Genomic DNA, 811,423 nt, shown 5'->3' on the forward strand with positions numbered 1-811,423 from the left:
TTTTTGAGATAGTGATTTAGATGCATATCATATTTTTACTGAGTTAAGTATTGTATGTAATTAGTTTTGCTACAACAAGTGTATGGGACATTGGAAAAAAGTTGAATTTCCCCATGGGGATGAATAAAGTATCTATCTATTGTTAGGGTTAATTTGCGACTGCCAGTTCAGGTCAGCGTGATATTAGCAGACAGAAATACAAGGGAGGGAGCGAAACAAGGGATCCTTTGTCTCTAAACTGCTAGTGTCACGTGATTCAGTAAAACAGGGAACTCGTGAAGAAATGGCATCGGACCAAGGACACAAGTGTCCAGCATTACCAAATATGTGTAGCGAGGGTTGGGCTAAGGGAAAGGGGTATAAATAAGAAAAGAATGTAAGGGGAGGGGAGAACGCGCCTTCCCAGCGGGGTCTTGTCTCCTCGCTGTGCCAGTTACGCTTCTGCATTAAAGCCAAGTTTTGTAATATTCCGGTGTTGGTTGTCTCTCTTCCTAAACGAACACAGGGCAGAATTTAAAGCATAACAATTGGTGACCCCGACGTGGGGAGGGAAGAGACAACAGGCTGGCGGATCCGACAGCAGACAACTTGCGGCCGCACCCCGACTAAGGTCAGGAAGTGCCTGTTATATCGAAGACTTCCACTAGATAGTTAAATTACTGAGTTAGATCTTGTCTGCCGACGGATCCTCACCAACCCCAAATTACCTCGGGAAAGATTATTCCCGGTGCAGAATCGTGACTGGTAAGTGCTAACTTTGTCTTGTTTTGGTAAGTACTAACTTTGTCTTGTTTGTTTGTAGAAGAATCCTCCGCCGCCCACGAGGGGCATAAAAGTCTTCTGAGTGATGGTACCCGCCGCCCAGAGGGGCATAAAAGTCTCAGGAGTGAGGAGGATAAAAGTGTTGCCAGGTACACCACAGTGCACAGAGATACTGACGGTGCCTACCTTAGACTGGTTGTTAAGAGGAGAAATCTCCCACACGAAGGTCAGGTTTTGAAAGGAGACTGTCCCACATTTGATTTTCTCCATGCACTGGGGAGCCATGGAACACTTCAACTTTAAGTTACCGAAACTCAGACATTTGTGTGTTGAGTAACAGAGTATATGAGAGTTTTTAGAAATATGGTAAAATTGATAACTGTGCTTGTCTGGAAGCTAAAGATAATGAAAAGAAAAGTATCTCTGATTTCAAATCATTGTTAAAGGAAGCAGAGAAGGAAAATTTCCAGAAAATGATTTATTGAAACAGTTGCGGGAAGCTATTGTTGAGGCAGAAAAGTGTGCCTCTGTTGCTCAGCAACTACTTAATGATAAACGGCGGGAGGGCAGTGGTGTGCCTCCTGGGATGATGTTTGGTGGGGAACGGGGTGGACCAGACGGAAAGCTGACCAGGAGCCTGATAGAACTCCGGGCGTTGGCCAACGAGCTGAAAGAGCAGTCCGGGGTAAACAACCCAGTGGTAGATTGGCTGAATAAGACCTTTGGTAAGTGGGGAGCGTTCCTGGGACAGTTGGCGTTAGGACTGTCTATTTCAATTGCTATTTTTATCACGTGTGGTTGTTGTTGCATACCCTGTATCAGGACCCTAGTCGTCCGGACTATAGATCGAGCTTTGACTGGAAAGGATGGACCTCCACCGGCGTACCAAACGCCGGTGTTCCCGGTGGAGGGAGAGGACACGGCCCTCCCTGAAAGCGGACGCGCTATGGGAGGACACGGACTGGAATGGACCATGGCAAAGGGGGGATTGTGAATTTGTTCTTGAATAAGTTTTCAGAAATGTTGCGTGCTACTTGTAAAAATTGCTGATGCTTAGGGAACCCCTACCCATACTTTGTGACCCTAGGTCGGACAAATCAGGAAATGCAAAAAGGGAGGGCATACCAAAGAGTGCCGGGGGGACGCTCGCCTCCCTGCCTGGTCCCGACAGCCGCGGAAAAGCTTGTAAGGGATGTGGCCTCGGGGAGGCCAAGGGAGGGAATGTTAGGGTTAATTTGCGACTGCCAGTTCAGGTCAGCGTGATATTAGCAGACAGAAATACAAGGGAGGGAGCGAAACAAGGGATCCTTTGTCTCTAAACTGCAAGTGTCACGTGATTCAGTAAAAACTGGGAATTCGTGAAAAAATTGATATCAGACCAATTAGAAGGGCAAAAGTGTCCAATATTACCAAATATGTATAACAAAGTTCAGCATTATCAGATATGTGTAGCGGGGGTTGGGTTAAGGGAAAAAGGGGTATAAATAAGAAAAGAATGTAAGGGGAGGGGAGAACGCGCCTTCCCAGCGGGGTCTTGTCACCTCGCTGTGCCAGTTACGCTTCTGCATTAAAGCCAAGTTTTGTAATATTCCGGTGTTGGTTGTCTCTCTTCCTAAACGAACACAGGGCAGAATTTAAAGCCCAACAGTCTGAACCCGGGTGTGTGTGATGGGACGCTGTGGGGGTAGCTTCACTCTGTGACTGTGCCGGGGGAGTGTCTGATGGACGGTGTGGAGGGAGCTTCATTCTATGTCTGACCCCAGGAGTGTGTGCTGGTACAATGCAGAGGGAGATTCACTCTGTGTCTCACCCTGGGAGTGTGTGATGGGACGGTGTTGAGGGAGATTCACTCTGTGTCTGACCCCGGGAGTGTGTGTGATGGGACGGTGCGGAGGGAGCTTCACCCTGTGTCTGACACCGGGAGTGTGTGATGGGACGGTGCGGAGGGAGATTCACTCTGTGTCTGACCCCGGGGGTGTGTGATGGGACGGTGTGGAGGGAGATTCACTCTGTGTCTGACCCCGGGAGTGTGTGATGGGACGGTGTGGAGGGAGATTGTCTCTGTGTCTGACCCCGGTGGTGTGTGATGGGACGATGTGGAGGGAGATTCACACTGTGTCTGACCCCGGGAGTGTGTGATGGGACAGTGTCGAGGGAGATTCACTCTGTGTCTGACCCCGGGAGTGTGTGTGACGTGACGGTGTGGAGGGAGATTCACTCTGAGTCTGACCCCGGGAGAGTGTGATGGGACGGTGCCGTGGGAGATTCACTGTGTGTCTGACCCCGGGAGAGTGTGATGGGACGGTGCGGACGGAGATTCAATCTGTGCATGACCGGGGAGTGTGTGATGGGACGGTGTGGAGGTAGATTCACTCTGTGTCTGACCCGGGGAGTGTGTGATGGGACGGTGCGGAGGGAGATTCACTCTGTGTCTGACCCCGGGAGTGTGTGATGGGACGGTGCGGAGGGAGATTCACTTTCTGTCTGACCCCGGGAGTGTGTCATGGGACGGTGCTGAGGGAGCTTCACTCTGTGTCTGACCCCGGGAGTGTGTGATGGGACGGTGCTGAGGGAGCTTCACCCTGTGTCTGACCCCGGGAGTGTGTGATGGGACGGTGCGGAGGGAGAATCATTCTGTGTCTAACCCCGGGAGTGTGTGATGGGACGGTGCGGAGGGAGATTGTCTCTGTGTCTGACCCCGGGAGTGTGTGATGGGACGGTGTTGACGTAGATTCACTCTGTGTCTGACCCCGGGAGTGTGTGTGACGTGACGGTGTGGCGGGAGATTCACTCTGTGTCTGACCCCGGGTGTGTGTGTGACGGGACGGTGTGGAGGGAGATTCACTCTGTGTCTGATCCCGCGAGTGTGTGATGGGACGGTGTGTTGGGAGATTCACTCTGTGTCTGATCCCGCGAGTGTGTGATGGGACGGTGTGGAGGGAGATTCACTCTTTGTCTGACACCGGAAGAGTGTGATGGGACGGTGTGGAGGGAGATTCACTCTGTGTCTGATCCCGCGCGGTGTGGAGGGAGATTGTCTCTGTTTCTGTCCCCGGGAGTGTGTGATGGGACGGTGTGGTGGGCGATTCACTCTGTGTCTGACCCCGGGAGTGTGTGATGGGACGGTGTGGAGGGAGATTCACTCTGAGTCTTCCCCGGGAGTTTGTGATGGGATGGTTTTGAGGGAGCTTCACTCTGAGTCCGACACCAGGAGTATGTGATGGTACGATGCAGATGGAGATTCACTCTGTGTCTCACCCTGGGAGTGTGTGATGGGACAGTGTGGAGGGACATTCAGTTTGTGTCTGAACCCGGGTGTGTGTGATGGGACGATGTGGGGGTAGCTTCACTCTGTGACTGTGCCGGGGGAGTGTCTGATGGACGGTGTGGAGGGAGCTTCATTCTATGTCTGACCCCAGGAGTGTGTGCTGGTACAATGCAGAGGGAGATTCACTCTGTGTCTCACCCTGGGAGTGTGTGATGGGACGGTGTTGAGGGAGATTCACTCTGTGTCTGACCCCGGGAGTGTGTGATGGGACAGTGTGGAGGGAGATTCACTCTGTGTCTGACCCCGGGATTGTGTGATGGGACGGTGTGGAGGGAGATTCACTCTGTGTCTGTCCCCGGGAGTGTGTGATGGGACAGTGTGGAGGGAGATTCACTCTGTGTCTGACCCCGGGAGTGTGTGATGGGACAGTGTGGAGGGACATTCAGTCTGTGTCTGAACCCGGGTGTGTGTGATGGGACAGTGTGGAGGGAGATTCACTCTGTGTCTGTCCCCGGGAGTGTGTGATGGGACAGTGTGGAGGGACATTCAGTCTGTGTCTGAACCCGGGTGTGTGTGATGGGACAGGCCATCTTGGCCCTTCTCTTCCGTGCTAAACACTCACTCTCTACCATGTCCCACTGACCTGCACTCACCCCATAACCATCCATTCCTCTCCTGTCCATATACCTATCCAATTTTTTTTTAAATGACAAAATTAAACCCGACTCTGCCACTTCTACTGGAAGCTCGTTCCATACAGCTACCACCCTCTGAGTAAAGATGGGAACGTTCACTTGCTCAGAATGTGGGAAGCGATTCACTCAATCTTCCACCCTACAGAGACATCAGCGAGTTCACACTGGGGAGAAGCCATTCACCTGCTCAGTCTGTGGGAAGGGATTCACTCAGTCATCCAACCAACAATGTCATCAGCGAGTTCACACTGAGGAGAAGCCGTTCACCTGCTCAGAATGTGGGAAGCGATTCACTCGGTCATCCCAACTACTGGCACATCAGTCAGTTCACAATGGGGAGTTGCCGTTGTTATGAATCCCGAGGTTTTGTTTGCCGTGGACTGTCATTTTAAGAGAGAGAGATAAAGAAGTCAAATCAGTTGGACTTGCAGCTTGTTTACATCGCTCGCAGCTTGTTTAGTTTTCATCGAGGCCACAGACACTCAGAGTCAGATGGAGATGAAGGAGGAAAAATGGAAGGATTGAAACCAGGGAACTGGTGGCCAAGGGTCACTGTTTGGAGCTTTCCTATGCCCACAAGGGTGGGTTAATTATCGATTCACCGTACATCGAATGTGTGTTTGTCACCTCGTTTGATCTAAGGGAGTGAATCTGATTTGGGATATCCTGTGAAGACAACTGATGTGTAAACCCTTGCATGGCTGTGGTGAGGTAATTCACTTGAAGACAATACTCCTTGTGACAAGTCACTTTCGGTGATAATTTGTATGTGGATTTGGAATTACGGTGGATAAAATCTACAGTGACTGTTCTCTCATTTTACCACCATGGAACCTGTGGAATTCCACATAATTGCCTTCTCTCGACATTTAGCCTGGATTGCAAAAATCTCTCTCTCATCACCTATTCCATGAATGAACTGAACTTTCATATTTTACCATCTCAAGACTCTAAGCATTGTTTCCCCTAAACTCAATAGTTTTAGAGTTACATTTATACACATATATACACATTACTCTGTTAACTTTTGTTTATCTTGCACAAGTTTCTGCATAGTAAGTAGGTACTAATAAAGAGAGGGGTTTTCACATCAAAGCCACACTCCAGTGTGAACTCTATTGCTGCTGATTTGTTTCTAAAGAGTTAAGGTTCGTAATGAAATTGGGGCCTGCATCTGAAATATGAACAAATTTGGGGCGTTTTGATTGATTGATGATCAATTTCATTGGGGAAATCCCTTTTGATTTATTTGTGTGTGGAAAATCAGCAGCAGATGCTGATAGGTTTGTGGAAGCGCCAACCTCTGAGGCATTAGAGGATGCCAGACGGATTGAGTTGTTGAGTATTGCTAAAACATTAAAACTTGTAAGGTGAAATTGACAATGAGGAGGGCACAGATGCGGAGGATAATAGCTGAACATTATGTATCTGAGAGTGTGTTTAAAGTGGAGGAGTTGGAGGTGATTCCTGAAAGTCAACCTCATGAGCTTGAGCTCCCGTAGAAGTTTGAAAAATTAAAGATGGAAGCTACAGTAAGACAGAGGCAATTTGAGGGTAGAGAGGCAGAAAAACAGCGAGGAAGCAGAAAGAAAGTGGCTGCTCGAGCTGGAAATGATAGAAAGATTGCAGGAAAGGTACTCTGGTGATGTTTGAGGCCAGTCGAGAAGTTAAATTGGTACCTGCGTTTGACGAGGCAGAGGTTCTTAAATATTTTCAGCGTTTTGAGAAGGTTGCTCAGAGTTTAAAGTGGCCAAAAGAGGGTTGGCCTATTTTCATTTCATTCATTTTTCAATCTTTTTATTGATTTTCCAATAAAAAATACAAATCAGAGGAGATGTTAGCAAACAGATAACACAAAAGACGTATAAACAGCAAAAAAAGTATATATTGTGAAAATCAGATAAGTTTCTTTTTACTGTGTCAGGTAACACCATGGTCCTCAAAAATGTTGTTTCATTTTTACTATGTACTGTGCCAGCAGTTATGTTCGAAATGACAATAACAGTGACTTGACTGGACTTGAAGTAGAAATTTATGCTGTTATAAATATAATCAAGAAACCACAACTCCTCTTAACAAATTAAAAAAAAGGCCTATTCTCTTACAAAGTGTAATTAAGGGGAAGGCTCAGCAAGCCTATTCTGCTTTGATAGTTGATTAAGCAGCTGATTATGACATAGTGAAACAGGCTGTGCTCAAAGCTTATGAGTTCTTGAAGTATGGCTAAAAAGACTGCCGACGCAGACAGCTCTGTGCAGCATGACTGACACCCATGATAGCCAAAATCGGGATTCCGGTTATGATGACTTGTCAGGGACTTTTCTGCCTTCATTGTTTCATCAGGATTCAGGTAGTAAGTCTGATGAGAAAGATCTATCCCTGTCTAGGAAGGAGTTTATAGCAGAACAGAACCGAGACCCTGAGATTGAAGCTTTAAATGAAACAACTCTCTCAGATGATGAGATTAAGAAAGTGCCAGTAGTGTATTATCTCAGGGATGGAGTGTCAATGAGGAAGTGGAGGCCACTGGCTATACCTGCGAGTGATGAATGGGAATTGTTCACCAAGTTCCTAAGGTTTATGGGACTGAAATGTTAACTTTGACCACAGTATGCCCTCAGGACGACATTTTGGAGTGATTAAAACTGTAAACAGGATTATGAAATACTTCTACATGCCTAATTTGGGGAAAGATGTTGTGACCTTTTGCAGAACCTGTCACACTTGTCAAGTCGGTGTCAGTTTGATAGGAGGCCCCACTGCGGCCTATACCTGCATTCGGTGAAAGCTTTCCGAAAGTTATAGTGGATTGTGCTGGCCAATTGCCAAAGACTAAAGCTGGCCATCAGTATTTGCTAACTATTATGTGTACTGCATCTAGAATCCCAGAGGCAATACCTCTCGGAAATATTAAAGCTAAAACTGTGGCGAAGGCTTTACCAAGTTTTTTACTTTATTTGGTTTTCCTAAAGAAATCCAGTCTGATCAAGGAAGCAATTTTACGTTTGGATTACTCCAGCAGGTAATTTATGAACTGGGAACTAAACAAATTACATCGTCTGCATACCATCCAGAATCACGAGGGGCTCTAGAAAGATTTCATTCTACCCTCAAAACAATGATTAAGACAAACTGTGTACCACACAATCTCTCTCTCTCTCTCTCTCGCTCCGTGCCTTGTAAAGGCTTGAAAAAGACATCATCGGACGCACCATGCACATACCAAAAAAAAGACATACTGTGTTGAAAATGGAAAAGTCTGGGATGAAGGAATATATTTGCTTTTGTTCCCAATAAGAGAGTTGGTACAGGATTAACTGGGTTTTACTCCATTTGAATTTGTATTTGGTCATAGAGAGAGGGGACCTTTGACCTTGTTAAAGGAACAGTGGATTGATGGGGATGTACATGTTAACTTGTCAGACTATGTTTTGAAGATCAATGATAAACTACTCCACGCCTGTAGTCTAGCGAGACAAAACTTAAAGATTTCTCAAAACAAAATGAAGTGTTGGTTTGATAGGAGGGCTTGCGAAAGAAAATACCAGGTGGGGGATAAGGTGCTTACCTTATGTTGAAGAATGTTGACAAATCCACTTCAGGCAAATCTCAATGGACCATATGAAATAGTCTCTCAAATTAATGATGTGAATTATGTTATCAAAACACCCGACCAATGTACACTAACACAGGTGGTACAGATAAATATGATAAATCCTTATTTTGACAAGCAGGCTCCATCTGTGAGTGTTGTTGTCAAAGCATATGAATCTGGCAACCCTGAGAATGAAGCAATTGACTCATCTGAGACTTTTCACAAGCCAAACATGGTCCCAGTTAGGCTAATGAACTCGGTTGTTCCAGAAAACATTGATAACAAGTTGGCTCACCTGCAGCCAAAGCAACAACAACAGCTGAAGGAATTAATTCTGAAATTTAAAGATTTATTTCCCGATGTTCCCAAGCAAACCAGGGTCGCAGTACATGATGTAGATATTGGTCAAGCCAAACCGATTAAACACCCATATCGCATGAACGTAGACAAGTGTAAATTGGATGAGCAGGAATTGAATATATGCTGGAAAATAGAATTATTAGTCCTTCAGCATCAGTTTGGAGCTCACCCTGCGTTATTGTGCCCAAACCTGATGATAGTGTTAGATTTTGCACTGATTATAGGAAGATAAATGCAGTAACAAAAATAGATGCCTATCCTATCCCGAGGGTGGATGATTGCATCAATAAGGTTGGAAAAGCTAATTTCTTACAGAGATTGATCTGTTGATAGGGTATTGGTGTGTTCCATTGATGGACAGAGGTAGAGAAATTTCTGCATTTGTGACACCATTTGGGTTGTATGAATACAATGTTTTGCCTTTTGGAAGGAAAAATGCTTCAGGAACATCCCAGAGAATGATTGATTTTGTAATTCGAGCGTTAGAACACACAGATACCTATATTGATGACTTAGTCACAGGGAGTGACACTTGGGAAGAGCATATCTCTGCAGTAGAAAAGCTATTTGACAGGCTTTCTCAGGCCAGCCTTACAGTTAACTGGGATAAGAGTGAATTTGACAATGCCACTGTGACCTGTCCTAGCTATGTTGTAGGTCAAAGCAAGTTGGCTCCTGTTCGGGCAAAAGTCCAGGCAATTTCTCAAGTTCCTATTCTGACTGATAAGAAGGTTCTTAGAAGGTTTCTGGGAATGGATGGATGTTATCTTAAGTTCTGTAAGCACTTTGCTGCTATCGCTCTTCCTCTGACCAATCTCCTGAAGAAGGGTGAAAAGTTTGTTAGGACCGAGCCTTGTCAGGAGGCATTTGATCGATTGAAAGTTATTATTTGAAATTAGGTCAATCAATGTAGTGCTGTCAGCAAATGTAATTAGCAGATTTTGAGCTGTGGGTGGCAGCATAAGTCATGGGTGCACAGAGATTATTGGAGAGGGCCAAAAAAAACAACCCTGTGGGTTATGTGTGCTGAGGGTCAGAGAGACAGAGGAGATGGAGCCCACTCTTACCACCTGCTGGCGATCTGACAGGAAGTCTAGGATCCAGCTGCACAAGGCAGGGTGAACGCTGAGGTCTCTGAGCTCCTTGTCGATATTTCACGCCTTCGTATGGCTACTGCTCTGCCCATGACTGCAAGGAACTGCAGAGAACTTTGGAGAGCAGAGAACATCAGAGAAACAAGCCTCCCCTCCATGGACTCCTCCTACACTTCCCCTGCCTCGGAAAAGCAGGCCATGTACATAAAGAACCTCACAACCTGGACATTCTTGCTGCAAACCCGCTCCCCCATCGGGGAAGAGATACAAAAGCCTTAAAGTGCGTAACACCAGGCTAAAGGATGGCTTCCTCTCTGCAGTTATAAGCCAAATGAATGATAAAATGGACTCGACCTCACAATGTACCTCGACGTGACCCTGCAACATATGTCTATCTGCACTGCACTTTCTCTGCAGTGTTATGCCCGCAGCCCCCTCCTTTGTGAGAATCGCAAGGGCACTAGTGGGTTGGGTCAGTGGACCCAAGAAATGGGAGAGAGACGTGCCGAATGCTTCGTTCCCCGGCGATGCAAAATGATGCGACATTGGCCAACTGGCCATGTGTCTCTTGGAAACACATTTGTGGATTGGGGACTAGGATACGTGCAAGCCCTCGGGCAAAGTAAGCTGGTTGAGAGAGAGATTGCATCATCCCCAACCTGATTGACATCTACTACCCTGCGAGTCAAGATAAAAGAGGGGCTGTAGAGACGGCCCCTCAGACGCACCAGAAGAAACGCTAGCGATCCCGTAATAGCGGGAAGCCATTTGAAGGAAGCCACCTGCGTTCGGTTCCCTTGTATGGGAACCGGTGTCTGATAGCACAGAAAACGACTTTGAACTAACAACGGGGAACCAACTCCCCCGACTCAACGGATTGGCCTCATCAAAAGACCCGGGCAAGTCTCTCTCCCCAACCCGAAAAAGAGCTGCATCTTTAATGACAATTGACTTTTGTTTCTACATCGAACAATACAGTAACCCCTAGACAAACGATAGAGTTATTTCTTATTGATGATTATGATTATACCCGCGCTTTAGATTGAGTATTGACGGCATATATTATCTGAATGTTTGTATTAATCCTATTTTTGTGCCCCTTTATAAATAAAGACTTTTAAAAATAGTACCATCAGACTTCAACGGACCTCTCTCTCTTTGTTGGTAAGTGACCCATTTATGGGGTACGTAACAGCAGCCACAATGCTTTGTTACAGTGAGTGTTTTGTTGTATATCAGCTCAATGTACTGTTGTAATGTATCTATCTGTGTGGATGGTACATCAGGCAAGATTTTCACTGTAGCTCAGTACATGATGAGAATAAACAAATTGCCCACTTTAATTACGTGGAAATATTAGACAGACTGAGCTTCTGCTCTGGAACCACAGAAGGAAACTGAACTGTTGTCATTTCAGTGGAAAGCAAATAAATGGAAAATGCTTCAATCTCACATTACGATCTGCGGTAACTGGGATCAGGTGACCGGTAGTGGGTCTCCCATATCAATATCAGAATCAGGTTTAATAGCACCGGCATGTGTCATGAAATTTGTTGTCCCTGCGGCAGCAGTAGAACCTAATTCATAACAATAGATTTTAACAATTGTGATTTAAAATAAGAATATACATGTATATAGTACAAAAATGGAAAAAATGTAATAAGCTATTTTAATTGTGTGGAGCAATTTGACTGACTGGGTGTTGCTTTGGAAATTCTGAAGTGAAGCTGAATTGAACTTTCCACATTTACGAGAAGCTCAGAGAAATAGAAAAGGCTAAATTCTCACATAAACGGGTCAGACACCCAGAAACATCGGCTGCACTTCAGCGCCTCAAAACAGTGGAGTGAAACATGCAGAAAGTATTGCAGAGAAAAAGACATTGTCCACCCACAACGAGAGGACGTGACAGATCCGGATCTCACTGCCTTGTCTGAACGGGGAAAGGTGAAGCTACACGTACACGTAGAGCAGTGACCCGCAGATGCTGCAGATCTGCAGAAAAACATGAACGGGAAACGGGATCAGATGACGGGTGGAGGGTCTCCCACCTGAACTGGTGCCTCTGCTCCTCTCCCCTCACACGCTGCCCGACCCATCCGCCGCATTCCCCACATTATTCCATATTTACCCCAGATACATGATTATTTTTCCACACCATATCTTCCCCGATCCCTTTCCCTCCACCTCCAGGTCACAGAGTCACCGGCTCAGTTCCCACCCCGGTCCAAAACATAATTCAGACCCAAACAGGAAATATTCACGTTTAATTTAAATCAGTTCTGTGTTTATAAACACTAATTTCTATTCACATTCCTCCGGAGCCTTGCTGGACAGGAACACTGAAACATCAAGTGAGAAACAGCAGGAGGCCATTCAGCCCCTCTAACCATCAGCAAGGTGGCGGCTGCTCTCCCATCTCAGCCACATGTTTCTGCCCGATCCTCATTTCCTCGATCCCTTCGGTCTCCACACATCTGCCGCCCTCTGTTCTATATGAGGACGATCGCCGAGTCTTCACCGCCCTCTGTGGTGGGGATTTGCAGACATTCACCACCCTCGGAGTGGAGACATTTCCCCTCATCTCAGTCCCGGACAGTGCATCCCTGTTTCAGAGACTGGGATCCCTGGTTCAACCGGTAATGATGTTGTGCATTTCAATATGTTCACCTCTTAGTCCTCGATTCTCTAAATGAAAGGGTTATCGCATTTGATCTTTCTTCATATGATGACCCCAACACGCCAGGGATCAGTCTGGAGAATCTTCATTGCACTCTCTGTAACAAATACTCTCTAATCTCTCTGTTAATCCTCTATGGAATTAATTTCCATCTTCAGCAGCCCCGTGTTGCTTCAGCACCTCCCACCCCTGTCACTATTTCCACCTTCCCACCTCCCCTCTCACCTGGATCCACCGCTCTCTCCCCTGATCTTGACCCATCCCCACCCCTCACCTCTTTTTTCTGACTCTTTCCCGTCCACACTCAGTCCAGAGGGAGGGTCTCGGCCCGAAATGCTGACGGTCCATTTCCATCCACAGATGCTGCCCGACCCACTGAGTTCCTCCGGCAGTTTGTTCTTTGGTCTGTATAACCCGTGTTAGTATGGGGAGTGGGATTTTACGCCATATTCCAGGTACAATCTCAACAAAGCCCAAATAATTGTCACATTGCCCGGACCACTGGCCCCGCTTGCAGGGCAACAGTCTGCCGGTGTTTGCCCCCAATGTGGTGAATCCCTCTGCTCGACACCACCGTGGGCTCAGACAATTCCACAGATGAGCCCCTCCTGTCCCCACCGGGACAAACATCCTGTCCGCCCCCTCTCACACCATCTTCATCCTTTCAATAAAATCCCCCCTCTCCCTCCCTCCCCGGGGAACCGGCATCAAACCGACGGGCCGAGCGGTCTCCTCCTACCTCTCAGCGATACATCAGACTCCGGCCGCAGGAGACGCTTCACAAACGCCCCAACTTCCCTCGGAGGGAAATGGAAATAAATCAGAAAGCGGACATTTACTTTGAGGTTTTCTCCGCTCTGATGAGGCGGTCGGCGCTCGAGCGGGAGACGGACTCAGCAGGGTAACGCCCACTCGACTTGTCCGCCTCCGCGACTGGTTGTAACCTGTTATTGACATCGCTTCGCACCAATGGGAATAGCGCAGCTCGTGACTCCTCTGTTGACAGCGGTGGGGGAAGGGGCTGGAACGTGATTATTAGCCCAGCCGTTCAACCGATAAAGCTCGAGCACAGCAGCGCGTGGGTGACGTAAGACACCGCGCACGTGAGTGCAGATCCCGGTGTGGGGAGCCCATGTGTGACGTCAGGCGAGTGGGGGTGTCTGACGTCACCTGTGACGGAGGGCTCGTATTTAAAAGCACCTTAATGGGCTTTTCAGCGGGACAACAACATTAATCACGGGTTTCATCACTGAATCCAGTGTTGTGGGATGTAAAGTCCCCTGTTATGTGTCCGGCTGTGCCGTGTTGTTGGTGGAGTGGGCAGCGTGGTGTTTGTCTCGATTCGGGTCACAACACCAGAATTGCCAGCGGGGTCCACACACAGTGTATTAGTCAACAGAAAACCTCTCGTCCCTGCAGTCTTTGTCTCCTGGTAAACTCAACACCCTGACAGTGTGGACCATAGATACCCCTTCCTCTCAGAGTCAGGGGATCATTCAGACAGCTGATCGCTGAGAGGAATTATATTTATTGGTCTTTAAAGTTCACCCAGATTCGTTTGGACGGATTTGATGTGGATTTCGGGGTGTCACAGTGAAAGGGCCGGACGGCCGAACTGTCTCCGTTGTCCAAATATCCTTCCAGGTGAGGCGACACTTCACCTGTGAATCTTCCGGGGTCGCCCGTTGTGTCCGCTGTTCCCGATGCGGCCGCCTCGACACTGGTGACACCGGCTCCTCCGCAGTTGTGCGGGGTAGGAGAGTTTTTTCTGGGGGGAGGCGGTCGATGATATTATTCCCTTTTGTGCGTGAGGGGTGGGTTTTGGGGGTTTGATGATCGGGATGCTATCTTTTTGATGCGGGGGTTGAGGTGGGAGTTTGATTTTTCTCTCTGAACGACTTTCATGCTCTTTCTTTGTTTCGTGGTTTTCTGGAGAAGAAAAAAAGCTCAAGAATTGTTTACGGATACCTGCTTTGATAATAAATTGACCTTTGAACTATCCGCTCCGAGCGGGACTTCCTGGTGTCCAAACATTTTCATTCCGATTCCCTCTGGGCAATCTATTGATGTTGAAAATGATTATAACATGATAAGGAATGGCTACAAGTGGCACATGCAACTTGTTCATTATCTGATCCAGAAACACGTTATGCCCAGATTTAAAAAGATTTGCTCAGCATTATGTTTCCTTGTGAGGCATTTCATCAGTTTGTGTCAGGGCAATCTTTTGATGTTGAAAATGATCATAAACCTCTGATTGCCTTGTTTTATGCGGGAGGTGGTGTGGGAGTGTGATAGATGCTGCCCGGCCTGCTGAGTTCCGCCAGCATTTTGTTTGTGTTGCTCTGAATTTCCAGCATCTGCAGACTTTGTCGTGTTTGTGATTTACCTCTCCGTTGTCCCTCCCGCCTCCGGTCACTGGTCCCTCTGTAGGGACCCCCGGCCACGGATGGTGCAGCCCAGAACCTCCTGCTAAACGCAGGCGCAGTGCCGACCGTAGCTATTATTCTGTTCAGGCGTCCGTGAAGAAGGGCCTGATCTCGGGTTTGTGGACATCGGGGACCGGCTGCCGTGGAAACACAACTTTGTGGGCCGAAGGGCCTGTATCGTGCTATAGGTTTTCTATGTTTCTATGAAAAGTGCCGGGAACGAGCTCTGTCGGACGGCTGGAGGCTCCGGGCTCTCCGGTCCCGCAGCCCCGGTTTTAGCTTTGCGCCCGAGCCCGGGCTGTGGGATCAGTTAGTTGTGGTTCCCAGGCTCGGAGGGGTTTGGGGTGAGGGGGATCTGTCTGTGTGTCTGGGTAGAGGTTACGGTGGACTGTGGGTGTGGGGTGAGAGGAGTGACGTTTTGGGGGACCGTATTCGGGGGGGGGGGGGATTGGGGGTGGGGTTGCTGTTGTGAGAAAGTGGGATGATCGGAAGTTCCGTGACCTGGGTCAAATAAAGTTGTAAACAGGGGAGGATCTGCTCCGTTGTATCGGACGCTCGCGTGTCCTTTCAGGAAGCAGCAATTATCTCTTCAAATGAATTACTGTCTAATCTTGCTGTTAACATGGTGTTTGTTACAAAGCCCCAGTGTCTGGAAGAGCTGTCACCGTCATGGGCTGTTGGTGCAGATTGGGATGGCGGTGGGGTGTCAGTGACCTCTGTATCAGAGAACGCCACGGGTTTCTACATCCTCCTGTGAGATATAAATGTCCTCACAGTGGATTCGGATCAGCTGGCATAGCTGGAGTTTGCAAAAGGGAAAGGGGATAGGGAAGGGCTGAGGAGAGAGAGTTTTAATCAGCAAACCATCGTCCGGGATGGAGGGGTACAGGAGCTGTCTGATAGATCGTTTTACAGTGATTGTATTTTTATATAATCTCACAGATGGTGACTGAGGAAGGAGCTTGTTGAGGGAGGAGACCCGGAGGTGAGCAGGTCAGACACGGTATCAGGAGAGTGACAGTGATGTGATTTCCTGTGTCACGGGTACAGACAGTCGTCTCACGTGAGGAGTTTGTGTGGAGATGCAGCTTCCCTGGAGGTGGAGGAAAGAGGACACACCAACAGGTGGAACCAGCTGTGGGAAGACATGGTTTGTCAGGTCTGACGACGAGCTGAATGTACCATAACCTTCAGACTGAATCAGAAAACCATTCTGAGGGTATTTGAAATGTCAGAAGCAGAGGAGATGTGATCCCATGTCTCCATCAGACCCTCAGTGAGATGGTTCCAGTTATAACGTGCAGGGATGAAAGCACAGTGTTTGGAGTCTGATTTAATCACTGATTCTGATACAGTGAGAGGGTTAGTTTTGCTGTAAGGCAGCAACATTAATGGAAGAAGACACAGAAACGATCAATTGCCAGTTGTTTAGCAAAAGTGATCAATTTGTATGTTACCTTGACAGAAACAGATATTCCCAGTGGTGACAAAGGGATGCAGTCAGTTTTATTTCAGGTTGGAGAGGGATGTGGAGTTTTGAAATCAATGCCTTGCGGTGCCACCATCGTTAATTTAGCATGTCCGGAGTGCTGGATCACACAGCACGGAAACCGGCCTTTGGCCGCCCATACCTGTTCTGACCATCCACTCACTGTCTACACTGGTCCCATTTATCAGCACTTGGTTCACAGCCGACTGTATGTCAGCAGTTTCAATGCTCATCCTCTTCGTAAATGTTGTGAAGGGACCTGCCTCCACCACCACCTCGGGCAGTGTGTTCCAGATTTCAGCTACCCTCTGAGTGAGAAATCTCTTCCTCAGATCCCTCTAAACCTCTTCATCCTCTGCTTAAATCCATGCCCTCTGATCGGTGACACCTCTGTCCCAGGATCGGGGCTGATATGGGCATCAGTGAGGCCTTTGATAAGGTTCACATGGTAAGTTGCTGTGGAAAGTCAGATCACACGGGATCCAGGGAGAGCTGGCTCACTGGATGCACAGTTGTCTTGATGGTAGGAAACAGAGAGTGATGGTGGGAGGCTGTTTATTGGACTCGAGGCCCGGGCCTAGTGAGGTTCCCCAGGGTTACACCCCATTGCTCTCATTATTCATTGATATTTAATTATATTTGCATTTGCACAGTTAATTGAATTCTGTGCTCTACTTGATCTTTCATTGATTCTGTTATTATTCTAAAGATTTGCTAAGTGTTCCTGTAGGAAAAACTATCTCAGGGTTTTATGTGGTATGTGACTATATAAAATTTATGTACTCTGATAATAAAATTTACTTTGAACATCAGCCATTGCTACTTGTCATCTCGATCAATAATTTGGTTAAGAATATACAGGGTATGGAGAGTAGGTTTGCAGCAAGTTCAAACAATTAGTTTTTCTCAAAAATATTAAGAATAAACACTTCGCTCTGTTTCCCTCTCCGCACTCGACCACCCCTCCCCTTACTGTCTTCCCTCTCTGCCCCGTCCTCCCTCTCACCCTGACATTGGACATACGTTCAGGGTGAAAGTGAATTATCTGAGGGGAATCTGAAGGGGAATTCTTCACTCGGAGGTTGGTGAGAGTGTGGAATGAGCTGCTTGTGGATTTGGAGGATGTGGGTTTGATTTAGACACTAAAGAGGAATTTGGGTGAGGACGTGGATGGGAGGTGTATGTAGGCTCTGGTGAAGGTAGCTGGAAATGGGCAGTAACAACAAAAACAGGTAGGCATTGACTAGAAGGGCTGATGGGCCTGTTTCATTGCTGCTTGGCTCTGTGATTCTAATAATATTGTGATTTGTAATTTCCACAGTAAGTACATTGCTACTAATGTCTGAACCCAGAAATCTGCCCAAACAAGAATTGAAAGACTCTTGGCTGGCTACAAAAAGTGTCTACAAGCTGTGATACTTGCCAAAGGGGGTGCTACTGAACATGTAGGGTGCCCAAACATTTGCTTCTGGCCCTTTTCCTTTTGTTGTTATTTTCAAACTGTAATAGATTGAAATAAAAATGTAATCTTCCTTAAATATTAAAGAAATGTGTCATCTCTAACCTTATGCCTTTTGGAAATCAGGTCGTCTTTTACTCGCTGATCTATTCACAGTAGCAGAAATTTTGACAAGGGATCAAAATCAAGGAAAATCATTGGGAAAATCAGATCGCTACTGGAAGAGTGGATTGGGAAAATCAGATCGGCAATGGATCTCAAGAGAGAGAATTTCTAGAATGTCTACGAGACGGCTTTTTAGAACAGCTTGTTGTTGAGCCCACTAGGGGATTGTCTGTACTGGATTGGGTATTGTGTAATGAACCAGAGGTAATTAGAGAGATGGAAGTGAAGGAACCCTTAGTGATGACAACATGATTGAGTTCACCGTGAAATTTGAGAAAGAGAAGCCGAAATCAGATGTGTCGGTATTTCAGTGGAGTAAAGGAAATTACAGTGGCATGAGAGAGGAACTGGTCAAGGTTGACTGGAAAGGGACACTAGCGGAAAGGACGGCAGAGCAGCAGTGGCTGGAGTTTATGCAAGAAGTGAGGAAAGCGCAAGACAGATATATTCCAAAGAAAAAGAAGTTTTCGAATGGATAAAGGATGTAACCGTGGCTGACAAGAGAAGTCAAAGCCAAAGTAAAAGCAAAGCAGAGGGCATACAAGGAAGCAAAACTTAGTGTGAAGACAGAGGATTGGGAAGTTTTTTTTAAAAACTTACGAAAGGAAAGTATGAAGGTCATTAATAGAGAAAAGAAGAACTATGAAAGAAAGATAGCAAATAATATCAAAAAGGATACCAAAAGCTTTTTCAAGTAAATAAAGAGTAAAAGACGGTGAGAGTAGATATAGGACCGAAAGAAAATGATGCTGGAGAAATTGTAAATGGAGATAAGGATATGGCGGAGGAACTGAACAGACTCCATGTGTGTATATGCAATTATGATAAGAAATACAGACCAGAAAACTTAAATGAGAAGCTGGCTCAGAAAAATAAATCATCACTCTGGAAGAAAACATTAACCAGTGAAATGAGTATGACCCTCCATGGGAGACATCCCAATGATCTGAGCAGACGAGATGGTGACAAGGAAGCATCGAGCACCTAACTGAGAGTTGGAGACCTCTCCCCAAAAACAGAGGAGTTCCTTGCGGAAATACAGGATGAGGTGGGTAACAAAAGTAAAACAAATCGAAACTTCATGAAATACAAACAAACAAGGCAGTAAGTGCAGAAAAGGCCAAGAGAAACCAGTCACAGTACAACACATTCCAGGATCCTGCGGCAGTTTAACTCAATCTGATTACTTACGCAGGTACAATCAAGTGGCAAATATCATTCACCAAAATCTTGCTTTAAAATACAAACGGATGAATGTCCACGGTAACTTCATTAAGGCACCATAAATTCAAGCCTGATTCAGTTAAGGACATAATCTCACAATTTATATGATAATCAATACATTATTTCAGATAGGATCATCTCAAATAACCATTTGGATATAATATTACAGGATAAACAAGCAGGAATAACTCCCTCAATAGGTATAACCATTCTCAGCACACACATGTGCCTCCACCACAGGCATTGTTTGTCAGTCAGATAACCAAATTATTTCGTCTGCCAATTAGCGTCCAAATACAGGACAAAGTAGTTAACAAAAGAAAAAAAAAATCAGAATACTTGAAATACAAACAAACAAGGCAGTAAGTGCAGAAAAGGCCAAGTGAAACCAGACAAAATCCAACACTTTCCAGGATCCTGCAGCAGTTTAACTCAATCTGATTACTTACAAAGGTACAATCAAGTGGCAAATATTATTCACCAAAATCTTGCTTTAAAACACAAACTCACGAATGCCCTCCATCACCTCATGAAGGCACCATAAATTCAAGCCTGATCCAGTTTTAGAGTCAAAATCTTACAAATTATGTGATCATCAATACATTATTTCAGATAGGTCAATCCATCTGGTTATATTACAGGATAAACAAGCAGGAGCATCTCCCCCAATAGATAAAACCATTCCCAACACACGTGTTCCTCAACCAGTGGAGCACCTCACCACAGGTAGTGTTTGTGTCATCAGTCAGATAACCTAATTACTTTCTCTGTTAATCTGCTTCCAAATGTCATTCGTTGCCATGCCCCGCTGCTGAATCCCTTCTCCTCATCATACGTTCTTACCTCGACCATCGTTTAGAGCCCCAAACTCTGCTCTGTGCAGACTCGCCTCTGGTTTCTGAACCAGCTTCGTTGAAAATCCAATTGATGGTTTCCCACTCTGCTTTCAGTCTTTAGAGGACAGTGATGTTCGCTAACAACACTTTAGAAGTGGGGAAAGTGACCCATAATGTGGACATGAGTCATGATTGAGGAGGTTAACTACCAATGTCATTCTTCCTCAGCCCAGAGATTTGAGGGGCGAAGAACATCTCAGACAATGTGCAGTCAGCTCCACTTCTTCAGTCTGCAGAAAATTCAAGGGAAACCTCTTCGCCCACACAGTGGTGACTATTTGGACCTCATCCCAGGGAGAGTGAGAGGTGAACAACAGGGGAGGATTTGAAAGATCTGTTGTGTAACAGAATCACTGGCAGGGTTCAGCCGGCCTGAGTTGACTCTCTACTGTATACTAGGTGTGTTATAAATTCACTAAGTACCGGAGACAGTGATTAAAATAGAGCTGATTCATTTGTCACAGATCTAGTCCCATTAAAGGTGAATATGCAGCAGAAGAAACTCCTCCCATGCCTGGTGAGCAGCAGCAATAATTGCAGAGTTCAGCACCGACAATCATTCTCGAAATTGCATTCAGCAACGGTGATGGACAAATATCCAGCATGCAGCTTATTGAAACTTTCTCCCCAGTGTGAACCCGGTAGTGTGTCATAAGTGTAACACACTGTAAGGTTTCACTGCTAATGTAATGGCCTCTCTGTAATGTTTCACTGCTGAGGTAGTGGTTTCTCTGTAGCAGCAATGTCGAGGTTACAACTAGAGATAACAGGGTTTTGGAGTGCTGGGCTATCCAATGACAGAAATGTTCTTTCTTGTGAGTCTGGATGTGAGATTTTCATGGGCTTTTTCTGGGGAGAGATGAGAAGCCACGAATGGGGAGAGAGGGCCCTGTTTTTTTTTACTTCACTAACCCTATAGTCAAAGTAAGAATTATGAATCACATATTGTGTACTGTTTGTTATTTTGGGGTATTGATTTGTAACAGGGGACACGGCACAGCATCCACCCACATTTGGCCGAGCCAGGGGGCTATCACCCCCTATATTAAGCTGCTAGCCGGAGTGAGAGTTACATAAGTTTAGATGACTGAGTGAATACATTCCCACATTAACAGGAGGAGAACGGCCTCTCCCCAGTGTGAACTGACTGGTGTGTCAGTAGGCAAGATGACCGAGTGAATCCCTTCCCACAGTCTGAGCAGGTGAATGGCCTCTCCCCTGTGTGAATTCGCTCATGTACCTTCAATTGAGATGATTGAGTGAATCCCTTCCCACAGTCTAAGCAGGTGAACGGTCGTTCCCCAGTGTGAACTGACTGGTGTGCTTGTAGGCCAGCTAACTGTGTGAATCCCTTCCCACAGTCTGAGCAGGTGAACGGCCTCTCCCCAGTGTGAACTCGCTGATGAACCTTCAGTTGAGATGACCGAGTGAATCCCTTCCCACAGTCTGAGCAGTTGAACGGCCTCTCCCCAGTGTGAACTAAATGGTGTGCTTGTAGAGTAGCTAACTGTGTGAATCCCTTCCCACAGTCTGAGCAGGTGAACGGCCTCTCCCCAGTGTGAACTCGATGATGGACCTTCAGTTGAGATGACGAAGTGAATCCCTTCCCACAGTCTGAGCAGGTGAATGGCCTCTCCCCAGTGTGAACTCGCTGATGTACCTTCAGTTGAGATGACCGAGTGAATCCCTTCCCACAATCTGAGCAAGTGAATGGCCACTCTCCAGTGTGAACTGACTGGTGTGTCAGTAGGGAAGATGACAGAGTGAATCCCTTCCCACAGTCTGAGCAGGTGAATGGCCTCTCGCCAGTGTGAACTGACTGGTGTGCTTGCAGGCTAGATAACTGTGTGAATCCCTTACCACAGTCTGAGCAGTTGAACGGCCTCTCCCCAGTGTGAACTGACTGGTGTGCTTGCAGGCCAGATAACTGTGTGAATCCCTTCCCACAGTCTGAGCAGGTGAATGGCTTCTCTCCAGTGTGAACTCGCTGATGTACCTTCAGTTGAGATGACAAAGTGAATCCCTTCCCACAGTTTGAGCAGGTGAATGGCCTCTCTCCAGAGTGAACTGACTGGTGTACCTTCAGTTGAGATGACCGAATGAACCCCTTCCCACATTCTAAGCAGGTGAATGGCCACTCTCCAGTGTGAACTGACTGGTGTGCTTGTAGGTTAGGTAACTGTGTGAATCCTTTCCCACAGTCTGAGCAGGTGAATGGCCTCTCCCCAGTGTGAACTCGCTGATGTACCTTCAGTTTAGATGATGAAGTGAATCCCTTCCCACAGTCTGAGCAAGTGAACGGCCTCTCCCCAGTGTGAACTGACTGGTGTGCTTGTAGGTTAGCTAACTGTGTGAATCCCTTCCCACAGTCTGAGCAGTTGAACGGCCTCTCCCCAGTGTGAACTCGCTGATGTACCTTCAGCTGAGATGACGAAGTGAATCCCTTCCCACAGTCTGAGCAGGGGAACGGCCTCTCCCCAGAGTGAACAGACTGGTGTGCTTGTAGGCCAGCTAATTGTGTGAATCCCTTCCCACAGTCTGAGCAGGTGAATGGCCTCTCCCCAGTGTGAACTCGCTGATGTATCTTCAGTTGGGATGAGTAGGTGAATCCCTTCCCACATTCCGAACAGGTGAACGGCCTCTCCCCAGTGTGAACTTGCTGGTGAGCCATCAGGTCAGAAGACCGAGTGAATCCTGCCCCACAACTTCAGCAGATGACCAGTCTCTGCCCAGTGTGAACTGACTGGTGTGTCCACAGGTGGGAAGATGACTGAATCTCTTCTCACCCACAGAACAGGTGAATGGCCTTGTCCAGTGTGAACTTGCTGATGTACATTCAGTTGAGAAGACCCACTGAATCCATTCCCACAGTCTGAGCAGATGAACGGCCTCTCCCCTGTGTAAAATGACCACTGTGCCAGTCGGTCAGATGACCAAATGAATCCCTCCTCACCGTCTGAGCAGGAAGGATGATCGAGTGAATCCCTTGCTCCACTTATTAAATATCTGGACAGAGACAGCAAAATTGGCGTGTTGTGTTCGAGATTCCCGTAGATAAGTTCCTTGTTTTTAGCCTGTAAAAAGATTTACAAAATCCATCAATGTGTGTAGGGCAACTTTTCATATGAGATCACTTGAGTTGTCAAGGTGTGATCTGGCAACACACTGTTACAGTGAAGTTCAACCCAAGTTGGAGAGAGAAATCATCTAACTGGGCACAGTGCTGGTATCTGGAATGACCATCAAACTCTCTGATGCTCTTCCTGTCTCTATAAGAATGGGGCATCTCTGCCATCTCCAATCTGTGACCTGGCTCAGTTTGACTCTCGCCATTGGTATTGGTCCCTCTTCCCACTGAGCAGCACGGGCTCCTGGCCCCACAGTAACTGAAATACTCTCACACAAATAGCCTGCAGTGCATTCCATGCACCCACCACTCTCTGGGTAAAATTCTTACTCCTGACATCCCCTCGGTATCTATTTCCAAGCACCATAAAACTATGCCCCCTCGTGTTAGCCATTTCAGCCCTTGGAATAAACCTCTGGATATCCACATGATCAATGCCCCTCATCATCCTATACACCTAAAAAAGGCTCTAAACATAAACAAGGAAATTATACATAGCTTTGGGAAATTGTTCGAAGTATACAAGATTATGAGGGTATAGATAGGGTAAATGCAAGCAGCTTTTTCCACTGAGGTTGTGTGGGATGTCAACCAGAGGTCATGGGTAAGTGGGGAAGGTGAAAATTTAATGAGAACATTTGGAAAAACTCTTTACTGAAATGGTCGTGAGAGTGTGGAATGACATGTCAGCACAAGTGGTGAATATGAGCACGGTTTCACCATTTCAAAGAGGTTTTGATGGAAGCCTGGATGGGAGGTGTATGGTGGGCGATGGTCTCGGTGCAGGTAGTTGCAATAGACAGCTTAAATGTTTTTTTTTTGGCATTGACTAGATGGGCCAAACGGCCTGTTTCCATATTGAACATCTCCATGATTCTATGACAGAGAAGCTGGACAAACTTGTTTGGAAGGGAAAAGTTGGAGTGACAACGGAGCAGCAATGGCTGGAGTTTCTGGGAGCAATTCGGGAGCTGAGTGATTGACACATCCCAAAGAAGTGAAAGCATTGGAAAGGCAGGAGGACACAACCATGGTTGAATTGAGAAGCTTAAGCCAACATAAAAGCCAAAGAGAGGGCAAACAAAACAGCAAAAGCTATTGGGAAGCTAGAAACCAACAGAAGACGATGAAAGAAAATGTTCAGATGAGCTCAGGGCATGGATGATGATTAATGAGTCTTGGTAGCACCCAAAAGTCTGAGGCTTTTAAAGGAAGAAAATATCCGGGGATTCAATATCTCCAGAAAGCCAAGGTTCCCGGCACCAGTTACGTTTCAACTTTTACATTGTTAGGCACATACAAACACTATACCCTCAAAATCTCACTTCTGAAGGCCTCCCACTTACAAAGTACTCCGTTGTCAGAAAACAGCCTGTTCCAATCCACACTTGTCAGATCCTTTCTGATACCATCAAAATTGACCTCTCTCCAATATAGAATCTCAACCCATGGTCCAGACCTCTCTTTTTCATCTTTATTTTGAATTTCATGGCATTATGATCACTAATTTCTGTCACCAGCCCTGATCATTGCCTAACAGCTTATTGCACACTTCTACATTGGGAATTTTACGTACCAATTAAGGGCACATTTGACAAACTCTACCCCATCTAGTCCTTTTACAGTATGGGAGTCCCAGTCAATATATGGAAAGTTAAAATTACTTACTGAATAACTTTTGTTCCTTGGCATGGTCTGCAATCTATCTACAAATTTGTTCCTCTAACTCCCTCAGACTATTGGGTGCAACCACGTCCCAATAATGTCTACAATATCATAATTCCCTGTCCTGAGCTCATCTGGATTTCCTACGATGCTTCTTGCATTGTGATATACACAGCTCAGCACATTCATCGCACCATGCTCAACCATTTGATTGCTGACCCTGTCTGAGGTCTGAACAATATCTGACTGGTATCAAGAAAACAACCTCTCCCTCATTATCACAAAAACAAAGGAGCTGATTGTGGAGGACAGGAGGAGTGGAGACACAGATAAGGGTGTCACCCTGGGACTAGTGAACAACCGACAGCTTCCCCAGTTTCCGAATCCCCAGTGGTGGGCACTTAATCTGGACTCCACCACTTTTGAACCGCTTCCGCCAGCGGCCGACCCTCATGTGACTCTGTGCTATGACCCTACGGGGTGCTCATTGAGGAAAGCCAATATTATGCACCCCTCGAGCGAGAGAGGTTCCCAGTCATGGTGATTGGACAGGATTAAGGAAAAGAGGGCAGTGCATTACTGGCCGAAGTTCCGGATTTCCTTTGGTGACAGACAGGACTGGTGGCTCCCCATACCATCGTTAGGGTTTGCCCTGGGTTCAAGTCAAAGAGCCTAGAGTTCATTGCCTACACCCTGAGGAAACAAGCCTCCAGCACCGAGGGAGACTGGCAAGACTTGGCCGCGGGCCAACTCCGATACTGGAAGGACTGTGAGGTGAAGACAGGACATCTGGTAAGACGCTCTTTTAATATTGACTGAACCCAAGACATTGCACATAATCTCTGCTCAATTTCAGGCAATGAAGTTGACTGCACCAACTACCCCCCATCCAGATCACCATGAAAGGAGGACAGACTCTCCCATCCATTCCGCAATACCCACTCTAGCCCGAGGTAACGTTTCTTGAGGATGGAAGCTCTTTTGTGGATCCATCAGGAAAACGACATTCTGACTATGCGATAGTGACGGACAGTGAAGTAATTGAACAGGCCTCTTTTGAAGCAGCTGTCTCCGCCCAGAAGGCTGAGCTGTTTGCTCTGACTCGTGCCTGTATCCCAGCAACAGACTAAAGTGGGAACATTTACACAGACTCCCGTTATGCATTTGGAATTGTACATGACTACGGGGCTCTCTGGGAACATGGGGATTCCTGACTTCTTCTGGCCACCCCATTAGTAATGCCACCTTTGTAAACAACCTACACAGCGCTCTACAGCCTCCTCGAGTTTTGGCTATTATTAAATGAGCAGCCCACACCCACATGTCGACTGAGTCACTAAATGCAATGCTTTAGTGGATGAGACAGCGAAAAGTGCGTCACAATCCTCAGTAGTTGTAGTCCCCTCGGGTTCCCGTCAAGCAACCCTCTGTGACTTATGCAGAACGGGTTTGCCGGACATGTGGGAGGTACATACTTTTCAGGGGGACGTCTCTGAGGAGGAGCGCAAATTGTGGTCCCAGATGGGGTGCCAGAAAGAACCCAACCTAGCTTTTTGGATTACCCAGCGGGACAGGTTTGTGTTCCTACACAGTTTTTACCAATATTGGTCAATCATATACATGATTTAACACACCTGGGAAAGGAGGGAGTAGTTGGTAACCTGTACCCTGCACATCGGGTAAGACTCCTTGCCAGGTGGACCCTTTTTGTGTCTACAAGTTGATTTTATTGAATTGCCTAGAGTACATTGCTATAGATACTGCTTAGTTATTATCGATGTGTTTAGTAGATGGATTGAAGCTATTGCAACTACAAATAATACTGCTATGTCTGTTGTGAAGTTATTATTATGGGAAATATTTCCCATGTACGGCTTGCCAAAGAAGCTGAGCTCTCACAATGGCCCACACTTTGTGGTGAAAGTAAACAAAGGGGTACGTAACAAACTAGCTATCAAGCAACAATTCCATTGTGTACACCACCCACGGGCCGCTGGCAGAGTGGAAAGAGTCAATGGCATTCTGAAGAGTAAACTGGCCAGACTAACAGCGGAGACTGGACTCACTTGGTTGAAGGTCCGACCATTGGCCCGATTCCACATGAGGGTTACCCCACAGGGGAAAACAGGGTTGTCACCAGCTGAAATCATTTCTGGACGGCCCATGAAGACACCCTGGGGACTAAGACCTTGTGTACCATTGCTCCCAGAAAGTCTACCAGCAAAATTGGATATGCATACCCGAAGGGAAGAGATTGGGAAATATGTATGCCAACTAACCAAAATTTTCCAAGCATTACATTCACAGGTACGACAGGCTTACAAGGAAGAGAACTACCCCGCAGAGAGGAGTGACTATCCCACCACAAAACATGGGAATTTTGTCCTAATCCAGAACTGAGATTGAGGGAAACTCTGACCTCAGTGGAGAGGAACATATCAGGTGTTACTGACCACTCTCACAGCTGTGAAACCGAAGGGGCAATCTCGATGGATACAATGAACAGACTGAAAATGTGTTACAGAAGGAACTGAGTAGAAGGGCTCTCTTGGACTTAAGGAAAATGTATTCGTTGATAGTGGTCTTTGTGTTTTGTCTTATTGCTCAAACAACATCCGTGGGCCCCCATGTTAACATCTTTCTGTCTCTCTGTCACACCTATGCCAAACAGGTGGGTCTGCTGGGTTTGTGCTGCAATTGCACAGCATGATAAAACTATGATTCCAATGTCAGTAATCCCGCTCAACCAGCGTGAGGAACTCTCAGCCTGGGCTTTCTCAAATGACACTCGGGGAAGTGAGGTGAGTAACTGTGGTCCAGTCAGAGATGACTGTGACTGTCAGTGTTTTGAGGGATGGTATCTCAAGTTCCCATCAAATGGAACTTCCTACACTGGGAAACATGCATCCTGGTCTTACTTGCAAGGTGCCCAGCAGCGGAGAGGAATAACAGATTGAGTGCTTTTGGATAATCGCTTTTCTCTCCTATGGAGTAGCCAGGAATTCACGAGAGATAACCAAGTTACCTACAGCACTTGAGGAGCTGGGCACAATACTGCAGGGGCCCTGACAGAAACACAGGCCCAAGTAACAGAAATATCTACTGAAATGATTGCAATCTGGCAAACAGTCATGCAGAATTGTATGGCTTTAGATTTTATCCTAGCTGAGAAAGGGGGAACCTGTGGTATTATTGACACAGAATGCTGCACCTATATCCCTGATGAATCTACTAACATTACATCCCTCTCCAAGCACACTGCCTAGGAGATCGACAGCATCTAGAAAGTAAGGCAGGATTTACACCGGTTCACTGAAGGGTTAAAATGGTGGTCTTTGTAGGTCAGTTCAGTAATACATGGAGCAGGATATTGCATTATGGCCTAATAATTGTCCATATCATTGTTATAAATACTGTTGTACGCTGTTTTTTCCCCACTGTTAAGTCAATGTAGTACTTGTTTGCTTTCCCTGCAAAAAATTACTGCTTTGTTGATTATGTAATGATCAAAAGGAGGGAATGATAAAATGTGTAAAAGGGTTAACACTTTGTTAAAAAATAGCAGCCTGTTTTTCTGAAAGAAACTGCTGATAATCAACAGATGTTCTAAGCCATGCTGAGCCATATTTCTTCTTGCGGGTAGCTAGCTAGGGTTTCAAGATGCTTATCTCCTTGCGCATTCACATCTAGAGATAGGATAGCTTCGGTCTGTTCTGTGTGTGTAAGCCATTATGACTGTTTTGCAATCTGTCTTTAGGGGCTCCAGCTTGTCATGTAGTAAATAACTTTGGCTCCAGCCTGTCTTGTGTGGGGAGTATCTGGACGGATATATCTGTGGTGTAAGGGGAATTGTTAGTCAGTTAGTGGATTGGGCGGGAACAGTCATCAACTGTTCCTTTTTGAGCGACTAACTGAGTAAGCCCGATGCTTGGAATAAAGAGTTTGTACTTATACAGTCTCTCAGTGACTTTATCCGGATTCGACTTCCACAGAATGGGAGTGGTTTCAAAGGGCTGGGCTGCTGGATGCACATTACCAGACCTGGAGTGATTGCAACTGGGTCTGACAGAGGCATAACTGGTTCTTCTGGGCATGTTCAGTCTCACCCCAGCTATTTCCTACCTTCCTTTGTACAGGTATGTAATGTCTAAAGAACAGTAAATGAGACTCACCAAACTTTCTCCTGACTGAATCACTGGAATCTCCAAGCCAGTTGAGTTCTCTCCAGTTGATGCTCACAATCCACGGGTTGGTTCACTTGTTGCTGTTCCCTCGTCTTCAGTCGTGGTTTGCTTCCAGTTGGGGTTTTTCTTCCAATAAATCTCTCACTGCAGGTCTAACTTTAAATTGAAAGATAATGACGCAAATTAACAACAAAAAAGAGAACCAAACATTTCTGCTTAATGTTATTAAGAACAAAATTCACTGAAATTTAAATATTGAAGGCAAACATACAGTAATGATCTCAATGAACAATCGTTAATTGTCCCACACACGTCACAAAACGATATGGGATAAGAAGGAGCCATCATTCAGTCATGGTAAGACATAAGCAACAGAATCAGATGATTCAATCCATCTGATCTGCTCCACCATTCAACCATGGTTGATTTTTATTCCGACACCATATTCCTGCCTTCCTCCTGTAACCCTGTAGCTACTTCGCAATCTTGAATGTATTAATCTCCGTCATAAATATATCCAAACGGCAGCCTCAGCCAAACTCTGCGGCAACAAATTCCACACTTCAGACACTTTTGGCCAAAAGATTTTCCTCAACTGAATTTTAACAGGAAGCATTTTTATTCTGAGACCATGCTGTCAGATCACAGACTCTCCGTCTAATGGAAACATCCTCTCCATGTCCACTGTATCCAGGCTTTTCAGTATTCTGTAGGTTTACTTAACCATACATTCCCCCACCACCCCCACCGTCCCTCTGAACTCCATCGAGCACAGGTCCGGAACCTATCAAATGCTCCTCATACATAAAGCCGATCGTTCCTGACATTATTCATGTCAACCTTGTTATCAACACGCCACGTGATCTTGCGTCACAAAGCGGAGGGCGGGGCAGATCGCCGGCACACAGCCTCACGTGACCTGTTCGTGGGTCTCCTATTTCAACCCTGCGGAAACAGACAGCCTGTGCTCCTGGTTTGAATCGTTCAATGCAGATTAAGTGAAGTCGACACATTTATGCCGAGCCCATATAACTGGAAAATAAATGAGTAACTGGCCCTCAGTTCGGGGCTCACGGCCAACATCGGATCTCCCCGCTCGGGATCGGTCTCAATACTCACAAATAGAAAAGTGATATCTTCAGCCTGGAGACAGTAATCGGGATCCCCGGCTCCCCAATATAGGAGACGCGAAGCCTTTCTCGATCCCGCAGACTTCAGCACTGCGCGTTAGGGAAAACACCACATACCCGGAGACAGTGAGCATGCGCGAAGTGTGCTGTACGTCATCAAGAGGGCGGGGCCTCAGAAACGGATGCGCGATGTTGCCCTCCTGCGGTTTAATGGGGGGGGGGGAGGGAGGAAACTGGATCACGTGACCCCAGACAGCTGTCCAGTTACCAACCACTCTGTGGAAAGAAGCAAACTTGCCGCTCACATCTCCTCTCACCTTAAATGTATTAGACATTTCAACTCCCAGGAAAAATATATCGTCTGTCCACTCTATCTATTCCTCTCGTAATCTTATAAACATCCATCCAGTCTCACCCCAGCCTGCGCCGCTCTGGAGAAAACAACACAAGTTTGTCCAACCAGGACGGGCAGCATCCGTCGAAACGAGCAGTCAACGTTTCGGGCCGAGGCCCTTCGTCAGTCCTGAGTTCCTCCAGCGTGTGTGTACGTGTTGATTTGACCACAGCATCAGCAGTGTACTTTGTGTTCGTCCAACCTCTCGTTATAGCTCTTGCTCTCTAACCCACGCAATATCCTGGTAAACCTCTTCCCCGCCCTCTCCAAAGCCCCGACATCCTTCCGAGAATGGGGCGACCAGAACTGTATGAAACTCTCCAGATGTGGTCTAACTAGTTTTATAACACTGTGTAACGAACCGTAACGTTTTTGAAACGAACCAGCAGCAAGAGAGTTCACACTGGAGTCTGGTTTTGATGTTAATACCACTCTCTTTATTGGTCTCTACATATAACATAGTAACTTAACGAAATAAAGGAAAGTTAGCAGTGTTAACTGTATATATGTGTAAATATTGCTCCCAGACTATCGAGCCTGAGGAAACAAAGCTCAGAGTCTTGAGATGGTAAAGTAGGAAAGTTCAGAAATCCATGGAATAAATGATGGGAGAGAGATATTTGTAATCCGGGGTGAAACGTAGAGAAAAGGCCGTTACATCAAAATAACCGTCGACGAAGTTCTTATCCGTTGAATCCGTCCACATATGAGTTATCAGCGAAAGTGACCTGTCACAGGAATACCGTCTTCCAGGGGTTACCACACAACATACCCAGGCAAGGGTTAACACAAGATATTCCAAAACCCACTCCTATGGATTATACGAACTGACAGCCACACACATTCGTTGTGGTTCCGTGTACCGATGATCAACGCACTCTTGTGGGCATAGGAGAGTTCCAAGCCTCCGCTGCGACTAACTGAAGCGATCAGCTTTTCCAGTCTCTCTCTCTCTTTAGACTGTCCGACTGCCTGTCTGCAGATCTCTCTCTCTCTCTCTCATGGTTCAGTCCACAGTCAGCGCTGTCAGCCTGTGACTGACGCCATAGCCCCGCCTCCTCACGCCGGCGCTCTTAAAGAAACAGTCACAGTACGACCGCAGGCTCGTAACAGCTGCAACACAACTTCCCGACTTTTGAACTCAATGCTTCAACTAATAAAGACAACCATGCCATTTGCCTTCTTAACCACCCGATCAATCTATGCAGTCTCTTTCAGGGAGCGATGAACTTGGAGTCTAAGATCCCTCTGATCATCAACACTGTTCAGGGTTTTGCATTTATCAGTGTACTGTCGCATACATTCGACCTACCGAGCTGCCAAGATGATCATCACTAATCAAATCTCACTGAGATTTCTCAGGTCCTGTTGAATTTATTGCCAAGTGCACAAGTACGGGAAGGTACAGGGACAGAGAAACACTGGCTTGTGGCATCATCACAGACAAGTACATTCAGATAACACACGGAACACAAGTTATACGATTTTCTGTCAGTAACAATCTGTAAATATGTTTTATGTCATTAACAATGTACAAAATACATTGTGTCATGATCAATATTAAAATGTGCATTTGTGTCAATAACAGACTTGGAAATGTTGAATTTGGTCCCTGTCTCCATTCGTCCTGTAATCCACAACCAGCTCCTTTGTTTTTGTCACAATGAGGGAGAGGTTGTTTTCTTGACACCACTGTGTCGGGGTGATGACTTCTTCTCTGTCGGCTGCCTCGTTATTTGGGATTCGGCCGATCAATGTAGTGCCGTCAGGAAATGTAATTAGCAGATTGGAACCCGCCACTGCAGCCCCACAGTGCACTATGTACTGATTGCAAAGCTACGAAATTGCATGTGAATAGCCTCCCCTCCCCCAACTCCAGTCTTTCTGCGTCACCAGCAGACTGGGACATCTCACATCTCGCTGCCTCCGCCAGGACATTAAACTGTGAACAACTATGGTCAGGGACTGATCTCTGGGGTACTCCAAACGCTACCTCCTTCCAGTCTGAAAACGACCCACTCATCCAGACACACACTACCGGCAGTTTATCGATCTCCAACGGAAAAGCCTAATCAGCTAATCCTGAGGTTCAATACCATTGAGTTTACCACCGTCAAATGCCAGGAGGGACATAATAATCAGAAAGTCTCTCGTCGCAGCCGTGTAAATAAAATGTGATCTCAGTGGGTGTGTGGCGCATGCTCAGAATGCGAAGGAGACAGACAAACTGAGCCAAGTCACAGACTGATGAAGGGGAGGAATGATCCATTTTGATACAGAGAGGGAAGCAGAGAGTTTGATGTTGTGCCTGATGTCGGAACTGTGGCCAGTTAGAAGATGAAGTCTTGTTCCTCCAGCTTGTTTTGAGCTGTAACAGTGTTTTTATCCGAAGGCACCATGGAGATGCTAGAGAACACAGCGCCCCACCCGCTACAAGAAGGGAACGAACACGTGTCCTTGTCCGTGATCTGACTTGATACATTGCCATGACGTTATAGCAGTTTGACGTCATTCATCTCAGATACTCCAACAGCTTCGCACTGGGAAGCAGCCGTTCAGTTTTTCCGTGTGTGCGAAGAGACTCATTCAGTTAACCCGCCATGCAGTTAATCCGGTGAGTTCACAAAAAATAGAGGCCACATTTCTGTCCGGAGTGAGCAAAGAGTTTTACTCAATCATCCCAGCTGCTGCAACACCAGCAACTTCACATCAGGGAGGAAGTTCAAATGAGCTCCGTGTTAAATGTTTAACCATCACGGTGACTGAAGGCAGCTGCAGGTTCATGAGGGACTGTTACTGTCAGATTCTGCAGTTCTTGCGGCTGCTCATCGCACCCAGGACTGAACCCTGGTCACTGAGCATTGGAGGAGTCTGTTCTGCTGATGTTAGCCTTAAACTAGACTGGTGTTTAATATTGTGGAGCTGTGATATATAAGTCAGTTCTGTATCAAATTCCGTGCCTCACTGGAGAGGCCACTCGGCCCATCTTGTCCCTGCCCATGTTTCTGTTCCATATCAGTATATGAAAATCTATCCCTGCCGTTCCCCTCTTGCTCTCCCTGAGATGACATGTTGCAACTAGTCACCACTCTATGGGATAGGAGATTTGTTACGTACCCCGTAACTGGGTGTTTAAACAGCAGAGAAAGAAGAATCCGTTGGAGTCTGGTGGCACCAAACTAAAGGTGTTTATTAATAAAAATAAGCAAGACCATATCAAAAATGCAAATATACATATAAAACAAGTTAGCAGTAATAAACCTAAAAGTGTAGGAATAATAATAAGCAATAATAAACAAGCTCTATTGATGTCTAGGGGTAAATGAATTGTCATAGAAAAGTATAAAATTCAGTTCAGTTCATGGGTGCTGATGTAGATATAGTTGTTGTATTGTAATCATTGGAGAGAGAGAGAGAGCGAGAGAGAGAGAGAGAGAGAGAGAGAGAGAGAGAGAGAGAGAGAGAGAGAGAGAGAGAGAGAGAGAGAGAGAGAGAGAGAGAGAGAGCGAGCGAGATGTAACAGCTACAGCAGCCAAACCTTCCTTTGCTTTCTTAATCCGTCCTGTCGTTGTGGTCATTCAGTTAAGACCCCTCTGGTCTTCAGCCAGACCGTTCTTCTGTGGTGGACTCGTCACTCTGGCATGAGTGGACACACACACAAGCCCCCACCAGCCCTGCTTTTACACTGATAGCCTTAATGACCGACATCCTGGTTCGGTCCTCGAAGCCCCCCACCTTTCTTGTGGGTTCCGACACTCAATCAGTGTCCACTGGCGTATCTGGAGGGTGTGTCTCCAGACCTGTCTTTTATCCCTACTAACGGGGACTCAGCTATCCATCAATCCTGAATGACAGTGTCCATCAAATCAGGCCACTCCTTCAGTCCACTGAGGAATGTTTATCAGCAAAATAGTAGAAGATAAATAACCCTTGCAGAAGTCATAATACAGTAAATCAACAGTCTCTCTCCCCTCTCTTATCTGTAGCAAATATTCTTGCCTGTTTTTCGTCTCATTCTCATGGTCAGCATAGCAACAGTAATAGTTCGTGTTTCTCGGGGGGGGGGGGAGGATGGTTAACTCTTCACCCCATTGTCCATCAGATCTGTTCATCACTCATAACAGATTTCCCTTGAATTTCATAGAATCATAGAAATCTACAACACATTACAGACGCTTTGGTCCACAGTGTTGTGCCAATCATGTAACTTACTCTAGAAACTGCTTAGAATTACCCTGCCGCATAGCCACCTATTTTCCTAAGCTCCATGTACCTATCTAACAGTCTCTTAAAAGACCCGATTGTATCCGGCTCCATCACTGTTGCTGTCAGTGCATCCCACACACCCACCACTCTTTGCTTAAAAAACTTAGCTCTGACATCTCCTCTGTACCTACTTCCAAGCAGCTTAAACCTATTCCCCCTCGTGTTAGCCGTTTCAGCCCTGGGAAAAAGCCTCTGGCTATCCACACGACCAATGCCTCTCATCATCTTATACACCTGCATGAATTCCCTGCATGATTTTCTCCGGGCTGAATAAGACGATGAGCTCACTGTGGTTGTGACGTTCTTCAGGGCTCCGGACGAAGTTGGTTAAACTCCTTCTTCCCCGCTCTTTTCAATGTTTTGGGTCATTTTCACCAATTTTAAAGGACTGTGCCTCAGACAGCTGGGTTGTTGCAATTGTTACGTACCACCAGCAACAGATCACTAATGGAGTCTGGTTTCGATGTCAAAACCACTATCTTTATTAGTATTGTGACGGGGTCCTGAATTACCCCTATGAACTGTGTTTTTGAAAAGAGAGAAGGAGTTGTTGTTCAACACCGAACACCTTGTTGGAGAGAGGGAGAGGTGGGGGGGAGAGGGAGAGAGAGAGAGAGAGAGAGAGAGAGAGAGAGAGAGAGAGAGAGAGAGAGAGAGAGAGAGAGAGAGAGAGAGAGAGAGAGAGAGAGAGAGAGAGAGAGAGAGAGAGAGAGAGTTATGGTTTCTCTGCAAGCCTGTTTACATTTTTACAAGGACACTGTCAGCTTCTGTGTTCTTACAGAGAGCGAAGGGAGGAACTGTTTGATGGACAGCTGGGGCTCAGCACGGAGAGATAAGTAGGAGGTCCGCTGATAGACCTCCAGACACATGGTTTGGACACTGAATGAGCTTTGTTGTGTCCACAGAAAAAGGTGGACTTTGGAAGATCGATCAGGAGCATCGATCAGTGGCTCTCGCAGTGTGAAAAGGCTGTGACTGGTGGGGAGTTATTCGTGTGCCCATCCCTCGCCTGGGTTAATAACTCCACCACAGAAGAACGGTCCCGTTTGTAGTGGTCACAGTCGGTGACTTCCAAAGGATTTGAGAGGACGGCGGGACTATCGACGGCGTCAGCTTACCTGAAGACTCAAAATTCTCCGTCTCTCTCACTCCATCACTACTCGACTCAATCCCTCGAACCGAACCGTCATTCAATGTCTGTAGTGACATGCTGAAGATGTTCTATAGGTCAGTTGTGGAGAGCGCCCTCTTCTTTGTGGTGGCGTGTTGGGGAGGAAGCATTAAGAAGAGGGACGCCTCACGTCTTAATAAGCTGGTAAGGAAGGCGGGCTCTGTCGTGGGCAAAGTACTGGAGAGTTTAACATCGGTAGCTGAGCGAAGGGCGCTGAGTAGGCTACGGTCAATTATGGATAACTCTGAACATCCTCTACATAGCACCATCCAGAGACAGAGAAGCAGTTTCAGCGACAGGTTACTATCGATGCAATGCTCCTCAGACAGGATGAAGAGGTCAATACTCCCCAATGCCATTAGGCTTTACAATTCTACCGCCAGGACTTAAGAACTTTTTAAAAGCTATTATTAATGCTTTTTGAGATAGTGATTTAGATGCATATCATATTTTTACTGAGTTAAGTATTGTAATTAGTTTTGCTACAACAAGTGTATGGGACATTGGAAAAAAGTTGAATTTCCCCATGGGGATGAATAAAGTATCTATCTATCTATCTATCTATCTATCTATCTATCTATCTATCTGAACTTCACTCATCACCGTAAGATGGTATCCATTCACCCCGAGGCGTGAAGAAGCTTGGCTTTCCTATTTCCACACACACACACACACACACACACACACACACACACACACACACACACACACACACACACACACACACACACACACACACACACACACACACACACACACACACACACATATAATCATTGCTAACCTGTTTGATATATCTGCATTTATATTGCTGTATCGCGTAGTTACTAATAAATAGCATTAGTTTATAGCAATACCAGACTCCACGGTGTTTTCTATTTCTGCTGGTTCTTTGACCTGTGACGGGGTACGTAACAGTATCTACTCCAAATATAAAAGATTAAAGGAAATAAAAAAGAAGTTAACAGTGCAATGCGTATATTTAGCTCCCAAACTATCAAGCTTGGGAAACAATGCTTAAAGTCTTCAGATGGTAAAGTGGAAAAGTTCAGTAATCCACGGAATAAGTGAGAGAGAGGAGAGATTTGTAAATCCACACGAACATGTAGAGAGAAGGCAATTACGAAGAATTCCACACACATTCCACGCTGGGTAAACGAAATAACAGTCGCTGAAGATCTTATCCGTCGATTAGTTCCGAAATCCACTTAGAAATATCACCAGGTGACAGTGACAGGAATATCGTCTTCAAGTGGTTACCACAGAACACCCCGATTCCACGTAAGGGCCGACAAGTTAAGTATTGTATGTAATTAGTTTTGCTACAATAAGTGTATGAGACATTGGAAAAAAATGTTGAATTTCCCCATGGGGATGAATAAAGTATCTATCTATCTACAAAAGTGATACCACAGGACACTCCAGCAAATCCACACATATGGATTATCCGAAGTGACAGTCACACATCCCTTGTGCACTGTGTGCCGATGATCAGATCAATCCAACCTTTTGGGCATGGAAGAGTTGCAGCCTATAGCAGTCACACGCTGAAGTTCCAACAGCTTGCTTCCCTCTCCCGCTCCCGCTCCCTCAGGCTGCGGCAGCTTGTGTCTGACGTCACAGCCCCGCCTCACTCAGGCACTTTAAGCGACACTCACAGTGAACGAACCTGCGGTCTCGTAACACAATGCACCTCTAAAGTCTGACAGCAGACTAGCGAGTGAATCTTCGATGGTGCAGAGTCAGAAACCGAAGATTTGCCAGCCTGAGTCAGGGCTTTGGGGCTCCAGAGAGAGATGGGGTCTAGAGTTTACCAGGAGGAGGAGGAATCAGACCAGCTGGATGTGGCTACAAAAGAAAGATCAGAAACATTTGGAAACTGGTTGACCGGAAAAAAAGGTGGTTAATTTCTGCAAAATACTAGTGGAAATCAACAGATGAGGCAGAAAATGTGAAGAGGAATAAATAGACAACGTTTAGGCCGAGCCCCTTCAGCATGCCTAGACTGTGTACTCCTCTGCTTATTTGCTGCCTGAACTGCAGAGTTCCTCCAGCATTTTGTGTGTGTGTGCGTCTCTGTATTTCCAACAACTGCAGAATCTCCTGTGTTTTTTAACTGCATTTTACTTTGGCATTAGATACACGTTGGTATTGAGTATATTGTTTATGGGAGCCGCTATCTGCGTTAAAACAGCTGCTGATTTTTCTATACACACGAAAAAAAAAATGAGGTATGGACAATGAACCGGTGCTTGCAGAAATGTTTAATGGCACTGTAATTACCCATAATGCGGTGCGTTAAAAATTTCGCCGGCCCTAAAGCACCGATGAAATGCGCAGGCGTCAGGCTGATGACGTCCCCAGTATCACGCATGCGCGCAGTTCACAGACGGCCTTGAAAATGTCGGGCGCAGGTAAGAGCGATTCTCTCCGTTTTTATATTAAACACCGACTTCAGGACGATTTCTCTGAAATCCGGTCACGGTGGCCAGCAATTCCGGAACAGTCCTGCTCTCTTTCCCCTCTCTCTCAGCCCCACGATCCGTACACGGGCCCCGGGGAGCTTCCGGTTGATGAGGGAATGGGAACTGATGGATCTCTCAGACAGAGCTGAGCTCCAGCTATCTAAATGCAAGGATTAGGAACTCAGAGGAAGGGAACAAAATCTTTTGCATCAGCAGTAGAGAAAATTACCTTTGTTCTACCTCCAATCACAAAGAAGAGGAAATCTGCAGATGCTGGAAATCCAAGCAACATACACAAAATGCCGGCGGAACTCAGCATTAGTACTCTTTTCCATAGATGCTGCCTGGCCTGCTGAGTTCCTCCAGTATTTTGTGTGTGTGTTGTTTGTTGTACCTCCTCCTGTTCTGAACTTTTCTACAGGTGAGAACATGTTTTGACCCATTCTTTCTGGGTACATGATAATATCAAAAACCTTTGCCCTTGGCAACAAGTAACTTTCACATCACAAATGTGCCAGACTCCAGTGAGACAGACTACTGCCCTTCCCTTCATATTCATTGGCATTGCATTCACTGAGTTCACCACCGTCAGTCACCTGGAGAGGGTTCAGGGGAAATATTTATGTACAACACAGAAACTGCTGTTACCTGTCTGTATTGTGGTGATGCAAAAGTTGCTGGAGAATTTGCAAATGGGAAGAAGTGGAGTGAAATTTGGAAATCTGACTTTTTAAAGCATCATTTAGCAAACAAGTCACATATGGACAGTGTGCAAAAGCTCTGTCAAGAAAATCCTTCATAACCCACTATAGGCCTGCTACGTCGGTTGTGTGAGAGTGCAGATGAACTCGATCGAACCCAGAGGAGATCAAAGTTTTTATCAACAGTGATTTGCTAGCTGTGAAAATGAATACCACTCTATATAAAATTCACTGTGCGCATGTTGTCACTGGGTAAAAAAAATACACAGTACAAGATTTATGTGCACACTTGTCATTACAAATTGGAGGGGACATTGGTGGGAAAGTGGGGAGACCTCCGGTGTCCCTGATGCCCTCACCTACAAGATGTGCATCCAGCTGCAGCTTGTAACCCTGCACTTTAAGGAGTTGGAACTTGAAATGGATGAATTCCGGATCATCCAGGAGTTGGAGGGGGTGATAGATATGACATGAAGAGAGGTGAGTTACACACAAGGTACAGGACACAGGGAACTGGGTGAGAGTCAGGAAGGGAAATGAGGTTAAATAGCCATCACAGTGTACTCTTGTTGCTATCCCACACAACAACAGGTGGAACACTTTAGAAAGTATTGGGGTGGATTACCTGGCAGAGGAAAGTCAAAGGAGTGATAGGGGATTCATTAGTTAGGGGAACAGAACAGGAAGGGAACTAATATCCTAGTGTTAAGGCTGCGAGAGTAAGTGTGGCGGAGGGGGGTGCTGATGTGGTTAAATTGATTTGTAGGGGGAATGGGAGCCAGAATGACAGGACAGATAGTGGAGAGGGTGATTTGAATTGAATTGACTTTCTTACATACATATACATGAGGAGTAGAAGTCTTTACGTTACATCTCCATCTAAATGTGCAATGTGTAATTTATAATAAATAGTTTGTGCATAGAACAGTCAGTATAACATAGATATGCAATTGTATCAGCATGAATTAATCAGTCTGAGGGCCTGGTAGAAGATGATGTCCTGGAGCCTGTTGGTCCTTTTGCTGTGGTACCGTTTCCTGGATGGTAGCAGCAGGAACAGTTTGTGGTTGTGGTGAATTGGGTCCCCAATATCTTTTGGGCCCTTTTTCCACACCTGTCTCTGTAAATGTCCTGAATAGTGGGAAGTTCACATCTATAGATGCACTGGGCTGTCCACACCACTCTCTGCAGAGTCCTGCAATTGAGGGAAGTACAGTTCCCATACCAGGCAGTGATGCAGCCAGTCAGGATGCTCTCAATTGTGTCCCTGTAGAAAGTCCTCAGGATTTTGGGCCCCATTCCCAACCTCTTCAATTATCTGAGGTGAAAGAGGTGCTGCTGTGCTCTTTTCACAACACAGTCGGTATGTACAGACCATGTGAGATGCTTGGTGATGTTTATGCCGAGGATCTTAAAGCTGTTCACCCTCTCAGCCCCAGATCCTTTGATGTCAACAGGGGTTAGCCTGTCTCCATTCCTCCTGCAGTCCGCAATCAGCTCCTTTGCTTTTGTGACAATGAGGGAGAGTTTGTTTTCTTTACACCAGTCAGATCTTGTTCAGACCTCAGATAGAGTCAGCAATCAAATGGTTGAGCATGGTGCGATGAATGTGCTGAGCTGTGTATATCACAATGCAAGAAGCAGCGTAGGAAAGCGAGATGAGCTCAGGACAGGGAATTATGATATTGTAGACATTATAGGGGCTTGTTTACACCCAACAGTCTGAGGGATTTAGAGATATTTGTAGAGAGATTGCAGACCATGCCAAGAAACAAAGGATGTTCCAGTAAGTGATTTTAACTTTCCATTTATTGACTGGGACTCCCATACTGTAAAAGGATTAGATGGGGTAAAGTTTGTCAAATGTGCCCTTAATCAGGATGTAGAATTCCTGGTGTAGAAGTGTGCAATAAGCTGTTAGGAAATGATCCAGGGTGGTGACAGAATTTGTGATCATAATGCCATGAGATTCAAAGTAAATATGGAAAAAGAGAGGTCTGGACCACAGGTTGAGATTCTAAATTGGAGAAAGGTCAATTTTGATGGTATCAAAAAGGATCTGACAAGTGTGGTTTGGGACAGGTTGTTTCCTGGCAAAGGAGTACCTGTAAGTGGGAGGCCTTCAGAAGTGAATTTTTGAGGATGCAGAGTTTGTATGTGGCTGCCAAAATGAAAGTTGAAAGGTAACTGGTCCAGGGAACCTTGCTTTTGAAGAGAAATTGAAGCCTCGTATATTTTGTTCCTCTAAATGCCTCAGACTGTTGGGTGCTACCGAGACCCATTAATGACTACAAATCATGATTCCACGCACTGAGCTCATCTGACTTTCTTTGTTGTCTTCTTTTGGTTTCTCAAAGCTTCTGAATAGTTTTTGTTCTTTTGTTTGCCGTCTCTTTGCCATTTATGTTGGCTTTGGCTTCTCATTTTAGCCACAGTTGTGTCCTCCTGTCTTTCTAATGCTTCCACTTCTGTAGCATCACTCAGGTCCCGAATTGCTCCAGAAACTCCAGCCACTGCTGCTCAATTGTCACTCCTACCCTTTCCCTTGCAAACAAGTTTGGCCAGCTTCTCTGCCATAGAAACATGGAGAAGTTCAGTAAAGAAACAGGCTATTTGTCCCATCTAGTCAATGCCAAAAAAGCATTTAAACTTGCAGTGCGATCTGGACCAGCTGGCAAAATGGTTTGAGAAATGGAAAAAGGAATTTAATGCAGACAAGTGTGAGTTGTTGCACTTTGGTCTGACTTACCAAGGGAGGTCTTTCACAGTGACTGGTCGGGCACGGAGGAGTGTTGTAGAAGAAAGGGAACTCTTGTAGACGAAAGTCCTTAATTCACTGAAAGTGGTTTCACAGTTAGATAGAGACGGAAGGGAAGATTTTAGCCCAATGGCCTTCATGAACAAAAGTACTGACAACAATAGATGGATGTTATGTTGACTTATAGAAGATATTGGTGAGGCCTAATTTGGAGTACTAAGTGCAGTTTTGGTCACCAACCTACAGGAAAGATGTAAGGACTTAGAAAGAGTTCAGAGAAAATTCACAAGGATGTTGCCAGGTCTGGAGTACTTGGGTTATAAGGAAAGATTGAACAGGTCAAGACTTTATTCCTTGGACTGTAGGAGTTTGAGGGGAGATTTGATTGTGATAGAGGGGCATAGATAGTGTAAATGCAAGCTGGCTTTTACCACTGAGATGGGGTGGGAGTACAACCAGAGGCCATGGGTTAAGGTGAAAGGTGAAATGTTAAGGGGACCATGAGGGGAAACTTCTTTACACAGACAGTCATCCGGGTGTGGAATGAGCAGCCAGCTCAAGTGGTGCATGCAAGCTCGATTTCAACATTTCAGAGGTTCATGTAGGTACCTGCATGGTAGGGGTATGGGAGTGGGCAGATTAAATAGTTCAACACAGACTAGATGGCCCAAAGGGCATGTTTCTGTGTTGTAATTTTCTACAAGAATGTGAAATACTATAAAAATTCACTCTGTCTTTTTAACAGCTGTGCGGACCAACCATTCACCTCAACAGGAATTTTTTATATGGCATTAAATCTGTGGCACTTTAAGTTAATAATACATAAAAGAAAATTCCAGATGCACATCAAGAAAGGCGAATTGCGTGAGACTGTTTCAGTTACTGTGGGGCCAGGCACCCATGCAGCTCAGCAGGAACAGGGAATAATAACAATGGAGAGAGTCCAACTCAGCCAAGGTACAAATTGTAGATGGCAGAAATGCCCCATTCTTATAGAGACAGGAAGAGCATCGGGGAATTGATGGTCATTCCAGATACCAGCAATCTGCCCAGTCAGAAGATGATTTCTCTGCGCAACTTGGATAGAACCTCACTGTAACAGTGTGATACCAGATCAAACCTTGGCAACTCAAGTAATCTCATCTGAAATGTTGTCCTAAACCCATTGATGGATTTTGTAAATCTTTTTACAGGTTCAAAACAAGAAGGAGTTTGTCTCCAGGAAGTTCAAACACGGCACACCAGTTTTGTTGTCTCTGTCCAGATATTTAAGAAGTGGAGCAAGGGATTCAATCGACCATCCTTCCTGCTCAGACTATGGGGAGGGATTCACTCGGTCATTTGACCAACTGGCAACCCGTCATTTTACACAGGAGAAAGGCTGTTCACCTGCTCAAACAGTGGGAATGGATTCACTCGGTTATCACAATTGAAGGTACATCAGCAAGTTCACACTGGGCAAGGCCATTCACCTGTTCTGTGTGTGAGAAAGGATTCAGTCATTCTTCCCTCCTGTGGACACACCAGTCAGTTCACTCTGGGCAAAGGCTGGTGATCTGCTGAATATCTGGGAAAGGATTCACTCAGTCATCTGACCTAATGGCACACCAGTGGTTTCACACTGGGGAGAGGCCGTTCACCTGCTCAGAATGGGGGAAAGGATTCACTGACTCTTCCACCTTACAGAGTCATCAGCGAGTTCACACTGGGGAGAAGCCGTTCACCTGCTCAGAATGTGGGAAGGGATTCACTCAGTCATCCAGCCTACGGAGACATCAGCGAGTTCACACTGGGGAGAAGCCGTTCACCTGCTCAGAATGTGGGAAGAGATTCACTCAGTCATCCCACCTACGGAGACATCAGCGAGTTCACACTGGTGAGAAGTCGTTCACCGGCTCAGAATGTGGGAAGAAATTCACTGAGTCATCCACCTTACTGGTACATCAGCGAGTTCACACTGGGGAGAAGCCATTCACCTGCTCAGAATGTGGGAAGGGATTCACTCAGTCATCCAGCCTACGGAGACATCAGCGAGTTCACACTGGGGAGAAGTCGTTCACCGGCTCAGAATGTGGGAAGAAATTCACTGAGTCATCCACCTTACTGGTACATCAGCGAGTTCACACTGGGGAGAAGCCATTCACCTGCTCAGAATGTGGGAAGGGATTCACTCAGTCATCCAGCCTACGGAGACATCAGCGAGTTCACACTGGGGAGAAGCCGTTCACCTGCTCAGAATGTGGGAAAGGATTCACTCAGTCATCCCACCTGCATATTCATCAGCGAGTTCACACTGGGGAGAAGCCATTCACCTGCTCAGAATGTGGGAAGAGATTCACTCATTCATCCAATCTACATAGTCATCAGCGAGTTCACACTGGAGAGAAGCCGTTCACCTGCTCAGAATGTGGGAAAGGATTCACTGAGTCATCCACCTTACTGGTACACCAGCGAGTTCACACTGGGGAGAAGCCGTTCACCTGCTCAGAATGTGGGAAAGGATTCACTCAGTCATCCCACCTGCATATTCATCAGCGAGTTCACACTGGGGAGAGGCCATTCACCTGCTCAGAGTGTGGGAAGGGATTCAGTCAGTCATCCCACCTACTGGAACACCAGTCAGTTCACACTGGGGAGAAGCCGTTCACCTGCTCAGAATGTGGGAAAGGATTCACTGAGTCATCCACCTTACTGGTACACCAGCGAGTTCACACTGGGGAGAAGCCATTCACCTGCTCAGAATGTGGGAGGAGATTCACTCATTCATCCAATCTACATAGTCATCAGCGAGTTCACACTGGGGAGAAGCCGTTCACCTGCTCAGAATGTGGGAAGAGATTCACTCGGTCATCCCACCTACTGGCACACCAGTCAGTTCACACTGGGGAGAGGCTGTTCACCTGCTCAGACTGTGGAAAGGGATTCACTCAGTCATCCAACCTACAGAAACATCAGCGAGTTCACACTGGGGAGAGGCTGTTCACCTGCTCAGACTGTGGAAAGGGATTCACTCAGTCATCCAACCTACAGAAACATCAGCGAGTTCACACTGGGGAGAGGCTGTTCACCTGCTCAGACTGTGGAAAGGGATTCACTCAGTCATCCAACCTACAGAAACATCAGCGAGTTCACACTAGAGAGAGGCCGTTCACCTGCTCAGAATGTGGCAAAGGATTCACTCAGTCATCCCAACTACTGGAACACAAGTCAGTTCATATTGGGGAGTGGCCATTGTTATGAATCCCTAGGTTTCGTTTGATATGGACTGTCATTTTAAGAGAGATTAAGAAGGTGAATCAGTCTGACTTGCAGCTTGTTTAGTTTTAACTGAGGACACAGACTCTCAGAGTCAGATGGAGATGGATGAAAAATGGAAGGATTGAAACCAGGGAACTAGTGGCCAAAGGTCACTGTTTAGAACTTTCCTATGCCCACAAGGGTGAGTTAATTATCCATTCACCGTACATCGAATGTATGGTTGTCACCTCATTTAACCCATAGGAGTGGATCTGATTTGGGATATCCTGTCGAGACCACTTATGTGTTAACCCTTGCCTGGGTGTGATGTGGTCATTCATTTGAAGATGATACCCCTCATGACAAGTCACTTTCGGTGATAATTCGTATGTAGATTTGTAAAGATCACAGATAAAATCTACAGCAATTGTTCTCTCATTTTAACACTATGGAACCTGGAGAACAGACAGACAGACAGATGTACTTTATTGATCCTGAGGGAAATTGAGTTTCGTTACAGTCGTACCAACCAAGAATAGTGTAGAAATATAGCAATATAAAACCATCAATAATTAAATAATAATAAGTTAATCTTTGCAAGTGGAAATAAGTCCAGGACCAGCCTATTGGCTCAGGGTGTCTGACACTCCGAGGGAAGATTAGAAAAGTTTGATGGCCACAGGCAGGAATGACTTCCTGTGATGCTCAGTGTTAGATCTCGGTGGAATGAGTCTTTGGCTGAATGTACTCCTGTGCCTAACTAGTACATTATGGATTGGATGGGATTCATTGTCCAAGATGGCATGCAACTTGGACAGCATTATCTTTTCCGACACCACCGTCAGAGAGTCCAGTTCCACCCCCACAACATCACTGGCCTTACGAATGAGTTTGTTGATTCTGTTGGTGTCTGCTACCCACAGCCTGCTGCCCCAGCACACAACAGCAAACATGATAGCACTGGTCACCACAGCCTCGTAGAACATCCTCACCATCGTCTGGTAGATGTCAAAGGACCTCAGTCTCCTCAGGAAATAGAGACGGCTCTAACCCTTCTTGTAAACAGCCTGAGTGTTCTTTGAGCAGTCCAGTTTATTGTCAATTCGTCTCCCCAGGTATTTGTAATCTTCCACCATGTCCACACTGACCCCTTGGATGGAAACAGGGGTCACTGGTGCCTTAGCTCACCTCAGGTCCACCACCAGCTCCTTAGTCTGTTTCACATTAAGCTGCAGATGATTCTGCTCATTCCATGTGACAAGATTTCCACCATAGCTCTGTACTCAGCCTCATCTCCCTTGCTGTTCGACATAACTGCCTTCTCTCGACATTTACCCTGAATTACAAATATCTCTCTCATCACCTATTTTGTGGATGAACTGAACTTTCATACTTTACCATCTGAAGACTCCAAGCCTTATTTTCCCCGAGCTCAATAGTTTGGGAGTTATATTTACACACATATATACACATAACACTGTTAATCTTTGTTTAACTTGTTTAAGGAAACCTAGTGAGCTTGAGCTCCAGTACAAGTGAGAAAAATTAAAGCTGGAGTCTGCGGAAAGGCAGAGACAGTTTGAGGCTAGAGAGGCAGAAAAACAGACAGAAAATTGTCTCAAAGTGTAATAAAGGGGAAGGCTTAGCATGCCTATTCTGCTTTGACAGTTGCTGAAGCAGCTGATTATTTATTTATTTATGCTGACCCAATCATCGCCACTGGGCTATAAACGTGCAGGAGCAGTGTGTTGTTCAGTGCTTTGCTCAAGGACACACACACTGCCTTGGCTGAGGCTCAAAATCATGACCTTCAGATCGCTAGTTCAACACTTTAACCAGCTGGCCACGCACCACACATTATGACCTAGTGAAGCAGGCTGTGCTCAAAGCTTATGAGTTGGTCCCAGAAGCAGACAGGCAAAAGTTTAGAAATTTGAAGAAATCTGTGAACCAGACTTATATGGAATTTGCTTATGAGAAATTTGTGTGTATTGCCCACTGGTGCACATATAAAAATGTAAATGATGATTTTAACAGCTTGAAAGAATTGGTTTTAATTGAAGAATTCAAAAAGTGCGTCCCTGATTACATAAAGACGTATTTAGATGGAAATGATGCTGCCACTATGCAGGAGTCTGCTAGATTAGCAGATCAGTTTGTTTTAACTCATAAGGTTATGTTTACCCTGAATAAGAGTTTCAAAAAGAGTAGCAGGGATAACCAGGGTAAACCAGAAATTAATGCTGGGATTTGTCACACTTGTCAAGTTTTGACTAAACCTAATCAGGTCATCCCAGTGGTCCCACTTCAGCCTATACCTGCATTCGGTGAACCCTTTTCCAATGTTATAGTGGATTGTGTTGGCCCATTGCCAAAGACTAAAGCTGGCCATCAGTAACTGCTAACTATTATGTGTACTGCATCCAGATTCCCAGAGGCAATGCCTCTTAGAAATATTAAAGCTAAATTTTTTACTTTATTCGATTTGCCTCAAGAAATCCAGTCTGATCAAGGAAGTAATTTTTCATTTGGGTTATTCCAGCAGGTAGTTTATGAACTGGGAGCAAAACAAATTACATCATCTACATACCATCCGGAATCACAAGGGGCTTTAGAAAGATTTCACTCTAGCCCCAAAACAATGATTAAGACATACTGTGTTGAAAATGGAAACGACAAGGATGAAGGAATACATTTGCTTTTGTTCGCAGTAAGAGAGTCGGTTCAGGAATCATTGGGCTTTACTCCATTTGAACTCATATTTGGTCGCAGAGTGAGGTGAGCTTTGACCTTGTAAAAGGAGCGATGGATTGATGGCTATGTACATATTAACTTGTTAGACTATGTTTTAAAGTTCAAAAATAAACTACACCAATTCTGTAGCCCAGCAAGACAAAACTTAAAGATTTCTCCAAAACAAAATGAAGTGTTGGTTTGATAAGCAGGGTTGCTAAAGAAAATACCGGGTGGGGGATAAGGTGCTTGCCTTATGTTGACGAATCCACTTCAGGTGAAATTCAATAGACCGTATGAAATAGTCTCTCAATTTAATGATGTGAATTATGTTATTACAACACACGACCGAAGTAAACTAACACAGCTGGTACACATGAATATGATAAAGCCTTATTTTGACAATCAGGCACCATCTGTGTGTGTTGTCAAAATATATGAATCTGGCAACCCTGAGAATGAAACAATTGACTCGTCTGAGACTTTTCACAAGCCAAACATGGTCCCAGTTAGACTAATGAACTCCGTTGTTCCAGAAAATATTGATCTGCAGCCAAAGCAACAACAGCTGAAGAAATTAATTCTGAAGTTTAAAGATTTATTTCCCGATGTTCCCAAGCAAACCACGGTCTCAGTACATGACGCAGATATTGGTCAAGCCAGACCGATTAAACAACACCCATATCGCATGAACGTAGAAAATGTAAATTGGCTGAGCAATTGTTGTAAGTGTGGAAACAGATTCAGTAGGTCTCAGAGGCACTGATTATGGGAAGGTAAATGCAGTAACAAAAACAGATGCCTATTCGATCGCTAGGATAGATGATTGCATCGATAAGGTTGGAATAGCTAATTTCTTACAAAGATTAATCTGTTGACGGGGTATTTGTGTGTTCCATTGACGGACAGAGGTAGAGAAATTTCTGCATTTGTGACACCATCTGGGTTGTATGAATACAATGTTTTGCCTTTTGGAAAGAAAAATTCTCCAGGAACATTCCAGAGAATGATTTTGAAATTCGAGGGTTAGAACACACAGATGCCTATATTGATGACTTAGTCACAGGGAGTGACACTTGGGAAGAGCATTTCTCCGCAGTAGAAAAACTGTTTGACAGGCTTTCCCAGGCCAGCCTTACAGTTAACTTGGCTAAGAGTGAATTTGGCCATGCCACTGTGACCTGTCTTGGCTATGTTGTAGGTCAATGCAAGTTGGCTCCTGTTCGGGCAAAAGTTCAGGCAATTTCTCAAGTTCCTATTCTGACTGCTAAGAAGGCTCTTAAAAGGTTTCTGGGAATGAATGGATATTACCGTAAGTTCTGTAAGAAATTTGCTGCTGTCACTCTTCCTCTGACTAATCTCCTGAAGAAGGGTGAAAAGTTTGTTTGGACTGAACCTTGTCAGGTTGCATTTGATCGATTGAAAGTTATTATTTGAGATTAGGCCAATCAATGTAGTATTCTCAGCAAATTTAATTAGCAGATTGGAGCTGTGGGTGGCAACACGAGTCACGGGTGCACAGAAAGTAAATGACAGGGCCAAACAGACAAACCTGTGGGTTGTGTGTCCTGAGGGTCAGCGAGACAGAGGAGATGGAGCCCACTGTTACCACCTGCCGGCGATCTGACAGGAAGTCCAGGATCCAGCTGCACAAGGCAGGGTGAAGGCCGAGGTCTCTGAGCTCCTTGTCGATACTTCATGCCTTTGTATGGCTACTGCTCTGCCCATGACTGCAAGGAACTGCAGAGAACTTTGGAGAGCAGAGACCATCAGAGAAACAAGCCTCCCCTCCATGGACTCTCCCTACACTTCCCCTCCCTCGGAAAAGCAGGCCATGTACTCAAAGAACCTCATAACCTGGACATTCTTGCTGCAAATCCGCTCCCACATTGGCAGAGAGATACAAAAGCCTTAAAGGTGTACCTGATGTACCACCAGGCTGAAGAATGGCTTCCTGTCTGTGGTAATAAGCCAAATAAATGATAAAATGGACTCGGCCTCACAATGTAACTTGATGTGACCCTGCACTATATGTCTATCTGCATTGCACTTTCTTTGCAGCCATAATGCTTTGTTACAGTTATTGTTCTGTCGTATATCAGCTCAATGTACTGTTGTAATGGATCGATCTGTGTGGATGGTACATCAGGCAAGATTTTCACTGTAGCTCAGTACGTGATGATAATAAACAAATTCCCCACTTTAATTGTGTGGAAATATTAGACAGACTGAGCTTCTGCTCCGGAACCACAGAAGGAAACTGAACTGTTGTCATTTCTGTGGAAAGCAAATATATGGAAAATGCTTCAATCTCACATTACGGTCTGCAGTAACTGGGATCAGGTGACCGGTGGTGGGTCTCCCATATCAATATCAGAATCAGGTTTAGTAGCACCGGAATATGCCATGAAATTCGTTGTCTCTGCGGTAGCAGTAGAACCTAATTCTTAACAAAAGATTTTAACAATTGTGATTTAAAATAAGTATATATAGTACAAAAATAGAAAAAATAAAAATGTAATAAAGTATTCTAATTGTGTAAAAGTAATAAACTATTTTAATTGTGTGGAACTATTTGATCCGGATCTCACTGCGTTGTCTGAAGGGGACAAAGATGAAGCTACACGTACACGTCGAGCAGTGACCCACAAATGCTGCAGATCTGCAGAAAAAAGTGAACAGGAAACGGGATCAGGTGACGGGTGGAGGGACTCCCTCCTGAACCGGTGACTCTGCTCCTCACCCCTCACACACTGCCCGACCCATCCGCCGCATTCCCCACATTATTCCATATTTACTCCAGATAGATGTCTACTTTTCCACACCATATCTACACCGATCCCTTTCCCTCCACCCCCAGGTCACAGAGTCACGGGCTTGATTCCCATCCCCTTTTTCAGAGACTGGGATCCCTGATTCAACCGGTAAAGATGCTTTGCATTTCGATGTGTTCACCTCTCAGTCCTCGATTCTCTAAATGACATTTAGAGTTATCACATTTGATCTTTCTTCAGGTTATGACCCCACCTCTCCAGGAATCAGTCAGGTGAATCTTCATTGCACTCTCTATAACAAATACTCTCTAACCTCTTTGTTCATCCTCTATGGAATTAATTTCCATCTTCTGCAGCCCCGTGTTGCCCCAACTACTCACCTCCCACCCTTGTCACTATTTTCACATTCCACCTCCCCCCTCACCTGGATCCACCTCTCACTCCCCAGCTCCTGCCCCATCCCCACCCCTCACCTTTTTTCTGACTATTTCCCGTCCACTCTCAGTCCAGACGGAGGGTCTCGGTCCGAAATGTTGAAGATCTATTTCCCTCCACAGATGCTGTCCGACCCATTGAGTTCTTCCGGCAGTTTGTTATTTGGCCTGAAAAACCCGTGTTAGTATGGGGAGCGGGATTTTACACCATATTGCAGGGTTAGGGTTAGGGTTAATGTACTTTTCGGTGAGACAAGAACATTAATCACGGGTTTCATCACTGAATCCAGTGTTGTGGGATGTAAAGTCCCCTGTTATGTGTCCGGCTGTACCATGTTGTTGGTGGAGTGGGCAGCGTGGTGTTTGTCTCGATTCGGGTCACAGCACCAGAATTGCCAGCGGGGTCCACACACAGTGTATTAGTCAACAGAAAACCTCCCGTCCCTGCAGTCTTTGACTCCTGGTAAACTCAACACCGTGACAGTGTAGACCATAGATACCCCTTCCTCTCAGAGTCAGCGGATCATTCAGACAGCTGATCGCTGTGAGGAATTATATTTATTGATCATTAAAGTTCACGCAGATTCGTTTGGACGGATTTGATGTGGAGTTCGGGGTGTCCCAGTGAAAGGGCCGGACGGCCGAATTCTCTCCATTGTCCAATCATCGGTCCAGGTGAGGCGACACTTCACCTGTGAATCTTCCGGGGTCGCCTGTTGTGTCCGCTGCTCCCGATGCGGCCGCCTCTACACTGAAGACACCGGATCCTCCGCAGTTGTGCCGGGTAGGAGTGTTTTTAACGGGTGTCGATATTTTTCTACCCTTTTGTGCGGGAGGGGTGGGTTTTGGAGGTTGATGATCGGGATGCCGTCTTTTTGATGCGGAGGGGGGAGGGAGTTTTTTTTTCTCTCTGAACGATGTTCATGCTTTCTTTGTTTCGTGGTTCTCTGGAGAAGAAAAAACGGCATTATTTATTAATACCTGCTTTGATAATAAATTAACTTTTGAACTATACACTCCGAGCGGGACTTCCCGGTGTCCAAACATTTCAATTCCGATTCCCATTCCCGTTCCGACGTGTCATCCCATCCCTTGCCAAGATGAGGCCACCCTCAGGGTACAGGATCAGCAACTTATATTCCGTCTGGGTGCCCCCACCCAACCTGATGGCATGAGTATCGATCTCCCCTTCCGGTGAACAAATTTACCTCACACCCCTCCCTCCCACTCCCTCTCATCCTCTCTGTCTTTGTACGTCCTCTCACCTGCTTATCACTTCACTCTGGGTCCACTGCTCCATCCCTTTCTCAATATATTGAAGTGTACCTGTGAGTATCGATACTCAAAATATCCTCACACGTCAGGTGTTACATGGTTCGACCTTTATACATCCTGTTTAGTGTTTAAATATATAAAAAGTTAAAGAAGCTTGAATCTTTACATAAATTATTATCGCAACTATACGAATAGAAAATATTGTATTTTGGAAGTGACAAATGTTAACGGGAGGAGTGCAACCATTTGGGAGGTTTGGAAATGCATTTCATCTCATTCATTGCCTCACTAAATTACTCTTTTCCTATCAACACAAAGAGAAAAAGAGCCTCTTTTCAATCAACTACAGTTGGTGGAGCGAGGCCAAGGAGTTAATCAGCTACTAATGATATGAAATGACGTAAAACTAGCTTGTAGCCTAGAATTGTTTTTTCCATTTGGCTTCCAAAGCAAAACTAAATTTATCCAGGTGTAGAAGAAGATTTTGGATGATTACCTTGAATATTTCATCAAAATCAGGCCGAAGATGAGCGAGCAGTGAATTTTTCTTTCATTATTTTCGACGCTTAAACATAGGTTTCGATGTTCATTCCGTGCTTAATATAGCTCCTTCCTGGTATCCAATGGTACAAATTGGAAAGAGCGGAAAAATGCTTGCATTTGTGTACAGGTATTTCCTAGCTTCCTTGGACAACGGGTCGAGCGAGAAGGAATTTCACAAATACCTAAATTAAAAACAGTCACAGCTCCAGGATTTCACCAAAAACGATCAAATATCCTAATGTTATTAGTGGTATTTGTCCCCACCAGCCAACACTCCCGCTTCCGTAAAATTCCCTCTATTTAATATCCGGGGTTGTTAAATTCCGTGCTTGTTTATTTTGACTTTTTTACAGAGGTGTCGGCGCGGCTCTCCGGTGAGCTTTGCTAGCACTGCACCCCTGAATGTATGAGACAGTACAGTGATAAATGCAAAACCCTGAACAGTGTCGATGATCAGAGGGATCTTAGACTCCAAGTTCATCTCTCCCTGAAAGAGACTGCACAGATTGATCGGGTCGATAAGAAGGCAAATGGCGTGGTTGTCTTTATTAGTTGAAGCACTGAGTTCAAAAGTCATGAAGTTGTGTTGCAGCTTTGTAAAACTAGTTAGACCACATCTGGAGTGTTTCATACAGTTCTGGTCGCCCCCATTCTCGGAAGGATGTCGGGGCTTTGGAGAGGGCGCAGAAGAGGTTTACCAGGACACTGCCTGGATTAGAGGGCATGAGCTATAACAAGAGGCTGGACAAACTTGTGTTGTTTTCTCCAGAGCGGCGCAGGCTGGTGTGAGACTGGATGGACGTTTTTTCAGATTACGAGAGGAATAGATAGAGTGGACAGACGATATATTTTTCCTGGGTTTTGAAATGTCGAATACATTTAAGGTAAGAGGAGGTGTGAGGGGCGTCTGTTTATCTCCACAGAATGCTGGGGAGCTGGAGTCTATGCCTGGGATGTTAGACCCCACCGGTCACGTGATCCCATTTGCCCCTCCCATTTAACCGCAGATGTAACGATCTCTTTGTGCATGTTCACAATCTCCAGATGGGCGGTCACGCATCCTCCTTGTTGTGTTGGGAAATCTGATGTTGGCCACTGAGTCCCGTTAACTTCCCCCGAACTCGCCTCGTTTCCTGAGGCTCCTCACATTTGTCATGGAGCGTTATGGCTGTTGTGTCTTCTCCCGGACTGGGGTGGGTGATAAAGGAGAACGTCCCAGGTTGTGGGGATCTTTGATTTCACTGCCTGCTTTACCGAGGGACTGGGAAGTCTAGGGGGGAGAATGGTTTCTGTGATGTGCTGATCTGGATCCAAAGGTCTCTACAGATCCTGACAGTCACGGGCGGAGCAGTTACCATGCAAAGCGTGAAGTGTCCGGAATGGAAACTTCCTGTGGTGTGTTGATTAAATTTTGGTGAGGGTCAAAGTATATCTGGCAAAGTTCTTGTTATTTTTGCTAATTCTGTCATTTTAGAATCTTTTGTACAATAGTATGTACTATTCATTCAGTACCTATGTGTTGCTGGAGGACCATCAGTGATCGTCCTTGATCCCTTCTCGCACCTGGTTCCATCTGCTCATCTTGTTCAACCTCTGTCCAGTCTCCTCACACCCCCCAACCCCGCTTCAGTGATATACATCAACCATCTGGGTCATCCTCAGTCCGCCTTGTATCCCACCACCTCAATGTTATGTATCAGCAAACTGATGATGAGAGGCATTGATCGTGTAGATAGTCAGCGGCTTTTCCTCAGGGCTAAAATGGCTGCCACAGAGGGCACTGGTTTAATGTGCTTGGGAGCAGGTACAGAGGAGATGTCCTGGGTAAGTTTTTACTCAGAGTTGTGAGTGTGTGGAATGTGCTGCCGGCTGCTGGCGGATACGATAGGGTCTTTTACGAGACTACTGGATAGGTACATGGAGCTTAGAAAAATAGAGGGCTATGGGTAACCCTCGTAAATTCTAATTTAGGGACATGCTCAGCACAACTTTGTGGGCCGAAGGGCCTGTATTATGCTGTAGGTTTTCTATGTTTATTTTTTTCTTTTACCCCATTTTTGTGGAATCAACAACCAGAGAGGACTGGTTTAAGGTGAGAGAGGATTGAGTTAATAGGGATCCCAGGGGAAAACTATTAATCCACTCTCCCTTCCGTTTCATTGTTTAACTAACACGATGAGTGCACTCTCAGGTTGGAGTAGCAACAACTCATATTACATCCGGGTACTTTACACCTCAATGGCATGAACATCGATATCTTTAACACGTTTTCATTTCATCAACCCACACGCCAGTCTCTTCCATTCTGTCTCTTCACTTCTCTCTTCTCCACTGCGGATCGTCTCCCTCTGGTTCCCCTTTACTTCCCCATTGTCCGCTCTCCTCTCCTATCAGATTCCTCCTTTTCAGCCCTTTGCATTTTTCACCTACCACCTCACAGCGTCTCACTTCATCTCCCACCTCCCCCACCCACTCACCTTCACTCTTATCTGGCTTCACCGATCATCTACCAGCTTGGACTCTTTCCAGTCCCCGCACCATCTTATTCTGGCTCCTCCCCACTTCCAGTCCCGATGAAGGGTCTCGACAGGAAAACTCTCTTTGGCTTTACCCCCTCTATAGAAGCTACCAGACCTCCTGACTTCCTCCAACATTTTGTGTATGTTACTCTGCATCTCCAACATCTGCAGAATCGCATCGGGACAGAGAGCAGAATGCAGAGACTACATCGGGTCTCTCTAATGTCGAGGAGGCCACACTAGCAAAACTGGAAACAGTAGATGACCACAACAAGCACGATGTTGAAAAGTTGCCTCATATGGAAGGACTGTTTAGGACCCTGACTAGTGGTGAGGAGAGTGGTTTGGGGCATCTCTGGCACTTCATCCACTTGCAGTTGGCGTCCAGCCCCTACACCCATTCTTATCGTGGTGATTTACCACAATAACAGGACCCCCTGATTTGTGGACTCCATTGTCACCCGATGGCGCTCTGCCGCAATAACGCTGAGAGACAGAAATGTGACGCTGCAGCCTGCTGAAATGTTTCTTCAAGATTCAGGGTTGTTTAATTCCATTTCCAGCAGACACGTGTAAATGAGGTCGAAATAATTATTACTCTGGTTCCAATGCAACACAGAAACACAACGGTAACAACATATATCCACAGCTTATATACAGTGCAGGGATTGATTGTATGTTCATAAAGTGACGCTCGGCATAGGATGCCTGCATATAAGATGACAGACAGGAAATGATAGAGGTGTTTGGTGTTGAGGAAGTATGGGTTAGTGGGCAGAGATATTTATCAGCTTTACTGCTTGGAAAAAGTAGCTGTCCCAGAGGCTGGTAGTCCTGGTGAGGACGCTGTGTATCTACCCCCGATGGGAGTGAGACAAATAGTCCATGAGTGTGATGGGTGAAGGTAGATTGTGAAAATTAGATCGGTGCTTGATCTCAGGAGAGGGAATTTGGAAAATACCAATGAGATGCCTTTTAGAACAGCTTGGAATTGTGCAGCCGGCTGGTGGCGTAGTGGCATCAGTGGCGGGAGGTCCTGAGTTTGAATCCAGCCGACACCCTTGTATGCTCTCCATCCGTGCTGGGTTAAGAGCTGGTGATCTCTTAATAAAAAAATCTCACCCGACAGAAGGCAAATACAACAATGGCAAGCCATTGCTGTAACTATCCTCGTACATGATTTCCCAATACGTCAGAGGAAATCGCCCGCTAAATTGAAAATTCCGGATGTGACCTACCTTCCCTTTGCGATTGTGCCCACTAGGGAAAAGTTAATTCTGGAATGAACCAAATTTGATTGGGGAGCTTTTGGTAAAGGGAGCATGTGGATACAGTGATAATAACATGACTGAATCCACCCTTCACTTTGAGAGGGGAAAGGTAAAACAAGATGCATCATTATTAGTGGAGTGAGGGGAACTACGGAGGCACTGGAGAAGAGCTTACCAAAGTTGATTGGAAGGGGACACTGGCAGGGATGATGGCAGAATAGCAATGGCTGGAGTTGCTCCACTTGACAGCCTCAGGGTTGAAGAGAAACACATCATATTCCACCTGCGTAGCTCCAACCTGAAGGCATGAATATCGATTTCTCCTTCCAGTAAAAAAAAAATTCACAGCCCATTGCCTTTCCTTCTACTTACTCCCGAGTAACGTATCTTTACACATTCTGACCACTGACATTTGGGACTTCCATATTCCTGCCAGTGCCTTCCACAGATAAGAGTGAGTACAATACTTATTCAGTTCATCAGCCATCACCTTTCACCCTCACCCCATTATTCCCTTTCCAGCATCATTCTCCAGTGGTTTGGTATCCATTTCTGTCTCTCTTTTACACAATATGTACCTGAAATTAAAAATGGTATCCTCTTTAATATTACTGGCTAGCTCATCTATGTATCTCATCTCTTCCTTCTTAATGGTTTTGGTTGCATTCTGTTCATTTTTAAAACTTCCCAATTCTCTAACTGCCTAGTAATTTTTGTTCTGTGCCCTCTTTGGTCTTTATGTTGTCTTTGGTTTCTCTTAGCAGCTACGGTTTTGTCACCTTACCTTAAGAATACTACTTCCTCTTTGTGATGTGTATATCCCGTCACTTCCAGATTGCTTCCAGAAATTCCAGCCATTGCTGCTCTGTTTTCATCCCTGCCCGTGTTCTTTCCAAATCAATTTTGACCAATTTTTCTCTCAGGCCTCTCTAATTCTCTTTTTATTCATATCTGACTTTAGTTTCTCCTTCTCTAATGTCGGGGTGAATTTGATCATATGAAGATCACTTGTCCCGAAGGGTTCCTTGAACTCAAGTGACCTAATTAATTCCGGTTCATTACAGCACCCAATCCAGAATATCTGATCCCCAAGTGGGCTCAACCACGAGCTGCTCTAAAAAAAATGCATCTTGTAGGCATTCTAGGAATTCCTCCTCTTGAGACCAACACCATCCTGATTTTCCTAATCTCCTGCATGGCAATCCCCCATGACTATTGTAACATTGCCCCTTTTGGCACTCATTTTCTATCTCTCATTGTAATTTGTGGACCACATACTTACTACTGTTTTGGGGTCACTATACAATTCCCATCAAGGATTTTTTTGTACATTTGCTGTTCCTTAATACTACCCACAGATTCCACACTGCCCAACCCTATGCCACCTCTTATCTAATGATTTTATTTAATATTTTACCAACAGAGCCACACAAACCCACGACCAGCTTGTTATTTCACTAAACATATAAATATTTTGGAAACAGGAAGACCTGCAGATGCAAGAAATCGAGAGAAATTCACACAAAATGCTGGAGGAGCTCAGCAGGTCGGGCAGCATCTATGGATGGGAATCAACATTTCCGGCCATGACCCTTCACCGGGACTCGTGATAACCACGTATCTGAAAAATCAACAAGCAAAGACAACAGAAAGTAGTGCAATATTGGGAAAACCTTTGACAAAATTTATTTCAAGGCTTTAAAAAACTGCCGAACAGAGTTCAGTAGTTAAGAAATACAACAAAGGCAATAAATACTTCCATCAATACCGACATTGACTTTTTTTTAATGAAAATATCTTAGTCCCATTTCAATCAGTAAAATTTACAAAGATAAGTAAGAACTGAAATGACAAGTTTAGAAAAGAATATTTACACTCAAACCCATTGAGATTAACACGACTTTGGACAGAAGGAGGAAGAGGAATAACACAAATGAGAAAAAAAAATCACATAAGACCATAAGACACAGGAGCAGAATCGGCCATTTGGCCCATCGAGTCTGCTCCACCATTTCATCATGAGCTGATCCAATCTGCCCTTTAGTCCCATTCCCCCACCTTCTCACCATAACCTTTGATGCCCTGACTACTCAGATACCTATCAATCTCTGCCTTAAACGCACCCAATGACTTGGCCTCCACTGCTACCCGTGGCAACAAATGCCACAGATTCACCACTCTCTGACTAAAAAAAATTCATCGCATCTCTGTTCTGAATGGGCGCCCTGTAAACCTTAAGTCATGCCCTCTTGTACTAGACTCCCCCAGTCACTGTCGAAATTGCATTCAGCAACGGGTATGGGCAAATATCCAGTCTACAGCTTATTGAAACTTTCTCCCCAATGTGAACCCGGTCGTGTGTTACAAGGTTAGATTACTGAGTGAATCCCTTCCCATATTCACAGCACGTGAATGGCCTCTCCCCAGTGGAACACAATGATGCAGCCTTGGTGGAGACAGTTGACAGAATCTCTTCCCAAAGTCTGAGCAGACGATCGGCCTCTAAGTGGTGTTAACTCGCTGGTGTTTTAGTAGACGAGATGATCGTGTGAATGCCTTCCCACATTCACAGGTCGAAGGCCTCTCCCCAGTGGAACTCACTTGTATGCCAGCAGATCAGATGACTGAGTGAATCCCTTCTCACAATCTGAGCGGGTGAAATCCCTCTCTGCTGTGTGAACTGAATGGTGAGTCACTAGGTGAGATGATTTGGTGAATCCCTCTCCACAGTCTGAGTAGGTGAACAGCCTCTCCCCAGTGTGAACTCGCTGGTGACTCTGTAGGTTGAAAGATCGAGTGAATCTATTCCCACAGTCTGGGCAGGTGAACAGCTACTCCCCAGTGTGAACATGATGGTGTCTCTGTAGGTTAGATGACTGAGTGAATCTCTTCCCACAGACTGAACAGGTGAAATCCCTCACTGCAGTGTGAACTGACTGGTGAGTCACTAGGTGAGATGATGTGGTGAATCTCTTCCCACAGTCTGAGGCACACAACCCCAACAGTTCTATTATCCAGATCACTGACAAACCATGTGAGAAGTAGCGGACCGAATACTGACCCCTGAAGACCACAAGTCACTGCTGGCCAACCAGAAAAGGCCCCTTTTATTCCCACTCACTGCCTCTTGGCTGTCAGCCATTCCTCTATCCATGCCAGTATTACTTCTGACTTTTATCCTGTTAAGCAGTTTCATGTGTGACACCTTATCAGATGCTTTCTGAAAATCCAAATAAATGATATCCAATGCCTCTCGTTTGTCCATCCTGCTTATGACTTCCTCGAAGATCTGTAACAGACTTGTCAGGTAAGATTTCCTTCTACAGAACCTATGCTGACTTTGTCTTATTATATCATTAGTCTCCTAGTACCCCAAAACTTCATCTGTTATCATGACTCCACACTTTCCCAGCCACTGAGGTTAGGCCTACTGGACTATAATTTGCTTTACTTTGCCTTCCTCCCTTCTCAAAGAGTTGATTGACATTTGCAATCTTCCTGTCCTCCAGGACTATGCCAGGATCAAGTGATTCTTGACAGGTCATGAACAATGCATCTGTTATCTTTCCAGCAACCTCTCTCAGGACTCTGGGATGTAGTCCATCTGGTCCTGGTGACTTATCCACTTTAAGAACCTGAGTTTGCCTAGCACGTTTTCCTTTGTAATAGCAATGGCACTCACTCCTGTTCCCTGACACTCACGGATCTCTGGCACACTGGTGGTGTCTTCCACAGACAAGACAGATGCAAAGTACCTATCAAGTTCATCTACCATCTCTTCCCCATTTGTACCCCATGAGCATCATTTTCCAGTTGTCCAATATCAACACTCGCCTCCCTTTCGTATATTTTATAACTGGTTTATATTATTGTATAATTTGCTGTCATATTTCACCTCTCCCCTTATAGCTTTTATTTTAAATTTGCCTGTTGTTGGATGTTAAAAGCTACCCAATTATCCAACTTACTACTCACTTTTAATACTTTATATGCTTTTATACAGTCCTTAACTTCCTTTGTCAGCCACGATAGCCTAGCCCCGTTGTTTGAGAACTACGTCTGTGGGACATATCTATCCTGCACATTATGAACTATTCCCAGAAACGTCAGCCATTTCTGCTCTGGCGTCATCTCCACCAGCATCCTCCAATCCACCTGGGGAATCACCTCTCTCACGCCTCTGAAATTCCCTTTCATTCCATTGCGATACTACGCATGTGACCTGTGCTTGTCCCTCACAAATTGCAGTAGGAATTCAATTATATTATGATCACTGCCTTCTAATGGTTCCTTTACATTAACCTCCCTAATAAGAACTGGGTTATTACACAGCACCCAATGTAAGATAGCAGTTCCCCGAGTAGGCTCAACCATCAGCTGCTCTAAAAAGCCATTTCGTTTGCATTCAATACATCCCCTCTTTTGCGATCTCACGCCAATCTGACTTTCCCAATCCTCCTGCAGGTTGAAGTCACCCACTACAGTTGTGTCATTAAATGTATTACATAAATGCCAAACATTCAGCAGTACCTGGGGCAGAAGTGAGGATACATGATTTTACCAAGGAGAGAAGGTGTTTTTGAAGCTGAAAGGCCTGAAGGTAGATAAGACACCGCAGAGTTCAGAAAGAGGTAGCTGAAGAGATTGTGAAGGCATTAGAGTCATAAGACACTACAACACAGGAAAATGCCATTCGGCCAGTCTAGTCCGTGCTAAAGCATTAATCTTCTGAGTTCCAACAACTTCCACCTGGACCATAGCCCTCCATATGCTTCTCATCCAGTCACCTAAGTAACTTCTCTTAGATTACAATCGTCCCTGCCACTTGCTCTGGCAGCTCGGTGCAGTCAGCCGGATTCTTTCGAGGAAATCTTGACTGACAAATCTTTTGGAATACTTTGCGGAAGTAACAGGCAAGATAGATAAAGCAGAGGCAGCGTATGTTGTTTGCTCAGATTTTCAGATGATCTTCAACAAGGTACCCCATGCAAGGCTGATTGAGAAAGTAAGGAGGCATGGGATCCAAGGGCACATTGCTTTGTGCATCCAGAACTGGCTTGCTCACAGAAGACAAAGAGTGGTTGTAGAATGGTCATATTCTGCATGGAGGTCGGTGACCAGTGGTCTGCTTCCGGGATCGGTTCTGGGACCCCTACCCTTAGTGACTTTTATAAATGACCTGGATGAGGAAGTGGAGGTACGGGTTAGTAAATTTGCTGATGACACAAAGGTTGGGTTAGGTTGCGGGGAGATATTGATAGTCTGCAAACCTGGGCTGAGAAATGGCAAATGAAGTTCAACCCAAAGAAGTGTGATGTGGTTCATTTTCTTCGGTCAAATATGATAGAATATAGTATTAATGGTAAGCCTCTTGGCAGTGTGGAGGAACAGAGGGATCTTGGGGACGGAGTCCATAGGACGCTCAAAGCTGCTATGTAGGTTGGCTCTGTGGTTAAGAAGCCATACTGTGCATTGGCCTTAATCAACTGCAGGCTTGAGTTTAAAAGCCGAGGTGTAATGTTGCAGCTATATAGGACTTTGGTCAGACCCCACTTGGAGTACTCTGCTCAGTTCTGGTCGCCAAACTACAGGAAGGATGTGGAAGCCATAGAAAGGGTGCTGAGGAGATTTACGAGGATGTTGTTTGGATAGGGGAGCATGCCTTTTGAGAATAGGTTGAGTGAACTTAGTCTTTTCTCCTTGGAGTGATGGAGGATGAGAGGTGACCTGATAGAGGTGTACAAGAAAATGAGAGACATTGATCGTGTGGATAGTCAGAGGCTTTCCCACCTATCGTGGTGGAGGCGGACACGATAGGGTCTTTTAAGAGACTCCTGGATAGGTACACGGAGCTGAGAAAAATAGAGAACTGTAGGTAACCCTTGGCATTTCTAGAGCAAGGACATGTTCGGCATCGCTTTGTGAGCCAAAGGGCCTGTAACGTGCTGCAGGTTTTCTATGTTTCTATGGTGCTGCACGTGAGGCTGCTGAACAGGATCACAGCTCATGGAATTACAGGAAAGAAACTTGTACTGACAAGGGAGAAAGAGTCATAATAATGTTGGCAATTCTGTTTTGCTGTCGGTAACTAATGCTGTTCTGCAGGGGTCAGTATTGAGACCGCATCGTTTCATGTTAAATCTGAATGATATGGATGACGGAATTGATACCTTGGTGACGAACATTGCAGTTGATACAAAGATAGGTACGGGACAGGTAGTTTAGAGCAAAGCGGGAGTCTGCAGAAGGACTTCGATTGGTCTGGAGAATGCCAGCAAAGTAGCAGTTGAAATAAAGTGCATGCAAGTCATGTACATTTGGTAGAAGTAATTGGGCGTAGAAAAAAAATAAATGGGAGAAACTTGAAAAAATTAGAGGTGCATAAGTGCTTGTGAGTCCTTGAGCAAGAGGCCCTAAAGGTTTGCTTGCAGATGGAGTTGATTAAGGATGACAACTGCAATGTTAGCAATATAAGAGCAAGGATGCGATACTATAGCTTTATAACGCATTGGGCAGATCACTGTTGGTGTATGGTGAGCAGATTCCGACCTGTACTTACGACTTATTATCTGAGCAAAGGATGTGCTCGTATTGGAATGGGTCCGGAGAAGTGTCAAAGAATGATTCCAGGAAGACCAAGAGTGGATGACCAGGATGAGGAAGTACGTGGGAAGGGATTCACTCAGTCATCGACCCTACAGAAATTTATCAATATCCACTGCTGCTGATTTCCACACACAAATAAATCAAAAGGGATTTCCCCAATCAAATCGATAATTAATCGATCAATAGCCCCCAAAACAACACGGCACAGCCGGACACATAACAGGGGACTTTACATCCCACAACACTGGATTCAGTAATGAAACCCGTGATTATTGTTGTTGTCCCTCTCAAATCATAAGAAACACACATTAAGGTGCATTTAAATGCGAGCGCATCCCCACGGGTGATGTCACACAGACCCCCCTTGCGCCTGACGTCACGCATGTGCTTCCCACATCGGGATCTGCCCTTACGTGCACAGCGTCTTACGTCATTCATGCGCTGGTGAGCTCGGGCTTTATCAGTTTAATAGCTGGGCTAATAATCACGTGACCAGCCCTCCCCCACCGCTGTCAACAGAGGATTCAGGGGCTGCGCTATTCCCATTGGTGCAAAGCGATGTCAATCACTTGTTACCACCAGTCGCAGAGGTGGACAAGTCCAGAGGGCGTTACCCCCGCTGAGTTCGCCTCCCGCTCCGGCCTCAAACTCCACATCACAGCGGAGTAAATGTCCGTTTTTTGATTTATTTCCATTTTCTTCCAAGGGAAGTTGGGGGGTTTGTGAAGCGTCTTCTGTGGCCGGAGTCTGATGTGTCGCCGAGAGGTAGGAGGAGACAGCTCGGCCCGTCGGTTTGATGCCAGTTCCCTGGGGAGGGAGAGGAGGGATTTTATTGAAAGGAAAAAGATGGTGTGAGAGGGGGCGGACAGGATGTTTATCCCGGTGGAAATCTGTGGAAATGTCTGAGCCCATGATGGTGGCGAGCAGAGGGATTCACATTGGGGGGGAAACACCGGCAGACGGTTGACCTGCAAGTGGGGCCAATGACAGGGGTAGGAGGTGAGTGGTTGGGGCAACACGGGGCTGCGGAAGATGGACATTTTTCTCACAGAGGATTAACAAAGTGGTTAGAGAGTATTTGTACCAGAGAGTGCAATGAAGTTTCAACAGACTGATCCCTGAAATGGTTGGGTCATCATATAAAGAAAAATCAAATATGATAACCCTTTCATTTAGAGAATCGAGGACTGAGAGGTGAACACATTGAAATGCACATCATTACCGGTTGAAACAGGGATCCCAGTCTCTGAAAAAGGGGGTGGATGCCTATATTTTATAATAAAACCCCTATTGATTTACCTTTACCACCTCTCCCAGTTTTATGCTTGCCCTGGTCCTTCACACCCCCTTACCTGCTTAAGATTCGGCCCGTTAGCAACAGTCAGCAATTCATTCTTTTTGGCTTTTCCTAATGCCTCAGGGGTTGGCGCTTCCAGAAATTTATAAATGTCCACTGCTGCTGATTTCCACACACAAATAAATCAAAAGGGATTTCCCCAGTGAAATTGATCAATAGCCCCCAAATTTGTTCATATCCCAGACACACGCCCCAAATTTGTTACGAACCATAATGCTTTAGAAACAAACCAGCAGCAATAGACTACAGCTGGAGTCTGGTTTTGATGTTAAATCTATCTTTATTAGAATCTACTTGTAATATTGCAACTTAAACAAGATAAACAGAAGTTAACAGTGTTAAGTTTATAAATGTGTGTAAATGTAACTCCCAAACTATTGAGCTTGGGGGAAACAAGGCTTAGAGTCTTGAGATGGTAAAGTATGATAGTTCAGTTCAACTACAGAATAGGCAACGAGAGAGAGATTTTTGTAATCCAGGGTAAATGGCGAGAGAAGGCAAATATGTAGAAGTCCACAGGTTCCACGGTGGTAAAACGAGAGAACAGTCGCTGTAGATTTTATCCGTCATCGTTCCAAATCCACATACAAATTATCACTGAAAGTGACTTGTCACAAGGTGTATCGTCTCCAAGTGAACTACAACACCACAGCCAGGCAAGGGTTAACACATCAGTGGTCTCCACAGGATGCGCCAAATCAGATCCACTCCTATGGGTCAAACGAGGTGACAACCACACATTCTATGTACATGAATCGATAATTAACCCACACTTGTGGGCAAAGGAAAGTTCCAAACAGTGACCCTTGGCCACTAGTTCCCTGGTTTCGATTCTTCCATTTTTCCTCCTTTGTCTCCGTCTGACTCTGAGTGTCTGTGTCCTCGGTTAAAACTAAACAAGCTGCGAGCGATGTAAACAAGCTGCAAGTAAGACTGATTCGCCTTCTTAATCTCTCTCTCTTAAAATGACTGTCCACAGCAAACGAAACCCAGGGATTCATAACAACGGCCACTCCCCACTGTGAACTGACTGGTGTGCCAGTAGTTGTGATGACTGAGTGAATCCCTTCCCACAGTCTGAGCAGGTGAATGGCTTCTCCCTAGTGTGAACTCGCTGATGATTCTGTAGGTGGGATAACCGAGTGAATCCCTTCCCACATTCTGAGCAGGTGAACGGCCTCTCCCCAGTGTGAACTCGCTGATGACTCAGTAGGTGGGATGAATCAGTGAATCTCATCTCACAGACTGAGCAGGTGAATGGCCTCTCCCCAGTGTGAACTTGCTGATGTCTCAGTAGGTGGGTTGACCGAGTGAATCCCTTCCCACAGACTGAGCAGGTGAATGGCCTCTTCCCAGTGTGAACTCGCTGGTGTCTCTGTAGGTAGGATGACAGTATGAATCCCTTCCCACATTCTGAGCAGCTGAATGGCTTCTCTCCAGTGTGGAATTGCTGGTGACTCTGTAGGTGGGATGACTGAGTGAATCTCATCCCACATTCTGAGCAGTTGAACGGCTTCTCCCCAGTGTGAACTCGCTGATGACTCTGGAGGGTGGATGACCGAGTGAATCCCTTCCCACAGTCTGAGCAGGTGAATGGCTTCTCCCCAGTATGAACTCGCTGGTGACTCTGTAGGTGGGATGACTGAGTGAATCCCTTCCCACATTCTGAGCAGGTGAATGGCCTCTCCCCAGTGTGAACTCGCTGGTGACTCTGTAGGCGGGATGACTGAGTGAATCTCTTCCCACAGACTGAGCAGGTGAACGGCCTCACCCCAGTGTGGACTCGCTGATGACTCAGTAGGTGGGATGAATCAGTGAATCCCTTCCCACAGTCTGAGCAGGTGAACGGCTTCTCCCCAGTGTGAACTCGCTGGTGTACCAGTAGGGTGGATGACTGAGTGAATCCCTTCCCACATTCTGAGCAGGTGAACGGCCTCTCCCCAGTGTGAACTCGCTGATGACTCAATAGGTGGGATGAATCAGTGAATCCCTTCCCACATTCTGAGCAGGTGAATGGCCTCTCCCCAGTGTGAACTTGCTGATGTACCAGTAGGGTGGATGACTGAGTGAATCCCTTCCCGCAGACTGTGCAGGTGAATGGCTGCCCCCTTGTGTGAACACGCTGGTGAGCCATTTGGTCAGATGACCGACAGAGTCCCTTCCCTGAAATTCAGCAGATCACCAACCTCTGCCCAGTGTGAACTGACTGATGTGTCCACAGGTGGGAAGACCGACAGAGTCCTTTCTCACACACAGAACAGGTGAATGGCCTTGCCCAGTGTGAACTTGCTGATGTACCTTCAATTGTGATAACCGAGTGAATCCATTCCCACTGTCTGAGCAGGTGAACGGCCTTTCTCCTGTGTAAAATGCCGGGCTTGCTAGTTGGTCAGATGACCGAGTGAATCCCTCCCCACAGTCTGAGCAGGAAGGATGGTCGATTGAATCCCTTGCTCCACTTCTTAAATATCCAGACAGAGACAACAAAACTGTTGTGCCGTGTTTGAGATTCCTGGAGACAAATTCCTTCCTGTTTTTAACCTGTAAAAGATTTACAAAATCCATCAATGGGTTTAGGACAACATTTCGGATGAGATTACTTGAGTTGACAAGGTTTGATTTGGTATCACACTGTTACAGTGAGGTTAAACCCAAGTTGGAAGAGAAATCATCTCCTGACTGGGCAGAGTGCTGGTATCTGGAATGACCATCAATCCCCATATGCGTTTCAAGTTCCAACTCCTTAAAGTGTAGGGTTACAAGCTGCAGCTGGATGCATTTCTTGTAAGTGAGGGCATCAGGGACACTACAGGTCTCCCCATCTTCCCTCCAATACCCCCTCTAATTTGTAATAACCAGTGTGTACATAAGTCTTGCACTGCATTTTTTTTTACCCAGTGACAAGATGTGCACAGTGAATTTTATATAGAGAGGTACTCACAGCTAGCAAATCACTGTCAATAGGAACTTTGATAAACTCTGGGGTCAATCCAGTTCATCTGCACTCTCACACAACCTATGTAGCAGGCCTGTAATGGGTAATGAAGGATTTTCTCACCAAAGATTTTGCATATTGTCCATATGTGGTTTGCTTGCTAAATTACACTTTAAAAAGTCAGATTTCCAAATATCACTCCACTTCTTCCCACTTGCAAATTCTCCAGCAACTTTTGCAACACCAAGTATCACCAGTTTCTGTATTCTACATAAATATTTCCCCAGAAACATCCCCCCCCCCATGACTGACAGTGGTGAACTCAGTTTCTATATTCCCCTGAAGCCTCCCAAATCTCCAGCAATGTTTGCATCGCCACAATACAAACATCAGACAAAGACTGACAGTGGTGAACTCAGTGATGGCAATGCCAATGAATATGAAGGGAAGGGCAGTAGTCTGTCTCATTGGAGTCTGGCACATTTGTAATGTGAAAGCTACTTGCTGCCCAGGGCAAAGGTGTTTGATATTATGTACTCAGAGAGAATGGGTCAAAACATGTTCTCACAGGTAGAAAAGTCCAGAAAAAGAGGAGGTAGAACAAGCAACAGACACAAAATGCTGGAGGAACTCAGCAGGCCAGGCAGCATCTACGGAAAAGAGTACTAATGCTGAGTTCCTCCGGCATTTTGTGTGTGTTGCTTGGATTTCCAGCATCTTCAGATTTTCTCTTATTAGTGATTGGAGGCAGAACAAAGGTGATTTTCTCAACTGCTGATTTAAAAGATTTTGTTCCCTTTCTCCGAGTTCCTAATCCTTGCATTTAGATAGCTGGAGCTCAGCTCTGTCTGAGAGATGCATCGGTTCCCATTCCCTCATCAGCCGGAAGCTCCCCGGGGCCCGTGTACGGATCGTGGGGCTGGGAGAGAGAGGGAAGAGAACAGGACTGTCCCGGGATTGCGGACTATGATGTCCGGGTTTCACAGGAATCGTCCCGAAGTCGGTGTTTAAGATAAAAACACGGAGAAACGCTCTTACCTGCTGCCGACATTTTCAAGGCCTTCTGTGTACTGCGCGCATGCGTGATACTCAGGGACGTCATCAGCCTGACGCCTGCGCATTTCATCGGCGCTTCAGCGCCGGTGAAATTCTTAACGCATGGCCCTATGGGTAATCACGGTGGCATTAAACATTTCTGCTCGCACCGGTTCAATGTCAATACATTATTTTTTTCGTGTGTATAGAAAAATCTGCAGCTGCTTTAACGCAGAAAGCGGCTCCTATAAGCAATATACTCAATATCAACGTGTATGTAATGCCAAAGTAAAATGCGGTTATAAAACACAGGAGATTCTGCAGTTGCTGGGAATACAGAGACGCAAACACACAAAATGCTGGAGGAACTCTGTAGTTCAAGCAGCAACTAGGTAGCGGAGTACACAGTCTAGGCATGCTGAAGGGGGTAGGCCTAAACGTTGTCTATTTATTCCTCTCCACATTTGCTGCCTGACTGTTGATTTCCACCAGTATTTTGCAGAAATTAACCACCTTTTTTTTCGATCAACCAGTTTCCAAATGCTTCTAATCTTTCTTTTGTAGCCACATCCTGCTGGTCTGATTCCTCCTCCTGGTAAACTCTAGACCCCATCTCTCTCTGGAGCCCCAAAGCCCTGACTCAATCTGACAACTCTTTGGTTTCTGACTCTGCACCATCGAAAATACACTCGCTAGTCTGCTGTCAGACTTTAGAGGTGCATTGTGTTACGAGACCGCAGGTTCGTTTACTGTGAATGTCGCTTTAAGTGTCTGAGTGAGGCGGGTCTGGGGGAGACAAAAAGGGGGAGGAGAGAGAGGGGGGGAGAGTCAGAGAGAGAGAGGAGAGAAGGGAAGGGGAGAGAGAGGAGAGACGGGGAGGGGAGGGGGAGGGGAGGGGGAGGGGGAGGAGGAGGGGAGAGGGGAGGGGAGGGGGGAGGAAGAGGGGAGGAGAGGGGAAGGGACGGAGAGGGGAGGGGAGGGGAGGGGGAGGAGAAGGGAGGGGAGGGGAGGGGAGGGGAAAGGGAGAGAACGTCAAAACCACAGTGAGCTTATCGTCTTATTCAGACCGGAGAAAATCATGCAGGTGTATAAGATGATGAGAGGCATTGGTCGTGTGGACAGACAGCGGCTCCCGAAAACAATATACTCAACATCAACAGGCATTCCATTTATCTAATTCCTCTCTGACAACCCTCTTTCAAAGGCAGATATAAAACACAAGAGATTCTGTAGTTGCTAGAAATACACACACACACACACACACACACACACACACACACACACACACACACTCACACACACACACACACACACACACACACAGACACACACACACACACACACTCACACACACACACACACACACACACACACACACTCACACACACACACACACACAGACACACACACACACACACACAGACACACACAGACACACACACACACACACACACACACACACACATACACACACACACACACACACACACACACACAGACACACACACACACACACACACACACACACACACACACACACACAGACACACACACACACACACACACACACACACACACAATGCTGGAGGAACTGTGCAGTTCAGGTAGCAACTAAGCAGAGGAGTACACAGTCTAGGCATGCTGAAGGGACTCGGCCTAAACGTTGTCTATTTATTCCTCTCCACAATTGCTGCCTGATCTGTTGATTTCCTCCAGTATTTTGCAGAAATTAACCACCTTTTTTTCAATCAAGCAGTTTCCAAATGTGTCTGATCTTTCATTTGTAGCCGCATCCTGCAGGTTCGGTTTCTCTTCTTCCTCCTCCTTGTAAACTCCAGGCCCCATCTCTTTCTGGAGCCCCAAATCCCTGACTGGCAACTTGGTTTCTGACTCTGCACCATCGAAGATTCACTCGCTAGTCTGCTGTCAGACTTCAGAGGTGCATTGTAACAACCCAGCAGTTCGAAGCGAAGACCTTTGAAATTAGTGAGAATGACCTAAAACATTGAAAAGAGCGGAGAAGAAGGAGTTTAACCATCTTCGTCCGGAGCCCTGAACAGCGTCACAACCACAGTGAGCTCATCGTCGAATTCAGCCTGGAGAAAATCATGCAGGAAATTCATGCAGGTGTATCAGATGATGAGAGGCATTGGTTGTGTGGATAGCCAGAGGCTTTTCCCAGGGCTGAAACGGCTAACACGAGGGGGAATAGGTTTAATCTGCTTGGAAGTAGGTACAGAGGAAATATCAGAGCAAAGTCTTTTAAGCAAAGAGTGGTGTATGTGTGTGTGTGGAACGCACTGCCAGCGATGGTGGTAGAGGCGGATACAATAGGGTCTTTTAAGAGACTCTCAGATAGGTACATGGAGCTTAGGAAAATAGATTTCTATGATTCTATGAAATTCAAGGGAAATCTCCTATCCCATGGAGAGGTGACTAGTTGCAACCTGTTATCTCAGGGAGAGTGAGAGGGGAATGGCAGGGATAGATTTTGATATACAGATATGGAACAGAAACATGGGCAGGGACCAGATGGGCCGAGTGGCCTCTCTAGTGTACATTGTGATTTTGGTAGATACAGTAAGTACCTGACACACGGGATTTGATACAGAACTGATTTATCTTTCACAGATCCACAATATTAAACACCAGTCTAGTTTAAGGCTAACATCAGCAGAACAGACTCCTCCAATGCTCAGTGACCAGGGTTCAGTCCTGGGTGCGATGAGCAGCCGCAAGAACTGCAGAATCTGACAGTAACAGTCCCTCATGAACCTGCAGCTGCCTTCAGTCACCGTGATGGTTAAACATTTAACACGGAGCTGATTTGAACTTCCTCCCTGATGTAGGAGAGTTCAGACTGAAGATGTCGGGGAGAAGGAAAACAAAAAGATAATAACAGGGTTGATGAAAGCCAATGCACCTTATGCCTTTTTAACCACACAGTCAACCTGCGTAACAGCTTTGAGTGTCCTATGGACTCGGACCCCAAGATCCCCGGATCCTCTATACTGCCAAGAGTCTTACCATTAATACTATAATCTGCCATCATATTTGACCTAACAAAATGAATCACCTCACACATCAGTGTTGAAATCCATTTGCCACTTTTCCGTCCAGTTTTGCATCTTATCAATGTCCTGCTGTAACCCCTGACAGCCCTCCACACTATCAACAACACCCGCAACCTTTGTGTCATCAGCAAACTTACTATCCCATCCTTCCACTTCCTCATCCAGGTCATTTATAAAAATCACGAAGGTTAGAGGTCCCAGAACAGATCCCTGAGGCACACCAGACAGACAGACAGATATACTTTATTGACCCCAAGGGAAATTGGGTTTTGTTACAGTCACACCAACCAAGAATTGTGTAGAAATATAGCAATATAAAGCCATAATTTAATAATAATAATAAGTAAATTATTCCAAGTGGAAATAAGTCCAAGACCAGCCTATTGGCTGAGGGTGTCTGACACTCCGATGGAGGAGTTGTGAAGTTTGATGGCCACAGGCAGGAATGACTTCCTTTGACGCTCAGTGTTGCATCTCGGTGGAATGAGTCTCTGGCTGAATGTGCTCCTGTGCCTAACCAGTACCTTATGGAGTGGATGGGAGTCATCCACTAGTAATAGACCACTGGTCACCGACATCCATGCAGAATATGACCCGACTACAACTACTCTTTGTCCTCTGTGGCAAGCCAGTTCTGGACCCACAAAGCAATGTCCTCTTGGATCCATTGCCTCCTTACTTTCTCAATCGGCCTTGCATGGGGTACCTTGTTAAAGCTCATCTGAAAATCCATGCAAACAACATCCACTGCCTCTGCTTTATCTATCTTGCCTGTTATTTCCTCAAAATATTGCAAGTGATTTGTCACACACAATTCCCTGCAAAGGAATTCTGCTGACTTTGTCCTACTTCATCATGCCTCCCCGATTACAGTACCCAAAAAACTCACCCTTAATACACCCGAACATATCCCTGACCACTGAGATCAGACTAACTGTCCTATAATTTCACTGGACAACAATTTTCTTTTTCAAAAGCGTTGCATCCTCAGAATTGTTTTGTTTATGATTAACTGCTTGAAGATGAACACAAATATAATATAAGACTACTTGTATCACGCAGGAATTTGGAAAAACGACAAATTAACTTTTATTGAACATATTGTCTTTAATTGTATAATGGTGCTGATGCTTTGCAATGGTGCAACCAAGTTAAAAATACTTGGTTAATGATTTCCATTCGTACTCAAGTGTCTGAGGCTTCTCGCTTAAGTGTCCAACCCTAATTTGCAGCATTGCTGGATTCAGTTGCCCTGGTATCTTTTCTCCATGACCGCAATGTCCTGGTGAAACCTTTCACCATGCTCGTCACTAACAGCACCAAGATTTGCAGGGAGGAAGTCCAAATGTGAATGCAGAAAATGAATCTTTAGTGACATGTTGCATTTCGTGGTTTTATATGCTTGAAGCATGGTTTCAACCAGCTGCATGAAGCTTGGTGCTCTGTTGATGCCGAGAAAATTTTCAACAACTTCCTTGAATGCCTTCCATGTCGTTTTCTCCAGTCCCTCTAGAAATTCTTCAAATTGCCTGTCATTGATGACCTGTTTGATTTGTGGATCAATAAAAATGCTTATTCTGGGAAGCATCCGTCTCAAATATCAAAATCCTTCATAGAATTTTTTGTGCCTGGTGATAGCAAATTCCATCCTTACAGACCTGAACCCAATAATTATTACTGAAACCTGTCCTGCCTTGCAGCAGCCGCGCCGGCTCAGTATGCCCAAGCATGCCTGAACAAGATAGGAAACTTTCCAGCTTACATTGCAGGCAACATTTTAATTGACCGGAAATATGAATTGAAATAATAAACATAAGTGATTTCAAAAAATGGTGCGTGATAGGGAAATTTCATGGTGATTTTCATGATCAGTAGCCCAAAATTCATTAGATACACCTAAAGGTTTTCAGGAAGCAAAACCTTTGTTGTCCATTGTTTTTTTTCTTCTGCCTCCTTCTCTTCTTAAAGAGTGGAGTGACATTGGCAAGTTTCTAGTCCGCCAGAACCATTCCAACATCTAGTGATTTGTGATAGATCATTACTCATCACTTGAAGAGAAAACTAAGGGGGAACTTCTTCATTCAGAGGCGGGGAGAGTGTGCACCGAGCTGCCAGAGCAAGTGGCATGGACGATTTCAATCTTTAAGAGAAGTTTGCTTTGGTTCATGGATGAGAAGGATATGGAGGTCTATGGTCCAGGTGGAAGTTGTTGGAACTCGGCAGATTAATGTTTTGGCACGGACTAGTTTGGCTGAAAGGGGTTTGCCTGGGCTGTAGTGTTCTTTGACTCTAATGCCTTCACAGTCTCTTCAGCTACCTCTTTCTGAACCCTGGGGTGTACACCTTCTGGTCCAGGAGTGTTATCTACCTTCAGGCCTTTCAGCTTCAAAAACACCTTCTCTCCTTGGTAAAAGCATGTATCCTCACTTCTGCCCCAGGTACTGCTGAATGTTTGGCATTTATGTAATAAATTTAATGACACAACTGTAGTGGGTGACTTCAATCTGCAGGAGAATGGGGAAAGTCAGATTTGTGTCTGATCGCAAGAGATGGAATGTGTACAAAATGGCTTTTTAGAGCAGCTGATGGTTGAGCCTACTCGGGGAACTGTTATCTTAGATTGGGTGTTGTGTAATAACCAGATCTTATTAGGGAGGTTAATGTAAAGGAATCGTTAGAAGGCAGTGATCTTAATTTGATTGAATTCCCACTGCAATTTGTGAGGGAGAAGCATAGGTCACATGCGGAGTATCGCAATGGAATAAAGTGTATTACAGAGGCATGGGAGAGGTAGATAGATAGATAGATAGATAGATAGATAGATAGATAGATAGATAGATAGATAGATAGATAGATAGATAGATAGATAGATAGATAGATAGATAGATAGATACTTTATTCATCCCCATGGGGAAATTCAACTTTTTTTCCAATGTCCCATACACTTGTTGTAGCAAAACTAATTACATACAATACTTAACTCAGTAAAAAATATGATATGCATCTAAATCACTATCTCAAAAAGCATTAATAATAGCTTTTAAAAAGTTCTTAAGTCCTGGCGGTAGAATTGTAAAGCCTAATGGCATTGGGGAGTATTGACCTCTTCATCCTGTCTGAGGAGCATTGTATCGATAGTAACCTGTCGCTGAAACTGCTTCTCTGTCTCTGGATGGTGCTATGTAGAGGATGTTCAGAGTTATCCATAATTGACCGTAGCCTACTCAGCGCCCTTCGCTCAGCTACCAATGTTAAACTCTCCAGTACTTTGCCCACGACAGAGCCCGCCTTCCTTACCAGCTTATTAAGACGTGAGGCGTCCCTCTTCTTAATGCTTCCTCCCCAACACGCCACCACAAAGAAGAGGGCGCTCTCCACAACTGACCTATAGAACATCTTCAGCATCTCACTACAGAAATTGAATGACGCCAACCTTCTTAGGAAGTACAGTCGACTCTGTGCCTTCCTGCACAAGGCATCTGTGTTGGCAGTCCAGTCTAGCTTCTCGTCTAACTGTACTCCCAGATACTTGTAGGTCTTAACCTGCTCCACACATTCTCCATTAATGATCACTGGCTCCATATGAGGCCTAGATCTCCTAAAGTCCACCACCATCTCCTTGGTCTTGGTGATATTGAGACGCAGGTAGTTTGAGTTGCACCATATCACAAAGTCCTGTATCAGTTTCCTATACTCCTCCTCCTGTCCATTCCTGACACACCCCACTATGGCCGTGTCATCAGCGAACTTCTGCACATGGCAGGACTCCGAGTTATATTGGAAGTCTGATGTGTACAGGGTGAACAGGACCGGAGAGAGTACGGTCCCCTGCGGCGCTCCTGTGCTGCTGACCACCGTGTCAGACCTACAGTCTCCCAACCGCACATACTGAGGTCTATCTGTCAAGTAGTCCACTATCCAATCCACCATGTGAGAGTCTACTCCCATCTCCGTTAGTTTGATTCCCCAGGTGGCTGACGACTCTGAGAATAATTCATAACGTACAGGATAGATATGTCCGGCAGAAGTAGTTCTCAAATAGCGGGGCTAGACTACCACGGCTGACAAAGGAAGTTAAGGACTGTATAAAAGCCAAGGAAAGTGCATATAATGTAGCAAAAGTGAGTAGGAAGTTGGATAATTGGGTATCTTTTAAAATCCAGCAACAGGCAACTGAAAAAAAAAGCAGATTATAGTCCAGTTAGCCTAACCTCAGTGGCTGGGAAAGCATTTGAGTCTAAAATATCAGATGAGGTTTTGAGGTACGAGGAGACTAATGATAAAATAAGTCAAAGCCAGCATTGGTTCTGTACAGGGAAACCTTGCCTGACAAGTCTGTTACAGATCTTCAAGGAAGTCATAAGGAGGATGGACAAACGAGAGGCAGTGGATATCATTTAATTGGATTTTCAGAAGGCATCTGATAAGGTGTCACACAAGAGACTGCCTAACAGGATAAAAATCAGAGGAAATACTAGCATGGACAGAGGAATGGCTAACAGCCAAGAGGCAGCGAGTGGGAATAAAAGGGGCCTTTTCTGGTTGGCTAGCAGTGACTGGTGGTCTACAGGGGTCAGTATTTGGTCCACTACTTTTCACATCGTTTTGTCAATGAGTTGGATAATGGAACTGATGGCTTTGTGGCAAGGTTTGCGGATGATACAAAGGTAGGTGGAGGTGTTGGTAGTGCTGAGGAAGTAATCCGATTGCAGCAGGACATGGAAAAATTTCAAGAACGGGCAAAAAAGTGGCAGATGGAATACAATACTGGGAAATGTACGATAATGCATTTTGGCAAAAGGATCAATAGTGAACTATTATCTGATTGGGGAAAAGGTTCATACAACAGAAGTACTGAAGGAAATATGAATCCTCGGGCAAGACTCCCAGAAGGTTAATTTACAGGCTGGGCCTATGGTAAAGAAGGCAAATGCAATGCTGGCATTTATTTAAAGTGAAGTAGAATCTATGAGCAAGGAGATGATGCTAATATTTTATAAGATACTACTTAGGCCGCACTGAGAGTATTTGGGATGCATATCTCAGAAAAGGTGTGTTGTCGTTGGAGAGAGTCCAGAGGGTGTTCAAGAAGATGATTCCGGTAATAAAGGGGTTAAGATATGAGAAGTGTTTTCCAGCCTTGGGCCTGTACTCCTGCACTGACCTGTGTTTAATAAATGTGGGGGTAGGGTGTAAAATCTCACTGAATCCCACCGAATGTGGAAAGGTCTGGATAGTGTGGATGAGGAGAGGATTTTTCGTATGGTCGGGGTAGCCATAACGGAGGGCACAGCCTCCAAACTGAGGAGTGACCTTGCAGAGTAGTTAAGGAGGATTTTATTTAGTCAGAGAGAGGTGAATCTGTGGAATTCTCTGACACAGACGGCGGTGGGGGACAAGTCTGTGGGTATATTTTGGGCAGAAGCTAATAGTTTGCTGATCAGTCAGGGCACTACAGGATATGCCGAGGAGGCAGGTGCATGGGGTTGAGTGAGAACCAGGATCAGCCATGATAGAACGGCGGAGCAGACTTGATGGGGCTGAATGGCCTAATTCTGCTCCTATGTCTGATAGTCTTATACTGCGAGTGTCTGACACAGTGAAGATTGACACAAAATACTTATTACATTCGGCCGCTGTTTCTTCACTCTATTACTAACTCATCAGCACTATCTTCCAGCGGTACAGTATCAACTCTTGCCTCTCCTTTACTCTTTATGTATGTGAACAACTTTTGATACTTGATATTATTGGCTCACTTACCTTAATTTTTCATCTTTTCTCTCCAGTGTTTTTTTTTAGTTGTCTCCTGTTGGTTATGTAAATACTTTCCAATCCTCTCACTTCCCACTGTTTTCTTGCTATATTATATGACCCGGCTTTTGCTCTTATCAAAAACAGGAGAGAATCTGTGGATGCTGGAAGTCCAAGCAACACATACACAAAATGCTGGAGGAACCTAGAAGGCCATTAATAATATTACAGGATAAACAAGCAGGAACAACTCCCTCAATAGATAAAACCATTCCAAACACACACACGTTCCTCGACCAGTGGCGCACCTCACCACAGGCATTGTTGTGTCATCAGTCAGACAAACAAAAGATTTTCTCCATCAATCAGCTTCCAAATGTTGCTACTCTGTCATTCGTTGCCACGCCCCGCTGCTGATTCCCTTCTCCTCATCGTACTTTCTTACCCCGACCATCGTCCAGAGCCCCAAACTCTGCTCTGTGCGGACCCGCCTCTGGTTTCTGACCCTGCTTTGTTGAACATCCAACAAATGGTTTCCCATTCTGCTTTCAGTCTTTAGAGAACAGTGGTGTTTTCAACAACCCTTTAGAAGCAGGGAAAATGACCCATAATGTGGAAATGAGTCATGATTGAGGAGGTTAACTACCAAAGTCATTCTTCCTCAGCCCAGAGATTTGAAGGGTGAAGAACATCTCAGACGGAACTGCAGTCAGCTCAACTTCTTCAGTCTGCAGAGAATTCAATGGAAACCTCTTCACCCACAGAGTGGTGACTGTTTGGAACCCATCACCACAGGGAGAGTGAGACGGGAACAACAGGGCAGGATTTAAAAGGACTGTCCTGGAACAGAATCACTGGCCAGGTCCAGCTGGCCTGAGTTGACTCTCTACTGTGCACTAGGTGTGTTATAAATTCAGTAAGTACCGGAGACAGAGTTTAAAATAGAACTGATTTATTTGTCTCAGATGCAGAATATTAAACTCCAGTCCCATTAAAGGTGAATGTGCAGCAGAAGAAACTCCTCCCATGCCCAGTGACCAGGGTGCAGGACTGGGTGTGGTGAGCAGCAGCAATAATTGCAGAGTTCAGCACCGACAGTCACTCTAGAAATTGCATTCAGCAACGGTGATGGACAAATATCCAGCATGCAGCTCATTGAAACTTCCTCCCCAGTGTGAACCCCGTAGTGTGTCAGAAGGTTTGATTACTGAGTGAATCCTTCCCCACATTCACAGCAGGTGAACAGTCACTCCCCGTGTGAACTCAATGACAGAAATTTGGTGGAGATCGCTGAGAGAATCTCTTCTCAAAGTCTGAGCAAGTGAATGGCCTCTACCCAGTGTGAACTCGCTGGTGTCTCTGTAGATGAGATAACTGTGTGAATCCCTTCCCACATTCACCGCAGGTGAACGGCCTCTCCCCAGTGTGAACTGACTGATGTGCCAGTAGTTTGGATGACTGAGTGAATCCTTTCCCACATTCACTGCAGGTGAACGGCCTCTCCCCAGTGTGAAGTGACTGGTGTGCCAATAGGGTGGATGACCGTGTGAATCCCTTTCCACAGACTGAGCAGGTGAATGGCCTCTCCCCAGTGTGAACTGACTGGTGTCTCTGTAGGGTGGATGACTGACTGAATCTCTTCCCACAGTTTGAGCAAGTGAACGGCCTCTCCCCAGTGTGAAATCGCTGGTGTGCCAGCATATCAGATGACTGAGTGAATCCCTTCCCACAGATTGAGCAGGTGAACGGCCTCTCCCCAGTGTGAACTCTCTGGTGTCTTTGTAGTGTGGCTGACTGACTGAAACCCTTCCCACAGTCTGAGCAGATGAACGGCTTCTCCCCAGTGTGAACTCGTTGGTGACTCTGTAGGTTGGATAACTGAGTGAATCCCTTCCCACAGACTGAGCAGGTGAACAGCCTCTCCCCACTGTGAACTCGCTGGTGTTTTTGAAGATCAGATGACCAAGAGAATCCCTTCCCACAGTCTGAGCAGGTGAATGGCTTCTCCCCGGTGTGAACTCGCTGGTGTGCCAGTAGGTGAGATGACCGAGTGAATCCCTTCCCACATTCACCGCAGGTAAACGGCCTCTCCCCAGTGTGAACAGACTGGTGTGCCAGTAGTTCGGATGACTGAGTGAACCCTTTCCCACATTCTGAGCAGGTGAACAGTCGCTCCCAGGTGTGAACTGACTGGTGTCTCATTAGGTGAGATGACAACATGAATCCCTTCCCACAGTCTGAGCACGTGAACGGCCTCTCCCCAGTGTGAACTCGCTGATGTACCTTCAGTTGGGATGACTGAGTGAATCCCTTCCCACAGTCTGAGCAGGTGAACGGCCGCTCCCCGGTGTGAACTCGCTGGTGAGCCATTAGGTCAGATGACCGAGTGAATCCTTCTCCACAAATTCAGCAGATGACCTGCCAGAGTGATCTGACTGGTGTGTCCACAGGTGGGATGACCGACTGAATCCCTTCTCACACACAGAACAGGTGAATGGCCTTGCCCAGTGTGATCTTGCTGATGTACCTTCAGTTGAGATGACCGAGTGAATCCATTCCCACTGTCTGAGCAGGTGAACGGCCTCTCCCCTGTGTAAAATGACGGACGTGCCAGTTGGTCAGATGACCGAGTGAATCCCTCCCTACAGTCCGAGCAGGAAGGATGGTTGATTGAATCCCTTGCTCCTTAAATATCTAGACAGAGACAGCACAACTGGTGTGGTGTGTTTGAATTCCCATAGACAAATTCCTTGTCGTTTTCAACCTGTAAAAAGATTTAAAAATCCATCAGTGGGTGTAGGATACCATTTCAGATGAGATCACTGAGTTGTCAAGCTGTGAACTGACATCACACTGTCACAGTGAACTTCAACACAAGTTGGAGAGAGAAATCACCTTCTAACTGGGCACAGTGCTGGTATCTGGAATGATACGTTGGTTCATGAAGGCCAATATGTCAAAATCTTTCTTTCTGTCCCTATCGAACTGTGACACCACTTTCAGTGAATTATTGACCTGTATTCCCAGATTCCTTTCTTCTACAGCACTCCTCAGTGCCCGACCAGTCACTGTTTAAGACCTAGTTCCTACCAAAATGCAACACCCCACACTTGTCTCCATTAAATTCCATTTTGCATTTCTTAACCCATTTTTCCAGCTGATCCAGATCGCACTGCAAGCCATGACAGTCCTCCCCGCTGTTCATTACACCCCAATTTTGGTGTCATCCAAAAATTTGCTGATCCAGCTAACCATGATATCATCCAGATTACTGATATAGATGACAAACAACAACAGATCCAGCACTGATCCCTGTGGCAACCACTAGACACAGGCCTCCAGTCAGAGAGGCAACCATCTGCTACCACACTCTGGCTTCTCCCAAAGACAGTGTCTCATCCAATTTACTGTCTAATCTTGAATGCTGAATGACTTAACCAAACTCCCATATGAGACTTTGTCAACTGCCTTGCTAACGTCCATGTAGACAACACCTGCTGCCTTGCCTTCATCAACTTTCCTGATAACTTCCTCGAGAGACTCTATAAGATTGGTCAGACATGACCTACCATGCACAAAGCCATGCTGCCTATCCTTAATCAGTCCACATCGATCCAAATCCTTATATAACCGGTTCCTGCTCATACGTTCCAATAACTTTCCCACTACTGATGTCAAGCTCACCAACATATAATTTCCTAGTTTATTTTTTGAGCCTATCTTACACAGCGGAACAACACTGGCTGTCCTCCAGTCCGTCACCTGTCACTAAGGGTGATTTAAATATCTGTGCTTGGGCCCCGAAAATTTCTACACCTGTCCTCCGCAGGGTCCAAGCCCTGTCAGGCCTCGGGGATTTATCCACGCTAATTTGCCTTAAGACAGCAAACACCTCCACCTCTGTAATCTCACATTCTACAGGGGCTGTATTGAGAGCATCCTGAGCAGCTGCATCACTGCCCGGTTCGGAAATTGCACCATCTCGGATCGCAAGACCCTGCAGCGGATAGTGAGGTCAGCTGAGAAGATCATCGCGGTCTCTCTTCCCGCCATCACGGATATTTACACTACACGCTGCATCCGAAAAGGAAACAGCATTATGAAGGACCCCATGCACCCCTCATACAATCTCTTCTCCCTCCTGCCATCTGGGAAAAGGCTCTGAAGCATTCAGGCTCTCATGACCAGACTGTGTAACAGTTTCTTCCCCCAAGCTATCAGACTCCTCAATACCCAGAGCCTGGACTGACACCTTGCCCTACTGTCTTGTTTATTACTTATTATAATGCCGGTACTGTTTTGTGCACTTTGTGCAGTCCAGTGTAAGTCTGTAGTCTAGTGTAGCTTTCTCTGTGTTTTTTATATTATGTAGTTCAGTCTAGTTTTTTGTACTGTGTCATGTAAACCATGGTCCTGAAAAACGTTGTCTCATTTTTACTGTGCACTGTAGCAGCAGTTATGGTCAAAATGACAATAAAAGTTGACTTGACTTGAATAATAATAATAATAATAATAATAATAATAATAATAATAATAGAAATAATCTCCCCATCTATTTTGTCTCCTCATATGGATTACCATTCTGATCTTGCAGAGGATTAATTTTTTCCCTTGCAATCTTTTTGCTCTTAACATATCTGCAGAATCCCTGAGGATTCTCCTTCACCTTGTCTGCTGGGGCAACCTCATGCCTTCTTTTATTTCTTTCATGAGTGTTCACTTGAATTGCCTGTATTTCATAAGTACCCCCATTTGTTCCTATCTGCCTGTACCTGGTATGCACCTCCTTTTTATTGATCTGGGAGAGGAAAGCCAAAGGGGTGATAGATCTACATGGTGGGAGGTGGGGGTAAGGAGGGTTAAACTAAAGTTGCAGGGGGAATGGGAGCCTGAATAACAGAACAGATAGTGGAGAGGTTGTGGAGACAGTTGTTGTTCAGGCCTCAGACAAAGTCAGCAATGAAAAAGTTGAGTGTGGTGCAGTGAATATGCTGAGCCCTGTATATTTCAATACAAGGAGCAGCGTAGGAAATGTGGATGTGTTCAGGGATGGATCAACACCTGGAATTATGACACTAGGATCTGGCAACTGTGGATTGGGACAGGCTGTTTTATGGCAAAGGTGTGCTTGGTAAATGGGAGGCCTTCAAAGCGAAATTTTGAAAGTACAAAGTGGGTATGTGTGTGTCAGAATAAAAGGTAAAGACAGAAACTGTAGGGAACCTTGGATTTCAAGAGATAGTTTAAGAGCAAAAGGATTGCAAGGCACAAAGTTGGTCCTCTGGAAGACTGGAATGGCAATCCACGTGTGGAACCAAAGCAGATGGGGGAGATCTTAAATAATTTTCTATCTCTATTTACTCAGGAGATGGACAAAGGGTCTATGGGAGTGTGGAAAAGCGGCATTTAAATCGTGGACCCTGTACAGATTAAAGAGGAGAAGTTACTTCACTGTTCAAAATAGAAGATAGAAATCTACAGCATATTCCAGGCCATTCAGACTAAAATGTTGTGCCAACCATGTAACCTACTCTAGTAACTGCCTAGAATTTCCCTAGCACACACCCTCTGTTTTTCTAAGCTCCATGTACCTATCTAAGAGGCTAAAAGACCCCATTGTATCTGTCTGAACCACCGCTGCTGGCAGTGCATTCCATGCACGCACCACTCTCTGTGTAAAATTCTTACCCCTGACATCCCTCAGTATCTATTTCCAAGCACCTTAAAACTATGCCCCCTCGTGTTAACCATTTCAACCCTGGGAAAAAAACCTCTGGCCACCACACGCTCAATACCCCTCATCATTTTGTGCACCAAAAAATGTCTCTAAATATAAACAAGGAAATTATACATTGTACAATCTACTTTCCACGATTCAGTACATTTACACAGACAGGTGTGTAAAAAGGGCACAAAGAATATCGGGGACAAACAGGCCCAATTCACCAGAACCAATAACTGTTCCTGCTGCTACCATCCAGGAAACGGTACCACAGCAAAAGGACCAACAGGCTCTGGGACATCATCTTCCACCAGGCTATCAGACTGATTAATTCATGCTGATACAATTGCATTTTGATGTTATATTGACTGTCCTATGTACAAACTATCTATTATAAATTACTATAAATTACACATTGCACATTCAGATGGAGATGTAACGTAAATATTTCTACTCCTCATGTTTATGAAGTATGTATCTAATAAAGTCAATTCAATTCACCCTCTCCACTATCTGTTCTGTCATTCTGGCTCCCTTTCCCCCTACAACTTATTTTAACCACATCACCCCTTCCCCTGCTCACTACCACTAGCAAGCCTTACCACTAGGATATTCGTCCCCTCTTGTTCTGTTCCTCTAACTAACGAATCCCCTATCAGCCTTTTGACTTTCCTCTGCCAGGTAATCCCCCCCCCCCCAACAGTTTCTAAAATGGTCCACCTGTTGTTGTTGGGGATGGCTGCTGGAGTACTCTGCGATGGATATTTAACCTCATTCCCCTTCTTGACTCTCACCCAGTTTCCTGTGTCCTGCACCTTGGGAGTAACTCACCTCTCTTCATGTCATATCTATCACCCCCTTCAACTGCTGGATGATCTGGAATTCACCCATTTCAAGTTGCAGCTCATTGAAGTGCAGGGTTACAAGCTGCAGCTGGATGCACATCTTGTAGGTGAGGGCATCAGGGATACTGGAGGGCTCCCCTCCTTCCCTCCAATACCCCTCTAATTTGTAATAATCTCCTCTCTAATTTATAATAACCAGTGTGAAGATAAATCTTGTACTGTGTATTTTTTACTCAGTGACAAGATGTGCACAGTGAATTTTATATAGAGAGGTATTCATTTTCACAACTAGCAAATCACTGTCAATAGGAACTTTGATCTCCTCTGGGTTTGATCGAGTTCATCTGCACTCTCACACAACCTATGTAGCAGGCCTGTAACAGGAAATGGAGGATTTTCTCACCAAAGCTTTTGCACATTGTCCATATGTGGTTTCCTTGCTAAATTACGCTTTAAGAAGTCAGATTTCCAAATATCACTCCACTTCTTCCCACTTGCAAATTCTCCAGCAACTCTTACATCACCAAAATGCAAACAGGCATCCCCAGTTTCTGTACTCTACATAAATATTTCCTCTGAACCCTCCCCCAATGACTGACGGTGGTGAACTCAGTGATGATAATGCCAATGTATATGAAGGGAAGGGCAGTAGTCTGTCTCACCGGAGTCTGGCACATTTGTGATGTGAAAGCTGCTTGTTGCCCAGGACAAAGGTGCTTGATATAATTATGTACCCAGAGAAAATTGGACAAAACATGTTCTCACTGGTAGAAAAGTCCAGAGCAAGAGGAGGTAGAGGAAGCAACACACATAAAATACTGGAGGAGTTCAGCAGGCCAAGCAGCATCTACGGAAAAGAGTACAAATGCTGATTTTCTCAACTGCTGATGTAAAAGATTTTGTTCCCTTTCTCCGAGTTCCTAATCCTTGCATTTAGATAGCTGGAGCTCAGCTCTGTCTGAGAGATCCTTCGGTTCCCATTCCCTCTTCAACCGGAAGCTCCCCGGGGCCCGTGTACGGATCATGGGGCTGAGAGAGAGGGAAGAGGGAAGGACTGTACCGGGTGTGCTGGCCACGGTGACCGGATTTCACAGGAATCGCCCCGAAGTCGGTGTTTAATATAAAAACATGGAGAATACCCAGACAGTGGAAAACATCCTGTATTGTCCCGGTACCGAAGAAACCACAACCAAAGGAGTTGAATGACTTCAGACCTGTTGCCTTGACGTCGCACGTGATGAAGACCATGGAGCGGCTGATAATACAGAATCTGAGGCCACAAACCAGGCACGCCCGGGATCCGCTTCAGTTTACGTATAAGGAGAAGGTGGGAGTGGAGGATGCTATCACGTATTTGCTGCACAAATCACTCTCTCACCTAGATGGGGTCAGTTGTGCTGTGAGGATTACATTCCTTGACTTCTCTAGTGCCTTTAACACCATCCAGCCCAAGATCTTAAGGCACAATCTAACGGAGATGGGAGTAGACTCTCACATGGTGGATTGGATAGTGGACTACTTGACAGATAGACCTCAGTATGTGCGGTTGGGAGACTGTAGGTCTGACACGGTGGTCAGCAGCACAGGAGCGCCGCAGGGAACCGTACTCTCTCCGGTCCTGTTCACCCTGTACACATCAGACTTCCAATATAACTCGGAGTCCTGCCATGTGCAGAAGTTCGCTGATGACACGGCCATAGTGGGGTGTGTCAGGAATGGACAGGAGGAGGAGTTTAGGAAACTGATACAGGACTTTGTGATATGGTGCAACTCAAACTACCTGCGTCTCAATATCACCAAGACCAAGGAGATGGTGGTGGACTTTAGGAGATCTAGGCCTCATATGGAGCCAGTGATCATTAATGGAGAATGTGTGGAGCAGGTTAAGACCTACAAGTATCTGGGAGTACAGTTAGACGAGAAGCTAGACTGGACTGCCAACACAGATGCCTTGTGCAGGAAGGCACAGAGTCGACTGTACTTCCTTAGAAGGTTGGCATCATTCAATGTCTGCAGTGAGATGCTGAAGATGTTCTATAGGTCAGTTGTGGAGAGCGCCCTCTCTTTGTGGTGGCGTGTTGGGGAGGAAGCATTAAGAAGAGGGACGCCTCACGTCTTAATAAGCTGGTAAGGAAGGCGGGCTCTGTCGTGGGCAAAGTACTGGAGAGTTTAACATCGGTAGCTGAGCGAAGGGCGCTGAGTAGGCTACGGTCAATTATGGAAAACCCTGAACATCCTCTACATAGCACCATCCAGAGTCAGAGAAGCAGTTTCAGCGACAGGTTACTATCGATGCAATGCTCCTCAGACAGGATGAAGAGGTCAATTCTCCCCAATGCCATTAGGCTTTACAATTCAACTGCCAGGACTTAAGAACTTTCTTTTTAAAGCTATTATTAATGCTTTTTGAGTTAGTGATTTAGATGCATATCATATTATTACTGAGTTAAGTAGATAGATAGATACTTTATTCATCCCCATGGGGAAATTCAACTTTTTTCCAATGTCCCATACACTTGTTGTAGCAAAACTAATTACATACAATACTTAACTCAGTAAAAAAAATGTGATATGCATCTAAATCACCATCTCAAAAAGCATTAATAATAGCTTTAAAAAGTTCTTAAGTCCTGGCGGTAGAATTGTAAAGCCTAATGGCATTGGGGAGTATTGACCTCTTCATCCTGTCTGAGGAGCATTGCATCGATAGTAATAGTATTGTATGTAATTAGTTTTTGCTACAACAAGTGTATGGGACATTGGAAAAAAGGTTGAATTTCCCCATGGGGATGAATAAAGTATCTATCTATCTATCTATCTATCTACCTGCAACCACCATTTTCAAGGCCTTCTGTGTACTGCGCGCATGCGTGAAACTCAGGGACGTCCTCAGCCTGACGCCTGCGCATTTCATCGGCGCTTTAGCGCCGGCGAAATTCTTAACGCATGGCCCTATGGGTAATCACGGTGCCATTAAACATTGCTGCAAGCACCGGTTCAATGTCCATACCTCATTTTTTTTTATAGTGTGTATAGAAAAATCTGCAGCTGTTTTAACGCAGAAAGCGGCTCCCATAAGCAATATACTCAATATCAACCTGTATCTAATGCCAAAGTAAAATGCAGATATAAAACACAGGAGATTCTGTAGTTGCTGGAAATACAGAGGCGCACACACACAAAACGCTGGAGGAACTCTGTAATTCAGAGAGCAACTAAGCAGCGGAGTACACAGGCTAGACATGCTGAAGGGGCTCTGCCTAAACGTTTTCTATTTATTCCTCTCCAAAATTTCTGCCTGATCTGTTGATTTCCACTAGTATTTTGCAGAAATTAACCCTTTTTTTCGATCAACCAGATTCCAAATGCTTCTAATCTTTCACTTTTAACCACATCCTGCTGGTCTTATTCGTCCTCCTCCTCTGGACCCCATCTCCCTCTGGAGCCCCTGACTCAGGCTGGCAACTCTTCGGTTTCTGACTCTGCACCATCGAAGATTCACTCGCTAGTCTGCTGTCAGACTTTAGAGGCGCAACGTGTTACGAGACCGCAGGTTCGTTTACTGTGAGTGTCGCTTTAAGTGCCTGAGTGAGGCGGGGCTGTGACGTCAGACACAAGCTGCGGCAGCCTGAGGGAGCGGGAGCGGGAGAGGGAGACAAGCTGTTGGAAATTCAGCGTGTGACTGCTATAGGCTGCAGCTCTTCCATGCCCAAAATGTTGGGTTGATCTGATCATCGGCACGCAGTGCACAACGGATATGTGACTGCCACTTCGTATCATCCATACGTGTGGATTTGCTGGAGTATCCTGTGGTATCACTTTTGTTGACCCTTACGTGGAATCGGGGTGTTCTGTGGTAACCACTTGAAGACGATATTCCTGTGACTGTCATCTGGTGATATTTCTAAGTGGATTTCGGAACTAATCGACGGATCAGATCTTCGGCGACTGTTATTTCGTTTTCCCAGCGTGGAATGTGTGTGGAATTCTTCGTTATTGCCTTCTCTCTACATTTTCGTGTGGATTTACAAATCTCTCCTCTCACTCACTTATTCCGTGGATTACTGAACTTTTCTAATTTACCATCTGAAGTCTTTAAGCATTGTTTCCCAAGCTTGATAGTTTGGGAGCTATATATACGCATTACACTGTTAACTTCTGTTTATTTCCTTTAATCTTTTATATTTGGAGTAGATACTGTTACGTACCCCCGTGACAGGTCAAAGAACCAGCAGAAATAGAAAACACCGTGGGGTCTGGTATTGCTACAAACTAATGCTATTTATTAGTAACTACGCGATACAGCAAGATAAATGCAGATATATCAAACAGGTTAGCAATGATCGTGTGTGTGTGTGTGTGTGTGTGTGTGTGTGTGTGTGTGTGTGTGTGTGTGTGTGTGTGTGTGTGTGTGTGTGTGTGTGTCTGTGTGTGTGTGTGTGTGTGTGTGTGGAAATAGGAAAGCCAAGATTCTTCACGCCTCGGGGTGAATGGATACCGTCTTACGGTGATGAGTGAGGTTCACTTCAGTTCGTGGGATTGAGTCGAGTAGTGATGGAGAGAGAAAGAGGGAGAGTTTTGAGTCTTCAGGTAAGCTGACGCCGTCGATAGTCCCGTCGTCCTCCGAAATCCTTTGGAAGTCACTGACTGTGACACTACAAACGGGACCGTTCTTCTGTGGTGGAGTTATTAACCCAGGCGAGGGATGGGCACACGAATAACTCCCCACCGGTCACAGCCTTTTCACACTGCGAGAGCCACTGATCGATGCTCCTGATCGATCTTCCAAAGTCCACCTTTTTCTGTGGACACAACAAAGCTCATTCAGTGTCCAAAACCATGTGTCTGGAGGTGTATCAGCGGACCTCCTACTTATCTCTCCGTGCTGAGCCCCAGCTGTCCATCAAACAGTTCCTCCCTTCTCTCTCTGTAAGAACACAGAAGCTGACAGTGTCCTTGTAAAAGTGTAAACAAGCTTGCAGAGAAACCATAACTCTCTCTCTCTCTCTCTCTCTCTCTCTCTCTCTCTCTCTCTCTCTCTCTCTCTCTCTCTCTCTCTCTCTCTCTCTCTCTCTCTCTCTCTCTCTCTCTCTCTCTCTCTCTCTCCAACGTCTTCGGTGTTGAACAACATCTCCCTCTCTCTTTTCAAAAACACAGTTCATAGGGGTAATTCAGGACCCCGTCACAATACTAATGAAGAGAGTGGTTTTAACATCGAAACCAGACTCCATTAGTGATCTGTTGCTGCTGGTACGTAACAATTGCAACAACCCAGCTGTCTGAGGCACAGTCCTTTAAAATTGGTGGAAATGACCCAACACGTTGAAAAGAGCGGGGAAGAAGGAGTTTAACCATCTTCGTCCGGAGCCCTGAAGAACGTCACAACCACAGTGAGCTCATCGTCTTATTCAGCCCGGAGAAAATCATGCAGGGAATTCATGCAGGTGTATAAGATGATGAGAGGCATTGGTCGTGTGGATAGCCAGAGGCTTTTTCCCCAGGGCTGAAATGGCTAACACGAGGGGGAATAGGTTTAAGCTGCTTGGAAGTAGGTACAGAGGAGATGTCAGAGCTAAGGTTTTTAAGCAAAGATTGGTGGGTGTGTGGGATGCACTGCCAACGACGGTGGTAGAGGCGGATACAATAGGGTCTTTTAAGAGACTCTCAGATAGGTACATGGAGCTTAGGAAAATAGAGGGCTATGCGGCAGGGTAAAGCAGTTACTAGAGTAAGTTATATGATTGGCACAACACTGTGGACCAAAGCGTCAGTAATGTGTTGTAGATTTCTATGATTCTATGAAATTCAAGGGAAATCTGTTATGAGTGATGAACAGATCTGATGGACAATGGGATGAAGAGTTAACCATCCTCCCCCCCCCCCGAGAAACACGAACTATTACTGTTGCTATGCTAACCATGAGAAAGAGACGAAAAACAGGCAAGAACATTCGCTACAGATAAGAGAGGGGAGAGAGACAGTTGATTTACTGTATTATGACTTCTGCAAGGGTTATTTATCTTCTACTATTTTGCTCATAAACATTCCTCAGTGGACTGAAGGAGTGGCCTGATTTGATGGACACAGTCATTCAGGAGTGATGGACAGCTGAGTCCCCGTGAGTAGGGATAAAAGACAGGTCTGGAGAGACACCCTCCAGACACGCCAGTGGAGACTGATTGAGTTTTGGAACCGACAAGAAAGGTGGGGGCTTCGAAGACCGAACCAGGTGGTCGGTCATTAAGGCCATCAGTGTAAAAACAGGGCTGGTGGGGGCTTGTGTGCATGTCCACTCATGCCAGAGTGACGAGTCCACCACAGAAGAACGGTCTAGCTGAAGACCAGTGGGGTCATAACTGAATGACTACAACGGTACGACAGATTAAGAAAGCAAAGGAAGGTTTGGCTGCGGTAGTTGTTACATCTTGCTCGCTCTCTCTCTCTCTCTCTCTCTCTCTCTCTCTCTCTCTCTCTCTCTCTCTCTCTCTCTCTCTCTCTCTCTCTCTCTCTCTCTCTCTCAATGCAACAACCATAACTACATCAGCACTCATGAACTGAACTGAACTTTATATTTTTCTATGACAATTCATTTAACCCGAGACTTTGAAAGAGCTTGCTTATTATTGCTTATTATTATTCCTACACTTTTAGGTTTATTACTTCTAACTTGTTTTTATATGTATATTTGCATTATTGATATGGTTTTGCTTATTTTTATTAATAAACACCTTTAGTTTGGTACCAACAGACTCCAACGGATTCTTCTTTCTCTGCTGTTTAAACACCCAGTTACGGGGTACGTAACAAATCTCCTATCCCATAGAGTGGTGACTAGTTGCAACCTGTCATCTCAGGGAGAGCAAGAGGGGAATGGCAGGGATATATTTTCATATACTGATATGGAACAGAAACATGGGCAGGACAAGATGGGCCGAGTGGCCTCTCCAGTGACACACGGGATTTGATACAGAAGTGATTTATCTGTCACAGATCTACAATATTAAACACCAGTCTAGTTTAAGGCTAACATCAGCAGAACAGACTCCTCCAATGCTCAGTGACCAGGGTTCAGTCCTGGGTGCGATGAGCAGCCGCAAGAACTGCAGAATCTGACAGTAACAGTCCCTCATGAACCTGCAGCTGCCTTCAGTCACCGTGATGGTTAAACATTTAACACGGAGCTGATTTGAACTTCCTCCCTGATGTGAAGTTGCTGGTGTTGCAGCAGATGGGATGACTGAGTAAAACTCTTTGCTCACTCCGGACAGAAATGTGGCCTCTATTTATTGTGAACTCACCGGAGCATCACAAGGTGGGTTAACTGAATGAGTCTCTTCGCACACACGGAGCAGGTGAACGGTTGAGGTTTTTTTTTCTTCGCCAAGAAACAAAGAAAGAGCATGAAAGTCGTTCAGATAGAAAAATCAAACTCCAACCCCACCCCCAGCTTAAAAAAAGAACGGTATCCCGATCATCAATCCACAACGCGCCCCCCTCCCGCACAAAAGGGAACAATAACATCGAGACAACCCTAGCCCACACAACTGCGGAGGAGCCGGTGTCACCAGTGTGGAGCCGGCCGCACCGGGAGCAGCGGACACAACGGGCGACCCCGGAAGATTCACAGGTGAAGTGTCGCCTCACCTGGAAGGATGTTTGGACAACGGAGAGAGATCGACCGTCCGGCCCTTTCACTGTGACACCCCGAACTCCACATCAAATACGTCCAAACGAATCTGGGCGAACTTTAATAACCAATAAATATAATTCCTCTCAGCGATCAGCTGTCTGAGTGATTCCCTGACTCTGAGAGGAAGGGGTATCTATGGTCCACACTGTCAGGGTGTCGAGTTTACCAGGAGACAAAGACTGCAGGGACGAGAGGTTCTCTGTTGACTAATACACTGTGTGTGGACACCGCTGGCAATTCTGGTGTTGTGACCCGAATCGAGACAAACACCACGCTGCCCACTCCACCAACAACACGGCACAGCCGGACACATAACAGGGGACTTTACATCCCACAACACTGGATTCAGTGATGAAACCCGTGATTAATGTCGTTGTCCCACTGAAAGGTCCATTAAATGCCAGCGCTCGCACGCAGGTGACGTCAGACAGCTCCCCCCCCCCCACGCGCCTGACGTCACTCATGGGCTCCCCACACCGGGATCTGCCCTCACGTGCGCGGTGTCTTACGTCACCCACGCGCTGCTGTGCTCGAGCTTTATCGGTTGAACGGCTGGGCTAATAATCACGTGACCAGCCCCTCCCCCACCGCTGTCAACAGAGGATTCAGGCGCTGCGCTATTCCCATTGGTGCGAAGCGATGCCAATCACTGGTTACAACCAGTCGCGGAGGCGGACAAGCCGAGTGGGCGTTACCCCGCTGAGTCCGTCTCCCGCTCGAGCGCCGACCGCCTCCTCAGAGTGGAGAAAACCTCAAAGTAAATGTCCGCTTTCTGATTTATTTCCATTTCCCTCCGAGGGAAGTTGGGGTGTTTGTGAAGCGTCTCCCGCGGCCGGAGTCTGATCGGACAGAAACATGTGGCTGAGATGGGAGAGCAGCCGCCACCTTGCTGATGGTTAGAGGGGCTGAATGGCCTCCTGCTGTTTCTCATTTGATGTTTCTGTGTTCCTGTCCAGCAAGGCTCCGGAGGAATGTGAATAGAAATTAGTGTTTATAAACACAGAACTGATTTAAATGAAACGTGAACATTTCCTGTTTGGGTCTGAATCATGTTTTGGACCGGGATGGGATTTGAGCCGGTGACTCTGTGACCTGGAGGTGGAGGGAAAGGGATCGGGGAAGATATGGTGTGGAAAAATAATCATGTATCTGGGGTAAATATGGAATAATGTGGTGAATGCGGTGGATGGGTCGGGCAGTGTGTGAAGGGTGAGAAACGGAGTCACCGGTTCAGGTGGGAGTCCCTCCACCCGTCACCTGATCCCGTTTCCTGTTCACGTTTTTCTGCAGATCTGCAGCATCTGCGGGTCACTGCTCTACGTGTCCGTGTAGCTTCACCTTTTGCCCCTTCAGACAAGGCAGTGAGATCCGGATCTGTCACGTCCTCTCGTTGTGGGTGGACAATGTTTTTTTCTCTGCAATAGTTTCTGCATGTTTCATTCCACTGTTATGAGGCGCTGAAGTGCAGCTGATGTTTCTGGTGTCTGACCCGTTTATGTGAGAATTTATCCTTTTCTATTTATCTGAGCTTCTCATAAATGTGAAAAGTTTAATTCAGCTTCACCTCAGAATTTCCAAAGCAACAACGCAGTCAGTCAAATAGTTCCACACAATTAAGATAGTTTATTATATCTTTAATTTTTTTTCTATTTTTGTACTATATATGTATATTCTTATTTTAAATCACAATTGTTAAAAACTATTGTTAAGAATTAGGTTCTACTGCTACTGCAAGGACAACGAATTTCATGGCATATGCCGGTGCTATTAAACCTGATTCTGATATTGATATGGGAGACCCACTACCGGTCACCTGATCCCATTTACTGCAGATCGTAATGTGAGATTGAAGCATTTTCCATATATTTGCTTTCCACAGAAATGACAACAATTCAGTTTCCTTCTGTGGTTCCAGAGCAGAAGCTCAGTCTGTCTAATATTTCCACACAATTAAAATGGGAAATTTGTTTATTATCATCATGTACTGAGCTACAGTGGAAATCTTGCCTGATGTACCATCCACACAGACAGATACATTACAACAGTACATTGAGCTGATATACGACAAAACACTCACTGTAACAAAGCATTATGGCTGCAGAGAAAGTGCAATGCAGATAGACATATGGTGCAGGGTCACGTCGAGTTACATTGTGAGGTTGAGTCCATTTTATCATTCATTTGGCTTGTAACTTCAGACAGGAAGCCATCCTTTAGCCTGGTGTTACACGCTTTAAGGCTTTTGTATCTCTTCCCTGATGGGGGAGCGGGTTTGCAGCAAGAATGTCCAGGTTATGAGCTTCTTTGTGTACATGGCCTGCTTTTCCGAGGGAGGGGAAGTGTAGGAAGAGTCCATGAAGGGGTGGCTTGTTTCTCTGATGTTCTCTGCTCTCCAAAGTTCTCTGCAGTTCCTTGCAGTCATCGGCAGAGCAGTAGCCATACAAAGGCGTGAAGTATCGACAAGGAGCTCAGAGACCTCGGCCTTCACCCTGCCTAGTGTAGGTGAATCCTGGACTTCCTGTCAGATCGCCGGCAGGTGGTAAGAGTGGGCTCCATCTCCTCTGTCTCTCTGACCCTCAGCACACATACCCCACAGGGTTGTCACTTTGGCCCCCTCCTTTACTCTCTGTGCACCCATGACTTGTGTTGCCACCCACAGCTCCAATCTGCTAATTAAATTTTGCTGACAGCACTACATTGATTGGCCTAATCTCAAATACTGATAACAATCAATCAAATGCCTCCTGACAAGGCTCGGTCCAAACAAACTTTTCACCCTTCTTCAGGAGATTAGTCAGAGGAAGAGCGATAGCAGCAATGTTCTTACAGAACTTACGGTAACATCCATCCATTCCCAGAAACCTTCTAAGAGCCTTCTTAGCAGTCAGAATAAGAACTTGAGAAATTGCCTGGACTTTTGCCTGAACAGGAGCCAACGTGCTTTGACCTACAACATAGCCAAGACAGGTCACACTGGCATGGCCAAATTCACTCTTAGCCAAGTTAACTGTAAGGTTGTCCTAGGAAAGCCTGTCAAATAGCTTTTCTACTGCAGAGATATGCTCTTCCCAAGTGCCACTCCCTGTAACTAAGTCATCAATATAGGTATCTGTGTGTTCTAACCCTCGAATTACAAAATCAATCATTCTCTGGGATGTTACTGGAGCATTTTTCCTTCCAAAAGGCAAAACATTGTATTCATACAACCCAGATGGTGTCACAAACGCAGAAATTTCTCTACCTCTGTCCGTCAATGGAACACACCAATGCCCTTTCAACAAATCAATCTTAGTTAGAAATTGGGTTTTCAAGCCTCATCCATGCAATCATCCACTCTAGGGATAGAATAGGCATCTGTTTTTGTTACTGCATTTACCTTTCTATATTCAGTGCAAAATCTAACACTACCATCAGGTTTGGGCACAATAATGCAGGGTGACTCCAATCTCATTTTGAAGGTCAAATAATACCATTCTCCAGCAGATACTCAATTCCCTGGTCAACCAGTTTACACTTTTCTACGTTCATGCGAAGTGGGTGTTGTTTAATCAGTTTGGCTTGACCAACATCTACATCATGTACCGCGACCGTGGTTTGCTTGGGGACATCGGGAAATAAATCTTTAAACTTAAGAATTAATTCCTTCAGTTGTTGTTGTTGCTTTGGCTGCAGATGAGACAACCTGTTATCAATGTTTTCTGGAACAACCGAGTTCATTAGCCTAACTGGGACCATGTTTGGCTTGTGAAAAGTCTCAGACGAGTCAATTGTTTCATTCTCAGGGTTGCCAGTTTCATTTGTTTTGACAACAACACACACAGATGGTACCTGCTTGTCAAAACAGGCTTTATCATATTTATGTGTACCACCTGTGTTAGTTCAAGTGAGTTGGGTGTTTTAATAACATAATTCACATCATTAATTTGGGAGACTATGTCATACGAATTTCACCTGAAGTGGATTCGTCAACATAAGACAAGCACGTTATCTCCCACCTGGTATTTTCTTTCGCGAGCCCTGTTATCAAACCAACACTTCATTTTGTTTTGAGAAATCTTTAAGTTTTGTCTCGCTAGACTACAGGCTTGGTGTAGTTTATTTCTGAACTTCAAAACATAGTCTAACGAGTTAACATGTACATCCCCATCAATCCACCGTTCCTTTTAACAAGGTCAAAGGTCCCTCTGTGACCAAATACAAGTTCAAATGGAGTAAAGCCCAGTGATTCCTGTACTGACTCTCTTTCTGTGGACAAAAGCAAATGTATTCCTTCATCTGGACAAAAGCAAATGTATTCCTTCATCCCAGTCTTTTCCATTTTCAACACAATATGTCTTAATCATTGTTTTGAGGGTAGAATGAAATCTTTCTAAAGCCCCTCGTGATTCTGTATGGTACGCAGATGATGCAATTTGTTTTGCTCCCAGTTCAGAAACTACCTGCTGGAATAATCCAGATGTAAAATTACATCCTTGATCAGACTGGATTTCTTTAGGCAATTCGAATAAACTGAAAATTTTGGTAAGAGCCTTCGCCACAGTTTTAGCTTTAATATTTCTGAGAGGTATTGCCTCTGGGAATCTGGATGCAGTACACATAATAGTTAGCAGAAACTGATGGCCTGCTTTAGTCTTTGGCAATGGGCCAACACAATCAACTATAACGTTGGAAAAGGGTTCACCGAATGCAGGTATAGGCCACTGGGGTGAGCTCATTAGGTTTACCCACAACTTGACAAGTGCCTTTTGGAAACTCTTATTCAGGGTAAACATAACTTCATGAGTTAAAGCAAACTGATCTGCTAATCTAGCAGATTCCTGCATAGTGGCAGCATCATTTCCATCTAAATACGTCTTTATGTCATCAGGGACGCACCCTCTGAATTCTTCAATTAAAACCAACTCTTTCAAGCTGTTAAAATCATCATTTACATGTTCAGATGTGCACCAGCGGTCAATGCACACAAATTTCTCATAAGCAAATTCCGTATGTCTGGTTCACAGATTTCTTCAAATTTCTAAACTTTTGCCTGTCTGCTTCTGGGACCAACTCATAAGCTTTGAGCACAGCCTGTTTCACTATGTCATAATGTGTGGTGCGTGACCATGTGGTTAAGGTGTTTAACTAGCGATCTGAAAGTCATAAGTTCGAGCCTCAGCTGAGGCAGCGTGTGTGTCCTTGAGCAAAGCACTGAACCACACACTGCTCCTGCACATTTATAGCCCAGTGGCGATGATTGGGGCAGCATAAATAAATAAATTTTGTGTGTGTTGTTTGAATTTCCAGCATCTGCAGATTTCCTCGTGAGTGATATGTGTATAAATATAACTCCCAAACTATTGAGCTCGGGGGAAACAAGGCTTGGAGTCTTGAGATGGTAAAGTATGAAAGTTCTGTTCAACCACAGAATAGGTGATGAGAGAGAGATATTTGTAATCCAGGGTAAATGTTGAGAGAAGGCAATTATGTCGTATTCCACAGGTTCCATGGTGGTAAAATGAGACCAACAGTCGCTGTAGAGTTTATCTGTCATCCTTCCAAATCCACATACTAATTATCACCCGAAGTGACTTGTCATAATTGGTATCATCTTAATGAATTACCACACCACAGCCAGGCAATGGTTAACACATAAGTGGTCTCCACAGGATACCCCAAATCAGATCCACTCCTATGGGTCAAATGAGGTGACAACCACACATTCGATGTACGGTGAATCGATAATTAGGCCACCCTTGTGGGCAAAGGAAAGTTCCAAACAATGACCCTTGGCCACTAGTTCCCTGGTTTCGATTCTTCCATTTTTCCTCCTTCGTCTCCGTTTGACTCTGAGTGTCTGTGTCCTCGGTTAAAACTAAACAAGCTGCACACGATGTAAACAAGCTGCAAGTCAGACTGATTCACCTTCTTAATCTCTCTCTCTTAAAATGACAATCCACAGCAAACAAAACCTAGGGATTCATAACAATGGCCACTCCCCATTGTGTGCTGACAGGTGTGCCAGTAGGTGGGATGACTGAGTGAATCCTTTCCCACATTCTCAGCAGGTGAACGGCCTCTCTCTAGTGTGAACTCGCTGGTGTCTCCGTAGGGTGAATGACTGAGTGAATCCCTTCCCACAGACTGAGCAGGTGAACGGCCTCTCCCCAGTATGAACTCGCTGATGTACCAGTAGGGTAGATGACTGAGTGAATCCCTTCCCACAGAATGAGCAGGTGAACGGCTTCTCCCCAGTGTGAACTCGCTGATGTACCAGTAGGGTAGATGACTGAGTGAATCCTTTCCCACAGACTGAGCAGGTGAACGGCCTCTGCCCAGTGTGAACTCGCTGATGTACCAATAGGGTAGATGACTGAGTGAATCCTTTCCCACAGACTGAGCAGGTGAATGGCTTCTCCCCAATGTGAACTCGCTGGTGTCTCTGTAGGGTGGATGAGCGAGGGAATCTCTTCCCACATTCTGAGCAGGTGAATGCTTTCTCCCCAGTGTGAACTCGCTGGTGACTCTGTAATTGGGATAAATGAGTGAATCTCTTCCCACAGACTGAGCAGGTGAATGGCCTCTCCCCAGTGTGAACTCGCAGGTGATTCTGTAGGTGGGATGTATGAGTGAATCCCTTCCCACAGACTGAGCAGGTGAACGGCTTCTCCCCAGTGTAAACTCGCTGGTGTCTCTGTAGGTTAGCTAACCGAGTGAATCCCTTCCCACAGACTGAGCAAGTGAACGGCCTCTCCCCAGTGTGAACTCGCTGATGACTCTGTAGGTGAGATGAATGAGTGAATCGCTTCCCACAGACTGAGCAGGTGAACGGCCTCTCCCCAGTGTGAACTCGCTGATGACTCTTTAGAGCGGAAGAGTCAGCGTATCTCTTCCCACATTCTGAGCAAGTGAATGGCTTCTCCCCAGTGTGAACTCGCTGATGTCTCTGTAGGCTGGATAAATTAGTGAATCTTTTCCCACAGACTGAGCAGGTGAATGGCTTCTCCCCAGTGTGATCTCGCTGATGTCTCTGTAGGCTGGATAAATTAGTGAATCTCTTCCCACAGACTGAGCAGGTGAACGGCTTCTCCCCAGTGTGAACTCGCTGATGTACCAGTAGGGCAGATGACTGAGTGAATCCTTTCCCACAGACTGAGCAGGTGAATAGCTTCTCCCCAGTGTGAACTCGCCGATGTCTCTGTAGGGTGGATGAGCGAGTGAATCTCTTCCCACATTCTGAGCAGGTGAACGCTTTCTCCCCGGTGTGAACTTGCTGGTGACTCTGTAGGTGGGATAACTGAGTGAATCCCTTTCCACATTCTGAGCAGGTGAATGGCCTCTCCCCAGTGTGAACTCGCTGGTGACTCTGTAGTTGGGATAAATGAGTGAATCCCTTCCCACAGACTGAGCAGGTGAATGGCTTCTCCCCAATGTGAACCCGCTGGTGAGCCATTAGGTCAGATGACTGAGTGAATCCTTTCCCAGAAATTCAGCAGATGACCAGCCTCTGCCCAGTGTGGTGTGAACTGATTGGTGTGTCCACAGGTGGGAAGACCGACTGAACCCCTTCCCACACACAGAACAGGTGAATGGCCTTGCCCAGTGTGAATTTGCTGATGTACCTTCAATTGTGATAACCGAGTGAATCCATTCCCACTGTCTGAGCAGGTGAAAGGCCTTTCTCCTGTGTAAATTACAGGCGTGCCAGTTGGTCAAATGACCAAGTGAATCCTTCCCCACAGTCTCAGCAGGAAGGATGGTCAATTGGATCCCTTGCTCCACTTCTTAAATATCTCGACAGAGACAACAAAACTGGCGTGCCATGTTTGAGCTTCCTGGAGACAAATTCCTTCTCATTTTTAACCTGTAAAAAGATTTACAAAATCCATCAATGGGTGTAGTTCAACATTTCAGATGAGATCACTTGAGTTGTCAAGGTGTGATCTGGTATCACACTGTTACAGTGAGGTTCAACGAAAGTTGGACAGAGAAATCATCTCCTGACTGGGCAGAGTGCTGGTATCTGGAATGACCATCAAATCCCTGATGCTCTTCCTGTCTCTATAAGAATGGGGCATTTCTGCCGTCTCCTGGCTCAGTTTCACTCTCTCCATTGGTATTATTCCCTGTTCCCACTGAGCTGCATGGGTTCCTCGCCCCACAGTAACTGAAACACTCTCACACAAATAGTTTTTCTTGACGTGCAGCTGGGATCTTTTTATGTATTATTAACTTAAAGTGCCACAGTTTAAAAAAAAAAAAAATATTTAACTGTGTTTTTAAGTAATTACAAGTGTGGAAAAAAATGTATATATCCCTTCCCCCCTCCCCTCTAACTTCCCTATATCAAAAGAAGAGAAAGTTAGAAAGAAAGAAAAAGAAAGTGCCTGGTTGTTGGAAGATCTCCACATGCTCCATGGAGTTCTTAATAACTTTAGTATGTATATTTATTTCTTTCCCCAAGTAACCAATTGTTTCATCTTCAGAGCACCTATATATTTAGTCCTGTCTTTTGTAAATAAGGGCACCAAATTTTCAAAAATGTTTCATATTTATCTCTTAAATTATAAGTAATTTTCTCTAATGGAATACAGCCATAGATTTCTTTCTTCCAACAATCTATACTTAAATATGTATCTGATTTCCAAGTAACTGCAATAGCCTTTTTGGCTACTGCCAGTGCAATTTTTATGAATTCTTTCTGATATTTATTTAGTTTGAGTTTCGGTTTTATCCCTTCAATATCACCTCATAAAAGTAATATTGGATTATGAGGAAGTTGTATTCCCGTAATTTGTTCCAGTAAAATTCTTAAATTTGTCCAAAAATGTTGAATTTTAGAACAAGACCATGTAGAATGTAAAAATGTACCAGTTTCTTGGTTACATCTGAAACACTGATCAGATAAACTTGGATTTAATTTATTTATTTTTTGTGGTGTAATATATAATTGATGTAGAAAGTTATATTGCACTAATCTTAACCGAACATTTTTTGTATTTGTCATACTATCAAGACATATTCTTGACCAATTTGTTTCTTCAATTTTAATATTCAAATCACTTTCCCATTTTTGTCTTGACTTATGGACTCCTTGTTTAATTGCCTGGTTTTGAATCAAATTATACATACAAGATATAATTTTTTTAATATTTCCTTTTTGAATTAAAATTTCTATTTCATTAGATTTCGGCAATAACATTGTTTAACCTAGATTTTCTCTTATATAAGCCCTTAGTTGAAAGTAACAAAATAAAGTGTTTCTTGATACTTTATATTTATTCTTTAATTGATCGAATGACATTAATATACCTCCTTCAAAACAATCTCCTATGTATCTAATCCCTTTTTGAAACCAATTATATAAAAGTTGATTGTCCATTGGAAAAGGAATAAGTCTATTTTGAATTAAAGATCTCTTTGCTTATAAAGATTTTTTTGTCTCATCATCAACATTTATCTTATTCCATAAATTAATCAAATGTTTTAATATAGAAGCTTCTTTCTTTTCCCGTATCCATTTAGATTCCCATTTATATATAAAATCTTCTGGTACGTTTTCTCCTATTTTATCTAGTTCTATTCTAATCCATGCCGGTTTATCTATCTCAAAAAAAGATGCAATAAATTTAAGTTGATTTGCTTTATAATAATTCTTAAAATTTGGAAGTTGTAACCCTCCTAGATCAAATTTCCATGTCAATTTTTCCAACAATATTCTTGACATCTTACCTTTCCAGAGAAACCTCCTCACATATTTGTTTAACTCTTGAAAAAACTTCTGGGGTAATTGTATTGGTAATGATTGAAATAAATATTGTAGTCTCGGGAATAAATTCATTTTTATAGTATTTACTCTACCTACTAATGTTATTGGTAATGCCATCCATTTATCAAGATCTTCCTGAATTTTTTTCAAAAGTGGTGAATAATTTAATTTGTATAAGTTTTTTATATCATTATCAACTCTTATACCTAAATATTTTATACCATTTGCCGGCCATCTAAATTGAGTTATTAATCGACATTGACTATAATCTCCATTAGTAAGAGGTAAAATTTCACTTTCATCCCAATTTACTTTATAACCTGATATTTTCCCATATTCTTCTAATCTATAAGATAATTTACATAATGAATGTAATGGATCTGTTAAATAAAGTAGAACATCATCAGCAAATAAATTAATCTTGTATTCTTCCTGATTAACTCTGAAACCCTTAATATCTGGGTCCATTCTAATTAATTCAGCTAATGGCTCTATTGCCAACACAAACAAAGCAGGTGATAATGGTCAACCTTGCCTAGTTGATCTTGTTAACTGAAATGGTGTCGAAATTTGACCATTTGTCACTACTTTAGCTTTGGGATTAGTATTTAAGGTTTTAATCCATTTTATAAATGATGTTCCTAATCCATATTTTTCCAATATCTTAAATAAAAAATCCCATTCCAATCTTTCAAATGCTTTTTCTGCATCTAAAGCAACTGCCACACTCGTTTCCTCCCTCTTTTGCGCTAAATGGATTATACTAATTAACCGGGTTACATTATCTGCCAATTGTCTATTTTTGATAAATCCTGTTTGATCCATATGCACTAATTTTGATAAGCATTTAGATAATCTATTAGATAAGATTTTTTTTTAAACTTTTTTTATTGTTTTCAAATTTTATAATCAGTATTTAATAAAGAAATAGGTCTATATGATGCTGGCTTTAAAAGGTCTCTATCTTTTTTTGGCAATACTATTAAAATAGCTGTTGGAAAAGATTCTGGAAGTCTATGCGTTCTTTCCACTTGATGTATTAACTCCATAAAGGGAGAAATTAATAAATCTTTAAACTTTTTATAAAATTCAGGTGGAAAGCCATCTTCTCCTGGAGATTTATTACTTTGAAGTGATCCCAGAGCTTCTTCAACCTCCTTCACTGTAAAAGGCATACCTAATCCCTTCTGTTCTTCCGTATTTAATTTAAGTGCCATAGTTTTAACGCCATATGAAAAATTCCTGCTGAAATGACTGGTTGGTTCACACAGCTGTCAAAAGGGGTTAGAGTGAATGTTTGTATTATTTCAGGTTCTTGTCACAATCATAGAAAATTTCAACACAGAAACAGGCCCTTTGGGCCATCTAGTTTGTGCTGAACTATTTAAACAGCCCACTCCCACACCTCTACCATCCAGGTACCAACACAAACCTCTTAAATGTTGAAATCGAGCTCGTATGCACCACTTGTGCTGGCTGCTCATTCCACAGCCGGATAACCGTCTGTGTGAAGAAGTTTCCCCTCATGTTCCCCTTAACATTTCACCCTTAACCCATGGCCTCTGGTTGTCATCCCACCCAATCTTCGTGGAAAAAGCCAGTTTGCATTAACACTATCTGTGCCTCCATATCACAATCAAATCTCCCCTCAATCTTCTGCATTCCAAGGAATAAAGTCCTGATTTGTTCAATCTTTCCTTATAACCCAAGTCCTCCAGACATGGCAACATCCTTGTGAATTTTCTCTGAAATCTCTGAACTTCTTTTACATCTTTCCTGTAGGTAGGTGACCAAAACTGCACACAATACTTCAAATTAGGCCTCACCAATGTCTTCTAGAAGTCAACATAACATCCATCTATTGTTATCAGTACTTTGGTTCATTAAAGGCAATGGGCTGAAATCATTCTTTCCATCCCTATCTACCACTTTCAGTGAATTAAGGACTTGTATTCCCAGGTCCCTTTCTTCCACAACACTCCTCCGTGCCCGACCAATCACTGTGAAAGACCTCCCTTGGTAGGTCATACCAAAGTGCAACAACTCACACTGGTCTGCATTAAATTCCATTTTCCATTTCTAAAACCATTTTCCCATCTGGTCCAGATCACACTGCAAGCCATGATAGTCTTCTCGGAGTCCGCTAAACCCCCAGGCTTGTTGTCATCCTCAAATTTGCTGATCCAGTTAACCACACTATCATCCAGATTACAGATATAGATGACAAACAACAACAGATCCAGATCTAAACATAGTCTAACAATTTAACAGGTACATCCGCATCAATCCATTGTTCCTTTAACAAGGACAAAGGTCCCCTCACTCTACAACCAAATACAAGTTCAAATGGAGTAAATCCCAGTGATTATTGTACCAACTCTCTTACTGTGAACAAAAGCAAATGTATTCCTTCATTCCAGTCTTTTCCATTTTCAACACAATATGTCTTAATCATTGTTTTGAGGGCAGAATGAAATCTTTCCAAAGCCCCTTGTGATTCTGGATGGTATGCAAATGTTGTAATTTGTTTAGTTCCCAGTTCATAAACTACCTGCTGGAATAACCCAGATGTAAAATTACTTCCTTGATCAGACTGGATTTCATTCGGCAAACCAAATAAAGTAAAAAAAAACTTGGTAATAGCCTTCGGCAGTTTTACCTTTATTATTTCTGAGAGGTATTGCCTCTGGGAATCTGGATGCAGTACACATAATAGTTAGCAGATACTGATGGCCAGCTTTAGTCTTTGGCAAAGGGCCAGCACAATCCACTATAAATTTTGAAGAGGACTCACCAAATGCAGGTTTAGACTGCAGTGGGGCCACTGGGGTGACCTGATTAGGTTTACCCACAACTTAACAAGTGTGATAAGTTCTGCGAAAGGTCACAACATCTGTCCTCAAATTAGGCCAGTAACATTTTTTTGATAATCCTGTTTAGTTTTATTCACTCCAAAATGTCGACGTAAGGGTATACTGTGGGCCAAAGTTAAAATTTCAGTCCTATAAACTTTAGGAACTACAACTTGGTGAACAATTGCCCATTCCTCACTCAAAGGTACAGCAGGTGGCCTCCACTTCCTCATTAGCACTCCATCCTTGAGATAATCCCCTACTGGCACTTTCTTAATCTCATCATCTGAGAGAGCTGTTTCTTTTAAAGCTTCAATATCAGGGTCTTCGTTCTGTTCTGCTATAAACTCCTTCCTAGACAGGGATAAATCTTTCTCATCAGACTTACTACCTGAATCCTGTTGAAACAATGAAGGCAGAAAAGTCCCTGACTGGTCTTCATAACCTGCATCCCGATTTTGGCTATCATGGGTATCAGAATCATGCTGCACAGAACCGTCTGTGTCAGCAGACTGTTTAGCCATACTTCAAGTTACTGTGCAGGAAGGATAAATGTTAAAATCCATCTGTGGGTCGTCAGTGGTTGGGTTAGTTGTCAACTGCACTGCAGGAACAACTTTACCATCTGCCAGGTCATTCCCTAACAGCAAAGTAATATCTCCCACCAGTAAACTGGAGCATAATCTGATCTTAGCAGGTCCCGAAACCAATCCTGACAGTAAAGTTACCTGTGCAATGGCACGGAAACCATGCCGCCCCCAATGCCTTTAATAAGATTTACCTCAGCAGTGTCAGTCTCATCACCAAACTTTAGAACGCTGTCTAACGTACAGACAGACAGACATACTTTATTGATCCCGAGGGAAATTGGGTTTGGTTACAGCCGCACCAACCAGGAATAGTGAAGAAATATAGCAATATAAAACCATAAATAATTAAATAATAATAAGTTAATCATGCAAGTGGAAATAAGTCCAGGACCAGCCTATTGGCTCTGGGTGACTGACACTCCGAGGGAGGAGTTGTAAAGTTTGATGGCCAGAGGTAGGAATGACTTCCTAGGACGCTCAGTGTTACATCTCAGTGGAATGAGTCTCTGGCTGAATGTACTCCTGTGTCTAACCAGGACATTATGGAGTGGATGGGAGTAATTGTCCAAGATGGCATGCAACTTGGACAGCATCCTCTTTTCAGACACCACCGTCAGAGAGTCCAGTTCCACCCCCACAACATCACTGGCCTTATGAGTTTGTTGATACTGCTACCCTAGCCTGCTGCCCCAGCACACAACAGCAAATATTATAGCACTGGCCACCACAGCCTCCTAGAACGAGTAACTGAGGAGCCCCAGTAACTCGAAGAATTTTCACTGGTACCGGGGTTGACCATTCATTTACTAATACAATCCCATCTGACATAAAATGTTCGAATCCTTTCTTAACTCAGACCTTAACTGAGCCTCAACAGAATGTTCAGAACCCTGTGGGTTTATAGGTGCTTCAACATACTGAACACAGGCATTTGGGACTGCCTCCTTTTCCTTTTTCTTCTTCAGGACAGAACAATTAGCCATCACATAACCAGCTTTCCTACAACAGTAACAAGTAAGACCAGAATATTTCTCCTTCAACTGCTTCCCTTCATCCTTACTCTTATCACTAGTCCAAACTTTAATTTCTGGTTTGCCCTGGTTATCCCTGCTACTCTTTTGGAAGCTCTTATTCGGGATAAACTTAACCTTAGGAGTTAAAGCAAACTCATCTGCTAATCTAGCAGACTCCTGCAAAGTGGCAGCATCCTTTTCATTTAAATATGTCTTTATGTCATCAGGGACGCACCTTTCGAATTCTTCAATTAAAACCAACTCTTTCTATCTGTGAAATCATCATTTATATTTTTATACATGCACCTGTCGTCAAAACACACAGACTTCTGAGAAGCAAATGCCAGATAAGTCTGATTCACAAATTTCCAAATTTTTTCCTGTGTGATTCTGGGACCAACTCGTAAGCTTTGAGCACAGCCTGTTTCACTATGTCATAATCAGCTGCTTCATCAACTATCAAAGCAGAATAGGCCATGGCCTCCTCTACTGTCAAGATGAAGCCACACTCAGGTTGGAGGAACAACACCTTATCTACCGGTAGCCTCCAACCTGATGGCGTGAACATTGACTTTTCTAACTTCCGTTAACACCACTCCTCACCTTCTCACTCCATCCGTGATATATTTAGATATTTTGTTCCCTCTTTCTCTGCCCATCACTCTGCCTGTTCTCCATCTCCCTCTGGTGCCCCCCTCCCCCTTTCTTTCTCCCTAGGCCTCCCGTCCCATGATGCTGTCCGTTCTCCAGTTTTGTATCCCTTTTGCCAATCACCTTTCCGGCTCTCAGCTTCAACCCACCCCCTCCGGTCTTCTATCTTTCACATTTCCCCCACCCCCTCCTACTTTCAAATCTCTTACTATCTTTCCTTTCAGTTAGTCCTGATGAAGGGACTCGGCCCGAAACGTCGACAGTGCTTCTCCTTATAGATGCTGCCTGGCCTGCTGTGTTCCACCAGCATTTTGTGTGTGTTGCCCAAACTATTGAGCTCGGGGGAATCAAGGCTTAGAGTCTTGAGATGGTAAAGTAGGCAAGTTCAGTTTATCCACAGAATAGGTGATGAGAGAGATATTTGTAATCCAGGGTAAATGTTGAGAGAAGGCAATTATGTCAAATTCCTCAGGTTCCATGGTGGCAAAATGAGAGAACAGTCGCTGTAGATTTTATCTGTCATCATTCCAAAATCTCACATACTAATTATCACACAAAGTGACTTGTCACAAGGAGTATCATCTTCAAGTGAATTACCACACCACACCCAGGCAAGGGGTAACACATCAGCAGTCTTCACAGGATACCCCAAATCAGATCCACTCCTATGGATCAAACGAGGTGACAACTACACATTCGATGTACGGTGAATCGATGATTAATCCACCCTTGTGGGCATAGGAAAGTTCCAAACAGTGATCCTTGGCCATTAGTTCCCTGGTTTTCATCCTTCCATTTTACCTCTTTCATCTCCGTCTGACTCTTGAGTGTCTGTGTCCTCGCTTAAAACTAAACAAGCTGCAAATCAGACTGAATCACCTTAATATCTCTCTCTCAGAATGACAGCCTACAGCAAACGAAACCTAGCGATTCATAACAATGGCCACTCCCCATTGTGAACTGACTGGTGTGCCAGCAGTTGGGATGACTGAGTGAATGCTATCCCACATTCTGAGCAGGTGAACGGCTTCTCCTCGGTGTGAACGCGCTGATGTCTCTGTAGGCTGGATAAATAAATGAATCCCTTCCCACAGTCTGAGCAGGTGAATGGTTTCTCCCCAGTGTGAACTCGCTGGTGACTCTGTAGGGTGGATGACTGAGTGAATCCCTTCCCACAGACTGTGCAGGTGAACGGCTTCTCCCCAGTGTGAATTTGCAGATGTCTCTGTAGGCTGGATAAATGAGTGAATCTCTTCCTACAGACTGAGCAGGTGAACGGCCTCTCCCCAGTGTGAACTCGCTGGTGACTCTGTAGGGTGGATGACTGAGTGAATCCCTTCCCACAGACTGAGCAGGTGAAAGGCTTCTCCCCAGTGTGAATTTGCTGGTGTCTCTGTAGGGTGGATGAATCAGTGAATCTCTTCCCACAGACTGAACAGGTGAACGGCTTCTCCCCAGTGTGAACTCGCTGGTGTCTCTGTAGGGTGGATGACTGAGTGAATCTCTTCCCACATTCTGAGCAGGTGAACGGTTTCTCCCCAGTGTGAACTCGCTGGTGACTCTGTAGGGTGGATAACTGAGTGAATCTCTTCCCACAGACTGAGCAAGTGAATGGCTTCTCCCCAGTGTGAACTTGCTGATGTCTCTGTAGGGTGGATAACTCAGTGAATCCTTTCCCACATTCTGAGCAGGAGTACGGCCTCTCCCCAGTGTGAACTCGCTGATGACTTTGTAGGTTGGATAACTCAGTGAATCTCTTCCCACATTCTGAGCAGGTGAACGGCTTCTCCCCAGTGTGAACTCGCTGATGACTCTGTAGGTTGGATAACTCAGTGAATCCCTTCCCACATTCTGAGCAGGTGAACGGCCTCTCCCCAGTGTGAACTCGCTGATGACTCTGGAGGTGGGATAACCGAGTGAATCTCTTCTTACAGACTGAGCAGGTGAATGGCCTCTCCCCAGTGTGAACTCGCTGATGTACCAGTAGGGTGGATGACTCAGTGAATCCCTTCCCACAGACTGAGCAGGTGTACGGCTTCTCCCCAGTGTGAACTCGCTGATGTTTCCATAGCGTGGAAGAGTGAGTGAATCTCTTCTCACAGACTGAGCAGGTGTACAGCCGCTCCCTGGTGTGAACTCGCTGGTGAGCCATTAGGTCAGATGACTGAGTGAATCCTTTCCCAGAAGTTCAGCAGATGGCCAACCTCTGCCCGGTGTGGTGTGAACTGACTGGTGTGTCCACAGGAGGGAAGACCAACTGAATCCTTTCTCACACACAGAACAGATGAATGGCCTTGGCCAATGTGAACTTGTTGATGTACCTTCAATTGTGATAACTGAGTGAATCCACTCCCACTGTCTGAGCAGGTGAACAGCCTTTCTCCTGTGTAAAATGACGGTTGGTCAAATGAAGAACGGTCGATTGAATCCCTTGCCCCATTTCTTAAACATCTAGACAGAGACAACAAAACTGGCATGCCATGTTTGAGATTCCTGGAGACAAATTCCTTCTCATTTTTAACCTGTAAAAAGATTTATAAAATCCATCAATGGGTGTAGGACAACATTACAGATGAGATTACTTGAGTTGCCAAGGTTTGATCTGTATCACACTGTTACAGTGAGGTTCTACCCAAGTTGGACAGAGAAATCATCTCCTGACTGGGCAGAGTGCTGGTATCTGGAAAGACCATCAATTCCCTGATGCTCTTCCTGTCTCTAAAAGAATGGGGCATTTCTGCTGTCTCCAATTTGTGCCTTGGCTCAGTTTGACTCTCTCCATTGGTATTATTCCCTGCTCCTGCTGAGCTGCATGGGTGCCTGGCCCCACAGTAACTGAAACAGTCTCACGCAAACAATCTTTCTTGATGTGCAGCTGGGATCTTCTTTTATGTATTATTAACTTAAAGTGCCACAATTTTAAAGCCATATAAAAAATTCCTGCTAAAATGAATGGTTGGTCCACACAGCTGTTAAAAGATCTTAGAGTGAATTTTTGTAATATTTCAGGTTCTTGTAGAAAAGTACAACACAGAAACAGGCCCTTTGGGCCATCTAGCTTGTGCTGAACTATTTAAATTGCCCACTCCCATATCCCTACCATCCAGGGACCTATACGAACCTCTTAAATATTGAAATTGAGCTCACATGCACCACTCATGATGGCTGTTCATTCCACACCCGGATGACCATCTGTGTGAAGAAGTTTCCCCTCATGTTCCCCTTAACATTTCACCTTTCACGCTTAACCCATGGCCACTGGTTGTAGTCCCACATCAATCAGTGGTAAAAGCCAGCTTAAATTTACACCTTCACTTTAGTTGAAAATACTCAACAGGCGCTTTCTAAATGGTCACCTATGTTGATGTCATTGACAGGTCGAATAAATGCTATAAAAATGGTTATTCTAATGAAATTTTTATATATATTTCAAGCAGTTGCCTCTTTTGTTCCAAAAACATTTTTTGATAAAATAGATTCTTTGATTTTATCTTAGGTTTGGAATAATAAAAGCTCTAGAGTAAATAAACTTTCATTAAAAAATCAAAAAAGATGGAGGACTGGCTTTACCAAACTTTAGATTTTATTATTGGGCAATTAATATTAGTTATATTACTTTTTGGATTTATGATACAGACGACCAAGATCACCCTTCATGGTTACAGTTGGAGGAAAATTCAGTAATGGGGTTTTCGTTAGCTTCTTTATTAGGAGCTCCTCTTCCGTTTTTGTTCTCCAGAATAGGTAGACAAGCTCTTAACCCTATTCTTAAACATACTTTAAAAATTTGGTTTCAATTTCGTAGATTTTTTTAATTAAATGATTCTTTACTTCCTAGTAATATTTATTCTAATTTCTTTTTTATACCATCAACTTTAGATAAGGCGTTTTTAACATGGGAAATTAAGGGAATTAAAACTTTTTTAGATTTGTTTTTACAAGACTGTTTAATGTCTTTCTCACAGTTAATGGATAAATATGATATCTCTAATACACATTTTTTCAGGTATTTACTGGTTAGGAATTTCTTACGCGATTTTTTACCGAATTACCCCTTGGCCTGCTCTTCAAATTTGGCTTATGTTATTTTTCAGTTTAAACCTTTTCAAAAACGATTAATAGCTATCATTTATACACAGTTAATGAATGCTCGCATGTCGCCTAATGATAGGGTTCAACGTACCTGGGAAGTAGAACTTCAATATTCACTTTCAAATCATCAATGGAGTAAAATTTAATATTTAGTCAATAGTTCATTTATCTGCGCACGACATATCTTAATTCAGTTTAAGATAGTACATAGATATGTCCAAAGATAAATTAGCGCATATATTTCCGAATATAAGCCCTATTTGTGACAGATGTAACACAGAAATGGCTACTTTAACTCATATGTTTTGGTCATGTGTAAGTTTAAATAATTTTTGGAGGGATGTGTTTGGAATATTATCTAAAGTTATAGATATGGATGTTCAACCTAATCCACTTACAGCAATTTTTGGGATTACTCCAGAGGAAGCAAGCAAAGTGTCTGCTTCCACCCAACATGTGATAGCTTTTTGAACTTTACTAGCTAGGAGAGCTATTTTGCTACATTGGAAAGAATCTAACCCACCAACTGTTTTCTATTGGCTCTCCTCCATTATGTCATGTCTAAGCTTGGAGAAAATTAGAAGCCGAACATTTGATACATCCTTTAATTTTGAACAAGTCTGGCGACCTTTTATTCAATATTTTCACATGATTTAATTTATTTTTATTTATTTATTTTTTAAATTCTCTTTGGGGAAAATCCTTATCCATGATGGTTTGGAGATGACTGGAAGGATGTGTTTTTTTTTCTCTCTCTCTGTTTTCTTTAATTTTATCCTCAATTGGACTGCCCAATCTTTCTTTTTCTTTCCTTTTTTTTCTCTTTCTTTTTTTTTGTTTTTTGTTTCAGTTTAGTTAGTGGGTTTTTTTTCCTTATCAATAAAATCTCCAATCCTTTTTTTCTGATTATTATGAGGAGTTGTAGTTTTTTTTTACCATTGTATATATAACAGCATAATATTTTACTTATTTGATTTTGATATTATATAATTTTTGTTTTTACTATTGCTGTTTATATGTCTTTTATATTATCTACTTGTTAAACTCCTCTTCTGATTTGTATATTCTTTATTTGGAAATCAATAAAAAAGATTGCAAAATGAATTTACACCATCTATGCCCCTCTTTCACAATCAAATCGCCCCTCAATCTTCGACATTCCAAGGAATAAAGTCCTGAGAAGATGAACTGATCTCTAAAAGTCATGAAGTTAAAGATGAAACATTATTTTCAACATTTTAAGCAAGATTAGAGTATTACTTTTGTTTTTACAATTTCAGAGTGGAAAAAAAAAGGAAAGGAGCACCATGCAAAAGTTTGGGAACCCCAAGAGATTTGAGCTCTCAGATAACTTTTACCAAGGTCTCAGACCTTAATTAGCTTGTTAGAGCAATGGCATGTTCACAGTCTTCATTAGGAAAAGCCAGATGTTGCAAATTTCAAAGCTCTATAAATACCCTGACTCCACAAACCTCGTCCCAAACATGGGCTCCTCTAAGTCCCTGCCTAGCACTCTGAAAATTAAAATACATGATGCCCACGAAGCAGGAGAAGGCTATAAGAAGACAGCAAAGCATTTTCAGGTAGCCATTTCCTTAGTTCGTAATGTAATTAAGAAATGGCAGTTAACAGGAATGGTGGAGGTCAAGTTGAGGTCTGGAAGACCAAGAAATCCTTCAGAGAGAACTGCTCGTAGGATTACCAGAAAGGGAAATCAAAACCCCCGTTTGACTGCAAAAGACCTTCAGGAATATTTAGCCGACTCTGAAGTGGTGGTGCACTGCTCTACTGCGCAGGGATACCTACGCTTGAGTGCTAGGCAGGGACACCTATGACTTTCATGGAAGAAACATCAGAACAAAAGCTTTCCTGTGCCCTCGCCACAAAATTCAGCTTCAGATATTTGCAAAGGAACATCTAAACAAGCCTTATGCATTTTGGAAACAAGTCCTCTGGACTGATGAAGTTAAAAAAGAACTGTTTGGCTGCAATGAGCAAAGGTATGTTTGGAGAAAAAAGGGTGCAGAATTTCATGAAAAGAACACCTCTCCAACTGTTAAGCACGGGGGTGGATTGATCATGCTTTGGGTTTGTGTTGCAGCCAGTGGCACGGGGAACATTTCACTGGTAGAGGGAAGAATGAATTCAATTAAATACTAGCAAATTCTGGAAGCAAACATCACATCGTCTGTAAAAAAGCTGAAAATTAAAAGAGGATGGCTTCTGCAACAGGATAATGATCCTAAACGCACTTCAAAATCCACAATGGACTACCTCAGGAAGCGCAAGCTGAACATTTTGCCATGGACCTCACAGTCCCCCGACCTAAACATCATCAAAAATCTGTGGATAGACCTCAAAAGAGCAGTGCATGCAAGACGGCCCAAGAATCTCACAGAACTAGAAGCCTTTTGCTAGGAAGAATGGGCAAAAATCCCCAAACAAGAATTGAAAGACTCTTAGCTGGCTACAGAAAGCATTTAGAAGTTGTGATACTTGCCAAAGGGGTTGCTACTAAGTACTGACCATGCAGGGTGCCCAAACTTTCACTTCAGGCCCTTTTCCTTTTTTATTATTTTGAAACTGTAAATGATGGATACAAAAGAGTAATCTTGCTTAAAATATTAAAGAGTGTGTCATCTTTAACTTTATGCCTTTTGGAAATCAGGTCATTGTTTTACTCGCTTAGCTATTCACAGGAACAGAAAGGTGCCCAAATTTTTGCATGTCACTGTATGCAATTTTCTTGCTAAATGATGCTTTAAAAAGTCGGACTTCCAAATATCACTCCCCTTCTTCCCACTTGCAAATTCTCCAGCAATTTTTGCATCACCACAATACACACAGGTAACACCAGTTTCTGTATTGGACATACATATTTCCCCTGAACCCTCCCTCAGGTGACTGACGGTGATGAACTTGGTGATGCCAATGAATATGAAGGGAAGGGCAGTAGTCTGTCTCATTGGAGTCTGGCACTTTTGTGATCTGAAAGCTACTTGTTGCCCAGGGCAAAGTTGTTTGATATCATTATGTACCCAGACAGAATAGGTCAAAACATATCCTCACGTGTAGAAAACTCCAGAACAAGCAACACACACAAAATGCTGGAGGAACTCAGCAGGCCGGGCAGCATCTATGGGAAAGAGTACTAATGCTGAGTTCCTCCGGCATTTTGTGTGAAATTCCTCCGGATTTCCAGCAGCTGCGGTTTTCTCTTGCTGCGGTTAGAGGCAGAACAAAGGTAATTTTCTCAACAGCTGATAGAAAGATTTTGTTCTCTTTTTTCCGAGTTCCTAATCCTTGCATTCAGATTGCTCGAGCTCAGCTCTGTTTGTGAGATCTATCTGCTCCCATTCCCTGATTAGCCGGAAGCTCCCCGGGGTCCGCGTACGGATCGTGGGGCTGAGAGAGAGGAAAAAGACCTGCCTGTGCCGAGTTTGCGGGCTACAGTCTCCGGTTCTCACAGCAATTGTCACTCAATTAGAGTCGAAAAAGCCCTTACCTTTCCGCTCCTCCCGACATTTTGTATACTGCGCGCATGCGTAGTTATCGGAGACGGCAGCAACCCTGCGCCTGCGCATTTGATCGGTGCTTCAAACAACAGCGAAATTTTAATCGCGCGGCTTTATGGGTACTCACGGTGCCATTAAAAAGTTCTGCAAGCTTCGGTTTCATGTCCATATCTCAGTTTTTTTTGTGTGTAGAAAACTCAGCAGCTTTCTTAACGCAAAAATCGGCTCCCATAAACGATACACTCAATATCAACAGGCATTTCGTTTATCTAATGCCAAAGTTCACTCCCCTTACAAATGCAGATGTGAAACAAAAGAGATTCTGCAGTTGCTGGAAATACAAAGACGCACACACACACAATACTGAAGGAGCTCTGCAGTTCAGGCAGCAACTAAGCAGAGGAGTACACAGTCTAGACATGCTGAAGGGGCTCGGATTAAATGCTGCCCATTTATTCCTCTCCACATTTGCTGCCTGATCTGCTGATTACCTGCAATGTTTTGTAGAAATTAACCATTTTGTTTCTCAATTAACCAGTCTCCAAATGTTTCTCATCTTTCATTCATAGCCACATCCTGCTGATCTGGTTCCTCTTCCTCCTAATGCTCGTAACCTCCAGACCCCATCTCTTTCCAGAGCCCCAAAGCCCTGATTGGTGCTGGTAACTCTTTGGTTTCTGACTCTGCTCCACTGAAGATTCACTCGCTAGTCTGCTGTCAGGCTTTAGAGGTGCATTGCAGCAACCCAGCTGTCTGAGACACAGTCCTTTGAAATTGGTGAAAATGACACAAAATTTGAAAAGAGCAGGGAAATAGGAGTTTAACCACCTTAGTCCAGAGCCCTGGGGAAGGTCAAATACTCAGCGAGATCATCGTGTTAATTAGCCTGGGGAAAATCATGCAGGAAATTCATGCAGGTGTATAAGATGATGAGAGGCATTGATCGTGTGAAAAGTCAGAGGCTTTTCCCCCTCCCAGGGCTGAGATGGCTAACACGTGGGGGGCATAGTTACGTACACAACGCTGGAAGAACTCAGCAAAAGGGGGGGGGCATAGTTAAGGTGCTTGGAAGTAGTTCAATGGAGGTGTCAGAGATATATTTTTTTATACAGATGGTGGTGGGTGTGTGGACTGCACTGCCAGCGACGGTGGTATAGACAGGTACAATTGAGTCTTTTAAGAGAATCTTAGAGAGGTACATGGAGCTTAGGAAAATAGAGGGTTCTGTCGTAGGGTAATTCTAGGCATTTTCTAGAGTTGGTTGCTGTGGGCCGAAGGGCCTGTAATTTGCTGCAGATTTCTCTGATTCTAAGAAATTCAAGGGAAATCTCTTCTCCCACGGAGTGGTGACAAGTTGCAACAGGGAGAATGAGAGATAATTTTTAAAATACGGATATGGAACAGAAACCTGGGCAGAGAGCAGATAGACCGAGTGGCCTTTCTGGTGTACATTGTGAGTTTGGCAGTGACAGTAAGTACCTGCGACATGGGATTTGATACAGAATTGATTTATCTTTCACAGATCCACAATATTAAACGCCAGTGGGGCGCTGTCTTCTCCCGCATCTCCAACTCCACATTCAAGGATCGGTGGCATTCAAACGCTGGTAAAGGCAACACGTACAACACACTGGAGGAACTCAGCAGGTCGGGCAGCATCCATGAGAACGTTGTGTAGAGGGGGTTTCTTATTAGTATAAGGGGGCTTCTTCTTTGTGAGGGTTTATTTTTCTTTTTTGTTACTGCGTATGTTCATCAAATGGCTTTTTTGTTTTGTTAAAAGTAGGAATGCTTCTTTGTTGCAAGGGAGTGCTCGAAGCTTGTTTGGGTTAAATTTACTGATAACGGGAATTGTATTCATTTGTTAACCTATTGGAATTAATGTTATTCTCTCTTCTGGTTCTGTAAGCTACTGTTGGCGGGCTTTTGGGGAGATCGCCGCGAGGGGGTGAGAGAGAGAGAGAGGACGCGGTGCTGTAAACTGGGTGAGGAACGGACCCCGAGTGGGGCTCCGAGGCCAGGATGTTCGGCGAGGAGAGAAGACGAAGATAGATGTGCTTGGTTGATCACTTCGAGTGGTCCTGAGCTGCGAGTCGAGGAGTTTGGAGGGGATCAAATAGTGGCCAGAAGACTTTGTTAATTGAGCTCCAACGGTTGTGCACGAAGTGGTTTGGACTTTGATAAGTTTGGCGCCTTTTCTTTATTTTCTTTTCCTTTATATATATTGTATCATTATTAATCACATAATTCTAGTAATATCTATAAAGTGTTATCATTTAATCGCATATGGTGTGCTGTCTATTATTATTTATTAAACCCAGAATTTCGAGCTGCTTGGGAGGACTTGTGTAATAGCCACGGGCCGGTACCGAATTCAAACGAGAGCCGGTGGTGGTACGGCCTGGGGCAAGTATCTGAGGGTGAGACCCTCTTAGTGGACGCTCCGAAATACCACGAGGGAGGGGAGTTGACCGCTGAAGACACCTCGGTGAGAGAGAGAGAGGTCGCGGCGACTGGGCCCTGAAGCCGTGGGAGACGTAGGCAGCGTGTGTGTGGATTATTTTGCGCTGAAGAGGCGCACTGTCAGTGACCAGAATACGGCCCTGAGGGCCGAAGAGGCGATGGCCTGTCTGAGTGGTGCAAAGTGGTTTAAGGTGCTGGATCTGAGGAGTGGATTTTGCCAGATGCCGATGAGTGAGGCCGACAAGGAGAAGACGGCCTTTATAGGTCCCCTAGGATTCTTCCGGTACGAAAAGATGCCAGAGGTCATATCCGGAGCCCTTGCAACCTTCCCGCGGGGCATGTGGAAGACCATGGGGGATGTGGAGGTGTCTGGAGTTTTGGCGTATGTGGATGTTCTCCTGGCATTTGGATTTGCCTCGGGAGAATCTGAAGCGAGACTGTTGCAGGAGCGACTGAGAACTAAAGAGCTAAAGCTTTCTCTGGACACGTGTCAGGTCTGGCGAAGGTCGCAGCTCGTGAGTGACTGTCTCTACGGAATCAAGTTTGATGTGGAGATGGAGAGACCAAATTCTCATCAGAAACCGGAGAAAGAGATCCGGAATCAGTTGGAAGACCAAGAAAGTTATCTGATTAAGAGTAACAGCAAACCGAGAGCCCGGAGAGGGGAGTTTGAGGAGGTGAAGCAATTGCGGACAGATCTTGGAAGAGGGAAGCGGAAGTTTGAAGGGAACCTGAAGATGACCATCGACAGTCCAAATGAAGTGGAAACCCTGAAGGTTGACCTTGAAGAAGTCATCAGGAAGGAAAAGCTGGAGATAAGTGCAGTGAATACAGAATTGTTGAGACTGTGGCGGGAGTTGGAGTAGCCAGAGATGAAGCTGATGTCTCGATTGCGGGAGGCTGAAGAGACTGGGGGAGCAGTGCAGGCCACGTGCTTCCGTTTGGAGAAGATCAAACAGCAGCTACCGATCGCAGAACTGAGGAAGAATACGGATTCGAAGGATGATGCGCTGCATGTGTGGTACATGCTGCCTTTTGCTAACTTCCCCTCGATTGAGGAAGAGACCTTTAGCCTTTCTGCCACTGAGTCAGGTGCAGTGGGGAGGGTTGGCCGTGGACAGCAGGGGGATCAGAGTTGCAAGGGGGCATGAGTGAGAGATTGAGAGAGGAGTTGACAAGCGGAGCCGAGGAATCCCCGGTTGTGTCGGAGCCAGGATGGTTTCGGGGAGGAGGTACGGAGGTCTCGAAGGGTTGAGAAACTCCCAGAGAATTTGGCCTATGTAGCGCCTGAGGAACAGGGCGTGAGGTCTACTGTTTGGGAAGCAATGTCACTGTTTGTGCCTGGGTTAGGGTTTGGTTGGCAGGAAACGTGGGCGAGTTATTTAATAGTCATGAGGACATGACTTTTATTTGGTGGGGGGAGAGTGTAAAGGAGGTTTCTTCTTTTTCTTTTTAACTCCGTATGTTAATCAAAATGGCTTCTTTGTTTTGTTATGAAAGAATGCTGGAAGCTTGCCTGGTTTAAAATTTACTGATAACGAGAATTGTATTCATTTGTTAACCAATTGACATTAATGTTACTCTCTCTTCTCGGTCTGTAAGCTAGTGTTGGCGGGCTTTTGGGGAGTCGGCGCGAGGGGGTGAGGGAGAGAGGACGCGATGCTGTAAGCTGGGTGACGGAACGGACCCCGAGCGGGGGTCCGAGGCCAGGTTGTCGGCGGGAAGAGGAGATGAAGGCGGACGGGTGCTGGAGCCACTGCTCGGTTGACCACTGCGGGTGGTCCCAGGTGTGAAGACGGGAGGTCGGAGGAGAGCAACGAGAGGTCGAAGGTTCGATGGTTGAGCTCCAACGCTGTGCACTAAACTGATTGAACTCTGATACGTTTCGGCTCCTTTATTTTATATTTTTTTATTTATATATACTGCATTGTTGGTAACTATTTAGTACCAGTAATATCTATAAAGTGAAATCCTTTAATCGCATATGGTGTACTGTCTGTTATATGGCCGAATGGGGACATCACAGAATATTTACACAATCTGGTTGCCCAGTTTGACGGGGCAGAAGGCTGCTCCCCCTAGACAGAAGCGAGCCTGAGGTGTGGATGTACATCTGTATAGATATACATCTATATCTATATAGATATACAGATGTACAGAGATTCACTCCCCCTGAGAGAAGACATTTCTACTTACCCGCTTTCTTAAAGATGGACCATTTATTTGCTGATTCTGTCGCTTTATTCGTGACTCTCCCACTTGCAGAAACAATTTAGAATTGTACACAGAGCAGTACAGTGCAGGAACAGATCGTACTGGCCATGTTGCCAAATTACTCACGACCCATCTACCTGCGCACGATCTGTATACCTCTTAGACAACAATAAGGCATCTGCTTCCATCACCCGCCCAGGTACCGAGCAATCACAGTGATAAAGCGTTATCCGGCACATCTCCTTTGCACTCCCTACGCTCAGCTAATATTTAGCATTGACCTGGTCAAGAACCTATCATAGGCACTATTTGGGAAAGATCATAACTACAATTCTTCTAAATTCTGAGGACGACAAACCCCAGCTATGGGGTTGCCTTGGGGACCAGGATGAGTGTTCAGGGTCTACACCAGGTATACTGATCAGGCCCTGCATTGGAATTAGTGATCAGGTCCAGTATGTGGGTGAGAATTCGTCCACTTTCGCATTTAGTTTAGTATTCGGGACTGACATTCGGGTTGTGTTCAGACCCTGAATGAGCACCGTCTTGAGCGAACATACCGGACTTCCGGCTGGTGAACCTGTCTTGTACAACCTGCAATGTCGGAACAGCATTTTAAAATCAGATTTTAAATCAAGCACAGTGTCATTAGCATATGTAGTGAGATATGTTAGCTTGCAGAAACAATGCATTGCATTCCTTAATAATAATAAAAATATAAATTATGTTGAATATATGGATGAAATTAAACAGGGTGGAAAAGAAAACGAAACCATATACCCTCTGCACTTTCTCGTCGAACTTTCGCGGCACCCTCCTTTTTGTAAGCTACAATTCATTTGCCATTAAGGCCAATATGTCGGTCACAGTGGTAACGTTGTCTACAGGGCCCCAGGTAATATGACTGGATTGCAGTAAGAGGAGTAACTCCATTCAACTTTCATTTCACTTTGTTGAGCCAGTGTGGCATGTCAATGTAACCATCAACAGCTTAACGCCTGCAGAAAACAACGATACAGTAAGAAACATGGAAACAGAGGAAACATACAGCACCGTACCTTCGGCCCACAAAGCTGTGCGGAACATGTCACTGCCTTAGAACTACATCAGCTTTACACATAGCCCTCTATTTTTCTGACCTACATCCAGGAGTCTCTTTAAAGTCCCTATCGTTTCCGCTTCCAACATTGCCACCGTCAGCTTATTCCACGCACTCAACAATCTCTGCGTAAAAAAATAAATATATATTACCCCTGACATCTCCTCTGTACCTACTTCGAGGCACCGTAAAACTGTACCCTCTCGCGCTACGCATTTCAGCCCTGGTCAAAAGCCTCTGACTGTCCACACGATCAATAACTCTCATTACCTTGTACACCTCTATCAGGTCATCTCTCATCTTCCATCAATCGAAGGAAAAAAGGCCGAGTTCACTCAACCTATTCTCCTAAGACATGCTCCCAAATCCAGGCAACATCTTTGTAAATCTCCTCTGCATCCTTTCTATGGTTTCCACGTCCTTCCTGTAGTGAGGCGACTAGGCAGCGTTACCTCTCGGTTCTGAAACTCAATGCTAAGATTAATGAAGGCCAATGCACCGTATGCCTTCTTAACCACAGAATCAACCTGCTGGGCAGCTTTGAGCGTCCTATGGACTCCGGACTCCAGGATCCCTCTGATCCTCCAGACTGCCAAGAGTCTTAACATGAATGCTATATTCTGCCTTCCTATTTGACCCACCAAGCTGAACCACCTCACACTTACACGAGAAAATCTGTAAATTCAAGCAATACACACACGATGCTGGTTGAACACAGCAGGCCAGGCACATCACACTTATTTGTGTTGAACTCCATCTGCCACTTCTCAGCCCAGTTTTCCATCATATCAATGTCCCATTGTAATCTCTGACAGCCCTCCACACTATCCACAACACCGCTGACCTTCGTGTCTCTGCAAATTTACTAACCCATCCCTCCATTTCATCATCCAGGTCATTTATAAAAATCACAAAGGGTAGGGGTCCCAGAGCAGATCGCTGAGGCACACCACTGGTCATCGACCCCCATGCAGAATATGACCGGTCTACAACCACATTTTGCCTTCTGCGGGCAAGCCAGTTCTGGATCCACTAAGCAATCTCCCTTTGGATCCCATGCCTCCTTATGTTCTCAATCAGCCTTGCATGGGGCACCTTGTCAAGTGCCTTGCTAAAATCCATATACCCTACATCTACGACACTGCCTTCATCAAACCGTTTTGTCACATCCTCAAACAATTCAATCAGGCTCAGAGGCACGACCTGCCTTTCACAAAGCCGTGTTGACTATTTCTAATCACATTATGCCTCTCCAAAGGTTCATAAACCCTGCCTTTCGGGATCTTCTCCATCAACTTACCACCAACTGAATTAAGACTCACTGTCCCATTATTTCCGAAGGGTTATTCCCACTCCCTTTCTTGAAAAAGGGAACAACATCCGCAATCTTCCAGAACCTCTCCCGTCCTCACCGATGATGCAAAGATAATCCTACTCAGAACCCCAAAGAAATTTCCCCAGAACATTTGCCAGATTACTTCCTTACGTTTCCCTGAGTACATCTGTTTCCAATCTATGCTTGAAAGCCCAGCGACTGAACCTTCCTGAGCAGCCTTCTGTGCGGGACCTTGTCAAATGCCTTGCTAAAGTCCAGACCGACATCATCCACTAACTTGCCTTCTCACTACCATGTCAGGTACAGAGGCCTTAAGTTTCCTTGTTACCTTTTGAACCTTTCTTAAAGAGCGGGACAACCTTAGCCATCTCCCAATCCTTCGGTACCTTACCTGCCGGTAAACACAACTTAATATATCTGCATCCCTCAAGGTCGGAGGAAACATGTTGTAAGTCGCTGGGGACTTCCATCCTAACTAGCATCATGTCTGCAAACACGTCCTCTTCTATAATCTGCGCGGAGACATTGAACTCACTCTGCTTTGCCTCATAGACTCCATTTAGGATCTTCCTCATTTTTCTGGTTCCACACATAGATTACCCTTCGGTAATCCAGAAGATCAATTTTGTGCCTTGTAATTCCCTTTCTCTTATAATTCATGTATAATCCCTTGGGATTCTACTTCACCTTTTCTGCTGTGACAAACTCGTGACTTTTCTTAGTCCTCCATGTGTCTTTCTTAAGTGCTGTCTTGCAATTTCTTCTACTCCACAAATTCCTCGCTCCCCACACGTGCTATGATCCTCCATCTATATTCTTCACCATGGCCACAATTTCTCCTGAAAACCAAGGTTCCCAAAAAGAACCGGCTATACTTACAGTACCTTCTATTCCGACATGCATACACAAGCTTTGAACTCTCAAAATTTCACCTTTGATAGTCTCCCACATATCAGGTTCACCTTTGACAGAAAACAGCCTATCCCAATCACACTTCTCAGAATATTTAAAACTCCAGCACATCTAATTATTTTACCGTGCGGGTATCGCAGTCCATTCCCGGAAAGTTAAATCACCTCCTGTAACAGATTATGTTTCTTGCAAGAGGGTGCGGTCTCTCTAAAAATTTCTCCTCTTAATCCCGCAGATAAAGCCTCACCAGACGAGATCCCTAGTCTGTACTGACAAAGTGGTGGCGTGATATATTCCCGATACTAGTAACGCCGCAGTTGCCCCTTTAATTGCCCTCGTTTTGTCGCGTCTAAAAGGAGGGAACCCAGGAATATCGAGCTGCCAATCCTACCCTTCTTGCAGCCAAGTCTCACTAATGGCTACCATATCGTAATTCCTTGTGTTGATCCACGACTTGAGCTCATCCCCCTTTCCTTCAATACCGTTTTGCATTGAAATATATGCAGGTCACGTTAGTCGCAACATACCCAACCTGTTTTAATTCCTGACTTTGTCCGAAGTCTTAACAATTTCTGTGTGAGAAACATGATCTGACGGATTCGACACAGTGATCGGGAGCAGTGGGTGGAAATCGCAATACCCCCAACCCCCGCCTCACCCCACAACTCCCCCCTACCCCACCCTAGCGTCGGATCGCAGAACCGGGACCATGTGCGGTAAAAGTTTCGCAGTGGGATTCCGAGACGAGGGCCACAATCTCAACCATGACTAACATATTCGCCACTGTGGATAAATAACTGGTTAGTTTAATCATTCTGACCAGACGCACCGCCTCTCACTCATCCATGACTCCTCACTGCCGCTCCCCGTCACAGGGGACTCTTCTTCCAGCCTCTCCCTCTTCCCTTCCAAATCGCTCCACTCTCCTCGCCACCCAAAACACTGAACCCTCCTTTCTACGAACCCGGTCAGTTTACCATACCCTCCACACTGCACTCATTCACTCATTTACGCTGCAAACTCGTCTCCCCCTCCCCTTCCTCTTGACGCCATTTTCCCTCATCTCTCCTTCCTCGCCGCCCCTATCGCTCACCCACACCACCTTGGTATCCTGCCCACCCATCCTCCCTCACCCTTTTCTGTAGCCCACCACACCGCCTCCCCCACCCATTCCGCCATTCCATCCCAGTCTCCGTAAAGAACCCTCCCACTCCCTTTCTTTTAGCCCTCTATCCCTTTCTCTCTACCTCGTTCTCCTCACTCTCCAGCTCTCTCCCCTTGCTCCAACCATCTCTAAATCCCCCTCTCTATATCCCCCGTGACTGTCCACTCTCAACATCATACATTGCCAGGTGTGATGATGCGGCCATCACTGAATTGTGGCTGAAGGATGATTGCAGTTGGGAGCTGAATGCCCAAGGTTACAGGTTAAACAAGAGGGATAAGAAGGTAGGCGGAGTGGGTAGTGTGGCTCTACTGGTAAAGAATAGCATCAGATCAGTAGGAAGATGTTACAAATGATCGGAAGATTTTGAATCTTTGTGGGTTGAGTTAAGAAACAGCAAGTGTAAAAATACGCTGATGGCAGTTATATAGAGGCCTCTAACAGTGGCTGGGAGGTGGACCACAGGTTACAACAGGAAATAGAAAAGGCAAGTCAAAAGGGCAATGTTATGGTAGTCATGGGACATTTTAGCACGAAGGTCATTTGGGAAAATCAGTTTGGGAATGGATCTCAAGGTAGTGAGTTTGTTGAATGCCAGAGGGATAGCCTTTCAGAGCAGTTTGTCGTTGAGCCTACTACGGAATCAGCTGTACTGGATTGGGTGCTATATAATGAACGGGAGGCGATTAGGGAGCTTAAAGTAGAAGAACCTTTGGAAAATGTGATCGCAACACGAGTGCGAGCAACTAAAATCATTACAAGGGAAAAGATGAAACATGAAAGCAAGTTTGCAAATAATATCAAAGTGGAATATAAAAGTTTTTCTTTCAAGTATGTTAAAAATAAAAGAGAAATTGAAGTGGAAATTGAGGCAGGAGAAATAACAAAGGGGGAACAATGAGATGGCTGATGAAACTAAATCAGCATTTTGCATCATTCTTCACTGTGGAAGACACTAACTACACGCCTGATATTGTGGTGTGTGAAGGAAGAGAAGTAGGTGCAGTTACTATTACAAGAGAGAAGCTGCTCAAACTGCTGAAAGACCTAAAGGTACATAAGTCAGCGGGACCAGATGAACTGCACCCTGGGGTGCTGGAAGAAGTAGCGTCAGAGATTCTGCTGGCATTAGAAATTACCTTTCAAAATCCATTGGACTCCGGCATGGTGTCGGAGGACTGGAAAATTGCAGATGCCACTCCACTCTTTAAGAAAGGAGGAAGGCAGCAGAAAGGCAACTGTAGACCAGTTAGCCTGACCTCAGTTGTTGGGAAGATGTTAGAATCAATTGTTAAGAGTGAGGTGATGCAGTATCTGGTGACACAGGACAAGATAATACAAAGTCAGCATGGTTTCCTTCAGGGAAAATCCTGCCTGACGACTCTTTCGGAATTTCTCAAGGAGATTACAAGTAGATTAGATAAAGGTGATGAATTGGATGTTGTACATTTGGAACTCCAGAAGCCCTTTGACCAGGTGATGAATTGGATGCTGTACATTTGGAACTCCAGAAGCCCTTTGACCAGGTGATGAATTGGATGTTGTACATTTGGAACTCCAGAAGCCCTTTGACCAGGTGATGAATTGGATGTTGTACATTTGGAACTCCAGAAGTCCTTTGACCAGGTGCACACACATGAACTGCTTACCAAGGTAAGAGTCCATGGTATTACAGGAAATTCACTAAAATGGTTAGAGCATTGGCTGATTGGTAGGACGCAGGGAGTTAAAATAAAAAGGACCCTTTTCTGGTTGTTTGCCAGTCACTAGTTCCGCAGGGGTCAGTAATGGGACCGCTTCTTTTTATGCTTTATATAAATGATTTAGATGATGAAATAGATTGTTTTGTTGCCAAGTTTTCAGATGATGCGAAGGTTGGGGGAAGGGCAACAGTGTTGAGGAAACAGGTAGGATGAAGAAGGACTTAGATTAGGAGAATGGGCAAGAAAGTGGCAAATGAAATACAATTTTGGGTAAATGCATGGACTTCTCAATGCGGACAATTTTCTAAACGGAGAGAAATTCCAGGAAACTACGATGCAGGGGGAGATGGGAGCCCTTGTGCAGAACACCATGAAGGTTATCTTATAGTCTTAGTCGGTGGTGAGGAAGGCAAATGCCATGTTAGCATTCATTTCAAGAGGTCTAGAATACAAGAGCAAGGATCAGATGCTAAGGCCTTATAAGGCACTGGTGCGGCCTCACCTGGAGTATTTTGAACAGTTTTGAGCCCGTCATCTTAGAAAAGATCTGCTGCCATTGGAGAGGGTTCAGAGGCGCTTCACAAGGATGATTCCAGGAATGAAAGGGTTATCACACGAGGAGCGTTACATGGCTCTGGGTCTGTACTCGCTGGAATTCAGAAGGATGAGGGGAATATCATTGAACCCTTTCGAAAGGCCCGGACAGAGTGGGTATGGAAAGGATGTGTTCCATCGTGGGACAGTCTAGGACAAGACAGCACAGCCTCAGGATAGAGGGGCGCCCTTTCAAAACAGATCCGGAAAAATTTCCCGAGCCAAAGTATGTTGAGTGTGTGGAATTCGTTGCCACATGCAGCGGTGGTGGCCAGATCATTGGGTATGTTTAAGGCAGAGATTGACAAGTTCTTGATTAGACATGGCAATGAACATTACGGGGAGAAGAGCGGGAACTGGGATTGAGGAGGAGGGGAAAAGGTTTAGTCATGATTAAATGGCGGAGCAGACTCGATAGGCCAGATGGCCTCATTCTGCTCCCATGTCTTATGGTCTCTTTTTCTCCTCCTCTCTTTTCCCCACCATCTCTCCACACACTCACTTTCATCTGCAGTTACCCGCTCTCCACTTTCCACACACAACTTTCTCAACACCTCACTCTCCTCCCATTCCTCAGCAATGGAGGGAGGTAGTGTTCTACCTCTAACTCCACCCTCATATAAAGATCACTTAACAAGTCAGTAGCTCTATAACCGCGAACGTTGCAGATTCCAGATTCTCGGTAATGTTCGTTATATTGAGGAAATCACTGTTAGGAACGCCACGGGCTGGTTTATGTATGTTGCAAGCGGGGGGGGGGGGGGCGCTGGTAGCGGACCCAAATGCAAGACACAGACACTGAAGTACTGGGAGCAGGGCTAAGATTATCCAGAATGCAACGGAAGTCAGGAGGAAAGGACGCTGGACATGGATACAGGCCCTGGACGAGACACGCACACCGAGCCTGGTCTAGGACTCAGACTGTGAAAGCGGGACCTGGATGAGGAAATTGGAACTAGATGTCTGGACTAGGACTCCGAGACAGAGACTGGACAGGGACCCGGAACATGGGTCTTGACTCGGGCTCGGAACCCGGATCCAGTCGAGGACTCGGGACTAGGAACAGACTAGACACAAGATAGCACTGGGATCACAGGGAAGTGGCTTGGACTAGACCAGGATCTTGGACGTGTCTAGGGCTGGACGAGGAATCCCCAGCACCAGGCTGGGCGAGGTACTCCTGGGCTCAGTGAGGCACCAGAACTGGATGAGGACACGAAGCTCAGACTTGGACGGGGCTGGAACACGGCGCCTGACTTGATCTTGGAACACAGAGCCTTGGTGTTGGAGTACAGGGTCACAGAGCCGGGACCCCTCCTTGGGAACAGGTCTGAGAGCCGGGGTTCTACACAGAACACAGAACCAGGACCCCTCCTTGGGAACAGGTCTGAGAGCCGGGGTTCTACACAGAACACAAAGCCGGGACCACTCCTTGAGAACAGGTCTGAGAGCCGGGGTTCTACACAGAACACAGAACCATGACCTCTCCTTGGGAACAGGCCTGAGAGCCGGGGATCTACACAGAGTCAGGACCCCTCCTAAGGCCGGGACTCTTTCCTTGACGGACACTAAACACAGGGACACAAGGAGACAGATCCAAACTCAGCAATAGATAGCTGCATATCTTGGCATGGCGAGGCTCCAGTCTCACTCCGGCGGTTGAACTTGACGGCGATACAGGCAAGGACGCAGTCGAGGTTACAGGGAAGGTAGCAGGCGAAGGAAACTGACGAAGGTTAGTGCCAAAATAACTGATTTTTAAAAAACTTTTTTTATTGAGTTTTCAGATAATTACAGAAAGAAGAAGAAAAAATACCCTTCCTCCTCCCCTTAGCCCCTCCCCCTAACATTCCTATAGAAAAAGAAAGGAAGAGTGCCTGGATATCGGAAGATCCCGACATGCTCCACGGAGTTCGTAATAACTTTAGTATATATATTTATTTATTTCCCCAAATAACCAATTATTTTTTCTTCAGAGCACCTATATATTTAATCCTGCCTTTTGTAACTAAGGGCGTCAAATATTCAAAAATGTTTCATATTTATCTCTTAGATTATAAGTAATTTTTTCAAGTGGAATACAGCTGGAAATTTCATTCTTCCAACGATCTATACTTAAGTATGCATCCGATTTCCAAGTAAATGAAATAGCCTTTTTGGCTACTGCCAGTGCAATTTTTATAAATTCTTTCTGATATTTATTCAATTTGGGTTTCCATTTTATCCCTTCAATATCGCCTAATAAAAATAATATTGGATTATGTGGAAGTTGTGTTCCAATAATTTCTTCCAATAAAACTCTTAAATTTGTCCAAAAAGGTTGAATTTTAGAACAAGACCAAGTAGAATGTAAAAAAGTACCAATTTCTTGGTTACATGGGAAACACTGATCAGATAAATTTGGGTTTAATTTATTTATTTTTTGTGGTGTAATATATAATTGATGTAAAAAATTATATTGCACTAATCTTAACCGGACATTTATTGTATTTGTCATACTATCAAAACATAGTCTTGACCAATTTGTTTCTTCAATTTTAATATTCAAGTCAATTTCCCATTTTTGTCTTGACTTATGGATTCCTTGTTTAATTGCCTGTTTTTGAATCAATCTATACATACAATAAATAATTTTTTTAGTTTTTCCTTTTTGAATTAAAGTTTCTATTTTATTAGATTTCGGCAATAACATTGTTTGACCTAATTTTTCTCTTAAATAAGACCTTAATTGGAACTAACAAAAAAGAGCGTTGTTTGATACTGTTTCCTTCTCTGTAAGTTCTGTGATTTCCTGTAAACATGGAAGGTGTTGAGTGATGGACTGAGTGAAAGAGAATGGAGAAGACATTATCTGCTCAGTGATAAAACGTCCCAGTGACTTTGATCACAGGAACAGTCACTGGGCAGCCTCTGCACCCATTTTGTAAATTACTGGGTTCGGTAATTAGCAGCAAAGCACATGACTGTGGAAATTACAAATCAGAATATTATTAGAGTCACAGAGCCCAGCAGCACTGGAACAAGCTTTTCGGCCCTTCTAGTCAATACGGACCCGTTTTTGTTTTTATTGCCAACTACCTGCATACACTTCCCATCCATGTCCTTACCCAAATTTCTCTTTAGTGTCTAACTCGAACCCCCATCCACCACTTCCACTGGCAGCTCATTCCACACTCTCACCAACCTCTGAGTGAAGAATCCCCCTTCAGATTCCCCCAGAATAATTCACCTTTCACCCTGAAATATCAAGTGTGACAGTGGGAAAGTGTGTATTGAACCGGAGGAAATAGCAGAGGGACTTAATGAATCCTTTTCACTATGGAAAAGGATCTTAGTGGTTGTACTGATGACTTGCAGCAGACTGAAAAGCTTGAGCATGTAGATATTGAGAAAGAGGATGTGCTGCAGCTTTTGGAAAACATCAAGTTGGATAAGTCGCTATGGATATGAACATTTGGAGAGGTATAATATGATTAGTAATAGTCAGCATGACTTTGTGAAGGACAGGTCGTGCCTTACGAGCCCGATTGAATTTTTTGATGATGTGACTAAACACATTGATGAAGGAAGAGCAGTAGATGTAGTGTATATGGATTTCAGCAAGGCAATTATAAGTAACCCATGTAAGGCTTATTGAGAAAGTAAGGAGGCATGGGATCCAAGGGGACATTATTTGTGGATCCAGAACTGGCTTGCCCACTGAAGGCAAAGAGTGGTTGCAGACGGGTCATATTCTGCATGGAGGCCGGTGACCAGTGGAGTGCCTCAGGGATCTGTTCTGGGACCCTTACCTATTTGTGATTTTTTAAATGACCTGGATGAGGAAGTGGAGGGATGGGTTGGTAAGTTTGCTGATGACACAAAGGTTGGGTGTTTTGTGGATAGTGTGGAGGGCTGTCAGAGTTTACTGCGGGACATTGATAGGATGCAGAACAGGGCTGACAAGTGGCAGATGGAGTTCAGCCCAGGTAAGTGTGAAGTGGTTCATTTTAGTAGGTCAAATATGATGGCAGTGAAAATGTTGGGACTGAGATGAGGGGAAATGTCTCCACGCCGAGGGTGGTGAATGTCTGTAAATCCCCACCACAGAGGGTGTTGAAGACTCGGTGATCGTCCTCACATAAAACAGAGGCTGGCAGATGTGTGGAGACCCAAGGGATCGAGAAAATGAGGATCGGTAGAAGCATGTGGCTGAGATCGGAGAGTAGCCTCCATTTGCTGATGGTTAAAGGGGCCGAATGGCCTCCTCCTGTTGTTTCTCACTTAATGTTTCAGTGTTCCTGTCCAGTGAGGCCAGAGGAATGTGAATAGAAATGAGTGTTTATAAACATAGACTGATTTAAATGACAAACACGAGGAAATTTGCAGATGCTGGAAATTCAAGCAACACACACAAAATGCCAGTGGAACGCAGCAGGTTAGGCAGCATCTATAGGGAGAAGAGCTGTCCACGTTTCGGAACGTTTCAGGACTGACGAAGGGTCTCGGCCCGAAGCGTCGGCAGTGCTTCTCCCTATAGATGCTGCCTGACCTGCTGCATTCCACCAGCATTTTGTATGTGTTGATTGATTTAAAAGAAACCAGCTCATTTTCTGTGTGGGTCTGAATTGTATGTCGGGATGGGAAGTGAATCAAAACTATAACCCTGAGAACTCTGTGCCCTGGGGCTGGAGGGAAAGGGATCGGGGAAGATATGGAAGGAAAATCTAAATACGTATGGAAATGGTATAGTGAAATAATGAAATAATGTGGGAAATGCGGCGGTGGGTAGGGCAGTATGTGAAGGGCGAGGAACAGTCACCGGTCACATGGGAGACCCTCCAGCGAAACGTGATCATGTTTTACCGCAGATCGGCAGCATTTGCGGGTTTGTTTCCGTGGCCCCGCCCACCGCCTGTGACGCAAAAGAAGCACATTGCGCATGCTCACAGGCCCGAGCCAGGCAGTGATGTTTTTTTCGTTCTTTGTGTAAGTGGGTCAGCGGTGGATCCGGGTTCGGGTTCAGGATCGGGAGGGGGTCCTCGCCCCCTTGGACGGGGAGCCGGAGACGGATTATTCTCTGCGGGGCAACACCAACAATTTCCCTTCGGTGAGTATTGAAGCCGGTTCCGAGCGGGGAGGTCTGACGTTGAGTGGTGAGTTAACTTTCCCGAACTCAAACAAGAGAAAATCTGCAGATGCTGGAAATGCGAGCAACGCGCACAAAATGCTGGAGGAACTCAGCAGACCGGGCAGCATCTAGGGGAAGAATACAGTCGACATTACCGGCCGAAACCCTTCGGCGGGACTGGAGAATAAAAGGTGGGGGTGGGGGTGGGGAGAGAGAAACACAAGGTGATCGGTGAAACCTGATGGGATGAACTTTCCCGAACTGGCGGCCTCGCCTCGCTTCCTTCACAGAATCTGCCGGGGTCGGTCCGGGTTGTGAGACCTTCACACCGAACCGTCTGAGATGAGCCGCCGCTCGGCCCCTGTTGTTCTGGTCCTATTAGCAGGATGAAGTAAAACATGTTTCTATCTTGTTACTGACAGAGAATTGTATAATTTGTGTTCCGTGTGTTAGCTGAATGTACTTGCCTGTGATGCTGCTACAAGTCAGTGTTTCTCTGTACCTGCACCTTCCCGTACTTGTGCACTTGGCAATAAATTCAACAGGACCTGAGAAATCTCAGTGAGATTTGATTAGTGATGATCATCTTGGCAGCTCGGTAGGTCGAATGTATGAGACAGTACACTGTTAAATGCAAAACCCTGAACAGTGTTGATCAGAGGGATCTTAGACTCCAAGTTCATCGCTCCCTGCAAGAGACTGCACAGATTGATCGGGTGGTTAAGAAGGCAAATGGCATGGTTGTCTTTATCAGTTGAAGCACTGAGTTCAAAAGTCGGGAAGTTGCGTTGCAGCTTTATAAAACTCGTTAGACCACATCTGGAGTGTTTCATACAGTTCTGGTCGCCCCCATTCTCTGAAGGATGTCGGGGCTTTGGAGTGGGCGCAGAAAAGGTTTACCAGGATATTGCCTGGATTAGAGGGCCTGAGCTTTAACGGGAGGTTGGACAAAATTGTGTTGTTTTCTCTGGAGCCGTGCCAGTTGGGGTGAGACTGGATGGACGTTTATAAGATTACCAGAGGATTAGAAGCCATGTCTCAGAAAGGCAGCGTCCATTATCAAGGACCTCCAGCACCCAGGGCATGTGGTTTTCTCAATGTTACCAGCAGGTAAGGAGGTACAGAAGTCTGAAGGCTCTCACTCAGTGATTCAGGAACAGTTTCTCCCCCTCTGCCATCCGATTGCTAAATGGACATTGAACCCTTGAACACTACCTCACATTTAAAATATATAGTATTTCTGTTTGTTGCACGATTTTTAATTTATTCACAGAAACATAGAAAACCTACAGCACAATACAAGCCCTTCGGCCCACAAAGTTGTGCCAACATGTCCCTAACTTAGGAATTACTATGTTTACCCATAGCCCTCTTTTTTACTAAGCTAGTATTTCTTTATTTTTCTCCAGTGTCTCCAGGTACCTATCCAACAGACCATATTCTACCCACCTCCACCACCATTGCCAGCAGCCAATTCCACACACTCACCACTCTCTGAGTAAAAAAACTTATCCGTAACATTTCCTCTGCAACTACTCCCCAGCACCTTAAACCTGTGCTGTCTTTTCATAACCATTTCAGACCTGGGAAAAAGTCTCTGACTATCCACACGATCAATGCCTCTCATCATCTTATACACTTCTATCAGGTCACCTCTGATCCTCCATTGCTCCAAGTAGAAAAGGCCAAGTTCTCTCAAACTATTCTAATAAGGCATGCTCCCCGATCCTGGTAACATCTGTGTAAATATCCTCTGTACCATTTCTATGGTTTCCACATGCTTCGTGTAGTGAGACAACCAGAATTGTGCACATTGGGGTGTGACCATCGTCACATATAGCTGCAACATTACCTCTCAGCTCCTAAATTCAATCCCACGATTGATGAAGGTCAATACATCATATGCCTTCTTAACCACAGAGTCAACCTGCGTAGCAACTTTGAGTGTCCTATGGACTTGGACCCCAGGATCCCTCTGATCCTCGACACTGCCAGGAGTCTTACCATTAATGTTATATTCTACCATCATGTTTGACCTAACAAAATGAACCACTTCACGCTTATCTTGGTTGAACTCCATCTGCCACTTTTCAGCCCATTTTTGCATCCAATCAATGTCCCACTGAAACCTCTGACAGCCCTCCACACTATCCACAACTCCCGCAACCTTTGTGTCATCAGCAAACTTGCTAACCCATCCCTCCACTTCCTCATCCAGGTCATTTATCAAAATCACAAAGAGTAAGGGTCCCTGATATACTGTAAATGATTTAGTTGTTTATTTTTATTATTTTGTTTTTTTTTCCTTCTATAATATGTATTGCATTGTACTGCTGCTGCACAGTTTTCAAATTTCATGACACACACCGGTGATAATAAACCTGATTCTGATTCTGAGTGGACAGACAATCTATTTTTCCTGGGGGTTGAAATGTCCAATATATTTATGGTGAGAGGAGATGTAAGCAGCAAGTTTGTTTCTTTACACAGAGTGGTGGGTAGCTGGAAAACTCTGCCTGGGGTGGGAGACCCGACTGGTCACGTGATCCCGTTTGCCCCTCCCATTTAACAGCAGATGGGCAGCACCTGTGCATCTGTTTCCGAGGCCCTGCCCTCCGGATGATGTGACACTCACTTCGCGCATGTTCACTGTCTCCGGCCGGGCGGTGTTTTCTTTTCCGCTCAGTGCTGGAGTGCATCATCTGTGGGATCGAGGGAAGGGTCCTCACCTCCTGGGTGGGGGAGCCAGGGGTCGGGATCACTGTCTGTGGGCCGAAGATATTGCGTTCCCATCGGTGAGTATTGAGACCGATCCCAAGCGGGGAGATCCGATGTTGGCCGTGAGCCCCGAACTGAGGACCAATTACTCATTTATTTTCCGATTATCTGGGCTGGTCAAAAATGTGTAGACTACACTTAATCTGCATTGAACAATCCAAACCTGGAGCCCAGGCTGTCTATTTCCACAGAGTTGAAATGGGAGACCCACCAACAGGTCACGTGAGGCTGTTTACTGTCAATCTGCCCTACCCTTCGCTTTGTGACGCAAGATGATGTGGTGTGTGCTCAGAGTCCCCGGATGGGTCAGGATGCTTCCTCTATGTTGTGTTGGGGGATCTGACGTTGGTCACTGAGTCCCGTTAACTTCCCCCAACTCGCCTCATTTCCTGAGGCTGCTCACATTTGTCCTTGAGCTTTATGGCTGGTGTCTTATCCCAGACTGGGGTGGGTGAGAAAGGAGAACGTCCCAGGTTGTGGGGATCTTTGATTTCACTGCCTGCTTTACCGAGGGACTGGGAAGTCTCGGGGGGAGAGTGGTTTCTGTGATGTGCACGTGGCCGAGTGGTTAAGCAATCTGAAGGTCATGAGTTTGAGCCTCAGGCCAGGCAGTGCGTTGTATCCTTGAGCATGGCACTTAACCACACATTGCTCCTGCACGTTTATAGCCCAGATGGATCAAATCACCTAATCCTGTTCCTGTGTCTTATGTATTACCATGACAGAATGATGGCTCCTTCTTATCCCATATTGTTTTGTGATGTGTGAGGGACAATAAAAGATTGTTCACTGAGATTATTATATTTGGCTTCAACGTTTAAGTTTCAGTGAGTTTTGTTCTTAGTAACATTAAGCAGAAATGTTTGGTTCTCCTTTTCATTGTTAATGTGCTTCATTATCTCTCTGGTTAATGTTAGACCTGCGGTGAGAGGTTTATTGGAAGAAAAACCCCAGCTGGAAGCAAACCATGGCTAAAGATGTGGGAATAGCAACAAGTGAACTGGCCCGAGGACTGAGAGCATCAACTGGAGAGAACAACTCCGAATCAGCTGACTTGGAGATCCCAGTGAGTCAGTGAGGAGGAAGTTTGGTGAGTCTCATTTACTCAAACACTGGTCCTTTATACATTACATACCTGTACAATAGAAGGTGGGAAATAGTTGGTGAGACTGAATGTGCCCAGAAGAACCATTTATGCCTCTGTTAGACACAGTTGCAAACACACCAGGTCTGGTAATGTGCTTCCAGCAGCCCAGCCCTTTAAAACCACTCCTATTCTGTGGAAGTCGAATCTGGATAAAGTCACTCTGAGACCATACGGTACAAACTCTTTATTCCAAGCACCCGGGGCTTACTTAGTTAGTCGCTCAAACAGGAACAGTCTGTGACTGTTCCCACCCAATCCAGTAACTGACTAACAATTCCCCTTACACCACAGATATATCCATCCAGATACCCCCACACAAGACAGGCTGGAGCCAAAGATATTTACTACATGACAGGCTGTAGCCCCTAAAGACAAACTACAAAATAGTCATAATGGTTTACACACACAGAACAGACTGAAGCTATCCTATCTCTACATGTGAATGCGCAAGGAGATAAGCATCTTGAAACTCTAGCTAGCTACCCACAAGAAGAAACATGGCTCAGCACATCGGTTGATCATCAGCAGTTTCTTTCAGAAAAACAGGCTGCTATTGTTTAACGAAGTGTTAACCATTTTACAGACTTTATCCTTCCCTCCTTTTGATCATTACATTATCAACAACGCAGTAACTTCTTACAGAGATAGCAACTGACGACAGCATTGACTTATCAGTGGGTAAAGACAGGGTACAACAGTAATTGTAACAAAGAAATGTACAACTATTAGGACATAATGCAGTATCATGCCCCACATATTACCAAACAGGCCTTCAAAGATCACCATTTCGACCCTTCGGTGAACCCGTGTAAATCCTGCCCTACTTTCTTGATGCTGTCAATCTCCTTTGCAGTGTGCTCGGAGAGGGGTGTAATGTTAGTAGATTCATCAGGGATATAGGTGCAGCATTCTGTGTCAATAACAGCACAGGTTCCCTCTTTCTCAGCTGGGATAAACTCTAAAGCTGTACGATTCTGTATGACTGTTTGCCAGATTGCAATCATTTCAGTGGATATTTCTGTTACTTGGGCCTGTGTTTCTGTCAGGGCCCCTGCAGTATTGTGGCCAGCTCCTCAAGTGCTGTATCCAAATTGATTTATCTCTCATGAATTCCCGGCTACTCCATAGGAGAGAAAAGTAATCATCCAAAATCAATCAGTCTCAGTTGTTCCTCTCGGCTGCTGGGCACCTGCAAGTATGGCCAGGATGCATGTTTCCCAGTATTGGAAGTTCCGTTTGATGGGGGTCTGAGACACCATCCCTCAAAACACTGACAGCCACAGTCATCTCTGTCTGGACCACAGGTCCTCATCTCACTTCCCCGGATGTTATTTGAGAAAGCCCAGGCTGAGAATTCCTCACTCTGGTTGAGCAGGATTACTGACATTGGAAGCATAGTTTTACCATGCTGTGGAATTTCAGCACAAACCCAGCAGGCCCCTAGTTCTACCTGTTTGGCATAGGTATGACAGAAAGACAGAAATGTGTTAACATGGGGCCCCCGGATGCTGGGGTGAGCCCTCTCAAAGACATAAACATGAACACCACTAACAACCAATACATTTTCCATTAGTCCGAGAGAGACCTTCTATTCAGTTCCTTGTAACATGTTTGGTGCCTAATGATGTATCCACTGAGATTGCCCCTTCAGTTTCACAGCCATAGGAGCGGTCGGTAACACCTGATATGGTCCTCTCCACCGCAGTCCGAGTTTCCCTCAATCCCAGTTCTTCATCAGGAAAAAAAATCCCAGGTTCCATGGTGCAATGTAGTTCTCTTCCTTGTAAGCCTGTCATACCTGTGAATGTATGCTTGGAAAATTTTGGTTAGTTGGCATATATATTTCCCCATGTCTTCCCCTCGGGTATGAATATCCAATTTTGCTGGTAGACTTTCTGGGAGCAATGGTACACAAGGTCTTAGTCCCCAGGGTGCCTTCATGGGCCGTCCATAAATGATTTCAGCTGGTGACAACCCTGTTTTACCCTGTGGGGTAACCCTCATGTGGAACTGGGTATCGGTAGGACCATCAACCAAGTGAGTCCAGTCTACACTGTTAGTCTGGTCAGTTTACTCTTCAGAGTGCCATTGGCTCTCTCCACTGTGCCAGTGGCCCGTGGGTGGTGTACACAGTGGAATTGTTGCTGGATAGCTAGTTCGTTACGTACCCCTTTGTTTACTTTCACCACAAAGTGTGGGCCATTGTCAGAGCTCAGCATCTCTGCCAGGCCGTACCTGGGAATTATTTCCCGTAATAATACCTTCACAACAGTGATAGCAGTATTATTGGTAGATGGAACAGCTTCAACCCATCTACTAAACACATCTATAATATCTAAGCAGTATCTATAGCAATGTACTCTAGGCAATTCAATAAAATCAACTTGTAGACACAGAAAAGGGTCCACCTGTCAAGGGAGTCGTACCCGGTGTGCAGGGTACAGGTTACCAACCATTCCCTCCTTTCCCAGGTGTGTACAATTATGTATATAATCGACCAATATTCGTAAAAACTGTGTAGGAACACAAACCTGTCCCGCTGGGGTGATCCAAAAACCTAGGTTGGGGTCTTTCTGGCACCCCCATCTGGGACCACAGTTTGTGCTCCTCCTCAGAGGTGTCCCCCTGAAAATTACGTACCTCCCACATGTCCGGGAAACCCGTTCTGCTTTAGTCATGGAGGGTTGCTTGACGGGAACCCGAGGAGGCTACAACTACTGAGGATTGTGCCGCACTTTTCACTGTCTGATCTGCTAGAGCATTGTGTTTAGTGACACAGTCGGACATGCGTGTGTGGGCAGCACATTTCATAATAGCCAAAACTCGAGGTAGCTGTAGAGTGGTGAGTAAGTTGTTTACAAAGGTGGCATTACTAATGGGGTGGCCAGAGGAAGTCAGGAATCCCCACGTTCCCAGAGAGCCCCGTAGTCATGTACAATTCCAAATGCATAACAGGAGTCTGTGTAAATGTGTGCACTTTAGTCTGTTGCTGGGATACAGGCACGAGTCAGAGCAAACAGCTCAGCCTTCTGGGTGGAGACAGCTGCTTCAAAAGATGCCTGCTTAATTACTTCACCGTCCATCATTATTGCATAGTCAGAATATTGTTATCCTGCTGGATCCACAAAAGAGCTTTCATCCTCATAAAACGTTGCCTCGGGATTGAGGGGATATTGCTAAATGGATGGGAGCGTCTGTCCTTCTTTTGTGGTGATCCAGACAGGGGGGCAGTTGGTGCGACAGACTTTTTGGCCTGAAATTGCACAGAGATGGGGTACAGCATCTTGGGATCGGTCAATATTAAAAGGTTGTCTTACCAGATATCCCGTCTTCACCTCAAACTCCTTCCCGTATTGGACCAGACCCGCAGCCAAGTCTTGCCTGTCTCCTTCGATGGTGCAGAGTCAGAAACCGATGATTTGCCAGCCTGAGTCAGGGCTTTGGTGCTCCAGAGAGAGAGATGGGGTCTAGAGTTTACCAGGAGGAGGAGGAGGAATCAAACCAGTAGGATGTGGCTACAAAAGAAAGATCAGAAACGTTTGTAAACTGGTTGACCGGAAAAAAAGGTGGTTAATTTCAGGCAGCAAATGTGGAGAGGAATATATAGACAACGTTTAGGCCGAGCCCCTTCAGCATGCCTAGCCTGTGTACTCCGCCGCTTAGTTGCTCTCTGAATTGCAGAGTTCCTCCAGCTTTTGTGTGTGTGCGGCTCTGTATTTCCAGCAACTGCAGAATCTCCTGTGTTTTATAACTGCATTTTACTTTGGCATTAGATACACATTGATATTGAGTATATTGTTTATGGGAGCCACTTTCTGAGTTAAAACAGCTACTGATTTTTCTATACACAGGGAAAAAGAATGAGGTATGGACATTGAACTGGTGCTTGCAGAAATGGTTAATGGCACCGTGATTACCCAGAGGGCCATGCATTAAGAATTTCGCCGGCGCTGAAGCACCGATGAAATGCGCAGGCGGCAGGCTGAGGACGTCCCCAAGTATCACGCATGCACGCAGTACACAGAAGGCCTTGAAAATGTCGGGTGCAGGTAAGAGCGATTCTCCGTGTTTTTATATTATACAGCGACTTTGGGACAATTCCTGTGAAATCCGGACACCGTGGCCAACAATCCCGGGACAGTCCTGCTCTCTTCCCGCTCTCTCTCAGCCCCACGATCCGTACACGGGCCCCGGGGAGCTTCCGGTTGATGAGGGAATGGGAACCGATGGATCTCTCAGACAGAGCTGAGCTCCAGCTATCTAAACGCAAGGATTAGGAACTCGGAGAAAGGGAACAAAATCTTTTGCATCAGCAGTAGAGAAAATTACCTTTGTTCTACCTCCAGTCACAAAGAAGAGGAAATCTGCAGATGCTGGAAATCCAAGTGACACACACAAAATGCCGGAGGAACTCAGCATTAGTACTCTTTTCCATAGATGCTGCCCGACCTGCTGAGTTCCTCCAGCATTTTGCGTCTGTGTAGTTTGTTCTACCTCCTCCTGTTCTGAACTTTTCTACAGGTGAGAACATGTTTTGACCCATTCTCTCTGGGTACATGATAATATCAAACACCTTTGCCCTGGGCAACAAGTAACTTTCACATCAGAAATGTGCCAGACTCCAATGAGACAGACTACTGCCCTTCCCTTCATATTCATTGGCATTGCCATCTCCGAGTTCATCACCATCAGTCATCTGGAGAGGGTTTAGGGGAAATATTTATGTACAACACAGAAACTGGTGTTACCTGTCTGTATTGTGGTGATGCAAAAGTTGCTGGAGAATTTGCAAATGGGAAGAATTGAAGTGAAATTTGGAAATCTGACTTTTTAAAGCGTCATTTAGCAAGCAAGTCACATATGGACAGTGTGCAAAAGCTCTTGCGAGAAAATCCTTCATAACCCACTATAGGCCTGCTACATAGGTTGTGTGAGAGTGCAGATGAATTCGATAGAACTCAGAGGAGATCAACGTTTTTATTGACAGTGATTTGCTAGCTGTGAAAATGAATACCTCTCTATATAAAATTCACTGTGCACATGTTGTCACTGGGTAAAAAAAATACACAGTACATGATTTATGTGCACACTTGTCATTACAAATTAGAGGGGACATTGGTGGGAAGGTGGGGAGACCTCCAGTGTCCCTGATGCCCTCACCTACAAGATGTGTATCCAGCTGCAGCTTGTAACCCAGCACTTTAAGGAGATTGAACTGGAAATGGATGAATTCTGGATCATCCAGGAGTGGAGGGGGTGATAGATATGATATGAAGAGAGGTGAGTTACACCCAAGGTGCGGAACACAGGAAACTGGGTGAGAGTCAGGAAGGGGAATGAGGTTACATACCCATCGCAGAGTCCTCTTGTGGCCATCCCCCACAGCAACAGGTGGAACACTTTAGAAAGTAGTGGGGGGGATTACCTGGCAGAGGAAAGTCAAAGGGGTGATAGGGGATTCATTAGTTAGGGGAACAGAACAGGAAGGGGACTAATATCCTCGTGGTAAGGCTGCGAGAGCAAGTGTGGTGGAGGGGGGTGCTGATGTGGTTAAAATGATTTGTAGGGGGAATGGGAGCCAGAATGACAGGACAGATAGTGGAGAGGGTGATTTGAATTGAATTGACTTTCTTACATACATATACATGAGGAGTAGAAGTCTTTACGTTACATCTCCATCTAAATGTGCAATGTGTAATTTATAGTAATTTATAATAAATAGTTTGTGCATAGAACAGTCAGTATAACATAGATATGCAATTGTATCTGCATGAATTAATCAGTCTGATGGCCTGGTAAAAGATGATGTCCTGGAGCCTGTTGGTCCTTTTGCTGTGGTACCGTTTCCTGGATGGTAGCAGCAGGAACAGTTTGTGGTTGTGGTGAATTGGGTCCCCAATATCTTTTGGGCCCTTTTCCCACACCTGTCTCCGTAAATGTCCTGAATAGTGGGAAGTTCACATCTACAGATGCGCTGGGCTGTCTGCACCAATCTCTGCAGGTTTATGAGATTAAGGGAAGTACAGTTCCCATACCAGGCAGTGATGCAGCCAGTCAGGATGCTCTCAATTGTGTTCCTGTAGAAAGTTCTCAGGATTTCGGGCCCCATTCCCAACTTCTTCAACTATCTGAGGTGAAAGAGGTGCTGCTGTGCTCTTTTCACAATACAGCCGGTATGTACAGACCATGTGAGATACTTGGTGATGTTTATGCCGAGGATCTTAAAGCTGTTCACCCTCTCAGCCCCAGATCCTTTGATGTCAACAGGGGTTAGCCTGTCTCCATTCCTCCTGCAGTCCACAATCAGCTCCTTTGTTTTTGTGACAATGAGGGAGAGTTTGTTTTCTTTACACGAGTCAAATGTTGTTCAGACCTCAGATAGTGTCAGCAATCAAATGGTTGAGCCTGGTGCGATGAATGTGCTGAGCTGTGTATATCACAATGCAAGAAGCATCATAGGAAAGCCAGATGAGCTCAGGACAGGGAATTATGATATTGTAGCCATTATTGGGACTTGTTTACACCCAACAGTCTGAGGGATTTAGAGGAACAAAGTTGTAGGTAGATTGTGGGCCATGTCAATAAACAAAGGTTGATTCAGTAAGTGATTTTAACTTTACATATATTGACTGGAACTCCCATAATGTAAAAGGACTAGATGGGGTAAAGTTTCTCAAATGTGCCCATAATCAGTACGTAGATTTCCCAACATAGAAGTGAGCAATAAGCTGTTAGGAAATGATCAGGGCTGGTGACAGAAATTGGTAATCATAATGCCATGAGATTCAAAGTAAATATGGAAAAAGAGTGGTCTGGACCATGGGTTGAGATTCTAAATTGGAGAAAGGTCAATTTTGATGGTATCAGAAAGGATCTGACAGGTGTGGTTTGGGACAGGCTGTTTCCTGGCAAAGGAGTACCTGTAAGTGGGAGGCCTTCAGAAGTGAATTTTTGAGGATGCAGAGTTTGTATGTGCCTGCCAAAATGAAAGTTGAAAGGTAACTGGTCCAGGGAACCTTGCTTTTGAAGAGAAATTGAAGCCTCGTATATTTTGTTCCTCTAAATGCCTCAGACTGTTGGGTGCTACCGAGACTCATTAATGACTACAAATCATGATTCCATGCACTGAGCTCATCTGACTTTTTTTGTTGTCTTCTTTTGGTTTCTCAAAGCTTCTGAATAGTTTTTGTTCTTTTGTTTGCCCTCTCTTTGACATTTATGTTGGCTTTGGCTTCTCATTTTAGCCACAGTTGTGTCCTCCTGTCTTTCTAATGCTTCCACTTCTGTGGAATCACTCAGGCCCCGAATTGCTCCAGAAACTCCAGCCACTGCTGCTCAATTGTCACTCCTACCCTTTCCCTTCCAAACAAGTTTGGCCAGCTTCTCAGCCATAGAAACATGGACAAGTTCAGTAAAGAAACAGGCTCTTTGTCCCATCTAGACAATGCCAAAAAAGCATGTAAACTTGCAGTGCGATCTGGACCAGCTGGCCAAATGGTTTGAGAAATGGAAAAAGGAATGGAATGCAGACATGTGTGAGTTGTTGCACCTTGGTCTGACCTACCAAGGGAGGTCTTTCACAGTGACTGGTCGGGCACGGAGGAGTGTTGTAGAAGAAAGGGACCTGTTGTAGAAGAAAGTCCTTAATTCAACAAAAGTGGTATCACAGTTAGATAGAGACAGAAGGAAAGATTTTAGCCCAATGGCCTTCATGAACAAAAGTACTGACAACAATAGATGGATGTTATGTTGACTTGTAGAAGACATTGGTGAGGCCTAATTTGGAGTATTGTGTGCAGTTTTGGTCACCAACCTACAGGGAAGATGTAAAGACTTTGAAAGAGTTCAGAGAAAATTCACAAGGATGTTCCCAGGTCTGGAGTACTTGGGTTATAAGGAAAGATTGAGTAGGTCAGGACTTTATTCCTTGGACTGTAGGAGATTGAGGGGAGATTTGATTGTGATAGAGGGGCATTGATAGTGTAAATGTAAGCTGGCTTTTACCACTGAGATGGAGTGGGAATACAACCAGAGGCCATGGGTTAAGGCTGAAAGGTGAAATGTTAAGGGGAACATGAGGGGAAACTTCTTCACACAGAGAGTCATCCGGGTGTGGAATGAGCAGCCAGCTCAAGTGGTGCATGCAAGCTCGATTTCAACATTTCAGAGGTTCATGTAGGTACCTGGATGGTAGGGGTATGGGAGTGGGCAGATTAAATAGTTCAGCACAGACCAGATGGCCCACAGGGCATGTTGCTGTGTTGTAATTTTCTACAAGAATGTGAAATATTACAAAAATTCACTCTGTCTTTTGAACAGCTGTGCAGACCAACCATTCACCTCAACAGGAATTTTCTATATGGCATTAAAACTGTGGCACTTTAAGTTAATAATACATAAAAGAAAATCCCAGATAGATAGATAGATACTTTATTCATCCCCATGGGGATATTACAATGGGGAGATGCACATCAAGAAAGACTAATTGCGTGAGACTGTTTCAGTTACTGTGGGGTGAGGAACCCATGCAGCTCAGCAGGAACAGGGAAAAATACCAATGGAGAGAGTCAAACTGAGCCAGGTCACAGATTGGAGATGGCAGAAATGCCCCATTCTTATAGAAACAGGAAGAGCATCAGGGAATTGATGGTCATTGCAGATACCAGCTCTCTGCCCAGTCAGGAGAAGATTTCTCTGTCCAACTTGGGTTGAACCTCACTGTAACAGTGTGATACCAGATCAAACGTTGGCAACTCATGTAATCTCATTTGAAATGTTGTCCTAAACCCAATGATGGATTTTGTAAATCTTTTACAGGTTGAAAATGACAAGGGATTTGTCTCCAGGAAGTTCAAACACGGCACACCAGTTTTGTTGTCTCTGTCCAGATATTTAAGAAGGTGGAGCAAGAGATTCAATCGACCACCCTTCCTGCTCAGACAGTGGGGAGGGATTCACTCGGTCATCTGACCAACTGGCAAGCCCGTCATTTTGTACAGAAGAAAGGCCATTCACCTGCTCAGACAGTGGGAATGGATTCACTCGGTTATCACAATTGAAGGTACATCAGCAAGTTAACACTGGGCAAGGCCATTCACCTGTTCTGTGTGTGAGAAGGGGTTCAGTCGGTCTTCCCACCTGTGGACACACCAATCAGTTCACACCACACCGGGCAAAGGCTGGTGATCTGCTGAATATCTGAGAAAGGATTCACTCAGTCATCTGACCTAATGGCACACCAGCGTGTTCACACTGGGGAGAGGCCGTTCAGCTGCTCAGTCTGTGGGAAGACTTTCACTCGGTCATCCAACCTGCACAGTCACCAGCGAGTTCACACTGGGGAGAAGCCATTCACCTGCTCAGTCTGTGGGAAGGGATTCACTCAGTCATCCACCCTACAGAGTCATCAGCGAGTTCACACTGGAGAGAGGCCATTCACCTGCTCAGAGTGTGGGAAGGGATTCACTCGGTCATCTCAACTACTGGCACACCAGCAAGTTCACACTGGGGAGTGGCTTTTCACCTGCTCAGAATGTGGGAAAGGATTCACTAAGTCATCCACCTTACTGGTACATCAGCGAGTTCACACTGGGGAGAAGCCGTTCACCTGTTCAGTCTGTGGGAAGAGATTCACTGAGTCATCACGCCTACAGAGTCATCAGCGAGTTCACACTGGGGAGAAGCCGTTCACCTGCTCAGTCTGTGGGAAGAGATTCACTCAGTCATCTCACCTACAGAGTCATCAGCGAGTTCACACTGGGGAGAAGCCGTTCACCTGCTCAGTCTGTGGGAAGAGATTCACTCGGTTATCCCACCTACAGAGTCATCAGCGAGTTCACACTGGGGAGAAGCCGTTCACCTGCTCAGAATGTGGGAAGAGATTCACTGATTCATCCACCCTACAGAAGCATCAGCGAGTTCACACTGGGGAGAAGCCGTTCACCTGCTCAGAATGTGGGAAGAGATTTACTCAGTTATCCAATCTACAGAGACATCATCGAGTTCACACTGGGGAGAAACCATTCACCTGCTCACTCTGTGGCGAGGGATTCACTCTGTCTTCCAACTTACAGAGACACCAGCGAGTTCACACTGGGGAGAATCCATTCACCTGCTCAGTCTGTGGGAAGAGATTCACTCGGTCAACCACCCTACTGAGTCATCAGCGAGTTCACACTGGAGAGAGGCCATTCACCTGCTCAGAATGTGGGAAGAGATTCACTCAGTTATCGAATCTACAGAGACATCATCAAGTTCACACTGGGGAGAAGCCATTCACCTGCTCAGTCTGTGGGAAGAGATTCACTGATCCATCCACCCTACTGAGTCATCAGCGAGTTCACTCTGGAGAGAGGCCGTTCACCTGCACAGAATGTGGGAAGAGATTCACTGATTCATCCACCCTACAGAAGCATCAGCGAGTTCACACTGGGAAGAGGCCGTTCAACTGCTCAGTCTGTGGGAAGGGATTCACTGATCCATCCAACCTACAGAGTCATCAGCGAGTTCACACTGGAGAGAGGCCATTCACCTGCTCAGAGTGTGGGAAGGGATTCACTCGGTCATCCCAACTACTGGCACACCAGCAAGTTCACACTGGGGAGTGTCCTTTCACCTGCTCAGAATGTGGGAAACGATTCACTAAGTCATCCACCTTACTGGTACATCAGCGAGTTCACACTGGGGAGAAGCCGTTCATCTGCTCAGAATGTGGGAAGAGATTCACAAACTCTTCCACCCTTCAGAGATATCAGCGAGCTCACACTGGGGAGAAGTCGTTCACCTGCTGAGAATGTGGGAAGGGATTCAGTCAGTCATCCAACCTACAGAGACATTAGCAAGTTCACACTGGGATGAAGCCGTTCACCTGCTCAATCTGTGGGAAAGGATTCACTCAGTCATCCCAACTACTGGAACACAAGTCAGTTCATAGTGGGGAGTGGCCATTGTTATGAATCCCTAGGTTTCGTTTGATATGGACTGTCATTTTAAGAGAGATTAAGAAGGTGAATCAGTCTGACTTGAAGATTGTTTACATTGCTCGCAGTTTATTTAGTTTTAACTGAGGACACAGTCACTCAGACTCAGAGGAAGATGGATGAAAAATGGAAGGATTGAAACCAGGGAACTAGTGGCCAAAGGTCACTGTTTAGAACTTTCCTATGCCCACAAGGGTGGGATAATTATCCATTCACCATACATCGAATGTGTGGTTGTCACCTCATTTAACCCATAGGAGTGGATCTGATTTGGGATATCCTGTGGAGACCACTTATGTGTTAACCCTTGCCTGAGTGTGATGTGGTTATTCATTTGAAGATGATACCCCTCATGACAAGTCACTTTCGGTGAAAATTCGTATGTAGATTTGTAAAGATGACGGATAAAATCTACAGCAACTGTTCTCCCATTTTAACACTGTGGAACCTGTGACAGACAGATGTACTTTATTGATCCTGAGGGAAATTGAGTTTCGTTACAGTCGCACCAACCAAGAATAGTGTAGAAATATAGCAATATAAAACCATCAATAATTAAATAATAATAAGTTAATCTTTGCAAGTGGAAATAAGTCCAGGACCAGCCTATTGGCTCAGGGTGTCTGACACTCCGAGGGAAGATTAGAAAAGTTTGATGGCCACAGGCAGGAATGACTTCCTGTGACGCTCAGTGTTACATCTCGGTGGAATGAGTCTCTGGCTGAATGTACTCCTGTGCCTAACCAATACATTATGGAGTGGATGGGAGTCATTGTCCAAGATGGCATGCAACTTGGACAGCATCCTCTTTTCAGACACCACCGCCAGAGAGTCCAGTTCCACCCCCAGAACATCACTGGCATTACGAATGAGTTTGTTGATTCTGTTGGTGTCTGCTACCCTCAGCCTGCTGCCCCAGCACACAACAGCAAACATGATAGCACTGGTCACCACAGCCTCATAGAACATCCTCACCATCGTCTGGTAGATATCAAAGGACCTCAGTCTCCTCAGGAAATAGAGATGGCTCTGACCCTTCTTGTAAACAGCCTGAGTGTTCTTTGAGCAGTCCAGTTTATTGTTAATTCGTATCCCCAGGTATTTGTAATCCTCCACCATGTCCACACTGTCCCCTTGGATGGAAACAGGGGTCACCGGTGCCTTAGCCCTGCTCAGGTACACCACCAGCTCCTTAGTTTTTTTCACATTAAGCTGCAGATGATTCTGCTCGTACCATGTGACAAAGATTTCCACCATAGCTCTGTACTCAGCCTCATCTCCCTTGCTGTTATTGGAGTATAAAAGTATAAATTTACCAAAACTATGAAGTCAGTTTTGAAACTTGCTATTTGATTGAAACTGCTATTTGATATGCATGGGTAGAAGAATGAAAACTTAAGAATGTAGAAGACAATAGTATGTTAATGAGAGGTAGCTAAAGAACTAAATAAATGTAGATTAGAACATTGGTCAGTTCTGACATTGCTATTTGCTATGCATGTACCCAATTTAGTAGCAGACTGAAATCCTAAGAATGTAGAAGACAATAGTATGTTAATGAGAGGTAGCCAAAGAACTAAAGAGATGTAGATTAGAACATAATTAAGTCACATAATCCTAGGACTATTATTTGCTATGCATGTATCCTAAAAATGTAGAAGACAATGGTATCTTAATGAAAGGTAGCTAAGAGATGTAGATTAGAACATGATTAAAGCAATGAGTAGAAACAATAGGGACATGATGTACGTGAGGTACGTGTAATACACAACTATAGATCGATTACATATGCTAATGCAACTGGACCAGGAGATTGCTATAAAAAATGCTGTGTCCGAGGATCGGGGGGCAATCAGCGATTAGCTCAATGACTGTCTCAGCTTTGATTTGCAAATTGAAGTTTAACCCTTCTGAAGAATCTTCTGCATCTCTTGGTCATTGGTGGGGCACGAGAAACCACGACAAAATTGGCGACCGCGGCAGGACCGGATAGAGACCCGCGGAAAGGAAACGGCAGATTGGGGACGCTTCCTAGCCCTCTAGGGACCCCCACAAGGCTAACAGAATTAAAGGTACACCCAAACAAAAGGTAAGTGCTTTTCGCGACAATTTGGACTAAGAATTCTGTTGGCTTTGGGGAGGTCTTGGAGTCTCAGAAGTGTGGAACCACTGCCGAAGGGTCTCTCCGGTCCAAAGAATCTGGCAGAATTGGGGGTTAACAGAGGAGGCTCAGAGGATTGATCAAGAACATTGCAGTGAGGGTAAGTACAAATAAGTTAATAAGAAGTTAAGTTAAGAAACATTCCACGTGGTGTTGGTAAATCCCTGTGGGTATCACTTCGTATGAAACGAAGGGCTGAACGGGCAGGGAAAGGAAAATAGACTAGGCGTAGAATTAGAGTAAGTTTAGTTAAGAAAAAGTCCACGTGGTGTTAGACTAGGAAGAAAAAGTCCACATGGTGTTAGACTAGAGGAAATAATATTATCCAGTAAACAAACTGAATCTCTGAAATACCTTAAAAAGAGCGAATAACATGACAGGTAAAGGAACAGCAGTAGAGATTCTGAGCAAAAAATTCCCGTTAATTAAAAATGAGATCACAAAAACTTCAGAAAAATGGGAAAAAAGAACCAAAAACCTGGTCACAAAGTGGCCAAGAGAAGGAACGTTTGATGTAAATTTGTGCGAAGAAATGGAGGGACTAATAAAAAATTACAAACCAAAAGATAAATCTAAGAAAAGAGGGCAAAAAAGAGAACGAGAAGTGGAAGTGCTAAAACTCTTCAGAACGGAGGGGGAAAGGCTGAGGAGGACAGGTAGAATATTGATTACAAGCGAGGAAAACACTAAGGTGCTGGAGAAACAGCCTGTTAGAGAGAGAGAAGGGTACGGTGAGAAGCTGGCTTCGGCTCCGTACCCGGATGCGAAAGAAACAGAAAAAAACCCTCCCTATAATGAGGAAGGAACCCCTAAACAGTGCCCCCTGCTGACGGGAACAGTAAACATGCAGGGAGAAGTTCAGGTTTGGGATAATGAGGAAAAAAAACAATACGAAAAGGAAAAAGCGGCGATATGGAAGGAGATACTGGCAGAAAGGATAAAGATAGAACAGGTACAGAGAGAAATGGAAGAAGGGATTGAACGAATGAAATATTTGAGAGAGGAAAAGGAGTATGAGGAGTATCGGTTATACCATAGAAATAAACAGACTAGAAAAGAAAGTGACTCATCGGAGGAGCAAGTGTTAAGTGGAAAGAGAGGATACGAGAATTTGTGGGGAAGAGGTAGGGGGCAGAAACCTAGAAGGACAGAAGGAGGCAGTAGGGGAGCGACTTGCGGAAGTAGAGAGAGAGCTAGATAAGTTACTGAAAGGGGATTGCCAGGAGAGATGCGAAAAATACTCTAGGGGCCAACCAAGTATTGAATCAAGACAGAAAGGGAGGACTGCACAGGGAGACCGAGGGAAGAGCAGGACCCCGGAGACATTTGTGTGGGAGGCAGTAAAGACATACCCTGAGGCAGTTGGGGAGTCAGGTGAGGAGGAGAGCCGGGGCAGGTGGGAAGAAGGAGGAAGAATGATGCCGTTGTTAGTTAAAGGATCAGGACAAGTGCAGTATATCCCTTGGGGATCCCAGGACCTAGAAGGGCTGAAAAACACTCTGCCCAATTTACATGAAGGAGCAGGGAAATGGATTAGAGCCTTCGAAGAAGAAACAGCGCGACGATTATTGGCTATGGGAGATTTGAAGGCACTGTTGATAAGGTTGATGGGAACCTCCAAATTTAACGAACTAATGGAAATGGCTGGCATAGTAAACTCGAACGACCCGAGAACTGATGGAGATGGGTTTGACAGAGTGAGGCAGAGGGTCTGGCAGGCCCTCAGAAAGCTTTATCCACCTAAAGTGGACCCCAAAGCCTTAAAAGGGGATCCACTGGGAGACACTGAAAACCCAGCAGCCTACGTAGAAAACCAGTTGAAAAGGTGGAGACTGGAGACTGAGCAAGAGGTGGAGAATATCTTATTTATGACCTCACTGTTCCGACATAGCATTTTGGATGCAATGCCTCCACAAGTAAAATCCAAACTGGAGGAAGTGGTTGGGCTGACGTAAATGACCCCACAAGAATTTAGAGACAACGTAGTCCATGCGGTTGAGAAATACCGGAAAGACAAATGAAGGTTGGCTGAGCAGCAGGAAGAGGTGCAAAGAAAGTTAATACAAATGCAGCTCGAAGAACTCAAAAAGAAGGAAAAAGAGAAAAACAAAAAGATGCTGCCAGCAACCACCAGTTCGAGTACAGCCATCGAACTGGACAAAGCACTGTTATATGGAGGGACCGATCATACTGTAAGACAAGGGCTGGAAAACCCCATGCCAATAAATGTCTTTGAGGGAGCATTCTCACAAATGCCCTATCAGGGACAGACTAAATTCAAACAGCCCAGACAGGACTGGAAGTCCCAAGGAGGGGGACAGAGGAGCTATGGGCAAAGGGGACCAGTGAGGAAACAGTGGGAAAGAGAGGTAGAGAGATTGTGCTGGGAATGTAATCAGCCAGGCACATGAGAAGAGATTGTCCGTTTATACTATGGCCTGTCACACACCAGCAGGACCCGATAAGAAGGGAACTAAAGTTTAGCCAAGGACCAGTCCCAAGCGGACCTGTGAACCCCTATGCGAGGTATTAGGGTGCCCTGAGAACTTGAGTGGGAAGGGACATTACCCAATGATAACAAGGGAGGCAGATGAGGAACCCATTGTTCAGGTTATGTTAGAAGGGCAACTGACACCAATGATGATAGATACTGGAGCCACGTACACTTGCGTACAGCCACAGCATGCCCTTCACCTTCCCATGTCAGGAAAGTTTATTAAGACTGTAGGGTACTCGGGGAAAACACAGCTGACACAGTGCCCGGCTCCAGTGCGGTTGAGAATGGGAAATAAAGAAATTGTTTTGCCGGTGCTAGTATTTCAAGGAACTCCGATTAATTTGTTAGGCAGAGATGCCTTGTTGCAACTGGAATTAAAATTAGAATGCACCAGAACTGGACTGAGTGTGAAAAGAGCAGGGGCTCAATTGATAGTGCAAGAAGACAAGAAGGCTAATGTCTTTTGGATAGGAGACATCGCAGATCAGATTCAGGAAACCTGGGAAAAATGGAAAAAGGGCGTGCAGGCTATATTACCCAGGGCTGTAATGCCGAAATCTGAGCTACATTGTACAGTGATTTTTGACGAGACTCAGAACAGGGAGTTAGAGGAGAGATGACACCTGGAGGTATGTACCCAACAGCACCTGGAAGGGGGGGCTGTGATAATTGGAAAGCAAGGGGCAGCTTTACAAGTTAAGTGGACACCTTTTTAGAAAAATGGTACAGGATACCGGAGGCTGCGCCCCACGTAACGTTATTGGTAAATAAGGGGTATCAGTCTAAAGGCTTAGGACCTTTAGTTAAGAGTGCTGAAACCGTAACAGTGTGGAGGAAAATCACGCCAGAGGTGTGGAGATCAGAAGACAACAGTTGTATTAAAATAATGGTAAGTGTAGATATGGTAGGGACAGTGAGAGAGGTCGAAATAACTCCCCAACCACACATGCCCTTGCTGGGAAAGGAAAGAGGCCAGCAGAAAGATAAAAGGTTAGATGAGTTTCTGTCTATTCTGTGGTCACAGCATGACACGGACGTAGGGAAAATAAAAACAGCTAGTCCGGTGGAAATAAGGCTGAAAAAAGGAGCAATTCCACCCAGGAGACCACAATACCCACTAAGACCAGAAGCAGAAGAGGGAATAGCATCGACAGTGCAGGGGTTGCTTGAAATAGGAGTGCTTAAAAGAACAAACAGTCCATGCAATACCCCATTGTTGCCGGTCTTAAAAGCAGATAAATCTAAGTGGAGATTGGTGCATGATTTGCGAGCGGTAAATGATGTGGTAGAGGACTGGCCAGCGGTAGTCCCCAACCCACACACGCTTTTGACTAATGTTCCACCAGAAGCAAGTTACTTTTCAGTGATTGGTTTGTGTTCGGCTTTCTTCAGCATTCCTCTAGCCGATCAGTGTCAGTATTTGTTTGCATTTACTTACAGAGGTGCTCAGTATACCTATACCAGAATGCCGCAAGGATTTAAACATTCACCACACATTTTTAATCCGGTATTGAAGGCAGACCTAGAGGGCATACCATTGGAAAGTACATTGTTACAGTATGTGGATGACCTGTTGATTTGCTCCCACAGCGAGGAACAGTGTAAGCAGGACACTATAACTCTTGTTAGAGAAATTAGCGTGCGGAGGACATAAAGTATCCAAAAAGAAACTGCAATTTTGCACGCAGCAAGTGGAATACTTAGGCAGGGTAATATGCAAGGGAGTGAAGGCGATAGTACCAGATCAGATTGAGGCAATAACTAAGGCCCCAAAACCTCAAGTCCCCAGGGCAGATGATGACGTTTTTGGGAATGGCAGGGTACAGCTCAGATTGGATAGGAGAATATGCTGAGATTGTGGCACCTTTGAGAAAGATAATGAAAGAAGCAGGACATACAAATTTGAAGAACGGCTTACAGTGGAATGGAGAGGCGGAGATAGCTTTCAATACTATTAAGCAGGAATTGCAGTCAGCACCAGCATTAGCTTTGCCTGACTACGAGAAGGTTTTTCATTTGTATGTATCCAACCGACAGGAGGGTTATGTCACAGCGGTTCTAACACAAGAGACAGGCACAGGAAAAGCAAAGCAGCCGGTAGCATACTACAGTACGAGACTAGATGAGGTGGCTCAGGGGTATCCACCCTGTTATCAGGGACTGGCGGCGCTGTACTATGCATATGAAAAGGCATCATCTGTAACCCTGAGCTATCCTGTGACTCTGTACACACACCACAATGTAGCAGAATTGCTAGAAAGGGGGAAATTTGTGCTGACACCAGCCAGGATAGCAGCGTATCAGATGCTATTGACATTTCCAGACATAACTATACAGAGATGCACTACCAGTAATATAGCCGATTTTGTCCCTTTGGGCTATGAAGAAAAACCCCATGATCGTGTAGGGAAGACGATGGCATTTGCCAAATTGAGAGAAGATTTACGGTCAGAACCACTAGAGGATGCAGATACAAAGGTTCTGTTCGTAGATGGCTCTTGTTATAGGGATTATGATGGAAATCACGCAGGGTTCTCAGTAGTGCAGCAGGATCAGTCGAGCTATAAGATTATTAGGATGAAGTCCTGTCCCCAACCGTGTTCCGCCCAACTAGCAGAAATCAAAGCCCTGACAGCTGCGTGTGAAATGATGAAAGGTGAGAAAGTAGACATCTATACTGATTCAGCATATTCTCATGGAGTATGCCATTTGTTCGGGGCAGTGTGGAAGCAGAGAGGTTTTAAAAAAAGTAGCGGAGATCCCATACAACATTGTCAGCAAATTCTAGACTTGATAAAAGCCATAATGAAACCTAAAGCATTGGCTATAGTAAAATGCCAGGCACATAAAAAGGGAAACGATGTAATAACAAAGGGAAATCAAGCTGCAGACGAGGCAGCTAGAAAAGCGTCTGGATGTACGTCAGCCGTCATTGCCCCCCAGGTAAGCCTAACTCCAGAACCTGACGTAGAGGACCTAATTGAAATACAAGGTAAGGCAACTTTGGCAGAACAGACAATGTGGAGAAAAAGGGGGGCCAAGCAGAACCCGGAAGGCTTGTGGAGCACGGAAGACGGTTTGTTGGTAGCGCCCACCCCTCTACTGACGATTCTGATTCCAGAAGCGCATGGGATGGACCATTGTGCAAGGGGGGAAGTGATAGGGAAAATAAAGAAGGATGGTTTTCGGTCGCCTTATTTACAGGCTTCAGTGGACTTTGTCTTATCACAGTGCGAGGTATGCGCACAAAATAATGCTCGGAAGGGAATTACAACCCCAATAGGTCACATTCCTGTACCTGAAGGACCATTTAAACATCTAGTGATCGATTATGTAGACATGATAAAGACAGTGAGAGGTAAAAGATTGGTAATGAATTGGTAATTACTGGTAGTAATTGATCGATTTAGCAGATGGGTGGAGGCGCTACCTTCAAGAGATCAAGGGGCAAAGACAGTGGTAAAATTGGTAATTGATTGGTAATTACTGGTAGTAATTGATCGATTTAGCAGATGGGTGGAGGCGGTACCTTCAAGAGATCAAGGGGCAAAGACAGTGGTAAAATTTCTGACAAATAAAGTGATACCAAGGTTTGGAATACCTACAGAAGTTAGCTCAGACAATGGTTCAGCTTTTATCCAGAAAGTGGTCAAACTGGTACTACAGGCACTGAGGATAAAACAAAGATTTGGATGTGTATACCACCCTCAGTCGCAGGGCATGGTAGAGAGAATTAATGGAACCCTGAAAGCCAAACTAAACAAAATTTGTGCAGACACTAAACTTAATTGGGTCAATGCTTTACCGTTAGAATTGATGAGTTACCGCATGCAAACTAATCGAATAACATGCCTGACACCACATGAGATGCTCACTGGGAAGCTATCATACCTGTGATAGGGGTAAGCAAAAATGTTGATTGGATAAACTATATATACTACAATCAACAGAGATTCATCAACTACATCGATGATGCACTGGAGGCCTTAGGGCAACAGCTGGATGCAACTAGCAGGGTGACGTGGCAAAACAGACAGGTACTGGATTGGCTTTTGGCAGAGAAAGGGGGTGTGTGTGTAATGTTTGGAGAACAATGCTGCACTTACATACCGAACAATACTAGCCCATAAGGGTCTTTCACCAGAGCAATGAATAAGTTAAAGAATCTGCAGACGGAGATCAAACAGAATGCAGGATTTGAACATCAGTTCTTTGATTGGTTGGAAAGTAGACTCGGAGGATGGAGAGCATGGCTAACTAAAATAGCAATAACTATCAGTATTATATTGTTGAGCTGTGCGTTTGTGCTGTGCTGTTTTCTTCCTTGTCTCAAATCTCTTGTAGTGCGTGCTGCAACCAAACAATTTCCAATGCTCGTGGCAATTACTGAAGCAAGCTTAGTGGAGAAAGAAACACCGAAAATGTATCGTTACAGCCTACAACACCTGCAGGATGAACAAGAGCAAAACAACAGTGTGGAAGTAAATTGTAAGGGCTTCTGAGTCTTTTTCCCTGTCTCAGGTACAGAAGGACAGGTTTTTGGCTCAGCGGCCCAGGGTAACAGGGAGAGAATACTTTGAGGTCTTGGCGCAGAAAATTATAGTTTAACCTGAGATTTGGGAATAAGTGCTTGAGTTTATTGGGGCTTTTGTGCGCAGACTCTTTGTCTTTTCTCTGTGTGAGACCCTCTGGGTCTCAAAGGGGGGATATATTGGAGTATAAAAGTTGAGATTATTTGATGTGTAACCAAAACTATGTAGTCAGCTTTGAACCTTGCTATTTGCTATGCATGTACCCAATTTAGTAGGAGAATGAAATCTTAAGAATGTAGAAGACAATGGTGTGTTATTGAGAGGTAGCTAAGAGATGTAGATTAGAACATGATTAAGTCAGTGGGTAGAAACAATAGTGGCGGATGTACGTGTGATACGCAACTATAGACCGATTGCATATGCTAATGCAACTAAGCCAGGAGATTGCTATAAAACATGCTATGTCCAAGGATCGGTGGGCAATCAGCGACTAGCTCAATGACTGTCTCAGCTTTGATTTGCAAATTAAAGTTTAATACTTCTTGAAGAATCTTCTGCATCTCCTGGTCATTTGTGGGGCACGAAAAAACACGACAAAATTATCCAATGACAGAAATGTTCTTTCTTGTGAGTCTGGAAGAGAGATTCTCATGGCCTTTTGCTGGGGAGAGATGAGAAGACGTGAATGGAGAGAGTGGGCCCTTTTTCTTTTTTTTGTTTTCTTTACTAACCCTATAATCAAAGGAAGAATTATAAATCTTAATAGTTTAATCACATATTATGTACCATTTGTTATTTCAGGTGTCACACAGACGCAAACCTATAAAACTACCAGCAACAATTGAACACACTTGGAGTCTGGTTTTGCAGTTAACAAACACTATTTAATTGGTAACTACTAATAATAGTGAACTTAAACCAGATAATGCTAGGGTTAGCAATGTTATGCATATATAGGTGTGAATACAGGTTTCCCCCGGTATCTGAAGGTAGAGTGTTCCTATGAAACCGTTTGTAAACCGAAATGTCATGAAGTGAAGAAGCAATTACCATTAATCTAAATGAGAAAAGATTTTGGACGTTCCCAGACCCAAAGAATAACCCACCAAATCATACCAAATAGCACATAAAACCTAAAATAACACTAACCTATGGTAAAAGTAGGAATGATATGATAAATATACACACTATATAAAGTAGAAATATTGTATTTACAGTGTAGTTTCACTGAAAATCGGGAAGATAGTGAACTGAAATTGATTTGGAGAGAAAAAGAATCGGCACGTGCACAGCTATGCACGTACACACATGCGTACACAACTGCCGCACAAGGCTTCACGGTCATGGTAGTCTTTTTCGGGGTAAACTCACATATAAAGGAGGCATCATCTTTATCGTAAAAGCGAAAATCCTCTTTGGTCAGCAAAAACAGGTACTAATGTAGGTCTTTCGTAACAGTGAGCTGTCGTAAAGCGAATGTCCGAAAAACGGGGGCCACCTGTATATAAAATCCAAAACCTCGGTGGTAAACGACATAGTCTTACAATGGTGTGGTAGATTCAATTTAGTTCACAAGATTGGGGGGGGGGGGAGGAGGAGGGAGGGAGAGGGAGATGTAATCCAAGTAAACAGGTGTTGTCGACCTTTTACCCTAACCCTAACCCTAACCCTAACCCTAACCCTGACCCTAGCCCTAACCCTAACCCTAGCCCTAACCCTAGCTCTAACCCTAACCCTGACCCTGACCCTGACCCTAACCCTAACCCTAACCTTTTCCAATGCCCATCAAATCTTCCAAGTTAGCCAGACGTGACCAACTCAAGAGCACCTTTTCAAGAGAAAGTCTACCAACCCAGGCAAGGGTTAGACTCACCGGTAGATTCCACAGGGTCGCTCTTACACACACTAACAGCCATAGATCGATTCTTCTTTATCGATCCTCAAATCCCACCCTGCTAGAAAGTCCAACTGGCAGAAACTTTCATCACTACTCTTCGTGCATCTGCGTGTCCTGCGAGAAAAGCAGTTACGTGTGTTTAAATACCGTTGTGCTGAACACCAGCTGTCCATCAGGTAGCTCCGCCCCTCTCTCAGTAAGAAGTCGCTTGCTTGTTCTGTGTCGGTAAAGGATCATTCTGACCTTGCTTAACCACAGAGAACATAAACATTAGCTGGTCACCATAGCAACTCTGCACTTCTGCAGAAATCCAACAGCGTGTCCAAAGTCAGTCTTGGTTCTCTTTGCATTTTAAAGAGACAGTCCACAGAAAGTATGAACGCCAGGGGCAGATTACACAGGGGACACATCGTTCAGTATCCACCCAAATGAGATTCTTCAGTTTGGCCAGACTGGGGTGGGCGGGCTATAACCCTCTCTGTTAAGCTGCCAGTAGAACTGAGAGCTACATAAGATTAGATGACTGAGTGAATACGTTCCCACATTCGCAGCAGGTGAATGGCCTCTCCCCAGTGTGAACTCAATGATGCAAACTGGTTGATTTGGCTGAGAGAATCTTTTCCCAAAGTCTGAGCAGATCAGTCTCTACCCAGTGTGAAGTCGCTGGTGTGCCTTTAGGATGGATGACTGAGTGAATCCTTTCCCATAGTCTGAACAGATGAACGGCTTCTCACCAGTGTGAACTCGCTGATGTACCTTCAGATGGGATGATGAAGTGAATCCCTTCCCACAGTCTGAGCAGGTGAATGGCCTCTTACCAGTGTGAACTCGCTGATGTATCTTCAGATGGGATGACGAAGCGAATCCCTTCCCACAGTCTGAGCAGGTGATTGGCCACTCTCAAGTGTGAACTCCCTGGTGTGCCTTCAGTCAAGATAACTGAGTGAATCCTTTCCCACAGTCCGAGCAGGTGAATGGCTTCTCTCCAGTGTGAACTCGCTGATGTACCTTCAGATGGGATGACGAAGCGAATCCCTTCCCACAGTCTGAGCAGGTGAATGGCCTCTCTCTGGTGTGAACTCGCTGATGTACATTAAGTTGAGGTAACTCGGTGAATCCCTTCCCGCAGTCTGAGCAGGTGAACGGCCACTCTCCGGTGTGAACTGACCGGTGTTTCAGTAACTGATTTGATGAAGTGAATCCTTTCCCACAGTCTGAGCAGGTGAATGGCCTCTCCCCAGTGTGAACTGACTGGTGTGTCCACAGGTGGGATGACAGACTGAATCCTTTCTCACCCACAGAACAGGTGAATGGCCTTGCCCAGTGTGAACTTGCTGATGTACTTTCAGTTGAGATGACCGAGTGAATCCATTCCCACTGTCTGAGCAGATGAATGGGCTCCCCCCATGTAAACTAACGGGCATGCCAGTTGGTCAGATGATCGAGTGAATCCCTCCTGACAGTCTGAGCAGGAAGGATGATCGACTGAATCCCATACTCCACTTCTTAAATATCTGGATAGAGACAGCAAAACTGGTGTGTTGTGTTCGAGATTCCCGTAGGCAAATTCCTTGCCATTTTTAACCTGTAAAAAGATTTACAAAATCCATCAATGGGTGTAGGACAACATTTCAGATGAGATTACTTGAGTTGTCAAGGTGTGAGCTGGTATCACACTGTTACAGTTGTAACGGGGGGTTTCTTTTTCTTTGTTACTGTGTATGTAATCAAAATGGCGTCTTTGTTTTGTTAAAAGTAGGAATGCTGGCGCCTGTGTTAATAGTAGGAATGCTAGCGTCTTTGTTATGATAAGTGCTGGAAGCTTGTTTGGGGACTGTAAACTGATTGTTGGCGGGGATTTTGGGGAGTCGGGGCGATGGAGTGAGAGAGAGAGGACGGGATGCTGGAAGCTGGGCGATAGAACGGACTCTGAGCGGGGGGTCCCCGGCCCAAAGTTTTCGGTGATGAGAGGAGATGGAGACAGAGGAGTGTGGAGCGTCTGGTCGACCACCGTGGGGGTCCCAGGAGGCGGGTCGAGGAAGTCGGAGGGGATCGAATGGTGGCCAGGAGACTTCAGTAATTGAGCTCCAACGGTTGTGCACGAAGTGGTTTGGACTTTGATAAGTTTGGCGCCTTTTCTTTTTTTTCTCTTATTCATATATACTCTATCGTTAGTAATCGCTTAGTTATAGTAATCTTTATAAATTGTACTCATTTAATCGCATAAGGTGTACTGTCTGTTTTTTGGGCGATGCGGGGACATCACACAGCATCCACACTAGCTGGTTACCCAGTTTGGTGGGGCCGAAGGCCACTCCCCCTAGACTAGAACGAGTTTGAGCGATGCCTGAGGCGACCCAGGGGTTACACAGTGAAGTTTAACCCAAGTTGGAGAGAGAAATCATCTCCTGACAGGGCAGAGTGCTGATATCTGGAATGACCATCAAACTCTCTGATGCTCTTCCTGTCTCTAAAAGAATGGGGCATTTCTGCCGTCTCCAATCTGTGACCTGGCTCAGTTTGACTCTCTCCATTGGTATTATTCCCTGTTCCGACTGAGCTGCATGGGTTCCTGGCCCCACAGTAACTGAAACACTCTCACGAAAATAGCCTGCAATCCGTTCCATGCACCCACAACTCTCAGTGTAAATAAAGTTACCCCTGACATCCCCTCCGTATCAACTTTCAAGCACCTTAAAACTATGCTCCCTCACGTTAGCCATTTCAGCACTGGGGAAAAATCCTCTGGCTATCCACACGATCAGTGTCCCTCATCATCCTATACATCTGAAAAAGGCTCTAAACATAAACAAAGATATTATACATTTCTTTGAGGATTTGTTGGGAATTGACAACATTATGACAGTATAGATAGGGTACAAATAAGCAGCTTCTTCCACTGAGGATGGGTGCGATGACAACCAGAGGTCATGGGTAAGTGGGGAAGTGAAAATTTAATGAGAACATTTGGAAAAGCTCTTTACTGAAATGGTTGTGAGAGTGTGGAATGAGATGCCAGCACAAGTGGTGAATATGAGCTCGGTTTCACCATTTAAAAGAAGTTTGGATGGGAGCCTGGATGGTAGGGGTATGGAGGGTGATGGTCCCGGTGCAGGTAGTTGCATTAGACAGTTTAAATGTTTGTTTGGCATTGACTGGATTGGTTAAATAGCCTGTTTCTGTACTGAACTTCTCCATGTTTCTGTGACAGAGAAGCTGGCCAAACTTGTTTGGAAGGGAAAAGGTAGGAGTGACAACAGAGCAACAATGGCTGGAGTTTCTGGGAGAATTCAGGAGCTGAGTGATCGATACATCCCAAAGAAATGGAAGCATTGTAAAGGCAGGAGGACACAACTGTGGCTGAAATGAGAAGCCAAAGCCAACATAAAAGCCAAAGAGAGGGCAATCAAAAGAGCAAAAACTATTGGAAGCTTTAAAAACCAACAGAAGACGACTAAAAAAAAAGTCAGATGAGCTCGGGGATGGAATTATGATACTGTTGTCATTAATGAGTCTGAGGCATTTAGAGGAACAAAATATCGGGGGCATCAATATCTCTTGAAAACCAAGGTTCCCTGCACCAGTTACCTTTCAACATACAAACTCTACACTCTCAAAAATGTCTCTTCTGAAGGCCTCCCGCTTACCAAGTACTCCTTTGCCAGAAAACAGCCTATCCCAAACCACACTTGTCAGGTCCTTTTGACATCATCAAAACTGACCTTTCATCCCCTCTGTTCTGTTCCTCTAACTAACGAATCCCTTCTCACCCGTTTGACTTTCCTCTGCCAGGTAATCCCTCCTTCACCAACAGTTTCTAAAGCGGCCCACCTGGCTGTTGTGTGCGATGGCAACAAGAGTACTCTGCGATGGCTATTTAACTTCATTCCCCTTCATGTCTCTCAACCAGTTTCCTGTGTCCTGCACCTTAGGTGTAACTCACCTCTCTTCATGTCATATCTATCACCCACTCCAACTGCTGGATGATCCAGAATTCATCCATTTTCAGCTCCAACTCCTTAAAGTGCAGCTGGACGCACATCTTGTAGGTTAGGGTGTCAGGGACACTGGAGTTCTCCCCACCTTCCCACCAATGTCCCCTCTAATTTGTAATGACCAATGTGCACATAAATCTTGTACTGTGCATTCTTTTACCCAGTGACGACATGTGCACTGTGAATTTTATATAGAGGTATTCATTTTAACAGCCAGCAAATCACTATCTGTAAGAACTGTGATCTCCTCTGGGCTCGATTCAGTTCATCTGCACTCTCACACCATGTCACAGGCCTGTAATGGGTAATGAAGGATTTTCTCACCAGTGATTTTGCACATTGTCCATAAGTGGTTTGCTTGCTAAATTACACTTTAAAAAGTCAGATTTCCAAATATCACTCCAATTCTTCCCTCTTGTAAACTCTCCAACAACTTTTGCATCACCACAATACACATAGGTATCACCAGTTTCTGTATTGTACATAAATATTTCCCCTGAACCCTCCCCCAATGACTGACGGTGGTGAACTCAGTGATGGGAATGCCAATGAATATGAAGGGAAGGGCAGTAGTCTGTCTCACTGGAGTCTGGCACATTTGTGATGTGAAAGCTACTTGTTGTCCAGGGCAAAGGTTTTTGATATCATTATCTTCCCACAGAGAATGGTACAAAACATGTCGTCACGGGTAGAAAAGTCCAGTACAAAAGGAGGTGGAACAAGCAATACACACAAAATGCTGGAGGAACTCAGCAGGCCAGGTAGCATCAATGGAAAAGTGTACTAATGCTGAGTTCCGCCGGCATTTTGTGTGTGTTGCTTGGATTTCCAGCATCTACAGATTTCCTCTTCTTTGTGATTGGAGGTAGAACAAAGGTGATTTTCTCAACTAATGATGTAAATGATTTTGTTCCCTTTCTCCGAGTTCCTAATCCTTGTATTTAGACAGCTGGAGCTCAGCTCTGTCTGAGAGATCCATCGGTTCCCATTCCCTCATCAGCCGGAAGCTCCCCGGTGCCCGTGCCCGGATCGTGGGGCTGAGAGAGAGGAAAGAGAGCAGGACTGTCCCGGGATTGCGGACTATGATGTCCGGATTTCACAGGAATCGTCCCGAAGTCGGTGTTTAAGATAAAAACACGGAGAAATGCTCTTACCTGCAACCGACATTTTCAAGGCCTTCAGTGTATTGCGCGCATGCGTGATACTCAGGGACGTCCTCAGCCTGACGCCTGCGCATTTCATCGGTGCCTCAACGACAGCGAGATTCTTAACGCATGGCCCTATGGGTAATCACGCTGCCATTAAAGATTTGTGCAGGCACCGGTTCAAGGTCCATACTTTATTTTTTTCGTGTGTATCGAAAAATCTGCAGCTGTTTTAACGCAGAAAGTGGCTCCCATAAGCAATATACTCAATATCAACGTGTATCTAATGCCAAAGTAAAATGCAGTTATTAAACACAGGAGATTCTGCAGTTGCTGGGAATACAGAGACGCACACACACAAAATGCTGGAGGAACTCTGCAGTTCAAGCAGCAACTAAGCAGCGGAGTACACAGTCTAGGCATGCTGAAGAGGCTCGGTCTAAACGTTGTCTTTTTATTCCTCTTCACAATTGCTGCCTGACTGTTGATTTCCACCAGTATTTTGCAGAAATTAACCACCTTTTTTTTTCGATCAACCAGTTTCCAAATGCTTCTAATCTTTCTTTTGTAGCCACATCCTGCTGGTCCGATTCCTCCTCCTCGTAAACTCTGGACCCCATCTCTCTTTGCAGCCCCAAAGCCTGGCTCAATCTGGCAACTCTTTGGTTTTTGACTCTGCACCATCGAAGGTTCACTCGCTAGTCTGCTGTCAGACTTTAGAGGTGCATTGTGTTACGAGACTGCAGGTTCGTTTACTGTGAGTGTCGCTTTAAGTGCCTGAGCGAGGTGGGTCTTTGACGTAAAACACAAAGGGGGAGGGAGAGGGAGGGGGGAGAGGGGAGGGAGGGGGAGAGGGGATGGGGAGGGGGAGAGAGGGGAGGAGAGGGGAGAGGGGCGAGAACTTCAAAACCACAGTGATCTCATCGTCTTATTCAGACTGGAGAAAATCATTCAGGTGTATAAGATGATGAGAGGCATTGGTCGTGTGGATAGCCAGAGGCTTTTTCCCAGTGCAGAAACGGCTAACACGAGGGGGAATAGGTTTAAGCTGCTAGGAAGTAGGTACAGAGGAGATATCAGAGCAAAGTTTTTTAAGCAAAGAGTGGTGTGTGTGTGGAATGCACTGCCAGCGACGGTGGTAGAGGCGGATACAATAGGGTCTTTTAAGAGACTCTCAGATAGGTACATGGAGCTTAGGAAAATAGATTTCTATGATTCTATGAAATTCAAGGGAAATCTCCTATCCCACGGAGTGGTGTCTAGTTGCAACCTGTCATCTCAGGGAGAGTGATAGGGGAATGGCACGGATAGATTTTGATATACTGATATGGAACAGAAACATGGGCAGGACCAGATGGGCCGAGTGGCCTCTCTAGTGTACATTGTGAGTGTGGTAGAGACAGTAAGTACCTGAGACACAGGACCTGATACAGAACTGATTTATCTTTCACAGATCCACAATATTAAACACCAGTCTAGTTTAAGGCTAACATCAGCAGAACAGACTCCTCCAATGCTCAGTGACCAGGGTTCAGTCCTGGGTGCGATGAGCAGCCGCAAGAACTGCAGAATCTGACAGTAACAGTCCCTCATTAACCTGCAGCTGCCTTCAGTCACTGTGATGGCTAAACATTTAACACAGAACTGATTTGAACTTCCTCCCTGATGTAGGAGGGTTCAGACCGAAGATGTAGGGGAGAAGGAAAACAAAAAGATAATAAAGTTGTTTGCACCGTTAGGGATAAGCAGAGAGGAAGAGGTGGGGAGTTTCGTAAATGCATTTATTTTAATGCTAGGAGCATTGTAAGAAAGGTGGATGAGCGTAGAGCATGGATTGACACCTAGAAATATGATGTTGTAGCTATTAGTGAAACATGGTTGCAGAAGGGGTGTGATTGGCAACTAAATATTCCTAGATTTTGTTGTTTAAGGTGTGATAGAATCGGAGGGGCAAGAATTGCATTGCTTGTCCGAGAAAATATCGGGGTGGTGTTTTGACAGGATAAATTAGAGGGCTCGTCCTGGGAGGCTATTTGGGTGGAATTAAGGAATGGGAAAGGTGTAGTAACACTTTTAGGGGTGTATTATAGACCACCTAATGGGGAGCAAATTTGTAAGGAGATAGCAGATATTTGTAGTAAGCACAGGGTTGTGATTGTGGCAGATTTTAATTTTCTACACATAGACTGGGAAGCCCATTCTGTAAAATGGCTGCATGGTTTTGAGTTTGTAAAATGTGCGCAGGATAGTTTTTTGCAGCAATACATAGAGGTACCAACTAGAGAAGTGGCAGTGTTGGATCTCCTGCTGGGAATGAGATAGCTCAGGTGACGGAGATATGTGTTGGGGAGCACATTGGGTCCAGTGATCACAATACCATTTGTTTCAAAATAATTATGGAGAAGGATGTGACTGGAACCAGGGTTGAGATTTTTGATTGGAGAAAGGCTAACTTTGAGGAGATGCAAAAAGATTTAGGAGTGGATTGGGACAATTTGTTTATGGGAAGGATATAATAGAGAAATGGAGGTCATTTAAATGTGAAATTTTGAGGGTACAGAATCTTTATGTTCCTATTAGGTTGAAAGGAAAGGTTAAAAGTTCGAGAGTGCCATGGTTTTCAAGGGATATTGGAAACTTGGTTAGGGAAATTAGAGAGATCTATAATAAATATAGGCAGCATGGAGCAATTGTGGTGCTCGAGGAATATAAAGAATGTAAAAAGAATCTAATATAAAGAATGTAAAAATGTAAAAATAAATTAGAAAAGCTAAAAGAGGATATGAGGCTGCTTTGGCAAGTAAGGTGAAAATGAATCTAAAGGGTTTCTACAGTTATATTAATAGCAAAAGGATAATGAGGGATAAAATTGGTCCCTTAAAGAATCAGAGTGGACAGCTATGTGTGGAGGCAAAAGGAATGGGGGAGGTTTTGAAAAATTTATTTTCATTGGTATTCACTTAGGAGAATTATATTGAACTGTGTAAGGTAAGGGAAACAAGTAGGGTAGTTATGGAAACTAAGAGGATTAACAAAGAGGAAGTAGATAGATAGATAGATAGAAAGATAAATAGATAGATAGATACTTTATTCATCCCCATGGGGAAATTCAACTTTTTTTCCAATGTCCCATACACTTGTTGTAGCAAAACTAATTACATACAATACTTAACGCAGTAAGAAATATGATATGCATCTAAATCACTATCTCAAAAAGCATTAATAATAGCTTTTAAAAAGTTCTTAAGTCCTGGCGGTTGAATTGTAAAGCCTAATGGCATTGGGGAGTATTGACCTCTTCATCCTGTCTGAGGAGCATTGCATCGATAGTAACCTGTCGCTGAAACTGCTTCTCTGTCTCTGGATGGTGCTATGTAGAGGATGTTCAGAGTTTTCCATAATTGACCGTAGCCTACTCAGCGCCCTTCGCTCAGCTACCGATGTTAAACTCTCCAGTACTTTGCCCACGACAGAGCCCGCCTTCCTTACCAGCTTATTAAGACGTGAGGCGTCCCTCTTCTTAATGCTTCTTCCCCAACACGCCACCACAAAGAAGAGGGCGCTCTCCACAACTGACCTATAGAACATCTTCAGCATCTCACTACAGACATTGAATGACGCCAACCTTCTAAGGAAGTACAGTCGACTCTGTGCCTTCCTGCACAAGGCATCTGTGTTGGCAGTCCAGTCTAGCTTCTCATCTAACTGTAATCCCAGATACTTGTAGGTCTTAACCTGCTCCACACATTCTCCATTAATGATCACTGGCTCCATATGAGGCCTAAATCTCCTAAAGTCCACCACCATCTCCTTGGTCTTGGTGATATTGAGACGCAGGTAGTTTGAGTTGCACCATATCACAAAGTCCTGTATCAGTTTCCTATACTCCTCCTCCTGTCCATTCCTGACACACCCCACTATGGCCGTGTCATCAGCGAACTTCTGCACATGGCAGGACTCCGAGTTATATTGGAAGTCTGATGTGTACAGTGTGAACAGGACCGGAGAGAGTACGGTTCCCTGCGGCGCTCCTGTGCTGCTGACCACCGTGTCAGACCTACAGTCTCCCAACCGCACATACTGAGGTCTATCTGTCAAGTAGTCCACTATCCAATCCACCATGTGAGAGTCTACTCCCATCTCCGTTAGTTTGTGCCTTAAGATCTTGGGCTGGATGGTGTTAAAGGCACTAGAGAAGTCAAGGAATGTAATCCTCAAAGCACAACTGACCCCATCTAGGTGAGAGAGTGATTTGTGCAGCAAATACGTGATAGCATCCTCCACTCCCACCTTCTCCTTATACTAAAGTACTAACGCTTTTAAAGAATATAAAAGTGGACAAGTCTCTGGTCCTGACAGGATATTTCATAGATCCTTGAGGGAAGTTAGTGTAGAAATAACAGGGACTCTGACAAAAATATTTCTAATGTCACTTGAAAGGGGGATGGTGCCGGAGGATTGGCGTATTGCTCATGTTGTTCCATTGTTTAAAAAGGGTTCTCAGAGTAAACCTAGCAATGATGGGCCTGTAAGTTTGACATCAGTGGTGGGTAAATTAATGGAAAATATTCTTAGATATGGTATATATAATTATCTGATTAGACAGGGTCTGTTTAGGAACAGTCAACATGGATTTGTGTGTGGAAGGTCATGTTTGATAAAACATATTGAACTTTTTGAAGTGGTTACTAGGAAAGTTGACAAGGGTAAAGCAGTAGATGTTGTCTATATGGACTTCAGTAAGGCCTTTGACAAGATTCCACACAGAAGGTTAGTTAGGAAGGTTCAATCGTTAGGTATTACTTTTGAAGTAGTAAAATGGACTCAACAGTGGCTAGATGGGAGATGCCAGAGAGTAGTGGTGGATAACTGTTTGTCAGGTTAGAGGCTGGTGACTAGTGGTGTGCCTCAGGGATCTGTACTGGGTCTAATGTTGTTTGTCATATACATTAATGATCTGGATGATGGGGTGGTAAATTGGATTAGAAAGTATGCAGATACTTTCAATGTCTGTAGTGAGATGCTGAAGATGTTCTATAGGTCAGTTGTGGAGAGCGCCCTCTTCTTTGTGGTGGCGTGCTGGGGAGGAAGCATTAAGAAGAGGGACGCCTCACGTCTTAATAAGCTGGTAAGGAAGGCGGGCTCTGTCGTGGGCAAAGTACTGGAGAGTTTAACATCGGTAGCTGAGCGAAGGGCGCTGAGTAGGCTACGGTCAATTATGGAAAACTCTGAACATCCTCTACATAGCACCATCCAGAGACAGAGAAGCAGTTTCAGCGACAGGTTACTATCGATGCAATGCTCCTCAGACAGGATGAAGAGGTCAATACTCCCCAATGCCATTAGGCTTTACAATTCAACCGCCAGGACTTAAGAACTTTTAAAAGCTATTATTAATGCTTTTTGAGATAGTGATTTAGATGCATATCATATTTTTACTGAGTTAAGTATTGTATGTAATTAGTTTTGCTACAACAAGTGTATGGGACATTGGAAAAAATGTTGAATTTCCCCATGGGGATGAATAAAGTATCTATCTATCTATCTATCTATAATACTAAGATAGGTGGCGTTGTGGATAATGAAGCAGGTTTTCAAAGCTTGCGGAGAGATTTAAGCCAGTTAGAAGAGTGGACAGAAAGATGGCAGATGGAGGTTAATGCTGATAAATGTGAGGTGCTACATTTTGGTAGGTCTAATCAAAATAGGACATACATGGTAAATTGTAGGGCATTGAAGAATGCAGTAGAACAGAGTGATCTATGGGGCGTAGATAATAGAATGATGGTGAATAGTTCCCTGAAGGTGGAATCTCATGTGGATAGGGATGTGAAGAAAGCTTTTGGTATGCTGGCCTTTATAAATCAGAGCATTGAGTATAGGAGTTGGGATGTAATGTTAAAATTATACAAGGCATTGTTCAGGCCGAATTTAGAGTACTGTGTACAGTTCTGTTCACCGAATTATAGGAAAGATGTCAATATAATAGAGAGAGTACAGAGAAGATTTACTAGAATGTTACCTGGGTTTCAGCACCTAAGTTACAGAGAAAGGTTGAACAAGTTAGGTCTTTATTCTTTGGAGCATAGAAGTTTGAGTGGAGACTTGATAGAGGTATTTAAAATTATGATGGAGATAGATGGAGTTGATGCGGATAGACTTTTTCCATTGAGAGTAGGGGAGATTCAAACAAGAGGACATGATTTGAGAGTTAGGGGGCAAAAGTTTAGGGGTAACATAAGTGGGAACTTCATTACTCAGAGAGCGGTAGCTGTGTGGAGGAGCTTCCAGTAGAAGTGGTAGAAGCAGGTTCGATATTTTAAAAAAATGGATAGGTATATGGACGGTAATGGAATGGAGGGTTATGGGCTGAGTGCAGGTCAGTGGGATTAGGTGAGAGTAAGCTTTCAGCACAGACTAGAAGGGCCGAGATGGCCTGTTTCCGTGCTGTAATTGTTATATGGTTATATAATAACCATCCAGAAATTATATTACAGGATGAACAAGCAGGAATAACTCCCTCAATAGATATAACCATTCCCAACACCCACATCTTCGTCAACCAATGGAGCACCTCACAACAGGTATTGTTTCTGTCATCAGTCAGACAACCAAATTATTTTCTGTCAATCAGCTTCGAAATGTTCCTACTCTGTTATTCAGTTCCACTCCCTGCTGCTGATTCCCTTCTCATGATACGTTCTTACCCCAACCATCTTCCAGAGCCCCACACTCTACCCTGTGCAGACCTGCCTCTGGTTTCTGATCATGATTCTTTGAACATCCAACTGATGGTTTCCAATTCTACTTCCAGTCTTTAAAGGACACTGGTGTTTTCAACAACCCTTTGTAAGCAGGAAAAATGACCCATAAAATGGAAATGAGTCGTGATTAAGGAGGTTAACTACCAATGTCATTCTTCCTCAGCCCAGAGATTTGAGGGGCGAAGAACATCTCAGACAGAACTGCAGTCAGCTCAACTTCTTCAGTCTGCAGGAAATTCAAGGGAAACCTCTTCACCCACAGAGTGGTGACTGTTTGGAACCCATCACCACAGGGAGAGTGAGAGGTGAATAACAGGGGATGATTTAAAAGGACTGTCGTGGAATTGAATCTCGGCAAGGTCTAGGCAGCCTGAGTTGACTCTCTACTGTGCACTACGTGTGTTATAAATTCACTAAGTACCAGAGACAGAGTTTAAACTAGAACTGATTTATTTGTCTCAGGTCCAGAGTATTAAACACATCTCATTAAAGGTGAATATGCAGCAGAAGAAACTCCTCCCATGCCCAGTGACCAGGGTGCAGAACTGGGTGTGGTGAGCAGCAGCAATAATTGCAGAGTTCAGCACCGACAGTCACTCTCGAAATTGCATTCAGCAACGGTGATGGACAGACATCCAGTGAACGGTCTCTCCAGTGTGAACTCAATGATGCACATTTGGTTGATTTGGCTGAGTGAATCTCTTCCCAAAGTCCGAGCAAGTGACCAGAGTCTCCCCGGTGTGAACTGACTGGTGTGCTCGCAGGTGGGATGACTGAGTGAATCCCTTCCCACAGTCTGAGCAGGTGAATGGCCTCTCCCCAGTGTGAACTCGCTGATGTACCTTCACTTGAGATGGAAAAGTGAATGCCTTCCCACATTCTGAGCAGGTGAATGGCCTCTCTCCAGTGTGAACACGTTGGTGTGCTTGTAGGTGGGATGACTGAGTGAATCCTTTCCCACACTCTGTGCAGGTGAACGACCTCTCCCCAGTGTGAACTCGTTGATGTGCTTGCAGGTGGGATGACTGAGTGAATCTTTTCCCACAGTCCGAGCAGGTGAACGGCCTCTCACCAGTGTGTACTAATTGGTGTTTCAGTAGGTGAGATGACGACCTGAACGCCTTCCCACAGTCTGAGCAGGTGAATGGCCTCTCCCCAGTGTGAACTCGCTGATGTAACTTAAGATTAGATGACGAAGTGAATCCTTTCCCACATTCTGAGCAGATGAACGGCCTCTCCCCAGTGTGAACTCGCTGATGTAACTTAAGTTGGAATGATGTAGTGAATTCTTTCCCACAGTCTGAGCATGTGAATGGCCTCTCCCCAGTGTGAACTCGCTGATGCACCTTAAGGTTAAATAATGAAGTGAATCCTTTCCCACAGTCTGAACAGATGAATGGCTTCTCCCCAGTGTGAGCTCGCTGATGTGCTTGTAGGTTGGATGACTGAGTGAATCCCTTCCCACAGTCTAAGCAGGTGAATGGCCTCTCCCCAGTGTGAACTCGCTGATGTACCTTAAATTGAGATGATGAAGTGAATCCTTTCCCACAGTCCAAGCAGGCGAATGGCCTCTCCCCAGTGTGAACTGACTGGTGTGCTTGTAGGTAGGATGACTGAGTGAATCCCTTCCCACAGTCTGAGCAAGTGAACGGTCTCTCCCCAGTGTGAACTCGCTGATGTACCTTAAGTTGAGATGATGAAGTGAATCCCTTCCCACAGTCCGAGCAGGTGAACGGCCTCTCACCAGTGTGAACTGACTGGTGTCTCAGTAGGTGAGATGACAACGCAAATCCCTTCCCACAGTCTGAACAGGTGAACGGCCTCTCACCAGTGTGAACTGACCGGTGTGCTTGTAGGGTAGCGAATCGTGCGAATGCCTTCCCACAGTCCGAGCAGGCGAATGGCCTCTCCCCAGTGTGAACTGACTGGTGTGCTTGCAGATGAGCTGACAACGTGAATCCCTTCCCACAGTCTGAGCAGGTGAATGGCCTCTCCCCGGTGTGAACTCGCTGTTGAGCCATTAGGTCAGTTGACTGAGTGAATCCTTCCACACAAATTCAATGTGCACTGACTGGTGTATGCAACAGGCAGGAAGACTGTCTCAATCCATTCTCACCCACAGAACAGATGAATGGCCTTGCCCATGGTGAACCTGCTGATGTACCTTCAGTTGAGATGACCGACTGAATCCATTCCCACTGTCTGAGCAGATAAATGGATTCCCCCGTGTAAATTGACAGCATGCCAGTCGGTCAGATGATCGAGTGAATTCCTCCCCACAGTCTGAGTAGGAATGATGATCGAGTGAATCCCTTGTTCCACTTCTTAAATATCTGGACATAGACAACAAAATGGCGTGTTGTGTCAGACAAACCCGTAGATAATTTCCTTATCGTTTTTAACCTGAAAAAAGATTTATAGTACATCATAAAGTGAAGGACAACATTTCAGATGAGATCAATTGAGTTGTCAAGGTGTGATCTGACATCACACTGTCACAGTGAGGTTCAACCCAAGTTGGAGAGAGAAATCATCTTCCAACTGGGCACAGTGCTGGTATCTGGAATAAGAATGGGGCATTTCTGCCATCTCCAATCTGTGACCTGGCTCAGTTTGACTTTCTCCATTAGTATTATTCCCTGTTCCCAATGAGCTGCAAATGTGCCTGGCCCCACAGTAACTGACCTCTCTCATGCAAATACCCTTTGTTGATGTGTAGCTGGGATTTTCTTTTATCTACTGTCAATATAAAGTGCCACAGTTTTGAAGCCATGTAAACATTTCCTGCCCAGATGAATGGTTGGTCCACACAGCTGTTAAAAGGAATTAAATGAATAATCATATTATTTCAGGTTCTTGTCAGTCATAGAAAAGTACAACACAGAATCCAGCCCTTTGGGCCATCTAGTTTGTGCTGAACTATTTAAACTGCCCACTCCCATATTCCTACCATCCAGGTACCTATATGAACCTCTTAAATGTTGAAATTGAGCTTGCCTGCACCACTTGTACTGGCTGCTCATTCCATACCCGAATGACCGTCAGTGTGAAGACGTTTCCCCTCATGTTCCCCTCACCTTTCCCCCTTAACCCATGGCCTCTGGTTGTAGTGCCACCCCATCTCAGTGGTAAAACCCAGCTTGCATTTACCCCATCTATAACCTTCATAATTTTGGTATACTTCCATCAAGTCTCCCCTCAATCTTCTACATTCCAAGGAATTCCAATTGTGGGGAATTTTAACATGCGAGTGGATTGGGAAAATCAGGTCGGCACTGGATATCAAGAGAGAGAATTTGTAGAATGTCTCCGAGATGGCTTTTTAGAACAGGTTGTTGTTGAGCCCACTAGGGGATCGGCTGTACTGGATTGGGTACTGTGCAATGAACCGGAAGTAATTAGAGAGATGGAAGTGAAGGAACCCTTAGGAAGCAGTGACCACAACATGATTGGCTCTCCCTTGTCCATTTTCATAGTTACAGGTTGTTGTTGAGCCCACTAGGGGATCGGCTGTACTGGATTGGGTATTGTGCAATGAACCGGAAGTAATTAGAGAGATGGAAGTGAAGGAACCCTTAGGAAGCAGTGACCACAACATGATTGGCTCTCCCTTGTCCATTTTCATAGTTACAGGTTGTTGTTGAGCCCACTAGGGGATCGGCTGTACTGGATTGGGTATTGTGCAATGAACCGGAAGTAATTAGAGAGATGGAAGTGAAAGAACCCTCAGGAAATTTTCGAATGGAAAAAGGATGCAACCATTGCTGACAAGAGAAGTCAAAGCCAAAGTAAAAGCGAAGAAGAGGGCATACAAGGAAGCAAAATTAGTCGGAAGACAGAGGATTGGGAAGTTTTTAAAAGCTTACAAAAGGAAACTAAGAAGGTAATTAAGAGGGAAAACATGAATTATGAAAGGAAGCTAGCAAATAATATCAAAGAGGACACTAAAAGCTTTTTCAAGTATATAAAGAGTAAAAGACAGGTGACAGTAGATATAGGACTGATAGAAAATGATGCTGGAGAAATTGTAATGGGAGATAAGGAGATGGCGGAGGAACTGAACGAGTATTTTGCATCAGTCTTAACTGAGGAACCATTTGACAAGGTGCCACACATGAGGCTGCTAAACAAGGTAAGAGCCCATGGAATTATGGGAAAGTTACATATGTGGATAAAGCGTTGGTTGATTGGTGGGAAACAGAGAGTGGGAGTAATGGGATCCCATTCTGGTTGGCTGCCGGTTACCAGTGGTGTTCCACAGGATTCTATGTTCGGGCCGCTTCTTTTTACGTTGTATATCAACGATTTGGATTATAGAATAGATGGCTTTGTGGCTAAGTATGCTGACAATACAAAGATAGGTGGAGGGTCTGATAGTGCTGAGGAAACAGAGAGTCTGCAGAGAGATGGATAGATTGGGGGAATGGACAAAGAAGTGGCAAATTAATTACAATGTCGGAAAGTGTATCGTCATGCAGTTTGGTAGAAGAAATAAACGGGCAGACTATTATTTAAATAGGGAGAGAATTCAAAGTTCTGAGATGCAATGGGACTTAGGAGTCCTCGTGCAGGATACCCTTAAGGTTAACCTCCAGGTTGAGTTGGTGGTGAAGAAGGCAAATGCAATGTTGGCATTCATTTCTAGAGGAATAGAGTATAGGAACAGGGATGTAATGTTGAGGCTCTATCAGGCACTGATAAGACCTCACTTGGAATACTGTGTGCAGTTTTGGACTCCTTATTTAGGAAAGGATGTTCTGTCTTTGGAAAGGGTTCAGAGAAGATTCACTAGAATGATTCCAGGAACGAGAGGGTTAACGTATAAGGAATGTTTGACCATTCTTGGACTGTACTCCTTAGAGTTTAGTAGAATGAGGGAAGACCTGATAAAAACATTTCGAATGTTGAAAGGCATGGACAGAGTGGATGCGGCAAAGTTGTTTCCCATGGTGGGAGAGTCCAGTACAAGAGGGCATGACTTAAAGATTGAAGGGTGCCCATTCAGAACAGAGATGCAAGAAATTTTTTTAGCCAGAAGGTGGTGAATATGTGGAATTTATTGCCACGGGCCGCAGTGGAGGCCAAGTCATTGGGTGTATCTAAGGGAGATATTGATAGGCATCTGAGTAGCCAGGACATCGAAGGTTATGGTGAGAAGGCGGGAGAATGGGACTAAAGGGGAGATTGACTGGATCAGCTCAAGATAAAATGGCAGAGCATACTCGATGGGCCGAGTGACCGACTTCTGCTCCTTTGTCTTATGGTCTTATGGAATAAAGTCCTGACCTGTTCAATCTCTCCTTACAACCCAAGTCCTCCAGACCTGGCAACATCCTTGTGAATTTTCTCTGAACTCCTTCAAAGTCTTTACATCTTTCCTGTAGGTTGGTGACCAAAACTGCACTCAATACTCCAAATTAGGCCTCACCAATGTCTTGTACAATGTCAACATAACATTCATCTCCTGTACTCAGTACTTTGGTTCATGAAGGCCAATGTACCAAAAACTTTCTTTCCATCCACATTGAACTGTGACACCAATTTCAGTGAATTATAGACCTGTATTCCCAGAATCCTTTCCTCTACAACACTCCTCAGTGCCCAAACAGTCACTGTGTAAGATCCACCCTGGTAGGTCCTACCAAACTGCCACACCTCGCATGTTTCTGCTTTAACTTCTACCTTTCATTTCTCAAAACATTTTTCCAGCGAGTCCAGGTCACACTGCAAGCCATGATAGTTTTCCTTGCTGTCCACTAGACCACCAATCTTGGTGTCACCCACAAATTTGCTGATCCAGTTAAGCACACCAACATCCAGATTACTAATATAGATGACAAACAACAACAAAACAAGCACTGATCCCTATGGCACACAACTAATCACAGGCTTACAGTTAGAGAGGGAACCATCTGCTACCACACTCTGGCTTCTCCCAAAGACAGTGTCTCATCCAATTTACTGTCTCATCTTGAATACTGAGTGACTGAACCTTCTTGACCAACCTCCCATATGAGACTTTGTCAAGTGCCTTGCTAACGTCCATGTAGACAACATCCACTGCCTTGCCTTCATCCACTTTCCTGATAACTTCCTCGAGAGACTCTATAAGATTGGTTAGACATGACCTATCATGCACAAAGCCATGCTGTCTATTCTTAATCAGTCCACATCGATCCAAATACTTATATATCCGGTTCCTGCACATAACTTGCAATAACTTTGCCCCTACTGATGTCAAGCTCACCAACGTACAATTTCTTATTTATTTTTAGAGCCTTTCTTGGACAGTAGAACAACATTGGCTGTCCTCCAATCCTCCAGTACCTCACTTGTCACTAAGGATTATTTAAATATCTGTGTTTGTGCCCTGACAATTTCTGCACTTGTCTTCCGCAGGGCCCCAGGGAAGAACTTGTCAGGCCCTGGGGATTTATCCACACTAATTTGCCTTATGACAGTAAACAACTCCACATCTGTAATCTGTACAGGGTCCATGAAGTTGTTGCTGCTTTGCCTCACTTCTATAGACTCTGTGTTCATCTCTTGAGTAAATACGGATGCAAAAAAAATCTCCCCATCTATTTTGTTTCCTCATATGGATTACCATTCTGATCTTGCAGAGGATTAATTTTTTTCCCTTGCAACCTTTTTGCTCTTAACATATCAGCAGAATCCCTGAGGATTCTCCTTCACCTTGTATGCTGGGGCAACCTCATGCCTTCTTTTATTTCTTTCATAAGTGTTCACTTGAATTTCCTGTATTTCATAAGTACCTCATTTGTTCCTATCTGCCTGTACCTGGTATGCACCTCCTTTTTATTGATCTGGGAGAGGAAAACCAAAGATGTGAGAGAGCTGCATGCTGGGAGGTGGGGGTAAGGTGGGGGGGCGGTTAAACCAAAGTTGCAGGGGGAATGGGAGCCTGAATAACAGACCAGATAGTGGAGGGGTTGTGGAGACAGATGTTGTTCAGTCCTCGGACAAAGTCAGGAATGAAAAACTTGAGCATTGTGCAGTGAATATGCTGAGCCCTGTATATTTCAATACAAGGAGCAGTGTAGGAAAGGTGGATGTGTTCAGGGCATGATCAACACCTGGAATTATGACACTAGAATCTGGCAACTGTGGAGTGGGACAGGCTCCTTTATGGCAAAAGTGTGCTTGGTAAATGCGAGGCCTTCAAAGTGAAATTTTGAAAGTACAAAGCGGGTATGTGCTTGTCAGAATAAAAGGTAAAGATAGAAACTCGGAGTCAGAATCAGGTTTATTATCACCGGCATGTGTCGTGAAATTTGTTAACTTTGCAGCAGCAGTTCAATGCAATACATAACCTAGCATAGATAATAATAATAATAATAATAATAAAATAAATACATTATAAACATTATAAACAGTTAAATCAATTATGTATAATGGATAGATAATTAAAAATGTGCAAAAACAGTAAAAGTGAGATAGTGTCCAAAGCTTCAAAGTCCATTTAAGAATCAGATGGCAGATGGGAAGAAGCTGTTCTTGAATCGCTGAGTGTGTGCCTTCAGGCCTGATGGTAACAGTGAGAAAAGGGCATGCCCTGGGTGCTGGTGGACATTAATAATAAACGCTGCCTTTCTGAGACACTGCTTCCTAAAGATGTCCTGGATACTTTGTAGGCTAGTACCCAAGATGGAGCTGACTAGATTTACAACCTTCTGCAGCTTCTTACGGTCCTGTGCAGAAGCCCCTCCACAACAGACAGTGATCCAGTTTGTCAGAATGCTCTCCACAGTAAAACGATAGAAGTTTTTGAGCGTATTTGTTGACATACCAAAACACTTCAAAGTCCTAACAAAGTATAGCCACTGTCGTGCCTTCTTTCTGACTACATCAATGTGCTGGGACCAGATTAGATCCTCAGAGATCAGGACACCCAGGAATTTAAAGTTGCTCACTGTCTCTACTTCTGATCCCTCTATGAGGATTGGTACGTGCTCCCTCATCTTACTCTTCCTGAAGTCCACAATCTGCTCTTTCGTCCTACTGACGTTGAGTGTCAGGTTGTGACTGTGGCACCCTTCCACTAGCTGTCATATCTCACTCCTGTACGCCCCCTCGTCACCATCTGAGATTCTACCAACAATGGTTGTATCGTCAGCAAATTTGTAGATGGTGTTTGAGCTATGCCTTGCCACACAGCCATGTGTATACAGAGAGTACAGCAGTGGGCTAGGCACACACCCCTGAGGTGCAGCACTGTTGATTGACAGCGAAGAGGATATGTTAAACTGTAGGGAACCTTGGATTTCAAGAGATATTGGGACCCTGGTGAAGCACAAAATGGAGTTGCATAACAGGGATAGGCAGGCAGGTTCTAATGGAGTATAAGAAATGCAAGAGAACACATAAGAAATAAATCAGGATGGCTAACAGAAGGCATGAGGTTGCCCTCACAGAAAAGATGAAGGATAATCCTAAGTGATTATCGTGATAGATTAGGAGCAAAAGTATTGCAAGGGAGAAAGTTGGTCCTCTGGAAGACTAGCGTGGCAATCCATGTGTGGAAACAAAACAGATAGGGAGATCCTCATTTTTTTTAAATCTCTGTTTAGTCCGGAGACAGGACACAGAGTCTATGGAAGTGTGGAAAAGCGGCATTAACATCGTGGACCCTGTACTGACTAAAGTGGAGGAGGTGTTTCCTATCCTGAGGCAGATTAGGGTGGATAAATCTCCAGGGCATGAGAAGGTGCTCCCTCAGACCCTGTGGGTGGCAAGTGCAGAAATTGTCGGGTCCCTGGCAGAGATCATTAAGTCATCCTTAGTGACGGGGGTGGTACCAGATGATTGAAAGTTAACCAAAGTTGTTTTGCTCCTTAACTATAACAGTGATACCTACAGCACATTACAGGCACTTTGGCCCATGATCCTGTGCCGACCATGTAACCTACTCTAGAAGCTGCCTGGAACTTCCCCAGCACACAGCCCTCTATTTTTCTGTGTACCTATCTAAGAGGCTGTTAAAAGACCCTATTGTATCTGCCTCAAACACGGCTGCTGGCAGTGCATTACGCACATCCAGCACGCTCTGTGTAATAAACTTATCCCTGACATCCCCTCGGTATCTATTTCCAAGCACCTTGAAAGACTGTATGCCCCCCATATTAGCCAATTCTGCCCTGGGAAAAAACCTCAGGCCATCCACACGATCAATGCCCCTCATCATCTTCTAAACGTAAAAAAGGCTCTAAATATAAACAAGGAAATAATACATTGTTTTGAGGATTTGTTTGAAGTATAGAAGATAGTTTTTTTCCTCTCACACAGAGAGTGATGAGTGCATGGAATGGGCTGCCAGTGGCCGTGGTTGAGGAGGAAATGAAAGGGTCTTTAAGAGACTCCTGGATGGATACATGGAGTTTAGAAAGTTAGAGGGCTAGGGGTAAGCCTAGGTAGATTTATGGTAAGGATATGTTTGGGCCAAAAGGCCTGTATTGTGCTGTAGGTTTTCTATGTTTCTGCACAGACAAAATATAAGGGAATACAGTGGGTAAATTCAAGTAGGTTTTTCCAACTGACTTTAAGTGTGACGACAACCAGAGGTGATGGGTAAGCGGGGACGTGAAAATTTATGTGGAACAAATTATTGGCCTTGAGAGTGTGGAATGAGATGCCAGCACAAGTGGTGTATGGTAGCTCGATTTCACCATTTAAGTGAAGTTTGGATGGGTATCTGGATGGTAGGTTTATGGAGTGCTATGGTCCCGGTGCAGGTCATTGCATTCCACAGCTTGAATGTTTTTCCAGCATTGAGAAGATTGGCCAAATGGCATGTTTCTGTACTGAACTTCTCCATGTTTCAATGACAGAGAGGCTGGCCAGACTTGATTGGAGGGGAAACTGGCAACAGTAACAATGGAGCAGCAATGGCTGGAGTTTCTAGAGCAATTTGGGAGCTGAGTGATGGATACATCCCAAAGTAGTGCAAGCATTGGAAAGCCAGGAGGACACAACTGTGGTGAAATGACAAGCCAAACCCAACATAAAAGACAATTCGAGAGGGCAAACAAAAGAGCAAAGTTTATTGGCAGGCTTTTAGAAGCCAACAGATGACAACTAAAAAAAAGGTCAGATATGCTCAGGGCATGGAATGATGATATTGTAACCATTAATGGCTCTTGGTTGCACTAAACAGCCTGAGGCTTTTAGAGGAACAAAATAAATGGGGCCTCGATTCCTCTTGAAAACCAAGGTTCCCTGCACCATTTGCATCTCAACTTTTATTTTGACAGACACATACAAACTCTACACCTTTAAAATTTCACTTCTAAAGGTGTCCCACTTACTATTTACTCCTTTGCCAAAAAACATTCTGTCCCAGCCACACTTGTTAGATCTTTCTGATACCATCAACATTGACCTTTCTCCAATTTAGAATCTCAACCTGTGTTCCAGACCTCTCTTTTTCAATATTTACTTGGAATCTAATAGCATTATGACCTCTGGATTCAAAGTGTTCCCATACACTAATTTCTGTCACTAGCCCTGGATTGTTTCCTAACAGCTTCTTGCACACTTCTACATCAGGAATTCTACGTCCTGATCAAGGGCACATTTGACAATCTCTACCCATTTTAGTCCTTTTACAGTATGGGAGTCCCACTCAATATATGGAAAGTTAAAATCGCTTACAATCTCAGCCTTTGTTTCTTGGAATAGTCTGTGATCTCTCTACAAATTTGTTCCTCTAAATCCCTCAGATTGTTGGGTGTAACCAACTCCCAGTAATGGCTACAATATGATAATTCAATGCTCTGGGCTAATCTGGCTTTCCAACGAGGCTTCTTGCATTGTGATATACACATCTCATCACATTCATCTCACCATGCTCAAGCTTTTGATTGCTGACTTTGTCTGAGGTCGGAACAACATCTGGCTGGTGTCTAGAAAACAACCTCTCCGTCATTGTCACAAAAACAAAGGAGCAGGTTGTGGACGACAGAAAGAATGGATACGGGATAAACCCTTCTAACATCAATGGATCTGCTGTTCAGAGGGTGAACAGCTTTAAGTTCCTCAGCATACACCTTACCGCGGATCTCACCAGGTCTGTACATACCGGCTGTGTGGTGAAAAAGGCACAACAGCGCCTCTTTCACCTCAGACTGTTGAAGAAGTTTGAAATGGTTCCCCAAATCCCAAGAACTTTCTGCAGGGGCAACTTGAGAACATCCTGAGAGTCTGCATCACTGCCTGATATGGGAACTTTACTTCCCTCAGTCGCTGGACACTGCAGAGAGTGGTGCAGACAGCCCAGCCCATCTGCATATGTGAACTTCCCACTATCCAGGGTATTTACATTATTGTGTAAAACGGACCCATAGGATCATTGGAGAGCTCATTCTCCCCAACCAGAGACTGTTGCAGCCGCTACCATCCGGGAAACAGTACCGCAGCATAAAAGCCAGGACCAACAGGATCCGGGACAGCCTCTTTCACCAGGCTATCAGACTGATTCATTCATGCTGATACAATTGTATTTCTGTTATCTTGAATGCCCTGTTGTACATATTGATTATTATTAATTACTTTAGGACTTTAGGAGATCTAGGCCTCATATGGAGCCAGTGATCATTAATGGAGAATGTGTGGAGCAGGTTAAGACCTACAAGTATCTGGGAGCACAGTTAGACGAGAAGCTAGACTGGACTGCCAACACAGATGCCTTGTGCAGGAAGGCACAGAGTCGACTGTACTTCCTTAGAAGGTTGGCATCATTCAATGTCTGTAGTGAGATGCTGAAGATGTTCTATAGGTCAGTTGTGGAGAGCGCCCTCTTCTTTGTGGTGGCGTGTTGGGGAGGCAGCATTAAGAAGAGGGACGCCTCACGTCTTAATAAGCTGGTAAGGAAGGTGGGCTCTGTCGTGGGCAAAGTACTGGAGAGTATAACATCGGTAGCAGAGCGAAGGGTGCTGAGTAGGCTACGGTCAATTATGGAAAACCCTGAACATCCTCTACATAGCACCATCCAGAGACAGAGAAGCAGTTTCAGCGACAGGTTGCTATCGATGCAATGCTCCTCAGACAGGATGAAGAGATCAATAATCCCCAATGCCATTCGGCTTTACAATTCAACCGCCAGGAGTAAGATATGTTAAAGTGCCGGGGTTAGGACTCAATGTATTTAAGTAAACTACTTAAGAACTTTTTTAAAGCTATTATTAATGCTTTTTGAGAGAGTGATTTAGATGCATATCATATTTTTACTGAGTTAAGTATTGTATGTAATTAGTTTTGCTACAACAAGTGTATGGGACATTGGAAAAAAAATGTTGAATTTCCCCATGGGGATGAATAAAGTATCTATCTATCTATCTATTATAAATTGCACACTTAGATGGAGACATAACGTAAAGATTTCTACTCTTTAAGTATACAAATGATGTATGTAATAAAGTCAATTCAATTCACTCTGTCCACTATCTGTTCTGTCATTTTGGCTCCAATCCTCCCTGCAACTTTAGTTTAACCACCCACCCCACAGGGGAGCACTTGCAAGCCTTGCCACTAGGATATTAGTCCCTTTCTAGTTCTGTTCCCCTAACTAACAAATCCCCCATCTCCCCTTTAACTTTCCCCCATCAGGTAATCCCCCCACAACAGTTTCTAAAGTGGTCTACCTATTCTTGTGGGGGATGGCCAGACGATTACTCAACAATGACTATTTAACCTCAGTTATCTTCCAGACACTCACCCAGTTTCCTGTGTGCTGCAACTTGGATGTAATTCACATCTCTTCATGTGATATCCATCACCCCATCCAACTGCCGGATGATCCAGAATTCGTCCATTTCAAGTTGCAGCTCCTTAAAGTGCAGGGCTACAAGCTGCAGTTGGATGCACATCTAGTAGTTGAGGGCATCAGGGACACTGAAGTCTCCCCTCATTCCCATTAATGTCCCCTCCGGTTTGAAATATGTGCGCAAAAACCTTGTGCTGTGCAATGCTTATCCAGTGACAACAATATGGTGTGCTCTGAATTTTATATTTTGAGATATTCATTTCAAAAGCTACCGAATCACTGTTGATAAGTACTTTGATCTCCTCTGGGTTTGATCGAGTTCATCTGCACTCTCACACAGCCTATGTAGCAAGCCTGTAGCAGGTAATGAAGGATGTTCTCGTCAGAGCTTTTGCATACTGTCCATATCTGATTTGTTTGCTAAATGATGATTTTAAAAGTCACATTTCCAAATATTACTCGATTTCTTCCCACTTGCAAATTCTCCAGCAACTTTTGCATCATCACAATACACACAGGTGACTCCACTTTCTGTATTGTACATAAATATTCCCCCTGAACCCTCCCCCAGGGGACTGACGGTGGTGAATTCAGTGATGGCAATGCCAATGTATATGAAGGGAAGGGCAGTTCTCTGTCTCACTGGAGTCTGGCGCATTTGTGATGTGAAAGCTGCTTGTTGCCCAGGGCAAAGTTGATTGATATCATTATGTATCCGGAGAGAATGGGTCAAGGCATTTTCTCACCAGTAGAAAATTTCAAAACAAGAAGTGGTAGAACAAGGAACACACACAAAATGCTGCAGGTCAGACAGCATCTAAGGAAAATTATATCAATGTGGAGTTCCTCCAGCATTTTGTGTGTGTTTCTTGGATTTCCAACATAGAAAACATTTTCAACCTCCGGCCCTCAATGCTGTGCCGAACATTACTTACGTTAAAAATTACCTGATATTCCCCACAGCCCTCTATTTTTCTACGTGTCATGTACCTATCCAGGAACCTCTTAAAAGTCCCTATTGTATCCGCCTCCATCACAGTCACCAGCAGCCCATTCCACACACTCGGCACTCTGCGTAAAAAAAACTCCCCCTTCGTGGTGATATCACGTGTCAGAACGCGATGGTACAGAGATCCGAGCATGCGCAGAAATGAAGAATGATCGAGAAGCATGGCAGTTTAAAACGTGGTTTTGTTGTTGTTAAATTAAAGGTAAATTCTTCCAGAATATGATTTGTTATGAGTAACTCACGGTACGTATAAAGAACACAACACCCATGACATCTCCTTACAACCGGCTTCCAAGCACCTTAAAACTGTGCCCTCCCTACAGGTTTTCTCTTTTTTGTGATTGGAGGTAGAAAAAAGGTGATTTTCTCAACAGCTGATGTAAAACATTCTGTTCCCTTTCTCCGAGTTCCTAATCCTTGTATTTAGACAGCTGGAGCTCACCTCTGTCTGAGAGATCCATCGGTTCCCATTCCCTCATCAGCCGGAAGCTCCCCGGGGCCCGTGTACGGATCGTGCGGCTGAGAGAGAGGGAAGAGAGCAGGACTGTGCAGGGATCGCGGGCCACGGTGTCCGAAGTTCACAGAAATTTTCCTAAAACTGTGTTGAAAACTTCACGTGGCGAACACTCTTACCTGATGCTGATCCTTCCGTTTGTGCACTGCGCGCATGCGTGATGTTCGGGTATAATTAACAACGCTAACGCCTGCGCATTAGATCGGTGCTTCGGCATGGATTTATCGGTAACCACGGAGCCATTGAAAGTCTCTGCAAGCACCGGCTGCATGTCCATAGCTCAGTTTTTTTTTTTGTGTGGCGGCTCCCAGAAACAAAAAAAGTCGATACTAACAGGTATTCCGTGTATCTAATGCCAAAGTACAATCCTCTTACAAATGCAGGTATAAAACAGAAGAGATTCTGCAGTTGCTGGAAATAGAGAGACGCAGACACACAAAAGCTGGAGGAGCTGTGCAGTTCAGGCAGCAACTAAGCAGAGGAGTGCACAGTCTAGGCATGCTGAAGGGGCTCGGTCTAAACGTTGTCTATTTATTCCTCTCCACATTTGTGGCCTGATCTGTTGATTTCCTCCAGTACTTTGCAGAAAGTAAACACCTTTTTTCAATCATACAGTTTCAAAATGTTTCTGATCTTTCATTTGTAGCCACATCCTGCTGGTGTGATTCCTCTTCCTCCTACTCATCGTAAACTCCAGGCCTCAATTTTTTTCTGGAGCCCTAAAGCCCTGATTCAGGCTGGCAACTCTTTGGTTTCTGACTCTGGTCCATCGAAGATTCACTCGCTAGTCTGCTGTCAGGCTTTAGACAACAACCCAACTGTCTGAGGCACAGTCCTTTGAAATTAGTGAAAATGACCCAAAACGTTCAAAAGAGCAGGGAAGAACCACCTTAGCCCAGAGCTCTGAAGAACTTTAAAACCACAGTGTGGCCATCGTCTTATTCAGCATGGAGAAAAACATGCAGGGAATTCATGCAGGTGTATAAGATGATGAGAGGCATTGGTCGTGTGGATAGCCAGATTTATCTAATGTAGACTTTTCCAGATAATTACATCTGGAACCACAACCTAATTTACTTACGGCAATATTTAGGATTATCCCATTGGAACCAGGAAATATTCCTGATTCCACTCAACGTATGATAGCCTTTTCAACTTCATTGACTAGGACAGCCATTTTACAGAAGTGGAAGGATTCTAATCCACCCACTGTCTTTTATTGGCTTTCCTCCATTATGTCCTGTCTAAGTTTAGAGAAAATAAGAAGTCAGACATTAGATACATCCTGTAAATTTGAGCAAATCTGGCGACCATTTATTCAATATTTTCATTTGGTTTGATTTATTACTTTTACAACTTTTTTTCGAAGTTCTAGATTTGATCAGAAATTCTTTCTTATTTTTTACTTTTTGATCATATCCTCCGAATGGACTGCCCAGTTCCTTTTTTATTTTGTATAGTGTAGTGTTTTATTTTCTTCTTTTCTTAATTTATTTTTTTTTCTCCATGTATAGAATGGAGGAGAATCAGCTGTCATCTTTTTTTATTATATATCACATAATAGCTTAACACTATGCATGAAATTGATCATCTTTATTTCACTTTCTGTTTGTATTGTTATTGATACATACATTTGAGATAATTCTCCTCTTGTTTGTATTTATATTCCTTTTATATCAATAAAAAGATTAATAACTCAAGAAAGAGATTTACTCAATCATCCCAGCTGTGGCAACACCAGCACCTTCACATCAGGGAGGAAGTTCAAATCAACTCCGTGTTAAATGTTTAACCATCACGGTGACTGAAGGCAGCTGCAGGTTCACGAGGGACTGTTACTGTCAGAATCTGCAGTTCTTGCGGCTGCTCATCGCACCCAGGACTGAACCCTGGTCACTGAGCATTGGAGGAGTCTGTTCTGCTGATGTTAGCCTTAAACTAGACAGAAGTTTTACATTGTGGATCTGTGAATGATAAATCAATTCTGTATCATTTATCCCGTGTCTCAGGTACTTACTGTCTGTATCACCCTCACAATGTAAACTAGAAAGGCTACTCAGTCCATTTGGTTCCTGCCCATGTTTCTGTTCCATATCAGTTTATCAAAATCTATCCCTGCCGTTTCCCTCTCACACTCCCTATGATGACAGGTTGCAACTAGTCACCTCTCCACGGGATAAGAGATTTCCCTTGAATTTCATAGAATTATAGAAATCTACAGCATATTATAGACGCGTTGGGCCATAATGTTGTGCCGACCATGTAACTTACTCTGGAAACTGCCAAGAATTACCCTACCGCGTAGCCACCTATTTTCCTAAGCTCCATGTACCTATCTAAGAGTCTCTTAAAAGACCCTATTGTATCCGCCTCTTCCACCGTCGCTGGCAGTGCATTCCACACAAACACCACTTTGTTTAAAAAAACTTAGCTCTGACATCACATCTGTACCAACATTCAAGCAACTTAAACCTATGCCCCCTCGTGTTAGCCGTTCCAGCCCTGGGAAAAATCCTTTGGCTATCCACACGTCAAATGCCTCTCATCATCAAATATGCCTCCATGAATTTCCTGCATGATTTTCTCCATGCTGAAGAACTGTGGTTTTAACGTTCTTCAAAACTCCGGACTATGGTTGTTAACTCCTTCTTCCCTGCTCTTTTGAACGTTTTGGGTCATTTTCACTAATTTCAAAGGACTGTGCCTCAGACAGTTGGGCTGTTGCAATGCGCCTCTAAAGCCTGACAGCAGACTAGCGAGTGAATCTTCGATGGTGCAGAGTCAGAAACCAAAGATTTGTCAGCCTGAGTCAGGACTTTGGGACTCCAGAAACAAATGGGACCTGCAGTTTACGATGAGTAGGACGAAGAGGAATAACGCCAGCAGGATGTGGGTACAAATGAAAGATCAGAAACATTTTGAATCGGTTTGATTGAAAAAAGGTGGTTAATTTCTGCAAAGTACTGGAGGAAATCAACAGATCAGGCCACAAATGTGAAGAAGAATAAATAGACAGCGTTTAGGCCGAGGGCCTTCAACATGCCTAGACTGTGTAGTCCTCTGCTTAGTTGCTGTGTGTGTGTGTGTCTATATTTCCAGCAACTGCAGAATCTTCTGTGTTTCATATCTGCATTTGTAATTGGTTTGTACTTTGGCATTAGATACACGAAGTGCCTGCTGATATGGAATATATTGTTTATGGGAGCCGCCACACACAAAAAAATGCACTGAAGTATTGTCATGGAACCGGTGGTTGCAGAAACCTTCAATGGCTCCCTGATTACCCAGAAATCCGTGCGTTATAAATTTCGCTTTCGCCGAAGGACCGATTGAATGCACAGGCGTCTGCTTTGATCACGTTCCCGGATATCACGCATGCGCGCAGTGCACAAACGGAAGGATCAGCATAAGGTAAGAGTGTTCACCCCGTGAAGTTTGCAACACCGATTTAGGGAAATTTCTCTGAGTTTCGGATATCGTGACCCGCAATCCCGGCACAGTCCTGCTCTCTTAACTGTCTCTCAGCCCCACGATCCGTACACGGGCCCCGGGGAGATTCCGGCTGATGAGGGAATGGGAACCGATGGATCTCTCAGACAGAGCTGAGCTCCAGCTATCTAAATGCAAGGATTAGGATCTCGGAGAAAGGGAACAAAATATTTTACAGCAGCAGTTGAGAAAATCACCTTTGTTTTGTTTCCAATCATAAAAAAAAGAGAATTTGTGGAGAGGGCACAGTTTAAAGGTGCTTGGAAGCCGGTAGGAAGGAGTTCTCAGGGGTGTTGTGTGGTTTATACATACTGAGAGTTACTCATAAGAAACCATATTCTGGAAGAATTGACCTTTTATTTAACACCAACAAAACCAGGTTTTACACTGCCATGCTTCTCGAACATTCTTCATTTCTGCGCATGCTCGGTACCATCGCGTTCTGACACGTGATATCACCACGAGGGTGAGGTTTTTTTTTTACGCAGAGTGGCGAGTGTGTGGAATGGGCTGCTGGTGACTGTGATGGAGGCGGATACAATAGAGTCTTTTAAGAGGCTCCTGGATAGGTACATGGCACGTGGAAAAATAGAGGGCTGTGGGGAATATTGGGTAATTTCTAAAGTAAGTAATGTTCGGCACAGCATTGTACGCCGAAGGGCCTATATTATGCTATAGGTTTTCTGTTTTTTCTGTTTTTTTTCCTATGTTGGAGATCCAAGAAACGCAAATGCTGAAGGAACTCAACAATAATATTTTTTTCCATATATGCTGCCAGGCCTGCTGAGTTCCTCCAGCATTTTGTGCATGTTCTTTGTTCTACCACCTCTTGTTCTGGAATTTTCTACCGGTGAGAACATGCTTCAGCCCATTCTCTCTGGTTACATAATGATATCAAACACCTTTGCCCTGGCCAACAAGTAGCTTTCACATCACAAATGTGCCAGACTCCAATGAGTCAGACTACTGCCCTTCCCTTCATATTCATTGGCATTGCCATCACTGAGTTCACCACCTTCAGTCATTGGGGGAGAGTTCAGGGGGAATATTTATGTACAATACAGAAAGTGGAGTCACCTGTGTGTATTGTGATGATGCAAAAGTTGCTGGAGAATTTGCAAGTGAGAAGAAGTCGAGCAATCTTTGGAAATCTGACATTTTAAATCATCATTTAGCAAACAAATCAGATATGGATAGTATGCAAAAGCTCTGATGAGAACATTGTTCATTACCAGCAACAGGCATGGTACATAGGCTGTGTGAGAGTGCTAATGAACTCGATCAATCCCAGCGGAGATCAAAATTCTTACTGACAGTGATTCGCTAGCTGTTGAACTGAATACCTCAAAATGTAAAATTCAGTGCACACCATATTGTTGTCACTGGGTAAACATAGCACAGCACAAGGATTTTACGCACATATTTCAAATCAGAGGGGACATTGGAGGGAAAGTGGTGAGACCTCCAGTGTCCCTAATGCCCTCCCCTACAAGATGTGCATCCAGCTGCAGCTTGTAGCCCTGCACGTTAAGGAGCTGGAACTTGAAATGGATGAATTCCAGATCATCTGGCAGTCGGATGGGGTGATGGATATGAAATGAAGAGATGTGAGTTCCACCCAGGGTGTAGGACACAGGAAACTGGGTGAGAGTCAGGAAGGTGAATGAGGTTAAATAGCCATCACAGAGTACTGTTGTGGCCGTCCCCCACAAGAATAGGTGGACTACTTTAGAAACTGTTGTGGGGGGGATTATCTGATGGGAGAAAGTCAAAGGGGAGATGGGGGATTTATTATTTAGGAGAACAGAACTAGAAGGGGACTAATATCCTAGTGGCAAGGCTTGCTAGTGCTCCCCTGTGGGGTGGGTGGTTAAACTAAAGTTGCAGGGAGGATTGGAGCCAGAATGACAGAACAGATAGTGGAGAGGGTGAATTGAATTGACTTTATTACGTACATCCTTCATACTCTTTAAAGAGTAGAGATCTTTAAGTTATGTCTCTGTCTAAATGTGCAATTTCTAGCAATTTATAATAATTAATATGTACAACAGGATATTCAAGATAACAGAAATACAATTGTATCAGCATGAATGAATCAGTCTGATGGCCTGGTGGAAGAGGCTGTCCCGGATCCTGGTGTCCTAGCTTTTATGCTGCGGTACCATTTCCCGGATGGTAGCAGCTGCAACAGTCTCTGGTTGGGGTGAATGAGCTCCCCAATGATCCTGCAGGTCCTTTTTACACAATAATGTAATAATAGTGGGAAGTTCACATATACAGATGGGCTGGACTGTCCGCACCACTCTCTGCAGATTCCTGCGACTGGGGAAGTACAGTTCCCATATCAGGCAGTGATGCAGACTCTCAGGATGTTCTCAAGTTGCCCCTGTAGAAAGTTCTTGGGATTTGGGGAACCATTCCAAACTTCTTCAACCGTCTGAGGTGAAAGAGGCACTGTTGCGTACAGACCTGGTGAGATCCGCGGTAAGGTGTATGCTGAGGAACTTAAAGCTGTTCACCCTCTGAACAGCAGATCCATTGATGTTAGAAGGGTTTATCCCGTATCCATTCTTTCTGTCGTCCACAACCTGCTCCTTTGTTTTTGTGACAATGACGGAGAGGTTGTTTTCTAGACACCAGAGAGATGTTGTTCAGACTGCAGACAGAGTCAGCAATTAAAAGATTGGGCATGGTGATATGAATGTGCTGAGCTGTGTGTATCACAATGCAAGAAGCATTGTAGGAAAGCCAGATTAACCCAGGACATGTAATTATGATGTTATAGCCATTACAGGGAGTAGAGTACACCCAACTATCTGAGGGATTTAGAGGAACAAATTTGTAGAGAGATCACAGACTATACCAAGAAACATGAAACTATGTCAAGAAACAAAGGTTGAGATTGTAAGCGATTTTAACTTTCCATATATTGACTGGGACTCCCATACTGTAAAAGGACTAGATGGGGTAGAGTTTGTCAAATGTGCCCTTAATCAGTACATAGAATTCCTGATGTAGAAGTGTGCAATAAGCTGTTCGGAAATGATCCAGGGCTAGTGACTGTAATTAGTGTATGGGAACACTTTGTATCCAGAGGTCATAATGCTATTAGATTCCAAGTAAATATGGAAAAAGAGAGGTCTGGAACACAGGTTGAGATTCTAAGTTGGAGAAAGGTCAATTTTGATGGTATCAGAAAGGATTTCACAAGTGTGATTTGGGACAGAATGTTTTTTGGCAAAGGAGTACTTAGTCAGTGGGACGCCTTCAGAAGTGAAATTTTAAGGGTGTGGTGTTTGTGTGTGTCTGTCAAAATAAAAATTGAAATGCAAATGGTGCAGGGAACCTTGGTTTTCAAGAGGAATCGAGGTCCCATATATTTTGTTCCTCTAAATGCCTCAGGCTGTTGGGTGCAACCAAGATGCATTAATGGCTACAATATCATCATTCCATGCCCTGAGCATATCTGACCTTTTTTTGAGTTGTCATCTGTTGGCTTCTAAAAGCTTGCCAATAGTTTTTGCTCTTTTGTTTGCCCTTTCTTTGGCTTTTATGTTGGGTTTGGCTTGTCATTTCGCCACAGTTGTGTCCTCCTGGCTTTCCAATGCTTCCACTACTTGGGGATGTATCCTTCACTCAGCTCCCAAATTGCTCTAGAAACTCCAGCCATTGCTGCTCCATTGTCACTGCTGCCAGTTTCCCTTCCAATCAAGTCTGGCCAGCTTCTCTGTCATTGAAACATGGAGAAGTTCAGTACAGAAACATGCCATTTGGCCCATCTCAATGCTGGAAAAACATTCAAGCTGTGGAATGCAATCACCTGCACCGGGACCATAGCACTCCATAAACCTACCATCGAGATACCCATCCAAACTTCTCTTAAATGGTGAAATCGAGCTACCATACACCACTTGTGCTGGCATCTCATTCCACACCCTCATGGCCAATAATTTGTTCCCCATAAGTTTTCACGTCCCCACTTACCCATCACCTCTGGTTGTTATCACACTTAAAATCAGTTGGAAAAGCCTGCTTGCATTTACCCATTCTATACCCTTATATTTTGTGTACACAGAAACATAGAAAACCTACAGCACAATACAGACCTTTTGGCTCAAACATATCCTTACCTTAGATCTACCTAGGCTTACCCCTAGCCCTCTAACTTTCCAAACTCCATGTATCCATCCAGGAGTCTCTTAAAGACCCTTTCATTTCCGCCTCCACCACGGCCGCTGGCAGCCCATTCCATGCACTCACCACTCTCTGTGTGAGAGAAAAAAAACTATCTTCTATACTTCAAACAAATCCTCAAAGCAATGTATTATTTCCTTGTTTATGTTTAGAGCCTTTTTTAGATGTATTAGATGATGAGGAGCATTGATCATGTGGATAGCCAGAGGTTTTTTTCCCAGGGCAGAATTGGCCAATATGGGGGGGGCATACAGTCTTTTAAGGTGCTTGGAAATAGATACCGAGGGGATGTCAGGGGTAAGTTTATTACACAGAGCGTGCTGGATGTGCGTAATGCACTGCCAGCAGCCGTGTTTGAGGCAGATACAATAGGGTCTTTTAACAGCCTCTTAGATAGGTACACAGAAAAATAGAGGGCTGTGTGCTGGGGAAGTTCCAGGCAGTTTCTAGAGTAGGTTACGTGGTCGGCACAGGATCATGGGCCAAAGTACCTGTAATGTGCTGTAGATATCACTGTTATATGTTAAGGAGTAAAACAACTTTGGTTAACTTTCAATCATCTGGTATCACCCTCGTCACTAAGGATGACTTAATGATCTCTGCCAGGGACCCGACAATTTCTGCACATGCCTCCCACAGGGTCTGAGGGAGCACCTTGCCATGCCCTGGAGATTTATCCACCCTAATCTGCCTCAGGATAGGAAACACCTCCTCCACTTTAGTCAGTACAGGGTCCACGATGTTAATGTCGCTTTTCCACACTTCCATAGACTCTGTGTCCTGTCTCCGGACTAAATAGAGATTAAAAAAATAATGAGGATCTCCCTATCTGCTTTGTTTCCACACATGGATTGCCACACTGGTCTTCCAGAGGACCAACTTTCTCCCTTGCAATACTTTTGCTCCTAATCTATCACTAGAATCACTTAGGATTATCCTTCATCTTTTCTGTGAGGGCAACCTCATGCCTTCATTTAGCCATCCTGATTTATTTCTTATGTGTTCTCTTGCATTTCTTATACTCTATAAGAAACTGACTGCCAATCCCTGTTGTGCAATTCCATTTTGTGCTTTACCAGGGTCTCAATATCTCTTGAAATCCAAGGTTCCTACAGTTTAACATATCCTCTTCGCTGACAATCAACACTGCTGCACCTCAGGGGTGTGTGCCTAGCCCACTGCTGTACTCTCTGTATACACATGGCTGTGTGGCTAGGCATAGCTCAAACACCATCTACAAATTTGCTGATGATACAACTATTGTTGGTAGAATCTCAGATGGTGACGAGGGGGCGTGCAGGAGTGAGATATGCCAACTAGTGGAAGGGTGCCACAGTCACAACCTGACACTCAACGTCAGTAGGACGAAAGAGCAGATTGTGGACTTCAGGAAGAGTAGGATGAGGGAGCATGTACCAATCCTCATAGAGGGATCAGAAGTAGAGACAGTGAGCAACTTTAAATTCCTGGGTGTCATGATCTCTGAGGATCTAATCTGGTCCCAGCACATTGATGTAGTCAGGAAGCAGGCACGACAGTGGCTATACTTTATTAGGACTTTGAAGCGGTTTGGCATGTCAACAAATACGCTCAAAAACTTCTATAGTTGTACCGTGGAAAGCATTCTGACAACCTGGATCACTGTCTGGTGTGGAGGGGCTCCTGCACCGAACCGTAAGAAGCTGCAGAAGGTTGTAAATCTAGTCAGCTCCATCTTGTGCACTAGCCTACAAAGTATCCAGGACATCTTTAGGAAGCAGTGTCCCAGAAAGGCAACGTCCATTATTAAAGACCTCCAGAACCCAGGGCATGCCCTTTTCTCACTGTTACCATCAGGCCTGAAGGCACACACTCAGTGATTCAGCAACAGCTTCTTCCCCTCTGCCATCCGATTCCTAAATGGATTTTGAAGCTTTGGACACGACTTCACTTTTTAATATACAGTGTTACTGTTTTTGCACATTTTCAATAATCTATTCATTACACATAATTGATTTAATTGTTTATAATGTTTTCATGTATTTTATTATTATTATTATTATTATTATTATTATTAATTATTATTATTATTTTTATTAATATCTATGCTAGGCTATGTACTGCATTGAACTGCTGCTGCAAAGTTAACAAATTTCATGACACATGCCGGTGATAATAAACCTGATTCTGATTCCGAGTTTCTATCTTTACCTTTTATTCTGACAAGCACATACCTGCTTTGTACTTTCAAAATTTCACTTTGAGGGCTTCCCATTTACCAAGCACACCTTTACCATAAAGGAGCCTGTCCCAGTCCACAGTTGCCAGATCCTAGTGTCATAATTCCAGGTGTTGATCCGTGCTCTGAACACATCCGCCTTTCCTACGCTGCTCCTTGTATTGAAATATACAGGGCTCAGCATATTCACTACACCATGCTCAACTTTTTCATTCCGGACTTTGTCTGAGGACTGAACAACATCTGTCTCCACAACCTCTCCACTATCTAGTCTGTTATTCAGGCTCCCATTCCTCCTGCAGCTTTCATTTACCACCCTCCACTCGCTTACCCCCACCTCCCAGCATGCAGCTCTATCACCCCTTTGGCTTTCCAAACCCAGATCAATAAAAAGGAGGTGCATACCAGGTACAGGCAGATAGGTACAAATGGGGTACTTATGAAATACAGGAAATTCAAGTGAACACTTATGAAAGAAATAAAAGAAGGCATCAGCTTGCCCCAGCAGACAAGGTGAAGGAGAATCCTCAGGGATTCTGCAGAAATGTTAAGAGCAAAAAGATTGCAAAGGAAAAAAATTAATTCTCTGGAAGATCGGAATGGTAATTCATATGATGGGATAACATAGACTTGGGGAGATTTTTTTTGCATCCGTATTTACTCAAGGGATGAACACAGAGGTCTATAGAAGTGAGGCAAAGCCGCATCAACTTCATGGACCCTGTACAGATTACAGAGGTGGAGGGGTTTGCTGTCTTGAGGCAAATTAGTGTGGATCAATCCCCAGGGCCTGACAAGTTGTTCACTAGGACCTTGCGGAAGACAAGTGCAGAAATTATTGGGGCCTAAGCACAGATATTTAAATCATCCTTAGTGACAGGTGAGGTACTGGAGGATTGGAGGACAGACAATGTTGTTCTGCTGTTCAAGAAAGGCTGTAAAAATAAACTAGGAAATTATACGTTGGTGAGCTTGACATCAGAACTGGGAAAGTTATTGGAATGTGTGTGCAGGAACAAAGTATATACTGTAAGTATTTGGATAGGTATGGACTGATAAAGGATAGACAGCATGGGTCTAGCCAATCATATAGAGTCTCTCGAGGAAGTTATAAGGAAAGTGGATGAAGGCAAGGCAGTGGATGTTGTCTACATGGACTTTAGCAAGGCACTTGACAAAGTCTCTTATGGGAGGTTGGTCAAGAAGGTTCAGTCACTCAGCATTCAAGATTAGACAGTAAATTGGATGAGACACTGTCTTTGGGAGAAGCCAGAGTGTGGTAGCAGATGGTTGCCTCTCTGACTGGAAGCCTGTGACTAGTGATTGCCACAGGGATCAGTGCTGAATCTGTTGTTGTTTGTCATCTATATCAGTAATCTGGATGATAGTGTGGTTAACTGGATCAGCAAATTTGTGGGTGACACCAAGATTGGTGGTGTAGTGGACAGTGAAGAAGACTATCATGGCTTGCAGTGTGATCTGGACCAGGTGGGAAAATGGTTTTAGAAATGGAAAATGGAATTTAATGCAGACAAGTGTGAGGTGTTGCACTTGGTATGACCTACCAAGGGAGGTCTTTCACAGTGACTGGTCGGGCACGGAGGAGTGTTGTAGAAGAAAGGGACCTGGGAATACAAGTCCTTAATTCACTGAAAGAGGTATCACAGGTAGATAGGGATGGAAAGAATGATTTCAGCCCATTGCCCTTCATGAACCAAAGTACTGATAACAATAGATGGATGTTATGTTGACTTCTAGAAGACATTGGTGAGGCCTAATTTGAAGTATTGTGTGCAGTTTTGGTCACCTACCTACAGGAAAGATGTTAATGAAGTTCAGAGATTTCAGAGAAAATTCACAAGGATGTTGCCATGTCTGGAGGACTTGGGTTATAAGGAAAGATTAAACAAATCAGGACTTTATTCCTTGGAATGCAGAAGATTGAGGGGAGATTTGATTGTGATAGAGAAGCACAGATAGTGTTAATGCAATCTGCCTTTTTCCATGAAGATTGGATGGGATGACAACCAGAGGCCATGGGTTAAGGTGAAAGGTGAAATGTTAAGGGGCACATGAGGGGAAACTTCTTCACACAGACAGTTATCCGGCTGTGGAATGAGCAGCCAGCACAAGTGGTGCATGCGAGCTCGATTTCAACATTTAAGAGGTTTGTGTTGGTACCTGGATGGTAGAGGTGTGGGAGTGAGCTGTTTAAATAGTTCAGCACAAACTAGATGGCCCAAAGGGCCTGTTTTTGTGTTGAAATTTTCTATGATTGTGACAACAAACTGAAATAATACAAAAATTCACTCTAACCCCTTTTGACAGCTGTGTGAACTAACCAGTCATTTCAGCAGGAATTTTTTATATGGTGTTAAAATTGTGGCACTTTAAGTTAATAATACATAAAAGAAGATCCCAGCTGCACATCAAGAAAAACTATTTGTGTGAGAGTGTTTCAGTTACTGTGGGGCCAGGCTCCCATGCAGCTCAGTGGGAACAGGGAATAATACTAATGGAGAGAGTCAAACTGATCGAGGTCACAGATTGGAGACGGCAGAAATGCCCCTTTCTTATAGAGACAGGAAGAGCATCAGAAATTTTAATGGTCATTCCCGATAACAGCACTGTGCGTAGTTAGAAGATGATTTCTCTGTTCAACTCTCGTTGAAACTCACTGTAACAGTGTGATACCAGATCAAACCTTGGTAACTCAAGTAATCTCATCTGAAATGTTGTCCTACACCCATTGATGGATTTTGTAAATCTTTTTACAGGTTAAAAATGAGAAGGAATTCATTTCCAGGAAGCTCAAACACAACACACCAGTTTTGTTGTCTCTGTCTAGATATTTAAAAAGTGGAACAAGGGATCCAATCGACCACCCTTCCTGCTCAGACTGTGGGGAGGGATTCACTCGGCCATTTGACCAACTGGCACGCCTGTAATTTACACAGGAGAAAGGCCTTTCACCTGCTCAGACAGTGGGAATGGATTCACTCGGTTATCACAATTGAAGGTGCATCAGCAAGTTCACACTGGGCAAGGCCATTCAACTGTTCTGTGTGTGAGAAGGGGTTCAGTCAGTCTTCCCACCTGTGGACACACCAGTCAGTTCACACCACACCAGGCAGAGGCTGGTTATCTGTTGAATTTCTGAGAAAGGATTCCCTCAGTCATCTGACCTAATGGCTCACCAGCGAGTTCACACCAGGGAACGGCCGTTCACCTGCTCAGTCTGTGAGAAGAGATTCACTCACTCTTCCACCCTATGGAAACACCAGCGAGTTCACACAGGGGAGAAGCCATTCACTTGCTCAGTCTGTGGGAAGAGATTCACTCAGTCATCCAACCTGCAGAGTCATCAGCGAGCTCAGACTGGGGAGAGGCCATTCACCTGCTCAGTCTGTGGGAAGAGATTCACTCATTCATTCACCCTGCAGAGACATCAGCGAGTTCACACTGGGGAGAGGCCATTCACCTGCTCAGACTGTGGGAGCAGATTCACTCAGTTATCCAGCCTACAGAGACATCAGCACATTCACACTGGGGAGAAGCCGTTCACCTGCTCAGAATGTGGGAAGAGATTCACTGATCCATCCAACCTACAGAGTCATCAGCGAGTTCACACTGGGGAGAAGCCGTTCACCTGTTCAGAATGTGGGAAGGGATTTACTCAGTCATCCCAACTACAGAGTCATCAGCGAGTTCACACTGGGGAGAGGCCGTTCACCTGCTCAGTCTGTGGGAAGAGATTCACTCAGTTATCCAGCCTACGGAGGCATGAGCGAATTCACACTGGGGAGAAGCCGCTCATCTGCTCAGAATGTGGGAAGGGATTTACTGATCCATCCAATCTACAGAGTCATCAGCGAGTTCACTCTGGGGAGAAGCCGTTCACCTGTTCAGAATGTGGGAAGGGATTTACTCAGTCATCCCAACTACAGAGTCATCAGCGAGTTCACACTGGGGAGAGGCCGTTCACCTGCTGAAAATGTGGGAAAGGATTCACTCAGTCATCCCAACTACTGGCAGATCAGTCAGTTCACAATGGGGTGTGGCCGTTGTTATGAATCCCTAGGTTTTGTTTGCTGTGGACTGTTATTTTGAGAGAAAGAGAGAGAGAGAGATTAAGTATGTGAATCAGTCTGACTTGCAGCTTGTTCACATCGCTCGCAGTTTGTTTAGTTTTAACTGAGGACAGACACTCAGAGTCAGACGTAGACGAAAGAGGAAAAATTGAAGGATTGAAACCAGGGAACAAGTGGCCAAGGGTCACTGATTGCAACTTTCCTATGCCCACAAGGGTGGGTTAATTATCGATTCAACGTACACCAAATGTGCGGTTGTTACCTTGTTTGAGCTATAGTAGTGGATCTGATTTGGGGTATCCTGTGAAGACCACTGATGTGTTAACCCTTGCCTGGGTGTGGTGTGGTAATTCATTTGAAGACGATACCCCTTGTGACAAGTCACTTTGGGTGATAATTAGTATGTGGATTTGGAAGGATGACAGATAAAATTTACAGTGACTGTTCTCTTGTTTTACCACCATGGAACCTGTGGAATTCGAAATAATTGCCTTCTCTTGACATTTACCCCGGATTACAAATATCTCTCATCACCTATTCTGTGGTTGAACTGAACTTTCACACTTTACCATCTCAAGACTCCAAGCCTTGTTTCCCCCGAGCTCAATAGTTTCGGAGTTTTATTTACACACATATATACACATAACACTGTTAACTTCTGTATATCTTGCTTAAGTTACTATTGTTTCGAAGGATGAACAGCTCTGATAGGCAGAAGCGTGCAGAGTTGCCCATGTCCCACTCCCTTGGAAGAATTACAAACCGTTACTGTTGCCATGCTGCTAATGAGAGAGAAAGAGATGGAACAAAAACATCCCAGAACATACTGGGACTGGGACATTTGCTTCAGATAAGGGAGAGATAACACAGGGAGGAAGAGACTTGTTGTTCCACCATATTATGACTCCTGTAAGACTTATGGCTCCGGAGAAGGCTGTTTACTTGGTACTATTCTGTTCATTAAAATTCCTCAATGGACAGCCCGAGTGGGCTGGTTTGATGGGCTAAGCCATTCCAAACTGATTGACACCTGAGACCCCGTGAGTGGGGATAAAAATGAGGTCTGGGGAGACACCCCTCAGACGCACCAAGAGACACACTAGTGAGCACTGCTTAAGTGTTGGAACCCACGAGAAAGTGTGGGGCATCGGAGACCGAACGAAGGATCGGTCAATTTTAACTCACAGTGTTTATAGCGAGGCCGGTGGGGGCTTGTGTGTGTGTCCACCCTTGCCTGGGTGACGAGTCCACCATAGAAGAACGGTCAAGCTAAAGGACAGAGGGGTCATACCTGAATGGCCACAACAACACATCGACTGATCAAGATTGTAAAGGAAGGTTTGACTGGCTGTCACTGTTTGCTCGTTCTCTCTCTCTCTCTCTCTCTCTCTCCCTCTCCCTCTCCCTCTCCCTCTCCCTCTCCCTCTCCCTCTCCCTCTCCCTCTCCCTCTCCCTCTCCCTCTCCCTCTCCCTCTCCCTCTCCCTCTCCCTCTCCCCCTCTCTCCCTCTCTCCCTCTCTCCCTCTCTCCCTCTCTCCCTCTCCCCCTCTCCCCCTCTCCCCCTCTCCCCCTCTCCCCCTCTCCCCCTCTCCCCCTCTCCCCCTCTCCCCCTCTCCCCCTCTCCCCCTCTCTCCCTCTCTCCCTCTCTCCCTCTCTCCCTCTCTCTCCTCCCCCCCCCACACATCGACCAACAACTACCTCAGCAAGTATCAACTGAACTTTATATTCAAATATGAAAATTCATTATCCCCTGGACATCAATAGAGCTTGTTTATTATTGATTATTCTTATACCCACACTTAGGTTTAGTATTGCTAACGTGTATTATCTGTATATTTGCATTGTTGATATTGATTTGTATATTTTACTAATAAGCACTGTTTTGATAATAGTACCAGACTCCTATGGTGACTTCTATCTTTGCTGGTAAGACACCCAGTTACGGGGTACGTAACAAATTGGGGCCTCGTCTCGAGATTTGATTACCAAATTGGGGGGCCAGTGAGTCGGGCTATAAGTCCATTATTTGATCTGGTTGCGTGGGTAACCAGACAGGAAACTAGCAAAGATGGATATAGACAAATTTATAGAAAACCCGACTTTGAAGGCGGTAGAGGATGCTACAAAGATGGTCTTGTGGATATTGCGAAATGATTAAATCTCAAAGAGGTGAAGTCGTCAATAAAAAAGTGGGAGATACAGAGGGCCATAGCCCAGTATTATATATCCGAGGATGTGTTCACGCCGGAGGTATTGGAACTTATCCCTGAAAAGAAACCAGTTGTTGGGGTGGTTCAGTTAGAGTTGGAAAAATTAAGGTTGGATGCGGAACAGAAGAAAAGGGAGAATGAGATCCTGCTAAAGGAGTTAGAGGCGCAAAGGGAGCGGGAAAGAGTTGCCTGGGAGGTACAAAGGGAGAAGGAAAGGCTGAAAGGGAGATGGAGGGAAGGGAAAAGGAGAGAGATAGGCAGCATGCGCTGGACATGGAGAGGTTAAAGCAACAGGGAAAAGACCGAGGGGAAGGCTCAAGAGAGGAGATTAATGTTAGTAGGGAGTTTAGGTTAGTACCTCCGTTCGAGGAGACAGATGTTGATAGTTACTTCTTGCATTTTGAAAAGTGGCAGTGAATCAGAAGTGGCCCAGAGATCAGTGGGTGGCGTTGTTACAAAGTGCATTAAAAGGGAAGGCTCAACGGGCATATGCGGCGTTGTCTGAGGGGGAGTCTGAGGATTATGAGGAAGTAAAACAGGCTATCCTTCGGGCCTATGAGTTGGTACCTGAAGCGTATAGACAGAATTTCAGAGATTTAAAGGAACAGTGGAATCAGACGTATGCAGAGTTTGTCTATGAGAAGGGTGTGCTCTTGGATCGCTGGTGCGCTGCAGGATTTCCATCGTTTCAGAGAGTTAATTCTGACTGAGGTATTTAAAGGTTGTGTTTCAGATAATATCAGGATGTATCTGAACGAGAAGACGAATAAGTCTATATCAGAATTTGCCAGGTTCGCAGATGAATATGCCCTAACCCACAAGACAAAGTTTTCCTCAAATAAGAGTTACCAGAAAGGCAGTAGGGACGGTAAAGAAAGTCCACCGGCTAAGGCAGAGAATAAGCCGGGAGCTAGTGGTAAAGGTAAGAAGGAGGACAAGCAGGCTGGCAGGAAGATTTCTGGTTTGACCTGCTATTATTGTGGAAAGGTTGGTCATATTGCATCTAAGTGCTTTGTTCCGAAGAAGGAGACAGGAAAAGGGAAAACGGCAGTCCCTACAGGGTACATTGAGTCGATCAGTAAATCGACGAGGAAGGCAAAGGTAGATAGAGTACGAGACGGGAGTGAGAAATTTATTTCAGAAGGGACGGTGTCTGTGAAAGAAGAAGAGACCCCAGTTCCAGTGATAATCTGGAGAGATACTGGGCTGATCAGTCATTGATCCTAAGTAAGGTGCTAGATTTTGGTCCTGAAACTGGAGAGATGGTATTAAGAGATATAGGAAAAGGGACAGAAGCTGTACCTTTGCATGGGATCATTATAAAATGTGATCTGGTATCTACTACAACACATCGTCCAACAACTACCTCAGCCTACATGAACAGAACTGAACTTTATACTTTCCCATGATAATTCATTATCCCCTAGACAACTATAGAGCTTGTTTATTATTGATTATTATTATACCCACACTTTTAGGTTTAGTATTGCTAACGTGCATTATCTGTATATTTGCATTGTTGATATTTATTTGTATATTTTACTGATAAACACTGTTTTGAAAATAGTACCAGACTCCAATGGATACTTCTATATTTGCTGGTAAGACGCCCAGTTACGGGGTACGTAATACTGCCTATTCTATAAGCCTCTCATAATCTTATAAACCCTATCAAATTTCACTTCACCGCTTCAGAGAAAACCACTCAAGTTTGTCTAATCCCATGCCCTCTAATCCGGTCAATGTCCTGGTAAACCTCTTCTGCACTCTCTCCAAATTCTCAACATCCTTCCTAGAGTGAGGCAACAGGAACGGCACGCAATACTCCAGATGTGGCCGAACTAGAGTTTTATCAGGTGCATTACAGCTGGCTCAAGTAATAAAGTCAAGCATGCCATATACCTTCTTAACCACTTAATCAACCTGCATAGCCAATTTCAAGGAGCTTTGAATTTGAATCCCACCGTCTTTCTGCTCATTAACACCTGTTAAGTGCATTGTACTTAACATTGTGTTGTCTCTTTACATTTGACCTACCGAGGTACAACACTTCACATTTACCTGGATTAAACTCCATCTCCATTTCTCTGCCCACATCTGCAATTGATTTACAGTTCATCCCGCTGTATTCTTTGCCACTATTCGGTGCTATATATAATAATGTTCATTTTCAGCCAGATCGGCTATATACATCACAAACTGCAGGGGTCACAGAACTGATCCCGGTGGAGCACCACTAATCACAGAGCTCCAGCTACAACTGGTCCCTTCAACCAGTACCCTCTGTCTTCAATGGGCGGGGCAGTTCTGAATTCAAACAGCCAGTTCACCATTGATCCTAATCTTCTGGATGAGACTTCCATGTGGGAACATTGTGAAATGCCTTTCTGAAACGTGTTGAAATGACAACCATAGCTCTGTCTCCGTCAATCATCCTCGTCACGCTATTAATAAAATCAATCAATGTAGTGAGGCACAGTTTACCCAGAAGGCCATGCTGGCTCTCCCTAATTATGCTATGATTTTTCCAGATATTCATAAATCCTGTGTCTCACAATTCTCCTCAGTACCTTCCGTGTCTCTGACTTGAGACTGACCGGTCTAGGGTTTCCAGGATTATCCCTGGTTTCCTTCTTGTATAGGAACAGCATGAGCTTCTCACCAGTCCTCCAGGACCTCGCCTGTGGCTATGTAAGTCACAAAGATATTGGTCAAGGCCCCAGCAATCTCTTCACTTTCCTCTCAGTTACCTGGGGTATATCCCATCAGGCACGAAGGACATAACCAAATTTTGCTATTTAAGATACCCGGCACTACGTCCTCCTACACTTCAAAATGTCGGAGCATATTAATACTCTTGGTACTGATCTCCACATCTTCCATATCATTCTCCTTGGTAAATAGTAATGCAAAGTACTCATTTTGGACCTTACCCATATCCCTCGCACCTAGGCAAATGATCTCCTGCTCCCACTTTATGCTTGTGTGGTCCCACCCTCACTTGTTATCCTCTTGCCCCTGATGTATGTACAGAATTCCTTGGGCTACTCTTTAATCCTACTGTCCAAGGGCTTTTCGGGGCCCCTCTTGACTTTCCTAATTCCCCTCCTAAGTTATATTCTGGCTTTTTTATAATTCTCCAAGTCTCAGGTTCATTCTAACTTCCAAAACTTTACCAACATTTTCCTTTTCATTTGGAACTACAACATGACCTCCCTTGACATCCACAGTTCTCTTTGTCCTTCTTTCTGACTGGAACATACCTGTCCTGTACTTTGCGTCGTTAAATTTAAGCACTTTTCACATGTTGGAAGTGGACTTGCCCAAAAGTAGCTGATCCTAATTATCTCTCCCTAGTTCCTGCACGATGCTGTCCTAATGTAACCTGCTCCACTTTAATACGCTTTCAAAAGGTTCATTCTTGTCATTATCTGTACCTATCGTAAAACTTAAGGAGTTGTAACTATTTGATGCGAAAGGATCGGTCAGCTAGCCAGGTTCATTACCCAACGCCAGATCCAGTTCAGCTTCTGCTCTTGTTGGACAACATACATATTAATTTACAGAACCCACCCGGACGCCTATTTCCCATAGTCCGTTGTCTATTTCCCAGAGCTCATCCGTTCCTGATTTAAGGTCCGTTTCCAGCCATATACCATCGTAATTCCACTTCCAACAATTAATTACTTAAGGAACTGAAACAGAGCTGCGGCCAGATAGTGGTACCGTTTATTCGAGGACAGACACAGTCTTAGAAGGTTGGCGTCATTCAATGTCTGTAGTGAGATGCGGAAGATGTTCTATAGGTCAGTTGTGGAGAGCGCCCTCTTCTTTGTGGTGGGGTGTTGGGGAGGAAGCATTAAGAAGAGGGACGCCTCACGTCTTAATAAGCTGGTAAGGAAGGCGGGCTCTGTCGTGGGCAAAGTACTGGAGAGTTTAACATCGGTAGCTGAGCGAAGGGCGCTGAGTAGGCTACGGTCAATTATGGATAACTCTGAACATCCTCTACATAGCACCATCCAGAGACAGAGAAGCAGTTTCAGCGACAGGTTACTATCGATGCAATGCTCCTCAGACAGGATGAAGAGGTCAATATTCCCCAATGTCATTAGGCTTTACAATTCTACCGCCAGGACTTAAGAACTTTTTAAAAGCTATTATTAATGCTTCTTGAGATAGTGATTTAGATGCATATCATATTTTTTACTGAGTTAAGTATTGTATGTAATTAGTTTTGCTACAACAAGTGTATGGGACATTGGAAAAAAGTTGAATTTCCCCATGGGGATGAATAAAGTATCTATCTATCTATCTATCTATCTATCTATCTATCTATCTATCTATCTATCTATCTATCTATCTATCTATCTATCTATCTATCTATCTATCTATCTATCTATCTATCTATCTATCTATCTATCTATCTATCTATCTATCTATCTATCTATCTCAGGACAGCGTGATTAATTTGGATGCTGACAAAGGCAGGATGGGTGGAGACAGAGGGGTAGTTGAATGGTTTGGGGGCTGACTTGGGCCTGTGGGAAGAGAACCGGGCCTTGGGATTAATCTGGGGACTGCCACGGGTTGTAGGGAAAGAGTGGGACAGTGTCATTAGACAAGGGACTGACATGGACTGCGAGGAGAGAGATTAGGACAGTATGATTGGTTCAGTGTCTGACCAGGACTGTGGGGAGAGAGTGAGATGGAACGACACGGGGACTGACACGAGGCTGTGGGGTAATCGTGGTGCAGTGGGATTACTTTGGGACTGACAAGTGTCGGTGGAATTATTTTGAGGACAGACGCAGGGTGCGGGATTAGTGTGTTTTCCCTGTTTATGAACAGAGGCTGCAGGAACAGAGTGAATCACAATAAAATATTAATATTATTATATGTTACACAAGCCCTCTGTTTGTGTTATTCCATAAGTATTTAAACTGATTGAGCTAATTTAGGACCATGCAGCGAACTCCTTCCTCTCCATCGAGGAGCTCCCCATGACGACCCAACGCCGCATTACCACACTCTCACTCCACACTTCCTTTGAGCTCAGGACCACGGAATCCCGAGCCCAGGAGCACCGCCCACCCCACAAATGCCGGGAATCTGAGATCTCCTACCCCACCCCCACTTTCCCTGCCGCTGCCCCACGGAGGTCAGATAAATCTCCGCAATTCCATCCCCGTCTTTCGTCACTGCCGGCCTCAGGACCCTTTCAACCCGGAATGACTCTGTAGGGAATATCAGCTCCTCCCTCCTGCCGGGGCAGTGGGAGCAAGAGCCTGCCATGATCCGTCCGGCCGTCTGGATAGTCGACACCCTCCGGTCAATGTCTCCGCCACCTCCCGGGAAGCTGAAGCTCAGATGAATACCCAAAACTCGCCGCCTCACCCTCTTGGGCCCGTAAGGGGTGTGAGGCCTCTCTGTACACAGTCCCGTGACACGATCCCTCTTCCCGCTCCCTCAGCGCTTGAGCCAGAAACCTGCGGTAGCTTGGCAAGGCCACTCGGGAGGTTGGGGTGTGAGGCCTCTCTGTACACAGTCCCGTGACACGCTCCCTCTTCCCGCTCCCTCAGCGCTTGAGCCAGAAACCTGCGGTAGCTTGGCAAGGCCACTCGGGAGGTTGGGGTGTGAGGCCTCTCTGTACACAGTCCCGTGACACGCTCCCTCTTCCCGCTCCCTCAGCGCTTGAACCAGAAACCTGCTGTAGCTAGGAAAGGCCACTCGGGAGGTTGGGGTGTTTTGGGCCGAGAATGAGGCGAAACACCGGCGGGACTCGCTATCGAAGAGAGGTAAATGGAAACGGAAGGGGTTGGGGTACTCCAGGGTATGAACGACCACGACCCAGGACAGATCCTCGCCAAGCGAGATGCTACCCCCAGGGCACTACCCAAGATCCATTCCATGCCGACTCCAGGGTGCAGTGAGCACCGTCTTCGACTCCAGGCTGGCTTTGGCCCCGGGCTGATCCTGCTGAGGAACCTTCGCCTGCCGACGATAAACAGGGAGACAGTGCCGTCCGAGAAGCGCAGTGATCGGATACAGGGACGGTGATCCCTGTGAAGAGAGAGGGTGAGGGTCAGTTCGGAGGGAAGAGAAGGTGTCGCGGAGATTGAAAGAAGTGCAGGGGAAGGATGTGAAAGTCTCTACCAGATCGATTGCGACAATGTGGCTGGTGCGCATGCGCTGTTTTATAGCGCGGGGTGTGTCCGCGCGGGCTTTCCAGTGTCCATGTTTTTCGTCTAGGGTGGGTTCGGTTCGGTTCCACACTGTAAATTTCCAAGAGTATGACTCAGTATAAATGTTTCATCATTCTACTTTGCGCGTTCGTAACAGGAGCCAACGGGTGTGCTCACAGAAACGCGGAGGGAGAGTGAAGATCGCGAAGACCGGTTGAGGAAAGGGAGATCGCGGATACGGTGCGGGAAGGAGTGGGGTTAAGCAGGCGGGGTGGTAGAGGTCAGCGAGATAGCACAGGTTGCTTTTTTCAGAGGGATTTTATAATGGAAGCGCTGTAATCCCAGAATGCCCTGCAGGAAGGAAAGTCCTCTAATCGCTCAGTGCATTTATGGACAGTATTCTCAGACTCAGACTTCCCTACCTCATCCCGTCTCGCTCTCGCAATGTCCAGTGTCTATTTCCCGCCCCAAGTCCTTTAACCTCCCGTCTGTGTAACCACCACTCTCTCCAAAACCCCGGTCATCAGTACCTAACCAACCTCTCTCTCTCCAGATTCAGTCCCCAATCCCGGTGTCTTTCTCCCATAAATTTCTATCCCTACCCACCGACACTCCTCCCCTACCCTATTCCCCCATCCCCACGTCTCGGGCTCTTCCCTTCCGCGTTCACTTCCAATCTCGCTCCTCACACCGATCGCTCCCCATCCCCGGCCTCCCTCACCCTGGTGTTTCTCTAACCCCTCAGTCTCTCTGTACTTCACCGGTCTCTCTCCCAAGTCTCTCCTCCATCTCTCTACCCTGGCTCTGTCATACAAGTGTCCCTCTACCCCGCCCCCACTCTTTCCCTCCGGTTCCCTCTCCCTCTGCCGTTTCTGCTCTCCTAGAATCTCGACTGTGTCTCTCTCTATCTCTCTCTCTCCCTCTTCTCTACTCAGACTCTTGCCGCCGTCTCTCTACATTCCCCAGTCTGTTTTTCCTCCCACCCGTCCCTCACAGTCACACTACCCCATCTCCCCACAACTCCGAACTCTCTCTCCCATCTCTCTCTCTACTTGCTCCAAACCCTCTCCCTCCTCCGGACGTTCTCTCCGTCATTCTCTTTCTCATCCAGTCTTTCTCCTGGCCCCTCCTCTTTCCCATCTCCCTCTCCATCCGCGTTTCTCACTCCTTTCCCCGGTCATTCCCCTCCCTCTTTGTACCGACACTAAATTCTCGAATCTGATCTCTTTCCCCAACTAAAACATTTCCCCAATCCCAGATCTCTTTCCACACACCAGATCTCTCAACTTCTCCGGCCTCCCTCCCCCTGGCCTTTCTCTGCCCTCCTCTTTCTCTCGCTACCTCACCAGTCTATGCCCCCGTCTCTTTCTCCCCAGTCCCTCTGTCTCTCTGACCAGCGTCGACTCCTTTTCCGGCTAATAACTTTTCTCTTCATTGACTGTTCATGGAGTGTCAAGGATCTAGTCAGGTGCACACAGGTAGATAGCGTGTGAACCTCCGTGCTTTATAGTTGAAATAAAAAAAGGTACTCGTTGGTAAAATCAGATTCTCTGTACCTCACTGATCATTATTACTAGGGGCGCTACTTTTAACAGTGGCGTCCATCATTGACATTGTCCACTAACAGGACATGCCCTCTACACAGTGTTACCATCGGGAAGGAGATACAGAAGCCTGAAAGCTCAGGCTCAGCGATTCAGGAACAGTGTTTCCCCGTGGCCACCTGTATCTCAGTTTTGTTTTCTCTATATTTATTTATCCTGTATTTCATTGTACTGCTACGGAAATTTTAACGATTTCACGAAGTATGTCTGTGATATTAAATCTGGTTCTGATTCGGATGAAGGGGGATGTGTTAAATTGAAGAAATTAGTTGAAACTCTATCAGAACCTCCTGAGACGATGGGCTGTACCGTGCTGCAATATTCTATGCTCTGTGCTCTATGTAGTGTGCTTTATCTTAGTATGTAGGTCTAGTGGGTTAGTTATTTAAAGCTGCGACGCCTTCCTTTTCCAGACAACCCTCAATGCGTTGGATAATAAAGTACAGGAGAATTTAACAACAATAGTCCATAAACGTCAGTCCCGGCCGCTGGATGATATCAATAGTTTGGCTGGGAGCTTTACGATGTAGTTACCAGGAATGGTGTTGAAGGCAGGCAGTGGATGCCGTCTAACAGGGACTTCGGCAAGGAATTTGCAAGGTTCCGTATGGGAGGATGCTCGAGAAGGTTCAGTCGCTTGGCTTTCACGGTGTAATGAATTGGATTAGTCATTGGCTATGCTGGGGAAGCTGGAGCGTGGTAATGGATGGTTGTCTCTCTGACTGGGGCCCTGTGACAAGTGAAGTGCCCCAGGGATCGATGCTGTGCCCGTTGTTGTTTGTAATCTATATCAACGATCTGGATAATAATGTCATTAACTGGGTCAGCAAGTTTGCCGATGACAACAACATTACGGGTGTAGTTGACAGCGAGGAAGACGACCGAAGCATAAAGCGCGATCTGGACCAGCTGGCAAAATGGCTGAAAATTGTCAGATCTCATGTAGCGCAGACAAGTGTTAGATGTTGCACTTTGGGCGGACCAGCCAGGGTTGGTCTGGCACAATGAGAAATAGGGCACTGAGGAGTACGATAGAACAAGCGAATCAGGGAATGCAGGTCCATAATTCAATGAAAGTTGCGGCACAGTTAGACAGGGTCGTAAAAAAAAGCTTTTCCACATTGGTCTTACTAAACCAAATTACGGAATACCAGAGTTGCGATGTTACGTTGCTGTGGTTTCAGGCTTTATTGGGGCCCAATTTTGAATATTGTGAGCTGTTGGGCTCAACCACCTGCAGGAAAGATGCAAATAAGATTGAAAGAATGCAGAATTAAATTAACACGGCCATTTCCGGGACTGAATGTTTTGAACTGAAATGAAAGATTACATATGTTTTGAATTGAAAGGAAAGGCTAAACGTGTCAGCACTTTATTCCCGAGCGGGTATAAGACAGAGGGGAGATTTGGTAGAGGTATACAACATTAAGAGGCGTATAGAGAGTGTAAATGCTAGCGGGGTTTATCCACTGATGTTGGGCGAGAATACAACTGGAAATCATAGGTGAAGGGTGAAATGTTTAAGGGAAACATGAGGGGAAACTTCTTCACTCAGAGGGTCGACAGAGTGTAGACAGTACAGCCAACACAAATGGTAATTGAGATTCCGATGTCAACGTTTAAGAGATGATTGGAGAAGTACACGGATGAGAGGGATATGGATGGCCACGGTCCGGGTGAGGTCGATGGCAGTAGGCAGTTTAAATAATTCCTCAGTGACTGGACGGGCTGAAGACCCTGTTTCTGTGCAGTGCTTTCCTATGGCTGTCTGACTGTATGTCTGGGTTAGAACTTTCATGTCTCACAGCACCGACCAATCTAGAAAGTCGTTGTTTCTGTCCGATCTCTCTGTCCGGGCCCACACTGAAGCATGGAGACTGAGTATAATGGATGGTTACAGCATGAGAAGCTGGACGCGCAGATGTGAGATGATGAAGGGAGTATCACACTACAAGTAAAGCGATAGAAACAGTACTTCCGGGCTGGAGGTGGATGTGACAGTGGTCCCAGTACAGTGAACAGATCTGTTGCTTTAGCGGTAGTAATAGGGATCATTCGCCCCGATACTATACAACAAACGGACATGTAATCCGAATCCTATCCCTGGTCAGGAATGTCAGAAATCCTGGAAAGTCGTTGGATATTTGGAGACGTCATGTTTTAATTGTGTGGAATATTAACTCCTGGACGATACGTTACTTTCTGCGTCTCTTTATCTTGGAGTCGAAAGGCTTTACTAAATGTTGTATGATTCAAATTACAGATGCTTGTTAGCCATTGAACAAATAAGGACATGTCATTTTCTGCGATATTTTGAAAATATGAATGCATTGCAGTTTTAAAAATATAGTACGAGGTTTGGACATAAGTGACTTCAATTGAAAGAGGAAGAGAAAGATTACGGCCATGAATGGCTTTATGTGAGTTATGTGTTTCTTTTCTTTGTGTTGGGGGGCTGACTAAATTAATCATTTTTTTCTCCATGCACTTGACAAAAAATTGTGTCACCTAACGAGAAGTGATTTCCAGGAACTGATGCGAAATTCGGAGGATGCATATCTTTCCGAAATTCTATGAAGTGCTGGTGTATGTGAGCCTCAGCTCTCCACATCTTACTGTCCTAAATTCTTTAGAATACGTGCTGAGACCTTTTGCTTTAGAAGTTGTTTATTCTGTATTCTCCAATTGCCTGCGATGGTTTTGAAGGAAGACACGCTTGAGCGCGGGTGTTCGCTTTGCTCTCGCTGCGTTTTTAGTTTGTGACGTTTTGTATATTTCATTTATATTAATTTCAGAGGCAGACACGGATTTCACACCGGCCATGTGGATTCAGGGTTAAATGGATCGAAGTTTGAGCGTATCTACGGCCGATACGATTGAACCACGATTCAGAGGTATTGGGATAAATCGGTGCGTACACGAATTGGGAATATGGAGTTGTCATTTTGGAAGGCTGGTTATTTTAATGAGCACCAGAAACTGCTCTGAACACTTCTAAATGCTGTTTTTAAGTTGTAGGTCTCCATCGGAAAGGATTGTTTTGAGGTCATTGTAGCATGTGTCCTGCAATATGTAATAAACAGGTCAGTTTAGATAACGTGTCGGTATAGTTAATAGCTCAGCGATTTGTTTACGTCATCTGCCCTAATTCCATAAACTATCCCGCTGCTGCTGTGTGGTCAGATTAAGTTGTTTTTTTTTTCCCCTCAGCCCTATTTCTCGGAACATGGTAACTGCAGAGTCCAAAAGTTTTAAATTGTCCCGAAATTTCCACCCACCAAGCGGGACGCGGATGTCCGCTGTCTTCCAGCCAGTATTCACTCTATCTTGTTTTATTTTCACTTTTACAAATAATTCAATCTGGCTGATATAGGACAACATACCTCTCAAAGAGCCATGTTGTAAACAAATACTCATAAATTCCCTCTTCAATTATCCTCTACAATAGTTTACCCACTACTGTTGAAAGACTCACTGGTCTATACTTCCAACGAGTATCCTTATTATCTTGCTTCAACAAATGAATAATATTTTACCAACTAATCTTCTAGTTCTACTTCCGTGGCCAGGAAAAACACAAATATCCTGTCCAGAAGCTCAGCAATGTCTTCGCTTCCCTTCCTAAATCACCTGGACTATATCCCTTCCAGCACCGGAGAATCATCAATCACAGTATTTTCCAAGTTTCCAGCGCATCCTCTTTCTTAGCGTCGGAATGTTCTAGCATAACTGCCTTTTTACGCTGTGTTCACTTTCATCGATGTATTCAGTAAGAAGATTCACTACCTCCTTGGATTCCAGACACAGGTTTTCCACTTTTACCTCCGATCTGCCCACACTCTCTCCAGTCTCCTCCTGTTCTTCACAGTGCAACACGTCAAGGACTTCTCAAGTCCCCTTCTAACTCTTCTAAGTCCATTATTAAATTCTCTCCTGTCTGCATTGTGACCCTCCATATCCCTACCTGATCCTTTCTCCCTAAACCTTAAGTACCTTTCTTTCTTCCGCTTGACTTGTTCCAACTTTATTGTCACCCAGGGTTACCTTATGCTATCATCCTTGCCCTGCGACAATGAGACAAACCCTTACTGAACCCCAAGACAGTGTTCTCCAAACAATCTCCACATATCTGTTCCGCATTTCCCAGAGTACATCATTTCCCAATGAACGTTCCCAAATTCCTGACAGGTAGCACCATAATTCGCAGACTGCCAGTTAAACACTTTCCATGCTCCCTGGCCCTATCCATGTGCAAGGTAAGTCGAGGGCAGATCTGGCCTATTGCTGTGAAATACTCACCCACCGAGCGATCTGTCACCTGATACATTTCCTTTTCTAATATATGATCCGGTATGGATGTTCGCTAGTCTGCCCGTCTTCATACAGTGACATGAATCCTTCCTGGACACAACCGAGAAATTATGCCATACCTAGACCTTTTACCCTGGGGAGGTGCCAAAGAATATTGTGGAAGTTTCAGTTACGCTTGCCGATAAAATGGCCGATGTCCACTATCCGCTTCCCGATCTGTTCTTTACCGTTCCCATTGAACTTACTTGGTTGATCTGGTGGGCGACTGTAGACAATACTTCGAATGGGGTGTTCATGTTTCTGTGTTAACAAACGAAAGCTCCACGTTGTCCTCCCTTTCTGCAGCTGCAATACTATCCCTGCTTTCTCAGCGCACTCCCTTTACACTCTGTTACCCGACCCTGTCCATTTTGAAACATCTAAAACCCGGAAAGCCCTGAAGCCACCCCTGCCCATTGTGACAGTCGAGTGTCTGTGATAGTTTGGAACATACTTCAACCAATGTAACAATCACGCCAGCAGCATTGAGCGTTTGTATTGCTACCGACCTGAACTGTATGAAGTCAGCAACCTTCTGCCAATTGTGAAATTTCAGGATGACTAGGCATATGATTGATTGAATTTATGACATATTTGACAAACCTGGTCATTGTAAAACGGCTTTATTTGAAAACTCCGCTGAATTCTCATTAGAAGCAGGCGTTATCTACACCGATGGCCATTTAATGTAAACACATACTTCATTCCATTCCTCAGCTCTTCTCTGAATTTGCTCTGTGTCAGTGTATAGATACAAGTATTGGTGCACATGCTGAGAATTTGCAACATGAACCCAAATTGTTGTAGGATGTATACTGGGGAACTCAAATATCTGTCCTCGTAAAAATAGTTTTGCTTTTGCCATTTCAGGGTATGGGCTACATGGGGCATCGAAAATAATATGAAATTAGCTGATATAGAAAACAACAAAATCATCGATTTTCTGCGTTTTTCCACCTCGGCATCTTTCTGATTGTCGCTGCTGTGCCGAAGCTTTCTGCGGACTCTATTTGCCACAACGATATGTCTTACAGTTAGCCCGTTAAACACCAGGATTAAGCCGATTGGTAGCAATGGTGTTAAAATGCTCTCCAGTAATTGGTATCCTCTCCACACGGGTGAAGTGGCGTATTCATATGTCACGGTGCACCGCCACGGCGTGTTGTCAATGATGACGTAAGGTTCAAGGGCAAAGTAAAACGGGGCACATTTCCCGCAGCTCACTATAACCACGGTCAAGATAACCACCTTTGCTGTTCTCTCGGTGCAGTATCGCTCCCGCAGCTTTCGGCAACATATTGCGATGAAGCGATCGAAGGTAAAACTGACCGTGAGCCAAACAGAACAGTCCTGCGTCGCAGCCACAAATACAAGTGTCAGAGCGCACACAGGAGTGATGAGCAGGGATCTGGAATAAATGTGGATATTGTTGGTCTGGTCCACTAAAGCAACAACGATTACCACCATCAGATCCGCTGTCGCCATTCCAACCAGGTAACGGGTGATGCATTTGGAGAGTCCGCATTTTCCCCGAGAAAGGATCACAATCGCCGTTAGGTTAACTGCAAGAAATTTGGAAACAAAATAGAAATACGGTCAGCTCCCTGAATGCCCCCTTTCTACCGATGCTACGCAGGGTATGGTCTGTTTGGAAGTGGAAAGCGGGAATCCAGTGTGTGCGGTCTCGGTCGCTGCACTCCGGCTGGAGGACAATGACGGATGTGAGTGTCAATGGATTGGCGACATTCCCACAGTTTAGAGCAAAGAATCCGAGTTCCAAGGCTCACGGACCAGTGAACGGAAGATCGTAAACAACACCATTTCCATCATTAGGGGTGAAACAGTTGAAGGGATTGTTTGTAGCGGTGACAAAGTGGAGTCAAGGAGATATAAAGCACGAGTTCTCATTTACTGACTTACAGAGGAACAGACCTATGTGTCGGAAATAGACTGGACCGTCATTTAAATAAGCTGCCACTTTGTTATAAGATCGAAGAGTCTGCACTGATAGAGACTCGGACCTAGAAAAGCAGAGACCGGCATTACTTCAGAAGCCTAGCGAGGTGAAATTATGAAACAATGTCAATATCGGCACGAGCAATAATTAACAAAAAAAATCACTTCAATCAAAGTGCGAAAATGAAAATAAAACAATGAGAAGCTTGAATACTCCATCCGGGACCACATTTCAGCCGACAACAGATTCTGTGCATCTGTGCTCAGTAACAGTGTGGATACCGCAGCAGAGTAACGACGCCACCATACATAAAGTAACCAGCTCCGGCATCTTACCGGGGACACCAACCGCTACAAGTGTGGGATAGAAAACGGCCGCGATGTAGTAAATCGCCGGATATCCCATATTCCGTCAGAAGCAGCGTTCAGTTGTGCGGAGCGTTTCAGCTGCTCAGATGGACTTGGCATCGGTTTAGCAGACTTTTATTGAGGAGAGAGCAATTCCACTGAGGCAATTAGCGTGGCTATCACGTCAGGGACATTAGTGACAAGCAACTGCACAAACACTTACGTTAAACTATTTATAACTCACTGATCCCGTGTCATGAATTTGACTCCTCAAGGGACACTGCAATCTATGTACTTTACAATAAAATGTGATGTGAATTTTCCATGTTATTTTCCATGATACCTGGCTTCAGGTATTTAAATAGGATATACATATATATATATTTTTTAATATCTGTGTTGCTTTTAAGTTGGCATTCATCTTGAAGTCGATTTATTTTGTAACATTTGACGGAGCACATTCGCTTCTGAAATTGAGGGAAAGAGTTTGTTCTGGTGGGTGAAATGAAGAACATTTCTTTATTAAAGGGGACCATTCGTTCATTCTTTTCTTTCGTTCATTCCAGTCATTCCGGGCGGTGTGAGTGATGGAATATACAATGACAGCTGACATGTGTTACAATAAAATACACTGCACCTATATTCCTCTAAACAATTTAAAAGATCCACAGCGAAATTCCAGAGACCTGTGATCAAAAAGGGAGCGTGTCCTCAAGAAATTTGCGAGGGCTGTGGGCAGTTTGAAGAGCAGTGTATTCCAGCGCACACATGGGCCGTTTTGAAGGAACCTGACCTCTTCCAGTGAACGACTTGGCCACCTCATACCCGTGACCTGCGATGCAGTCTGTTTAATTTTAACAATATTCTCATACCAGCCACAATTCTACCAATATTTCGCCATCCATTCTATGTTTGAACAAAAGTAACAAGCAGGTTTTCAGGATATTATTTGCCACGAAGTTGTCTGTTTTTCTCCTGATTTGCTTTCCGGTATATTGTCTTTCATACAAACATAGAAACATAGAAAACCTACAGCACAGCATAGGTCCTTCGGCCCATAAAGTTGTGTCGAACATGGCCCTACCTTAGAAATTAGTAGGGTTAGCCATAGCCCTCTATTTTTCTAAGCTCCACGTACCTATCGAAAAGTCTCTTAAAAGACCCTATCGTATACACCTCCACCACAGTTGCTGGCAGCCCCATCCACGCACTCGCCACTCTCTGTGTACAAAACTTACCCCTGACATCTCACTGTACCTACTCCCCAGCACCTTAATCCTGTATCCTCTTGTGGGAACTACTTCCGCTCTGGGGAAAAGCCTCTGACTATCCACGTGATCAATGCCTCTCATCACCCTGTACACCTCTATCAGGTTACCTCTCATTCTCCGTCGCTCCAAGGAGAAAAGACCGAGTTCACTCAACTGTTTTCTTAAGACAATCGCCACTATGAGTATGTGCAGAACAGCGGATGTGGTCAAGCTCACCTGTCAATCACACTTCCTTCTGCTCCTGCAGTGCACCGCTCCGTGCCGATTGTGGTTCTCGTACCGATGAGCGGGCCTCGGCTTACTGAAGAAAGTCTCACCACTCTGTTTCCATTGTGGAACTCGTACTAATGTGCGGCCCTCGGTTGACTCGAGAGAGTATCACCTCTCTGCCTTCAAATTCATCTTCCCAAAGTGAATCACTTCGTAACGTTCCGAGTTGAACTCCATCTGTAACTTCTCAGCGCTGCTCTGCGTCCTGTCACTGTCCTGTTATAATCTGTGACAACCTTCTACACCATCCATAATTGCACCAACCTCCACATCATTACAGATACAATAAACCACCCTTTCACCTCCTCATCCAAATCATTCATAAAAACACAAAAGCCGTTGGTTTCAAACTGATCAGTGCAGGACAACACTGGTCACCTTCTGTGGGCGTCAGTCCTGAATCCACCAGCCAATTCTTCCTGGTTACCAAGCCTTCTGACGCTATGAACGTGCTTACCATGGTTAACCGTATCAAATGCCTTATTAAAATTTATTTGTACCAGATCAACTTTTCTACCTTTACCAATGTGCTTTGTCACATCCTCACAGAATTGAACCAGGCAGTGATCTATGACCTGCCTCTCCCAAAGCCATTCTGACTCTCCCAAATCAGGGTCTCCCAAACCTCGTAAATTCGGTTTCTACTCATCACTAATGAAGGATTCACTGGGCTTTAACTTACAAGGGTATCCTTACTCCCTTTCTGGAGCAAATGGATAATATTTCCATTTCCAATCCCCTGATATTGCATGTGCGGCAGTGATAACGCAAAGATAATCGCCAAGGGCGCAGCAATCTCTTCCTCCGCTTCCCACAGTAACCTGTGGTTTCTCGCAACTTCACAACAGGACTCATCCATCCAAATGTTTTTCTAAAATTCCTGTACATCCACTTCTTTTTTTTCAATTCTCGTCCTGTCTTTGCACATAAGCCCGTTTAAAACTCTCCTCCCAAACGTCAGGATCTCTCTTACTGGTGAAAATTGAAGTGAAGTCCTCATTAAGGACCTGTGCCACCTCCACCAGCTCCAGCCGTGTGTTTCATCACTATCCCCGGCCGGTCCTACTCTCAATCTAGTCATCCTCTTCTTCACACACATCCAGAATGTCGCGGGGTTTTCATTAATCCCGCTGTAGGCCTTCTGTAGAGGTTTCAAGTTCTCCCAATTCCATTCTTCAGCTAGTCCCTGGCTACCTTGTAACTCTACAGCCGTGTCCGATCCTAGCTTTCTAAACCTGGTCAGCTTCTTTCCTCCGCTTGACTAGATGATCCACATCTCTGTCAAACATGGCTCCTTTACCTATCCAAAACTCTATGCAAGTGCTGTCTAAAATACCTCCTCATTTCCGTTGTACATTTTCCAGGGTGCATCCATTACCGGTTTTATCTCTGAGATTCCAGTCTAAAGCATCACAATTACATTTAGCCAATTCGCTACTTTGGAGACTTCGGGCCTGTGAGGAGATAGCAGACAGTGTGGCTAGTTCGGGCACCGACACAGGTTCGCGGGGAGAGATCGGTAACGGGATTCGTTTCGGATCTGACACCATAGTGTGGAGAGAGAGCGGGGCAGCGGGATTACTTTAAGGGCTGACACAGGGCTCTGGGAAATAAGCTGGGACGTCACGGGGCAGTGGGGTTAGGTTGGGGTGACACGAGGCTGGGGAGACAGCGAGATGGTGGCATTATTTTGCTACTGGCACAGGCCTCTGGGATTAGTGTGTGTCCCCGTTTACGAAAGGTGGGTGCTAGTACAGAATGAAGCACATTAAAATACGAATATTACTGTATTTTTCACACGTGTTAAGTTTGTGTTGTTCCATAAATAGCTAAAATGACAAATCGATCTCCCCCGCCACATCCCTCCATCCAGTAGCTCCCCTTAATGGCGTAATCCCGTATTTCCATGCTTTCACTCCAGCCTTCCTTTGACCTCCAGGCTACAGAATTCCCGAGCCCAGGAGCCAAACCCACGCCAAACCCACGAGTGCCGGGACTTCTGATCATCCACCTACCGTGCCGGCTCTCCCCCATGGATCACGGAGGTGAGGTAATTCTCCAAACTCCCTCACCTTCGCACAGCCTCTACGGCCTCAGGACCAATCGACCGAAACACCTCGCAAGCGAGGACCCTCTGTACACATTCCCGGGATGCTCCCGCGCCTTCTGAACCCTGACCGCCTGGGACAGAGGCAGGAGGTCAGGGGCGTTTTCTGTCCGGATGTGGATAGGCACCTGCACACCTCCGTTTCTCTCTCCATAGCACCAGTCTCTCACCCTCTCGTGTCACTGACTCATCACCCCCTTTCCCCAGTCTCTCTCTCGCTCTCTGCACGCCATTGCTGCTCTGCTGACATCCCTGCCAGCAGCTCCTTCCAATTCACTTTGGCCAACTTCTCTCTCTTACCACAGTAATTCCCCTTACTCCACTGAAACACTGCTACAGCAGACTTTACTTCCTCCCTATGAAATTTCAAGTTGAACTCAATCAGAGTGGGTCTGGAATATATATGTCTCGTTCTGCTTTGTAAGTGGGATGACTGGGTCTCAAAGCCATGGATTCGCCTGGTAGGAGTCGGTCGTCTAGCGGGCGTCGGGAGACAGACTGCAGATGATATCGGTGGACTGCGGAGACCAATGTTAAACTATGTCTATCCTGCGTCGTTGTGTGTTTTACTGATGTTCTGTGTGGGTTTGTTGACATACGCATGTGGCTGTATTGTCATTGGCTGATCTGTTTCATTCTGAGAATTGTTTCGGTGATAGATCTTACAATAGTATTACATAAAACAGATTAAGTTGTTTGTATGTCCCTGTATATAGTGAAGGGCTTTAAACTAATATCGCATCCAGGCTTACAAAGATAGTCAACGCACCAAACCGTTCATCAAATGAATTACAACACAGACACAGAATGCTGGAGGAAGTCAACAGGTCAGGCAGCATCTGAGGAAATATATGGACAGTCGTCGCTCTCACCGAGACCCTTTTTCTACTTAATGAACGCGTCGTCGAGCACCTCAGCTCCAACGACAAACTATTCCGGTAGCCAACCGTTTCCTTTCTATCCCCATTCCCTGTCCGACATATCTATAGCCCCCTATTCTGCCTCGATACGGCCACTCTCACACTGGAGGAGGAACACCTCTTATTCCCTCAAAGTAACCTCCAATCTTATGGCATGGACATGGATATCGCCATCTTCCGAAATTTCTCCCTTCCCTCTTCTACATTTCTCCACTCTGGACTCTTACTCTTCTCCTCATCCGTCTATCACCCCTCCTGCTGATGCCCCTACTCATTCCCTTTCTCCCATGATCCACACTTCTGTCCTATCAGAATCTTTCTTCTCAAGCACTCTGCAATTTCCGCCAATCACCTTCCAGCCTCTTATTTGATCACCTTTCTCCAACCACCGGGCTTCACCTATCATCTTCCGGCTTGTCCTCCTCTAGCTCTCCCAAACATTCCTATTCTGACATCGTCCTGCATTTCTCTCCAGTTCTCTTGTAGGTTTGGGCCCGAAACATCAAGGGCCGATTCAGTTCCATAGACGCTGCCGGACCGGCTGTGTTCTTCCAGCGTTGGTGCAGCCCGTCACGTGGTAAACCAGCTCCAGTCAAGGTTCGCGCTGGTCTGAGGCAAAGTAATTCAATCACCAAGCACACCCTCCTCGGACTGGTGTAACCGACAGAGCATCTGCATTCATTACATTTGTACCAACAATGCAATTGTTTTGCAGATGCACAAAATTGGTAGCGTTGTTGACAGTAAGGTAGGTGTCGGATTAACATATTTGACGAACTGTCCGGCGCTTGCATTGGAAATATAACAGATATGATTGTTTGTAACGAAGTGCTCATGTATTACATGGTCTGAATTGAATGGCATACAAGAAGGGGCTCACACTGTGACTGGACAGTCGTTGCAGTGATAAATTAATGGGTCGTGGGTTATGGGATTAATTTCATTGGTTGGGCACTGAACGGCAGATCGGGGTCAATATTGAGGTGTGTGGTGATTAGTGTCCATGGGTCAGTAGTGCTGGGATATTCACAGAGTGTAGCGGGGTTTTCGTGAGTGCTGATCAGAGTCAGAATGAGAATCAGGTTTATTATCGCCACTATCCAGGGTGCCGAAACCTTTACTTTGGGCCCTTTTCCTTTGTTGTTATTTTGATACTGTAAAAGATGGAAATAATCTTGCTTAAAATACTGAAGATTTAGTGTCATCTTTGACTTTATGTCTGTTCGAAGCAGGTCATCTTCTACTCGCTTAGCTATTCACAGTAACAGAAATGTTGTGCCGGGGTGCCTAGGCTTTTGCATGCCACTGCAATTGCACTTCCCTCAACTCATTGCTTTAGAAACTGAGACAGAGCTGTGTGGAGATAATGGATCGAGGCTGAGCGGTCTGTGGCTAGATAGAGGGACTGAATGTTTCGAGGTCTGACGCTGTCTGTTGGCGGTCGTGGGACAGGCTGCTTCGTGGGGAGAGAGAGGGGCAGTGGAATTAGTTTGGGGACAGTCGTACTCCTGTCGGAGGAGAACGGAACAGTGTGATCAGTCCAGGGACAGACACGGGCTGCGTGGAGAGAGTGGGGCAGGGTAATTGGTTCGAAGACTGAATCGAACTGCAGAGCGAGAGGGGCAGTGTAATTAATTTGGGGACTGACGTGGGCCTGTGGAAAGAGAACGGGGCCGTGGGATTAATCTAGGGATTGACACAGGCTGTGGGTAGAGGGTGGGACAGTGTGATTACTTTGGAGACTGACTCGGACTGTGGCGAGAGAGAGGGACAGTCTTTGTCCCTCCTTGGTCACAATCCTTGGTGAGTTCAAGGATTTACACGAGCTGTGGGGAGGTTGTGGGAAAGCGTGATTAGTCCGGGAACTAACACGGGCTGTGGGGAGAGAGTGGGGCAATGTGATTACTTTGGTGACTGACACGGACTGTGGCGAGAGAGAGGGACAGTGTGATGAGTTCGAGGGTTTACACGAGCTGTGGGGAGGTTGTGGGAAAGCGTGATTAGTTCAGGAACTAACACGGGCTGTGGGGAAAGAGTGAGGCAATGAGTTTGGAGACTGACACAGGTCTGTGGGAAAAGTGTGTGTTCCCTGATTACAAATGGAGGCTGCTGCAACAGAGTAAATCACAATAAAATATTAATATTATTCTATTTTACACAAGTCTTCTGTTTGTGTTATTGCATAAACAGTTAAAGAGATCAAGAAGAGGTCGGAGGATGGAAGAGAAGGTAGAGTGGAGATGGGAAGATGTGCAGTGGAAGGATGTGAACTGTGACAAAGTGGCAGGTGCGCATGCGGCTGTTCGACAGAGCGGGGTGTGTATCGATTGGCCCTCTTGCGAGTCGGAGGTGCTGTATTGGCGCGGGCTTTCGAGAGTCCAAATTTTTCGTCTCGGTGGGTTCGGTTCGTAGCACCCACATTGTTAATTGCCCAGTGTGTCCCAGTACTAACGTGACTCGGTACAAGTGTTTAACCAGACTAATCCGCGCATGCGTATCATGAGGCGGGGGATGTGGTCACAGTGACGGGGGAGGGAGAGAGGACGGCACAGACTGAGAAAGGCCGATTGACAGTCGCGAAAACGGGTTGGAGAAAGGGATATCGCGGAATCGATGTGGGAAGGAAGGAGTGGGGTAAAAGAGACGGTATGGGATAGGTCAGCGAAGCGGTAAGAGTTGGATGTTTCAGAAGGATTTTAGAATGGATGCACTGCAATCCCAAAATGCCCCACGAGAAGTAATGCCCTCTAGCTGCTCGTTGTACATCTGTACCAGCCTGTTCTCTAACTCATACCACCCACCTCATCCCAGTCGCTCTCTCAAACCTCAGTGTCTAGTTCCTTACCCAGTCTTTTTATCTTCCGACTCTCTGTATCCACGCCCACCACCCCCCCCCCCCATCAGTCTCTAAAACACTTTCTGCCCTAGGCACTCATCCGATTCACTCCCCAACCCCGGTCTCTCGCTCCCACGAGTCTCTCTTTCTACCCGCGTCACGGTCCCCTACAAGACTGCCTCCCCCCAGCCTTCATCTCCCCACAGCTAAGCCCCTACCATCTCTGTCCGCAGTCTCTCTTCGGCACGTCTCTCTCTCTCTACCCCCGTCTCCCCCGCCGTTTATAACAATTGAGAAATGAGTGTGATTATCTCTGTTGATATCTGAAGTTTTACCAGCTTTAACTGAGAAAAAGAATCACAATAAATATACGATTGTACTGGAGTGAGTGCAGTGGAGATTCAACATGCAGTTTATTCGGAATGAAATTCATTAGAAATCCGGAAGTGAGGCGACATTCTCTCCTTTAAGCAGAGTAGGCACTGGGTTTTTCCACAGAAATGTGCACAATTATGAGCAGAATGCACGAGATCTGTTGTGTCAAACATTTCTCCATAAAAGGTTTATCTAATGCATAGGACAAGCGCAAAGTTTAATGTAAATTCATGTAGTCCGTTCATTTTCTTGTTTTCATTTCATTCTTCTGCAAACGACTAAAGTAACGAATGAGTTGCATTTCGGCCGACTTGCTCTTCATTGTCCTCTGATCCAAACCCGATCTCTCATTATCCAAAGGGGCGGGGCTGTGACGAGAGCGGGAATGTGGTGAAAACTATGTAAGGTAGGATGAGATTAATTTTAGTTGGGAGGAGGGGTACGCGAGCTGCGGGATCCGAAGGGTCTGATCCCGTGCTGTGCCTCTCGGGCTCTAAACCAGTTTTATTCTCAGCAACACCACGTTGCCCGATGACAGCCGGTTCTGTAGTGTCAATATGGAAAACACTGCTAACGACTCTGAGAAGAACTTAGATATTTTGTTTAGTAATTAGTTGAATAATTGATGCGAGCGGATATTTCGCTGCGCTGATGAACTGCTCTCTGAACTTGGACTGAGTTACCCCGTAAATAAACGTGTTTGTGCAGCAACTTAATAACATCAGCATGTATCCGGTGTGTTGAAATATGTATTCCGAATCGTTGTAATTATTCTGATCGAACCCAGCAATGATATAATAAAGGAATTCGACAACATTCACCGACCACAAGATGATGAAGCTCCCGGAGATGGTGAGAAGTAAGATCACAGACCTCCTCCTGCTCTCCATCTCCGGGTCACTGCGGTTCTCCGCCTTGCTCTGACCCCTCAGCCCCTTACGTACGCGACTAGTCACTAAAATGTGTCTGACTGTCAGAGCGTTGAACAGCAGTATTAACACGAACGGGAGTAATGGCATTAGAAGTTTAGAAAGCCATCTGTAGCCCACCCATCCAGGTTCGGTAAAGGACCCGGGCTTTGGAATACAGTCCCAGGGTGTATTGTCAATCACTTTCACAGGACGATATTTAAATAAGTAGGGCACATTTTTAAAACAGAGCAGAACACCAGTTGTTGTGAGAACCACAGCCGCAGTTTTCCCGGTGCAATAATTTGTTTTCCGCTTCTGGCAACAGATGGCGACAAACCGATCAAATGTAAAGCTGACGGTGAACCAGACAGAACAGTCAGCGGCTGCCTGTCCCAGAGCAGAGATCACAATGCACACGGAGGTGATATCCAGGAAAGTTCCGGGGAAGTAATAATAACTGACTCGCCAAAATATGACCGCAAAGATGATGGTTAGTAGATCCGCCGTCGCCATGGCTACCAGGTAGCGTGTGGTACAGGTGGCGAGTCCGCACTTTCCCCGGGACAAGATCGCAATCGCCGCTAAATTCACTGGGGGAACAACAACAAGAATGAGTGAATTACTGTCTCGTTGCTCCGTGGATTTCAGGACAGATATAAGATTGAGAAGAGTCAATCTTTGCAGACAACTCATTTCTGGAGGTTTAAAAGGTGTAAAGCGGGAGGCGCAGCTGCCGTAAACGCGTGTCTGCTGGGTGAAAATGCACGGTACTCTTTAGTGGAAGAAGAGCAGAGTTTGGGAAGGAGGAATAGTCAACATCGCCGAGGGCGCTTGGCGGAAATCAATAAATCTCCCACCATCAGGTTTTCCACAGATGTGTAAAACCAGGACACCTCCGCAACTTCCTCAGCAATGGTGATTGCCGCGTTCCCGGCACCTATGTTCTGGCAGTCAACCGTACAACGAAGGCCCGCTCACTTGCAAAGTCCAAATTTCAAATCAAATCTATTTCCCCCGTTGCAAGACTTCGACTCCTCCTCGGCTGCCCATTTGTCACCCCCTCGCCACCGGGTGCGCTACTCTTGTCCGGGGTTCCTTCACACTTAGTCAAAGTTTCCGATCAGAAAGCTCTCAATTTCGTGATTAAAGATTCTGCCTGACCTGCTGATCGCTTCAGGTATTGTGCACGTTAGTGCCTAAACCATCCAATTTCCAAAGGAAAGACAATGAAATTATTTTAAAACATCTACCTCTTTTAGGAGTTTCTCCAAATTACTGCAGCATTTTTCTAATTGCTTCGGCGCTTATTTTTCCAGAACGGAGTATCGCATGTACCTTACCCCGTCTGCCCACTAAAGGACAACACTGTGTTGGCGCTTAACTCCCTCTTCACTTCATGTCTAAGCAAAACCTAAAACACACATATTCACTTCTTTGTATTTTCAAAACTTCCGATGGTTCAGAGTCTCACACGCAACTGATGTCAACAGTTCTCCCGTCAATCTCACCAGGGTTTCGCTCCCTGCATTCCCTTCAAACTTGTATCAGTTTCCTAAAACAGAGCACGATACTTTTAAATGTGAATTCAAAATCTGTTCCTTCATTTCTACGGCGTAAAACCATGTATCTCGCAAAGGAGACAAGCGCAGAATTTACTTTCACAGCGGCTTTGCTTTGACAAATAAAAACTGCCCGCCACGAATCCGCAAAATGTATCCATGCCCCCGACCTTCCATTCTCCGTCTGTTTCAACCTCAAGTTTACTTTCAATCGAGGTCACTGATTAAACTGCAAGAAAACCTCGAACACGGAGTTTTGACACCGGCATCACAGCGCTGTCGGTAACAGAACGAGTCCAAAGACCGCGCACACAGAATTACAAACCTTACTTCGCCTCTGTTCTTACCGGGAACACCGATAACGGCAATGACTATGTACCGTATTTTTCTCACACGGTAAAATGTGTCAAGCATATTGTGTGAGATTCAGCCTGTCTTCCAGCTGCCCGCGATCTCGCTGAAGAAACTCTGAGCTGATGAATATCCACGTTCATTCATTTATACTCGCTCCAGCACACTGAATATTCAATACTACACAAGGCTGACGTGTCTTCCAACAGCTGGGTAAAAATAAACATGATGTAATTCAAGTAAAATCCCAATTGTGATGAGGTATGGGTAGCTTGACGGGAAATTGCAAAATCTCAAAGACAGAGAAATGACGATTGGAGAAGTCAGTGAATGTTGTTGTGAAACACTCTCAGGATCGCCTCTCGGTTTCATGATTGTTATTGTTGACCTTGTCTATTTTTGGACTCTGTATCCTTTGTCAAAATATGCCAAAGCCATACTGTTTTTGGACAGCTCTGTTTCACTCTGGGAATATAAAATAAATAACACGTTGTTTGTACGTTCCTATAATATGGTGAAGAGCCTTAAACTAATATCACATCCAGGCCTCAGAAGATACTGAACGCATGCAATCCGTTAATCAAATTAATTACAAAACATAAAAAATGCTGGAGGAACTCAACGGATTAGGCTGCATCATAGGAAATGAATAATCTGTCGACATTCCTGGCCGAGACATTTCTTTAAATTGATTTACGCTTCTTCGTAGAGCTCCTCAGCTCCATCAACAAAAGCGGTATTTCCCAGCGGCCATTCCTTTCATTTCCTATCCCCATTCCCGGACTAGCGTGTCGGTCCGTAACCGCCCTTTCTGCCACGATGGGGTCACTCTCAGGCTGGGGGGATTAACGCTTTATATTCCGCCTAGGTAATATAGATGTTACCTGGGTTTCAGCACTTAAGTTACAGAGAAAGGTTGAACAAGTTAGTTCTCTATTCATTGGAGCGTAGAAGGTTGAGGGGGGATTTGATCGAGGTATTTAAAATTTTGAGAGGGATAGATAGAGTTGACGTGAATAGGCTGTTTCCATTGAGAGTAGGGGAGATTCAAACGAGAGGACATGATTTGAGAGTTAGGGGGCAAAAGTTTAAGGGAAACACGAAGGGGTATTTCTTTACTCAGAGAGTGATAGCTGTGTGGAATGAGCTTCCTGTAGAAGTAGTAGAGGCCAGTTCAGTTGTGTCATTTAAGGTAAAATTGGATAGGTATATGGACAGGAAAGGAGTGGAGTGTTATGGGCTGAGTGCGGGTAGGTGGGACTAGGTGAGATTAAGAGTTCGGCACGGACTAGGAGGGCCGGAATGGCCTGTTTCCGTGCTGTGAATGTTATATGGTTATATGGTTATATGGTAACCTCTAATCTTATGACATGAATATGGATATGTCAAACGTTCGGTTTTTTCCACTCCGCTATCCCTCTTCTTCATTTCCCCACTCTGCCCTCTTAGTCTGCTCCTTGCTTGCCTACCATCTCTCCCTGTTGCCGCTTCTCTTTTCCGTTCTCCCCTGATCCACTCCCCTCTCCTGTCAGATTCCTTCTTTTCCAGCCCTCAACAATACCAGCCAGCATTACGAGTCTGAAGGCAGAGCGACTGTTTCTACTACTTCAGACCCGGAGGGTCTCCCCGAGGAAATAAGACGTTGACGCACGTCGTTTCTACAGAATGGTTACAGGTTGAACGAAATTAATCGGACCCTTAAAGAGGTTGTCAGAAAAAGCAAGGAAATCTAACAACGAGGAGGAGCCCATCGCTAATGCCTGTCTTTCCAATAATTTCGCGGTTTCTGGAAGAATCGCCAGGATCTTGAAGAAATACTCGATTAGTACAACCCACAAAACTGCAAGGAAAGTCGTGGCACAGCCTATGCGGGTCAAAGGTGAGTTGGGACTCTGATCGGCTGGATTTTACAGGATTCCATGGGTCGGTCAGACGGGATGCACGGTGGAAACGCTTATCAAGGTGGACAGAATGTGCATCCGTTTGGGTTACCCGGAGAAATCGGTGGTAGGAGAGCATTGCATTTCCATCAGCCATAGGATTGACTTCGACAGCACAAAACTACTGTGCCGCCCCAATAGCTTTTGGTTCGGCCTGGTAAACGAAGCTATTGAAATAAAACTGGAGGAAAAGTTTTTCAACAAAGGCGAAACCGGAACTGGAATTCGATTGTAAACAAGGTGGCAGAACAGAAAACTGATTGGATAAGGATTAACCAATAGGGAGGGCCGGAATTCAGGGGTAAAAATATCACCGGACGAGACATGCCCAGGCATTATCCTTGAAAAAGATGGTAGAAGTTTTCATTGAAACGTCGTTTATATCGATACCTGTACCCGCTTGATGACCCAGGAGAGTTTATTCGTCATATACGCGGGGAGAGCACGGGATTATTTTTAAAACTACTGAAGTCATTTTCTTCAGTACTGAACTACTGAGGTAGTGTGACCAGAGAATCACCTGACGTGCAGTTGGTTGTGAATGGTAACTATTTTGAATACTTGGTTGATGGATGGGTACGACTCGCTCCTCAGGCTTCCAGGCTGTGAATGCGCTGATGAAGATGAAATTAGCAGAAGAAGAGATTTGCACGATTGAGTGTGGAGAACATCACTGTAGTTCACAGGAGGACATCGCCGTGGAAAGAAAGACCAGCCGGTCCTCTCAGATCAGTTTAATCGGAGATGATCACATTCAAAGTTCAGAGTAAATTTATTTTCAAATTAACCATACGTCACCATATACATGCAACCTCAGAATAATTTTCTTTCTGACATAATAAGTCCAGTAACCGTGCAAACAGAACAGACAGTGTGCACAAGACAACAAACTATGCAAATTCAAACAGAAAACAAATTAATAATAATAATAATAATAATAATAATAATAATAATACCACCACCCTGCCTCGATAGGAAGGCAACCTGAGAAGGCCTCACCAACGCCCCAGAAGGGCCATGACTTTCGTCTCCAGGTCCTGCCAGTTCGCCAGCCAGGTCTCCCCAGAAGGACTCAGGTAGACTCCCAGATAGAGGAGACGTCTAGTGCTCCACTCAAAAGTTCTCATCTCCTCAGGCAGGGAGTCCACCTGCCACTGACCCACTAAGAGTCCGGAACATTTCGCCCAGTTGATCCTAGCGGAGGATGCCGCCGAGAAAACTTCTTGGCACTCGCGCATCCTCCGCAGGTCATTGGGATCTGTCATCATGAGGAGTACATCATCGGCGTAGGCCGAGAGGACGACCTCCATGTCCGGTTCACACAGAAGCAGACCGGTCAGCCTTCGCCGAAGAAGGCTCAGGAATGGCTCGACACAGATCGCGTACAATTGACCGGACATGGGGCATCCCTGACGTATTCCTCTCCTGAAGGGAATGGACGCTGCCAGTGATCCATTGACCTTAACAAGGCACTCTCCGGCAGAGTATAGGAGCCAAACTCGGGCCACAAAGTGTGGTCCGAGCCCAAAAGCCTGTAGAGTGCCCACCAGGAAATTGTGGTCTACCCGGTCAAACGCCTTCTCCTGCCCAAGAGAAAGAAACGCTGCCCGGGACCAAGTCTCCTGCTGCAGGTGGACCAGGTCCCGTACTAGGTGGACATGGTCCTGGATGGAGCGGCCCGGTAACGTGTAAGATTGGTCAGGATGAATCAGCTGTCTCAGTACTGACCCAAGGCGGTTGGCCATTGCCCGGGCGAAGATCGTGTAGTCCGCACACAACAGGGAGACCGGGCGCCAGTTCTTTAGCAGGCGGAGGTCTCCCTTCTTGGGCAGTAGGACCATAACAGCTCTCCACCACGAGAGGGGCATTTCCCCGGTGGCTAGGCTCTCCCCTAGAACAAGGCTGTAATCGACCCCCAGGACATCCCAAAAAGCCTGATAGAACTCTACATTCAGACCATCTAAGCCAGGGGACTTACCCCTCCGGAGTTGCCGAAGGGCAGTAGACAGCTCCTCCCGAGTCAGGGGAGCGTCCAGACGCGCTGCGTCCTCTGGGCTGACCTTTGGTAAATCTTCCCAGACCTCATTGAACGCCCCCGCTTTTGACGGATCTGGTGAGAATAAGGACCGATAGGAAATGCGTACTTCTTTGATAATTTCGTCGGGGTCCGTGATGGAGGAGCCATCAGCAGCCAGTAGCTCCACCAACTGCTTTTGAACTCTCCGCCACTTCTCCAACGAGCAGAAGAAGGGTGAGCCGCGGTCCAAATCTTGCAGCACTTGGATCCGTGACCTCACATATGCACCTCGGGACTGCTGAAGCTGCAGATTCCTTAGTCCTTCTTCTCCTGGTATTCCTGCCATAGCTGTTGTTCTCCAGCGGTCGGACCAAGACGGGACTCTAGGTCAAGCAACGCTCTCTCAAGCCGCTCAATCTCAGTTCCCCGCCTCTTTGTCGACCCCCTAGTGTACTCCCGACATAAAAACCGGTTGTGGGCTTTGCCCACATCCCACCACAGCCGTAAGGAGCAGAACTCTCTCCGTCTCTCTCTCCAGGTGGCCCAGAACTCTCGGAATGAATCCCGGAATCGGCTGTTCTCCAGCAGCCGGTTGTTAAAGTGCCAGTACCCGGATCCCACCCGAGGGTGCAGAGGAGTAAATTCCATCCATGCAAGGTGATGTTCCGAGCACGACACCGGCCGCATGGAGGACGCCGACACGCGGGAGATATAAGCCCGAGAGATATACAGGCGGTCTATCCGGAAACCCGCCTCTCTAGATCTTCTGGAGAAGGAGCTAGAGTCGGGGTGAACATTCCGCCAGCTGTCCACCAAGCCAAAGGAGCCGACTAGCTCCTTTAACTTTTTCGCCGATGCTGGGTCACGTTGGAGGCCCGAGCGGTCCTCCACCTCGAGGGTACAGTTGAAGTCTCCCCCGAGGATGACGCAGTCCCCAGGATCGATGGAACTCAGCAAGGTGGACAGCTGACAGAATAGGCGCGTCTGCGTCACCCCGTGCCTCGGAGCATATACGTTGACAAAATGCAGCGGTACTCCATCCAGGCGCACAGCCAGGTGGAGCAGACGGCCGGGCACAACATCTTGGACTCTTACGATTTCTGGCTGGAAGGCTGGGGCCAACAGGATCGCCACCCCGCTAGTGTTGGAGCTAAGGTGACTCATGTAGACCCCGCCCTGCCACTCCAGGAGCCAAGCGGACTCGTCCCCCGGGGTCGTATGAGTTTCCTGCTGGAAACTCACCGCGTATCTCCCATCCCTGAGGACTGAGAGATTGTTATATCTGCGGAGAGAGCCCCTGCTACCATTTACATTAAGACTAGCTATGGTAACTTTTATGTCGGGAGCACACTAGGCCTCAGCACCAATACCCTTCCCACTGAGAGCGGTGGCGCCCTCAGCCGCACTATCCCGAAGAAAACCAAGAATATTCTTCGCTTTCCGGGCCCGACTGCTACCATCGCTACCCTGTGACCCACCATCTCCCGAAGGAGCGAGGCTACTTTCTACCCTGATGTCTCTCACCAGGTCATCCAGGAAGGATTTCAGCTGCCGTCTGTCATTCCCTGACACAGCATTCCTCTTCCCCTTCCCCTTCCCCTTCAGTCCGAGGATGACTCGCAGGGACTTCACCAGCTTCGGCATGCTAGACCAGCGAAGCGAGGCTAGTTTAGACCGATGCTTTGCACCCACAGAGGAGTGAATGAACTCTCTGATCTCCTCCACAGGTATCAATGGGGATTTCTCAGGAGGGGCGAGGCTGTCCATTGTCTCACTGTCAAAGGAGTCTCCCTCCAACCTCTCACTGCAGACAGATCCCCCATCTTCCTCCTCGTGTGTTCTAGAAGGTGGCTGCAATTGTAACCTACAATGCACAGCAGGTACCTCATTCATTCCTTCCCGCACCACCGTCGCATCAGTCTTATCCACAGTTACGACGATGGTGGGATAATCCCCAGGGACTCCCTGCCGGCCATTATTTGATGGGGTCGGCTTGCAGGTTATATCACCCTCCCCAGGAGATAGGTATGAGGGGGACCCCAGCAGCTCTACTCCAAGGGATTCACCGGCGGCCTGATGCTGACAGTGAGAGAGCTTGGTCTCCGCTTCGCTCATACTGTTTAATACACTTGCCTCCAGGGAGGCGCTTACTACTGAGTCCTGGGCAGAGGGCTCCAGGTCTGCCTTCGTTGTGCAGACAAGGCTGACGCTAGCTTCCTGCACAACCACACCACCTACCACAGGACTGGTGGCTACATCTGGGGATTCAGGGTTAGACACACCTTCCACCCGGATTCCCACCCATTTCTGGGACTCTCCCGCATCTACATTCCCTGCCATCTTGGGGGAACATTCCCTTCTCCTCTTCAAGCCGGAGGAGCACACAGGTGCGGGATTCACCAATGGAGCGTTACTCTCCGCTTCCATCACCCCGTCCGACTGTGCGCTTCCCTGAGCCTCCCGATCCACTTCGGGGCAAATGGGCGTGAGCTCTGTTTTCTCGGGGGCTGACTTCTTAGTGTTTGGACTTCTTCTTCGCTTTCTTGCTCCGCACAGGCTCCACCCCATCCCTCGCCAGAACCTCCCTGCACGTAGCCTCAGGAACACTCGCCTGAACTACAGGGGTAGGAGCAGGGACTGGAACAGACGTTGGAATAGAGGCAAGGGCAGGAGCAGGGACAGGCGCAGGTGTAGGCACAGGAATGGGATCAGGGGCAAAGGTAGCTGGGGCACTAGATCCCGAAGTGGACTCGCTGGGTTTTCGGGTGCTAGGACAGTCCCTCTGAAAGTGCCCCACCTCCCCGCACGCATGGCACCGTGGGCGCTCAGAGCTCCAATACACCTGATAATCTACCCCCTTGTGCCGGACAGTAAACTGGTCATCAACGTCGTCCTCCCTTTCCAGCTGCATGAATACCTGTCGCCGGAAAGAGATTACGGTACGGAGGGTGCTTCTCCTGAATTTGTTCCTTATGGCATTTATTTCTGACTTTACCTGCCCCAAGCGTGTTAGTGCGGGAAGTAGGTCCTCGTTGGGGATGAAAGGCTTTACGTGACCGAGGACGATGCGTTGTGTGGGAGCTGTCACCAGCTCCATTTGTAAAAAGATGTTTTCCGGGGACTTCCGGAAAGATGGCGATTGTTTAGCTGCTCCGAACTTTTGGTCCGTTACTGTCGCTATCTTTGCACTAAATGTCTCCATTTTTTAAACCTTAGTTAGGAATTTTTTCGGTATCTCTTACTTGCCTGTGAACATATCTAACTTACAATGTCTAGCAAGTGTTCTAAATCCGGGAGAAAGGAAGCTACGGCTCTCTCAGACGAGACCCTGGTTGCGCTCGGAAAGCTCCGAGACGAAATTTTAAAGGAATTTAAAACCGCTTTCAAACAGTTGGAAGACAAACTGGATCGGATCAACGATAAAGTGGACAAGCATGCCGAACACCTATCTCGCATCGATTCGACTTCTGAAGATTTAGAAAGTCGTGTTCGATACTTGGAGACTCTCTGTTCCAGCTTAGAGGAAAAATGTAACAAACTCCTTTCCAAAATGGTGGATCTCGAAAATCGCAGCAGACGCTGCAATCTCAGAATTCTTGGATTGCCAGAGGCGACCGAACAGGGATCAACCGTGAAGTTTTTCGCCAAGTTTCTCTGTGAGATATTCGGGAAAGATTTGCTTCCGAACCCGCCCGAGCTCGAATGGGCACACAGAGTTTACGTTCCCCCCGGATTTCTGGGCTCCCGTCCGCGACCAGTAATCTTGTGTTTCCATCAATACCAGGTAAAACACAGTCTGATCGTAGAGGCACGTCGCAGGGGGTCTTTTCCTTTCCAGGATACAACCATTCGCTTTGTGGAAGATTTTGCACCCCAGACCTTAAAGCTGCGCGCTGAGTTTAAAGGCGCATTGAAAGTGCTTTTTGATCGTGGTTTTAAACCCTCTCTTCGCAATCCTGCCGATCTACGAATCAAGCTTAATACCGGAAAGCACAAGTGGTTCAAATCAGTGAAGGAAGCTGAAGCATTTGTGGCAAGTCTTCCGGCTATCCAGTCATCTTCGGAATCTGATCGGACCTCCTAAAATGGTGGATAAGTACTCCTCGTAGTAAAATTACTTTTTCTGGACTCAGACTTTACTTGAATCACTCAGACATTATTCATTGAAACTCTAAGGGCTGTTGACAATCTCTCCCGGGATTTGGTGTGTGTGTAATCTATTTTTATTCTTGTATAACTTTATCTACAGAGTTCTACAACTGACTCTAACTTGTTTTGGAGGTTCGAAGTCTTTAGTGAAGGCCTCCCTGTTTGTTGGTTCACAGTTTAATTGCTGATTTATCTTTCCTTTTTTTAATATATTTTTTTCTTTTCTTCACCCCTTTTTTCTAATCTCTGATTTTTTTTCTCTCCTCTCTGTAAATGGTTGATAAATACTCGTCTTGAATTTATAATTTTCCCCTTCCTCTCTTTTTTTTTTACCTTTGTTTTCCCTTTCTCTTACTTTATTCTTCTATAATTTTTCGCGGGTAGGTTAGTTTTGGTTTTCTTCCGATTTTCTCTGTATTAAGTTTTATATTTCTGCAGAAAGTGTTCTAATCTGTAGTTATGTTTTCTAGTGCATAAACTAGTTACTCTTTGCTATAGTATTTATACGGAACTGTTGTTAATGACACAGATCTGGAAGTTGTATTTGGGTTAATTTTTTTGGTAGAGCTAGCTACTTGTTTTGGTAGCCGTCTAGTTTTGGGTTGTGTGAGTGGGGTGGATTTTCCAGTTCCAACATCACTCACTATATTTATTGTTTCTCTTTATTGCTCAGGACATGCATATGTTTTGATTTTACGAATCTATGTTTACATCTCTGCTCCCAGACTGCTATTGTACTGCTTGACTTTTTATATGCCTGCTGCCTTTTATGCATTAGTAATTGATAATGGCTAGTGCACTTAAATTCGTGAGCTGGAATGTAAAGGGATTGAATCACCCTGTTAAAAGGAGGAAGGTATTCTCACATATCAAACAACTCAAAGCTGACATTGCTTTCCTTCAAGAAACTCATATTCGCTGTTTTGATAACTCCCGGCTTCCGTCAAAGTGGGCCGGTCAGCATTTTCATTCATCCTTTGCCGCTAAAGCTAGGGGAGTCTCCATTCTTATTAACTCAAATATTCCTTTTGAACTCCATAATAAAATATCTGATACAAATGGCCGTTTTATTATTGTTTCTGGTAAACTATATAACACTAAAGTTGCACTAGCAAACCTGTATGCCCCCAACTTTGATGATGTTAACTTTTTTGAACGGTTTTTTTCCTCTCTACCAGACTTAAACTCATACTCTCTTATACTGGGTGGTGACTTCAACTGTTGGTTGGATCCTAAACTGGATCGATCGTCCTCTGTTACCAGATCACCTACTAAACCTGCCTTAGCTATCCAATCGTTTCTCTCTAATTTTGGTATCTCTGATATATGGCGTTTCCTCCATCCTACGGAGAGAGATTATTCTTTTTTCTCACTTGTTCACCATACCTTCACTAGAATTGACTATTTCTTACTCGATAACCAACTTATCCCATTTGCCCACTCTTGTGACTATCAGAGTATACTGATTTCTGACCATGCCCCAATTACCCTCTCTCTGAAATTTCCGGGTCTCCCTCAGAGGAATAAACACTGGCGGTTTGATTCAACTTTATTATCGGATGATGATTTTGTAAAATGTATTAAGGATCAGATAACCTTTTATTTTAACACAAATTCATCACCTGAAGTGCCATCCCAGATTGTCTGGGATGCCATGAAAGCATATCTGAGGGGTCAAATAATCTCTTACACAGCAAATCTCAACAGAAGATCCCGTGCAGATCGATCAGACCTCATTAACCAGATTAAAGATTTGGATCAAATATATGCCCAAACTAAGAACCCTGAATTATACAAGAAGCGCGTTGAACTCCAAACTAAATTTAACCTTCTGTCCACTCAACCTGTCGAACGCCAACTTCTCGAAAGTAAGAGTCGCTTTTACATTCATGAGGATAAGTCTGGTAAATTCCTAGCCAATCAGCTGAGGCGTTCCAAAGCCAAACAACATATTACAAAGATCCGGAAGGAAAACGGAAACTTTACATCGGATCATTTAGAAATTAATGACGCATTTAAAAATTTTTATTCTCGGCTTTATTCCTCTGAATCTCTGAATGACAATATCTCTGTTGATCAATTTTTACAGAATCTGAATATCCCCTCACTTTCATCTGATTTCAAAGCCAAACTCAATGCGCCTATATCATCAGAAGAAATATCTTTTGCAATTTCTGCACTGTCCTCAGGGAAATCTCCTGGACCTGATGGGTTCCCTGTAGAATTTTATAAATCATTCTCTTCACTTCTTTCTCCTCAGTTACTTTCAGTATTATCTGACTCGTTTAATTACGGCAAATTGCCACCCTCTTTCAATGAGGCATCTATTATTCTTCTTTTAAAAAAGGGCAAAGACCCAACAGAGTGTTCCTCGTACAGGCCGATCTCTCTGCTCAATGTTGATGTAAAGATCTTAGCTAAAGCGTTGGCTCATAGATTAGAAACCGTTATTCCCTCCATTATCTCTGATGACCAAACAGGCTTTATTAAAAACCGTCTCCCTTTTTTTAACATTCGGCGTCTATTTAATATTTTATACTCAGCTCCAACTGGGACTCCTGAATGCGTTATTTCCCTCGATGCGGAGAAAGCATTTGATCATATAGAGTGGAACTACCTTTTTGCAGTCTTAGAAAAATTTGACCTCGGCCAAAGTTTCATCTCTTGGATCCAATTGCTGTACCTGTGTCCTACTGCTTCTGTTTTAACTAATTTTCAGAAATCCCAAGTATTTAATCTCAAACGTGGCACCCGTCAGGGATGCCCCTTAAGTCCCTTTCTCTTTGATTTGGCTATAGAACCTCTGGCGATAGCATTTCAAAACTGTCCTGAATTGACCGGGATTTGGAGAGGGGGTGTTGAGCATAAAGTTTCTCTCTATGCTGATGACTTATTACTCTTTCTCTCAATTCCGTCTACATCCTTACCTCTAATGTTTTCACTTCTTGACCAGTTTAGCCAGATCTCTGGCTATAAACTTAATTTACATAAGAGTGAACTTTTCCCAATTAATAAAGAAGCACAAGAACTAATATTTCGTGATCTCCCTTTTAAAGTAGTCCATAATCAATTTACTTATCTTGGAATTACAGTCACAAGGAAGTTTAAAGATCTCTTTCGTGAAAACTTTGTCAATCTTTCATATGCTATAAAACAGAGTCTGATACAATGGTCACCTCTATCTATGTCTTTGGTAGATCGTATTAATGTTAAAATGTATGTTCTCCCCAAATTTTTATACTTATTTCAATCTATCCCAATTTTTATTCCTAAATCTTTTTTTGATTCCTTAGACTCTATTATTTTGTCATATCTGTGGCAGAATAAGCGCTCTAGAATTAATAAAATCCACCTCCAAAAATCTAAAAAAGAGAGTGGCATGGCTTTACCTAACTTTTGCTTATATTATTGGGCAGCTAATATACGTTGTGCTACCTTCTGGTCTTTCTTCCACGGCCAACCCGAGTGCCCTAACTGGGTGGAAATGGAGTTGAGCTCCACTAAAGAATTATCTATATCTGCACTTCTTGGCTCTGCACTCACTAGTAGTCTGCCCAGATCAATAGCTAATCCTCTTGTTAGACACACTTTGCGTATATGGGCTCAGTTCAGGAAATGCTATGGTTTCCAGGGGTTTTCCGTTTCTAGCCCTGTCGCACATAATCACCTTTTTTTTACCTACTACGTACGATTCAGCATTCCATGTTTGGTATAGGAAGGGCATTAGACATTTTGATAATGTCTAATTATCTTCATTGATAATCGCTTCGCTTCTTTTCAGCAGCTCTCTGTTAAGTTCAACCTGCCTAACGCTCACTTTTTCAGATATCTCCAAATCCGACACTTTATTGCTCCTTTAATTCCTAACTTTCCTGAAATGCCTGCGAAAAATGCTATGGACCTATTTCTTTCCATTAATCCACTAGGTAAAGGTTTAATATCAATTATCCGAGATAAACTAGCAGCCTTACGACGGGCCCCTGTGGATAAAATTAAAATGGCCTGGGAGCAGGATTTAAATATCTCCTTATCCGAGGAGAGCTGGGACTCAGTTCTCAAATCGGTTAACTCAACCTCTCTTTGTGCTCGCCATTGCCTTTTACAGTTTAAGAATGTTCATAGAGCCCATATGTCTAAATCTAAACTATCTCGATTCTACCCTGGTATTAGTCCGCTCTGTGATAAATGCAAGAGGGGCGTGGCCTCTCTCATCCATATGTACTGGCTCTGTCCTAGCTTGGAGAAATTCTGGAAAGATGTCTTCACTACACTATCGGGTATTCTGAATCAGCACCTAGAACCAAACCCCTTAATTGCTCTGTTCGGTTTTTGGGGCGAGACAGATTTATGTCTGGGTCTGACCAAATGCCGAATACTATCCTTTGCCTCTCTCCTGGCGAGACGCTTGATCCTCCTTAGATGGAGAGATGTTGCCCCGCCCACTCATGCGCAATGGCTTAACGACATTATGGCCTGCTTGGACCTCGAAAAAATTCATTATTCAGTTCTTAATTCGGATCTAAAGTTCCATAAGGTCTGGGGACCTTTTATCGAGTACTTTCATAACCTTCCTCTTGACTAGGGTTTTTTTTTCTTATTTTCTTCTTCTTTTCGGTCCCTTGCTTTCAGCTCCCTCTTTTTTTTCTGGTAGTAGGCATTATTATCCTCTGTTGCTAAGTGTATTCACAGTCTGGGAGTTTGACTGTCCTGACCTATACTCTTTATATTGTGTTGTGGTCGGTCTGGAGTTGTTTTTTTTCTTGTGTTGTGGGGCTTGGGGAGGACACTAAGCTTACTTGTCTTTAATTTAGGTGCTTTTTTGTTAAATTCTCTTCCTTTGTAGCATATTGTTATTGTATGTTTAATTTTGCACTGTATTAATGCTCCTCATTGGGATTTGGGGTTTTTCATTTGTAAAATGTTTTGAAAAACTAATAAAGAAATTTTTAAAAAAGATGTTTTCCACCGTGATCCCCCTACTGAGGGCCCGATGCACCAACTCATCATTCCTCAGATAAAACACTGCCTTCCGGAAGTCTTTCTCGGTGGCCAAAACACCATCTCTCCCCAACAAGTCTTCCATAGCCTCCGCGCACTTTTCCAGGGTAGTTCCAGTTCGCAAAATACATTGCACCCCGCGTTCCACTTTCACCGACCGAAACAGGGCGTTGTCCGAGGCTGGAGAGGCAGCCGCCTTTGCATAACTCCCCGAAGGCCTGTGACTCCCTGGAGACCGGTCCGGCATGTTGCTTCTATGTCCGAGTCGAGAATGATATGCCGGTGCTGGTTATAAAGTCCTGGAGCGAGTTGAGTAACCGGCCGTAAAAGTTTGTACTCGACAGTCCCTTGCTGGCTCAGTGCCAGAAATTCCAACGCCAGAAAAGGCTCCGTTAGTCCTGCAGAACTTCCAGGCCGTGAGAGATCGAGACGTCTCAAACGATGCTTCGGCTATGACACCGAACGAGGGTCACGACGGTAAAGATGGAAGGAGGTTGTCCCGATGTCAGTGTGGGAACAACGGCGTTTGTCTCCGGTTTTTGGAGCGACCCGGCTTCCTGGCAAGCTGACAGCGGCCACAGCAGGGTGCTACGCAATTCGCAGCCGTCAACGAACACGGTCCAACCTGGCAGAAAAACTCCAAGCGAAGCTTCCACACTAAACCAGCCGGTCACATAGATGTCCAAGAGACGTTTCGAACCACCTCCAAAGTATCCACTGAACTTAAAACAGCAGTTTTTCCTCGATTTCTCCCAGCTCATTCAGAACAGCTCAACGCTGTGTCTGACTCCAGGAGTGTGTGAAGGGACAGTGTGGAGGGAGCTTCACTCTGTCTGATCCCGGGAGTGTGTGTTGGGATGGTGTAGAGGGAGATTCACTCTATGTCTAACCCCAGGAGACACCCCGTGCTGATGCCAGTTTTCCATCCCCCATCCCTTTCGTACTCAGGCCCTCTGCACTGTGGCAGGAGGGGGTCAACGACAATTTAGCTGATATATCTCATTCTACACCCGTCTGCGGCGGCCAGTTAGCCACGATGCGGGTTGGGTAGAGATGAGATCCTGGTCACCCAGACTCTGCCAGTCCGACCTCCCTCAGCCTGGAGCTGAGACGCTACTGTGTCAGTGTGAGGAGCTCCGACCCACTGTTGCAGTGCACAGGGTGCGGGGGGCAGCAGAAACCTCAAATAAAACTCGAGTCCGGCACCAGGATAGGAAGTTACAGCCGTTTATTGATTTCATCATGACAAATGTAAATTAAACAATGTGTGAGCTGCTGACGTGCGGGAATAAATAAGCGGCTCCCGACTCACTCACAGTCACACACAATTAACTGACCGGCGACAACGAGTGACCGGGTGAATAATCAGTCCCGTTTCTCACTGTCACTCTGCATCGGGGAACCGATGATTATAAAATCACACTTCAGGTCCGTGTCCGGGATCGCTGCAGATCCAGGGTCACTGCCGAGGGATTTGTCCATTTAACATCATTATATCGGCCAGGCTGCCGAATGCACCGTCCTCAGCAAAGGGAGCAAAAGGATTCTCTCCCGGGATCACCCACCCCGGGACACCGGTGTCCCAGACTGAGCCCCGGACCCCGGGCTCCTCCTGTCTGTGTAATTCCCCAGGGTTTCACGTGGGAGTCTCGAACCCGCACTCTGATTGATAGATAGATAGATAGATAGATAGATAGATAGATAGATAGATAGATAGATAGATAGATACTTTATTCATCCCCATGGGGAAATTCAACCTTTTTTCCAATGTCCCATACACTTGTTGTAGCAAAAACTAATTACATACTCAGTAAAAATATGATATGCATCTAAATCACTAACTCAAAAAGCATTAATAGTAGCTTTAAAAAAAAGTTCTTAAGTCCTGGCGGTTGAATTGTAAAGCCTAATGGCATTGGGGAGTATTGACCTCTTCATCCTGTCTGAGGAGCATTGCATCGATAGTAACCTGTCGCTGAAACTGCTTCTCTGTCTCTGGATGGTGCTATGTAGAGGATGTTCAGGGTTAATACATCACTGCTGACCACTTCCGATGTTACAGGGCAAGAAGCTGAAGCCGTTAGAACCATTGGGAATGAAACCTGGTCGGAGACCGTTAAAGGTAAGGGCGGGAGTTAAAGGGGACGGCGGCGAATTGGACGAAATGTCCCCATCCTGCGAACGGGTATGTTCACACATTCAGATGTTCACCGGATCAGATGTTCAAACGACACGGCCACTCTCAGTCCCGTTCTGGTTTTCTGCAGAGGTCTCAGTTCCTTCTCCCGAGCCTCACTGAACCGATTATACCGCAGCCTGAAACAAAGGGAAGAATATAGATGAAATAAACCAGATTACACAACAGTGTCAGTAACAGGGGACCGGGGTTAATGTTTCAACAACACTCACAGACAAATATCACCAGAAAACCCGCGGATCCGCTGATATTTTATCACAATGAACATTAACAGACACACTCACTCGATCCGCTCTAGACTTGGAAGGGTCAGTATGAGGCGGCGGAGAGCGAGGGCAGATCGGTCTGTGAGCGAGTTTACTCCCAGGCCCAACTCCGTCAGTGATGGCTTTGAAATGAGAGTGGAGACAAGATCCCTGGCACCAGAATCTGTGAGACCGACCTTCCCCAGCCTGGAGATGAGAGAGAGGGTGAAGGACGCAGAGACAGGAAACGGTACAAATCCCCAGTGTTTATCAGTAACACAATTACTGATCACATTAATGTTCAGTGTCAGACACCCAGTGACTGTAAACACAATCTCCTACAGTATGGTACTTACCACAGTTTCTGTATTTTACACAAAGGGTTCCTCAGAGCCGCAGACACCCGTTTCACTCCTGAATCTCCCAGTTTATTATAACTCAGGTTCAGCTCCATCAGTGATGGGTTTGTACTAAGAGCGGAGGCGAGATCCTCGGCACCAGAATCTGTGAGACCGACATCCCACAGCCTGGAGATGAGAGAGAGTGAGGGTGAAGGACACAGAGAGACAGGAGACGGTACAAATCCCCAGTGTTTATCAGTAACACAATTACTGATCACATTAATGTTCAGTGTCAGACACCCAGTGACTGTAAACACAATCTCCCACAGTCTGGTACTTACTCCAGTTTCTGTATTTTACACTCCGGGTTCCTCAGAGCCTCAGACAGCAGTTTCACTCCTGAATCTCCCAGGTCATTCCTCCCAAGGCTAAACACAAACAGACAAATTGATGAAAAAAGTGATTCAAACTACGGGTCTGAGAGAATTTCTCTCACTGGGATATTTCAGGAAACTTTAATCCCTACAGTAAATCATTGATTGGAGTTCCCATCACTGTCAATGTCCCTCACCGACCAGCTCCAGGGTAACACCGAATGTCAGTAATTTAGTCTGTCAGTGTGACCCTGTAAACTCCACATATTCTGTCTCATTCCCCGATGGTTAGAAAAGTGTTCCTGATGTGAGGGGGTCGGAAAGGTGGGAGAATGTCCCACAGTAGATGGGAAATGGCTCTACTCGAAGAAAAGGATTGAAAGAGAGATCAGACAGGAGAAGGGTAATGGGTAAGAGAAATCCAACAGGAAGAAGGAGGATGGGGAAGAGTGATCTCACACGATGAAGGGGAATGGTATTTATCACAATTCTTTACAATCTGATTTACTACAGTTTTAGCCAAATCCCTTTACATTGAAATAACACAATGGAACAGTGTCACTGTTCAGAGTGACAGATAAATCAAGTTACTTCAACTCCTGGCACTTGTGCAGCCCGGGTCCCAGCCGCTGGATTCCTTCACACTGAATGTGGCAGTTCCACAGGTCGAGGTGTTTTATTGTATCACAGAGTCTGATGACATGAGACAGGACCGCGCAGTCAATCAGGGTCAGTGTCATTGCACTGAATGAAAGTGTTTCCACAGATCCCAGTGCGGCCTGGGCCAGTCCACGATTCTGAGACTCAAACAGGTAGTGTAATGTGTTCAGGAGGCTCCTTTTACCAGCTTCACTCTCCGTGTTTCCACTCTGGCGTTTAACCTCCTCCTTCACCCAGTCAATCACCCGGCAGATTGTTTCATGAGGAAATGGACCCAGAAACTCCTCCAGGCCCCGAGCTGTCATTGGGGAGGAGAGACCAGCAACAAAACGGAGAAATACCTCAAATCGCCCATCTTCCGTGTTGTGGGCTCCAGTGAGGAATTTCAGGATATCCCCGGGATGTGGAGTCAGGAATTGTGCGACTGCAGCTACAAACTCTTGGATGGTGAGGTGTGGGAATGTGTACACCACGCTCCGGGCAGAATCCTCTCTCTCTAAAAGCTCCATCAGAAACCCGGACAGGAACTGGGAAGGCTGCAGATTGTACTTGATCAAATCTCCATCTGTAAACACAATCCTCCTCTCAGACACTCCTCTGAAGGCCATCTGACCAACCTTGAGTAACACATCATGGGGGTTCTCAATCTCACGGCCGTGGTTTTTCAGGATGTTGTACATATAGTAGGAGTACAGTTGGGTGATGGTCTTGGGAACTCGCTGCGGGTCCCTGACTCTTTGTGTGAAGAAGGGGCCCAGTGCCAAAGCGAGGATCCAGCAGTAGGAGGGGTTGAAGCTCATAGTGTACAGGATCTCGTTCTCCTCCACGTGTTTGAAAACAGCTGCTGCCACTGTCTGATCTTCAAAATGCCTGAAGAAATATTCTTTCCGTTCCTCACCATCAAATCCCATGTTTTCTGCCCAGATACCAATCTCTGCCTTTTCCAATAAATGTAACGCAGTTGGACGGGTGGTCACCAGCACTGAACACCCTGGGAGCAGCTTGCCCTGGATTAAACTGTACACAATGTCAGACACTTCACACCACCACTCGGGATCTGGGCACTGGTGCTTGGGTTCTGTATCTCTCCGACTGTCAGCAAAATCGATTCTGTGTTTGAATTCATCCAAACCATCTAATATAAACAGCAATCCCTCTGGGTTCTTCCAGACCTCTCTCAGGATATTCCCAAAGTAAGGATATTGATCCAGAATCAGTTCCCTCAGGTTTATTCTGTTGTTAATGGAGTTTAAATCCCGAAATTTGAAACTAAAGACAAACTGGAATTGTTGGTATATTTTCCCCGTGGCCCAGTCATAAACAATCTTTTGAACCATTGTTGTTTTCCCGATCCCGGGGACTCCGGCCATTGCTGCCGAACTCCCAGATATGGAGTAACTTTGGGAAAATCTGCTCTGGAACAACTGATCAGTCCGGATTTTCTCCAGCTCTCCGCGGAGATGCTTCTCTCTCCACTCCTCGTGGTCTCTGCCTCTTGCCAGCAGCTCGTCTTCCAGCAGTCTCCGATCTCGAACAGTAGAAATGACCGTGAGCTCAGCGTATCGATCAACCAGCTGGAAAACCTTCACCTTCTCCCTCATCAGGATCGTGTTCACTCTCAGTGTTTCAGTTTGTGTCCGCAGAGTCTCCTTGTGTTTCTGTTGAACATCTTCCATGGGAACAGACAGTGAACAAACTGTTAGATGCCTCAAATCAGAAATCAGTATCTAAGCACACAAGAGTTAGCTCAAAGCTATTGCATTAATTGGATTCATCAATGGATGTTCGTGCAGTGAAGTAAATTTCATTAACAGACCCCGAACTAGACAGAAAGGCCTGGTTTAGATAAATACCTGATCATCATATATCCACTTTAATTCTGCTGTGAAAGTGAGTATTTCCCTGGTATTTTACCGAACCCCAACTGTCCGGTATTGGACACCCTCTCACTATTGTCACAGCTGTCATTGTTTTTGTGGGAGAACTTTGAAAGATAGAGGAAAGTGTATTGGGCGTTCTGTCAAAGGAACAAGTTGGGGAATCACAGCTCCTTCTACACAGTCACTGATTCAAAATACAAAAAAAAAAAATAGCTTTGTGTATCAGCATTTGCGCTGTGAGGGTGCGACTGCAGGAGAAAATGTCAATCTCCCTGTTCAAGAGATTGAGACAGTCAGCTTTTTGATACAAAACGCAGACAATTCACCCACTCCCCAGGCGTCCTTCATCACAGACGCTGCTCACCTCACTGAGTTCCTGCAGCAAATGGCTTAAGACGGCAGATCCGCAGTCTCGTGTCTCTTAAAGAGTATGCGTTGCAAATACTCAACAGATTCAAGATTCAAGATACACGTTACACAAGTGTAATAGTGAAGCAAATAATTGTTATTCCGGATCTGATGTAGCACAAAAAAACTCAGATAAAGAAAACAATGACAAACACAATAAATATAAATACATAAGATACAGGAGTCACTCTGACCTCAGGTGGTTCTGACTGTAAATTTTCAAACCGTGCTGGTGGTGAGGTGGGGGTTGTTAGTTGTGGAGGGGTGGCTTAGTCATTGGAGGTGTTGATCAGTCTTACTGCATGAGGAAAGTAACTAATTTTGAGTCTGGTGGTCCTGCTGTGGATGCTATGTAGCCTCCTCCCTCATGGGAGAGGGGCAAACAGCCCATAGGCAGGATAGGTGGGTTCCTTCCTGATGCTGCTGGCCGTTTTCCGGTGCCTTTCTGTATATACGTCCCTGATGGAAGGTGGGCTGGGGGTGCCGATGATGCATTGGGCAGTTTTGACAACCCGTTGTAGAGCCTTCCAATCCGCCACAGTTATGCAGCTTGTTGGCCTGCCCTCTGCAGCACAGCTGTAGAAGGACGGGAGTGTAGATGTGAGTACAGGTCAGACAACGTCTGTGGAAAGGAGAGAAAGGCGAGATGCTACTGGTCTGTGACTTTAAATGCAAGTTTGAAAACCATGCTGATTACCGGTCGGGTGGTGAAAAAGGGAGGAGAAACAGAGGGAATTCGGTAGAAGGTGGCACAGGACCTGCACAGTACACAGAACAGCACAGGAATAGGCCCTTCGGCCCACAACGTTGGTGCCAAAATGATGCCACATTAAACACATCCCGCCTACCTCCGGTAGTAATCATTTCCCCCATTCCCTGAATGTCAACATGCATCTCCACCCCGGCAGCATATTGCAGGCACACATCATTCTGTGTAAAAGCAAATGCATGGTTCATCTTTCCCCCATCTCGCTCCAAATGAATAACCTCTATTATCTGATATCTCTACTCCAGAAAGCCTCTGACTATCTTCACCTCTCAATTTTATAATACAACACATTGCCTCCCTACAACCCTTTACACTTTATATAAAAGAATCCAAGTTTGCCTCCTTGAAGTTTATGCTCTCTAATCTAGGATGTGAGTGGCGTTTCTCTTCAGCAGCTACTGAGGTCCTCACATCTTTTCTGTAATGGGGGACAGATTTGCATGAATACTCCAAGTGCAGTCAAACCTAAGTTTTATACAGCTGTGGCAAATATGATTTACATTCAGGGAGCTATGGACATGGACAACAAGACGCCTCTGGACTTTATACTTCCTCCATGCATTTGATCTGCATTGCAACAACTCACACTTCTCTGGATTAAACTCCATCTGATATTTCTCTCACTCTAACCCTTTGCCATTCCATCTGTCTTCTCCCAATTTAACTTTCCCACACTCTATAATCGCATGATTTGTGGATCTCTCCTTATTCATACACATCTGAGAACAAGAGTTGTGTTCACTTTTCCCAAAGGCTCTCCCACTGAAACCCGAGCATCTTGCAGGCATACATCCCAATACCACCTGCAGTATGTCCTCTCCTCTAATTCGGAGATTACACACATTATTCCCAGAACACATCCCACCATCAGCGGTTCCTAAAATATTCTTGCAGTAAGGGAACACGGGACAAAGAATGAAAGGTCATCAGCAACACAGGGGAAGTTATAATTACCCACTACAACAAACTTACTGCTTTTGTACCTTTCCAGAATTTGCTGACATATCAGTTCCTGTATCTCCAGATAACTACTGGGGAATGTTCAGCAAAAACCCATCAGTGATTGTATCTCTCCCCATATTGCCTCAGAGCTTAAACTCCCCAGTATGTCCTCTGAGTGCAGCTGCGAAATTCCGCAGATCAGCAAATAAACCTCTCCAACTGTACTATCTCCTCTCTCAAATCTGAAATTTCGGAACTCTGGAGTATCGATCTGCCAATTTTGTTGCTCAATCAAGTCTTCACAAAGACCACAACATCACACGTCCATGTGCTGATCCCCTCTTAACGTACAATAACCTGACTCGCAACACTCTCTGCACTGACCCAACCACTTCAGACCGGACCATCCCATCATGTTCATTTACCCGGCCCCGCCGGCCTTACAATGAGGTTTACTAGCCTAACCTGCATCTTCCTTCGACTCAGCTGGGCAGAAGATAATGTAGCTGGGCATGTGTTTGGATTTTCAGTGGGGGAGCAATCTGTACATAAAGAACATCTGTCTCAGTTATGGAAAGGGATGACGATGCCCCGAGTATCGAGGTCCTGAATTAGGGGAAGGCAGATATTAATGTAAAACAGGGTTTGGATGGAGTGTGGGAAACATTTACTTGCAGCTACACTACACCAGAAGACAGATTTTTTAATGGATGTGGGACCTCACAGTATATTAGAACCCTGCCAAGTGTGTACAAGATTTCACAGAGTTTGAAGAGCCTGTCAGGGCGTGTGGGGTCTCATAGTTTGTCAGGACACTGTCAGAGTGTGTCGGGTCTCACAGTGTGTCAGGACCCTACCAGGGGTGTGTGGGGTCCGCCAGCGTATCAGGGCCTTGTCTGGGGATGCATCGCATGTGAAAGTTTACAGGATTCTGCCAGCAGTGGGTGGGGTCACACAGTGTATCAGGACCCGGAAAAAGAGTACAGGGAATTAGTAAGGAAGGAAGCTGAGAGGCAGGACCACAAGGGTAGTTATCTTGAGATTGTTGCCTGTGCCACTTGAGAGTCAGGACAGAAAGACAATGAGGTGGCAGATATATGTGTGGCTGAAGAACTGGAGCTGGGAGCAAGGATTCAGATTTTGGATAATTGGGACCTCTTCTGTGGCAGTGGGACCTGTATAAAAGGACAGGTTGTACTCGAATCCAGGAGTTGACAATATTCTTGCGGGCAGATTTACTCGAGCTGTCGAGAGCGGTTTAAACTAACATGGCAGGAGGATGGGAACCAGTATGATAGAGCTGAGGATGAATCAGCAAGTTTACAAGTAGATGATGGCTGTAACATGAAGGTAAGGTAGGACTAGCCTATGACTGGGTGCAAAAGAGGACAGAGCAAAGAGTTAAATTGACCCATAGATCAAAATTCAAAAGGAGAGAAAATGCAGGACTGAATGGCTTTATTTAAATGTGGGTAACATTTGGGAAAAGGTGGATAAATTTTGGTGGAATTAGAGATTGGTCCATATGAGATTGTGGGCATCACTTAGTCGTGTCTGAAAGACCATATTTGGGATCTTAACATCAAAACATAGACTTCTAATAAAAAGGACAGGCAGGAAGGCACATGTGGTGATGTGGCTCTGTTGGTAAGAGATGGAATTAGATCTTTAGAAAGAGATGACATAGGGTCACAGAATTTTGAATTTTTGTGGGTGGAGTTAAGAAATTGCAATGGTTAAAAAAACCATTATGGGATTTATATATAAGCCTCCAAATATAGATGGTATTTGAGCTATGCCTAGCTACACAGTCATGTATATACAGAGAGTAGAGCAGTGAGCTAAGCACACACTTCTGGGTTGATTGTCAGAGAGAAGGACATGTTATCACCAATCTACACAGATTGTGGTCTTCCAGTTAGGAAGTCGAGGATCCAATGTACAGTGGGAGGGGGTGGCGTTAAAGAGGCCCAGGTTCTGTAACTTCTCTGTTAGGATTGTGGGTAGGATGGTATTAAAAGCGGAGCTGTAGTTGATGAACAGCATCGTGACGCAGGTGTATGTGTTGTCTAGGTGGTCTAAAGCTGTGTGAAGAGCCATTAAGATTGCCTCTAACCATTGACCTATTGTGGCGATAGGCAAATTGCAGTGGGTCCAGGTCCTTGCTGAGGCAGAAGATCAATCTAGCCATGACCAACCTCTCAAAAAATTTCATCACTGTCTATCCCACATTATTCTTTGGGCTCCTTACCTTAGAAAGGTCTTGCTGAAACTGAAGATGTTTCAAAGGAGGTTCACAAAATTGATTCTAAGATTGAATGGTTTGTCATATGAAAAGCATTTGATGGCTCTGTGCCTGTATTCACTGGAATTCAGAAGAATGAGGGGTGACCTCATTGAAAGCTATCGACTGGGGAAAGGCCAAGATAGAGTGGATATGGAGAGGATGTTTCCTACGGTGGGGGAGTCAAAGACCAGATGTCAGAGCCTCAGAATAGAGGCGCATTCTTTTAGGACAGAGATGAGGAGGAGATTCTTTAGCCAGAAGGGGGTGAAACTGTGGAAGTCTTTGCCACAGGCGGCTGTAGAGGACAAGCCTTTATGTATATTTAAGGCAAAAGTTGATAGATTCCTGATTAGTCAGGGCATGAAGGGATACGTGGGGGGGCGGGGTGGGGGAGAAGGCAGGAGATTGGGGCAGAGAGGTAAATTGCATCAGCCATGATTGAAAGGTGGAGCAGACTTGATAGGCCAAATGGCCTAATTCTGCTCCGGTGTCTTCTGGTCTAAGGTGGTAAGAGAAGGCCATTTCCCCAGGGTAGCAATGGCCAGTGCAACCGAGGGCTGAGGTGATTGATGGAAAATATGGGTGGGGAGGGGTTAGTTTTATTTTTACACAGAGTGGCGGATGCGTGGAACGGTCTGCCACAGTTGGTTGTAGAGCCGGGGTGTGTGGGCCAATTGGCATTGGTGCCTGGCACAAAAATATTTGGGAACCCCTGTGCCAGGTTCGAGGCCCATAACATTCAGGTCATTGAAGAGACTCTCAGATAGGCACCTGGACGTTTGGAAAATGAAGGACTGTCTGGGAGGGAAGGGTTAGACTGGAGTATGTTCAAGCAGCCTGTGCGGTTCTCTGCTCTAAGTCTCTTCCCCCGAATCCTTAAGGCTGTGACCCTTAGTTCTGCTCTCACTTGCCAGTGGACCTTTGCACTCGCGACTTCTTTCATAACTTTGCATGGCAGGAGGACGGGAGGCGGAATGATAAAGCTGACGATGAGCTAGCAGGCTTATAAGTAGATGATGGATGCAAAGGAGGGCAAGCCAATGATTGGGTACAAATGCAGACAGAGCCAAGAATTGTACCTCAAGAGGCAAAATTCAAAAGGGCGAAGAATGCAGGACTGAAGTTCTGTATTTAAATTGCCGTGGCATTCGGAATAAGTTGGGCAGACTGGTGACACTATTACAGATTGGTTGATGTGGCCTTGTGGGCATCTCTGAGTCATGGCTGAAAGTTTCATGGGAGCTTGATATCAAAGCACATGCCTTGTATCGAAAAGACAGGCACTAAGACATTGACGGTGGTGTGGTTCTGCTGCTACGAAATAGAACTACATCTTTAGAAAGAGGTGACAGAGAGTCAGAGAATGTCGTATATTTATGGGTGGAGTTTAGAAACAGCAAAGGTAAAAAACACACACACACACACACACACACACACACACACACACACACACACACACACACACACACACACACACACACACACACACACACACACACACACACACACACACACACACACACACACACACATTCTGGAAATCGTATATAGATTTCCAAATAGTAGCCAAGATGTGGGGTTGAGATTGCAAAGGGAGCTGGAAAAGGCAAGTTATAAGGGTGACACAATTGTAATACGGACTTCAATATGCAAGGGGTTTAGGAAAATCAGATTAGTGTCGGTGTACAAGAGAGGAAAGTTGTTGAATGCTTATGAGATAGCGTTTTTGAGCCGCTTGTGCTTGAGCCTAGTTAGGGAAAGGTTATCTCAGATCGGGTGTTGCGTAATAACCCAGATAGTTATTATTGGAGCTGAACGTAAAGGAACCTTTAAGAGGCAGTGATCATAATATGACTGAATTCATACTATATTTGAGAGGGAGAAGCATAAGTCATATGTATCTGTATCACAGTGGAATAAAGTGAATTCCAGAGGCATAAGCGAGGAGCTTGCACCAGAGGATTGGAGGGAGATACCGGCACAGATGCTAGCAGAACATAGGTAACTGGAGTTTTTGGGAATAGTTCACAAGGCGCAGGATAAATATGTCCCCCGGAGGAATAAGTTCCCGAATAACAGTGTTAGGCAACCGTGGCTGACAAAGGACGTTGAGAACTGCATAAAAGCTAAGGAAAGGGCATATAATGTCATTTACTTGCATTTTCAGAAGGCGTCCGATAAGGTGCCACAGATGGGGCTGCTTAACAAGATAAAACTGGAAGAATGAGCAAAACAGTGGCAGATGGAATACAGTGTTTGAAAATTTATCGTAATACATTTTTCGTAAAAAAAAGAAAAATGGTGCGAAATTATTATCAAAATTGGGAGAATGTTCAAACATCAAAGATGCAGAGGGACTTTGGAGTCCCCATGCAAACTTCCCAGAAGGTTAAATTACAGGTTGACTAGGATAAAGAAAGTAAATGTAACCACGATGTGTCAGGACCCTGTCAGGGGTGTGAGGGGTCTCACAGTGTGTCAGGACCCTGTCAGGGGTGTGTTGGGTCTCTCTGAGTGTCAGGACCCTGTCAGGGGTGTGTGGGATCTCACAGCGTGTCAGGACTCTGTCAGTGGTGCGTGGGGTCTCACAGCGTGTCAGGAACCTTTCAGGGGTCTGTGGGGTCTCTGTGTGTCCGGAACCTGCTGGGCGTATGTGGACTCTCTATTCAATGTATTCGGGTGAGATAGGGAGTGTAGAAAAACATTGATTGTTGAAATAGTTACTTTAGACAATATGACAGTGGTAGAAATATGTTCCTGAACAATCAGGGACTGAATACTTATTTTGTTTACAGAAATAGGTATGGGAATTTCACTGTCGTGTCTGTTCCCTCGGCAAACAGCATATTGAAAAGTGAAGAACAAGTTTGCAGGCAAATTATAGATATATACTGTAGAAATTGTAGAGGCATTCGCAGCGGAACAGTCGATTCAAAGAGAGAGAGAGCTTTGCACAGGTCATAGAGAAAAGCTTTAAACAAGGAGGTTCTCACGGGGCTCGGTGCATTAGAATACTGGGTATAACTGCGAGTCCAGGTTTGTTCTGGGTGTCAGATGTGTGATGTCCGGGAAACTTCCGGTCTCCCTGATGGCCATATTTGTGCCAGGTGCATCAAAATGCAGCTCCTTAGAGACCGACTTAGGGAACTGGAGTGGCAACTCGACCTTCGGCTTGTTAGGGAGAGTGAGGAGATGATAAACAAGAGCTACATGAGAGGTAGTCAGCCAGGCGCCACAGGAGACAGATAAGTGGGTGACCCTCAGGAGAGGGAATGGAAGGCATCAGGTTGTGGAGAGCACTGCTGTGGCTGCCACTCTTAACAATAACTACTCCATTTTGTGTGCTGTTAGGGTGGGGTGGGGGAGAACAACCTACCTCGGGGAAGCAACAGTGGCCGTGCCTCCGGCACTGCGTCTCACCCTGTGGTTCAGAAAGATAGGGAACGGAAGAGAAGGACAGTGGTAATAGGAGAATCTATAGTTAGGGGGACAGATGGGCGAATCTGTGGGTGCGAAAATTAACCAAGGATGGTAGTTTGCCCTCCAGGTGCCAGTTTTCGTGATGTTTTTGAGCACGTTTGCATATCCTGAAATGGGAGTGTGAGCAACCAGAGGTCCTGGTACATATTGGTACCAATAATATAGGTAGAAAAAGGGAGGAGGTCATGATAGCATAATACAGGGAGTTAGGAAGGAAGTTGAGAAGCAGGACCTCAAATTGTCATAATCTCAGGATTGCTGCCTGTGCCATGTGACAGTGAGTATAGGAATAGAATGAGCTGGGGGATAAAAGAGTGGCTGAAGGATTGGAGCAGGGGGCAGGGATTCGGAATTTTGGATCATTGGGACCTCTCCTAGGGCAGGTGTGACCTGCACAAAAAGGACCAGTTGAACATGAATCCGAGGGGGACGAACACCGTGTGGATAGTCAGGATTTTCCCCAGGACTGACATGGCTAGCACGAGAGGGCATAGTTTTAAGGCGCTTGGAAGTAGATATAATAGAGGGCTATGGGTAACGCCTAGGTAGTTCTAGGTAGGGACATGTTCAGCACAGCTTTGTGGGTCGAACGGCCTGCATTGTGCTGTATGTTTTCTATGTTTCTCATATCTAGGCGGGGAGCTTTGCTAATGCTATTGCAGAGTGTTTAAACTATACTTGCAGGGAATGGGAACCGAAGTGAAGAGGCAGAAGATGGGTAGATTGGAGCTTTTAGGGAGTTTGTGAGGAAGGATAGGCAGATGTAAGAGTAAAGGTGCATTCAGCCTGGTGGTTTGAGATGTGTCTATTTTAATGCAATGGGTATCATAAACAAGGCAGATAAACGTAGAGCGTGGATCAATACGTGGAACTATGACATTCTGGCCATTACAGAGACATGAATGTTTCAGGAACAGGAATAGCTGCTGAGTTTGCCCGGCTTTAGATCTTTCAAAATGAACCGAGAGGGATCAAAAGAGGTGGGGTGTGGTATTGCTAATTAGGGATAGTGACAAGGCTGCAGAAAAGGGGAACTTCATAGAGGAATGGTCTACTGATTCAGTATGAATGGAAGTCAGAAACAGGAAAGGGGTAATAACTCTACTCGGTGTTGTTTTATAGACGCTTCACTGGTAACAGAGACATCAAGGCGCAGACAGAGAGGCTGATACTGCCACTGTAAAAACAAAACAGGGTTGCTGTAATGGGAGATTTTAACTTTCCTAATATTGATTAGTATCTCCTTAGCGCAAGGGTGGAGTTTGTTAGGTGCCTTCAGAAAGGTTTCCGGACACAATATGCCAATTACAGAAAAGGCTGCAATTGATCTGGTATTGGGAAATGGACCTGGTCAGGTGTCAAATCTCTCAGTGGGAGAGCATTTTGAAGGTAGTGACCACACTGTATTTCCTTCACCATACCGCTGGAGAGGGACAGGGGCAGACAATTAGGGAAAACATTTACTTGGGGTCGGGGAGATATGATGCTACTAGGCAGGAACTTAGAGGCATAAATTGGAAGCAAAAGTTCTCAGGGGAGTGCATGGCAGAAATGTGACTAATTTTCAGGGAGTATTTGCATAGAGTTCTTCATATATATGTTCCATTGAGGCAGGGAAAGGTTGGTAGAATTAAAGAACCATGGTGTACAAATATGTAGAAAATCTAGTTGAGAAGAAAAGAAAAGCGTATGAAAGCTTCAGGAAACTAGGTACTGTTAGAGCTCTAGAAAATTACAAGCTTGCAAGGAAGCGGCTTAAGAAGGAAATTAGGGGAGCGAGAAGTCGCTATGAGAAAGCCTTAGCAAGATTAAGAAAAACAAAAAGGTATTCTACAAGTATGTGAAGAGTAAGAGGACGAGCCGCGTGAGAATAGGACCAATCAGGTGTGATAGTAGAAATGTATGCATGGAGTCGGAGCAGGTAGGGAGGTACTTTAAGAATACTTTGCTTGAGTATTCACCAGGGAAAAAGACCTCGACAACTGTCAGGATGACCTACAGGGGACGGGATGAGATATACTCCAGGCTACTGAGGGAGGAGATTGTTGAGCCTCTTGCGATGATCTTTGGATCATCAATAGGGACAGGAGAAGTGCCAGAGGATTAGAGGGTTGCAAATGTGTTTCTATTTTTCAAGAAGGGGAGTAGAGATAACTCAGGAAATTATAGACCAGTGAGTCTGACTTCAGTGGTGGGCAAATTGTTGAAGAAAATCCTGATAGGCAGGATTTATGAGCATTTGGAGAGACATAATCTGATTAGGGATAGTCAGCATGGCAGATAGGCAGCTCGTGCATTACGGACCTGATTAAATTATTTGAGGATGTAACAAAACATATTGATGAAGGTAGAACAGTGGATGTAGTGTACATGGATTTCATGAAGGCATTTGATAAGGTTCCCCCATGCAAGGCTCCTTCAGAAGGTATGGAGGCATGGGATCCAAGGAGACCTTGCTTTGTGGATCCAGAATTGGCTTGCTTACAGAAGACAAAGAATGGTTGTAGATATTTTGTATTCTGCATGGAGGTCAGAGACCAGTGGTGTTCCGCAGAAAACTATTCTGGGACTCCCCTCCTCTTTGTAAATTTTACAAATGACCTGGATGAAGAAATAGAAGGTTGGGTTAGTAAATCTGCTGATGACACAAAGTTGGGGGAAGTTGTGGATAGTCTTGAGGATTGTCAGAGGTTATAGCGGGATATTGACAGGATGCAGAACTGAGGTGAGAAGTGGCAGCTGGACTTCCACCCAGATAAGTGTGAAGTGGTTCATTTTGCTAATTCCAATTTGAAGACAGAATATAATATTAATGATAAGACTCTTGGCAGCGTGGAGGATCTGAGAGATCGTGGGGTCCGTGTCGATAGGACACTCAAAGCTGCTGTGCGGGTTGACAGTTTATGATGTAAGAAGGCGTATGGTGTGTTGGCATTCATCAACAGTGGGATGGAATTCAAGAGCCGTGAGGTGATGTTGCAGCTATACAATACTTTGATTCGACCCCACTTGGAGCAGTGTGTTTGTTCTGGTCACCTCACTACAGGAAAAATGTGGGTACTATAGAGGGAGTTCAGAGGTGATTTACAAGGATGTTGCCAGGATTGAGAATAGCTTCAGTGTACTTGGCCTTTTCTCCTTGGAGCGAAGAAGGATGAGGGGTTACCTGATAGAGGTGTATAAGGTGATAAGGGACATTGATTGCGTGGAAGGTAAGAGGCTAAAACGAGGAAGCATAGCTTTAAGGTGCTTGGAAATATGTGTCGAGGGGATGTCAGGGGTATGTTTTTCACACAAATGGTGGTGGGTGCGTGGAATGCATTGCCGGTGGCAGTGTTCGAAGCAGATAGAATGGGGTCTTTAAAGAGTCACTTAGATAGGTACATGGAGCTTAGAAAAACAGAGGGCTGTGTGCTAGGGAAATTCTAGGCAGTTACTAGAGTAGGTTACATGGTTGGCACAACAATTTAGGCTGAATGGCCTGGAATATGCTGTAGATTTCTATCTTCTATTTTGAACAGTGAAATATCTTTACTTCTTTAGTCTGTACAGGGTCCATGATTTAAATGCCGCTTTTCTACACTCCCATAGACCCTTTGTCCATCTCCTGAGTAAATAGAGATGGAACAATAGTTAAGAATTAAGATATCCTCCATCTGCTTTGGTTCCACACGTGGATTGCCATTCCGATCTTCCAGAGGACTAACTTTGTGCACTGAGGATATTTTAGGCAATTTCCAGAGTAGGTTACATGGTCAGCATAACATAATTGGCCGAAAACCATGGTGTAGGTAAACTGAGGAACTTTATTGTCTGAATGTGGACTGGAAAAACATTAGCAGATGTCACGGGGATGTGAGCAGTTCGAAAATTTCCTGATTCACCCATACGCAAATTAATATCTTTGGAATTTGAACTTGAAATGAGAGCGGGTGGTACAGGGTTATAGTGACACGGTGGTCAGCAGCACAGGAGCGCCACAGGGAACCGTACTCTCTCCGGTCCTGTTCACCCTGTACACATCAGACTTCCAATATAACTCGGAGTCCTGCCATGTGCAGAAGTTCGCTGATGACACGGCCATAGTGGGGTGTGTCAGGAATGGACAGGAGGAGGAGTATAGGAAACTGATACAGGACTTTGTGATATGGTGCAACTCAAACTACCTGCGTCTCAATATCACCAAGACCAAGGAGATGGTGGTGGACTTTAGGAGATCTAGGCCTCATATGGAGCCAGTGATCATTAATGGAGAATGTGTGGAGCAGGTTAAGACCTACAAGTATCTGGGAGTACAGTTAGACGAGAAGCTAGACTGGACTGCCAACACAGATGCCTTGTGCAGGAAGGCACAGAGTCGACTGTACTTCCTTAGAAGGTTGGCGTCATTCAATGTCTGTAGTGAGATGCTGAAGATGTTCTATAGGTCAGTTGTTGAGAGCGCCCTCTTCTTTGTGGTGGCGTGTTGGGGAGGAAGCATTAAGAAGAAGGACGCCTCACGTCTTAATAAGCTGGTAAGGAAGGCGGGCTCTGTCGTGGGCAAAGTACTGGAGAGTTTAACATCGGTAGCTGAGCGAAGGGCGCTGAGTAGGCTACGGTCAATTATGGAAAACCCTGAACATCCTCTACATAGCATCATCCAGAGACAGAGAAGCAGTTTCAGCGACAGGTTACTATCGATGCAATGCTCCTCAGACAGGTTGAAGAGGTCAATACTCCCCAATGCCATTAGGCTTTACAATTCAACTGCCAGGACTTAAGAACTTTTTTTTAAAAGCTATTATTAATGCTTTTTGAGTTAGTGATTTAGATGCATATCATATTATTACTGAGTTAAGTAATGTATGTAATGAGATTTTGCTACAACAAGTGTATGGGACATTGGAAAAAATGTTGAATTTCCCCATGGGGATGAATAAAGTATCTATCTATCTATCTATCTATCTAGTCAAGATTCCTTATGCTTCTTTTCAAGAGCTTCAAATATTCAGATAAAACATGGGCTACTGTAAGATTAATAACTTTTCTTTTCCTTTCGCCCTCTCCTCTTAAATGTGGAGTTGAGTGATGAAACTCGCTCTGCAATTGTTCAGCCTAACAATCTCGTGAGCCCATGCACTACCCCGGGCTCCATTTTCACAGACATGATGTGCTTATGGATGCACTGAACTCCGCATCCAGTTGGTCACAGTTTAACTAATTGCAATATTATTTATAGATATTTTCAGTCCTTTGTACCTTCCCTGCCGCAAACTCACAACCCTTGGTTTCTTTGTCCTAATTCCCATCTCTTACCCTTCCACAATGTCCATCACACAACACTGGCACACATGAATTTCAGCTTCTGCGAATGGAACTGAAGATTCTGTCCCCAATTTTACCTTCACTAACACTGTCTCCTAATGTACTTCCCAGGATTATTGAGTTGGGAATTAAAAAGATATTTCACCTTCACTAACACTGTCTCCTAATGTACTTCCCAGGATTATTGAGTTGGGAATTAAAAAGATATATGTAACAGTTTTGGCACAATGGGAGTGCAGATGTGAACAGAGTGGGGTTCATTTGCTGATTTGGGGTTCAACAGACCAGTTGGGATATTAACTACTTTTCTCATTAAATGGATATTGTCATTATTACTCTGTAACAAGAAGTTTAATAGACTCCCATTTCTACAAATGATGACCTGTAGGATCTGAGGGAATTTAGAAAAGTGATTTAGGATGAGGGTTGTTCCAGCAGTTGTGTTGCTTTAGGGGAAGGATTTCACCTTTTGGAGTGAAGAAATTTCTGAGAATTTCACAACTCCCGATTGCCCTCTTCTCCAGTCTGACCTCAGTGAAGGGGTTTGTAGCTGCAAGACCCAGAGAGGTGTGATCTCTTTCAGCAACCACTCCCCCGCCCCCAAACTTTCTGCGTTGTTCCTCACACTGTCCTGTGAAAATTCCCTCCAGCAAACATTTCCGATGCGTATTAATGTGCGCTGTGTCATGGTGCCAATATTTACCTGGTCAAATCTCTATGGCTCTACGACGATATGGCCCTCCACAACATCAAACTTTGATGGAAACAGCGGTTTCTTCACTTACCTTTCAGTTCCCTGGGAATCTCCGGTACGGGTAGATGAACTGGAATACAACCTATTCGGATTAAAACAATTTCAGGAATTAAGATGTGTAAAATTATAAAGTGTGTAATGTTAGAATCCAAAATTAAATTCATATGTGAAATTATCTCACCATGTTCTTGTATTTCTTTCAATATTTTGTCAAACTTTGGGACACCAATCCGCATTTTCACAAAGGTTTCCCACATCACCCTCCGGGCGCGGGAGCCTTTCTCCATCACCAGGCTCAGGAGGAGTTTAGAACTGTCCGCCCGCTCTCCCTTATCAGCGAGATCAGAGATTTTCTGTGAAGAGTAACAGTGAACATATTGGGGAGTGACAGAGTCACAGAGAATGAGAAGTAAATGATGTGCTCTGTAACGGGATCACACTGAGCAGTCACCCGGACGGGTACTGATCCTGTCTGGACATGGACTGTACATTCTGAGTGCAGAGCACACGGAGGGACATTCGCCGTGAACCTGGTCCACCAGTCAATCAGATCCTGGCTGGTCTGTGACCGCATCATTGACGTGGCTCCAAATCCATAAATAATTCCTCACCGAATTTGACGGTGTAAAATCAGAAAATAACAATCACAGGTGAAGAAATATGACAGGGTGGTTTTTAAAACAGAATGAGCAATTGTAGAGAAGTTGCAGGAAAGATGTGATTCAGCCCCTTAATCCGTCAGTGTCCACCATGACAGCCGATTACCAGCAGAACCTGATGCCCTTCCTTTGCCTTTTCCGGTTGTTGCTTATTCTGTGATTACACATTACAAAAGATAGATAGATAGATAGATAGATAGATAGATAGATAGATAGATAGATAGATAGATAGATAGATAGATACTTTATTCATCCCCATGGGGAAATTCAACATTTTTTCCAATGTCCCATACACTTGTTGTAGCAAAAACTCATTACATAATGGCAATATTCCCCGATATTTCACATTGTTTGCAGTTACAGATTGTAACGGAATCATCTCCACCCAGAACAGAACACACTGGAGCTCCTGTGGCACCCAAAGATGATGTCCCGGTTCTCTCTGACATCCTGCCGTCACTCTGCATGGTTTTCTGAAACTGAAACTTCCTGTCATATTTCCATTTAACGTTGTAAGCCGACGCAACTGTTAGTGGCTCAAATCGCTCTAAACATTGAACAGCTACACGCCAGGTCATGGTATCTTTTCAACTCTTTCTATCAGTGGTTCAGAATCACATTTTTTTGAGATTGCATGTACAGTGTATATCTCCCAGTTGTTCATTTATCTAATTTAACATCTGATGAGTCAGAGTTCTGTGATGTGCGAAAATTCAAACCCATTCTCAGTCTCACTCACCCGATGTTCCTCTCCACTGAACTGATTCTCGGCCGTTAACGCCAGGCTCACTCCGTGCACCCCTCCTTCTATTGCCTGCTCCAGCCTGTCCCGGTAGAAATCCGTCAACTGCAGCAGCTGGAAATCATTCCAGCTTGCCAGGAGCTCGGTGATCACTGAGCTCGGAACTGTGAAGGAAAATGGCGAAAATTAAAGAAATTACCGACCACCTATTGGGCAGCAACTTTCTCTTTGGAACCTAAAGATGGTGCGGCAGGTCACCAAACACATTCCGATATATATACCTCTCTGTTTATTGAAGACTTGAAAGGACTCTATTTATTTCTGAGAATATTGTAGCCCATCACCATCACACTTCTTGTACTGCCCATCACCACTGCTTTGCTCTGGGTTGCTGTCTGCATGCCTGGAAAACCCATTCCTCAGCAAATCTCTGGAATATCTCACAAAATGCTGGAGGTACTCAGCAGGTCAGGCAGCATCAATGGAGAATAAGCAATCAACGTTTCAAGCCAAGACCCTTCATCAGACTGGAAATGAAGGAGTCAAAAAAATCTAGATATTGCCACATTGCTTTCAATTGCTGCGATCCTGACCCAAAACGTCAAATGTTCATTCTTCTCCATGGATGCTGCCTGACCTGTTGAGTTCTGAGAATATTTTGTGTGTCTTTGTGTTGCTTAAAACTTTCAGAATCTGCAGAATGTCTTGCGTTCTGGAATACCTCACCGTTTTAATGTGCATCTCAATCTGCTTGAAAAGCAAATATCTGATGGTAATTGTACCCCTTCCACGTGTGTCTGTGCTTCTACCAGAGATATGAACTCTCTCTCTCTCTCATCTCACTGCATAGATAGATAGATAGATAGATAGATAGATAGATAGATAGATAGATAGATAGATAGATAGATAGATAGATAGATAGATAGATAGATAGATAGATAGATAGATAGATAGATAGATACTTTATTCATCCCCATGGGGAAATTCAACTTTTTTTCCAATGTTCCATACACTTATTGTAGCAAAACTAATTACAAACAATACTTAACTCAGTAAAAAATATGATATGCATCTAAATCACTATCTCAAAAAGCATTAATAATAGCTCTTAACAATTTTTTTTGAATTGCCGGTATTGAACTAAACCCAGAGACAGAGTCAATGCAATATTTATAAATTAAAATAATTCACCACTATACCCGTGACCTTCCCTGATATTGACGTCACTGGAACTCCTCCACTACCCGCCTGTTCAGCCATTTTGAGTAAATCCGTGTTCAGGCTTTGATGCTCTGTAACAAATAAAATTAACAGGATAGTCAGACATTAATCGAGCTGTAAAGGAGAACTCTATTTTGTTTTGAAACCGAAGCAAATACTTTCAAATATCTTGGGCCTGTCCACTGAAGACTTGATACTGCTGGATCCACCTGTGTGCATCCACCCACAGTCACACAATGCCCATTTCGGCTCTCAAATGGAAGGTGTAGAGGTCATATGGGTTGAGTTAAGAACTAGCAATGTTAAAAGGACCCTAATGGCAGTTGTGTACTGGCCTCCAAACAGCAGGAGGTAGAAAAGGTGTGTCAGAAGGGCAACGTCATAATAATCGTTGGGGATTTTAACATAAAAGTGGATTGGAAAAGCCAGGACAGAACTGGACCTCAAGAGAGAGAGAATTTTAGGACGTCTAAGAAATTACTTTTTAGAACAGCTTGTTGCTGAGCCCACCAGGGGGTCGGCTGTACTAGACTTGGTGTTGTGCAATGATCTGGATTTGATAAGAGAGTTTAAGGTTAAGGAACCCTTAGGGAAAAGTGATCAAAATATGATCAAGCTCATTTTGAAATTTGAGAAGGAGAAACTCCAAAGTGGCATTATTGCAGTGGAGTAAAGGAAATTACAATGGCATGAGAGGAGTACTGGCCAAAGTTGACCAGAAAGGGACACTAGAAGGAAGCACAGCAGAACAACAATGGCTGGAGTTTCAGTGGAAAATGAGGGAAATGCAAGACAGATATATTCCAAATAAGAAGAAATCTTTGAATGGAAGGACACAACCCTGACTGACAAATGAAGTCAGAGCCAAAGTGAAAGCAAAAGAGAGGGCATGCAAGGAAGCCAGAGCTAGTGGGAAGATAGAGGATTGGGAAGCTTTTAAAAACTTGCAGAAGTTGGGAATTGAGGATTAAAATGCATTTTGAATCTAAGTAACCTCTGTCGAAAAGAATAATTGGGACTGAACAGGAAACATTGAAATGAAGTAAACTGTCTTCAGCAGTTAGTTAAAAAAACCCGGCGTTTGCTAGTTCGCTCTTAATTAGCAGAGAGAATTGATAAATGATACATTGTATCCTCGTTTATCTAGGGGAAGGGAGGACAGCAATGAACATCTGTCTGTAATTAAGTCAGGGCCTTGCAAAGGGAATAACTGATAAGGATTGGACAGTACATCCGTATTCAAACATTGATTTAACGAACTCTTTTACCTAATTATGTTTTGCACCAACAGACTTGCTGGGCGTACCAGTTCTAATAACAGCTTGCAAAAATAATGTATGGGGGTTACTATGTATAAATATATGGCTGTAACCTGACTAAAGTAATCCACTTGTCAGATGGAGGCAGCACTGACCTGCCTTCCTTTTGATACTTGTTTTGATAACAGGAGAATGCACAATAATCTGTGGTGATGATAAGAAGCTGGTCTCCCGAGTTTTATTCAGATTCGACTTTAACAGAAGGAATCTAAAAAGGTCATTCGGAAGGAAAAGATGAATTATGAAAGGAAGCTGGTGACCAATATCAAAAAGCTTTTTCAGTATACAAAGGGTAGAAAAGAATCGAGGGTACATATAGGACCAATACAAAATGAAGCTGGAGAAATTGTAATGAGAGATGCAGAGACAGCAGAGGAACAGAATGCAGAGTTTACATCAGTCTTCACAGTGGCAGACGTCTGCAGTATAACGGACATTCTAGAGAGACAGGGAAGTGATGTCTGTGCTGTGAAAATTACGACTGAGAAGGATCTCGGGAAACTTAATGGTCTGAGGGTGGATAAATCTCCTGGACCTGATGGAATGCTGACTCGGGTTCTGAAGGAAGTAGCTGGAGAGATTGCGGAGGTATTAACGGTGATCTTTCAAGAATCCATAGATTGTTCCTACCAAAGTGTAGCACCTCACACTTATCAGCATTAAACTCCATCTGCCATCGTTCAGCCCACTCTTCTAACTGGCCTAAATCTCTCTGCAAGCTTTGAAAACCTACTTCATTATCCACAACGCCACCTACCTTAGCATCATCTGCATACTTACTAATCCAATTTACCACCCCATCATCCAGATCATTAATGTACATGACAAACAACATTGGACCCAGTATATATCCCAGAGTTATGGTCCGGTCCGGAGCACGCATTCCAGGTCTTGATCCGGTCCGCGGACTCCGGACTCCGAATCTTTTAGCCGTCCCTCCTTTCACCCTTTAGCCCAAATAGGATCGTCTTGGTTTAAGGAGGCGCACCTGATGCCTGTCGGCGGGCAAGTGTATATAAGGGGCTCTGGGACTGAGTCCTGGGAGATCGTCCTATTTTGTCCTGTTCGTCTTGTATGCGCTGGTCCCACTGTTCCATCCGATTCGCCTTGTTCGCGCTGTCACGCTTTTTGCCTGTCAATCCAGTTTAGCCTGGTCGTCCTGTTTGCAGTGGTCCATTTTACTACTTTAATATTAATACCTAACGATTGAACATTCCTAACTAAACTTCCATGCGGAACCTTGTGAAAGGCCTTACTGAAGTCCATATAGACAACATCCACGGCTTTACCCTCCTCAACTATCCTCGTAACATCTTCAAAAAATTCAATAAGATTTGTCAAACATGACCTTCCACACACAAATCCATGCCGACTGTTCCTAATCAGACCCCGTCTATCCAAATAATTATATATACCATCTCTAAGAATACATTGCATTAAATTACCCACCACTGACGTCAAACTGACAGGCCTATAATTGCTAGGTTTACTCATAGAACCCTTTGTAAACAATGGAATCACATGAGCAGTACGCCAATCCTCCGGCACCATCCCCGTTTCTAATGAATTTGAAATATTTCTGTCAGAGCGCCTGCTATTTCTACACTAACCTCCCTCAAGGTCCTAGGGAATATCCTGTCAGGACCCGGAGACTTATCCACGTTTATATTCCTTAAAAGCGCCAGTACTTCTTCCACTTTAATCGTCATAGTTTCCATAACTTCCCTACTTGTTTCCCTTACCGTACACAATTCAATATCCTTCTCCTTAGTGAATACCGAAGAGAAGAAATAGTTCAAAATCTCCCCCATCTCTTTGGGCTCCACACACAGCTGTCCACTCTGATTCTCTAAGGGACCGATTTTATCCCTCACTATCGTTTTGCTATTAATATAACTGTAGAAACCCTTTGGATTTATTTTCACCTTACTTGCTAAAGCAACCACGTATCTTCTTTTAGCTTTTCTAATTTCTTTCTTAAGATTCTTTTTACATTCTTTATATTCCTCTAGCACCATATTTACTCCATGCTGCCTATATTTATTGTAGATATCTCTCTTTTTCCGAACCAAGTTTCCAATATCCCTTGAAAACCTTGGCTCTCTCAAACTTTTAACCTTTCCTTTCAAACTAACAGGAACATAACGATTCTGTACCCTCAAAATTTCACCTGTAAGTGACCTCCATTTCTCTATTACATACTTCCCATAAAACAAATTGTCCCAATCCACTCCTTCTAAATCCTTTCGCACCTCCACAAAGTTAGCCTTTCTCCAATGAAAAATCTCAACCCTCGGTCCAGTCCTATCCTTCTCCATAATTATATTGAAACTAATGGCATTGTGATCACTGGACCCGAAATGCTCCCCAACACATACCTCCGTCACCTGACCTATTTCAGTCCCTAACAGAAGATCCAAGATTGCCCCTACTCTATTCGGTACCTCTATGTATAGCTGCAAAAAACTATCCTGCACAGATTTTACAAACCCCAAATCATCCATCCATTTTACCGTATGGGCTTCCCAGTCTATGTGTGGAAAATTAAAATCTCTCACAATCACAACTCTGTGCTTATTACAAATATCTGCTATCTCCTTGCAAATTTACTCCTCCAATTCTCGCTCCCCACTAGATGATCTATAATACACCCCTATAAGTGTTACTATATCTTTCCCATTCCTCAATTCCACCCAAATAGTCTCCCGAGACAAGCCCTCTAATCTATCCTGCCAGAGCACCGCTGGAATATTTTCCCTGTCAAGCAACGCAACACCTCCCCCTCTTGTCCCTCCGATTCTATCACACCTGAAGCAAAGAAATCCCGGAATATTTAATTGCCAATCACACCCCTCCTGCAACCATGTTTCTCTAATAGCTACATCATATTTCCAGGTATCAATCCATGCCCTAAGCTCATCCACCTTTCTTACGATGTTCCTAGCATTAACATAAATGCATTTAAGAAATTATCCACCTCTTCTTCTCTGTTTATCTCTAACAGTACAAAGAACTTTACTGTCTTCTTTTTCTTCCTTCTCCCATACATCTGTTCCTACACTCTGGTTCCCCTCACCACTCGTATCTAGTTTAAATCCACTGGAGCCTCTCTAGCAAACCTACCTCCATATTTTTCCCCCTCCAGTTCAGATGTAAACCGTCTCGCCGGAACAGGTCAAACCTTCCCTGGAAAACCGCCCAATTATGTATAAATCTGAAGCCCTCCCTCCTGCACCATGTCCTCAGCCACGTGCTGATCTGTGCTACCTTACTATTGCTAAACCCACCTGCACGTGGCACTCTAGCAATCCTGAGATTGCTATGCTGGAGGTCCTGTCCTTTAACTTGACACCTAGATCCCTAAACTCACCTTTCAGGACCTCCTCTCCCTTCCTACCCACGTCATTGGTCCCTTCATAGACCACGACATCCAGCTGCTCACTCTCCCTCTTGAGAATACCGAGAACTCGATCTGAGATATCGCGGACCCTGGCACAAGAGAGGCAACAGACCATCCGGGATTCCCGATCTCTTCCACAGAACCTCTTGTCTGTCCCCCTAACTATCGAATCCCCTATCACTACTGCTCTCCTCTTTTCCGTCCTTCCCTTCTGAGCTGAGGGTCCAGTCTCGGTTCCAGAGATGCAACCACTGCAACTTGTCCCTGGTAGGTCGTCCCCACCAACAGTATCCAAAACGGTATAATGATTGTTGATGGGAACGGCCACAGGTGCTCTGCTCTTCCTGTCTATTCCCCTTCCCTCTCCTGACAGTCACCCAACTACCTGTCTCCTGACCAGGGTGACTTTCTCCCTGAAACTCCTGTCTACCTCTGCCTCTGCCTCCCGAATGATCCGAAGTTCATCCAGTTCCCTCACACGGTTTGTCAGGAGCTGCAGCTGGATGCACCTTTTACAGGTGTAGTCATCAGGGACAGCTGTGCTCGCCCTGACTTCCCACATCTGGCAAACGGAGCACTCAACTACCCTAACTGCTTCCTCTATTACCTACTCCTAATCTAATTTGATTAATTTAAGGGAGCTTACCCGGCCTTACCTCACCTGGAATGAAGCTCGTACTCAGCCTCGGCCCGTTTTTTAAAATTCCCCCGCTGATCTCAGAGGCCGACTTTCACGCACTTGCGCTGTTGTGCCCCGTTCAAGCCTCGCCTCTGCCTGTTCTCGCCGAAGCCTGATTGAGCCAAAGCCGTCCTACTCCGCGTCAGTCCACTCCGACAATGGCCGCTGTATATGGCGGACTTTCTTTTAAAACTTTGGCGCGCTACGTCACGCGCCTGCGCCTCTTTGCCCCGATCAGTCAAAGAAACAGCTTCTCTCCGAGCTTCTTTTACCTCTTCCCTCTCTGCCTCTTGCTTCGATTTGTTCCACTTTGGTGGAAGAAATAACTGAGCAGACTATTAGTCAGATGGGGAGACAATTCAAGATGCATAGATGCAATGGAACTTGGGAGTCCTTGTGCAAGGTTAACCTCCAGGTTCAGTCGGTTGTGAGGAAGGCGAATGCAATGGTGGCATTCATGTCCACAGGTATAAAATATAACAGCATGGATGTGATGTTGAGGCTCCATAAGGCACTCGTAAGACTGCAGTTGGAGTGTTGTGTGCAGTTTTGGGCTCATTATTTTAGAAAGGATATACTGTCATTGGAGAGGGCTCAGAGGAGATTCACAAGAATGATTCCAGGAATAAAATTGTTACCGTATGGGGACCATCTAGCAGCTCTTGGGCTGTATTCCCTGGAGTTCAGGAAAATGAGTGGGGAGGGGGGGTTCTCATAAAACATTCCGAATGTAAAAAGGCCTTAACAGATTCCCCATGGTGTGGAATTTTACGACAAGAAGGCAAAACTTCAGGATTGAACGACGTCCATTTAGAACTGAGATGCAGAGAAATTACTTTAGTTGGAGGGTGGTAAATGTGTGGAATTTGTTGCCACGAGCAGGCGTGGAGCATAATCATTCAGTGTGTTTAATGCAGAGATAAATAGGTTCTCAATTAACCAGGGCGTCAAAGAGTATGGGGTGAAAGCAGGGGAGTGGCAACGTCTGGAAGGATTGGATCAGCCCATGATTGAAGTGCGGAGCGGACTCGATGGTCTACATCTTCTGGTCATATGATCTATTATCAGATAGTTACATGGCACCTTGCTAAGCACAATGCCATACATCCAAAACAGCACGCTGGCAAAAAATCTTTAACACAAGTAAAACATAACATAAGTGAGCCTGTGAGTAGGAGCCATGTATCTGTTCTCTATCTGCATTGAATTCTGTGCTGCGTATTTATGATGTTTTTTTATGGTAACTAGTCGCATCAGTGGGGGTGTGGTAAACGCGAAAGAAATCATTTACATATGTGCGCTTTGTTCCATGCAGTACACAGCTGGGGACTGCCTGATGTCATATATTTTATTATTATACACCAACTACACTGAACATACACTTGGGTACACTTCAGTTTCATCGTTTCAAGATTGTATGTTTGCTGCTTGCTACTAAATGACCACTGACTTTTTGTAACAATTATTATTGGAGCTGAGGCAACGCCATGCATATATAACAAATCCGTGAGGGTCGGCAGTAACGGCATCTTGGTTTGGTTAGAATTCACCGCTACATTATCAACAGATGTTTCTCAATCTGTGGATCATTGCAAATATTCTGAGCGCATAGACATTAATAAAGACAATATGCTGGAGTCTTTTAAAGGTATCAAGTTAGATAAGTCACCGGGACTGGACGAGGTATACCCCACACTACTGTGGGAAGTGAGGGAAGAGTTTGTTGAGCCTCTGACGATGATCCGTGCATCACCAATAGGATGGGGAGAAGTAGCAAAGAAAAGGAATGTTGCAAGCGTTGTTCCCTTGTTCAAGAAAGAAAGCAAAGATAACCCAGGAAATGGTATGGTGTATGGTATTCATCAACCGTGGTATTGGGTTCAAGAGCGTGAGGTAATGTTACACTATATATGACCTTGATTAAACCCCACTTGGAATACTGTGTTTAGTTCTAATTACCTCATGACAGGAAAGGATATGGATGTGATATGGAGTGCAGAGGAGATTCACAACGATGTTGCTTGGATTGGGAAGCATGCCTTATGAGAATAGGTCCTTGGAGTGACGGAGGATGAGAGGTGACCTGATATAGGTGTATAAGATGAGAGGCATTGGTTTTGTGGATAGCCAGAGGCTTTTCCTCCAGGGTTGAAATGGGTAACAAGAGGCAGCATAGTTTTAAGGTGCTTGGAAGTAGGTACAATGGGGATGTCAGGGGTAAGTTTCTCACACAGAGAGTGGTGGATGTGTGGAATGCACTGCCCATGAGTGTGGTGGAGGCAGATGCAATAGGGTATTTTAAGAGACTCTTAGATAGGTACATCCACAAGTCAAGATCAAACAAGTCAACAAATTCAGATATCTTGGCAGCCAAATGACAAGTGATGGCAGGTACGACACAGATATCAAATACAGAATAGCAATGGTGAAAGAAGCTTTCCATAAAATGAAGACCATATTAACAGACAGAAAGATGAGCATGTACACTAAAAAACAGAATACTGCAGTGCTACATTTATTCTATCCTGACTTATGGAAGTGAATGCTGGACCATTTGCCCAGCAATGGAAAAGAGACGAGAAGCAGCTGAATTATGGTTCTACAGGAGAATGTTAAAAATATCATGGATTACACACACATCAAATGAAAGAGTTCTCAGACGAGCCCAAGCAATTAGATCACTCATATCAACAATAAGAGAAAGACAACTCAGAAAATTCAAGGCAGTTTCTAGAGTAGGTTACATAGTCAATACAACATTGTGGGCTGAAGGGCATGTGATGTGCTGTAGATTCCCATGTTTTATGTTTTTCACATTTTATCTACCGAGCTGCCAAGATCATCGTCACTAATCAAATCTCACTGAGATTCCTCAGGTCCTGTTGAGTTTATTGTCAAGTGAGCAAGTACAGGAAGGTACAGGTACAGAGAAACACTGACTTGTGGCAGCATCACAGGCAAGTACATTCAGATAACACACAGAACAGCAATTATACGGTTTGGCTCAGCAGTGGAAACGCCCTTTTGTCTGGCCTGCCTCCGCTATTGGGTGTAACCAGTGACTGACATCGCTTCTTATCAATGGGAAGAGTGAAACTCCTCTGTTGACTGTGGGGTGGGGTGGGTGGGTTAGGTCATTGTTACCTTAGCTGGTAAAGTTCAACCATCTCAGCGCCAGTGTGATGTAAGGAGCTGCACATGTGATGTCAGATCCCGGTGTGGGGAACCCACACGTGACATCAGGCATGTGAGGGCACCAGAGTAACATCAGGTGTGGGTGAAAACTTGTTTTCAAAAACTGCTCAAAGGACTATATTTTTAATGAATTCAGGGGAACAAGGAAGGACACTTAAGATTCAGTGATGAGACCCACGTTGTGAGATGTAAAGTCCCCTGTTATGTGTCCGGCTGTGCAGTGTTGTTGGTGGAGTGGGCAGCATGGTGTTTGTCTTGAGCTGGGTCACAAAACCCCAAATGTTTCTTCGGAGGACTTTCTGTGGTGATTTGGTTTCGGGTGGCTTCAGTCAGTGTAGTGTCCCATTGTTTAGTATTTTCATAAACAACAGTTTTACTGATAAAATTCAGAATTGCCACCAGGGTAAACACAAAGTCATATCAGTAAACAGAAGACCTCTTGTCTCTGCAATCTTTATCTCCTGGTAAAGCAAACACTATGACAATGGGGATTATAGGTATCACTCCCTGCAAAATTCAGTGAAGCATTCAGATAGCTGATCGCTGAGAGTAATTATGTTTGTTAGTCATTACGGTTCACAGAGAGTCGGTTGGATGGAGTTGATGTGGAGTTCGGTGATGTCACAGAGAAGGGACCGACAGGCGAAACATTTGATCTTCAACCTCTTTTGCTGATTATGCCAGAGGGACCTCCTGCAAATTGCAGCACAATGCCAACCCCAGCTGATGTCAGCAGTTTTTCTGTACTGGTGGTGATGAGGAAGGCGCTGATCTTGGGTTTGTGTAAAGTGAGGGCCGGTTGCAGTGGGAAAGGACCGGGACCGAGCTCTGTTGGACAGTGAAGGGTCCAGGTTCTTCTGTCTTACAGCCTTGGATTTAGTTTTGCACCTGAGTCAGGATTGTGGGATCAGTTTGTTGTGGTTCCCCAGCTGGGAAGGTGAATCAGGTTTATTAACACTGGCGTGTGACATGAAATTTGTTATCTTAGCAGCAGCATTTCAATGCCATACATAATCTAACAGAGAAAATAAATAAATAAATAAATGAATAACAAACTCATAAATTAATTGAAGAATACATATATTGAATATATTTTTTAAAATGTGCAAAAACAGAAATACTGTATATGAAAGAAAGTGAGGTAGTGTCCGAAGATTCAATGTCGATTTAGGAATCGGATAGCGAAGGGGAAGAAGTTGTTCCTGAATTGCTGAGTGTGTGCATTCAGGCTTCTGTACCTCCTAGCTGATGGTAACAGTGAGAAAAGGGTATGCCCTGGGTGCTGGAGGTCCTTAATAATGGACACTGCCTTTCTGAGTCACTGCTCCCTGAAGATGTCCTGGGTACTTCATAGGGTAGTACCCAAGATGGTGCTGACTAGATTTACAACGTTCTGCAGCTTCTTCTGGTCCTGTGCAGTAGCCCCTCCAATCCAGACCGTGATGCAGCCTGACAGAATGCTTTTCATGGTACAACTACTGAAGCTTTTGAGTGCATTTGTTGACAAGCCACATGTGGGTGATGCAGACTGCAGACCTGTCTATGTGTCTGTGTGGGGTGAATGCTAAGAAGAGTATGAGGCCACTGCCGGGATGAAGGATGGTTGGGGTAGTGTGGGTTATCGAACACAACATGATGAGGTGGATGGGCATGTGGTATATTAAGATATCAATGAGTGAGGATCTGGTCCATTGCATCAGACAGTTCACATGTACTTTCAGGGAGCCACAAATATCTCTTCATCATAACGACTGACTAATCTTCCTGTTAACCTTCAGTTTGTTACAGAGCCCCAGAGTCTGCAAACAGGTGGTTGGTAGGAAGTAGAGGGTTATGGTGAGAGGCTGTTTCTTGGACTCAAGGCCCGTACTTCTTTTCTTGGAAGATAGCAGGTAGAAACACTTTCTTTTGTTTCCATCTCCTCACTCTGAACTGACCAACAAGTACTTCGGAAGATGTAAGATCTTCAAATAAGCAAACACTGAGGGAATGTGAGTGACTCTGAAGAGCTGGGCTGCTGAATGCACTTTACCAGACCTGCAGTGATTGCAACTGGGTCTGACAGAGGCAAATGGTACTTCTGGGCACATTCAGTCTCATTCCAACTATTTCCTCCCTTCCTTTGTACAGGTATGTAATGTCTAAAGGACCAGTTTTTGAGTAAATGAGACTCACCAAACTTTCTCCTGACTGAATCAATGGATTTTCCGAGTCAGAATAATTCTTTGCAGTTGATGTTCTTCGGGCTGGTTCACTTGTTGCTGTCCCATCATCTTCAGTCATGGTTCGCTTCCAGTTGTTGGCTTTTCCTCCAATAAATTGATGAATATCATTGAAGTGGTTCGATACAGGCTGGACAGAGTTTGAACAAGATGGTTGATATATATCATTGAGGTGGTGGGGTACAGGCTGGACAGAGATTGAACAAGATGGTTGATATATGTATCATTGAAGTGGTGGGATACAGGCTGGACAGAGATTGAACAAGATGTTTGATATATATGGTGGGAGAAAGACTGGATGGACGTTGAACAGGATAGTTAAATATCATCGAGGTGGTGAGATAGAGCATGTACAGAGTTTGAAGGTGGGCAGGGAATGAGCAGACAGAACCAGGTGGGAGAAGGGATCAAGGATAATCACTGATGGTCCTCCAGCAACACACAGATACTGAATTAATAATACATATTGTGACACTCCCGTGTGTGTGTGCACGCACGCGCGCACGTGTTGGCTGACAGACAACCCCTGCATTTCTAGTGACCAGCACTGTTTATTGTTCTTCTGTTAAAATGTTTATTTTTGGGTTTTAGAATGGGAAATTCCATTTCACATTGCTATGTATTAGCTGGGGTTATACATTTATTTGCTTGTGTATTTGTGGCTCACCTCCCCCATCTGTTGGAGACTGGTTGGGTTCACTCTCCGGGTCATGGTGCCCTGTCTGTTTTGTGTTTATCACAATAAAATCATTATTGAGATTAAACAGTTCCCTCATTTGTCATTATGGACCAAATGCTCAGCACAATACTACTGTATAAAACATCCCAAAATAACAAGGCTAGAGCAAACTATAAGAACTTTGGTACATACGCTTTGCTCATCACCAAATATTATCAATGCACCACAAAAAGTTTCCCATCTGGATATATCATGCCTTGGATGGCGACTGCTTTACCCGTGACTGCAAGGAACTGCAGAGTTATGGAAACAGATCAGCACATCACAGAAATCAGTCTCCCCTCCATGAACTCTTTCTAGTCTTCCCGCTCCCTCAGTAAAATCAAAGATCTCCACAACCCAGGACATTCTCCTTTCTCACCCACCCCAATTAGGGAGAAGACACAACAGTCATTAAGCACGTATCACCAGGCTCAGGAACAGCTTATCAGAATCAGAATCAGGTTTATTATCACCGGCATGTGACGTAAAACTTGTTAATTTAGCAGCAGTAGTACAATGCACAAACATTTGAGGAGCTCCAGGAAGCGAGGCAAAGCCGCCAGTTCGGGAAGTTAACAGGACTCACCGGCCCACATCATATTTCCCCAACAAGAGAAAATATGCAGGTGCTGAAAATCCGTATCAGCACAAGATGGTGACTGTACTCAGCCCGTCAAAAAGCACTGCCATATCGTGGACTGTGAGCATGCGCAATGTGATTACCACGCCAATGGAGATCAAGGGCACGGGGCAGATGGAGCCCCAGAAAAAATAAACGCAGATGCTGCAGCTTTGCGGTAAAATAAGTGTGCAGAATGGGATTATGTCACCAGTGGGTGGTTCTCCCCTGACAACAAACCGATTCTTTAAGACATAGGTGCATAATTAGTCTGTTGGGCCATCGAGTCTGCTCCAGCATTCAATTATGGCTGACACTCTTTTTCCTCCTCAGCCACACTCCCCAGCCTTCTCACCGTAACCAATCAACAACCCATCAATCTCCGCCTTAAATACCCCCAACCTGGCCTCCAAAGCTGCCTCTGCTAATTCCACAAATTTACCACACTCCAGCTAAAGAAATGTCTCTGAGTTCAGTGAAGCGTATCCGTCTGATCATCAACACTGTTCAGGGTTTTGCATTTAACAGTGTACTGTCTCATACATTCGACCTACCGAGCTGCCAAGATTATCATCACTAATCAAATCTCACCGAGATTTCTCAGGTCCTGTTGAATTTATTGCCAAGTGCACAAGTACGGGAAGGTACAGGTACAGAGAAACACTGACTTGTGGCAGCATCACAGGCAAGTGCATTCAGATAACACACGGAACACAAATTATACGATTCTCTGTCAGTAACAAGATAGAAACATGTTTTACTTCATCCTGCTAATAGGACCAGAACAACAGGGGCTGAGCGGCGGCTCATCTCAGAGGGTTCGGTGTGAAGGTCTCACAACCCGGACCGACCCCGGCAGATTCTGTGGAGGAAGCGAGGCGAGGCCGCCAGTTCGGGAAAGTTCATCCCTCCCCCTTCACGTTTCACCGATCACCCTGTGTTTCTCTCTCCCTTCCCCACCCCCACCTTTTATTCTCCAGTCCTGCCGAAGGGTTTCGGCAGCAAATGTCGACTGTACTCTTTTCCTAGATTCTGCCCGGCCTGCCGAGTTCCTCCAGCATTTTGTCCGCGTTGCTCGCATTTCCAGCATCTGCAGATTTTCTCTTGTTTGAGTTCGGGAAAGCTGACGCGACTCACTACCCATATCAGACATCCCCGCTCGGGACCGGCTTCAATACTCACCTAAGGGAATTTGATGGTGTCGCCCCGCAGAAAATATTTCATCCCCGGCTCCCCGCCCCGGGGGGCGTGGACCCCTCCCGATCCCACCGCCGACCCGCTTTCAAAAAGAACGAGAAATAATACCGCCCTTCCCGTATTGAGCATGCGCGATGTGAATTACAAGTCATCAGGCGGTGGGCGGGGCCTCGGAAGTGAACCGGCAAATGCTGCAGCTCTGCGGCAAAACGTGATCACGTGACGGCGGAGGGTCTCCCACGTGATCCGGTGACGCCGCTCCTCGCTACTCTCCCGCTGCCCGACCCACCGCTGCATTTACCACTTTATTTCATATTTACACCGGATACATGTTTTATTTTTCCCTTCTTATCTTTCCCGTTTCCATCCCTCCACCTCCCTGGGTCACAGAGTCATGGGCTCTATTCCCATCACGGTCCGGCACACAATTCAGACCCAAACAGGAAAAGTGCAGGTTTCATTTAAATCACTTATACTTAAACACTAATTTCTATTCACATTCCTCCGGCCTCAGTGGACAGGAACACTGAAACATCAAATGAGAAACAACAGGAGGTCGCCATTCAGCCCCTCTAAACATCAACAAGATGGCGGCTGCTCTCCCATCTCAGCCACGTGTTTCTGTCCGATCTTCATTTCCTCCACCCCTTCGGTCTCCACACATCTGCCGCCCTCTGTGGTGGGGATTTACAGATATTCACCACCCTCGGAATGGAGACATTTCCCCTCATCTCAGTCCCAGACAGTCCATCCCTGTTTCAGAGACTGGGATCCCTGGTTCAACCGGTAATGATGTTGTGCATTTCAATGTTCACCTCTCAGTCCTCGATTCTCTAAATGAAAGGGTTATCACATTTGATCTTTCTTCATATGATGACTCCACCACTCCAGGGATCAGTCTAGTGAATCTTCATTGTAGTCTCTGTAACAAATACTCTCTAACCTCTTTGTTGATCCTCTATGGAATTAATTTCCATCTTCTGCAGCCCCGTGTTGCCCCAACCACTCACCTTCCACCCCTGTTACTGTTTCCACCTTCCCACCTCCCCCTCACCTGGATCCACCTCTCACTCCCCAGCTCTTGCCCCATCCCCACCCCTCACCTCTTTTCTCTGACTATTTCCCATCCACTCTCAGTCCAGAGGGAGGGTCTCGGCCCGAAATGTTGACGGTCCATTTCCCTCCACAGATGCTGCCCGACACACTGAGTTCCTCCGGCAGTTTGTTCTTTGGCCTGTATAACCCGTGTTAGTATGGGAAGCAGGATTTTACACCATATTCCTGGTACAATCTCAACAAAGCCCAAATAATTGTCACTTTGCCCGGACCATTGGCTCCGCTTGCAGGGCAACAGTCTTCTGGTGTTTGCCCCCAATGTGGTGAATCCCTCTGCTCGCCACCACCGTGGGCCCAGACAATTCCACAGATGAGCCCCTCCTGTCCCCACCGGGACAAACATCCTGTCCGCCCCCTCTCACACCATCTTCATCCTTTCAATAAAATCCCCTCTCTCCCTCCCTCCCCGGGGAACCGGCATCAAACCGACGGGCCGAGCGGTCTCCTCCTACCTCTCAGCGATACATCAGACTCCGGCCGCAGGTGACGCTTCACAAACGCCCCGACTTCCCTCGCAGGGAAATGGAAATAAATCAGAAAGCGGACATTTACTTTGAGGTTTTCTCCGCTCTGATGAGGCGGTCGGCGCTTGAGCGGGAGACGGACTCAGCGGGGTAACGCCCATTCGGCTTGTCCGGCTCTGCGACTGGCTGTAACCAGTGATTGACATCGCTTCGCACCAATGGGAATAGCGCAGCTCATTCATCCTCTGTTGACAGCGGTGGGGGCGGGGTGGTCACGTGATTATTAGCCCAGCCGTTAAACCAATAAAGTTCGAGCACAGAAGCGCGTGGGTGACGTAAGACACCGCGCACGTGAGGGCAGATCCCGGTGTGGGGAGCCCGTGTGTGACGTCAGGCGCGTGGGGGGAGGAGCTGTGTGACGTCACCTGTGGGAGTGCGCTGGCATTTAAAAACACCTTAACGGACTTTTCAGTGGGACAACAACATTAATCACGGGTTTCATCACTGAATCCAGTGTTGTGAGATGTAAAGTCCCCTGTTATGTGTCCGGCTGTGCCGTGTTGTTGGTGGAGTGGGCAGCGTGGTGTTTGTCACGATTCGGGTCACAACACCAGAATTCCCAGCGGGGTCCCCACACAGAAAACCTCTCGTCCCTGCAGTCTTTGTCTCCCGGTAAACCCAACCATAGTGGACAATAGATACTCCTTCTTCTCAGAGTCAGGGAATCATTCGGACAGCTGATCGCTGAGAGGAATTCTATTTATTGCTCATTAAAGTTCACCCAGATTCGTTTGGACGGATTTGATGTGGAGTTCGGTGTGTCACAGTGAAAGGACCGGACGGCCGAACTCTCTCCGTTGTCCAAATATCCTTCCAGGTGAGGCGACACTTCACCTGTCAATCTTCCGGGGTCTCCTGTTGTGTCCACTGCTCCCGATGCGGCCGCCTCTACACTGGTGACACCGGCTCCTCCGCAGTTGTGCGGGGTAGGGGTGCTTTTTTTTATCGGGGGTCGATATTATTGTTCCCTTTTGTGCGGGAGGTGTGGGTTTTGGGAGTTGATGATCAGGATGCCGTTAGATTTTTATGCGGGGTGGGCGGGGTAGGAGTTTGATTTTTCTCTGTGACCGACTTTCATGCTCTTTCTTTGTTTCGTGGTTCTTTGGAGAAGAAAAAAACTCAGTTGTTTATGGATACCTGCTTTGATATTAAATTAACCTTTGAACTATCCGCTCCGAGCGGGACTTCCCGGTGTCCAAACAATTTCATTCCGATTCCCATTCCCGTTCCGATGTGTCAGCCCAACTTATACCAAGATGAGGCCACCCTCAGCGCCCAGCATCAACAACTGATATTCCGTCTATGTACCCCCACCCCCAACCTGATAGCATGAATATCGATTTCTCCTCCCGGTGAACAAATCTCCCTCTCACCCCTCCCTCTCTTCCTCTCTGACTTTTCACGTCGTCTCACCTGCTTATCACTTCTCTCTGGGTCCACTGCTCCATCCCTTTCTCCTATTCTCCACTCTCCTCTCCTATTAGACTCTATTTTCTTCTGCTCTGGAGCTTTCCCACCTACCTGGTTTCACCTGTCACCTTCCAGCGAGACATTTCCTCGCCCGCCCCGATTTTATTCAGGTATTTCCCTCATTTCTGAAGGAGGGTTCAACTGGAAACGTCGACTGTTGACTCTTCACGATAGATGCTGCCCGGCCTGCTGAGTTCTGCCAGCATTTTATTTGTGTTGCTCTGAATTTCCAGCATCTGCAGACTTTGTCGTGTTTGTGATGTACCTCTCCGTTGTCCCTCCGGCCTCCGGCCACTGGTGGCGCTGCGTGGACCTCCGCCCACCCGCGGCGATGTGCGGACCTCCGGCCGTGGGTGTTGCTGCCGCGAACCTCCTGCGAAACGCAGGCGCGGTACCGACCACGACTTTCGTCGGTGGTTCTCCCATTCGGGCGGCGGGGGCTGATCCTAGGTTTGTGTAGATCGAGGGCTTGCTGCAGTGGGAAAGGGCCCCTTCCCCTAGCCCAGGTCCCTCTCTGCCTCTCTCCCCTTTCAACTTTCTGCTCCTTTATCTCTACAGTTCCTTCATGTTTATCCCCTCCCCCCTTTATCTTTCCTCTGATTGGTTCTCCACCTGGCGCCTCTAGCCCTTCCCCCTCCCCCATCTCTATTACTGGGCTTCGGCCCTCTCTTTCCCCCCCATTCCTGATGAAGGGTCTCGTTCCGAAACGTTGGCTGCTCTTTTCTCACGGATGCTGAGTTCTTCCAGCGTTGTGTACGTTTTATTTGTGATTTACCTCTCCTTTGCCCCTCCCGCCTCCGGCCACTGGTGGCGCTGTGCAGACCTCTGTCCACCGGTGTTGCTTCTGAGTACCTCTAAACGCAGGCGCGGCGTTTCTCCTATTCGGGCAGCGGTGAGTAAGGGGTTGTCTGTCTGTGTGTGTGGATAGAGCTGATAGGTGGATGTATAGGTGTGGGGTGAGTGGTCGGATGAGGGATGTGGGAGCAGAGTAGTGATCGGACGTTCTGTAACCCGGGTAAGAGAGGTTCCGGGACAAAATAAGTTGTTAACTAGGGAGAATCTGGGCAATTGCATGAGCCAATTGGCATGTCCTTTCAGGAAGCAGCAATTCTCTGTTCATATTAATTACTGTGTAATCTTGCTGTTAACATTGTGTTTGTTACAAAGCCCCAGAGTCTGCGAGACCATGGGCTGCAACTGCAGATTGAGAAGTGGGGGGGGGGGGGGGGGGGAGGTCACTGACCTTTGCATCAGAGGAGGACATGGGGTTGTACAGATGGTTCGGATCTAGTGGGACATCCGGTGTTTGCAAAGGGAGAAAGAGTTTTAACCAGCGAAGCATGGTCAGAGGTGGAGGGGTAAAGGAGCCGCCTGACAGATCGTTCTACAGTAATTGTATTTTTATATAATCTCACAGATGGTGACTGAGGAAGAAGCTTGTTGAGGGAGGATACCCGGGGGTGAGCAGGTCAGACACAGTATCAGGAGAGTGACAGAGATGTGATTTCCTGTGTCACGGGTACAGACAGTTGTCTCCAGTGAGGAGTTAGTGTGGAGATGCAGTTTCCCTGGAGGAGGAAAGAGGACACACCAACAGGTGGAACCAGCTGTGGGAAGACATGGTTTGTCAGGTCTGACGACCAGCTGAATGTACCATAACCTTCAGACTGAATCAGAAAACCATTCTGAGGGTATTTGAAATGTCAGAAGCAGGGGAGATGTGATCCCATGTCTCCATCAGACCCTCAGTGAGATGGTTCCAGTAATAACGTGCAGGGATGAAAGCACAGTGAACAGGGTCTGATTTAATCACTGATTCTGACACAGTGAGAGGGTTAGTTTTGCTGTAAGGCAGCAACATTAATGGAAGAAGACACAGGAACTTCATCAATTGCCAGTTGTTCAGCAGAAATGATCAATTGGTATATTACCTTGACAGAATCAGATATTCCCAGTGGTGACAAAGGGGTGCAGTCTGGTTTATTTCAGATTGGAGAGGGGTGAGAAGTTTTGAAATCAATGCCTTGCGGTGCCACCATCGATAATTTAGCATGTCCGGAGTGGTGGATCACACAGCACGGAAACAGGCCTTTGGCCGGCCATACCTGTTCTGACCATCCACTCACTGTCTACACTGGTCCCATTTATCAGCACTTGGTTCACAGCCGACTGTATCTCGGCAGTTTCAATGCTCATCCTCTTCATAAATGTTGTGAAGGAACCTGCCTCCACCACCACCTCAGGCAGTGAGTTCCAGATTTCAGCTACTCTCTGAGTGAAAAGTCTCTTCCTCAGATCCCTCTAAACCTCTTCATCCTTTGCTTAAATCTATGCCCTCTGATCTGTGACACCTCTATCCCAGGATTGTGGCCGATATGGGCATCAGTGAGGCCTTTGAGAAGGTTCACATGGTAAGTTGCTGTGGAAAGTCAGATCACACGGGATCCAGGGAGAGCTGGCTCACTGGATGCACAGTTGTCTTGATGGTAGGAAGCAGAAAGTGATGGTGGGAGGCTGTTTATTGGACTCGAGGCCCGGGCCTAGTGAGGTTCCCCAGGGTTACACCCCATTGCTCTCATTATTCATTGATATTTAATTATATTTGCATTTGCACAGTTTGTTGAATTCTATGCTCCACTTGATCTTTCATTGATCCTGTTACTATTCTAAAGATTTGCTAAGTGTTCCTGTAGGAAAAACAATCTCAGGGTTGTATGTGGTGACATATATGTACTCTGATAATAACATTTACTTTGAACATCAACCACTGCTACTTGTCATTTGGATCACTAATTTGGTTAAGAATATACAGGATATGGAGAGTAGATTTGCAGCAAGTTCAAACAATTAGTTTTTCTGAAAGATATTAAGTATAAACACTCGGCTTTGTTTCCCTCTCCACACTCGACCACCCCCTCCCCCTTACTGTCTTCCCTCTCTGCCCCGTCCTCCCTCTCACCCTGACATTGGACATACGTTCAGGGTGAAAGTGAATTATTTCCGGGGAATCTGAAGGGGAATTCTTCACTCGGAGGTTGGTGAGAGTGTGGAATTAGCTGCCAGTAGAAGTGGAGAATGTGGTTTCGATTTAGACACTAAAGAGGAATTTGGGTGAGGACATGGATGGGAGGTGTATGGAGGCTCTGGTGCAGTTAGTTGGAACTAGGCAGTAACAACAAAAACAGGTCAGCATGGACTAGAAGGGCAGAAAGGCCTGTTTCAGTGCTGCTGCTGCTCTCTGTGCCTCTAATAATATTCTCATTTGTAATTTCCACAATCAGTACTTTGCTACTTCTGCCTGAACCCTGAAATTAACTCAAACAAGAACTGAAAGACTCTTGGCTGACTACAAAAAGTGTTCACAAGCTGTGATACTTGCCAAAGGGGGTGTTACTCAATACTGACCAAGCAGCATGCCCAAACTTTTGTTTCTGGCCCTTTTCCTTTTTTGTTATTTTGAAATTGTAAAAGATGGAAATAAAAATGTAATCTTGCTTAAAATATTAAAGAAATGTGTCATCTTTAACTATGCCTTTTGTAATCAGTTCATCTTTTAATCATTTAGCTATTCACGGTAACAGAAATTTTGACCAGGGGTGCCTAAACTTTTGCATGCCACTGTATATATACTGTGCCTTCCAAATTGCTTCCAAAAATTCCAGCCATTGCTGCTCTGTTTTCGTCGATGCCCACGTTTTTTTTTTCAGATCAATTTTGACCAATTTTTCTCTCAGGCCTCTCTAATTCTCTTTGTTCCACATCGACTTTAGCTTCTCCTTCACTAATGTCAGTGTGAATTTGATCATATTAAATTCACTTGCCCCGAAGGGTTCTTTGGACTTTAGTGACCTAATTAATTCCTGTTCATTACAACACCCAATCCAGAATAGCTGATCCCCAACTGGGCTCAAACACGAGCTGCTCTAAAAAAGCATGTTGTAGGCTTTCTAGGAAATTCCTCCTCTTGAGACCAACACCATCCTAATTTTCTGAATCACCTGCATGACAATCCCCATGACTATCCTAATATTACACTTTTGGCAAGAGTTTTCTATCTCCCATTGTAATTTGTGGACCACATACTTACTACTGTTTGAGGGGCTCGAAACAATTCCCATCAGGGATTTTGTTTTTCATTTGCTCTTCCTTAATTCTACCCACTGATATTCTACATCTTCCAACCCTGTGCCACCTCTTTCTCATGCTTTTATTTAATATTTTACCAACAGAGCTACACGACACTACAGCTGGCTTGTTATTTCAAGAAAAATAAGTATGTGGGGAAACAAGAGGACCTGCAGATGCTAGAAATCTAGAGAACTACACACAAAGTGCTGGAGGAGCTCAGCATGTCAGGCAGCATCTATGGATGGGAATCAACATTTCGGGCCAAGACCCTTCACCAGGACACTTGATACCCACATACCTGGAATATCAACAAGCAAAGACAATAGAAAATAGTGTGAAATAGGGAGAACCATTGACAAAATTTAGTTCCAGGCTTAAGAAAACCTGCCAAACAGAGCTCAATAATTAACAAATACAACAAAGGCAATAAACACTTTCATCAATACCGACATTGACTTTTTTAAAATAAAAATATCTTAGTCCCACTTCAATCAGTAAAATTTACAAAGATAAATAAGAACTTTAGAAAACTTCAGAAAAGACTACCGGTACTTACACTCAAACAGTACCTTAGACAGGAGGAAGAGGAATAACACGAATGGAAAAAAAAAAATCACACAACAGTCAGATAAAACTTTTAAGTATATATTGTCTTCAAAAGTAAACAGGATTCAGCACTCCAAGTGTGTATATGCAATTGTGCTAAGAAGACCAGAAAAATTAAATGAGAGGCCAACTCAGAAAAATGAATAATCAATATGGAAGAAAACATTAACAAACGGAATGGGAATGACCCTCCATGGGAGACAGCCCTACGATCTGAGCAGACAAGATGTTGAAAAGGAAGCATCGAGCACCTGACTGAGAGTTGGACACCTCTTTCCAGAAACAGAGGGAATCCTTGCAGAAATACAGGACAAGGTGGTTAATAAAAACTCAGAAATACATACAATAAAAACAAACAAGGCAATAAATGCAGAAAATGCCAAGAGAAACCAGACACAATCCAACATATTCCAGGATCCTGCAGCAGATTAACTCAATCTGATTACTTATGTAGGTACAATCAAGTGGCAAATATCGCTCAGCAAAATCTTGCTTTAAAACACAAACTCATGAATGACCTCCATCACCTCAATAAGGCACCATAAATTGAAGCCATATCCAGTTAGGGACAGAATCTCACAATTTATATTATAATCAATACATTATAACAGACAGGTTAATCTAAAATAACTATTAGGATATAATATTACAGGATAAACAAGCAGGAACAACTGCTTCAATAGATATCACCATTCTCAACACACACGTGCCTCAACAAATGGGGAATCTCACAACAGGCATTGTCTGTGTTGGCAGTCAGACAACTGAATTATTTTCCGTCAAATGAGCTTCCAAATGTTGCTACTCTGTCATTTGTTGCCACACCCCGCTGCTGATTCCCTTCTCCTCATCACACATTCTTATCCCGACCATTGTCCAGAGCCCCAAACTCTGCCCTGTGTGGACCTGCCTCTGGTTTCTGACCCTGCTTCGTTGAACATCCAACGGATGGTTTCCCATTCTGCTTTCAGTCTTTAGAGGAGAGTGGTGTTTTCTAACAACCCTTTAGAAGCAGGGAAAATGGCCCAAAATATGGAAATGAGCCCTGATTAAGGAGGTTAACACCCAATGTCATTCTTCGTCAGCCCAGAGACTTGAGGGGTGAAGAACATCTCAGACAGAACTGCAATCCGTGCGACTTCTTCAGTCAGTAGAAAAGTTAAGGGAAACCTCTTCACCCACAGCATGGTGACTGTTTGGACAGCAGGAGATGAACAATAGGGGAGGATTTAAAAGGACAGTCAAGGAACAGAATCACTGGCAGGGTCCAGCCGGCCTGAGTACACTAGTTGTGTTGTAAACTCACTGAGTTCCAAAGACAGAGTTTAAAATAGAACTGATTTATTTGTCTCAGATGCAGAATATTAAACTCCAGCCCCATTAAAGGTGAATGTGCAGCAGAAGAAACTCCTCCCATGCCCAGTGACCAGGGTGCAGGACTGTGTGTGGTGAGCAGCAGCAATAGTTGCAGAGTTCAGCACCGACAGTCAGTCTTGAAATAGAATTCAGCAACAGTGATGGACAAATATCCAGCATGCAGCTCATTGAAACTTTCTCCCCAGTTTGAACCCGGCAGTGTGTCACAAGCATAACATGCTGTAAGATTTCACTGCTACTGTAATGGCCTCTATGCAATGTTTCACTGCTGAGGTAATTGTTTCTCTGTAGCAGCAATGTTTAGGTTATGACAAGAGTTAACAGGGTTTGGGAATGCGGGGCTATCCAATGGCAGAAATGTTGTTCTTTCCTGTGAGTCTGGAAGAGAGAATTTCACCACCTTTTGCTGGGGAGAGATGAGGAGACATGAATGGAGAGAGTGGGCCCTTTTTCTTTCTTTTTGTTTTCTTTACTAACCCTATAGTCAAAGTAAGAATTATAAATCTCAATTGTTTAATCACATATTGTGTACAGTTTGTTATTTCAGTGTACTGATTTGGAACGGGACACATCATGAAGCATCCACCCGAATGAGATTTCTTAAGTTAGCTGGGTTGGGGAGCTATCACTCCAAAAGTTCAGCTGCTAGCCAAAGTGAGAGTTGCATAAGGTTAGATGACTGAGTGAATCGCTTCCCACATTCACAGCAGGTGAACAGCCTCTCCCCAGTGTGAACTCAATGATGCACATTCAGTTGATTTGGCTGAGAGAATCTTATGCCAAACTCTGAGCAGGAGATCAGCCTCTATCCAGTGTGAACTTGCTGGTGTCTCTCCAGTTGAGATGACGAAGTGAATCCCTTCCCACAGTCTGAACAGGTGATTGGCCTCTCCCTAGTGTGAACTGAACGGTGTGTTTGTAGGGTGGATGACCGAGTGAATCCTTTCCCACAGTCTGAGCAGGTGAACGGCCTCTCCCCAGTGTGATTTCGCTGATGTACCTTCAGTGTAGATGACCGAATGAATCCCTTCCCACACACTGAGCAGGTGAACGGCCTCTCCCCAGTGTGAACTCGCTGATGTACCTTCAGTTCAGATGACTCAGTGAATCCCTTCCCACAGACAGAGCAAGTGAATGGCCTCTCTCCAGTGTGAATTTGCTGATGTCTATTCAGTTTAGATGACCAAGTGAATCCCTTCCCACAGACTGAGCAGGTGAATGGCCATTTCCCTGTGTGGGCTGACTGGTGTCTCTGCAGGTGAGATGACCAATTGAATCCCTTCCCACAGACTGAGCAGGTGAATGGCCTCTCCCCGGTGTGAACTCGCTGATGTACCTTCAGTTGAACTGACTGAGTGAATCCCTTCCCACAGTCCGAGCAGGTGAATGGCCACTCCCCAGTATGAACTGACTGGTGACTCAGTAGCTGGGATGAAGAAGAGAATCCCTTCCCACAGTCTGAGCAGGCAAATGGCCGCTCCCCAGTGTGAACTCGCTGATGTAACTTCAGTTCGGATGAGCAAGTGAATCCCTTCCCACAGTCTAAGCAGGTGAACGGCCGCTCCACAGTGTGAACTCGCTGGTGAGCCATTAGGTTGGATGAGCAAGTAAATCCCCTCCCACAGACTGAGCAAGTGAACGGCCTCTCTCCAGTATGAACTCTCTGATGTACCTTCAGGTGGAATGACGCAGTGAATCCCTTCCCACAGTCTGAGCAGGTAAATGGCCTCTCTCCAGTGTGAAATCTCTGATGTGCTTTCAATTGAGAAGACCAACTGAATCCCTTCCCACAGTATGAACAGGTGAACGGCCACTCCCCGGTGTGAACTCGCTGATGAACCTTCAGTTCGGATGAGCAAGTGAATTCCTTCCCACAGTCGGAGCAAATGAATGGCCTCTCCCCAGTGTGAACTCGCTGGTGAATCTTTAGCTTTGCTGACTGAGTGAATCCCTTCCCACAGTCTGAGCAGATGAATGGCCTTTCTCTAGTGTGAACTCGCTGATGGACCTTCAGTTCGGATGAGCAAGTGAATCCTTTCCCACAGTCCGAGCAGGTGAATGGCCGCTCCCCAGTGTGAACTCGCTGGTGTGCCTTTAGTTGGGATGAGCAAGTAAATCCCCTCCCACAGTCTGAGCAGGTGAACGGCCTCTCTCCAGTATGAACTCTCTGATGTATCTTCAGATTAGATGACATAGTGAATCCCTTCCCACAGTCTGAGCAGGTGAATGGCCTCTCTCCAGTGTGAACTCGCTGATGTACCTTCAGGTGAGATGACCAGCTGAATCCCTTCCCACAGTCTGAGCAGGTGAACAGCTTCTCCCCAGTGTGAACACGCTGATGTAATTTCAGTTTAGATGAGCAAGTGAATCCTTTCCCACAGTCCGAGCAGGTGAACGGCCTCTCCCCGGTGTGAACTCGCTGGTGAGCCATTAGGTCAGATGACCTAGTGAATGCTTCCCCAAAATTCAACAGATGACCAGCCTCTGCCCACTATGAACTGACTTGCGTGTCCACAAGTGGGAAGACTGACTGAATCCCTTCTCACCCACAAAACAGGTGAACGGCCTTGCCCAGTGTGAACTTGCTGATGTACCTTCAGTTGAGAAGGCCGAGTGATTCCATTTCCACTGTCTGAGCAGATGAATCGTTCCACCCTGTGCAAAATGACGGGTGCGCCAGTCGGTCAGATGATTCAGTGAATCCTTCCCCACAGTCTGAACAGGAAGGATGATCGAGTGAATCCCTTGCTCCACTTCTTAAATATCTGGACAGAGATAGCAAAACTGGTGTGTTGAGCTCCAGATTCCTGTACACAAATTCCTTGTCATTTTTGACCTGTAAAAAGATTTACAATATCTGTCAATGGGTGCAGGACAACATTTCAGATGAGTTCACATAAGTTGTCAAGGTGTGATCTGGCATCACACTGTTACAGTGAAGTTCAACCCAAGTTGGAGAGAGAAATCACCTTCTAACTGGGCACAGTGCTGGTATCTGGAATGACCATCAAACTCTCTGATGCTCTTCCTGTCTCTATAAGAATGGGGCATTTCTGCCATCTCCAATCTGTGACCTGGCTCAGTTTGACTCTCTCCATTGATATTATTCCCTGTTCCCACTGAGCTGCATGGGTTCATGACCACACAGTAACTGAAACACTCTCACACAAATAGCCGGCAGTGTAGTGCATGCACCCACCACTCTCTGGGTAAAAAACTTACCCCTGGCATCCCCTCGGTATCTATTTCCAAGCACCTTGAAACTATGTCCTCTCGTGTTAGACATTTCAGTCCTGCAAATAAAACCTCTGGCTATCCACACGATCAATGCCCCTCATCATCTTATACACCTAAAAAATGCACTAAACATAGACAAGGTCATTAAACATTGCATGAGGATTTGTTGGAAGTATACAGAATTATGAGGGTACAGATAGCGTAAAGGCAAGCAGCTTTTTCCATTGAGGTTGTGTGGGGTGACAACCGAGGTCATGGGTAAGCGGGGAAGGTGAAAATTTAACGGGAACATGTGGAAAAGCTCTTTACTGAAATGGTCGTGAGAGTGTGGAATGAGATGTCAGCACAAGGGGTTCATGTGGGCTCAGTTTCACCATTTGAAAGAAGTTTGGATGGGAGCCTGGATGGTAGGGGTATGGAGGGCGATGGTCCCAGTCAGGTAGTTGCAATAGATACCTTAAATGTTTTTTTTTAGCATTGACTAGATGGGCCAAATAGCCTGTTTCCGTACTGAACTCCTCCATGTTTCTGTGACAGAGAAGCTGGCCAAACTTGTTTGGAAAGGAAAAGGTAGGAGTGATCGATATCTGAGGTCTGAACAACATCTGACTGGTGTCAAGAAAACAAACTCTCCCTCATTGTCACAAACACAAAGGAGCTGATTGTGTACTACAGGAGGAATGGAGACAGGCGAACCCCTATTGGCATCAATGGATCTGGGGTTGAGAGGGTGAACAGCTTTAAGATCCTCAGCATAAACATCACCAAGGATCTCAAATGCTCCGTACATACAGGCTGTGTTGTGAAAAGAGCACAGCAGCACCTCTTTCAGCTCAGATGGTTGAAGTTGCTTATTGTGGGCCCCAAATCCTAAGAACTTTCTACAGCGAGACAATAGAGAGCATGCTGACTGGGTGCAGCACTGCCTGGTATGGGAACTGTACTTCCCTCAATCGCAGGACCCTGCAGAGAGTGGTGCAGACAGCCCAGTGCATCTGTAGATGTGAACTTCTCACTATTCAGGAGATGTACAGAGACAGATGTGTAGAGGGCCCAAAGGATATTGGGGACCCAATTCACCACAACCACAAACTGTTCCTACTGCCACCATCCAGGAAACGGTACCACAGCAAAAGGACCAACAGGCTCCAGGACATCATCTTCTACCAGGCCATCAGACTGATTAATTCATGCTGATATAATTGCATGTTGATGTTATATTGACTGTTCTATGTATAAACAATATATTATAAATTACTATAAATTACACATTGCACATTTAGATGGAGAGTAACGTAAAGACTTTTACTCCTCATGTGTATGAAGTATGTATGTAATAAAGTCAATTCAATTTGACTCAATTTACCCTCTCCACTATCCGTTCAGTCACTCTGGCTCCCATTCCCCCTACAACTTATTTTAACCACTTCACCCTCTCACCACACTAGCTCCAGCAAGCCTTAATACCAGGATATTAGTCCCCTCCTTGTTCCATTCCCATAACTAATGAATCCCCTAACACTTATTTGACTTTCCACTGCCAGGAAATCCCCCCAACAGTTTCTAAAGTGGTCCACCTGCTGTTGTGTGGGATGTCCGCAAGAGTACTCTTCGATGGCTGTTTAACCTCATTCACCTGCCTGTCACCCAGTTTCCTGCGTCCTGCACCTTGGGTGTAACTCACCTCTCTTCATGTCACATCTATCACCCCCTCTGACTCCCAGCTGATCCAGAATTCAACAATTTCAAGTCCGAGCTCCTTCAAGTGCAGGGCTACAAGCTGCAGCTGGATGCACATCTTGTAGGTGAGGGCATCAGGGACACTGGAAGTCTCTGCACCTTCCCTCCAATACCCCCTTTAATTTCTAATGACCAGTGTGCACATAAATCATGCACTGTGCTTATTTTTACCCAGTGACAACATGTGCACAGTGATTTTTATATAGTTAGGTATTCATTTTAAGAGCTAGGAAATCACTGTCGATAAGAACTATGATCTCCTCTGGGTTTGATCGAGTTCATCTGCTTTCTCACACAAACTATGTAGCAGGACTGTAACAGGTAATGAAGGACTTTCTTACCAGAGCTTTTGCACATTGTGCATATGTGGTTTAATTACGCTTTAAAAAGTCAGATTTCCAAATATCACTCCACTTCTTCCCACTTGTAAGTTCTACAGCAACTTTTGCATCGCCACAATACACACATGTGACACCAGTTTCTAGATTAGACAAAAACATTTCCCCCGAACTCTCCTGATGAATTAAGGATATATTAAATAAAATCATTTTGAACCTATGTAACCTCTGGCTAAAAGAATAATTGGGACTGAATAGGAATATTTGAACCAAAGTAAACACTGTCTTCAGTGGTTAGCTAAGACAGGCTCATTATCAGTTCTCTGTGACTTGCAGAGTGACATACTGAGCGATGATAATATACACTGTACCCTCATTAGTTGATAACATTATACATTGTACCCTCTTTTGAGTAAAAGGAGGAGGACTCTCTGATAAGGACAGGAATAAACATCTGTTTGTAATTAAGTCAGGGCCTTGCAAAGGGAATAACTGATAAGGACTGGATAGTATAGATAGATAGATAGATAGATAGATAGATAGATAGATACTTTATTCATCCCCATGGGGAAATTCAACATTTTTTCCAATGTCCCATACACTTGTTGTAGCAGAAACTCATTACATACAATCCTTAACTCAGTAATAATATGATATGCATCTAAATCACTAGCTCAAAAAAAAGCATTAATAATAGCTTTAAAAAAAAAAGTTCTTAAGTCCTGGCAGTTGAATTGTAAAGTCTAATGGCATTGGGGAGTATTGACCTCTTCATCCTGTCTGAGGAGCATTGCATCGACAGTAACCTGTCACTGAAACTGCTTCTCTGTCTCTGGATGGTGCTATGTAGAGGATGTTCAGGGTTTTCCATAATTGACCGTAGCCATCTGTAATTAAAACCTTCAGTCAGCAAACTCTCTTATTTAATTAAGTTTGGAGCCAACAGACTTAGTGCGCGTACCAGTTCAAATAACATCTTGCAGTAGGAATGTATGGGGCTTACTATGTATAAATATATGGCTGTAACCTGATTAAATCAGTCCACTAGTCAGATGGTGGCAGTGCTTACGTGCCTTCCCTTTGACAAATGGGTCTCAAACTCCTGCAGGAAAATGAACTGTGGTGACGATAAGAAGCTGGTCTCCCGAGTTTTATTCAACTTCAACATTTGGAGTCACAAACACGATCCCAATATAGGGAGTGCTGAGCAGATGGGTTGAATGAAGATGTAAAGTGGAACAGTATATTATCAGCAAGTTGGAGGAATAATACATGTGACAAAGGGATAGAGGTCTGTACTGCAGAAGGAACGCCAAAGGTTGGGAGCCACTAAAAGCGGAGCGTGAATGGGTGGATGGGCACTAAAAAACGAGAGCAGGAAAAACAACGTAAGCAAACCAAGGCCGGCCCAGATAGGAGAGAAGGGCAGGAATATCAGTCTAAAGTTCGAACTGATAGGGAAACAAGGGATCCCAAACCCATGTCTGTCATATCGACCCTGTTTGAGGACAGTGACCGTGATGAGGAGTGGGCACTCACCGTACCTCTCCTACCTTACCAGGGGCCAAGTTCACCCAGTGCTCCCGAACTCCAATCCTCCCAGTACCCAGATACGGTGGCCACTCAGGTAAAACAGCGGCATAGGGAAGGGATGTCACTACATCCTGAGATCCAGAAAGGGAATACCGACGATTATTCCGAGACAGGGAGCGAAGAATCCAATAAATCCCCAGAGTTAGTGACTCCACAAAGACAACTGCCCACCCAAATGCTGCCCAATCCACGAGCAGGAGGAGGGACAGCGCTCAGTGATTCCTGTGTATGCACCCTGGAAGCCTCGAGAAATGATAATGATCATGAATCAGGCCCCAGGTAGAAAAGAAAAAGCAGCACAGTTTGCTCAGTGTGACCACAGTACCATACAAATGTTTAACATGACCCTGCAAGATTTATTCAGTCTCTGCTGCATGATTCTCTCAGCTGATGAAGGACGGAAATGGAAGGCAGAATTGAGAGACCAAACCTATCAGGAGTTACAAGCGGGAAACCATAATGAGAATGAACAGAGAGACCAGATCATTCAAGCCTTGGAAAGGGCTCTCCAGCAACCTGTAAACATCTCTAAAGTACCTGAATGCAAACCTAAGCCTGGGGAATCGGGACCAGACTATTGGGAGTGATTTGTGGCCTGCTACGGCACTTTCACAGGAGACCAAGCCTGTCCCCCCAGTTTACCGAAGCCTGGGGAATGGGGACCAGACTATTGGGAGTGATTTGTGGCCTGCTACGGCACTTTCGCAGGAGACCAAGCCTGTCCCCCCCAGTTTACCTAAGCCTGGGGAATCGGGACCAGACTATTGGGAGTGATTTGTGGCCTGCTACGGCACTTTCACAGGAGACCAAGCCTGGCCCCCCAGTTTACCGAAGCCTGGGGAATGGGGACCAGACTATTGGGAGTCATTTGTGGCCTGCTACGGCACTTTCACAGGAGACCAAGCCTGGCCCCCCAGTTTACCGAAGCCTGGGGAATGGGGACCAGACTATTGGGAGTCATTTGTGGCCTGCTACGGCACTTTCACAGGAGACCAAGCCTGTCCCCCCCCCCCCCCAGATTACCGAAGCCTGGGGAATGGGGACCAGACTATTGGGAGTCATTTGTGGCCTGCTACGGCACTTTCGCAGGAGACCAAGCCTGTCCCCCCCAGCTTACCTAAGCCTGGGGAATGGGGACCAGACTATTGGGAGTGATTTGTGGCCTGCTACGGCACCTTCACAGGAGACCAAGCCTGTCGCCCCCACCTTACCTAAGCCTGGGGAATGGGGACCAGACTATTGGGAGTGATTTGTGGCCTGCTACGGCACCTTCACAGGAGACCAAGCCTGTCCCCCCAGTTTACCTAAGCCTGGGGAATGGGGACCAGACTATTGGGAGTGATTTGTGGCCTGCTACGGCACCTTCACAGGAGACCAAGCCTGTCCCCCCAGTTTACCTAAGCCTGGGGAATGGGGACCAGACTATTGGGAGTGATTTGTGGCCTGCTACGGCACTTTCACAGGAGAGCAAGCCTGTCCCCCCCCCCCCCCCCCCCCAGTTTAATGCCCTACTGCTCCAAAACTTACCAACTAAGCCAACATGATTAAAACAGATAATATGGACTGGCCTGACAATGACCGAAATCGAATGTGACTAGCTTTGACATATTACTGGGACCTGATTTTTGATTCCTGATCAACCCCGAAAGGAACTGATATTTAAAGTGAACATGTTCAGCAGGAAGAAGGATGTGAATGGGCTATATCTGGGGATCAGAAATGGGAACAAAAACCTACCAAGGGACAGGTGGGGACAACAACCCGTTTAGAAATTGACAAGCAAGGATGCTTCCTACCGTGAGTACCACCCCTCAGGAAGAGCCCAATGTAATATTGACAGTTGCTGGAGTTTCAATTCCGTTTATGATTGATATGGGGGCAACCACAACCACTCTCGATCAGGAAATAGTATCATATAACCATATAACAATCACAGCACGGAAACAGGCCATTCCGGCCCTCCTAGTCCGTGCCGAACTCTTAATCTCACCTAGTCCCACCTACCCGCACTCAGCCCATAACCCTCCACTCCTTTCCTATCCATATACCTATCCAATTTTACCTTAAATGACACAACTGATCTGGCCTCTACTACTTCTACAGGAAGCTCATTCCACACAGCTATCACTCTCTGAGTAAAGAAATACCCCCTCGTGTTTCCCTTAAACTTTTGCCCCCTAACTCTCAAATCATGTCCTCTCGTTTGAATCTCCCCTACTCTCAATGGAAACAGCCTATTCACGTCAACTCTATCTATCCCTCTCAACATTTTAAATACCTCGATCAAATCCCCCCTCAACCTTCTACGCTCCAATGAATAGAGACCTAACTTGTTCAACCTTTCTCTGTAACTTAAGTGCTGAAACCCTGGTAACATCCTAGTAAATCGTCTCTGCACTCTCTCTAATTTATTGATATCTTTCCTATAATTCGGTGACCAGAACTGTACACAATATTCCAAATTTGGCCTTACCAATGCCTTGTACAATTTTAACATTACATCCCAACTTCTGTACTCAATGCTCTGATTTATAAAGGCCAGCGTTCCAAAAGCCTTCTTCACCACCCTATCTACATGAGACTCCACCTTCAGGGAACTATGCACTGTTATTCCTAGATCTCTCTGTTCCACTGCATTCCTCAATGCCCTACCATTTACCCTGTATGTTCTATTTGGATTATTCCTGCCAAAATGTAGAACCTCACACTTCTCAGCATTAAACTCCATCTGCCAACGTTCAGCCCATTCTTCTAACCGGCATAAATCTCCCTGCAAGCTTTGAAAACCCACCTCATTATCCACAACACCTCCTACCTTAGTATCATCAGCATACTTACTAATCCAATTTACCACCCCATCATCCAGATCATTTATGTATATTACAAACAACATTGGGCCCAAAACAGATCCCTGAGGCACCCCGCTAGTCACCGGCCTCCATCCCGATAAACAATTATCCACCACTACTCTCTGGCATCTCCCATCTAGCCACTGTTGAATCCATTTTATTACTCCAGCACTAATACCTAACGACTGAACCTTCTTAACTAACCTTCCATGTGGAACTTTGTCAAAGGCCTTGCTGAAGTCCATATAGACTACATCCACTGCCTTACCCTCGTCAACATTCCTCGTAACTACTTCAAAAAATTCAATAAGGTTTGTCAAACATGACCTTCCACGCACAAATCCATGCTGGCTACTCCTAATCAGATCCTGTCTATCCAGATAATTATAAATACTATCTCTAAGAATACTTTCCATTAATTTACCCACCACTGATGTCAAACTGACAGGTCTATAATTGCCAGGCTTACTTCTAGAACCCTTTTTAAACAATGGAACCACATGAGCAATACGCCAATCCTCCGGCACAATCCCTGTTTCTAATGACATCTGAAAGATCTCCGTCAGAGCTCCTGCTATCTCTACACAAACTTCCCTCAAGGTCCTGGGGAATATCCGGTCAGGACCCGGAGATTTATCCACTTTTAAATTTCTTAAAAGCGCCAGTACTTCCACCTCTTTAATTGTCATAGGTTCCATAACTTCCTTACTTGTTTCCCACACCTTACACCATTCGATATCCTTCTCCTTAGTGAATACCGAAGAGAAGAAATCGTTCAAAATCTCTCCCATCTCCCTCGGCTCCACACATAGCTGACCACCCTGATTCTCTAAGGGACCAATTTTATCCCTCACTATCCTCTTGCTTTTAATATAACTGTAGAAGCCTTTCGGATTTACTTCCACCTTATTTGCCAAACCAAACTCGTAACTTCTTTTAGCTTTTCTAATCTCTTTCTTAAGTTTCCTTTTACATTCTTTATATTCCTCGAGCAATTCCTTTACTCCATGCTGCCTATATCTATTGTAGACATCCCTCTTTTTTCGAACCAAGTTTCTAATATCCCTTGAAAACCATGGCGCTTTCAAACCTTTAATCTTTCCTTTCAACCGAACAGGAACATAAAGATTCTGTACCCTCATAATTTCACCCTTAAATGACCTCCATTTCTCTATTACATCCTTCCCATAAAACAACTTGACCCATTCCACTCTCTCTAAATCCCTGCGCATCTCCTCAAAGTTAGCCTTTCTCCAATCAAAAATCTCAACTCTAGGTCCAGTCCTGTCCTTCTCCATAATTATATTGAAGCTAATGCTATTGTGATCACTGGACCCGAAGTGCTCCCCAACACATACATCTGTCAGCTGACCTATCGCATTCCCTAACAGGAGATCCAACACTGCCCCATCTCTAGTCGGTACTTCTATGTATTGTTGCAAAAAGCTATCCTGCACACATTTCACAAACTCTAAACCATCCAGCCCTTTTACAGAATGAGCTTCCCAATCTATGTGTGGAAAATTAAAATCGGAAAAGGACTTCCAGCTATCAGACGCTACAATCACTCTGTCTGGTTTCGAAGGCACGGAGCGTACGTATTCACGTACCCAGCCACTGCAGGTGGAATTCCAGGGGAAGCAGTGTGAGGTTTCATTTACAGTCACCACCAGACAGGGGAGTAATCTCATAGTGAGAGAGTTGCTCTGTCCGTTGGAAGTCGAGATTCTATGCAGGGACAAGGATAGCACGCTGGAACTGCAAACAACTGATAGCTTCCTCTGATCACCCAGTGGTGGGCACTTTTTCTGGACTCCACTGCATTTGAGCCCCGTCTGCCAGTGGCCAGCTCCCATGTGACTCTGTGCTATGACCCTACATGGTGCTCAACTGAGGAAAGCCAATATTATGCACCCCTCGAGGGACAGAAATTCCCAGTCACGGTGATTGGAGAGGTTAAAGGAAGAGACGACATTGCATTTCTGGTTGAAGTTCCAGATTTCTTTTGACGACAGACAGGACTGGTGGTTCCCCATACCACCTTCAGGGTTTGCCCTGGGTTCAAGCCAAAGAGACTAGGGCTCCTTGCCCACACCCTGACGAAACAGGCCTCCAGCACCGAGGGAAACTGGCAAGACTTGGCGCGGGCCAACTCCGATACTGGAAGGAGCCTGAGGTGAAGACAGGACATCTGGTAAGACATTCTTTTAATAGTGACCGAACCCAAGATGTTGTCCCCCATCTCTGGGCAATTTCAGTCCATGAAGTCAGCCCTCCTGTCCGGATCACAGTGAAAGAAGGACAGACTCTCCCATCCATTCCGCAATACCCCCTCTAGCCCGTCTGGATCACAGTGAAAGAAGGACAGACTCTCCCATCCATTCTGCAATACCCCCTCTAGCCCGAGGCAACGTTTTATGAGGATGGAAACTCTTTTGTGGATCCATCAGGAAAACGATATCCTGACTATGCGATAGTGACGGACAGTGAAGTAATTGAACAGGCATCTTTTGAAGCAGCTGTCTCCATCCAGAAGGCTGAGCTGTTTGCTCTGACTCGTGCATGTATCCAAGCAACAGACTAAAGTGGGAACATTTACACAGACTCCCGTTATGCATTTGGAATTGTACATGACTACAGGGCTCTCTAGGAACATGGGGATTCCTGACTTCCTCTGGCCACCCCATTAGTAATGCCACCTTTGTAAAGAACTTATACACCACTCTACAGCTACCTCAAGTTATTTCTTTTCAGGGAAACACCTCTGTGGAGGAGTGCAAACTGTAGTCCCATATGAGGTGCCAGAAAGTCCCTGGCCTAAGTTTTCGGATCACCCAGCAGGACAGGTTTGTGTTCCTACATAGTTTTTACCAATATCAGTCGATCAGAAACATGATTTTACACACCTGGGAAAGGAGGGAATGGTTGGTATCCTGTACCCTGCACACCGGGTACGACTCCCTTGACAGGTGGATCTTTTTCGTGTCTACAAGTTGATTTTATTGAATTCCCTAGAGTACATTGCTATAGATACTGCTTAGTTATTATAGATGTGTTTAGTAGATGGATTGAAGCTATTCCAACTGCCATCAATACTGCTGTGACTGTTGTGAAGGTATTATTACGGGAAATAATTCCCAGGTATGGCCTGCCAGAGATGCTGAGCTCTGACAATGGCCCACACTTTATGGTGAAAGCAAACGAAGGGGTATGTAACAAACTAGCTATCAAGCAACAATTCCACTGTGTACACCACCCATGGGCCGCTGGCAGAGTGGAGAGAGCCAATGGCACTCTGAAGAGTAAACTGGCCAGACTAACAGTGGAGACTGGACTCACTTGGTTGAAGGTCCGACCATTAGCCCGATTCCACATGAGGGTTACCCCACAGGGGAAAACAGGGCTGTCACCAGCTGAAATCGTTTCTGGACGGCCCATGAGGACACCCTGGGAACAAAGTCTCAGGATTAAAGGCAAAGTGAATAAGAATAAGGAACCTTGGTTCTCGATGGATATTGGAACTCTGATAAAGAAGAGAGAGATGTATGACATGTGTAAGAAACAGGGAGCAAATAAGGTACTTGAGGAGTATAAAAAGTGCAAAAAAAAAACTTAAGGGAGAAATCAGGAGGGCTGAAAGAAGACATGAGGTAGCATTGGCAGTCAAGGTGAAGGATAGTAAGAGCTTCCACAGGTATATTAATAGCAAAAGGATAGTTATGGGATAAAATTGGTCCTCTTGAAGATCAGAGTGGTGGGCTATGTATGGAACCAAAAGAAATTGGGGAGATGTTAAATGGTTTTTTTGTGTCTGAATTTACTAAGGAAACTGGCATGGAGTCAATGGAAATAAGGCAAACAAGTATTGAGGTCATGGAACCTATACAGAGAGAAGAGGAGGAGGGGCTTGCTACTTTGAGGCGAGTAGATAAATCTCCAGGACCTGACAGGGTATTCCCTCGGACCATGAAGGAGACGAGTGTTGAAATTGCAGGGGCCTTGGCAGATATATTTAAATGTCATTATCTACGGGTGAGGTGCCAGAGGATTGGAGGATAGCTCATGTTGTTCCATTGCTTAAAAAAGGCTCTAAAAGTAATTCTCGAAATTATAGGCTGGTAGGTTTGATGTTGGTAGTGGGTAAAATATTGGAAGGAGTACTGCGAGACAGGATCGACAATTATTTAGATAGACAGGGACATTAGGGAGAGTCAACATGGCTTTGTGTGTGGTAGGTCAAGTTTAACAAATCTATTAGAGTGTTTTGAGGAGGTTACAAGGAAAGTGGATGAAGGCAAGGCAGCGGATGTTGTCTACATGGACTTCAGTAAGGCCTTTGGCAAGGTCCCGCATGGGAGGTTAGGTAGTAAATTGGATTAGACATTGGCTCAATTGGAGAAGCCAGAGATTGGTAGTGGAGGATTGTTTCTCTGAGTGGAGGCCTCTGACTAGTGGTGTGCCACAGGGATCAGTGCTGGGTCCATTGTTATTTGTCATCTTTATCATTGATCTGGATGATAATTTGGTAAATTGGATCAGCAAATTTGCTGATGATACAAAGACTGGAGGTGTAGTGGTCAGTGAGGAAGGTTTTCAAAGCTTGCAAAGGGATCTGGACCAGCTAGAAAAAGGGGCTGAAAAATGGCAGATGGAGTTTAATACAGACAAGTGTGAGGTGTTGCACTTTGGAAGGAAAAACCAATGTAGAACATATAAGGTAGATGGTGGGGCACGGAGGAGTGCAGTAGAACAGAGGGATCTAGGAATACTGATACAAAATTCCCTAAAAGTGGCATCATGGGTAGATAAGGGTAGTAAAGAGAGCTTTTGATACATTGACCTTTGCAAATCAAAGTATTGAGTATAAGAATTGGAATGTTATGGTGAGGTTGTATAAGGCATTGGTGAGGCCGAATTTGGAGTATCATGTGCAGCTCTGGTCACCGAATTACAGGAAGGATATTAATAAGGCTGAAAGAGTGCAGAGAAGGATTATGAGGATGTTGCCGGGACTTGAGAAACTGAGTTACAGAGAAAGGTTGAATAGTTTAGGACTTCATTCCTAGGAGTGTAGAAGAATGAGGGGAGACTTGATAGAGGTATATAAAATTATGATGGGTACAGATAGAGTGAATGCAAGCAGGCTTTATCCAGTGAGGCTAGGGGAGAAAAAAAAAACAGAGGACATGGATTAAGGGTGAAGGGCGAAAAGTTTAAAGGGAATATAATGGGGGGGCATCTTCACAACTGGGTCAGACTGATACTGGCATAACAGGTTCTTCTGGGCACATTCTGTCTCACTCCCAAATATTTCCTACTTTCCTTTGTACTGGTACGTAATGTCTAAAGGACCAGTGTTTGAGTAAATGAGACTCACCAAACTTTCTCCTGACTGAATCACTGGAATCTCCGAGTCAGATGGGTTCTCTCCAGTTGATGCTCTCAATCCTCGGGCTGCTTCACTTGTTGCTGTTCCCTCGTCTTCAGTCGTGATCTTTCTTCAAATAAACCTCTCACCACAGGTCTAACTTTAACCAGAGAGACAATGAAGCACATTAATAATGAAAAGGAGAACTAAACATTTCTGCTTAATGTTACTAAGAACAAAACTCACTGAAATTTAAACACTGAAGGCAGATTTAATGATCTCAGTGAAAAATCTTTTATTGTCCCTCACATGTCACAGAATGATATGGGATAAGAAGGAGCCATCATTCAGTCATGGTAAGACATAAGACACAGGAACAGAATTAGGTGATTCGATCCATCTGGTCTGCCCACCACTGAACCATGGCTGATGTTTATTCCAACACCATATTCCTGCCTTCCTCCTGTAACCCTGAAGCTACTCAGCAATCATGAATATATTAATCTGTCATAAATATACCCAAATGGCAACTTCAACCAACCTCTGTGGCAACAAATTCCACAGATCAGACATCATTTGGCCAAATTTTATTTCTCCTCTCAGTTTTAAAGGGAAGCTTCTTTATTCCAATACTGTGCCATCAGATCACAGTCTAATGGAAACATCATCTCCATGTCCACTGTATCCAGGCTTTTCAGCATTTGGTAGGTTTACTTAACCAAACATCCCCCACTACCCCCACTGTCCCCCTGAACTCCATTGAGCACAGGTCCAGAACCATCAAATGCTCCTCAAACATAACGCCGAACATTCCTGAGATTATTCTTGTAAACCTTGTTCGCAACAACTGTACTGAACACATTTCTAGGAATAACAAGCTAATTGGTACCAGGGTAATTTGCAGGGAAAAGTTGTGGTTACTTTACTGTTCTACTATCACAGAGTGAGCCATTTCCACTTCCACATTAAAAATGGTACATTTCAGGAAACATAAACCAATCCAAAGTGAATGTAATAAAAAGAAATTGGTATTACCAAACTGCTCAGCATGTAAGGAACAGCTGTGGGGAGAGGAACAATCTTTACAATTCAGGTTAATTACATTTTGTCAGGATGACTTCATTTTCAGTTTTTAGTGCAGATCTCCAGCAACTTGAGATTCTGCCCGATTTCCACCGCTTTATCCAGATCTGACTTCCACAAAATGCGAGTGATTTTAAAGGGCTGGGCTGCTGGAAGCACATTACCAGACCTGGTGTGATTGCAACTGTGTCTGACAGAGGCATAAATGGTTCTTCTGGGCACATTCAGTCTCACCAACTATTTCCCACTTTCTATTGTACAGGTATGTAATGTATAAAGGACCAGTGTTTGAGTAAGTGAGACTCACCAAACTTCCTCCTCACTGACTCACTGGGAACTCTAAGTCAGCTGATTCAGAGTTGTTCTCTCCAGTTGATGCTCTCAGTCCTCGGGCTGGTTCACTTGTTGCTATTCCCACATCTTCAGCTGTGGTTTGCTTCCAGTTGGGGTTTTTCTTCCAATAAACCTCTCACCGCAGGTCTAACACTAACCAGAGAGATAATGAAGCACATTAACAATGAAAAGGAGAAGCAAACATTTCTGCTTAATGTTACTAAGAACAAAACTCACTGAAATTTAAACGTTGAAGCCAAATATAATAATCTCAGTGAACAATCTTTTATTGTCCCTCACACATCACAAAACAATATGGGATAAGATGGAGCCATCATTCTGTCATGGTAATACATAAGACACAGGAACAGGATTTGGTGATTTGATCCATCTGGGCTATAAACGTGCAGGAGCAATGTGTGGTTAAGTGCCATGCTCAAGGATACAACGCACTGCCTGGCCTGAGGCTCGAACTCATGACCTTCAGATTGCTTAACCACTCGGCCATGTGCACATCACAGAAACCATTCAGCCCCTAGACTTCCCAGTCCCTCGGTAAAGCAGGCAGTGAAATCAAAGATCCCCAAAACCTGGGATGTTCTCATTACTCACCCACCCCAATCCAGGAGAAGACACAACAGCCAGAAAGCTCAACTGCAAATGTGACCAGCCTCAGGAAACGAGGCGAGTTGGGGGAAGTTAACGAGACTCAGTGACCAATGTCAGATCCCCCAACACAACATAGAGGAAGCATCCTGACCCAGCCAGGGACTCTAAGCACACACCATGTCATCTTGCATCACGTATTTGCTGCACAAATCACTCTCTCACCTAGATGGGGTCAGTTGTGCTGTGAGGATTACATTCCTTGACTTCTCTAGTGCCTTTAACACCATCCAGCCCAAGATCTTAAGGCACAAACTAACGGAGATGGGAGTAGACTCTCACATGGTGGATTGGATAGTGGACTACTTGACAGATAGACCTCAGTATGTGCGGTTGGGAGACTGTAGGTCTGACACGGTGGTCAGCAGCACAGGAGCGCCGCAGGGAACCGTACTCTCTCCGGTCCTGTTCACCCTGTACACATCAGACTTCCAATATAACTGGGAGTCCTGCCATGTGCAGAAGTTCGCTGATGACACGGCCATAGTGGGGTGTGTCAGGAATGGACAGGAGGAGGAGTATAGGAAACTGATACAGGACTTTGTGATATGGTGCAACTCAAACTACCTGCGTCTCAATATCACCAAGACCAAGGAGATGGTGGTGGACTTTAGGAGATCTAGGCCTCATATGGAGCCAGTGATCATTAATGGAGAATGTGTGGTGCAGGTTAAGACCTACAAGTATCTGGGAGTACAGTTAGACGAGAAGCTAGACTGGACTGCCAACGCAGATGCCTTGTGCAGGAAGGCACAGAGTCGACTGTACTTCCTTAGAAGGTTGGCGTCATTCGATGTCTGCAGTGAGATGCTGAAGATGTTCTATAGGTCAGTTGTGGAGAGCGCCCTCTTCTTTGTGGTGGCGTGTTGGGGAGGAAGCATTAAGAAGAGGGACGCCTCACGTCTTAATAAGCTGGTAAGGAAGGCGGGCTCTGTCGTGGGCAAAGTACTGGAGAGTTTAACATCGGTAGCTGAGCGAAGGGCGCTGAGTAGGCTACGGTCAATTATGGAAAACTCTGAACATCCTCTACATAGCACCATCCAGAGACAGAGAAGCAGTTTCAGCAACAGGTTACTATCGATGCAATGCTCCTCAGACAGGATGAAGAGGTCAATACTCCCCAATGCCATTAGGCTTTACAATTCAACTGCCAGGACTTAAGAACTTTTTTTTTTTAAAGCTATTATTAATGCTTTTTGATTTAGATGCATATCATATTTTTACTGAGTCAAGTATTCTATGTAATTAGTTTTTGCTACAACAAGTTTATGGGACATTGGAAAAAAAGGTTGAATTTTCCCATGGGGATGAATAAAGTATCTATCTATCTATCTATCTATCCATCTATCTATCTATCTATCTATCATCACAAAGTGAAGGGTAGGGCAGATCGACAGTAAACAGCCTCACGTGACCTGTTGGTGGGTCTCCCGTTTCAACTCTACGGAAATAGACAGCCTGGGCTCCAGGTTTGGATCGTTCAATGCAGATTAAGTGAAGTCGACACATTTTTGACCAGCCCAGATAATCGGAAAATAAATGAGTAATTGGTCCTCAGTTCGGGGCTCACCGCCAACATCAGATCTCCCCGCTTGGGATCGGTCTCAATACTCACCGATGGGAACGCAATATCTTCGGCCCACAGACAGTGATCCCGACCCCTGGCTCCACCACCCAGGAGGTGAGGACCCTTCCCTCGATCCCACAGATGATGCACTTCAGCACTGAGCAGAAAAGAAAACACCGCCCGGCCGGAGACAGTGAACATGCGCGAAGTGAGTGTCACATCATCCGGAGGGCAGGGCCTCGGAAACAGATGCACAGGTGCTGCCCATCTGCTGTTAAATGGGAGGGGCAAACGGGATCACGTGACCAGTCAGGTCTCCCAACCCAGGCAGAGTTTTCCAGCTACCCACCACTCTGTGTAAAGAAACAAACTTGCTGCTTACATCTCCTCTCACCTTAAATATATTGGACATTTCAACCCCCAGGAAAAATAGATTGTCTGTCCACTCAGAATCAGAATCAGGTTTATTATCACCAGTGTGTGTCATGAAATTTGAAAACCATGCAGCAGCAGTTCAATGCAATACATATTATAGAAGGAAAAAAAACCCAAAATAAAATAATAAAAATAAACAACTAAATTATTTACAGCATATCTGGGACCCTTACTCTTTGTGATTTTGATAAATGACCTGGATGAGGAAGTGGAGGGATGGGTTAGCAAGTTTGCTGATGACACAAAGGTTGGGGGAGTTGTGGATAGTGTGGAGGGCTGTCAGAGGTTTCAGTGGGACATTGATAGGATGCAAAAATGGGCTGAAAAGTGGCAGATGGAGTTCAAACAAGATAAGTGTGAAGTGGTTCATTTTGTTAGGTCAAACATGATGGCAGAATATAACATTAATGGTAAGACTCTTGGCAGTGTGGAGGATCAGAGGGATCCTGGGGTCCCAGTCCATAGGACACTCAAAGTTGCTACGCAGGTTGACTCTGTGGTTAAGAAGGCATATGATGCATTGACCTTCATTAATCATGGGATTGAATTTAGGAGCCGAGAGGTAATGCGGCAGCTATATGTGACGCTGGTCACAGCCCACTGTGCTCAATTCTGGTTGCCTCACTACATGAAGCATGTGGAAACCATAGAAATGGTGCAGAGGATATTTACACAGATGTTGCCTGGATTGGGGAGCATGCCTTATTAGAATAGTTTGAGTGAACTCGGCCTTTTCTACTTGGAGCAGCGGAGGATGAGAGGTGACCTGATAGAGGTGTATAAGATGATGAGAGGCATTGATCGTGTGGATAGTCAGAGACTTTTTCCCAGGTCTGAAATGGTTATGAAAAGACAGCACAGGTTTAAGGTGCTGGGGAGTAGTTGCAGAGGAAATGTTACGGATAAGTTTTTTTACTCAGGGAGTGGTTGGTGAGTGTGTGGAATTGGCTACCGGCAATGGTGGTGGAGGTGGGTAGAATATGGTCTTTTGAATAGGTACCTGGAGACACTGGAGAAAAATAAAGAAATACTAGCTTAGAAAAATAGAGGGCTATGGGTAACCATAGTAATTCCTAAGGTAGGGACATATTGGCACAACTTTGTGGGCAGAAGGGCTTGTATTGTGCTGTAGGTTTTCTATGTTTCTGTGAATAAATTAAAAATCGTGCAACAAACAGAAATATATATATTTTAAATGTGAGGTAGTGTTCAAGGGTTCAATATCCATTTAGCAATCGGATGGCAGAGGGGAAGAAACTGTTCCTGAATCACTGAGTGTGAGCCTTCAGACTTCTGTACCTCCGTACCTGCTGGTAACATTGAGAAAACCACATGCCCTGGGTGCTGGAGGTCCTTGATAATGGACGCTGCCTTTCTGAGACACTGCTTCTAATCCTCTGGTAATCTTATAAACGTCCATCCAGTCTCACCCCAGCCGGCACGGCTCCGGAGAAAACGACACAATTTTGTCCAACCTCTCGTTAAAGCTCAGGCCCTCTAATCCAGGCAATATCCTGGTAAACCTTTTCTGCGCCCATTCCAAAGCCCCGATATCCTTCCGAGAATGGGAGCGACCAGAACTGTATGAAACACTCCAGATGTGGTCTAACGAGTTTTATAAAGTTGCAACACAACTTCCCGACTTTTGAACTCAATGCTTCAACTGATAAAGACAACCATGCCATTTGCCTTCTTAACCACCCGATCAATCTGTGCAGTGTCTTTCAGGGAGCGATGAACTTGGAGTCTAAGATCCCTCTGATCATTAACACTGTTCAGGGTTTTGCATTTAACAGTGTACTGTCTCATGCATTCGACCTACCGAGCTGCCAAGATGATCATCACTAATCAAATCTCACTGAGATTTCTCAGGTCCTGTTGAATTTATTGCCAACTGCACAAGTACGGGAAGGTACAGGGACAGAGAAACACTGACTTGTGGCAGCATCACAGGCAAGTACATTCAGATAACACACGGAACACAAATTATACGATTCTCTGTCAGTAACAATATAGAAACATGTTTTACTTCATCCGGCTAATAGGACCAGAACAACAGGGGCTGAGCGGCGGCTCATCTCAGACGGTTCGGTGTGAAGGTCTCACAACCCGGACCGACCCCGGCAGATTCTGTGAAGGAAGCGAGGCGAGGCCGCCAGTTCGGGAAAGTTCATCCCCTCCCCCTTCAGGTTTCACCGATCACTTTGTCTTTCTCTCTCCCTTCCCCACCCCCACCGTTTATTCTCCAGTCCTGCCGAAGGGTTTCGGCCGCTAATGTCGACTGGACTCTTTTCCTGGATTCTGCCCGGTCTGCTGAGTTCCTCCAGCATTTTGTGCGCGTTGCTCGCATTTCCAGCATCTGCAGATTTTCTCTTGTTTGAGTTCGGGAAAGTTAACTCACCACCCAACGTCAGACCTCCGCACTCGGGACCGGCTTCAATACTCACCGAAGGGAAATTGTTGCTGCTGCCCCGCAGAGAATAATCCGTCTCCGGCTCCCCATCCAAGGGGGCGAGAACCCCCTCCCGATCCCGATCTCACCGCCGTCCCGCTTTCACAAAGAACGAAACAACAACACTGCCGTTCCCGGGAATGTGAGCATGCGCAATGTGCTTATTGCGTCACGGGCGTTGGGCGGAGCCTCGGAAAATGCTGACGATCTGCGGTAAAACGGGATCACGTGGCTCGGTGACTGTTCCTCCCCCTTCACACATTGCCCGACGCACCGCCGCATTTCCCAAATTATTTCATTATTTCCCTATATTATTTCCATATTTACACCAGACATGTATTTAGTTTTCCCCTCCATATCTTCCCCGATCCCTTTCCCTCCAGCCCCAGGTCACAGAGTTCTCAGGGTTATAATTTCGATTCCCATCCCATCCCATCCCGACACACAATTCAGACCCACACAGGAAATGTGCGGGTTTCAGTTAAATCAGTCTATGTTTATAAACACTTAATTATTAGCCCAGCCGTTAAACCGATAAAGCTCGAGCACAGCAGCACGTCGGTGACGTAAAACACCGCACACGTGAGGGCACATCCCGGTGTGGGAAGCCCATGTGTGACGTCAGGCGAGTGGGGGGGGGAGCTGTATTACGTCACCTGTGGGGGAGCGCTCGTATTTAAAAGCACCTTAATGGATTTTTCGGTGGGACAACAACATTAATCACGGGTTTCATTACTGAATCCAGTGTTGTGGGATGTAAAGTCCCCTGTTATGTGTCCGGCTGTGCCGTGTTGTTGGTGGAGTGGGCAGCGTGGTGTTTGTCTCGATTCGGGTCACAACACCAGAATTGCCAGCGGGGTCCACACACAGTGTATTAGTCAACAGAGAACCTCTCGTCCCTGCAGTCTTTGTCTCCCTGTAAACTCAACACCCTGACAGTGTGGACCACAGATACCCCTTCCTCTCAGAGTCAGGGAATCACTCAGACAGCTGATCGCTGAGAGGAATTATATTTATTGGTCATTAAAGTTCGCCCAGATTCGTTTGGACGGATTTGATGTGGAGTTCGGGGTGTCACAGTGAAAGGGCCGGACGGTCGAACTCTCTCTGTTGTCCAAACATCGTTCCAGGTGAGGCGACACTTCACCTGTGAATCTTCCGGGGTCGCCTGTTGTGTCCGCTGCTCCTGATGCGGCCGCCTCTACACTGGTGACACCGGCTCCTCCGCAGTTGTGGCACATGCAACTCGTTCATTATCTGATCCAGAAACACGTTATGCCCAGATTGAAAAAGAATTGCTACCTCCTCCTGTGAGATATAAATGTCCTCACAGTGGGTTCGGATCAGCTGGCATATCTGGAGTTTGCAAAGGGAAAGGGAATAGGGAAGGGGCTGAGGAGAGAGAGTTTTAATCAGCAAACCATCGTCCGGGATGGAGGGGTACAGCAGCTGTCTGATAGATCGTTCTACAGTGATTGTATTTTTAAATAATCTCACAGATGGTGACTGAGGAAGAGGCTTGTTGAGGGAGGATACCCGGAGGTGAGCAGGTCAGACACGGTATCAGGAGAGTGACAGTGATGTGATTTTCTGTGTCACGGGTACAGACAGTCGTCTCCAGTGAGGAGTTTGTGTGGAGATGCAGCTTCCCTGGAGGTGGAGGAAAGAGGACACACCAATAGGTGGAACCAGCTGTGGGAAGACACGGTTTGTCAGGTCTGACGACGAGCTGAATGTACCATAACCTTCAGACTGAATCAGAAAACCATTTTGAGGGTATTTGAAATGTCAGAAGCAGGGGAGATGTGATCCCATGTCTCCATCAGACCCTCAGTGAGATTGTTCCAGTTATAACGTGCAGGGATGAAAGCACAGTGTTTGGAGTCTGATTTAATCACTGATTCTGACACAGTGAGAGGGTTAGTTTTGCTGTAAGGCAGCGACATTAATGGAAGAAGACACAGAAACGATCAATTGCCAGTTGTTTAGCAAAAGTGATCAATCTTTACGTTACCTTGACAGAAACAGATACTCCCAGTGGTGACAAAGGGGTTCAGTCTGGTTTACTTCAGGTTGGAGTGGGGTGTGGAGTTTTGAAATCAATGCCTTGCATCGTTAATTTAGCATGTCCGGAGTGGTGGATCACACAGAAGGGAAACAGACCTTTGGCCGGCCATACCTGTTCTGAGCATCCACTCACTGTCTACACTGGTCCCATTTATCAGCACTTGGTTCACAGCCGACTGTATCTCGGCAGTTTCAATGCTCATCCTCTTCGTAAATGTTGTGAAGGGACCTGCCTCCACCACCACCTCGGGCAGTGAGTTCCAGATTTCAGCTACCCTCTGAGTGAGACATCTCTTACTCAGATCCCTCTAAACCTCTTCATCCTCTGCTTTAATCCATGCCCTCTGATCGGTGACACCTCTGTCCCAGGATCGGGGCCGATATGGGCATCAGTGAGGCCTTTGATAAGGTTCACATGGTAAGTTGCTGTGGAAAGTCAGATCACACGGGATCCAGGGAGAGCTGGCTCACTGGATGCACAGCTGTCTTGATGGCAGGAAGCAGAGAGTGATGGTGGGAGGCTGTTTATTGGACTCAAGACCCGGGCCTAGTGAGGTTCCCCAGGGTTACACCCCATTGCTCTCATTATTCATTGATATTTAATTATATTTGCATTTGCACAGTTCGTTGAATTCTATGCTCCACTTGATCTTTCATTGATCCTGTTACTATTCTATAGATTTGCTAAGTGTTCCTGTAGGAAAAACAATCTCAGGGTTGTATGTAGAGACATATACATACTCTGATAACAACATTTACTTTGAACATCAACCATTATTGTCATCTGGATCAATAATTTGGTTAAGAATGTACAGGATATGTAGAGTAGGTTTGCAGCAAGTTCAATTACATTTTTCTGAAAGATATTAAGTATAATCTCTTCACTCTGTTTCCCTCTCTGCACTCGAACACCCCCTCCCCTTACTGTCTTCCCTCTCTGCCCCGTCCTCCCTCTCACCCTGACATTGGACATACGTTCAGGGTGGAAGTGAATTATTTTAGGGGAATCTGAAGGGGAATTCTTCACTCGGAGGTTGGTGAGAGTGTGGAATGAGCTGCCAGTGGAAGTGGAGGATGTGGGTTTGATTTAGACACTAAAGAGGAATTTGGGTGAGGACGTGGATGGGAGGTGTATGGAGGCTCTGGTGCAGGTAGTTGGAACCAGGCAGTAACAACTAAAACAGGTCAGCATGCACTAGAAGAGCCTGTTTCAGTACTGCTGCTCTCTGTGACTCGAATAATATTCTCATTTGTAATTTCCACAGTCAGTACTTTGCTACTTATGAGTGAACCCAGAAATTTACTCAAACAAGAACTGAAAGACTGTTGGCTGGCTACAGAAAGTGTTTACAGGCTGTAATACTTGCCAAAGGGGGTGCTGCTCAGTAATGACCATGCAGGGTGCCCAAACTTTTGCTTCGGGCCCTTTTCCGTTTTTGTTATTTTGAAATTTTAAAAGATGGAAATAAAAATGTAATCTTGCTTAAAATATATTTTAAAAAGTGTCATCTTTAACTTTATGCCTTTTGTAATCAGGTCATCGTTTACTCGCTTAGCTATTCAAAGTAACAGAAATTTTGAACAGGGCTGCCTAAACTTTTGCATGCCACTGTGTATATATCCTGTGCCTTCCAAAAATTCCAGACATTGCTGCTCTGTTTTCATCCCGGCCCATGTATTTTTTGATCAATTTTGACCAATTTTTCTCTCGTGCCTCTCTAATTCTCTTTATTCCACCTGACTTTAGCTTCTCCTTCTCTAATGTCGGGGTGAATTTGATCACATTAAGATCACTTACCCCCAAAGGTTCTTTGGACTTAAGTGACCTAATTAATTCCGGTTTATTACAACACCCAATCCAGAATAGCTGACCCCCAAGTGGGCTCAACCACGAGCTGCTCTAAAAAAGCATCTTGTAGGCATTCAAGGAATTCCTCCTCTTGAGACCAACACCATCCTGATTTTCCTCATCACCTGCATGACAATCCCCATGACTACTGTAACATTGCCCTCTTGGCCCGCATTTTCTATCTCCCATTGTAATTTGAGGACCACATACTTCCTACTGTCTGGGGGTCTCTGTACAATTCTCAGCAGGGATTCTTTTTTACATTTGCTGTTCCTTAATTCTACCCACAGATTTTACACCTTCCAACCCTATGCCACTTGTTTCTAATGATTTTATTTAATATTTTACCGACAGAGCCACACAACCCCACTACCAGCTTGTTCTTTCAAGAAACATATAAGTATCTGGGAAACAAGAGGACCTGCAGATGCTAGAAATCTAGAGAGCTACACACAAAGTGCTGGAGGAGCTCAGCATGTCAGGCAGCATCTATGGATGGGAATCAACATTTCAGGCCAAGCCCTTCACCGGGACTCTTGATACCCACGTATCTGGAATATCAACAAGTGAAGAAAATAGAAAGTAGAGCAAAATAGGGAAAACCTTTGACAAAATTCAGTCCAAGGCTTTAAAAAAACTACCAAATAGAGCTCAGTAATTAACAAATACAACACAGGCAATAAACACTTTCATCAATACTGACATCGACATTTTTTTAAAATAAAAATATCTTGGTCCCATTTCAATCAGTAAAATTTAGAAAGATAAACAAGAACTTAAGAAAGCTTTAGAAAAGACTATTTACACTCAAACCCACTGAGATTAACACTACCTTGGACAGATGGAGGAAGAGAAATAACACACATGAAATAAAAAGAAATCACACAACAGTCAGATAAAACTTCTAGGTATATATATTTTCATCAAAAATGAACTGGATTCAGCACTCCATGTGTGTATATGCAATTGTGATAAGAAATACAGACCGGAAATCTTAAATGAGAGGCCAATTCAGAAAAATTAATCATCACTATGGAAGGAAACATTAATCAGTTGAACGAGTATGACCCTCCATGGGAGACATCCCAACGATCTGAGCAGATGAGATGGTGACAAGATTATATGTTAATCAATACATTATTTCAGATAGGACAATCCATAATAACCATCTGGATACAATATTACAAGATAAACAAGCAGGAACAACTCCCTTAATAGATAAAGCATTTCCCAACACACACATGTTCCTCGACCAGTGGAGCACTTCACCACAGGTATTGATTGTGTCATCAGTCAAACAAAAGATTTTCTCTGTCAATCAGCTTTAAAAAGTTTCTACTCTGACATTGCCAAGCCCCACTTCTGATTTCCTTCTCCTCGACTTCTTCACTCTGCAGAAAACTCAAAGGAAACCTCTTCACCACAGAGTGGTGTCTGTTTGGAATCCGTCACCACTGGATGATGGATCCAGTGGTGGATCTCACCACCCAGGGAGAGCGAGAGATGAACAACAGGGGAGGATTTAAAAGGACTGTCGTGGAACTGAATCACTGGCAGGGTCCAGCTGGCGTGAGTTGATTCTCTACTGTACACTAGGTGTGTTATAAATTCAGTAAGTACCAGAGACAGAGTTTAAAATAGAACTGATGTATTTGTCTCAGAGCCAGAATATTAAACTCCAGTCCCATTAAAGGTGAATGTGCAGCAGAAGAAACTCCTCCCATGCCCAGTGACCAGGGTGCAGAACTGGGTGTGGTGAGCAGCAGCAATAATTGCAGATTTCAGCACCGACAATCACTCTCGAAATTGCATTCAGCAATGGGGATGGACAAATATCCAGCATGCAGCTCATTGAAACTTTCTCCCCAGTGTGAACCCGGTAGTGTGTCACAAGTCTTACATGCTGTAATGTTTCACTGCTGATGTAACGACTTCTCAGTAATGTTTCCCAGCTGAGGTAATGGTTTCTCAGTAGCAGCAATGTTTAGGCTATGACTAGAGATAACAGTGTTTTGGAGTGTGGGGCTGTCCAATGACAGAAATGTCCTTTCTTGTGAGTCTGGAAGAGTGATTTTCATGATCTTTTGCCAGGAAGAGATGAGAAAATGCAAATGGAGAGAGTGGGCCCTTTTTCTTTTTTTTATTTGTTTTCTTTACTAACCCTCTGGTCAAAGTAAGAATTACAAAGCTCAATTGTTTAATCACATATTGTTTACTGTTATTTCAGGGTACTGAATTGTAGCAGGGGACACATCACACAGCATCCATCCAAACGAGATTTCTTAAGTTTAGCCAGGCTGGGGTCTATCACCCTTTATATTAAGCTGCTAGCTGAAGTGAGAGTTACGCAAGGTTAATTCACTGAGTGAATCGCTTCTCACATTCACAGCAAGTGAACGGAATCTCCCCAGTGTCAACAGTGATACACATTTGGTGGATTTGGCTCAGAGAATTTTTTCCCAAAGTCTGAGCATGAAATCGGCCTCTACCCAGTGTGAGCTCGCTGGTGTCTCTGTAGTTGAGATGTCCGAGTGAATCCCTTCCCACAGTCTGAGCAGGTAAACGGCCTCTCTCCAGTGTGAACTCTCTGATGTACCTTCAGTTGAGATGACGAAGTGAATCCCTTCCCACAGTCTGAGCAGGTGAATGGCCTCTCCCCAGTGTGAACTCTCTGATGTACCTTCAGATGAGATGACATAGTGAATCCCTTCCCACAGTCTGTGCAGGAGAACGGCCTCTCCCCAGTGTGAAATCGCTGATGTATCTTCAGTTGAGATGACGAAATGAAACCCTTCCCACAGACTGAGCAGGTGAACGGCCCTTTCCCTGTATGGGCTGACTGGTGTGACAGCAGGTGAGATAACCGATTGAATCCCTTCCCACAGTCTGAGCAGGTGAACCGCCACTTCCCAGTGTGAACTGACTGGTGTCTCTGCAGGAAAGATGATTCAGTGAATCCCTTTCCACAGACTGAGCAAGTGAATGGCCACTCCCCAGTATGAACTAACTGGTGTCTCAGTAGGTGAGGTGACAAAGTGAATCCCTTCCCACAGACTGTGCAGGTGAACGGCCTCTCCCCAGTATGGACTCGCTGATGTACCTTCAGTTGAGATGAGCAAGTGAATCCCTTCCCACAGTCTGAGCAAGTGAACGGCCGCTCCCCAGTGTGAACTCGCTGATGTAACTTCAGTAGACATGACTGAGTGAATCCCTTCTCACAGTCCGAGCAGGTGAATGGCCTTTCTCCAGTGTGAACTCGCTGATGTACCTTCAGTTTATATGACCGAGTGAACCCCCTCCCACAGTCCGAGCAGGTGAGCAGCCACTCCCCACTATGAACTCGCTGGTGAGCCATTAGGGTGGATGATTGAGTAAATCCTTTCCCACACTCTGAGCAGGTGAACGGCCTTTCCCCAGTGTGAACTGACTGGTGTACCAGTAGGTAGGATGACTGAGTGAATCCCTTCCCACAGTCTGAGCAGGTGAACGGCCTCTCTCCAGTGTGAACTCTCTGATGTATCTTCAGTTTAGATGACGAAATGAATCCCTTCCCACAGTCTGAGCAGATGAACGGCCTCTCCCCAGTGTGAACTCGCTGGTGAGCCATTAGGTCAGATGACCGAGTGAATCCCTTCCCACAGTCTGAGCAGGTGAATGGCCTCTCCCCAGTGTGAACTCGCTGGTGAGCCATTAGGTCAGATGACCGAGTGAATCCTTTCCCACAAATTCAGCAGATGACCAGCCTCTGCCCAGTGTGAACTTGCTGAAGTACCTTCAGTTGAAATGACTGAGTGAATCCATTCCCACTGTCTGAGCAGGTGAACTCCCATGTAAAATGAGGGGCATACCAGTCAGTTAGATGATAGAGTGAATCCGTCCCCACTGTCTGAGCAGGAAGGATGATCGTGTGAATCCCTTGCTGCACTTCTTAAATATCTGGACAAAGACAGCAAAACTGGCGTGTTGTGTTTGAGATTCCCGTAGACAAATTCCTTGTCATTTTTAACCTGTAAAAAAGATTTACAAAATCCATCAATGGGTGTAGGACAACATTTCAGATGAGATCACTTGAGTTGTCAAGGTGTGATCTGACATCACACTGTTACAGTGAAGTTCATCCCAAGTTGGAGAGAGAAATCATCTTCTAACTGGGCACAGTGCTGGTATCTGGAATGACCATCAAACTCTCTGATGCTCCTCCTGTCTCTATAAGAATGGGGCATTTCTGCCATCTCCAATCTGTGACTTGGCTCAGTTGGACTCTCTCCATTGGTATTATTCCCTGTTCCGACTGAGCTGCATGGGCTGCTGGCCCCACAGTAACTGAACACTCTGACGCAAATAGCCTTTGTTAACGTGCAGATGGGAATCTCACACAAATATCCGGAAGCGCATTTCACGCACCCACCACTCTCTGTGTAAAAAAGTACCCCAAAATCCCCTCAGTATCTATTTCCAAGCAGCTTAAAATGATGCCCCCTCATGTTAGCCATTTCTTCCCTGGGAAATTTCAACAACAGAACCATGGAACATTACAGCACAGAAACAGGCCTTTTGGCCCTTCATGGCTGTGCCGAACCATTTTTCTGCCTAGACCCACTGACCTGCACCTGGGCCATATCCCTCCAAACCCATCTCATCCACATACCTGTCCAAGTTTTTCTTAAATGTCAAAAGTGAGTCCGCATTCACCACTTCATCTGGCAGCTGATTCCACACTCCCACCACTCTCTGAGTGAAGAAGCACCCCCTAATATTCCCTTTAAACTTTTCTCTCTTCACCCTTAACCCATGACCTCTGTTTTTTTTCTCCCCTGGCCTCAGTGGAAAAAGCCTGCTTGCATTCACTCTATCTATACCCATCATAATTTTATACACCTCTATCAAATCACCCCTCATTCTCCTTCATTCCAAGGAATAAAGTCCTAACCCATTCAACCTTTCTCTGTAACTCAGTTTCTCAAGTCCCAGCAACATCCTTGTAAACCTTCTCTGCACACTTTCAAACTTATTAATATCCTTCCTGTAATTAGGTGACCAAAACTGCACAGAATACTCCAAATTCAGTCTTACCAATGTCTAATACAACTTCATACCAAGGAGATGGTGGTGGACTTTAGAAGATCTAGACCTCATATGGAGCCAGTGATCATTAATGGAGAATGTGTGGAGCAGGTTAAGACCTACAAGTATCTGGGAGTACAGTTAGATGAGAAGCTAGACTGGACTGCCAACACAGATGCCTTGTGCAGGAAGGCACAGAGTCGACTGTACTTCCTTAGAAGGTTGGCGTCATTCAATGTCTGCAGTGAGATGCTGAAGATGTTCTATAGGTCAGTTGTTGAGAGCGCCCTCTTCTTTGTGGTGGCGTGTTGGGGTGGAAGCATTAAGAAGAAGGACGTCTCACGTCTTAATAAGCTGGTAAGGAGGGCGGGCTCTGTCGTGGGCAAAGTACTGGAGAGTTTAACATTGGTAGCTGAGCGAAGGGCGCTGAGTAGGCTACGGTCAATCATGGAAAACCCTGAACATCCTCTACATAGCACCATCCAGAGACAGAGAAGCAGTTTCAGTGACAGGTTACTGTCGATGCAATGCTCCACAGACAGGATGAAGAGGTCAATACTCCCCAATGCCATTAGGCTTTACAATTCAACTGCCAGGACTTAAGAACTTTTTTTTAAAGCTATTATTAATGCTTTTTTTGAGTTAGTGATTTAGAAGCATATCATATTATTACTGAGTTAAGTATTGTATGTAATGAGTTTTTGCTACAACAAGTGTATGGGACATTGGAAAAAATGTTGAATTTCCCCATGGGGATGAATAAAGTATCTATCTATCTATCTATCTATCTATCTATCTATCTATCTATCTATCTATCTATCTATCTTATAAAGGCCAATGTAACAAATATCTGGCTATCCACACGATCAACATCCCTCATTTCATAAACCTAAAAAAGGCTCTAAACATAAACAAGGAAATTAAACATTGCTTTGAGGATTTGTTAGAAGTCTACAAAATTATGAGGATATAGATAGGGTAAATGCAAGCAGCTTTTTCCACTGAGGTTGGGTAGGATGACAACCAGAGGTCATGGGTAAGTGGGGAAGGTGAAAATTTAACAGGAACAGTTGGAAAAGCTCTTTACTGAAATGGTCGTGAGAGTGTGGAATGAGATGCCAGCACAAGTGGTGAATATGAACTCGATTTCTCAATTAAGGGAAGTTTGATAGGTACCTGGATGGTTGGGGTATGGAGGGCGATGGTCCCAGTGCAGGTAGTTGCATTAGACAGCTTAAATCTTTTTTTTGGCATTGACTAGGTGGGCCAAATAGCTTGTTTCTGTACTGAACTTCTCCATTTTTCTGTAACAGAGAAGCTGGCCAAACGTGTTTGGAAGGGAAAAGGTAGGAGTGACAACGGAGCAGTAATGGCTGGAGTTTCTGGGAGTAATTCGGGAGCTGAGTGACAGATACATCACAAAGAAGTGGAAGCATTGGAAAGGCAGGAGGACACAACTGTGGCTGAAATGAGAAGCCAAAGCCAACATAATAGACAAAGAGAGGACAGACAAAAGAACAAAAAACTATTGGGAAGCTTTTAGGAACCAACAGAAGATGACTAAACAAAAAGTCAGATAAGCTCAGGGCTTGGACTGATGATTAATGAGTCAGTCATTAATGAGTCTTGGTAGCACCCAGCAGTCTGAGACATTTAGAGGAACAAAATATACGAGCTCTCAATATCTCTTGAAACCCAAGTTTCCCTGTACCAGTTACCTTACAACTTTTATTTTGGCAGGCACATACAAACTCTACACCCTCACTTCTGAAGAACTCACACTTACAAGTACTCCTTTGCTAGAAAAACTGCCAGTCCCAATCCACACTTGTTAGATCTTTCTGATACCATCAAAATTGACCTTTCTCCAATTTAGAATCTCAACCCATGGTCCAGCCCTCTCTTTTTCCATATCTACTTGGAACCTTATTTCATTACAATCGCTAGATACAAAGTGTTCCCATACACTAATTTCTGTCACTAATGCTGGATCATTTCCTAACAGCTTATTGCACACCTCTTGTCGGGAATACTACATCCTGATTAAGGGCACATTTGACAAACTCTACCCCATTTAGTCCTTTTACAGTATGGGAGTTCCATTCAATATATAAAAAGTTAAAATCGCTTACTATATCAACCTTTGTTTCTTAGCATAGTCTGCGATCTCTACAAAGTTTGTTTCTCTAAATCTCTCAGAGTGTTGGGAGCAACAAAGTCCCAATAATGGCTACAATATCATAATTCCCTGTCCTGAGCTCATCGGGCTTTCCTACGATGCTTCTTGCATTGTGATATACACAGCTCAGCACATTCATCGCACCAGGCTCAACCATTTGATTGCTGACTCTGTCTGAGGTGTGAACAACGTCTGTCTGGGTGTCAAGAAAGCAACCTCTTCCTCAATGTCACAAAGACAAGGGAACTGGTTGTGGATTACAGAAGGAATGGAGACAGGCTAACCCCTATTGACATCAATGGATCTGGGGTTGAGAGAGTGGACAGCTTCAAGTTCCTCGGCATAAACATCACTGAGGATCTCATGTGGTCTGTACATACCGGCTGTGTGGGACATGGCCGTGCGGCTCTTTCACCTCAAACGGTTGAAGAAGTTTGGGATGGGGCCCCAAATCCTAAGAACTTTCTACAGGGACACAATTGAGAGCATTCTGTCTGGCTGCATCTCTGCCTGGTATGGGACTCTGCAGAGTGGTGCGGACAGCCCGGCGTATCTGTAGTTGTGAACTTCCCATTGTTCAGGACATTTACAGAGACAGGTGCATAAAAAGTCCCAAAGGATCATTGTGGACCCAAGTCACCCCAACCACAAACTGCTCCGGCTGCTACCTTCCAGGAAATGGTACCGCAGCATAAAAGCTGGACCAACAGGCTCCTGGACTGCTCCTTCCACCAGGGCAACAGACTGATTAATTTATGCTGATACAATTGTGTTTCTGTCATAATGACTGTCCTATGTATAAACTATTTATTGTAAATTACACATTGCACATTTAGATGAAGAAGTAATATGAAGATTTCTGCTCCTCATGTATATAAATGATATAAGTCAATTCATTTCACCAACTTCACTATCTGTTCTGGCATTCTGACTCCAATTCCCCCCTGCAAATTTAGTTTCACGACACACCCTCCCCACCACACACTAGCAATAGCAAGCCTTACCACCAGGATATTAGATCTCTGCTAGTTTTAATCCCCAAACTAACAAATCCCCTATCAACCATTTGACATTCCTCTGCCAGGTAATCCCCCCCAACAGTTTCTAAAGTGGTCTACCTGTTAGATAGATAGATAGATAGATAGATACTTTATTCATCCCCATGGGGAAATTCCACATTTTTTCCAATGTCCCAAACACTTGTTGTAGCAAAAAAAAAAAAAAAAAACTAATTACATACATACTTCACTCAGTAATAATATGATATGCATCTAAATCACTACTCAAAAAGCATAATAAAAAGTTCTTAATTCCTGGCAGTTGAATTGTAAAGCCTAATGGCATTGGGGAGTATTGACCTCTTCATCCTGTCTGAGGAGCATTGCATCGATAGTAACCTGTCGCTGAAACTGCTTCTCTGTCTCTGGATGGTGCTATGTAGAGGATGTTCAGGGTTTTCCATAATTGACCGTAGCCTACTCAGCGCCCTTCGCTCAGCTACCGATGTTAAACTCTCCAGTACTTTGCCCACGACAGAGCCCGCCTTCTTAACCAGCTTATTAAGACGTGAGGCGTCCTTCTTCTTAATACTTCCTCCCCAACACGCCACCACAAAGAAGAGGGCGCTCTCAACAACTGACCTATAGAACATCTTCAGCATCTCACTGCAGACATTGAATGACGCCAACCTTCTAAGGAAGGTTGTTGTATGAGATGGCCCCAAGCGTACTCTGCGATGGATATTTAACCTCATTCCCCTTCCTGACTCTCACCTAGTTTAATGTGTCCTACACCTTGGGTGTAACTCACCTCCCTTGATGTCATATCTGTCACCCCCTCTGACTCCCAGATGATCCAGAATTCATCCATTTCCAGCTCCTTAAAGTGCAGGGTTACAGGCTGCAGCTGGATGAACATCTTGTAGATGAGGGTATCAGGGACACTGGAGGTCTCCCCTCCTTCTCACCAATGTCCCGCCTAATTTGTAATGACCGGTGTGCCGAAACACCTTGTGCTGTGCAATTTTTACCCACTGACAACAACATGCGCACACTGAATTTTAAATAGGGAGTTATTTCTTTTAACAGCTGGCAAATCACTGTCGATAAGAACTTTGATCTCCCCTGGGTTTGATCGAGTTCATCTGCACACTCACACAAACTATGTAGCAGGCCTGTTGCTGGTTATAAAGGATTTTCTCAATGGAGCTTTTGCACACCGTCCATATGTGATTTGCTTGCTAATGGTGCTTTAAAAAGTCAGATTTCCAAATATCACTCCACTTCTTCCCACTTGCAAATTCTCCAGCAACTTTTGCATCGCCACAATACACACATCAGTTTCCGTATTGTACATAAATATTCCCCCTGAACACTCCCCCGGGTGACTGATGGTGATGAACTCAGTGATGGCAACGCCAATGAATATGAAGGGAAGGGCAGTAGTCTGTCTCACTGGAGTCTGGCACATTTGTGATGTGAAAGCTACTTGTTGCCCAGGACAAAGGTGCTGATGTCATTATGTACCCAGAGAGAATGGGACAAAACATGTTCTCACCGGTAGAAAAGTGCAGAACGAGAGGAGGTAGCTCAAGCAACACACACAATGCTGGAGGAACTCAGCAGGCCAGGCAGCATCTATGGAAAAGAGTACTAATGCTGAGTTCCTCCGGCATTCTGTGTGTGTCGCTTGGATTTCCAGCATCTGCAGATTTTCTCGTTAGTGATTGGAGATAGAACAAAGGTGATTTTCTCAACTGGTGATGTAAAAGATATTGTTCCCTTTCTCCAAGTTCCTAATCCTTGCATTTAGATAGCTGGAGCTCAGCTCTGTCCGAGAGATCCATCGGTTCCCATTCCCTCATCTGCCGGAAGCTCCCCGGGGCCCGTGTACGGATCGTTGGGCTGAGAGCGAGGGAAGAGAGCAGGACTGTCCCAGGATTGCGGGCTACGATGTCCGGACTTCACAGCAAATGTCTCTCTGTGGGTGTTTAAGATAGCAGCCCGGAAAATCATTCTTACCTTTATCGATCTTCCTGAGGCCCTTTGTGTACGGCGCGCATGCGTGCTATTCGGTGACGTCATCGACCTTGGTGCTGCGTATTTGATCGTTGCTTCGGAGGGAGCGAAATTTTAAACGAAGGCGTTTATGGGTATTCGCGGTGCCATTAAAAGTTCTTGCAAGCACAGGTTTCATGTCCACACAGAGTTTTTTCTGTGTAGAAAACTCAGCAGTTGTTTTAACGTAGAAAGCGTCTCCCAAAAACAATATACTCAATATTAACAGGCATACTATTTATCTAATGCTTCTCGTACAACCCTCTTACAAATGCAGATATAAAGCACAAGAGATTCTGCAGTTGCTAGAAATACAGACACACACACACACACACACACACACACACACACACACACACACACACACACACACACACACACACACACACACACACACACACACACACACACACACACACACACACAGAAAACGCTGGAGGAACTGTGCAGTTCCGGTAGCAACTAAGCAGAGGAGTACACAGTCTAGGCATGCTAAAGGGGCTCGGCCTAAACGTTGTCTATTTATTCCTCTCCATAATTGCTGCCTGATCTGTTGATTTCCTCCAGTATTTTGCAGAAATTAACCACCTTTTTTCTCAATGAAGCAGTTTCCAAATCTGTCTGATCTTTCATTTGTAGCCGCATTCTGTCATCACAGGGAGAGTGAGAGGGGAACGGCAGGGGCAGATTTTGATATACTGATATGGAAAAGAAACATGGGCAGAAACCAGATGGGCCGAATGGCCTCTCTAGCGTACATTGTGAGTGCGGTAGAGACAGTAAGTACCTGAGACACGGGATCTGATACAGAAGTGATTTATCTTTCACAGATCCACAATATTAAACACCAGTCTAGTTTAAGGCTAACATCAGCAGAACAGTCTCCTCCAATGCTCAGTGACCAGGGTTCAGTCCTGGGTGCGATGAGCAGTCGCAAGAACTGCAGATTCTGACAGTAACAGTCCCTCATGAACCTGCAGCTGCCTTCAGTCACCGTGATGGTTAAACATTTAACACGGAGCTGATTTGAACTTCCTCCCTGATGTGAATTTGCTGGTGTTGCAGCAGCTGGGATGATTGAGTAAAACTCTTTGCTCACTCCGGACAGAAATGTGGCCTCTATTTATTGTGAACTCACCGGAGCATCGCAAGGTGGGTTAACTGAATGAGTCTCTTCGCACACACGGAGCAGGTGAACGGCCGCTTCCCAGAGCGAAGCTGTTGGTGTATCTGCGATAGCAGACGGAATCCCTTCCAAAATGAGAGCCAGTGAATGACATCTCACTGCTATAACGTCAGGGCGGTGTATCCAATCATGTCACGGACATGGACACGTGTTCAGGCTCTCCTTGTAGCGAGTGGGGCGCTGTCTTCTCCAGCATCTCCGCCTCCACATTCAAGGATCGGCGGCATTCAAGCGCTGGTGAACTGACAGATACAGCGGAACTAACGAGCAATCACAAAGCAACTAACGTGTTTGTGATTCCCATACTCAAATCCTTTGACTTTTCAAAACTGTTAAAAGTTTACAAACCACGTCAGTGGGTGAAGGACAACATTTCCACTCAGATAATTTTATTTAGTTTCTATGGTGCCTTCTGAGAAAAACACTGTCACAACTCAAAACAATTTGGGGGGACAAGACTTCATCTTCTAACTGGCCACAGTTCCGGAATCAGGCACAATATCAAACTCTCTGCTTCCCTCTCTGTGTATCAAAATGGATCACTCCTCCCCTTCATCAGTCTGTGACTTGGCTCAGTTTGTCTGTCTCCTTCGCATTCTGAGCATGCGCCACACACCTACTGAGATCACATTTTATTCACACTGCTGTGACTAGAGACTTTCTGATTATTATGTCCCTCCTGGCATTTGACGGTGGTAAATTCAGAGGCAGCAATGGTATTGACCCTCAGGAGTAGGTGATTAGGCTTTTTCGTTGGAGATGATGAACTGCCGGTAGTGTGAGGCTGGATGAGTGGGTCGTTTTCAGACTGGAAGGAGGTAGCGTTTGGAGTACCCCAGAGATCAGTCCCTGACACCAGTTGTTCACAGTTTAATGTCCTGGCGGAGGCAGCGAGATGTGAGATGTCCCAGTCTGCTGGTGACGCAGAAAGAGTGGAGTTGGGGGAGGGGAGGCTATTCACTTGCAATTTCGTAGCTTTCCAATCAGTACATAGAGCAACTGTGGGGCTGCAGTGGCGGGTTCCAATCTGCTAATTATATTTGCTGACGACACTACACTGACTGGCCTAATCTCAGATAATAACGAGGCAGCCTACAGAGAAGAAGTCATCACCCCGATACGGTGGTGTCAAGAAAACAACCTCTCCCTCATTGTAACGAAAACAAAGGAGCTGGTTGTGGATTATAGGAGGAATGGAGACAGGGAGCACATTCAACATTTCCAAGTCTGTTATTGACACAAAATGCACTTTTTAATAGTGATCATGACACAATGTATTTTATATATTGTTAATGACATAAAACATATTTGTAGATTGTTACTGATAGAGAATCATATAACTTGTGTTCCGTGTGTTATCTGAATGTACTTGCCTGTGATGCTGCCACAAGTCAGTGTTTCTCTGTACCTGTACCTTCCCGTACTTGTGCACTTGGCAATAAATTCAACCGGACCTGAGAAATCTCAGTGAGATTTGATTAGTGATGATCATCTTGGCAGCTCGGTATGTCGAATGTATGAGACAGTACACTGTTAAATGCAAAACCCTGAACAGTGTCGATGATCAGAGGGATCTTAGACTCCAAGTTCATCGCTCCCTGAAAGAGACTGCACAGATTGATCGGGTGGTTAAGAAGGCAAATGACATGGTTGTCTTTATCAGTTGAAGCATTGAGTTCAAAAGTCGGGAAGTTGTGTTGCGGCTGTTACGAGTCCGCGGTCCTACTGAGACTGTTTCTTTAAGAGCGGCGGCGTGAGGAGGCGGGGCTATGACGTGAATGACAGGCTGACAGTGGACTGAACCATAAGAGAGAGACAGCGATCTGCAGACCGGGGGGGGGGAGGGGGGAGAGGGAGGGAGGGAGAGAGAGAGAGAGAGAGAGAGAGAGAGAGAGAGAGAGAGAGAGAGAGAGAGAGAGAGAGAGAGAGAGAGAGAGAGAGAGAGAGAGAGAGAGAGAGAGAGAGAGAGACTGGAAAAGCTGATATCTTCAGTTAGTCGCAGCTGAGGATCGGAACTCTCCGCTGCCCACAAGAGTGGGTTGATCATCGGTACACGGAACCACAACGAATGTGTGTGGCTGTCACTCCGTATAATCTTTGGTTTTGGAATATCTTGTATTAACCCTTCCCTGGGTATGTTGTGTGGTAACCCCTGGAAGACGGTATTCCTGTGACAGGTCACTTTTGCTGATAATTCGTATGTGAACGATTCAATGGATAAGAATTTCGTCGACGGTTATTGTGAAGTAACGGCCTTTTCTCTCCGTTTCACCCTGGATTACAAATATCTCTCTCCCATCATTTATTCCGTGTGTTACTGAACTTTCCTAATTTACCATCTCAAGACTCTAAGCTTTCATTCCTCAGGCTCGATAGTCTGGGAGTTATATTTACTCATATATACACTGAACACTGTTAACTTTCCTTTATTTCGTTTTTACTATATTATAAGAAGACACTAATAAAGAGAGTGGTTTTAACATCAAAACCAGACTCCAGTGTGAACTCCATTGCTGCTGGTTCGTTTCTAAAACGTTTCAGTTCGTAACACAGTTTTATAAAACTAGTTAGACCACATTTGCTGCACAAATCACTCTCTCACCTAGATGGGGTCAGTTGTGCTGTGAGGATTACATTCCTTGACTTCTCTAGATAGATAGATAGATAGATAGATAGATAGATAGATAGATAGATAGATAGATAGATAGATAGATAGATAGATAGATAGATAGATAGATAGATAGATAGATAGATAGATAGATAGATAGATACTTTATTCATCCCCATTGGGAAATTCAACATTTTTTCCAATGTCCCATACACTTGTTGTATCAAAACTAATTACATACAATACTTAACTCAGTAACAATATGATATTCATCTAAATCACTTTCTCAAAAAGCATTAATAATAGTTTTTAAAAAACGTTCTTAAGTCCTGGCGGTTGAATTGTAAAGCCTAATGGCATTGGGGAGTATTGACCTCTTCATCCTGTCTGAGGAGCATTGCATTGATAGTAACCTGCCGCTGAAACTGCTTCTCTGTCTCTGGATGGTGCTATGTAGAGGATGTTCAGAGTTTTCCATAATTGACCGTAGCCTACTCAGCGCCCTTCGCTCAGCTACCGATGTTAAACTCTCCAGTACTTTGCCCACGACAGAGCCCGCCTTCCTTACCAGCTTATTAAGACGTGAGGCGTCCCTCTTCTTAATGCTTCCTCCCCAACACGCCACCACAAAGAAGAGGGCGCTCTCTACAACTGACCTATAGAACATCTTCAGCATCTCACTACAGACATTGAATGACGCCAACCTTCTAAGGAAGTACAGTCGACTCTGTGCCTTCCTGCACAAGGCATCTGTGTTGGCAGTCCAGTCTAGCTTCTCGTCTAACTGTACTCCCAGATACTTGTAGGTCTTAATCTGCTCCACACATTCTCCATTAATGATCACTGACTCCATATGAGGCCTAGATCTCCTAAAGTCCACCACCATCTCCTTGGTCTTGGTGATATTGAGACGCAGGTAGTTTCAGTTGCACCATATCACAAAGTCCTGTATCAGTTTCCTATACTCCTCCTCCTGTCCATTCCTGACGCACAACACTATGGCCGTGTCATCAGCAAACGTCTGCACATGGCAGGACTCCGAGTTATATTGGAAGTCTGATGTGTACAGGGTGAACAGGACCGGAGAGAGTACGGTTCCCTGCGGCGCTCCTGTGCTGCTGACCACCGTGTCAGACCTACAGTCTCCCAACCGCACATACTGAGGTCTATCTGTCAAGTAGTCCACTATCCAATCCACCATGTGAGAGTCTACTCCCATCTCCGTTAGTTTGTGCCTTAAGATCTTGGGCTGGATGGTGTTAAAGGCACTAGAGAAGTCAAGGAATGTAATCCTCACAGCACAACTGACCCCATCCATCCAGCCCAAGATCCCAAGGCACAAACTAACGGAGATGGGAGTAGACTCTCACATGGTGGATTGGATAGTGGACTACTTGACAGATAGACCTCAGTATGTGCGGTTGGGAGACTGTAGGTCTGACACGGTGGTCAGCAGCACAGGAGCGCCGCAGGGAACCGTACTCTCTCCGGTCCTGTTCACCCTGTACACATCAGACTTCCAATATAACTCGGAGTCCTGCCATGTGCAGAAGTTCGCTGATGACACGGCCATAGTGTTGTGCGTCAGGAATGGACAGGAGGAGGAGTATAGGAAACTGATACAGGACTTTGTGATATGGTGCAACTCAAACTACCTGCGTCTCAATATCACCAAGACCAAGGAGATGGTGGTGGACTTTAGGAGATCTAGGCCTCATATGGAGTCAGTGATCATTAATGGAGAATGTGTGGAGCAGGTTAAGACCTACAAGTATCTGGGAGTACAGTTAGACGAGAAGCTAGACTGGACTGCCAACACAGATGCCTTGTGCAGGAAGGCACAGAGTCGACTGTACTTCCTTAGAAGGTTGGCGTCATTCAATGTCTGTAGTGAGATGCTGAAGATGTTCTATAGGTCAGTTGTAGAGAGCGCCCTCTTCTTTGTGGTGGCGTGTTGGGGAGGAAGCATTAAGAAGAGGGACGCCTCACGTCTTAATAAGCTGGTAAGGAAGGCGGGCTCTGTCGTGGGCAAAGTACTGGAGAGTTTAACATCGGTAGCTGAGCGAAGGGCGCTGAGTAGGCTACGGTCAATTATGGAAAACCCTGAACATCCTCTACATAGCACCATCCAGAGACAGAGAAGCAGTTTCAGCGACAGGTTACTATCGATGCAATGCTCCTCAGACAGGATGAAGAGGTCAATACTCCCCAGTGCCATTAGGCTTTACAATTCAACCGCCAGGACTTAAGAACTTTTTTTACAGCTATTATTAATGCTTTTTGAGATAGTGATTTAGATGCATATCATATTTTTACTGAGTTAAGTATTGTATGTAATTAGTTTTGATACAACAAGTGTATGGGACATTGGAAAAAAATGTTGAATTTCCCCATGGGGATGAATAAAGTTATCTATCTATCTATCTATCTAGTTTTGCTACAACAAGTGTATGAGACATTGGAAAAAAGGTTGAATTTCCCCATGGGGATGAATAAAGTATCTATCTATCTATCATCGGGAGTGTTTCATACAGTTCTGGTCGCCCCCATTCTCGGAACGATGTCGGGGCTTTGTACAGGGCGCAGAAGAGGTTTACCAGGATACTGCCTGGATTAGAGGGCATGAGCTATAACGAGAGGCTGGACAAACTTGTGATGTTTTCTCCAGAGCGGCGCAGGCTAGGGTGAGACTGGATGGACGTTTATAAGATTACGAGAGGAATAGATAGATGGACAGACGATATATTTTTCCTGGGGGTTGAAATGTCTAATACATTTAAGGTGAGAGGAGATGTGAGCGGCAAGTTTGCTTCTGTCCAGAGACGAATGAGTAGCTGGAGTCTCTGCCTGGGGGGGAGGAGTCACCAATCATGTCACGTGATCCCGTTTGCCCCTCCCATTTAATCGCAGTTGGGCAGCGCCTGCGCGTCTGTTTCCGAGGCCCCTCCTCCGGAATCTCCGCGCATGTTCACAGTCTCCGGGTGGACGGTGTTATCCTCTCGGCTCAGAGCTGAAGTCGGTCGGCTGTGTTTTCGTGAAAGACTTTCGTCTCTTCCGTCCGGATCACTGTCTGCGGGCCGAAGATATCACTTTCCCATCGGTGAGTATTGAGACCGATCCCGAGCGGGGAGATCCGATGTTGGCCGTGAGCCCCGAACTGTGGGCCAGGAATTCATTTGTTTGCCAACTATCTGGGCTCGTCAGAAATGTGTCGACTTCACTTAATCTGCATTGAACGATCCAAACCAGGAGCCCAGGCTGTCTGTTTCCACAGAATTGAAATGGAAGTCCCGCCGACAGGTCACGTGAGTCTGTGTGCCGCAGATTCGCCCCGCCCTCCGCTTTGTGACGCCAGATCACGTGGTGTGATTTTGGCCGCTGAGTCCCGTTAACTTCCCCGAACTCGCCTCGCTTCCTGAGGCTTCTCGCATTTGTCCTGGAGCTTTATGGCTGTTGTGTCTTCTCCCGGACTGGGGTGGGTGAGAAAGGAGAACGTCCCAGGTTGTGGGAATCTTTGATTTCACTGTCTGCTTTACCGAGGACTGGGATGTGCTGATCTGGATCCAAAGGACTGTGCAGTTCCTCGCAGTCACGGGCGGAGCAGTTACCATGCAAAGCGTGAAGTGTCCGGATGGGAAACTTCCTGTGGTGTGTTGATAAAAATCTGGTGAGGGTCAAAGTATATATGGCAAAGTTCTTGTTGTTTCTTCTAACTTTGTCATTTTTGAATCTTTTATACAGTAGTATGTATCATTAATTCAGTAGCTGTGGTGTGTTCTGACGTCTCCGGACCGGCTTTTTCGTATTTACAACAGTAGGAAAAGACCCGTGAGTCTGGTGTTCAAACTGTGTTTGGAAATTCCCCCACCCCCCTCACTGTCACCAGTCTGTCACTCGGTGGAAATCAGGCAGAATCTCAAGTTGCAACTAAAAACTAAATGTTTGAAGTCATTCTGACGAAACGTCATTAACCTGAATTGTAAAGTTTGTTCCCCTCCCCGCAGCTGTTCCTTACCTGCTGAGTGTTTCTGGTAATTCCACTTTCTTTTTATTACATTTAACCTGGAAATGGAAATGACTGGATCTGTGATAGTAGAACAGTAAAGAAAGCACAACTTTTCCCTGTCAATTATCCTGGTACCAGTTTGTCTGTTATTGCTGGAAATGTGTTCAGTACAGTTGTTGCTAACGAGGTTCACATGAATAATCTCATGATCGGCTTTATCTATGAGGAGCATTTGATGGTTCTGGACCTGTGCTGGATGGAGTTCAGAGGGACGGTGAGGTTTGTGGAGGCGATGTATGGTTAAGTAAACCTACCGAATAGTGAAAAGCCTGGATACAGTGGACATGCAGAGGATGTTTCCATTAGACAGAGTCTGTGATCTGACAGCACAATCTCAGAATGAAGATGCTTCCCGTTAAAATTCAGTTGAGAATTTTTTTTTGCCAAAATGTGTCTGAAGTGTGGAATTTGTTGCCACAGAGTGTGGTTGAGGCTGCCATTTGGGTATATTTATGACAGAGATTAATATATTCAAGATTGCTAAGTAGCTTCAGGGTTACAGGAGGAAGGCAGGAATATGGTGTTGGAATAAAAATCAGCCAAGTTTGAATGGTGGAGCAGATCAGATGGATCAAATCACCTAATTCTGTTCCTTATGTCTTACCATGACTGAATGATGGCTCCTTCTTATCCCATATTCTTTTGTGTCATGTGAGGGACAATAAAAGATTGTTCACTGAGATCGTTATATCTGCCTTCAACGTTTAAATTTCAGTGAGTTTTGTTCTTAGTAACATTAAGCAGAAATGTTTGGTTCTCCTTATTATTGTTAATGTGCTTCATTATCTTTCATGTTAAAGTTAGACCTGTGGTGATAGATTTATTGGAAGTAAAACCGCAACTGGAAGCAAACCACGACTGAAGACGAGGGAACAGCAAGAAGTGAACCGGCCCGAGGATTGAGAGCATCAACTGGAGAGAACCCATCTGACTCGGAGATTCCAGTGATTCAGTCAGGAGAAAGTTTGGTGAGTCTCATTTACTCAAACATTGGTCCTTTAGACATTACATACCTGTACAAGGGAAGGTCGGAAACAGCTGGAGTGAGACTGAATGTGCCCTGCAGAACAGGTTTTGCCTCTGTCAGACCCAGTTGCAATCAGTCCAGGTCTGGTAATGTGCTTCCAGCAGCCCAGCCCTTTAAAACCACTCCCATTCTGTGGAAATCGAATCCGGAGAGAGTCACTCGGAGACCATATAGTACAAACTCTTTATTCCAAGTACCTGGGGCTTACTCAGTTAGTCGCTCAAACAGGAACAGTCAATGACTGTTCCCGCCCAATCCACTAACTGACTAACAATTCCCCTTCACCACAGATATATCCATCCAGATACTCCCCACACAAGACAGGCTGGAGCCAAAGTTATTTACTACATGACAGGCTGGAGCCCCTAAAGACAAATTACAAAATGGTCATAATGGCTTACACACACAGAACAGACTGAAGCTGTCCTATCTCTACACATGAGTGCACAAGGAGATAAGCATCCTGAAACCCTAGCTAGCTACCCTCAAGAAGAAATATGGCTCAGCATAGCTTAGTAAATCTATTGATCATCAGCAGTTCATACAGGCACTACCTGTATGTATAATTTATATTTTCATTTATATCTATCATTATTATTGTTATGAGCAGAGAGACAACATCTGCCGTAAGTAAATTCCTTGTATGTGCATAGGTACTTGGCGATTAAATTCTGATTCTGATTCTGATTCTTTCAGAAAAACAGGCTGCTATTTTTTAACGAAGTTTTAAACCATACTTCATCATTCCCTTCTTTTTGATCATTACATGAGCAACAAAACAGTAATTTTTTACAGAGAAAGCAATCGAGTACAGCTTTGACTTCTCAGTGGGTAAAAACGGCATACAACAGTAACTATAACAATGATATGTACAACTATTAGGACATAATGCAATATCATGCCCCACATATTACCAAACAGGCCTTTGAAGATCACTATTTCGACCCTTCCGTGAACCCGTGTAAATCCTGCCCTACTTTCTTGATGCTGTCAGTCTCCTTGGCAGTGTGCTCGGAGAGGGATGTAATGTTATTAGACTCATCAGGGATATAGGTGCAGCATTCTGTGTCAATAATAGCACAGGTTCCCCCTTTCTCAGCTGGGATAAAATCTAAAGCCGTAAGATTCCATACAACTGTTTGCCAGATTGCAATCATTTTAGTGGATATTTCTGTTACTTGGGCCTGTGTTTCTTTCAGGGCCCCTGCAGTATTGTGGCCAGCTCCTCAAGTGCTTGTAGCCAAATTGATTATCTCTCGTGAATTCCCGGCTACTCCATAGGAGAGAAAAGCGATCATCCAAAATCGCTCAGTCTCAGTTATTCCTCTCGGCTGCTGGGCATCTGCAAGTATGGCCACGATGCATGTTTCCCAGTGTAGGAAGTTCTGTTTGGTGGGGGCCTGAGATACATCTGTCAAAACACTGTGTCTGTCAGGGCCCCTAGTTCTACCCATTTGACATAAGTGTGACAGAGACAGAAAGATCGTAACTGGATGCTGGGGTGAGCCCTCTCAAAGACATAAACACAAACACCACTGTTACGCACCCGTAATGGTTTAAATGAACCAGCAGCAATAGACCACACCTGGAGTCTGGTTTTGATGTTAAAAGTACTGTCTTTATTAGTATCTACTTGTATAACAACTTAAGCAAAATAATCTAAAGCTAAAAGTGTTATGAGGACACATATGTGTAAATATAACTCCCAAACCACTGAGCTCAGGGAATAACAAGCTTAAAGTCTTGAGATGGTGAAGTATGAAAGTTCAGTTCATCCATGGAATAAATGACAAGAGAGATATTTTTAATCCAAGGTGAATGTCGAGAGAAGGCAATTATGTTGAATTCCACAAATTCCACAGTGGTAAAACGGGATAACAGTCGCTGTCGGTCTTATCCGTCGTTGTTCTAAATCCACATACGAATTATCTCCAAAAGTAGCTTATCACAGGAGTACTGTCTTCAGAAGGAACTACCACCCAGGCAAGGGTTAACACACATGTAGATTCCGCAAGGTACTCCCAATCCAGATCCAACACACAAAGTATTACCGACCGTGATTTCTACAGAATATCCCTTCTCACAAGTGGTTACTACATAACACACCCGAATCCAGCTAAGGGTTAACAAAAGTGGTAGCCATGGGATACTCCAACAAAATCCCCATATGGATTATACGAATTATCACCAACAGTGATTGGTCACAGGGGTACCCTCTTCAAGTGAATTATCACACCCAGGCAAGGGTTAGCACAAGTGGTCCTCACAGGATACTCCCAAACTAAAAGATTCACTCCAGTGGATCAAACAAAGTGACAATCACACATTCAGTATACAATGGATCAATAATTAACCCACCCTTGTGGGCATAGGAGAGTCCAAACAGTGACCTTTGGCCACTAGGTCCTTTGTTTCGAACTTTCCATCTTCTTTCTTTCTCTCCGGCTGACTGTGTGTCCTTGCTTAAATAAAACAAACTTTGAGCTATGTAAACACAAGCTACCAGCAAGTGTAAACACGCTGCATGGTCAAATAGTTCCAGCCCTCTCTCTCTCTCTTGTAAGAATCAAACAGGAGCTGAGAAAGCTGGTGGCTGACATCACTCAGGCAATATCTGTTAAAATGACAGTCCACAGCAAGAAACCGAGAGGTTCATCACTCTCTACTATCAACCAATACAATTTCCTTTAGTCCGAGAGAGTCCTTCTACTCATTTCCTTCAGTAACACGTTTGTAGTCTGTTAGATATATCCACCGAGATTGCCCTTTCAGTTTCACAGCTGTCGGAGTGGTCAGTAACACTTGATATGGTCCTCTCCACCGAGGTCTGAGTTTCCCTCGATCGCAGTTCCTGATCAGGATAAATTCCCAAGTTCTATGGTGGGATAGTCACTCCTCTCTGCGGGGTAGTTCTCTTCCTTGTAAGCCTGTAACGCTTGGAAAATTTTGGTTAGTTGGCATATTTATTTCCCCATCTCTTCCAATATCTAATTTTGCTGGTAGGCTTTCTGGGAGCAATGGTGCACAAGGTCTTGGTCCCCAGGATATCCTCATGGGCCATGCATAAATGTTTTAAACTGGTGACAACCCCGCTTTCCCCTATGGGGTAACCCTCGCGGAATAGGGCTAACGGTAGGACATTCAACCAAGTGAGTCCAGTCTCCGCTGCTGGTCTGGCCAGTTTACTCTTCAGAGTGCCATTGGCTCTTTCCACTCTGCCAGCGGCCCGTGGGTGGTGTACACAGTGGAATTGTTGCTTGATAGCTAGTTCGTTACATACCCCTTCGTTTACTTTCACCACAAAGTGTGGGCCATTGTCAGAGCTCAGCATCTCTGGCAGGCCGTACCTGGGAATTATATCCCATAATAATACCTTCACAACAGTCATAGCAGTATTAATGGTAGTTGGAATAGCTTCAATCCATCTACTAAACACATCTATAATAACTAAGCAGTATCTATAGCAATGTACTCTAGGCAATTCAATAAAATCAACTTGCAGACACAAAAAGGTCCACCTGGCAAGGGAGTCGTACCTGGTGTGCAGGGTACAGGTTACCAACCACTCCCTCCTTTCCCAGGTGTGTACAATTATGTATCTAATCGGCCAATATTCGTAAAAACTGTGTAGGAACACAAACCTGTCCCACTGGGGTGATCCAAAAATCTAGGTTGTGGTCTTTCTGGCACCCCATCTGGGACCACAGTTTGTGCTCCTCCTCAGAGGCGTCCCCCTGAAAATTACGTACCTCCCATACGTCCGGCAAACCCGTTCTGCTTTAGTCGTGGAGGGTTGCTTGACGGGAACCTGAGGAGGCTACAACTACTGAGGATTGTGCCGCACTTTTCACTGTCTGATCTGCTAGAGTATTGTGTTTAGTGACACAGTCGGACATGCGTGTGTGGGCAGCACATTTCATAATAGCCAAAACTCGAGGTAGCTGTAGAGTGGTGAGTAAGTTGTTTACAAAGGTGGCATTACTAATGGGATGGCCAGAGGAAGTCAGGAATCCCGATGTTCCCAGAGAGCCCCCGAGTCATGTACAATTCCAAATGCATAATGGGAGTCTGTGTAAACGTTCCCATTTCTGTCTGTTGCTGGGATACAGGCACGAGTCAGAGCAAACAGCTCAGCCTTCTGGGCGGAGACAGCGGCTTCAAAAGAAGCTTGCTGATCAATTTCACTGTCTGTCACTATCGCATAGCCAGAATATCGTTTCCCTGCTGGATCCACAAAAGAGCTTCCATCCTCATAAAATTGCTTCGGGCTAGAGGGGGATATTGCAGAATGGATGGGAGAGTCTGTCCTTCCTTCATGGTGATCCGGACAGGGGGACAGTTGGTACGACCGACTTCATGGCCTGAATTTGCTCAGAGATGGGGTACAGCGTCTTGGGATCAGTCAATATTAAAAGTGTGTCTCACCAAATGTCCCGCCTTCACCTCAGACTCCTTCCAGTATCGGAGTTGGACTGCAGCCAAGTCTTGCCAGTCTCCCTCAGTGCTGGAGGCTTGTTTCAGCAAGGTGTAGGCAATGAACTCTGGGCTCTTTGGCTTGAACCCAGGGCAAACACTAACAGTGGTACGGGGAACCACCAGTTCTGTCTGTCGCCAAAGGAAATCCGGAAATTCGGACAGTAATGCACTGCCCACTTTTCCTTTAATCTCTCCAATCACCATGACTGGGAACTTCTGTCCCTCGCGGGGTGCATAATATTGACTTTCCTCAGCTGAGCACCCCGTAATGTCACAGCACAGAGTCACGTGGGGGTCGACCACTGGCAGAAGGGGTTCAAACGCAGTGGAGTCCAGATTAAGTGCCCACCACTGGGGGGGCGGAAATTGGGGAAGCTGTCGGTTGTTCACCTGTCACAGGGTGACACCATTGCCTGTGCAGAGAATCTCGACTTCCAACAGACAGAGCAAGTCTCTCCCTGCTGGATTACATCCCCGACTGCGGGGTGCTGACTGTAAATGAAACCTCACACTGGTTCCCGTGGAATTCCACCTCCAGTGGCTGGTTATGTGAATACGTACGTTCCGTGCCTTCGAACCCAGACAGAGTGAATGTTGCGTCTGATAACTGTAATCCCTTTTCCGATACTATTTCCAGATTGAGAGTGGTTGTAGTTGCCCCCATATCAATCATAAACGGAACTGGAATAGCAGCAACTGTCAATGTTACACTGGGCTCTTCCTGAGGGGTGGTACTCACGGTAGGAAGCATCCTTGCTTGTCAATTTCTAAACGGGTTGTTGTCCCCACCTGTCCCTTGGTAGGTTGTTGTTCCCATTTCTGATCCGCAGATATAGCCCGCTCGCACTTCTTCCCACTGAACATATTCACCTTTAATATTCTTTTCATATCTATTATTATTATTATTCAAAAATAGCACAAGTGCATCAAAGTAACAACACTTACAATGCCTCATAAAAGAGGAAATTATCTTGAGGATTAAAAATGTTGTGAATTAAAAAAAAAGAAAAGTGAGGGGAAAAAAGAAGAAACCCATTGGAGGTACAAACCCAGAGCCATGCATCATACAAAAAGCTTCTAAAAATAAACATCAAACTGCCAAAAAGAAAGAAAAGATATATAAAAAAATTTACATTTAGATCTTGGAGGAAATCTATCAGTTAACTGAAATGATAATAACGAGCAGATGAGCCCCATCTCTTAAAATCAAATAAAGGTACAAAGGTTCGACTTCTAATTTTCTCCAAGACACAGCATCACCTGAGAGAGCCATTGTGACAAAGTAGGAGCTGATATATCCTTCCATTTCACCAAGATGGCCCTCCTAGCTTTCAATGTAACAAACATGTTGGTCAGACACAGAAATACCATGGATATTTTGAGGGATTATTCCAAAAAGCATAGTCAATTTATTAGGTTGTAAATTGATTCTGAGTGCTTTAGAAATTGTCGAAAAGATTGAATTCCAAAGCTGTTTTAATATAGAACATGACCAGAACACATGTGTCAGTGTGGCTATCTCATTTTTACATCTATCACAATACTTGTCAACATTGGGAAATATTTTCGAAAGTCTCTCCTTCATCAAATGGTAATAATGTACAATTTTAAATTGAATCAGTGAATGACTAGCACAGATCGAAGAAGAGTTAACAAGCTTCAGAATCCATGTCCAATCCTCCCATATAAAAGGGAAATTGAGTTCCTTCTCCCAATCCTGTTTAATCTTAAGTAAAGGACGCTTATCCCTTTGTAATAATAAATTATAAATTCTTCCAATAGAACCTTTCAACGAGGGGTTCATATTCATAATAGAATCTAACAAATCAGCCTCCAATATGTAAGGAAAATTACTTAAATATTTTTGTAAAAAATGTCTAACTTGCAGATATGGTAAAAAATGTGAATATAAGAGAGAATACTTATTGACAAATTTTTCAAAAGACATTAGTCTGCCTTCTTTAAATAAATCCAAAAAAGAATTAATACCTTTATTTTTCCAAAGTAAAAAAAAAATTGGAACACTCCAAGAAGGTTTAAAAAAAGTAATTATGATAAATTATACTACAAAGTTTAACTTTTTTAAGATTAAAAAAATTGCGGAACTGGATCCAAATTTGTAAAGAGTGCTTAACCACAGGATATAGGTTTAAATTAGCAACTTTAGCTAATTGTATAGGTAGAGTAACTCCTAATAACGAAGTTAAATAAAACTGTTTCACAGCTCTCAGTTCCTGGTCTACCCAGATTGGCTGTTCATTCCTATTAACCCAATTTAACCAGAAGGACATACGCCGCGTTAACAGCCCAATAATACATTCATAGAGTAGGCAAAGTGAGACCACCATCTTTTTTCAACTTTTGCAAATGACATTTACCAATTCTTGGTCTTTTATTATCCCAAATAAAAGATAGAATAATAGAATCAATCTGATCAAAAAACTTCTTAGTAAACAATAACAGGAATATTTTGAAATAAATATAAAAATTTTGTTGGGCGGAAGCAGACATTTTGCATGCTTCTTCTGGAATAATCCCATAAATTGCTGTAAGTGGATTAGGTTGAACATCCACATCTATAACTTTAGATAATATTCCAAACACATCCCTCCAAAAATTGTTTAAACTTACACATGACCAAAACATATGAGTTAGAGTAGCCACTTCTGCATTACATCTGTCACAAATAGGGCTTATATTAGAAAAAAATATGCACCAATTTATCTTTGGACATATGGGCCCTGTGTACTATCTTAAACTGAATTTAGATATGGCGTGTGCAGATAGGTGAATTATTGACTAAATAATAAATTTTACTCCACTGATTATCTGAAAGTGAATGTTGAAGTTGTACTTCCCAGGTGCGTTGAACCCTATCATTAGGTGACATGCGAGCATTCATTAACTGTTTATAAAGGATTGCTATTAATTGTTTTTGAAAAGGTTTAAACTGAAAAATAGCATAAGCCAAATTTAAAGAGCAGGCCGAGGGGTAAATTGGTAAAAAAAAATCACGTAAAAAATTCCCAACCTGTAAATAGCTGAAAAATGTGTATTAGAGATATCATATTTGTCCATTAACTGTGAAAAAGACATTAAACAGTCTTGTAAAAACAAATCTAAAAAAGTCCACTAAAGGAGGAAAATTGGCTTTATAAAGATCCTGATATTTTTTAGTAATTATTATGCCTAAATATCTAAAAGAATCCATAACTTTAAAAGGAATATTATCATATATAGAGACAGATTCATTTAAAGGAAGTAATTCACTTTTACTAAAATTTATTTTATATCCTGAAAGGTCTCCAAATTTGTCATATAATTTTAGCAAAGCAGGAATAGATTATTCAGGCTTGGATATATATACCAATAAATCATCAGTGTAAAGAGAGATCTTGTGCATGGTCTCATTCACAAAAATCCCATGAATATTTTCGGCTTCACAAAGCAATAGCAAGGGGCTCTAATCTTAAGTTACATAACAAAGGACTTAATGGACAACCTTGGCTTGTCCCCCGTGATAGCTGAAAAAAGGAGACCTACAGTTATTAGTGACAACAGTAGCAATAGGAGCTTTCTATATCATTTTAATCCAATTATTAAAATTAATACCAAAACCAAATTTTTCTAAAGTATTAAATAAATATTTCCATTCGATTCAATCAAATGCTTTTTCAGCATCCAAAGATATAAGGCATTGTGGAGTTTTAGAAGAAGGTGAATATATAATGGTAAATAATCTCCGAACATTTGAGAAAGAATAATGACCCTTTATAAAGCCTGTTTGATCTTTAAAAATGATTTTTCCCAAAATACTCTCCAGCAGATTGGCCATTATTTTTAAGTGAATCTTAGCATCAACATTCAATAATGAAATAGGTCTGTATGAGGCACAATCAGAAGGATCTTTATCCTTTTTGAGAATTAAAGAAATAGAAGCTTCATAAAAAGTAGAGGGTAAATCACTTTTCACAAAAGATTCTTTAAACATCTCCAACATATATGGAGAAAGCAATTTTCCAAATTTTTTATAAAATTCTACAGGATAACCGGCAAGTCCGGGGGCCTTACCAGATTGCATTGAGAAAATAGCTTTATGAATTTTGGATTCAGTAATTTAGGCATCCAGAATTTTTTGATCCTCAACAGAAATTTTAGGAAAAGCAATCGTTCGTAAAAAAAAAAAAACAACAACAACAACAGTCATTTCAGAAGAGTCCACTGGACATTGAGATTTATAAAGTTCAGTATAAAAGTCTTGAAAAATCTTATTAATTTCTTCATAATCCCGAGCCAGGGTACCATCTTTTCTACGAATTTTCAAAATTTGCATCTTGGCTCCAGCTGATTTTAATTGAGATGCAAGTAGTTTATTATTTTTATCTCCAAACATATAAAATTGGGTCTTTATCTTAAGTAGATAACCTTCAATTGAATGAGTTAATAATAGGTTATATTATGATTTAAGTTCCACCCTTTTTAAAAATGTCAATATTAGGGGAAGTCACATAGATATTATCTAAATCTTTAATTTGTTTTGAAATTTTATCTAATTTTGCTTTAGTCTGTTTTTTAAGTTTAGTTGAATAAGAAATAATCTGACCACATAAAAATGCTTTGAATGTATCCAATATAATTAATTCAGACATACCTCCTATATCATTAAAAAGTAAAAAATTATTTTATCTGGCTTTCGATAAAACTAATAAAGTCAGAGCTTTGCAATAAAGTCTGAGACATGTGCCATGGTGGACGGCCAAAAATGTCATCGTCAAATTCAAAGGACAAACTCAAAGGCGCATGATCAGGTATAGCAATAGCGTCATATTCACAGTTTTTAACATTAGGCAAAAGACAGGGATCAACTATAATATAATCAATCCTTGAATATATTTTATAAACATGGATAAAAAAGAATATTCTCTGTTATCAGGGTGTAAATGCCTCCATAATTCAATCAACCCAAAATTGGTCAAAAAAGAGTTAATAACTGACGCAAAATGATTTGGAAGTCGTTGATTAGTTGAGCTCTTATCAATCATAGGATTTAAGCAACAGTTAAAATCCCCACCCATTAACAACATATACTCATTTAAATCTGGCAGTAAAGCAAATATTTTTTTTTAAAAAGCAGGATCATCTAAATTAGGACCATACAAATTAACCAGAACAACCTTTCTATTACAAATCACTCCTTTAACAATTAAAAATCTACCATTAGAATCTGACTCAATATACTCTTGAGTAAATATATTAGATTTAATAAAGATAGACACCCGCTTAGTTTTGCTCTGAGAAGTAGCATGGAGTTGTTTTCCATTCCACCAGCAAAAAAATCTATTTTGATCTCCTGCCTTGATATGCGTCTCCTGAGCAAAAATTATATCAGATTGGAATCGATTAATAATTTTAAGTCTTTTTTGTTTAATAGGATAATTCCAACCACGTATATTCCAAATTATTACATTAATCCATTTAACTGCCATACTATAATTTTATTCTTATTTACTTTATATATGCGCAGAGCACATACCAATACGGGATTATCAAAGATGGCAGTGATGAAGAATAAAGCCATATAGAAAACACACATGCTCCAGAACCACCCAATGGGAAAAAACTCCTAACTCTAAACCCACCCACCCTCCCAAAAGCCTGAAAAAAAGGCAAGTGAACTAAGATAGATGCGAAAACATGGGCCTCTCTGCCTCCCCCCAGCCAGTACATAAAATAAATAAAATGACCTTGCAAGAAAGACAGTAAAGTCTCAACAAAGGAGTGTTTACATTCTATCATGTGTTAAACAGAAAAAGAACCAAAATAATATAATCTCTTAGAGAGAAAAACCAGCCCCATCTTAAGTTTAGCTTTAAATCCCTAAGAAAACTTTAAATTCAGTTATAGGGCGCTATAATAAAACAGATTAAAAAAAGTTAATAGTATACTTAACTGAACTAAATTGATGGAAATATTAATTAGTAAAATCATAGTAACTTAACCCTCCCAGATAAATACGGTATTTAAAAAGAAACCCTGTTGGTAGAAAAAAAAACTACCAGTTAGTAATTTAAGAAACAACAAAAAAATCAAACCAAATATTAGATAAAAGGAACAAATCCTTTTATCCTCTTTTCTCAGTCAAATATGTAATTAACCATTTAAACAGTCAAACTTGATCCGTAAATCTTCTTTCCAAAAAAAAATCCAATAGGATGTAATGCTGAGCAGGTTTTCTTTTCTTCTTTTATTAATCTGTCAATGAAATATCCAAATAGCCTTCATATATTTTCTTTTTGTAGTGTGAGTAATATACAGATAATCAAACAGCTTTTCATAGTTTATTCAGTAGTAACGTCAGTGGCGGTGACAGGTATAGCCTGGACAAAATCCAGCTCGACTTTTGGGTCAAAGAAAGTACATGGGGAAGAATTAGGAGGAACATCTTTTATTCTTGTCGATTAACTCAAAGAGGGAAATCTTTTCTTATCATATGCTTGTTTCATTACCAAAGCAAATCTTGCTCTTTGTTCCATTACTTCTTTTGGATAATCTTCATAAAAACGGAGCTCAGACTCATTGAATCTGAAAACTCTGTTTTCTTGCCTGTCGCATTATTTGATCTTTAATTTTAAAGTGATGAAAACAAGCCAAAATAAATCTTGGTCTGGTTGAGTCTTTAAATTTCGAAGTAGACAGCCTGTGTGCTCTTTCAATAGCAGGTAGCTGTGATGAAATAGTCAGAAATAGATGATGAAAGAGCTTACCAAAGAAACCATTAAGTCTCCATTTTCAGCTCCTTACTGCAATCCAATGATTCGTATGTTGTTTCTGTGAAACTTAGTTTGCAAATCAATAATCTTATTAACAATATTTTTTCAAATGGGTTGTAGTTTCAGACAGTTTTTGCTTAGTTGGCTTCAATTCCTCGTCATGATTAGAAACTTGAGTTTCCATATCTTTACGTTTTCCCAGAATTAAGTTCATTTCATTATATTCTTTTCCAGTTGATCTTTAATTGCCTTATTCTGATCTTGAATTGATTTCAGTGTCCGAACAATATCTTCAGCCCATGATGGCATTTCATCAGATCTTTCCTTCGGCGTCTTTCCTTTTTCATTACCTTTGTCAGTAGATTCATGCAGATTCTTCCCACTTCTCGTAGACATAGACATATCACTCCCCTTCAAGAATCAGCAATTAAAAATTTGAAATTCAAAATTTAAGCTGTGAGCGGGAGAGAAAACTAAGAGCAGCACAGAATTAGTGCTACTCCATCGACAGACAGAGGGAGTCTCCATTCACCTGTAATATTAATTCCCTTCGGGGTTGATTGGCATTCGAAAGCCCTGTTCCAATGATATGTCAAAGCTCGTTGCATTCGATTTTGGTCATTGTCAGGCCAATCCATCTTATTTGTTAATGATGTTGGCTAACTTAGTTGGTAAGCATTGGAGCAGTAGGGCATTAAATTGGGGGGACGGATTCCCATCATTAAAGGCTTGGTCTCCTGCGAAAGTGCTGTAGCAGGCCACAAAACTCGTACAGGGTCGATATGCCAGACACGGGTTCGGGATCCCGTGTTTCCCTATCAGTTCTAACTTTAGACACACATTCCTGCCCTTCTCTCCAATGTAGGCCGGCTTTGGTTTGCTTACGTTGTTTTTCCTACTGTCATTTTCGGCACCCATCCATCCATTCATGCTCTGTTTTTAACGTCTCCCAACCTTTGGTATTCCTTCTGCAGTACTTACCTCTGTCCTAGTGGTCGCCAGCCTGTCGATTGCGATCGACTTGTCTACCTTTGAGACTTTCCCAGTAGATCCCGAAAAAAAAGAAAAATAAATACACAAATACTGTTGAAAGATTGTTTCCGGATTGTGGGGTTTTAGTTCCATTCTTTCTACATGCGTGTAACTACACAGTGTCCCCAACCACTGGGCCGCGAGGAAACAACATGAGTCAGATGCATCTTTCCTCATTCCCTGTTAGCCCACTGTTGAACTTGAGTGCACGCGAGGTCATCAGTCGCCTAACCGCAGTGACACCCTCATGCCAGAGATCACCAGTTGGTCTCGGGCGGCCGGTGGGAAGTGCCGTCACTACTGGCCTGGAGTGCTGCCTCTAAACCTGTTTAGCACACTGAATGTTCGTGGGGAATCCGGTGCTAAAATATTCGCAGACGACCTAATTCGGGCTCAGCGTTTCATAGGTATCAGAGCAGCTACCGTGCTGTGATCTACTGAAACAAACTTTTGTCGGCTGATAGGTCCTCCAAGGGGGGCGGGCATTTTACTAAGGCCAAGGTAGGGTTTCTTGGGCTTAAGATGGTTGGTGACCACTACTCTATCCCTTTATCTCATGCATTATTCCTCCAACTTGCTGATAATATACTGTTCCACTTTAAAGGTATGTCACATCTGGAATTTTTCCAGTCAGCCGAGGATTTCCTTCCACGCTGCTGTGTGGTGTTGTGAAATCATGTACAAGGCAAGTTACAGCAGTAGTTTGCCATTGCCTTCTGCTGAGTGAGTTGTTTTGTTCACCAGCACAGATGAAAGTGTGCAAGGGAGTCAGCTGGATTCGAACTCGGGACCTCTCGCCTCGAAGTCCAACGCTGAAGCCACTAGGCCACCAGTGGCATAGCCGGCAAAGTTCCACTTTACATCTGCCTTTTCCTTCCATTCCCTTTACAACAATTTCCACTTCTTTGCTCAGTTCTTTTTCCAAATCAAATTTACTGCTTGTTCTCATGAGGTAATAACCCAGGCTCCTGCACCCTCCCCCATCCGTGGCCACATTTTGTTCCCCAATTTCTTATTCAGCACTGCAGTCAACATTAACAAATATTTTTCCTTGTCTGGAGAACTCTCACACAAATTGTGTCGGGCTGCTGCTGGCCCAATCGTATCAATTGACTGCAATTGACCAATGGTCTCTAAGTAATTTATTGGGCACAAAGCCTCCTGCTCAATTAACAATGAGATAAATTTACCCGGCTGGCACCTCCTGCTTAATTGATCAATTTACCTGGCATGTCTGCCTCCTGGCCACTTAGTAAAATTTTGCCTACCTTATACAAATCTCCCAACAAATTCTTTCCCGATCCTGTCAAGGTATGTGATCAGCCTTGGGTGAGGCACCGTACGTCCAAAGGAACTAACGGTGAGTGACAAATTTAAAATACCCATTGGACTCCCGTTCGGTGTCCGCAGTCCCCAGAGTGGTCCAGCTGCTTACTCAGCCTGTCTGCTTGGCACTCCGTATATTGGGACCCTGTTCGTGATGCCAGATGTTAAAGTTGAATCTGAATAAAACTCAGGAGACCAGCTTCTTATCGACACCATGGTTTATTGTGCATTCAAATGCCTGCAGGAGTTTGAGACCCATTTGTCAAAGGGAAGGCACGTAAGCACTGCCACCTTCTGACAAGTCGAATGACTTAGGTTACAGCCGTATATTTATACATAGTACATCCCATACATTAATATTGCAAGATGTTATTTGAACTGGCACGCCCACTAAGTGTGTTGATGCAAAACTTAATTACTTAGATAACAGAGTTTCCTAAATGGTTTTAATTATAGATGGATGTACTGTCCAGTCCTTATCAGTTATTCCCTTTGCAAGGCCCTGACTTAATTACAAACAGATGTTCATTCCTGTCCTTATCAGTGAGTCCTCCTCCCTTTACTCAAACGAGGATACAATGTATAATGTTATCAGCTCTCAATGTGTCTCTCTGCAAGCCACAGAGAACTGGTAATGAGTCTGTCTTAGCTAAACGCTGAAGACTGAGTTCACTTCAGTTCAAAATTCCTATTCACTCCCAATTATTCTTTTAGCCAGAGGTTACACAGGTTCAAAATGAATTTTTTATATACCCTCAATTTGTCAGGAGGGTTCAGGGGAAATATGTATGCCCAATATAGAAACTGGTGTTACCTGTGTGTATTGTGGCAATGCAAGAGGTGCTGGAGAATTTGCAAGTGGAAAGACTTGGAGTAATATTTGCAAATCTGACTTTTTAAAGCATAATTTAGCAAGTAAACCACATATGGACAATGTGCAAAAGCTCTGGTGAGAAAATCCTTCATTACCCGTTACAGGCCTGCTACATAGGTTGTGTGAGAGTGCAGATGAACTCGATCAAACCCAGGGGAGATCAAAGAACTTATCAATTGTGATTTGCTAGCTGTGAAAACGATTACCTCTCTGTATAAAATTCACTGTGCACATGTCACTGAGTTAAAAAAAAGTGCACGTTAAGGAGTTGGAACCTGAAATGGATGAATTCCGGATCATCCAGGAGTTGGAGGGGGTGATAGATATGACATGAAGAGAGGTGAGTTACACCCAAGGTGCAGGACACAGGAAACTGGGAGAGAGTCAGGAAGGGGAATGAGGTTAAATAGCCATTGCAGAGTACTCTTGTGCCCATGAAACACAACAAAAGGTAGACCACTTTAGAAACTGGTGGTGAAGGGGATTACCTGACAGAGAAAAGTCAAAGGGGTGATAGGGGATTCATTAGTTAGGGGAACAGAACAAGAGGGAACTGATATCCAAGTGGTAAGGCATGCTAGTGCTAGTGTGGGTGGAGCGGGTGATGTGGTTAAAATAAGCTGTAAGGGGAATGGGAGCCAGAATGACCAAACAGATAATGGAGAGGGTGAATTGAATTGAATTGACTTTATTAGATACATACTTCATAAACATGAGGAGTAGAAATCTTTATGTTATGTCTCCATCTAAATGTGCAATGTGTAATTTATGGTAATTTATAATAGATAGTTTGTACATAGGACAGTCAATATAACATCGAAATGCAATTGTATCAGCATGAATTAATCAGTCTGATGGCCTGGTGGAAGATGATGTCCCGGAGCCTGTTGGTCCTTTTGCTGTGGTACCATTTACTGGATGGTGGCAGCTGGAACAGTTTGTGGTTGTGGTAAATTGGGTCCCTGATATCCTTTGGGCCCTTTTTTTCCACCTGTCTGTGTAAATGTACTGAATAGTGGAAAGTTCACCACTACAGATGCGCTGGGCTGTCCGCAACACTGTCTGCAGTTTCCTGCAATTAAGGGAAGTACAGTTCCCATACAAGGCAGTGATGCAGCCTGTCAGGATGCTGTCAATTGTGTCCCTGTAGAAAGTCCTCAGGCTTTTGGTCCCCATCCCCAACTTTTTCAACTATCTGAAGTGACAGAGGTACTGCTGTGCTCTTTTCACAACACAGCCGGTATGTACAGACAATGTAAGGTGCTTGGTGATGTTTATGCCGAGGAACTTAAAGCTGTTCACCTTCTTAACCCCAGATCCATTGATGTCAATAGGGGTTATCCTGTCTCCATTCCTCCTGTCGTCCACAATCAGCTCCTTTGTTTTTGTGACAATGATGGAGGGTTTGTTTCCTTGACACCAGTCAGGTGTTCAGATCATAGATTCAGCAGTTAGATGGTTGAGCCTGGTGCAATGAATGTGTCGAGCTGTGTATATCACAATGCAAGAAGCATCGTAGGAAAGCCAGATGAGCTCAGGACAGGGAATTATGATATTGTAACCAATATTGGGACTTGGTTGCAGCCAACATCCTGAGGGATTTAGAAGAACAAATTTGTAGAGAGATTGCAGACCAAGCCAATAAACAAAAAGGTTGATTCAGTAAGTGATTTTAACTTTCCATATATTGACTGGGACTCCTACACTGTAAAAGGACTAGATGGGGTAGAGTTTGTCAAATGTGCCCTTAATCAGTACGTAGAATTCCTGATGTAAAAGTGTGCAATAAGCTGTTAGGAAATGATCAGGGCTGGTGACAGAAATTAGTGATCATAATGCCATGAGATTCAAAGTAAATAGGGAAAAAGAGAGGTCTGTACCACGGGTTGAGATTCTAAATTGGAGAAAGGTCAATTTTGATGGTATCAGAAAGAATCTGACAAGTGTGGTTTGGGACAGGTTGTTTCCTGGCAAAGGAGTACCTGTAAGTGGGAGGCCTTCAGATGTGAATTTTTGAGGATGCAGAGTTTGTATGTGGCTGCCAAAATGAAAGTTGGAAGGTAACTGGTCCAGGGAACCTTGCTTTTGAAGAGAAATTGAAGCCTCGTATATTTTGTTCCTCTAAATGCCTCAGACTGTTGGGTGCTACCGAGACCCATTAATGACTACAAATCATGATTCCACGCACTGAGCTCATCTGACTTTTTTTGTTGTCTTCTTTTGGTTTCTCAAAGCTTCCGAATAGTTTTTGTTCTTTTGTTTGCCTTCTCTTTGACATTTATGTTGGCTTTGGCTTCTCATTTTAGCCACAGTTGTGTCCTCCTGTCTTACTAATGCTTCCACTTCTGTGGAATCACTCAGGCCCCAAATTGCTCCAGAAACTCCAGCCACTGCTGCTCAATTGTCACTCCTACCCTTTCCCTTCCAAATAAGTTTTGCCAGCTTCTCTGCCATAGAAACATGGAGAAGTTCAGTAAAGAAACAGGCTATTTGTCCCATCTAGACAATGCCAAAAAAGCATTTAAACTTGCAGTGCGATCTGGGCCAGCTGGCAAAATGGTTTGAGAAATGGAAAAAGGAATTTAATGCAGACAAGTGTGAGTTGTTGCACTTTGGTCTGACCTACCAAGTGAGGTCTTTCACAGTGACTGGTCGGGCACGGAGGAGTGTTGTAGAAGAAAGGGACCTCTTATAGAAGAAAGTCCTTAATTCACTGAAAGTGGTATCACAGTTAGATAGAGACGGAAGGGAAGATTTTAGTCCAATGGCCTTCATGAACAAAAGTACTGACAACAATAGATGGATGTTATGTTGATTTGTAGAAGACATTGGTGAGGCCTAATTTGGAGTACTGAGTGCAGTTTTGGTCACCAACCTACAGGAAAGATGTAAGGACTTTGAAAGAGTTCAGAGAAAATTCACAAGGATGTTGCCAGGTCTGGAGTACTTGGGTTATAAGGAACGATTGAACAGGTCAGGACTTTGTTCCTTGGAGTGTAGGAGATTGAGGGGAGATTTGATTGATGGGGTGGGAGTACAACCAGAGGCCATGGGTTAAGGGTGAAAGGTGAAATGTTAAGGGGAACATGAAGGGAAACTTCTTCACACAGACAGTCATCCGGGTGTGGAATGAGCAGCCAGCTCAAGTGGTGCATGCGAGCTCGATTTCAACATTTCAGAGGTTCATGTAGGTACCTGCATGGTAGGGGTATGGGAGTGGGAAGATTAAATAGTTCAGCACAGACTAGATGGCCCAAAGGGCATGTTTCTGTGTTGTAATTTTCTACAAGAATGTGAAATATTACAAAAATTCACTGTCTTTTTAACAGCTGTGCGGACCAACCATTCACCTCAACAGGAAATTTTTATATGGCATTAAAACTGTGGCACTTTAAGTTAATAATACATAAAAGAAAATCCCAGATGCATGTCAAGAAAGATTAATTTGCGTGAGACTGTTTTTGTTACTGTGGGGCCAGGCACCCATGCAGCTCAGCAGGAACAGGGAATAATACCAATGGAGAGAGTCCAACTCCACCAAGGTACAAATTGGAGATGACAGAAATGCCCTATTCTTATAGAAACAGGAAGAGCATCAGGGAATTGATGTTCATTCCAGATACCAGCACTCTGCCCAGTCAGAAGATGATGTCTCTGTCCAACTTGGGTAAAACTTTACTGTAACAGTGTGATACCAGATCAAACCTTGGTAACTCAAGTAATCTCATCTGAAATGTTGTCGGACACCCATTGATGGATTTTGTAAATCTTTTTACAGGTTAAAAACAAGAAGTAATTTGTCTCCAGGAAGTTCAAACACAGCACACCAGTTTTGTTGTCTCTGTCCAGATATTTAAGAAGTGGAGCAAGGGATTCAATCGACCATCCTTCCTGCTCAAACTGTGGGGAGGGATTCACTCGGTCATTTGACCAACTGGCACGCCTATCATTTTACACAGGAGAAAGGCTGATCACCTGCTCAGACAGTGAGAATGGATTCACTTGGTTATCACAATTGAAGGTACATCAGCAAGTTCACACTGGGCAAGGCCATTCACCTGTTCTGTGTGTGAGAAAGGATTCAGTCAGTCTTCCCACCTGTGGGCACACCAGTCAGTTCACTCTGGGCAAAAAGGCTGGTGATCTGCTGAATATCTGAGAAAGGATTCACTCAGTCATCTGACCTAATGGCACCCCAGCGTGTTCACACTGGGGAGAGGCCGTTCACCTGCTCAGTCTGTGGGAAGACATTCACTCGGTCATCCAACCTGCACAGTCACCAGCGAGTTCACACTGGGGAGAAGCCATTCACCTGCTCAGTCTGTGGGAAGGGATTCACTCAGTCATCCACCCTACAGAGTCATCAGCGAGTTCACACTGGGGAGAGGCCATTCACCTGCTCAGAGTGTGGGAAGGGATTCACTCGGTCATCCCAACTACTGGCACACCAGCAAGTTCACACTGGGGAGTGGCTTTTCACCTGCTCAGAATGTGGGAAAGGATTCACTAAATCATCCACCTTACTGGTACATCAGCGAGCTCACACTGGGGAGAAGCCATTCACCTGCTCAGTCTGTGGGAAGAGATTCACTGAGTCATCATGCCTACAGAGTCATCAGCGAGTTCACACTGGGGAGAAGCCGTTCACCTGCTCAGTCTGTGGGAAGAGATTCACTCAGTCATCCCACCTACAGAGTCATCAGCGAGTTCACACTGGGGAGAAGCCGTTCACCTGCTCAGTCTGTGGGAAGAGATTCACTCGGTTATCCCACCTACAGAGTCATCAGCGAGTTCACACTGGGGAGAAGCTGTTCACCTGCTCAGAATGTGGGAAGAGATTCACTGATTCATCCACCCTACAGAAGCATCAGCGAGTTCACACTGGGGAGAAGCCGTTCACATGCTCAGAATGTGGGAAGGGATTTACTCAGTTATCCAATCTACAGAGACATCATCGAGTTCACACTGGGGAGAAGCCATTCACCTGCTCAGTCTGTGGCGAGGGATTCACTCTGTCTTCCAACCTACAGAGACACCAGCGAGTTCACACTGGGGAGAATCCATTCACCTGCTCAGTCTGTGGGAAGAGATTCACTCGGTCATCCACCCTACAGAGTCATCAGCGAGTTCACACTGGAGAGAGGCCATTCACCTGCTCAGAATGTGGGAAGAGATTCACTCAGTTATCCAATCTACAGAGACATCATCGAGTTCACACTGGGGAGAAGCCATTCACCTGCTCAGTCTGTGGGAAGAGATTCACTGATCCATCCACCCTACTGAGTCATCAGCGAGTTCACACTGGAGAGAGGCTGATCACCTGCTCAGAATGTGGGAAGAGATTCACTGAGTCATCCAGCCTACAGAAGCATCAGCGAGTTCACACTGGGGAGAAGCCATTCACCTGCTGAGAATGTGGGAAGGGATTCACTCAGTCATCCCACTTACTGGCACACCAGTCAGTTCACACTGGGGAGAGGCTGTTCATCTGCTCAGACTGTGGGAAGGGATTCACTCAGTCATCCCAACTACTGGAACACTAGTCAGTTCATAGTGGGGAGTGGCCATTGTTATGAATCCCTAGGTTTTGTTTGCTGTGGACTGTTATTTTGAGAGAGAGGGAGAGATTAAGAAGGTGAATCAGTCTGACTTGCAGCTTGTTTACATCGCTCGCAGCTTGTTTAGATTTAACTGAGGACACAGACACTCAGAGTCAGATGGAGAAGGATGAAAAATGGAAGGATTGAAACCAGGGAACTGGTGGCCAAAGATCACTGTTTAGAACTTTCCTATGCCCACAAGGGTGGGTTAATTATCCATTCACCGTACATCGAATGTGTGGTTGTCACCTCATTTAACCCATAGGAGTGGATCTGATTTGGGATATCCTGTGGAGACCACTTATGTGTTAACCCTTGCCTGGGCGTGATGTGGTCATTCATTTGAAGATGATACCCCTCATGACAAGTCACTTTCGGTGATAATTCGTATGTAGATTTGTAAAGATCACAGATAAAATCTACAGCAACTGTTCTCTCATTTTAACACTATGGAACCTGGAGAACAGACAGACAGACAGATCTACTTTATTGATCCTGAGGGAAATTGAGTTTTGTTACAGTCGCACCAACCAAGAATATTGTAGAAATATAGCAATATAAAACCATCAATAATTAAATAATAATAAATTAATCTTTGCAAGTGGAAATAAGTCCAGGACCAGCCTATTGGCTCAGGGTGTCTGACACTCTGAGGGAAGATTAGAAAAGTTTGATGGCCACAGGCAGGAATGACTTCCTGTGATGCTCAGTGTTAGATCTCGGTGGAATGAGTCTCTGGCTGAATGTACTCCTGTGCCTAACTAGTACATTATGGATTGGATGGGATTCATTGTCCAAGATGGCATGCAACTTGGACAGCATTATCTTTTCCGACACCACCGTCGGATAGTTCAGTTCCACCCCCACAACATCACTGGCCTTACGAATGAGTTTGTTGATTCTGTTGGTGTCTGCTACCCTCAGCCTGCTGCCCCAGCACACAACAGCAAACATGATAGCACTGGTCACCACAGCCTCGTAGAACATCCTCAGCATCGTCTGGTAGATGTCAAAGGACCTCAGTCTCCTCAGGAAATAGAGACGGCTCTAACCCTTCTTGTAAACAGCCTGAGTGTTCTTTGAGCAGTCCAGTTTATTGTCAATTCGTATCCCCAGGTATTTGTAATCTTCCACCATGTCCACACTGACCCCTTGGATGGAAACAGGGGTCACTGGTGCCTTAGCCCTCCTCAGGTCCACCACCAGCTCCTTAGTCTGTTTCACATTAAGCTGCAGATGATTCTGCTCGTACCATGTGACAAGATTTCCACCATAGCTCTGTACTCAGCCTCATCTACCTTGCTGTTCGACATAACTGCCTTCTCTCGACATTTACCCTGAATTACAAATATCTCTCTCATCACCTATTTTGTGGATGAACTGAACTTTCATACTTTACCATCTGAAGACTCCAAGCCTTATTTTCCCCGAGCTCAATAGTTTGGGAGTTATATTTACACACATATATACACATAACACTGTTAATCTTTGTTTAACTTGTTTAAGTAAACCTAGTGAGCTTGAGCTCCAGTACAAGTGAGAAAAATTAAAGCTGGAGTCTGCGGAAAGGCAGAGTCAGTTTGAGGCTAGAGAGGCAGAAAAACAGACAGAAAATTGTCTCAAAGTGTAATAAAGGGGAAGGCTTAGCATGCCTATTCTGCTTTGACAGTTGCTGAAGCAGCTGATTATTTATTTATTTATGCTGACCCAATCATCGCCACTGGGCTATAAACGTGCAGGAGCAGTGTGTGGTTCAGTGCTTTGCTCAAGGACACACACACTGCCTTGGCTGAGGCTCAAAATCATGACCTTCAGATCGCTAGTTCAACACTTTAACCAGCTGGCCACACACCACACATTATGACCTAGTGAAGCAGGTTGTGCTCAAAGCTTATGAGTTGGTCTCAGAAGAATACAGGCAAAAGTTTAGAAATTTGAAGACATCTGTGAACCAGACTTATATGGAATTTGCTTATGAGAAATTTGTGTGTATTGCCCACTGGTGCACATATAAAAATGTAAATGATGATTTTAACAGCTTGAAAGAGTTGGTTTTAATTGAAGAATTCAAAAAGTGTGTCCCTGATTACATAAAGACGTATTTAGATGGAAATGATGCTGCCACTATGCAGGAGTCTGCTAGATTAGCAGATCAGTTTGCTTTAACTCATAAGGTTATGTTTACCCTGAATAAGAGTTTCAAAAAGAGTAGCAGGGATAACCAGGGTAAACCAGAAATTAATGCTGGGATTTGTCACACTTGTCAAGTTTTGACTAAACCTAATCAGGTCATCCCAGTGGTCCCACTCCAGCCTATACCTGCATTCGGTGAACCCTTTTCCAATGTTATAGTGGATTGTGTTGGCCCATTGCCAAAGACTAAAGCTGGCCATCAGTATCTGCTAACTGTTATGTGTACTGCATCCAGATTCCCAGAGGCAATGCCTCTTAGAAATATTAAAGCTAAATTTTTTACTTTATTCGATTTGCCTCAAGAAATCCAGTCTGATCAAGGAAGTAATTTTTCATTTGGGTTATTCCAGCAGGTAGTTTATGAACTGGGAGCAAAACAAATTACATCATCTACATACCATCCGGAATCACAAGGGGCTTTAGAAAGATTTCACTCTAGCCCCAAAACAATGATTAAGACATACTGTGTTGAAAATGGAAACGACAAGGATGAAGGAATACATTTGCTTTTGTTCGCAGTAAGAGAGTCGGTTCAGGAATCATTGGGCTTTACTCCATTTGAACTCATATTTGGTCGCAGAGTGAGGTGAGCTTTGACCTTGTAAAAGGAGCGGTGGATTGATGGCGATGTACATGTTAACTTGTTAGACTATGTTTTAAAGTTCAAAAATAAACACCACCAATTCTGTAGCCCAGCAAGACAAAACTTAAAGATTTCTCAAAACAAAATGAAGTGTTGGTTTGATAAGCAGGGTTGCGAAAGAAAATACCGGGTGGGGGATAAGGTGCTTGCCTTATGTTGACGAATTCACTTCAGGTGAAATTCAATAGACCGTATGAAATAGTCTCTCAATTTAATGATGTGAATTATGTTATTACAACACACGACCGAAGTAAACTAACACAGCTGGTACACATGAATATGATAAAGCCTTATTTTGACAATCAGGCACCATCTGTATGTGTTGTTGTCAAAATATATGAATCTGGCAACCCTGAGAATGAAACAATTGACTCGGCTGAGACTTTTCACAAGCCAAACATGGTCCCAGTTAGACTAATGAACTCCATTGTTCCAGAAAATATTGATCTGCAGCCAAAGCAACAACAACAGCTGAAGGAATTAATTCTGAAGTTTAAAGATTTATTTCCCGATGTTCCCAAGCAAACCACGGTCTCAGTACATGACGCAGATATTGGGCAAGCCAGACCGATTAAACAACACCCATATCGCATGAACGTAGAAAATGTAAATTGGCTGAGCAATTGTTGAAAGTGTGGAAACAAAATCAGTAGGTCTTAGAAGAACTGATTATGGGAAGGTAAATGCAGTAACAAAAACAGATGCCTATTCGATCGCTAGGATAGATGATTGCATCGATAAGGTTGGAATAGCTAATTTCTTACAAAGATTAATCTGTTGACGGGGTATTGGTGTGTTCCATTGACGGACAGAGGTAGAGAAATTTCTGCATTTGTGACACCATCTGGGTTGTATGAATACAATGTTTTGCCTTTTGGAAAGAAAAATGCTCCAGGAACATTCCAGAGAAAGATTGATTTTGAAATTCGAGGGTTAGAACACACAGATGTCTATATTGATGACTTAGTCACAGGGAGTGGCACTTGGGAAGAGCATATCTCTGCAGTAGAAAAGCTGTTTGACAGGCTTTCCCAGGCCAGCCTTACAGTTAACTTGGCTAAGAGTGAATTTGGCCATGCCACTGTGACCTGTCTTGGCTATGTTGTAGGTCAATGCAAGTTGGCTCCTGTTCGGGCAAAAGTTCAGGCAATTTCTCAAGTTCCTATTCTGACTGCTAAGAAGGCTCTTAGAAGGTTTCTGGGAATGAATGGATATTACCGTAAGTTCTGTAAGAAATTTGCTGCTGTCGCTCTTCCTCTGACTAATCTCCTGAAGAAGGGTGAAAAGTTCGTTTGGACTGAAACTTGTCAGGATGCATTTGATCGATTGAAAGTTATTATTTCAGATTAGGCCAGTCAATGTAGTATTCTCAGCAAATTTGTGCTGTGGGTGGCAACACGAGTCACGGGTGCACAGAAAGTAAATGACAGGGCCAAACAGACAAACCTGTGGGTTGTGTGTCCTGAGGGTCAGCGAGACAGAGGAGATGGAGCCCACTGTTACCACCTGCCGACGATCTGACAGGAAGTCCAGGATCCAGCTGCACAAGGCAGGGTGAAGGCCGAGGTCTCTGAGCTCCTTGTCGATACTTCATGCCTTTGTATGGCTACTGCTCTGCCCATGACTGCAAGGAACTGCAGAGAACTTTGGAGAGCAGAGAACATCAGAGAAACAAGCCTCCCCTCCATGGACTCTCCCTACACTTCCCCTCCCTCGGAAAAGCAGGCCATGTACACAAAGAACCTCATAACCTGGACATTCTTGCTGCAAATCCGCTCCCACATTGGCAGAGAGATACAAAAGCCTTAAAGGTGTACCTGGTGTACCACCAGGCTGAAGAATGGCTTCCTGTCTCTGGTTATAAGCCAAACGAATGATAAAATGTACTTGGCCTCACAATGTAACTCGACGTGACCCTGCACCATATGTCTATCTGCACTGCACTTTCTCTGCAGCCATAATGCTTTGTTACAGTGAGTGTTCTGTCGTATATCAGCTCAATGTACTGTTGTAATGGATCGATCTGTGTGGATGGTACATCAGGCAAGATTTTCACTGTAGCTCAGTACGTGATGATAATAAACAAATTCCCCACTTTAATTGTGTGGAAATATTAGACAGACTGAGCTTCTGCTCCGGAACCACAGAAGGAAACTGAACTGTTGTCATTTCTGTGGAAAGCAAATATGTGGAAAATGCATCAATCTCACATTACGGTCTGCAGTAACTGGGATCAGGTGACCGGTGGTGGGTCTCCCATATCAATATCAGAATCAGGTTTAGTAGCACCGGAATATGCCATGAAACTCTTTGTCTCTGCGGTAGCAGTAGAACCTAATTCTTAACAAAAGATTTTAACAATTGTGATTTAAAATAAGTATATATATAGTACAAAAATAGAAAAAAATAAAAATGTAATAAAGTATTCTAATTGTGTAAATGTAATAAACTATTTTAATTGTGTGGAACTATTTGATCCGGATCTCACTGCGTTGTCTGAAGGGGACAAAGGTGAAGCTACACGTACACGTCGAGCAGTGACCCACAAATGCTGCAGATCTGCAGAAAAAAGTGAACAGGAAACGGGATCAGGTGACGGGTGGACGGACTCCGACCTGAACCGGTGACTCTGCTCCTCACCCCTCACACACTGCCCGACCCATCCACCACATTCCCCACATTATTCCATATTTACACCAGATACATGTCTACTTTTCCACACCATATCTACACCGATCCCTTTCCCTCCACCCCCAGGTCACAGAGTCACGGGCTTGATTCCCATCCCCTTTTCTCAGAGACTGGGATCCCGGGTTCAACCGGTAATGATGTTGTGCATTTCAATGTGTTCACCTCTCAGTCCTCGATTCTCTAAATGACATTTAGAGTTATCACATTTGATCTTTCTTCAGGTTATGACCCCACCTCTCCAGGGATCAGTCAGGTGAATCTTCATTGCACTCTCTATAACAAATACTCTCTAACCTCTTTGTTCATCCTCTATGGAATTAATTTCCATCTTCTGCAGCCCCGTGTTGCCCCAACCACTCACCTCCCACCCCTGTTACTATTTCCACCTTCCCACCTCCCCCTCACCTGGATCCACCTCTCACTCCCCAGCTCTTGGCCCATCTCCACCCCTCACCTCTGTTCTCTGACTATTTCCCGTCCACTCTCAGTCCAGAGGGAGGGTCTCGGCCCGAAATGTTGACGGTCCATTTCCCTCCACAGATGCTGCCCGACCCACTGAGTTCCTCCGGCAGTTTGTTCTTTGGTCTGTATAACCCGTGTTAGTATGGGGAGCGGGATTTTACACCATATTCCAGGTACAATCTCGACAAAGCCCAAATAATTGTCACTTGAGCGGGAGACGAACTGAGCGGGGTAACGCCCACTCGGCTTGTCCTCCTCCGCGACTGGTTGTAACCGGTGATTGACATCGCTTCGCAGCAAGGGGAATAGCGCAGCTCCTGAATCCTCTGTTGACAGCGGTGCGGGAGGGGCTGGTCACGTGATTATTAGCCCAGCCGTTAGACCGATAAAGCTCGAGCACAGCAGCGCGTGAGTGAGGTTCAGATCCCGGTGGGGGAGCCCATGTGTGACGTCAGGCGCGTGTGGGGAGGAGCTGTGTGACGTCACCTGTGAGAGAGCGGAGGCATTTAAAAGCACCTTAATGGACTTTTCAGTGGGACAACAACATTAATCACGGGTTTAATCACTGAATCCTGTGTTGTGGGATGTAAAGTCCCCTGTTATGTGTCCGGCTGTGCCGTGTTGTTGGTGGAGTGGGCAGCGTGGTGTTTGTCTCGATTCCGGTCACAACATCAGAATTGCCAGCGGGGTCCACACACAGTGTATTAGTCAACAGAAAACCTCTCGTCCCTGCAGTCTTTGTCTCCTGGTAAACTCAACACCCTGACAGTGTGGACCATAGACACCCCTTCCTCTCAGAGTCAGGGAATCGCTGAGAGGAATTATCAGAGCTGATCGCTGAGAGGAATTATATTTATTGGTCATTAAAGTTCACCCAGATTCGTTTGGACGGATTTGATGTGGTGTTCGGGGTGTCACAGTGAAAGGGCCGGACGGCCGAACTCTCTCCGTTGTCCAAACAACCTTCCAGGTGAGGCGACACTTCATCTGTGAATCTTCCGGGGTCGCCTGTTGTGTCCGCTGCTCCCGATGCGGCCGCCTCGACACTGGTGACACCGGCTCCTCCGCAGTTGTGCGGGGTAGGAGTGTTTTTTGGGGGTTGATGATAGGGATGCTGTTCTTGTTGATGCGGGCGGTGAGGTGAGAATTTGATTTTTCTCTCTGAAAGACTTACATGCTTTTTCTTTCTTTCGTGGCTCTCAGGAGAAGAAAAAAATCTTGCAGTTGTTTATGGATACCTGATTTGATAATAAATTAACCGTTGAACACTCCGCTCCGAGCAGGACTTCCCAGTGTCCAAGCATTTTCATTCCGATGCCCATTCCAGTTCCGACATGTCAACCCATCGTGTCCTCTTGTGCCAAGATGAGGCCACCCTCAGGGTTCAGGATCAGCACCTCATATTCCGTCTGGGTACCCCCTTCCCCAACTTGATAGCATAAGTATCGATTACTCCTTCCTGTGAATAAATTTCCCTCCCACCCCTCCCTCCCACTCCCTCTCTGACTTTTTACATCCTCTCACCTGCTTCTCTCTTCTCTCTGGGTCCACTGCTCCATCCCTTTCTCCTATTCTCCACTCTCCTCTCCTATTAGACTCTATTTTCTTCTGCTCTTGAGCTTTCCCACCTACCTGGCTTCACCTATCACCTTCCAGCGAGACATTTCCTCGCCCGCCCCGATTTTATTCATTCCATCTCAGTCCTGAAGTAGGGTTCAACTGGAAACGTCGACTGTTGACTCTTTACGATAGATGCTGCCCGGCCTACTGAGTTCCGCCAGCATTTTGTTTGTGTTGCTCTGAATTTCCAGCATCTACAGACTTTGTCGTGTCTGTGATTTACCTCTCCGTTGTCCCTCCCGCCTCCGGCCAGTGGTGGCTCTGCATGGAGCTCCAGAGACTGGTGGCGCTGCATGGACCTCCAGAGACTGGTGGCGCTCTGCGTACCTCCGGCCACCGGCGACTATGTGCAGACCTCCGGGCACCGGTGGCGCTGTGCGTACCTCCGGCCACCGGCGACGATGTGAAGACCTCCGGGCACCGGTGGCGCTGTGTGTACCTCCGGGAAAGCGGCGACTATGTGCAGACCTCCAGCCACCGGCGGCGCTGTGAGTACCTCCGGCCACCGGCGACGATGTGAAGACCTCCGGGCACCGGTGGCGGTGCGGAGAACATCCTGCTAAAGGCATGCGGTTTGCTCACTGCATCTGTTGTTGGCGGTTCTCCGATTCGAGCGGGGGTGAGTCAGAGTTGATCCCGAGATTGTGTGAATCTGGGCCGGTTGCATTGAGCTCTGCGGCTGGAGCAGGGGTGCATTGCCAATTTTTTGCTGCCGGAGCTGTACGAGGGGTGATTGATAAGCTCGTGGTCTAAGTTAGAAGGCCTGAAGTTATACAGCTCTCGGTACTTGCACGTGTCGTTCAACTCGAGGAGTGATTATGCAGAAAGTTTGAAATTAATAACTTTTGTGGTATTTCTGTTTCAGATAATTGAAAATAGCTAGGTTTTTGTAAACACGAGGAAATCTGCAGATGCTGGAAAGGTTTTGTAAAATTCACTTCTTCCACCTTCAGCCACGAACTTATCAATCACCCCTTGTATGTCACACCCAATTTTTGTACCTGCTCATTTCATGTACTGAACAACTTCCTTGCCCCATTCACGTAACATATATGTAATGAGCAGGTACACAAATTGGGTGTCACACACACGCACACACACACACACACACACACACACACACACACACACACACACACATATATATATATATACAAATATATGAGAATATGACTTTTTATAATGTCTAGCACTATACCAAGATGAAAGAAATATATATGAATTCCAGAGCTCCACAAAAATATAGTGATAGTTAAGTCATAAGTTAAGATTATAGCCAATCACAACATTTCAGTATATAACTGGTACAATAAAACGTATAATACTTAATTTAATAATATGACAAAGTAGCGCACGGTTGAATTCACTAATTATCACAAAATATAATTATCAAGCAAGTTAACGTTTGCTTAGGGTTGTTTGTGAGATAAATTTAGTTTTGTATTAGCAAGTAATCCACGGATCACCACAGTCACAGCTCCTGGATTTCACCAAAAACAATCAAATATCCTATCCTAATGTTATTAGTGGTATTTTCCCCACCAGCCACCAACCCCTCTCCCCAACCCCCACTTCTGTAAGTTTCCATCTATTTAATATGCGGCCGCTGTTAAATTCCCCGCTTGTTTATTTTGACTGTTTTTTACAGACGTGCTGGAGTGGCGTTCCGGTGAGCTCCGGCAGCACTGCACCCCTGTTAGATCCAAGTAAAATGGACCCGGGGATCAAGCTGCCCCGGTTTATGAGGTGTTGAGTGAGTATTTCTGGTCTGGGATCAGATGTTTGTTTCTGGAGTTCCTTTGGAAGCAATGACTGCCAATCTGAGGAGGGAATGAGTTCCCATTCCATCCCTCACAAGGAGAGGCTGTGAGTAAATGGGCTGTTCTGTGTTTGAACTAGTAGAAATAAACCTGGGGGGGTATTCAGTGTTCGGACTGTGTTTGGAAATTCGTCCTCACTGTCACCTGTCTGTCAGACAGTGGAAATCAAACAGAAACTCAAGTGGCTGGAGATCTGCACTAAAAATGAAAAATTCTGAATCCATTCTGACAAAAGATTGTGAACCTGAATCCTTAAATTTGTTGCTGTTCCCACAGCAGTTCCTTACCTGTTGAGCGATTCTGGTGATTCCAGTTAATTTTTATCACATTCACTCTGGAATGGTTTAAATTTCCTGATGGTCTGTTATACTTGGGAATGTGTTCAGTGCAGTTGTTGCTAACAAGGTTCACATGAATAATCTCAGGAATGATCGGCTTTATGTATGAGGAGCATTTGATGGTTCTGGGGTTGTGCTCAATGGAGTTCAGAGGGACGGTGGGGGTGGTGGAGGGATTAGTAACAAGGTTCACATGAATAATCTCAGGACTGATCGGCTTTATGTATGAGGAGCATTTGATGGTTATGGGGCTGTGCTCAATGGAGTTCAGAGGGACGGTGGGGGTGGTGGAGGGATTAGTAACAAGGTTCACATGAATAATCTCAGGACTGATCGGCTTTATGTATGAGGAGCATTTGATGGTTATGGGGCTGTGCTCAATGGAGTTCAGAGGGACGGTGGGGGTGGTGGAGGGATTAGTAACAAGGTTCACGTGAATAATCTCAGGAATGATCGGCTATATGTATGAGGAGCATTTGATGGTTATGGGGTTGTGCTCAATGGAGTTCAGAGGGACGGTGGGGGTGGTGGAGGGATTAGTAACAAGGTTCACGTGAATAATCTCAGGGATGATCGGCTTTATGTATGAGGATCATTTGATGGTTATGGGGCTGTGCTCAATGGAGTTCAGAGGGACGGTGGGGGTGGTGGAGGGATTAGTAGCAAGGTTCACGTGAATAATCTCAGGAATGATCGGCTTTATGTATGAGGAGCATTTGATGGTTATGGGGTTGTGCTCAATGGAGTTCAGAGGGACGGTGGGGGTGGTGGAGGGATTAGTAACAAGGTTCACATGAATAATCTCAGGGATGATCGGCTTTATGTATGAGGATCATTTGATGGTTATGGGGCTGTGCTCAATGGAGTTCAGAGGGACGGTGGGGGTGGTGGAGGGATTAGTAACAAGGTTCACATGAATAATCTCAGGGATGATCGGCTTTATGTATGAGGAGCATTTGATGGTTATGGGGCTGTGCTCAATGGAGTTCAGAGGGACGGTGGGGGTGGTGGAGGGATTAGTAACAAGGTTCACATGAATAATCTCAGGAATGATCGGCTTTATGTATGAGGAGCATTTGATGGTTATGGGGTTGTGCTCAATGGAGTTCAGAGGGACGGTGGGGGTGGTGGAGGGATTAGTAACAAGGTTCACGTGAATAATCTCAGGACTGATCGGCTTTATGTATGAGGAGCATTTGATGGTTATGGGGCTGTGCTCAATGGAGTTCAGAGGGACGGTGGGGGTGGTGGAGGGATTAGTAACAAGGTTCACGTGAATAATCTCAGGAATGATCGGCTTTATGTATGAGGAGCATTTGATGGTTATGGGGCTGTGCTCAATGGAGTTCAGAGGGACGGTGGGGGTGGTGGAGGGATTAGTAACAAGGTTCACGTGAATAATCTCAGGAATGATCGGCTTTATGTATGAGGAGCATTTGATGGTTATGGGGTTGTGCTCAATGGAGTTCAGAGGGACGGTGGGGGTGGTGGAGGGATTAGTAACAAGGTTCACATGAATAATCTCAGGGATGATCGGCTTTATGTATGAGGATCATTTGATGGTTATGGGGCTGTGCTCAATGGAGTTCAGAGGGACGGTGGGGGTGGTGGAGGGATTAGTAACAAGGTTCACATGAATAATCTCAGGGATGATCGGCTTTATGTATGAGGAGTATTTGATGGTTATGGGGTTGTGCTCAATGGAGTTCAGAGGGACGGTGGGGGTGGTGGAGGGATTAGTAACAAGGTTCACGTGAATAATCTCTGGAATGATCGGCTTTATGTATGAGGAGCATTTGATGGTTATGGGGTTGTGCTCAATGGAGTTCAGAGGGACGGTGGGGGTGGTGGAGGGATTAGTAACAAGGTTCACGTGAATAATCTCAGGAATGATCGGCTTTATGTATGAGGAGCATTTGATGGTTATGGGGTTGTGCTCAATGGAGTTCAGAGGGACGGTGGGGGTGGTGGAGGGATTAGTAACAAGGTTCACATGAATAATCTCAGGAATGATCGGCTTTATGTATGAGGAGCATTTGATGGTTATGGGGTTGTGCTCAATGGAGTTCAGAGGGACGGTGGGGGTGGTGGAGGGATTAGTAGCAAGGTTCACGTGAATAATCTCAGGAATGATCGGCTTTATGTATGAGGAGCATTTGATGGTTATGGGGCTGTGCTCAATGGAGTTCAGAGGGACGGTGGGGGTGGTGGAGGGATTAGTAACAAGGTTCACGTGAATAATCTCAGGAATGATCGGCTTTATGTATGAGGAGCATTTGATGGTTATGGGGCTGTGCTCAATGGAGTTCAGAGGGACGGTGGGGGTGGTGGAGGGATTAGTAACAAGGTTCACGTGAATAATCTCAGGAATGATCGGCTTTATGTATGAGGAGCATTTGATGGTTCTGGGGTTGTGCTCAATGGAGTTCAGAGGGACGGTGGGGGTGGTGGAGGGATTAGTAACAAGGTTCACATGAATAATCTCAGGGATGATCGGCTTTATGTATGAGGAGCATTTGATGGTTATGGGGCTGTGCTCAATGGAGTTCAGAGGGACGGTGGGGGTGGTGGAGGGATTAGTAACAAGGTTCACGTGAATAATCTCAGGAATGATCGGCTTTATGTATGAGGAGCATTTGATGGTTCTGGGGCTGTGCTCAATGGAGTTCAGAGGGACGGTGGGGGTGGTGGAGGGATTAGTAACAAGGTTCACGTGAATAATCTCAGGAATGATCGGCTTTATGTATGAGGAGCATTTGATGGTTCTGGGGCTGTGCTCAATGGAGTTCAGAGGGACGGTGGGGGTGGTGGAGGGATTAGTAACAAGGTTCACATGAATAATCTCAGGACTGATCGGCTTTATGTATGAGGATCATTTGATGGTTATGGGGCTGTGCTCAATGGAGTTCAGAGGGACGGTGGGGGTGGTGGAGGGATTAGTAGCAAGGTTCACGTGAATAATCTCAGGAATGATCGGCTTTATGTATGAGGAGCATTTGATGGTTATGGGGTTGTGCTCAATGGAGTTCAGAGGGACGGTGGGGGTGGTGGAGGGATTAGTAACAAGGTTCACATGAATAATCTCAGGAATGATCGGCTTTATGTATGAGGAGCATTTGATGGTTATGGGGCTCTCAATGGAGTTCAGACGGGGGTGAAAGGGGACGGGGTGGTTAAGTAAACCTACCGAATGCTGAAAAGCCTGGATACAGTGGACACGGAGAGGATGTTTCCATTAGACGGTGAGTCTGGGATCTGGCAGCACGGTCTCAGAATAAAGATGCTTCCCTTCAAAACTGAGATGAGAAAAATTTCTTCAGCCAAAAGATGGCTGATCTGTGGAATTTGTTGCCACAGAGGTTGGTTGAGGCTGCCATTTGGGTATATTTATGACAGAGATTAATATACTCGTAATTGCTAAGTAGCTTCAGGGTTACAGGAGGAAGGCAGGAATATGGTGTTGGAATAAATCTCAGCCATGGTTGAGTGGTGGAGCAGACTCGATGGATAGAATCACTTAATTCTGTTCCTGCATCTTATATCTGACCATGACTGAACGATGACTCCTTCTGATCCCATATCAGGTTTTGTGACGTGTCAGGGACAATTACAGATTTGTTCACTGAGATCATTATATTTGTCTTCAATGTTTAGATTTCAATGAGCAGAAATATTTTGTTTTCCTTTGCATTGTTAACGTGCTTCATTGTCTTTCTGATTAAAGTTAGACCTGCGGTGAGAGATTTATTGGAAGAAAAACCCCAACTGGAAGCAAACCATGACTGAAGACGAGGGAACAGCAACAAGTGAACCAGCCCGAGGATTGAGAGCAACAACTGGAGAGAACCCATCTGACTCAGAGTTTCCAGTGATTCACTCAGGAGAAAGTTTGGTGAGTCTCACTTACTCAGACACTGGTCCTTTACACATTACATATCTATACAAAGTAAGGTAGGAAATAGTTGAGGTGAGAATGAATGTGCCCAGAAGTATCAGTTATCTCTGTCAGACCCAGTTACAATCACTCCAGGTCTGGTAATGTACAGTCAGTGTCCCAGCTCTTTAAAGTCTCTCACATTCCCTCAGTGTTTGCTCATTTCAGGAACTTTCATCTTCTGAAGTAGGTTTTGGTCGGTTCTGAGTGTGGAGAGGGAAAGAGGGGTGTCTATATTTACTATCTTGCAAAAAGAAGTAATTGTTTGAAATTACCTGCTGCAAGCTCACTACCCATATCCTGTACATTCTCAACCAGATTATTGACATCGATGACAAGTAGCAATGGGTGTTACCCTGGGGAGCTCCAGGAGGCACAGGCCGTGACTCCAGTAAACTGCCTCTCGTCATCACCATCTGCTTCCTACCATCGAGCTGTTCCCAGACTCTGGGCTCTGTGACAAACACAATGTTAGCAGCAAGATTAGACAGTGATTAATGTAAAGAGAGATGTGTTGCTTCCTGAAAGCTGTCTGATGCAATGGACCAGATCCTCCTTTGCTTACAACTTAATCTGCCATAGGACCCATCCTCCCGGGTCACACTGTGTCCGATAACCCACATCCCCAACGTCCTTCCACTCCACCAGTAGCCCCACAACTTCCCCACCAATTACCCCACACTCGTACACGTAAACAGATCCACGTTACTGTTGTGCTGACTGTCTAACACTGCCTCCCATATTACCCCCCACCTTAAATACCTCCATATACCTGTCTAGTAGTCTCTTAAATTTCACTAGTGTACCTGCCTCCACCACTGACTCAGGCAGTGCATTCCACACACCAACAACTCTCTGAGTAAAAAACCTTCCTCTAATATCCCCCTTGAGCTTCCCTCCCCTTACATAAAAGCCACAACCTCTTGTACTGAGCAGTGGTGCCCTGGGGAAGAGGCGCTGGCTGTCCAGTCTATCTATTCCTCTTAATATCTTGTATACCTCTATCATGTCTCCTGCCAATTTCCTTCTCTCCAGGGAGTAAAGCCCTAGCTCCCTTAATTTCTGATCATAATGCATACTCTCTAAACCAGGCAGCATCCTGGTAAATCTCCTCTGTACCCTTTCCAATGCTTCCACATCCTTCCTATAGTGAGGCGACCAGAACTGGACACAGTACTCCAAGTGTGGCCTAACCAGAGCTTTATAGAGCTGCATCATTACCCCATGACTCTTAAACTCTATCCCTCGACTTATGAAAGCTAACACCCCATAAGCTTTCTTAACTACCCTATCTCTGTGAGGCAACTTTCAGGGATCTGTGGGCATGTACTCCCAGATCCCTCTGATCCTCCACACTCCCAAGTACCCTGCCATTTACTTTGTACTCTGCCTTGGAGTTTGTCCTTACAAAGTGTACCACCTCACACTTCTCCGGGTTGAACATCTGCCACTTCTCAGCCCACTTCAGCATCCTATCAATGTCTCTCTGCAATCTTTGACAATCATCTACACTATCCACAACACCACCAACCTTTGTGTCATCTGCAAACTTGCCAACCCACCCTTCTACCCCCACATCCAGGTTGTTAATAAAAATCACAAAAAGTAGAGGTTCCAGATTAGATCCTTGTGGGACACCACTAGTCACAACCCCCTAATCCAAATGTACTCCCTCCACCTTGACCCTCTGTTTTCTGCAGGCAAGCCAATTCTGAATCAGTTAATGTGATCAACTAATTTCCGAGTATGGGCTGTGCATTTAATAACAGCCAAAACTCGAGGTAGCTGTAGACCGGTGAGTCAGTTGTCTACAATGGTGGCATTACTAATGGGGTGGCCAGAGGAAGTCAGGAATCCCCAAAGCCCCGTAGTCATGTACAATTCCAAATGCATAAGCTTCAAAAGAGGCCTGTTCAATTACTTCACTGTCCGTCACTATCACATCGTTTCCCTGCTGGATCCACAAAAGAGCTTCCATCCTCGGAAAATGTTGCCTCAGGTATGGGGACCACCAGTCCTGTCTGTCGCCAAAGGAAATCCGGAACGTCGGCCAGTAATGCTATGCCCTCTCTTCCTTTAACCTCTCCAATCACCGTGACTGGGAACTTCTCTCCCTCAGTGACGCACCCCGTAGGGTCATAGCACAGAGTCACATAGGGCTCGGCCGCTGGCAGAAGTGGTTCAAACTCGGTGGAGTCCAGATTAAGTGCTCACCACTGGGGATTCGGAAACTGGGGAAGCTGTCGGTTGTTCACTAGTCCCAGGGTGATACCCTTGTCCATACATAAAATCTCGACTTCCAGCAGACAGAGCAAGTCTGTCTCTGATAGATTACACCCCCGTCTGTTGGTGACTGTAAATGAAACCTCACACTGGTTCCCCTGGAATTCCACCTGCAGTGGCTGGGTTCGTGAATACGTACGTTCCCTGCCTTCGAACCCAGACAGAGTGATGGTAGCATCTGATAGATGGAATCCCTTTTCCGATACTATTTCCTGATCGAGAGTGGTTGTGGTTGCCCTCATATCAATCATAAACGGAATTGGAATTCCAGCAACTTGCAATATTACACTGGGCTCTTCCTGAGGGGTGGTACTCACGGTAGGAAGCATCCTTGCTTGTCAATTTCTAAATGGGTTGTTGTCCCCACCTGTCCCTTGGTAGGTTTTTGTTCCCATTTCTGATTCCCAGATATAGCCCGCTCGCATCCTTCTTCCTGCTGAACATATTCACCTTAAATATTATTTCCCTTCGGGGTTGATCAGGCATCAAAAATCAGGTTCCAATAATATGTCAAAGTTCGATTTCGGTCATTGTCAAGCAAATCCATATTACTTATTTTAATCATGTTGGTTAAATAGTTGGTAAGCATTGGAGCAGTAGGGCATTGAACTGGGGGGACAGATTCCCATCATTAAAGGCTTGGTCTCCTGCGAAGGTGCCGTAGCAGGCCACAAATCGCTCTCAATAGTCTGGTCCCGATTCCCCAGGCTTAGGTTTGCATTCAAGTACTTCAGTGATGTTTACAGGTTGCTGGAGAGCCCTTTCCAAGGCTTGAATAATCTGGTCTGTCTGTTCATTCTCATTATGTTTTCCCGCCTGTAACTCCTGATAGGTTTGGTATCTCAATTCTGCCTTCCATTTCCGCTCCTCATCAGCTGAGAGAATCATGCAGCAGAGACTGAATAAATCTTGCGGAGTCACATTAAACATTTGTGTAGTACTGTGGGCATACTGAGTAAACTGTGCTGGTTTTTCTTTTCTATCTGGGGCCTGATTCGTAATCATTATCATTTCTTGAGGCTTCCAGGGTGCATACACAGGAATCACTGAGGGCTGTCCCTTCTCCTGCTCGTGGATTGGGCAGCATTTGGGTGGGCAGTTGTCTTTGTGGAGTCACTAACTCTGGGGTTTTATTGGATTCTTGCCTCCCTGTCACGGAATAATCCTCGGTATTCCCTTTCTGGATCTCAGGATGAAGTGACATCCCCTTCCCTGTGCCACTGTTTTACCGGAGCGGCCAACGTATCTGGGTACTGGGAGGATTGGGTTCAGGAGCACTGGGTGCACTTGGCCCCTGGTAAGGTGGGGGATTGTTACGGTGGGTGCCCACTCCTCATCATGGTCACTGTCCTCAAACAGGGTCGGTATGACAGACATGGGTTCGGGATCCCTTGTTTCCCTATCAGTTCGAACTTTAGACTGATATTCCTGCCCTTCTCTCCTATCTGGGCCGGCCTTGGTTTGCTTACGTTGTTTTTCCTGCTCTCGTTTTTTAGTGCCCATCCACCCATTCACGCTTCGCTTTTAGTGGCTCCCAACCTTTGGCGTTCCTTCTGCAGTTCATACCTCTATCCCTTTCTCACATGCATTATTCCTCCAACTTGCTGATAATATACTGTTCCGCTTTACATCTTCATTCAGCCCATCTGCTCAGCACTCCCTATATTGGGATCGTGTTTGTGACTCCAAATGTTCAAGTTGAATAAAACTCGGAAGACCAGCTTCTTATCGTCACCACAGTTCATTTTCCAGCAGGAGTTTGAGACCCCGTTGTTAAAGGGAAGGCACGTAAACACTGCCACTATCTGACAAGTGGACTGATTTAGTCAGGTTACAGCCATATATTTATACATAGTAAGCCCCATACATTCCTATTGCAAGATGTTATTTGAACTGGTACGCCCACCAAGTCTGTTGGCTCCAAATTAATTAGATAAGAGAGTTTGCTAAATGGTTTTAATTACAGATGGATATACTGTCCAGTCCTTATCAGTTATTCCCTTTGCAAGGCCCTGACTTAATTACAAACAGATGTTTATTCCTGTCCTTATCAGTGAGTCCTCCTCCCTTTACACAAAAGAGGGTACAATGTATAATGTTATCATCTCTCAATGTGTCTCTCTGCAAGCCACAGAGAACTGGTTATGAGCCTGTCCTGGCTAACCACTGAAGACAGTGTTTACTTTGGTTCAAATATTCCTATTCAGTCCCAATTATTCTTTTAGCCAGAGGTTACATAGGTTCAAAATGATTTTTTTAAATATATTCTTAATTCATCAGGAGGGTTCGGGGGAAATGTTTATGTCCAATATAGAAACTGGTGATACCTGTGTGTATTGTGGCGATGCAAACGTTGCTGTAGAATTTACAAGTGGGAAAAAGTGGAGTGATATTTGGAAATCTCACTTTTTAAAGCGTAATTTAGCAAGCAAACCACTTATGCACAATGTGCAAAAGCTCTGGTAAGAAAATCCTTCATTACCCATTACACTCCCGCTACATAGGTTGTGTGAGAGAGCAGATGAACTCAATCAAACCCAGAGGAGATCAAAGTTCTTATCGACAGTGATTTGCTAGCTGTTAAAATGAATACCTCTCTATATAAAAATCACTGTGCACATGTTGTCACTTGGTAAAAATAAGCACAGTACATGATTTATGTGTACACTGGTCATTAGAAATCAGAGGGGGTATTGGAGGGAAGGAGCAGAGACCTTTAGTGTCCTTGATGCCCTCACCTACAAGATGTGCATCCAGCTGCAGCTTGTAGCCCTGAACTTGAAGGAGCTGGGACTTGAAATTGATGAATTCAGGATCAGCTGGGAGTCAGAGGGGGTGATAGATGTGACATGAAGAGAGGCGAGTTACACCCAAGGTGCAGGACACAGGAAACTAGGTGAGAGTCAGGCAGGTGAATGAGGTTAAAAGGCCATCGAAGAGTACTCTTGTGGACATCCCACACAACAGCAGTTGGACCACTTTAGAAACTGTTGGGGGGGGGGGGGATTACCTGGCAGCGGAAAGTCAAATAAGTGATAGGGGATGCATTAGTTACGGGAATAGAACAAGAAGGGGACTAATATCCTAGTATTAAGGCTTGCTAGAGCTAGTGTGGTGAGAGGTTGAAGTGGTTAAAATAAGTTGTAGGGGGATTGGGAGCCAGAGCAACAAAACAGATAGTGGAGAGGGTGAATTGAGTCGAATTGAATTGACTTTATTACATACATACTTCATACACATGAGGAGTAAATATCTTTACGTTACTCTCCATCTAAATCTACAATGTGTAATTTATAGTAATTTATAATATTTATACATAGAAGAGTCAATATAACATTGAAATTCAATGGTATCAGCATGAATTAATCATTCTGATGCCCTGGTAGAAAATGACGTCCCAAAGCCTATTAGTCCTTTTGCTGTGGGACCGTTTCCTGGATGGTGGCAGTAGGAACAGTTTGTGGTTGTGGTGAATTGGGTCCCCAATATCCTTTGGGCTCCCTTTACACACCTGTCTCTGTAAATCTCCTGAATAGTGGGAAGTTCACATCTACAGATGCACTTGGCTGTCCGCACAACTCTCTGCAGGGTCCTGCGATTGAGGGAAGTACAGTTCCCATACCAGGCAGTGCTGCATCCAATCAGGATGCTCTCAGTTGTCTCTCTGTAGAAATTTCTTAGGATTTGGGGCCCATACCAAGGAACTTCAACCATCTGAGGTGAAAGAGGTGCTGCTGTGCTCTTTTCACATCACAGCCAGTACATACAGACCATGTGAGATGTTTGGTGACGTTTATGCTGAGGATCTTAAAGCTGTTCACCCTCTCAACCCCAGATCCATTGATGTCAATAGGGGTTCGCCTGTCTCCATTCCTCCTGTAGTACACAATCAGCTCCTTTGTTTTTGTGACAAAGAGGGAGAGTTTGTTTTCTTGACACAAGTCAGATGTTGTTCAGACCTCAGATATCGATCACTCAGCTCCTGAATTGCTCCCAAAAACTCCAGCCATTGCTACTCTGTTGTCGCTCCTACCTTTTCCCTTCCAAACAAGTTTGGCCAGCTTCTCTGTCACAGAAACATGGAGGAGTTCTAGGGAAACAGGCTATTTGGCCCATCTAGTCAATGCTAAAAAAAACATTTAAGGTATCTATTGCAACTACCTGACTGGGACCAACGCCCTCCATACACCTACCATTCAGGCTCCCATCCAAACTTCTTTCAAATGGTGAAACTGAGCTCACATGAACCCCTTGTGCTGACATCTCATGCCACACTCTCACGACCGTTTCAGTGAAGAGCTTTTCCACGTGCTATCATCAAATATTCACCTTCCCCACTTACCCATGACCTCTGGTTGTCATCCCACACAACCTCAGTGGAAAAAGCTGCTTGCATTTACCCTATCTGTACCCTCCTAATTTCAAGAAATCCTCATGCAATGTTTAATTACCTTGTCTATGTTTAGTGCATTTTTTAGGTGTATAAGATGATGAGGGGCATTGATCGTGTGGATAACCAGAGGTTTTATTCCCAGGACTGAAATGTCTGACACGAGAGGACATAGTTTTAAGGTGCTTGGAAATAGGTACTGAGGGGATGCCAGTGGTAAGTTTTTTACCCAGAGAGTGGTGGATGCATGGAATGCACTGCCGTCTATTTGTGTGAGAGTGTTTCAGTTACTGTGGGGCCAGGAACCCATGCAGCTCAGTGGAAACAGAATAATACCAATGGAGAGAGTCAAACTGAGCCAGGTCACAGATTGGAGACGGCAGAAATGCCCCATTCTTATAGAGACAGGAAGAGCATCAGAGAGTTCAATGCTCATTCCAGATACCAGCACTGTGCCCAGTTAGAAGATGATTTCTCTCTCCAACTTGGGTTGACCTTCACTGTAACACTGTGATGTCAGATCACATCTTGGCAACTCATGTAATTTCATCTGAAATGTTGTTCTACACACATTGATGGATTTTGTGAATCGTTTTACAGGTTAAAAAATGACAAGGAATTTGTCTACAGGAATCTCAAACAGAACACACCAGTTTTGCTGTCTCTATCGAGATATTTAATAATTGGAGCAAGGGATTCACTCGATCATCCTTCCCGCTCAGACTGTGGGGAGGGATTCACTCTATCATTTGACTGACTGGCATGCCCGTTATTTTGCACAGGGTCATCTGAGCAACTAGCAAGCCCGGCGTTTTACACAGGAGAGGCCATTCATCTGCACAGACAGTGGGAATGGATTCACTCGGACATTTCAACTGAAGGTGCATCAGCAAGTTCACACTAGGACAAGGCCATTCACCTATTCTGTGCGTGAGAAAGGATTTAGTCAGTGTTCCTACCTGTGGACACAGCAGTCAGTTCACACTGGGCAGAAGTTGCTTATCTGCTGAATTTGTGGGGAAAGATTCACTCGGTCATCTGACATAATAGCTCACCAGCGAGTTCACACCGGGGAGCGGCCGTTCACCTGCTCAGACTGTGGGAAGGGATTCACTCGGTCATCTCAACTGAAGGTGCATCTGAGAGTTCACACTGGAGAGAGGCCGTTCACCTGCTCAGACTGTGGGAGGGGATTCACTCGTTCATCTAATCTGAAGGTACATCAGAGAGTTCACACTGGAGAGAGGCCGTTCACCTGCTCAGACTGTGGGAAGGGATTCAGTTGCTCATCCAACCTAAAGATACATCAACGAGTTCACACTGGAGAGAGGCCATTCACCTGTTCGGACTGTGGGAAGGGATTCACACAGTCATCTCAACTGAAGATACATCAGCGAGTTCACACCGGGGAGCGGCCGTTCACCTGCTCAGACTGTGGGAAGGGAATCACTCAGTCATCCCACCTACAGAGTCACCAGCGATTTCACACTGGAGAGAGGCCGTTCACCTGCTTAGACTGTGGGAAGGGATTCACTTGCTCATTTGACCTGAAGATGCATCAGCGAGTTCACACTGGGGAGAGGCCAATCACCTGCTCAGACTGTGGGAAGGGATTCACTCGGTCATCCCAACTACAGAGACACCAGCGAGTTCACACTGGGTAGAGGCTGATCACCTGCTCGGACTTTGGGAAGAGATTCTCTCAGCCAAATCAACCAAATGTGCATCATTGAGTTCACTCTGGGGAGAGGCCGTTCACCTACTGTGAATGTGGGAAGGGATTCACTCAGTCAGCTAATCTTATGTAACTCTCACTTTGGCTGGCAGCTGGTGATAGCCCCCCAGCCGGCCAAACTTAAGAAATCTCGTTTGGGTGGATGCTGTGTGATGTGTCCCCTGTTACAGATCAGTACCCTGAAATAACAAACAGTACACAATATGTGATTAAACAATTGAGCTCTATAATTCTTACTTTGACTATAGGGTTAGTAAAGTAAACAAACAAAAAAAAGAAAAAGGGCCCACTCTCTCCATTCGCATCTTCTCATCTCTCCCCTGCAAAAGACCATGAAAATCTCTCTTCCTGACTCACAAAAAAGGGTTCTCTCATCGGATAGCCCTGCACTCCAAAACCCTGTTTTCTCTGGTCTTAACCTAAACATTGCTGCTACAGAGAAACCATTACATCAGCAGTGAAACCTTACAGCATGTTACACTTATGACACACTGCCATGGTCACACTGGGAGAAAGTTTCAATAAGCTGCATGCTGGATATTTGTCTATCACCGTTGCTGAATGCAATTTCGAGAGTGACTGTCGGTGCTGAACTCTGCAATTATTGCTGCTGCTCACCAAACCCAGTTCTGCACGCTGGTCACTGGGCATGGGAGGAGTTTCTTCTGCTGCACATTCACCTTTAACGGGACTGGAGTTTAATATTCTGGATCTGAGACAAATAAATCAGTTTATTTTAAACTCTGTCTTTGGTACTTAAGTGAATTTGTTACACACCTAGTGTACAGTAGAGAGTCAACCCTGGCCAGCTGGACCCTGCCAGTAATTCTGTTCCATTAGATTATGAGGACACTCAGTCCTCGTTTATTGTCATTTAGAAATGCTTGCATGCATTATGAAATGATACAATGTTCCTCCAGAGTGATATCACACAAAAAACAGGACAAACCAAAGACCCACATTGACAAAAAAAACACATAACTATAGCATATAGTTACAGCAGTGCAAAGCAATACCATAATTTGATAAAAGTAGACCATGGGCACGGTTTTAAAAAAAAGTCTCAAGTCCCGATCGACTCCAATAGTCCTGATATCAGGCAGCAAAAGGGAGAAACTCTCCCTGCCATAAACTCCCAGGCACCGACAAACTGATGCCTTGGAAGCACCCGACCACAGCAGACTCCTCCTCCGGAGATTCCGGACCGTACAGTAGAGGCGGCAGCGAAGCGGGCATTTCAGAAGTTTCTCCCGATGTTCCTCCACGCTCTCACGTCTGTCTCCATTAAATCAGGATACATATCATACAATAATATTATACTTAATGTACAGATACAAATCTGTACTTAACAAGTAACAGATATCATTCTCCAGAGAGGCCGTGTGTGCTGCGTTGTGCCGCCATCTTCTCTTCCCCCTCAATGACAGTTCTTTTAAATCCTCCTCTGTACGGCCAAAGTCGGCATGGTTTTCCTCAGAAGAAATCTTCCCAGACAAATTTGTTGGAATCCTTTGGTGAAATAAGAAAGGCGGTGGGTGTTGTTTGTTTGGATTTTCAGATAGTCTTGAACCAGGTGCTGCAGCTGAAGCTGGTTAACAAGACCACAGCTCATGGTATTTGATGTCTCTGTGCCTGTTCCCGCTGGAGTTTAGAATTATGGGGGGGTGAGGGAATGTGTTGGTGTTGCGGGGTGGGGTTCCCGAATACTGAAAAGCCGAGGTATGGAGGTTATGGAGAGGATGTTTACCATAATGCGGAGCCCAGGACCAGGGGTACACCCTCAAGACTACAGGGAAATCAATTCAGAAGAGAGATGAGAAGGAAGTCTTATGATATTATGTTTATTCAACACGGCCGTGTCTGATCTATGCTTCTGTTCCCATCCCCGTCTATCTCCTCTTCAAATGTGCCCACCCACCCGCCTACACTCAGATAGATAGATAGACACTTCACTGATCCTGAAGGAATTTACATGGAAGATTTAGAATTTTAGAGATTTCCATATGTCTCCATTTAAAATGAGTGGCCCTTTTTGATCCCTGTCCGTTTTTCTCTCACTGATCAAAAGAGATATCAAAGAGCCCGTCACTTTCCCTCGTATATCTCCCCCGTCTCAATCCCTGGTTTCTTTCCCAGTTTGACTCCCCATCTCTCTTCCCTCCCCATTCGATCCAATCTTTCCCCTCCATCATTCTCTCCCACGCCTCTTTCTGCCCCCTCACTCGCTCCCCGTTTATTTATCACACACGTCCATCCCACTTTCCGCCATCCCTCACTGATTGTCGCCCCCGTCTCTTTCTTGCCTCCGCCACTTCCCTCCTATCCCTCGTCAGTCTGTCTCGCTAACACTCCAGCAGCCTCTTGTTGCTCTCTCTAACTCAGTTTGTCTCTCTCAATAGCACTACAATGCCTGTTGTCTCTCTCTCTCCCACCCCCTCTGTCTCCCACTTCCCTTCTCTCCTTCTCCCTCTTCCTCTATGTTTCTGTCTCTTTCCCTCCTCTGCTTCCTCCAACTCCAAATGCCAGCAAGTTCCGACGTCCAAACTAAACACCAAGGCTACTTATCTTGTCCATGTCACCGTCGCACATTGAAACGGACGGGATGCTATCCTGGAGTGAACACCGGCTGAGATTCAGTGTCGGGGTGGGGGTGTGGTTTGTAGAGAGAAAGGGGAGAAGAGAGTTGAGAGTGAGAGAAAGTTGGGCTGAGCAGAGTAAGAGAGGGCGGCGAGGAAGTGGGAAAGGGTGTATTAGGATAAGGGGAGAGGAGGAGAGGAGTAAAGGGAGAGTGAGAAGATGGAGGAAAGAGAAGCAGTGTTTTGAGGAGTGAGGTGGGTGAAGGGTGGGGAGAAAGGGAGTGACAGATCTTGTGAGCGCACTGTGGAGAGAGGAGGGAGCAAGATTTTGAGGGAGCTCCATTCCCTGTGTTCCATTCACAGAAACTCTTCTAAGGATTTACTTTATACTTTATTTTACTTTTTAAAAAATTTACTTTTTACGTTGATGTATTTGCATCAACGAAAACCGGATTCAACACGCTACGAGCATGTGCTATTCTGGACTGAAATGAAAGCTCAACCCAGAAAGATGAAGAAAATATCGCAATGGAACAGTGATGCCCTCTGGGGGCAGTGACGTGTCCTCAGATGGTTTTAGGAACAAAAACACTCGCCGGGGGGGGGGGGGGGGGGCGGCGGGGGGCGTTCAGTATTCTTGGTGGGGCAATTGTAATATATACGACTGGTATAATCCCAAAGTCAGTACACAAACATTAGACAACTAGAGCTGCAGGACAATAATAAACACCGCTAGAATAGGCCGAAAATCCGTCGCAATTGAGAAATGAGTTTTTTGTCTATGTCCAGACTTCACGTTTTACCAGTTTTACTGAGGAGAAAAAATAAAAATATCGTTAAACATGCGACTGTACTGCGGTGAATACAGAGGAGATTCCAGACGTAGTTCGTACAGATGGAAATTTATGAAAAAGTCAGGAAGCGAGGTGACATTTTTCCTTGAGGCAAAGTAGGCGTTTGGTTACTCAATCGAAATTTGCACAATTATGGACCAAATCCAGGAGCTCTGTAGCGTTAATCATTTCTCCCTGACAGGTTTATCTAATGTGAAGGACAAGTGCGAGGTTCACTGTGAGTTCGTGCACACTGTTGACTCGCTTTTTCATTTCATTCTGATGCAAAAGACTAACGTAACAAATGAGATGCAATTTTGCCGACTAGGACTTCAATGTCCCCGGATCCTCTCCCGCTCTATCATTACCGGAAGGGTTGTGGCGGTGACAGGAGCCGGAATATGGTGGGGAATAAACATAAAAGGTAGGGTGAGTTCAGTCATTGACAGGAGATGGATGTCGCGGGCTGAAGGTGTGCATGTGTATTTTCCCGTGTTGTGCCTCTCTCGGGCTCAAAATCGGTTTTATTCTCCCCGCTGCCATGTTCTCCGATGTTAGTTCTGCAGTGTTAAAATCACCACAACCCCCTCTGAGAAGAGCTTAGATATTTTGTTTATTAATTAGTTGAATAATTGACGTGAGCGGGTATTTCGCTGCGCTGATGAACTGCTCTCTGAACTTGGACTGAGTTACCCCATAAATAAACGTGTTTGTGCAGCAACTTAATATCATCAGCATGTATCCGGAGTGTTGAAATATGTATTCCGACTCATTGTAATTATTTTTATCAAATCCGGAAAGGAATTCAGAAACTTTTACCGACCACAGGATGATGAAGCTTCCGGAGACGGTGAGAAGTAAGATCACAGACCTCCTCCTGCTCTCCATCTCCGGGTCACTGCGGTTCTCCGACTTGCTCTGACCCCTCAGCCCCTTACGGACGCGACTGGTCACTACAATGTGCCTGACTGTCAGAGCGTTGAACAGCAGTATTAACACGAACGGGAGTAATGGCGATAGAGCGGTAGTAAAACAGTCATATCCCAACCACCCGGCGTCCGTATAGTAGCTCGGCTTTGGAATGCAGTCCCAGGGTATTTTGTCAATCACTTTCATAGGTTGCAATATGAAGAAGTAGGGCACGTTATTCGAACACAACACAACACCGGTTGTTGTCAGAGCCACAGACGCAATTTTCCCGGTGCAATACTTTGCTCTCCATTTCTGACAACAGATTGCGACAAACCGATCAAATGTAAACATGACGGTGAACCAGACAGAACAGTCTGTGGCTGCCTCTCCCAGGACAGCGATCACACTGCATACGGGGGTGATGTCCAGGAAAGTCCCGGGGAAGTAATAATAACTGATCCGCCACAATATCAACGCAAAGACGATAGTCAGTAGATCCGCCGTTGCCATGGCCACCAGGTAGCGAGTGGTGCAGGTGGATAGTCCGCACTTTCCCCGGGACAGGATCACCATCGCCACTAAATTCACTGGGTGGGAGGAAAGCAGAGAGATTGAATGAGTTACTCTCTGTGGGTCTCTGTGCCGAGATAAGCTGTAAAGAGAGAACAATCAAACTTTGCGGGCGCTCATTACTGGGGTTTAAAAAGGTGTAAATCGGATTTTGCAGACGCCTCAAGCAGGGAGAAAGGTCACGGCCCTCGGTACCGAAAGAAAAGCAGGATTTGGGAAGGAGGCATTGCCAACTAATCGCAAAGGGCACTTTTCGGCCGATATGTAAAGTTTGAATACCTTGGCAACTTTCACAGCTATTGTGATTCCCGCGATCCCATCATCTACCTTTTGTCTGGCTTGGCATATCACCCAACCCCGCTGCGTCTGACTTTGTCCATTTACAATGTTGAAAGTTCGAAGCAGATTTACTTCCTTTGTTCGCAGGCATTCATCTCCTCCTCGACTTCCCGTTTGTCACCCGTCCGCACGGGCCCAGCCTGGCTCGCTGCTGATAAATTCCGCCACAACCATTGGCCGCAGTTCCTTAAAACTCTCTGATAGGATCGGATCTGGAAGTTCCCATTTTCTTTTTTTGTTTTGCATATTCTTCCTGACATGCTCCAAATTACAGAAGCATTATTCCAAATGGATCGATGTCCATTGTTCCAGAGAGGAGTATCCTATGTACTTTACACCGTCAGCCATCTAACGGACACCTCTGGGTTGGATAACCCCCACTTCACTGATAATATGGCGTGGAAACGAACCCTTGTAAATTGAAACGCCTGGGACACTTATTTGAATTTTCGTAACTCACGATGTTCCGAGATCGAACACACAAGTGAATCTCACCTGGGTTTCCCTTCAAACTCGCAATATTTTTTTTCTAACAAATCCCTTACATTTTAAATTAAAGCATCTTGAACTATTAATGCTGGAAAAAAAAGACAAGAAGTCCTTAAAGGTGCCGAGCGCGCTGGATTATTGGAGTTTACTTTGACAGCGTGTTTCTATTGATAAATCAAAACAGCTTGCCATGGACCCACGATATATATCCATCGCCCCTATCTTCCACTCTGCATCTGTTTCAATCTTTTTTTTTTGTTGTTTTTTTTCCGCACGCATTGAACAGCAAATGTTCGTTCGCGTCTGTTCTTACCAGGGACACCAATAACGGCAACAATCAAGTAATATATCTTCCTCACGCGGTAAGTAATTTCAAGCATGTTGTGTGAGACTCTGCCTGTATTCCAGCTGCCCGCGATCACGCTTCAGATACTCTGAGCTAATGAATCTCCACGCTCATTCATTTATACCCGCTCCAGAACGCTAAATATACTAGGCTGACGTGTTTTCCAACAGCTGGGGTAAAAATAAGCATGATTTCATTCAAATAAAATCCCGAATGTGATGAGGTATGGAGAGCTGCACAGGAAATTGCAAAATCTCACAGATGAAGAAATGACGATTGGAGAAGTCAGTGAATGTTGTTGTGAGACACTCTCAGGCTCGCCTCTCGGTTTCATGATTCTCATTGTTGATCTTGTCCATTCCCAGAATCCATAGACTTTGTCATCATAGACCAACTCGATACTGACACTGGGTTGCTCTGTTCCACTCTGGAAATTGTCTCCGTTATAGATCTTTCAATAGAAATATACAAAAGAATACGTTGTTTGTGCGTTCCTGTAATATAGTGAACAGCCATAATTTGATATCGCATCCAGGCTTACGAGGTGGGGAACGCACGCAAACTGTTAATCACAATAATCACAACATGTACAAAAAGCTGGAAGAACTCAACAGATAAGGCATCATCTATGGAGATGAATAAAGGGTCGACGTTTCATGCCGAGACGCCTTCTTCAAATTAATTAACTCTTCGTCGAGGACCTCAGCTCCAACAACAAAAAGCCGAATTTCCCAGTGGCCAACCATTTCAATTCTAATCTCCATTCCCAGTCCGAAATGTCGGCCCATGCCACACGAGCCCACCCTCAGGTTGGAGGAGTAACCTGCAAAGATATCCTCTCTGTGGAACCTCCAATCTTATGACATGAACACAAATATCTGAAACTTCCAGTGTTTACCCTCACCCCCGTTCTTCTTCATTTCACCACTCTGGCCTCCTGCTCTTCTCCTCACCTGCCAGTCACCTCTCTCCGGTCCCCCGCTACTTCGCTTTCTCCCGTGATCCACTCTGTCCTATCAGATTCCTTCTTCTCCAGCTCTTTGCTTTTTCCCATTACCAGCCCAAGCCACATTTCGCTCCCTATCCAACGCAACTGGCTTCACCGATTAGCTACTAGCTTGTTTTCTTTCCAGCTACTCCCAACGTTCTTATTTTGACATCTTCCCCCTTTTTACTCCATCCCGAAACTGTGTCGCAGCCCGAAAAGTCAACTGTTTATTCATTTTGATGCATGCTGCCTGACCTGGTGAATTCCTCCAATATTTTGTGTCAGAATAACATTGATTGCAGACCATCACGTGGTAAACCAGGTACACGCAATGTTTGTACCGATATGAATCAAATAATTCAATCGCCCTCAAATTGGTGTGACTGCTTAACCTGACCGAGTATCTGCATTCATTACATTTGTACCAACAATAACAATTGTTTTGCAGATGCACTGAATTGGTAGCGCTGTTAACAGTGAGATAGAAAGTCAAAAGACCGCAAGATTATAGGAGCAGTAGTAGGCCATTAAATATCGAGTCTGCTCCACCCTTCAATCATCGGCTGATCCAATTCTTCCTGTCATCGTCCCTCCCCTGCCTTCTTCCCATACCCACTGATGCTCTGCCTAATCAAGAACCTATCATCTCTGCCCTAAATACATCCAGTGACTGGGACTCCACAGCCGCTCGTGGCAAAAAATTCCACAGGTTTACCATCCGCTGACTAAAGTGATTTTTCCGCATTTTTCTAAATGGACGCCCTTCCATCCTGAAGTTGTTCCCACTTCTCCTAGAATCCCCTACCATGGGAAATAACTTAGCCACGTCTAATCTGTTCAGACCTTATTAAGATTTGAAATGTTTCTATGAGATCCCCCTCATTCTCCGGAAATCCAGGGAATAAAGCGGGAGAGCTGCCAGACTTCCCTCATATATTGCATTCGCCTTCTTCACAACCGACTCAACCTGGAGGTTAACCTTTAGTGTATCTTGCACAAGGACTTCCAAGTCCCTTTGCATCTCTACATTTTGAATTATTTCCCAATCTAAATAATAGTCTGCCGTGTATATCTTCCACCAAAGTGCTTGACCACGCATTTTGCAACATTGTATTTCATTTGTCCCTTCTTTGCCCATTACCCTAAACTATTTAAGTCTCTATGCCAGAGGTGTCAAACTCATTTTAGGTCACGGGCCGGATTGAGCAAAATGCAGCTTCATGCGGGCCGAATCAGTCGGGCGCGTGCGAACGCAGCTTTCATTGGCTCCGTTTTTTCAGCCTGTTCTCATGTGTCTCAGTCTCTGCTATAATTACAAAGTGTTTCACTTCACAAATTCCGTTTCTTATGAAGAAGACTGCTGAACAAGCATTATTTTTATGATTGATATTAACTTACAATCATAGGCTTCATATCGCCGGGCCATTAATAATTAAAATAATAGATCTATCTAAAAGGATCTTGCGGGCCGGATATAATTGTACGCCGGGCCGGATATGGCCCGCGGGCCTTGAGTTTGACACCTATGCTCTATGCAGTCTCTCTGTTTCCTCAACTCTGCACGCACCTCCACCTATCTTTGTATCATCCGCAAATTTAGCCACAAATCCATTAATCCCATGGTCCAAATCATTGATATACATAGTAAAAAGTAACGGTCCCAACACCGACCCCTGTGGAACTCCACTGGTAACCGGCAGCCAGCCAGAATAGAAACCCTTTATTTCCACTCTCTGTTTTCTGCCAACCAGCCAATGCTCCACCCATGCTAGTAACTTCCCTGCAGTTCCATGAGCTCTTAACTTGCTAAGCAGCCTCATGTGTGGCACCTTGCCAAAGGTTTTCTGAAAATTCAAGTACACCATATCTACAGCATGCCCTTTGTCTACCCTGCTTGTAATTTCCTCAAAAAAGTGCAGTAGGTTAGTCCGGTAGGATTTTCCATTCAGGAAACCATGCTTCTTTGGCCTGTCTTGTCATGTGCCCACAGGTATTCTGTAATCTGATCCCTAACAATCGATTCTAACAACTTCCCAAACACGGACGTCAGGCTAACAGGTCTATAGTTTCCTTTCTGCTGCCTCCCACCCTTCGTAAATAGCGGAGTAACATTTGCAATTTTCCAGTCATCCGATTGTTGAAAGATGATTGTTAATGCGTCCACAATCTCTCCAGTTATTTCCTTCAGAACCCGACGGTGAATTCTATCAGGTCCAGGAGATTTGTCCAGCGTCAGACCATTATGCTCCCTGAGCACCTTTGTCGTATTTTCCATTGCACATACTTCACTTCCCTGATACTACTCAATGTCCGGTGTACTGCATACGTCTTCCATTGTGAAGACTGATACAAAATTCGCATTCAGTTCCTTTGCCATCTCTCCGTCTCTCGTCACAATACCTCCAGCGTCATGTTCTATTAGTCCTCTATCTACCCTCAATTCACTTTTCCTCTTTATATAGTTTAAAAGTTTTTCGTCTCTTCTTTGATATTAGTCACCAGCTTCCTTTCATAATTCATCTTTTCCTTCCTAATGACATTTTTGGTTTCCTTCTTCAAGTTTTAAAAGTTTCCCAATTGACTATCTTCCACTGGATTTGGCTTCCTTGTATGCCCTCTCTTTTGCTTTTGTTTTATCTCTGAAGTTACTTGTCAGCGACGGTAGTGTCCTTCTTCCATTCGAAAATTTCTTCTTTTTTCGAATATATCTGACTTACACTTTCCTCATTTTTCGCGGAATCTCCAGCCATTGCTACACTGCTGTCCTTCCTGCTAGTGTCCCTTTCCAGTCAATCTCGGCCAGTTCTCCTCTCATGCCACTGAAATGTTATTTATTCCTCTGAAGTACCGACACATTGGCATTTAGTTTCTGCTTCTCAAATTTCAAAGTGAACTCGATCTTACTGTGATCACTGTTCCCTAATGGTTCCTTAACGTTAAGCTCTTTTATCACCTCCCCATCATTGCATAACACCCAATCCAGTACAGCCGGCCCCGTTTTGGGTCCAACAACAAGCTGTTCTAAAGAGCCATCTCTTAGACATTCTTTAGTTTCTCTCTCCATCCACTTTCATGTTAAAATCCCCAACGATTATCATGACATTGCCCTTCTGACTCGCCTTTTCTATCTCCTGCTGTAAGTTGTATTCCACATCCCGGCTGCTGTTTGGAGGCCTGTATGGAACTACCATTAGGGTACTTTTACCATTGTCATTTCTTAACTCAACCCATAGAGATTCTAAGCCTTCTGATCATGTGTCATTCCTTTCTTATACACAGAGCCACACCACCCATTCTGCCCACTAACCTATCTTTCCGATACCGTATATCCTGGGACTTTCATCTCCCAATGGCAGCCATCTTTTTCCCAAGTTTCAGAGATGGCCACAACGACGTACTTGCCAATATGTATTTGAATTTAAATATCATCCGTTTTATTTCTTATCCTGCGTGTATTCAACTGCAACACTTTCAGTCTATTATTTGTTGCTTTCTGTTTCAACTGCACCACGACTCTATTGCGCTGTAAGTCACCCCACTGGCGGTGATTATGCCTCATCTGCTGTCTTTCCTTTCTATCATTTCTGTTGCACGCTATCTGTGATTTCTTTCTGTTTTCCCCTTCCTAATGCATATCACTCCTGTTACCATCTACCTGCCAATTAGTTTAAACCCTCCTTTACGTCTCTATTAAGTGTGCCCGCTAGGCTATTGGACTCCTTGGGTTCAGGTGTAATTCGTTCTTTTCGTACAGGTTGTACTTCCCCTTGAAGATGTCCTAATGATCCAGGAACCCGAAGACCTGCCCCCTACACCAGTCTCAGCTACACATTAATATGCCCGATCGTGCTATTCTTGCGCTCGATAGCACGAGGAACAGGCAGCAATCTCGAGGTTACTACCCTGCAGGTCCCGCTTTTCAACTTCCTACCCAATTCCTTGAATTCTTTCGTTAGGACCTCCTCCCTATTTCTACCTAGAGTATGTCATTAGTACCAGCGTGTACCAAGAGGCTGTTCACTCTCTCCCTTCAGAATACTCTGCACCCGATCCGAGACATCCCGTACCCTGGCACCTGGGAGGCAACACACCATGCGGGTCTCTCTAATCAGGCTGACAGAACCTCCTGTCTGTTCCCCTCACTACAGATCCGCTATGAATGCCGCATTCCTCATTTTCCTCTTTCCCTTCTGCTCCACGGAACCAGACTCAGTGCCAGAGACCGGATCGCCGTCCTTTGTCAGGTCATCCCCCTCAACTGCATCCAAAACGAGATAACGATTACTGAGGGGAATCGACTATGCGAGCTCTTTCCCTCGGTCCCCTAACCATCACCCACTTACCTAACTCCTGCGGCCTCTGGGTGACTAATTCCCTGTAGCTATTCCCTATCTCCTGTCCACTCTTTTAAGTAAACTGTAGTAATCATCCCCAACACGGTCTCTCAGGAGCTGCATCTCAGTGCACCTGGCGCAGATGTGGCCATCGGGGCCACTGGAAGATTCCCAGGATTCCCACATCAGACACCTGGAGCAAAAGTACTACCCTACCAGCATGCTCCCTATCCCTCAAAACGATCATGTCTGGGTATGTCTGTACCCTCTTCACGCTCCGACTCTGATACTCCTTCTATGACGTCTGTTCCACGCACATCCCGCGGTTCTCCACACTAAGCATTCCCAGAGTCCTCTGCTCTCGCCAGTTTCAATGGATCACTATTACGGACACGTCTACCACCCTGCCATCGGATTCCGAGATGGAAATTAAACCCATTAAACTATCTCATTTTAAAAATATATATTATTTCTGTTTTTGCACTTTTTTATCTATTCAATACCCATATACTGTAAGTGATTTACTTATTTATTGAATTTTGTTTCACTTTTTCTTCTATATTATCTATTGCATTGAACTGCTGCTGCTAATTTAACAAATTTCACGACACATGCTGGTGTTAATAAACCGGATTCTGATTCTGATATTTAATGGAATTTATGTTCAGCGGTGTTTGTATTTGACGTACCACAGACCACTTTTCCCTCACCACTTACGAAATTGCCTAATCATCAGTGATTTTAATCAGAGTTATTCCCTGCTAACTAATTCGCAGATGAAAACCGGACACAAGCTGTTGTCCCGGGTATCGCTGTGACTATATTAAGGATTCCAGAAGCACCTAGCAATCTCAGTACGAACGGGTTGCAAATTCGATGTTCGTGTTGTGGATATGAGAATGCCAATCCAGAAAATAGGTTGCAGTTCCTTTAGGATTTTTTTGCTTCAACTTGGCCTGAAGGGAACTCCAAGGGCAGGATTTCCCGGGATTTGCATGTGACGGAGTGTCTCACACGGCACGGCTATTTGAAGGCCCTGCAGATGGTTAAGGGAAGAGGTGTTTTCACAGCTGTTTCACCTTTATTTGTCTTTTCCGGCTATAGTTCCCCCGGCTTCACCCCCGTGCCTTGTATATTCTGAATTTCAAGCGTGGACGTTATCAGGTTTTATCCAATGCGGAGTCGGTTATTAACAGCCGAATCTTGTTCGTTATTGGTTAAAACAAGATAAATAAATAACAATAATAAAGTGTAGCATTAACAGAGTAGGTAATGTGTATGTAAACAAATAGGTGCAAGTCCATAAGGAGGGAGATTGTGTGGCGAAGATTTAATCCGATTGGACTATGGAACAACTTAGTTAACTTATCAGAAAAGACAGAATTTTTTACTGAACCTGGTGCCGGGGCTTTCAGGGTTTTGTATCATCGGCCCGATGGATGGTGGCGGTCAGGGTGGTGGGAGAAAGAGAATTAGCGGCGTCGGTCGGCCTTTGATTATGGTTGCAGAGCTCCCCAGTTTTCTGTGGTCTGATGCAGGGCCATAATGTGCCCCAGTAGGTGTGAAAGTGAATCTCTCTAGGTGTCCCTGTTATGGAACTTTCCATTCAGGAACATGCTCGTGAGACGCTGGGGATCTTTCTCCCGATCGTGCGCTGTCGAAAGCTGCGACTAGCGCTTCAACCGAAGCTGAAACGAGCCAAGTACATTGTAATAACAGATCTCCGTTCTTGTACACTGTGCCTCATGAAATTAAACGAGGTTTCCTGATATGTAACCACTAAGTTTTTTTATGCTCTTCGCAATGACCTCGTGACGATTTTAATCTCGCGCTGATTTAATTGTGGCTCCATATGAGCATAAGACCATAAGATATAGGAGCAGAAGAAGGCTATTCGGCCTATTGCGTCTGTCCCGCCATTCAATCATGGGCTTATCCAGTTCATACGGTATCCCCACTCATCTGCCTTCTCCCCATACCCCTTGATGACCTGGCTAATCAAGAAAATATCTATCTCTTCCTTCAATACTTCCAACGACTTGGCAATAAATTCCACAGATTTACCGCATTCTGACTACAGTAACGTCTCCGCATCTCTGTTCTAAATGGACGTCCTTCGAACCTGAAGTCGTGCCCTCTTGTCCTAGACTCCCCTACCATGGGAGATAACTTTCCCATATCTAATCTTTTCAAGCCTTTTAACATTCGGAAAGTTTCTATGAGATCTCCCTGACGAGCCCCGACAGAGTCTCACAGTCACATCATTGCTCTTGTATTCTATACCACTAGAAACGAACGCCAACGTTGCATTCGCCTACTTCACCACCGACCCAACCTTGGAGATTAAACTTTAGAGTATCCTGCAAAACCACAAGTCCTCTTTGCAGCTCTGCATTTTGAATTCTTTCCGGAGTTGTCACTCGCTAACTGGTTGCATTGGAAGCGGCGTATCTGCTGATCGTTGTCCCGGACCAGATATTGAGCAGGATTCCGAATACTTACATGCCGATCGGAATTTTCTTCTGGTCTGAGTGTTCACCGGTGTTAGTCTTTTTTCGGTCTGGTACATAGTCTCCTTCACTTTTGATCAATCTGTGGACATTTGTTGCCAAAAACATACTAAAACCAAATATTGCATCACGAAAATCACGGCAATGCTTCTGTGGATGGTGACAGTGGTCTGCTGGTTAAGAAACATTTACTGGTATTTTCTTTTCTCAAAGTATTGTACAATGATGTTTACTCCATTTCTTTGTTAGCCTTCTGTATGTTATTTGTCCCTATCTTTCGCGATTCCAATGCATTTATTTAATTGCATCCTCACCTCTGTAAATCCCATTCCTGTTGGTTCTCCTGACGAATGGATTAACCGCCGGACACGTTTTAGTCACCAGCAGAGGGCGGAGGAGACTCCGGTGTGCTGACAAGGGGCAGGGTGCCAGAGGCTCGGAGATGGAGAACCCCTCGTGCAACGAGAAACATAATCCCCGTAAGAAATGCAAGATTACACTTACGACAGAAAGCAGAAGAGTCAAAAGAAGGCACGATGTTGCCTTAGCAGATAAGGTGAAGAAGATTCCTCGGGGTGATGCTGATATGTTAAGAGCTAAGGGATTGCAAGCCTGACTTGGTCCTCTGGGAGATCAGAATTGTAAACCGTGTGTGCAGCCAGAGAGATGTATTTAATGTGCATCTGCATTTATTGGGAGACGGAGAGAGAGTCTACAGAGTTAAGGCAAAACGGCATCAAGTCCATAGACTATGCAAATTACAGAGGAGTTGTCTGCTGCCTTGATTACGAGGATAAACTAGGGACCGTCCTCTGCTGTTTTCATCGATATGAACAATCTGAATGATAATGTGGTTAAACGCATCATGACATTTTCGGATGACGCCAAACGTAGAAGTGCGTGCGGCAGCAAGGAATACGACAGCGGCTTGCAGCGGAACGTGGGCCAGCTGGCAAAATGACGTCACAGATCAGTGGGGTGGTGAAGCAGGCTGCCGGCACACAGGCCAAAGTGCCGAGTACACGGGACGAGATGGTCAGCTGAAGTTGTACAGGACACTGTCGGTGTCTAATCTGAAGGGTTGAGCGCAGCTTTGGCCAGATCCCCACAGGGAAAACGTGCATCAGGTGGAAAGAGGGCAGAGGAAGTTTACAAGGATTTGGCCGGGTCTGGAAAACGTGAGTTATAAGGAAAGACTGAATAGATTAAAACTGGTTCTTTAGAACATAGAAGATTGAGAGGAGATTTCATAGTGGTATACAACGTTATGAAAGATATAGATAAGGTAAATGCAAGCAGGCTTCTCCACTAATGTTGATAGGACCACAACCGGAGCTGATGGGTGAAGGGTGAGGAAATTAAGAGGGACACGAGGTAAAACTTCTGCACTCAGTGGGTCGTCAGAACGTGGAACGACCTACCAGCACCAGTGTCGCAGGTGAACTGGATTTCAACGTTCAGGAGATAGTTTAGAAGGTAGAGCTATGGTAGATACCGCCCCTGTGCAGGTTGGTGGGAGAAGGCAGTTTAAATAGACCTGTTTCTGTGCTGTACTTCTCCCTGACACTTTAACTCTGTGATTCTGTGACTCCTTGGTGGCTGATTTACAACAGTCCACGGGTTCATCACACAAAGTAAATTTCAGGAGTTGTATTATTCACTCCTAAATTCCCCAAGTATGCTCTTGGATATGTTTTGAAGTCATTGAAACTGCCCTGGCCACTGCACCAAACGCTCCGTCTCGCCAGTCTGGGAAGAGGCCGGATTACTGATTGATTCGGAAGGTTCGGGTTGTTGTTCTGAGAGACTCGGGGCTCAGGTCTGTGTGACAGCAGCGGCCTGTCCGCCCACATTCCTCAGGACAGGGAGCGGCCTGAAATGAAATCCTACCGGTTCGACGATTCACTCTCATTCAGGTGTGAACAACGCCACTTTAATATTGTATTTAACCATTTCTGCTGCAGGGAAGAGTGATGAGATCTTTAATGAAAGAAAACTACCTGGGGTCTCGAACACCAGTCATAGTTGCTGCCCAGTTTGCAGCGAGTTTCCAGAATTTTATTTTTACTCCAGACTCGCGTCATCTGCAGTTTTTAAAATACATTTAAAATATAAAAAAACAAATTTTAGAAAAAATTGAGATGTAAGGAAAGATTGAATAGGTTCGAACTTTATTCCTTTGAACGAAGAGGATCGAGAGGAGATATAACAGAGGTAGACAAAATTATGACGGGTATAGATAGGGTAAATGCGAGCAGTTGTTTTCCACTGAGGTTGGGTGGAGCTACAACCTGAGGTCATGGGTTAAGGGTTGAAGATGAAAAGTTTAAGCAGAACATGAGGGGAAACATCTTTACTCTGAGGGTCGTGATAGTGCTGAACGAGCTGCACATGTTAGAAGCGAGTTCAATTTCAACCACTGAGAGATAGTTTGGATGGGAGGGGTGTGGAGGGGTGTGGCCCCGGTTCAGCTCGAAGGGATTAGGCTGTTTAAGTGGCTCAGCCGAAAGGCCTGTTTTTGTGTTGTACTTTTCTATGTCACATTGATCTCTGATTTTTAACAGAGACGACATGTTGATTAAAAAAAGATCAGAAATAATTTTCAGAAGTTTAATTTTTCATTGCTTAATTCCCCAAGAATATTCTGACAAAAAGGATATGTTCTGAAGACTTTTCAAGCTGCCCCTTCTCTCTGCCCCACGCAGAGATCTTTCGTAACCATGGTAATACACAAATTGCTGGAGGAACCCAGCAGGACTGGTAGCATCTGTGGAACGGATAAATAAATCGAGCTTTCGGGCCAAGACCCTTCAGTGGAACTGGAAAGGAAGGGTAAAGAGGGCAGACCATGGATGCGGGTTGTTGTTCTGTGAAACTCGGAGCTCAGGGTCTGTATGAAAGCATCGGCTGGACCCGCACATTCCTCGGAACAGGGAACGGCCTTTCTGCTGAAATCAAATCCGACCGGTTCGACAATTCACTGTCATTCAGGTGTGAAATAACTCACTTTTATAATGTATTTGACCATTTCTGCTGCAGGGAAGACCGATAGAACCATTAATGTGTCTTTAAGAAATTTACCTGGGGTCTCAACCCGCAACATTACCCGTTACAGGGCTGGGAGTGTTTTCTGCCAGTTTCCAGCATTTTATATTTCTCTCCCACTCGCATCTCTCCAATTATTCTGCAGGTATTTTCAGGATTCCTTCAAATAATCAGTCCGTGGCATTCCTAAACGCAACATTAACTTGGCTATGTTCCCAGTTACCGCTGCCAGTAATTTTTAAATGCTTCCTGTAACCGCCAGGGTGAGGGGGAGGGAGAGGCTGATGGAAAGGAGGAGAGTTGGGTCTGAAGGAGTGAGCAGGCGGAGGAGGGGCAGGATGAGTGTGTAGAAGTTGAAGAGTGGGAAGATGAAGTTGCGTCGGGAGCAGGCGGAGTGGGAGAGAGTTAAAGGGATGGGAGACATGGACAGAGCGGGAGAGAGGGGGAGACAGAGAAAGAGGGGGAAATGAAACAGCTGGAGGGAAATGGGAGAGAAAGGAAGGGACAGATAGAGGGCGGAGAGAGAGGGAGAGTTTGAGAGAAAGTTTGTGAGGCATCGGGAGGATGCAAGTGAGAGGGGTAGCGAGCGCGGCTGGGAGAGATGAGAAAGAGTTGGAGAGAGGGTGAGTCACGGAGGGGGAACAGGATAGGAGAGAGAAAGGTGGGGAAAAGGGGGAGAAGGGAGAGCGTGGAGGGATAGGGTTCAGCAGAATGGGAGAGACGATAATGGAGAGGATGCGAGGAGGGTTGGGTGAGGGAGAGGAAGGGATATGTACGAGGAGGTGAGTGGGGGGGATGAGAGAGAAGTGCAGTGAGCAAGAAGGGTGAGTGACCGGGAAGCATAGGACAGAGGAATGAGTGAGGTGGGTGGCAAAGAGAGAGGGGTGTGGAGGGGTACTCTTTGCATCTCGTGATCACAATGCCACCAGTTTCAAAGGAAATATGGAAAAGGTTATCTGCATGGGTTGATATCAAAATATGGAAAATACAATTTTGATCATATCAGAAATGACCTGGTCACTGTGGAATGGTATAGGCTTTCTGGCAAAGTCTTTCTAATAATCGGGAGACCTTCAATGGTGAAATTTTGAGAGTATAAAATATGTATGTGCCTATCAGAGTAAAAAGTAAAAGGCAAGGATAACTGGTGTAAGGAACCTTGTTTTTTTTTGAGAGATGTTGAGGCTCTGGGTACGAGATGAAAGGAGTTCCACAGTAGGTACAGGCAGGTAGGTGATTATTAAGTATACGAAATGCAAGGTAACACTTAGAAATAATTCAAGTGTGCTAAATGAATGCTTTGGGTGAAGGCCAGTACTAACGGGTTATACAGATTAGAACAAAAGGATTGCAAGGGATAACATTGGTCCCCTGGAAGATCAGAACAATAAACCATACATGGAGCCAAAGGAGATGGGGAGGTGACGAGATGGACGAGATGGATATTCTGCATCTGAATTTACTCAGGAGATGGATCCAGAGTCTGTATAAGTACTGAGGTCCTGGATCCTCTGTGGATTAGACCGGAGATGTTTGCTGCCTTCAAGCAAATTGGGAAGGAGAAATCCCCAGGATAAATCCTGACAAGGCCCCTCCTCAGACTGTGGGAGGCAAGTATAGAAATTGCAGAGTTCCTGGAACTGATATTTAAATCATCCTGAGCAACGGGCGAGGTAGGGCAGGGTTGTTCCTCTGTTTGAGAAAGGGTCTAAAACACTGTGAGAATGCTGTCCGCAGGTGACCCTGACATCAGCAGTGCAAAAGATATTGGGAGCTATTCTGAGGGATGGGATATATGAATTATTTGATAGACGTTGACTGATTAAGGATAATCAGCATGGCGTCGTACGTGGTTGGTCTTGTCTCAGCAAACTTATAGATATTTTTGAGGGTGTTACCACGAAAATTGATAAAGACGAGTAAGTGGATAGAGTCTGCACAGATTTTAGAAGGGAATTGCTAAGGTCTAGCATGGGAGGATAGTCAAGAAGGTTCAGACACTCGGCATTCAATAAACTGGATAAGACATTGCCCTGGTGGTAGAAATCAGAAAGATTCAGTAGATGGTTACCTCTCTGACTGGAAGCCTGTGACTAGTGAAATGCTGCAGAGATCAGCGCCGGCTCGGTTGTTCTTTGTCATCGAAAGCAACAATCTACATGATAATGTAGTTATCTGGGTCAGCAAATTTGTAGAGAACGCCAAGATTAGGGGTGTAGTGGATAGCGAGGAAGGTTATCATGACTTGCAGCGGGAATTGGACCAGCTGCAAAAATGGGCTAAAAACGTCAAAGGTAATTTAACGCGGACAAGTGCGAGGTGTTACACTTCGGTAGGAACAGCCAGGGTAGGGCTGAAGCAGTGAACGATAGGGTACTGAGGAATGCAGAAGAACGAAGGGATCTGGGGTTACAGGTCCATAATTCATTGAATGTAGCGTGACAGTTAGATAGGGTCGTAAAGAAAACATTTTCAAAAATTCGCCTTCAGAAATCTATGTATTGAGTACAGGAGATGGGATGTTATGTTGAAGTTGTATTAGACTTTGGAGAACAGTGTTTAGGATTGGTCACCGACCTGCAGTAAAGATGTGAATAAGGTTGTCGGAGTACGGAAAAAATTTACAATGATGTTGCCGGGCCTGGATGACCTGAGTCACAAGGTCAGATTGAATACATTAGAAGATTGAGAGGAGATTTGATCGAGGTATACAACATTATGAGGCATATAGGTAGGGTAAGTGCAAGCAAGCTTTTTCCACTGAGGGTGAGTGGGACTGCAACCAGAGGGCATGGGGGAAGGGTGAAAGATGAAAAGTTTAAGAGCAACGTGAGTGGAAACTTCTTTACTCAGAGAGTCGTGGAATGAGCGGCCAGCAAAAGTAGTGCATGTGGACACAATGTCAATGTTTAACTGATTGTTTGGACGGTAGGCGTTATGGTGTGCTATGTTCCCGGCGCAGGTCGATGGGATTAATCATTTGGATAGTGAGGTTATGGTGGGCTATGGCCCCAGCGCAGGTCGATGAGATTAGGCAGTTTAAATTCCTCGGCCGACGGGCTGTTTCTGTGCTGTACTTTTCCATGACTCTATGACTCCCTGATCACCGATCCATAATAAGGACAAGGGGCTGATTAAATGATGGTCCAAAATAAATATTAGAAGTTGAATTATTCACACCTATTCCCCGCCAAAAAAAATCCAACACCATGGATGTGTTTTGAAGTAGTTTCACACTGTGTTGTCCACTTGCCCACGCGCTCCCACTCGCCGATCTTTCGTAACCATGGTAACACTGAAGTTGCTGCAGGAACTCAGCAGGTCTGGCAGCATTTGTGGAACTGAATCATTAATCGGTGTTTCGCACCAAAACCCCTCAGTGGAATTGTAAAGGAATGAGGAAGAGGCCAGATCATTGATTTGGAAGATGCGGGTTGTTGTTCTGTTGGACTCTGAGCTCAGGGTCTGTGTGTAAGTAGCTTCCTGTCCGGGCCCATTCCTCAGAACAGGGAGCGCCCTATCTGCTGAAATCAAATCGGACCAGTTTGACAATTCACCTTCATGCGGGTGTGAAACAAAGTCACTTCAATAATGTATTTAACCATTTCTGCTGCAGGACAGTGCGATTAAAATCCACAACGTGATTTATAATAACTTGACTGGGGTCGTGAATGCGCCACTTTACCAGTTACAGTTGTTCCCCCGTTTGCTGCGAGTTTACAGCATTTTATGTTCACCTGAGACTCACATAATCTGCTGCTGTTTAAAAAAAACCTATTTTTCATGATGCCTTTAAATAAATCAACCCCTGGCATTCCCAACCTCGACATTCCACAATGTAAAGAACTGTATCAAGTATCTGGAACCGGGACCATTCCCAGTCACAGTTGTCAGTAAACTTTTAAATGGGGTTGGTGTACAGGTGAGAGTGAGGAGAAGGGGCACGGTGATGTGGATGGTCAGGGGGTGAGCAGGGCAGGTGAAGGGTCGGGTGTGGGTGTGGAGGTTGGAGAGAGGAAAGCTGAAGATGTGCTTCACTATTTGGGACAGGTAGAGGGAGAGAGAAGGAAAGCGAGAGAGAGAGAGAGAGAGAGAGAGAGAGAGAGAGAGAGAGAGAGAGAGAGAGAGAGAGAGAGAAGGAGAGGAGAGAGTGAGAGATGAGGAGAGGGAAAGCGCGGAGGACAGCGATGGGAGAGAGGGTGTTAGAGGAGGAGAGGTGAGAGCGGAGGTGAGAGGGGAGAGAGGGTGAGTTAGAGGACGATATTGTGAGAGAAAGGGTTTGAAGGATGGAGAGAGGTAGAGAGCTTGTGAGTGGGATAGGAGAGAGAGAGGTGGAGAGGGGAGGGAGTAAGGAGTGGGAAGAGTGTGAGGAATCAAAAGGTTAATAACGATATGAAAATGTCCTGATGGTGATATGACTAATATTTCAGTGTAATAATTATTGAAGGACAGGCAGATGAGCTACTGTAGCCATTAGACTTGTTTACAGGACGGCAGGTCCGGCAGCTCAGAATTTCGGGTTTCGGTTGTTTTAGGTGCAAGAGAGTGGGAGGGATTAAAGGGGGGTTGCGGCGTTTCTAGTCGGGGAAAATATCACATCATTGCTCAGTCAGGACAGACTGGAGAACTCGTCCACAGAGAACACAGAACAGCACATCACAGGAACAGAGCACGTGACACACAATGTAGTGCCGAAGCACCTCAGAGGCAAATCAAAGCACACAAACACTAATCCCTCCTACCGACACCATGTCCATATCCGCAGTCTTCCTTACATCAATGTGCCTATCCAAACGTCTCTTAAAAACCTCTAAAGTCTTTGCCCCTCCCTCCATACCAGGCAGCACATTCTCTGAACATGACTCTGAATAAAGAAGCTTACTCCTCCCATCCCCCTTAAAGCCACCCCTCCTGCCTTCTATGCATGCCCTCTGGTATCAGACATTGCATCCCTGGGAAACAGATAACCCTTGTCCACTCCATTTAAGCCTCTCATAATATTTTAACCCTCTATCAGACCTCTGCTCAACTCTGGTGCCCCAGTAAACAACCCATTTATCCAGCTTCTCATGATAACTCATACCCTCTGTACAGGGCAGCATCCTTGTAAACCTCTTCTGCTCCATCTCCAAAGCCTCAACATCCTTTCTCCAGAAATGACCAGAAATGCACCGGTTCTCCAGATGTGGCCTTACTAGAGTTTTATAAAGTTAAAATATAATCTCCTAACTTTTGAGCTCAATGCCCCGACTAAAATAGGCAAACATTCCATAAGCCTCCTTAACCAGCTTATCGACCTGTGCAGCCACTTTCATTGAGTTATGAATTTGGATCACAGATCTCTGTGTTCAGCAACACTCTTAAGGTTCTTGTTCCTAACAGTCTACTGTCCCCTTGCATTTTGCCCTGCCGACATGCTGCACCTCATAGTTATCTGGGTTAAACTCCATCTGCTATTTCTCAGCCTCATCTGCGTCTGTTCTGTATCACATTGTATTATTTCCAGTCTTCTACATGATCGACAATTCCACCCGGCTTAGTATGATCCACAAGTGTACTAACCGACACCTCTCCATTTTCATGCGGATCATTTATATACAGCACAGACAGCAGAGCTCCCGATGCAGACGCCTGCGGATCTCCACTAATTCCAGACCACAGGCTCGAATTAGTCTCTTCAGCCGCTACCACCTGTCGTCTATGCACAAGCCAGTTCTGAATTCAAACAGCGAATTCGCTGCGGATCCAGTGCATCCTCCTCTTCTGGATTAGCCTCCCACGAGGGACTTTGTCAAATGGCTATTAAAATCCATGCAGACAACATCCAGTGTCTCACCCTCATCAATCTCTCTCATCGTCTTGCCAAAACGCCCAATTTGGTAAGACTCGATCTAACAAACACATAGCCAAAATGGCTCTCCGTAATTTGGACATTGTTTCCCAATGCACAAAAATCCTACCCCGAATAATTTCCTTCAGCAACTTCACTCCACCTGACGTGAGACCCACCGGTCTACTGTTCCCAGGATTTTTCCTTACTCCTTTCATAAAGAGAGTTGCAATACTATCAGCTTGCCTGTTCTCCGGGACCTCGCCGGTGTCTAGAGAGGACAGAAATATACTGGGCAAGGGCCCAGCAATGTCATGTCTTGCCTCCTTCAATGAAATGGAGTAAACCCCATAAAGCTCTGGGAAGCTATCCACCTATCAAATGTTATGGGGAGCAGCAGGGAGCAGGTCTGAGGGGTAAAAAAAAAAGATCAGACACGATTAAATGGCGAAGCGAACTTGATGGGTCAAATGGCCTAATTCTACTCCTACGTCTTATGGTCTTATATTCTTAATACTCATTAGGAGGCTCAACACCTCATCATGTGTTTCGGTTTGATCAAAACTTCTTGAGATTTGCTTTTCCTTCCTGACTATTTTTAACGAGATTTATGTGTTTTCTTTGTTCCTAATTTCTGAAGCTTAAAATAGGTTTCCCTTTCCTTTTTGACTAAATTTATCAAGTCGCTGGACATCTGACCTTCTCTTGTCTTTCCATCCCCGTCTTTTCTTTTAACAGAAACACACCTTTCCTGTTCTCATTAATTAAACTTTAAACACCCTGTACATATCTGATGTAATATGTTCCCAATTAACGCTTCTTAGTTCCTGTCTAATACACTCGAAGATTGTCCTATTTCAATTTAAAACACTCCCACTGGAACTATGCCTCTCCTTATCCATCACTATCCTGAAATTTAAGGATTTATTTTCAATGTTCCCTGACTGTTCACCCACTGAAATGTGAAACTCGTTATCCAACACCAGATCCAGTATGGTCCATCCTCTCGTTGGACCATCCACATATTACTTTAAGAAACCTTCCTGTATGCACTGAAGAAATTCTGCCCCAAACTAAACCCCGACACTAAAAAGGGCCCGGTTTATATTAGGGACGTTGAAATCCACTATGACAACAACTCTACGTTTTACACATTTCCTTAAACTAATTACATATCTGTGCCTCAATGTCCCGGTGGCTATTAGGGCGTCTGTAGTAGAAAAACATCAGTTCGATTACACCCTCCCTCGTCCTGAGTTCCACCAAATGGACTCTGTCTGACCCCTCCATTATATCTCCGCTGAGTACAGATGTGATATTGTCCCTGATTAGCCATGCAACTCCCTCCCGCCACGTTCACCGCCTCCTGTATCTTTTCTACAACTTCGAAAATCTTGTACATTAATCACTCATTCCTTCCCCTCTCTCAGCCAAGTGTCAGTCATGGCTACAACATCATAGTTTCATGTTCTGATCCATGCTCTAAGTTAATCACCTTTCCCCATAACGCTCCTAATATTAAAATATACACACAACCTATCCGATCAATTATAACTGTTACATCTATAATGCGAGGCAGTCGATGTTGTCTGCTTTGCATTTGAACAAGTTCCCGCGTGGGATGCTGACCGAGAACAGTCACTTGCCTGACATTTCGATTGAAGTAGTACATTAGAGTAGATATTGCCATTGTGGGAGAAGGCAGAGAGCGGTATCAGGTGTTTGCCTCTCCTGTGTAGACTTGTGACTAGAGGAATACCGAAGATATCGCTGCTGGTCTGTTGCAGTTTGTCATGTATGTCAATGATGTGGATGACAATGTGGTTAATTGAATCATCACATTTGCGGATGACACCAAGATTGGGAGTATAGTTAACAGCGAGGAAGACTATCAGTTTGCATTGGGATCTGGACCAGCTGGAAAGCTCAGCTGAAAATGGCAGATAGAATTTAATGCAGACAAGTCTGAGGAGTTTCGCTTGTGTAGAATCAACCAGGGTAGGTCATACACAGTGAACGGTAGGGCACTGAGGAGTGCGGTAGGGCAAAGCCGTCTGGAATACAGGTCCATGATTCATTGAAAGTGGCGGCACACCTTGATACGGTAGTAAAGAAATCTTCTGACACATTGGCCTTCATAAATTATTCAGTACAGCAGATTGCATGTTATGTGAAAGTTGCATTAGAGGTTTATCAGGCCTAGTTTGGAGTGTTGAGTGCAGTTTGCGTCACGAACCAACAGGAAATATTTAAATAAGGATGACAGAGTAGAGTGAACATTGACAAGGATGTTGCTGCGATTAGAGGACCTGAATTACAGGGGAAGGTTGAATAGATTTTGGGAGAGAATTGACGGAGGTCTACAAAATCATGAGGGGTGGTAGATGGGGTAGAGGGATGGGGAGAGTGAGAGGTAGTTCAAGGGATAGTTTGGAGGGAGGCTCACATTTTAAAGCAGCACACTATTCCCTCTCTGGCGCTGATTTTCAATTAGTACGTCATTCCCTCCCAGGCGGCCATTCTGACAACTGTCTTACTTAAGTTTTTGCATCACTCCCTCAGTAACGCCCTCTTTCAATCAGCCCATCCCTCCCCATCCCTCTCGGTAAATCTTCTGGTCATTTAGAACATAGGACTTTTTAGAGAAACAAATTCCACAAGTATTTCCGGCGGGGTGTGGATCAACAATCTGCTTGTGAAATGATCCCCCCGTTAACTGTGGGCGAGGGGGGTTCTTGTGACAATAGTAATCCGGGTGGAAATGCAATAATTTCTCAATGATAGCGTTAATCAATGATTTTTGGTAAATTACCCTGAATCGAGAAGAGTTGAGAAATCTTTGACCAGATTTATTCCAGTTGAATGTAAATGCATATTTATAGCCAAACCCTTTGGTTTAATTTCAGCAGAAAGGCGGCTCCCTGTACCCAAACAGGTGAGGGACGTTTGAGCTGAAACTGTACCAACGCCGGGCAGTCCAGTTTACACAGAGGGCGGAGCTCAGACCCTCCCAGAACCCGGATTGGATCAAATCCGCAGCCTGGGACTCGCTGAGTTAAACAGAGAAACTCCGCCACACTGGTTGCGGTGAAAGGAAAATGAGAGATCCACACGGAAGTCCGGACAGAAAGGTTAACGCAGCAGCTCAGACCCAACTCTCCGTACAGGGTGAGCACACCGGTGGAGGAACATTGTCGATCAACCGGGCAGTCAGACTGTGATTTCCCGGGACCACACTGAACGCCGTCCGGTTACAACAGGTAAGCGTTGTCTGTGATTCTGTACAACTATTCAGCGTTTCCAGCGAGGCTTGGCTTTTGTCGGGGTCAGGAGTGAATTAGTGGGAGAGGGGAGTCCTGACATGTCCATGTTAACGAGTCAGTCACTGTCCAAATGAATTAAGAGAAACGAGGTCTTTGCCATCAACCACAAATACTCTGCATGGTGGTTTCTACTGAGTGCGAGCAGAAGGTATCTTTCACCCCGGTAGTGAGATGTGAAACATCCCTCGGGGCCGTGACCCGTCACCGATTTTTCTCAAACAAGAGAAAAGAGCAAATGCTAGAAATCCGAGCAACATAGACAAAATGCTGGAGGAACTCTGCAGGCCAGGCAGCATCTATGGAAAAAAAGGACAGTTACATTGGAGGTTACAGGTTATGTTCTCTATATCGCGCCATGTAGCAAAAAGGGTTGAATACAATATTAAACTTTCTTCACATTTGAACAGCAGTGTCTCGTCGAACCGGTTGGAATTGATTTCAACAGAACGGCCGCACCCGGTTCTGAGGAATGTGCGCGGATAGGCAGCTGCTTGCACGCAGAACCTGAGCACCGAGTCTCACAGAATAACAACCCGCATCTTCCAAATCAGTCAATCATCTGCCCTCGCCCCTTTCCATTCTAGTCCTGATGAATGGACTCGATCTGTAACGTCGACTGTTTACACCCATCAATAGATGCTGCCTGACCTGCTGAGTTCCTCCAGCACAGTGTGTTGCCATGGTTACGAGAGATCCGTGTGGGACAGTGGGCGGGGCTATTTCTAAGAAACGACACACAGTATTAACATTGTCAGAATATCCTAGGGGAATTAGTGAGACAATAATTCAGCTTCTGATATTTATTTTGGATCTTTATTTCCAAACAATCGGTTGTCTGTGCATTGGATCAGCGATTAAGGAGATATTTGTTTTATAAGCCACTTCTGACGGCAGTGATTTGTGTGTTCCTACTGTTTCCTGTTTGGACGATTTACGTTTTCCACAGGTTAGGTAAAGATTAAGAACAACGGCCACCAGTTTCAAAGCAAGTGTGTGAGAGATTTACAGCAAACACCTGTTCCGTTTCCAGAATTTCCTTTTTCAGACGAATGCATCTACTGATCCTGTGCCAATTGAGGGTGTTTTGAACTCTGCCACTCAATAGCCAGTGGAAGCAATGACTTATTCTGTTTAATGCCGAGATTTTTGATAAACAGCAGGTTTGAAGTGTTACAGGGATGGACATGGGGAAATACAGAATTACATTTTAGATCATTTCAGCCGTGATCTCATTATCTGCAGCAGCAGTTTCGAGGGGCCGGGTGGTCCAGTTATGCATGTTGTTGTGTTGACTGGAAAAACTCTGACAATTTAATTAACGTAAGCTTACTAGTATGTGAAGGGAGATATGATTTTATTTATAAGTTGAACTGAGCACAAGCAGTTTGCTTGATTTAATGATTTGCATTCAGCTTTGTGCGTTAAATGTGTGCCCAAGCTGCATTAGGGTGTCGAACTTTTGACTCATTTGGTGAGCTGGCCAGCACGGTCCTGGACCGATGGACGCGCTTCCTGTTCCTTGTCCCTGACTCAACAGTTTCCCCATATACCGCGCGCACCAGCTCACCGCCCCGCCCAATGCGCACGCGCGCACTACATGTGACCAAAGTATTTGAGCTTTTCAAGCCTCCTCATCAGCAGTCTGGCTGTTCTTCAAGTATAGTCTTATTGGGTCTTCTTGCTGGCTAATGCACTGTTAACACTTCCCTCCAGCATCCGAGTTCAAAGATGTTGATTCTTTTGTATTCAGCCTCACTGATAGTCCAGCTCTCACAGGCATACACCACAACTGGAAATACCATAGACGTGACAAAACGGATCTTCGTAGACAATGTTATGTCTCTGCTCTTCAGTATTTTGTCTAAATTCCCATTGCTGCCCTCCCTAGAAGTAAGAGCTATTTAATTTTGTGGCTGCATTAACTATCCATAGAAAACTTTGAACCGACAAAATCGGTTACTGTTTCCACTTCCTTTCCATTGATTACCACTAAGTTGATAGGGCTGGCTGGTATTCTTAATATTGAGCAACACGTCAATTTTTCCAGTTTCCTCTTTCGCTTTCATTAGAAGCTTCATCAGATCCTACTCACTTTCAGCCATTACAGTAGTATCACCTGCATATCTGAGGTTGTTAATTTTTCATCCGGCAATTTTGATTCCAACACTTTGAGTCCTCGAGACCAACATTCCTCATGAAGTGTTCAGCATATAGATTAATTAAGTAGGGCGACAGTATGCAGCCTTGTCGTACTGACTTTCCAATGTTGAACCAGCTTGTTGTTCCGTGGTCAGCTCTTCTTGGTCTCCGTACAGGTTTCTCATAAGGCAGGTCAGATGTCCAGGTATCCCCATTTCTTTAAGGACTTGCCACAGTTTCAAGGCTTTAGAGTCTTCATGAAAGCATAGATAAATGCTTTCCTGAAATTCCCTGGATTTCCCCATTATCCAGTGTAAGTTAGCAATTTTGTCTCTGGTGCCTCTGCCTCTTCTAAAACCAGCTTGTACATCCGGCTGTTCACGTTCTGCTGCAAAGCACACAAGATGCTGGTGAAACGCAGCAGGCCAGGCAGCATCTATAGGAAGAGGTGCAGTCAATGACCCATCGTCAGGACTCATATATTGCTGTAGTCTGGCTTGCGTATTACCTTGCTACCATGTGAAATTGTTCGGTAATTTGAATATTCCTTTACATTTCCCTCCTTAGGAATTGGGATATAAACTGTTTTTTTACCTGTCTAAAGGCCAGTGTTAAGTTTACCCGATCTGCTGGCAAATTACATGCAACACTATACAGCATCACTTTTTAAAGTTTTAAACAATTCAACAGGACTCCTGTCACATCCTGCAACCTTATTATTGGCAAAATTTTCTATCGCCCATTCGACTACACCTTCCAGAATGTCCGGCTCTTGATCGACGAGGGAGTCCATATAATCATATAACAATTACAACACGGAAACAGGCCTTCTAGTCCGTACCGAACGCTTACTCTCACCTAGTCCCACTGACCTGCACTCAGCCCATAACCCTCCATTTCTTTCCTGTCCATATACCTATCCAATTTTACTTTAAATGACAATACCGAACCTGCCTCTACCACTTCTACTGGAAGCTCGTTCCGCACAGCTACCACTCTCTGAGTAAAGAATTCCCTTTCGTGTTACCCTTAGACTTTTGCCCCCTAACTGTCAACTCATGTACTCTTGTTTGAATCTCATCTACTCTCAATGGAATAAACCTATCCACGTCAACTCTGTCTATTCCCCTTATAATTTTAAATATCTCTATCAAGTCCCCCCTGAACCTTCTACGCTCCAAAGAATAAAGACCTAACTTGTTCAATCTTTCCCTGTAATTTAGGTGCTGAAACTCAGGTAACATTCTAGTAAATGTTCTCTGTAGTCTCTCTATTTTGTTGACATCTTTCCTATAATTCGGTGACCAGAACTGTACACAATATTCCAAATTCGGCTTTACAAATGCCTTGTACAATTTTAACATTACATCCCAACTCCTATACTCAATGCTCTGATTTATAAAGGCCACCATACCAAAAGCTTTCTTCACCACCCTATCCACATAAGATTCGACCTTCAGGGAACTATGCACCATTATTCCTACATCACTCTGTTCTACTGCATTCTTCAATGCCCTACCAGTTACCATGTATGTCCTATTTGGATTATTCCTACCAAAATATAGCACCTCACATTTATCAGCATTAAACTCGATCTGCCATCGTTTAGCCCACTCTTCTAACTGGCCTAAATTTCTCGGCAATCTTTGAAAACCTTCTTCATTATCCACAACGCCACCTACCTTAGTATCATCTGCATACTTACTAATCCAATTTACCACCCCATCATCCAGATCATTAATGTATATGACAAACAACATTGGACCCAGTACAGATCCTTGAGGCACACCACTAATCACCGGCCTCCAACCTGACAGGCAGTTATCCACCACTACTCTCTGGCATCTCCCATTCAGCCACTGTTGAATCCATTTTACTAGTTCAATATTAATACCTAACGATTGAACCTTCCTAACTAACCTTCCATGCGGAACTTTGTCAAAGGCCTTACTGAAGTCCATATAGACAACATCCACTGTTTTACCCTCGTCAACTTTCCTCATAACCTCTTCAAAAAAATTCAATAAGATTTGTCAAACATGACCTTCCACTCACAAATCCATGCTGACTGTTCCTAATCAGACCCCGTCTATACATATAATTATATATACCATTTCTAAGAATACTTTCCATTAATTTACTCACCACTGACGTCAAACTGACAGGCCTATAATTGCTAGGTTTACTCTTAGAACCCTTTTTAAACAATGGAACCACATGAGCAATACGCCAATCCTCCGGCACCATCCCTGTTTCTAATGACATTTGAAATATTTCTTTCAGAGCCCCTGCTATTTCTACACTAACTTCCCTCAAGGTCCTAAGGAATATCTTGTCAGGACCCGGAGATTTATCCACTTTTATGTTCCTTAAAAGCGCCAGTACTTCCTCCTCTTTAATCGTTATAGTTTCCATAACTTCCCTACTTGCTTCCCTTACCTTACACAATTCAATATCCTTCTCCTTTGTGAATACCGAAGAAATTTTTCAAAATCTCCCCCATCTCTTTCGGCTCCACACATAGCTGTCCACTCTGATTCTCTAAGGGTCGAATTTTATCCCTCACTATCCTTTTGCTATAAAATATAACTGTAGAAACCCTTCGGATTTATTTTCACCTTACTTGCCAAAGAAACCTCGTATCTTCCTTTAGCTTTTCTAATTTCTTTCTTAAGATTCTTCTTACATTCTTTGTATTCCTCGAGCACCTCATTTACTCCATGCTGCGTATATTTATTGTAGATATCTCTCTTTTTCCTAACCAAGTTTCCAATATCCATTGAAAACCATGGCTCTCTCAAACTTTTAACCTTTCCTTTCAACCGAACAGGAACATGAAGATTCTGTACCCTCAACATTTCACCTTTATATGACCTCCATTTCTCTATTACATCCTTCCCATAAAACAAATTGTCCCAATCCACTCCTTCTAAATCCTTTCGCATCTCCTCAAAGTTAGCCTTTCTCCAATCAAAAATCTCAATACTTGGTCCAGTCCTTTCTTTCTCCATAATTAGATTGAAACTAATGTCATTGTGATCACTGGACCCGAAGTGCTCCCCAACACATACCTCCGTCACCTGACCTATTTTATTCCCTAACAGAAGATCCAACACTGCCCCTTCTCTAGTTGGTACCTCTATGTATTGCTGCAAAAAACTATCCTGCACACATTTCACAAACTCCAAATCATCCACCCCTTTAACAGTATGGGCTTCTCAGTCTATGTGTGGAAAATTAAAATCTCCCACAAACACAACCCTGTGCTTACTACAAATATCTGCTATCTCATTGCAAATTTGTTCCTCCAATTCTGGCTCCCCATTAGGTGGTCTATAATACACCCCTATAAGTGTCACTACACCTTTCCCATTCCTCTATTCCACACAAATAGACTCCCTATACGATCTCTCTGATCTATCCTGCCAGAAGCACCGCTGTAATATTTTATCTGAGGCAACGCAACAACTTCCCCTCTTGTCCCTCCGATCCTATCACACCTGAAGCAACGAAATCTAGGAATATTTAGTTTCCAATCACACACCTCCTGCAACCATGTTTCACTAATAGCTACAACATCATATTTCTATGTATCAATCCATTCTCTAAGCTCATCCAGCTTTCTTAAAATGCTCCCAGCATTAAAATAAATGCATTTAAGAATTTTTCCACCTCTTCCTCTCTGTTTATATCTAACAGTACAAATAATTTTACTGTCTTCTTTTTCTTCCTTCTCCCATACATCTGTTCCTACACTCTGGTTCTCCTCCCCCCTCACATCTAGTTTAAATCCACTGGAGACTCTCCAGCAAATCTACCTGCAAGAATATTTGTCCCTCTCCAATTCAGATGTAAAGTACAGGTCCCACCGTCCCTGGAAAACTGTCCAATTATCTATAAATCTGAAGCCCTCCCTCCTGCACCATGTATTCAGCCACGTGTTGATCTGCACTATCTTACTATTTCTAAACCCACCTGCACGTGGCACTGGTAGCAATCCTGCGATTGCTACCCTGGAGGTCCTGTCCTTTAACTTGGCACCGAGTCTCTAAACTCACCTTTTAGGACCTCCGCACTCTTCCTACACACGTCATTGGTGCCTACATGGACCACGACATCCGGCTGCTCACCCTCCCTCTTGAGAATACTGAGAACTCGATCCGAGATATCGCGGACCCTGGCACCAGGGAGGCAACAGACCATCCGGGATTCTCGATCTCTTCCACAGAACCTCCTATCTGTCCCCCTAACTATCGAATCCCCTATCACTACTGCTCCCCTCTTTTCCATCCTTCCCTTCTAAGCTGAGGGTCCAGTCTCGGTGCCAGAGAAGCGACCACTGCAACTTATCCCTGGTAGGTTGTCCCCACCAACAATATCCAAAACAGTATAGTTATTGTTGATGGAAACGGCCACAGGGGTGCTCTGCTCTTCTTGTCTATTCCCCTTCCCTCTCCTGACAGTCACCCAACTAGCTGTTTCCTGACTCCAAGGGGTGACTATCTCCCTGAAACTCCTGTCTATTTCTGCCTCTGCCCCCCGAACGATCCGTAGTTCATCCAGCTCCAAATCCAGTTCCCTAACACTGTTTGTAGGGAGCTGCTGCTAGATGCACCTTTTGCACGTGTAGTCATCAGGGACAACAGTGTTCGCCCTGACTTCCCACATACTGCAAACGGAGCACTCAACTGCCCTAACTGCTGCCTCCATTTCCTACTCCTAATCTAATTAGATTAATTAATGGAGTTTACCCAGCCTTATCTCACCTGGAGAGAAGCTCGTACTCAGCCTCTGCTCGCTATTGAAATTCTATCGCTGTCTCACGGGCCGACTTTCACGCGCTTGCGAAGTTGTGCCCCGTTCAAACCTCGCTTCTGCCTGTTCTCGTCGAAGCCTGATTGAGCCAAAGCCGACCCACTCTGCCTCAGTCCACTCCGACGATGGCCGCTGCGGCAATGATCGCTGTATATGGCGGTCTTCCTTTTTAAACATTTGGCGCTCTATGTCACGCGTCTGCGCTGACTAGCCTCTTTGCTGCGATCAGTTTAAAAAAAACAGCTTCTCTCCGAGCTTCTTTTACCTCTTCACTTTCCGCCTCTTGCTGCAATTTAAATCGATTTAAACTGAAGTCGTACTTTTGGCTCGAACCACATGTTAGAAAGGATTTTTTGCGTTTTTCACTACAAGCGTTGTGGAACAAGGTGTAGCGTTACATGCTGAATAGGGTGAAGCTCAGGTTTATGAGCGTGTTATCAACTGAAGACTGCTCAGGGTGTGTTCACTTACTGCTAGGAACATAAAATTCAGATGCTCGGATTCGCTGGAAACAGAATCAGGAGTCTAGCACCAGATAAGAACAGGGTTATAGGGGAAATGTTATGGTGTTTATTTCGCCCACTGGTCACCGTAGTAGTGCTATTGTTTCTATCAGTTCAATATTGTCCTAAGGATTACGTGGATCAACGAATATTTGTGTTTTATTCTGTTTGTGTGATTTTTTTTAGCAAAAGCTTTATATATCCGTTAGTGATATTTAGGATAAAAATTTCTGTGCCCGTTGATAAAAGTATGGAAGTCTACACTCAGTGGGCACGTTTTTATGTACCTCCGTACCTAATGATGTGACACTGAATGAATGCTCGGGGTTTACTGCGGCTGTACCCCGTCCAAATCCAAGGTTATGCGTTCAGTGAGACTCTCTTGCACACTGCTGTTGGAGCGCAAGTGTACTTGATTCCTTGCCGCCTTCCTGTCGGATTTAATCAGTCTGGCCAATCTCACTGAGCTCTCTCATTAACGGGGCCTTTAGAACCGCCGTTCACTGGATGTTCCTTTGGTTTGTTTCCAGACCATTCTCTGTAAACCGACAGATTTATACGTGAAAATTCAAGTAGCTGATGAGTTTCCGTAACACTCAGACCACCCGGTCTGGCACCAGCCATCACTCCACGGTCAACAGACAATAGAAAACACAAAGTACACTGCAGATGCTGTGGTCAAATCAACACGTACAAACAAGCTGGATGAACTCAGCAGGTCGGGCAGCATCCGTTGAAAGGAGCCGTCAATTCTTCGGGCCGAGACCCTTCGTCAGGACTAAAGAAGGAGGGGGCAAGGGCCCCATAAAGAACGTGGGGGGGGGGGGGCGGAAAACCAATCAGAGGAAAGATCAAGGGATGGGGGAGGGAAAGCAGGGAGGGGATAGGCAGGAGAGGTGGAGGGAATCTAAAGGGAAAGCACTATGGGTAGTAGAAGAAGGCAGAATCATGAGAGAGGTGATAGGCAGCTAGAAGAGGAGACAGAGTGAAAGTGGGATGGTTGAAGGGAGAGGGAGGGAATTACCGGAAGTTGGAGAATTAGATGTTCGGGGCTGGAGACTACCCAGACGGTATATGAGGTGTTGTTCCTCCAACCGAAGTTTGGCCTCATCATGGCAGTAGAAGATCCTGTCTGTTGTGACAGACAGATGTGCTCAACGAAGCGGTCCCCCAATCTGCGTCTGGTCTCGCCGATGTAGAGGAGGCCGCACCGGGAGCACCGGATGCAGTAGATTACCCCAACAGATTTACAAGTGAAGTGTTGCCTCACTTGAAAGGACTGTTTGGGGCCCTGAATGGTGGAAGTATTTTTACCCGCAGTGGTGGCAGAGAGAGAGGGAGACAGGGTCCGTTGGTATCTCTGCATGGCGGTGAGCGTGGCTCGGAGAAGCGGAGGGAGCAACGGTCAATAAAACGGCGGTACCAGGGATCCTCGTTGGGCCCAAATAGATGCAGGAGTAGGTCATTCGGCCCTTCGAGCCAGCACCGCCATTTAATGTGATCATGGCTGATCATCCAGAATCAATACCCCGTTCTTGCCTTCTCCCCATATCCCTCGACTCCGCTATCTTTAAGAGCTCCATCTAACTCTTTCTTGAAAGCATCCAGAGAATTGGCCTCCACTGCCTTCTGAGGCAGAGCATTCAATAGATCCACAACTCTCTGGGTGAAAAAGTTTTTCCTCAACTCTGTTCTAAATGTCCTACCCCTTATTCTTAAACTGTGGCCTTTGGTTCTGGACTCCCCCAACATCGGGAACTTTTCTGCCTCTGGCGTGTCCAATCGCTTAATAATCTTATATGTTTCAATCAGATCCCCTCTCATCCTTCTAAATTCCAGTGTATATTCCGGTCAACGTCACTTACATCACATTTATTTCCTATTCAGTTGTTTGGTCTAAATAACAACTGAACTCGTTGACCATACCTGCATGTGTTTATGCTTGCAGATGCAGGCAGATGATTAACAGATTCGTATTAATGAGCGGGGTATACTGTTGTACCTAACAAAGAGGCCATTTAATGCATTTCCCATTTAAGCAAACCCTGACCCATCTCGAATATGAACACGGATGAGATCTGGGCCTGATTATTGACGATATGCATGTTTGCAACAACGGGTTGTCACTGGCAAGGCAGTGGACAAGACACTGTTATAAGGTGGGGGTAACGTGGAGAGCGAGATCCGTCACTGTTCCCTCTAAACTGCGCGTCTGCGTAACCAAAATGCTCCCACGAACGGAGCCTTTGTTGCAGCGCAGATGGTATTAAACACTGTCAGAGAAACGTTTATGAAGCCTGGTTCTTCTTTGTTGTACTGCATTTTTATCCTATCCTTTAATTAAAAATTAAAATCAAAAGAATGTTTCTTTCTTGTTAGTCTTCATAATAAATATTCATAGATGCATATTACATAAAAATGATATATCTACGATGTTGCGCTTTATTCAGGCTGTGTGACAATTCCCGCATGAGAGCAATGGTTCATCCATGTAGCGTCAAACATAGTAATTAGAGGGAACATTGGAGACTGGACCATGTTACATTCTATGCATATTAATCACGATTGAATGTGGTACATTATCGTGCTTCCTGTTATAGACGAGATGTTAAAAGTCAATAGAGTGGTCAAAACTGTTTCACTGGGGGCGTCTCTGATGTCCAGGGAATAGTAATGAATAACGCAAGAAAAATTAATAATAATTTCGCCCTGTCCGAGGGAGCATACTGTGAGGCAATGAGGTGCAAGTGCTTAACAACAGAGAAATAATGTTGAGCAGCGAATAACTAGAAGGTCCATTTACTATAAATTCAAAAGCTTTTCGTTCTCGTTTCTCGAAATATCTCTATTAATGTCCCGATTATCACTTACATTACCTTTTCAGAACACTGGGTGTAGTACCTCCCCCATTATAGGTATGAGCAAGGAGGAGATCTGGGCCAAATTGCGCAATTAAGCGTTCAGCATATCACGCATCATCTTGGACAATCCCAGTTCTGATACTGGGTCTTCCACAGTGTCTTTTTACACAGATCCAAACGGATGTACCGAGTTTCCAGCACCTTATGAGAGGAAGGTAGGAATATGACATTGGGGTGAAAAGAAGAAGAGAGAGATGTATAACATATACAGGCAACAGGGAGGAAATAAGATGCCTGAGAAGTATAAAAAGAGTAAGAAAATACTTAAGAAAAAAATCAGGAGGGCTAAAAGAAGACATGAGGTAGCTTTGGCAGTCAGGGTGAAGGATAATCCAAAGAGCTTCTACAGGTATATTAAGAGCAAAAGGATAGTAAAAGATAAAATTCGTCCTCCTGAAGATCAGAGTGGTCGGCTGTGTATGGAACCAAAAGAATTGGGAGAGATATGAAATGTTTTTTTTTGCATCTGTATTTACTAAGGTAACTAGAATGGAGTCTATGGAAACAAAGCAAACAAATAGGGTCATGGAACTTATACAGATTAAAGAGGAGGAGACGCTTGCTGTCTCGAAGCAAATCAGAGTAAATAAATCTCCAGGACCTGACAGGGTATTCCTTCGGACCTTGAGGGAGACTAGTGTTGAAGTTTCAGGGGCCCTGGCAGAAACATTTAAAATGTCGATATTCACGGGTCAGGTGCCGGAGGATTGGAGGATAGCTTATGTAGTTCCGTTGTTTAAAAAAGGCTCAAAAAGTAAGCCAGGAAATTATAGGCCGGTAAGTTTGACGTCGGTAGTAGGTAAATTATCGGAAGGAATACTAAGAGATAGGATCTACAAGTATTTGGTGAGACAGAGACTTATTAGGAACAGTGAACATGACTTTGTGCGTGGTAGGTCATGTTTAACAAATCTATTAGAGTTTTTCGAGGAAGTTACCAGAAAAGTGGTTGAAGGGAAGGCAGTGGATGTTGAATACATGGACTTCACAAGGTCCCGCATGGGAGGTTAGTTAGGAAGATTCTGTCGCTAGGTGTACGTGGAGAGGTAGTAAATTGGATTAGACATTGGCTCAATGAAAGAAGCCAGAGAGTGGTAGTGGAGGATTGCTACTGTGAGTGGAGGCCTGTGACTAGTGATGTGCCACGGGGATCAGTGCTTGGTCCATTGTTATTTGTCATCTATATCAATGATCTGGATGATAATTTGGTAAATTGGATCAGCAAATTTGCTGATGATACAAAGATTAGAGGTATAGTGGACAGTGAGGAAGGTTTTCAAAGCTTGCAAAGGGATCTGGACCAGCTAAAAAAATGGGCTGCAAAATGGCAAATGGAGTTTAATACAGACAAGTGTGAGGTATTGCACTTCAGAAGGAAAAACAAAAGTAGAACAGATAAGGTAAATGGTGGGGCACTGAGGAGTGCAGTAGAACAGAGGGATCTAGGAATACTGATACAAAATTCCCTAAAAGTGGCGTCACGGGTAGATAGGGTAGTAAAGAGAGCTTTTGGTACATTGGCCTTTATGAATCAAAGTATTGAGTATAAGAATTGAAATGTTATGGTGAGGTTGTATAAGGCATTGGTGAGGCCGAATTTGAAGTATTGTGTGCAGTTTTGGTCACCGAATTACAGGACGGAGATTAATAAGGTTGAAAGAGTGCAGAGAAGGTTTACAAGGATGTTGCCGGAACTTGAGAAACTGACTTACAGAGAAAGGTTGAATAGGTTAAGACTTTATTCCCTGGTGAGTAGGAGAATGAGGGATGATTTGATAGAGGTATATAAAATTATGACGGGTATAGATAGAGTGAATGTAAGCAGGCTTTTTCCACTGAGGCCAGCGAAGAAAAAAAAACCAGCGCTCATTGGTAAAGAGTGAAGGGGGAAAAGTTTAAAGAGAACATGGGGGGGGGGGGGTCTTCTTCACGCATAGGGTGATGGGAGTGTGGAATGGGCTGCCAGATGAAGTGGTGAATCCGGTCTCACTTTTGACATTTAAGAAAAACTTGGACAGGTATATGGATGAGAGGGGTTTGGAGGGATATGGCCCAGGTGCAGGTCAATGGGACTAGGCCGAAAAATGGTTCGGCACAGCCAAGAAGGGCCAAAAGTCCTGTTTCCGTGCTGTAATGTTCTATGGTTCTTTGTCTGCTTGTTGTGTAATTCAGGCTGTCACCAGCAGGTGGAGCTTTCCAGCACTGGGATCAAAGTGCAATCAAGACGACGACAAGCAACCACAAATTACACTGCAGATGCTGTGGTTAAATAACACGTACAAACAAGCTGGATGAACTCAGCAGGTCGGGCAGCATCCGTTGAAAGGAGCAGTCAACGTTTCGGGCCGAGATCCTTGACAAGCAACAATCGTCAGTCACAATTAGAATGGCCAAAGGTATGATCAGTTATCTTTGAATTAAACTTTTGTCGCGTTTCTACACTATAGTTCAGATGAAGAAACTTACACAGATGTGAACAGGGTATAGAAAAGTTTCATCAAGCAGTGTCATTGATCCCACTGTTAAAGCAGCCTTGAGTAATTGATAAACCAAACAGTTCCAGCGCAGGGACCTGACACTGGTAATGGTCGAATCACTCTGCTCACCATGCAAAGCTTCACCTGAGTGAAAGAAGCAGGGACTCCTGAATCAGGTAGTCGTGAGTGAAACACAGACAGGAATTTGACAGCGGTCATGTGGTTTATGTAAATGTTCAGGGTCACGGTCCGCTTCACCTTCAAACATGTACTGAGGTGTAAGATATTTCCAACTTTCATTTATAACATTCAGAACCAGATAATATGAGCATTTCCTGGATTTCAGAGATTGTGTGATAACCGAGCATTTCAGGTTTTGGAAGGAGAGCTATCAACTCCCCCCTAGTTTTCCTTGGTTGCTGCACAAAGGAGAAGAGGGGTGTTTCCGAACTCTGTTTTCTGTGGCAGAGCGGAGATCATTGTCGCTGTTGGGAATGGCTGAGGATCAGGAGGCAGCTCATTGTAGATACACTTGTGGTCTGCTTCGGAGTTTTAACACCCCAGTGAATGTCTGGGCTGTGGAGAAATGGTGAACGTGAGTTTCTAAATATTTCCCTCTTGAGATGATTTTCTACCTAAATTCCCAGGATCTTTGCTGGGAAACCCGGTAGAACCAATGTCAAAATGTCTCTGTCACCTGTAGGAATTGTGATTGTGCTTAAATCTGTGATTACAGGTGGAATAAAACAGAGATTACAGCCTGGAAGCAGGTCCTTCTGCCCATCTAATTCATGCTGATCTAAATGCCTGAGCTTGTCCAATTTTCCTGAAGTTTCCTGAGTCCCGGCTCGGTGCCTGAGTTGAAGGCGGAGTTCCTGCTCGATGTTCATGCCCTGTGTCCGCCCCGGATTATTTTATGTTCATATATGTGTGTAAGGTCACCCTTCAAGTTCCTGAGCTCCAGGGCAAACTGTCCCAGCCGAACACACAAACCAACCCCCTAGCCCAGTACCGTAGTGGTCATTCTTCACTACACACATTCCAGCTTAGTCACCCCCATCCTGTAGATTAGCAACCGCAACTACACACAAAGCTCTCTAAGCGAGACTTTGCCAATGACTTGCATAGTCGTTACATGATGACCCTCAGGCGGGGGATAAGATGGGAACCAGGGGAGCGGACAGCATAGATCTCACGGTAATAGTCAGTCTGCGACCCAGGGGACCAGACGATGTGCGTCTCAATGCAATGGTCAATCTGTGACCAATGAGAATGGACATCGTGTGACAAAGCGTTTGGAGAAAGTCTGATCCAGCAGACTGGACCATGTGTAATCCCGTTGCTGGTCTGTATTTGACACAGACTACTGGACAGTAAGTGACCCTGGGAGATTTTACCTTGTGGAAGACAATCGCAGTGATATTTCCTGGTATTATCGGACACTGTTGCATTAAGATCCTGTGGTAATCCGTGTGTTCAGCTGCTGTGAATTCAGTGATCAGTTTTACTGTGTCTATCCTGTAATTTTACTGGAAGTGAATGTGTCCAGTCACCAGCTTATTGTATCACCTGGCAGGATGTACGGTTCACATTACCCAGCACAGTCCCACTCCAAATCCGGTCAGCCAGAGTCTCGGCTCCATTGCAATCTGAATCAGTTTTGCTCAGATCTAAATCATACTTGTATAACCTGCAATTCATCACTTATTTCAGTTGGGGAATTGAAACGTGCAGCGATAAGACTGAAAAGGATTCTACCAGGCGGATCATCGAGGGAAGATGATCAGGACACGGGAAGCAAGGTACCAAAGCAGGGTCAGACTGAGAGCGATGTCACAATGGAATGCGCTCCGGCCGCAGCGGAAGTGGAGCAAAGTCAGCCCAGAGACAGTGACGTCAGAGACACTGATCAGGACCCCGGAACCAGCCCAAGTGAGGCAACTGTCTGTCAGCTCAGAAGCTCATTAATCACGGCATTGTCAAGTGCCCAACAAGGAGCGGGTGAGTGAAATATGAGGGTGATGTGTTCGCAGAATGTGGCAGGGAGGAGGGTAAATGTGAGGCATTGTTGGAGGGTTGGTCAGAGAGAGTGGGAATGTGTGGGTGAGGCATGTGGTGTTGTGGGCAGCCGTTACCCCACTACAGGAAATGTACTACCTACTCTGAGGATTTCCAAGATGTGTATTGGAGAAATGCAGCTGTCCAGATGAGGAGAGTACTTCCGGGATTGGAATCAAGGGAAATGTATTCGCCAGGATGGAGAGAGTATCTCTGTGAAGCGAATATTACCGACAGTCCCGACATTTATTGCCCATCTAAAACGGAAATAGGTGAGTGGGTGGGATGGCGGATGGACTGGTTTGCATTAACTGTGGTCCTTCTATTAACCTAATGTTTAGGACATTGTTGGTTCGGTTTTAAGTCCAGTGTTGGAGATGGGGAATTAATCAATTTTTGTGTCTGTGAGCAGGTTCAAGTCATGTTTTTTTCTGTTGAGTTGGGTGAGAGCAGTGGAGACGAAGGATATCTGAGTTCAAGCCTAAATTTCCCTTTTATATTCACAGATCCAGAGTTCACAATCTCTGACCTCCTGGCACAGGGGGGCGAATATCGATTGTACCAACTGACAAAGTTCTACAGGGACAGACTCAAACAAGCGATTGAAGAAAAGGTTGAAAGACTCGGTTGGATGTTGACAAAGGAGGGATATTTCAGTAGAGAAGAAAATGAGGTGAGTGTAGTGTGTGTATTGTCACAGAACTGTATGGTGACCAAAATTAATCTCCTTCACGTTCTACGAGTTCTACATGGGAATGGAGACTTTGATCTCTGACCTGTCTCTCACAGATCTGGTTTCAGCTGTTAAGTTGGGGAGCAATGGGTCCTATAGGTTCAGTGTCACCTTTTCGTCTCATACCTGCAGTTTTTATCAGTGTGAAACAAGAGCAGTGGCTGCATATCTGGACTTTGAACATGCATTAAGTCTGAAACTAATTTCAAATCTTGTCTGAACCGTCAGGCAGATTCAACTCATCTCATTAATCCAGGATGAATATTAAACTGTCAGATTGTAAATTGGGCCAACCGGCTTCACTGCAGTACTTGATGGAGGGAAACCTGCTAACCACATCTGGTCTTGACTCCATGAGTTCCCAAACAATGTGTGGCTGACATGTCATAGGCCTTGAAACAGGCCTTTTGGCCCATCTATTCCATGCCGGTCTACTTAACCTACCTATTCCCATTGACCTGCACCGGGCCATGGCGCTCTATACCCTCATCATTCATGGATCTATCCAGACTTCTCTTAACCGCTTGTACCAATTGCACTGCTAGCTAGTTTCACAAACTTAGCACCCTCCGAGTCAACAAGTTTCACCTTTATACCCCTTGTACTTTTCATCTGTCACCCTTTACTGATAACCTCCTATTGTAGTACCTGTTTACTTCAGTACAAAATGACTGCCTGCATTTATCCTGTCTTTACCCCATGCAATTGCGTAAACTTCTATCTAATCTCCCCTCAGTCTTCCACGTTCCAATGAATAAAGTCCTGACCCGTTCACTCGTTTCTTATGATTTAGGTCTTCCAGTCCTGGCAACATCCTCGTAATGTTTTACTGTAAACTTTCAAACTTATTGCCATTTATCCCGTAGATAGTTGAGCAGAACTCCACATAATATCCAAATTAGGCCTCACCAACGTCTTATACACCATCATATCCGATCTACTGTACACGATATTTTCATTTATGAAGGCCAATGCGCTAAGGAACTTTCTTTCATGCCTATCAACATTTGCCGCCACTTCCAATGGCTTATGGACCTGTATTCTCAGATACTTTGTTCTGCCGGTCGCTCTGTAAGATCTACCCTGCTTGGTCCATCGAAAGAGCAACATGTTGCACATGTCTGCATTAAATTGTATCGGCGCCTTTGCAGCCCATTCTCCAGTTGGTCTAGATCTCACTACAAGCTCTTGTAGTCTTCCTCTTTGTCCACTGCACCTTCCCAATGTTGGAGTCATCTGCAAATTTGCTGATTCTGTTAACCGTAATTTCATCCAAATTATAGATGACAAACAACAACAGGCAAAGCGCCGATCCCCGTGACACTGCACGAGCTACTGGCGCCAATCAGAAATGCAACAGTCTATAGCGACACTCCGGATTCTTCCAAAAATGTCTAACTCGTGTCTAATCCAGTTTATTACCTTATCTCGAATGCTGAGCAACTGAATCTTCTACACCAACCTCCTGTACGGGAACTTGTCAGATACCTTGCTGAAGTCCATGTAGACAATATCCACAACCTTGCCTTCATCAACTTTCCTGGTAACTTCCTCAAAAATCTCTGTGATTGATTAGATGTGAAAGATCACGCACAAAGCTGATATCTTATGACCACAAACATCAATAGTTTGATCTAAAAAGGCAGAAGAAAGCAGAAAACAAAATAAATCTGGTGATATCTGATATCTCATGATCCCAAAAAAATCAACAGGTTGTCCTGAAAGGGAAGAAGATCAATAGGATTTCCTGAAAGGGAAGGGGCAAACAAAAAAAAAATACTGCTAACTTGCTGAATATCTAACTAATGAGAGACAGGGACACATCATTTCAGGTTACTCTCCTTGGAGCTCACAAACAGTGATTGTCTTGTCCTAGATTTGACCTACTCAGCCATGAGTGGTATTAGAAAATCAAGTGTGTTACACCCGTGAGTACCTCCGTTTTCGTTCGGATTCATTGGCGCTGTATGTAATGAATCAGACAGGCATTACCAAAAGGCAAGAGGAATAATCTGTAAATATGATGCTCATCTATAAATTCATCATCTGGAAACGTCTGTTTTACTGGTAAACCTTTAAATCTCTTTCACAACTGTAACTCCTCAAACCTGGTAGCAGTGAAAGTGAGGAATTATTTTACAGTGCAGTGGAACATCAGCGAATTATGCTGATTTGTTCCTTAATTATTGTCCATTATTCATGTTATGGAAAACCTTTCCAATTCCCTACTGTTAACTGTTCTAGGAGATCAATCATTCAAATCCGGGACATAGAACATAGAATAGTACAGCACAGTACAGGCCCTTCAGCCCACAATGTTGTGCCAACCCTTAAACGCTGCCTGACCCTTAACCCCTGCCTCTCTTATTTCTCAGAGCAATGTCCTAAGCCCATCCATATTCAGTTACCTTAGTTCCATCATAGGTGTATGTTGCTTTAAGACTACTCAATGTTTAATTCATAATTCCTCAGTTAATCAGGAAGCCCATGCCTGCATTCAGGAAGTCATTACCATTTTAGAGCATGAGTGCCAGGCAGTAACCATCTCCATTGTAAGACAGCCGCACTGACATTCCTTAATGTTCTTCATCCCACCCCCTCCGGTCTTCTCCTATCATTTTGCACTTCCCCCTCCTCCTCCTACTTTCAAATCTCTTCCCACCTTTCCTTTCAGTTAGTCCTGATGAAGGGTCTCGGCCCGAAACTTCGACACTGCTTCTCCCTATAGATGTTGCCTGGCCTGCTGTGTTCCATCAGCATTTTGTGTGTGTTGTTTGAATTTTCAGCATCTGACGATTTCCTCGTGTTTTTCCTTAATGTTCTGTTGTCTTTACACAACATAAGACAATAAGGCATCAGAGCACAAATAGGCCATCAGGCCCATTGATTCTGCTCTGCCATTACATCACGGGCAATAATGTAATCCGATATTACTATCCCTCTCAACTCCATTCTCCTGCCTTCTCCCAGTGAACTTCGCTGACCTGATTAATCAAGAAGATACCACCCTCTGTCTTAAATATACCCAATGACCTGGTCTCTGCAGCTGTCAGTTTCAATGAATTCTACAGATTCACTACTCCTCGGCTAAAGAATCTCCTCATCTCTGTTCTAAATGGACGTCCCTCCATTCTGAGGCTGTTCCGTCTGGTTCTAAACTCCCCCACTTTGAAACATCATCTCCACATCCTCTCAATGCCTTTTGGTATTCCACAGGCTACAATTAGATTCCCCCTCATCCTTCCACACTCCAGCCAGTACCGGCGCATTCAGGAATCATTCTCATCAAAACCTGGTTTAATATCACTGGTTCTGTCAGTTTTGATTCCTCTCTGGAATTTTCACAATGCTATCACACATTTTCTCTGATCGGGACTAACACCATTCACCATATGCAAGTGTGGTCTTGCCAGTGCTTGTTCTTATATTCTTATCCTCTCTAAATGAATGCTAACATTGATTTTGCCTTTCCTAACACCGACGCAACCTGCAAGGAATCCTGCACTAGGTCTCCCGAGAATATTTACAACTCTCAATAATAGTCTGAGTCTTCATTATTTCTGCCAAAGTGTATGGCCATGGACCTCCTTATACTGCATTCCAATTGTCACTGATTTGCCCATTTTTTTCATCAGTCTATGTCCTGCTGCAAAATCACTGTTCCCTCAACGCTTCCTGACCTTCCCCATATCTCCGTTATGCGCGCAATCTTGGCCATAGAGCCTTCAAATCATTGACATAACGGAAAAAGAAATTGTCCCAAAACCAGCCACTGCAGAACATCTCTAGTCACCAACATCCTACAAGAAAACGCCCTATTTGATCCCATTTTGTGCTTCCTGACAGTCAGACAAAATCTGTCTGGAGATAATCATGGATCCTCCATCCATGCTAATATCTCTCTTGTCCTACTGTCGGCCCTTGTCTTGTGAAACGGAATCATGTGGGGTGCCTGGTCAAACGTCCTTGGGAAGTCCAAGTAAACAACTTGCTCTGAATCTCCGTTGTCGACCCAGCATGCTATGTTCTCAAAAACTTCCAGCAGGTCTGTCAGAGGAGAATTTCTTCCATGGATTTTGGCCATTTTTTCATCATGTGCATCCAAAGACCCCGAAACCTTCTCCTCAATAATCGACTGCTGACATCTTCCCAAATGCTGTTCACATTAACTGGCCTATAATCTGCAGAACCATTCCAAAATCTAGTGATTCTTGGGCGATCATTACTAATGCCTCCACAATCTCTTCAGCCTCCTCTTTCAGAAGCAATCGAGTGCAGTTGATCTGGACTCATCTATCTTCAGAACTTTCAGCTTCCCGAACGCCTTCTCCTCAATAATTGCAAATACACTCACTTCTGCCCCCTGACATTCTCAAATATCTGGCACGTTCTAGTGTTTGTTACAGTGAAGACTGACGCAAAATACTTACTAATACCCTCCACCATTTCCTTGTCTCCTGACTGTAACTCTCCACTGTCTTTTTCCAGCGGCCCAAAATCCACTTTCCTCTCTTTCACTCTTCATATACCAAGAGAACCTTTTGGTAAGCTATTTTACTTTATTCGCTAGCCTACCTTCATATTTCATATTTTCTCTACTTACAGTTTTTTAATTGCCTTTTGTTGGTTTGTAAAAACATCCCAGTCCTCCAGCTTTCTACCATATTTTGTAATATTCTGTGCGCTCTCCTTTGCTTTTGTGCTGCTTTGACTACCTCGTCAGCCACGGTTGATCGTCCTCCCTTTAGAATAATTCTTCATCTATGCGATCATTTGCCCTGCACCTTCTGAATTGCTCCGAGAAACTTCAGCCACTCCTGCACTGCCATTGCCCCTGTTAGTGTCATTTCCGAATTTATATTTGCCCAGCAACTCTCCCGTGACTTTGAATTCCTTTATTCCGCTGTAATACTGATACATCTAACTTCAGCTTTTCACTCTCAAACTGCAGTGTGAATTCTGTTATTTTCTGATCACTGGCTCTCAAGGGTTTATTTACAGACAGACAGACAGACATACTTTATTGATCCTGAAGGAAATTGGGTGTTGTTACAGTTGCACCAACCAAGAATAGAGTAGAAATATAGCAAAATAAAACCAGAAATAATTAAAAGATAATAAGTAAATTATACCAAGTGGAAATAAATCCAGGAACAGCCTATTGGCTCAGGGTGTCTGACACTCTGAGGGAGAAGTTGTAAAGTTTGATGGCCACAGGCAGGAATGACTTCCTATGACGCTCAGTGTTGCATCTCGGTGGAATGAGCCTCTGGCTGAATGTACTTCTGTGTCTAACCAGTATATTATGGAGTGGATGGGAGACATTGTCCAAGATGGCGGGCAACTTGGATAGCATGCCACCTGAAGCTCCCCAATAAAATCTGGTGTAATACACAACACAGCCTCCAGATGCGCCTTTCATATAGTGGGCTCAACCATAAGCTTCTCTCAAAAGCCATCCCATAGGCATTCTATACATTCCCTCACTTAGTATTCAGCACCTACCTGATTTTCCAAAGGTATCTGCGCATTGAAATTCCCCATGACTATTTTCACATTCACCTTTTCGCATGTTTCTTCTCTCTCCCGTTGTAATTTGTAGCTCACATAAAGATTACTGTTCAAAGGCCTGTATATAATTTCCACCAGGGGCGGTCGGACAGATTCATCTCATCTCATTAATCCAGGATGAATATTAAACTCTCAGATTGTAAATTGGGCCAACCGGCTTCACTGCAATACTTGATGGAGGGAAACCTGCTAACCACATCTGGTCTTGACTCGATGAGTTCCCAAACAATCTGTGGCTGACTTGTCATAGGCCTTGAAACAGGCCTTTTGTCCCATCTATTCCATGCCAGTCTACTTAAACTGCCTATTCCCATTGACCTGCACCGGGCCATGGTGCTCTATACCCTCATCATTCATGGATCTAACCGCTTGTAACCGCTTGTACTACTTGCGCTGCTAGCTCGTTCCACACTCTCACCACCCTCTGAGTCAACAAGTTTCACCTTTGCACCCCTTGAACTTTTCATCTTTCACACTTTACTGATAACCTCCTATTGTAGTACCTCCTTAACTCAGTACAAAATGACTGCTTGCACTTATCCTATCTGTACCCCATGCAATTGAGTACACTTCTATCAAATCTCCCCTCAGTCTTTCACGTCCCAATGAATAAAGTCCTAACCTGTTCACTCTTCTCTTATAACTTAGGTCTTCCAGTCACGGCAACATCCTGTATTTTTTCTGTATTCTTTCAAACTTATTTCCATCTGACCCGTAGATAGTTCAGCAGAACTGCACATAATATACAAATTAGGGCTCAACAACGTCTTATACAACATCACATCATACACTATATTTTCATTTATGAAGGTTAATGCGCTAAGAAAATTTCTTTCAGAGCCTATCAACATTTGCCGCCACTTTCAATGGCTTATGGACTTGTATTCCCTGATCACTTTGTTCTGCCTGTCGCTCTGTAAGATCTACCCTGCTTGGTCCATCGAAAGAGCAACATGTTGCACATGTCTGCATTAAATTGCATCTGCGCCTTTTCAGCCCATTCTCCAGTTGGTCTAGATCTCACTACAAGCTCTTGTAGTCTTCCTCTTTGTCCACTGCACCTTCCCAATGTTGGAGTCATCTGCAAATTTGCTGATGCTGTTAACCGTAATTTCATCCATAACATTGATATAGATGACAAACAATAACAGGCACAACTTCGATCCTGTGACACTGCACGAGTTACAGACGCCAATCAGAAATGCAACAGTCTATAGTGACACTCCGGATTCTTCCAAAAAGTTATTGTCTAATCCAGTTTACTACCTTATCTTAATTGCTGAGCAACTGAATCTTCTAGACCAACCTCCTATACGGGACCTTGTCAAATACTGTCCTAAAGTCCACGTAGACAATATCCACAACCTTGCCTTAACAACTTTCCTGGTAACTTCCTCGAAAATCTCTAAGATAGGTTAGGCGTGAACGATCACGCACAAAGCTCATAATCTCATGACCACAAAAGTCAATAGTTTGACCTAAAAAGGAAGAAAAAAGCACAAAACACAAAATAAGTCTGCTGACTAGCTGATATCTTATGATCCAAAAAAATCAACAGGTTGTCTTAAAAAGTAAGACAATACGTTGTCCTGAAAGGGAAGGGACATAACGAAAAAGAAATCTGCTAACTTGCTGAATATGTAATTAATGAAACACAGGGACACACCATTTCAGGTCACTCTCCTTGGAACTCACAAGCAGTTATTGTCTTGTCCTAGATATGACTTATTCAGCCATGAGTGGTATTAGAAAATCAAGTGTATTACACCGTGAGTGACTTTGTTCTCGTTTGGATTCATTGACGTTGTATGTAATGAATCAGATAGACATTATCCAAAGGCAAGAGGAGTAATCTGTAAATATGTATTCTCATCTATAAATTCATCACCTGAAGACGTCTGCTTTACTGTTAACCTTTTAAATCTCTTTCACAACTGCAACTTCTCAGACTGGGTAGCAGTGAAACTAAGAGAATACTTTACAGTGCAGTGGACCATCAGGGAATTATGCTGATTTATTCCATAATTATTGTCCATTATTCATTTTATGAAAATCTTTTCCAATTCCCTACTGGTACCTGTTCTAGGAGATCAATCATTCAAACCCAGGACATCATTGTTCTTATTTCTCAGAGCAATGTCGTAACCCCATCCATCTTCAGTTGTCTCCTCAATTACCTTAATTCCATCATCGGTGTATCTTGCTTGAAGACTATTCAAAATTTAACTCATAATTCATCAGTTATCAGGAAGACCATGCCTACATTCAGGAAGTGATCACCATTTTACAGGCAGTAACCATCTCCATCATGAGGCAGCCGCACAGACATTCCTCAATGTTTTGTTGTCTTTACACATCATAGGACCATAAGGCATTGGTGCACAAATTGTCCATTAGGCCCACCGATTCTGCTCCACGGGTGTTTTACAATCCCTCTCAACTCCATTCCCCTCCCTTCTCCCAGTGAATTTTGCTGACCTGATTAATCAAGGATTTTCCAACCTCTGTTTTAAATATACTCAATGACCTGATCTCCGCAGCTGTCAGTGCCAATGAATTCTACAGATTCACTACTCCTCGGCTAAAGAATCTCCTCATCTCTGTTCTAAATGGATGTCCCTCTATTCTGAGGCTGTTCCGTATGGTTCTAGAGTCCCCCACTTAGAAACATCATCTCCCCGTCCTCTCAATGCCTTTCGATATTCCACATGTTACAATTAGATCCCCCCTCATCCTTCCACACTCAAATACAGGCACATCCAGGAATCATTCTCATCAAAATCAGGTTTAATATCACTGGTTCTGTTAGTTTTGATTCATCTCTGGACTTTCCACAATGCAATCACATATTTTCTCTGATCAGCGTCTGAAACCCTTCAAAATATGCAAGTGCGGTCTGGCCAGTGCCTGTTCTTATATTCTAATCCTCTCGAAATGAATGCTAACATTGTTTTTTGCCTTTCCTAATATCGACTCAAGCTGCACGGAATCCAGCATGAGGTCTCCCGAGACTGTTTACAACTCCGATTACAGAATTTTCTCCCAGATTCGAAAATAGTCTACGTTTTCATTATTTCTGCCAAAGTGTATGGCCATGTGCCTCCCTATACTACATTCCAATTGCCACTGAGTTGCCCATTTATTCCATCGGTCCATGTCCTCCCGCGAAATTCCTGCTTCCTCAACACATCCTGTCCCTCCCCATATCTTCATAACGTGCGCAATTTTGGTCATAAAGCCTTCAAATCATTGACATAACGGAGAAAGAAACTGTCCCAAAACCAACCACTGCAGAACACCACTGGTCACCAACATCCAACAAGAAAAAGCCCTATTTGTTCCATCCAGTGCTTCCTGACAGTCAGACAAAATCTGTCTGGGGAAAAACATGGATCCTCCTCTATCCATGCTAGTATCTCTCTTGACCTACTATCGATCCTTGTCTTGTGAAACGGCGTCATGTCGGGCACCTAGTCAAAGGTCCTCGGGAAGTTGAAGTAAACAACTTGCTCTAACTCTTTGTTGTCGACCAAGCATGCTGTTCTCTCAAAAAAAGTCCAACAGGTCTGTCAAAAAGATTCCCTTCCATGGATTTTGGCCTTTTTTATCATCTGCCTCCAAATACCCTGAAAACTTATCCTCTATTATCGACTGCTGACATCTTCCCAAACACTGATCAGACTAAATGGCCTATAATTTAAAATGGTCGGTCTCCTGGAACCATTCCAAAATCTAATGATTCTTGAGTGATCATTACTAATGTCTCCACAATCTCTTCAGCCTCCTCTTTCAGAAGCAATCGGGTGCAGTTGATCTGAACTCCTCTACCTTCAGAACTTTCAGCTTCCCGAGCGCCTTCTCCTTAATAATTGCAAATACATTCTCTTCTGCCACCTGACCTTCTCAAATATCTGGCACGTTCTAGTGATTTTTACAGTGAAGACTGACGGAAAATACTGACTAATTCCTTCCGCCATTTCCTTGTCCCCTGACAGTACCTCTTCACTGTCATTTTCCAGCAGCCCAATATCCACTCTCCTCTGTTTCCCTCTACATATATCAGACGGACCTCTTGGTAAGCTATTTTACTTTATTCGCTAGCCTACCTTCATATTTCATATTTTCTCTACTTATGGCTTTTTATTTGCCTTCTGTTGGTTTGTAAAAACATCCCAGTCCTCGAACTTTCTACTACATTTTGTAATATTCTGTGCCCTCTCCTTTGCTTTTGTGCTGCTTTGACTACCCTGTCAGCCACGGTTGATCATCCTCCCTTTAGAATAATTCTTCATCTTTGTGATCATTTGTCCTGCGCCTTCTGAATTGCTCCAAGAAACGTCAGCCATTCCTGCTCTGCTATTGTCCCTGTTAGTGTCACTTTTTTTTTATTTTCCCAGCTCCTCTCTCATGTCTCTATAATTCCTTTATTCCACTGTAATACTGATACACCTAACTTTACCTTCTCTCTCTCAAATTGCAGAGTGAGTTCTGCTATTTTATGATCACTGCCTCTTAAGGATTTATTTACCTGAAGCTCCCCAATCAAATCTGGTACAATGCATAACACAGACTCCAGATCTGCCTTTCCTATAGTGGGCTCAACCATAGGCTTCTCTCAAAAGCCATCTCACAGGCATTCTATCAATTCCCTCACTTAAGATTCGGCACTGAACTGATTTTCCAAAGCTACCTGCATATTGAAATTCCCAATAACTAGTTTAACATTGACCTTTTTCCATGCCTCTTCTCTCTCCTGTTGTAATTTGTTGCTGACATCCTGGCTACTGTTAACAGGCCTGTATATAATTTCCATCAGGGTCATTTTACCTATGCAGTTACTTAACATCTCCATCGTCCAATCCGATATCACCTCTTTTTCAGGACTTTTCATTTTTAATGACAACATAGTAAACCCAACCCTTTCATCTACCTGCCTATCCTTTCGATTCAATATTTATCCTTGGATGTGAGCATTGATCTTCTTTCAGCCACGATTCAGTGATGCCGACCACCCATTTTCTTTTTCTCTCTCGCCCTCCCCTCTCTTCCGTTTTTCTTGTCACATCTTGTTGATTTAATGCTGCACATTGACAGATCGAGTAAATTAATCATGTTGCAGGGCGTCAGTGAATCCTTATTCTTACACACTATTGATTTAGAATTTCCTTCAGTTACTGTTTCTCTGTTAATGACTGAACCCAGGGAGGATGAAGCAGCAGCCCAGTGACTGCATCTGTTCTGAAGCTACTGGGGTCATGAACAGATATTTTCCTGCACATTCTCCATGACTGTCTGTCTGCTCCACAATAAATTCATTGTTTCCTTTTGTAGAAAGTCACTGAGCTGACAGAGAAGGGAAAACGGACAGAGAGTTCCAGACTCTTCCTCAGTTTGGTGATGGGCAAAGGCTCCCGGGCCCGGAGGGCGATGTGGGAATCCTTTGTGATGTGGAGAACTGAGTTACCGAAGTTGGATAGAATACTGAGGGAAATACAGGAACTCGGTATGTTAAAAACACACACACAGGTACTTTGAAATAAATTTTAGTTATTTACTTATTTTAGCTCTGTTTCCATGGATTTTTTAAAATATATTTAAACAGGTCCTGATCCACAGGAATACATGAACATTGCCCAAGGGTTATTTGAGTTACCCACTCAACTGATAGGTGAGTGATGAAATGCACAGTTCAAATCACGTCTCAAGTGTTAGTCTGGGACTTCACAAAATCTGGGAATCAAAATTCACCATTAATCATTCGCTGATACGAGGAAATCTTCAGATGCTGGAATTTGAAGCAACACACACACAATGCTGGTGGAACGTAGCAGGCCAGGCAGTATCTATAGGGAGAGGTACAATTCATTATTAACTTCCACAGAGTTTGTCTGGCATTTCCTTTTCACCTGTTACTGCATCTACAACATCATTTTCAGCAGTCCAATATCTCCTTTTTTATTATTTATGTATCTGGGAAAGAAAAAAAAAACTTTGGTATTGTTTCTCATATTATTGACCAATTCCTTGCATTTCCTGCACATTCATGTATGTCTAGGAGCATCTATAATATAGTTGCCTCCAACACGACCGACACAGTAAATTCCAGGCACCTACAAATCTGTGAAGAAAACTACCCACAATTGCTATAAATTTATCCCATCTAACCTTAACCAAATGCCCTCTGGTATTAGACACCAGTCTTATGTAAAAATAAACAAACAAAATAAAGGCTGTCAACCCAAACTCTTATCTCTCAAACTTTGACACCTCTGTCAGATCTCTATTCTAACACCAGGGTAAACAAACCAAGTTTATCAAACCTCTACTTGTAGCACGTGTCTCCGAATCCAGGCAATATCCTGATGAACCTGTTCTGCACCCTCTCCGATCATTCCCAGAGCTGGACAATCAGAAGTGAATACAATACTTCAGATGCACGCAAAACCATAAGATCCAGGAGCAGAATTAAGCCATTCGGCTCAGTGAATTTGCTCTGCAAATCCTCTCAACCCCATTATTCTGCCTTCTCCCAGTAAACGTTGATGCTTTTCCTAATCAGGAACCTATCGACCTGCATTTTAACTATACCCAAAGACTTGTCTTACTCAGCTGTCTATGACAATAATTTCACAGATTCACTACCTGCCGGTGAAAGAAATTCTCCCAATGTGGATCACCTCCAGCCAGGACAATTCACAATTCACAAGCATGTTAATTTTCTGTATAAGGATTCCTTGTGGGACCTTGTCAAACACCCGACTAATACCAAGTAAAAGATCTCCATGTGCAACTTCATCCATCACCTTTGTCACCTCCTGGAAGAACTCCATCATGTTAGCAAGACGCTAACCCCGCCCAAAGCCTCGCTGCTGAACACCAAAACACCTCAAACATTCTGTCATACTCCCACGGGGCAGAAGATATAAAAGGCCTGAAGGTCCGTACCACGAGCCTCAAGGAGAGCCTTAATTCTGCATTTATAAGACTATTGAATGGTCACCTACTATGTTATTATTGGCTCTTAATAATAATAAGACAATTTTATTTATAAAATTTTAACAACCTGCATCTCGTAACTAATAACCACTCACTTAGAAAACCACAATATACTTACAGAAGAGCAGAAAGAATACGCTTAATGTATGAACGGATTTAAGGAGCAACTAATAACAGATTATGCATCTATCGAGCACTGGGGAGAGCAGAAATCTTTCAATGCTATATTGTCGATCAAAAACAATTTGATTCTGTCTCTCACGTGGTTAAGAGGTTCCAATATCATAAAAGATGCATCCAATACTTGTGAAATTTCTACAACGTCTAATGAATTACAATAAACGCCCTAATAACAACCACACGGAACAACCACTGTTACCAAAATAAATGCAGACTTTTTCCAGAGTGACACACTAAGCCCACTATGGTTTTGTCTGGCGTCAAATCCGCTCTTGAATTTCCTGAAACAGACAAAAATCACTATCGAATCGGGAAAAAAAAAACAACGAATTATACCTTACACAGCTATACAGGGATGATTGGAAATTAGTTACTTTTGCATCAGTGGAGCTAAAACAATTAATTCAAATAATGGAACTAATTACCAAAGAAACCATATATAGCATGTCTGTGTGATTCTATAAACTATTAAATTAAATAAGTTGTGCAGAAATAGAAATAAAAAAGAGATTAGTGAGTCACTGTCGATAGGTTCTATGTCCATTCAGAAACTGGATGGTAGAGAATAAGAAGTTGCTACTCAATCGTTGAGTGTGCTTGAGTGTCCGATCCTGTGCAGCAGACCCCATGAACCAGACGGTGATGAAGTCTGTTACAATGCTTTGCAAGTTACACCTGTAGAAATATACGAGTGATGTTGGAAACTCCTGATGAAGTATAGCCACTGCTGTGCCTTCTTTGTAGCTGCATTGATATATTGGGTCCAGGTCAGATACTCGGAGATATTGACACCCAGGAATTTGAAATTGCCCACACTCTCCACTTCAGATCCCTCTGTGAGGATTGGTGTGTCGTGTTCCCTCATCTTAGCCTTTCTGAAATCCACAATTAGCTCTAAGGATATATTTTCATCAATGCAAGCGGGATTCAGCAATCCATCCAAGCATATGCAATTTTGATAACGGGTACACATCACTGAACGCAAATGAAAGCATAACCCATAAAAACGAAGAAACGATCAAAATAGAGGAATGTTAATCTTGGAAGAGTCTGACTCCCCACGGAAGACATCCCCACGATTTGAGTGCACTAGATGTCGACAAGGAAGCGTTGAGCACCTGGCTCAGAGTTGGAGACTTCTTCTCAGAAACGGAAGGGATCATCATAGTAATACAGGACCAAGTGGTTAACAACCTAGTTATCAATAATAAAGAATAAAGGCCAACAGGTTCAAGGTGATAAATGCTGAAAATTACAAGAGCAGCCAGAAACAATTGAACACATTACAGGATCCCGCAGTAGTTTTACTCAATCTGAGCACTGCACAATCAAGTGGTAAACAACTTTCACAAAAATCTTGCTTAAACTACAACTGATGAAAAGCACCATCCCTCACTGTAACTACAAGTCTGCTCCATTTTTAGAGTTAGAGTCCGACAAATCCACCGTGACCGATCCATTATTACAGATAGGACAATTCATAATAACTGTCCAGCTATAACTCTACAGGATAAACTAGCAAAAACAACTTCTTAAATAGATAAAGCCATTCCAAACACACATAACTTGCAGATATCAATTAAAGAAAAACTTTAGAAATATGCTGAATTAAAAGAGGAAATTGAAAGACTGTAGAACACAGTACACATTGTTCCGATAATTATATCAACAACTAGTATCAACCAAAAAGCACTACACCACCGTATCAATGAATTAGCTCCATACAACAATGCTTATGTAAATCTTCCGAAAGCCACAATAGTATACCCCACGAGAGTAATCTGAAATGAATGTGCTTGGATATGCCCGTTGTTACGTATTCAGGCAACAATAAATATATATGAGTTAGGCAAGGGTTTTTATAACAAATAACACGTTTATTAAACACTGAAAACAAACCCCCCAAAAGTAAACAAACACTAGCGTAACCGGAAATCAGCTGCTGTGCGGCAGATTCACAGTTCTTAAAGCGGTATTGAAAAAAAAACAGTTCTTTAAAGCGGTATACCGAAAGTTCAAAAGCTCACAGTCCATTTAAAATGAGAGACTTTTTAAGGTGATTTAAATTCTCTTCCACGTCGTTGTCCTTCGATCCCCGGAGTCGAACTCTTCCCACGTCGAATTTTTATGAAACGTAACGGTTTAATGGCAGTAACCTCTTCTTCCACACTCTGTCCTCAATCTCCTGCTATCCCCAGCAGAGATTAACACGAGAACAGTCAACGAAATCTTTCCGAATGAGGATCACACAAGGTCGACCTCAATCCACCGTCGAAAATCGATTCTCCTCGATCTTTAACTTCCGAACTCCGATATTCACTCTCCACTAGCAAATAAACTGCTGGCAATGACCTTTTAAACTTTAGGCATTAGATAAAACTTCATTTTTCAACTAAACTGCGTCATAACATTAAATCACGCAGTGACATGAAGTCAACTTGGCAAATCCAGCCACGAAATGCCCCACCCCACAGGGTGGGTCTTCCTTTTATAACCTGTAAAAAAAAACCTGTCACATGACCTCTACTGGCGGGAAAATGACGTCACTCCACCATCACAAGACCATTACCTCAAGTCCAGTATAACTTCAACCCCAGTCACGTGACAAGGGTACCACTGTCACGTGTCACGAGTACGTAACACCGTACCTCCGGATTTGCCATTTTGAGTGAAGAAAAACAATTAATATTGTTATTTATAAAGAACTTTTCATCGGGACGATGTCGTTCAAATTGCGTTACAATGGGATAAAGTGCAAACTAGAAAATAAAAGTCAAAATAATATCAATTACAAGCAAGGTTCAAATTTTAAAAAAAGTTTTACGATGGTGCTTAAACGTGACTAACAGAGTCTACATCCCTTACACAGTACTTGCAGAAATCTTGGTCTCCCTAGTTATATATATCTGCCTCAGAATTTTGTCCAGCACTGTTGTTTTAAGTGTTGAATTCTACAGTTTAGGAGAATAATTCAAAAACAAATAAAGTAATCTGACCTGCCAATGATCCTTTGGCCTTGTCCCTTATTGTCTGCCTGCACTGCATTTTGTCGGTAACTGAAGCACTGTTTCCCTGCACTATTCTGTTCCGTTTTTCCTTGTAGGACCTCATTGCACCGACATGATGATATTATCTATTTGGGTCGCATGCATAAAAGTTTTTATTGTATCTTGGTACATGTGACTATAATAACCCAATTGGCAAAGTTATTGCTGTCAGTAACGCAGAGCTGCTTGGTTGCTTAAGATTGTTTTACCCAGTGGTGGTAGCGAGAATACGCTCCCACGACCTATTAAATGCTCCCAGTGGCGTGCGATTCAAACAGCCTCTGACAATCAGGTCCAGCTCCTGGCCTTCACGGGTGGCTTAGCTACTAAGCTTAGCAGAGGCATTTCTTCCGATAGGAGAAAGGGCAAATGCGAGTTATTGCCACCTGATAACCAGTCATTTCGGGCAATTGGGGCTCTTCGGCCGTGATTGGCAGCTCATCTAGAAGAAGGAAAACAGTGATCTCACGCTGTACACCTCATGGGGAAAACTTATGAGTAAACCCATTGGGGAAAAATATGGAGCTGGAGCCCCTAAGGCAGTCTTAGGTTGCATTCCCCAACACGGTCTGGCAACTCCTGTGACACTTCTGGTGCCAAGCTGTATCGGTCTCTACAGTTCCTTTGTGTTCATCGTCTGCTAATGATGCAAACAATGCTTTAAATGTAGTCAAATGTTGTTGTAACGGAAGTGCAGTCAGGATTGCAATAGGATATAAGGGGAACGTTCACTTGAAGATTAATTAATATCAGAATATGAGGTTTGGACATTTTTGGGACATCCATCGCTGCCAATTCCACTGTCTGTGAACGGAATTTTACTTTCTGTCCTAATACCCTTGGAAGCATTGAATTAATTAATGTAATCTCAAACACTGAATATTGGAATACATTTAGGAATTTCTTTGTCCATTGAACCATTTAACATTTTGACTACGTTCTCTGTTCCCATGGAAGATGTTCAACAGAAACACAAGGACACTCTGCGGGCACAAACTGAAACACTGAGAGTGAACACGATCCTGATGACGGAGAAGGTGAAGGTCTTCCAGCTGGTTGATCGATACGCTGAGCTCACGGTCATTTCTACTGTTCGAGATCGGACACTGGTGGAACATGAGCTGCTGGCAAGAGGCAGAGACCTCGAGGAATGGAGACAGAAACTTCTCCGCCGAGAGCTGGAAAAAATCCGGACTGATCAGTTGTTCCAGAGCAGCTTTTCCTGTAGTAAATTCAAACCTGGAAGTTCAGCAGCAGTGGCCGGAGTCGCGGGTATCGGGAAAACCACAATGGTACAAAAGATTGTTTATGACTGGGCCACGGGGAAAATATACCAACAATTCCAGTTTGTATTTAGTTTCAAATTCCGGGATTTAAACACCATTAACTGCAGAATAAACCTGAGGGAACTGATCCTGGAACAATATCCTTACTTTAGGAATTTCCTGAGAGAGGTCTGGAAGAACCCAAAGGGATTGCTGTTTATATTCGATGGTTTGGACGAATTCAATGACAAAATTGATTTTGCTGACAGTCGGGGAGACAAAGAACCTCAGTCCACATGCACAGATCCTGAATTCAAGTGCAAGGTGTCTGACATTGTGTACAGTTTAATCCAGGGCAAGCTGCTCCCAGGGTGTTCAGTGCTGGTGACCACCCGTCCCACTGCGTTACATTTATTGAAAAAGGCGGAGATCAGTGTCCGGGCTGAAATCCTGGGATTTGTTGGTGAGGAACGAAAAGAATATTTCATCAGGTATTTTGAAGATCAGACGGTGGCAGCAGCTGTTTTCAAATACATGGTTGAGAACGGGATCCTGTACACCATGAGCTACAACCCCTCCTACTGCTGGATCCTCGCTCTGACTCTGGGCCCCTTCTTCACACAAAGAGTCAGGGACCCGCAGCGTGTTCCCAAGACCATCACCCAACTGTACTGCTACTATATTTACAATATCCTGAAAAACCACGGCCGTGAGATTGAGAACCCCCGTGATGTGTTACTCAGGGTTGGTCAGATGGCCTTCAGAGGAGTGTCCGAAAAGAAGATTGTGTTTACAGATGGAGATTTGATCAACCACAATCTGCAGCCTTCCCAGTTCCTGTCTGGATTCCTGATGGAGCTTTTGGAGAGAGACGATTCTGCCCGTAGCGTGGTGTACACATTCCCACACCTCACCATCCAAGAGTTTGTAGCTGCAGTCGCACAATTCCTGAATCCACATCCCGGAGATATCCTGATATTCCTCACTGAAGCCTACAGCATTACAGATGGGCAATTTGAGGGATTTCTCCGTTTTGTTGCTGGTCTCTCCTCCCCAATGACAGCTCGGGGCTTGGAGGAGTTTCTGGGTCCATTTCCTCATGAAACAACCTGCCGGGTGATTGATTGGGTGAAAGAGGAGGTTAAACGCCGGATTGGAAACACTGGGACTGAAGCTCGGAAAAGGAGCCTCCTGAACACATTGCACTGCCTGTTTGAGTCTCAGAATCGTGGACTGGCTCAGGAAACACTGGGATCGGTGGAAACACTTTCATTCAGTGGAATGACACTGACCCCGATTGACTGCGCGGTCCTGTCTCATGTCATCGGATTCTGTGATACAATAAAACACCTCGACCTGGACAACTGCCACATACAGTGTGAAGGAATCCAGCAGCTGGGACCTGGTCTGCACAAGTGCCTGAAGCTGAGGTAACTTGATTTATCTTTCACTCTGAACTGTGAAACTGTTTAATTGTGTTGTTTCAGTGTAAAGGAATTTCGGTAAATTTGTAGTAAATCAGATTGTGAAGAACTTTGACAAATACCCAGGGGATTGGTCAGTAATTCCCCAAGGACGGGAGGGCTCTGTGGTTACTTGTGAAGGGATGTTGGAGACTTCATCAGATCAGTGAACAACGGCCATTGGTTTAATGGAGGTAAATCACAGGAATGGCCGTGATTCTCGCTGCCTGTGACACGTCTATTTACAATGTTCCTTCTCACTGTTACTGACACCCAGACCGACACTGACTGCAGTAGGTGGGTCAGAGACTCACACCCCCTTCCCGGTGAGGGACAAGAGACCATCAGCAGACTGTCCCAGTGAGAAGGAAAGAAATACCATTGTGAGATTGTCCTCCCACTGCCCTTCCCCGTGTGTGACTTTGCTCACTTCCAGATACGCAAAGAGCGAGGGCGCATCTCCTCTGGGGCTCTGTTCAGACCCAACTCACACGTAGAAAAACCTCTCGTCTTGTGGGATTATTGTTTACCCTTGGAATCCTCCTTTGGGACCACTCATCCAAATCCCTGTTTCATTCTTAGGGATCAAGTCCCCATCACCATTTCTCCTGTGGGTTCGCCATTACACTTTCCTCATCCTCCTGTGTGATGTCTTTACCTCACGCTCTTCATCCGGTGCAATTTCTCTTCCCCATCTCCCTTCTTCCTATGCGATCACTCTACCCATCACCATCCTCCTGTGAGATCTATCTTCTCCACCCCACCCATCCTCCTGTGGGATCTCTATTCCCCATGCCCCTTCCTCCTGTGGGATCTCTCTTCCACATCCCCCTTCTTCATCTGGGCTCCCTCTTCCCCATCACCCATCTTCCTGTGGGATCTCTCCTCCCGATCGCCCTTCCTCCTGTGGGATCTCTATACCCCATCCCCCTTCCTCCTGTGGGATCTCTCTACCCCATCCCCTTCCTCCAGTGAGTTCTCTCTTCCCCTTCCCCCTTCCGCCTGTGGGATCTCTCTTCCCCATCCTCCTTCCTCCTGTGGGATCACTCTTCCCCATCAACTTCCTGCTGTGGGTTATCTCTTCCCCAACCCCTTCCTCCTGTGGGATCTCTCTTCCCCATCAACTTCCTGCTGTGGATTATCTCTTCCCCAACCCCTTCCTCCTGTGGGATCTCTCTTCCACATCAACTTCCTGCTGTGGGTTATCTCTTCCCCATTCCCCTTACTCCTGTGGGATCTCTCTTCCCCATCATCCTTCCTCCTGTGGGATCCCTATTCCCCATCCTAATTCCTCCTATGGGATCTCTCTTCCCCAACCCCCTTCCGCCCGTGGGATCTCTGCCCTATCCTCCTTCCAGCTATGCGGCGTCTGTTCCTATTCCCCCACTTCCTTTGGGGTCTCACTTCCCCATTCCCCTTCCTCCTATGGGATCTCTCTTCCACATTAACCTTCCTCCTCTGGAATCTGTCTTCCCCATCTCCCGTCCTCCTGTGGGGCTTCTGTTCCCATCCCCCACTCTTCTTGTGGAATCTCCCTTCCACATCCCCCTTCCTGTTTTTTGGATCGCTAGTCCATCCGACCACCTCCTGTGGGATCTATCTTCATCATCCTCCTTCCTGCTGTTGGACCTCCGTTCATATTCCACTCTTCCTGTGGCATCTGTCTTTCTCATCTCTCTTCCTCCTGTCGGACCTCTCTTCCCCATCCCCCTTCCTCCTGTTGGATCTCTCTTCCACATTCCCCTTGCTCGAATGGAATATATCTTCCCCATCCCCCTTCCTCCTGTGGGTCGTCTGTTCCATGTCCCCTCGATGTGGGATCTCTCTTTCCCCTCCCCATACTTCCTGAGGTATCGTTCCTACCCACGCGCCATCCTCCTGTATGATATCTCTTCCCCGTTCTTCCTCTTCCTGTCAGATCTCTATTCCCCACGCTCCTTCCTCCTGTGGGATCTCTCTTCCCCATCCCCTTCCTCTTGTGGGATCTCTCTTCTCCATACCCCTTCTTCCAGTGCGGCCTCTGCTCCCATCACCCCACTTCCTGTGGGATCTCTTTTCCCCATGTCCAACTCTTCTTGTGGGATCTCCCTTCCACATCCCCCTTCCTGCTTTTGATCGTTCTTCCATCCGACCTCCTCCTGAGGGCTCTCTTTTCACCACCCTCCTTCCTGCTGTTGGGCCTTTGTTCCCATTCCCCTCTTAGAAACATAGAAACATAACAAATAGGTGCAGGAGTAGGTCATTCGGTCCTTCGAGCCTGCACCGCTATTCAGTACGGTCATGGCTGATCATCCAACTCATAACCCTGTACCTGCTTTCTCTCCACACCCCCGATCCCTTTAGCAAAAAGGGCCATAACTAAATTCTTCTTAAATATAACCAATGAACCGGCTTCACTGTTTCCTGTGGCAGAGAATTCCACAGATTCACCACTCTCTGTGTGAAGAAGTTTTTCCTGATCTCGGTCCTAAAAGGCTTCCCCTTTATCTTTAAACTGTGACCCCTCGTTCTGGACATCCCCAACGGCGGAATCAATCTTCCTGCATCTATCCTGTCCAATCCCTTTAGAATTTTATACGTTTCAATAAGATACCCCCTCAATCTTGTAAATTCAAGCGAGTATAAGCCTAGTCGATCCAGTCATTCTTCATATGAAAGTCCTGCCATCCCAGGAATCAATCTGGTGAATCTTTTTTGTACTCGCTCTGTGGCAAGAATGTCTTTCCTCAGATTAGGGGAACAAAACTGCACACAATACTCTAGGTGCGGTTTCACCAAGGCCTTGTACAACGGCAGTAGAACCTCCCTGCACTTGTACTCAAATCCTTTTGCTATGAATGCCAACATACCATTTGCCTTTTTCACCGCCTGCTGTACCTGCATGCCCACCTTCAATGACTGGTGTACAATGACACCCAGGTCTCGTTGCATCTCCCCTTTTCCTAATCGGCCACCGTTCAGATCATAATCTGTTTTCCTGTTCTTGCAACCAAAGTGGATAACCTCACATTTATCCACATTAAATTGCATCTGCCATGAATTTGCCCACTCACCTAACCTATCCAAGTCACCCTGCATCCTCTTAGCATCCTCCTCGCAGCTAACACCGCAGCCCAGCTTCGTGTCATCCGCAAACTTGGAGATGCTGCATTTAATCCCCTCGTCTAAATCATTAATATATATTGTAAACAACTGGGGTTCTAGCACTGAGCCTTGTGGTACCCCACTAGTCACTGCCTGCCATTCTGAAAAGGTCCCGTTTACTCTCACTGTCCTGTCCTGTCTGCCAACCAATTCTCTATCCACATCAATACCATTCCCCCAATACCGTGTGCTTTAAGTTTGCACACTAATCCTTCTCTATGATTTCTTTTCCCCGTTCATCCTATTTCTGACGGATCTCTATTCCCCACGCTCCTTCCTCCTGTGGGATCTCTCTTCCCCATCCCCCTTCCTCATGTGGGATCTCTCTTCCCCATCCCCCTTCCTCCTGTGGTTTCTCTCCTACAGATCCCCCATCCTCCTGTCTGATCTCTCTTCACCATTCTCGATCCTCCTGTGGGATGTCCCTTCCCCATCCCCCTTCCTGCTGTGGGCTCTCTCCTCCCCATCAAATTAGTGCTGTTGGATCACTCTTCCTCGTCCCTCTTCATCATTTGGGATTCCCTTCCCCATACACTTTCCTCTAGTGGGAACTCTCTTCCCCATCTCCCTTCCTCCTGTATGAACTCCTTCCCCGACTCTCCTCTTCCTGTCGGAACTCTTTTCCACATTCTCTTTCCACCTGTGGGATTTGTTTTCCCCACCCCCTTTCTTCCTGTGGGATCTCTCTTCCCCACCCCTTCCTCCTTTGGGTCCTATGTTCCATGTCCCCACATCCTGTGGTATCTCTCTTCCACATCCCCCTTCATCCTGTGGAAACTCTCTTCCCCAACGACCTTCGTCCTGTATGATCTCTCTTCTCCATCCCCCTTCATCCTGTGGGATCTCTCTTCCCCATACATTCCTGCTGTGGGATCTCTCTTCCACATCCCTTTAGCTCGGGTGGGTCTATTTCACTGTGTCCCATTGACATTTCTGCATTTCAGTTAGGAACACTTTTCTCTCCATCGGGGAATGCGACAGAATATGTGGAGTTTACACGGTCACATCGACAGATGAAATTACTGACATTCGGCGAATACCCTGGAGCTGGGCAGTGAGGGATATTGACAGTGATGGGAACTCCGCTCAGTGATTTACTGAAGGGTTTAATGTTTCCTGAAATATCCGAGTGAGAGAAATTGCCCCACACCCACGGTTTGAATCACTTTGTTCATCAATTTGTTTGTTTGTGTTTAGACTGTGTTATAATAAACTGGGAGATTCAGGAGTGAAACTGGTGTCTGCGGCTCTGAGGGACCCGGAGTGTAAAATACAGAAACTGTGGTAAGTACCAGACTGTGGGAGATTGTGTTTACAGTCACTGGGTGTCTGACACTGAACATTAATGTGATCAGTAATTGTGCTACTGATAAACACTGGGGATTTGTACCATCTCCTGTCTCTCTGTGTCCTTCACCCTCACTCTCTCTCTCATCTCCAGGCTGTGGGAAGTCGGTCTCACAGATTCTGGTGCCGAGGATCTCGCCTCCGCTCTCAGTACAAACGCATCACTGACAGAGCTGGACCTGAGTCATAATGAACTGGGAGATTCAGGAGTGAAACTGGTGTCTGCGGGTTTGAGGAACCCGGTGTGTAAAATACAGACACTGCGGTAAGTTCCAGACTGTGGGAGATTGTGTTTACAGTCACTGGGTGCCTGACACTGAACATTAATGTGATCAGTAATTCTGTTACTGATAAATACTGGGGAATTGTATCGTCTCCAGTCTCTCTGTGTCCTTCACCCTCACTTTCTCTCATCTCCAGGCTGTGGGGAGTCGGTTTCACAGATTCTGGTGTCGAGGATCTCGTCTCCGCTCTCAGTACAAACCCATCACTGACGGAGCTGGACCTGGTATTCAACTCGCTGACAGACCGATCTGTCCCCGCACTCCGCCGCCTCATACTGACCCTCCCGAGTCTGGAGCTGATCCTGTGAGTGTTTGTGTTAATGTTCAATGTGATAAAATATCAGCGGATCCGCGGGTTTTCTGGTAATATTTGTCTGTGAGTGTTGTTGAAACATTAACCCCGGCCCCCTGTTACTGACACTGTTGTGTAATCTGTTTATTTCATCTTTATTCTCCCATCTGTTTCAGGCTGGTGGGGAATCGGTTCAGTGAGACCGGGGAGAAGGAACTGAGATCTCTGCAGGAACCCAGACCCGGACTGAGAGTGGACTGTGAACATCCCCACCCGCGGGATGGGGACATTTTGGCCGATTCCCCGCACTCCCCTTTAACTGCCCCTCCCCTCTAACTCCCGCCTTTACCTGTAATGGCCGCGCGCCGGGGGTAATTCCCAACGGTTTTAACGGAACCGACTCCAGTCTCGAGCTCAGTGACATCGGAAGCCATCCCGCATTGACATATTTCCGCCTGCTGTACTGCGGCGCAGCTTCCGCCGGATGTGCGGGTTCGAGACTCCCCCACGTGAGACCCCGGAGAATTACACAGACAGGAAGAGCCTGTGGTCCAGGTCTCAGTACGGGACACCGGTGTCCCGGGGTGGGATTATCCCGGGAGAGAATCCCTTTACTCCCTTTGCTGAGGACGGTGAATTCACAGTCTGGCAGATATAATGATGTAAAATTGACGAACCCCTCGGCAGTGACCCTGGATCTGCAGCGATCCCGGACACGACCCTGAAGTGTGATTTTATAATCATCGGTTCCCCGATGCAGTGACGGTGAGAGACGGGACTGATTATTCAACCGGTCACTCGTTGTCGCCGGTCAGTTAATTGTGTGTGACTGTGAGTGAGTCGGGAGCAGCTTATTTATTCCCGCACGTCAGCAGCTCACACATTGTTTAATTTACATTTGTCATGATGAAATCAATAAACCGCTGTAACTTCCTGTCCTGTGCCGGACTCGAGTTTTATTTGAGGTTTCTGCTGCCCCCCCCCCCCCGCCCCTGTGCACTGCAACAGTGGGTCGGAGCTCCTCACACTGACACAGTAGCGTCTCAGCTCCAGGCTGAGGGAGGTCGGATGCCCAGGATCTCAAATCCACCCAACCCCCTTCCTGGCAAACTGACCCCCTCCCGCCCCCCCCCCCCGGCAGAAAGTTAAAATATCAGACGTGACACCACTAAACTCCGTAGTAATAGAGGGACAGGGGATGAAATACTGGGGTCAGACACAGAGTGAATCTCCCTACACACCGTCCCATCACACAATTCCGGGGTCAGACACAAAGTAAATCTCCCTCCACACACACCCCTTCCCATTCACTCAAACCATCCGCATTCCCAACGGGACGCACCCCTACCCATTCGTTTCCATCATCCGAACATTTCAACTGGGCCCCACCCTTTCCTATTCACTACCGCCATCTGCCTCCCAATGGCACACCTTCCAATTCATTTCCAATGGGACCCCACCCCCTTCCTATTCACTGCCAATGGGATCCCACCCCTTCCTATTCACTGCCAATGGGATCCCACCCCTTCCTATTCACTGCCAATGGGATCCCACCCCTTCCTATTCACTGCCAATGGGACCCCATCCCTTCCTATTCACTGCCAATGGGATCCCACCCCTTCCTATTCACTGCCAATGGGACCCCAACCCTTCCTATTCACTGCCAATGGGATCCCACCCCTTCCTATTCACTGCCAATGGGACCCCACCCCTTCCTATTCACTGCCAATGGGACCCCACCCCTTCCAGTTCATTTCCAATTGGACCCCACCCCTTCCTATTCACTGCCAATGGGACCCCATCCCTTCCTATTCACTGCCAATGGGACCCCACCCCTTCCTATTCACTGCCAATGGGACCCCACCCCTTCCTATCCACTGCCAATGGGACCCCATCCCTTCCTATTCACTGCCAATGGGACCCCACCCCTTCCTATTCACTGCCAATGGGACCCCACCCCTTCCTATTCACTGCCAATGGGATCCCACCCCTTCCAGTTCATTTCCAATGGGACCCCACCCCCTTCCTCTTCACTGCCAATGGGACCCCATCCCTTCGTATCCACTGCCAATGGGACCCCACCCCTTCCTATTCACTGCCAATGGGACCCCACCCCTTCCTATTCACTGCCAATGGGATCCCACCCCTTCCAGTTCATTTCCAATGGGACCCCACCCCCTTCCTATTCACTGCCAATGGGACCCCACCCCTTCCTATCCACTGCCAATGGGACCCCATCCCTTCCTATTCACTGCCAATGGGACCCCACCCCTTCCTATTCACTGCCAACATCTGCCTCCCAATGGCACACCTTACAGTTCATTTCCAATGGGACCCCACCCCTTCAAATTCACTGCCAATGGGATCCCACCCCCTTCCTATTCACTGCCAATGGGACCCCACCCCTTCCTATTCACTGCCACCATCTGCCTCCCAATGGCACCCCTTCCAGTTCATTTACAATGGGACCCCACCCCCTTCCTATTCACTACCAATGGGACCCCACCCTTCCTATTCACTGCCAATGGGACCCCACCCCTTCCTATTCACTGCCAATGGGACCCCACCCCTTCCTATTCACTGCCAATGGGGCCCCACCCCTTCCTATTCACTGCAAATGGGACCCCACCACTTCCTATTCACTGCCAATTGGACCCCACCCCTTCCTATTCACTGCCAATGGGACCCCACCCCTTCCTATTCACTACCAATGGGACCCCACCCTTCCTATTCACTGCCAATGGGACCCCACCCTTCCTATTCACTGCCAATGGGACCCCACCCCTTCCTATTCACTGCCAATGGGACCCCACCCCTTCCTATTCACTGCCACCATCTGCCTCCCAATGGCACACCTTACAATTCATTTCCAATGGGACCCCACCCACTTCCTCTTCACTGCCAATGGGACCCCACCACTTCCTATTCACTGCCAATGGGACCCCACCCCCTTCCTATTCACTGCCAATGGGACCCCACCCCTTCCTATTCACTGCCAATGGGACCCCACCCCTTCCTATTCACTGCCAATGGGGCCCCAACCCTTCCTATTCACTGCCAATGGGACCCCACCCCTTCCTATTCACTGCCACCATCTGCCTCCCAATGGCACACCTTCCAGTTCATTTCCAATGGGATCCCACCCCTTCCAGTTCATTTCCAATGGGACCCCACCCCCTTCCTATTCACTACCAATGGGACCCCACCCTTCCTATTCACTGCCAATGGGACCCCACCCCTTCCTATTCACTGCCAATGGGACCCTACCCCTTCCTATTCACTGCCAATGGGGCCCCACCCCTTCCTATTCACTGCAAATGGGACCCCACCCCTTCCTATTCACTGCCAATTGGACCCCACCCCTTCCTATTCACTGCCAATGGGACCCCACCCCTTCCTATTCACTACCAATGGGACCCCACCCTTCCTATTCACTGCCAATGGGACCCCACCCTTCCTATTCACTGCCAATGGGACCCCACCCCTTCCTATTCACTGCCAATGGGACCCCACCCCTTCCTATTCACTGCCACCATCTGCCTCCCAATGGCACACCTTCCAATTCATTTCCAATGGGACCCCACCCACTTCCTCTTCACTGCCAATGGGACCCCACCACTTCCTATTCACTGCCAATGGGACCCCACCCCCTTCCTATTCACTGCCAATGGGACCCCACCCCTTCCTATTCACTGCCAATGGGACCCCACCCCTTCCTATTCACTGCCAATGGGGCCCCACCCCTTCCTATTCACTGCCAATGGGACCCCACCCCTTCCTATTCACTGCCACCATCTGCCTCCCAATGGCACACCTTCCAGTTCATTTCCAATGGGATCCCACCCCTTCCAGTTCATTTACAATGGGACCCCACCCCCTTCCTATTCACTGCCAATGGGACCCCATCCCTTCGTATTCACTGCCAATGGGGCCCCACCCCTTCCTATTCACTGCCAATGGGACCCCACCCCTTCCTATTCACTGCCAATGGGACCCCACCCCTTCCTATTCACTGCCAATGGGGCCCCACCCCTTCCTATTCACTGCCAATGGGACCCCACCCCTTCCTATTCACTGCCAATGGGGCCCCACCCCTTCCTATTCACTGCCAATGGGACCCCACCCCTTCCTATTCACTGCCACCATCTGCCTCCCAATGGCACACCTTCCAGTTCATTTCCAATGGGGCCCCACCCCTTCCTATTCACTGCCAATGGGACCCCTCCCCTTCCTATTCACTGCCAATGGGGCCCCACCCCTTCCTATTCACTGCCAATGGGACCCCATCCCTTCCTATTCACTGCCAATGGGACCCCACCCCTTCCTATTCACTGCCAATGCGACCCCACCCATTCCAGTTAATTTCCAATGGGACCCCACCACTTCCTATTCACTGCCAATGGGACCCCACCACTTCCTATTCACTGCCAATGGGACCCCATCCCTTCCTATTCACTGGCAATGGGACCCCACCGCTTCCTATTCACTGCCAATGGGATCCCACCCCTTCCTATTCACTGCCAATGGGACCCCACCCCTTCCTATTCACAGCCACCATCTGCCTCCCAATGGCACCCCTTCCAGTTCATTTCCAATGGGACCCCACGCACTTCCTCTTCACTGCCAATGGGACCCCACCACTTCCTATTCACTGCCAATGGGACCCCATCCCTTCCTATTCACTGCCAATGGGACCCCATCCCTTCCTATTCACTGCCAATGGGACCCCATCCCTTCCTATTCACTGCCAATGGGACCCCATCCCTTCCTATTCACTGCCAATGGGACCCCATCCCTTCCTATTCACTGCCAATGGGACCCCACCCCTTCCTATTCACTGCCAATGGGACCACACCCCTTCCTAATCACTGCCAATGGGACCCCACCCCTTCCTATTCACTGCCAATGGGACCCCACCCCTTCCTATTCACTGCCAATGGGACCCCATCCCTTCCTATTCACTGCCAATGGGACCCCACCCCTTCCTATTCACTACCAATGGGACCCTACCCCTTCCTATTCACTGCAAATGGGACCCCATCCCTTCCTATTCACTGCCAATGGGACCCCACCCCTTCCTATTCACTGCCAATGGGACCCCACCCCTTCCTATTCACTGTCAATGGGACCCCACCCCTTCCTATTCACTGCCAATGGGACCCCATCCCTTCCTATTCACTGCCAATGGGACCCCACCCCTTCCTATTCACTGCCAATGGGACCCCATCCCTTCCTATTCACTGCCAATGGGACCCTACCCCTTCCTATTCACTGCCAATGGGACCCCACCCCTTCCTATTCACTGCCAATGGGACCCCATCCCTTCCTATTCACTGCCAATGGGACCCCATCCCTTCCTATTCACTGCCAATGGGACCCCATCCCTTCCTATTCACTGCCAATGGGACCCCATCCCTTCCTATTCACTGCCAATGGGACCCCACCCCTTCCTATTCACTACCAATGGGACCCTACCCCTTCCTATTCACTGCCAATGGGACCCCATCCCTTCCTATTCACTGCCACCATCTGCCTCCCAATGGCACACCTTCCAGTTCATTTCCAATGGGACCCCACCCACTTCCTCTTCACTGCCAATGGGACCCCACCCCTTCCAGTTCATTTCCAATGGGACCCCACCCCTTCCTATTCACTGTCAATGGGACCCCACCCCTTCCTATTCACTGCCAATGTGACCCCACCCCTTCCAGTTCATTTCCAATGGGACCCCACCCCTTCCTATTCACTGCCAATGGGAGCCCACCCCTTCCAGTTCATTTCCAATGGGACCCCACCTCTTCCTATTCACTGCCAATGGGACCCCACTCCTTCCCATTCACTGCCAATGGGACCCACCCCTTCCAGCTCATTTCCAATGGGAGACCACCCCTTCCTATTCACTGCCAATGGGTCCTCACCCCTTCCTATTCACTGCCAATGGGACCCCACCCCTTCCAGTTCATTTCCAATGGGACCCCACCCCTTCCGATTCACTGCCAATGGGACCTCACCCCTTCCAGTTCATTTCCAATGGAACCCCACCCCTTCCTATTCACTGCCAATGGGACCCCATCCCTTCCTATTCACTACCAATGGGACCCCACCCCTTCCTATTCACTAGCAATGGGACCCCACTCCTTCCTATTCACTGCCAATGGGACGCAACCCCTTCCAGTTCATATCCAATGGGACCCCACCCCTTCCTATTCACTGCCAATGGGACCCCACCACTTCCTATTCACTTCCACCATCTGCCTCCCAATGACACCCCTTCCAGTTCATTTCCAATGGGACCCCTCCCCTTCCTATTCACTGCCAATGGGGCCCCACCCCTTCCTATTCACTGCCAATGGGACGCCACCCCTTCCTATTCACTGCCAATGGGGCCCCACCCCTTCCTATTCACTGCCAAAGGGACGCCACCCCTTCCTATCCACTGCCAATGGAACCCCACCCCTTCCTATTCACTGCCAATGGGACCCCACCCCTTCCATTTCATTTCCAATGGGAGACCACCCCTTCCTATTCACTGCCAATGGGAACCCACCCCTTCCATTTCATTTCCAATGGGACCACACCACTTCCTATTCACTGCCAATGGGACCCCACCACTTCCTATTCACTGCCAATGGGACCCCACCCCTTCCTATTCACTGCCAATGGGACCCCACCCCTTCCATTTCATTTCCAATGGGAGACCACCCCTTCCTATTCACTGCCAATGGGAACCCACCCCTTCCATTTCATTTCCAATGGGAATCCACCCCTTCCTATTCACTGCCAATGGGACCCCACCCCTTCCTATTCACTGCCAATGGGACCCCATCCCTTCCTATTCACTACCAATGGGACCCCACCCCTTCCAATTCACTAGCAATGGGACCCCACTTCTTCCTATTCACTGCCAATGGGACCCAACCACTTCCAGTTCATTTAAAATGGGACCCCATCCCTTCCTATTCACTGCCAATGGGACCCCACCACTTCCTATTCACTTCCACCATCTGCCTCCCAATGACACCCCTTCCAGTTCATTTCCAATGGGACCCCTCCACTTCCTATTCACTGCCAATGGGACGCCACCCCTTCCTATTCACTACCAATGGGACCCCACCCCTTCCTATTCACTGCCAATGGGACGCCACCCCTTCCTATTCACTGCCAATGGGACCCAACCCCTTCCAGTTCATTTCCAATTGGACCCCATCCCTTCCTATTCACTGCCAATGGGACCCCACCCCTTCCTATTCACTGGCAATGGGACCCCACCGCTTCCTATTCACTGCCAATGGGATCCCACCCCTTCCTATTCACTGCCAATGGGACCCCACCCCTTCCTATTCACAGCCACCATCTGCCTCCCAATGGCACCCCTTCCAGTTCATTTCCAATGGGACCCCACGCACTTCCTCTTCACTGCCAATGGGACCCCACCACTTCCTATTCACTGCCAATGGGACCCCATCCCTTCCTATTCACTGCCAATGGGACCCCATCCCTTCCTATTCACTGCCAATGGGATCCCATCCCTTCCTATTCACTGCCAATGGGACCCCATCCCTTCCTATTCACTGCCAATGGGACCCCATCCCTTCCTATTCACTGCCAATGGGACCCCACCCCTTCCTATTCACTGCCAATGGGACCACACCCCTTCCTAATCACTGCCAATGGGACCCCACCCCTTCCTATTCACTGCCAATGGGACCCCACCCCTTCCTATTCACTGCCAATGGGACCCCATCCCTTCCTATTCACTGCCAATGGGACCCCACCCCTTCCTATTCACTACCAATGGGACCCTACCCCTTCCTATTCACTGCAAATGGGACCCCATCCCTTCCTATTCACTGCCAATGGGACCCCACCCCTTCCTATTCACTGCCAATGGGACCCCACCCCTTCCTATTCACTGTCAATGGGACCCCACCCCTTCCTATTCACTGCCAATGGGACCCCATCCCTTCCTATTCACTGCCAATGGGACCCCATCCCTTCCTATTCACTGCCAATGGGACCCCATCCCTTCCTATTCACTGCCAATGGGACCCCATCCCTTCCTATTCACTGCCAATGGGACCCAACCCTTCCTATTCACTACCAATGGGACCCTACCCCTTCCTATTCACTGCCAATGGGACCCCATCCCTTCCTATTCACTGCCACCATCTGCCTCCCAATGGCACACCTTCCAGTTCATTTCCAATGGGACCCCACCCACTTCCTCTTCACTGCCAATGGGACCCCACCCCTTCCAGTTCATTTCCAATGGGACCCCACCCCTTCCTATTCACTGTCAATGGGACCCCACACCTTCCTATTCACTGCCAATGTGACCCCACCCCTTCCAGTTCATTTCCAATGGGACCCCACCCCTTCCTATTCACTGCCAATGGGAGCCCACCCCTTCCAGTTCATTTCCAATGGGACCCCACCTCTTCCTATTCACTGCCAATGGGACCCCACTCCTTCCCATTCACTGCCAATGGGACCCACCCCTTCCAGCTCATTTCCAATGGGAGACCACCCCTTCCTATTCACTGCCAATGGGTCCTCACCCCTTCCTATTCACTGCCAATGGGACCCCACCCCTTCCAGTTCATTTCCAATGGGACCCCACCCCTTCCTATTCACTGCCAATGGGACCTCACCCCTTCCAGTTCATTTCCAATGGGACCCCACCCCTTCCTATTCACTGCCAATGGGACCCCATCCCTTCCTATTCACTACCAATGGGACCCCACCCCTTCCTATTCACTAGCAATGGGACCCCACTCCTTCCTATTCACTGCCAATGGGACGCAACCCCTTCCAGTTCATATCCAATGGGACCCCACCCCTTCCTATTCACTGCCAATGGGACCCCACCACTTCCTATTCACTTCCACCATCTGCCTCCCAATGACACCCCTTCCAGTTCATTTCCAATGGGACCCCTCCCCTTCCTATTCACTGCCAATGGGGCCCCACCCCTTCCTATTCACTGCCAATGGGACGCCACCCCTTTCTATTCACTGCCAATGGGGCCCCACCCCTTCCTATTCACTGCCAAAGGGACGCCACCCCTTCCTATCCACTGCCAATGGAACCCCACCCCTTCCTATTCACTGCCAATGGGACCCCACCCCTTCCATTTCATTTCCAATGGGAGACCACCCCTTCCTATTCACTGCCAATGGGAACCCACCCCTTCCATTTCATTTCCAATGGGACCACACCACTTCCTATTCACTGCCAATGGGACCCCACCACTTCCTATTCACTGCCAATGGGACCCCACCCCTTCCTATTCACTGCCAATGGGACCCCACCCCTTCCATTTCATTTCCAATGGGAGACCACCCCTTCCTATTCACTGCCAATGGGAACCCACCCCTTCCATTTCATTTCCAATGGGAATCCACCCCTTCCTATTCACTGCCAATGGGACCCCACCCCTTCCTATTCACTGCCAATGGGACCCCATCCCTTCCTATTCACTACCAATGGGACCCCACCCCTTCCAATTCACTAGCAATGGGACCCCACTTCTTCCTATTCACTGCCAATGGGACCCAACCACTTCCAGTTCATTTAAAATGGGACCCCACCCCTTCCTATTCACTGCCAATGGGACCCCACCACTTCCTATTCACTTCCACCATCTGCCTCCCAATGACACCCCTTCCAGTTCATTTCCAATGGGACCCCTCCACTTCCTATTCACTGCCAATGGGACGCCACCCCTTCCTATTCACTACCAATGGGACCCCACCCCTTCCTATTCACTGCCAATGGGACGCCACCCCTTCCTATTCACTGCCAATGGGACCCAACCCCTTCCAGTTCATTTCCAATTGGACCCCATCCCTTCCTATTCACTGCCAATGGGACCCCACCCCTTCCTATTCACTGCCAATGGGACCCCACCCCTTCCTATTCACTGCCAATGGGACCCCATCACTTCCTATTCACTGCCAATGGGACCCCACCCCTTCCTTTTTCACTGCCAATGGGACCCCATCCCTTCCTAATCACTGCCAATGGGACCCCACCCCTTCCTATTCACTGCCAATTGGACCCCATCCCTTCCTATTCACTGCCAATGGGACCCCACCCCTTCCTATTCACTGCCAATGGGACCCCACCCCTTCCTATTCACTGCCAATGGGACCCCATCCCTTCCTATTCACTTGCAATGGGACCCCACCCCTTCCTATTCACTGCCAATGGGACCCCATCCCTTCCTATTCACTGCCAATGGGACCCCACCCCTTCCTATTCACTGCCAATGGGACCCCATCCCTTCCTATTCACTGCCAATGGGACCCCACCCCTTCCAGTTCATTTCCAATGGGACCCCACCCCTTCATATTCACTGCCAATGGGACCCCACCCCTTCCTATTCACTGCCAATGGGACCCCACCCCTTCCAGTTCATTTCCAATGGGAGACCACCCCTTCCTCTTCACTGCCAATGGGAACCCACCCCTTCCAGTTCATTTCCAATGGGACCCCACCCCTTCAAATTCACTGTCAATGGGAACCCACACCTTCCTATTCACTGTCAATGGGACCCCACCTCTTCCAGTTAATTTCCAATGGGACCCCACCCCTTCCTATTCAATACCAATGGGACCCCACCCCTTCTAGTTAATTTCCAATGGGACCCCACCCCTCTCAGTTAATTTCCAATGGGACCCCACTCCTTCCTATTCACTACCAATGGGACCCTACCCCTTCCTATTCACTGCCAATGGGACCCCACCCCTTCCTATTCACTGCCAATGGGACCCCATCCCTTCCTATTCACTGCCCATGGGACCCCACCCCTTCCTATTCCCTGAAAATGGGACCCCACCCCTTCCTATTCACTGCCAATGGGACCCCACTCCTTCCTATTCACTGCCAATGGGACCCCACCCCTTCCTATTCACTACCAATGGGACCCCACCCCTTCCAGTTCATTTCCAATGGGACCCCACCCCTTCCTATTCACTACCAATGGGACCCCACCCCTTCCAGTTCATTTCCAATGGGACCCCATCCCTTCCTATTCACTGCCAATGGGACCCCACCCCTTCCTATTCACTGCCAATGGGACCCCACCCCTTCCAGTTCATTTCCAATGGGACCCCACCCCTTCCTATTCACTGCCAATGGGACCCCATCCCTTCCTATTCACTGCCAATGGGACCCCAACCCTTCCTATTCACTGCCAATGGGACCCCACCCCTTCCAGTTCATTTCCAATGGGACCCCATCCCTTCCTATTCACTGCCAATGGGACCCCACCCCTTCCAGTTCATTTCCAATGGGAGACCACCCCTTCCTATTCACTGCCAATGGGTCCTCACCCCTTCCTATTCACTGCCAATGGGACCCCACCCTTTCCAGTTCATTTCCAATGGGACCCCACCCCTTCCTATTCACTGTCAATGGGACCTCACCCCTTCCAGTTCATTTCCAATGGAACCCCACCCCTTCCTATTGACTGCCAATGGGACCCCATCCCTTCCAATTCACTACCAATGGGACCCCACCCCTTCCTATTCACTAGCAATGGGACCCCACTCCTTCCTATTCACTGCCAATGGGACGCAACCCCTTCCAGTTCATATCCAATGGGTCCCCACCCCTTCCTATTCACTGCCAATGGGACCCCACCACTTCCTATTCACTTCCACCATCTGCCTCCCAATGACACCCCTTCCAGTTCATTTCCAATGGGACCCCTCCCCTTCCTATTCACTGCCAATGGGGCCCCACCCCTTCCTATTCACTGCCAATGGGACGCCACCCCTTCCTATTCACTGCCAATGGGGCCCCACCCCTTCCTATTCACTGCCAATGGGACGCCACCCCTTCCTATTCACTGCCAATGTGACCCCACCCCTTCCTATTCACTGCCAATGGGACCCCACCCCTTCCTATTCAATGCCAATGGGACCCCACCCCTTCCTATTCACTGCCAATGGGACCCCATCCCTTCCTATTCAATGCCAATGGGACCCCACCCCTTCCTATTCACTGCCAATGGGACCCCATCACTTCCTATTCACTGCCAATGGGATCCCACCCCTTCCTTTTTCACTGCCAATGGGACCCCATCCCTTCCTAATCACTGCCAATGGGACCCCACCCCTTCCTATTCACGGCCAATTGGACCCCATCCCTTCCTATTCACTGCCAATGGGACCCCACCCCTTCCTGTTCACTGCCAATGGGACCCCACCCCTTCCTATTCACTGCCAATGGGACCCCATCCCTTCCTATTCACTGCCAATGGGACCCCACCCCTTCCTATTCACTGCCAATGGGACCCCATCCCTTCCTATTCACTGCCAATGGGACCCCACCCCTTCCTATTCACTGCCAATGGGACCCCACCCCTTCCTATTCACTGCCAATGGGACCCCACCCCTTCCTATTCACTACCAATGGGACCCCACCCCTTCCAGTTCATTTCCAATGGGACCCCACCCCTTACTATTCACTACCAATGGGACCCCACCCCTTCCAGTTCATTTCCAATGGGACCCCATCCCTTCCTATTCACTGCCAATGGGACCCCACCCCTTCCTATTCACTACCAATGGGACCCCACCCCTTCCAGTTAATTTCCAATGGGACCCCACCCCTTCCAGTTAATTTCCAATGCGACCCCACCCCTTCCTATTCACTACCAATGGGACCCCACCCCTTCCTATTCACTGCCAATGGGACCCCACCCCTTCCAGTTCATTTCCAATGGGACCCCATCCCTTCCTATTCACTGCCAATGGGATCCCACCCCTTCCTATTCACTACCAATGGGACCCCACCCCTTCCAGTTAATTTCCAATGGGACCCCACCCCTTCCAGTTAATTTCCAATGCGACCCCACCCCTTCCTATTCACTACCAATGGGACCCCACCCCTTCCAGTTAATTTCCAATGGGACCCCACCCCTTCCAGTTAATTTCCAATGCGACCCCACCCCTTCCTATTCACTACCAATGGGACCCCACCCCTTCCTATTCACTGCCAATGGGACCCCACACCTTCCTATTCACTGCCAATGGGACCCCATCCCTTCCTATTCACTGCCAATGGGACCCCACCCCTTCCTATTCACTGCCAATGGGACCCCACCCCTTCACATTCACTGTCAATGGGAACCCACCCCTTCCTATTCACTGTCAATGGGACCCCACCCCTTCCAGATAACTTCCAATGGGACCCCACCCCTTCCTATTCACTACCAATGGGACCCCACCCCTTCCAGTTAATTTCCAATGGGACCCCACCCCTTCCAGTTAATTTCCAATGCGACCCCACCCCTTCCTATTCACTACCAATGGGACCCCACCCCTTCCAGTTAATTTCCAATGGGACCCCACCCCTTCCTATTCACTACCAATGGGACCCCACCCCTTCCTATTCACTGCCAATGGGACCCCACACCTTCCTATTCACTGCCAATGGGACCCCATCCCTTCCTATTCACTGCCAATGGGACCCCACCCCTTCCTATTCACTGCCAATGGGACCCCACCCCTTCCTATTCACTGCCAATGGGACCCCACCCCTTCCTATTCACTACCAATGGGACCCCACCCCTTCCAGTTCATTTCCAATGGGACCCCACCCCTTACTATTCACTACCAATGGGACCCCACCCCTTCCAGTTCATTTCCAATGGGACCCCATCCCTTCCTATTCACTGCCAATGGGACCCCACCCCTTCCTATTCACTGCCAATGGGACCCCACCCCTTCCAGTTCATTTCCAATGGGACCCCACCCCTTCCTATTCACTGCCAATGGGACCCCATCCCTTCCTATTCACTGCCAATGGGACCCCACCCCTTCCTATTCACTGCCAATGGGACCCCACCCCTTCCAGTTCATTTCCAATGGGACCCCCATCCCTTCCCATTCACTGCCAATGGGACCCCATCCCTTCCTATTCACTGCCAATGGGACCCCACCCCTTCCTATTCACTGCCAAAGGGACCCCACCCCTTCCTATTCACTGCCAATAGGACCCCATCCCTTCCTATTCACTAACAATGGGACCCCACCCCTTCCAGTTCATTTCCAATGGACCCCACCCCTTCCTATTCACTACCAATGGGACCCCACCCCTTCCAGTTCATATCCAATGGGACCCCACCCCTTCCTATTCACTGCCAATGGGACCCCACCCCTTCCTATTCACTGCCAATGGGACCCAACCCCTTCCAGTTCATTTCCAATGGGACCCCACCCCTTCCTATTCACTGCCACCATCTGCCTCCCAATGAAACCCCTTCCAGTTCATTTCCAATGGGACCCCACCCCTTCCTATTCACTGCCAATGGGACGCCACCCCTTCCTATTCCCTGCCAATGGGACCCCACCCTTCCTATTCATTGCAAATGGGACCCCTCCCCTTCCTATTCACTACCAATCGGACCCCTTCCCTTCCTATTCACTGCCAATGGGACCCCACCCCTTCCAGTTCATTTCCAATGGGACCCGACCCCTTCCTATTCACTACCAATGGGACCCCACCCCTTCCTATTCACTACCAATGGGACCCCATCCCTTCCAGTTCATTTCCAATTGGACGCCACCCCTTCCTATTCACTACCAATGGGACCCCACCCCTTCCTATTCACTGCCAATGGGACCCCACCCCTTCCAGTTAATTTCCAATGGGACCCCACCCCTTCCTATTCACTACCAATGGGACCCCACCCCTTCCAGTTAATTTCCAATGTGACCCCACCCCTTCCTATTCACTACCAATGGGACCCCACCCCTACCAGTTAATTTCCAATGGGACCCCACCCCTTCCTATTCACTACCAATGGGACCCCACCCCTTCCAGTTAATTTCCAATGGGACCCCACCCCTTCCTATTCACTACCAATGGGACCCCACCCCTTCCAGTTAATTTCCAATGGGACCCCACCCCTTCCTATTCACTACCAATGGGACCCCACCCCTTCCAGTTAATTTCCAATGGGACCCCACCCCTTCCAGTTAATTTCCAATGGGACCCCACCCCTTCCTATTCACTACCAATGGGACCCCACCCCTTCCAGTTCATTTCCAATGGGACCCCACCCCTTCCTATTCACTACCAATGGGACCCCACCACTTCCTATTCACTGCCAATGGGACCCCATCCCTTCCTATTCACTGCCAATGGGACCCCACCCCTTCCAGTTCATTTCCAATGGGACCCCACCCCTTCCTATTCACTGCCAATGGGACCCCATCCCTTCCTATTCACTGCCAATGGGACCCCACCCCTTCATATTCACTGCCAATGGGACCCCACCCCTTCCAGTTCATTTCCAATGGGACCCCATCCCTTCCCATTCACTGCCAATGGGACCCCATCCCTTCCTATTCACTGCCAATGGGACCCCACCCCTTCCTATTCACTGCCAAAGGGACCCCACCCCTTCCTATTCACTGCCAATAGGACCCCATCCCTTCCTATTCACTACCAATGGGACCCCACCCCTTCCAGTTCATTTCCAATGGACCCCACCCCTTCCTATTCACTACCAATGGGACCCCACCCCTTCCAGTTCATATCCAATGGGACCCCACCCCTTCCTATTCACTGCCAATGGGACCCCACCCCTTCCTATTCACTGCCAATGGGACCCAACCCCTTCCAGTTCATTTCCAATGGGACCCCACCCCTTCCTATTCACTGCCACCATCTGCCTCCCAATGAAACCCCTTCCAGTTCATTTCCAATGGGACCCCACCCCTTCCTATTCACTGCCAATGGGACGCCACCCCTTCCTATTCCCTGCCAATGGGACCCCACCCTTCCTATTCATTGCAAATGGGAACCCACCCCTTCCTATTCACTACCAATCGGACCCCATCCCTTCCTATTCACTGCCAATGGGACCCCACCCCTTCCAGTTCATTTCCAATGGGACCCGACCCCTTCCTATTCACTACCAATGGGACCCCACCCCTTCCTATTCACTACCAATGGGACCCCATCCCTTCCAGTTCATTTCCAATTGGACGCCACCCCTTCCTATTCACTACCAATGGGACCCCACCCCTTCCTATTCACTGCCAATGGGACCCCACCCCTTCCAGTTAATTTCCAATGGGACCCCACCCCTTCCTATTCACTACCAATGGGACCCCACCCCTTCCAGTTAATTTCCAATGTGACCCCACCCCTTCCTATTCACTACCAATGGGACCCCACCCCTTCCAGTTAATTTCCAATGGGACCCCACCCCTTCCTATTCACTACCAATGGGACCCCACCCCTTCCAGTTAATTTCCAATGGGACCCCACCCCTTCCTATTCACTACCAATGGGACCCCACCCCTTCCAGTTAATTTCCAATGGGACCCCACCCCTTCCTATTCACTACCAATGGGACCCCACCCCTTCCAGTTAATTTCCAATGGGACCCCACCCCTTCCAGTTAATTTCGAATGGGACCCCACCCCTTCCTATTCACTACCAATGGGACCCCACCCCTTCCAGTTCATTTCCAATGGGACCCCACCCCTTCCTATTCACTACCAATGGGACCCCACCACTTCCTATTCACTGCCAATGGGACCCCACCCCTTCCAGTTAATTTCCAATGGGACCCCACCCCTTCCTATTCACTGCCAATGGGACCCCACCCCTTCCTATTCACTGCCAATGGGACCCCACCCCTTCCAGTTCATTTCCAATGGGACCCCATCCCTTCCTATTCACTGCCAATGGGACCCCACCTATTCCTATTCACTGCCAATGGGACCCCACCCCTTCCTATTCACTGCAAATGGGATCCCACCCCTTCCAGTTAATTTCCAATGGGACCCCATCCCTTCCTATTCACTACCAATGGGACCCCACCCCTTCCTATTCACTACCAATGGGAACCCACCACTTCCTATTCACTTCCAATGGGACCACACCCCTTCCTAATCACTGCCAATGGGACCCCACCCCTTCCAGTTCATTTCCAATGGGACCCCACCCCTTCCTATTCACTGCCAATGGGACCCCACCCCTTCCTATTCACTGCCAATGGGACCCCACCCCTTCCAGTTCATTTCCAATGTGACCCCACCCCTTCCAGTTCATTTCCAACGGGTCTGTGAACCTGGAAATTGCCGGGCACTCCTGAATTCCGTGTTTGACAGAATTCAGGGCTGCGTTTACGGAATTTGACGAGAACGCCGATGCTTTATTAGTTACAAGGAAAGTCGAGGGTCGTGAGGATGTTGACGACTTTGTAACACTGACGAGGTTCTCACTTCTGGCGGAGACGGTGGATACGATCGAAAGGAAGGACCTTCGGCAGGTCTTCCTGCAAATGGGGTGGGGTGCGTGAGAGAGAGGTTTATGGTTTCTGTGTCCCAACACGGGGTGATTCATTACGCCTGGTTCCCGGTGTCCACATAACACACAGGAAGTTATACAGGGCACGGCTCCCGATCTCTGTCTCCACACCGAAAATTTTACCGCGCACGGTGTCGGGTCACTGTATCGACACCGGGAATATTACCGCACACGTTTCCTGGTGTCTGTATCCTCCTCTCTCCACGACACTCGGAGTGATGACGCACAGGATCCAGAGATGATGATGTCGGATCGGTTTCTATTGTTTGCGATATATTTATTATTTGTGATAAACTGTCTGCGCAATCGAGTGGAGGGTGGTCGAGAGTGACTGTCCTGCGAGGGGCTCCTGATTGAAAATAATGAATAGGGAGGGAACAACAGAAGGATTAAGAATGGTCACTAGGGAGGGAGTGAAAGGTTGACTGAAAATGGTCTCCGGGGAGAAAGTGATGGGCTGAGTGACAATGGGCGCCAGGGAGGGGGCGATGGGCGGAATTAAGATGGCCGCGGTCACCTTGTTTCTCATGGCCGGCAGGGAGGGAGTGATACACTGACAAGAGAGTGGGAGTGATAGGCAGAGTTAAAATGACCGACAGGGTGGGGATGACGCACTGAGTGAAAATTATCACCAGGGAGGGAGTTACCTGCTGACTAAAAGTAGGATTCTGGATTAAAACCAGAAAATAAAATTACTACCGGGAAAGAGTGACGCACCAACATAACATTGACACCAGGCGAGTGACGTGCGAATTGAAAACGGTCTCCAAGGAGGGAGGGAGGGAGGGAGGGAGGGATGCACAGTGAGAAAATGGACCCCAGAAAGTGACAAGTCGGAAGGAGTGGCGGCCCGACCTGAAATAGCCCCTGATTTCTTTGTTAAAATGGCCGACAGGGAGACAGTGATGGACAGACTTCCAATGGCCAACAGGGAAGGAGAGACGCACCGGTTAAAATGGCCGAAATGGAGACAGTTGGACATTGAGAAGAGAGAGGGAGTAATGGGTCGATGTAAAATAATCTAATGTGTGAAAATGACGCTCTGATATGAAATGGCCACTGCTTCGGTTCAGCTGTCTGACGAGGCAGTTTAGGGTTAGTGATACCTTGTTTAAAGTGAGCGCCGTGTAAGGAGGGCGTGAATGGTCGATTGAAAATTACCGCCAACATCGTTAATTCTGTTGAGGAAAAGGGAGAGATGTGGTGACTGAAGGAGACCCCGTTCGGCCGGGTTGAAACGGGACCAAGGAGGGAGAGATGTGGTGACTGAAGGAGACCCCGTTCGGCCCAGGTTGAAACGGGACCAAGGAGGGAGAGATGTGGTGACTGAAGCAGCCAACGCTCGGCCGGGTTGAAACGGGACCAAGGAGGGAGAGATGTGGTGACTGAAGGAGACCCCGTTCGGCCGGGTTGAAACGGGACCAAGGAGGGAGAGATGTGGTGACTGAAGGAGACCCCGTTCGGCCGGGTTGAAACGGGACCAAGGAGGGAGAGATGTGGTGACTGAAGGAGACCCCGTTCGGCCGGGTTGAAACGGGACCAAGGAGGGAGAGATGTGGTGACTGAAGGAGACCCCGTTCGGCCGGGTTGAAACGGGACCGAGAAGGGAGAGATGTGGTGACTGAAGGAGACCCCGTTCGGCCGGGTTGAAACGGGACCAAGGAGGGAGAGATGTGGTGACGGAAGGAGACCCCGTTCGGCCGCGTTGAAACGGGACCAAGGAGGGAGAGATGTGGTGACTGAAGGAGACCACGTTCGGCCCAGGTTGAAACGGGACCAAGGAGGGAGAGATGCGGTGACTGAAGGAGACCACGTTCGGCCCAGGTTGAAACGGGACCAAGGAGGGAGAGATGTGGTGACTGAAGGAGACCGCGCTCGGCCGGGTTGAAACGGGACCAAGGAGGGAGAGATGTGGTGACTGAAGGAGACCGCGCTCGGCCGGGTTGAAACGGGACCAAGGAGGGAGAGATGTGGTGACTGAAGGAGACCCCGTTCGGACGGATTGAAACGGGACCAAGGAGGGAGAGATGTGGTGACTGAAGGAGACCCCGTTCGGCCGGATTGAAACGGGACCAAGGAGGGAGAGATGTGGTGACTGAAGGAGAGCCCGCTCGGCCGCGTTGAAACGGGACCAAGGAGGGAGAGATGTGGTGACTGAAGGAGACGCCGTTCGGCCGGGTTGAAACGGGACCAAGGAGGGAGAGATGTGGTGACTGAAGGAGACCACGTTCGGCCCAGGTTGAAACGGGACCAAGGAGGGAGAGATGTGGTGACTGAAGGAGACCCGGTTCGGCCGGGTTGAAACGGGACCAAGGAGGGAGAGATGTGGTGACTGAAGGAGACCCCGTTCGGCCGGGTTGAAACGGGACCAAGGAGGGAGAGATGTGGTGACTGAAGGAGACCCCGATCGGCCGGGTTGAAACGGGACCAAGGAGGGAGAGATGTGGTGACTGAAGGAGACCAAGTTCGGCCCAGGTTGAAACGGGACCAAGGAGGGAGAGATGTGGTGACTGAAGGAGACCCGGTTCGGCCGGGTTGAAACGGGACCAAGGAGGGAGAGATGTGGTGACTGAAGGAGACCCGGTTCGGCCGGGTTGAAACGGGACCAAGGAGGGAGAGATGTGGTGACTGAAGGAGACCCCGATCGGCCGGGTTGAAACGGGACCAAGGAGGGAGAGATGTGGTGACTGAAGGAGACCCCGTTCGGCCGGGTTGAAACGGGACCAAGGAGGGAGAGATGTGGTGACTGAAGGATACCCCGTTCGGACGGGTTGAAACGGGACCAAGGAGGGAGAGATGTGGTGACTGAAGGAGACCCCGTTCGGCCGGGTTGAAACGGGACCAAGGAGGGAGGGATGTGGTGACTGAAGGAGACCCCGTTCGGCCGGGTTGAAACAGGACCAAGGAGGGAGAGATGTGGTGACTGAAGGAGACCCCGTTCGGTTGGGTTGAAACGGGACCAAGGAGGGAGAGATGTGGTGACTGAAGGAGACCACGTTCGGCCCAGGTTGAAACGGGACCAAGGAGGGAGAGATGTGGTGACTGAAGGGGACCGCGCTCAGCCGGGTTGAAACGGGACCAAGGAGGGAGAGATGTGGTGACTGAAGGAGACCCCGTTCGGCCGGGTTGAAACGGGACCAAGGAGGGAGAGATGTGGTGACTGAAGGAGAGCCCGCTCGGCCGGGTTGAAACGGGACCAAGGAGGGAGAGATGTGGTGACTGAAGGAGACCCCGCTCGGCCGGGTTGAAACGGGACCAAGGAGGGAGAGATGTGGTGACTGAAGGAGACCCCGTTCGGCCCAGGTTGAAACGGGACCAAGGAGGGAGAGATCTGGTGACTGAAGGGGACCGCGCTCGGCCGGGTTGAAACGGGCCCAAGGAGGGAGAGATGTGGTGACTGAAGGAGAGCCCGCTCGGCCGGGTTGAAACGGGACCAAGGAGGGAGAGATGTGGTGACTGAAGGAGACCCCGCTCGGCCGGGTTGAAACGGGACCAAGGAGGGAGAGATGTGATGACTGAAGGAGACACCGTTCGGCCGGATTGAAACGGGACCAAGGAGGGAGAGATGTGGTGACTGAAGGAGACCCCGCTCGGCCGCGTTGAAACGGGACCAAGGAGGGAGAGATGTGGTGACTGAAGGAGACGCCGTTCGGCCGGGTTGAAACGGGACCAAGGAGGGAGAGATGTGGTGACTGAAGGAGACCACGTTCGGCCCAGGTTGAAACGGGACCAAGGAGGGAGAGATGTGGTGACTGAAGGAGACCCGGTTCGGCCGGGTTGAAACGGGACCAAGGAGGGAGAGATGTGGTGACTGAAGGAGACCCCGTTCGGCCGGGTTGAAACGGGTCCAAGGAGGGAGAGATGTGGTGACTGAAGGAGATCCCGTTCGGCCGGGTTAAAACGGGACCAAGGAGGGAGAGATGTGGTGACTGAAGGAGACCCCGTTCGGCCGGGTTGAAACGGGACCAAGGAGGGAGAGATGTGGTGACTGAAGGAGACCCCGTTCGGCCGGGTTGAAACGGGACCAAGGAGGGAGTGATGTGGTGACTGAAGGAGACCCCGTTCGGCCGGGTTGAAACAGGACCAAGGAGGGAGAGATGTGGTGACTGAAGGAGACCCCGTTCGGCCGGGTTGAAACGGGACCAAGGAGGGAGAGATGTGGTGACGGAAGGAGACCCCGTTCGGCCGGGTTGAAACGGGACCAAGGAGGGAGAGATGTGGTGACTGAAGGAGACCACGTTCGGACGGGTTGAAACGGGACCAAGGAGGGAGAGATGTGGTGACTGAAGGGGACCGCGCTCGGCCGGGTTGAAACGGGACCAAGGAGGGAGAGATGTGGTGACTGAAGGAGACCCCGTTCGGCCGGGTTGAAACGGGACCAAGGAGGGAGAGATGTGGTGTCTGAAGGAGACCCCTTTCGGCCGGGTTGAAACGGGACCAAGGAGGGAGAGATGTGGTGACTGAAGGAGACCCCGCTCGGCCGGGTTGAAACGGGACCAAGGAGGGAGAGATGTGGTGACTGAAGGAGACCCCGTTCGGCCCAGGTTGAAACGGGACCAAGGAGGGAGAGATGTGATGACTGAAGGAGACCCCGCTCGGCCGCGTTGAAACGGGACCAAGGAGGGAGAGATGTGGTGACTGAAGGAGACGCCGTTCGGCCGGGTTGAAACGGGACCAAGGAGGGAGAGATGTGGTGACTGAAGGATACCACGTTCGGCCCAGGTTGAAACGGGACCAAGGAGGGAGAGATGTGGTGACTGAAGGAGACCCCGTTCGGCCGGGTTGAAACGGGACCAAGGAGGGAGAGATGCGGTGACTGAAGGAGATCCCGTTCGGCCGGGTTAAAACGGGACCAAGGAAGGAGAGATGTGGTGACTGAAGGAGACCCCGTTCGGCCGGGTTGAAACGGGACCAAGGAGGGAGAGATGTGGTGACTGAAGGAGACCCCGTTCGGCCGGGTTGAAACGGGACCAAGGAGGGAGTGATGTGGTGACTGAAGGAGACCCCGTTCGGCCGTGTTGAAACAGGACCAAGGAGGGAGAGATGTGGTGACTGAAGGAGACCCCGTTCGGCCGGGTTGAAACAGGACCAAGGAGGGAGAGATGTGGTGACTGAAGGAGACCCCGCTCGGCCGGGTTGAAACGGGACCAAGGAGGGAGAGATGTGGTGACTGAAGGAGACCCCGCTCGGCCGGGTTGAAACGGGACCAAGGAGGGAGAGATGTGGTGACTGGAAGGAGACCCCGCTCGGCCGGGTTGAAACGGGACCAAGGAGGGAGAGATGTGGTGACTGAAGGAGACCCCGTTCGGCCGGGTTAAAACGGGACCAAGGAGGGAGAGATGTGGTGACGGAAGGAGACCCCGCTCGGCCGGGTTGAAACGGGACCAAGGAGGGAGAGATGTGGTGACTGAAGGAGATCCCGTTCGGCCGGGTTGAAACGGGACCAAGGAGGGAGAGATGTGGTGACTGAAGGAGACCCCGTTCGGCCGGCTTGAAACGGGACCAAGGAGGGAGAGATGTGGTGACTGAAGGAGACCCCGTTCGGCCGGGTTGAAACGGGACCAAGGAGGGAGAGATGTGGTGACTGAAGGAGACCCCGTTCGGCCGGGTTGAAACGGGACCAAGGAGGGAGGGATGTGGTGACTGAAGGAGACCCCGTTCGGCCGGGTTGAAACAGGACCAAGGAGGGAGAGATGTGGTGACTGAAGGAGACCCCGTTCGGTTGGGTTGAAACGGGACCAAGGAGGGAGAGATGTGGTGACTGAAGGAGACCACGTTCGGCCCAGGTTGAAACGGGACCAAGGAGGGAGAGATGTGGTGGCTGAAGGGGACCGCGCTCGGCCGGGTTGAAACGGGACCAAGGAGGGAGAGATGTGGTGACTGAAGGAGACCCCGTTCGGCCGGGTTGAAACGGGACCAAGGAGGGAGAGATGTGGTGACTGAAGGAGAGCCCGCTCGGCCGGGTTGAAACGGGACCAAGGAGGGAGAGATGTGGTGACTGAAGGAGACCCCTCTCGGCCGGGTTGAAACGGGACCAAGGAGGGAGAGATGTGGTGACTGAAGGAGACCCCGTTCGGCCCAGGTTGAAACGGGACCAAGGAGGGAGAGATCTGGTGACTGAAGGGGACCGCGCTCGGCCGGGTTGAAACGGGCCCAAGGAGGGAGAGATGTGGTGACTGAAGGAGAGCCCGCTCGGCCGGGTTGAAACGGGACCAAGGAGGGAGAGATGTGGTGACTGAAGGAGACCCCGCTCGGCCGGGTTGAAACGGGACCAAGGAGGGAGAGATGTGGTGACTGAAGGAGACCCCGCTCGGCCGGGTTGAAACGGGACCAAGGAGGGAGAGATGTGGTGACTGAAGGAGACCCCGTTCGGCCCAGGTTGAAACGGGACCAAGGAGGGAGAGATCTGGTGACTGAAGGGGACCGCGCTCGGCCCAGGTTGAAACGGGACCAAGGAGGGAGAGATGTGGTGACTGAAGGAGACCCGGATCGGCCGGGTTGAAACGGGACCAAGGAGGGAGAGATGTGGTGACTGAAGGAGACCCCGTTCGGCCGGGTTGAAACGGGTCCAAGGAGGGAGAGATGTGGTGACTGAAGGAGATCCCGTTCGGCCGGGTTAAAACGGGACCAAGGAGGGAGAGATGTGGTGACTGAAGGAGACCCCGTTCGGCCGGGTTGAAACGGGACCAAGGAGGGAGAGATGTGGTGACTGAAGGAGACCCCGTTCGGCCGGGTTGAAACGGGACCAAGGAGGGAGTGATGTGGTGACTGAAGGAGACCCCGTTCGGCCGGGTTGAAACAGAACCAAGGAGGGAGAGATGTGGTGACTGAAGGAGACCCCGTTCGGCCGGGTTGAAACGGGACCAAGGAGGGAGAGATGTGGTGACGGAAGGAGACCCCGTTCGGCCGGGTTGAAACGGGACCAAGGAGGGAGAGATGTGGTGACTGAAGGAGACCACGTTCGGACGGGTTGAAACGGGACCAAGGAGGGAGAGATGTGGTGACTGAAGGGGACCGCGCTCGGCCGGGTTGAAACGGGACCAAGGAGGGAGAGATGTGGTGACTGAAGGAGACCCCGCTCGGCCGGGTTGAAACGGGACCAAGGAGGGAGAGATGTGGTGACTGAAGGAGACCCCGTTCGGCCCAGGTTGAAACGGGACCAAGGAGGGAGAGATGTGATGACTGAAGGAGACCCCGCTCGGCCGCGTTGAAACGGGACCAAGGAGGGAGTGATGTGGTGACTGAAGGAGACGCCGTTCGGCCGGGTTGAAACGGGACCAAGGAGGGAGAGATGTGGTGACTGAAGGATACCACGTTCGGCCCAGGTTGAAACGGGACCAAGGAGGGAGAGATGTGGTGACTGAAGGAGACCCCGTTCGGCCGGGTTGAAACGGGACCAAGGAGGGAGAGATGCGGTGACTGAAGGAGATCCCGTTCGGCCGGGTTAAAACGGGACCAAGGAAGGAGAGATGTGGTGACTGAAGGAGACCCCGTTCGGCCGGGTTGAAACGGGACCAAGGAGGGAGAGATGTGGTGACTGAAGGAGACCCCGTTCGGCCGGGTTGAAACGGGACCAAGGAGGGAGTGATGTGGTGACTGAAGGAGACCCCGTTCGGCCGTGTTGAAACAGGACCAAGGAGGGAGAGATGTGGTGACTGAAGGAGACCCCGTTCGGCCGGGTTGAAACAGGACCAAGGAGGGAGAGATGTGGTGACTGAAGGAGACCCCGCTCGGCCGGGTTGAAACGGGACCAAGGAGGGAGAGATGTGGTGACTGAAGGAGACCCCGCTCGGCCGGGTTGAAACGGGACCAAGGAGGGAGAGATGTGGTGACTGAAGGAGATCCCGTTCGGCCGGGTTGAAACGGGACCAAGGAGGGAGAGATGTGGTGACTGAAGGGGACCGCGCTCGGCCGGGTTGAAACGGGACCAAGGAGGGAGAGATGTGGTGACTGAAGGAGACCCCGTTCGGCCGGGTTGAAACGGGACCAAGGAGGGAGAGATGTTGTGACTGAAGGAGACCCCGTTCGGCCGGGTTGAAACGGGACCAAGGAGGGAGAGATGAGGTGACTGAAGGAGAGCCCGCTCGGCCGGGTTGAAACGGGACCAAGGAGGGAGAGATGTGGTGACTGAAGGAGAGCCCGCTCGGCCGCGTTGAAACGGGACCAAGGAGGGAGAGATGTGGTGACTGAAGGAGACCCAGTTCGGCCCGGTTGAAACGGGACCAAGGAGGGAGAGATGTGGTGACTGAACGAGACCACGCTCGGCCGGATCGAAACGGCACCAAGGAGGGAGAGATGTGGTGACTGAACGAGACCCCGCTCGGCCGGGTTGAAACGGGACCAAGGGGGGAGAGATGTGGTGACTGAAGGAGACCCCGCTCGGCCGGGTTGAAACGGGAACAAGGAGGGAGCGACGCCTCGGTTAAAGTGAGCGGCAGAGAAGGAGTGAAGGACACGTTGACTTCAAATTGCCGACGCTTCACTTGAAATGGCCGCTGGGGAGGGAGTGACGGCTTTGGTAGAAGTGAGCACAAGAGAGGGAGGGACGCGCTGATTTAAAATGGTCGAATCCTTGGTTAATGTGGCTGCCAGGGATGGAGTGAGACACTGACTTACAATGGCCACTGTCACACACAGAATCTATGGCGAAGGAACATGCGGTGCCCATGGATACAATCCCGGGATCGAGTGTGTTATTGATTGTAATAACAGTATTTTAATTTGTGTTTTATATCGTCTTCCTTATTGTATATATGTTTTAATTCTAATGATGCTGTAATTGAATAAACTAATGTACATATCTCAGATATTCACAGATACACATATACATGTGGGTTTTGGGGAGGAGGGGTGAGGGGTTTGGGAGGAACAGGAGTGATGGGACGAGGAGTGGACTGAGGAGACGGCGAAGTCACTGACTCAATAGGGGACGGAAAGGGAAGGGGCGAAAGTTCCTGTCACAAACTGGTGGCCGACATGGAGAAGACAACGACGGGGTGAGGAGGAGTGAAACGACTGGAAGGGACCGGGAGTGATGGGTCGAGGAGAGAGGGGAAGTGATGGGACGTGAGGGAGTTGTCTGATTGGACAGGATGGGGGTGTGGGGGAGTGACGTTTTCAATAGTGGGGGATGAATGGGTGGTGACATTTCCTTCACAAATAAGACGAGCAGCAAAAACGTGGGGCGTGGGCGGGAGAAAGGGGGAGCGGGGGTCGGGGACGCGGTCAGGGCTGATGGATCGGGGAGTTCATTGTCTCAACGAGGGAGAGGGGAGCGACTCACTCAACGGACGGGGGAGAAGGGATTGGGTGGGGGGAGCGAAATTTCCCATCAGAAAATGTTCACCAAAACGTGGTGGATGGCGGGAGAAAGGGCAAGGGGCCAGAGAGGGGAAAGGGTGTCAGGAGTGACGGGGTGAGTACGGGAGTGACTCTCTGAGTAACAGAGAGAGAGAGAGAAAGAGGGCGATGAGGAGAGGTGGAGATTGGCATCGAAAATGGCAGCCCCAATCAGCACATGATGCAGAGCATCGAGATGGCGGGGAGAGGAGAGCGAGGGGAGGGAGGGAAGGGGTTTGCGAGTGATGGGATGGGAAGGAGGGTGACAAGATGGTGAGTGTGAGGGAGTGACACACTTCGTGGTGGAGGAAGTGGGAAGGAGGGTCTGACACTATCACAAAATGGCTGTCAGCAGAAGATTAAATGGAGAGTCGGGAGATAAAGCACCGAGGTAAAGGAAAGGAGGGATGAGGAGTTGAGATGGAATAAACAGGGAGGAAAGTGAGTGGAAGGTGAGGAAAAGGGTGTGCCCCATTCTACAATGGTGGGAGAGCGGTTGTCAATGGTAACCATCACAAAATGGCCACAAGCTAGGGTGAGATGGGCGGTGATGGAGGGGAGAGTGAGGGAACAGAGAGCGGAGTGTTTCAGGAGTGACGGGAGCCGAGGGTGGGAGAGGGCGGCTCGTAACAAGGGAGATGGAACTGGGGGGTTCCCACGGGGGAGGAAAGTGACTACGGGAAGAGGCTAGCACCGTTACCCTCCCCTCCCCTCCTCAATCTTGAAAGTCCTGATTTGATTTTTTTATCGGGCTGAGCCTCAGATCGCTCGGCCCGAATCCTTCAGGCTGTCCCGTGGAGTAGGGGGACGTGTCGTCACTGGGGCCCGTCAAAGGCAGGAGTGGGCGCCGTTTTGCCGGAGAACACGGAGGCGAGGTCTGGCTGTGCGGGCTGGTTGGCGTGGATCACCACCATTTTCTGCAGGGTGGGGGAGAGGGAGGGGTCAGATTGAGAAGGGGAGGGGAGAAAGAAGGTGGGCAGAGGAGATGAGACCCACTACCCACTCCCTCAGCCTCTCTCTCCCTCAGTACCCTCTCTCCATCTCTCCCCCCACCTCTCTCCCCAGCCTATCCTCTCTCCACCCCTCTCCCCACCCTATGCTACTCCCTCCACCTCTCTGCCCTCCCTATCGTCTCTCCACCCCTCTCCACACCCTATCCTCCTCCCTCCACCCCCTCCCCCACCCTATCCTCCTCTCCGCACCCATCTTCCCACCCTATCCTCCTCTCTCCACCCCTCTCCCCACCCTATCCTCCTCCCTCCACCCCCTCCCCACGCTATCCTCCTCTCTCCACCCCTCCCCCACCCTATCCTCCTCTCTCCACCCCTCTCCCCACCATTTTATTCCTTTTCTGCCCCATCTCTCTGAACTGTCTAGTCCATCAGCAATAACAGGAACGATTCTCTAATTCCCTATAAAGTATGAAATTATAAGTATTATCTCGGATAAATTCCCCCCTGGAAAAGGAAGTGATTTGCGAGTTTGAACAATCGTTGTCAGACGAAAAATACAGATATTGGCAATAAATTATTCTGTTTTCGGGTAGCAGGTAATCACATGTGCGGTAGCACACAGAATGAAACCCGTCTGTCATGATATAGACTGTATCGATTATGTCGATTAGGTCGGGACCGGGCGTTTTATTCTTTTCTGGCGTTCCCGGCGATGTGGGGAATTATGAGGGCAGAATATATTTTTTCTCCTGGCATTCCCGGCGATGTGAAATTGGGCGATGTGGAGAATTACATGAACGTTTTTTCTCCCCCCTGATGTTCCGGGCGAGATGAAATTAGGTTATTTGCAGAATTAGGAGGATGCCAAGATGATTTAGTGCCATTTAGTGAATCTCGATGTGTGCGGAAATGCATGGCAATTACAAAAAAATTACGTGGATAAATGTAATGTATGATGAAAATTAAAAGCGAAGTGCTACCAAAATAGCGATTTGCATAATATATTGGAAATGTTCCGTGTGCTGATTCTCAGGTCACCTGGAGCAGTCTTGACTTGTAAATAGGGCAACCAGTCAGATTCAGAGACGGTCAGTTGATATTCTCAGCAAGTAACTTTTATCCCCCTGTCAGAGTCATGTTTTCCTACTCCAACTTCGTCTCGACATTATGAGGCAAACGTTGTTGTATCGCGTGAAACTTGTGCTCCTTGCTTACGAAATACCGACTCGCAACAGAGGAATGTTCACCATCTTGGTTTCTGACGTGGCTGTACTGTGACGGGGATTGGATCACGTGGACTGGACGCTCCGTCACGAAGCTGCTTCATTCAAACACTGACCTGTGCATTCATTCACACTAAGCAAGATGAATGATTTGCAAATATTGCAGATAATCTCCGTTTGAGTTTACATGAACGGCACAACATTGTGGGCCGAAGGGCCTGTAATGCGCTGTAGATTTCTATGATTGACAGTCTGGGTGCAGGGAATATGTATCCCGCACCGTGCAGTCGCGGCCTAGGAGGCAAAATATCAGAAGAATGAATACACTGTTCACGACGGATAACAGATGAAATTCTTTAACGCTCGTGATTGGTGAATCATTGGAATCCGATAGCAGTGAATCTGAGGTTAACAGTAACTCAACCTTACCCGTGATAGATAGTGGAGGGCGATTAAGTTGGGAGTGCCTGATTGCGAATCATATTTTTTAAAAGTCATTCCGTTCTCTTTCTCCAGTGAATTTAGTGGCGATTGTCATCCTGTCCCGGGGAAAGTGCGGCCTCTCCTTCTGCACCACTCGCTACCTGGTGGCCATGGCAGCGGCGGATCTACTGGTCATTATCACTGAGGTCGGTTTATATCAACTCAATTATCATTATTTTCCTGTTTGTTTCCTGAACGTCACCTCTGTGTGCACTGTTCCCCGTGTCCTGTCCCGCATTGCCGTGAACTGTTCCGTCTGGTTCACCGTCACTTTCACCTTCGATCGGTTTGTTGCCATTTGCTGTCAGAAACTGAAAACAAAGTACAGCACGGGGAGAACGGCGGCCGTGGTTCTAGCGCCATCTAGCGGTCTGTTCTGTCTGAAAAACGGCCCACTCTACTTCACTTACAGAGAGATCATTAACAATGGACCATGGTTCTGTTATCCGAAGCCAAGTTACTTCACTGAACCGGCGTGGGTGGCGTATGACTGGTTTGATATCGTTTTGACTCCGTTCCTCCCATTCGGCGTAACTCTGCTGCTGAACGCTCTGACAGTCAGGCACAATTTAGTGGCCAGTTGGGTCGGTAGGGGGCAGAGGGGTCAGAACAAGGGGGGAAACAGCAGTGACCCAGAGATGGAGAGCCGGAAGAGGTCTGTGGATTTACTCTTCACCCTCTCCGGCAGCTTCATCCTCCTGTGGATGACGAATTATGCAGAATTTATCTACTATCACAACACCGGGATAGGGACACAGGGGAATGACTCGGAAATTATTTCCGCCTGTGCCGGGTATTTGCTAAGGAATTTCAGCTGCTGCACGAACACATTCATTTACGCCGCCACTCAGTCCAGATTCCGAGAGCAGGTGAAAAGCGCGGTGAGATACCCGTTCATTTCAGTACTCTGGTTCATTAACAGAGCAATCCCCTAAGGAAGCACAAACCTGCTCACAGTCAGACCCGCAGTCCCGACTTCTACCCTCTCTTCCCTAAGGCCAATAAGTCTTGGTCAAGCGAACTAGAGAAGAACAAAGGACGCCCCCATGAACGAAGCCCGGCCGATCCAAACACGAAGGCCTCAGTGAATAAGGACACGGAGAGGAAAATTGCAAAATACAAGAACACAGAACAATTATTGCGCGACACGTTAATTCCTCCGGGTTCGTCCGCCTATAAGGTTTGATTGAAAACAGGGGACAACAGGTACTCCGCTACCTTTTCTAGTGATTTACGTGTTGGATCAGGTCGATTGGCCCCATGGAGTCTCCTTCGGTCGTGGAACTCGGATATCGGAAGGGAGAATCTGAGAACGGGCGTGGGGATCCTAATTGGGAACTGACTTACATGTTTTACTGAATGGGAAGAGGTGGAAAAGCGGCATCAGCGCCCTAAGGTAAAGACCAAGAAATGGGAGAATAATAGTTCAATGGCAGATTCTAGCGTCAGTCCGAAGGTCCCATTGGGAGGTTTGTGGCCTCAGCTGGCGTCTCCGCCGCGCTATGACTCCCCATTAATGATAACGAGATTAAATGGCAGCGGGATTGCAACAATAAAGGCCCCAGAACGGGCAGCCAGCCCAGGGTGTGACGGCACCAGATGTCCGCTCGCCTGGTCTGGAACCCTGCCCCTTTGCCCGGTTCTTCCGGAGCCCGCGGGCGGGAACGGACGCTCTGTTCACGGAGGGTCGAGTTTCCATCCGACAGGGGAGAGGGACCCTTCAAATCCCCCGGATAATAGTGGACGAGATCCCTATTTTAAAACCCTGGACCCCGGCTGACGTTCGCAGTCGGATCAGCGACGCCCCGGATCCACTAAGAAAACCTTTAGCTTTTCATAATTAGCTCACTCGGAACTGTCAAATGTTTAACCCGCTGCCTGGAGATCTACGGGCGCTCCTCGGTATCATATACGGAACCTCCTAGGCTAGGGCGGAGACCAACTTCTCGCTGCCAAGGCTACTCCCGAGGGAGACTGGCCACCGTCAGTCGGCGAGGAAGCCCGACAGGCTATGGAAACGAGGGTGTGCGAACTTAAATCCCCCTATCCTTGCCGCAGCTCGACAACATGGGGGCTTTTTAGAAGTTGCCCGGTGCATGCAAAAGAAAGGAAAGACCGTTACTGCCATCATTGCTCGATTCAAAGACACCTGGGACACGAATGCGCAAACACCCCTGGACCAGCAAAATGCCCGGTGGGCTGTACAGACCTTCCCGAACTGACTCCGACCCGAGGTCGCCCCTGCCTTTTAACTGACCAATCTGAACCGGCAGACCCAGCAACGGAATGTGGTATCCCAGACCCTGACCGACACGGAACGAAATGGGTTGTTTAAGATCGCGAGAGAAAGGGGGCAGTACACACAGAAAGGGGAGTGGAAGGCCGGAGTTTGGCCAAGGCCCCGCGACAAGAGGCAGGACGGACGTAGGAAATGTGGGCGAAAGGGGCATTAGGCCAGAGCGAGCTGAGGCGGAGAGGAGAGAAGGGTTAGGAGAGGGAAGTTAGAAACAATCACCCACTGAGCCCCCCGGGAAATGACACATTTCACTCTGCGTAAACCTTTCGGGTCCCAGTAGGGAGGCTGCGAGGGGAAGACGAATCAAGTCGCTCTGATCAGGGCTCATGAGGACCCGCAGGAGGATCCATTCCTAGATGTCGGAATAACAAAGAAAGGAGTCCATGTCCTGGTCGATTCCAGCGCCACTATACCGTCCGTAAGCCCCTCTGTGGCACTGCCTGAGAGTACTATGAGTATAAAAACCGCGAGGATAGCCGGAGTCCCCATGTCGATCCATTATCCGAGCCCGTGGATATTAGAGTAGACGGGAGAGGGATTGAGGAAACGTCTGTTATAGCCAATAACTCACACGTTAACATACTGGGACGCCAGGCTTTGTGCAAACTGAACGCGGAATCCATTGCCCTCTCGCGGGATGGGACCTCGAGCTGCCCAGTGAAAAGGTGCCGGAGCTTCGCTCTGTGACGCTCCAAAGGACGGGACCCACAGGTACACCGTCGGCTTTACATGCTGAGATACAGAGTGGCCGTGACAGCGAATAATGGTGACAGTGGGGAATCGGAGATTCCTGGGAGACTTCGTAAATACTTGCAAATTCGTAACTGCTTTGCACTGTCCCCTTCTGGCCTGTCGGGACACGGGTCCCCTTCCCCCTTCAGTTGAACCCGCCCTTTCCCGAGGAGGAGAATTGATCTGAATGATCAAAAAGGAGGGGGATTTTGGCCATCTGGGTCTGGTCTGGTATATATCTTTGCGAGAATATGGAATTGAGTGTGTGTGTTGCTCAGTGCCTGCATCAGCAGAGAATCCCGGTATTGCCCTTTAGCTTCCCGCTGTAGACATGAGACTACATGGTCCTGCCTTCCAGCCTGCAGCTGTACACCACCAGGCCACGTGACTGAGGTGTGTTTCCCTCCAGCTTCCCCGGATCAATACCAAAGATGGAAATGCTGAATAAACTAAACCCGTTAAATTCAACGATAAACACAGTGCCTGTACTGATTGTCAGCGGAGCCGTTGCTCTCCGGGACGGGTCTCCAGGTCACGTAAACACAGAGTCTCCGAACGGATACCTGGATCTGAGTCTTCTGTGGAAAAGGAAATTCCCTAACAGGGATGACCACAAAAATACTAACATCACACAATAAAAAAACAACAACAAATTCAAGACAATTAAAGCAGAAAATGCCAAGAGAAACTAAGAACTATCCAAAACATTCCAGGAACCTGCAACCGTTTTATTCAATCTGATTACTTACACAGGCGCCATCTAGTGGCAAGCATCGTCACCAAAATCTCTCTTTAAAATGCAAACTCATGAAAGATACCAGACTTTATTGTAAATGCATTTCTGACCTGTTCCAGGGTCAGAGTCCTACAATTATATTCGACCGATGCATTATTAGAGATAGGGCGATACATGATACCCGTCGGGATATAATCGTAAGTCCCTTGGAAGACGATAGGAGGGTATTGATATTGGGTAATAAGGAAATGGCGGGGACATTGAACGAGTATGTGTGTCGGGCTTCACGGTGACAGACACGTCTAATATGCCAAAGAAGGATGTTATGAAAGAAATGGGAGGTGGGGACCTCGATAAGATCACTGTCACTAAAGAGATAGTGATGGGAAAACTAAAGGGCCTGCTCCTGATGGGATGCATCCCAGGGTGCTGAAGGAATTGTTGGAGGTTATAGTAGACATGTTGGTAATCATTCATCAAAACTCTCTAGACTCTGGGCAGGTCCCGGAGGATTGGAAGACAGCAAATGTCATTCCACTTCCTAAAAAAAGGATGTAGGCAGAAGACAGGCAACTAGAGGCCAGTTAGCTTAACACCGGTAGTCGGGAAAATGCTTAAACCTGTCATTAAGGAAGAAATAGCGAGACATTTAGAAAGGAGTGGTTCCATTAGACAGACGCAGCATGGATTCAGAAAGGGCAGGTCCTGTTTGACAAACTTGCTGGCGTTCTTTGAGGACATAATGAGTGCAGTGGATAGAGGGGAACAGGTGGATGTCGTATACTTGGATTTCCAGAAGGCTTTCGATAAGGTGCCACACAAGAGACTTATGAATAAGATACGGATGCATGGAGTCGGAGGAAGTGCATTGGCATGGATAATGGATTGGTTAACCAATAGAAAGCAGAGAGTTGGTATAAATGGGTGCTTCTCCGGTTGGCAGTCTGCGGTGAGTGGGGTGCCGCAGGGGTCGGTGCTGGGCCCGCAGCTGTTTACCATTTACACTGATAATTTGGAAGAGGGGACTGAGTGTAGCGTAGCAAAATTTCCTGATGACACTAAACTGAGTGGAAAAGCAAATTGTACAGAGGATGTGGAGAGTCTGCAGAGGGATAAAGATAGGTTAAGTGCGTGGGCCAAGGTCTGGCAGATGGAACACAACGTTGGTAAATGCGAGATCATCCACTTTAGAAGGAATAATAGAAAAGCCGATTATCATTTACATGGTGAAATATTGCAGCATACTGTTGTGCAGAGGGACTTGGGAGTGTTTGTTCATGAATCGCAAAAATTTGGCTTGCAGGTACAGCAGGTTATTAGGAAGGCAAACAGAATGTTGTTCTTCATTGCTCTAGGGATTGAATTCAAGAGCAGGGAGGTCATGCTGTAACTATACAGGGTACTGGTGAGGCCGCACCTGGAGTATTTTGTGCAGTTCTGGTCTCCATACTTGAAGAAGGATATACTGGCTTTGGAGGCAGTGCAGAGGCGGATCACCCATTTGATTCCAGAGATGAAGGGGTTAACTTATGAGGAGAGATTGAGTCGCCTGGGACTATACTATCGGAAATTCGGAAGAAAGTGAGGGGATCTTATAGAAACATGCAAAATGTTGAAAGGGATAAATAAGATAGATGTAGGAAAGTTGTTTCCATTGATAGGTTAGACCAGAACTAGGGGACATTGTCTCAAGATTCACGGAGAAGATTTAGGACAGAGATGAGGAGAAACTGTTTTTCCCAGAGAGTAGTTAATCTGTGGAATTCTCTGCCCAAGGCTTCCTCACTAAATATGTGTAAGTTAGAGTTAGATAGTTTTTTACATAGTAAGGGAATTAAGGGTTCTGGGGAAAAGCCAGGTAGATGGAGCTGAGTTTGCGGACAGATCGTCCAAGATCTCATTGAATGCCGGGACAGGCTCGATGGGCCGGATGGCCTACCCCTGCTCCTATTTCTTATGTTTCTTATGTTAAGTTTGTCCCTGCTTCCTGTCATAGCTAATGACCATATCATGTGTGTCTCTCTTCTCTGAACTGCCTTGGTGATCTCCGTTGTGAGTGGACTGCTCTCCTGAGAAACACGGGCAACAGTCGCAGCCTTTGGTCTCAATGGGCCACTTTGTATTCTGACAGGATATTTTTTTCCGGTTTCCCAGCGCCTGCCGCCTATTCAGCATCGCAGCACTAGCGGTTCGCTGACTGTCATGCCCAGCCCGAGCTCCAGACACCCCCTGGCGGCGATCCCCAGGCAGCGGCCGTGTCAGTCTGCTCCATTGACATCCCTCCATTTCTAAAGCCAAAGGGTATTGCCGTTTATACCGACAGACAGGATTTAGTTTCAGCCACCCCGAACATGGAGAACAGACGCTGACCGGAGCACCGCCTAATCTGGGTACAGACGTGTCTGTATTTGCTTCAGGACCGGGGGAGGGTAGGGGAGGTGGAGGGGCGCCGGGCTGGATTTACCCCAGTGGGTATCTTCTCCCCGGACCCGATGCCCCTGAACCCGGACCTCACTGCAGAGCTGGAAACCGAGCCCCGGCTCCTCACCTGTCCTCAGAGTCGATGCGGCTGAGAGGCTCACCGTCCGAAGACTGCCTCCGGATGCCGTTCCCATTCTTTGTCACTTCGGCTGTTTATTCGTCTGTGTGTGTAGTTCTTTTTGTTCTTATTGATTCTATTATAATTCTTTGTATCTACTGTGAGTGGCCGGGGGATAATGAACCGGAGACTCATATTGCGGTGATATATGCGTACTTTGATGGGGAATTGATTTTGAACTTTGAAGTCTGAACATGATTTCCCTTTAGTCTTCGCCTCACTCAGCAGATCAAGCGGACTCCCTCCCACATACAGATACCCTACCCGTGAACTCCGGTTCGTCCAAATGACGAGCACAACGCATCCTCCGTCTCTTCAGGCTCCCCCTTGAATCTTCGTGTTGGTGGTAAACCGAATCCATCTAAACAAGCGAATGCCGGAATGTCATCATTCCCAGCGATTTATTCCTTTATCTTTCCCGTCAGTCTGTGCGACTCAGTGACCACACGCAGGGGAACGGGTTATTGGTCGGACAATAAGAAGAATGGGATAGACCAATGGGGGCGGGCAGAAAGCCGGTGGGGGAAATGCCCACATCTGTGCGGTAACAATTCGTGAATGAGAAAGAAAACAGTTCAGCCAGGAGAGTCTTTGCACAATGCAGCCGGGAGACGGCACGAACCAAACAGGGCAGTGGGACCAGCAATGACAGAGAATTCCTATGAGAGAGAGAAAAAGAATGACTTTGGATCATAGAGTACTTTTTGTTGAAGGTATCTATTTTCCCGATTTGAGTGTCATTGCTCAGGCCTGTAAATATTCCGCTTAACCATGCTCGAATCCGTGACACTAAAGGAACAGCGAGTCGGACAGCAGGAAAGGCTCAGTGTTAGCGACGGCCGATACTGCGGGAGTCGTGTCAATGGCGACAGACATTGTAAGCTGGTATCAGATAAAATGAACGAAGATGAACCTCCGTCAGGAACAGCGGATGGAACTTCGCCTCCACCGGGAATAAATGAATGAGGGTCAAATCTACTGGGAAAAGTGTATGGAGGGTCAGTCCGCCCGGAAAATGGATGGTGAGGTAGCTTCCAACGGGAACATTAGATGGCTGGTCACCGACCGGGATTAGTGATGTAGAGCAATTAGACGAATGGTCAGCCCGGAGAGATCAATGGATTGCGAATCACTCACACAAGGAACATTGGATAGAGGTTCATTACCACACGGGACAATGTCTAAGGCTTCACTACCACCGGGAACAATGAATGGAGGGTCAACACCACACGGGTCAATGGCTGAGGCTTCACTACCACCGGGAACAATGAATGGAGGGTCAACACCACACGGGTCAATGGCTGAGGCTTCACTATCACCGGGAACAATGAATGGAGGTTCAACACTACACGGGTCAATGGCTGAGGCTTCAATATCACCGGGAACAATGAATGGAGGTTCAACACCACACGGGTCAATGACTGAGGCTTCACTACCACCGGGAACAATGAATGGAGGTTCAACACCACACGGGTCAATGGCTGAGGTTTCACTACCACCGGGAACAATGAATGGAGGTTCAACACCACACTGGTCAATGACTGAGGCTTCACAACCACGGGGAACAATGAATGGAGGTTCAACCCCACACGGGTCAATGACTGAGGCTTCAATACCACCGGGAACAATGAATGGATGTTCAAACCCAGACGGGTCAATGGCTGAGTATTCACTACCACCGGGAACAATGAATGGAGGTTCAACACCACACGGGTCAATGACTGAGGCTTCAATACCACCGGGAACAATGAATGGATGTTCAAACCCAGACGGGTCAATGGCTGAGTATTCACTACCACCGGGAACAATGAATGGAGGTTCAACACCACACGGGTCAATGACTGAGGCTTCACTACCACCGGGAACAATGAATGGAGGGTCAACACCACACGGGTCAATGACTGAGGCTTCACTACCACCGGGAACAATGAATGGATGTTCAACACCACACGGGTCAATGGCTGAGGCTTCACTACCACCGGGAACAATGAATGGAGGGTCAACACCACACGGGTCAATGGCTGAGGCTTCACTACCACCGGGAACAATGAATGGATGTTCAACACCACACGGGTCAATGACTGAGGATCCACTACCACCGGGAACAATGAATGGAGGGTCAACACCACACGGCTCAATGGCTGAGGCTTCACTACCACCGGGAACAATGAATGGAGGTTCAACAGCACACGGGTCAATGGCTGAGGATTCACTACCACCGGGAACAATGAATGGAGGTTCAATACCACTCGGGTCAATGGCTGAGGCTTCACTACCACCGGGAACAATGAATGGAGGGTCAACACCACACGGGTCAATGGCTGAGGCTTCACTGCCACCGGGAACAATGAATGGAGGTTCAACACCACCCTGGTCAATGGCTGAGGCTTCACTACCACCGGTAACAATGAATGGAGGTTTAACACCACACGGGTCAATGGCTGAGGCTTCACTACCACCGGAAACAATGAATGGAGTTTCAACAGCACACGGGTCAATGTCTGAGGGTGAAATAATAGGTATAGTTTTTTGGAATTATGGACCAGGGAGTCTTACATCGATAGTGGGTAAACTACTGAAGGGGATTATTGAAGAAGAAACTTATGAGTATTTGGAGAAACGTAGTCTGGTTATGGAGAGACAACATGGCATGTTATCCTTTATGAGCCAGATTGAATTATTTGAAAAAAATGAAAATAAAACAAACAGATGAATGAAAACAGTCGATGTGAGTGCATTAATTTTGGTCAGACGTTTGACCAGTTCCCCATAGTAGATTCATTCAGAAAATCAGGAGCCATGGGATCGAGGGAAACCTGGTTGTGTTGATTCAAAATTGGCTTCCTAACAGAAGGCAGATGATGTAGTAGATAGAGTGAATTCTGGCTGCAAGACAAAGGCCATTCATGTTCCGCAAGGAGAGTCGAAATTCTGGTATACTTTACAACTCTATTGCGACTCTGCAGTTACAGTGCTCCAAGAAACAGGGCTGAGGAAGTAACCGAATTAATCTGATCACACAGCAGCACCTGGATAATTTATGGAATTAGGGCTGACGACGTAAGCAAATGGCTGGGCGATTGACTGCACCTGCGCGTTTTCTGAACTGACCTGTCATTTACATATTACAGGGCAAATGCTACAATGACTTCAAAGCATCTTTTCCAATAGAGCCCCACAACATAAACCCAGCATTTCAAAGTGTTCAGCAGCAGCTACTGGTTCTAATTAAAAGAAGCAGCCTTCCAAAATGCCAATTCCAAATTCTCAATTCAAGTACACACTCATTTATCCCAATGCCAATTTACCTCTGAATCGTGATTTTATGATTTCGGGTGTAGATTCTCTCATATTTCGATCTATTTAACCCTGAATCCACATGGCCGGTGCGGAATACGTGTTTCTCTCTGAAATCAATAATAAATGAAACATACACATCTACACAAACAGAAAACGCAGCGAGAGCAAAGCAAATATTTGGGTTCACACTTGTCTTCCTTCAAAACCATCGCAGGCAATTGGAGAATACAGAATAAACAATTTCCAAAGCTTCCATCTTCTCATGCTGTAACCATCCATTAATTCATTTTCCATGCTTCAGTGTGTGCAAGGACAGAGGGATAAAATAGTATCAACGACTTTCTAGATTTGTCGGTGCTGTGAATTTCTAATCCAGACATACAGTCAGACAGCCATAGGGTACCACTGCTGTCAGGCCCGTGAGGAATTATTTAAACTGCCTACTCCTATCGACTGCACCCGGACCGTGGCCATCCATATCCCAGTACTTCTCCAATCATCTCTTAAAGGTTGACATCGGAATCTCAATCACCATTTGCGTTAGCAGCACTGTCTACACTCTGACCACCCTCTGGGTGAAGAAGTTTCCCCTCACGTTTCCCTTAAACATTTCACATTTCACCCTTCACCCATGTTCTCCAGTTGTATTCTCGCCCAACATCAGTGGAGAAAGCCCGCTTGCATTTACACTGTCCATACGCCTCATAATGTTGTATACCTCTATCAAATCTCCCCTCAGTCTTCTACCCTCTCGGGAATAAACTGCTCACATATGTAATCTTTCCTTTTAATTAAAAACGCCCAGTCTTGGCAATAGCCGTGTAATATTTTTTTCTGCATTCTTTCAGGCTTATTTTAATCTTTCCCGCACATAAGATTCCAAATTCGGCCCCTATAAAACCTTAAACAACGTTCCAACTCCTGTACTCAGTACTTTGGTCTATGAAGGCCAATGTTCGAAAAGCTGTTTTTACGACCCTGTCTAACTGTGCCGCAACTTTCATTGAATTATGGACCTGCATTCCCAGATTCGCTTGTTCTATCGTACTCCTCAGTGCCCTATTTCTCATTGTGTCAGACCAACCCTGGCTGGTCCGCCCAAAGTGCAACATCTAACACTTGTCTGTGTTAAATCTGGGCTGCCATTTTCAGCACATCTCTCCAGCTGGTCCAGATCTGGTACTCTTCCTCACTGTCAACTACACCCGTAATGCTGCTGTCATCGGCAATTTGCTAATCCAATTAACCAGATCGTCCAGATTGTCCAGATCGTTAATATAGATGAAAAACAACGAACGACACAGTAGCGATCCGTGCAGCACTCTACTCGTCACAAGTCCCCAATCAGAGAGACAACCATTTATTACCACACTCTAGCTTCCCCAACGTAGCCAATGGCGACTGCAATTTTCTACCTCATTATGAAAGCCAAGCGACTGACCTTCTCGAGCATCCCCCCCTACGGAACTTTGAGAAATTCCTTGTTGAAGTCCCTGTTAGACGGCATCCACTGCCTTGCCTTCCACACCATTCCTGGTAACTACCTCGTAAAGCTCTGTGAGATTGGTTAGACATGACCTATTACGCACTGGCCCATACTGACTATCGCTGATGTTACTGTTTGTCCAGTTACTTCCCTTCATCCCCCTTGACCAGAGTAGTCTGAACACCGAGGACAATTCCTCATTACATAATACTCAGCGAGTCCGTTCCGAGCAAAACTATCGAGACCATCCAGCGGTCGGTATTGATATTTAAGGCCTATTGTTATTTTTTTTAATTCTCCTGCACTTTATTATCCGACGTATTGAGAGTAAAAGCAAGGCGTCGTGGCTTTAAATAATTAATCGATTTACTTAACTATTGCAAGATAAGGTACACTCGATCGAGCACAGAACATAGAATATTATAGCACAGTACACGAGGTTCTGATAGGCTTTCAGCTAATGTAACTTCGATCTAACACACTCTCCCCTGCATCTGAATCAGAATCAAAGGTTTCAAAGGTACATTTAAAGAATCAGAACCAGATTTAATATCACAGCCATACGTCGCGAAATTGTTAACTTTACGGTAGCAGTACAATGAAATACAGGATAAATAAATATAGAGAAAAAAAACTGAGATACAGGTGGCAGCGGGGAAAAAAGCTGTTCCTGAATCGCTGAGCCTGAGCTTTCAGGCTTCTGTATCTCCTTCCCGATGGTAACACTGTGTAGAGAGCACGTCCTGTTAGTGGGCAATGTTCATGATGGGCGTCACTGTGACAAGATTCATCCCTTGTAACAATGATCAATGAGATACAGAAAATCTGTATTTACCAACACGCTTTATTATTTCTACTAAAAACACGTAGAGTTTCATTCTATCTTCCTGTGTGCACCCTCCTGGAAACCCTGACACTCCATGAACAGTCAATGAAAAGAAAAGGTATTACCCGGGAAAAGAGTCTACGCTGGCAAGGCATTCAATAGAAACATAGAAAACATAGAAAATCTACAGCACAATACAGGGCCTTAGGCCCACAAAGTTTTACCGAACATGTCCCTACCTTAGAAATAACTAGGCTTACATATAGCCCTCTATTTTTCTAAGCTCCCTGTCCCTATCCTAAAGTCCCTTAAAAAGACCCACCACTGTCGCCGGCAGCCTATTCCACGCACTCACCGCTCTCTAAGTAAAATAACTCACCCCTGACATCTCCTCTGTACCGACTCTCCAGCGTCTTCAACCTGTGTCATCTTGTGGCAACCATTTCAGCCCTGGGAAAAAGCCTCTGAATATCCACACGATCAATGCCTCTAATCATCTTCCAATCCTCATGTTCCCGATCTCCACGTGTCCGTGGAGTCCTACCGTTCGGCAATGGTTGGTCTCTGGCCGCTGGAGAGTTATCACCCCGGCATGTTTGAAGCTCCGGAATCTTATATTGTTCCTCATCAATTGAACCATTGGATCTCCAAACCATTGGCTCAAGGTCACCTGACCTACCTGGGACAGCTGGTTGCTGATCATTGTGCAGAGCTACAATCAACGTATTTTACGTGGCTCCGCCCACCCCAGCCTTGTGTATGCATATCTTTACACCCTGACTGGTCCAAACCAGTTAAATGAGGCAACCCAGACAGAGTCTAACGAGACTGCAGATTGCTTCTTTGATATGTCTGGCATTTTACATAACAAGTAGCTGCTCCTCTGAGCATGGTCTCAGGTTTATTGCTCTGATTAGCTTGTCCCAGAGTCAAGAATCAGTTCAGAGTCCACGCCCTTCACATGACAAATGGCGACTTGTTTGAGAATGGTCTCAGGTTTAGTAGATCATTACCTGAAGCTTCCTGTGTCCACATTCAGTTCCTCTGATTCAATTATTCCAGTGCAAGAATCAATTCATTGTCCACAAAATGGGGGAAAACAGAGAGAACTGGTTTGTCTGCTTTCCCTGTCGTTGATCAGACTGGGTTCCTTCTGGCCAACAGTGTTTTATGAGCCATTCAATCTGACACGACGGTATCTTTCTCGGGTCTGCTGTCGTCTGAATGCACCAGGGTGGATGGTGGAGGTTTTGCAGAGATGCCGAGTGCTGTAGGGGTCGAAGGGGTTTACAGAAATGCGGTGTGATGTAGGGGTTGGAACGGTTTTGTTACGTGCCCCGTAACGGGTTAAAAGAACCAGCAGAAATGGAACACACCTGGCGTCTGGTATTGTTACAAACAAAACACTATTTATTAGTATTTATTAGTATAACCACACTGTGAGTCAAAAACCTTTTTCAAATATCCCCCTTGAACTTCCTATCCCTGACCTTAAAGCCATGTCCTCTTGTATTCAGCGCAGTCTTGCGCTGGCTGTCCCCTCTATCTATTTATCTGAATATCTTGTACACCTCTATTATGTCTCCTCTCATCCTCGTTATCTCCAGAGTGTAAAGCCCTAACTCCCTTAATTTCTGATAATACTGCCTACACTCTAAACCAGGCAGCATCCTGGTAAATCTCCTTTGTAACATTTCCAATACTTCCACATCCTTCCTATAGTGAGGCGTCCAGAACTGGACACAGTATTCCAAGTGTGGTCTAACCAGTATTTTATAGAGCTGCATCATTATATCGCGTCTCTTAAAGTCTATCCCTCGACTTATGAAAGCTAACACCCCATAAGCTTTCTTAACTATCCTATCTACCTGTGAGGCAACTTTCAGGGATCTGTGGACATTTAGTCCCAGATCCCTCTGCTCCCCCGCACTACCAAGTATTCTGCCATTTACTTTGTACTCTGCCTTGGAGATTGTCCTTCCAAAGTGTACCACTTCACACTTCTCCGGGTTGAACTCCATCCTGCCACGTCTCAGCCCACTTCTTCATCCGAACCTCTCTCTGAAATCTCCTACAAAGAAAACACTATTTATTAGTATTTACGTAATATAGTAATATAAAACTATATACATCAAACAGGTTAGCAGAGTTTCTGCGTATATAAATGTGTAAATATATAAAACCCCAAACTTCTTCATGTTTAGGTGGTAAATAATACAGTCTTAGGATGGTATAGGAATGACGTCAGTTCAGTTCTTGATATTAAGTTGAGTGGAACTGAGGAGAGAGAGAGAGAGGTGATTTGTTTTCCAAGTAAGCCGATGCCGTCGATTTTTCTGTTGTTCTCCGAAGTCCTGTTAAAGTTACCGACTGTGACCACACAAAAGAATACCGTCTTCACGCGGTAAAGCGATCAACACAGTCAAGGGTTAAACACGCCGATAGACTTCCACCGGCCCCCATTTTCCACTCTGCGAGCTAAACCCACCCTTTCGTGGGCACTGAAAGCTCATCCAGTGTCTATTTCTTCTGTATTTCTGTCCGTGTCTTCCGTGCGTCTGTGTGTCTGTCTGAAAAGCCGGCTGACCTTGTATACATCCCAAACATGCTGAACGCAGGCTGTCCATTATTTTGCTCCGCCCTTCCGTAACCATGGAGACTCTCGAGCTGTTCGGTGCTCTCTCTCTCTCTCTCTGAATCAGCGCACACCCACTCTCTCTCTTTAAAGGCACATTCCATATTGAGTAATGCTGAGGATTTCGTCACACCTCCCTCCTGTTGGGAAAAAAGTTTGGTCAAGGAGCAAATTTTTTGTCTAGCTGTAGATTACAGAATATAAAGGAATACATATCTGATAAACATGTAACAGGCTACAGAAGCGTATAAAAATACTAATTTCTATATCGTTCTTAAACTTAACATCCAGACAATCAATCCACCATGTTATTGTTTTCACCTTTCACATACTTTGCGACAAAACCAAATTCCTGAAAAACCAAATCCTGTTATCTTCAAAATGGAGTTTGATCACCCACTTTCTCATTTCCACTTCTACGCAGAATAATTATTCATCACGTGATCAGCTCCTGCAAGACTTTCAAAGACAGCCTGAACTTTATTCTGCACAGGAGCTAACTCCTCACTCATGTTTTCTAAACTAAGCCCATTCGCTGAACTTCCAAAGAAGTCTTTTTTTCCAAACAAGTCATTAGTTCCATCTCCAAGATCTTTAGTTCTATATGTTTCCATAAGAACACCTGCCGAAGGCCTCACTTGGTCAAAACAACACTTCCGTTTGTTTTGAGAAATATCCGAACCCTGTCTCTCCAATTCGCAAACTTGAACAACATCACCAAATTGTTTATCTTTAAGTTCCAAAATATAGTTAAACAATTCAACGTGTACTGTCTCAGCATCTGAGAGCTGTTTCTGTCAACTGTTTCTGTCTTAAAACTAATCCAGATTTCACAGGTGTTTTAAACAAAAGTCCAGAGACAGCACCCTTCTCAATATCTTCAATAACATTCACCTCACCAGTTTTCATCTCATCGCCAACTTTTAGAACACTGTCTAACTCAAATGACTGAGAATCCTCAATTTCCACTGGTACCAAGGTTAACTTGGTTCATTATTCACTGAACCAAGTCCATCTGACACAAAAGGGCTGCATTTCTTTTCAACCGAGTCAGACACCTCAGACCGTAACTGAGTTTCAACACAAGATCCAGTACCCTATGAATTCACAGGTGCTTCAACAACCTGAACACAGGCAATCTGGCCAGCTGCCACTTTCCCGCTTTCATTAATAGTCCCAATTTCAAATTCCGTTTCAGACTGATTATCCCAGATAATCTTTTGGAAGCTCTCATTCAGGAAAAGCTTAACCTCATACTTTAAAGCAAACTCGTCTGCTGACTTAGCAGATCCTGGAAGGGTCTCAGCCACTTTCTCATTCTCCCTCTTTATTTTTTTATAAACCGAAGCTGAACATTAGCCTCAGTAGGATTAAGTTCAACAATTTTCCTCACACATCCTCTTCAAATGTTCCCTATAAATATATATATAAACGATCCCTTCTCTATTAACGCCTGTATTATCGACTTCCTCATTCTGGTGGTCACCTTACGTTTTAACTTATAAGCAATTCCCAACAGCACATCCCTCTTAGCATAATCTAATGCTTCAGGGGATGGTTCCACCAGAATCCCACCAACCTCAATCTTCATTGTTGCTGATTTTCCACACAGGGAAAACAAAATGGATAATTCCCCAGGGGTCAGGGCTGGGTCCGTTGTTATATCTCATCTATATCAATGATCTGGATGATAATATTTCAAATTGGATCAGTAAATTTCCTGATGATACAAAGATTGGAGGTGTAGTGGACAGTGAGGAAGGTTTTTAAAGCTTGCAGAGGGATTTGGAACAATTGGAGGAATGGGCTGAAAAAAATGGCAGATGAAGTTTAATGCAAACAAGCGTGAGGTATTGCACTTCGGAAGGTCAAACCAAGGTAGAACATACGAGGTAAATGGTAGGACACTGAGGAGTGCAGTAGAACAGAGGGATCTGGGAGGACAGATACATAATTCCCTAAAAGTGGCGTCACAGGTAGATAGGGTTGTAAAGAGAGCTTTTGGTACATTGGCCTTTATAAATCAAAATATTGATTATAAGAGTTGGAATGTAATGGTGAGGTTGTATAAGACATTGGTGAGACCGAATTTGGAGTATTGTGTGCAGTTTTGGTCACCTAATTACAGGAAGGATATTAATAAGATTGAAAGAGTGCAGAGAAGATTTACAAGGATGTTGCCGGGACTTGAGAAATTGAGTTACAGAGAAAGATTGAATAGGTTAGCACTTTATTCCTTGGAGCTTAGGAGAATGAGAGCTAATTTGATAGAGGTGTATAAAATCATGATGGGTATAGACAGAGTGAATGCAAGCAGGCTTTTACCACTGAGGCCAGGGGGAAAAAAAGAGGTCATGGGTTTAGAGTGAAGGGGGAAATGTTTAAAGCGAACATGGGGGGGGGGACTTCTTCACGTAGAGAATGGTGGGTGTGTGGAATGATCTGCCAGATGAAGTGGTGAATGCGGGCTCTGTTTTGACATGTAAGAAAAACTTGGACAGGTACATGGATGAGAGGTGTATGCAGCGATATGGCCCAGGTGCAGGTCAGTGGGAATAGGCAGAAAAATGGTTCGGCACAATTAGGAAGGGCCAAAAGGCCTGTTTCTGTGCTGTAATGTTCTATGGTTCCATGGTTTCATTCTCAATGCCTCGCCGTGTCCCCACGACATCGTGTCATTCCCCATACCCATCCCATTGTCCCACGCTCTGCTCACAGCCACGGGTCAGGGTCCAAATTCATCACTCTACCCGCTCTCGTCCCACATCCTTGTGTCAGTCGGCAAAGTAATTAACTGTATAAGTGGAATTATAATAATATTAGGCTGGAACATGAAAGCATACATCAAGAGCTGATATATCCTGGGAAATATACAATGGAAATGTGAAGGTATTTTAGGCTGCACTTACATGGGGTTCTGGATAGTTTTGCCCCATTCAGACAGGGAAAGGACGGTAGGGTGAAGGAACCATGGTTGACCAGAGATGTGAAACATCTGGTCAAGAGGAAGAAAGAAGCTTTAGGAAGCTGACCTCATGATTAGAAAACAAGGATCAGACATGACATTCATGTAGATTTTCAAAGTAGCCGGGGACAAATTGAGGAATGGAATTAGGATAAATAGAGACGTCTACAGAAGGTTTGCAGTAGCTTTATGGAAACCTCCAAGCCATTAAAGAAGTATGTGAAGAAAAGACATGACTGGAATGAGTAGGACCGAACGGAGATAAAAAGTGAAACAAGCCACTAAAGTCGGGGGAATAAGGGCAGGTCCTGAATGAAGACTTTAGTTCAGTATTCACAAGTCAGAGGGATATTTGTGGAGAGAGGGTTAAACGGGCCGATGTGCGATAACATACAGTATCAAGGTTAAAAGACAGGATGTACTGGAAATTTTGTAAAAAAAAAAAGAATTAGGATAGATAAGTACTCTTGTGTGGTCGGGAGAATCCCTGGGTGACTGCGGGAATCGGTGAGTTCTACTTCCGTGATGGGTAAATTATTGGAGATCATTCTTAGAAACAAGATTTACGAGGAATTTGGAGAAGCATTGCTTAATTTGGGAGAGTCAGTGTGGCTTTGTGAGGGGCAGATCATGTCTCACGAGCATGGTTCAATTCTGTGAGGATATGACTGTCATTAGTACGGTTAACCATGGTAGGACCTTTCAGAAGGCTTGGTACCCTGGGAAAGTTGACTTGTGGATTCAGGACTGACGCCCAAGAAGGCAGAGGGTAGTTGTGGATGGAGCGTTTTCTCCCCGGATGCTGTTGCCAGTGCTGTTCTGCAGAGATTTATCTGCTTTATAAATGATGTGAATAAGTAAGTGGAACGGTGGTTATTGTATTTTCAATGATGTGGAAGTTGGTTGAATTATGGATAGTATAGAAGGTTGTCATAGATTACAAGAGGACAGTGACAGGACGCAGAGCAGCGCTGAGAAGTTACAGATGCAGTGCAACCCGAAACGTTACGGAGTGATTCACTTTGGAAGGATGAATTTGAAGGCAGAGGTGATACTTGCTCGAGTCAACCGAGGGCCGCACATTAGTACGAGTTCCACAATGGAAACAGAGTGATGAGACTCTCTCCAAAAAGCCGAGGCCCGCTCATCGCTATGAGTATCACAATAGGCACGGAGCGGTGCACTGCAGGAGCAGGAAGAAGTGTGATCGGAAGATGAGCTTGAACACTTCCGCTGTTCTGCACATACTGACACTCAAAAGGCAATATACCTGACAGCAAATCCGGAGAAAATAAATGTAATTTTGTGACAAATAATAGAACAGCCTGACAACTTGCGGATTGTTCACAGATTTTACTTGTTACTTTTGTTTAAACAGAGAATGGATGGTGAAATATTGGTAGAACTGTGGCAGATTTGAGAATATCTTTAAAGTTGAATAGTTTGCATGACACGTCACTGGTATGGGGTGTTCAAGTCATTCACTGGAAGAGGTCAGGTTCCTGCCAAACGGCAAATGTGTGCGCTGGAAAACATTGTTCTTCAAACTGTCCACAGCCCTCGCTAATTTCCCGAGAACTCGATCCCTTCTGGATCACAGGCCTCTGGAATATCGCTGTGGATCTTTTACAGTGTTTGGAGGAATATGTGCAGTGTATTTTATTATAACACATGTCAGCTGTCACTGTGATTTCCAACACTCAAAGCGCCCGGAATAATTGGAACGAACGAAAGAAAAGAATGAACGAAAGTTCCCCTTTAATAAAGAAGTGTTCTCCATTTCACCTGCCAGAACAAACACCTTCCCTCGATTTCAGAAGCGAATGTGCTCCGTCAAATATGACAAATTAAGTCGACTTCAAGATGAATACCGACTTTAAAAGTAAAACCGACAGAAAAACAATATCCTATTTAAATAGCTGAAGTCAGGTATCATGGAAAATAACATGAAAAATCCACATAATTTTTGTATTAAATTAAATATATTGCAATATCCCTTGAGGAGTCAAACACATAACACGGGGACGCAGTGAGTAAAAGTAGTTTAACGTAAGCGTTTGTGCAGTTGGTTATCACTAATGCCCTTGACGTGGCAACTACGCTAATGGCCTCAGTGGAATTGCTCTCTCCTCAATAAAAGTCTGCTAAACCGATCCCCAGTCCATCTGAGCAGCTGAAACGCTCCGTACAACTGAACGCTGCTTCTGACGGAACATGGGATATGCGGTGATTTACTACATCGCGGCCATTTTCTATCCCACACTTGTAGCGGTTGGTGTCCCCGGTAAGATGCCGGAGCTGGTCACTTTATGTATGGTGCCGTCGTTACTCTGCTGCGGTATCCGCACTGTTACTGAACACAGATGCTACCGTCGGCTGAAACGTGTTTCCGGAATGGAGGATTCAGGCATCTGATTGTTTTATTTTCATTTTCCATATTTCGATCGCAGTGTTTTCTTCTTTTCTCAATTAAGCTGGTGTCGATATTGTCGTTGTTTCATGATTTATTCGAAGTGATTTTTCTTTTATCAATTATGTTCGTGCTGATATTGACATGGTTTCACAATTTCTCTTCTCTAGGCTTTCTGAAGTGATGCTGGTCTCTGCTTATCTAGATCTAAGTTTCTGTCAGTGCAGACAGTCCGCGACCTTATAACAACGTGGCAGTTTATTTAAATGATGGTCCAGTCTATTTTCGACACCTATGTCTGTTCTTTTGTAAGTCTGTAAATGAGAACTCGTGCTTTATATCTCCACGATGCCACTTTGACACAGCTACAAATAATCCTGTCTGTTCTTTCACCTCTAATAATGGAAATAGTGTTGCTTACAGGAGCGATCGACTGCTCACCGGTATGTGAGTCGTGGAACTCGGATGCCTCGCTCTAAACTGTGGAAAGGTCGCCAATCCACTGACACTCACATCCGTCATTGTCCTCCAGCCGGAGTGCAGCGACCGAGACCGCACACACTGGATTCCCGCTTTCCACTTCCAAACAGACCATACCCTGCATAGCATCGGTAGGATGGGGGCATTCAGGGAGCTGACCGTATTTCTATTATGTTTCTAAATTTCTTGCAGTTAACTTAACGGCGATTGTGATCCTTTCTCGTGGAAAATGCGGACTCTCCAAATGCATCACCCGTTATCTGGTTGGAATGGCTACAGCGGATCTGATGGTGGTTATCGTTGTTGCTTTAGTGGAACAGACCAACAATATCTACATTTATTCCAGATCCCTGCTCATCACTCCTGTATGCGCTCTGACACTTGTATTTCGGGTTGTAACAACGGACTGTTCTGTTTGGTTCACGGTCAGTTTTACCTTCGATCGCTTCATCGCAATATGTTGCTGAAAGCTGCGGGAGCGATACAGCACCGAGAGAACAGCAACGGTGGTTATCGTGACCGTGGTTATAGTGAGCTGCGGGAGATGTGTCCCGTTATACTTTGCCGTTGAACCTTACGTCATCATTGACAACACGCCGTGGCGGTGCACCGGCACATATGAATACGCTACTTCACCCGTGTGGAGAGGATACCAATTACTGCTCAGTATTTTAACACCATTTCTACCAATCGGCTTAATCCTGGTGTTTAACGGGTTAACCGTAAGACATATCGTTGTGGCAAATAGAGTCCGCAGAAAGCTTCGGCACAGCACTGACAATCAGAAAGATGCCGAGGTGGAAAATCGCAGAAAATCGATGATTTTGCTGTTTTCTATTTCAGCTAATTTCATATTATTGTGGATGCCCTCTGTAGCCCATACCCTGAAATGGCAAGCGCAAAACTATTTTTACCAGGACAGATATTTGAGTTCCCCGGTATACATCCTACAACAATTTAGGTTCATGTTGCAAACACTCAGCATGTGCACCAATACTTGTATCTATACTCTGACACAGAGGAAATTCAGAGAAGAGCTGAGGAATGGAATGAAGTATGTGTTTACATTAAATGGCTATCTGTGTAGATAACGCCCGTGTCTACTGACGATTCAGCGGAGTTTTCAAATAAAACCGTTTTACAATGAACAGGTTTGGCAAATATGTCATAAACTCAAACAATCATGTGCCTGGTCGCCAATTGCAGAATTGGCGGAAGATTGCCCACATCATAAGTTTAGGTTGGTGGCAATACAAGCGTGATTGTTACATTGGTTGAAATATGTTCCAAACTATCACAGACACTCGACTGTCACAAGGGCAGGGATGGCTTCAGGGCTTTCCGCGTTTTAGATGTTTCAAAATGGACAGGGTCGGGTAACAGAGTGTAAAGGGAGTGCGATGGCTAACCAGGGATAGTATCGCAACTGCAGAAAAGGAGGACAACGTGGAGCGTTCGTTTGTTAATAAAATGTGAGACGAAAACAGTAACATAATCACCCCATTTGGAGTATTCTGTGCAGCCGCCCTCTAACAAAGTAACTGCAACTGGAACAGTGAGCAACCGATCGTGAATCGGGACTTGGACATTTTCTAGGTTATTTACATGAGTAACTGAAACATCCATAATGTTCTTTGGCATCTCCCCAGTGTAAAAGTTTTAATTATGGCATAACTTCTTGGTAGTGTCCAGGAAGGATTCATGTCACTACAAGAAGACAGGCGCACTAGCGAACAGTCCGTACCGGATCTAATATTAGAAAAGGAAACGGGTCAGGTGATAGATCTCTCCGCGGGTCAACATTCCAGAACGATAGGACAGAACTCCCCTCCATTTACCTTGCCCAGGGATAGGACCAGAGTGTGTGGAGTGTGTTTAATTGGGGGTCTGCGAATTATGGTGCTGGCTGGCAGGATTTTAGGAAGGTACATTGGGAAATGACGCACTCGGGGTATTGCGAAACAGATATGTGGGGTTTGTTTAGGGAGCACTTACACGGGGTTCAGTATAGGCTTGTCTCAGTGACGCAGGGAAAGGATGACAGTGTAAAGTAAACCTGGGAGACAAGGAATTTGGACAACACGTCAAGAGGAAGAAAGAACGATACTTACAGAACAGGAAGAAAGGATCAAATATCGCTATAGCGAGTCACAATGTAGACAGGAAGGAATATAACAGTGGACTTAAAGGAGTGATAGTGGGATTTGAGAAATACTGGACGAGTTGCACTGTGAAGAATAGGAGGAGACTGGGGAGAGTGTGGGCAAATCAGAGGTAAAAGAGGAAAACTTGTGTCTGGAGACCAAGGAAGCAGTGAAGATCCTTACTGAATGTATTGATCAATGTACCCACAACGTAATAAGGCAGATATGCTCGAACATGCCGACGCTGAGAAAGAGGATGCGCTGGAAACTTGGGAAAACATTATGATAGATGATTCCCCAGTGCCGGAAGAGTTATAGTCCAGCTAATTTTGGAAGGGGAACTCAGATTTTGTTGAGCTTTTGGACAGGATATTTGTGTATTCGCTGGCCACGGAAGTAGAACTAGAAGATTGGAGCGTGGAAAATGTTATTCATTTGTTGACGAATAATAACAGGGATACTTCTTGGAATTATAGACCCGGGAGTCTTAGATCAGTAGTGGGTAAACTACTGGAGACGATTACTAAAGAGGGAATTAATGAGTATTTGGAGAAACGTAGTCTGGCTAAGGAGAGAAACATGGTATGTTGTCATTAATGAGCCAGATTGATTTAATTGAAAAGGTGAAAATAAAACTAACGGATGAATCAGGACAGTCGATGTGGGGGCATTAATTATGGTCAGGCGTTTGATCAGTTCCCCATAGAGGACTCATTCAGAAAGTCAGGAGGCATGGGATCGAGGGAAATCTGGCTGCGCTGATTCAGAATTGGCTTCCTAACAGAAGGCAGAGGATGTAGTAGACAGAATAAATACTGGCTGGAAGAGAAATGGCAGCCGTGTTCCGTATGGAGAGTCGAAACTTCGGTACAATTTACAGCTCTATTGCGAGTCTGCAGTTACAGTGCTCCAAGAAATAGGGCTGAGGGAAATAACCGATTTAATCTGAAAACACAGCGGCACCTGGATAATTAATGGAATTAGGGCTGATGACGTAAGCAAATCGCTGAGTGATTGACTGCACCAGCGCGTTTTCTGAACTGACCTGCCATTTACATATTACAGGGCAAATGCTACAATGTCTGCAAAACACCTTTTCCACTGGAGCCCTACAATTTAAAACCAGCATTTCAAAGTGCTCAGCAGCAGCTTCTGGCGCTTATTAAAAGAACCAGCCTTCCAAAATGTCAATTCTAAATTCCCAATTCAAGTACACACCAATTTATCCTAATGTCAATTTACCTCTGAATCGTGGTTTTATCGGATCGGGTGTAGATACGCTCATATTTCGATCTATTTAACCCTGAATCCACATGGCCGGTCTGGAATCCGTGTCTCCGTCTGAAATCAATAATAAATGTAACATGCGAAACTACACAAACTGAAAACGCAGCGATAGCAAAGCAAATATCCGGGCTCACACTCAAAAGCATCGCTGGCAATTAGAGAATACAGAATAAACAATTTCATCTTCTTCTGCTGTAACCATCCGTTAACTCAGTCTCCATGCTTTAGTGTGTGCAAGGACAGAGGGATAAAACAGTATCAACGGCTTTCTAAATTGGTCGGTGCTGTGGGACACGAAAGCTCTAACACAGATATACAGTCAGACATCCATAGGGAACCACTGCACAGAAGCAGGGTCTTCAACCAGTCCAGTCAGTGAGGAAATATTTAAACTGCCTGCTCCCATCGTCCTCACCCGGACCGTGGCCATCCATATCCCTCTCATCCGTGTACTTCTCCAATCATCTCTTAAACGTTGAAATCGGAATCTCAGTTACCATTTGTGTTGGTAGCACTGTCTACACTCTGACCACCCTCTGGGTGAAGAAGTTTCCCCTCATGTTTCCCTTAAACACTCCACATTTCACCCTTCACCCATGATCTCCAGTTGTATTCTCGCCCAACATCAGTGGAGAAAGCCCGCTTGCATTTACACTCTCTATCGCCTCATACTGTTGTATACCTCTGTCAAAACACCCCTCACTCCCCTACCCGTTCGGGAATAAAGTGCTAACATATGTAATCTTTCCTTCTAATTCAAAACATCCAGTCCGGGCAATAGCTGTGTAGATTTTATTCTGCATTCTTTCAATCTTATTTGCATCTTTCCTGCAGGTGGTTGAGCCCAGCCGCACACAATATTCCAAATTGGGCCCCAATAAAGCCTGAAACCATAACGACGTAACATCCCAACTCCTGTACTCAGTAATTTGGTCTATGAGGGCCAAAGTGCGAAAAGCTGTTTTTACGATCCTGTCTAACTGTCCCACAACTTTCATTGAATATGGACCTGCATTCCCAGATTCGTTTGTTCTATCGTACTCCTCAGTGCCCTATTTCTCATTGTGTCAGACCCACCCTAGGTGGTCCTCACAAAGGGCAATATCTAACAGTTGTGTGTGTTAAATCCGATCTGATAATTCAACCCATTTTTCCAGCTGGTCCAGATCCCGCTTCATGCTCCGGTATTCTTCCTCGCTGTGGCCTACACCCGTAATGTTGCTGTCATTGGCAAATTTGCTGATCTAGCTAACGGCATTATTATCCAGATCATTGATATAGATGAGAAACAAGAACGGACGCAGCAACGATCCCTTGGGCACTCCGCTCATCACAGGTCCCCAGTCAGAGAGACAATCATCCATTACCGCACTCTACCTTCCCCAACGTACCCGATGGCTAATCCAATTTACTTCCTCATTGTGAAAGCCGAGCGATTGAATCTTCTCAAGCATCCTCCCACACGGAAACCTGACACATTTTTTCAACCGCATTGCGGGTAACTACCTAGTGATGCTCTGTGAGATTGGTTAGACATGACCTACTACGGACTGGCCCAGACGGACTATCGCTAATGTTCCTGTTTGTCCAGATACTTCCCTTCATACCCCATGACCAGGGTAGTCCGAAAACCGAGAGTAGCAGGAGCTCAGCGGTATATTTGAGGCGGTACTTGATATTTTTCCTGATTGGTCAGGGCGTCAAAGGATATGGCGAGAAGGAATGATTATGGGTCTGAGTGAGATCCGGGATCAGCCATGATGGAAAGGCAAAGCAGACTCGATGGGTTGAATGGCCTGTTCTGCTCCTGTGTCAGTTGGCCTTAGGTGTTCAACGGTGGCAAGGGATTTTCCGGACTGTTGGCTTTGGTGTTTCCTGTGATGGAATGGGCTGTATCCAAGGCTTTTATAGACAAAATGCTGGAGGAACTCAGCAGGCCAGGCAACATCTATGGAAAAGAGTACATTCGACGTTTCGGGCTGAAAGCCTTCTGTACGACTGGAGAAATAAAACAGCTGAGGAGTAGGGTTAAAAGATCGAGAGAGGGCAAAGAGAAACACAAGGAGATAGGTGAAACGTGAAGGAGAAGGGAGAAGGTAAAGAGTTGGGAAGATGATTGGTGTGATGGGCGGACAAGGGGATAGAGAGAGAGAGGGATGGGGGGTGTTAAGTGGTGAAAGGGGTGGTATGGGGCATTACCGGAAGTTAGAGAAATCGATGTTGATTCCATCAGTTTGGATGCTACCTACACGGCATATCGATAGGGTAAGTATGAGCGGACATTTTCACTGGGGTTTGATTAGAGAAAAACGAAGACACATAAGTTAAGAGTGAAAGGTGAAATATTTCGGGGCGATACGCGACGGAACATCCTCATACGGCGGTGAAAGTGTTGAACGAGCTTCCCGAGGAAGTGGTGGATGAGGTCCGATGTCAACATTTAATAGGAAATTTGATACAACATGAATGCGGGGGGTGGGGGGGGTGGTGTATGGACGGCATGGTCCAGGTGCAATCTCCATCGGACTAGGGAGGGTGTTAATTCGACGCTGCCGGATGATCCGAAGAGCCTGTTTCAGTGCCCTACTGTTCTATGATTCTCTGCTCTGTGACTGCGTGACCAAATGCAAACGCGAAATGATCTCCAGAGGGATAAAGACCATCTCAATTGGCAAAAACTACATACTTCTTTCCAAGTACGAAGTAGGAATTACCTACTGAATTTGGCGTCTCCTGACTTGGCCTTGAGCAAGCCCGGAAACTCATTTGGTTGAATGTATGAGCTACCGGGACGACGCTGAAGGAACCGAACATGCCGGGCAGCATCTGTGGAGGAATATCGGCCTTTCGGTTGGAGACACTTTATCTTGATTAGTCATACAATCCATGATATACAGATCCTCGCGGAGGGGATCGCTGCAGACAATTAATGATTTTATTCTCATGCCCATACAAATTGGCTCGACAGTTAGCGCCAGACTGCTCCCTGATATACCATGAACCCCCTTTCTCCGACACGCAGATATTTGAACAGCTATAATTTCAGGCCACTGCAGAGTCAAAAAGCTTAGTTATTGATACCGGTTTCAGAATGCTGCCTTGTTGCGAAAGCGTCTCTCCTTGCACCTCCACTCTGTTCCTAATGTCCGGTGGCTGAATTGAGGCAGAATTCCTGTGGTAATCTGATGTTTCATGAAATGTCAAAGAACCACCACTCCCTGTTTCTGCTTGTTTCTCTGTCTGAACACGAGAACAGTATGCTCCAGGAATAGCTCGTTTATATATCCTGATGCTTTACTGTGCACGTGAATTATGTCCCATTACGCGGTTCATCATTGTTTAGCAGCTTAATACGCACATTATCGTCTTCCCTCAGTAACTTCCTCAAGTCCAACTTTCCAAATGTTCTGCTAACTCAATAACATATTAAATATTTTTACTAGCATTGTTGTGCATTAAAACCAACGTTGTAGAATGTTTTCTGTTCCCCCTTCCCCCTCCCCCCCCTCCCCCCCCCCCCCCCCGTCTCTGGGAGTAAACGCGATCGGGTCTGTAATACAGGGTATTTATTTTCTACCTCGGGCCGCATACTTGCCAGCATCTGTGTTTTCGGCTGACTCCGGGAACAACGCAGACAGTGACGGTTTGTGCCAATAACGTTAATGTTCATGTGCCATATCGTGAAAAATTTATCACCGGCACAAAGTAACAGTGAATCATATTAAGGGTGGGTGATCACAGAGAAACAACAAGGGAGTGCTGAATTTATTGTTCAATTAAAGTTTCGATCACTTGCACCGGAGCAGAGTCTCCACTCGCAAGGTTAGAGTGGAATCAGCGCTGAGGACTCACCCACAGGATTACACACTACTACCTGCTCAGATAACGTCCTGTCATTACACCGGAGCAGAGTCTCCACTCGCAGGGTTAGAGTGGAATCAGCGCTGAGGACTCACCCACAGGATTACACACTACTACCTGCTCAGATAACGTCCTGTCATTACACCCGATCAGAGTCTCCACTCGCAAGGTTAGAGTGGAATCAGCGCTGAGGACTCACCCACAGGATTACACACTACTACCTGCTCAGATAACGTCCTGTCATTACACCGGAGCAGAGTCTCCACTCGCAGGGTTAGAGTGGAATCAGCGCTGAGGACTCACCCACAGGATTACACACTACTACCTGATCAGATAACGTCCTGTCATTACACCGGAGCAGAGTCTCCACTCGCAGGGTTAGAGTGGAATCAGCGCTGAGGACTCACCCACAGGATTACACACTACTACCTGCTCAGATAACGTCCTGTCATTACACCGGAGCAGCGTCTCCACTCGCAAGGTTAGAGTGGAATCAGCGCTGAGGACTCACCCACAGGATTACACACTACTACCTGCTCAGATAACGTCCTGTCATTACACCGGAGCAGCGTCTCCACTCGCAAGGTTAGAGTGGAATCAGCGCTGAGGACTCACCCACAGGATTACACACTACTACCTGCTCAGATAACGTCCTGTCATTACACCGAGTAGTTTGACAACATCGTACTTGGTGTTGCGGTCCCAGCATCGGCCGTCCCTAGAGGCTTCATGACAGGTGCTGCGTTTGGATCTATGAACTATATTGAGTTATTTCCCCATTGGCACAGCGGTTCGCTACAGCAGAGAAATAATTGTCAATTAGTGGTAATTGATGTCAGTCACTGCTATTGGTAACATTATTGGTAACAGATTATTCTATAAAAGAATGTCATTCCGTGCTTCTACCGCATTTAGGAGAGAAACATCAAGACGCAGTGGAATTTCAACGTCAGATCTGTGAAGCATTTTACCCGGCAGACACAGGAGAAATTCGATCAATGGGCTTTGTTCTATCTGTTTGACTTCATTTAACCGCGCCGTCTTTTATGAAAAGTAGAAGTTTGGAAAATTTAGAGCAGAATTTCGATTTCTAGAGAATGCAACAAGAGAGGACTATTTGTTACACAGTAATTGTGATTGTCGGTATCCCTGGTAAGTACATTTCGGTTACTTGTCGGAAGGCAGCGATGTCACGCCGCTCTCAGCTACTGCTGATGTTGCTTTAACCCCTGTTTATTAAAATGTCCACACTGTAGTCTTCTTTACGAGGTGACCTTTTGTTTCTCACTCACCTTCCATGTCAGAATCGTTGCGCAGTCGGCCCGCTTTCAAACGGAGTAGTTCATAAATGACCCGATTCCTTGAAACAATCAGCAGAGCCAGAGCTGCTCTCTGATCACCTGATATGTCAGCAGTTCCTTTCAGATCCTCAAAAGTCCCTAAACTGCCGTCTCGTTCCTCTCAGTCTCCTGCCCTGTTGATATTTTAACCTGGTTCATGCGGACTTGTCACTGGAACTGCCTGCAGTCTTCTCATTTGTGACGTGAGACTTCGAACTGTACTGAAACAACACAAACAATCCACGTCCATCAAAACCTCCTATCATTAGCAGAATTCATTTCTTATAAATCCTTCACGTGAGCAATTGATTAAGTTTTTAAGTTACAGCAAATGGCATCGATATCAACTTGTGAAATTCTGTTCCCCTTTCTTGTTTGGGTTCACGGTTTGTGGGCATCGCAGTCAATTCTGATATTATAACCGACTCTACAAATTCCCAGATCAGTGGACTAATTTAGCAATCCATATGGTTCGTAAATCTACAGTCACATAAAGTCCAGGAAAGGCGATTATTCCCCATCCCGAAAGGACGTCTGTGAACAATTGAGGTTTTGCATTAATTTGGTGAGGTCGTGTGCTTCTCACTGAGGCCGGCGTTTGTTTAAGGAAGGGCGAAATGACTCGTCTGATGATCGAAATTCAAATATGTGCTCGGATTCTGTTTCGCATCCTGCGATAAATGATGCGCCGCTCCAGCTGTGGCTCAGAGACTCTCGTCTCTTCACAAACTCGCACTCACGAGCCTCCAACCGTCGAGCGCTCAATTGCAAAGTTACCAATTTTAATTCAAAAACTCTCCTCCCTCTTTCTGAAAAGCAAGCTCTGCTCCTCCGCTTCCATTTCTCCTGCCTCTGTTGAAATAAGTCAAACTGTATTCTCCGATCTTTGACAATTCCAAGTTTCTCCCCATTGACAGGTTCTTATTTGTGTTCCCTGCTGTCAGCATTGTTCCCTCCGAGGTGCGCAGTGCGCAGCCGGGCTGCAGCTGAAATGCTCCCGCGAACACCGTGCACTTGGAGATTTATTTTAGATAACAGTAATATAATATTGAAGTTATGCCAATATATTTTGAAATCTTTGTTTATATAATCACGGAATGCCTTGAAATTAATTGTGTTAATAAATATAATCTACATAATTTCAAATCTATAACCGCATCAGAACCTTTACTTTGCAGCGTTTTGGAGCTTCACTTTATCAGTATTTCAAGCTAAAGCACTGCTACAAATGGCAACAATAAACACCGATCTGAATTCGGTAGCGCACGCGTAGAGTCAGAGTCACAGACAGGCACAGCACAGAACAGACCATTCGGGCTATCTAGTCCACGCCAAAATAATTTGAACTGCAGTGGGACCATAGCCCACCATATCCCCTGTCCCTATCCAAACATCGCTTAAAGAGTTTTTCCTCACGTTCCCTTAAACGTTCTATCTTTCACCCTCATGACGTCTGGTTGTAGTCCCACCTAGCCTCAGTGGAAAGAAAAAGCCTGCGTACACTTACCCTACCTATGCCCCTCATAACTGTGTATAGATCGATCAAATCTCCTCTCACTGCTCTGCGTTCTGAGGAATAAAGTCCAAACCTATTTGATCTTTTTTTTTCGAGGTCCTCCAGTACCACTAACATCTTTGTAAATTTTCTCTGTACTCTTTCAACGTTGCTGGCATCTTTCCTGTAGGTAGCTGACTAATACTGCGCACCATATTGTAAATTCGGCCTCTTATACATTTCATCATAACATCCCATCTCTTATACTCAATACATTGATTCATGGAAGCCAATGTGCCTGCAGCTGTTTTTACGGCCATCTCTACCTGTGACAACACTGTCAACGAATCATTTACCTGTATCTCCAGATCACTTTGTTCTACCACACTCCTCACTGCCCTACCGTTCACTCTGTGAGACCGATCCTGAATGGTCCTACCGAAGTGCAACATCTCGCTCTTTTCCTCATTAACTTCCATCTGCTGTTTACCAGCACATTTTAAACTGATCCAGATCCCTCCGCGAGTAATGATAGCCTTCCTCGCTGTCCATTACACTCCAATCTTGGTACCGTTCGCAACTTTGCTGATTCAGTTAACCACATTATCATCCAGATTATTGATATACATGACAAACAGCAACGGACCCAACACCGATCCCTGTGGTTCCCCGCTAGTCACAGTCCTCCAGCCGGAAAGCAACCAGTCTCTGAATTCTCCCTCAAAGCCAAGATTCAATATCTAAGATAATAGATACCTTAGATAGTAAGATACCTTACTATCTTATAAGGTAGTATAAGATACTATCTCATCTCAATGCCGAGACACTGACCCTTCTTGACCAAACTCCCATGCGGGATCTTGCCAAATACCTTTCTAAAGCCCATGTAGACAATACGCACTGTCTTGCCCTCATGAACTTTTCTTCCAGCTTCCTCAAGAAAAATAAGTAGATAAAATTATATAGACATGGTCTACCACGCAGGAGGCCACACTGACTATTCCCGTTCTGTCCATCTTTATCCAAATACTTATATATCTGGTCACTCAGAAAAGGTTTCAAAAACTTTCACCCATCTGATATCAGACTCACCGGGCGATAGTACACTTACTTACAGCATGTCTTAAACAGCAGACCACAACTGGCAATCCTCCAATCCTCTGGTGCCTCTCCTGCGCTAAGGAATAACATTTTATTTTTTCTATTGAACCTCTCAGTTGTTCTGCCAGTCTGATGGCGTTTAGTGTTGTGAACTGTGGTTTGTTTAAAAAAAAAGAACATAGAAAGGGGCACTCAAGGTACTGGTTCAGAATCTGACCCTGCAATCCCATAATAACTGGGCCTTTCGGATAGAGACACAGGTGAGCATAGCTCGGGTTGATGAGGAATCTGTCCCGGCGCTTCCTCCAAAGAATCTCCGGCGGCTCCATTGCTGGTGCTGCCCTTATATAACTCTTCGTCCACACAGTAATTACACTACATTTCTCCTTGAAAATGCCACACGTGGAGTTTTAGAGGCTCTGCTATAGGAAAGGCAGACGTAAGCTAAAAGGAGTGCAAACAGTATTTACAAAGATGCCGCAGGGGCTCTAAGGCCTGAGTCACAGGGAGAGGTTCAGCCGAGTCGCATTTCATTCCTTAAGGCATGTAATTGGTGGATGACTTTATAGATGCGCATACAACCATGATGATGAACGGATACAGTCAATGGTACAGTCAGTTTTCTCCATGGGATTGGGGAATCATGAACTAAACAGGTAGGTATACTTCCAGACGGCAGCGATGTAATTGGATCCCGAGGGTTATTTTTTTAAACAAAAGTTGATCTGTGCATTGAACATTCTTGCAGAGGAAGTTGGTGATACAGGGTCGTTGACAATATTGAAGATACTTGGACAGTTGATGAATGTGGAAGATTTAGAGGGATATGATACAAACGCGGACAAACAGGACTAGCTCAGATAGCCATTAGATCCGCATGGTGATGGGACCGGGTTCTGTACTCTATCATTCCTGGACTTAACCATGAACGTGAAGAGATTAATGTGAACCTGCGTTACTGTAAAGAGCTTTATGCTGCAGTCACGTGTTCAAACAAACCGCATAAACACGGGTACATTTGTATTTCCTCTGTAACAGTGCATTGGAGATGAATGATGGATGTTATTTCAAGCGAACAAAAGATGTTTATATTTTTTGCATAAAATGCGCATTTTTATTCTTTTTTTGGTCTTTTGTATGTCTCTGCAGTTAACCTTGTGGCGATCATCATTCTCTGCCGAGGAAACTGCGGTCTCTCCAAATGCGTCACGCGGTACCTGGTGGCGATGGCTGCGGCGGATCTAATGGTGGTGATTATCGAGGTCCTGTTCTACCAGATTGTTCAGGAATACGGACTTTACAGAATCCTGCGTAGTGCTCCGTTCTGCCTTGTCCACTATACACTGTGTCACGTGGCCGTTGACTGTTCCGTGTGGTTTACTGTCGCTTTCACTTTCGATCGCTTTGTGGCAATTTGCATGACTAAATTTAAAACAAAATACTGCATCACCAAAACTGCGAATTTGGTGATTATCGTGGTATCTATTGGGATCTGTTTAAAAAACATCCCATTTTATTTCCTCTACATGGAAAAAACAACGTTGTATGTGACGGGTAACTGGATCTGTTCCGATAGACCCGCACTTCCTTTCATCAAAGGGTTTGAGGGGTTTTATTGGGTGGACCGTCTGCTGAATCCGCTACTTCCTTTCTTCCTCATTTTGACCCTCAATGCTCTGACCGTCAGACAGATACTGGCGGCGAGCAGAGTCCGCAGGGGGCTGAAGGGACGGGGAAATTGCGGGAAACAGCGAGATCCGGCGATGGAGAGTCGGAGACAATCCATCATTCTGCTCTTCAGCCTGTCGGCGAGTTTCCTTCTCTGTTGGGCGACAACCACTCTGGTCTTCATTCTCATGCGATGCCTCTACACCGACCTGGAAACGTCTATCCGGCTTTTCCAGGCACAGTTTTGGGGTTCTGTGATTCAGAATTTCAGCAGCTGCACGAATACATTTATCTACGGAGTGACCCAGACCCGATTCAGAGAGCAGTTGAAAGTTGTTCTGTTCTCCCCGACAATTTTATTTTTGAAATGTTTCAGAAGTCTGCACCGCTCAGGTGGAGGTGGAAGTGGCAAATAACTTTACAATTTCGAAAATAAATCCATGCCTGCTCTGTAAGCATATTAATGAACTCTTAAAAAGTTGCTGTTTCCAGCTGTTCTGCCTTTCCGTTATTTCAGAAAAAAATATCTGTTATAGATTAGAGTGGTTATTTCCCTTCTCTAAAATGTAGTTTACCTTGCACATTATATCACCCTCATATCCGGGATTGAATACATACAGATCCATTGTCGGTGTCTGTTATCTAAAACTTCGGAGTGATCTGGCCTAGTCTGCCGATCCCGACTTCAATTCTCTTTCTTGCTTTTTCGGAGTTTTCCCTTAAATTTCCTGTTTGCCGACTATACCAGCATATTGCTGGGAGATTTAGTACTTTGTCTCTATGCGGTTGAAGCTTTATAGTTTCAGCAATCGACAAAGCCCACAGCACGGAGGAGATCTGATTTCGCTTCGGCCCAACTTGTCTGCAATTTGACAACACATCGGAACACGTTTCTTATTGGCATGCGTTACTCCAACTATTCCTGAAGGGGGCAGTCACGGGTCATTTATTGTGATGAAGCTGCCTGGTTTTCATCTTAGATACTATCTTCAGTCGGACTAATGTGTGCCCGGCAATTTTGCTTCAGAAAGGTCAATCACAGTGTTAATTTTTATTATTTATGTTGTCTTCTTATCGTGACAGTCAAACGATAAATTTGCAACATAATTGCTGAGAGCGTTTGCTATCAGTAATACGGGTGATTTGGAGAGAGGAGTTAGATTATCCTTGGAAGACGGGAGTTTGTGATGAAATCTGCCAGGATGATATAGAAGTTTTGAAGGGCAGTCAAACACTAAGAATGTTGGTTTTCAGTTATATGAAAGATTTGCAGAAGGTACTTAAATTATCCTTAGATGAGAGAAGGTGTGGGGAGTCTGCCAGGATGATTGAGAACTTGTAAGGCAAAGTCAGAGTAGGTTTAAGGACTCTGGATGGTCGGTACGGGAAGAATACAGTGAATGTGTCTCGAAGAATCCAACCGAGAATCAAAACACATTCCACACAGAGGATGGAGATGCGGGGAAGGGGCTCAATTTGCATTCACTGGGACAATTGCGATATATTAGAACAAGGTTGTTTTAAAAAAAAATCGCTTCTTAGTATTCCGGGAGAACCCTTCAGTGAAGCGGAAGATGCGCAAGCTAATGCAACGGGGCAGTTACTGACTTCCAACAGCTGCTGGATAATCGGGTTTCCATGGAGATTTGATAACGTGCAATAACGGGGAGCGCGACTCCGCAGAATCAAGCCCTGAAATGTTGCAGCTTCTCCGGACCGGTGAAGGATTCACACTGGACTTCCTTAGATGCCAGTAGCATTTCCAAATTGTTATAATCCCTAATGGAGAGCGGGAAAACTTTGGGAGAACATAACCGTGATATAGAGGAAGGTTAATGGGAAATATAGCAGGTGAAATAAAATACTGAAGACCGTGACACCCGATAATAAAACACACCTCTTGCACGACACTCTCACACTGACTACGCGTGTCTCCAAGTAGCTACAGATACTGACCATCGGAATCTCGCAGCCCCCGCAGACACCACAACTCCTCCTCTAACCTCTTCCGATCACCCCGCGCCTTCCGGACGGGCTGTACCCACATCCCTCCACCAGAGACCGTTCCCCCTCAGCTCGCCTGCTCATTAAACACACCTCCCAATAAACACACGTCTCCCCCAATAACATCTCTCCACAAGCCTCCAACAGAGACCATTCCCCCTCATCCCGCCTGACATGTATCGGGATTTAAACTTGTATGTTGTGCTACTTGGCCCCGAATCGGAAGCCACACATGCCTCTCCCTCCGCCCCTCACCACTGGGGATCATATTGCCAGTATGGGAGGGATATGGTCCGGAGGAACCAGGGATATTTTGGATCCTGTCCTTAATTCAGAATTCCAAAGGACATTCCGGACAGTACTGGGCCGTCAGATGCCGGCCATGGTGGGACGGAATTTGCCTCACCCTCGGTTCAGAGTATTCTCAGCTCTTTGTTTTTCCCTTTTGCTGCTTTTTTTGTCATTCTCTGAGTTTTATTAATTATAGTTATAATGTGTTGCCGCGCTTCGGGGATTTTTATATGTTAGAGTTGTGTCTTCCATAGTTTACAATCACGCTGCAATTATCCTTGGATACTTCGAATTAATTCTCCTTCAGACTTTGCAGGAATCCAGTTGAGTCCCCTTGGACTTTTGCCTCTCATCAGACTGGTTACCTGTAAACTTGTCCCGAGTCTGGGCTCTGATTCCTTCGTGCCCTGGAGTATATCAAATGGGGCGGTGCTAATCCCTCGGGGCTCGGTCGTCCTGATCCTCGCCGAATGAACTTCTGGCCGAGTTATTCCTAGTTATCCAGCATCCTGTAAGTTCTTCTCTCTCACTCCTCCTCGCTCTCTCGCTCACATTTTCACACTCTCTCTCTCTTTCTCTCTCTCCACCCCCTCTCTCTCTCCTACTTTCTCTCTATCTTTCTCTCACTCTCCTCCTCTCTCTCCCTCCCCTCTCTCTCTCTCTCTCTCTCTCTCTCTCTCTCTCTCTCTCTCTCTCTCTCTCTCTCTCTCTCTCTCTCTCTCTCTCTCTCTCTCTCTCTCTCTCTCTCTCGCTCTCCCTCTCTCTCTCGTTAATATAATTCCCAGCTTTGTTTAACTGTTTGACCCTGCGATTTATGCAGCGTGACAACATCCTTCACCATTTCCAAAAGTCCAGCAACTTCGCAGTGGGAAGCGGCCGTTCACCTGCTCCGTGTGTGCGAAGAGACTCATTCAGTTAACCCACCTTGTGATGCTCCGGTGAGTTCACAATAAATAGAGGCCAATTTTCTGTCCGGAGTGAGCAAAGAGTTTTACTCAATCATCCCAGCTGCTGCAACACCACAACTTCACACCAGGGAGGAAGTTCAAATCAGCTCCGTGTTAAAAGTTTAACCATCACGGTGACTGAAGGCAGCTGCAGGTTCATGAGGGACCGTTACTGTCAGATTCTGCAGTTCTTGCGGCTGCTCATCGCACCCAGGACTGAACCCTGGTCACTGAGCATTGGAGGAGTCTGTTCTGCTGATGTTAGCCTTAAACTAGACTGGTGTTTAATTTTGTGGATCTGTGAAAGATAAATCACTTCTGTATCAAATCCCGTGTCTCAGGTACTTTCTGTCTCTACCACACTCACAATGTACACTAGAAAGGCCACTCGGCCCATCTGGACCCTGCCCATGTTTCTGTTCCATAACAGTATTTTAAAATATCTCCCTGCCGTTTCCCTCTCGCTTTCCCAGTGATGACAGGTTGCAACACGTCACCAGTCCGTGGGAGAAGAGATCTCCTTGAATGTCATAGAATCATAGAAACCTGCAGCACAATACAGGTCCTTCGGCCCACAATGTTGTGCTGACCATATAAAGTACTCTTGGAACTGCCTAGAATGACGATACTGCATTACCCTCTAATTTTCTAAGTTCCACGTACCTATCTTATACACCTGCATGAATTCCCTGCATGATTTTCTCCAGACTAAATAAGACGATGAGCTCACTGTGGTTGTGACGTTCCCCAGGGCTCCGGACTAAGGTGGTCAAACTCCTTCCCTGCTCTTTTGAACGTCATTGTAATATTTTCACATTTCAGAGGACGTGCTTCAGACAGCTAGGTTGTTGCAATGCGCCTCGAAAGTCTGACAGCAGACCAGTGAGTGAATCTTCGATGGTGCAGAGTCAGAAAGCAAAGAGCTGCCAGCCTGAGTCAGGACTCTGGGGCTCCAGAGAGAGATGGGGTCTAGAGTTTCCCAGGAGAAGGAGGAAGCAGGCGAGCAGGATGTGCCTACAGATGAACGATCGGAAACATTTGGAAATTGATTGAAAAAGAATGCCAAACGCTGGAGGAAATCGGCAGATCAGGCAGCAAAATTGGAGAGGAATAAATGGACAACGTGCAGGCCGGGCTCCTTCAGAATGCCTGGACTGTGTACTCCTCTGTTTAGTTGCTGCCTGAACTGCAGAGTTCCTCCAGCATTTTGTGTGTGTGCGTCTCTGTATTTCCAGCAGCTGCAGAATTTCTTGTGTTTCATATCGACCTTTGTAAGAGATTGTACTTTGGCATTAGATACACGTTGATATTGAGTATATTGTTTATGGGAGCCTCTTTCTGCGTTGAAACAGCTGCTGAGTTTTCTATATACAAAAAATACTGAGATATGGACATGGAACCTGTGCTTGCAGAAACAGTTAATTGCACTGTGATTACCCATAATGCCGTGCACCGGCGCTGAAACATCGATCATTTGCGCAGGCGTCAAGTTTGATGACGTTGGCGAATATCACCCATGCGCGCAGCTCAGAAAAGGCTTCTCGGGAACACGGCTGCTGGTCTCGGACGCAGGTCAGCGATTATCTCGGAGTGACTATCTTAAACACCGAGTGAGGGTCAATTGCTGCGAACTGCGGGTGCCGTGGCCCGCAATCCCGACACAGTCATGCTCTCTTACCGCTCTCTCAGCGCTACGATCCGTACACGGGCCCCGGGGAGCTTCTTTCCGCTGAGGGAATGGGAACCGATGGATCTCTCACACAGAGCTGAGCTCCAACTATCTAAATGCAAGGATTAGGAACTCGGAAAAAGGGAACAGAATCTTTTACATCACCAGTTGAGAAAATCACCTTTGTTACACTTCCAATCACAAACAAGAGAAAATCTGCAGATGCTGGAAATCCAAGCAACACACACAGAATGCCGGAGGAACTCAGCATTAGTACTCTTTTCCATAGATGCTGCCTGGCCTGCTGAGTTCCACCAGCATTTTGTGTGTGTTACTTGTTCTACCTCCTTTTGTTCTGGACTTTTCTGCCCGTGACGACATGTTTTGACCCATTCTCTCCGGGAAGATAATGACATCAAAAACCTTGGTCCTGGGCAACAAGTAGCTTTCACATAACAAACGTGCCAGAGCCTGTTGGTCCTTTTGCTGTGGTACCGTTTCCTGGATGGTAGCAGCAGGAACAGTTTGTGGTTGTGGTGAACTGGGTCCCCAATATCCTTTGGACATTTTTACACACCTGTCTCTGTAAATGGATTGAATAGTGGGAAGTTCACATCTACAGATGTTCTGGGCTGTCCGCACCACTCTCTGCAGGTTCCTGCAATTAAGGGAAGTACAGTTCCCATACCAGGCAATGATGCAGCCAGTCAGGCTGCTCTCAATTGTGTTCCTGTAGAAAGTTCTTGGTATTTGGGACCGCAACCCAAACTTCTTCAGTCGTCTGAGGTGACAGAGGTGCTGTTGTGATTTTTCACAACACAGCTGGTACGTACACATGAGGAAATCTGCAGATGCTGGAAATTCAAGCAACACACACAAAATGCTGGTGGAACACAGCAGGCCAGGTAGCATCTATAGGAAGAAGCACTGTCGACGTTTCTGGCCGAGACCCTTCGTCAGGGCACCATGTGATATCCTCGGTGGTGTTTATGCCAAGGAGCTTAAAGCTCTTCACCTTCTTAACCACAGATTGATTAATGTCAATAGGGGTTAGTCTGTCTCCATTCCTTCTGTAGTCCACATTCAGCTCCTTTGTTTTTGTGACTTAGAGGGAGAGGTTGTTTTCTTGACACCAGTCAGATGTTGTTCAGACCTCAGATTGAGTCAGCATCAAATGGTTGAGCATGATGCGATGGATGTGCTGAGCTGTGTATATCACAATGCAAGAAGCATCATAGGAAATCCCGATGAGCTCAGGACAGGGAATTATGATATTGTACACATTATTGGGACTTGTTTACACCCAACAGTCTGAGGGATTTAGAGGAACAAAGTTGTAGGTAGATTGTCGACCATGTCAATAAACATAGGTTGATTCAGTAAGTGATTTTAACTTTACATATATTGACTGGGACTCCCATACTGTAAAGCGACTAGATGGGGTAAAGTTTGTCAAAAGTGCCCTTAATCAGTACATAAATTTCCTGACGTAGAAGTGTGCAATAAGCTGTTAGGAAATGATCCAAGGCTCGTGACAGAATTTAGTGATCATAATGCCATGAGATTCAAAGGAAATATGGAAAAAGAGAGGTCTGGACCACAGGTTGAGATTCTAAATTGGAGAAAGGTCAATTTTGATGGTATCAGAAAGGATCTAACAAGTGTGGTTTGGGACAGGCTGTTCCCTGGCAACAGAGTACTTGTAAGTGGGAGGCCTTCAGAAGTGAAATTTTGAGGGTGTAGAGTTTGTATGTGCCTGCCAAAATAAAAGTTGAGTGATAACTGGTGCAGGGAACCTTGGTTTTCAAGAGATATCGAGGCCCCAGATATTTTGTTCCTCTAAATTCCTCAGACTGTTGGGTGCTACCAAGACCCAGTAATGACTACAATATCAGGGTTCCACGCACTGAGCTCATCTGAGTTTTTTTAGTTGTCTGCCGTTGGTTTCTAAAAGTTTTTGCTCTATTATGTGCCCTCTCTCTGGCTTTATGCTGGCTTTGGCTTCTCATTTTAGCAACGTTTGTGTCCTCCTGTCTTTCTAATATTTCCACTTCTGTGGAATCACTCAGCTCCCGAATTGCTCCCAGGAAATCCAGCCATTGTTGCTCCATTGTCACTCCTATCTTTCCCTTCCAAACAAGTTTGGCCAGCTTCTCTGTCATAGAAACATGGAGAAGTTCAGTACGGAAATGGGCTATTTGGCCCATCTAGTCAATGCTGAAAAAAACATTTAAGCTGTCTAATGCAACTACCTGCACTGGGACCATCGCCCTTCATACCCCTACCATCCAGGCTCCCATCCAAACTTCTTTTAAATGGTAAAACCGAGCTCATATTCGCCACTTGTGCTGGCATCTCATTCCACGCTCTCACAACCATTTCAGTAAAGAGCTTTTCCACATGTTCCCATTAAATATTCACCTTCCCCACTTACCTATGACCTGTGGTTGTAGTCCCACCGAACCTCCGTGGAAAAAGCCGCTTGCATTTAACCTATCTATACTCTCATAATTTTCTATACTTCTAACAAATATCCAATCCAATGTATAATTTCCTTCTTTATGTTTAGAGCCATTTTTAGGTGTATAAAATGATGAGGGGCATTGAGCGTGTGGATAGCCAAAGGTTTTTTTCCCAGGGTTGAAATGGCTAACACGAGGGGGCATAGTTTGAAGGTGCTTGGAAATAGTTACTGAAGGATGTCAGGGGTAAGATTTTTACACAGAGAGTGGTGCGTGCGTGGAATGCACTGCCAGCAGCGGTGTTCCAGGCAGATACAATGGGGTCTTTTAACAGCCTCGTAGATAGGCACATGGAGCTTAGAAAAACAGAGGATGTGTGCTAGGGAAATTCTGGGCAGTTTCTAGAATAGGTTACATGGTTGGCACAACATTTTAGGCTGAATGGCCTGGAATATGCTGTAGATTTCTATCTTCTATTTTGAACAGTGAAGTAACTTTTCTTCTTTAATCTGTACAGGGTCCACGATTTAAATGCCGCTTTTCCACACTCCCATAGACCCTTTGTCCATCTCCTGAGTAAACAGAGATGGAAAAATATTTACGAATTAAGATACCCACCATCTGCTTTGGTTCCACACGTGGATTGCCATTCCGGTCTTCCAGAGGACCAACTTTGTGCCTTGAAATCGTTTTGCTCTTAATCTATCTCTAGAATCTCTGAGAATTATCCTTCATCTTTTCTGTGAGGGCAACCTCATGCCTTCTTTAACCATCCTGGTTTATTTCTTATGTGTTCTCTTGCATTTCTTATAGTCCATAAGATTCTGCCTGCCTATACCTTTGCCATAAAGCAGCCTGTCCCAGTCCGCAGTTGCCAGATCCTAGTGTTGATTCCAGGTGTTGATCCATGCCCTGAACACATCCACCTTTCCTACGCTGCTCCTTGTATTGAAATATACAGGGCTCAGCATATTCACTGCACCATGCTCAACTTTTTCATTCCTGACTTTGTCTGAGGCCAGAACAACATCTGTCACCACAACCCACCCACTACCATTCAGGCTCCCATTCCCCCTGCAACTTTCGTTTAACCTCCCCCCCTTACCCCCACCTCCCAGCATGCAGCTCTATCACCCCGTTGGCTTTCCTCTCCCAGATCAATAAAAAGGAGGTTCATACCAGGTACAGGCAGATAGGAACAAATGGGGTACTTATGAAATACAGGAAATTCAAGTGAACACTTATGAAAGAAATAAAAGAAGGCATGAGGTTGCCCCAGCAGACAAGGTGAAGGAGAATCCTCAGGGATTCTGCAGATATGTTAAGAGCAAAAAGATTGCAAGGGAAAAAAAAAATTAATCCTCTGGAAGATCAGAATGGTAATTCATATGAAGGGATAACATAGATTTGGGGAGATTTTTTCTGCATCCGTATTTACTCAAGAGATGAACACAGAGTCTATAGAAGTGAGGCAAAGCCGCATCAACTTCATGGACCCTGTACAGATTACAGAGGTGGAGGTGTTTTCTGCCTTAAGGCAAATTAGCATGGATAAATCCCCAGGGCCTGACAAGTTGTTCACTAGGACCCTGCGGAAGACAAGTGCAGAAATTGTGGGGGTCTAAACACAAATATTTATATTACCTTAGTGACAGGTGAGGTACTGGAGGATTGGAGGACAGATAATGTTGTTCTGCTGTTCAAGAAAAGATCTAAAAATAAACTAGGAAATTATACGTTGGTGAGCTTGACATCAGTAGTGGGAAAGTTATAGGAAAGTATATGCAGGAACCGGATATATAAGTATTTGGATTGATGTGGACTGATTAAGGAAACACAGCATGGCTTTGTGCATGGCAGGTCATGTCTAACCAATCTTATAGTGTTTCTCGAGGAATTTATCAGGAAAGTGGATGAAGGCAAGGCAGCGGATGTTGTCTACATGGACTTTAGAAAGGCACTTGACAAAGTCTCATAAGGGAGGTTGGTCAAGAAGGTTCAGTCACTCAGCATTCAAGATGAGATAGTAAATTGGATGATCAAACCTTGGCAATGCAAGTAATCTCACCTGAAATGTTGTCCTACACCCATTGATGGATTTTGTAAATCTTTTTACAGGTTAAAAATGAGAAGGAATTTGTCTCCGGGAATCTCAAACTCGGCACGCCAGTTTTGTTGTCTCTGTCTAGATGTTTAAGAAGTGGAGCAAGGGATTCAATCAACCATCCTTCCTGCTCAGACTGTGGAGAGGGATTCACTCAGGCAATTGACCAACTGGCACACCCGTCATTTTACACAGGAGAAAGGCCGTTCACCTGCTCAGACAGTGGGAATAGATTCACACGGTCAACTCAACTGAAGGTAAGTTCACACTGGGCAAGGCCATTCACCTGTTCTGTGTGTGAGAAATGATTCAGTCAGTCTTCCCACCTGTGGACACAATAGTCAGTTCACACCAGGCAGAGGCTGTCATCTGCTGAATATCTGGGAAAGGATTCACTCAGTCATCTGACCTAATGGCACACCAGTGAGTTCACACTGGGGAAAAGCCGTTCACTTGCTCAGTCTGTGGGAAGGGATACACTCAGTCATCCAATCTGCAGAGTCATCAGCGAATTCACACTGGAGAGAGGCCATTCACCTGCTCAGAATGTGGGAAAGGATTCACTGAGTCATCCACCCTACAGAGTCATCAGCGAGTTCACACTGGAGAGAGGCCATTCACCTGCTCAGTCTGTGGGAAGAGATTCACTCGGTCATCCACCCTACAGAGTCATCAGCAAGTTCACACTGGGGAGAAGCCGTTCACCTGCTCAGACTGCGGGAAGAGATTCACTCAGTCATCCACACTACAGAGTCATTAGCGAGTTCACACTGGGGAAAAGCCGTTCACCTGCTCAGTCTGTGGGAAAGGATTCACTCAGTCGCCCCAACTACTGGCACACCAGTCAGTTCACACTGGGGAGTGGCCGTTGTTATGATTCCCTAGGTTTCGTTTGCTGTGGACTGTCATTTTAAGCGGGAGAAAGATTATGAAGGCGAATCAGTCTGACTTGCAGCTTGTTTACATCGCTCGCAGCTTGTTTAGTCTTAACCGAGGACAAAGGCACTCGGAGACAGACGGAGATGAAGGAGGAAAAATGGAAGGATCGAAACCAGGGAACTAGTGGCCAAGGGTCACTGATTGCAACTTTCCTATGCCCATAAGGATGTGTTAATTATCGATTCATCATGCATCGAATGTATGGATGTCAACTCGTTTGATCCATAGGAGTGGATCTGATTTGGGGTATCCTGTGAAGACTGCTGATGTGTTACCCCTTGCCTGGGTGTGGTGTGGTAATTCACTTGAAGACGATACCCCTGGTGACAAGTCACTTTCGAAGATAATTCGTATGTGGATTTGGAACGATGACGGATAAAATCTACAGCAACTGTTGTCTCGTTTTACCACCATGAAACTTGTGGAATTCAACATAATTGCCTTCTCTCAACATTTACGCTGGATTACAAATATCTCTCTCATCACCTATTCCATGGTTGAACTGAACTTTCATACTTTGCCATCTCAAGACTCCAAGCCTTGTTTCCCCTGAGTTCAATAGTTTTGGAGTTATATTTACACACATATATAGACATAACAATGTTAACTTTTGTTTATCTTGCTTAAGTTACTATGTTTAGAAAGAGAATTTAGAATTTAGTATTTTCTCCCCGTATTGCCTTTTTAGTTATCTTCTGTTGCTCTTTAAAAGTTTCCCAATCCTCTGGCTTCCCACTCATCTTTGCTATGTTATACATCTTCTCTTTTATTTTTATACTGTCCTTGACTTCCCTTGTCATCCACCGTCGCCCCCTACTCCCTTTAGCTGGTTTTACCACTGAGATGGTGCGGGACTACAACCAGAGGCCATAGGTTAAGGGTGAAAGGTGAAATGTTAATGTGAACATGAGGGGAAACTTCATTACACAGACAGTCATCCGGGTGTGGAATGAACAGCCAGCACAAGTGGTGCATGCAAGCTCAATTTCAACATTTAAGAGGTTCGTGTAGGTACCTGGATGGTAGGGATGTGGGAGTGGGCAGTTTAATTAGTTCAGCACAAACCAGATGGCCCAAATGGCCTGTTTCTGTATTGTAATTTTCCACAAGAACCTGAAGTAATACTAGTATTCACTCTGTCCATTTAACAGCTGTGCAGACCAACCATTCATCTCAGCAGTGATTTTTTTATATGGCGTTAAAATTGTGGAACTTTAAGGTAATAATACATAACAGAAAATCCCAGATGCACGTCAAGAAAGACAATTTGCATGAGAGTGTTTCAGTTACTGTGGGGCCAGGTGCCCATGCAGCTCAGCAGGAAGCGGGAATAATACCAATGGAGAGAGTCAAACTAAGCCAGGGTAGAAATTGCAGATGGCAGAAATGCCCCATTCTTATAGAGACAGGAAGAGAATCGGGGAATTAATGGTCATTCCAGATACCAGCACTCTACCCAGTCAGGAGATGATTTCTCTGTCCAACTTGGGTTCAACCTCATTGTAACAGGGAGGAACAGCCAGATCAAAACTTGGCGACTCAAGTAATCTCATCTGAAATGTTGTCCTACAGCCATTGATGGACTTTGTAAATCATTTCAGAGGTTAAAACGAGAAGGAATTTGTCTCCAGGAATCTCAAACACAGCACGCCAGTTTTGCTGTCTCTGTCCAGATATTTAAGAAGTGGAGCGAGGGATTCAATCGAACATCTTTCCTACTCAGACTGTGGGGAGGGATTTATTCGGTCATCTGACCAACTGGCAGGCCCGTCATTTTACACAGGAGAAAGGCCGTTCACCTGCTCAGACAGTGGGAACGGATTCACTCGGTCATCTCAACTGAAGGTACATCAGCAAGTTCACACTGGGCAACGCCATTCACCTGTTCTGTGTGTGAGAAAGGATTCAATTGGTCTTCCCACTGGTGGACACACCAGTCAGTTCACACCGGGCAGAGGCTGGTGATCTGCTGAATTTGTGGGAAAGGATTCACTCAATCATCTGACGTAATGGCACACCAGCGGGTTCACACTGGGGAGAGGCCATTCACCTGCTCAGAATGAGGGAAGTGATTCACTCGGACAGCCAACCTACAGAGTCACTTGCGAGTTCACACTGGGGAGAGGCTCACCTGCTCAGAATGTGGGAAACGATTCACTCAGTCATCCCACCTACTGGCACATAAGTAAGTTCACAATGGGGAGTTGCCGTTGTTATGAATCCCTAGATTTCGTTTGCTGTGGACTGTCATTTTAAGAGAGAGAAATTAAAAAGTTAAATCAGTTTGACTTGCAGCTTGTTAACATCGCGTGCAGCTTGTTTAGTTTTAACCGAGGACACAGACACTCAGAGTCAGACGGAGATGAAGGAGGGAAAATGGAAGGATCGAAACCAGGGAACTAGTGGCCAAGGGTCACTGATTACAACTTTCCTATGCCCACAAGGCTGGGTTAATTATCGATTCAGCGTACTCAAATGTGTGGTTGTCACCTCGTTTGATCCACCGGAGTGGATCTGATTTGGGGTATCCTGTGAAGACCACTAATGTGTTAACCCTTGCTGGGTGTGGTGTGGTAATTCACTTGAAGACGATACCCCTTGTGACAAGTCACTTTCCATGATAATTCGTATGTGGATTTGGAATGATGACGGAGAAAATATACAGCAACCGTTGTCTCGTTTTACCGCCATGAAACCTGTGCAATTCGACATAATTGCCTTCTCTCAACATTTACCCTGGATTACAAATATCTCTCTCATCACCTATTCTGTGGTTGAACTGAACTTTCATTCTTTGCCATCTCAAGACGCCAACCCTCGTTTCTCCCGAAATCAATAGTCTGGGAGTTATATTTACACACATATATACACATAACACATTTGTTTATCTTGTTTAAGTTACTATATTACAAGTAGATTCTAATAAAGATGGTTTTAACATTAAAAACAGACTCCAGATGTAGCCTATTGCTGGTGTTCGTTTCTAACGCGTTACAATTCATAACAAAATTTGGGCCTGCGTCTGGGATATGAACAGATTTGGGGGCGTAGTCATTAATGATCGATTTCATTGGGGAAATTCCTTTTGATTTATTTGTGTGTGGAAAATCAGCAGCAATGGATGTTGATAGATGTCAGGAAGCGCCAACCTCAGAGGCATTAGAGCACATCAGAAGGGTTGAGTTGTTATGTATTGCTAAAAGGTTAAAACTTGCTAAGGGGAAATCGACAATGAGGAGGGCACAGATGCGGAGTGTAATAGCCGAACATTATGTATCCGAGGGTGTGTTTAAAGTGGAGGAATTGGAGGCGTTTCCTGAAAGTTAACCTAGTGAGCTTGAGCTCCAGTACAAGTGAGAAAAATTAAATGCGGAGGCTGCGGAAAGGCAGAGGCAGTTCGAGCTGGAAAAGATAGAGAGATTGTAGCAAAGGGGTCGAGTGTTAGACTCTGGTGATAAGTTTAAGGCCAGTCGGGAAGTTAAACTGGTACCTCCATTTGACGAAGCAGAGGTTGATAAATACTTTCAGCATTTTGAGAAGGTTGCTCAGAGTTTAAAGTGGCCAACAGAGGGTTGGCTTATTCTCTTACAAAGTGTAATTAAGGGGACGGCTCAGCAAGCCTATTCTGTTTTGACAGTTGATGAAGCAGCTGATGATGACATTGTGAAACAGGCTGTGCTCAAAGCTTACGAGTTTTTCCCAGAATCATACAGGCAAAAGTTTAGAAATTTGAGGAAGTCTGTGAACAAATCTTATATGGATCTTGCTTATGATAAGTTTATGTGTTTTGACCGCTGGTGCACATATAAAAGTATAAATGATGATTTTAACAGCTTGTAAGAGTTGGTATTAATTGAAGAATTCAGAGGGTGCGTGCCTGATGACATTAAGAGATATTTAGATGAAAAGGATGCGGCCACTTTGCAGGAGTCTGCTGGATTAGCAGATGAGTTTGCTTTAACTCATAAGGTTAAGTTTATCCCGAATAAGAGCTTCCAAAAGAGTAGCAGGAATCACCAGTGTAATCCAGAAATTAAAGCTGGGACTAGTGACAAGAGTAAGGATGAAGGGAAGCAGTTGAAGGAGAAATATTCTGGTCTTGCTTGTCACTATTGTGAGAAAGCTGTTCATATGATGGCTAATTGTTGCCTCCTGGGGAAGAAAAAGGAAAAGGAGGCAGTCCCGAATGCCTGAGATCAGTCTGTTGAAGCACCAGTAAACCCACAGGGTTCTGAACATTCTGTTTGAGGCTCAGATAAGGAAAAAGGAAAAGGAGGCAGTCCCGAATGCCTGTGATCAGTATGTTGAAGCACCTGTAAACCCACAGGGTTCTGAACATTCTGTTGAGTTTCAGATAAGGATTTGAGAGGTCTGACCCAGTCAAGAAGAGATTCGATCATTTAATGTCAGATGGGATTGTATTATTAAAGGAAGGGTCAACCCCGGTACCACTGAAAATTGTTTGAGATACAGGGGCTTCTCAGTCACTTATATGAGACAGCATTCCAAAGTTTGGTGATGAGACTGAAACAGGTGAGGTAAATCTTATTAAAGGCATTAGGGGAGGCGTGGTTTCCGTGTCATTGTACAAGGTAACTTTACAGTCAGCGTTGGTTTGGGACCTGTTAAAATCGGATTATGCTCCAGTTTACCGGTGGAAGATGTTACTTTGCTGTTAGGGAATGACCTGGCAGATGTTAAAGTTGTTCCTGCAATGCAGTTAACAACTAAGCCAACCACTGACGACCCACAGATGGATTTTAACATTTATCCTTCCTGCGCAGTAACTCGAAGTATGGCTAAAATGTCTGCCGACGCAGACGGATCTGTGCAGCATGATTCTGATACCCATGATAGCCAAAATCAGGATTCCGGTTATGATGACTTGTTAGGGACTTTTCTGCCTTCATCGTTTCAACAGGATTCAGGTAGTAAGTCTGATGAGAAAGATTTATCCCTGTCTAGGAAGGAGTTTATAGCAGAATAGAACCGAGACCCTGAGATTGAAGCTTTAAAAGAAATAGCTCTCTCAGATGATGAGATGAAGAAAGTGCCAGTAGGGTATTATCTCAAGGATGGAGTGATAATGAGGACGTGGAGGCCACCTGCTATACCAGAGAGTGAGGAATGGGCAATTGTTCACCAATTTGTAGTTCCTAAAGTTTGTAGGACTTAAAATTGAACTTTGGCCCACAGTATGCCCTTAGTTGGACATTTTCCAGTGAATATAACTGTAAACAGGTTTATGAAATAATTTTACTGGCTTAATTTCAGGAAAGATGTGACCTTTTGCAAACCTGTCACACTTGTCCATTTGTGGGTAAACCCCACCAGGTCACCCCAGTGGCCCCACTGTAGTCTATACCTGCATTCGGTGAACCCTTTTCTAAAGTTATAGTGGATTGTGTTGGCCCATTGCCGAAGCCTAAACCTGGCCATCAGTAACTACACAGTATTATGTGTACTGCATCCAGATTCCCAGAGGCAATACCTCTCAGAAATATTAAAGCTAAAACTGTAGCGAAAGTTCTTATCAAGTTTTTTTTGTCACTTTTTCTGGATTGCCTAAAGAAATCCAGTCTGATCAAGAAAGTAATTTTACACCTGGATTATTTCAGTAGGTATTTTATGAACTAGGAGCTGAACAAATAACATCATCTGCGTACCATCTGGAATCACTAGGGCTGTAGAAGGTTTTCATTCTACACTCAAAACAATGATTAAGACATACTGCGTTGAAAATGGAAAAGACTGGGATGAAGGAATATATATATTTATTTTTGTTCTCAGTAAGAGAGTCAGTACAGGATCACTGGGCTTTAGTTCACTTGAACTATTTGGTTGTCGACTGAGGGAACCTTTGACCTTGTTAAAGGAACAGTGGATTGATGGGGATATACATGTTAACTTGTTAGACTATGTTTTGAAGTTCAATAAAAACTACACCAAGCGTGTAGTCTAGTGAGACAAAACTTAAAGATTTCTCAAATCAAAATGAAGTGTTGGTTTGATAAGCGGGCTTGCGAAAGAAAATACCAGGTGGGGGATATCTTATCTTATCTTATTTTATCTCCAATGTTGACGAATCCACTCCAGGTGAATCTCAATGGACCGTATGAAATAGGCTCCGAAATTAACGTTGCAAATTATGTTATTAAAACACCCGACTGACGTAAACTAACACAGGTTGTACACAGAAATATGATAAAGCCTTATTTTGACAAACAGGCACCATCTGTGAGTGTTGCTGTCAAAACATATGAATCTGGTAACCCTGAGAATAAAACAATTGACTAGTCTGAGACTTTTCACAAGCCAAACGTGGCCCCAGTTAGGCTAATGAACTCGGTTGTTCTGGAAAAAAATGATAACAATCTGGGTCTTTTGCAGCCAGCTGAAGGAATTATTTCTGAAGTTTAAAGATTTATTTCCTGATGTTCCCAAGGAAACCACGGTCGTAGTATATGATGTAGATATTGGTCAAGCCAAACCGATTAAACAACACCAATATCGTATGAAAGTAGAAAAGTGTAAATTGGCTGAGCAAGAATTTGAAAATATGCTGGAAAATGGTATTATTAGTCCTTCAGCATCAGATTGGAGTCACCCCCCGTTATTGTGCCCCGACCTGTTGGCAGTATTAGATTTTGCACTGGTTATAGGAAGGTAAATGTAGTAACAAAAACAGATGCCTATCCTATCCCTAGGGTGGATGATTGCATCGATAAAGCTGGAAAAGCTAAATTTCCAACAAAGATTGATCTGTTGAAAGGGTTTTGGTGTGTTCCATTGATGGACAGAGGTAGAGAAATTTCTGCGTTTGTGACAGCTTCTGGGTTGTATGAATACAATGTTTTGCCGTTTGGAATGAAAAATGGTCCAGGATCATTCCAGAGAACGTTTGATTCTGTAATTCGAGGGTTAGAACACACAGATGCCTATATTGATGACTTAGTCACAGGGAGTGACACTTGGGAAGAGCATATCTCTGCAGTAGAGAAGCTGTTTGACAGGCTTTCCCAGGCCAGCCTTACATTTAGCTGAGAGTGAATTTTGCCATGCCACTGTGACTTATCTTGGCTATGTTGTAGGTCAAAGCAAGTTGGCTCCTGTTCCGGCAAAAGTCCAGGCAATTTCTGAAGTTCCTATTCCGACTGGTAAGAAGGCTCTTAGAAGGTTTCTGGGAATGGTTGGATAAAGTTCAGCAAGAACTTTACTGATATCGCTCTTCCTCTGACTAATGTCCTGAAGAGGGGTCAAAAGTTTGTTTGTACCGAGCCTTGTCAGGAGGCATTTGATCGATTGAAAGCCATTTTTATGTCATTAACCTGTGCTCAGGGCACCTGACTTTACAAAGCCATTTTCTATAGCTGTGGACGCCAGTGATGAAGCTGCCGGGGCAGTGTTATTACAGAAAGATGATGATGATGTTGAACAGCCTGTAGCTTACTTTTCGAGAAAATTCAATCAGCATCAAAGAAATTATTCCACCTTAGCGGGCTCACTTTTGATATTTAAGAAAAACTTGGACAGATATATGGATCAAAGGGGCTTGGAGGGATATGGCTCAGGTGCAGGTCAGTGGGACGAGGCAGAAAAACGGTCCGCCACAGCCAAGAAGGGCCAAAAGGCCTGTTTCTGTGCTGTGATGTTCTATGGTTCTTAGAGAAAGAGTTGTTGTCACTCATCTTGGCTTTGCGGCATTTTGATGTTGATGTTTGTTCTGAGAAGAAACCTCTTGTAGTTTATACTGATCATAAACTGTTGGTGTTTTTGATTAAGGTAAAGGGCAAAACCAGATGATTGTTAAACTAGTGTCGGATTTTGCAAGAATATGGTATTGTGATAATGCATATGAAAAGCACGGACAATATCATTGCCGATTGTCTTTCCAGATGAAAGCTTACAGTTTTAATAGTGAAGCAGAATCTGGTATTTGCATACGATTCTGCAATGTGTTACATGATAACCATACATGCATTATTTTACATACTGTAGCTTGCAGTTAAAATTTTTCTCTTTTAGTTCAGAAAGAAATTTCCTTTGTGGGGGGCGAAGTGTTATGTATCTCTCGGTATCGTTTGCTGTGAACTGTCACTTTAAGAGAGTGCCTGAGTGAGGTGGGGACTAACAATGACGTCAGCCGCTGACTTTCTCAGCTCACTTTTGATTTTTACAGAGAGAGAGAGAGAGAGAGAGATCAAGGAGGCGGGACTGACTGGCTTGCAGCTTGTTTACATTACTCGCAGTTTGTTTCGTTTTAAGCGAGGACACAGACACTCACAGTCAGAAGGACGCAAAGAAAGAGAACAAAAGGATTTAGACAAGGAAGCTAGTGGCCAAGGGTCACTGTTTGGAACTCTCCTGTGCCCACAAGGGCGGTTTGATTATCGATCCAGTGCACATCGAATGTGCGCCTGTCACCACGAATAATCCACAGGAGTGGATTTTGTTTGGGGAATCCTGTGGAGACCACTTACGTGTTAAACCTTGCCTGGGTATGTGGTGTGGCGATTCACTTGAAGACGATATCCCCTAGGAAATCTGAAATTCAAACAACAACACAAACAAAATGCTGGTGGAACACAGCAGGCCAGGCGGCATATATAGGGAGAAGCGCTGTCGACGTTTCGGGCCGAGACCCTTCGTCAGGACTAACCGAAAGTTAAGATAGTAAGAGATTTTAAAGTAGTGGGGGGAGGGGAATTGCGAAATGATAGGAGAAGACTGGAGGGGGTGGGGTGAAACTAAGAGCTGGACAGGTGATTGGCGAAAGTGATACAGAGCTGGAGAAGGGAAAGGATCATGGGACGGGAGGATTCGGGAGAAAGAAAGTGGGGGGGGTAGATGGAGAACAGGTAAACAACTAAACGTGTCACAGATGGGGTAAGAAGAGGAGGAGGGACATTAACAGAAAGACAATTTAATTACACGTCCCATTCCCATTCTGATATGTTTATCCATGGCCTCCTCTATTGTCAAAATGAATCCAAACTCAGGTTGGAGGAACAATACCTTATGATCGGTTGGGTAGCCTCCAACACGATGGCATGAACATTGACCTCTCTAACTTCCGTTAATGCCGCTCTTTCCCTTCTTACCCCATCCCTGACATATTTAGTTTTTTGCCTGTTCTCCATCTCCCTCTCTTGTCCCCCCCCCCCCCACCTTCTTTCTTACTCCTGAGGCCTCCTGTCCCATGATCCTTTCCCTTCTCCAGCTCTGTATCACTTTCGCCAATCACCTTTCCAGCTCTTAGCTTCATCCCACCCCCTCCGGTCTTCTCCTATCATTTCGCATTTCCCACTCACCCCACGACTTTCAAATCTCATACTATTTTCCCTTTAGGTTAGTCCTGACGAAGGGTCTCGGCCCGAAACTTCGACAGCGCTTCTCCCTATAGATGTTGTCTGGCCTGCTGTGTTCCACCAGCATTTTGTGTGTGTTGTTGATCCCTGTGACAAGTCACTTTCGGTGATAATTTGTATGTGGATTTGGAACGCTGACGGATAAAATCTACGGCGACTGTTCTCTCATTTTACCACCGTGGAACCTATGGAATTCAACGTAATTGTCTTCTCTCTGTATTTGCCCTGGATTACAAATATCTCTCTCCCATCCCTTATTCCATGAATGAACTACACTTTCATACTTTACCATCTCAAGACTCTAAGCCTTGTTCCCCTCCCCCCCACCCACCACTGAGCTCAATAGTTTGGGAGTTATATTTACACATGCATATACACACATATCTTGCTTAAGTTACTATATTGTAAGTAGATACTAATGCAGATAGTGCTTTTAACATCAAAAACGTGCTAGTCAGAGCAGAAATAGGACGATATTTCAGATGACTACGTGGCTTGAAAAGTGGTGCAAGGGGGAGGGATTCAAATTTTTGGGGCATTGGAACCTGTTCTGGGGGAGGTGGGACCGGTATGTCTGCGCCTGGGCTGGACTGGAACCAATGTCCTAGGGGAGCGTTTGCTACTGCTGTTCAGGAGGACTTAAACTAACGTGGCAGGGGGATGGGAACAGGTGCAGAGAGACAGAGGTGTGTAAAATGAGGGTAGAAGCAAAAAGTAGTAAGGTGAAAAGTAAAAATGGCAGGCAGGCAAATCCAGGGCAAAAAGCAACAAGAGCCACTTTTCAACATAATTGTATAAGGGCTAGGAGTGTTGTGAAAACAAGCCTGAAGGCTTTGTGTGTCAATGAGAGGAGCATTCGTAACAAGGTGGATGAATTGAATGTGCAGATAGTTATTAATGAATACGATATAGTTGGGATCACAGAGACATGGCTCCAGGGTGACCAAGGATGGGAGGTCAACATCCAGGGATATTCAATATTCAGGAGGGATAGACAGGAAAGAAAAGGAGTTGGGGTAGCATTGTTGGTTAGAGAGGAGATTAACGCAATAGAAAGGAAGGACATTAGCCTGGAGGATGTGGAATCGATATGGGTAGAGCTGCATAACACTAAGGGGCAGAAAACGCTGGTGGGAGTTGTGTACAGGCCACCTAACAGTAGTAGTGAGGTTGGGGATGGCATTAAACAGGAAATTAGAAATGCGTGCAATAAAGGAACAGTAGTTATAATGGGTGACGTCAATCTACATGTATATTGGGTGAACCAAATTGGTAAGGGTCCTGAGGAAGAGGATTTATTGGAATGTATGCGGGATGGTTTTCATGAACCAAGATGTTGAGGAACCAACTAGAGAGCAGGCCATTCTAGATTGGGTATTGAGCAATGAGGAAGGGTTAGTTAGCAATTTTTTCGTGCGAGGCCCCTTGGGTAAGAGTGATCTTAATATGGTGGAATTCTTCATTAAGATGGAGATTGACATAGTTAATTCAGAAACAAAAGTTCTGAACTTAAAGAAGGGTAACTTTGAAGGTGTGAGACGTGAATTAGCTAAGATAGACTGGCAAATGATACTTAAAGGGTTGACGGTGGATATGCAATGGCAAGCATTTAAAGATCGCATGGATATACTACAACAATTATTCATCTCAGTTTGGCAAAAGAATAAACCAGGGAAGGTAGTGCACCCGTGGCTGACAAGGGAAATTGGGGATAGTATCAAGTCCAAAGAAGAAACATATAAATTAGCAACAAAAAAAAAGCGGCGCACCTGAGGACTGGCAGAAATTCAGAGACCAGCAGAGGAGGACAAAGGGCTTAATTAGGAAAGGGAAAAAAGATTATGAGAGAAAGCTGGCAGGGAACATAAAAACTGACTGTAAAAGCTTTTACAGATATGTGAAAAGAAAAAGATTGGTCAAGACAAATGTAGGTCCTTTACAGTCAGAAACAGGTGAATTGATCATGGGGAACAAGGACATGGCAGACAAATTGAATAGCTTCTTTGGTTCTGTCTTCACTAAGGAGGACATAAATAATCTTCCGGAAATAGTAAGGGACCGAGGGTCCAGTGAGATGGAGGAACTGAGGGAAATACATGTTAGTAGGGAAGTGGTGTTAGGTAAATTGAAGGGATTAAAGGCAGATAAATCCCCAGGGCCAGATGGTCTGCATCCCAGAGTGCTTAAGGAAATAGCCCAAGAAATAGTGAATGCAGTAGTGATAATTTTTCAAAATTCCTTAGATTCTGGATTAGTTCCTGAGGATTGGAGGGTGGCTAATTTAACCCCACTTTTTAAAAAAGGAGGGAGAGAAAAACCGGGGAATTATAGACAGGTTAGTCTGACGTCGGGTGTGGGGAAAATGCTCGAGTCGGTTTTCAAAGATATGATAACAGCACACCTGGAAAGAGGTGAAATCACCGGATAAAGTCAGCATGGATTTGTGAAAGGAAAATCATGTCTGACGAATCTTATAGAATTTTTTAAAGATGTAACTAGTAGAGTGGATAGGAGAGAGCCAGTGGATGTGGTATATTTAGATTTCAAAAGGTTTTGACAAGGTCCCACAAGGAGATTAGTGTGCAAACTTCAAGCACACGGTATTGGGGGTATGGTATTGATGTGGATAGAGAATTGGTTGGCAGACAGGAAGCAAAGAGTGGGAGTAAATGGGACTTTTTCAGAATGGCAGGCAGGGACTAGTGGGGTACCGCAATGCTCAGTGCTGGGACCCCAGTTGATTACAATATATATTAATGATTTAGACGAGGAAATTAAATGCAGCAACTCCAAGTTTGCAGATGACACGAAGCTGGGCGGCGGTGTTAGCTGTGAGGAGGATGGTAAGAGGATGCAGCGTGACTTGGATAGGTTAGGTGAGTGGGCAAATTCATGGCAGATGCAATTGAATGTGGATAAATGTGAGGTTATCCACTTTGGTTGCAAAAATATGAAAACAGATTATTATCTGAACGGTGGCCGATTAGGAAAAGGGGAGGTGCAACGAGACCTGGGTGTCATTCTACACCAGTCATTGAAGGTGGGCATGCAGGTACAGCAGGCAGTGAAAAAGGCAAATGGTATGTTGGCATTCACAGCAAAAGGATTTGAGTACAGGAGCAGGGAGGTTCTACTGCAGTTGTACAAGGCCTTGGTGAGACCGCACCTAGAATATTGTGTGCAGTTTTGGTCCCCTAATCTGAGGAAAGACATTCTTGCCATAGAGGGAGTACAGAGAAGGTTCACCAGATTGATTACTGGGATGGCAGGACTTTCATATAAAGAAAGACTGGATCGACTAGGCTTATACTCACTGGAATTTAGAAGATTGAGGGGGAATCTTATTGAAACATATAAAATTCTAAAGGGAATGGACAGGCTAAATGCAGGAAGATTGTTTCCGATGTTGGGGAAGTCCAGAATGAGGGGTCACAGTTTAAGGATAAATTGGAAGCCTTTTAGGACCGAGATGAGGAAAAACTTCTTCACACAGAGAGTGGTGACTTTGTGGAATTCTCTGCCACAGGAAACAGTTGAGGCCGGTTCATTGGCTAAATTTGAGGAAGTTAAATGTGGCCCTTGTGGCTAAAGGGATCAGAGGTATGGAGAGAAAGCAGGTACAGGGTTCTGATTTGGATGATCAGCCATGATCATACTGAATGGCGGTGCAGGCTCGAAGGGCCGAATGGCCTACCTCTACACCTATTTTCTATGTTTCTATGTTTCTAAAACCAGACTCCAGGTGCAGTCTGTTCCTGCTGGTTCGTTTCTAAAGTGTTACTGTTCGTAACAAAATGCTAGAATCTATCCTGCCATGCCCTACGATCGTAGCTTATAACTCTTAACCCATCAGGTGCTGCATTCAATTAAACCTTTTGTCGTTCTAGCAAACTGAAACTGATTCTTGGAAAACTCAGTGAGATAGAAGGTGCAAGCTAAGACTTCACAATGAAGTCAAATGTTACAGGAAACTTTACCGATACACTGTACATCTTTGCCTCAGTCAAAGTAAGAATTATAAACGTCAATTGTTTAATCAAATGTTGTGTACCATTTGTTATTTTGGGGTACAGTACTGATTTGTAACAGTGGACACATCACGCAGCATCCACCCAAATGAGATTTCTGAAGTTTGGCCGGGTGGGGAGGGGGCTATCACCTCCTATATTAAGCTGCCAGCCGAAGCGAGAGTTACATAAGGTTAGATGAGTAAGCGAACCGCTTCCCAAATTCACAGTACGTGAACAGCCGTTCCAAATCCACATACGAATGATAATCGAAAGTGACTTGTCACAGGGATCAACAACGCACAAAAAATGCTGGTGGAACACAGCAGGCCAGGCAGCATCTATAGGGAGAAGCGCTGTCGAAGTTTCGGGCCGAGACCCTTCGTCAGGACTAACCTAAAGGGAAAATAGTAAGAGATTTGAAAGTCGTGGGGGCAGGGGGAAATGAGAAATGATAGGAGAAGACCGGAGGAGGTGGAATGAAGCTGAGAGCTGGAAAGGTGATTGGCGAAAGTGATACAGAGCTGGAGAAGGGAAAGGATCATGGAACGGGAGGCCTCGGGAGAAAGGGGGGGGGTGCAGATGGAGAGCAGGTAATCAACTAAATATATCAGGGATAGGGTAACAAGGGGAGGAGGAGCATTAACGGAAGTTCTTACAGAACTTACGATAATATCCAACCATTCCCAGAAACCTTCTAAGAGCCTTCTTACCAGTCAGAATAGGAACTTGAGAAATTGGCTGGACTTTTGCCTGAACAGGAGCCCACTTGCCTTGAGCTACAACACAGCCAAGACAGGTCACAGTGGCATGGCAAAATTCACTCTTAGCCAAGTTACCTGTAAGGCTGGCCTGGGAAAGCCTGTCAAACAGCTTTTCTACTGCAGAGATATGCTCTTCCCAAGTGTCACTCCCTGTGACTAAGTCATCAATATAGGCATCTATGTGTTCTAACCCTCGAATTTCAAAATCAATCATTCTCTGGAATGTTCATGGAGCATTTTTCCTTCCAAAAGGTAAAACATTGTATTCATGCAACCCAGGTGGTGTCACAAACGCAGAAATTTCTCCACCTCTCTGAATCAATGGAACACACCAATACCCTTTCAACAGATCAATCTTTGTTGGAAATTTAGCTTTTCCAACCTTATTGATGCAATCATCCACCCTAGGGATAGGATAGGCATCTCTTTTTGTGACTGCATTTACCTTCCTATAATCAGTGCAAAATCTAACATAACCATCAGGTTTGTGCACAATAACGGGGGGTGAGCTCCAATCTGATGCTGAATGACTAATAATACCATTTGCCAGCATATTTTTAATTTCTTGCTCTGCCAATTTACACTTTTCTACGTTCATGCAATATGGGTATTGTTTAATCGGTTTGGCTTGACCAATACCTACATCATGTTCTGCGACGGTGGTTTGCTTGGGAACATCGGGAAATAAATCTTTAAACTTCAGAATTAATTCCTTCAGCTGTTGTTGTTGCTTTGGCTGCAGATGAGCCAACCTGTTGTCAATGTTTTCCAGAACAACCGAGTTCATTAGTCTAACTGGGACCATGTTTGACTTGTGAAAAGTCTCAGACGAGTCAATTGTTTCATTCTCAGGGTTACCAGATGCATATGTTTTGACAACAACATTCACAGATGGTGCCTGTTTGTCAAAATAAGGCTTTATCATATTTATGTGTACAACTTGTGTTAGTTACGTCAGTCGGGTGTTTTAATAACATAATTCGCATCATTAATTTGAGAGCCTATTTCATACGGTCCATTGAATTTCACCTGGAGTGGATTCGTCAACTTTGGAGATAAGATAAGATATCCCCCACCTGGTATTTTCTTTCGCAAGCCCGCTTATCAAACCAACACTTCATTTTGTTTTGAGAAATCTTTAAGTTTTGGCTCACGAGACTACACGCTTGGTGTAGTTTATTATTGAACTTCAAAACATAGTCTAACAAGTTAACATGTACATCCCCATCAATCCACTGTTCCTTTAACAAGGTCAAACGTCCCGTCAGTCTGCAACCAAATAATTCAAGTGAACTAACGCCCAGTGATCCTGTACCGACTCTCTTACTGAGAAAAAAAGCAAATATATTCCTCATCCCAGTCTTTCCATTTTCAACACAGTATGTCTTAATCATTGTTTTGAGTGTAGAATGAAAACTTTCTACAGCCCTTGTGATTCCAGATGGTGCACAGATGATGTTATTTGTTCAGCTCCTAGTTCATAAACTACCTACTGAAATAATCCAGGTGTAAAATTACTTTCTTGATCAGACTGTATTTCATTAGGCAATCCAGAAAAAGTGAAAAAAAAACTTGGTAAGAACTTTCGCTACAGTTTTAGCTTTAATATTTCTGAGAGGTATTGCCTCTGGGAATCTGGATGCAGTATACATAATACTGTGTAGTTACTGATGGCCAGCTTTAGGTTTCGGCAATGGGCCAACACAATCCACTATAACTTTAGAAAAGGGTTCACCGAATGCAGGTATAGACTACAGTGGGGCCACTGGGCTGACCTGGTGGGGTTTACCCACAAATGGACAAGTGTGACACGTTTGAAAAAGGTCACATCCTTCCTCAAATTAGGCCAGTACAATTATTTCATAAACCTGGTTACAGTTATATTCATTCCAATATGGCCACCTAAGGGCATACTGTGTGCCAAAGTTAAAATTTCAGCCCTATAAACTTTAGGAACTACAACTTTGTGAACATTTGCCCATTCCTCACTCGCTGGTATAGCAGGTGGCCTCCACTTCCTCATTATCACTCCATCCTTGAGATAATACCTTACTGGCACTTTCTTAATCTCCTCATCTGAGAGAGCTGTTTCTTTTAAAGCTTCAATCTCAGGGTCTCGGTTCTGTTCTGCTATAAACTCCTTCCTAGATAGGGATATATCTTTCTCATCAGACTTATTACCGGAATCCTGTTGAAACAATGAAGGCAGAAAAGTCCCTGACAAGTCATCATAACCTGAATCCCGATTTTGGCTATCATGGGTATCAGAATCATGCTGCACAGAACCGTCTGCGTCGGCAGACTTTTTAACCATACTTCGAGTTCCTGCGCAGGAAGGATAAATGTTAAAATCCATCTGTGGATCGTCAGTGGTTGGGTTAGTTGTCAACAGCAATGCAGGAACAACTTTATCATCTGCCAGGTCATTCCTTAACAGCAAGGTAACATCTTCCACCGGTAAACTGGAGCACAATCCGATGTTAACAGGTCCCGAAACCAACCCTGACTCTAAAGTTACCTTGTACAATGGAACAGAAACCACAACGCCGCCAATGCCTTTAATAAGATTTACCTCACCTGTTTCAGTCTCATCAACAAACTTTGGAATGCTGGCTCATATAAGTGACTGAGAAGCCCCTGTATCTCAAACAATTTTCAGTGGTAGCGGGGTTGACCCTTCCTTTAATAATACAATCCCATCTGACGTAAAATGATCGAATCTCTTCTTAAGTTGGTCAGACCCCTCAAATCCTTATCTGAACCTCAACAGAATGTTCAGAACCCTGTGGGTTTACTGGTGTTTCAACAGACTGATCACAGGCATTCGGGACTGCCTCCTTTCCCTTTTTCCTATCAGAGCCTCAAACAGAATGTTCAGAACCCTGTGGGATTACTGGTGCTTCAACAGACTGATCACAAGCATTCGGGACTGCCTCCTTTTCCTTTTTCCTATCAGAGCCTCAAACAGAATGTTCAGAACCCTGTGGGTTTACAGGTGCTTCAACAGACTGATCACAGGCATTCGGGACTGCCTCCTTTTCCTTTTTCCTTACCTGAGGCTCAACAGAATGTTCAGAACCCTGTGGGTTTACAGGTGCTTCAACATACTGAACACAGGCATTCGGGACTGCCTCCTTTTCCTTTTTCCTATCTGAGCCTCAACAGAATTTTCAGAACCCTGTGGATTTATAGGTGCTTCAACAGACTGATCACAGGAATTCGGGACTGTCTCATTTTCCTTTTTCCTTATCTGAGCCTCAACAGAATTTTCAGAACCCTGTGGGTTTACTGGTGTTTCAACAGACTGATCACAGGCATTCGGGACTGCCTCCTTTTCCTTTTTCTTCCCCAGGAGGCAACAGTTAGCCATAATATGAACAGCTTTCTTACAATAGTAACCAGCAAGACCAGAATATTTCTCCTGCAACTGCTTCCCTTTATCCTTACTCTTGTTACTAGTCCCAGCTTTAATCTCTGGATTACACTGGTGATCCCTGCTACTCTTTTGGAAGCTCTTATTCGGGATAAACTTAACCTTCTGAGTTAACGCAAACTCATCTGTTAATCCAGCAGACTCCTGCAAATTGGCAGCATCCTTTTCATCTAAATATCTCTTTATGTCATCAGGCACGCACCCTCTGAATTCTTCAATTAAAACCAACTCTTACAAGCTGTTAAAATCATCAGTTATATTTTTATATGTGCACCAGCGGTCAAAACACATAAACTTATCATAAGCAAGATCCTACAAGTTTGGTTCGCAGACATCCTCAAATTTCTAAACTTTTGCCTGTATGATTGTGTGAAAAACTCGTAAGTTTTGAGCACAGCCTGTTTCACTGTCATAATCAGCTGCTTCATCAACTGTCAAAGCAGAATAGGCTTGCTGAGCCTTCCCCTTAATTACACTTTGTAAGAGAATAAGCCAACCCTCTGCTGGCCACTTTAAACTCTGAGCAACTTTCTCAAAATGCTGAAACAATTTATCAACCTCTGCTTCGTCAAATGGAGGTACCAGTTTAACTTCCCGACTAGCCTTAAACTTATCGCCAGACTCTAACACTCGACCCCTTTGCTGCAATCTCTCTATCTTTTCCAGCTCGAACAGCCTCTGCCTTTTTGCTTCCTCTCTCTGTTTTTCTGCCTCCTCTCTGATTTTCTCCCTCTGCCTTTCTGCAGCCTCCGCTTTTAATTTTTTTCACTTGTACTGGAGCTCAAGCTCACGAGGTTTACTTTCAGGAAACACCTCCAACTCGTCCACTTTAAACACACCCTCAGATACATAATGTTTAGCTATTACACTCTGCACCTGTGCCCTCCTCATTGTCGATTTCCCCTTAGCAAGTTTTAACATTTTAGCAATACATAACAACTCAATCCTTCTGGCGTCCTCCAATGCCTGGCACTTCGAGACATTTATCAACATCCATTGCTATTGATTTTTCACACACAAGTAAATCAAAAGGGATTTCCCCAATGAAATCGATAATTAATGGCTACGCCCCCAAATCTGTTCATATCCCAGACGCAGGCCCAAATTTTGTTATGAATTGTAACGCTTTAGAAACGAACACCAGCAATAGGCTACACCTGGAGTCTGTTTTAATGTTAAAACTATCTTTATTAAAATCTACTTGTAATATAGTAACTTAAGCAAGATAAACAAATCTGTTATGTGCATATATGTGTGTAAATATAACTCCCAGACTATTGAGCTCCGGGGAAACAAGGCTTGGAGTCCCGAGATGGCAAAGTATGGAAGTTCAGTTCAACAATGGAATAGGTGATGAGAGAGATATTTGTAATCCAGCGTAAATGTTGAGAAAAGGCAATTATGTCGAATTCCACAGGTTTCATGGTGGAAAAACGAGACAACAGTTGCTGTCCGTCATCATTCCAAATCCACATACGAATTATCAGGGAAAGTGACTTGTCCCAAGGGGTATTGTCTTCAAGTGAATTACCCCACCACACCCAGCAAGGGTTAACACATCGGAGATCTTCACAGGATACCCCAAATCAGATCCACTCCTACGGATCAAACGAGGTGACAACCACACATCTGAGTACGCTGAATCGATAATTAACCCACCCTAGTGGGCATAGGAAAGTTGCAATAGTGACCCTTGGCCAGTAGTTCAATTGTTTTGATCCTTCCATTTTACCTCCTTCGTCTCCATCTGACTCTAGGTGTCTTTGTCCTCGGTTAAAACTAAACAAGCTGTAAGCGATGTAAACAAGCTGAAGTCAAACTGATTTAACTTTTTAATTTCTCTCTCTTAAAATGACAGTCCACAGCAAACGAAATCTAGGGATTCATAACAATGGTCACTCCCCATTGTGAACTGACTGGTGTGCCATTACTTGGGATGACTGAGTGAATCCCTTCTCACATTCTGAGCAGGGAATGGTCTTTCCCCAGTGTGAACTCGCTGATGACTCAGTAGGTTGGCTGATCGAGTGAATCGCTTCCCTCATTCTGAGCAGGTGAACGGCTTCTCCCCAGTGTGAACTCGCTGATGTCTCTGTAGGGTGGATGACTGAGTGAATCTCTCCCCACAGACTGAGCAGGTGAACGGCTTCTCCCCAGTGTGAACTCGCAAGTGACTCTGTAGGTGAGGAGACTGAGTGAATCCCTTCCCACAGACAGAGCAAGTGAATGGCTTCTCCCCAGTGTGAACTTGCAAGTGACTCTGTAGGTTAGATGACTTACTGAATACCTTCCCACAGACTGAGCAGGTGAACGGCTTCTCCCCAGTGCGAACTCGCGTGTGAATCCGTAGGTTGAATAAGTGAGCGAATCCTTTCCCACATTCTGAGCAGGTGAATGGCTTCTCCCCGGTGTGAACTCGCTGATGACTCTGTAGGTGGGATGACTGAGTGAATCCCTTCCCACAGACTGAGCAGGTGAACGGCTTCTCCCCGGTGTGAACTCGCTGATGTATCTGTAGGGTGGAAGATTGAGTGAATTGCTTCCCACATTCTGAACAAAGGAAGGGCTTCTCCCCAGTGTGAATTCGATGGTGTCTCTGTAGGTGGGATGACTGAGTGAATCCCTTCCCACAGACAGAGCAAGTGAAGGGCTTCTCCCCAGTGTGAACTCGCTGGTGTGCCATTACGTCAGATGATTGAGTGAATCCTTTCCCACAAATTCAGCAGATCACCAGCCTCTGCCCGGTGTGAAGTGACTGGTGTGTCCGCAAGTGGGAAGACCAATTGAATCCTTTCTCACACACAGAACAGGTGAATGTCCTTGCCCAGTGTGAACTTGCTGATGTACCTTCAGTTGAGATGACCGAGTGGATCCATTCCCACTGTCTGAGCAGGTGAACGGCCTTTCTCCTTTGTAAGATGACGGGCGTGCCAGTTGGTCAGATGACCGAATAAATCCCTCCCCACAGTCTGAGTAGGAAGGATGTTCGATTGAATCCCTCGCTCCACTTCTTAAATATCTGGACAGAGACAGCAAAACTGGCGTGCTGTGTTTGAGATTCCTGGAGACAAATTCCTTCTCGTTTTAACTTGTGAAATGATTTACAAAGTCCATCAATGGCTGTCGGACAACATTTCAGATGAGATTGCTTGAGTCGCCAAGTTTTGATCTGGCTGTTCCTCACTGTTACAATGAGGTTGAACCCAAGTTCGACAGAGAAATCATCTCCTGACTGGGCAGAGTGCTGGTATTTGGAATGACCATCAGTTCCCCGATGCAATTCCAGTTTCTATAAGAATGGGGCATTTCTGCCATTTGCAATTTGTACCCTGGCTCAGTTTGACTCTCTCCATTGGTATTATTCCCTCTTCCTACTGAGCTGCATGGGTCCTGGCCCCACAGTAACTGAAACATTCTCACGCAAATCCTCTTTTTAACGTGCATCTGGGATTTTCTTTCACGTATTTTTAACTTAAAGTTCCACAATTTTAACGCCATATAAAAAATCCCTGCTGAGGTGAATGGTTGGTCTGTACAGCTGTTAAAAGGACTTAGAGTGAATATTTGTATTACTTCAGGTTCTTGTGGAAAATTACAATAGAGAAACAGGCCATTTGGGCCATCTGGTTTGTGCTGAACTAATTAAACTGCCCACTCCCACATCCCTACCATCCAGGTACCTACACGAACCTCTTAAATGTTGAAATCGAGCTCGCATGCACCACTTGTGCTGGCTGCTCATTCCACACCCGGATGACTGTCTGTGTGAAGAAGTTTCCCCTCATGTTACCCTTAACATTTCACCTTTCACCCTTAACCCATGGCCTCTGGTTGTAGTCCCACACCATTTCAGTGGTAAAAGCCAGCTAAAGGGAGAAGGGGGCGACCGTGGATGACAAGGGAAGTCAAGGACAGTATAAAAATAAAAGAGAAGATGTATAACATAGCAATGATGAGAGGGAAGCCAGAGGATTGGGAAACTTTTATAGAACAACAGAAGATAACTAAAAAGGCAATACGGGGAGAAAATACTAAATTCTAAATTCTCTTTCTAAATTTCTGTGTATACAAGCCTGGATTTCCCGGCTCCTGTTTGATTCTTACAGAGAGAGAGAGAGAGAGAGAGAGAGAGAGAGAGAGAGAGAGAGAGAGAGAGAGAGAGAGAGAGAGAGAGAGAGAGAGAGAGGGGGGGGGCGGAACTATTTGACGATGCAGCGTGTTTACACTTGCTTGCAGCTTGTGTTTACATAGCTCACAGTTTGTTTTATTTAAGCAAGGACAGTCACAAACACCGTCAGCCAGAGAGAAAGAAGGAAGATGGAAAGTTCGAAACAAAGGTTCCTAGAGGCCAAAGGCCACTGTTTGGACTCTCCTATGTCCACAAGGTGGGTTGATTATTGATGCAGCGTATACCGAATGTGTGATTGTCACTTTGTTTGATCCATTGGAGTGGATCTGTTGGTTTGGGAGTATCCTGTGAGGACCACCTGTGCTAACCCTTGCCTGGGGGTGATAATTCACTTGAAGAGGGTACCCCTGTGACCAATCACTGTTGGTGATAATTCGTATAATCCATCTGGGGATTTTGTTGGAGTATCCCGTGGCTACCACTTTTGTTAACCCTTAGCTGGATTCGGGTGTGTTATGTGGTAAACACTTGTGAGAAGGGATATTCTGTGGAAATCACTGTCGGTAATACTTTGTGTGTTGGGTCTGGATTGGGAGTACCCTGCGGAGTAAACCTGTGTGTTAACCGTTGCCTGGGTGGTAGTTCCTTCTGAAGACAGTACTCCTGTGATAAGCTACTTTTGGAGATAATTCGTATGTGGATTTAGAACAACGACGGATAAGACCTACAGCGACTGTTATCTTGTTTTACCACTGTGGAATTTGTGGAATTCAACGTAATTGCCTTCTCTCGACATTCACCTTGGATTACAAATATCTCTCTCTTGTCATTGATTCCGTGGATGAACTGAATTTCATACTTTCCCATCTCAAGACTTTAAGCTTGGTATTCCCTGAGCTCAGTGGTTTGGGAGTTATATTTACACATATGTGTCCTCATAACACTTTTAGCTTTTGATTATTTTGCTTAATTTGTAATATTGTAAGTAGATACGAATAAAGACTGTGGTTTTAACATTAAAAGCACACTCCAGGTGTGGTCTATTGCTGCTGGTTCATTTAAACCGTTACAGGAATGTAACAGAGGTGTTCGTGTTTATGTCTTTCTGGGGGCCCCCATGTTAACACCTTTCTGTCTCTCTGTCACACCTTGCCAAACAGGTAGAACTAGGGGCCTGCTGGGTAAAACTATGATTCCAATGTCTGTAATCCTGCTCAACCAGAGTGAGGAACTCTCAGCCTGGGCTTCCTCAAATAACACCTGGGGAAGAGAGTGAGGAACTGTGGTCCAGTCAGAGATGACTGTGGTTGTCGGTGTTTTGAGGGATGGTATCGCGGGCCCCCACCAAACTGAACTTCCTACACTGGGAAACATGCATCCTGGCCATAACTGCAGGTGCCCAGCAGCCGAGAGGAATAACTGAGACTGAGAGATTTTGGATGATAGTTTTTCTCTCCTATGGAGTAGCCAGGAATTCACGAGAGATAATCAATTTGGATACAGCACTTGAAGAGCTGGCCACAATACTGCAGGGGCACTGACAGAGACACAGGCCCAAGTAACAGAAATATCCACTGAAATGATTGCAATCCGGCAAACAGTCGTACAGAATCGTACAGCTTTAGATTTTATCCCAACTGAGAAAGGGGGAACCTGTGCTATTACTGACACAGAATGCTGCCCCTATATCCCTGATGAGTCTACTAACGTTATATCCCTCTCCAAGCACACAGCCAAGGAGACTGACAGCATCAAGAGAGTAGGGCAGGATTTACACGGGTTCACCGAAGGGTCGAAATGGTGATCTTCGAAGACCTGTCGGTAATATGTGGGGCATGATATTGCATTATGTCCAAATGGTTGTACATATCATTGTTATAATTACTGAGGTATGACGTTTTTACCCACTGAGAAGTCAATGCTGTACTTGGTTGCTTTCTCTGTAAAATGTTACTGCTTTGTTGATCATGTAATGATCTAAAGGAGGGAATGATAAAGTATGTAAAAGGGTTAACACTACATTACAAAATAGCAGCCTGTTTTTCTGAAAGAAACTTCTGACGATGAACCAATGTGTTAAGCCGTGCTGAGCCATATTTCTTCTTCAGGGTCGCTAGCTAGGGTTTCAGGATGCTTATCTCCTTGTGCACTCATGTGTGGAGATAGGACAGCTTCTGTCTGTTCTCTGTGTGTAAGCCATTGTGACTATTTTGTAATTTGTCGTTAGGGTCTGTCATGTAGTAAATATTTTTGGCTCCAGCCTGTCTTGTGTGGGGAGTATCTGGACAGATATATCTGTGGTGTAAGGGGAATTGGTGAATTGGGTGGGAGCATTCACAGACTGTTCCTATCTGAGTGACTAACTAAGTAACTCCCGCTCAGAGTGGATAGTTCAAAGGTTAATTTTAAAGGTTAAAAGTTCAAAGCAGGTATTCATAAATCACGCTGAGTTTGTTTTCCTTCTCCAGAGAACCACGGAACAAGGAAAACATGAAAGTCGTTCAGAGAGAAAAAAAATGAAACTCCATCCCTACCCCCCGCATCAAAAAGGACGGCATTCCGATCATCAACCAACAAAACCCACCCCTCCCGCACAAAAGGGAAAAATATCGACACTCGTTAAAAAAACATTCCTACCCGGAACAACTGAGGAGGAGCCGGTGTCACCAGTGCCGAGGTGGCCATATCGGATGCAGCGGACACAATAGGCGACCCCGGAAGATTCACAGGTGAAGTGTCGCCTCACCTGGAAGGAGGTTTGGCAACGGAGATTGATCGGTCGTCCCGCCCTTTCACTGTGACACCCCGAACCCCACATCAGATCCGTCCAAACGAATCTGGGGAACTTTAATGACCAATAAATATAATTCATCTCAGCGATCAGCTGTCTGAATGATTCACTGACTCTGAGAGGAAGGGGTATCTATGATCCACACTGTCACGGTGTTGAGTTTACCAGGAGACAAAGACTGCAGGGACGAGAGGTTTTCTGTTGACTAATACACTGTGTGTGGACCCCGCTGGCAATTCTGGTGTTGTGACCCGAATCGAGACAAACACCACGCTGCCCACTCCACCAACAACACGGCACAGCTGGACACATAACAGAGGACTTTACATCTCACAACACCGGATTCAGTGATGAAACCCGTGATTAATGTTGTTGTCTCACCGAAAAGTCCATTAACCCTAACCCTAACCCTGCAATATGGTGTAAAATCCCGCTCCCCATACCAACACGGGTTATACTGACCAAAGAACAAATTGCCGGAGGAACTCAGTGGGTCGGGCAGCATCTGTGGAGGGAAATGGACCGTCAACATTTCGGGCCGAGACCCTCCCTCTGGACTGAGAGTGGACGGGAAATACTCAGAGAAAAGAGGTGAGGGGTGGGGATGGGACAAGAGCTGGGGATGTAGATGTGGATCCAGGTTAGGGGGGATGTGGAAGGTGAAAATAGTGACAAGGGTGGGAGGTGAGTGGTTGGGGCAACACGGGGCTGCAGAAGATGGAAATTAATTCCATAGAGGATGAACAAAGAGGTTAGAGAGTATTTGTTATAGAGAGTGCAATGAAGATTCACCTGACTGATCCCTGGAGCTGTGGGGTCATCATATGAAGAAAGATCAAATGTGATAACTCTAAATGTCATTTAGAGAATCGAGGACTGAGAGGTGAATACATTGAAATGCACAACATCATTACCGGTTGAACCAGGGATCCCAGTCTCTGAAAAAGGGGGTGGACTGTCCGGGACTGTGATGAAGGGAATTGTCTCCATTCCGAGGGTGGTAAATCTCTGTAAATCCCCACCACAGAGGGCGGTGAAGACTCAGTGATCATCCTGACGTAGAAAAGAGGCCGGCAGATGTGTGGAGACCGAAGGGATCGAGAAAATGAGGATCGGACAGAAAAATGTGGCTGAGATGGGAGAGCAGCCGCCATCTTGTTGATGGTTAGAGTGGCCGAATGGCCACCTCCTGCTGTTTCTCACTTGATGTTTCAGTGTTCCTGTCCACTGAGGCCGGAGGAATGTGAATAGAAATTAGTGTTTATAAACACTGAACCGATTTAAATGAAACGTGAACACTTCCTGTTTGTGCTTGAATTATGTTTCGGAACGGGATGGGAATCGAGCCCTTGACTCTGTGACCTGGGGGTGGATGGAAAGGGATCGGTGTAGATATGGCGTGGAAAAGTAGACATGTATCTGCTGTAAATATGGAATAATGTGGGGAATGCGGCGGATGGGTCGGGCAGTGTTTGATGGGAGAGGAGCAGAGTCACCTGTTCAGGTGGGAGACGCTCCACCCATCACCTTATCCCGTTTCCTGTTCACGTTTTTCTGCAGATCTGCAGCATCTGCGGGTCACTGCTCTCCGTGTACGTGTAGCTTCATCTTTCCCCGTTCAGACAAGGCAGTGAGATCCGGATCTGTCACGTCCTCTCATTGTGGGTGGACAATGTTTTTTTTCTGCAATATTTTCTGCATGTTTCATTCACTGTTTCGACGTGCTGAAGTGCTGCCGATGTTTCTGAGTGTATGACCCGTTTATGTGAGAATTTAGCCATTTATATTTATCTGAGCTTCTCATAAATGTGTACAGTTTAATTCAGCTTCACTTCAGAATTCCCAAAGCAACAACGCAGTCAGTCAAATAGTTCCGCACAATTAAAATAGTTTATTACATTTTTATGTTTTCTACTTTTGTACTATATATATTCTTATTTTAAATCACAATTGTTAAAATCTTTTGTTAAGAATTAACAATTAAGAATGAATTTCCTGGCATATGCCGGTGTTATTAAACCTGATTCTGATATTGATATGGGAGACCAACCACCGGTCAACTGATCCCAGTTACTGCAGACCGTAATGTGAGAATGAAGCATTTTCCAGATATTTGCTTTCCACAGAAATGACAACAGTTCCGTTTCCTTCTGAGGTTCCAGAGCAGAAGCTCAGTCTGTCTAATATTTCCACACAGTTAAAATGGGGAATTTGTTTATTATCTTCACGTACTGAGCTACAGTGAAAATCTTGCCTGATGTACCATCCACACAGATCGATACATTACGATGGTACATTGAGCTGATATACAACAAAAATAACTAACAAAGCATTATGGCTGCAGAGAAAGTGCAGTGCAGATAGACATATGTTGCAGGGTCACGTACGGTTACATTGTGAGGTCGAGTCCAATTTATCATTCATTTGGCTTATAACTGCAGACAGGAAGCCGTCCTTCAGCCTGGTGTTACGCATTTTAAAGCTTTTGTATCACTCCGCCAATGTGGGAGCGGGTTTGCAGCAAGAATGTCCAGGTTATGAGGTTTTTTTGTGTATATGGCCTCCTTTTCCGAGGGAGGGGAAGTGTAGGGAGAGTCTATGGAGTGGAGGCTTGTTTCTCTGATGTTCACTGCTCTCCAAAGTTCTTTGCAGTTCCTTGCAGTCATGGGCGGAGCAGTAGCCATACAAAGGCGTGAAGTATCGACAAGGAGCTCAGAGACCTGGGCCTTCACCCTGCCTTGTGTAGCTGGATCCTGGACTTCCTGTCAGATCTCCTGTCAAGGCTCGGTCCAAACAATCTTTTCACCCTTCTTCAGGTTAGTCAGAGGAAGAGCGATAGCAGCAAAGTTCCTACAGAACTTTCGATAATATCCATCCATTCCCAGAAACCTTCTAAGAGCGTTTTTAGCAGTCAGAATAGGAATTTAAGAAATTGCCTGGACTTTTGCCCGAACAGGAGCCAACTTGCATTGACCAAGACAAGTCAGAATGGCATGGCCAAATTCACTCTTAGCCAAGTGAACTGTAAGGTTGTCCTAGGAAAACCTGTCAAACAGCTTTTCTACTGCAGAGATATGCTCTTCCCAAGTGTCACTCCCTGTGACTAAGTCATCAATATAGGCATCTGTGTGTTCTAACCCTCGAATTACAGAATTAAACGTTCTCTGGAATGTTCCTGGACCATTTTTCATTCCAAACAGCAAAATATTATATTCATACAACCCAGATGGTATCACAGATGCAGAATTTTTTCTACCTCTGTCTGTCAATGGAACACACCAATACCCTGTAAACAGATCAATCTTTGTAAGAAATTCTGCTTTTCCAACCTTATCGATGCAATCATCTATCCTAGGGATAGAATAGGCATCTGTTTTTGTTACTGCATTTGCCTTCCTATAATCAGAGCAAAATCTAACACTACCATCAGGATTGGGCACAATAATGCAGGGTGAGCTCCAATCTGATGCTGAAGGACTAACAACACCATTTTCCAGCATATTTTCAATTTCTTGCTCAGCCTGTTTACACTTTTCTACGTTCATGCGATATGGGTGTTGTTTAATCGGTTTAACCAATATCTACATCATGTATTGCGACCGTGGTTTGCTTGGGAACATCGGGAAATTAATCTTTAAACTGCAGAATTAATTCCTTCAGCTGTTGTTGTTGCTTTGGCTGCAGGTGAGCCAAACTGTTATCAAAGTTTTCTGGAACAACGGAGTTCATTAGCCTAACTGGGACAATGTTTGGTTTGTGAAAAGTCTCAGACGAGTCAATTGCTTCATTCTCAGGGTTGCCAGATTCATATGTTTTGACAACAACACTCACAGATGGTGCCCGCTTGTCAAAATAAGGCTTTATCATATTGATCTGTACCACCTGTGTTAGTTTACATCGGTCGGGTGTTTTGATAACATAATTTACATTATTAATTTGAGAGACTATTTCAGGTCCATTGAGTTTTGCCTGAAGTGGATTTGTCAGCATTGGAGATAAGGTAAGCACCTTATCCCCCACCTGGTATTTTCTTTCGCAAGCCCACTTATCAAACCAACACTTCACTTTCTTTTGAGAAATCTTTAAGTTTTGTCTCGCTAGACTACAGGCTTGGAGTAGTTCATTGTTGAACTTCAAAACTTAGTCTAACAAGTTAACATGCACATCCCCATCAATTCACTATTCCTTTAACAAGGTCAGAGGTCCCCTCACTCTATGACCAAATACAAATTCAAATGGACTAAAACCCAGTGATTCCTGTACCAACTCTCTTACTGCGAACCAAAGCAAATATATTCCTTCATCTCAGTGTTTTCCATTTTCAACACAGTATGTCTTTTTTTGGCGTGTGCGTGCGTGCGTCCGATGATGTATTTTTCAAGCCTTTCCAAGGTACGGAGTGAGGGAGAGAGACAGTGTGGAACACATTATGTCTTAATCATTGTTTTGAGGGTAGAATGAAATCTTTCTAGAACCCATCGTAATTCTGGATGGTACGCAGACGATGTAATTTGTTTAGCTCCCAGTACATAAAATACCTGCTGGAATAATCCAGATGTAAAATTGCTTCCTTGATCAGACTGGATTTCTTTAGGCAAATCAAATAAAGTTAAAAAACTTGGTAAGAGCTTTGCCACAGTTTTAGCTTTAATATTTCTGAGAGGTATTGCCTCTGGGAATCTGAATGCAGTACACGTAATAGTTAGCAGATACTGGTGGCCAGCTTTAGTTTTTGGCAATGGGCCAACACAATCCACTATACATTTTGAAAAGGGTTCACCAAATGCAGTTATATATAGACTGCAGTGGGGTACTGTGGAGATGTGATTAGGTTTACCAACAACTTGTCTAATGTGACAGTTTCTGCAAAATTTCACAACATCTTTCCTCAGATTAGGCCAGTAGAATTATTTCATAATCCTGTTTACAGTTTTATTCACTCCAAAATGGCCACCTGAGGGCAGACTGTGGGCCAAATTTAAAATTTCAGTCCTATAAACTTTAGGAACTACAACGGTGAACAATTGCCCATTCCTCACTCGCTGGTATAGCAGGTGGCCTCCATCTCCTCATTATCACTCCATCCTTGAGATAATACCCTACTAGCACTTTCTTAATCTCATCATCTGAGAGAGCTGTTTCTTTTAAATCTTCAAACTCAGGATCTTGGTTCCGTTCTGTGATAAACTCGTCTGCGTCAGCAGACATTTTAGCCATACTTCGAGTTCCTGCGCAGGAAGGATAAATGTTAAAATCCATCTGTGGGTCGTCAGTGGTTGGGTTAGTTGTTAACTGCACTGCAGGAACAACTTTACCATCTGCCAGGTCATTCACTAACAGCAAAATAACATCTTCCTCTGGTAAACTGGAGCATACTCCGATCTTAACCCTGAACCAACCCTGACAATAAAGTTACCTTGTGCAATGGCACGGAATCCATGTCGCCCCCAATGAATTTAATAAGATTTACCTCACCAGTGTTAGTCTCATCACCAAACTTTAGAAAGCTGTCTGATATAAGTGACTGAGAAGCCCCAGTAACTCAAAGAATTTTCACTGGTACCGGGGTAGACCCTTCCTTTACTAATACAAACCCATCTGACATAAAATGATCGAATCCCTTCTTAACTCGGTCAGACCTCTCAGACCCTAACTGAGCCCGAAACAGAATGTTCAGAACCCTGTGGGTTGATAGGTGCTTCAACATACTGAACACAGGCATTTGGGACTGAATCCTTTTCCTTTTTCTTCTTCAGGATGGAACAATTAGCCATAATATAACCAGCTTTCTTACAATAGTAACAAGTGAGACCAGAATATTTCTCCTTCAACTGCTTCCCTTCATCTTTACTCTTGTCACTATTCCAGCTTTAATTTCTGGTTTACCCTGGTGATCCCTGCTACTCTTTTGGAAGCTCTTATTCGGGACAATCTTAATCTTATGAGTAAAAACAAACTCATCTGCTATTCTATCAGACTCCGGCAAAGTGGCAGCTTCCTTTTCATCTAAATAGGTCTTTATGTCATCAGGAATGCACCTTTTGAATTCTTCAATTAAAAGCAACACTTTCAAGCTGTTACAATCATCATTTATATTTTTATATATGCACCGGCAGTCAAAACACACAAACTTCTCATAAGCAAGTTCCATATAATTCTGTTTCACAGATTCCCTCAAATTTCCAAACTTTTGCCTGTATGATTCTGTGACGAACTCGTAAGCTTTGAGCACAGCCTGTTTCACTATGTCATAGTGTTGTAACTGTATGTTATAATTATGTGGTTTTTTTGGTCAGTTAGTCTTGGTCTGTCTTGTGTTTATGTGATATCATACTGGAGGAACATTGAATTTCCCCTTGGGGATGAATAAAGTATCTATCTATCTATCTATCTATCTATCTATCTAATCAGCTGCTTCATCAACTGTCAAAGCAGAATAGGCTTGCTGAGCCTTCCCCTTAATTACACTTCGTAAGAGAAAAGGCCAACCCTCTTTTGGCCACTTTAAACTTTGCGCAACCCTCTCAAAATGCTGAAAGTATATATCAACCTCTGCCTCGTCAAATGGAGGTACCAATTTAACTTCCTGACTGGCCTTAAACTTATCACTAGAGTCTAACGCTAGACCACTTTGCTGAAATCTCTCTATCTTTTCCAGCTCAAACAGCCTCTGTCTTTCTGCTTCCTCCCTCTGTTTTTCAGCCTCCCTAGCCTCAAATTGCCTCTGCCTTCCACAGTCTCCATCTTTAATTTTTCTCACTTGTACTGCAGCACAAGCTCACTAGGTTTACTTTCAGGAAACACCTCCAACTCCTCCACTTTAAACACACCCTCGAATACATAATGTTCAGCTATTATCCTCTGCATCTGTGCCTTCCTTGTTGTCGATTTCACCTTAGCAAGTTTTAACCTTCTAGCAAGACTCAACAACTCAATCCTTCTGGCGTCCTCTAATGCCTCAGAGGCTGGCTGAATCGATAATTAACCCACCCTTGTGGGCATAGGAAAGTTGTGATCAGTGACCCTTGGCCACCAGTTCCCTTGTTTTGATCTTTCCATTTTTCCTTCTTCGTCTCTGTCTGACTCTGAGTGACTGTGTCCTCGGTTAAAACTAAACAAGCTGCAGGGCAGACTGATTCACCTTCTTAATCTCTCTCTCTCTCTCTCTCTTAAAATGACAGTCCACGGCAAACAAAACCTAGGGAATCATAACAACGGCCACATCCCAATGTGAACTGATTGGTGTGCCAGTAATTGGGGTGACTGTGTGAATCCTTTCCCACATTCTGAGCAGGTGAATGGGCTCTCTCCAGTGTGAACTCGCTGATGTCTCTGTAGATGGGATGACTGAGTGAATGTCTTCCCACTGTCTGAGCAGGTGAAGGGCCTGTCTCCGGCATGAACTTGCTGATGTACCTTCAGATGCGATGATTTAGTGAATACCTTCCCACAGTCTGAGCAGAGTAATGGCCTCTCCCCAGTGTGAACTGATTGGTGTCTCGGTATGTGGGATACCAGTGAGAATCCCTTCCCACATTCTGAGCAGGTGAATGGCTTCTCCCCAGTGTGATCTTGCTGGTGACTCTGTAGGGTGGATGAATGAGTGAATCTCGTCCCACATTCTGAGCAGGTGAATGGCCTCTCTCCAGTGTGAACTCACTGGTATATCTGTAGGGTAGATGACTCAGTGAATCCTTTCCCACATTCTGAGCAGGTGAACTGCTTTTCCCCCGTGTGAACTGACTGGTGTGCCAGTAATTAGGATGACCGAGTGAATCCCTTCCTACACTCTGAGCAGGTGACGGCCTCTCTCCAGTGTGAACTCACTGATGACTTTGTAGTGTGGATGACTGTGTGAATGGCTTCTCCCCAGTGTGAACTCGCTGATGACTCTGCAGATTGGATGACTGAGTGAATCCCTTCCCACAGACTGAGCAAGTGAACGGCTTCTCCCCAATGTGATCTCGCTCGTGTGCCATTAGGTCAGATGACAGAGTGAATCCTTTCTCAGAAATTCAGCAGGTGAGAGCCTCAGCCTGGTGTGAACTGACTGGTGTGTCCACAGGTGGGAAGACTGACTGAATCCTTTCTCACACACAGAACAGGTGAATGGCCTTGCCCAGTGTGAACTTACCTTCAGTTGAGATGACGGAGTGAACCAATTCCCACTGTCTGAGCAGGTGAACGGCCTTTTTCCTGTCAAAAATGACGGGCATGCCAGTTGGTCAAATGCACGAGTGAATCCTTCCCCACTGTCTGAGCAGGAAGGATGGTCGATTCAATCCCTTGCTCCACTTTTTCAACATCTAGACAGAGACAGCAAAACTGGCATGTCGTGTTTGAGATCTCTGGAGACAAATTCCTTCTCTTTTTAACGTGTAAAAAGATTTACAAAATACATCAATGGGTGTAGGACAACATTTCAAAAGAGATTACTTGAGTTGCCAAGGTTTGATCATCCAATTTACTATCTCACCTTGAATGCTGAATGTCTGAACCTTCTTGACCAACCTCCCATATGAGACTTTGTCATGTGCCTTGCTAAAGTCCATGTAGACAACATCCACTGCCTTGACCTCCCCATCTATTTTGTTTCCTCATATGGATTACCATTCTGATCTTGCAGAGGATTAATTTTTTCCCATGTAATCTTTTTTACTCTTAACATAGCTGCAGATTCCCTGAGGATTCTCCTTCACCTTGTCTGCTGGGGCAACCTCTTGCCTTCTTTTATTTCTTTCATAAGTGTTCACTTGAATTTCCTGTATTTCATAAGTACCCCATTTGTTCCTATCTGCCTGTACCTGGTATGCGTCTCCTTTTTATTGATCTGGGAGAGGAAAGCCAAAGGGGTGAATGATCTGTATGCTGGGGGGTGGGGGTAAGGGGGGGGTTAAACTAAAGTTGCAGGGGGAATGGGAGCCTGAATAGCTGAACAGAGAGTGGAGTGTTTGTGCAGATAGTTGTTGTTCAGTCCTCAAAGTCAGGAATGAAAAAGTTGAGCATGATGCAGTGAATATGCTGAGTTCTGTATATTTCAATACAAGGAGCATTGTAGGAAAGGTGGATGTGTTCAGGGCATGGAACAACACCTGGAATTAAGATACTAGGATCTGGCAACTGTGGATTGGGACAGTCTGCTTTATGGCAAAGGGAGGGGCAGGCAGATTCTTATGGAGTATAAGAAATGCAAGAGAACACATAAGAAATAAGCCAGTATGGCTAAAAGAAGGCATAAGGTTGCCCTCACAGAAAAGGTGAAGGATAATTCTCTGAGATTCTAGTGATAGATTAAGAGCAAAAGGATTGCAAGGCACAAAGTTGGTCCTCTGGAAGACCGGAATGGCAATCCACGTGTGGAAACAAAGCAGAAAGGGGAGATCTTAAATCTTAAATATTTTTCCATCTCTGTTTACTCAGGAGATGATCAAAGAGTACATGGGAGTGTGGAAAAGTGGCATTAAAATCGTGGACCCTGTACAGATTAAAGAAGAGTAGTTACTTCACTGTTCAAAATAGAAGATAGAAATCTACAGCATATTCCAGTCCATGCAGCCTAAAATGTTGTGCCAACCATGTAACCTACTCTAGTAACTGGCTGGAATTTCCCTAGCACACAGCCCTCTGTTTTTCTAAGCTCCATGTACCTATCTAAGCGGTTGTTAAAAGACCCCATTGTATCTGTCTGGACCACCGCTGCTGGCAGTGCATTCCACGCACGCACCACTCTCTGTGTAAAAATCTTACCCCTGACATCCCTCAGTATCTAGTTCCTAGCACCTTCAAACTATGCCCCCTCATGTTAGCCATTTCAACCCTGGGACAAAACCTCTGGCTATCCACACGCTCAATGCCCCTCATCATTTTATACACCTAAAAAAGGCTCTAAACATAAAGAAGGAAATTATACATTGGATTGGAGATTTGTTAGAAGTATAGAAAATTATGAGAGTATAGATAGGTTAAATGCAAGCAGCTTTTTCCACGGAGGTTGTGTGGGCCTACAACCAGAGCTCATGGGTAAGTGGGGAAGGTGAATATTTAATGGGATCATGTACAAAAGCTCTTTACTGAAATGGTTGTGAGAGCGTGGAATGAGATGCCAGCATAAGTGGTGACTATGAGTTCGGTTTCACCACTTAACGGAAGTTTGGATGGGAGCCTGAATGGTAGGGGTATGAAGGGTGATGGTCCCAGTGCAGATCGTTGCATTAGACAGCTTAAATGTTTTTTTTCAGCATTGGCTAGATGGGCCAAATAGCCCATTTCCATACTGAACTTCTCCATGTTTCAATGACAGAGATGCTGGCCAAACTTGTTTGGAAGGGAAAGATAGGAGTGACAACGGAGCAACAATGGCTGGAGTGTCTGGGAGCAATTCGGGAACTGAGCAATTCCACAGAAGTGGAAATATTAGAAAGACAGGAGGACACAACCGTGGCTAAAATGAGAAGCCAAAGCCATTATAAAAGCCAGAGAGAGGGCACATAATAGAGCAAAAACTATAGGGAAACTTTTCGAAACCAACAGCAGACAACTAAAAAAAAACTCAGGTGAGCTCAGTGCGTGAAATCATGATATTGTAGTCATTAATGGATCTTGGTAGCATCCAACAGTCTGAGGTTTTTAGAGGAACAAAATATCCGGCGCCTCTATATCTCATTAAAAGCAAGGTTCCCTACAGCTGGAAATTTTCAATTTATATTTTGGCAGGCACATGCAAACCCTGCACCCCCAAAATTTCATTTCTGAAGGCCTCCCACTTACAAAGTACTCCTTTGCCAGAAAACAGCCTGTCCCAAACCACACTTGTAAAATCCTTTCTGATACCATCAAAGTTGACCTTCCCCCAATTTAGAATCTCAACCCATGGTCCAGACCTTTCTTTTTCCATATTTCCTTTGAATCTCATGGCATTATAATCACTAAATTCTGTCACCAGCCCTGGATCATTTCCTAACAGCTTATTGCACACTTCTACGTTGGGAAATCTACGTACTGATTATGGGCACATTTGAGAAACTTTACCCCATCTAGTCCTTTTACATTATGGGAGTTCCAGTCAATATATGTAAAGTTAAAATCACTTACTGAATCAACCTTTGTTTATTGACATGGCCCACAATCTACCTACAACTTTGTTCCTCTAAATCCCTCAGACTGTTGGGTGTAAACAAGTCCCAATAATGGCTACAATATCTTAATTCCCTGTCCTGAGCTCATCTGGCTTTCCTATGATGCTTCGTGCATTGTGATATACACAGCTCAGCACATTCATCGCATCATGCTCAACCATTTGATTGCTGACTCTGTCTGAGGTCTGAACAACATCTGACTGGTGTCAAGAAAACAACCTCTCCCTCAATATCACAAAAACAAAGGAGCTGATTGTGGACTACAGGAGGAATGGAGACAGGCTAACCCTTATTGACATTAATCAATCTGTGGTTAAGAAGGTGAGTAGCTTTAAGTTCCTTGGCATAAACACCACCGAGGATATCACATGGTGCCCTGACGAAGGGTCTCAGCCAGAAACGTCGACAGTGCTTCTTCCTATAGATGTTACCTGGCCTGCTGTGTTCCACCAGCATTTTGTGTGCGTTGCTTGAATTTCCAGCATCTGCAGATTTCCTCGTGTGTACGTACCGGCTGCGTTGTAAAATAAAGCACAACAGCACCTCTTTCACCTCAGACGGCTGAAGAAGTTTGGGATGGGGTCCCAAATACTAAGAACGTTCTACAGGAACACAATTGAGAGCACCCTGACTGGCTGCATCACTGCCTGTATGGAAACTGTACTTCCCTTAATTGCAGGAACCTGCAGAGAGTGGTGCGGACAGCGCAGCACATCTGTAGACGTGAACTTCCCAGTATTCAGGACATTTGCAGAGACAGGTGTATAAAAAGGGCCCAAAGGATATCGGGGACCAAATTCACCACAACCACAAACTGTTCCTACTGCTACCATCCAGGAAACGGTACCACAGCAAAAGGACCAACAGGCTCCGGGACATCATCTTCTACCAGGTCATCAGACTGATTAATTCATGCTGATACAATTGCATTTGTATGTTATATTAACTGTCCTATGTACAAACTATTTATCATAAATGACTATATATTACACATTGCACATTTAGATGGAGACGTAACGTAAACGTTTCTACTCGATGTAATAAAGTCAATTCAATTCACCCTCTCCACTATCTGTTCGGTCATTCTGGCTCCCATTCCCCCTACAACTTATTTTAACCACGTTACCCCTCACCCCCCACCCTACCACTAGCAACCCTTACCACTGGGATATTAGTCCCCTCTTGTTCTGTTCCCCTAACAAATCCCCTATCACCCCTTTCCTCTGCCAGGTAATTCCCCCCCAACAACTTCTAAAATGGTCCACCTGCTGTTTTTGGGGGATGGGCACCAGAGTACTCTGCGATGCCAAGTCACCCCAAACACAAAGTGTTCCAGCTTCTACCAACCGGGAAACGGTACTGCAGCATAAAAGCCAGGCCCACAGGCTCCTGGACAGCTCCTTCCACCAGGCCAACAAGTTAATTTATGCTGATACAGTTGTGTTTCTGTCATAATGACTGTCCTATGTACAAACAATTTATTGTAAATTACATATTGCACATTTAGATGGAGAAGTAATATAAAGCTTTCTACTCCTCATGTATATGAATGATATAAGTCAATTCATTTCACCCACTTCACTATCCGTTCTGGCATTCTGACTCCCATTCCCCCCTGCACATTTAGTTTCATCACACACTAGCAACAGCAAGCCTTACCACTAGGATATTAGATCTCTGCTAGTCTTAATTCCCAAACTAACAAATCCCCTATCAACCATTTGACATTCCTCTGCCAGGTAATCCCCCCAACAGTTTCTAAAGTGGTCTATCTGTTGTTGTATGAGATGGCAACAAGAGTACTCTGGAATGGCTATTTAACTTTATTCCCCATCATGTCTCTCAACCAGTTTCCTGTGTCCCGCACCTTGGGTGTAACTCACCTCTCTTCATGTCATAACTATCACCCCCTCCAACTCCTGGATGATCCAGAATTCATCAATTTCTAGCTCCAACTCCTTAAATTGCAGCTGGACACACATCTTGTAGGTGAGGGCATCAGGGACACTGGAGGTCGCCCCTCCTTCCCACCAATGTCCCCTCTAATTTGTAATGACCAGTGTGCACATAAATCTTGTACTGTGCATTCTTTCACCCAGTGACAACATGTGCACAGTGAATTTTATCTGGAGAGGTAAGAACTTGGATCTCCTCTGGGTTCGATCGAGTTCATCTGCCCTCTCACAGAACCTACGCAGCAGGCCTATAATGGGTAATGAAGGATTTGCACATTGTCTATATGTGGTTTGCTTGCTAAGTTACGCTTTAAAAAGTTGCATTTTCCAAATATCACTCCACTTCTTCACACCTGAAAATTCTCCAGCAACTTTTGCATCTCCACAACAAACACAAGTAACACAAGTTTCCGTATTCTACATAAATATATCCCCTGAACCCTCCCCCAAGTGACAGATGGTGGTGAACCCAGTGATGGCAATGCCAATGAATATGAAGGGAAGGGCAGTAGTCTGTCTCATTGGAGTCTGGCACATTTGTTATGTGAAAGCTACTTGTTGCCCAGGACAAAGGTTTTTGATGTCATTATCTTCCCAGAGAGAATGGGTCAAAACATGTCGTCACGGGTAGAAAAGTCGAGAATAAAAAGAGGTAGCTCAAGCAACACACACAAAATGCTGGAGGAACTCAGCAGGCCAGACAGCATCTATGGAAAAGAGTATATTGCTGAGTTCCTCCGGCATTTTGTGTGTGTTGCTTGCATTTTCATCATCTGCAGATTTTCTCGTTTGTGATTGGAAGTGGAACAAAGGTGATTTTCTCAACTGGTGATGTAAAAGACCCGATTTTGTTCCCTTTCTCCGAGTTCCTAATCCTTGCATTTAGATAGCTGGAGCTCAGCTCTGTCTGAGAGATCCACCGGTTCCCATTCCCTCATCAGCCGGAAGCTCCCCGGGGCCCGTGTACGGATCGTGGGGCTGAGAGAGCGAGAGGTGAGCAGGGCTGTCCCGGTATTGCGGGGTACGGTATGGGAAACTCACAGCAGTTGCCCCTCTGTCGGTGTTTAGGATAGTCGCCCGTAGATAACCGCTTACCTGCGTCCGATCCAGCAGCCTTTTGTGAACTGCGCGCATGCGTTAAATTCGCCACCGTCACAACCTTCACGCCAGCGCATATGATCGATGCTTCAGCGCAGGCGAAATTTTTAATGCAGAGCATTATGGGTAATCACGCTGCCATTAAAAGTTTCTGCAAGCGCCAGTTCCATGTCCAAAACTCAATTTATTTTTGTATATAGAAAACTCAGCAGCTGCTTCAACGCAGAAAGCGGCTCCCATACTCAATATACTCAATATCAAAGTGTATCTAATGCCAAAGTACAATCCTCTTGCAAAGGCAGATATAAAACACAGCAGATTCTGCAGTTGCTGCAAGTACAGACACACACACACACACACACACACACACACACACACACACACACACACACACACACACACACACACACACAAAATGCTGGAGGAACTCTGCAGTTCTGGCAGCAACTAAGCAGAGGATTACAAAAACAGCAAAGGGAAAAACAGAGAGCTGAGAATACTCTACCGCCGACCCGAGGGTGCGGCAAATCCCGTCCCACCATGGCCGGCATCTGACGGCCAAGTACTGTCCGAAATGTCATTTGGAATTCTGAATAAAGGACAGGATCGAAAATATCCCTGGTTCCTCCGGACCATATCCCTCCCATACAAGTAAAATGATTCTCGATGGTGAGGGGTGGAGGGAGAGGCATGCGTGGCTTCCGATTCGGGGCCAAGTAGTGACTTGTACTTTAAGTTTAAATCCCCATACATGTAAGGCGGGATGAATTTTTAGAGAACGGGGAAGATGTGATGTGTATGTTGCCGGGGCAGTTTCCCTCATGACTTTAGAGAGACGGATAAAGCGAGGGGCTAGATTCCGCCTTTCCAGATTGAGTGGACGATCTTTACTTGAACAGAGACCCGCTTGTCAATATTGAAAGAGGGGCCGAGCCGCCTGTGTCTGCTGGCCTTGGCCTGCAGCCCGGCTGAACTTCCTTTCCGAGTCTTTGTCCTTGAGACACCTTTGAACAAATTACTCGGCGGAGGGGACGCCGACATCTAATTCCTGATCAGGAGACTGAGCGGGCAGAAACTCAATTTGACATGCGAATGGGGTCATAGCCAGCGGTGAATGCTGAAGGGTATTGTGGGCGGACTCGGCGCGGATTAAATGGTCACTCCAAGAGGACAGATTCCCGGACAGAAGGCAGAGAAGGGCTCGCTCCAGGTCCGGGTCCGTCCTCTCAGCCTGCCCATTAGTCTGAGGGTGGAACACCCACTGGCACAAGCTGATGGGGAGGATCGGAGACATTGCCGGGTGTCTGTGGCGAAGAGGAAGATTCAGAAGGAGGGTTCAGTGAGGTGGTGTGTGGTCTTTGGATGTGTGTAAAACGTGTGCGGTGGGTGTCGGTGATTTCAATGCGAAGGGCCTGTGCTGATGGAATGGGCTCGGGGGGTTTCCGTGTAGGAGGACTGGGCTCATTCGGACAGGTTATTGGGGGAGACGTGTGTTTATTGGGAGGTGTGTTTAATGAGCAGGCGAGCTGAGGGGGAACGGTCTCTGGTGGAGGGATGTGGGTACAGCCCGTCCGGAAGGCGCTGGGTGATTGGAAGAGGTTAGAGGAGGAGTTGTGGTGTCTGTGGGGGCTGAGAGATTCCGAAGGTCAGTATCTGTAGCTACTTGGAGACACGCGTAGTCAGTGTGAGATTGTCGAGCAAGAGGCGTGTTTTATTATCGGGAGTCACGATCTTCAGTATTTTATTTCATCTGCTATATTTCCCATTAACCTTCCTGTATCTCGCGGTTATGTCCTCCCAAAGTTTTCCCGCTCTCCATTAGTGATTATAAAAATTTGGAAATGCTACTGACATCTGAGGAAGTCCAGTGTGAATCCTTCACCGGTCCGGAGAAGCAACAGCATTTCAGGGCTTGATTCTGCAGAGTCTCGCTCCCCGTTATTGCACGATATCAAATCTCCATGGCAACCCGATTATCCAGCAGCTTTTGGAGGTCAGTAACTGCCCCGTTGCATCAGTTTATGCATCTTCTGCTGCATTGAAAGATTCTGCCATGTCACTAAGAAGCGATTTTTTTTAACAACCTTGTTCAAATATATCGCAATTTTCCCAGTGAACGCAAATCGAGCCTCTTCCCCGCATCTCCATCCTCTGTGTGGAATGTGTTTTGATTCCCGGTCAGATTCTTCGAGACACATTCACTGTATTCTTCCGGTACCGACCGTCCACAGGCCTTACACCCACTCTGACTCTGCCTTCCAAATTCTCATATCATCCTGGCAGACTCCCCACATCTTCTCTCTTCTAAGGATAATTTAAGTACTTCAAACTTAGCAGGAATCCAATTCAGACCCCTTGGACTTTTGCCTCTCATCCGATTGGTTACCTGTGAACTTGCCCGAGTTCGGATTCCTTCGTGCCCTGGAGTATATCTAAAGCTGCTCGTCCCTCGGGGCTCGTTCGGCCTGATCCTTGCCGACAGAATTTCTGGCCGAGTTACTTGGAGTTATCCAGTATCCTGTAATTTCTACAATTTTAGTCTCTCTCTCTCTCTCTCTCTCTCTCTCTCTCTCTCTCTCTCTCTCTCTCTCTCTCTCTCTCTCTCTCTCTCTCTCTCTCTCTCTCTCTCTCTCTCTCTCTCTCTCTCTCTCTCTCTCTCTCTCTCTCTCTCTCTCTCTCTCTCTCTCTCTCTCTCACACGTTAATATAATTCCCAGCTTTGTTTAACTGTTTGACGCTGCGATTTATGGAGCGTGACAACATCCTTCACTATTTTCAAAAGTCCAGCAACTTCGCACTGGGAAGCGGCCGTTCACCTGCTCCGTGTGTGCGAAGAGACTCATTCAGTTAACCCACCTTGTGATGCTCCGGTGAGTTCACAATAAATAGAGGCCACATTTCTGTCCGGAGTGAGCAAAGAGTTTTACTCACTCATCCCAGCTGCTGCAACACCAGCAACTTCACATCAGGGAGGAAGTTCAAATTAGCTCCGTGTTAAATGTTTAACCATCACGGTGACTGAAGGCAGCTGCAGGTCCATGAGGGACTGTTACTGTCAGATTCTGCAGTTCTTGCGGCTGCTCATCGCACCCAGAAGTGAACCCTGGTCAGTGAGCATTGGAGGAGTCTGTTCTGCTGATGTTAGACTTAAACTAGACTGGTGTTTAATATTGTGTATCTGTGAAAGATAAATCAGTTCTGTATCAAATCCCGTGTCTCAGGTGCTTACTGTCTCTACCACACTCACAATGTACACTAGACTGGCCACTCGGCCGATCTGGTTCCTGCCCTTGTTTTTGTTCCATATCAGAATATTAAACTCCTTCTTCACAGCTCTTTTGAACATCATTGTAACATTTTCACTCATTTCAGAGGACGTGCTTCAGACAGCTGGGTTGTTGCAATGCGCCTCTAAAGTCTGACCGCAGACTAGTGAGTGAATCTTCGATGGAGCAGAGTCAGAAACCGAAGAGTGGCCATCCTGAGCCAGGGTTTTGGGGCTCCGGAAAGAGACGGGGTCTAGAGTTTAAGAGGAGAAGTAGGAAGAGGAATCAGGCCAGCAGGATGTGCCTACAGATGAAAGATCGGAAACATTTGGAAATTGATTGAAAAAAATGCAAAACACTGCAGGAAATCGACAGATCAGGCAGCAAATGTGGAGAGGAATAAATAGACAACGTTTAGGCCGGGCTCCTTCAGCACGTCTAGACTGTGTACTCCTCTGTTTAGCTGCTGCATGAACTGCAGAGTTCCTCCAGCATTTTGTGTGTGTGCGTCTCTGTATTTCCAGCAACTGCAGAATCTCCTGTGTTTTATAACTGCATTTGTAAGAGGATTGTACTTTGGCATTAGATATACTTTGATATTGAGTATATTGTTTATGTGAGCCGCTTTCTGCGTTAAAACACCCGCTGAGTTTTCTATATACAAAAAAAAAACTGAAGTATGGACATAGAAGCGGTGCTTGCAGTAATTGTTTAAAAATTTCGCCGGCGCTGAAGCATCTATCATATGCGCAGGCGTCAATGTTGATGACGAATGCGAATATCACGCATGCGCGCAGTTCACAAAAGGCCTCTGGAAAACGGCTGCCGGGTCGGACGCAGGTAAGCGAATATTTCGGGGCGACTGTCTTAAACAGCGATTTCGGGACAATTCCTGTGAACTCCGCACAGCGTGACCCGTAATCCCGGGACAGTCCTGCTCTCTTCCCTCCCTCTCAGCCCCACGGGCCCCGGGGAGCTTCCGGCTGATGAGGGAATGGGAGCCGATGGATCTCTCGGACAGAGCTGAGCTTCAGCTATCTGAATGCAAGGATTAGGAACTGGGAGAAAGGGAACTAAATCAGGTCTTTAACATCACCAGTTGAGAAAATCACCTTTGTTCTATCTCCAATCACTAACGAGAAAATCTGCAGTTGCTGGAAATCCAAGCAACACACACAAAATGCCGGAGGAACTCAGCATTAGTACCCTTTTCCGTAGATGGTGCCTGGCCTGCTTGAGCTACCTCCTTCTGTTCTCGACTTTTCTACCCGTGATGACATGTTTTGACCCATTCTTTCAGGGAAGAAAATAATATCAAAAACCTTTGCCCTGGAAAACAAGTAGCTTTCACATCACAAATGTGCCAGACTTCAATGAGACAGACTACTGCCCTTCCCTTCATATTCATTGGCATTACCATCACTAAGTTGACCACCGTCAGTCACCCAGGGGAGGGTTCAGGGGAAATAGTTATGTACAATACAGAAACTGGTGTTAGCTGTGTGTATTGTGTGATGCAAAAGTTGTTGGAGAGTTTGCAAGTGCGAAGAGGTGGAGTGATATTTGGAGATCTGACTTTTTAAAGCATAATTTAGCAAGCAAACCATTTATGGACAATATGCAAAAGCTTTGGTGGGAAAATCCTTCATTACCCATTACGGGCCTGCGACATGGTGTGAGAGTGCAGATGAACTGGACCGAGCCCAGAGGAGATCACAGTTCTTACACACAGTGATTTGCTGGCTGTTAAAATGAATACCTCTCTATATAAAATTCACAGTGCACATGTCGTCACTGGGTAAAAGAATGCACAGTACAAGATTTATGTGCACACTGGTCATTACAAATTAGAGGGGACATTGGTGGGAAGGTGGGGAGAACTCCAGTGTCCCTGACACCCTAACCTACAAGATGTGCGTCCAGCTGCACTTTAAGGAGTTGGAGCTGAAAATGGATGAATTCTGGATCATCCAGCAGTTGGAGGGGGTGATAGATATGACATGAAGAGAGGTGAGATACACCTAAGGTACAGGACACAGGAAACTGGTTGAGAGACATGAAGGGGAATGAAGTTAAATAGCCATCGCAGAGTACTCTTGTTGCCATCCCACACAACAGCCAGGTGGGCTGCTTTAGAAACTGTTGGGGAGGGAGGGATTACCTGGCAGAGGAAAGTCAAACGGGTGATAGGGGATTCGTTAGTTAGGGGAACAGAACAGAGGGGATGAAAGGTCAGTCTTGATGCTGTCAAAAGGACCTGACAAGTGTGGTTTGGGATAGGCCGTTTTCTGGCAAAGGAGTACTTGGTAAGCGGGAGGCCTTCAGAAGAGACATTTTTGAGAGTGTAGAGTTTGTATGTGGAAAGGTAACTGGTGCAGGGAACCTTGGTTTTCAAGAGATATTGATGCCCAGGATATTTTGTTCCTCTAAATGCCTCAGACTGTTGGGTGCTACCAAGACTCATTTATGACAACAGTATCATAATTCCACCCCCGAGCTTATCTGGCTTATTTTTAGTCATCTTCTGTTGGTTTCTAAAAGCTTCCAATAGTTTTGTGCCCTTTTGATTGCCCTCTCTTTGGCTTTTATGTTGGCTTTGGCTTCTCATTTCAGCCATGGTAGTGTCTTCCTGCCTTTACAATGCTTCCACTTCTTTGGGATGTATCGATCACTCAGCTCCTGAATTCTCCCAGAAACTCCAGCCATTGCTGCTCCGTTGTCACTCCTACCTTTTCCCTTCCAAACAAGTTTGGCCAGCTTCTCTGTCACAGAAACATCGAGAAGTTCAGTACAGAAACAGGCTATTTGCCCAATCCAGTCAATGCCAAACAAACATTTAAACTGTCTAATGCAACTACCTGCACCAAGACCATCGCACCCATCCTCAGTGGAAAAAGCTGCTTACCTGTACCCTAGCTATACTGTTATAATGTTGTCTATTCCCAACAAATCCTCAAAGAAATGTATAATATCTTTGTTTATGTTTCGAGCCTTTTTCAGATGTATAGGATGATGAGGGACACTGATCGTGTGGATAGCCAGAGGTTTTTTCCCCAGGGCTGAAATGGCTAACGTGAGGGAGCATAGTTTTAAGGTGCTTGAAAGTTGATACGGAGGGGATGTCAGGGGTAACTTTATTTACACTGAGAGTTGTGGGTGCATGGAACGGATTGCAGGCTACTTGTGTGAGAGTGTTTCAGTTACTGTGGGGCCAGGAAGCCATGCAGCTCAGTGGGAACAGGGAATAATACTAATGGGGAGAGTGAAACTGAGCCAGGTCACTGATTGGAGATGGCAGAAATTCCCCATTCTTATAGAGACAGGAAAAGCATCAGAGAATTTGATGGTCATTCCAGATACCAGCACCGTGCCCAGTTAGAACATGATTTCTCTCTCCAACTCTTCACTGTAACAGTGTGATGCCAGCTGATACCTTGACAAATCAAGCGATCTCATTAGAAATGTCCTGCACCCATTGATGGATTATGTAAATCTTTTTACAGGTTAAAAATGGCAAGGAATTTGCCTACGGGAATCTCGAACACAACACACCAGTTTTGCTGTCTCTGTCCAGATATTTAAGAAGTGGAGCAAGGGATTCAGTCGATCATCCTTCCTGCTCAGACTGTCGGGAGGGATTCACTCGATCATCTGACCAACTGGCATGCCCGTTAGTTTACATGGGGGGAGCCCATTCATCTGCTCAGACAGTGGGAATGGATTCACTCGGTCATCTCAACTGAAGGTACATCAGCAAGTTCACACTGGGACGAGGCCATTCACCTGTTCTGTGTGTGAGAAGGGATTCAGTCGGTCTTCCCACCTGTGGACACACCAGTCAGTTCACACTGAAGGATTCTCTCAGTCATCTGACCTAATGGCTCACCAGCGAGTTCACACTTGGGAGCGGCCGTTCACCTGCTCAGTCTGTGGGAAAGGATTCACTCAGTCATCTCAGTTACTGACACACCAGTCAGTTCACACTGGAGAGTGGCCAATCACCTGCTCGGACTGTGGGAAGGAGTTCACTCGTTCATCTGAAATGAAGGTACATCAGCGAGTTCACACTGGAGAGAGGCCGTTCACATGCTTGGACAGTGGGAAGGGATTCACTGAGTCATCTCAACTGAAGGTACATCAAAGAATTCACACTGGGGAGAAGCCATTCACGTGCTCAGACTGTGGCAAGGCATTCACTTCATCAGCTCACTTACTGAGACACCAGTCAGTTCACACTGGGGAGAGGCCATTCACCTGCTCAGACTGTGGGAAAGGATTCACTTTATCAAATCAGTTACTGAAACACCGGTCAGTTCACACCGGAGAGTGGCCAATCACCTGCTTAGACTGTGGGAAGGGATTTGATTCGTCATCCCATCTGAAGGTACATCAGCGAGTTCACACTGGAAAGAAGCCGTTCACCTGCTCAGACTGTGGGAAAGGATTCACTCAGTTATCTCAACTGAAGGCACACCAGGGAGTTCACACCGGAGAGTGGCCAATCACCTGCTCAGACTGCGGGAAGGGATTTGCTTCGTCATCCCATCTGAAGGTACATCAGCGAGTTCACACTGGGGAGAGGCCGTTCACCTGCTCGGTCTGTGGGAAAGGATTCACTCAGTTATCTCAACTGAAGGCACACCAGGGAGTTCACACCGGAGAGTGGCCAATCACCTGCTCGGACTGCGGGAAGGGATTTCCTTGGTCATCCCATCTGAAGGTACATCAGCGAGTTCACACTGGGGAGAGGCCGTTCACCTGCTCAGACTGCGGGAAGGGATTTGCTTCGTCATCCCATCTGAAGGTACATCAGCGAGTTCACACTGGGGAGCGGCCGTTAACCTGCTCAGACTGTGGGAAGGGATTCACTGAGTCATCTCAACTGAAGGTACATCAAAGAATTCACACTGGGGAGAAGCCATTCACGTGCTCGGACTGTGGCAAGGCATTCACTTCATCAGCTCACTTACTGAGACACCAGTCAGTTCACACTGGTGAGAGGCCGTTCACCTGCTCAGACTGTGGGAAGGGATTTGCTTCGTCATCCCATCTGAAGATACATCAGCGAGTTCACACTGGAGAGAGGCCATTCACCTGCTCAGACTGTGGGAAGGGATTCGCTTCGTCATCCCATCTGAAGGTACATCAGCGAGTTCACACTGGTTAGAGGCCGTTCATCTGTTCAGACTGTGGGAAGGGATTCACTCAGTCATCCATCCTAAAGGCACACCAGCGACTTCACACTGGGTAGAGACCGATCTGCTCAGACTTTGGGAAGAGATTCTCTCAGCCAAATCAACCAGTGTGCATCATTGAGTTCACACTGGGGAGAGGCCGTTCACCTGCTGTGAATGTAGGAAGCGATTCACTCAGTCATCTAATCTTATGTAGCTCTCAGTTCTGCTGGCAGCTTAACAGAGGGGTTTATAGCCCACCCACCCCAGTCTGGCCAAACTGAAGAATCTCGTTTGTGTGGATACTGTGCGATGTGTCCCCTGTGTAATCTGCCCCTGGCGTTCATACTTTCTGTGGACTGTCTCTTTAAAATGCAAAGAGAACCAAGACTGACTTTGGACACGCTGTTGGATTTCTGCAGAAGTGCTGGGTTGCTATGGTGACCAACTAATGTTTATGTTCTCTGTGGTTAAGCAAGGTCAGAATGATCCTTTACCGACACAGAACAAGCAAGCGACTTCTTACTGAGAGAGGGGCGGAGCTACCTGATTGACAGCTGGTGTTCAGCACAACGGTATTTAAACACACGTAACTGCTTTTCTCGTAGGACACGCGAATGCACGAAGGCTAGTGATGAAAGTTTCTGCCAGTTGGACTTTCTTGTACCCACAAGGGTGGGATTTGAGGATCGATAAAGAAGAATCGATCTGTGGCCGTTAGTGCGTGTAAGAGCGACCCTGTGGAATCTACCGGTGAGTCTAACCCTTGCCTGGGTTGGTAGATTTTCTCTTGAAGAAGGTGCTCTTCAGTTGGTCGTGTCTGGCTAACTTGGAAGATTTGATGGGCATTGGAAAAGGTCAACAACACCTGTTTACTTGGATTACATCTCCCTCTCCCTCTCCCTCCTTCCCTCCCTCCCTCCTCCCGCCCACCCCAATCTTGTGAACTAAATTGAATCTACCACAACATCGTAGGACTATGCCGTTTACCACCTAGGTTTTGGATTTTATATACAGGTGGCCCCCGTTTTTCAGACGCTCGCTTTACGACAGCTCACTGTTACGAAAGAGTTACATTAGTACCTGTTTTTGCTGACCAAAGAGGATTTTCGGTTTTATGAAAAAGATGATGCCTGCTTTATATGTGAGTTTACCCCGAGAAGGACTACCGTGACCGTGAAGCCTTGTGCGGCAGTTGTGTACGCATGTGTGTACGTGCATAGCTGTGCACGTGCCGATTCTTTTTCTCTCCAAATCAATTTCAGTTCACTATCTTCCCGATTTTCAGTGAAACTACACTGTAAATTCAATATTTCTACTTTATATAGTGTGTATATTTATCATATCATTCCTACTTTTACTATAGGTTAGTGTTATTTTAGGTTTTATGTGCTATTTGGTATGATTTGGTGGGTTATTCTTTGGGTCTGGGAACGTCCAAAATCTTTTCCCATTTAGATTAATGGTAATTGCTTCTTCACTTCATGACATTTCAGTTTACAAACGGTTTCATAGGAACGTTCTAACTTCAGATACCGGGGGAAACCTGTATTCACACCTATATATGCATAACATTGCTAACCCTAGCATTATCTGGTTTAAGTTCACTATTATTAGTAGTTACAAATAAAATAGTGTTTGTTAACTGCAAAACCAGACTCCAAGTGTGTTCAATTGTTGCTGGTAGTTTTATAAGTTTGCGTCTACGTGACACATGAAGTAACAAATGGTACGTAATATGTGATTAAACTATTAAGATTTATAATTCTGACTTTGACTATAGGGTTAGTAAAGAAAACAAAAAAAAGAAAAAGGGCCCACTCTCTCCATTCACGTCTTCTCATCTCTCCCCAGCAAAAGGCCATGAAAATCTCTCTTCCAGACTCACAAGAAAGAACATTTCTGTCATTGGATAGCCCCGCACTCCAAAACCCTGTTATCTCTAATTGTAACCTAGACATTGCTGCTGCAGAGAAACCACTACCTCAGCATTGAAACATTGCATAGAGGCCATTACATCAGCAGTGAAACCTTACAGTATGTTACACTTGTGACACACTACCGGGTTCACACTGGGGAGAAAGTTTCAATGAGCTGCATGCTGGATATTTGTCCATCACTGTTGCTGAATGCAATTTCGAGAGTGACTGTCGGTGCTGAACTCTGCAATTATTGCTGCTGCTCACCACACCCAGTTCTGCACCCTGGTCACTGGGCATGGGAGGAGTTTATTCTGCTGCACATTCACCTTTAATGGGACTGGAGTTTAATATTCTGTCTCTGAGACAAATAAACCAGTTCTATTTTAAACTCTGTCTTTGGTGCTTAGTGAATTTATAACACAACTGGTGTACTCAGGCCTGCTGAACCCGGCCAGTGAATCTGTTCCACATCAGTCCATTTAAATCCTCCCCTGTTGTTTCCCTTGAATTCTCTGCAGACTGAAGAAGTCGAGATGACTGCAGTTCTAATCTCTGGGCTGATGAAGAATGACATTGTCCGTTAACCTCCTTAATCACAACTTATTTCCACATTATGACTCATTTTCCCTGCTTCTAATCGACTGTTGGATACACCACTGTCCTCTAAAAAATTGGAATGGGAAACCATAAATTGGATGTTCAAAGGAGCAGGGTCAGAAACCAGAGGCAGGTCTGCACAGTGCAGAGTTTGGGACTCTGGATGATGGATGGGGTAAGAACGTATGATGAGGAGAAAGGAATCAACAGTGGGGTGTGGCAATGGATGACAGAATAGCAACATTTGGACGCTAATTGGCAGACGAAATAACTTGGTTATCTGACTGACGAACAATGCCTGTGGTGAGGGGCCCCATTGGTCGAGGCAAATATGTGTGTTGAGAATGGTTATACCTGTTGAGGGAGTTATTCCTGCTTGTTTATCCTGTAATATTATATCTGAATGTTTATTTCAGATGATCCTATCTGTAATAATGTATTTATTATCATATAAATTGTGAGATTATGTCCTTAACTGAATCAGGCTTGAAGTCATGGTGCCTTAATGAAGTTACCGTGGTCATTCATCCGTTTGTATTTTAAAGCAAGATTTTGGTGAATGATATTTGCCACTTGATTGTACCTGCATAAGTAATCAGATTGATTTCAACTGCTGCAGGATCCTGGAATGTGTTGGATTGTGTCTGGTTTCTCTTGGCATTTTCTGCGTTTAGTGTCTTGTTTGCTTGTATTGCATGTATTTCATTTTTTTTTTCTTTTTCTTAAACACCTTGTCCTGTATTTCTGCAAGGAACTCCTCTGTTTTTGGGAAGAGGTCTCCAACTCTCAGTCAGGTGCTCGGTGTTTCCTTGTCACCATCTAGTCTGCTCAGATCGTTGGGATGTCTCCCATGGAGGGTCATACTCATCCCACTGGTTAATGTTTTCTTCCAGAGTGATGATTCATTTTTCTGAGCTGGCCTCTCATGTACGTGTTCTGGTCTGTACTTCTTATCGCGATTGCATATACACACATGGAGTGCTGAATCCAGTTCATTTTTGATGAAAATATATATATACCTAGAAGTTTTATCTGACTGTTGTGTGATTTCTTTTTATTTCATGTGTATCATTTCTCTTCTTCCTCTTGTCCAAGGTAGTGTTAATCTAAGTGAGTTTGAGTGTAAATAGTCTTTTCTAAAGCTTTCTTAAGTTCTTGTTTATCATTCTAAATTTTGCTGATTGAAATGGGACCAAGATACTTTTATTTAAAAAAAAATCAGTGTCGGTATTGATGAAAATGTTTATTGCCTGTGTTGTATTTGTTAATTATTGAGCTCTATTTGGTAGTTTTTTTAAAGCCTTGGACTAAATTTTTCAAAGGTTTTCCCTATTCCACACTACTTACTATTTTCTTTGCTTGTTGATATTCCAGATATGTGGGTATCAAGAGTCCTGGTGAAGGGTCTTGGCCTGAAATTTTGATTCCCATCCACAGATGCTGCCTGAGATGCTGAGCTCCTCCAGCACTTTGTGTGTAGTTCTCTAGATTTCTAGCATCTGCAGGTCTTCTTGTTTCCCAGATACTTATGTTTCTTGGAAGAACAAGCCAAGAACAAGCTAGTAGTGGGGTTGTGTGACTCTGTTGGTGAAATATTAAATAAAATCCTTAGAAAGAGGTGGCATAGGGTTGGAAGGTGTAGAATCTGTGGGTAGAATTAAGGAACAGCAAATGTTAAAAAAAAACCCTGATGGGAATTGTACAGAGACTTCCAAACAATAGTAAGAATGAGGTCCACAAATTACAATGGGAAATAGAAAATGAGTGCCAAAAGGGCAATGTTACAATAGTCATGGGGGATTGTCATGCAGGTGATTAGGAAAATTAGGATGGTGTTGGTCTCAAGAGGAGGAATTTCCTAGAATGCCGACAAGTTGCTTTTTTTTAGAGCAGCTCGTGGTTGAGCTCGCTTGGGGATCAGATATACTGGATTATTGTAATGAACTGGAATTAAATAGGTCACTGAAGTCCAAAGAACACTTAGGGGCAAGTGCTCTTAATATGATCAAATTCACCCCTACATTAGAGAAGGAGAAGCTAAAGTCAGATGTGGAATAAAGAGAATTAGAGAGGCATGAGAGAAAAATTGGTCAAAACTGATTTTAAAAGAACACGGGCAGGAAAGATAACAAAGCAGCAATGGCTGGAATTTTTGGAAGCAATTTGGAAGGCACAGTATATATACAGTGGCATGCAAAAGTTTGGGCACCGCGGTCAAAATTTCTGTTCCTGTGAATAGCTAAGCGAGTAAAAGATGACCTGATTACAAAAGGCATAAAGTTAAAGATGACACATTTCTGTAATATTTTAAGCAAGATTACATTTCTGGTTCCATCTTTTACAATTTCAAAATAACAAAGAAGGAAAAGGGCCGGAAGCAAACGTTTGTGTGCCCTGCATTGTCAGTACTGAGTAACACCCCCTTTGGCAAGTATCACAGCTTGTAAACACTTCCTGTAGCCAGCCAAGAGTCTTTCAGTTCTTGTTTGAGTAAATGTCTGGGTTCAGTCATAAGTAGCAAAGTACTAACTGTGGAAATTACAAATCAGAATATTATTAGAGTCACAGAGAGCAGCAGCACTGAAACAGGCCGCTCTGCCCTTCTAGTCCATGCCGACCTGTTTTTGTTGTTACTGCCTAGTTCCTGCTACGTGCACCAGAGCCTCCATACACCTCCCACCCACGTCCTCACCCAAATTCCTCTTTAGCGTCTAAATCAAACCCACATTCTCCACTTCCACTGGCAGCTCACTCCACACTCTCACCAACCTCTGAGTGAAGAATTCCACGAAAATAATTCACTTTCACCCTGAACGTATGTCCAATGTCAGGGTGAGCGGGAGGACGGGGCAGAGAGGGAAGACAGTAAGGGGAGGGGGTGGTCAAATGCAGAGAGAGAAACAGAGCAGAGAGATTATACTGAATATCTTTCAGAAAAAGTAATTGAACTTGCTGCAAACCTACTCTCCATATCCTGTACATTCTTAACCAAATTATTGATCCAGATGACAATAATGGTTGACGTCCAAAGTAAATGTTATTATCAGAGTACATATATGTCACCACATACAACCCTGAGATTGTTTTTCCTACAGTAATGCTTAGCAAATCTATAGAATAGTAACAGGATCAATGAAAGATCAAGTGGAGCATAGAATTCAACAAACTGTGCAAATGCAAATATAATTAAATATCAATGAATAATGAGAGCAGTGGGGTGTATCCCTGGGGAACCTCACTAGGCCCGGGCCTCGAGTCCAATGAACAGCCTCCCACCATCACTCTCTGCTTCCTACCATCAAGCCAACTGTGCATCCAGTGAGCCAGCTCTCCCTGGATCCCGTGTGATCTGACTTTCCACAACAACTTACCATGTGACCGTTATCAAAGACCTCACTGATGCTCATATCGGCCCCGATCCTGGGACAGAGGTGTCACCGATCAGAGGGCATAGATTTAAGCAGAGGATGAAGAGGTTTAGAGAGATCTGAGGAAGAGATTTGTCACTCAGAGGGTAGCTGAAATCTGGAACACACTGCCCGAGGTGGTGGTGGAGGCAGGTCCCTTCACAACATTTACAAAGAGGATGAGCATTGAAACTGCCGAGATACAGTCGGCTATGATCCAAGTGCTGATAAATGGGACCAGTGTAGACAGTGAGTGGATGGTCAGAACAGGTATGGCCGGCCGAAGGCCTGTTTCCGTGCTGTGTGATCCACCACTCCGGACATGCTAAATTAACGATGGTGGCACCACAAGGCATTGATTTCAAAACTCTACACCCCTCTCCAACCTGAAATAAACCAGACTGAACCCCTTTGTCACCACTGGGAGTATCTGTTTCTGTCAAGGTAACATAGAGATTGGTCACTTCTGCTAAACAACTGGCAATTGATGAAGTTCCTGTGTCGTCTTCCATTAATATTGCTTCCTTACAGCTAAACTAATCCTCTCACTGTGTCAGAATCAGTGATTAAATCCGGCACCAAACACTGTTTTCATCCCTGCACGTTGAAACTGGAACCATCTAACTGAGGGTCTGATGGAGACATAACCCCTGTCCTCTGCACATGTGATCACATCTCTCCTGCTTCTGACATTTAAAATACCCTCAGAATGGTTTTCTGATTCAGTCTGAAGGTTATGGTACATTCAGCTCATCGTCAGACCTGACAAACCATGTCTTCCCGCAGCTGGTTCCACCTGTTGGTGTGTCCTCTTTCCTCCACCTCCAGGGAAGCTGCATCTCTACACTAACTCCTCACTTGAGGCGACTGTCTATACCCGTGACACAGGAAATCACATCTCCGTCACTCTATTCCAGCTGCTACCATCTGGGAAGCGGTACCGCAGCATAAAAGCCAGGACCAACAGGCTCTGGGGCAGCTTCTTTCACCAGGCCATCAGACCGATGAACTGGCGCTGACTTGAACGTACTCTATATTACATTGTCTGTTTTAATTATTATAAACTATTATAAATTACTATGATTGTACGTTGCACATTTAGTTGGAGACATGACGTAAAGATTTTTACTCCTCATGAATGTATGAAATAAAGTCAATTCAATTCAATTCCTGATTCCATTCCTGACCTGCTCGCCTCTGGGTATCCTCCGTCAACAAGCTCCTTCCTCAGTCTCCATCTGTGAGGTTACAAAAACAAAACAAAAAAAAATTAAATGATCTACTAGACAGCTCCTGTACCCCTTTACCCCTGAACATGTTCTCCTGTTAAAACTGTTTCCTCAGTCCCTTCCCGATTCCCTTTCCCTTTCAGACTCCCGATATCCCAGCATATCCGAATTCACTGTAAGGACATTTATACCTCACAGGAGGATGTGGAAATCCGTGTACTCTGATGCACTGGTCACTGACACACCCTTCCCCTTCCCAATTTGCACTCGCAGCCCATGACGGTGACAGCTGTCCTTGACTCTGGGACTCTGTAACACACAATCTTATAACTCATAATCTTGTGAACAGCAATCTTAGACAGTCATTAATATGAAGAGAGAATTGTTTCCTGAAAGGACACGCGAGCTAAGCTGTCTGATCCAGTTCACCAGATCGTCCCTTGTTTACAACTTAATTTGTCTCGGGACCATCCTCCCCGTATCACGGAATGTCCAATCATCCCACTTTCTCCCAACAGAACCCATCCCGCCTACAAGCCCACACCCACACTCCACTCATAACCTCTACCCACACACACAGACAGAGCCCATTCTCCCCAAACCCCTTGGAGAACCACAAGGAATTGATCCCACAGCCCTGGCTCGGTCGCAAATTTAAAACCGGGGCTGAGGAGAGCCTGGAGCCCACAGCCACCCGGCAGAGCTTGGGCCAGGCCCTTTCTCACTGCTACCGGCCGCCGATTTACACAAACCCGACATCAGCCCCTGCGCACCGCCGCTCGGACTATCCCAGAGTGTCGGCAGCGCGCCTGCGCATCTCGCTATGGTGTAGATACTGGCCGGGGGTCCCCACAGCGCCACCACTGGCAGGAGCCGGAGGGACAGCGCAGAGAGCTCAGCCAATCGGCTCTTTCACTGGGACACGCTGAACTCCCCAACAACTCCATCTAGCTGGAATGTAATGACCAACAAATATAATTCCTGTCAGCGATTAGCTGTCTGAGTGATTCGATGACTTTTAGAGGAAGGGGTATCTATGGCCCACATTGTCAGGGTGTTAGTTTACCAGGAGACAAAGGCGCTGCCTGAGGATCTCAGTGGGTCGGGCAGCATCTGTGGAGGGAAATGGACCGTTAACATTTCGGGCCGAGACCCTCCCTCTGGACTGAGAGTGGACGGGAAATAGTCAGAGAAAAGAGGTGAGGGGTGGGGATGGGGCAAGAGCTGGAGAGTGAGAGGTGGATCCAGGTGAGGGGGGAGGTGGGAAGGTGGAACTAGTGACAAGGGTGGGAGGTGAGTGTTTGGGGCAACACGGGGCTGCAGAAGATGGGAATTAATTCCATAGGGGATGAACAAAGAGGTTAGAGACTATTTGTTATAAAGCGTGCAATGAAGATTCTGCAGACTGATCCCTGGAGTGGTGGGGTCATCATATGAAGAAAGATCAAATGTGATAACCCTTTCATTTAGAGAATCGAGGACAGAGAGGTGATCACATTGAAATGCACAACATCATTACCGGCTGAACCAGGGATCCCAGTCTCTGAAACAGGGGGTGGACTGTCCAGGACTGAGATGAAGAGAAATGAATCCACCCAGAGGGTGGTGAATGTCTGTAAATCCCCACCACAGAGAGCGGTGAAACACATTGATCGTCCTCACATAAAACAGAGAACAGCAGATGTGTGGAGACCGAGGGGAATCGAGGAAATGAGGATCGGGCAGAAGTATGTGGCTGAGAAGGGAGAGCAGTTGCCATCTTGTTGATGGTTAGAAGGGCTGATTGGCCTCCTGCTGCTGTTTCTCACTTAATGTTTCAGTGTTCCTGTTCAGTGAGGCTGGAGGAATGTGAATAGAAATTAGTGTTTACAGACATAGACTGATTTAAATGAAACCTGCACATTTCCTGTGTGGGTCTGAATTGTGTGTCGGGATGGGGTGGGAATCGAAACTCTAACTCTAACCTGGGGCTGGAGGGAACGGGACCGGGGAAGATATGGTTGGAAAAACTAAATACGCATCTAGTTTAAATTTGGAAATAATATAGGGAAATAATAAAATAATTTGGGAAATGCGGCGGTGGGCAGGGCAGTGTGTGAAGGGCGAGGAACAGTCACCGGGTCACGTGGGAGACCCTCACTCATCACGTGATCCCGTTTTACCGCAGATTGGAAGCATCTATGGGTTTGTTTCCGAGGCCCCGCCCACCACCTGATGACGCAATTAGCATATTGCGCATGCTCACATTCCCGGGCTAGGCAGTGTTTTTTCGTTCTTTGTGAAAGCGGGTCGGCGGTGAGATCGGGATCGGGAGGGGGTTCTCGCCCCCTTGGACGGGGAGCCGGAGACGGATTATTCTCTGCGGGGCAACACCAACAATTTTCCTTCGGTGAGTATTGAAGCCGGTCCCGATCGGCGAGTTCTGACGTTGGGTAGTGAGTTAACTTTCCCGAACTCAAACAAGAGAAAATCTGCAGACGCTGGAAATGCGAGCAACGCGCACAAAATGCTGGAGGAACTCAGCAGTCCGGGCAGAATCCAGGAAGAGTACAGTCGACATTAGCGGCCGAAACCCTTCGGCAGCACTGGAGAATAAAAGGTGGGGGTGGGGAAGGGAGAGAGAAACACAAGGTGATCGGTGAAACCTGAAGGGGGAGGGGATGAACTTTCCCGAACTGGCGGCCTCGCTTCGCTTCCTTCACAGAATCTGCCGAGGTCGGTCCGGGTTGTGAGACCTTCACACCGAACCGTCTGAGATGAGCCGCCGCTCAGCCCCTGTTGTTCTGGTCCTATTAGCAGGATGAAGTAAAACATGTTTCTATCTTGTTACTGACAGAGAATTGTATAGTGTGTGTTCCGTGTGTTATCTCAATGTACTTGCCTGTGATACTGCTATAAGTCAGTGTTTCTCTGTACCTGTACCTTCCCGTACTTGTGCACTTGGCAATAAATTCAACAGGTCCTGCGAAAAGTCACTGAGATTTGATTACCTTGGCAGCTCGGTCGGTCGAATGTATGAGACAGTACACTGTTAAATGCAAAACCCTGAACAGTGTTGATGATCAGAGGGATCTTGGAGTTCGAGATCATCGCTCCCTGAACGAGACCGCACAGATTGATCTGCACAGTTTAAGAAGGCAAATGGTGTGGTAGTCTTTATCATTGAGTTCAAAAGTCGGGAAGTTATGTTACAGCTTTATAAGATTAATTAGGCCACATCTGGAGTGTTTCATACAGTTGTGGTCGCTCTCATTCTCCGAAGGATGTCGGGGCTTTGGAGAGGGTGCAGAAGAGGTTTACCAGGATATTGCTTGGAATAGAGGGCCTGAGCTATAATGGGAGGTTGGTCAATCTTATGTGGTTTTCTCTGGAGCCGTGTCGGCTGGGATGAGACTGAATAGACGTTTATAAGATTACCAAAGGATTAGAAGCAGTGTTTCAGAAAGACAGCGTCCATTTTTAAGGAACTCCAGCACCCAGGGCATGCCCTTTTCTCAATGTTACCATCAGAGAGGGAGGTAAAGAAGTTTGAAGGCACACCCTCAGTGATACAGGAACAGTTTCTTCCCCTCTGCCATCTGATAGCCAGATGGACATTGAGCCCTTGAACACGACCTCACTTTTAAAATATATAGTATTTCTGCTTTTTGCACAATTTTAAATTTATTCATAGAATAATAGGAAACCTACAGCACAGTACAGGCCCTTCGGCCCACAAAGTCGTGCTGACATGTCACTACCTTAGAAATTACTATGGTTACCCATAGCCCTCTATTTTTCTAAGTTAGTTTTTCTCCTGTGCCGCCAGGTTCCTAACCAAAAATCTTTGAAAAGACCCTATCATGCCCACCTCCATAAACATTGCCGGCATCCCATTACCACTCTCCACCAGTCTCTGACTAAAAAAACTCACCCCTGATATCTCCCCTCTACGTATTCCCCAGCACCTTAAACCTGTGCCCTCTTGTGGTAACCAATTCAGCCCTGGGAAAAAGCCTCTGACTATCCACATGATCAATGCCTCTCATAAACTTGTATACCTCTATCAGGTCACTTCTCATCCTCCGTCACTCCAAGAGAAAACGCCGAGTTCACTCAACCTATTGTCATAAGGTATGCTCCCCAATCCAGGCAACATCCTTGTAACTCTCCTCTGCACCCTTTCTATGGTTTCCACATTCTTCCTGTAGTGAGGTGACCAGAATTGAGCACAGTGGAGTGTGACCAGGGTCCTATATAGCTGCAACAAAACCTCTTGGCTCCTAAACTCAATCCCACGATTAATAAAGGTCAATGCACCGTATGTCTTCTTAACCACAGAGTCAACCTGCATAGCAGATTTGAATGTCCTATGTACTCGGACCCCAAGATCCCTCTGATCCTCCACACTGTGAAGAGTCTTCACATTAATGCTATATTCTGCCATCATGTTTGACCGAATAAATTGAACAACTTCAAACTTATCCGGGTTGAACTCCATTTGCGACTTCTCAGCCCAGTTTTGCATCCTTTCAGTGTCTCGCTGTGACCTCTGACAGCCCTCTACACTATCCACAACATCCCCAACCTTTGGGTGATCAGCAAATTTACTAACACATCGCTTCACTTCCTCATCCAAGTCATTTATAACAATTACAATGAGCAATGGTCCCAGATATACATATACTGTAATTTTTATTATTTTATTTTGTGTTTTTTTTTTCGTCTATATTATGTATTGCATTGAAATGCTGCTGCAAAGTTAACAAAGTTTACACCACATGCCGGTGATAATAAACCTGATTATGAATCTGTGTGGACAGACGATATATTTTTCCTGGGGGTTGAAATGTCTAATACATTTAAGGTGAGACGAGATATAAGTGGCAAGTTTGTCTTTTTCCACAGAGTGGTTGGTAGCTGGACTCTCTGCCTGGGGTGGGAGACCCCACCAGTCACGTGATCCTGTTTGCCCCTCCCATTTATCCACAGATGTACAATCTCTTCGCTCATGCTCACTGTCTCCGGTTGGGTGGTGTTTTCCTTTCTGCTCAGTACTGAAGCGGAACGTCTGCGGGATTGGGAAAGGGTCCTCGCCTCCTGGGTCAGGAAGCCAGGGGTCAGATCGGGAAAGGGTCCTCGCCTCCTGGGTCAGGAAGCCAGGGGTCCGATCGGGAAAGGGTCCTCGCCTCCTGGGTCAGGAAGCCAGGGGTCAGATCGGGAAAGGTTCCTCTCCTCCTGGGTCATGAAGCCAGGGGTCAGATCGGGAAAGGGTCCTCGCCTCCTGGGTCAGGAAGCCAGGGGTCAGATCGGGAAAGGGTCCTCCCCTCCTGGGTCAGGAAGCCAGGGGTCAGATCACTGTCTGTGGGCCGAAGATATCGTTTTCCCATCAGTGAGTATTGAGACCGATCCCGAGTGGGGAGATCCAATGTTAGCTGTGAGTGCCGAACTGAGGGCCAATTACTCATTTATTTTCCAATTATCTGGGCTCTTCAAAAAAATGTGGATTTCACTTAATCTGCATTGAACGATCCAACCCAGGAGCCCAGGCTGTTTATTTCCACAGAGTTGAAATTAGAGACCCACCAACAGGTCACGTGAGGCTGTTTAACGCAGATCTACCCCACCCTCTGGTTTGTGACTCAAGATCATGTGGTGTGTGGTCAGAGTCCCCGGATGTGAGGTGATGCTTCCTCCATGTTGTGTTGGGGAGTCTGATGTTGGCCACTGAGTCCCTTTAACTTCCCTCAAATTGTCTCACTTCCTGAGCCTCCTCACATTTGTCCTTGAGCTTTATGGCTGTTGTCTTCTCCTGGATTGGGGTGGATGGGAAAGAACGACCCAGGTTGTGGGGATCTTTGATTTCACTACTCTAGGGGGAGAATGGTTTCTGTGATCTACTGATCTGGATCCAAAGGTCTCTGCCACTCCTTGCAGTCACGGGCAGTGCAGTTACTGTGCAAAGCGTGAAGTGTCCAAATGGGAAACTTTCTATGGTGTGTTGATAAACAATTTGGTGAGGGTTCAAAGTATATATGGCGATGTTTTTGTTGTTTGTTCTAACTTTGTCAATTTAAGATCCTTTATGCAGTAGTGTGTACTATTTATTCAGTATCTGTGTATTGCTGGAGAACCATAATTGATCGTCCTTGCTTTCAGCTCCACCTGGTTCCATCTGCTCATTCCCTGCCCATCTTGTTCAACCTCTGTCCAGTCTCTCTCCCAACTTCAGTGACATGCATCAACTATCTGGGTCAACCTTGGTCCACCCTGTATCATACCTCTGCAATGATATATATCGGCAATCTTTCTTGTCTTCATTGTGAAGTATTCTTTCACACCTTCGTCCTCACTGAGTTATTTCCTGAATCAGTTTTTGTCAGCTGGAAAGTTAGAGGGTCATCCGGTACCAGTTCTGTTGTGCATTGGTGTGGGAGAGCTAGTTTTTGAACTGTGACTGGCTGACACACTGCATCATATTACAATCAGCAAAGAGTACTGGGAGAGTTGCTCCTTGGACTCTAGTCCTGTGTTGGCTTTGACTTTGGTTACTGCTTCTACAGATGGGGCTGAATGGTCGTCCTTCTGCAATGAAGCAGAAATTTCGAGCAGCTGGACATTGGTTGTGGGGAAATCCCCGATTGCACTACCCAGTGTGAAATGGGAGGACAATGTGCGAGACTCTCAGGGTCGGTGAGTGGCAGATTAAGCTGTGTGATTCTGTGAGGTTGGGTCCTGGGATATCATAGTTTTTGATCCAGGTAAAATGGACGCGAGGATCGAGCTGCTTGTGCTTACGAGGTGTTGAGCAAGTATTTCTGGTCTGGGATCAGATATTTGGTTTTGGAGTTCCTTTGGAAGCAATGACTGCCAGTCTGAGGAGAGGATAAGTTCCCATTCCATCCTCACAGGGACTGGTTATGAGTAAATGGGCAGTTCCATTTTTACAACAGTAGAAATAGACCCGTGAGTTTGGTGTTCAAACTGTGTTAATGTGCTTCATTATCTCTCTGGTTAAAGTGAGAACTGTGGTGAGAGGTTTATTGGAAGAAAAACCCCAACTGGAAGCAAACCACAGCTGAAGACGAGGGAACAGCAACAAGTGAACCAGCCCGAGGACTGAGAGCATCAACTGGAGAGAACAACTCTGAATCAACTGACTCGGAGTTCTCATTGATTCAGTCGGAAGAAAGGTTGGTGAGTCTCATTTACTCAGACACTGGTCCTTTAGACATTACATACTTGTACAAGGGAAGGTAGGATTTAGTTGGAGTGGGACTGAATGTGCCCAGAATAACCAATTATGCTTCTGTCAGACACAGTTGCAATCAGTCCAGGTCTGGTAATGTGCTTCCAGCAGCCCAGCCCTTTAAGACCACTCCCATTCTGTCGAAGTCGAATCCGGATTAAGTCACTCAGAGACCGTATAGTACAAACTCTTTATTTCAAGCACCCGGGGCTCACTCAGTTAGTCACTCAGACAGGAACAGACTGTGACTGTTCCCACCCAATCCACCAATTCCCCTCACACCACAGATATATCTGTCCAGATACTCCCCACGCAGGACAGGCTGGAGCCAAAGTTATTTACTATGATAGACCCTAAAGACAAATTACAAAATAGTCATAATGGCTTACACACACAGAACAGACTGAAGCTGTCCTATCTCTACACATGAGTGCACAAGGAGATAAGCATCCTGAAAGCCTAGCTAGCTACCCTCAAGAAGACATATGGCTCAGCATGGCTTAGTACATCTGTTGATCATCAGGAGTTTCTTTCAGAAAAACAGGCTGCTATTGTTTAACGAAGTGTTAACCCTTTTACAGACTTTATCATTCCCTCCTTTACAGAGAAAGCAACCGAGTGGAGCTTTGACTTCTCAGTGGGTATAACATCAGTAGTTAGAACAATGAGAGGTACAACCATTAGGACATAATGCAATATCATGCCCCACATATTACCGAACAGGCCTTCGAAGAGCACCATTTCGACCCTTTGGTGAACCCGTGTAAATCCTGCCCTACTCTCTTGATGCTGTCCATCTCCTTTGCAGTGTGCTCGGAGAGCGATGTAACGTTAGTAGACTCATCAGGGATATAGGCGCAGCATTCTATGTGAATAATAGCACAGGTTCCCCCTTTCTCAGCTGGGTTAAAATCTAAAGCCTTATGATTCTGTACGACTGTTTGCCGGATTGCAATCATTTCAGTGGATATTTCTGTTACTTGGGCCTGTGTTTCTGTCAGGGCCCCTGCAGTATTGTGGCCAGCTCCTCAAGTGCTGTATCCAAATTGATTATCTCTTGTGAATTCCTGGCTACTCCATAGGAGAGAAAAGCGATCAGCCAAAATCGCTCAGTCTCAGTTACTCCTCTCCGCTGCTGGGCTCCTGCAGGAATGGCCAAGATGCATGTTTCCCGGCGTAGGAAGTTCCGTTTGGTGGGGGCCTGAGATACCATCCCTCAAAACATTGACAGCCACAGTCATCTCTGACTGGACCACAGTTCCTCACTCTCTTCCCCAGGTGTTATTTGAAAAAGCCCAGGCTGAGAGTTCCTCACTGTAGTTGAGCGGGATTACTGACATTTGAATCATACTTTTCCCATACTGAGGAATTTCGGCACAAACCCAGCAGGCCCCTGGTTCTACCTGCTTGGCCCAGTTGTGACAGAGAGACAGAAAGGTGTTAACATAGGGGCCCCTGTGTGCTGGGGTAAGCCCTCTTAAAGACATAGATACAAACACCACTGTTAAGGTTTAATTGAACCAGCAGCTATAGTCCACACCTGGACTCTGGTTTTGATGTTAAAACCACTGTCTTTATTTGTATCTACTTATAATATAACAAATTAAGCAAAATAATCAAAAGTTTAAAAGGGTTATGAGTACACATAAGTGTAAGTATAACTCCCAAACCACTCAGCTCAGGGAATACCAAGCTGAAAGTCTTGAGATGGTAAAGTATGAAAGTTCAGTTCATCCACGGAATCAATGACGAGAGAGAGATATTTGTAATCCAAGGTGAATGTCAAGAGAAGGCAATTACATTGAATTCCACAAATTCCACAGTGGTAAAACAGGATAACAGTCGCTGTAGGTCTTATCCGTCGTCGTTCTAAATGCACATACAAATTATCACCAGAAGTAGCTTATTGCAGGAGTACTGTCTTCAGAAGGAACTACCACCCAGGCAAGGGTTAACACACAGGTAGATTCCGCAAGGTACTCCCAATCCAGATCCAACACACAAAGTATTACCGACAGTGATTTCCACAGAATATCCCTTCTCACAAGTGGTTACCACATAACACACCCGAATCCAGCTAAGGGTTAACAAAAGTGGTAGCCACGGGATACTCCAACAAAATCCCCATATGGATTATACGAATTATCACCAACAGTGATTGGTCACAGGGGTACCTCTTCAAGTGAATTACCACCCCCAGGCAAGGGTTAGCACAAGTGGTCCTCACAGGATACTCCCAAACCAACAGATCCACTCCAATGGATCAAACAAAGCAACAATCACACATTCGGTATACACTGAATCAATAATCAACCCACCCTTGTGGGCATAGGAGAGCCCAAACAGTGACCTTTGGCCACTAGGTCGTTTGTTTCGAACCTTCCATCTTCTTTCTTTCTCTCTGGCTGACTGTGTTTGTGACTGTCTTTGCTTAAATAAAACAAACTATGAGCTATTGTTACGTACCCCATAACTGGGTCACTTACCAGCAAAGATAGAGAGGTCCGCTGAAGTCTGATGGTACTATTTTTAAACGTTTTTATTTATAAAGGGGCACAAAAGTAAGGTTAATACAAACATTCAGATAATATATGTCGTCACTACTCAATCTAAAGCGCGGGTATAGTAATAATCAACAATAAGAAGTAGCTCTGTCGTTTGTCTAGGGGTAAAAATATTGTCCGATAGAAATATCAAAGTCTGGAGTTCATGCAGGTAGCCTTTTGGGGACCGCTGGATTTCACGTGTTGGAGAGAGAGAGAATTTTTGGTGAGAAAATAAACTTGCCAGCCTTTTGGACTCAAATCGTTGAATCGGGAACGTGGGTTCCCCGTTGTCAGTTCGAAGTCCTTTTCGGTGTTATCAGCCACTCGCTCCCCAGGCTAGGGGAAATGAACCACACGTGGCTTCCGAATCGCTTCCCGTCATCACGGGAGCGATGAGCGATGGTGTCTCCTTCTGGTGCATCGCTAGGGTACTGCCTCCTGCAGTCCCCTTTTTATCTTGACTTACGGAGTTGTAGATGTCAGTCAAGGTGGGGTGATACAATCCCCACCCCACATTGCCCGAGGGTGTCCATGTAGCCATGATAGCTGGCACGTAGCATAGAATCGCAATCCACAAAGGTGTCTCCAAGAAAGAATGGTCAAATCCGTTGCGTTGTCTCTCTCTCTTTTCCTGGGTCCAAGACCTGAATTAATAGCGATCTTGCGATTCTCAGGAAGGAGGGGGCTGGTATCATAACACTATATAAACACAAGCTGCGAGCAAGTGTAAACATGCTGCCTAGTCAAATAGTTCTGCCCCCTCTCTCTCTTAGTAAGAATCAAACAGGAGAATATTAGTTCTGGGGTTGATCAGGATTTGAAAGTCGGGTCCTAATAATATGTCAAAGCTCGTCACATTCGATTTCGGTCATTGTCAGGCCAATCCATATTATTTGTATTAATAATGTTGGCAAACTTTGTAAGCATTGGAGCAGTAAATCATTATTAATGGGTATTTGTCCCCCCAGTTTAAAGGCTTGGTCTCCTGTGAAAGTGCCATAGCAGGCCACAAATCACATCCAGGGTCATTATGCCAGACATGGGCTCGGAATCCCATGTTTCCCTATCAGTTCAAACTTTAGACTGACGTTCCTACCCTTCCCTCCTATCTGGGCCGGCCTTGGTTTGCTTACGTTGTTTTTCCTGCTCTCGTTTTCGGCGCACATCCACCCATTCACGCTCCGCTTTTAGCATCTCCCAACCTTTGGCGTTCCTTCTGCAGTACATACCTCTATCCCTTTCTCACATACATTATTCCTCCAACTTGCTGATAATATACTGTTCCACTTTAAAGGTATGTCACATTCAGAATTTTTTCCAGTTAGCCGAGGATTTCCTTCCACGCTGCTGTGCGGTGTTGGGAAATCATGTACAAGGCAAGTTACAGCAGTAGTTTGCCATTGCCTTCTGCTGGGTGAGTTGTTTTGTTCACCAGCTCTAACCCAGCACAGATGAAAGTGTGCAAGGGAGTCGGCTGGATTCGAACTCGGGACCTCTCGCCTCGAAGTCCAACGCTGAAGCCACTAGGCCATCAGTGGCATAGCAGGCAAAGTTCCATTTTACATCTGCCTTTTCCTTCCATTCCCTTTTCAACAATTTCCACTTCTTTCCTCAGTTCTTTTTCCATATAAGATTTACTGCTTGTTCTCATGAGGTAATAATGCAGGCTCCCCCACCCCCCTCCGTCCGTGGCCACATTTTGAGTGCTGCACTCAACATTTGAAAATCTTTTTCCTTGTCTGGAAAACTCTCACATAAAATTGTGTAGGGCTGCTCCTGGCACACTCGTATCAATCAACTGCAATTGACCGATTATCTTTAAGTAATTTATCAGGCACAAAGCCTCCTGCTCAATTAACAATCAGATAAATTTACCCGGCAGGCACCTCCTGCTCAATTGATGAATTTACCTGACTTGGCTGCTTCCTGCCCACTTAGTAAAGTTTACCCAGTACCGCCTCCTGGCCACTTAATAAATTTTATCCAATACTGCCTCCTGCCCACTTAGTAAAAATTTTGCCTACCTTATACGAGTCTCCAGACAGATTTTTTTCCCGATCCTGTCAAGGTATGTGATCAGCCTTGGGTGAGGCACCGTACGTCCAAAGGAACTGACGGTGAGTGACAAATGTAAAATACCTATTGGGCACCCGGTCAGCCTCCACGGTCCCCAGAGTGGTCCAGATGCTTACTCAGCCCGTCTGCTCGGTGCTCTGCATATTGGGATCCTGTTCGTGATGCCAAATGTTAAAGCTGAATCTGAATAAAACTCGAGAGAACAGCTTCTTATTGACACCACAGTTTATTGCACATTCTCCTGCAGGAGTTTGAGCTCCTGTTGTCAAAGGGAAGGCACGTAAGCACTGCCAACATCTGACAAGTTGACTGACTTGGGTTACAGCCTTATATTTATTCATAGTACACCCCATGCATTACTATTGCAAGATGTTATTTGAATTGGTACACCCACCAAGTGTGTTGGTGCAAATCTTAATTACAAATCTTAATTGCAAATCTTAACAGAGTTTGCTATGAGAGAGTGCAGATGAACTTGATCGAACTCGGGAGATCAAAGTACTTATCAACAGTGATTTGCTGGCTGTGAAACTAATTACCTCTCTGTATAAAATTCACTATGCACATGTCACTGGGTAAAAAAATTGCACAGTACATGATTTATGTGCACACTGGTCATTACAAATTAGAGGGGACATTGGTGGGAAGGTGGGGAGACCTCCAGTGTCCCTGATGCCCTCACCAACAAGATGTGCATCCAGCTGCAGCTTGTAACCCAGCACTTTAAGGAGTTGGAACTGGAAGTGTATGAATTGTGGATCATCCAGGAATTGGAGGGGGAGATAGATATGAAATGAAGAGAGGTGAGTTGCACACAAGGTGCAGGACACAGGAAACTGGGTGAGAATCAGGAAGGGGAATGAAGTTAAATAGCCATTGCAGTGTACTCTTGTTGCTATCCCACACAACAATAGGTGGAACACTTCAGAAACTGTTGGGGGGGTGGGAGGGTAGATTACCTGACAGAGAACAGTCAAAGAGGTGATAGTGAATTCATTAGTTAGGGGAACAGAACAGGAGGGGACTAATATCCTAGCGGTAAGGCTTGCTAGTGCTAGTGTGGGTGGAGAGGGTGATGTGGTTAAAATAAGATGCAGGGGAAATGGGAGCCAGAATGACAGAACAGATAGTGGAGAGGGTGAATTGAATTGAATTGACTTTATTCAATACATCCTTCCTACACATGAGGAGTAGAAATCTTTACATTACATCTTCACCACAATATGCAATTTGTAATTAATAGTAATATATAATAGATAGTTTGTAGATAGGACAGTCAATATAACATTGAAATGCAATTGTACCAGCATGAATTAATCAGTTTGATGGCCTGGTAGAAGATAATGTCCCAGAGCCTGTTGGTACTTTTGCTGTGGTACCATTTCCTGGATGGTAGCAGCAGGAACAGTTTTTAGTTGTGGTGAATTTGGTACCCGATATCCTTTGGGCCTTTTGACACACTTGTCCCTGTAAATGTCCTGAATAGTGGAAAGTTCACATCTACAGATGCGCTGGGCTGTCTGCACCACTCTCTGCCATTTCCTGCGATTAAGGGAAGCACAGTTCCCATACCAGGCAATGATGCAGCCAGTCAGGATGCTCTCAATTGTGTCCCTGTAGAATGTCCTCAGGATTTTGGGTCCCCGTCCCCAACTTGTTCAACCATCTGAGGTGAAAGAGGACCTGCTGTGCTCTTTTCACAACACAGCCGGTATGTACACACAATGTGAGATCCTTGGTGATGTTTATGCTGAGGAATTTAAAGCTGTTCACCTTCTTAAACCCAGATCCATTGATGTCAACAGGGGTTAGCCTGTCTCCATTCCTCCTGTAATCAACAATCAGCTTTGTTTTTGTGACAATGAGGGAGAGTTTGTTTTCTTGATACCAGTCAGATGTTGTTCAGACCTCAGATAGAGTCAGCAATCAAATGATTGAGCATAGTGTGATGAATGTGCTGATCTGTGTATATCACAATGCAAGAAGCATCGTAGGAAAGCCCGATGAGCTCAGGACAGGGAATTATGATATTGTAGCTATTATTGGAATTTGGTTGCACCCAACAGTCTGAGGGATTTAGAGGAACAACTTTGTAGAGAGTTTGCGGACCATGCCAATAAACAAAGGTTGATTCAGTAAGTGATTTTAACTTTCCATATATTGAATGGGACTCCCAGACTGTAAAAGGACTAGATGGGGTAAAGTTTGTCAAATGTGCCCTTAATCAGTATGTAGAATCTCTGATATAGAAGTGAACAATAAGCTGTTAGGAAATGATCCAGGGCTGGTGACAGAATTTGTGATCATAATGCCATGAGATTCAAAGTAAAGATGGAAAAAGAGAGGTCTGGATTACGGGTTGAGATTCTAAATTGGAGAAAGGTCAATTTTGATGGTATCAGAAACATCTGACAAGTGTGGTTTGGAACAGGCTCATTCCTGGCAACAGAGTTCTTGTAAGTGGGAGGCCTTCAGAAGTGAAATTTTGAGGATGTAGAGATTGGATGTGCCTGCCAAAATAAAAGTTGAAAAGTTACAGGTGCAGGGAACCTTGCTTTTCAAGAGATATTGAGGCCCCGGATATTTTGTTCCTCCAAATGCCTCAGACTGTTGGGTGCTACCAAGACTCATTAATGACTATAATATCAGGATTCCACGCCCTGAGCTCATCTGGCTTTTTTTTAAAGTTGTCTGCTGTTGGTTTCTAAAAGATTCCCAATAGTCTTTGCTCTTTTGTTTGCCCTCTCTTTGGCTTTTATGTTGGCTTTGGCTTCTCATTTCAGTCACGGATATGTCCTCCTGCCTTTCCAATGCTTCCACTTCTTTGGGATGTATCGATCACTCAGCTCCCGAGTAGCTCCCAGAAACTCCAGCCATTGCTGCTCCGTTGTCACTCCTACCTTTTCCCATCCAAACAAGTTTGGCCAGCTTCTTTATCACAGAAACATGGAGAAGTTCAGTCCAGAAACAGGATATTTGGCCCATCTAGTCAATGCCAAAAAACATTTAAGCTGTCTAATGCAAATACCTGCACCGGGACCATCACCCTCCATACCCCTACCATCCAGGCTCCCATCCAAACTTCCTTTAAATGGTGAAACTGAGCTCATTTTCACTACTTATATTCATCTCATTCCACACTGTCACGACCGGTGAAGAGCTTTTCCACATGTTCCCATTAAATTTTCACCTTCCCCACTTACCTATGACCTCTGGTTGTCATCCCACACAACTTCAGTGGAAAAAGCTGCTTGAATTTATCCTTTCTATACCCTCATAATGTTGTATACTTCTAAGAAATCCTCAAAGCAGTGTACATTTTCCTTGTTTATGTTTTGAGCCGTTTTTAGGTGTATAAGATGATGAGGGGCATTGATCGTGTGGATAGCCAGTTTTTTTTCCCCAGGTCTGAAATGGCTAACATGAGAGGACATAGTTTTAAGGTGCTTGGAAGTAGATACCGAGGAGATGTCAGGGGTAAGTATTTTACACAGAGTGTGGTGGGTGCGTGGAATACACTGCCGGCTATTTGTGTGAGAGTGTTTCAGTTACTGTGGGGCCAGGCACCCATGCAGCTCAGTGGGAACAGGGAATTATACCAATGGAGAGAGTCAAACTGAGCCAAGTCACAGATTGGAGATGGCAGAAATGCCCCATTCTTAGAGAGACAGGAAGAGCATCAGAGTGTTCAATGCTCATTCCAGATACCAGCACTGTGCCCAGTTAGAAGATGATTTCTCCATCCAAATTGTGTTGAACTTCACTGTAACAGTGTGATGTCAGTTCACACCTTGACAACTCACGTGATCTGAAATGTTGTCCTGCACCCATTGATGGATTCTTAAAATCTTTTTACAGGTTACAAATGACAAGAAATTTGTCTACGGAAATCTCGAATATAGTTTTGCTGTCTCTGTCCAGATATTTAAGAAATGGAGCAAGGGATTCACTTGATCATCCTTCCTGTTCAGACTGTGGGGAGGGATTCACTCGGTCATCTGACTTACTGGCATGTCCATCATTTTAATCAGGGGGGAAACCATTCATCTGCACAGACAGTGGGAATGGATTCAGTCGGTCATTTCAACTGAATGTATATCAGCAAGTTTACACTGGGCAAGGCCATTCACCTGTGCTGTGTGTGAGAAGGGATGCAGTCAGTCTTCCCACCTGTGGACACACCAGTCAGTTCACACTGGGCAGAGGCTGGTCATCTGCTGAATTTATGGGGTAAGGATTCACTCGGTCATCTGTCCTAATGGCTCACAAGCGAGTTCTCACCGGGGAGTGGCCGTTTACCTGTTCAGACTGTGGGAAGGGATTCACTTGCTCATCTAAACTGAAGATCCATCAAAGAATTCACACTGGGGAGAAACTGTTTACCTGCTCAGACTGTGGGAAGGGATTCATTCAGTTATCTGAACTGAAGGTACATCAGAGAGTTCACACTGGGGAGAGGCCGTTCACCTGCTCAGTCTGTGAGAAGGGATTCACCACATCATCTCACCTACTGATTCACCTGTCAGTTCACACTGCAGTGAGAGATTTCACCTGCTCAGTCTGTGGGAAGACATTCACTCAGTCATCTAACCTACAGAGACACCAGCAAGTTCACACTGGGGAGAAGCTGTTCACCTGCTCAGACTGTGGGAAAGGATTCACTCGATCATTCAACCTACAGAGTCACCAGCGAGTTCACACTGGGGAGTGGCTGTTCACTTGCTCAGACTGTGGGAAGGGATTCACTCAGGCATCTCACCTACGGAGACACCAGTCAGTTCACACTGGGGAGAAGCCATTCACCTGCTCAGTCTGTGGGAAGACATTCACTCAGTCATCCAACCTACAGACACACCAGCGAGTTCACACTGGGGAGAAGCCGTTCACTTGCTCAGACTGTGGAAAGGGATTCACACAGTTAGGTAGCCTACAAACACACCAGTTAGTTCACACTGGGGAGCGGCCGTTCACCTGCTCAGACTGTGGGAAGAGATTCACCACATCATCTCACCTACTGACTCACCAGTCAGTTCACACTGCAGTGAGGGATTTCATCTGTTCAGTCTGTGGGAAGAGATTCACTCAGTCATCTAACCTACAGAGACACCAGCAAGTTCACACCGGGGAGAAGCTGTTCACCTGCTCAGACTGTGGGAAAGGATTCACTCGATTATTCAACCTACAGAGTCACCAGCGAGTTCACACCGGGGAGAGGCTGTTCACCTGCTCAGACTGTGGGAAGGGATTCACTCAGGCATCTCACCTACGGAGACACCAGTCAGTTCACACTGGGGAGAAGCCATTCACCTGCTCAGTCTGTGGAAAGACATTCACTCAGTCATCCAACCTACAGACACACCAGCGAGTTCACACTGGGGAGAGGCCGTTCACCTGCTCAGACTGTGGAAAGGGATTCACACAGTTAGGTAGCCTACAAGCACACCAGTTAGTTCACACTGGGGAGCGGCCGTTCACCTGCTCAGACTGTGGGAAAGGATTCACCACATCATCTCACCTAGTGACTCACCAGTCAGTTCACACTGCAGAGAGGGATTTCACCCACTCAGATTGTTTGAAGGGATTCACTCAGTTATCTGATCTGCTGGCACACCAGTGAGTTCCACTGGGGAGAGGCCGTTGACCTGCGAATGTGGGAAGGCATTCACACGATCATCTCATCTATTAAAACACCAGCGAGTTCACACCACAGATCGTCTGCTCAGGCTTTGGGAAGAGATTCTGTCAACCGTCTCCACCAAGGCTACATAATTGTGTTCCCCTGGGGAGAGACCGTTCACCTGCTGTGAATATGGGAAGGGATTGACTCAATAATCTAACCTTGTAACACACGACCGGGTTCACATTGGGGAGAAAGTTTCAATAAGCTGTAGGCTGGATATTTGTCCATCCCCATTGCTGAATGCAATTTCGAGAGTGACCGGGGGAGTCTAGTACAAGAGGGCATGATGTAAGGTTTGCAGGGCGCCCATTCAGAACAGAAATGCGGAGAAATTTTTTTTTGTCAGAGGGTGGTGAATCTATGGAATTTGTTGCCACGGGCAGCAGTGGAGGCCAAGTCATTGGGTGTGTTTAAGGCAGAGATTGATAGGTATCTGAGTAGTCAGGGCATCAAAGGTTACAGTGAGAAGGTGGGGGAATGGGACTAAAGGGCAGATTGGATCAGCTCATGATGAAATGGTGGAGCAGACTCGATGGGCCAAATGGCCTATTCTGCTCCTTTGTGTTGTGGTCTTATGTGATTTTTTTTCTCATGTCTGTTATTCCTCTTCCTCCTTCTGTCCAAGGTAGTGTTAATCTCAGTGGGTTTGAGTGTAAATAGTCTTTTCTAAACTTGTCATTTCAGTTCTTACTTATCTTTGTAAATTTTACTGATTGAAATGGGACTAAGATATTTTCATTAAAAAAAGTCAATGTCGGTATTGATGGAAGTGTTTATTGCCTTTGGGATTGAGCTCTGTTCCACAGTTTTTTAAAGCCTTGAAATAAATGTTGTCAATGGTTTTCCCAATATTGCACTACTTTCTGTTGTTTTTGCTTGTTGATTTTTCAGATACATGGTTATCAACAGGCCCAAAGAAGGGTCATGGCCGGAAATGTTGATTCCCATCCATAGATGCTGCCTGACCTGCTGAGATTCTCCAGCACGTTCTGTGAATTTCTCTCGATTTCTTGCATCTGCAGGTCCCCTTGTTTCCCAGATATTTATATGTTTAGTTTAATAACAAGCCGGCTGTGGGGTTGTGTGGCTCTGTTGGTGAAATATTAAATAATATCATTAGATAAGAGGTGGCATAGGGTTGGGCGGTGTAGAATTTGTGGGTAGTATTAAGGAACAGCATATGTGCAAAAAAATCCCTGATGGGAATTGTATAGTGACTCCAAAACAGTAGTAAGTATGTGGTCCACAAATTACAATGGGAGATAGAAAATGCCTGCCAAAAGGGCAATGTTACAATAGCCATGAAGAATTGCCATGCAGGTGATTAGGAAAATCAGGATGGTGTTGGTCTCAAGAGGAGGAATTCCTAGAATGCCTACAAGATGCTTTTTTTTAAGAGCAGCTCGTGGTTGAGCCCATTTGGGGATCAGCTATTCTGGATTGGGTGTAGTAATAAACTGGAATTAATTAGGTCACTTGAGTCCAAAGAACCCTTAGGGGCAAGTGTTCTTAATGTGATCAAATTCACCCCAACATTGGAGAAGGAGAAACTAAAGACAGATGTGGAATAAAGAGAATTAGAGAGGCATGAGAGAAAACATTCTCACAATTGATTTGAAAAGAACATGGGCAGGGTTGAAAACAGAGCACCAATGGCTGGAATTTCTAGAAGCAATTCAGAAGTCACAGAGAGGAAGTTGTATTCTAAAGGTAAGGTGACAAAACCGTGGCTGATAAGAGAAAACAAAGACAACATATAAAACAAACAGAGGGCACAGAACAAAAATTACTGGAAGTTGGAGGATTGGGAAGCTTTTAAAAGCAAACAGAATGCAACTAAAATCATTAAGAAGGAGAAGATGGAATACTTAGGTGAGCTAGCCAGCAATATTAAAGAGGGTACTATTTTTTCTTCAGGTTCATACAGTGTAAAAGAGAGATAGAAGCGAATATCAAACCAATGGAAAATGATGCTGGAGAGGTATTAATGGGGGGAGGGTGAAAGATGATGGCTGATGAACTGAATAAGTATCGTACATCACTCTTATCTGTAGAAGACACTGGCAGGAATATGGAAGTCCCAGATGTCAGTGGTCAGAATGTGTAAAGTTACGTTACTCGGGAGAAAGTAGAAGGAAAGTTGGGCAGTAATTTTTTTACTGGAAGGAGAAATCGATATTCATGCCTTCAGGTTGGAGCTATGCAGTTGGAATATGATGTGTTTCTCTTCAACCCTGAGGCTGTCATGTTGAACAAGTCCAGCCATTGCTATTCTGCCATCATCCCTGCTAGTGTCCCCTTCCAATCAACTTTAATAATCTCCTCTCCCGTGCCTCCGTAGTTCCCCTCACTCTACTAATAATGATGCATCTTGTTGTACCTTTCCCCTCTCAAAGTGCAGGGTGAATTGCAACATGTTATGATCACAATGTCCACATGGTTCCTTTACCATAAGTTACCTTATCAAATTTGGTTCTTTGGACAACACCCAATCCAGAATCAATATTTCTCAAGAGGGCACAATTACAAGCTATTCTAAAAGCATCTCATTAGTATTTTCCAAGTGCCCTCTCTTGAGATCAAGCACCAATCTAATTTTTACAATCTACCTCCACCCATCCCACTCATGGGCTATTCATCTCACTCTCATTGGTGGGTAGATGCGCAGGATCCTCACCAGGACTACCAGCCTCTGAGACAGCTACTTTTCCCAAGCAGTAAAGCTGATAAATATCTCTACCCTCTAACCCACCGTTCCACAACACCAAACACCTCTACTTTATCATTTCCTGTCTGTCATCTTATATGCAGGCATCCTATGCCGAGCGTCACTTTATGGACATATACAATCAGTCCGTGCACAGTATATAAGCTGTGGATATATGTTGTTACTGTTGTGTTTTTTGTGCTATATTGGAGCCGGAGTAATAATTATTTCGACATCATTTACACGTGTCTGCTGGAAATGGAATTAAACAACCCTGAATCTTGAAGAAACATTTCAGCAGGCTGCAGCGTCACATTTCTGTCTCTCAGAGTTATTGCGGCAGAGCGCCACCTGGTGACAATGGAGTCCACAAATCAGGGGGTCCTGTTATTGTGGTAAATCACCACCAAGTGGCAGTGTTGTCCACAAAAGGGAGAGGTTTACAGCGATAAAGAGTGGTGTAGGGGCTGGACGCCAACTGCAAGTGGATGAAGTGCCAGAGATGCCCCTAACCTCTCTCCTCACCACTAGTCAGGGTCCTAAACAGTCCTTCCATATGAGGCAACTTTTCAACATCGTGCTTGTTGGGGTCATCTACTGTTTTCAGTTTTCCAGGTGTGGCCTCCTCGACATTAGTGAGACCCGATGTAGTCTCTGCATTCTGCTCTCTGTCCCAATGAGATTCTGCAGATGTTGGAGATGCAGAGTAACAGACACAAAATGTTGGAGGAAGTCAGGAGGTCAGGTAGCTTCTATAGAGGGGGTAAAGCAAAACAGAGATTTCCTGCCGAGACCCTTCATCAGGACTGGAAGTGGGGAGAGGCCGGAATAAGATGGTGCGGGGAGTGGAAAGAATCCAAGCTGGTAGGTGATAGGTGAAGCCAGATAAGAGTGAAGGTGAGTGGGTGGGGGAGGTGGGAGATGAAGTGAGACGCTGTGAGGTGGTAGGTGGAAAATGCAAAGGGCTGAAAAGGAGGAATCTGATAGCAGAGGAGAGCGGACAATAGGGAGAAAAAGGAAGTAAAACAGGAACCAGAGAGATCCGATCCGGAATGGAGAAGAGAGAAGTGAGGAGACAGAATGGAAGAGAAGGCCGTGTGGGTTGAGGAAAAGAAAAGGAGGAGATAGTAGTTAAAGATATCGATGTTTATGCCATCGGGTTGTAAACGACCCGGAAGAAATATGAGGTGTTGCCCCTCCAACCTGAGAGTGCACTCATCGTGTTAGTTAAACAATGAACCGGAAGGGAGAATGGATTAATAATTTCCCGTGGGATCCCTATTAAATCAATCCTCTCTCAACTTAAACCGGTGCCCTCTGGTTGTTGATTCCACAAAAGTGGGGAAAAGGACTGCACACAGCCCCCATTTCTGTACACTCATAGTTTGGAACACCTGCATAATGTCACCTCAATCTCCTGCACTTCAAGGTGTGAAGTCCCAACCCGCCCAACCTCTCTCCAGAACTCAGTCCCTCAAGTACCGGCACCATTCTCGTAAATCCCCGCTGCACTCATTCCAGCCTGACGTCCTCTCTCATTTTGCAGAACGAACAAATCTGAATACTATAATCCAGGAGTGGATACCCTAACAATACCCTAACCCTAATGCAACCTCACTAGCCTCTTTTTCAGACCATAAGCCATGAGATGTGAGACAGATCTGTTCAGCCAATCGAGTCTGCTCCGCCATTTCTTCGTGTCCAATTGATTATCCCTCTCAACCTCTTTCTCCCGTCTTCCCCCCATAATCTTCGAACATCCTTTTAAAATACACTCTATGACTTGGCGTCTACTCCGTCCGTGACAATGAATTCCAAAGATTTACCTCTCCCTGACTACAGAAATTCCTCCTCATCTCTGCTGTCAGTGGATGCCCTATACATTGAGGGCTGTCCTCTGGTCCCAGACTCTCACAGTACAGGGTGCATCTTCTTCACAGCCACTCTGTCGAGGCCTTTCAATACTTAATAAGCTTCAATTAGATCCCCTCTCTTTCTTCTAGACCAGCGAGTACAGGATCAAAGCTATCTAACACTCCTCATTCGTTAAAACTTTCATTCCTGGAATCATTCTCATGAACTTTCTCCGGACCCGTTCTAATACGAGCACATCTGTTTCTCAGATAGGAGGTCGGAAACTGTTCACAATACACCGAGCGCGATCTGACCAATGAGTTACAAAGCTACAGTGTCACATCCTTGCTCTTATATGCGAACATTACTGTTGTCATCCTTCATCAACACAATCTGCGAGCAAAACAACAGGGACTCCTGCTCAACGACTCCCAAGTACCTATGCACCTCTGATTTTTGAATTTTCTCCCATTTTTTTTTCTACGCCCCTATTCCTTCTACAAATTGTACATGACCGTTCCCTTGCATACACTGTGTTACATCCGCCACTTCGTTGCCTCTTCTGCAAACCTATCGAAGTCCTTCTGCCGACTCCCACTTCTGTCTAAACTACCTGCCCCGTACGTATCCTTGTATCAACTGCAAAGTTCGTCACCAAGTTATCAATTCCATTATCCACATCATTCACATTTAACATGAAAAGATGCGGTCTCATTACTGACCCCTACAGAACGCCATTAGATACCGACAGCAAAACAGAAATGCCCACATTATTTTGACCCTGTCTCCCTTGTGAGTCAGCCAATCTTCGATCCAAACACGTATCTTTCCTGTAACTCCATGAGCTGTGATCTTGTTAAGCAGCCTCACATGCAGGAACTGGGAAGCATAGAAACATAAAAATCTTGCAGCACAATATAGGGCCTTCGTCCCATAAAGCTGTACCAAACATGTCCTTACCTTTGAAATACCTAGGCTTACCCATAGCCCTCTATTTTTCTGAGCTCCATGTACCTATCCAGGAGTCTCTTAAAAGACCCTATCATTTCGGCCTCCACCACCACCGCCGGCAGCCCATTCCAGACACTCACCACTCTCTGCGTAAAAATCTTACCCCTGACATCTCCTCTGTACCTACTTCCAAGCACATTTAAACTGTGCCCTCTCGTGTAGTCATTTCAGCCCTGGGGGAAAAGCCTCTGACAAACCCCATGATCGATGCCTCTCATCATCTTATACACATCTATCAGGTCATCTCTCATCCACCGTCACTCCAAGAAGAAAAGGCCGAGTTCATTCAACTTCTTCTCATAAGGAATTCTCGCCAATCCAGGCAACATCGTTGTAAATCGCTTCGGCAACATTTCTATGGCTTCCACGTCCTTCCTACAGTGAGGCGACCAAGACTGCGCACAGTATTCCAAAATGCGTCTGATCAGGGTCCTATGTAGCTGCAAACATTAAGTCACGGCTCTTAAACTCAGTCCAATGGTTGATGTATGCCTTCTTAACCACGGAGTCAACTTGCGTTGCAGCTTTGAGTGTCCTATGGACTCGGACACCAAGATCCCTTTGATTCTCCACACTGTCAAGAGTCTTAGCATTAATGCTATATTCTGCCATCATATTTGACCTACCAAAAATGAACCACCTCACACTTATCTGGGTTGAAATCCATCTGCCACTTCTCAGCCCAGTTTTGCATCCTGTCAATGTCTCACTGTAACCTCTATCATCCTTCCACACTATCCACAGCACCCACAACATTTGTGTCATCAGCAAACTTAATAAACCATCCCTCCACTTCCTCAATCCAGGTCATTTATAAAAATCACGAAGAGTAGGGGTCCCAGAACAGATCCCTGAGGCACACCATTGGTCACCGACCTCCATGCAGAATATGACCCGTCTACAACCACTCTTTGCCTTCTGTGGCAAGCCAGTTCTGGATGCACAAAGCAACGTCCTCTTGGATCCCATGCCTCCTTGCTCTCTCAACCAGCCTTGCATGGGGTACCTTGTTAAAGATCATCTGAAAATTCAAGCAAACAACATCCACTGCCTCTGCTTTACCTATCTTACCTGTTATTTCCTCAAAATATTGCAAGTGATCTGTCAGACACTATTTCCTGTAAAGGAATCCTACTGACTTTATCCTACTTCATCATGCCTCCTCAATTACAGTACCCAAAAAACTCACCCTTGATACACCCGAACATATTCCTGACCACTGAGGTCAGATTAACTGTCCTATAATCTCACTGGACAACAATTTTTTTAAAAGTGTTGCTTCTTCAAAATTTTTTTGTTTATGATAAACTGCTTGTTTATGATAAACACAAATATAATTTCAGACTACTTGTATCACGTAGGAATTTGGAAAAACGACAAATTAACTTTCATTGAATATATTATATTTAATTGCATAATGGTGCTGATGCTTTGCAATAGTGCAACTAAGTTAAAAATATTTTGATAATGATTTTCATTTGTACTCAGTATCCGAGGATTTTCGCGTGTGTCCAACAATAATTTGCAGCGTTGCTGGATTCAGTGGAAACTGCTTGAACAGATGAAGAGTCGGTCATCTTTGGTCCAAATCCCGTTTGGACCGTCGGGGTCACCAATGTAGCGATGTACTACATACACAGCGAGGGACAACGACACGCAGTCGGTAAGTCGTTTTGACATTAGTTTATTCAAACTTCGCGGCGCTGGCATTTAATCCCTAGCGTCCGCCCTCTCCGGGCGGAAATGACGTCAGAGGTGCATTACTAAAGTCTCTCCCCGCACGCTGGCTATTTGTGAGCCGGGTCCCCTGCGCAGAAAGTGGGTCGCCACAGGGTTTCTTTGAAATCAGTCTATGTTTATAAACACTAATTTCTTCAGTTCAGTTCAGTTTCAGTTTATTGTCATTTCAAAACCACAAATGCAATACAGTTAAAAAATGAGACAATGTTCTCCAGAATGATATCACAAAAAGCACACGACAAAACGGACTACACCAGAAAATCTACATCATGTTTGGTAATCCCCAAATTCAGAGTCCAGAGAGGCTGCTGCATATTAATATCATGCTACTGTCTTAGCGCGTTCCCCGGAAAGGACATCCAAATCCACCATTCAAAACAAGACTACCCAGACACACCAAGTCAAGAGACCAACTCTACCACCCAACAAACCAAAAACTCAATCTACACGACCTGCACAAAACCACATAGTTACATATAGTTATATCTAATGTATAGTTACAACAGTGCAGTCAACACCAAATTGATAAAAAAAACAGACCATGGGCACAGTAAAAATAGTCCAAAGATGTTAACAGACTATAAGTTCAAAAGAAACCACCAGACAGTTTCCACAAGTCCTCAGGGTCCCGATAGACTCGTCATCCCACGCAGTCGGCAGAAGGGAATATCCCCACTATGGACTTCCACGGCGCCGCTGGACTCAGCCTTCAGACGCAGCACATTCCTATTCACATTCCTCTGGCTTCACTGGACAGGAACACTGAAACATCAAGTGAGAAACAGCGGGATGTGGCCATTCAGCCCCTCTAACCATCTACAAGGCGGCTGCTCTCCCATCTCAGCCACATGTGTCTGCCCTATCCTCATTTCCTCGATCACTTCACTCTCCACACATCTGCCGATCTCTGTTTTTCTTTTGAGGATGATCACCGAGTCTTCACTGCCCTCTGTGGAGGGCATTTACCGACATTCACCAGCCTCGGAGTGAAGACATTTCCCCTCATCTCAGTCCCGGACAGTCCATCCCCTTTTTCAGAGACTGGGATGCCTGGTTCAACCAGTAATGATGTTGTGCATTTCAAGCTGTTCACCTCTCAGTCCTCGATTCTCCAAATGAAAGGGTTATTACATTTGATCTCTCTTCTATGATGACCCCACCACTCCAGGGATCCGTCTGGCGAATCTTCATTGCACTCTCTGTAACAAATATTCTGTAACCACTTTGTTAATCCTCTATGGAATTAATTTCCATGTTCTGCAGCCCCGTGTTGTCCCAACTACTCACCTCCCACCCCTGTCACTATTTCCACCCACCCACCTCCTCCCTCACCTGGATCCACCTCTCACTCCCCAGCTCTTGCCCCATCCCCACCCCTCACCTCTTTTCTCTGACTATTTCCCTTCCACTCTCAGTCCAGAGGGAGGGTCTCGGCCCGAAATGTTGACGGTCCAGTTCCCTCAGCAGTTGCTGCCCGACCGGAGATCCTCCGGTAGTTTGTCCTCTGGTCTGTATAACCCGTGTTAGTATGGGGAGCGGGATTTTACACCATATTCAAAAAGCGTGACATTTACTTTGGGATTTGTTCCGCTCTGACCTGAGCCCGGCGCAGCAGCGAGAGACAGACACAGCGGGGTAACGCCCTCTCAGCTAGTCCGGCTTCGCTATTGGGTGTAACCAGTGATTGACATTCGTATGCACCAATGGCAACAGGGCAGCTCCTGACGCTCTGCTCTTCAGCGGTGGAGGAGGGGGTGGTAAGCTCAGCCGTTAAGCCGATAAAGCTCAAACTCTCCAGCGCATGGGTGACGGAAGGCACCGGGCACATGAGGGCAGATCCCGGTGTGGGGAGCCCATGTGTGACGCCAGGCGCGTGGGGGCGGGGCTGTTTGACGTCACATGTGGCGGAGCGCTCGTATTTCAAAACACCTTAAAGGACGTTTCTTACGATTTCAGTGGGACAACAACATTAATCACGGGTTTCATCACTGAATCCAGTGTTGTGGGATGTAAAGTCCCAGCTATGTGTCTGGCTCTGCCGTGTTGTTGGTGGAGTGGGCAGCGTGGTGTTTGCACGAGGAAATCTGCAGATGCTTGAAACTCAAACAACAAGAAGCGCTGTCGACGTTTCGGACGCTTCGTCCTGACGAAGGGTCTCGGCGCGAAACGTCGACAGCGCTTCTCCCTATAGATGCTGCCTGGCCTGCTGTGTTCCACCAGCATTTTGTGTGTGTTGCAGCGTGGTGTTTGTCTCGATTCGGGTCACAACACCAGAATTGCCAGCGGGGTCCACACACAGTGTATTAGTCAACAGAAAACCTCTCGTCCCTGCAGTCTTTGTCTCCTGGTAAACTCAACACCCTGACAGTGTGGGCCATAGATACCCCTTCCTCACCCACCCCGTTTTTATTCACTTTCTGGACATACAATCAGTCCGTGCACGGTATATAAGCTGTGGATATATGTTGTTACTATTGTGTTTCTGTGTTGCACTGGAGCCGGAGTAATAATTATTTCGACCTCATTTACACGTGTCTGCTGGAAATGGAATTAAACAACCCTGAATCTTGAAGAAACATTTCAGCAGGCTGAAGCGTCACATTTCTGTCTCTCAGCGTTATTGCGGTAGAGCGCCACCTAGTGACAATGGAGTCCACAAATCAGGGGGTCCTGTTATTGTGGCAAATCACCACCAAGTGGCAGTGTTGCCCACAAAAGGGAGAGGTTTACAGCGCTAAGGAGGGGTGTAGGGGTCTGGAAGCCAAATGCAAGTGGATGAAGTGCCAGAGATGCCCCAAACCACTCTCCTCACCACTAGTCAGGGTCCCAAACGGTCCTTGCATATGAGGCAAATTTTCAACATCGTGCCTGTTGGGGTCATCTACTGTTTCCAGTTTTGCAGGTGTGGCATCCTCGACATTAGTGAGACCCGATGTCGTCTCTGCATTCTGCTCTCTGTCCCGATGATATTCTGCAAATGTTGGAGATGCAGAGCAAAATACACAAAATGTTGGAGGAAGTCAGGTGGTCAGATTGCTTCTATAGAGGGGGATAAAGCAAAACAGATTTCCTGCTGAGACCCTTCATCAGGACTGGAAGTGGGGAGAAGCCGGAATAAGATGGTGCGGGGAGTGGAAAGAGTACAAGCTGGTAGATGATAGTTGAAGCCAAATAAGAGCGAAGGTGAGTGGGTGGGGGAGGGGGGAGATGAAGTGAGAGGTTTTGAGGTGGTAGGTGGAAAATGCAAAGGGCTGAAAAGAAGGAATCTGATAGGAAAGGAGAATTGACAATGGGAAAACGGAAGTAAAAGAGGAACTAGAGGGAGACGATCCGCAGTGGAGAAGAAAGAAGTGGGGAGACAGAATGGAGGAGACTGGCGTGTGGGTTGATGAAAAGAAAAGATGTTCATGCCATCAGGTTGTAAACTACCCGGATGTAATATGAGGTGTTGCTCCTCCAACCTGAGAGTGCGCTCATCGTGTTAGTTAAACAATGAACCGGAAGGGAGAGTGGGTTAATAATTTTCCCGTGGGATCCCTATTAAATCAATCCCGTCTCACCTTAAACCGGTGCCCTCTGGTTGCTGATTCCACAAAGGTGGGGAAAAGGACTGCACACATTCCCCATTTCTGTACACTCATAGTTTGGAACACCTGCACAAGGTCAGCCTCAATCTCCTACACTTCAAGGTGTGGAATCCCAACCTGTCCAACCTGTCTCCAGAACTCAGTCCCTCGAGTACCGGCACCATTCCTGGAAATCTCCAATGCACTCATTCCAGCTTAACGTCCTCTGTCCTATAGCAGAACGACCAAAACTGAATACAGTAATCCAGGCGCGGATACACTGACCATACCCTAACCCTAATGCAACCTCACTCGCCACTTCTTCAGACCATGAAGCATGAGATTTCACGCAGAGGCTGCTCAGCCAATCGAATCTGCTCCGCCATCCTTTCGTGTCCACTTGATCATCTCTCTCAACCCCATCCTCCTGCCTTCTCCCCATGGTCTTTGAACATCCATTAAAAATACACTCAGTGACTTGGTGTCTGCTCCGTCCGTGGCAATAAATTCTAAAGATTCACCACTCCCTGACTAAAGAAATCCCTCCTCAACTCTGCTGTCAGTGGATGCCCTGTATATTGAGGCCGTGGTCTCTGGTCCCAGACTCACACTGTACAGGGTGCATCTTCTTCATAGCCACTCTGTCGAGGCCTTTCAATATTTAATAGGTTTCAATGAGATCCCCTCTCTTTCTTCCAGACCAGCGAGTACAGGGTCAAATCCGGCTAACGCTCCTCATATGTTAGCCCTTTCGTTGTTCATGAACCTTCTCCGGACCCGCTCCAATACGAGCAGATCTGTTTTCGCAGGTTGTAAACTGTTCACAATACACCAAGAGCGATCTGACCAATGCGTTTTAAAGCCACAGAGTCACATCCTTGTTCTTATATGCTAACATTACAGTTGTCATCCTTCATCAACACAATCTGCAAGCAAACCTTTAGGGACTCCTGCTCAAGGACTCCCAAATACCTATGCACCTCTGATTTTTGAATTTTCTCCCATTTATTTATTTTTCTCTACGCCCTTATTCCTTCCACCAATTGTACATGACCGTACATTTGCATACACTGTACATTTCCGTACATTTCATCCACGACTTCGTTGTCCGTTCTCCAAACCTATCGAAGTCATTTTGCAGACTGCAGCTTTACTCTAAACTATCTGTCTCTTATCTGTATCAACTGCAGCGTTCTGTGGATGCTGGGAATCCAAGCAACACAAACACAAAATGCTGGAGGAACCTAGGAGTCCAGGCAGCATATATGGGAAATAGTAAACAGTCGACGTTTCGGGCCGAGACCCTTCGTCAGGACTGGGGGGGGGAAAAAGATGAGACGTCAGAGGAAGAAGTGTGGGGGTGAAAAGGGTAGAAGAAGTGGTCAGTGATAGGTGAAACTGCGAGAGGGGGAGTAGTGAAGGGAAAAAAAAAACTTCTTAGGATTTTATTTCCTTAACGATTCTCGAAAAATCATTGTTAATGCCTCCACATCTCTTCAGCCACCTCTTTCAGATCTCTGGGGTGTACACCATCTGATCCAGGGAACCTATTTACCTTCAGACCATCTCTGTTTCCCAAGAACCTTCTCCCGAGTAACGTAACTTTACACATTCTGACCACTGACATCTGGTACTTCCATATTCCTGCCGGGGTCTTCGACAGATAAGAGTGATGTACAATACTTATTCAGTTCATCTGCCATCACCTTGCACCCCCAGCCCATTACTACCTCTCCATCATCATTTTTCAGTGGTTCGATGTCCTCTTCTGCCTTTCTTTTACACTATAATTACCTGAAGAAACATTTGGTATCCTCTTTAATATTACCGGCTAGCTCACTTAAGTGTTCCATCTTTTCCTTCTTAATTATTTTAGTTGCATTCTGTTGGTTTTTAAAATCTTCCCAATCCTCCAACATACTAGTGATTTTTGCTCTATGCCCTCTCTTTGGTTTTTATGTTTTCTTTGGTTTCTCTTATCAGCCACGGTTTTGTCACCTGAGCTTTAGAATCCTACTTCCTCTTTGTGATGCATAGAGATTTGAGGGGCGAAAAACATCTCAGACAGAACTACAGTCAGCTCGACTTCTTCGGTCTGCAGAGAATTCAAGGGAAACCTCTTCGCCCACAGAGTGGTGACTATTTGGAACTCATTCACAGGGACAGTGAGAGGTGAACAACAGGGGAGAATTTGAAAGATCTGCTGTGGAACAGAATCACTGGCAGGGTCCAGCCGGCCTGAGTTGACTCTCTGCTGTACACTAGGTGTGTTATATATTCTCTAAGTACCGGAGACAGTGTTCAATATAGAACTGATTTATTTGTCACAGATCTAGTCCCATTAAAGGTGAATATGCAGCAGAAGAAACCCTTCTCATGCCTGGTGACCCGAGTGTGGTGAGCAGCACCAATAATTGCAGAGTTCAGCACCGACAGTCACTCTCGAAATTGCATTCAGCGACACTGATGGATAAATATTCAGCATGCAGCTTATTGAAACTTTCTCCCCTGTGTGAACCGGTAGTGTGTGGTAAGTGTAACACGCTGTAAGGTTTCACTGCTGAAGTAACGGCCTCTCTGTAATGTTTCGCTGCTGAGGTAATGGTTTCTCTGTAGCAGCAATGTTTAGGTTACGACTAGAGGAAATAGGGTTTTCGAGTGTGGGGCTGTGCAATGACAGAAATATTCTTTCTTGTGAGTCTGGAAGAGATTTTCACGGTTTTTTGCTGGCGAGAGATGAGAAGACGTGAATGGAGAGAGCGGGCCCTTTTTCTTTTCTTTCATTTTCTTTACTAACCCTATAGTCAAAGTAAGAATTATAGATCTCAATCGTTTAATTGCATATTGTGTATCGTTTGTTACTTCGGGGTACTGATCTGTAACATGGGACACATCACACAGCATTCACCCAAATGAGATTTCTTAAGTTTGGTCGGGCTGGGGGTGGCTATCACCCCGTATATTAAACTGCTCTACCCAGTGTGAACTCGCTGGTGTCTCTGTAGTTGAGGTGACCAAGTGAATCCCTTCCCACACATTGAAGCCTGAGTTATTCTTCTCCGTCGAGGCTACGCCGTAGGCTCTACGTAGCCGCGTACCCGACGCTGCACCCTGGGCTGTACCGTATGCCGTAGCCTAACGCGCACATTCCTAAAAATGCAACTACGTTTCGCAGCGACGCAGACTGCAAGAACTGTGATTGGTCCACTTGGTAGCAGCCAGTTTCCTTTTCTTTTTCAATCTTTTTATTAAGTTTCAAATTTAATAGGCATAGCAATAATATAATGATACAAAGAGATCGGGATTACATTAATGTCGGTTAACATGTAAAAGCACAGATTCCAAATGACAAATATAGTTTAACCTCCCAATCTCATAGCAAGTAACCATGAAAGAGATATCATATAAGGAGAAAAAAATCGTAAACTAGAAAAAAACACTAAACTAAAAAAAACAGACAAAATTGGGCTGTCATATTACAACGGCTGAAATTATTTGGCGTTAACTCCGCTTCTCTGAACATGAACAAAAACTTATTACACAAGATTCGGAAAGGGTCAACTTACATCATATGAAAAAATTGAATAAATGGCCTCAAAGTCTCTTCAGATTCAACCGAAGGAACCACAGTACCACTCCTAATTTTTTCCAAGTTTAGACATGCTATGGTTTGGGAAAACCATTCAAATGTAGTAGGGGGATTGGAATCGTTCCATTTAAGTAAAGTAGATCTGATGGTTATTAATGTAACAAATGCAATTAGACGACAAGCTGACGAGGATAAATGACTAGAGTCTATCACCGGTCCTCCAAAAATTGCGGTAATAGGATGTGGTTGTAAATCAATACACAGAACTACTGAGATAATATCTCAAAATACCCTTCCAATAATTTTTTTAGAAGAGGACAAGACCAGAACATATGTGTGAAGGAAGCTACCTCGGAATTACATCTATCATAGACAGGATTTATATGGCAGTAAAAATGTGCTAACTTATCCTTGGACATATGAGCCCAATGAACCACCTTAAACTACATGAAGGCATGTCTGACACACACACTGAAGAGGTATTTTCTAGTTCAAGAACTTTCTCCCATTTCTGTATAGCTAAAGGTATCCCAAGTTCTCTTTCCCACTCATTCTTAATTTTATCAGAAGTATCTAAGCGTATTTTCATAATTAAATCATAAATAAATGATATTAAACTCTTCTGATATGGATTTAAACTTAATTTTTTCCCGTAACTTCAATTTGATGTGATATCGGAACGGAAGGTAAAATAACATTCAAAGGTTTCTAATCTGTAAATATCTGAAAAAGTGTGATCCAGGCAAATTATATTTATTAGAATACTGTTCAAAAGCCATAAAAGATCATCCATAAATAAATCACGAAAACATGATATTCCCTTTGTTTTCCATAAAAGAAAAGCTTGATCAATACTAAATGGTTGAAAGAAAAAAATAAATGTCATAGAACTTGACAGTATATATTTATTTGGTCCAAAAAATTGCCAACATTGAAACCATATTCCTATTGTATGCTTAATTATTGGAATTACCATTTGCTTATTAAATTTAGTAAGTGCAAAGGGAAGCACAGCCCGTAAAATAGAAGCCAATGAAAACTCCTGTCGAGACTCACGCTCAAGGTTCATCCAACTCTTGTGTGCAAAACGTTAAATATCGAATATTAATTCCCAATAATAAAATCTAGGATCCGGCAAAACCAAGCCGCCTTCCTTTGTTTGATTTCTGTAAATATTTCTAATATAACCTGGGATTTCTATTCTGCCATATATATGCAGAAATTTTAGAATCAATAATATATAAAAAAGTTAGAGATAAAAATTGATACCGCCTGAAATAGGTACTGATATTTAGGTAAAATAATCCTCTTAATAGCATTAATGGAACCAATCAAGGATAAGGATAATGGGGACCATTTAGTAAACAATTGTTTAGCATGATCAATTAAGGGTAAACATTAACTTTAAATAAATCGTTGTGCCTCTTAGTAATTTTAATAACCAAATAAATAAAATAATCAGCAAGCAATCTAAATGGTAACTGTCTATAAATTGAGACTTGCATATTTAATGGAGAAAGCACACTTTTATTAAGATTCAGTTTATAAGCAGAAAAACTACTAAACTGAGCAAGTTGTGTTATTACTGCAGGAATGCATTTCTCTGGATTAGAAATATATAGCGAAAGGTCATCTGAATATAGTGATACTTTACACGTCCCATTCCCATGAGTAACACCAAATATACTGGGTGAATCACGAATAGCAATTGCCAAGGTCTCCAGGCTAATATCTGATAGTAAGGGGCTCAAAGGACAGCCTTGTCTAGTACCTTGGAAAAGCCTAAAGAAAGGGGATCTCTGAACATTAGTGAAACAGAAGCCAAAGGTATATGTTATATCAATTGGATCCAAGATATAAATTTTGGACTAAAATTAAGTTTCTCAAGAATTTTAAACAAATATTCCCATTCAAATGTATCAAACGCCTTCTCGGCATCGAGCGAGAAAACACGTTCTGGAGTCTTAGATAAAGTAGTCTATACAATGTTCATTAACCTCCAAACATTAAAATGTGTATAATGATTTTTAATAAATCCTGTCTGATGCTCGGAGACAATTTGTGGCAATATCTTCACCTATCTAATTGCTAATATTTGAGAAAGGAGTTTAGATTCAACATTCACAAAGATATCACAAATCTGATGCACATTCAGTGAGATTTTTATCATTTTTAGGAATTAAATAAATAGATGCTTCATAAAACGTTTGTGGTAACTTACATACAAATAGATAGATAGATAGATACTTTATTCATCCCCATGGGGAAATTCAACATTTTTTCCAATGTCCCATACACTTATTGTAGCAAAGCTAATTACATATAATACAACTATTTAAATAAATTGAATGGTAACTTAAGCTCAGTCCTAACCCCAGCACTTTAATATATCCTACCCCTGGCGGTTGAATTGTAAAGCCGAATGGCATTGAGGAGTACTGATCTCTTCATCCTGTCTGAGGAGCATTGCATCGATAGCAACCTGTCACTGAAACTGCTTCTCTGTCTCTGGATGGTGCTATGCAGAGAATGTTCAGGGTTTTCCATGATTGACCGTAGCCTACTCAGCGCCCTTCGCTCTGCTACCGATGTTATACTCTCCAGTTCTGTGCCCAGGACAGAGCCCGCCTTCCTTACCAGCTTATTAAGACGTGAGACATCCCTCTTCTTAATGCTGCCTCCCCAACACGCCACCACAAAGAAGAGGGCGCTCTCCACAACTGACCTATAGAACATCTTCAGCATCTCACTACAAACATTGAATGACGCCAACCTTCTAAGGAAGTACAGTCGACTCTGTGCCTTCCTGCACAAGGCATCTGTGTTGGTAACCAGGGAGAAAGTAAATCGGAAAAAGATTTTAAAAATTCAGCGGTATACTCATCCCGACCACGTGCTTTACCAGAATTCAATGAATAAATTGCATTCTTTATTTCCTCTTCAGTAATGGGTGTGTCTAATACTAAACGTTCATCAACTGATAATTTCAGAATATTTAATTTCCTTAAAAATTCATGCATTATGGTAGAATCATCAGGAAATTCTGATTGGTATAAATTGGTATAAAATTCTTGAAAAAAATTGTTAATTTCATCATGGCCAACCGTCAAAGTACCATCAGTTTACGAACCCTATTAATCTGAAGTTTTGCCAAAGCAGCTTTTAATTGGTTAGCCAATAATTTCCCCAATTTATCACCAAATATATAAAATGACCCTTAGTTTTAAGTAACTGATTTTCAATCGGGGATGTTAATAACAAATGATGTTGCATCTGAAGTTCAACTCTCTCTTTATAAAGCTTCAAATTGGGAGCAATAGAATATTTTCTATCAATTTCTTTAATCCTATCAACCAATGTACGTATTTCATTATTAATTTGATTCTTCAATCCAGCAGAGTGTGAAATAATTTACCCTCGGATATATGTTTTAAAGGCATCACGTGATATCCCACTGAAAATTTCTTCCGTTGAGTTAGTTGAAAAGAAAAAGGCAATCTGTGCTTTAATGAAATTAATAAAATTTAAGCCCTGAAGTAAAATAGAGTTGAACCGCCATTGTTTAGTACCAAAGGTTACATCAGTTAACTTAACTGATAATTTCAAAGGTGCATGATCGGAAATGGCAATTGTATCATATTCACAGGCAGTGACAAATGAAACTAATCGAGAATCAATAAAGATGTAAAGGAATCTAGAGTAATTATGATATACATGAGAAAAAAGAGAACTCTTTTTCATTAGGATGTAAAAACCTCCTAATTTCTAAAATTCCAGAGTCAACTAAGGAGGAATTAATAAAAATAGCAGATTGGTTTGTAAGTACCTGATTAGGCACAGACTTATCCATCATATGTTTCAGCCAACAATTAAAATCTCCACCCATTATTACCATATATTCATTTAAATTGGGAAGAAATGCAAAAAAGTGCTTAAAGAGTTCAGGATAGTCAGTATTTAGTGCATAAATATTAACCAAAACTAATTTATTGTTATAAAGTTAACCAGTGTTTAATAGAAGTCTATCATATTGGTCTGAAATTGTATCATAGTGAACAAATGAAATCTAGGAGTCTATAAAAAAAAGAAACACCTTTCACCTTAGTCAATGAGTTAGAGTGAAACTGTTGGCTTTTCCAAAAACTAAAGAAGCACTGATTATCCTCCTTACTCATATGTCTTCTGCGCAAAAATAATCTGAGCATTCAGTCTATGAAAAACTCTAAAAATCTTCTTCTATTTAATTGGATGATTCAAACCATTCGTATTCCATGAAACAAAATTAATAATGACAAAATTAATTAATAATATCCATTTTCCTTAAATAAACAATGTAGTATGTAAAGGGTTAACCACATTGCATAGGAAACTCATGAATCAGGAGGAGGGAAAATAGTTTAAAGAGGAAACGGAAGTTACGACAATACAGACATTTTTGTAGTTTCAATTCAGCCCAAAAGAAAAATACTAGACTAAAAATAGCCCTACCACCCCACCCACAAAGACCGAACACCTGGCCAATAGACAGCCAGACAACTATCTAAGAACCTCCCTACCCCCGTCTCCCTTGAGGCAGATCTCCAAATTTAAAAAAATAAAAAACAAACCACCCATAGTCAAAATATTACAAGAGGAATGTCAAGCAGATGTTAGAGAAAAACAGCCAATTGCAGACCATTTTAAAAGAAAAGGTCTTAAAAAATGACACAAAATACAATCTTAATAATATTTCAAGAAAAAGGAAATAATCAGCATATCAAAGTCATAATGATTTTCAAAAGCAAACAATTAAAAATAAAAAAAGTAAAACAATGAAGGAAAAAGAAAGAAACTTTAACATGGAAACATCATAAACATCCGAATGTCAAAACACAGTACAACTGTAATCAACCCAAGGACAAAGTTCTAAAGTGTCCAAATCTATAAGCTGGCTGTTAACTAATAAACCAGATACACACAGACATAAAGGAATGGTAAATTTCAGAGACATCCAAGCTCAAATGTTGATCTTCAAAACATTAGACATCTGCGTTCAAGCTTACCTCTTTGAGAAATTGTTTTGCTTCATTCACGGATTTAAAGCATTTGAATGATTTATTGGGCAGAGCAACCCTTAGGTGAAAGGGATATAACAATGCTGGACAAAGATTCCTCTGATATAATTCTGACATCACCATTTTAAAATGCAATCTTTCTTGCATCACCTCAGGACAAAAATCTTCAACAAAATGAAACTGAAGATTCTCATGCTCAGTAACTCCTTTCTGATGAGCAATCCGAATGAAGTGCTCCTTAGTATTCACATTGTGACATCGAAGAATTACATGACGTGGTTTTGGTTTCAGCGCCCGATGAGTGCGGTTGAGTGCAGGAAGGGAAGAAAATACCTCCGAGCCAAAGACCTCCATTAAGAATTTTTAAGATAGTACACAGGGCCCATATGTCCAAAGATAAATTGGCACATATTTTTTCCTAATATAAGCCCTATTTGTGACAGATGTAACACAAAAGTGGCTACTCTGACTCAACTGTTTTGTTCATGTGTTAAGTTTAAATAATTTTTGGTGGGATGTGTTTGGAATATTATCTAAAGTTATAGATGCGGATGTTCAACGTAATCCACTTACAGCAATTTTTGGGATTATTCCAGAGGAAGCATTTTATCTATTTGATTTTGACATTATATGCTGTTTATATGTTTTTTTATATTATCTACTTGTTAAACTCCTCTTCCAATTTGTATATTCTTTATTTGGAAACCAATAAAAAAGATTGAAAAATGCTCTTAGATGAAGCATTGAGAAAAAAACTGAGTAAGATCCCGGCTCTCAATGTCCTCACTGAGTCTATTATTCACAAATTCAGTCTGTGGCTTCGACTCTCCAAATCAGTAATCTTGATTTTGTTCTGCTCCAGGGTTTGAGTGGTTGAACTTCATTTCATTTCCAAAGAATTCAATTTGCGATCTCTCTGTTTCCCAGCTTTAATAAACTCTGAAATTTGCCGCTGCTGTTTTTCGTTCTTCTTTTCAAGTGTTGCCAATATACCTTCGCTCTCCTTTAACCATAATTCCAAGGTAATAAATCTTTTATCAAGTTCTTCATCCAAAAGATTCTAGATAGCCAGTAAAGTAAGTTGCAACTTTTTAGGCTGTTCAAAGACATCTTCTTTCTTTCCATTTTCACTGCCTTCTTCCTCTGTAAGCCATTTCAGTCGATTAAAATTCAAATTCAAACATATAAAAGTGTTATAAACACTTTGATAAAGATATTAAAGGGGTGGTAAGTAAATTTAAAATGAACGGAGCAAAGCTGGAATGCAACCTACTCCATGTAGCGCCTCCATGAGAGTCCTTCGCCTAATGTAGCCTAACGCGCACATTCCCAAAAATGTAGCTACACGTCGTGGCAACACAGACTGCAAGAACTGTGATTGGTCCACTTGGCAGCAGCCAGTTTCCTCCTGTGCATTTCCTGTTGCTTTGAAGTTGGAAGGTGGACTACATCAAGGAGAGGTTAGGTGAGGTAGTCAGAAAATATGTACATGTGCACGACTCTTCATTGGCAGACAATAAAAACTTGAAAATGGCATCAAAATCGTGCAAAGAAATTTCCACCAACATTGCTTTGGACATCGCGGACTGCACAAAGTAATGGAAAAACTGCTCATTTTTCTGCGTTGCAGTAATTTCAATAGAAGTAACACTTCTGCAACATTGATTAGCTCCAACTCCAACAAGACGTAGTCAGCAGTCGCCATTGTTCCCAACTCAACATGAGTCAATTCAACACAGTAGCACAGAACCCCAACACCAACTAGCGTTTTGGCAGAGCGACGCAGACACACGAACTCACAAGTAGAAATGCTCACAATGGCATAGCGTCTATGCAGAGGTATAATTCAGGCTTCAGCAGGTGAACGGCTTCTCCCCAGTATGAACTGACCGGTGTGCTTGTAGGTGGGAGGACTGAGTGAATCCCTTCCCACAGTCTGAGCAGGTGAACGGCCTCTCTCCAGTGTGAACTCTCTGATGTAACTTCAGTTTAGATGACAGAGTGAATCCCTTCCCACAGTCCGAACAGGTGAACGGCCGCTCCCCGGTGTGAACTCTCCAATGTACCTTCAGTTCAGATGACCGAGTGAATCCCTTCCCACAGTCTGAGCAGGTGAACGGTCGTTCCCCAGTGTGAACTCGCTGATGTACCTTCAGTTTGCATGATTGAATGAATCCCTTCCCACATTCTGAGCAGATGAAAGGCCGCTCCCCAGTGTGAACTCTCCAATGTACCTTCAGTTCAGATGACCGAGTGAATCCCTTCCCACAGTCTGAGCAGGTGAACGGTCGTTCCCCAGTGTGAACTCGCTGATGTACCTTCAGATTGCATGATTGAATGAATCCCTTCCCACATTCTGAGCAGATGAAAGGCCGCTCCCCAGTGTGTACTCTCTGATGTACCTTCAGTTTAGATGACTCAGTGAATCGCTTCCCACAGTCCGAACAGGTGAACGGCCGCTCCCCGGTGTGAAGCCGCTGGTGAACCAGTAGGGTGTATGACTGAGTGAATCCCTTCCCACAGTCTGAGCAGGTGAACGGCCTCTCCCCAGTGTGAACTGACTGGTGGCTCAGTAGCTGAGATGACTGAGTGAATCCCTTACCACATTCTGAGCAGGTGAACGGCCTCTCCCCAGTGTGAACTGACCTGTGTGCTCGTAGCTGGGCTGACTGTGTGAATCTCTTCCCACAATCTGAGCAGGTGAATGGTCGCTCTCCACTGTGAATTCGCTGATGTATTTTCAGTTTAAATGACTGAGTGAATCCTTTCCCACAGTCTGAGCAGGTGAACGGCCTCTCTCCAGTGTGAACTCGCTGATGTACCTTCAGATTGCATGACAGAATGAATCCCTTCCCACAGTCTGAGCAGGTGAACGGCCACTCCCCAGTGTGAACTTTCTGATGTAGCTTCAGAAAAGATGACCGAGTGAATCCCTTCCCACAGTCTGAGCAGGTGAATGGCCTCTCCCCAGTGTGAACTCGCTGATGTTTCTTCAGATCAGATGAGCAAGTGAATCCCTTCCCACAGTCTGAGCAGGTGAACGGCCTCTCCCCAGTGTGAACTCGCTGATGATTCTGTAGGTGGGATGACTGAGTGAATCCCTTCCCACAGTGTGAGCAGGTGAATGGCCTCTCCCCAGTGTGAACTCGCTGATGTACCTTCAGATTAGATGAATGAGTGAACCCCTTCCCACAGTCTGAGCAGGTGAACGGCCACTCCCTGGTGTGAACTCGCTGATGAGCCATTAGGTCATATGACCGAGTGAATCCTTCACCACAAATTCAGCAGATGACCAGCCTCTGCCCAGTGTGAACTGACTGGTGTGTCCACAGGTGGAAAGACCGACTGAATCCCTTCCCACACACAGGATAGGTGAATGGCCTTGCCCTTTAGATGAAATGTCCAACTGTATCTATTCCCACTGTCTGAGCAGATGAATGGGTTCCCCACCTGTTTGAAATGACGGGCGTGCCAGTCGGTCAGATGATTGAGTGAATCCCTCCCCACAGTCTGAGCAGGAAGGATGATTGTGTGAATCTCTTGCTCCTCTTCTTAAGTATCTGGACAGAGACAGCAAAACTGGTGTGTTGTGTTCGGGATTCCCGTAGACAAATTCCTTGTCATTTTTAACCTGTAAAAAGATTTACAAAATCCATCGATGGGTGTAGGACAACATTTCAGATGAGATCACTTGAGTTGTCAAGGTGTGATATGACATCACACTGTTACAGTGAGGTTGAACCGAAGTTGGTGAGAGAAACTATCTCCTGACTGGGCACAGTGCTGGGATGGATGGATGGATGGATGGATGGATGGATGGATGGATGGATACTTTATTCATCCCCATGGGGAAATTCAACATTTTTTTCCAATGCCCCATACACTTGTTGTAGCAAAACTAATTACATACAATACTTAACTCAGTAAAAATATGATATGCATCTAAATCACTCTCTCAAAAAGCATTAATAATAGCTTTTAAAAAGTTCTTAAGTCCTGGCGGTTGAATTGTAAAGCCTAATGGCATTTGGGAGTATTGACCTCTTCATCCTGTCTGAGGAGCATTGCATCGATAGCAACCTGTCGCTGAAACTGCTTCTCTGTCTCTGGATGGTGCTATGTAGAGGATGTTCAGGGTTTTCCATAATTGACCGTAGCCTACTCAGCGCCCTTCGCTCAGCTACCGATGTTAAACTATCCAGTACTTTGCCCACGACAGAGCCCGCCTTCCTTAGCAGCTTATTAAGACGTGAGGCGTCCCTCTTCTTAATGCTGCCTCCCCAACACGCCACCACAAAGAAGAGGGCGCTCTCCACAACTGACCTATAGAACATCTTCAGCATCTCACTACAGACATTGAATGACGCCAACCTTCTAAGGAAGTACAGTCGACTCTGTGCCTTCCTGCACAAGGCATCTGTGTTGGCAGTCCAGTCTAGCTTCTCGTCTAACTGTACTCCCAGATACTTGTAGGTCTTAACCTGCTCCACACATTCTCCATTAATGATCACTGGCTGCATATGAGGCCTAGATCTCCTAAAGTCCACCACCATCTCCTTGGTCTTGGTGATATTGAGACGCAGGTAGTTTGAGTTGCACCATATCACAAAGTCCATATCACCATATCTGGAATGATCATCAAACTGTCTGATGTTCTTCCTGTCTCTCTAAGAATGGGGCATTTCTGCCATCGTCAATTTGTGACTTGGCTCAGTTTGACTCTCTCCATTGGTATTATTCCCTGTTCCCACTGAGCTGCCTGGCCCCACAGTAACTGAAACACTCTCACCGAAAAAGCCGGCAGTGCATTCCATGCACCCACCAGTCTCTGTGTAGAAAACTTACCCCGACATCCCCTTGGTATCTATTTCCAAGCACCTGAAAAGTCTGCTCCCTCGTGTTAGACATTTCAGCCCTGGGAAAAATCCTCTGGCTATCCACACGATCAATACTCCTCATCATCTTATACACCTAACAAAGTTCTAAACATAAACACGGAAATTATACATTGCTTTGAGGATTTGTTGGACGTATACAAAATGATGAGGGAGAAGATTGGGTAAATAAATGCAAGCAGCTTTTTCCACTGAGGGTGGGTGGGATGACAACCAGAGGTCAGGGGTAAGTGGGGAAGGTGAAAATTTAATGGGAACATGTGGAAAAGCTCTTTACTGAAATGGTTGTGAGAGTGTGGAATGAGATGCCAGAACAAGTGGTGAATATGAGCTCAGTTTCACCGTTTAAAAGAAGTTTGGATGTGAGCCTGGATGGTAGGGGTATGGATTTTTTATAAAAAGGGCCCAAAGGATATTGGGAACCAAATACACCACAACCACAAACTGTTCCTGCCGCTACAATCCAGGAAACGGTACCACAGCAAAAGGACCAACAGGTTCCGGGACATCACCTTCCACCAGGCCATCAGACTGATTAATTGATCTCTATGCTTTCTTGACTGTCCTATATACAAACTAATTATTATAAATCAATTTCAATTACACATTGCACATTTAGACAGTAATGTAACGTAAATATTTCTACTCCTCATCCATATGAAGGATGTGCATAATAAAGTCAATTCAATTCACCATCTCCACTATCTGTTCTGTCTTTCTGGCTCCCATTCCCCCTACAACTTACTTTAACCATATCAGCCCCAACCCCCACTACCTCTAGTAAGCCTTACCACTAAGATATTAGTTGCTTCTTGTTCTGTTCCCCTAACTAACAAATCCACTTATCAGCCCTTTGACTTTCCTCTCCCCAACAGTTTCTAAAGTGTTCCACTTGTTGTTGTCCGGGCATGGCCATTGGAGTACTCTGCGATGGCTATTTAACCTCATTCTCCTTCCTGACTCTCACCCAGTTTCCTTTGTCCTGCACCTTGGGTGTAACTCACCTCTCTTCATGTCATATCTTTCACCCCCTCCTACTGCTGGATGATCTGGAATTCACCCATTTCAAGATCCAACACCTTAAAGTGCAGGGTTACAAGCTGAAGCTGGATGCACATCTTGTAGGTGAGGGCATCAGGGACACTGGTCTCCCCTCCTTCCCTCCAATATTCCCTCTAGTTTGTAATAACCAGTGTGCACATGAATCTTGTACTGTGCATTTTTACCCAGTGACAACATGTGCACAGTGAATTATATATAGAGATATATTCATTTTCACAGCTGGCAAATCGCGGTCGATAGGAACTTTGATCTCCTCTGGGTTTGATCGAGTTCATCTGCACTCTCACACAACCTATGTAGCAGGCCTGTAATGGGTAATGAAGGATTTTCTCACCAAAGCTTTTGCATATTGTCTATATGTGGTTTGCTTGCTAAATTACACTTTAAAAAGTCAGGTTTCCAAATATCACTCCACTTCTTCCCACTTGCAAATTCTCCAGCAACTTTTGCAACACCAGAATACACACAAGTATCACCAGTTTCTGTATTCCCCTGAAGCCTCCCCCAATGACTGACAGTGGTGAACTCAGTGATGGTAATGCCAATGAATATGAAGGGAAGGGCAGTAGTCTGTCTCATTGGAGCCTGGCACATTTGGGATGTGAAAGCGACTTGCTGCCCAGGACAAAGGTATTTGCCATCATTAAGTACCCAGAGAAAATGGGACAAAACATGTTCTCACGGGTAAAAATGTCCAGAACAAGAGGAGGTAGAACAAGCAACAGGCACAAAATGCTGGAGGAACTCAGCAGGTAAGGCAGCATCTATGGAAAAGAGTACTAATGCTGAATTCCTCCTTTTTTAATTAACCACCTTTTTTTTTGATCAACCAGTTTCCAAATACTTCTAATCTTTCACTTTTAACCACATCGTGCTGGTCTTATTCGTCCTCCTCCTCTGAACCCCATCTCTCTCTGGAGCCCCTGACTCAGGCTGGCAACACTTCGGTTTCTGACTCTGCACCATCGAAGATTCACTCGCTAGTCTGCTGTCAGGCTTAAGAGGTGCATTGAATTGCGAGACCGCAGGTTCTTTTACTGAGAGAGATCGAGAGAGAGAGAGAGAACGTCAAAACCACAGAGAGCTCATCGTCTTATTCACCCTGGAGAAAATCATGCAGGTGTATTAATTTCAGCCCAGGGCTGAAATGGCTAACACAAGGGGGAAGTAGGTACAGGGGAGGTGTCATTCATAAGTTTTTATAAGCAAAGAGTGGTGTGTGTGTGGAATGCACTGACAGCAACAGTGACAGAGCCGGATACAATAGGGTCTTTTAAGAGACTCTCAGATAGGTACATGGAGCTTAGGAAAATAGGTGGCTATGTGGTAGGGTAATTCTAAGCAGTTTCTAGAGTAAGTTACATGGTCGGCACAGCAATGTGGGCCAAAGCATCTGTAATGTGTTGTAGATTTCTATGTTTCTATGAAATTTACGGGAAATCTCCTATCCCATGGAGAGGTGACTAGTTGCAACCTGTCATCTCAGGGAGAGTGAGACGGGAACGGCAGGGATAGATTTTCATATACTGATATGGAACAGAAACATGGGCAGGGACAAGATGGGCCGAGTGGCGTTTCTTGTGTACATTGTGAGTGTGGTAGAGACAGTAAGTACCTGAGACACGGGATTTGACAAAGAACTGATTTATCTTTCACAGATCCACAATATTAAACACCAGTCTAGTTTAAGGCGAACATCGGTAGAACAGACTCCTCCAATGCTCAGTGACCAGGGTTCAGTCCCGGGTGCGATGAGCAGCCACAAGAACTGCAGAATCTGACAGTAACAGTCCCTCATAAACCTGCAGCTGCCTTCAGTCACCGTGATGGTTAAACATTTAACACGGAGCTGATTTGAACTTCCTCCCTGATGTAGGAGCGCTCAGACCGAAGATGGAAAAAAAGAAGGAAAAAAAAGATAATAAAGTTGTTTGCACAGTTAGGGATAAACAGAGAGGAAGAGGTGGAGAGTTTCTTAAATGCATCTATCTTAATGCTAGGAGCATTGTAAGAAAGGTAGATAATGTAGATGAGCTTAGAGCATGGATTGATAACTGGAAATATGATGTTGTATTTATTAGAGAAACATGGTAGCAGGAGGGGTGTGATTGGCAACTAAATATTCCTGGATTTCGTTGCTTCAGGTGTGATAGAATTGGAGGGGCAGGAGTTGCATTGCTTGTCTGAGAAAATATTACAGCAGTGCTTTGACAGGATAGATTACAGGGCTCGTCTAGGGAGCCTTTTTTGGTGGAATTGAGGAATGGGAAAGGTGTAGTGACACTTATAGAGTGGTATCATAGACCACCTAATCGGGAGCGAGAATTGGAGGAGCAAATTTGTAAGGAGATAGCAGATACTTGTAGTAAGCACAAGGTTGTGATTGTGGGAGATTTTAATATTCCACACATAGAAACATAAAAAATAGATGCAGGAGTAGGCCAAAGTGAATAACGTCACATTTATCCACATTAAATTGCATCTGCCTTGAATTTGCCCACTCACCTAACCTAGCCAAGTCACCCTGGATCCTCTTAGCATCCTCCTCACAGCTAACACTGCCGCCCAGCTTCGTGTCATCCACAATCTTGGAGATCCTGCATTTAATTGCCTGGTCTAAATCATTAATATATATTGTAAACAACTGGGGTCCCAGCACTGATCCTTGCAGTACCCCACTGCTGACTGCTTGCCAATCTGAAAAGATCCTGTTTATTCCCACTCTTTGCTTCCTGTTTGCCAACCAATTCTCTATCCACATCAATACCATACCCCCAATACCGTGTGCTCAAGTTAGCACACTAATCTCCTGTGTGGGACCTTGTCAAAAGCCTTTTGAAAATCCAAATATACCACATCTACTGGTTTTCCCCATCCACTCCACTAGTTACATCTTCAAAAAATTCTATTAAGATTCATCAGACATGATTTTCCTTTCACAAATCCACGCTGATTTTGTCGGATGATTTGACCTCTTTCCAAATGTGCTATTATCACATCTTTGATAACCGACTCTAGCACGTTCCCCACAGCCAATGTCAGGCTAACCCATCTATAATTCCCCGGTTTCTCTCTCCCTCCTTTTTTAAAAAGTGGGGTCACATTAGCCACCTTCCAATCCTCAGGAACTAATCCAGAATCTAAGGAGTTTTGAAAAATTATCAGTAATGCATCCACTATTTCTTGAGCTACTTCCTTAAGCACTCTGGGATGAAGACCATCTTGCCCTGGGGATTTATCTGCCTTTAATCCCTTCAATTTACCTAACACCACTTCCCTACTAACATGTATTTCCCTCAGTTCCTCCATCTCAGTCCCCTACTATTTCCAGAAGATTATTTATGTCCTCCTTAGTGAAGACAGAACCAAAGTTTGTTATTCACTTGGTCTGCCATATCCTTGTCCCCCATGATAAATTCACCTGTTTCCGACTGTAAGCGACCTACATTTGTCTTAACCAATCTTTTTCTTTTCACATATCTATAAAAGATTTACAGTCAGTTTTTATGTTCTCTGCCAGCTTTCTTTTATAATCTTTTTTCCCTTTCCTAATTAGGCCCTTTGACCTCCTCTGCTGGACTCTGAATTTCTCCCAGTTCTCAGTTATGCCACTTTTTCTGGCTAATTTACTATCCCTAATTTCCCTTGTCAGCCACGGGTGCACTACCTTCCCTGGTTTATTCTTTTGCCAAATTGGGATGAACACTTGTTGTAGTTCATCCATGCAATCTTTAAATGCTTGTCATTGCATATCCACCATTAACCCTTTAAGTATCATTTGCCAGTCTAGCTTAGCTAATTCACGTCTCATACCTTCAAAGTTACCCTTCTTTAAGTTCAGAACCTTTGTTTCTGAATTAACTATGTCACTCTCCATCTTAATGAAGAATTCCACCATATTATGGTCACTCTTACACAAGGGGCCTCGCATGACAAGATTGCTAATTAACCCTTCCTCATTGCTCAATACCCAGTCTAGAATGGCCTGCTCTCTAGTTGGTTCCTCGACATGTTGGTTCAGAAAACCATCCCGCACACGTTCTCAGAAATCCTCTTCCTCAGCACCCTTACCAATTTGATTCACCCAATCTATATGTATATTGAAGTCACCCATTATAACTGCTGTTCCTTTTTTGCACGCATTTCTAATTTCCTGTTTAATGCCATCCCCAACTTCACTACTACTGTTAGGTGGCCTGTACACAAATTCCACCAGTGTTTTATGCCCCTTAGTGTTACACAGCTCTACCCATATCGATTCCACATCCTCCAGGCTAATCCTTCCTTTCTATTGCGTTAATCTCTTCTCTAATCAGCAACGCTATCCCACCTCCTTTTCTTTCCTGTCTATCCCTCCTGAATATTGAATATCCCTGGATGTTGAGCTCCCATCCTTGGTCACCCTGGAGCCATGTCTCTGTGATCCCAACTATATCATATTCATTAATAACTATCTGCACATTCAATTCATCCACCTTATTACGAATGCTCCTTGCATTGACACACAAAACCTTCAGGCTTGTTTTTACAACACTCTTAGCCCTTATACAATTATGTTGAAAAGTGGCCCTTTTTGATTTTTGTCCCTGGATTTGACTGCCTGCCACTTTTACTTTTCACCTTACGACATTTTGCTTCTACTCTCATTTTACACCCCTCTGTCTCTCTGCACTTGTTCCTATCCCCCTGCCACATTAGCTTAAATCCTCCTGAACAGCAGTAGCAAATGCTCCCCCTAGGACTAGCAGGAGGGACAGCCCTCAGTGATTCCTGTGTATGCACCCTGGAAGCCTCAAGAAATGATAGTGATCATGAATCAGGCCCCAGAGAGAAAAGAAAAACCAGCACAGTTTGCTCAGTGTGTCCACAGTACTACACAAATGTTTAATGTGACTCCTCAAGATTTATTCGGTCTCTGCTGCATGATTCTCTCAGCTGCTGAGGGATGGAAATGGAAGGCAGAATTGAGATACGAAACCTATCAGGAGTTACAGGCGAGAAACCATAATGAGAATGAACAGACAGACCAGATTATTCAAGCCTTGGAAAGGGCTCTCCAGCAACCTGTAAACATCACTAAAGTACCTGAATGCAAACCTAAGCCTGGGGAATTGGGACCAGACTGTTGAGAGCGATTTGTGGCCTGCTACGGCACCTTCACAGGAGACCAAGCCTTTAATGATGGGAATCTGTCCCCCCAGTTCAATGCCCTACTGCTCCAATGCTTACCAACTAAGTTAGCCAACATGATTAAAACAAATAATATGGATTGTCCTGACAATGATCGAAATCGAATGCGACGAGCTTTGACATATCATTTGGACCCAACTTTCGAATCCCGATCAACCCCGATGGGAAATAATATTAAAGCTGAATATGCTCAGCGGGAAGAAGGACGCGAGCGGGCTATATCTGAGGAACAGAAATGGGAGCAAAAACCTACCAAGGGACAGGTGGGGGCAACTACCCGTTTAGAAATTGACAAGAAGATGATTCCAACCATGTGTGCCAACCCTCAGGAAGAGCCCAATGTAATATTGCAAGTTGCTGGAAATCCAGTTCCATTTATGATTGATATGAGGGCAACCACAACCACTCTCGATCAGGAAATAGTATCGGAAAAGGGATTCCAGCTATCAGACGTTATAATCACTCTGTCAGGGTTCGAAGGCATGGAACGTACGTATTCACGTACCCAGCCACTGCAGGTGGATTTCCAGGGGAGCCAGTGTGAGGTTTCATTTACAGTCACCACCAGACAGGGGGTGTAATCTAGCATGGAGAGACTTGCTCTGTCTGTTGGAAATCGAGATTCTTTGCACAGACAATGCTGTCACCCTTGACAGGTGAACAACCGGCAGCTTCCCCAGTTTCCGACCCCCAAGTGGAGAGCACTTAATTTGGACTCCACTCCTTCTGCCAGCAGCCGACCCTCAAGTGACTCTGTGCTTTGACCCTACAGGGTGCGCCACAGAGGAAAGCCAATATTATGCACCCCTCGACGGACAGAAGTTCCCAGTCACGGTGATTAGACAGGTTAAAGGATGAGACGGTATTGCATTACTGGCCGAATTTCCAGATTTCCTTTGGTGACAGACAGAACTGGTAGTTCCCCATACCACCATTAGGGTTTGCACTGGGTTCAAGCCAAAGAGCCCAGGGTTCCTGGCATACACCCTAACGAAACAAGTCTCCAGCACCGAGGGAGACTGGCAAGACATGGCCTTGGGTCTAGTCCAATACGGGAGGGAGTCTGAGGTGAAGACGGGATATCTGGTAAGACAACCTTTTAATATTGACCGATCCCAAGATGCTGTACCCCATCTCTGTGCAATTTCAGGCCAAGAAGTCTGTCGCACCAACTGCCCCCTGTCTGGATCACCACAAAAGAAGGTCAGACTCTCCCATCCATTTAACAATATCCCCTCAATCCCGAGGCAACGTTTTCTGAGGATGGAAGCTCTTTTGTGGATCCAGCAGGAAAAGGATGCGATAGTGACGGACAGTGAAGTAATTGAGCAGGCCTCTTTTGAAGCAGCTGTCTCCGCCCAGAAGGCTGAGCTGTTTGTTCTGACTCGTGCCTGTATCCCAGCAACAGACTAAAGTGGGAACATTTACACAGACTCCCGTTATGCATTTGGAATTGTACATGACTATGGGGTTCTCTGGGAACATGGGGATTCCTGACTTCCTCTGGCCACCCCATTAGTAATGCCACCTTTGTAAACAACTTACTCACCACTCTACAGCTACCTCAAGTTTTGTTCTTCTCAGGGGGACACCTCTGAGGAGGAGTGAAAACTGTGGTCCCAGATGGGGTGCCAAAGACCCCGACCTAGCTTTTTGGATCTCCCCAGTGGGACAGATTTGTGTTCCTACAGAGTTTTTACCAATATTGGTCGATTAGATACATAATTGTACACACCTGGGAAAGGAGGGAATGGTTGGTAACCTGTACCCTGCACATCAGGTATGACTCCCTTGCCAGGTGGACATTTTTGTGTCTACAAGTTGATTTTATTGAATTGCCTAGAGTACATTGCTATAGATACTGCTTAGATATTATAGATGTGTTTAGTAGATGGGTTGAAGCTGTTCCAACTACCAATAATACTGTTATGACTGTTGTGAAGGTATTTTTACGGGAAATAATTCCCAGGTATGGCCTGCCAGAGATGCTGAGCTCTGACAATGACCCACACTTTGTGATGAAAGTAAACAAAGGCGTACGTAATGAACTAGCTATCAAGCAACAATTCCACTGTGTACACCACCCTCGGGCCGCTGGCACAGTGGAGAGAGCCAATGGCACTCTGAAGAGTAAACTGGCCAGACTAACAGTGGAGACTGGACTCACTTGGTTGAAGGTCCTTCCGTTACCCAGTTCCACATGAGGGTTACCCCACAGGGGAAAACAGGGTTGTGACCAGCTGAAATCATTTATGGACGGCCCATGAGGACACCCTGGGGACTAAGACCTTGTGTATCATTGCTCTCAGAAAGTCTACCAGCAAAATTGGATATTCATACGCGAGGGGAAGACATGGGGAAATATATATGCCAACTAACCAAGATTTTCCAAGCATACATTCGCAGGTATGACAGGCTGACAAGGAAGAGAACTACTCCGCACCATGGAACCTGGGATTTTTTTTCCTGATGAAGAACTGGGATTAAGGGAATCTTGGACCTCGGTGGAGAGGACCATATCAGGTGTTACCGACCACCCCCACAGCTGTGAAAGTGAAGGGGCAATCTCGGTAGATATATCATTAGGCGCTAAACATGTTACTGAAGGAACTGAGTAGAAGGTCTCTCTCAGACTAATGGAAAATGTATTGGTTGTTAGTGGTGTTCTTGTTTATGTCTTTGAGAGGGCTCACCCCAGCATCCGGGGGCCCCCATGTTAACACATTTCCGTCTTTCTGTCATACCTATACCAAACAGGTAGAACTAGGGGCCTGCTGGGTTTGTGCTGAAATACCACAGCATGGTAAATCTATGGTTCCAATGTCAGTAATCCTGCTCAATCAGAGTGAGGAACTCTCAGCCTGGGCTTTCTCAAATAACATCCGGGGAAGTGAGATGAGGACCTGTGGTCCAGTCAGAGATGACTGTGGCTGTCAGTGTTTTGAGGGATGGTGTCTCAGGCCCCCATCAAACTGAACTTCCTATACTGGGAAACATGCATCCTGGCCATACTTGCAGGTGCCCAGCAGCCGAGAGGAACAACTGAGACTGATTGATTTTGGATGATTACTTTTCTCTCCTATGGAGTAGCCAGGAATTCACGAGAGATAATCAATTTGGATACAGCACTTGAGGAGCTGGCCACAATACTGCAGGGGCCCTGACAGAAACACAGGCCCAAGTAACAGAAATATCCACTGAAATGATTGCAATCTGGCAAACAGTCATATAGAATCGTACAGCTTTAGAGTTTATCCCAGCTGAGAAAGAGGGAACCTGTGCTGTTATTGACACAGAATGCTGCACCTATATCCCTGAGGAATCTACTAACATTACACCCCTCTCCAAGCACACTGCAAAGGAGATTGACAGCATCAAGAAAGTAGGGCAGGATTTACACGGGTTCACTGAAGGGTCGAAATGGTGATCTTTGAAGGCCTGTTTGGTAATATGTGGGGCATGATACTGCATTATGTCCTAATAGTTGTACACATCTCTGTTACAATTACTGTTATACACTGTCTTTACCAACTGATAAGTCAATGCTGTCGTCAGTTGCTTTCTCTGTAAAAAGTTACTGCATTGTTGATAATGTAATGATCAAACGGAGGGAAGGATGAAGTCTGTAAAATGGCTAACACTTCGTTAAACAATAGCAGCCTGTTTTTCTGAAAGAAACTGCTGATGATCAACCGATGTGCTGAGCCATGTTTCTTCTTGCGGGTAGCTAGCTAGGGTTTCAAGATGCTTATCTCCTTGCGCATTCACATGTAGAGATAGGACAGCTTCAGTCTGTTCTGTGTGTGTAAACCATTTGTAAACTATTTTGTAGTTTGTCTTTAGGGGCTCCAGCCTGTCATGTAGTAAATATCTTTGGCTCCAGCCTGTCTTGTGTGGGGGTATCTGGATGGATATATCTGTGGTGTAAGGGGAATTGTTAGTCAGTTAGTGGATTGGGTGGGAACAGTCACAGACTGTTCCTGTTTGAGGGATTAACTAAGTAAGCCCCGGGTGCTTGGAATAAAGAGTTTGTACCGTACGGTCTGTGAGTGAATTTATCCGGATTCGACTTCCACAGAATAGGAGTGGTTTTAAAGGGCTGTGCTGCTGGAAGCTCATTACCAGACCTGGAGTGATTGCAACTGGGTCTGACAGAGGCGTAACTGGTTGTTCTGGGCACATTCAGTCTCACTCCAACTATTTCCCACCTTCCCTTATACAGGTATGTAATGTCTAAAGGAGCAGTGTTTGAGTAAATGAGACTCACCAAACTTTCTCCTGACTGAGTCAATGGAATCTCTGAGTCTCTTGAGGCAGAGCTGTTCTCTCCAGTTAAAGCTCTCAGTCCTCAGGCTGGTTCACTTGTTGCTGTTCCCTCATCTTCAGCCGTGGTTTGCTTCTAGTTGGGGTTTTTCTTTTTTATAAACCTCTCACCGCAGGTCTAACTTTAACCAGGGAGACAATGAAGTACAATAACAATAAAAAGGAGAACCAAACATTTCTGGTTAATGTTACTAAAAACAAAATGTTGAAGGCTGATATAATGATCTCAGTAAACATTTTTTTATTGTCACTATTGTCAATATGGGATAAGGAGGAGCCATCATTCAGTCAGGAACAGAATTAGGTGATTCGATCCATCTGGTCCACCCCACCATTTAACCACAGCTGATTTTCATTCCAACACCATATTCCTGCCTTCCTCCTGTAACCCTGAGCTACTCAGCAATCATCAATATGTTAATCTCTGTCATAAATATACCCAAATGGCAGCTTCATCCAACCTCTGTGGCAACAAATTCCACAGATCAGACATCTTCTGGCCAACTTTTTTTCTCCACTCAGTTTTAAAGGGAAGCTTCTTTATTCCGAGACTGTGCTGTTAGATCACAGTCTAATGGAAACATCCTCTCCATGTCCACTGTACCCAGGCTTTTCAGCATTTGGTAGGTTTACTTAACCAAACATCCCCCACCACCCTCACCGTCCCTCTGAACTCCATTGAGCACAGGTCCAAAACAATCAAATGCTCCTCATACATAATGCCGAACATTCCTGAGATTATTCTTGTAAACCTTGTTCACAACAACTGTACTGAACACATTTCTAGGAATAACAAACTAATTGGCACCAGGGTAATTTGCAAGGAAAGGTTGTGGTTACTTTATTGTTCAACTATCACAGAGTGAGCCATTTCCACTTCCACATTAAAACCGGTACATTTCAGGAAACATAAACCAATCCAGAGTGAATGTAATAAAAAGAAATTGGAATTACCAAACTGCTCAGCATGTAAGGAACAGCTGTGGGGAGAGGAACAATCTTTACAATTCAGGTTAATAACATTTTGTCAGGATGACTTCAAAAATTTTCAGTTTTTAGTGCAGATCTCCAGCAACTTGAGATTCTGCCCGATTTCCACCACTTTATCCAGATTTGACTTCCACAAAATGCGAGTGACTTTAAAGGGCTGGGCTGCTGGAAGCACTTTACCAGACCTGGAGTGATTGCAACTGTGTCTGACAGAGGCATAAATGGTTCTTCTGGGCACATTCAGTCTCACCAACTATTTCCCACCTACTATTGTACAGGTATGAAATGTATAAAGGACCAGTGTTTGAGTAAATGAGACTCACCAAACTTCCTCCTCACTGACTCACTGGGATCTCCAAGTCAGCTGATTCGGAGTTGTTCTCTCCAGTTCATGCTCTCAGTCCTCGGGCCAGTTCACTTGTTGCTATTCCCACATCTTTAGCCATGGTTTGCTTCTAGTTGGGGTTTTTCTTCCAATAAACCTCTCACCGCAGGTCTAACATTAACCAGAGAGATAATGAAGCACATAACAATGAAAAGGAGAAACAAACATTTCTGCTCAATGTTACTAAGAACAAAACTCTCTGAAATTTAAACGTTGAAGCCAAATATAATAATCTCAGTGAACAATCTTTTATTGCCCCTCACACATCACAAAACAATATGGGATAAGAAGGAGCCATCATTCTGTCATGGTAATACATAAGACACAGGAACAGGATTAGGTGATTTGATCCATCTGGGCTATAAACGTGCAGGAGCAATGTGTGGTTAAGTGCCATGCTCAAGGATACAACGCACTGCCTGGCCTGAGGCTCAAACTCATGACCTTCAGATTGCTTAACCACTCGGCCACATGCACATCACAGAAACCACTCTCCCCCCTAGACTTCCCAGTCCCTCGGTAAAGCAGGCAGTGAAATCAAAGATCCCCAAAACCTGGAACGTTCTCCTTTCTCATCCACCCCAGTCCGGGAGAAGACACAACAGCCATAAAGCTCCAGGACAAATGTGAGCAGCCTCAGGAAGTGAGGCAAGTTGGGGGAAGTTAACAGGACTCAGTGACCAACGTCAGATCCCCCAACACAACATAGAGGAAGCATCCTGACCCAGCCAGGGACTCTGAGCACACACCATGTCATCTTGCATCACAAAGTGAAGGGCGGGGCAGATCTGCAATAAACAGCCTCACGTGACCTGTTGGTGGGTCTCCCATTTCAACGCTGCGGAAATAGACAGCCTGGGCTCCAAGTTTGGATCGTTCAATGCAGATTAAGTGAAGTCGACACATTTTTGACCAGCCCAGATAATCGGAAGATAAATGAGTAATTGGTCCTCAGTTCGGGGCTCACGGCCAACATCGGATCTCCCCGCTTGGGATCGGTCTCAATACTCACCGATGGGAACGCGATATCTTCGGCCCGCAGACAGTGATCCCGACCCCTGGCTCCCCCACCCAGGAGGTGAGGACCCTTCCCTCGATCCCACAGGTGATGCACTTCAGCACTGAGCGGAAAAGAAAACACCGCCCGGCCGGAGACAGTGAACATGCGCGAAGTGAGTGTCACATCATCTGGAGGGCAGGGCCTCGGAAACAGATGCACAGGTGCTGCCCATCTGCTGTTAAATGGGAGGGGCAAACAGGATCACGTGACCAGTCGGGTCTCCCACCCCAGGCAGAGTTTTCCAGCTACCCACTATTCTGTGTAAAGAAACAAACTTGCTGCTTACATCTCCTCTCACCTTAAATATATTAGACATTTCAACCCCCAGGAAAAATAGATTGTCTGTCCACTCAGAATCAGAATCAGGTTTATTATCACCGGTGTGTGTCATGAAATTTGAAAACCGTGCAGCAGCAATTCAATGCAATACATATTATAGAAGGAAAAAAACCCAAAATAAAATAATAAAAATAAATAATTAAATCATTTACAGCATATCTGGGACCCTTACTCTTTGTGATTTTGATAAATGACCTGGATGAGGAAGTGGAGGGATGGGTTAGCAAGTTTGCTGATGACACAAAGGTTGGGGGAGTTGTGGATAGTGTGGAGGGCTGTCAGAGGTTTCAGTGGGACATTGATAGGATGCAAAAATGGGCTGAAAAGTGGCAGATGGAGTTCAAACAAGATAAGTGTGAAGTGGTTCATTTTGTTAGGTCAAACATGATGGCAGAATATAACATTAATGGTAAGACTCTTGGCAGTGTGGAGGATCAGAGGGATCCTGGGGTCCCAGTCCACAGGACACTCAAAGTTGCTACGCAGGTTGACTCTGTGGTTAAGAAGGCATATGATGCATTGACCTTCAACAATCGTGGGATTGAATTTAGGAGCCGAGAGGTAATGTTGCAGCTATATGTGATGCTGGTCACACCCCACTGTGCTCAATTCTGGTTGCCTCACTACACGAAGCATGTGGAAACCATAGAAATGGTGCAGAGGATATTTACACAGATGTTGCCTGGATTGGGGAGCATGCCTTATTAGAATAGTTTGAGTAAACTCGGCCTTTTCTACTTGGAGCAACGGAGGATGAGAGGTGACCTGATAGAGGTGTATAAAATGATGAGAGGCACTGATCGTGTGGATAGTCAGAGACTTTTTCCCAGGTCTGAAATGGTTATGAAAAGACAGCACAGGTTTAAGGTGCTGGGGAGTAGTTGCAGAGGAAATGTTACAGATAAGTTTTTTTACTCAGGGAGTGGTGAGTGTGTGGAATTGGCTACCGGCAAAGGTGGTGGAGGTGGGTGGAATATGGTCTTTTGGATAGGTACCTGGAGACACTGGAGAAAAATAAAGAAATACTAGCTTAGAAAAATAGAGGGCTATGGGTAACCATAGTAATTCCTAAGGTAGGGACATGTCGGCACAACTTTGTGGGCCGAAGGGCTTGTATTGTGCTGTAGGTTTTCTATGTTTCTGTGAATAAATTAAAAATCGTGCAACAAACAGAAATACTATATATTTTAAATGTTAGGTAGTGTTCAAGGGTTCAATATCCATTTAGCAATCGGATGGCAGAGGGGAAGAAACTGTTCCTGAATCACTGAGTGTGAGCCTTCAGACTTCTGTACCTCCTTACCTGCTGGTAACATTGAGAAAACCACATGCCCTGGGTGCTGGAGGTCCTTGATAATGGACGCTGCCTTTCTGAGACATGGCTTCTAATCCTCTGGTAATCTTATAAACGTCCATCCAGTCTCACCCCAGCCGGCACGGCTCCGGAGAAAACAACATAATTTTGTCCAACCTTCCGTTAAAGCTCAGGCCCTCTAATCCAGGCAATATCCTGGTAAACCTTTTCTGCGCCCACTCCAAAGCCCCGATATCCTTCCGAGAATGGGAGCGACCAGAACTGTATGAAACACTCCAGATGTGGTTTAACGAGTTTTATAAAGCTGCAACACAACTTCCCGACTTTTGAACTCAATGCTTCAACTAATAAAGACAACCATGCCATTTGCCTTCTTAACCACCCGATCAATCTGTGCTGTCTCTTTCAGGGAGCGATGAACTTGGAGTCTAAGATCCCTCTGATCATCGACACTGTTCAGGGTTTTGCATTTAACAGTGTACTGTCGCATACATTCGACCTACCGAGCTGCCAAGATAATCATCACTAATCAAATTTCACTGAGATTTCTCAGGTCCTGTTGAATTTATTGCCAAGTGCACAAGTACGGGAAGGTACAGGTACAGAGAAACACTGACTTGTGGCAGCATCACAGGCAAGTACATTCAGATAACACACGGAACACAAATTATACATTTCTCTGTCAGTGACAATACAGAAACATGTTTTACTTCATCCTGCTAATAGGACCAGAACAACAGGGGCTGAGCGGCGGCTCATCTCAGACGGTTCGGTGTGAATGTCTCACAACCCGGACCGACCCCGGCAGATTCTGTGAAGGAAGCGAGGCGAGGCCGCCAGTTCGGGAAAGTACATCCCCGCCCCCTTCAGGTTTCACCGATCACCCTGTGTTTCTCTCTTCCCTCCCCACCCCCACCTTTTATTCTCCAGTCCTGCCGAAGGGTTTCGGCCGCTAATGTCGACTGGACTCTTTTCCTGGATTCTGCCCGGTCTGCTGAGTTCCTCCAGCATTTTGTGCGCGTTGCTCGCATTTCCAGATCTGCAGATTTTCTCTTGTTTGAGTTCGGGAAAGTTAAGTCACCACCCAACGTCAGACCTCCCCGCTCGGGACCGGCTTCAATACTCACCGAAGGGAAATTGTTGCTGCTGCCCCGCAGAGAATAATCCGCCTCCGGCTCCCCGTCCAAGGGGGCGAGAACCCCCTCCGATCCCGATCTCACCGCCGTCCCGCTTTCACAAAGAACGAAAAAACAACACTGACATTCCCGGGAATGTGAGCATGCGCAATGTGCTTATTGCGTCACGGGCGTTGGGCGGAGCCTCGGAAAATGCTGACGATCCGCTGTAAAACAGGATCACGTGACTCGGTGACTGTTCCTCCCCCTTCACATATTGCCCGACCCACCGCCGCATTTCCCAAATTATTTCATTATTTCCCTATATTTTTTCCATATTTACACCAGACACGTATTTAGTTTTTCCCTCCATATCTTCCCCGATCCCTTTTCAGCCACCCCCAGGTCACAGAGTTCTCAGGGTTATAATTTCGATTCCCATCCCATCCCGACACACAATTCAGACCCACACAGGAAATGTGCAGGTTTCAGTTAAATCAGTCTATGTTTATAAACACTTAATTATTAGCCCAGCCGTTAAACCGATAGAGCTCGAGTACAGCAGCACGTGGGTGACGTAAGACACCGCGCCCGTCAGGGCAGATCCCGGTGTGGGGAGCCCATGTGTGACGTCAGGCGAGTGAGGGGGGGAGTTGTGTTACGTCACCTGTGGGGGAGCGCTGGTATTTAAAAGCACTTTAATGGATTTTTCGGTGGGACAACAACATTAATCACGGGTTTCATCACTGAATCCAGTGTTGTGGGATGTAAAGTCCCCTGTTATGTGTCCGGCTGTGCCGTGTTGTTGGTGGAGTGGGCAGCGTGGTGTTTGTCTCGATTCGGGTCACAGCACCAGAATTGCCAGCGGGGTCCACACACAGTGTATTAGTCAACAGAAAACCTCCCGTCCCTGCAGTCTTTGTCTCCTGGTAAACTCAACACCCTGACAGTGTGGACCATAGATACCCCTGCCTCTCAGAGTCAGGGAATCACTCAGACAGCTGATCGCTGAGAGGAATTATATTTATTGCTCATTAAAGTTCACCCAGATTCGTTTGGACGGATTTGATGTGGAGTTCGGGGTGTCACAGTGAAAGGGCCGGACGGTCGAACTCTCTCCGTTGTCCAAACATCCTTCCAGGTGAGGCGACACTTCACCTGTGAATCTTCCAGGGTCGCCCATTGTTTCCGCTGCTCCCGATGCGGCCGCCTCTACACTGGTGACACCAGCTCCTCCGCGGTTGTGCGGGGTAGGGTTTTTTTTTTGGGGGGGGGGCTGTCGACGATATTGTTCCCTTTTGTGTGGGGGGGTGGATTTTGGGGGTTTGATGATCGGGATGCTGTCTTTTTGATGCGGGGGTTGAGGTGGGAGTTTGATTTTTCTCTCTGAACGACTTTCATGCTCTTTCTTTGTTTCGTGGTTTTCTGGAGAAGAAAAAAAGCTCAAGAATTGTTTACGGACACCTGCTTTGATAATAAATTAACCTTTGAACTATCCGCTCCGAGCGGGACTTCCTGGTGTCCAAACATTTTCATTCCGATTCCCACTGGGGAATCTATTGATGTTGAAAATGATCATAACATGATAAGGAACGGCTACAAGTGGCACATGCAACTCGTTCATTATCTGATCCAGAAACAGGTTATGCCCAGATTGAAAAAGAATTGCTCAGCATTTTGTTTCCTTGTGAGGCATTTCATCAGTTTGTGTCAGTGCAATCTTTTGATATTGAAAATGATCATAAACCTCTGATTGCATTGTTTTATGCGGGGGGTGGAGTGGGAGTGTGGCTTTTCTCTCTGATAGATGCTGCCCGGCCAGCTGAGTGGTGGTGTGTCCTTTTAGGAAGCAACAATCCTCTCTTCAAATGAATTACTGTCTAATCTTGCTGTTACCATGGTGTTTGTTACAAAGCCCCAGTGTCTGGAAGAGCTGTCACTGTCATTGGCTGTTGGTGCAGATTGAGATGGCGGTGGGGTGTCAGTGACCTCTGTATCAGAGAACAACACGGGTTTCTACATCCTTCTGTGAGATATAAATGTCCTCACAGTGGATTCGGATCAGCTGGCATATCTGGAGTTCGCAAAGGGAAAGGGGATAGGGAAGGGGCTGAGGAGAGAGAGTTTTAATCAGCAACCATCGTCCGGGGTGGAGGGGTACAGGAGCTGTCTGATAGATCGTTCTACAGTGATTGTATTTTTAAAAAATCTCACAGATGGTGACTGAGGAAGAGGCTTGTTGAGGGAGGATACCCGGAGGTGAGCAGGTCAGACACGGTATCAGGAGAGTGACAGTGATGTGATTTCCTGTGTCACGGGTACAGACAGTCGTCTCCAGTGAGGAGTTTGTGTGGAGATGCAGCTTCCCTGGAGGTGGAGGAAAGAGGACACACCAACAGGTGGAACCAGCTGTGGGAAGACATGGTTTTGTCTCCATCAGACCCTCAGTGAGATGGTTCCAGTTATAACGTGCAGGGATGAAAGCACAGTGTTCGGAGTCTGATTTAATCACTGATTCTGACACAGTGAGAGGGTTAGTTTTGCAGTAAGGCAGCAACATTAATGGAAGAAGACACAGAAACTTCATCAATTGCCAGTTGTTTAGCAAAAGTGATCAATTTGTATGTTACCTTGACAGAAACAGATATTCCCAGTGGTGACAAAGGGGTTCAGTCTGGTTTATTTCAGGTTAGAGAGGGATGTGGAGTTTTGAAATCAATGCCTTGCAGTGCCACCATCGTTAATTTAGCATGTCCGGAGTGGTGGATCACACAGCACGGAAACAGGTCTTTGGCCGGCCATACCTGTTCTGACCATCCACTCACTGTCTACACTGGTCCCATTTATCAGCACTTGGTTCATAGCTGACTGTATCTCGGCAGTTTCAATGCTCATCCACTTCGTAAATGTTGTGAAGGGACCTGCCTCCACCACCACCTCGGGCAGTGTGTTCCAGATTTCAGCTACCCTCTGAGTGAGAAATCTCCTCCTCAGATCCCTCTAACCCTCTTCATCCTCTGTTCAAATCCATGCCGTCTGATCGGTGACACCTCTGTCCCAGGATCGGGGCCGATATGGGCATCAGTGAGGCCTTTGATAAGGTTCGCATGGTAAGTTGTTGTGGAAAGTCAGATCACACGGGATCCAGGGAGAGATGGCTCACTGGATGCACAGTTGTCTTGATGGTAGGAAGCAGAGAGTGATGCAGGGAGACTGTTTATTGGATTCGAGGCCCCAGCCTAGTGAGGTTCCCCAGGGTTACACCACATTGCTCTCATTATTCATTGATATTTAATTATATTTCCATTTGCACAGTTTGTTGAATTCTATGCTCCACTTGATCTTTCATTGATCCTGTTACTATTCTAAAGATTTTCTAAGTGTTCCTGTAGGAAAAACAATCTCAGGGTTGTATGTGGTGACATATACGTACTCCGATAATAACATTTACTTTGAACGTCAACCATTATTGTCATCTGGATCAATAATTTGGTTAAGGATGTACAGGATATGGAGAGTAGGTTTGCAGCAAGTTCAATTACTTTTTTCTGAAAGATATTAAGTATAATCTCTTCACTCTGTTTCCCTCTCTGCACTCGAACACCCCCTCCCCTTACTGTCTTCCCTCTCTGCCCCGTCCTCCCTCTCACCCTGACATTGGACATACGTTCAGGGTGGAAGTGAATTATTTTAGGGGAATCTGAAGGGGGATTCTTCACTCGGAGGTTGGTGAGAGTGTGGAATGAGCTGCCAGTGGAAGTGGACGATGTGGGTTTGATTTAGACACCAAAGAGGAATTTGGGTGAGGATGTGGATGGGAGGTGTATGGAGGCTCTGGTGCAGGTAGTTGGAACCAGGCAGTAACAACAAAAACAGGTCAGCATGGACTAGAAGGGCCTGTTTCAGTACTGCTGCTCTCTGTGACTCGAATAATATTCTCATTTGTAATTTCCACAGTCAGTACTTTGCTACTTATGAGTGAACCCAGAAATTTACTCAAACAAGAACTGAAAGACTGTTGGTTGGCTACAAATAGTGTTTACAAGCTGTGATACTTGCCAAAGGGGGTGCTACTCAGTAATGACCATGCAGGGCGCCCAAACTTTTGCTTCGGGCCCTTTTCCGTTTTTGTTATTTTGAAATTGTAAAAGATGGAAATAAAAATGTAATCTTGCTTAAAATATATTAAAAAATGTGTCATCTTTAACTTTATGCCTTTTGTAATCAGGTCATCTTTTACTCGCTTAGCTATTCACAGGAACAGAAATTTTGAACAGGGGTGCCCAAACTTTTGCATGCCACTGTGTATATCCTGTGCCTTCCAAAAATTCCAGACATTGCTGCTCTGTTTTCGTCCTGGCCCATGTTCTTTTAGATCAATTTTGACCAATCTTTCACTCGTGCCTCTCTAATTCTCTTTATTCCACCTGACTTTAGCTTCTCCTTCTCTAATGTCAGGGTGAATTTGATCACATTAAGATCACTTACCCCTAAAGGTTCTTTGGACTTAAGTGACCTAATTAATTCTGGTTTATTACAACACCCAATCCAGAATAGCTGACCCCCAAGTGGGCTCAATCACGAGCTGCTCTAAAAAAACATTTTGTAGGCATTCAAGGAATTCCTCCTCTTGAGACCAACACCATCCCAATTTTCCTAATCACCTGCATGACAATCCCCATGACTACTGTAACATTGCCCTCTTGGCACGCATTTTCTATCTCCCATTGTAATTTGAGGACCTCATACTTACCACTGTTTGGGGGTCTCTGTACAATTCTCATCAGGGATTCTTTTTTCATTTGCTGTTCCTTAATTCTACCCACAGATTTTACACCTTCCAACCCTATGCCACTTCTTTCTAATGATTTTATTTAATATTTTACCAACAGAGCCACACAACCCCACTACCAGCTTGTTCTTGGCTTCTTCTTTCAAGAAACATATAAGTACCTGGGAACCAAAAGGACCTGCAGATGCTAGAAATCTAGAGAACTACACACAAACTGCTGGAGGAGCTCAGCATGTCAGGCAGCATCAGTGGATGGGAATCAACATTTTGGGCCAAGACCCTTCACCGGGACTCTTGATCCCCACGTATCTGGAATATCAACAAGCAAAGAAAATAGAAAGTAGTGCAAAATAGGGAAAACCTTTGACAAAATTCAGTTCAAGGCTTTAAAAAAAACTACCAAATAGAGCTCAGTAATTAACAAATACAACACAGGCAACAAACACTTTCATCAATACTGACATCGACTTCTTTTAAAATAAAAATATCTTGGTCCCATTTCAATCAGTAAAATTTAGAAAAATAAACAAGAACTTAAGAAAGCTTTAGAAAAGACTATTTACACTCAAACCCACTGAGATTAACACTACCTTGGACAGATGGAGGAAGAGAGATAACACACATGAAATAAAAAATATCACCGAATAGTCAGATAAAACTTCTAGGTATATATATTTTCATCAAAAATGAACTGGATTTAGTACTCCATGTGTGTATATGCAATTGTGATAAGAAATACAGACCGGAAATCTTAAATGAGAGGCCAATTCAGAAAAATTAATCATCACTATGGAAGGAAACATTAATCAGTTGAACGAGTACGACCCTCCATGGGAGACATCCCAACGATCTGAGCAGATGAGATGGTGACAAGATTATATGTTAATCAATACATTATTTCAGATAGGACAATCCATAATAACCATCTGGATACAATATTACAAGATAAACAAGCAGGAACAACTCCCTTAATAGATAAAGCATTTCCCAACACACACATGTTCCTCGACCAGTGGAGCACTTCACCACAGGTATTGTTCGTGTCATCAGTCAAACAAAAGATTTTCTCTGTCAATCAGCTTCAAAATGTTTCTACTCTGTCATTGCCACGCCCCACTTCTGATTTCCTTCTCCTCGACTTCTTCACTCTGCAGAAAACTCAAAGGAAACCTCTTCACCACAGAGTGGTGTCTGTTTGGAATCCGTCACCACTGGATGATGGATCCAGTGGTGGTTCTCACCATCTCGGGAGAGCGAGAGATGAACAACAGGAGAGGATTTAAAAGGACTGTCGGGGAACTGAATCACTGGCAGGGTCCAGCTGGCTTGAGTTGACTCTCTACTGTACACTAGGTGTGTTATAAATTCACTAAGTACCAGAGACAGAGTTTAAAATAGAACTGATTTATTTGTCTCAGATGCAGAATATTAAACTCCAGTCCCATTAAAGGTGAATATGCAGCAGAAGAAACTCCTCCCATGCCCAGTGACCAGGGTGCAGGACTGGGTGTGGTGAGTAGCAGCAATAATTGCAGAGTTCAGCACCGACAGTCACTTTCAAAATTGCATTCAGCAGCGGTGATGGACAAATATCCAGCTTGCAGCTCATTGAAACTTTCTCCCCAGTGTGAACCCGGTAGTGTGTCACAAGTCCTACATGCTGTAAGGTTTCACTGCTGATGTAACGACCTCTCAGTAATGTTTCCCAGCTGAGGTAATGGTTTCTCAGTAGCAGCAATGTTTAGGCTATGACTAGAGATAACAGGGTTTTGGAGTGCGGGGCTGTCCAATGACAGAAATGTCCTTTCTTGTGAGTCTGGAAGAGTGATTTTCATGGTCTTTTGCCAGGGAGAGATGAGAAAATGCAAATGGAGAGAGTGGGCCCTTTTTCTTTTTTTTTATTTGTTTTCTTTACTAACCCTCTGGTCAAAGTAAGAATTACAAAGCTCAATTGTTTAATCACATATTGTTTACTGCTATTTCAGGGTACTGATTTGTAGCAGGGGACACATCACACAGCATCCATCCAAACGAGATTTCTTAAGTTTAGCCAGGCTGGGGTCTATCACCCCTTATATTAAGCTGCAAGCTGAAGTGAGAGTTACGCAAGGATAATTCACTGAGTGAATCGCTTCCCACATTCACAGCAGGTGAACAGAATCTCCCCAGTGTCAACAGTGATACACATTTGGTGGATTTGGCTGAGAGAATTTTTTCCCAAAGTCTGAGCATGAAATCGGCCTCTACCCAGTGTGAACTCGCTGGTGTCTCTGTAGTTGAGATGTCCGAGTGAATCCCTTCCCACAGTCTGAGCAGGTGAACGGCCTCTCCCCAGTGTGAACTCTCTGATGTACCTTCAGTTGAGATGACGAAGTGAATCCCTTCCCACAGTCTGAGCAGGTGAATGGCCTCTCCCCAGTGTGAACTCTCTGATGTACCTTCAGATGAGATGACATAGTGAATCCCTTCCCACAGTCTGTGCAGGAGAACGGCCTCTCCCCAGTGTGAAATCGCTGATGTATCTTCAGTTGAGATGACGAAATGAAACCCTTCCCACAGATTGAGCAGTTGAACGGCCCTTTCCCTGTATGGGCTGACTGGTGTGACAGCAGGTGAGATAACCGATTGAATCCCTTCCCACAGTCTGAGCAGGTGAACCGCCACTTCCCAGTGTGAACTGACTGGTGTCTCTGCAGGAAAGATGATTCAGTGAATCCCTTTCCACAGACTGAGCAAGTGAATGGCCACTCCCCAGTATGAACTAACTGGTGTCTCAGTAGGTGAGGTGACAAAGTGAATCCCTTCCCACAGACTGTGCAGGTGAACGGCCTCTCCCCAGTATGAACTCGCTGATGTACCTTCAGTTGAGATGAGCAAGTGAATCCCTTCCCACAGTCTGAGCAAGTGAACGGCCGCTCCCCAGTGTGAACTCGCTGATGTAACTTCAGTAGACATGACTGAGTGAATCCCTTCCCACAGTCCGAGCAGGTGAATGGCCTCTCTCCAGTGTGAACTCGCTGATGTACCTTCAGTTTATATGACCGAGTGAACCCCCTCCCACAGTCCGAGCAGGAGAACAGCCGCTCCCCACTATGAACTCGCTGGTGAGCCATTAGGGTGGATGATTGAGTAAATCCTTTCCCACACTCTGAGCAGGTGAACGGCCTTTCCCCAGTGTGAACTGACTGGTGTACCAGTAGGTAGGATGACTGAGTGAATCCCTTCCCACAGTCTGAGCAGGTAAATGGCCTCTCTCCAGTGTGAACTCTCTGATGTATCTTCAGCTTAGATGACAAAATGAATCCCTTCCCACAGTCTGAGCAGATGAACGGCCTCTCCCCAGTGTGAACTCGCTGGTGAGCCATTAGGTCAGATAACCGAGTGAATCCCTTACCACAGTCTGAGCAGGTGAACGGCCTCTCCCCAGTGTGAACTCGCTGGTGAGCCATTAGGTCAGATGACCGAGTGAATCCTTTCCCACAAATTCAGCAGATGACCAGCCTCTGCCCAGTGTGAACTTGCTGAAGTACCTTCAGTTGAAATGACCGAGTGAATCCATTCCCACTGTCTGAGCAGGTGAACTCCCATGTAAAATGACGGGCATGCCAGTGAGTTAGATGATAGAGTGAATCCCTCCCCACCGTCTCAGCAGGAAGGATGATCGTGTGAATCCCTTGCTGCACTTCTTAAATATCTGGACAAAGACAGCAAAACCGGCGTGTTGTGTTTGAGATTCCCGTAGACAAATTCCTTGTCATTTTTAACCTGTAAAAAAGATTTACAAAATCCATCAATGGGTGTAGGACGACATTTCAGATGAGATCACTTGAGTTGTCAAGGTGTGATCTGACATCACACTGTTACAGTGAAGTTCATCCCAAGTTGGAGAGAGAAATCATCTTCTAACTGGGCACAATGCTGGTATCTGGAATGACCATCAAACTCTCTGATGCTCCTCCTGTCTCTATAAGAATGGGGCATTTCTGCCATCTCCAATCTGTGACTTGGCTCAGTTTGACTCTCTCCATTGGTGTTATTCCCTGTTACCACTGAGCTGCATAGGCTGCTGGCCCCACAGTAACTGAACACTCTGACGCAAATAACCTTTGTTAACATGCAGATGGGAATCTCACACAAATGTCTGGAAGCGCATTTCACGCACCCACCACTACCTGTGTAGAAAACGTACCCCAAAATCCCCTCGGTATCTATTTCCAAGCAGCTTAAAACTATGCCCCCTCATGTTAGCCATTTCATCCCTGGGAAATTTCAACCGTAGAAACATAGAGCATTACAGCACAGAAACAGGCCTTTTGACTCTTCTTGGTTGTGCCGAACCATTTTTCTGCCTAGTCCCAATGACCTGCACCTGGGCCATATCCCTCCAAACCCATCTCATCCACATACCTGTCCAAGTTTTACTTAAATGTCAAAAGTGAGCCCACATTCACCACTTCATCTGGCAGCTCATTCCACACCTCCATCACTCTCTGAGTGAAGAAGACACCCCAATGTTCCCTTTAAACTTTTACCCCTTCACCCTTAACCCATGACCTCTGGGTTTATTCTCCCCTGGCCTCAGTGGAAAAAGCCTGCTTGCATTCACTCTATTTATACCCATCATATTCTTATACACCTCTATCAAATCACCCCTCATTCTCCTATGTTCCAGGGAATAAAGTCCTAACCTATTCAACCATTCTCTGTAACTCAGTTTCGCAAGTCCCAGCAACATCCTTGTAAACCGTCTCTGCACTCTTTCAACCTTATTAATATCCTTCCTGTAATTAGGTGACCAAAACTGCACCCAATTCTCCAAATTCAGTCTCACCAATGTCTGATACAACCTCACCATTACATTCCAACTCTTATACTCAATACTTTGATTTATAAACACTAATGTAACAAACCTTTGGCTATCCACACGATCAACATCCCTCATCATTCTATAAAATTAAAAAAGTCTCTAAACATAAACAAGGAAATTACACATTGCTTTGAGGATTTGTTGGAAGTATACAAAATGATGAGGGAGAAGATTGGGTAAATAAATGCAAGCAGCTTTTTCCACTGAGGTTGGGTGGGACTACAACCAGTGGTCATGGGTAAGTGGGGAAGGTGAAAATTTAATGGGAACATGTGGAAAAGCTCTTCACTGAAATGGTCGTGACAGTGTGTAATGAGATGTCAGCACAAGTGTTGGATATGAGTTTGGTTTCACCATTTAAAAGAAGTTTGGATGGGAGCCTGGATGGTAGGGGTATGGCCGGCGATGGTCCCAGTGCAGTTAGTTGCATTAGACAGCTTAAATGGAAGCATTGGAAAGTCAGGAGGACACAACCATGGCTGAAATGAGAAGCCAAAGCCAACATAAAAGCCAAAGTGAGGGCAAACAAAAAAGCAAAAACTATTGGGAAGCTTTTAGAATTCAACTGAAGACCACTAAACAAAAAGTCAGATAAGCTCAGGGTGTGGCATTAATTACTGTACTCATTAATGAGTCTTGGTTGCACCCAACAGTCTGAGGCATTTAGAGGAACAAAATATCCGGGGTCTCAATATCTCTTGAAAACCAAGGTTCCCCGCACCAGTTACCTTACAACTTTTATTTTGGCAGGCACATACAAACTCTACACCCTCATTTCTGAAGAACTCCCACTTATAAGTACTCCTTTTCTAGAAAAACAGCCTGTCCCAATCCACACTTGTTAGATCTTTCTGATACCATCAAAATTGACCTTTCTCCAATTTAGAATCTCAACCCATCGTCCAGCCCTCTCTTTTTTCATATTTACTTGGAATCTTATGTCATTACGATCGCTAGATACAAAGTGTTTCCATACACTCATTTCAGTCACTAACACTGGATCATTTCCTAACAGTTTATTGCACACTTCTACGTTAGGAATTCTACATCCAGATTAAGAGCACATTTGACAAGCTCTTCCCCATTTAGTCCTTTTACAGTATGGGAGTTCCACTCAATATATAAAAAGTTAAAATTGCTTACTATATCAACCTTTGTTTCTTAGCACAGTCTGTGATCTCTACAAAGTTTGTTCCTCTAAATCTCTGAGTGTTGGGTGCAACCAAGTCCCAATAATGGCTACAATATCACAATTCCCTGTCCTGAGCTCATCTGGCTTTCCTACGATGCTTCGTGCATTGTGATATACACAGCTCAGCACAGTCATCACACCAAGCTCAACCTTTTGTCTGCTGACTCGCTCTGAGGTCTGAACAGCATCTGTCTGGGTGTCTAGAAAGCAACCTCTCCCTCAATGTCACAAAAACAAGGGAACTGGTTGTGGATTACAGAAAGAATGGAGACGGGCTAACCCCTATTGGCATCAATGGATCTGGGGTTGAGAGAGTAAACAGCTTTAAGTTCCTCGACATAAACATCACTGAGGATCTCATGTGGTCTGTACATACCGACTGTGTGGTATGTGGCCATATCCACATATGGTATGTATATGGTATTTATCCACCCCCCCCCAACGGTTTATAAAGTGGTCTACCTGTTGTTGTAGGAGATGGCCCCAAGGCTATTCTGCGATGGTTGTTTAACCTCATTCCCCTTTCTGACTCTCACCCAGTTTAATGTGTCCTGTACCTTGGGTGTAACTCACCTCTCTTGATGTCATAACTATCACCCCCTCTGACTCCCAGATGATCCAGAATTCATACATTTCCAGCTCCAGCTCCTTAAAGTGCAGGGTTACAGGCTGCAGCTGGATGATATCTTGTATGTGAGGGTATCAGGGACACTGGAGGTCTCCCCACCTTTCCACCAATGTCCCATCTAATTTGTGATGACCGGTGTGTCAAAACACCTTGTGTTGTGCAATTTTCACCCACTGACAACAAGACGTGCACACTGAATTTTAAATAGGGAGGTATTTCTTTTAACAGCTAGCTAGTATTATATGTAATTAGTTTTGCTACAATAAGTGTATGGGACATTGGAAAAGATGTTGAATTTCCCCATGGGGATGAATAAAGTATCTATCTATCTATCTATCTATCTATCTTTCTAAATCACTGTCAATAAGAACTTTGATCTCATCTGGATTTGATCGAGTTCATCTGCACTCTCACACAACCTATGTAGCAAGCCTGTTGCAGGTTATGAAGGATTTTCTCACTAGAGCTTTTGCACACCCTCCGTATGTGATTTGCTTGCTAAATGATACTTTACAAAGACAGATTTCCAAATATCACTCCACTTCTTCCCACTTGTAAATTTTCCAACTGTAATCGCCACAATACTGTAACACCAGTTTCTGTATTGTACATAAATATTTCCCCTGAACCCTCCCCCAAGTGACAGATGGTGTTGAACTCAGTGTGGCAATGCCATTGAACATAAACGGAAGGGCAGTAGTCTTTCTGTCTCATTGGAGTCTGGCACATTTGTGATGTGAAAGCTATTAGTTGCCCAGGACAAAGGTGTTTGATATCATTATGTGCCCAGAGAGAATGGGACAAAACATGTTCTCACCGGTAGAAAAGTGCAGACCGAGAGGCGGTAGCTCAAGCAACACACACAAAATGCTGGAGGAATTCAGCAGGCCAGGCAGCATCTATGGAAAAGAGTACTAATGCTGAGTTCCAGCATCTGCACATTTTCTCTTGTCTACGATTGGAGAAAGAACAAAGGTGATTTTCTCAACTGGTGATGTAAAAGATGTTTTTTTCCCTTTCTCCGAGTTCCTAATCCTTGCATTTAGATAGCTGGAGATCCATCGGTTCCCATTCCCTCATCAGCCGGAAGCTCCCCGGGGCCCGCGTACGGATCGTGGGACTGAGAGAGAGGGAACAGAGCAGGACTGTCCCAGGATTGCGGACTATGAGGTCCAGAGTTCACAGCAAATGTCCCTCAGTCGGTGTTTAAGATAGTAGCCCGGAAAATCATTCTTACCTTTACCGATCATCCGGAGGTCCTTTGTGTACGGTGCGCATGCGTGCTATTCGGTGACGTCATCGACCTTGATGCCTGCGCATTTGATCGTTGCTTCAGAGGCAGCGAAATTTTAAACCCAGGGGTTTATGGGTAATCGAGGTGCCATTAAACGTCCCTGCTAGCACCGGTTTCATGTCTACACCGCAGGGCTTTTTCTGTGTAGAAAACTTAGTAACTGTTTTAACGTAGAAAGCGGCTCCCAGAAACAATATACTCAACATCAACAGGCATTCCATTTATCTAATGCCTCTCGGACAACCCTCTTACAAAGGCAGATATAAAACACAAGAGATTCTGCAGTTGCTAGAAATACAGACACACACACGCACACACACACACACACACAATGCTGGAGGAACTCTGCAGTTCAGGTAGCAACTAAGCAGAGGAGTACACAGTCTAGGCATGCTGAAGGGGCTCGGCCTAAACGTCTATTTATTCCTCTCTACATTTGTTGCCTGATCTGTTGATTTCCTCCAGTATTTTGCAGAAATTAATCACCTTTTTTTTCAATCAGTTTCCAAATGTCTCTGATCTTTCATTTGTAGCCACATCCTGCAGGTTCAGTTTCTCTTCTTCCTCCTCCTTGTAAACTCCAGGCCCCATCTCTTTCTGGAGCCCCAAATCCCTGACTGGCAACTTGGTTTCTGACTCTGCACCATCGAAGATTCACTCGCTAGTCTGCTGTCAGACTTCAGAGGTGCATTGTAACAACCCAGCAGTTCGAAGCAAAGACCTTTGAAATTAGTGAGAGTGACCTAAAACATTGAAAAGAGCGGAGAACAAGGAGTTTAACCATCTTCGTCCAGAGCCCTGAAGAACGTCACAACCACAGTGAGCTCATCGTCTTATTCAGCCTGGAGAAAATCATGCAGGAAATTCATGCAGGTGTATAAGATGATGAGAGGCATTGGTCGTGTGGATAGCCAGAGGCTTTTTCCCAGGGCTGAAACGGCTAACACGAGGGGGGATAGGTTTAAGCTGCTTGGAAGTAGATACAGAGGAGATGTCAGAGCCAAGTTTTTTAAACAACAGTGGTGTCTGTGTATGGAATGCACTGCCAGCGACGGTGGTAGAGTCGGATAAAATAGGATCTTTTAAGAGACTCTCAGATAGGTACATGGAGCTTAGGAAAATAGAGGGCGATGCGGTAGGGTAATTCTAGGCAGTTTAGAGACTAAGTTACATGGTCGGCACAACATTGTGGGTCAAAAGGTCTGTAATGTGTTGTAGATTTCTGTGATTCTATGGAATTCACGGGAAATTTCCTATCCCACGGAGTGGTGACTAGTTGCAACCTGTCATCTACTCATGGGCAGAAACCAGATGGGCCGAGTGGCCTTTCTAGTGTACATAGTGAGTGTGGTAGAGACAGTAAGTACCTGACACACGGAATTTGATACAGAACTGATTTATCTTTCACAGATCCACAATATTAAACACCAGTCTAGATTAAGGCTAACATCAGCAGAACAGACTCCTCCAATGCTCAGTGACCAGGGTTCAGTCCTGGGTGCGATGAGCAGCCGCAAGAACTGCAGAATCTGACAGTAACAGTCCCTCATGAACCTGCAGCTGCCTTCAGTCACCGTGATGGTTAAACATTTAACACGAGCGGATTTGAACTTCCTCCCTGATGTGAAGTTTCTGATTTTGCAGCAGCTGGGATGATTGAGTAAAACTCTTTGCTCACTCCGGACAGAAATGTGGCCTCTATTTATTGTGAACTCACCGGGGCATCACAAGGTGGGTTAACTGAATGAGTCTCTTCGCACACACGGAGCAGGTGAACGGCCGCTTCCCAGTGCGAAGCTGTTAGAGTATTTGCGATGGCCGACTGAATCCCTTCCAAAATGAGAGCCAGTGAATGACATCTCACTGCTGTAACGTCATGGCAATGTATCCAATCAGATCACGGATATTGACACATGTTCGGGCTCTCCTTGTAGCGAGTGGGGCGCTGTCTTCTCCGCCATCTCCGCCTCCACATTCAAGGATCGGCGTCATTCAAGCGCTGGTGAACTGACAGATACAGCGGAACTAACGAGCAATCACAAAGCAACTAACGTGTTTGTGATTCCCATACTCAAATCCTTTGACTTTTCTAAACTGTTAAAAGTTTTCAAACCACGTCAGTGGGTGAAGGACAACATTTCAACTCAGATAATTTTAGTTTCTATGGTGCCTTCTGAGAAAAACACTGTCACAACTCAAAACAATTTGGGGGAACAAGACTTCATCTTCTAACTGGCCACAGTTCCAGCATCAGGCACAACATCAAACTCTCTGCTTCCCTCTCTGTATCAAAATGAATCATTCCTCCCCTTCATCAGTCTGTGACTTGGCTCAGTTTGTCTGTCTCCTTCGCATTCTGAGCATGCGCCACACACCTACTGAGATCACATTTTATTTACACGGCTGTGACTAGAGACTTTCTGATTATTATGTCCCTCCCGGCATTTGACTGTGGTAAACTCAGAGTCAGCAATGGTATTGACCCTCAGGAGTAGGTGATTAGGCTTTTTCGTTGGAGATCGATAAACTGCCGGTAGTGTGTGGCTGGGTGAGAGGGCCGTTTTCAGACTGGAAGGAGGTAGCGTTTGGAGTACCCCAGAGATCAGTCCCTGACCACCGTTGTTCACAGTTTAATGTTCTGGCGGAGGCAGCGAGATGTGAGATGTCCCAGTCTGCTGGTGACGCAGAAAGAGTGGAGTTGGGGGAGGGGAAGCTATTCACATGCAATTTCGTAGCTTTGCAATCAGTACATAGTGCACTGTGGGTCTGCAGTGACGGGTTCCAATCTGCTAATTAAATTTGTTGACTACACTACATTGATCGGCCGAATCCCAAATAATAACGAGGCAGCCTACAGAGAAGAAGTCATCACCCCGACACTGTTGTGTCAAGAAAACAACCTCTCCCTCATTGTGACAAAAACAAAGGAGCTGGTTGTGGATTACAGGAGGAATGGAGACAGGGACCAAATTCAACATTTCCAAGTCTGTTATTGACACAAAATGCACTTTTTAATAGTGATCATGACACAATGTATTTTATATATTGTAAATGACATAAAGCATATTTATAGATTGGTACTGACAGAGAATCGTATAATTTGTGTTCCGTGTGTTATCTGAATGTACTTGCCTGTGATGCTGCCACAAGTCAGTGTTTCTCTGTCCCTGTACCTTCCCGTACTTGTGAACTTGGCAATAAATTCAACAGGACCTGAGAAATCTCAGTGAGATTTGATTAGTGATGATCATCTTGGCAGCTCGGTAGGTCGAATGTATGAGACAGTACACTGTTAAATGCAAAACCCTGAACGGTGTCGATGATCAGTGGGATCTTAGACTCCAAGTTCATCGCTCCCTGAAAGAGACTGCACAGATTGATCGGGTGGTTAAGAAGGCAAATGGCATGGTTGTCTTTATTAGTTGAAGCACTGAGTTCAAAAGTCGGGAAGTTGTGTTGCGGCTGTTCCGAGCCTGCGGTCGTACTGTGACTGTTTCTTTAAGAGCGCCGGCGTGAGGAGGCGGGACTATGACGTCAGTCACAGGCTGACAGCGCTGACTGTGGACTGAACCATAAGAGAGAGAGCGATCTGCAGACAGGCAGTCGGCCAGTCTAAAGAGAGAGAGAGAGAGAGAGAGAGAGAGACTGGAAACGCTCATCGCTTCAGTTAGTCGCAGCTGAGGCTTGGAACTCTCCTATGCCCACAAGAGTGGGTTGATCATCGGTACGCGGAACCACAACGAATGTGTGTGGCTGTCACTTCGTATAATCCATAGGAGTGGGTTTTGGAATATCTTGTGTTAACCGTTGCCTGGGTATGCTGTGTGGTAACCCCTGGAAGACGAGATTTACGAGAGTGACCTTCATCCAGAAGGTCCTGATGGACTGTTGCGGTTTCACGATCGACGACATCTACTGCATCCAGGACTTGGCTGAGTTCCTCGATGTCAGCTTCCGATGACCCGCAGGGTGGCAGAAGTTGCTCCAGCTGTTCCAGGAGAAGGGGAGAGAGGCGCCGCTGTCGCTGCTGCAAGCACAGCCCCTCTTTGCTGCCGCCCAGCAGGAGCGGACGGTGGCCGACGTTCTGACATTCCTCGCTCGGTATGTGTAGAGCGTAGGAGCTTGTCTGGACGTGAAGGACAGCCTGGGATGCTGTCAAGCAAACGGCAGGTGAAGGTGAAGCTGAAGGTCGACTCCAACGGCTGCGTCGTCCACCTGCCCTCAGTCTTCGCCATCGGAGGGAACTGAGGCTACCTGGTCTACGCCGGGCAGCCCAGGGTGTGCCGCAACTGCGGCAAGGCGGGGCATGTCAGCCCAGTGCAGGGCGATAATCTGCAAGAACTGTAAGGTGGAGGGCCGCCTCACCAAGGACTACACGCAGGCCAAGTCCTGCAATCTCTGTGGAGATACCGACCACCTGTCCGAAACATGCCGGGAACCTATGCACAGGCGGCCAGGGGAGGTGTTGGCACTGGAAGGGCCCCGGCAGGATCGGATGTACCCGCCACCCCTGCAGAGGCGGCGCCCGAAGCGATGGAAGACGCCAGCGGAGGAGAAGGCGCAGCCACCCCAAGGGCCGCCACCCCATTGCAGACCCTCCAGGACCCTCCACAGGAAAAGGAGGAGGAGTCCATGGAGGAGGGGAGAGCCGAGGGGGAGGAAGGCTGGAGCGTTGTGGGCAAACGAAAGAAGGCCCAAAAGGCTCCGGCCAAACGACAGAGGGCGGAACGGAAGGAGCTCGTGAAGGGAAAGGCAGGGGACCGCGCAGCCTCCGGTAACCTGTCCACGTCAGACGAGGAAGGAGTTGGGGGAGGCCAGCAGCAGCCCCAGAAGACAAAGCAGCGGGCAAAGCCAGCGGAGAGGAGGAGAGAGAGATTGGGGAAAGTCTGCTGGCCACCCCCCAAGAACAAGCACAGGAGGCGGAGACCACCAGAGACCCCCAGCTCCGGGAACCCGGGAGCGGAGCCACGTATGGAGCCTCGCAGCCTGAAGGGGCAGCAGGCCTGGGAGACAGCAAGCCCCCAGGCACAGAACAGGAACTGCCACACCCAGGGGAGAATAACCTGCAGTTCCTGAGCCCACAGAAGGTGAAGGACTTCACCAAGGCCGTGGGCATGAAGGCTCAGGACTGCGAAGGTAAGGACAGTGTGCTTCTGAAATAAAGAACCGGTAAAGGCCGACGTGACCTTCCTACCGGAGGTGGTCGCGTTGGTGGACCCGGGGTTTGTCGGTGTGGTCGGGGACGGTCTGGTAGCAGACGTCAAATACCGGGACACTCTGCTCCGGCTGACCACCGTGTGCGCCTCCCCCGTGCGGAGCGAGCGGCTCCCACCGCTGCTGGTGACGTCCCGGCCGGAGACGTCAACTGCACCATTGACGCGGCTGGACCATCCGGCAGCGCCGACGGCAGGCTGGACAGTACCTCTATCACGCAGATCTTAGACGACGGCAAGCGGGAGTGTCTGGAGCTGACTGGCTCCGTCCGTTCCTCTGAGTCGGGTAAGACTCCCGGAAGCGACGGCTTACCGGTCGAGTTGTACTCGGCTCTGTGGAACCGGATGGGCCCCGACCTGCTGGAAGTGTACAACGGAGAATGTGTGGAGCAGGTTAAGACCTACAAGTATCTGGGAGTACAGTTAGACGAGAAGCTAGACTGGACTGCCAACACAGATGCCTTGTGCAGGAAGGCACAGAGTCGACTGTACTTCCTAAGAAGGTTGGCGTCATTCAATGTCTGTAGTGAGATGCTGAAGATGTTCTATAGGTCAGTTGTGGAGTGCGCCCTCTTCTTTGTGGTGGCGTGTTGGGGAGGAAGCATTAAGAAGAGGGACGCCTCACGTCTTAATAAGCTGGTAAGGAAGGCGGGCTCTGTCGTGGGCAAAGTACTGGAGAGTTTAACATCGGTAGCTGAACGAAGGGCGCTGAGTAGGCTACGGTCAATTATGGATAACTCTGAACATCCTCTACATAGCACCATCCAGAGACAGAGAAGCAGTTTCAGCGACAGGTTACTATCGATGCAATGCTCCTCAGACAGGATGAAGAGGTCAATACTCCCCAATGCCATTAGGCTTTACAATTCTACCGCCAGGACTTAAGAACTTTTTAAAAGCTATTATTAATGCTTTTAGAGATAGTGATTTAGATGCATATCATATTTTTTACTGAGTTAAGTATTGTATGTAATTAGTTTTGCTACAACAAGTGTATGGGACATTGGAAAAAAAGTTGAATTTCCCCATGGGGATGAATAAAGTATCTATCTATCTATCTATCTATCTACAAGCATAAGGGGGAGAGGGAAGACATTGGGAATTGGAGGCCCATCTCACTCCTGAATGTGGACTACAAGATCCTGTCCAAGGCTATCGCCAACATGGTCAAGTCTGCACTGGAGCTGGTGATCCACCAGGACCAAACCTGTGCTGTACCGGGCAGGAAGATCTCAGACAGCCTCGCGCAGCTGAGGGACACCATCGCCTACGTGCAGGACGGGGGGGGGGGGGGGGGGCGGGGAGTGGACGCCTGCCTGGTCGCCTTGGACCAGGAGAAAGCCTTCGACAGGGTATCGCACACGTACATGGCGGATGTACTCTGCAAAATGGGATTTGGGGCGGGAATCCGGAATTGGATCAAACTGCTCTACACGGACATCTGTAGCGCAGTCCAGGTCAACGGGTGGGAAACAGACAGCTTCCCCATCAGGTCTGGAGTCAGGCAGGGCTGCCCTCTCTCCCCTGTCGTGTGCTGCATAGAACCCTTTGCCGAAGCCATCAGAAGGGATGAGGGCATAAGAGGGGTGACGCTGCCAGGCAGCGGAGGGGCACAAGTCAAAACCTCCCTGTACATGGACGACGTCACCGTCTTCTGCTCCGATCCGAGGTCAGTTCGCAGGCTGATCAGCGAACAGTTTGAGCTGGCGTCGGGGGCCAGGGTCAACCGCACGAAGGACGAATCCATGCTCTTCGGCAACTGACCCGACCGATCCAGTGTCCTCTTCGCCATCCGGTCTGATCACGTGAAGGTGCTGGGGATCTGGTTCGGAGGGGCCGAGGCGTGCAGGAAGAACTGGCAGGAGCGGACTGCCAAGGTGAAACAGAAACTGGGACTGTGCTGAGGACGCTCCCTTTCGATAACGGGCAAGAACCTGGTCATCAGGTGTGAGGTGCTCTCAGGGCTGCTGCACTTGGCGCAGGTGTGGCCAGTGTCCCGCTCCTGCAGCTTGGAAATCACCAGAACCGTCTTCAGATTCGTCTGGGGATCGAGGATGGAGTGAGTCAGACGGGCAGTCATGCACAAGTTCCTGGACAATGGGGGCAAGAACGTTCCCAATGTCGCCCTCACCCTGATGGCCAGTTTCGTGTGTGGATGCATCAGGTTGTGTGTGGATCCCAGGTACGTGGGCACCAAGTACCGCATTGTGCCGATGTTCTACCTGTCCCCCTGGCTACGAAGGATGGGTCTAGTCCTTTTCCCGTGCAACACCCCAGTCAGCTGGTCGTTGCCGCCATGTCTGTCCTTCGTAGAAAAGATTTTCCAGGTCAACGCCTTTGACCACAGGGCCATCAGGCAGTGGTCAGCACGTAATGTCCTGCAGGCACTGCAGGAGAAGGACATGATGGACACAGTGAGATGGTTCCCTGAGCAGACCATCCAGTTCATTTGGCAAAATGTCTCATAGCCAGACCTCACCAACAGGCAGCAAGACCTCGCCTGGCGGGCCGTGAGAGGGGCCCTCCCAGTCTGATCCCTCCTGTACACCCGGGACGTCGCCTCCACAACCTGCTGCCCACGGGAGGACTGCAGTGAGGAGGAGTCGGTGACCCACCTCTTTGCACACTGAGGGTTTGTGGAGAAGGGTGGAAGGGACGGTGTCGAGATTCATCCCCAGCAGCTGCGTGACAGAGGACTCTCTGATCTACGGGCTGTTCCCGGGGACGCACAAGGAGACCAACATCCGGTGCTGCTGGCAGATCATCAACTCGGTGAAGGTCCAGAAACTTGATGGTCTTCCAGCACACGGAGATGACCGTGGGGGAATGCTGCCGACTGGCACCTTCTCGGTTGCAGGAGTATGTGCTGAGGGACGCGCTGATACTTGGTGCAGTCACCACAAGGGCCCAGTGGGGAAGGACCACGGTTTAGGGTTCTTCTCCAGCAGCAGTGTGTGGGATTGGGTGGTGGGGAGTTCACCCCTCAACAATGGTGTGTAAAGATGAACCAACAGAGTGCCACATGAGTGGCTGAAAGTGTGGAAATGCATAGAAACATCTGTAAAGGACAGAGTCATCAAATGGTTTGTTGTAAATAATTTTATTTTTGAATACAGTATATCTTGATTTTAAAAAAATCTCACGCCACAGAACAGGAGAGGGCGAAATGGACAGCGCAGAGGAAGGCAAATTCACTCTCTGTCTGACGCTGTGAGTGTGTGATGGGACGGTGTGGAGGGAGATTTTCTCCTCGTCTCACCCCGGGAGTGTGTGATGGGACAGTGTGGAGGGAGATTCACTCTGTGTCTGACCCTGGGATTGTGTGATGGGACAGTGTGGAGGGAGATTCACTCTGTGTCTGACCCCGGGTGTGTGTGTGATGGGACGGTGTGGAGGGAGCTTCACTCTGTGTCTGACCCCGGGAGTGTGTGATGGGACAGTGTGGAGGGAGATTCACTCTGTGTCTGACCCCGGGAGTGTGTGATGGGACAGTGTGGAGGGAGCTTCACACCATGTCTGACCACGGGAGTGTGTGATGGGACAATGTGGAGAGACTTCACTCTGCCTTTAACGCTGGTATTTCATCCCCCATCCGTACTTGTACTTGGGACTTCATGGACACACCTCTATTATAGTCGATTTTATCTGATGCGGGGCAGTTAGCCACGATGTGGGTTGGGTGGAGATGAGATCCTGGGCACCCAGACTCTGCCAGTCCGACCTCCCTCAGCCTGGAGCTGAGACGCTACTGTGTCAGTGTGAGGAGCTCCGACCCACTGTTGCAGTGCACAGGGTGCGGGGGGCAGCAGAAACCTCAAATAAAACTCGAGTCCGGCACTAGGACAGGAAGTTACAGCGGTTTATTGATTTCATCATGACAAATGTAAATTAAACCATGTGTGAGCTGCTGACGTGCGGGAATAAATAAGCTGCTCCCGACTCATTCACAGTCACACACAATTAACTGACCGGCGACAACGAGTGACAGGTTGAATAATCAGTCCCGTTTCTCACCGTCACTCTGCATCGGGGAACCGATGATTATAAAATCACACTTCAGGGCCGTGTCCGGGATCACTGCAGATCCAGGGTCACTGCCGAGGGATTTGTCAATTTAACATCATTATATCGGCCAGACTACCGAATGCACCGTCCTCAGCAAAGGGAGCAAAAGGATTCTCTCCCGGGATCATCCCCCCCCCCCCCCCCCCCCACCCCGGGACACCGGTGTCCCAGACTGAGCCCCGGACCCCCGGGCTCTTCCTGTCCGGGTAATTCCCCGGGGTGTCACGTGGGGAGTATCGCGCACGCACATCCGGCGGAAGCTTCCCCGCCGGACAACAGGCGGAAACACGTCACTGCGGGACCGTTCAGAGCGACACACAGCGCGAAACCTGAGCCGGTTCCGTTAAAACCGTTGGGAATCAGCCCCGGCGCGCGGCCGTTAAAGGTAAGGGCGGGAGTTAAAGGGGAGGGCGGGGAGTCGGCCAAATGTCTCCATCCCGCGGGCGGGGATGTTCACACATTCAGATGTTCAGATCTCCACTCTCAGTCCGGGTCTGGGTTCCTGCAGAGATCTCAGTTCCTCCTTCCCGGTCTCACTGAACCGATTCCCCCGCAGCCTGAAACAGATGGGAGAATAAAGATGAAATAAACAGATTTCACAACAGTGTCAGTAACAGGCGACCGGGGTTAATGTTTCAACAACACTCACAGACAAATATCACCAGAAAACCCGCGGATCCGCTGATATTTTATCACATTGAACATTAACACAAACACTCACTGGATCCACTCCAGACTCGGGAGGGTCAGTATGAGGCGGCGGAGAGCGGGGACAGATCGGTCTGTCAGAGAGTTTAATCCCAGGTCCAGCTCCGTCAGTGATGGGTTTGTACTGAGAGCGGAGACGAGATCCTTGACACCAGAATCTGTGAGACCGACATTGTGCAGCCTGGAGATGAGAGAGAGTGAGGGTGAAGGACACAGAGAGACAGGAAATGGTACAAATCCCCAGTGTTTATCAGTAACACAATTACTGATCACATTAATGTTCAGTGTCAAACGCCCAGTGACTGTAAACACAATCTCCCACAGTCTGGTACTTACCCCAGTTTCTGTATTTTACACTCCGGGTTCCTCAGAGCCGCAGACACCAGTTTCACTCCTGAATCTCCCAGTTCATTACCACTCAGGTCCAGCTCCGTCAGTGATGGGTTTGTACTGAGAGCGGAGACGAGATCCTCGGCACCAGAATCTGTGAGACCGACATTCCTCAGCCTGGAGATGAGAGAGAGTGAGGGTGAAGGACACAGAGAGACAGGAGACGGTACAAATCCCCAGTGTTTATCAGTAACACAATTACTGATCACATTAATGTTCAGTGTCAGACACCCAGTGACTGTAAACACAATCTCCCACAGTCTGGTACTTACTCCAGTTTCTGTATTTTACACTCCGGGTTCCTCAGAGCCGCAGACACCAGTTTCACTCCTGAATCCCCCAGTTTATTCAAACTCAGGGCCAGCTCCATCAGTGATGGGTTTGTACTGAGAGCGGAGGCGAGATCCTCGGCACCAGAATCTGTGAGACCGACACGGTACAGCCTGGAGATGAGAGAGAGTGAGGGTGAAGGACACAGAGAGACAGGAGACGGTACAAATCCCCAGTGTTTATCAGTAACACAATTACTGATCACATTAATGTTCAGGCTCAGACACCCAGTGACTGTAAACACAATCTCCCACAGTCTGGTACTTACCGCAGTTTCTGTATTTTACACTCTGGGTTCCTCAGAGCCGCAGACACCAGTTTCACTCCTGAATCTCCCAGTTTATTATGACTCAGGTTCAGCTCCGTCAGTGATGGTTTTGTACTGAGAATGGAGGCGAGATCCTCGGCACCAGAATCTGTGAGACCGACACGGATCAGCCTGGAGATGAGAGAGAGTGAGGGTGAAGGACACAGAGAGACAGGAGACGGTACAAATCCCCAGTGTTTATCAGTAACACAATTACTGATCACATTAATGTTTAGTGTCAGACACCCAATGACTGTAAACACAATCTCCCACAGTCTGGTACTTTCTCCAGTTTCTGTATTTTACACTCCGGGTTCCTCAGAGCCGCAGACACCAGTTTCACTCCTGAATCTCCCAGTTTGTTATCACTCAGGTCCAGCTCCATCAGTGATGGGTTTGTACTGAGAGTGGAGGCGAGATCCTCGGCACCAGAATCTGTGAGACCGACACGGTACAGCCTGGAGATGAGAGAGAGTGAGGGTGAAGGACACAGAGAGACAGGAGACGGTACAGATCCCCAGTGTTTATCAGTAACACAATTACTGATTTTTTTTCTTCAGCACGACTGCGCAAGTCGGCCAGTGAGAAGAGCGAGAAGAGCTTAAAAGGAAAGACAGATTTACAGAGCGAGCGTCAGAGGAGCGGGAGACAGAGTAGGAAGGCTTTGGCTCAACGGGGCTTCGGTGATAAAGGGTCGAGGCGAGGTAGGTTATCTGTTTACAATACAGACAGAGAGTATGGGTGTGAGGCTGGTTTTCTGTGCTCGGTGTCAAATGTGGGAGATCCTGGAGACTCCCAGCCTCCTGGACGGCAACATCTGCACCCGGTGTGTCGAGCTGCAGCTCCTTAGGGACCGAGTTAGGGAACTGGAGATGCAGCTCGATGACCTTCGTCTGGTCAGGGAGAGCGAGGAGGTGATAGAGAGGAGTTACAGGCAGGTGGTCACACCGGGGCCATGGGAGACTGAAGAAATGGGTCACAGTGAGGAGAGGGAAGGGCAAGAGGCAGGTACTAGAGAGTACCCCTGTGGCTATTCCCCTTGACGATAAGTACCCCTGTTCGAGTACTGCCGGAGGGGGGTGGCCTACGGGGTTGGGGAGCATCAGTGTCAGTGTCTCTGGCACCGAGTCTGGCCCTGTGGCTCAGGAGGGCAGGAAAAGGAAGAGGAAGGCAGCAGAGATAGGGGACTATAGTCAGGGGGTCAGACAGATGATTCTGTGGTGGCAGGAAGGAAACTCGGATGGTAGTTTGCCTCATAGGTGCCAGGGTCTGGGATGTTTCTGATCACGTCCAAGATATCCTGCAGTGGGAGGGAGAACAGCCAGAGGTCGTGGTACATATTGGTACCAGTGACATAGGAAAAGGGAAGAGGTCCTGAAAGTAGACTACAGGGAGTTAGGAAGGAAGTTGAGAAGCAGGACCTCAGAGGTAGTGATCTTGGAATTACTGCCTGTGCCACGTGACAGTGAGAATAAGATTAGGATGAGGTGGAGGATAAACGCATTGACTGAGGGATTGGAGCAGGAGGCAGGGATTCAGATTTCTGGATCATTGGGACCTCTTTTGGGGCAGGAGTGACCTGTACAAAAAGGATGGGTTGCATTTGAATCCCTGGAGGACCAATATCCTGGCAGGGAGGTTTACTAAGGCTACTGGGGAGAGTTTAAACTAGAATTGCTGGGGGGAGGGATCCAAATTGATGTGATGGAGGAGAGGGAGGTTGGCTCACAAATAGAGAGAACTTGGAGACAGTGTGAAAGGGAGGATACGCAGGTGATAGAGAAGGGAGGCACTCAGTCCGATGGTTTGAGATGTGTCTATTTTAATGCAAGGAGTATGATGAATAAAACGGATGAGCTTAGAGCGTGGATCAGCTCTCAGAGATATGATGTGGTGGCCATTACAGAGACTAGGATGGTGCAGGGGCAGGAATGGCTACTTCACGTGCCAGGATTTAATTGTTTCAGAAAGGACAGGGAGGGAGGCAAAAGAGGTGGGGACGTGGCACTGTTGATCAGAGATAGTGTCACGGCTACAGAAAAGGAGGACACTACGGCATCTCTGGGTGGAAGTTAGGAACAGGAAGGGGTCAATAACACTACTGGGTGTTTTGTATAGACCACCCAACAGTAACAGGGACATCGAGGAGCAGATAGGGAGACAGATTCTGGAAAGGAGTTTTAATAACAGGGTTGGTGAGGTGTGAGATTCGAACTTGCCAAATATTGATTGGTATCTCCCTAGAGTGAGGAGTTTAGATGGAGTGGAGTTTGTTAGGTGTGTTCAGGAAGGTTTTCTGACACAATATGTAGATAAGCCTACAAGAGGAGAGGTTGTACTTGATCTGCTATTGGGAAATGAACCTGGTCAGGTGTCAGGTCTCTCAGTGGGAGAGCATTTTGGAGATAGTGATCACAATTTTGTCTCTTTTACCACACCTTTGGAGAGGTATGGGTCAGTTAAGTTAGGGAAACCTTTAATTGGAGTAAGGGGAACTATGGGGCTATCAGGTTGGAACTTGTAAGCATGAATTGGAAACAGATGTTGTCAGAGAATAGTACCGAAGCAATGTAGAAAATGTTCAAGGGATATTTACATGGGGTTCTGAGAAGGTGCGTTCCAGTGAGACATGGAAAGGATGGTAGGGGATAAGATCTGTGATGTACAAAGGCTGTTGTAAATCTAGTCAAGAAGAAAAGAAGAGCTTACAAAAGGTTCAAAAACGAGGTAGTGATATGAATCTGGAAGATTATAAGGCTAGCAGGAAGGAGCTTAAGAATGAAATCAGGAGAGCTGGAAGGGGCCATGAGAAGGCCTTGGCGGACAGGATTAAGGAAAACCCTAAAGCATTCTGCAAGTATGTGAAGAGCAAGAGGATAAGACGTGACAGAATAGGACCAATCAAGTGTGACAATGGAAAAGAGCGTATTGAACCGGAGGAAATAGCGGAGATATTTAATGAACCATTTGCTTCAGTATTCATGACGGAAAAGGATCTTGGCAATTGTAGGGATGACTTGCAGTGGACTGAAAAGCTTGAGAATGTAGATATTAAGAAATATGTGGTGGAGCTTTTGGAAAGCATCAAGTTGGATAAGTCACCGCGACCGGAAAAGGTGTACACCAGGCGACTGTTGGAAGCGAGGGAAGAGATTGCTGAGCCTCTGGCGATGATCTTTGCATCATCAATGAGGACATGAGAGGTTCCGGAGGATTGGAGGGTTGCGAATCTCGTTCACTTATTTAAGAAAGGGAGTAGGGTTAGCCCAGGAAATTATAGACCAGTGAGTCTTACTTCAGTGGTTGGTAAGTTGATGGAGAAGATCCTGAGAGGTAGGATTTATGAACATCTGGAGAGGCAAAATATGACTAGGAATAGTCAGCATGGCTTTGTCAAAGGCAGGTCATGCCTTACGAGTCTGAATGATTTTGTTGAGGATGTGACTAAACACATTGATGAAGGAAGGAAGAAGATGCAGTGTATATTGATTTCAGCAAGGCATTTGATAAGGTACACCATGCAAGACTTATTGAGAAAGTAAGGAGGCATGGGATCCAAGGGGACATTGCTTTGTGGATCCAGAACTGGCTTGCCCACAGAAGGCAAAGAGTGGTTGTAGACGGGTCATATTCTGCATGGAGGCCGGTGACCAGTGGAGTGCCTCAGGGATCTGTTCTGGGACCCCAAGTCTTTGTGATTTTTATAAATGACCTGGATGAGGAAGTGGAGGGATGGGTTAGTAAATATGATGATGACACAAAGCTTGGGGGTGTTGTGGATAGTGTGGAGGGCTGTCAGAGTTTACAATGGGACATTGTAGGATGCAAAACTGGGCTGAGAAGTGGCAGATGGAGTTCAACCCAAATAAGTGTGAAGTGGTTTACTTTGGTAGGTCAAATATGATGGCAGAATATAGTATTAATGGTAAAACTCTTAGCAGTGTGGAGGATCAGAGGGATCTTGGGGTCTGAGTACATAGGACACTCAAAGATGCTATGCAGGTTGACTCTGTAGTTAAAAGGGCGTACAGTGTATTGGCCTTCATCAGTTATGGGATTGAGTTTAAGAATCGAGAGGTAATGTTTAACAGTTGAGAGATTATGAGGGGGGATAGATCGAGTTGACGTGGATAGACTTTTTCCATTGAGAGTAGGGGAGATTCAAACAAAAGGACATGATTTGAGAGTTAGGGGGCAAAAGTTTAAGGGTAACACGAGGGGGAATTTCTTTACTCAGAGAGTGGTAGCTGTGTGGAGCGAGCTTCCAGTAGAAGTGGTAGAGGCAGGTTCGGTATTGTCATTTAAAGTAAAATTGGATAGGTATATGGACAGGAAAGGAATGGAGGGTTATGGGCTGAGTGCCGGTCAGTGGGACTAGGTGAGAGTAAGCGTTCGGCACAGACTAGGAGGGCCGAGATGGCCTGTTTCCATGCTGTAATTGTTATATGGTTATATGTTGCAGCTATACAGGACCCTGGTCAGACCCTACTTGGAATACTGTGCTCAATTCTGGTCGCCTCACTATAGGAAGGACATGGAAACCATAGAAAGGGTTCAGAGGAGATTTCCAAGGATGTTGCCTGGATTGGGGAGCATGCCTTATGAGAATAGGTTGAGTGAACTCGGCCTTTTCTCTTGGAGTGACGGAGATTGAGAGGTGATTTGATAGAGGTGTACAAGATAATGAGAAGTATTGATCATGTGGATAGTCAGAGGCTTTTCCCCAGGGCTGAAATGGCTAGCACGAGAGGGCATAGTTTTAAGGTGCTTGGAAGTAGGTACAGAGGAGATGTCAGGGATAAGTTTTTTTACACAGAGAGTGGTGAGTGCGTGGAACGGGCTGCTGGCGGCGGTGGTGGAGGCGGAAACGATCGGATCTTTAACCTCCAGGATGGCTACATGGAGCTTAGAAATATGGACGGCTATGGGTAAAACCGAGGTAATTCTAAAGTAGAAACATGTTCGGCACAGCGTTGTGGGCCGAAGGGCCTGTATTGTGCTGTAGGTTTTCTATGTTTCTTTGTTTCTAATGATCACATTAATGTTCAGTGTCAGACACCCAGTGACTGTAAACACAATCTCCCACAGTCTGGTACTTACCCCAGTTTCTGTATTTTACACTCCGGGTTCCTCAGAGTCGCAGACACCAGTTTCACTCCTGAATCTCCCAGGTCATTCCTCTCAAGTCTAAACACAAACAGACAGATGATGAACAAAGTGATTCAAACCGTGGGTCTGAGGGAATTTCTGTCTCTCGGATATTTCAGGAAACATTAAACCCTTCAGTAAATCGCTGATCGGAGTTCCCATCACTGCCAATGTCCCTCACTGACCAGCTCCAGCGTATTCACCAAATGTCGGTAATTTAGTCTGTCGGTGTGACCCTGTAAACTCCACATATTCTGTCCCATTCCCCGATGGCTAAACAAAATGTTCCTGACCGAAATGCAGAAATGTCATTGGGACACAGTGAAATAGACCCAACCGAGCCAAAGGGATGGGGACAAGAGATCCCACAGGAAGAGTGGGGGATGGGAACAGAGGCCCCACACAAGAAAGGGGGATGGGGAAGAGAGATCCCTCAGGAGGAAGGGGGATGGGGAAGAGAGATCCCACAGGAGGAAGGGGGAGGGGGAAGAGAGATCCCACAGGAGTTCGTTGGACGAGAGATCTGAAAGTAGGAAGGGGGATGGGGAAGAGAGATACCACAGGAGGAAGGGGGATGTGGTAGAGAGATCCCACAGGTGGAAGGGGGAAGGGGAAGTGATAGATCCCTGAAGAGGAAGGAAGATGTGGAAGGGAGACCCACAAGAAGGGTGGGGTATGACAACAGAAGCCCCACAGAAGAAAGGTGGATGGGGAATAGAGATCCCACAGGAGGAAGGGGGAAGGGGAAGAGAGATCCCACAGGAGGAGGGGGGATGGGGAAGTGAGATCCCACAGGAGGAAGGGGGACGGGGAAGAGAGATCCCACAGGAGGAAGGGGGAAGGGGAAGCGAGATCCCACAGGTGGAAGGGGGACGGGGACGGGACATCCCACAGGAGGAAGGGGGATGGGGAAGGGACATCGCACAGGAGGAAGGGGGAAGGGGAAGGGAGATCCCACAGGTGGATTGCTCCCCGTGCTATGTGCTAGTGTGGCTAGAAATAGGAAGATAATGCAGCTAAATATGTGGCTGAGGGGATGGTGCATGAGGGTGGGGTTCATGTTTCTGGACAATTGGGCTTTCTTCCAGGAGAGGTGCGACCAGTTCGAATTGGACAGTTTGCACCTGAACTGGAGGGGACTAACATCCTTGCCGGTAGGTTAGGCAAGTTCTGCTCAGGGGGTTTTAAACCAGATTGTAAGCGGAGGGTGCAGTGTGTTAGAGCTGATAGTGATGTGGAGGAGGATACGGGTCATGTGAGGACTGCTTGTATAGACAGATATCAAAGGTTTGTACGTGATAGAAATGTTCTCAGGTACATCTATTTCCATACGAGGAGTATTGTAGGTAAGGCAGATGAGTTTAGGTCGTGGATTGGCACATGATGATATCGACATCATTGCTATTAGTAAGACTTGGTTGCAGGAGGGGCAGGACTAATAACTATATAAACATATAACAATTACAGCACGGAAACAGGCCATTTCGGCCCTTCTAGTCCGTGCCGAATGCTTACACTCACCTAGTCCCACTGACCCGTACTCAGCCCATAACCCTCCATTCCTTTCCTGTCCATATACCTATCCAATTTTACTTTAAATGACAATACCGAACCTGCCTCTACCACTTCTACTGGAAGCTCATTCCACACAGCGACCACTCTCTGAGTAAAGAAATTACCCATCATATTACCCTTAAACGTTTGCCCCCTAACTCTCAACTGATGTCCTCTTGTTTGAATCTCCACTATTCTCAATGGAAAAAGCCTATCCACGTCAACTCTATCTATCCCCCTCATAAGTTTAAATACCTCTATCGTCCCCCCTCAACCTTCTATGCTCCAAAGAATAAAGACCTAACTTGTTCAATCTTTCTGTGTAACTTAGGTGCTGAAACCCAGGTAACATTCCAGTAAATCTCCTCGGTACTCTCTCTATTTTATTGACATCTTTCCTATAATTCGGTGACCAGAACTGTACACAATACTCCAAATTTGGCCTTACCAATGCCTTGTACAATTTTAACATTACATCCCAACTCCTATACTCAATGCTCTGATTTATAAAGGCCAACATACCAAAAGCTTTCTTCACCACACTATCCACATGAGATTCCACCTTCAGGGAACTATGCACCATTATTCCTAGATCACCCTGTTCTACTGCATTCTTCAATGCCCTACAATTTACCATGTATGTCCTATTTGGATTATTCCTACTAAAATGCAGTACCTCACACTTATCAGCATTAAACTCCATCTGCCATTGTTCAGCCCACTCCTCTAACTGTTCTAAATCTCTCTGCAAACTTTTAAAACCTACTTCATGATCCACAACGCCACCTACCTTAGTATCATCTGCATACTTACCAATCCAATTTACCACCCCATCATCCAGATCATTAATGTATATGAGAAACAACATTAGACCCAGTACAGATCCCTGAGGCCCACCACTAGTCACCAGCCTCCAACCTGACAGTTATCCACCACTACTCTCTGGCATCTCTCATCCAGACACTGTTGAATCCATTTTACTGCTTCAGTATTAATACCTAATGATCAAATCTTCCTAATTAACCTTCTGTGCGGAACCTTGTCAAGGGCCTTAATGAAGTCCATATAGACAACATCCACTGCTTTACCCTCGTCAACTTTACTTGTAACCTCTTCAAAAAATTCAATAAGGTATGTCAAACATGACCTTTCACGCACAAATCCATGATGACTGTTCCTAATCAGACCTTGTCTATCCAGATAATTATATATACCATCTCTAAGAATACCTTCCATTAATTTACCCACCACTGACGTCAAACTGGCAGGCCTATAATTGCTAGGTTTACTCTTAGAACCCTTTTTAAACAATGGAACCACATGAGCAATACGCCAATCCTTCGGCACCATCCCCGTTTCTAATAACATTTGAAATATTTCTGTCAGAGCCCCTGCTATTTCTACACTAACGTCCCTCATGGTCCTAGAGAATATCCTGTCAGGATCCGGAGATTTATCCACTTTTATATTCCTTAAAAGCGCCAGCTTCATGTTCCGGCGTTCCGTTGTTTCAGACGTGACAGGGGTGAAGGATGAAAGGGGGAGGAGTGGCATTACCAGTCAGGGGAATCTCACAGCTGTGCGTAGATGGGACAGCCCGTAGGGCTCGTCTACAGAGGCCATATGGGTGGAGCTGAGGAACGGGAAAGGTGCGACCACACGAATAGGGTTGTATTATAGACCGCCCAATAGGCAGAGAGAATCGGAGGAGCAAATCTGTAGAGAGTTAGCAGACCGATGTAAGAAACAGAAAGTTGTAATCATAGAGGATTTTAAATTTCCACATATTGACGGGGACGCCCACTCTGAGAAAGGGTTAGATGGTGTGGAGTTTGTCAAATGTGTTCAGGAAAGTTTTCTAAATCAATATATTGAGGTACCAACGAGAGAGGGTGCAGTACCTGATCTCCTATTAGCGAACCAGACAGGTCAGGTGACAGAAGTATGTGTAAGCAAACATTTTGGGTCCAGTGACCATAATGTCATTAGGTTCAAGATAATTATGGATAAGGATAGGACTGGTCCACCAGTTAAGGTTCTGAATTGGTAAGGGCCAATTTTGTGGAAATGAGAGAGGATCTGGGAAAAGTGGATTGGGATAAGTTGTTTTCTGGCAAGGATGTGTTCAGTCAGTGGAACACCTTCAAGGGTGAAATTTTGAGACTGCAGAGTTTGCATGTTCCTGCCAGGATTAAAGGCAAAGTTAACAGGCCTAGGGAACCTTGGTTTTCGAGGGATATTGGCGATCTGGTTAAGTAGGTGTTTAGCAGGTGTAGGCAACAAGGAAGAAATTAGATACTTGAAGAGTATAGAAAATGTAAGGGAATACTAAAGGAGGAAATCAGGAAGGCAAAAAGAAGACATGAGGTTGCTTTGGCAGGTAATGTGAAGGTAAACCAGAAGGGTTCCTACAAGTATATTGAGAGTAAAAGGATAGTAAAGGACAAAATTGGTCACCTAGAAGATCAGAGTGGTCGTCTATGTGTGGAGCCTCACGAGATGGGGGAGGTCTTAAACAGGTTTTTTGCATCAGTGTTTACACAGGAAACTGGCATAGCGGATATGGAATTAAGGCAAACAAACAGTAGTGTCATGGAACATATAGAGATTAAAGAGGAGGAGCTGCTTGCTGCCTTACAGTGAATAAAGGTAGATAAGTCCCCCGGGGCCTGACATATTTCCTCGGACCTTGAGAGAGACTAGTGTAGAAATTGCAGGGGCCCTGGCAGAAATATTTAAAATGTCCTCAGCCACGGGTGCAGTGCCGGAGGATTGGAGGGTAGTTCATGTTGTTCCGTTGTTTGAAAAAGGCTCCAAAAGTACACCAGGTAATTACAGGCCAGTGTGCCTGACATCAGTAGTAGGTAAATTATCAGAAGGTGTTCTGAGAGATCGGATATACAAGGATTTGGACAACCAAGGGCTGATTAAAGATAGTCAACATGGCTTTGTGTGTGGTAGATCATGTTTAATGAATCTTGTAGTGTTTTTCGAGGAGGTTACCAAAAATGCATATGAAGGAAAGGCTGTGGATGTTGTCTGCATGAACTTTAGTAAAGCCTTTGACAAGGTCCCACGTAAGAGGTTAGTTCAGAAAGTTCAGACACTAGGTATCCATGGAGAGGTTGTAAACTGGATTCGAATTGGCTGTGTGGGAGAAGACAGAGAGTGGTAGTGGATGATTGCTTCTCAGACCGGAGACCTGTGACTAGTGCTATGCCTCAGGGATCTGTGCTGGGACCATTGTTGTTTGTTGTCTATATCAATGATGTAGATGATAATTTGATAAATTGGATCAGCAGGTTTGTGGATGACACTAAGATAGAGGCGTTGTGGACAGCGAGGAAGGCTTTCAAAGCTTGCAGAGGGATCTGGACCAACTGGAAAAATGGGCCAGAAAATGGCAGATGGAATTTAATGCAGACAAGTGTGAGGTGTTCCATTTTGGAAGGACAAATCAAGGTAGGACATAGACAATAACGGTAGGGCACTGAAGAGTGCGGAGGAACAGAGGGATCTGGGGGTTCAGATACATAAGCCCCTGAAAGTGGCGTCACTGGTGGACAGGGTTGTAAAAAAGGCTTTTGGCATCCTGGCATTCATAAATCAAAGTACTGGGTATAGGAGTTGGAATATTATGGTGAGGTTGTATAAGGCATTGGTGAGGCCAAATTTGGAGTATTGTGTGCAGCTCTGATCACCGAACTGTAGGAAGGATATCAGTAAGTTTGAAAAAGTGCAGAGAAGACTTACTAGGATGTTGCTGGGTGTGCAGGAGTTGAGTTACAAGGAAAGATTGAACAGGTTAGGACTTTATTCCTTGGAGCGTAGAAGAATGAGGGGAGATTTGATAGAGGTTTACAAAATTATGAGGGTATAGACAGGGTAAATGCGAATAGGCATAGATTAGGAGAGATACAAATGAGAAGACATGGCTTCAGTGTGAAAGGGGAAAGGTTTAGGGGGAGCATTAGGAGGAACTTCTTCACTCAGAGGGTGGTGAGAGTGTGGAACGAGCTGCCATCTGATTTGGAAAATATGGACTCACTCTTAAGCTTTAAGAATAAATTGGATAGATACATGAATGGGAGAGGACTGGAGGGTTATGGACTGGGTGCAGGTCAATGGGACTAGCGGAATAAGGTTTTGGTACAGACTAGAAGGACTGAATGGCTTGTTTTCTGTGCTGTAGTGGTCTATGATTTTATGATTCTATGGGGAGGAGAGTTCCCACAGGCGAAATGGGGATGGGAAAGAGAGATCACAAAGGAGGAAGGGGATGGGGAAGTGAGATCCCACAGGAGGAAGAGGGATGGGGAAGAGAGAACCCACGGGAGGAAGGGGGATGGGGAAGAGAGACCTCACAGGATGAAGGGGGATGGGGAAGAGAGACCCCACAAGAGGAAGGGGGATGGGGAAAAGTGATCCCACCGCAGGAAGGGGGATGGGGAAGAGAGATCCCACAGGAGGAAGGTGGATGGGGAAGAGAGACCCTACAGGAGGAAGGGGGATGGGGAAAAGCGATCCCACCGGAGGAAGGGGGATGGGGAAGAGAGAACCCACGGGAGGAAGGGGGATGGGGAAAAGCGATCCCACCGGAGGAAGGGGGATGGGGAAGAGAGATACCACAGGAAGAAGGGGGATGGGGAAGAGAGACCCCACCGGAGGAAAGGGGATGGGGAAGAGAGACCCCACAGGAGTAAGGGGGATGGGGAAGAGAGATCTCACAGGAGGGAGATGGGGAAGGGATGTCCCACAGGAGGATGTGGGAAGGGGAAGAGAGATCCCACAGGAGGAAGGGGGATGGGGAAGAGAGATCCCACAGGAGGAAGGGGAATGGGGAAGAGAGATCCCACAGGAGGAAGGGGGATGGGGAAGAGAGACCCCACAGGAGGAAGGGGGATGGGGAAGAGAGACCCCACAGGAGGAAGGGGGATGGGGAAAAGAGACCCCACCGGAGGAAAGGGGATGGGGAAGAGAGACCCCACAGGAGTAAGGGGGATGGGGAAGAGAGATCTCACAGGAGGGAGATGGGGAAGGGATGTCCCACAGGAGGATGTGGGAAGGGGAAGAGAGAACTCGCAGGGTGAAAGGGGATGGGGAAAAGCGATCCCACCGGAGGAAGGGGGATGGGGAAGAGAGATCCCACAGGAGGAAGGGGGATGGGGAAGAGAGATCTCACAGGAGGGAGATGGGGAAGGGATGTCCCACAGGAGGATGTGGGAAGGGGAAGAGAGAACTCGCAGGGTGAAAGGGGATGGGGAAGAGAGATCCCACAGGAGGAAGGGGGATGGGGAAGAGAGACCCCACAGGAGGAACGGGAATGGGGAAAAGCGATCCCACCGGAGGAATGGGGATGGGGAAGAGAGATCTCACAGGAGGGAGATGGGGAAGGGATGTCCCACAGGAGGATGTGGGAAGGGGAAGAGAGATCCCACAGGAGGAAGGGGGATGGCGAAGAGAGATCCCACAGGAAGAAGGGGATGGTGAAGTGAGGTCCCATGGGAGGAAGGGGAGAGAAGAGAGAGGGATTAAACAGGATGAAGGGGGAAGGGGTTGAGAGATCGGCCAGGAGGAGGGATGTGGAAGAGATGTCCCGCAGGAGGAGGGGGGTGTGAAAGAGAGATCCCACAGGATGAAGGGGGATGGGGATTAGGGAAACCACAGGAGGAAGGGGGATGGGGAAGAGAGATCCCACAGGAGGAAGGGGGATGGGGAAGAGAGATCCCACAGGAGGAAGGGGATGGCGAAGAGAGATCCCACAGGAGGAAGGGGGACGGGGAAGAGAGATCCCATGGGTGGAAGGGGGAAGGAGAAAGAGGGATTAACCAGGATGAAGGGGGATGGGGTTGAGAGATCGGCCAGGAGGAGGAGGGATGTGGAAGACAGTTCCCACAGGAGGATGTGGGATTGGGAAGAGAAATCTCACAGGAGGAAGGGGGATGGGGAAGAGAAATTACACAGGACAATGGGGCATGCCAAAGAGCGATCCGACAGGAAGTGGCAGGTATTCGAAACAAGGCCCTACAGGAGTAAGGGGATGGGGAAGAGAGTTCCCAGAGGAGGAAAGGGGATGGCTAAAAGAGATCTCAGAGGAGGAAGGGGGATGAGGAAGGAAGATCCCACAGGTGGATGGGGGATGGGGAAGAGACATTCCTCAGGAGGAATGGGGATGGGGAAGAGAGATCCCACAGGAGGAAGGGGGATGGGGAAGAGAGATCCCACAGGAGGAAGGGGGACGGGGAAGAGAGATCCCACAGGAGGAAGCGGGATGGGGAAGAGAGATCCGACAGGAGGAAAGGGGATGGGGAAGAGAGATCCCACAGGAGGAAGGGGGATGGGGAAAAGAGATCCCAGAGGAGGAAGGGGGATGGGGAAAAGAGATCCCACAGGAGGAAGGGGGATGAGGAAGGAAGATCCCACAGGTGGATGGGGGATGGGGAAGAGAGATCCCACAGCAGGATGTTGATGGGGAGCAGAGAGTGCACAGGTGGAAGGGGATGGGGAATAGAGATCCCACAGAAGTAAGGGGATTGGGGAGAAAGATGGTGGGGAGGAGATATCCCACAGTTGGAAGGAGAATGGGGAAGAGAGATCTGACAGGAGGATGTGGGATGGGGTTGTGAGATACATGTGGAGGGACAAGACAGATCCCACAGGAAGAGGGGGCATTATGATGACCCACAGGAGGAAATGGGATGGGGAAGAGCAATCCCTCGGAAGGAAGGGGGGTGGTGACAATAGATCCCACAGAAGGAATGGGAATGGGGAATACAGATCCCATAGCATGATCAGGCATGGGGACGAGAGATGAGACAGGAGGAAGTGGGTGGGGAAGCGAGATCATACAGGAGGTTGGGGGATGAGTAGGAGAGATCCCATAGGAGGAAGAGTGATGGGGAACATAAATGCCACGGGAGGAAGGGGGACGGGGAAGAGAGATCCCATCCGATGTAGGGGATTGGGAAGAGAGATCCCACAGAACGAAGGGGGATGGGGAAGAGAGATCCCACAGAATGAAGGGGGATGGGGAAGAGAGATCCCACAAGAGGATGGGGAATGGGGAAGAGAGATGTATAGGAGGAAGGGAAATGGCGAAGCAAGATCCCGTAAGAAGTGGAGGGATGGAAACAGAACCCCCACGGGGGTCAGGTGGATGGGGAAGAGAGATCCCACTGTATGAAATGATATATTGAAGAGAGATCCCACAGGAAGAAAGGGGTGGGGAGTTTAAATCCCACAGGAGGAAGGGAGTTGGGGAAGACAGATCCAACAGATGGAAGTGGGATGGGAACAGAGGCCCCAGAGGGTGAAAGGGGATGCGGAAGAGAGATCCCACAGGAGCATGAGGGGTGGAGAAGAGAGATTCCACTGTAGGAATGGGGATGGGGAAGAGAGATTCATCAGGAGGAAGGGAGCTGGTGATGAGAGATCCCACAGGAGGAAGTTGTATAGGGAACAGAGAGCCCACAGGAGAAAGGGAGATGGGTAGAGAGATCTCACAGCAGGAAGAGGGATGGGGAAGGGAGAGCCCACAGGAGAAAGGGAGATGGGTAGAGAGATCTCACAGCAGGAAGAGGGATGGGGAAGGGAGATCCCACAGGCGGGATGGGAGTGTGGAAGAGAGATCCCACAAGCAGGATGAGGCATGGGGAAGAGAGATCCCACAGGAGGAAGGGGGATGGGGAAGAGAGATCCCACAGGAGGAAGTGGGATGGGGAAGAGAGATCCCACAGGAGGAAGGGGATATAGAGAGAGATTAAACAGGATGACGCGGGAAGGGGTTGAGAGATTGGCTAGGAGGAGGAGGGATGTGGAAGAGAGTTCCCACAGGAGGATGTGGGATTGGGAAGAGAAATCTCACAGGAGGAAGGGGGTTGGGGAAGTGAAATTCCACAGGACAATGGGGCATGCCAAAGAGAGATCTGACAGGAAGAAGTCGGTGGGGGAGAGAGATCCCACAGGAGGAAGGTGTATGGAGAAGAGACATCCCACAGCAGGAAGGGGGATGGGGATGAGAGATCCCACAGCAGGACGTAATGCGGAAGGGAGATCCCACAGAAGGAAGGGGGATGGGGAAGAGGGATCCCACGGCAGGAAGGGGGATGGGGATGAGAGATCCCACAGAAGGAAGCGGGATGGGGAAGAGAGATCCAACAGGAGGAAGGGGGATGGGGAATAGAGATCCAACAGAAGGAAGGGGGATGGGGGAGAGAGATCCCACACGAGGAAGCGGGATGCTGAGGAGAGATCCAACAGCAGGAAGGTGGAGTGGGAACAGAGAGCCCAGAGGATGAAAGGGGGATGGAAAAGTGAGATCCCACAGGTGGATTGCTACCCGTGCCACGTGCTAGTGAGGCTAGAAATAGGAAGATAATGCAGCTAAATACGTGGCTGAGGGGATGGTGCATGAGGGTGGGGTTCATGTTTCTGGACAATTGGGCTTTCTTCCAGGGGAGGTGGGACCAGTTCGAATTGGGCAGTTTGTACCTGAACTGGAGGGGACTAACATCCTAGCCGTTAGGTTAGCAAGTTCTGCTCCGGGGGTTTTAAACTAGTTTGCAGGGGGAGGGGGCAGAGTGTTAGAGCAGATAGTGAGCTGGAGGAGGATAAGGGTCATGCGAGGACTGCTTGTATAGACAGATATCAATGGTTTGTACGTGATAGAAATGTTCTCAGGTACATCTATTTTGATGCAAGGAGTATTGTAGGTAAGGCAGATGAGTTTAGGGCGTGGATTGGCACATGATGATATCGACATTATTGCTATTAGTAAGACTTGGTTTGCAGGAGTGGCAGGGCTGGCAGCTTCATGTTCTGGGTTTCCGTTGTTTCAGAGGTGATAGGGCAGAGGGATGAAAGGGGGAGAAGTGGCATTACCAGTCAGGGAGAATATCACAGCTGTGCGTAGATGGGACAGCCCGGAGGAGTCGTCTACAGAGGCCGTATGGGTGGAGCTGAGGAACGGGAAAGGTGTGACCACACTAATAGGGTTGTATTATAGACCGCCCAATAGTCACAGAGAATTGGAGGAGCAAATCTGTAGAGAGTTAGCAGACCAATGTAAGAAACAGAAAGTTGTAATCGTAGGGGATTTTAACTTTCCACATATTGACGGGGACGCCCACTCTGAGAAAGGGTTAGATGGCGTGGAGTTTGTCAAATGTGTTCAGGAAAGTTTTCTAAATCAATATATTGAGGTACCAACGAGAGAGGGTGCAGTACCTGATCCCCTATTAGGGAACCAGACAGGTCAGGTGACAGAAGTATATGTAAGCAAACATTTTGGGTCAGTGACCATAATGTCATTAGTTTCAAGATAATTATGGATAAGGATAGGACTCATCCACCAGTTAAGGTTCTGAATTGGAGAAGGACCAATTTTGTGGAAAAGAGGGAGGATATGGGAAGTGTGGATTGGGTTAAGTTGTTTTCTGGCAAGGATGTGTTTAGTAAGTGGAACGCCTTCAAGGGTGAAATTTTGAGAGTGCAGAGTTTGCATGTTCCTGCCAGGATTAAAGGCAAAGTTAACATGCATAGGGAGCGTTGGTTTACAAGTGATATTGGTGATCTGGTTAAGTAGGTGTTTAGCAGGTATAGGCCACAAGGAACAAATGAGGTACTTGAAGAGTATAGAAAATGTAAGCGAATACTAAAGAAGGAAATCAGGAAGGCAAAAAGGAGACATGAGGTTGCTTTGGCAGATCATGTGAAGGTAAACCCAAAGGGTTTCTACAAGTATATTGAGAGTAAAAGGATAGTAAAGGACAAAATTGGTCCCCTAGAAGATCAGAGTGGTCGTCTATGTGTGAAGCCTCACGAGATGGGGGAGATCTTAAACTGGTTTTTTGCATCAGTGTTTACTCAGGAAACTGGCATAGCGGATATGGAATTAAGGCAAACAAACAGTAGTGTCATGGAACATATAGAGATTAAAGAGGAGGTGTTGCTTGCTGCCTTACAGTGAATATAGGTAGATAAATCCCCCGGGCCTGACATGATATTTCCTCGGACCTTGTGAGAGACTAGTGTAGAAATTGCAGGGGCCCTGGCAGAAATATTTAAAATGTCCTCAGCCACGGGTGCGGTGCCAGAGGATTGGACGGTAGCTCATGTAGTTCCGTTGTTTGAAAAAGGCTCCAAAAGTACACCAGGTAATTACAGGCCAGTGAGCCTGACATCAGTAGTAGGTAAATTATCAGAAGGTGTTCGGAGAGATCGGATATACAAGGATTTGGACAACCAAGGGCTGATTAAAGATAGTCAACATGGCTTTGTGTGTGGTAGATCATGTTTAATGAATCTTGTAGTGTTTTTCGAGGAGGTTACAAAGAATGCATATGAAGGAAAGGCTGTGGATGTTGTCTGCATGAACTTTAGTAAGGCCTTTGACAAGGTCCCACGTAAGAGGTTAGTTCAGAAAGTTCAGACACTAGGTATCCATGGAGAGGTTGTAAACTGGATTCGAATTGGCTGTGTGGGAGAAGACAGAGAGTGGTAGTGGATGATTGCTTCTCAGACTGGAGACCTGTGACTAGTGGTATGCCTCAGGGATCTGTGCTGGGACCATTGTTGTTTGTTGTCTATATCAATGATGTAGATGATAATTTGATAAATTGGATCAGCAGGTTTGTGGATGACACTAAGATGGATGCGTTGTGGACAGCGAGGAAGGCTTTCAAAGCTTGCAGAGGGATCTGGACCAACTGGAAAAATGGGCCAGAAAATGGCAGATGGAATTTAATGCAGACAAGTGTGAGGTGTTCCATTTTGGAAGGACAAATCAAGGTACGACATACACAATAACGGTAGGGCACTGAAGAGTGCGGAGGAACAGAGGGATCTGGGGGTTCAGATACATAAGCACCTGAAAGTGGCGTCACAGGTGGACAGGGTTGTAAAAAAGGCTTTTGGCATCCTGGCATTCATAAATCAAAGTACTGAGTATAGGAGTTGGAATATTATGGTGAGGTTGTATAAGGCATTGGTGAGGCCAAATTTGGAGTATTGTGTGCAGCTCTGATCACCGAACTGTAGGAAGGATATCAGTAAGTTTGAAAAAGTGCAGAGAAGACTTACTAGGATGTTGCTGGGTGTGCAGGAGTTGAGTTACAAGGAAAGATTGAACAGGTTAGGACTTTATTCCTTGGAGCGTAGAAGAATGAGGGGAGATTTGATAGAGGTTTACAAAATTATGAGGGTATAGACAGGGTAAATGCGAATAGGCATAGATTAGGAGAGATACAAATGAGAAGACATGGCTTCAGTGTGAAAGGGGAAAGGTTTAGGGGGAGCATTAGGAGGAACTTCTTCACTCAGAGGGTGGTGAGAGTGTGGAACGAGCTGCCATCTGATTTGAAAAATATGGACTCACTCTTAAGCTTTAAGAATAAATTGGATAGATACATGGATGGGAGAGGACTGGAGGGTTATGGACTGGGTGCAGGTCAATGGGACTAGCGGAATAAGGTTTTGGTACAGACTAGAAGGACTGAATGGCTTGTTTTCTGTGCTGTAGTGGTCTATGATTTTATGATTCTATGGGGAGGAGAGTTCCCACAGGCGAAATGGGGATGGGAAAGAGAGATCACAAAGGGGTAAGGGGATGGGGAAGTGAGATCCCACAGGACGAAGAGGGATGAGGAAGAGAGATCCCACAGGAGGAAGAGGGATGGGGAAGAGAGAACCCACGGGAGGAAGGGGGATGGGGAAAAGCGATCCCACCGGAGGAAGGGGGATGGGGAAGAGAGATCCCACCGGAGGAAGGGGAATGGGGAAGAGAGATCCCACAGGAGGAAGGGGGATGGGGAAGAGAAATCCCATAGGAGGAAGGGGGATGGGGAAGAGAGATCCCACAGGAGGAAGGGGGATGGGGAAGAGAGACCTCACAGGATGAAGGGGGATGGGGAAGAGAGACCCCACAAGAAGAAGGGGGATGGGGAAAAGTGATCTCACCGCAGGAAGGGGGATGGGGAAGAGAGATCCCACAGGAGGGAGGGGGATGGGGAAGAGAGACCCCACAGGAGGAAGGGGGATGGGGAAAAGCGATCCCACCGGAGGAAGGGGGATGGGGAAGAGAGACCCCACAGGAGAAAGGGGGATGGGGAAGAGAGATCTCACAGGAGGGAGATGGGGAAGGGATGTCCCACAGGAGGATGTGGGAAGGGGAAGAGAGAACTCACACGGTGAAAGGGGATGGGGAAGAGAGATCCCACAGGAGGAAGGGGGATGGGGAAGAGAGACCCCACAGGAGGAAGGGGGATGGGGGAAAGAGATCCCACAGGAGGAAGGGGGATGGGGAAGAGAGATCCCACAGGAGGAAGGGGGATGGGGAAGAGAGACTTCACAGGATGAAGGGGGATGGGGAAGAGAGACCCCACAGGAGGAAGGGGGATGGGGAAGAGAGACCCCACAGGAGGAAGGGGGATGGGGAAAAGCGATCCCTCCGGAGGAAGGGGGATGGGGAAAAGCGATCCCACCGGAGGAAGGGGGATGGGGAAGAGAGATCCCACAGGAGGAAGGGGGATGGGGAAGAGAGACCCCACAGGAGGAAGGGGGATGGGGAAGAGAGACCCCACAGGAGGAAGGGGGATGGGGAAAAACGATCCCACCGGAGGAAAGGGGATGGGGAAGAGAGACCCCACCGGAGGAAAGGGGATGGGGAAGAGAGACCCCACAGGAGTAAGGGGTATGGGGAAGAGAGATCTCACAGGAGGGAGATGGGAAAGGGATGTCCCACTGGAGGATGTGGGAAGGGGAAGAGAGAACTCGCAGGGTGAAAGGGGATGGGGAAGAGAGATCCCACAGGAGGAAGGGGGATGGGGAAGAGAGACCCCACAGGAGGAACGGGGATGGGGAAAAGCGATCCCACCGGAGGAAGGGGGATGGGGAAGAGAGATCCCACAGGAGGAAGGGGGATGGGGAAGAGAGACCCCACCGGAGGAAAGGGGATGGGGAAGAGAGACCCCACAGGAGTAAGGGGGATGAGGAAGAGAGATCTCACAGGAGGGAGATGGGGAAGGGTTTTTCCCACAGGAGGATGTGGGAAGGGGAAGAGAGATCACACAGGAGGAAGGGGGATGGCGAAGAGAGATCCCACAGGAAGAAATGGATGGTGAAGGGAGGTTCCATGGGAGGAAGGGGAGGGAAGAGAGAGGGATCCCACAGGAGGAAGGGGGATGGGGAAGAGAGATCCCACAGAAGGAAGGGGGATGGGGAAGAGAGACCTCACAGGATGAAGGGGGATGGGGAAGAGAGACCCCACAAGAGGAAGGGGGATGGGGAAAAGTGATCCCACCGCAGGAAGGGGGATGGGGAAGAGAGATCCCACCGGTGGAAGGGGGATGGGGAAGAGAGATCCCACAGGAGGAAGGGGGATGGGGAAGAGAGACCCCACAGGAGGAAGGGGGATGGGGAAGAGAGACCCCACAGGAGGAAGGGGGATGGGGAAGAGAGATCCCACAGGAGGAAGGGGGATGGGGAAGAGAGACCCCACAGAAGGAAGGGGGATGGGGAAAAGCGATCCCACCGGAGGAAGGGGTTTGGGGAATAGAGATCCCACAGGAGGAAGGGGGATGGGGAAGAGAGATCCCACAGGAGGAAGGGGGATGGGGAAGAGAGATCCCACAGGAGGAAGGGGGATGGCGAAGAGAGATCCCACAGGAAGAAGGGGATGGTGAAGGGAGGTCCCATGGGAGGAAGGGGAGAGAAGAGAGAGGGATTAAACAGGATGAAGGGGGAAGGGGTTGAGAGATTGGCCAGGAGGAGGGATGTGGAAGAGATTTCCCGCAGGAGGAGGGGTGTGTGAAAGAGAGATCCCACAAGATGAAGGGGGATGGGGATTGGGGAAACCACAGGAGGAAGGGGGATGGGGAAGAGAGATCCCATGGGAGGAAGGGGGATGGAGAGAGAGGGATTAACCAGGATGAAGGGGGATGGGGTTGAGAGATCGGCCAGGAGGAGGAGGGATGTGGAAGACAGTTCCCACAGGAGGATGTGGGATTGGGAAGAGAAATCTCACAGGAGGAAGGGGGATGGGGAAGAGAAATTACACAGGACAATGGGGAATGCCAAAGAGAGATCTAACAGGAAGAAGTCGATGGGGGAGAGAGATCCCACAGGAGGAAGGAGTATGGAGAAGAGACATCCCACAGCAGGAAGGGGGATGGGGATGAGAGATCCCACAGCAGGACGGAATGGGGAAGGGCGATCCCACAGAAGGAAGGGGGATGGGGAAGAGGGATCCCACAGGAGGAAGGGGGATGTTGGTAGAGAGATCCCACAGGAGGAAGGGGGATGGGGAAGAGAGTTCCCAGAGGAGGAAAGGGGATGGGGAAAAGAGATCTCACAGGAGGAAGGGGGATGAGGAAGGAAGATCCCTCAGGTGGATGGGGAATGGGGAATAGACATTCCTCAGGAGGGAGGGGGTTGGGGAAGAGAGATCCCACAGGAGGAAGCGGGATGGGGAAGAGAGATCCCTCAGGAGGAAAGGGGATGGGGAAGAGAGATCCCACAGGAGGAAGGGGGATGAGGAAAAGAGATCCCAGAGGAGGAAGGGGGACGGAGAAAAGAGATCCCACAGGAGGAAGGGGGATGAGGAAGGAAGATCCCACAGGTGGATGGGGGATGGGGAAGAGAGATCCCACAGCAGGATGTTGATGGGGAGCAGAGAGTGCACAGGTGGAAGGGGATGGGGAATAGATATCCCACAGAAGTAAGGGGATTGGGGAGAAAGATGGTGGGGAGGAGATATCCCACAGTTGGAAGGAGAATGGGAAAGAGAGATCTGACAGGAGGATGTGGGATGGGGAAGAGAGATACATGTGGAGGGACAAGACAGATCCCACAGGAAGAGGGGGCATTATGATGACCCACAGGAGGAAATGGGATGGGGAAGAGCAATCCCTCGGAAGGAAGGGGGGTGGTGACAATAGATCCCACAGAAGGAATGGGAATGGGGAATACAGATCCCATAGGATGATCAGGCATGGGGACGAGAGATGAGACAGGAGGAAGTGGGTGGGGAAGCGAGATCATACAGGAGGTTGGGGGATGAGTAGGAGAATCCCATAGGAGGAAGAGTGATGGGGAAAATAAATGCCACGGGAGGAAGGGGGACGGGGAAGAGAGATCCCATCCGATGTAGGGGATTGGGAAGAGAGATCCCACAGAACGAAGGTGGATGGGAAGAGAGATCCCACAGAACGAAGGGGGATGTGAAAGAGAGATCCCACAAGGGGATGGGGAATGGGGAAGAGAGATGTATAGGAGGAAGGGAAATGGCGAAGCAAGATCCCGTAAGAAGTGGAGGGATGGAAACAGAGCCCCCACGGGGGTCAGGTGGATGGGGAAGAGAGATCCCACTGTATGAAATGGGATATTGAAGCGAGATCCCACAGGAAGAAAGGGGTGGGGAGTTTAAATCCCACAGGAGGAAGGGAGTTGGGGAAGACAGATCCAACAGATGGAAGTGGGATGGGAACAGAGGCCCCAGAGTGTGGAGAAGAGAGATTCCACTGTAGGAATGGGGATGGGGAAGAGAGATTCATCAGGAGGAAGGGAGCTGGTGATGAGTGATCCCACAGGAGGAAGGTGTATAGGGAACAGAGAGCCCACAGGAGGAAGGGAGATGGGTAGAGAGATCTCACAGCAGGAAGAGGGATGGGGAAGGGAGATCCCACAGGCGGCATGGGAGTGTGGAAGAGAGATCCCACAAGCAGGATGAGGCATGGGGAAGACAGATCCCACAGGAGGAAGGGGGATGGGGAAGAGAGATCCCACAGGAGGAAGGGGGATGGGGTAGAGAGATCCCACAGGAGGAAGGGGGATGGGGAAGAGAGATCCCACAGGAGGAAGGGGGATGGGGTAGAGAGATCCCACCGGAGGAAGGGGGATGGGGTAGAGAGATCCCACAGGAGGAAGGGGGATGGGGAAGAGAGATCCCACAGGAGGAAGGGGATATAGAGAGAGATTAAACAGGATGACCCGGGAAGGGGTTGAGAGATTGGCTAGGAGGAGGAGGGATGTGGAAGAGAGTTCCCACAGGAGGATGTGGGATTGGGAAGAGAAATCTCACAGGAGGAAGGGGGTTGGGGAAGTGAAATTCCACCGGACAATGGGGAATGCCAAAGAGAGATCTGACAGGAAGAAGTCGATGGGGGAGAGAGATCCCACAGGAGGAAGGTGTATGGAGAAGAGACATCCCACAGCAGGAAGGGGGATGGGGATGAGAGATCCCACAGCAGGACGGAATGGGGAAGGGAGATCCCACAGAAGGAAGGGGGATGGGGAAGAGGGATCCCACGGGAGGAAGGGGGATGGGGATGAGAGATCCCACAGAAGGAAGAGGGATGGGGGAGAGAGATCCCACCCGAGGAAAGGGGATGCTGAGGAGAGATCCAACAGCAGGAAGCTGGAGTGGGAACAGAGAGCCCAGAGGATGAAAGGAGGATGGAAAAGTGAGATCCCACAGGTGGATTGCTACCCGTGCCACGTGCTAGTGAGGCTAGAAATAGGAAGATAATGCAGCTAAATACGTGGCTGAGGGGATGGTGCATGAGGGTGGGGTTCATGTTTCTGGACAATTGGGCTTTCTTCCAGGGGAGGTGGGACCAGTTCGAATTGGGCAGTTTGCACCTGAACTGGAGGGGACTAACATCCTAGCCGGTGGGTTAGCAAGTTCTGCTCCGGGGGTTTTAAACTAGTTTGCAGGGGGAGGGGGCAGAGTGTTAGAGCAGATAGTGAGGTGGAGGAGGATAAGGGTCATGCGAGGACTGCTTGTATAGACAGATATCAATGGTTTGTACGTGATAGAAATGTTCTCAGGTACATCTATTTCGATGCAAGGAGTATTGTAGGTAAGGCAGATGAGTTTAGGGCGTGGATTGGCACATGATGATATCGACATTATTGCTATTAGTAAGACTTGGTTGAGGAGGGGCAGGACTGGCAGCTTCATGTTCCGGGATTCCGTTGTTTCAGAGGTGATAGGACGGAGGGATGAAAGGGGGAGAAGTGGCATTACCAGTCAGGGAGAATATCACAGCTGTGCGTAGATGGGACAGCCCGGAGGAGTCGTCTACAGAGGCCGTATGGGTGGAGCTGAGGAACGGGAAAGGTGTGACCACACGAATAGGGTTGTATTATAGACCGCCCAATAGGCAGAGAGAATTGGAGGAGCAAATCTGTAGAGAGTTAGCAGACCAATGTAAGAAACAGAAAGTTGTAATCGTTAGGGGATTTTAACTTTCCACATATTGACGGGGACGCCCACTCTGAGAAAGGGTTAGATGGCATGGAGTTTGTCAAATGTGTTCAGGAAAGTTTTCTAAATCAATATATTGAGGTACCAACGAGAGAGGGTGCAGTACCTGATCCCCTATTAGGGAACCAGACAGGTCAGGTGACAGAAGTATATGTAAGCAAACATTTTGGGTCCAGTGACCATAATGTCATTAGTTTCAAGATAATTATGGATAAGGATAGGACTGGTCCACCAGTTAAGGTTCTGAATTGGAGAAGGGCCAATTTTGTGGAAATGAGAGAGGATATGGGAAGTGTGGATTGGGTTAAGTTGTTTTCTGGCAAGGATGTGTTTAGTAAATGGAACACCTTCAAGGGTGAAATTTTGAGAGTGCAGAGTTTGCATGTTCCTGCCAGGATTAAAGGCAAAGTTAACAGGCATAGGGAACCTTGGTTTACAAGTGATATTGGTGATCTGGTTAAGTAGGTGTTTAGCAGGTATAGGCCACAAGGAACAAATGAGATACTTGAAGAGTATAGAAAATGTAAGCGAATACTAAAGAAGGAAATCAGGAAGGCAAAAAGAAGACATGAGGTTGCTTTGGCAGATAATGTGAAGGTAAACCCAAAGGGTTTCTACAAGTATATTGAGAGTAAAAGGATAGTAAAGGACAAAATTGTTCCCCTAGAAGATCAGAGTGGTCGTCTATGTGTGGAGCCTCACGAGATGGGGGAGATCTTAAACATTTTTTTGCGTCAGTGTTTACTCAGGAAACTGGCATAGCGGATATGGAATTAAGGCAAACAAACAGTAGTGTTATGGAACATATAGAGATTGAAGAGGACGAGATGCTTGCTGCCTTACAGTGAATAAAGGTAGATAAATCTCTGGGCCTGACATGATATTTTCTCTGACCTCGAGAGAGACTAGTGTAGAAATTGCAGGGGCCCTGGCAGAAATATTTAAAATGTCCTCAGCCACGGGTGCGGTGCCGGAGGATTGGAGGGTAGCTCATGTTGTTCCGTTGTTTGAAAAAGGCTCCAAAAGTACACCAGGTAATTACAGGCCAGTGAGCCTGACATCAGTAGTAGGTAAATTATTGGAAGGTGTTCTGAGAGATCGGATATACAAGGATTTGGACAGCCAAGGGCTGATTAAAGATAGTCATCATGGCTTTGTATGTGGTAGATCATGTTTAATGAATCTTGTAGTGTTTTTCGAGGAGGTTACCAAGAATGCATATGAAGGAAAGGCTGTGGATGTTGTCTACATTGACTTTTGTAAGGCCTTTGACAAGGTCCCACCTAAGAGGTTAGTTCTAAAGGTCTATACACTCGGTATCCATGGAGATGTTGTAAACTGGATTTGAATTGGCTGGGTGGGAGAAGACAGAGAGTGGTAGTGGATGATTGCTTCTCAGACGGAGGCCTGTGACTAGTGGTGTGTCTCAGGGATCTGTGCTGGGACCATTGTTGTTTGTTGTCTATATCAATGATCTAGATGATAATGTGATAAATTGGATCAGCAGGTTTGTGGATGACACTAAGATAGAGGCGTTGTGGACAGCGAGGAAGGCTTTCAAAGCTTACAGAAGGATCTGGACCAACTGGAAAAATGGGCCAGAAAATGGCAGATGGAATTTAATGCAGACAAGTGTGAGGTGTTCCATTTTGGAAGGACAAATCAAGGTACGACAAACACGATAAACGGTAGGGCACTGAAGAGTGTGGAGGAACAGAGGGATCTGGGTTTTAGATACGTAAGTCCCTGAAAGTGGCGTCACAGGTAGACAGGGTTGTAAAGAAGGCTTTTGGCATCCTGGCATTCATAAATCAAAGTACTGAGTATAGGAGTTGGGATGTTATGGTGAGGTTGTATAAGACATTGGTGAGGCCAAATTTGGAGAATTGTGTGCAGTTCTGATCACCTAACTATAGGAAGGATATCAGTAAGTTTGAAAAAGTGCAGAGAAGGTTTACTAGGATGTTGCTTGGTCTTCAGGAGTTGAGTTACAAGGAAAGATTGAACAGGTTAGGACTTTATTCCTTGGAGGGTAGAAGAATGAGGGGAGGTTTGATAGAGGTTTACAGAATTATGAGGGTATAGACAGGGTAAATGCGAATAGGCATAGATTAGGAGAGATAAAAATGAGAAGACATGTCTTCAGCGTGAAAGGGGAAAGGTTTGGGGGGAGAATTAGGAGGAACTTCTTCACTCAGAGGGTGGTGAGAGTGTGGAACGAGCTGCCATCTGATGTGGAAAATGTGGACACTCTTAAGCTTTAAGAATAAATTGGATAGATACATGGATGGGAGAGGACTGGAGGGTTATGGACTGGGTGCAGGTCAATGGGACTAGTGGAATAAGGTTTTGGTACAGACTAGAAGGACCGAATGGCTTGTTTTCTGTGCTGTAGTGTTCTATGATTTTATGATTCTATGGGGAGGAGAGTTCCCACAGGCGAAAGGGGGATGGGGAAGAGAGATCCCAAAGGAGGAAGGGGGATGGGGAAGAGAAATCCCACAGGAGGAAGGGGGATGGGGAAGAGAAATCCCACAGGAGGAAGGGGGATGGGGAAGAGAGATCCCACAGGAGGAAGGAGGATGGGGAAGAGAAATCCCACAGGAGGAAGGGGGATGGGGAAGAGAGATCCAACAGGAGGAGGGGGATACAGAGAGAGATTAAACAGGATGAAGGGGGAACGGGTTGAGTGATCGGCCAGGAGGAGGCGGGATGTGAAAGAGAGTTCCCACAGGAGGATGTGGGATTGGGAAGAGAAATCTCACAGGAGGAAGGGGGTTGAGGAAGAGAAATTCCACAGGACAATGGGGCATTCCAAAGAGAGATCCGACAGGAAGAAGTCCATGGGGGAGAGAGATCCCACAGGAGGAAAGGGTATGGGGAAGCGAGTTTCAACAGCAGGAAGGGATGGGGAAGAGAAATCCATAGAAGGAAGGGGGATGTGGAAGAGCGATCTCATAGGTGAAAGGGCGATGGGGAAGAGAGATCCCACAGGAGGAAGAGGGATGGGGAGGAGATATCCCACAGGAGGAAGAAGGGTGGGGAGGAGAGCTCTCACAGGAAGGGGTGGGGTATTGTGTGGAAAAGACATCCCATAGGAGGATGAGAAAAGAGTATTAGAGAGCCCACAGGAGGAATGGGGTTGGTGGCGAGATTCCAAAGAATGGAAGGGGGATTGGGATGAGAGGTCCCACAGGAGGATTCCAAGGGTAAACGATAATCCTACAAGACGAGAGGATGCAGAAATTTTTTGTACATGTGTGTTGGGTCTGAACAGAGGCCCAGAGGAGATGCGCCCTCGCTCTTTGCGTATCTGGAAGTGAGCAAAGTCACACACGGGGAAGGGCAGTGGGAGGACAATCTCACAATGGTATTTCTTTCCTTCTCACTGGGACAGTCTGCTGACGGTCTCTTGTCCCTCACCGGGAAGGGGGTGTGAATCTCTGACCCACCTGCTGCAGTCTTTGTTGGTCTGGGTGTCAGTAACAGTGAGAAGGAACATTGTCAATGGACGTGTCACAGGCAGTGAGAAACACGGCCATTCCTGTGATTTACTACCATTAAACCAATGGCCGTTGTTCACTGATCTGATGAAGTCTCCAACATCCCTTCACAAGGAACCACAGAACCCTCCCGTCCTGGGGGAATTACTGACTGATCCCCGTGGGCATTTGTCACAATTCTTCACAATCTGATTTACTACAAATTTACCGAAATTCCTTTGCTTTGAAACAACACGACGAGACAGTATCACAGTTCAGAGTGAGAGATAAATCACGTTACCCCAATGCCTGGCACTTGTGCAGCCCGGGTCCCAGCCGCTGGATTCCTTCACACTGAATGTGGCAGTTCTCCAGGTCGAGGTGTTTTATTGTATCACAGAGTCCGATGACATGAGACAGGACTGCGCAGTCAATCGGGGTCAGTGTCATTCCACTGAATGAAAGTGTTTCCACAGATCCCAGTGCGGCCTCAGCCAGTCCACGATTCTGAGATTCAAACAGATAGTGCAATGTGTTCAGGAGGCTCCTTTTACCAGTTTCACTCCTCGTGTTTCCACACTGGCGTTTAACCTCCTCCTTCACCCAGTCAATCACCCGGCAGGTTGTTTCATGAGGAAATGGACCCAAAAACTCCTCCAGGCGTCGAGCTGTCATTGGGTTGGAGAGACCAGCAACGAAACGGAGAAATACCTCAAATCGCCCATCTGTCGTGCTGTGGGCTTCAGTGAGAAATTTCAGGATATCCCCGGGATGTGGATTCAGGAATTGTGCGACTGCAGCTACAAACTCTTGGATGGTGAGGTGTGGGAATGTGTACACCACACACCGGGCTGAATCCTCTCTCTCCAAAAGTTCCATCAGGAACCCGGACAGGAACTGGGAAGGCTGCAGAGTGTAATTGATCAAATCTCCATCTGTAAACACAATCTTCCTCTCGAACACTCCTCTGAAGGCCATCTGACCAACCCTGAGTAACACATCACGGGGGCTCTCAATCTCACGGCCGTGGTTTTTCAGGATGTTGTAAATATAGTAGCAGTACAGTTGGGTGATGGTCTTGGGAACTCGCTGTGGGTCCCTGACTCTTTGTGTGAAGAAGGGGCCCAGTGCCAGAGCGAGGATCCAGCAGTAGGAGGGGTTGTAGCTCATGGTGTACAGGATCTCGTTCTCCTTCACGTGTTTGAAAACAGCTTCTGCCACTGTCTGATCTTCAAAATACCTGATGAAATATTCCTTCCGTTCCTCACCAACAAATCCCAGGATTTCAGCCCAGACACTGATATCCGCCTTTTCCAATAAATGTAACGCAGTGGGACGGGTGGTCACCAGCACTGAACACCCTGGGAGCAGCTTGCCCTGGATTAAACTGTACACAATGTCAGACACTTCACACCGCCACTCGGGATCTGGGCACTGGTGCTTGGGTTCTGTATCTCTCCGACTGTCAGCAAAATCGATTTTGTGCTTGAATTCATCCAAACCATCGAATACGAACAGCAGTCCCTCTGTCTGTTTCCAGATCTCTCCCAGGATATTCCCAAAGTAGGGGTAATGATGCAGAATCAGTTCTTTCAGGTTTATTCTACAGTTAATGGAGTTTAAATCCCGGAATTTGAAACTGAAGACAAACTGGAATTGTTGGTATATCTTCCCCGTGGCCCAGTCGTAAACAATTTTTTGTACCATTGTTGTTTTCCCGATCCCCGGGACTCCGGCCACTGCTGCGGACATCCCGGATTTGTTTCCAAAGAAACATCTTTCCAATTTTTGAAGAAAGCTCTTCTTGAATAACTGATCAGTCTGGATTTTTTCCAGCTCTCCGCGGAGATGTTTCTCTCTCCACTCCTCGTGGACTCTGCCTCTTGCCAGCAGCTCATGTTCCACCAGTCTCCGATCTCGAACAGTAGAAATGACCGTGAGCTCAGCGTATCGATCAACCAGCTGGAAAACCTTCACCTTTTCCCTTATCAGGATTGTGTTCACTCTCAGTTTTTCAGTTTCTGCCCGCAGAGTCTCCTGGTGTTTCCTTCGAACATCTTATGACGGACAGAAATAGGTTGTCAGTGCCTGATCTGATGAACATGGAGCTCACAACATATTTTATTTAATAAAAAAACTACTCGTTAAAAACACTGTTTGTGTGAAATCGGGTGATCAGAGATTACAGTGTCTGAAAATGAACGATGGCCCAGAAACAGTTCTGATCTGATTCAGATTCGCTGTTAAAGGCTCCACTGTCCCCTCTGTTGGTAGTTTGCAGATTCCCCGGTGTTCCAGCCAGCACCAAGTGCACACGTGATTCTGGAGAGGAGAGTGTTGTGTGGAGCGGGTGGTTTCACTGCTTTCACTGCTCAGCTTCTGCTGAACTGTGCAACCCTGCAGAGGGTAACAGTGGGGGGTGAGGGGGGCATTTACGTGCTCTACTGACTTTTCCTTCTCTCACAATGGACCCCATGTTCTTGACACTCCTTTAGGATGAAGCTGTCAGTACTGAGCCATAGAAAAGGAACATAATTTCAGTTTCCTTTTCCAGGCTGAGCCAGTCGCGAAGTAACACACCCCGCACTGGTCTACAGTCTCTTATTCTCCGAGGAGCCGGTACATGAACTCAGGCAATTCCCCTATGATGTGCGGAAGAGCAGGAAGCTGAAGAGGATGGCAGCGGTAAAAGGGAACTCTAAAGTCAGGAGGGCAGGTAGGCGATTCTGTGGACACCGATGGTACTTTGCCTCTCAGGTGCCATTGTCCGAAATGTTTCTGGACGCGTCCACAATATCCTGAGAAGGGAGGTTGAGCAGCCAGAAGTCGTGACAAACATTGGTAACAACGACATAGGAAAAGCAAAGGGAGGAGGTCTGGAAAACGGAACACAGGGGGTTAGGAAAAAAGCTGAGGAACAGGACCTCAAAAGTAGTGATCTCAGGATTGCTGCCTGTGCCACCCGACAGTGGCAATAGGAATAGAGTGAGGTGGCAGAGAAATGTGTGGCAGAGCATTTGGAGCAGGGGGCAGGGATTCAGATTTCTGGATAATTGGGACCACTTCCGGGGTAGGTAGGACCTGTACAAAAGGCACGGGTTGCACGTGAATCCGATGAGGACCAATATTCTTACGGGCAGATTTACTGGAGCTGTTGGGAGCGTTTTAACCTAAAATGGCCGGGGGACTGGAACTAGGATGATAGAACTGTGGATGAATTAGCAGTTTTACAAGTAGATGATGGGTTTAACATGAATGTAAGGAAGGACAAGCCAATGACTGGGTTCAAATACAGACAGAGCAAACTGTTAAATTGTACCGCATAGACAAAATTCAAAATGGTGCAGATGGAGAACTGAACGCATTGCATTTAAATACACGCAGCATTTAGAATAAGGTGGACGAACTCTTGGCGGAGTTAGAGATTGGTCGGTATGACGTTGTGGGCATCAATGAGTCGTGGCTGAAAGAAGACCATAGTTGGAAGCTTAATGTTAAAGGATAAACGTATTATCGAAAGGACTGGCAGGAAGGCATAGGCGGTGGTGGTGTGGCTGTGTTGGTTCAAGATGGAATCACATCTTGTTAAAGAGGTTACATCGGGTTAGAGAATGTTGAATCTTTGTGGGTGGAGATAAGAAACTACAGGGGTTAAAAAAAGCTTTATGGGAATCTTATATTGGCCTGCAAATAGTAGCGAAGGTGTGGGGTTGAGATTGCAAAGGGAGCTGGGAAAGGCATGTCATCAAGGTGATGACATAATTCAATATGCACGGGGAATTCGAAAATCAAACAAACTTCAGGAGTCGGATCACAAGAGAGGGAATTTATTGAATACCTACTAGAGAGCGTTTTAGAGCAGCTTGTGCTTGACGCTACTCAGGAAAATTCTGTCTTTGATTGGGTGTTATGTAATAGCTCGGATCTTATAAGGGAGCTTAATGCAAAAGAACACTGAAATGGTAGTGATCATAATATGAGTGAATTCATACTGCAGTTTGAGAGGGAGAAGCATAGCTTACGGTATCAGTATCGCTATGGATTAAAGCGAATTACAGAGGCACGAGAGAGAAGCTTACCCAGATAGATTGGAGAAGGATACTAGTGGAGATAACGGCAGAGCAGAGATGGTTGAAGCTTCGGGGAATAGGTCTCAAGTTGCAGGATAGATCCGTCCCACGGAGGAAGAAGTTCTCAAGTGTCATGTGCAGGCAACCATGGTTGACAAAGGAAGTTAAGGACTGCATAAAAGCCAACGAAAGGGCATGCAAGAGAACAAAAGTGAGGGAAAGTTGGATGAATAGAAAACTTTTAAAATCCAACAAAATGCAACTAAAAAAGCGATAAGAAGGGAAAAGATGAAATATGAGGGCAGAAAAGCCAATAATATAAAACAGGATAATAAACACCTTTTTCAGGAATATAAAGAGTAAAAGGGAGGTGAGAGTTGATAGTGGAACACTGGAAAATGATGGCAGTGAGATAGTAATGGTGGACAAACAAATGGCAGAATAGCTTAATGTGTGCTTTGCATATATCTTCACTGTGGAAGATGCTAGCAGCATGCAGTGGTCTGCGAGTGACAGGCAGTAGGAGTGAGTGCCATTGCTATTTCAAAAGAAAAAAGTTCCCGGCATACTGAAAGCCCTTAAGGTGCAAAGTCACCTGGGCCAGAAAGACTACATCCCAGAGATCTGACAAAGGTTGCTGAAGGGATGACGGATGGATTGGTCATGATCTTTGAAGAATCACTTGATTCGGGCATGGTCCCAGAGGACCGGAAGATTGCAATTGTCACTCTAGTCTTTAAGAAGGGGGGAAGGCAAAAGAAGGAAAATTATAGGCCAGTTAGCCAAACCTCAGCGACTGGGAAAGAGTTGGAGTCTCTTACTAAGGTTGAGGTTTCGAGGTACTTTGAGACTAATGACAAAATAAGTCAGCAATGGTTCTGTTAGATTTCACGGTGGAAGTAAGAAGCAGGCTGGCCAAAGGAGAGTCAGTGGATGCCATTTACTTGGATTTTCAGAAAGCATTTGATGAGGTGCCGCACACGAACCTGATTAACCAAATAAAAATATATGACGTCACAGGAAAGATACTGGCCCGTGTAGCGGAATTGCTGACAGTCAGCAGACAGCGAGTGGGAATAAAAGGGGCCTTTTTCTGATTGACTGCCAGTGACTGGTGGTGTTCCACAGGGATCATTATTGGGACCGCTGCTTTTCAGATTGTTTGTCAATTATTTAGATGATGGAATAAATGTATTTGTGGCAAAGTTTGCGGATGATACAAAGATAGGTGGAGAGGTAGGTACAGCGATTGCAACAGGACAGAGGCCGACGGGAATGTCTGTTTATCAAACTCACAGAGGCCTCTGGGTACAGATCCCAAGACCGGGAAGGTGCCGGGTGTTGTGACAAACGCAAATTGCTTCCTGTCCTCCAGCCACAGCAACAAAAACCTGTCTCCCAGACTCTGACAGTCTCTAAACAGGCCTCTAAAGAGACGTATGCAGGCTCTCAGAGTGAAATAACAACAAAAACCTGTCTCCCAGACTCTGACAGTCTCTAAATAGGCCTCTAAAGTGACGTATTCAGACTCTCAGTGTGAAATAACAACAAAAACCTGTCTCCCAGACTCTGACAGTCTCTAAACAGGCCTCTAAAGATACATATTCAGACTCTCAGTGTGAAATAACAACAAAAACCTGTCTCCCAGACTCTGACAGTCTCTAAACAGGCCTCTAAAGATACGTATTTAGACTCTCAGTGTGAAATAACAACAAAAACCTGTCTCCCAGACTCTGACAGTCTCTAAACAGGCCTCTAAAGACAGGTATTCAGACTCTCAGAGTGAAATAACAACAAAAACCTGTCTCCCAGACTCTGACAGTCTCTAAACAGGTCTCTAAAGACAGGTATTCAGACTCTCAGAGTGAAATAACAACAAAAACCTGTCTCCCAGACTCTGACAGTTTCTACACAGGCCTCTAAAGAGACGTATTCAGACTCTCAGTGTGAAATAACAACAAAAACCTGTCTCCCAGACTCTGACAGTCTCTAAACAGGTCTCTAAAGACAGGTATTCAGACTCTCAGAGTGAAATAACAACAAAAACCTGTCTCCCAGACTCTGACAGTCTCTAAACAGGCCTCTAAAGAGACGTATTCAGACTCTCAGAGTGAAATAACAACAAAAACCTGTCTCCCAGACTTTGACAGTCTCTAAACAGGCCTCTAAAGAGACGTATGCAGACTCTCAGAGTGAAATAACAACAAAATCCTGTCTCCCAGACTCTGACAGTCTCTAAACAGGCTCTATAGAGACGTATTCAGACTCTCAGAGTGAAATAACAACAAAAACCTGTCTCCCAGACTCTGACAGTCTCGAAACAGGCCTCTATGGAGACGTATTCAGACTCTCAGAGTGAAATAACAACAAAAACCTGTCTCCCAGACTCTGACAGTCTCGAAACAGGCCTCTATGGAGACGTATTCAGACTCTCAGAGTGAAATAACAACAAAAACCTGTCTCCCAGACTCTGACAGTCTCGAAACAGGCCTCTATGGAGACGTATTCAGACTCTCAGAGTGAAATAACAACAAAAACCTGTCTCCCAGACTCTGACAGTCTCTAAACAGGCCCCTAAAGAGATGTATTCAGACTCTCAGTGTGAAATACAGACTTAGAGCTTTCCAGTCCATCGCTTACCTTTCAGATGCTTGGGCACTTCAGATAAACCCCGCTCAGTGTCCATGTAGGTGAACTGGCCGTCACCTGTTCAAACAGATTAACCTGCATGAAGTCTGTTCTGTGTAATACTGTAAATTCATCAGCATTTACATCTGTAACACACAGTGTATTGTTCACCGTACCACGTTCCCGGATTTCATTCAATATTCTGCTCAGCTTCGGTAAATGATGATGTAGTTTCACAAAGGATTCCCACATCACCCTCCGGGCCCCGGAGCCCCTCTCCCTCACCAGATCCAGGAGGAGTTTGGAAGCGCCCGCTCGGTTTCCCTTTGCCGCGAGTTCAGTCACGCTCTGTAATGAACAATGGGGAATATATTGAGGAGCGGAAGGATGGGTACAAATTTACCCTGAACATAGACTGAATCTGTTCACCACAGATCACTATGAGCCATTGAAGTGTTCATAGCGGGCAAGATTTAGGCAGAGCAGACATAGTGTGAGTGAGCCACAGATAGAGTGGGGAGCTTAGTCTTGTGTCAGAGAGGGTTCGGTGAGCAGAGGCGGAAGCCTCTGTGATATTCTCTGGGAATATATTTAGGTAGATTTTGGGTAATATTTTACCTCTTTTTCACAGTTAGAACAGTGGGAATGCCAAGCAGGATAGTGAAATGCTCTTCATACAGGGTGTGGCAAGGGGAGACATTCAGTGTCCCCAACAACTACACCTTCAGGAATGCTTCTTACAGACTGTGCTAAGGAATTGGAGCTGGAGCTGGATGAACCCGGGATCATTTAAAAGGCTGAGAGGTTGACTGACAGGCTGTACAGGGAGGGAGCTATACCCAAGGGGCAGGACACAGATAACTGGGTGACTGTAAGAAGGGGGAAGGGAGCAGGCAGCAACTGCAGGAAATTCCTCTGTAACAGGTATACGGATTTCAGTTTCGCGATATGGCCTAGCAGAGGACAGCCACGGCGATTATGCCTCTGGCTCTGAGTGTGGCTTTGTTACTCAGAAGGGATGAGAATTGCTGAGCTGCACTGACAGAGGGAATTCAATGGTTAGGAGAACAGACTGGAGATTCTATTTATGAGAACAAGATTTCTGGATGGTGTGTTGCCAAGGTCAGAGATATCTTGCATTGAGTCTGAAACATTCTTCAGGGAAGGGTGAGCTGCTGAGGTCGTGGTTCACGTTGGTACCAATGACAAGAGTAGGAACTGTAATGAGGTCCTGCAAGGTGATTTCATGGAGTTGGGGGTAAGCTGCAAGGGTAGGTACTATGGTGTTCTCAGGATTGCTACCTATAAAACGTGTGAATGAGGCCTGAAATAGGACGATAATACAGTCTAACGTGTGGCTGATGAGATGGTGCATTATGGAGGGCTTCAGATGTTTGGATGATTGGGCGCTCTTCCAAGGAAGATAGGACCTGTAGAGGCATGATCGTTTTCTAGCCAAACTAGTGGGGGACTGATAACCTTGCGGGAATGGTCGTTAGCGGCATCGGGATGGGGTGGTGTTAAACTAGAGTTGCAGGGGGATGAAGAGCTAGACTGGATAATGGAGTGGCTGTCTGGGAAATATGTTGTTAAGTCGACTTACAGAGTCAGGACACTAAACATAGTGAAACTAATGTTCTGAGTTGCATATTATTTCAATGCAAGGAGGAAAGGCAGATGAGCCTAGAGCATTGGTTAGCACATTGAATTACAGCATTGTAACTATTGATGTGATTTGGTAGGAAGCGGTGTAGTCTGGCTTTTCAGCACTCCAGCGTTCCGTTGCGTTAGAACTGATTCAATGGAGCGGGAGGAATTAAAGAAGGAGAGGTGGCATCACTAGTCAGGAAAAATGTCCCTGCATTGCTCAGACAGGACAAACTGGAGGGCTCGTCTACTGACCTCATGGGTGAAACTGAACATTAAAACAAAGTGATGGGATTATATTATAGAGCACCCAACAGTCAATGGATTTAGAGGATCAAATTTGTAGAGAGATCACAGATAGTTGCATGAAACAGAAGGTTATGATGGTAGATAATTTTAACTTCCCATTTATCAACTGGGACACCCATATTGTAAAGGGCTGGATGTGACAGTGCTGATCAAATGAGTTCAAGGAAGTTTCTGTAATCAATATATTGAGGTCAGAACTATAGATCGTGCGTACAGGAATTCTATTAAGGAAAACGACAGTGCAAGTGACAGACATGTGTGCAGGTAAACACTATGGATCTGGTGCCATTAGTTTAAACATCATTATGGAACAGGGTAGGTCTGGTCTTCGGGTTAAGAATCTAAATTGGAGAAAGGCCAATTTTAATGGTATCAGAAAGGATCTGACGAAAGTGGATTGGGACAGGTTGTTTTCTGGTACAGATGTGCTTGCTAAGTGTGAGGCCTCCCAAACTGAAATTTTGAGAGTACAGAGTTCGAATGCATAAGTGACCACAAGTACAGAGTTTGAATGTTCGTGACAGAATAAAAGGCAAGGGTAACATGATTAGGGACTCGAAGGGTCAAATGAGATGCTTGATAAGTACAAGAAGTGCAAGAGTTACTAAAGGAGGAAATCTGGAGGGCTAAATTACGGCATGAGTTTGCTCTAGTAGACAAGGGAAAAGAGTAATCCCAAACTCTTCATCAAATATATTTGGAACAGAAGTATACCAATGGACAAAATTGGTCCTGTTGAAGTTCAGAGTGGGCCTTTATGCATGAAGCTGAAAATGGGGGGGAGATTTAAATTGCTTTTTTTTGCATTAATATTTACTCAGGAGATAAACAGAGTCTTTAAAATGAGGCAAAACGGCAGTGAAATCATGAACTCTACACAGAGTACGGATGAGGAGATATTTACTGTCTTGAAGCAGATTAGGGAGGATTAATCCCTCGGGCTTTCCTTCGTACCAGATTTGAGGCTAGTTCAGAGATTGTAGGTGCTCCAGTAAAGGTATTTAAAACGTCGGGTCGGATGCGGAAGTGTTGTAGCGTAGCTAATGTTGTTCTGCTGTTTGAAAAGACTGTAAGAATAAGCCAGGGAATCACAGGTTGGTGAGGCTAACACCAGTGGTGGTAAAGTTATTGGCATGAATTCTAAGGGACTGAATATGAGTATGTTCCTGGACAAGCATTGCTCAGGGATGGCCAACACTGATTTGTGCCTGGTGGATCCCGTCTAACCAATCTTATAGCTTCTCGAGGAAGTTACCAAGCAAATAATGAAAACAAGTCAGTGGATAATGTTTACATGAACTTCAGCAAGGCCATTGACAAGGTCCCTCATGGGAGCCTGGTCAATAAGATTAAGTTACTTGGCATTCATGACATAGTACTAAGTTAGTTTAGATATTGGATTCGCGAGAGAAGCTAAAAGAGATAGTAGAGGCTTGCTTCTCTGACTGGAGGTCTATGACTAGTGGTGTGCGGCAGGGGGCTGTACTGGGTCTGATGTTGTCTGTCATATATATCAAAGGTCCAGATGATAATGTGGTAAACTGGTTCAGCAAATCTGTCTCCAGTCCGAGTTCAGATCAATGGGATAATAGGATAATAGGTCGGTGTGGACTAGATGTGCAGACGAGTCTGTTGCTGTACTGTAGAGTTTGATGACTATGGCTAGGTCAAACTATGTCAGGGTCACTGTTGATTTTCCCTGGGGTACTTGCTGGTGAACCACAGTAGGTTCACTGCCAGGCTCTATGGGGGTCCAGTGTCAGCCTACACTGGGAATTGGAAGTGAGGAGCAGACAGCAAATTCAAGACTATTGTGCATGTGTGGCAGACCAAAGCCAACTAGTGGTAATGCTGAGTAAGAAGTTTGGACTGAAATTGTCAGCTGCCTCACGTGCAGTATAGTTTTCGGTATGGTGTGTGTCTCTTCACGAAAATTCGTTCTCAGTGGCAATAGATGAATGCACTCCAGTAGCACAAAAACTATTGGAAAGCTGCTTCTTTGTAATTCTGTGTTAGCTGTAGATGCTTGGAATATTTTCAGTGATACTAATGTTGCACTTCCCAATGTAAACAGGAAATGTTTTGGTAATTCCAAACCCAAATTGGAAGAGTCATAAGGAACAGAAGGTAACAGAACCATGAGGCATGATGGGATAGTGTTCAAAAAAAGGGTCAGTAGTTCAAATGAGAGACAATAGTCAGTGTTCCCTGGTCAACCGAAAGAGGGTTTGAAGTTAGACTCGTGAAATGAGCTGAGAAATACGTCACTATATATTTGATTTGTGGGAAACCCGTGGGTCATCTGGAGAACACAGATTCGTGAATGGTCATTAAGGTTGGACATTGGGAACATGATGTGGTGTCAGACTGAGTGGTGTAAAGTGGTTCTCTGTCCACTTGCAATGTCCAGCAAGTGTCATATCACTAAATTCACCTCTCAGTCAGCCTTTCTAAAATTGAACATGGCCAGAAAACTGGAGAGTGGTTTGTATTGGTGCATTAAGTTTCAGGGTTTCCACAGATGAAAACTCTTTTCTTGAAGCATTACAGGATTTTCACAGCCCAGAGATGTCGTTACACCGGTTCTGTCGGTCTGTGATTGATTCAGTAGAATCTACACTGTCTATGTTCCTCCCACTTACATGATACTCTGGCCCGGTGAAGTGATCCTCGCCCATTAACATGAAGCTGACTCCCTCCACACCCTCCTCAATCGCCTGTTCCAGTCGCTCCATGTAGAATCTCGTCAACTGGAACAGTTGGTGATCATCACAATTTGACAGGAAGGTGGAGATGGCGGAGTTCAGATCTGTAGTCAATCATAGAACGTAAAATAGTAGAGTGTGCCATGCATATGCGGACACGATGCCAATTTAAACCAATCCCATCTTCAGCAACATGATGAATATCCCTCCGTTCTCAGCCTACTCATGAGTTCAAACGCCTCTCAGATGCTGCTGAGTATCTGTTTCCAGTCCCTCCCTCGGCAGCTCATTCCAGACACTGATCACTCTCTGTGGAAAACATACATCCAAAATCCCCTTTAAACTTTACTCTCTAACCTTAAATCTATTCACTCCATAGCCTGGTATTTGCACCGAGTCACAGACTATCGAACTGTGCTGTGCCGCTGATAAATTTATGAACCTCTCTCCGACGCTCCAGAGAGAGCAATCCAAGCTTGTTCGACCTCTGCCGGAAGTCAATATTCTGTAATCATGGTTAAACTCGTCTGCACCCTCGCCACAGCCTCCACATTATTCTCGTGATGTGGCTACCAGATTTGTGCACAATACTGAGATTGTCTTTTAAGCAAAGTTCATCCAGTTACAGCACAACTTTCGAAAATACAGACTCACACATAAACTCGCCGTTAGCACACTGCCAATTGTGTTCCCACTTTCAGGGAGCTATGTACATCCATCACAAGACCCGTCTGTACATCAACCTTCCTAACGGTACCAGCATTAACTGCGCGCATCGCTCGCGAACTTGACCTCCACGGTGCAACTCCTCACATTTGCCCGAATTAACTGTACTTGGTGACGCTTTATTAAGGTTTCTAATTGGAAGCTGAATATTTTGACAACAGTCCCAAACTTACACAACTCTGCTGAGTCTGTAAATCGACGAATCAGTCCACCTATGTGATTCTATATATTATAAGATTCTATCTTATGTAATCATTTTGAGTAATACACAGTTTATTATTAAGTTATTTACATCACACACGACGCATAACGAGCCAGTGATCCTTGAGGAGAATATTGGTCACAGATCTTCACGCAGAAGAACACTCCTCCAGTTCTGACTCTATTTTATGTGCCCAAGACAACACTGAAATCAATGTACAAAGTCTCCGCTGAAGATTCCTCAACCCGCATCGTCGATTGTTGATTTCCCTCTATAGATGTTGCCTGACCTGCTGAGCTCCTCCACCATTTTGTGCGTTGCCCTTTCTACTTACCCTCTTGTTTACTTTAATCTTATTCGTCAAGGACATTCATTGCCTCAGCTGCCCACTCAGATTCCTTGTTTAAAATTTCCCCTGTTCACTGTCTCCTGCACCCAGCCAGTTCTCCCACAATCGCCCGTTCTTTAACTCGGCCACAGAAAACAGACACTGGGAACTCCCCTCGTCTCCATTGAGCAACAACCCGAAAATCCGGGGAGCGGATTCAATGCGAAAATGACAGCGTTTTAATGAGAAAGAGGCCAGTGAACATACCTGTGTCCATTTCGACTCTGACTGTCGTTGGTTGATTGTCGTCTGCTTGTCTGCCGTCCGTGTGGAAGAAAGCCCCACCTGCTGGTGATGATCTGAATTACACAAATAAAACAGAGTGATTCAGTTACTCAGTCCTTCCGTAAAAGACTTCCGTAAGGTCGCTGCTTAGTCTCCTACATTCCAGGGAGTAAAAACAAAGAGTGGCATCCTCTCCCCAGCACTGAGGCCTTCTGGTCCTGACAACACACTTGAAAATCTCTGCACTATTTACACTTTAACCAAGGCTTTTCAAACATATAGCGTCTAGAACTATACTTTGTACTGCAAAAACAGTCTCACCAACCACTTATACAACGGCCCATAGCCATTAACACAATGCTTTACAGTTCGAACGACCCGGTTGCAATTCCCGCCGCTCTCAGAAAGCGTTTGCAAGTTCTCACCGTGATTGCATGGGTTTCCTCCGGGTGATCCGTCTGCACCTCCTCCACCCACCCCCACAGTCCTAAGACATACCGGTGGGTTGATTAGTTGGTCATTTTAAATTGTCCTGTGACAAGACTAGGATCAGATTGGGGGACTCAATGGGCAGCGCGGCTGGCTGTATCTCAATAATAAATAAAGAAAATAACATCCCAACTCCTGCACTCAGCACCCTGACTGTTGAAGGTCGGAGTAATAAACACATCTTCACCATCCCGTGTCACCGCATTGAGCGAACTCTGCACTTTAACTCCTCGGTCCCTTTGGTCTCTGACAATCTCAGACCATGAGCTGCTTGTTCCAATATTCAGAATGAAACTGAAGAGCACCAGGAAAATCAACGTGCCAGGAAAGTTTGATATTGAGAGCATCCCTCAAGAATATGCCATTGAGGTGAAGAACAGATTCATGGATTAAAGCGGGAAGAGAGAAAGCCAGAAGAATTTTCCCTCGGGATCAATAAAGTATGTCTGTCTGTCTGAACTATGGATAGAAGTAAGGAGCGTTATACAAGAGGTGCCAACAAAGAGTATTGCAAACACAAAGAAGACCAGGAAAGCAAAATGGATTTCTCTGGAGGCTGAGCAGCGAAGAGAAGTGAAGGCCGATGGAGATTGGAACAAATACCTCCAGCTGCACACAAAGTTCAAGAAGATAGAAAGGAAAGGTTAGGAAACTTACTTAAAGGAGCGATGCAAAGAAGCTGAAGAAACCAACAGAACTGGAACAAACAAGAAATCTATTCAGAAAGATTAGATTAATCAAAGGAACATTTCATGCAAAAAGAAATATAGTAAAAGGCACTTACAGAAGCAGAAGACATGAAAAAGAGATGGCAGGAATACACAGAAGAATTGTACAGGAAATATCCCAAAAGCGAAGACACCTGCAAGGACTCCCTCGTCGATCTAGAGCCGGACATTCTGGAAAGTAAAGTCGAATGGACGATAGAAATCATTACCAGTAATAAGGCTGCAGGATGTGACCGGAGCCCAGTCGAATTGTTTAAAATTTCGAAAGGTGATGGTGTAAAAGTGTTGCATGCAATTTGCCAGCGGATCTGGTAAACCTAATACTGGCCTTTAGACTGGAAAAAAAAAACAGTTTATATCCCAATTCCTAAGAAGGTAAATGTAAAGGAATGTTCAAATTACCGAACAATTTCACATGGTAGCAAGGTAATACTAAAAATCACACAAGAAAGACTACAGCAATATATGGAATGAGAACAGCCGGATATACAAGCTGGTTTTAGAAGAGGCAGAGGCACCAGAGACAAAATAGCTAACTTCTGCTGGATAATAGAGAAATCAAGAGAATTCCAGAAAAGAATTTATCTATGTTTTAATGACGACTCTAAAGCCATCAGCAATGTGGACCATAATAAACTGTGGCAAATCCTTAAAGAAATGGGGATACTTGGACATCTGATCTGCCTTATGAGAAACTTGTACGAAGATCAAGAGGCAACAGTTAAAACTGACCACGGAACAACAAAGGAATATGATAAGTCTTCATACTGTCACCCTGCTTATTTAATCAATGTGTTCAACACATCATGAGGAATGCTGGTCTAGAGAACTTAAAATGTTGGAATCAAAATTACCAGAAAAAATATTAACCTCAGATATGCAGGTGATATTATTCTAATGGCTGAAAGTGCAGAGGATCTGAAGAACCTTCTAATGAAAGTGAAAGAAGAAAGTGGAAAGCTGGCTTCTTGCTCAATATTAAGAAAACCAGCCAGTCCTGTTAACTCCATGGTATAAATGGAATGGAAGTGGAAGCAGTGACGGATTGTGTCGGTTCAAAGATTTCTATAGCTGGTAAATGCAGCCACAATATTAAACGGCATTTACTTCTGGGGAGGGCAGCAATGGGAAACTTAGATAAAATACCGAAAATTAGAGACATAACCTTGTTTATGAAGAACCGTAGAGTCAAGTCTATGGTATTTCCAGTTGTGGTGTATGGCTGTGAGAGCTGGACTATTGGTAAGGCTGGATACAGAAGAATTGATGCCTTTGAACTTGGATGTTGGAGGAACGTGTTCGATGGAGAGCAAGAAGATCCAACAAGTCAATACCTGGTGAAATAGAGCCAGACTGCTCACTAGGAAGCTTGAAAAGCTGAAATATTTTGACCACATCATAAGGGGACAAGATTCCTTGGAGAAGATTCTCATGTTCGGTAAAACAGAAGGTAAAAGAAGGGGAGGATGACAGAAGCGACGATGGATTGATAATATTTCTCAGGAAATGCCTAAGGCCTTGGGGTATACTAGAGAGGTAGTTTCCAACAAGAAGGCTTAGTGTGTAGTAACGCTGTTGTTTTTGGCTGTATTCATAGGTTTTCATGTATGTTTTGAATGACTATTAAACCTGAACATAAGTTAGACAATGATTGTACCATAAACAAAATACAGAATAAAGATAAATGTCTTCAGTAAATAACAGACTTGTATTTTCCCACAGATAAATCGCTAATGCAGACAGGGAGCAACCATGCTCCAAGCATCCGTCCCCACAACACCCAGTGGGACAGCCTGCTGGCCCAAGGTGGGTCTGTTTACTCAATTGTTTAAACCCAAACACCTCAAACAGAAGGCAGACACCGGGTCCCTCCAACCCATTGCGTCATATAATGAGATCGTGACTTGCTCTCAAAATCACCCCCACAACGCCCTTGCAGGGCAACAATTTACCGGTGTCCGCTACAAATATACTGAAATCTTCTTCATCCTCGCCACTTCAGAAGATATAAACCCCCTGTTCTCCCACTTCAATCGTTGCCCTTACAGCTCTGCCAACTCCTTGGCGAGATAGAGCGGCATTAAAAAAAAACGAGCTTGTTGGACCGTTCCCGGTAGTTTTGTTAGGAAACATGTGGTGGGGTCTACGGAGGGAACTCCTTAATGACGAAACCCATATCCCCATTGGTTGGTATGCTAAATTGGCACTTGCTGTCACCAATGAGGGATAAGTGAATTTCACATCACTTCACGAGAGATCCCGGGCACACGCAGCATTTTTAAATCGTCTCAACGTCAGCCCGAGAGCGCGAGGGTGACGATGCTCCACGAGAGGGCGCACGTGGGCAGTTTGGGGGGGGGGGGGAGGGGCGGTGACCTGTTGCGCGCGGTAGACTGCAGAGTCAGTAACAGGGAACAGGGAGCGCGGCCCTCGGTCCCGTACCGCGCTGGCCAGATCACTAAATGAGTCATGGTCGAAGTGCAGCATGCTGGGTACAACATTAACACAGAAATCTCCATGAATATAGTTAATCAATGTAATGTTTCTTGTCAGTTCCACAATATAATTAATATGCAGAAGTTATATTGTCTTAAACTAATTAAACTGTCTGAACTTTTCTAATCAACACATCAAATGCATAGATGGACAACTCGGCCCTTCGAAACTGCTGCTGATCTGATTTAAACTTCTGTGTCCGCATTCCCCCTTGTTCATCTCGTTAGCACTTCATCCCCACTCTTTATAAAGAAACTGGGCTCTGAATGGAATCAAGGCTTTACTTTCACTGGTCAGTGAGTAGAAAGAGTTGCTGACTGCCGCGATTAACACCGGCAAAACAATAGGAGGTTGAGAGGGGTAGTTCAGGGGGAGGGGAATCTGTTGCTCACTTTCACTACATGATGCCCTGTCCACAGCCAATCCTTCCACAGTCTCTCTGAACATTGCATCTACCTTAATATCAACTCCTCCATCATCTTACCCAACACCTGCTTCCCATCCCGAAATGACTGAGTATAAACCGACTTCGGCAGCTATAGCAGTGCTGGCCGCAAGGACATTTATTCAACTTAAGTACAGGTATAACCGTGCTTTGGTAAAGGATCAAATGGGAACATTGCAAAATCTATTTCTGCTTAATCACAGATTCATAGGTTGTGACAATTTATTGGTAGAAAAATACTTGATGACGACAGCGTATGTAAATGTGAATTATTGGTTGGCATTTGCTAGTTAGGACTGAATGAAATGTGGTGGAGTCTCAAGATGGCGCTCATGGAGTAAACCGCATTTAGGCTTTGCTCCAAACCTTTTACGTTTTTTTTAACCTACAAGCACCCCTTAAACTTATTCTAAAGGGGTCTAAACATACAGAATTCTTCTTTTTAAACTATTTGAATTATTCTCAACTTGCTGAAATGTCTAAAGTAAATGAACCGAACCAGACGAAAGAACCGATAACTTTAGAAGCAGTTGCGAAGCTTATAGAAGCTAAATTTGAAGATCTGGAGAAAAAATTATTCGTAAGGTTTTCACAGTATGACGAACGTTTGAAATCACTCGAAGAAAAGTTCCTGACCCTTTCACTGGAATCACAAAAACAACAAGCAAGCATTTTGGCTCTTGAAGATGCCGCTCGTAAGAAAGATTGTATAATCGAAAAAATACAAGAAGAGCAAACTTCGACGTTTCAACAGATGGATCGTTATAAAGTTAAAATTACTGATTTGGAAAATCGCTCTCGAAGACAAAATCTTCGGTTAATTGGGATCCCGGAAAAATTTGAAAGCGGTGATCTTACCGTTTTCTTTTCTAAATTTCTAGTGGATGTCCTGGGCACAGAGGTCCTGGATAACCGCCCGGTAATTGATCGGGCACATCGGGTCTCAAGATTCCAGGCGGATTCAAGTCTGAAACCACGACACGTAATCCTCAGAATCCATTATCCTCATATCAAAGAACGTCTGATTCGCGCGGCTCGTAAAAAAGGCATGATAACCTATCAAAACTTCAATTTTCGCATTCTGGAGGACTATAGCCCGGAGGTATTACGGGCTAGGTTGGCTTTTAGATTGGTTATGTCGAATTTTCACCAGAAAGGCTACAAGCAAGCGCTGCTATTTCCAGCACACCTGAGAGTCACCCTCCAAGATGGAACTATTCGGCTGTTTAAATCGCCAGCGGATGCTCAAGGTTTCCTGGAATAATGACATTCTATCGGGCTGACCAATATAATTTAGCCTATAGATTTGGATCTGTTATAGATTGACGTTTGGGTTTTTTTTATACGGTTTAAATGTATTTCTTACATATGGTTAAAGCTCTCTTTTTTTGCTGGGCTTATTCTGACTATATATTTTTTCATATTATTAATCTATTAGCGTTGAAAATGACCTATTAGGGTTTTTTCTTCTTTTTTGTTTTTCCTTTTTAAAATCGATATACGCTCTCTTTTACACTTTTAACATTTGAATATTAAGATTGGGGAAAAAATAAAATGGCGTTTCTTCTTCCCGACAGACTCCAGTGTCTGGAGCGTCATAACTGTTTTGATGTGTTTGAAAGTTTTAAACTTTCATTTATTGTTTTAATTATTTTCTTTTAACTCTTTTGTTTATATACATTTATAACACTAATTTTATATTTTAACTTTTGCTGTATCAACCCTTTTTATAATCTGGGTTGTTTGTATTTTTTTTAACTTTATTACGTTCGAGTTGCCGTCTTGAGACATGGGGGTAGTTTTAGTATTAGATCGCTCGCTTGCCTCTTTTTGGCTTTTTTCCTGGGGTTTTGAGAGTGGTGGGAGGGGGATTTTTCTTTTTTCTCTTTTTTTTGCTTGCTTTTCGCTTAGTTTTATTTCACGGGCTTATATGAAACTACAAAAATGGCTGCAGTGCTGTGACTTCCAGTTTCCCTTTGAACTTACTTCCTTCTTCTGGGTTCATGAGTTCACTTTTCTTTCAAACTTATAACTTATGTGTTAACTGTAATATATATTGTCAATATGGATAAGACTATTAACTTTGTTTCTTGGAATACTAATGGTTTAAATCATCCGATCAAATGGAAAAAAGTATTCAAAGTATTCCATAGAATGAATGCTAATGTTATTTTTGTACAAGAGACTCATGTAAGGAAGATGGATAGTCAGTGGTTGTTTAGGTTCTGGAAGGGCCAACAGTATCACTCAAATTCGCAAGCCAAAGTGAGAGGTGTTTCTATTTTTATAGACTCATTAACTGCTTTTATACAACATGAAACAATTTCAGATCCGCAAGGTAGATTTTTGCTGATTACTGGTTTACTTTTTAATCAAAAAGTTGTTTTAGTTAATGTTTATGCTCCAAATACTGATTGTCCTGAATTTTTTAAATGCTTATTTACATCCTTTCCCAATCTGAATCAATATAGATTGATAATGGGCGGGGATTTTAATTGTTGTCTAAACCCTGTGATGGATAGATCCAAGCCCATTCAAACTTTTCCGAATAAATCGGCTTCTCTTATTAATTCCTTTATGACTGATTCAGCTATTTGTGAAATTTGGTGTTTTTTACACCCTAATGACAAAGAGTTTTCATACTTTTCCCATGTGTATCACAGTTATTCAAGAATTGATTACTTTTTCATTGATCAGCATTTACTTACAGATGTTATGGATTGTAAATATGACTCCATTACTATATCTGATCATGCACCTTTGAAGTTATCTATTAAGGTGACGGATTCATACATTAGTACTAAAGGTTGGAGGCTTAATCCTGCTTTACTGCAGGACTCTGACTTTGTCAACTTTATTAAACAGCAAATTGATTTGTTTTTCTCAATAAATTCTACAGCAGAGATCTCTAGTGGAATTTTGTGGGATACTGACATATATTCGTGGACAGATTATTTCATATTCTGCCGGAGTTAGGAAACGAACTAACTCTAAAATATTAACATTAGTTGATAAAATTAAGGCAATTGACAAGATCTACTCATTGACTCCTAGTAAAGAACTTTATAAAGAAAGAATGGAACTTCAAATGGAGCATAGTTTATTATTAACCTCCTCGATTGAAAGTCAGTTAATTAAATCGAAAGCTCAATTCTATACATATGGAGATAAGTCTGGTAAACTACTAGCTAATCAATTGAAAATTGCTTCGGATAAGCGACAAATTACTAGGATTCATAAACAAGATGGTACTTTGACGATTGATCATAAAGAGATAAATAAAGCCTTTCAAGATTTTTATAATTCCTTATATCAATCAGAATGTACTAAGGACTCTTCTATAATGAATGAATTTTTAGGGAAATTGAATATTCCAAAAGTAACTGTTGAGGATAGTGTATTTTTGGATACACCTATTACGGAGTCTGAAATAGAAAGGGCTATTTTTTCAATGAACTCGGGTAAAGCTTCAGGTCCAGATGGTTTTTCTGTAGAATTTTTTAAATCCTTTTCTTCTATACTTTCTCCTTGGCTTTGTAAAATTTTTAAAGATGCATTAAGTATAGGTAAACTACCACAATCTTTTTATGAAGCTTCTATTTCTTTAATTCTTAAAAAAGATAAAGACCCTACTGAATCTGCATCCTATCGACCTATATCTTTGTTGAATATGGATTTTAAGATTTTTAGTAAAATTTTGGCTAATAGATTAGAAAATATATTGCCTCGGATTATTTCTGAGGATCAGACTGGATTTATTAAAAATCGCTATTCATCTTTTAACATTAGAAAATTAATTAATATTGTTTATACCTCTTCATCTAAAATCCCAGAATGTGTCATCTCTTTAGATGCCGAAAAAGCATTTGATAGAGTCGAATGGTCATATTTATTTAATACATTGCAACATTTTAATTTTAGTTCAAAATTTATATCATGGATTAAATTAATATATCAGAAACCTTTAGCTTCGGTCTTTACCAATAATCAAAGATCCCCTTTTTTCAGTTATTTCGGGGTACAAGGCAAGGTTGTCCTTTAAGCCCTTTATTATTTGACATTGCTTTAGAACCCTTGGCTATAGCCATTCGTGAATCACCGAATATTTTAGGCATTACCCGTGGGGAGACGATGTATAAGGTATCATTATATGCGGATGATTTGTTATTATATATATCTGACCCTGAAAGATCTATTCCTGCTATTTCTTCTTTGCTTGCTCAATTTAGTAATTTTTCTGGATATAAATTGAATTTTAATAAGAGTGAACTTTTTCCATTAAATATGCATATTTCAATTTATAATCATGTACCATATAGAATCGTTACAGATTATTTTACTTATTTAGGTATTAAAATTACTAAAAAACATAAAGATTTGTTTAAAACTAATTTTTTACCTTTAATAGATCAAATTAAGCAACTTGCTAATAGGTGGTCCCCACTATCTTTGTCTTTGGTAGGCAGAGTTAATGCCATTAAGATGATGATACTACCTAAATTTCTATATTTATTTCAAGCATTACCAATTTTTATTCCTAAATCTTTTTTTGATATGGTTGACTCTAAAATATCTTCGTATTTGTGGCAGAACAAAAATCCTAGATTAGGTAAAAAATATTTACAGAAGCCTAAGAAGGAGGGCGGCTTGGCTCTACCAAATTTAAGATTTTACTATTGGGCAGTTAATATACGGTATTTGATATTTTGGACACAAGAATCGACTACAGCTGCTGGCCCACAATGGGTAAATTTGGAATGTAAATCTGTGCATGATTTCTCATTGATCTCAATCTTAGGATCTTCACTTCCTTTTTCGTTATTTAAATTGAATAAACAGATAACTAATCCCATAGTCAAGTATACATTACGAATCTGGTTTCAATTTCGTAAATTTTTTGGTTTGAATAAGTTTATACTGTTAAGTCCCATAATATCTAATTACTTCTTTCGACCATCATCTATAGATCAAGCTTTTCTTTTATGGAAAACAAAAGGTATAACATGCTTTCGTGATCTGTTTTTGGATGATAACATTATGTCCTTTGAACAGTTATCTAATAAATATAATTTATCTAAAATTCTTTTTTTTAGATATTTACAAGTTAGAAATTTTCTATATAATGAACTAAAGTCTTTTTCGAAAGAATGTCCATTGGACATTACAGAAATAATTTTAACTCTCAATCCTTGTCAAAAGGGTTTAGTAGCTATTATTTATAATATGATTATGAAAGTACAGCCAGATATATCAGAAAAAATTAAGAAGGAATGGCAGGAAGAATTGCATTGCCCTATATCTGCTGAGCAATGGGAAAAAGTCTTAACATTGGTAAACTCATCCTCTATCTGTGCTAAACACGCTCTAATACAATTTAAGGTTGTACATAGAGCTCACTTGCTTTCAGTCGTGGTTTGCTTCCAGTTGTAGACTTTTCTTCCAATAAATCTCTCACCGCAGGTCTAACTTTAAGCAGAGAAATGTTGGAACACGTTAACAATACAAAGGAGAACCAAGCATTAAACTGAAATTTAAATCTTGAACGCATAAATAATGATCCGAGTGAAGAAATCTGGAACTGTCCCTCACACTTTACAAAACCTGAGATGCGATACAAAAGATCACTCACAAAATAGTGGAGGAACACATCAGACCAGGCAGCATCTGTATGTTGACTCGACTCTCTTCCATAGATGCTGCCTGGCCTGTACCCAATGCTCCTGTACTAAATGTACCAACAATAGCCTCCATCACTTTCTGTGGCATCAAATTCCACAGATCAACCAACATATGGCAAAAGTAATTTCTCTCCTCTCAATTTACAGTGGAGTTTCTTTTTATCCTGAGGCTGCACTCTCTGATCACAGACTCTGTCTCATCGAGACGTCCTCTCCTTTCCCATTATGTCCAGGCTTGTTGGTATTCAGTTGATGTAAATAATCACCCCCAACGCCGTCCCACCCCACAACCACCATCCCTCTGAATTCCACTGGGCACAGGCCAGGGCCATCAAATGTTCCTCATGCATGAATTTTATTATCCCTCAGCTTTTCTTAGGAACCTTGTTAGCAACAGCTGTACTGATCATATCTCCAGGAATAACAGGACAATTGATACCAGGATAGTGCACTGGGGAAAAGCTCTGATTTCTTCACTGTTCTACTATCACAAAACGAGAGCTGGTGCCCTGAGCCATTTCCAGCAGATTTAACGTGTTCCATGGTGAGTGTAATGACGAGAAAGTGGAATTAAAGAATCGCACAGCAAGTAAGGAACTGCCGTGGGGAGAGGAGCAAAGTTAACAATTCGGTTTCCCGACCTTTCGTCAGAATGGATTCAAACAAAATCCATTTTTTAGTGGAAATCTTGGGTTGTTCTCCTTGGAGCGGTGTGGTCTGGGGGGAGATCTGATAGAGGTTTATAAGATTATGAAATATATTGATGGAATAGACAGGGAGTATCTTTTTGCACAGACACAGGACTGTTAGCTGATCCAGTCTGTGTCATGTTCAGTGTGGTCCCATCCCCGTGCACACAGACAATAGCCCTCCATACCTTCTCATCCATGGATCTCCCTAAACATCTGTTAAGTACTACAATTGAACCTTCATTTCTCACTTCTGCTGGGAGCTGTTCCCGCATTCGCACCACCCTCTGTGAAGTAGTTAGCCCTCAGATTACCCTTAAATATTTCACATTTTGCCCTAAATCCATGACATCACCCAACCTGAGGGGCAAAAGCTTACTTGCATTCACCCTATTTATACCATCATACTTTAGTATATCTCTAGCAGGGGTAAACAACCTGGGTTCCATGGACCCCTTAGTTGATTGTAGGGACAAATAGCATAAAAAAGTTGGAACCATGCTAGCATTTCCCTTCATTCTCCTGTATTCGAGGGAATCAAGTTTGATAATTTTTTCCTGAAATACCAGCAACGCCCATGTAATTTTCCCGGCACTCTTTCACGCTTATTGGTATCTTTCCTCCAAGTAGATGACGAGAACTGAACACAATTCTGCATATTTGGATTCACGGTGTCTTTTACCACTTTTGTATTAATATCCCAACCTCTCTTCTCAATAGCCTGAGTGAGTTATAAATGTCAATATATGCCCAAAGCTCTCTTTACGACTCTGGAGCTACCTGCAAGTAATTGTGGATCTGTATTCCCATGTCAATTTGTTTCGTCACACTTCACAGCCCCTACCAGTCACTGTGTAAGTCAAAACCTGGTTTGTCCTGCCAACGTGCAACACCCCACACTTATCAACATTAAATGTCATCTGATAGTTTGCAGCCCAGTTTCCAGCTACACACATCTCCAATTCCCATGAGACTTTTAGTACTTTCTAAGTACTCACTTTTAGTACATTCTAAGACAATATATTAAAAAGCTACAAATGAAATAAACACTCAACAGATAAAGATCATGTGTGGAAAGATAATTGTTCAGGTCAGTGTTGGAATGGCTTTGAACAATTTCTGACTTGTTTTCAGGCCTCCAGCATCTTGAGTGTTTCTTTAATTTCCAGATGCTCACAGACAGGCGACTGTGAGTGGGAATTTCCAAACTTGGTGAGAATACCGGTGAGTGAGAAAGAAACCCCCAGACGTAAGGAACCGCGCACGTGACGTCAGATGGCCAAGTAGCCTAACTCTGCTCCAATGTTTTATGGTTTTATGTGGGGGCGCCAGAGTGACGTCACGTGTGGGTGAGGCAAGTTAGTGGAGGTTTTAATGATTTCAGGAGGAGAACGAAGGTACTTAACGGTTTCCATCGCTGAATCCGATGCTGTGTGAAGTAAAGTCCCTTGCCAGGTGCCCTGCTCTGCCATGTTGTCCGTAGAGTAGGTGTTTCTCTTGAGTTTGGTCACAAAACTCAGAATGTTTCTGAAGAAGAGTTTCCAGGGTGATCGGATCAGTTAGTGCAGTGTCTCGTTGTTTAGTATTTTCATAAACAACAGTTTTACTACTGTAAACCGGAATTGCCAGTGGGGAAACACAGATTAGTATTAGTTAACAGAAGACCTCTCGTCCCTGCAGTCCTTGTCTCCCGGCAATCTAAACACCCCGACAGTGAACGAATCATTCAGACAGCTGATCGCTCACAGGGATTATATCTCTTGGTCGTTAAAGTTCGCCCAGAGTCGGTTGGATGTTGATGTGATGTTTGGAGGATGTCACAGAGAATGAACCGACACCTGAACACTCTCTGCTGTCCCTCTGACGTCCTACCACAGGTGGCGCTGCGGGGACGTCCTGCAGATCAGAGCACAGTGCCGAACCCAGCGGATGCCGGTGGTTCTCCTGCTCGGGCGGTGGTGAGTGAGGGGCTGATCTCAGGTTTGTGTAATTCGAAGGTTGGTTGAAGTGGGTAAGGGCTGGGACGTAGCTAGGCATCTGGGGGGTCCGGGGTCTCCTGTTTTTAATTTCATTTTATTTTTGCGCCCGAGCCGGGAATGTATGATCGGTTAGTTATGACACCCAAGCTGAGAGGGTGGATGTTGGTGAAAGGGATCTGTCCACATGTGCGATAGTGGGGTGAACGATGGAAACGATGTGGGCCTATCGGCGGGGTGGAAGGAGATTGGGGTCAATAGACAATAAGTGCAGTTGGCCATTCGGCCCTTCTATCCAGCACCGCCATTCACTATGATCATAGCTGATCATACACAATCAGTACACCGTTCCTGCCATCTCCCCATATCCCTTGACCCCGCTCTCTATAAGAGCTCTATTTAACTCTCTCTTGAATGCATTCAGAGACTTGGCCTCCACTGCCTTCTGGGGCAGAGCATTCCACATATCCACTACTCTCTGGGTGAAAAAGTTTTTCCGCATCTCAGTTCTAAATGGCCTACCCCTTATTCTTAAACTGTGGCCTCTAGTTCTGTACTCACCCATCAGCAGGAACATGCTTCGTGTGGGTTAGCGTGGGTCGTGTGGGTTAGCGAACACAGCTTGACCGGGGATGATGGGTGCCGGGTCAAATCAAGTTGTAAACAACGGAGGATCTTTCCCTTTGGATCAGACAGGATATGTGTTCTTTCAGGAAGCAACAAATCTTTTGTATTAGTTACTGTCTAATCTTGCTGTTAACAATGAGTTTGTTACAGAGCCCCAGAGTCTGGAAATAGATGATTGGTAAGAAGCAGAGGATGACGGTGAGGGGCTGTTTCTTAACTCGAGTCCAGTGCTTAGTGACATTCAATTATTGGGTTGAGAATTTAAAGGGTATAGGTAGTAAGTTTGCAGCAAGTAAATCCAAGCAGTTACATTTTTTGAAAGATAGTAAGTATAAACAAATCCCTCTGATTCCCTCTCCCCACTCAGAACTGACCAAAAACAACTTCAGAAAATGCAAGACCTTGAAATGAGGTAAAGTGAGTGGCTTTAAAGAGCTGTGCTGCTGACAGCACATTACGACACCTAGAGTGATTGTAACGGGGTCTGACAGAGGCATAACTGGTACTTCTGAGCAAATTCAGTCTCACTCCAACTGTTCCCTACATTCCTTTGTACAGGTATGTAATGTCTAAAGGACCAGTGTTTGAGTAAATGAGACTCACCAGACTTTCTCCCAACTGAATAAATGTGAACTCCGAGTCAGAAGGGTTCTCTCTGGTCGGTGCTCTCAGTCCTCGGGCTGGTTCACTTGTTGCTGTTCTCTCGTTTTCAGCCGTGGTTTGCTTCCAGTTGTGGGTTTTTCTTCCAATAAACCTCTCACCGCCGGTCTAACTTCAACCAGACAGATAATAAAGCACATTACCAATACAAAGGAGAGCAAAATATATCCGCTTAACAAAGTTTAAATGTTGAAGACAAATATAACGATCTCAATGAACAAATCTGAAATTGTCCCTTGTACTTCACAAAGCCTGATATGGAATACGAAGAACACATCGTTCAGTTATGGTCAGACACAAGGTGTAGGAAGAGAATTAGATGATTTGGTCCAACGAGTCTGCTCCACTATTAAACCATGTTTTGTTCCACCACCATATTCCTGCCTTCATCCTTTAACTCTGAAGCTACTGATCAATCAAGAACATATTTAAATCTGCCATAAATATATGCAAATCGCAGCCTCAACAACACTCTATGGCAACAATTTCCACACAGCAGCCATCCTTTGGCTGAAGAGATTTTTCTCATCTCAATATTTAGGGAAGTGTCTTTACTCTGAGACTGTGCTCTCAGATTGCAGACTCTCCATGTCCACTGTATCGAGGCGTTTCAGCATTCAGTAGGTTTACTTCATCTCCCCACACCACTCCCACCGTCTGAACTCCACTGAGCGCGTCCAGACTCATCAAATGCTCCTCCGATCATTCTTCAGATTATTCATGTGAACCTTGTTAGCAACAACTGCACTGAACACATTCCCAGGAATAACAGACAAATTGGTACCAGGATAACTTAGTGGGAAAAGTTGTGGTTTCTTTACAGTTCTCCTATCACAGAACGAGCCATTTCCATTCCCAGTTGAAATCAGGGCCATTTCAGGAAATTTAAACCATTCCAGGGTGAAAGTAATAAAAACAAAACTGGAATTACCAGAAACACTCAGCAGGTAAGGAACAGCTGTGGGGAGAGGAACAAATTTGACGATTCAGGTTCACACATTTCGTTAGAATTACTTCAAACATTTTAAGTTTTTACCGCAGACATCCATCATCAAAATCCGTTAGATTTCCACTGCCTGACAGACAGGTGACAGTGAGGGGGAATTTCCAAACACGGTTTGAACACTGAACCCCCAGACCAGAAATACTGGCTCAACACCTCATAAACCTGGGCAGGTTGATCCTCGGCTCCATTTTACTTGGATCTAAAATGATGATATCCCATGACCCAACCTCATAGGGTCACACGGCTGAACCTGTCACTTACCGACGCTAGAAGCCTCGCACATCGTCCACACATCTCACAGCAAGTGGTGTATTCTGGGATACACCCACAACTAATGTCCAAATACTCGAGACTTCTGATTCATTTGGAAGGAGGAATAGCGTGTCCCATCTGTATAAGTACTGACCTTGGCCAAATCCCAAATACTGAGAGCTCCATAGGCCGTAGTTTCCAAAGATTACAGCCCAAACAGCAACTCTCCCAGGGATCCTTGCTCCGGTAATATGATGTAGTGTTTCGGCCAATCAGAGTTCAAAAACACTCCATCAACCTATGGCAGAAGGGGAACCTGATGGTCATCTGACTGGACCAATGATCGGGCTGGAAAACCTGGGTGTGAGTCACCAGTTACGGGCCTACATTTCACACTGTCTTCAGCCGCTAAACTGAACTCAATTTATCATTAACTTATTGTTAAATGAGGTTTTGCCCAGCACAATTGGCCATCATATTTCCTGTAGGATAACAGGAATAAAATGCTTTTGATACAAAATTGAAATAGTATTACTGGAAACTTGTTTCATCAGATAGGATGTGTGGAAACAGAAACTGTGGAAGACGCAGTATCAGAACTGGGACTGTCCAAGATGCTGCCCGGTCTGCTGAACGTTTCCAGCTTTTTCGCTTTTTTTACTTTAAATGATGTACAACTATTAACTGACTGCAAGACGTTTGTGATGGCCTGAACAAAGCTGCACAAATGTAATGCCCACATTCATTAGTTTTGTCTGCATTCCAACACAGGAATAATACAGTCCATACTGTCAATGTTCACACCATTTTCCTCACCCCACTATCAGTCTGTTACATCTGCTCCCGAGGCCGCTGTCACTCACTGAGGTACCGTGACCAGAGAGTGATAAAATTGAGAACCTCTCCCTGCAAGTCACATGGGTTGTTACCCTGGCAACAGAGAAAGTGGCTCTCCAAAAAAGACCAAAAAAAAGAAATAACAGACTCACTTTGAATGCTGTCAAGATTAACACTTCGCCATTATGTAACGTTGAAACTAAAAAAATGTACTTATTGATGCGATACAGACTGGCCAGAAATTGACAAATATCATTGAAGTGAGGGGATACAGACTGGACAGAGGTTGAACAAGTTGGTTGATATATATCATTGAGGTGGTGGGATACAGACTGGACAGAGGTTGAACAAGATGGTTGAGATATATCATTGAGGTGAGGGGATACAGACTGGACAGAGGTTGAACAAGATGGTTGATATATATCATTGAGGTGATGGGATACAGGCTGGACAGAGGTTGAACAAGATGGTTGATATATATATCATTGAGGTGGTGGGATACAAACTGGACAGAGGTTGAACAAGATGGTTGATATATATCATTGAGGTGATCGGATACAGACTGGACAGATGTTGAACAAGATGGTTGGTATATATCATTGAGGAGATGGGATACAGACTGGACAGATGTTGAACAAGATGGTTGATATATATCATTGAGGTGAGGGGATACAGGCCGGACAGAGTTTAAACAAGATGCATGGGGAATGAGCAGATGGAAAAAGGGATCATCATTAGTTTTCTCTTCATTCCAACACAGGAATTATTCTGTACACACGGTCAATGCTCACAACTTCCTCCCCACCCCTTTATCAGTCTGTTACATCTGCTCCTGAGGCCACTAACTCTCACTGAGCAACGGTGATCAGGGAGCGATAAAAATGTTTACCGCTCCTTGCCGGTCACATGGGATGTTATCCTGGCAATACGGAAAGCGGCCCTCTGAAAATGACCGAAAAATGTAAACAATGGAGTCAATTTCAAACGCACTGAGTCTCGTTATGACAAGATTAACAGGATTCGATATTACATGTACTTGTTAAAAATAAGTCTGTGAACCTTGGTTTTCAATAATTGGTGTGACCCCCCACTACCCCATATAGCAATAACTTTAGCCAAATGCTTCCGATAACTGTAGATATTCCTGCACATCGGCTCGGAAGAAGTTTAGGCCATTCCGCCTGACAACACTGTTTCAGCTCTGGGATGTTGGTGGGATTCCTTGCCTGAACTGCTGCTGCAGGCCATTCCACAACATTCCCATGGGATTAACGGTAGGACCTTGATTCGACCATTCCAAAAATGCGAAATTTTCTTTTGAAATCACTCTCCTATCGATTTACTCTTGTCTTTCAGATAATTGTCTTGTTGGATTATCCAACTTCAATTAAACTTCAGGTGACGGACTGCTACCCTGACATTGTCCTGTAAAGTGACTTAATATAAAATTAACTCAACTGCTATTTTATAACGTTGAAACTGAAATTGTAATGTTTGCCTTTACCTTTGTAGGCCAACAGGAATAAAAGGCTTTTAATATAAAACTGAAATAATAGTGCTGGAAACTCGTTTCATCAGATTAGATTTGTGGAAAGAAAACTGTGGAAGACCCAGTGTCAGAACTGGGACTGTCCAAGATGCTGCCCGATCTGCTGAACGGTTCCAGCATTTTCTCTTTTTACTTTAAATGATGCACAACTATTGACTGATTACAAGACGTTTGTAACGGCCTGAACAAAGTTGCACAAATTTAAGTCCCACATTCATCAGTTTTCTCTTCATTCCAAAACAGGGTTAATACAGTCGATACAGTCAATGCTCACAACATCCTCCCCACCCCACTATCAGTCTGTTCCATCTGCTCCCGAGGCCGCTAACTCTCAATGAGAGGAAGTGACCAGAGAGCGATAAAAATGTGCACCACTTCCTGCAGATCCTGGCTGTTCCTGGCAACAGGGAAACTGCCTCTCCAAACATGACCAAAACAGGAAATAACAGACTCAATTTTAAACACTGAGAGTCTCCGTCTGACAAATATTAACACAGCGGCCATTTGGTAACTTTGAAACTAAAATTGTAGTGACTGTCTTTATCCTTCCTCATTCTGCATTAAATAAATCCTCTGGTAGTTCCAGGTAACAAACACTGATTTCAGAAATAATTCCATGAGGCAAAATACTTCACAAAATATCTTCGGAGTGAAGATCTCACTACCCGGATCGACCTCGATGGGTTTTGTCCAGGAAGGGGGTGAGACCGCGAGTTCGGGGAAGTTACCGGGACTCACTGCCCAGCATCGCTCGGGACCGGACTCAGTACTCACCGCATGGATCTTGTCGGTCTCGCTCCGCTGAGAGTAATCCGACCACCCGGCTCCCCGCCCGAGGGGGGCGAGGACCCTCTGCCGATCCGGATCCCGCCGACAATCCGCCGCTCCAGACCCGCTTCAGCAAAGACAAAGAATCAGCGCCTGTCCCGGGAATGCGAGCATGCACAGTGTGCATATTGCGTCACCGCGGAGGGGCGGGGCCTCGGAAACAAACCCGCAGATGCCGCCAATCCGCGGTAAAACAGGATCACGTGACGGTGGTGGGTCTCCCACGTGACCCGGTGACTGTTCCTCGCCCCTCACACGCTGCTCGACCCATCGGCCTCATTTCCCACATTATTTCACATTCACAGCTCTCCCACCTCAGACACGTTTCTGCCCGATCCCCATTTCCTCGATCATGGAATTAATTTCCATCTTCTGCAGCCCCGTGTCCAACACTCACCTCCCACCCCCGATACTATTTCCACCTTCTCACCTCCCCCTCACCTGGATCCACCTCTCACTCCCCAGCTCTTGCCCCATCCTCACCCCTCACCTCTTTTCTCTGACTATTTCCCGTCCACTCTCAGTCCAGAGGGAGGGTCTCGGCCCGAAATGTTGACGGTCCATTTTCCTCCACAGATGCTGCCCGACCCACTGAGTTCCTCCGGCAGTTTGTTCTTTGGTCTATATAACCCGTGTTAGTATGGGGAGCGGGATTTTACACCATATTCCAGGTACAATCTCAACAAAGCACAAATAATTGTCACTTTTCCCGGACCACTGGCCCCGCTTGCAGGGCAACAGTCTGCCGGTGTTTGCCCCCCAATGTGGTGAATCCCTCTGCTCGCCACCACCGTGGGCTCAGACATTTCCACAGATGAGCCCCTCCTGTCCCCACCGGGACAAACATCCTGTCCGCCCCCTCTCTCACCATCTTCATACTGTCAATAAAATACCTCGTCTCCCACACTCCCCGAGGATCCGGCATCAAACCGACGGGCCGAGCGGTCTCCTTCTACCTCTTAGCGATACATCAGACGCCGGCCGCAGGAGACGCTTCACAAACGCCCCAACTTCCCTCGTAGGGAAATAGAAATAAATCAGAAAGCGGACATTTACTTTGAGGTATTCTCCGCTCTGAGGAGGCTGTCGGCGTTTGAGCGGGAGACGGACTCAGCGGGGTAACGCCCACTCGGCCTGTCCGCCTCCGCGACTGGTTGTAACCAGTGATTGACATCGCTTCGCACCAATGGGAATAGCGCAGCTCCTGAATCCTCTGTTGAAAGCTCGAGCACAGCAGCGCGTGAGTGACGTAAGACACCGCGCACGTGAGGGTAGATCCCGGTGTGGGGAGCCCAGGTGTGACGTCAGGCCCGTAGTGGGAGGAGCTGTGGACGTCACCTGTGGGAGAGCGCTGGCATTTAAAAGCACCTTAATGGACTTTTCAGTGGGACAACAACATTAATGACGAGTTTCATCACTGAATCCAGTGTTGTGGGATGTAAAGTCCGCTGTTACGTGTCCGGCTGTGCCGTGTTGTTGTTGGAGTGGGCAGCGTGGTGTTTGTCTCGATTCGGATCACAACACCAGAATTGCCAGCGGGGTCCACACACAGTGTATTAGTCAACAGAAAACCTCTCGTCCCTGCAGTCTTTGTCTCCTGGTAAACTCAACACCCTGACAGTGTTGACCATAGATACCCCTTCCTCTCAGAGTCAGGGGATCATTCTGACAGCTGATCGCAGCGAGGAATTATATTTATTGGTCATTAAAGTTCACCCAGGTTCGTTTGGACGGATTTGATGTGGAGTTCGGGGTGTCACAGTGAAAGGGCCGGACGGCCGAACTCTCTCCGTTGTCCAAACATCCTTCCAGGTGAGGCGACACTTCACCTGTGAATCTTCCGGGGTCGCCTGTTGTGTCCGCTGCTCCCGATGCGGCCGCCTCTACACTGGTGACACCGGCTCCTCCGCAGTTGTGCGGGGTAGGAGTGTTTTTTTTGGGAGGGGGGCGGTCGATGACATTGTTCCCTTTTGTGTGGGAGGGGTGGGTTTTGGGGGTTTGATGATCGGGATGTTTTGGGGGTTTAATGCGGGGGTTGAGGTGGGAGTTTGATTTTTCTCTCTGAACGACTTTCATGCTCTTTCTTTGTTTCGTAGTTTTCTGTAGAAGAAAAAAGCTCAAAAATTGTTTACGGATACCTGCTTTGATAATAAATTAACCTTTGAACTATCCGCTCCGACCGGGACTTCCTGTTGTCCAACAATTTTCATTCCGATTCCCTCTGGGGAATCTTTTGATGTTGAAAATGATCATAAACCTCTGATTGCATTGTTTTATGCGGGGGTGGGGAGTGGGAGTGTGATTTTTCTCTCTGATAGATGCTACCCGGCCGGCTGACTTCCGCCAGCGTTTTGTTTGTTGTGCTTTGGATTTCCAGCATCTGCAGACTTTGTCGTGTTTGTCATTTAACGCTCCGTTGTCTCTCCCGCCTCCGGCCACTGTGTCCCTCTGTAGGGACCTCCGGCCACGGCTTCTGCAGCCCAGAACCTCCTGCTAAACGCAGGCGCAGTGCTGACCGTAGCTATTATTCTGTTCAGGCGTCCGTGAAGAAGGGGCTGATCACTGGTTTGTGGCAATCGGGGGACGGTTGGTGTGGAATCACAACTTTGTGGGCGGAAGGGCCTGTATCGTGCTGTAGGTTTTCTATGTTTCTATGAAAAGTGCCGGGAACGAGCTCTGCCGGACGGCTGGAGGCTCCGGGCTCTCCGGTCCCGCAGCCCCGGTTTTAGCTTTGCGCCCGAGCCCGGGCTGTGGGATCAGTTAGTTGTGGTTCCCAGGCTGGGAGGGGTTTAGGGTGAAGGGAATCTGTCTGTGTGTGTCGGGAGAGGTTACGGTGGACTGTGGGTATGGGGTGAGTGGAGGGAACGGTGTGGAACCGTAGTCGGGGGGAGGAGGGTGGGGTTGCTGTTGTGAGAAAGTGGGATGATCGGACGTTCCGTGACCTGGGTCAAATAAAGTTGTGAACGGGGGAGGATCTGTTCCGTTGTATCGGACGTTCGCGTGTCCTTTCAGGAAGCAGCAATTATCTCTTCAAATGAATTGCTGTCTAATCTTGCTGTTAACATTGTGTTTGTTACAAAGCCCCAGTGTCTGGAAGAGCTGTCACCGTCATGGGCTGTTGCTGCAGATTGGGATGGCGGTGGGGTGTCAGTGACCTCTGTATCAGAGAACAACACGGGTTTCTACATCCTCCTGTGAGATATAAATGTACCTCACAGTGGATTCAGATCAGCTGGCATATCTGGAGTTTGCAAAGGCGAATGGAACAGGGAAGGGGTGAGGAGAGAGAGTTTTAACCAGCGAAACATGCTCTGGGGTGGAGGGGTACAGGAGCTGTCTGATAGATCGTTTTACAGTAATTGTATTTTTATATAATTTCACAGACGGTAACTGAGGAAGGAGCTTGTTGAGGGAGGATACCCGGAGGTGAGCAGGTCAGACACGGTATCAGGAGAGTGACAGTGATGTGATTTCCTGTGTCACGGGTACAGACAGCCGTCTCAAGTGAGGAGTTTGTGTGGAGATGCAGCTTCCCTGGAGGTGGAGGAAAGAGTACACACCAACAGGTGGAACCAGCTGTGGGAAGACACGTATTGTCAGGTCTGACGACGAGCTGAATATGCAATAACTTTAAGACTGAATCAGAAAACCATTCCGAGAGTATTTGAAATGTCAGAAGCAGGGGAGATGTGATCACATGTGCAGAGGGCAGGGGTTGTGTCTCCATCAGACCCTCAGTGAGATGCTTCAAGTTGCGATGTGCAGGGATGAAATCACAGTGTTCGGGGTCTGATTTAATCACTGATTCTGACACAGTGAGAGGGTTAGTTTTGCTGTAAGCCGGCAACATTAATGGAAGAAGACACAGGAACTTCATCAATTGCCAGTTGTTTAGCAGAAGTGATCAATTTGTATATTACTTTGACAGAAGCAGATATTCACAATGGTGACAAAGGGGTGCAGTCTGGCTTATTTCAGGTTGGAGTGGGGTGTGGAGTTTTGAAATGAATGCCTTGAATTCCTATCGTTAATTTAGCATGTCCAGAGTGGTGGATCACACAGGACGGAAACAGGCCTTTGGCCGGCCATACCTGTTCTGACCATCCACTCACTGTCTACACTGGTCCCATTTATCAGCACTTGGTTCGTAGCCGACTCTATCTCGGCAGTTTCAATGCTCATCCACTTCGTAAATGTTGTGAAGGGACCTGCCTGCACCACCACCTAGAGCATTGAGTTCCAGATTTCAGCTATGCTCTGAGTGACAAATCTCCTCCTCAGATCCCTCTAAACCTCTTCATCCTCTGCTTAAATCCATGCCCTCTTATCTGTGAAACCTCTATCCCAGGATCGGGGCCGATATGGGCATCAGTGAGGCCTTCGATAAGGTTCAGCATGGTAAGTTGCTGTGGAAAGTCAGATCACATGGGATCCAGGGAGAGCTGGCTCACTGGATGCACAGTTGTCTTGATGGCAGGAAGCAGAGAGTGATGGTGGGAGGCTGTTTATTGGACTCGAGGCCCGGGCTTAGTGAGGTTCCCCAGGGTTACACCCCATTGCTCTCATTATTCATTGATATTTAATGATATATCCATTTGCACAGTTTGTTGAATTCTATGCTCCACTTGATCTTTCATTGATCCTGTTACTATTCTATAGATTTACTAAGTGTTCCTGTAGGAAAAACTATCTCAGGGTTGCATGTGGTGACATATATGTACTCTGATAACAACATTTACTTTGAATATCAACCATTGCTACTTGTCATCTAGATCAATAATTTGGTTGAGAATGTACAGGGTATGGAGAGTAGGTTTGCCGCAAGTTCAAATAATTAGTTTTTCTGAAAGATATTAAGTATAACCTCTCCGCTCTGTTTCACTCTCCGTGCTCGACCACCCCTCCCCATTATTTTCTTCCCTCTCTGCTCCATCCTCCCTCTCACGCTGACATTGGACATACGTTCAGGGTGAAAGTGAATTATTTTCGGGGAACATGAAGGGGAATTCTTCACTCAGATGTTGGTGAGAGTGTGGAATGAGCTGCCAGTGGAAGTGGAGGATGTGGCTTTGATTGAGACACTCAAGAGGAATTTGGGTGAGGACGTGTATGGGAGGTGTATGGAGGCTCTGGTGCAGGTAGCTGGAACCAGGCAGTAACAACAAAAACGGGTCGGCATGGACTAGAAGGGCTGAAAGAATGCAGAAAAAATTACGCGGCTATTGCAGGGACTGAATGTTTTTAATTAAACAGAAAGGTTACATATGTCAGCACTTTATTCCCGAGCGGGTAGGGACCGAGGGGAGATTTCATAGAGGTGTACAACATTATGAGGCTGATGGAGAGTGTAAATGCAAGCGGGCTTTCTCCACTGATGTTCGGTGAGAATACAACTAGAAATCATGAGCGAATGGTGAAATGTGAAAAGTTTAATGGAAACATGAGGGGAAACTTCTTCACCCAGAGAGAGGGTAGACAGTGTCGCCAACGCGAACAGTGATTGAGATTCCGATGCCAATGTTTACGAAATGATTGGATAAGTACTGGGATATGGATGGCCACGGTCCGGGTTCAGTCGATGGCAGTAGGCAGATTAAGTAATTCCTCAGTGGCCTGACGGGTTGAAGACCCTGTTTCTGTGCAGTGGATCCCTATCGGTGTCTGACTGTATGTCTGGGTTAGAACTTCAGTGTGTCGCAGCACCGACCAATCTATAAAGTCGTTGATACTGTTCTTGAATGGTTATAGCATGAGAAGATGGAAGCTTTGGAAATTGTTTATTCTGTATTCCCCAATTGCCTGCGCTGGTTTTCAAGGAAGACAAGTGTGAGCCCAGATATTTGCTTTGCCTTCGCTGCGTTTTCAGTTTGTGTAGATTTGTATGTTTAATTTATTATTGATTTCAGGGGGAGACACGGATTCCACACCGGCCATGTGGATTCAGGGTTAAATGGATCGAAATATGAGCGTATCTACACCCGATACGATAAAACCACGATTCAGAGGTAAATTGGCATTCAGATAAATTGGTGTATACCTGAATTGGGAATATGGAATTGACATTTTGGAAGGCTGGTTCTTTTAATAAGCGCCAGAAGCTGCTGCTGAACACTTTGAAATGCTGGTTTTAAGTTCTAGGGCTTCACTGGAAATCAGGTTGTAAAGTCATTGTAGCATTTGCCCTGTAATATGTAAATGACAGGTCAGTTTAGAAAACGCGCAGGTGCAGTCAATCACTCAGCGATTTGTTTACATCGTGAGTCCTAATTTCATTAATTATCCAGGTGTTGCTGTGTGATCAGATTAAATCGATTATTTCCTCAGCGCTATTTCTTGGAGCACTGTAACTGCGGACTCGCAATAGATTTGTAAAGTGTACCGAAGTTTCGACTCTACGTGCGGAACACGGCTGCCCTTTGTCTTCCAGCCAGAATTCACTCTGTCTACCTCATCATCTGCTTTCGTTTAGGAAGCCAATTCTGAATCAACGCAGTCAGGTTTCCCTCGATCCCATGCCTCCTGACTTTCTGAATGAGTCCACTATGGGGAGCTGATGAAAAGCCTGAGCATAATTAATGCACCCACATCGACTGTTCTAATTCTTCCATTTGATTTATTTTCACTTTTTCAAATAACTCAATCTGGCTAATAAAGGACAACATGCCATATTGTTTCTCCTTAACCAGACTACGTTTCTCCAAATACACATAAATTCCTTCTTCAATTATCCTCTCCAGTAGTTTACCCACTACTGATGTAAGACTGCCTGCTTATAATTAAAATAAATATCCCTATTATCTTTCGTCAACAACTGAATAACAGTTTCCACTCTCCAATCATCTAGTTCTACTTCCGTGGCCAGCGAAGACACAAATATCCTGTCCAAAAGTGCAGCAATATCTTTGCTCTCCTTCCAAAATTACCTGGACTAAATCCCTTTCGGCACCGGGGAATCATCTATCATAATGTTTTCCAAGTTTCCAGCGCATCCTCTTTCTCAGCGTCGGCAGGTTTGGCATTTCTGCATTTTGACGCTGTGTTCACATTACCCTATGTATTCAGTGAGGCGCTTCACCGCCTCCTTGGACTCCAGACACAAGTTTTCCTCTTTTACATCTGATCTGCCCACACTCTCTCTAGTCATCTTTCTGTTCTTCACTTATCTTAGTGCATCTCTACTCCCCTTCTAACTTTGAAGTCCATTGTTAAATTCATTTTCTATCTACATTGTTACATGCCCTAAGCCAATCTGATCCTTTCTTCCTGAACCTTAAGTATCTTTCTTTCTTCCTCTTGACAAGCTGTTCCAATTTCTTGTCAGCAAGGGTTACTTTCCGCTATCGTCCTTTCCCTGCCTCAATGAGACAAGCTTTTACTGAACCTCATGTAAGTGTTTCCTGAACAATCTCCACATATGTGTTGTGCATTTCCCTGAGTATATCATTTTCCTATTTACCTTCCGAAGTTCCTGCCAGGTAACCCGATATATCGCAATCAAATAATTCCATGCTCTCCAGTCCTATCCCCGTGCAGGGTGGATATCGGGGAGTTCTCCTTGTCGTTCTGAAATGCTGACCCGCGGAGAGATCTGTCAACTGGTCCGTTTCCTTATCTAATATTAGATACCGTATGGACTGTTCGCAAGTCCGCCTGTCTTCATATAGTGACATGAATCCTTCCAGCACACAACTGAGGATTTCTGTCATAACCAAACCTTTTTACCCTGGGGATGTGCCAAAGAATATTAGGGAACTTTCAGTTGCCCTTGCCAATAACATGACACGTGTCCAAGTTCCGCTTCCCGATCGGTACCTCCCTGTTTCAGTCGCCGTTTTTATTTTTGTTCAACTTGTGGGCAGCTGTATAGAATACTCCAAACGGAGAGATCGCGTCCTTCATGTCTCTGTGTTCGTCTCACAGTCTATCAACAAACGAACGCTCCACATTGTCCTCCCTTTCTGCAGCTGCGATACTATCCTGGTTTCCCATCGCGCTCCCTTTACACTCTGTTCCCGACCCTGTCCATTTTGAAACACCTAAAACTCTGAAAGCCCTGAAGCCATTCCTGTCCTGTTGACACATTTCAGTGGCCATTGACATTGTCAATTTATAATTTCCTGTCAGACACATATCATGTTCAGATGTTCGCGCAACCAGCGTTTATTTAAGTACGTAAAATTAGTCTATGTACATAAGCGAATCTTATGTACCTTTCACAGACAGGCGAGTGTCTGTGATAGATTGTAACATAATTCAACCAATCTAACACTCACGCCAGCAGCATTGAGCGTTTGTATTGCTACCTACCTGAACTGTATCACGTCAGCAATCTTCCGCCAATTCTCCAATTCCCGGATGACCAGGCATATGAATGTTTGAATTTATGACATACTTGCCAAGCCTGTTCATTGTAAACCGGCTTTATTTGAAAACTCCGCTGAATTGCCATTGGAGGCGGACGTTATCTACACAGATGGCCATTTAGTGTAAACACACACTTCATTCCATTCCTCAGCTCCTCTCTGAATTTCCTCTGTGTCAGTGTATAGATACAAGTATTGGTGCACATGCTGATAAATTGTAACATGAACCCAAATTGTTGTAGGATGTATACCGGGGAACTCAAATATCTGTCCTCGTAAAAAAAGTTTTGTGCTTGCCATTTTAGAGAACGGGCTACATGGGGCATCCAAAATAATATGAAATTAGCTGATATAGAAAACAGCAAAATCATCGATTTTCTGCGTTTTTCCACCTCGGCATCTTTCTGATTATCGCTGCTGTGCCGAAGCCTTCTGCGGACTCTATTTGCCACAACGATATGCCTTACGGTTAACCCGTTAAACAACAGGATTAAGCCGATTGGTATCAATGGTGTTAAAATACTGTCCAGTAATGCGTATCCTCTCCACACGGGTGAAGTAGTGTATTCATGTGTGCCGATGCACCGCCACGGCGTGTTGTCAATGATGACGTAAGGTTCAATGACAAAGTAAAACGGGACCCCTGTCCCGCAGCTCACTATAACCACGGTCACGATAACCACCGTTGCTGTTCTCTCGGTGCAGTATCGCTCCCGCAACTTTTCGCAACATATTGCGATGAAGCGATCGAAGGTAAAACTGACCGTGAACCAAACAGAACAGTCCGTCATTACAGCCCGAAATACAAGTGTCAGAGCGCAGACAGGAGTGATGAGCAGGGATTTGGAATAAATGTAGATATTGTTGGTCTGTTCCATTAAAACAGCAACGATAACCACCATCAGATCCGCTGTTGCCATTCCAACCAGGTAACGGGTGATGCATTTGGAGAGTCCGCATTTTCCCCGAGAGAGGATCACAATCGCCGTTAAATTAACTGCAAGAAATTTGAAAAGAGATTAGAGATATGGTCATCTCCCCCATTCTACCGATGGTATGCAGGGTTGGGTCTTGGAAGTGGAAAGCGGGAGTCTGTGTCGCTGCACTCCGGCTGGGCAGGTTAGAGCAAAGAATCTGAGTTCCACGGCTCACGTACCGGTGAACGGACGATCGTCCCAGTAAACAACACCATTTCCATTACTAGAGGTGAAAGAGCTGAAGGGATTGTTTGCAGCCGTGACAAAGTGGAATCAAAAGATACAAAACACAATTTATCATTTACAGACCCGCGTGTCGGAAATAGACTGGACAGTCATTTAAATAAGCTGCCACGTTGTTATAAGCTCGAAGTGTCTGCACTGATAGAAACTCGGACCTAGAAAAGCAGAGACCAGCATCACTTCAGAAAGCCTAGCGAGGTGAAATTATGAAACAATGTCAATATCGGCATATACGTAATTGACAAAAGAATAAACACTTCGAACAAAGTACGAAAATGAAAATAAAACAATCAGATGCCTGAAACCTCCATTCCGGAAACACGTTTCAGCCGACGGTAGCATCTGTGCTCAGTAACAGTGCGGATACCGCAGCAGAGTAACGACGGCACCATACATAAAGTAACCAGCTCCGGCATTTACCGGCGACACCAACCGCTACAAGTGTGGGATAGAAAATGGCGGCGATGTAGTAAATCGCCGGATATCCCATATTCGTTCAGAAGCAGCGTTCAGTTGTACGGAGCGTTTCAGCTGCTCAGATGCACTGGTGATCGGTTTAGCAGACTTTTATTGAGGAGAGAGCAATTCCACTGAGGCAATTAGCGTGGCGATCACGTCAGGGACATTAGTGACAACCAACTACACAAATATTTACGTTAAACTATTTTTACTCTCTCAATCCCCTGGTCATGAATTTGACTCCTCAAGGGATTTTGCAATGTAATTACTTTAAAACAAAATATGATGTGCTTTTTTCCCATGTTATTTTCCATGATACCTGGCTTCAGCTATTTAAATGAAGATATATTTTGTCATTGTTGCTTTTAAATCAGGCATTCAGCTTGAAGTCGATTTATTTGGAATATTTGACGGAGCACTTTCGCTTCTGAAATTGAGGGGAGTTTGTTCTGGCGGGTGAAATGGAGAACACTTATTTATTAAAGGGGAACTTCCATCATCTTTTCTTTCCTTCGTGCCAGTCATTCTGGGCTGTTTCAGTGATGGAAATCACAGTGACAGCTGACATATGTTACAATAAAATATACTGCACATATTCCTCCAAACACTTTAAAAGATCCACAGCGATATTCCAGAGACCTGTCGTCAAAAAGGAAGAGTGTCCTCGGGAGATTAGCGAGGGCTGTGGAGAGTTTGAAGAACGATGTTTTCCAGCGCACACATGGGCCGTTTGGCAGGAACTTGACCTCTGCCAGTGAAGGACTTGACCGCCCCATAGCCGTGACCTGCGATGCAGTCTGTTTAACTTTAAAGATATTCTCAGACCTGAAACAATTCTACCATTATTTCTCCATCCATTCTCTGTTTGAACAAATATAGTAAGCAAAATCTATGATCAATCAGCAGGTTCCCAGGCTGTTGTATCATTTGCCACGAAGTTGTATATTTCCCCCTCTGATTTACTGTCAGGTCTATTGCCTTTCGAGCGTCACTGTGAGTATGTGCAGAACAGCGGAAGTGTTCAAGCTCACCTGTCAATCACACTTCCTTCTGCTCCTGCAGCGCACCGCTCCGTGCCGATTGTGGTTCTCGTACTGATGAGCGGCCCTCGGCTTATTGGAGAGAGTCTCATCACTCCGTTTCCATTGTGGAACTCGTACTAATGTACGGCCCTCGGTTGACTCGAGAAAGTATCACCTCAGCCTTCAAAGTCATCCTTCCAAAGTGAATCACTCCGTAACGTTCCGGGTTGAACTCCATCTGCATCTTCCCAGCGCTGCTCTGCGTCCTGTCACTGTCCTATTGTAAACTCTGACTACCTTCTATACTATCCCTAATTCCACCAAACTCCACATCATTGCAAATACAATAAACCACCCTTCCACATTTATTCACATCATTTTAAAGCACAAATATCCTGGGGTCTCAGAACAGATCTCTGCAGGACACCACTGGCACCAGCATCCAGGGAGAAAACGCTCCATCCACAACTACCCTCTGCCTTCTGGGGCGTCAGTCCTGAATCCACAAGCCAACTTTCCCAGGATACCAAACCTTCTGAAAGGTCCTGCCATGGTTAACCGTAAGTAGAACCGTCACATCCTCACAGAATTGAACCAGGCTCGTGAGTCATGATCTGCCCCTCACAAAGCCATACCGACTCTCCCAAATTAGGTAATGTTTCTCCAAATTCTCGTAAATCCTGTTTCTAAGAAGGTTCTCTGATAATTTTCCCATCACTGAAGTAGGACTCACCGCTTCCCGCAGTCACCCAGGCTTTCTCTCGACCACACAAGAAGACGTATTTAACCTACTGTACTTTTTTTTTTCAAAAGTTCCAGTACATCCTCTCTCTTAACCTCGGCATGTTGTCGCACATCGGCCTGTTTAACGCCCTCCTCACAAGTATCGCTCTCACTGGTGAATTCTGAACTAAAGTCTTCATTCAGGACCTTCCTTTCTTCCCCCGACCTCAGGGGCTTGGTTCATCTTCTATCCCCGAACGGTCCTACATTCATTCCAGTCATCTTTTTCTTCACATACATCTAGAATGGCTTTGGGGTTTCCTGAAAGCCACTGCAGACCTTCTGTAGACGTTTCTAGTGATCCTAATTCCATTCTTCAGTTTGTCCCCGGCTACTTTGTAAATCTACAGTCATGTCTGATCCTTCCTTTCTAATCCTGAGGTCAGCTTCCTAAAGCTTCTTTCTTCCTCTTGACCAGATGTTTCACATCTCTTGTCAGCCATGGTTCCTTCACCCTACCGTCCTTTCCCTGTCTGAATGGGCAAACCTCTCCAGAACCCCGTGGATGTGCAGCCTAAAATATATTCACATTTCCGATGTGCATTTCCCAGGACATATCCGTTCCTGATTTATGCTTTGATGTTCCAGCCTAATATCTTCATAATTCCACTTACACAGTTAATTACCTCGGGAAATGACACAGAACTGTGGGACGAGAGCCGGTAGAGTGATTAACTTGAACCCTGACAAGGGGCTGTGGGCAGAGACTGTGGCAATGGAATGGGTATGGGGAATGACACGAAGCTGTGGGGACACAGCGGGGCATTGAGTTTACTTGGTGACTGACGCGGGCTTGTGTCATTAATGTATGTAACCATTATACGAAAGGAGGGTGCTGGGCCCCTTATGATTTCCCTACCGACACAACCGATCGACAGACGGCACAATAGACAACGTTCTAAACACCGTACTTATACATCTGGAGAAGAAGAATGCTTATGTGGGAATGCTGGTCTTGGACTACAGTTCAGTATTCAAGACCATAATTCCCCCCAGGCCCAACAGGAAATTTTGAGATCTCGTCCTTGACCCTGCCTCTCACATCGCCAGCAGGTTATCAGAGTGGGTTCTCTCACCTCCACCCTTCTGACTTTCATCACAGGAGCCCCTCAGGGCCATGTACTGAGTCCCCTCCCTTACTCCCTGTATACCCATGACTGTATCGACACCCACAGCTCCAATCTGTTAATTAAGTTTGCCGACGACACTATATTGATTGACTAATCTCAAAAATAACGAAGTGGCCCAGAGGGAAGAAGTTATCTCTCTGACACAGTGACGTCAAGTAAACAACCTGTCCCTCAGTGCCGCAAAAACAAAAGAGCTGGTTGTGGACTACAGGAGGAATGGAGACGGGCTAATCCCTATTGACATCAATGGATCTGGGGTTGAGAGGGTAAACAGCTTTAAGTTCCTCGGCATCCACATCACCGAGGACCTTACGTGGCCTGTACATACTGGCTGTGTGGTGAAAAAGGCACAACGGCTCACTTAGAGATTATAAGCTGTATTCGGCCCCTTTTCTTAGAAAGGATGGGCTAACACTTGAGTGAGATTAACAGAGATTTATGAAAATGATTCCAGGATTGAATACCTTGTCATATAAAGAGATTTTGATGGGTAATACAATTTAAACCTATCGAATGACCCCGATGTGCTGGATGTGGAGGGGCCGTGTCCTATGTGTGGGAGAGTCTAGGACCAGCGGAGATATTTTCTGAATAGAGGGTCGTCCATTTGCAACGTTGATGAGTTTAGCCAGAGAGTGGTGAATCTGTGGAATTCGTGGCCACAGGCAGCTGTAGAGGCCAAGACTGTGCTTATTTAAGACAGGGGTTGATAGATTCTTGACTTGTCAGGACATGAAGGGATACAGGGAGAAAGCCGGAGATTGGGTCAGAGAGGAAAGTTGGATCAGCCATGATGAAATGGCGGAGTAAACTCGATAACCTAACTCTGCTCCCATGTCTTTTGGTCTTATGTTTAATATCCATCTCTCAGTTGCATTGTAGTTGGCTGATCTTGTTCATACATTGCCAACCCTATTGCAACGTTCGAAATTTTGCTCTGCACTGACCCTGTCTAAAGTTCGTGTATTTTTCTTTAAAAAATAGTTCTACTTTTTATTTAATTAATTTTTCTACCTTTATTGGTGAAGGAGCGAGCGACTGTCTATACAGGGTATGTCAACCTATAATAATTATTACTATATTTTACTCGTTTCTCAGCTCAAGCTGGTATAACGAGGTAGAGCCATCGCGAAACACTCATTTCTCAGTTTGCTAGGAAATCGTGTGCTCAAGCTGCTGGGATGTCTGCTATGGGCGGACATGTGTGGTTCACTTGATCTTCCATAGTGACCATTTCTTCATGTTTCCGGATTGTGCTCTCATTTGAGTTTAGTGGTGTGTATTTTGTATTAGTTTTACACATGCCGGCATGCAGTGCTCAATTCTGGTTTAGTTAAGAAAAACATATCCTGAGGAGGTTTTTTTAATTAACACCCCTCCCCATCTCCCAGTTTCACCGATGAAGTACCTCCTTGTTATTCTTCCTCCCCTGCCCACTACATTTCTTACTCTGATAATCCAGGAGTATCGTGGACAGAAGTGAGTGTAAATGCCATTACTAATGAGAAGCTAGAACGCCTGGATGTAGATAAGAATCCTGGACCAGATGATGTACACCCCAGGGTTCAGAAAGAGGTAGTTGAAGAGTTTGTGAAGGCATTAGAGTCATGGAACATTACAACACAGGGAATGCCATTTGGCCAGTCTAGTCTGTGCCAAGCAATTAATCTGCCTAGTTCCAGCATCATCTAACGGGACCATAGTCATCCATTCCCTCCCATCCGTATACCCATCCAAACCTCTCTGAAATGTTGAATATCTACCCTACCACTTGCTCATATTTCACATTCCCACCGCCTCTGAGGGAAGACCTTCAACCACCTGTTTCTCTTAAAGCATGAGTAATGATCTTTCAAGAGTGTCTCGATTTTGGAATGTTTCTGCCGAATTAGGAAGTTGCAAATGTCACCCCACTCTTTAAGAAGAAAGGGAGGCAGAAGAAAGGAAATTATATAACAGTTAGTCTGACCTCAGTGGTTGGATTCCATTAAGGATGATTTTTCGGGGTACGGCGCATTCTAAAGTAGGCCAAATTCAGAATGGTTTTCTTCAGGGTGTATATTGCCTAACAAATCTCTTGGAATTTTTCGACAAAATGACAAGCGGAATAGACAAAGGAGAGGCAGTGGATGTTTTTGTCCTGGATTTTCAGATGGTTTTTAAAGACTTGCTGCACATGAGGATGCCAAACAAGATCACAACTCTTGGTATTACAGGAAAGATACTGGCACGGATCGAAGATTGGTTTACCGGCATGAGGCAAAGAGTTAGAACAATGCGAGCTATTCTGTTTGCTACCGGTAACCAATGGGGTTCCTCTGGAGTCGGTAATGAGATTACTTCTGATCATGTTAAAATCAACGATTTGCATGACAGAGTTGGTGGCTTGGTGACCGACTTTGTAGTTGCTACGAAGGTAGGTGCCGGATAGGCAGCTTAGGACAAAGTGGGTGTCTGCAGAAGGACCATGACCGGTTTGAAGAACAGACTATGAAGTGGCAGATGGAATACAGTTTAGGGACTGCGGTCCGCAGTCAGGTGCTCAGGTTCACTCAGCATAATGTTGCACGAACATCATCAGCAAAACACTCTGACACGATGCGGGTTTCATTTTGTTACAGACAAAAATGCCAGTTTGGTACTACTAGTAAACTACATTTCCACATTGGTGGAGAATTGTGCTGACACCCCTCGCTATCTGTAAAAGCTGTGACGAGATCCTAATTTTTATTTAATATGGACTGTGCCTTTAAAATTAAAGATTCAGAGAGAGCAAGAGCACCGAACAGCTCGTGAGTCGCCATGGTTACAGAAGGGCGGGGCTATATAATTGGCAGCTGGCGCTCAGCATGTTTGGGATATATACAAGGTCAGCTGGATTTTCACACAGACACACAGACACACGGAAGACACGGACAGAAATACAGAAGAAATAGACACTGGATGAGCTTTCAGTGCCCACGAAAGGGGGGGTTTTGCTCGCAGTGTGGAAAGGGGGTGACCGGCGGAAAGCTATCGGAGAGTTTAACCCTTGCCTGGGTAGACAGCTTTACCGCGTGAAAACGGAACTCTCCTTTGTGTGGTCACAGTCGGTGACTTTACCGGACACTTCGGAGAACAACGTGGGAAGAATCGACGGCATCGGCACCTGGAAGACAAAGCACATCTCTCTCTCTGTCTCTCTCTCTCTCTCTCTCTCTCTCTCTCTCTCTCTCTCTCTCTCTCTCTCTCTCTCTCTCTCTCTCTCTCTCTCTGTATATATATATATATATATACACATATTCTCTGCTAACTTGTTTGATTTACATGATTTTAAATTCAGTATATCTCGTAGATACTAATAAAATAAAGTTTGTAGCAAAAGACTCAGACTCCAGGTGTGTTCCATTTCTGCTGGTTCTTTCAACCAGTTACGGCGTACATAACAAAATTGGGGCCTGCGTCCGGGATATGAACAAGTTGTTGGGAGCAATTCTGAAAGTTTGGGGGCTTGTTGATTGCCTGATTATCAATCTTATTGATCACTCTCCTTTGATTGGCTTGTGTGTGAAAAACAGCAGAAATGGATGCTGAGCAATTTCTGGAAATTCAGACCCTGCAGCTTTGAAGAAAGCTACAGAGGATGAATTGTGGAAAGCCGTTAATGAATGGAAACTTAAGGTAAGGAAGTGTATGACAAACGGAGAACTCCGAAGGATAATAGCCGAACACTATATTTCTACGGGAGAATTTAGTGAGGAGGAGTTAAAGTTGTTTCTTTTAGGTAAAGAGGAGATCCATTTGCGACTGGAACAAATGAAGTTAGAGAGACTTAAATTAGATAGAGAGTTCGAGAGAGAGAGAAATGGAAGCGACAGGATCAAACGCCAGGGAGGGGTAATGAGCTGGTGGTGCAGTTTAATGTCAGCCAAGAAATTAAGTTATTACCACCATTTGATGAAGCCGACGTCGACAGGTATTTCCTACACTTTGAAAAGGTGGCCCGGAGACGGAAAAGGCCGAGGGATCAGTGGGCTGTCATGGTACAAAGTGTGTTGAAGGGGAAGGCCTAGCAGGCGTATTCTGCCCTGACCCTTCAACAGTCAGACGGTTATGCCACAGTGAAAGATGCAGTGCTTAAGGTTTACGAGTTGCTTTCGGAGGCGTTTAGACAAAAGTTCAGAGATTTGAGCAAGTCTTGGAATCAAGCCTATGTGCAGTTTGCCCATTAAAAACGGGTGTACTTTGATCGTTGAACTACCTCGAAAAGGGTGAAAGATTATATTGACAATTTAATAGAGTTGATATTGATCGCAGAATTTCAACCGGTGGAATGCTGTCGGAGTGTTTAACCCTTGCCTGGTTTGATAGATTTTCCGCGTGAAGACGGTACCCATTTGTGTGGTCACAATCGGTAACTTTAACAGGACTTCGGAGGACAACGGAAAGATCAACGGCATCGGCTTACGTAGGAAACAAATCACGTCTCTCTCTCTGCTCTATTCTACTCAACTTAATATCACGAACTGAAATGACGTCATTGCTATACCATCGTAAGAATATTATTTACCACCTAAGATTGAAGAAGTTTGGAGTTTTATATTTACACACTTATATATGCATAAACTCTGCTAACCTGTTTGATTTATCTGGTTTTATATTACTTTATTACGTAGATATTAATAAATAGTGTTTTGTTTGTAGCAATACTAGACTCCAGGTGTTCTCCATTTATGCTGGGTTTTTTAACCTATTATGGGGTACGTAAGAAAACCGTTCCAACCCCTACATCACACCGCATTTCTGTAAACCCCTTCGACCCCTACAGCACTCGGCATCTCTGCAAAACCTCTATCATCCACCCTGGTGCAACAGACGACAGCAGACCCGAGAAAGATACCGTCGTGTCAGATTGAATGGCTCATAAAACACTGTTGGCCAGAAGAAACAACAGTCTGATCAAGGACAGGGGAAGCAGACAAACCAGTTCTCTCAGTGCTCCCCCCGCCCCCCCCCCACCATTTTGTGAACTATGAACTGATTCTTGCACTGGAATAACTTAATTAGAGGAACTGAATGTGGACACAGGGAGCTCCAGGTAATGATCTGCTAAACCTGAGACCATTCTCGAACAAGTCGCCATTTGTTATGTACAGGGCGAGGACTCTGAACTGATTCTTGACTCTGAGACAATCTAATCAGAGCAATAAACCTGAGACCATGCTCAGAGGAGCAGCTACTTGTTATGTAAAATGCCAGACATATCAAAGAAGCAATCTGTAGTCTCGTTAGACTCTGTCTGGGTTACCTCATTTAACTGGTTTGGATCAGTCAGGGTGTAAAGATACAAATGCACAAGGCTGGGGTGGGCAGGGCCACGTACAATATGTTGGTTGTAGCTCTGCACAATGATCAGTAACCAGCTGACCCAGGTATGTCAGATGATCTTGAGCCAATGGTTTGGAGATCCAATGGTTCAAATGATGAGGAACAATATAAGATTCCGGAGCTTCAAATATGCAGGGGTGATGACTCTCCAGCGGCCAGAGACCAACCATTGCCGAAAAGTAGGACCACACGGACTCGTGGAGTTCGGGAACATGAGGATCGGAAGATGATGAGAGGCATTGATCGTGTGGCTAGTCAGAGGCTTCTTCCCAGGGCTGAAATGGTTGGCAGAAGATGACACAGGTTGAAGGTGCTGGGACGTAGGTACAGAGGAGATGTCAGGGGTAAGTTTTTTTTTACTCAGAGTGTGGTGAGTGCGTGGAATAGGCTGCCGGCAGCAGTGATAGAGGCGGATACGATAGGGCTTTTTAAGAGACATCTCGATCGGTACATGGAGCTTAGAAACATACAGGGTTACAGGTAAGATGAGTCATTTCTAAGGTCGGGACATGTTCGGCACAACTTTGTGGGCCGAAGGCCCTGTATTGTGCTGTAGATTTTCTATGTTTTCTATGTTTCTATGGAATGTCTTGCCAGCGTAGACTCTTTTCCCGGGTAATAACTTTTCTCTTCACTGACTGTTCATGGAGTGTCAGGGTTTCCAGTAGGGTGCACACAGGAAGATAGTGTGTAAAACTGCGTGCTTTTAGTAGAAATAATAAAAGATACTTGTTGGTAAATACAGATTATCCGTATCTCATTGATCATTGTTGCAAGGGATGATTCTTGTCGCAGTGGCGTCCGTCATTAACATTGCCCACTAACAGGACGTGCCCTCTACACAGTGTTAGATTTTGCACTTTGAGAGGACCATCCAGAGTTGGTCTCACACAAAGAGAAATAGGGCACTGAGGAGTACGATAGAACAAACGAATCTGGGAATGCAGGTTCATAATTCAATGAAAGTTGCGGCACAGTTAGACAGGGTCTTAAAAACAGCTTTTCGCACATTGGGCGTCATAGAGGACAGTACTGAGTACAGGTGTTGGGATGTGATGTTGATGTTATTTCCGACTTTATTGAGGCCTAATTTGAAAAAAAAAACGTGTACGATTTTGCTCAACTACCGGCTATTGCCGGGACCGGGCGTTTTGAATTAGAACGAAAGATTACATATGTTAGCACTTTATTCCCGAGCGTGTAGGGATCTGAGGGGAGATTTGATAGAGGTATACAACAATGTAAGGCGGATGGCGAGTGTAAATGCAAGCAGGCTTTCTCCACTGCTGTTGGGCAAATGTAACTAGAGATCATGGGTGAATGGTGAAATGTGAAATATTTAAGGGAAACATGAGGGAAAACGTCTTCACTCAGAGAGTCGTCAGAGTGTAGACAGTGCTGCCAAGGCAAATAGCAATTGAGATTTCGATGTCAACGTTCAAGAGATGATTGGAGAAGTACTGGGATATGAATGGCCACGGTCCAGGTGAGGTCGATGGGAGTAGGCAGTTTAAATAATTCCTCACTGACTGGACGGGCTGAGGACCCTGTTTCTGTGCAGTGGTTCCCTATGGATGTCTGACTGGATGTCTGGGTTAGAGCTTTGTTGTCTCACAGCACCGACCAATCTAGAAAGTCGTTGATACTGTTCGATCCCTCTGTCCTTGCACCCACTGGAGCATGGAGACTCAGTTAATGGACGGTTACAGCATGAGAAGGTGGAAGCTTTGGAAGTTGTTTATTCTATATTCTCCAATTCCCTGCGATGGTTTTGAAGGAGGACAAGTGTCAGCCCGAATATTTGCTTTGCCTTCGCTGCGTTTTTAGTTTGTGCAGTTTTGTGTGTTTCATTTATTATTGATTTCAGAGGGAGACACGGATTCCACACCGGCCATGTGGATTCAGGGTTAAATGGATCGAAACATGAGCGTATCCTCACCCGATACGATAAAACCACGATTCAGAGGTAAATTGGCATTAGGATAACTTGGTGCGTACTTGAACTGGCAATTGGGAATTGGCATTTTGGAATGCTATTTATTTTAATAAGCAGTAAAAGCTGCTGCTGAACACTTTGAAATGCTGTTTTTATTTTGTAGGGTTCCATTGGAAAAGATGCTTTGAAGTCATTGTAGCTTCTGTCCTGTAATATGTAAGTAACAGGTCAGTTTAGATAACATGGCGGTGCAGTCAATAGCTGCTTACGTCTTCAGCCCTATTTCCATAAATTGGCATCGTTACTGTAATATGTAAATGACGGGATAGTTAAGATAACGTGCCGATGCAGTCAATAGTTCAGCGATTAGCTTACGTCGTCACACCTAATTCCATTAACTTTCCAGCTGTTGCTGTGTGGTCAGATTAAATCGGTTATTTCCTTCAGCCCTGTTTCTCGGAACACTGTAACTGCAGAGTCTAAAATAGAATTGTAACTTGTACCACAATTTCTACCCTCCGTGCGGAACACGGTTGTCCACTGTCTTCCAGCAAGAATTTACCCTATCTACTTCATGATCAACCTTCTGTTAGGAAGCCAAATCTGAATCAACGCAACCAGGTTTCCTTCGATCCCATGCCTCTGACCTTCTGAATGAGTCTACTATGGGGAACTGATCAAACGCCTGACCAGAATTAATGCCCCCACATCGACTGTCCTGGTTCATCTGTTGGTTTTATTTTCATTTTTTTTTCCAAATAATTCAATCTGACTCATGAAGGACAACATGCCATGTTGTCTCTCCGTAGCCAGACTACGTTCCTCCAAATATTCATAATTTCCTTCTTCAATAATCCTCTCCAGTAGTTTACCCACTATTGATGTGATGCTCCCTTGTCTGTAATTCCAAGAAGTATCCTTATTATCTTTCGTCAACAAATGAGCAATATTTTGCACCCCCCCCCCACCCCCAAGTCATCTAGTTCTACTTCCGTGGCCAGCGAAGACACAAAGATCATGTCCAAAAGCTCACTAATATCTTCTCTCGCTTTCCCAAATTACCTCGACTATATCCCTTCTGGCACTGGGGAATCATCCAACATAATGTTTTCGAAGTTTGCCCCGAATCCTCCTTCTGAGCGTCTGCCGTTTTACGCTGTGTTCACATTCATCAATGTATTCAGTGAGGAGCTTCATTGCCTTTTTGGACTCCAGACACAAGTTTTCCTCTGAACTGCCCAGAATCTCTCCAGTCTCCGCCTCTTCTTCACAGTGCAATTCGGCAAGAACTTCTCAAGTCCCCTTCTACCTTTTCTAATACCATTGTTAAATTCTTTTCTTTCTACATTCTGACCCGCTATAGCCTTACCTGATTCTTTCTTCCTAATCTTTAAGTATCGTTCTTTCTTCCTCTTGAGGAGTTGTTCAGACTTTCTTGTCTCCCAGAGTTACTTTACGCTATCATCCTTTCCCTGCTTCACGGAGACATGCCTATATTGAACCCTATGTCAGTGCTCCCTATACAATCCCCTCATATTTGTTGCGCATTTCCCTGAGCACATCATTTCCCAATTTACCTTTCCAAGTTCCTGCCAGGTAGCACCATAATTCGCTGATCCCCAGTCAAATAGATCCCATGCTCCCTGGTCAAGGTAAATGGAGGGGAGTTGTGACCTGTTGTTCTGTAATGCTGAGCCGCGTAAAGATCTATCACCCGATCCATTTCCTTTTCTAATATTAGATCCGGTACGGACTGTTCGCTAGTCCACCTGTCTTCTTATAGTGACATTAATTCTTCCTGGACACAACTGATACATTATGCTATACCGAAACATTTTACCCTGGGGAGTTGCCAAATAATATTATGGAAGTTTCAGTTACCCATGTCAATAACATGGCAAATGTCCATGTCCCGCTTCCCGATCGGTACCTCACTGTTCCTGTTGCAGGTTTTTTTTTTTGTTAGAGGGGCGGCTGTATAGAATAATCCGAATGAGGTGATCACATATCGCTGTTTGTCTCACTGTTGCCCTCCGTATCTGCAGCTGCGATATTATCCCTGGTTTCCCATCGCAATCACTTTCCACTTTGTTATTTATTTTTGTTGGAGGGGCGGCTGGAAAGAATACTCTCTACTGTTTCCAGGATCCCACCATCTCCAGATGACATGTTCACATCGTAATATCAATCTATTAATGATCAGCTGTCCATTCTCCTCCATTCATTTCGTTCTTCTGCACTGATGGGTGTATGACACAGTGTTGCAACACAGTGATAAAGTATGTCAAACATTAACACAAAAATACAAAATGCTGGAAGGACTCAGCAGGGCAGACAGCATCTGTGGGAGGAGGTAGAGATGACGTTTCGGGCCAAAACGTCGTCGCGACCTCCTCCCATAGATGCTGACTGGCCTGCTGAGTTCTGACAGCATTTTGTATTTTTATTTATTTCCAGCACCTGCAGATTCACTCGTGTTGGCAAACATTAACACAATCAGTTAAACAGAGCAACTTAAGTATAACAGGAGCAAATAGTTCCATCCATCATGTCTCGGACATGCCGAACATACCTGCCTGAGCTGTGACGTAAGCAGTGACGTCAGATTCTCAGGAGTTCATCAATGAACTGAATGCTGCAAAGTGGAAATTTGGATTATTCCAAATGTGACACTAGAGCTTCACTCGCAGTCCTATTCACAAACTCACTCAGTGCTTCACAGAACAACGTAGACAGAATTTTATTAATGCAAAATGCAAGGCATATTGCAGACAAGTCTGAAGCTATCATGTGTTTCTCACGCATAGAATGGTGACTGTGTGGGATAGACTGCCGGGAACGATGGAGCAGCTGGTTATGATAGGGTTTTAAGCGACTTTTGGATAGTTACGAGGAGCTACGAAAAACAGAGCTATGGGTAACACTATTAATTTCCAATTTACGGACATGTTCGATACAACATTGTGGGCCGAAGGGCCTCTATTGTGTTTTAGGTTTCCTATGTTTTTTTTTCTATAAGAAACTCGAAATGAATATTGAATGATTTATGAGTGGGACATAACTCGAGTAGATTCATGGTCTAGTTCACATTGAGGAATAAGTGACAGAATTGGCAAACATAACAGAGCTAATACACGGTGAAGAGAGAGACTTAGAATTGCTGAGAGGAAATGTGCTCATATGATGCTGGAACATGAAACGCTCTGCCTTGGTTGGTCTTATTTCGAACAAACTATTAATATAATTACGTACTTATTTATATAAACTATTGAATTTATTTAATCATATTATTTTCATTTAACTTTTAAGAAGTTGTTTTGTTAAACCACAGAAGAATTCAGATCACGGGCTACTCAGTTGTCTCTGGGTGGTTGAGTAACGAATAGGGTGCAGGCTGAAGTCGGATCGAATGATCAGTTTGACAGAAGACTCCACGACGCTGAATGTCCTGCTCGATGCAACCGTCATCATTCATCAGCGCACTGTCAATCACATAATTTTAACATAAACCAACTGCAGGAGACTCTTGTTCTAAAAATAGCTCAGGGAATGCAGAATATATTTTAAGAGCATTTACTGTGTTGGAGGAACAACGGAGAAGAAGGAGAAAATAAAGTAAACCCACACACAGTGAATCAGAGTCTCACAGGTACAGGACTGAGATGACACACTTAACGTTGCAGCGGAAGCAGACAAATAAAGAATGAAGCCCACACTCTCACATAGTAAAAAGCACAGACAGATACAAATCGGAACCCACTCTGACAGACACAGAATGAAACCCACACTCTCACACTGTAACAGAGACTGACAGATACAGAATGACACCCACACTCTCACACTGTAGCAGAGACAGACAGATACAGAATGACACCCACACTCTCACACTGTAGCAGAAACTGGCAGATACAGAATGAAACCCACACTCTCACACTCTAGCAGAGACTGGCAGATACAGAATGGCACCCACACTCTCACACTGTAACAGAGACTGACAGATACAGAATGAAACCCACTCTCTCACACTGTAGCAGAGACTGACAGATACAGAATGAAACCCACACTCTCACACTATAACAGAGACTGACAGATACAGAATGACACCCACACTCTCACACTGTAGCAGAGACTGGCAGATACAGAATGACACCCACACTCTCACACTGTAACAGAGACTGACAGATACAGAATGAAACCCACACTCTGACACTGTAACAGAGACTGACAGATACAGAGTGAAACCCACACCCTCACAGTGTAACAGAGACTGACAGATACAGAATGAAACTCACACTCTCACACTGTAACAAAGACTGACAGACACAGAATGAAACCCACACTCTCACACTGTAACAGAGACTGAGACATACAGAATGAAACCCACGCTCTTACACTGTAACAGAGACTGACAGATACAGAATGAAACCCACACTCTCACACTGTAGCAGAGACTGACAGATACAGAATGAAACCCACTCTCTCACACTGTAGCAGAGACTGACAGACAGAGAATGAAACTCGCACTGTTCTATGCCCTATCTAGTGTACCGTATCATGCTATTTAAGTACAGTCGGTTAATTATTTTAAGCTACAACGCCTTGCTTTTCCAGACTACTCTCAATATGGCTGATAATATTGCAGGAGAATTTAACAATAGGCGATGAATATCAGTGCCGGCAGCTGGCTGATATCGATAGGTTTGATTGGAAGGAACTCGTTAAGAGTTACATAATGAGGAATTGCCCTTGGTGTTCAGACTGCGCTGGTCATGGGGTATGAAGGGAAGTATCTGGACAAACAGGAACATGAGCGATAATCAGTATGGGCCACTCCGTAGTAGGTCATGTCTAACCAATCTCATAGAGCTTTCCGAGGTAGGTACCAGGAATACTGTTGCAGGCAAAGCAGTGGATGCCGTCTACGGGGACCTCAGCAATGAATTTGCAAGGCTCCGAATGGGAGGATGCTTCAGATGGTCCAGTGGCTTGGCTTTCATGATGAGGTAGTAAACTGGATTAGACATTGTCTATGTTGGGGAAGCTAGATAGTGGTAATTGATGCCTCTCTGACTGGAGACCTGTGACGAGAGGATTGCCGCACGGTTTGTTCCTGTTTCCGTTATTACCGATTAATAATGTCGGTAACTGGATCAGCAAATTTGACGATGACAGCAACATTACGGGTGTAGTTGACAGCGAGGAAGAGTACCGGAGCAAGAAACGGAATCTGGACCAGCTGGAAAAATGGTTTGAAAACTGTTAGATTGCATTTAACGCAGATAAGTGTTAGATGTTGCACTTTGCGAGGACGAACCAGGGTTGGTCTGACACAATGAGAAATAGGGCATTGAGGAGTACGATAGAACAAACGAATCTGGGAATGCAGGTCCATAATTCAATTAAAGTTGCGGCACAGTTACACAGGGTCATAAAAACAGCTTTTCGCTCTTCGGCCTTCATAGACCAAAGTACTGAGTACAGGAGTTGGAACGTTACGTTGCTGTGGTTTAAGGCTTTATTGGGGCCGAATTTGAAATATTGTGTGCAGAACAGATGAAAATAAGATTGTAAGAATGCAGAAAATAATTACTCGGCTATTGCTGGGACTGAATATTTTTAATTAGAGGAAAGATTACCGATGTTAGCACTTTATGCCCGAGTGGTTAGAAGACTAAGGGGAGATTTGATAGAGGTATACAACATTATGAGGCGTACAGAGAGTGTAAATTCCAGCAAGTTTTCTCCACTGATGCCGGGCAAGAATACAACTGGAGATCATAGGTGAAGGGTGAAATGTGAAATGTTTAAGGGAAACATGAGGGGAAGCTCTTCTCCCAGAGGGTGGTCAGAGTGTAGACAGTGCTGCCAACGCAAATGGTAATTGAGATTCCGATGTCAACGTTTAAGAGATGATTGGAGAAGTACACGGATGAGAGGGATATGGATGGCCACGGTCCGGGTGAGGTCGATGGGAGTAGGCAGTTAAATAATTCCTCACGGACCTGAGGGATTGAAAATCCTGCTACTGTGCAGTTGCTTCCTGTGGATGTCTGACTGTATGTCTGGGTTAGAACTTCAGTGTCTCACAGCACCGACAAATCTAGAAAGTCATTGATACTGTTCGATCCCTCTGTCCTTGCACATACTAAAGCATGGAGACTGAGTTAATGGATGGTTACAGCATGAGAACGTGGAAGCTTTGGAAATTATTTATTCTGGATTCTTCAATTGCCTGCGATGGTTTTAAAGGAAGACAAGTGTGAGCCCGGATATTTACTTTGCTATCGCTGCGTTTATACTTTGTGTAGTTTTGTATGTTTCATTTATTGTTGATTTCAGAGGGAGACACGGATTTCTCATCGGCCATGTGGATTCAGGGTTAAATGGATTGAAATATGAGCGTATTTACACCCGATACGATAAAACCACGTTCAGATGTAAATTGACATTAGGATAAATTGGTGTGTACTTGAATAGGGAATTTGGAATTGGCATTTTGGAAGGCTGGTTCTTTGAATGAGCTCAAGAAGCTGCTGCTGATCAGTTTGAAATGCTGGTTTTAATTTGTAGGGCTCCATTGGAAAAAATGTTTTGAAATCATTGTAGGAACTGCCCTGTAATATGTAAATGGAAGGTCAGTTTAGGTAACGTGGCGGTGCAGTCAACAGCTCAGCGATTTGCTTACATCCGGAGCCCTAAGTCCATAAATTATCCAGGTGCTGCTGGGTGGTCAGATTAAATCGGTTATTTCCCTCAGCCCTATTTCTTGGAACCTGTAACTGCAGAGTCCAAATAAAGTTATAAAGTGTACCGAAGTTTCCACTCTCCTGGCGGGACACGGCTGTCCGCTGACTTCGATCCAGAATTCACTCTATCTACTACATCATCTGCCTTCTGTTAGTGGCCAATTCTGAATCAACACAGCCAGGTTTCCCTGGACCCCATGCCTCCTGACTTTCAGATTGAGTTTACTATGGGTAACTGATCAAACTCCTGACCAAGATTAATGCTCCCACATCGTCTGTTCTGATTCATCAGTTTGTTTTATTTTCAGTTTTTCAGCCGGAGTACGTTTCTCCAAATACTCATAAATTCCTTATTCAATAATGCTTTCCAGTAGTTTACACACTACTGATCTAAGACTCGCTGGTCTATAATTCCAAGAAGTATGCCTATTATCTTTTGTCAACAAATGAATAACATGTTCCACCCTCCAATCATCTAGTTCCATTTCCTTACCGAGCGAAGACACACATATCTTGTCCAAAAGTGCAGTAATATCTTCGCTCGCTTTCCCAAATTATCTGGACTATATCCCTTCCGGCACCGGGGAATCATCTGTCATAATATTTTCCAAGTTTCCATTCTCGTCCTGTTTCGGAGCGTCGGGATGTTTGGCATATCAGCCTTTTTATGCTGTGTTTACATCCATTAATGTATTAAGGAGCTTCACCGCCTCCTTGGACTCCAGACACATTACCTCTTTCTCCTCTGATCTGCCCACACTCTCTCCAGTCTCCTCCTGTTCTTCACAGTGCAACTCGCCAAGGCCTTCTCGTCTCCTTCTACACTTTTAAGTCCACTGTTAAATTATTTCCTGTCTACATTGTGACTCCCAATAACCCTACCTGATCCTTTCTTCCTAATCTTTAAGTATCGTTCTTTCTTCCTCTTGATGAGTTGTTCCAACTTTCTTGTCACCCAGGGTTACTTACGCTATCATTCTTTCCCCGCGCCATTGAGACAAACCCTTACTGAACCCCATGCCAAAGCTCCATAAGCAATCCCCACAGATCTGTTGCGCATTTCCCTGAGTACAATATTTCCCAATTTAACTTCCCAAGTCCCTGCCAGGTAGCACCATAAATCAGTGACCCCCAATAAAAATAGATCCCATGCTTCCTGGCCCTATCCCTGTGCAAGGTACATGGAGGGGAGTTCTCCCTGTCGTTCCGGATATGCTGACCAGTGGGGAGATTTGTCAAAGAATATTGTGGAAGTTGCATTTGCCCGTGCCAATATCATGGCACATGTCCAGGTTCTGCTTCCCGATCGGTTCCTCACGTTCCCGTTGCAGTGTTTTTGTTAATCTGGTGGGCGGTTGAACAGAAAATTCCAAATGGGGTGTTCGCACCCTTTATGTTTCTGTGTTCGTCTCACAGTCTATTAACAAACAAACGTTCCACGTTGTCCTCCATTTCTGTCCCTGGTTTCCCATCGCACTCCCTTTACACTCTGTTACCCGACCCTGTCCATTTTTCAACATCTAACACCCGGAAAGTCCTAAAGCCATCCCTGCCCTTGTGACAGTCCAATGTCTGTGATAGTTCGGAACGTACTTTAACCAATGTTACAATCACGCCATCATCATTGACCGTTTGTATCGCTACCTACCTGAACTGTATGAAGTTACCAATCTTCCGCCAATTCTGCAATTTCCGGATGACCAGGCATATGTTTGTTTGAATTAATGACATGTTTTCCAAACCTGTTCATTGTAAAACGGCTTTATTTCAAAAATCCGCCGACTTAACGTTAGTCGCGGCCGTTATCTACACAGATGGCTATTTAATGTAAACACATACTTCATTCCATTCCTCAGCTCTTCTCTGAATTTCCTCTGTGTCAGTGTATAGATACAAGTATTGGTGCACACGCTGAGAAGTTGTAACATATACCCAAATTGTTGGAGGACGTATACCGGAGAACTCAAATATCTGTCCTGGTAAAAATAGTTTTGTTTTTGCCATTTGAAGGAATGGGCTACATAGGGCATCCACAATAATATGAAATTAGCTGATATAGAAAACAGCAAAATTATGGACTTTCTGCGTTTTTCCACCTCGGCATCTTTCTGATTGTCGCTGCTGTGCCGAAGCCTTCTGCGGACTCTATTTGCCACAAGGATATGTCTTACAGTTAACCCGTTAAAGACCAGAATTAAACCGATTGGCAGCAATGGTGTTAAAATGCTGGCCTGCAATGCGAATGCTCTCCACACGGGTGAAGTAGCGTATTCATGTGTGAGAGCGCAACGCCACGGCGTATTGTCAATGATGACGTACGGTTCAACGGCAAAGTAAACCGGGGCACCTCTCCCGCAGCTCACTAGAACCACGATCACGATAACCACCTTTGCTGTTCTCTCAGTGCAGTATCGCTCCCGCAGCTTTCGGCAACATATTGCGATGAAGCGATCGAAGGTAAAACTGACGGTAAACCAAACAGAGCAGTCCATCGTCACGACCCGAAATACAATTGTCAGAGCGCATACAGGAGTGATGAGCAGGGATCTAGAATAAATATAGATATTGTTGGTCTGATCCACTAAAGCAACAACGATAACCACCATCAGATCCGCTGTCGCCATTCCAACCAGGTAACGGGTGATGCATTTGGAGAGTCCGCATTTTCCCCGAGAGAGGATCACAATCGCCGTTAAATTAACTACAAGAATATGGAAAAAAAGAGAAATATCGTCAGCGGCAACTCTCTGAATACCCTATTACGGAGATGCGATACAGGGTATGGTTTAGCTTCAACTGATTAAATTCCCCCGTCCCCATCCCATTCCTCTGATGCTGTGCAGGTTATAGTTTATTTCGAAGCGGGAGTCCAGTGTGTATGGGCTGTGTCTGCAGTCCGGCTGGAGGACAATGACGGATTGGCATGGCCGACCTTCTGACTGATTAGAGCGAGGTATCCGAGTTCCAAGGCTTACGTACCGGTGGGCAGTCAATTGCTCCTGTAAACAACACCGTTTCCATTACTCGAGGTGAAAGAGCTGAGGGAATTTTTTGTAAGCGGTAACAAAGTGACATCAATGAGATACAAAGCACGAGTTTTCATTTACTGACTACGTGTCTAAAATAAACTGAACTCTCATGTAAATAAGCTGCACGTTGTTATAAGGTCTCGAAGTTACTGCACTGATAGATACTCCGACCGAGACAAGCAGAGACCAGCATCACTTCAGAAAGCCTAGCCCGGTGAAATTATAAAACAATGACAATTTAATTGACAAAAGAAATAAGCACTGTGATCGAACTACGGAAAATGGAAATAAAAACATTAGATGCCCGAATCCTCCATTCAGGAAACACGTTTCAGCCGATGGTAACATCTGTGTTCAGTAACAGTGCGGATACCGCAGCAGAGTAACGACGGCACCATACATAAAGTGACCAGCTCCGGCATCTTACCGGGGACACCAACCGCTACAAGTGTGGGATAGAAAGTGGCCGCGATGTAGTAAATCGCCGGATATCCCATATTCCGTCAGAAGCAGCGTTCAGTTGTACGGAACGTTTCAGCTGCTCAGATGGACTGGGGATCGGTTTAGCAGACTTTTATTGAGGAGAGAGCAATTCCACTGAGGCAATTAGCGTGGGAATCACGTCAGGGACATTAGTGACAACCAACTGCACATACACTTACGTTAACCTATTTTTACTCACTCTGTCACCGTGCCATGAATTTGACTCCTCAAGGGACATTGCAATCTATTTTCTTTGAAACAAAATGTAATGTGATTTTGCCAGTTTAGTTTCCATGGCACCGAACCTCAGCTATTTAAAGAGGACATAGTTGCATCAGTGTTGTTTCTAACATACGCGTTCATAATGAAGTCGATGTATTTGTATAACATTGAACGGATTACATTTGCTTCTAAAACAGAGGGAAGTGTTTGGCCTGGCAGGTGACATGGAGCACACTTCTTTATTAAAGGAGAACGTTCATTCATTCTTTTCTTTCGTTCGTGTCCTTCATTCCAGGCGGTTTGAGAGATGGAAATCACAGTGACAGCTGACATATTTTACAATGAGATACACTGCACATTTTCCTGCAAACACTTTAAACGATCCAAAGAGATATTCCAGAGACCGGTGATCAAAAAGGGAGTGTCTTCAGGAGATTAGCGAGGGCTGTGGACAGTTTGAAGAACAATGTTTTTCAGCGCACACATGGGCCGTTTGGCAGGAACTGACCTCTGCCAGTGACTGACCTGACCACCCCACACTCGTGACCTGCGATGCAGTCTATTTAACTTTAAAAGTTATTCTCAAATCTGCCTCAATTCTACCACTGTTTCTCCATCAAGTCTCTCTTTGGACAAAAGTAGCAAGTGAAATCTGTGAACTATCCGCAGGTTCTCAGGCTGTTCCATTATTTGCCACGAAGTTGTATTTTTCTTTTTCCTCCTGATTTGCTGTCAAGTATATTGCCTTTCGAGCGTCATTAAATGAAAGTCTCATCACTCTGTTTCCATTGTGGAACTCGCACTAATGTGCTGCCCTCGGTTGACTAGAGAAAGTATCACTTCTGTCTTCAAATTCATCATTCCAATATGAATCACTTCGTACCTTTCCAGGTTGAACTCCATCTGTAACTTTTCAGCGCTGCTCTGCGTCCTGTCACTGTCCTGTTATAATCTGTGACAACCTTCTATACTGTCCATAATTCCACCAACCTGCACATCATTACAAGTACAATAAACCACGCTTCCACCTCCTCATCCACATCATTCAAAACTACACGAAAAGCCAGGCATCTCAGAACAGATCTCTGCAGGACACCTGTCCCCAACCTCTAGGGAGAAAACGCTCCAGCCACAACTATCTTTCGCCTTCTGTGGGCGTCAGTACAGAATCCACCAGCCAATTTACTTGGATAACAAACGTTCGGATGTTATGATTGGTCCTACCATGTATAACCTTAACGCCTTGTTAAAGTCTATTCATATCAGATCAATTATCTCCCAATTTATTTCCAGAAGACCACGCACCGAAAACCTTCTCTCATATGTTTTTCTCTTCCAGTGTCTCCGCCTTCACTCGGGCGAGTGCAAAGATGTGACCTATCCTCAGCCTCCGGGTACAAACAGGAAGTGGTTGCCCAACTCACTGAGAGAACAACTGCTCCCTCATCCCCATCAGCGCCAATTGCCTGAAACATAAATCTAAGAGGATCACTCATCTCGGTCCAGAGCATCCCATTGACAATATGTTTTCTGGAACTCAGCTACGAGAAGACGTTGACTACCTCCAAGGGGTTTGAGTTGGTTAATATAATACTAACCCAACTTATTTGTAGCAGTCTGAATTCAATGTACTGATCTACTGGCTCTGTCAGCGATATCATATGTCCCTACAATTCCCGAAGCTGTAAAGTGGCTCGGCTGATTTAGAGACATGATTACCTTCTGACCTATTTCCAACTCCCGCGGTTTTGTTCGCACCTCGAAATAAATAAGCTTTGCTCTGCTGTTTCTGCCCTCTCCTATTATGGGTGGCAACATAATGGGCCTCCTGAATAGAGTCAATTAATTGCTGCGTGCATTTGCCCTTCCCAATGCCACCAGACTCGGTTGATGATAAATCTAGCCCAAACAAGGATTCTAACCCTTTCATTTTAACTAACATTGTCATTAAAGTTGTGTTCACCCATTCAACAATTGCACTGTATTGTGGCCGACAATGGATACCAGCCTGTGTTTTACCCCAAACAGTTTCAATACATTTTGTATCACATGTGCGACGAAGCGGCGACCATGACTGATTCTAGAGTGCTTGACAATCACCAACTGGTAAAAACTCTCTCAAAAACAAAATCGTGTCTGTAACGTCAGCGGTTTCCATGATCTAGTTGGGGAAGTCTCGATCCACTTGGTGAAAACATCCACTATCTCGAGGATATATTTCAGTCCTCCATGGGATGGAGATGAAAATCCAACAAAATAATCCAGTAAGTTAACGCATACTCCTTCTACGGAGCGTTTCTTAAAATGTTACAAAAGCCAATTCATCTGGGTTATTACTGGGCACAAAACAAACAATTCTTACAATAATGGTGGACATCCCCTCGCAAATTCGGCTATCAACACAGATTCTTCAGCGGTTCCATAGTTCTATCTGCCCCATGATGCCCACAAATGTCATGGTGACAATGCATCATCTGGCACCACAAATCTACCATTATTAAGCCCAATCCCTTTCCGTGCCTGTATCCCTCGATACTCCATATACTCTTCAGAATCCTCTCCTCTTTGTACCTTTGCAAACTGCTGATCCTGTTGCTGTGTCATGACTAACTCTATGTATATATACAGTTTGGTGGTTTCTCTGCTATCCCTATCTCTACATGTGGATTCCAGTTCATCACCCAACTTGATTCTAGTTTGGCGAACTCACCAGCCTTCCTGCTCCCTTCCGGGGATGTCTGTAACTGAACCTCACCTGTTTAATCAATCAGTGGTTTCTTTTGCCTTCTCCAATATTTACTTCAACAAGGAAGCTGGTGGTAAAGGTTTGTTGTCTATTGAGATGTAACCTCGAGATTCCCATAACGGGAAATATTCAGTCAAATCACATGCGTATGCAGTGAATGAAGGGAGATGGGTCACGTACATTCATCAGAGTTGAGTCTCATTCCGCATCTTATTCAGCGCAGGAGTAGTGAATCAAAGGGCTTGTTCCTGTACTCTGCTGTCCCTTGATCCCAACGTGTCCATCTGGTGTTCATATTGTAATGTCAATCTATTCATCATCCTCTGTCCATTCACCTACATTCATCTCTTTCTTCCGCGCTGATGAGTGCAATATAGAACACGGTGTCTTGCAACACAGAAGCAAACTCTTCCGCCCACCATGTCCCTGACGAGCGGAACACCCCCGGCTGTGCTGTGACATAAGCAATGACGTCAATTTCTCAAGATTTTACCAATCACCCCGATGCTGCAATGATTATTCCAAATGAGAAACTTGAGCTTCCCTCGCTTTCCTACTTACAAACTCTCTCCGTGCTGCCAGGGACAAGGCAGTGACAATTTCATCAATGAAGAATACATGGCATATTGCAGACCAGTCTAAAGCTGTCATAGGAAAATCGAAATGATTATGATATTATTATGAGCGGTACATAACCTGGATAAACTCACGCTCTAGTGCACATGTAAGAATATGTGGGGTTCATTAGTCCGCTACTATCATTTGGTTTGAGTCAATTAATATGGTTTTCTTCCAATGTTTTTCTTAAGTGGGTTTGAATTGACGGATTGATATCTTTTTCGATGGAAGCTTGTATGCTGTATAGCTCCAGGGTTGTGCTCCCAATGTTTTTTGTTTGTCTGTTTGTTTTCAGTTAATTGGGTTGTTTTTTTAGTTAGCAGGGGTCTTATTTTCCTTCTTTTTCTTCAAAAATATACTTAACACTTTATTTTCTCTTATTATTATTGACATATTGCTTAGCATTGTTAATCAGTTATTTGCTAATTTAATTCTTCATTGTATATAACGACATATTGACTTAATGCATCTTTTTGTTAATCAATAATAATTATTTAAAAGATTTTAAAATGAAAAGATGAAAATATGTTATAGAATCGGCAAACATAAGACTGCAGAGATACACGGTGAAGGTAGCAATTCAGAATTGCTGAGAGAAAAGTATTCCTATAAATGCCGATAGAACTGAAAAGCACTGCCCCGATGGGATTTATTCAGACCAATTATCAATTTAATTATTTATTTAAATTAATTAGAATGATTGTTCTGTTTATTCTCATTTAACTTTTCAGAAGTTGCTTTGCCAAGCCACAGGAATTTGCAGATCAGGTGCTGTTCGATTGGCTCTATGTGGTGGGCAAGGTGTAGCAGGCAGGATGATGCCGGGCCGAATGAGCTGTTTGTCAAATGACTCTATGACGCTGAACGTACCGCTCAATAAAACTGTCATCATTGTCTCTCTCACAACATTAACGTAAACTGACTGTAGTAGACTCTTGTTCTAAAAATAGCTCAGGGAAATACAGAACGTATATTGTGTGTTTACTGAAAGAAGATATAGTATGAGACTTAAAAGTGGGAGGGGAGGGGGAAAGATCCGGAATGATAGGAGAAGACAGGAGGGGGAGGGATGAAGCTAAGAGCTGGAAAGTTGATTGGCAAAAGTGATACTCAGCTGGAGAGGCAGAGGATCATGGGACGGGAGGCCTAGGGAGAAAGAAAGGGGGAGTGGAACACCAGAGTGAGATGGAGAACAGCCATCTAACCCTAACCATAACCCTAATTCTAACCCTAACCCTAATTCTCGTGAATCTTCTCTGAATCCTCTCCGATGTCAGTATATCCTTTAAAAGCTAAGGAGCCCAAAACTGCACAAAATACTCCTAATATGGTTTAACGAGTGCTTTATAGAGCCTCAACATCACATCCCTGCTCTTATATTCTGTACTTGTGGAAATGAATGCCAACATTGCATTTGCCTTCTTCACAACCCACTCAGCCTGGAGGTTACCCTTTAGGGTATCCTGCACAAAGACTCCCAAATCGCATTACGTCTCTGTATTTCGAATTCTCTACCCATTTAAATAATAGTGTTCCCAATTATTTCTTCCACCGAAGTGCCTGACGATGCACTTTTCGAACATTGCATTTCATTTGCCACTTCCTTTCCCATTCCCCTAAAATATCTAAGTCTGTCTGCAGAATCTCTGTTTTTGCAACACTACCCGCTCCTCCACCGATCTTTGTATTGTCTAACTTACCCTCAAATACATTAATTCCATAGTCCAAATCATTGACGTACATCGTAAAAAGCAGGGGTCCCAACACCGAACAGAGTGGTACAGAGATATACGGCCCCGAACAGAGTGATACAGAGATTTACGGCCCCGTACAGAGCGGTACAGAGATATACGGCCGCGTACAGAGTGGTACAGAGACATACGGCCACGTACAGAGCGGTACAGAGATATACGGCCCCGTACAGAGTGGTACAGAGATATACGGCCCGGTACAGAGCAGTACAGAGATATACGGCCCCGTAAAGAGTGGTACAGAGATATACGGCCCCGTACAAAGCTGTTCAGAGATTTTATACGGCCCCGTACAGAGCTGTTCAGAGATATACGGCCCCGTACAGAGCTGTTCAGAGTTATACGGCCCCGTACAGAGCGGCACAGAGATATACGGCCTCGTACAGAGCTGTTCAGAGATTCTATACGGCCCCGTACAGAGCGGTACAGATATATACGGCCCCCTACAGACCGATACAGAGATATAAGGCCCCGTAGAGAGCTGTTCAGAGATATACGGCCCCGTAGACAGATGTTCACAGATTTTATACGGCCCCGTACAGATCGGTGCAGAGATATACGGCCTCGTACAGAATGGTACAGAGCTTTACGGACCCGTACAGTGGTGTTCAGAGATTTTATACGGCCCCGTACAGAGCGGTACAGAGATATACGGCCCCGTACAGAGCTGTTCAGCGATTTACGGCACTGTACTGTACGGTATAGAGATATACGGCACCGTACAGTGCTGTTCTGAGATATACCGCCCCGTACAGAGCTGCATAGAGATATACGGCCCCGGACAGAGCGGTACAGAGATATACGGCACCGTGCAGAGCTGTTCAGAGTTTTTAAACAGCCCCGTACAGACCGGTGGAGATATACGGCACCCTACAGAGCGGCACAGAGACATACGGCCCCGTACAGAGCTGTTCAGAGGTATACGGCCCCGTACAGAGCTGTTCAGAGTTATACGGCCCCGTACAGAGCGGCACAGAGATATACGGCCTCGTACAGAGCTGTTCAGAGATTCTATACGGCCCCGTACAGAGCGGTACAGATATATACGGCCCCCTACAGACCGATACAGAGATATAAGGCCCCGTAGAGAGCTGTTCAGAGATATACGGCCCCGTAGAGAGATGTTCACAGATTTTATACGGCCCCGTACAGATCGGTGCAGAGATATACGGCCTCGTACAGAATGGTACAGAGATTTTATATGGCCCCATACAGAGCGGTGCAGAGATATACGGCCCCGTACAGAGCTGTTCAGCGATTTACGGCACTGTACTGTACGGTATAGAGACATACGGCCCCGTACAGAGCTGTTCAGAGGTATACGGCCCCGTAGAGAGCGGCACAGAGATATACGGCCCCGTACAGTGCTGTTCAGAGATATACGGCACCGTACAGAGCTGTAAAGAGATATACGGCCCCGTACAGAGCTGTTCAGAGGTATACGGCCCCGTACAGAGCTGTTCAGCGATTTACGGCACTGTACTGTACGGTATAGAGATATACGGCCCCGTACAGTGCTGTTCTGAGATATACCGCCCCGTACAGAGCTGTATAGAGATATACGGCCCCGTACTGAGCGGTACAGAGATATACGGCCCCGTACAGAGTTGTTCAGAGATTTTATACGGCCCCGGACAGAGCGGTACAGAGATATACGGCACCGTACAGAGCTGTTCAGAGATTTTATACAGCCCCGTACAGACCGGTAGAGATATACGGCCCGGCACAGAGCGGCACAGAGATATACGGCCCGGTACAGAGCTGTTCAGAGATATAGGGCCCCGTACAGAGTTGTTCAGAGATTTTATACGGCCCCGTCCAGAGAGGTACAGAGATATACGGACCCGTACAGAGCTGTTCAGCGATTTACGGCACGGTACTGTACGGTATAGAGATATACAACCCCGTACAGAGCTGTATAGAGATATACGGCCCCGTACAGAGCGGTACAGAGATATACCGCCCGGTACAGAGCTGTTCAGAGGTATACGGCCCCGTCCAGAGCTGTTCAAAGATATACGGCCCCGTAGAGAGCTGTTCAGAGATTTACGGCCCCGTACAGACCGGTACAGAGATATACGGCCTCGTACAGAATGGTACAGAGCTATACGCCCCCGTATAGTGGTGTTCAGAAATTTTATACGGCCCCGTACAGATCTGTTCAAAGATATACGGCCCCGTAGAGAGCTGTTCAGAGATTTACGGCCCCGTACAGACGGGTACAGAGTTATACGGCCCCGTACAGAGCGGCACAGAGATATACGGCCCCGTACAGAGCTGTTCAGAGATTTTATACGGCCCCGTACAGAGCTGTTCAGAGATTTACGGCCCCGTACAGACCGGTACAGAGTTATACGGCCCCGTACAGAGCGGTACAGATATATACGGCCCCCTACAGACCGATACAGAGATATACGGCCCCGTAGAGAGCTGTTCAGAGATATACGGCCCCGTAGAGAGTTGTTCAGAGATTTTATACGGCCCCGTACAGACCGGTGCAGAGATATACGGCCTCGTACAGAATGGTACAGAGATTTTATACGGCCCCATACTGACGGTTACAGAGACATACGGCCCCGTACAGAGCTGTTCTGAGGTATACGGCCCCGTAGAGAGCGGCTCAGAGATATACGGCCCCGTAGAGAGCGGCTCAGAGATATACGGCCCCGTACAGAGCTGTTCAGAGATATACGGCCTCGTACAGAGTTGTTCAGAGATTTTATACGGCCCCGTCGAGAGCGGTACAGAGATATACGGACCCGTACAGAGCTGTTCAGCGATTTACGGCACGGTACTGTACGGTATAGAGATATACGGCCCCGTATAGTGGTGTTCAGAGATTTTATACGGCCCCGTACAGAGCTGTTCAGAGGTATACGGCCCCGTCCAGAGCTGTTCAAAGATATACGGCCCCGTAGAGAGCTGTTCAGAGATTTACGGCCCCGTACAGACCAGTACAGAGATATACGGCCTCGTACAGAATGGTACAGAGCTATACGGCCCCGTATAGTGGTGTTCAGAGATTATATACGGCCCCGTACAGAGCTGTTCAGAGGTATACGGCCCCGTCCAGAGCTGTTCAAAGATATACGGCCCCGTAGAGAGCTGTTCAGAGATTTACGGCCCCGTACAGACCGGTACAGAGTTATACGGCCCCGTACAGAGCGGCACAGAGATATACGTCCCCGTACAGAGCTGTTCAGAGATTTTATACGGCCCCGTACAGAGCTGTTCAGAGGTATAAGGCTCCGTACAGAGCGGTACAGAGCTATACAGCCCCGTAGAGAGCTGTTCGGAGAATTACGGCCCCGAACAGAGTTGTTCAGTGATTTTAAACGTCCCCGTTCAGACCGGTACAGAGATATACGGCCTCGTACAGAATGGTACAGAGATATACAGCCCCGTACAATGGTGTTCAGAGATTTTATACGGCCCCGTACAGAGCTGTTCAGAGATTTTATACGGCCCCGGACAGATCTGTTCAGAGTTATACGGACCCGTACAGAGCGGCACAGAGATATACGGCCCCGTACAGAGCTGTTCAGACGTATACGGCCCCGTACAGAGCGGTACAGAGCTATACAGCCCCGTAGAGAGCTGTTCGGAGAATTACGGCCCCGGACAAAGTTGTTCAGAGATTTTATACGGCCCCGTACAGACCGGTACAGAGATATACGGCCTCGTACAGAATGGTACAGAGCTATACTGCCCCGTATAGTGGTGTTCTGAGATTTTATACGGCCCCGTACAGAGCTGTTCTGAGATATACGGCCCCGTACAGAGCTGTTCAGAGTTATACGGCCCCGTACAGAGCAGTAGAGAGCTATACGGCCCCGTACAGAGGTGTTCAGAGATTTTATACGGCCCCGTACAGAGCTGTTCAGAGATATACGGCCCCGTACAGAGTTGTTCAGAGATTTTATACGGCCTCGGACAGAATGGTACAGAGATATACGGCCTCGTACAGAATGGTACAGAGCTATACGGCCCCGTATAGTGGTGTTCTGAGATTTTATACGGCCCCGTACAGAGCTGTTCTGAGATATACGCCCCCCTACAGACCGGTACAGAGATATACGGCCCCGTAGAAAGCTGTTCAGAGATATACGGCCGCGTAGAGAGTTGTTCAGAGATTTTATACGGCCCCGTACAGACCGGTAGAGAGCTATACGGCCCCGTACAGTGGTGTTCAGAGATTTTATACGGCCCCGTACAGAGCTGTTCAGAGATATACGGCCTCGTACAGAGCTGTTCAGAGTTATACGGCCCCGTACAGAGCGGCACAGAGATATACGGCCCCGTACAGAGCTGTTCAGAGATTTTATACGGCCCCGTACAGAGCGGTACAGATATATACGGCCCCCTACAGACCGATACAGAGATATAAGGCCCCGTAGAGAGCTGTTCAGAGATATACGGCCCCGTAGAGAGATGTTCACAGATTTTATACGGCCCCGTACAGATCGGTGCAGAGATATACGGCCTCGTACAGAATGGTACAGAGATTTTATACGGCCCCATACAGAGCGGTGCAGAGATATACGGCCCCGTACAGAGCTGTTCAGCGATTTACGGCACTGTACTGTACGGTATAGAGACATACGGCCCCGTACAGAGCTGTTCAGAGGTATACGGCCCCGTAGAGAGCGGCACAGAGATATACGGCCCCGTACAGTGCTGTTCAGAGATATACGGCACCGCACAGAGCTGTAAAGAGATATACGGCCCCGTACAGAGCTGTTCAGAGGTGTACGGCCCCGTACAGAGCTGTTCAGCGATTTACGGCACTGTACTGTACGGTATAGAGATATACGGCCCCGTACAGTGCTGTTCTGAGATATACCGCCCCGTACAGAGCTGTATAGAGATATACGGCCCCGTACTGAGCGGTACAGAGATATACGGCCCCGTACAGAGTTGTTCAGAGATTTTATACGGCCCCGGACAGAGCAGGTACAGAGATATACGGCACCGTACAGAGCTGTTCAGAGATTTTATACAGCCCCGTACAGACCGGTAGAGATATACGGCCCGGCACAGAGCGGCACAGAGATATACGGCCCGGTACAGAGCTGTTCAGAGATATAGGGCCCCGTACAGAATGGTACAGAGCTATACGCCCCCGTATAGTGGTGTTCAGAAATTTTATACGGCCCCGTACAGATCTGTTCAAAGATATACGGCCCCGTAGAGAGCTGTTCAGAGATTTACGGCCCGGTACTGTACGGTATAGAGATATACAACCCCGTACAGAGCTGTATAGAGATATACGGCCCCGTACAGAGCGGTACAGAGATATACCGCCCGGTACAGAGCTGTTCAGAGGTATACGGCCCCGTCCAGAGCTGTTCAAAGATATACGGCCCCGTAGAGAGCTGTTCAGAGATTTACGGCCCCGTACAGACCGGTACAGAGATACACGGCCTCGTACAGAATGGTACAGAGCTATACGCCCCCGTATAGTGGTGTTCAGAAATTTTATACGGCCCCGTACAGATCTGTTCAAAGATATACGGCCCCGTAGAGAGCTGTTCAGAGATTTACGGCCCCGTACAGACCGGTACAGAGTTATACGGCCCCGTACAGAGCGGCACAGAGATATACGGCCCCGTACAGAGCGGTACAGATATATACGGCCCCCTACAGACCGATACAGAGATATACGGCCCCGTAGAGAGCTGTTCAGAGATATACGGCCCCGTAGAGAGTTGTTCAGAGATTTTATACGGCCCCGTACAGACCGGTGCAGAGATATACGGCCTCGTACAGAATGGTACAGAGATTTTATACGGCCCCATACTGACGGGTACAGAGACATACGGCCCCGTACAGAGCTGTTCTGAGGTATACGGCCCCGTAGAGAGCGGCTCAGAGATATACGGCCCCGTACAGAGCTGTTCAGAGATATACGGCCCCGTACAGAGTTGTTCAGAGATTTTATACGGCCCCGTCGAGAGCGGTACAGAGATATACGGACCCGTACAGAGCTGTTCAGCGATTTACGGCACGGTACTGTACGGTATAGAGATATACGGCCCCGTATAGTGGTGTTCAGAGATTTTATACGGCCCCGTACAGAGCTGTTCAGAGGTATACGGCCCCGTCCAGAGCTGTTCAAAGATATACGGCCCCGTAGAGAGCTGTTCAGAGATTTACGGCCCCGTACAGACCAGTACAGAGATATACGGCCTCGTACAGAATGGTACAGAGCTATACGGCCCCGTATAGTGGTGTTCAGAGATTTTATACGGCCCCGTACAGAGCTGTTCAGAGGTATACGGCCCCGTCCAGAGCTGTTCAAAGATACACGGCCCCGTAGAGAGCTGTTCAGAGATTTACGGCCCCGTACAGACCGGTACAGAGTTATACGGCCCCGTACAGAGCGGCACAGAGATATACGTCCCCGTACAGAGCTGTTCAGTGATTTTATACGGCCCCGTACAGAGCTGTTCAGAGGTATAAGGCCCCGTACAGAGCGGTACAGAGCTATACAGCCCCGTAGAGAGCTGTTCGGAGAATTACGGCCCCGAACAGAGTTGTTCAGTGATTTTAAACGTCCCCGTTCAGACCGGTACAGAGATATACGGCCTCGTACAGAATGGTACAGAGATATACAGCCCCGTACAATGGTGTTCAGAGATTTTATACGGCCCCGTACAGAGCTGTTCAGAGATTTTATACGGCCCCGGACAGATCTGTTCAGAGTTATACGGACCCGTACAGAGCGGCACAGAGATATACGGCCCCGTACAGAGCTGTTCAGACGTATACGGCCCCGTACAGAGCGGTACAGAGCTATACAGCCCCGTAGAGAGCTGTTCGGAGAATTACGGCCCCGGACAAAGTTGTTCAGAGATTTTATACGGCCCCGTACAGACCGGTACAGAGATATACGGCCTCGTACAGAATGGTACAGAGCTATACTGCCCCGTATAGTGGTGTTCTGAGATTTTATACGGCCCCGTACAGAGCTGTTGTGAGATATACGGCCCCGTACAGAGCTGTTCAGAGTTATACGGCCCCGTACAGAGCAGTAGAGAGCTATACGGCCCCGTACAGAGGTGTTCAGAGATTTTATACGGCCCCGTACAGAGCTGTTCAGAGATATACGGCCCCGTACAGAGTTGTTCAGAGATTTTATACGGCCTCGGACAGAATGGTACAGAGATATACGGCCTCGTACAGAATGGTACAGAGCTATACGGCCTCGTACAGAATGGTACAGAGCTATACGGCCCCGTATAGTGGTGTTCTGAGATTTTATACGGCCCCGTACAGAGCTGTTCTGAGATATACGCCCCCCTACAGACCGGTACAGAGATATACGGCCCCGTACAAAGCTGTTCAGAGATATACGGCCGCGTAGAGAGTTGTTCAGAGATTTTATACGGCCCCGTACAGACCGGTAGAGAGCTATACGGCCCCGTACAGAGGTGTTCAGAGATTTTATACGGCCCTGTACAGAGCTGTTCAGAGATTTTATACGGCCTCGTACAGAATGGTACAGAGCTATACAGCCCCGTACAGTGGTGTTCAGAGATTTTATACGGCCCCGTACAGAGCTGTTCAGAGATATTTGGCCCCGTACAGAGCTGTTCAGAGGTATACGGCCCCGTACAGAGCGGCACAGAGCTATACTGCCCCGTCCAGAGCTGTTCAGAGATTTTATACGGCCCCGTACAGACCGGTAGAGAGACATACGGCCCCGTACAGAGCTGTTCAGAGGTATACGGCCCCGTAGAGAGCGGCACAGAGATATACGGCCCCGTACAGAGCTGTTCAGAGGTATACGGCCCAGTACAGATCTGTTCAGAGTTATACGGCCCCGTATAGAGCGGCACAGAGATATACGGCCCCGTACAGAGCTGTTCAGACGTATACGGCCCCGTACAGAGCGGTACAGAGCTATACAGCCCCGTAGAGAGCTGTTCGGAGAATTACGGCCCCGAACACAGTTGGTCAGAGATTTTATACGGCCCCGTACAGACCGGTACAGAGATATACGGCCGCGTACAGAATGGTACAGAGCTATACGGCCCCGTAGAGAGCTGTTCAGAGATTTACGGCCCCGTACAGACCGGTACAGAGTTATACGGCCCCGTACAGAGCGGCACAGAGATATACGGCCCCGTACAGAGCTGTTCAGAGATTTTATACGGCCCCGTACAGAGCTGTTCAGAGATATACGGCCCCGTACAGAGCTGTTCAGAGTTATACGGCCCCGTACAGAGCGGAACAGATATATACGGCCCCCTACAGACCGATACAGAGATATACGGCCCCGTAGAGAGCTGTTCAGAGATATACGGCCCCGTAGAGAGTTGTTCAGAGATTTTATACGGCCCCGTACAGACGGGTGCAGAGATATACGGCCTCGTACAGAATGGTACAGAGATTTTATACGGCCCCATACTGACGGGTACAGAGACATACGGCCCCGTACAGAGCTGTTCTGAGGTATACGGCCCCGTAGAGAGCGGCTCAGAGATATACGGCCCCGTAGAGAGCGGCTCAGAGATATACGGCCCCGTACAGAGCTGTTCAGAGATATACGGCCCCGTACAGAGGTGTTCAGAGATTTTATACGGCCCCGTCGAGAGCGGTACAGAGATATACGGACCCGTACAGAGCTGTTCAGCGATTTACGGCACGGTACTGTACGGTATAGAGATATGCGGACCGTATAGTGGTGTTCAGAGATTTTATACGGCCCCGTACAGAGCTGTTCAGAGGTATACGGCCCCGTCCAGAGCTGTTCAAAGATATACGGCCCCGTAGAGAGCTGTTCAGAGATATACGGCCCCGTACAGACCAGTACAGAGATATACGGCCTCGTACAGAATGGTACAGAGCTATACGGCCCCGTATAGTGGTGTTCAGAGATTTTATACGGCCCCGTACAGAGCTGTTCAGAGGTATACGGCCCCGTCCAGAGCTGTTCAAAGATACACGGCCCCGTAGAGAGCTGTTCAGAGATTTACGGCCCCGTACAGACCGGTACAGAGTTATACGGCCCCGTACAGAGCGGCACAGAGATATACGTCCCCGTACAGAGCTGTTCAGAGATTTTATACGGCCCCGTACAGAGCTGTTCAGAGGTATAAGGCCCCGTACAGAGCGGTACAGAGCTATACAGCCCCGTAGAGAGCTGTTCGGAGAATTACGGCCCCGAACAGAGTTGTTCAGTGATTTTAAACGTCCCCGTTCAGACCGGTACAGAGATATACGGCCTCGTACAGAATGGTACAGAGATATACAGCCCCGTACAATGGTGTTCAGAGATTTTATACGGCCCCGTACAGAGCTGTTCAGAGATTTTATACGGCCCCGGACAGATCTGTTCAGAGTTATACGGACCCGTACAGAGCGGCACAGAGATATACGGCCCCGTACAGAGCTGTTCAGACGTATACGGCCCCGTACAGAGCTGTACAGAGCTATACAGCCCCGTAGAGAGCTGTTCGGAGAATTACGGCCCCGGACAAAGTTGTTCAGAGATTTTATACGGCCCCGTACAGACCGGTACAGAGATATACGGCCTCGTACAGAATGGTACAGAGCTATACTGCCCCGTATAGTGGTGTTCTGAGATTTTATACGGCCCCGGACAGATCTGTTCAGAGTTATACGGACCCGTACAGAGCGGCACAGAGATATACGGCCCCGTACAGAGCTGTTCAGACGTATACGGCCCCGTACAGAGCGGTACAGAGCTATACAGCCCCGTAGAGAGCTGTTCGGAGAATTACGGCCCCGGACAAAGTTGTTCAGAGATTTTATACGGCCCCGTACAGACCGGTACAGAGATATACGGCCTCGTACAGAATGGTACAGAGCTATACTGCCCCGTATAGTGGTGTTCTGAGATTTTATACGGCCCCGTACAGAGCTGTTCTGAGATATACGGCCCCGTACAGAGCTGTTCAGAGTTATACGGCCCCGTACAGAGCAGTAGAGAGCTATACGGCCCCGTACAGAGGTGTTCAGAGATTTTATACGGCCCCGTACAGAGCTGTTCAGAGATATACGGCCCCGTACAGAGTTGTTCAGAGATTTTATACGGCCTCGGACAGAATGGTACAGAGATATACGGCCTCGTACAGAATGGCACAGAGCTATACGGCCTCGTACAGAATGGTACAGAGCTATACGGCCCCGTATAGTGGTGTTCTGAGATTTTATACGGCCCCGTACAGAGCTGTTCTGAGATATACGCCCCCCTACAGACCGGTACAGAGGTATACGGCCCCGTACAAAGCTGTTCAGAGATATACGGCCGCGTAGAGAGTTGTTCAGAGATTTTATACGGCCCCGTACAGACCGGTAGAGAGCTATACGGCCCCGTACAGAGGTGTTCAGAGATTTTATACGGCCCCGTACAGAGCTGTTCAGAGATTTTATACGGCCTCGTACAGAATGGTACAGAGCTATACGGCCCCGTACAGTGGTGTTCAGAGATTTTATACGGCCCCGTACAGAGCTGTTCAGAGATATATGGCCCCGTACAGAGCTGTTCAGAGGTATACGGCCCCGTACAGAGCGGCACAGAGCTATACTGCCCCGTCCAGAGCTGTTCAGAGATTTTATACGGCCCCGTACAGACCGGTACAGAGACATACGGCCCCGTACAGAGCTGTTCAGAGGTATACGGCCCCGTAGAGAGCGGCACAGAGATATACGGCCCCGTGCAGAGCTGTTCAGAGGTATACGGCCCAGTACAGATCTGTTCAGAGTTATACGGCCCCGTATAGAGCGGCACAGAGATATACGGCCCCGTACAGAGCTGTTCAGACGTATACGGCCCCGTACAGAGCGGTACAGAGCTATACAGCCCCGTAGAGAGCTGTTCGGAGAATTACGGCCCCGAACACAGTTGGTCAGAGATTTTATACGGCCCCGTACAGACCGGTACAGAGATATACAGCCGCGTACAGAATGGTACAGAGCTATACGGCCCCGTATAGTGCTTTTCTGAGATTTTATACGGCCCCGTACAGAGCTGTTCAGAGATATATGGCCCCGTACAGAGCTGTTCAGAGGTATACGGCCCCGTACAGAGCGGCACAGAGCTATACGGCCCCGTACAGAGCGGCACAGAGATATACGGCCCCGTACAGAGCTGTTCAGACGTATACGGCCCCGTACAGAGCGGTACAGAGCTATACAGCCCCGTAGAGAGCTGTTCGGAGAATTACGGCCCCGAACAAAGTTGTTCAGAGATTTTATACGGCCCCGTACAGACCGGTACAGAGATATACGGCCTCGTACAGAATGGTACAGAGCTATACTGCCCCGTATAGTGGTGTTCTGAGATTTTATACGGCCCCGTACAGAGCTGTTCAGAGATATACGGCCCCGTACAGAGCTGTTCAGAGTTATACGGCCCCGTACAGAGCGGTAGAGAGCTATACGGCCCCGTACAGAGGTGTTCAGAGATTTTATACGGCCCCGTACAGAGCTGTTCAGAGATATACGGCCCCGTGCAGAATGGTACAGAGCTATACGGCCCCGTATAGTGGTGTTCTGAGATTTTATACGGCCCCGTACAGAGCTGTTCAGCGATTTACGGCACTGTACTGTACGGTATAGAGATATACGGCCCCGTACAGTGCTGTTCTGAGATATACCGCCCCGTACAGAGCTGTATAGAGATATACGGCCCCGTACTGAGCGGTACAGAGATATACGGCCCCGTACAGAGTGGTACAGAGATATACGGCACCGTACAGAGCTGTTCAGAGATTTTATACAGCCCCGTACAGACCGGTAGAGATATACGGCCCCGTACAGAGCTGTTCAGACATATACGGCCCCGTACAGAGCTGTTCAGAGATATACGGCCCCGTACAGATCTGTTCAGAGTTATACGGACCCGTACAGAGCGGCACAGAGCTATACGGCCCCGTACAGAGCTGTTCAGACGTATACGGCCCCGTACAGAGCGGTACAGAGCTATACAGCCCCGTAGAGAGCTGTTCGGAGAATTACGGCCCCGGACAAAGTTGTTCAGAGATTTTATACGGCCCCGTACAGACCGGTACAGAGATATACGGCCTCGTACAGAATGGTACAGAGCTATACTGCCCCGTATAGTGGTGTTCTGAGATTTTATACGGCCCCGTACAGAGCTGTTCTGAGATATACGGCCCCGTACAGAGCTGTTCAGAGTTATACGGCCCCGTACAGAGCAGTAGAGAGCTATACGGCCCCGTACAGAGGTGTTCAGAGATTTTATACGGCCCCGTACAGAGCTGTTCAGAGATATACGGCCCCGTACAGAGTTGTTCAGAGATTTTATACGGCCTCGGACAGAATGGTACAGAGATATACGGCCTCGTACAGAATGGTACAGAGCTATACGGCCTCGTACAGAATGGTACAGAGCTATACGGCCCCGTATAGTGGTGTTCTGAGATTTTATACGGCCCCGTACAGAGCTGTTCTGAGATATACGCCCCCCTACAGACCGGTACAGAGGTATACGGCCCCGTACAAAGCTGTTCAGAGATATACGGCCGCGTAGAGAGTTGTTCAGAGATTTTATACGGCCCCGTACAGACCGGTAGAGAGCTATACGGCCCCGTACAGAGGTGTTCAGAGATTTTATACGGCCCCGTACAGAGCTGTTCAGAGATTTTATACGGCCCCGTACAGAATGGTACAGAGCTATACGGCCCCGTACAGTGGTGTTCAGAGATTTTATACGGCCCCGTACAGAGCTGTTCAGAGATATATGGCCCCGTACAGAGCTGTTCAGAGGTATACGGCCCCGTACAGAGCGGCACAGAGCTATACTGCCCCGTCCAGAGCTGTTCAGAGATTTTATACGGCCCCGTACAGACCGGTACAGAGACATACGGCCCCGTACAGAGCTGTTCAGAGGTATACGGCCCCGTAGAGAGCGGCACAGAGATATACGGCCCCGTGCAGAGCTGTTCAGAGGTATACGGCCCAGTACAGATCTGTTCAGAGTTATACGGCCCCGTATAGAGCGGCACAGAGATATACGGCCCCGTACAGAGCTGTTCAGACGTATACGGCCCCGTACAGAGCGGTACAGAGCTATACAGCCCCGTAGAGAGCTGTTCGGAGAATTACGGCCCCGAACACAGTTGGTCAGAGATTTTATACGGCCCCGTACAGACCGGTACAGAGATATACGGCCGCGTACAGAATGGTACAGAGCTATACGGCCCCGTATAGTGCTTTTCTGAGATTTTATACGGCCCCGTACAGAGCTGTTCAGAGATATATGGCCCCGTACAGAGCTGATCAGAGGTATACGGCCCCGTACAGAGCGGCACAGAGCTATACGGCCCCGTCCAGAGCGGAAGAGATATATACGGCCCCCTACAGACCGGTACAGAGATACACGGCCCCGTAGAGAGCTGTTCAGAGATTTTATACGGCCCCGTACAGACCGGTACAGAGATATACGGCCTCGTACAGAATGGTACAGAGCTATACGGCCCCGTACAGTGGTGTTCAGAGATTTTATACGGCCCCGTACAGAGCGGTACAGAGATATACGGCCCCGTACAGAGTTGTTCAGAGATTTTATACGGCCCCGTACAGACCGGTACAGAGACATACGGCCCCGTACAGAGCTGTTCAGAGGTATACGGCCCCGTAGAGAGCGGCACAGAGATATACGGCCCCGTACAGAGCTGTTCAGAGATATACGGCCCCGTACAGAGCTGTAAAGAGATATACGGCCCCGTACAGAGCTGTTCAGAGGTATACGGCCCCCTACAGAGCGGCACAGAGACATACGGCCTCGTACAGAGCTGTTCAGAGATATACGGCCCCGTACAGAGTTGTTCAGAGATTTTATACGGCCTCGGACAGAATGGTACAGAGATATACGGCCTCGTACAGAATGGTACAGAGCTATACGGCCCCGTATAGTGGTGTTCTGAGATTTTATACGGCCCCGTACAGAGCTGTTCTGAGATATACGCCCCCCTACAGACCGGTACAGAGATATACGGCCCCGTAGAAAGCTGTTCAGAGATATACGGCCGCGTAGAGAGTTGTTCAGAGATTTTATACGGCCCCGTACAGACCGGTAGAGAGCTATACGGCCCCGTACAGAGGTGTTCAGAGATTTTATACGGCCCCGTACAGAGCTGTTCAGAGATTTTATACGGCCTCGTACAGAATGGTACATAGCTATACGGCCCCGTACAGTGGTGTTCAGAGATTTTATACGGCCCCGTACAGAGCGGTACATAGATATACGGCCCCGTACAGAGCTGTTCAGAGGTATACGGCCCCGTACAGAGCGGCACATAGATATACGGCCCCGTACAGAGCTGTTCAGAGTTATACGGCCCCGGACAGAGCTGTTCAGCGAATTACGGCACTGTACTGTACGGTATAGAGCTATACGGCCCCGTACAGAGGTGTTCAGAGATTTTATACGGCCCCGTACAGAGTTGTTTAGAGATTTTATACGGCCTCGGACAGAATGGTACAGAGATATACGGCCTCGTACAGAAAGGTACAGAGCTATACGGCCCCGTAGAGAGCTGTTAGGAGAATTACGGCCCCGAACAGAGTTGTTCAGTGATTTTAAACGTCCCCGTTCAGACCGGTACAGAGATATACGGCCTCGTACAGAATGGTACAGAGATATACGGCCCCGTACAGTGGTGTTCAGAGATTTTATACGGCCCCGTACAGAGCTGTTCAGCGATTTACGGCACTGTACTGTACGGTATAGAGATATACGGCCCCGTACAGTGCTGTTCTGAGATATACCGCCCCGTACAGAGCTGTATAGAGATATACGGCCCCGTACTGAGCGGTACAGAGATATACGGCCCCGTACAGAGTGGTACAGAGATATACGGCACCGTACAGAGCTGTTCAGAGATTTTATACAGCCCCGTACAGACCGGTAGAGATATACGGCCCCGTACAGAGCTGTTCAGACATATACGGCCCCGTACAGAGCTGTTCAGAGATATACGGCCCCGTACAGATCTGTTCAGAGTTATACGGACCCGTACAGAGCGGCACAGAGCTATACGGCCCCGTACAGAGCTGTTCAGACGTATACGGCCCCGTACAGAGCGGTACAGAGCTATACAGCCCCGTAGAGAGCTGTTCGGAGAATTACGGCCCCGGACAAAGTTGTTCAGAGATTTTATACGGCCCCGTACAGACCGGTACAGAGATATACGGCCTCGTACAGAATGGTACAGAGCTATACTGCCCCGTATAGTGGTGTTCTGAGATTTTATACGGCCCCGTACAGAGCTGTTCTGAGATATACGGCCCCGTACAGAGCTGTTCAGAGTTATACGGCCCCGTACAGAGCAGTAGAGAGCTATACGGCCCCGTACAGAGGTGTTCAGAGATTTTATACGGCCCCGTACAGAGCTGTTCAGAGATATACGGCCCCGTACAGAGTTGTTCAGAGATTTTATACGGCCTCGGACAGAATGGTACAGAGATATACGGCCTCGTACAGAATGGTACAGAGCTATACGGCCTCGTACAGAATGGTACAGAGCTATACGGCCCCGTATAGTGGTGTTCTGAGATTTTATACGGCCCCGTACAGAGCTGTTCTGAGATATACGCCCCCCTACAGACCGGTACAGAGATATACGGCCCCGTACAAAGCTGTTCAGAGATATACGGCCGCGTAGAGAGTTGTTCAGAGATTTTATACGGCCCCGTACAGACCGGTAGAGAGCTATACGGCCCCGTACAGAGGTGTTCAGAGATATACGGCCCCGTACAGAGCTGTAAAGAGATATACGGCCCCGTACAGAGCTGTTCAGAGGTATACGGCCCCCTACAGAGCGGCACAGAGACATACGGCCTCGTACAGAGCTGTTCAGAGTTATACGGCCCCGTACAGAGCAGTAGAGAGCTATACGGCCCCGTACAGAGGTGTTCAGAGATTTTATACGGCCCCGTACAGAGCTGTTCAGAGATATACGGCCCCGTACAGAGTTGTTCAGAGATTTTATACGGCCTCGGACAGAATGGTACAGAGATATACGGCCTCGTACAGAATGGTACAGAGCTATACGGCCCCGTATAGTGGTGTTCTGAGATTTTATACGGCCCCGTACAGAGCTGTTCTGAGATATACGCCCCCCTACAGACCGGTACAGAGATATACGGCCCCGTAGAAAGCTGTTCAGAGATATACGGCCGCGTAGAGAGTTGTTCAGAGATTTTATACGGCCCAGTACAGACCGGTAGAGAGCTATACGGCCCCGTACAGAGGTGTTCAGAGATTTTATACGGCCCCGGACAGATCTGTTCAGAGTTATACGGACCCGTACAGAGCGGCACAGAGATATACGGCCCCGTACAGAGCTGTTCAGACGTATACGGCCCCGTACAGAGCGGTACAGAGCTATACAGCCCCGTAGAGAGCTGTTCGGAGAATTACGGCCCCGGACAAAGTTGTTCAGAGATTTTATACGGCCCCGTACAGACCGGTACAGAGATATACGGCCTCGTACAGAATGGTACAGAGCTATACTGCCCCGTATAGTGGTGTTCTGAGATTTTATACGGCCCCGTACAGAGCTGTTGTGAGATATACGGCCCCGTACAGAGCTGTTCAGAGTTATACGGCCCCGTACAGAGCAGTAGAGAGCTATACGGCCCCGTACAGAGGTGTTCAGAGATTTTATACGGCCCCGTACAGAGCTGTTCAGAGATATACGGCCCCGTACAGAGTTGTTCAGAGATTTTATACGGCCTCGGACAGAATGGTACAGAGATATACGGCCTCGTACAGAATGGTACAGAGCTATACGGCCTCGTACAGAATGGTACAGAGCTATACGGCCCCGTATAGTGGTGTTCTGAGATTTTATACGGCCCCGTACAGAGCTGTTCTGAGATATACGCCCCCCTACAGACCGGTACAGAGATATACGGCCCCGTACAAAGCTGTTCAGAGATATACGGCCGCGTAGAGAGTTGTTCAGAGATTTTATACGGCCCCGTACAGACCGGTAGAGAGCTATACGGCCCCGTACAGAGGTGTTCAGAGATTTTATACGGCCCCGTACAGAGCTGTTCAGAGATTTTATACGGCCTCGTACAGAATGGTACAGAGCTATACAGCCCCGTACAGTGGTGTTCAGAGATTTTATACGGCCCCGTACAGAGCTGTTCAGAGATATTTGGCCCCGTACAGAGCTGTTCAGAGGTATACGGCCCCGTACAGAGCGGCACAGAGCTATACTGCCCCGTCCAGAGCTGTTCAGAGATTTTATACGGCCCCGTACAGACCGGTAGAGAGACATACGGCCCCGTACAGAGCTGTTCAGAGGTATACGGCCCCGTAGAGAGCGGCACAGAGATATACGGCCCCGTACAGAGCTGTTCAGAGGTATACGGCCCAGTACAGATCTGTTCAGAGTTATACGGCCCCGTATAGAGCGGCACAGATATATACGGCCCCGTACAGAGCTGTTCAGACGTATACGGCCCCGTACAGAGCGGTACAGAGCTATACAGCCCCGTAGAGAGCTGTTCGGAGAATTACGGCCCCGAACACAGTTGGTCAGAGATTTTATACGGCCCCGTACAGACCGGTACAGAGATATACGGCCGCGTACAGAATGGTACAGAGCTATACGGCCCCGTAGATAGCTGTTCAGAGATTTACGGCCCCGTACAGACCGGTACAGAGTTATACGGCCCCGTACAGAGCGGCACAGAGATATACGGCCCCGTACAGAGCTGTTCAGAGATTTTATACGGCCCCGTACAGAGCTGTTCAGAGATATACGGCCCCGTACAGAGCTGTTCAGAGTTATACGGCCCCGTACAGAGCGGAACAGATATATACGGCCCCCTACAGACCGATACAGAGATATACGGCCCCGTAGAGAGCTGTTCAGAGATATACGGCCCCGTAGAGAGTTGTTCAGAGATTTTATACGGCCCCGTACAGACGGGTGCAGAGATATACGGCCTCGTACAGAATGGTACAGAGATTTTATACGGCCCCATACTGACGGGTACAGAGACATACGGCCCCGTACAGAGCTGTTCTGAGGTATACGGCCCCGTAGAGAGCGGCTCAGAGATATACGGCCCCGTAGAGAGCGGCTCAGAGATATACGGCCCCGTACAGAGCTGTTCAGAGATATACGGCCCCGTACAGAGGTGTTCAGAGATTTTATACGGCCCCGTCGAGAGCGGTACAGAGATATACGGACCCGTACAGAGCTGTTCAGCGATTTACGGCACGGTACTGTACGGTATAGAGATATGCGGCCCCGTATAGTGGTGTTCAGAGATTTTATACGGCCCCGTACAGAGCTGTTCAGAGGTATACGGCCCCGTCCAGAGCTGTTCAAAGATATACGGCCCCGTAGAGAGCTGTTCAGAGATTTACGGCCCCGTACAGACCAGTACAGAGATATACGGCCTCGTACAGAATGGTACAGAGCTATACGGCCCCGTATAGTGGTGTTCAGAGATTTTATACGGCCCCGTACAGAGCTGTTCAGAGGTATACGGCCCCGTCCAGAGCTGTTCAAAGATACACGGCCCCGTAGAGAGCTGTTCAGAGATTTACGGCCCCGTACAGACCGGTACAGAGTTATACGGCCCCGTACAGAGCGGCACAGAGATATACGTCCCCGTACAGAGCTGTTCAGAGATTTTATACGGCCCCGTACAGAGCTGTTCAGAGGTATAAGGCCCCGTACAGAGCGGTACAGAGCTATACAGCCCCGTAGAGAGCTGTTCGGAGAATTACGGCCCCGAACAGAGTTGTTCAGTGATTTTAAACGTCCCCGTTCAGACCGGTACAGAGATATACGGCCTCGTACAGAATGGTACAGAGATATACAGCCCCGTACAATGGTGTTCAGAGATTTTATACGGCCCCGTACAGAGCTGTTCAGAGATTTTATACGGCCCCGGACAGATCTGTTCAGAGTTATACGGACCCGTACAGAGCGGCACAGAGATATACGGCCCCGTACAGAGCTGTTCAGACGTATACGGCCCCGTACAGAGCTGTACAGAGCTATACAGCCCCGTAGAGAGCTGTTCGGAGAATTACGGCCCCGGACAAAGTTGTTCAGAGATTTTATACGGCCCCGTACAGACCGGTACAGAGATATACGGCCTCGTACAGAATGGTACAGAGCTATACTGCCCCGTATAGTGGTGTTCTGAGATTTTATACGGCCCCGGACAGATCTGTTCAGAGTTATACGGACCCGTACAGAGCGGCACAGAGATATACGGCCCCGTACAGAGCTGTTCAGACGTATACGGCCCCGTACAGAGCGGTACAGAGCTATACAGCCCCGTAGAGAGCTGTTCGGAGAATTACGGCCCCGGACAAAGTTGTTCAGAGATTTTATACGGCCCCGTACAGACCGGTACAGAGATATACGGCCTCGTACAGAATGGTACAGAGCTATACTGCCCCGTATAGTGGTGTTCTGAGATTTTATACGGCCCCGTACAGAGCTGTTCTGAGATATACGGCCCCGTACAGAGCTGTTCAGAGTTATACGGCCCCGTACAGAGCAGTAGAGAGCTATACGGCCCCGTACAGAGGTGTTCAGAGATTTTATACGGCCCCGTACAGAGCTGTTCAGAGATATACGGCCCCGTACAGAGTTGTTCAGAGATTTTATACGGCCTCGGACAGAATGGTACAGAGATATACGGCCTCGTACAGAATGGCACAGAGCTATACGGCCTCGTACAGAATGGTACAGAGCTATACGGCCCCGTATAGTGGTGTTCTGAGATTTTATACGGCCCCGTACAGAGCTGTTCTGAGATATACGCCCCCCTACAGACCGGTACAGAGGTATACGGCCCCGTACAAAGCTGTTCAGAGATATACGGCCGCGTAGAGAGTTGTTCAGAGATTTTATACGGCCCCGTACAGACCGGTAGAGAGCTATACGGCCCCGTACAGAGGTGTTCAGAGATTTTATACGGCCCCGTACAGAGCTGTTCAGAGATTTTATACGGCCTCGTACAGAATGGTACAGAGCTATACGGCCCCGTACAGTGGTGTTCAGAGATTTTATACGGCCCCGTACAGAGCTGTTCAGAGATATATGGCCCCGTACAGAGCTGTTCAGAGGTATACGGCCCCGTACAGAGCGGCACAGAGCTATACTGCCCCGTCCAGAGCTGTTCAGAGATTTTATACGGCCCCGTACAGACCGGTACAGAGACATACGGCCCCGTACAGAGCTGTTCAGAGGTATACGGCCCCGTAGAGAGCGGCACAGAGATATACGGCCCCGTGCAGAGCTGTTCAGAGGTATACGGCCCAGTACAGATCTGTTCAGAGTTATACGGCCCCGTATAGAGCGGCACAGAGATATACGGCCCCGTACAGAGCTGTTCAGACGTATACGGCCCCGTACAGAGCGGTACAGAGCTATACAGCCCCGTAGAGAGCTGTTCGGAGAATTACGGCCCCGAACACAGTTGGTCAGAGATTTTATACGGCCCCGTACAGACCGGTACAGAGATATACAGCCGCGTACAGAATGGTACAGAGCTATACGGCCCCGTATAGTGCTTTTCTGAGATTTTATACGGCCCCGTACAGAGCTGTTCAGAGATATATGGCCCCGTACAGAGCTGTTCAGAGGTATACGGCCCCGTACAGAGCGGCACAGAGCTATACGGCCCCGTACAGAGCGGCACAGAGATATACGGCCCCGTACAGAGCTGTTCAGACGTATACGGCCCCGTACAGAGCGGTACAGAGCTATACAGCCCCGTAGAGAGCTGTTCGGAGAATTACGGCCCCGAACAAAGTTGTTCAGAGATTTTATACGGCCCCGTACAGACCGGTACAGAGATATACGGCCTCGTACAGAATGGTACAGAGCTATACTGCCCCGTATAGTGGTGTTCTGAGATTTTATACGGCCCCGTACAGAGCTGTTCAGAGATATACGGCCCCGTACAGAGCTGTTCAGAGTTATACGGCCCCGTACAGAGCGGTAGAGAGCTATACGGCCCCGTACAGAGGTGTTCAGAGATTTTATACGGCCCCGTACAGAGCTGTTCAGAGATATACGGCCCCGTGCAGAATGGTACAGAGCTATACGGCCCCGTATAGTGGTGTTCTGAGATTTTATACGGCCCCGTACAGAGCTGTTCAGCGATTTACGGCACTGTACTGTACGGTATAGAGATATACGGCCCCGTACAGTGCTGTTCTGAGATATACCGCCCCGTACAGAGCTGTATAGAGATATACGGCCCCGTACTGAGCGGTACAGAGATATACGGCCCCGTACAGAGTGGTACAGAGATATACGGCACCGTACAGAGCTGTTCAGAGATTTTATACAGCCCCGTACAGACCGGTAGAGATATACGGCCCCGTACAGAGCTGTTCAGACATATACGGCCCCGTACAGAGCTGTTCAGAGATATACGGCCCCGTACAGATCTGTTCAGAGTTATACGGACCCGTACAGAGCGGCACAGAGCTATACGGCCCCGTACAGAGCTGTTCAGACGTATACGGCCCCGTACAGAGCGGTACAGAGCTATACAGCCCCGTAGAGAGCTGTTCGGAGAATTACGGCCCCGGACAAAGTTGTTCAGAGATTTTATACGGCCCCGTACAGACCGGTACAGAGATATACGGCCTCGTACAGAATGGTACAGAGCTATACTGCCCCGTATAGTGGTGTTCTGAGATTTTATACGGCCCCGTACAGAGCTGTTCTGAGATATACGGCCCCGTACAGAGCTGTTCAGAGTTATACGGCCCCGTACAGAGCAGTAGAGAGCTATACGGCCCCGTACAGAGGTGTTCAGAGATTTTATACGGCCCCGTACAGAGCTGTTCAGAGATATACGGCCCCGTACAGAGTTGTTCAGAGATTTTATACGGCCTCGGACAGAATGGTACAGAGATATACGGCCTCGTACAGAATGGTACAGAGCTATACGGCCTCGTACAGAATGGTACAGAGCTATACGGCCCCGTATAGTGGTGTTCTGAGATTTTATACGGCCCCGTACAGAGCTGTTCTGAGATATACGCCCCCCTACAGACCGGTACAGAGGTATACGGCCCCGTACAAAGCTGTTCAGAGATATACGGCCGCGTAGAGAGTTGTTCAGAGATTTTATACGGCCCCGTACAGACCGGTAGAGAGCTATACGGCCCCGTACAGAGGTGTTCAGAGATTTTATACGGCCCCGTACAGAGCTGTTCAGAGATTTTATACGGCCTCGTACAGAATGGTACAGAGCTATACGGCCCCGTACAGTGGTGTTCAGAGATTTTATACGGCCCCGTACAGAGCTGTTCAGAGATATATGGCCCCGTACAGAGCTGTTCAGAGGTATACGGCCCCGTACAGAGCGGCACAGAGCTATACTGCCCCGTCCAGAGCTGTTCAGAGATTTTATACGGCCCCGTACAGACCGGTACAGAGACATACGGCCCCGTACAGAGCTGTTCAGAGGTATACGGCCCCGTAGAGAGCGGCACAGAGATATACGGCCCCGTGCAGAGCTGTTCAGAGGTATACGGCCCAGTACAGATCTGTTCAGAGTTATACGGCCCCGTATAGAGCGGCACAGAGATATACGGCCCCGTACAGAGCTGTTCAGACGTATACGGCCCCGTACAGAGCGGTACAGAGCTATACAGCCCCGTAGAGAGCTGTTCGGAGAATTACGGCCCCGAACACAGTTGGTCAGAGATTTTATACGGCCCCGTACAGACCGGTACAGAGATATACGGCCGCGTACAGAATGGTACAGAGCTATACGGCCCCGTATAGTGCTTTTCTGAGATTTTATACGGCCCCGTACAGAGCTGTTCAGAGATATATGGCCCCGTACAGAGCTGTTCAGAGGTATACGGCCCCGTACAGAGCGGCACAGAGCTATACGGCCCCGTCCAGAGCTGTTCAGAGATTTTATACGGCCCCGTACAGAGCTGCTCAGAGATATACGGCCCCGTTCAGAGCGGAAGAGATATATACGGCCCCCTACAGACCGGTACAGAGATACACGGCCCCGTAGAGAGCTGTTCAGAGATTTTATACGGCCCCGTACAGACCGGTACAGAGATATACGGCCTCGTACAGAATGGTACAGAGCTATACGGCCCCGTACAGTGGTGTTCAGAGATTTTATACGGCCCCGTACAGAGCGGTACAGAGATATACGGCCCCGTACAGAGTTGTTCAGAGATTTTATACGGCCCCGTACAGACCGGTACAGAGACATACGGCCCCGTACAGAGCTGTTCAGAGGTATACGGCCCCGTAGAGAGCGGCACAGAGATATACGGCCCCGTACAGAGCTGTTCAGAGATATACGGCCCCGTACAGAGCTGTAAAGAGATATACGGCCCCGTACAGAGCTGTTCAGAGGTATACGGCCCCCTACAGAGCGGCACAGAGACATACGGCCTCGTACAGAGCTGTTCAGAGTTATACGGCCCCGTACAGAGCAGTAGAGAGCTATACGGCCCCGTACAGAGGTGTTCAGAGATTTTATACGGCCCCGTACAGAGCTGTTCAGAGATATACGGCCCCGTACAGAGTTGTTCAGAGATTTTATACGGCCTCGGACAGAATGGTACAGAGATATACGGCCTCGTACAGAATGGTACAGAGCTATACGGCCCCGTATAGTGGTGTTCTGAGATTTTATACGGCCCCGTACAGAGCTGTTCTGAGATATACGCCCCCCTACAGACCGGTACAGAGATATACGGCCCCGTAGAAAGCTGTTCAGAGATATACGGCCGCGTAGAGAGTTGTTCAGAGATTTTATACGGCCCCGTACAGACCGGTAGAGAGCTATACGGCCCCGTACAGAGGTGTTCAGAGATTTTATACGGCCCCGTACAGAGCTGTTCAGAGATTTTATACGGCCTCGTACAGAATGGTACATAGCTATACGGCCCCGTACAGTGGTGTTCAGAGATTTTATACGGCCCCGTACAGAGCGGTACATAGATATACGGCCCCGTACAGAGCTGTTCAGAGGTATACGGCCCCGTACAGAGCGGCACATAGATATACGGCCCCGTACAGAGCTGTTCAGAGTTATACGGCCCCGGACAGAGCTGTTCAGCGAATTACGGCACTGTACTGTACGGTATAGAGCTATACGGCCCCGTACAGAGGTGTTCAGAGATTTTATACGGCCCCGTACAGAGTTGTTTAGAGATTTTATACGGCCTCGGACAGAATGGTACAGAGATATACGGCCTCGTACAGAAAGGTACAGAGCTATACGGCCCCGTAGAGAGCTGTTAGGAGAATTACGGCCCCGAACAGAGTTGTTCAGTGATTTTAAACGTCCCCGTTCAGACCGGTACAGAGATATACGGCCTCGTACAGAATGGTACAGAGATATACGGCCCCGTACAGTGGTGTTCAGAGATTTTATACGGCCCCGTACAGAGCTGTTCAGCGATTTACGGCACTGTACTGTACGGTATAGAGATATACGGCCCCGTACAGTGCTGTTCTGAGATATACCGCCCCGTACAGAGCTGTATAGAGATATACGGCCCCGTACTGAGCGGTACAGAGATATACGGCCCCGTACAGAGTGGTACAGAGATATACGGCACCGTACAGAGCTGTTCAGAGATTTTATACAGCCCCGTACAGACCGGTAGAGATATACGGCCCCGTACAGAGCTGTTCAGACATATACGGCCCCGTACAGAGCTGTTCAGAGATATACGGCCCCGTACAGATCTGTTCAGAGTTATACGGACCCGTACAGAGCGGCACAGAGCTATACGGCCCCGTACAGAGCTGTTCAGACGTATACGGCCCCGTACAGAGCGGTACAGAGCTATACAGCCCCGTAGAGAGCTGTTCGGAGAATTACGGCCCCGGACAAAGTTGTTCAGAGATTTTATACGGCCCCGTACAGACCGGTACAGAGATATACGGCCTCGTACAGAATGGTACAGAGCTATACTGCCCCGTATAGTGGTGTTCTGAGATTTTATACGGCCCCGTACAGAGCTGTTCTGAGATATACGGCCCCGTACAGAGCTGTTCAGAGTTATACGGCCCCGTACAGAGCAGTAGAGAGCTATACGGCCCCGTACAGAGGTGTTCAGAGATTTTATACGGCCCCGTACAGAGCTGTTCAGAGATATACGGCCCCGTACAGAGTTGTTCAGAGATTTTATACGGCCTCGGACAGAATGGTACAGAGATATACGGCCTCGTACAGAATGGTACAGAGCTATACGGCCTCGTACAGAATGGTACAGAGCTATACGGCCCCGTATAGTGGTGTTCTGAGATTTTATACGGCCCCGTACAGAGCTGTTCTGAGATATACGCCCCCCTACAGACCGGTACAGAGATATACGGCCCCGTACAAAGCTGTTCAGAGATATACGGCCGCGTAGAGAGTTGTTCAGAGATTTTATACGGCCCCGTACAGACCGGTAGAGAGCTATACGGCCCCGTACAGAGGTGTTCAGAGATTTTATACGGCCCCGTACAGAGCTGTTCAGAGATTTTATACGGCCTCGTACAGAATGGTACAGAGCTATACGGCCCCGTACAGTGGTGTTCAGAGATTTTATACGGCCCCGTACAGAGCTGTTCAGAGATATACGGCCCCGTACAGAGTTGTTCAGAGATTTTATACGGCCTCGGACAGAATGGTACAGAGATATACGGCCTCGTACAGAATGGTACAGAGCTATACGGCCTCGTACAGAATGGTACAGAGCTATACGGCCCCGTATAGTGGTGTTCTGAGATTTTATACGGCCCCGTACAGAGCTGTTCTGAGATATACGCCCCCCTACAGACCGGTACAGAGATATACGGCCCCGTACAAAGCTGTTCAGAGATATACGGCCGCGTAGAGAGTTGTTCAGAGATTTTATACGGCCCCGTACAGACCGGTAGAGAGCTATACGGCCCCGTACAGAGGTGTTCAGAGATTTTATACGGCCCCGTACAGAGCTGTTCAGAGATTTTATACGGCCTCGTACAGAATGGTACAGAGCTATACGGCCCCGTACAGTGGTGTTCAGAGATTTTATACGGCCCCGTACAGAGCGGCACAGAGCTATACTGCCCCGTCCAGAGCTGTTCAGAGATTTTATACGGCCCCGTACAGACCGGTACAGAGACATACGGCCCCGTACAGAGCTGTTCAGAGGTATACGGCCCCGTAGAGAGCGGCACAGAGATATACGGCCCCGTACAGAGCTGTTCAGAGGTATACGGCCCAGTACAGATCTGTTCAGAGTTATACGGCCCCGTATAGAGCGGCACAGAGATCTACGGCCCCGTACAGAGCTGTTCAGACGTATACGGCCCCGTACAGAGCGGTACAGAGCTATACAGCCCCGTAGAGAGCTGTTCGGAGAATTACGGCCCCGAACACAGTTGGTCAGAGATTTTATACGGCCCCGTACAGACCGGTACAGAGATATACGGCCGCGTACAGAATGGTACAGAGCTATACGGCCCCGTAGAGAGCTGTTCAGAGATTTACGGCCCCGTACAGACCGGTACAGAGTTATACGGCCCCGTACAGAGCGGCACAGAGATATACGGCCCCGTACAGAGCTGTTCAGAGATTTTATACGGCCCCGTACAGAGCTGTTCAGAGATATACGGCCCCGTACAGAGCTGTTCAGAGTTATACGGCCCCGTACAGAGCGGAACAGATATATACGGCCCCCTACAGACCGATACAGAGATATACGGCCCCGTAGAGAGCTGTTCAGAGATATACGGCCCCGTAGAGAGTTGTTCAGAGATTTTATACGGCCCCGTACAGACCGGTGCAGAGATATACGGCCTCGTACAGAATGGTACAGAGATTTTATACGGCCCCATACTGACGGGTACAGAGACATACGGCCCCGTACAGAGCTGTTCTGAGGTATACGGCCCCGTAGAGAGCGGCTCAGAGATATACGGCCCCGTAGAGAGCGGCTCAGAGATATACGGCCCCGTACAGAGCTGTTCAGAGATATACGGCCCCGTACAGAGGTGTTCAGAGATTTTATACGGCCCCGTCGAGAGCGGTACAGAGATATACGGACCCGTACAGAGCTGTTCAGCGATTTACGGCACGGTACTGTACGGTATAGAGATATACGGCCCCGTATAGTGGTGTTCAGAGATTTTATACGGCCCCGTACAGAGCTGTTCAGAGGTATACGGCCCCGTCCAGAGCTGTTCAAAGATATACGGCCCCGTAGAGAGCTGTTCAGAGATTTACGGCCCCGTACAGACCAGTACAGAGATATACGGCCTCGTACAGAATGGTACAGAGCTATACGGCCCCGTATAGTGGTGTTCAGAGATTTTATACGGCCCCGTACAGAGCTGTTCAGAGGTATACGGCCCCGTCCAGAGCTGTTCAAAGATACACGGCCCCGTAGAGAGCTGTTCAGAGATTTACGGCCCCGTACAGACCGGTACAGAGTTATACGGCCCCGTACAGAGCGGCACAGAGATATACGTCCCCGTACAGAGCTGTTCAGAGATTTTATACGGCCCCGTACAGAGCTGTTCAGAGGTATAAGGCCCCGTACAGAGCGGTACAGAGCTATACAGCCCCGTAGAGAGCTGTTCGGAGAATTACGGCCCCGAACAGAGTTGTTCAGTGATTTTAAACGTCCCCGTTCAGACCGGTACAGAGATATACGGCCTCGTACAGAATGGTACAGAGATATACAGCCCCGTACAATGGTGTTCAGAGATTTTATACGGCCCCGTACAGAGCTGTTCAGAGATTTTATACGGCCCCGGACAGATCTGTTCAGAGTTATACGGACCCGTACAGAGCGGCACAGAGATATACGGCCCCGTACAGAGCTGTTCAGACGTATACGGCCCCGTACAGAGCGGTACAGAGCTATACAGCCCCGTAGAGAGCTGTTCGGAGAATTACGGCCCCGGACAAAGTTGTTCAGAGATTTTATACGGCCCCGTACAGACCGGTACAGAGATATACGGCCTCGTACAGAATGGTACAGAGCTATACTGCCCCGTATAGTGGTGTTCTGAGATTTTATACGGCCCCGGACAGATCTGTTCAGAGTTATACGGACCCGTACAGAGCGGCACAGAGATATACGGCCCCGTACAGAGCTGTTCAGACGTATACGGCCCCGTACAGAGCGGTACAGAGCTATACAGCCCCGTAGAGAGCTGTTCGGAGAATTACGGCCCCGAACAAAGTTGTTCAGAGATTTTATACGGCCCCGTACAGACCGGTACAGAGATATACGGCCTCGTACAGAATGGTACAGAGCTATACTGCCCCGTATAGTGGTGTTCTGAGATTTTATACGGCCCCGTACAGAGCTGTTCAGAGATATACGGCCCCGTACAGAGCTGTTCAGAGTTATACGGCCCCGTACAGAGCGGTAGAGAGCTATACGGCCCCGTACAGAGGTGTTCAGAGATTTTATACGGCCCCGTACAGAGCTGTTCAGAGATATACGGCCCCGTGCAGAATGGTACAGAGCTATACGGCCCCGTATAGTGGTGTTCTGAGATTTTCTACGGCCCCGTACAGAGCTGTTCAGCGATTTACGGCACTGTACTGTACGGTATAGAGATATACGGCCCCGTACAGTGCTGTTCTGAGATATACCGCCCCGTACAGAGCTGTATAGAGATATACGGCCCCGTACTGAGCGGTACAGAGATATACGGCCCCGTACAGAGTGGTACAGAGATATACGGCACCGTACAGAGCTGTTCAGAGATTTTATACAGCCCCGTACAGACCGGTAGAGATATACGGCCCCGTACAGAGCTGTTCAGACATATACGGCCCCGTACAGAGCTGTTCAGAGATATACGGCCCCGTACAGATCTGTTCAGAGTTATACGGACCCGTACAGAGCGGCACAGAGCTATACGGCCCCGTACAGAGCTGTTCAGACGTATACGGCCCCGTACAGAGCGGTACAGAGCTATACAGCCCCGTAGAGAGCTGTTCGGAGAATTACGGCCCCGGACAAAGTTGTTCAGAGATTTTATACGGCCCCGTACAGACCGGTACAGAGATATACGGCCTCGTACAGAATGGTACAGAGCTATACTGCCCCGTATAGTGGTGTTCTGAGATTTTATACGGCCCCGTACAGAGCTGTTCTGAGATATACGGCCCCGTACAGAGCTGTTCAGAGTTATACGGCCCCGTACAGAGCAGTAGAGAGCTATACGGCCCCGTACAGAGGTGTTCAGAGATTTTATACGGCCCCGTACAGAGCTGTTCAGAGATATACGGCCCCGTACAGAGTTGTTCAGAGATTTTATACGGCCTCGGACAGAATGGTACAGAGATATACGGCCTCGTACAGAATGGTACAGAGCTATACGGCCTCGTACAGAATGGTACAGAGCTATACGGCCCCGTATAGTGGTGTTCTGAGATTTTATACGGCCCCGTACAGAGCTGTTCTGAGATATACGCCCCCCTACAGACCGGTACAGAGGTATACGGCCCCGTACAAAGCTGTTCAGAGATATACGGCCGCGTAGAGAGTTGTTCAGAGATTTTATACGGCCCCGTACAGACCGGTAGAGAGCTATACGGCCCCGTACAGAGGTGTTCAGAGATTTTATACGGCCCCGTACAGAGCTGTTCAGAGATTTTATACGGCCTCGTACAGAATGGTACAGAGCTATACGGCCCCGTACAGTGGTGTTCAGAGATTTTATACGGCCCCGTACAGAGCTGTTCAGAGATATATGGCCCCGTACAGAGCTGTTCAGAGGTATACGGCCCCGTACAGAGCGGCACAGAGCTATACTGCCCCGTCCAGAGCTGTTCAGAGATTTTATACGGCCCCGTACAGACCGGTACAGAGACATACGGCCCCGTACAGAGCTGTTCAGAGGTATACGGCCCCGTAGAGAGCGGCACAGAGATATACGGCCCCGTGCAGAGCTGTTCAGAGGTATACGGCCCAGTACAGATCTGTTTAGAGTTATACGGCCCCGTATAGAGCGGCACAGAGATATACGGCCCCGTACAGAGCTGTTCAGACGTATACGGCCCCGTACAGAGCGGTACAGAGCTATACAGCCCCGTAGAGAGCTGTTCGGAGAATTACGGCCCCGAACACAGTTGGTCAGAGATTTTATACGGCCCCGTACAGACCGGTACAGAGATATACGGCCGCGTACAGAATGGTACAGAGCTATACGGCCCCGTATAGTGCTTTTCTGAGATTTTATACGGCCCCGTACAGAGCTGTTCAGAGATATATGGCCCCGTACAGAGCTGTTCAGAGGTATACGGCCCCGTACAGAGCGGCACAGAGCTATACGGCCCCGTCCAGAGCTGTTCAGAGATTTTATACGGCCCCGTACAGAGCTGCTCAGAGATATACGGCCCCGTTCAGAGCGGTAGAGATATATACGGCCCCCTACAGACCGGTACAGAGATACACGGCCCCGTAGAGAGCTGTTCAGAGATTTTATACGGCCCCGTACAGACCGGTACAGAGATATACGGCCTCGTACAGAATGGTACAGAGCTATACGGCCCCGTACAGTGGTGTTCAGAGATTTTATACGGCCCCGTACAGAGCGGTACAGAGATATACGGCCCCGTACAGAGTTGTTCAGAGGTTTTATACGGCCCCGTACAGACCGGTACAGAGACATACGGCCCCGTACAGAGCTGTTCAGAGGTATACGGCCCCGTAGAGAGCGGCACAGAGATATACGGCCCCGTACAGAGCTGTTCAGAGATATACGGCCCCGTACAGAGCTGTAAAGAGATATACGGCCCCGTACAGAGCTGTTCAGAGGTATACGGCCCCCTACAGAGCGGCACAGAGACATACGGCCTCGTACAGAGCTGTTCAGAGTTATACGGCCCCGTACAGAGCAGTAGAGAGCTATACGGCCCCGTACAGAGGTGTTCAGAGATTTTATACGGCCCCGTACAGAGCTGTTCAGAGATATACGGCCCCGTACAGAGTTGTTCAGAGATTTTATACGGCCTCGGACAGAATGGTACAGAGATATACGGCCTCGTACAGAATGGTACAGAGCTATACGGCCCCGTATAGTGGTGTTCTGAGATTTTATACGGCCCCGTACAGAGCTGTTCTGAGATATACGCCCCCCTACAGACCGGTACAGAGATATACGGCCCCGTAGAAAGCTGTTCAGAGATATACGGCCGCGTAGAGAGTTGTTCAGAGATTTTATACGGCCCCGTACAGACCGGTAGAGAGCTATACGGCCCCGTACAGAGGTGTTCAGAGATTTTATACGGCCCCGTACAGAGCTGTTCAGAGATTTTATACGGCCTCGTACAGAATGGTACATAGCTATACGGCCCCGTACAGTGGTGTTCAGAGATTTTATACGGCCCCGTACAGAGCGGTACATAGATATACGGCCCCGTACAGAGCTGTTCAGAGGTATACGGCCCCGTACAGAGCGGCACATAGATATACGGCCCCGTACAGAGCTGTTCAGAGTTATACGGCCCCGGACAGAGCTGTTCAGCGAATTACGGCACTGTACTGTACGGTATAGAGCTATACGGCCCCGTACAGAGGTGTTCAGAGATTTTATACGGCCCCGTACAGAGTTGTTTAGAGATTTTATACGGCCTCGGACAGAATGGTACAGAGATATACGGCCTCGTACAGAAAGGTACAGAGCTATACGGCCCCGTAGAGAGCTGTTCGGAGAATTACGGCCCCGAACAGAGTTGTTCAGTGATTTTAAACGTCCCCGTTCAGACCGGTACAGAGATATACGGCCTCGTACAGAATGGTACAGAGATATACGGCCCCGTACAGTGGTGTTCAGAGATTTTATACGGCCCCGTACAGAGCTGTTCAGCGATTTACGGCACTGTACTGTACGGTATAGAGATATACGGCCCCGTACAGTGCTGTTCTGAGATATACCGCCCCGTACAGAGCTGTATAGAGATATACGGCCCCGTACTGAGCGGTACAGAGATATACGGCCCCGTACAGAGTGGTACAGAGATATACGGCACCGTACAGAGCTGTTCAGAGATTTTATACAGCCCCGTACAGACCGGTAGAGATATACGGCCCCGTACAGAGCTGTTCAGACATATAAGGCCCCGTACAGAGCTGTTCAGAGATATACGGCCCCGTACAGATCTGTTCAGAGTTATACGGACCCGTACAGAGCGGCACAGAGCTATACGGCCCCGTACAGAGCTGTTCAGACGTATACGGCCCCGTACAGAGCGGTACAGAGCTATACAGCCCCGTAGAGAGCTGTTCGGAGAATTACGGCCCCGGACAAAGTTGTTCAGAGATTTTATATGGCCCCGTACAGACCGGTACAGAGATATACGGCCTCGTACAGAATGGTACAGAGCTATACTGCCCCGTATAGTGGTGTTCTGAGATTTTATACGGCCCCGTACAGAGCTGTTCTGAGATATACGGCCCCGTACAGAGCTGTTCAGAGTTATACGGCCCCGTACAGAGCAGTAGAGAGCTATACGGCCCCGTACAGAGGTGTTCAGAGATTTTATACGGCCCCGTACAGAGCTGTTCAGAGATATACGGCCCCGTACAGAGTTGTTCAGAGATTTTATACGGCCTCGGACAGAATGGTACAGAGATATACGGCCTCGTACAGAATGGTACAGAGCTATACGGCCTCGTACAGAATGGTACAGAGCTATACGGCCCCGTATAGTGGTGTTCTGAGATTTTATACGGCCCCGTACAGAGCTGTTCTGAGATATACGCCCCCCTACAGACCGGTACAGAGATATACGGCCCCGTACAAAGCTGTTCAGAGATATACGGCCGCGTAGAGAGTTGTTCAGAGATTTTATACGGCCCCGTACAGACCGGTAGAGAGCTATACGGCCCCGTACAGAGGTGTTCAGAGATTTTATACGGCCCCGTACAGAGCTGTTCAGAGATTTTATACGGCCTCGTACAGAATGGTACAGAGCTATACGGCCCCGTACAGTGGTGTTCAGAGATTTTATACGGCCCCGTACAGAGCTGTTCAGAGATATATCGCCCCGTACAGAGCTGTTCAGAGGTATACGGCCCCGTACAGAGCGGCACAGAGCTATACTGCCCCGTCCAGAGCTGTTCAGAGATTTTATACGGCCCCGTACAGACCGGTACAGAGACATACGGCCCCGTACAGAGCTGTTCAGAGGTATACGGCCCCGTAGAGAGCGGCACAGAGATATACGGCCCCGTACAGAGCTGTTCAGAGGTATACGGCCCAGTACAGATCTGTTCAGAGTTATACGGCCCCGTACAGAGTTGTTCAGAGATTTTATACGGCCTCGGACAGAATGGTACAGAGATATACGGCCTCGTACAGAATGGTACAGAGCTATACGGCCTCGTACAGAATGGTACAGAGCTATACGGCCCCGTATAGTGGTGTTCTGAGATTTTATACGGCCCCGTACAGAGCTGTTCTGAGATATACGCCCCCCTACAGACCGGTACAGAGATATACGGCCCCGTACAAAGCTGTTCAGAGATATACGGCCGCGTAGAGAGTTGTTCAGAGATTTTATACGGCCCCGTACAGACCGGTAGAGAGCTATACGGCCCCGTACAGAGGTGTTCAGAGATTTTATACGGCCCCGTACAGAGCTGTTCAGAGATTTTATACGGCCTCGTACAGAATGGTACAGAGCTATACGGCCCCGTACAGTGGTGTTCAGAGATTTTATACGGCCCCGTACAGAGCTGTTCAGAGATATATCGCCCCGTACAGAGCTGTTCAGAGGTATACGGCCCCGTACAGAGCGGCACAGAGCTATACTGCCCCGTCCAGAGCTGTTCAGAGATTTTATACGGCCCCGTACGGACCGGTACAGAGACATACGGCCCCGTACAGAGCTGTTCAGAGGTATACGGCCCCGTAGAGAGCGGCACAGAGATATACGGCCCCGTACAGAGCTGTTCAGAGGTATACGGCCCAGTACAGATCTGTTCAGAGTTATACGGCCCCGTATAGAGCGGCACAGAGATCTACGGCCCCGTACAGAGCTGTTCAGACGTATACGGCCCCGTACAGAGCGGTACAGAGCTATACAGCCCCGTAGAGAGCTGTTCGGAGAATTACGGCCCCGAACACAGTTGGTCAGAGATTTTATACGGCCCCGTACAGACCGGTACAGAGATATACGGCCGCGTACAGAATGGTACAGAGCTATACGGCCCCATATAGTGCTTTTCTGAGATTTTATACGGCCCCGTACAGAGGTGTTCAGAGATATATGGCCCCGTACAGAGCTGTTCAGAGGTATACGGCCCCGTACAGAGCGGCACAGAGCTATACGGCCCCGTCCAGAGCTGTTCAGAGATTTTATACGGCCCCGTACAGAGCTGCTCAGAGATATACGGCCCCGTTCAGAGCCGTAGAGATATATACGGCCCCCTACAGACCGGTACAGAGATACACGGCCCCGTAGAGAGCTGTTCAGAGATTTTATACGGCCCCGTACAGACCGGTACAGAGATATACGGCCTCGTACAGAATGGTACAGAGCTATACGGCCCCGTACAGTGGTGTTCAGAGATTTTATACGGCCCCGTACAGAGCGGTACAGAGATATACGGCCCCGTACAGAGTTGTTCAGAGATTTTATACGGCCCCGTACAGACCGGTACAGAGCCATACGGCCCCGTACAGAGCTGTTCAGAGGTATACGGCCCCGTAGAGAGCGGCACAGACATATACGGCCCCGTACAGAGCTGTTCAGAGATATACGGCCCCGTACAGATCTGTTCAGAGTTATACGGACCCGTACAGAGCGGCACAGAGCTATACGGCCCCGTACAGAGCTGTTCAGACGTATACGGCCCCGTACAGAGCGGTACAGAGATATACGGCCCCGTACAGAGCTGTTCAGAGGTATACGGCCCAGTACAGATCTGTTCAGAGTTATACGGCCCCGTATAGAGCGGCACAGAGATATACGGCCCCGTACAGAGCTGTTCAGACGTATACGGCCCCGTACAGAGCGGTACAGAGCTATACAGCCCCGTAGAGAGCTGTTCGGAGAATTACGGCCCCGAACACAGTTGGTCAGAGATTTTATACGGCCCCGTACAGACCGGTACAGAGATATACGGCCGCGTACAGAATGGTACAGAGCTATACGGCCCCGTATAGTGCTTTTCTGAGATTTTATACGGCCCCGTACAGAGCTGTTCAGAGATATATGGCCCCGTACAGAGCTGTTCAGAGGTATACGGCCCCGTACAGAGCGGCACAGAGCTATACGGCCCCGTCCAGAGCGGTTCAGAGATTTTATACGGCCCCGTACAGAGCTGCTCAGAGATATACGGCCCCGTTCAGAGCCGTAGAGATATATACGGCCCCCTACAGACCGGTACAGAGATACACGGCCCCGTAGAGAGCTGTTCAGAGATTTTATACGGCCCCGTACAGACCGGTACAGAGATATACGGCCTCGTACAGAATGGTACAGAGCTATACGGCCCCGTACAGTGGTGTTCAGAGATTTTATACGGCCCCGTACAGAGCGGTACAGAGATATACGGCCCCGTACAGAGTTGTTCAGAGATTTTATACGTTCCCGTACAGACCGGTACAGAGACATACGGCCCCGTACAGAGCTGTTCAGAGGTATACGGCCCCGTAGAGAGCGGCACAGACATATACCGCCCCGTACAGAGCTGTTCAGAGATATACGGCCCCGTACAGATCTGTTCAGAGTTATACGGACCCGTACAGAGCGGCACAGAGCTATACGGCCCCGTACAGAGCTGTTCAGACGTATACGGCCCCGTACAGAGCGGTACAGAGATATACGGCCCCGTACAGAGCTGTTCAGAGGTATACGGCCCAGTACAGATCTGTTCAGAGTTATACGGCCCCGTATAGAGCGGCACAGAGATATACGGCCCCGTACAGAGCTGTTCAGACGTATACGGCCCCGTACAGAGCGGTACAGAGCTATACAGCCCCGTAGAGAGCTGTTCGGAGAATTACGGCCCCGAACACAGTTGGTCAGAGATTTTATACGGCCCCGTACAGACCGGTACAGAGATATACGGCCGCGTACAGAGCTGTTCAGAGGTATACGGCCCCGTAGAGAGCGGCACAGACATATACGGCCCCGTACAGAGCTGTTCAGAGATATACGGCCCCGTACAGATCTGTTCAGAGTTATACGGACCCGTACAGAGCGGCACAGAGCTATACGGCCCCGTACAGAGCTGTTCAGACGTATACGGCCCCGTACAGAGCGGTACAGAGATATACGGCCCCGTACAGAGCTGTTCAGAGGTATACGGCCCAGTACAGATCTGTTCAGAGTTATACGGCCCCGTATAGAGCGGCACAGAGATATACGGCCCCGTACAGAGCTGTTCAGACGTATACGGCCCCGTACAGAGCGGTACAGAGCTATACAGCCCCGTAGAGAGCTGTTCGGAGAATTACGGCCCCGAACACAGTTGGTCAGAGATTTTATACGGCCCCGTACAGACCGGTACAGAGATATACGGCCGCGTACAGAATGGTACAGAGCTATACGGCCCCGTATAGTGCTTTTCTGAGATTTTATACGGCCCCGTACAGAGCTGTTCAGAGATATATGGCCGCGTAGAGAGTTGTTCAGAGATTTTATACGGCCCCGTACAGACCGGTAGAGAGCTATACGGCCCCGTACAGAGGTGTTCAGAGATTTTATACGGCCCCGTACAGAGCTGTTCAGAGATTTTATACGGCCTCGTACAGAATGGTACAGAGCTATACGGCCCCGTACAGTGGTGTTCAGAGATTTTATACGGCCCCGTACAGAGCTGTTCAGAGATATATCGCCCCGTACAGAGCTGTTCAGAGGTATACGGCCCCGTACAGAGCGGCACAGAGCTATACTGCCCCGTCCAGAGCTGTTCAGAGATTTTATACGGCCCCGTACAGACCGGTACAGAGACATACGGCCCCGTACAGAGCTGTTCAGAGGTATACGGCCCCGTAGAGAGCGGCACAGAGATATACGGCCCCGTACAGAGCTGTTCAGAGGTATACGGCCCAGTACAGATCTGTTCAGAGTTATACGGCCCCGTATAGAGCGGCACAGAGATATACGGCCCCGTACAGAGCTGTTCAGACGTATACGGCCCCGTACAGAGCGGTACAGAGCTATACAGCCCCGTAGAGAGCTGTTCGGAGAATTACGGCCCCGAACACAGTTGGTCAGAGATTTTATACGGCCCCGTACAGACCGGTACAGAGATATACGGCCGCGTACAGAATGGTACAGAGCTATACGGCCCCGTATAGTGCTTTTCTGAGATTTTATACGGCCCCGTACAGAGCTGTTCAGAGATATATGGCCCCGTACAGAGCTGTTCAGAGGTATACGGCCCCGTACAGAGCGGCACAGAGCTATACGGCCCCGTCCAGAGCTGTTCAGAGATTTTATACGGCCCCGTACAGAGCTGCTCAGAGATATACGGCCCCGTTCAGAGCCGTAGAGATATATACGGCCCCCTACAGACCGGTACAGAGATACACGGCCCCGTAGAGAGCTGTTCAGAGATTTTATACGGCCCCGTACAGACCGGTACAGAGATATACGGCCTCGTACAGAATGGTACAGAGCTATACGGCCCCGTACAGTGGTGTTCAGAGATTTTATACGGCCCCGTACAGAGCGGTACAGAGATATACGGCCCCGTACAGAGTTGTTCAGAGATTTTATACGGCCCCGTACAGACCGGTACAGAGACATACGGCCCCGTACAGAGCTGTTCAGAGGTATACGGCCCCGTAGAGAGCGGCACAGACATATACGGCCCCGTACAGAGCTGTTCAGAGATATACGGCCCCGTACAGATCTGTTCAGAGTTATACGGACCCGTACAGAGCGGCACAGAGCTATACGGCCCCGTACAGAGCTGTTCAGACGTATACGGCCCCGTACAGAGCGGTACAGAGCTATACAGCCCCGTAGAGAGCTGTTCGGAGAATTACGGCCCCGGACAAAGTTGTTCAGAGATTTTATACGGCCCCGTACAGACCGGTACAGAGATATACGGCCTCGTACAGAATGGTACAGAGCTATACTGCCCCGTATAGTGGTGTTCTGAGATTTTATACGGCCCCGTACAGAGCTGTTCTGAGATATACGGCCCCGTACAGAGCTGTTCAGAGATATACGGCCCCGTACAGAGTTGTTCAGAGATTTTATACGGCCTCGGACAGAATGGTACAGAGATATACGGCCTCGTACAGAATGGTACAGAGCTATACGGCCTCGTACAGAATGGTACAGAGCTATACGGCCCCGTATAGTGGTGTTCTGAGATTTTATACGGCCCCGTACAGAGCTGTTCTGAGATATACGCCCCCCTACAGACCGGTACAGAGATATACGGCCCCGTACAAAGCTGTTCAGAGATATACGGCCGCGTAGAGAGTTGTTCAGAGATTTTATACGGCCCCGTACAGACCGGTAGAGAGCTATACGGCCCCGTACAGAGGTGTTCAGAGATTTTATACGGCCCCGTACAGAGCTGTTCAGACGTATACGGCCCCGTACAGAGCGGTACAGAGCTATACAGCCCCGTAGAGAGCTGTTCGGAGAATTACGGCCCCGAACACAGTTGGTCAGAGATTTTATACGGCCCCGTACAGACCGGTACAGAGATATACGGCCGCGTACAGAGCTGTTCAGAGGTATACGGCCCCGTAGAGAGCGGCACAGACATATACGGCCCCGTACAGAGCTGTTCAGAGATATACGGCCCCGTACAGATCTGTTCAGAGTTATACGGACCCGTACAGAGCGGCACAGAGCTATACGGCCCCGTACAGAGCTGTTCAGACGTATACGGCCCCGTACAGAGCGGTACAGAGATATACGGCCCCGTACAGAGCTGTTCAGAGGTATACGGCCCAGTACAGATCTGTTCAGAGTTATACGGCCCCGTATAGAGCGGCACAGAGATATACGGCCCCGTACAGAGCTGTTCAGACGTATACGGCCCCGTACAGAGCGGTACAGAGCTATACAGCCCCGTAGAGAGCTGTTCGGAGAATTACGGCCCCGAACACAGTTGGTCAGAGATTTTATACGGCCCCGTACAGACCGGTACAGAGATATACGGCCGCGTACAGAATGGTACAGAGCTATACGGCCCCGTATAGTGCTTTTCTGAGATTTTATACGGCCCCGTACAGAGCTGTTCAGAGATATATGGCCGCGTAGAGAGTTGTTCAGAGATTTTATACGGCCCCGTACAGACCGGTAGAGAGCTATACGGCCCCGTACAGAGGTGTTCAGAGATTTTATACGGCCCCGTACAGAGCTGTTCAGAGATTTTATACGGCCTCGTACAGAATGGTACAGAGCTATACGGCCCCGTACAGTGGTGTTCAGAGATTTTATACGGCCCCGTACAGAGCTGTTCAGAGATATATCGCCCCGTACAGAGCTGTTCAGAGGTATACGGCCCCGTACAGAGCGGCACAGAGCTATACTGCCCCGTCCAGAGCTGTTCAGAGATTTTATACGGCCCCGTACAGACCGGTACAGAGACATACGGCCCCGTACAGAGCTGTTCAGAGGTATACGGCCCCGTAGAGAGCGGCACAGAGATATACGGCCCCGTACAGAGCTGTTCAGAGGTATACGGCCCAGTACAGATCTGTTCAGAGTTATACGGCCCCGTATAGAGCGGCACAGAGATATACGGCCCCGTACAGAGCTGTTCAGACGTATACGGCCCCGTACAGAGCGGTACAGAGCTATACAGCCCCGTAGAGAGCTGTTCGGAGAATTACGGCCCCGAACACAGTTGGTCAGAGATTTTATACGGCCCCGTACAGACCGGTACAGAGATATACGGCCGCGTACAGAATGGTACAGAGCTATACGGCCCCGTATAGTGCTTTTCTGAGATTTTATACGGCCCCGTACAGAGCTGTTCAGAGATATATGGCCCCGTACAGAGCTGTTCAGAGGTATACGGCCCCGTACAGAGCGGCACAGAGCTATACGGCCCCGTCCAGAGCTGTTCAGAGATTTTATACGGCCCCGTACAGAGCTGCTCAGAGATATACGGCCCCGTTCAGAGCCGTAGAGATATATACGGCCCCCTACAGACCGGTACAGAGATACACGGCCCCGTAGAGAGCTGTTCAGAGATTTTATACGGCCCCGTACAGACCGGTACAGAGATATACGGCCTCGTACAGAATGGTACAGAGCTATACGGCCCCGTACAGTGGTGTTCAGAGATTTTATACGGCCCCGTACAGAGCGGTACAGAGATATACGGCCCCGTACAGAGTTGTTCAGAGATTTTATACGGCCCCGTACAGACCGGTACAGAGACATACGGCCCCGTACAGAGCTGTTCAGAGGTATACGGCCCCGTAGAGAGCGGCACAGACATATACGGCCCCGTACAGAGCTGTTCAGAGATATACGGCCCCGTACAGATCTGTTCAGAGTTATACGGACCCGTACAGAGCGGCACAGAGCTATACGGCCCCGTACAGAGCTGTTCAGACGTATACGGCCCCGTACAGAGCGGTACAGAGCTATACAGCCCCGTAGAGAGCTGTTCGGAGAATTACGGCCCCGGACAAAGTTGTTCAGAGATTTTATACGGCCCCGTACAGACCGGTACAGAGATATACGGCCTCGTACAGAATGGTACAGAGCTATACTGCCCCGTATAGTGGTGTTCTGAGATTTTATACGGCCCCGTACAGAGCTGTTCTGAGATATACGGCCCCGTACAGAGCTGTTCAGAGATATACGGCCCCGTACAGAGTTGTTCAGAGATTTTATACGGCCTCGGACAGAATGGTACAGAGATATACGGCCTCGTACAGAATGGTACAGAGCTATACGGCCTCGTACAGAATGGTACAGAGCTATACGGCCCCGTATAGTGGTGTTCTGAGATTTTATACGGCCCCGTACAGAGCTGTTCTGAGATATACGCCCCCCTACAGACCGGTACAGAGATATACGGCCCCGTACAAAGCTGTTCAGAGATATACGGCCGCGTAGAGAGTTGTTCAGAGATTTTATACGGCCCCGTACAGACCGGTAGAGAGCTATACGGCCCCGTACAGAGGTGTTCAGAGATTTTATACGGCCCCGTACAGAGCTGTTCAGAGATTTTATACGGCCTCGTACAGAATGGTACAGAGCTATACGGCCCCGTACAGTGGTGTTCAGAGATTTTATACGGCCCCGTACAGAGCTGTTCAGAGATATATGGCCCCGTACAGAGCTGTTCAGAGGTATACGGCCCCGTACAGAGCGGCACAGAGCTATACTGCCCAGTCCAGAGCTGTTCAGAGATTTAATACGGCCCCGTACAGACGGGTACAGAGACATACGGCCCCGTACAGAGCTGTTCAGAGGTACACGGCCCCGTAGAGAGCGGCACAGAGATATACGGCCCCGTACAGAGCTGTTCAGAGGTATACGGCCCAGTACAGATCTGTTCAGAGTTATACGGCCCCGTATAGAGCGGCACAGAGATATACGGCCCCGTACAGAGCTGTTCAGACGTATGCGGCCCCGTACAGAGCGGTACAGAGCTATACAGCCCCGTAGAGAGCTGTTCGGAGAATTACGGCCCCGAACACAGTTGGTCAGAGATTTTATACGGCCCCGTACAGACCGGTACAGAGATATACGGCCGCGTACAGAATGGTACAGAGCTATACGGCCCCGTATAGTGCTTTTCTGAGATTTTATACGGCCCCGTACAGAGCTGTTCAGAGATATATGGCCGCGTAGAGAGTTGTTCAGAGATTTTATACGGCCCCGTACAGACCGGTAGAGAGCTATACGGCCCCGTACAGAGGTGTTCAGAGATTTTATACGGCCCCGTACAGAGCTGTTCAGAGATTTTATACGGCCTCGTACAGAATGGTACAGAGCTATACGGCCCCGTACAGTGGTGTTCAGAGATTTTATACGGCCCCGTACAGAGCTGTTCAGAGATATATCGCCCCGTACAGAGCTGTTCAGAGGTATACGGCCCCGTACAGAGCGGCACAGAGCTATACTGCCCCGTCCAGAGCTGTTCAGAGATTTTATACGGCCCCGTACAGACCGGTACAGAGACATACGGCCCCGTACAGAGCTGTTCAGAGGTATACGGCCCCGTAGAGAGCGGCACAGAGATATACGGCCCCGTACAGAGCTGTTCAGAGGTATACAGCCCAGTACAGATCTGTTCAGAGTTATACGGCCCCGTATAGAGCGGCACAGAGATATACGGCCCCGTACAGAGCTGTTCAGACGTATACGGCCCCGTACAGAGCTGTACAGAGCTATACAGCCCCGTAGAGAGCTGTTCGGAGAATTACGGCCCCGAACACAGTTGGTCAGAGATTTTATACGGCCCCGTACAGACCGGTACAGAGATATACGGCCGCGTACAGAATGGTACAGAGCTATACGGCCCCGTATAGTGCTTTTCTGAGATTTTATACGGCCCCGTACAGAGCTGTTCAGAGATATATGGCCCCGTACAGAGCTGTTCAGAGGTATACGGCCCCGTACAGAGCGGCACAGAGCTATACGGCCCCGTCCAGAGCTGTTCAGAGATTTTATACGGCCCCGTACAGAGCTGCTCAGAGATATACGGCCCCGTTCAGAGCCGTAGAGATATATACGGCCCCCTACAGACCGGTACAGAGATACACGGCCCCGTAGAGAGCTGTTCAGAGATTTTATACGGCCCCGTACAGACCGGTACAGAGATATACGGCCTCGTACAGAATGGTACAGAGCTATACGGCCCCGTACAGTGGTGTTCAGAGATTTTATACGGCCCCGTACAGAGCGGTACAGAGATATACGGCCCCGTACAGAGTTGTTCAGAGATTTTATACGGCCCCGTACAGACCGGTACAGAGACATACGGCCCCGTACAGAGCTGTTCAGACGTATACGGCCCCGTACAGAGCGGTACAGAGCTATACAGCCCCGTAGAGAGCTGTTCGGAGAATTACGGCCCCGAACAAAGTTGTTCAGAGATTTTATACGGCCCCGTACAGACCGGTACAGAGATATACGGCCTCGTACAGAATGGTACAGAGCTATACTGCCCCGTATAGTGCTTTTCTGAGATTTTATACGGCCCCGTACAGAGCTGTTCAGAGATATATGGCCCCGTACAGAGCTGTTCAGAGGTATACGGCCCCGTACAGAGCGGCACAGAGCTATACGGCCCCGTCCAGAGCGGTTCAGAGATTTTATACGGCCCCGTACAGAGCTGCTCAGAGATATACGGCCCCGTTCAGAGCCGTAGAGATATATACGGCCCCCTACAGACCGGTACAGAGATACACGGCCCCGTAGAGAGCTGTTCAGAGATTTTATACGGCCCCGTACAGACCGGTACAGAGATATACGGCCTCGTACAGAATGGTACAGAGCTATACGGCCCCGTACAGTGGTGTTCAGAGATTTTATACGGCCCCGTACAGAGCGGTACAGAGATATACGGCCCCGTACAGAGTTGTTCAGAGATTTTATACGTTCCCGTACAGACCGGTACAGAGACATACGGCCCCGTACAGAGCTGTTCAGAGGTATACGGCCCCGTAGAGAGCGGCACAGACATATACGGCCCCGTACAGAGCTGTTCAGAGATATACGGCCCCGTACAGATCTGTTCAGAGTTATACGGACCCGTACAGAGCGGCACAGAGCTATACGGCCCCGTACAGAGCTGTTCAGACGTATACGGCCCCGTACAGAGCGGTACAGAGATATACGGCCCCGTACAGAGCTGTTCAGAGGTATACGGCCCAGTACAGATCTGTTCAGAGTTATACGGCCCCGTATAGAGCGGCACAGAGATATACGGCCCCGTACAGAGCTGTTCAGACGTATACGGCCCCGTACAGAGCGGTACAGAGCTATACAGCCCCGTAGAGAGCTGTTCGGAGAATTACGGCCCCGAACACAGTTGGTCAGAGATTTTATACGGCCCCGTACAGACCGGTACAGAGATATACGGCCGCGTACAGAGCTGTTCAGAGGTATACGGCCCCGTAGAGAGCGGCACAGACATATACGGCCCCGTACAGAGCTGTTCAGAGATATACGGCCCCGTACAGATCTGTTCAGAGTTATACGGACCCGTACAGAGCGGCACAGAGCTATACGGCCCCGTACAGAGCTGTTCAGACGTATACGGCCCCGTACAGAGCGGTACAGAGATATACGGCCCCGTACAGAGCTGTTCAGAGGTATACGGCCCAGTACAGATCTGTTCAGAGTTATACGGCCCCGTATAGAGCGGCACAGAGATATACGGCCCCGTACAGAGCTGTTCAGACGTATACGGCCCCGTACAGAGCGGTACAGAGCTATACAGCCCCGTAGAGAGCTGTTCGGAGAATTACGGCCCCGAACACAGTTGGTCAGAGATTTTATACGGCCCCGTACAGACCGGTACAGAGATATACGGCCGCGTACAGAATGGTACAGAGCTATACGGCCCCGTATAGTGCTTTTCTGAGATTTTATACGGCCCCGTACAGAGCTGTTCAGAGATATATGGCCGCGTAGAGAGTTGTTCAGAGATTTTATACGGCCCCGTACAGACCGGTAGAGAGCTATACGGCCCCGTACAGAGGTGTTCAGAGATTTTATACGGCCCCGTACAGAGCTGTTCAGAGATTTTATACGGCCTCGTACAGAATGGTACAGAGCTATACGGCCCCGTACAGTGGTGTTCAGAGATTTTATACGGCCCCGTACAGAGCTGTTCAGAGATATATCGCCCCGTACAGAGCTGTTCAGAGGTATACGGCCCCGTACAGAGCGGCACAGAGCTATACTGCCCCGTCCAGAGCTGTTCAGAGATTTTATACGGCCCCGTACAGACCGGTACAGAGACATACGGCCCCGTACAGAGCTGTTCAGAGGTATACGGCCCCGTAGAGAGCGGCACAGAGATATACGGCCCCGTACAGAGCTGTTCAGAGGTATACGGCCCAGTACAGATCTGTTCAGAGTTATACGGCCCCGTATAGAGCGGCACAGAGATATACGGCCCCGTACAGAGCTGTTCAGACGTATACGGCCCCGTACAGAGCGGTACAGAGCTATACAGCCCCGTAGAGAGCTGTTCGGAGAATTACGGCCCCGAACACAGTTGGTCAGAGATTTTATACGGCCCCGTACAGACCGGTACAGAGATATACGGCCGCGTACAGAATGGTACAGAGCTATACGGCCCCGTATAGTGCTTTTCTGAGATTTTATACGGCCCCGTACAGAGCTGTTCAGAGATATATGGCCCCGTACAGAGCTGTTCAGAGGTATACGGCCCCGTACAGAGCGGCACAGAGCTATACGGCCCCGTCCAGAGCTGTTCAGAGATTTTATACGGCCCCGTACAGAGCTGCTCAGAGATATACGGCCCCGTTCAGAGCCGTAGAGATATATACGGCCCCCTACAGACCGGTACAGAGATACACGGCCCCGTAGAGAGCTGTTCAGAGATTTTATACGGCCCCGTACAGACCGGTACAGAGATATACGGCCTCGTACAGAATGGTACAGAGCTATACGGCCCCGTACAGTGGTGTTCAGAGATTTTATACGGCCCCGTACAGAGCGGTACAGAGATATACGGCCCCGTACAGAGTTGTTCAGAGATTTTATACGGCCCCGTACAGACCGGTACAGAGACATACGGCCCCGTACAGAGCTGTTCAGAGGTATACGGCCCCGTAGAGAGCGGCACAGACATATACGGCCCCGTACAGAGCTGTTCAGAGATATACGGCCCCGTACAGATCTGTTCAGAGTTATACGGACCCGTACAGAGCGGCACAGAGCTATACGGCCCCGTACAGAGCTGTTCAGACGTATACGGCCCCGTACAGAGCGGTACAGAGCTATACAGCCCCGTAGAGAGCTGTTCGGAGAATTACGGCCCCGGACAAAGTTGTTCAGAGATTTTATACGGCCCCGTACAGACCGGTACAGAGATATACGGCCTCGTACAGAATGGTACAGAGCTATACTGCCCCGTATAGTGGTGTTCTGAGATTTTATACGGCCCCGTACAGAGCTGTTCTGAGATATACGGCCCCGTACAGAGCTGTTCAGAGATATACGGCCCCGTACAGAGTTGTTCAGAGATTTTATACGGCCTCGGACAGAATGGTACAGAGATATACGGCCTCGTACAGAATGGTACAGAGCTATACGGCCTCGTACAGAATGGTACAGAGCTATACGGCCCCGTATAGTGGTGTTCTGAGATTTTATACGGCCCCGTACAGAGCTGTTCTGAGATATACGCCCCCCTACAGACCGGTACAGAGATATACGGCCCCGTACAAAGCTGTTCAGAGATATACGGCCGCGTAGAGAGTTGTTCAGAGATTTTATACGGCCCCGTACAGACCGGTAGAGAGCTATACGGCCCCGTACAGAGGTGTTCAGAGATTTTATACGGCCCCGTACAGAGCTGTTCAGACGTATACGGCCCCGTACAGAGCGGTACAGAGCTATACAGCCCCGTAGAGAGCTGTTCGGAGAATTACGGCCCCGAACACAGTTGGTCAGAGATTTTATACGGCCCCGTACAGACCGGTACAGAGATATACGGCCGCGTACAGAGCTGTTCAGAGGTATACGGCCCCGTAGAGAGCGGCACAGACATATACGGCCCCGTACAGAGCTGTTCAGAGATATACGGCCCCGTACAGATCTGTTCAGAGTTATACGGACCCGTACAGAGCGGCACAGAGCTATACGGCCCCGTACAGAGCTGTTCAGACGTATACGGCCCCGTACAGAGCGGTACAGAGATATACGGCCCCGTACAGAGCTGTTCAGAGGTATACGGCCCAGTACAGATCTGTTCAGAGTTATACGGCCCCGTATAGAGCGGCACAGAGATATACGGCCCCGTACAGAGCTGTTCAGACGTATACGGCCCCGTACAGAGCGGTACAGAGCTATACAGCCCCGTAGAGAGCTGTTCGGAGAATTACGGCCCCGAACACAGTTGGTCAGAGATTTTATACGGCCCCGTACAGACCGGTACAGAGATATACGGCCGCGTACAGAATGGTACAGAGCTATACGGCCCCGTATAGTGCTTTTCTGAGATTTTATACGGCCCCGTACAGAGCTGTTCAGAGATATATGGCCGCGTAGAGAGTTGTTCAGAGATTTTATACGGCCCCGTACAGACCGGTAGAGAGCTATACGGCCCCGTACAGAGGTGTTCAGAGATTTTATACGGCCCCGTACAGAGCTGTTCAGAGATTTTATACGGCCTCGTACAGAATGGTACAGAGCTATACGGCCCCGTACAGTGGTGTTCAGAGATTTTATACGGCCCCGTACAGAGCTGTTCAGAGATATATCGCCCCGTACAGAGCTGTTCAGAGGTATACGGCCCCGTACAGAGCGGCACAGAGCTATACTGCCCCGTCCAGAGCTGTTCAGAGATTTTATACGGCCCCGTACAGACCGGTACAGAGACATACGGCCCCGTACAGAGCTGTTCAGAGGTATACGGCCCCGTAGAGAGCGGCACAGAGATATACGGCCCCGTACAGAGCTGTTCAGAGGTATACGGCCCAGTACAGATCTGTTCAGAGTTATACGGCCCCGTATAGAGCGGCACAGAGATATACGGCCCCGTACAGAGCTGTTCAGACGTATACGGCCCCGTACAGAGCGGTACAGAGCTATACAGCCCCGTAGAGAGCTGTTCGGAGAATTACGGCCCCGAACACAGTTGGTCAGAGATTTTATACGGCCCCGTACAGACCGGTACAGAGATATACGGCCGCGTACAGAATGGTACAGAGCTATACGGCCCCGTATAGTGCTTTTCTGAGATTTTATACGGCCCCGTACAGAGCTGTTCAGAGATATATGGCCCCGTACAGAGCTGTTCAGAGGTATACGGCCCCGTACAGAGCGGCACAGAGCTATACGGCCCCGTCCAGAGCGGTTCAGAGATTTTATACGGCCCCGTACAGAGCTGCTCAGAGATATACGGCCCCGTTCAGAGCCGTAGAGATATATACGGCCCCCTACAGACCGGTACAGAGATACACGGCCCCGTAGAGAGCTGTTCAGAGATTTTATACGGCCCCGTACAGACCGGTACAGAGATATACGGCCTCGTACAGAATGGTACAGAGCTATACGGCCCCGTACAGTGGTGTTCAGAGATTTTATACGGCCCCGTACAGAGCGGTACAGAGATATACGGCCCCGTACAGAGTTGTTCAGAGATTTTATACGTTCCCGTACAGACCGGTACAGAGACATACGGCCCCGTACAGAGCTGTTCAGAGGTATACGGCCCCGTAGAGAGCGGCACAGACATATACGGCCCCGTACAGAGCTGTTCAGAGATATACGGCCCCGTACAGATCTGTTCAGAGTTATACGGACCCGTACAGAGCGGCACAGAGCTATACGGCCCCGTACAGAGCTGTTCAGACGTATACGGCCCCGTACAGAGCGGTACAGAGATATACGGCCCCGTACAGAGCTGTTCAGAGGTATACGGCCCAGTACAGATCTGTTCAGAGTTATACGGCCCCGTATAGAGCGGCACAGAGATATACGGCCCCGTACAGAGCTGTTCAGACGTATACGGCCCCGTACAGAGCGGTACAGAGCTATACAGCCCCGTAGAGAGCTGTTCGGAGAATTACGGCCCCGAACACAGTTGGTCAGAGATTTTATACGGCCCCGTACAGACCGGTACAGAGATATACGGCCGCGTACAGAGCTGTTCAGAGGTATACGGCCCCGTAGAGAGCGGCACAGACATATACGGCCCCGTACAGAGCTGTTCAGAGATATACGGCCCCGTACAGATCTGTTCAGAGTTATACGGACCCGTACAGAGCGGCACAGAGCTATACGGCCCCGTACAGAGCTGTTCAGACGTATACGGCCCCGTACAGAGCGGTACAGAGATATACGGCCCCGTACAGAGCTGTTCAGAGGTATACGGCCCAGTACAGATCTGTTCAGAGTTATACGGCCCCGTATAGAGCGGCACAGAGATATACGGCCCCGTACAGAGCTGTTCAGACGTATACGGCCCCGTACAGAGCGGTACAGAGCTATACAGCCCCGTAGAGAGCTGTTCGGAGAATTACGGCCCCGAACACAGTTGGTCAGAGATTTTATACGGCCCCGTACAGACCGGTACAGAGATATACGGCCGCGTACAGAATGGTACAGAGCTATACGGCCCCGTATAGTGCTTTTCTGAGATTTTATACGGCCCCGTACAGAGCTGTTCAGAGATATATGGCCGCGTAGAGAGTTGTTCAGAGATTTTATACGGCCCCGTACAGACCGGTAGAGAGCTATACGGCCCCGTACAGAGGTGTTCAGAGATTTTATACGGCCCCGTACAGAGCTGTTCAGAGATTTTATACGGCCTCGTACAGAATGGTACAGAGCTATACGGCCCCGTACAGTGGTGTTCAGAGATTTTATACGGCCCCGTACAGAGCTGTTCAGAGATATATCGCCCCGTACAGAGCTGTTCAGAGGTATACGGCCCCGTACAGAGCGGCACAGAGCTATACTGCCCCGTCCAGAGCTGTTCAGAGATTTTATACGGCCCCGTACAGACCGGTACAGAGACATACGGCCCCGTACAGAGCTGTTCAGAGGTATACGGCCCCGTAGAGAGCGGCACAGAGATATACGGCCCCGTACAGAGCTGTTCAGAGGTATACGGCCCAGTACAGATCTGTTCAGAGTTATACGGCCCCGTATAGAGCGGCACAGAGATATACGGCCCCGTACAGAGCTGTTCAGACGTATACGGCCCCGTACAGAGCGGTACAGAGCTATACAGCCCCGTAGAGAGCTGTTCGGAGAATTACGGCCCCGAACACAGTTGGTCAGAGATTTTATACGGCCCCGTACAGACCGGTACAGAGATATACGGCCGCGTACAGAATGGTACAGAGCTATACGGCCCCGTATAGTGCTTTTCTGAGATTTTATACGGCCCCGTACAGAGCTGTTCAGAGATATATGGCCCCGTACAGAGCTGTTCAGAGGTATACGGCCCCGTACAGAGCGGCACAGAGCTATACGGCCCCGTCCAGAGCTGTTCAGAGATTTTATACGGCCCCGTACAGAGCTGCTCAGAGATATACGGCCCCGTTCAGAGCCGTAGAGATATATACGGCCCCCTACAGACCGGTACAGAGATACACGGCCCCGTAGAGAGCTGTTCAGAGATTTTATACGGCCCCGTACAGACCGGTACAGAGATATACGGCCTCGTACAGAATGGTACAGAGCTATACGGCCCCGTACAGTGGTGTTCAGAGATTTTATACGGCCCCGTACAGAGCGGTACAGAGATATACGGCCCCGTACAGAGTTGTTCAGAGATTTTATACGGCCCCGTACAGACCGGTACAGAGACATACGGCCCCGTACAGAGCTGTTCAGAGGTATACGGCCCCGTAGAGAGCGGCACAGACATATACGGCCCCGTACAGAGCTGTTCAGAGATATACGGCCCCGTACAGATCTGTTCAGAGTTATACGGACCCGTACAGAGCGGCACAGAGCTATACGGCCCCGTACAGAGCTGTTCAGACGTATACGGCCCCGTACAGAGCGGTACAGAGCTATACAGCCCCGTAGAGAGCTGTTCGGAGAATTACGGCCCCGGACAAAGTTGTTCAGAGATTTTATACGGCCCCGTACAGACCGGTACAGAGATATACGGCCTCGTACAGAATGGTACAGAGCTATACTGCCCCGTATAGTGGTGTTCTGAGATTTTATACGGCCCCGTACAGAGCTGTTCTGAGATATACGGCCCCGTACAGAGCTGTTCAGAGATATACGGCCCCGTACAGAGTTGTTCAGAGATTTTATACGGCCTCGGACAGAATGGTACAGAGATATACGGCCTCGTACAGAATGGTACAGAGCTATACGGCCTCGTACAGAATGGTACAGAGCTATACGGCCCCGTATAGTGGTGTTCTGAGATTTTATACGGCCCCGTACAGAGCTGTTCTGAGATATACGCCCCCCTACAGACCGGTACAGAGATATACGGCCCCGTACAAAGCTGTTCAGAGATATACGGCCGCGTAGAGAGTTGTTCAGAGATTTTATACGGCCCCGTACAGACCGGTAGAGAGCTATACGGCCCCGTACAGAGGTGTTCAGAGATTTTATACGGCCCCGTACAGAGCTGTTCAGACGTATACGGCCCCGTACAGAGCGGTACAGAGCTATACAGCCCCGTAGAGAGCTGTTCGGAGAATTACGGCCCCGAACACAGTTGGTCAGAGATTTTATACGGCCCCGTACAGACCGGTACAGAGATATACGGCCGCGTACAGAGCTGTTCAGAGGTATACGGCCCCGTAGAGAGCGGCACAGACATATACGGCCCCGTACAGAGCTGTTCAGAGATATACGGCCCCGTACAGATCTGTTCAGAGTTATACGGACCCGTACAGAGCGGCACAGAGCTATACGGCCCCGTACAGAGCTGTTCAGACGTATACGGCCCCGTACAGAGCGGTACAGAGATATACGGCCCCGTACAGAGCTGTTCAGAGGTATACGGCCCAGTACAGATCTGTTCAGAGTTATACGGCCCCGTATAGAGCGGCACAGAGATATACGGCCCCGTACAGAGCTGTTCAGACGTATACGGCCCCGTACAGAGCGGTACAGAGCTATACAGCCCCGTAGAGAGCTGTTCGGAGAATTACGGCCCCGAACACAGTTGGTCAGAGATTTTATACGGCCCCGTACAGACCGGTACAGAGATATACGGCCGCGTACAGAATGGTACAGAGCTATACGGCCCCGTATAGTGCTTTTCTGAGATTTTATACGGCCCCGTACAGAGCTGTTCAGAGATATATGGCCGCGTAGAGAGTTGTTCAGAGATTTTATACGGCCCCGTACAGACCGGTAGAGAGCTATACGGCCCCGTACAGAGGTGTTCAGAGATTTTATACGGCCCCGTACAGAGCTGTTCAGAGATTTTATACGGCCTCGTACAGAATGGTACAGAGCTATACGGCCCCGTACAGTGGTGTTCAGAGATTTTATACGGCCCCGTACAGAGCTGTTCAGAGATATATCGCCCCGTACAGAGCTGTTCAGAGGTATACGGCCCCGTACAGAGCGGCACAGAGCTATACTGCCCCGTCCAGAGCTGTTCAGAGATTTTATACGGCCCCGTACAGACCGGTACAGAGACATACGGCCCCGTACAGAGCTGTTCAGAGGTATACGGCCCCGTAGAGAGCGGCACAGAGATATACGGCCCCGTACAGAGCTGTTCAGAGGTATACGGCCCAGTACAGATCTGTTCAGAGTTATACGGCCCCGTATAGAGCGGCACAGAGATATACGGCCCCGTACAGAGCTGTTCAGACGTATACGGCCCCGTACAGAGCGGTACAGAGCTATACAGCCCCGTAGAGAGCTGTTCGGAGAATTACGGCCCCGAACACAGTTGGTCAGAGATTTTATACGGCCCCGTACAGACCGGTACAGAGATATACGGCCGCGTACAGAATGGTACAGAGCTATACGGCCCCGTATAGTGCTTTTCTGAGATTTTATACGGCCCCGTACAGAGCTGTTCAGAGATATATGGCCGCGTAGAGAGTTGTTCAGAGGTATACGGCCCCGTAGAGAGCGGCACAGAGATATACGGCCCCGTACAGAGCTGTTCAGAGGTATACAGCCCAGTACAGATCTGTTCAGAGTTATACGGCCCCGTATAGAGCGGCACAGAGATATACGGCCCCGTACAGAGCTGTTCAGACGTATACGGCCCCGTACAGAGCTGTACAGAGCTATACAGCCCCGTAGAGAGCTGTTCGGAGAATTACGGCCCCGAACACAGTTGGTCAGAGATTTTATACGGCCCCGTACAGACCGGTACAGAGATATACGGCCGCGTACAGAATGGTACAGAGCTATACGGCCCCGTATAGTGCTTTTCTGAGATTTTATACGGCCCCGTACAGAGCTGTTCAGAGATATATGGCCCCGTACAGAGCTGTTCAGAGGTATACGGCCCCGTACAGAGCGGCACAGAGCTATACGGCCCCGTCCAGAGCTGTTCAGAGATTTTATACGGCCCCGTACAGAGCTGCTCAGAGATATACGGCCCCGTTCAGAGCCGTAGAGATATATACGGCCCCCTACAGACCGGTACAGAGATACACGGCCCCGTAGAGAGCTGTTCAGAGATTTTATACGGCCCCGTACAGACCGGTACAGAGATATACGGCCTCGTACAGAATGGTACAGAGCTATACGGCCCCGTACAGTGGTGTTCAGAGATTTTATACGGCCCCGTACAGAGCGGTACAGAGATATACGGCCCCGTACAGAGTTGTTCAGAGATTTTATACGGCCCCGTACAGACCGGTACAGAGACATACGGCCCCGTACAGAGCTGTTCAGACGTATACGGCCCCGTACAGAGCGGTACAGAGCTATACAGCCCCGTAGAGAGCTGTTCGGAGAATTACGGCCCCGAACAAAGTTGTTCAGAGATTTTATACGGCCCCGTACAGACCGGTACAGAGATATACGGCCTCGTACAGAATGGTACAGAGCTATACTGCCCCGTATAGTGCTTTTCTGAGATTTTATACGGCCCCGTACAGAGCTGTTCAGAGATATATGGCCCCGTACAGAGCTGTTCAGAGGTATACGGCCCCGTACAGAGCGGCACAGAGCTATACGGCCCCGTCCAGAGCGGTTCAGAGATTTTATACGGCCCCGTACAGAGCTGCTCAGAGATATACGGCCCCGTTCAGAGCCGTAGAGATATATACGGCCCCCTACAGACCGGTACAGAGATACACGGCCCCGTAGAGAGCTGTTCAGAGATTTTATACGGCCCCGTACAGACCGGTACAGAGATATACGGCCTCGTACAGAATGGTACAGAGCTATACGGCCCCGTACAGTGGTGTTCAGAGATTTTATACGGCCCCGTACAGAGCGGTACAGAGATATACGGCCCCGTACAGAGTTGTTCAGAGATTTTATACGTTCCCGTACAGACCGGTACAGAGACATACGGCCCCGTACAGAGCTGTTCAGAGGTATACGGCCCCGTAGAGAGCGGCACAGACATATACGGCCCCGTACAGAGCTGTTCAGAGATATACGGCCCCGTACAGATCTGTTCAGAGTTATACGGACCCGTACAGAGCGGCACAGAGCTATACGGCCCCGTACAGAGCTGTTCAGACGTATACGGCCCCGTACAGAGCGGTACAGAGATATACGGCCCCGTACAGAGCTGTTCAGAGGTATACGGCCCAGTACAGATCTGTTCAGAGTTATACGGCCCCGTATAGAGCGGCACAGAGATATACGGCCCCGTACAGAGCTGTTCAGACGTATACGGCCCCGTACAGAGCGGTACAGAGCTATACAGCCCCGTAGAGAGCTGTTCGGAGAATTACGGCCCCGAACACAGTTGGTCAGAGATTTTATACGGCCCCGTACAGACCGGTACAGAGATATACGGCCGCGTACAGAGCTGTTCAGAGGTATACGGCCCCGTAGAGAGCGGCACAGACATATACGGCCCCGTACAGAGCTGTTCAGAGATATACGGCCCCGTACAGATCTGTTCAGAGTTATACGGACCCGTACAGAGCGGCACAGAGCTATACGGCCCCGTACAGAGCTGTTCAGACGTATACGGCCCCGTACAGAGCGGTACAGAGATATACGGCCCCGTACAGAGCTGTTCAGAGGTATACGGCCCAGTACAGATCTGTTCAGAGTTATACGGCCCCGTATAGAGCGGCACAGAGATATACGGCCCCGTACAGAGCTGTTCAGACGTATACGGCCCCGTACAGAGCGGTACAGAGCTATACAGCCCCGTAGAGAGCTGTTCGGAGAATTACGGCCCCGAACACAGTTGGTCAGAGATTTTATACGGCCCCGTACAGACCGGTACAGAGATATACGGCCGCGTACAGAATGGTACAGAGCTATACGGCCCCGTATAGTGCTTTTCTGAGATTTTATACGGCCCCGTACAGAGCTGTTCAGAGATATATGGCCGCGTAGAGAGTTGTTCAGAGATTTTATACGGCCCCGTACAGACCGGTAGAGAGCTATACGGCCCCGTACAGAGGTGTTCAGAGATTTTATACGGCCCCGTACAGAGCTGTTCAGAGATTTTATACGGCCTCGTACAGAATGGTACAGAGCTATACGGCCCCGTACAGTGGTGTTCAGAGATTTTATACGGCCCCGTACAGAGCTGTTCAGAGATATATCGCCCCGTACAGAGCTGTTCAGAGGTATACGGCCCCGTACAGAGCGGCACAGAGCTATACTGCCCCGTCCAGAGCTGTTCAGAGATTTTATACGGCCCCGTACAGACCGGTACAGAGACATACGGCCCCGTACAGAGCTGTTCAGAGGTATACGGCCCCGTAGAGAGCGGCACAGAGATATACGGCCCCGTACAGAGCTGTTCAGAGGTATACGGCCCAGTACAGATCTGTTCAGAGTTATACGGCCCCGTATAGAGCGGCACAGAGATATACGGCCCCGTACAGAGCTGTTCAGACGTATACGGCCCCGTACAGAGCGGTACAGAGCTATACAGCCCCGTAGAGAGCTGTTCGGAGAATTACGGCCCCGAACACAGTTGGTCAGAGATTTTATACGGCCCCGTACAGACCGGTACAGAGATATACGGCCGCGTACAGAATGGTACAGAGCTATACGGCCCCGTATAGTGCTTTTCTGAGATTTTATACGGCCCCGTACAGAGCTGTTCAGAGATATATGGCCCCGTACAGAGCTGTTCAGAGGTATACGGCCCCGTACAGAGCGGCACAGAGCTATACGGCCCCGTCCAGAGCTGTTCAGAGATTTTATACGGCCCCGTACAGAGCTGCTCAGAGATATACGGCCCCGTTCAGAGCCGTAGAGATATATACGGCCCCCTACAGACCGGTACAGAGATACACGGCCCCGTAGAGAGCTGTTCAGAGATTTTATACGGCCCCGTACAGACCGGTACAGAGATATACGGCCTCGTACAGAATGGTACAGAGCTATACGGCCCCGTACAGTGGTGTTCAGAGATTTTATACGGCCCCGTACAGAGCGGTACAGAGATATACGGCCCCGTACAGAGTTGTTCAGAGATTTTATACGGCCCCGTACAGACCGGTACAGAGACATACGGCCCCGTACAGAGCTGTTCAGAGGTATACGGCCCCGTAGAGAGCGGCACAGACATATACGGCCCCGTACAGAGCTGTTCAGAGATATACGGCCCCGTACAGATCTGTTCAGAGTTATACGGACCCGTACAGAGCGGCACAGAGCTATACGGCCCCGTACAGAGCTGTTCAGACGTATACGGCCCCGTACAGAGCGGTACAGAGCTATACAGCCCCGTAGAGAGCTGTTCGGAGAATTACGGCCCCGGACAAAGTTGTTCAGAGATTTTATACGGCCCCGTACAGACCGGTACAGAGATATACGGCCTCGTACAGAATGGTACAGAGCTATACTGCCCCGTATAGTGGTGTTCTGAGATTTTATACGGCCCCGTACAGAGCTGTTCTGAGATATACGGCCCCGTACAGAGCTGTTCAGAGATATACGGCCCCGTACAGAGTTGTTCAGAGATTTTATACGGCCTCGGACAGAATGGTACAGAGATATACGGCCTCGTACAGAATGGTACAGAGCTATACGGCCTCGTACAGAATGGTACAGAGCTATACGGCCCCGTATAGTGGTGTTCTGAGATTTTATACGGCCCCGTACAGAGCTGTTCTGAGATATACGCCCCCCTACAGACCGGTACAGAGATATACGGCCCCGTACAAAGCTGTTCAGAGATATACGGCCGCGTAGAGAGTTGTTCAGAGATTTTATACGGCCCCGTACAGACCGGTAGAGAGCTATACGGCCCCGTACAGAGGTGTTCAGAGATTTTATACGGCCCCGTACAGAGCTGTTCAGACGTATACGGCCCCGTACAGAGCGGTACAGAGCTATACAGCCCCGTAGAGAGCTGTTCGGAGAATTACGGCCCCGAACACAGTTGGTCAGAGATTTTATACGGCCCCGTACAGACCGGTACAGAGATATACGGCCGCGTACAGAGCTGTTCAGAGGTATACGGCCCCGTAGAGAGCGGCACAGACATATACGGCCCCGTACAGAGCTGTTCAGAGATATACGGCCCCGTACAGATCTGTTCAGAGTTATACGGACCCGTACAGAGCGGCACAGAGCTATACGGCCCCGTACAGAGCTGTTCAGACGTATACGGCCCCGTACAGAGCGGTACAGAGATATACGGCCCCGTACAGAGCTGTTCAGAGGTATACGGCCCAGTACAGATCTGTTCAGAGTTATACGGCCCCGTATAGAGCGGCACAGAGATATACGGCCCCGTACAGAGCTGTTCAGACGTATACGGCCCCGTACAGAGCGGTACAGAGCTATACAGCCCCGTAGAGAGCTGTTCGGAGAATTACGGCCCCGAACACAGTTGGTCAGAGATTTTATACGGCCCCGTACAGACCGGTACAGAGATATACGGCCGCGTACAGAATGGTACAGAGCTATACGGCCCCGTATAGTGCTTTTCTGAGATTTTATACGGCCCCGTACAGAGCTGTTCAGAGATATATGGCCGCGTAGAGAGTTGTTCAGAGATTTTATACGGCCCCGTACAGACCGGTAGAGAGCTATACGGCCCCGTACAGAGGTGTTCAGAGATTTTATACGGCCCCGTACAGAGCTGTTCAGAGATTTTATACGGCCTCGTACAGAATGGTACAGAGCTATACGGCCCCGTACAGTGGTGTTCAGAGATTTTATACGGCCCCGTACAGAGCTGTTCAGAGATATATCGCCCCGTACAGAGCTGTTCAGAGGTATACGGCCCCGTACAGAGCGGCACAGAGCTATACTGCCCCGTCCAGAGCTGTTCAGAGATTTTATACGGCCCCGTACAGACCGGTACAGAGACATACGGCCCCGTACAGAGCTGTTCAGAGGTATACGGCCCCGTAGAGAGCGGCACAGAGATATACGGCCCCGTACAGAGCTGTTCAGAGGTATACGGCCCAGTACAGATCTGTTCAGAGTTATACGGCCCCGTATAGAGCGGCACAGAGATATACGGCCCCGTACAGAGCTGTTCAGACGTATACGGCCCCGTACAGAGCGGTACAGAGCTATACAGCCCCGTAGAGAGCTGTTCGGAGAATTACGGCCCCGAACACAGTTGGTCAGAGATTTTATACGGCCCCGTACAGACCGGTACAGAGATATACGGCCGCGTACAGAATGGTACAGAGCTATACGGCCCCGTATAGTGCTTTTCTGAGATTTTATACGGCCCCGTACAGAGCTGTTCAGAGATATATGGCCCCGTACAGAGCTGTTCAGAGGTATACGGCCCCGTACAGAGCGGCACAGAGCTATACGGCCCCGTCCAGAGCGGTTCAGAGATTTTATACGGCCCCGTACAGAGCTGCTCAGAGATATACGGCCCCGTTCAGAGCCGTAGAGATATATACGGCCCCCTACAGACCGGTACAGAGATACACGGCCCCGTAGAGAGCTGTTCAGAGATTTTATACGGCCCCGTACAGACCGGTACAGAGATATACGGCCTCGTACAGAATGGTACAGAGCTATACGGCCCCGTACAGTGGTGTTCAGAGATTTTATACGGCCCCGTACAGAGCGGTACAGAGATATACGGCCCCGTACAGAGTTGTTCAGAGATTTTATACGTTCCCGTACAGACCGGTACAGAGACATACGGCCCCGTACAGAGCTGTTCAGAGGTATACGGCCCCGTAGAGAGCGGCACAGACATATACGGCCCCGTACAGAGCTGTTCAGAGATATACGGCCCCGTACAGATCTGTTCAGAGTTATACGGACCCGTACAGAGCGGCACAGAGCTATACGGCCCCGTACAGAGCTGTTCAGACGTATACGGCCCCGTACAGAGCGGTACAGAGATATACGGCCCCGTACAGAGCTGTTCAGAGGTATACGGCCCAGTACAGATCTGTTCAGAGTTATACGGCCCCGTATAGAGCGGCACAGAGATATACGGCCCCGTACAGAGCTGTTCAGACGTATACGGCCCCGTACAGAGCGGTACAGAGCTATACAGCCCCGTAGAGAGCTGTTCGGAGAATTACGGCCCCGAACACAGTTGGTCAGAGATTTTATACGGCCCCGTACAGACCGGTACAGAGATATACGGCCGCGTACAGAGCTGTTCAGAGGTATACGGCCCCGTAGAGAGCGGCACAGACATATACGGCCCCGTACAGAGCTGTTCAGAGATATACGGCCCCGTACAGATCTGTTCAGAGTTATACGGACCCGTACAGAGCGGCACAGAGCTATACGGCCCCGTACAGAGCTGTTCAGACGTATACGGCCCCGTACAGAGCGGTACAGAGATATACGGCCCCGTACAGAGCTGTTCAGAGGTATACGGCCCAGTACAGATCTGTTCAGAGTTATACGGCCCCGTATAGAGCGGCACAGAGATATACGGCCCCGTACAGAGCTGTTCAGACGTATACGGCCCCGTACAGAGCGGTACAGAGCTATACAGCCCCGTAGAGAGCTGTTCGGAGAATTACGGCCCCGAACACAGTTGGTCAGAGATTTTATACGGCCCCGTACAGACCGGTACAGAGATATACGGCCGCGTACAGAATGGTACAGAGCTATACGGCCCCGTATAGTGCTTTTCTGAGATTTTATACGGCCCCGTACAGAGCTGTTCAGAGATATATGGCCGCGTAGAGAGTTGTTCAGAGATTTTATACGGCCCCGTACAGACCGGTAGAGAGCTATACGGCCCCGTACAGAGGTGTTCAGAGATTTTATACGGCCCCGTACAGAGCTGTTCAGAGATTTTATACGGCCTCGTACAGAATGGTACAGAGCTATACGGCCCCGTACAGTGGTGTTCAGAGATTTTATACGGCCCCGTACAGAGCTGTTCAGAGATATATCGCCCCGTACAGAGCTGTTCAGAGGTATACGGCCCCGTACAGAGCGGCACAGAGCTATACTGCCCCGTCCAGAGCTGTTCAGAGATTTTATACGGCCCCGTACAGACCGGTACAGAGACATACGGCCCCGTACAGAGCTGTTCAGAGGTATACGGCCCCGTAGAGAGCGGCACAGAGATATACGGCCCCGTACAGAGCTGTTCAGAGGTATACGGCCCAGTACAGATCTGTTCAGAGTTATACGGCCCCGTATAGAGCGGCACAGAGATATACGGCCCCGTACAGAGCTGTTCAGACGTATACGGCCCCGTACAGAGCGGTACAGAGCTATACAGCCCCGTAGAGAGCTGTTCGGAGAATTACGGCCCCGAACACAGTTGGTCAGAGATTTTATACGGCCCCGTACAGACCGGTACAGAGATATACGGCCGCGTACAGAATGGTACAGAGCTATACGGCCCCGTATAGTGCTTTTCTGAGATTTTATACGGCCCCGTACAGAGCTGTTCAGAGATATATGGCCCCGTACAGAGCTGTTCAGAGGTATACGGCCCCGTACAGAGCGGCACAGAGCTATACGGCCCCGTCCAGAGCTGTTCAGAGATTTTATACGGCCCCGTACAGAGCTGCTCAGAGATATACGGCCCCGTTCAGAGCCGTAGAGATATATACGGCCCCCTACAGACCGGTACAGAGATACACGGCCCCGTAGAGAGCTGTTCAGAGATTTTATACGGCCCCGTACAGACCGGTACAGAGATATACGGCCTCGTACAGAATGGTACAGAGCTATACGGCCCCGTACAGTGGTGTTCAGAGATTTTATACGGCCCCGTACAGAGCGGTACAGAGATATACGGCCCCGTACAGAGTTGTTCAGAGTTTTTATACGGCCCCGTACAGACCGGTACAGAGACATACGGCCCCGTACAGAGCTGTTCAGAGGTATAAGGCCCCGTAGAGAGCGGCACAGACATATACGGCCCCGTACAGAGCTGTTCAGAGATATACGGCCCCGTACAGATCTGTTCAGAGTTATACGGACCCGTACAGAGCGGCACAGAGCTATACGGCCCCGTACAGAGCTGTTCAGACGTATACGGCCCCGTACAGAGCGGTACAGAGCTATACAGCCCCGTAGAGAGCTGTTCGGAGAATTACGGCCCCGGACAAAGTTGTTCAGAGATTTTATACGGCCCCGTACAGACCGGTACAGAGATATACGGCCTCGTACAGAATGGTACAGAGCTATACTGCCCCGTATAGTGGTGTTCTGAGATTTTATACGGCCCCGTACAGAGCTGTTCTGAGATATACGGCCCCGTACAGAGCTGTTCAGAGATATACGGCCCCGTACAGAGTTGTTCAGAGATTTTATACGGCCTCGGACAGAATGGTACAGAGATATACGGCCTCGTACAGAATGGTACAGAGCTATACGGCCTCGTACAGAATGGTACAGAGCTATACGGCCCCGTATAGTGGTGTTCTGAGATTTTATACGGCCCCGTACAGAGCTGTTCTGAGATATACGCCCCCCTACAGACCGGTACAGAGATATACGGCCCCGTACAAAGCTGTTCAGAGATATACGGCCGCGTAGAGAGTTGTTCAGAGATTTTATACGGCCCCGTACAGACCGGTAGAGAGCTATACGGCCCCGTACAGAGGTGTTCAGAGATTTTATACGGCCCCGTACAGAGCTGTTCAGACGTATACGGCCCCGTACAGAGCGGTACAGAGCTATACAGCCCCGTAGAGAGCTGTTCGGAGAATTACGGCCCCGAACACAGTTGGTCAGAGATTTTATACGGCCCCGTACAGACCGGTACAGAGATATACGGCCGCGTACAGAGCTGTTCAGAGGTATACGGCCCCGTAGAGAGCGGCACAGACATATACGGCCCCGTACAGAGCTGTTCAGAGATATACGGCCCCGTACAGATCTGTTCAGAGTTATACGGACCCGTACAGAGCGGCACAGAGCTATACGGCCCCGTACAGAGCTGTTCAGACGTATACGGCCCCGTACAGAGCGGTACAGAGATATACGGCCCCGTACAGAGCTGTTCAGAGGTATACGGCCCAGTACAGATCTGTTCAGAGTTATACGGCCCCGTATAGAGCGGCACAGAGATATACGGCCCCGTACAGAGCTGTTCAGACGTATACGGCCCCGTACAGAGCGGTACAGAGCTATACAGCCCCGTAGAGAGCTGTTCGGAGAATTACGGCCCCGAACACAGTTGGTCAGAGATTTTATACGGCCCCGTACAGACCGGTACAGAGATATACGGCCGCGTACAGAATGGTACAGAGCTATACGGCCCCGTATAGTGCTTTTCTGAGATTTTATACGGCCCCGTACAGAGCTGTTCAGAGATATATGGCCGCGTAGAGAGTTGTTCAGAGATTTTATACGGCCCCGTACAGACCGGTAGAGAGCTATACGGCCCCGTACAGAGGTGTTCAGAGATTTTATACGGCCCCGTACAGAGCTGTTCAGAGATTTTATACGGCCTCGTACAGAATGGTACAGAGCTATACGGCCCCGTACAGTGGTGTTCAGAGATTTTATACGGCCCCGTACAGAGCTGTTCAGAGATATATCGCCCCGTACAGAGCTGTTCAGAGGTATACGGCCCCGTACAGAGCGGCACAGAGCTATACTGCCCCGTCCAGAGCTGTTCAGAGATTTTATACGGCCCCGTACAGACCGGTACAGAGACATACGGCCCCGTACAGAGCTGTTCAGAGGTATACGGCCCCGTAGAGAGCGGCACAGAGATATACGGCCCCGTACAGAGCTGTTCAGAGGTATACGGCCCAGTACAGATCTGTTCAGAGTTATACGGCCCCGTATAGAGCGGCACAGAGATATACGGCCCCGTACAGAGCTGTTCAGACGTATACGGCCCCGTACAGAGCGGTACAGAGCTATACAGCCCCGTAGAGAGCTGTTCGGAGAATTACGGCCCCGAACACAGTTGGTCAGAGATTTTATACGGCCCCGTACAGACCGGTACAGAGATATACGGCCGCGTACAGAATGGTACAGAGCTATACGGCCCCGTATAGTGCTTTTCTGAGATTTTATACGGCCCCGTACAGAGCTGTTCAGAGATATATGGCCCCGTACAGAGCTGTTCAGAGGTATACGGCCCCGTACAGAGCGGCACAGAGCTATACGGCCCCGTCCAGAGCTGTTCAGAGATTTTATACGGCCCCGTACAGAGCTGCTCAGAGATATACGGCCCCGTTCAGAGCCGTAGAGATATATACGGCCCCCTACAGACCGGTACAGAGATACACGGCCCCGTAGAGAGCTGTTCAGAGATTTTATACGGCCCCGTACAGACCGGTACAGAGATATACGGCCTCGTACAGAATGGTACAGAGCTATACGGCCCCGTACAGTGGTGTTCAGAGATTTTATACGGCCCCGTACAGAGCGGTACAGAGATATACGGCCCCGTACAGAGTTGTTCAGAGATTTTATACGGCCCCGTACAGACCGGTACAGAGACATACGGCCCCGTACAGAGCTGTTCAGAGGTATACGGCCCCGTAGAGAGCGGCACAGACATATACGGCCCCGTACAGAGCTGTTCAGAGATATACGGCCCCGTACAGATCTGTTCAGAGTTATACGGACCCGTACAGAGCGGCACAGAGCTATACGGCCCCGTACAGAGCTGTTCAGACGTATACGGCCCCGTACAGAGCGGTACAGAGCTATACAGCCCCGTAGAGAGCTGTTCGGAGAATTACGGCCCCGGACAAAGTTGTTCAGAGATTTTATACGGCCCCGTACAGACCGGTACAGAGATATACGGCCTCGTACAGAATGGTACAGAGCTATACTGCCCCGTATAGTGGTGTTCTGAGATTTTATACGGCCCCGTACAGAGCTGTTCTGAGATATACGGCCCCGTACAGAGCTGTTCAGAGATATACGGCCCCGTACAGAGTTGTTCAGAGATTTTATACGGCCTCGGACAGAATGGTACAGAGATATACGGCCTCGTACAGAATGGTACAGAGCTATACGGCCTCGTACAGAATGGTACAGAGCTATACGGCCCCGTATAGTGGTGTTCTGAGATTTTATACGGCCCCGTACAGAGCTGTTCTGAGATATACGCCCCCCTACAGACCGGTACAGAGATATACGGCCCCGTACAAAGCTGTTCAGAGATATACGGCCGCGTAGAGAGTTGTTCAGAGATTTTATACGGCCCCGTACAGACCGGTAGAGAGCTATACGGCCCCGTACAGAGGTGTTCAGAGATTTTATACGGCCCCGTACAGAGCTGTTCAGAGATTTTATACGGCCTCGTACAGAATGGTACAGAGCTATACGGCCCCGTACAGTGGTGTTCAGAGATTTTATACGGCCCCGTACAGAGCTGTTCAGAGATATATGGCCCCGTACAGAGCTGTTCAGAGGTATACGGCCCCGTACAGAGCGGCACAGAGCTATACTGCCCAGTCCAGAGCTGTTCAGAGATTTAATACGGCCCCGTACAGACGGGTACAGAGACATACGGCCCCGTACAGAGCTGTTCAGAGGTACACGGCCCCGTAGAGAGCGGCACAGAGATATACGGCCCCGTACAGAGCTGTTCAGAGGTATACGGCCCAGTACAGATCTGTTCAGAGTTATACGGCCCCGTATAGAGCGGCACAGAGATATACGGCCCCGTACAGAGCTGTTCAGACGTATGCGGCCCCGTACAGAGCGGTACAGAGCTATACAGCCCCGTAGAGAGCTGTTCGGAGAATTACGGCCCCGAACACAGTTGGTCAGAGATTTTATACGGCCCCGTACAGACCGGTACAGAGATATACGGCCGCGTACAGAATGGTACAGAGCTATACGGCCCCGTATAGTGCTTTTCTGAGATTTTATACGGCCCCGTACAGAGCTGTTCAGAGATATATGGCCGCGTAGAGAGTTGTTCAGAGATTTTATACGGCCCCGTACAGACCGGTAGAGAGCTATACGGCCCCGTACAGAGGTGTTCAGAGATTTTATACGGCCCCGTACAGAGCTGTTCAGAGATTTTATACGGCCTCGTACAGAATGGTACAGAGCTATACGGCCCCGTACAGTGGTGTTCAGAGATTTTATACGGCCCCGTACAGAGCTGTTCAGAGATATATCGCCCCGTACAGAGCTGTTCAGAGGTATACGGCCCCGTACAGAGCGGCACAGAGCTATACTGCCCCGTCCAGAGCTGTTCAGAGATTTTATACGGCCCCGTACAGACCGGTACAGAGACATACGGCCCCGTACAGAGCTGTTCAGAGGTATACGGCCCCGTAGAGAGCGGCACAGAGATATACGGCCCCGTACAGAGCTGTTCAGAGGTATACAGCCCAGTACAGATCTGTTCAGAGTTATACGGCCCCGTATAGAGCGGCACAGAGATATACGGCCCCGTACAGAGCTGTTCAGACGTATACGGCCCCGTACAGAGCTGTACAGAGCTATACAGCCCCGTAGAGAGCTGTTCGGAGAATTACGGCCCCGAACACAGTTGGTCAGAGATTTTATACGGCCCCGTACAGACCGGTACAGAGATATACGGCCGCGTACAGAATGGTACAGAGCTATACGGCCCCGTATAGTGCTTTTCTGAGATTTTATACGGCCCCGTACAGAGCTGTTCAGAGATATATGGCCCCGTACAGAGCTGTTCAGAGGTATACGGCCCCGTACAGAGCGGCACAGAGCTATACGGCCCCGTCCAGAGCTGTTCAGAGATTTTATACGGCCCCGTACAGAGCTGCTCAGAGATATACGGCCCCGTTCAGAGCCGTAGAGATATATACGGCCCCCTACAGACCGGTACAGAGATACACGGCCCCGTAGAGAGCTGTTCAGAGATTTTATACGGCCCCGTACAGACCGGTACAGAGATATACGGCCTCGTACAGAATGGTACAGAGCTATACGGCCCCGTACAGTGGTGTTCAGAGATTTTATACGGCCCCGTACAGAGCGGTACAGAGATATACGGCCCCGTACAGAGTTGTTCAGAGATTTTATACGGCCCCGTACAGACCGGTACAGAGACATACGGCCCCGTACAGAGCTGTTCAGACGTATACGGCCCCGTACAGAGCGGTACAGAGCTATACAGCCCCGTAGAGAGCTGTTCGGAGAATTACGGCCCCGAACAAAGTTGTTCAGAGATTTTATACGGCCCCGTACAGACCGGTACAGAGATATACGGCCTCGTACAGAATGGTACAGAGCTATACTGCCCCGTATAGTGGTGTTCTGAGATTTTATACGGCCCCGTACAGAGCTGTTCAGAGATATACGGCCCCGTACAGAGCTGTTCAGAGTTATACGGCCCCGTACAGAGCGGTAGAGAGCTATACGGCCCCGTACAGAGGTGTTCAGAGATTTTATACGGCCCCGTACAGAGCTGTTCAGAGATATACGGCCCCGTACAGAATGGTACAGAGCTATACGGCCCCGTATAGTGGTGTTCTGAGATTTTATACGGCCCCGTACAGAGCTGTTCAGCGATTTACGGCACTGTACTGTACGGTATTGAGATATACGGCCCCGTACAGTGCTGTTCTGAGATATACCGCCCCGTACAGAGCTGTATAGAGATATACGGCCCCGTACTGAGCGGTACAGAGATATACGGCCCCGTACAGAGTGGTACAGAGATATACGGCACCGTACAGAGCTGTTCAGAGATTTTATACAGCCCCGTACAGACCGGTAGAGATATACGGCCCCGTACAGAGCTGTTCAGACATATACGGCCCCGTACAGAGCTGTTCAGAGATATACGGCCCCGTACAGATCTGTTCAGAGTTATACGGACCCGTACAGAGCGGCACAGAGCTATACGGCCCCGTACAGAGCTGTTCAGACGTATACGGCCCCGTACAGAGCGGTACAGAGCTATACAGCCCCGTAGAGAGCTGTTCGGAGAATTACGGCCCCGGACAAAGTTGTTCAGAGATTTTATACGGCCCCGTACAGACCGGTACAGAGATATACGGCCTCGTACAGAATGGTACAGAGCTATACTGCCCCGTATAGTGGTGTTCTGAGATTTTATACGGCCCCGTACAGAGCTGTTCTGAGATATACGGCCCCGTACAGAGCTGTTCAGAGTTATACGGCCCCGTACAGAGCAGTAGAGAGCTATACGGCCCCGTACAGAGGTGTTCAGAGATTTTATTCGGCCCCGTACAGAGCTGTTCAGAGATATACGGCCCCGTACAGAGTTGTTCAGAGATTTTATACGGCCTCGGACAGAATGGTACAGAGATATACGGCCTCGTACAGAATGGTACAGAGCTATACGGCCACGTACAGAATGGTACAGAGCTATACGGCCTCGTACAGAATGGTACAGAGCTATACGGCCCCGTATAGTGGTGTTCTGAGATTTTATACGGCCCCGTACAGAGCTGTTCTGAGATATACGCCCCCCTACAGACCGGTACAGAGATATACGGCCCCGTACAAAGCTGTTCAGAGATATACGGCCGCGTAGAGAGTTGTTCAGAGATTGTATACGGCCCCGTACAGACCGGTAGAGAGCTATACGGCCCCGTACAGAGATGTTCAGAGATTTTATACGGCCCCGTACAGAGCTGTTCAGAGATTTTATACGGCCTCGTACAGAATGGTACAGAGCTATACGGCCCCGTACAGTGGTGTTCAGAGATTTTATACGGCCCCGTACAGAGCTGTTCAGAGATATATGGCCCCGTACAGAGCTGTTCAGAGGTATACGGCCCCGTACAGAGCGGCACAGAGCTATACTGCCCAGTCCAGAGCTGTTCAGAGATTTTATACGGCCCCGTACAGACGGGTACAGAGACATACGGCCCCGTACAGAGCTGTTCAGAGGTATACGGCCCCGTAGAGAGCGGCACAGAGATATACGGCCCCGTACAGAGCTGTTCAGAGGTATACGGCCCAGTACAGATCTGTTCAGAGTTATACGGCCCCGTATAGAGCGGCACAGAGATATACGGCCCCGTACAGAGCTGTTCAGACGTATACGGCCCCGTACAGAGCGGTACAGAGCTATACAGCCCCGTAGAGAGCTGTTCGGAGAATTACGGCCCCGAACACAGTTGGTCAGAGATTTTATACGGCCCCGTACAGACCGGTACAGAGATATACGGCCGCGTACAGAATGGTACAGAGCTATACGGCCCCGTATAGTGCTTTTCTGAGATTTTATACGGCCCCGTACAGAGCTGTTTAGAGATATACGGCCGCGTAGAGAGTTGTTCAGAGATTTTATACGGCCCCGTACAGACCGGTAGAGAGCTATACGGCCCCGTACAGAGGTGTTCAGAGATTTTATACGGCCCCGTACAGAGCTGTTCAGAGATTTTATACGGCCTCGTACAGATGGTACAGAGCTATACGGCCCCGTACAGTGGTGTTCAGAGATTTTATACGGCCCCGTACAGAGCTGTTCAGAGATATATCGCCCCGTACAGAGCTGTTCAGAGGTATACGGCCCCGTACAGAGCGGCACAGAGCTATACTGCCCCGTCCAGAGCTGTTCAGAGATTTTATACGGCCCCGTACAGACCGGTACAGAGACATACGGCCCCGTACAGAGCTGTTCAGAGGTATACGGCCCCGTAGAGAGCGGCACAGAGATATACGGCCCCGTACAGAGCTGTTCAGAGGTATACGGCCCAGTACAGATCTGTTCAGAGTTATACGGCCCCGTATAGAGCGGCACAGAGATATACGGCCCCGTACAGAGCTGTTCAGACGTATACGGCCCCGTACAGAGCGGTACAGAGCTATACAGCCCCGTAGAGAGCTGTTCGGAGAATTACGGCCCCGAAACACAGTTGGTCAGAGATTTTATACGGCCCCGTACAGACCGGTACAGAGATATACGGCCGCGGTACAGAATGGTACAGAGCTATACGGCCCCGTATAGTGCTTTTCTGAGATTTTATACGGACCCGTACAGAGCTGTTCAGAGATATATGGCCCCGTACAGAGCTGTTCAGAGGTATACGGCCCCGTACAGAGCGGCACAGAGCTATACGGCCCGTCCAGAGCTGTTCAGAGATTTTATACGGGCCCCGTACAGAGCTGCTCAGAGATATACGGCCCCGTTCAGAGCCGTAGAGATATATACGGCCCCCTACAGACCGGTACAGAGATACACGGCCCCGTAGAGAGCTGTTCAGAGATTTTATACGGCCCCCGTACAGACCGGTACAGAGATATACGGCCCTCGTACAGAATGGTACAGAGCTATACGGCCCCGTACAGTGGTGTTCAGAGATTTTATACGGCCCCGTACAGAGCTGTTCAGAGATATATGGCCCCGTACAGAGCTGTTCAGAGGTATACGGCCCCGTACGAGCGGCACAGAGCTATACGGCCCCGTCCAGAGCGGTTCAGAGATTTTATACGGCCCCGTACAGAGCTGCTCAGAGATATACGGCCCCGTTCAGAGCCGTAGAGATATATACGGCCCCCTACAGACCGGTACAGAGATACACGGCCCCGTAGAGAGCTGTTCAGAGATTTTATACGGCCCCGTACAGACCGGTACAGAGATATACGGCCTCGTACAGAATGGTACAGAGCTATACGGCCCCGTACAGTGGTGTTCAGAGATTTTATACGGCCCCGTACAGAGCGGTACAGAGATATACGGCCCCGTACAGAGTTGTTCAGAGATTTTATACGTTCCCGTACAGACCGGTACAGAGACATACGGCCCCGGTACAGAGCTGTTCAGAGGTATACGGCCCCGTAGAGAGCGGCACAGACATATACGGCCCCGTACAGAGCTGTTCAGAGATATACGGCCCCGTACAGATCTGTTCAGAGTTATACGGACCCGTACAGAGCGGCACAGAGCTATACGGCCCCGTAACAGAGCTGTTCAGACGTATACGGCCCGTACAGAGCGGTACAGAGATATACGGCCCCGTACAGAGCCTTTTCAGAGGTATACGGCCCAGTACAGATCTGTTCAGAGTTATACGGCCCCGTATAGAGCGGCACAGAGATATACGGCCCCGTACAGAGCTGTTCAGACGTATACGGCCCCGTACAGAGCGGTACAGAGCTATACAGCCCCGTAGAGAGCTGTTCGGAGAATTACGGCCCCGAACACAGTTGGTCAGAGATTTTATACGGCCCCGTACAGACCGGTACAGAGATATACGGCCGCGTACAGAGCTGTTCAGAGGTATACGGCCCCGTAGAGAGCGGCACAGACATATACGGCCCCGTACAGAGCTGTTCAGAGATATACGGCCCCGTACAGATCTGTTCAGAGTTATACGGACCCGTACAGAGCGGCACAGAGCTATACGGCCCCGTACAGAGCTGTTCAGACGTATACGGCCCCGTACAGAGCGGTACAAGAGATATACGGCCCCGTACAGAGCTGTTCAGAGGTATACGGCCCAGTACAGATCTGTTCAGAGTTATACGGCCCCGTATAGAGCGGCACAGAGATATACGGCCCCGTACAGAGCTGTTCAGACGTATACGGCCCCGTACAGAGCGGGTACAGAGCTATACAGCCCCGTAGAGAGCTGTTCGGAGAATTACGGCCCCGAACACAGTTGGTCAGAGATTTTATACGGCCCCGTACAGACCGGTACAGAGATATACGGCCGCGTACAGAATGGTACAGAGCTATACGGCCCCGTATAGTGCTTTTCTGAGATTTTATACGGCCCCGTACAGAGCTGTTCAGAGATTTATACGGCCCCGTACAGAGCTGTTCAGAGATTTTATACGGCCTCGTACAGAATGGTACAGAGCTATACGGCCCCGTACAGTGGTGTTCAGAGATTTTATACGGCCCCGTACAGAGCTGTTCAGAGATATATCGCCCCGTACAGAGCTGTTCAGAGGTATACGCCCCGTACAGAGCGGCACAGAGCTATACTGCCCCGTCCAGAGCTGTTCAGAGATTTTATACGGCCCCGTACAGACCGGTACAGAGACATACGGCCCCGTACAGAGCTGTTCAGAGGTATACGGCCCCGTAGAGAGCGGCACAGAGATATACGGCCCCGTACAGAGCTGTTCAGAGGTATACGGCCCAGTACAGATCTGTTCAGAGTTATACGGCCCCGTATAGAGCGGCACAGAGATATACGGCCCCGTACAGAGCTGTTCAGACGTATACGGCCCCGTACAGAGCGGGTACAGAGCTATACAGCCCGTAGAGAGCTGTTCGGAGAATTACGGCCCCGAACACAGTTGGTCAGAGATTTTATACGGCCCCGTACAGACCGGTACAGAGATATACGGCCGCGTACAGAATGGTACAGAGCTATACGGCCCCGTATAGTGCTTTTCTGAGATTTTATACGGCCCCGTACAGAGCTGTTCAGAGATATATGGCCCCGTACAGAGCTGTTCAGAGGTATACGGCCCGTACAGAGCGGCACAGAGCTATACGGGCCCCGTCCAGAGCTGTTCAGAGATTTTATACGGCCCCCGTACAGAGCTGCTCAGAGATATACGGCCCCGTTCAGAGCCGTAGAGATATATACGGCCCCCTACAGACCGGTACAGAGATTAGGCACGGCCCCGTAGAGAGCTGTTCAGAGATTTTATACGGCCCCGTACAGACCGGTACAGAGATATACGGCCTCGTACAGAATGGTACAGAGCTATACGGCCCCGTACAGTGGTGTTCAGAGATTTTATACGGCCCCGTACAGAGCGGTACAGAGATATACGGCCCCGTACAGAGTTGTTCAGAGATTTTATACGGCCCCGTACAGACCGGTACAGAGACATACGGCCCCGTACAGAGCTGTTCAGAGGTATACGGCCCCCGTAGAGAGCGGCACAGACATATACGGCCCCGTACAGAGCTGTTCAGAGATATACGGCCCCGTACAGATCTGTTCAGAGTTATACGGACCCGTACAGAGCGGCACAGAGCTATACGGCCCCGTACAGAGCTGTTCAGACGTATACGGCCCCGTACAGAGCGGTACAGAGCTATACAGCCCCGTAGAGAGCTGTTCGGAGAATTACGGCCCCGGACAAGTTGTTCAGAGATTTTATACGGCCCGTACAGACCGGTACAGAGATATACGGCCTCGTACAGAATGGTACAGAGCTATACTGCCCCGTATAGTGGTGTTCTGAGATTTTATACGGCCCCGTACAGAGCTGTTCTGAGATATACGGCCCCGTACAGAGCTGTTCAGAGATATACGGCCCCGTACAGAGTTGTTCAGAGATTTTATACGGCCTCGGACAGAATGGTACAGAGATATACGGCCTCGTACAGAATGGTACAGAGCTATACGGCCTCGTACAGAATGGTACAGAGCTATACGGCCCCGTATAGTGGTGTTCTGAGATTTTATACGGCCCCGTACAGAGATGTTCTGAGATATACGCCCCCCTACAGACCGGTACAGAGGATATACGGCCCCGTACAAAGCTGTTCAGAGATATACGGCCGCGTAGAGAGTTGTTCAGAGATTTTATACGGCCCCGTACAGACCGGTAGAGAGCTATACAGCCCCGTAGAGAGCTGTTCGGAGAATTACGGCCCCGAACACAGTTGGTCAGAGATTTTATACGGCCCCGTACAGACCCCGGGTTACAGAGATATACGGCCGCGTACAGAATGGTACAGAGCTATACGGCCCCGTATAGTGCTTTTCTGAGATTTTATACGGCCCCGTACAGAGCTGTTCAGAGATATATGGCCGCGTAGAGAGTTGTTCAGAGATTTTATACGGCCCCGTACAGACCGGTAGAGAGCTATACGGCCCCGTACAGAGGTGTTCAGAGATTTTATACGGCCCCGTACAGAGCTGTTCAGAGATTTTATACGGCCTCGTACAGAATGGTACAGAGCTATACGGCCCCGTACAGTGGTGTTCAGAGATTTTATACGGCCCCGTACAGAGCTGTTCAGAGATATATCGCCCCGTACAGAGCTGTTCAGAGGTATACGGCCCCGTACAGAGCGGCACAGAGCTATACTGCCCCGTCCAGAGCTGTTCAGAGATTTTATACGGCCCCCGTACAGACCGGTACAGAGACATACGGCCCCGTACAGAGCTGTTCAGAGGTATACGGCCCCGTAGAGAGCGGCACAGAGATATACGGCCCCGTACAGAGCTGTTCAGAGGTATACAGCCCAGTACAGATCTGTTCAGAGTTATACGGCCCCGTATAGAGCGGCACAGAGATATACGGCCCCGTACAGAGCTGTTCAGACGTATACGGCCCCGTACAGAGCTGTACAGAGCTATACAGCCCCGTAGAGAGCTGTTCGGAGAATTACGGCCCCGAACACAGTTGGTCAGAGATTTATACGGCCCCGTACAGACCGGTACAGAGATATACGGCCGCGTACAGAATGGTACAGAGCTATACGGCCCCGTATAGTGCTTTTCTGAGATTTTATACGGCCCCGTACAGAGCTGTTCAG

The 811,423-nt window shown here is 46.0% G+C and overlaps 9 protein-coding genes, 1 long non-coding RNA gene and 2 pseudogenes across 17 annotated transcripts; 6 read left to right on the forward strand and 6 right to left on the reverse strand.

The window, feature by feature from the left end:
• Nucleotides 1–21,224: 21,224 nt before the first annotated feature.
• Nucleotides 21,225–30,310, reverse strand: LOC140723110 (uncharacterized). The gene is made up of 3 exons (XM_073037738.1): nt 30,212–30,310; nt 29,081–29,248; nt 21,225–23,190 (listed from the first exon to the last, which is right to left on the reverse strand). Exon 3 carries the CDS (start codon nt 22,785–22,787, stop codon nt 21,225–21,227), a length of 1,563 nt encoding a protein of 520 aa, XP_072893839.1. The 5' UTR covers nt 22,788–23,190; nt 29,081–29,248; nt 30,212–30,310.
• Nucleotides 30,311–38,434: 8,124 nt separating this feature from the next.
• LOC140723076 (uncharacterized) lies at nt 38,435–46,387 on the forward strand. Its single transcript, XM_073037694.1, has 2 exons — nt 38,435–38,467; nt 43,171–46,387. Exon 2 carries the CDS (start codon nt 43,577–43,579, stop codon nt 45,215–45,217), a length of 1,641 nt encoding a protein of 546 aa, XP_072893795.1. The 5' UTR covers nt 38,435–38,467; nt 43,171–43,576; the 3' UTR covers nt 45,218–46,387.
• An 11,877-nt stretch (nt 46,388–58,264) lies between these two features.
• LOC140723079 (uncharacterized) lies at nt 58,265–619,766 on the reverse strand. 2 transcript variants are annotated; one of them, XR_012097797.1, is made up of 4 exons: nt 619,622–619,766; nt 615,719–615,891; nt 614,350–614,527; nt 58,265–58,384 (listed from the first exon to the last, which is right to left on the reverse strand). XR_012097797.1 is itself a non-coding variant. In XM_073037698.1 (4 exons), exon 4 carries the CDS (start codon nt 602,178–602,180, stop codon nt 600,789–600,791), a length of 1,392 nt encoding a protein of 463 aa, XP_072893799.1. In that variant the 5' UTR covers nt 602,181–602,566; nt 614,350–614,527; nt 615,719–615,891; nt 619,622–619,766; the 3' UTR covers nt 598,786–600,788. The 2 variants fall into 2 exon arrangements, 1 of the variants encoding a protein (XP_072893799.1); XM_073037698.1 differs by lacking the exon at nt 58,265–58,384 and adding an exon at nt 598,786–602,566.
• LOC140723080 (uncharacterized) lies at nt 78,374–161,996 on the reverse strand. The gene is made up of 2 exons (XM_073037700.1): nt 161,979–161,996; nt 78,374–80,288 (listed from the first exon to the last, which is right to left on the reverse strand). The coding sequence occupies exon 2, from the start codon at nt 79,892–79,894 to the stop codon at nt 78,857–78,859; it is 1,038 nt and encodes a 345-aa protein (XP_072893801.1). The 5' UTR covers nt 79,895–80,288; nt 161,979–161,996; the 3' UTR covers nt 78,374–78,856.
• LOC140723075 (uncharacterized) lies at nt 143,775–146,442 on the forward strand (annotated as a pseudogene).
• LOC140723077 (uncharacterized) lies at nt 280,918–304,072 on the reverse strand. 4 transcript variants are annotated; one of them, XM_073037696.1, is made up of 4 exons: nt 303,875–304,054; nt 298,734–298,906; nt 297,353–297,503; nt 280,918–285,054 (listed from the first exon to the last, which is right to left on the reverse strand). In XM_073037696.1, exon 4 carries the CDS (start codon nt 284,647–284,649, stop codon nt 283,024–283,026), a length of 1,626 nt encoding a protein of 541 aa, XP_072893797.1. In that variant the 5' UTR covers nt 284,650–285,054; nt 297,353–297,503; nt 298,734–298,906; nt 303,875–304,054; the 3' UTR covers nt 280,918–283,023. The 4 variants fall into 4 exon arrangements, 3 of the variants coding, with proteins under 3 accessions (XP_072893797.1, XP_072893798.1, XP_072893796.1); XM_073037697.1 differs by having other exon boundaries at nt 297,353–297,499; nt 298,734–298,912; XM_073037695.1 differs by having other exon boundaries at nt 298,734–298,912.
• On the forward strand, nt 325,281–349,940 carry LOC140723082 (uncharacterized). Of its 2 annotated transcripts, none has more exons than XR_012097799.1 (3): nt 325,281–325,555; nt 326,755–326,922; nt 349,606–349,940. It is a non-coding gene; the product is annotated as an uncharacterized lncRNA (long non-coding RNA). The 2 variants fall into 2 exon arrangements; XR_012097800.1 differs by lacking the exon at nt 349,606–349,940 and adding an exon at nt 345,238–345,727.
• On the forward strand, nt 407,836–435,423 carry LOC140723090 (NACHT, LRR and PYD domains-containing protein 12-like). The gene is made up of 11 exons (XM_073037715.1): nt 407,836–408,037; nt 409,832–410,119; nt 410,683–410,849; nt 421,812–421,983; nt 422,083–422,148; nt 427,661–428,459; nt 428,595–429,398; nt 433,773–433,859; nt 434,017–434,187; nt 434,343–434,510; nt 434,675–435,423. Exons 1-11 carry the CDS (start codon nt 408,028–408,030, stop codon nt 434,832–434,834), a joined length of 2,892 nt encoding a protein of 963 aa, XP_072893816.1. The 5' UTR covers nt 407,836–408,027; the 3' UTR covers nt 434,835–435,423.
• LOC140723091 (uncharacterized) lies at nt 553,433–555,634 on the forward strand (annotated as a pseudogene).
• Nucleotides 564,147–580,263, forward strand: LOC140723107 (uncharacterized). 3 transcript variants are annotated; one of them, XM_073037736.1, is made up of 4 exons: nt 564,147–564,273; nt 568,427–568,556; nt 568,884–569,056; nt 577,593–580,263. In XM_073037736.1, the coding sequence occupies exon 4, from the start codon at nt 577,993–577,995 to the stop codon at nt 579,349–579,351; it is 1,359 nt and encodes a 452-aa protein (XP_072893837.1). In that variant the 5' UTR covers nt 564,147–564,273; nt 568,427–568,556; nt 568,884–569,056; nt 577,593–577,992; the 3' UTR covers nt 579,352–580,263. The 3 variants fall into 3 exon arrangements, with proteins under 3 accessions (XP_072893837.1, XP_072893836.1, XP_072893835.1); XM_073037735.1 differs by lacking the exon at nt 568,427–568,556 and having other exon boundaries at nt 568,884–569,060; XM_073037734.1 differs by lacking the exon at nt 568,427–568,556.
• Nucleotides 619,767–626,001: 6,235 nt separating the features above from the next.
• LOC140723109 (uncharacterized) lies at nt 626,002–632,495 on the reverse strand. The gene is made up of 2 exons (XM_073037737.1): nt 632,326–632,495; nt 626,002–628,166 (listed from the first exon to the last, which is right to left on the reverse strand). Exon 2 carries the CDS (start codon nt 627,848–627,850, stop codon nt 626,645–626,647), a length of 1,206 nt encoding a protein of 401 aa, XP_072893838.1. The 5' UTR covers nt 627,851–628,166; nt 632,326–632,495; the 3' UTR covers nt 626,002–626,644.
• A 9,309-nt stretch (nt 632,496–641,804) lies between these two features.
• LOC140723104 (NACHT, LRR and PYD domains-containing protein 3-like) lies at nt 641,805–702,099 on the reverse strand. The gene is made up of 15 exons (XM_073037729.1): nt 701,949–702,099; nt 697,474–697,638; nt 696,805–696,924; nt 693,298–693,366; nt 688,759–688,867; nt 683,725–683,816; nt 682,139–682,305; nt 677,717–677,888; nt 677,553–677,618; nt 671,144–672,899; nt 648,496–648,582; nt 643,357–643,527; nt 642,705–642,875; nt 642,382–642,549; nt 641,805–642,217 (listed from the first exon to the last, which is right to left on the reverse strand). The coding sequence occupies exons 6-15, from the start codon at nt 683,732–683,734 to the stop codon at nt 642,130–642,132; spliced, it is 2,856 nt and encodes a 951-aa protein (XP_072893830.1). The 5' UTR covers nt 683,735–683,816; nt 688,759–688,867; nt 693,298–693,366; nt 696,805–696,924; nt 697,474–697,638; nt 701,949–702,099; the 3' UTR covers nt 641,805–642,129.
• Nucleotides 702,100–811,423: the final 109,324 nt, after the last annotated feature.

This window comes from Hemitrygon akajei, unplaced genomic scaffold, assembly GCF_048418815.1.
Source record: "Hemitrygon akajei unplaced genomic scaffold, sHemAka1.3 Scf000100, whole genome shotgun sequence".
Taxonomy (NCBI): domain Eukaryota; kingdom Metazoa; phylum Chordata; class Chondrichthyes; order Myliobatiformes; family Dasyatidae; genus Hemitrygon; species Hemitrygon akajei.

Coding starts and splice junctions, on each gene's coding strand:
- LOC140723104 (XM_073037729.1), bottom strand. Junction 642,876..643,356: donor TGTAAAATACAGAAACTGCG/GTAAGTACCAGA, acceptor TCTCATCTCCAG/GCTGAGGAATGTCGGTCTCA. Junction 642,550..642,704: donor TGTAAAATACAGAAACTGGG/GTAAGTACCAGA, acceptor TCTCATCTCCAG/GCTGCACAATGTCGGTCTCA.
- LOC140723107 (XM_073037736.1), top strand. CDS start 577,993: ATGGCTCACAAGCGAGTTCTCACCGGGGAGTGGCCGTTTACCTGTTCA.
- LOC140723090 (XM_073037715.1), top strand. Junction 422,149..427,660: donor GTTACCCACTCAACTGATAG/GTGAGTGATGAA, acceptor TTCCCATGGAAG/ATGTTCAACAGAAACACAAG. Junction 428,460..428,594: donor CGAAAAGAATATTTCATCAG/GTATTTTGAAGA, acceptor CTTCACACAAAG/AGTCAGGGACCCGCAGCGTG.
- LOC140723077 (XM_073037696.1), bottom strand. CDS start 284,649: ATGGCTCACCAGCGAGTTCACACCGGGGAGAGGCCGTTCACCTGCTCG.
- LOC140723076 (XM_073037694.1), top strand. CDS start 43,577: ATGGCACACCAGTGGTTTCACACTGGGGAGAGGCCGTTCACCTGCTCA.
- LOC140723109 (XM_073037737.1), bottom strand. CDS start 627,850: ATGGCTCACCAGCGAGTTCACACTGGGGAGAGGCCGTTCACCTGCTCA.
- LOC140723079 (XM_073037698.1), bottom strand. CDS start 602,180: ATGGCTCATCAGCGAGTTCACACCAGGGAGTGGCCGTTCACCTGCTCA.
- LOC140723080 (XM_073037700.1), bottom strand. CDS start 79,894: ATGGCTCACCAGCGAGTTCACACCGGGGAGCGGCCGTTCACCTGCTCA.
- LOC140723110 (XM_073037738.1), bottom strand. CDS start 22,787: ATGGCTCACCAGCAAGTTCACACTGGGGAGAGGCCGTTCACCTGTTCG.